Source organism: Anabrus simplex, chromosome 3 (genome assembly GCF_040414725.1).
Source record: "Anabrus simplex isolate iqAnaSimp1 chromosome 3, ASM4041472v1, whole genome shotgun sequence".
Taxonomy (NCBI): Eukaryota; Metazoa; Arthropoda; class Insecta; order Orthoptera; family Tettigoniidae; genus Anabrus; species Anabrus simplex.
Genome location: NC_090267.1, coordinates 383,635,374 through 384,481,178, shown reverse-complemented (window position 1 = coordinate 384,481,178; position 845,805 = coordinate 383,635,374). Strand labels below are relative to the sequence as shown.

Genomic DNA, 845,805 nt, shown 5'->3' with positions numbered 1-845,805 from the left:
GTAAAATGCCATATGCTGCCTCTGTTGATCAGTGGTAGAGAGTGTCAGCCTCAGATTTTAAGATTGCAGTTCAAACCCGGGGGAGGTAGTCAGATTTTGAAGGGCGAAAAAAAGCCTGACTCTCCATGTCGTACAATTTTGTCATGTAAAAGGTCTCTGGTAACACATTTGGTGTTTACCCAACAAAATTGTAAAAGACTTGGCTGTAGATGCCGAAGAGAGATTTGGTTTACTCTGCCATCTAGTAGGCAAACTGCCAGATGGCATCAAATTATAATACTTGCACACTGTAGCTGAGGCCAAATGATGATGATGATGGTGGTTGTTGTTATCATCACAGAAGAACAGTAAATGCTTCCCATTCCTGTTAGCTTCCATATCTTTCCCTACATTTTCCTTTCACCTTCTCATATCCTTAAATTCTATTTCCAATTTTCACATTGAAATTGCCCATTGGGACTATTCTGTCCTTGCTACGATGTCCTCACTGCTTAATAGAACTTGTCAACTTCATCCTCATCCGCGCCGTCATGTGGTGAATACACTGAGGACAATTCTCGTCCTAATTGAAGAGCTTATTTCCAGAAACATAAATCCATTATATGCAAAACTTCAGAAATCATCGTTTTTATTTTCTTATAATTCAGATATGATTATGAATATAATGTAGTTTAATTCATTACTTCTATACATGTTGTGACTCTGTGTTTTAAAAATCTTTCATCAATGGAAATGGTGGTCATTATCTCGTACTGTAAATTGGAGTTAGAACGCTTTGGAACTAAATAATTTATTGACATGTTTTGAATAATATTTACGAAAGGTAAATGAAATAACCTCGCCATGTCGGATTCTCCTAAGGCAGTCAGTAATTCTGAGGGTATGTCGTCAATTCCAATGCCTTGTTCCTATTTAGGTCTCTCAAAGCTGTGTCGAATTCTGATCTCAAAATTGGGTCTCCCATTTCATCAGCATCAACAGCCTCTTATTGTTCCAGAACCTTCATCCACTTTTTTTTCCTTGATACAATTGTTGGATATGTTCCTTCCATCTTTCTACCTTGTCTTTCCTTGATACAATTGTTGGATATGTTCCTTCCATCTTTCTACCTTGTCTTCTTTCCCTAGGAGTGGTATTCCATCTTAGTTCTTCATATTCATACACCTACCATAGTTTTCTTTTCTCCAAAGGTTTCCTTGATTTTCCTGTATTCAGCATCCGCCTGTCCACCTATCCTACAACCATACAAACTTCAACATCCTTGCACTTCTCTATCAGTCATTCTTCCTTCATTTAACTTCCTTAACTTCATTTAATTGTCTGTATTCTTTTCTGCCTTCCTCATCTTTTTGTATTCCTGTATTTTTTGTATTCATTACTCAGGTCTAATATATCCTGAGTTATCCGACTGATTTTACTTTCTTCAGCAGCCCTACTTATCTCGGTCTTCATGACTATCCACACTTCATCTATTGTGTTTCCTTCAGCCTTTTCATTTAGTCTGTGTGGTCTTTATGCAATACATTCCTTGAAACAATTCCTTGTATTCTTTTCTTTCAACTTAACTAGATACCATCTTCTTGCATTCCATCCTTTCTTCAATTTCTTCAAATTCAGATGACATTTTATGACTACCAAGTTGTGGTCAGGGTCCACATCTGCTCCTGGGAAGGTTTTGCAATCCAGCGCCTGATTTCTGAATCTCTTCCTGACCATAATGAAGTCCGTTCGATACCTTCCGGTGTCTCCAAGTCTCGTCCATGTATAAAGTCATCATTTGTGTTGTTTGAACCAAGTACGAGCAAGAACTAAATTATGATCAGTGTAGAATTCAACCAGCAGAGTTCCTCATTAATTTCTTTATCCCAATCCGAATTATCCTACCACATTACCTCCTCTTCCTTGGTCAATCACTGCATTTCAGTCTCCCATCACAATTAGATTCTTGTCTTCTTTTATGTATTGTATTAAATCTTTTCATGTATATCATGTATATCTTCTGAATTAGTAGACATATAGACCTACACTATTGTGGTGGGCAATGGCATGCGTGGTGTCTACCTTGACAGGAATAATTTGTTCACTAGCAATTTACCCGCTGCCTTATTTTCGTATTTATTATTAAGCCAACTCTGAATTTCCCCTCTTTGATTTTGTGTTGATAATTCTTTAATTGCCTGACCAAAAATCCTGCCTTTCCTGCCAACGTACTTCACTTGTATCAACTGTATCTGTGCTACTGTATCTATCCATTTCCCTTTACAGATACTCTAATCTTCCACCATGAGTCAAATTTCTAACATTCCATGTTCCAAGTCACAGAATCTTCCTGTTGATACTCTGTGTAGTCCCCACCTGGAGATTCAAATGGGGAATTATTTTACATCCGGAATGTTTTACCTGGGAGGAAGTCATACAGAGAGAGCTGCATGTCCTCGAGTGTTAGTCATCATCATCGGTTTGCCCTTCCAGCAACCCGGGTAGGGTGTTTGAAAACTAGCGTCTTCCAAAGTTGCCTATTCAAAAAGATTTTATTGTCCATGGCAGATTCCCAATTCCATCCTCTTCTCTCCACGTCTTCCCTCAGTTGGTCCATCCATCTTCTTGGTCTTCCAGCTGGTCTTCTACCTGTTATTCTCTTTTCAAATAAGCACATGGTAACCTTGTGCTATTCATTCATTTAACGGGCCCAAACCATTTAAGTCTAGATGACCTAAGCCTTTTCTCCATCGATTCAGTTAGATCTAGGTTAGATCAGATCTCATCATTTTTCTAGTGATCAAGTCATGTCTTTTGGAGTGCAGTTCTAAGATATTTAATTTCATAGGCTTGAATCCTACTACAATCCTTTGATGTTAGTGTGCAGGTTTCCAGAGAATATGTAAGGATGGGAATGAAATATGACTTGTACAGGGTCATTTTTGTTCTTTGTGGGACCTTTTCCTCCCATAGTAGGTGTCTATCGATACTGTAAAAGTTAGAGCCTTTGGTTACTCTGTTGTTTTTATCTCAGCTCTATTGTCACTAGCCATTACGCTTCCTAAATATCTGAATTGGTGTACTACTTCAACTTGGTGGTCCTCTAGTTTTATGTTTCATTCTGTATTATGTCTGCTGATTTTCAATGCTATTGTTTTTGATGGATCCAATTTCATTCCAAAATCATCAAACTTCTTACACCATGCATTCAGATTATTTTGCACTCCCCCCTCCGTTTCGTCCCATATTGCCACATCGTCTGCAAACACCAGAGGCTGAAGATCTTTATTACCTTTTCCTTTTAGTTCCTTTAAAATGAATAGAAGAGGTGATAAGGCACTTCCCAGTTGTACTCCTTTGGTTGTATTGCATTGAGCTGCTGGTGTTAGTATTTTCATATTTCCATAAATTTGCATAATATAAGAATTTTAGGAATTTTTTTTAATTTTTTTAAGTTTTGTAAATGGCACATGATAAAGCATTTCTGTTTTTTCTTTCTTTTCACTGAATTATACACACTAGTATTTGCATTGCTCATGTATTTTGATGCCTGGTAAATTTTTTCAAAACATGATGAAATAAATTCAAATTTCTTTAAGTTTACATTAAATCTCGAACTCTCATGTATATAAAATATCTAATTATATCAAAATGGTTGGTGTTTTCAAAATCAGCATATTGTTTTCCATATGAACCCCCTATTTTCATCAAAGTCGGGAAATCATTGGAGGCTAGTGTAATTTACAGATTACCTTAGAACCTAGGATGGCCATTGCACATACCATGAGTCAAGCTGTAACAGGTTACTACAATACCAAAGCCTTTATGAAATTTTTAACTTGCCAAAAAAAATATTTTACTTGAAGGAATCTTGCCTGACAAACACTACATAGTAAACTGTTGCTTTCCTCACGCATTGTCGTGTTTCAGGCCATAGTTTTAAAGTAGTAAGTTACTTACATAATGACTAACAAGAACCTTAAAGTTGACAAACACACACACACATACAATGCACAATCCTAGAATATAAGTTAATATGTAGCCCACAAGGGTAACCACATCTTAATATTACTTCTGCAGTTGTAGTTAGATGATAGCCAGCTCAAAAATTCACCCCCTTCTCCATGTAAGATGCCAGGAGAGCATAACAAACAGTCTAGTACTGCAGCTATATTGTCTTGTCTCATTGCTGGCTTCGAGTAACACAAGGCTTGGTGTGGTTCATGCTGCTAGACAAAGCTATGGTATGGACTCTGAATATATTGCTCTGTGCAAAAAAATAGTTTATGAATAATCTTTAAGATTGAAGATGGATTCTAAATTTTAATTAAATAATATATGTCCCTCACATAGTAAATAATTACTATCAGTTCACACAGTATTGCAAGCCCATTAAGTTATGTCGTAAATAGAAATGCGACTACGTTGTAATGCTTTACCACTACCATTCTGCCTGTCTGTTTTGTGGATAGTCCAGTATCATAGCCGTTGCTTGAAAATACTCAACTCCACATGTGTGTATAAACACATACACTCCCTTTCTGCCTCATTCTCTCCCCTGCCCCAGTAGCATTTCTAAGGTGTAATACCAAAGCTTATAATGGCCATCTTGAATATAATTGTTTCCTAGTTCTTGCCTTCCCTTCCTTGATAAGTGCTGTAATAAAACTGGATGAATAATGATCATTTATAGATGATGTGAACAACTTCCTGCATGAAAGGGTTGAAAACTGGCAATCATACATCTAGATATATCTTTTAAGGGAGGGAAAAAAATAGGGTATCATGAAATCAAGCAGGTCCATATAATGAGATCAGGGTATGTTCACAAATCCTCTAATTGCAGGGTTTCCTCGGAATCTTGTAGTGTGTTCACTGCTATTATTGAGCCTAGGGTGAATTCCTAGGAGCTGTTTTTCTTCAAACACTTTTTTTTTTAATGATTCATTCATAACCAGACCATGAACTTCTTCATACACATATTGATTGAAGTCTGTCTTTCTAAGTCCTTCTGCCATAAAAGATGTATTGAAGATGGTATATGTTTCTCAAAATTTATTTACGACACTTCAGAGCATGTGGAAAAGTTACTTTCTCTCCACTGCAGTTCAGTCAAAAGATTTTTATCCAGGAACCTGGCAGCCTCAAAGTGCATCACAGCAGCATTTACTGTCATTTTGATTGCCCCTCTCTGCTCAATACACAACAGTCCAACATTCCTAATTCAGGAGTTCACAGTTGTATACATTATACTGAGTTCTATTCCATAGTCTCAAGAAGTGAATCTGAGGTGTCTTGGCTATTGACTGATATTCCTGGTGTTGTAAAGCCCACCTTGAGGATTGTTTGTTTTGTTATATATCCTGCATACAGTCTTCATTCTGGCATTTACTGTTTTATTTTTTTAAATCTTGAATTAGAGTATATGATTACTGAAAGGTAATGTTTCTATGTATAAAATCTTAATACTGTAATTATACTGTACATGCTTCTTAAGTCCACAAATTATGGTAACATATAATGCATAAATATTGGGTGAGGAGTGATTTCGCATCGAAATTCTCTTCCACCCTATCTTAATTTTAACTTTTGTTAATGTGTGAGTGTATATTGCATTCATCAGTGATAATTAAGATATGGTAATAGATTTAGTACCTATACAATAATAGAAATATTCTTAAGCTGATTACCAACATATGTTATTTCTCAGAATATAACTGTTAAATATAAATCTTTTGCATCAATAATTAAAAATTGTGAGTATAAAAGTAGTGAATTTTGTGTATTTACCTTTAAACATCAGTCCGTGCACTATGTACTGTAGTTGTAATTCATAATATGAATAAAATTATGATGTGTGTTTGATTGGTAAATGCACTTATATAAAAAAGAATGTGCGAGTTTTTTATGTTCAATATGAAAACAAATCATCTATGATATTTCATTTTGAGGTCAAGTACTGTGTTCAATATGAAGCTATGGAACAGCCTTGCATCTTCATTATCTGCTCAACAAAAACAGAATTTATCTGTAGAAATATTTTGTACATAGAGCTCTTCCAACAAGTAGCAGTGATATCGATAATTTCAGAAACAGCTTAGTTACAAATGTACTGTGAAGTAGTTGTCAAATGAATGTGCTTTAAAAATTGAAATGGACTTGGAAACAACTCAGATGGATGTAACACATTTACGTGGATATACAGTTTCACTCCAAGAAAAAGGATACACACTTTCCGTCTAAATTTTCATCAATCTCTGATGCTTTCCTCTGAAGGTACATCTACTGAATATATCTGCTAGGATTAGTAATCCCATTTGTCCTGGTTTTCCTACGACAGTTCTAGTTTTCAGTGAAGTGTCTCAATAAACTTTATCTGGAACATGAATTGTCCTGGTTTTCCTTTTTCATAATTATTGGTTTTAAGTTTACTGCGACATGTAATGTAAACATGAAACACTTAACATATTTATCTTTATTCAGTCTCGATTGCATAAATAGATTGTGAGAGCACTATTGCCAACATTGTGTAGTAAGAACTTACGATTGCCACTCCTACACCCTGTACACTTTTACTACAGGAGACATAGTCTGAACATTCTGGGTACTGTTCATGAGGAAATGGTTTATAAAATGACTCTTAGTGGTCAGCTGTGCAGAACTTGTTTCAAAATTCTATGATCATTGTAAAAAATAATTAGCTCTTCTTGGATACTAATAGTGACAATCAGAGAGCCACAAGCATCATTTGATATTGATCTGTGTTCATTTCATGATGTTGCGTTCTGAGATTTTTATATTTATATGAGTGTCTAAACAAAGTAAGCTCGTCAAGCAAATTCATTCTTTGGAAATACTGTAATACAAAAGTTGAAGAAGAAGTACTTCAGATTAAAATGGTATAAAATAAGCAGAAAAATTATAATTGCCTGTTGCTTCTAGTATCTGTAAAATAAAACCTTTTTGATTTTATTATTTTGAATATGTATTTCAGATGATCTGTACATTCTAAGACAGCTTGGACTGGTACAGTTTTTAATAAAATAGAATCCCTAGCTGAAATTAATAGATAATTCTGTACTTCAACTAGGTAATGTCCACTTGCTATGTGGTGGATCTTCTTATCTTGATAAGTCTGCTTCATGTCCTTTATCCTGTTTCTCATTTTCCTAGCACCAGTACCAAAATAATTATTGAGAGATTAGTTGTCTGTGGGGTAAGCAGTAGTTGGTCAAGTACTTGCACCTAATGTTCGAAATTGCAATCCTGACACACTCAATTGACATTATTTAATGTTGCTTAGTGTGAGGACCCTTGTACTTTCTTATTAAGAAGGCCTTTCTCAATGAAATTCTGCCACTATTATGAGATCTCTTTTTAGACTAGCGGCCAGATTTTTCCCTGAGGAATTTTGTCTATTGTAAGGGGCTACTGGAGAGTACGGGGGCGTACATAGAATGCTGTCTTGTGGTTTGCCTTCAGATGAACCCTTGGGCTGGTTTCACCACATATTTCTTAAAGCAGGTTCTTGTGTTGTTGTTGTTGTTGTTGTTGTTGTTGTTGTTGTTTCCAATTTCCAATTGAACCCATTTTCTTAATTATATAGTAACATTAATGAGTCATTGCTTTAAAAAGATACAAAAGTAGTGTAATCCAGGCATGTTCAGGCAAGCTGCCTACTTGCTATGCACTGGACCAGGGTTGAGTGGGCCTTTTCTGTGCGACAACAGCCAAAGTAAACGGGCAAAGAAGCATGGTGGAGAGTTTATTATGAATCTTGGCTAAATTGTTAGTGTGTCTTGGGTGATATAAGTGCTGCACTTCTGAGCCCAAGGTGGCAGGTTCGAGCCTGGCTCAGTCCGGTGGTATGTAAAGGTACTTAAATATGCCTGCCTTATGTCAGTATATTTTCAGGTCCTTAAAAGAATTCCTACATGACAGTATTCTGGCATCTCATCATCTCCAATAACCATTAAAAAGTTGTTAGTGGGACATATAACCAATAACATTATTGTGTTCAAGCACTAGTTTGATGCAATGTTTAGAGAGTTGTTATCTATAATCACAAAGAATGGGTACCATCCACCTAATCAATACTTTATTATATCTTGTTACTAAGCAGTACCGGTTTCGACCTTCACAGAGGTCATCTTCAGCTGGTCATAAGATCTAAAGTTAACTTAAAAATAATTTTAAAAACATTACTAAATCTAATGAAGAATGTCACATGATGTGAGTGATAAGATTAAAATATACAATATATAAAATATACAATGATATGATGTATCTTCTGGTTTAAAAACAAGCGTCAAAATTCTATGACATGTATGTGTTACATAAATTTCTAGTGTACTGTTCGTGAGTAGTAGATAATTTGGTGAAATACAATTTCAACTAGTAAAATGTTTATGGCGTTCTTGAAGTACACTTTGAAGTTCAGTTCATATTGGTGAATCGTTCTATACATTCATTGGTATGTTTATACTAAACATTCTGGAACATTCTATGATATGGATGTAATAAAATTTATCAAATAATACATTAAAATACTAAAAATGTTCACATGATTCTTGCGGTGTGTTTTGGAATTATATTAATTTTGTACATTCACAGGTATGTTTGTACCAAGCATTCTAGAATATTCAACTATGTATATTGTTTTTCTTTTAAGTTCATATGATTAAGAATGTTGAATGATGAACATGAAAATATTATGGTGTGTCATTAGTTTTCTTGGTACTAATCTCGTTAAAAGATATTGAGTAGGTGCAGATGCTCCCTCTTTGTAGTTTTGTTGTTGGACATTCAGTAATATAATCCTGTTGACTGGTCGAATGTGTACAGTTAGGGAGCACGTCGTGTACGAGGAAATTAGACAGAAGTACATGGATATGATTAGTGAGAGAAGTTTCGAACAGTAGACAGTAAGCAGGTTCAGGATATAGAAAGTGAATGGGTGGCATACAAAGATGCTGTACTAGAAACAGCAAGGGAATGCCTAGGAACAACTGTGTGTAAAGATGGGAAGAGGCGACAGCTGAAGATGACCTCTGTGAAGGTCGAAACCGGTACTGCTTAGTAACAAGATATAATAAAGTATTGATTAGGTGGACGGTACCCATTCTTTGTGATTATAGATACCAAGTATCAATACGGACATGAAACTGATAGATTACAATAGAGAGTTGTTGCCGGTCAAGTCATTTATAAAATGATGCCTTAACCTGGGAAGGACGGAGATTTTATTTTTCTCTTAATTGGTTTATTTTATCAAATCTGAAGATATTCATTGATGGGAAGCTAATAAAAGGTATTATCATATAAATTGGCCCTATGGGTTGTCAATAATAGCCTGGTACCATACAGTACCACACGTCCCTTTGAGAGCAAATTTTTGTGAAGTTTGGTAATATACTTAAGTTGCATAATTATGGAATGTGACTCCATTAGGTCTTTCGTTTGGATGAAAAATACCCTGAAAATGTCTACAGAAAAATGTAGACACATAAAATTTTTATAAGTATATTCATACACTATTATTTACAACTCTTCATAAAATTGGGCTGAATTTAGTTTGCTGTTATGTGGAAACAAGTAGAAATTTGTTTCTGCACATTACACAGGTCTGTTCTCTGAGGGTCAACTTCAACTACCGACCCATTTTTCCATTTGTGGGATTTTACTCCTCGTCAGTGAAGCACTCAAATATTTCAGTGATGACTTCCTGGAGTGAGGAATATTCCGATTTGGGAAACGGTAAGGATTCAGTCTGGAGATCATCCTGTTTCTATGTTAAAGAGACTCAAGACATTTTATGCCTTTTACTTGTCAGGAAATCCTCGTCAAGGGGAACATCGTACTGCATTCGTGGCTGAAAACTACTTTGGTTATTGCGTGCAACTGCCAGTATCTACTAAACTCCCTTTATTCTCTCCTGCACAGACCTTATCAGAATGTACTGCTCCATCCTGTGGATCAGTGTATATATTCCTTACATCTTTGTCGTCCTCTTCCAGTACATGTAATACTTCCTCTAAGGTGAGGCCACTGGAGAGGGAAACAAATTATCAAGTTTCTATGTTTGAATTTCTGAACACACTGTACCCTAGGCATAAAATATGTACAAAATATCTGTACATGTCGTACTCATACATTTATGAAGCATATCATCATCATCATCATTTCCAGCTCCACTTAGGGCTTGTTATGGTTTTGAAAGCAATGAACTCATCAAGTCTGTTCAGCTGGCTTGCTAGGCCTAACACTGTAGGGAAAAACAAACATTATGAAGCCTATCTTTCATAATAATCCACTTCTTAGTATAAAAATAAATAACAGAACATGAAATGCTACAGTAAAGGACATGCAGTACTGTATTTATAATTTCCATTTTTTACTGGTATTTTACAGTGTTTTAAGTGTTATATTTGTGTTAGACAGACTGACAAGCTTAGTTATATTATAAAAATCATAATGACACTGAGAGTTCTGTCTACTTTTACATCGGTTCAGTTCAGCTTTTTTTTTTTTTCCTGCAGACACATCTATAATGGAACCTTAAAAGTTTGGTCTTTTCTTCAGATTCCAAAGCAGGTTTTTCTCTATTACTTAGTTGTGAAGGACAAATTCGACATACTACTATGTCCACGAGTGTTTCGCTGAGATGTGTCTATCTACCAGAGAACCGAAAATGATTGCGGCGTCATATTTCCAGAGTATGCACTACCAGACCTTTGGCTTGGCCGGAACCTGAACCTTGCTTTATGACTGCTGTCACTTGAAGAATGATAGCATTTCAAAATTTTGAAATTACCAGCTGATTTAGTATTACATTCGATCTTTATGTGAGGCTCTTAAAGCATGCAACATTTGGTTAAGTTTGGGTTTAATTAGTAATTTCTAATTATGAATGTGGATATCTTACAGTCCTGGTGTCCAGGTATGTGTTGAAAGGAAATAATGAATAAAGCTAGGTATTTATGTATAAATTACGTATATGTCTACTTACCTGAATTAAATCTAAAACTATGTATTTACGGGTTTAATATACTATACTAGGAATTTATGTACGTTACACAATGTTATCCAATTTTGAGTTACTCTATTCTACAGTGCTATTTATATAAACTTCATAATACAAGCCAGCTTAAGTGAATTAACCAAAAAACTGTCTATTTAAGTGTATTAAGCCGTAATTTATTTCTAGTGTTAAAATTCTATGCTGTATCTTCAGGAGACACAGTTAGTAACAGATTATGTAGGCAACCCACTGGGTGATGATGTGCTGGTGCTGAGTATTAACAGCACTGTCATAGTGGCACAAAGAAGCTGCTTGAGGCGCACTGGTAGCCTAGACTAACAGTGTAAACGTGGCTGCTTCTGGAATCTTGCAACACAGACCAAACACACCTGCCTGCTTGCTTGTCTTCGCTGTTTCGCATATGGTGTGTGGTAATTCTCGATAGAGTAAATGAGAATTAATCAATTCACAATAAATTATACGGGATGTAACAATAAGGTATGGCCTAACTTTCAGGACACATTCCTCACGCATCAAAGAAGAAAATAAGTTATATGGACATGGGTCCAGAAACACTTTATTTCCATGTTAGAACCAGCTGTATCCATACCATTTACAGCGTGTACAGGCACTGCCAGCTGCTGGTTTTTCTGCATGTATACATTTCTGCAAATGGTTTATTCAACGATGTGTGAGGACTGATTTGTAGTGCAAGTGTATTGTTCAGGGATGAGGAGTCATTTCAAGATGATCAGGTTGTAAATTTTCACACGTATGGGATGACGTGAATCCTCACAGAACTGTTGAAGCATGTCATCAGCAAAGATTTTCTGTCAATGTTTGAGCCAGCATTGTTGCTGACAGTTTGTTATGGGCTCAAGTTCTTCCACCCAGGCTCATCAGACAAACTTACCATGCTTTCTTAGAGAATATTCTACCTGTTCTTGTAGATGTGCCTTTACAAGTGCGATGAAATATGTACTTTATGCACATTGAAGCTCCTCTTTATTTAAGTGTTAATGCCCATCAGCTTCTAAATAACAGATTCCGTGACAGGTAGGTAGAGGCAAACCAATTCCCTGGCCTCCACACTCTCCTGCCTAGGCCCACTGGACTTATATTTCTGTGGGCATTTGGAAGCTCTTGTGTATCAAGCCCCGGTACAAGATGGAGAGAGTCTTTGTGCCTGTGTTGTGGAAGGCTGCGAAACCATACGCAATACTCCAGGGATACATCAGTACATCTGGAATTCAATGCGACATCAGGTTAATGCTTGTATCAATGCTAATGGAGGGCATTTTGAACATTTCATGTAAGAAAGAATTTCATATGGTATGCTGCTATGTTCTGTTCCTGGGTGTTTCCCATAATAAATGTGCTATGTTGAGTTGTAGAAAATGAGTTCTAACATGGAAATAAAGCATTTCCAGACCCATATCCATTTAACATATTTTCTTCTCTACATTTGAGAAAAGTGTCCTGATTGAGCAATTGTAACATGCAGGCCACACCCCTGTGTTCAAGAAAGTAATTCCATGAATTGCTGTGCTAATGGATATGCTGGTTGAGTATTCTGTTAAATCTTCTTAAGGATGTGTATCAGTATTAGAAAATCTTACATAATTATATCCCGATAGTTTCCTTATAACACCGAGCATGTAACTGCACAGTCTAGGTCACATAGCTATCAGCTTGCATTTGGGATATAGTGAGTTCAAACCCCACTGTCGGCAGCCCTGAAGATGGTTTTCTTTGGTTTCCCATTTTCACGCCAGGAAATGCTGGGGCTGCTCCCTAAGTAAGGCCACGGTTGCTTCCCCCAACTCCTAGCCCTTTCCTATCCCACTGTCACCATAAGACTAATCTGTGTCGGTGTGATGTAAAGCAAATTCTAAAGAAAATTTCTTTATAGCCCCATTTTGTAACATCTTCAGGTCATGTAGCAGACTCTAATTTCACCATCCTCATTCGATACACATATACCTGAAAAGATATTCCATCATTGATGAATGGTGTTGGTGGAAAAATATGTTGCCCTTAGAATGTTGGCTGGCAGGGTAGAAAAGGTGGTGGTATACAATTTCTAATTGCTAGATTGCATGTCAAAAGCTTGGATTCAATTCCAAACCTCTCTGCAGATTTCATTGTTTATTTTAAATGAGGGCATCCCACTTCTGATGGTGATTCATCCGCTGGATGGAGACATTGAGCCTTGGTGTTATTTGCCAGAAGTAGGCTATGTGCCAACACCGGGTTTCACCCTCTCCATACGTCATTATTCATCATCATTCCACATCCAGACGTGCAGGTCTTCAAATAGAAAGACCTACACCAGGTGAGCCGAACTTGTCCTCAGATACTTTCGGCATTAAAAGCCATACAATAATAAATAAATAAATAAATAAATAAATAAAATCATCGTTATTTTCATATTTTAATGTGTGTTGGAATGATATAGTGGATGCTTAATGAGCAATAGTGAATTAATAAATTACCTGGGTATATAATTTAATGGAATTTGAATTGTTGTGCTTTACTGATATGTGATTTATTTAGTAGAGTGAGTAGTGAAAATCTTGTAGGTGTGTATGTGTGTGATTATTGAAGTGATTCTGGTTGGCTTTTTCAGCATTGTGTATTTCTTTTGCCTCCTTTATATTTAATTTCTATTATCTTTTAATATGTAGGCTAATATTTTAAGATTCATGCTGATGTCCATGAACTGGTGGGCTTTGTTATATGTGTTCACAGAAGGCTGATTTTCTTTTTTGTCTAATTGCGTTTCTGTGTTCTTTGTACCTGGTGTGAAAATTATGTTTTGTTTTGGTGATATATATTGCATTATGTTTGGTTCTTGGCATTTGAATTCATATGTTACTGATTTGCAAAAAGGGTCTTTCTTCTTTAAATTGCATTTACTAATTTGTTTTGATAATATGATGTTTGTTCTGAATACTACTTGAAAACCTTTCTGTTTGAATACATTAGAAGTCTGTATTTATCTGGGTGGGAGTTCGTTTGAGCCTTTTTGTTGATTTCTTCATAAACTGTCTACTTCATTGAGTAGATTTGTTTTTTTATTATTATTGTTTTGTTGTTAAAATCTGTTTTGTTTATTGGTTCCCACTGTCAGCTCTGAAGATGGTTTTCCGTGGTTTCCCATTTTCACACCAGGCAAATGCTGGGGCTGTACCATAATTAAGGTCACGGCCACTTCCTTCCCACTCGTAGCCCTTTCCTATCCCATCATCGCCATAAGACCTCTCTGTGTCAGTGCAATGTAAAGCGAATTCTAAAAGTAAAAAACATAAAAAAATGTTCATTGGTTTGGTTATTGCTCTGTGTATCGATGTATTCTGTGCTGCTAATTTGTGTCATCAGGTGAAAGGAATCATTGTCTATTGTGTGTAAAGTTTGAGTGGATTTCCTGAATATTTTGTATGACTGTTCATCTTTATTTCTACTGACTGTGATATCTTAAAAGCTGCTCATCATCTTCCCATTTGTTTCTGGTTCCATTGTGAACTTGATTGGACTGTGTGAAGAGTTCATTGTGTCTAATAAGTGATGTGCATTTGTGACAACATTATCATAAATGCACGTTACATCATCAACATATCAGCTCCAGTGCAATATCCCAGTGGAAGATTGCTTGGTTGAGAATTTGTTTTCAAGGTTACTTAGGAATGTGTATGCTATTATTCCTGATAATGGTGAACCCATGGCTGATCCCTCCTTTTAGAATATATTTGTTGAACATTAATGTGTGTTGGTTTAAGGTTGTTTTTAACATGTTGATTATTTCTTTTGTTTTTGTGGTAAATTGTTTTATTTTAAATATTTTTCTTTAATTCCAACTGATTCTTCAGTGCAAAATAAATAAGAAAGACCATTTTCCTAAATCAGGAATATATGAACTCCAGCTTGGATTCGAGAGATAGTGGGTAACCTTTCTGTTTGAATACATTAGCTATTTTGTACATGCTTTTGTTCACAAAATTGAGAAGTCTGTATTTATCATCTTTGGGTGGGAGTTTGTTTGGGCCTTTTTGTTGATTTCTTCATAAACTGTCTACTTCATTGAGTAGATTTGTTTTTTTTTAATTATTGTTTTGTTGTTAAAATCTGTTTTGTTTATTGGTTCCCACTGTCAGCCCTGAAAATGGTTTTTCGTTTTTTCCCATTTTCACAACAGCCAAATGCTGGGGCTGGACCTTAATCAAAGCCACGGTCAATTCCTTTCTACTCTTAGCTCTTTCCTGTCCCATCTTTGCCATAATAATCTGTGTTGGTGCAATGTAAAGCAAACTGGAAAAGGAAAACTCAAATGCCAAGAGCCAGATTTCAATGCTACATATATCAGCCAAACAAAACCTAATTTCCTCACCAGGTACAACACAAAGACACAACAGACTCTCAGCAACCGAGTATGTGGCCATGTGGTTAGGGTTGCACAGCTGTGAACTTGCATTTGGGAAATAGTTGGTTCAAACTTCACTGTCGGTAGCCTGATTTTTCATTCAGGTGGAAGAGGGTCTCTGCTGCATATGTTGCTTCTGGTTTTATAACTGTGTTGTGTTTTAGTTTTGTGTGTATGGATTGACATTTTGTATTTATTTTTTTGTAGATGTCAAAGATTAATTTTTGTGCTTTAGCTAGCTAGCTTGTTTGTTCTTATTTGGATCAAAGTGGTGTGGTGGTTTTTTTTTTTTTTTTTTTTCACTATTCACTTTACTAAATCACATTCACACTCCATTGAATTGTATAATTTATTAAATTACTGCAACTGCTGATGGCATAACAGAAAGTCACGAGTAAACAAGCCTGCTGGATGACACATTGAAGTCCTAGTTAGACCAGTGAGGAGAAAGGAATCAAGGGAGGAGTACATTATAGTACATTATTAAGTTTGAACATTTCAGCAATTATCAGGAAGGTGTTCACAGAATTTTAATATAAATGTTTTTATGCTTGTTCATAATATTCATCGGTTCATAGATTTAAAAAAAATTAAATTAATACAAATTAAAGAGTGATCTGATAGAATCTGCTTCATGTTCTTCAAGAACAAAACATGTCATTTTATTTTTAATTAACCTACATTTTTTTCCCAGTATTTTCTAATTTTATTTATCCTCAATTAATTTTGACAGACTGTAAAACTTTACATTTATAGATTAACTAAGTCGAAACTGAAAGAAATGGCTTCCATTGTATCAAAGTTTACTCATTTCTGTTGCATGCATACTGTAGTTGATGTAAGGTGGCCACACATCCAGTAATGCAATTGTTTACACAATCAGGCATATGGAACTGATGAAAAGGAGTACTGAAGTGTGCACAGTTTCAAAGTGGTGCCATCAGGAGTAAGTAGTCTGAAAGTCAAGAAGACAAGGGCAATGTACGAATCATACCTCGTGTTGATGTCACCAGGGAGAGTGAACATGTAAACAACCTCTGACACATCACCTCACCATGTCTTCAGTTCTCAAGATGCCACATGGGACCCACATTGCACATACTTTCATATATGCAAAAACTGCCATCTGCAAATTAAGGTGAAAACTTAGGTCGGTCACCCTCTGCATGATCCCCATATTTTGTTTTTTTTAAATCAGTTTTTCTATTTTGCCAGTTAGTGTCAGAATGTTTAAATTGCCATGCTAAACATTCTGACACTAACTGGCAAAATAGAGGAATGTGTAGACTTAATGAAAACAAGGAACATAAACATACTGGGACTCAGTGAAACCAAGTGGAAGGGAAAAGGATCAAAGGAACTCAGAGAGGGATACCATCTATTTTGGTCAGGTGGAGATCAAGCAAAAAATGGAGTTGGTGTTGTTATGGATCATCAAATGAAAGATCATGTAGTAGAAGTAAAATATGTTTCTGATCGGATTCTTCACATAATGCTGAAATTGGATTCTTCCCAGAACATCAACATCATTCAGTGCTATGCACCACAGACTGGTTGTGAAGATGAAGAAAAAGAACATTTTGAAGAAGACATAGAGGAAAGAATAAGAGGAGATGGAACAATTATCATAGGGGATATGAATGCTCAAGTAGGAACTGTGAGAGATGGATATGAAAGTATTCTAGGAGCACATGGATGGGGTCCACGAAACCCAGAAGGAACTAGACTACTTGACCTCTGCCTGAGGAACAACCTTATAATAGGGAACTCATGGTATCAAAAACAAAAAAGCCATAAGGTCACAAGATATGAATGGGATGGAAAAAGTGAATCTCTTAGATTACTTTTTGATCGAGAAACAACTACAAAATAGACTGTTAGATGTAAAAGTGATTCCTAGTGTCTCCTTGGAAAGTGATCATAGACTCCTCATTGGATACTTAAAGTTTAACAAGTTAAAAGAAGTAAGAACCACACAGGTAAAGAAACTCAAGACCTGGAAGCTGAAGGACAATGATAGAATAATAGAGTTCCAAGAAAACATCAAATCAGTGATACCAAAGACAGATGAAAGAACAGTTGAGGAGGAATGGAAGGATCTGAAAGAAAATCCAGTAATGATAACCGAGAAGATTTGTGGACGAACCAGTGGCACAAGAAGATGGAAGGAAACTCCATGGTGGAATGACAGAACAAGAACTGCTGTCATGAACAAGAACAACATGTTCAGAAAATATTTCAAGAACCGGACAGATCATAATAAGGAACTATACAGGGTTGCTAAAAAACAAGCAAACAAAGTTGTTACAGAAGAACGAGAGAAGTGGTTGAACAAGTGGAGTGATGAATTGAAAGAGGATGTTAATGGTAATAAGAAAATGTTATATGGGATGATGAAAAATAGAAAAAGAGATAAAGAACACTCCAAATACCTAAGAGATGATAATGAAAATCTGATCACTGAAGATGAGAAGATCAAAGAGACTTGGAGGACTTACTTTGATGAATTACTAAATGTGAATTGCATGCAGCCTACACAAAAAGACAGTACCGGTACTACCTCCTGCAAGTCTGCCTCTGACAGGTTAGAATTAACATGGAATGATGTAGAATATGTCTGGAAATACATCAAAACTGGAAAATCAGCCGGGGCTGATGATATTAATGGAGAAATGATCAAGGCAATGCGCATTTCTGGAAAACATTGGATCTACAGACTCTTTCGTAAGATCTGGAAAGAAGGGGACATACCAGTCGATTGGAAAACAGGTATCATAACTCCAATCTTCAAGAAAGGAGACAGAAAGAAATGTTCCAACTATAGAGGCATCACTTTAAAACATCTCAAGTTGGTAAACTTTATGAAAGAATTATAGAGCGTAAAATCAGACCCCTTATTGAAGAGAACCTCTTCGAAGAACAGTGTGGATTCAGGAAGGGGAGATCAACAACTGATTTAATCTTTACAGTCCGTCAGTTAATGGAAAAATACTATGAACACAGCCGAGATTTTTGGTTAGCCTTTCTGGATATCAAGAAAGCATTTGATGCAGTGAATAGAGAGAAGGTGTGGGAAGCACTGAAGAAAATTGGAATACAGGATGACATGATACACAGGATCAAGAATTTGTATAAAGATACCCGAAGTAAAGTCAAAACACCTGTAGGAATGACTGAAACCTTTGATATAAAATCTGGGTTAAGACAGGGTGGTGTTCTGTCTCCTCTTCTTTTCATCACTGTGATGAACGAGATCCAGAGAAAAGTTCACCAAACCATTGGAGGTAAGAAAATGAAAGTTATATTGTTCGCGGATGATACATGCTTGTGAGGAGACTCTAAAGAAGATCTTCAAGGACAAATAAACTCCTGGGCAGAATCTGCTAAAGAATATGGACTCATCTTCAGCCAAGAGAAAAGTGAGGTTATGGTCATGAAGAGATACGGGCAACCAATGGGACACATTGAAATGGAGGGGAAACAGTTACAGATGAACCATCAATTCAAATATCTTGGAAGTGTTATCTCTGATACTGGTTCTATAGATAAGGAAATTTCCCACAGAATTCAGGCAGGTAGCAACTTTTACAAAATAGTTAAAGACATAATATGGAACAAAAAAATACCAACAAAATGTAAGAGAGTCATATATGAAACTTATTACGTACCAATCCTGACCTATGGTTGCGAAACATGGACCATGAGAAACAAAGATGTTAGTGGAATCCAGGCAGCAGAAATGAAATTTGTCCGTAGCATGATCGGCAAAACACGGAGGGACAGAGTCCATAATGAGGAAATCCGCAAGCAGGCTCAAGTTGTAAGACTGCTGGACAAAATAACAGTGCAGCGACTGAGATGGTATGGACATATGCGACGCATGGGTGATAACAGATTACCAAAAAAAATGTACAATCTAAAACTTGAAAACAAAAGACCAAGAGGGCGACCAAGACTCAGGTACAAGGACATGGTGAAGATTGACATTCAACAGAGAGGACATACTTTGGAAAGCATTGAAGAAGGAGAGAAGTTCAGGGACTGCAACTGGTGGAGAAGCCTCATTTGCCGACCCATCACTTAAGATGGAACGACGTGGGGTATGTATGTATGTATGTTAATCAGTTTTACATATATTAACAATTCTAAGCTCTCTGACAAATTTGCTGTTAAGCATTAACCTCTCAGCATAGGAGGACTTTCACTACCTGGCTATCCTTGCTGCGGGAGGAGTATAGCGCCAAGTGTGAAAGCAGCCTTTTAGTTAATCAAGCATAATTGACAAATGGTTCAATGAATTTTACCAAAATTTTCAGTTTGTTATTAATGCATTAAGACATCAGATTAAAGTTCCCCCTGTACTGCCAAGAAGTAAGAAGTGCAATTGCAGAACTCAAGAATGGCAAAACACCCAGTGAAGACGGTATCTGGAATGAGTTCATAAAGGAGGGAGCAGAACTCTAGTACAATCAATCACGGTCATTTTCAATAAGATCTTGAAAACAGAAATCATTTTAGAGCAGTTGAAATCAAGCACAATCATCCTATTCTTCTTCTTCTTTAGCGTTTGTCCCGCCTGGTGGCAGGGTCCGCTGTGTGGATTCGTTGTCTCTATTTAATACCATCACGGGCCATGTCTGGATGTAGTCTTACAGCTTTCAGGTCGTTGCGCACAGTATCGGTCCATCGCTGTCTTGGTCATCCCTCGGGCCTCTTTCCAGCGACTTCCAATGTATATGGTGACTTTGCCAATGTATTGTCTTCTGCATGCAACACATGTCCAAACCAGCGCAGACAGTTTTCCTGCATTTTCTTCTAGATCGGTGCAACGCCAAAGCGTTTCCTAATATTGTCGTTTGAAATATGATCCATTCTAGTGATGCCAGCTGTCCACCTAAGCATCTTTGTCTCCATGACGCTTAGTCGATGTTCTACCTCCTTCGTAGCAGGCCAATACTCAGTGCTGTAGAGAGCGGCGGGACGGATAACAGTCCAGTAGTTTTTAGATTTCAGATGGTCCTTCATCCGATGGTCGCAGGTGACGCCCGTTGTCATTCGCCACTTCAGCCAGGCTGCATGTAACCTTGTGTTGATCTCGTCAGTAAGTCTGCCATCGTCAGAGAGTGTGGAGCCAAGATGTTAAATTTCTCTACTCGTGGTAGATCTTCACCATCAACGTGGATGGTTCCAACTTCTCGAGGATCTAATGTCATGTATTCTGTCTTTTTTTTTTTTTGGTTGAGGCGCAGGCCGTATTGCGCTAGTCGGTTGTTCCACTCTTCTGTTTGGCACTGGAGATCAGACTTATTCTCAGCAGCCAACATGACATCATCAGCATAGAGAAGAGTCCATGGTATTGGCTTGTGCAAGTCTAATGTAACAGTGTCCATCACAATAATGAACAGCAGTGGTGATAAGGCAGAGCCTTGATGAACTCCTACAGTGATGCGGAAATCATCGGACGCTCCTGCGGCAGCTTGAACATAACTCCTTGGTTCTACGTAGAGAGAGCCTCTGTACCCACTTAACAAGGTGCTCTGGAATGCTATGTTCTCGTAGCGCTAACCAGATTAGGTCATGTGGCACCCAATGAAAAGCCTTCTCAAGATCCAGGAAAGCGAGATGAAGAGGCTTCTTTTTTTTTTTTTTTTTCCCATGGTGTTTCTCAACAGCGTGGATTGCATCTGTTGTGCCAGAATTTTTCACGAATCCAGCGTGGTTCGTTGTAAGCTTGGCTATCTCGCGAATCCTTTTGTCGAGAATACATTCGAAGATCTTCATCATGTGGCTCAGAAGTTTGATCAGGCGATAATTAGAACAATCAGCAGGACTTCCCTTCTTCTTTAACATTGGTATGGTAATGCTCCATCGCCAATCTGATGGGATTTGACCTTCTTTGATGATCTGATTGAAAAGCTGAGTTAGCCATATTGCCGCATCCCACCGTTCAGAGCCGGAAGATCATCGGGGCTGGTGCCTTTCCTGGTTTCATCTCCTTCAGAACAGCCTGAACTTCCGTGACGTCAATTTCCTTCACTGGGCCTTCAGTAGTGGAGGTGGTTGGGATTGGTGGGTGGGGAAATTCTTCGGTTGAAAGTTTCTCAAGATAGCTCCACCAGCGTTCTCACGCTTTCTTCAAGTCGACCAGCAGGTCACCTTTTTCGTCATTGATGCCGTAAAAATGTTTGATGTCTTCCGTTTTGCGGTGCCTCGATTTGAGTAGCTGGTAAATGTGCTGCTCGCCTTTGCGCGTGTTAAATTTTGCATACAGGTCTGCAATCGGTTTGCTTTTGTTATAACAATGACCTTCTTCGCCTCACTGTGGGCTGTTTTGTAAGCATTCCAACGAGATGGTGTTTTATCTGCAAGAAACTCATGGTACAGCTGTTTCTTCTTCCGCACTGCATCTTTAACTTCGTCATTCCGAAGCCACGTTTCTTTGTCAATCTACGTCGTCCTGGTTTAGTTGTTCCAAGAATAGGGCGTGCAGCTTCATGAACGGCATCTTTCAGTTTAGTCCAGCTCTCTTCAACTGTGGTGATTGGTGGCACTGTAATTTTTGTAACAATGTCGGCCTCCTCCTCCTGTTACATAAGAAAAGACCTAAAGGCGATGTAAACAATTACAGACCGATAAGCCTTATGGTCAGCTTGTATAAACTGTTCTCAAAGATACTATTTTATCTTTTATCATAATATTGTATTGTTTAGTAGTTGCAAGATGTTTCAATTGTAAGTGTATTTATTTCAGTTTTGCACATATAGATACTGTATTTTCTGGTTAGATGGAAGAGATGGCCTTAATCTTGCCAGACAAAATAAATCCATTGTATTGTATTGTAAGAAGGCTGACGAAATGACTGGATGAGAACCAACCATGCGAACAAGTAGGTTTCCGCTCTGACTTTAGCACTGCAGATCACATTCACACCCTCAACCAAATCATAGAGAAGACCGTGGAATACAGTCTACCGCTGCATATAGCCTTCGTTGATTACAGCAAGGCATTTGACTCAGTGGAACATTCTAGTCTACTCCAGGCACTAAACAACCAAGGAATAGACGCCAAATACATCAACATTCTGGAAAAAGTCTACAGTCAGAGCATCGCTAAAGTGAAGACCGAGAAAGAGGGACAAACCTTCCGCCTGGGCAGAGGAATAAGACAGGGCGGTCCTTTCTACCCCAAGCTATTCAACTGCATGCTGGAAGTTATCTTCAGAAAACTAAAATGGGATGACAAGTACGGCATGAAGATGAATGGGAAGAGACTGACAAACTTGTGATTTGCTGGCGACATTGTGCTGGTCGCACGCTCTGACAGGGAACTACATCAAATGCTTATCGATCTAAGTGCAGCCAGTAAAACAGTAGGACTTGCAATGAACTACAGTAAAACAAAACTAATGTCCAATAGGCCATCGAACTCAATTACAATCGATGGAAATGTATTGCAATATGTGGAGAAATACATTTATGTAGGCCAACTGATTTCACTGACACAAAGAATGGATAAAGAAGTAAAGAGAAGAATAAGTCAGGCTTGAAAGGCCTTTTGGGGTATGAAATTCATACTGCTGGATAAAACACTAAACAGGAAACTCAGACTTAAGGCACTCAACTTGTGCATCATTCCCGTATTGTTGTACGCCTCTCAGACTTGGAACCTAACAGTCAAGCAAAAGAGAGCAATAGAAGTATGTCAAAGGAAAATAGTAGGCATATCATTGAGAGACAGAGTTCCAAACAAGACACTCCAATAAATTACATCCTCAGATAATGGTCGCAAGAGAAAAGTGGAAATGGACAGGGCACGGAGCGAGACTACACCAGGGCAGATGAGCACAAAGGACAACCATGTGGGATCCCTACACAGGCAAGAGAAACCGCAGCAGACCAAGAAGAAGATGGGCAGATGACTTCAGACAGTTACTAGGACCACACTGGACCAGGACAGCGTGATCCAGAACCGATTGGAAAGGGATGGAAACACAGTGGTTCAAGTAAAATCTGGAAAGTGAAAATGTGAAAAGTGGTCAAATAAGAGTTTGGAAATAGATTTATAGACAGAAAATTTACATGAGTGTAGATAATAGTGTCGAAATAAGTACTAAATATACAATTAGAAACAAAATGCTCACACAAGGGAAGGTGAATTGTTAAAAGTAGGTATAAGCTAAACTAGTGGAAGAAGACTAACAAAAGGACAAAACAACCACCTCACGTAACTAGCTCACCACGCAAGATCAATCGAACAGAGCTCCCCTCTCGAGGGAGGCTTTTGCCCTTCATGGGACACTATAGGCTCATTCATTCATTCATTCAGACATTAATGCATAAACACACATAGAGCATAAGTTACCAGAATTACCAAAGGTCAATGCAATGGAGGAATCTTTTAATGCTTTCAAATCGAACAAGGGAAATGGCTGAACCAAATATAGGAGTAGGTACTATAGTACCCAGTCTGTTGAGAAATAATATCTCAACATAGGTTTCTGTACTATGCTTATTAACATATAGACTGCAAAAACTACATACATTTTCTACTCAGTAACATGTACCCATTAATTTACCCTCGATCGGAACAGAAATAACATACCGTGTGACTGCATGTGATGTTGAGCTAAATATCTGCCTGTTCTACTACCTTCTTTACAAACTCGACGGCATTTCTTTGCAGTATTCTGAGGCCCATAATCTGTTGAGAACACTTCCCTTTGCCCTCTGTAATTATCCACATCTTCCCAAACAAACCCACCATCGATAACATTATGGACAATATTTTCCTATCATTCATTCAGACATTAATGCATAAACACACATAGAGCATAAGTTACCAGAATTACCAAAGGTCAATATTTTCATATCACAAGCAACATCGCTGTCATTATTGTTACTTTCACTCTCACATTCTATATCCTAGTCCTTGTTTAATAAAACTAAACTTTCTGTATTGTCATTTGCTAAAACATCGTTAATTTTCAAATCCACGATCACAAAAATGTTCAGCTGCTATGGTGTCAACAACAGAACTTGTTGCTTTTTCAGACGCGATATATCATATGTAAATGATAAAAACTCAATAGATATACACATCAAATGAACGGTCAGTGCTTTGTCTGTAGATATATCTCATTACATTTGTAATAGTTCAAGAACTGTTCACTAGACAGAAGCACAAAGCAGAGAACATTAGGGAGTTGGCGTGTAGTGTATGGTACTCCACGTTGAGCCGTTAATGATAAGTTTGGTTAATATTTGAAAAATTACCTTATTAAAATGGCAAAATATCTTCCGTATAATTACTGATTATTTGTTATTATTTATTAATATTTGACCATAGGATCAAAGTGTTGAGATCAGCCTGCATCATGTGAATAAGTTGATGTTCATTTTTACATACATTCAAAAAGAAAATGTATTGCCGGACTGAGTAGCTCAGTTGGTTGAAGCGCTGGCCTTCTGACACCAACTTGGTGGTATTAGAAGGTGCTCAAATATGTCAGCCTTGTCTCGGTAGATTTACTGGCACATAAAAGAACTCCTGCGGGACAAAATTCCGGCACCTCGGTGTCTCTGAAAACCGTAGGTAACAGATTGGGACATAAAACCAATAACATTATTATTATTAGAAAATGTATTATCTGCAAGCAGTAAAAGAGCCAGTTAAATTTAGATATCCTATGCCATTGAAAATTAAATGGCACCCAATATCATTCCCTGTGGGTTGCAGTCGTGTATTTGTTGAAATGAACTTATAAACCATTTATGGATATAAACTGCTGTACGTAAATGGGATCACTTCTTAACTAATAATAGGCAGCCTATTCTATAGCATAGGCCTACTGTAATAACTTGTGATCTGCTCTATTGAATGCTTTCGATAGATCAATGAAACCTCCCACTGCAGTTCTATTTTTTCCATTGCATTATGTAATGTTCATCAGTGACTGTATGAGTATTGTTCCTATATTCAAGAATCCACACTGATACTCATAGAAGTAATTGGCATTGTCAAAATTTTATAATATCTTCTTACAGTACATTACTTTGGCCAGTTTGTATATTTAAGGAAACATATTTGTTTAAGGAAACATCATTCACTTGCACATCATTTACTTGGAGTTACATTATGGATATAAAATATATATGTATATTGTATTTTGTAAGAAATTTATATGAATAATACTGAAGTTTTTGTTTGCAAGATATTGTTGGGAAATGGTTAAGAATTAACAATGGTTTGAATACTACATCTCTTACCCTAGGATCTTCAGTTCCCCACTTCTTGAGCAAGTGTTGTTGTAGTCTCAAGATATCCTTAGATTGCACATTTGCATATTCCTGGATTGAATGTGGGGATGATTATCTCGTTGAAACTATAATTACCACCTGGATTGTATTTACTGAACCTTTTTAAGTGATTTTTTTCTTCTTTCTAGTGTTTTAACATAGCTGTAACTCAAGCAGATTTTCCGCAATGATTTAATAAGAAAGGAAGTTATCATGGCTTTCATTAAGGTACAGGTACCTCATGTGAAAATGGGAAACTACAAAAAACTAGCTACATTGCCTGAACCGTGCAGTCAACTTGCTTTTCAAGTTATATTGTTGAGTAAGTGCTGATTAGACTATGTAGACCATATAATGATGATGGTTACTCTTTAACAAATATGAATATGTAAAGATTATTCAGAATACCATCATTGTATTATTAGTCCTAACTCATCCTTCATTCCTGTGTATTCTTCATATTATATGCCATACCATCTCAACTTTGCCTTCTGGATCTTCTCTTGGACCACCTTCACTCTCCCTCTGATAAACCCTTTGCAAGTTTTACTGATCTTTATTACATCATATATCGCTATTTTCATTTCAGCAAAATACAATTTTCCTAAATGTATTCTGTCAAAGGGATTGCTTCTTTTCCATACAAGAGTACTTTGCTAATAACAGCCTTATACACCTATACTCTTTGCTCCAACGTGCAGTGCATGTCATACGTCTCTCCAATTTCCCCATCCGGACCAAATTTGCAATGTACCTCCCACTCCATATTTTATTTGTCATACCTTGCAGAACCTAAGGGCCTAAGATTGTTAACTTTCCTGATATTTTCACTGCTCAATTTCAAGTCTTCTGCATACTAGCCCATTCCATTTGTACACAGATATTATCTTACTTCTGCTCACTTTCATAGCCATCATTGTCATTTCTCCATTCCAATAACCTAGTTTTGTTTTTCTAGCCCAATAATGCTTTACAATACTTTTAGCTTTTTATCTCTCCTTCAACAAATGCTACTGATAAGCCGATTCTATGAAGGAATAGTCATTCAGTAGTTGTATAATGTATTAATAATTTCAGAACATGTTAAGCCTGTTAAAAGGAACAACTATGGTGTCAGTAGTGCTTAGAACAGGCAAAATCATTCTTTTTCAAGATTCAAAATGAATTGCTAAATCAGTTTCATTACTGAAAGCCAGACTTAGTAGCTCAGACACTGGTCTTCTGAGCTGAAGTTGGCAGGTTTGATCGCAGCTCAGTCTGATGGTATTTGATGGTGCTCATAAACGTCAGCCTCGTGTTGGTAGATTTACCAACACATAAAAGAACCCATGCAGGACTAAATTCCAGCACCTTGGCTTCTCCAAAAAAACTGTGAATAAAACAAATATCATTATTATATTACTGAAAATAATCTTTCTCCCTAGGTTTTTTTGTGTCCTTTTGCTGCAATCGTATTTATTATTGTCTTGGGAAGCATAAACTTCATAATCATTTAGGATTTATTACAACCTTTACCAGGCTAGATTCATCTTTTTATTAGCCAGATATAAAATGGATGAACTATTCTGGTGAAACCTGTCCGTAATGGGCTCTTTCATTGGAAATAATTTTGTAAGTGTTGTTGCAAATGTTCAGAGTTAGGTCAGTGGATTTGAAAAAGAGGTCCCACTCAACTTTTCTATCTACATCCTTGACCTTTTTTTTTTTTTTTTAATGATGTGCTGAGTCCATTTCTTTTCATAATGAATAACCCTAGACATGCTCCACTGTTGACTCTACCAGGCGAGTTGGCCATGCGTGTAGAGGCGCGCGGCTGTGAGCTTGCATCCGGGAGATCGTGGGTTTGAATCCCACTGTCGGCAGCCCTGAAGATGGTTTTCTGTGGTTTCCCATTTTCACACCAGGCAAATGCTGGGGCTGTATCTTAATTAAGGCCACGGCCACTTCCTTCCAACTCTTAGGCCTTTCCTATCCCATCGTCGCCAGAAGACCTATCTGTGTCAGTGCGACGTAAAACCCCTAGCAAAAAAAAAACCTGTTGACTCTTCAAGAGCCATTTTCAAAATACCTTAACATATTATCATTCAAAGTACTTTTGATGAGATTATTTAAAAATTGTTCTTACAGCTTCAAAATTGATGTAGTTGCCCAAAAGAAAGAATGAGTGCATGGTACTGTATGCTCCTCATATTTAATATTTTATCAAACTTTTTTTTTTTATTATTAATCAAATATAATTCACCTACCATGTAAATACAAACGCTGTGGATCCCCACAATAAACATTATATGTATAGCTTCAATTGTTTCTGAGAAAATTGGACGAGCAAGAAACTTTTACAATACCATATGCTCTCTCTTTCTCTTTTGTTTTTAGCAACTGTATAATCCATTATAATCTTAACAAAGATTTTCTGAGGTATAGATCAGATCACATAAACAACTCTGTCTAGTAAAAAAAAGGTAGCTTTGTTTCATACATTTATAGAAATCCTTTTAAAGATGTGACTAAGCTGTCTTTTGATACATTATTCAAGAGCTGTATGCAATAAACTGACAAACATGGATGGGAAATAGATGACTGATAGAAAACCACACAGAGCTTCACTGTGCAGAAAACACACTAGCACTTTGTGTCCTAATATACATTAGAGTGCTCTAATTTTACAAGGAAACTTTACATCATTCTGCCACCAGCCGACTTCCCACTCACCCGGTTGCAGCATGGGAAACCAGGTATACAGAACATTCTAGCAGTTAGTTGCTTCTGAGAACTCAACGAGAACATGCATGCAACTGTTGCTTGTACAATAAGTAATCTATTGGAAAATGAAGTATTTGGTTGAACAGCAAATTTATTTGGTGGAATGCTACTTGAAAATAGATAACTATAGAAAAATACTGTAATGTGTTTTGGAGATTTGCTCATAATTATCCTGACTGGCATTCCTACAAAATCTTGCATTTCAAAGTTGATGAAAAAATTGCATACAGCAGGTTGAGTTTGTCTTGTACAGAAAAAGTGGAAATGACACCTTTTAACTGAGGATAAACTTCGAGACATTTGGGCGCAGTTAAAAGTACTGTAAGTCCCAGAAAAATCACTTTATCATCTAGCACAGGAAACAGCCCACAAAGCGATCAAACTGCAAACATTTTGGCCATATAAAATAAGATGGGTGCAGGAATTTCACCAGGCAGTTATCGTCACAAGAATAAGGTTCTTTAATTGGTTTCGTGAAAGTGTTTAGAATCAAAATTTGGATCCACAGCTAATGTTTATTTCTGACGAGGCATATAAATTCTCAGAACGTGCGATTGTGGAGTACTGAGAACCCGCGTATTGTACAGGAATTGCCATTGCATCCGATTAAAAGAGTGGCATGGTGTGCGGGAAGCGTGTGGTGGATAATTCAGCGTATATTTTTCTATGACCGCATGAATTCAGATGTGTATGTGAGCGCAATTTTGTGTCGATTTTTTTAATGAACTGACACAGGAAGGAAATGATTATGGATATTTTCAACAGGATAGTGCCAAAGCCCTTACTGCTCTTAATTCTATAGATACTTTATGTCCAGTTTTTTATGACCGAATAATAATTAATATAGGTTTATGGCCCCCCAGGTCAGCCAGCACTAACTTACTGTGATTGTTGTCTTTGGAGAACCCTGAAAGGCAAAGTTCTGGTACAATTCTCAGAAGCAACTTACTGCTGGGATGTTTTGTATGCACTAGCCATGCATCTTGGTAGGTGTGCTAGGTACCAACTGATGAGCCCAGCCTAGCACACGGGAGCGAAACGCTGGCAACTAGGAATGAGTTAGCTGGAAAATTTATAATGCCCACGCTGTATTCGAGGAACCAGGAAACTGGCCAGCAGCAGAATGAAGCAAAATCTCCTTGTAAAATGAGAGCACTGTATTATTATTCTGTCTGAAGGTAGAGAATGAATGGTCATGGTATGTTTTCTGTATATCTGCTAGTTATTTTTCTGCAGGTGTTTTGCTTCTTTTTTCTCTGTTTACCTTTTGCCTTTAATTTGTGGTTATAATTGGAAAGCAAATGAAGTAATAAAGCCTGTTTTAAATTCCATCCTTGTTAAATCTGTTGGTGTTTTCATGTTACTCTCTTTTCCATCTATTCTTTATTTATATTCAACTTACAAAAAACTATGTAAAATGAAGGTTAAAGTAGACTGTAAATGGAAATAGAATTTTACCAGAAAATATAGCTGTCCGTACCTCCTACTCTTCATTTTTCATGTTTGTGTTATTTGTTCAGTATTCAGAATTATCACAAATGTTAGTGCACGTCATGTTTGACGCATTAGCTTGCGGCATTTCATTTTGATGCGTCTATTTAGTCAGATATTTTTTTCTCACTAATTGTTTACAAACTGTATATACAGTACAGGAATACTGAGTTTTGTTTTTCTTGTATCACATCATTATGATAATTGGCTTGTAAATGAATTTTAGACCTGACTTGTGAACTCTAGCGTGATGTTATCATTGGGATTAATAAGGAAAGGAAAGATAAAGTTTTATGGTTGTTACCTAGAGACTTTTACCCTCCCTCACTGCTTAAAATGGCATTGCCAAACATATGGTTCCTGTATGTAGAGTTTATCTAGTCTGTATATCTGTCTCAGTTTCAGTAAGTTATTGCTTGTAAAGTATCTCTTCTTTCCTTATTTATTTCACAATTCATTACATTGCTTTACATAAGACAGTGTTAAATCCAGGGTTGGGGTACGGTGAGGGAGGGGGGTGTAATTCTCTGGTGATCACTAAGCTCCCTCCCAGCTCAAACTTTTGTATTTGTGCCAAAATCCAATAATGTCTCTAATCTAATTGGACTTTTAAATTTTTAATAAGATTTAATTAGAAAATAACCAGTGTGGCAACTCTGGTAAGGGAAAATTTTTAAATATTTAGTATTGCATTCCTCCCTCCATTAAGCTTGATATCAGGCCTGGAGGAAAGTGGCTGGATTCAACACTGTATAAGAACAAGTAATATTGAAATATAATAGAATATACTATTATGAAGAAAACATTGCATCTGTGCTTGAATTCTTGCTCATTCTTTATTATGCTACTCTGTGTATATTTTTGAGTACCCGATAACTTATAAAAAGAAGTGAAAAGGTCTGGATTCAGAGGTATGATTTTGATATGAGAAATAGGGGTTGTGGTTCTGTAGATTTATTCTCTTAAATGTGTAGCCTTCATATTAGGTACTTACTGGAATGAAATGGGAATACTGTCTATGATGTTAATTGCATTCAGTATGCAAAGATACATTAGGAATGAAGTGTAACCATCAGAAATCATATGTGAATGGGAGTGATTTCCATTTTGTTGGTTAGACTTTAGTCATTAGAGAAATAAGAGTTCCATTAGTGGTATGTAGTACATATATGATATTAATGTAGGTATTGAAAATGTGAAAAGCATGTGAGTGATAAAATGAATGGGTACCAGTCCTTACAATGGGGTAATATCATACAAAATTTTATTCATTAATATGAATATTATTATTATTCACAATCTCTTTTTATTTTGAAAATCCAGAGAAACGGCTATGTTTGTAGTGTGCATGCTTTTTGTTTGAATCTTGTTGAACCATTTATTTATCCTTGTTAATAAATATAACTTCTTTTCTTATTTCTAATCATTTGGTTTTTAGAATAGTATTCTCACTGGTTATATGGTGCTTTATGTCTCCTACATCAAGATGAACCATCTGCACTTCTAATGATCAAGGTATAATAAATATGGTAGCTTCCTCAGAATAGTGAGAGAATTACTGCAATTTGCTATCCCAAGGGGCTAAAAATAGTTCTGGATGTTGCTTTGTGTATGAACAAGTAATGTGTATTACTATTGATTACATTGTTATGAAACAAATGTTACATGTGTGCTTAAAATCTTGCTTATTCTGTACTATGCCACTAGGTATAATATGGGAGGGGAGATTTTATTTTATGAACATTTCCACAAAGAGAAATTAAAAGATTTAGATTCTGAGAGACAACTTTGCTATGAGAAACGTAGGCTGCATGTTATACAAAATAATGTGCTTTTGCAACATGAAGGTGATTGATATCTAGATTTAAAGCACATTGAAGATTAAAAAATAAAATGTTACCTTGAAGAATGAAGGTATTGGTAAGGAAAACCTATGAGGTCGTATCTAGAAAAGTGGAGCATTTTCTAGCCTGTAGTATTTTATTAGCATTCATCAAATCCAGATAAAACCAGTATCATCTGAATATGGGGTATAGAGCGTTCCAACCTTAAATTGCAGTACAGCGTAGATGGAGCACGCTGTTGCGAAATCGACTCACGCTCGAGTGTGACTCAAACAGTGCGTCACAGTTCCACATTTTTCGTTTGTAATTTTGTAATTTTAAGTTCATTCATAAATTGATATTTGTAGCATGGTAAAATAAATACAACATACCTTAATCACTGTTGTTGCTCTCAGATAATGGATGAACTGGGTTTGGGAGATGAACTTGAGGATGATCCGGATGATGATGAAAGTCTTATTAAAAACTGTTCATCTTCCTGTAATTCGTCTGCTTTCCACAAACCTCTTTCATTTTTCTTTACTTCGTTCACGTAATTTGCCCAATTGTCCACTGTAATGTTCTTATAAGCAGCAGTTATTAAATTTTCCATATCATTTTTCTTGAATGATACGTTATGATACCGGATGTAGTTTTTCACCTGGGACCACACCATCTCAATAGGGTTTAACTCACAGTGATAAGGCGGGAGATGTAGAACCTGCCGACCTGCCACTTTTGCCATTTCATCTATTCTCTGCTTATCATACAGAGCCCTATGCTGAGAAGCGATTATAGCTTTATTTTGTGCCCTCAAACATTTTATCTCCCTGAGATATCTGTGCCTCCAATTAATAATTTCGTCGGTTTCAGTGAAAGCTGCTTTATTACCCCATCTGAAATAGCGGAAGCCTATATCATGTAAGAAGCGATACAACGTAGTTTTGGAAAATTGTGGCAAAGAATCTTCTCCATTTACCCGACTCAAAATCACGTTCAATGTCGGTGGTATGTTAGCAAATAAAAGAGAGTGAACCACCCGACGCACTCCGCTTTGCACAATTTCATCATATTTAATTTTCCTTGCATTTTTCTGCCGTCTTTTTTTTTTTTTTTTTTTTTGCGGGAGTTCGCAAAGGGCCATGTGTGTGTTCCTTCCTTATAGCATAGGTTGTTCTTTCGGAACAACCTGTAGCGTTAGCTGTTTCACTGACTGCGCTATGACATTCATAGTCTTTAAAAAATAATCCAGGACCTATGGAACGTTTCGTTTTAATTTCACGATCCATTGTACATCCTTCTGCACTTTTTCTTCGAACTAAGAACCCCCCGCACGAGCACAAGCACGAACTCACAACTCAACAGACTATACAAACACAACAAACACAATCCACTTGTCCTCAGGAACTATACATTTATCACTGATCTTTATTTAATCAGTTTTATAATACTGATTAAATGAACACCACTGCACACGGCTCAATGTTAGGGAGATCATTACTTGCCAGCCAGCTGAGTCACTCGTGAAACGTAAACAAATGAGATGTTCTCCCTGTCATAAATTAAGAGATAACGAGGTAAGGACTTGAGGTATGATTTAAAAATAACTTCCATATTCGAAGACCGTTTGATTTGCTTTAACCACGCCTTGATCCTTCTGCACTTTTTCTTCGAACTAAGATCCCCACGCACGAGCACGAACTCCCGCACCACACAAACGAAATATACTTGCCCTCAACAATTGTACATATGTCACTGATATTTTATTTAATCACCATTATACACACTACTGACAAAATGAGCACTGCACTGCACTGCATGCGACTGTCTGGAAATGTTAAAAGCGCATGTTTGGGAGATCACTACCGGTACTTCAGACAGACAGACAGCCGAGTCAGGTGCGAAACCAAAATTCAAGAAGACATTCTTCCTGTCACAAATTAAGAACTAAGCAAGATAAGAACTCCGGGATTGTTTTAAAAATAACTTCCATATCTGAAGTCCATTTGCCTCGCTTTGACCCCCCATGCAAATTCAATAGGAAAGACGCTGGCTAGCGACAGACTTTTTCGTGCATGCACATAAAAATCCCTGAACATGACTGAAAATAAACGCATACACTGCATTTTATCATTTAAATTTAAAAATAAACCTATCTACATCGAGCTGAAATGTTTCTTTACAAGCAGTGAAAAAATTAGGAAAATCATGAATATAAAATAGGAGTTATGACATGATAAGTTCTATGCAGTGGTGTAACTTTCCATTATATTACCATTTTCACATTAAATTACTTTTTTTTTTTTGTTAACGGCATCAAATGCACCTTAAAATTCTGTACATAACATGATATTCACCCATTTTAACCGATAACATTCTAATTTACGGATATTTGGCAAACCCGCTGCATTAGAGTAGTACAGCGCTACCCCGCAAAACATGGGAGAAGGAAAGAGACGGAATTATCCCATTACTACTGTACTGCAATTTAAGGTTGGAACACTTTATAGACAAGATATACAAAGCCTGGTACAAGTAATTTTTTTTCTATTTGCTTTACGTCTCATCGACACAGATAGGTCTTAGGGTGATAATGGGACAGGAAATGCCTGGGAATGGGAAGGAAGCGGCCGTGGCCTTAATTAAGGTACAACCTCAGCATTTGCCTGGTGTAAAAATGGAAGACCATCTTCAGGGCTGCCGACAGTGGGGTTCGAACCCACTATCTCCCGGATGCGAGCTCACAGCTTCATGTCCCTAACTGCACGGCCAACTCACCCAGCTGGTACAAGTAATTAAAACTAATACTACAATAAACATGACACTCTGTAACTATCCCCAGCTGGTGCATGTCATTCTTCTCGCCTTTGGATATCCCTCTTTTCTTAATATTTCCCAATTGGTCAAGGACCAAATCATTGATTGCAAAGTTCACCTTTGTAACTGAGCATTTGAATTAATGCTCACCCAGCAAATTTGCTATTGTAGCTGTAAGCTTGCATTTGCGAGATGGTGGATTCAAGTCTCATTGTTGGCAGTCCTGAAGACTATTGTACAATACAGGACTCCCTTGCTTCCTTTATATGGCACCATTTTAAACCATCACCAAATGAATTACCACTAAACTTTACATATTGTAGCCTTTGATACTCTGTAAAGCAGGAGGTAACCTCTCATACATCTGTGGCAAAACACGATTCAGGACGTAATGCAAGCCATAGCTTGCTCATTCATGCATGCACTGTAGCGCTGATAACAGACTTTGTCTCCAGAGAGACTGACAATCCAACAAGCCCCACTGTAATACTATGGGGCTGGTGCAGACGCCTTACCTAAAATGAATTAGTTACATTAGTATTCTAAAATAATGCAAATCTAAGTTTTGGCAAGTCTTGCTGTGGGATATTAAATCTGAGGGGGGAACTTTGAACTGGTCATACAAAGGGCACATTATTTTGAATCAGAACTTTTAATTGTTTGCATAAAGGTCCATTTAAGGGTCACATATTAATCTCAGCTACTGAAGCACTTCCTATACTCATGCTTTGCCTGTACACTGCGTATCTCTTGACTCAAGAGGAAATGCCGATGGTTTCCCATTTTCTCAACAGGCAAATGCGAGGTCAGTACCTTAATTAATAAAGTTGCTACCTTGCCAGTTCTAGCCCATTTCCATCCTAGTGTTGCCAAAAATCTGTATATCTTAGTGTGACTAAAACTTAGGCAAAAGTAATTGATGCTCCTCACAATAAGACTTCAAAACTAAACTTGTTTTAGATCCAAGAAATTTCTACTCTGGCAGTATGTATTGTCATCGTTCCCACCATTGTAGAATTTTCCATACTCCATGATAATGCTCAGCAAATACCTTTTCCAAGTCCTGGGGCACCTAGGCACAAATAATTACAGTTAACAAACCCTAACACAGATCCTATAAAGCATAAGTTATCAGTGTAATGCAGCTCGTCATTAATTAGTCTTTATGAACATTTCTTCCCGACTGTGGTGGTCACAGAACAGTACAGATGAGAACACAGATATGTGGAGCTAATAACATGCCCCAATATCCTGATAGAAATCAAAATTTAAACTTGTAAGATTCATAGAATTAGCCCAACTTTCATTTATAACAGTACATAAATTATCTTATTGCTGTGCTTAACTCCTTGCTATACAGCCATTTTCAGCTAACAGTAAAAATAAAAGTCAGTTTGAAAATACATAGTATAGACCAGGGGTGTTCAAGTTAATATGCAGGCAGGTGGAATATCAAATTTCATAATGAATGGCAGGCCACGTTATACCTGCTGTCACCTCTCGCTAACATACAAATACATCGACACACCCAGTTGTTCCCAGAAACTCATGAATTTGGAGGCTGGGAGTGTGTCCCAGAGCTGGTGCATACCATTCTTCTCGTCTTTGGGTATCCCTCTCCCCGGTTTGCAGGAGTATTTCTTTAAGTCAGCGATTTAGACCGTGAAATCATATTTCCCACTGTTCCCTTCGTTCCCCAACCAACCTCAGACATAGCTATTCAGTAATACGAACAATAACCTGACTCATAAAGCAAACAAACTGAGAGAAGTAAGGTGGTGGTTATTGTTTTAACACGTTCAATTCAGATCATGTACCTAATAGAAAGAGAGCAAGCAAATGTGAATCACAAGTCTTTTGCTTGGTAAGAACCGTGTGCCATTGTCATTATGCACTTCCTATAAGCCTGACTTACCAATACTAGCCTGTTCAGCCGTTGTTAGTTTTGTGCAAGTGTATTCCTGTCACTGGGTATTTCCTCTACAGTTTTGGTCACACGCCATCAGTCTTTTTGGGACCTTTTAACAACAAGACACCATTAGTGCACAGTAGGATGCAGTATTCTCTTATTTCAAGAGAATTCTAAGTGCTTCCATTATTGTAATAATTATACCGTTATTGGAAAAAGCTAAAAAGCTGTAACTTGATATAATCATTTTTGCCTGTGGCTTATTTACGTATTTTTTTTAATGCATATTTTGCCCAGACGGCCAACAATGCAGTTCCATGAACATTATGAAGCCTAAAATGACCGAAGAAAAATCGCCACGGCACATGTACATAGATGAAAACATTGTGAAGTTACATACAGTTCCACGTAATAAACTTGCACAGGTTCACGAGTATGATGCCCTCTACACTTCCACAATGATTATGTCAGAAGGAGTACAACTAAGCAACCATTTGCTCCTAACACTAATCAGATAAAAAAAAGGAAGAGGTTTAATCCTTTGAAGAAAGAAGGTATCATCAAAAGAAAAGAAAGGGCCATAAAAGGTGTGAAAATGAGACTCCCTAAACCTTGCAAACCTAATACCTTTGTGGTTAGAAGAGAACAAGAGTTGGTCAAGGAAGGTAAGATAGGTAAGTTAAAAGTGAGGAGCCTGACACAAGCAAGTTAAAGTATTGCCAGACTCAGCTTATGGCTCCATGGTTGCCAATCCATGCTCTCAGGTTGGTGGCCCCTGGGGTCCTCTTTTAGTCACCTCTTATGACAGGCAAGGAATACTGTGGATGTATGCTATTATTCCCACCCACAGGGGGAGAAAAGTGGCAGTACTCTGTAACTTTGGATAAACTTTCCAATGAGTAAAATTTGTGAGGCACTTGGAAGAGATAGTGCTGACATTTCTAGAGATAGATTTGACAGTCAACCTTAGAATGGAATCCAAGTGTTCAGCAGTGATATTGGGACATAATTTTGATTTTATCATTTCATTCCTTCATTCCCTAAAATATTTGTTCACTCTATAAACCAATCATATGACACTGGACTGTTTTGAGTTTGCTTCATCAACTCAGTACAACACGAAAAGTATGGGAACTCTCCTTCTCTAATTGCTGTCTGTATGGTCTGACACCATGGTTAACCAGTTCGAGTCCCATTGGTGGAAATACAATTCTCTATCAGAATGTTGGGTGGCAGGGTAGGAGAGGTGATGGAATACAATTTCTAATCACTAGGTTGCGTGCCAAAGGCCTGGATTCAATTTCAAACCTCTCTCCAGTGTTCATATGGAGTGAAGGTATTCAATGCTGTTGATGGTGAATTGTCCATGTCAGACTCCTTGGCTAAATGGTCGGCATTGAGGTCTTCGGTTCATAGGGTCCCGGGTTTGATTCACGGCCGGGTCGGGGATTTTAATCGTGTCTGATTAATTCTTCTGGCTCGGGGATTGGGTGTTCGTGTTCGTCGAAACACTTTCCTCTTCATGTTCGGACAACACGCTATACGACCAACCACCAGAGAAACACGCAGTAGTGATGACATCCCTCCATGTAGGGTTGACGTCGGAAGGGCATCCGGCCATAAAGCAAGGTCAAATCCACATGTGCAACATAGTTCGCACCCATAACACCACATGCATGGGAAAAGCTACAGAAGAAGAAGAAGAAGCTGGTGAATTGTCCCATCACCTGGAGATGTTAAGCCGTTAGCAGACCCCTTGGTGTTATTCGACAGGAGTAGGTTCTGTGCCGATATCAAGTTACACACTTTCTCTACCTCATCATAATCATCCTACATACAGACACACCAGTTCGTCCATGGGCTTCTAATTGAAAGACTTGCACCAGGCAAACCAAGCATGTCGTCGGTCACCCCCAGCATTAAAAGCCATATGATAAAAAATAAATAATTTAAAAGCCTGTCTTCCTCTTGTAATCACTTATTCATAATGTTTAAATGTTGAAATAAATCTGTGAGTATTGCTAAATCCCACACCCAGATCTACCACTTCTTTCTGATTCAGGTTCACAAGTGTGCTTACTTCACAAAGTTGAAAGAAGCATTTCAAAATATTACCTCAACTAAGCATCGCTGTATTGAGAATCAGTTTCAGTGGAATCGGAACTGTCAGTGTTTGAGTCAATATGATTGAATGTTATTGTTGATTATAATGCAATATAATTCAAGAGTTATATCAGAATTTCTGTAAGGTCATTTTGTATTTGAATTAATGCAGTGTATTTCATTTCCCAAACAAAGGTGCACATGCACTGTATTACACTTATATTTTTACGTAGTGTTATTGCAATCTATTTTCTTTTAGATTACTACCAGAGGTAGGCTTTATTATTTCATTTCACTTGAACATTCTTAGGAGATTCTAGAAATTGTCCACCCCATAAAGCCTGCTGCCCTGGGCATTGCCCAGTTTGTCATCTCCTAAATATGCTTCTGTTACTTAAACACGACATTTAAAGTTCCTGTTTATTAAAATTGTCTGCATTTTGTGCACTAATGAGAATTTAGCTATTCTATGTTCACAAAGTAAAGGAAACATAATGAATTCTAGGAACTAATGTTTTCCAATGACCATATAATGCAATAAACAACTCTTACACCTGCTGTATTGCACTCCAGTCTGGCCTGGTCTGTGCCTACTAGAATAAGAAATACTGCAACCTTATTCCAATTTCATGGGTTTTTTTTTTTTTTTTTTTTTTTTTTTTTTTTTTTTTTTTTTTTTTTTTTTTTTTTTGGGTCCTGGCCTGGCAGAGTTTTGATAATGAACTTAACTTTCAGCAGGTGACTTTTGTAGTGACCGAAAAACCTAGTGGTCAAGAACTTTGTTTTAATTTCCAGAGAACGGACAAAAATCTATAAGAAAAATATCTGAATTATTCATAGTTTTCTTCTTGACGTGATGTTTCCATATTTTTACTTGGGCTGTGCAAAAGTTCTGAGATGCATAATTCCCATTATAAAAGCAGGTAATAATTACACTTTCTCAGATAGTTTCATTCCCATTGAATATTATATCCCATTATCTTGAGACATCCACAGGAAATGGCCAGTTTATGCTCGGAAAGTATTTGTGGAGGTTAATTGTGGTTTGCTGTAAACTGACGTTTTTTTCTAACTACCGATATTCAAAGGTGTTCTAATATTTTGTTTGTGAAAATGGACTGATGATTATTTTTGTATTGAGAACAGAGGAAAAGTGTTGTGTCTTATATGCAAAGAAAATATTTCAGTTTTTAATGAACATTAGATATTAGTACAATTCTAAGCCCAAATCTGTAACATACCAGTGGCGTGCACTGAACCCCATCTACCCCAGCGCTGCTGGAGCAAAGAACTTTGTATTAACATTTTCTAATTATTTCTTAGATCGCTTTTTATAATGTTTAAAAAATTGCGAACATCTAAGCCAAGCCAAGTACAGCTGTCTCGACAATCCACTTCAGCTTCTCCAGCGAGTTGGGTTTCCTTGCCACCACGATAGAGAGCTACTCCCCAGCAAAATTTAAGGTCGCTTGGGTGACGCATGCACTTGAAGCTTCCTTGAGACGGAACTGTGCCCCCTCCCCCGACAGCAGTTTACGGTGACAGGCCAGCTAGCTTAGGTAAGGGGTGTTAGTTTTAATACTTCACACTCAAAGTTTTCATCGCCACACATTGGAGACTGCAAGAAAAAATATCAACATCTTAACAGTATAGCCACTTGCACATCGTCTTGCTAATAAAAATAGAGCCAGTATATGAAATCAATTGTAATCTGGAAGAATATATTTTAGTCTTGGGTTTCGGCATGTATACAGTTTTTTCGAGCAATTCATTGATGACACGTGTAGAGTATGTGTTCCGATAGCCGCAGAAAAATATTTAGGTTGCCCAGCATGAACACAGAGTTAAGCGCGAATGTTTGTCTGTGTTGGTGGTATATAGTGAATTTTTGTAGTGTTGCTCTTGGATGATATGTGAAGGTTTCGTGAGTTTAGTGGCATTCTTCATCAATATAATGTGTGTTATACGTCGTGACAAATATTTTCCCTCATTTGTTGTTGATGAACGTACACTCAGTATGTAAGTGAAACTATGAAATTTCAACGACGGTAAAATACCAGTTAAATTTTGCTGATTAGTTTAGATTAGGCTTTTTAAGTAAAAAACAAATAGTCCCAGTGTATTTTTGTGAAAACCGTGACTACTATCACGAAGTGTCACCGGATGAAAGTGTAAGTACATTGTTTAAAATCTGCTATAGATTAAGTTATGATGGTGTCAACAGTACTGTGAATATCAATTTGGAAGTATGTGCGAGCGTGTGGTTGAAAATATTCTTGAAAGATATTTCTCAGGTAGACCTTTCTACGAAAAATGCAGCCTTATAAAATGGTAATGTTGACTTTAGAGAGTGTAGTGGAGCTACGATTGTTTATATTTTAAAAACTTTTTTTACAGCTGGGATAATAAATATGTTCACTACACACCACTGATCATATATAATAAATACAATGCACTGTTACACAAGGAGGGGCTGCCTGGTAAAGGCGTGCTCGGTTCGCCCGGAAGGACGTGGGTTTGAATCCCCGTCAGGAAGTCGTAAATTAAGAAACGAGATTTCCACTTCTGAAGGTGCATATGGCCCTGAGGTTCACTCAGCCTACACCCAAAATGAGTACCAGGTTAATTCCTGGTGGCAAAGGCGGCCAGGCGTAGAGCCAACCACTCTACCCCATCATGTGCCGAGGTTAACAATGGTGGAAGCCTTTACCTTCCACTCCTCCAAGGGCCTTCATGGCCTGTACCGAGGTGACTTTGCTTTGCTTTGTTACACAAGGAAAAGATTTCAAATTTAATTAAAGCACATCGTAACCCCTTCACATCTGCACCTGCCATCCAAGAAGAAGTAATCCACTCCCTGGAACATTCTGTGTCACCCTGCACCATTGGTCAGAGACTAGCAGCAGCTGGACTAGGGAATTAATGTGCCATACGTAGGCTGCTATTAACACCACAACACAAACAGCTGCGTTTGGAGTGGTGATGTGACCAGGAAGCATGGGCTGCTGATGAATGGCATTGCATTGTGTTCACTGATGAATTGCAGTTCTGCACTATCCCAGATGACGCTCATCTGCAAGTATGGTGGCGACGTGGGGAGAGGTCCCATTCTTCCAATGTTTTGGAGAGGCATAGCAGTGTTAGTCCTGACATGGTGTGAGGAGCTATCGGATATGACTTCAGGTCATGGCTGGTAATGATTGAGGGAACTTTGATGGCACAACACTAGATCACGGACTTCCTTCGTCCTTGTGTGTTACCTCTCGTTTGACAGTATCGTGGTACCATTTTTCAACAGGACAATGCTCGTCCACACATGGCACGTGTGTGTATGAACTGTCTGCGTGATTTTGAGGCTCCTCTGCCCAGCAAGATCCCCATATCTGTCCCCAACAGAATGTGTGGGACCAGCTCGCACATCAACTCCATCTCATTGCCAGTATCCAGGATATCAACGACCAGTTACAACAGTTGTGGGCCAGGTTGCCTCAGAAGAGGATACAACAGCTTTATGATACCCTTCCCAACCAAATCAGTGCATGCATCCAGGCCAGAGGGGGTGCAGTTTTATACTGATAAGTGGGCTCATACTGCCGAGTTCTTTGTAAATTTGACTTGATTTTGTAACACTGACATAACATCACATACCCTCTCGACATGTGAAGTTTTATTTTGTTGCCTCCTCTCCTTGTGGGTGCTTTAATTCTTTCGTCAGGCAGTTGATAAGAAAACATGTCTGGCTCCATGGCTGAATAGTCAGCATTGAGAGTCCCAGGTTTGATTTCCATCTGGTTTGGAGATTTTAATCGCATCTTATTAATTCTTCTGGCTCGGGAATTGGGTTTTTATGTTTGTCCCAATACTTTCCTCTTCATATTTAAACAACACATCACACTACAACCACCATAGAAACATGCAGTAGTGATTACATCCCTCCACATAGGGTTGGTGTCAGGAAGGGCATCCGGCCGTAAAACAGGGCCAAATCCCCATGTGCTACGCAGTTTGCACCTGCATCCCCACAAGTGTGGGAAAAGTGGTAGAAGAAGAAGAGTTTGTAAGAAAACACAAATGTCCAATATTATTGCTCTGTCGACCCCCCTCCCCTCTTAATCATTACAGGATCAGATAATGCTTCACCTATCCTAATTCTCTGACTTCTATTTTCTAGAAATTTAGCCACTCATTCAACCACTCTTTTGTCTAGCAGTAGTCTCCAATGATCTACTCTACCAAAAGCTTTGGATAGGTCAATAGCGATATAGTCCATTTGCCCTCCTGAATCTAAAATATCTGTTATATCTTGCTGGAATCCTAGAAGTTGAGCTTCACTGAAATAACAATTCCTAAACTCAAACTGCTTTCTATCAAACCAGTTAGTAATTTTGCAAATGTGTCTAATTTAATCAGAAAGAATGCTTTCCCAGAGCTTACGAACAACACATGTCAAGCTGACCGGCCTGTAATTATCCATTTTATGTTTGTCACCCTTTCCCTTGTGCGGTGGGGCTACTATTGCAACTCTCCATTCATTTGGTATCACTCCTTCATGCAGACAATAATCAAATAAGTATATGAGATATGGCACTATATCCCAATTCATAACCATTAATATACTGCCAAAAACCTTATCAATCCCAGCTGCTTTTCTTGCATTCCCTTCCCAGTTTGCATTTAGTAAGTTCATATCACACAATATACCAATGTTCCTTTCTCTCTCATTCCCCATATAGCTGATTATCTTATCAAATAACTCCACGTCCATCAACACCAGCCTTGCTGGTCTGTATACCCCAAAAAACATCAAGTTACCTGTTATCTTTAGAGATAAGTCTTACACCTAGAATTTCAGTTCCTCATCCTTAACTTTTTTGTAGCTTACATATTCTTCTTTCCCCAGTATGAATCCTGTCATTCCTAACCTGTCTCTACAATAAACACTCCAGTTCTATGCCACATCCATAATATCACTTTTCAGCCATGATTGTATTCCTTTCTTCACAGTACTTCTACAGTTTAACACTAACAATTTAAGTCATCATTACCTGACTTCATGCTTCCTATACTGTCATCACCGCTCCCGAGTCTGCTCCCTATCCTTGCTTGTAATAACTTCTGTTTCGCTTTCATTCAGGGCTATTATGATGGTTATTGTTTTATAAATAACTAGCAAATGTACCCATGCTTCGCTACGGTATTCTACATTGTATATGGATATCAAAGTAAATTTCTGTACATGCAGTGAATAAAATTTTTAAAATCTCATGTCTCTTAGTGTTATCGAAGAAACAGCATAGACAACTTATTTGTTGTTTCTAATGTAAAGTGTGAATTGTGCAGTTATGATGATAACGGCAGGCTCACTTGCCTACTGTCATTCACAATCGAGTTGAGAAGTTTTCATTATAATAGAAGGCCTCCTTGTCTACTGTGCAGTCACAATAGATTTGAGGAGCTTGCGTACAATGGCAGGCCGGGAATCGAACCCGGGACCCTCTCTACCAAAGGCCAGCACGCTAACCATTTAGCCATGGAGCTGGGCAACTTTTTGTTAAAATATTGAGAATGGATGATGACACATAATGCTATTTCCTTGTTAAGTGCTGGGGCATCTAATGGAAATTATTGACCCTTTAATTTAAAAAAAATTATTATATGCCCATCGAAAAAAAATTTTTACAGTTTAGTAGCTGAATGAGAATGTATATCTGAAAGGTTAGGTTTAATGATATTGTGAAAGGTAGTTATAAGGAACAACTGCAAAACTAGCCATCTTACCTTTTCCACACGTTTATATAAGAACAAGCAATATTTACACCAACTAAATTCTGGCCCTGCACATCACAGTTCATATTTCATTTTGGTTTTCATTCATCATAACAAAATACAGGTTTTGGCTAAAAACGAAGAAAATAAGGAGGACATTGATTGTCTACTCTGGAGATAGTCATCTCTTGATCTATTACACAACAGTAGTGCTGAGTATAAATTTTGCATCTGGGAGCCTTAGATATTGTGAATCATCTTTTGATGAAATTATTCCTTAATATTGAACTAAGCACTCTCATCACAGTGGGCTTACAATATTATGACCACATAATCAAAACTGAAGACAGGTTTTTTTAAATTTAATCAACTACTGCTACCTAGATTTTTCTTGGAATTGCTGTAGAGAGGCAGGTGAAGCTAGTTACTGAAGTGTAGTGTCTCTTCAATGTGGTGGGAGTAAATTACAAGTTGTAAAATGATGCAACCATTCAAAACCAAATGATATGTCAAACATGCAAATTTTTTAGTAAGATTGAATAATGCAGTGTTGAGTTTTTTCTATTGCTTTTTATGTATTTTTAACGTTTATGAAAGTAATTTGACGGAAGTATAAATAATTACTGGAACTCTTATTTTTCTTTCAAGTTAAACCGTGTAAATTGTGATGATACTTTTAGAGTTATAAAGGGACTTATTCTTCTTATTGTACTGATCTTCTGTACTCAATTTTGACAGCTGTATTGAAGAGGCCAGTAGCCATCTTCAGAAACCTCATCTGTGGGCCTTGATGGCCACCTTGAAATGACTCTGTTTTCAGTTAACTTTTATGGAAAACGCTTTCCTCAACTTATAAACACTGACATGCCAACAGTCATGAGTAATAGTCGGTGGTGCCACCAAACTGTAACGTCTTGGAAGTGCCCAGATCTGTTTCAGATGTGATCTGACATCTCAAGAGTGAGTATAAGCACTGTCTGTGCTGGTCGTGGCATGGCAATGTGAATTATTGTCTTTCAAACGGGGCTTGATATTGGGAACCAGATGGATGGAAGCAGTGGCGTATCCTCGAATCTCCACTGAGGCATGCAACTAATAACCATGCAGTTAACACAATGTATTAAGTAAATTTCAATTCTACTCACCCTAATTACATGTAGGTGAACTCGAGCCAAACAGTTTTACTGTAAGTTTCTGGATTGAACGTGTGTACACAATTCTTGTTTTCTCTTTTTAAATTTACGAGGGTCCGCCTCTGTGGTGTAGTAGTTATTGTAATTAGCTGTCACCCCCGGAGGCCCGGGTTCGCTTCCCGGCTCTGCCACGAAATTTGAAAAGTGGTACGAGGGCTGGAACAGGGTCCACTCAGCCTCGGGAGGTCAACTGAGTAGAGGTGGGTTCGATTCCCACCTCAGCCATCCTCGAAGTGGTTTTCCGTGGTTTCCCACTTCTCCTCCAGGCAAATGCCGGGATGGTACCTAACTTCAGGCCACGGCCGCTTCCTTCCCTCTTCCTTGTCTATCCCTTCCAATCCTCCTATCCCCCGCAAGGCCCCTGTTCAGCATAGCAGGTGAGGCAGCCTGGGCGAGGTACTGGTCATCCTCCCCAATTGTATCCCCCGACCCAGAGTCTGAAGCTCCAGGACACTGCCCTTGAGGCGGTAGAGGAGGGATCCCTCGCTGAGTCCGAGGGAAAAGCCAACCCTGGAGGGAAAGCAGATTAAGAAGAAGAAGAATAAATTTACGAGAAAAGGTAGAGGTCTCGCGGCTTTAACTATTTGCATCTTTTCATCAAACGAACGGCCAGTAAATGGCTTTTCAAACTGATTTACAATTATATCCGTTTTAGACTCATCCATCGTAAATACCACATTGCGCAAAATATAATAAAACTCCAAAAACGACGAATAGCACAGGAACAGCACACACAGAATGAACTCACTAATCAGCAAAACACACAATGAATTAACTCACTAGTTAGCCACAACTCAAGCACTGGAGATAAGTCACCCCAGTGGCATTGGTCAGTTTCGTCACGTTGGGTTCTCGCTAGGGGGTAATCTGTGTGTCCCGTTCACTGTAAACATGTCGACTTTCTCCAAGTTGCTAACAGATGGCAGAGGGTAGCACGTGTATGGGGTGACAAATTCTGACCCAGTTTCAATTGCAGCGACATCGTTCGGAGGGTTTCAGAACTACGTCTGCCACTGAATGCAATTTTAAGATTGAATGCCTTACGTCGTTAATTCCTCCATTTGCTGTCTCTTTCTTCCGAGAGTGGAGTAGACGGCGAGGCTACACCAGCACCACACGTAGTCAAACAACGGAACCAGTACAGTTGCGCGGACCTTTTGAACTTCTGAGAGATGAAATCGTTAATATTTGACCTGAAACAACCTAAAATCGTAAATCAGACAGTTCTTTGTGTTATCATAACGCATGCAATGAATGCCTTGCATTCAAGGAGAATACGCCCCTGGATGGAAGATTCCATTGTCAAAGTTGTGCGGACATTTGAAATACCTCGATCAGTGTTGTCGTGTGTATCGGGAATACCTCATGGAAGGCATTACCATCCACAGTGAACAGCGCTGTGGCCGACCACGGATGCTTAATGATGTGATTGGTGGTGTCTGGCTAGATTTGTTCATGGTAACAGACAAGCCACACTGGCTCAAATGACATTCACATTCAGTGCAGGAGGTATCAAATGCATATCCAGCAGGTCAGTGCTGTGTTCTTTAACATTAGTGGGATATGGGAGCAGAATGCCCTGTGATCACCATGACACCGGGCTCAGCATCACGCCTGGAGGCATGACATTGCTAATTGGACCCTGGAGGACTGGCGACATGTGCTTGGTCCGATTAGTCACTGTTCCATTTATTTCGAGCTGGTGGTAGGGTTCGGATATGGCAAAGGCCTCATGAAGCCGTGGACCTTAGTTGTCAACAAGCCATTATACAGGCTGGTGATAACTCCATAATGTGTTCATGTGGCATGGGCTGGATCTCCTGATCCACCTGAATAGGTCATTTACCAGTGACTGCTACATTCAACTGCTTGGTGATCACTAGAGCTGGGATTTTTATGTAGTATCAAGTGGCATAATATGTAATATCATATAATTAATATAAACTTACCATTTTATCAGTTACAACACACTAAACACGCTTTATATTACATTTTGCAGCACAGTGAACAATTAAGTATTTTTCAATGTTCTTTGGAGTCATATTATATGAATATATCATACACATATTCAATAGAAACTTATTATTTTTAACACTCAAAGCACGTTTATTCCTTAAATTTTGTAGCACAGTGAACTATAAAGTATTTTTCGATGTTCTCTGGGGTCATGGAAAGGCGTTTGTCACTTAGGATGTTCTTATATGCAGAGAAAGATCTTTCAACATCACATGATGTAACTGGGGCAAATTTTAGGAGAGGAATTTTCGCTGGAGAAATGTCCTCGGGAGAATCAACGTCATCTCCATTTAGAATTCGGCACACACTGTGAAATGTTGAATAACCAGGATTTCTCTTCAACACTTTTTGCAATTTACTCAATACACTTGCACCAGTTTCCCCATGCACTGCACTTAGTTTTTCAATAGCATCCTCTATGATAGCAATAGAATCTTGCAGTGGCAGTCCTGATGTTTCTAGACGTTGGATGGTTTCTGGAAGCCATCAGAAGTTGCCCCTGATGTAGGTGATTGAGGAGACCACTTTGGAGTCACTAAAGGCAGTTTGTTATTCACTAATAGGTACAGCATTTTCAGGATCAAAAGAATCTACCACAGTCTTTGTAGCATCTAGATGCTCACTATAGAATTTAACTGCTTCTATCCATGTCCCCCACCTCGTTAACACTGGTTCCGGCGGCAGTGGTATCTCTGGCAATTGCTGTTTGTAAGATAGCACTCGTTGTGGAGCTTTTAGAAAAACCTTTTTTGTTGCTGAAATTAATCTATTCACTCGTGGAAACTTAGCTGTAATATCTTTGGCAACACGTTGCAGTCCATGAGCCAAGCATGTAAAATGGAGCATATTGGGATAAAACACCTTCAAAGCAGTTGCAGCCTTAAGCATATATGTTGCAGCATCAGAATACATCACTAATACCTTTTCCTCTTTCATCTCAGTCAGCCACAGAGCTCTTAATCCATCGTTCACAAATCTCGCAATAGTTGAGTGATTTGTATAGTCTAGCTCTTTACAATAGATCAAACATGGTTTTGAGGCGCTGTCAGGTTGTTGCTTCCCCACCACAAGATTTGCAATAAATCTACCCTTAGCATCTGTTGTTTTATCAATAGCAACCCATACGAAAGAATTTCCTATATGCTGTCTTATGTTGTGCATTACCTCATCGTAGCAGACTTGAAGATAATTCTTGCGTAGTGTTGATTGGTTAGAAACATGTTGCTTGCAGTATTTTTCCAGAAAAGATGTGAATTCAGGCACTTCAAGTTTATACCATGGAATATTGGCTGCAATCTTTGCACTACATAAGTCTTTATAAAAAGGGTTACTTGAAGGTGAAGGCTGCATCTATGTTAAAAGGATTTGTTTCTTTTGTAGACCTAACTGTTGGTTTTTTCCCTATGCAGAGCACTTCGTGCATGTTGCTTAAGTTGGGATTTCATGGAACATGCGATATGTTTGTTGCATGCTTGGCAAATCACTACTTTGCCATCAGTTGCAAAGGACTTGTCAACTGCAATCCATGATTTTAACTTTGAAGCCAGCGAGGACGCTACTGGTGCCATGTTGACTCTAGAGGAAACTGATGTTCATGAACTATGTTCTTCAGCTGTTCAAAAGAAACTAAAGAAACTAAAACCTAATTGATAATTTTAAAGAAAGACAGCTCTAACAACTGATTTGGAAATTCCTAAGTACATAACAAAGAGGTCACAGAAATGCACTTAGAAAAATATTCCTGGAAACTCCAACATGAAAATGGCTAGTTGTAAAGCAATTAATTCTAAAAGGGATGAAAGATTTAAGACTGGCACATGTAAAGTAACAGTTTTCCTGCAGCTAATTGGAACCTTTAGAATAACCTATTTCGCAAGGGTCTCTACCTGCACCTATCATCCTCTCAAATACCTGTCACTCATAATTACCTTAATCCCCCTGTTGAGAGAATAGACAACAGCCCCACATTAAGTGTGAAACTTCAGTTCAGCAATTTATTATGTATGAAAATAGGAAAACGCTAAAATACGTAATTTTATGTAATATTGCTAAGAATATGCAGAATACCCACAAATATAAAAAAATATGTAAAATGAAATTCGGTAATAATAACCCTAATATAGTGTTTTGTGAACATATGACTTTTCCCAGCACCTAAATAGCAAGGAACAAAATATATAATTACATAGAAATCCCAGCTCTAGCACTGATCACTTGCAGCCCTTCAAGGACTTTATGTACCCCTACAACGATGGGAAAATATGGGCGATAGGTATATTTTCCCATTGTTTCCAATAGGATTTTGCACTGTGTCATCAAGCTCAGTTTGTCCAGAATGGGTTCAAGGAAGAGTTTCAGCGACTACTATAGCCATCTTATTCACCTGATATTAACATCTAGTATGTATGGGATGTGATGGTCAGGTCCACTTGCACCAAGACCCTGCACTGACCAGCTGTGGGTAGCTATCAAAACAGCATGTGTCAGAATCTCTCCTCAGGTATTTCTTTCACTTGTGGAATCAATGCCATGACGAGTTGTTGCACTTGACCGAGCCAGAGGATGGCCTGCATAATACTAGACCACTACTCCATGACTTTTGGCATGTCTATATATATGCACCTTATTTTGATCATATATATCGAAGGTTTTCTTGGGTAAGGTTTGCTGATGAAACTGAGGTGGAATATTAACTTTCCTAAACTTTTTCTTGATCATATGTTGTAGTTATTCTGAGCCAAAATACATGGACATCTTCATATCAAATCTTCCGTTTCATGTTTTCCTTCTCCATATAATTAATGTATCCAGCTCCTTGCCTAAATGGCTAGTGTTGCGGCCTTCAGTACAGGGTTTCATGCCTGGCCAGGCCAAAGATTTTAATTTTAACTCTGTGTGGTCAATTCCTCTGGTTTGGAGACCAGGAGTTAATGTTATAATTAGAGCCTGGATTTCCATGCACTAACAAATCTCAAAATATGCATACATTCATGCAATATCATATGGCAAAACATGAACAGTAAACTGAAAAATATGCAGAATCGAATTTCAGTTCAACATGATTACATTTTTATTTCCTTTTGAAACACTGTACAATAACTAATTTTTCCAAATTATCTTGATTTAAGCTCAACCGTTTATCTATCAACACGTTCCTAAACACAGTAAATGATCTTCCGACGTCACAAGAAGTGACAGGTGCATACTTAAAGGAAGATATTTGCAACAAAGTGAAGACAAATTGTATGTCTTTTGCACTTTCACTACACAATAAGTCTTTTATAAGCCTGACGCATTCAAAATCAGGATTTCAAAGGATCACTTTGTTCAGCTTATCTCTAGCTGCCACAGCTACTTCTCCCTGCGATGATTGCTGACACATTTTCAGTAAATGTCTTCAATAACTGCTAGACTCGACAAGGGGTAGACCTGTACCTTCCAACTTTGTTATAGTTGCAGGCAATTGGCCAAAATTTGATTTTATATACATTAAGTCTTGCTGCACATTCTTTTTGCTGAATTCCACTTGCACATCTTTAATGCAAGCAGCAGCATCTGCAGGAAAATTGTCTAGGACCTAAAACCAGAAGAAAAAATTCAATTAAGTGATATTATGCCTAAGCAGTGGCATTAAGTTCATTGATGGTAAATTAAAAAATTGGATTATAGGATCTCTAGCATATGTACTAACTTTGTTTGTCAGGTAGGATGCCAGGAGTTGCCATAAGACATATCTGTGTTGGTGCAATGTAAATTAAATACCGGTAGCAAAAAAAAAATTAAAAAAAATAAAAAAAATAAAATAAAATAATGCCAGGAATACGTTCTCTTTCTCTCCATCTCTCAATAATAGACACATAACATGGAAAAACTATCCCAAATTTTGCAAACCAACATTCATAAAAGATGCTACCATCCAACTTAACATTATATATGCACCAAAGTCTGAAGAAGAGTCATATTATGCAATATTCGCAATTAAATCCAGAATCGTCAAAATATGCATTATACATCAATTTTCTCTTACAAAGGCCAAAATGTGCAAACATGCATGAAAAAAGAACAATTATTTGGAACCATTAAGTCACAAAAAGAATATTTGCAAAGTTTGAGAAGTGTAACTAGCTTATGTAAAGACATGCATTTGCATGGATATCCGGGCTCTAGTTATAATATACCCCTCTACAAATGACATGCAAACTACCATGCTACCAACCACCACAGAAACACACAATAGCGAACACATCCTTCCACATAGGGCTGGCATCAGAAGAGCATCCAGCCAGGTCCACATGTAGTGTAAACCTCAAGAATTGAGAGTACCTATACAGCCTCTTCTTCATAGCTCTGAAGTATGGAAAGTTGAAAGACATAAAGCAAAATTATACCATTCAAAATACTTTATCAGATACGGTATTTTTTTAGGGTTCCTTCATGGACCCAAATACTGTCTCTTAAATTGGCTCTGTTATATGAATTCTCTTAAATCATATTTTAACTCATATACCTCTATTTAAAATAACAACTTAATGTTAGTAAAGACCACATTGTGGGAGCAATTTGTTATTCTTCATATTAGTCCCACAACCACGAGAATGTTAAGTTCAGTTTTTGAAAGTATAATAGTGAGATTATTTCCTGTTAATCTCATCATATGAGCAAATACCACTAATTGAATATTTATACAGTTTTATATTATAGGTGTCACATAAGAAATTGGTACCGGTACTATATTCAATTGCCTGGTGTTGCAATATCTCAGAACCAAGTATAATTTTTAGCAGAAACCAAAGGATCATTGTATATTTCATCTAGTATTGTGCTTTAATCATCTAATGTGTAATGTTTCAAAGATGTTGCAGGGTGAAATGTTTAGCACAAAATCTTGTTCACTCTTAAGAGCACATCATTAGAGCCATCTGTCTTCTGTGTAGAAGAAAGATATTCATGTTGTATTAGCATAGATATACAACCCTTGTTCTTCCAGTTAAGGGAAAATAAAAGTATCTTATTAATAACTTGCGTTTGCCTCTTAATTGTGTCCTAATTTTTCAGTCACCCCTCTACTTTTTTCTTGCATGGTTTTACTTGAAAGTACTGGTTTATAAACAAACTTGCATTAGTTAGGCAATTCTTGATGGAGAATTAGATGAACAAGAAACATTAAAGGGCTTGCTGAGCAGGACTGATGATCGAGCAGTACCAATTAAATACTCGTACTTTTAATTGTGGAATATTGTACAGTTTTCCATCAGTCCTTGGTTTGTTTTCTGTTTGCTCACTAACTCGTTGGTTACAAATGCTGCTCAGAGTGTTTGGAAGACAATCTGGAAGTGAGCAATAGCTTGCTGCCCTGTTGCCTGTTGCATGAAACATCTCCAGGGGGATGCAGGATATCTCATGATAGGATATATTTGATTGAATGTTCCCTTGAAAACTGTCCTTGAGATGCCCTCACAACCAGATATAACAGGGGTTCATATAAGGGTGACCAAGCATAGGGGAATAATTTGCTAAGGATGCAATGAACCTCTACCCTCGAGTTGTGTCCAATGAATCACTCTCCTGTGGATCATGTTAGTGAAGGAGAAGTGCAATTACAATGACCAGTCAAGGGTCATGTTCATACTTTTTGAGCTGTAATTATTTCAAAGAGAAATGTTAAGTTCAGTAATGCCACATCAGATAGTGATTTGTTCTATATGCTGAGGATCTTCATGCTCCTAGGCTGGAAACAACAGTAACCGATATTTGGCAGCCTGCTGGATGGCCATGACCATTAAGTCATCAAATCTGCATGGCCTGACACCATGGGTAGCTGGTTCAAGTGGGAAAAAATTTTACCATCAGACTGTTGTCCAGCAGGGTAGGAGAGGTGGTGATATATAATTTCTAATCACTAGATAGTGTGCCAAAAGCTTAGATTAATTTGCAAACCTCTCCACAGTGTTTATATTGAGTGAGAACATACGATGCTATGGATGGTGATTTGTTTGTCAGATGGGGGTGTTAAGCCTTGTGCAGATCCGTGGTGTTATTCAACAGCAGTAGGCTATGTGCTGACACATTATCATCATCCCAGATCCAGAAGTGCAGGTCATCCTTGGATTTCAAATAGAAGGACCTGCACCAGGTAAGCCGAATATGTCCTCGGACACTCCCAGCACTAAAAGCTATACGATGAATAAATAATCCATATTTATCAATTTTGTGTGTTCTCCCCACCGGTCTTTCTTCTTTTGTCATCAACCCACAAGTTGGTTGGCAGCAGTTCGCTACACCTCTCTGCTTACAGCCTTCCTTTTGAGAGCGCAGTAGGTCAGGCAGCTGGTGTCTTCCATTATCTGGTTGATGTAGCCTACTCTAATCTTGGCTTGCCTCTGATGTTCTCTGACGCACTCTTAATTTGTAGCTGGTATAAATTTGCACTTCATTGCGGTGTCCATGAAGTTAACCTCTCGTTGTGGCATGTGGTGTGTGGCGAATTGTTGTGTGCCTCGTACTAACGGTTGTATAAGAATGTGTCAGTTTTAACCATATCTTCATGTGCCATCCTGACAACGCCCAAAAGCATTTCAGCATGATTTTAACAAGCACTAGGGGAACGTTTCATTTTATTTACGTTAGTTGATGTGGAAACACTATCTAGCAGTTCTGTGTCAGCTGGTGGTTATTTACAGTGGCGTCCAGTGGCTTGCATACTGCTAACACCACTCAAGTAGTTTTGGTGATTGATGATCTGACTACAGAATCAACTTTACCTTTGCCCGTTTTGCAATTGAAATTCTAATGATTAGCAGTGATGGAACTAACAATTCTATGAATATTAGTACAAGAAAGAGTCTGGATGATGATACTCCAGATGCTAAGAATTTAGAGCCTAATGTATTTTTTCAGATTTTACACATAGTTCAACCCGGATTTTAATGTAAATTATTTATTTGTACATTAGTTTTTATGTCAATTGTGTGTTTGTTCATTTGTTTAGTTATTAGAAATACTACATTAAAGCTGAAGATGGCCAGCCAAGGCTGAAACTAGTCCCCAATTTAGTAATTTAATTCAATAATATTGTGTACCGTATTATAGTATTTTAAAAGGTGGACCATTACGACATTAATTTAATAATTATTACGGTATTATACTGAAATTTATAATTGAATGATTAACGTTTTATATATAATCCGCTGAAATTCGCGTTCTGACTCATTTTCTGAGAGTATCTGCCAAAATTCACAATCTGACTCATTTTCTGAGAAATTACGGCAAAGTCCCTCCCAATTTTCAATCTTTCTTTCCAGCAATCGATTTCGTACTTTCCAGGCTAGCTCCAGGTACTCCGCCCTGTCAGTTGGGTCATTAAAGCTTTGCCATCTTTTCCTATAAGCATTTTTAATATGGATCAAATCCTTGAGGAGATCCGGCGTGGTGTAGTTTTGGGTGCCTTGGCAGTACTGAACCCGCAGCCGGACTGCATTCGTAGTCATTACCCGGCCAGGACCCGTTTCCAGCGCGGTCCGCACATTTTGACGGCGGTCCAGAACATTATTATTATTATTATTATTATTATTATTATTATTATTATTATTATTATTATTATTATTATTATTATTATTATTATTAGGGTGGGTGATATTAGCTGAATTTAGGTTATTATTATTATTACACTGACTGACAGAGCAAATGCAACACCAAGAAGGAGTGGTTCAAAAGGGATGAAAGTTGGGGAAAAAACAGAGACGGCACGGACGAATAATTGATGTTTATTTCAAACCGATATGCAGGTTACACAATGCGCACGGCATCGACTCAGTAGGATGTAGGACCACCGCGAGCGGCGATGCACGCAGAAACACGTCGAGGTACAGAGTCAATAAGAGTGCGGATGGTGTCCTGAGGGATGGTTCTCCATTCTCTGTCAACCATTTGCCACAGTTGGTCGTCCGTACGAGGCTGGGGCAGAGTTTGCAAACGGCGTCCAATGAGATCCCACACGTGTTCGATTGGTGAGAGATCCGGAGAGTACGCTGGCCACGGAAGCATCTGTACACCTCGTAGAGCCTGTTGGGAGATGCAAGCAGTGTGTGGGCGGGCATTATCCTGCTGAAACAGAGCATTGGGTAGCCCCTGAAGGTACGGGAGTGCCACCGGCCACAGCACATGCTGCACGTAGCGGTGGGCATTTAACGTGCCTTGAATACGCACTAGAGGTGACGTGGAATCATACGCAATAGCGCCCCAAACCATGATGCCGCGTTGTCTAGCGGTAGGGCGCTCCACAGTTACTGCCGGATTTGACCTTTCTCCACGCCGACGCCACACTCGTCTGTGGTGACTATCACTGACAGAACAGAAGCGTGACTCATCGGAGAACACGACGTTCCGCCATTCCCTCATCCAAGTTGCTCTAGCCCGGCACCATGCCAGGCGTGCACGTCTATACTGTGGAGTCAATGGTAGTCTTCTGAGCGGACGCCGGGAGTGCAGGCCTCCTTCAACCAATCGACGGGAAATTGTTCTGGTCGATATTGGAACAGCCAGGGTGTCTTGCACATGCTGAAGAATGGCGGTTGACGTGGCGTGCGGGGCTGCCACCGCTTGGCGGCGGATGCGCCGATCCTCTCGGGCTGCGCCTGGACCCCTCGCACGTGCCACATGTCCCTGCGCCAACCATCTTCGCCACAGGCGCTGCACCGTGGACACATCCCTATGGGTATCGGCTGTGATTTGACGAAGCGACCAACCTCAGCCCAATCACCATACCCCTCGTAAAGTCGTCTGTCTGCTGGAAATGCCTCCGTTGACGGCGGCCTGGCATTCTTAGCTATACACGTGTCCTGTGGCACACGACAACACGTTATACAATGACTGTCGGCTGAGAAATCACGGTACGAAGTGGGCCATTCGCCAACGCCATGTCCCATTTATCGTTCGCTACGTGCGCAGCACAGCGGCGCATTTCACATCATGAGCATACCTCAGTGACGTCAGTCTACCCTGCAATTGGCATAAAGTTCTGACCACTCCTTGGTGTTGCATTTGCTCTGTCAGTCAGTGTATTATTATTATTATTATTATTATTATTATTATTATTATTATTATTATTATTATTATTATTGATGTTCTGGACCCCGCAGCAAAATGCAAGGCCACTACTTGGCGGTAAATTACATCTGTCGCCATTGCCATTGCTGACAATGTGACCAACACCACTGTGGCGCGTAGGCAAGTGCGCGGGATTTCTGGCGATACCAATGATATATTTACATGCGTGATTGACCTTATTATAGAGGTGAACACTTGCACGGTCAATATTATTCCTATCGTTTATTTCAAATGTGTTTAAATATTTATTTATATGCCAGGAGAATCTACTGTAATCTGACTGCAAGTTCTCCAAAGAAAGGATGGCTCATGAAAAAGAAACCGAGGAAATATTAAAAATGATCGGTTTGTGATCAGAATCCAGTACATTATGAACAGTAAAATCCATTGGTCTCAACTCCTTTTTCACCCCACCGCCGTTAAGTTGATTTACCCCCCCACCCCCCTGCTCAAAAAGAAGGTGTGTTTCTTTATATTTAAAGGAGATTCCAAATACCAATGTTCACTACTGTTACCTTCAGTTTTGAGATATAAGTCTCCCCATAAAAAGAATTCACGTTTTTTTCACTTCCTTTCACACTCTTCCCTCGTTAGGTGAACTTCCCGGAGAAAATACGTGTTTCTTTATTAGTAAAGGATCTTCTAAATACCAATTATCACAATTGTAACATCTTCAGTTTTGAGATATGTGTCCTCATTAAAGGAATTCAGCTCCTTTTCATCCAACCCCCCAAGATGATTTTCCCCCCAGAATTCATTTTTCTTTGTTTTTAAAGGAGATCCAAATACCAATTTTCACGTCTGTAACAACTTTAGTTTTTATTAGATGTAAGAATACTCATACAATTCATTTCTCAATTCTTCCACCTCGCATCCCCCTCCATTGGATTTTCCGAAATCAAAAGAATACTTGTGTTATGAAGAGACTTTCAATTTTAGAAAATGTATTTCATTAATTGAAGTTGGCACTTTCCAAGCCTATTACCGATTGGTCAGATGATTTTGTATTGTTGAAAATGGTTACGCATGCAACGGTCATGTCCGTCATCAAGTTGTGATATCGCATCATTAAAACATATCAAATGCAATAAAGTATAGAAGGCACCAAGTTCCTATACTTCAAAATCAAAAACAAACATTGGCGCCCAACAGCACGGCTCTCAATAACCTGAGATGTTCAATACAAGCAAGATCATGAAATGTGAAATGCAGAAGTGAAAACAATGCGTCGCAATTGAGGTTAAGCACCGGAGTAAAAATACAACACATCTCGAATTCGTGGAATCATTCACGGATATTGCATTCTCGTTCATGACGAAAATCAGACCGCTGAGGCCAACAACTTCAACTGAGTGCAGCATAAATCAGTAATCACGCAAGTACGATTCGATGTTACGTACATACAAAGAAGTAAAGACAAGATTTCAGGATTTACATTCCTTCTCACCGCTCAATGTTAGAATCTCCGTGAGACCGTGAGTCTCTTTGACACAACGAGCTAGCTCGTTGCTTTGACATATACACCACCCTAACTATATATACGGTACTCTTAGATTCTAGCCTCTTTCCCTAAGTGCATGTTCGTAAAGGCCGGTCTCCATTGATTAACATTTTACAACTTGTTCAATGTAAAAAGTGTTAAATGTTAACTGGTGACACCATCAACATGTTAAATGTTGAATACTGTTTCATTTAACATTGTGTCCACACTTAACCCTTTCCCGCCCGCATTTTCACTCCGCTTATCCCCAGGTTTCAACCTATTATTTAGCAAAAACTGAAACAGACCGTATTGTTTCAGAAAAACTTAAATACAGTTAAAACTATTGATCACAATGAATTCAAATTTTCAATAACATTAGAAAATATACCATCACATCCATTTCTCTGTTTATTGAGTCATAATGTGTTTTTCACCCCCCCCCCCCCCCCGCCCCTCCTCGTGATACTCGACACAGAGACAGTCTGCATTTGTCACATTCCCACGTTGTCTGAATCCCACAAAACCAATAATCATGTGATTTTGGAAGTGAAATGATGTCCATGTATATAAGATTTTATTTGATCTGCCCAAGTGTCTTCCCATTCTGTTTTTATCTTACCGGAATGCGACTGTTTGAAGGCTGCATTGTTATCTGCGCAATAGGCTATGTCACTGAATAATTTTTCTTCTCCTAACATACGTAGAAAACAATCTCTTTCCCCTAATACTCTTTCCGAATTATGCGCAGGTTCAACATCATCCATTTAATCATTCGGAGTAACGAAACGAAATATTTGTGTTACCTGAAAAGCCGTGGCATCGCTATCAGGTCCGATTTATCGATATTCGTTTTCATTCATATCACTGTTATCACTAAAATTGTCTTCGTTGATACATTATTCACTCATTAAAAATTCACATGCACCCCTACTCAAGTATTCTGTGTCACATTTTCGCCCATATTCAGCTCAGTTTCAATATACGCGATATTCAATCCCGCCATGTTTACGGACAAAACAGCTGACCCGCGCTCGCGGAAGTTCAAGACCGTTGCCTAGGCAACGTCAAGACAGATTATCTCTCTTCCTTTACTTCCTAAGACTTGTAGATTGCACTGCGTGTTCATGAATGCCTGATAAACACTTCACTGATGAGAAAAATAAAAAACTACCGCACTGATCGCAGACGAATGCAGACAATGCAGCCGGGCGCTTTCGGGCGCTAAGGACCGGAAGGCTAAATGAACAGTCGGGCGCTTTCGGGCGCTAAGGGCCGGAAAGGATTAATAAACATGTTAAACTTAACTTTCTTTGTTTATATATAGGTAGTTCATTATATCAATTTGCGGTAATACATTTAGGTGGTGTCTAGGATTTTCTATCAATCAATCACTACCGATCTGCATTTAGGGCAGTCGCCCAGTTGGCAGATTCCCTATCTGTTGTTTTCCAAGCCTTTTCTTAAATGATCGCAAAGAAATTAGAAAATTGTTGAGCATTTCCCTTGGTAAGTTATTCCAATCCCTAACTCCCCTTCCTATAAACGAATATTTGCCCCAATTTGTCCTCTTGAATTCCAACTTTATCTTCATATTGTGATCTTTCCTACTTTTAAAGACACCACTCAAACTTATTCGTCTACTGATGTCCTCCCACGCCATCTCTCCACTGACTGCTCGGAACATGCCACTTAATCGAGCAGCTTGTCTCTTTTCTCCCAAGTCTTCCCAGCCCAAACTTTGCAATATTTTTGTAGCGCTATTCTTTTGTCGGAAATCACCCAGAGCAAATCGAGCCGCTTTTCTTTGGATTTTTTTCCAGTTCTTGAATCAAGTAATCCTGGTGAGGGTCCCATACACTGGAACCATACTCCAGTTGGGGTCTTACCAGAGACTTATATGCCCTCTCTTTACATTCTTACTACAACCCCTAAATACCCTCATAACCATGTGCAGAGATTTGTACACTTTATTAACAATCATATTTATGTGATTACCCCAATGAAGGTCTTTTCTTATATTAACATCTAGGTATTTACAATGATCCCCAAGAGGAACTTTCATCCCATCAACACAGTAATTAAAACTGAGAGGACTTTTTCTATTTGTGAAAAGTCAAATAAGGACATTCAAGGAAATTCAAACAAGGACAATGGACTCAGATGGAGAGGATTTGGCCTTTGTTATTGCCACTGTTGCTTCTTGTTATGATTTACAAATGCAATTTTATTAGACATATTTCCTCCCCTCATCCTGCTCATTGCTTCAAAAGCAAACGTCTTTGAAGTATAAATTTCGTCTGCTCCCGCTCTCCGACTTCCGACTTTTCTGATTTTTTTTGCAATACTCGACTGTATTGGGAGCGAAGGGACGCTAGTTTTTTTGGTCGATGCACTCGCAGGAATAATTATAGATAATTTAGAGTTCCTGGAAACTGTCGGCTTTCTTCGCTTTATCTCTGTATTCCTTTGATGAGACATACCACAAACAAGGCCTTTCTATTATGTCATTAATTAAGTCCAAAATAATCTTGCTCCAGTCGATTTCTGACTATAAATTTTAGTATACTGCAGAGAGAACGACACGAGTGCGCGTACCAGTACTGTATTTGTAGATTATAACAAAGAGAATGAGTGTTTCGGAGTGCTGTAACTATAATCCTACTTCACGAGAAGCACGCCGTTTGCGTCGTTTGGCTATCGGTTGACATGGAAACGGCAAGGAAGTTGCCGAAGCTGTGCCAACATCTCGCGAACAACGAACTGACTTGACATGATTTCCACTTGGAGCGGAAAACATGCCAACATGTTAGAAAGATTAACCTGAACATTCTGAGTTAACATGCAAAGTCAATTGGAAGACGCAATCACAATATACATGTCAAATGTAACATGTTAAATTTAACATGTTGGTGTTAAATGTTAACCAGTAGAGACCGGCCTTAACATAAGCATGCAGTGATCAACATAATAACAATGAGAAAATAATAATTGAAGTCCACTGATCCTCCTGTTGTCATAAATGAAAAAGTTCAAAATTCTTTGTCATATAACCTCAATTCAGCAATACGATTCCTTTGAACTTGTACATAACCTTCACGCAATCCCTTCGAACTTTCACAGCATAACATTAAAATCAATATGTCGACACTAACGAAATTGAAACAATCGCGTGGTCGAGTAAAAGGCACGTTAACAAGAATAATAAAGCAAGAATAATAAAGTCGATTATAGCTGACATATCAAAATCAGAGGCGAAGGTTAGAATTAAAAAATGTGAAGAGCTATGGAATTCTTTTGAAGAAGTACAAATGTAAATGGAGGAACCTGAGATCACTGATTAAACAGCTGCATTACAGTTTGAAGAGGAATGTGAGGGAGAACGAGAGCTATTTGAATGTATTTACTTCATCACAGTTACACAACTGCAAACGATAATAGATAAAGCAGAGGATGTTCAAAATAATTTACTAGCTCAAATGAACACGGCAGTAAACAACGCCGTTCGTCAACAGGAAGTTCCACAACATCATAACAGAAGAATGCAGAAATTACCAGAAATTAAATTACCGGAATTTAACGGCGAATTCACAAAATGGTTGCTTTTTAAGAACAGTTTTGAGTCAACCATTCATAATGACACTCAACTAACAAATATCCAAAAATATCAGGATCTGATCGGTCTTCTGCAGGGCGAGGCATGCAAAGTCATTCAAGGTTTTACCATTTCAGAAGAAAACTACACAAGTGCGTGGAACTTGCTTGTAGATACATATGATAATCAAATGATGATAATCGAGACACATCTAGATGAACTCTTCAAGTTTCCTACAGTTTTTAAAGAGAACAAATCTGAATCATTCAGGCAATTACAATTTCATATTCAAACTCATATGGCTTCATTAAAAGCAATGAAGCAACCAGTACAATATTGAGATACATTAGTTATTCATCTAACAAAGAAGCAGCTGGATTTCATTGAGCAAAGAGACTGGCGGGAAAGGGTGAAAGGCAACACTCCAAAAAAGATGCCAACATTGGATGATTTCTTGAAATTTTTAACAGAGCGTTCCTGTTATATCCCAGTAGAATGCGCGCATGTCGACCATAGCATTTATATAGAAACTGTGTTATTCTTTGTAGAGGTTGCTTTATGTCAGTGTATCACGAGACACTTTTCAATACAGTGTTTGTGTAAGCAAGGTGTTCTTGTTTAATTATAAATGTCATTCGTGTATGGTCATAACAAAAGGAAAACTTTCAAAACGTCAGAGGAAAATTATAATATTGTGTCTGAATACAAATATGTTCTGCGATTAGTGACCGAACGGGAATACGACTGTCGTGTTACGTATATAACCTCAACTACGTAAATGTCATATTCCTAACCTTCAATAACTCAAACATTTCTCCATGGATGCAGACCAGTTTAAGCAATTTTTAGCAGCAATGCATGCAAATCAACAGGCACTCTTAGATCAACTGAGAACTCAAGCACCAGTTCAATCTACTCAACCTATTATTAATTCCAATATATTTCTTATTCCACACTTCGAATGTTTCAACCCACAAGCAGAGACCTTTCGAAATTACCGGCAACGTTTCGAAAACTATCTACAATTGAAAAATGTGTTCACCAACAAGAAATACGCCGCTCAGATGCTACATAATTCGATTGGATCTACGACTTATAACACATTATCTGCATTAGTGGCACCAAAAAACCTAGTGATTTCGATTATGACAATTTAATTGAAACCCTATAAAAACATCTTTGTCCTAAGAAGAATGTTCTGGTAGCCCAACATAGGTTTGTATCCACTCACCAGCTTGAAAATCAACCTATTGCTATGTTGCTACATTAAGGCGTGCTACAAGTGACTGTGACTTCAATTCTACATGTGAATGTAAGGTAAGCATTGCTGATGTATTTCTAAGAGCACAGTTCATTAGGGGAATTTATGACAGTTCAATTCGTGAACAATTACTCCAGGCAAATGTTCAAGAATTTAACGAAATTGTAACAAAAGCTATCGCTCCTGAAACATGTAAGTTAGACAGCAAGGAACTATCACCATCACCTGTATACAAGGGTACTTATAATGATTCTGTTCAAAAAATCAATCACAAATCAAGACAGGACGTATCTCACGATGATCAAAGCCAAGCAACACCTGTAAGCAAGGCCAGATCAAAAATTGACTACGACGAATTGGGAATTCAAAATATGTGTTTACGTTGTGGTAGAAACAATCATCTAGCGAAGGACTGTAGGACTGATTTTAACAATCTGAAATGCAGTTCATGTGGGAAATTCGGCCACATTAAGAAAGTGTGTATACGTACTTTGTTAGCAACGAGAAGGAATTCCAAAATCGACTATCATTTTCTTCAGGAAGAAGATATTACTCAAACATTCAGTGTTAGCCATATAATATACATTTTTCAATATCACGAATATCCACATGCGAAGACATTTTATGCTAGATTTGAAGTAGGTTCTGGAGCCGGTTTTACCTTGCTATCACGTTCTAGTTTCAAAGCGCTTGACTTACGTGTACAACTCCAGAAAGCAGATGTTGCATTTCGTTCTTATACTAAGAATGTGTTTTTACCTGATGGCAATGTTAATGTTACTGTTACTTATCAGAATAGAACTTCATCTGAAGAGTTATATGTAATACCGGACGACTTCAAACCGCTTCTGGGGCGTGTCTGGATCCGTCACCTTGGTATTAATCTTCAAGAATTGACCGTGAAGCGGAATCAAATACTAGTCATATCGATATACAGTCAGTCGGTAGTATTTCTGAAATAAGAGATTTCCAGAAATTTTCGAAGAAAAGATAGGGTGTGTGCCAAATTTGAAAGTGTCTCTTAAGCTCCGAAAGGATGCCAAGCCAGTCTTTCATAAAAAACGCGATGTTCCATATGCCTTACGGGAGAAAGTAGAAAAAGAATTAGACGATTTAGAAGCAGGTGGGATAATCTCAAAAATCAATTACGGTGATTGGGGTTCGCTACTAGTAGTGATTCCATAGTCCGATGGCGGAGTTCGACTTTGCGTTGATTACAAGATAGGCGTCAATGACAAATTAGTAGCAGCAAACTACCCAATTCGGAAAGTGGATGACATCCTAAATAGCTTGAAGAACTCGAGGTACTTTTGCCACCTGGACATATATAAAGGATATCTTCATCTCCAGGTTGATGATGAGAGCAGCAAGATCCAAACCATATCAACACATCCAGATACATATCGCATGCATCGTCCTTCCTTTGGTATAAAAACAGCTCCGTCCGAATTTAACAGAATCATAGATCAAGTTTAATCTGGACTATCAAAAACTCATTCATATTTTGATGACATTATTATTCATGGTTTTACAAAAACAGAATGTCAACAAAATCCATTTGCCTGCCTTCAAAGGCTCAAAGAATTCGACATACATATAAATCAAAGGAAGTGTGCTTTCTTTGAAACCAGCATCGAATATCTGGGCCATGTTATTGAATATAACAAAATCATGAAGTCACCAGCCAAAGTTAAAGCAATACTTGAAATGCCTCGTCCGGTCAATACAGACGATGTTCGAAGATTTCTTGGAATGATAACATGTTATTCAAGATTCATTCCCAATACTTCAACTATGACCTACCACTTGAGGCAGCTTCCCCGCAAGAATAAGAAGTTTCATTGGACTAGTTCTTGTGAATCAGCATTTGCCAGACTAAAGGACGAGATCGCAAGTGATCGAGTGCTGATACCTTATAATGCAGATCTACCACTGGTTCTAGCTTGTGACGCCAGTCCAATAGGTATTGCTGGAGTCCTGTCACACATTGTTGATGATGTTGAAAAGCCTATCGCATTTGCTTCAAGGTCCTTGTCTTCAGCTGAACGTAACTACAGCCAGCTGGATCGTGAGGCTCTAGCAATTATGTTCGCTGTCAAGTATTTTTTATTTTTATTTTGGACGCAAGTTTAAGTTGAGAACAGACAATAGCCCACTTACCAGAATCTTCCATCAGAATTCAAAATTACCAGCTATGACTTCTGCTAGATTATTAAGATATGCTTCATTTCTTTTCGGGATTTGACTATGAAGTTGTATACAAAAAAGGTTCAGAACATACCAACGTTCACTGCTTGTCAAGAGCAGCGATCATTCAATCACACATTTCAAAGGATATAGTGGTCAATGACGAAGTTCATAAACTCTGTTATTCAACCATCGCTGAAATGGGCAACCACGGAATTAAATCCTGACAGTATTCGAATTTCAACAGAAAACGATGAATTGTTATCAAAAATCAAAGCAGAGCTCATGTCATCTGAATCCATAGACAATGAATTCACGCTACATGATGGAATCTTATTCAAGGGTCAAAGAGTCGTCATTCCGTCAAAACTCCAGCCATTATTCCTGAAGGAATTACATAGCACACACATAGGGATTACAAAAATGAAACAGTTAGCAAGGCGTTATTGCTACTGGAAGAATATTGATAAGGATATTGAGAAAATGGTAACATCTCGTCAGGCCTGCGCTGACATTCGATCCTCTCCAGCGAAAGCACCGATTCACCATTGGGACGTACCTACAGACAACTGGAGCCGCGTCCACATGGATTATGCAGGTCAATTTCAAGGTTTCTACTTCCTTCTAATTGTTGATGCAAAATCCAGGTGGGCAGAAATCAAAGTAATTCGAGAAGCTCCGACATCTGTGAAGACAATTGAGCTATTAAGAGAAATATTTTCATTTCTTGGATTCCCAATAGCGATAGACTCTGATAACGCTGCAATATTTGTAAGTGACCTATTCAAATCGTTCTGTAGGGAACACGGTATATTCCAAAAATTCACAGCTCCTGGACATCCCGCAACTAATGGAATGGCTGAACGAAGCATCCAGACGCTAAAACGTCGACTAAAAGCCATGTCGAATGAGCCCTTGTCTATATCCAGAAGAGTGCAAGAGATCCTTCTGAAATGTCGTGCCACCCCTCTAGAGTGTGGAAAATCACCAGCTGAACTGTACCTGAACAGACCATTATGGATCAAACTAGACGTTATTCGCCCAATCAAACAGGAAGGAAATCAAGAGGAGACTCATGGACATCGCAAATTAAGCGTGGGAGACTGTTATATCCCAGTAGAATGTGCGCATGTCGACCACAGCATTTATATAGAAACTGTTTTTTCTTTGTTGAGGTTGCTGTATGTCATTGTATCGCGAGACACTTTTCAATACAGTGTTTGTGTAAGCAAGGTGTTCGTGTTTAATTATAAATGTCATTCGTGTATGGTCATAACAGTTCCCAATCATATATGCTTTTAAATCGTAACAAAACCAAGGCATTGAACACGAAGGCAAATCCGAAGGACAGACAACTTAGCAAGAAATTTGTTAAGACGACGTCTCAGGCAAGCTGCAATCTGTGTGGTGGAAGTCACCCCATTTTTACATGTGAAGAATTAATTAAACGATCAGTTGAAGACAGAAGAAAACTGCTTCGAGGAAACGGACAGTGTCATAACTGTTTGAAACCAGGACATATTGCAAGAAATTGCAGAGGATCAAAATGCAAGAAATGTGGACCTCTTCACAACATACTTTTACATGCTGAGGAAGATGACAAACAGAAACAAAATGTGTGTCGAATCTCAGCATTCACCTGCTTCACTCAATGTGAGCTTGGCGAAAGGAATAACATCACGAATACTTTTGTCAACAGCTTTAATTGATGTGAAAGATGTTCACGGAAGAAGAATGACATGCTGAGCCTTACTGGATCCGGGATCTCAGTCGAATCTAATAAAGGAAGGTCTGTATAAGAAACTTGCTTTACCGAATGTCAAGACAAACACACAGGTCATTGGAGTAGATTGTTCCAAAGTGGAAACGAAAAGGATCACGAGAGTACACCTCGCTTCAAGGAATGACGGATTTGAGGAGGAAGCAGAATTTCTAGTTTTGCCAACTATAACAGGACGATTGCCACAGTAGAGACCAAGAAGGACAAGATTATTATTCCAAAGGACATTCGCTTGGCAGATACCACATTCAACAAGCCTGGAGACATAGACATGTTAATTGGTGCAGGACTTTATTGGAAAATAGTCATAGATCCAACCAAGAATGAAGCCGAAGGACAACCAGCCCTGCAAAACACCCGATTAGGCTGGATTATAGGCGGTGATGTTTTTGAGAAAAACAAGGATCAACAACATGCATGAAAATTAGCAATTAACAATTGAACCCCCCCCCCCGGAAGAAGGGTCTAAGCCACATTTTTCAGCAAGTTGAGTTTTTTGCGGAATAAGGGTCTATTTCATCTCAGGTTATTGCATGCGAACTATGATAGTCATACCTTTAACAGAAATAGGTCATTTGTCTGTTATAACTGGAAGGATAATGAACGTGAAAGGAAACGAAATAGGGGTGAGGCTTATACAGCAACGAAAGGCGTTATAAAAGAAGCAAAAACGAGGCCACAACAGGCGAGTGGAATAAGGGTCTATACTAAATGGGTTATGTTGTGCTAAGGAAGGTCCTTAGAATAAATTTGGTCATTGTTTAATACATCATGCATTATACAAACCATTCATTTAATTATCATTACGGTAAAATGGTATAGGGTATAATATTATAATAATTTTCTGCTTCGTTGTTTCGGGGCCGTGTGTATGATCCAGAGTTCTGTAACAAGAATGGGTGTATTCAGCTCACTGACTGTGAAAAGGAGGAGTAGTGTACAGTATACTATACCATGGACCTTAATGAGCAGTCTTTGTTTCTTGTGAATAAGTGCCTCAAAATCTCTGAACCGAAAAGGAGGTGTAATCAGAGAACAGATGCCACTTCACGTCGGAAACATTCTTTTGAATACTACGTTCCAGCAAAAGGTAGTGACAGTAGTTCACTGCAGGTTTGTAAAATAACTTTTTCAGTCATGTTTAGTCTGTCTGTCAAGAGTTCTGACTTCAAAGACGCGAAATGTTGGTCAAAGACCCTAAATTCAAGGTTAATGAAGCAATGTGACTGAAGTTTTCTGAAGATGACCCCACATATGTGTTTATGGAAAGATGCCACAGTTTGATTGTTCCTCGAGAAAGATATAGCTTAGTTAAAGGTGTCAAGAACAGACGGAATCAGCCACTATTCCTGCCACAAAAATTGCCACAACTCTACGGCCCAACGCTACCCATTAAGAAAGAAAAAAGAATGACCTACTGAAGATGTGTGACTATATGTCTCAAGAGTTCAGAGGATTCTATAATGATTTGAAGTGATTCATCTCCAAATAAGTAACACTGTATTAAACTGTGAAAATGTGGTTTAGACCCTTATTCCATGATTTCAAAATGAGAAATGGCTTTTTTACTACATTAATAAGGTTGATTTTTGATCATTCGGTTTTCAAGTGGTCTTGAAGCATTCTGATTTATTTCAAAATATGTACTTTTCATTTTCTCATTATTCAGACGTTTTTATGTTTCCTGAACATTTTTGTTTTGTGGCATAGACCCTTATTCCGTGGGGACCTTCAATTATCAGATCAGATGAAGAAACTTTGGAGACAAGAAGCAATTCCGGAGATTCAACATTACACCTCAGAAGAAAGAATATGTGAAAGACAGATCACGGACACCGCTTCGAGAGATACAACAGGTAGATTCATCGTAAGGCTCCCTATTAGGCCAGATGTCATCCTCGGAGAATAAAGAATACACGCACTAAACATACTAGAATCATTAGTCAAGATATTAAGCAGACACCCTGAACTCAAGACTGCTTATGCAGATTTCATGAATGAATATGAAAAACTAGGACATATGAGCTTGATTGAAACAAACCAAAATCAAGATGTACCAAATTCATACTTCATACACCATCAACCAGTGGTACGTCCAGATAGTGACACCACAAAAGTCAGAGTGGTATTAGATGCCTCGGCAAAAACATCACTCGGGACATCACTAAATAACAAGCTATGACAGGACCTGATTTACAGCGAGATCTTTTTCACATTGTACTTAGACTTCGCAGCCATAAGTACGTCATGACGGCAGATGTGGAAAAGATGTTTCGGCAAATCCTCATCCATCCTGAAGATCGAGCATTCCAGCAAATTGTGTGGAAAGAGGAATCTTCAGCCCCTGTGAGGATCTATCAGTTGAATACAGTAACATACGGAACAGCATCAGCACCTTACCATGCCATGAGATGCCTAAATGAATTGGCTGCTCTTCATGAAAATGAATTTCCAGCAGCAGCAAAGGCTATTCGCGATTATTTTTATAAGGATGACTGCTTAAATGGAGGAGACATTCTAAATGACGTGATCGGGCTACGGCGGCAAATACAAAATATGCTCAAGAGGGGTGGAATGCATTTGAGGAAATGGAGGTCCAACAGCAAAGAGATCTTGCAGGATTTGGAGAGCAAAAGCGACGAAGGGACTTTACTGGTTTTAGACAAAGGTGAAGGTAGTAAGACTCTTGGACTCCTCTGGGACTCAGCACAAGATTGCCTTGACTTTCGAGTTGAGCTGGCAAAGCAGTCACCAAGATCCAAAAGAGGTCGCCTCCAAAATCGCACAGATTTTTGATCCACTGAGACTCGTGGGTCCAGTACTGATCAAAGGGAAGTTGTTGATGCAACACTTATGGGTAGATGGATTTGAATGGGATCAGCCATTGTCTCGAGAGCACCTTCAGATTCGGATCCAGTATTATACGTCATTAGAAAGACTGAACAACATCAGAATTATGAGAAACATAAATCCTGGGAATTGCTCCGGCTCTTTTGATTTGTTTGGATTTAGTGATGCTTCAGAGAAGGCTTTAGGAGCATGCATTTATGCAGTTTGTCAAACGCAAAAGTGGTTTCTACATTTCCAATTTACCTTTTGCGAAGACGAAAGTAGCTCCTTTAAAAACCATTTCATTGCCAAGACTCGAATTGGAGGCAGCCCTTCTTCTTGCACAACTTGTCAAACAACAGTGAGTGCTTTGAAAGAAAAAAATGGTCAGATCAGATTATACAGTGACAGTACAATGGTTTTGGTTGGATCAACACTGCTGCTGAAGACATTTGTGGTCAACAGGATTGCAAAGATTCAAGAAGCCACTAATGCAACCAGCTGAAAATCCAACTGATCTTCTCTCAAGAGGAATTACTTCAGCAGAACTCGAAGATAAAATGTTGTGGTGGAGTGGACTTCCTTGGCTTCGCACACAACGTCAACAACCAGAGAATTCAGAAGAATTTGAAACAGAACTACCAGAGCTGAAGGTCACAGCAGTTACGTTAACAGCAACATCAACCAGCATTCTACTGAATAAATTCTCGTTAGTTCCAAAATTATGCCGCATAGTAGCATATTGTCAAAGATACATTTATAATTGCAAACTCAAACCGCCAGAAAGAATAAAGGGTTCACTAGAAATACAAGAAACTTGTAAAGCAGAGAAACAAGTAGTCAAATGGACACAATTAGAAGCATTCCCTCAAGTACTACGTTGCTTAATTAATAATCAAGACCTCCCAAAGAAGAGTTCTCTAAAGTCACTCAGTCCGTTTCTGGATAGTGACGGATTGATTAAGGTTGGAGGAAGGCTCCGTTTTCCGGAGCTAACATCAGAACAGAGACATCCTGTGCTTCTACCAGCAAATAATCACATCACCAGAATGATCATGGAAAATGAACATCGCCGTCTGAAGCATTGTCCCCCAGAGCAAGTGCTACATGCAATTCGACAACGATATTGGCCTATCAGCGGCAGAAGAGAAGCGAAAAGGATTGTCAAGAGGTGTCTGAAGTGCTTTTGTTACCATCCTACATTTCCAGAGGTACGCATTGCAGATTTACCAAAAGAAAGGGTTACGTTAGTTGTTCGACCCTTTGTTACCACAGGAGTGGACTATTCAGGTCCAATATCTGTAAGAGAAAGCCACAGAAGAGGCCGCATTCATACTTACAAGAGTTACGTAGCTGTATTTACATGTTTCAGTACCAAGGCAGTGCATTTGGGGTTGGTGTCGGAGCTAACGACCGAAGCTTTCTTAGCTGCACTGCAACGCTTTATGGCGAGAAGAGGTTTGTGCAGCAGCTTTTCTCTGATAATGGGAAGAATTTCATTGGAGCAGCCAACGCACTACAAGATATCCAGTCCTTTTTGGAAAAGGGATCAACGACCATTACCTCCTCGCTCGCTCAGCAGCAGATACAGTGAAGTTTCATTCCTCCCCGGTCACCCCACTTCGGGGGATGGTGGGAAGCAGCTGGAAAGATGATGAAAAGACATTTGCTGACTGAAACACAGGGATGCGTGCTAACTTTCGAAGAAACCTACACTATTCTTTGCGATATAGACGATGTATTAAATTCAAGTCCCCTTACTCCCTTGCCAAATGATCTAAATGATTTAGAAGTCTTAACACCAGCACATTTTCTTCTAAGTGACTCGATCGTGCAACCCGTGCAAAGGGATTTGTTGAGAGAACCCGATAACCGCTTGTCACGTTGGCAGCACTTGCAGAAAATTCGGCAGCGGTTGTGGCAGAGATGGCAGCGAGAATACTTGCAGGAATTGCAAAAACGCATCAAATGGCATCATACAATCGACGTATTGATGTTGATTTTTCGGTGCCGTTAATTGAGGACAACATCCCTCCTCTAGAGTGGCCTAGAGTTAGTGGAACCGTACAGTGTCCTGTACAGCTCATTGAAATCATAGGTGCCTTTTTTACCCTATTAAAATCATTTCTAAGGATCGCGTTATTTGTAGGATGATGCGCGATGGGACTCGAGCAGCGTCTGGCCAGAACGGAACCCGCGAAAGATCGCCTGGAAAACAAAGCAAAGTTTGGGCAGGAGCCAAGCCCGCGTGAAAAAGCCCTCTCAACTCGCAGACAGAGTTGAAGATATGACGCGACGCTACGGTAGTCAAACACGCCCCGAGGTGTGGCCTAGTTTCCCAGGATTCCAAACAGAAGGAACTTCCGGTTTTTATGTACGTTTCACGGGTGCCAACGTCGAATTTTGGCGCGTAAAAATTATAGGATATTTTGATCCAGACATGGGAAAATTATGGGAGGCGCACAAATGAATAGAGCTGAATTTTCTGTGTATCCCAGACTAAAAATATGGAACACTTTATTCAAGGGACGAAAGGTCACCAGATGTCCAGCCGTGACATGTCGCAAACACATGTGAACGTGAAGCGTCCCCCAAGCTAAGAGTCGCGCTCAAAGATGACTCCACCCCCAGATGACGCTAATGGAATAATTAAAAAGCTGGAAGCAAATTACGTGAAAACTGCCGATCGTCGGTAGATCACACCTGGTTCAAATAAGAGAGGAAAGAGGGTTACAATACGCACCATTTAAATGTTTTGAATTCCTGGGATTAAAGCAGTTGCTGTCCTTAATGAACCGTGAATCGTTTACGCCCATAGTCTTCCGGTGTGTAGACCATAAAGGTTGGGCTGGTCCTCGCTGGAGACAGTTCCTAGCGGGTCACTGAGAGAGGACAGTGTGTTACATTGTGTTCCAGTTTTTACAGTCCGAAACCTATTGACCACGTACTAAGACAGTTTTATTGTGTCCGTCGCGGCCGTGAAATACAAAAGCCTTTGTGAAGTGTAGACGGGAAGACAAGCGAGCCTAGGCGAATGTCTCTGTGCCGCAGGTCAATTAATTAAGCTGCGAGCATAATTTATAAATGAGTAGCGGCAGCCGGCTATGGACAATGCCTGCCGAAATGAGCACGGGATATTAATAAATAGGTATCATCCAAATTGCTACTGTGAGTCAGGGTTCTCAAGTATTGTGAGCCACCCGATTCATGCTGAAAACACACCCGCGGTGAATAGAATGACCTGCCCGCTTATTGTGTAAATTCTGCGTGTGTGCCGCGGTAAACAGAGGACCGTGTGACGAGTTGTGGAGTGTTAACCCTTTGGATTACTCTAGATTTCAGCAGTGAACGAGCTATCCAGGATGTCGGACTTGTGTGGACGAAGATCGAAGGACAGCACGCCCGACTCCTGCGCCGAGGCCATGCAGCAGTAAGCTCCGCCATGGGTCTCCCGTGGAAGGAAAAACCACGGCCACCAAACAGATGAGTTGATGTAAAATATAATTTTCTTAGCACGTTAATGTAGAACCGGTCGTAGGATGAGCTTTCCTTTGTAATACCTAAATGTTGTAAAATAATGCATGTCCTAATGTGGAAATTTTATTGTTCTTTATCATGTTAACGTAAAATTCAAGGGAGCTAACTCCCCGGACGACCCATCTTTTTTTCTTACTATGTTCACGAGTGCAAGAAAAAGTGTGTAGAATCCTGCAAAGAATTCCTGCTGCCACTGCAGCGTTAACAAGGCATTACATTACTTTCCCCGCAATAAAATAATGCCCGAAAACTATTCAAAACACATCAATTATCACATCATTCAAAACACGTCAATTATCACATTTTCGTGGTGATAAGAATAGGCTATATTGAATGTTGTGATCCAACAGTTCGTTCTTTCATTTTTTAAGCACATTCACATAATTTTACATTAAAATTAAATAAAATTAAAACTCGCATTCAGAGAAATCCAACTGCTTCAGCAAGGGAAAGCAGCAGAAGTGATCAAATTACTGGGGAGGTATTAAAGACAATGGGGTGGTACATAGTGCCTTATTTAAAATTTCTCTTTGACTATGTCATAAATAATAGTGTAATACCAAAGGAATGGAAGGAATCTATAATAATATCAATTTGTAAAGAAAAGGGTGATAAAAGTATGGATTTAGAAAGAAATTTTCTTGTGAGGCACAACTGGTGGGATTTCCGCAGGACATCAGATCAGTTGGATTCAGGAGGTCAGTTAGATCGCATAGCCATAGATCTTTCCAAAGCCTTTGATACAGTGCAACTCGGAATATTATTAAAGAAATTGGAGGGAATAGGATTGGACGTAAGGGTTACATGTTGGATAAAAACATTTCTAAATTCAAGGGTCAGAAAGTCAAAGTAGGAAATAATGTATCACAGGAAGAGAAAGTTTGGAAGGGAATTGCACAGGTAGTATAATCGGTCCGTTACTTTTCTTAATATACGCAAATGATTTAGGGAACAATATAACATCAAAATTAAGATTGTATGCAGATAACATAATTGTTTATAGGGAAATAAATAACACTGAGGATTGTTCAGAATTACAAAGGGACCTTGAAAGTATCCAACAATTGGTTAAAGAAAATAATATGAAGGTTAATGGAGGCAAATCAACTATTACAACTTTTACAAACAGGAGCTTTAAAACTGAATTTGAATATACTTTGGATGAGGTAGTTATCCCAAAAGATGGCAAGTGCAAATACTTAAATGTGAGATTTAAAAGTCATTTGCCCTGGAAGGGTCATGTTGATGACATTGTTGGGAAAGCATACAGATCGTTACATGTCATAATGAGGCTACTTAAAGGATGCAATAAAGAATTAAAAGAAAAAAAGTTACGTAAGTATGGTTCGTCCATTATTGGAATATGCAAACAGTGTTTGGGATCCTCACCAAGAATACCTAATAAAAGAAATAGATAGTGTGCAGAGGAAAGCAGCAAGATTTGTAACAGGGGATTTCAGGAGAAAGAGTAGTGTATCAGAAAAGTTAAAGGAACTTGGGTGGGAAACTTTAAGTAAGAGAAGGGAGAAAACTAGACTTATAGGATTATATAGAGCCTACACAAGAGAAGAAGCATGGGGAGATATCCGTGAGAGGCTTCAGTTGGAAAATAATTATATCGGCAGGACAGACCACAAATATAAAATTAGAAGAAATTTTAGCAGAAGCGATTGGGGTAAATTTTCATTCATTGGGAAGGGTGTGAAGTAGTGGAACAGTTTACCAAGAGTAGTGTTTGATCCTTTTCCAAAATCTGTACAGATATTCAAGAAGAGAATAAACAGCAACAGAGAAAATAAATGAAGTGTTAGAGGGCATTCGATCAGTGCAGGTTATTGTAAATTTAAAAAATGTATGTGAATAAATTAATTCCATCCCCTGGTCTAAGGAGTTTGGACAGCCAAAGTAGGGGACTGCCTGTAGGGGTGAAGTACAGTGGGGACTTCGAGGGCCCTGGGACCACTACGGTAGCTGTGAAGGCCCTTCAGGAACTCCGAAAAGTGGTGGCAAAAGGGGCTCTGGTTAAGACGCAGCAGGTTGTTAAGCTACTTAGGTTCCAGAATGGGTAAAAAAAAAAAAAAAAAAAAGTAAATAAATGCAATGTAAAGTTTAATCTTATACCAGTTGTATAGTATCATTTGAAGTAATTCCACATACTGTATATCAGTTGACTATATTTGTAAGTAGTACAGGTGATATTATAAGTAGAATTTTGTAAACAATATAAATTTATTAAGGATGAGCTGTGTGTTTAATAGAAAAAATTGTTAGCGTAAATTGTATAATATTGTATTATAGGAAAATTTTCTTCTCTTGTTAATTTAATATTTAGTGCTTGACGATAATGTATTTTAGTGTACCATTTTTGCCACCGAGGTAGACACCTCATTTGCAAATAAAGAGATTTTGATTTGATTTGATAACGCTTTTGTTGCCTCTTACTTGACATGTTTACGTCTTATCGGTCTCCGCTAACCATAAGCTATTATAATGTCAACCCTGTCTCTGTGTGACAAAATACTATTTCAACGCACCACTAGGAGTGCTTTATGTAAAGAAACAAAAGACGCTGACTGCCAAACGTGTTCAGAAATCTCACTGAAATGTGTTAATTTGTCTTTAACAATTGTTTCGTAGTAACAAATGTTGGAAATGTGTTCGTGAAACAGGGCACTTTTAAACAAAGTGTTAAATAAATAACAATGGTTAGTTAACATTTGTTAAGTAAAATTTAACATACAGTTGAAGAAACCGGACCTAAGTCTCTTCATACAGGTAACTTTCAACTGACGGATGTGGGGCTGCCACGTTAGTCTCTAATCAAAATGGAGACTGTTTCGCAAGCGGAGCACTGGTTCAGGATGCAAAAACCGACGTAGACACTAGTGTAAAACTGTGGTTCTCGCCGCTGAAAATAAGAAACCATGCTGCAGGATCCATCTGTCGACTTGGTTAATAGCTTGCTGTAGCTGTCTCTCAGCAAACGCCATCCTTCTGGAGCTGTAATGTAGAGCTAAGTCATCTACATACAGCGATGGAACTACTACAGGCTCAACAGCGGCAACTATGCCGTTGATGGCGATTGCGAACAGCGTGACGCTCAGTACAGATCCCTGAGGTAATCCATTTTCCTGAACGTAATATTGAGAAAATGCATTCCCTACTCGGACTCGAAAGAGCTGGAGGGACATAAAGTTCTCAATAAACGTTGGCAAATTTCCCCGAAATCCCCACTGGTGTAGAGTGGAGAGAGTTCCATATCGCCAGGTAGTATTGTGAGCTTTTTCCAGGTCAAAAAACACGGCAACCAGGTGTTCCTTCTGGAGAAAGGCCTCCTGAATGGCTCTCTCCAGTCTGATCAGATGATCAGTGGCAGACCAATGAGAGCGAAACCCACACTGGTAGTTAGACAAGAGACCTTCCTTTTCCTTGGTCCACACAAGACGCCGTTTAACCATCCTTTCAAATAGCTTACAAAGGCCATTTTTAAGTCATATTGGCCTATAACTATCTAGGAGTTTTAGATCTTCATGTGGTTTGGGAATTGGTATCACAATTCCCTTACGCCATTGAGATGGAAACACTCCCTCACTCCATATTCTGTTGAATAGGGTGAGGATATCCTTGAGAAATCTGTCACTCAAATGCTTAAGCATTTGATTATGGATTTTGTCCGGGCCAGGTGCCGTGTCTCTGCACTCCGCAACTCCCACTCTGTGAAAGGCACGTTGTAGGGATGTGAAGCACTAGAGGCGAAAGAGAGATGGTGTGCCTCTGCTTCGCGCTTAATTGGTAGAAATGCAGGGTCATAACTCCCAGAGCTGGACGTATCTGCAAAATGTGCAGACGGAAATGATCACTGTTTGTTATTGTTACTAAACAATATTTTGTAAACTATGTGGTCCACAACCTCACCATGTGCTACTATTGTTCATTTCTGTCTGCATCATTTGTTTTTTCATTCCTTTGTTTTCTTAGGTTAACACAGTTTTTAGTTTCAATTATTATTTTAAATTAACACCTTTTCACTGAATTTTGTCGCAGTGAGTTGTTTTTTGCTCCGCATATTGATGTAAATATTGTATACTTGTGCTAATTTTGTTTCCGTCTAGGCTCTCTTTTGTTTGTTTTTTCATTTGCTCCATTATGTTTTTTAGCATTTTTTCAACTTATATTATGTAAATTATTTCAAATCTCCCCTCATTTTTCACTGAAGATGGCTCAAATGAGCCGAAACATGTTTGAATTTGTTTACTCCGTCTAATGACGGAATATTTATTGTATTGAATTAGGAGGATACTCTCATTTTTCACCTTTGTAAAGTGAAAACCGTCAATACGGAATGATTCTAATATCTTGTAATGTAATTTAGCTAAGCGACAGTGATAACCAGTGCAGTTCCATTGCAGTAGTGCCATTGTGTGGATAGGTAAAACCTCAAATTCAGAGCAATTTCTTGCCCTTCGTTCGGTTCATTACCTGCCAGGTTCCACCATCTTTGTCGGTATCTTTTTTGTCATCCTCACCATCCACGACAATGAGTGGTTCAGTCTCCATTGCCTCCTCAGAAGAAGGAGATGCAGTGACTGGGCACTCCGCAGACAGTGATCTCATGGATTGGGAACAGTGGGCCTTCTTCCTGGGAGAACTAGGGTCTCCAGAAAGTGATCGAGCAAGAGGGCGTCGGGGCCTCTCGCTCTTGCCCACCGTTTCTGTATTTTTTGGAGGAAAACTGGCAGATGGCTTGCCGGATTTCTTTGGGGATCCTGTGACCCCCGATTGAGTTGGAGAAGGCTTCTTCTCCAATTTCTTACGGGAGCTCTGTGGCTTCACCTTCTCATCCTTTATGGTCTGGACATTGGAAGGAGGGCTGGACTTTCCAGCCCTATCTGGGGAAGTCTTTCCCCACGCCCTGATGGGGGAGGACTTCCCAGCCGAACATTCCTGGGAAGGGCCCTTCCCAGGTAACGTCGGCAGTAACGTTCTTTTCGATGCTTCACGTAGTGAGACTTTGACTTTTTGATGCATTTTCAGTACTAGTGTTCTGTACAAAACTCTGTGGAGTGATGCGCACATTTACGACCTTTTCAGCGAAGGAGATGGAGAACTCCGGAGCAGCCATGGACTTGAACTTCCTCCGGGCGTCTGGATAAGATAGCTTATCCAGCGTTTTTATCTCCTGAATCTTCTTCTCCTGCTTGAATGTGGGGCACTCCTTGGAGATTGGAGCATGCGCACCCGGGCAGTTGACGCACACAGGTGGTGGTGTGCAGTCAACCCCAGCATGCTCGCACTTCCCACAGATTTTTCAGGTTGTCGAACCTGTACATCGCAATGAGGTGTGGCCAAACTTTTGACAGTTACTGCACCTCAATGGTGCCGGAATATATGGACGAACAGTCAGACGATGCATTGCCACTTTTATCCATTCAGGTACAGTCTCGGCATCGAAGGTAAGGATGAAAGCACCCATATCGAGTAGCTTATCACTCACACGCCTCTTCAACCTCTTCACGTCGGTTACACACCGACGTGCTAGGTACCGGATCATAGTATCATCGGAAGACTTAACCAAATCCCTGTGGAATATAACTCCCTTGCAGGAGTTAAGGGTTAGGTGCTTCTTGATTTTCACCTCCACCTTTCCGAATAACTTGGCTTTAAGTAGTCGTCTGCACTGTTCAGCCATGGACGTCTTGATAAGTACGGATCCATTGCGGAGCTTGCGCATCTCGTCGACTTCACCAGCAACAATTTCTTCAATTGAATTGCTTATCATAAGAGGACATTCATCAAGGAAACTTTTACCATCGACCCTGGAAGCAACCAGGAATCGAGGAAGACGTTAGTCAGTTATATAATCCACTGGAACTGGAGTATACTACTGACGTTTTTTGCCTATCTTGGACGCTGTTTTTTGAAGGGTGCCACCCTTTGAAAAGGAAGGAGGAGAAGAGAGAGGTTCCGTTTTTGGTCCCACGAGTACTCCGGAAATATGAAGTCGACCTTCGGCAGAGCCCAGGAGTAGTACCGAAGGCAAGGCTATACACTCCAGAGGGAGCTCGGTAACTGGAGGGGGTCGCTAATAACTACTCTCCCAGTAGCCATGCACCTCGCCACAACCCGAAACTTGTGATTGGGGGAGGATAAAAACCTCCGTACTATAACTGTTCAATGGCATGCGAGTCAGTTGTTGAGCCATTGAAGGTTATGCCAAGGAAAAGATCAACGCAAATTACTCGTAAAATACGTCCAGCAGCCACAGATCAAGTTATCATACGTCCAATTGTGTATAATCACCGGAATAACTCGCTCATTCAAACAAGAAATTCGATGGATATAAAAACAAGACAGAGATTCATAAGCTTGGAACCCCGTGGTCATCGGATGTTTACAATCATGAAATGTGATTTAATATATGAGCAGAGGCTAGGAAATAAAGCTTGCAATTTCAACAGCAAGAAGAAGCAAGTCTACCATATGATATTCAGGTCCAACAATAACGCGGCGGAGGCCATGACTTAACGTTATAGGTTAAATGATTAAGAAGGCATTGAAAAAAATAAATCGATTGTATACGTCATGAAGATAAATAAACGGTGAAGTGTTCCTTTGCACATCTTCCTAATCAGAAGAGATGACGTTATCTCGGAGCTTATTTCCTCCAATGTCAAAAACATATGGAAGAGAAGTTACAAAGTAGCGAACTTAGCATAAGATATGAAACGCAGACCAAGATTATTAATGTAACAATTTTAATGAACTTTTGTTTTTATGAACAACTGTATTGTATGAAAAACTGAGATTGAAGGTTGACATAATAGCGATTCAGACGTCTTAAGAAGGAGCATTTGGAATAGTAGAATTTAAAGGAAATATTGAAAGACGTATTAGGAAGACAATAATATTGTATTGAATAACAATCTAATATTTGATATTTAAATAAGGCAAGTCTTCTGGAATAATATTGGAATAATTGTGTAATGCCTTTATCACTGTATTAATTATATTTATATAAGTTTCAGGTCCTTGGACTCGTAATGAATGAAGACTATTCCCTTGATGTAATGATGGGAGCTGACATGCAGAGTTAAAGGATTAGTGTCCTAACAGCCCCGGAAGGGTGCCGGGATGAGTGCCAAACCGAGACCGATGGAATGGAGATGAGAGCAGTGTTACGAGATCTGCACTGATAAGTACCAAGATTTCTATTCTATCTGTAGATGCATAGTGGTAGAGTAGATTTCATTTCATTTCATAATGAAGTAATATTAATTGAACAGCTTGAGTGACCTAATGCGATCAGTGTTGTCAACTTATATTTTCAAGATCCGCTAAATACTATTAAAAATCTGCTAAAATTCCGCCAAGTAATCCGATCTCAAATAATGAGCAATAAAAATTAGCAATAATAATAAATAATAATAGTAAAAGTAAATGCCTGCACTCACCTGATCTGTGGGTTTCACTGGGATTAACCCCATGCTTGCGAGCCGTCGAGCTAAAACTTTTAGGTAATTTACTGCCGGGTGCAAATTAGGTGAATCCTCTACCTCAAGGGCCACACACAGAACAGGCAAGTTCATCTTCCTTCATAGCATAAATATAAATGCTGCTCTCTCACAGTTTCATTATCTGTCGTCATTCATCAACTAAGAGATCAGTAACCTTTCCCCACGCATTACAAATTTTTGATACTCTATCATAACATCAAATCCAAGTAACAGGTTTTCCTCATGCGACTGCTAGCTCCTGACAAAAAAATACGGAATAGCTCGGAGACAGACTGGAGTACAAATTTAGAAAAAAACGTAAAATTGCTAAAACACTGAATTCTGCTATAATAAATCTAGAATTCCGCCAAAAAATCCGCTGTCCGCTAAATGACATATTTCTCCACCGACAGTCTTCTAATTCCGCCAAATTTAGCAGAAAATCCGCTAAGTTGGCAACACTGAATGCGATCATCGCAAGTGCCCGGTGACACTCGTGATTACAATTAAGTTCGATATGAAGGTATTGAGATCATTTGTCCTATGCGAGGTTCAGTTAGTAGAATAAGCATTTTTGTTGTGAGTTACCCAAAATTCTTTATGATTACTGATGTAATGAGGCGTTGTCTTCATAATTTGAATCATACTAGCACTGCATAAATATTTTCGTGAGGTGATGTGATTTAATGTTTATCTTAAGAAGGTCTTCCTGCGTGCGACATTGTACAGTTGCAAATATTTTGTGAAATTAGTGCCGTGATGATTGTGATATGTCTTATAATGATGGTAATATTCTTTGGATAGATGCTTGTGTATTTCATGGGGTAAGTAATTGTGAATAAGTATGGTGCGCTTGAAGTATGGTGAATAACATAAGGATAGAAACGAACAGCCAATGAAAGAAGAGAGTGGTTGCATCGACAAGGCATTAGCCTTTAGAATATTGATTTGAGAGTCGTCGATAAAGTGTTTAAATGGTGAATGAAGTTATTATGGTAAATGGTTCATTGAGAATAGGTATTATGGAAGCGTCATAAGTAATTTTCATGGTTTTCAATTAACTTAGGATTGAGATGTGGATTTAAGCATTCATCGTACAAATTAAGAGAATCCGAGATAGGCAAGCAGTAAGGTTATCATTAATTTTGCTGTGTAACATGTCCGAAGGTTATGAGTGGAGATTGGCATACTATCATCGAGACATTATTTTGCGACATGATGTGGTACGGATACCGAATATTTGAATGAAGGATCATTGACAAGAGGTCTTCAACATTAAATAATCACAATATGGATGTAGTAGAGTGTCATATTAATCAAATTATTATCACCTGGTATTGTGTAAGTTGTGTTTTTTGTGTAGTTGCTTGTAGCATGAATCTTTGTAGATAGTAGACCTTCATGATTTTCTTTCAGGAGGATAGTTCCGGAGAGATCAGATGCCGTTAATCATTTCTAGATCTTGTTGATTACGTTAGTATCAGCTAGGTATTGTGTATTCTTTTTCAGGTGGCGAACGTGAATTCCTGGGACACAGTGTTCTTATTCAATTGAGTTATTGCTAAATCCAATCATAATGTTTTTTAATACTGTACGATCGCTCATTTAAGGATGGTCATACTGATGACAGGTCATTATTAGGGAACTCAAGTTGATTAACACTTAGGCAATTTATGAAAAGAATGATAGAATGATAGGGCATTGAAAGATGAAATCTTGGATACATGAACGATAAACATAAATGAGACATTTTAGATTTTCATTTTCTTTTTTTATAACGGGCGGACAATTAATAACAAAGAAATAATTTTATGGATGACCTTCAGCAAGTCCCATGTGGATTTCATCAAGATAGAGTTTCAATTTAAATTTAAATTTTAATGATGGTGAATGATAATGATATTAGCCAACAAAGAGTTTGATTTCATTTTACATGATTATTCTCCAACCACGCTGCGATGTAAATATTATTGTATTAGTTTAGTTATTATGATTTCATTAAATCGGAAGATCCCTCCAAGAAACTAACATTTTGATATTTTCTTTTATTCAAATGAGATATCCTTGTATAGACAATTTAACTATTATTTGTTGCGATAATAAGGGCCTTGCGTTAAATGCCAGTAGAACTGCATCGATATTCATCGAATGTCCGTGCCCTGGGTGGAATCTTATGTATCACCACTGACTCTAACCGAGGCTTATTTACAAAACCCACGAACCCTTAACACCCACGGAAGGACGGTTGTAGTACTAACCTATTCTACCTGAGGCAGAGAGAGTGGCTAGACAGGAAGAGGAATGAAATTTAAGAAGGTGAGAATAGAAGGGTAGAAATAGTGATGAAGAATAAAGAGCACAGACACCTCTCAGGCAACTTGGGGGATACCTTGTTAGTCTGGCTCTACACCAAAGCCAATCCAGCATGGGTAACCCTGAGATGGCACAGCCCTGGGATCAACAAGCACACAAGCACCCACACTGACGTCAAGGTCTTGGTGTCCCTAGAGGGGGAAAGAGGAGTGGGGAGAGAATGCCTCCTTGTCTTACCCCTGTCTTGAATTCAAAACTTTATGAGAGCGTTCCTCTTCACTCATAACCTGGTGTTATTTAAAGTTTGCTGGATAAGGTTATGAGTCATCTGGTCCAGTCCTAATGCCTGCAGGATTTTCATAAGATTAGGTCTGTCAGTCAAGTCATACACTTTCTTAAAGTCAACAAAGACGATGATATATTTCTTACCGGCCATTTTTACCAGACGGAGCACTGACTTCATCTGCATTATATAAAAATTTGTCAAGATTTTGTTTCATTTTTGAAACATGGTGTGGGTTACTGTACTCACGTCCTAGTTCGTGAACCATGGGCAATGGCTGAGTGGCCTAGTAAGTGGTCCTGAGAGTCGGGATACCAGTTGCTATGGAATGGGAGTAGGCATCTCGGACATATTCTGAGTCATGGCCCTCCTTGTGCTCAGGCGGCTAGGACTATACAATTCACCGGTGGTCCATAACCCGTTAGAGGAGAGATCCTCACTTGGACTATGTGCAAGTAGGGTAGCATCCTGCTTCATGAATTTACTGAGCTCAGAACATTTTAAGCCAGCCTCGGACCTATGGGAGTAACGGAGTCCCACTCCCATTTGACAGGCGAGGGACTCCTTGGAAACAACTTGGCGAACGAAATGGAATTCGATGGGGAGCTATCAATATTAATGGGGCTTATGAAAGAAAGAAAGTAGAACTGGCTGAGTCAGCGAAGAGGATGCATCTGGATGTGATAGGAGTAAGTGATATTCAGGTAAGGAGAGATAACGAGTAAGAGATAGGAGATTATAAAGTGTACTTGACGGGTGTTAGAAAGGGAAGGGCAGAGTCTGGGGTAGGGCTCTTTATCAGGAATACCATTGCACGACACATAGTTTCTGTTAGGCACGTAAATGAGTGAATGATGTAGGTAGATTTGTCAGTTGGAGGAATTAGGACAGGAATTGTGTCCGTGTATTCACCATGTGAGGGTGTAGATGAGGATGAAGTTGACAAGTTTTATAAAGCATTGAGTGACATCGTGGTCAGGGTCAACAACAAGGATAGAATAGTGCTAATGGGCAATTTGAATGCGAGAGTTAGGAATAGAACTGATGGATACGAAAGGGTGATTGGTGAATGCGGGGAAAATATGGAAGCTAATGGGAATGGGAAGCGTTTGCTGGACTTATTTGCTAGTATGGGTTTAGCAGTTATGAATACATTCTTCAAGCATAAGGCTATTCACCGCTACACGGCTAGGGGTACCAGATCCGTAATAGACTATATCTTAACCGAGTTCGAATTCAGGAAATCTGTTAGGAATGTACTAGTTTTCTGGGGATTTTTCGATGATACAGACCACTATCTGATCTGTAGTGAACTAAGTATCTCTAGGCCTAGGCTAGAGAAAGTGAAATCTGTCTGCAAACAAATACGGGTAGAATATCTCCAGGACGAGGAAATTAGACGGAAGTACATGGATATGATTAGTGAGAAGTTTCGAACAGTAGACAGTAAGCAGATTCAGGATATAGAAAGTGAATGGGTGGCATACAGGGATGCTGTAACAGAAACAGGAAGGGAATGCCTAGGAACAACTGTGTGTAAAGATGGGAAAAGGCGAACATCTTGGTGGAATGATGAAGTGAGGGCAGCCTGTAAACGTAAAAAGAAGGCTTATCAGAAATGGCTCCAAACAAGGGCCGACGCAGACAGGGCTTTGTACGTAGATGAAACAGAGCGAAACAAATAGTTGTTGAATCCAAAAAGAAGTTGTGGGAAGATTTTGGTAATAACCCGGAAAGGCTAGGTCAAGCAGCAGAGAAACCTTTCTGGACAGTAATAAAGAATCTTAGGAAGGGAGGAGAAAAAGGAAATGAACAGTGTTTTTAGTAATTCAGGTGAACTCATAGTAGATCCCAGGGAATCACTGGAGAGGTGGAGGGAATATTTTGAAAATCTTCTCAATGTAAAAGGAAATCATCCTGGTGGTGTTGCGAACAGCCAAGCTCATGGGGAGGAGGAAAATGATGTTGGTGAAATTACGCTTGAGGAAGTGGAAAGGATGGTAAATAAACTCCACTGTCACAAAGCAGCAGGAATAGATGAAATTAGACCTGAAATGGTGAAGTATAGTGGGAAGGCAGGGATGAAATGGCTTCATAGAGAAGTAAGATTAGCATGGAGTGTTGGTAAGGTACCTTCAGATTGGACAAAAGCAGTAATTGCACCTATCTATAAGCAAGGGAACAGGAAGGATTGCAACAACTATCAAGGTATCTCATTGATTAGTATACCAGGCAAAGTATTCACTGGCATCTTGGAAGGGAGGGAGCGATCAGTCGTTGAGAGGAAGTTGGATGAAAACCAGTGTGGTTTCAGACCACAGATAGGCTGTCAGGATCAGATTTTCAGCATGCACCAGGTAATTGAAAAATGCTACGAGAGGAATAGGCAGAGTTGTTTATGTTTTGTAGATCTAGAGAAAGCATATGACAGGGTACTGAGGGAAAAGATTTTCGCCATACTGGGGGACTATGGAATTAAAGGTAGATTATTAAAATCAATCAAAGGCATTTATGTTGACAATTGGGCTTCAGTGAGAATTGATGGTAGAATGAGTTCTTGGTTTAGGGTTAAGTGTAAGAAAGGGCCAAGAGCCCTAACTTCACCACAGAAAATAAAGGCTTTTATCTATCTATCTAACTTACAGGGGTTAAACAAGGCTGTAATCTTTCACCTTTACTGTTCGTAGTTTACATGGATTATCTGCTGAAAGGTATAAAATGGCAGGGAGGGATTCAGTTAGGTGGAAATGTAGTAAGCAGTCTGGCCTATGCTGACGACTTGGTCTTAATGGCAGATTGTGCTGAAAGCCTGCAGTCTAATATCCTGGAACTAGAAAATAGGTGTAATGAGTACGGTATGAAAATTAGCCTCTCGAAGATGAAATTGATATCAGTAGGTAAGAAATTCAACAGAATTGAATGTCAGATTGCTGATACTAAGCTAGAACAGGTCGATAATTTCAAGTATTTAAGTTGTGTGTTCTCCCAGGATGGTGAGATTGAATCAAGGTGTTGTAACGCTAATGCAGTGAGCTCGCAGTTGAGATCAACAATATTCTGTAAGAAGGAAGTCAGCTCCCAGACGAAACTATCTTTACATCGGTCTGTGTTCAGACCAACTTTGCTTTACCGAGCTCGATAGCTGCAGTCACTTAATTGCGGCCAGTATCCAGTAATACCAATATAAATGGTCCGTTATTGGACATTATAAATTTTCCAGCTAACTCATTCTTGGTTGCCAGCGTTTCGCCCTCGTGTGCTAGGGTGGGCTCATCAGTTGGTACCTAGCACACCTACCAATACGCTGGCTAGTGCATACCGTGGAGGCCACTGCGTAGGCTAACTGGAGCCACCGGCAGTGCCAATGCACTAAGAGACTTTGTCTCATTATCAAAAATTGATGCCTGCTTGGCCATCAGATGACATAGATATTGATTCCCATAGGGAATCTGAAAAATTTGTCCTGAATGAGCAAATTTATAATACCAATATAAATGGTCCGTTATTGGACATTATAAATTTTCCAGCTAACTCATTCTTGGTTGCCAGCGTTTTGCCCTCGTGTGCTAGGGTGGGCTCATCAGTTGGTACCTAGCACACCTACCAATACGCTGGCTAGTGCATACCGTGGAGGCCACTGCGTAGGCTAACTGGAGCCACCGGCAGTGCCAATGCACTAAGAGACTTTGTCTCATTATCAAAAATTGATGCCTGCTTGGCCATCAGATGACATAGATATTGATTCCCATAGGGAATCTGAAAAATTTGTCCTGAATGAGCAAATTTATAATACCAATATAAATGGTCCGTTATTGGACATTATAAATTTTCCAGCTAACTCATTCTTGGTTGCCAGCGTTTCGCCCTCGTGTGCTAGGGTGGGCTCATCAGTTGGTACCTAGCACACCTACCAATACGCTGGCTAGTGCATACCGTGGAGGCCACTGCGTAGGCTAACTGGAGCCACCGGCAGTGCCAATGCACTAAGAGACTTTGTCTCATTATCAAAAATTGATGCCTGCTTGGCCATCAGATGACATAGATATTGATTCCCATAGGGAATCTGAAAAATTTGTCCTGAATGAGCAAATTTATAATACCAATATAAATGGTCCGTTATTGGACATTATAAATTTTCCAGCTAACTCATTCTTGGTTGCCAGCGTTTCGCCCTCGTGTGCTAGGGTGGGCTCATCAGTTGGTACCTAGCACACCTACCAATACGCTGGCTAGTGCATACCGTGGAGGCCACTGCGTAGGCTAACTGGAGCCACCGGCAGTGCCAATGCACTAAGAGACTTTGTCTCATTATCAAAAATTGATGCCTGCTTGGCCATCAGATGACATAGATATTGATTCCCATAGGGAATCTGAAAAATTTGTCCTGAATGAGCAAATTTATAATACCAATATAAATGGTCCGTTATTGGACATTATAAATTTTCCAGCTAACTCATTCTTGGTTGCCAGCGTTTCGCCCTCGTGTGCTAGGGTGGGCTCATCAGTTGGTACCTAGCACACCTACCAATACGCTGGCTAGTGCATACCGTGGAGGCCACTGCGTAGGCTAACTGGAGCCACCGGCAGTGCCAATGCACTAAGAGACTTTGTCTCATTATCAAAAATTGATGCCTGCTTGGCCATCAGATGACATAGATATTGATTCCCATAGGGAATCTGAAAAATTTTTGTCCTGAATGAGCAAATTTATAATACCAATATAAATGGTCCGTTATTGGACATTATAAATTTTCCAGCTAACTCATTCTTGGTTGCCAGCGTTTCGCCCTCGTGTGCTAGGGTGGGCTCATCAGTTGGTACCTAGCACACCTACCAATACGCTGGCTAGTGCATACCGTGGAGGCCACTGCGTAGGCTAACTGGAGCCACCGGCAGTGCCAATGCACTAAGAGACTTTGTCTCATTATCAAAAATTGATGCCTGCTTGGCCATCAGATGACATAGATATTGATTCCCATAGGGAATCTGAAAAATTTGTCCTGAATGAGCAAATTTATAATACCAATATAAATGGTCCGTTATTGGACATTATAAATTTTCCAGCTAACTCATTCTTGGTTGCCAGCGTTTCGCCCTCGTGTGCTAGGGTGGGCTCATCAGTTGGTACCTAGCACACCTACCAATACGCTGGCTAGTGCATACCGTGGAGGCCACTGCGTAGGCTAACTGGAGCCACCGGCAGTGCCAATGCACTAAGAGACTTTGTCTCATTATCAAAAATTGATGCCTGCTTGGCCATCAGATGACATAGATATTGATTCCCATAGGGAATCTGAAAAATTTGTCCTGAATGAGCAAATTTATAATACCAATATAAATGGTCCGTTATTGGACATTATAAATTCCCTATGGGAATCAATATCTATGTCATCTGATGGCCAAGCAGGCATCAATTTTTGATAATGAGACAAAGTCTCTTAGTGCATTGGCACTGCCGGTGGCTCCAGTTAGCCTACGCAGTGGCCTCCACGGTATGCACTAGCCAGCGTATTGGTAGGTGTGCTAGGTACCAACTGATGAGCCCACCCTAGCACACGAGGGCGAAACGCTGGCAACCAAGAATGAGTTAGCTGGAAAATTTATAATGTCCAATAACGGACCATTTATATTGGTATTATAAATTTGCTCATTCAGGACAAATTTTTCAGATTCCCTATGGGAATCAATATCTATGTCATCTGATGGCCAAGCAGGCATCAATTTTTGATAATGAGACAAAGTCTCTTAGTGCATTGGCACTGCCGGTGGCTCCAGTTAGCCTACGCAGTGGCCTCCACGGTATGCACTAGCCAGCGTATTGGTAGGTGTGCTAGGTACCAACTGATGAGCCCACCCTAGCACACGAGGGCGAAACGCTGGCAACCAAGAATGAGTTAGCTGGAAAATTTTATAATGTCCAATAACGGACCATTTATATTGGTATTATAAATTTGCTCATTCAGGACAAATTTTTCAGATTCCCTATGGGAATCAATATCTATGTCATCTGATGGCCAAGCAGGCATCAATTTTTGATAATGAGACAAAGTCTCTTAGTGCATTGGCACTGCCGGTGGCTCCAGTTAGCCTACGCAGTGGCCTCCACGGTATGCACTAGCCAGCGTATTGGTAGGTGTGCTAGGTACCAACTGATGAGCCCACCCTAGCACACGAGGGCGAAACGCTGGCAACCAAGAATGAGTTAGCTGGAAAATTTATAATGTCCAATAACGGACCATTTATATTGGTATTATAAATTTGCTCATTCAGGACAAATTTTTCAGATTCCCTATGGGAATCAATATCTATGTCATCTGATGGCCAAGCAGGCATCAATTTTTGATAATGAGACAAAGTCTCTTAGTGCATTGGCACTGCCGGTGGCTCCAGTTAGCCTACGCAGTGGCCTCCACGGTATGCACTAGCCAGCGTATTGGTAGGTGTGCTAGGTACCAACTGATGAGCCCACCCTAGCACACGAGGGCGAAACGCTGGCAACCAAGAATGAGTTAGCTGGAAAATTTATAATGTCCAATAACGGACCATTTATATTGGTATTATAAATTTGCTCATTCAGGACAAATTTTTCAGATTCCCTATGGGAATCAATATCTATGTCATCTGATGGCCAAGCAGGCATCAATTTTTGATAATGAGACAAAGTCTCTTAGTGCATTGGCACTGCCGGTGGCTCCAGTTAGCCTACGCAGTGGCCTCCACGGTATGCACTAGCCAGCGTATTGGTAGGTGTGCTAGGTACCAACTGATGAGCCCACCCTAGCACACGAGGGCGAAACGCTGGCAACCAAGAATGAGTTAGCTGGAAAATTTATAATGTCCAATAACGGACCATTTATATTGGTATTATAAATTTGCTCATTCAGGACAAATTTTTCAGATTCCCTATGGGAATCAATATCTATGTCATCTGATGGCCAAGCAGGCATCAATTTTTGATAATGAGACAAAGTCTCTTAGTGCATTGGCACTGCCGGTGGCTCCAGTTAGCCTACGCAGTGGCCTCCACGGTATGCACTAGCCAGCGTATTGGTAGGTGTGCTAGGTACCAACTGATGAGCCCACCCTAGCACACGAGGGCGAAACGCTGGCAACCAAGAATGAGTTAGCTGGAAAATTTATAATGTCCAATAACGGACCATTTATATTGGTATTATAAATTTGCTCATTCAGGACAAATTTTTCAGATTCCCTATGGGAATCAATATCTATGTCATCTGATGGCCAAGCAGGCATCAATTTTTGATAATGAGACAAAGTCTCTTAGTGCATTGGCACTGCCGGTGGCTCCAGTTAGCCTACGCAGTGGCCTCCACGGTATGCACTAGCCAGCGTATTGGTAGGTGTGCTAGGTACCAACTGATGAGCCCACCCTAGCACACGAGGGCGAAACGCTGGCAACCAAGAATGAGTTAGCTGGAAAATTTATAATGTCCAATAACGGACCATTTATATTGGTATTATAAATTTGCTCATTCAAGAAAAAATTTTTCAGATTCCCTATGGGAATCAATATCTATGTCAGTATCCAGTATTCGGGAGATAGTGGGTTCGAACCCCACTGTCGGCAGCCCTGAAAGTGGTTTTCCGTGGTTTCCCATTTTCACACCAGGCAAATGCTGGGGCTGTACCTAATTAAGGACACGGCCGCTTCCTTCCCACTCCTGGCTCCTTCCGGTCCCATCGTCGCCATAAGACCTGTCTGTGTCGGTGCGACGTAAAGCAAGTTGCAAAAAAAACTTTGCTTTACAGGAGCAAAAGCTGGGTCGACTCAGGATATCTTATTCATAAGTTAGAAGTAACAGACATGAAAGTAGCAAGAATGATTGCTGGTACAAACACTATGAACATACCTGTAAAAAATACACACTATTATACACAGAATGACATGTTTTGTTCTACAAGAACATCCTTACATTCTATCAAATCACTTAAAACAAGTGTATAAATGTACAGTAATGTTTAGGTTACATAAACTTGTCGATGATACAGTGTTATGTGATAATATGAACAAGTATTGACAAATAATGAATTTACAAGATTAACATAATGAAAAAACTTCTGTACTTATCTAGACTGCCGAAACTTGATGTCTGTGAAATGGTGTGAACTGTCGTATATGTGCTCCCCGAAGGCTGAATGGCGATTATATCTGACCTGTATTTATATCTGTGAAATGGTGTGAACTGTTGTATATGTGCTCCCTGAAGGCTGAATGCCAATTAAATTTGATCTGTGTTGATGTCTGTGAAATGGTATGAACTGTTGTACTGTATGTGTTCCCCAAAGGCTGAATGCCTATTATATCTGATCTGTGTTGATGTCCGTGAAATGGTGTGAACTGTCGTATATGTGCTCCCCAAAGGCTGAATGCCGATTACATCTGATCACATTTTTGTGTTCTTTGTATCTTGTGTGGAAATTACATTTTGTTTGACCTATATATGTCCATTGTCACAAAGCACTATTTCAGGACTGTGGGGTCATGGAGAGACAAATGGAATGTTTTGGGAAATAGCACACTGTTGTGGAAAGGGCAGGGGAAGCAGCGAAGGAGCGTGTGGAATGTTGTAGATCCTCCCTATTGGATGTTATAATCTAGTATACTGTACCATGGAGAGGGGAGAGGGAAAAGGGACGGAGCGAATGGAGCACTATAGAACCTTCCTTCATCACCGGAGAGGGGAGAAAAGGTTATTAATCTTCTTCATGTTATAATGTACTTTTATGTAATATGCAAGTCCATGATATTAGGAAAATAAAGTATGGAATTGTAATAGAGAGTATCTAATAGATGTTATTATTATGATAAATGCTAATTTGAAGAGTAAGTGTTGTCCAGGTGTTATGTCATTAGAGCAAAGACGGGGGAAATTTTTTAAGTGTGTGTGGTCATTTAGGTTGGTTACGTTAACTTTTTTTGCGATGTAAATTTCAATTGCTTCCTTTATATTCAAGCCTTTACTTTTATTTTCAATGTGTAAAATTGTTAGGTCTGTGTTGATGTCTGTGAAATGGTGTGAACTCTCATATATGTGCCCCCGAAGGCTTAATGCCGATTATATCTGATTGTGTTTTTGTGTTCTTTGTATCTTGTGTGAAAATTACATTTTGTTTGAACTATATATGTGGCATTGCAGTTAGGTTCTTGGCACTTGAGTTCATAGACTCCTGATTTTGAGTAAGGGTCTTTTTTTGTTAAGGTTACACTTGCTGATGTGTGTCTGCAGTGTGTTGTTCATTCTAAAGGCTACTTTTAAACCCTGTTTTTTGAAAATATTAGCTACTTAGCATCGGCAGTCTAGATAAGTACAGAAGTTTTTCATTATGTTAATCTTGTAAATTCATTATTTGTCAATACATGCTCATATAATCACTTAACTCTCTATCATTGACAAGTTTATACAACGTAAACAATACTGTACATACCAGGTGAGTCAGCCGTGCCTGACGTTTTACGCTGTTAGGCATCCCACTGAACGTCACTGGTGTTCCGGTCTATTCTCCTTTACATACAATTTACAAAATATACATTTAATGTTAACCTAGTCAATACTTACAATACCACATACTGTGGTTAAATAATTATAAAAAATAGAAAGGTTGTGAACATGTTTCGCCCTTCTTAATGGGCATCATCAGCACAATGGATAACCTTAAAACAAATAATTACAATTAAGAACGTTTACAATTATTGGTCATATAAAATTGGAATGAGATGTTGTGATGTTAAAAGTTATTTTTGATATCATGATTAGAAAGTTTGACGCGAATGTTACAAACACAAGTTAAAACTATTGTAGTACAATTTTACAATATTGTCTAAAAAATATATATCAGCATTCGTCTGGAATTGAAATGGATCCTCTTCTTTTAATTTTTGGTAAAAGTCAATGTTATTGTCGTGTTCACCACCAAGTGGATTTGAAGAATAAGATATGTATAAAACATATGTTCCTATTGTAGAAATTAGGTCAGGAATGAACAATTGGTGTTATTTCTTGAGTTAAATTGGTTAAAACACTTTCAGGTGAAAATACGTCGAAATGGAATATACGTTGAAAATTTATCCGATGTACAAGTTGGAATGGTTGACGCTATAACAGTAGTCTGCCAGATTGTTGTGTAAATCTCAATGGTTAGAACTGCAAAGAAATATAAAAACGTATTTAATGTGTATGTATAAATAATGTATGTGATTGTACAGTGTTATGGGTTACGTAAAAATGGATACTTACTCGAATGCCGTGGAGTGTCTATCCTGCTCTGTTATTAGCGTTAGTCTGACTGGCGTTCCTGCTAAGCATATTGTATGGGTGTGGCGGAGGGAGAGGAGCGGGTTGAGGGAGGGAAGACTTGGGTGGAGTAATATGTATTGGTATTGGTACGGGAGGGGGATTATTTGGAGGGGGAATTGTAGGTTTAGTATTCGAGGGGATAAGTGGAGTTGTTGAATTGACAACTTTTAATGTATGCAGAATTTTCTTTTGATTTGGGATAACTGTTTTCAATAACTTAGGTATTAATGTGTATAAAGAACTCTTAATCTCCGTGTCATCATTAAGGTTGCGATCTTTATTAAATGTTTTGTCCCGATAAATATAAATATTTTCTAATTCATTTAGTAGTTTCCCCTTGTTAGTATTCCTTATTATTGTCAGATCTTTTTCTATTGAGGTAAAATGATGGCCCGTTTCCTTCATGTGTGTACTCATAGCGGAATATTTGTTATGTTTGTCGACATTGAAATGTTCCATATATTTTGTAATAAAACTTCGTCCAGTCTGGCCAACGTATGAATAACCACACTGCTAACATGTCTAACCTGTATACTCCTGAACCTGAATATTTGCTGTTATTATTATTATTTATTTCATTATAATTGAAAAATATGTTTTGTGTAGTATTAGTTGTTCTGTAAGCTACGTTTATATTATACTTGTTGAAGGTATTAGTAATTTGGTGGATAGTTGGGCTATTATATGTGAAAACGGCATGTTTATTTCTGTGTCATCCACAAACCTTAACCACAAACTAATTCCTTTTATGTTGGTTTTAATTTTTGTGTGCTCAATCGTATCCTTATAGATATCGGCTAGGATACCCGAAATAGGGTCTCCCATTGTCAAGCCATTCTGTTTGTAAATTCTACCATTAAACGTGAAATAGTTATTATCTAATGTAAATTTTAATATAGTCATAAATTCTTCAATCTCCATTTTGCTGAGGTTACTGTATTTACTGATATTGTTATATATAATATCAATAGTGTCTTTAATCAGAATATTTGACACATTTGTCATAATTGACAAGAATGTCACCAGTAGTAATGAAATATTAGATAAATTAAACAAGATCAACCCCAACGTAAATTTTACAAAAGAAGATGAAGATGGAGGCTCTTTAAATTTTTTTGGATATAAAAGTTACTCGATCTAACAACTCCTTTGAATATCAAATTCACAGAAAACCTACACACTCATCAATTACAATAAATAATTCATTACATCCTGGATCACAAAAACAGGCATCTTTTTACAGCCTGATATATCGAGCCTTAAGAATCCCCTTATCTCCCATAAATTTGAGAAGTGAATTAAATTATATAAGAAATCTTGAAGTAACCAATGGATATAAGATTGAAATGATAAACCGTCTTCTGATATATAAGATCAAAAACAAGCTATCCACTAACCTCAAACCAGATAGGCCGAACAGAAATAAACATGCCGTTTTCACATATAATAGCCCAACTATCCACCAAATTACTAATACCTTCAAGTATAATATAAACGTAGCTTACAGAACCACCAATACTACCCAGAACATATTTTTCAATTATAATAAAATAAATAATAATAATAACAGCAAATATTCAGGTTCAGGAGTATACAGGTTGACATGTTCGCAGTGTGGTTGGCCAGACTGGACGAAGTTTTATTACAAAATATATGGAACATCTCAATGCCGACAAACATAACAAATATTCCGCTATGAGTACACACATGAAGGAAACGGGCCACCATTTTACCTCAATAGAAAAAGATCTGACAATAGTAAGGAATACTAACAAGGGAAAACTACTAAATGAATTAGAAAATATTTATATTTATCTGGACAAAACATTTAATAAAGACCGCAACCTTAATGATGACACGGAGATTAAGAGTTCTTTATACACATTAATAACTAAGTTATTAAAAACAGTTATCCCAAATCAAAAGAAAATTCTGCATACATTAAAAGATGTCAATTCAACAACTCCACTTATCCCCTCGAATACTAAACCTACAATTCTCCCTCCAAATAATCCCCCTCCCGTACCAATACCAATACATATTACTCTGCCCAATTCTTCCCTCCCTCCGCCACACCCATACAATACGAGTAGCAGGAACGCCAGTCAGACCAACGCTAATAACAGAACAAGATAGACACTCCACGGCATTCGAGTAAGTATCCATTTTTACGTAACCCATAACACTGTACAATCACATACATTATTTATACATACACATTAAATACGTTTTTATATTTCTTTGCAGTTCTAACCATTGAGATTTACACAACAATCTGGAAGACTACTGTTATAGCGTCAACCATTCCAACTTGTACATCAGATAAATTTTCAACGTATATTCCATTTCGACGTATTTTCACCTGAAAGTGTTTTAACCAATTTAACTCAAGAAATAACACCAATTGTTCATTCCTGACCTAATTTCTACAATCGGAACATATGTTTTATACATATCTTATTCTTCAAATCCACTTGGTGGTGAACACGACAATAACATTGACTTTTACCAAAAATTAAAAGAAGAGGATCCATTTCAATTCCAGACGAATGCCGATATATATTTTTTAGACAATATTGTAAAATTGTACTACAATAGTTTTAACTTGTGTTTGTAACATTCGCGTCAAACTTTCTAATCATGATATCAAAAATAACTTTTAACATCACAACATCTCATTCCAATTTTATATGACCAATAATTGTAAACGTTCTTAATTGTAATTATTTGTTTTAAGGTTATCCATTGTGCTGATGATGCCCATTAAGAAGGGCAAAACATGTTCACAACCTTTCTATTTTTTATAATTATTTAACCACAGTATGTGGTATTGTAAGTATTGACTAGGTTAACATTAAATGTATATTTTGTAAATTGTATGTAATCACTATCGTCAATACAAACCAAAAATGAGATTAATGACTATTCTCCTTTGCCGTATACCAAGCAACAACTGCCTTTAATCACTCACTGCACCATTACGTTGCAAAAACATGTACCGTATGCGACATGCATTTACACAATGCATCAAACTGTCACATGATTATGTAAAAAGTACGTGCCAATTGTGAGCTTTCAGTAGGGTATGAAATGAATGCTAAATGCGATGGATTACTGATAGAAAATGTTTGTGCATTTGTGAAGCGGAAGTAGTAGGCTTTCTGGAAACCTACTCGCTGGAGTTGCCGTGGTGTCATAGCTTAAGTGCGGTGCTGTTAATACAGCTGCGTTTGATAGGTGGGTTCGAATCCCACTTGAACCTGTAAATTTTATTCATATTTTTTACTTTGAGAATTATCCACAGAGCCAATGTATCCGAATGCCCTCACGTCGTGGGTTATTTAATTCATTTATTTTGGCACTGTTCTAGGCCATGAGGGCTGCTTATGTGGATGTTTTATAAGCACGGCTGGACGAGGATAGACTGGTTGGGGGTTTGAATCCGCTTGATAGAGCAACAGCCTGTTAGTGCAGTCAGTGTTCGAATAGATGGCCTTCTGACGTAATGCGCGTTTCAGCACACCGTTGAATTGCCATTCGGGCTCTTTGCAGCATTGTAGGTGTTACGGATTCACAGGCTTCCGTAATAAGATTTCGAAGGCCTTCAGGATTTTCCAGCTGCTGAGTCTACACAACATCCTTCAAATAGTCCTGTAGGGAGAAGTCCAGTGGTGTCAAATCGGGCGATCTAGCAGGCCAGGTGACAGGTCCTCCCCTTCTTATCCATTGACCGGGATGTGTAACATTCAGGTAGTTGCGAACATCTGCTGACATGTGAGGGGGAGCTCCGTCGTGTCGATACTACATGGTTACACGCTCCCCCAGGGGTACATCCTCTAGCAGCAATGGTAATTGGTCTTGAAGAAACTGTAGGTACTGGGCTCCTGTCAAATGATCCTCCAAGAAATATGGTCCAATTATGTGATCACCCAGTATACCACACCAGACTTTCACTCCCCATCGTGCCTAAAATGCTGCCCTACCCAGTGGGGATTTTCAACATTCCAGTAGTGCACATTATGACGATTCACAGAGACATTATTTTGAACTTGTGCCTCATCGGAAAATAAAATGTGAGATACAAACGCTGGATCATTTGCTACTTGTGTCAGTATCCACACACAGAAATCAACGAGTTTCAAAACTAGACTGTGGAGTTCTTGATGGCCCGGGTACTCGTGTGAGGATTATCCCGGAAAATGTCCAAAACCATCTCAGCAGTTTCAACGGACGTAACTCGTGCCTCTCTAGCAGGACCTGTTCGGGAAAGTGACGAAGTTGTACGCAAACATCGCTCCACCCTCCTAAACGTATTTGCGTTTGGTTGCTGTCTGTGTGGAAATCTTTCCTGGAACAGGTGCTGTGTTTCCTGTCTTGTTTCAATGTAAATGAGGAACATGTCAACATACTCATTTGCTGATACATACAGTAGCGAAGAAATGACCAGGACTGCTAGGCTACACCAAGTGTCAGGCCACTACACATTCAACATGCATGCTATTGGTCGAATGTGGCATGAATGGCCTCTTATTTGATTCTCAAGTTTAAAATGTGAATAAAAATATCTATCGCTCGTAGGATTTGAACCCACCTACCAATGCAACATGCATCACCACATCTGAGGTTAGTCCACTACACCACGGTGACTGTTGTTTCCAGTTTATCACAAAGCTTACTCGGTGTAAAACTACATTCCGCTTCACAAACGCATACACGTTTTCCATCAGTATGCCATCGCTTTTAGCTATAATTTCATAAACAATCGAAAGCTTATAATTGGCACGTACATTTTACATAACAGTATGACAGTTTAATGTAGGCCTATTGTGTAAATACCTGTCGCATACATGTTTTTGCAAAAGTCGTGCAGTGATGACGCAGTAAATGCTTTAAAGGCGACTGTAACTTGGTATATGGCAATGGAAAATTGACCACCACCCCACTGACGTTCGCTGGGATGTCTAAAAGCAGAAACGTCAGGCGCAGCGGACTCACCCGTGATTTGATATAATGTGAGGATGTTCTTGTAGAACGAAACATGTCATTCTTTGTATAATAGGCCTAGTGTGTATTTTTTACAGGCTGTTTATAGTGTAATTTGTATTGAAATTGTTGTGTGTTTGACAGACTGGAAAGTTTTTGTCCCATTTTCTCAAGTACCAAAAGAGCAGCTGAAATGACTGATGTAACTACTTTTCCTATTTTTCATTCAATTTTAGATGAATATTAATATCTGGATACACAATTGAGTATTTAGCACCTGAAAATATATTACATTCTAAGATACTGACTAATAAACGTATAAGGAGACAAGGACTGGTGACGGGGAATGAGAAGCTGAGCACACCTGACAAGAAGAAAACTAGAGTATGCCACATAATTTTGAACGACATTGACAGATGCATAAATAAATGAAAGGTCCACAAATTTTGTGCGATCATGTCTGATTATTTATTTTAATTTTTTTTGCTAGTTGCTTTACGTCGCTTCAGCACAGATAGGTCTTATGGCGACGATTGGACAGGGAAGGGCTAGGAATGGGAAGGAAGCGGCCGTGGCCTTAATTAAGGTACAGCCCCAGCATTTGCCTGGTGTGAAAATGGGAAACCACGGAAAACCATTTTCAGGGCTGCCGACAGTGGGGTTCGAACCTACTATCTCCCGAATACTGGATACTGGCCGCATGTCTGATTTTTAAAGCAAAACGTAAACAAACAGATTACCATGATGAGATGAATTCTCAGAATTTTGATAAAGGAATTTGGAAGAAAATGCTGTCTGGTTTACAATTTAAACGTGCCATAGTTATTAACCCTCTACTGCATACTGTTGCCTTTAGGCAACAAATAACTTTTCACCTGTATAAATGGATAAATATTGTAGGCAGAGGTAGTTTTACAGCACACCTTCAACTTTACAATCAATTAAACACATATCCCAGTGATGCCTTGTTTTTTTTTTACATAAGACAAAACAGCCCTACGACCAATGGTACTCCTTCCACCCCGTCAACATCCACGCGAACCAACCACCGTTTATTTTACGTGGGCCCTCCCCATCACATTACCACAGGCTTCAGGAAACTGCTGCCTGGTTTACAATTTAAACGTGCCATAGTTATTAATAATGCTTCTTATCACTTTTGCCATAAAAACAAGACCCCCAACCACAGTAAAAAAAAAGGATGATACTGGTATTCAAAGTTATTTGCATAAACGAGACACTTTTTGAAGAATGCATGACAAAGGCAGAGCTCTTAGACATAGTCAAAAGAAATAAATCAATTTTATGTACTACTTGGAAATTAAGGGAGGATGCAATAGCTTCAATTACACCCGAAGAATGTGATTAAGCAGAGAACACTGAAAAAAAGACTACTAGAAGGACGGAATTCTGGAAATTGAAGTGGAAAAGTGGATCATAAACTTCTGTGATGATTACAGCTTCAGCAGTGACTCAGAATCCAAAGGAAGCTATTTTATCTGGGCTCAACTACATCTGAGCGACTGATTAGCTAGCCAGTCTTGAAAATACTGTAATATATTTTACATTTTTATTGTAAATGTACTGTATTATAAATATTTTGTCATCTTTGTTGTGCATCTGCCTCTAACAAATGGAAACCTGATGAATAAGCACCTGAGGATGAAGAACAGCAATGTTATCAGGGCATGAGAATATACCCTTAGGTGAAACTTAATTCATTCAGAGTACCTGTTAGTCAATAAAAATAATATGCTATTGTCAGTAGCATTTTACTATACAAAAGTAGCATTTATAATAAAAAGTGTAAAAAATACAATTTTACAGTCAATCATGTAGTCTCAATACATGACTTCCCACTTGCTATGATTGGTCGGTGGAGAGGAGGGTGTTGTCACCAGGTTTTAAGTAGAGGTAGGGAGGGAAGCACATGGAGGAGTGGGAGCGGGAACTTGCCAAGTAACAGTGCTGCTACATCGTTCATAATTCGCTGGCCCGATACTACAAAGAAAAATGCGAACAAGTGTTTGAAAAGCATAGTGGGTTTTATACCATGTGAAAAATTTAATGTGTATTGGAAGACCAACACAATATTTATTTATTTATTTAAAAACTGTCTCCCATTGGAGATAGTCCCATCAAGCTTGGTATATTCACAAAATAATTTTTACAATGAATCATGTAAAAAATATAATTTATGTATGTGATCGTCTAAAATGGACTCATGTGAGTGTCAATGGTAAGTTCTGTAAATACTCACTCACTCCGTAGGCTTCTGAGGGACGTGAAGTTCCCGTGCCGATCTCATAATCCCCTTCCATCCTTTGCCTGCTCTTCCCAGTTATCAATTTTGAAGGTCTGGCATATCTTGTTGATCTCTTTCTTCCAGGTGCTTTGGGATCTTCCTGAAGGTCTATTCCCATTAAGAGATCCCTTCTATAGATCTACTGGTGCTCTGTTATCCTGCATCCTCAACACATGTCCAGACCAGCACAGTCTGTTGGATTCTATCACACCCATTATAGTGTGTTGTTGAGAGACGGTGTAAATCTCATAATTAGATCTTTCTGTCAGCTTTGAGAGATAGGATCGAACCATGGGCCAAATATATTTCTACAAACTTTATTCTCAAAGACTTGCAACTGCTGCTGCTCTTTGTGTGTGTAAATAAATTTGAGAATGGATTGGCCACATTCCCAATTTAGATCGATGTCCAGTGATTATAATCAGTCAGTCATGATGAGTAATTAATGATGAATTTCAAAAATGGCTTTCATGGCCGCAGATCTTACGATCACGGGAATAAAACCAGTGTTTGGGTGGTCAGGCCGTGTGCATTTGCAGAGTTTCGCCCAGATGTGCCATTTGAGCTCATCAGCTGGATTGGCACACCCCTCCAGGACTCTGCTTAGCAGTGGCAGACCAACTGTGTGGTCCCTCTGTGTTAGCAAACAGGGATTGCTAACCTGCTAAAGGAGAAGTGAATTCTCTGTTTACAAAAATTAATGATGAACTTTGCTGTGTATTCAATTATCAAGTGTATTGCTGGGTATTTTAACTCTTCAGCAATTAGTGATAAATTACATCTGGGGCTGCACATTATTCATATTGAGATATATTTCTTGTTATATATTTTCAATGCTTTTAGCCCCTAAAAAATAAATATTGGCCTGATTTTTGTTGCTTCAAAATGCGAGTCCTAGAACATAATAGACAGATGCATATGGTAGGTATTTCTACCTGCTCGATTAAAACCCAAATGGAAGTTTAAAATGTAATGCTCTTCAGCTCCTTCAAAAACAGAAAAGATACCTAAATTTACTTAAAAATATAGTTTATTTTCAGCAATCATAGGTTTATTAAGGAGTGCCTGTTTTATCCATTTAGCAAAGACTACCTAGAGGGACATATTTTACATACACTGTTATATATACAAATAAGGATGGAAACAATGATCAGGTTAATGTAAATTCATCCATGGGATGAAATCAAATTATTCACCATATTTATTTAGAACTTTCACCCTCATCTTTTGCTTCATCATCTTCATCATCATCCTCTTCCTCTGAATCATCATCTTCCGCTTCCTCATCATAATCTTCATCATCTTCCTCATCTGAATCTGTAGAAATAAATTCATTAAATTCCGACTCAAGAACAACAGAATATCAAACCACTCTGTAAAAACTATCATAAATTACAATTCAAGATTAACATACCTCCAGCACCTGCTTCACCATAGTAACCATTATAACCTCCACCAGAATACCCACCATCCTCATCATCATCATCATCATCTTGATTACTAGCTTGATTCTGACGCCCAAATTTGTGGCTTCGAGCTATAAAAAACAAAATGGTAAGACTCATAAATGTACACTGCAAATTTAAATCGAAAGAGAATTAACAATCAGAAAGAGTGACATAAGGGGCTGCTAACTCTTGAAAGTGAAAGCAAGGGATGAAAGGTTTAGTGCTGGTGCAGCAAAAAGAATCATCGTTTCATATACTAATTGATATTATTAACATCACATTTAGGCCCGGTTTCATCAACACATGTTAGTACTTAACAAGGTGTTAAATCATTTTAACATACGATTTAAGAAAATTTGTGTTTCATCAACAACTGTTAACATTAACAAATGTTAAACTGCGTATTAAAGTTAACATCAGCCATTTCCAATGTTAAATGGCTAACATTAGCATTTAGCAACCTGTTCCAAAATGGCTGCTGTGAATCTCGCTTTCGATGCGGAATTGCTCTATTTAGATCTTTTACAAAACAATCCTGATTGAAGAAGAGTTCAGCGACGTAATGACTTTTGAAAATTTGACGGATGCGGAATTTCTTCATAGATACAGGTTATCGAAAATAGTCGTTGCTAAGGTTGTTGACGAAATTCGAGTGAGGTTAGAATATCCTACGAAGAGAAACTTAACCTCTTTCTCCAATGTTGCAGGTACTGATAATATTACGATTTTTTGCTACTGGTTATTTTCACATAATGGTCGGAGACAATGCTGGAATTTTTTTTTTTTTTTTTTTTTTTTTTTTGCTAGGGGCTTTACGTCGCACTGACACAGATAGGTCTTATGGCGACGATGGGATAGGAAAGGCCTAGGAGTTGGAAGGAAGCGGCCGTGGCCTTAATTAAGGTACAGCCCCAGCATTTGCCTGGTGTGAAAATGGGAAACCACGGAAAACCATTTTTAGGGCTGCCGATAGTGGGATTCGAACCTACTATCTCCCGGATGCAAGCTCACAGCCGCGCGCCTCTACGCGCACGGCCAACTCGCCCGGTGCTGGAATTTCTAAAGCCACTGTTAGTAGAGTTGTTTGACGAGTGTCTGCAGCAATAGCATCCATGAGGAGGCGGCATATAACATTACATTCCCTTCAGTAGAAAAGTGTCAGCAAATTATCCACGACTTCTATGAAATAAGCCGTTTTCTTAGTGTTTGTTCTAGGTGCAATAGATTACACACATGTAAGAATCCAATCACCTGGAGGCAATTGGGCCGAAATATATCGTAATCGGAAGGGATATTTCTCTGTTAATGTTCAGGTGATTAATGAGCCTAACCTCCTAATCAGGGATATACTTGCTGGGTGGTCTGGTTCTGCACACGACAATACAATATTTAATAACTCCCATATCGGAGCACAGTTTGAAGTTGGACAATTAACGAAGTGATTTGGTTAGGTGACAGTGGATACCCGCTAAAAAGTATCTGTTAACCCCATTGAAACCATCGCGGACTTTCTCCCATGCCTCGCCCTTTTGTTTTATCGTCAAGCCATCCATGTGCTTGCACTCGATAACTTATGTACATTTACTAACTAATTCAATTAACAACTCTTTTTCGAAGGAGGAAAAATTAGAACTACGATTCCGTTTCACTTCTCGCGCCATATTTTACAGCTGTACGCAAACAAAAGCGCATCGGAGCGCGCTGTAAAACAGCATGTTCGTACCACTGCCTCCTTGATTCGCACCAGTTCGCAATATTGGGAGAGTTAACAGTCGATTAGTTAACATTTCACAAGAAAAGTATGATGAAACGCAAGAAACCTAGCAAGATGTTAAAATTTTAACTCCGTATTAACTAACTACTTGTTAGTATATATTTAACATGTGTTGATGAAACCGGGCCTTAGAATGATATATAAATTTGTGTTAAAAATTATGCCTTCCTTCAGTGAAACTGCTTTCAAGTCAATTTTTAAAAGTTATTATTAAACTTGAATAAATGGAATTCAGGAAATACAGCATGTCTTGGAAAATATAAGTCCTTCTAATTTCACAAAAAATATATACTTTACAATACAATCACAGAGTTAAAACTTATAAATACATAGTATGGCTCTCTTATCCACTCTGTGAAAGTGAGACCATGTAAACATAACACTAGTGAGGTATCAGGCATTTGGCTTCAAAACCAGCAAATGGACACAATGGTATGGTTCATAATAATAGTAGTTTGGAGCAGAAAGGAAAAGAGGAAGAGAAAAACCCACTTTCCTCAAGGGCTAACTGGAATTAAAGACAAATCTTAATGACAATAGTAAACAGAGAACAAAAAAAAACAGATAGCTGTCCTTAGCCAAGTGTTACCTGAAAGAAAAACAACCAGTCAATTGATACGAACAATAATATGAATAAAGAATATGATAAAAAGCATACTTTAAAAAAAATACAATTGGCTAAAGGCTATCTATTTGGGATTTTTATTTACAAACTAAATGTGAACAATCATATACAAATTATAACAAGTCTTTGAGTATACTGTATTCAGAAATAAATACTGTAATTTTTAACTGTTGACATTAAAACTTCTAAAAGGTTAACTATAAATTTTGGAATCACTCCTTCTCTTCCAAAAAGATAATTACTGTACATACACAAATACTCCATGAATATTTTTTTCTGGAATTCAGTAAAGAAAAACTGGGGATGTGCATTATCTGAAATAAGGTTGGAATTGCTTCGCCTGAAACAATGGATCACATTATACTACAGCAGGGCCTCTCAAACGCCCAAAATCTCACGCGTGCAGATAGAGGCGCAAGAGCTCCGTGCACTGTGCATCGCTGCCGCTCGGCATGGCTCGGATCAACGCTTCGTCTCTGGGCTACTCGGCTAAGCTCGGCTCAACTCGCCTATACTCGGCTCAAGTCAGCCCGGATTTGGAGCGCTACGGCGCAAGTGGGGCAGAGGGAGACAGGCGGAGCGAGCGAGACAGGCGTGAGGAAAGAGAGAGTAAGCACTATTGCTCCAAATCGAGGAGTGGGGGGTCTGCACTCTGGTCAACCAAGCCAAGTCGTCTTTTGCACCGTGAACAGTGCATGCACCACGCGCATGCACCCTGAGAGGCCCTGTACTACAGTGTTGTCCAGCCTCGGTCTGCGTGGCGTCAATAGCATATTAGAAGTGAAGCATGAACCACGTGTTATTGTTATCGCTTATTCAAAGTTAAAGAAAAACTTAGAATACTGGAAACTGCGCAGCAGGAAGATATTATCGTATGATGTCAGAGAAAGTTGTATTCATGACAGGGGCTAAAACATAATGCAACTTCAAGAAACAAATAGTAATCACCAGGCCTTTTGCAGCCAGAAAGTGAAGCATCCCGACTTTAAAGAAAGGCTGTAAGATAATGTAAATAATAAGAGAAAATACGGATACACAGTTACAAGTAAAATGTGCCAACTGAAAGCTTTAGCTATAGCCACAGAACTACGCGTCATGCGCTTCAAAGCTAGCTGAGGCTGGCTAACAAGATATTTTAATTGCAATGGATTAGGCTTCTGGAGAAGAACTAGCATTACTCAATGGCTTCCAGGTGATTACGAAGAAAAGGTCGTGAATTTTCAATGCTATGTAATAAAAATGCACAAGAATATGCGTGCATACATACTCCCACAAATTGGTGATGTGGATCAAACACTGGTAAATTTTGAAATGCACTTGACAACACTGTCAACAGGAAGGGAGAGTCCAGCATAATGATAACTGGCAGCAACGAAAAACAAAGGTATACATTCATACTGAGTATAACCGGCGATGGATGAAAGCTACACCTTACGTGATATTTAAAATAATAAATATTCCAAAAGTATCAATGAATGGTGTACTGTTGAGAGTGAATCCGATGTAATGTTGAGAGTGAATCCGAAACGGTAGATGGACAGGGGCCTTGTGGTTGACTGGGTGACAAATATTTGGAATGTTGCCCAGGTGTGCTGCTAAATTTATGTAGCATGTCGATCCTGGAGAGCTTCTGCACACACACAACTCAAGAAATGCAGCAGAAGTTGCAACAAAGGAAAACCAATTTGGTGAAATGCTTCAAAAAATGTGATATCGTGAATTCACCTGACAGAACTGAGGACGACACTCTACAGGAGGATGGTGACTACAGATATGATTCTTCTGCTAGTGATGGCAATGAAAATGAACAGAGGTAAGGGAGCATTCAATTATTGACTTTAATATTTTATTAATATACAGCATATTAACAAATTGATCAAAATTGTAATTAGTTTTTTCAACTGTAGCTCGAGTCCTAGATGAAGATTATGACGCAATTCTTAAAACAAATGTATATTTTCTTCAGTTGAGTACACCATTATGGAGGATTCATCTCTTGTAAATAAAACACAAATAAAACCAAATCCTTTATTTTTTAATTTTCTCTCCTAAAATTAGGGTGTGCAGTTTATTCTATGGCACAGAATATTCACATATATACGATATATCAATGAAAAAGGAAATGAAGAAAAAGACAGCAAGCACGCTGGATTTTTATGCGACTATATAATGTAATTATAAACACAGGACCTCTAGTTTTAAATGGAATATGAACCACACGATGTGACTTCTCATTTTTAAAATGCATTGGCTAGGAGTCGAACCACCTTGGCAAGAAATCAGTTACAATGCCAATCAGTTGTCATGGCCCGTAAAGGCAAAGAAATGGTATCTGTAATTACTCATGCAGTTGACACCTAATCAGGGAAAAAAAAAAAGGATGAATATTATATTATGGTAGCAATAACAGCGAAATCTGATATAGGTAAAAGTGGAGAACAATGGAGAAATGAGAATAAAGATAGAAAAGTTGTGAAAAATTCCATTGCATTTTCTGGCACCTTATAAAATGGCGTCAAAGTAGATGTACAGCCCACGCAAGACGGAATTATGTAAAACGAACTATGATTCAAAAGTTCACAGGGGACCAAAATTGGAGAAAGAGAGCATAATCACGAAGGCTGTGTAAGAATAGAACATTGAAATGTCAAGTGGATTGTTTAAAAGAAACAAGATAAAATTATATATTATTACACAACTAAATTGCCGTGAGACTGGATGGTCACTGAAGACATTAGCTGCATATAATCAGAAAGAAATAAGCCAGATTTAAGTAAAGGATACTGAAAATACCTGTTGTCAGAGAAAGATACAGCATAATACTATATATTCAGTTCGAAAGAACAGAATTGCAGTGTAAAATAAGAAGATTTAAATTAAATGAGCGAGGCAAATGGTTGGACATGGACCGTAACGTCGAAGGCTATTGAAATTAGAGATCGGCAGATAGAAAGAAGTCAAGAATCTTATCAAGAAGACAGAATTAAGAGATTCAAAAGCATCAGAGAACAGAGAACAATAAGATAATAAGATACCCTGATCCCTTTTCTCTTCGGGGTCGAGTATGAAGTCAGACGTATCTTCGTAGCAAGTTTTTACGACCGAATGTCCTTCCTGACGTAAACCTCATCAGAAGAGTTAATGAGATGAAACAAATGACACGATAGGGCAACTAAAACTGACTATATTTACTTTATATGTAGGCCTAAAAGTCATGTGTTCACCATTTATTGTCTTTTAAATTTAGAAATACTATCTTCCAACCAAAATAGACGATAAAACTCAGAATACATCCATAAGTTTGTTAAAGAATAGTAGTGTAGAATGTTTACATGTACAATTTATAGCTTTTTATAGCCTAAAAGTCATGTGTTCACTGCACAAAATTTGAGGTTATCGCATATTGGACCCCCCCTACCTTTTTTGGCTGTAAAAGTTGAAAAATAAGGGGTCTAATACACTAATAAATACGGTAAATGACTGAACAACGAATGGCACAAGAAATTATGAAATTACCAATGAAAGGAAAGAAAGGCCAAGGAAGACTCAAACTGCTACGTGCAGACACAGCTAGGACCAAAATTAAACATAACCTGGAAAGGAACACACAGAAAAGGATGAGGCGAGGTGTAAACTCGCAGTATATTAATATAGAGAGGAACCCTATCTGCCCAGACCCGGATGCACCTGGATGAAGTAATATAATGCACTCTTGAATATGAGATTAGTGTATTAAGAAAACAAATGAATATTTAAGTGCTAAGAAATTATCAATTAACTGCAGACTTCTTTTCTGAGAACTGTGAGAATTTTGCCACAGTAGGGAGGCTTGTGCATCCCTACAAAGCAGGTAACCAAGCCATAGTAGGTGCAATCATATTGGATGGGTATCTATCAAGAAACCAGACTAACAAATTGTTCATCGGTGGGGGGCAGCATTTTGGGACTTGCAAGGGCAGCAGTCTGGATGATTTCTTTCTCTTTTTTTCTTTTCTTTTTGCAATTGGCTTTACTTCACACTGACATAGATAGGTCTTATGGTGATGATGGGATAGAAAAAGGCTAGGAGTGGGAAGGAAGTGGGCGTGGTAGGTGTGAAATAGGAAAACCACGAGTCTGGATGATTGACTCATATGGCCTTGACCGAGCTCGATAGCTACAGTCGCTTAAGTGCGGCCAGTATCCAGTAATCGGGAGATAGTGGGTTCGAGCCCCACTGTCGGCAGCCCTGGAGATGGTTTTCCGTGGTTTCCCATTTTCACACCAGGCAAATGCTGGGGCTGTACCTTAATTAAGACCATGGCCGCTTCCTTCCACTTCCTAGGCCTTTCCTATCCCATCGTCGCCATAAGACATATCTGCGTCGGTGCGACGTAAAGCAAAAAAAATAAAATATATTTGGCCTTGTGATAATATACTTAACATAGATATGTTGATACTGTTACACAGCTGGTGCATTGGGAAATTACAGCCGTCACTCCCAATGAGGTGCAGCTCTCTCTGTATGTATGTATGTATGTATGTATGAATGAAGTCCTGATAATGGCTTCCTCCCAGGAAAAATATCCCAGAGGTAAAATAGTCCTCCATTCGGATCTCCAGGAGGGGACTACACGAGAGGAAGCAATCAGGAAGATAAATAGTGACATTCTGCAAGTTGGAGTGTGGAACATAAGACGTTTGAATCATAGTAGGTTAGAGAAATTGAAAAGGGAAGGATAGACTAAAGCTGGATAAAGTTGGTATGCATGAAGTATGTTGGCAGCAAGAGCCATTTAAACTCATCAGACGACTACAGAATTATCAAAACAAAATCAAATAAGGGAAGTGCAGGAGTTAGGCCTAGTTTCATAATGAATTCATTTATAGAAATAGGAACTAGGCAAGGCAGATGTTCAACAAACGTCCAAATTCTTCATCATCATCATGTCCGACTCGTTGGCTGAATGGTCAGCGTACTGGCCTTCGGTTCAGAGGGTCCCGGGTTCGATTCCCAGCCGGGTCGGGGATTTTAACCTTAATTGGTTAATTCCAATGGCTCAGGGGCCAGGTGTTTGTGCTGTCCCCAACATCCCTGCAACTCACACACCACACATAACACTATCCTCCACCACAATAACACGCAGTTACCTACACATGGCAGATGCCGCCCACCCTCAACGGAGGGCCTGCCTTACAAGGGCTGCACCCGGCTAGAAATAGCCACACGAAATTATTATTATATTAGCAATGAAGAAAATGCAGAGATCCTCACACGGACATTCAAAAAACTTCTAAATTACAACGGCCCACTAGAAAAGTTGTGATGTTTGGGACATCACTGCATGTTTTCAATTACTGAACTATATAATTAATTGATAAGATGTATATATTTAATCACTGATAGGTCATTTTTAAATTAATATGTGTATATATATATATATATAGAGGGTTTTTATCATCCATTTCAATCATCATTTCATTTCTTTGTATCGCGGCTATAACGTATTCTGAACGAACAAATAATTGGGTAAAGTATTAAAACATCATTCATATTAATAACTTGCAGTAAATTTTCCAATAGCCGTTGTGTGGTGACCAGAGTCAGCAGGCTAATTTCAGCCCATTTCCAGGAAAAGTACGTCATCAAGGTTACGAGAAATCTTACCCACTCCACCTCATGAAAAGACAGTTGATACATTATAAATGCCCACTTTTCGAACTTCGCTACCTGACGCTTTATTTCAGCGGGAAAGTTCAGCCTATGTGAATGAACGTAATGAAGCAACGTGATGGATTCACAGCAATACATAGGAGAAGGGATGAGACCTCGAATCTTACTGGACCATGTGATATGGCTGATGGAAGGAGACTTTTGAACCGATATACTTCGAAGACAAGAGCTGGGGGGGGCAGTCTTATTCTTACTCGTAAGCAGGTTGTTACTCGTATTCGGACATTCTGATTCTCACTCTTGGAAGACACTCTTACTACGATTCTACGTCTGCACATCGGAGAAGATTTTAACTTAGTTCACTTCGCATCTGAGTAGTACCGTAGGATACTACTCAAAAGTTACTCTCATTGGGACTTGTTATTTCAATGACGAGAGGTAGTCAACGGGAGACCGGTTTTGACTAGTATAGGGAAGGAGAGCTTTTATTATGAATTTAGCTACGCTACTGTTCCGTAATACGGAAGAATACAAGTGTATTCTCTCCATGAACTTAACCCATGGTGGTTTTGCATTTAAAATTAGGATTCATTACGACTTTATGTAAGGAGTAAAGTAGGAAGTGTTAAAGGCAGGAAAAGCATAAGTAGGACTGGAATCCAACAACAGATGAGGCAGTCGGTACAAGAGATCCACCCATCATCAGCTTCAAGACAACAGAGTCTACATATGCTGAGCTTATGGCATAAGTTACTGCAAGTCTTCGCGCAACAGTTCGTTTTCTTAGAGTTAATTTAATTCAATTTTTCTTTTGCTTCCGTAAGTTCAGATTTCGTTAATACACCGTTACATCACGTTTTTCATCCTAATAAATAGCTGTTTTAATTTGTATGTTCTGGAATTATTATTAATGATCCTTAAATTCCAAGTTAGTGTACTTAATGATTTGTGGGAGTTTTTTGAGCCTTATTACATATTTTTATTATTATTATTATTAATTATCAACTTTTGTTTTCAAGCCATAAGCTTGAAGGCTGGCGCCCATGGGATATTGTTTATGGAGAAACAATGAGATATAATTTATTTATTTTAATATTAAAGTGACTCGCTACGTTATAATTTTGTCAAACATCTGTGGGCCGAGTGGGTACGTCACAAAGTTTCAGTAAACCCATTTTAACTCCGCCCAGATCTCATAGATTCTTCAACCATTAACGAAGTAGAACTCGCAATTAAGGAACTAAAAAATGACAAGGCATGCGAAATCTGGAAAATTGCTGGAAAACCTGCGATCATAAATCTCCATCGACATCTAGTAAAAATGTGGATCGCAGGGAAAATTCCGGACCACTGGACCAAAGGAATAATCCATCCATTATTGTTAAAAGGAGATAAAACCAACCCAGGTAATTACAGAGGAATAACTCTTCTGGACTGCACATATGAAAAATTTGCTTGCATATTTTACAACAGGATAAAAAACATTGCAACCACAACTTGGAGAATACCAAGGAGGATTCTGTCTAAACAGAAGATGCCCAGACCAAATTCTCAGCCTGAAACTAATAATGGAATATTACAAGTGCAGAAATAAACAACTCTTTATCTCATTCATTGATTTCAAAAAACCATAATATGATAGTATCCATAGAACACTTTTAAAAATCCTCAGATTATACAGTCTTCATAACAAATTTATTAAGAAGGAAGCCATACTTTTCAGTGTCAACTCAGTTAATGTAACCTTAAAGCTTTTCAGCCTGTCAAACGCTAATTATAACACCTATAACATTGTAACATATCGCTCATGGGCTACATTAGTGGCACAACTCAAAAAATTAAGTTCTAAGAGAAATGAGAACAAAGTTTCCTTTAGTAGCAAAATGCAGAAATCATAAAATTAATTTATGGAATAAAGAGCAAGCCCATGAAGATTATCTGTATTAAAATTTTTTAGAAAAACATGCCACTGAAGTTACAGGACCTGAATTGGGACAAGGCACCTGGAATAGATGATATACCCTCAGAATTAGGAGAAACCAGCAAGGCAAGGTTATTCCATTTAGTGTGTAAGTTGTATGATACAAGAGAAGTGCCACCTGATTTTTATTGGCTTCAAAAGAAACATAGGAACACATGAAGCAATCTTGACTTTACATCTGATCTTAGAGGATTGAAAGAAGAAGAAGAAGAAGAAGAAGAAGATTTTTTATCAAATTTGACCATAAGAAGAGATAGAATGATAAAACATCTCCGAAGACACCCAAGACATTTTAGTTAGTTTTTGAGGGACATATAGGCAGAAAGAATGATAAGGATAGACCACAGAATGCATATGATAAAAAGATTAGAGTAGATGTACAATATTGTAGTTATCAGAAATGAAAAGGTTAGCATAGTATAAGGTGGCATGGAGAGGGGAGAACAATTAGCTCAGTGGATTAGCTGCTTGCTTCACATTCGGAAGGCCAAGGTCCAAATCCCAGTCAATCCTGGGTTGAGATTTTCATCTCAAAAATCATGTGGCGTCAGGATGGGTGGCCTTAAAACCCTGGCCAAAACCAGAATGAGCCTCGGTAGCTCCAGTGATTCCAGAAATAGCTGGGATAAGCTGAAGAAAGATTTTAGGGTGGCATGGAAGCTGCATCAATCCGGTTCTATGGACTGATGACACAAACAACACAACAATTTAAGACTTAAGAATCAGCTTAAAGGAGGTTAATTTACCATACTCTGTTCTTGTAGATTAATGTACAATATGTATAAAAATTCTACACTAAATGAAAACTTACTTGACATACTGAGATCCTTTGTAAATGAGGTCTCATAACTGCATTTTGGACAAGGAATGGGCTTATTTTTCTCATATTTGAAGCCTTTTCGTCGCACATGATCCTCACAATAACAAGCCTTACATCGTAAACATGAATACTGACCCAGTTTATTACATGATTGGCCTAAAATAAACAATAAGAAAATTAGTACAATCCAAATATAATGTACCTCAAAGGTGATTGGGTTAAAAAACTAGACCTAGAGTTGTAGTACTGTACGAACTTGTGACTACACACATTAACCCTAAAACTATAGATATACGTACACACATCCATCAAATTTTATAATAATATAAGAAATTTATTTTAACTCAACCTATTCAATACAGTACAAGATGTTAACATACTAGTTAAACATCATTAAAAATAGTCAAGACATGTTTTGCCCCTTCTGTGGGGCATCGTCAGTCATATCAAATACATCAAAATTATACCAGACGTCTAGTTGGAAATTTGATATTATTTTTAACGATGTTTAACTAATATGTTAACATCTTGCACTGTATTGAATAGGTTGAGTTAAAATAAATTTCTTATATTATTATAAATTAAGATTCTTTCAATACGGAGAAAATGATTTTTATTACTTGTAAACACATCCATAATATGATAAATAAATAATACCTCAAAGGTTAGGTAACAAGTGTTCAGGTAAATTGCAGAACAAACAGAACAAAACACTAAGCCTCTGTGAATTAACTATGTGCCTCTACAATCCTCTGTTTGCAACTAGTTCTGTGGTCTTGTTTAGTTCCATATCATTAAGAAACGAACCTGACATTTATCCCCTTGGTCTTCCTCTGCTCCACTTACCCTCCCAAACAGAGTCCATTATTATACTAAGTAACCTATCCTCCTCCATTCATCTCACATGACTCCACCAGAGAAACCAGTTCATATGCACAATTTCATTCCTTTATCTCCCCTTTGAGAGTGCCCTCCTGCCATAGTTCCCATATGTTTGTAACAGAAATCATTCTTACTACTTTCATGTCTGTTATTTCCAATTTATGAATAATTTTGGTTGCATGAAGACTACTTCCAGTCAAAATTGGTTCCAGGTATGTTTTACATCACAGAAGGCAGTGGAAATAGTTTCATTCCAAAGCATTTAACGAATGGAATGGAAGAATTGGGAAGTTGCTTGTATTTTGTTGAAATTGTCTGGGGAAATAAAGCTATCTATATACATAAAATGTACCCCGATAGACCTTTAGACCCACAGTCACCAAAGAGCTGAAATCATAATTATGTAAAATCTTTTTATTAATTGGAGTTCTGTAATTACTAATTACAGCCTATATTTGTAAGATACTGTAATTTCTTAACACCCAAAGGTTCTAATAAATCATAAATTACACAACAAAAAAATACAACAAACAATTCTATGAAAATCAAATATTACAAGAAATTACAATCGAACCTGCCCTCATTTAAGCGAACACCTAAAATTCCAGACAGCAGGCATCGCCATTAGTCTTGCTACTTGTCTTAAGCAGACACTTTACATGCTCCAACACTTTCTTTACACCAGTTTGCCATACTTTCTTTTAATACCATTCGGCAAACATACAAGAATTCCTTTCAAATGTTAGTACTATTTTGAGTCTAAGGAAAAGGGAGAAAAAATTTATATATGAATGTTGTAAAAACTGTGAAGTTAATTCTTCTGTACAGGGCTCTTGCCAAACTTTGTTTTATGATTGTCTTGCATTCTAATTAGTGTACCAGGTATCCAAAACTGTCTGCGCTGCTAGGACGAAAAGTGAAATTCAAATGGCAGGTGTCAGCAACCCTGTGTGGATGACATCACATGTTGACATTTCCATCAACCTGTCAGTCAGTGCAGAGTTGTGAAGCATGTCAGTCGTGTCAAAAGCAGTTCTATAGGAATACAATCCTAAAGTGAACAACATGTCAGGGTCAAAGGATGTTTTACGGCCGTGTTTACTTTACGAGTTCAAATTGGGCAGGAATGCTACAGAAGCCGCTCGAAAGATATGGTCCGCGTTTGTAGAGGCATCAGCGAGTGAGTGCACAGCGTAAAAGTGGTTCACTTGATTTGCATCAGGAGATGAGAGCCTCCAGGACAAGCCTCAAGCTGAATGTCCACCACTATCGACGAAGCCCTGCTGAAGAAGAACAATGAGCGTGATTCACATCAAACGTGCAAGGAACTTGCACAAGTGTTTAGAGTGCCTGAGGAAACCGTACAACTGCATCTGTACAACTCTGGGAAGACCTGGAAGCTTAGTAATTGGGTTCCTCATGTTTTCACCGAGGAAACCGAACTCCAGTGGCGCTCACCATTTGTTCTTCATTGATGTCATGCCACAAGAAAGTCCCATTCCTGGACCAGATACTGACATGTGACAAGAAATGGGTGTTATACAGTAACTGCAAAGGAAAACATCATTGGGCGTCTCCTGGTTCTGTTGCATTTGCCCCCAAATAGAACATTCATCAACAGAAGGTACTGCTTTGTGTTTGGTGGACCAACGCTGGTATTACTTCCCGGACATCGCTCCATCTGACTATCGCCTGTTTTTGGCCGTGAGCAACAGTTCCGAAACCAAGTTGTCACGCAGGCCATAGGACAAATTTTTGCTTCTAAAGGCAAGAACTTTTATAAACGCAGGATTTATAAGCTTGTATCTTGTTGGGAACATGTAACTGAAGCTGAAGGAGATTATTTTGCTGAATAAAATTCATTTGCAGGAAATTAAAGAGTCATTATTTCTCATGGCTCCATGGCTAAATGGTTAGCGTGCTGGCCTTTGGTCACAGGGGTCCCGGGTTCGATTCCTGGCAGGGTCGGGAATTTTAACCATAATTGGTTAATTCCCCTGGCACGGGGACTGGGTGTATGTGTCATCTTCATCATCATTTCATCCTCATCACAGCACGCAGGTCGCCTACGGGAGTCAAATCAAAAGACCTGCACCTGGCGAGCCATAGTCCTTCGACACATCACGGCACTAAAAGCCATACACCATTTAATTTATTTCTCATTGAAAAATATGGCACAAACTTTTTTGGATACCTGCTATATTCTGAGAACTCTAGTTACCTAGGAATGTTGCCAGTGATTTTCGAACCTAGCTTGCATCATTCTACTCATAACTTAAGACTGTTACTGATAAGGTCGAGGTCAGGTAATTCAGTTAAACTTGACAAGGAACAGACTTGTATGCACTAATTGTTGAGACAGAAATACGGTGTAGCATTTCAATCGCCCAGTAAACATGATTAAGAAGGGACAAGTATAGAGAGATCTCAAGACAAGAAAAATGTAATAACAGAAAGTGCAAAAGGACTTTCGCGAGAAAGCTCTCTGAAAAAATTGAAATGCAGGAAATCTCAAATAAACACAACTGTGAAGAATAAATATGAAACTGTGAGTGGGAGGAAAATAGGAATCAAGGAATGAAAAAGAAAGCAGGAATCAATTTTCGCAAAAGTGAACGTTGTGGCATATGAGTGACTCAAGTGTGATCAAGCAAAAAAAAAAAAACTGTGAGTAAGCAGGCCAATGTTACAAGAAAAAGCAGAAGAAACCGCAAATAATCTGAAAGTTGAGATTCTTAAACAGATGAAGAAGTTGTGTCATGCTGGATTGCGAGTGTGAGGAAAACACAGTGGAACCATTTAACAGACTTTTCTTTACCTTTTTTGGAATATTACAGTAAAGGAAAATGGAACTGTTTTTTCTAGTGGTCTGACATCATACTAACACATCGAAGGTTTTCGGCGATCCAAGGTTGGGGAAAATACTAGGATTGGAAAGGTAGTGGCTGTGGCCTCAATTAAGGTACAGCCCCATCATTTGCCTGGTGAGGAAATGGGAAACCATGGAAAACTATCTTCAGGGTTGCCGATGGTGGGATTCAAACCCACCATCTCCCGAATGCAAGCTCACAGCTACATGATGTGCTAAATTTACACACAGCTAAACGATTACATTCCAAAGCTGTAATGTTTGAAAAAGCTCTAAAATCACTTCTAATATCTCCCTGGCAAATATTTAGTTAGAAATGATTTAGAATCAAAATAAAGATGTATGTTTATATTTATGGCAGATGTTCTTTGTCTTTAAAATGTTTGATTAATTTTTACAACCTGCCATAACGGGCATTTTGTCATAAAACCGATGGTGTCCGCAGGAAAGAGGTTCGACTGTATATCGATACAAAGAATTTCACGATAAAATAAAACCAGAAAGAAAAAACAACAATAAAAAGCAACGTACAAGTAGTTTAACATAACAATTAAAAAATAATTGCAATGAAATTAATAATGTAATTACAAGGAAAGACTTAGAAATTAACCCAAAATTTACATCATATTCCGTAACAAGTAGTATGCCACAATACTGTAATAGTTACATGGCAATCAGATATAAATTTAACCACAGCTTAAATATTTCCAATGCCTTAACACTACGACTTACAGTAGACTGGGCGGTACAGTGACTCTCTACTAGCTTAACATTGTAAATACAACATCATATACTGACACACAACTTACATATTTCCAATGCTTTAATACTGTACTACGACTGTAGATTGAGCAGTACAACACTCACTATTTCCAATATCATGCATAACAACAAATAACTGTATACAACTTACACTTGAAATTTTCTGATTCTAAAACTTGGCATGAAGCCTGGTGTTCAAATTGGTCATCTTCACACAAGAAACTAGAACAGAAGGAGCACCGGAACATTCGCCCTCCATGGTCCCATACACATCGTTCACATTCAACACAGATAGCATCTTGCAATGGGCAAGTGCATGCATGAGTTTGGAGACACTTTCGCCCATGACAAATCCATGCCTCACAGAAGTCACAGATAGCACCCTAAAACAAATATTTTAAATTTTAAAAGTACTAGCAGAATAATATAGGAAGAATTTAAACAATTCTTCGAAAGATATGACAATTTCTTTCAAATTTCGTCCTAGAAGGAAGGACAAGAACTATGACATACTGTACATGCAAAATTGCTTTACTATGATAATTAATCAATGAAAAATACTACATATTTATCCATAGATATAACAGTGGAAAAGATGGCAGTAAAGAGAATATTACAGACCATATGTATGGTTTCTGAAGGACATCTATTGAATCTTTTAAAGTAGTTCTTAGCCCTTTCCATCCTGAGATATTTTCTTTGAAATTTGAATTTTTTCTTATTTCAATGTACATAATTTTGAGCCTAGATTTCAGGAAAAATAGTTTTAAAAAATATTTTCTTCGCCATTCTCGTGGAAAACCACCCGCATGATCATGCTAGTTAGGGTTTATTTGAGCATACTTCTTTGCTGAATGACACATGTTGAGCATATGGGATTCTGTAATTGGATGATTTTATTTACAGTGAATCAAATATATGAAGTAAAATAAGTTATAAAATATCAATATAGGACTTATATAAATAGAATATTCTTTGAAAAGTAGTCTTCGGTTTGATGCCGGTTGAGGACTCGGTGAATGAGGTGCAGGTAAATGATTAGTTGTAGTAGGGGAATTATTATGCGCAGAATCATTAGCTCCTGTGTGTTCTTCCCCTTCACCAATATCGTCACCATGATGAAAATCATCAAAATCATTGCCTACATGTGAAGATATAGGTTCAGGTACCCACTCATCATCACCATCTTCACTCATAATCAGATGCATACGGTAACCTCGCTATTTCTTCATCTGATATCCCTAAAATTCATATAAATACATGTATTTTGTATTCACATAAGTATACTAATGCTTAATTAGAAAAAAAATTCCCAGAATACTAATGATCATTTTTGAGGTTAGAAACACACCATTAACTCAAATTAAGCCCTAACCCGCAACACCGTGCTAGTTTCAGACTAACAGTTTATTATAACTGCTAGGTTCAAAAGGTAGCATTGTTAAGGATATGTATATCTTCTATGATGATTCTAGGATGTTTTAAAATGATTCACAACAAAATCAAGGGATTCTGTAATTGAATGATTTTATTTACAGTAAATCAAATATATGAAGTAAAATAAGTTATAAAATATCAATATAGGACTTATATAAATAGAATATTCTTTGAAAAGTAGTCTTCGGTTTGATGTCTGTTGGGGACTCGGTGATTGAGGTGCAGGTAAATGATTAGTTGTAGTAGGGGAATTATTATCTGCAGAATCATTAGCTCCTGTGTGTTCTTCCTCTTCAACAATATCGTCACCATGATGAGAATCATCAAAATCATTGCCTACATGTGAAGATATAGGCTCCGGTACCCACTCATCATCACCATCTTCACTGAATAAGTCCTCATAATCAGATGCATACGTTAACCTTGCTATTTCTTCATCTTATATCCCTAAAATTCATATAAATACATGTATTTTGTATGCACATAAGTATACTAATGATCATTTTTGAGTTAGAAACACGCCATTAACTCAAATTAAACCCTAACCCGCAACACCGTGCTAGTTTCAAAAGGTAGCATTGTTAAGGATATGTATATCTTCTATGATGATTCTAGGATGTTTTAAAATGATTCACAACAAAATCAATATGTAAAAGATAATAGGCCTAAAATGGACAAGTTACCTTGAGGCCATATGGCATATTTTGTTTACAAAAGTTTAAACACATATGCTGCCTCCTTGTGGCCGACTAGTGAAATAAAAACAACTGCAATATATGAAGCGTGGAACCCGCACGATCATTGCAGTCTGGTGTGACGCAGGGAAACGGGCTCGTTTTATTTTAATAAAATAAAAACCCAACCTGCACAATCGTGTGGTCCAGGGTGGAAAGTGTTAGAATAGAGTATAATCAGGTCAGTAATGGGCATTCCTTTACCCCACTCCTCTGTAAATCACACATGAAATGCATCAAAACTTTTCATACACACTTTCTACTTGACTCGATCTCTTACATGAAATCATACATCTAGCCCTATCTACGAAGACTATACTGCAATTAATGAGCAGCATTTTTTTTTAAAATCAGAATTCATCAATACAGTATAATCAAGTGCATCACTGCAATCTACAGACTTTACAGATCGTGACATCATTAACTTTTATTGTGTACACATAGGAATACACATTGGCTGACAATGATGTTTTGTTTCAGCAATGTGTTGTCATTGAACTTTCAAGTTAAATAGGAAATTCCTGCTGCTGAAATTAATCACAGCATTCAGCGTGCAAGGGAGGTAAGTGCATGGATGCTAGCAATGTTACGAGATGAGGTGGAATGATGATCATCTAACATCACCTCGCAGGGTTTGACCTTGAACTGACTACACTGAATGCAACACAGAAGAGCAGACAATATCATTAAAGATAAACGTGTCACTGCGGGTACAACTGCAACAAAACTTGCAGTAGGACAAAGTACAGTGGAGGAAATAATCACAAGATTAAGCTATCAAGAAGTTTATAACAGCTGGGTCCCACATCCACTGGAAGCAGCGCTGGTTTAAGGGCCTCCAGTAAAAGCGCTTTTAGTAAAAGCAGGTTGAATTCCCCACTGTAACAGTCTTCCTTTACAATATCTTTTATCCTCCAGTTAAATTATCAATGTTTTTGATCACTTAAATCACAAAAGAGTCACACACGACTGTAATTCTATTTCAATTGTCAATATCTATTGATCACAAATTTCTGGTCCTAGTAGTTCCTGTTCCTGTCTGCTTAGCATGTTTGTTGAATGTGTGTTAGTCGTCGGTAAGTCCATACTTTGTCCCCACCATTTATCATAACGTAACATAAAATACTTACAGGTTCTCAAAAGAGGGAGTGTAAGAAGGTGAAGAAAGAAACATCATGGCAGGAAGGCGCATTAAACAAATTTGTAAAGAGAATGCAAGACGATAATGCGACTGATTGTTGTGAATGAGCAATATGATACAAGTACAGTAAATATAGTGAACAAGTGTACAGTAATAAAATCTCCTACAAATGAGTGTACCAAAAATCCCTCAGTTATTATTTTAAATAAGAACAGTGTACGATTAGAAGACAGTGCAAGAAATTCAACATGAGTTATTGTGGAAAACCTACTGGTATTAAACATGAACATGAATGTTTCTGATACAGATGTTGATTCCCATAGGGAACCTGAAATATTTGCCCTGAATGAGTAAATTTATAATACCAATATAGTTGGTCCGTTATTGGACATTATAAATTTTCCAGCTAACTCATTCCTGGTTGCCAGCGTTTCATCCCAGCGTGCTAATTTGGGCTCATCAGTTGGTAAATAGCACACCTACCAAGATGCATGGCTAGTGTATACTGTGGAGACTGCTGCTGTTGCTTATAGTTATTTCATTCTCCCTGTTTGGGAGCAGGCCACCAGTCCAACTAGGGACTCTTTGGCCGGTGTTTTTTTGGGTGTTCCATTATTTATTATAGGTGTGCTATGGCACACGTATTTTTATGTTGTTGGTGTTGAAATGTATACTGGTGTGTGGATTGTCACAACAAGGCGTCACCCAGTGTGAGTCCCGCACCGCACCCACTTGGCTTTTACCCTGCTATCCCCCGTTTATTGAATCTTTATAGTTACAATTTTTACAATATTTATATTACATTATATGTATTCATTTTTCTTCTTTAGAGTTTTTGCTCATTGTGGATTAAATCATTATTCATATTACAATTTCACATTTAACTTTATAACATTGCACTTTCCATTGTGAGTCCTCTCTTGATTTTTTTTTTTTAATTTTTCGATCTTTGTTTTGTGTATTTGTTACATTTTGACATATTATTTCAATCAGATTCACTGTGATATTAATATTTCATTTTCAGTTTTTGAGTTCTTTTACTTGCGGTTGTGATATATTACAATTATTATAGTAGCGTTTTGTATAGCTGTTACATTTATCTTCGTGTAGTGTGCTGTTTGTGTGTTTGTGTATAGGAATATAATTTTGAACATTTTGTGTATTGTGTGTCAGAGTGTTTGGATTAATTGGTGTGTTTGCACTTTAGTTGATGGCGGTGGTATCGCCTTCAAGTCAGTACTGTGTTTGAGCCTTTGCCCTACTTTTGCACCATCTGCAGTGGTTTATTGTCATTTTTAATCGATGGTTAATTTTGGGCAGTGGCTGGGGTTCGGAATAGGTAGGTGGTAGCGGGTGTTGGCTGTTGGTTCAGGATGGATTGAGCTAGCGGGGATAGGTTGATGGCTTCAATAGGTTGTAGGAGGTTGCGGGAATTAGCAGTTCTAAGGTATTGCAATCTGAGAGAATGGAGGTAGGAGCGGATTGTAGGGAATGTGTATAAATCATGAATTGTCTCTATTCTCGTTTTAGGTTTGAGGCTGTACGCAAGTCGAATGGCGTGTCGGTCTAATTTTAGAATGTCTAAGTAGTGGATGGGGTGGGCTGTGATCCAAGTTAGGGAGGCATAGGTAATAATAGGTCAAACAAAGACTTTATATGTGTTTATTATTTGAGTGGCTTTTAGTCCCCAGGTTTGACCTTTCAACCAGTGTAAGAGGTTAAACCTGCTGTATGCCTTTTTATAAATATTGTTAAAGTGTACATTCCATTTTAGATTGTTTTGAAATGTGATACCAAGGTATTTAAGGGTTGAGGTCTCTGTAAGTAAGCGGTTGATTATTAAGTGTGAGGTGGATTTTATTAGTGGGTCGGTATCTGCAGTTGCCATTTCTAAAAACTATAAATTGGGTTTTGTTTAATTTTGATTTGCCAAAGATTTAGCCATTGTTCGAGTTGGTGGAGGTAGGGTTGTATGCGTGATTGGAGGGAGCAGTTGTTAGTTCCAAGGGCGAGGATTGCCATGTCATCTGCAAATTGATATAGTTTAAGTAGGGTTGAGGGTTGGCGGATATCTATACAAAATAGGACGTATAATAGGGGGCTCAGAGGGCTGCCTTGTGGTACTCCAGCTAATAAGGGAAATTTATATGATAGGGTGTTGTGGATGGTTATTTGAGCACTATGTCGGTTGAGTAAGTTAGCTAGGAAACGGATGATTGTGATAGGTAGTGGTAGATGTCGCAGTTTAAAAATGAGTCCTGAGATCCATACTTTATCGAATGCCTTTTCTACGTCTAGACTGATTAATGCGGCTTGTTTCTTAGGTGGAAGATATGTTCTGAGGGATGCTGATATATGGAAGAGGTGATCTTGTGTAGAGTGGTGTGGGCAGAAACCAGCTTGTGATTGTGGAATTAGTTGGAGGGAATTTAAGAAGGAATAGATTCTACGGGCTACGATGATTTCTAATATTTGACTTAGTACTGGTAACAGGCTTACTGGACGATATGAAGTTATCTGTGAAGGTAGTTTGTTAGGCTTTAAAAATAGTAAGATTTTTGCATGTCCCCAGTGGGGTGGAAAGGAACCTGTTTGGATTATAATATTGTATATATTGCATAGTATTTGAAGAAAAAGGAGTGGTGCTTCTTTGATGTGTCTGTACGTAATTTGGTCAAGGCCAGGAGCAGTGTTCTTTTTGTATTTTAAAAGCTTGGGTATGTCTTGTACTGTGATTGGTGTGTTTAGAGGGAGTTGTTGTTCTATAGGTGGGGGGGGTCGAACGTGGTGTGTAGTGGTGCTTTAGTAACGTCTGTGTATTCAGTTATAATTTCATGATCTGGATGGTAGAAATTAGGGTCAGTAGAAGGTGAAAGACTTGTCTGTAGTGATCTGCGAAGAGATCAGCTTTCGCTTTTGGATTGTTTGGTGCGGTGTTGTTGTGTATTATAAGCTAGTGAGGAAATTATCTTTTAGTTTGTGTGAGTTGTTTCAATTTAGTCCAGTATTTACGTGCATCGGTTGTATTAGATAGTTCAGTGCAAGTGTTGTTCCAGGCTTTTCACTTTATGGCTTTAATAAATGAGCGTGCGTGTCATAGTGTTGTTCTGTGTTCCCGAAGAGTATTGGGGTCTCGTGTTCGAAGGTAGGCTTTGTACAGTCATATGAGTATTGTAGTAGTTGAAGGGCTCTAGGTGGGAGTGGTGGTTTTGAAGGGTGTGAAGTATCGCGGGGTATGTGTAGATGGTCTGCACTGGTTAAGGCTGTTTCAAGTTGTTTTATTGTGTTGTCTAATTCTTCTTGGTTTGTCGGTGTTGTAATATTGTGGATCATGTTTGTGATAGTTTGTCTGTAGGCTGACCAGTCAGTGTGGTTATATTGTCGTACTGGTGAGGGTCGTTGGTTGTGTTGGAATGGGTTGGTTCGTAGGTTTGGTAGGCTTAGTAAGCATGGTATGAGGTCACTTCCGATAGATGGTAGCATGAGTATATCACTATTGTTTGCTAGTGTTGGTGAGAGGATTATGTCAGGGGTGTTATTGGATATAGGTCGTGTGAGAGAAGGGAAAGGGATGTCCACGCCCCGGATGTCATGTAGAATTTGTTCATAAGTTCTTTTTTGAGCTCTATCGTATGATGTGACGTTAAAGTCTGCCATAATTAAGTAGGTTGAAAAATTTTGGTTAATATATTCTACAAATTCTTTAGGTGGGGGTGATCCTGGAGAAGTGTATATGGTAGCTATTGCAAAGTTTTGATTGCCAATAGTTACCTCCATTATTAAGTTTTGTGTTTGGTATTCTTGTAATTGGTGGTAGTGTATTTTTGATGGAAATCATTTGTGTACACTGACTGCTACCCCTCCTTTTGATTTGTGGTTTTTGTTTTTTAGTTAAAAATGTTTCATTAAAAATTATGACATCCGGGTTGTGTTGGCCGATCTGTAATTCAATGAGCGGTCGGTTAGTTCTTAATGAGCATATATTACCATAGGAGACTTTCACTTTTTAGAGTAGCGGAGATGGGTTTAGTGGAAAGATTGTGCAGTGCATTTTAGTTCCTGAATGCGTGGCATCCAGATGAGTCTGGAATACCAACCGAATCGCCATTGAATCTAATCGAGTACATGGGCACGTTGGAATGGTAGTACATTTTGTAGGACTAGGGTGATGAATCTAAGGATGTTCTCTGTGGAGGGGAGAGGGAGAGTGGAGGTAAAAGTTGGGGTGGGTAGATCAATGGGTGTTATGGGAAGGATGGTTTCGGGTTGGGATGGGATGGGTTTAGGTTTACCCCTACATTTAGCGGAAAAAGTTCGGTGGTTTTCTTGACATGTACTGCACTTCGGTGAAGCCTTATTAGTGCAGTTTGCTGATGAGTGATTACCACTGCAGATGGCGCACACTTGAACTCGGAAGCACGGCTGGTTGGGTGGATGGTCGTATCCTTGGCAGCATTCACAGCATCTACATTGTGGTGGGGACGATCTTGACAGCTCCACACGGTGACGTTTGGCATAGATGAGGGCGCCATCTCATAGCAGCTGGTCCAGGGTTGAGGTGTCATGTGACAGGATTCGAATTAGTGAGGTTGGTCCTCTGTCGTTCCTGATGCATATAGTTTTAAAGATTTTCAGCCCTTGTTGTTGTAGTTGGGCTGCAACCTCGTCCTCTGAACAGCTACGATTAACACCGTAGGCCACAACTGATAATGTGGGCACTGGGCGCGTAGGTGGTGTATTGCGCCTAGGTTGTACGCCCATATTTTGAGCTATGGCGTGCTTACCGAAGTGTGCTAGTCCGATAGAGTTGACCAGTATGGAATAGAATGGCCTGGAAGTCTTGATGTTGTGGCATTCTTTACTTCTTTGTATTTCCAGGTTGTACTCTTTCTGCACGTTTGGTAGATATCTTGTTATTATGGAGTGGATGGCCTTTGGCTGGTTTTTATCGGGGTCCAAGTGTTTTAATTTAATTATGTAGAATTGAGTTGGTATTCCTGTACCCGTACCAGTTCCACTCCGAAGTCTTACTTGGTTTGGTAGTGCCGGGTTCCGGGCAGCTTCTGCGTAGCTCAGAGTAGATAGAGGCATAAAGCCTGGCGAGCCCACTGCGTAGGCTACTTGGAGCCACCGGCAGTGCCAATGCACTATGAGAGACTTTGTCTCATTTTCAAAAATTGATGCCTGCCTGGCCATCAGATGATACAGATGTTGATTCCCATAGGGAACCTGAAATATTTGTCCCGAATGAGTAAATTTATAATACCAATATAGTTGGTCCGTTATTGGACATTATAAATTTTTCAGCTAACTCATTCCTGGTTGCCAGTGTTTTGCCCTAGTGTGCTAAGTTGGGCTCATCAGTTGGTAAATAACACAATTACCAAGATGCATGGCTAGTGCATACTCATACTGAGCAACGGCTTTCTTACACATCTGAACAGCATTTACCCTCGTATACAATTCACTGTGGAGAAGGAAAAGGTTGGGGAATTAGCTTTCCTGGACGTGCTGTTGAAGAGGAAGAACAATGGATCCCTAGGACATCAAGTATATTGAAAACCAACACACACAGACCGATACTTAAACAAAAATTCCAATCACCATCCTGGCCAGAAGGGCGCCATGATGAAGACCTTGGTGGATCGCACCCTTCGTGTCTGTGAACCAGAGTACATCGAGAAGGAACTACGACATCTTGATCTAGCCTTATGCCTGTTGCTCACGGTAAAATTTTCTGTCAAATTTATTGTACAATAATTTAATTTTTTAAAATTTCTGTTGCTCATGGTCAAATTCAAGTTTTATAAAACCTTTGATAAAACTTTTCATAAAATATCTATTCCGTAAAATTAATTTTACGAAACGAACCAATCAGCGAAGCTGACATCACGATGATGCTGGCGCTACGTTGTGAGAAGGTTGCGAAGCTCTATTGTAAACAAACACTTCTTTCTAAAATTGCAGAATCCGGGTGGACTAAGGAAGCTGTTAGTGTTTTACTGACAAATACCAGAAATATCCTTGTTTGTACGAAGTTAAAATGCCACTTTACCACAGCAGAAATGCAAGAAGAGAGGCAAAAAACACAATCGCCGAACTCCTATATGAATACTGGTCTTCTAACCTCAACTAATTTTCGACCAAGGACAGCAATCCTCTACCTTCTTCTCTTCTTTTGATCCAATCCCGAGTCCAGCATTTCCTGGCATTTCTGTTCTTCCTTTTTACCACTGTACAACATATAACTGCAACTAAAGCAGCAAGTTTTGCTTTGTTTGTTGGAGCCATACTCTCAAACACATTGTAAGTTGAACAGCTGATTCTTGGTTTAAAAGTTTATTGATAGATAGCAGCACATACACATCTTAGTTCAAAGTTAAGTTCATAGATGGCCATCCTGATGTTTCCACGGATTTTATAAAATCATTTTACCGTGAGCAACATAACTTGTTTTCACCAAATTTTTATAAAATTATTTGTACAACAAATTTTACGAAACATTTTACCGTGAGCAATAGGCATTACAAACCAATGGCTACACGATATAAGACGTCAGGAGAGCACTCCACCCCAGAAAACAGCCAACTAACAGTAAATGAGAACAACCCAGGAAGAAACGTATTGCTTTTTTGTCGTATATTCGGGATGTCATGGATCGTATTGGAAGGCTCCTTGAACGTCATGATGTTAAGACCATTTTTCAGCTGACCCGACAAATACAATACATGTTATGTTCTGCCAAAGATCCACGTTACCCTCTAACATCTACTGGGGTCTACAGGATACCATGCAGCTGTGGAGCTGTTTATATTAGCACGACTGGCAGAAGTGTCAATACTCGCTTGACGGAGCACAAAAGGAACTGTCGCTTGGGGCAATATGACAAGTCAGTAGTTGCGGAGCATGCACTGCTTGACGGAAAGCACGAGATCCGTTACGAGGATACTGACATACTGGCCACAACATCCTACTTCCATGCCCGTCTCTACACGGAAGCAATCAAAATACACAAACATCCGGATAACTTTAATAGAAAGTAGGAAGGACTGAAGCTCAGCAACGCCTGGTACACCTCCTTATATATAACTTACGGCCAAAGCTAAATAAGATCAGGGACATCACAGTCAACCAACCAGAGGATCCATTGCTCGGCGCGACCCAATCGGAGGTCGTGCACTCCGAGACCCAATCTGACAACAGACTGCTTGGCGCGACCAAATCAGAATTCATGCCCTCATACACAACCTGATGACCTAATGCACGGCGCGAACCAATCAGAGGTCGTGTGCTCAGAGACCCAACCAAATGTCAGACTGCTCGGCGCGACGCAATCGGAGGTCGTGCTTTCAGATATTCAATCAAAGTCAGATTGCATGGCGCAAACCAATTGGAGGCCGCACACTCGCATATAAATACAGCTGCTTCCCAAACAACTTACGCAGTCACCAGCGGCATACAGGAGAGTGTATCTACACGATGCCACAGAAAATGACTACCGCAGCAGTAGTCGAAACGTGTGGACGAAATGAGAGGAGTGGACCACGGCATATATTATATTGACACCGGCCGTGAAAGCCTTCATACTTTAATAATTATTATTATTAATAATATTACTGATAGTGATCAATCGTCAATACGGATCAAAATGAAATTAATTTCATATACTTTATGAGATAGTCCCGCAGCTGACCGGCATGGCATTAGACAAACCTGTGGACAGCTATCCAGTAGCACGCAGACATGAGAACGAGTACCTGCTACAATGTACTGAGGAACTCTCTCCCAAAGTTGCAACCTTTGACTATTCACATACAGCCTGACCACCAGAGATACCATTCATGAAGCTGAAGATCCCAGCATCATTGTTCGTCCAGCAGCCATCTTTCTCCAGCAATACCCATCAGTTGGTACTATCGCCGCTTCAGTGATGCTGCACAGAAGTGTTTCCAGCCAGCAGAAAACTCCCGAGAGCTACTGTTTATGGCAGCGTACGACCACATGAACAACACCAACTGCCTTTTAAATGTGATCAACCACAGAACCAAATGTAAGTTTCTTATTGACAAATACGTCAGATTTCTGCATGTATCCATGCAATCTACTTTTCAGATACCATTAACAGGCTGATTTTGATTTATTCATAGCCAATGTGCACGAGTAGTCCCCCCTGTGGGTGCGGGCGGTAGAATAACACCCGCAGCATCCTGTGCCTGTGGTAAGAGGTGACTAAAAGGGGCCCCAGGGACTCTGAATTTTGAAGCATGGGTTGGCGACCACAGGGCCCTTAGCTGAGTCCTAGCATTGCTTCCACTTACTTGCGCCAGGCTCCTCACTTTCATCTATCCTATCCGACCTTCCTTGGTCAACTCTTGTTCTTTTCCGATCCCGACGCTATTAAGTTTCCGAGGGCTAGGGAGTCCTTCATTTTCACACCCTTCGTGGCCCTTGTCTTTCTTTGGCCGATACCTTCATTTTTCAAAGTGTCAGATCCCTTCCATTTTTTCTCTCTGATAGTGTTATATAAGAGGATGGTTGCCTAGTTGTACTTCCTCTTAAAACAATAATCACCACCACCTGTCAGAGTAATATCAACTCAAATTCGTCAGGAGACTGAACTGTGTAATACTCCTTGTTTTACTGGAAGCAAAGTCAGTGGCAGATTGCATCATGTTTGCCTGAGTGGTATATATAGTAGAACACTGCCCAAAGTGGCAGGTTTGATTCTGGCCCACCAGGTGATACAGGAAATGCTCAAATATGGCAGATTAATTGGCAAGTAGTAGAACCTCAACAGGACAAAAGTCCAGCACCTTGGCATCTCCAAAAGCTGTAAAAATAGGTAGTGAGATGAATATTATTAAGCTTATTATAAGATTACATCAAGTCACATTTGGTAAAATTGTATTATTGCAGATCTATTTCATCTGGGAGATAGTGGGTTCGAACCCCACTGTCGGCAGCCCTGAAGATGGTTTTTCGTGGTTTCCCATTTTCTCACCAGTTAAATGCTGGGGCTGTACCTTAATCAAGGCTGCGGCCACTTCTTTCACACACCTTGGCCTTTTCCATCTCATCGTCACCATATGACCTATCTGTGTCAGTATGACGTAAAACAAATTTCAATTGCATTGCACTGATCTATCAAAACATACTGCGAGTGACAAATTAGGCTAGGCCAATTATAAGCAATCAAAAATTCATCAGTAACATAGCTTGTTATCTAATTATTGCCAAAAGTAAACTGCCTTTGACAATTCACACATATTTTCCAAATTCCAATGAGAAGCAATATGACATACTTTTCTATTTCGGTATAACTTTTCTAGCAGGGGCGCAAAATATATGTTAAGAATCCGACAAGGCGCAGCTCACATGACGCCACAGCATGCTAAGCTGCCTACTTAGGAACTTAGGTCTGGCTAGTGACGAGGCCAATACCTGTATTGGTTAGGTCTAGCTAGTGACAAGACCACTGCTCTGAATTGGGTAGGTCTGGTGGTGGGGGGGATAAGCAAAGTTGGACTGGGGGCATTGGCCCCCATTTAGAGTTTCAAAGTGGCCCACAGGCCTCTAGTTTGCCCTATGACAGTACTGGCTAGTGACAAGAACATGAGAGAGTAAATATAGTAACTTTGCATATACTTCAATTAAGCCTACATCTGGTACATGCCATGATACATAACTTTCAAACGCCAATGTTTGATTACTTTCAATGAATATAACAGCAATGGGCTATATATGATGCGAGCTATACAGAAGCAATAGAAACTGCTCTCCAGCCACTAGGAACACAGGAATTTGTCACATTTCTGAGACTGACGCAGTGTCTGTTTTAATTTTTCTATATAAGTACAAATAATTCTAAGGGCAGGTTGGTGGGTCTCTGGCAATCAGAAAGGAAGGATCTCTCCTCTCTCAGTTACTTTAAGTACTTTATTTCACATCATTTTTTCATGTTTTTCTCCTTCCTAGAAGTCCAGACAAAACCACTGGTCTGGGGGAAAGCAAAGTAGGTTAGAGTTGTGAAGAAGCCCACAGGCCTACTAGTATCTCTTGCGACAGTATTGGCTAGTGACAAGACCATTGATATGGATAAGTTAAACCACTGGCTAATGACAAGAACATGACATCAGCACATTCTATGATCAGTAGTGGACAAAACTTCAATTAATGAACAATGACCTACCCACTATGGTGGAGGATTCAATGTGCTCGCTGCAAGTAGAAATTCAAATGGAGCCTGTTTCCCAGTAGACTATAAAACATATAACATTTATGGGGTAAAGGTTATTTCCTAAAAAGTACCCTTCTTGCCTGAGTGCTTGAACTTGCAGGCATTTCTGGCATGTGAAAATGAATTTACCTACTTACTCAAACTCGAACTTCCAGGTCTCTGCCTCAAACTCCACAAACGTTCGATAAACTAACCTGTGACTAACTAAAAAATTGGTAAATTTCACTCATCATGTAGGCCTACCGAAAATATTAGCATCACAGATTTTGCAATTGAATCCGACACACGCCGTGACAAGTCACTTTCAAACTTTCCAGTTTCATTATTTTAGTTGAATGTGGCTGATGTGAGCTCTATCGGAGACAATAGCAAACTGCTCTCTGGCCAATAGGGACATAAAAAATGGTCACATTTCACAGATTGACATAGGCCTAGTCACCATTTTAATTTTCTTTTAGAAGTGGGTTAGTGGGTCCATGGTAAGCATAAAGGAAGGATCTCTCCTCTCAGCTACTTAAGGCATCATTTCATATCATTTTTGAACGATTTTCTCCTTCCTAAACATGCACCTTTGCTGGTAAACTGCTCCTCTATTTCCTATATTAAAATGAAACTTTGCTTGCACTACAATAAAGAATTTTCCATGCGATTTTCTTAGTGCTGTTTTCCTGAAAAACATCCTAAGAAAGTTTAAAAAATGTCACATAATAAGAAATTGATGAGCTTAATCATACCACCATCCCAAGTCCAGTAGTGAAAACTCCCGCATGTCGAACAACACAGTCTCCGGTCTTCAGCATGCACTTTATTTTGGCACACTGAGCACACTGTGGAAGACGCTGAACACTCTGGCAAAAGTAACAGAAGGCTCGATTTTTCTGTTTTCTGATAACAGAGAAAGCAGTAATTTAAATATTTAAATACACCTGAATTCCTAAGCTTTTAAATTAAAATAACATTCTAGATACACTAAAATACACTCCTAGAACACAGGATTCAACTTCTCAGAAAACAAAGTAAACCTTTTTTACAAGAGAAAATATCTTGCTTAACTACAGTAATTTTACGAGTTAAAAACATACCTTCTGCACTTCTCACATTCCTGAAAAATAAATAAAAAGTAAATATCAATAAAATTGTTAAAATAATAGTATTAATTTCACTGAAATAATAAACAAAATTGAATTTAGGTGGGCCACTCAATCATAACCTAATTCCAGATCAGTTCATGGAAGTTCCAACATGGTTTACTTTTATTAAAATTGTTCGATATCTTTCGTATGATATTGTCCCAATGGCTGAGTATTAATTATGGACATATATCTAAATCTTACCATTGCGGAATTGCATGGATGCTGAGCCAATTCAACATTTTCCCTGGCTGTTCGTATTTCCTTCTGGCGAAGTCTCTGTTTTTCCGCCTTTTTTCGTTGGCCTGTCTTTTTCTTTGGCATTCTTGTTCACTGCTGTTATTTTAATTAGCGAAATATAAACTTGATAAACGTACATATATTTATAAAACAAATTCCTTCATTACAAACGTGTCGATACGAGAGCCATATTGGAATTACATTGGTAAAATATCGTTTTTCATTTTTTCTCAATGATAAATTATTCTTTAACTTCTTCTGAGCACCCTGCTATTACATCACTAATTATTTGCAAACCAAAACTTATAATGTTAAGACATGAAAGGTCTCGTGCAATATAATGTGTCTCAATTCAACCTACATTTGATTCATTTTGTTTATTCATTTGGCGGGACATACGGTTTGCTCCATAGTCCTTGCTCTTTTGAACAATGGGGATTGGGGATGAACGCAAACTGATATCGTGTACCCTACAACCACACTGTGGGGTCGTCCATGACCCTGTCATCCTAAGATCATCTCTGCAAACGCACCAGACGGGATTAGCTTGCTGTTATTCACCCTACCTTCAGAGTTTGGGTGATAGTTGGAGTTCCAACAATAGACGAACAACTTTTCGTTACATACTGTGTTATTTGTGCGTTTGTGTTATTTTACATATGACACCGCAGTGTGGTTTGTGCAACAATATTTTCGACAGGGAGAAAGGAGACTAGCTACTTGACTAAGTGGTATGTTCTGAGCTGTCAGTGGAGAGATGGTGTGGAATGACATCAGTAGATAAATAAGTTCGAGTCGTGTCTTTAAAAGTAGGAAAGATCACAATCTGAAGATAAAGCTGGAATTCAAGAGGACAAATTGGGGCAAATATTCGTTTAAAGGAAGGCGAGTTAGGGATTGGAATAACTTACCAAGGGAGATATTCAATAACTATCCAATTTCTTTGCAATCATTTAAGAAAAGGCTAGGAAAACAACAGATAGGGAATCTGACACCTGGGCGACTGCCCTAAATGCAGATCAGTATTGATTGATTGATTGATTGATTGATCACGTAAATGCAGTGATAGGAAAAGTACAAAATAAAAGTAATTGGGCTCAATTACAGTTACCTGAGAAAAAAATTACTCAGTTACAATTACCAATTACTTTTCAAAAAGTAATCAGTAAAATGACTATTACAGTTGCAATTACCATACTTCACCAAATACAAGTCTTTAGGGAATCACTGGCATTTTTCCACATGGGGATGGAATGATACCAAAGTTTGCAAGGAAAAATATATTACTGGTCTTCTATTTTGTGGGTTTTTTTTTTTTTTTGTTTTTGTTTTTTTTACATAGAAACATTAAGTGGCTATCATTAGGTAAACTATGATTGGCTCCCAAGCAAAAGTTTTACAAGTTGCTCTACATCGCACTGACATAGATAAGTCTTGTGGCGACGATGGGATAGGAAAGGGCTAGGAGTGGAAAGGAAGCAGCCGCCACGGCTTAATTAAGGAACAGTCCCCAGCTTTTGCCTCATGAGAAAATAGGAAAGAACGGGAAACCATCTCCAGGGCTGCCGACAGTGGGGTTCGACCCCACTATCTCCCAAATACTGGATACTAGCTGCACTTAAGCGACTAGTTATCGAGCTTGGTCCAAACAAAATTTGCATGTTGCTTTCATGCTATCATTATTTTCAGGATAACTCATTCAAAATAGGGGAAAGGAAATACCTTAACCCCTTCACTGTCTCATCTTTATTCTGGCTCCATTCTCGACCACATAACGCCTATGGGTGGGTGGGGATGACTGTATCCCCTCCCTAGTCCAGCCCCGCAGTGTAGGGGGCAACGCGTTCACCTGTCACCCAGCAGCCCTGGGTTCGGTTCCCAGCCGGGTCAGGGGTTTTTAATTGTAAATGATTAATATCCCTGGCCTGGGGACTGGGTGTTTGTGTCATCCTTAACATTCCTTTCCTCACATTCAACACTTTACCTTCCGTCATTTACATAATACACGCAGGTTCCTCACATATGGTGCATATAGGGGCAAAAGATCTTCATAGGTCAACGCCCCGAACAAATAGTATTTTTTTAAAAAAATTCCCTCCCTATCATAAGAGGTAACTATAAGGTGGGCTAAGGACTCTCACCTTGGGAGCGTGGGTTGATGATCACAGTTCTGCTAGGTGAGTCTGGCATTGCTTCCACTTGTGTCAGCATCCTCCATTTCATTTTTCCTATCTGACCTCCCTTGTTCAACTATTGGTCTGTCCCAACCTCAGCGGTGTTAAGTTTTCAAGACCTAGGGTATCTTTCATTTTCACGCCCTTGTAGCCTTCCCTTTCTTTTGCAGATTCCTTCACTTTTTGAAGTGTCAGACCTTCTGATTAGTGTTAATAGAGGTTGGTTGCGCAATACAGTACTCCCTCTTAAAACAAAAAAATTACCACCACCATCATCTCAACCATGTACAGTAGTACAGATTAGTATATCTAAATCTCAACCATTAACTACAACAACCTGTGAGTAAATGAATGCATGTGTGTTCTATCTTGGAATTATATCCTTGGCATGATGCCTTGCGAGTGCTGGGGCTCGAAAGTAGCAAAGCCCTCAATTCAGCATATATCACTTACTAGAATGTAACAATTACAATTTTCAGAAGTAAATTACAAGTAAAAATTACATTTTGTGAAAAGTAACGATTACGAGTAAAGATTACTAAAAAAGTATGGTAATTGTTACATGTAATTCAATGACTTACTCAATTATTTCCCAACTCTGCTTAAATGTCATATTTAATTGATTGAACAACTGTTTTAAGTAAAATGATACTGTACATTATTTGAGACATTGAATTGTAGGTGAAGATGTAACAGGTGAAGACAATGATGTTGAGGATGACTTTGAAGTAGTGTCCACAAATGATGAAGAACTAGCTCATTGGAATAATAATGGCCTCCTGTCATCTACTAATCCTTTCCAGTCAAGATATAAGAAATTGTAGTTGGTACCAGAAGTCAATAAACAACAGTGTACTATTTTGTGATGTTCTTCATGCATACAAGAAAGTAAATTTGAAATCATTTATTCAGCAAATAGTTATAGTGTGTAGAAGGGAAAATATGTAACCCATTTTAGTAGTATTGTAATTACTGAACAAATATTTAACAAGAAAAAGGTACTGTAATTCTTTAGTACTCTAGACCAGTAAAAAGAGTAATAACATAAAATTTCAACATGAATATTTAAATATTGGTATTTGACTGAAATATGTATTTTATGCGGGTCATCAGCGACGACAGGGTGTTGTTCTAGGGTTAATAACAACTCTCTATTTTAGGACATATGATGCTGCTGATGGTGATTCATCCATTGGAGGAAGATACTAAAACTTGAGCAATGTCCTTGGTGTTATTCAACGGGAGTAGTCTGTGTGCCAGCACCGGGTTTCACCCACTTCCTTCCTACTATTATATAGCACATCATTCATTTAATCTCATTAACTCCTCGGATGAGGTTGACATCAGGAAGGGCATCTGGTCATAGAAACTTGCTATGAAGATCTTTCTTACATCATGTCTGGTCCCACAGAAAAATAGAGCAACGGTTGGACACAAACAAAAAAAAAAATCACTATTCGCAGTCAAATGCTTTTGATAAATCTAATAATAATCATGGAGGTCTTTCATTTTTATTGATAGCTTCTTGCAACTTTATAGACAACATCATAGGTGGACTTGTCTTCTTTAAGCCCATGTGACTAATTGAGTGGTTGTATGGTTTGGGTCATGTAGTTGCCAGCTTGCATTCGGGAGAGAGTGGGTTCAAAACCCTACTGTCAGCAGCCCTAAAGATGTTTTTCCATAGTTTTGTATGTTTTCTCATTTTCACACCAGGCAAATGCTGGGGCTGTACCTTAATTAAGGCCACAGTCACTTTCCTCCCACTCCAAGCCCTCTCCAATCCCATCATCACCATAAGACCTATCTGTGTCGGTGCAACGTAAAGTAAATTGTTGAAGCCCATATGGAATATTGCGAACTCCTTGTAAATTGCACTGACCATTAGGAAAAGGCCATAGAAATGCAGCAGAGGAATTTACTACCTGCAAAATGTGAAACTCAAGTCAACAATAAATGTTTCCATTATAATTCTCTTTTTCATACTAATGAAATAAGTAGTAAAATATAATAATATGATTAACTAAAATGTCTGTAATTTGAACACCATAGTTCACCAAATTGATCTCTCGAATTTAAATAGAGACTATATGATAAGTTCATCTCCTCTCCAGGGTGTGTACTTCCTTTATGGGCCTTACGAAACCCTCTGAAAATGATTGACAAGGTAGGAACTACACCTAGTTTCTCCAATAATTTCTCCATTGATCCTAAATTAACTATGTTCTGACTTGCATTAGTACATGAGCACTTTATCAATACACACAAATATACATTACACACACGAAACATTAACAATTGCAGGAAGACTTTCCCTAAATAAATATCCCACGTCATTCCATCTTAAGCAATGGGTCGGCGAATGAGGCTTCTCCACCAGTTGCGGTCTCTTAACTTCTCTCCTTCTTCGATGCTTTCCAACGTATGTCCTCACTGTTGAATGTCAATCTTCACTATGTCCTTGTACCTGAGCCTTGGTCTTTTGTCTTCAAGATTTAGATCATACATTTTTTTTTCAGTAATCTGTTATCTCCCATGCGTCGCATATGTCCATACCATCTCAGTCGCTGCACTGTTATTCTGTCCTGCAGTCTTACAACTTGAGCCTGCTTGTGGATTTCCTCATTACGAACTCTGTCCCTCCGTGTTTTACCGATCATGCTACGGACAAATCTCATTTCTGCTGTCTGGATTCTACTAACATCTTTATTTCTCATGGTCCATGTTTCGCAACCATAGGTCAGAATTGGTACGCAATAGGTTTCATATATGACTCTCTTACATTTTGTTGGTATTTTCTTGTTCAATATTATGTCTTTAACTATTTTGTAAAAGTTGCTACCTGCCTGAATTCTGTGGGAAATTTCCTTGTCTATAGAACCATTATCAGAGATAACACTTCCAAGATATTTGAATTGATTGTTCATCTGTAGCTGTTTCCCCTCCATTTCAATGTGTCCCATTGGTTGTCCGTATCTCTTCATGACCATAACCTCACTTTTCTCTTGGCTGAAGATGAGTCCATATTCTTTAACAGCTTGTCCAGGAGTTTCTTTGTCCTTGAAGGCCAGTCTCCCCACAAGCATATATCGTCCATGAACAAGATAACTTTCATTTTCTTACCTCCAATGGTTTGGTGAACTTTTTTATGAATCTCGTTCATCACAGTGATGAAAAGAAGAGGAGACAGAACACCACCCTGTCTTAACCCAGATTTTATATCAAAGGTTTCAGTCATTCCTACAGGTGTTTTGACTTTACTTTGGGTATCTTCATACAAATTCTTGATCCTGTGTATCATGTCATCCTGTATTCCAATTTTCTTCAGTGTTTCGCACACCTTCTCTCTGTTCACAGCATCAAATGGTTCCTTGATATCCAGAAAGCTTACCACAAATCTCGGTTGTGTTCGTAGTATTTTTCCATTAACTGATGGACTGTAAAGACTCTCCCTATGCACATAAAATTATCCTGTAAAGAAAGCACTAGGAAACAACAGCAGCTGGGCTGAGTTTCTCAGACGGCTGAAGTGCTGGCCTTCTGACCCCCAACTTGGCAGGTTCAATCCTCGCTCATTCCAGTGATATTTGAAGGTGGTCAAGTATGTCAGCCTAGTGTTGGTAGATTTACTGACACATATAAGATCTCCTGCAGGACAAAATTCTGGCACCTCGGTGTCTCTGAAAACTGTCAAAAGGATCAAAAAGAAGGTTCCTAGAAGGAAACCATCATTTAATTTCATCGATTGCAAATGGTAAAAACATTTGAGCTCTTTAAGAGTTTTCAGTCGTGATATTACCAGCGTTTACACCCCAGTGTAGCAGTGGGCTCATCAGTTGGATTGCAACACCTTTCCAAGATGCTGGCAGCTAGTGTGCCATTGAGACACCACTGCAAGTCTGGTAATATCACGATTGAAAAAGCCTAAAGAGCTTAAATGTTTTTCTGTCAAAAGTAGTTAGTGGAACATAAAAAAACAATAATAAAATTACTATCTGTTAGTTCAATCAATCAATACTGATCTGCATTTAGGGCAGTCGACCAGCTGGCAGATTCCCTATCTGTTGTTTTCCTAGCCTTTTCTTAAATGATTTCAAAGAAATTGGAAATTTATTGAACATCTCCCTTGGTAACAACAGTGAGGACCGAACTGCCATTTGTAGTGAGCCGATGATCATGATTACAATACAATGCAATTTATTTGTGTTGCATTCCTGAAAACACAAATTTCTGACTCTCACCATCAACACATGGTAGCATAAAACACTTTAATAATGCACCTCTTCATACACTGATTCTAACACTTGGTTTAATAATACTTTTGCTTGAGCAAACACGCTGTTGATCGATGCCTTGAAACTGGGCAACAGATTATACAGCACTGTTACCCTTGACCACGTACTTATAGCTAGCCATAGGCAACAGATTATCTATCTGGGTAAGCCTGCTGTAGAAAGTCTGAAATAAAACACGTAATCTCTTACAAGCTACCGTATGTGATGAAATACAGAAGCACAAGGCTGGCATGTATTATCAATATAACAACAACAATAAACACTAAACACATAAAAAACAGCAATTACAATACCACCAGAATATAACCAGATCACTGGAATAAGAACTGTCCCGAATAGCATAGTCCTGGACCTTTCGTATTTTGGGGGAGGGATGATCCCACAACCCTTGTGTGGCAGTCAACACAAGCTGCACCACCTCCGACGTGTTTTTAATTCTAGAAAGAGAGACAGCAAGGAGGATTGGAAAAAGTGATACATAGGAAGTGTCAGCCTGTCCCCATGCTTAGCATGCTGTACTGTAGGCTTCAGTCTTTGTTTTCGGGTTGAAGTGGTACATTGATCAGCCCTATCCAAATGGAGTTGTACCCGGTTACAGAACTTGCAGATATGGTGTTCGTGTATGGGCAATCAAACTGAAGCAGCAGAGAAGCCGCACGGTTGTACAGGACCAAATATCCACATAGGAGACATCCGGCTCACACCATGTTTCCACGACTGTTCCAACAATTAAGTGAAACAGAGCAATTGGTACCACAATACAATGACCAAGGAGGATGATGATTAACATGGACTCTCGACTTAGAAGATGCATTGCTTGCTCGCATGGATGAAGTGCCTGCAATCAGAATTTGAGCAGTTGCACGTCAAATGCATATTTCGCATATGACTGTGTGGTGAATATTACGTGAAATGCAGCTACACCCCTAACATCCACAGAAAGAGCAGGCTTTGAGTCCTGCTGACTTTGCACCTTGAGTCGTATTCAGTCAATGGATCTTGCAGCACCTTGCAGTCGACCCTCACTTTCCTGTATATATGCTTTTCACGGATGAAGCCTGTTTCACCAGAGACAGAATGCTAAATAGTCACAATAGCCACGTTTGGGCCAATGTGAATCCCCACACTACAGTTGTGAAGAGCCATCAGCTCAAACTTTCAGTTAACGTGTGGGTAGGCATAGTCAATGATTATGTAGTAGACCCGTTCCTTCTTCCTCCCTCCCTAAATGCAGCAGTGTACATAGTGGTGCTCGGAGATACTATCCACATTTCTGGAACACATCCCACTTGCCCTTCATCAACAGATGTGGTTCCAACATGATGGAACTACACCTCACTTTAGATTGAGAGTTTGTGAACAATTGGATCAAACATTCGCTGCAAAGTGGATAGGAAGAGGATATCCTGTTTCGTGGCCCACTCATTCACTTGATTTCTTCTTGTGGGGCCATGTGAAAAGTCTTCTGTATGAGACACCTGTCAAGATTGAAGAGGATCTCTTGGCAAGAATTCTCGCTGCCTGCGATGCTGTTCAAACGACACCGGGGATATTCGAACGGGTATGACAGAACTTTGTGCAACGATGCCATGCCTGCATTGATGCAGGGGGGTGCCATTTCAAACATTTATTGTAGATGGAGCAGCTTGTGAAACTTGTGAAGGTAAATGGACTTAAATGAGTAGAATTTTGCTTTACTTGTGACTCAAATGTTCCTGGAATATGGTTCCTTATCTCAAATTGATCCATTTGCTGTCCTGCATCATCTCTGAAAGTTGGTAACATCAGCATGGACACACCCTGTACCTTGCTGGAATCCTACAAGTTGAGCCTGACTGAAATGGCCTTTCCTAAATCTGAAATGCCTTCCATCAAACCAGAAAGAAAGCTTTCCCAAAGCTTACAAACAACACATGCGAAACTGACTGGTCTGTTATTGCCCGCTCTTTCCCTTGTACATTGCGGCCACTTCCACAATTTTCCATTCATTTGGTATGACTTCTTCATGAAAATTAATCAAATAAGTCAGATATGGAAATTATCCCAACCCATTGCCTTTAGTATAACCCCAGAAATGTTATCAATCCCAGCTGCTTTTCTAGCTCTCGACTTTCATTTTTTTTTTTGGGTAAATGTCCTTATTATCCTGGGCAAAGTTAAGTAATTTGCCCATATTAGTTGCCTCCTCTTCCTGAACATTATCCTTATATCCAACTTCTTTTGGATATTGCTGACAAAATCCTTCTGCCTTCTGTAAGTCATCACATATACACTTGCCTTGTTCATTAATGATCACTGGAATGTTCTTCCTGAACCTGTCTCTATCTTAAAGTATTATATATATCCTTCCATTATTCACTAAAATTCATATGGCAGCCAATTATGTTTGCCATCAGGTTGTACTTAGCTGATTTTTTTGCTAAATTCAATTTCCTAGTAAGTTCCTTAAATCTCTCCTTACTCCCGCAACCATTCCTAACTCTATTTCTTTCTAATCTGCACCTCCATCTTAATCTCCTTTTTTCTCTGTTATTATGTAATGGGTCCTTACCGTGCCTTACCATCTGTTTTCACATACTCCTCAACAATTGCTCTAAAACCCATAGACTTTATATTTTTATTTACCATTTTCTGCTGATATAACTGCTTTTTTTTTAATTCCTCCATGTCTCTCTTATCAACCATGTGGTATTGTCTAATAGTCCTACTTTTAAAACCTTCCCTTCTATCACATTTTTATAACAAAAACAGCTTCATGACCACTTATACCCTTTATCACTTCAGCTTCTCTATAAAGCTCATCTGGTTTTATCAGCACCATGTCTAGAATACTTTTTTTCTTGAGGTGGTTCCATCACTTTCAAATGCATTTGTCGTTCCCATATTATCTTATTTACCATTTGTTGGTCATGCTTTCTGTCATTTTCATTCCGTACCCAGTTAACATTTGGTAAGTTAAGACCACCCACTACAAAAATGTTCCTTTCTGTGTTGTCCCCAACGTACTGTAGCTTATCAAATAATTCCACATCACCATCAGGCCCAGCCTCCTCAGTTCTGTACACCTTAAAAACATCAAGTTGGTTATTATCTTTAAAGATAATTCTTACACCTATTATTTCATATTTCTCATTTTAAATTTTTTTGTAGCTTACAAATTCTTCTTTCACCAGTATGAATACTCACCCTCCTAACTTTCCTAACCTGTACCGAGCGAGTGGCTGTGTTATTTGGGTCACGTAGCTGTCAATATGCATTCGGGAGATAGTGGTTCACACCAGGCAAATGCTGGGGCTGTGCCTTAATTAAGGTCACGGCTGCTTCCTTCCCATTGCTAGCCATTTTCTATCCCATCGTCGGCATAAGACGTATCTTGTAAAAGAAACTACTTTTATGGTTTTCGAAGACGCCGAGGTGCCGAAAGTTTTCATCCTGAGAGAGTTAGTTTACGTGTCAGTAAATCTACTGAAATGAGGATGACGCTTTTGAGCACCTTTAAATACAACTCGACTGAGGCGCGATTGAACCTGAACTTAACTTAGGAGCGTGGTTTGGCAACCAGGGAGTCTCTAACAGAGTGTGGCAGTGCTTCCACTTACTTATGCCAAGTTCCTTGCTTTCATCTCTCCTATCTAACTTAGTCAACTCTGTTTATCTACCGACCCCAACTGTATTAGGTGTGCAAATGCCCGGGGCTTTCAATTTGAAAGCATGCTTGTGCGAACAACAAGACCCTAGCTGAATCTGGCATTGTTTCCATTTACTTCTGGTAGGCTCCTCACATTCATCTTTCCTATCCTACCTTTCTTGGTCAACTCTTGCTCTCTTTCGACCCGGATGGTATTAGTTTTGCGAGGCCTAGTATTTCTTTCATTTTCATGCCATTCGTAGCCCTTCCATTCCTTTCGTAGGTATCTTCATTCTTCAAAGGATCAGATGTCTTCCATATTTTCATCTAATTTGTGTTAAGAGAGAATGGTTGCTCATTTGTAGGCCTACTCCTTCTTAAAATTAATAATCACGACGACAACCACCACCTCTTGGTGTTAGTGCATCGTTAAACCCCCACCCCCCCCAGACCCCACGGCACTTAACGCCCTTGAAAGGGCCTTGGCCCGCCCAGCGACCGCTGCTCGGCCTGAAGGCTTGCAGATTACGAGGTGACGTGTGGTCAGTACGACACATCCTCTCGGCCGTCATTCTGGTCTTTCGAGACCGGGCCCATCATCTCACCGTCAGATAGCTCCTCAATTCTGATCACGTAGGTTGAGTGGACCTCGAACCAACACGGGGCCGCCAGTGCATCGTTAAACTGCCAGCAAAAGAGATCGCTTATGTACTTTCGTTTCTTGGGACTTTTAATCAATTGGTGTAGTTTTCTACGGTAGGTACCTGTTTAAAACAGTGGAAAAAATATAATTATCAGAGGTTATTTTAACATTGTGGATTTTATTGGATCACGAGTCCCAGGAGTAAGGCCTAGGCCAGACTCAGCTCAAGTTCTTTTATTCTCTCCCGACCTCGCTGCTATTTTAATTTTTAAGAATAGATAGTTACACATTTCAGTGGCGTGCACTGAACCCCATCTACCCCAGCGCTTTGAACTTTGTATTAACATTTTCTAATTATTCCTTAGAACGCTTTTTATAATGTTTAAAAAATTGCGAACATCTAAGCCAAACCAAGTACAGCTGTCTCGACAATTCGCTCGCACTACCGCAGTTCAGCTTCTCCAGCGAGCTGGGCTTCCTTGCCGGCGCGATAGAGAAATGTAAGGTCGCTTGTAGGGCTCTCTAAAGACTAGGTATGCTCGCCCGCCATTATGGTTCATTCCTGCACTACGTTGGTAAGACAGTTGACCGCCCCAGTCTTGCATATCCCTCTTTTCTACTGTTCTCCAACCTAGAAAATAATGCTAAACTAACATAATGTAAAAATACTCATTATCAGTATTACTCAAACGGTTGCTCAACATACTGTAAATGTTAGTAGGTTATATTTCGTACATTATTGTGGAATTTTTACTCGAGACAGTGATTGTACGAATAACAAGGTCGTTGATAATTTGCCTTTTAACAAACAAACTAGGCATGTATTCTCACTGGAGAAATATTAGAAAAAATAGCTTACTAATAAATCTGTTTATTATTATTAATAATAATAAGTAGAATAGTTGTCCGTAAGCTATGCGCCGCGGTACCGTCAAATGAAATGAGGGATTCCGTGGTATTGATGTAGGCTACTGTCATTCTGAAATCGTGGAATTTGACGTGATAATCGGTCAGTGTCGAAGATATATAAATTGTGATAGAAGATTTTGATACCATATAACCTCAGTCGGTATTTCATACTTGCGTGAAATTTATTTAGCGTTATTTTCAATGTTAACGAAATAATAAGAATAATATTCTTCGAACAAAACGCTGAAATGTGATGTACGAAGACGAACACACCCAAGTAACTGGGATTTTTAAGCTTATTTCTTTCTTCTAAAATTTAGTCCCTTTCCTTACTTACCAGTATTTAAAACCAGACCTTCTATGTGAAAAATAAACTTAATTTTTGGTTAGTGTTATGAATCTCATCAGCGTGATGCAGTTGTAATGAACAGAGAATTTTAGTTTCTTCAACCGAACATTCATGAAATAAATGTTATTACAAATTACATTCAGGAAGAAAATAGGAATAGAGTAACTACTTCTATAGCTGAATCTTCTCTTCCAACCTGAAGTATTGCACTGATAAAATCAGTTACCAATGACTTGTAAGGGGAGTCACCCACGAGCTGTGGAGAACATTGTAATTTTTTTACTTTGAAGTTAACAGTACATTTTTTATAGAGATTCCTCTGGTTTGAGGAGAAGTAGTATGATTCATCAGCACGACTTACCTTGTAAAACTTCAAAGGGTCGCAACATTGGTTAATTTGCTCACGCAGCACATTTTTTAAAAATATGAAATTTAAGTAATATTTTACAAACTGACTATCTCCTTTTATTACAGTATTTACAAAACAATAACATTCCATTCCTTGTTTACATTTTTCTCTTCTTTACCCAAGCAGGCCCATACATTTTACCCCGTTTCCGTGCTTTCTTGTTAAAGTCCACAACAGCATAGAATCGAATTTTGAAGAAGTGTCTAATTTTTTTAAAAAAATTACAGCACGTTGGAAAACATATACTGGACATTTTCATTCGAAATTTTCTCCATTACAAGATTTCCACCATTTTGCAATATATAATGATTATAATCCCTATAGAAGACCTCACGGTTACAAATTCATATTTCATAACTTCATAACCTCGAAGCTGATGTTGGTTTCCACCTGTCACGTCTACAGTTTTGAAGCCAGATTGCTCTCCTAGAATTTTCAGAAGGGAATCTTAACAACCTGTATCGCGCAGTAGAGACATTACCACAATTAGGTGCAGAACAACCCACCATTATGTAATAAATATCCGCACGAATATTGCACAATTCTGTCATGCACGTGGTGACTAAAGCAATACGTTCAATGTGATGAAGCGAGCGTTTGTAGGAGAAACTACAGTTTGATCACATGGCCCATTGCGGACGTATGAACCAAAATGGCGGCTAAGCATACCCATCTTATAGAGCAGGGATGGCGAACCTATGCCACGCGTGTCACTAGGTGACACGCGTACACGATTTCGGTGGCACGCCACATGAACATAATAATATTTTATATTATATGTCTCGTACTACAGGCAGTGCATATCTTACAGTGTTTCACGTGTAAGAAATAAATATCGAAAATCTAAATTCTAGTTCCATTCGGACGTGCAATATGGCAACACTGCTACACTGATAGGTCCGAAAGTCAAGTGAGATAGTGTCGTTTTCTGGTGGTTTTGTATACGGACATCGCAAATATGTTTTTGGTGCCGAAAAAAACAGAAACTTAACAAAGGTGGTGACCGTATTTTTCAAGAACTCTGGCCAAGGGAATTCGGACTGTTAAAAAGATGTGTTGCCTGTGTTCGAAAACAGTTGTATCCCGCACATTAGATGTAAAGCGCAATTTTGAGACTGCTCATTCAAATGTTTGTTCCATTTCAAATGAAGAAGGAAGAGAGTTCATTTCAGAAAATATCCAACATTACACAAAACAAACTAGTTCTTTTGTATCATCTTTCCGGCCAAGGAATAACATCAGTGCGGCTGTTTCTTTCTGTCTCACTGCATAGTACAGCATGCATGGGAAACAGATTTCTGACGGTGAGTTGTTGAATGAAAGTTTCTTATTGACGCCCGACACATCATTTGAAAACTTCCCTAACAAACAACTACTAATTAACATGATTAAAGGAATCCCAGCCAGCTGAACTGCTGTCAAGGATAGAATAATAAAAATGAGTGAAGAAGTTTCGGAGCAGTTGAAAGCTAATTTGGATAACTCCCACATATATGCAGTATGTTTTGAAGAAAGCATGAATGTGACCTTACAAACAAGGATAGCTTTTTTTATTTTTAGATTCTCTTATGGAAATGTGATGAGGGAGAAATTAATTTAATTGTTGAGCGTACAAACTACAACATGGGAAGATAATGAAGCTAATGCAGGAAGTGAAGTCCATTCGCAATATTAGTACTTTAGATTTTTATATCTAATATTTTTTTTACAATTTGTTTTACGTCGCACCGACACAGGTAGGACTTGTGGCGACGACGAGATAGGCTTACGAGTGGGTAGGAAACCGCCGCGGCCCCACGGAACATGCAATCAAATGTATTTACAAGATATATTGTACCCGTTATGCAAATATGTATAGTAAATAAATAACTAAATAAATAAATAAATAAATAAATAAATAAATAAATAAATAAATAAATAAATAAATAAATAACGTATTATGAAACATAATCGGGAAATTGAAAGGAAGTTGCGAGGGGGGGTGTAGGTTGTAGACATCCCTTAATGGAAATGGAAAACAACAAGTGGCACAGTCAACAGATGAGAATAATAAACCAGAGTTAAAATGGCACACTAGTTGGAAAAGGTTCGCCATCCCTGTTATAGAGCCTTAGTCGCTTGGGTGACGCATGCACTAGAAGCTTCCTCGAGGCGGAGCTGTGCCCCCTCCCCCGACAGCAACTTACGGCGACAGGCCAGCTACCTTAGGTAAGGGGTGTTAGTTTTAATACTTGGCACTCGAAGTCTTCAGCGCCACACACTAGGGACTGCAAGAAAAATATCAACATCTTAACAGTATAGCCACTTGCACATCGTCTTACTAATAAAATTAGAGCCAGTATATTAAATCAATTGTAATATAGAAGAATATATTTTAGTCTTGGGTTTCGGCATGTATACAGTTTTTTCGAGCAATTCATTGATGGCACGTGTAGAGTAGATGTTAGCCGCAGAAAAATATTTAGGTTACCCAGCATGAACACAGAGCTAAGCGCGAATGTTTGTCTGTGATGGTGGTATATAATGAATTTTTGTAGTGTTCCTCTTGGATTACATGTGAAGGTTTCGCGAGTTCTGTGGCATTCTTCATGAATATGACGTGTGTTATACGCCGTGACAAATATGTTCCCTCGTTTGTCGTTGATGCACGTACACTCAGTATGCGAGCGAAACTATTAAACTTCAACGACGGTAAAATACCAGTAAAAATTTTGCTGATTAGTTTAGATTAGGCTTTTTAAGTAAAAAACAAATAGTCCCAGTGAATTTTTGTGAAAACCATGACTGTACTATCACGAAGCGTCACCGGATGAAACTGTAAGTACATTGTTTAAAATCTGCTATAGATTAAGTTATGCTAGTTGCTTTACGTCGCACCGACTCAGATAGGTCTTATGGCGACGATGGGACAGGGAAGGGCTAGGAAGTGGAAGGAAGCGGCCGTGGCCTTAATTAAGGTACAGCCCCAGCATTTGCCTGGTGTGAAAATGGGAAACCACGGAAAACCATCTTCAGGGCTGCCGACAGTGGGGTTCGAACCTACTATCTCCCGAATACTGGATACTGGCCGCACTTAAGCGACTGCAGCTATCGAGCTCGGTGATTAAGTTATGATGGTGTCGTCACTGCCGTAAATATCAATTTGGAAGTATGTGCGTGCGTGTGGTTAAAAATATTCTTGAAAGATCTCTCTCAGGTGGACCTTTCCACGAAAAATGCAGCCTTATAAAATGGTAATGTTGACTTTAGAGAGTGTAGTGGGGCTACGATTGTTTATATTTAAAAAACATTTTTGCAGCTGGGGCAATGAATATGTTCACCGCACGGCACTGATACATTTTGCACGTTCGGCTTTCATGATCCTAAGTACAGTACTACATTAGCGATCTACGAGCTCTCACTTTACCCTTCGGGACGACGGGTCGAGTTCAGTGAACTTCGCACCGCCTGTCTCGTTGCTGCCCCTGTAAACCAGCTTGAATGTATTTACTTCACTAGCATGTACTCGTGGTTTCTCCCGCGTTTATTAATGCAACTGTTAGATTTTTAAACCATCTATTTAAAAGCAAATTTTAAAAAACCCTACATTTACGAGTATTGGCACTTATATTTAAATTGCGTGAATTACGTAAGTTTATGTTTAATTATATTGTTACCTTCAATGCTTAAGATACGGGCTAGTGGGTGGCACAGATAATATTAAAGCTGTACAAAAGACCAAAACCAAACCCCATAGCACTACAGCCCTTGAAGGGCCTTGGCCTACCAAGCGACCGCTGCTCAGCCCGAAGGCCTGCAGATTGCGAGGTGTCGTGTGGTCAGCACGACGAATCCTCTCGGCCGTTATTCTTGGCTTTCTAGACCGGGGCCGCCATCTCACTGTCCGATAGCTCCTCAATTCTAATCACGTAGGCTGAGTGGACCTCGAACCAGCCCTCAGATCGAGGTAAAAATCCCTGACCTGGCCGGGAATCGAACCCGGGGCCTCCGGGTAAGAGGCAGGCACGCTACCCCTACACCACGGATACAAAAGACCATATTACATTTAAAAAATATGTTCCCTTATACTGTAGAATTTCCGGATAAGCTTTGGAGCTAAGATGTAGCCTATAGTGTGTTTGCCTTTCCAACTCTTGACAGCTGACTATGGGAGAAACACGGTTTCTGTAGATCGAGTCCTACAATTTTAATCGATTGTCCTTATGTCTTGTTGATGCACACAGCGAAACTCAAACGAACGGGCAACTGTAGATGTCTGAATTGAAACGCTATATTCTAAGGGATGATTTGAATCCGAGGAATGAATACTACTTCGCCTGCGGCATGTGCGGTCATGATGGTGGCTTCACTAATATTCGACATCGGTTTCATAGCTAAGAAAGCGACTGCGGCGCGAATCCTGACCAGTGTATGCGAGATTACCGAATTAAATTTCCCTATGGCATGGATTCCACGTGAAACGTTTTGTTTGTGGCCATAATATATCATCGTTGCACGTGCGAAAACCACTATGTGATAAAAAATTTGGAGAAATACTGATCCGCATCACATATGTTATGAAGAGCGGAAATTCCTTGACATTATTCACACATTATTGAATCTTAGGTGACAGAACATTACCGGCAAAAGTATGTAGCTTGAATATTTAGTGTTTTCTGGAGGTAAAGCGACGATATATTGTTGCGAAAACTACAAGCTTACTTGCTCTTTTTTAACAGACGTGCGCATATTTACATCTATATCCCATTTGAATTTAATAATCAACCTTCTTCAGTTTTTAGAAATATAAAAAGCGATCTAAAATGAATTATAAAGTATAACGGACTGCATTTGTTTCGATTCTAAGGTCAGAATAACTGAATCGGTTATTTTTAAACCCCGTAAGTCACGAAATGTAAACTTGTGGGAAAACAGAAAAAAAAAACATGACTGGTGAATAGACCAGAAACTATTTGTAAACATTTTTCTCAGAGGATTAATACTTATAGAAAGACATCATGGAAGTAGGATAGGAAGTTTTATTCTTTATTAGCTTTGCCTATAGATCAATTTAAAACTCTGTGACTTACGGGATTTTAAAACTAAATGAACTTAAAGAAAACTCAACATTCATACTCATATGATTTACTGATGTGCATATCTGCTTGATTCATGCATAAAAAGCTATAAACATTTACAGTACCAATACATTCTGCCCAAATCGTACAAGAAAATATAATATTATGAATACTTTAATTACATAATGATACATGAAACATGCTTCTTAAACGAAAATGCAAATTCCCCATTTACTCCTTGATAGTTGTGCTCTTGTTATATAGAGTATTCCAGAAGACAAATTAGATCGGTTGGAGAAGTTCTTTTCAATTAAATGATGCATCATTAATAAGCAAATATTAGGTTAAATATCAAACTAGCTGTAACGTAAATTAGTACTTCGTGGATACACTTCTTTGTTATTGTAGCCTACATATGGAGTTTATTTCATTCTTGCTGTTTGTCTTTTGTTACACTCATATAAATGCGTATTTCTAATTCCTTTTTTTTTTTCTTGTTGACACTAACATCATTATCGTCCGAAGAAGACATGCGTGCACAACAATCGGAAACGCTTCTATAACAAACGCAAAACAATGTGCTTCCCGCGATTAGTGAAATTCGTGTTAACAACAGCTGAATGCTGACAGCACACACTGGCAGTACCGGTATAACACTGTTACCTTGAGAAACCCGCAAGCCAGTGACTTGGGAAGTTTTAAAACCAAACCAAATATTGACGATCCCTTCACGGTCATTGTATACAGCAGACTAAAGGCAATTTTACACAAAATGATATGTACACCCTTCAACATTCATTTTCTCACATAAAGCGAAATTGTCAAAAAATGTGACTTACGGGGTTTTAAAACTGATTCAATTGTCATCGGACTCCAAATCTTGTAAATTGAGTTATTGGAACGTAGGCAACCTTCCTTGCAGATGTGCTGGATGTGTTGCCTATATCAGCCAGTGACTTGACCAGGCGGACCTGGTGGTCGGTTGAACCTTGAGTAAAACAGGGATTAGCAAAAACAGCGATGCAATAAGAATTTACGAGACTGTTCAAAATAACTGAACGTTGAAAATAACTGTTTTTACCTTCTGCCTAGTTGGCTTTGTCTCCTTCGAAGGACACCCCTCCTCTATTATTACGAGTACAACGCCCGATGCCCCGTTTCCACTTATGGAAGCAGTTCTAGTAGACAATTTGGGGGATCACGCGCAATTTAAGATCTCTTTAATTGACTGAAATTGTCTCATTTCAGTTTAGGGAATGGACAAATGTCTGGAGGATTAGGTCAGGCTCGTAGGGTGGATGGGGAAGCACAGCTGTCTTCGTGTTCGTCAAAAATGTACTCACCAACAGCGATGCGTGAGCTAGCGCGTTATCGTGGAAGAGGCTTCAAGATTTGTTTCTCCACAAGTCTAGTATTTTTCTCGAGACATTTTCTCTCAAACGTCCAAAACTTCGAGATAATGCCAGATGTTCACTGCTTGATTTTCAGGTAGGAATTCATGGTGCACAACACCGTTGAAATAAAAAATTTAAAAATCGTCAACAACACTTTCAAGCTCGACATGACGTGTTGCGCTTTCTCCGATCTCAGCGAATCGTCCAAAACTCTCTTCAGCATTTGGTACGTCTCCGTAAACGTTTTTCCCAGTTTGAAGCAGAAGCGAATATTGCTACGCTGTTCGTAATACTCAGACATCTGGACAGTCAGAATGCATACTCAACACAATCGCAAACTAACATCTTCTGAGCGATAATTAATCGCTTCAGAAATTAGCGGCGAAAGATATTATTATACAGTACCACTTACCGAAAACTGTTAAGGCTTCGCATTTGCGCGGTATTTTCAAAGGTCGGTTATTTTTGGAACATTAAGAAATTCGACATTGCATGTGTGCAAAATGCTAGCCTATATGAGCGCTCATTGATATACGGTAGTTCAGGCAATGAGGCTGGCTGAATTTCAGTAGGTCCATTTGACCGGTGTTATAATTTCTGTATACTTGTGGTAAAAGCGGTCGTCCAAAATTTTCCAGATTGTCCTCAGTGTGTATATCCAACCCTTGTCCCGTTTCTCTACCATATAGACTTGGCCATAACGATCAAGGCCACCAGACGGACTATTGTCCTCACTACATCAAGCAAAATTTTCGTTGTCTATCTTATTTAGTATCTCGGAACCAAGATTTGTTTAAAATCTTAGACGAACTTTTGTCGGTACCTTCATTCTTCGAAGGATCAGATGTCTTCCATCTTTTCATCTAATTCGTGTTAAGAGAGAATGGTTGCTCAGTTGTAGGCCTACTCCCTCTTAAAGTAATAATCACGACGACAACCGCCACCTCTTGGTGTTAGTGCATCGTTAAATCGCTAGCAGAAGAGATCACTTACGTACTGTCGTTTCTTGGGATTGTTCATCAATTGGTGTAGTTTTCTACGGTAGGTACCTGTTTAAAACAGTGGAAAAATATAATTATCAGAGGTTATTTTAACATTTGTGACTTTTACTGGATCACGAGTCCCAGAAGTAAGGCCTACGCGAGACTCAGCTCAAGTTCTTTTGTTCTCTCTCGACCTCGCTGCTATTTTAATTTTTAATAATAGATAGTTATACATTTTACACGTTCGGCTTTCATGATCCTAAGCACAGTACTACATTAGTGTAATGCAGACTAACAGTTGTATGTTCAGATTAAATACTATTAGTGTTTTGCAAAGGCATGGAAGAAAATACAACTGAAAAGTGTGTATTGCTTACCTCCGCCTTATTTGTTGTTTCTGCAGAGATGGGTAACATCATATCTGCTTTTAGCTCTGATGTGGGTGTTATGCCATGTGACAACTTATGTATATATATGGTCTGTATCCTATAGCAGCTAGTCAGTTGGATAGTTCAATCAGTTGGAAGGAAAGTGAGGCCACAGATGGTCAGTGAGTCAGTGAGATGAAGATGCAGTCGCATGGATACGTAGTCGTCAGTGACCAAATGGTTTATATGTTGTTTTTTGAACGGATTTATTTACAAACAACAGTTAATGCATAGATAATAATTTCCAATCGTTTAACAAATTGAACACAGAAAATAGAGAAAAAAACACAATCAAAACCATCTTTGCAACTTCCTGTTGCCTGAAGTTCGTGAACTAAATATAATGACACTTTTTGTGCATTTTTTGTAAACTTAAAAGAATATTTATACTTTCAAACTGGCAAACAACAATCATTGAACAATAACGTATACAACCAGAAAAAATCAAAACTTTTTTTAAAGTTCCACACTAATTTCAAGCAAATTAAGCACATTCAATAGATTCACTGTTCCTTTCGTCCGTTCCTTTTTCACATTCACACTGTATGCCGGAGAGCTCATTTTGTGGAACCATACTTGCACCTGGTTAACATAGGCCAGCTAGTTTACTGGCATATTTCCCGAGGCACTTCTTCTTTTTTTTTTGCTAGGGGCTTTACGTCGCACCGACACAGATAGGTCTTATGGCGACGATGGGATAGCAAAGGCCTAGGAGTTGGAAGGAAGCGGCCGTGGCCTTAACTAAGGTACAGCCCCAGCATTTGCCTGGTGTGAAAATGGGAAACCACGGAAAACCATTTTCAGGGCTGCCGATAGTAGGATTCGAACCTACTATCTCCCGGATGCAAGCTCACAGCCGCGCGCCTCTACGCGCACGGCCAACTCGCCCGGTGCACTTCTTCTTCTTCGGACAAGTAAGAGCTTTCATTATCCAGGCACTCAGATCCGAGAAGATATCTTCTTCACTACCAAGACTTTCCGTGTGTAATACGCTGTGCACATAACATCCTAGTAGCAGCATTATTGCACTGTTCAGTTCAGATGGCCTCAAACTGAAGGTTGGATGGATTAGCCATTCAGATGCAATGTAGATGCCTGGATGATTCATAGCGGTTTGTAATAGCCTCGTAAATTTTCTACACACCTTTTGGATGATTTCACACTGAGCAAGTCTGTGGTGTATGATATCACTACAGTTCCTACATAACGTGCACAAATCGCTTTCTTTCATATGGATGCCGTGTAGCTTACTATTTGTGGGTATTTTATCATGTATGTACCATGTGTCCCGAGTTGTTTCAGGAACTGCACGATTCGATACATTCCTACAGACACGGTACAAGTTGACAATCAACGCCGTCTTCATGATGTTAGGGGCTTGATGTTGTTGTCGGAGCATATGGTTGTACAAATTCTTCGTTGTTATTCCTGTAGATGTAAGGAAGTCCCGGGAAAGATAACTCAGTTCACATCTTGCATGCGGCGTGTGGTGACTGATATCATACACTGCCGGTGGATTACTACTTGCACGGGGGTTGCACCATTGCTTTAGGAATATTTTTGATGTGGGGTGTCCAGGTGATTGCATCAATTGCACATTTATTTTAAGGAAGAGCGCTTTGGTTTTCGTATGCACGTCAACAAGAGCGAGTCCACCCTCATTTCTAGCTAGTGAAAGTGTAGCTCTACTGATCCGGAATATTGTACCCTGCCATATGTACCATTCTATTGCTGAAGCTATCCGAATGCCTATCGTTCGTGGCATAGGTAAGATTTGGCTGATATACCAGATTTTGCTGAGCGCATATATGTTTACATACTGTATTCTGTGCTGCAGGAGTTGTAATTTATATTTAGCTTGTTGTACTGTAGAACGCCTTTCACAGTGGTGAGGGCATGGGACCAGTTCTTCTGAATCAACTTCTGCACGCTATTGAAAAAGTCACTCCTATCATCTTAATTTCCTCTGTTGCATTCACCCAGGCCGGAAGATCTCTGTACTCTCTGATTCTATTACCTATCAGCATGGTCTTGGTCTTCTGAAAGTTAAAAACTGCTCCAGAATAGTGACCGTAAATCTCTAGATGAGTGATTAGCTGTTGGAAATCTGTGTTGTGGTCGAAAATCAGAGTGACATCATCAGCATAAGCAAATATATCCAAGGTTTCTGGTGAAAATGTGCGCTTTAAATTACTAATAAAGGGTTCTAACGAGATAACAAACATTACCATAGATAAAGGACAACCCTGCCGAACTCCTCTCCCAATGCTGATTGCACTTGTTAGGTAGCCATTCACATTAATCTTGGATGTTCCACCAGTCATTACTTTCTCAATTCTTGACGTGAATTGAGTATGGAATCCCAGAGCTTTCAGTACCTCCAACAGATATCTGTGATTTACTCTATCAAAAGCATGGTCAAAATCCAGTGAAATGAGCTGTCGACGTTGAATTTCCGCCAATGATTTGCTTATTGTATCTCGAATGTCACAGACGGTATTAAGGATACTGCGTTTTTGGACTGCACCGGATTGACGACTGAATGTTGCCTCCTCAACGAAAGCGCTACGTTTCAAATATCGGGTGAGTATCTTGTAATCGAAATTCAAAAGAGTTATGGGACGATAGTCAGCTGTAGTCCTGCGATGCGGCTTTTTTGGAACGAGTACTATTACACCCCTTCTTTCATCCGATCAATATTCCTTCCCGGTTCAAGAGTATTGTTTAAAGCGTCAATGAGTTCATTCTTGACGACCGGCCACATCGCAGCATAGAATTATTTTCCCAATCCACCTATCCCAGGAGATCTATTGGACGCGCTTGTTATGATAGCTTGGTACACTTCTTCTTCTGTTAAAAACATACATAAATTGTCTTGATTGCGAAGCCGTAATCGGCCTCATATTCCGTCAAAAAACCGGTCTTGGTGATCCACAGGTGTACAAGTTTTCAAAGGAGCGTACAATGGTGTCTGAAATTTGTGAGTACTCCTGGAATGTCCTTCCTTCAGAATTAGTAAGTTTGTGAATGCATTTCTGGCGTCCCCTACGACATGCTCGGATTAGATGATAAACTGAAGGCGTTTCCTATTGATTGTCTCTTATGCATATTGTTAGTCCTTCTTGGTACCTCCGGTGCAATGTCAGCAACTGGGCCGTTACTTGTTTTTATTCTGTGATAAATTAGTGGGTTGGTAGGGTCTTCTGTATATAGCTGGCGTAAACATTGATAGTAAAATACAGTTGTATGCCTATAAGTTACATGCAATGGCAATGGGAGCTAAACGCCTTCATGAATTTTATAACTCGGAGTTTCGCATATAACAGCCACCAGTCCAATGTGTCGTTATATCGGTTTATTTGTCGCCCCCATCTTTGCCATTGCCAACGGCCGTAGCCGTGTTGAAACACCGGATCCCGTGAGATCTCCGAAGTTAAGCAACATTGGGCGTGGTCAGGAGTTGGATGGGTTGCCATGCGCTGTTGGTGGGGGCTAAGGGAATGGAGGAGCGGAAAGGAACTGGCCACCCTACCGCACGTAAACTCCGGCTCAGGAACACCTCTGCGGAGGTTCGGACCTGCCTTCGGGAGAATAGCCCTTACCTACCTTTGCCATTCTGTGGAGAATTGTTCTTGTAACTCGATATCCAGCAATACAGTTTGATTTAATTTCAACGAACCTCTTCTACGGGCTGGGCCTGCCGTAATTTTCAGACGTATGCACAATGATTAGAAAATTCCGCAGGGCCTACATCCACTTCGTGTACGTCTGCCTGTAAATTATTGCTAACATAAATTCTATCTAATCGGAAGGCTCCTGTGTTGTAGAAATAAGTGTATCTGGCAGATGGAGACCTTTTCAGTTCCCAAGTATCTTTTAGTTGTATCAAAGCAGCCAAGGCTGGAAACTTTGATAAGAACCAGTTTGGTCTTTTGCTGACATGACGGCATTAAAATCGCCCCCAAGTATCACGGTGCCTTGCAACTGTTGAATAAGAGGAAGGATATCTATTGTAAAAAATGGTCGTCTTTCAGATCTGGCCTGCGAATCTGATGGTGCGTAAACATTAACAATCAGTAGATTTGTAACACGTATGCTGATCCCTCGCGCGTTCAAGAGAAAGATAGGGTCAGTGTATGGGATGCTGTCCTTAATGAATATAGTGGTACTTCGTTTATTCTCATTTACATTCACAAGAGTTTCGTAGCCAGGAATGGGCTGCAGATCGATTGATGCAACTTCCTGTAGTCGAGCAATATCAATGTCCTGGTCGCGGATGAGTTGTTTTAGTAAACGTTGCTTATTTACAGTTTGTATACAGTTTATATTCAGTGTCATTCTCGTATACGTCAATAACATTGTCATAATAATAAAAGTGGTTAGTCTATGTCCCATGTGCTGCATCGACCTCCTGAATCGGCCTGAGGAGTGTCTACGTGTTTAATCTGGAGTCCTTGGGGCTTGTGTATGGATGCGTGGCCTTATGTGTGGCCTCTTTTGAGGACCGTGCTGTTTTTAGTTTAGAGGGGTTCTTCACCGGGCGTGAAGTTTCGATAGAAGGCGAGTTACTGATCTCCCTCCCTGTGTTTTCTGACGCTTTCTCTTCGACGCTATTGTCTACATGCTCAAACCATCGGTTCAGAGGCGCCTAGTGGTCACCAGTCTCTCCTGTTGGAGAGTATTGTGGGATATCAAGGGTGACTGATTACGTGTCCTATCGGAGATGTTCTGCAGGGAATCTTCACTAGACTGAGTTGATATTCCACTTGAGTGCCTGTCATCTATCTGTGTGTTCTCAATATCTTGTCTAGTACGAATTTCCGTATCCATGTAAATAATGTTCTGTTGGCTCACATCAGAACTACTTGTTGTTTGTAAGTTGATCTGTTCATTCAGAAGTTGATTATTTTGTTGTGATTCCTGTTCCCGGGACATATTTGCCTGCGTGAGCAGCCGCAGTACCTCAGAGTTTTGTTTACTTTCTAGCGCCTGGGGCTGGCTAACCGGCTCTGTGCTGTGTTGTGATTCTCTAGTGTCTGGGGTATTTAATGCAACTTTCTCCTTGTTGTGGTTATCTGGTAATGGCGTATTCGATAACGGAGGGAAATCTGAATTATCTAGTTATCTCTGCTGTTCCTCTTGGCTATTATAGGGTGGAACTACCGATGGGAGTAGTGGTTGACCTGCCGTACGAAGTTTTTCAAGGCGCATCATAGGGTATGAGCGCCGTGGACATGCACTACGGAGGTGATCGGGGGCATTACATATCGCGCACGTCCTTTCTTGTCCGTCGTAGATAACTTGACCTCGAAACCCTTCTACAGTAATAAAGGATGGAATTTGTTGTTTTAATTCAATTTGAATTTGTCTTATTCCATTAGCAACACGGAGTTTGTAGTGTTGGGACCAATATTCATCCGTTATCCTTTTAACAATACCATACTTGGAGAAATGGGTGCAATTTTTTCGTTAGGAATTTCTGGAGGAATGTTGAAAAGTCTGATTCCCGTAGCCTCTATACCGGCTTCAGTTATTCCCACTGGAACCCGTTCACCATTAAACAAGGAAACACTACTTTGTCCAGCGTAGTTATTCAGCAATCTATCTAATATATTTCGTGAGATTACCTTTATATATACTGAGTTTGTGGTGGCGTCCAGTTGTAGAGCTTCCAGCTGATCCATGTTGACCTTCAATGTCTCTGATACCCATACATGAATTTCGGCTGCAGATGGACGTGTTTGATGCCGTTGAAATGTACATTTTAGCGTATTCTTCCTGATTTGTTGCATTGTTTTTCTTACGTGTACTGTTTACACTTTCACTAGTTAAGTACGTTAAGTGTTCAAACGTCACTAAGTGGTACGATACTTTAACACGTGACTGTTTTGCTTCAATCGGAGCGCAGTATAACTTGTCGACCTGCTCCGGCTACTGCTTGGACGGAACTAGCTATGTTCGGAGTTTGTTTCGTGTATCTGTTCTTGTGTCAGCTCGGTGACAGCCGAATATTGAGTCGTCGTTATGCAGACTAACAGTTATCAGTGAATTAATTGTAAAGTTGATTCTGAAGTATGAACACAATTTCAAGCCATGCTATATCTCGGTTGTGAAACTAAAAGGTTACATCACCAAATTAGATTTGAGATACCTACAGCTGATACTAATTCAAAGGAATACGTCGTAATAACACTCAAAGTGTTCAAGGTACAATTAAGCGAACCAGTGAGGGATAAATTTCTTGTACAAATTTTAAATGTCTGGACAAGAGGATTTGATATTTAATGCCTACAGTTTCCTTCAGTTATAATGTTCAGAGTTTTATATTATCTTTTGAATTATCGCAGTAAATCTCACTCGTTAAAATCAGCATTTAAAGAATATATTTTGTATAGTTTCAAATATATTAATTGTTTCATTTCAATAGTAGATCAGATAACCTCACACTTTAATGGGGAAACCGAACGCCAATCTCCCAGAACCTATATGTTATGCTGTCAAAGTAAGCTTTTTACCTCACACCCTAGAGATATTCAAGACTCTCATTCATATATAGTTACATGTACTGGTGACAATAAGTCACATAGTACAGCAGATACGATACTGAAAACAGTGCGAGTGTTAAATTTACCCCCCAGAAGTGCCAACTGATTCAATCCAGACGGTCTTAAATAAATATGGGAAGGTTATTGATCTTATGCAAGAAGATTTGTCTGTTCAATATTGCTTCAGAGTTAAAAATGGCATTCGAGCACTTCATATGGAAATCAAGGAGGCGATACTTTCCTTTATTTTAAATGAAGGATTCCGTGCGCAGATAATTTATGGCGGACAAATTAAGAGCATGTATTTCCTCGAACCATTTGCGTCCAGACTGTCAACTGCGCCAGTAGCGTACATTAGATAGGCGCACTATCTCTGCCCATGTTAGTAACAAGGGAGTATCCGATACCAGGGAAACGGAGAGCAACTCGACTAGTAAACAAACATCACTGTGGTCTGCTGTTGTTACTCAGTCCGGGTACGACAGGGCTGCAGGCAGTAACATAAATAGCAGCTGTAAACAAGCCCCTCAGCTTGACACACTAGTAAAACCTGTCGGTGCGGTTGTGTCCCAGTTGCGATCACTCCCATTACAGAAGAAAAAAGGAATGCGAAGAAAGAACAATTCGTGTCCCATTTGCGATCACTTTAAAATCATCAGGAGCCTGTTAGGGCTTTCCAACGTTCATGCAGCGGGGAGACTGCTAATTAGGCTAGGGTCAGGGATTCTCCCAACCCGTCCCCTCTCTTTTATCTGTTTTGGAGGTAATATTAGTCTATAGTTTTTAACATGCTTAGTCCATCAGTAGACATCCGTTGTTGACGTAACTTTTGTTGCCATCTGCGTGCTTACTTACGACATGGAGTTCATTGAGACGAATAGAGGCAAGCTTTGTGCATTACATAATGGATACTCTTACAGAAAGTTACGGGGAAGTCAGGGATGTTTGGTGACACATGGGTATGTTTAAAACAGAAGACATCGCAATGAAAAGGAAGACTAGCGTGTCAAAACGATACAGTGATAAGAATGATCGATCATCAATGCGTTCCTAACGAGGCGAACTTGGACGTAAAGAAAGTTGTATTTCGAGTGAAGAAGCTATCCGCGAGGACAACAGTGCGGCAGTTCCTCAGGTATCTGACAAGGAATTCAGCATTTACTAAACAGGGGTTACGAATTCGTTACAAGGACGCCGCAGTTCTACCATTTAAATAGTACGCTGTACCGTAACAGAATCCATGTCCAAGGAGTACAAAAAGAGCCAAGACGTTCCGAGGAGGTTGTTCTTCGTGAGGAAATCTTTAAAATGTCTGACGGAGAGAATTATCTCCTGGACGATGATGTTGTAAAAGATAGGTTGTTGATGTTCGGTGGAGGCAAAGGAAAGGAGCACATCTCAACTAAACAACCATGGTCTAGCTTTTCTCTTTTCTGAAGCGCGATATGAAGTAAATAATGTAGAAATAGATAGATCGAAGAATGTTGGTATTACAGGTGCAATGAAACTCTACCCTTCTTTTTGTGATGAGAAAGTAAACTTTTACGGATGGCAGGATGGTGTCCAAAAGTTACTGACAATTGGATGATTAATCAGGATGGAACTTTTACAGGTATGCTATCATTGAAACATATTATTTACTTCGCAGAAGACTTTAGACGTATTATAAACAACGCAAAACAAGAGCTAATTCTTATCCGTGATCGAAGTGATTAAAATTCTCTTAAAGCAGCAGAAAAACCAGTAGACTCGAAAATTACACTTCATCGTATATTGTTGAGCATTCCACATGTAACATCTGATCAAGAAAAACTTGATTGCTCAAGTTTGTAGAAAAACAAATTTTGGAGCTGCATGAATATCCTGTGTTACCACCTACAAATAAGCATAGCTAGGCTGTTAAAACATCACGTTTTACTGAAAAGCCTTTGTATATTATTTTTTGATTTCAAACCCATCGTAAATTCAACCATGAAAAAGATAGTTCACAGTTTGATCACTGTAAATTAAGAAATATTAGACTATATCTCAAGGAAATTACGTATACCTACGAAAACATGGACATTAATTTTGAGAAAAATAAATTTGGGTTGCTCTATGACATGTTTTGTAAATTTCAATCATCGTATTGTCAGAAAGAAGGTCGTCCGCTATTTTCGCCTGAAGAATTTCAAAATAAAGCACCGATTGTAGTTATAGACTGCTCTTATCATGAAGAATCTATAAAAGAATCTCCTGTCGATATTCGTTTAGAATTTGAAACATTTGAAAACATTCTTGCTAACACAACAGCCTGTTGTCTTATTATTCATATGAGTGATGTTACTTACCAACCGCTAACGAATATTGTTACAAGACTATAAATAAGGATAGCCCTTTATCATAAACATTAGTGTGTGCTTCTACGTAGTAAACTATGGAACAGAAAGGAGAAAAGGTCTACACAGTTACAGACAATCGCCTTGATAACAAACAAAACTGTCAATGTGCATGCTGTTCGCGTGCTAATACGCAACATCTAATTTATCTCACACAAGTAGGTGAGGCTATTAAGATGTTCTATAAACATAGAACCTTATATCAGATGCCGAAACATCTGATTCAATGTTTACCACCAGAATTTTTATCTACGTACGCTGCTCCCTTCGTAAATGCTTTTTGGCGCATCCCTCCTCTCCACAGTAAGATGTCAATCGATGTAGCTTTATGCAGATCCTGCCAACTTCATTACAAGAATCGAGGTAAAAATGGTGATGATGATTGGGATGGACCTAATCCGAAGACTGAAAACTGTACACAGTATATGGATGAACTTCTTCCCTTCATTACACTACCTGATAATAATTCAGAAAGGAACACAACACATGAATAACAACAAGGTAAGAACTGCATTAACTTCATTGTAAAGCGTAACATACATAGTATAATATATTTCATAAACAATTAATGTTTTGTTTAATTTGAATGTTACAGGGGGCATTATAATTTAGGAAGCATGCTACCACTTCGCAGTAAACTGTTAAGGAGTATAGCAACCTTGTCGGCAGCATAACCAAGATTGATGTATAACCGGTAATATATTGTTTAATTTTGTAAATAATTATAAAATAAATATTGTATTAAATTCAAAATGTTCTACTCATTGCATTCCTTTGCCTCCTTACACCTATCGAAAATATTTTCACCGGGCGAGTTGGCCGTGCGCGTAGAGGCGCGCGGCTGTGAGCTTGCATCCGGGAGATAGTAGGTTCGAATCCCACTATCGGCAGCCCTGAAAATGGTTTTCCGTGGCTTCCCATTTTCACACCAGGCAAATGCTGGGGCTGTACCTTAATTAAGGCCACGGCCGCTTCCTTCCAACTCCTAGGCCTTTCCTATCCCATCGTCGCCATAAGACCTATCTGTGTCGGTGCGACGTAAAGCCGCTAAGAAAAAAATGCACTCATATCATCTATAAAGGCTTGAGTTAACTAGAGAGTAACCTTGATAACGAACAAGTCTAAACTTGCATAACCATGTCGACGTCATCGCTGCATGTTAAAAACAGAATAATCTTAGTATCGCACGTGCTCAGTCCCGTCGGAGACAGTCTGTCGGATAGAGGCGAAAAGCCTTAAGCATAAGATCATGTCGTCATAGTTATGCATGTTTAGACTTTTCCGTCATTGTCCGATGGAGACATAAAGCTATTTGTCCCCTCTGGTAGGAGGATCAAAATGGTAACGGGAAGGTTATCTGACCGTAAAACAGTGCCTGAGTAGTTAAGCCCCACCAGGATGACGACGGGAAGGGCATCTGGCCATAAAACTAGGCTAGGTCATATGTGCCTCCTCTGGTGTGAGGATCAAACTGGTGATGGGAAGGCCATCTGTTCGTAAAACTGTGTCCTGTGTAGTTAAGCTCGTCCAAAATGGCGTCGGGAAGGGCATCTGGCCGTAAAACTAGGCTCTGTGTGGTTAGGCTCCTCCACGTAGTTAGGTGTGCTCTCTTATGCGAATCCCCATTGCCCCACTACTCAAGATTGCGTCGCGAGAATCCCCGTTGCCCTATGACACAAGATGGCGTCGAGAAGGGCATCTGGCCGTAAAACTAGGCTCTGTGTAGTTAGGCTCCTCCATGTAGTTAGGTGTGCTCTCTTATGCGAATCCCCATTGCCCTACTACTCAAGATTGCGTCGCGAGAATCCCCATTGCCCTATTACAAAGATGGAATCGGGAAGGGCATCTGGCCATAAAACTAGGCTCTGTGTAGTTGGGCTCATCCATGTAGTTAGGTGTGCTCTCTTATGCGAATCCCCATTGCCCTACTACTCAAGATTGCGTCGCGAGAATCCCCATTGCCGTATTATACAAGATGGCGTCGGGAAGGGCATCTGGTCGTAAAATTAGGCCTGTGTAGTTAGGCTCCTCCATGTGGTTAGGTATGCTCTCTTATGCGAATCCCCATTGCCCTACTACTCAAGATAGCGTCGCAAGAATACAATTGCCCTACTACACAAGATGGCGTCGGGAAGGGCATCTACCCGTAAAAGTGAGATTAGGCTCCTCCATGTGGTTAGGCTTGCTCTCTTACGTGAATACACATTGCCCTACTACTTAAAATGGCGTCGCGAGAATACCCATTGCGCCACTACTCAAGATGGTGTCGGGAAGAGCATCTAGCCGTTAAAGTGAGGTTAGGCCATCCAATATGGCGACTGTTGACGTCGGGAAGGGCATCTGTCCGTACAAATACGCCCTGTGAGGTTAGGCCCCTCGAAGATGGTGACTGTGCACGTCGGGAAGGGCATCTGCCCGTAAAACGGACGTTAGACCCCCGCAAGATGGCGACTGTAAGGTTAGGCTTGCTCACTTAAGAAGCAAAAACCGCGTCGAGAAGGGCAACTGACCGTAAAAGTGAGGTTAGGCCCCTTCAAGATGGCGTCTGTGAGATTAGGCTCGCTCTCTTATACAAAATCCGGGAATCGGCATAGCCCTACTATTAGGGGTCAATGACCTCGGGGTCAAAACTCGCATAGGTATACTTCTAGGGGTCAATGACCTCGGGTGCTGACTCAGCAGAAAAAATGCTGACGCCATGGTCCAGAACCGGCCTAGCCTATCTACTGTCACCATATGCAGAGGGTTAGTCACCGTTACCGATTTTTTGCAAAACAAATCAGCGAATTCCATTTTGTGGTTCTGCAGGCCTTCGGGCTGAGCAGCGGTCGCTTGGGAGGCCATGGCCCTTCGGGGCTGTTACACTACGGGGTTTGGTTTTAAAAAATAAATTATTGTTTGGGGACGAGAATGTGGCAAAACAGACAAAACCTTTATGTAATCTCTCCCAATAACAATAATTTTCCCACCAGAAGGAATGGAATGTCGTTACCTGAAGTATATTTTAGAAGACGATTCACACACATTAATGAATGGCTCTGCAATTGGGGCTATATCCCGTACTGAGCCGCGCTAATCGAATATCGCCAGCTGCTTTGGAATTTAATTTTAAACCAGACACCGAATTCTCATTTAAATTTAGAGGAATGTTGAATGTAATGTGCACTGTTCAAGAGCTAGGCAGAAAAAACAGCGATTTTCCACGTCTACGAAGAAGCCTACCAGCTGACCAGTAAGATACTGACTGCGCATGCGTGCCTACTCCCCTTCCACCTCCCCTATCGTGCCGGTTGCTCAGCGCTCTCACGGCTTAGGCGGGCTTGGGCTCGCCGTACGCGAGCGCATTAGCCAATCGGAATGCTATATTTTCTTTAATAATTTGAAATATACGTCAAGAAATGTTTATGCTTTAAAAGACACTCTGCTAATCTACAGGCCAAGAGCTTTCGTCTGAATACTTTACGATGTTCTTCGGTTCAGCCGTTCTCTCAAAATCGATGTAACAAAAATAAGCTTGGTGTTTTAAATGGATAGAAGATAGAGAATTTGCGGATTTTGTGTTCCAGAATTTTTTTAAATGAAGATAGAGTGGTCTAATTATTAGAGAAGGAGTTGCCGAAGAAGAATATGTGTCGCCATATGTTGAGTCGTATGATGGGCTCTTAGCAATGAGATGTCCGCTTCCGCAGCCTGACGGTTAGCACTATTAGCTGCTGTCCTTTGGCGCCCGAGTTCGATTCCCGGTACTTACAAAGATTTAAGAATGGCAAGAAGGCTGATATGCGGTTAAAATGGTACATGCAGCTCACCTCCATTGGGGTTGTGCCTAAAAAGAGCTCCACCACCTCCGGACGAGGCATGAGTTTACTCACTTTAGTGATAAGGTGTATCCCCGTGTGTGAGGGTAGATTTACCTATGTATCTGCCTGAATGCGATATTCTACGTGGAATAATTAGAGAAAGAAGTGAGAAGTACTTGATTTTAATGGGGACAAATAAGTGGAGAATATGACAGAGGAAATATCTATGATCTAAGATAAATGGTCTCCGTTGGATCGAACTTGTAATATATGTTAACCGCCACAACATGTGTGTAAATTCCGTTTGCAAGTCATAGTTACATTACTTCGCTCTGTTAATAATAATATGTGCTCATGACGATAGTAGTAGCAATATCAAGATAGTTTAAAGCACAGTTTTAACAACAGGGGAATTTAAGTGAAGATTTACAGTATGATTGCTAATATGTTTGTTTTTGTTCTTTTCTTTAGTTTTTTTGAGTCAAGATAGAAATTTAAGTTTTCTAGAGATTTAATCGATTAATAATGAATAGGAAACAGCTTTTTATTTGAGTTTAAGATTTGATGTTTTTTTTTTTTCTTTCAGGATAATGCAGTTAATGCACGGAGATTTTCGTTATGTTTGAGAAAGGTACATGTAAATTCGAGTGTTTAGACTCCAATTAAACGTTGATAGTAAAGAGATGTGATACTGAACTCATCATCCTATGAATTCTATGCCGTGGTAGATGGCCGCCTTTAGTGTGATAATCATGCAGTCACTGAGGAATACGGTCAAATACATTTAATATGACACAGAACCAACTCAGTATGCTATTCCCATTCAAGTGATAATAATCAGAATAATATTCCTCAATTAGGATTAGTCAAATCGTAAGTCAAAATATGGAAACTCAATGCTTGTACAGTAGTCTAGTTAGTGTATTTCGTTCCAGATCCTCGAAGGTTGTTGCACCGTTGATTCAAGGGGTTTTCTTTATGATTGTGCATAGTTAGTCGTATTTGATGACTGTGACTTTGTGTTGTTGTTGTTGTTGTTGTTGCATTAAATCAAGGTTGTCCATAGAATATATGACTGACTCGCGTGATCATTGTACAGTGATGGGATAGGGATTAGGATGACCACTAGTGCAGGTTAAGTGGAAACAGCATTCTTAAAATAACAGCATTACTCCAACAGTAGATGGTTATTTTATTATGATTAGCGGATTATTGTGACGATTTGGTTATTGATGACCATACTTTCAGATATTTAAAGCTCGATGAACAATTAATGTGGAAATTAATATGTTATTGATGTTTAATTCATTAATTGACAAGTATAATGTCGTTAGCGTCTGTTCAGTTGATAGCATTTCTTTTTAATCGAGGAGAATGGCCTTCGATAATTTTTTTTTTTTTGCTATTTGCTTTACGTCGCACCGACACAGGTAGGTCTTATGACGACGATGGGATAGGAAAGGCCTAGGAGTGGGAAGGAAGCGGCCGTGGCCTTCATTAAGGTACAGCCCCAGCATTTGCCTGGTGTGAAAATGGGACATAGATCAATTACAAATATGAGTAGACTAAGTATCATCATAGTGCAAAATTCATGAATTAGAATTTTAAAGGAAAGCATACTCATGGCCAAAGTTAACTGATGTATTGTTTGTGTGAATAATAATTCCTGACAAATGTTTTAAGTCATGAGAGTCAAGAAAGGACCAATTTAATGAAATAAAATGAAATGGCGTATGGCTTTTAGTGCCGGGAGTGTCCGAAGACAAGTTCGGCTCGCCAGGTGCAGGTCTTTCTATTCGACACCCGTAGGTGATCTGCGCGTCGTGATGAGGATGAAATGATGATGAAGACAGCACATACACCCAGCCCCCGAGCCATTGGAATTAACCAATTAAGGTTAAAATCCCCGACCCGGCCGGGAATCGAACCCGGGACCCTCTGAACCGAAGGCCAGTACGCTGACCGTTCAGCCAACGAGTCGGACACCAATTTAATAGAAGGTCCAGTCTTCAATATCCAGAGGGTAATTATAAACACTTTTTAGATGCTATTGACCATGAAGATTATGTGTGCTTCATTACGGTAATTTAACATTTGGCATTTTGGATTACCGTTATTTACAATAATTCAACTTTGATTCAAAGTACTTACTGAATTCATTTTAAGTTAATAAACCGATCAATTTGTAAATAATTAAACTAGCTAATTGTTTTTCATTAAGAATGTAGAACAATATAGTATAAAGTTAAAATAACACCTAGTATAAATTTATTGATTTCAAGTTGAGAGGGAAACTACGCTGGTCAAGCGGCACAATAATTGTGAGCTTATATTAACGTTTTGACTCACATTTGTATGCAAATTTAATTTAGTTTAAGTTGTATTAGTTTACTTCAAAATAATTTAATTTCTATTCAGTGTACAGTTTATACAATTTCACTTAACTCATTTTTCCATGATATTTTAATTATTACAGTTTCCTTTAATTTCTTCTTCTTCTTTCTTAATTCATTTAGGCTCCAGGGTTGGTTTTCCCCTCGGAATCAGCGAGGGATCTCATCTGGTGCGTGAGACTTTCGGTCGGGAGATAAAACTGGGCGGGAGGACCAGTACCTCGCCCAGACGGCCTCACATGCTATGCTAAACAGAAGCCTTATTTGGGGGGAATGGGAAGATTGGAAGGCATAGATAAGGAAGGGAAAGGAAGTGGCCTTGGCCTTAAGTTAGGTACCATCCCGGCATTTGCCCGGAGAAGTGGGAAACCACGGAAAACCACTTCAAGGACGGCTGAGGTGGGAATCGAACCCCCCTTTACTCAGTTGACCTCCGGAGGCTGAGTAGACCCCGTTACAGCTCTCGTACCACTTTTCAAATTTCATGGCAGAGCCGGGAATCGAACCCGCGCCTCCGTGGGTGGCAGCTAATCACACTAACCACTACACAGCTATTTTGCTTTACGTCGCACCGACACAGATATGTCTTATGGCGACGATGGGGTAGGAAAGGCCTAGGATTTGGAAGCAGCCGTGGCCTTAATTAAGGTACAGCCCCAGCATTTGCCTGGTGTGAAAATGGGAAACCACGGAAAACCATCTTCAGGGCTGCCGACAGTGGGGTTCGAACCGACTATCTCCAGATTACTGGATACTGACCACTACACAGAGGCGGACAATCTCATTTTCCTTTGTTAAATAAATTAGCCATACAAAACCAGTCTGGTTTTCTCATTTAGTAGCCTAGCCCATAAATTAGGATCATTTATGTATCCAAATGAAGAAGAAGCTACGGACAGTCGGGACTCTGAGATGAGAGAAGAAATGGTAGGTATTTGAGCAGCGCCGAGGCAAAACCCACTCATGTCCGGCTCCATGACTAAATGCTGGCCTTTGGTCCAGGGTGTCCCTGTTTCGATTCCTGGCAGGGTCGAGGATTTTAACCTTAATTGGTTAATTCCGAGGTCTCGGGTGTTGTGTGTGTGTCGTCTTAAGCATTAGAAATGATCGTAGGTAGGGCCCCATGCTCATAGACGCGCAGGTCGCCTATACTGCGTAAACTTGAAAGACCTGCACCAGGCCTCGCCGGAGACCACGCACCATTATTATTACCCACTGAATGGCTGAATGGTCAGCGTAGAGGTCTTCAGTTCAGAGGGTTCCGGGTTCGATTACCGGCTGGATCGGGGATTTTAATCGCCTCTGATTAATTCCTCTGGCCCGGGAACTGGGTGTTTATGTTCGTCCCAACACTTTCCTCTTCATATTCAGACAAAACACTACACTACCAACCACCACAGAAACAGGCAATAGTGATTACATCCCTCCATATAGGTTTGGCGTCAGTAAGGGTATTCGGCCGTAAAACAGGGCCAAATTCTCATTTGCGACAGAGTTCGCACTCGCGACCCCACAGGTGTGGGAAAAGCGGCAGAAGAAGAAGAAGATGCCAGAAGAGAACATCAAAGGGTACAGTATAGCCAGTAAATGGACATAAAATGATCGAAAATGCATTCGCGAGAATAGAGCGATTTGTTACAACTCCGAAATGTCCAAAATCGCCATTGCCGATCATCAAAAGGCCTATCGAGAGCGTCTCGGCGGCTGAGCGTCGCGTCGCGGGGGTGAGTTCCGTTCTACTGAAGAGCCCCACTACTGCCCCAGTGATGTAAGATAATGTGGATCTCATGGATGGGATGCCTTCTGATCACCCAGGTGATGATGAGGCTCCGGGGCGGACATCGAAGGTCCCACGAATCTGGAGGGTACAAATATAGATTTAACTTTCGCCCGTTACGTTATATCTCTTTCAATATGTAAATTATATTGCTTCTCATACCACAGACCCATTGTACATTGCTTTGTCTTGAAGATGTGTAAACCGATCAAGTGGCTGCGAGGTTTGTGTCAAGTAGCTGTCAACTCACGTTCGGGAGATAGTGGATTCGAACCCCACTGTTGCCAACTCCAAAGGTGGTTTTCCATGGTTTCCCGTTTTCACACCAGGCAAATATTAGGGTACCTCAATTACGGCCACAGTCGCTTCCTTCCCACTCCTAGCCCTTTCCTATACCATCTTTACTATAAGACTTATCTGCGAAGCTACGACGTAAAGCAAACTGAAAAAAAAAGAAGTGTAAATTGTTTAATGAAATACTAATGGACCCATGCTGTCCCGCTCCGTTATAAATCAGTCAGTTAACTCGTCTTGATGTGCCTGTCGTAGTTTTTCCTGCCCTTTTAAGTAGTTTTATGAACATTTAACACCGGTACACAATAACTGACTCATTCGTAATGTAGTTTATACCATTTCTTTCCATACAATATTCGCTGTGATTCGACCAATCGGACGTAAATCTTAACGTTTTCAAACGATATTGCCCGAGATAATACAACATACTACTGGTCGTGACTGAATACTGGTGCCGGTAAGTAGACTTCTTATTTTTTCAAGCGTTTGTCCCTGCACTTTATTAATAGCTATACAGAAGCCTACTATCGACACCCGAGTTTATACGTTAATAAAAAGTTTATGTTTTGTCCCACATAGAAACAAGCTACACCAAAATTTAGCTTACTTTATTCTAAGTTGAATTATGTGTAGTAGATATTTCTATCGAACCCAGTTAACATTTTAACGCAGGTTGAACATAAAGTGCTGGTATTTTTTCCATTTCCAACGGAACGCTCACTTTGAAAATTCATAACTTTAAAAATATTGTTCTGATCATTACCAAATTTTAATACGTCTTAAAGCAACTTATTTTTGATTTTTATACCAAGTTTTTATTTCATATAATGTTCGTGAAAAAGTTGTAAATTTTGTGAAACAACATTTTCTCATTACTGCTCATGACCCAGTTTTTTAGATAAAAAAGAAAGATCAATTTATTAAACAACGTGTTAACTTGAAATCCGAACTGTTTCCTGTCAAATCATGCTATACTATCGCGTCACGTGCATCGCAGAACTTACGTTTGTAATTTCGATGTTGTTACGGCGCAAATCGTATTATTATTTTTATTATTATTTTTTTGCTAGTTGCTTTACGTCGCACCGACACAGATAGGTCTTATGGCGACGATGGGACAGGGAAGGGCTAGGAGTGGGAAAGAAGCGGCCGTGGCCTTAATTAAGGTACAGCCCCAGCATTTGCCTGGTGTGAAAATGGGAAACCACGGAAAACCATTTTCAGGGCTGCCGACAGTGGGGTTCGAACCTACGATCTCCCGAATACTGGATACTGGCAGCACTTAAGCGACTGCAGCTATCGAGCTCGGTAATCGTACTATTTCAAAGACAAGTAACACCGGTTTTACGCATTTCGATTCGACCAATGCACATGCACCTACAAACAATTACAATCAAAAAGACCCACAGAAGGTAGATGACTTCTGGGAATTACTAGAAGAAACTACAGCCAAAATTCCAAAACATCATGTCAAAATTCTGCTGGGGGACTTCAATGCACAAATTGGCAAAGAGAAGAAATTTAGTACCACTGTAGGACTTTACCCTGCTCACAAAAGAACCAATAAAAATGGAGAACGTTTAATTGGCTTCTGCGAGAATTTCGATCTAAAATTTATGTCAACCCATTTCCTGGCACTTCCACAAAAGAAAATGACATGGAGTTCCCCGAACATGCATTTAGGAGAATTTCAACTAGACCATGTGGCTATTTCCAAGAAAAACAAAAAATAAATTATGAACGTTAAAGTCAAAAATGGAATTATTGACTCCGACCACCACCTATCTCTTGTTAAAGTAAAGTTTCAACCCAACAGGAAGGAAACCAAAACAACCATAAACCCAAGAATCGACCCTGAATTTCTGAGACAGAACTCTGACAATTTCTTTGCGAATATCTCCAACGATGCTCCTTCAAACTGGCTAGAACTCAAGGACACACTCTTGAAAGCTTCACAAAACATCAGCAACCCCCCCCCCCCCCAAGGAAACGCATACATAGGTGGTGGAATGACACCTCTGACAAGGCCATAGAAGTCAGAATTAGGTCCTGGCTAAACTGGAGTTCCCATAAAACTGATCAAAATCGTGATGAATTCTTCAAAACACAGAAACAAACCTCTAAAATCATCAGATCTGAAAAACGAAAATATAATCAAAACAGACTGGCAGAAATCGAAGAAGTTTTCAAGAAAAACAATACACGGAACTTCTACAGAACATTCAGAGAAGAATTATCCAATTACCAGGCACCTAGTCTCTGTATCAAACGTACAGATGGGACTTTGGAAACAAATAATAAGGGAAATTGTGAACTCCTAGCAAACCATTTCATGGACCTTTTAAACTGTGAATCTCAGAAAGAACAGTCCGACTCGTTGACTGAACGGTCAGCGTACTGGCCTTCGGTTCACAGGGTCCCGGGTTCGATTCCCGGCCGGGTCGGGGATTTTAACCTTAATTGGTTAATTCCAATGACATGGGGGCTGGGTGTATGTGTTGTCTTCATCATAATTTCATCCTCATCACGACGCGCAGGTCACCTACGGGTGTCAAATAGAAAGATCTGCACCTGGCGAGCCGAACCTGTCCTGGGAAATCCCGGCACTAAAAGCCATGCGACATTTCATTTTTCCGAAAGAACAATTCACCTATGAAAAACCAACACCTAATCCAGATTCAGAACCCCCCACATTACAAGAAGTCAAACAAATAATCAGAGATTTAAAAGACAACAAAGCACCAGGAGAAGATGGAATAATCACTGAAATTTTGAAAATTGGTGGTGACAAACTGGCCCAGAGTATTCAAAAAATCTTACAGGACATCTGGTTTTCTGAAGAAATTCCTGAGGATTGGAAATGTGCATTGATTCACCCACTTCATAAGAAAGGAGACAAATCAGATATTAATAACTATAGAGGAATTTCTCTCCTCTCACTTGTATATAAAATCTTCTCTAAAGCTCTACTTAATAGATTAGAGAAACAAACAGACCACCTGATCGGAGATTATCAGGCTGGATTCCGAAAAGGGAGATCCTGCGCAGAACAAATCCTAAACCTAAAAACCATACTACAGATTCGCAAAACCAAACAAACAGTAATCACCTTTGTTGACTTCAAAAAGGCGTATAATTCCATAGATCGGCAGATCCTGTTCAACATACTAGAGGAATTTCAAGTCGACAGGAAAACGAGGGAATTGATTAAACAAACTCTGACCAACACAACATCAAAAGTTAAGTTCTTGGGAGAAATTTCTGAACCGCTCGAAATCAGAACTGGTGTCCGACAGGGAGATGGACTATCCCCACTACTATTCAATTTAGTTTTAGAAAAAGTGATTCGTGAATGGAGAAAAGAAACTAAAAGTATAAACATTGGCAGACTTCTTAAAAACAAAATTCACCTTGATTGTTTAGCTTTTGCATATGACCTTGCGATCCTTTCGAACAACAGACAAGAATCAATCCACTCCATAGAAAAATTGCATGAAACAGCCGCAAAAACCGGACTTCAAATTTCATTTGAAAAGACGCAGTTTATGGAAGGAACTAAATCAAGATTCGACAATCAACCATTAATCACCAAATGTGGAATAATTTCCCAAGTAGACAAATTCAAGTATCTATGTGAAATTATTCAGCCAGCAGGGTTAAATCAGGAAGCTAACAAAGAAAGAACTGCTAAACTGCAAAGGGCTTACAAAATCACATGGAACAGATACAACAAAAGATGTATATCAAAAAATGCAAAACTACGGCACTATAATACAGTCATCAAATCAGAGGCACTTTATGCATCTGAAACACTGATCATTGGCGGCAGGTCGCAAATGAAAAGCATTGAGAAACAAGAGAGGAAAATTCTCAGAAAAATCCTAGTACCAAAGTTCGATAATGTAATTTGGATGAAAAAGAAACCACACGAATTTTTTCAATTCACAGGAAAAATCACAGATACTATCAGAAAGAGACGACTAAAATTCTACGGACACCTACACAGAATGGATAACAACAGGCTGACAAAGAAAATTCTAAATCTAGCTCTAACCCTGAAAATCCGCAACAATAGGTTAGCAGAAATTCATGAAGATCTACAAGAAATGGGTATTGAGGACGAAACCATTCAAGATAGAATAAAATTTAGAAGCTTAGTAAACAAACATAAATTTGCAGAGAAACCACCAAGAAACAATACAGGCTGGACAGAAACACGCAGAAAGGAACACAGTGAAAAAATGAAGAGATATTGGGAAGAAAAGAAGAAGACGCATTGTGCAAAATAAGTTCAAACGCGCTCCACAGTTGGGCACAACGAATAAAATAAAATGGGGACGTAAATTTGAATTCGTACCTATGCACACCTGTATCCAACAGTTCAGTTTAACGTTCATTTGTGACGAATCAAAAATATTCATTCTTCTCTCTTTAGCGAAAGCTAACAAGACTTTTTCTTTTCTCCGCATTGAGAGTAAGCACACAAAATCCAAAGACTATTATAATGTGATCGAAGCCTTTGCACAACACAAAACACGAAGAAAACTTCTTGAGCGGTGACCTCATATTGGCAAGTGAAACCAAGCACAGCTTTAGTGACATTTTGCAGTGTTACATATTTTTGTTTACGTTTCGTCTTTATTTTTAATTTGTAGCCTATATTAATTACATTGTCTTCCTTCGATTATTTTTACATATACTGGCAATTTCGTTTGTTAATGGCCCCGGGCGGCAAAAATGTTAAATACAGCCCTAGGCACCACAACCTGTGAAGCAGCTAATGTACGTGGGGCTTGTCCTTTTTTACTAAAATCTGGATGATTTGTGGTGAAATAATAATAATAATAATAATAATAATAATAATAATAATGAAATGAAAATCCGCAGCCTGTTTCCAGTCACTCGACCGGGTCAGGAATGGAATGAATGAAGCTCTCATCTAGCGGCGGGGATAGGAAATGTGCAGGCTGCCGAAGCCCGTCGCACTCGTCTGGGGCAATGAGAAATGACTGACAGATGAAATGAAATGTTAATGAAGAGTGTTGCTGGAATGAACGAGGACAGGGAAAACCGGAGTACCCGGAGAAAAACCTGTCCCGTCTCCGCTTTGTCCAGCACAAATCTCACATGGAATGACCGGGATTTGAACCACGGTATCCAGCGGTGAGAGGCCGGTGCGCTGCCGCCTGAGCCACGGAGGCTTTAATAATAATAATAATAATAATAATAATAATAATAATAATAATAATAATAATAATAATCTTCAGCATAGAAGGTGACCGCCTAATGAAACTATGTCTCGCCGATGAATATGTAGTTTTTGTGAGCCCCTGAAGTGTTGTTGGTGGTGGGGTGGGGGGAGGGGTGACAGGTTTAAGGTCTTCACGGTTTTCTGCTGACGTTTTGACTTAATGTTAGTCTGCTTATACAGGAAGAATGTTTCAGGTTATATTTAGCTTTGCAACACCACGTTGATCATTAGACAGCTAGCATTGGAAGGGAGGTATCTGCTGTACTAGGGAGTAGGCATACAGGTAGCGCCGTTGTTTTGTTGGCGGCCGATCAGCTGCTTCGTTATGACGTCACTGCAGCCTACCGGATTGATCGCATCGCGGTCGCGCTGGCTGGCTGGCTGGCTGGAGAGTGTCAGTGAGTTGTTGGAGGCCGAAGCGTGCAGTTGGCAGCTAGCAGGCAGTCTTAAGACTTCTCACGGGCAAAAGTAAGCGAAAATCTTGTCACGTGTTGTGAAGATTGCGTGAACTTAGTTCGTGAGCCGAGTCGCCTAGTAATTCGTTTCACAGCCACCTGCTTTGTTTCCGGGGGGTGAAGCCGTACAAAGCCTGCCTGCCTCAGCTTTGAAGCTCACGTTTAAGTGAATGACAGGTGAGAGCTATAAATAGGGCGTCGTGTTTTGTGAGTTCGTACCAGTTGACTGCGAAACGCTGGGAAGCTAAGCGGCGGCAGGGACCGGTAAACCTTTCGTTGCACCTCGCAACCAAAGGTGACGGGCCTTGTATTTTCTCAAAACATCACTTGACATTACAAAATTACACTGAGGCCTGAAGACCTTTCTGGAGAAAGGTGACAGGAGCTTTGAGGAAACGTTCTTTCTTGGTGTATTGTAGTAAAAAATGTTGGCTGATAGGTAAAATGCCGCTGCTGAAACATCCAGTGCGTTGAAAAAAGTGCAACTGAACAAGAAAAGAAGATAAGCATTCTCCAAACAATAGTTTCCCTTGGTTTATCTGTGCATATAGGATCTATTTACATTAGTATATCACTTAATAGGAGTTCCTTTGGAATTATATAAAGAATCATATTATACGTACTGTAGTGTGCCTGCGAACCTTATTCTGTTTTAACTGTATTCCTTGTTTGAGCAGAAACTTGTGTCATCTGAATCTGAGCAATGCCATCGGAGTGAAATCGTCCTGGGTTGTGTAAGTGTGAAATCCAAGGAGTGATTTATGGACTGTACCTCTAACAGTGTTTGCTCTTTCTGAGTCATGGCAGTTTCATTGCACTTGCTAGTGTCAGTGCTGGTGGTATCCTGGGTACACGAGGCACTAGCAGGAGAATGGCCCTATAGCAATGGTAGTGGACATCACAACAACAATAACGAGGAGATGCAGGGGTATACAAACGCCATCCTGAACGTGACCTACAATGACAGCACTGGATTCCTGCACACTGATAAGCGGGAACAGGGCCGCTTTGGAAGAGGACACGTGGGACCATCTTCTGGAGTCCTCGTACATTTGGGGAGAGACGATGCGGGATGTTCCCCACTTCAGAAGCCTCAGGTACCACCGGGAGAGCCATGGATTGCGCTGGTAGAACGTGGACGGTGCGTGGACGACACCAAGGTGGAACATGCTTGGTTAAGCAATGCTGCGGCGGTTGTCATCTACAATGTAAAGGATTCTGCTCCACTTGAGAAGATGCAACTCTACGAACACAGTGAGTAACCTCTTTTAGTTTAAAGTAGTATGTTCTTTGTACTTTCCTCTATGATACTACCTTACATGTGCCACGTATAAACAACAATGGTATTTACTAGTGACATAGAATGTGATGTGACCCACCGAGGGATACGACCCGTGTAGCTGCAAGCTTGTTTTCGAGAGGTAGTGGGTTCGAACCCCATCATCGGTGGCACTGAGGATGGTTTTCCGTGGTTTCCTCTTTTCACGCTAGGCAAATGTGCGGCTCCATGTCTAAATGGTTATTGTGCTGGCCTTTGGTTACAGGGGTCCCGGTTTCGATTCCCGGCAGGGTCGGGAATTTTAACCATAATTGGTTATTTTCGCTGACACGGGGACTGGGTGTATGTGTCGTCTTTATCATCATTGCATGCTCATTACGACGCGCAGTTCGCCTACGGGCGTCAAATCAAAGGACCTGCGTCTGGCAAGCCGAACTTGTCCTCGGACACTCCCGGCACTAACAGCCATACATACGTCATTTCATTTCATTACTAGGCAAATGCTGCGGCTATATCTTAGTTAAGGCCACGGTTTCTTTCTTGGAAGTGAGTTGGCTACGCGTAACTGTGACCTTGCATTCAGGAGATAACTAGTTCGAATCCCACTGTTGGCAGTCCTGAACGTGCTTCTCATTTTCACGCCAAGCTGGGGCTGGAACCTACCTCAATTAATAATAATAATAATAATAATAATAATAATAATAATAATAATAATACATACATTATCATTATAGACTGTTATGCCTTTCAGCGTTCAGTCTGCAAGCCTCTGAGAATTTACTAAACGTCGCCACAATCCACGATTTGCAACTAATGTTGTGGCCTCATTTAGTTCTATACCTCTTACCTTTAAATCGTTAGAAACCGAGTCTAACCATCGTCGTCTTGGTCTCCCTCTACTTCTCTTACCCTCCATAACAGAGTCCATTATTCTCCTAGGTAACCTATCCTCCTCCATTCGTCTCACATGACCCCACCACCGAAGCCGGTTTATGCGTACAGCTTCATCCATCGAGTTCATTCCTAAATTAACCTTTATCTCCTCATTTCGAGCACCCTCCTGCCATTGTTCCCATCTGTTTGTACCAGCAATCATTCTTGCTACTTTCATATCTGTTACTTCTAACTTATGAATAAGATATCCTGAGTCCACCCAGCTTTCGCTCCCGTAAAGCAAAGTTGGTCTGAAAACAGACCGATGTAAAGATAGTTTCGTCTGGAAGCTGACTTCCTTCTTACAGAATACTGCTGATCGCAACTGCGAGCTCACTGCATTAGCTTGACTACACCTTGATTCAATCTCACTTACTATATTACCATCCTGGGAGAACACACAACCTAAATACTTGAAATTATCGACCTGTTCTAGCTTTGTATCACCAATCTGACATTCAATTATGTTGAATTTCTTACCTACCGACATCAATTTAGACTTCGAGAGGCTAATTTTCATACCATACTCATTGCACCTATTTTCAAGTTCCAAGATATTAGACTGCAGGCTTTCGGCACAATCTGCCATTAAGACCAAGTCGTCAGCATAAGCCAAACTGCTTACTACATTTCCACCTAACTGAATCCCTCCCTGCCATTTTATACCTTTCAGCAGATGATCCACGTAAACTATGAACAGCAAACGTGAAAGATGACAGCCTTGTCTAACTCCTGTAAGTACCCTGAACCAAGAACTCATTCTACCATCAATTCTCACTGAAGCCCAATTGTCAACATAAATGCCTTTGATTGATTTTAATAATCTACCTTTAATTCCATAGTCCCCCAGTATGGCGAACATCTTTTCCCTCGGTACCCTGTCATATGCTTTCTCTAGATCTACGAAACATAAACACAACTGCCTATTCCTCTCGTAGCATTTTTCAATTACCTGGCGCATACTGAAAATCTGATCCTGACAGCCTCTCTGTGGTCTGAAACCACACTGGTTTTCATCCAACTTCCTCTCAACGACTGATCGCACCCTCCCTTCCAAGATGCCAGTGAATACTTTGCCTGGTATACTAATCAATGAGATACCTCGATAGTTGTTGCAATCCTTCCTGTTTCCTTGCTTGTAGATAGGTGCAATTACTGCTTTTGTCCAATCTGGAGGTACCTTACCAACACTCCACGCTAATTTTACTACTCTATGAAGCCATTTCATCCCTGCCTTCCCACTATACTTCACCATTTCAGGTCTAATTTCATCTGTTCCTGCTGCCTTATGACAATGGAGTTTATTTACTATCCTTTCCACTTCCTCAAGCATAATTTCACCAACATCATTTTCCTCCTCCCCATGAGCTTAGCTGTTTGCAACAACACCATGATGATTTCCTTTTACATTGAGAAGATTTTCAAAATATTCCCTCCACCTCTCCAGTGATTCCCTGGGGTCTATTATGAGTTTACCTGAATTACTCAAAACACTGTTCATTTCCTTTTTCCCACCCTTCCTAAGATTTTTTATTACTGTCCAGAAAGGTTTCCCTGCTGCTTGACCAAGCCTTTCCAGGTTATTACCAAAATCTTCCCATGACTTCTTTTTGGATTCAACAACTATTTGTTTCGCTCTGTTTCTTTCATCTACATACAAATCCCTGTCTGCCTCGGCCCTTGTTTGGAGCCATTTCTGATAAGCCTTCTTTTTACGTTTACAGGCTGCTCTCACTTCATCATTCCACCAAGATGTTCGCCTTTTCCCATCTTTACACACAGTTGTTCGTAGGCATTCCCTTCCTGTTTCTACTACAGCATCCCTGTATGCCACCCATTCACTTTCTATATCCTGAACCTGCTTGCTGTCTACTTTTCGAAACTTCTCACTAATCATACCCATGTACTTCTGTCTAATTTCCTCGTCCTGGAGATTTTCTACTCTTATTCGTTTGCAGACAGATTTCACTTTCTCTACCCTAGGTCTAGAGATACTTAGTTCACTACAGATCAGATCCCCGAAAAACTCTTACATTCCTAACAGATTTCCTGAATTCAAAGTCTGTTAAGATATAGTCTATTATGGATCTGGTACCCCTAGCCTCCCATGTGTAGCGGTGAATAGCCTTATGCTTGAAGAATGTATTCGTAACAGCTAAACCCATACTAGCACAGAAGTCCAGCAAACGCTTCCCATTCCCATTAGCTTCCTTATCTTCCCCACATTTACCAATCACCCTTTCGAATCCTTCAGTTCTATTCCCAACTCTCGCATTGAAATCGCCCATTAGCACTATTCTATCCTTGCTGTTGACCCTGACCACGATGTCACTCAATGCTTCATAAAACTTGTCAACTTCATCCTCATCTGCACCCTCACATGGTGAATACCCGGACACAATTCTTGTCTTAATTCCTCCCACTGACAAATCTACCCACATCATTCGCTCATTTACGTGCCTAACAGAAACTATGTTGCGTGCAATGGTATTCCTGATAAAGAGCCCTACCCCAGACTCTGCCCTTCCCTTTCTAACACCCGTCAAGTACACTTTATAATCTCCTCTCTCTTCCTCCTTATCTCCCCTTACCCGAATATCACTTACTCCTAGCACATCCAGATGCATCCTCTTTGCTGACTCAGCCAGTTCTACCTTCTTTCTTCCATAAGCCCCATTAATATTGATAGCTCCCCATCGAATTCCATTTCGTTCGCCAAGTTGTTTCCAAGGAGTACCTCGCCTGTCAAATGGGAGTGGGACTCCATTACTCCCATAGGTCCGAGGCTTGCTTAACGTGTTCTGAGCTCGGTAAATTCATGAAGCAGGATGCTGCCCTACTTGCACATAGTCCAAGTGAGGATCTCTCCTCTAACGGGTTATGGACCACCGGTGAATTGTATAGTCCTAGCCGCCTGAGCACAAGGAGGGCCACGACTCAGAATATGTCCGAGATGCCCACTCTCATTCCATAGCAACTGGTATCCCGACTCTCAGGACCACTTACTAGGCCACTCAGCCGTTGCCCATGGTTCACGAACTAGGACGTGACTACAGTAACCCACAAACATGAACCATAATAATAATAATAATAATAATAATAATAATAATAATAATAATAATAATAATAATAATAATAATAATAATAATTGCTTTACGTCCCACTAACTACTTTTACGGTTTTCGGAGCCGCCGAGATGCTGGAATTTAGTCCCGCAGGAGTTCTTTTACGTGCCAGTAAATCTACCGACACGAGGCTGTCGTATTTGAGCACCTTCAAATACCACCGGACTGAGCCAGGATCGAACCTGCCAAGTTGGGGTCAGAAGGCCAGCGCCTCAACCGTCTGAGCCACTCAGCCCGGCCCTACCTCAGTTAAGACCACGACCACTGTCTTCCCAATTCTAGCCCTTCCCTAGCTTTGCTTCGCCGAAAACAGTCTGTCAGTGGGACGTTAAACCACTTGAAAAAAAGAAAAGCACCTTATGTGACTGGTGTAGGGGGTAGCGTGCCTGCCTCTTACCCGGAGGCACCGGGTTCGATTCCCGGCCAGGTCAGGGATTTTAACCTGGACCTGAGGGCTGGTTCGAGGTCCACTCAGCCTACGTGATTAGAATTGAGGAGCTGTATGACAGTGAGATAGCGACCCCGGTCTAGAAAGCCAAGAATAACGGCTGAGAGGATTCGTCGTGCTGACCACACGACACCTCGTAATCTTCAAGCCTTCGGGCTGAGCAGCGGTTGCTTGGTAGGCTAAGGCCCTTCAAGGGCTGTAGTGCTATTGGGGGGGGGGGGGGAGTTAAATCCTGAGAAAGAAACCGTTTTAGTGTACTGGGCGAAATAGCTAAAACGGTATAGCGTTGGCATTCTGAGCTCAAATATGCGGGTTCGATCTCAGCTCAGTCCGGTCGTATTTTGAAGGTGTTCAAGTAGTGCGTAAAATAAATCCAGCAGGTCAAGACTTAAAATTATTATTCTGTCAGTCTTCTTCTTCTGCATCTCCTTCTTAATACGTTTACCCTTCAGGGTTGGTTCTCCCCTTGGAGACTGCGAGGGATCCTATCTCTACCGCCTCAAGGGCAGTGTCCTGGACAGCGAGACTTTGGGTCGGGAATACAACTGGGAAGAAGAACAAGTACCTCGCCCAGGCAGCTTCAACTGATACACTGAACAGGAGGCGTGGGGGGAGGAAAGATAGCAAGGAACAGGCGAGGAAGAGGGAAGGACCGACCATGGTCTTACGTTAGGTACTACCGGTCGAGTTGGCCGTGTGGTTAGGGGCGCGCAGCTATGAGCTTGCACCCGGGAGATAGTAGGTTCGAATCCCATTGTCACAGTCACAGTGGGGTTCGAACTCGCTATCTCCCGAATACTGGATACTGGCCGCATTTAAGCGACTGCAGCTATCGAGCTCCGTGACTTCTCTGTGGTGAGTTGAGATTTAGCACTTTCCTAATCATGTGGTCATCCGGTCTTATCACATGTACATCGCATTTCAATTAGTTTTTTCAGATAACGGCCTTACTTTAAAACTTTTTTTTTTGCTACGGGCTTTACGTCGCACCGACACAGATAGGTCTTATGGCGACGATGGGATAGGAAAGGCCTAGGAGTTGGAAGGAAGCGGCCATGGCCTTAATTAAGGTACAGCCCCAGCATTTGCCTGTGTGAAAATGGGAAACCACGGAAAACCATCTTCAGGGCTGCCGACGGTGGGATTCGAACCCACTATCTCCCGGATGCACTTTAAAACTATCCCTGATGTAATACAAGGGTCGCTCCAGCAGACCACCTAACATTCCCATGTCAGTGTCGTGAAGCATATCATTCTGATTGTTGCTTTTTCAGGAGCCAGGATTCTGCACTGTGTTTCAAGACAGACCGCACTGCTGTCTTGCAGATTTTCCCTTTTGACATTTTTCTGTCGCAAGGTGCCTGTGTTAACTCTCTCCATTTCCGCCATCCCGCATTCATTCGGAGTTTGATTTCAAGGTTAATGGAGCCGTCGTTTGAGAACATGCTACATAAATATTTAAAAGTATCAATAGATTTAAGCACAGTGTTTCGAAGGTTCATTCCTTGTTGGTCGTTGCTGTGTGAAAAGTCACAGTTCATGTATTCTGTATTTTGCCTATCAATTCTTCTTCTTCTTCTTCTTCTTCTTCTTCTTCTTCTTCTTCTTCTTCTTCTTCTTCTTCTTCTTCTTCTTCTTAAGCTCTCTGCTGATAGAGAAAGAACTAAAGGCCTTAACTTACATTTCCTGCATCACAGTCCTCTTCCCGTTTGTAATTGAGATCGACTTTCCTGGTCATGCGGATTATACAATGTTTCAGATACGAATGATGCATACTGTAGATTTTAAGTACCCCTGACATGCGTTTACGTAATCGCTTGTATACTAATATTCTACAGCGTCTCCAACTTTCGACAAGAAAGGTTTGATGATGATTATGCTGATTGTTGTTTAAGGGGGCCTAACATCTAGGTCATCAGCCCAAGAAAGGTTCAGTTAGTATTGAACATTGAGGAGCAAACTGAAATCCCGCTATGTTAGAATGCAAGGAGAATGTATCTACATTATAATTTTGCCCTGTAATATTTCTCTAGTCCACCTCTGTGGTTTAGTGGTTAGTGTGATTAGCTACCACCCCTGGAGGCCCGGGTTCGATTCCCGGCTCGGGATGTCAACTGAGTAGAGGTGAGTTAGATTCCCACCTCAGCCATCCTGGAAGTGGTTTTCCGTGGTTTCCCACTTCTTCTCCAGGCAAATGCCGGGATAGTACCTATATTAAGGCCACGGCCGCTTCCTTCCCTCTTCCTTGTCTATCCCTTCCAATATTCCCATCCCCCCGCAAGGCCCGCTGTTCAGCATAACAGGTGAGGCCGCCTGGGCGAGGTACTGGTCATCCTCTCCAGTTGTATCCCCCGACCCAGAGTCTGAAGCTCCAGGACACTGCCCTTGAGGCGGTAGAGGTGGGATCCCTCGCTGAGTCTGAAGGAAAAACCGAACCTGGAGGGTAAACAGATTAAGTAAGTAATATTTCTCTAGAGAATAATTTTGTGAAGTGGTTAGGGAATGTAATTTTGTTTTTTAATATTTCTCTTAGGGGCTGGCCGAGGCGATAAAGGCGTGCAAGGTTCACCGGAAGGACGTGGGTTAGATTCCTAGTCAGAAAGTCGAAACATTTAAGAAACGATTTTTCCACTTTCGGAGGTGCATATGGCCCTGTGGTTCACTCAGCCTACACTAAAAATGAGTACTAGGTTAATTCCTGAGAGCAAAGGTAGCCGGGCGTAGAGCTGGCCTCGGTACCCCAAGTGCCGACGTGACGGATAGCGGAAGCCTTTACCTTCTACGTTTCCAAGGGCCTTCATTGCCTGTACGGAGGTGACTTTGCAATGGTTCTCTAGAGAATAGTTTTGTGAAGTAGATAGGGAATGTAATTTTGCTTTCTACAGAATAGTAAGTTTTGTGAAGTGAATGGGGAATTTTAAACGTTTAAAATGTGAACACCGGGCGAGTTGGCCGTGCGCGTAGAGGCGCGTGGCTGTGAGCTTGCATCCGGGAGATAGTAGGTTCGAATCCCACTATCGGCAGCCCTGAAAATGGTTTTCCGTGGTTTCCCATTTTCACACCAGGCAAATGCTGGGGCTGTACCTTAATTAAGGCCACGGCCGCTTCCTTCCAACTCCTAGGCCTTTCCTATCCCATCGTCGCCATAAGACCTATCTGTGTCGGTGTGACGTAAAGCCCATAGCAAAAAAAAAAAAAATAATGTGAACACTTCGAAGTTACACTGTCTCCTTTACACTTATTCCTCTGCCCCTCCCTCGACTCCCGTCCCATCGTGCCCTTGTTCAGTGGGTGTTTCTTTTATCTCTCTTCTAATTTAACCTCTCGTTGTGCTGGCAAGATACTAGAAGGCAATGACTAATGCAGAGGATTGCGATTCGCCCCCCCCCCCGCTACTTTCTTTAGAGTTTCTGAAATTTAAAGCACAATCTTCCAAAATTGTATTGGATTTGGTTATTTTCACAGGACATAATTTTAACACTATTATTCTAAGGACTTCGTGCAAATTTTAAAACTTTAAGAAATACTGATAGGAATGTGGAATACACAGACTGGAGTGGCCGCGCGTGTTAACGCACTACAATTACGGAGCCAAGCTCTGCATTCGAGAGACGCGTGGGTTCGAACTCCACCGTCGGCTGTCCTGAAAAGTTTTTTTTCTTTTTTTTATTCTTCCAGGTAAATGTCGGGATAGTTCCTATTCATAGGCCACAGTCGATTCCTTCTAACTCATCACCAGATTTCATCTTCATTAGCTCCTCAACTGAGGTTGGTGCCAGGAAGGGCATCCTTTCTTAAAACATGCCATATAAATTAATCTCCCTTATCCCCCATCTCGTATCAAGAAACGGGACTAAAGAACGAGGAACAGGCTACATCCAATTAGGGTGAACTTTTGTGTTAGGGCCAAATTATTGTCTACCCCTTACGGAACATGAGCAGAATTGCACGAGATTAATTTCTGATAGACGCCCCCACCCCAGCTTCTTGAATACAGGGTGACTCAAAACAACATAGACAACGTTTAGTACGATGTGCGGGACGGCAAACTTAATTTTTCAAGGGTGAAACAACGTCCAGAAATGTATGGTTTGGGCGCTGCGGGGTGTCGAAGTTGGGCAACACCTTGGATATGTACACAGGTGTGCTTTCCACATTTTGTCAAGAAACCTCCACCAGTACAACAATTAATGCCGCGTATTAATTCACGAAAATTCCTACTTCACGGTGTAGGGGGCAACGCGTTGGCCTGTCACCCGGCGACACCGGGTTCGATTCCCGGCCGGGTCAGGGGTTTTTAATTGTAAATGATTAATATCCCTGCCCTGGGACTGGGTGTTTGTGTCGTCCTTATCGTTCCTTTCCTCACTTTCAACACTCTACACTTCCGCAATTCCACTTACACGCAGGTTCCTATCATATGGTGAAAGTAGTGGCAAAAGATCTACAGAGGTCGACGCCACGAACAAATATCATTTTTTAAAATTATTACGAAAATAGTTAAAATTTTCGACCTTCTACTTGATTACGGACCCCTGACGTGCTGTACAATATTTGACAATATACGTCAATCTCTGCACCGCCGGTGTAGGCTCTATAATAATGTGAGAGGCCGACAGTTCTAACCCCCTTTTTGTAATTTAATGCACAATATGGTTCTCTAGTTGGAGGGTTCTTTCTTAAATGTGGAACGCACACCTTTCCCCATACCGAGGCGTTGCCGAAATTTGACATCCCACAGCGCCCAAACCATGTATTTCCGGACGTCGGTTCGCTCTTGAAAAATTAGGTATCAAAAGTAATATCGGTGTTTTGTTTCGAACTACCCTATATACCACACTCTGTTCAGGTTGGTGACAGAAGTTTAAAATGTTACTGTAAGATTGTCGAGACCGTTGCGACATCTCTGTATGTGGTAGGTCCGGAATTCAATTATTGAATACCGTTGCAGAACAGATGAGAAATAACGTTTCCTGTTTAATTATTGTTCAAGGGCTACGTTTCAGCTTAACGGACAACAGCTATCAATGCAGCTAATTGCGATAAGGCAGTCGTTGCTTTTGGGCGCTTTGTTCATAAGATAAGGGCAAGTTTACTTGTCATTAAGTATTCCGTTTTAAGCTTTGCATTCGATACTACGTTGAAACTGCCCAGCATACTCGTCTTACAATTGAATGAATTATGGTTCAGTTTTTTAAACTCTCATAGTATGAGATAATACAGTACGTGAACCGAAGTTGGTGGTTCAGATCTGGACAATTTTAACGTATTCCGAAACTCTTTTCATCGAGGGATTCCTCTCAACCCGTGTGGCTTCCCTGTTTCCGAAAACATTTCATGAATAATAAGAATTATTTTTGTAGACGACTTAAGGAAACTTATTTCTATAAAAATAATAGATTTTCGACATTACACACGACTGCTACAACGTGATAAGATTAAATCGTCGCACCGGAAGAACAATGACATAACTGTCAAACTTGCAATTGTACAGGAGACGCGAAAAACCGATTTATCTTTCGTTAAGATTCAATCACACAAAAAATTAGTTTTGTAGGAAGTTGTAACACATACAAGCGCACTACAAGAAACAGAAATGTTTTCAAAATAATTACTTTATTTTCGCCCAAAATGACCCCTTTTCTGCAAATGCGTCATTGTTCATCTGAAACTGTGATCAATATGTAACGAAGTTTGTCAGTAGTATCAGGAAGAAAAAGACACTACGTCTTGGTACCATTGTGCTAACGAAACAGGATAAAACTATAAACACTGAAAGTAGTTAAAAAAACTGTCATGTAATGAGCAGACATTTTGACATGCTCTATTGGTGAAAAATATCTAATTCCCTCCATGGGAATTTAGAATTTTCCATTCGGAATTGCTAGGCGGGCAATAATTCCATTGTGGAGATTTATCTCCCGTATGCAGTTATCAGACTGTGCCTCATAAATAGGCTTCTGATAAGCTCATCCCAACCTTAGTCACACAATGCTTTAACTGCCTAAAGCTCAACCACACCGCTGCTTCATGCACGGAAGGCACTCGATGCAATAGGTGTGGAGGCCCCCACCGCCATACCGATTGCACAATACCAAGGGACCAGGCGAGGTGCGCTAACTGCGAAGGCAGTCACGCTGCCTCATATCCTGGCTGCCCCTACATCAAGCAAGCAGTTAAAGCACACTACAAGCACTCCAGACACTTACACACTACCAAACCCCCACCTCACCCTAACTTACCTCCCTCCTACCATGGTACCATCCCCCAGCCCAGCCAAGAAACCAACCACCTCCTCCGCCTACTAATCAGTCTACTTTCCCCACAAGCCACCTCAGTACTCCCCTCCATGCCCAGTAGACAGCTAATTGTATATTAGCCCAAGTCATCCACCTCCCACCAAGTTCCCGTGGTTATCCCCTGCCAAGCAGCCCCTATCAGTCAACCCCCCCCCCCCCTGACTCAGTCATAGACTCACTTCCTCCCCTTCTTCTAGCACTATGTCATTGATAGTGAAGCAACGTTGGGCGTGGCGACCACCTCGATGGGTGACCCTCGTCACATCAGCTTACTACCCCATCACAACGCACGAGCAAACTACCACCAGCAATGAACTCAGAACCCCGGGCCTCCTACGTGCGTCGCCCCTCTACGGGGCGCAGGTCATATTCTGGCCAGCTAAGACTCGTGAAACAGGACTCCCCTTCCACATATCATCATTCAGTCCAACATCACTCTGTGAAGGAGATAGCACCCAAGACCTAATCGGTCGGAGGGCTACAATCCTCAACAGAACCTAATCTTAGGTTTCTGTGTGAGACTTGGGGCATGGCCCACTCTAATGAGTCTAGTGTCAGACCTAAGACGAAACGCTGGTTAATAGAGCAAACGCCTGAAAAGCCTTACATCTGATATGTAATGAGCTTCTCAACGAATGAAGTTTCGACCAGGAATCACACTTACGTCATTGTTCCAACGGACACGAAGGATTACTCGCGAAATCAAGACAGAACTGAGATATACGGCGGGCGATATTGCTCTGAAGTGCGGTCACAAACAGCTAACATTTCTACAACGACGCAATTTCTCTCTAGCAGCCTAGAGCATAACTACAGTTCGAACGATGTTCACACGTGTGCGCTACGTATTTCTGAACCCAGACGACCACGTAACTCCATTTGATCAAATTGTGCAGTTGCGTCATTGTTCTTCCGGAGCGACGAAATGTTCTTACGATCCAGACAACGGAAAGATTGTTGTGAACGTTTTGTTGCGTGCATCTTCCAGAATACTATTAGTTCGGAATGATAAGGGTTGGCATCATCTTCTATCAGTGTAGAAATGGGAGTACAGCTTTCTCAAGTAAGCCAGGCTGAGCGACTCAGACGGTTGAGGCACTGGCCTTCTGACCCCAGTTTGGCAGGTTCGATCCTGGCTCAGTCCGGTGGTATTCGAATGTGCTTAAATACGTCAGCCTCACATCGGTAGATTTACTGGCACGTAAAATAACGCCCGCGGGTCATAATGCTGGCACCTCGGCGTCTCCGAAACCCGTCACAAGTAGTTAGTGGGACGTAAAAAATATTATTATTATTATTATTATTATTATTATTATTATTATTATTATTATTATTATTATTATTATTATTATTATTATTATTATTATTATTATTATTATTATTATTCAAGTAACCTGCTCCTGCCTTATTTGATCACGCTTGGTGTAATTCTGCCAAGATGAAACGACCATTTTTTTCTGCGAATCTGCTCATCTTAAAATTGAATGTGGTGCTCAAATACGACAGCCTCGTGTCGGTAGATTTACTGGCACGTAAAAGAACTCTTCCGGGACTAAATTCCGGCACCTCGCGTCTCCGAAGACCGTAAAAGTAGTTAGTGGGACGTAAAGCAAATAACATTATTATTAAAATTGAATGTACTATGGTCCAGTTCTCTTTAAACTCTCATAGTATTTTAAAATAATGTTGTTGGGTATAGGGGCTGCCTAGCTGAAACTAGTTTCACCTGGGGTTCTGTTCCGTGTCAGGAACTCGAAAAAATTAAGAAACGAGATTTTCACTTCTGGAGCTGCACTTGGCCCTCAGGTTCACTCAACATGCATAAAAAATGAGTAGCAGTTTAAGTTCTGGGGATAACAGCGACCAGAGTAGAGCTAACCACTCTATACCACTTAGTGCCGAGGTTATGGATAGTGAAGCCCTGTACATCCCACTCCTCCAAAGGCCTTCATAACCTGTATTGAAACTCCTTGCTTTACTTTTTCTTATTGGGTGTCCAAGAAAACAATAAAGGTAGAGCCTCCTTCATACCATTGAAGAAAGGAAAACGAAACTTATCAGCCACCTGGTAAAACGCCACAATTGGTGCGCCATCCTATTGGAACGATGTATTGAAAGCGGAATATCCAGAGGAAGATCTACAGTATAGCAGCATTCCCCGATAGCATCAGACAAGAATGACTTTATCAAGAAATGAAACAACTGGCTGAAAGAAGGCAACTAACGCACGACTTCCATATTGAGATGTTGATGATGATGATGATGATGGGTGTGGGATCAAGAGAATAAACCCACGACAAGCCTGTTATTGATTGTTAGTGATTTTGCTTACTTGTGTCAGTCTCCTCCTTTTATCATTCCTATCCAACCTTCCTTGGTCAAATCTTGTTATCTTCCGACCCTCACACTATTAAGTTTTGTGAGGCCTAGGGAGTCCTTCATTTTTACGAACTTCGCCGCCCTTTCTTTCTTTTTTTTTTTTTTTTGCCCGTACCCTTATTCTTAGAACGGCCGGATCTCTTCAATTTCTCCTCTATGTTGCGAGTCTGCGTTTCCTCCTTTGCACTTCATGTTAAAAGAATAATCACTACCACTGTGCCGATTACTTATGTAAAATGGGCGAAAAAGTTGAGATTGTTTATGCCCTGTTGTTGCGGCCGTTTACACCCTAGTGAGTTTCCACAGTAGATTCAGACTACTCTCGTCTCAGGGAGTTGCCATGTCGACGGCGGAGTAAGAAAAAGTAGTCGGGGACGTCGGGGTCAGTCGTCTCCCGCACGCTAGACTGTGAGGTGCTCGAACCCGCTGACTGTGTGCTGGAATGTCATCATTGTCTTAACCGTCTGTTCGCTCCATTTCTCTCTTCTATAACTTACCGCTCCAGATAACCGTCCCGCAGGCAATAAAAAGTACGAACATAGTTGTGGCTTTTCGAAGGCTATTTCTTGTGTCTTGTGATGCAGGTTAGTGACACACTCTAGCTTGGCGCTTTATTTTGATAGGTGGCAGTTCTTTTCCTCAGTTTTCGAAATAAGTGTTAAGACGACCATCAACAATATTGCAGCTTGAGGTATTGTTGAGAACTTCAGTCGTTATGAACAACCTTCCAATCAGATCAGAGAAAATATTCTACCGAGCGATACTGGCCGTGTAACTGTAAGCTTACATTCTTGCAAAAAAAAAAAAAAATATATATATATATATATATAATTTAATGACTGTTCACTAGAATATAATTTGTGATACAAGGGCTGAACAGATTTCAATGAACTACTTCTCATTTTAAAGTGTACAATCTGCGGTTTTCGGAAAAATGCTAGTTTTATAGGATTGGTGATTTTTCTACATTATTTTCTTTTCTTCAAGTACTTCCAGTGCCCTCCGTTAGGTACCGTGCTTTGCGGTTACGTGTCATGTGTCAGCTGGTGAAGTTCCAAGGCCCTCCATTTGGTACTGTGTGACAGCTGAGCCTGAGCTGTGGATTTTATTGAGATCCCCGTCCTCATTGGGTCTTTTATTTCAACTTTAACATGGGGCCCTTAGGGCGTTGACTTTTGGTTTAATTTTGATAAAATTCCAGTATTTCGGAGGGTATGGGAAGAGGAAGGTGGGTCAATAGAAATGTGGTGGTGGCTTAGTTTGAGTCTTCGGCAAGGAGGATAGTAGGGTGCTAGGGATGAGGGATGCTTCGTGGGGTTTTGGGGCACGCAGTGTTTCTGGGGAGGGGATTGGAGTGAAGTGGAGCTGGTTAGCAGCTAGTGGCAAGGTCTGTATATACACAGGTCAGGGCACGAACAAGTAGCCACCATATTGTGACTAAGTCTGGGTGTTCCCCACAGTATTTCCGTGTAGGTACAGGCGAGTTTCGGATTTAAAAATGGATTTAAGAACAAAGAAAGTATGTTTAAATGAGTTTTTTGCCTTTAATTGCATGTGATAAATAGTTTTACCATAACTTGTGAATTGTGAAATAATGCTAATTTAAATATTTTGTCATCTATAAGCACTCAGTTTTCATATATTGTGAGCAGTTGCAATGGCATTAAGAAAAAACTATATGACAAAATTATCATCAATTTTTCAGCCAGTATGCCTAATTTAGGGTACCTAAGCATGAACGATGTAATATATTGATCAAAGAAGTGTGAACGGTTAAAATTAAATAATTACATCTAGGCTAAGACCTAACTTAACATTAGGCCTATTATAATAAATATTAAAGCTAGCAATTTAGGCAACATTTCTAGTAACAGGAATAAACGCGTATATTAGAGAACTGCCTTCGTAGTGTAACGGTTTATGTAATTAATTGCCGTCCTCGGGGTCCGGGTTCGATTCCCGGTAATGCGGGAAATTTAAGAATGGCATGTGGTCGAAATGGTACATGCAGTTCACATCTATTGCGGGTGTGGCTGAAAAAAGAGGAGCCACACCGCCACGGGATGACGACACAAGTTTATTGTCATAAAGTAATACATTTTATTACAATTCGCTTTACATCGCACCGACACAGATAGGTCTTATGGCGCCGATGGGACAGGAAAGGGCTAGGACTGGGAAGGAAGCAACTGTGGCCTTAATTAAGGTACATCCCCAGCTTTTGCCTGATGTGGAAAAGGGAATCCACGGAAATCCATCCTCAGGGCTGCCGACAGTGTGGTTCGAACCCACTATCTCCCGAATGCAAACTGATAATTACGTGACCCAGACCCGCAGCCGTTTGCAGGTGATATACATTTAATAATAATAATAATAATAATAATAATAATAATAATAATAAAAGTATTATTATTATTAAGTTATGCAAATTTTACCTTATTTCTTTCTTAATCCGTTTGCCGTCCGAGGTTGGTTTTCCCCTCGGACTCAGCGAGGGATCCCACCTCTACCGCCTCAAAGTTAGTATCCTCGAGCGTGAGACTTTGGGTGGGGGATAAAACTGGCGAGGAAGACCAGTACCTCGTCCAGGCGGCCTCGCGTGCTATACTGAACAGGGGCCTTGACGGAGGATGGGAAGATTGGAAGGGGCAGACAAGGAAGAGGAAAGAAGCGGCCGTGGTGTTAAGTTAGGTACCAACCCGGCATTTGCCTGGAGGAGAAGTGGAAACCCACGGAAAACCACTTCGAGGATGGCTGAGGCGGGAATCGAACACCCTTTTTACTCAGTTGACCTCCCGAGGCTGAATGGATTCCGTTCCAGTCCTCGTAACATTTTCAAATTTCATGACAGAGCCGGGAATCGATCCTGGGCCTCGAGGGGTGGCAGCTAATCTCACTAACCACTACACCACAAAAGTAAATATAATTAAACTCGCTGATTATTTATTTTTGTCTAGCAAAGGTTATACTAACCTCACACAGCTGCGAATGTTCTGTGGGCTGTCACTTATGACGTCGGCAATTTTGAACCCATTTTGCCTCCTGTTCTTATCTTTCGGGAATCTAAATAAATAACCTAGTCCTTTTACATGAATGACTTCTACAATTTGAAGCGACACAATAACCCAGGACAACTTAATCTCACTGCACTGTATAACACACAGTGGAGGCCTTTGGTCCCAGTATGGCCGCTGCCGCAAAGAATTCTGGGAGTGTGGCCAGACCTGTGTATATAGGCCTTGGCTAGTGCCAAGGTCTGTCTAGGGAGGTCTGGTCACGCTACCACAATCCTTTGCGGTGGCGGCCATATTGGGTCTCAAATATCGTTGTTACGTGGGCGTGCCCGATGTAATGATGTGAGTTATTACTTGAATTTTGAAGGAAAACGGGATACTGCGCCGCACCAAATTGTCAAAATAAGATAACTGACGGAATTAGAGTGTTTCGCTTCCCGAGAGATAAGCAAAGGAGAGCTCAGTGGGTTAAAACTAGGCGTGACAAATGGCAACCTACAGATAATTGCTTCTTGAGCGAGGTTAGTGAAGTTATACATTCGTATTATTCCTGAATAACAGTATGTTTATATGAACGATGTTTTATATTTATAGGTCTTATTATGTTTTTTTTTTTTTTTTGCTAGAGGCTTTACGTCGCAATGGCGACGATGGGAGAGGAAAGGCCTAGGAGTTGGAAGGAAGCGGCCGTGGCCTTAATTAAAGTATAGCCCCAGCATTTGCCTGGTGTGAAAATGGGAAACCACGGAAAACCATCTTCAGGGCTGCCGACAGTGGGGTTCGAACCCACAATCTCCCGGATGCAAGCTCACAGCCGCGCGCCTCTAACCGCATGGCCAACTCGTCCGGTGTATTTTCTTCTAGCAACATTTTGAAGAATCGCAATTTGAACTAAAGAGGGCAGATGGACGGAAACTACTCGAGTGGAATTCCATCCCAACAATTTTCAAAGTTCCTAATCCACCTAAGTCTTTGACATATAGGCCCTAATAGGAAACCTCCCAAAGAAAGAGAATTGTCTTTCAAAACAAGCAAGAAAAGTAACAGGAAATGTGTAATACTAGTATTGATGTTTATGAAAATTTCCTTTTCATGTGTCCGGCTTCATGGCTAAATGGTTAGTGTGCTGGCCTTTGGTCACAGGGGTCCCAGGTTCGATTCTCGGCAGGTTCAGGAATTTTAACAATAATTGGTCAATTTCGCTGGCACGGGAGCTGGGTGTATTTGTCGTCTTCATCCTCATTTCATCCTCATCACGACGCGCATGTCGCCTACGGGGGTCAGATCAAAAGACCTGCACCTGGCGAGCCGAACTTGTCCTCAGACGCTCCTGGCACTAAAAGCCAAACGCCATTTCATTCCATTCCATTCGTTTTCATGTAAACTACAGACTATCATTCTAACCCTACATGCAACGTAGAAATGTTTCACAGATATTTGAAATGCTTGTTCCTGTTCAGTTACCAATTATAATCACAACAAACAATAGGCCTATCACTTCAAATCAACAATTTATGTCCAGCTGGCGATCATTACAACAATTGTATTGATAATAGCAGTCTTATACTGTAGTGTAGTTATTATTTACAGCTAAATTTCATTCATCTTAAATGCTCTATAGAGTACATTATATGGCTCGACAAATACTTAAAGATCACAACACTCGCTTCACTCGCACTAACCAACTACTGTAATTTAATGTATTGTAGCCTAACACAATATCCTAATGTAATCCCTAAAATAGTCTAACCTAGGTTAACTCAACTTAATAATGACTGAATTTCTATTTCTTGTGAAATCGTGTCTACCAATGGCTTTAATTTTCTTAACTATTATTATTATTATTATTATTATTATTATTATTATTATTATTATTATTATTATTATTATTATTATTATTATTATTATTATTATATGCATGAATATTAGGACTCAGCTAAGAGCCCCATGGTCGCCAACTCACGCTCACTGGTTAGGAGAGCCTGACGCCCCTTTCAGTCGCCTCTTATGACAGGCAGGGGATACCGTGGTTGTTGTTCTATTGCCCCCACCCACGGGGGGAAATCTATTTTGGGTTGTGACTACAAGGCCCTTAGCTGAGTCTTGACATTGCTTTCACTATTCTAGCCCATCCGACCTCCCCTGGTCAACAGTTGTTCTTTTCCGACCTCGACGGCATTGGCGCATTCGAGGCCTAGGAAGTTTTTCATTTCCACGCACTTTGTGACCTTCATCTTTCTTTTGCCGATACCTTCATTTTTCGAAGTTTTGGTCCTCTTCCATTTGTTTTCTTCTGATTAGTGTTTATAGAGGATGGTTGTCCAGTTGTACTTCCTCTTAAAACAATAATCACCACCACCACTTTGTACTATATAGCTGCATGGGTTATCAATAAACTAGTTAAGAGTAGCTAAGAACATCACTCTTACTGATTACGTGCAGAATATTTTTGCCTTAGAACCGACAGAAATACCACACGAATGGATAACAACAGTTACCATACATAATTTAATGCACTCAACTCAAGAGGCATTCATAGTTTGTCAACATACTGGGGTAACCTTTTAGAAACGCAGTATCGGAAATTACTCTCTTAATAAAGAAAACGCTGAAGGTAATTTTTTACAACCGTCGTTTAGTACTTTAAATACAGTACTTCAAGTTCAGTATTTCATGTACCGGTAATCATAATATGACACAGGTGCTGCACAGATTTCTATGTTTCTGTCAATAAGATAACGTATTTGACAGATGATATTAATAAGAAACACAGTAAGACCAAGTTGTAAGGAAGTAAAAGAGAAGAACATGAGCTTTTCTGTTGATTCTTGTTTCTCAAAAAAGAAAAAAATAGAATTTCAGGCTCTGTTAATTATCTTCCTATTCAAACAGCTGTGAATGTATTCATATCATTTAAGTGCTATACAGTTATATATACATGGCCAGGAGATGCCCAATTAAATTCTTTATCAGAATTGGTTGGTATTTTGTTTTTATTTCAATGTACGGTACCGAAATCCTCTAAATTCGAATACACTTGCCTTTGGTTACGCTCGCTTAAAGACCCAATATGGCGGCTCCATAAGTAGCATTCGTGACTTGACCTCCCTAGACAGACCTTGCTAGTGCCATCGCTACTAGCGCTGTAGTGGGAGAATCGCCTGCTTCAAGCAATATCATGTTAGCGTACTGTTCAGACGGTAACATGAAGTCGATATACTGCCATGTCTACTAGGAAATGTCGTCTGAAATGAGGCCAGTTCTACAGAGGGTCATTTGTGATCAGTTAAACCCAGAGAGGTTCATAGGCTACAACTGTACATCAAACACAGATACCGACCGAAAGTTTCGCCCAGATACCTTGGAACTATGATTAAACAAATAGCATTTGCTGATACCGCTCACCCCCCACCCCCTATTGGCGCAACAACCCCGAAGGGCCGTGGCCTACCAAGCGACCGCTGCTCAGCTCGAAGGCCTGCAGCTTATGAGGTGCCGTGTTGTCAGCACGACGAATCCTCTCGGACGTTATTCTTGGCTTTCTAGATCGGGGCCACCGTCTCACTGTCAGAAAGCTCCTCAAGTGTAATCACGTAGGCTAAGCGGACCTCGAAGCAGCCCTCTGATTCAGGTAAAAATCCCTGACCTGGCTGGGAATCGAACCGGGAACATCCGTGTAAGAGGCAGGTACGCTACCCCTACACCTCGGGGCCGGCTGTTGATACCGCTAGCATTCTAAAATTAGGATATGTAAATGTTCGGTTATGCACGGTATTTGAATATTCAGATTGTTCATGTTACTTCATGTAAAAAAGGTTTGGGATAATCTTAACCATCTGCTTCTAGTTTAAAACTTATGTTTATTGCTCTCACTGCGTCTTGTAAATGGGAAATGTGGGTGGAGATGTTAGCACAGACGGATTATATTCATTTGATGTTAGTCTGTTAGTGGGACGTAAAATTGTATTCCAATTTACAAAGGGAATTATCGGGAATTACACCTCGATTCGGGAGGAAACTGGACTAAGAATTTTGAGGGTTCAGATTCCTTGTTTGAAGGAATAGGGCTATTGCTTTAGGGAGGGAACTGAGTTACCTATTTGAGAGGGAATGGACATCACCCGCCAACAAGAAGCCCGCGAAGTTATTTCCTATCGATATCCTTTTCCCATGCGACAAATTAACGACCTCAAAACATACCTGATGTGGGTGGTTAAATTGACCTGTTTAGGTTGTCTAGATTTCAGAAAGTGGGACTGTTCCGGTCAGAACTCACTATGTACAAAGTTCTGTTTGGGGTTACGTGAACTAGAAAGGTTCGTCGGAGCGTTTTCTTTAGTGTTTCATTGTTCCTGCCAGTACTATAACCTATTTAAGTTTCACAATGGTGAGATGGAAGCTATTGATTTACTACCGAAGTGTGGCGTAACTTTCCTTTCGGGTAGCTTCGACTGCATATTTCGTCTTTGAGTTGTAGCGTTGTCGCTGATGAACTATGCCTTCGTTGTGGTGATTCATGACACTGTAACATAACAGTATATGGAAACGTCGCGCGGATCGACCCACTTCGGTGGCCAAGCGCTTTGAATTCCCGTCACTGATGAAATCCTTGGTGCCCTACGTTTTTGAGGACACTAGTCGTTCTTAGATATTTTTTCAACTTCAGTGTTGAGGGTGAAGGTTATGGGGATTACACACTCAACTTGGTAGGATGGAATGGTGACGGCTGTGTCCTAAAATGACCCGGGAATATCTTTCACTTTCTTGTGACAGGCTCCTGTCCGACCTCTCTTGGCCAACTCTAAAACAAACAAACAAACAAACAAACAAACAAACAAACAAACAAACAAACAAACAAACAAAGCTCATGGTGCTACAGTCCAGATTAGCGATAGTCTAACATACCAAGTAAAATTCACGGAGATCGAACCGTTGTAACAAACATGTAAATAATCTTTCAAAACAAACAAACTAAAGACTGGAAAGTTTTCCATTAACACATTAACATATAAACAGATGGGAAATAAGGCACTAGGGGGTGAGAGAGTTTCCTTAATTCTTCACTGAGCTTGAAAACAGACTTAATTATATGAATATCTTGATTGATCATTTACTTACATTGAGGTTAGTTTGTTGATGATTATGTCTCACAGGGGTCACGGGTTCGGGAATTTTAACCATAATTGATTAATTCCGCTGGCACGTCTTCATCATTTCATCCTCATCGCCTCCGGGAGTCAAATCAAAAGGCCTGCATCTGGCGAGTCGAACTTGTTCTCGGACACCCCTGGCACTGAAAGCCATGCTAGTCAAGTTGCCTTTACCGGGCGGTTAAGGGCGCGCAGCCATGGTTTCCCATTTTCACACCAGGCAAATGCTGGGGCTGTACCTTAATTAAGGCCATGGCCGTTTCCTTCCCATTCCTAAGCCTTTCCTATCCCATCGTCGCCATAAGACCTGTCTGTGTCGGTGCGACGTAAAGCAATTAGCAAAAGAAAAAAAAGTCAAGTTGCCAGCAGTAATGAGCCATTAAAAAAGAGTGCTATAGATCACGTCACCAACGAGGAGGGGTCCGTTCGCCGTGCCAGGAAATTATGTGAAGTTGAAACGCTTGCAAAACTCAGGAAAATAGTACATTTCGCTCTCAATTTCCGAAATAACGAATACATAGAAGTCAAAATAGGCGCGAAACTTGAACGTAGATGGAGAACTGAGTGCCTCTACAGTCCTCTGCGTACATGTAGTTCTGTGACCTCATTTAGTTCCATACCTCTTCATTAAATAATTGAGGAGCATCGTTTCAAATCGTATTAAGTGCACACATTATAATTTTGGAGGAAATCAAAAAAAGTTTTGCTTTCTAACGAAATAAGACATGTCAAAACTCTAAACGGCAAAATCTAGGTACTGAGGTTATGTTCCCGAATCAGGCATGATTCAAATCATTTCCAAATACATGAAGGCATAATACTAATTATAAAATTTCATTTAATACGTTTTGAACCAATTCACTGAACAAAATACGTTTTGATACAGCCTTTTATTCACATAATACGATTTGAAATGTTCATTTATTCCAAAGATTTTTATTGACCTTATTGTTAGCTACAGCGCATCCTGTACAGTAAATTAAGTTATTATTAACACATTGTTAATGCAATATGGATGTTGACAGTCTTGCAAGTAATACTTCTTCCTCATGCAAACAGTCACAGTCATCATGAGTCGGCCTACCAGTATCTGACGTTGAACCGATGTTTAGTGCTGAAACATAAAATTGTAAATTGTCGATCTCCTTCCAGTTGTCTGCAAATCTGGCCTTAAGCAGGTCCTCGGCATCCAGTTTTTGAGCATCAGGTAATGCTCTCGGTTTATCGATTACGGGAGGTTCATGCCTCGTTTCAGAAGGTTTACGAATCGCTTTGAGGGGTCATCAAACCTGTACGTCGGTTCCATCTTTACTGTAACGTGATACTGACCACTTTTGTCGCTTTTCTTCAGAATCACCGTCTTCATTTCTTTAATCCTGTCCAATTTCTTAAAATGCTTGGCGAGGATCTTGTAGTCCCTTATAACCCATTATTTTCCTAGATGTTTTACAGTCCCCACAGACTGATAGATCTCTCGGTATTACTCAGGAGTAGCGATAACAGAGAACTTAAGAAGAAACTTGTCTACATCGCCAAAAACCTTGTCTGCGGGCAAAACAGAATGTCCTCTGACAGGAAAGATGACAACAATCATGGAAATTTTAGCGGGAGCTTCGGTTTGTAGCCTGTAAACTAGAGCATGAATAACATGCATGTTCTTGTTTTGGCCTCCACATCCGTCTGCGAACAGCCTGATACAGGTGATCGATTTATCGAAATGTACCCCATATAAAAACGAAGAAACAGCTGATGACACCTCGTTTGGCCCCTCTTCCAGCCTCAGTCCCATTCCATACATACAATTTTGGATTCTGAATACTGACATCGCTAACACACAGTGCATAAAATTATATTTGGCGCGAATAGAACACTTCGCCAATTGATAATTTAGGAAGTGGTTGTACCTGTTGCAAATCAAAGCAGAAGGATATTGTGTCAGCAGGTCGTTCCCTGATACGTTTGTGAAAAACCTGTGAGCGAATTTTATCCGCTCCCAAATCAGCTAGTAAACGGTTCTTTTTAGCACTATCTTTTTCAGATTTAATCTGAAAGAGCATTCGAGCTCAGTAACTACAAGCATCCGCGGATGGTGTCCCAAACCCAATGTTGAACTGTGTACGGAAATTTCACTTTCAGGTCCACGGAAACAATCTCCTACGGATAACTAGCCTTCCATGGTGATCGAAAGTGAAAGGGCATGCAAGGAATTACACACTGTCAAGTACGACATAAAAATAGCGGTAACAGCCAACAAAAGGCTGGGAGACATTATCGTGAACATAATAAGTGTCGAACCGTTCGCCGTGGTGCACATAATACGAATTGTTCCGAATCATGTTTTTCAGCACTGAATTCCTATGGGAAAGAATACGAAATGACCCAATCTAACTCAACGGCGTTAAAGAGCATATCCTAATTGGCGGGAAACCGCATCAAAACGTATTCCGACCCCGACTGCATTTAATAAGTTTTGAAACGATGCTCCTCAATTAATAGTAATTAGTAATATTAATTAATAATACTTAGTCTAACGATTGTCGCATTGGTCTCCCTCTACTTCTTACCCTCCATGGCCGAGTTCATTCTTCTCCACCGAGCAAGTGAGCGCGCGGTTTGGGTCACGTAGATACAGCTTGCATTCGGAGATAGTGTGTTCGAACCCCACTGTAGGCAACCCTGAAGGTAGTTTTCCGTGGTCAGTGGAAACTAAACTTGTTAGTTCTGAATTTATTGTCATTAGGAATTTGTGTATGTCATGTTAATTTCACAATTTTAGTCCACACCTTTCCTGAAACCAGTTGCACACCAGGAATATGATGGGGCTGTACCTGATTATTTAAACGCCACGGTTGCTTTCTTCGCACTCCTAGCCCTTTCGTATCCCATCATCGCCATAAGATCCATCTGTGTCCGTACGACATCAAGCAAATAGTAAAGCAATCATTATTCTCCTAGGTATTCTATCCTCCTGCATTTGCCACATATAACCCCACCACCGCAGCCAGCTTATGCGTACAGCTTTATCTATAGAGTTTATTTCCAACTTAGCCTTCATCTGCTCATTCCAAATGACTTCCTTCCATTGTTCCCATCTGTTTGTCCAGCAGTCGTTCTAGGCACTTTCATGTACGTTATCTCCAAGTACAGGAATGAAAACGCAACGTAGGAAAACTTACTCCATGACGGTCGCCGACATTCTAGTAGTAGTAGAAGAAGAAGAAGAAGAAGAAGAAGAAGAAGAAGAAGAAGAAGAAGAAGAAGAAGAAGAAGTGTATTTATTTTCATACTCTACAAAATAGTAGACAAGAATGTCTACAGTAATTAAATGGTTGATAGGAGTATCAATTTGTTATCCTTTTTTTTATAACATTTTCCAGTTTGAAGCAAAACCTTCTGTTATGATATAAGAATTCCATTAAGTTAATAAGACATGGCTTCCAAGCATGATTATTACATAGCTTCTTGCGATTTGTTTCTGTAGACAGGTGGGATAATGTGCGAAGCAGGAGGTGGCCATGATCTACTTTCAAGGTGTTGAAACAAGAGCCGCGTTAGTCACAAGTCAAAAGAACAATGTCTCATTCATTAATTCTAACTGTTTTAACTCAACTGCACTCATTGTGCACTCTTTTAGCAGCCATGAAGAACTCGCCACTTTTGTTTATCTTCGTTCGATGTTAGCTTCCTGATTCGATATTCTTTCAAGGACTACGAAGTTCGATAGCTGCAGTCGCTTAAGTGCGGCCAGTATCCAGTATTCGGGAGATAGTAGGTTCGAACCCCACTGTCGGCAGCCCTGAAGATGGTTTTCCGTGGTTTCCCATTTTCACACCTTAATTAAGGCCACGGCCGCTTCCTTCCCATTCCCAGCCCTTCCTTGTCCCATCGTCGCCATAAGGCCTATCTGTGTCGGTGCGACGTAAAGCAACTAGCAAAAAAAAAAAAAAAAAAAAAAAAATAATATATATATCTTTCAAGGACATCTCCTGAACCGTGTTAATAAGAATGCATCGGATGGGTAGTGGTCTGTAATGAAGCGGTCTTATGAGTCCAGCTGTTCTGGGACAACCTTCATTCTTACGGTCAGCTGGATGACTCCTTGCAGATTGAGAAGACCCTGTGAAAATTGTAATTTTTATCCTATTTATACTTCTCCTATCTCTGCTTTTTACGCTCTGCTGTTGTCTCCCTTAAACCGATTTAGTTGGCCACGCGGTTTGGGTCGCGTATGTGTGAGCTTGCATTCAGGAGATGGTGGATTGAATCCTACCAGCAGCCTTGAATATGGTTTTCCATGTTTTACTAGGACTATGCCTTAATTAAGACCACCGTCGCTACCTTCTAAGTCCTAGCCCTTTCCCGTCCTTGCATCGCCGAAAACCTTCCACGTTAAACTAACAGAAAAAAAAGTCTCCATTGGTCTCTTACGAAAGAGAGTGGTGGAGTTGTCGACGAGAATCTCGACGAAATTCACAGCATAGAACGGTGACGGGTCTTCAGCAACATGTACTAAATACAGCAATTACGTTTCGTACTGCATATACTATCTGCGCACTTTTTAGTGATAGATTTACACCCTAGAACTGAAGCGTCGACCTCGGCAATCTTCGAGATTCGTACTGGCAATCTTTGAAACACAAACTATGAATCGCTTATGTATCGCTGTGCGGCGTCTGGCGTACACTATACGTACTAGTACTGTTGTTATTTACACAGCAAAGCCAAACTATAGAATTCACTCTAGGAATAAGATTCGCATCGAGAAATGTTGTATAATGATATATAAGGTGTGTGTGTGACACAGTTATTGGCTTAAAATAACAAAGATTTAGAAAATTCATATCGATCGATCATATTATCGATTCATACCAGATTTCATTTCCATTCAGTTGGCAGTACTTACGGAACCGGAAGCGCTCCCTTCTTACTCCTCAAACTCGTACACAAATCTATCGCTGAAAAGTGCGCAGATAGTAGCCGGCAGCGCGTCGGCCTCTCGCCGCTGGGTTTCGTGGTTCAAATTCCGGTCACTCCATGTAAGATTTATGCTGGACAAAGCGGAGGTGGGGCAGGTTTTTCTCGTACTCCGGTTTTCCCTGTCATCTTTCATTCCAGCAACACTCTCCAGTATCATTTCATTTCATCTGTCAGTCATTAATCATTGGCCCAGAGGAGTGCGACAGGCTTCGGCAGCCAGCACAATTCCTATCCTCGCCGCAAGATGGGGGCTCCAATTAATTCCATCCCTGACCCGGTCATTGACTGGGAAACAGGTTGTAGGTTTTCATTCATTGCGTATAGCCCACGAACAAGGACGAGACATCTGATGTACGCGCACTACAAATTGTGCGGTTTACGGCAGAGCCACCCAGTAGTACCGCCGTATTACCTGTTATGCCAGTCTTTGATAGTTTACTGTGTCGATCTGGTGGTTGTTCTTTACTGTGCAGAGTGATGAGACGCTCTACATACATTATATCACTTACTTATTCATACACAGCCCATTTCATTATAAAACATTCCATGTTTCTATTAAGTTACTGAAATTATTGAATTATATGTTTATGTAGCGGAGGTAAAGGCATAAAAACACAGTGCTCAAATCATTTCCTAGTGCAGGTAGTCTGTGTATACAAAAGTAAACACTATTTGCACTTCCAAATACAAGTCTCTTTGTTATTCATACACCAGTCTAGACGTATGTATTCGTTCAATAACCTTAGCTCGGCATAAGCAGTTGTGGAACGAGAATAGACCGAGCTAGTTGTATTAGTTGTATTCGCCTGCAGTGTGTGGGAGTGGTGATAGAAATGGCCAAGGAAAAGGAGTTTAGTTCCGAATTGAAACAGGCAATTATAAATCTAGCACTTCGAGGACTTCCCCTAAGAAAAATAGGACTAATTGTGAAGAAAAGTCATGCCACAGTTCAATATGTCATGAGTAAGTTAAAATATGAAGGGCCAGTGAAGAATGCAACAAGAAAATCCAAACAGAAATTTTCTTCTTCTTTTCTAGCCTATTTCAATCCACTGCTGGATATAGGCCTCTTCCATATGCTTCCACCGTCTTCGGTCTTGAGCCACTTGGAACCAGCGTGTTCCAGCCAACAGCTTTATGTCGTCGAGCCATCTCTTCTGGGGTCTTCCAATGCCCCTGTTGTGTTCCCATGGTCTCCAGTGAACAATCCTAGAGGTCCACCTGTTGTCTTGTCGAGCTTCGTGTCCTACCCATTGCCACTTTAGTCTTGCTACTCTCTCTAGGATGTCTGTTCCATTAGTTCTTCTCCTGATGTCCTCTGAACGGATCTTATCCCTAAAGCTGATCCCTAGCATCTGTCGCTCCATGACTTGTGTTCGCTGAAGTTTGCGAGCACTTTCCTTCGTCAGAGTCATCGTCTCCAGACCGTAAGTAGTAACTGGCAGCACGCACGTATTATAAACCTTGGTCTTCAGGTTAATTGGAACATCCTTGTTGGTGAGCATGAATCTTAGTTTTCGGAATGCTGTCCAACTCATACCTATTCTGCGAAGAATTTCTGCAATTTGGTGTTTTATCTTGTGTCCAAGAGAGATGTAGGCCTACTCAACGACAGCTTCTATATATTGGTTTCCTATTTTAAGTGGTCGACTGTCTGGGCTTAGTATTTTCGTTTTATTAATGTTCATTTCCAAACCACTCTTAGCAGAGGGAGTTTTTAATTCATGGATCATGCTTTCTAGCTCATCTGGATTTTCACTTATGAGCACAATGTCCATAAGAAGAAAGACTAATTTCGAGGCGAGTGAAATCCAGTCCCCGCATACGATGCGGGTAGAACTGGAAGTTATTACGGGGAAGAAAATGTGTACTGAGACTGTTCGCCGGCTATTACATAGACATGGATACAATGGCAAAATACCAAGGAGGAGGCCCTACTTTAGGAAGAAGAATCGTGCTGCAAGACTGCTATATAAAAGTCAGCAATTTTAGAGTAATGTTATCTGGTCTGTTAAAATTAGAATAAATCTTTTTGGGTCAGATGGTGCCCACGGGGTATGGAGAAAGGCCAATACGGACAACGATGTTTCTCACAGAGAAAATGGACGTGGTTCAATTATGCTTTGGGGCGTACGTCAGCTAAAGGTGTAAGGAATATTCACTTTATTGAAGGCACGTGTAGTGTGTAATGGCATTCTGAAGAACAATGCTAAACAAACTGCTGAAAAATTGGAAATGCTACCGACCTGCACATTTCAACACGATAAAGACCCGAAATATACAGCTGCTTTAAACAAGGAATGGTTAATCTGGAATATTCCAAATAAATTGAAAACTCCTCCCCTGTCTGCTGACCTCAACTCTATAGAATATTTGTGGGCATTTTTGAAATCTGAAGTAGAATGTTTCATCCAAAGGGGTGTTAACAAGAATGGTTCAGTATCAGCCGTGAAAAGTGAGAGGCTCGTAAATTCCATGCATGTTAGATGTCAAATTGTCATTAAAACCAAGAGTTAGCTAGATTGTAGGACCCTTTAAACAAGCATCATCATCGTCATTGTTGTGTGTTTCTGTGTGATAAGTAGTGTGATGTGTTGTGTGCGGATAAGGATGTGCATAGACAAACACAAACACCCAGTCTCCGAACCAGAGGAATTAACTACAGTAGCTGTTAAAATTCTCGACCAGGCCAGGAATCGAACCCCGGGTCCTCTGAACCGAATACCACTACGCTGACCATTCAGCCAAGGAGGCGGACTTCGAGAATACACTATCTGTAAAAAGAAGAGGCGCGTTCAAGATACAATGCGTCGTCTACTCTAAAACAACTAAGAGTACAATAGGCTATGTTAGATTATAGTTCCGTTTTTATGAGTTTCGACTTGACAGTTAGCCGGAAGTCAGCCGGTGGTGCCAAATTGCCACGAATACAAACAGCTGATTTACGATACAAAACACGAACAGAAATGTAAATACTGGAATATAAGTCCATAATCAGCAACATACATGATTCACGTAAGATCAATAATGCACAACACATTTGGGATAAGGTTACAAGATAAAAATATGTCAATGCTCGAACAGATAAACCGTGAGAAAATTAAATTAAATTTCTACTCACCCTGTAGAAGATCTCGCGTTGCTGTTAGATTCAGTTTCCCGTAACGAAGGAAATAATCCTACAAAGCGAATATACCACTCATTTCTCAGTCACTATCGGCATTGTCATCGTCTGTTGAGGTTTCACTCTCGCTTGACCCTAAAGAGATAATCAAGTCTTCAACATAATCGTCTGAACTACTTTATGCCCGTTCCTTCTGGCTATCCACCACATAAACTGGGTACTGGGGCTTGTTTTGTTTCAACAGATGCATAAGATCCCCCTTCCCCATGTCATCGCGAACCGAAATATTGTGCTCCTTCAACCACTTAATCAACTCATTCTTTCTAGCCGCCATTGTTGGTGCTTTGTCAAGAATGACTCTGTAACATTAAAAACAATTTCCCGGGCCCGGCTCCTTAGTGGAGTACCTCGTCCGAAGGGCTTTCTTCTCTTGGGAGCTTCATCCTTAAACGTAGGCGTCGACATGACAGAACATCAAATTCACAACGGGCCTAAAATTAACCTACTATATAACTACCGAACGAAATGTTAAACTAAGCTACTATATAAAATAGATCACCTGTTACACACTATTCACTACAATATAACGCGCTATACTATTAAAAGTACTAAACAATACATTTATAAACTCTACATTGCGAAATATAAACGAACAACAACCTAGCACAAAGACAAACAAAGACCGCGAAAAGAACTGAGCACAATGCAACACACAGCTTATAGCACGTGGTTACAGTAAACAACAAATCGACAACACTGCTAACCGCAACTGGAGTCTAACGCGCTCTATCGGAGCGATCGGCTGCCTATGATTGGCTGTTGATTAATTCACTTACCCTCCGCCAAAAGTCAGCGCTCAAACGTCAAGTCGAAACTCATAATAACTGAACTATAGAAGAATTCTGTGAAATCAGCTGGAAAATTGTAACGATATGGAGATTAGCATTTAAAAAAATCCTAATGTTACTGGTTTTATGTTCCACTAACTACTTCTACGATTCATGGAGACGCCGAGGTGCCGGAATATTGTTCCGCAGAACTTCTACTTGCCCGTACATCTACCGACACGAAGCTGACTTACTTGAGCCTCTACAAATACTACAGAATTGAACCAGGATCAAATCTGCCAATTTGGGCTCACCAGAAGACCAGCGCTGTGCGGTCTGAGCTACTCAACCCGGAAAGAATAATTTGATAGCCTATGGACCTATATAAGATATACAGGATTAACACGAGTAAATTTATATGGGTTCATGTAGGTTATCAAAGAGATTGTAATGTTGTTCGTTTAACGTCAATTCTATAAGTGCTGACCAAATTATCAGACGCCCATAAAATGTATTGTAAAAGTGAGCCTGTCCAGAAACAGAGCTGTTTGGAGAAGATATCTTATAAATGACGAGAATGAATCAATATTTATTGCAGCAGGGAATTCCATTCAATGACCAAATTATGAAGTGTAGAAACACACAAATGAAGGTTAATAATCTGATTCGGCGTGTATTTAAAAAGTTTTTTTAATTTAGTCTCAATAACGCGGGTAGACTTTCAGCTATGATGGGATAGGAATCCGAATCTTCTTTCCTCTCTGCCACCTCGCACAAAGAAAAGAAAAATCTTGGCGCAACAGCCAATTAGGGCTTTGACCCATCAAGACGACAGTTGCTCAGCCATACGGCCCTTACATAAGAGTTCCACGTGGTCAGCGTGACGACATCTTCAGCCGTGTTGCTTGGCTTTGTTGTTGCCTATCGTATCAGATAGCTCTTCAGTCCAGAATTAAAATCCCTGAACCCCTGAATCGAACCCCGGGTCTCCAGGTAAGTCAGGCATGCTACACCTACTCCAATGCGCTGGCCAATAGGAAAAGGTTAGTCAGTCGGTCAGCACTGATTAGCATTTAGGGCTCTCACGCAGGTGACAGAATCCCCTACTGTTTGGTTAGGACCATATAACTGTTTTTGTGACAGATTTTGGTCGAATCCGGAGAGAATACTTCGGTGTGTATGACAAATAAACCACCACCAAACACACCTTGGGGCTGTTACGTAAACTTATTATGTTTATTTATATCGACAGCGAGATTCACTATACCGTGTCGGGCCGACTGGCTCAGACGGTAGAGTGCTGTCCTTTTAAGTCCACGTTGAAGTCAACTCCGTCTGGTGGTATTTGGGTGTGGTCAGATACACCAGCCTCGTGTCGGTATATGTCCGACATGTAAGAGGACTCATGTGGGACAAAATTCCGACACCTCAGCGTCTGGCGATGATAATTACTGTTTTAAGAGTAAGTGTAACTAGGCAACCATCATCTCTTAACTCTTGTTACTCTACTGCTTTTCGCACAATCTGGTGTGGTCGCAGTTGCAAACTGTCACACATTGCGGATTTATCCCTATTTTACGGATGAATGCCCTTCCTGACGCCAACCCTACATGGAGGGATATATTCACTATTGCTTGTTTCTGTGGTGTTTGTTATATGCATATGAAGAGGAATGTGTTGGGACAAACACAAACACTCAGTCCTCAAGTCAGGGGAATAAACCAGTCGCAGTTAAAATCTTCGACCCGATCAAGAATAGATACCGGGACCCTCTTAAACTAAGGCCTCGCATCGACGCTGACCATTCAGCCAAGTGGCCAGAATCCTCTCTTAAATGTAACCTAGAAGAGTTCCGCCCCTTGAAAGAACGAGGATGCCGGCGAAAAAGGGAAGGGCTACGAAAGTCTCGCAAACATAATAACGTCGGGTTTTGAAGAGAACAAGATTTGAACAATGACGGTGAGTAGGCTGCCACAAGAAGCAATGCCACACTCAGTCAGAGGTTCTTGGTCAGCAGCGCAAGTACCCAAGTTGAGAGCTCCTGGGGCCAACCCTTTCAGTCAATTTTTACGATATGCAGGAGATATCGTCGAAGTATTCTACCGCCCCCACCCACATAGGCTACCCTTAGCCTCTTCGAAAACCGTTCAAAAGTTGTTAGACGAAAGTGAACAAGTAGCATTATCATTATACCACACAACGTGTTTTAAGAAAACCACTTACCTCACTTTTACATAGGACTGGAATGATACCAAAGTTCGCAAGGAAGAAAGAATTACCGGTGTTTTATTTCGTGACATTAAGAGGCTAAAACTATTAAGTGAGACTATACATGATACTTTGGCTCTTTCGAAATTAGTTTTCTTTCTTTCTTTTTCTTTTCTTTCTTTTTCTTTCTTTCTTCCTTTCTTTCTTTATTAATCCGTTTACCCTCTAGGGATGGCTTTTCCCTCGGACTCAGCGGACCATCTCAAAGCCAGTATCCCGAGGCGTGAGACTTTGGGTTGGGGAATGAAACTGTAGAGGAGGACCAGTACCTATCCCAGGCGGCCTCACCTGCTATGCTGAACAAGGCCTTGTTTGTGGGAGGGGGGGGGGGAGGGAACATTGGAAGGGATAGGCAGGAAGAGGGAAGGGAGCGGCCGTGGCCTTAAGTTAGGTGGCATCCCGGCATTTGCCTGGAGGAGAAGTGGGAAATCACGGAAAACTACTTCGAGGATGGATGAGGTGGGAATTGAAACCCCTCTACTCAGTTGACCTCTTGAACCCTCGTACCACTTTTCACATTTCTTGGCAGAGCCTGTAATCAAACACGGACCTCAGAAGATGGCAGCTAATCACACTGACCACTACACCACAGAGACGGACAAAAAAAATTTTTACAGCAATTTTTATTTTAGTTCGTATCATTTAACGTTCAAATAATTAGCCATTTACTGTACAAAATAATTTGCTTTTTAAAATTCTCTTCGGTATTCCTCGACTTCTTGGTGGGAAAGTGCATATTTCCATTTTCTGTAAAGAAGCTCTACATGGTCATTTGTTGTTTTTAAGTACAAGAACACTCTCATTAGCGATAAATGCTGTAGGATAAGTTTGGGCTTTGGAAACACTGGAGAGTTTAGAAAGTAGTTCATTCAGCACTGGTAAGACTACTGGTTAGTTGTCAAACTCTCGACGCGATGTATATCGATTACTAAAATTGTATTTCAAGAACTGAATTAGGAGAAACGATTACAGTTTGTTAACCCTACTGTAGACTCTGAACGGGAGTCTTTCAGACTCACTTAGTTACATTTTAAAATACCCGGCGAGTTGGCCGTGCGATTAGGGGCGCACAGCTGTGAGCTTGTTGTGGGTTCGAATCCCACTGTCGGCAGCCCTGAAGATGGTTTTCCGTGGTTTCCCATTTTCACACGAGGCAAATGCTGGGGCTGTACTTTAATTAAGTCCACGGCCGCTTCCTTCTAACTCCTAGACCTTTCCTATACCATCGTCGCCACAAGACCTGTCTGTGTCGGTGCGACTTAAAGCCGCTAGCAAAAAATAAAAAATAAAAAAAAATAAAAAAAATAAAAAATGGAGTGTTTACTCTCCTTCCATTAATTTATGCTCATGATCATGAATAGCATATTTCTATAATGTGTTGGCTTCGTTCATTATTTCATTAGTCATTCTTCATTGTTATGCGCTTAATTTGAACAATGTTACGGTAGCACCCAGACTGAGTCTGATAGACTCGCTAGTACTGTTTCTTCCATCTAGATCAGTGGTTCTCAACCTTTGAGGGCCTGCACCTCCTTTTCATCCGTAAATTATTTCACGCCCCCTCCCTAATTTTATTACGTTTCTTACACACGTAGGAAAAAGTTAGTGTAAATAATATTAAAAATGCAATAATTTTTACCAACAATTCTTGTATTTTTATATTTTTTATACCTTTCATTACACAATTCATAAGCACGAATTCCTTGTCCCAACGTTGCTATAAAGTATAATCATTTTAGAAAAACCTTTTTCTACGTGTATGATTTACCGGTGACGAAGGTAACTTTTTGTTGTAAATTCTTTCCTTTGTCACAAAGTTTTACTGTTTAGGAAATTCGTGTATGTTTTTCATTGCTCACCACGCCTCCCCTGAAATTCTCCAACGCTTCCCCAGGGAGTCGCGCCCTCCAGGTTGAGAACCGATGATCTAGAATATTTTTGCCGGTATTCTGTTTGCAATTCTGTAGTGACGATAAGCTTGTTTCATTATTGTAACAGTCGCCAAGTTCACACTGAGTTTCAATAATAGTTCATTGACTATGAGTAAGAGAAAGTTGACCGATTGTGAAATCGGTATGATTTTAGACGAATATGAGGGTGATTCAAGTGAAGGTGTTTTAACTGAACAGGAATTCGACTTTGTACCAAAAGATGATGAAAATGACAGCGAGGAGGATCATATCAGTGTATAGAGTGAGACAAACGATGTGAATGAAGTACAAGATAATGTTGCATCTTGTACTTTACACAGCAGATGCCATTATTGAAGAGGATGAAAAGCGTGAAACCGTCCTTTACTATTGAGACCAAAGGGGGCATGGATTCGCTTGAGATTGTGTCGCATGCATACACGAGGAAGCGAAAGACTAGTTGACGTCTTGCATTGTTTATGAATTGCATTCATGTGTGTGGAATCGCAGTATATGTACTTCTCTTGGAGAGAAACCCCACTTGTAATATCAAGAAAAAGAATTGTAGAGTTTCTTGCCGAGCTGACGGAGAATATGATGGAACCCCACATCAGCAGATGTTTGGAAATGCACAGTTCATTACATTGAAAGTGTTACAAATGGCGCTCAGAGTTCTGCTACTGTGATGGTAACAGTCTCAAACAAGAAACAATGCTTCCTAGGAGATCACGGGAATGCGAGAAACTGTGTGTTGCAAAGGTGGCAGAAATGTATGTGGTGAACATTCAACAGCCACTACAAAGTGTATCAAATGGTTACTGTAATGTTTTTTATACAAGTTGTTTTACGTCGCACCGACACAGATAGGTCTTACGGCAACGATGGGATAGGAAAGGCCTATGAGTGGGAAGGAAGCGGCCGTGGACTTAATAAGGTACAACCCCAGCATTTTCTTGGTGTGAAAATGGGAAACTACGGAAAACCCTCTTTACGGCTGCCGCCAGTAGGGCTCGAACCTACTATCTCCTGATTACTTGATACTGGCCGCACATAATTACTGTAATAACTGAAGGATTATGTACCAGGTATATAGAAAAATTCTATACATTATTCTTAGGCCTCTGGTAATGTACTTTAATATTAATAATGCTAAAATAGGTTGAATTTGAATGGATGCTTTTAGTGAAGAAGCCACTCTTCAGTTATATAACTGCTTTTATAGTAAAACTGAATTCTACCCACCTTGAAGCAATAAGAGTTCGAGAGACTCCTCTTGGGAGTTAACGATTACTAAAAGTTTAGGAGTTGTAGGGAAGTAACGATTGAAAGTAAAAATTACTTAAAGGTATTGGTCACAAGTAGTTAAATTACGTTCACTCAGTTACTTCTCAACTCTGCTCATCAAGCTTACTTCATACTGTAGTATGTGCCAACTAGCTTAAGCTTGCATTCAAGCGATGAAAAATGAAATGAAATGGCGTATGGCTTTTAGTGCCGGGATGTGTCCGAGGACTTCGGCTTGCCAGGTGCAGGTCTTTTGATTTGATGCCCGTAGGCGTCCTGCGCGTCGTGATGAGGATGAAATTATGATGAAGACGACCCATACACCCAGTCCCCGTGTCAGGGGAATTAACCAATTATGGTTAAAATTCCCAACCCTTTCAGGAAACGAACCCGGGACCATTTAGCCACGGAGCCGGACTTCAAGCGATGATGCGTTCGATCCTTACCCTGGAGATGGTTTTTGCATGGTATCCCTTTTTCACATCAGGCTCATACCAGATTAAAGCTATTGCTGCCATCTTCTCTGTCTTTGTTTGTTCCTATCACAGCATCGGTGAAAAGCTGTGTTAGTGCTACGTTAAAACCAAAAAAGGAAACAGACTGTCTGTTAAGATCCATTCGTAATTGATCTTCACAGTTTTTCAACGTTTCGAAATACTGGCCAGAACTATAATGAAGATCTACAGGCTTCAAAAAACATAAAGTAAGATTCTGTATGTTGATAAACGGGGTTAAAAGTCAGGTTGAGAGTTTTACAAATAGGAAAAGTATTCTGAATTACTGCGTTGATGGGGTGAACGTTCCTTTTGGGGATCATTGTAAGTATCTAGGTGTTAATATAAGCAAAGATCTTCATTGGGGTAATCACATAAATGGGACTGCAAATAAAAGCAAGCAAAGTCACCTCTGTACAAGCCATGAAGACCCTTGGAGGAGTGGAAGGTAAAGGCTTCCACCACTGTTAACCTCGGCACGTGATGGGTAGAGTGGTTAGCTCTATGCCCGGCCGCCTTTGCCCCCAGGAATTAACCTGGTACTCATTTTTGGTGTAGGCTGAGTGAACCTCAGGGCCATATGCACCTCCGGAAGTAGAAATCTCGTTTCTTAAATTTTACGACGTACTGACGGGGATTCGAACCCACGTCCTTCCGGGCGGACCGAGCACGCCTTTACCGCCTCGGCCAGGCAGCGCCTGGATTGTAAATAAAGGGTACAGATCTCGGCACATGGTTATGGGGGTGTTTAGGGGTTGTAGTAAGGATGTAAAGGAGAGGGCATATATGTCTCTGATAAGACCCCAACTAGAGTATGGTTCCAGCGTATGGAACCCTCACCAGGATTACCTGATTCAAGAACTGGAAAAAATCCAAGGAAAAGCAGTTCTATTTGTTCTGGGTGATTTCCGACAAAAGAGTAGCGTTGCAAAAATGTTGCAAAGTTTGGGCTGGGAAGAATTGGGAGAAAGAAGACGAGCTGCTCGACTAAGTGGTATGTTCCGAGCTGTCAGCGGAGAGATGGCGTGGGAGGACATAAGTAGACGAGTAAGTTTGAGTGGCGTCTTTAAAAATAGGAAAGATCACAATATGAAGATAAAGTTGGAATTCAAGAGGACAAATTGGGGCAAATATTCATTCATAGGAAGGGGAGTTAGGAATTGGAGTACCTTACCAAGGGAGATGTTCAATAAATTTCCAATTTCTTTGAAATCATTCAAAAAAAAGGCTAGGAAAACAACAGATAGGGAATCTGCCACCTGGGCGACTGCCCTAAATGCAGATCAGTAGTGATTGATTGATTGATTGATTGATTGATTGATTGATTGATTGATTGATTGATTGATTGATTGATTGATTGATTGATTGAAAGCATACTTTTAAGAGTTGTATGTCTGCTCCCTTAGTTCTGTTTCTTGATACGGAGTCGAGGATGAGGTCAGATGAATTTGTGATGTATTTTTACGGCTGGACGCCCTTTCTGACGCTAACTTCGGTTGAGAAACCGTCCCCGGCATTTGCCTGGAAGCGAAAATGGGAAACCACAGTCAGTAAACCATTCTTAAGACAGTCCACTGTGGGGTTCGAATCCCCGCATCTCCCGACTGCAGAGCTTGGCTCCATAGCGGTAGCGCGTTAACACGGCTCGGTCACACCGTTCAGTAGATGGGACAGCATATAAAAGTATGATATTTAGAACATAAACAAGTCCATTTATAACGGTTCGTATAGGTTATCAAGGAGATCATAATGTTATTCATTTAATGACCATTCTAACTGATAACGATATTAACAAAGCAGTCATCTTAAGACGCACTCTTGTAGTGTTATGTGACTATAGAAAAATTCAGACTTGCCGGGCTGAGTGGTTCAGACGGTAGACACGCTGGCCTTCTGACCCCAACTTGGCAGGTTCGATCCTGGCTCAGTCCGATGGTATTTGAAGGTGCTCAAATACGTCAGCCTCGTGTCGGTAGATTTACTGCCACGTAAAAGAACTCCTGAGGGACAAAATTCCGTCACCTCGGAGTCTCCGAAAACCGTGAAAGTAGTTAGTGGGACGTAAAGCACAATAACATTTTTATTATTCTTATTAAAATTCAAACTAACAAAATGCTAAAGAGACGTACTAAACAAGGAGACATACCGCATAGGGTGACAAGTCTCTTCCCCCTACAATCTGAATATGTCTGTTAAAGTAACTTAAAAGGTTTTCAGTCTGTCGAACACATCTTAAATATAAATGTTACACTATAACATAACTTGCCTATAAAAACCACGTTATTAAACAAGGACAAAAAATGCACACTAAAGAATGGCATGCTTCGTTCTTGAAAGAACATCATCAGATCCTATCAAATCACACTCAAATATTTAGAATATTTGTTTAATACTTAGGAACTTGAAATCTGGAACTTACCTTAATGATGTCTTCCTTTGTTTCTTTCTTAATCTGCTTACCCTCCAGGGTTGGTTTTCCCTCGGACCCAGTGAGGGATCCCACCTCTACCGCCTCAAGGGCAGTGTCCTGGAGCGTGAGACATTGGGTCGGGCGATACAACTGGGGAGAATGGCCAATATCTCGCCCAGCCGGCCTCACCTGCTACGCTCGGTATCGAGGGTCTTCGATACCGAAGACCTAAGGACATCCTAGCCTAAACCCCACCCCTTAGAGGGGTGCAGACCATACCCTGGTCAGCGTGATTTAAAATTTCAAGGTCCACAACCAACCAACAAAAATGCAGTTCCTAGCTAGTACTTTACAATGAAATAGCACTCAAGGCCCAACTTGGGTCGATGGGCTAAAATCACTCACTGGTACCGGGACTTCCCGGCACCGATGAGAATTGTGGCTCTGCTACGCTGAACAAGGGCCTTGCGGGGGAATGGGAAGATTGGAAGGGACAGACAAGGAAGAGGGAAGGAAGCGGCCGTGGCCTTAAGTTAGGTACCATCCCTGCATTTACCTGGAGAAGTGGGAAACCACGGAAAACCACTTCCAGGATAGCTGAGGTAGGAATCTAACCCACCTCTACTCAGGTGACCTCCCGAGGCTGAGTGGAGCCCGTTCCAGCCCTCGTACCACTTTTCAAATTTCGTAGCATAGCTGGGAATCGAACCCGGGCCTCCGGGGGTGGCAGCTAATCACACTAACCACTACACCACAGAGGCGGACCCTTTGTTTCTACTCCAGCGTTTACTGGGAGGTTTTTGCTATTTGCTTTACGTCGCACCGACACAGATATGTCTTACGGCGACGATGAGACAGGAAAGGCCTAGGAATTGGAAGGAAGCGGCCGTGGCCTTAATTAAGGTACAGCCCCGGCATTTGCCGCGTGTAAAAATGGGAAACCACGGAAAACCATCTTCGAGGCTGCAGACAGTGGGGCTCGAACGCACTATCTCCCGATTACTGGATACTGGCCGCAGTTAAGCGACTGCAGCTATCGAGCTCTGGGGGGGGGGGGGGGGGGGGGGGTTGAGTCGACACTGGAAAGTACGGCTTCTTCTTAACAAAAATAAAAGTCTGTTAAATGATGAGCTCAGAGGCTGGTTGGATCCTAAAATAACACCATCCAAGTTTGTGGTTATAGGAAAACGGATGGTGGCGCCAAATGAGGCGTCCTAGTCAGGTGATGTAGTTTTCCATTGCTTTCATCATTGAACCAGAATTTTGGCCCTGTAGCCTCGTAGTCAGTGTCTTGGCCTTCGGTTCTCAGGGTCCCGAGTTCGATTCCCGACTGGGTTGAGAGATTTAAATCTTAAAACAGTTTTTTTCTCTTGTCTCGGGGACTAGATGTTTACGTCTGTCCCCATCATCGCTGTAATTCATACACAATGCATAGTATCCTCCACTACAGTGCAACGCAGTTTTCCATACATGCGCATCTTTGTCGGAATGTTTACTTTACAAGGGCTACACCAGGCTAGCAATATCACACAAAATTATTACTGACGCAGAAATTCCATTGCAACACGACTGGCCCTATGAATACCATATTTCATAACATTCAGATGCACGAGTGTTACTCAGCAGTTCAGTGCCGTCACGGCCGAAAGTGAGACTTAAGACTTCAGTGATACTGTAGCTACATTTTGCTCTTTGCTAAGAGACGAATGGAAAAATACTGAAGCCATCAGTATATAGCTACTGGCATGAACTTGAAAACGGTCGTGTGAGATGTACTGCCTGATAATAGTTGTATAGAACAGAATCTCACAATAACAAGTTTATTCTTCTTTCAAAATAATAATTAAAATGTTATGACATAGTAATAATGTATGAACTTCGAGCACACGTAGAGAAACTCTAGACTTGGTGAATGGTGAACAGCACTTTGATTGCAAATGAGCTATCCTGTCTTCCAATACCTAATATGTTTATGCAGAACCGAAGTGCTCAAGTCACGTGCAATTACATACGGCACTGTTCTGATGTTATCAGCAATCTTGTGTGTCGGTTTACAGAGCGTCTAACCGTTTACTTGGTGATGGTCGTTGGCGGAGTAGAAGACCGTGAACTTCGGTCTGGTGTGTATTGATTTCCGACTTATTAATACCCTTGCCGTTTCTGTCCGTTTATCACATACACTCCCTTGTTCTATCAGACATTTCCTGACTAGGATACAATCATTTAAATATTCAAAATGCTTTTAACTTAAATATATTTTAAAACTGTTGATACCGAGCTCGATAGCTGTAGTCGCTTAAGTGCGGCCAGTATCCAGTATTCGGGAGATAGTAGGTTCGAACCCCACTGTCGGCAGCCCTGAAAATGGTTTTCCGTGGTTTCCCATTTCCATACCAGGCAAATGCTGGTGCTGTACTTTAATTACGGTCACGGCCGCTTCCTTCCCACTCCTAGCCTTTTCCTGTCCCATCGTCGCCATAAGACCTATCTGTGTCGGTGCGACGTAAAGCAAAAAAACAAAAACAAAAAAAACTGTTGACTATGTAATATTTAAACAGTCTTCTTTGCGTTCTAGTAGGTTTGTTATTTCCTCTCGAATAATGCTAGAAATTCTTCAAAGATTAAATAATTACTATAGTTATTTGTTATTTCACCAAACACAATGTCGAAATTGTTATAATTGCATATATAGAAGGGGATTTATTCTTGCAATATAATAAAACATCACTTCGACGGAAAATGTCAGAACTAGACCTCTCGGACCTCCTTGTCATCAGCTACCTGGAAGGCCTCGAGTTCGATCCTCGATTCAGCCTGTAGTTCACGACTGGTGTGAAGACTATGATTAAACGACAACTTCATTAAAAATGTATTTCATCTGGATGTAGGACATTATTATTATTATTATTATTATTATTATTATTATTATTATTATTATTAGTAGTAGTAGTAGTAGTAGTAGTAGTAGTATTTTTATTCTTCTCTCTTCTTCTCCCGTACCTTTACCAACGACTTATGATCGGCACTTGATGTGGATTTGACACAGTTTTACGGCTGGGTGCCCTTCCTGTCACCAACCGTACATGTTCACCATTGCGTGTAAGTGCGATGTGTTGTGTAAAAATGAACATAAGTATATTAAGACGAACACAAACACCCAGCCCCGTGTTAGAGGAATTGATCATTCGCAGTTATAATCCTCGGCCTGACCGATAGTCTAATCCGGGGCCTTCTGAACAGAAGACCAGTACGGTGACCAAAGAGCTAGATTATTATTATTATTATTATTATTATTATTATTATTATTATTATTATTATTATTATTATTATTATTAAACTTTGGTTCTCCCGTGGAACATAACTTATCGTGGAGAAATATATATACAGAATGCAGTTGATCATAACTGCGAGCCTACTGCATTGGTTTCGTTACACCTTTTTTCAGATTTCACTTAGTATATTACCATCCGCGGACAATACTCAGCCTAAGTACAGTACTACCGGGCGGATTGGCCGTGCGCGTAGAGGCGCGCGGCTGTGAGCTTGCATCCGGGAGATAGTAGGTTCGAATCCCACTATCGGCAGCCCTGAAGATGGTTTTCCGTGGTTTCCCATTTTCACACCAGGCAAATGCTGGGGCTGTACCTTAATTAAGGCCACAGCCGCTTCCTTCCAACTCCTAGGCCTTTCCTATCCCATCGTCGCCATAAGACCTATCTGTGTCGGTGCGACGTAAAGCCCCTAGCAAAAAAAAAAAAAGTACAGTACTTGAAATGATCTCACTTGTCCCAGTTCTGTATACCCGACCTGACATTCAATCCTCTTAGGTCAGTCACGCACATAGCAAGCTCTCTCTCTCTCTCTCTCTCTCTCTCTCTCTCTCTCCTTCTTCCACACGTGCACAGCACGCAGGCACTTAAATAAACCTTGTCACGATGTAAATAAAGTTCAGAGATATAATACCGGACTGTATATTATTTTTACAATCGGCTTTCCGTCGCACCGGAGTTGGGATAGGAAAGGTCTAGGAGTGGGAAGGAAGCGGCCGTGGCCTTAATTGAGGTACAGCCCAAGTATTTGCCTGGTGTGAAAATGGGAAACCACGGAAAACCATCTTCAGTGCTGCCGACAGTGGGGTTCGAATCCACTGTCTCCCAAATGAACTCACAGCTCCGTGCCCCTAACCGACGGCCAACTCGCTCGTTGGGACTGTCTATTAAGCGTACTTATAATGAAAAAAATGAAATGGCGTATGGCTTTGTTTTTAGTGCCGGGAGTGTCCGAGGACAAGTTCGGCTCGCCAGATGCAGGTCTTTTGATTTGACGTCCGTAGGCGACTTGCGCGCGTCGTGATGAGGATGAAATGATGATTAAGATGACACATACACCCAGCCTCCGTGCCAGCGAAATTAACCAATTATGGTTAAAATTACCGACCCTGCCGAGAATGGAACCCGGGACCCCTGTGACCAAATGGCAGCAGGCTAACCATTTAGTCATGGAGCCGAACACCGTACTTATAATGAACATCGGGGATAAATATAGTCGATCAAGTTTGTTAACTTGTTAAAATAACATCTAGGTTGTATAGCCTAAACGGTGTTACAATAAAAGAATGTAAGAATTTGAACAGGAAAAAGCGGATGCTGCACTGAACATTTTGAGGTACGGAACCTGGAGTCTGAAGAGCAAGCTCTATCACTATTACTGTTTTCCGAATTGTGCACATGGACATGGGATTAATTACCAGGAATATAATCGCCCGTGATGAGATTTGAAACATGTCAGAGATATTTGAAAGGGTGCGGTAGCATCTCGCAAGCCGATGTTATGTTTGCATTTAGGTTAGTTGCTATCATTTTGAGAGACTGTTACGGGATACAAAATGGTACGTTCAATTTGATGTCTGTAATATAATACTGTACAGTAGTGATGGGACATTCGATTCATTTTACTGAATTGATTCATTTGATTCCGTTCACGTTACTGAATCGATACAGTGATCCGATTCACGGCACATTAGTCACCGCTCCTACTGCATTTGTGTAGTATGTACTGGTAAGACAGCAGCAACAGCATTCAGTGCTCGCTGCTGCCATCTGGTCTTCATACTATGAACTCCTTTCTTAGAAAAAAAATTCTAGTCACTCTAACACATCGAAGGTTTCCGGCGACGCAGGATGGGAAAGGTCTAGGATTAGGAAGGTAGCAGCCATGGCCTTAATTAAGGTACAGTCCCAGCATTTCCTGGTGTGAAAATGGGGAACTACGGGAAACCATATTTACGGCTGCCGACGGTGGGATTCGAACCCACCATCCCCCGAATGCAAGCGCATAGCTACGCGATACTAACCGCACGTCCAACTCGTCAGTCATTTTTGAGAATATGTATTTTTCTATCAGCAGAGGATTTTTTAAAATCGTCATATTTTGTATAGGCTACCCGAGATGTACAGTAGCCCACTGATTTTCTGATTTAACATACTGTTGATTAACTTATTGCGTCAGTCGGCTCACTTACTGTCCACATATGATTGAAGTCTTGTGCAACGATGCGACATGTGAACTGATAGAATACTGAGCCGTTCTACCCAATATAAAACAGGCACTTTTGAGTGGTCATGAGCATGACTCATAGTCATAGGGCAGGCTAGAATTGAGTTTAATTGTCAAATATCAACTAAATCAATACCAAGATTCATTAAACTAATAAATAGTATAGCCTAATAGCCTATCTACTTACTAGCTACTTCAGAATTATGTTTTGACTACCTTTTTAACACTGCAAATAAATCCATCTATTATTTAAACCTCCCTGTAAGAAGAGGACAGTGAATGCAAGTAGGTATTATTTTCAAATGAGCTGAGCTCGAGAGTCCATTATAGCATACGATTCTTTCAGTGTACCATGGCTCACTGTATGTCTTGCTGCAGCGGAAGCTCGGCTCTCCGCCAGTGTCCAGTGTGCCGATAAGGAGCCGTGTGTATCTTGCGTCTCACTGAACCATACTCGTTCACGATTCTTTCGATGTGCCATGATTCACTGTCTCGCTGCAGCGGAAGCTCGGCTCCCCGTCAACGTCCAGTGAGTGCGCCATTCAGCACTGTCCGCTGGGAGTAAGCTGAATCTTGTGCTGTGAGTTCGTCGTTCCTGTGAATCGATTCACTCGGACACTTGAATGATTCGATACACTGCTTCGAATCACGCATTCAGTAGCCAACCCTACTGTACAGTAACAGCTGTAAATAATGAAGAAAAAATTAAAAACTAAATGAAAGTACAATTAGCTGTAAATAATCCGAAGCAATGCCTTGGCTGCAGAGATCTAGCGTTTACAGTGCACTACGTCTTCTGGTATGGGCTAGAGCAATTTTGTTAATTTCACTGAGCTCTCTGTCTTAGCCTTGGCTTTGACGTTATGAAAGTGACTGAGGTATGATCGATGCTAGTAACGCCATTCCCTGCTATGAATGGTGTGAAAATGTTGCTCATAGGGTCGGTTGGTGCATCCATTTCGGTAGGTTTGGCAGACTGATATGTAATAGCAGCTTCTGGTTCAGTGAGGAAAGCAACGGGAAACTACATTACTCCTCATTTCCCTAGTACGCCTCTTCACTGATGCCTAGGCCATCTATGACAGCTATTGGCGGAGCTGTTGAGGATCCAACTGGCCTTTGGGTTGAGGACTGAACATATATACAATCCGAAGCACAGCAGAAGTGGTAGACATGTTTAAGTCCGCTTATGCAGACGCAATTCGCAGGAGGTATTTCATGTTTTTAAATGATAATTCCCGTTCGCAGTGGCGAACTTTTAGAGAGTGGTGGTGGTGGTGGTGGTGGTGGTGGTGGTGGTGGTGGTGAAGTGGGTGATTATTGTTTGAATAGGAAGTACAACTGAGTAACCATCCTCTATTAACACTTATCAGAAGGAAAAAAATAAGGCGCCCGACACTTCGAAAAATTAAGGTATCCGCCAAAGAAAGACGAAGTCACGAAGGACGTGCAAATGAGACTGCGTAGGCCTGGAATGCTGTAATACCGTCGGGGTCGGAAAAGAACAAGAGTTTACCAAGAGAGGTCGGATAGGATAAATGAAATTGGGGAGCCCGGCACAAGTAAGTAGAAGCAATACCAAGACTCAGCTAAGGGTCCACCGGGCGAGTTCGCCGTGCGGTTAGGAGCGCGCGCGGCTGTGAGCTTGCATGCGAGAGATAGTGGGTTCGAATCCCACTGTCGGCAGCCCTGAATATGGGTTTTCCGTGGTTTCCCATTTTCACACCAGGCAAATGCTGGGGCTGTACCTTAATTAAGGCCACGGCCACTTCCTTCCAACTCCTAGGCCTTTCCTATCCTATCGTCGCCATAAGACCTATCTGTGTCGGTGCGACGTAAAGCCACTAGCAGCTAAGGTTCCCGTGGTCGCCAACACACGCTCCCAAGTTAAGAGGCCTTGAGACATACGGGGTGAATTCAACACTTAAGACCAGCATTGCTTGAACTCTCTCAGATCCTGCTCTTCTCTTTCCTAGGAAACCATTCTTGTCTCGACCACGAAACGATTTGGCTTGGGAGGACAACGGAGTCCCTTGCCTGTCTTCCTCGTCCTCAGTGATAGGGCTATTTTGAATGGAACCACAGAGAGAGGGCATTTCATTAAATCAATACTACAGTATCAGAACATGCCTTCAGAAATAATACCGATCGGATCAGAGTCCGTACCACGGAACGAGCTGTCTCCAGGAGTTTGAAGTTCAGCAAACCTATAAATGAAATACGTCACCGACTAAGAGAAGCCATAACTTAATGTGCTATCCTCTTTTAAAAGAATAAAATTATAAGACAGAATAAAAACGTCAGTGTCGCATGTTGATTAGTTTTGTAGACTATATACAATTAGATATTAGCCCAGAAAATATCACCATGTATTTACGAATAGGACTGGGGACTTTTCAGAAGAAAAATCATACACAATATAAAGAATGCAAAATATGAATTTAGAATATGAAACTAAGAAAAATATAATTAAAAATATTATGAATACAATAAATCACATTAATGTTATTTTAAATTTTTATTGGATTTAAATACACACAATGAGAGAACAAAATAAAACGCTAGTTAATAATTACTGTAATTACAGTATTTTTACCTTCCTAATCTATTCAGCTATTAGCTCTTTAATGGGAATTACAATATTATATAAGCAGGTTTTCAATATTTTCTGGCAAAAGATTGCATCTTCCGTCGGTAAATATTGTTTTGTACAATAAGAAACATTGTTCTTTCGTGCTCTGTTCGATAGCTTAGGCTAATATTTGCTGGTATTTCACTGCTCCTACCTTCAAGCACCTTACTACATACATACATTATAATTATAGACTGTTATGCCTTTCAGCGTTCAGTCTGCAAGCCCCTGAGAATTTACTAAACGTCGCCACAATCCTCGATTTGCAACTAGTGTTGTGGCCTCATTTAGTTCTATACCTCTTATCTTTAAATCGTTAGAAACCGAGTCCAGCCATCGTCGTCTTGGTCTCCCTCTACTTCTCTTACCCTCCATAACAGAGTCCATTATTCTCCTAGGTAACCTATCCTCCTCCATTCGCCTCACATGACCCCACCACCGAAGCCGGTTTATGCGTACAGCTTCATCCATCGAGTTCATTCCTAAATTAGCCTTTATCTCCTCATTCCGAGTACCCTCCTGCCATTGTTCCCACCTGTTTGTACCAGCAATCATTCTTGCTACTTTCATGTCTGTTACTTCTAACTTATGAATATCCTGAGTCCACCCAGCATTCGCTCCCGTAAAGCAAAGTTGATCTGAAAACAGACCGATGTAAAGATAGTTTCGTCTGGGAGCTGACTTCCTTGTTACAGAATACTGCTGATCGCAACTGCGAGCTCACTGCATTAGCTTTACTACACCTTACTAATTTGAAGAATAATACTGTATGTTGGATTATTTAATAGCAGTAAACAAAATTTTGTAGAAACTGCTTTTCCAGGTGCCCCTGGAACTTCAGCCAATTCTTCTGTCAGGCCGCCTGCGTACTGGGTTGATGTCAGCAGTGGCAACTTCTTTGTTTCCAATATCTCCATCATAACAGGCACTCTTGGCAAAATGTGCCTGTATGTACGCTATGTCTCTTCATGTTTTTACTTCGAAACTCCTCATGTGTAAGTTGAAGACAATTACTTGACTGAGAGTGAAATAAAGAATCGCAACAAATATAACAAAATATTCATTAAAATATTCCAAGTTTCCATAATTAAGTTCTCTTATCATCGAGCGAGATGGCCGTGCGTTTAGGGATACGCAGCTTTGAGTTTGCATTCGGAAGGTAGTGAGTTTGAACCCCACTGTCGGCAGCCCTGAAGATGGGTTTCCATGGTTTCTCATTTTCACACCAGGCAAATTCTGGGGGTGTACCTTAATTAAGGCTACGGCCGCTTCCTCCCCACTCCTAGCCCATTCCTACCCCATCGTCGCCATAAGAAGTATGTGATGTGCGATGTAAAGCAGATTGAAAAATCGATCAATATAGGAAAAGTGCCGATAAAGGAAATATTAATTGTTAACGGAAATATTAACGGAGGGAAAATTTGTAAACTGTACAAAGTATGAAGCAATATGGAGATTTTCAGGAAATATGAACATATTTGTAAAATATTACGAAATATGAACTTTTCGTGGCGTGTTTTGCCATCTAAACTTCGCCGCTCGTAATTATCTTACTTTCCAGAGCGCTAGCAGCCATGGTTTCGAAAATGGAATGTCAGTGTGCCTGTCCCTGGTAATCAGCAAACAAAAAATCCCCAACGCTTTTATCAGTAGGGAAAATACTTTTAGGCACTTACAGGTTAGAGTTCAAACGTATTTGAACAAGGCGCAAGTGTCTTCTACCCGCCTAACGGTTGTGCAGTGAGATTTGCATAAATATCAGTGGTCTGCACTATCAGAGCCCTTAAAATTTATGCAACTCGCGTACATAACTGTAGAGCTGCTAGATAATACTTGCGCCTTGTTCAAATACGTTTGCATTCTAACCTACAAGTGCGTAATTTCCCTAGTTATCACATTGGACGCACACACACTATTGAAAGGCTGTCCCATTTCAAGTATTATCGGCACACTTTATCTGAATGCATTTACATCCTAGTGCTGAATCGGTCGACCTCGGCAATCTTCGAGATTCGTACTGGCAACCTTTGAAACATTAACTAAGAATCGTTTAAGCATCATTGTGCGATATCTGGCGTACACTTTACGTACTAGTACTGTTGTTGTTTACACAGCAAAGCCAAACTATAGAATTAATGTTAGGAACAAGATTCGCATCGAGAAATGTTATATAATGTTTATGTGACACAGTTGCTGGCTTAAGATAATAAAGGTTTAGAAACTTCATATCGATCGATCATATTCCCGATTCAATTCATATTTCATTTTCATTCAGTTGGCAGCACTACCGGAACCGGGACAGCTCTCTCCTTACTCCTCACCCCCGTACACAAATGCATCCAGATAAAGTGTGCCGATAATACCTAGGATACTGATTTAACACAAGAATGGGATCCAGATTTAGAAATCAAAACCATAATCGATAATGCAATAAGTGTGTTTCTGAAATGAAAACAATCTTCTGTGCAATCGTGACCTCGTTAGCGTCTCCTGATGTTCTGTGTGTCAGCGTTGCTGCTGTACGGTGTCGAAGGACTGGTACTAAAGGTTTCGTTAATGAGCAACTGCAGGTCCTTCAAATGTGGAGTATCGCAGAATGTTAAAGATCCCATGCGCAGACCATTTCATTAACGAGGAGGTACTCCGTCGAACTGAGAAATCATGTGAAGTTTTAGCATGCTTTCTTGCGTTTTATGAAGGTTATTTCGATCACATCTTCCGAAACGAAAGTCTGATCATAGAAAGCAAACTATACGGGGAACGTGGACGTGTGCGGAGGTTAATAATAATAATAATAATAATAATAATAATAATAATAATAATAATAATAATAATAATAATAATAATAATACTGGATCTCCACAGAAAAACAGTACTTGAAGACATCCTGGAAGAGGAACGTAAAATCATCAGAAAAATTCTCGGCCCAAAACTGACTGACGAAGGATAGAGACTGAAATCTCGTACACAAATGGAGGAGCTCTTAAACCTTGCGGCCGACATCAGAAAAAACCGCCTGAAATTTTACGGACACATCAAACGCCTTCCAGAAAACAGATTGACAAGAATCTTACTTGAGGCAACAGAAAACATCAAAAGAAATAGGTGAACAACGGAAATCCGCCAAGACCTGGAAAAATCAGGAATCAAAGTGACAGACATCGCTGACCGAACCTGCTGCAAAACGAAAATCAACAAGTGGGAAGTAGAGTCAGAGAGAAACCACAAGAGAAGACAGGAGCTAAGTGGACAGAAGAACGAAGAACCACGATGAGAGAAAAATAAAGGCTGCCTGGCAAAGGAGGAAATGCACAACTTCTAAGTGAGCTTTGCGTGATCAGTTTCCTGGTCGTTTTCGCATCTAATAATAATAATAATAATAATAATAATAATAATAATAATAATAATAGTAATGATTTTACGTCCCACTAACTACTTTTCGGAGACGCCAAGGTGCCGGGAGTTTGTCCCGTAGGTGTTTTCTTACGTGCCGGTAAATCGACAGACACGAGGCTGACTTATTTGAGCACCTTCAAATACCACCGGACTAAGCCTGGATCGAACCTGCAAAGTTGGGCTCAGGAGGTCAGCGCTCTACCGTCTGAGCTACGCTGCCCGGCGAAAATATTCTGGGCGCCGAACCTCAGACAGTGGTTCGGCATCCACGATACAACTCTGGTGCGGGAAACACAAAGCTCCATAATTGTCGCCAGCCTTCTGTGAATAATAAGAATAAGAACAATAAGAAGAATGTATTTATTTTTACACTCTAAAAATTGTAGATAAGGATGTCTACAGTCATGAAATGGTTGATAGGAATATGTTTACTATCCTTTTTTTTATGACTTTTTCGGTTTGAAGCGAAACCTTCTGTTGTTATGATCTAGGAAATACATCAAGTTAATAGGATATGGTCTCCAAGCATGATTATTACATAGCTTCTTGCTATTTGTTTCTGTAGACTGGTGTGATAATGTGCAAAGCAAGAGGTGGCCAAGATCTCATTTCTGAAGATAAAAGATTTCTTTCTTCATGAACTCGTATCTGTAGTGTAATGTGGAATAGCCTACGAATCAATTCTTCAAGGTTGTTTCCAGTACGGTTTATCAATAAATTTTCATATTCAGTATCTATTCAGTAAGAGCCTATTGTTTCCAATGAGGAAAGACATATTTGACCTGGGAGGCCTTCACAAGTAGATCCGAGTGAATCCAATCAGCTGACTGCGAATTGATAAAGGGCGCTTATCTGTCGCGAATAGCTACGTCGGTAAACAAGTGTATTGTATCGCTGCAGGCCCAAGCAATGCGCACGTTGCTGCAATAAGCAAACACAGCTCTGCAATCTGGAGCACAAACACTCGGGAGTCTGTCTCCTTCATGTCATACTAGCCAGCTCCAGTGATGTTACACAGCGAAGAGACAGGCGCCAAGGTAATGTGAACCAGCAAGGCTCGTGTTGTCTTCATCCGGTAACTGATACGGACAAGTTTGTTTGTTAAACCTCTGAGTCACAGAGAGAAATTTAAAAATACATTCCTATTTGATTTTGTTTATGTGGAGTGTGTCAGAAAGCTTTAGGCTCAGGTTTGCGAAAGAAATATGAAAAAAGAGTAGCCTATCCAGAACCGCTTTATACTGTTGAAGTTACACGATATTGTAATAATTCTCAGACTGTCCTAGCCTGTTAGTTGTCCTGTTTAAAATTATCGAAATATGACAGTTGTATCGTGCGTTCCTGGTGTGTTAAATAGCAGCCTTCATCTCCTAAAATGCATAGGAACTTTTGTTTTTCCAACCCTTGTCTAGATTCTCTACGGGGTCGGGTATGAGGTGAGATAAATCTGCTGTGGCGAGTTTTTATGATCGGATGCCCTTCCTGACGTCAGCCTCATCAGAGGAGTTAATGAGATAAATGACGTGGTATATGGTGGTAGTAAGAAGGGAGAGGGTGAAATTCGGTGCTGGCCCATTTCTGTTCCTGTCGAATAGCACCAAGGGGTCTGCTCAAGGATTAACGTCTCCATCCGACGGACGAACCACCATCAACAGCGCCATTCCTCACTTCATATGAGAACTGCGGAGAGGTTTAGAATTTAATCCAGGCTTTTGGCGCGCAATCTAGTGATTAGAAATTGTATACCACTGCCTCCCCTACCCTCCCGGCCAACATTCTGATGGTGAAAATTCTACGTCTTAATGATCATGGCCACCATTAATAATAATAATAATAATAATAATAATAATAATAATAATAATAATAATAATAATAATAATCATAATAATAATATTACGAGGCAGTTTGTCCCTCATACTTTTCAATGTTTACATAGAACAGGCAGTAAAGGAAGACAAAAGGAATTTGGAAAGGAATCACAATCCAAGGAGAGGAAATAAAAACTCTGAGATTTGCTGATGATATTGTTATACTGCAGAAGATCTGGAGAAATTGCTGAATGGTATGGACAGAGTCTTGGGTAACGAGTAGAAGATGAAGATAAATAAGTCCAAAACAATATTAATGGCGTGCAGTCGAACGAAGTCAGGTGATGCAGGAAATATTAGATTAGGAAATGAAGTCTTAAAGGAAGTAGATCAATATTGTTACTTGGGTAGTAAAATAACTAACGATGGCAGAAGTAAGGACATAAAATGCAGACCAGCTCATGCAAAGGAGGCCTTTCTTAAGAAAAGGAATTTGCTCCTTTCGAACATTGATACAGGAATTAGATGTTTTTGAAAACTTTCGGCTGGAGCGTGGTCGTGTATGGATGTGAAACATGGACGATAACTAGCTCAGAAAGAAAGAGAATAGAAGCTTTTGAAATGTTGTGTTACAGAAGAATGCTGAAGGTGAGATGGATAGATCGATTCACAAATGAATAGACACTGAATCGTATTGGTGACAGGAGATCGATTTGGCTAAATTTGACAAGAAGAAGAGATAGAATGATAGGACACATCTGAATACACCCAGGACTTGTTCAGTTGGTTTTTGAAGGAAGTGTAGGTGGTAAGAACGGTAGGGGTAGACCAAGGTATGAATATGACAAGCAGATTAGAGCAGATGTAGGATGCAGCAGTTACGTAAATATAAGAAGTTTAGCACAGGATAGGCTGGCATGGTGAGCTGCATAAAAGCAGTCTATGGACTGATGACACAAACAAAAATATTATTATTATTATTATTATTATTATTATTATTATTATTATTATTATTATTATTATTGCCTCCTTGGCTGAATGGTCAGCATCCCTGGTCTTCAGAGCTCAGAGGATCCCGGGTTAGTTTCCAGGTCAGTTGAGGAATTTAACTGCGTACAGTTCATTCCTTTAGTTCGGGGACTAGGTATTTGTGATTGTGTTAATAATTTCCTCTTCATATACAGAAAACACACCACATTACCAAATACCAAATAAACACGTAATAGTGAATATATCTCTCCACCTTGAGTTGGCGTCATGAAGGGCACCCGGCCGGAAAACTGAGCCAATCTGTGTTGAGTACCAATCCGAATAACATTGATAAGAAGGACAGGAGAAATTAGTACTAGTTATCGTACAGCCTATAATAGTTTTTGACATTTTGTGAATTCATTGGTCCTCCTCTGTGGTGTAGTGGTTGGTGTGATTAGCTGCCACCCCCGGAGGCCTGGGTTTGATTCCCGGCTCTGTCACGAAATTTGAAAAGTGGTACGAGGGCTGGAACGAGGTCCACTCAGCCTCGGGAGGTCAACTGAGTATAGGTGGGTTCGATTCCCACCTCAGCCATCCTGGAAGTGGTTTTCCGTGGTTTCCCACTTCTCCTCCAGGCAAATGCCGGGATGGTACCTAACTTAAGGCCACGGCCGCTTCCTTCCCTCTTCCTTCTCTATCCCTTCCAATCTTTCCATCACCCCGCAAGGCCCCTGTTCAGCATAGCAGGTGAGGCCGCCTGGGCGAGGTACTGGTTCTCCTCCCCAGTTTCATTCCCGGACGCAGAGTCTGAAGCTCCAGGACACTGCCCTTGAGGCGGTAAAGGTGGGATCCCTCGCTGAGTCCGAGGGAAAAACCGACCCTGGAGGGTAAACAGATGTAGAAGAAGTGGATTAATTGTTGTGTTCATTTCTGCAGTTACGGTTCTCGCAACAGAGCACAGAGGATGACTTACAATCGCTCCATAAGTTACATCATCTCGTAGAATAGCCACTGTATATGACATGGAAATATCTGCAGATAAATCAAAAGTACTTGCTTTCAATGGCAAAGAATCAATTCCGAGTAAAATGTATGTCAATAGCAAACTGTTAGAAAAGAGTTACACTTTCAGTTACTCGGCTACAGTCCGGCTCCATGGCTAAATGGTTAGCATACTGGCCTTTTGTTCAAGGGGTCGGGTTAGGGATTTTAATTTTCACTAGTTCATTCCTGTAGCTCGAGGGCTGGGTGTTTGTGACGTTTTCAGCATCAGATTTCATTTTACGTAGGGCCCCATCCTCACAGACGCACAGGTGACCTACGGTCAAATCAGAAGACCTGCACCAGGCCTCTTCGGAGGCCACACGGCGTTACATTTCATTTCATTTCACTAGCTAGACCAATCCTCACATATGGAAGCGAAGCATGGACAACCAGGAGACAAGATAAAACCAGGATCACAGGTGCTGAGATGAAATTTGAGGCGCACAGCGGGATACAAACGATGGGATCACAAAAGGAACGAAGATGTGTTGAAAGAACTAAAATTAGAACCTGTATTAAATTACATAGGAGTACCCACTATATGAGGAACATCACTGGATAGTGCGGTCCCTGTGGTTAAGTACTCTTATGTGATGAATACCACAGGTTTCCGTTGCCTGTGAATGGGGCCGCAATGTGCGAAACACCATAGGTCTGTATTACATGTGCGAATTTCATTACCTGTGAGTAGTACCATAATGTGTGGAATATCGGGAGTCTGCGCTACTTTCGATTAGTACCGCAACATGACAAATACCATGGTTCTACTTTCCTAGCAATAAATACTATTATGGGGGAGGGGGCGATGACTTGGAATTTAGACCCCTTAGACTGCAAGCATCATCGATTCAGTATTATGCTATAGAAGCAGTCCTTTGATCAGTAATACTATTGTTTCACGTCAGTTTCTGTGAACGTGAGGCACTGCGGGTCGGATCCACTGATTGTTTTAAATTCATATCCATCCATTCATTCTTCGTCCTCACGTTTTGAATTCTGGTCAGTGGAGGATTTTGGACTTTTAAATTGTCATTACACTTCGTCTCATTTCTTACCATTAGGGCTCGATGACCTAGATGTTAGGCCCCTTTAAAACAACAAGCATCATCATAATACTAGCTAGTTGCTTTACGTCGCACCGACACAGATAGGTCTTACGGCGACGATGGGACAGGGAAGGGCTAGGAGTGGGAAGGAAGCGGCCGTTGCCTTAATTAAGGTACAGCCCCGGCATTTGCCTGGTGTGAAAATGGGAAACCACGGAAAACCATCTTCAGGGCTGCCGACAGTGGGTTTCGAACCTACTATCTCCCGAATACTGGATACTGGCCGCACTTAAGCGACTACAGCTATCGAGCTCGGTCATCATCATAGTAAATTACATAGGAACCTACAGGAAGAACTGTCGTGACCACATGAACAGAAACACTAGTGAACGAATTCCAAGGTGGACACGAGCTATTGGACGTCCAGCTAAAAGATTGATTGAGACCGTACAGGCCACCTGGCCTAATACGTGATTGGCAGATTACGATGATGATGATGATGATGATGATGATGATGATGATGACATAGGCGAAGGTGTTTATAGTGAACATTATTTTCTGTCGTATGGAGTGGGGCGTTAGAATGTTTGCTTCACGTTAAACAGAACGAGGAGCGATTTAATAAGGAGGCACCAAATAACAATAACGTTAGCTGTCTTTGAAAAGTTCCGTCATACGAGATCAGTCTTATGTCAACGAAAAGGGAACAGGGCTTTCAAGAACCATCACCACAAATCAGAATCATCGACGACTTCTTCCACAGGTGTTGCGGTTCTTCACTGCGAGGGAGTCTCTTTCCCTTCTGAAACGGCACTTTGGAAATCACCAAATTTCTCGAAGAACTCCATCCCCATGTCTTTTCTGAACCCGCATTTCATAGCCCCAAATGTAATGGGGCATGTTGAAAGAATCAGTTTTCAACTGAACCACCTACACGTATTCCTGAATAACACGAGACGATAACGTCATTTTTGTGTCCTTATAGCAACCTTTCTGGTGCAGGGTGAGTGAACCTCAGGGCCATGTGCCGTTTATTACATTTTTCGGCTTCCTGACAGGGATTCGAACCTACGTCCTTCCGGTTAAACCGAACATGCCTTTACTGCTTCGGCTATACAGCCCCTACCTCAAGTAGTTAGTAGTAGGAGAATAATAATAATAATAATAATAATAATAATAATAATAATAAGACGACATCGTTAAAATCAGGAAATTTTAAAATTATTCATTGTTTGGTTGGTTGATTAGAGGGTTGGTTGAGTCGTCAGCCCGAAGGTTGGCTACATCCCCAACAGCTCCAACATCAGCTGTCATAAATAGCGCAGGTGCCACTAAAGAGGCATACTAAAGAAATGAGAAGCGAGGTAGTTTCCCGTTCTTTTCCTTACTGAGTTACAATTTGATATCGGCCTAATAAGCACAATGAAATGTACATACTAGCGGGCTCTGCCCGATATGTTCACACCATTCTGATAGACACTGGCTGCATAACAAACTGCGTTTCTGGTGTTGCTCATACCTCAGTCAGTTTCACATTGCCAAAACCAAGGATGGACTGACAGTGAGACAGGTCAATGAAATTAACAAATTTCTGTTATCCCCTACCAGGAGACATAGTACACTGTAAACACTATATCTCACCAAAAATGGACCTGGGCTTGTAAATTTATTTACAAAATGAACTTTGCTCACCGGGCGAGTTGGCCGTGTGGTTAGGGGCGCACAGCTATAAAGTTGCATCCGGGAGATAGTGGGTTTGAGCCCCACTGTCGACAGTCCTGAAGATGGTTTTCCGTGGTTTCCCATTTTCATACCAGGCAAATACCGGGGCTGTACCTTAATTAAGGCCACGGCCGCTTACTTCGCACTCCTAGCCCTTTCCTATCCCATCGTCGCTATAAGATCTATCTGTACCGGGCGAGTTGGCCGTGCGGTTAGAGGCGCGCGACTGTGAGCTTGCATCTGGAAGATAGTGGGTTCGAATCCCACTGTCGGCAGCCCTGAAGATGGTTTTCCGTGGTTTCCCATTTTCACACCAGGCAAATGCTGTGGCTGTACCTTAATTACAGCCACGGTCGCTTCCTTCCCACTCCTAGCCCTTTCCTATCACATCGTCGCCATAAGACCTATCTGTGTCGGTGCGACGTAAAACAAACTGTAAAAAAAACATTTTCAAAAAGTGTATCCACAATTTATGGACTGGAGATAGAGAAAGGGCAAAATGATTAATATTTGGGGTTTCAACACCCCTCCCCTTCTATAAGAAAGTAGGATAACGCATTTTATTCTGAAACTAAGAAAAAAGTTAGTACTGATAAATTGACGGTATTTTGAAGTGATTAGGAGATAGGTATGTAAAAATGAACGGAACATCATAAATGACGTCTGAACTGAATAAGCATTCTGAAAATGAAAGATTTATGTGCTCTAAAATTAGAAGTCCAGACAAGAAACCTCAAGTGGGGAAAAGGAGAAACTGTAGAAAGATGAGCTTTTTGATGGTTTATACAGCAGGCTTTTACTTTAGGTTTCAGTATTGGAAGGAGAGGCGTAACTTGAGAACGAGGAAGAAAACTTAATACATAGTTTGGAACGCTTTAGATTACACACTGAGATACTACATAATAGCAATTTGACGCCTGGCACCAATGACACAGTACAGTATTATTATGTTACGTTAAGGAAGTACGAGGTAGTTTATTTTGGAAATGTAAGCTATGTGGTGACTGGTGAGTGAAATGCTTCTCATTTTAAGAAAATATTATCATTCCGTTGCCGGGCCTGCGTCTAGGGGTTGCGTGCCTACTGCTCATCCGAAGGCCCCGGATTCGATTCCCGACCAGATCAGGTATTTTTACCTGGATCTAAGGGCTGGTTTGAGGTCCAGTCAGCCTACGTCGTTACAGTTGAGGAGCCATCTGACGGTGAGATAACAGCCCCGGCCTGTTAAACCAAGAATAACGGCCGAGAGGATTCGCCGCGCTAACCACGCGTCACATTGTAATCTGCAGTTCTTTAAACTGGGCAGCGGTCACATGGTAGGCCAAGGCCAATCAGGGCTGTAGCGCCATGGGTTCTTTCAATTATCCCATTACCAAAAAGGAAGTGTCCACAGACATAGGAGTATATCATTGGATGTCGACCTTCATGGCTCACGTTGCAAATATCCTAACGAAAGTTGATCCTAAGGAAGATAGAAGGGTTGGCTGAGATAACTGAAGACCAATACGAGTTGAGAAAAGGGCATGCGTGGGAGAAACTATATTTTTGCTGTTTAGGAAAGGCAGAATAACAATAAAATATACCCACATTTGTGGTACTTTTAGACCGTAGTGAATCCTTCAGGAATGTTAATTGGCTACATGTAGGCCAAGTTCTAGGAATTGTGTATTTGTTAACAAAACTTAATAGCAATTTTTTTGAAATGTACCAACAAGCTCAGTTGAAGAGAGCCATCTTAGGAGCTGATGCAGTAACGTCATTTTATCTGAGCTTGCAGAAGATTTGGAGAAATTGCTGAATGAGATGGAGTAAAATGTAAATAAATAAATAAATAAATAAATAAATAAATAAATAAATAAATAAATAAATAAATACAAAATAGAAATAATGGAGTGCAGTCGAACGAAGTCAGGTGACGCAGGAAATATTAGATCAGGACATGAAAGTCTTAAAGGAAGTAGGATGAATATCATTACTTGGGTAGTAGAATAACTATCGGCGGGAGAATTGAGGAGGACTTAAAATAAAGACTAGCACAAGCACGGAAACATGGACAACTAGCTCGGAAAGAAAGAGAATAGAAGCTTTTATAATGTGGTGGTTCAGAAGAACGCTGAAGGTGAGATGGATAGATCGAATCGCGAATGAAGCGATACTGTATAGAATTAGTGAAAGGGGAAGAGATTAATAATAATAATAATAATAATAATAATAATAATAATAATAATAATAATAATAAAGCCGTACTGAGTAGCTCAAACGGTTGAGGCTCTGGCCTTCTGACCCCAACTTGGCAGGTTTGATCCTGGCTCAGTCCGGTAGTATTTGAAGGCGCTCAAACACACCAGCCTCGTGTTGGTAGATTTACTGGCACATAAAAGAACTCCTTTCATTACTAAATTCCGGCACCTCGGCGTCTCCGGAAACCGTAAAAGTAGTGGGACGTAAAAACCAACAACATTATTACATGAACTGAGCTTCTGTCTTCCCACCCCCCTCCGACCACTCCGACTCTAAAAATCTACAACCTGTTTTCCAGTCAATGACCGAGTCAGGGATGCGGCGAGGATATGAATTGTGCCGGCTGCCGAGGCCTGTCGCACTCCTCTGAGGCAATGATTAGGCTCAATGACTGACAGATGAAATGAAATGATAGTGGAGAGTGTTGCTGGAATGAAAGATGACAGGGAAAACCGGAGTAGGGCCTACCCGGAGAAAAACCTTCCCCGTCTCCGCTTTGCCCAGCATAAATCTCACATGGAGTGACCGGGATTTGAACCACGGTATCCAGCGGTGAGAGGCCGGCGCGCTGCCGCCTGAGCCACGGAGGCTTTTCCCGACTCTAAAGTTATATTCAATTTTTTCATTAGTACATATGCATGTGTGTTTCATTCCATCGAGGTAGACATTGGCTTTGTGCGCATAGTGATGGTAGTCGTAAGGGTCCAAATAGCGTGGGAGAATCAATTTGGTCCTTCAAAACTAAAGGAAAGGGAAGGTCATAAGGCGTGATTCATCGCAAAATTAATACCGTCGGGGTCGGACGAGGACACGAGAGGATCAAGAGAGATTAAATGGGAAATGAAAGAGAGAAGCCTGGTACAAGTAAGTAGAAGTAAAGTCAGACCCCCTGGGCCCCGTGGTATTCACTCGACGTTCACAAACCGGAAGATCCCTGTGACGGTGGTTGTGTCAAAAGTGTGAATAATGTTATGATAATTGTTTTAAGAACCTAATTTCGCGATGGTCGTCCATACTTCAACAGTGTTGTAGCATTCTATTAATAACTCAAGAAATGTAAGCTCTATAGATTATTAGTGTATTAAATCGATCTCGAAGCTAACATTTCAGATATCTAGCTAGTGAAAGTGAAAAAATTATAAAATATTAGACTGGCCGTTAGATATGGCAAGAAAGGGCCGAGGTATCCCTAGACTACTAGTCGCACCTGACACTGCATGCGTACAGTATTAACATAAGCTGCCACTTTACAGGGAGACCTGTATTTGACCACTATTCTACTCGGAATGATCCCATATAATAAGAAATAAAACGTGAAGAATGGGTCGTAAATGAGCTCTTACGCAGGCTGTTACAAAACCAGAGTACTGTATATCCGATTATGGGCTGTTTTTGTGAAAATTCATACCTCATACTTGCGGTAAATAACCATCTATGTTTTTACTTCTTCTGTAGAAAATCTGTACACAGCTTTACACACGGCTGACAAAAAAATTTTAAGGGTCCAAAATCCAGATTAACATCCCATCATAATGGTACTTGTCGCTAGTAAAGTAGAACCATGGTATTTCTCATGTTGCAGTACTAATCAATAGTAGCATAGACTCACGGTGTTCCACACATTATTGTACTACTAACAAGTATTGTACGTTGCTCAGGTAACGCAGACTATGGTGTTTCTCACATAACTGCGCCACTCATAGGCAACGCAAACCCATGATGTTCCTCACATAGGTGTACTAATCACGGGCGCCTGTATTTCCGTGGTGTTCCTCACATAGTGTGTAATGAAATGAAATGGCGTATGGCTTTTAGTGCCGGGAGTGTCCGAGGACATGTTCGGCTCGTCAGGTATAGGTCTTATGATTTGACTCCCGCAGGCGACCTGCGCGTCGTGATGAGGATGAAATGATGATGAAGACGACACACATACCCAGACCCCGTGCCAGTGAAATTAACCAATTATGGTTAAAATTCCCGACCCTGCCTGGAATCGAACCCGGGACTCCTGTGACCAAAGGCCAGAGCGCTAACCATTTAACCATGGAGCCGGACATAGTGTGTACTAATCACAGACAACGGAGACACACGGTGTCGCTCATATAGTGGTACTAATCACAGGCAACTTCTAGACCCATACCCATGGTGTTTCTCACGTAATGGTACTAATCACAGGTACTGTAAACCCACAGTGAACCACTCTCTGCTGCTACTAATCACAAACCTATTGCGTACCTAACATAGTGGTACTACTCGCAAGTAAAGGCGACCCATGGTGTTCCGCGCGTGGTGGTACTAATCACGGGTAGTTTCATGGTTCTAATTCAATCATCCCTTGGTCGTCCCTTTTAATCGCCTCTTACGACAGCCAGGGGATACCGTGGGTGTATTCTTCGTCTGCATCCTCCACCCACAGGGGGTAGAGAGAAAGAGGAAAGAAAAAAAGAAGGGATCCGTCACTTCGAAAAATGAAGTAACGCACGAAGAAAGGCAAGGGCCACGAAGGGCGTGAAAATGAGACTCCCTAGTTCTCGAATGCTCTAATACAATCGAGGTCGGAAAAGAACAAGAGTTGACCAAGGGAGGTCGGGCAGGATAGATGAAAGTGAGGAGCCTGGCATAAGTAAGTTGAAGCAATGCCAGAACTCAGCTAAGGGCCCGTGGTCGCCAACCCACGCTCCGAAGTTGAGAGGCCCTGGGGCCCCTTTTAGTCGCCACTCACGACAGGCAGGGGATACCGTGTGTGTATTCTTCGTCTGCGTCTCTCACCCGCAGGGTGTGATAGCGACACCGTTGGTCAGTGGCGTAGCCAGGATTGATGGCGGGAGGGCGGGGGTTATAGTTACAAATTGCTGATAGAACACAACGAAGGTGCTTGCGCGTTTATATTGACATTCAGATTGCAGTACACTTCAAAATCTTATATTAAAATACAGAACAACGATCAAGTTCAACAGTTTTACAGCGAACTGTATATTCAGTTTACAATATAGAATACAATTTTCAAGGCTTCTTAGAACATTGATTCAGCAGATCTGTTAGTTTTACAATTAAGTCTCTGTATGTCTGTTGAGTTTTTTTGTTTATTGCCAGTTTCTGTTTATTTTATTTTTGTAAAAGTTCCATGGAGGGGGGGGGGTCTAACCCCCAATAACCCCCCTGGCTATGCCCCTGCCTTTGGTGATTTACAAAATGCCCGATATTAAGAAATGTACGCTATACATAAAGAACTAAGAGATTTAGGGAAATATTTTCCATATAAAAAACTCACAGCTGCAGTCCAAGAAAAATGTTCTGTCATTAAAATAAAGTTTAATACTGGCCTAATGCATTAATGAAAACAAATAGAGTACATTAATAGAATGCAATAATGCAGCACGGTGAAACTTTTTCTAGATCAAAATGAAAAGACACGACATCAAATTTCCTCTTTACTTTTAAAGAGGTATGAGTTTTTGTTGTTGTTGTGGAAGTACTTCGAAGTTCTTTTTCTAGATGCATTTCTAAGTTTTTATTCCTAATTTTAAACCTTTTGCATCCCCACTGTGGGTGAAATGATTGTTCACTTCTCACCTTTTTAAAGACATCCTCACACGAAATCATGAGTTTCTGCGGTTTGCATTGCTTCATTCTTATCCTCGTCCGTATTTGATGCAATAGTATCAGCAGTCGCTCATTGAACGGGACTGTCAACAGCCATGGGTGGATCCTCCTGTACTCTGATTGGAGTTTTGGCAACCTTTATTTCACTTTGGTTTTTAACCCTTGAACTATCCGCACAAGGGAGCTGTCACATATGAGAGACTGATGCTGTACGTTTCTCGACAGCAATACTATCATCACGGGCTGAACTGACACTGGGATGTAGGTCACAGGGCTTCATTAAGTGGTTATCGATCCATCTGCAGGATATTTGCATTCCACCCGCCACGTCATGTTACGAGTTTTGATAACGACCCTGTCTGTGTAATATCGGATGAGCCATGCCATTCACAAAATGAACAATTAGAAAGACCTATATCTACGGTGATCATATTTTTGACGGTCAAAATCGGGACAGCCTTGTTGGGGGGGGGGGTGTGTTAGAGGATAGAGAGATTATAGTTTGACTCTAACATATATAGTTTTTTTAAGTTATGGCAATTTACAAAATTTTATTTTAAGAAGTTCCACAAAAATCCAATATAGAGGGATAAATGATTACAAAGTTTATTTTAGTGTTTCTTTATTTATGCAAGAACCTTAAACGTTTTGTGAGAAAAAAGAAAGCATTAGTACGTTTAATTTTTAAGTTTCTTATTTTACATCTTATGATTACAATAACAAAATAAAAAATCTTACGGAGTCTTTACGGAGTTGGACAAGGTCTTGGAACATGATGATCACCGCTGCTCCTCTTACTCCAATAGTATTTTTCCATCGACGCCAATGCTTTCAACAAAGTATTGTTTTTTTTTCTAATTTGGTCGTACATGTCTGTGCACGTGAAGGTACAGTTCATTTGCAAGATCAAGATCACTTTTACACATTCAATTGACATTGAAGATTTTTCTGGGCCCCAAAAGTTATTGGTTAACGAAAATGATCGTTCCACAGAAGCGTTAGTCCCTGGCAGGGAAAGAACAAACTCGACAAACATCTTGAGGTTAGGGACTTTGATGTCATTCTTGCTCAAATCCAGCCATCTTTGTTCTGTTGAAATTTTCTTTTCCGCCCATTCTGCTAATGTGCTATCAGAGAGCTGTGTGTTCAGCACACTCAACTCATTAAACAAGTTGTCAAGTGAAATGGGTGGCATTTTGAAACAAAGTCCAACTTTCCTCTAATTCTTCCCACTTGAGTAATTTCCTCAGATCTATCCAGGATAACTGACTCAAGCAGTCTACATTTGACTACCAGAGTTCTAGGTAAGTTAGACACTGATCATAAAATGAACAAACCGAGTCCTTCAGGATTTGTAAATCAGTCATATCCTGCAGCTAGAATTTTTCTTTGTATCTATTTCACTTTCGTAGGTAGAAACGAATATGCTTTTCTGTCAACCAAGTTATTGTACAAAAGCAGATATTCATTAACTGCATTTGTTGCTGACACTTTTACCTTCCATCTTGTTTACAACTTCATTGTGTAGGAAACAAAGCCAAAGTTCTGCTCTTGGGTCGTCAAAGAATGACTTTAATACCACGGGGGGATTCGATTGAGAAGCATTCTAAGGGGTTCAATTGAAGGACACGCTCTAAAGATGGCAAAACTCTCACCCATTGAGTACTGGAGTAAAATAAGATGTTGTTCTACTCCACGCCAATAAAGTCACAAAACTCTTTCATTTCTGCCACGCGAACAGTTAATATATGAAAACACTTAAAAAGTTTAACAATAACAACCTCAGCATCAATAGGAAGGGTATTCGCAACATTGTTTAATGCAGTTATTAACAATATGAGCCATGCAGCTTATGCCAAGTAATGTTTTATCAGTACTTGTCGTTAATTTACTAAACAAGTTATTTTTTTCCTTTTCTTTTGGGCGCTCCCGAAATTGGTATGTGTGTTGTCTGCTGACATTCCAACTAATTTGTTAACTAGGTTATTGCGCCTTAAAACTGAAAATATATAATCGTTCAGTTGGTCACTTTCTTCCCCTGGCAATGTTTACATTTATTCCAATGGGTACATGAAAATATCTTAGAACGATCAGTACTAGTTTTTGTGCAACATGATTTGAACTGTCTACCATCAGTGTAAAGCAAGAGGTTTAACTGAGTTCCTTCATCAGTTGTTTTTGACAATCAGCAGCTAAAACATTTTTAACAGTAGCTTCACTTTTTGTTCTTGCTGAAGAGAATTTTTGATCGAACAACGTTGAAATTAACTTTGATGTACAATCTAACGATCTGAAACTATGATTATGATTTACAGTATGATATGCAAAAACTGCCTCTTTTGCTAAAATCTCATTTTTTTCCGATTAATTCTTACTAACAAACTTACTCAAGATGATGCTGCCACTGCATTAACACCAGACAAATGGTTTTTAATCTACAAATGAAGCTTGATGTCAGAAACACTACCGTGTGCGATATTAATCTCACTTGAACATTGAGAGCAAAATGCAACATGCGTGTTATTTTCACGCTTCTTTAAGAAAGGATACTCTTTATGGAGCTCATTATTAAAATAACACTTGCGTTTCTTACCTTTATCGCCAGTCATTGTCACTATACAAACACAATACCAGTTTAAGTGTTTAAGTGCAGATTACAGTACAGTAAAAACCAGTCACATCAGACACTATTTGAGTATTTCTTCTTTGATTTGACACTTGCTACTAACAGCTAACTAGACTCTAGATTAGCAGGAGCAGGTGTATCTGATTCGCGTCGTCTCGTCTTAAGTGTGACCTTCAAAACTGATGGGAGGGGTTAGCAGGGATTGTATCCCGCCACACACTGACACACTCACACAGCGCTTTGCCCGTCACCTATAAAGCAAGCACAGCGCTGCCAATATAGGCTAGAAAATCATCTGCTGTGCGAGTTGCGTGCTTAGGAAAAGTCAATTGCACTATCCAAATAAAAGGCTACAGTTCGTTAAAATGATATTTCAAAACAAAACGTTTTTTGTTTAATTTCGCATATTTTTCAGATAATTATTATTAATTTTTTCAAACTTAAAATTCGGGACACTTTCATTAATATTCGGGATGCCGGGTCATGCTCCTTTAAATCAGGACTATGCAGATTTTTTTCTAGTCTCAGTATGGCTTCCATTTCGTCACGACGTATGAAGTCACATGTACGACCTAGATTTCCCAGTTTCATCCCGATTGAATGTATCAATTCCCGGACACTGCCTGATGAAGATAATAGAGGAAAATAATGTTTACCGGGCGAGTTGGCCGTGCGATTATGGGCGCGCAGCTGTGAGTTTGCATCCAGGAGATAGTGGGTTCGAACCGCACTGTCGGAAGCCCTGAAGATGGTTTTCCGTGGTTTCTCATTTTCACTCCAGGAAAGTACTGGCGCAGTAAAGCAAATTGTAAGAAAAAAGAAAATTATGTTGCTGGTTTTACATCCCACTTACCACTTTTAGATGATGATGATCAGAAGACGAATGCGGTGGAGTGGACAGTTTCTAGGACCATTTCGAAAAGTAGTCTATGGGCATTCTCAAGTGATCATGAAATTTCTTTGAGCAATCTCAGTGTAGGGGAGCACTAAACATGAAAAACTGTCATTTCACAAATTTTTTATCTATAATATACAATAGTTCACGTAAAAGCATTTTTTTATTTGTTACAATAAAGTTCCATAATTTAAGTAATTCAATGTAATTGTAAAAAGTGCCATACTGTGCGGATCAAATCATATTATACCCGAAGTTTGTTATCGATTTTCGTAAAATACGATTCTGAAATGATTTAATTTTCCGTTGTTCCTGGATGCCTTAATAACGAAGAATTGCACTTTTACTATTTCGTGTTTACTTGCTTTGTTTGGCTATAATCAGTTCTGTGTTACTTTTGTAAAATTTCGCTCGCTGGATACACCACACTCCTCAGATGTGTTTACCTGGACCTTAATCAAAGGATATTGAACAAACTAGTTTATAAACCCTGTCATTATGCTGTTCCTGTAAAACACTGATACTAATGAAATCTAGACATTTCCTCATGTAAAATATCCGTGAGGAACAAAATATGAACCGCAGTGAACTTCGGACGTTTTGTTGGGTGGTTCTTAACCATTGTCGTTCACACAGTACCTTGTGACGCTATTTCACTATTACGGTTGTTGATCGAAGTCGCAGCAGCTACGTCACATGCTGAGTGAACGAGAGACCAAGAATGCGAGAAGAATTTGTGGTGGCGATACTCCCAAAGGTCGTGCCCTCTGATATAAATACGTTTGTGGGGACGCTTGTGCTTTATGAGGGCGACTTATTTGTGTGTGTCTTCACTTAAATGTAATTTTAGTGTTAACGTGACTTCTGTCGGGAACCGGTACTTGCTCATAGCAACTTTAATTTAATTATGCAATTTATAAACAAACATATTCTTGCACGAATATTTTGAATCGTTTGTAATAAATTCAAAGTGTAGCTCCCACTGAAGTCCCAGTCTCATCCATGGCTGTCACAATATGGAAGTTGCTGGGGTATGGGTGGTGCTGAATAATGACATTCGGAACACAAATAGTGTCTGAGTGTTATGAAAGGTGTTGCTCATAGGGTCAGTCGTGCTACAGTGGCACATTCTGGCCCAGTGAGGAAAGCAATGACAAACTATCTCGCTCCTCATCTTACCTAGTACGCCTTATTTGGGCTCTGCCATTGGTTTTTGCTGTTTCCCTATAACTGCATAGCCTTTGGTGGTGCTATTTGAGGATCCAACCAGCCTCTGGGCTGATGACCTAACAGACAGACAGACATTTTCTTCTTTATTGCCTTTCTGTCTGTCTTTCTTTCCCTTGTTTTACTTACGCACTCGACTTAGGGCCACAAATGGTTTGATGCTCGCTTTCTGCTCTGAAGTTTGACATTGAATCCTAGCACGGTCCGATGGCTGCTTGAATGTGAGATGTGAGATGTGAGAGGCTCTTATCAACAGGTTGACTGGCATACTACCGAACCCCTTCTGAGAATTATATTCAGTCGTTGAATCCCATCCAATTCATGAGGGATTTTGAAATGAAAAGTTGCCTCTCGGATGACACGTGAAACTGTAGGTCCCGTGGCTATGATCACGATATCAATTTTTTTTACTATTTGTTTTTACATCTCACCGACACAGATAGGCCTAGGAGTAGGAAGGAAGTGACCGTGACCTTAATTAAGTTACGTACACCCTGGTGTGAAAATTGGAAACAACGGGAAACCATCTTCAGGGCTGCCGACAGTGGGGTTCGAATTCACTATTTCCCGGATGCAATCTTACAGCTGCGCGACCCTAACCGCACGGTCAGCTCGCCCGGTGATATGAATATTCACGTAAAGCTTGCTTATTTTCAGTCGTCTCTGAAGACCTACAGTGTATCATGTTCAAAAAGTTGGGTAATTTCTTGGACGTTTATCTTTATTTACTAACCACGTTTTATTTTGGCCTGCTATAATCACGTGGTAACATGTCATTGAACATGTATTGTAACCCCTTGGCAAAAGAAAACACAACCGAGTAACTTGACTACGTGGTTTGCTTCATGTAACTGTGAGCTTGTATTCTAGAGATAGTGTATCAACCCCCACTGTCGGCAGACCTAAAGAGGGTTTTCCGGAGTTTCCCATTTTCACGCCAGACAAATGCTGGAGCTGCCGTCCTCGTCCTAACTTTGTCCTATCCGAGCGACGTAAAACAAATAACAAAACAAAAACCACATTGAATTCACGGAGGAGGAGGAGGAGGAGGAGGAGGAGGAGGAGGAGGAGGAGGAGGTTTCGGGCAGTTTGACAACAGTATTATCGTAAATATAATAATAAATCCAAAACTATTGGTAGATTGTGGCATGTCTGATCCCTGCCAATTTGCAGAACAAGGTAAATACCTAATAGACGATTAATGGAAAGTTCTATTTGCTACTTATTACAAGGGTTATCAATAAGATCTGAGTGACAGCGGAGATTCAGCACCTTTTCCCTTTAACTGAAGTTTGTAACCAAATATTCGGAAAGACAGGGACTTGCACTTAATATGACAAATATTTACCTGCTTATGTTCCATGGTATGTATAGTTGTGTCCCATAAGAGATGTTTAACATACTGGAAGCCAACAGCACCAAGGTTTCTTGAAATACCCTCAGATATCGTCGCCCTCAACCAGATTCGAACCTCTTTCTTCGGGAACAGAATACCCCTAACTAGCCAACTGTGCCTTAGAGTTCAATATCACTATTGATATTAATATTTAGAAAGATCAAAACGGAACATTTACAGTATTTTTCCAAAGTAATCATGAAAGAAGTACAAGGGTAAAAATAAACACATTATGACTCTGAGTTTTCTGTGAACGTCATAGTGACTAAGGTACAAACTCAGCTTTGGTAATTTGCTAATTTCTTAATATACGACCTACTCTCCTACTCTTCTGAAGTTCTATACATAACAATGCAACTTTCTTACATCGCAGGCTCGGTGTAGATAAACAAATAGCAGAGTCACACAACCTAGCACCCCGTCGCTGAAAGTATGGATTATCGTAGCGTGAAGGTCTCCGTAATCTTGCTAACAGGTGGTTTACTGAGATATATTTTGCCAAGGTTTTCTTGGAATGGAAACAGGTCAGTATAAGCCACTCGTTTGAGTGACTTCATTACTCTCAGGCCACATTTAATTTCTTATGTCCTGTATTTCGTACTTTTCCCAGGTGCGTATATAAATCTATTTATGGTTCTCTTCATTCATTCAATTTAACTTGAATTCACTGGCGTTTAAATATCCCACATGACTTTAAAAGTTATTAGTTAAATTTAACATACTGATTACGAGAAACAGCTGCCTTTTGCTGCAATAGAACTTCTCGACACCGGAGATTTAAAAAAAAAAAAAAACAACTTACGTTTTCTCTTGTTGTTATGGTGGTGGTGATTGTTGTTCTAAGGGGACAGCATTGGGATTCTCCAAACCTGTTAAAATTTACACTAATAAAATTAATTAGTGTAAATGTATAATAATAACTTCTAGAACCTTTAAATAAGCCGTGCAACAGAATGAGGAAGTACTCACGCATGAGTCTAAGTTGAATTAAAATAATATGTTCTTGATCAGTCCGACTCCTTGGCTGAATGGTCAGCGTTGAGGCCTTCGGTTCATAGGGTCCCGAGTTCGATTCCCGGCCGGGTCGGGGAATTTAACCTTCATTGGTTAATTCCAGTGGCCCGGGGGCTGGGTGTTTGTGCTATTCGCAACATCCTTGCAACGCACACATTGCACGTAACACTATCCTCCACCACAATAACACGCAGTTACCTACACATGGCAGATGCCACCCACCCACATCGGAGGGTCTGCCTTACAAGGGCTGCACTCGGCTAGAAATAGCCACACGAAATTATTTATTACTATTCATATTCAGACAGTACACCACACTACCAACCACCACAGAAACACGCAATAGTCATTACATCCCTCCATATAGGGTCGGTATCAGGAAGGGCATCCGGCCGTAAATAGGGCCAAATCCGCATGTGCGATAAAGTTCGCACCTGCGACACCACAGAAGACGAAGTTGTTTTTACATTGAATCAAAATTACCGGCACATGGCTCTTTTACTTTCTTTTTTTGCAAAGCTGTTTTACGTCGCACCGACACAGATAGGTCTTATGACGACGATGGGATACGGAAGAGCTAGGAGTGGGAAGGTAGCGTCCGTGGCCTTAATTAAGGCACAGCCCCAGCATTTGCTTGGTATGAAAATGGGAAACCACTGGAAACCATCTTCAGGGCTGCCGACAGTGGGGTTAGAACCCACTATCTCCCGAATACTGGATACTGGCCGCACTTAAGCGACTGCAGCTATCGAGCTCGGTCTCTTTTACTTTAACAAATCTCGCTTCCAGAGTCCTATATTTACATTTTTGCTTTACGTCACACCAACACAGACAGGACTTATGCCGACGATGGGATAGGAAATGGTAAGGAGTGGGAAGGAAGCGGCCGTGGCTTTAAGTTAGGTACCATCCCGGCATTTTCCTGAAGAAGTGGGAAACCACGGAAAACCGCTTCGAGGGTGGTTGAGGTGGGAATCGAACCCCTCCGCTCAGTTAACCTCCGGAGGCTGAGTGGACCCTGTTCCAGTCCTCATACCACTTTCCAAATTTCATGGCAGAGCCGAGAATGGAACCCGGGTCTCCGGGGGCGGCAGCTAATCACACTAACCACTACGCCACAGAGGTGGACAGGCCTGTATTCGAACCACAACCGCCTTAATGAGGCGCCAGTGACGATGCCAGGTACCTCTCACGCCCTCTGAACTAATATAATTGTGATCGAAAGCGAACTAGAATTTACCAAGAGAGGTCTGACAGGAATAAGTGACGGCAGTGACAGATACGCCAGCGCCGTTGTGTAGGGATAGCGTGCTCGGAAGCCCCGGATACGATTCCTGGCCAATCCAGGGATTCTAATTCTGAACTAAGGGTTTGAACGGGGTTCGCTAAGCCTCCTGAAAACCAGTTGAGGAGCTGTCTGCTTGTGAGAGGCAGCGGACCCAGTCAAGAAAACCAAGCAATAGGCTGAGGAGGTCATCATGGTGAACACGCGGCATTCCCGTATCTGCTGGCCATCTGGCTAGGCAGCAGTCGTCTTGGCAAGCCAAAGCCTAGTCGGCTGTTGCACGGCGGGTTTGTTTGTTTGTTTTTTTTTTTTTTTTTTTTTTTTACGTCAGATTCACCGTGCTACCCGCTACCCCTCGTGCATAATATGATTGCCCCTGAGAGTGGTAATACAGTAGTGGCGATGGTCCATGTTAGTCTTCAGTAGACTGTACTTGTATGTTTACGAACAAACTACCTGGTGTTGACAACGAGGCAACTGGCTGATTACTGTTTTCTATATTTATGCCTCTCAACAAAAGTTTGGAATAATGCCACAGAGTAAGTTCTGAGACTTACCATACCTCAGTTGCAAAGACACTCGATTCATAGTACTGTATTATCGAATCTCACATAGCATGCATTGTTTAAAACCGGCGTCTTTTTTCATCGTATCGTAGTACCTTTAGTCCATCTCTCCTATCATGACACAGGTAGAAATTCCTTAATCCACAGATGCATCAGTCATTGGCAGTTCTATCGGGTATAGAAATGCTAAGTAGACGAATGCAAACATTTCCATAGAATCCAGATTGCTGTTTTACTTTCAGCAGGTCATACGAGCGGCTAAATGAAACTCCAAGTGGCGTGTCTAATGTGTGGAACAAGTATAGAGGCGAACAATGGGAATAATAGGGCTCATAATGTCTTCGTTCTGTTACCAAGCAAGATGCTTTGCATTGAACCTAGAGAACGAATCTCATCGCAGAAACTGGGCCATAACGGGTACTTTTTTGGATCCTGTATTGACTTGTCTAAATCTATTAAAGAAACTAGTTTATGTTGGGTCCACCTTGTCAAAACACTTTTCATGACTGGAAATTATTTATTCTATCATACGTGTTTCAGGAACAATATACATTCCCTTAATCAATGAAGTCAAACATTGGACCATTCAAGAATGGAGTAATGTGATACTAAGCCATGAGACCAGAATTTGTTTGGGGCCTGAAACCAGACTTAACCGCAAAAATACGGTCACATTAGGGACAGCCATACATTCACTGGACAAAAGTTCTGGGCTCATTTTCACACCAGACAAATGCTGGGGTTGTACCTTGATTAAGGCCATGGGTGCTTCGTTCCCGCTCCTAGGTCTTTCCTACCTCATTGTCGCCAAAAGACCTTTATGTGTCGATGCGACATAAAGCGAATTGTTAAAAAAAAAGTTCCGGGGTGGAATAACGGTTGGATGGCGGATTCTTCTTCTTCTTCTTCTTACTGTCCATGGCAATGTGACTAGCCCCCGATTACGTTAAAGAGCTTCTACACGCCGTCGTTAGGTCCTACAGTGTTGATGTAGTGGACTGCTTCCTTCTAGCAGATAGAGTGCATGACTTCATTGTGTTATGGGTGTTTATAGACATACCAAGCGAATGCACTGACACGGACAGTTCCCAGAGAGTGATGGTGATGGTTGTTTTTGAAAGATCAAAACAGATTGTTTATCAAGCCCAATCCCCAGAGAAAGATTATCTAGTACTTCTCCTTTAACTTTTTTATATAGAGAAAAGTCACAAATAATATAGAGATTACAAAATGGGGTTAACAAACGTCAGTGTCGCTAAGGAATTGGGTGTATCACACCCAACGATTTGTACAATTTGGAAGGAGAGAGAACATTTCATTGAAATGAAATGGCGTATGTCTTTAGGGCCGGGAGTGTCCGAGGACAAGTTCGGCTCGCCAGATGCACGTCTTTTGATTTGACACCCGTAGGCGACCTGCGCGTCGTGTTGAGGATAATATTGTGTTGGAAATACAGTACTTATTAGACTTATGTTTTTTGAAATTTAAACTTTATTCTCTTAATTAACAATGCCACTTCAGTTTGCAGCCTTACATATATAACATTTTAGCAACAAAAAAGAACGTAATAATAATAATAATAATAATAATAATAATAATAATAATAATAATAATAATAATAATGTTATTTGCTTTACGTCCCACTAACTACTTTTACGGTTTTCGGAGACACAGAGGTGCCGGAATTTAGTCCCGCAGGAGTTCTTTAACGTGCCAGCAAATCTATCGACACGAGGCTGACGTATTTGAGCACCTTCGAATACCACCGGACTGAGCCAGGATTGAACCTGCCAAGTTGAGGTCAAAAGGCCAGCGCCTCAACCGTCTGAGCCACACAGCCCGGGTCTTTTTTTGCAACTATCTCCTATAACGACCGTTAATTGGTAGCCCCTGCGGACTCGTTATAACCGGTTTCGACTGTATATTCAAGAAGCAACATTAGTAATATTTTCAAAAAAAAGCAGTAGACCTACATTTTTCCATTACTCGAAATAATTCGGGTTTAAATGAGTTAAGTGGCGGTGCTGGTGATTATTGTTTTAATGGGAAGTACAACTAGCCCACTCCTAGCCATTTCCTATACCATCGTCGCCATAAGATCTATCTGTATCGGTGCGACGTAGAGCAAATTGAAAAAAAATAGTACATACGTAGTTACAATCCACAACCTGGCTGGCTATCGAACCCAGAGCCCTCTGAACCGCAGATCACTGCGGTGACCATTCAGCCATGATCTTCGAAACAGGTTTATAAACTTCACTTCCAAAATATCCTATTGATAAGAGACATGTTTCGTTATAGAACATTTGTGGAGGGAAAAAAAAAAAGATGGCTTCAATGAAGAAACACAGGGACGAATATTAGGTCTATGAAAACAAAACAAAAGAAAACAACAAAAATCAGAACGTGAAAGAATAGGTAGAAATTGTCCTGTAGCTACTTCATATGAATGTCAAAACATTGTTCATGTCATAATTTCATTTCATAATAACTAAACGTAAACATATCGTATAGATACAGAAACTTCACTCTACATTCTAACAAAATTTGAATTGGAAATTAGTCTAATTTACGGCAGTAAATACTCAATTGCAAAAAATATTGCGCACCATGAACGAATCACGCGAGTACAACGGAGCACTCCACGATTGTTGCTGCGCACCACGGTAGCTACTATGCCCATCTGTATCATATCCAGCCAGCTAATAGAGGAGGATCTGTAGTCGCGGGTCCGTTACGACGCCTACCAGCACGTTGGAACTTGTGCCAGGAGCGGGCAGCATGGCAGCTTTCGGATTAGCGACGAATCGCGGTTGTCTGGATACAGACGACTGCAGAATTCGAGTCTGCAGACGTCTTGGCCAGCGCAGTGATCTACGCTTCGTTGTAAAAATGGTACTCCACCCTCAACGAGAGGTGTCTCATGGTGTGCGGCACCATTTCTTACGATTTCTGCTCCCTACTGGCGGTGATTAGAGGAACCCTGACATCGCGGTGATGATCAGTGTAGGGGCTTCTGCGACCCTGTATGCTTCCCTTCCTGGTGCAGCTGGACAACCCCCTTTTCCACCAGGATAATGCCCGGCCTCACGCAGCAGGGCTGTTTCTGGCCTGTCTTGCTTTCTGGCATCCATATCTCAAGCCCATTGAGAACGTCCTTGACCAGATTGGACGGCAATTTCAGCCAGTGGCAACTACGGATGTTTTAGAGGGTCACTTGCGCCAGCTACGACGTCTGCATGGCTCCCAGCACGATCGTATCGCACCTGTCTCCGCGCTACGGGTGTTCCAACTCCATACTAAGTGCGCCCTGCAAGTGTTTTAGTGCAATAAATGCTTGGTGTAGTACAATATTTTAGCATTTCATTTGTACTGACATGTCATGTGCCTGTACCCACTTACGTGACCTTGTGAGGGATCCTTCATGGTGTGCTTTTTTGTTTGCAAATGTGTGCAACATAAACCATACCATTTTAAGGAATAGCATCTCTTTTATATCATTTCAGCCCTAAGAATCATTAAATAGTTTGGAATGTGTCACTTGATGAGCTGCTCCGATGTTGCCGGTTATCTCCTAGCACCACACCATGGTAACCAGACGACTAAAATATTCGCCAATATCATGATGTCGCGTGGCATCATTGGGCTGAAAAGAGTACAATAATCACCGAGCGAGTTGGCCGTGCGGTTAGGGGTGGGCAGCTATGAGCTTGCATTTGGGAGATAGTGGGTTCGAACTCTACTGTGGGCAGCCCTGATGATGATTTTCCGTGGTTTCCCATTTCACACCAGGCAAATGCTGGGGCTGTACCTTAATTAAGGCCACGTCAGATTCCTTCAGATTCCTAGCCCTATCGTCGCCATAATATATGTCGGTGCGACGTAAAGCCAATTGTAAAATTAAAAAAAGTACAATAATCACTACTACGGTTCTTTCAGATCTCGCTAATGCTACTATAGAGGAATATGACTATTTTTTTGCTAGTTGCTTTACGTCGCACCGACACAGATAGGTCTTATGGCGACGATGGGACAGGAAAGGGCTAGGAGTGGGAAGGAAGCGGCCGTGGCCTTAATTAAGGTACAGCCCCAGCATTTGCCTGGTATGAAAATGGGAAACCACGGAAAACTATTTTCAGGGCTGCCGACAGTGGGGTTCGAACCTACTATCTCCCGAATACTGGATACTGGCTGCACTTAAGCGACTACAGCTATCGAGCTCGGTATGTGACTGTTTATCACAAGAGCAATCATAGCTCGAGCAGAGTATGACTTATGAGGTGAAGGAACTCATTCATGACCAGTGAGAACATATCTCTTGCTAATGAATGATAATCACAATTGTGATAATATCTCACACGTTTGTATTTTTTTAAGTGCCTAATGCATTACCGACTGAGCTACTCGGGCTACAAAACTTGCAGTAGAGAATGCGTTTGGTTTTTGCAAGTCATTAATCAAGCATATGGAATTGTTTGCGAGTTGATTATGTTTTTGTTAAATATTATCGTGCAAGCATGAACGAGTAGAATGTAAGATATCAGTAATGCCAAACCTATGATATTCGAAACGTTTGTTGAGGTTAGAAAATCAACACATTTCTAGACGAAGCAATTTCGATATTCTGAACACATCTCGAGGATAAGCAGTGGTTTAGAAAAACTGATTTCTCAATGTCAAATCAACGGTGAACGACCAAGATGTTCAAATAGCAGGACAGACCAGCTAAAGCCAGTCACTGCGCATAGATTTCTCAAAGCCATCCGCATAGCACAAGCTCGAGACACTTGGAGAAATACAGTTAATGCCATTAAGACATAATGTTACAATGCTCTTTTAGTGTGATCGAACTATATTATTATTATTATTATTATTATTATTATTATTATTATTATTATTATTATTATTGTTACCGTGTTTTTGTGGTAGTTATGCATGAAAGAAGGTGCTGGGTGGTGAATAGGTCTCAAGCTACTAAAGTGAAATTAATTTTAAAATTTAACAAGGTTATATTTTCTTTTCAAAATTAGGTAATAACAAATAGAACAGGTACTTAGTAGCCGAAACACGATTGAAAAATACATTTACATAGGTACCCCATTTGGGGCTTCAAAAGTCAGAAACATAATTCTTGAGCAATGAGCCCAACCTTACAATGAACACCATACAACAAAGGGGCCGAAAACCCCCAAACATGCCAGAAACATTTGCTTCCAATTACACCCAAAAGCCTCCTTGAGGCAGAAACACAATTTTCAAGAAAGGGCAACTTCCCCCTAAAATACAAGCCTATCATAGGCCACTCCGAACTCCACCTTTAAGCTGTCCTCAAAGGACATATACACAGGGGTAAAATACCCAACCTACTGAGGTCTGTTAAATGACAAGAAGGTTAATACATGACCTCTAAAATACAATTTGAGAGGAGGCGAACTTGCACTCCTAATACACTTTGCTTAAGACCTACTTGGCACTAGGCCGTTATTACAAGGGCTAATCCCATACTACAGAGGTGACTTAATAGCAATTTACATTACATTACGGAAGAATTGGTTGAGAAAAATAAGTTCACCTCAAGACGATGTGAGTGGGAGCTCGAGAGGGTTAAGCACTCTCTATCCCGATATGTCGTTTTAAAAGAGAATATATGAAAAGAGTAGTTACATTTAGGAAAAGGTTACATGGTTGAACGCTTAGAACCCGCCCCGAAAGTTAAACTGCTGAGCTAGCAAAGAAAGAAGTTATTAATCGGCCATTACCTTGTGTTGAACGGCTGGAGAAGAAAGAGGCGCTTCCCGCCCCCTGCTGAGTACCTAACACACTGAAAGATGGAACAGAAGTGGCGCAGAGACCCAAAAATCAGCAGTTTATATCCTCTCGTGGAAGGTTCTAGGCGTTAGGGGAATGAAAACACCCGCCCACAATTATTTTATTGGCTAGGTTACAGAAACATATCCAAGTTGGGGGGAAATACATCGGATTGGTCGGAAATTACTAAAAGAAATTCGGGATTGGATAAATCTAAAACAAGGGGAAAAAGAGGGGTATACAGCCAACTTAAACAATAACAGAAAGAAATTTAACAAGAAACAAACATTTGAAATAAAAATTTCTCCAACAAAATAGTTCTTTGACTCCGCACTAGGGTGCACTATTGTTGATCTTCAGTAGTGTCCTCTAGGAGAGAAAGTTTACACTTCTTACTTCAGGCGAAACAAAAACACATCAAAAATGACACAGTTCAAAAACTCAAAATTTTCCACGTGGTGACATCTTCTGAGAAAGTAGAGAATTAATAGCGTAGATAAAGTTCAGACTTCCTCCAACAGAGGAGTTTCAACTGGCGCACTTTTTAAATTAGCGGAGTGGAGGTGTACCGCCCGGTACAGACCTCCCCCCCCAAAAGTTCCTCCCGGGGTGACACATGAAATTGTTTGAAAACAAGGTCCAAGTTTTGATGTAGATATGGAGATTAATTGCCAAAAAATTATAAGATTTTCTTAATTTGGTTTGATTTAGTTTCAAAATTTTGTTGTTGCAGATGAAGAATAGTTTTTAAGTTTGTAGAAGTAGAATTCTGAAGATAACCTTTTAATACTTAAAAGTGATGAAAATTTTTGCAATGTCCACCAAATATTGCTGTTGAATTCCCGAGTGTAGTCATTGCTTATCGTAACTGTCCATGTGGTTGAGGTTGATGAAGTTGGATGGCCAGACCGGCCATTGCAGCTTGCGTCCAAAGGAGGCCGCTCGGACCCCTCAAGTACCCTGAGATACCGCTCGCCCGCACTATGAGGGGAGCAGAGGTGTTGAAACACGCCGCGCCCGCGGTGAACATATACAGGCTGCGGGCAAGTAGCAGGTCGTGCGCCGCACATCAGCCTAGGCCGGGAGGAGAGCTCCGGCTCGCCGTGCACATGCCGTCCTCGCTGGGGCCGAGGGGGCCCGTCCTCGAACCCAGCCGCGGCACAGCGCCGCGCGGCTGCGGGGGCACTGAAACATATAAGCTAGGCGGCAGAATTGTGTTGGACCATCATGTTTCTTTTGAGGGCACAGGCATGTAGAGAGATAGAGGGGCCAGCGGCGTGCAGATATCCATGGTATTTCATTTAAGCCAGCCACTGAGTGTAGTGGAGCAGGAGACGGGAGCGTGGTAATGGCCGTGGCAAGGACAGGATGGCAGTTTAACAACTCGGGGGAGGTTTCACAGCAATGCTTACATATAAAATAAAATAGAAGGAGCAGAATGCCTTAAGAGTGGAACTCAAAAAAAAATATAACCTTCATATTCCTATCAAATTATATGAAGCAAGTTAACACGGAAATTACACCGGTTTCACCTGTGACAGGTGAACTCTAAATATCCTCTCGGTGGCTGGATTACTTAACAATAAGGTAACCGGCGTAAGGAAATCCAGAATAATACATGGCCCATGGAATCTGGGGGCAAGCTTGCCCGCGGGAACAAAATTCTTGACCATCACCTGGTCACCTACCTTCAAAGTGGTGGGTCTCCGTCCACGATCATACCTTTCCCTAACCTTTTCATGAGATACCTTAAGATTGGCTTTAGCCTTCTTCCAAAGATCTTTGATATTATCCGGATCTATTGTCTCGGGTAGAATGTCATTCAGAGACCAGAGGTTAGAGAGCGGCGTGTTGGGAACAAACTTAAACATCAAAGAAGCTGGAGTAAATTTATGTGATTCATGAACCGCCGAATTCAAAGCAAAAGCTAACCAATGCAGGGACGTGTCCCACCTGGAATGATCATCATGATGATAGGCAATAAGTGCGGACCTGAGATTACGATTAACCCGTTCAGCCAGAGATGGTTGAGGGTAATAAGCAGAAGTAGTTACATGAGAGATGGATAAGTCAAAACAGAATTTACGAAATAAATTAGATGTAAAAGCCTTAGCATTATCAGATACAATATATTGGCACGGACCAAAAGAAGCAAAAATAGAATTTAGGCAAGTAATGGTGGACTGAGCGGTAGCCAGCTTAGTCGGAAATAACCAGGAAAATCTTGTAAAACCATCTACACACACAAGGATGAACTTGTTGGCATTACCCTTTGACTGGGGGAATGGTCCCACATAATCAATATACAGGCGTTCCATGGGGCGCGACGCTTGCTGAGAAGACAAGAGGCCTACCTTGGTGGACATGGTCGGTTTACTAAGCAAACAGGATTTACAAGCCTTTACTAGTTCACGGATTTCACCGTCCATACCTTTCCAGATGAACATTTCACGAATCTTTTCACGAGTTTTAAAGATACCAAGATGCCCTCCTAATGGAGTCTCATGATAATACTTGAAGATCATAGGTACAAGAACCGCTGGAACAACAACTTTCATCATCATGTCATGCCTCGAAGGGCAACATAGAACACCATTCCTCAGAACATAAGGGACAACATGTTCCCCAGAAGAAAGGGTTTCCATTATCGGAGCCAGCGTCGGATCTTCACGTTGGTATTTCTCGATATCCCTAAAGAGCATGGGAGCATCTGTTAGGATGGCATTAACACTGGATAGTATGGACTCGGGAGGTGATGAACTGTCGACCGGTTCCTGGGTCTCGACGTCATTAGAAAACATACGGCTGAGTCCATCGGCAACAACATTTTCGGTACCTCTGATATGTCTAACATCAAACTGGAAGGCAGAAATACGGATGGCCCAACGGGCTATACGACCAGTACGACGCGGCCTACCTAAGACCCAGCTTAAGGCTTGATTATCTGTCTCCAGGTCGAACTTAACATGTTCCAGATAGAGACGGAACTTCTCTAAGGCGAATAAGACTGCCAAACCTTCGAGCTCATAGATGGAATACTTGGCTTCTTGAGCCGACAAGGTCCTAGATGCATAGGCGATGGGTCGCCTCCCTAGTTCAGTCTCTTGAAGAAGGACTGCCGCTACAGCTGACGACGACGCGTCGGTTTGGACGATGAATTTCTTCGAGAAATCCGGCATAGCAAGTACAGGGGCATTACAGAGAGCTAATTTAAGATCTTCAAAAGCGGCTTGTTGAGAAGGTCCCCACTCGAATTTGATGCCTTTCCTACGAAGAAGGTTTAAGGGTGCCGCTCTATTAGCGAAGTTAGGAATAAACTTCCTGAAGAAATTCACCATACCAATGAACCTGGCGATACCTTTAATGTCCTTGGAAGGTTTGAAATCACGGATGGCCTGTGTTCTAGAATGATCGACTGCTACACCATCAGGTGACACAATATGCCCTAGGAAAGACATAGAGGGCTTAGCAAAGGCAACCTTGGACAACTTAACAGTTAACCCAGCCTTACGAAGGCGATCGAGAACCTCTCGCAGATGATCTAGATGTTCTTCAAAAGTCTCTGAAAATACGACGACATCATCCAAGTAGTGATATAAGTACTCAAATTTGATGTCGGAGAAGACCCTATCTAGTAGCCTAGTGAGTACAGCTGCTCCCGTGGGGAGCCCGAAAGGCACGCGGTTGTATTCGTATAAATTCCAGTCCGTGGCAAACGCTGTAAGATGTTTAGACTCTTCGGCAAGGGGAATTTGATTATAGGCCTGATTCAAGTCCAAGATAGTAAAGAACTTGGCCTTACGAAACCATGAAAAACAAGAATGAAGGTCGGGAAGGGGCACAGATTGTAACACCACCTTCCGATTGAGAGCCCTATAATCAATTACAGGCCTGAAGCCTCCTTGGGGTTTCGGAACCAGAAAAATAGGCGAAGAATACGCCGACTTAGAGGGCCTAATAATACCATCCTTCAACATCTGATCGATGATTTCTTTTAGAGCCTTCATTTTAGGTGGAGATAGCCTATACGGTGGAAAACGGACAGGAATCGAATCCGTGACCTCAATTTTGTATTCAATAAGGTCAGTAACACCAAGAGTATCAGAGAACACCTCGGGAAATGACTGACACAGTTTGCGAATACTATCAGCCTGCTCCTCAGTTAGATGTCTAAGGTCTAACAACATCTCATCCTGGGTAGGCGAAATAGACGAACATGACACAGAATTACACTTTAATAGTGGGATTTTACAATTAGAAGCAAATTTGAATGTGCACGACCTAGACTGGAGATCGAGCACAAGACCAGTGTGAGAAATAAAGTCAGCTCCCAATATAATGGGGCAAGACAATTGCTTGGCCACAAACAATTTAACTTTCCATGTAAACTTAAAAATACGAATTTTGACCAGTAAGGAACCTAGAATTTCTAATGGAGATGAATTAGCCGATACGTATTGAACAGGAGAAGAGACATAGTCAGCAAGTTTACAAACCGTTTTCAATTTAGAATACCATTCAGCCGAAATAATCGAACAAACACTTCCTGAATCTAAGAGAGCTGTTATAGGCTCGTTATTTAACTCAATCTTAAGAAAAGGAACAGGTGCGGGGGTATCCGCCGCAATCCTAAGACATTCTTTAGGGCATTCAAAAGATGAATTTGAAGGCTGATCGTCCTCTGAATTTACAACCTGTTTACCAGGGGCTGAGTCTCGGGAAGATGGATTAGTCGACTCAGCCGAAGCCACTAGTCACTTTTTATTATTGGCATAGGTAGAATTTGCACCAGAAGTTGAGCAGGAGGGGGTGCTATTCGAGTTTGGGCAATTCTTGGCGATATGTGAGAAGGCCCCACATTTAAAACAGCCTTGTGCTGAACCAGCTCCATTATTTGCCCTACTAGTTTTGACCAATGGACATTTATTGCGAAGATGGTCAGGCGACCCGCAAGCATAACATTTACGGGGTGTGACTGGTCGACGAGGTGGAGGCCGAGTATTACTAAACGAAGGAGGGGGCTCTTTTGCCACACGCAAGGAATCGGCGTACCTAACTCCTTCCGCTGAGACGGCCAACGCTTCAAGTTCAGAGAAAGTTTGCGGGCACGCCGCGAAACACAAGTATGACCTATAGGGTGGTGAAATCCCTTCCACAATAGCTTGTACAATCTGATCCTCGGGGAAATGAAGAGCAAACACCCTAGTATAAAACTTAATGTCCTGAATGAAATCAGCCAAGTTTTCATCCAAGCGTTGTACACGGTAATAGTACTTCTGAATAAGGGAGGACCTGGCCCTAGCCGGGATGAAGTTAGCTAGCAAATGGGCATGGAAATCCTCAATAGATGATTGCTCGGCAATGGCTCTTACGATTTTATCTGAGAGAATACCAATAGCATACGGATAGATAATTTGCAAAATTTGACATGGAGAAAGAGAAAACACAAGGGCATGATCCTGAACTTCAACAAGAAATCTTAAAAAAGAAATTACATCACTGGTGGTATTAACGGAAAACTTAGAGATACCTCTGAGCAACATTGCCAATGGATGAGGCAAGCTGCTAAACCCAGGTGACATAGTAGGTAAAGGTTTCAATGGCAAAGAAGTTAATTCAGAACGGATGTTACTCAATGATGCACGACGTTCAGATTCGTTGTCCAATGGGGCAGGGATAGTTTGAGCAGCAACGGTTATCCTATTAACTTCTCCCTTGGGAGGCGCTTCCTCACTACCTGCATTCACTATGGTGGGTTGATCAGATTTGGGAGGAACTTCCCCAGTCAACAATAGAGTGACCTTACTAGATAATTCGGAAATATTTTCCAGGAGCGTACTAGCTTCCTTCCTCTGAACGTCATTCAGTTTTAGAGACAACAGATCGTTAACCCTATTCGAAAAATGATATAGCCTGCCTTGCACACGCTTAATTTGATTAGGAGACGGATCATTTTCATCAAAAAAACTAACTACAGAAGCTAGCCCAGTAATATTCTCGACGATCGTGGAAAGAGAGTCATCAATTTCTTTCTCTCCCAAATTGGGGATGGAAATGGGCAAATCTAGGGACTCTCTAAGCTTGTTAGTGTCTACTGCAACCGTGCCTCCAGATTGCACATTTCTGATAGTTAATTCATAGATCAACTCCTCTTTGCGCAAATAATTAAGATGGAGAACATCGCGAGGGCCGGGCATGGTGACAGAACAATTTTGAAAAACTCAAAAAATTCCAGCAACTGGGAAAATAGTTAGAGTTCGGAACAAACAATATTTAGCCGTCAAAAGGGGCTAAATTGAGACCCATTCAACCACGCTCTGCTACCACTTGTTACCGTGTTTTTGTGGTAGTTATGCATGAAAGAAGGTGCTGGGTGGTGAATAGGTCTCAAGCTACTAAAGTGAAATTAATTTTAAAATTTAACAAGGTTATATTTTCTTTTCAAAATTAGGTAATAACAAATAGAACAGGTACTTAGTAGCCGAAACACGATTGAAAAATACATTTACATAGGTACCCCATTTGGGGCTTCAAAAGTCAGAAACATAATTCTTGAGCAATGAGCCCTACCTTACAATGAACACCATACAACAAAGGGGCCGAAAACCCCCAAACATGCCAGAAACATTTGCTTCCAATTACACCCAAAAGCCTCCTTGAGGCAGAAACACAATTTTCAAGAAAGGGCAACTTCCCCCTAAAATACAAGCCTATCATAGGCCACTCCGAACCCCACCTTTAAGCTGTCCTCAAAGGACATATACACAGGGGTAAAATACCCAACCTACTGAGGTCTGTTAAATGACAAGAAGGTTAATACATGACCTCTAAAATACAATTTGAGAGGAGGCGAACTTGCACTCCTAATACACTTTGCTTATGACCTACTTGGCACTAGGCCGTTATTACAAGGGCTAATCCCATACTACAGAGGTGACTTAATAGCAATTTACATTACATTACGGAAGAATTGGTTGAGAAAAATAAGTTCACCTCAAGACGATGTGAGTGGGAGCTCGAGAGGGTTAAGCACTCTCTATCCCGATATGTCGTTTTAAAAGAGAATATATGAAAAGAGTAGTTACATTTAGGAAAAGGTTACATGGTTGAACGCTTAGAACCCGCCCCGAAAGTTAAACTGCTGAGCTAGCAAAGAAAGAAGTTATTAATCGGCCATTACCTTGTGTTGAACGGCTGGACAAGAAAGAGGCGCTTCCCGCCCCCTGCTGAGTACCTAACACACTGAAAGATGGAACAGAAGTGGCGCAGAGACCCAAAAATCAGCAGTTTATATCCTCTCGTGGAAGGTTCTAGGCGTTAGGGGAATGAAAACACCCGCCCACAATTATTTTATTGGCTAGGTTACAGAAACATATCCAAGTTGGGGGGAAATACATCGGATTGGTCGGAAATTACTAAAAGAAATTCGGGATTGGATAAATCTAAAACAAGGGGAAAAAGAGGGGTATACAGCCAACTTAAACAATAACAGAAAGAAATTTAACAAGAAACAAACATTTGAAATAAAAATTTCTCCAACAAAATAGTTCTTTGACTCCGCACTAGGGTGCACTATTGTTGATCTTCAGTAGTGTCCTCTAGGAGAGAAAGTTTACACTTCTTACTTCAGGCGAAACAAAAACACATCAAAAATGACACAGTTCAAAAACTCAAAATTTTCCACGTGGTGACATCTTCTGAGAAAGTAGAGAATTAATAGCGTAGATAAAGTTCAGACTTCCTCCAACAGAGGAGTTTCAACTGGCGCACTTTTTAAATTAGCGGAGTGGAGGTGTACCGCCCGGTACAATTATTATTATTATTATTATTATTATTATTATTATTATTATTATTATTATTATTATTATTATTGTTATTGTTGTTGTTGTTGTTGTTGTTGCAAGATAGAGGGTCTCTCCCTAGAGTTAGGCAACTCTCTAATCATGCGGTATTAGTGTCAGCTAGTGGCGAGACGTTGGGCTCTCTCTAGTTACTAGTTCTTTAGCCTACCTACAGGTATCTCTCTTTGCTGTGTGTGGTTGCCACCTAGGAGACCGTGTCGGAATGTTCTTAGAAATAATATTATTATGGTTAGGAGTTTTGCAGCGCCTTAATTTCTCTGCTTAAGGTTGCCATGAACTGTTTTCTCTGCGGGCAGTCAGCTGTAATAAAAGGAGTCTGCAGTTGCCTTCTTATAATCAGCTGAGAATCGGACCTCGCTTACGGCGGTTGGCCGCGCTGGAGCAACCATAAGATTGGCTACTACATCGTGAACATCATGTAAACTGTACCGACTTCGAGGAACATCGAGTGGTGGACGGTGATATCTTAGTATCTTAGAATGTAAAGTTTAGGATAGTGCCGTTCCCTTTCTTGTTTTAATGTTCGGGTTTTGTTAACTTAATATTTTCAGAATTATGTAGGCTTTTCTGGTAACTTCGAGAACAAGAGTAGCAGCCCTAGTGGCGGTAATATTTTAAAAGGAAGCACGAGTACGGCCCCTCGCTTCTCTTTTTCAAACTTTTCCTTTGATTAGAACTTCTAATATAACCTTATATTTTTTTCTACTTCCGACTGTACGTTACCATAGTCACGAAGTTTCATAGGCTTATCCTCTGTTTCACTGGGCCTCATGTCCCATTAAGTCTTTTGTAATGTAATGTCATGGATACCTTTGTATAGGTTTGAGCATCCCGTTCGGTTGTGCTGGCCGATTTTCTAAAATTTCATTCTGATGTCCTTTTGGGATTTAAATACTGTATGTCCTGGCCTATCTTTAGTATGATTTTTCTCCTATTTAACTTGGGATCATCTCCCTTTGATATGTTGTTCTTGCCATCGGTTTTCGGATAAAAGGACGAGTGTTTCGGCTGTGATTACATTGGTACCTGAAGGCATTCAACCCTTGGAAAATGGGAATCCATATTCCCCATTATTAATGAGGCTCTGAGAGCACTCCACCTATTATAAATTCTTCATACCTTGAACAAATTATATGAAAAGCAAATTCATCTCCATACAGGCCATGAAGGTCCTGGAAGGGGTGGAAGATGAAGGTTTTCACTACCCATAACCTCGGCACTAATCTGGATTGAGTGGTTAGCTCTACGCCCGGTCGTCTTTGCTCCCAGGAATTAACCTGGTACTTATTTTGGTGTAGGCTGAGTGAAATCTCGTTTCGTAAAATTTTCGACTTTTTGACGATGAATTGAACCCACGACCTTCCGGGTGAACCGAGTACGCCTTTACCGCCTCGGCCAGGCAGCCACTTGTAAAAGTTATATACTATTACCAATTGTTATCGAGAGTTATCGATCACCCACTATTGTTGTTAGTTTGGTTTAAACCAAGGAAAAAATGTACTAAATATATTAGTGTTTGGCCTTTATGTGATCATATTTATTTCACTCGTCTAGCCCTGCGGCTGTGCCACTTTTTCCCCCATCCACTGTGGACCAGCATAATAATAATAATAATAATAATAATAATAATAATAATAATAATAATAATAATAATAATAATAGTGGTATTACATATACGGGAATAGTTAATGTATTATCTTAAAGTGGAGTGAGTGCGAAAGATGTGACCACGGTAGCTGAGCTAATGCGCATGACGTCATCACAAGATGGCCGCCAATTAATTGTATGTTTCTGGCAGTCGAAAGTCGCTTACCGCGTGGTGTAGCTAGGCGTGTAGATGTTGCGCAGAGGCAAATCGAGGGCAGCCTGTGCCACGTCATAAAAATCTTTCGGGTTCCCAAGATGGGTTCGTAAACTGCACTCCTTCACAATCTGTAGAATGGTCTCCTTTTCATACTGTTACATTAGGAGACCGAGCGAGTTGGCCGTGCGGTTAGGGGCTCACAGCTGTGAACCAGCCTTCGTGGGTTTGACTTAAGAGACCTTCAACATTTATTGCCCTTTCCTTATGGTTGTTTGCTAATGCAATACCATTAAACCGATTCTCTCCCTTTGTACTTGTAGGTTTTTATCTTGCTTATGACGGGTAGAGTGGCAAATTTTTGTATCAATAGTATAATATTGGGAAAGAAGTCTTCATGACATAGAGCTAATGTTTCCAAATTTTGAGCCTTATATTTTTTTCTGGATGAGACGTTGTCTAATTACAATGAGATAATGAGATACATACATTGATGTGAACTGCCAGTACCGTTACGTAACTGTACGTAGTAAAGTTGATGTAGTACTTTAAACAATATTTAATGGAATTTTGCTGTGAAATAAATATGTAAATTGCTTAAAACAAACTTGGGAAATTTCATCTCTACGGAAGTAAAATGTCCCAGTTACTCGTTTTTGCTTTGTGGTATGGTATTTTTTTTTCTAAGATAGGCCCTCCTTTAGGGAATCCTGGATCCGCCTCTACATTCGAGTGTTGGTCTGACACTTGTTTTGTGCATAAACATCTCCATCATATCTTAACCAGAGATTTCTAAGTGGAACTCGAAACATGATACATCAGATCTAGTTCCAACAACAAAACAGGCTAGTTTATGAGGAACGAAGCGAATCGTGTAAACTCGAAACACATTCTGGCGCGTGTACAGTAGTGTTTCTTAGAGACATACTGTCTGGTACACAAACGAGCATTTCGCTTGAGTTTAATGAGTCGAGTGATTACCACGTGTGTGTGTGTGAGACATTGCACTCCGAGGCATGTGAATGATGGGCGGAGTCCAGAGAGCTATCTAGTGTTCTTGCAATTTCAAGTGCAATCACGTAGATTACGAGAACAGATATAATTCACCTTCGTTTAATTTCTGCTATTACAGATGAAACACATTTTCATTTTACCAGCAAGGACCAATGATTTGGTAGAAAATATTATATAATGTCGTGGAAAATACTTCACTTCTCATAGAATTGAAACTAGGTCGCGTCTTCCAGCATGGTCTGCAAATAAACCATCGTTTTATTGTGAGTTTTTATATATATATATAAAATCGGTAATGCCCCATGGTTGAAATTTGGTTGAAATCTGACAAGGGGAACGGTACGTGAAAGTAAAGGATAAGTCGTCTCTGTGCAGGCCACGGGGGCCCTTATAACAGTAGAAGGTAAAGGTTTCCACTATCCATAATTCCGGCACTTAGTGGGGTAGAGTGGTTAGCTCGATGCCCAGCCGCCTCTATCCCCAGGAATTAACCTGGTACTAGTTTTTTCATGTGGGCTAAATTTTTCGACTTCTTGATCGAATTCGCGTCTTCCCAGTTGAAACGAACTCGCCTCGGCTAGGCAACTGCTACCTAAACGGAAGTCAAACTGAATGAAGGTAATTTAAGTTAAACGAGAATTGTTACTTAAATAATCTGTTTTTATATAAATTTCTTGTCCGACTACGTGACTAGAATGATTAGCGGGCTGGCCTTTGGTCCAAAAGGGTACCAGGTTAGATTCCCGGCCGAGTCGGGGATTTTGAATTTCATTGGTTAATTCCTGCGGCACATTGGATGTTTGCGCTGTCTTCAACATTATATGTCACCTAGGTAAATCCCTATCTTCGCAGACGTGTAGGACACCCATGGGAGTATTATTATTATTATTATTATTATTATTATTATTATTATTATTATTATTATTATTATTATTATTATTATTATTATTATGAAATGTCGTATGGCTTTTAGTGCCGGGATATCCCAGGACGGGTTCGGCTCGCCAGGTGCAGGTCTTTCTGTTTGACGCCTGTAGACGAACTGCGCGTCGTGATGAGGATGAAGATGATGATGATGATGATAACACATACACCCAGCCCCCGTGCCATTGGAATTAACCAATTTAGGTTAAAATCCCCGACCCGGCCGGGAATCGAACCCGAGACCCTCTGAACCGAAGGCCAGTACGCTGACCGTTCAGCCAACGAGTCGGACATTATTATTATTATTATTATTATTATTATTATTATTATTATTATTATTATTATTATTAAGCAGCTGAGCATAACTTTTACGAAAATTATGATATTTGAATTGTATTTTAAAATTTAAGTATACCTTCTTTTTTTTTCCTTTCTATTCCTTCATCCTTGCAGTGTGGGTTGCTTTACGTTCCTGAGTCCACTCCCACTTTAGGACGCAATATTGTAGCTGTGAGTGAGTGGAGAGTGTCAGGTTTTCTGATCAGCATTCTAAATTTATCTCTGTTGAATGTAATTATCCTTTAGTTAGTGCGACTGTGACGTAAAGCCAATAACATTATTATTATTATTATTATTATTATTATTATTATTATTATTATTATTATTATTATTATTATTATTATTATTATTATTATTATCAAGTAGTACTGCGATGGAAAATTGAAAAAGTTGAAAATAAATTTTTAGAAAAGTAAATTAATATTATTATTTCGCAGACGACCTAGCGATACTAACAGACAGTGATATTTCAGCGATCAAACAGATAGAAGTCCTCAAGGAATGCGCTGAGAAAACTGGACTACAAATCTCATTCGAGAAGACCAAGTTTATTTGCACTAAATTCGACATTCAGGAATTACGAACAACATATGGGCAGATAAAACGAGTTCTCGGTGAGATCCTAGAACCAACAGGGTTGGAAAAGGAAGCACAGAAAATTCGATTACAAAAACTCAAAAGAGCATATTGGAGAACCCGTGACGTCTACAACAAGAATTGCACGTGCATACATACAAAAGTCAAATATTATAATACTGTGATTAAACCTGAAGTGTTGTATGCAAGTGAAAGCTTGGTACTTAATAATAAAGGTGGCCTGGAAAACATCTTGAAGGAGGAAAGGAAGATCTTGAGAGCAATTCTGGGCCCAGAGAGAAAAAAAAGAAGGGTATAGACTTAAATCACGCAAAGCTACGGAAAGACTGTCCAACCTTGCCGCAGACGTCAGGAAACGAAGACTGACATTCTATGGACACGTTCACAGATGATCGTCTTCAAGGCTAACCCACAAGATTTTGACATATACTGAAAAACTGAAGAACGTACCATGGATACAAGATGTTAAAATATATAATATATTATTATTATTATTATTATTATTATTATTATTATTATTATTATTATTATTATTATTATATCTTTGGGATCATATTTTTAAAAATCTAGGTCGCTTCGAACCAGTTTCGTGAATTTAGCATTAGTCACCTTCCCTCTAGAAATGGTGTTGAAGATTCTTGAGGTCAGTCAGTCTCTTGTTCATTCTATGTGAATGTAGAAGATCAGTCTCCTCTTTCTCATGGCTGATGTTATGCTCTCTAAATGCTGGTAAAGCTCATTGTTATGGCTGATTCTGTATTCACCTCCGTTTTTAATGGGGCCCATACTTTTTCTCAGGATCTTTCGTCCTTTCAGTTCCAAATTCCTGAGTTGTCCATTTTTGACGATGTTCAGGCTGAGGCATACTGTACCGAAGGCTTCATAGTGTCGAAGTTTGTGGAAGTGTGAGGTGAAGGGAAAGGGATTTGGACTTGTAAACGTTCTTCTAGGGCTTAGTACACCTGACTTTCATCCTCACTAACGTTTGAGCTGTTTCATAGAACTCAGAGGATTAGAGTAGGTGGAGCGTTATCTGAACCTGTAATGATTAAGAGGGGGGGGGGGGTGTACCACAAGGCAGTATTATTTGACCATGGTTTTCTTATATATATAAGTACAGATATGGAATCACAGATAACGATATTTGCGGGTAATGTTATTTTGTATAGAGTAGTAAATGAGTTGCAGGATTGTGAGCGACTGCAGGGGGACTTACAGAATGTAGCGAGATAGACAGCAGACATTGGTATGATTGTAAATGAGATGGCAAGTCAAGTTGTAAGTTTCACCCAGAGGAAAAGTCCTCTCAGTTTTAATTATTGTGTTGATGGGGTGATAGTACTCCATGGGGAACAATGTAAGTACCTAGGTGTTAATATAAGGAATGATCTCATTGGGGTTGTTAAAAAAGGTTACAGATCTCTTCATATGGTTATGAGAGTACTTAGGGGTTGTAGTAAGGCTGTAAATGAGGGCGTGTAAGTCTCTGGTAAGATCTCATTTAGAGTATGGCTCCAGTGTATGGGACCCTCACCACGACTACTTGATACCAGAACTAGAAAATTCAAAGGAAAGCAGCACGATTTGTTCTGGGAGATTCAGACAAAGGAGTAGTGTTACTAAAATGTTGCAAAGTTTGGGCTGGAAAAACTTGGGAGTAAGGAGAAAACATGCTTGACTATGTGGTATGTTTCGAGCTGTCGGTGGTGAGTTGGCGTGGAATGACATAAGCAGAAGAATAAGCTTGAGTGGAGCTTTTAAAAGTAGGAAATGTTATAATATGAAGATTAAGTTGGAATTTAGGAGGACAGATTGGGGCCAATATTCATTTATAGGAGGAGGAGTAAGGGATTGGAATAAATCATTGAGGGAAATGTTCGATAAAATTCCAAGTTCGTTGAAAAAGAAAAAGCTGGGTAGGCCTAACAATTGTAAAATAATGTAAATATGAGATAAACAATTGACAGGGAATCTGCCACCTGGGCGACCGCACTAAATGCAGATCATTGATTGATTGATTGATTGATTGATTGATTGATTGATTATCCGAAGTATTTGTAGGAGTTAGTTTTCTTTATTACTGTATCCTCGTGTGGAATTGAGTTAGGTGCACCTGTGATGTTGGTGATGAATTCCGTTTTGTCAATGGCAATCCTCAAGCCTACTGTAGCTGCTATTTGACTAAGGGAGGAGAGTTGGTGCGTAGCTTCCTCCATACTTATCTCTGGGAGATAACGAGCATAATATGAAGGGTTGGTGTGAGTGGACATAAGAGCTGCGTTTTAAGCTACTGCTACAACTATGGTGCCAGCCAGAGCTTATGGGGGTGGTGGTGGTATACAGCTTTTTACGAGAGTTTAATCCTGATGTAAACAAATAGGCGGAACGCCTTGCTTTCGCACGTGGACATAGACGTAGTTGATTGGAGAAGCAACCGTCGCACTCACTCGACTGTATGCGAGCTCGAAGTACGTGAAGTGAACAGTAGTACGTCGCATTAATTTAATTTTATTTTATTTTAGTTTATTACATTCAGAGAGTTTGGAAGAGTACGTAATCAAATTAACATATGGTTGTCATGTATACCGGTGTATATATATATATATGCATTTTTAAATAAAATAGTGATTAACTAACGAGAAATGAAGGCAAAAGGCGTGGAGTAGTACAGGAAGTCTTCCCGTAGTGAGGGAAGTCCCAAGCTGTACAGCGTGGAGATAAGGTGTTGCATTTTGCAGCAGCAGCAGCAGCAGCAGTCAGTGTCAGTATTCATAGTGAGAGAAATGGAGCAAGAGGTAGGACCATCGCGTGTAGTGAAGCACAAAAGAGGAAAACCGCTCAGAAGTGACCATAGGCAGTGAATTGTTAATGTGTTCAGTAAACTAAGTGAACAGAATCCAGGTTTAGTCGTTTATTCAGAAGGTCAGATCTTCGCACTGTTGTCATATGCGATGCGTAGCCCTGTACGTCCGAACACGAGACGTTGACGGGGTGGAAGTCGGTACTGCATGCTCAGCGAATCACAACTCTTTCTTTGGCGGAGGCGTGGACATACTCTCGTGAAAAGACGTATACAGATCGACATGACCGGGTAGTACGGCGAATATGAGCAGGCCTACATGATGAGCGGTGCCATTGACTGAGAGAAGGGAGCGCAGAATGGTCCTCGAAATAAGAAGTGCCTTAAGGTGGGGTTGGAAATCTGGAAGTGGGGGGGGGGGGGGATCAACCGAAAAAGAAATGGGTATTCCACCCTCGAACCTGGGCCCCAAGAAAAAATGGGGTTAAAACCTCGAAGTGAAGGGATGGTCGCAAATGAAAATGGGGGTACCACCCTCGAAGTGAAGTATGACACCTAGGCCCCAAGAAAAAATGGGGTTCTAACCACGAAGCGAGATAAAGAAATGCGACGAAGCCTCGAGGTGAAACCTCACAAGGCACTCCTCAGTCCGCCAGCCTGATCACTTTTTCAAGTGGCGATGAACCACAGTGACAGAATTTGGTGTTAGTGCTCGTTGGACTATATCGGTGTAGTTACAACACTTACCAGCAGGAGTGCTCAGTACGAGGAAGGATCCATGAACTGCTCTTCAATTACATAAAGGACTTTACTATGCCGCAGTCCAATCCGACGTTCCCATTAAACCATGGTTCAGCGTGATCAACTTTAGCATACATGTTGTTACAAGCATAATAAGAATGAGACTTGGACATGGATGTTGTCCCGGCCACCTGCATCGAATTAAAGTATTGGACTCACCAATGTGCAAATACGATGCCGCATGCGTTGTAGACTTAATCATCTAATCCTAGAATGTACAAAATACCATGTAGCGCGAGAAGTAATGTATTCTAAGATCGTGAAGTTAGGAACACAACTACCAACAAGTGTAGCTGTGTTACTCTTATACTGCGTTTACAGAATCTCAGCACAGTTCCTACAAGTCAGTAACATTAAAATATAAGTTACGTTGTGTATATTGACAAATTTAATACAAAAAATAAATGAGCCGAAAAATGAGCTAACGCATTTTGAATCTGTACAGCAAATTATCTAGTATTATACAGTTTGTAATGTCTGTCCTGTATGTAATCTAGCTGTCTATATAGGCCAAAAGGCAATTAATAACTTAAAAAAAAAGACAACTACAGTATTTACTTTAAAGAGCTCGTTGCCTCGGAATGAAACCCTCGCGTTAGCACCAGTCATTGTGTGTTGACTGCGCGGAAGCTGTTTTGGAGACAGCTCGCAGCTGGGCTCATCCAATTAATGTAAATGACCACTACATACAAAGGAGAGCAGTACCGAACTACCTGTCGTCGTGCGGCCTATTGTGTTCCATAAATTGACTTCAGAAGTCCACTATAATCCGCACTTCCTCTCTCGATCGTATCAGAAATTGCTCCTGTGAACATGATGGTCATGTAGTTACATTTCAGTGTGTATAAAAGCAGGGGGAAAAGTTCCTCACATCAAATCTTAACATGGCTTTACAAGATGTGAGTAAATGAAAAAGGTGGCAACAATTTCAAGAAAACTGTAGTTATTATTTTAAATTTCAGAATACAAAGAGTATGTTTAATTTAACATACAACTACGCCTGCTGAACAATGTATTTATTTATTTATTTATTTATTTATTTATTTATTTATTTATTTATTTATTTATTTATTTATTTATTTATTTAATTATTTCTTAATCCGTTTATCCTCCAGGGTTGGTTTTTCCCTCAGACTCAGCGAGGGATCCCACCTCTACCGCCCCAAGGGCAGTATCCTGGAGCTTGAGACTTTGGGTCGGGGATACAACTGGGAAGGAGGACCAGTGCCTCGCCCAGGCAGCCTCACCTGCTATGCTGAACTGGGGTCTTGTGGGAGGGATGAGATGATTGGAAGGGGTAGACAAGGAAGAGGGAAGGAAGCAGCCGTGGGCTTAAGTTACTGTAGGTACCATCCCGGCATTTGCCTGGAGGAGTAGTGGGAAACCACGGAAAACCACTTCGAGGATGGTTGAGGTGGGAATCGAACTCCCTTCTACTGAGCTGATTTGCTGAGGCTGAGTGGACCACGTTGTTCCAGCCCTCGTACCACTTTTCAAATTTCGTGGCAGAATCGAACCCGGGCCTCCGGGGTGGCAGCTAACCACACTAACCACTACTCCACAGAGGCGGACGTAAATCACATGTAATTATAAACGTGGTATCAGTTTTCCCTTTGGGGAAAATCAAATCGTAAATATGTCTTTCAGTAAACGAAACTCCACTTGATACGATTAATTTGCATCTAACAAATAGTTTTCGAGAGATGTCTGTAAGATGCAGTGCATGAAATGGCGGGGGGGGGGGGGGGGTGACTATGAAACTACCACGTATTTCTCTAGAGTGATGAGATGAGGCTTCTTTGATTTTTTTATTTTAAAAATGGCCTTTTACATGTCTCTGTCGCGGCCATCCATCCATACTCCACATCATAGCCTGCATTGTTGCTAGGTAACTCAGGGATGAGGTGAGATTAATGTGGATGATACGTTTTACGGCCGGATGGTCTTTCTGACGCCAATCTCAGTTGAGTAGCTAATTATGGTGAATAACATTTGGGGAAAGAGTTGGAAGGAATCTGCTGTAGCCTATGAATAGAAACTCCCCCGGCATTTGTCTGGAAGTGAAAATGGGGAAAACCATTCCGAGGACAGCCGACGGCGGGGTTGGAACCAACGAGTCTCTCGAATGCAGAGCTTCGCTCCGTAGTCGTAGGGCGTTAATACACACGACCACTCCGCTCGGTAAGCTGCAAATCTAAAAATACATTTCAAATATCAAAATTTGATTATTGGTATTAACTATAAAATTACTGAAAACTGAAAATCCACAGCCTGTTTCCAGTCATTCGACCGGGTCAGGAATGAAATGAATAAAGGCCCCATCTAGCGGCGAGGATAGGAATTGTGCCGGCTGCCGAAGCCTGTCGCACTTCCTCTGGGGCAATGATTAATGAATGACAGGTGAAATGAAATGATATTGTAGAGTGTTGCTGGAATGAAATATGACAGGGAAAAACCTGTCCCGCCTCCGCTTTGTCCAGCACAAATCTCACACGGAGTGACCGGGATTTGAACCACGGAACCCAGTGGTAAGAGCCCGGCGCGCTGCCGCCTGAGCCACGGAGGCTCTATAAAATTACTAATATAATTAACTTATTCTAGACACCACGTTGCGTGAACAAAAAAATAGACCCGAGTTCATGGTCAGAGTGGAAGGAGAATGGAGTCGGATTATTACCCTTACAAGTGGATCGCTGCAAGAGATGTAATAATAATAATAATAATAATAATAATAATAATAATAATAATAATAATAATAATAATAATAATAATAATAATAATAATAATAATAATAATAATCGAGAAAGAAAGATAATTTTTATTCAAGAGTGAAGTCCTGAAGAGCAAAGGATAGTTGGTAAATTATAATATGAAAAGCAAAGTCATCTCCGTACAGGCCATGGAGGCTCTTGGAGGAGTGGAAGGTATAGGTTTCTACAATCCACAATCTCGGTACTAAGTGGGACAGAGCACTCTCCAGGAATGGAAATCTGACTTTGTGACGGCGAAAACTTACAATATAGCGCAATATTAACCACTGAAACTTAAACTACCTAGTTTTATAAACGGTGTACCATACAGACTGGTTCCTAACATTCGGATGCGTGCCCGCCTCATACAGGCCCACCGCCCCATATCAAACACCATGGGACTACAGCACTGATTGGTCTTGGCCTACAAAGCTAACTCTGCTCAGCCCGAACGCCTGCAGATTGCGAGGTGAGGCATGGTCAATGCAACGAATCCTCTCGGCCGTTTTTCTTCGTTTTCTAGACCGGGGTCGCCACCTCACCGTCAGGTAGCTCATCGGTTGTAACAGCCCTCAGATCCAGGGGAAAAAAAACCCCGACCTGGCCGGAATCAAGCCCGAGGCTTCCGGGTGAGAGGCAACGGAACGGAACCGCTGGGCTGTGTAGCTCGTACAGTTGGCCTTTCGACACCTCGGAGTCTCCGAAAACCGTAAGAGTAGTTATTGGGACGTAAAGACCATAACATTATTATTTATTATCAAATACGCCAGTCTCCTGTCGGTAGATTTACTGGTACGTAACAGAACTCCTGCGGCAGCTCGACGACTCCGAAAACCGGAAAAGTAGTTAGTGAGTCGTAAACACCGAGAACGTTATTATTGTTATTATTATTATTGTTATTATTGTTATTATTATTGTTATTATTATTATTATTATTATTATTATTATTATTATTATTATTATTATTATTATTATTATTATTAGACAGCGGGACCGAAACTGCCCCATACCGAACATATATATCTTCGGCTGATGTCGAAGCTTCTGTAAGTATTGTTTCGAATCTGCGGAAGGTGAAATAGATTTGAAGTGGTGAAATATTAAGAGTATTGTCTTTATCTTACAGAGTGCCTGTAGTATCCTTATGTCAAGTTCAAATGTCAGCGTAATTGGGTGTACAGTGACAGACTCCAAGCAGATGACGTCATGAAGGTAGCGGGTCGAGTTCTGTCTGTCCTGACAAGATAACATAGTTCTGTAGCATGTGCCCATGGTGAGCGATTGTACACAACTAGACATTTCTTCCAGATTATATTACTGTAAAAATGCACGGCTCCATCGGTAAATGGTTAGCCTGCTGGCCTTTGGTCCGGGGGCCCCGGGTTTCCCGGCCAGGTCGCGGATTTTAATAACATAAAGAAGGCTAAAAGCAGTTCGAATTCATCCTTTGTATTATACCGAGAAACATTTGTTTTCCCATTCCCAATTATATAGACGTTCGTCTATTGCTGTTAACATTCAACAGTTGGGTAGTGGGTTATACTTTCATTTCATGAATATCGTTGCGATTAATCGTGTGTTAAGTATTCAGTTAGCACTGCAGCTGTAATTCGTTCTAAAGTGATTGAAATTTTTTTTTTGACATGATAGTATCTTATAATTCGGTCTGCCGGTAGGGATGTAGGCTAGAAAAGTCTATAGGTAACTGTATTGATCCTCCTCCCCCCCCCCCCCCTACGAAGCGTGGCTCTGAGGTTTCCAGTACCGGTGCGTTTACGCGCTTCTCTGCCGGTCATAATGCGAAAATAGGTGTAAGAATATCGGTAATAATTTTATTGCTAATAGCCTAAGTGATACTGATGATGATGATGATCTGTCAAGAGTTGTAGTGTTTGGGATCAAGAACGCCTCTGTACGAACGGACGTGATTAGCGAAGACTGCCAACATTTGATTATGTAAGATATACAGTACTTAACAAAAGTTGAATGGTTTTCCTTGATTTCCCATTTTCACACCAGGCAAATCCTTAGGCAGTACCTTAATTAAAGCCACCGTCACTTCCTTCCCACCGAGCTCGATAGCTGCAGTCGCTTAAGTGGGGGCCGGTATCCAGTAATCGAGAGATAGTGGGTTCGAGCCTCACTGTCGGCAGCCCTGAAGATGGTTTTCCGTCGTTTCCCATTTTCACACCAGGCAAATGCCGGGGCTGTACCTTAAGGCCACGGCCGCTTCCTTCCAATTTCTAGGACTTTCCTAACCCATCGTCGCCATAAGACCTATCTGTGTCGGTGCGACGTAAAAAAAAAAAAAAAAAAAAAGCTTCCTTCCCAGTCCAAGCCCTTTTTTTGTCCTATCGTCGCCGTAAGACCTATCTGTGTCGGTGCGACGTAAAGCAACTTGTTACTTTCATCTTTCGGCTTTTATACCAACATACGGTCTATTGGATAGTTATTTAGAAAAAATAAGGTAGCCATATACCTTCTGTAGTTAGTGAACAGGATGATATTTTTATAGGTTCTCAAAAAGTTTGAAAAGCTATCTCTTAAACTTTATTTGATATTTCAACGGTTGTTTTTCATAATGTGTATAGCAACACGAATGAACCACAAAATAGTTAGCAGACCAATTCGTACAATAAATGTAGGATTTTCGTTGGTGGTCTCAAACTTTTGTTAGGTGCTGTAGTTAACGGAAGGTGGCGTAGTAGTGCGATTTTGAAAAAAAATAACGAAAGATCGTACAATTAATAGGAAAAACGTTACTGCCTTGTGTGCATTTACGATGTGGTCTAATGTAAGAGAAGTTTGAAAAGAGGTGGTAACCATCCAGGTAGTGCCCACGTTCAATGCTGCTTAACCCTGAGTGGGAGTTTGTGCCGGGTTACAGCCCCTCGTCGGTTTCTTCTCTTAATTCCAGTGCTTCGCTAGGGTATTCATGAAGAGTAGCAGGGTGAGACCACTAGGCTAAGAAAATTGCTGTAAGGAAATTTGTAGGACTTTTAAAGCCTTCGCACGAGATTTCGTTAATTTATATATCAACATAAGGGGCAAATCACCTGCTACGCGACCAGGATTGAAAGGAACATGTTTTCTCGGATGAATAGTGATATTTAGTCAGAAGTTTCGGTGTGAACGTTGTGAGCGTGTAAAGAAATTTTAGTGGAGACTTGGCGTAACATCGCGTTACAATGACCAGTTAACTCTATAGAGCGGATCAAGAAACTCGGTAAGTTTCTGATCGATACATTTCTCTCACAAACATTGCAACCTATAGATATGTTTATTTTTTTAAAATTATTTAATTGACCTTTGTTGATACAACATTTGGTCATCCTCTATGTACAAGGAACACTCACTGCACACATATAAAAAAATAAATTGTCAGTGTAAAGGACATACAAGAATGAAAATCAGATTGCCACAGTCTTCAAGTAGAGAACACTACACTGAATCTCTCTTCCAGAAGAAGAGGGGGAGAACAAACACAACACAACACAACACTGGCAACAATGCGAAGAGCACAAAGTAAAATTCTTATTTCCGCGGTTCTCAAAAAGTTCATCACAGCATTGAGAACTGAATTGTTTTCACCGTGCAACACCAATGCAGCGCTGATCGGGAACGGCACTTGTAGATCAGATAGTTTTGATAAAAAGCGGCTGCGAGAAGCTTCATAAAGGCCACACTTAAACAAAAGGTGATTGAGATCTCCATCCTCCGCATACTGACATCGACAGCGTGGTGAAGCCAAAACTCCTAGGCGATAGAGATGTGAAGGGAATGATCCATGATTGAGTATAGATATGTTTGTTGTGGGTATCCACAGGGCTTTTATCTACTGGCCGGACTGAGTACTCAGATCTTGAGGCGATGGCCTTCTGACCCCAACTTGGCAGGTTCGATCCTGGCTCAATCCATTGGAATCTGAAGGAGCTCAGATATGTCAGCCTCGTGTCAGTAGATTTACTGGTATATAAAAGAACTCCTGCTGGAGAAATTCCGGCACTTTGCGTCTCCGGAACCGTTAAAATAGTTATTGGGACGTAAAAACATTATTATTATTATTATTATTATTATTATTATTATTATTAAGCCCGATGACACATTAAATGTAAGGAACATACAATACTATGCGCTGTCCGACTCGTTGGCTGAAAGGTCAGCGTACTGGCCTTCGGTTCAGAGGGGTCCCGGGTTCGATTCCCGGCCGGGTCGGGGATTTTAACCTTCATTGTTTAATTCCAATGGCTTGGGGGCTGGGTGTTTGTGCTGTCCCCAACATCCCTGCAACTCACACATCACGCATAACACTATCCTACACCACAATAACACGCAGTTACCTACACATGGCAGATGCCGCCCACCCTCATCGGAGGGTCTGCCTTACAAGGGCTGCACTCGGCTAGAAATAGCCACACGAAATTACCATAATACTATGCGCTCATTATTTTTTAAAGCAAGGATTATTTGTCCAAATGGAGTAATCATCACAGATCTCATGACGAATCCCAAAACAACCCTGTATTTTGGAAAGATAGCTGTAGTTTGATGTCATTACGTCAAAAATAAATAACACTATAGGTTTTACGTCCCACTAACTACTTTTACGGTATTCAGAGACGCCGAGGTGCCGGAATTTTGTCCAGAAGGAGTTCTTTGATGTGCCGGTAAATCTACGGGGTGACATTTGAGCACCTCTAACTATCAGCTGACTGAGCCAGGATCGAACCTGCCAACTTGGGCTCAGAAAGCCAGCGCCTTAACCGTCTGAGTCGCCCAGCCCCGCACACGCCAGAAAGCCCGCAGCTGTGTCAGCGACAGAACATACCAGTTTTTCTTTCTGGTCGGTCGATGTTTTAAATTACATATGTTTTATAAAAAACACGAAAGTTGAAACAGTGATTTCTTATTCATTTGAGAAATTCACATTCATGCCTAATTTCATTTCCGTACTTTATGCACTTGAGAGACAACAAGAAAAACGTTTTGAAAACAAGCGTTTCAGAAAAGAGAATATAAAACCGACCCCTCCTCAACATTTAAGGTCATAAAATCAAAAGTATTTCAGGTATCAAATAAATTCTGGGAACCGAGTTGAAGAGAAAATGTTGATCTGAATAAATAAATAAATAAATAAATAAATAAATAAATAAATAAATAAATAAATAAATAAATAAATAAATAAATAAATAAATAAATAAATAAATAAATAAATAAATAAATAAATAAATAAATAAATAGTTAGTTAGTTAGTTAGTTAGTTAGTTAGTTAGTTAGTTAGTTAGTTAGTTAGTTAGTTAGTCTGCCTGATGGCTTTCTATTGAGGACCATAGTCTGTGCCCTAATGGCTGATAGGTGAAATGCTTACCTGATAGAAAACACGACAATGAAAAGGGTATTCGGCTTTAGACCTTCGGCCAAAACCCAAATTGAGCCGATGTTCTCACGACCCCACATATCACCCAGGTAAGCTGAAGATAATTTGTTATTAAAAGTGAAGGAGCCTCTTTTCTTTTTTTAAAGGTAAAAAGAAGTAGTTTTCGTTGTAAAGGCCACCCAAAAATATAAGTAATTGTTACAATGCTTAGATATTTTTGTTAGTGTTAAAATAGAGGCTATTTTATTGTATTACATGTAACGCCAGTTTGAAATAATAAATAAATGTCATTGTAAAATTCTCTTATTTAGTGATGACATTTCTACTTTACCTCCCAGATTATCTTGGATTTATTCTCACAAATTGAGCCCCTGAGTTGTAATGCTTAAGGAACAAGATTTGCCGTTGCCCGAATAAGAACCTCAAAAGTCCTCAACTCAAAGTGCTGCCCTTTTAAGGAAGCATATTCCTGGTAGAATGAGTCTGTGTGAAAGTACATACGAGAGGGAATTTTTTTTTTTCATTGTTGGGTTTCCTTCGGTGGCCAAAGGATAATCGTTGATTTATGAACATCAATATTACTTTCGCGCGCTATTAAGCCACTCTCTGCGGAAGGCAGGATCTATTTGTATGTATAAGTAATGTTGGACATGACTAGTTTGCGTACTTGGAAAAACGAAAGCTGGGATAAGACGTGGGTGAAAGTCGTTCTGTGTTCAGGTATGGCCAGTGTTTACTATGTAGCGTGATTATAAATAGCTCATAATACAGGCGGCCTTGGCTAGCTTCACTCTGTCTCGTTCTATCTCTCTCATACACACATCTTTCGTACTAAAAGAAACAATGTAGTTTCACTGTGCCACTGGTTTATTCTCCAGCTGTATTGTATGTATCTGTCGTGCCAGGGCTGAACAGTACAAGTCAAAAATAGCTGTGCACTTCAGGACATACGTTTGAAATGAATAAGCCTACATCAACATTTCAGAAAATCGTATTTTCATTTTTAACTTATCATTTTATTCTGCTAACTGTTGAAAATTAAATCAGGGACTTGTAGTATGCAAAGCAAAGTCATCTCCGTATAGGCCATGAAGGACCTTGGAGGGGTGAAAGATAAAGGCTTCTAGTATCCGTAACGCTCGGTCGCCTTTGCCACCAGGATTTAACCTGGTGCTCATTTTTGGTGTAGGCGGAGTGAACCTCCAGGACTATATGCACCTCCGGAAGTGTAAATCCAGTTTCTTAAATTGTTCGACTTCCTGACGGTGAATCGAACCCACGTCTTTCCGGGTGAACCGAGCATGCCTTTACCGCCTCGGCTAGGCAGTCCCTGACTTGTACCAAATACAGTAGAGACAATACGCGACACTTACGGATTTAGCCTTGTTAAAATGGGAGACAATTCGACGGTGGCGCTCCTAGTGACTTGACCTGAAAAGTCGCGCTAAATTCAAATATCAATGGGAATGCATAAACGAAAATGGATAAATAAATTACGTCTAGAAAGAAAGTATTATTGAGATATTAACTTCGAAGTTGCTAAAGCAATTCTGGATAAATGAATGAATAATTATTTAAAAGGTTATTATTTAAAGACTGAACTTAGACATATAAACAAGATGTGAAATGGACTGCTGTGAAATGGGTTGATCTCAATTCTGGATAAATTAATGAATAATTATTTAAAAGGTTATTATTTAAAGACTGAAATTAGACATATAAACAAGAATGGGTTAATCTTTCATTTATGCATTACTTTTTCTGCTTTACCATTCCTGCCTGAACTTTTACGGTTAGATTTGTCTTTTTTCTCATTTAAAAAACATTGTATCATCACATTAAGACACTTGTCGATAAAAATATCGGCACATTCCTTACACACATGGTGCAATGAATTAACATTTAAAAACTGGACAATTTTCCTCTTAACATGAAGCCTACTAAAAGAAAATCTATAAAATCCCGGATTTAATCTGAGAAGAGGGATAAAAGAAAGAAAAGTATGAAAATGTTGTGGATAGTGATGCTTTGAGGAATACTTACGTACAATTAGAGTAAAGATGTAACATACCCTTGGCTGTATAGCCGAGGATTTTTAAAGTCGCTGGCCTGAAATGATCTGAACAGATCTTATAATTCTTATATAAGCGTAACGTCCCTTCTTTCTTATACACCTTATCCAAATCACTTCTGTGACGTTTCAAAACCCACAGATCACACCTACAACAACACATCGGTATTGAAGGTTAACTGCTGCACTATACAATAAAATATGCGTATTATATTTTAAGCCAGTTAAAATATGAGTCGAGCAGGTCAGAAGATTATGAAGTACTATAAAAATCTCTTTGTCACTGGAAGAATATATATGCAAACACAATATTACTTACATTTTCTTGTCACGAGGGTAGCGAAAGAAAGACCGCGCATTCTTCCCTACTTCATAGTTACTGCAGCCAAACAGCACATACCTTTCCCCTCATGTTGAGAGGAGATATCAAGGAATGACACACGCTACTATTTAATTATGTCAACTCACTGAAAACGCATAAATAACACCAAAAACTTCACACACAAATACACGTGCTCTTATGAGAGAATCAGTAGTTCTCAGGTCTACCCGCTAGAGAGAGCTCTAATAGCTGTCCCTCTGTATCTCGCTGAGTGTCGCGTATTGTCTCTACTGTATTTGCTTGCACTACGGGGATCCGATATAGCATGACTTTTACTCCCTGGCACGAAAGATATGCTAGAATGGACGGTAAAATCGATGAGCTATAATTCTACTGAAGGTCTCCGTATATAATACAGAGAAAAGAAACGAACGGTTATCAGACTCCTTGGCTGAATGGTCAGTTTTGATGCCTTAGTTTCAGAGGGTCCCGGGTTCGAACATCCATAATTACAAAAACGTTAATACCAACACATTTCTTTCATGTGGGGTCGAATTAAACAAATTAAAAATAACGCTTAAAGATCTGAAGAACATTAGAGGTTGCAGCGTCCGACGCAAACGAGTAGCTGTATTTTTCCTAATCACGTGTAATGATGTGTTCCAGCTTTCTTTCCGCCCAGTTTGACAAGTACTGGGCCAACAGTTAGGTGAGCTGTCTGCTCGCTCACAAGAACCATTAAACAGTAATTTGTTGTTTAGGACTGTATCGCCACCACCGGCTTCAGAAATATGCAAATCATTCCGTAAAATACGTCATCTTTAAATGGCAGAGTTTGTTCGATGATGATGATATTAACAATGATAATATTATTATTAATACTAATAATAATGTGTGGATTATTTTTGTTTAGTTTCAACATCTTACAGTCCCAAGTAACTAATCCTTCTTGTCCTTTCATTCATCTTTTGAGTTTCATTCCATCGTGACTTTTGCTATTCCATTCTTCCAGGATCTTTGTGATGTTCATTTTTATCCTTTCATCTAGTGAGATAGAAAGGCAGCCTAATTCCGTGGGTGAAAGTCAGCGTCGTGGTGTTCGGTTGAGAGGGTCTTGGGTTCGATTTCCGACCGGGCGGAGATTTTAGCAACATCTAATAATTTTATTTGCTTTACGTCCCACTAACTACTTGTACGGTTTTCGGAGAAGCCGAGGTGCCGGAATTTAGTCCCACAGGAGTTCTTTTATGTGCCAATAAATCTACTTGGGCACCTTCAAATACCGCCGGACTGAACCAGGATCGAACCTGCCAATTTGGGGTCAGAAGGCGAGCGCCTCAACAGTCTGAGCCACTGAGCCCGTTAGCCACTTCTGGCTCGGGGTGTAGATGTTTGTTTGCCTTAATGCATGCATGCATGTTCCGTGCACACACAAATACACCATACTACCAACCGCCATAGAAACACGAAATGGTGAATTCGTTCCTTCACACGTGGTTGCCACCAGGAAGGACATCAGCTGTAAAATAAGACCAAATTCACATGGACGGCTCAACCAAGGTGTGAGAAAAGCGGGGAAAGAAATAGTGTTTAGATGCAAGTCATCCTTGTTCGTAAATTTAGTAACACTTTAAAGAGTTCTTTTAGGGAGAAAACTTCTAATGCCTAATACCACGGTTATTAGACTGGACGGTAGGGGCCATCGACTGGATGCGCAGTAGCATGTCACACTCCTGACGTCATGCGGTGGCGAAGTTCGTTACGAACTGTGCTATGCTGCGCTGACATCGATTGCTCTAACCACGCTAGACACCAGTAGGTCTTAGGCATTACATTTCATCACATCACTTTCCGAGGACTGTGAAATTAAATTAAAGTGGATTGATGCTTGTAATCGGGCTGACTCATTTACTGCTGTGAATGCTCGAGTGTGGTCTGCACACAAAGCTAGTATGTACGGAATCCAAACAGACAACATTAATTTCTCCTTCACCTAAGAATTGACTAGAATGTACTTCAAGGGGGTGCTTAATGAAACCCGCGGACGAGTGCATTGATTCTATTATTAAAATGGAGATGTAGTGCCTTCCATAGAAACTCTATCAATAAATGCCCAGGAGTTTTTACATTGTTAAAGTAAACAAGTATCAGGTGTTTGCAATACTACTTAACACCAACAAACCACCAAAGCAACTCTAAAACGCATGCGCATGTTTTTGGTCATGTTTCTTTAATTTTTAGTGAATAGATTTAGAAATACAACTACACATAAAATCGTTCTCGGAATCACTGGTCGGATGGGAAATACGAAACTGATTCGTAAACACCTTACTTGCGAGTGCGAAAGATTTAGTACAGAGAAAGCTACTGAAATAGTTCGTTTTAAGTACAGTTGTAATATTCTGAAAAATGAATTATTTACAAGATAGATAAATGCACGGATATAAAAACTGACAAATATAATTTGACAAAATTGAAAAATATTAAACAAGTGGTTAAATAAAAACAAGCAAATCATTAACAGAAACTCACACTTACAATGGGCCGTGTACCACCGGTGTGAGCCAGCTGACGTCACTAATCCTGCGCGTGACCCCTACCGTCTAGTCTAGTACCGTGTATAATACTGAACACTACTGTATTATTATTATTATTATTATTATTATTATTATTATTATTATTATTATTATTATCTAAATCTTTCGAATCCTTCCCCAAACACCAACCAGTACATAGACTACATCACTGTGACACAAGTTATGAGATTTACTCCACAAGCTCCATGATAGTCCAAAAACCCTTCTTGAAGCATCATAAATGTATACCCTTCGGGGAATGTGATTAAACGTGAGAAACACAGCGAAAGATAGCCAAATAAAGTGAATATTTATCCAAAGAATACTAAGAAATAATCACGGTCGGATGAAAGTTGAGCAACGGACAAAATAAAAGGTTTATTTATTTGTTTGTTTGTTTGTTTGTTTGTTTGTTTTCCTTAAATTGTACCTGTACAATCTAGGCGTGGTAGATGGAGAAAGGGCAAATCCCATATACAGGGAAGTGTCTCCATCCCCACATGTATGTTTACTTAAACTCTACAGAATACTTATAGAGGTATGTACAATTTTAAATTTACATATTTACACTACAAACACTGTACTCTTACAATAATAATAATAATAATAATAATAATAATAATAATAATAATAATAATAATAATAATAATAATAATCTTGATTTATTCTATACATATGAGTAAAAATACCCAGCCAGTCATACCATCTCTCATACCCTGCATACACACTCTTCCGAGCTCATACTCATTCACAACCACTACCACACCCCCACGCATTCGACTTTCCTTGCACACAACACGCTTGAAATTCTGATTTATACAAGTTATATACATCACATGTGGGTTTCTATTTACATATGCATTTTCTTGACTGCGTGGAGGAAGAGGAAGCACTTTTACTTCATATGGTAGAAGGTTCCACAGACGAAACAGTCTAAATTTAACGAAGTTACTGAACTTGGGGGGCCTTGTAGTAGGTTCATACTACCTATTCATATGTAATATCCTGAGGGAGGGGATCGTTATGTTAACTGTGCAACGTGGAAACGTTTCATTCTTTCATAAGGATACACAGCCACTCTTAATATGATGCAGTAGAATCGTATCTTTAGTCATAATGCCGGGTTGAGGACAGAACAAATAAAAATTTTGGATATTAAAACGTATTCTATACTCCGCGGACTACCAGAGTTTCACAGAGTACTGTAGAAAACCTAGGTGAAGCCTGTGCATGACTTTCCAAGTAGTTGGTCACGGGAGAGGGAGCAGAAGGATTAAATCACAAGGGAAAATTCTGCAATACAGTGAGTTGTTGCGCAGCATGCTTGCAGTAGATTACTTAAGATTTTGGGAGAGCGATATGTACAACCTTTGGAGAGTGTTTTCAGAAGAGAGGAATGATCAAGTTGTACTTATATTCCAGCGATCTGCTAAAGAGAGAGATGGGCCATACAATTACGATATGTTAGTAATGTCGTTCGTTCCTTATACAGCCAGTCCCTGTTACGAATGGTGACAACGTATGGCTCATAGGGTCAGTTGCTGCATGTGCAGTTCAGTTAGATTGGCAAACTGATATGTAATAGCATATTCTGGGGCAGTGAGGAAAGCAACGGTAACTGATTAACTCATTTCCTTAGTACGCCTCTTCTGTGACGCCTGGGCTTTCTAGGTGGAGCTGTTGGGATCAAACCAGCCTTCAGGCTAAAGAATCAAGATATATATGCAAGCAGTTCTCTGAGTCACTCAAATCTAACCGTTGACGTTGGGGAAAGATATCGCAGGTAACAGAATAGAAACGAACAAAAACGAACTCGGTTGGAGCCCAGTGATTCCCAAATACGTCCGTCGATCTGCATGAGTGCTCAGGAGATACAAACGCCAAGAAAAGCTCTGTAGATTACATTTAATTTTCAGGTACAAGTCTCCGTAGACAGATCATGGCCACGTTGTTTCTTTAATTCGCCAAACTCTGCAATATTTGCCCACATTCGACTGCTATATATTGTGGACAAGTAAAATATTGATGAAAATAATAATTTTGATAAACTTCGCGACGAGTTGGCTAAATGGTACGGGTTGTATACATTCGGGAGATGGTGGATTGGAACCTCACCGCCAATAGCCGTGACATTTTACGTAGTTATTTTCCACATAAGGCAGGTGCTAGCGCTGTATCTTTACCCTGATAGTTCTACCCTTTTACCATTCCAGCATCCACGAAAACCTCTTCGAAGCGTTTTTTTCTTTTACAATTTGTTTTACGTAGCACCGACACAGAAGGTCTTACGGCGACAATGGGATAGGAAAGGCCTATCAGTGGGAAGGAAGTGGCCGTGGCCTTAATTAAGTTACAGCTCCAGCATTTTATCTGGTGTGAAAATGGTAAACCTCGGAAAACCATCTTCAGGACTGCCGGCAGTGGGGTTCAAACCCACTACGTCTCGGATGCAAGCAGTTCACAGCTGCGCGCCCCTTACCGCATGGCCAACTCGCCCGATGTTCGAAGCGTTAAACCGCTAGGAAAAATAGTGTGTGAAGTACCGTCTCTTGCTTTTATGAGCGTGAAGGGGTGAGACGAAAATAAAGGCGAATAATAGTGAAATTTGTGCGATCGAAATATTATTTCAAAATATTAGTTTTCCTTCTCTCATACGACCAGGTAAGCAGGGGTAGTTAAGTGCTTGCATCCTGTGATCTACGTAGGTTGGGGGGTTGAATGTCGTGACTTTTGGCTGTAATTTCTGAAGAAAATAATGCAAAAGAGTCGTTTGTTGTTCCTGCTTTATTTTAAGGGCTTAGGACGTCGAAGATTACCATTTAATAACACCTGAAAAAAACACTTTTCAGGAGTAAAATGTCGGCTCTCCATAGTTCTTCACTCCGATAACTATGTCGAACACATAGTATTAGAAAATAGTCTTTCCTCAGTCTATCATCTTCTGGCTTATAGATTCCATTCCTGGGCACTGCCGGGTATTTAAGACTGGTTATAATTCCTGGAGCGGGTTGAAGCTAACCTCAAGAACACAAATGAGCAGAGAAGTGGGTTTAAATCCCTTTCTGTTTTTGGTGGGTTCTTATTGCAGTTCCATGCGAAAGCCTGCCACGGTATATTCCCTCCAATACTAAGTCCTAGATAATTAAAATTTATAGACACTGCAGTTAGATAGGTTAGTAGGCGGACTTCAGACGAACAAAGTACATAGAGCTGTTGAACTCCATGCCCCCATTATATTTTCCCGCTCCATTAGATTCAGTACAAGAGAAGTCTTCAGTGTTATTGTGTCTTGTGCTTTGTGAATAAATCAGATCATTTCCAACAATCAGTTACCGAGCTCGATAGCTGCAGACGCTTAAGTGCGGCCAGTGTCCAGTATTCGGGAGATAGTGGTTTCAAACCCCACTGTCGGCAGCCCTGAAGATGGTTTTTCGTGGTTTCCCATTTTTACACCAGGCAAATGCTGGGGCTGTACCTTAATTAAGGCCACGGCCGCTTCCTTCCCACTCGTGGCCCTTTCTTATCCCATCGTCGCCGTAAGACCTATCTGTGTCGGTGCGACGTTAAGCACATTGTAAATTTACAAAAAGTTATATTTTAATATCTGAGTCTATGCTTGTTAAATCATCCGCTGAGTGGGCGTGATATCCGAGTGGCACTGTCACTGGCTTCCAATCAAGGCGTTCGTTGATTGAATTCCAGCCAGTGAACGTGTAATTTTTAATGAAAAATCATGTCCCTATGGTTCAGAATACACGTGAAATTCGAGGTCCTATCGTCATAATAACGATATCGACAGTCACCTAATGCCATAACCTTGCTTGCTTTAATTCGTTCGTTGACAGTGCATCTTGTGCTTTGTGAGTAAATCAGATAATTAAATCATGAAATCACAACAACAACAACACTGATAGTTTTTCACGTGGACCACGGGCTCCCGGGCTTGCATTTACCGCTGGGGAAGGGTCAACGTACTGGCCTTCGGTTCAGAGGGTCCCGGGTTCGATTCCCGGCCGGGTCGGGAATTTTAACCTTCATTGGTTAATTCCAATGGCTCGGGGGCTGGGTGTTTGTGCTGTCTCCAACATCCGTGCATCTCACACACCTCACTATCCTCCACCACAATAACACGCAGTTACCTACTCATGGTGCCTTTGCTGGCGGGACCTAGTGTTTACAGTGCACTATGTCTTCTGGTATGGGCTAGAGCAATTTTGTTACTTTCATTGATCTGTCTCAGCTTTATCCTTGGCTTTGACAAAATGAAAGTGACCGCGGTATGAGTGATACTAGTAATGCCATTCCTTCTGCAGCCAGTCCCTGCTATGAATGGTGTGAAAATATTGCTCTTAGGGTCGGTTGGTGCATGCATTTCAGTGGGCTTGGCAGACTGATATGTAATAGCAACTTCTGGCTCAGTGAGGAAAGCAACGGGAAACTACCTCACTCCTCATTTCCCTAGTACGCCTCTTCAGTGATGCCTAAGCCATCTATGACAGCTGATGGCAGAGCTGTTGAGGATCCCACCAGCGGAATCGCTGACGGACTGAACATACATACACCTACTCATGGCAGATGCCGCCCACCCTCATCGGAGGGTCTGCCTTACAAGGACTGCAGTCGGCTAAAAATAGCCACACGAAAGTATATATATATATATATATATATATATATATATATATATATATATATATATATATATATACTCCTTCGATTCCCATTCTAAAGAAATCCGAAGGATGTACATTGTTTTAAATACTAGCCTAACCTCAAGTATATTTATATATTAGATTTTTCGACTGTAAACCTCTGCAACATCCTGAACTATTTGTACAGCGTACACCTCCTGAAGTGTACGTATGTATTATTGAGCTCTGCGGAGGGCTGACCTACATTTGCAACAGTGCAATCTGGGTGTGAAATATGTGCAGAGCTGACAGTTTGATTAACGGCGGTGTGTAAGTTACTGTACTCTTGAGGCAGCAATCTCTCTCCTAATAGACTTAACTGGGAGCATGGGCCGACATTCAGTCACAGAGAGAAGATACACAAAAATGACTCATTTTTCCGTAGAATATGGTTGTACTTCACTTTTATTTTTGTATAACTTTCGTTGAAGAGAAATTGGCCACAACTGTGCACCAGGGTTGCTAACTGTGGGGACTTTCGATTCTTTTCCTCGTAATGTAGGGTCTTAGAGACCGATTTCTGAATCCATCTGAAAATGTAGTGAATTTAAAAAATCAGGAAGTAGAAAAATAAATTTGATGGATTGTACAAGTCCAACTACATACTGTGCATGAGTGGTTATATAGGTGGAAATAATAAATTGAGGATATTTGTGTTATGCGCGTGCTTTCGCTTCATTCCTGACAGAGTGTTGTTGTTGTTGTTGTTGTTGTTGTTGTTGTTGTTGTTGTTGTTGTTGTTTGTTGCGTCTGCATTTCATTCAATTAACCGTGTAATTACGTACAGTAGAATTCCATTAGTCCGGCATCCAACAGTCCGGAACGCCCGATGGACCGGCACCATTCCAGGATTTTTTAAATGTTATTATCTCTTAATAATGATCTCTCGTGAACAATTTGATGCATTATTTGTCGAAACCAACCGAAGTGTATTTTTATTATTTCAAAGTTAATAGTGCAAATGTATCTGATACAATCCATTTGTTATGCATTGACTTACTTAAAATATATCTACAGTATCTCTGGAAATATTCAGCCTAGAAGGCTGTGTGCTATACTGAGTACTGGAAAGCCAACCATATGATAAAATAAACAGATTTCAAAAATTGAATGTATGGGCCACGTTCAAAAAATGATGGGAACATGCCTTCAAAAATTGAAGCGGGCAGAAGGAAAAGAGAAGTTGTAGATGGAAAGACTCTAAATGTTAAAGGAAGACTTTCCTAATCTGCTTACCCTCCAGGGTTGGTTTTTCCGCCGGACTCAGCGAGGGATCCCACCTCTACCGCCTCAAGGGCAGTGTCTTGTAGCGTGAGCCATTGGGTCGGGCGATACAACTGGGGAGGATGACCAGTACCTCGCCCAGGCAGCCTCACCTGCTATGCTGAACAGGGGCCTTGGTGGGGGATGGGGAGGTTGGAAGGGATAGACAAGGAAGAGGGAAGGAAACGGCCGTGGCCTTAAGTTAGGTACCATCCCGGCATTTGCCTGGAGGAGAAGTGGGAAACCACGGAAAACCACTTCCAGGATGGCTGAGGTGGGAATCGAACCCACCTATACTCAGTTGACCTCTCGAGGCTGAGTGGACCCCGTTCCAGCCCTCGTACTACTTTTCAAATTTCGTGGCAGAGCCGGGAAGCGAACCCGGGCCTCCGGGGGTGGCAGCTAATCACACCAACCACTACACCACAGAGGCGGTCTAAAGGAAGACTTAGAGATAAAAACCTCGATGAACTCCGGCATTATTATGGAATGGCAATAAGAAACAACACGTTTGAAAAGAGCAGTGTGTTATTAAACTAATGATTCTACTGATCAACATTTTACTGCAAAACGCCGTGTTACAGCTGTTTTTGCTGTACGCCTTAACCTATATCGGATTAAGAGGTACGGCCCGATAATCCGGCATTTTCGGTAATCCGGCACCGGGCCGGTCCCGAACGTGCCGGACTATCGGACTTCTACTGTCGTATGATAAGCAGCTTACATAGCTTTTTCTGTCTGCGTGTAGGTTCGTTCAAATACAATAGTGGTGCATCAGTGGCAATTAGTGTATTTTGACTGAAGTTACAATGCCTGAAGAGAGAAGCGAATAACGGGGTGAACTCAGTGAAACTGAGAAGTGTAAAAAAAAAAAAATAAAAAGAAAATAAAAATAGGGAAGCGAGATATTAAATAAAATGCATGGTTTAACATTCTTCATGTTAAGAGGGCTTTATCCTGATATACATCAATATCCATTGGGCGCTTTCCCCAGTATCCAACGGTACAGAGTTGTAGCATTGCCATTTCATTACAGTATTTTTTTTTTCAAGTAGGTATTTAAGGAATACGCTATACGAGTTATATTGATCAGCTGTGTTGTAGGAATAGTCGTTTGGCTCTTGTCTGGAGGCCCCGGGTTCGATTTTCGCCTCGTACAAGGATTTTAACCCTGAAGTGAGGACTGGTGTGGGTTCACTCAGCCTCATGAGACAAATTGAAGAGCTGTCTGATATGAGAAGCTGTGAATCCGGTCACGAAAGCCAAACAATACTGCTGAGGATGTCACCACGCTGTACACGTGGTATTCTTATTATTTGTTGGACACCTGGGTGGGCAACAGTCGTCTTGGTAGCCCAAGGCCCATAATTGGCTGTAAATGTAACTGATTTTAATAGTAATTAACAATATTTGTGTGTAGCTGTTATTAACCTTGTGAGGTAGACCATCTATGACGATGAGCGGTGTCTGCCGTGCATAGGATATTGCGTGTTAGTGTAGTGGAGGACAGTGTTATGTGTAAGCTGGAGGAATGTTAAGGACAGCCCAACACAGCCATTCCTGAGCTTACCGTTCATGATTTACAAGAACATTTGTGAAAATGTCAACGCCATGAAAGAATGACCCGAATTAAACCAAAGTCGGTGTATGTATAGAACTGATTGGGATTGCGTAGATAGGGGTACCGCTAGGCCCAGTAACGCCCTGCCCTGTGAGATTGAAAAGGTGAGTGTTACGCCAGGTATAGTCAGTAAAGAGCTGTCAAACAAGGTGAAAACGCGAAAGTAAGTGCCAGTATGCCTCGTCGACGTCAAATGACGCAATATCAGCATGTGAGTGAGTTCGAACCGGGCAGAATGATCTGTCTCCAGGAAGCGGGTTTATCGTACCGGGACATTTCGGTTCGTACAAGGCATGCTGCCACGGCACTGATGCGTGTGTGGCAACAGTGAGTAGAAGAGCGTCGTACGCAGCGACGAACTGGTAACTTTTTTTTTTTTGCTAGGGGCTTTACGTCGCACCGACACAGATAGGTCTTATGGCGACGATGGGATCGGAAAGGCCTAGGAGTTGGAAGGAAGCGGCCGTGGCCTTAATTAAGGTACAGCCCCAGCATTTGCCTGGTGTGAAAATGGGAAACCACGGAAAACCATCTTCAGGGCTGCCGATAGTGGGATTCGAACCTACTATCTCCCGGATGCAAGCTCACAGCCGCGCGCCTCTACGCGCACGGCCAACTCGCCCGGTGAACGGGTAACTAGACCAGGCAATATGACCACAACACGGAATGACCACTATCTTGTCCGCATGGCCATAACGGATCGTACAGATTCGTCAACAACGTTGACTCGACGCTGGAGCACTGCAATAGGCGTGCACCCAGTGGCGGCGATAAGGATCCCGCTGGCCCCGCGGGGCGGGGGGGGCATGACTGTTTCTTAATTCGGTAGCTGAAGAGTGATTTTACATATTGATAAAGCTACAGCCATCAGCACAATATTATTTGTATTGCAGAGGACTATTCCAAACTTAGGCCGTCGTGGTACAGAGCTTCTTTCGTCAATAGGAGTACGATAGTTATTTCTGAAATAATGTTTATTTCACAACCTGTTCCAATAATAACCATCCCTTGCTGCCACTCACAACAATCAACGAAGCTTTTTGAAGTAATTAGCCAGTTCTGAGAAAGACATGCCCTAATGACCTCATGTGTGTTAGGCCCTATCTGTAAAATATGTAAATGTTACTAGATGTAGTTTAATAATGTAAATTATTTAAGGAGATTTAGTTTTATTTATTTATTTATTTATTTATTTATTTATTTATTTATTTTATTTATTTAAGATTTTGTAAATATGCATATAAAAAGGTCTCTAGATTTAGTTTTAACTTTGTTATTATTTTAGGAAATTAGTGTTATTTACTTAAGGTGTATTTGTTGTATATTATGTTTTATTGAATCATCTTTAATTGGGAAAATAACCTGTTGATGATAAATAAATAAATCTATTCTATTCTATTCTATTCAGTAGTCAGCGAAGATGTGATAACAAAGACCTCCTCCTTATCTAAACTTTACATACTGAAGTCTCGAGCCTGTTTATAATTCTCAGCAATCGGTGTAGCTAAGTAGGCCTGCGACTCGCGGTTGAGTTGTAAATAGCAGTAAATTATTTGGTCATAGGAACGAGATTATTTCTTAACATTGTGACTGTCAACGTGTTTTGGTTACGATAGTTGGAATATGCATTTCTTGTATGAGTGTGTTCGTACCATGTATTATTTTAATTTCTTCGGATGTGAAAACTACATTGCGTAAATTATTATTATTGTTGTCATTGCTTTCATTGTAACAATATACTTCCTTGTATACTACGAAATAAACTTGTAACTTTCCTTATCAGGAAACGAGGGGCCAATTTTTAATTACTGGGGGGGGGGGGGGGGCTTCTTAGTGCCGCTACTGCGTGCACCTGTCTGCATCGATGGTTGGACGCCGTCTGCTACGGACTGGACTGGTTGAACACATACTATTGCGTTGGCTTCCATTGTTCAAAAATCACAATAGCCTCAGACTGCAATGAACGCAGCCGCTGGCGTGCTGAGTTGTAGAAAAATCCGCTTCAAACTGTCCTACAGTAATGGCCGCATACGTGTTTGACGCTACCGTGGAGAGTAATGTGCAAGCCTTGTTCGAAAAAAATGACGGGTACCATTGCTTCCCTGGCCTGCACGTTCGCCTGACATGTCGCCCATCGAACATATCTGGGACATGGTTGGTCGGAAAATTTTTCGTCAGCGTCTTCCAGTAACTAATGTCGATGAGTTGTGGACTTGCATACAGACTGCGTGGAGGGAGATTCTCCAGGAACATATCCAGGACCTCTTTGATTCTATGTCACGACATTCAGAGGCTCTGTTTGCAGCGCGTGGAGGCCACACAAAATAGTGAATACTCCAGCCTAAAGGTCATGTACAGATCTCTAAACTTCATAATTTGGGTATTGTTATATAGGCCTACCTAATCTTTGGTATAAAGTACTTTTCAATCACATGCTTCCTTCTTGGTGTTGCACAATTTTCATAAACGTTAGTGTATATTACGGCCCGGCCGGGAACTGAACCGTGGCCTGGAGGCCCGAAGGCAAAGAGACTGACTAAGTAGCCATAGAGCTGGACAGTATGTAATAGTTATGTATCTGTCAATATATAGTTCATTGACAGAGACAAGATAATTCAGAGGCTTCTTGCAGCCAACATAGACGAGCCAGAAAAGTGATACGAACATGAGGTACGTTGATGGTCGGTCTATTAAAGGGAGAGATTATCTTAGCCGACTATTCGCACTAACTAGTAGTATTTCCTATTGTTTTGAGATTACGACTCGCTACAGCTATTGTTCCGTAATGGTGCCGTTACGTGTGGGTTAAGAAGCGTGGCATTAAGGAGGAGGTCGATTCTTGTCATCGGGGTCTTTAGTTACTAATGGAGTTCATGGTTTGTCACTCATTGTTATAGATATCTTTATTGTTCATATGTGACGGTGCATTGTATCCCTTCACTTGCAACGGAACGTGCAAACAAAGCGATCTGACGCATCTCTTGTTTGTTCCATTTCCGTCACAAAATTTAACTTGTAGATTGTGGAGAAAATGCTGCAAACCAAATCATTGTTCTAAAGTACCTGGACGAGAGTGTTTGTGATCTAGTTGCTGCCGCTGAAACTTTAATAATGTTATTGGCTTTACGTCCCACTAACTGCTTTTTACGGTTTTCGGAGACGCCGAGGTGCCGGAACTGAGTCCCGCAGGAGTTTTTTCATGTGCCAGTAAATCGACCGACGCGAGACTGACGTATTTTCCGCTGAAACTTTATGGCCTCTATTTCTCTCAGGTGAGTGCCTATTGGGGTAGGCTTATAAATATCGTCCATGGGAACGTCCTCTTGCAGACATGACAATATATTAAATTTTATAAAGTGAAGGTAACTCCGGATGTTCGTAGCAGGCCTAATAAAGCTTCAAGCCACAGCTCGTGGTAGGTAACTTCAGGCTATCGTTTTAAGAGAAACATTAACACACTAGTGTTTAGCGATGATACCAGCTATCGTACGGCACGTTGTAGCAGAGGGCCTTGAAACTACTTGAAAAAAGGAAAATCAAACAGGAAAATAGGCAATCCTATGAAATGAAATGGCGTATGGCTTTCAGTGCCGGGAGCGTCCGAGGATATGTTCGGCTCGCCAGGTGTAGGTCTTATGATTCGACTCCCGTAGGCGACCTGCGCGTCGTGATGAGGATGGAATGATGATAAATACGACACATACACCCAGCCTCCGTGCCAACGAAATTAACCAATGATGGTTAAAACTCCCCACCCTGGCGGGAATCGAACCCGGAACTCCTGTGACCAGAGGCCAGCACGCTAACCATTTAGCCACGGAGCCGAGGCAATCCTATAAAAACTACCATTCTTTCCTTGACCGTCAGACTGCACGCTTTACAAAGAGGGGTCACTCGTTGAAATCTGTAAATCATTTTTTTTCTTCACAAGTACCATTCCACGAATTATGTTTGTTACAAGATAAATTTCAGTGATGGATGAGACTACGTTGCGAAAGTCTTCCCAGCGTATCATTCAAGTGTAATTTTGAGTCCCAGGAATATTATATTTATCCCGGATTATTTCTTAAAGATTCAGTTATGGGTTCAGTGTGATGAGCTCAGCAACTGTGATGTGTAGGAACCTTCACTTACTGCTCTGCGTTACGATGGAGATGCAAAGATCGCTTCAAACACTACTGCAATGACACCCGTTAAACACTGACTAATAATAATCTTAATCTTCTCCCGAGCCAGTTGGCACGTAGATATAAACTTGAATCCGGGAGATAGTGGGTTCGAACCCCACCTTCAGCAGCCTTGAAGAATTTGACGTGGTTTCCTCATTTCACAGCCAGCAACTGCTGGGGCTGTATCTTAATTAAGGCCATACGCGGTACCTTCCCTACCCTTGAGTCGTCTAGTAACGATTAGAAGAAAAATATACAGTCTAAGATCAATACTGGATAAACTGAACAAAATGAAGGTTATAAACTAAAACATTACATTGTCTTTCGCCATGAAGCCGTTTACTTTCAATCGCGAGGTCTTGGTGGATTTAGCTTCAGGATGTGGATTTCGCGGGCATTACTTTTGTGTTTACTCCCTGATGACGAGTACGCATAGGTCCTATCCGGACGTTCCATTCCCCTATCAGTCTTTGGAAGCCTTGGAGCGGAAACTGGTGATAGCGAGGAGCTTTAATTCAACCAGAACGGGGGCCTTTATCTTGTCATTTAAAAAGCAGTTAATTTACCCTCGGCTTGTTCTGGTGAGAAGTCTTAAATACAAGCCTGAATTAGTGAAGACTCATAATTTTCTTGAGCCGGGATTAGTGGCCGCTTGCCTTCTGACCCCAACTTGGCAGGTTCGATCTTGGCTCAGTCCGATGGTATTTGATGGTGTTCAAATACGTCAGCCTTGTGTTGGTAGATTTGCTGGCACGTAAATGAACTCCTGCGGGATTAAATTCCAGCACCTCGGCGTCTCCGAAAACCGAAAAGTATTCAGTGGGACGTAAAGTCAATAACATCATTTTTCATTTTCTTGAACTTCGGAAATTGGCCTTGTTGTCCCATCATCTAGCTTAGAACTTTATGATTTGAAACGTAATATTTATATTTATATTTATATTTATATTTACAAAAAAAGGCCTACCGAGAAAGTGGCTGTGCGGTTTGGGCCACGTAGGTATCAGCCTGCGTTCGGGAGATAATTGGTTCGAACTCCACTGTCGGCAGCCCTGAATTTCTTTTCCGTGGTTTCCTATTTGCACACCAGGCAAATGTTGGGGCTGTACCCCACTTAAGGCCACGGTCGCTTCCTTCCTGCTCCTAGCCCTTTCCTATCCTATCGTCGCCGTAAGACCTATCTGTGTCGGTGCGACGTAAAAGCAGTTAAAAAAACAAAAACAAAACAGAAGTCTCCTCGATGGGAAAAGTTGCACAGTGAACTCATTGATATCAGTGATCGATTGCCGATTCACGAACAGACGAATATGCATACGGTACTCTTGTTTCGATCGATGTTTTTCCGACCCAGTATAACGAGAATAACCTTTCTCGTTCCTCTTCTTCTTCTTTTCCAGTTTCTTGGTTTCGGCACGTTGTCTGGATTTAGTTCAGTTTTGTAGTAAGATTCCCCCATCTCCCATGGCGCAACGGCCCTGAAGGACCATGGCGTACCAAGCGACCGCTGCTCAGCCCGAAGGCCTGCAGTTTACGAGGTGTCGAGTGGTCAGGACGACGGATCCTCTCTGCCGTTATTCTTGGCTTTCCAGACCGGTACCACCATCTCACTGTCAGATAGCTCCTCAATTGTAATCACGTAGGCTGAGCGGACCTCGAACCAGCCCTAAGATGCAGGTAAAAATCTCTGGCCTGGCCGGGATTCGAACCCAGGGTCTCCGGGTAAGAGACAGGCGGAGATGAATGGCAGCAGAAGAGACAAACGCTCCTAGAACAAAGAACACTGGTCAGAGTAATATTTTTGTCGAAATATTTAGGGCTTGGGAATTTTTTTTTTTTACAAGTTGCTTTACGTCGCACCGAAACAGATATATCTCATGGCAACGATGGGGTAGGAAAAGCCTAGGAGTTGGAAGGAAGCGGCCGTGGCCTTAATTAAAATACAGCCCCAGTATTTGCCTGGTGTGAAAATGGGAAACCACAGGAAACAATCTTCAGGACTGCCGACAATGGGGTTCGAACTCACTATCTCCTGGATGTAACCTCACAGCTGCACGCCCCTAACCGTACGGCCAACTCGCCCGGTGTGGGACATTCTAGGACATCACACGTTCTTCCTAGGGCTCAGCGAATTTTCCGTGGCCTAGGTTTTTAACTTTCCACTTATGATTTCTCTCCCGCCCTCCCCACTCCATTCTTCGAATGATCCTTTCTTCAAGTTATTCTTCTTCTCATTTCGATGGTCATTTTCATTAACTTTCTGAGTGATAGAGATTGATGATCATGTGGTCTTCCTGTTTATAAAATGTTATGGCAACAACCTCCATCGCAGCCAGTTCGTTACCATGGCGATTCAACAATAATTGCATCTTAACGATGCACTTACAGATGAAAATATAAATTCGTGAATATCTCCATTGTTGTACCTCATACTGTAAAAAGGTATTAGAAATTATATTTTCTATAATTGTTATTGTTATACATTTTGTATTAGAACTAATGTTTACGCAGATATTTTGAAGTTTGTGAAAACAAAGAAAAAAGGTAGCTTGTTTTACGCGACTGTTAACATCACCATCACAGTCGGGAATATGAACCACATGTACAAGACTTACCGGTACAAAAATCCCACAAGCACTGGCTGCGATTCAAACAGCTCCGATGTCACTTCAACTTCCACTCCCCTTCATATTTAAAGGGAAATAAATCAACAGTGCTTTGTTATATGATCTGTATGAAAATGTAATTAATTTTAACCACAAAACCGGTGCTATGATCATGATACCAACAGCTGTATAAAATTACGAGCTTGATGCTTCATTTTTAATTTTTTAATTTTTAATTTTAGTCCTAAACGTAATCTTTTTTTTTTCTTTCAGGTGAGTATCCCTCTTGATAAATGCTGCTACTGTTCATTGTTCAGTGAACTGATGTAAGTACCAATAAAATGTTACGTTTCTGTCCTTTGTATGCAAAGTTCTATCGTATGTTCTGTTTTCTTGGTTTTTAGCTAAGTGTCAGAGCGATACAAAGATTTTAACACACTATATATGACATCAATCACAGGCATGTTGGGATACATTTCCGGCAACTACCGTATAATCTTAGAACAGTGACAGTGTAGTTGGATACGGAGCCTGCTAAAACTTTGTAGTCTCATTCCCGAGTGTATTAATTTATTCATTTTGCACAATTCAATAAGTTCAGTTCAGTTAATCACCATTGATCTGCATTCAGGGCTATCGCCCAGGTGACAGATTTCCTATCAGTTATTTACTAGCATTTTAGCTCGTCTGGTGGCCGTGATCGTTAAAGCATAAAGTCTTTATGGTCTGACAGCGTGGTTAGCTGGTCCGAGTCCTGTTGGTGGAAACAAATTTCACTATGAGAAATATTAACCGCCAGGCTAGGAGAAGTGGTGGTATAAACTGTCTAATCATTAGAATTGGTGCACGAAGGCTGGGTTTAATTCCAAACCTTTCTGCATTTTTCATATGAAGCGAGGGCATATGACGATGTTGGTGGTGATTCGTCCGTCGGATAGGGACATTAACCCATGGAGTAAACCTTGAGCAGACCCCTTGGAGTAGGCTATCTGTCGGCAACTGATTTCACCCTTTCCCTCATCATTGGCGCAGTCGTGTGTATGATGATGATGATGATGATGATGATGATAAATTTGGACGTCTGTTGAACATCCGCCTTGCCTAATTCCTATTTCTATCAATGAATATTTGCCCCATTTTTTCCTCTCGAATTCCAAATTTATCTTCATATTTTCTTTCCTACTTTAAAAACTCGATTCAAGTGTATTCATCTACTAATGCCATTTTACCAACTCTCTCCACCGACACCTCAGAATATACCACACAGTTGAGCAGCTTTTATCCTTACCCTCAACTCTTCCCCGTCGAAACCTTGCAAAATGTTCGTAACACTACTCTTGTGTCGGAAATCACACAAAACAAATCGCGCTGCTTTCCTTAGAATATTTTCCACTTCTCGAATCAAATAGTCCTGGTGAGGATCCCATACACTGGAACGATACTCTAACTGGGATCTTACCAATGACTTACACGCCATGTCCTTACTACAGCCCTTAACTACTCTCATCGTATGAAGAAAACAACTTTTATTCACAGCCTCGGTTTATTTCTTACACCTACCAGAGTGATTAATGGGTTCAGCGTTTCCCTGACATTTTCACTTCACAATAGAATTGCTAATAGGTTTGCTGGGCATATGTAACGTCCGTGACATCTCTATGACGCAGTGCCTGAACTTGTGGGCCTCTACGGCCATGCCCCGTTCGAACTTTCTAAGCTCTTTACGTTGACTTGTTTTATAATTGGCTTTACGTCGCACCGACCCTGGTAGGTCTTATGGCGACGATGGGATAGGAAAATGCTAGGAGTAGGAAGGAAGCGGCCGTGGCCTTAAGGTACAGCCCAGCCTGGTGTGAAAATGGCAAATGGTACGTGCAGCTCACCTCCATTGGGGTTGTGCCTGAAAAGAGCTGCACCTCCTCGGGGCGAGGACACGACCTAACTTTTTATCATCTGATTATATAATTTGAAAGTCTTATACACACTAACAGCAAATTTTTAAATTCAATTTTCTCTGTTTTAAAATATTTAGGTTGTGATACTTCTTACGGAAGATTCACATTCATTATAAACATCTAAAAAATCACGCCATTTAATTTAATCTCACCTCATTTCCGATCTCGTATCAAGAAAAGGGGACTAAAGGATAGACACTCACACACTTGCCAAGATGTCACGTAGTTAATTTATTTTTGTCTGAAAGGTTAAAGATCCTAAAATGTTTTTTTACACAACTTATGCGCTATAAAATATTAATCTAAACCTACAAAAAAATTTTTTTTTTTTTTTTTTTTTTTTGCTAGTTGCTTTACGTCGCACCGACACAGATAGGTCTTATGGCAACGATGGAACAGGGATGGGCTGGGAGTGGGAAGGAATCGGCCGTGGCCTTAATTAAGGTACAGCCCCAGCATTTGCCTGGTGTGAAAATGGGAAACCACGGAAAACCATCTTCAGGGCTGCCGACAGTGGGGACAAAAAATGTTAAAAAGACAGATTTGTAAATCTACGTTGTTTGAAACGAAATGGATGTTTCGTGCCTTTAATGATAAACTAACATCCAAAGACCTAAAACTCTAATTTGTCCACCAGTACGCTTGAAGCATCAACTTAAAACATCTCAAAGCATCTATTTATCCTTCAACTCACGTATTGAGAAGAACGAGTCAAATTCTTGCTTTGTTTACATTCAGCTATCATCGCTGACGGTGCTTGCACAGTACACCCCCGGCATGCGTCTGGTGTGAATGGAAAAATTCACTGAAAACTTATTTCAGGGCTGCCGAACTGGAATGGCAGCTTACCATGTTCCATGTAGTTAACTCATTCGGTACGACACGGTTATCGACGAATATAGGTTTCCTCAGATAAGCTTTGTCATGCCGCTTTGTTAATTGTAAGAACTTCACTAATTGTCACAGGTCCGTTATCGGTTGGCCTACATTTTCTGTCTTTGAAGTTTGAATTTCGGTACTTCTTCGAATAACTGTACTCGCTCATATCTGTTGAACCGCTACTTGTCATAACTGATTGCTCGATAAACTAGAGTCGGTTCAGATCTTAACGGTAACTTACAGTTACTAGCACAGCGTCATTGAAAACACTGGTCTTTGTTTTCGTGCTATCTTCCCAGGCCAGGCTGCTTCCTTTCACCAGTTCAAGGATTCTCTCTAACGGAAGGCCTAATCATGCTTCTGAGTCTCTGATGTGTTTTTGCCTTGCCATGATTCTGTTTCTCATCATAGTGATATTTCCGCACTTTGGTCGCAGAATGCGTGAAGTTGAAACTACACAATAGGACTGGGAAGTTGCACCATATGTACGTAAGATCAGTTCGAATCCTCACTTTGATGGCGGCTGTCCTGAGCTGTGTTGCCACTTGCAAACCTCAGCGCTTTCCCGCCAAATCTAGCTTCTTCCTTTTTTAAACAACAACAACAACAACAATAAACCCTTTTTAAAGAAGACCCAGGTGACTCTGTTCAAGGAAGTGGAATGGGACCTACAGGAGATGGGAATCACTTATGAAGATATACAAGAACGCAACCCACTCAGGGGGAAACTAAAAGACCACCAGGGTTTTCGATAAAGGCCAAAGTTGAAGACGGGAAAGTAAAGAGTAGCACCAGCAACGAAGGAAGGAGCACTGGCCAAAGATAAAAGCCCAGAGAAGACAGCTGCAATAACGTGGTCCTTAGCAGGCCGATAAAAAAAAGAAATATCCCACACTGTAATACGGAACAAAGTGTGACATTTTATAGTATTCCGTCACGACCTTACGAAATCGGTTTGAAAAGGCTGTAATCAAATAGAATTACAGATATACCATATTTGACATACGGAAATCCTTGCCCTTGTTCCGAGGTGGTGCAACTCTTTTCAAACATACCCCTAATGAAAATGAGCTGCAGGTACCGTTATAACCACATACAAGCCCTTATGCCAATCTTAAATTTATGACAGTATCGGAAATCAAGCTCGGGCCCCCGAGGAAGACAACTAACTGTTACGTTACAGAGGTGGCCTTGTTCATATTATAAATAATTTATTGGCAACTTAAAATTATTCTGATTTTTTCTCCTCATGAACTTTTTTTGATAGTGTACAGACGGTTTCAAAATCAGGAATTCCAATTGGTCCAACATCAAGCCTGTGTCTGTTCCTCTAATCTCGCCCTCTTGTTGTATTTCCTTTTCCCCACGTTTGAGATGTGGAGTCTAGACCATTCATAGGGTTAATCAGTACGTGAGGTGATATTTCCTGGGTGAACTGCACAAATAACTGCTGAAATATGCTTACATTTCACGGAAACAATTATTCACCTTTATGAAATAATAAAAGTTATTACTAAGGTCATAAAATGTAAAATTAATCTCCTCTCTAGCAACATTAAACTACGCTAAAATGTCGTATTAGAAATAGGCCAAATATATTTCTCTGAAGACAGTATTATTGAATGTGTACATGAACATTAATCTCGTTATCACCACTACTAATACATAAATGATTACGTTGCCTCAGTCGTGAAATGGTAGGGTAACTAGTGAATCAATGTTTCTCTTATCACATTTGCAGTTACTGCTCTGTTGCTATTCCCTGCAAACTGTTTTTCTTGTAAGGTTGGAATAATTTGTCCGATGCTGAGATACGTATTAACGATGATCGCCACTCGCAGCGCAGCGGTGCATTTCTCCCATTAGCGCGTGGAGCCTATAAGGGAGAGAAGTCGGATTTTATCGATCTGAATCCTGCACTAGTGGACTATACATCCTAAGACATTGGATTATAAATTCTTAGTGTTTTTGTGCCATATGCTGTCCCGGTGCTGATGACAGTCAAAATTGCTACTTGTTTGTTGACTCCTGTCTTCCTAGCCCATAAAACAGACCTGACATACTGTGCAGTGTATGTTTGTGTGTACTCAGAGCTTAACACGATTACAATCCTCCCACGCAACAGCACTTCCGCGTGAAGTGTTAGCCTGTTCTTTGTTGTCGTCGGTGACCCATTTCGGCAAGGTGAGTGGCCTTGTACTTGCGACAGTTCTTCCTTGATGGAGATGACTCACGTCAGACAAGTAGAACAAATTAGGGTCGTTTCTCTCATCTACTGTACTGAAATGAAAGGAGCAGGTAACTTGTTCACCGTGTAAATTATTATTTTCGTCCGGGAACTTCTTGGTAAAGCTATAGGACGGCAGTGTAAATTTCTTACCTGAAGTGCAAGTTGCAGCATGAACCTAAGGCTTCGATCACATTGGAGGCACGCTTGTGCAAGTAATTTGGTGGCGCGCGCGTGCGCAAGCGTGCACATATAAACAAAAGCTGCAGGAGAGCGACAGAAACAAATGGTGACTTGTCCATCGCCGCTTACACTGCCCGCCACAAACAAGTGCACGCTTGCGCAAGCTTGATTCGACCCAACTTCGAAACAAAAATATTTGTTTTGTAGTTGCAAGCGTGCATGATCTCAGTTGATTTCTGACCATCGAAACAGCGACAGTGTAGTGTTTTGGAGCTCTTCTTTCGGAATTGAGATTGCCTCCTTATTCTAGGTGTGATTTTGTCCAATATATAGTAGAAAGTGTCTGGTATAATTCTGAAGAATTCAAAATCTTATCAGGCTGTCTAAGCAAATGCGTTGAACATTCGTGCATACTCTTCATCTTCCTCTCTGTCCAAAAAATACTCGTTCACCCACTCTTCCCTGATTTCCTGCTCATCCAAAAGTAAAAAATAAAACTTTAAAACACAACTTTCCAAAACAATGTCCTCATCGTCTGACATCTCCATTTCGACTGACCTGTTCATAATAATTAACTTGCACCTGCTTGCATTTAGTGTGAGCACATTGCTGTTCACGCTAGCTTGCGCACGCGCGCGCCACCAAACTACTTGCACAAGCGTGCCTCCAATGTGATCGTAGCCTAATCCGTCCAGGAATTTTTGAAAGCTGAAACTTGTCAGCCGTATTCTGATGTTGCAGAGAGCCTAGCTCAGTGTCTAGATAAAAAGTGAGGTAGTGTAAACGTGATCGGTATTGTGCTGAACGAATGTACGTTTGCAGATTGTAATCAATCTTATACTTCTACTGCTTTTCTCACACTTTGGGGAGTCGTGGGTGAAAACTGTGTAGCACATGGGGATTTGGCCCTGTATTACGGCCGGATGCCCTTCCTGACGACAACCTTATGCGGAGTAAATGGAATGAAATGGCGTATGGCTTTTAGTGCCGGGAGTGTCCGATGTTATGTTCGGCTCGCCAGGTGTATGTTATTTGATTTGATACCCGTAGGCGACCTGCGCATCGTGATGAGGATGAAATGATGTTGAAGACGACATCGTTATTGCGTGTTTCTGTGGTGGTTGGTAGTGTGGTGTGTTGTTTGATTGTGAAGAGGGGAGGGCTGGCACAGACACAAACACCCAGTTCCCGAGCCAGAAGAATGAGTCATAACCAATTAATATCCCCGAACCGGCCGGGAATCGAACCCGGGATCCTCTGAACCGAAGGTCTCAACGCTGACCATTCGGCTATGGAGTCGGACAGATTGTAATCAGATACGCGTGTCGAAAAGAGGTTTTGCACCACCTGGATTGCTGCAGGTTGCAGAAAGTGCGGGAGGAACATACACACTTATGGTTAGTCCACACCAAAGTTATTAAACAATGTTAACGAAACAAAGTTAATAAACAATGTTAACGAAAACATTTCTCAATATGTTAATAAACTTTTGTTAACAAATCTCTTTAACATTGTGTCCACACCAAAATCTGTTTGTGAGGTTACATTGGATAGGGTCAGGAAGAAGAAAATACTTACAGCTGCAGCTTTTATTATTTTAATGAGTGCAATTAGAGAAAAGCGCAGACGCAAAGTGTGGCAAAGAAAAATATTGGTAAAGCGTTTAGAATTAAGTTTGGAGAGGACACTTATGTCAGAACTTTTAATTACTGGGCGAGTTGGCTGTGCGGTTAGGGGAGCGCAGCTGTGAGCTCGCATCGGGGAGATAGTGGGTTCGAACCCCACTGTCAGCAGCCCTGAAGAGGGTTTTCCGTGGTTTCCCCATTTTCACACCAGGCAAATGCTGGGGCTGAACCTTAATTAAGGCCACGGCCGCTTTCTCTCCATTCCTAAGCCTTTCTGTCCCATCGTCGTCATAAGAACTATTTGTGTCGGTGCGACGTAAAGCAAATAGCAAATAGAAAAAATAACTTTTAATTCATGATGTAGCAGGCTTTCAAAACTTTCTGAGAATGTCCTCACATGACTTTCAGTTCTTGTTGACAGTAATTGGGCCTGAAATTGCAAGAAATGATACAAATTATTGGAATGCCATCTCCTTTAATGTTAGGCTAGCTATAACTTCAAGATTCCTAGCAACTGGTAACTCCTACACTCCACTTACGTATTTGTATGGTGTATCAAGTGTCCGTCTTGGGTGTATACGAGTTGCTTGCGATTCGATTTTGAGTATTCCGCGCTACGAATTTGCGTTCTAATTGCGTTCTTGCGCATGTGCGAACCGAAATGTTAACGAAAACACGAAATGTTAATGAAAAGTTGCATTCACAGAAGTTAAAGAAATTGTGTTTATCAACATGCTCGAAAAGTTAATGAACACGCTATTTTGTTTATTAACAGACAGAAATGTTCATGAACGTTGTTTATTAACAAAGTTAATGAAAACATCTTGGTGTGGACGCACCATTACTGCAATGAATAACATGATTGTTTTGAAGAATACACACAAACCTACCAAAAACACAACGCACCGAGCTCGATAGCTGCAGTCGCTTAAGTGCGGCCAGTATCCAGTAATCGGGAGATAGTGGGTTCGAGCCCCACTGTCGGCAGCCCTGAAGATGGTTTTCCGTGGTTTGCCATTTTCACACCAGGCAAATGCCGGGGCTGTATCTTAATTAAGGCCACGGCCGCTTCCTTCCACTTCCTAGGCCTTTCCTATCCCATCGTCGCCAAAAGACCTATCTGTGTCGGTGCGACGTAAAACAAATAAAAAAAAACCCACAACGCGTTAATTGGCAAAGTATATCCGTAAACTTGGAAATCACAATCTGCAATTTAGTGCGGTGTAATGAATGACGTCCGCCTCTTTGGTGTAGTGGTTAGTGTGATTAGCTGCCATCCCCGGAGGTCCGGGTTCGATTCCCGGCTCTGCCACGAAATTTGAAGAGTGGTACGAGGGCTGGAATGGGGTCCACTCAGTCTCGGGAGGTCAGCTGAGTAGAAGTGGGTTCGATTCCCACCTCAGCCATCCTCGAAGTGGTTTTCCGTGGTTTCCCACTTCTCCTCCAGGCAAATGCCGGGATAGTACCTAACTTAAAGCCACGGCCGCTTCCTTCCCTCTTCCTTGCCTATCCTTTCCAATCTTCCCATCCCTCCACAAAGCCCCTGTTCAGCATAGCAGGTGAGGACGCCTGGGCGAGGTACTGGCCATTATCTCCAGTTGTATCCCCCAACCCAGAGTCGGAGGCTCCAGGACACTGCCCTTGAGGCGGTAGAGGTGGGATCCCTCGCTGAGTCCGAGGGAAAAACCGATCCTGGAGGATAAACAAATGAAGAAGAAGAAGAAGTAATGAATGACTCGTCGAGGCATATTTTTACACTGAACGAACCATAAACTGCATTCTGTGCATATTATGTTCAAAGGTTCCTCTTACACTTCACTCTTCTGGATTTCCCTGAGAATACATGTCGTACCACGTAGTTCTAAAAGGTAACTTTACAATTCTCCCGCGAGATTTCGTACATTGGACACCCGCTGTCAGAAAATAGTCTGATGGAAAAAAGAAAAAGAAAAAAAGAGCTAGCGACATTTTCTACAGCCTTTAGCAGCAAAGATAACATTATTTGATGAATGCAGTTTCCCAGCATATTTGCTCAGTTTCTGTTCTACTAAGTGAGAGATGGTAAATAATTTGCCTGGACTGCTTACTACTTTCTTTAGCTGCTATTGTTACAGGTTTATGTTGTTTTGTACAGGCATTTATTTCGGCGAAGTGAACAACATTAAATAAAATAAGATGTGTAAACGTGGAGAGAATGAAGAGCCGGGTGACAGTGGACAAGAACGATCTGCAGCGATGCGGTATTACCGAAAGTAGTATTCGAAAAATATTACCGAATAATCAGTACATATGCATTCATCAAAGGACAATGTAAGGCACTGTAGTCTTTTTTTAACTATAGAAAGTGTCAATAATAAGTTATACGGTCTGAATGTTATTTCATGCCAGGCTGAGAAGCTCAGACGGTAGAGCGCTGGCCTTCTAACTCCAACTTGGCAGGGTCGATCCTGGCTCAGTCCAGTGGTATTTGAAGGTGCTCAAATGCGTCAGCCTCGTGTCGGTAGATTTCGTGACACGTAAAAGAACTCATTCGTGACGAAATTTCGGTACTTCAGCGTCTCCGAAAACCGTAAAACTAGTTAGTGGGACGAAAAGCTATTATTATTATTATTATTATTATTATTATTATTATTATTATTATTATTATTATTATTATTATTATTATTATTATTATTATTATTATTCATACATTTCTCCACAGGAAATATGGGTAGTAACGGGGCACGGGATGCACCAAGTGCCTTACAATAATTGAATTATTTACACATTATAATACAAACATTGATGTACAGGTAGGCCTATATACAAAACTGTAGATCACGGGATCTTCATTCTTGCGAGAAGAACGATCGCACAACGTTGCATGTTGACAGGACAGAATGTTGCATAATTTTGTAGATGTTCGGTGGAAGACCCAGTTCTTCCAGACTCTTGTGAAGTGTGTGTGGAATGAGGCCGTTGACTGACAGTATTATTATTATTATTATTATTATTATTATTATTATTATTATTATTATGGTCGAACATAACCTTCCCATATCTACAACAGACGTCACCACAGATGATCTCCTTTAAGGGTTGATAGCTCTACCAATTATACTTTTCGTAAGAATACTGGGAGACAATATATTTAAAAAAATGGAAATGCTCTTCGAAACGAGCCTGCGGGGAAGGCAGCTAAAAGCGCTACCCGTCAAATTACGGTGGTGGACATTTCTTGGTTGAGAAATTGGGAAAATTAGGAAAATATTCTTCAGGGCTGTCAACAAGGGGTTGGAACCCACAATTTACCGCATGCAAGCGTACATTGTGCCATGAAGGGAATTCACTGTGTAGCAACCTTACGAGCACAAGGTATTCTCTAGAGAAACCTGCGTCATCATCCCGTCAATTCGAACTCGGGACAGAACAGGATAATGTGAATTGTCTATTGTTTGTCCCCACAGAATTCGTTGAAATGACGATCTCTTGTTTCAACAGGGCCGCCCTTGGGCTGACAACCTGATAATGGTTCACTCCACTCCACTTCAGTCCGTCCCACGCACTTCATTGAAGCGCGCGCGCTATTTATAGAATTTATTATTGTGCAAGCATTGAACTGCGCGGTGCCCTTTTCAATGTGCACTCGTTAAACCTCGGCGAAGAGAAACAGAGCAGCCCGCTTGTCAGCTACCTGACGAGTTCCATTTAAAATGCTGCCATATTTCCATCGGATGTATGGCCAGGTTTAAAGTACTTTCGATAGTAATTCGTAATTTACTATACTATTTATATAACAAATATATCTATTCAACAGACGTGTAGCGTAAACCAAAGGTTTGGGAACGTGCGCTTAATTGATTCTTTTTCTTTCTTTCTTTCTTTCCTTCTTTCTTTCTTTCTTTCTTTCTTTATCCGCTTAACGAACGATGGCAGTAATTCGTTACTGACTGTAGCCTCGATACAGTTTGGAGATATATTCTCTGACCTGGTCCTTCAGTACTTCAGTCAGGCTGTTCTTTTATCGGTAGTGGTGGTGGTGGTGATGAATATTGTATGAGGAAGAAGAACTAGACAACCATCCTCTATTAATGCTAACCAGAAGAGAAAAATGGAAACGGTCCATCCTTCCAAGAATTAAGGTATCGATACAAGAAGGGCAGGGCCAGAAAGGAGCGTGAAAATGAGACTCCTTAAACCTCGTAAATTAAGTTCTGTACGGGTCGGAAAATAATATTAATTGACCAAGGGAAGTCCGTGAGGCCGTGAGTGAATACCATGTAGTCTTAATACGGCATAGTGTCTCTCGTAATTTGCCAAGAGTTGCATGGCCATTTGAGGCCCCGACGGACCCCTTCCTGAGATCGGATCCGTAAGAAACTTTGGTTCGCACATTTAGTGTGTGTGTGGGTGTGTGTGTGTGTGTGTAATGAATGGCTGTGTGAACTTAATATTGAATAGCTCCTCTGGGACTTATTAAAGGAGGTTAATCAGTTAATATTATAAATATGCACTTTTATTTTATTGTTAGCTCTATACAAATACAACTTTAATTTTAAATTATATATTATCGTCGTCAGAGGAACGTATTATCAGTAGGCTTTTAAACTGAATAAAATGCAAAGCCATCTCCTTACAGGCCATGAAGGGGCCCTTGGAGAAGTGGAAAGTAAAGGCTTCCAGAAACTGTAAACTCGACAATAAGTGGCAGACCCCCATTGTCCCCAGGAATAACCCCGCTATTCTTATTTTGCGTAGGCTGAGTTAACCTTAACGATGTGAGCTCTCCAGAAGTGGAGTTTCTAACTTCTTCGACTTTTTGATGGGGAATCTAACTTACGTCCTTCCGGGAGAACCGAGCATGCCATGGGTAGGCAATATCTTGTAAATTGTACGTACGTACGTACAAACATACATACATACATACATACATACATAATTGTAGACCGTTATGCCTTTCAGCGTTCAGTCTGTGAGCGTCTATACATTTACTAAATGTCGCCGCAATGCTCTATTTTCAACTAGTGCTGTGACCTCATTTAGTTCTATACCTCTTAGAAAGTGAGTTTAACCATCGTCGTCTTCGTCTCCCTTTACATCTCTTACCGTTCATAAGAGTCTATTAGACTATTCTCCTGGGTAACCTGTCCTCCTCCATTCGCCTCACATGACTCCACCACCAAAGCCAGTTTATGCGTACAGCTTCATCCATCGAGTTCATTCCTAACTTAGCCTTTATCTCCTCATTCCGAGTACCCTCCTGCCATTGTTCCCACCTGCTTGTGCCAGCAATCGGTCTCGCTACTTCCATGTCACCGAGCTCGATAGCTGCAGTCACTTAAGTGCGACCAGTATCCAGATTCGGAAGACAGTGTGTTCAAGCCCCCCTGAAGATGGTTTTCCGCGGTTTCCCATTTTCACACCAGGCAAATGCTGGGGCTGTACCTTGCTTAAGGCCACGGCCGCTTCCTTCCCACTCGTAGCCCTCTCCTGTCCCATCGTCCCCATAAGACCTATCTCTGTCGGTGCGACGTAAAACAAATTGTAAAACAAAGTTTAATGCACTATTTCACGACTTTGCAGTCTGTAACAATAACGTACAGCGAAACTTTCAGGATACATTCCTCACACGTACAAGAAGAGAGTATCCGAGATAGATGAAGGCAGTAGCGTAGCCAGGATCGGCCGAGGTGGAGGGGGGGGGGTATAGTCACAAAATGAAGGTGCTTGTGCGTGTTTGGTGTGTGTATGCAAAACGTGTCTTTATAAGGACACTGATACAGTGAATTATGTTGATATTCAGACCGCAGTGGACTTCAAAATCCTACATTAAAATAAACACAAGAATAATATGATTAAGGTCAATATAGAGCGAATGGTATGTTTAGTTTACAATCTAAAATCCAACTTTCAGGACGGCTTAAAAAGTATATTCAACAGATCCGCTGGTTCTACAATTATGTCTCTGAATGTTTATTTAGTTTATTGTTTATATTCATGTTCTATTTATTTACTTTTGTAAAATTTCCATGGGGTTGGAGGGGGCTTCTAACCTGCAATATTTCCCCTTGGCTGTTCAAGGAGTTAGTTCGTTCTACTGGCTTAGTCTTTTATTAAGTACAGTTGAGCAGGGAACTGATCCCTTGCCTTCGAATGCTAGTGGGTTTCTTTTTCAACGGATATTTCCGCATCATATTGAGCAGCAGTTCTAGTGACATGGTGTACAAAGTGTTGTAAATCATCCTCTGAACCAGAGCCCGGTCATCAGCATACAACGGTGCATCCAGTTGTAATCGGTTATTACCATTACCGCCAGGAAGAAGCCTCCAGCCTTTAGAAGGGCGTTCTTGAAGATTATGAAAACCAAGGAGGATAGGCCGCAACCTCTGTTCATTGGTTTCCATTCTGGTACTGAGTAGTTAACTCTTACTGCTATTAAACAGTATATCATTTGGATATTGCCCAGATCGTCTGCTGTGGACTTCGTAATTTTGTAGTATATCTAATATAAAGTTTGTTTTCTTCGCATTGCCAGTCCACTAGTCCCGCTTTTCTATTTCGAGGGAATTTATAATGTTTACTTTTTTTTCTACTCAGGGGCGTAACCAAGGGACCCAGGCTACGCAACTGTATTCTATTTCTTTACATCTTGGGGAAGCATTCTCTTTTTGTTAACTAGACATGTCTTTTGACTGTTTTATCCATTTCGTTGTATTTATCTATAACATATTCCTTTCTTCTTAGAAAGGTCTAATCTTGTATAGTATCCGGCCGTAAAATAAATTAAATCAATAAAAAGTGCCGACCCCAGGTAATTGGGAAAAGGCTAGAAAGAAAAGAAAAAAAAGACGACGACGACGACGAAGAAGAAGATTCCTGGGCATGCATGAACCTTGTCTTAGTTGGGCGTGGAGTCGCTAAGACCGGTAACTGTGTCTGAAAATAGACAGCATACCAGTAAATCAAATGACCTTTTTAAAATCTGTTCGCCGTCCTTTTAGGTAGCACGTAGGGATCTATGTTTGAAGTGAACCACTGACCAGAAGTGATTACAGTGCGGAAGATACGTGGGCGGGGATCAGAAAGGGAAGAGATGGAGTAGATACTCCTCTTCAGTGAAGAATGGAGAGGGGATCACATGATCGATAATAATCATGAATGGTCATAAATCCAAAGAAACTGTTCATTTCGAAATGACGAGTTTTTTCCTACTGTTTTGAACATCGCACCGACTCAGTCGGGTCTTACGACTAAGGAATAGGAAAGGACTTGGGCTGGGAAGGAAGCGGCTGTAGCTTTAATTAAGGTACAGACCCAGTATTTGTCTAGTGTGAAAATGCGAAACTACGGAAAACCATACTCGGGGCTGTCGACAGTGTAATTCGAACCCATCATCTCCCGAGTGCAAGGTCACAGCTACGTGACGCGAATCTCGTAGCCAACTCGCTCAGTAGTGAAACCATTAAGCCTTCCGCACACGGGTCGACTGCTTTACAACGCGAGTTTGAAACCGATTGCACTACAACCCCGTCATTTGTCTGTTGTGAAAACGGGAAACCACGGATGACCCTCTTCAGGGCTGCCGAGAGTGGGGGTTCGAATCCACTATCTCCTGGATGCAAGCTCACAGCTGCGCGCTCCTAACCGTACGGCCAACTCGCCCGGTGTGCATTAAACTGGTTAGATGTAAGAGAAGGCCACCTGGTCTTGATCTTGCCAGAATAGATAAATAAATATGATACCGGTAATAAATAAATAAATAAATAAATAAATAAATAAATAAATAAATAAATAAATAAATAAATAAATTATTCGATCGATTTCATTTGGAAGTAACACAGACATCGATGATGACATTGGAAATGTTAACAAAACCATGTGTACTATAAAGTCAGTAATGAAACCGTCTTTGGTCCAGTGAAACTGTACACTACACTTTTTACAGAATATTCGCCAGACGACTTCTCTCGTGCGGCAGTGAAGCTTGCACAATCCTATATTTGCAACTAGTGCTGTGGCCGCGTTTAGTTTTATACCTCTGCACAGTCAGGAAAAGAGACGAAACGAGATAGGGGGATACACGCGATGGGACCGCGACAGGAACGAGGAAGAGATTAAGGAACCACCTTCAGGGCTGCCGACACATGTTAACACGAGTACTAAGATACTGGAAGAACTGAAAGGACCATTTCAACAGATTGGGAAAGGAAGAATTCCAAAGATCTTAACGATACCAGTTCAGAGGAAACAAATCTATTAGACGCCCGGCAAAGAGATGGTTCGAGACCGTAACAGGCCACTTGACGTAATACCTGCTTGGATGATGATGATGACGTTTTGGATGATGAAAGAAAATGAAGAAGTGGGAAGATATTGAATTACTGATTAAGAGGAGTAGAGGAAGGGAGAATACGAGAGGTTGGAGAATGTGGTCCTCCGACTCTTTGGCTGAATGGTCAGCATTGAGGCATTCGTTTCACAGGGTTCGATTCCCGGTCTGGTCGTGGGTTTTAATTGCGTTTGATTAACTCTTCTGGGTGTTTTCGTTTGTCCCAACACTCTCCTCTTCATATCCATACAACACACCACACTACAACCACCACAGAAATACGTAATAGTGGTTACATCCCTACAGATAGGGTTGGCGTCAGGACGGACATTCGGCCGCAAAACAGGGCCAAATCCATATATGCGACACAGTTTGTACCCGCGACTCCACAGGTGTGGGAAGATGTAGTACATTTTTGTTTCTTTTTGCTTCTAGACACAGCATTTAGAAGAATAATACCTAATTGCCTGTAAACAGAGAAATAGTAGTCCTTCGAAACCTTTTGAACAAAAATTGAAGTCTTACAGAAGTATCTTTGTCCAGTGAAGTAGTTTGTGAGAGTATCGTTGGTTGTATTGTCATAACCTACGAATGCTATTTGTCTTGGCTGGTACAGAACTATCAACATGAAGATCAGAGTCATCAAGGTTAAAGCTACTAAAATCCTTGAAAGTAGTGTGGGTGTGCTGTACTCCTTGACTGGAAGCAAAGTGAATGCTAAGGCATGCTAGTTTCGATTTGAAAGCCAGATACCCGTTTTACAGTCTCTCCAAGAACAGCTCTAGCCGCCGCGTGGTGTGTAAGGCTGCTATTACAACAGATAGAAGGCCCTCGCATACTTCTAAAACTCACGTATGGATACCACAGTGGGACCTGACGAAAGCTCTGTCAATATTTAGTGATTAATATTACAACGTACCACTGTTCACACTTATTATTCTAGTTATCTTTTTTTTATTTTTACAATTTTCCTTTATCGCACCGACAAGGTAGGTCTTATGGCGATGATGGGATAGGAAACGGCTTGGAGTGGGAAGGAAGGGGACATGATCTTGCTTAAGGTACAGCTCCAGCATTTACCTGGTGTGAAAATGGGGAAACCACAGAAAAAATCTTCAGGGGTTAGAACCCACTGCCTCCCGAATGCAAGCTGACAGCTACGTGGCCCAAACTGCGCAGCCACTCGGTCGGTTTCTAGTTATTTTCTGCATACTTTAATAACACAGGAAAATAACTTTTATGTTATGGCCCAGTATAATTGTGATTTTTATTCAAAACATACTAGGAGTTTCCCGTTGGCTCCGCCCGCAATATGCAAAGTATGATGTTGTTCGTTACCCTCCTCACGAATGTATTTGCAAAGTTCCGACTTAATGAAATAAAGCACATGATCTGCTGCGGTAATAGAATGTAATATTATGTCAACAAAACACTTGAAAATACATCACACAAAGAAATTGAATTAAACGTTCCTAGGAACAACACTACGCGCCGAACTGTTGAAAAGTCCTTGAAAGATCTTCGTCATGGAGACAAATGTACTCATAACTTTTCTCAGAATCTACAAATTTAAGTAGTTATTACCTCAAAAGAAAGTGCTTGATCCACTGAGTGTTGTTAGACCAAAACGAACTGCGTATCTCAATTAGAACGAAAGATATGATTACTTCAATGAGAAAAAATGTTGAAGAAATGAGACGTCACATTGAATGTGCACTCATAACTTTCGTCAGAATCAACCAATTTGAATAGGTAAGAGCTGAAATGAAAGAGCTTGATCCACTGAGTGTTCTCAGGTGAAAACGAACTCCGTACCTCAATTAGAGCCAACGATATTGAACCTTTTAGGTCCATATTGAGGGATACCTACCTTCCTTACCTATCAGCAAAGTTCATGAGATCTGTCTCTTGGGTCGTTTCGGGTTCTTCGTCACTTGCTGAGGTAAAGGTAGGGTTCATTAATTCTAATCTATCTACTGGAATGAAAGGTCTGTTTAAAAGATTCCTATTTATTCAGGAAAATTCTGAAGTAATTTACTATGTCAACGGTGTCATAGTCAATTGTGTCCACTGGACACCACAATCATTTTTACATAAACGTCAGAACACTGGTGTGAGACTTTAACGTAACTGCCTGACGGGCATTCTTACTAGAAAACATTATCTCAATTATTAATCATTTAAGAAAGGAAAGTCTGGAAATCCTTAAATTCGGCTTCCATGTGGGACCACATGTACCATCATAGTGATTCGTTATGGTCCAGCCCTCGTAACACGAACTCTGGACTCTGGGTATAATTAAGGCAGTCCAATTGGTGTGTGCCACACAGTGGTTCTACGGCATGGACCCTTAATTGAATCGATGTGACCTGCGTCTATGTCATGGACCGACATCTAATCTTCTAAGTTACTTTAAAGTCATTGTGGATGATGACCGCAAGGAAATGGTGCTACAGTGGCATATGGCCCTAATCTAAGTCACTGAGGTTGATGACCCCCTGACCATCCAAGTTTCTAGGCTGAAGGCTAAACACAATTAAGTTACATCGGTTGATGACCAAAGTTCCACTTTACTATCCCCAGCACATTCACTGCTCAACCAACCAAAGTTCAATAATTACAACAATAGCAATGCTCACAAACTTTGTGGCAGTAAAATCCATTTCCTTCGGATATGTCCCCTTAATCGTTACTTTACATGTTAATATTCCCCAGAAAACAAACTAAAATTTCCAGAATGCATCTCCAAGTTATTCGCTTGATTAAAGTTATTTCAAAATGCGGTTTCACTGAATTTAATAATTAAATAAATTTAAATGATTTAACGAATGTTAAAGATCCGTAAAATTTATCTCCGCGGACTCTGGTTTCTTCACAAATTCCTACGCAGCTGTGATGTGAGTTCAATATTGCGATGTTTATCTGGCTGGAAAAGAATTTTTACATAATTCATGTCCAGCTACATATATCCTATCTCGTGATATCATGCTTAAAAATCTAATCTAGTCCTAACCGTTATTAACACTTGGATATCATAATAATCTACGTACAAACCAAACAACTCGCCATATAATTACGATGTCATATCTCGTCATCACTGAATTTTGCACACCCCTCGCAGACAAACCGATCGTCACGACCATCGCCCTATATTTTGGACAACCCTGAAATTGGGTTACTCTGTTCCTTATACTCAAAGTTCGTGATTTCAAATGTTCATTACGTCCCCATTTACAGTATTTCACAATACTTATATCATTACCGGCTATGAATTTCAACTAAATCCAACATTTTAACGTTTCCCCTGGCCGAGAATTACAGTACAATCTCAACTCCACTTCTTTCCCGCTATCATAGCTGAGGTCTCTCACCCCATGCTCGCTTGGCAGTTACATAAACCACCCGGTTCGTTCTACCTGACTGACTTCTCAAAATGCTCCCTTTAAACTCTGCCGACATGATTAAACAAAATACGATATTCTAACCAACAAAATGCACAGATATGCTTCAAGATGCCCACACTAATTATACGCGTCGCCAATTATACCGCTATGGATTTCTATGAATTTCTTTCCATTCTCAACATATAAAATATTGTTCGGGTTATCATGTCCCGGCTACATATGACAGGACTCTAACCTGATTCGCACATCTCATCTCAACTCATATAAAACATTCCTCGGGCTTCCGTGTCCCGGCTTCAATGACAGGTCCAACCTGATTCACAAAACTAACCTCTGTTTCCCAGCTCCACAATTATCATCGACCAAGAACTGGAATAAAATCCCCACTAGAAATCCCAACGTCTAATATCGCACAATGCATTAATCATGAATAACTTCGCATAAATGATATCGTATTTAATAACTTGATTTTTACGAGAAATGACTGAAACATTCTACTAGATCTTTTATCTGTCAGTCAGACACAGTTTAAAATGGGCATTAAATAAAAACGTTTCTCTCCGTGACCAAATTCCTCACTCTAGGTTCTCATCCGACAGCGCGCTTCCACTCGATTGAAAATGAGTGACCATGGATTATTATTATTAACGTCAAATTGCAGACAGAAGAATTTTACGTCGAATGAACATCTTAATTTGACATCACAAAATGTAGGCAGTACACTCACACGGATGACGATCTACATTGGACGTGATATCACTTCGGAACCCTATTCAATAACTTTTTACAACATTATACGGCCCTCGCAAAACTTCAAAATTTTATCCAAGTGGAAAATAAAACAAATGACTCTTTTAGTCGTACTCTCACATTTACAAAACTTAGTAGGGTGACCACTGCGTCGTATATCCCCATTCAAATACACTTTAAGAAATCACGAGACAGGATATAAGAGGTAGTAAGATGGAAAATCACCTACCTCATGTCTTCATGCCAGTATTCGTCTTAGGGCTCACCTGCGACCCTGGCATTTTATTTAGCCATTTTTACATTCATGGCTGTACATATCATTGTGTTTCTTCAGGTTTCCTGGAATAAAGCATAAAAAAAAGAAAATACCCTTCACTCGTTTGCTTGAACGCACACGATGGACTACAATTATTTCCGCACACGAATTACTCAATCACATTAGAATTTATTCAGTACTTTGACCGTCCTATCTGTTACAATTATTTCACTCAAGAAAACTATCTCGTCATGGAGTCAAGACTTAGCCGCAATGGCTAAAATCTGCAGTTGAACTCAGTCTACTTTCGTTGGTTTGATTTCGCAGAGCAGCTCAACAATTTTTCGTCCGCTTTGTATCACAAATGCCGGAGAAGGAAGCTTCGTCATGGCGTCCCTTCATATTTATAGCAGTTACCCCCTCTCTTCGGATCTCTCCCTTTGCCGCCAAGAAAATTTCTCTAAATATTCTGACTTACCTAAACTGTAATTTCAAGAGTTTTGAAAGTGACTACATGCTTGCTACATTTCTGACGGTAGTGTTCATGGACATTTAAAAATTTTACGGGTTCGATTTGTGAGATGATTGACCTCCTTTGATAGGCACTATATTTTTTTGACTTGGCGTGGTCACGCCATGTACACGCGCTTTGAAATAGTTCATAAAAATGACTTGAGATTCTTCCGCCGTCGACACGTGTGGCTGACGTCACGTACCCCAGAGCGTGGGACCGAAGGTAATCACCCCCTCGTCACGTGTCAAATCCATGCTATCAAGAATCCAACTTTTAATTTAATTGTTATATAATGCATAATGTTCTTAGGGCACAAAGGTCATGGGTTCAATATGATAGCTTCAAAGAGACAAAAAATTGAAAAAATTTGAGGAAGGCGAAAGATAAGTGATTTATATTGCCTGATGACAAATCTTTGCATGAATACCTTTCAGTTAAAAAAAATGAAGGAAATCGACTGGATAGAATGACCGTACTGACTGATTTTTAGTTTTCATCAATTTTTTTAATATATAGATTTTACATAATGTTAGCAAAGACACTAAGCCCACATGGTGATCATGATCGTTAAGCCGTCAAGTCTATAATTGGTCTGACACCATGGTTAGCCGGTTCGAGTCCCGTTGATCGAAAAACTTGTCACCATGAGAATGTTGGCCAGTAGTGTAGGAGACGTGCTGGTATACTATTTCTAACCACTAGATTGCGTGCCAAAAGCCTAGATTCAATTGCAAGCCTCTGCGTAGTATGGGTATGGAGTATTTATTTATGCATTTCGTATGGCAAGAGGATACATTGTTAAATGTACAAATTAGTAGTAGTTCGGTGCCCCACACACCCAGCCGCCTCATATTGGAGTACCCACTGATTGCTGGGATATCCATAGAGCAAAGATTTAGGTCCAGCAGCCCATGCAATTGCTATCTTGGCACCACCCAACGGTCACGTGTAGGACAATTTAAAGTCATACCTACGGACGTGCAGCAACGACAACCCTGATAGGGCAAGAGATACGGATTGCCCGTTCGACAAATGGCTACCATAAGTGGGGTGCGGCAAAGAACTAGTGGAGTGCAGATCTATATAGTGGCTCCCTTGGTATCAATCGAGAAAATTAAATATGGTGACAGTTAGAGCAAGATTAAAAAAAACAAGAAATAACACTCTTAGCAGATTAATCCATGGAACCATTCAAGATATCGGTGTTCTGTTTTCATATTCGTAAATTATATTCAGGGGCTTGTAAAATAATGTGCTATTTATTCTCATGGGGTGGATAATAACCGATATATTGATATTTTTAAATGGAACAGCTGACCTAAAAGTTCAACTACGTACAAGTTAAAATATCTAAGTATTTTCAAAATCGGACATTTACTTCTTGAGATATCAACAAGAACAGCATGCGCGTTTTTGCATGCCGCATCAGACGGCGTGCAGTCGGGCAAGGACATATTGCCCCGCAAGCAGTTTCCTTGGTGTGATTTCAGCCGCAGAATGTATACCAGGCATGTAAGCATATCATACACAGGTGATGGGTTTGCAAAGTGTGTATGAAGGCGAACTCATGACAGCACAGAGAGGGTTGATGTTTTTATAAGGAATAAAATAAATACTGTGGTACCTTTCAGATAGGCCACGGCCGACGTTCTTTCCAAATCCTTCCCATTCCCATCCGTGGGGGAAAACGCCAAACTGAGAGCAACCTGTTACACATGAATTTCAGAACAAAAAAAAAAAAAAAAAAAAAAAACTTTAATCTCCCTTCCCCCTTGTGTGTTCGCCAGTCATACAATAACGTTACACACAAAGGGTATGTGACGGTACATCACTTTACGTATACGATAGTTTACAATACATGCCTGGTATCCGTTCTGTGGTTGGAATAAATGCCAGGAAACAGCTTGCGTGCCAATACGTCCTTGACCGATCGCACGCTGTCTGATGCGGCAGGCAAAAGCCCAAATGTGGTTTTTATTGATATATCAAAAAGTAACTGTCCAATTTTGAAAATATTTACATATTTGAACTTGTACGCAGTTGAACTTTTAGGCCAGCTGTATGTATTCGTGCCGTTCCATTTTAAAATATGGAGTTGGTATCAATATCAAGTTCTTTAAGTCTTTTTCAACCGTGAAAGTACCAGCGTTTCGCTTTTCTTTTTTAATATCTCGGTTATTAACCACCCCATGAGAATAGGTAGCACATTATTTTACAAGCCTCTGGGTACCATTTACGAATATGAAAAAGAATACCGATATCTTTAATTGTTCAGACGTTATTTCCGTGAAACATATTAGGTGAATAACCCTGTATAGAATCCAATATGGAGGAACTTTGGGCAATAAACTTAAGTCAATATACACCCTTAAAAACACAAAAATAGATCGTAGATTACGGAAATAATACATGAACACCATCACCATATAAAATGAAAACACAGAAATTCTGTGGAAACCACAAACACAAATGATATCCCGAACAAAGGTGTTAAAAAGCATTCACCTTCACTGCACGTCATCTTCATGGCCTACTGTTGAAGGGATTCAATATGGAGTGAGGACATGACATTGTTGGTGATTCGTCCGTCGGATGCAGACGTTAAGGCTTGAACAGACCCTTTGGTGCTGTTCGACAGGAGTAGGCTATATGCCGGCACAGGTTTCATCCTCTCTCTTACTACTGTCATATATTATGCCATTCATTTCATCTCATTAACTCCTGTGATGAGGTTGATGTCAGGAAGGGCATCCGGTCGTAAAACCTCGCTACTATGATCCATCGCACTTCATACCTGATCCCGTAGGGAAGTGGGACAAGGGCTGGGCATACAATGTTAGCAATGACTCTTCGAAAGTGGTTGATGTACAAGAAAGTTAATTTTTCGCGAACTCGGTAGATCGATACTTGCAAGCTACTGTGTTATCTCCACTCACAGTAACAAGAATGTGTCTTGCAGTATCTCTGATAGGTTGGTGGGTGTTCCAACGTGCTTCACAAGAGGATCTCTGGGGTTCGCACTCGACACAGAGCATGACTCTCTTACTGAGACAAAATGGCTTGCCACACTCAGCGGCGTAACGTTAGGGCCTGCAATGAATGAGTCTGCAGACCTCCCAAGAAAAAATAAATATACACATGAACCTCGTTTATCCGGCCCTCATTAATCCGGATCTCCATTTTATCCGGATCGAAATTAAAAAAAAATACTTGTACAGTTGGCCTATTTCTTTTGCGGCGTCGACTCTTCTTGAATATCTTTTCCGCCAAGGAGAGTTAAGAACATGAATTGGAAGTAATTCTGCCACGGTCTATGAAAGGTACCGCCCCGGCGTTCGCCTGGAATTGAGAATGGGAAACCGTGAAAAAACATTCCCAGGTCGGCCGAGGTGGAATTTGAACCCACGCTCTTCTGAATGAAATGCCCTATTAATTTGCTGATGGTGAATTCTAAAATGAAACCGGCGCTCCATCAGAAGAACCACTGACTCAACGAAAGGCAACAATGCAGCTGGACAAACTGATGGTCTATTCAGAATCCTTGACTGAAACCACACCGGCAGAACTGTTGTTAGTAAAACGTCTTCGTGATCGTGCTGTGCGCAAACGCTATAGATGTATAAAACAGAAAAAAAAACTCACGCATTATTTTAGTGCATAAAACAGAGTCGTAAATGTACGAAAAGTGTTCTTATACATTTTGGTACAATTGAAAAAAGGTATTACTGTACGACTTATGTTAATAGATTATATAACATGTACTGTATTTGTAATTTAGTTTTCCGGATTATCCGGATTTTCGATAATCCGTATCAGTTCCGGTCCCACTTAATCCCTTAATCCGGATAAACGAGGTTCTTGTGTATTAACTTTACACGGAAAAGGTGACATCGTGATGTGTTTGTAGAGTGGATGGAAATATTTTGCTTTTACAATGCGTATGTCGGATGGTTGCATCAGGCTGCAAATTATATTATTGTTATTTTGTTGAGCCTAAGACAGCTGTCGCTCATAACATCACAAATATCTGCATTAAGTTATTATAAAATAAACAGTGAAAATGTCAAATTTTAGACCTAAATTTTCCTTTTGCTGTTTCTTTCGCAAAATGATCATTTTCGAAACTGAAACTCATTACGAACTACCTACGAAGACACTCTCTGAACTCAGTCTTCTCGGTATCGAAAGTGTCATCCATGGATGTACTGTAATTGAAATCGTCAATGCCTTTGCATCCCAGAAAGTACATTGCTTGGTTCAGTTTCTCTAGAATCAAATGTGAGTATACTAAAATTTTAAAAATTCACGTTGTATTTCAATCCCTGCAAAAAAGCGCATAGGTTTGTTTCCAAACATGAGAATGTAGAATTTGCCGCCACCACATTTCAGCTAGAGAGTGCAGCACGATGCTCTCTTGATTAAAGATGGCTGCTGTCACGTGGAATTGTCTGTCACCAGAGTGCAGCACGGTGCTCTGTCGATTAAAGATGGCTGCTATCAAAAAGCATTTTTCAAATTATCCGCCACCACATTTCAAAGGTAAGTAGCTAAAGAGGGCAGCACTGTGCTCTATAGATTAAAGATGGCGGATGACAGCTGTCAAAAAGCACGTGGATTTGTTTATCTCACGCTAGTTAGGTTAAGTTGGTAGCACTGAGGTTTAGGCCCGCCAAGATGGCAGCACTGCCGATGACAGGTGACGAATTTGCAGCTACTGCGATAAAGAGGGCAGCACGGTGCTCTCAGATGGCGGATGACAGCTGTCAAAAAAGCACGTGGATTTGTTTATCTCACGCTAGTTAGGTTAAGTTGGTACCACTGAGGTTTAGGTCCGTCAAGATGGCTGCACTGAGGTTTGCGATACGTTGCTGTCTGTCAGAAAGCACGTGGCTGTCAAAAAACACGTGGTTTTGTTTATCTCGCGCTATTTAGGTTAAGTTGGTACTACTGAGGTTTAGGCCCGTCAAGATGGCAGCAGTGAGGTTAGCGATGCGTTGTTGTCTGTCAAAAAGCACGTGGCTGTCAAAAAGCACGTGGCTTTGTTTACCGATTCAAATCTCGCGCTAGTTAGGTTAAGTTGGTACCACTGAGGTTTAGGCCCGTCAAGATGGCAGCAGTGAGGTTAGCGATGCGTTGTTGTCGATGACAGCTGTCAAAAAGCACGTGGCTTTGTTTACAAATTCAAATCTCGTGCCAAAATTCAAATTTCCCGCCAAAATTCAAATTTCCCGCGGGAGGCGGAGGGCTCTCCCGAGAGCCGGAGGCGGAGGCGGCGGCAGAATCCCTGTATTATACTACTTATAATTATTAATAAATGCATTAGTTTTGTAATCTTACAATGATCCTTTGTATATATCAAATGGATATAGATTGCATTCAAGTATCTGCTGTAGTTAAATTTGTATGCGTTATTGTTATACAATTTCTTTGAGGGAGCCCGATTTTGTTTCCTGCAGGTGGGCCCGTATCGTATTCGTTACGCTTTTCGACCACACTGCCGGTTTCAATGTCGTCAGGTACATTGCCCGACTCTGATTGATAATCATTTCTATATCCCTTTCACTATCCCTATCTTTCAATATCTGCCTTATGCTTTTTCTGACAGTGTTAATCCGGAACTAGCCCTTTGAAAAATCGCGCATATACTATACTTATCACAAACCAGACACACATAAGTATTCAGTGTCAGCACATCGTACACCTGGAAGAAGACTGCCACAAGTCATAGTTCTATTTAGATTTGTGTACGTAATGAATGGTTTATGTTTAGTCTATGTCCTGAGAAAGTGCCGTATGTCAAATCGTACTATTATCGTTGCTACGGTCTATATTTCAGTTTTCCACTCACAGGAAAGTTGCAACTTAAATACTAGGAGACTGCCACATGTCAGTTATCGTAGTTTTCTTTTGTGTCGTAATTATCTCTGCTAATTATATTCAACATTCTAAGGTCTCTTTATTGTCCAGCTGCTTGACCGAAGGGTCAGCGTACTGGTTTTCGGTTCTGAGGACCCAAGCTTCGAATCCTGGCCGGTCCGAGAATTTTAGCTGAATATGGTTAATTTCTCTAGTTATGGGATTGTTTGTCTTCGTCCTAATACACGCAATATACCACACTACTAATCATTACAGGAACGTGTAATAGTGAATACACATAGGAGGGGCATCCGGTTATAACGCTGGGCCAGATCTACGTTAAGTGCTGACACTAATGAACTTGGACTTAGCCAAGGAAGAAGAATTCAAAGATCTCTCTGTTGTCAGGCCTAGTACATGTGTTAGTCGGTTCTTTATTTTTTAATAAACTAAGTATAATCAGTGTTATTAGAAGAATATTAGCATTGCACTTGTGATAAATCCAGTAAAAGGTATTTGTAAGAATTATTCCATGTACAAGAGTATGGTATAGAGCTGTGCAAAAGTTAAAATACAAATTCAGTTAAATTATTGATTAACACTTTGGCCGTAACGTAAGTGTTGGTATTTTCAGGGCCACGTAATAGAAAACTGCCGCAAGTCGAATTTTCCTTGTATGATTTAAAATTTATGAACCGTATAATATGTTCATAAGCATAAGGTATTGTGCCGTTGTAATGTTGAATGTTAGAGGACCATCGTATACAAGTATCATTATCGTAAAATATTAATGACTATTTTTCCTATTGATTCAAACTTTACCGGGCGAGTTGGCCGTGCGCGTAGAGGCGCGCGGCTGTGAGCTTGCATCCGGGAGATAGTAGGTTCGAATCCCACTATCGGCAGCCCTGAAGATGGTTTTCCGTGGTTTCCCATTTTCACACCAGGCAAATGCTGGGGCTGTACCTTAATTAAGGCCACGGCCGCTTCCTTCCAACTCCTAGGCCTTTCCTATCCCATCGTCGCCATAAGACCTATCTGTGTCGGTGCGACGTAAAGCCCCTAGCAAAAAAAAAAAAAGATTCAAACTTTCGAGAGCTTCTGCTGAATTGACCAGTCTTCTTCCAGGGTTGCGACATTAACATTGGGCAAATTCTGCATGAGAAGACAACAGTGTATACGACGCTGGGGTTTATAGGAGCTTGACCTGTATTTGTTTGTGTCGTCAGAATGCCCCTTGCAACTAACAGATTGAAAGGATTCACTGTAGTGCTAAAAGAGGTACCAACCTAATTTACATGGATGAAGCTAAAATTGCCAACGGCCGTAGCCGTGTTGAAACACCGGATCCCGTGAGATCTCCGAAGTTAAGCAACATTGGGCGTGGTCGAGAAGTGGTTGGGTTGCCACGCGCTGTAGGTGGGGGGGGGGGGGAGGGAATGGAGGAGCGGAAAGGAACTGGCCACCCTACCGTACGTAAACTCCGGCTCAGGCACACCTCTGCGCAGGTTCGGACCTGCCTTCGGGCAGAACACACCCTCACCTCACCAAGCTAAAATTCATTGGTAAGAATAACGAAGATGTGTATTGATATATATTTCATGTCGGGTTTCTCAGACCCCACTGTGGTGTTCTAGCGTGAAGACTCGATGTAAACACCTGTGCATAATATCGCTGACTTTTGCTGAACACAAACATCACGTTACTCTGCACTGCTCTACCTAACGTTAAACAATACTTTCAAAAAATAAACGTAACAAAAATATACTACGTATTAGTATCACTGTTGCATTAGTTTCACGGAGACACAGATCACGTACTTACACACAAACAGATCAGTCAAGACTGAACCATTCACCAGGAAATGTTGTTCGGCTAGGACTTTACTTAACGGTGGGCTTTAGTAGCTGGTTAACAGCACATCCGACTGACCGATAAAGGTTTCATTTTCCACCCTGAAGGGATGGAGCGGGCCACCTGACCGGGCGCCTCGCACCACCACCTCCTGCAATTTTGTAGGTGTTGTAACGAATATCATCATGGGCACGTTTTGGTTTGAATAAACATTGTATAACACGATCATTATTAATACAAGGGAAAACATGTTTTCCTGCACATTATTTACACTCAGCAACAACTACTTCTTCTTTCTTCTTTTCATCATCATCATCATCATCATCATCATCATCTGTTTACCCTCCAGGTTCGGGTTTTCCCTCGGACTCGGCGAGGGATACCACCTCTACCACCTCAAGGGCAGTGTCCTGGAGCTTCAGACTCTTGGTCGGGGATACAACTGGGGAGAATGACCAGTACCTCGCCCAGGCGGCCTCACCTGCTATGCTGAACAGGGGCCTGGTGGAGGGATGGGAAGTCTGGAAGGGATAGACAAGGAAGAGGGAAGGAAGAGGCCGTGGCCGTAAGTTAGGTACCATCCCGGCATTTGCATGGAGGAGAAGTGGGAAACCACGGAAAACCACTTCCAGGATGGCTGAGGTGGGAATCGAACCCACCTCTACTCAGTTGACCTCCCGAGGCTGAGTGGACCCCGTTCCAGCCCTCGTACCACTTTTCAAATTTCGTGGCAGAGCCGGGAATCGAACCCGGACCTCCGGGGGTGGCAGCTAATCACGCTAACCACTACACCACAGAGGCGGACCTTTCTTCTTTTGCTACCGCTTTTTCCCACACCTGTGGGGTCGCGGGTGCGAACTGCGTCGCAAATATAGATTTGGCCCTGTTTTACGGCCGGATGCCCTTCCTGACACCAACCCTATATGGAGGGATGCAATCACTATTGCGTATTTCTGTAGTGGTTGGTAGTGTGGTACATTGTCTGAATATGATGAGGAGAGTGTTGGGACGGAGAAATACACCCAATTCTCGAGCCAGAAAAAATAATCAGAAGCGATTAAAATCCACGACCCGGCCGGGAATCGAACCCGGGACCTTCTGAACCGAAGGCCAGTACGCCGACCATTCAGCCAACGAGTCGGACCACTCAGCAACAAGTACATTTAAGTGGAACTAACTTGTACATGTCATTTTTTGACTTGAGGGGATGTGTATTTCAACAAGAAGCAACCCTCTGTCTCTCGTTCTCCCATTATCCACCTCACTTCACCATAACTCGAGTATAGATAGATAGATAGATAGATAGATAGATACTATGTAAGTGGATCTACGATAAGGAAAAGAAGAAAAAGGACACTTTAGCTCGTTGAAAATGGCAAAAACGCTGTATAGGACAACAATAAGTGGCCGGTTGGGGAGAGGATAGAGTTCAACAAAGGACGAGCACAATGCTAGGCTGAAGATGTAGTCCACGCTTCACCGCTACATGGAAAGAATTTTAAGACGTCGAGAGTGTTTAACTTCTTATTCTTCTTCTTCTTCTTCTTCTTCTTCTTCTTCTTCTTCTTCTTAATCTGTTTATCCTCCAGGGTCGGTTTTTCTCTCGGACTAAGCGACGGATCCCACCTCTACCGCCTCAAGGGCAGTGTCCTGGAGTGAGTGTTTAACTTACCATTGTTTAATCTATCAATAGACAGATAAAAGAGGCTACTTGTTGCAATAAATAAATAAATAAATCTGAAACGTATTTTTCATGAAATAGCTCTTCAAAAGTTCAAAGTAAGGCAAAATTTGTGCTAAATGTGTGACGTCACACGCATACACTGTTATAAGATGGCGCTGTGTTCACTCGTGCGCTCAGTTGGAGGTTAGCTGTCGTTGTGAATACATCGTGGTCAGTTGTATAGAATAAACAAATTAATAATAGAAAAGAAAGATTTGATTAGAATTCGTAAAAAAAACTTGCAAAAGTAAGAGTTAAAACGAGAAAAGTGAACGATGAAGGAACACAAGAAATGAAACGAAAGGAGCTTAATAGGCGTTACTATGAGATATGGAAACAGCGAAAACAATTTACAATAAGTAACTACTTTGAAGTAAATGAACGTGCATCTACATCAAGTACACGACTTTGACCGAGCAAGTGGCCGTGCTTGCATTCGGGAGATAGTGGGTTTGAACCCCACTGTCGGTAGCCCTGAAAATAGTTTACTGTGGTTTCCCATTTTCACAGCAGGCAAATGCTGGGGCTGTACCTTAATTAAAACCACGGACGTTTCCTTCCCACTCCTAGCCCTTTCCTATTCCATCGTCACAATAAGATCTATCTGTGTCGGTGCGACGTAAAGCAAATAATAATAATAATAATAATAATAATAATAATAATAATAATAATAATAATAATAATAATAATAGTAAGACTTTGTTAGAAGCAACCATCCTAGCACATTAGGCAATTCATTTATTATTGACCTTACTTTTACTTGTAATATTACTCCAGAACTCTTAAATTATGTCCCTTATTTCTCATATCACAAACCCATACTACACTGAGTTACTAACCACATTCCAAGTGTACCACATTCTTGAATACAATCCATTTCATATTTGTCTTTTGTTTCCAGTAAGTCTACAAAACTCTCAAAACCTCGCGGCCGTTACAGTAGTGACAGGCTACCACCAATTATTTCTTTCAGAGCAAAATTCCAGCACTCCACTGTCTCCTTAAGACCAGCCACGTTCTATCATCATAATTTTACTTTTGAGCATTATTTGGTTTTCCTTAAGTTTTGCAGTGACCTTCGTAGGCAATCGATATTTGATCATGGGTTTTTTCATTATGGATAATTATTGTTGTGAATCATGGTGACTACGCCCCGCAATATGAACACATCTCTCTGCCCATGTCTGGACTCGCAATGATAGCTTCCAGTAAGGAATATTGCAAATTACGTTCTGATTTCTATACCACTTTAAGTACAGGTAGAACGACTTTTTCAGTCATTCTACCGGACGTTGCGAGCTGATAAAGCAAAAGTTTTACGTGGATTGAGGTACCTCTGGACCAGCTTAGACTTGATAAGGCATAATGTGCATACTTTTTATGGCGGTGTTCTGGCTTTGGTTCCCATACTGCCAATGAACTATTATTTTATATCAGGAAGTCCTAACATTCTTCCCCTCCGCTGAACTCCCGCAGAGCGAGGTTCCGGGTTGATAACCTGGTAACGGGATGGCTCAAATACGTTCATTTCACAGGAAGCGACGGACATTCACTGCGAGAATTCTAACACAAGATGAATTGGAAAGGTTGTGACTGTTTCCGCGAGTACCTTAAAAAAAAAAAAAAAAAAAAGAGACATTTATTACCGTAAAGGATTCTTAGGTGAAAGATCACTTCTTGCGATATGAGACCAGCAACTCGAAGTCTCACCCACGAGTAACAGTAAAATAAATTATTCTTTGTAACTTCTTTCAATTTTGTATCCCACATCTTTCCAAAGATAAAAATATGGTTTTTACTGAACAATCAAGTTGTTCTAGTCATTTCTTAATTGGTTGTGAGGAATTGCTTGTGAGTTACTAGTCTATGCTGCCCTAGGTTTACCCGATAAATGACCCAAGACCAGTTTAATCAGTGCTATTATGTTTGTCATTGATTAATATCATTTACTACACCATTATAAAGAACATATACCCTTTCCCACGTCTGAACTCGAACCGGCAACTTTCGGTAAGGAATATTGAAAGTTGAAAGTTGTTTTATTAACATTACTTTGCCTATAGGTAGAGCGACTTTTCTATCGTCATTCTACCTGACGTTGCGAGCTTATAAAACAAAAACTAGACTGTAAATGGCATGATATACCTCTGGACCAATTCGGCTTGATAGGACACTGCACAGTCAATTTCATGAACAGACGAAAACACCCTCGACATTTCCTATGTATCTTCGTTAGGATTATTGTGGTGATTTCCGTTCATTGTAAAACGTCTCAAATGTATGAATTTAAACAAAGAAGAAAGGAATGTTAGAATGAAGGATGCGTTTGTCATTGTTTATTGACTGATTGTTCTAATGGGAAATAACGCTTTCCTTTGGGTGAGAGAACTAAGAAGAGCAGAAAGGGATCTAGAATATTATATCTAATGATTTCTTCTAGAACGCTAGTTCCAAACATTCTACTCTTAGGGCCGAACTTGCTACCTTAACAAATAATTAATGTTAATGTATTTACGTCCCACTAACTACTTTTGACGACTTCCTGAGACGCCAAGGTGCCGAAATTTAGGCCCACAGGTGTTCTTTTACATGCCCGTAAACCTTCCGATACGACACTGACGTATTTGAGCACCTTCAAATACCTCCGGATTGAGCCAGGGTCGAACCTGCCAAGTTGGGGTCAGAAGGCAAGTGCCTCAACCGTCTGAGCCACTCAGCCCGGCACAGTGGATGCTATTATTGACATTGCCATTGTCATTTAGCATGTTCCCTTGGTTAACATACTCGACAGCTTTTCTGAACAAAGCCTCAGAGTAGATATAAAAAAGGAGAGGGGATTAGACACAGCCCTGTCGCACGCCTATACGTATAGCTATGTCCTCAGCCGTGTCTCCCTCTATTTTGACCTCTGCTGTTTGGTTCCATTAGAGCTCAGTGATGATACATAGATCCCCAGCATCAACACCACTAGTTTTTAAAATATTAGATTGTGATCTTCATTTATTTCCGGTTAGTACATTCACTCCCTCAATTTAGACAGTTTTTTTTTTTTTTTATAAAGAACTCAGTGGTTAGACAGAAACGCTGTTCAAGGATTGTCGAAGTGTTTTCATCCGTCTGCCTCTTACTATCCATTGCTCTCGCAACATGGAACTTCCCCGAGTTCTACACACACACTACTGATTGCTTCGACAGATAAACATCTCCTTCGAACGCTAAAAAGATTTAATAGATGCGTTTGTCCTATTCTTCTTCTTCTTCTTCTTCTTCTTCTTCTTCTTATTATCATCACAATTTGTTTGACGTCGCACCGACACAGATAGGTCTTGTGGTGGCGATACGATAGGATAGGAAAGGCTTAGGAGTGTGAAGGAAGCGGCCGTGGCCTTAATTAAGGTACAGCCTCAGCATTTGCCTGGTGTGAAAGTGGGAAACCACGGAAAACTGTCCTCAGGGCTGCTAAAAGTGGGGCTCGAACCCACTATCTTCCGGATGCATGTTCACAGCCACGCGCCCCTAACCACACGGCCAACTCGCCCGGTGCTTTTCCTGTTAAAAATTTTAATTATTTTGTTAGTGATTTTATACTTAAAAGAAACAATGATTATCTCTGTGTAGGCCGTCAAGTATTTCCGTTTAAAATAGCAATCCCACTAATCGCTAATCACCATATTGTAATCTTACAAGGGAACCCCGCGACTATCTCGAGGATTTTCATGAAACTTAGTAATAAGTATGCTCTGAAATAAAAAAAAAAAAAAAAGCATACGTGAAGTAGTTTGTTTCGATATATTTCTATCTTGACTTATTGAAAGGGAAACTTCCAATTCCTTCCCCATAGTTGGGCAACCTGAAAGCGCCTATTGGTAAAATGTAAGACAACGTTATCTGCGCTCGCATCCTATCGGAATGTACAGTACGTCTTCTTTGAACAAAATAATATAAATTACATGTAAAAACGGAAATTTTTGATAAAGGCACTAATGTAGCTATAGAACACAATGTTCGATGCAGAGTTTACTATCACACCAGAAACACACCTTGCAAGTATTTTCATCACAGTTATCTACACTACAGCTTCCTGATACATGAACATTAATGTGTAGAACATTTAAATATCGAACACGAGAAGTGATTGGAATAAAATCTGCTGCTTGCCAGGCATAGCATTGGGTGATATTTGGATGAGATCTAATTTTAAATAAGAGAGTTGTTTAAGATTCATTACCACATTAGAATCGAGGTTAAGTTGCATGTTCCGATAGGAATTGAGCTAAGATAATGTTTAAGCGTAGTTTCTGTCTTATATTTGACCAAAAGGCGCTGTCAGGTTGCCTAACTACAGGGAGGAGTTCAAAGTTTTCCTTTTAACAACTAAAAATAGGAAGCGCTCCGAAGCAAACTGCTATACGAATGTTACTTTTACCACAAAGCACGCATTATGACTACGTTTCATAAACATCAGAAGTGGGGAAGTCGCAGTGTTTCCTTGTTAGAATTGGGAAAAGAACTGTAATGCTTCTGTAATTGTAGTAGATGAACACTGCTGAAATAATACGCACACTAAACCTTGCTGAAATGTCTATCAAATTGTAACTCAGATACTACACAAACAGTGTATATTGACTGTAATATGTTGTTATTTGATTTTTAAATACATAGTGACATGGGTTCGTAGAAATAGTAATTACACGTCACGTTGTTCTGGAATAAATTAGAATTCTGTTGAATAAGGTTAAGAGTCCTACATCCTTTTTTAAGAACTAATTGAATCTTGTATCTTAGGCTTCATTTTTAAGGTGCTATTATGAAAATAATGTCCTCCAGGCACGTTTATGAATATATAGCTACTCGATCTGAGTTAACTTAAAGACACTGGCTATAATATAACACCTATGAGTCATGTCTTATGACTGGCTGAGTTCGGTATTTGATTACACTGGATCGAATTACATTCCAGATAGTTGAAAGTTAGGAGTGTTTAAGTGCGAGATTCTCTTGTCGCTAGATTTACTACCATGTTAAGGAACCACTTTGCATGCAAATTTTTAGCATTCCATAGGGACGTTCATTTATATTATTATTATTATTATTATTATTATTATTATTATTATTATTATTATTATTATTATTATTATTATTCATTGTCTCATGGCATGCAAATGACAGATGAATATGTCGCAAACAGTTATCATTACAGGATACACACACTGTAATGCGAAAAGTATATATAGTTGGAAGGATTTTCTCTGCGTACTATAGGATAGTAACGTAAATGTCAACTTTAAGAGTCGAAATTTAGAAATTTTGGGAGAGATTTTAATCTCTTCTACCCACCGATTCGAATTCAGTGTATGAGGGCGCATAGTCAATCCGTTGAATAGTTTATCCGCACCTTCATTTCTTCCTATTTTGTGTGATGGACAGCAACGCAAATTCACAATACACAACATAAAACCAGTCGCCGAGTTTTGAGAGAAATTGGAGGGGACCAATGAGGCGTTGTTATATGAAAATAGCAGTTACTATCTCTACTTTCTCCTTCAGAAAGAGTTAACCTTTTTAAGAACTGCATTAGAGTGAGAAGGTCAGATTCATTGTCTGACTGATCTTCTCAACAGATTTCACTGCGTTTGTAACGAGTCATTGCGTGCGGTGCCTTGTCAAGAACTTTCATTTTCCTCTGCTTTAGCCTTGAACTGATTCTTGAAATTTTCAGGAGCAGTTGATTGAGAAACTGATCTTGAAATTCAATGCCGATTGAGGGTAAGAGTGTCAGACGAGCCCTTTCTAATATACATTGTGGATAACACAGTGCTAATTACTCACCACAACTTCAAGCAGTAAAAATGCATTTCTTGTGGATCAAAGGACAGGCCAGAATTAAGAGCAACGGAACAGCAGACCACCTAGCCAAACTAAGTATAACTGAAGCTCAAATCCGAGCTATCTTACTTCAAATACAGACTTTCTCTCCTCTATCCATATGAAATCTCGCGAGATGTGGCCAGCGGAATGGTCTACAACAGATATTCACGATGATATACTGCACTTTAAACCAATATTCCAACTAAATAATGGTTCACGTGAATCAGTCACTAGATGCGAACCTCAGTCACTAATACATAGGAGATCCAACCATCATCGCCAGATTAAAATTCTGGACTCCCTCTCATATGAATATTATACCCCGTGTGTATCAGATTTAAACCATATGGTATTTGTTTGTACAAGACACAGTGCGTCACAATCTGTACTGTCCACAAAACTGACAAAAATAAAAATTCCGCTTCCTACAAGCGTGCCTGGTTAATTTTTAGCTGGCCTTCTCAGAAATAGTGACAAAAGTATAATATATCTCGTTTATATGTTTATGTATTTATAATCAAAATTTATATTCCATCTATTTTCTGATACTAAAGGATATAAAAGAACGAACTATGAACATAATACCATCCAGAGAAGGAATGTGTTTTGAAAAGATGTCTGAAAGTCTCATGTCTTCAACAGTTATTATACAGTACATGTCCTCGGACACTCCCGGCACTAAAAGCCATACGCCATTTCATTTCAACAGTTATTATACTATCCCTTCTTTTTCAGCTGTATGTCACATTAATTTGTTACATACAGTGGAAATATTTTGATGGCTGTATATCTTACATGAGAAAAACCAAATATTTTTTAAATACATCGAAATAAAAAAAATGTTCTTTAAATAAATAAATCAGGTGCATATGACTAGATATGAGCAAGAAAGTTAGGAAACAATCATAATTATTTTGCCCATCTTTTCCTACAATGACGATAGTGTCTCAGCCAAATATTGGAGTTCCGTTTGATATCTACTTCATCGGCCGTATTGCTAGATTTTCTTGACCAGGTTAGCTATCTCCCAAATCAACATATCATCAGTTAAATTCATCCAAACCGAGCTCGGTAACTGCAGTCGCTTAAGTGCGGCCAGTATCCAATATTCGGAAGATAGTGGGTTCGAACCCAACTGTCAGCAGCCCTGAAGATGGTTTTCCGTGGTTTCCCATTTTCACACCAGGCAAATGCTGGGGCTGTACCTTAATTAAAGCCACGGACGCTTCCTTCCCACTCCTAGCCCTCTCCTGTCACATCGTCGCCATAAGACCTATCTGTGTCGGTGCTGTGTAAAGCAACTAGGAAAATAATCATCTAAAATGAGGGTCAATAATAATAATAATAATAATAATAATAATAATAATAATAATAATAGCACCACGAACGACTAAGGAAAGTATGAAACATAAAATACATGTTATACATGTTTATAATGTTCACGTTTTTTTGTTTCACTATCCCCTCCCCGTATTCTTGTTCTCCTCTCTCCCCTTCTTTCTCCTATGTGTTCTCTATTTTCTTCTCTCTCTCAAACCCTGTTGCAGTTGTGGTCAACAATTAGCACTGCGTTATCCACATCTGAAATGTTTCGTGAGCATTTCCTGCTCCACTATGAGAAATTTCTTTCACTTGGGGGGCTTTGTGGCTGTTATGCAAAGAACACAAGCCACATTACTTACTTTGGGGTTCACATCACTCATTTTCTACCACCGTTTCAATGGATCATACGATTCATTTGGAGGAATCGGTTTGTTGAGATACAAATCAGCTTCATGGCTATATGCTTAACTTTCACACCATTCCTGAAAATCTCCGTCAGTGCATATTTGGTTTCGTCGCGGCTCTTTAGTTCTGTTTTCTGTATAAAAGCTATGGAATTAATATCATCATAGTAGTAATATTGTTGAACTAAAAATAGCATTTTTTATAGATTAATGAAATAGAGAATTATGTTCAAAACTTTTAACTTCGGACAAACCACTAATAGCCAGGATGATCGCCTTGGTAGATACGATACAAGAATAAGAATAAGAATAAGGATAAGAAGCCAGTGGACCAGAATGTGAATTTCCCATTCCTACTTTAATGAGGGAGATAGGGTGCGTGTCCTAAACGCAGTAAACTCAATTGTATATTTCTTATGCATATGAGTTGCATACATACTATTAGAAAATGCTGGGAATTATTATAAGAAGTCAGTCTTGTTGTCGAAACGTTAATTAAGCAGATGGAGTTCACGAAACATTGTTTGGTGTTCTAGCCAGGACTATTCCTGTGTGTTGTTGCTATGTGAAAACTTGGCGTTCTCTCTCTTGAATTCCGCCAGAAACACAAGACACAACACGGCAAGCTGTTTAAACAAGTTGGCAATGCTAAACAAGCGCAGCTCATTCCGTCCTCACAGTTCTTCATCTATGGAATGGAGTGAGAAATAATAAATACTAATTAATGTTATTTGTTTTACGTACTACTAACTACTGTACTTTTATGGTTTTCAGAGAGCCGAAGTGGCGGAATTTAGTACCGCAGGAGTTCTTTAACTTGCCAGTAAATCTACTGACACGAAGCTGTAAATAATAATAATAATAATAATAATAATAATAATAATAATGATAATAATAATAATAATAATATAATAATAATAATAATAATATTTTTTCTTCTGTCTCAGTAACTACTTTAATGGTTTTTAGATACGCTAAAGTGCCAAAAACTTTGTCCGACATGAGTTATTTTAGGTGTCTGTAAATCTTCCGAAACAAGGCTCGCTTATTTGAGCACCTTCAAATACAACCGGCACCAGCTTCGGCTCAGAAAGCCCGCGGTCTACCATCCAAGTCAGTCATCCCGGCATGGAGTGGGATTAATCAAGAATTGTTGGGATCGATCAAGGGGGGAAAGCTGAGGTATTTCGGTCACATCATGAAAGGTGAACGATATGAATTTCTCCAACTCATCATCGAGGGGAAAATTGAAAGAAACCCCTGTGGGTGGGGACGCTGACGAAGAATACACCCACGGTATACCCTGCCTGTTGTAATAGGTGACTAAAAGGGGCGACCAAGGGATGATGAATTTAGAACCATGAAACTACTTGTGATTAGTACCATCACGCGGGGAAAACCATGGATCGCCTTTACTTGCGAGTAGTACCACTATGTTAGGTACACAATAGGTTTGTTATTGGTAGCAGCAGAGAGGGATTCACTATGGGTTTACAGCACCCGTGAATAGTATTATGCGGAACACCACGACCTTACGTTGCCTGTGATTAGTACCACTATATGGGTGACACTGTGAGTCTGCGTTGCCTGTGATTAGTACCCACTACGTGAGGAACACCACGGGATAGTACGAGTCCCTGTGATTAGTACACCTATGTGAGGAGCACCATGGGTTTACGTTGCCTACATGTAGTGCCATTATGTGAAAACACCAGAGGTCTGCGTTACTTGTGCGACGTATAATACTTGTGAGTAGTACCATAACGTTTGGAACACCGTGAGTCTACGCTACTTTTGATTAGTACCGCAACTTGAGAAATACCGTGGTTCTACTTTACTAGCGATAAGTACCATTATGAGAGGCTGTTGGCCTGGATTTTGGACCTCTTTGGGCAACAAGAATCGTCGATTCAGAATTGTGCTTTGTAAGCAGTCCCTTGGTCAGTAAGACTACTTTTTCAATACAGTTTCTGGGAAGGTGAGGCACTGCGGGTCGGATCCACTGATTGTTTTAAGTTCATAATCATTGTTCGTCACCTTTTTGAATTGTGGTCAGTGGATCGATTTTTGATTTTGTTAAAACTTTCAGTATTGTGAGTTGGCTCCGCTGATTATTTTAAATTCATATTTATCCTTTCATTCTTCATCATCACGTTTTGAATTCTAGTCAGTGGATGAATTTTGGACTTTTAAATCATTGCATTTCTTCGTATTTCGTACCATTAGGGGCTGATGACCTATATGTTAGGCCCCTTTAAACATCATCATCATCATCATCATCATCATCGTCATCATCAAAATAGAAGGACAACGATCTGTGGGGAGAGTAGAAATTCCTGGCTTAAGGACTTGCGCCGCTGGTATGGGCGAATTTCTGTTGAAATCTTTCGAGCCGTTGTTTCGCGAGTTGTCATAATCAATTATTGGATCGCCAACCTTCGTAGGGAGACGGAGTCCTAAGAAGAAGTTTGGGAAACGTTGATACATTTTTAATATATACTACATCTTCATATAAGTACTATAGTTTCATGTATTATTACATACAGCTAGCAGGAATATCACAGATGTGACCATTTTATTTGAGATTTGTTCTAAATATTTGAAAACTACTTAATTTCTCAAATTTATGTTTCTCGGCTGTTTGATACTAGTTGCTACATTCAGATCACAGAAGGTAGTAACAATACAGATCAGTTCAGGAAGACAGAATGAGAATGTCAGTTCAGATGGACTGTTTTGCATCAGGTGGGTTAACATAAGTTATTTTCCATGACCTTTGTTACAGTTTACTTAATAAGTTTACTTATTTCTTTCCATTATTAGTAATGTGTTTCTTCTTGAAAAGTTTAAGTAACAAGTACCTTTGCTTAATCCATTAAATACCATGATCACAATTTGGGGATTCTTTTGCTCCACAAATTTGTAAGCTGGCCTTATGGTTGGCAATACCGATTTTTTTTGTTTTTTTGTTTTTCCGATGTTGTTCACGACTTGTTCAAGCTTATGGACGAAGTGATCGTTGAGTTGTTTAAAACAAACCAAGTGTTGAGTGTTACTTGTAAGAAGAAATACTTGTTGTCTTCATCTCTGCGTAGTTAGAAAGTTGTATTGTTATACACATAGACAACCTATCATTCAAGAATATTATTTAGTGTCTTAATAGCATTTTGATTGAACAGCTGATTTCCTGGTGCCGTGGTGTCAGGTACTTTGACTGTTGGGGATCATGATAAACGATAGTTATTCAAAGCGTGTACTTGGTGTTACTTTTTCCTACTACTAGATTAAGAAACTTGGGAAACAGTTTAAATTATAAGAAGAAAATTAGGCATTTAATAGTGTATAAGCGGCAACTCAGTCATTGGTTTCCGTCACATTAAAGATTCCCTATGGAAAGAAAAAGCAGGCCCCGTGGTGTAGGGGTAGCGTGCCTGACTCTTACCCGGAGGCCCCGGGTTCGATTCCCGTCCAGATCAGGGATTTTTACCTGTACCTGAGGGTTGGTTCGAGGTCCACTCAGCCTAAGTGATTAGAATTGAGGAGCTGACGGTGAGATAGCGGACCCGGTCTCGAAAGCCAAGAATAACGGCCGAGAGGATTCGTCGTGCTGACACACGACACCTCGTAATCTGCAGGTCTTCGGGCTGAGCAGCGGTCGCTTGGTAGGCCAAGGCCCTTCAAGGGCTATAGTGCCATGGGGTTTGGTTTTTTATGGAAAGAAAAATCGACATCCTTGTGTTTATTATGACATTATTAGTAAAATCGAACGTTAAGTAAATAACAAAAGCAAGCAAGCAAAGCCATCTTCCTATTGGACATGATGGCCCTAAGCATTAACCAGGGACACTCTAGACTTCGAGCGCTCTGAACCGCATGAAAGCTTGCTTAGAATATACAGTAGATCGTTCATCACAGTAACAATGGTCTGAGTCATTCCAACGCAAAACCGTGCATTCTACCTCGACACATCTGAATAATCGTCTATTGAAGTCCTAAGAAAAGAACAATGGTAACGCAAGGAAACATAATATCAATATAGTATGAGGGGGGGGGGGGGGGGAGAAACACACACAATTCAATGCCGTAAGTATATTGTTAAATTTTATATCAACAGTGTAACAAACAGTCTACTTAACGTTATTACGATACGTAAAACACATTTGTTCTAGTGACTTGAGTGTGCTACAGCAACTGTACAATATCTGTGTGTAGAGCTATGTACAGATTGCCTCACACAAGCTGTAAGTTTTCTCTCCTCTGTGAAGTAATGTTGACATTGAGGACATTTCATAATAAAAGTACTCATGTCCTACTACCGAGGTACGGCTCTTTTTAGGTACACCCTCAATGGAGGTGAGATCGCATGAAGCTTTTTAACCACATACCAGCCCTCGTGTCATTCTTAAATCTCGGGTAGTACCGTGAATCGAACCTAGGGCGGCAGCTAATATCACTGACCGTTACGCTGAGGATTTCATAATTAAATCGACTCTGATCGCTCTTTCAAACATTTCCTTTGTCCACACTCCCGTCTTTTTTAAATCTGTTCACTCCCTCCACAAACTCGTCTGTCTGTCGATGTAAACTATTGTCTTGTTCTGTGTCCTTACGTGTGACGAATGTGGAGATATGCCTGGATGACATGCCATGTTCAACATTGAGTCGATAAAAGTAGTCGAAGCCTTGAAATTGTGCAGGCCAGCCATTTTAGACGCTTGTAGTGCCCACATTTGCATTTATGCTCTTGATCTATTGCGGCAGCCTGTTTTCTTTTGAAGTGAGTTTATTCTCGTCGTTTACTAGTCACATGATTTAAAATTAACTTTCAGTTTAATTTACTTCTAATGCACGTATAGCGCCTTATTGTTTTTTTAAAACTTGCTTTTACATTGCACCGACACAGATACGTCTTACGGCGACGAACGTATAGGAAAGAGCTAGGAGTGGGAAGGAGGCGGGTGTGGCCTTGATTAAGGTATTAAGATACAGCCCCAGCGTTTTCCTAGTGTGAAAATGGGAAACCACGGAAAACAATCTTCTGGGCTTCCGACAGTGGGGTTCGAGCCCACTGTCTCCCGAATGCAAGCTCACATCTACGCGCCCCTAACCGCACGGTATTTATTAGTTTGTTATAGGAATTGAAGCCCCGATTATAATAGTCTTCATAAATATTCTCCAGTATGCTGTCATCAATATCTTCCAATACCCTGGACCTCGACTTTTTTGGGTGAAGATAATTCGTACTCACTTTGTCTTGACGGTTCCTGTTACTCTGGAGATGAAAGTCTTGTACTGCTTGGACAACCACTGTCATGTGCAGACTCTTGCTCTCCTTCAAAGGCAGTGTAATTTGTACAGGGCAACGTCATACATTTCAGTGTCATCCCCATTGTATTCCTGCACTATTACGCTGTATAAGATATTCGCGAACTCCATATCCTCGACTCTGATTGCGTTTCTATATTCAGCATGTCGCAACTTTGTTTCTATTTTGACAACATTCATGGAATTACTTCTTCTCATGATGTCAATGTACACAGTTTACATCAGGGCTTCTCAAACGTCCAAAATCTCACGCGTGCAAACCGAAGCGCACAGGTCCTGCGCACCGTGCATCGGTCCGACTCTGCTCACCGGACGACTTGGCCGTGCGGTTAGGGGCGCGCAGCTGTAAGCTTGCATCCGGAAGATTGTAGGTTCGAACCTCACTGTCAACAGCCCTGAAAATGGTTTTCCGTGGTCTCCCATTTTCACACCAAGAAAATGCTAGGGCTGTACATTAACTAAGGCCACGGCCAATTCCTTCCCACTCCCAGGCCTTTAATCCCATCGTCGCCATAAGACCTATCTGTGTCGGTGTGACGTAAAGCAAAAACTGTAAATTGAAGTTACAAGAAATGACAGAATAAGGAATGATTATATTAGAGGATCATTGAAAGTGGGACCCATAGGAAAGAAGGTTCAACAAAGTAGGCTGAGATGGTATGGGCATGTGCAGAGAAAAGGGGAAATGGAAGGGTCAAGGAACAAAGGAGGACCAAAAATGAGATGGAAAGACAAGGATAGGAGAAGGTTGGAAGAGGGAAGAAGCATTGGATAGACATTTGTGGAAGTCTAGTCACCAAAGCAACGCTGACCCTACGTAACGTTGGAAAATGCGAAGAAGAAGAAGAAGAAGAAGAAGAAGAAGAAGAAGAAGAAGAAGAAGAAGAAGAAGAAGAAGAATTTCAACGGTAATAACAATGAATGCGAAAAGTTGCCAATACATTTATTAATACGCCTTAGGGTCGCTTGATTTGTTTCGTTTTCCGTCAGTTTTGCGAAGCATTCACATATCACTTCCATTTTCCGTTCCACACTTTGGTGTGGGGATAGCGTGTTTACCTCTTTATTTGGAGACCTTGGTTGCTATTTTCAGCTCGTCTACGAGTTTTAATTCCGGACTGAGGACTGGAACGGAGTTCACTCAGTCTCGGAAAACTAAATTACGAGCTACATGACAAGAGAGGCAGCGGGTCAAGTAAAAAAAGCCAAAGAGTACGGCTAAGGATGTCGTCATGCTGATCATGGTGGCACTCAAAAATATGCAGGCCATCTGGCAGGAGAGTAGCTATTTTAGCATGTTCCTTGAACGAGTTGTAAATTCGTCAACAGCACAAAATATGTAAATTTCTTTTAACATCGGATCGACAGCAAGCCTTAATTGCTTTATTAATGAGCAGATGGATGCAGAGGGAGCGGAGAGGCTAAGCCAGTATGAGAAATATTGTACATGATGCAAACTCAATACCACTGTGGAATTATCAGGTCAGGTTGTGCCTAAGTGATAAAAGAACGCACGGAACGTAATATTAGGTGATGAAATGAAGAATAATTTTGAAATATTAAATTCGAAAAGAAGCGCAAAAATCATACAAGTGAATACAACTCCTTGGCGGAATGATCAGTCAGAGTCTTCGGTTCAGAAGATCCCGACTTCGACTCCTGGCTGAGCCTAGAATTCCAGTCGGTTTTGGTTAATTCCTTGTAATACTATTAATATTATTGGTGAACGAGGTCTCATGCTGAAGAACTGTGCTCAAAACCAACGTTCCGTAGGCTAAGCGATCATTTATTTACCCTCACTCAGCTTCTAGAACTTAACACATTTCCCGTTTGTAGAAAAAATGAGTAAGCGATGGGATCTATTTGAAACGTCCACAATGCAATCAATGGATGAGATCGCCAGGTGTCCAGCAGCAAACTTATCATACCGGTAACTAAGGTTGCATCTTACTCTAACTGTACCGTAGGCGTACTAGGAAAATGCCGCAGTCTGCGCTTTCATTTGTTTTTTTTTTACATTACACTACGGTAGCTTTACAACTCTTATTTCAGAACAATAAGATGGAAAAATTTACTTTTCGAATTACTCTCGTATTTATCATTGGTAACCTGTAGGGTAATTTGCCCTTCAGTTCATTTGTGTTATAGTCCACTTTACATAACCCATGAACACCACCTCGTGGGAACCAGTGATAATGGGTAAGTGAGGATATTTAAGAATCTATTATCGTATTCATATGAAGAAAGATATGATTCTTTGTGGGGAGTACTTGGAGAGAGGATTGCCGGGCTTCGTTGCCGCGAGGGTTTTGACGTGACACTGACGGCTTCCTCGGAGAGCGATTCTCCGAAGTCATGAAAGCTTTAACAGGCCTATGCAATTCGCTGTCTCACCTTTGCCACGATTTAGGGTTTCTCGCAGCAGTAGACTTCCTCCTGAAACAAAAAATCACCACCACCACTACCACCAGTTACAGCTGTCGTTTGGCGCCTAATCATTAATATATTATCCTTCAAGTTACATGGAATCGTGGTTGTAGAATGCATTTCAGATCCAGTATTCACAACATGTAGGGATCTTTATCGAATTCTTCCTCTCAGTTTACTACCTTTGGTATGTTTACTCTGCGTCTCCTTTAGTTTTCGCTGTAGATATTAGTATGAAAACCGTAGAAGTAGTTAGCGGTACGTAAAGCATATTATTATTATTATTATTATTATTATTATTATTATTATTATTATTAGGTGTTAGTATAACTTTATTTTCGACTGGGCGAGTTGGCCGTGCGGTTAGGGTGCGCGCAACTGTGAGCTCGCATCCGCGAGATAGTGGGTTCGACCCCCCACTGTCGGCAGCCCTGAAGATGGTTTTCCTTGGTTTCCCATTTTCACACCAGGCAAATGCTGGGGCTGTACCTTAATTAAGGCCATGACCGCTTCCTTCCCATTCCTAGTCCTTTCCTGTCCGATCGCCGCCAAAAACCTGTATGTGTCGGTGCGACGTAAAGCAAATAGCAAACGAAAAAAAAAAAAAAAAACTATTTTTGCAATATACATTACGAATGATAATATAAAAGCAGCAGATACGTCCGGCTCGTTGGTTTGAGGCGTTGAGGACTTCGGTTCAGAGGGTTCCGGCTTCGATTCCCCGCCGTGTCGGTGATTTTAATCGCGTCTGATTAATGCTTGTGACTCGGTGACGGGGTGTTCGTGTTTGTCCCAACACTCTCCTCTTCATATTCAGATAACTATCACAGAAACACGCAATAGTGATTACACCCCTCCACATATGGTTGGCGTCAGGAAGGACATCCGACTGCATAACAGGACCAAATCCACGTGTGTGACAGATTTCGCACCCGCGACCCCACAGGTGTGAGAAAATCGGAAGAATAATAATAAAAAGAATATAAAGGGTACACATGAGTGCTACACGCACTACTTCTTCGGATCAGTCAGCTTATCAATATGGGTTGGCGACAATAGGGCCCCTATCAGTATGATATTGCTTTCATTTACTCGTGCCAGGCTCCTGCGTAACTCTTGCTCAACTAGTTGTCTCTTTCGACTCCGACGGCATTAAGCTTGCGAGACCTAACGAACCTTTAATTTTCACGCCCTTCCCTTTCTTTTGCCGATAGAGTACTTTCATTCTTCTAAGGGGCAGTCCGGCACCATGGCTAAATGGTTAGCGTGCTGGCGTTTGGTCACTGGGGTCCCGGGTTCGATTGCCCGCAGGGTCGGGAATTGTAACCATAATTGGTTAATTTCGCTGGCATTGGGGCTGGGTGTATGTGTCGTCTTCATCATCATCATTTCATCCTCATCACGACGCGCAGGTCGGCTAGGGGTGTCAGTATTCAAAAGACCTCCACCTGGCGAGCCGAACTTGCCTTCGGACACTCCCGGCACTAAAAGCCATACGCCATTTAATTCTTTCTAAGGGGCAGACCTTGTTCCATTCTTCTCCTCTGATAAAAGCTAAGAGGAGTTCTTGAGTCGCTTAGCCACGTTAAACTAGCCAGAGCAGGCGAAACAGAAGCACAACCTGTCAGAGGCACCCTTAGTGAAAAGAGAAAGAGCCCAGCTACGTAGGTGGACTAAGGATGGCGTGGGTTGCTCTCGTCATTCATTGTCTCGGCGGCAATCCGTGCGCGTGGTCGTACAGTACTTTAGTTTAAAGTTTTACCGTAATTTAATAATCAATTATTTTTTAAATTAATGTTCTGTTTGTGCGTTTACTTTTACTGTATTAACATTTGTAAGCTACCACAGTGGTGGTGTTAAGACCATAAACAGCAGTTGTACTCCCCTTACAGAATAACCACCACCACCACCACCACCACCACCACCACCACCACCACGTCTCCCTTAGTAACATAGTTCCTATTATAAGAACTTGGTGAAGTTAGGATAAAAATAACCAACTGCTTTCAAACATGACTGAATCTGCACCCAGTACCGTGACTTGCTATTTGTAGAATATACAGTTGTCAGTTATAAGTAGAGCCCTTCGCGGCTATACAAAATAACATCCGCATCCGCATCCGCAGATGGTTATCCGCGGATATTATTGATATTTAACTGCAGCATATTACACCAAAGATATTGAAAAGGATAGATCAATTAACACAATACAATAGGCCTGACACCTGGCACTATAACCCCTTGGTGCTCCCCTCTTGAAGGACATAAATGTCTCTCTAAGAAAGCCTGTCTGATCAGCTGGGAGAATACTTGCACTTACACCAGACGTAAATATGAACTCTCAGTTCAATTCTCTCTTGTTTCTCCAGGCAAATAATCATTTATAAATACCTTCAGATGTCATTTTATCTCAATGCTTCAACCATATTCGGCATCATCATCATTATTATTATCTCATTCTTAATCTGTCATCATAAGCATTTTCACATACACTGTTTTGCCTTCCATTCCACACACGAGTACCACAAATCCTTGTTATTTACATGTCGAGAAGATCATAAATCGACAGGTAGTTATTTAACATAACGATCACTCGCGCAACTATCTATATCAATGTTCGCACCTCGAAATCATCTCTTTCTGGATGTCAGCATCCTTAACATTGTAACCGTACAACAGGGTTACAGATTCCATTCAGTATTTATTATTATTATTATTATTATTATTAACCCGATTCATTAGATTTTATATATTCTGTTTCTCATCATTTAGACTGTAATAATTAGGTATCACGTATATTATTGTATTGAATCATAAGTTAAGTGAAATTTGTTTGTAATTATTCTGTATTGTAGTAAGTGAGATTTGTTGGTTTCATATTGTCATGCTGTGGCTTGTAACTCTGGCGAGATGAGCTGGCATAGTATTTTGCAATCGAGGCTATGTTTAACTGAGAATGTTATGTGCAAGTAGATTTCCCGGTGACGCATTCAGCATAGTCATCCTCAATCCGCTTGGGCACGCTTAGACAACACTTGACTGATGACATCAGTGCGTGGGCACGTGATTGCGACCAAGTGCCAGTATTCGCCAGCTACTGTATGTTGAAGTGGAAGGGATGAACAGAGAGTAGGGAAATGAGTCGTCATCGCGAGGTTATAAAAGTCGATGCGACGGTGGTGAGAGGTATCATATCTATCAGATCATATCGTTCATATCATATCGTTCAGATCATATGTAACAGTCAGATGTATCAAATGGAAGAAGTGGCCTTAGAGTGATGGTCAGAGCTAAAAGTGGTGTTTTCAAGAGATCTTGTAATAATCGAGGAGGTCTACAAGTGGTGGTTGTATCCGAGCAGAGACGGGTACTGTGCTGATAAAGAAACATCATCTTCTTGTGAGGATGGACTTCACAAGATGTTTCAATAATATTTTCCAATTACTTATAATATATGGAGTGGACGTATTTACATTGGAGCTCCCTACACGCGTACATGGTATGTAGGCCAACTCCTTGTTATATAAGAAGATAACAGCAGACGGCTCCCGACTTCAGCTCATAGGTTTTCCCAAGAATTTAAAGTTCAACAGCGGTGTATGCAGACATCAGGTAATTAAAGCATCAGACATGTTATGCTTTCATAACATGAAGAAGAATGTAATCAGCGGCGATATCACATCTCACTTCAAGTTCATGCCAAAAGCTTTTTTTGTTTAGATTAAATTTTCCTTTTATTTTTACCGCAAATCTCACTATATATATATACATATATAGTTAAATTAAAAGACGTCAATGCTTGTTCATTGTGACGTAAATTATAGTCATAAACTCAGTTTTATTTTAATTAGAATAAGTGATTCCAGTTCCATGTACAATCCTCAGTTGTGGAAATGCAACAGTAATTTAATATTGTCCTGATCCATATCCCTGTATATTGCCAGATATGTGAGTTTATCACCTCACGCCTTGAGATAATTGATATAAGAGGTTTGCTCTACCGAATTTTGTTGTTTTTCTTAAAAATCAACTGGCGCTCAAACAAATTTATATTGTATGGAAGATATGAAGGTATAAGAGTAGTGGTTGGAGTAGCCACAACATTTAAAGGGGGTGGCTGTACGCATGCATTAAAGTAGTGAAGCATTTGAATAATATATATTTCAAACATTGAGAAAACCATCTCAGCTAATTTATTTGGAACGGATTATGAAGTCCTCTGAATTATCACCTCCACCCTTATGAATGCTTCACTCAAACACATTACACTTTGAGGCCTTATACACTAATTGATGAAAAAATCCACAGAATAAATGTGTGATTAACCCATAATCACAGAAGACAAAACGAAATTAAACTAAATAATGAAAACTTTACCCCATTGAAACACGCATATTGCGTCATCTACACGTTATCACAAATATCAAAATGCACACTGAAAAATTATGTTCACAAAGTTAAGTGTGACACGTGACTGCGACACTTATGATTTTCATGCTTAGGAATATCATGGAATGTACTTATCATTTGCTTGTGTAACCATGCTGTTCATCAGGAGGTACCCATATGGATACCTCAGATAGTCCTAGGTTAATCTTCTTCGGGGTTGAATCCATGGTGTCTTGATCTGCAGTCTCCTACTGTTGGAAGTTCTATGTGGTCCTTGAATGAAATAATGCAGGCAAACCGGCGCGTTCTGGTAGGGTAGAATCCGTGTTCGACGAGCACTTACACACATGGGAACAAGGGAGGAATCAGTTATTGAAGCACTGTCTAAATGTTTTCGAATAACATGATATTGATCCACTCATAGACTCGAATAGACAATCTGAATATCGGTTGCAGTCCCTGAAGAACGCTACTCGATTCCCTTCTATTATGAAGCGACACAGTTACTGGCTTTATTTATTTCTACGTGAGCGTCACTTGTTCATTTATAGAGCGCTTCCTGGCTAATCTAACACATTTTACTTGTTAGGATTGTCGTCTCCTACACTGCACGTGCCTTAAATCCCGGTACATTAATTATTTGTACTTTATAGTCAACAACTCACTCCGTCATGATGATTACTGGAATATTATCCGTTCCTTGAAACCTGTCCATGTGAGCCGTCACTGGTATTTCCTGTCTGCATTCCCTTAATATATATTGGGATTAGAATCCCATAAATCCACACACCACAATTCTAATTCACACCAGAAAATAGGACTGTATTAGGAACTTGTATCGGCCTAATGAAGAGTAGACTTCCGTCTATCACAATAGCGGGCAACACTGGTTAACTCTGGATCACAATGAATGACTTCGAGTCTGAATATCGAATGAGTAACACTGTTTGACACACTGGACGACTGAGGTAACGAATGAGTAACTAAGAGCTGTCCTGTTATCCTTTTATAGTAAAAGGGGGTCGTCGACGCTGGAGAGGGTAAGCTCCGCCCACATGTGACAAATTGGTCCGCTAATAATGACCCCTCAGAATCGTATGAATATTATTTTTGTAGAACTTAACTTCCTCTTTTCACTGATCTACTTTCGTATAAATCGCATCGCTAAATCTCTAGTAATCTCACAAGCTTTCTCTTGGATATTAGCGAGCGAAGTAGTATGAGGCGGGGAATCCCCCGTCTCTGTCAAGATAAGCTCTCCCGACATATGGTTTCCATTACGTACATCTGTCTAATGTGCGTCATTATTGACACGTTCTTCCATGATTAAATATTGTAAATTATGCCGATGTCAACGAGGCCTTACTTGTAAATTTCTAAGGGTTGTACAAAAATGTATTATTATTATTATTATTATTATTTATTGATGCGCGAAATTTGTAAGTTGGTATTCCAAGAATATACAGGGAAATCGCCGAGAATATCCAGTTCTCAAGTTAGAATCCTGTAAAGTTAACTCCGCCTCCTGACCTAGACAGTCTCTGCGTGTGGCGTGTTATTTCTTTCTCGCTCGCTGGATGGAGAGCGTAATTTCAAGGTTTCGCTGTACTGAGAGCTCTCTCTCTCTTGGTACGCGCAATTAGAGCTTCACGCTTCGAGCTAGCGCAGCGCCGCTCGTATCCCATACCGGGCGTAAAATGCATATTACGACCAAATATGTCGTAGAATGACGCAGAAAACGGCATATATAAGTCTTGCTGAGCCTCATGACATGCCTATTAGCATGGTATTGTACGGTTACAATATGAGCTTCATTAGTGAGACCCAGGGGTGTGAAAATATCTGGAAATGGAATAAAAACATACATTTACCACCGTCACCGTTCTAGTAATTACAATTCAAGGTCTAAAGGGGAAATACTCCTACAAAAACAAGGCACCTGCAAACAAATGGTTACTGCCCAGCTAGCATTCAACCGAGTATACCAGCAGTTGGCGTGTACACGGTAAATTACATAATTACACACGCATATCACTACTGTGAATTATGCTATTTGCGTTTGACACGGCAAAAACGAGAACAAATTGCAACAACAATTGCTGTCCGTATTCCTATGAGCACAATTTTAGATAAAATTTGAAGTTCCACATATGACCAATTACAAATATTGTACTTACTTTCTCAAAACGATTTTCCTAATATTGAGTCTCAATCTAAACTGCAATATGATGCGGCATCAGGACGAGGGAATAAGTGTGAAAGCACGCCATGCAGGAGTCTGACAATGTGTACACGCATGCACGGAAATGGTTTCCCGATATAAACAAAACATGACACCCCCACCTCCTCGGTAAACGTATTGCTACAGATAGACAACCCACTACAAGAAATACTTTGTTGTGATTGAATGGGCACAATAGAAGATGTATAGAAATGCATACACTGTGCCTTCAGCACTATTATACCTGGTGAATCCCTTACCCTCATTTTCGGTATCGGAGTGGTCTTCAACACTACTCCTTCACTCCCTCCCCTCATTTTCAGTATCTGATTGGGGCAGTGTTGATTGTTTATGTCGGGACACCACTTCTGTGCATGCGTGTACAAATCTATAAGCTGCAAGATGCAGAACATACATGACTAAACCAAAATAATTTCGTATTGTTGCTTACGAACGGTGCGCAGCGATGTATGTTGAAGTATGGAAACAAGTGTGTGTGTGTGTGTGTGTGTGTGTGTGTGTGTGTGTGTGTGTGTGTGTGTGTGTGTGTGTGTGTGTGTGTGTGTGTGTGTGTGTGTGTGTGTGTGTGTGTGTGTGTGTGTGTGTGTGTGTGTGTGTGTGTGTGTGTGTGTGTGTGTGTGTGTGTGTGTGTTACGGTTTTGAGTTGGTCACAGTACTCGTACTTGACGACCTGAGGCAAGGATTTCCTTGAGCATTTATGCTTTCAAACAAAACAAATCAAACTATGTTGACATTGTGAAGTTACGGGACCTCCCAAGAAAAGATTTTGTGCTTGGCATGTAGGCCTAGGCGTAAAATCCTCTCTAAAACAAAGAAAAGTGAAAATCAGGTAGACTTGTATACACTCGTGCGAACAATAATGCAGAAAAGCGGGGACCTCTGAGGACTGAAAATGAATTAATGAAGATCCTGCTACGCCGAATTCGGAAATTATTTGCTGAATTCTTATGTTCTCTGTAAAGTGTTGTGGGTTTACTGCTACATAATTCACACTAGTTTAAAAACAAGTATGCATCTCGAAAGAATGTACGGAACAATAAAGCACATCCCTAACTCCAGGGCAAAAATGCGAAGCGTCGAGATAAAGCTTTGATATGCTATTATGACTTTCGTCAGAGTTAAACGGATTAGTCATTCTCCATAAAGGGAAAGTAGCGTTAAAAGTATCACGTCTGAGATAACGACGCAAAAAACGTAAAGAAGCCTTTTTGTCTCAAGCGATGATGTATTTTAAACGGTGACTCAAGGGATGTAATATCTTCTTCGCAGATGAAAAAAATTTATGTCACAAAGATCAATGGACTTTGCGAATGCAACATAGTTTGTGATTGTGACGCATGTAAAGCAAGCATTCGTCAGTACGCATGTACTTGTATTGACTCGGCAGTTGAATAGAATATGTGTAAACGTATTCATCTTGTGTGCCGTGCCATAAATGATTCCAGTCAGGGTCAAGTTAACGTAAACACAGATTCTCTGGTGATAGATGAAGCCGCAACATCAATGAATGAGGTTGAAATGCTTACAACATTTCTTAGAAAGCCCACAAACATCCTCATCACTTGAAACAAACAAACAAACAAACAAACAAACAGACAGACAGACAGACAAACAAACAAACAAACAAACAAACAAACAGACAAACAAACAAACGAAAAAGAGTATAAATTCATACAAAACTACAGAAATGACTAACAGAATAAATCAATAGGCACAGAAAAGAAATTCAGGCATTAGAAAACCACTTTGCAACACTGTATTCAATATTGCCTGCTGGCAGGTGCAACAAGAAACATGTACAGAGCGATTCAAAGCTAAGCGTCGCTGGCCCAGGAACAAAAATTCTGTCCCCAGAGATTATTTTCAACAAGGAAATCTAAGATAAAAATCTAAAAGTAAAATGTGCAAGCTTATTCTGGAGGAAAGTAATGCTTTTGCCACAAACATTCTCTTTCAGCCACAATGTTCAACAGAGAATGAAATGCAAATATTAATGTAAATTCAAGACAGTTTGTGCGTGTGTGTCTGTGTTCTAATTATAGTTGGTTGACCAACATCCCATTTTCATTGTACTGTTATCGCACTTACTCCAATGTAAGTCGGACAAATATAGAGCTGCACGTGATTTTATTATTGAAATTCTAAAATTATTGTATGTGGACAATATAAGTGCTTCAGAAGTTCAAGCAGGAATATTTAGTTACTGCATTTGAAACTGCCCTCGGTGCTCAGCTCAATGATCCAGAAATCTGCGAGTATAAAAGAGTACATATTTGACACGGATTGTTTTCTCTTCATTTGCAAGGTGTATTTGAAAAGCGTTATGCTGTAAAGTTGATTTGACATTTCATTGTTCCTTTGATCTGGGATTTCCACAGGTCATACTGTCCATTTCCTTCCCTTCCGACCTCTCGTCATTAACTGCAGTTCTTACAGCTTACAAGATGCTTAAGAAGCGCCTGCACGAAATGAGTTAAAGATTTCATCGGTGCTTTCTCTAGACAAGCAAGAGAGGTGTGGTTTGGACTTAGGAACCATTGTATCGGACAAGGGTCTCAGCGGTAGTCCGTGATGGGAGTCTCTTCAGTCGTTGTGCTTGCCCACAGTCTCATTTTTTAATTTTCGAACGACAATAGTCGAGACAGAAATATTGTATTTGTTCAAACGATCTTCGACTTTTGACGAAACTTAAGGTTTCGTGACCTATAAATACACACACAAATGGCTTTATCAATGTAAGTGTTATTTAAAACATAGGGGCTCCGTTTTAAACTATTGCAAGCCGGGTTGAGTGGCTCAGACGGTTACGGCGCTGGCCTTCTGACCCCAGTTTGGCAGGTTCGATCCTGGCTCAGTCCGGTGGTATTTGAAGGTGCTCAAATACGTCAGCCTCGTGTCGGTAGATTTACTGGCACGAAAAAGAACTCCTGCGGGACTAAATTCCGGCACCTCAGCGTCTCCGAAAACCGTAAAAGAGTAGTTAGTGGGACGTAAAACAAATAACATTATTATTATTATTATTATAAACTATTGCAAGGTATTGAAACATGGAGGCGTGTAGCAGACAAATACATGACTGGTAGCGTTTAGTCTGCCATTAACTAACACTAATCGCTATAAAAACTATACAGGCACACAATCCACTAGTTCGCTTTCTCTCTCTCTGTTATTCAGTATATTCAGTCTAACACTTAAGAGCTAAAAATACACACACACGAACATTCACATCTGAAACTGTCACTTGGACCCCAGGGCAGTTCACGATTAAATTCACTGTACCACACTTTACAGTTTACGTGCGCGCGCAACATATATATACTTCTCAGCAGTCTGTACATTGTACACTGTTCGCACACACTCCAGTCCACATTTTATGTCCCTCGTCGCTCAGCTGCACTGTCATCCCTCATCGCTCAGTTGGACTGGTCTGCATTTGTCGTCAGTTCACACACAATAGTACGGCCAGTGCTTTACAGCACACGCTCCACGGAACTGAACTGTCACAATCGTAGGCAGAACTGAGCTCAGACTGTGCCGTCACAAACTACTACTTCTACTACTACTACTACTACTACTACTATTACTAAATGTTTTCGTTCCTCCCCGAAAGGGGAAAGGTGGGCCTGCTATATGGTGACGCCGTCTCTCAGGCCAGGAGATTTGTATCGGATAAGGAGATGTGCGGAGAAAATGAGAGGGATGGCTGCCGTGGCCTATACTAGGAACTGTCCCGGCACTCGCCTTTGTGCAGGAGAATGAAAAAACGGAAAAATCATTCTCAGGACAGCCGACGGTGGGACCAACCTCTCTCCGTCTCCCGAATACAGAGGCGTAGATCCACGGTAGATCCGTGGCCACCCCTCCTCTGCACGGTTGGACGGTCGGAGTGCAGAGATGTCGAACCACGGACCAGCCGTGACCACTTATGGGCGAAGACCCACTCTACATCCACCGACTTCACAATCTCATCCTGTCTGTCTTATATAGGAAGGCCAGCCCTTCCAGATACTTCGTGAGAGTAGAAGCCCATGGAAATCTCTGGAATCAGAAGTGTGTGGGTTCCTCTCGCGCTATCCGGGAGGTCTGCGATTAGTGACGACAGTGGTGGTGGCAGCGGGCGGGCCAATTCGCGTCTGACTCGTCTCTGACTTGTTGCCTGCAATGGCGGGAGGGTGCGGCCATAACTCGGTGATATCGCCCGCCGTTAGAGCCAGGCTAGCTTGCTCCCCCCAATGCTGCACATTGAAATGGCGCACAACGTCACAATATATTAAGGCTACAGACTGCTTCTGAAACGATGTTTCGTTAATTGCTCCAATTGACTCTACTGAAAAATGTAAGTTAGAAGAGTTGGTTCTTTTCTTACTTTCAATGCCCTGTGATTATTGGACTGCATGTTTAGTAGACACAACATATCACTCTACTTACCACCACAGACACACGCATTAGTGAACATATCACCCCACGTAAGATTAGCGTTAAGGACACCAGGTCATAAAACTGGGCCAAATATGCCCAAGTGGGAAAAATTGCCAGGAAGAAGAACAAGATGACTCCTTCAAAACTCATAATTTTGAAATAAAATTACTTCTCCTTTGTTACGTTTAGACTTTTCATTTAGACTTTATTGCTAAATTGTCTTGGGAATCGAGATCAATAGCATATCGTTGTTGCGCCTACAAAAACTGTTATTGTTGAAGAAATACTGACCCGCAGCACATATATCATAGGAGCGAGAATTTGCACACTATTGAACCTTAGATGAAGAACCTTACCCGCCAAATTTATAAGCTTAAATATGTCGCACGCAGGCGCAACAACGGACAACTTCGATATAACAAGTGGTGTCGTTATAATACTGATGCAACATTACCCACAGTTATTCGTTGTTGACAATTGCTTAAAAGGCGCATTCCAACACAACAAAAGGATCATTAATTTGTCGCACTGATTAGTAAAATCGAAAAGAAAAAAGAATAAAAGAAAAGGAAATGTCAAAGTTCAGTATGAGGTGAATAAAGGGGAATTGGAATCCTGTCACATGAAGAATATGGTAGCTCTCAAATGAAGCGACCAGCAGGAGACAATGTCGATTACGATGCACGATGCTACGTGTAAGAAAATAGGTGGTATAATTAATATTCAGACAACTCGAAATGCACCATGAACTATAATGAAAGTATGGGCAAAGCGGATATGATGCTCAGTGGTATCGATTCAATGGGAAAATCAGTGAAGTGGTGTAAGATATTTATATTTCATATTCTAGAATTCATTTTGATCAATGCTCATTCCTTGTACCGGTACATGACAAGAACTGGAAAAGTAGTACCATTCCCTGTATTTCACCTGGCAGTTATCCACCAGATCGTGGAGAAAATTGCTCGCGAGCTGCATAACCGCAGATCTGAAGGCCATTGATTTCCATCGATAGTCCACTGCGACTTACTACGAAATATAATCCAGTCATTATCCCTCCCTCTGTCTAAGAAGGGCAGTGGAGTTCGTGTGTCTTGTATCCAACCAGATCACACGAAGATAAGAGAGTCGAGATGTATGTGTGGTGAATATAGTGTGTCATACCCTGTTTCAGGGATTCTCTCAAGCCCTCCTAGATTATTTTCAGAACCATTTTACGTATATACACTCAAGATTTATCAGCGTGTTTTACACATGTTCTTCCATTAAAACCTCAAAAAATAATGCTTAAAAGGGTAATTGTTAGCGTGCTTCAATTAAAAAAGACCTGGTTTATGAGGATCGTCTATCATCAGATAATGGTGTATACCCTCGTAAATTAATATTTCACTTCACCCTCAAAATGTATCTCTACTGAGGTTTCCTTTCTATAACACTTTCACTTTGCGAAAGAAAGCTATTCAACTGAGGCGACAATGTTACTCTTATTAAACGAATTTTCATGTTTTCTTTATGATTTTGTACACACTGTCCCTGATCTCATACCTAATCTAATACGCCGTGAAGGTTGGTCAAATTGCGGTTACGTAATATTTGATTGACCTCTAAATAAACGGCACTATTATTTTAAACAAGGAGAAGAAAATGCCCGGCGTTATTATAGAAAATATGAAGTGGTTATTATTATTATTATTATTATTATTATTATTATTATTATTATTTACAAAACACGTGCTTGTTTAGCTGCGATATTGGGCACCAAATACAGTATCTCATCTGTTGCGAAATCGGGAGGTTGTGGGTTCGGATCCCACTGGTGTCTGGTTGGCCATTTTTGTTCTGTACTTAACATCTCTTCAACACGTACTAAATGTACGTAACACGACTTAATAGGTTGAGAGTGTACATAGTGTTGTGAATGTTAATATTAAAATACCTGTGGTCTAACGGGTGTGATGGCTAAGTGACTTAGGTGATCGTGATTGTGAATGAATGAAGCTGGCAACTGCCGTACCTTGAATTTCACATTCTATGTTTTCTTCCATTCAGTTCTACATTTCTAGTATATTGTTTATCTGTAATGCCTTCCTAATGAAGTCATTACTTATCTCTTCAAGTATCCGACCGCCCGTCACAGTGTTTACATACCGCGCTTCCTCGACTTTCTCCCTGATAACTGCGTCAGCGTATTGCTGGTTTCTTTGTAATCCTTGAGAGTATTTACTATCTTTTTATACGAATTTAGTAATTTAATTTACACTTTACATTATTATTATTATTATTATTATTATTATTATTATTATTATTATTATTATTATTATTATTATTCCTTCCCAAGAGAACGTGTCTTGTGAGATGTACAGCAAAAGTGAGACCTACGCTAGGCTGGCATTGCTTCCAAATCTTTCTTTCTTAATCTGCTTACCCTCTCGGGTCGGTTTTTACCTCGGACTGAGCGAGTGATCCCACCTCTACCGCCTCAAGGGCAGTGTCCTGGAGCTTCAGACTCTGGGTCGGGGATACACCTCCCGAGGCTGAGTAGAACCCGTTCCAGCCCTCTTATCGAGCCCGGGCCTCCGGGGATGGCAGCTAATCACACTAACCACTACACCACAGAGGCGGACTGCTTCCAAATCACTTGTCTTTATTCCTGTTAGACTCTCCTTGATCAAATATTATTTTACGACCTCTACGGTTTAAGGTTTGTGGGATTTCCTCCTTCCCGTCGTCCTTATTTACCCGAAAAATTCAGAGTGATTGCCTTGCTTTTAAGCCCTGTAAAATGAATGAAGGAATGAATTAATCAGTCGGTCATCAGAATTATCCATCTCCCGCGTGGCTTCGATTTTTTGTTTGAAACATTATCAGGTAATAGTGTACATAGTGTTGTGAATGTTAATATTAAAAAAACCTGTGGTCCAACGGGTGTGATGGCTAAGTGACTTAGGTGATGGTGATTGTTGTGTTAAGGGGAAGTACAAACGCATGACCATAGCAGAGTAACTCTGATCGAAAGATAAAAGTCAATAGGTTCGACTCTCGGAAGATTGAAGGTGTCTGTTAAAAGGGAAAGGCACAAATCGAGTGAATATGGAGGACTCCTTAGACCTCGCACACCTTACACCGTCAGTCATATATGAACAAGAGTTCAGCGAGGGAGGTCGGGTAAGAAAGGTGAGGAGCCTGGCACAAGTAAGTGAAAGGAATATCAGGTCCACTTAGAGGCCCCGTGGTCACCACATTAATCTTCGAAGTTGAAAACGCCAAGGGACTCATCTCATTTAGTTGTCTCTTATGTTTTTGTTTGTTTACACTTTACTTTACGTCGCCCTGACGAAGATGGTTCTTTTTTGCTATTTGTTTTACGTCGCACCGACACAGATAGGTCTTATGGCGACGATGGGACAGGAAAGGCCTAGGAATGGGAAGGAAGCGACCGTGGGCTCAAGGTACAGTCCCAGCATTTGCCTGATGTGAAAATGTGAAACTACGGAAAATCGCTTCAGGGCTGCCGACAGTGGGGTTCGAACCCACTATCTCCCGGATGCGAGCTCACAGCTGCGCGCTCCCAACCGCACGGCGAACTCACTCGGTACTAATAATGTCAGATTAAATAGTTAGGTGTAACTCTAAACCGGCAACTGTGGGTTCAGTTCGCATTTAACGCTGGTTTGAAATTCAAAACTTTAAAAATATTCTGTCACGTTATTAACTATGTTTCCATCTCTCTTGCCAACGGCCGTAGCCGTGTTGAAACACCGGATCCCGTGAGATTTCCGAAGTTAAGCAACATCGGGCGTGGTCAAGATTTGGATGGGTTACCACGCGCTGTTGGTGGGGGTAAGGGAATGGAGGATCGGAATGGAACTGGCCACCCTACCATACGTAAACTCCGGCTCAGGCACACCTCTACGGAGGCTCTGACCTCGGGCAGAATACACCCTTACATTACCATTGCTCTTAACGCCGTAGTAAAATATTACACAAGATGTTGAGTAATACATATCACAGACTCCATGACTTCGTAGAGGATTTGGAGTGGATGAATTCTTCATTAGCAGCAGATGTCCGGAAAGGGACTTTCCTTAGAAGATTATCCGTCGTGTGACGTCAGTAATCTGTACTTACTACTTTCGATTGTCTACTGCACAGAGATTTAAATCATTTCCTTGTTCTGAATTATTGTTCATCTCAGTACTTGGTCGTTGACCCTATTGAGGTAGGAAATACTTTTATAAACATATGTTTTGATTTTATTTCTATTACATCATATTGCGTTTCTAGGTATGGTTTCCCAATTCAAAATTATTTTAATACTTATAGCCATCAACTAATCTTGGCAGACTCATTGGCTGAATGGTGAGCGGCGAGGCTTCCGGTTCAGAGGGCCCGGGCTTCGATTCCCGGCAGAGTCGGGGATTTTAATCTCGTGTGATTAATTTTTCTGGCTCAGGGACTGGCTGTTTGTGTTTGTCCAAACCTCTTCATATTCGGACAACACATCACACTACCAACCACCACAGAAATACGCAACACAACCCTCCAAGTAGGGTTGGCGTCAGGAAGAACATACGACAGTAAAACACATGCGCGACACAGTTCGTATCCACGACCCCACATGTGTGTGAAAAGTGGTGGAAAAAGCAGATAGCCACGTACTAGTCCTAGGAGTTTACAAATTTCTCAAAACCCCTTGCACATCAACTGTCATTTACTTATGATGATGATGATGATGATGATGATGATGATGATGATGATGATTTTTCTAAATATACCTTACCAAAACTCTACCATCTCATTTCATAACACAAGAAAATTGCAATATACCAGGCCTTAGGAGCTCCCGTTCTTTTAATTTTCCCTAAGTGATATTACATTGTTTGTTTGTTTGTTTGTTTGTTTGTTTGTTTGTTTGTTTGTTTGTTTGTTTGGGTACTCATCCCGAAGGTCGGTCTGATCCTCAACAGCTCCGCCATCAGCTGGCATGGCCTAGGCTTCGCTGAAGAGGTATGCTAAGTAAACGAGTGGTGACGCAGTTTCCCGTTGCTTTCCTCACCGATCTCGGTTATTGCATATCAGTCGGCTAAGCCCACTGAAATGCATATACCAGCCGGTCCTATGAGTGACATTTTCACACTGTTTATAATAGGGACTGGTTGCGTGAGGAATGGCATTTCTACCTTCGTAGTCAGAAGTCGAAGCCAAGGATGGCACTGAGACAGGTCAATGAAAGTAACAAATTTGATCTAATTCATACCAGAAAACATAGTGCACTGTAAACACTAGGTCTCGCTAGCGAAGGCACCACAGTATATAAAATGGAAATGAAACGAACTCTAATGTTGAAGAGTGCACAAACGCCCAGCCTCCGAGCCAGAGGAATTAGTCAATGAAAGTTAAAATCCTCGAACCCGAGACCCATTGGACCAAAGGCCAGCATGCTGGCCATTTATCCATAAATTCGGAGTCCTCGTAGATAATACTGTTATTTGTTTTTACGTCCCAACAACTACTTTTTCGGAGACGCTGAAGTGCCGGAGTTGTGCCGCGCAGGAGTTCTCTTACGTGCCGGTAAATCTACAGACACGGGGCTGACGTAGTTCAACACCTTCAAATACCACCGGTCTGAGTCAGGATTGAACCTACCAGCTTGGGCTCAGAAAGCCAGCGCCTTAACGTCTGAGCCACTCAGCCCGGCACTTTTTGTAGAGAATGTTGCGTGTATCCTTGTTCACATTGAAGTTCTGCTTCCAGTTATTAGCGTAATTTCCGACTGACTCTCGATTCTAATCGAATACTTCGATCTTTGAAGGTAAGCACCAACAACACCAGATGACAGCACTAAATTGTATCAGAATGACCCTTGGTTTGCGTAGTGTTCAACCATAACTGAGAATTTTGAAATATAGGCCTATGTTTATGGATTATTGAAGTCCTAAAAGTTTACCAGAACGCGTTCAGGATCGTCCCGGCTGAAGGAAAGTACCACCGATAAAAAAATATTATCGATTTTTTTGTCCCACTAACTACCTTTTCGGGTTTCGGAGTCGCCGAGCTGCCGGAATATAGTCCAGCAGAAGTTATTTAACGTGCTGGTAAATCTATCGACACGAGGTTGATGCATTTGAGCATCTTCAAATACCACCAGACTAACCTCTCAGCCTGGAATGATATATATATCGTAAACGCCATTCTTGTTATAAACTGCTAAAGATGGCAGTTGCAAACAGGCATTGGCTCTAAAAGCAAGCCTCGTTTTTCTCATCTTCTTGTAATTCTTTAGGAACAACAAGGGTAATTCGCTTCTTACACCTTCTACCCTATTGGTCCGTCCGGCCGTCCAGCATACTAGCGAATATGAGGTTTCTTACTTCTTTACCGAGAGTCCTGCATGGGGGCGAATGTGACTAATCGCAAGTGAAACCTGTATTTATCTTATTAGGTCTGACGAGGAAGAAATATTTTGTTTAGTTGTTATGTAATCCGAGTGTTAGCTCTGAGGAGATCCGTGGTTTTTGTGTGCCACCACGGCTCCTTTTAGCACGCGTCTACTAAGTCGGTAAATGTTTTTGTCTAGGTTAGTCTGTAGTAGGTCAACGCACCAGGCAGGCGCTTCTTGCTCCGCGGGTGGTGGGCTGTGTATAAACCGGCAAGCGTGGCCAGGCGGAGCGTGCGCGCGCCCATCCTATCCTCGCTTGTTCACACATGTTGACCAATTCCTCACACATGTGTGAATTGACGCAAATTCGTTCTTCATCTCTTATCGCACGAACAGCCACAAAAGTGCGTTTATATAACATGATTAAAATGATGGATCCTTCCTTCATCAATTAGCCTCTTCTTCTTCTTCTTCTTCATAATAATAATAATAATAATAATAATAATAATAATAATAATAATTTCTGGCCATGATTTTGTTCTGGGCTTAGTTTTGTCCTGAAAACCTGTGCAAGCCTAAATCTTTGATTTAAAAATCACTTTGTTGTATATCTCTAGTTCCTATATTCCCATTTCTTCTAGATCCCATTGTACCTCTTTTATCCAGAGTACTGTGATTATTATTATTATTATTATTATTATTATTATTATTATTATTATTATTATTATTATTATTATTATTATATATATTGCGAATGAGCCCATTAGGACTACGCAAAGTACTTAGAGACAGGCATTTGCCTTTCTTTGTGCCCACACTTCCTTCATTCGTTTGCTGTGTGCTTCTTTTCTCTCTTGAGACCATGTTGTTCCGGTCTTCTTCTTTGGTTTTTCCTCTTGGTCAACTTGCCACTTATGAACTTTGGTTCTGAAGATAACCCGGCTTTGGATGTCTTCAGGTGTAATTCCTGCCAGTTTGAGATCTGTTTTAATTTCGCCAATCCATTTTATTGTGTCCGTTTTAGCTTTACTTCGGTTTTCATAAAATTCAACTATTTGCTTGGTAAGTCTATCTGGGTTCATCCTTTTTATATGTCCAAAGAATCTTAATCTGCGTTTTCTGATGTCGCTGTGAATGTTAGAAAATTGTTTGATTTCCTGTTTCCCTCTAAGGCGGTACTGTTCATCTACGAGTTTTGGGCTTAAAATTTTTCTAATGATCTTGCGTTCCTTTTTCTGAATATTTTCTAGATCAGTTTTCCTGTTCAAAATTAGTGTCTCTGATCCATAGAGGCATTATTATTATTATTATTATTATTATTATTATTATTATTATTATTATTATTATACGTTCAAAACACTACGTTCCATGGAAACGTACTCCTTCACCTCTTAATTGTAGAATTATGTTTTTTCTATGAATAAAATAATGAAAATATTTGTTACGGATAAGCCTGGAAACCCCCGACCCCATAACAGCAAACGGGACTAAGATTAGACATGCATACGGATATAACACGGAAATATGGTAGAGAGCGCTATACCCAGGTAAACCTAGCACTACATAAAACCTTTGGATAAAAACTGGGGATTATAATGAGAAACAGTTTTATTCACGTAATATGTGGTCTATCCAACTGTCTTTGGATAAAGCAATTCAAGTGCTTTACATAAACATTCTCAAATGCAAATCTTCTGATGGAGATTGAGCTTACGAGAGAATGAAAGTAAAATTTGAAACAAACACGTAGGGAATCCAGCAAATAAAGTAAGATGATACAGGCTTCAGCTAAAAACAAAAGAAATTACAATCCAGAAACTTTTTAGAATATGAAAATAAATTTAAAAATTAATTTTGAATGAACTGACATATGACAATCGGGCCTGTTAAAATGTTTGTACTAGATCGCTGAAATCAATTAGCTTCTTACTTCTTCAGGAAATATAAACTGCAATGACATAAGATGAAGTGTGTTCCAGTAGCTCGACTCTTAAGATAGCGTAGTTCGACATTTGAGTTTGTAGTTGCACATTTTGTATTCTTCCCTCCTGCAGCTGACTGATAACTCATTTATCTTGTTTGTGGTCATTCGTCAGCTTATTTAATATGCCCTAGCACCCATATTTTTGTCTCATATTTTACTTTAATATTCTTATAACCAGGAGTAGCTCGCGGGCTGAAACTTAGAAGCAGCTCTTTTGGAGGCAGGGATTCTGCGACATCCGCACCCCAATTTAATTCACGTCAATAACAACCTAAAGTAGCATCAATGTTGCTTGAAACTACTCTGTAGGTTATACAGTCAGACTGTATCAATACACTAGACTGCCAAAATAAGCTACAGTGTGCTTCTGAATTTCGCAGAAGGATCTGGAAATAGATATACACTTCGATCTGAAACTCGCTGAAGAAAAGCATAAACTTTACTTGGTTGTCATGGAAACGAACCGTAAACATGCACCTATTCATCGCGGCTTCGACCTGTAGGCCAAAGCAAGCAGGTAGTTCTAACACTACACACATGCACAGAAATAGTGTCCCGACATAAACAATCAACACTGCCCTGCGTAGGTAGTGAAAAGGAGGGGTGAAAGTAAAGGGGTAGCGTTGAAGGCCACTCCAATATCGAAAAGGAGACATCCACCACTGTGCCCTTTTCAATCACAGCAGTCTTGTAGCGGGCTGTCTACCTGCAACAGTGCTTAAGTGAGGAGGTGGGGGGACGCAATGCTTTGTTTATATCCGGACACCATTTCTGTGCATGCATGTACACACTCTTCCTTTTAGTACCCTTGCCAGCTGCAGCGGTTCCTTCTGAATATAATGCAGGAAGAAAAATGGTAAATTAGAACATATTTCCAATACATCTATCTGCACAGTAGAATTGAAAGTTTAATAATTATGTGGAACAAAATGTAGTGTTCAAATATTAATAAATATATGAAGTGGCACTTCATTAGCTACTACTTATGACAGTCTATGTAAGAAGGTTGGAAATAAACCAGCATTACCCAGGTAGAGCCCGGAATGAAATTGAAATGAATTCCGTGATTTATTCATTGTCGGGTAATATCAGCTTTACACGAGTAATTCGCATTGCCCGTAACACATGTTCATTACGGAGTCATTAAGTGTAACACACGCGATCAGATGGCAAGGCGTTGGCCTTGAAATTGAGCTCGCACTTGGCTGCTGGTTGGAATCTCGCCTCAGACACGGGTGTATGCGTCGTCATTAATAATTGTCTTCATACCACAACAAGATGCTACTCTATAGACAGGGAAGAATTTTCCTTTTTTCCTTTATTGGCTTTTGGTTCCAGACCAAACAGCCAGCTACAAATACATTGGAAAACAAAATGATGAATGAAAACCTACAACCTGTTTTCCAGTCAATGACCGAGTCAGGTACGGGATGAATAAAGTCCCTAATTTGCGGCGAGGATAGGAATTGTGCCGGCTGCCGAGGCCTGTCGCACACCTCTGGGGCAATGATTAATGACTGACAGATCAAATGAATTGATAGTGGAGAGTGTTGCTGGAATGAAAGATGACAGGGAAAACCGGAGTACCCGGAGAAAAACCTATCCCGCCTCCGCTTTGTCCAGCACAAATCTCACATGGAGTGACCGGGATTTGAACCACGGTATCCAGTGGTGAGAGGCCAGTGCGCCGCCTGAGCCACGGAGGGTTCACACATTGGAATACAAAATATGAACAGTAAATATTCACTTACAATAAATATACACATGAATTTTCCTTTACACTGTACGTGGAGTCGTAGTTTTAATAATTCTGAATCCTTACAACACAAACAAAAAACAGAGAGAGAGAGAGAGAGAGAGAGAGAGAGAGAGAGAGAGAGAGAGAGAGAGAGAGAGAGAGAGAGAGAGAGAGAGAGAGAGAGAGAGAGAGAGAGGAGAGAGAGGAGAATAAAAAGAAATGTAAACACTGAAACTGTAGCATGTACTTTTTTCAAGTGCTGTAGCACGTCAAACCTTATAGTCTTAAATCGGTGTCTTTGAAGAACTTGGCAATTGCTTTATACACCTTTGGTTGCTGGGATGGTAAAATGCACTGTATGTTGAGTAGCATTTGGAAGTTGATTGAAAGTAAAATTGTCATTAATTTTTTCCGCTGCACGTGGTAAGGAAAGAGTTTCTCACATACAATGTAATTACACTGAACTTCTCGTTTAAGTAAAAACGTATGATTCACAACATAAAAAATTAACTGGTGGAGTGAGTATCGGCCCGACAGCCAAGACCATTTGCCTTATGGAAGTAACGAGCTTATCCCATTTCCTAAATAAGTAAACTAAACTGATAGACGCGAAGTTCCAATCTTCTAAAACATTGAGTGACGCCAAAATTAGCTCAGCCGACTCCTCTATCATTTCTGGTTGTACTGAATTGTAAATTTAATCAGTACTTATTTTGAACATAATGGAAAATCATCTAATCTAATCGTGAGAGTTATATGAGATATATTAAAAAATCTCTCACTATTGTTTGCTCAGCCCAGTGTCCAATAACTTCGGATTACACTGACTTGAATGATGCCAGTATGTTCCCCGCCTACCTGATACCTCTACCTCGACCAGTTCGTACAGGAAAATGTGTTTCAATACTGAATACTAAAAATAGCTGGTTCACACTGCTTGCTACAGTGTGTGCAGCAGGTTCCGTCCAGGCTACGGCCGTGGTTGGCCCTTACGTGGGCGACACTGCTTTATATTTTGTACAGGTTGGCGAAATGATACAGCTGACTGTTTCGAAACACCCGAGAAAACACAGTGAATTGTTTCGAAGGAGTGTTCATATTCCGGACAGTGAGGCAACTTGCTGAAACTACAATGCGTTAATTTATAACTGAACAATGTGAAGTACCATACAATAAAAGGTCTTTATGTTACACACAGAAAGGACATTGAATAAAGAAAATAGCTTAGAGTCGGCAGTAACTGATACGATGAAGCGTTCTGATACTCAGAAGAGAAGCATTATAAGGATAGTTTCATGACGGCCGGGTGAAACATGAATCTCGCTTCATGGCTAAGTCCTCTTCACTGAACAAACTGTTTGACGTTCTGATGACGATAAAATACATTATTGCGTGCATGAGTATTTAATTAATAAATGTAAAGAATACAGTATGAAAAATAAATGGATTACATATAATACCGGTAAGTACCAACGTATACTCAGCTTTTTCGTAAAGAGATTAGTTACACAGTTAAAATTCACAGTAAAATATTAACTAAATGTAAAGAACTAATTTAAATAATGAAGACTGAAATGACCGCTTCACCGTATCAGTTACTGCCGACTCTAAGCTATTTTCTTTATTAAATGTCCTTTCTGTGTGTAACATAAAGACCTTTTATTGTATAGTACTTCACATTGTTCGTTATAAATTAACGCATTGTAGTTTCAGCAAGTTGACTCACTGTCCGGAATATGAAGAGTCTATCAACGAGTGTCATCTCATCTTGCATGCACGTGGCCTGTTTCTATTGACGTGAGAGGATAAAAGTTTCGAAGCTTCGAAGTCGGTACCATGTACGGAACGACTCGAGTTCCTGTTTACGCGACGGAACAAACGAAGCAGTTTCGCTGTTTCGAAGCAGTGAAGCGTTGTTTCGAGGCATCGATACAGCCGAGTGCCCTGTTACAGTGTTTCGAAACACACACAAATATACAGAATAAAGTATGAAAAATAAATGGATTACATATAATACCGGTAAGTACCAACGTTTGATCGCGTCTGTATATTGGCAAAGGCCAGAGCAAAATTTAGCTTCCTCCGAAGTCTCTGTCGCAGTTGTGGCATACTGGAGTATGTGGTGCTGAGTAATGATTAATGACATTCAAAACACTACTAGCGTCTCTGAATGTTTTGAGTTACTCTTTAAGTTTAGTCGTCCTACTGGAGCTCTTCTGTCTCTGAGTAAAGCAATCACTAACAAGGAGAGGCCAGACCCTGTGTCCAACCAATTTCAACAAGCTTTGATGTAGCTGTTGGGGGACACTCAAAAGTAACTCGTGTAGAAGGGTTTAGGTCAAAACACTTTCGTTTTCGGAAAAAATTGAGGTCAAATACCATGTCCCAGGATCCGCTTTGGACCAAGTGGAGGTGATAGAACGCTAAAGGGCGAACGAAATTTATTTTAACATATCAGGTCCGCAACCTAATTTCCGAAAAATTGATGAATCCCAGATTCCAATGCAACGTGTATATACTTGGAGAGTGGTCACCGTACTTGTTTGCGAACGTCGACGACGTGAGTTCAAGTCTCGTCACAGCTATATACTTTGTACAAAATAAATTATCATTTGAGGGAACGTGAAGATAAAAATGGAAAAATATACGCAAATTGCAATACACTTTATTTTCTAAACGTTCTCACAAGACCATAAGACCTATCTGTGTGGGTGAGACGTAAAAAAACTTGTAAATATATATTGTATAAAAATATAGCCGCGATGAGACTCACAAGTACGAAGTGAAATTTGTTCACCTTTTAGTGTTCTATCATAGGGGCAATAGATCTCTTTAGGTCGACGCCCCGAACAAATAGCATTAAAAAAGTGTTGTATCACCTCTACTTGGTCCAAAGCGTCATGACATTTGACCTCAATTATTTTTTCGAAAATGAAAGCGTATTGACCTAAACTTTTCTACACGAGTTACTGCTGAGTGTCCCCCAACAGGCACATCGAAGCTCGTTGTTGAAATCTGTTGGACGCAGGGTCTGGCCTCTCCTCGTAAGTACTACTCTTCTCATCTGGCACTGTCATCGGTTTCTGTGATTTATTGGTGGTGTTATTTGGCAATTCAACCAACCTCCAAGCTAATTAAAACAGCCATCCAGACAAAATATATTTAAATCTTTGCGCTTGTACGAGAAGCAGAAGGATTCAGGTGTGTCTGAGCCGGAGTTTACGTACGATAGGGTGGCCAATTCCTTTCCGCTCCTCCATTTTCTTACCCCCTACCACCAGCGCGTGGCAACCCATCCAAATCTTGACGACGCCCAATGTTGCTTAACTTCGAAGGTCTCACGGGATCCGGTGTTTCAACACGGCTACAATGCATTATGAAGATGTATGTGTAAAAAAGTCAACAATACTCAAACTTGTAGGTAAGATAGAATATACAAAATCCGATTTTTTATATCAAATAACCAGAACCCGGATGTTAAGGTTAGTATTCAAATTAATTTGCCGAATAGCAAGTATCGTCTAGCCCAGAGGTGCTCAGGTGGGCGCCCGTTAAGGCTAGCCCAGTGCGGCCGGCCTGGCGTGACGTCCATGCGGGCGGCCTACGTAAGAAGCATATGACACAGTGAAGCGAGAGAGCGAACGCACTTTGCAGGTAAGCGAGGGAGCATTGACGTTTGACTATGATCATGAAGCTCTCCTCCACTATTCAGCGAGGTGTTGAGTGGAGAAGATTATTTGAAATAAAACTTTATAACCACCACCACCACCACCACCACCAACAACAACAACAACAACAACAACATAAAGAACTTATTTCTTACAACGTAAATTGAAAATTATGTGGATTTCTGCCCTCTTTCTTTATTTTCTGCCTTCATTTCAAATTCGGGTATCGTCGCAATGATCGAGATTGACTGGGAGAACTTCGCCCAACCTTCACGGCCTGTGACATAACCACCACGTCACTGTCAGCCTGGCTGCCAGCCCGCCCACTTAGGGTACGAACATACCGAAGATGCACCGCAGCTCGCGGTCGCGGTCGACGTTTACGTCACGGTCGCGGTTTACGTCGCGGTCGATGGAGGGTGAACATACCAGGGAGGTTTACTTTTCAGTGTTCTGAGATGTGTTTACAGTGAGTGGACGTTATGTTTAGATTTCGGCGTTCAAGTTAAAGATAATTTATCCTCTACTACTGAGCTTTTACAAGTATAGAGTACATATTCAAGTGACAGTGGAGATAGTGATTCATTGTGCATAAGCACACGATGGTGGCTACTTTCAAATCAGTAAACCCGCCAGTGGAATGCTCATCCTATAATTAAAAGAAGGCAGGCGCTGGGGGAATATCACAACTTATTTGAAGAACTGAAACACCACGCGGATAGATTACATTCATTTATGAGAATGTCCCTTGAGACGTTCCAATACATATACAACAATGTGGAATCAAAAATTGATACTGTGAATTACAATAACTACCACACGAATACACACGCGGGCTCTGTGAACACCCGGATCAACGGCACAGTAGAACGGGGGGATATATCACGTGATCTCAATCCGGATAAGCCAATCACGAGCAAGCTACATCGATGTCTCCCGTTCTACAGCGATGAGAACACAAACTTGTTTGTCATCGCGCTAGACCTCCTGGTAAATCGCGATGGTGAATGGAAGCGAGCATCTTTGACATGAACTGTTCCATTTAAAACTGTGTGTTTGTGTTACCAGGAGGTGACATCGAGGCATCGACCGCGATGTAAACCGCGGCCGCGAGCTGCGATGCATCTTCGGTATGTTCGTACGACTGTGCTAGGCGCCCGCGGGACGAAGCACCTCTGGTCTAGCCCGATCTTCTGAAATGTAACGGGGAGTAACATAACTTTCAGGAGTTCTAAGTGGCCGGGCCCCTACTGTTTATGCAAATCTCATAGCAGGACTCGTGCCCGGGCTAGTATAGGTCTGTTACTTGCTCCAGTAAGTTTGCATTCTAACTTATTGGAAATCCACAGCCTGTTTCCAGTCATTCAACCATGGCAGGAATGGAAAGCCCCCATCTAGTGGCGAGGATAGGAATTGTGTCGACTGCCGAAGCCTGTCGCACTCCTCTGGAGCAATGATTAATGAATGACAGATGAAGTGAAATGATGTTGGAGAGTGTTGCCGGAATGAAATATGACAGGGAAAACCGGAGTATCCAGAGAAAAACCTGTCCCGCCTCCGCTTTGTTCAGCAAAAATCTCACGTGGAGTGACCGGGATTTCAACCACGGAACCCGGCGGAGACAGGCCGGTGCGCTGCCGCCTGAGCCACGAACGCTCTATTCTGACATATTAATGCCAACAAATCCGGGCTCTATAAATACTATATGTTGAAAATCAGTAAATAGTTGAAGTACGTTTTGCGGTGGTTGAGAATAAAATTATCACATGCCAATTTATTTATTATACTTGACAAAAACTGTTCAAAAGTATATCCTCCTGCTGCAGTACACACTCTGTAACGATGTGCCATTTCCTGTCGTAAATGCTCAAATAGCCCTGATGTGTATGCAGGTGCAAGAACCCGAGCGACGAGTTCTTCCACGGATTGCTCATACTGTACTTTTCTACCGCTCTGCTCTAAAATAATTGAAAATGTACTGCGTGTTGGCGCACCATAGATATTGCATTCTGCCATCATGGCATGTTTAGCAGAATTTGCATGGGCGTTATTTGAACATTTAGACTGGGTGGAGGTCCATAGGTCCTCATTTTTGAGAGCAATTTGCGACCACAAAATTATTACTAACATACTACATTAATCACTAATTTAACAACCAAACCTTTTTGAAGAAAAAGGACATACGCAGAGAATTAAAAAATAGACCTAATTCAAATGATGTATTTGGCTGCTTCCATCCGTAAAAGTAAAAATCAGACAGACAGCCAGACAGTGTGGACAATGGACCAAAAATACCTTTTCTTTTACATAATGTGAAGGCAAAAACTGAACAATAATAGAAATAATTTCTATCAACATTACACAGGTTTCCCATAAAATTTTGCAACAATCATTTTGTTTCATTGAGTTAAACTAAACAGAGTAACGAAACACGTACTTATAAATATGCATTTCTAAGTTCGCAATATTGCAAAAAATTGGTTTCCGTCAAAATTTTAAGTGGTGGGGGGAGGGTATCAACCATCCCTTGCCATATCCCAATTACGCCTATGAGAATATGCGTTATTTATGGTTTTGAAGAATTAATCTATACCCTTACAATACAGTTTCCGATTTAGTCAGCAAATAATACGTTTCAGGCTCATGTTTATTTGCCAGAAAGTGATCGTTTGTTCGAATGTAATGTAATGTAATTTAATGTATGCTTGTAACATTTCAGGAATATCTTTTTGGGGGGTGCCAATAGAAAGCAAGTTTCCCATCACCTATTTGGTCACTTGTGCTTCCTGAATGAAGATGCTCGCGGTGTGTTTATGTCAGCTGTTTAGGAACGTAACACTTCGGAATGCGGTCATGCTATTGTGCTCTAGCGAGCTGTTTGATAGCCTGATTGCGTAAGTGCGTGGCTGCGCGCTGCGTGTCGAAACCGCCATGGCCGGAGCAAGGCAAATCTCCAGGTGTTCACTAGGTTATAGTGCCTAGAATACTATTTTTGGAATATTTCAAAAGTCCAATGACAAAAGCTATTTGCCCGACAAGGACACTTTGTGGTTGTGACACACACTAAGGCAGCCGCGGTTCGAATTCTAGCCGATGTTTGTGTTTTTTAAAAAAAAATAAAGTCATATCCCTAAGATTCGGATTCCACATAAAAGTGGCAGTCCTTGGCTATAAGCACGACATGGACATAAATAAAACCTGATGGTGCTAAACACTGAAGGGCCTTGGACTACCAATCGAAGACCTGCAGATTATGAGGTGAGACATGGTCAACGTGATGAATCCTCTCGGCCGTTATTCTTGACTTCTTAAACCGGGACCGTTATATCACATTCAGATAGCTCCTCAATATTGTTCTCACGTAGGCTGAGTGAATCTCGAACCAGCCCTCAGATAGAGGTAAATATCCCTGCCCGGGAAACAACCCGGCGCCTCCGAGGAGTCGGCACTCACGATATGAACAGTCGTGTAAAATACAAGCTTACATGCTTTAGACTGACTATTAATAATCTTGACCATAGTGGCCGGTATTTGATCCGTATTGACTTGATCACAACAAATATGTAGGTGGATGGTCCGCCTAGTCAATACTAAATATTAATTATTTATATTTATTTACATAAGTCTAGTACATGTTTCGGGAATCTATATACATTCCCTTCATCAGCTAGTCAAATTAAAATTAAAATTCCTGTACACAAAAAGACCTAATAAAAAGCGGGGCCCCCATTAAGAAATCCAAAACTATTGCCTATACAATTTAACATTTTTAAAATCAAAGTGTGGATGCATGGAATTAAATTCCATCTAGTCGAATAGGATAAAACACAATAGAATGGAGTCTGAATGCATTAAAATATTGAGCACTATGTTCTTGTTGTGGCGTTAGATCACTGTGTACTTGAAGACTGAAATACTCTTGTAATCATGAAGATTGCACCAATGGTCTCAGTAGACGGGTTTGTTCTTTGAAACATTTGTCCGTGATTTCCCATTTCAGTTTCCAGTTAATGCTGCTCAGGGATATAGTTGCTTACTTTTTAACTTAAGACCTAATCAATTCCAAATATTTACAGAAACACAAATTATCAAACAAAATTCAAATACACGAAAATACACCGGGTTATTGACCTCGATTTCGTAAGCTGGTAAATATCAAACAACAACAACAACAACAACAACAACAACAACAACAACAAATCAGCAAAGGCACTCAAGGAAGCTTTTGGTTTTACGTTATTTTGTCTCCTAATTTCAAGCTACGGTGCTGGTGACATTGTGAAATCTGAAGTACGAGAATGTGACGTTCCATTTTGCTAGAATTCAAGTTATGTTGACGCTGAGAAATGTTTAAGACTAATTAATATGAAATGATTACAATATTTGCAAGTTCCAGTAGTACTGGTTGTTGGTAAAGTGAAATAAAGGGAAATTAACAGCATTTCATTAGATTAATTGAAGGAGGGAAGGGAAGGGTTCGGGATTCTCCAAGATGATGATGATGATGATGATGATGATGATGATGATAATAATAATTATAATATGTTGACAAGGGAATGTTGAACAACCTAGCACTGATTTGTTTAGGCAATGCCAGCTTTATTTTTGAATTCGTGGTCTCAGAAGATATGAGCTCTTGCGAGGAATTGATTGTCAGCCCGGCACAAAACCTTTAATCCAAAATAATATAGAATTGATCCAACTATCTGATTTTTTTTCTGACCTTATTTCCAATTTATTGACGTCGGCACTTCATGTGGATTTGGCTCACTTTTACGGCCGATGCTCTTCCAACCCTATGTGGAATCACCAACTCAATTCATTATCCCTTAATTTGGGATCCGATCTGCTCATTTCACCTTCAACATTCTTATAACACCGCATTTCAAAAGCTTCTATGCTGTTTCTGTCTAAATAAGTTATTGTCCAAGTTTCACATCTAAACAGAACGAAGTTTCTGTGTATTTTTCTTCATAATAACCTGCTAGTGCTCTCACACTACTCAATTTACGTATGTGAAGTAATTTCCATAAGTCTCATGCATATTGTCATACCTTCCGTTCACTTTATCGTGAGAAGCAGGTCGCTGTGTAACAATAAGCGTTTGTTTACCCTTGGTCAACACAACTCCCAGCGAGGGACCCCACTCTGCGACTGAGACTCGAAAACAGTAAACAACTCCCTCGTGTACAATTTAATTCTGACACACACTATCTGGAAATAAACAGGAAACTGGGCGAGTTGACTGTGCGATTGGGGACGTGCAGCTGTAAGCTTGCATCCGGGAGATAGTGGGTTCTAGTCCCACTGTCGGCAGCCCTAAAGATAGTTTTCCGTGGTTTCCCATTTTCACACTAGGCAAATGCTGGGGCTGTACGTAAGGTAGGGCCACGTCCACTTCCTCCCCACTCCTAAGCCTTTCCTATCCCATCGTCGCCATAAGACCTATCTGTGTCGATGCGAGGTAAAGCAGATTGTAAAGAAAAACCACCAGAAAAAGGCAGAAAAAGAATATAGCGGTGTCTGTTATTTTTCTTCCCGGTTTTATCCCCAGTTTATTGCGTCGGCTTCTGATGTGCAATTGGCCCTGTTTTACGGCTAGATGCCCTTCTTATCCCCAATCTTATATGGAGGGCTATGTTCAATATTACGTGTTTCCGTGGTGGTTGGTAGTGAGGTTTAGTGTGTTCTGTGTGTATATGAACAGGTGTTTAGACCAGCACAAAACTCATGTCCCGGAGTGAGAGAAATTAAGCATACACAGTTAAAATTATCGGCCCTATTGGAAATCGAACCTGCGATCCTTTGAACAGAAGGCTGACCATTTATCCAAGGAGCAGGTCATATTACTATTATCGAGTCGATTTGAGGCAACTGTGGACCGCGTAAATAACTCTTTAAGATTTCAATTTCCTCATTTCTTCATTGTCTTGCTTGCAGCCTCTTTTTTTCATCCCTCCAATATTGTTTCTTTTTGGCCGCTGTTTCTGGCTCCTGGAACCCCTCAAGTGTTTGCATTTTATTTCTGAATGTTATTCTGTCGTGGTTGTCCTGTTCCATGGTGCTCATTTCTTGCAGGTCCTTCTTGGTGTTAATAAACAATTTTACATATGAGATGCCTTTCTCTTAGACTTGTTAAAATGACTGATTTAAAAATGTAGCGAGCCTTTCGTAACTTATTCTCGAAACGTATCCGAAGAATTTAATCCTTAGCTTCCGTATAACGTCTTATATTCCTGCTGCATGTTTTGTACAATCTTTTTTTGCTGCGTAATCGGCAAGTGTCACCCCATTTTCTATGTCCAAGGATTTTTCTTAGGATTTTTCTTTCTTCGCTGCATTTTCTAGTTGTTAATCCAGGACAGGTAACACTGTCTAATAGTATTTTAGTGTAGTCCTAATTGAGATCGCTTCTTTGTTGTATGTGTTCTTTGTACGGCGGAGTGCAAGCTTCTCTTTTCTGGCTGTCTGATTGTTTGCACTTTTATCGAGTCCGTAGGGTTGTATGTTATCATTTTAAAGAAAAATTGTAGTTTAACTTGATCGTCGATATTCTGATAATAAACAGGGGAACTTCTCTTTTAAGTTCGATTACCGAGCTCGATAGCTGCAGTCGCTTAAGTGCGGCCAGTATCCAGTATTCGGGAGATAGTAGGTTCGAACCCCACTGTCGGCAGCCCTGAAGATGGTTTTCCGTGGTTTCCCATGTTCACACCAGGCAAATGCTGGGGCTGTACCTTATTGCCACGGCCGCTTCCTTCCCACTCCCAGCCCTTCCCTGTCCCATCGTCGCCATACGACCTATCTGTGTCGGTGCGACGTAAAGCAACTAGCAAAAAAAAAAAAGAAAAAAAAAAAGGAAAAAAAATGTTCGATCAGAACAACAGACTCGTAATTGTTTAAAAAATCTCTCATTCATTAGCTAAGGTTATACTACTACTACTACTACTACTACTACTACTGGCGTGTCGCCTCCGAAGAGGCCTTGTGCAGATCTTTCGAAATGACGCCGTTTAGGCGATCTGCTTGTCTATGAGGATGGGGGTCTTACCTATGATGAATTCTAATGATGGAAACGGCGCACACAACCAGCCCCCGAGCTATCGGAATTAACCAATGCAGGTTAAAATCCCCCTACCCAACCGGGAGTCAAACCGGGACACCCTGAACGAAAGGCCAGCACGCTAACCATTTAGCCATGGAGGTAGACATTATTATTATTATTTCTAGCATATCCCTCATTTTGACCACCTCTTCTTCGGTGTCATTAACTCACGCGTGTCTATTGATCGCTCACATCTAGGCACCTGTTGCAACTCAACTTTTTGTACCTCTCTTAATGAACTTTCAAGGTGCACATGTTGACAGCGAAGACATGGAAAGGGAGGTGCCCTTCGTAACATACTGTCACTGATTACCAACAATTTCTGCATCTTATGTCCAGGAAGTATCAACCTCAGTTGGTGCCTGTACTTTCGTTTTATGGACACTTAGGTCCTGATCTTTGCGACAGTTACAACGTCGTAACTTATCGTCCTATGACTTCACACGCGCTCGCAGGAGAAAGTGAAGTGGAGGCAGTATGCAATAGCATGTGTTAGGAATGTGACAACCCAGTGTAATGTCATTTCTCGGCTACCTCTCTTCTTCTAGGCTCACAACGAGGAAAGCTCCTTCTGTGGATGAATGCAGTGTGTCCGCCTCTATTATTATTATTATTATTATTATTATTATTATTATTATTATTATTATTATACCGGGTGGTACACCTCAACTCCGCTCATTCAAAAGAAGCGCCTTAATAAACTATATCTATCCAACAACGTGAAACTGCTACTACATAAAATTGGGACATTAATCAGAAGAGGTCACTACTGCAAAATTGAGAAGTTTCCGAAACTGATTGGATTTATTTTGTTTTTGTTTTGCTGTACATCAAGAAGTGTGGACATTTCTCCATAGATGTCATTACCAAAAACTGTGGTCGTTCACTCTGTTATTGAAATAAATTTTGTGTTTATGGGATTTCTCAAGTAAATTAACTTTCATTTGTTTTTTGTATATATTTCAAAGTTTGCAACACTTCTTTCTCATTCCGCCAGTTTTGAATCTGTCCAATAAGAATTTTCTGTAATTATTTTTCAGCCTATCACAGGCTTCTTGTTGCTTTTTGGGTGTAACTTTTGAATTTACCAGTAAAATTGAGAGGGTGTGTCCTGATTAGTCCAGAACCCCCTAGAACCGTCCCCTCGCGTATATAAACTGCGGCTTTTCTGTCTACCTTGTCTCATTGATCGTCGTATTTCTGAGTGTGTGTGTTAAGACAGGAGGCGGGGCGCCTCATTCTTCGGCAGGTAGAACAACAGCCAGGTAATGGCCACCAATATTCTATCTTTCTAGCTGTCTCCGCAAACTTATCCGAGGGGAAGGTTCGAATTTCTAACTATGTAACCAACCTTTCCTAAAATGTAAATTTTCGTTCGGCTAATGTAAAATCTCATAAAGTCTTTAACTGTAAATCGGGGATAGAGAGTGCGTTACCCTCTCGAGTTCCCCTTCAACTTGGTTTGAGATTACTACTATTTTGTAACTGTTTTTCTTTCCTGTAATTAACCTTCATTCGAGTCACCTCAGTAGATTGGGATTAGCCCCTGTATCACTGGGCCGAGGGCACCGTTAGGCCTTTATTCTTCATCACCTAGGAGTGCAGGTATACGCCTCCATTCATTTTGTGTTCGGGCCATTAATATAACCTGTTATTCCTTTTGCACGAAGGCCCAGTATGTTGGGTACTAGATACCCCTGTGTACTAACTTTTGTTAATTGTAAATTGTGCCTAGCGAGGCCAGAGATTGTAAGGGGTTGTGTAAGTTTGCCGTAAGCGAGCTGTACTGTAAGAGATTAGTTAAAGTTGGAGTGCATGTAAGCTCTTTTCTGTGTTTTCTAAATTCAACTGCATATTGTGGTGCGCCTCTGGAAAGCTGTAAAGTTGTTGGAGCAAAGTGTTCTTAAATTGGAATATTCTGATTCTTGTATAAACATTAAGATTTTGCAAAATTTTGTAAACTGGATTTGGTATCTTAGAATTTGTAAACTAAGAGCTTGAAGCCCCAAATCTGTAAAATTTCCTAATCTTGCGTTTTTCGATTATTGTTTCAAGATTGCTATTTGTACCCGTCACTTTATTATTTCACCAAATGAAAAGTTTGTTAAGTTTGAGATTCTAAAAGAAATATAACCCATGTTTAAAGTTTTAAATTAATTTTTGATGTCGTAGTTAGAACCATTCCACCCAGCACCTTCTTTCACCTCTTTCTGCTCCACGGATATCTCCGTAATTATTATTATTATTATTATTATTATTAATTATTATCTTGTATCCTACCGGTTTTCTCCGAAAACCGTAAAAGTAGTCAGTGGGACGTAAAGCAAATAACATTATTCAACCTACCTATTTTTGAATTTGCGTCTCCCATTTGGTCTACCTCTTCACCTACTAATCTGAATCAGATTGGCCGCGTGCAGTAATTCTTCTGTGCCATTGTTAGAGCCAGAGTATCTGATTGTCGAAACTTAAACATCAGTCGGATAGTCACTCGATAAGTTATACTTTCGCCCGTTATCTACTCGCAGAAGAAAACAAAATTGACCTTAGATACCTGTAACGGTTTATTTCGTTCTCCTGAACCTGCATCCTTCGATTCCCTACACGTCCCATCTCGCAAAACCAAGATAAATCCACCCCTTCGTATTCCGTATTCCCGCCTCTCTCTTTATCTTCTGACAGGAACTTGGACGTTCTTTCGTCGTATGCCTCCTTTATTCGATTCTTCCTTAACTTAAGCTAGCTCATTTCCTTCATATTCCTTTTTTCTCTTCTCATTGCTGTCCCCTCTATTGTACATAATGTAATATTTTTTAATGCACTACACCGTTATTTATGTGTCATATCTGTATTTCTTACTGTGCCTAGCTATAAGTTCTTCTCTTCGTTTTAGTCTTTACTTTTCCTCGTTTTTTCATTTACCTTTATGTTTTTTGTTAATTGTTGTTTCCCTACAGTTATCATGTTAGTTTTAATTTTATTCCGCTACTTTTAGCATTGGATGATATTTCTTCGTTGCTCTTCATTAATTTTTTTTAAAGTTTGCATTGTGCTACTCTACTGGAAATAGATCTTTCATTAAGTAACTCTGTATTTCGGCATTTCGCTGTTTTAGTTTCATAAATAAATAAATAAATAAATAAATAAATAAATAAATAAATAAATAAATAAATAACAAGATCGCGGGTATATGTCGTATTTCTGAAGGCGGAAAAAAGTCCATTCGACGCTCCGTGTCGTATGATTAACACATGTGTCTCTGTTGAACGCTCACGTCTAGGCACCTGTTGGAACGCAACTTTTCGTACCTCTCTTAAAGATCTCTGGCAACACATTTGGTGTTTACTCGACAAAATTAATTACAATTCAGCCACTGACCGCCCAAGAGAGATCCGTCTTATTCCGCTACCTGAAAATGAAGTGGATGTTTGCAAGAAATGAAATTCATTTTTTCAAAATCCGTATTGACTTTAATATGTAAATTAAAATACACTAGTGACCTGTCGCAGTTATTGCTGCGAACAAAGACTGAAAATGAAACTGATGCTAAAGGAAGCGTAAGAAAGTAACGGAAAATATATTGAACTCCGGAAAACCATTTATTTGCCTTTAAACTTGCACTTCCTTTGTGACTATACATCTTGTACATATGGAATTTTTGAAACCTTGTCAATTTCCCTATCATAATCTTCTTGTAAATGTTTGTAACAGTCATGTTTTATTCACTTAAATAAAGTAGACTACAATTCACTGTAAATGATTACATTTGACGGTCCTATTCATTGACTGATTTTAGTATACAGTTAAAAAATTTAGGGGAACGTATGCCATGCTCCACAAAACAATATCTCACACCCAGGTATATTACCAACTAAACCTTTAATCTGTACCGTTGAAGTACACAAAAGAACATCGATAGAAACTCGTTCATTTTCAGAACACAAACGGAAATGCCCAAATAGGGGCGAAAACAAAGTGATAACTGTCCTCCCGGGTGGATTTGTATCACAGTTGGAGAGCTTCAGTATGGTGTATGTTCTCCACAAGCAATCATCACTGCTTGGCACCTACGTGGCATGTTCCGTGTAAGTCGACGGAGGTCACGTTGCGGTATGAGGTCTCATTCTTCAATGAGAACCTGTTCGAGGTCTTGGAGAGTCTGTGGTGGAACAGGACGCCCACGAACACTTCCGTCAAGCCTATCCCACACATGCTCGGTGGCATTAAGGTCGTGACTCACTGCTGGCCATTCCAACTCTTGAATCTCCAGTTCTCGCAAGACAGCTCTGGTGATGCGCGCTACATGAGCTCGGGTATTTTCGTGTATGAGTACGAATTCAGGGCCAACACCGTATGCAGAAACCAACACATACTTTAGCCGTTTTTCTCGATGTACCCCGCAGGGGTAAGAGTACCAGGGACGACAAGATCCGTACAGCCATAAATACTGATGCCACCCCACACCACCACAGAACCTTGTCCAAATCGGTAGCTTTCCTGAACAACATTTGGCATGTACCTCGGCGTCTCCATACACGTTGACGTCCATCACGCTGTGTCAGGGGAAATCTGAACTAGTCTGTGAACAACACAAGTCTCCATTGGCGAAGTTGACAGTTGACGTGGGTACGCGCAAACAGAAGGCGAGCTGCACGATGTTGTTGCGTTAAACGGGGCACTCGAACAGGACGTCTGGGTCAAAAGGATACTTCTCTTAACCTGTTCCTTACTGTCTGGTCAGACACCGTCATTCCCGTGACCCTACTGAGGTCTTGCTGCAGTTCTCTGACAGTTGCTGAACGACGCCGCAACGCACAGATGATCAGATATCGGTCATCCTGTGGGGTTGTCATGCGTCCACAACCTTGTCCAATTCTCCTTTTGAACGGGCCTGTCGCATTGTAGCGATTCTACAAGCGGTGATTGCAGTAACTGACGGAGAGACATTGCGATCCACAGCAACAAGACGAAAAGTCCATCTTTCCTGGATCAAAGTGACGGCCCTTGCGACTTGAACCTTGTTAAGATGTATCATGGGATGTGCTGGTTGACGTACATCGTGCTTGCTCAAATGACCGCAGTAGTCTGTGTACCTCACAACGACACACTTTGAGGGGTCACCTGGCAGTTTAATGCATGGCTACGCCTACAGATGGAGTACAACTTCGATTTGACATACCCTGAGTAGGTAAGTTCTCAAGGTATTCTTTGTGACCATTGGAACCCCATCTACCAAATTAATGTTCACATACCAGACGTTACAAAACATGTTTCCCTATTCTTTTTGAACTGTGTATTTCATTGTAAACTGGTTTTTTTTTTTTTTTTTTTTGGTGAAATACACTTCAGTATCGGGGAACTGACCCTAATATGGTTATAAATTTAATTGGGACATTCCTCGCAGCTTTAACTCTCCTAAATGCCACATATAACTGACCATGGCTTAAAACACACAGAGATAAGTAAATACCTATTTTATCAATACTTGGACCCTGTGCATTGTTAATGGTCATTGTGACTTTTTTTTTTTTTTTACAATTTGATGTACGTCGCATAAGCGCAGATAGTTGTTATGGCGACAATCGGATAGGAAAGGGCTTGGACTGGGAACGAAGCGGCCGTGGCATTAAGGTATCACCCCAGCATTTATCTGGTGTGAAAATGAGAAACCACGGAAAACCACCTTCAGGGCTGCCGACAGTGGAGTTCGAACCCACTATTTCCCGAATTCAAACTCACAGCTGCGCGCCCCTAACTGCACGGCCAACTCGCTCAGTAATGACTTCTAATTATATACTTTTGTAATACATTTCTCTATCATACGCACTCCGTTTATTAAACCGAAGGCCACATACATATTTCTTATAATTATAAGCATTATAATTGCATCTGTTTTCAGTTTTAATACAGGTGGAGGCATTTCGGGTGGTATTTTATGGGTGTGCTACTTACGAAGTCTGTGTCAGAATCATCATCTGACAACAGAGCATCGACACTGTTGATTCCTTAAAACTTCCTGGGATTAGGTTAAGAATGTCTCCATTTACTGTATGCTGTTCGTCATCATTGAAGGGACTGTGCACTGCAATACTAAACTGAAGAATGGAAGTCGAAAATGTGACTTACGGATTCATTTTTACTTATGAAGTCATTGGGAACTCATATATCATATCCTATTTGATTGTAAATAGCCATGCCACGAATTCCTTTTCAGAAGGCTTTGCACACATATTTGTTTTCAAGAGCAATACTTTAATTTTTGGCCAAATTTGAGCATACTGGAAACATACCCCAATGATTCCTATTTAATTGTAAATAGCCATGCCACGAATTCCTTTTCAGAAGGCTTTGCACACATATTTGTTTTCAAGAGCAATACTTTAATTTTTGGCCAAATTTGAGCATACTGGAAACATACCTCAATGATTTCATAGAGCCATCTATCGGGCTGATATAGAAAGATCTGCATAGACAACTTTTACACAGAGACCCCTATCGACTAACGAGAAAGATTTGCATCACGGCCGACTGGATCCCTCACTGCGCTTCTTATAGCTAGCAAGAGCGACGCATCAAGTCGGCCGTGATTTGCATAGAGAACTTTCACTTAGCCCTTATCGGCTGGAATAGAATGATCAGCGTAGACAACTTTCGTAGACCAGCGAATACAGTTATCTGCAATGAACTAAACATCGTATGATTCGAATAAATGACTATTTTGGGCAAATGAAGGACTTACTGAAATGAATATTTTCTAGTAATCCTGATATGGTCACCTTTCGTTTGATGTACGAGGGGCGTACTATATTGTTTTACACTTTATTTTATGTACGTTCGGATATGGTTCACATTTCATTTTGAAGGTGGTGTCGTGTAACTAGTGGCCTGTTCCTTGGTAGCAGCACACGCACAGGGCCCAAAAAATGCACTCACCATGGCCATTTCATAAGAACACCGTCAAAGTAGGAGCAGACATGGAAAGCAACCGTCAGGGACAGTGCTATACGACTTGGTTTCTATGGAAAGAAGGCGTGACCGCTGCAGACATTCATCGGCGCTTGGTGACAGTCTGTGGAGAACATGCGCCGTTACGGAAAATAGTTTACAACTGGGTGGAAGGTTGGAAAACAGGGCTCATGGTAATGGAGCCATGTCTTATCGCCAGTCACAAGCCTAGCAATGAAGTCGGCTGGATCTTGATCATGGCGTTGCAAACGTTCTCTGCACACGTCCACACGCCTCTGCTTTTCGTCTGCTGACAAGAGTCTAGGCACCCACGTGGATGACACCTTCCCAAACTGTGGCCGTGTACGATCCGCTGCAGGGTGTTTCAACTAATTCCCGTGACTGCCTACATTTCCGTAAATGTGATGCATTTGTTTCATTGGATGGCCTATTTGACCCGAACATTGTTGGCTGGTGTTGACACTGTCATATTCCTTCGAGAACTGGTTCCCTTGTCCACCGATGTGCGCATTCTTTCCATAGGAACCAAGTCGTATGGCGCTGTCCCTGGCGGTTGCTTTCCATGTTGTCTGCTCTAGAGATGGCTGAAAAATAACGTAGCAGTTACTTTGTCCCAGTTACATGTTTGTCACTGTTACAAATGTAACGAGGACGAGAAATAACAGGTTATCGAGTAACGACAACAGAAAAACATACTACTGTAGTGAAAACAGTAACTGGGAAGTGGGGACCAGTCACTAGTAGCAGCTTGCACACTAGTAGCACCTTACAGACACAGAATGCGACCTTCAGATAGCACGCATGTCTTCCAAGTGAGAGCGGTTTCGTAGGAGATTGCTTTAAGTTCCTGCTGTCATCTGGTAGTGGTAACTAAAGTGTAAACTGTTATCACACATTCAACTGTTCGTGCAAGGCTACCTACATTATAATATTATAAGTTTCACCAGAGCCATCTACAATGTAGACTCTGGTTTCACCCGTATAATTTTTCTTGTACCATAAATAAATTATTATGCTAACTTTCCATACTGAACTGATATTATAGAATGAACGTAGATAAAATGCATTTTGTAATACTATTTCACTTTGACATCATTATAATTGAATAAACCTGACCCCGCCGGGAATCGAGCCCGGGACCGCCCCCTACACCGTGGAACACAATGAGCACAATTGTTTGAATATTCATAACAAGTACAATAAACATTTCAGATTGTCATGAATGAAACGAACGTGATAACGTCTCTTCACCCACTTAAGTTTTTATTAATTCATTTCACACAGTCCATTATAACAAAATAACACATCGGTTCTTCATTTTACTTAAACGATCCTCTTGTACCGGTTTGTGCAAGGTTTGGCAGACAGATCATCATGTTTTCTTGTCTTCCATCCTTAACTGGGGCATTGTCAAACTCACTCCTCTAGATTTCAGAAAAAGATGCTATGTTGTCTTCTCATTTCATCCCCTGTCTGCCTCTTGATAATTTTATAGCAAATTGGAATGCGTGTTTTGCTGTTCAACAGTGTGTGTAGTGATGCGTGCGCGCATGTGTGAGTGAATGAATGGCAATTTGCAACACAGCTGTAAGGGGACAAGCTTGAAGCCGTGACCAGGCTGTGACCAGTAAAAGGTGAGTAACGTTGGACGTTAAACGGGGACAAGCTTGAAGCCGTGACCAGGCTGTGACCGCACAGAACACCAATGTGTGACCGGTAAAAGGTGAGTAACGGTGGACGTTATTTTTCACTGATACTTTTCACAATTACTTTATTGTAGCAGTGACAGATGTAGCAGTTACACAAAAATAACAGTTTGTCACACCTCTAGTCTGCTCCTACGCTGACGGTATTGTTATGAAATGGCTATGATGAGTGCATTCGTTGGCCCCTATGCGTGTGCTGCTACCAAACGGTGGAACAAGGCACTAGTTACACGTCACCACATTCAAAAGTGAAATGTGAACCATACCCGGGCGTACAAAAAACAATATAATACGCCCTTCGTGAACACATAGGCGTTAGTATTATGGTTTTCTCACAATATTGTGTTACACGTTCAAACTATATATAGAGTAGGGTCCTGGGTTCGATTCTCAATCGGACTAGTGATATTAATCGCGTCTAGTTAGTTCTTCTAGCACAAGATTTTGTGTTATTATTACTCACATTAATTTACATACAATGCATCACACTACCGAGCAAACAAGAAGAAATCCTGTAGCGCTAAAACTTTTTTGGGCCTTGGCCTACCAAGCGATCTCTGTTCAACCCAAAGACGAGGTGAAGCGTTGTCAATGCGTTGAATCCTCTCTGCCATTATTCTTGGCTTTCTAGTCTGCGGTCGCTATGTCACAGTCAGAACACTCCTCAGCTGTTTTCATGTAGGCTGAGTGAACCTCGAACCAGCCTTCATATCCAGGTAAAAATCTCTGACTTGTTCAGGAATCGAACCCAGGGCCTCCGAGTAAGAGGCAGGCTCTATACTACTAAACTTTAGGCTGGATCATACTACAAACTACCACACAACACTCAATAGTTGAAAACATTCCTCCCCTTAGAGATGTTAGAAAAGGTAATGTTATTAGTTTTACGTCTATTTTTAATGTTACTGGGGACAACGAGGTGCCGGAATATTATCCCGCATGAATTTTTACGTGCCTGTAAATCTACCGACACGGAGCTGACGTATTTGAGCACATTCAAATACCACCGGACTGAGCTAGGCTCCCAGCTTAGGCTCAGAAAGCCACCGCTTTAACCGCCTGAGCCACTCAGTCCGGCGTCAGAAATGGCATCCGGTTGCAAAACTGGGCTCCGATAATATTAGAAACCGCAGAACTGCCTACGGTGGGGTTCGGACCCAGTATCTCCCGGATGCAAGTTCACAGATGCGCGCCCCTGACCGCACGACCAACTCACCCGGTGAGGAGGAGTATTAGTAATGTACTACTGTACCTAATGTATCGATAATGAGATAAGGCAGTGAACGGTGCACTACTTCTGGGACGCCACTTTATTAAGATAGGGACGGAAGTTTTCTAACGCAACAGGGGCAGGTGCAGCTTTTGTCCGCTATTACCTTCAGTGCTTTTATCTGTGACTCGTCGAGCTAAATATACAAGAATGACTCTTACTTTAAGTGCAAACGCGTGTCGAGAATCGAGGTTAATATTTATCATGCTTCCTATTTTTATTTCTATTCATTTAGCCTCCAAAATGGTGACTTCATATATAAAATGGATTTACTGCATGGCTATCCCTCAGTCCCATTTCCTAATATGGGCTCGGGGATGAGATGAAATTATATAGCCTTTTTTTTTTCTTTTTTCTTTTTTTCTGATGCTCTTCCTCATCCTTCCTCCTGCCAACCTCTGTTGAGCTAATGAAGATATATTGGATGATGACTAACGGAATATAGCAAGGAGGTGGAAGAATTCGCTGTGGTCTATGAAAATAAACTGTACCAACATTTGCCTGGAAGTGAAAATGGGAAACCACAGAAAACCATTCTGAGGACAGTCGACGGTGGTGTTGGAACCCACTCCTCTCCCGATTGCAGAGCTTGGCTCCATAGCCGTCCGTGCGATAACAAGCGTGGCCACTCCGATTGGTAGAAATAAAGTAACTAAACATACCAAATTTGATATTCGTTGTACATAAATACGAGTACAATATACCGAGCGAGTTGACCGTGTGGTTAGTGTGGTTAGTGTGAGCTTGCGTTCGAATCCCACCGCCTGCAGCCCTGAAGATGGTTTCCGTGGTTTCCCATTTTCACACCAGGGAAATACTGGGGCAGTACCTTAATTAAGGCCACGGCCGCTTCCTTCCTAATCCCAGCCCTTTCCCATCCTTCTGTTGCCGAAAGCCTTAGAGTGCGACGTTAAACAAGTAGGAAAAATACATACATCTTCGTTATATACTGTTTCGTATTTCAGTGTTCGATCTGCGAGCCTCTGTGAATTAATTAAACGCCTCCATAATCCTCTATTTGCAACTAGCTCTGTGGTCTCGTTTAGTTCCGCACCTCGTATCATTAAATCATTACAAACGGTGTCCAACCATCGACATCGTGGTCTCCCTCTACTTCTCTTACCTTCCATGTCCGATGCCATTATTCTCCTAATTAACATATCCTCCATTCGCCTCACATGACCCCACCACAGGAGCAGATTTATACGTACTTAGCCTTTATCTCCTCGCTCAGATTACCGTCCTTCCATTGCCCCACCCCTCTCAATCCTTCTCGTCACTTTCATGTATGTTACTACTTGCGTATAAATAAGATATCGTAAGTCAACCTGGTTTCACCCCCGTACAGTAAAGTATGTCTGAAGACAGGTTGATGTGAAGACAGTTTCATCCTTGTTTTACTGAATATTTTAGGCCTATATATTTTAGATCTAAAATCGGATGTAATAATTTATTCGCAAAAGTACATAATATTCGATCGTGCTCCCTAGCCATTTCCTCTTTTAGATCTACTATAACGTGTGAAGGAAAAATGAATTGCACCGCATCGATCGGTATGGGTGCACGCAGAGTTCTAGAGCGAAGACCGCAGATCGCAAGAACGATTGGTCGTAAATACCTACAAGTGTAGGCTCCCACAAAAATTGTTTAAAAAGACGATGGCGTAACCAAGTTAAATACCTATGCACTCGATTATTTTTATAAGTATTCACTTTTAATATCATTGCGTTTTTAATTTTGTAGTTATTCGATAAATAGACAAAATACCACTTGAGCCCCAGATTCTCTCTAGATACATTCTGCGGCTCCCGATGTATTACTACATGTAATTAAACATTGCTACTGAATTTCTTATACATGCCCCCTGTGGTTGGGGGACGCAGACGAAGAATACACGCACGGTATCCCCTGCCTGTCGTAAGAGGCGATTAAAAGGGACAACCAAGGGATGATGGATTTTCACCTGTTATTAGTACCATTACGTGAGAAAAACCATGGGTCAACGTTACCTGTGATTAGAACACTATGTGAGGAACACCATGGGTCTGTGATTAGTATCATTTGGGGAGGAGCACAATGGATTTGCATTACCTATGATTAGTCGCGCTATATGAGGAACACTATGGGTCCAGGTTGCCTGTCATTAGTACCACTATGTGAAGAACACCACCTGTCTTGGAGTTGTCTGTCATTAGTACCACTATGTGAAGAACACCACGTGTCTGGGAGTTGGTTGTCATTAGTACAACTATGTCAAGAACACCACGTGTCTGGGAGTTGTCTGCCATTAGTACCACTATGTGTAGAACACCACGTGTCTGGGAGTTGTCTGTCATTAGTACCACTATGTGTAGAACACCACGTATCCGGGAGTTGTCTGTCATTAGTACCGCTATGTGTAGAACACCACGTATCTGGGAGTTGTCTGTCATTAGTACCACTATGTGTAGAACACCACGTGTCTGGGAGTTGTCTGTCATTAGTACCACTATGTGTAGAACACCACGTGTCTGGGAGTTGTCTGTCATTAGTACCACTATGTGTAGAACACCACGTGTCTGGGAGTTGTCTGTCATTAGTACCACTATGTGTAGAACACCACGTGTCTGGGAGTTGTCTGTCATTAGTACCACTATGTGAAGAACACCACGTGTCTGGGAGTTGTCTGTCATTAGTACCACTATGTGTAGAACACCACGTGTCTGGGAGTTGCCTGTGATGAGTACCACTATGTGTAGAACACCACGAGTCTGGGAGTTGCCTGTGATGAGTACCACTATGTGAAGAACCCCACGTGTCTGGGAGTTGCCTGTGGTGAGTACCACGATGTGAGGAACACCACGTGTCTGGGAGTTGCCTGTGATTAGTGCCACTTTGTGAGGAACACCATGGGTCTGCGTCACCTGAGTAGTGCCATTATATGAGAACAACATAGGTCTACACTACCTGTGATTAGTGCCACTATATGAGGAACACCATTGGTCTACAGTACCTGTGATCAGTACCACGATGTGAGGAACACTATGGGTCTGGGCGGCGTCCGTAATTAGTACCATTACATGAGAAACACTATGGATCGACATTACCTTTGTTTAGTACCACTATGTGAGGAACACCAGAAATTTACGTTACCTGTGATTAGTACCATTATGAGTGTCTGGTGACCTGCATTTTGCGAATCGGATTCATTGATTGTTTTGGTCATTCTCCATCATGATTTTAGATTCTAGTCAGTGGATGCATTTTGAAGTTTTAATTGACGTTTCATTTCGTTGCACCCCGTATCATTAAGGGCCGATCACCTAGATGTTAGGGCCCTTTAAACAACAAACATCACCACCACTTCTTATACATCGTATAAACGGTCTCGCACAACGCAAGATAATTTTCTCAGTTCCTATCAAAGCATTGTATCGGGTTACACACAAAAGAGTCACTCGATCTGCTTGTCTACTCCTTAGTCTCGTTTGCCGTAAAGAGCCGCACAAAGTGTTACAATCTCTTGTGTCGTAGAACACAGAGTGGGAGAAGGCCCGTGCTTTAAACACGTGGCCATGTGGGAGGTTCTCGCTGCAGCTGTGCGGCAGCTGGCGGTAACACTCTAGACTTCCACGCAGTTGGTTGTTGTTGTTGTTAACCTTGTTTTATAGCCTACTCGCTAACTGTAAGCTAAGATCAATAGACACATTACAGTAATCGAATAGATGCATTATATGGATGTTGACGGCGCCAACTTGAGATCAAGAAGGCCAGGGCTCTGCCGTCTGAGCTACTCTGCCCGGCATGGAGGTATATTCTGTATTACTAAGGCAGAAACCGGTATATTAATGAAATTTATTTTTCAGGAGTTACTTTTAAAAGATGGCGAGCTCGCTGAAATTCATATTGTATTTCAATGACTTCCAAATTGAAGTGGCCGGTATCCAGTATTCGGGAGACAGTGGGTTCGAACCCCACTGTCGGTGGTTTTCCGTACTTTCCCATTTTCACGCCAAGAAAATGCTGGGGCTGTACCTTCATTAAGGCCACGGCCGCGTCCTTCCCACTCCTTGCCCTTTCCTGTCCCATCGTCACCATAAGACCTATCTGTGTCGGTGCGACGTAAAACAACTTGAAGTTGCATATACAGTATTTATTAATGTAATGAAAGAAAGGAACACGTTTTATTCTTATTTGTTCAGCAAGTTCAGGGAACAAATCACTCGGGTGCCACTCTATGTACTGAACATACCGGAGTCTTTATTTGAGAACAGCGTATTCTACGGGCTCCAGAATCAAACCGGGCCTTGCCATTGTACTCTTCGTCGAAAATTCTACCATATTGGCGTTAAAACCGAACATTTTCTTTTTACATATCGTGTTCTGCCTTTGTACCACAGATTTTATATCCTGTGCCTTCGCCTTCATCAAGCATAACGTCTGTTTTGCTCAGTGTCATTATTGTGTCATGCAGCATAATATCAGGTTGGTTCTTATTTCTAATGAGGTGGAGAGATTTTTGCTATCCTGTTATTATGAACTGGGTCTTTTCAGGGTTGATTTTGAGTCTGTTTTGTATAGCCCGGTTACAAAGCGATGACAGCGACTGCTGCCGCTCGAGGCTCAGGCTCAGTTCAAAATTTAGTTCTGGTATAGTTTCCGAGATTTGAATGTGTCAGAATGCTTGTAAACATGGAGATCATTGACATAAATGTGACAACTAGAGGCTGCTAATAACTTAGACACATCGGTAATAAAAATTGAAAATAAAATTGGGCCCAGCACAGAACCTTGAGGAACTCCACGTGTGACTTCACTCCAGGAAGATTAACTATTGCCTAGAATCACTCTCTCATATTTATTTCTGAGCTAAGAATTGAATTGCTCCACCGTGACGTTTGGCTTTTTTAGTTCCCTGGGCTTTGTGACATGCTACGCTATCAGATGCTTAACTGTTTGTCGGTTAGAAACAGTTATGTCCCTTCTTACCCACAGCACTCGTAATGCTCTCCGTAACTTTAAGTAAGGAGTACTATATTTGAGTCTAATACATTATGATTGACCTCCGTGGCTCAGACGGCAGTGTGTCAGCCTCTCACCGCTGGATACCGTGGTTCAAATCCCGGTCACTCCATGTGAGATTTGTGCTGGATAAAGCGGAGGCGGGACAGGCTTTTCTCCGGGTACTCCGGTTTTCCCTGTCATCTTTCATTCCAGCAATACTCTCCATTATCATTCCATAGCATTTATCACTCATTAATAAATCACCTTGGGAGTGGCGACCCCATTGTAATAACAGCCTATATATGTTTCATTAATTCCATCCCTGACCTGGTCAATGACTGGAAAACAGGTTGTAGATTTTCATTTTCACATTATGCTCGAGAGAATATTCTAAGATTTCAGCATCTGAGAGTTGTCAACGAGTCATTGTAAATTTTAAACGTGATCACACCGAGGGTTGGCAAAGACACCGAGGAAACGTTCCAGGCACTAAGCAGTTCTTTCAAAATAGCTATATATCTCGTATTACTCAGCACACACACACACACACACACACACACACACACACACACACACACACACACACACACACACACACACACACACACACACACACACACACACTCAATGTATTTGAAATCCGTAGAGTTTTTTACAGATGAATCCAATGATAATGACATGTTAGAAATGCGTAGCTCTCATTGTGGTTGGGTAGCCAGTTCATTTCCCCTCTCCCACCAGCCAACAGCACGAGATCAATTCCAGTGTATAACTTCTTTGATCATAGAGGATACGGTAATAACAATGGCGTGTGGCTTCCGGAGAGGCCTGGTGCAGGTCTTGCGATTTGGCACCCGGAGGCGACCTGCGCGTCGTGATGAGGATGAAATGATGAGGACGGCACATACACCCAGTCCCCGTGCCAGGGGAATTAACAATTATGGTTAAAATTTTCGACCCTACCGGGGATCGAGCCCGGGACTCCTGTGACCGAAGGCCAGCACGCTAACCATTTAGCCATGGAGTCGGACAGAGGATACGGTGACAAGACTTTAAATAATGCCCCGAAAACTTTAGACGTATATTGTGGCAATATTGTGTTGAGGACACTTCATGTTGCATTCCATGTCATTCGTACCCCAAGAGGGCTATATCATTAATCGCTGAAGCTCGATTCTCATTCACCTCAGTAAATTTTTATATGAATTGTTCTTTCGTAATTTACGCTTTACTTACACTAAGAAACACGATTTATTTATGTGCTAATTCGAAATAAGATGATGAAAATATTCCAAGGGATATCGATTTTTCTGTATAGTTTTGTTCTCTGATGTAGCGAATGATTTTAATTTCTCTATACACATACACTAGCAACTCCTTTACTTGAACTGAAATGCGTTAACGATTATCAACTCAATTTCATCATTCATGACGGCTGTACATACGCCTTTAGTTTGCGCCTAGATTCTTTTTCAGTTCCCTAAACTGTTGTGATGCCACATCCGAGACAACTAGGAAGCACTCCGCGGCAGTGTTGCCAACTTAGCGGATTTTCCGCAAAATTTGGTGGATTTAGAAGACTGTCGGCGTAGAAATATATCATTTAGCGGACAGCGGATTTTTTGGCGGAATTCTAGATTTATTATAGCGGATTTAGTATTTTATCCATTTTACGTTTTTTTAAATTTGTACTTCAGTCTGTCTCTTGAGCTATTCCGTATTTCTTGTCAGGAGCTAGCAGTCGCCTGAGGAAAAAATGTTATTGGGATTTGATGTTATGAGATCATGGTATCATAAATTTGTAATGCGTGGGGAATGGGTACTTATCTCTTCGTTGACGAATGACGACAGATAATGAAACCGTGAGAGAGTAGCATTTATATTTATGTATGAAGGGAAACCGTTTAATGAACTGGCCTGTTCTGTGTGTGACCCTTGAGGTAGGGGATTCACCTAGTTGACACCCGACAGTAAAACGCCCACAAGTTTTAGCTCGCCGGCTCGCAGGCAGGGGGTTAATCCCAGTGAAACTCACAGATCAGGTGAGTGCAGACATTTACTTTTATTATTATTATTGCTCATTATTTGAGATCGGATTTCTTGGCGAAATTTTAGCGGATTTTTAGTTGTATTTAGCGGATCTTGAAAATATAAGTTGGCAACACTGCTCCGCGGAAGAATTGCTATTAGATTATTCTAAATAACATATTGGCCTACTTTAGAACGAAGTTTTGTCTTCGAGTTCAGAGGATGAAATATTTATGAGAAATGTAGTTGGCTATGTGAGCAAGAGATTTCGTATGCCCACCTCCTGGCTGAATAATCAGCATTGCAGCTTCGGTTCAGAGGTTTCTAGGTTCTATTCCTGGTCGGGGCTGGGATTTCAGCCTTGTCAAGTTAATTCATCTGGCTTGGGGACAGTGATGTAAAAGTCTTGATACATTGTTACTCGGGACTACTTTGTTTCTCTAAAATACATTCCAACATAAAATTCATGTATCGTGTAATCCGAAGCAGTACATTCTCTGTAATAAGTTGGGTGTGATTATCTCGTTGTCTTTCCCTACGGGGAGATAATGGCAAAAGGTGTTTTTAAACGCATTTCTTTGTACGAAAGGTCTCTTCTTTGAAAACATATTCCCAAAAATTTTTGCTTGAAATACAATTTACTTAATCTAAAATTCGAGGTCTTACAGGTCTGTGAAACGTTATTTATTAAATTGTTTTCATTAGAAATTTGAGAGGTTATGTGTCATGTAGCAGATTCAAGATTGCTGTAATGTTTACTTACTCGATAGGAGTCTTAATTCGTGTAATAGAAGGCAGTAGCTTTTTGTTGCTACCTATAACGTTCAGTATATTTTTAGATGTCTGGTTACTATTTCTTGTGAAAATGGTGACATAATATTCACTTCACTAAGATTGTATTGTACGTTAAGTAATTCAAAATGGCAAGTTTTGATGGAGTGTTCAAGAAAGTAAAACAAAACTACAGGGTTTAGAATAATAGGTCTTTGCTGAGAAAAAGCAATGAGGCCACCTTGCATTTCAAAGTTTGTGGGCAAGGTTTGGATATCCACCAACAATGTATTCTTCTCCTTCTTCATGATCATCTGCCCTTCTCTTGTTGGTCCTCTCCTTCTTTCTTGTTTTTCTAAGCCTTAAAATTGTCGTAACATATAATAAAAAATAAAATATAGCCTTGTAAATCCCTAGAGGGCTATGGCCTCCAGCAATGCAGGGACAGTGCTCAGTGTAACTCATCAGGTGAGCAGGTCCTGAGCAGCAGCATTATTATATAGGTTATTTCCTAGTACTGCGTTTTGTACACTTGTGTAGTCTCACCTCTGAGTGAGGTGAAATAGTGTCTTTCCAGATCAACATTTCGCGGAAACCTATTATTACATTCTTGATGCTTGTTCAGTTTTTCCCCAGGGAGGGTTGAGATTCCTTCTTTGTGAAAGCGTGCCCTTGCACATTTCGTTCTTGCATGGCTTCACCTCAGAGTGTGTGTAAGAGTTGTATTTTAAGTTCTAAGCTTCTCCCCACGTGGACATTCTCTATTACATACTTTACACTTGCGTGTCCTCTCCCCACAATGTACTCGATGATGACTTATAAGATCGCCACTTCGTGCGAACGTCTTAATGTCTATTTAACACCTGTCTTGCTGCTTCCCTGCGTGATCAGAAGGTGACCATCAGGATTCCCTCTCTGTGAAGGCGTATGTTGTAAATTTCACCCCGTCCTGGAGGACGTACTGTAAAATACTTAACATTTGCCTGGATTCTCTGCACACTGTGGGTGGTGAAGAAGTTCACCACATTATCAGAGCGTCTTGTTGCATTCTTGGGATTTGTACAGTTTTCTTCCCCCAGAGTGATCAGGAAGGTGACTTTCAGGTTTCCCCTTTTCGTAGAAGAACACTGTTATAATATTTCACCCTTGCACAATTTCTATACTATGAATTTTAATCGACCTAGCGTATCACAGGGCTCGAACCGAATGCGTATCCCGTCTGAATGGATACACAGTATAAGGTCAGTGATCTCTGTACATTATTTTTCCTAGGTCTCTTCACTCTTGCTGTATCTTTGCTGTTCTTGTCCATTGTTTGTGAGTCCATCGATTATGATCCAGTCTCTCTACGTGTCCTCCCCATTTCCACTTTAGCTGATCCGCTATCGTCAGAGCGTCTTTCATGCCGGTTCTCCTTCGTTCCGTATTCTGTCTCCCAATAAGACCTGGAGTATTTTTCCTTCCATTTTACGCTGGCACCTCTGGATCATTTGCCTTTGTTTTAGCGTTAGTGACCATAGATTTACGCGTCTTTTATCGATAATTGTTCACAGGAGTTTTATGAAACTGGCCTCCCACTTTCTGCATTAAGTAGTGTAAACTTCACTGGAATCTTTTCTTGATGACTATTATGTTCGCAACTGACGTTTACGAAACGGCAAAAAAAAAAAAAAAAAAAAAAAATCATTTTTTTCTAATTAAAATACAAAGAAACTTTTCCAGTAAACAAAGGGTCTGATGTTATAAACTATGTACACAAATTTTCTAAGTGATGTCCCTCCGGGTTTTTGAAAAAAAAAATGTACCTACCTGAATAGTGTGATACGTAGAAAAAGAATGAAAATTGGCTGGTTGGAGCTTCAACAATTAAACGTCAAAAGCTATGACAATTTCAGAATTTCGCAGTCCCTTACAAAGAGAAAGCACCGTCATCAGAACTCTGCAAAGCGGCTTTTCTTCTCGAAACGAATGTAATGGTTTTATATCTTTTTTCATCTTTTAAATGCTATTTATTCGGGGCATCGACTTAAGATCTTTTTCACTTACTTTGCAGGTTTTGTTGTGAACCTGCATGTATTTGGTAATGGCGGAAGTGTAAAGTGTTGAACGTCAGGAAAGGAACATTAAGGACGACACCAACACCCAGTCCCCGGGCCAGGGATATTAATCATTTACAATTAAAAACCCCTCACTCGGCCGGGAATCGAACCCGGGGCCGCTGGGTGACAGGCGGACGCGTTGCCCCTTATACCGCGGGGCCGGACCATGTAATGGTTAGCCGCTCCAAATTTTAGACCTGCCTAGAGCACAAAATGGGAAATGAACAGTGTGAAGCGATGCTTCTGTTCACCCTCACAGCTCTCAGACGTGTTGAAGTAATATGTGGGAGGCAGGCGCCATGTTCCATTAGGAAGTTATTCCGGAAATGTCCCGTTTCAGATTACGATCCTAACCGTGTATTATGAGAGGGTTATAGCTCTGGGTTATAAGACTCTTTCCAGTACGGAGGTCGGAGACCTTGTGACACCAGACTCCGGAGCGATTTCTTAAATTTTGTCGCATTTGTAGCCAGACAAGCTGAGTCGCTAAATATAGTAAGCAGCACCATTTGGAAAATCTATGTTCCATTCCGAGGGCTGTTGAGGATTTGGAAGACAGTGGCTGGTACGATCCTGACATTATAATTGAAGGGGTAAACCATGGACACATTATTTTCAGGTGGTTGACAGAATTTATCATTAAAACACTGAAAATCCACAGCCTGTTTCCAGTCATTCGACCGGGTTAGGAATGGAATGAATGAAACCCCCATCTAGCGGCGAGGATAGGAATTGTGCCGGCTGCCGAAGCCTGTCGCACTCCTCTGGGGCAATGATAAATGACTGACAGATGAAATAAAGTATTAATGGAGAGAGTTGCTGGAATGAAAGATGACAGGGAAAATCGGAGTACCTGTCCCGCCTCCGCTTTGTCCAGCACAAATCTCACATGGAGTGACCGGGATTTGAACCACGGTATCCAGCGGTGAGAGGCCGACGCGCTGCCGCCTGAGCCACGGAGGCTACTTATCATTACAACAATACGTAGTTAGATATGTGATAAGCAAAATATCGCGCTCCGACTCGTTGGCTAAATGGTCAGCGTACTGGCCTTCGGTTCAGAGGGTCCCGGGTTCGATTCCCGGCCGGGTCGGGGATTTTAACCTTCATTGGTTAATTCCAGTGGCCCGGGGGCTGGGTGTTTGTGCTGTCCCCAACATCCCTGCAACTCACACACCACACATAACACTATCCTCCACCTCAATAACACGCAGTTACCTACACATGGCAGATGCCGCTCACCCTCGTCGGAGGGTCTGCCTTACAAGGGCTGCACTCGGCTAGAAATAGCCACACGAAATTATATAGACTATTATAGCAAAATATCGCGCAAACTAAGTACTATACGACCATTGACCGTGCGGTTAGGGGGGGGGGGAGGCGCAGCCGTGAGCTTGCATTCGGGAGGTAGTGGGTTCAAACTCCACTGTCGACTGCCATTAAGATGGTTTTCCATGGTTTCCCATTTTCACACCAAGCAAATACTGGGGCTGTACCTTAATTAAGACCACGGCCGAATCCTTCCCACTCCTAGTCATTTCCTATCACAATCCTATCGTCGCCATAAGACCTATCTGTGTCGGTGCGACGTAAAATTACTGTACGGAAGACACATATGAAAGAACAGGAAGGCGAATCATATCTTAGCCTCTAAACCTCCGAGCTAATGGACGTTGCCACAAAACGAGAAGCTGAAATTTAAGTGCTTCGTGGAGTAATATAGAAAACTAGAATAGCTCATCACAAAGTCCTACCGCGCGCTGCGCACAGAATGCCTTCTGCATTCATTATTGTGAACTCGGGCACCTTCATTATGGAGTCACGTGCGTTGAAAGAGTGCGGTATTAGAACATTCAGTCATATTCCATTAGTTATTAAGTGATTGTAACCACCTTTTTCTCCCTTCCTTATGGTTCCATTTCTCCTCATTCTTTTCATATTCTTTCTTACACGTTCTTCTTATTTCGATAGTCGTCGTCTCTATCTTCCTGATCAACAGGGCGTAATGACCACGTGTTGTGCATCATGTCAGCAAGCACCACCATCGCCAGTAACATCTTTACCTTGACGACAGAAAAAAAAATTACATTAGCGATGTTCGCCGTTCGGCTATAAATGAACTACGGACTCAAATATTTGGTTCACTAAAACCGAAATTCACTAGAATATAAAATCTTCTTCCAGACAGAATTAAGTAAACAAGTGATTTACTTAACCCATACTTTCGACCCACATCAGCTCGAGTCACTAATAATGTTCTCTTTGTCTTCCAAATAAAACACTGTGCGCTTCGACGTCACTATTACTGTTTAAGAATAATTTACTGTACTTTTTTTTGTAGATGTTTTCATGATCTATGCTTTTTGTCTTCGTACATTAGATACGATTTTGCGCCCGATTCGTATTTTACTAACTTGCCATGAGCATACTGTGTTTGCTTATTTGTTGCTTATTTGTACTAATACAGTGCCTTTTCTTTCAGGTAAGTGACCTCCAACTTCTAACAGTACATAGCAGTATTACCTCCTTCAGGTAAGATTATCTCCGTGAAATTTATTATTATTATTATTATTATTATTATTATTATTATTATTATTATTATTATTATTATTATTATTATTATTATTATTATTATTATTATTATTATTATTATTATTATTATTATCAGTAGCTTATTATGATGATGATTATTATAGTTATGATGATTATTAATATAACCCACGTATTTGAAATTGTTCATTAGAAAATATTTCGCTGTGTGCCTTTAATGGAATTCGACTTTTTAGGAATAACCTCTTTAAAAAAAAAAGAAAGAGTGATTCGGACATGAAGTTGCTTTTTAACTGAGATCTGGGGCCAGTGACCTGTGGACTTGTGATCTATAAGTTATAGTCGAGAGATTCGTTCTCTCACAAAGATGAAATATGTTTTTCTGCGGCAGAGAGCAGATGTTCTCTTCCATATACTAGAACATATAATAATAATAATAATAATAATAATAATAATAATAATAATAATAATAGTTAATTGTCTCTTCAGTTGGTATATATATTTTAGAGACGGGAAGTATTTCATGTGCTGCTGGAAACCAGTGATGCGGAGTCATCGAATTTTGACATTTAAAAATGGCACCATTATGAGCCGAGTTCGATCCTTCTATTTCCGGAATATAAATACAAGGACTGATAGTCTACATCAATGAGATGGGTTGTATTAGAATTAACTGTACGGATATAAATAATGATTTGACAGTGCACCTCTTTCGCTGATTTGATTACAATAGATGTCATAATTGAACTAACAGGTCTTGTTATACTTAGATATTAACGTTTTTGTATGGTGTCCCTTACGTATTTATTTCATACTATACATTCACATACATCCTCACTATAGACTGCTAGCCTTTCAGCGTTCAGTCCGCAAGCGTCTATGAATTAACTGTGCGCCTCCACAATCTTCTACTTGTAACTAGCACAGAGGCCACGTTTTGCAAGACGTCCGTAGCTTCATATGGAAGTGGAACCGTCAACCCCATAGGTCCGAGCCTTGCTTAAAACATTCCGAGCGTGCTCGGTAAATTTCTTATTTTTGATGTTTATTTATTTTATTTATTAGATACAGCCGATGGAGAGCCATTTTACACTAATAATATAACAAATTTAAATAAGATAGCAATCGGTATAACAACAATATTAAATATCAACAATAAATTAATAACAATGTAACAGGAATGTTTTTTGCTAGTGGCTTTACGTCGCACCGACATAGATAGGTCTTATGGCGACGATCTAATAGGAAAGGCCTAGGAGTTGGAAGGAAGCGACCGTGACCCTAATTAAGGTACAGCCCAGCGTTTGCCTGGTGTGAAAATGGGAAACCACGGAAAACCATCTTCAGGGCTGCTGACAGTGGGATTCGAACTCATTATCTCCCGGATGCAAGTTCACAGCCGCGCGCCTCTAACCGCACGGCCAACTCGCCCAGTGTAACAAGAATGGCAACGATAACTGGCAAGGGTCGGTTGCAGAGTTAGCAAGAAGAAAGATAATGGATTGGAAGGACGGAAGAAAATGGAAGCCTGGAGTGGACTTCAAAGGAACCGTTTAAGTTTGTATTTGAAGGATGGAAAGGGTATGAATATATCAATATCGGGTTGTGAGTTACCACGAGTAAGGAAACGGTGTAAGATCCAGCGTTGTTGTAACGTTAGGCGGGGACGGGACACATGATGAATATCGTCGTTGCCGGGACGAAACATCCCATGTGATAATATTTTTGGAGATATACTGACCCGCAGCGCATACGTTATGAAGAGCGAGAATGCCTTGACAACTGTCACACAATATTGCACCTTAGATGACAGAACCTTACCGGCCAAAGTTCTAAGCTAAAATATTTCCCATAGGAGGTCTTGTACCGGCAACGACGATATGCCGCTTGCATGTTGGGCGGGGGAACCGTGCATAGGGAAGTACGTTGGAAGAGTATTTGCATTTCATTTGGTATAGCCATTGATTATTTTATGTAGGTAAGAAAGATCGGAGAACTGTAAACGGCTTCTCAGGTCAAGTATACCCAGGTAGTTCAAGATGTTAGATTTAGTTGTGTTCTTAAAAACAAGATTGTGAGTCGTAACAATGAAAGTGATAAAGTTAATATTTGTTGACATGACACTGTATAGGCTTTTGGGCTTATGCTGTGTCAAGAAAATAAGGTGAAATCCTTTACGTTTTGCAGAGAACTGTGCTCTGCGTCATCAGAAGAAATCTCGACTGTCCACGAGAAAGCAGAAGTAGGGTGCTGGCCTTAGTTACACATAGCCTCAGTGAGAATTTCTCCACTAACGGTTTAGGGACCATAGGTGAATAAGTTAGTCTTAGCCACCTGAACTCACTTCTATTCCCTAGCAACTGGTATCCCGACTCTCAGGACCATTTATTAGGCCACTCAGCCGTTATCCACGCTTCATGAACTGCGACGTGACTATAGGAACCCACACCATGAACTACTTGTTTATTTTACTAACGATTTATTTTTTGTTCCCATCTGTCACAATTTGACTAATCAATAACCCACATATTATATAAAATAGCCGAGAAACTCGTGTAGATCTTACGGACGACTGGTTTCATTCTGAACAGTTCTCTTCATTTTAACTTATAAATAGGGCTAGAGAATTTTGATAAAATTTCATCTTTTTTCTGGTAACACGGAAACATAACTGGTTTAGCTTAATATTTACATTATTTATAAGAATTCGAGTATTTTAAATCACATGCTAGGGCACTCTTTACATTGTTGTATTCAAGAGAATTTTTGCTCAGTTTTGAGGGGGCGCATTTTAGTTCACTGTTGTTCAGAACTGTGTCCCATTTTTGTCGTACTTTTGTTCTTATTTTCTCATTTTCATTGGTATTTCATATTTGCTTTACACACTTTTGCGATTAACATTCATGTTATGTACTCAGTTTAATCGTGTGTTTCTGCACGTTCACCATTTCGATTTTTAAAGCCTACCCCTGAGTAATGGACCAGTCCAATAACTCCTTCAATAAAGAAAGACTCGCAACGATGTGTTCCATATCCAAGGTTCTATCCAGAGAACTTCTCATTGGAGTGGATGATAGTGACATAGTGACCAGCGATATTGATTATTTTAAGTGTACTTATATTGTTTCAGATGAGGTAGAAATTGCATTTTCTATGTACAGTATGAGTCTCAGTTAGTCGACAATCGTCGGAGTTTTTTTTTCTAATTGCTTTACGTCGCACCGACATAGATACGTCTTATGGCGACGATGGGACAGGAGAGGGCTAGGAGTGGGAAGGAAGCGGTCGTGGCCTTAATTAAGGTACAGCCCCAGCATTTTCCTGGTGTGAAAATGAGAAACCACGGAAAACCATTTTCAGGGCTGCCGACAGTGGGGTTCGAACCTACTATCTCCCGAATACTAGAACTGGCCGCACTTAAGCGACTGCAGCTATCGAGCTCGGTCGTCGGAGTTTGTTTTGAAAACTACGTAGTGTTTATTATATGGTACCACTCGCTCAGTAAAGTATCAGCTAACCAGGACTAACTGCTGGAAATCACTTCAGTTAACATAATTGTGCCATAATTGAGATAAAACTGATTCAGCATTAAATAATGTAGAATGCAGTCCTCTACGTTAGTACTTGAATTCAGTTATGTGTATGGCAATTGTCTGTTACTACTGTAAATAGTAACCCTTGCTGACTAATAAGAAATAATGGGGAGTGATAGCCGAGTAGCGTAGACACTTGGTTCTTGCGAGTTCTTTTTAGATGAAAATTCACGTGCCCCTGATTCGTACGCCACTAAAACTGGAGGTCTCGTGGCTATGATCACGATATCAACAGTCACGTAGTGTAACAACCTTGCGTTTTACTGATAAGAAAATGTTTTCATTCCTCTCCTGAAGTGGGAGGCGGGCCTCCTAGACGGTGACGCCGTCTTTTACGTTAAAAGATATGTATGGGAGAAGAAGATGTGCGGAGTAGGTGAGGGGGTTGTCGGCCGTGGTCTATACTAAGAACTCTCCCGGTATTCACCTTAGTGCAGGAGAATGGAAAACCACAGAAAACCATTCTCAGAACAACTGACGGTGGGGAACAGCTCTTCTCCGTCTTCTGAATACAGAGGTGTGCTCGGTTGGCCTCTCGGAGTTCAGAGCTGTCGGACCATGGACCAGCTGTGGCCAGTTGTGGTCCGAGGCCCACTTTGCATCCGCCGACTAAGAAAATAATTGAACTCCTAGTAAACAGGAACAAGAGGAAGATTAGATTATTTCTAAAGAGACTTACTCCTAATCGAATAAATAGTCAACCTGAAACCAAGGTTAGCATATGAAAAAACATGGCTCACTTCGCACCGCTGGCGATCTAGAGTAACATAATGGGTATACTGTTGTAGTTGCCGCAACCTAGTTCATATTTGCTGTGCTGATGGGTCTTGTTTGGCCTTGTCACGCATTACCTCACCGATTTCCAAATGCGTACGCATGTTGGCAGTTAAAAGTGGAAGTGAGCACTGGTGAAAGTGTTTGTCCGTGGCCTCTTCTGCTTTGGCGCCGGGAAGTGCCTTGCCCTCACGTACGCTGGCAGCAGTGACAAGTTCCGGCCATTACGGAACATGTCGGCGATGAACCTTATTGAATTTGCGGGCCAAGCGCGGTTGAAACACGTCCTGGTGTAAAATTGCCTACGTGTTGTATAAAGCGGCTATTTATATCACCGCTTCCTTTCTATACTAGCTAATATAAAGAATAATGTTCTTAGTTTTACTGTTTTCGGAGACACAGAGGTGCCAGAATGTTGTCACGCAGGAGTTCTTTTACGTGCCAGCAAATCTACCGACACGAGGCTTACGTATTTGAACACCTTCAGATACCACCGGACTAACAAGGAGAGGATTGGATCTTACGGACACAGACTAGTTTTAAACTTCATACTCGTAGGTAGAGAGGACTGTGCAGACAGTACGTTACACTTCTCAAAATTTTCCGAGAAAATCGAGAGAGAGATTTTCGAGCTGAACAGTTATGTTCAAAAAAATTTAGATCACATGACAGGTGGCGGTAAAAAAACCATCTAGTCCATTTTTCGACGAAAAATAATTACGTTTGGCTAAAATGGATCATAGTTCGCTAGTAATGAAGGGCAAAGGTGTGATGTAATGGTTACAAGTGATCAAATCGTCCGACTCGTTGGCTGAACGGTCAGCGTACTGGCCTTCGGTTCAGAGGGTCTCGGGTTCGATTCCCGGACGGGTCGGGGATTTTAACCTTAATTGGTTAATTCCAATCGCACGGGGGCTGGGTGTATGTGGTGTCTTCATCATCATTTCATCCTCATCATGACGTGCAGGTCGGCTACAGGCGTCAAATAGAAAGACCTGCACCTGGCGAGCCGAACCCGTCCTGGGATATTCCAGCACTAAAAGCCATACGACACTTCATTTTTTCAGTGATCAAATCCACACACTGACGAACAAAATTGATCAGTGTCCGAATAATTCTCCTCCTCGATAGCTGCAGTCACTTAAGTGCGGCTAGTATCCAGACAATTGTTGGGGCTGTACCTATTAAGGCCACGACCGCTTCTTTCCCACTCCTAGCCCTTTCCTATTCTATCGTACGTACAACAATATTATAAATATCAGCACGTAAAAGAACTGCAGAAGGGGACAAAATTCCAGCAACTCTCCATCTCCTGAACTCGTAAATAGTTTGTGGGATGTAAAACAAACAAAGTACTACTTCTTCTTATTCTTATTCTTCTACTACTACTACTACTACTACTACTTCTTGCGTTAGGGCCTACAAGGGACCACGTTCCAATTTCAATTCTTCATCCTTTGTTGTTGTTCCTTCCTTTTCTTCTAATATTCCTTCATTGTTTCACTGTTTCTTTTTTTCTTTTTTCTTGGAATCCTTCCATCTTTAAAACTTTCTACCTGAAAATTTCTCTTTCCATTACTTCTTCTCTGATGTTGTTTCTTTCCAACTCTTTTTTGACCTCCTGAATCCAGGTGGTTGTTGACTTTTTCTTCCAAATATATGTGAAGATCTTTTTGGTTAGTCTATTGTCGTCCATTCTGTAAATATGTCCAAAAAAAATAGCCGTCTCCTCTTCCGTACTGTTATAGATATGTTTCCTATGTTCTGATAAATTTCATTATTACTTAATTTCCAAAATTTTTAGAGGGCCTAATATTTTTCTTATAATTCTTCTTTCTAGTACTTCCAATCTTTCAAGTTTATAATTGAGTACTAAGCATTCACTGGCATATAAGCATTTTGGTTTCACAACTGTGTTGTAGTGCTTTATTTCAATATTTTTAGATAAACATTTTTTGTTGGATGTATTTCTTGTTATACCATGTGCTCTTTCCATTTTGTGTATCCTTGCCTGTATAGCAGATTTTTCCAAACAATTTTCTTGGATTGTTTCCCCCAAACATTTGAATTGCTTTACCCTTTCGATTGAACCAACATCAGTTCCTAGCAATTTTGGAGCATTTTTTTAATATTAGTCATGAATTTTGTTTTCTCTGCCAAATTTCTTAAGTCTGCCATGTTGGCTGTCTGTTCCAGAATATTTACTTGTATTGCTGCGTTACTCAGGCTTTCAGATCAATAATAATAATAATAATAATAATAATAATAATAATAATAATATTGGCAAGTCCACGACATCAGCAAAACTACACTGTAATTCTCTTCCGTACACACGGATCGAAATTTGAACTAGGGACATTAGAGTGAATGGCTGGTGGCTAATCTATTTGCTGCACAAATTGACCTAAACGAATGCAGTGCAGTGGAACAGTTACATATGGTTCCTTTATTGCCGCCATTTGGTCATTATTGCATTATTGCAGGCGAGAGCCGCTCGTGTTCGATCTACGGTACAGTACCGTATAGTAAACAAGTGGGTGAAGAAGAATAATCTTTCTCTTTCAGATCGTAACGCAGCAGTGGGTGTGTTTGTGTGTAGACTGATACGGAAGCACTGACTCATCTTTCGAGAGCACCATCAACTAATGAGGGAGCGTTAGTGTATCCGTGTTGATTCAGGCGCGGTGCTAACTAAACAGCAAAGTAGGCTTCATGTCTGTAGAGACAGGATCAATTCTCCTCTAATTATGGAACCGCATATAGCAGCTAAAGCCTAGAATGAGAATGAGGGCAAGGTGATAACATAACATACTGCAGGTTTTCACGCCCGGTGTCTCGATTAATGATTACATTTTCCTGGCTTATAATACGTAGAGAACAGGAAAGCCGTTAGCAGGGATGGGGGATGACATGCTCTCCTCCCCTTCCACCTAAATATCGTCCCCTATTTGGGGCTTCATTATATAATTAAAATAAATACTTTTTCGTTGGCAATGTATACTTACATTCAATTCTGTGAAATGCACCCATAATAATAGCATGAACTTACTGCGGCTGCAGCATAATGTGGGTGTGTGTTGTGTGTTCAGTGAATTATTATTCTGACAGAATGTAGAGTGACCGATGTGTTAAAAGAAATATAAATATTGTAATGGATTTATAACACCCTTAGGAATATAAATTAAACTTTATATCTAAAGAGTTTAGATTTGTTCATTTGTAGCAATATTACACTTTCTTTTAAAATAATAGAGTATGTAATTTATTATTAATCGATTTTGACAGCCGTGATTCAACCTATGGATCAAGATGTAATTGAAAAACTGAAAAGATTTTATAAGAAGCAGATTCTCCAGCGCTTACTACTAGCAGACAACAAATTAAAAAAAACGTTGTTTCTTCTTTAATAAGCGAAATCTCAAGGACTATGCTACTTGTTAGCTGCATCTTGGGGGAATCTACGATGAAAGATGTTTTTTAAATGTGTGGAATAAAATCTGGTCAACAGAAGAAACTGGAAGGGATGGCTTTGAAGAGCATCAGAGTCCCGGTAATGAATTCATAGGCTCAATGTTAGGATTTGAAGACTGTGGTGAAGAGGATGCAAAATACAAGTTACTGGTAGAAGAATGATGCTGAAGTATGGCGCATACCTTAGACATGCCTCTTTCTTACTGCCAAAGCCAAGGATGAGACTGAGACAGATCATTGAAAGTAACCAACTTGCTGAAGCCCAAACCAGAAAACATTGTGCACTATGTCCCACCGGCAATGGATCTGGGCTTACTACTATCTGTGAATGTAATGTTAAGCTGGAAAATTACGGTCTAAATAAATTAAACGTTCTGCATTTAAATACTCATAATGATAGTATTCGTTACTGTATGAGTATATAGTGTTCTAGATTGATCTGATATACTGTATAATTCCTGGAAGTACAGTTGTTTACCGTACAGTTTATAACTCGGTAAGAGCAAGACCATTAGGCGTGCTCACGATTTCAGTACCTGATCCGGAACTGCGGCCAATACAAGCACGGCCAATCTGGTCTTGGGAGATCGTGCGAATGTAGTGTTCCCAGGATAGTGACTGAGAACATGCGAATTTAGTTGCGTTTTCCATGGTTTATACTAAGTAATATGATGCCAGAAGTCGTATAGGAGCTCATTATTGGCTACTCACAGTTTAAAGTAACGAAATTCTCACTATGCTGCTTCGTTACTTCGTTAAGTTGTAATCACTGGTTAGGGTACTAAGCTGTCTTTAGGCTTTGTGATTCTACAATCTAGTTACACGGTGTTCTATTCAGGCTACAGAAGGGAAAATAAAACTTCTGGAAGCGTACGTAGACGCAAAAGTGAGAGAGGTTTTTTTCTCGACTTTTTTACTACCGAGAGATGTTAGTGGTGTAGCGTTCTCTGAACAGATTTTTATTGGCATTCCTCTTAATGAGCATTTACAATTGCTGTTCTAACGTAAACGCGGATTCTAAAATGTGTTCTGCATTTCTGAAAGTGGTTTGACACTCAATAACTGACAGGAAACGCAGATCTTGTTTTTCCAGGCAGATATTAAACAATGCCCACTTCAGCAGAGATCTTGAACCCTGGACACCGAACAAGTGGCTTTGCGGTTTGGGCCACGTGGCTGTCAGCTTGAATTTTGGAGATAATGGGTTCGAACACCACTGTAGGCAGCCCTGAAGATGGTTTTCCGTGGATCCCCATTTTTACGCCAGGGAATTGCTGGGGCAGTAGCTTAATTAAGGCCACGGTCGCTTCCCACTCCGAGCCCTTTCCTGTCCCATCGCCGCCATAAGACCAGTCTTATCGCTGCGACTTTAAGCAAATTGTAAACAAACCAACAAAAAGTAATCCTGGATAGCGGACGTACCGAAGTACCGAAGGATTATAAATTTGTAAATAATCTTTAGGTAAAAATGAAAATATTATATGTACATTTGTTTGATGCTTTTCTTCTGGCAAATGGAAAAATTATTTTTGAACATTTGTGGCGTTTCTTCAAGGAGAGGGAGATAGTAAATGCAATTGCTGTTGTAAAAACGGGTGTGATTCGTGGTGTTAATTCTGTGGTCAACGTCACTTCCAAACGGTTGCTATCAAAAGGCTAATATATTTACGAACTAAAATGAACAATATATGCAAATTGAATACACTCGACAGAGGATCAGAGCCACCAAAGTGAAATGGTGGCAAGTTACAGGGATTCTCCGTGATAATAAAATGCCTATTTAACTCGGGCCTCAAACTGACGATACCGTGGTGAGAGATGTGCTGCTGTATGGGATAGAATGTTTTCCCATTACTAGAAAAGGGAAATAGGTCTATATAGCAGAAATGAGGTTGCTACGTTGGTCACTAGGTCGTACCAGACTTGACCACATAAGAAACAAATTGATCAGAGAAAGAAATAATGTAGCCCCCTTACTGAACGAAATGCGAGAAAATTACGGAGGCGGTCATGTAGCGTAACGGTTAGCACTGTTAGCTGCCATCCTCGGAGACCTGGGTTCGATTCCCGGTACTGCCAGAAATGTAAGAATGGCAGCCGGGCTGGCATGTGCTTAAAATGTATATACAGCTCACCTCCAATGGGGGTATGCCTGAAAAGAGCTGCACCACATCAGGATGAGGAAATGAGTTTACATTTTAACACTGTTATGTGACAACAGATTTCTCAGGGATTAGATCTCTCAGCCTTGAGCCCGGCTAGGTAATCAGTAGACCCCGGACGTTTAGGCAATACTAGTTTGGAATGCAAACTAATTTGGTTAGTAGGAAGTGTCGTATAATGTAGCGAGAGTAACACATGCTAGGTGTTCCTATAGACCGTACCCCTAATGTGTATGCAAATCTCACAGCGTAACGGTTGTGCAGGCTAGAGTAGTTACTTGCCTCAGTAAGTTTGTTTGTCCAACCCTTCTCCCTTTCCTCTGCGGGGTCGGGTATGAGGTGAGATGAATCTGGAGTGTTGGTTTTTTTTAAATGACCGGAAGCCGTTCCTGACGTCAAACTCATCAGAGGAGTTAATGATATGATATGAAATGAATGACGTGATATATGATAGTAGGGAGGGAGAGGTTGAAACGCGGTGCCTGCACATAGCCTACTCCTGTCGAATAGCACCAAGGGGTCTACTCAAGGCTTAACGTCGCCATCCAACGGACGAATCGCCCTCAACAGCGTCATATGGGCACTGTGGAAAGGTTTGGAATTTAATCCAGGCTTTTGGCACGCAATCTAGTGATTAGGAATTGTATACCACCCCTCCCTTGCCCTGCCGGCCAACATTCGGATGGTGAAACCTTTTTCGAGCAACGGGACTCGAACCGGCTAACCACGGGGTCAGACCGTTTAGACTTCAACGTCTTAACGATCATGGCCACCGCGCGGGCAGTAAGTTTGTATTCTAGCCTATTACTGCCTGAAATCTGGGCTCCATAAATCAATCCTCTAGCCCTCACAAAATGGCGATCTCTGGGTGTAAAGGATGAAGTGCTATGGACAGCAAATGTAAAGAAAAGTAATCATCGATACAATACCTCCAGAATCGAAAGACAATGAAAGATGAACCAGGTGAAGTAGGTTTACTACCGTATTCACATGGTGCGTCGTGATTGCTTCACAGGTCGGGGAAGGATGTTGTTCGAAAGCAGGAGTCCCCACCCTTTCTTTGTTCGTAGCACACTGTTTCGCCTTGTGCAATATTGTGGAAAATGCGCTCTGTTTTAGAAGAATTTCAAACTCTAAGAAGCAGCCCTGACAGAGCACGAATCCAAGCACTAAATAGGTTAGCTCAGTGCGTTGCGGCACGCCCAGTCATGGCTTCTACGGGGGATAGCACGGTTCGAATCCTCCGTCAGCTATCCTCGAAATATTTCTCCTCGGCTTTCCATTTATTACTTATTTTTATAACAGCCAACGGCCATATATATGTGAGGAAAGAAGACAATATTAAGTATAAAGATAACTGAATCGCTCACTACATATTTGCATAATTCATAACGCCTTCGTTGTACACTGTAATGCGTTTCACCTCCAGGAAAATGCCTGGATGTACCTTTCCTAAGCCGTACAATTACACCTACACTCACAGACAACACTAGCAGAGGGATACATGTACAGACGTGCACATCAATGGTGTCCCGACATAAACAATCAACACTGCCCCACTCCAGTACTGAAAAGAAGGGGAGACAGTGAAGGGGTAGTGTTGAAGGCCAATCCAGTACAAAACATGGGGGAAGGGAGTGAAGGGGTAGTGTCGAAGGCACAATGACTCACCTTCTCGCTTAACGCATTGCTGCATGGACTGCATGCAGACAGCCCGCTACAAGACTTCGTTGTGATCGAATGGCGGATGTATTGAAGTACAGCATTAGGTTACCTACTCGTCCGGCTCCGCGGTGTACGGGGCAACGCTTCCGGCCGCCCCGGGTTCGATTCCCGGCAGGGTCATGGGGTTTTAATTGTAAGTTATTATATCCCTGGCCTGGGGACTGCGTGTTTGTGTCGTCCTTAACGTTTCTCACATTCAGCACTCAACACTTCCGCAATTCCAATTACATGCAGGTTCATATATTGTGCCATTAGGGGCAAAAGAACTCTATAGGTCGACGCCCCGAACAAATAGCATTTTAACATAAAAAAATAAAAAGTAAGCTACTCTGATAATTACAGTATTAAGAGGTAAAGGAGGTTTTTAACCGAAAAGTATTTTATACTAGTTAGGAATATTTTGTAGCTGCGTTATATCGGCTCTACCAATCCTTCTTCACGTCGTTCTTGCCATATTTCTATCCATCTCCAAACTGTCTTAAGACTGCATGGTATTGCTTGTGCTATTGCTTGGGGGACCATGTGAGCATCCCACGTGCCAATAATACGTCCTCGATTCACCTGTGATAGGATATGAGCCATCTTACTACAATGTTACAGTATAACGCCGGAATACACACACTGTGTATTCAGCACTACCTGTTCACTCCCTTCCCCTCCTTCTCGCTACTGGAGTGGCCTTCAACACTATCCCTTTACTCTCTCCCCTCCTTTTCAGTACTGGAGTGGGGCAGTGTTGATTGTTTATGTCGGGACACCATTAATGTGCGTGCGTGTACCTCACCCTCATCAGGTGTACCGGGAAAAGCAGTTACTGTACGTTACTGGCGAACCGAACATGTCTTCGGACACTCCCGACACTGAACCCACACACTATAGAAAGGATGAAAATGAATCCTAGCGGAAATTATATTGGAACACTAGAGACATGTCAATCACTCATGCCCTGTCTATACTACTTCAGTTTTCAACAACGACTCTGTAAGGACGGGGATTTTTTGGCACTGAGCAACCTTAAAATAACTACTGTGCAAAATTAAAAACCTTACTTTTCCCACTTTGTTGCAACAAGTATGCAATTACTGCCAGAGAATTCTTAATTTATATATTAGTAAATATTTAGTACATATACCTGCTTTTATGTTCGTATTTTCTCAGTGTAATTCTTTTTTGCGGCATAGTGAGGCGGGGCTCGCCCTTTTGAGAACGGCTGGTGTAAAGGAAAGTAGAAATGAATGATGGGAAACTCAGTGGTACCTGCTGTGATCGGAGTAATGTCTGTACGAGAGGTAATTCCCCATTAGCATTTTAATCATTCAACTAGACACTAAAAGCTCATCTAAAAGCTTTTTTTAAAAAAATCAGAGTTTGTAAACAAGAAAAAATAAAATTAGATTGTTGAATGTGAATGAGTATCTGGTAGTTCATCCTCTTTGTTGATGGTTTTCGTTTAGGGTCTACGGAAATCATAGTTATTTCATTGATCATTTGTGAAATTTTATTGGGGTAGAGCAAATTGCAGAATTTACATGCAGATTCATTGGAAACAAAAATCTAGGAGCATTCAAAATAATAAAAATCTGGGGTTATTCCATTTATTCTACGTACAAATCTGGGATAAAAGCAAAGTCAGCCACATCCATACAAGCCATGAAGGCCCTTGTGGGGTGGAAGGTAACCTCGGCGCTTGGTGGGGATAGAGTGATTAGCTCTGCGTTCGGCCGCCCTTGCCCCGGTATTCATTTTTGGTGTAGTCTGAGTGAACCTCGGGAAGTGGCAATCTCGTTTCTTAAAGTTCTGGACGAGGAGATACGCAGAAGGCCCGGTATAAGAGACGCACTCAACATAGCGGACAGATTGAAGTGGAAATTGGGAGGTCACATAGCAAGAATGGAGCACAAGAGGTGGACACACAGACTAACATTGTGGGATCCTAGAATCGGCAAGAGAAACGTAGGAAGTCACAGGATTCAATGGGCTGATTCGTTAAGAAAATGACTGGCGCACAGTGGACAAGAAGAGGAAGAGACAGAGAAGATGTCGTAGGTACGACATGGTAACTGGTGTAAAACCTATTATGATGTTTAATGTATTTTAATTATATTTTGTTAAATGATAAATTATATTTTATTAAATGTTAAATATGACTAATACATGGTTTCCCTGTATATATGTATTATAAATTTTTATAACCTCAAATACGTATTGTGTATAGGTTTAACCTCAAAATCTATATAGTCGGAAGCGGTAGAAAACTCTATAATGTTCGTATATTACATTCTTTGTACTATAATTTGGTATATATAAAGGCTCTGGAAACTTACTGTAAGGTTTATTATCCAGATACATATAGAGACATTAGGAATGTTGGAGAAATTTCTATGTGTATTGGTAAACAGTAAACGAAAGTTACGATCGATTTTTCGAGTGTGTTCCATTAGTGTGCTGTAAGAACCCTTCCAGATATCGATAATTCTAGATGGTTGATCGAACAGTATATATATCGAGCAGTCAGTCAGTGAGGCGGTGAGTTCAAGAGAGTGTGTTATAGTGCGCGAATCAGTGTTGTTGATATCTGTACTTGTCAGAATCGACTTCAGGGTACTCCGCTATTAAGTGTTGTAGTGTCACTTGCTAGTGTGTATAATTTTGTGTTGTGACTTACAGTCACAATAAGGTAATTTATACAAGGAAGTGAGCGTGTTCTCGTGTGATACTTATTTCCGTCAAATAAAATCGCATTTGAGAACGATAAAGAATGGAATGAAGAACTCCTCCAAGTGTATAAATGTAAATTAAAATTGTATATGTGCTTAGATATATGAACAAGAATGCATAACAGACAAGATGTATAGGTTAGAAATGTATGTGTCACTAACAGGCAAGAAAAGTGCACCATATGATGCTTTCACACTCTTTAGGACTGTTCACGTAACGAGTTCATCCGAGCGAAGCCCTGATTAGCAGGAGGCCATTGCCCTTACGGGATTTCGAAGGCTAGATTTAGATTTAGATAACGCATATTTCTTATTCGTGTCTCCGTTATGTAATCTATGGCAACGTCCGTTAACACAAGTCACAGAACACCACATGAACAGAGTGAAATGTTCAATGTCTATTGACGTTCAGAGATACCTATCTACCGAGCGAGTCGATTGTGTGGTTCAGGTCACTTACTGTAGCTGTGACGTTGCATTCGGTAATGGTGGTTGTGACATCACCCTTTCGGCAGCCCTGAACATAGCTTTCCGTGGTTTATTTTCATGCCAGGAAGATACTGTGACTGTACCTTAATTAAGGCCACGGTCGCTTCCTTCCCAGTACTAGCCCCATAAGACATGTGCGAAGTAAAACCTGTAAAAGAAAACAAAAACCTGGCTATCGATAGTGCGTTTCAAGGTTTACATTTCTTGGGCACGTGGCGCGCTTCGAATCCCAGTATTTCAGGTAAACAGTTTTGAATATTGCGCTTCGCGGATTACCCTTGTAAAACCAAGAACGTTATTACTTTTTTTTCTAGGGGCTTTACGTCGCACCGACACAGATAGGTCTTATGGCGACGATGGGATAGGAAAGGCCTAGGAGTTGGAAGGAAGCGGCCGTGGCCTTAATTAAGGTACAGCCCCAGCATTTGCCTGGTATGAAAATGGGAAACCACGGAAAACCATTTTCAGGGCTGCCGATAGTGGGATTCGAACCTACTTTATCCCGGATGCAAGCTCACAGCCGCGCGCCTCTACACGCACGGCCAACTCGCCCGGACATTATTACTTTAGCAAACTTGATTTGGCATATGGCTTTTTAAGTGCCGGGAGTGTCCGAGGACAAGTTCGGCTCGCCGATTTATACTGAATAATCTTAATTCGTTCGCATTCCAAGAAATACTAGGAAATTACTATTTGTCATTGTATATTTTATAATTTATTACGTGTGTATTATGAAAAATACTCCCTCCTGTCCAAAAGCGGACAGTGTTAGGTTTTAATAACACATCCTGTTGATCACAGGGCTCTAAGAATGCTGGCATAAAGGCTGTACGACTGGAACCAAATGATGCATTCAGTCCTGTGAGTTGGCGTTCTTTGATCCTAAAGGCGGATCATGCACCAGTGAATAGGGGACTGTGGAAGGAAATTCTTCATAAAGTGAAGGCAGACTGAACTAGGAGAACGCACAGTAGACTGCTGGTAACATTCTACTCCCTATCTTACAGTACAAATTCTACAACGGCCTAAATATGATACTTTTCACTGTAAAAAAAAAAAAAAAAAAAAAAAAAAAAAAAAAGATCGACGATTTTCATATAATTGGATCATGGATCAGTCTAAGAATATCCTGTCAGCCTACAAGCCTCTTGAGGTCAGGTTTTACAACCCGAATAAAACAGTATAGGCCCTATAATTTATTGGGATCCGAATAAATTAACCATGTCACGAAATAATATATCACGTGAACGAATCTTCTTTCTGTTTGAAGTTCATATGCATTGTGTAATAACAATGGCGTGTGGCCTCCGAAGAGGCCTGATACAGGTCTTTCTAGTTGTCGCTGTACAGGCGACCTGCTTGTTAAAATCCCCAACCCGACCGAGAAACGAACCCGGGATCCCCTGGGCCAAAGACGCTAACCATTTAGCCATGGGGCCGGATCATTGTGTAATGAAAGAAGGAAAAGGTTTGCAATCTTAATGCGTTTCTCCCACAATCTGAACTATTTTGTGATGCTCAAAAATGTCTACAGTATATTAGTGAGATGCACCTTTAATTATTTAATAACACCTGGCTGAACCGGATTCGAACGTACAAATGAGAGAGAGAGAGAGAGAGAGAGAGAGAGAGAGAGAGAGAGAGATTGAGTGTGCGTACTATATTGTGTACTTGTTATGTCTGGTTATGAACACGATACAGTTAAGTTGATATTTTTAATCATTTGGAAGAAAATCATAGATTTAATTTCAAAATAAGGAAAATTTTGAAAGAGGATTTTTTTTCCTTTTGGAAGTAGTTTAACGTCACATTGCAGCGCGTAAGGTGCAAAAGACGACATTGCTACTTTGACCAGAGTGCGGACCTTCACTCTTCGATTTTGAGCAATAGGGCTGTCTCTATCTTTCTTTACACCTATCTTGCTCACTCCGCCTGTCTCCCCCATCCACACTTGCTCTGCTGTGCTCCACCATCCGAGCTTAGCTGAGTCGCCCCGCGACAAACCGCTGGTCAGAACCGAGCCGAGTCGGACCGATGCACGGTGTACAGAACCTCTGCGCCTCGGTTTGCACGCGTGACCTTTTGGGCATTTGAGAAAACCCATCGAAATTTTTCGACGAAGTAAGGATGGGAAAGGGATTGGACTGGGAAGATGGCGGTCATGGACTTCATTAAGGTACAATCGCAGCATTTGCATGGTGTAAAGTAGACCAGCACTGAAAACCATCTTCAGATGCCGACAGTGGGATTCAAACCACCATCTCCCTAATGCCAGTTCACAGCTGCGTGACGCGATCCGCGCAGACATCTCGCTCGGTAAGGAAAGATCGGTTGAAGGCGCGTTCCTAGTCGTAGCCATGTCCTATTCCACCAACGAGAAACTGCATGTGACACAGTGACGTTAAACACACAGCAAAAAGAAATGTAGAATGTACGCTATTATTATTATTATTATTATTATTATTATTATTATTATTATTATTATTATTATTATTATTATTACATTTTGCTTACTTGATTGGTCGCTGATTCTCATTGTACCAGTAAGAGTGTATGGACCAAGCAAGTTGGCCGTGCGGTTAGGGTCACGTGGCTGAGTTTGCATTCGGGAGATGGTAGGATCGAATCCGGACGTCGGCAGTCCTAAAGATGATTTTCCGTGGTTTCCCATTTTCACTTCAGGCAAATGCTGGGGCTGTACCTCAATTAAGGCCACGGCCGCTACCTTCCCAATACTAACCCTTTCCCAACCTTGCGTCGCCGAACACCTTGGATGTGTCAATGCAATGTTAAACCACTAGCGAAGAAAAAAAAGAAGAGTGTACGTAACTGTCGTTCCTCTGACAGTCAAATAACAGATAACTGCTAGAAAATCCAGCTAAGCATATCACAAGGGAAAGAAACTTATTCTTGAGTCTATCCTCAGGATCAATATTAACCCTATATTTTACAATTAATTACTGTTTTCTTAAAGAATGTTACGTGTATGTTTCTGTTGGAGGATCGCCCTTTCAGAGCCACAGTTTTCCTGAAGAACGTTGTTGCAGGTAACTGTACTTTACGCTAGATTTTTTACCGTTATTTACACATAAAATTCTAAGGCTTGCGATACTCAGATGTTTCCAAGTTGTCCCAGTGCATAAGCTGCTATTTATATTTTCTGAAAAAAAAAATAGCTGTAGCACTGTGCCAATTGATTCAGTCGTTGTTTTCTTAAAGAACTTTAAAAAGAAAAGGCAGGTAATCGAGTTTCACCCAGCATTTACCACTGTGGTTTCAGACTATAGAGGGGCTGTCATCATCAGATTTTCAGTATCCGCCAGGAAACTGAAAAATGCTACGAGAGTAACATTTATAATTCTTAAATCTAGAGAAGGCATATGACAGAATACCGAGGGAAAAGATGTTAGACATAATGAGGAATCATGGTATTGAAATGGCGTATGGCTTTCAGTGCCGGGAGTGTCCGAGGAAATGTTCGGCTCGCCAGATGCAGGTCTTTTTATTTGACTCCCGTATGCGACCTGCGCGTCATGATGAGGATGAAATGATGATGAAGACGACAAAACACCCGGCCCCCATGCCAGCGAAATTACCCAATGAAAGTTAAAATTCCCGAGCCTGTCTGGAATCGAACCCGGGACCCCTGCGACCAAAGGCCAGCACACTAACCATTTAGCCATGGAGCTGGACTATGGTATTAAGGGTAGATGATAAAAATCAATGAAAGGAATTTATGTTGACAAGTGGGCCACAGTGAGAATTAATCGTAGAATGAGTTCTTGGTTCAAGGTACTTGCAGGGGTTAGACGAGGCTGTAATCTTTCACCTTTGTTGTTCATAATTTACACGGATCGTATACTGAAAGGTGTAATGTGGAAGGGAGGGATTCAGTTAGGCTGAACTGTAGTAAGCAGTTTGGTCCTTGCCGATGACTTGGTCGGAAGACTATGTTGAAAGCCTGCAATCTATTATCTTGGAACGTGAAAATAAGTGCAGTGGGTATGATATGAAAATTAGCCTGTCTGAAACTTAAGTGATGTCGGTAGGAAACAAACCTAAGAGAATTCTACGCCAGGTTGGGAATACAAAATTGGAACAGGTAAGTTTAGATCAAGTATTCAGGTTATGTATTCTCCCATGATGGTAATACAGTAAATGAAATTGGATCAAAGTGCAGTAAAACGAATGCAGTGAACTCACAGTTGCGATTAGCAGTATTCTGTAAGAAAGAAGTCGGCTCTTGGACGAAGCTATCTTTACACCGATCTGTTTTCAGACCAACTATTCTGTTCGGGAGTGAAAAATAGGTTTACTCCGGATGTTCATAAGTTAGAAGTAACAGACGTGAAGGTAGCGAGAATGTATTATTATTATTATTATTATTATTATTATTATTATTATTATTATTATTATTATTATTATTATTATTATTATATCCCGGAGGCAATGGTCACTTACAGTAGTGTGATAATAAAGTCAACTTACAACATAATTATACAACAACAACAACAACAACACAAGAACAAGAAGTCAATTCCACAAAAAGAAAATACGACAAGAAATAGTACTAGTTTAAGACCAGCATCATCATATACAGTTTGTTCATGCTAGAGGTTTTACGTCGCACTAACACGTCGAAGGTTTTCGGCGACGCAAGGCTGGACAAGGGCTAGGAGTGGGAAGGTAGTGGCCGTGGACTTTTTTAACGTACAGTCCCCGTATTTGCCTGATGGGAAAATGGGAAACCATGGAAAACCACCTTCAGAGCTGCGGATAGTGGGAGTTGAACCCACCATCTCACGAATGCAAGCTCACAGGTACGCGACCCTAACCGCATGGCCAACTGAGTAACGTTAATGATTGCTGGTACAACATGTGGGAACAATGGCAGGAGGGCACTCGGAATGAGGAGATAAAGCCTAAGTTAGGAATGTACTTGACGGATGAAGCTGGACACACAAATTGGCTTCGGTAGTGGGGTCATATGAGGGGAAAGGAGGAATATTGGACTCCGTCATGGAGGGTAAGAAAAGTAGAGGGAGACCAAGACGACGATGGTTAGTCTCAGTTTCTAATAATTTAAAGATACATTTCTTTTTTGCTAGTGGCTTTACGTCGCACCAACACAGAATAGTCTTATGGCGACGATGAGATAGGAAAAGCCTAGGAGTTGGAAGGAAGCGGCCGTGGCCTTAATTAAGGTACAGCCCCAGCATTTGCCTGGTGTGAAAATGGGAAACCAGGGAAAACCATCTTCAGGGCTGCCGACAGTTGGATTCGAACCCACTGTCTCCCGGATGCAAGCTGACAGCTGCGCGCCCCTCACCGCCCGGTTTAAAGATACAGGTATGCAACTAAACGAGGGCACACAGCTAGTTACAGGTAGAGGATTGTTGGGCTGTTTAGTAAATTCACAATAATAATAATAATAATAATAATAATAATAATAATAAATAATAATAATAATCGTATGGCCTCAGCTACCGTGTGCAGACATTTCAATTTGACGCCATCTGGCTGGCTGCTCGTCAATTTCGACGTCCCGTTTTACTCTAGGCCCCCACTAGATGGCAGGCCGAGTAAACCGAAACTCTCTTGGGCGTCTATGGCTGAGATTTAATGAATTTTGTCGGGTAAACAACAAATGTGTCACCAGAGATCTTTTACATGCCGACATCGTACGACATGGAGTGTCGAATGGACTTTTTTCCGCCCTTCAAAAATCCGACTACCTCTGCCGGGTTTGAACCCGCTATCTTGGGATCCGGAGGCCGACACTCTACCGCTGATCCACAGAGGCAGCTAGTAAATTCACAGAAGCTTGCAGACTGAACGCTGAGAGGCATAACAGTCTATAATAAAATTATGTATGTATGTATGTATGTATGTATGTACACTGGCGAAAAAAAAAATCCAAACACCAAGAAGGGGTTGTGCTAGATTAACGAATGTTGGTAGGCGTGTCTATACATCTGAAAGATGGCGCTATTCAAATTTCCCGCAAATCGTATTAGCGTGGCGCTAGGGCTCCATGACGTTGCACACCAAGTTTGCTTTAAATACGGGCTCTACTGTGCGAGAGCGATAGTTATCTGTGAGAATGGATGGAGTGACTGTGAGTGGGTCAAGAATGCCTTTACGGCGACGAAGAGCCAGTATCACCAGCTTACTGCGTTTGAACGAGGCTCTATAAAAGGGGAAGGTGGATTTTCCTTCCGCGCTATTGCAGAACGACTTGGTAGTAATGCCTGTACTGTGCATGCTTCCTGGCAGCAGTGGTCACGGAAAGGTACGCTCGCAAGAAAACCGGGCTCCGGATGTTTGGATAGTTTTACCGTCGCACCACCGAGAGGGAGGACCGCCGTATTCGGCGTATGGCTGTAGCGCAGCGGACTGCGTCGCAAGCAGCAATTCGAGCGGCAGTTGGCACCACAGTGACGCAACGAGCTGTTCGAAAACGGTTACTTGAAGGACAGCTCCGAGCCAGACGCCCTGCGGCGTGCATTCCACTTGCCCCAATCCACCGCCGTCTGCGACTTCAGTGGTGTCAAGCTAGAGCTCATTGGAGGATGGAGTGGAGGTCCGTTATGTTTTCCGATGAATGCCGGTTCTGCCTTGGTACCAGTGATGGCTGTGTGTTGGTCAGAAGGAAGCCAGGTGAGCACCTGCATTCCACCTGTCTGCGGCGTCAACACACCCGACCTACACCAGGAGTTATGGTCTGGGGAGCAATTTCCTACGACTGCAGGAGCACACTCGGGGTTATCCCACGCACCCTGACTGCAGATGTGTACGTCCTTCTGGTGATTCGACCTGTTGTGTTGACATTCATAAACACATTCCCGGGAGTGATTACCAACAGGATAATGCACGCCCCCATGCCGCTGTTGTAACCCAACGTGCTCTACAGTGTGTCGACATATTGCCTTGGCTTGCCCGGATCCCCGATCTGTCCCCACTTGAAGAAGTATGGGACACCATTGGACGACAACTCCAGCGTCATCCACATCCGGCATTAACCGTCCCTGTATTGACCGACCAAGTGCGACAGGCATGGAACTCCATCCCACAAGCTGACATCCGGCACCTGTACGACACAATGCATGCACGTTTGCATGCCTGCATTCAACATTCAGGCGATTACACCAGTTATTAATGGACCAGCATGGCACATTTGCGTTGGCTTTTCTCGCGCAGATATTAACCTGTAGTATTGTACCTTTAATCAATTATGTTACCCCGACAAATATATTGCCAAAATTTCCGTACTCTACATTCCTTAAGTAATTCATAAATTAATTTCATTAATTAAATTTATTTATACATGTATTTATTTATTTATTTATTTATTTATTTATTTATTTATTTATTTATTTATTTATTTATTTATTTATTCTTAAAGAACGGTGTTTGCAAGTAACGGTAATTGCTGGAGAATCACCCCGTAGTTTACAGGGACTATTGTCTTAAGTAGTATTACGTATAAGAAACATTAACATCCTGATGATGATGATGATGATGATGATGATGATGATGATGATGATGCTTGTTGTTTAAAGGGGCCTAACATCTAAGGTCATCGGCTCCTTAACATCCTGATCTTCTTTATTATTATTATTATTATTATTATTATTATTATTATTATTATTATTATTATTATTATTATTCGCCCTAGCCTTTTCTCAGCTTCTTGAAGTCGGTACTTCAAATGGATTTGCCCGAGTTTTACAACAGGATGGCCTTCCTATAGGCAATCCTATGTAGGATGTAATCACTATTGGGTGTTTCTGTAGTGGCGATGAATACATGAAAATATTTGTATTAAGATGAAAACATACAGCCAATCTCCGAGCCAGTGGAATTAACCATACTGTATGAGTTCAAGTCCCCGATTCGGCCGGAGTCGAACCCAGTGCCCTCAGAACTGATAGCCACTACGCTGACCGTTCATCCAAGGAGCCAGACCAATAACAGCTTGATATTCAGCCTGTAAGTTAACGTCTCTATTTTCTTTAAGATCAGTATCCTAGATTCTTATGTTTGTATGTTACAACATTTGTGTAACGAAACTTTGTTTTAAACAAAAGCGCAATATTATTCAGGCTGTTTTCGCATGTTGGTTCATTCTTGCGAGTAAGAACAGGGTGGAAGTTGCTGTATCCTATCGCAAGAAGCAAAGCCGTTTAATCGAGTAACCAAGTGTAAACAAGTGAAACTGGGTTCTTGCCTGTGGATTTCGTACATGGAAATAAGTTTCATGCTTTCGTAGACTCGAAGATAAAGCGATGAACAGAGCAGATGTAGGTGCACAAGTAACCAGATTTCACTGCTGTAATATTTCAAATCTTCTGTCTGAAATTGGACGTCTCTACCAGCTTTAGAGTTTAACAAATATTAGAGGACTATGACTTCCGAGTGCTTTGAATTTCAGTACACCGAGCGATTTGGCCGTGCGGTTAGGGACGCGCAGCTGTGGGCTTGCATTTGGGAGATAGTGGGTTTGAATCCCATTGGCGGCAGCCCTGGAGATAGTTTCCGTTGTTTCCCATTTTCACACCAGGCAAATGCTGGGGCTGTACCTTAATAAAGGCCCGATCGCTTCCTTCCCACTCCTAGCCCTTACCTGTCCCATCGTCGCCATAAGACATATGTGTTGGTGCGACATAGAGCAACTTAAAAAACAGTACCGTATTGCATCCTGGGGTAGTTTCAGCGGTGCAAGGCAGCCTAAACCAGACGTGGTATTTGGGTGACCAGTTCTTTCCTGATTTTCTAAAAGTAGGTGTGTACCCGTCCATTTGTTGACCATGCACGAATCGGTGGTAGTGTGTCCGACTCATGACTCGTAAATTCGCGGGTCCGATCCTGGCCGATTTTTAAAAGTCTGACGAAAATCCTGGCACTCCAGTTGGCATTTTAAAGATCTCTGGTATCACATTCGGTGTCACCTGGCAAAATTAAAATACTGGTATCCATCCAGTAGAATTGTATTGCGCTTTCGTTACTAGAAATTCGTAGGCAGGCCACCTGGATAGTACAGTTTAGGAGGGTGTTCAACTTGGTCCCTGAAGCCATAAGATTATTATTATTATTATTATTATTATTATTATTATTATTATTATTATTATTATTATTAAGAAATTTAGAATGATCTGGTGTTTCGAAATATCTGTGCCGTCAACAGTTGAGTGGTGACAGTAATATGGTGTTGTTTTGTTGTCCCTTGGTTCGATTCTCTATTCTTTCAACTAGAAATTACTTGCTGCGGATTGATAAGATGTTAGCCTGCCTTACGAGATCAGGTTAGAGATTGTGGCAGATGTGGGCGCTGATGCAAATGCAAATGAACTTAAATCACTCCAGCTATATATACGCTTCAAGGACATCGCATTAGTGCAGTCCATTAGGTCATTTCCAGTAGCATACCCAGTTGTTCAGGTCTGATGGCGTAACATGTATGTAGCCTTGAAAATAAATAGAAACCGTCGCCGTAAATTCTGAGTTGGTGCGACGTATAACAAACAGCAATATATGCAGGGTGTCCCAGAAGGAATGGTCAGTATCCAGGATTATAACAGGAACGATCATTTGAAGCAGAAAAACTTCAGATGTACATATGCCGAATGGTTTCCGACATGGAACACATTTAATGTAAATTTGTTTTTGGGTTAGTGGCGCGCATGTATGAAGTTTTATTCTAGCCCAACCTACTACCTGCGTCTGACGACTAGTCGTCGCAGCTTGTAGATACGGCACGAGTAACAGACAGTACACTCCTGGCTACAAACATTAGTCGTGACAGACAATGCGAGCTCCTGCATATTCTTTATTAAACTGCCCATTATGCACTATTTACCGATTATTATAAATGTGTGACTAAAGCACAATTTCTCTAGTTTGAAACTTCATGACATAACCTCAATTCGCAAGTCACCGCGGACGGAAACGATATTCATCATCAGGGCTTGAGTCCTGAGATAAGCGCATGCGCGGTAACCATGCTTCTCCCTCGCACCTCTTACTCCGTATCCACGTAACGCCTCGTCACACGACTATTGTACCTCTTTGCTTTCAACCTCTTTGCTCGGACTGTCTTTCTGCCATTATACTAGCCTGTTGAACGCACAATTGCCCACGGTGTGTTGTGAGTGAAGTAGTGCGAGGAACTGAGAATATCAGAGAGAAGCATCGATTAACTGAGTTTGTACACGTGCTGGTTAAAATGCCACACAACTACACAAATGAAGAATATGCAGATATGGTGTGTGTTTACGACTTCTGCGATGGTAGTGCTCCTGCTTTTGTCGAGGAATACCATCGGCGCTTTCCGACACGTCGAATTCCTGATCGTAGAGTGTTCATCAGAGTTTTCAGTATATTGCGTGAAACAAGTATTCTTCCACGTTCCCATTTTTCTTCTGAACGTGTAGTTGAACAACCTGTGCAGCATCAGTAACTACTTCCAGTACGCGGCGACTGTCTGCACTTATCGGTATCCCACGAATACGTGTATAGCGAACATTACATGCGGAAAATTAGTACCCATTTCAAAACGTCAGAGAGGTTAGGTGGGTAAGATATACATGCGCGTCACTAGCCCAAAAACAAATGTACATTAAATGTGTCCCATCTCGAAAACCATTTGGAATAGCACGTATGTCCATACAAAGTTTTTTGCTTCAAATGATATTTCCTGTCATATCCCTGAATATTGATCATTCCTCTTGCTACACCCTGTATATTCGAATCAGAAGTATTCCAAACCGCAAAACAATAGAAAAGGATAACTGCACTTAACTTTCGGTAATACATGCGTACATCTTCATTATAGCCTGTTATGCCTTCCAGCGGTCAGTCTGCAAGCCTCTGTCTTCTTTTCCTGCCGCTTTTTCCCACACCTGTGGGGTCGCGGGTGCGAACTGCGTCGCACATGTGGATTTGGCCCTGTTTTACGGCCGGATGCCCTTCCTGACGCCAACCCTCTATGGAGGGATGTAAGCACTCTTGCGTGTTTCATTGGTGGTTGGTAGTGTAGTGTGTTGTCTGAATATGATGAGGAGAGTGTTGGGACGGACATATACATCCAGTCCCCGAGCCAGAAGAATTAATCAGAAGCGATTAAAATCCCCGACCCGAGTTGGCCGTGCGCGTAGAGGCGCGCGGCTGTGAGCTTGCATCCGGGAGATAGTAGGTTCGAATTCCACTATCGGCAGCCCTGAAGATGGTTTTCCGTGGTTTCCCATTTTCACACCAGGCAAATGCTGGGGCTGTACCTTAATTAAGGCCACGGCCGCTTCCTTCCAACTTCTAGGCCTTTTCTATCCCATCGTCGCCATAAGACCTATCTGTGTCGGTGCGACGTAAAGCCCCTAGCAAAAAAAAAATCCCCGACCCGGCCGGGAATCGAACCCGGGACCCTCTGAACCGAAGGCCAGTACGCTGACCATTCAGCCAACGAGTCGGACAGTCTGCAAGCCTCTGTGAATTAACTAAATGCATCCGCAATTCTCTATTTGTAACTAGCTGTATGTATTCGTTTAGTTCCATACCTCTTATTTGTAAAACATTAGAAACTGAGTCTAACCATCGTCGTTTTGGTCTCCCTCTCCTTCTCTACTTCTCTTACCCTCCATGACAGAGTCCATTATTCTCCTAGGCTACCTATCCTTCTCCATTCGCCTCACATGACGCACCACCGAAGCTGGTTCATGTTTATCGCTTCATCCACAGAGTTCATTGTCAACCTAGCCTTTATCTCCACGCTCAAAGTACCTTATTTATTTATTTATTTATTTATTTATTTATTTATTTATTTATTTATTTATTTATTTATTTAGCGCAGGCCTATGGATTTTAGTGCCGGGAGTCTAAGAGGACATGTCCAGCTCATCATTTAGATCTGTTGCCCAGGGGGCAGGTCTCCTTTCAATTGCTTACCTACCGAGTGAGTTGGCTGTGCGGTTAAGGGCGCGCAGCAGTGAGTTTGCATTCGGAAGATAGCGGGTTTGAACCCCACTGTCGGCAGCCCTGAAAATGGTTTTCCGTGGTTTGCCATGTTCACACCAGGCAAATGCTGGGGGCTGTACCTTAATTAAGGCCACGGCCACTTTCTTCCCTCTCCTAGCCATTTCCTATCCCCTCGTCGCCATAAGACGTATCTGTGTCGGTGCGGCGAAAAGCAAGTTGTAAACAAAATGCTTACCTAGTCTTCTCTTAAAAGATTTCAAAGAACTTCGAAATGTATCAAGCATAAATAGGAATAGGATTCACTAAGCCTCGTGAGATCTGCCATGAGAGGCAGCGCACCTGGTTATGCAACCCGAGCAATATATGCATGTTGTTATACGCTGTTGTTTTCAAATTATAGTTACGATTAATTAATTCCTCTTGCAGATCTTCAGGGCTTCCGTCAGTGGGGTTCGAACCCACCATCTCCCGAATGTAAGCTGATCGCTACGTGACCCTAACCGCACAGCCACTTGCTCAGTATGCGAAATTTAGTCCGGGAACTGAGTTGTTTCCTGCACAGAATTTAGTCACTTCAGGAGCATTAATTCCTTCACTGTACAGTACATACTGATGGATAGAAGAAACAGCATCGCATGTGCTCAGTTGTCTGTACCTCGCGGCTGTCGCAGAAGGCTGAGTCGGCGGGGAGGTTCCACTTCTCTGCAGGTTCGCTTTGCCCCTGCCATCCTCAGACCACAGCCTTCTTTAGGACTTGCAAATGATCCAGTTCTCAGTACGATCAGTAGGTAGTCCACGATTACAATTCTTAGATGAGTCGAAAATCCAACCTGTGTTGTCCAGATAACAGGCAGATACGCTACCCCTGTACCACGGATCAGGCAAATCGAAACCATGGCGGTGTTATTCAGCCAACTAAGATATTCCTTCGTAAGTTTGAGTGCCTATGTTGTCATTTCTGATCAGTGTTGATACATCACACCTTGATTGCGTGTTCACATTTTCTCTTCCATCACTAGTCAGCGTTACACTTATTCAGTAATATCAGCATTGCTGCATTCCATAAAGTGCCATATGTCTGTTAATAACCTGTGTACCATCGTCTTGAGTGCTGAACGCTTCTGAAATATGAGATGGTTCTAAATCTTCCATCCGGAGCGGGTAGTTCCACCCAGCGATTAATTTACATATTTCCCACTTAGGACCGATATGACTGAGGATGTTACCACGCTGCTACACGGCACTCCCATATCTATAGGCCACTTGATAGGTCAAGGCCGTTAATAGATTGACTGTGCCAAGCGTATGTGTGTTTGTTTCTTTGTTTTATGTTTGTGTTTAGCATGCTGCTTCGAAATCTAATAATTTTTATTTTAATACTAATGCAATTTGTTTTACGTCGCACCGACACAGATAGGTCTTACGGCGACGATGGGATAGGAAGGCCTAGGAGTGCGAAGGAAGTGGCGGTGGTCTTAATTAAGGTAGAGACCCAGCATATTCCTGGTGTGAAAATGGGAAACTACGGAAAACCATCTTCAGGGCTGACGACTATCTCCCGGATGCAAATAGCTGCCACCCCCGATTTTTGAAAAGTGGTACGAGGACTGGAACGGGGTCCACTCAGCCTCGGGAGGTCAAATGAGTAGAGGTGAGTTCGATACCCACCTCAGCCATCCTCGAAGTAGTTTTCCGTGGTTTCCCATTTCTCCTCCAGGCAAATACCGGGATGGTACATAAGTTAAGGCCACGGCCGATTCCTTCCTCCTTTCTTGTCCATCCCTTCCAATCTTCCCACCCCAAGGCCTCTGTTCAGCATAGCAGGTGAGGCCGCCTGGTCGAAGTACTGATCCTCCTCCCCAGTTGTATCCTCCGACCCAAACTCTGACGCTGCAGGACATTGACCTTGAAGCGACAGAGGTGGGATCCGTCGCTGAGTCCGAGGGAAAAACCAACCCTGGAGGGTAAACAGATTGAGAAAGAAAGAAAGAAAGAAAGAAAGAAAGAAAGAAAGAAAGAATAATAAATATACATACATAAGTTACATCTTCATTATAGACCGTTATGCCTTTCGGCGTTCAGTCTGCACGCCTGTGCTTTTACCAAACGCCGCCACAATCCTCCGTTTGTATCCATTTCTGTGCCTCGTTTATTTCTATATCCCTTAAATCTCTAGAAACTGAGTCTAACCATCGTCGTCTTGGTCTCCCTCTATTTCTCTTACCCTCCATAACAAAGTCCATTATTCTCCTAGGTAAACTATCCTCCTCCATTCACCTCACATGACCCACCAACGAAGCCGATTTATGCATACAGATTAATAATAATAATAATAATAATAATAATAAAATAAGAATCACTGCGGTTAAAATGGAAATATACAATCAGCACTGCTAAAATGTCCGTGAGTTTTATTTGAACCCAGTTCTTAGACGAATTAATAATACCAAGTGTAGTATAATCTAACCTTCATACCTGGAAATAAATCCTCCTTGGCAGAGCTAGGAGTCGAACCCGGCCAAACGAACGGGAATATATTTGCAGTTTCTAAGAAGCAAACTCGATGTTATGGCTTAAGTGTACCATTATCCACGTAAACATATGAAGCTAATGAGAAGTATGAAATTCGAGCTCAGAATTTAGCTGATCTGCAAGCATTATTTCCTGGCTTTGCGGCAAAACCTATTGATGTTTGAAGTCCTTCTATGGGTGCATGAAAGTTGGCCTCTCTTCTTGCAACTGCTAACCATCTTCATTGTGTAATCATGTTGCGTAGTTTAAGAATGCTGTGTAGACATCATTGAGTCTGAGTAGGCGTAAATGAAGTTCGGCTGAATATGAACTTACTACAGAACTTGCGTAATCGTCGACATTATCAAACCTTCAAAGGATGATGTTACAATGTAGACATACCATTATACCTTATTTCTCTGCAGTACGAGGCCAAGTATGTTGACATGACAGAGGAGCACAGTCTTTTCTATAGGTTAATAGCTGCCGTTTCATCGACTTGTCTCTCTCACCACAACAGTCCTTTGAAATTGACCTGAAATTAAACGACATACATCCAATTTCTGACATTTTTCAACTGCCAGGCTGAGTAGTTCGGACGGTACAGCGCTGACTTTCTGAGCTCAAGTTGGCAGGTTCGATCCCACCTTAGTCCAGAGGTATTTCAAGGTTCTCAAATGCATCACCGGCACGTAGAACAACTCACGCGCAACAAAATCACGGTATATCGACTTTTCCGAAAACCGTAGGCCTAAAAGTAGTTAGTGGAACATAAAACCAGTATTCCTTGTCGTTTGGCGTCTCCAGAAATGCAATTAGCATGGTATGAAAAGCAGCATTTAAAAGGCTACAATGTTGTAGGGAAAGACATCTGATTATTGTTTTAAAGGCCGAAACAAATAGGATATTGACCCCAGAATAGGACTCAGTAGATTGAAAGACATATAAAACACACAATTGGAGAAGATGGACTTTATCATATACTTCGTTGGTGCAGGTGTAATTAATATTTGCATGAGAAGTTAAATTAATGGATAAGATGATTAAAACGAAGCTGAAAGAACAGTGTTGATTACATGAAATAAGGTTGGGACGTCCGATTTCAATAGGGGAATTTCTCAGGCTGAGCTAGGCTATGTGACATTGCAGGCTGGTCATTTGTCATTTGGTGCTCCGACAATTATGATCTGTTGTCACGCATCAGCCGCCAGCTTCCTCCAGCTTCCACGTGTCGTTCACTGAGCCGGTCCCACAGACATAATTGATTGCAGGGCTATGTCACGGTCTCTTAATGACCTGTGATTGATACTGGGGAGATAATTACATAGTTTCGCACACAGTGAACTAGTTACGTCGAACGAGGCGTGTAACATATTTATGTATCAAATGTCATTTGATTTTTGCAATGTTACAATTTCAACGAAATGTTGTAATTTCAGTACAGACTGGATTATCTTTTCTATGCTATTCACATTTTACTTTTTATCGATTGTCATTAAAATGTTATAGAAATACCTAGGAAGTCATACAAACTAGTTTCACATCTTAACGAGGTTCAAGTCGCAAGGGCCGTCTCTTTGATCCAAAATATCGATCGATATGTGTATTGCATTCTACACAGGTCAAAAAAATTAGGGGAACATGGTTTTGAACGTATGCCATGCTTCACAAAACAATACCGCACACCCAGGTATATTACTAACTAATACTTTATTCTTTACCGTTGGACTATTCAAAAGAACATCGATGGATTCACGTTCATTTTCATAACACAAACGGAAAGGTCCAAATAGGGACGAAAATAAAGTGATAACAGTCCTCCAGGGTAGATTTTTATCACATTTGGAGAGCTTCAGTATGGTGTATGTCCTCCACGAGCATTTATTACAGCTTGGTACCTACGTGGCATGCTCCGTATAAGTCGACGGAGGTCACGCTGCGGTATCAGGTCCCATTCTTCAGTGAGAGCCTGTTCGAGGCCTTGGAGAGTCTGTGGTGGAACAGGGCGCCGACGAATACTTCTGTCAAACCTATCCCACACATACTCGATAGGATTAAGGTCGGGACTCACTGCTGGCCGTTCCATCTCTTGAATATCCAGTTCTCGCAAGACAGCTCTGGTGATGCGTGATACATGAACCCTGGCATTGTCTTGCATGAGTACGAATTCAGGGTCAACACCGTATCAGCAACCAACACATGCTGTAGCGGTATCTGCTCGATGTACCCAGCAGCGTTAAGATTACTACGGATGACGACAAGATCCGTACGGCCATCAATACTGATGCCACCCCACATCATCACAGAACCTTGTCCAAATCGGTAGCCTTCCTGGACAACATTTGGCATGTACTGCTCACCACGGCGTCTCCATACACGTTGACATCCATCACGCTGTGTCAGGGGAAATCCGAACTCTCCGTGAACAAAACAGGTCTCCATTGGCGATGATCGCAATATGAAGATAAAGCTGGAAATCAAGAGGACAAGTCAGATGTTCAAAAAATTTCCAATTTCTTTTTCAATCATGGAAAGGCTAGGAAAACAACAGATCAAGAATCTGCCACCTAGGCGACTGCCCTAAATGCATATTAGTAGTGAATATCTTACTGTCTTTGAAGTTTCCAGTTGACGTGGGTACAGGCAAACAGAAGGCGAGCTGCTCGATGTTGCAGCGTTAAACGGGGCTGTCTAACAGGACGTCTGGGTCGTAAGGACACTTCTCTTAACCTGTTCCTTACTGTCTGGTCAGACACCGTGACTCCCGTAAACCTACTGAGGTCTTGCTGCAGTTCTCTGGCAGTTGCTGAACGACGCCGCAACGCACAGATGGTCAGGTACCGGTCATCCTATGGGGTTGTCATGCGTCCGTGACCTTGTCCAACCCTTCTTGTGAACTGGCCTGTCTCATTGTAGCGATTCTACAAGCGGTGAATACAGTAACTGATGGAGAGGCATTGAGATCCACGGCAACATGACGAAAAGTTCATCCTTCCTGGATCAAGGTGACGGCCCTTGCGACTTGAACCTCGTTAAGATGTCTCATGGGATGTGCTGGTTGACGTACAACGTGCCCAAATGACCGCAGTAGTCTGTTTACTTTACAACGACACACGGACGCACCACTATTCACTTTCTTTTGAGGGGTCACCTGGCAGTTTAATGCATGTCTACGCCTACAGATGGCGTATGACTTCGATTTGACATACCCTGAGTAGCTAAGGTCTCAAGGTATGCTGTACGACCATTGGAAACACATCTACCAAATTAACTTTCACATACCAGATATTACAAAACATGTTCCTATAACTTTTTGATCTGTGTATTTGACCACTTCTAGTTTTCTATCTGTTGCACTTTGCCATAAGTCTGCAGAACGTCCTGCACCCGCTTGTTCGGTACTTCCAGCGGTATATTCATTAATCGTACAGTGTTTAGTTCTATTTCACCGGGCATAATTGTTACCGTCGCTGAATTGCCATTCATTAATGTTAGAGAATTTGTACCTTAAAGGAATATAAGTAGGTACTTCTGGTAGCTTCTGACATTATTAAATTTGAGATAGGCTGCATTCTGTTTTTCTACTAGTTGAATTGTTTGTAGTTCATCGAAATGTTTGTAGTTCACCATGACATACCTTCAGAACGTCTTCTATCCACTGGTGAATTTCGTGGGCTGTTGGTCTCTGGTTCTCTTTGCCGAATACAACTTTCAGTTCGTTTTGCCTTGTAGTTTTGGATGCCATTTTGCCTAACTGTACTCTTTGAATTAACTTCAACGTCAAGTAAACTGTAACCGGTACTTCAGCGGTTACACAATCACAGTTAAAGGGAGGAAAGTAAGTCAAATTACAAGGTACCTAAACACTATACACAGTATAATCGTGTAATGAACTGTGGCGAAAACAGCAGAAGTAAATATCAGTGAGGGCAACTTTACGATAACAAACAAGGAAGGTGGGACGGTACTGGGAACCTACCAGGGGCATTGCGATGTCTAGGTTGCGGTTTTCGGAAAAATTAACAGTGATCTTTGATTTTCAAAATATTTTTTTTCAAAATGGACTTTACAAAAACAAATAAATTACGAACAGTTTCAATGCGGAAAATACCGATACTGCGTTTGTAAAATACAGATACAGGTTTAGAGACACACAGGTTAGAAACTCCTTGACAAGCGCTTCCTATAAGTTCAAAGAGTCAAGCAAATACGATACACCAAATTACAAACCAAATTGGCAATACAATCTTGAAGGTAAGAGCAAACATAGTACACTATTACAAATTAGAATGAAGTTAAACTAACCTTTCAAACATTTGAGCAACAAAATAGTGTCGATTAGGGCAATCTCCTGTGCTACACCAACGAAAACAAAATGCAACTTAAAACAACAGCGCTTACCCTAAGGCAGCCAGCCCATTCTGGTACCGAGGGGACGTTCACGACGTCAAAACTTCGGCAGGCTCGGCAGGCCAAGACCAAGACGGCTCAGAGACTTCAGACAGCCCACGAAATGCTGGAAATCTGGCCTTCGAGTAGCCAATCAGAACACGGGAGCTTGCCCAGATTGACCAATCACAACACTTTCTTCGGTCGCGATGTTTAAAACTACTTTCTCGAACACATACGATCGCGAATCTTCCATTTCCAGAATAGTAAGAACATATTTCTAGAATGCATAACTAACAAAGGCCAACACACCCTGTTCAAAAATTCGCGTCACAAACTTTCTGGACTGTTCCAGTTAATATAGAAATGTACTAGTTACAACCAACCTACACTACCGGTCAAAAGCTTTCGATCACCTATGCACAAAACTAGATATTTTATTTCAATGTACAAACACGTCGTAAAAACTAAATAGACCAACAAAATATATATTTTCTCTCTCTATCATTAAGTAGAATAAAATATGGTTTATATTTTAGCATCTTCAAAGTATCCACCCTTTGCCCTCCGAACAGCTGCACAAACTCTTGGCATTCTGGAAATAAGATTTTGTAGTGTTCGTGTAGATATTGCAGTTCAACAGCTCTGTAAATTATTCCATAGCTCTTCAACATTAGTTGACCTCAGTTTTCGGACCTCCCTGTCAAGTTCATGCCATAACAGTTCAATGGGATTTAAGTCTGGTGACTGACTTGGCCAAATCATATTTTTCAGTTCCCCAAATTTCTCTTTTCTATTGACATACCCTTTACACAATTTAGAAGAATGTTTGGGGTCATTGTCCTGCTGCAGAACAAACCCACGACCAATAAGCCTCTTGCCAGATGGAACTGCATTGTTGATCAGTATCCTGTGATATACTTCCTCCTTTAATGTTCCGTTAATTCGCACTAGATCACCGACTTTATCACTCGCAAAACATCTCCACACCATAACCGACCCTCCACCATGCTTCACCATAGGTGTCACGCACTGATTCTTCATACGTTCTCCACGAAGTCGACGAACAAACATTCGACGATGGCTCCCAAATACTTCAAACTTCGATTCATCCGTGAATAAGACCTTGGACCATTGCTGCACGCTCCAGTTTTTAAGTTGCTGTGCCCATTGCATTCTTTTCGCCTTATTTCGTGTCCGTAATAAAGGCTTTTTTGGCCGCTATGCACCCCTTTAAACCTCGTTCAAGAAGACGGCGTTGCACTGTTGAGACAGAGATTGGAGCAGCTCGCATATTATTGACTTCCTCGCTAATTTTAGGTGCCGTACGAGTCCTCTGACGTTTACTCTGTACACATATGAATTGATCTTCCCTGTATGATGTTACACGGGGTCTTCCAGATCGCGAAACACTTGCATTGGCACTGGTTTGCTTGAACCGCTGCAATGTATACACCACTGTAGACTGGGCTACGACAACTTTTGTAGCTGTTATCCTACTATACCTTTCGTGATGTAGAGCTTCAATTACAGCATGTTTTTCAATTCCAATCTCCTGCTTCCGTCCCATTTGGAGGTAATATGGTATGCACCTGATCAGATACACAAACGCACTGCTGTCTGCACACAGTGTACTGAAAACTAATGTGAACTGCTTGTTACACAGACACAGCCTATTCGAGTGGACACGTCTTGGGTAAAGACACGTCATTGTTGTTGTGGTTACTCATCAGCGACCCTCCATGCGGAGAACCGGTCAAATACACAACAGAGTCGTTCCGTCTTTACATATTTGTGCTTGTTTTATTATCAGAACAGGGCCATGATAGATTATTTAAAACGACATCTCCGTTTTAACCACAAATCCATAGTTGTGATAGGCGATCGAAAACTTTTGACCGGTAGTGTATGTAGAACAATATTTCTTACACCGTACAGGTTAGGTAGCTGAATGGAATACAAATAAAATATTCTAGCACAACACTCCAGATCATACAGTAAGTACTACTTAAAAAGATTTACAAATAAAATCTTCTACAGACACTTTCCACTTCCAACATATGCTATACCTGTGTCATAAACAAACACTCGTACTACCCGTCTCCTCCAAGTTAGCAGCGCGCCGGCCAGACAACCTACTTGGCCGGCTGTACACGCAAGACTGTAACTGGGAGCTTACATTCGAGAGACAATGGATTCGAATCCCATCGTCAGAAACCCTGAGCTTGGTTTTTCCATTTCCACTCTAGGCAGATGCCGCCCGCATGTATATTAATTGACTATGACCTCTTCCTCTTCCAGTTTTAGCCCTTTCCAATTCCATAGTCACAGAAAACCTACTTTTGTTTGTGGGATGGTAAGACGTAGTTTCGGGCTCTCTCTATGCTGATTCCCGTTTAAAAATCCATAAACAGATCTCGAAAGGTGTCGAAACCATCGTTTCTGGGTTTTTGAGGGTAGAATACGGTGCATGGGTGTTCGAAAAGGAAATGCGCGGAGTTAAGGTAAGAGAGATTTTTCTCTTTCTTTTCTTTTCTTTTCTTTTCTTACTGGCTGGATTCTCTTCTTGCGAATGTTTTGAAATTGTATTATTTACTATCTCCCTTGACTCTATTACATCTTACGCGTTTTCGGGATTATCGTTCTCCATAGGTTAGACGGGAACAGTAAGTTAAGACCTACTCTGTTGTAACTCGCGGCGCTTGTCCGTCTCATCTTTCTTGCCTTGGCTATAGGCTAATACAGTAGAGATAATACGAGACACTCAGCGAGGTAGGTGTGATCTGTGGGTTTGATTTAATTCAGGAAAATACATATGCATATGAGTGTGACTGGTTATGTTCCAAGTTACCCCATTTGGAATGCCGTAATGCGTTGTCAAGCACTGAAGAAAATATGGGTGATTTAAGAAATGTACATATTTTGTTGAAACGATATGATGATGCAAATTTGCTTTACCCTAATGTAATGGCATTATGGCAAGTATTGCTTATAGGGAAATTTTGAATGTTTTTGAGGCTAAATTTATAGATTTTCTTTCCGTTAGTCGGCTTCAAGTTAAAAGGAAAATTGTCCAGCTCTTAAATGTAAATTCATTGAATCATGTGTATAAGGAATGTGCCGATTTATTGTTGACAAGTGTTTTAATATGATGATACAATGCTTTTAAAGGAGGAAAAAGAAAAATCTAGCCGTGAAAGTTCAGGCAGGTATGCTAAAGCTAAAAATTTTTTTGCATAAATTAAAGATCAAGCCCTTTCACAGCAGTCCGTTTCATATCCTGATTATATGTCTAATTTCAGTCTTAATAACCTGTTAAATAAATTTTTCATTCATTTATCCAGAATTGCTTTAGCAACTTTGAAGTTAGTATCTTAGTAACACTTTCTTTCAAGACGTAATTTGTTTATCCATTTCCGTATATACATTTCCATTGATATTTGAATTTAGCGCGAATTTTCAGGTCGAGCCACTAGGAGCGCCACTTGCGACTTGTCTCCCATTTTAACAAGGCTAAATCCGGAAGTGTCGCGTATTGTCTCTACTGTATTTGCTATAGGCTCTCTTGAGCCTAGCCTCGGACAACTTAGGCTTGTCCCATTCTCTTTTATTCATTCTTTGTTTGTTTTCAATTGAGGTTGGGTTTGTTTGGACTTTCTTTAAATTCCGATATTGAGACATTTCGGAAATGTTCACAAATAACTCAACTATATAAAAAAACATTCACTACCTAGACAAGTTTGTTCAGAAATATATTACTGATATCGATATATCGTCGTTGCGCCTCGAAATACCGTTATGTGACAATGCTGATGGGAGAAATACTGGCTCGCAACATGTCACTTGGAATGAAAATTCGCTGATATAGTTCATGCAATACTGAACCTTAGACGACAGAACCTTTCTGGCCAGAGTTCTAAGCTGAAATATTATCACATAGCGGTTTTCCTAGGCGCAAAGACGATATATCGCGTAAGCGAACGACATCTCACGATACGAGCTGTCACTTCGCGGTCCCGAGTTATTCTTATGTTATTGCTCTCTCCGACAGTGTTTTCTGGTCTTCTGAAATTTCGGGAGTTCTTACGATTTTTAAAATAATTCCAGAAAATACGAAATTAGGTGGATAAAAGTGACCAGTTGGAAATATCTATTGTCCTTGAATGCAATATGTTAATTTTTCTTTACCTGCCAACGGTTTTAAGAGAAGTTAAGATGCAGATAATATATTGCTCTGAAAACGGATCATTAACGTGTCAATGGTACGAGTTTGTCGCATGCAGGCAGTCTTAAATGCCAGCTGCCCGTTCTAAGATATCAATACAAGACATTCTAGAAGGGTTCGTAAAGATCTAGGTTTTCAAACATGGAACCGAGTTTTTACGTCTGGTGAAGAACGACATCTATAAAGAACGGAGAGTACGACGAGGAAGTACATATTAATGAGTAAAAATGATTAAAGTCTTATTTTTCATTGTTAATTACGTCATTAGTTTTTATTACTACCGAACTCACAGAGCTCGATAGCTGTAGTCGCTTAAGTGCGGGCAGTATCCAGTAATCGGGAGATAGTGGGTTCGAGCCCCAGTGTCGGCAGCCCTGAAGATGGTTTTCCGTGGTTTCCCATTTTCACACCAGGCAAATGCCGGGGCTGTACCTTAGATATGGCCATGGCCGCTTCCTTCCAATTCCTAGGCCTTTTCTATCCCATCGTCGCCATAAGACCTATCTGTGTCGGTGCGACGTAAATCAACTAGCAAAAAAAAGTTTTTATTAAATGTATATTGTGCCAGGCATAACCCACTGTAAAACTAAAAGATTATATTAATGAAATAGACTCTGAGAAGTATAGCTTAGGTCGTATTTTTTCTTTATTTCAAGTAACGTCATCAGTATTACGATATAGCAGTAAACATCTTCCGACATTTTCAAGTCAAGCCTTCTAAAATATTATTTTTGGTTCTGGCAATACTGCGCTCCGATTTCACCACAAAATGGGAAATGCGCTCACACTGTTGATCTTTGTTCTATATGACCTTGAAAGGTATTTGTGTGGACTCATTGCATCTTTCTATTTTCAATTCAGTTATTATGTTTTTGCTAGCTTTTATAGTTCTGGCATTATTGAAGGAATTCTGGTATACAGATTTTTGAGAGACTTCAGATTTTTTACGGAGAGGCCTAGCATTAGAATGAAACGGTAAATGTATTCTATGTCAATACATTTAGTCTGGTTATAAATACTGTTACATACTACCTGTCGAATTCCGTCATTAATTCCGCGACACCATCTGACGGCATTTAAAATAACTACTTCTGTAAACGGTCTGCAGTCTCCAAAGTGATCTGTTGCATCCTTTACCTTATGACCAGGGCCCGGATTTTTAGGTGTATAAACTTTTAGGTTTCTGTATGCTTAAAGGAGTTTTTTTTTTTTTTTTTTTTTTTTTAAAGTTTTGCTTCGTAGATGCGGCTATATGTAAGAATGTTTTCATGGTAGAGTTGGTTAGTACGTTCCATGGCCCGTATGTCCGGCTTCATGGCTAAACGGTTAGCGTGCTGGTCTTTAGTCACAGGGGTACCGGGTTCGATTCCCGGCAGAGTCAGGAATTTTAACCATCATTAATTCCGCTGACACGGGGGCTGGGTGTATGTGTTGTCTTCATCATCATTTCATCCTCATCACGGCGCGCAGGTCGCCTATGGGGGTCAAATCAAAATACCTGCATCTGGCGATCCGAACATGTCCGCGGACACTCCCGGCACTAAAAGCCATAGGCCATTCCATTTCATTTCATTTCCATGTCATTGCACGCATGCGTTCCAACACCTGGTATAAGTGAAAGGTAGAATTATTTTCAGGATTGCCGACTGTGGTAGAAATAAGTATTTGCTTACTGTTGCTGCTGGATTAATTTCTCTTGGCTACTCGAGCAATGAGCGCAGTTGCAGATTTATGCTGCTCAAGATAGAATTTCTGCTCACGTTTAACAGGAAATTAAAAAAAAAATAGAAATCCTATACTTCATTGAGCGTGCTAGGGTATTACAGTGCAGTTTTTAAGTCAGTTACGGGAATCTTACTTACTCGCACCGTTCCTGACAGGAGGATACTCGACTATCTGTAGTAAAGTTTGCAATCCATTTTTCAAATTCAGGCATTGTTTAGCTATACAACAATTAAAATTAGAACAATGTTGCAGCAACCATTCACCACATAAAGTATTCTCTGTGGACGACTGGAGTAGTGGTAGAAATGATTTTACGGTAAGTTTCAATGGGAAAATAGCATTATTCATTTGAAGAAGGCAAAACAACTATTTAAGTTATTTTAGGTGTCAATCCCTCATTTAGGTATTTTAGGTACAATGAAATTCGCCTATTTTGCATCATGAATTGTGAAATGAATTTGTATCTTGAAATTTGTTAATTAAATAGGGATGAAAAAATACCGTAAGTTAAAACCTAAAAATCTGGCCCCTACCTATGGCCATGGAATCGGGCATTGTGAACGTAATAACGCAGTAATAGCACTGCACAAAGTAGGGAAACAGCCTTCAGACATCCTTGATGTCCTGAAGCTTGTTATCAGCAAGTTGTTCGTCTATCGAACATTGGGACGCTTCGATAAGACCAGGAGTATATCCATCCACCAGTTATATAGCTCGCGCCGTCCAAGGTCTGCTACGACACAATAGCTCGCCAAAGCCGTGAAACAAAGAATTCGCCTAAAACCTGTAAGAAAACAAAATACAATGGAAAGTGAGAGGAACGTTTCGAGACGAACGATTTTGAGGGTGCTAAGAACAGACCTCGGTCTTAAGACACTTTGTCTCAGCACTGGGCACTTCTTGACAATGCAAGTGAAGAAGCAGAGCCTGGTCAAATGCCGAAGTCTACTTAAGCGGCATGCGCAAAATGGTCTTTCAAAAATTCTCTTCACTGATGAAAAAGTTTTCCCAATTCAAGAGCACTTTAACCGGCAAAATAAACGACACATGTATAGTTCGTAAGACGACTCCGAAAATCCAGACAGTTCATCATCCGGTATCACTGATGGTTTGATGGGCAGTGTCTTACGATGGCCCTTTCGGATATTCACTTTTGCGAGAAAAATGTCAAAACATTCACTAAAGTATACTAAAACACACTCACAGAGCTCGACAGCTGCAGTCGCTTAAGTCCGACCAGTATCCAGTTCGGGAGATACTGGGTTCGAACCCTACCGTCGGCAGCCCTGAAGATGGTTTTCCGTGGTTCCCCATTTTCACACCAGAAAAATGATGGGGCTGTACCTTATTAAGGCCACGGCCGCTTCCTTCGCACTCCTAGCCCTTTCCCTGCCCTATCGTCGTCATAAGACCTATCTGTGTCGGTGAGACGTAAAACAACTTGTCAAGAAAATACTAAAACACAGTGTTGTGTTATGTTGTAAAACCCTTAAATCGAACGTTGGTGGCGGAACTGGTGTTTTCAACAGGACTCTTCTCGAGCACACATGGGGCAGATACGACCAAGTAATAACAAAGAAGTTACACTTCAAATGCACCATGTACACCTTGTTATTGAACACAATGTCTCAGTTTCCTTAATTGAAACAGCATACGACAGTCGTACTTACTTAGTTATATTTAAATTGAAGGTAAACTAGTGTTTATACAGTATACTGCTTTAAGTAATAGATAATGTTTCAACCTTGTGTTCCCGGTATTGAGTGATACGCCATGACCAGACGGGTAGCCATCTTCGTCCTTTGTGTGCAGTTTTTCTGCCACACACTGCAACAGGTCGTACTCAGTATGGAGGTTAAACACCGGGTAGACGACCTTCGTTTGCAGCCTCCAAGGTGGACTGCGGTGCACATTTCATCAATCTCGTGTGTGCTTTTGAACCTGGAACTCAATAAAGGAGTTATTTTCGTATTTAAATAATAATGCACGCTGGATTTGTGAAACTTTCTAGTCTCATGAAATTTAGACGAATGAACTGCTGCATTTGCGTGCCTGAAGGTTTGAATCCTTAAATATGTGTTGTTTTAATGAGGATTGGTATATGGAGGCCATAACGCTTTGTGTACCTACTACGTTTTCCTGCTGTTGCTTGTAGTGACGGCTGTTCTTTGACCCTTAAGTGGTCGAGCGTTTCCGACCGGGTGCGAATAACCCTCAGAGTGGCGAACGACGATATATCGCTGTTCCATAGCAGTCTGCCAATTGCTGACAACGATATATCGTTGCTTGAACCGTGCGACGTGCTTCGTGCATTTAGTGTAGTTATATCCGACCTATGGCAGCGTATTATGTATTCTTTCCATTCGGAAATAATGTAGTTCCTTATTATTTCATCAGAAAGACACACGTGTTCATTACTTTTCACGCAACGAATGTTTAAAATGTATGTGGTGTTTACATTCAACGTAGAATAACTTCTGATGTTTGTGCATGATATTTTCTGTGCATTCTCCATTGGACATAGACATTGCAGAGAAATGAGGATATTTTTCTCTTCAACTCCGAAATTTTATTCTCCGTGACAGGAAAGTGTTTTGAAAAAAATTAAAAATATTTAGGGGTGTCACTGAATATAAATCTAGATCAATAGTAAATTCGTTCTTTTATTAATAAGCGGAGAAAATTTCACGTTAAGGCATCGATACTTAAACAATGCTATTGTAGTACCCAAGCCTGTCTTCAACACCCATATTAATATGCGAAAACAAATTTGGATATTTGAAATTAACCTGGTAATGTATATTAGATATCGCCCTCTGTAGGCAAAAAAATAGTCTGTAGGACCTCTATCCTAGCTGATACGAGAAACCAGGGAAAGTAATTTAAAACTTGATTGGCAATACAATTTGATCTCATCCGGTCTGTGAATAGGGCTACTTGCCAACTTGGCCACCGGTGGCAGCCACCATTTCTGGACGAAAGGAATTAAATGGTGCAATTATGGCAGCTTTTATAGAAGTAATACAAATTACAGTCAGTATCCGGCTCCTTAGCTTAGTGGTCAACATTGCGATCTTCTGGTCACAGACTCCCAAGTTCAATTTCTGCCCATATCGGTAGACCCGAGATTGGATTTGGACTATTACTTAACTTTAAATATGGATTTGACCGAATATTGACTCAGTAAAGGTTAAGAAAACTGAGTACAAGGAGTACGTACTCCAGACGAATTGATCCATGAATGGCCAAAATTTAAACGAAGTTGACAGATTCAAGAGACACTTCCTGACACACACGCACGTGGAATTGCATCCTGGCTGACAAGGAGGCAAGTCATCGGAGTCCTGTGTGATCACCGGATACCTGCTCACCTGAAGATAAAGATCTACAAGAATGATGTCCGCCCAATTACCATGGTATTCCCTACCTGTCGGAAGAGACGCCTGAAAGGAACCCTGCAGGCTTGGGAGCGTGGGCTGGCGACCAGGGGTCCTTAGCTGAGTTTGGCTTCTTCCTCCTCTTCTTCTCCTTCTTTTCTTTTATTTTCCACTTACTTGTGCAAGGTTCCTCACTTTCTCCTATCCTATCCCACCTCCCTTGGTCAACTCGTGTTCTTCTCCAACCCTTTGTGGCCCTTTCTTTCTTTCGCCGATATTTTCGCTTTCGAAATGTCTGACCCCTTCCATGTTTTCCCTATGATTAGTATTAAAAGGCGACGGTTGCCCAGTTGTACTTCATTAAACGATAATACCCACAACCACCACCACCAGTTTCCCTTTATGGAACTAAATCCTAACCAGCCTCTGTGAAACATGAAACACTGCACGTCATATAGATGCGTGTGCTCCGATGGGCGCTTGGTCTCGTGCTACTGGACTATAAATTAGAAATGAAATGGCGTATAACTTTTAGTGCCGAAAGTGTCGGACATGTTCGGCTCGCCGGGTGCAGGTATTTCGATTTGACACCCGTAGGCGACCTGCGCGTCGTGATGAGGATGAAATGATGACGGAGACGACGCATACACCCAGCCTCTGTGACAGCGGAATTAACCCATGATGGTTAAAATTCCCGACCCTCCCGGGAATTTAACCCGGGACCCGTGTGACCAAAGACCAGTATGTTAACCATTTAGCTATGAAGCCGGACTATAAATTAGAAACGATCACGCACGAGGAGTCATAGCGGTGCCTAGTTGTACTTCCTCTTAAAACAACAATCGCCACTAATAATAATAATCTCACCCATCAAGATGCCCCTCTGGGTTGCTATGCTCATGTTATGCGCAGCGATGAGCATTCTGTAGCCAAGATAGTCCAACTGGAAAGAAATTATCCCCATGGAAGACCCAAGATACTGTGGCTGGACCGGCTCAGAGAGGACATGATATCAGCCGTGTCCGCTAATGACGCTTTCGATCGACACACAGTGGAAAACGGCTGGCAACCAAGAATGCTACCTGCTGAGGTCCTCTCCTGGTTGGCTCCTCGGCTGACTGCTGTCCTGGGAGCAGTCTTGGGTTGCGGCTGGGCGGCCATCTCCTGATGGGCCGGCGTCGCCTTCTGCTTCCTGGTCCGGCGTCGTCTTCTTCTTCTTCTTCCCGGGCGTGTCTTCTCGGCAGGGGAAGAGGCCGCGTCCTGGTGGCCCTCCTCCCGGCCTGGTGACCCCGGGGTAGCTGGTGGTTCCGCTGCGTCGCCGTCTTCTTTCTTCTCCAGGCTGGCGGCGGCGGCGTCGGTCGGTGCTAGCACTCGACTGCGTTCCCTGTCCTGTGGGGCGCACATCGAGGTCTGCAGCTCGACAGACATGCAGGCAGGCTGTGCCTGGGCAGCAGCATCAGAACACCAAGGGGCGTCCTTCTGCACTGCCGTGCTGCCATCCACCATCGCGGGCGCTCTCCTGGTTTGCGCCCGGGTTACAGGCCCCTCCTGGTAGGCCTGCGTCTGCGACCACTTCGCCTTGGTAGGTTGGCGACGATCCTGGTTGGCGGCCTTGTTGGTCTGCGTGTACTTCGTAAGGTACAGCTTTCCAACTGGGGTCGCGCCGTCGCGGCGCTCGGGAGCGCCGCCGTCGTCCTCGTTCCTCGGCTCCGTCTGTGTGGCAGTCTCCTGGCTACCGTTGCCGGTAGTGTAGTTCCTCTTGCCTGGTATTCGGGTGACCTGAAAGTAAGCAGAGAAGCTCCTCTCGTAGCGGCTGATCTGGCCTGGGTCCGTGGGGCGAATAATTATCGCCCAGTTCTCGATGTTCTCGACGGCGTCGGGGGAGAGCTCCTTCCCTGTGGCCCCCTCGAGCCTCGTGAGGAGCTCAATGATGAGGTAGGCCTCCCTGTAGGTGTCCTCCCCAGATCGGTACTGCACCAGCAGCGCAGGGGCGGCGTGGTTCAGCGGGACGGTCCTGTGGTCGACCCAGAGGACAATCTCCCCTACTGCGTCCTTGAAGTTCTCTGGTAGGTCTTCTCGAAGTTCCATCATCCCTGTCGCTTCCTGAAATAAAATCCTGAAAGAGAATAGCACTAAAAAGTGCTTCCTGACAGTGCTCGTACTGTGTACTTAAAAGTTCAGACAGTAGATAATGCTCTTTCGGAGATGTACTAACAAGTACAGCTGCCTGACTAGTACTGGGAAAGTACAGAGCGCCTGGCGAGGAGAGAGAGAGCGAGCGAGAGGAACACGTCCTTCCACTACGGCTGTCGAACTCGTCCTCTGGCACCGTAAATAAAACAGGAAGGGCCTTAACACGGTATGGGAATAGGATCCTTGGTGTATTAAATACTGTAATAATAATAATAATAATAATAATAATAATAATAATAATAATAATAATAATAATAATAATAATAATAATAATAATAATAATAATAATAATAATAATAATAATAATAATAATAATAATTTCTACCTTACTTCTACCCTCTAACTGCAGAAATATTGTCATGAGGGGATCATGAGTTCGTTTTTACCTTCCGAATGACGAGACTACAATATTTACAACATTCCTGGAAACATTGCATTTTGTAATCCCACTCACGGGTGGGGTTTTTAGTTTTTGAACTGTGAGAAACTGCCACTAAGAGTCGCTGCACGAGAGCGGAATCGTATGCTTATGTTGTAAGTCTCCATGTGCCTCAGACAAATTGCATTATGAAATAAAAATAAACCTTGCTTCTCTTGCCTCAGTATTTGTCAGTAATCTGTAGGTTTTACATGATCAATAAAGGAATAAATAGGTATGGTACGTAATCGAATTACACCTATGTGAAAGGAAGTGATTTCGTTTGATGCTTCACTATTTCGGAATGAAGTACTTCTCAGATAGACTCACGGCGTTAATGATAAGCTGGTTGTGGCGAAGATGGAGAACGGTGACGGGAAGGGGGAACAGGAGACGTGCTCACATGCGGAAGGATACTTTTCCTAAGCTCTTGACTTGAATTTCAGTATATGCACTTCCTCGTCTTCTGTGTGAAATACTGTCGGTAGTTGTCTGGGAGTGAGTTGCAGAAGAGTGTAAGAGACAGTACAAACACCTAATCCCCAGGTCACAGGAGTTAATTATCCGTGATTAAAATCCCACAGTCTGGCCGAGAATCGAACCTTAAAGTTAATGTATTTCACTTCGTGTCCGATGATTCTGTAGTCCAATTCCGATGGCAGGCCACACCCGTTTTGTTTTTGTTTTTTTAGGATCAAGTAAAATGTAAAATCTATGGACGTATCTAAACTACAGTAAAATGTATTAAAAACAACATTACATAAATATTAACAAGGAGAGGCCACAGACATTGGTTCACCAATTCCGTTTGGCATCATCTTCTTCTTGACATATCCTCAACAGATGTCGGCTGTCATCAGGGTGATTTGCTGTGCGACAAGGGCCAAGAGAAAATTGCCGATGTTAATTAAATCATTCTCGGGTTGAGTAAATATAGACATGCGCTCAGTGTGTCATATGAAAAGCTGGCCCTTATTCACGTCCCTTTTTCAACAAGTATAATATGTTGTTAAGAACATCTGATACTAAAATCGCCCATTTTTTTTTTACATATGGTTGATTTAAACGAGACACCGAAGGTTATTTTTGTATGTGCTGCTCAAATGAGATGGTTTTCCTTCTGTATTGAGAAATTTCGTCTATTGCATGAAATGTTATATATAGTGTTATTTTAATGTTTGGTAACAGTATGCATTTTATGTATTTGTACATGTTGTTTTGCTGGCTGCATCTATACATGCCAATGCACTTTTTTAAATGTGGAAATACTGGTTCCATACCAGTCAAGCAGGTTTCTTAACCAAGATATTCGTCTTCGTGCACGGCCTATTCTTCCTTTAATTTGACACTGGATGATAATTTCAAAGAGCTGATACTTGTTGTTGGCATACTTTAAAAAAAAAGTCTCACACCAGGCAAATGCTGGGGCTATGCCTTGAGGCCACGGCCGCTTCCTTTCCTATCCCACCGTCGCCCTAAGACCTATTTGTGTCAGTGCGACATAAAGCAAATAGTAAAAATAAAAATATCAAAATATATTCTTAATAAAGGAGTTAAAGCCTTTAGCAAACCGTAAATGTATGCAAGAAGAAACTGGACTCAAGGTAAATAATCGAATAAGATGAAAATTAAATCTGCAGAAAGAACGCGACAGCTACGGCAGTTTGAGCCTGCAATGCTCCTCTCTTGTGAAAACAAACGACGTTGTACGTCATACACGTCTTAATTCTCACCTCCTTCACGATTTTTGAGTAAAGTTTGTAATCACTGTAAAGGAAGTCCGACTCATTGGCTGAACGGTCAGCGTACTGGCCTTCGGTTCAGAGGGTCCCGGGTTCGATTCCCGGCCGGGTCGGGGATTTTAACCTTAATTGGTTAATTCCAATGGCACGGGGGCTGGGTGTATGTGTTGTCTCCATCATCATTTCATCCTCTTCACGACGGGCAGGTCACCTACGGGTGTCAAATAGAAAGACCTGCACCTGGCCAAACGAACCCGTCCTATACGACATTTCACTGTAAAATGTATTAGTAAAACTATGTGAAAATTTGACTCGTTTTATTTCTAATGACTATATATAATAGATGTCGCACGTGAGTACCTCTAGGAGCTGTATACCATGTATTTTTGTTAATGTTTATTCCTCTCTCTCTGTCACTCTCTCGTGCACATTATTCGCTCTCGGTACCAACTATACTCAACTGAAACTAGCTTGCATATAATAATAATAATAATAATAATAATAATAATAATATATGAAAACTGGGGTAGAGCCAAAACGAGATCAAAACTGATCTGGAACAGGCAGGAATTACACCAGCAAATGCCCAGAACCGGGTAATCTTCAGATCCAAAATTCACAGATGGCAAGTTGACCAACAGGAAAGACGAAACAAGACCGGAACCACTTGGTCTGAAAACAGAAAGGAAGCTCACACTAAAAGAATGAAAGATATATGGGCACGAAGGAAGGAAAATGCACACCTTTAAGTACTCTGCGTAGTCCTAATGGGCTTATTCCAAAATAAATACTACTACTACTACTACTACTACTACTACTTGCATGGGGTATGCATTTCAGTGAGAACTAACCTTCTGTCCTTTTCTCAGCCTCTCTTTCTTACTTCACCTTGTCTCAAGCTATCTCTGATACTGAGTATTGTCTCGATCCACCATTCTGGCCAAAACTAGTATAATGTCAGCCTTGTCCTTAAATATTGAATTAGTACACGTTTGTGCAGAGCAAGGAGGGATACATTAGAGATACTTGGGAGATGTATGTTCCACACCAATTGCTATTTTGACTTCTGTTTGTTCTCCTGGAGGAATTGGATTGCGAAGTTTTTTGATGTGCCTCATGTTTACGAATGGTCCTGATTTCCACACGAAACACATTACTATACTTCCCAAAGCCTTGAATACCAAGTAGGCTCTCCGCGATGCTCACTGCTTCTCGAGCAACACCGTTGACTCAATCATTAATTTACTCCGCATCTTCAATTCAAGGGTACATGTCACAAAGAAAATTGCAATTATTTTTATCGACACAGCTGGTTTACTTTGGAACGTGGTGCCTATGATCATTCTATATTAAGAAAACAGTATTACTCTTACGACAACAAGATTGTCATTTCGAATGGCTCTGCTCAACAGCATTGCGGGAAAACTGCGATACGTAAATTTGTGAAACTCAGTGTTTAAGTTCAAGATAAAAGTGGGAAGAAACTAAGCTGCAAATTATTTTTAAGAACTGAAAGGTATGGGGAGTTTACAGGGCGAAAATTGTGGTTTTTACAGCTAGAGGTAAACTACGACACATTTTTAAAATAAGAAAAGCATGTGTTGCTTCAGCAGATTCTTTAATCACCCAATTAAGACTCAGATATATTCGAAAAAGGTAATTAAATACATTGAGCACAGCTTGCTTTTGTTGATACTTATTTTTACGAACAGCCTCAGTCATAATGCAAGAAAATCACTGTATTAATGTTAAAGAAATAAATCACACACGTAGGCTAATTAATCACATAATTCCAGACATGTACGCACTGAATTAAAAGCTGAAATCACACAGGCAACAAATAAATACTGTAAGCCTAACTTATATGAATTCTCTTCAAAAATGAGATACCGGCGATACACAGAGTAACTTGTACCAGAACAATATAGAAAGAAGATGAAAGAAGGCATCGGAGCGATGGCTGCTCCTGTCATCGTTTTACTCCCTACGAATGCATTTATGAAAGAGCAAATGTTGAGTAGCTATTTTAATAAATTAAGGGCAAAAATGCCTAATCCTTTTTATCTATCTTTCATAACACATCATAAAGTATATTATAATATCCCTTTATCATGAGGAATTACGGACGTCTGAGCGGGTGTGTGTTCACTCCTTGTAGGTCCATAAGAGCAGTAGATCTACTGTTTCCTTAACATGGAATGAGCTATAGCACCGAGGTTGGAAATTAGCTCCATGCATGGTCTACTTGCGGCTAATCAAATGCTACTGTCTGTGATTTAGCAGAGACTTGCTAGCAAACATGGTGTTACATCATAGTGAATTAAGAGTTTGCGAGTGTGTCGGGCTGTCACTCCATTGCTTCGATATTTTGTTTACTTTTATTTTAAGACTTCGTACAGCAGAGTAAAAACAATTAAACAGTTTTCACGAAAATATCGGGCGTAGAATACGTCTTGTCCGCCTCTGTGGTGTAGTGGTTAATGTGATTAGCTGCCACTCCCGGAAGCCCGGGTTCGATTCCCAGCTCTGCCACGAAATTTGAAAAGCGGTACGAGGGCTGGAACGCGGTTCACTCAGCCTCGGGAGGTCATCTGACTAGAGGGAGGGCGGGTCGATTCCTACCTCTGGTTTTCCGTGGTTTCCCACTTCTCTTCAAGGCAAATGTCGAGATGGTACCTAACTTAAGGCCACGGCCGCTTCCTTCCTTCTTCCTTGTCTATCCCTTCCGATCTTTTCAAACCACCTACAAGGACCTTGTTCAGTATAGCAGATGAGGCCACCTGGGCGAGGTACTGGTTCTCCTCCCCAGTTTTATACCACGACCCAATGTCTCACGCTCCAGGACACTGCCCTTGAGGCGGTAGAGGTGGTATCTCTCACTGAGTCCGAGGAAAAAACCAACTCTGGAGGGTAAACGGACTAAAAAAGAAAGAAATATGTCTTTATACAACAATGAAACGACAAAAAACGTGTAAATGAAAAAAAAGTATTTAGGATATTTTACTATCCAATTTTACTCTCTCCGTTTTAGAGGAACTTCTACTTATCCCAAGGATCAACTACCGCAGTCGGGCTTCATGGCTAAATGGATAGCGTGCTGGCCTTTATTCCTCGGGGTCCCGTGTTCGATTCCCGGCCGGGAATCTGTTCTTTATTAAGGGTTAATTCTGATTGTTAGGGGGCTAGGTGTGTGTGTGTGTGTGTGTGTGTGTGTGTGTGTGTGTGTGTGTGTGTGTGTGTGTGTGTGTGTGTGTGTGTGTGTGTGTGTGTGTGTCGTCTTCAGCATTCTCATACAGTAGATGCGCAGGTCGTCTATCGGACGTCAACTCGGAAGACCTGTACCAGGCGTCTTCGGAGTCTTAAAGGATGAAACTTTGACATTTTCAATGTGTGTATAATTAATTCTACTGTATTACTATTTTATTCTAATATACAATCATTATTATTATTATTATTATTATTATTATTATTATTATTATTATTATTATTATTATTATTATTATTATTATACTTGTCCTGAAGGCGTTTAAAATGCACAAAACATGTATAAAAACGCTTTACACTTTCCGAAGTTATTTATTTATTTATTTATTTATTTATTTATTTATTTATTTATTTATTTACAAAGCATAAGATACATCACTTCTTCTTGTAGGCTAATGATAGGACTGATTAACAATTGTAAACTTAAATAATACAACAAACGCAACAAACGAGTTCAGATTCGTAGCCAGTACATAACTGCCCAGATCGAAAATGATGAGAATGCCCATGTCTGTAGCCAAGTTATCGTACGTCAAGAAGGCAGGAAACCACTTAATTATGGTTTGTGGTTAACTGTGATCACGGCAGAGTAGCCGCATGCGCTATACGGCTCTTGATAACGCTACTCGTATGTCCCTTTTTCCTATGTTAAAAGACCCTATTATAGTACCCACGTACAAATAGACCACAATTTTACATGTCTGTATAACATACCTCTAATTGACAGCACTTCGTCTAAGTGACTCTCAGACGGTACAAGCGCTGGCCTTCTGATCCTTAGCTGGAGAGTTTGATACCGGCTCAGTCCGGTGGTATTTGAAGAGGCTCAGTTACGTCAGTCTCGTGTCCAATAGATTTACTGATGCGTAACAGAACTTCTGATGATCCTGCTCTAATTTCCCTATGGAAAGGATGGACAGATTCTAACTGCACCAAGAGTGTGGCAGTATTTCATTCTTCCTACATCACTTGTAAGAACAACTGAATGATCACTGATACGCCTTCAGATTCGACACTAAAACTTGTCATACACGGTGTAGCGTATTCTCAGGTTTCCACTCCTGGTCCAGACAGCCGGTGAGGTTTTTGTCTCTACCCCTGAGGCTCTGTTCTCTACTCGAGTCTCAAAAGAGTCATAGTCTTACAGAGGATTACAAATTTCACAATAACGCAGGCCTGTTAATTAAATATTCAACCGGAAGGCGGGTTGGAACTTCAAAATGCACGAGTAAAGGTTATACCGTTAGAAGGAAACCACAAATACCGATAATCTAACCAAACTATCCCCTTGGCACTACAGCCCTGAAGGACCTAGGCCTACCAAGCGACCGCTGCTCAGTACGAAGGCCTGCACATTACGAGGTGGCGTGTGGTCAGCAGACGAATCCTCTCGGCCGTTATTCTTGGCTTTCTAGACCGGGGCAAATACCAATGGTGGTGCCAAAATGACGTGTACAAGACATGTGAAGTAGTTTGCCATTGCATTCCTCACTGGCCCATAAAGTGTTATAGCAGCATGACCATCCCTATGAGTAGCACCTTTCATGACGTTCAGACGTGCTGGTCATACGCAGTACTACCTATATCACAACAGCTTCCATACTCTCCCAGTAGTAATAAGACTGGGACGTCGAAGGAAGTTATATTTTGCTCTGGCCTGTGCCAGGGGACAGATGGGTCCAGTTGCTTGGTTAAATGGTCAGCATACTGGCCTATGGTTCGAAGGGCCCCGGGTTCGATTCTTGGCCGGACCAAGGATTTTAACTGGCTCGGCTCAGTCCGGTTGTATTTGTAAAAATAGTTAGTGGGACTTAAACATTATTTATTATTATTTAGACTTTTACTGCCATTAAAGATCACAATAGGAAACATTTACACATTTTTAGAAGTTTTCTTTGCAGCCCAGTATCGTTGAATGCTCTCTCTGGCAACCTGTGTCCTTTCTGCTGTCCACCCGCTCTTCTGCTGTTCTTCTTTGATCTGGTGTCGGTACTTAATTCTGTTAACAATGTCCTCACGATTTAGTCCATGTTTTTTTTTTTTCTTTTCAGATTCTTCCTGAACCACTTGCCGCATATTTTAGGTCTAACATAGAGTATGGTAAACAATTCTTAGTCAACCGCTTGTCTTCCATTCTAAATAGGTAGCCATAGAACTTGAGTCGTCGCATCTTGATGGATTCCATCAGTCGTTCGGTTTACTGATAAAGTTCATCTCGTCCTCCCAACCTGTATTGTCCAGCCTTGATCTTTGGGCCCTTTATCTTTCGAAGAATCTTCCTCTCAAACTTCTCACAGACCAGCCTTTCCAGTAACTCAGAGGCATTCACTTCCATAGAGACATTCGGGTTTAATCACCGTGTTGTAATGTCCGAGTTTAGCTTGCACTGAAATTGCCTTTTCCTTGTACAAGTTGTGTGTTCTGCGAAACGCTGAGGCCATCCTATCTCGCCTACTGTTGTTTGCTTCTCTTTCATTAGATCCCATCTGCACAATCTCACAGAGATATTTGAAGCTGTTAACTCTTTCAATCTTACCATACCTTGTCTTTAGTTGTTGGGGATCTGTGGGGATTGTGACATCCCTCTTTCGTTATTCCAGACACATCATTACCAATCATCAGAGATAACACGGAGAAAAAAAATAAATGAAGAGATCGCGATAATACAAGGCGATAAATTATAAGATACCAGTGTCTATTACTAGAGGGGCAATGTGGTGGAAAAGTATTCAGGTCCGATAAATCGTCGATCGGAGCAAACTAGAAACTGTTCGAAATCGGACTCCTTCTCTCCTGTGTAATATATACAGTATATCCAACTAAACCAACCTTACTATGGCAAAGGAAATAAAGAGATAAATTTAAACAAACGTTTATTAAAAAAGGTTCAAATGGAAGATAAATAAATTCATAACAAGGAAAAATAACACAGATCATAAATTCTTACAAATTTACAAATGATTGCGTGTGAAGATTGTCAACATATCTCCTTCCTAGCGACCTTCATAAGATAATACAATTTGTGTACTTCAGGACCAGAGGTGGGCTAGCCTCCCACTCATTCTTTCATCAGGAGAAAAATCTGTTCGCGTAACATCTCGTTTACCTCGGAGATGGTATATTTCCGATATTCATAATTTATTTCAAAATAATATATAACGCACCACAGTAGGTGCTGACCCCGGAGAAAAAGGCTCCTTAATAATGACTTAGGGCAAAGAAGAAAATAAAACAGGGTAAAAATGCGTCACATGTGGACGGCTGTCAAATGAAAGGAAAAATGAAAAATGAAAGGATTCGCGTAGAAAAAAATAAAATGGCAATCACTAAAAGAGCCCGAATAAAGGATGAGGTTGCCGCTAGGTCGCACAATAGCAAGACGTAAAAGGGATGTAAAGACGAGTCAGTAAAATAAAACATTAATCCAAATAAATCCAAATAAATTAAAAACTAAAGGCGAAATAAATCTTTCTCCTTCATTGTGTAACTAAATACGATCTATTCTACTCAACCGCACGACAAACATACAAAATCGAGCATCTTACAGATCCAAAGTGCCATGTAGAAATGCACCAACATGCAAAGTCACTGAATATGATAGTACTGGGGTAATACCGTAGATAGGCCCTAATTACCAGACTATATATGCACTAAAACATGACTTACATAACCACTACAACGTCCCAAGAAAACAGCTTTGATGATAAATGCCACATAGGCATTTACAAAGCAGACTTAGAGACCTTAAGACGGGCCAAGCATAAGACATCGATGAAATCCCCGACGAGATATCCAAAATACCAGCCACGTATAAACGGAGATGTAAATCGCACCAACAATATTGGAATAGACCGTATCGTGCCACAACATTGAAGTGATACATACAAATAAGATAAGAAACACACACATAATGTGGCAAGACGTCGAAAATAAGCAAAACTCAAGCAAAGGGTGAAATAATATGGCAATACCTTCAAAGCATACTGTTCGACCGAACGATAACTAAACTGCGACCGATAAAGCAGGGTAAAAAAGGCACAGAAATTAACCAAGGTAAAGTGAGCATAGCCACAAACTTACCAAGTAAAAATAAGAACAGATTCTACGCGAATCTCTGGCATAACACCATTTGAATCTATTATAAATATTATAATATAGTAAGAAGGCCTGCATTGTGTGTCTGGACTCCATTTTGCCTTTCTCGGAAGTTCACAGAAAAAATATCATTAATAGACTTAAAATCAAGGCGGTAGAAAAGTCAAAGGTACGAGAGGGGACACTATTGCCATCTTGTGACAGTATGATAAACTATCAAGTGGAAGATTGCCAGTACAGAAAGAAAGCAACGATTTCGTAACATTAAATAAACATATGTGAAAATGAAGATAAATAGACAGCGAAGCGGGAGCGTCTCAGGATATGTCAAGTACTTTGTTTTTTTCAAAGGAGATCTTAAGTCCAGCCTTTTCAGCTTATTGTTTCAAAAGATGTATCTGTTTTTACAGCTGTATCTGTGTTTCTAGAAAGTCATCAGCAAACGTTGGACAATTGATCCTGACACCGTTCTTTGAACCTCCAATGTACACTTGGTTCAGTAAATCTTTCTTGTTAAGTTCTTTTTTCTCATTCACGGATAACCTCCTCCAGCACGCAATTAGAGAGAGTCGGTGACAGTCCATCGCCCTGCCTTACTCCTGTTATAATTTCAAACTCCTTGGAAAATTCACCCGTGAATTTTACTTCAGAGCGGGTGAGAGTTAGAGTCTGCTTGATAATTTCTGTCGTTTTTCATCCATTCCAAATTCACTCAAGATCTCGATTAATACTTCGTGGTCGACTGAATCGTACGCTTTCTGGAAATCTACGAAGACGACTACCAGATATTTTGAGGTGTAATTTTTCATGACTTTCTTCAACATATCTCCCGACCTGACTGGAGAAAATGGACCCAAGGCAGCGATAACACTCGACTTAATATTATATTTTTAGCCTATCGCCCGGGATGATTACAGGAGAAAGTCCAGACGGGTTATCTTAACATTGTCTGTGGTTCCCAAGGAAGATGTTTCAAATGCGGTCTAAACGTCACTTCCGGTACGTTTCCTGTGACCCCTGTTATCAAATGGGTGGGAAGTTCTAGAGTGAAATCTTCCTTGTTGAATAAGACAGTCCTATCTTAACCCACTTCACGTTTTACGAGCAGCAAGGTACAGAGTGCAGCAAATATTGTAGTTGTAATAGACACGCTGAAATGGCATCATTCTTTTCAAATGTAACTGCATACAAAGTAAATACGGGAAAAAGTAAAATGTTGTAAAGAGTTTTGGATATCAGCACTAACAAATCGTAGGAAAACGAAAAGAAAATGATCTGTTTTTTAAAATAATTATTTCTCATTATGCAGTTACTCAGAGAAAATAGGATATATTTTACGAAATCTTTTTTTACAATTCGGTTTACGTCGCACCGACACAGATAGGTCTTACGGCGGCGATGGGATATGAAAGGGCTAGGAGTGGGGGGAAAAAGCGACCATGTCCTTAATTAAGGTACAGCCCCTGCATTTGCATGGTGTGAAATGGGAAATGCTGTAAAACCATGTTTAGGGCTGCGGACAGTATGGCTCGAACCCACTGTCTCCCGGAGGCAAGCTCACAGCTGCGCGCCCCTAACCGCTCGGCCAACTCGTCCGGTTTTAATGAAATTCAGGCTATGGTGCTTCATATATGTTCATGCTCCTTTCAATTCTTATAGATTTTTAAGGCACTTCGAAGTGTCAGGATGTTTGTTCCACAAGAGTTCTTTGATTTTATCAAAATCATTATTACTCATTTGGTGAGAGCCTCCGTTGCTCAGGCGGCAGCGCGCCGGCCTTTCACCACTGGGTTCCGTGGCTCAAATCCCGGTCACTCCGCGTGAGATTTGTGCTGGACAAGACGGAGGCGGAACAGGTTTTTCTCCGGGTACTCCGGTTTTCCCTGTCATATTTCATTTTAGCAACACTCTCCACTATCATTTCATTTCATTTGTCATTCATTAATCATTGCCCCAGAGGAGTGCGACAGGCTTCGGCAGCCGGCACAATTCCTATCCTCGCCGCTAGATGGGGCTTCATTCATTCCATTTCTGACCCGGTCGAATGACTAGAAACAGGCTGTGGATTTTCATTACCCATTTGGTATACGACGAGGTTCACTCCTGGTAGCTGCAGTTTAAACCAGATTTGATGTCCGGGAACTTTGCTTTAGTAGTGCAAATAATGTAATATCACGAGCACACCATTCTTTCCCATACCAGATTCAATATCCACCTAGTGATTGGAGTATTCTTATACTGAAGCACTAGTTGAAAATAACTAAAATCCTGTTACACTAGCAGTTACTTCCTCACCATTCCCTGCTAATATCAGTGTCGTCCTGTTTATTCTCCCTCTAAAACTGACTACTTACGGTACGTGAGGAACATGTGATGATGATCAGAATTTGTATGATTTGACGTTCAATAGTTGAAATGTCTTTCTTGTTTGTACCAATTATGGTCTGATTTTTTTTAAGAATTGGCTTTACGTCGCACCGACACAGATAGGTCTTATGGCGACGATGGGATTGGAAAGGGCTAGGAACTAGGAAGCGGCCGTGACCTTAATATATGATACAGCCTGGTGTGAAAATAGGAAAGCACGGAAAACAATCTTCAGGACTGCAGACAGTGAGATCCAAATCGATTATCTCCTGAATGCAAACTGATAACCTACGTGCCTCAAACCACGCGATCACCATTTGTTGGGTATTCTAGTTTATAATACATTCAATCTTTTTATGCAATTCCAATCGTTAAATTACCAGCGTTTCGCCTCAGCGTGTCTGTGGACTCATCAGTTGGATTGCCACACATTTCGAAGATGCTGGCGACTAGTGCGCCGAGGGCATTTATACAACTGGAGATATATAGCCTATTTCTCATAGTACACAGTAGTACAGTCACTGCATTGTCCTACATAGGAGCCTTGCAGTGATGTCTCAACGGTGCACTAGCCGCCAGCGTCTTGGAAAGATGTTATTTATTTATTTATTTCTTATATGTTGCTTTACGTCGCACCGACACAGATAGGTCTTATGGCGACGAAAGGATAGGAAAGAGCTAGGATTGGGAATGAAGCGGACGTGGCCTTAATTAAGGTACAGTCCCAGCATTTGCCTCGCATGAAGGTGGGAAACCACGGAAATCCATATTCAGGGCTGCAAACAGAGGGGTTCGAACCCACTATCTCCTGAGTGTTGGAAATATGTAGCAATCCAACTGATGAACCAACTGCTACACTGGGGCACTGCCTCTTTAAACAATAATTGCCACCACTACTCTTATTTATAATTCAGGACTGTAGGTACAATTTCCTCACAGAAGGTTAGCGACCATCATATTTTTGTTTCTCATATCAGAGTTGCCGTATCATATGTCGAAATACTGTCGGAGGTCACCGCGCCCAAGTCCACATTTCCGTACTCTCTTGCTTGTTATCACTTGTGTCGGGCTGTATTTGTCATTTCGGAAGATGTGACCGATATAGACTGCTTTCTTGCAATGGTTTAAGACTGCACATGACTTCTCGGAATGACCTGAGTACCTCCATATTGGTGATGTGGTCAGCCCATGGAATCTTGAGCATTCTGCTATACATCCACATTTTAAGGCCTGCTGTCGGCTCATTGACAAAGCCATTAGTGTCCATCTTTCGACACCGTGAAGCAACTTCGGTACCTTTCACGACACAGCAACGAGTTTCGAATTGGTGGTCATAGTTGCACATATGATGTTTTAATTTCTAACAAGTTTATTTAATTACAGAGATTTGTTCATTTCAGTTTCAAACGTTATTTTTTGAAGCTTCTTTGTAATATTCACGTTTGTGATATTGTAACCGTCCAGGCTTCTCCAGCCATACTTTTACGCGATATCACTCGATATCAAGATTATCCGCCATCGGCAATTATTTATATGGCATATTTATTTTAACTTCAATCATTTGTAAGTAAGGCTTTTTGGAATCATATTGTATATATTAGAACATCATTTATTATTTAAATTATTATATTATGTAGGATAGGAATTCATTATGTATTGTAAATATGGTTAATGTTGAGACAGAGTTGTTGTCATTTCATCTCATACTTGTGTACACGGAAAAGTTATTCTTGAAGCGGGGAAGTTGGATGAGTCACGGTTAAACTCATGAGCAAAAGGCACTACACAGCTACCCGCGTGCAAGGCTAGCAGACTACATCATCGCCACGCCTACTGGTTACTTGTGAAGAAAGAAGAGGGAGATGATAATGCGATCTACGAATCAGATGCTTCGTTATATTGTGATTGATATTGAGCTGTTACCAAGAGTGGGGAGAGCCCGGTGATATATTATCTAGCGCGCGGCAATCCTGGAGACACAGACATCACTACCAAACTTCAACTACTTTATTGATTTTTCAGTGCGTGCTCGCTTCGAGACAGTTATTTTCGTACACTGTGTTGTCGCTTCGACACAGTACTTAGCTGCTGTGATGCTGTCGGATCTGCGTGAGACGAAACAAGCTTACGGTTTGTGAGATATTCAGTAATTATTCTGGACGAAGAACTACGTTTAGTTCAAGTCCATGACATTTGGTACAAGTCTGTAGTATCAGTAGATTAGCTAAGTTGGATTGAGATTTCTGCTAACATGGAAAAATTCATATCTCTGTTTTTCTCCTCTTACGATCAACGCTGATAAATTTTCACAAGTATAGGGCCAAAGTATAATTTAAAGACTAGGCAATTAGGGAGTGCTAGTTCAGATAGCCCAAATCACATCACAGAAGGATGTCCATGGAGCCAATTCTACAACGAGAAGAGGGGATCGAGTAACCACGGAACACAGATGACCTCAACGGAAGTTGCAATTGGTGAGCTTCAATTAGATAAAGCAAGCAACAGTAAATTCATTAACGCAAATTCTAACTTCCCACCAAGCTTAAAGGAACTTTTCCGATTCATCTCATTTTTTTAAAGAATAAATTCATTTGTATTTTATATTGCGTTAATTTTCTGTGATTTAAGTTTAATTCTCTATGCTGGTAAATATAAATTTTGCTTTACAGTTTTGTTTAAAACTGTAACGCTGGCGCCCAAACATTACATAGAGAAATGGGAAACCATGGAATGATAACTAATTCTATTTGCGTGGCAATTTGCGGGCAAGCCACATATAGTTTATATTTATATTCATGTGTCCCCAGGTATTAACTTTCGTCTCCTCTAATGTGGAACATAGGAGAGCGAACAGTTACAATATGGCCCGAAACACGAATGTTGACGTGATAGCTTTAATGGTAGAAACATGTGGTTTTCTGTATTCTGCCTGACAATTATAGAATTATACAAGACCCCTGACGTTGATAATAATAATACGTCCTTCACATAAGGAATAGCTAACATGGGAACCGTGATGTTCACTTCCCGCTTGGTTTCAGCATTCTAATCGATAAGAGAAGAACGTCCTTGGCCTTGTGGGGTTTTGCTATTCGTATCGTTGTCATGGGACTTCAACTGATCATTGTTTATCCCAGTAGTGTTAAATCCTTCTAGTTCACCTAACCCCACATTATTTTAATTTTTTTGACATAATTGTTTTTCGCCTAGTGGTCAAACAACCAAATGCAGAAATTGTATTTGGACGCCGTTTAAATTGCCTTGAGTATAAATTTCGATGTTCTGCTTTACTTTGTCAAATGGCAGAAATGTAAAGATGCTATTGGGCGACTGAAATTGAACTAATTTTGTCTGATAAACACCAGGTACGTCACACCAGAGATAATTTACTGTACATGCTAGTGTACCACATGGACTTCATGACCACAATCTTGTGATCAGACACGTCCGTCCCGGGCTAATTTTGGCATTTTTCGACCTGGTTTCTGAATGTCTGTGAGGAGATCTGTTGCAATGATCCTGAAAATTACGTGGAGCTTACGCTTCCGGAAGCATCCGGTTGGCACTTATTGGAAAATGGAATGGTTAGAGACAATTCATGCAACTTTCCGCAGTACACTATCGTACAATAATAATAATAATAATAATAATAATAATAATAATAATTGTTACGGAGATATCCGTGGTAGTTATGCGTGAAAGAAGGTGCGGGCGTGAACGGGTCTCAAACTACGGAATCAAAGTTAATGTAAAATTTAACAAGGTTATATTTTCTTTTCAAACACAAAGAAATAACAAGCATGGTAGGTACAAAGTAGCAAATCAAAAGGGTAGTTACAATATTTACAGAATTTGGGCTTCGCGCCCTGACTTTACACTGCTTGGGCAATCAGCTCAGTTTTACCCCAAACACAAGTTTCAACAGAGGGGCAGAAAACCCCATTCATGCCTAGGAGCCCTTGCTCCAAATTGCACTGAAAAGCCTCCACGAGGCGTACAACACTCAATTTTCAAAAGAGCCACTCGCTCTCAAATTTAAGCCTCTCCCAGGCCACACCAAACTCCACCTTCAAGTTGTCCTCAACGGACATAAACACAGGGGTAAAATACCCAATCTACTGAGGTCTATTAAATGAAAAGCAGGTTAATTAAATGACCTCTAAAATAACAATTTGAGAGGAGGCGAACTTGCACTCCTAATACACTTTGATTAAGACCTACTTGGCACTAGGCCGTTAATACAAGGGCTAATCCCATACTAAAGAGGTGACTTAAGAAGAGAACAATTTGTTTTACGTTATCGAAGAATAGGTTGAGAAAAATAAGTTCACCTCAAAACAATATGAGTGGGAGCTCGAGAGGGTTAGCACTCTCTATCCCAGTATGTAGCTTTAAAAGAGAATAAATGAAAAGAGTAGTTACATTTAGGAAACGGTTACATGGTGGAAAGCTTAGAACCCGCCCCGAGAGTTAAACTGCTGAGCTAGCAAAGAAAGAAGTTATTAATCGGCCATTACCTTGTTGTTGACCGCTGCCGAGGAAAGAGGCGCTTCCCGCCTCCTGCTATGTACTTAATACACTGAAAGATGGAACAGAAGTGGCCCGGAGACCCTAAAATCAGCAGTTTATATCCTCTCGCAGAAGTTTCTAGGCGTTAGGGGAATGAAAACACCCTCCCGCACATTCTTTATTGGCTAGGGTACAGAAACATATCCAAGTAGGGGGAAGATACATCGGATTGGTCGAGAAAAAACTCAAAAAAATTCGGGATTGGATAAATCTAAAACAAGGGGAAAAAGAGGGGTATACAGCCAACTTAAACAATAACAGAAGGAAATTTAGCAAAGAACAAACATTTGAAATAAAAATTTCTCCAACAAAATAGTTCTTTGACTGCGCACTAGGTTGCACTATTGTTGATCTTCAGTAGTGTCCTCTAGAAGAGAAAGTTCACACTTCTTACTTCAAGCGAAACAAAAACACATCAAAAATGACACAGTTCAAAAACTCAAAGTTTTCCATGTGGTGACATCTTCAGAGAAAGTAGAGAATTAATAGCGTAGATAAAGTTCAGACTTCCTCCAACAGAGGAGTTTCAACTGGCGCGCATTTTGAATTAGCGGTGTGGAGGTGTACCGCCCGGTACAATAATAATAATAATAATAATAATAATAATAATAATAATAATAATAATAATAATAATAATAATAATAATAATAATAATACCTCAGCTACCGTGCGCAGACATTTCAATTTGACGCCCTCTGGCCGTCTGCTTGTCAATTTTGACGTTCCGTTTTACTCTATGCCTACTTGATGGCAGACTGAGTAAGCCGAAACTCTCTTGGGCGTCTGTGGCTGAGATTTAATGAATTTTGTCGGGTAAACACCAAATGTGTCATCAGATGTTTTATACGTCGACATCGTACGACATTGAGTGTCGAATGGACTTTTTTTCCGCCCTTCAAAAATCCGACTACCTTTGCCGGGTTTGAACCAGCTATCTTGGAATTCGGATCGTATGATATATACAGTGATGGGAAGAGTACGTCCGCGTCTGTGGCATAGTGGTTAGTGTGATTAGCTGCCACCCCCGGAGACCCGGGTTCGATTCCCGGCTCTGCCACGAAATTTGGAAAGTGGTACGAGGACTGGAACGGGGTCCACTCAGTCTCGGGAGGTCAACTGAGTAGAAGTGGCTTCGATTTCCACCTCAGCCATCCTGGAAATGGTTTTCCGTGGTTTCCCACTTCTCCAGGCAAATGCTGGGATGGTACCTTACTTAAGGCCACGGCCGCTTCCTTCCCTCTTACTTGTCTATCCCTTTCGCTCTTCCCGTCCCCCACCGAGGTCCCAGTTCAGTATAGCAGGTGAGGCCGCTGGGCGAGGTACTGGTCATCCTCCCCAGTTGTATCCCCGACCCAGAGTTTGATGCTCTAGGACACTGCCCTAGGCGGTAGAGGTGGGATCCATCGCTGAGTCCGAGGAAAGAACCGACCCTGGAGGGTAAACAGATAAAGAAGAAGAAATACACTATTGATTTCTTGAAAGTGAAACTTCCACGGTGTGTGGAATTATTTACTGTAGTTCTTTTTCCGGGTTAAATCGTGTTGTTGTTTGCTCTACATTACGTACAGTTTGCCGACGTTTCGAATACATTGCAGTATTCTTTGTCAAGGCGACTGAAATATCCCTACTCGATCCGAGGTAATCACTCTCCCAGGCAGCAATCACACTACGAGAGTGGTTCCTGACCTTGGCCTTACGTAACCTACCCTTTCTGGCTGACGTAACGGGGCGATGACCTAGATGTTAGGCCCCTTTAAACCATAATCATAATCATCATCATCATCATCATCATCATCATCCTGGCTGGCGTAAGCCCCCTGGCTGTCTCGTGAGAATTCTGGAAAGCGTGTGTCACAGCCAGGTAGTGGGACTTGCCCGCGCTGTTATGTAACTAAGGTTAAAAAATGGTGGAAAAAATAGTCTGTCAAGACGTCATAAGCCTAACGTCATCGTGTTTGGAAGAACGAAGGTGGTTAGACAAGAAAAAATGAAGTGACGGGCTCGGCACACACAGGTGGAAGCAATGACGTATTCGGCTGACGCCGCATGATCATCAATACTCCTAAGTTATATCCCCTGGAGTGTGTTCATCTGTTCTTAGCAGTAATATTACAAACAAATTAGCATAAAGGACTTAAAATTCGTTAAGGCGGCCTTATCGCTTCGCTCATATTACCGCTAGCATTATTCTCTGCGGTACTTTCCGATAAACTCGTGATAATACGTATAACGATTAGTTACCAGGCAAATCACTCATTGTTCTATTCGTCTTCCGAGACAAAACAAACAGTTTGGGTGCACTCATTTAATCTGATAACGTCTTGCCTGTACAGGCATTGGGTATTAAATAGATTCTCATTCAATAGTCTTTCAATGACTGCTCGTAATAGCACTACCTTGTCTTCTACACATGCATATCATCGTATATTGTATAGCTGATCGCTGCATGATGGAACACTGAAAGGGTTTTATTTCAGAGGATTTGTTCTCTTTCATCTCAGCTTTGGTTGGTAAGAATATAGAGTTCCTTAACAATTTCCATCAGATGGATATAAAAGCACTACTAGCATCTGATTGTCAGGACTAGGATTTATACTCGTATGTAATAAAAATGGCTATATATATATATATATATATATATATATATATATATATATATATATGGGCTCATATGATCAGGATGGACATGAAGAGAATTACTAGAAGAGTATGGGAGACAACGAGTAGGACGAGAGGAAAGACGGAAACTAAGTTTGTTGTCGAACTCCGAAAAGACTGGACTGTGATGGGGATCAAGGTGGAAAGGACAGAGAACTGGAGAAATATACACCAACCAATATGCCTGAGCTCAATGACAGAGAAATGTACAGGAATAGGATAGAGAAGCATCAGTGGGGGAGACAAGAGAAGAGGATACTGAAAATATTATCTGAAGAACGGGAGAGAAAGGGAAAATATTATTCTGGAAGGAGAAGGAAACCCAAATCATGACAAAGCTGCCTGTTGTCCTACAAAGGCCGTAATGGAGGAAGAAGAGAAGAGAAGAGAAGAGAAGAGAAGAGAAGAGAAGAATAAGAAGAACTATGTACTCTTCTTTTATAAAAAATGATTAAAAATATTGTAAAGAATATCTATAGCCTATTGTATCAGGCACAGTACAGTAAGTTGAGATGTATTGCTTAAACATGAAAGTCACAAAAATGAAAGACCAGAATAAAAGTTTATACTTTAGGATATGGATTGAAGCGGGTTGAGTGACAAGGCTAAAGCCAGCTAGAAAGAAAAACACGTGCATAGAGCACAACTTTCTTTCCACATTTCATAGAAATAGCAGATTCCAGCGTCGAATTATTGAGGCTAGTAAAATAAATTTTAAATTATTTTCTAGGAAGAATAACTTTCACACTATAACATACGGAAGTAAAATATAAAGTTTAAATTATATAAATATATGCGAGTTTCTTTCAAATATGTACTAACGCTGGAAATATGGACAAGTATGGAAAATAAAATATGTTTCAAATCACTCCAAATATCCTAATTTGTAAAGGTATGACAACCCTTTAGCTAATGAAAACACAAAAGTGTATTTATATCCAAATCCCAGCCCTGCTGATTATAAAGGGTCATTTATCTTGTCGAAAATTTAACGAGCGCGCATCTCCAGGTAAGTTACCCTGACAAGATTAAACCACGAGTTGTATTTGGTAGGACTATTTTCTGAATGAAACATTTAATACACAATATTAATATAATGGAATTAACATAGGTATTGTTTATAATTTATATACTTGAATTTATTACATATCAATGTGATAACGTCGCTTCTGCAAATCTCTTTGTAATTGCAGACATATTAGATTTATTCACCGACTTGTAAACATTTCGTATTAGGTTACAAATCTGAAAGAATCACGAATCACATTCGATAATTTACAAACAGTTGCCTATCAGGGCGATAATCTCATTTCGATAATATTTCAGCGATAGTCGACCGTGATTGGATGAAACTGTAAACTGGATTGGTCAGTATTAAATGTGTGATGGATGAGGTAAATAGTAATAATAATAATAATGTTATTTGTTTTACGTCCCACTAACTACTCTTTTACGGTTTTCGGAGACGCCGAGGTGCCGGAATTTAGTCCCGCAGGAGTTCTCTTACGTGCCAGTAAATCTACCGACACGAGGCTGACGTATTTGAGCACCTTCAAATACCACCGGACTGAGCCAGGATCGAACCTGCCAAGTTGGGGCCAGAAGGCCAGCGCCTTAACCGTCCGAGCCACTCAGCCCGGCTGGTAAATAGTAATGTATAATGTATTAGTAGTAATGAGTGGATTATCATACGAGAATACACTCCTGTCTCGTAGTAGCGAGGCCTTGCACACTCGTAAGCTGCCGCCGGTAGACGTTCACATGAGCTTCGTACATATTTCCAGTCAACAGAAATTGGTGGGAAGCCTGGCTGACTAATTCTGGGACATGTAAACAATATGGATTCCTCTTAGATATTAGCACACCAATAGAATAACATTTCTATGGATTTATACAAGTACAAAACAAGGGACTGTGCAATAGAGAAGTGATAGACTACTGAACTTTTTTTTTAAAGTAACAAATTGATCATTTTCATAACGTAGAAACAAAACGTAATTTTTAGTTATAGAAACCAGTTTCAAACACGTGTTTTGTCATATTTTAACTGTTCATTGAACACCTGGCAGAGTGACTTGTCTGGCGAGAATGCTTGGATGTAGGAATTCCATCGGACCATTGTGTGCTATTCCTCGCCCAACTAAATTCTTGGATGGCATCTTCTCTTGGCCGGTTTTTCAGTGGTAATATAAATGAATTAAACATTCACACGCTAGGACGTACATCATAGATTATTCAAGCACGAGGGAGTACTCGGGACTACACTAAGTCTTCAGAATGAAACGCTGAAAATCTTCATATTTAAAAGTGTTAGCTGTACAACCGACGAGTTAGTCTCTGGATAACTGCTCACATTAAAACTAAAATTTGTAACGCTTCAAACTGCAGAACATCTGGCAGAGTAGACTGGATGGCGGGTAAGTATAAATGCAGGAAATAGATGATTTCGAATCGACTCGTCCCATAGCCGGCTATTTGCGACCCAACGCTGGGATGTTTAGTTGCAATAATGGAATCAGTCGGAGCTCAGTTACATTTTTTGGAATCCTGTTTTTTGGGAGTTGATACATAAGAACGTATTAAAATCGCACAGCACAGCCTTAGCAGGAACCAAAAGATTTGACAGAATTTCTCACTTCTTTTAGCTTGTGTGATATGGATTTTGGCCTAGTAAAAATATGTATCCGAAAATGTGATGGAATTCATTCCGTAATGGAATATGTTGAAATCATCGCAAATGCAGCAAAAGAAAAACACATTTACTGTGAAACTTTTATCAAACGATGATACATCGTCAACGCGCCTGGAAAAACCGCTATGTGATAATGTTATGGTGGAAATACTGACCCGCAGCACATACTTCATCAAGAGCGGGAATTCTTTGAATATACTCGCACAGTACTGAACCTTAAATGTACGAATCTTACCGGCCAAAGTTCTAAAATGAAGTATTTCACATGGCGGTTTTTTCAGGCGCAAGGACGATATTCCATATATTGGTACATGGTGCCAAAGATTTTATTACAAAAGGTGTCACTTGTTTTTAAGAAATCAGAAACAGAAGTACCTTGGGATTCAATATAAGTATACAGCCTACCATGTTCAAGGAATTTAAGGACAAGTTCGTTCATTTAACTTCATTTTAGGTGTAGTGCAACATACTTTTAAGTTGAAAATGCTCGCTTTGACAACTGTGAAATTTCCTTATCGCTGTGCATACTCCGAACAAATACCTCTCAACGTCAAGAAAATGTAGGACTTGTCTGAACTGTAGTGTTATATCTCTGAAGAGTACGAACGATGATAAAGAGACTTTCTTAACGGCTAGTACAACATATAATTAAGAGTGAAAAATAATCCTTCCATGTTCATTTCATGTAAAAATTTGCGGGTTTTTACTGTGTTTTTCCACATTTTTGAGGCTAAAAAATTATGATTTGGGTAGTAAAATTACTAATAATGATGTATTTTTTCTTTTAATACTTTTCACAAGATTGAATTTGATTTATGATTAATTTTTACGGCACTAATTTGAGAAGGCTGTGTTCAGTATATTTAAATTAACAAAATATGTTACTTGATTTGTTTGCTTCGCATTACAAACTGATAATACCTACACGCAACAAGCAACAATTCGCGATATAACGTTCCAAGAAATGTAACACATTTTTGAGACTTTTTTTGTTTCTCCTGAAAAATTAAGATTTTTGCAAACGATGTGTTTGTTAAATGACTAATTCAGTCAGTGAAAATAATGGAAAAGCTTATATTTATTGGTTAAATTTTGAAATACAATGTTTGGAGCTGTCAGTGGAGAGATGACGTGGAATGTTGTCAGTAGACGAATAAGCTTCAATAGAACTTTTACAAAAGGAAAGGGCATAAGATAGAGATAGAATTCAAGGGGAGAAATTAGGACAAATTCATTTACACGAAGAGGAATTAGAAATTGGAATAATTTACCAAGAGAGATATTTGGTAAATTTCTAACTTCTTTGAAATTATTTAAGAAAAGATTGGGTGAGCAATTGATAGGGAATCTGTTACCTGGATGACAGCCCTCAATGTAAGTCGGTGGTGATTTATTTATTTATTTATTTATTTATTTATTTATTTATTTATTTATTTATTTATTTATTAATAATTATTAATTTATTTATTGAAATAGTCAGCTATTACCAACATCGTAGGAATATGAAGGACTCAATCTAGGATGTCGCTAGGTTTCGTTGCCGGCGGGATTATCAACATTTCCAGAAAAGCAAGGAGGAACAATTCTCTGCTTGAAGACTGGTTAGATTAACATTTCAGTTTCGAAATTTCATTCCATTATCTGAAGGAAAGATAGAAGGAAAACTTGGACGTGAGCGGAGATTATCCCCGGTGATGAAACTCCGATTGTGGTTCAACTTCCACAACAGGGAAACTCTGATATAAGAAACGCAAAATAGTATTAATTAATCCATTGTATTCGGAAATTTTCTGGGAGAATGATGGGAAGAAGAAAATGTCTCTATTAAAACTAACAGTGCCTTAAAGAAACATTTAAGTATAGTTCTCGGCATGTAAGCATAGTCACTAAGGGAACAACCTTACTCTTCTTCCCCTATTAACACTGAAGGTAGTGATTTATAGTTACTTTCTAACTGGTTGGTTCGATACAGTGTCACCAACAATACAGTTAGGGATAAGACATCTCATCTCGTATGTTGGCACTAGGTCTTTGTAATCATTTTTTTTTTTTTTTTTTTTCGAGACTTGCGAGATTATATGTGCTGCCACTGCCGTGTTGAGAAAATCACTACTGTTATGTTTGCGAGTATAAATAAATACATTTTATTTTTTCTCTAGGGTTGTAAATCTGTTTGGATAGTACCAGATAAGTAGAATTGTGGCATCTTCGAATAATGCACTTATGACATAGTTGGAGTGAAATGACGAATGAAGCAGTTTATTAATGCGGTCTTATTTCATCCAATTCTTATATATATAGAATATAACTAAGATGTCTAAGAAGCAAAATCTTCAACAAAAAAATATTCCCCGAAGAAGAAAGCATTAAGTAAGTTCTGGAACTTTTGAAAATCACACTACAATTTTTTTTTTTAATAAATTGCGTCGTTCAGGCATACGGTTAAGGTAAAGAACCAAACCAAACCAAACCAAATCCCACGGCAGTACAGCCCTTAAAGGGCCTTGGCCTATCAAGCGACCGCTGCTCAGCCCGAAGGCCTGTAGATTACGAGGTGTCGTGTGGTTAGTACGACGAATCCTCTCGGCCGTTATTCATGGCTTTCTAGACAGGGACCGCTATCTCACTCTCAGATAGCTCCTCAATTCTAATTACGTACGCTGAGAGGACCTCGAACCAGCCCTCAGGTCCAGGTAAAAATCCCTGACCTGGCGGGGAATCGAACCCGGGGCCTCCGGGTAAGAGGCAGGCCCACTACCCCTGCACCACCGGGCCGGTGGTTATATCAAAATAAAAGCAGAAATATGTAACATTAAATTGAGTGAGGGTGAGAGTGTGTATTTCTTTCCTTAATTCCTCATTGAGCTGGAAAATCACCTTGATTATGAATTTCATCTTAACATTTATGGTTTAGTTAAGTAAGGGAACCTCCATTATTGTTGCTTACATTAAGGTTACTCTGATATGGTTATGTCCGGTGATTTTAATATGTAACTAGTAAAGTTGGCAGCAGTGATGAGCAATTAAGAAAAGGAGAATAGGGTCGCGATATTTGATTTTTGGTGACTAACTTTACGTGCCTAGGACTATACCAGGAGTTTTACATCAGCCAATCCAAATTAAGTTTTGTAAAATTTCTGGATAAGCTTACTGGGCCGAGTATTACCTGAGGTATCTCGCACTGGGCAGACAGGAGGAAGTAATTGACCGCTGGAAGGTCAGATAATGTACTGTAATCACTAGATTGAAGATAAAGGTACGATGCCTGGTACATGGTTCAGGACAGAAGTGTTGTTCATTTAAAACGAGAGTATCTATTTTGTTTATCTATTGTGGAAATATTTTCCACAGGGCATCCTATCTGATTTTGTCGTCCTTAAATGTGAATTTGAATGTTTAATGCGAGGATGTGAAAGATCTTACTGACGTGTTTAAAGGAGTTCTGAATCTTCCATCCCTATCGACAGTGGCTATCTCCTGCAGCCTTTACAGGACCAAACTACACACGTTACTCTGCAGCATACGAACTGCTTTTTAAGTGTATCAGCCTCAAGCATCTGGGTGTCCGTATTATTTTCTGAAGAACTTATATACAGGGCATGAAAACATAAATATATGTTTCGTGCCAGGGCTAAAGAGTGTAAGTCAAAAATAGCTGCATTTTGAAGTTTAAAAACTGACAATACTTATTAATTGTAGAGGTCTGGAAATGAATAGGCCTACTTCAAAATATTTCAGACAAGTATATTTCATTTTAATGTTGAAAAAATTAATAGCAGGCTAGAAGGGGTTCCCATACTACGAAAAACATAAAATTAAGCAATTTCCTCAATTGATCCGAAAGTTGAAGAGCTAAAGGGACCGAAAATGTTTCAAATTGTGAGGCTTGGATAGCTTTATCAAACAAAAAACAAAAAAAACAAAAAAAATCGAAAATCACTTGCGACCTAAATGCAGTTCCAGAGACACGGCCTAAAATCGCTTGTTTCTTTACTCGTTTCCTTTTTTTTTATTCAGATCCTAGCCAAATTAACTTATTTACGTAATGTGTTCCTTGGTTCAATACTCTCAGGCTTCCTTTGATTTTTGAAAAATGTCCACGCCGAATGTAGTTATAAGGGCTTAAGTGAAACTGCATTCACTCACATTAGCGCTCGTAGGGGTGCTTTAGTGAAAATTGACTCACATTAGCGCTCGTAGCGGTGCTTTAGTGAAACAATGCATTGACTCACATTAGCGCTCGTAGCGGTGCTTTAGTGAAACAATGCATTGACTCACATTAGCGCTCGTAGCGGTGCTTTAGTGAAAATTGACTCACATTAGCGCTCGTAGCGGTGCTTTAGTGAAACAATGCATTGACTCACATTAGCGCTCGTAGCGGTGCTTTAGTGAAACAATGCATGACTCACATTAGCGCTCGTAGCGGTGCTTTAGTGAAACAATGCATTGACTCACATTATCGCTCGTAGTGGTAGAAAAGGCAAGCTGCTAATGTAATCGACCGGATAACTATGATTAGGAAGAGGATTGTCCTTTTTAGGAATAAAGAATATATGCTCATACTTTAGTATTTCTTTTTTTTACTTAAAATTCATAGCATATATCACTAAGGGTGTTTTCAACATTGAGGTGCTTGCCTGATGAGCTAGAACTGTGGATTTTTTAATAATCGCTTTCTTCTACTGACTGTTGAGAATTAAATAGGTGACTTATATTATGAGGACCCGATATAACATGACTTATAATCTTACGTGTCTGGAGAGAGGTTCACTACACCACGGCGACACAGTTGTGAAGAGAAATGGTCAAAATCACACGCTCCCATAGTAGAATTCGTTCTCTGTACATCAATTGTAAGGAAATGTCTGGTTGGTACCCAAAACCCAATGTACGAGTATAAACCTCGGTTACTTCCTTTTTTGTTACTTGGTCCTAATTAAAAAAAAAATACTTTTGACTTTGTTTTTTAAATATGAACCTGATATTTGGCTTTTTGTGTCAATTTGGGCAAGTAGTGACCAATGTCGGGTTCAATTCATTTCTTTCTTTTATCTCTGTCCGTTACAGCAGGCATCGTCAATCGAGAGCGAAATGCCTTCGGAGCCAGTTTGCTCCCCGCTCTCGAGAAACGAGAGCAGCTTAGCGAGCAAGTAGGGGAAGTCCATGACGTAGTATGTACTGAAGGCCAGTGGCGCAAGTACAGTACGGCCACGGTATGCAACCCGCCTGACTGCTGCTCTCTTGTCACGTGATAAACACCCTTCCTGAGTGGAGCAAGTAACACCGGCTCCATAGAGCAACTACGTGATGACGTCTGCCTTACAGCATCACAGGAAAACAAGTGAGTGAAATTTCTTGAAACCTGATGTTTAAGTAAAAGGTGGGGGCGATTATGATAATTGCTACTTATTTTGCAATTAGTGTTGGAAGGAAGTGAGGTTGAGAAAAGAACCTGAATGCAGAAAGAAACGATAATTATAAATAATGTTATTTGCTTTACGCCCCACTAACTACTTTTACGGTCTTCGGAGACGCTGAGGTGCCGGAATTTAGTCCCTCAGGAGTTCTTTTACGTGCCAGTAAATCTACCGACACGAGGCTGTCGTATTCGAGCACCTTCAAATACCACGGGACTGAGCCAGGATCGAACCTGCCAAGTTGGGGTTATAAGGCCAGCGCCTTAAGGCCTTGGCACACAGAATGCGGGCTACGACCACGGGCAGGACGTCGTTGAAACCCAATGCGGTCTGCGATCCGGAGATGTCACACACATTGCGGCATGCTAGAACGTGTGGACAGCTAGAAAGGCCACCTGTGTTTTGTCAGCAGAAGAGAAACATATTCAAATATGTGGTGTTCTTCTGATGAAGAGGAAATATTAGCATTATTTGTCCTTATGAGAAAGAATAAGAAGCGGAAATGGATTCACGAAATAAATTTGCAACGAGAACAATTAGGCGAATATCCCAGATTATGTCGAGAATTAGAGGGATTTGAAGATAGATTTTTTTACTTACTTTCGAATGTCTCGTGAGTGTTTCGAAATGTTATGTAATTTACTGGAACCGACTATAAAGAAATTCACAACAAACTGGAGGAGGCCTATTCCTGCAAGAGAAAGGCTGGCAATTTGTTTAAGTAAGTTATTTAAAATAATTAGAATATACCTTATGAACAAAATTTATTATAACTTGTTAATGATAAAAATTACAAATATTTTGTCTCATGTCACAAAATGGAATGTTTAGATTGGCAAGCTAACAAAGCTGACGTGAAATAAGAGGGTTTGTATTTTATTGCTGAGCAAAAATTTAGCTCCACCTTCGTATAAATGTTTCTTGTATTTAGATTTCCGATTGTTGCTGATGTAGGAGGATCAGCTTCCTGCGGTTGAAATTGTTCCGTACAAACAGGTTGTTCTGTAGCCGCAGGAGTGCTCTGACCATTGGAGAACCTACCAATCGTTGAACTGGTATCTCTGCTGTTGCTGTAATCACGATAGAATCTTTCATCTGAGCCCAGTGAACTCCAACATGAAGTACTGAGCCACACCCTCCCTAACTAAAGGACACACATAGTGAATCACGACCATCGTAGGGAAACAAATTTGCCGTGGATCCCCGATCAGGAAGGGCGAAAGACATAGCCCTGAGCTGAAAACGTTATTCTCCTCAAACAATTAAAGCTAACTACTAACACTACTACGAGTAAAAATCCGTATAAATGATAGATGAGAATTTATTGTAATGTAACGTAAATCAAAGGGATTAATTAGATGAAATAACCAGTAATAATAACAAGGTAATACATACATATTCGGCGTCAGCCCAAAAGATAATCGTACTAAGGTCTCGTGACCTCATCTTTTCTTGCATGCATAGGGCACAGTTACTCTTGAGATGATAGCATTTATTCCACCACTGACCTCGCTACTAAAAACTGCGAGCTGAATATCATTAACTCAATCTTTATTCAATCTTTCCTTCGGAGAGGAATAGAAACGCAATTTCAAGCGTGGGAGTCATTTTCAATATCTACTCTTTTTTTACAATGCCCCTCTCATATCGATTCCCACACACCAAGGAGCAGATAAAATAATAAAGTGATTAAATCAGAAAACTGCCGGACCAAGGAAATAATCCACGAGGGGCAAAGACAATGCTCCATGGAGCAATGAACGCGAAGCAAAACAATAACAGAAAACATGGACCTGCACACGGCCATGAAAGAAATAAACCAACATGGCGAGCTCCAGGTCGTAAACAACTAGGATGCACACCATACAAAATAAAGACTTCGCACCCAGGAGAAAAGAGGCGCGATAGGGAACAAATAGGCATAAATTCAACAGACCGATACGTCATCTTGGCACTCAGCTCATTCATCTACACATTCATTCAATCTCGCCCTTTTGCCCCCAAAGGCAAATAATTCCGGCAGATTGGTGCGAGTAAATAAAATCAAGGCAACTCGTGGAGTGCAGTTCAACATTTCATCAATAAGGTCTCACGTCAGTAGTAGATATATAGCCCATCTAGGGCAAATGACAGTAGGACGTTTGTGACCCCACGGTCACGCGTAGATCCATCACCTACATACTGCGTACGGCTAGAATAGACCTGGCCGACACACAGACCATACCTCCAAATAATGGCAAAATGTTTCATCGAGAAATTCATTAAAAATAATCAGAGACCAGATTTTGACGCACCACAATCACCTACACAACTCATACACATGCCATTCTCGCTTCGAGTACCGAGATGGACTTCGGTCGGCCACAATAAAAAGAAAGATAATACATCAAATAAATTTAAAACGTTACATTACCGTCAATATCATTCATCGAAGCATGCAAATGATGCAGCAGTTTTGCATAGTTTTAAACTTATAAAACCACCATAAGAAAAGCAAAAACGACGCTCCTGTGTGTGTGTGTGTGTGTGTGTGTGTGTGTGTGTGTGTGTGTGTGTGTGACACATCTCTTCATTCTCCAGCATAAACAGCCCAACATTACTTCAAGGAGAAGATATTAAAAAGGTCTCGCCGAGAAAAGATCCTTCACGCTCGCGACAGAGGGAGCTGCCCTATGTCGACAGAAGGTTGAAATATAATAACTATAGGAACAGCCAGATATCTACTCTTGGAGATATCGGTATAATCACATTAGAAACCATGCTAAATTAGCATGTTTCAGTACTTGAAGAATATGAATAATGTTCATCGAATTCTTCCAGTTCAGCCTTACCAAATAGCTCAGCGAACTGTATTTTCAGTTTAATCTGTCTCCTCGGCAAAAAGAAAAAAGAAACGTTTAAATGTTGCAGCGTAGCTCATGAAAAGATTATCTATTTCGTCAGGTTGACGTTTTGAGGCGTTTTTCGTATCAAAATAATTTATTAGTTGTTTGATGTCTTCACTCTGCTCTTTAGAATTTTTCTTCCTGTTTGGGGGTTGTGGCGTTTGTGCGGAGAGTGATTGCTGTTCTTCAGTCACAGGAACACTACTCCCTGAAGGGGCTGCACTATTCGTTTGGGAAACTTCCATAGCCTCGATTTCGAGTTGGGCGCTCAACTGTCTCAACAATTATAAAGGAAGTCTGCAAATAAATTTGGAATGTACTGCAGCCCTAATACCTACCTACGCCAACCGCCGAAACGTGGAAACGAGCTGAGACCGGATTTCGAGAAATGTGGAACTTCCCCAATTGTGTAGGGAGCACCGACGGGAAACATGTAAAAATAAAATGTCCACCCAACAGAGGTTCAAATTACTTCTGCTATAAACAATATTTTTCCGTAGTTCTTCTGGCTATAGTTGACCCCTTATACAAATTCCTAGTAGTGGATATTGGCAGCTACGGGAGTCTGAGTGACCATGGTCTTTTTGAAAACTCGTCCTTTTACCGTGATTTCCTTGTTGGAAAAACAATTCTGCCTGCAAAGCCTCTACGAGGGAGGAACTTACCAGTCCCTCACGTACCAGGGTTTGGATTACACGCATTCTTAATGCGCCCCTTTCCCAAGACTGCTGCTCACAACGACCCACATAAAAAACAATTCAACCGACGACTCTCTAGGGCTCGACGAGTTGTGGAAAACGGTTTTGGTATATAAGTTCAAAAATGGCGTATCTTTCACAGACCTATAAAAACTGACGTCGACACAGCGGTGCTCATTGTCCAAGCCTGTTATTAACATCGTCTCCCTCTTAACCCACACAGAAAGAGAAATGCCACGGTTATGAGCTACCGGTACTATGAATTGCTGAGGTATAATTGCACCTACACAATTGCACTTCTAAAAACTGCAACTTCTTAGTTATTCGAAACAAAATAGAAGTGTCACTGAATTTTTAAAATGTTGATGGCACTACAGGCTACGCGGTTGACTCGACACAGGAAAAACTATCAAAGAGACTTAAGCATCCTCAAATTAACAAGATGAGCCAAGTTTAATCTATTTTCGAGTGTTCAGACACAGAGGTGACCTTGGTCTCAAGGCTCTTTTCATGAAATAACAATAACAGCTACGAGTTCATTATTTCAAGTCCTAAGGTGCTCTAACCCAATCCCTGGCTTTTCCAAAGCATGACGCTACGTGTTAATGATACTCCAATGTTCTCTTAGTGTTGAAACAAGCAACTTTTGTGAGGATACAAGTCATCTCTCAACGTGCGTTAGATACAAAGAGTCGATAAAATCAACTCTGAATCATCCTGTTATTTTTAGAGAGGCCTTATGTCACTTTGTCCACATTATCAGTGTCTGTTTCTATTCGTAGTAGAATGTGCACCACTTCTCAACTCTGAAAATATAAGACTAGTTTAAGAACAAAACCTAGGATTTGTTTCGCTGTCTACCTGTGTCAGAACACCAGTTTTTTGAAAATGTGACAAATAACTTACGGAGAAAGTGATGATTTCCCAACCGCAGAACATCCATGTCTTGAGTGTCTTCAGGAGGAACTTCGTTATCATATTTCTTGCTCTTGGAGGAGCATATGTTCAGGAATTGTCTGTTAAGTCATCGGCTCGGGGGCAGGTTGGATCCTCAAATAGCTGGTGTAAGGAAACCGCAAAACCCGATGGCAATGATTCAAACCGGAGAAGGTCATTGACTTCCTCCCTGAGCCAGAAAGTGATAATGCAGCACGATTTTTCTTATGAGCGGCGTTTCTCACAGCACTACTCAATACTTTGATTAGAGAACGAGCCTACTGCTGGAATGAACAGAGAGAGACTCGAACCAGACTTGGTGCTGCTCATTCGAAGTGGGTGCTATTTGAACAATCAGTTGTGTGTGCTAACCTAAACTCTAAACACGGTAACAGGCTCTGTATACGTTGTTCAGCCGCTCAGTGGGTCTATCCTTGTTTCTGCTTCACATGTGCGCGTTACGAGTGTTAAAGCAGTTAGGGCACAAAGATGAAGGCTTTACAATGAAGGTGTACCGAGAAAAAAATGTACATCTCAGCTCGGTTATAGAGCCTCCGTGGCTCAGGTGGCAGCATGCCGGCCTCTCACCGCTAGGTTCCGTGGTTCAAATCTCGGTCACTCCATGTGAGATTTGTGCTGGACAATGCGGAGGCGGGACATATTTTTCTCATAGTAGCCTACTCCGGTTTTCCCCGTCATCTTTCATTCCAGCGACACTCCCCAGTATCATTTAATTTCATCTGTCAGTCATTAATCATTGCTCCAGAGGAGTGCGACAGGCATGGGCAGCCGGCACAGTTCCTATCCTCGCCGATAGATGGGGCTTCATTCATTTCGTTCCTGACCCGACCGAATGACTGGAAACAGGTTGCGGATTTTAAATTGTAGAGCTCAGTCGGGAAGTCGTAGCACTTACGCATGGACTTAGTTTCGGTCCGTCATAGTCCTTCCGAGCGGTGTCGGATCAGTCCGTAACAAACTGGCCAGCTGGTTTGCTGTCTCACTCTCTCTGTCAACACTTAGGTGTCGGTGTCTTCGTCGTCCGCACTCTTCTTCCCTGCTAGCCTAGCTCGCTCCATGGTGTCGCTCAGACAGCATGGGCAGTTCGGTAGACTCATTTTTTTCCATGAAGTTCATCCTCTTTTCCAAGTTTGGTTCTTTCAAACACTCATTGACCAGACCGATTAAGCAGGAAGCTTTGAACTAGTCGAGAATTCGAAATATTGAGCGAGACCCATCTCTTATAAGTGAGTTTGAGCGAGTCTTCTGATCTTCTGCATAACTGTAACATTAAATGTAATTACTCACCCCTTACTTCAGCAGCGTCTATACTGTCACAAGTGTTAAAGAAACTGAGAACCGGGCGAGTTGGCCGTGCGCGTAGAGGCGCGCGGCTGTGAGCTTGCATCCGGGAGATCGTGGGTTCGAGCCCCACTGTCGGCAGCCCTGAAGATGGTTTTCCGTGGTTTCCCATTTTCACACCAGGAAAATGCTGGGGCTGTACCTTAATTAAGGCCACGGCCGCTTCCTTCCAACTCCTAGGCCTTTCCCATCGTCGCCATAAGACCTATCTGTGTCGGTGCGACGTAAAGCAACTAGCAAAAAAAAAAAAAAAAAAAAAACTAACTGAGACTTCGCTGAAAGCTAAATTTCGCTTCGGCCTGTGTGAAGAAACAGATGCAAAAATACTGCTTCACCTGTCTCTTTTCCTCGTGTGATTAAGAGAGAATACCACCACCAAAAATAGTAAACACCTCATCAACAACTCTGTCTTCTAATTTCAGTCTGTTCTTTGTTGATATCAATAGTCTAAATTAATCTCGTTCGAGGAATGTGGGCGGGGTCATTGCCGAGAGACATCGACACAGGCTTCTCACCAACGTGCCCGCGGTTTGAATCCCCGCTGTCGCTTGGGGGATTAGAGACGAAAAGTCACGACCCTGCGGTTTGGATTCATGTCGAACAGGAGGTCCCATGGCTATGATCAAGATATCAACAGCCACATAAATTGGCAGGCTTGCTTCTGAAGCTCATTCCAACCTTTAAAATCCTTAGACGAGTCAAGAATGAAGCACGGAACTTCCAGTAATAGGGAGGAGCATTGTTTATTATTATTATTATTATTATTATTATTATTATTATTATTAAGATCTTTTAATTGCCCTCATGAGGCATTTTAAACTATATTTAACTCGTCTCATTATCTTAGTGGATAAAATGCTGTCAGTCTTCTGGCCTTGTTGCAAGGTTTATGACACATAACATAACATCTGTGCCGAAGTCCAAGATATCTTCGTCAGGACTCGTAGATACTTACTAACAAAGAAAGTTCTACGACTATTGACGTAAGCTTCCCTCTGTGTTCTAGAGTAGGAATGGACTTTTAGAGTGGATGAAACTGAAGTATACTGAGCGAATTGGCTGCGTGGTAACGAGCCACGTAACTGGAAGAATGTGGTTCAAAACCCCATCATCGACACTCGTAGTAGTTCGACTCCTTGGCTGAACCTTCAGTTCGTAGGATCCCGGGTTCGATTCTCAGCCAGGTCGGGGATTTTAATCGTGTCTGGTTAATTCCTCCGACTCAGACTGGGTATTTTGTCCCATCGTGCTGCTCTTCATATTCATACAACGCATCACACTACAAACCGCATATCATTCCAATATTTGCAGCCTACCGGACTGGGTAGAAGTTGTCCTGTCAGATGTAAGATCCATGAAGTGCTACCCACCTGTGGATGGGTGTGGTTGAATATCATGCATGGTATTCTCTGCCTGTCGTAAAAAGCGAATACAATGGTCTACAGGGGCTCTTAAGTTGGCAGTGTGGGTTGGCAACCATGGGCCCTTAGCTGCGTCCTGGCATTGCTTCGAATTACTTATGCCAGGTTCCTCACTTTTATCTATCCTATCTGATCTCCCTTGGTCAGTTCTTCTTTTCCGACCCCCATGGTATTAGGTTTCCGAGGCCTAGGGAGCGGTTGTTTTACACCCTTCGTGACCTTTGTCTTTCTTTTGCCGATAACTTCAGTTTTCGAATTGTCGGGCCCCTTCCAATTTTTCCCCTCTGATTAGTGTCAATATAGGATGGTTGTCCAGTTGTACTTCCTCTTAAAACAGTTATCACCACCACCACCTGAAGTACTGATCGAACTACCCATTAATTGTATTGCTCCTTGACTGAATTAAAAGTGGTCTTCTTTTCGATTCCCGTCCGATACGGTAATAGCTAGATAATTATATGATTTACTCTTCTTGACTCTCAAGTGAGTTAAATCCTTATAAGCTCCTACTAAAAATACTGTGTTCATTTTGACATGACATCATTTCACTCCATATATCTGCTTGCACGGAAAGTTGGTGTTATGAAAATCGGCAAACTACAAGCGACAGATTCGATATTCCGATATCGCTTGGTAATTCAAGGTCTCGGATAAATTCTTGCCGTACTTGAAAGGTATTAATCATGTAAAGTCTTGTTATCCTTCCAGTTACACTGAAAATAAGGTTTCCATTTCTTTCGTCGCGAGCAGAGATACGCTCGAAACTTCCACAACCGTGCAGACAACACAGCGTACCCCAGATTTTTTTCTCGTGGATGATGGAATATTATGGGAAATCTTTTCACATTAAGAGTCTTATACCTGTTCAGTTTAGCTCAATCTCAATTGCTATTTATAAGAAATTCATCACTAGATGAACGTATATCTTCTGACGAAAATATTTCCCACATCAGGTTATAAAATTGGAAACCGGTTTACACGATCTAAAACACAAGTTGAGAATTGATATTAGAGAAAAATACAACAAAAACATACTAATGTCTCTTCCAGTCGAACACTTTTTTGAGCCACTGTATATCGAAAGCAGCCTTAGCCAATGGACGGAGGGCGCTCCTCTAGCAACTTCAGTTGTCGCTGAGTGTTCAGTGAGCAAAATACGGGACAAAATTATACCTAGCAAGGTTAAATCGTAACACCTTAAAGTAACAGGCATAAGTGTAGTGAAGTGATTAAAAAATGTTCTCCTGTTTCGTCATCGTATTCGCACTGAATAACATTCAGGAAGGTTTAAAACTGCATATGGTTCTTTTTTTTTTTGCTAGGGGCTTTACGTCGCACCGACACAGATAGGTCTTATGGCGACGATGGGATAGGAAAGGCCTAGGAGTTGGAAGGAAGCGGCCGTGGCCTTAATTAAGGTACAGCCCCAGCATTTGCCTGGTGTGAAAATGGGAAACCACGGAAAACCATCTTCAGGGCTGCCGATAGTGGGATTCGAACCTACTATCTCCCGGATGCAAGCTCACAGCCGCGTGCCTCTACGCGCACGGCCAACTCGCCCGGTTGCATATGGTTCAGTCCATTATTTTTTTTACCGGAAGTTCCTGTTCCCACTACTGCGGGCATGCCATTTTTCATGTGAACGTTTTCAGGGCACAGATTTTTGCCGATACATCGGCATCGGGTGTCTATGATGCAGGTGTTGGATTTAATAATGGGCTGTTTGAGGATGGACAATTACTAGAGGGCTTGTGTTGATGGCGTGGAGTGAAAAAGACGAAATGAGATTGATAGTCTGATTTACTGGCTAGAAAAGCAGGGCAAGCTTAAAGAAAGCTGGAGAAGGCGTAGAAATTCACATCTCGGCTAGTAAAGGATAGTGTACAGAGAGAATCAATGGTGTCGATAATGGGAACTAAGATAGTTAAAGCATCGCTAGCTCTACAGCAATGCTGGTACATCAAATCTATCAAACTGTTAACCGAGAAACTATTAACGGTTTCAATTTGAAGATCGTTAGGGTTGTAAAAATGAGCGATAGAGGATATATTGCACTTAAAACTGAGATTTTGTGTTAAAAACCACAAGGTAAAGTTATACAGATGGAGGTGACTGCGGCGATGGTAAGGAGTATGACCCAATACACTACCACTACTACTTGTTAATTAGATTGCAGTACGAGTCTCATACACACCCACTATTCGCACCTACGCTTAAATTGCGTATGTAACGAGTTTTGCTAAGGACTGACAGTTGTTTTAGCGAGCTGGGCTGTGTGGCTCAGATGGTTGAGGGTCTGGCCTTCTGACCCCAACTTGGCAGGTTCGATCTTGGCTCAGTCCGGTGGTATTTGAAGGTGATCAAATACGTCAGACTTGTGTCAGTACATTCACTGGCAAGTAAAAGAACTCCTGCGGGACAAAACTTCGGCACCTCGGCGTCTTCGAAACACGTCAAAAGTAGTTAGCGGGACGTAAAACCAACAACATTATTGTTGTTGACTTAATATTCCTTGTCACCTCCCGAATCACCTTATTGCTTTTTGCCATAGAGGGGAGACTCGCCGTGTAGAAATGACTCAATTTTGACATCAAAATTATCTAGATATTTGTATGTTTTAAATAATCTGAATAGAGTACAGGTGAAATACATCTCAAACGTTCCCGATATTGTTAAAAAAAATAGAGTATTCTCTTGTTACCAAAAAATGTCTACTTAAAATTTACAAAACAAATATGCCGAAGACAAGTACTTCCTGCTTCCTTAAACCATGTGACTCATTTTATTCTATATCTACAAACGTATGTTGCAGATAACATTTACACGAAATTCCATTTCGAAAAACCTTACATTCGATCATCATGTTTCACACCGCTGTCGGTTTGGTTTGAAGAGAGCAGCGACGTCACTGAAAACTCACGCCCCCTGATCTTATCTACTGTAGGTCTCACGTAAATAAGGGAACGATAAAAAGAACAAACAACATTCCAACTCTATTAAGGATATTGTTTGAGGTGTGTCTTGAACCTTCACGTACAGTAACTGTTCACGCTGCTTGTCAAGGATAAGTATGGGGGATTTCCCTGTTTCACTGTCACTTATATTACATGATTTACATACTGACAGCGACATCTCTCCCAGTGGAGAGAAGGGTACAGTAGTTCTTCGAAAGACAAGGTATCCTGGTAAAGCGACGGGGTTGGAAACTTTGGTCAAGATGGAGCGAACGTGAGTGATATTGAACTCACAGATGTGGTGGTGAATGTACATTTAGGGGGAAATACGAGATAATAATCTGTTCTTAACTTTGATCATAGGAGAGGATGAAAGAGGTCCGATATTTCTCAGAATAGAGGTACTACTACTACTACTACTACTACTGGCTGCTTGGACGAGGTGGTGAAGGCGTGTTTGGTTTGCCCGGAAGGATATGGGTTCGAATCCCCGTCAGGAAGTCGTAAAATTTAAGAAACGAGATTTCCACTTCCGGAGGTGCACGTGGCCCTGAGGTTCATTCAGCCTACACCAAAAATGAGTACCAGATTAATTCCTGGGGGCAAACCTCTAACCTCTATAACCCATGAAGTGCCGAGGTTACGGATAGTGGAAGCCTTTACCTTCCACCCCTCCAAGGGCCTTCATGGCCTGTACGGAGAGGACTTTGCTTTTGCTTTTTACTACTACTACTACTACTACTACTGCTGCTGCTGCTGCTGCTGCTGCTGCTGCTACCAAAAATCTTTCGCGGGCCTCCTGAACGGTAACGCCGTGATACGGTGAAGGAAATGTTCGGAAAAGATGAGGGGGTTGGCGGCCCTGGCCAATACTAGGAGCTGTCCCGCCATTCCCCTTAGTGCAAAAGAATGGAAAACCACGGAAAAACATTCTCTGAACAGCGGACTGTGGAGAGTAGCCTTTTTCCGTCTTCCAAATGCAGAAGCGTAGAGCCACGGCAGAACCGCGACCACCCCTCCTCTGCTGGGATGGCCGGTCAGAGTGCAGAACTGTCGGACCACGGACCAGCCGTGACCACTTGTGGACCGAGACCCACTCTGCATCTGCCGATCGAATAAGGGTAAAAAATAGCAAAGTCACCTCCGTACAGGAGGTACAGGCCATGAAGGCCTTTGGAGGAGTGGAAGGTAAAGGCTTCCACCATTGTTAACCGCGCCACGTGATGGGGTAGAGTGGTTAGCTGTACGCCCGGCCGCCTTTGCCCCCAGGAATTAACCTCGTACTCATTTTTGGTGCAGACTGAGTGAACCTCAGGGCCGTATGCACCTCCGGAAGTAGAAATCTCGTTTCTTAAATTTTACGACTTCCTGACGGGGATTCGAACCCACGTTCTTCTGGGCGAACCGAGCACGCCTTTACCGCCTTGGCCAGGCAGCCCCTTGAATAAGGGTATTAGCCAAACAAAGCGACGAGCCATGAGAGGTGTGAATATGATAGACTTCCTGTGTCTCGCAAACCGAATGTCAAAAGGGTGAGATGAGAATAAGAAATCAAATAGGAAATACGGAAGTGAGAAACCTTGCACTATTGTTTACAGACGGCATGTGTAGTGCTTAACAGAATCTGTTTACTAGCGCACAAGAATAAGCTGAAGGACGTGATTGGTGCTCGGTGAAAAGTGCTTGGTTTAATGGAAGGACGTGGATTAAATTCCCAGTTAACAAATCGAATTATCTATAAACGAAATTTCCACATTAGTAAGGCACATGGACCTCAGGTTCACTCAGCATGCATCAGAAACGACACGAAGTTATTTCCTGGTGCAAAGACAGCCGGCCATAGAGGTAACCACTCTGTCGCAGTGCCGAGGTTACGGGTAGCGGAAGTCTTTACAATCCACTCCTCGAGGGGCTTGGGTGGCCTGTGCGGAGTTTCCTTTGTTTTACTTTGCAATGTCATTTATTCTTAGGAAGGAACTAAGAATATTTCAGTTGTGGAAGACTGAAGTTACGTGCAAGTAAAATTTCTAGACATTTTCATATTGCTGTATAGACCTATATAATTATATATTCCCTGTCCGTCTGTCTTTTACGACCATGCTGAGAAAACTAGAACGTGTCAAGAGCTGAAATTCACACCAGATCTAGGTTTTCATCTCCTCCTTTGCAGGGAGAATACACTGGACTTTTCACGACTACGACGTTTGTATTTTTAAAAGAAAAATACCGTTCTTCCAATGAAGTATGTTATTCGCTCTGTTGACGCGCATAGCTACATCTATCGGCATGAATTCGAACTATATCCATCCTTGATTTCTGTCACATTCCACAGTTAAAGTGAGAAAACGAGAACTTTATGGAAGGCTAGAATTAGCACCAGCTATCGGTTACAGAAACAGTGCAACGGTGGCCATCATATTTAAACTCCATAGTGAAAAATACACAATCAGTGAAGTGGACTGGACCGGGCGAGTTGGCCGCGCTGTTAGTGGCGCGCAGCTGTGATCTTACATCCGGGAGATAGTGGGTTCGAACCCCACTGTCGGCAGCCCTGACGGTCGTTTTCCATTTTCATACCAGGCAAATGCTGGGGCTGTACCTTTAATTAAGGCTACGGCCGATTCCTTCCCAGTCGTAGCCCTTTCCCATTGCCGCCATAAGCATCGTTGAAAACCAATTTTTTTTAAAGAGAAAGAATCATTTTGGCGTATCCAGTGGTAGGTTATAATGTTGAGAACATAGACACTAACTGGCAAATAAAGATGTTTATGCCACTTCTGTTGATGTTAGTTCTTCACATAACCATTCGGGAAAAGGTTATCAGAGAGTTGATGAGTGAGGTATAAAGACTTGTATGTTGTGCTTTCATTTCATAGACGGGCTTAAAGCTTGTAGGGTGCATGTATACATACACATATGAAAACTGTACAATTAGTGGGACGTAAAAACCAGGAATTTAATTAATAATAATAATAATAATAATAATAATAATAATAATAATAATAATAATAATAATAATAATAGTAATCTATACTCGACAACCTCTTTTGTGTCTACGTCTTTCTTACCTTGCAATCGTAAAATCTGTGTCTAACGATTGTCTCCTCAGTAACATATCCTCCTTCATTCGTATAGTTCTCGATGCAATAATAATTAATCTTTGTCAATAACTCACTGGGATTATGTATAAGAAAGTCAAACATCCTATTACAGACCGTCACTGAAGCATGCCTACAATTTTATAGTCATATAGGACCCCTATAAATGACAGCGGGTTTTCGGTTCACTTCGCTGATCTGGGACTCAAGAAATAAAAAACATTGAGGGTGCAGATTTAAAATTCGTTTATTGACCTGTGAAAAATTTCATATATTTCAATGATTATAGAACAACTGAACGAGTAGGGAAGTGCGCTAGAAATTCCCCACCTTTCCCAGAAACAGTTGCTGAATACAGTACTTATCTACCGAGCGCGTGTTTTCCATAATTGTGCTTGTTCATAGGCTGAATGAAAATTGTTTTTGTGAGAGTTACGGACAAGGCAGGAGATTTTACTCCCGCATCCCCGCTCACCTGGTGTTTGGGATTAAAATTTACACACAGTTGTAGCAGAATAAAAAGCAGAATTCACTTTTGATTGAAATACATGTATAATCGTTGGCCATATCATGTCTTTCATTACATTATTATTTGTCCATTAAACATTTTGAAATGGAATGGACTACGTCACTGTACATTCACAAATTTGGGTTAAATAATTTACCTAGATTAAACGGATTAGTCTCTCAAACAAGAAACTAGCGTGAGAATGAACAAAAATACGGCGTTTAATACATCGTGTATATTAATTTGTTGTTACAAAATTTCCAAACAAAGCAAGCTTGTAGTTTTATATGACTTCTGATATCATGATCATGGCCTTAGATCCTACAGATTTATGTGGAATCCGAAACCACAGGGACTTGACATTTCCCTGCACTCGTGTATATTGTACAGTAACAAGTTCTGCTGTTGTTGTTTTTGTTGTTTTCCAGCCAGGAATCTTCTTTTCTTCTCTTTCGCCTGTTTACCTAGGGTCGGCATTTTGTATGCATTTAGCCCAATTTTAAGGCCGGATGCCTTTCTTAACCCCAACCGTATGTCGTGAGATGTATTCACTGTTGCGTGTTTTTGTGGTGGTTTGTAGTGTGATGTGTTGTCTGTAAATTGAGATTTATATTGAGAAAATAAACGCCCAGCTTCTCCCCAACCCCGCCCACGAGCTAGAAGAACTAACTATACACAGTTAAAACCCGACCTGGTCGGGAATCGAACTCAGAAATTGAATAGCATCCGTCGCTCTTCGCGATGTGATAGAAGGAAGATTAAGTTGATGATGTAACGTACTACTGATTATTATTCTCATCTATTAATCCAAAATCTACCTTAGAGTCGTTTTGTTCTTGAGATTTTAACACTGTGTACTGAAGTGTAAGGTCGACTAATGCTGTCTATAAATCTCGAGTTAACTCTGTTTAACAGCTAATGAATGTTTGCTTCGTACCGCTGTGAAGTCACGTTCGGTAACTTCGAAATTTATAGTCGTATCTTTTTTATGTCGTTAGCTTATTTACAGTCTTCTTTTAACAGCAAATGTTCGAAACGACCTGAACTCTTGCTTTCGTTGTAAAATATATAATTTTAAAGAGGAAACCTCTATCTTGCACGTAAGAATTTAATAAAGATCCATAATTCCGTGATTTTTTTTCTAGTGGCTTTACGTCACACCGACACAGATAGGTCTTATGGCGACAATGAGATAGGAAAGGCCTAGGTATTGGAAGGAAGCGACCGTGGCCTTAAGGTACAACCCCAGCATTTGCCTGGTGTGAAAATGGGAAGCCGTGGAAAACCATCTTCAGGGCTGCCGTTAGGATCGCGTAGCTGTGAGCTTACAACCGGGAGATGGTAGGTTCGAACCCCACTGTCGGCAGCTCTGAAGATGGTTTTCCTTCCTACTCCAAGGTCTTTCCTGTCCCATCGTCGCCATAAGACCTATCTGTGTCGGTGCGACGCGACGTAAAGCAAATAACAAGAAAATGGATAGAGAAGTTTCGTACTTACTGACCTTCTATTTTCAAGATTCTATTTCAGCTAGGTTATACATATATCGTAATTATTGGCTGTGGGCGCGCAGCTGTGAGCTTGCATTCGGGAGATAGTGGGTTTGAATGCCACTGTCGGCAGCCCTGAAGATGGTTTTCAGTGGTTTCCCATTTTCAAACCAGGCAAATGCTGAGGCTGTGCCTTAAGTCCAAAGCCGCTTCTTTACCACTCCTAACACCCTTTCCTATCCCGTCGTCGCCATAAGACCTATCTGTGTCAGTGCGACGTAAAGCAAATTGTAAAAAAAAAAAAAAAAAAAAAAAAAAAAGACAAATTATAGGCTTCTATGCCGTTCAGTGGTCAGTCTCCAAGCCTCTGTAAATTTTCTAAACGCCGCCAAAATCCTCTATTTGTAACTAGCTGTGTGCCCCGTTTAATTCTATACCTCTTAAGTGGTCCATCTGATAGCATGGCTAAACTATACAAAAAAATAAAAATGTCCTCTACAAATATCGAAGTTTGATTTCCTCTCCTTGAAGTGATTCTTTTCACATTCCTCTTTGAATTTCTATATCACCTATTCTGTATTGACGTTGAAGCTGAGTGGGTACAAAATGCGACCCTGCCCCACTCCTTTCTGGTTAGTTGCTTCTTTTCCACATCCTTCGATCCTTATCACTGCAGTTTGATTTTTGTACAGATTTTAGATAACCCTCCTTTCTCGGAATTTGATCCCTAATCATCTTCAGAATCGTAAACAACGTGATTCATGCAACGTTATCAAATGTTTTTTTTTCTACTTGTACACATGTAATGTGCGAGGGCTTGTCCATATTTGGATCCTATTAAGATCAGACGTAGAGCAGGAATGAAATGGGATGCACTCAGTCTGTGAGCTAAAATGCCATTCTTGATCATTTTAGAGGATATTTTCCAAGGTTTCCTTCACTTCAATAGAAAGGCCACGGATGTTTATTCCTGGCATATTTCCAGTTAATCAAATAACTCGCACTAGTACATACTCCACATCAACTTCACACTCGTTAACTGCATGACGCTGTTCATCGCAGTGTTCCAAGCCACTTGCCTTATAAGTGGAAGCTGACGGAAATGATAAAATCTCCTTCAGCCATAACGGAGGTGCTAGTTTTCTACTCTGGAGGTGAAGCAGGTCGCTACTTCCATACTTGCTGGGGCACAGAGTTTCTCTTCGCCTTGTACGGCGAACAGTATGATTCAGATTCAGACTTGAGCACTATTATGTCTCTACTTCTGGAATCAGACGTTTTTACGCTTGTCTTACAGATTCGTACTGCATTCTTCGATGATAATGATGATGATTATTATTATAACAGGATTTTGGCACGTACTCTGGTGATAAGAATGGTATAACACCACTCCTACCCTGCTAACATTCTAATGATGAAAACCTTTTTTTCAACCAACGGGACTCGAACCGGCTAATCATGGTCTCAAACCTTGCATATGAATACGATCCTGTACCTCCTTAGTTTCTTGGTTACAATATATTTTTCCTAAAAAAAAGAAAGTAAGAAAGGATTCTATTAAAAAGTTTATTGTAGAACTTTCTCAAAATGGCCTCCTTCCGCGTTCCATGCTTTGGTGTACTTTGTGGAAAACGCGTGGGATGTCTGGTATTTGTTCAAATGTATTTAGAGTACTCTCTCTTAGAACGTCAATATTAGATACAGGAGTTGCATACACTATGGACTTCAAACGTCCCTAGAGATAAAAGTTCATTGCATCCGCTTCGACCAATCCATCTCTGGAAAATGGGCGATTCAAACGACGACGAACGCTCAGACTACAGTGAGATGGAACACCGTACAGGTATAATACCACATTCGACGGATAACGTCCAGAAGTGCATTATCTATTAAATGGTGCCGTTCCTTTCAGAGAAACCGTCGATACCTGGCACCTGTCGCAGGGACCAAAAAGGTGGCCACGAACGATTACAGTCCAAAAGTTTGGACAACCTCTGTCGTATTGCATGGCAGTTTTCGTATGTGGGATTCCTAAATTAAAAGTCACGTCACTGTGCGTTATGGATCCACGTAAGACTGGGAGGTTCTATGGCTAAGAATCACGATATCAGGTCACAAGCAAGCTTGTTTTTACAGAGTAAATTGTGTTGTGTCCGCCTCTGGGGTGTACTGGTTAGTGTAATTTGCTGCCACCCCCGGAGGCCCGGGTTCGATTCCCGGCTCTGCCACAAAAATTGAAAAGTGGTACGAGTCCACTCAGCCTCGGGAGGTCAACTGAGTAGAGGTGGGTTCGATTCGCACCTCAGCCAGCTGTGAGTTTGCATGCGGGAGATAGTGGGTTCAAACCCCACTATTGGCAGCCCTGAAGATGGTTTTCCGTGGTTTCCCATTTTCACACCAGGCAAATGTTCGGGATGTGCCTTAATTAAGGCCACGGCCGATTCCTTCACACTCCTAGGCCTTTCCTGTCCCATCGTCACCGTAAGACCTATCTGTGTCGGTGCGAAGTAAAGCAAATTGCAAATGATGATGATGATAATAATAATAATAATAATAATAATAATAATAATAATAATAACAAATCTCCCCGCTCTTGTAAACTAATAAAGGATTCGCCTGCCGTAACGATGGTGACGCCATCTCAACTACTAGCCTAATACTAAAATGTTTCCAATTTTTAAAATCAATAACTAAATAACGTTCCCTTATTTTTTTTGAGTGAAATATGCTATGTGTAGATGATAATTTTTCTTATTCTCAATGATATTAATGCTTTCTGCCACCAAATGTAATACCGGTAACAAATTCTTCACTTGGAACGTCATATTAGGCTTCTCTCTTCGCTTCTGGTCAACGGCGGGCAAAATTTATCATAAATTATTTGCAAACACCGAACGTAATTAATTGTTTGCATTTCGATAGTGGCGGCGGCACGTAGTTATTTGTTTTCCTAGCGTCATTATGAAAAATTGAATGTTCAAATTCAGAGTGAAACGAAAACTTGGTATACCGAGAAGATAAATGCTGCGGTGAATACGGAAGTGAACGTTATCCGAGATGACATTATCTGAATTTTGGAAATCTAACATAACGGTAAAATTAACTGACGATGGAGAATATGGACCCCCTATGGGTGGGGGCAGTAGAATAACACCCACGGTACCCCTGCTTGTCGCAAGAGGCTACAAAAAGGGGCTCCACGGGCTCTGAACTTTGGAGCGTGGGTTGGCGACCACGGGGCCCTTAGCTGAGTCCAGGCATTGGTTCCACTTACTTGTGCCAGGCTCCTCACTTTCATCTATCCTATCTGACCTCCCTTGGTCAACTCTTGTTCTTTTCCGACCCCGACGATATGAGAGCACTCGAGGCCTAGTGAGTCTTTCATTTTCACGCCTTTTCGTGGTCCTTACCTTCCTGTTGCCGATACCTTCATTTTTCGAAGTGTTGGGTCCCTTCCATTTTTCCCCTCTGATTAATGTTAATAGAGGATGCTTGCCCAGTTGGACTTCCTCTTAAAACAATCACCACCACCTGGTGAATACGGCCTTAAGTGTGCACCGAATATTGTTTATCCTACGGCACTGGATTAATGCTATTTGCTTCACGTCGCATCGACACAGATAGGTCTTATGGCGACGATGGGACAGGAAAGGCCTAAGTGTGAAGGAAGCGGCCGTGGCCTTAATTAAGGTACAGCCCCAGCATTTGCCAGATGTGAAAATGGGAAACCACGGAAAATCATCTTCAGGGCTGCCAACATTGGTGTTCGAACCCACTATCTCCCGGATGCAAGCTCACAGCTGCCCGACCCTAGCCGCACGGCCAACTCGCTCAGTCTGGATTAATGAGTTCGCAGTCAGAAAAGATGTACAAAGATAACGAATCGATATCAATAATTCACAATCATTTCACAAAGTTACCAAAGTACAGAGAAACAAACTTAATTCAGTTTCGATTTGTCATGCATTTTCAAGTGTTTGTTGATGTAATATTCCATTACCACAGCAGTTCACGTGTATATTTCATTGCCTCGAAACTTGCAAGTACATCCGTGGGGATATTAATGAAAACATGATACACTGCGGGCGAAGCCTGTGGTGAAACTATCTCTGGTTTATGGTACCCAAGGCTAGGGTAATAAATATTCTCTTCACTTCTCGTCATTAGTATAAACATAAATAAAACGATGCAGTTGTGTTATTGAACCACATCTTCGTGCAGACCAGTAGACTATGGTCTTAATTAGCATAATACGAGCCATACGTCTGGGATGTCACTATCTTGGCATTCTTCCAATGGTGGGGGACCGCATGGCTGTCAACGTGAGCTTGTCTTCAAGGACACTCTTTAATTATTATTGTTGTGTGCAGTGATTACGAAGATTTTAGATTAGTTCTGCGTTCTTATTGAGGGGGGGGGGGGGGGCAAAACCATCATGCCAACCCCCCCGCCCCCCCCCCCCCACTTTCCACAATACTTTAACTTCCTGACAGTCGACGATTGATATGTTACTTCTAGAAAGAAGGTCGCCTACTGGTGTCGAATCAAAAGACCTGCATCTGGCGAGCCGAACTTGTCCTCGGACACTTCCGGCACTAAAAGCCATCCGCCATTTAATTTCTAGAAATATAATTTATATTATACCGAGTCAGTGTCTGCGTGGTTTGGATCACGTAGCTGTCCGCTTGCATTCCTTTGTCGGCAGACCTGAAGATGGTTTCCGTGGTTTCCCGTTTTCACACCAAGCTGGGGATTTTACCACCTGGTGTACGAATAAGACTTTTCTGGAAGTATTTATTTCAGATTGGTAAGATGATCTCTTCGTATTGAACCCTTTGGTCCATATTGAGGGATACCTACCTTCCTTACCTATCAGCAAAGTTCATGAGATCTGTCTCTTGGGTCGTATCGGGTCCTTCGTCACTTGCTGAGGTAAAGGTAGGGTTCAGTAATTCTAATCTATCTACTGGAATGAAAGGTCTGTTTAAAAGATTCCTATTTATTCAGGAAAATTCTGAAGCAATCTGATATGTCAACGGTATCGTAGAAGTCAATTGTGTCCACTGGACACCACAATCATAAAAAAAAAAAAAGAAAATACCCTTCACTTGTTTGCTGAGCGCACACGATGGACTATACTTATTTCCGCACACGAATTACTTAATCACATTAGAATTTATTCAGTACTTTGACCGTCCTATCTGGTACATTTATTTCACTCAAGAAAAGTATCTCCTCATGGAGTCAAGACCTAGCCACAATGGCTAAAATCTGCAGTTGAACTCAGTCTACTTTTGTTGTTTGATTTCGCAGAGCAGCTAAACAATTTTTCGTCCGCTTTGTATCACAAATGCCGGAGGAGACGACTTCGTCATGGCGTCCCTTCATATTTATAGCAGTTACCCCCTCTCTTCGGATATCTCCCTTTGCCGCCAAGAAAATTTCTATAAATTTTCTGACTTAACTAAACTGTAATTTCAAGAGTTTTGAAAGTGACTACATGCTTGCTACATTTCTGGCGGTAGTGTTCATGGACATTTAAAATTTATACAGGTTCGATTTGTGAGATGATTGACCCCCTTTGATAGGCACTATATTTTTTGACTTGGCTTGGGTCACGCCATGTACACGCGCTTTGAAATAGTTCACAAAAATGACTTGAGATTCTTCCGCCGTCGACACGTGTGGCTGACGTCGCGTACCCCAGAGCGTGGGACCGAAGGTAATCACCCCCTCGTCACGTGTCAAATCCATGCTATCAAGAATCCAACTTTTAATTTAATTGTTAATTTATGCATAATGTTCTTAGGGCACAAAGGTCATGGGTTCAGTATTATGTGGGTTTCATTCCCACGACCCAAGCATTAAGATTCATAGACACAGAGAATGTATTTCTAATGGTGTAAAGAGAAAAATATACATAAATGTGCGATCTCCTTTCGAAGGTGGTAAAAGAAGTAAATACCAGCAACTACCTAAACAGATTACAGGTGGTATGGTGAATAATAATGTACGCAGAATTAAAAGAAACAATGTGACCAAGAAATGATGAAACTTGCCACATCTGTCTTAGAACGCGAAGGAAGTTCGCGATGTTTTGGCCGTTGTAGACTTTAGATATGCCTTTGTTGGCGGGACCTCGTGTTTACAGTGCACCATGTCTTCTGGTATAGACTAGAGCAATATTGTTACTTTCATTCATCTGTCTCTGTCTTATCCTTGGCTTTGACAATATGAAAATGAAAGAAATATGAGCGATGCTAATAATGCCATTCCTTATGCAGCCAGTCCCTGCTATGAATGGTGTGAAAATGTTGCTCATAGGGTTGGTTACGTGCGTTTCTAGTAGGCTAATTATGCTATTTGCTTTACGTTCCCCTGACTACTTTTACGGTTTTCTGAGATGCCGAGGTACCGGAATTTTGTCCCTCAGGAGTTCTTTTACGTGCCAGTAAATCTACCGACTGACGTATTTGAGCATCTTCAAATACCGTCGGACTGAGTCAGGATCGAACCTACAAAGTTGGGGTCAGAAGGCCAGCGCCTCAACCGTTTGAGCCACTCAGCCAGGCATGCATGCATTTCGGTGGGCTTGACAGACTGATATGTAATAGCAACTTCCGGTTTGGGGAGGAAAGCAACGGGAAACTACCTCGCTCCTCATTTCCTTAGTACACCTCTTGAGTGATGCCCAGGCCATCTATGACAGCTGATGGCGGAGCTGTTGAGGATTCAACCAGCCTTCGGGCTGAGGACTGATCATTCACACTGACTTATGATCCGACCAGGTGGAGAATGTGCTTCTTGTAAAGGAGAGTTTTAGCACTTTAGAACAGCCGAACGTGTTGTCATAGTTACAGTAAGCGAAAAATTGCCTAATAACAGTTTTAATACGCATTCAAGAGATAGTGGGTTCGAACCCCACTGTAGATTAATTAAGGCCGCGGTTGTTTCCTTCGCGATTCCTTACCTATCCTATCACCGGCATAAATTATGTGTCGGCGACGTAAAGTGTACAATAACAACAAAGGGGGGGGGGGGCAAAACTGTTATATGATGTGCTAGAGAGGGTAAGAGAACCTACACCGTCTACTCTTCAGAACATCCCATCGTACAGAACTCATAAGCGCAATTCGGATATAGGGATGAATGTTCACGAAGTACTCATCGTCAGAGTTCATACAATGATCAAAGCGGACAACTTGCATCATGAGCAGTGACGAGTCACGGCACTGATCACAAACGTTCACTGCATCCAAATCAAAAGAAAATTCTTTCGGTGTGGTAAACCATTCACTTAACTCAAAATATCTGTTTTCCCTGAACTTGTGTGTTTATTTTATTCTGTCGGTAATACGTCGGTTTTTGCTGGTCAGGATGAGAATTGTGTACTGTATGTCGCTTGTGTAACTGCACTTCCGGTGTTCACGCTGAAACTAGGACAGTCGAATAGTAAAGGAAACAAATAGGATTGATTTAGTCCAGAACTCTATGTAGAGCTTTAGCTTTAGTAGACAATTCTTATAAATACAACGTGTAGGCAAACATAGTAATGCTTGTGATATTGACTTCCGGCGACCGTTGCGATGCAATGAAGACAAATTCCTGAAGACATTATAGTTAAGCTCCGTTTGACGTACTAATGCAACAAGTGTGTGCGTTCGTAGAAATTACTAAGCAAATACCCACATAAACACACTTAACTTCTTGCTTCACAAAGGTAGAAATATATACAGTATTTGGCAATTAGTCAGTATATCTGAATCAAACAAACAAACAAAACATTGTGCTACAGCCTTGGTCTACCAAGCGACCACTGCTCAGTCCGAAAAGATTTCAAGGTGGAGCGTAGTCAGCGCGGCGAATCATCTTGGCTTTCTGAATCGGGGGCTGCTATCTCAGTAAGGTACCTCCTCAATTGCTATCATGTAGAACGAGTGGACCCCGAACTATCCCTCAGATCTAGGCAAGAAACCCTGACTTGCGTCCCAGTAAGAGACTGGGTCGCCACCCCTGAGACTGAGGGCCGGCTATCTCTGAGACTCTTAAATTGATCTCTTTTTCGTTAGTACTCAACTTCATCCTTAAATCTTGGTGTGACATTTCTTCAGCAGCCACAAGCAAAAGCAAAGCCGGATCTGTTCTGGCCATGAATGAAATATGACAGAGAAAACCTGAGTACCCGGAGAAAAACCTGTCCCGCCTCCGCTTTACCCAGCACAAATCTCGCATGGAGTGACCGGGATTTGAACCACGGAGCCCAGCGGTGAGAAGCCGGCGCGCAGCCGCCTGAGCCACAGAGGCTCACAGTTCGATATATAGATTGTTATAATTCAATAAGTCTGTGCGAACATGAAAACTATAGTATGTCTCAATGGACATCTAATCTAAATGTAAAAATGCAGCTAGCTGTGTGCTTTAAACACCAATATTATCAATAAATACTATTTTTAAGAAAATTAAAATACATAAATTATAATTATTACTGAGAATGGAGTCTTTGATCGAGTACTTCTGTCACTTCATGGGGATATTGAGACATTAAGCGGACCTCATTAGGAGGCACCAAATTCAAGAGAACTCGACAATAACAGGTCGACCACGTTGACTTAATTAAACAAATTGTTAGCTCTGTATCGTGACTCGCTTCTCAATAGTGTGGCCGCAGTTCGAACTCGGCCGATGCATGTGGGATTTCTGAAATGAAAATTCACGTTCAGAATCCTCGTAAAACGGGAGGTCCCGTAGCTATGACCATGATACCAACAGCCACATTAAACTGCCTAAGCTTGCTTCCTTGTTTATTAGCAAATTATTATACCTGCTGGCCTGAGTAGTTCGGACGGTAGAGTGTCGGCCTTCTGAGCTCAAGTTGACGGGTTCGATCCCAGCTCAGTCTGAAGATGCTAAAATGTGTCCATCTCATGTCGGTAGATTTACCAGCACGTCAAATAACTTGTACGGGACAAAATACTGGTACCTCGGCGTCTCCGAAATCCCTAAAAGTAGTTAGTAAGGCGTAAAACCATTATTATTATTATTATTATTATTATTATTATTATTATTATTATTATTATTATTATTATTTAAGCACTATATTCCTCCAGATTCTCCACTTTGGAGAGTGAAGTTATTTATTTATTTTATCGATAACCAATGTTTAGTTCCCTCCTTTTCTGTCTGTATTTTGATATCTGTTGTATAATTATATCAGCGGTGGTAAGGCATATGTAGGAGGAAAAGAAAACCCTCCAGAGATTTCCAATTTCTGTAACAGTACTTTTCCGGAAATGAAGCTACTGTATTGTGCTTTTGTCGTATCGCTCCTCCCACAGCATTTCGCAGAACTCCGATGACCAACCCGTGACCGGTCGCTAACCTTCTTTTAACCGCAAACAACGTGCTCTTGCACTTTTTCTTGTCTTTGTTTGTACGTCTAAGAACAATAACCTGTGATTCATCCTCCTGCTGAAATAACTACGGTCCATTTGTCCCTTCTATAATATTTTCATTATCCTTGACACATCGCAATGGACTTCCTGGCCGAGGAGGTAAAGGATTTCTTGGTTTACCCAGATGGACGTGGGTTCGATTTCCCATCGGAAAGTCGAAATATTTAGAAACGAGATTTCCATTTCTAAAGAGCACTTGGCCCTGAGATTCACTCAGCCTACAATAAAAGTGAGTACCAAGTTGTTTTGTTTTTCTGGTGGGGAAAGGGGCAGGGATGGCAAAGGCAACTAGGCATAAGAGCTAACCACTGTCTCTTACTTACTGCCGAGGTTACAGACAGTCTTCATGGACTGTACGAAGATGGATTTGCTTTTTCTTGTAATGACATCACATGATTATTAATTTCAGATGGCAAAACCAATGTTATGCATTTCATGATACCGTGCAAAATGTAACATCCCTTGAGGAATATGTTGAACTGCAGTAAAAGTTTAAAGGACCATGTCCTAATCGAATGCACTAAAATATAGTAATACACTCCACTGCAGTAACATCTAAAGGACGAAGTCCCAACCGAATGCACTAAAATATAATAATATACTCCACTGCAATAAGATTTAAAGGATCAAGTCCTAACCGACTGTTGTAAAATATAGTAATATACTCCACTGCAGTAACATTTAAAGGAATAAGTCCTAACCGAATGTTGTAAAATGTAGTAATACATTCCACTGCAATAAAATTTAAAGGGAGAAGTCCTAACCGAATGCACTGAAATATAGTAATACACTCCACTGCAGTAACATCTAAAGGATCAAGTCCTAACCGAATGTTGTAAAGTATAGTAATACACTCCACTGCAGTAACATCTAAAGGATCAAGTCCTAACCGAATGCACTAAAATATAGTAATATACTCCACTGCAGTAACATTTAAAGGACCAAGTCCTAACCGAATGCACTAAAATATAGTAACATACTCCACTGCAGTAACATTTAAAGGAATAAGTCCTAACCGAATGCACTGAAATATAGTAATACACTCCACTGCAGTAACATCTAAAAGATCAAGTCCTAACCGAATGCACTAAAATATAGTAATACACTCCACTGCAGTAACATCTAAAGGGAGAAGTCCTAACCGAATGCACTAAAATATAGTAATACACTCCACTGCAATAAGATTTAAAGGACCAAGTCCTAACCGAATGCACTAAAATATAGTAATACACTCCACTGCAATAACATTTAAAGGATCAAGTCCTAACCGAATGTTGTAAAATGTAGTAATACATTCCACTGCAATAAAATTTAAAGGGAGAAGTCCTAACCGAATGCACTAAAATATAGTAATACACTCCACTGCAATAAGATTTAAAGGACCAAGTCCTAACCGAGTGCACTAAAATATAGTAATACACTCCACTGCAATAACATCTAAAGGACCAAGTCCTACCCGAATGTTGTAAAATATAGTAATACACTCCACTGCAATAACATTTAAAGGACCAAGTCCTACCCGAATGTTATAAAATATAGTAATACACTCCACTGCAATAAGATTTAAATGGAGACGTCCTAACCGAATGCACTAAAATATAGTAATACACTCCACCGCAATAAAATTTAAAGGACCCAAGTTCTAACCGAATGTACTAATTACTGTAGGTTAATACATTATACCTACAGTAATATAGCACTTTTTTTTACTGTAATGAAATGTTAAAGGGCTAAGTCGTATCTGAATGTTCTAAAATGCAGTAATACGTCTGATCAACAAACGTTAAAGTACAGTAGTATTGATTTTAAAAGTACAGTTCATTCGAAACGCAAAATTTTCCCGTCGTGTTTTGACACTCGTTGTAAAGTTGAACCCATATATTTGTTTAAATATAATTCACGTAATATAATTTTATAGCCAAGCTCGTGTTTTTTGTGTAAGAATTATCTTAAACTGAGGGCTGGAATGGTCTTCACTGATGTTCGTAGGAGCAACGGAATAGCTATCTGATATAAAGTTTAAGGATCCGGACATGAAAGCCAAGTAATACGGTTGAGGATGTCATACGCTAACCACGTGACGTCCAATATCTGCTGACCCTCTGTCTGGGCAGCAGTCGTCTTGACAGGCCAAGGCGTTTAATGAGCTAGTGTTCGTTTTTATTTATTATTTGGTGTATTTTAGCAAACTTGTTGTAATACACTCCACTGCAATAACATTTAAAGGATCAAGTCCTAATCGAATGTTGTAAAATGTAGTAATCCATTCCACTGCAATAAAATTTAAAGGGAGAAGTCCTAACCGAATAAACTAAATTTATATAACGGTCCACTTACCCTGTGTATGTAATTCCATTCTTCTTATTATTCTTATTATTTTCCCTGACCTTTTCGCAACTGCTTGAGGTCGGCGCTTTGTACGGTTACAGCTTATTTTAACGCCCTATGTGGAGACATATAGCTTCTTCACTGTTGCGCGTTTTTGGGGTGGTTTGTAGTGCGATGTGTTGTATGTAAATGAAGATAAGTATGAAGACGAATAAAAGCATTCGCCCCCTGAACTAGATAAGCCGTTCTTCAGCTTATCCCAGATATTTCTGGGGTCGCTGAAGCCACGCAGGCTCAATTTGGTTTTGGCCGGCGGTTTAAGGCTGGATGCCCTTCCTGATGCCACGTGAATTTTGAGATAAAATCTCGACCGGGATTCAAACCTCAGCCTTCCAGATGGGAAGCCGGTAGTCAAGCCACTGAGTTAATTACCCCCTCACCACCACTTCCATTTTGTACTGATCACAAAACCTTTTTTTAACCCATCTATTACTCTCCTATCAACAATATGGCATTTCCTAACATTCCTACTTTTTGAAGACATTCCTGTCGCATTTACTTTTAGCTATGGCAAAAACAGCTGTGTGATCGCATTTACCACTTCACCTGTTTCTCTGTAGAGCTCATCTGGTTTCATTAGCACCACGTCTAGATCCTCCACCCGCGTATTTCATTCTAGTAACACACTATAATCGTTCACTTGTAAGAGAGAAGGATTAATACAGATTCGAAGTCTGTCGCGTCACTAATGGTGCGCATGTCGAAGTGTATTAGGTATGTACAAACATTTCTCTACTTGTAGAAACAAACCACCAATAATTGTCTCTTTCTCAATATGTTAATTTGTATTTTATTGTACTTTCAAGACGGACACTGTATTCCCCGATATGTTCGAATTATAGTTTTCACCATGAAGTTGCAGTGATAAGATTCTTTCGACTCTTTAAAATTTAAATGGGCAGTATCTACCTATGAAGACAAATCAGTCTTTCTACTCCGCATGGATTACGTACGACTGATCTGTGATTGAAGTTAATCCGTTTAGAACGCTGTTATGACCAGGAAGCCTAGAGGAAGCGAAGCACTTTATGTGAGGTGCATTGTGGGTTCCACGTGCACTGCTACTCGATTACGTGAATAAGCACCCAGCCTTACGTTCTGGTGCCCTTGTACACCTAACAATGAAACTGCATTCAACAGCGTATCATCAATCTGACACGAGCTGCAGAGAGAGAGAGAGAGAGAGAGAGAGAGAGAGAGAGAGAAGGAAAACCAATGTTGCCACCTCAACACGTTTATAATTATATCTTACCGAGCGAGTGGCTGTGTGGTTTGCGTCGCCTAGCTGTCAGCTTGCATTCGGGAGACAGTGGGTTCGAACCCCACTGTCGGCAGCCCTGAAGATGCTGGGGCTGTACCTTAATTAAGGCCAAGGTCGCATCCTCCCAACTCCTAGCTCTTTTTTTTATTCCATCGTCATATGGCCTATCTGTGTCGGTGCGATGTAAAACAGATTGTAACAAAAAATAAAAAATGACTACATCTGGTTTTGCCCACTATTCGTAAATGCTAAAATGTAAATCTATAGAGGATCCAGTATATAATACATTATACGTATTTTCTATCTGTTAAAAGTCGCGCTGACATAGGTAGGTTGTTGACGATGCTGGGGTAGGATCGAAAAGGTTAGCAGTCGTGATCTAAATAAATAAATAAATAAATAAATAAATAAATAAATAAATAAATAAATAAATAAATAAATAAATAAATAAATAAATACAACCCCAGCACATGTCTGGTGTGAAAATAGGAAACCATACACATCGACTGCGACTCTGAAGTTCATGGATTCAAGTCACATCCAGGTGTCTAGTTCGCCATTTTGTTCTGTATTTAAAAAGCCTTTTGGCATGCACTAGACATAACCTACCGGGAGAGTTGGCCGTGCGGTTAGGGTTGCGCAGCTGTGAGCTTTCATCCGGGAGATAGTGGGTTCGAATCCCACCGTCGGCAGCCCTGAAGATGGTTTTCCGTGGTTTCCCATTTCCACACCAGGCAAGTGCTGGGGATGTACCTTAATTAAGGCCACGGCCGCTTGCTTCCCAGTCCTAGATCTTTCCTATCCCATCGTCGCCATAAGACCTATCTTTGTCGGTGTGACGTAAAGCAAATATATAAAAAAAAAAAAAAAAAAAAAACCTAATACCTGGAAACCTATTTGAAGTGAAGTTGACGACCTCGATGTTTGCCGTCTTAAAACAAGAATCCTTAATCATTATCAACCTATTTAAAGTACGATGTAAGCTAAATAGTCAATTACATTGCACGTTATACCTCATTAGTTCGTTTCCTCTATGCGAGAGAAACTTTTTTTGCTGTTGGTTTAACGTCGAGCTAACGGAAATACGTTTTCGGTGACTTTGGGAAAGCAAAGTGGTAGGACTGGGAAGAAAGTGACCCTTAACTTAATGAAGTTATAGCCCAGCATTTACCTTGTGTGAAAATAGGAAACCGCAGAAAACCAGCTGCAGGGCTGTCGGTGTGGTGGGTTTCGAACCCACCATCTCACGAATGCAAGCTAATAATTTCGTGGCGCATCCCGCGCAGCCTACTAGTTCGATGAGAGAACCTCCTATGGAGTGCACACACAGAATTAGTATCGGATTATGAGCGTTTTGAATTTTCGGGTTTATTCAATAATTTATGTTGATGTTTTTATCCCTATGAACCTTGTGATCGTCATATCTTAGCAATAAAAGTCCGCTCAGATGTCTATGTTCCTCGGTGGCAATATACAGTAACCAGACCTGCCCTGAGGGGTAAGATTTCTGGCGATTTTCGAATGTTTCAATTAGTGGGTCTATTACGGGAGCCGAGAAAGAAGGAATAAGCCCGGTAGAATTAGAGAGCAAGTATCAAAGGCAAGATTACTGTTGAGATCACAGGTGATTCCTTCTATTGGCCATCCTGGAAATTGTTTTCCGAAGATTTCCCCTCCTACTCCACGAAGTTAGGGAGAGATCAAGTAGCTTATTTGGTTACGGCTGTATCCTTCTTAATCCAGTCCCAGTCATTTTTCCTTCTTATACTAATAACAGTATTGATTTTACGGCCCACTGACTCGCACAATACATGACTATTCCTTGGTTCGACTGCAGAGACATTCTAGTAATTCACACAGTCAAATACAGTTAGTTACTTAACACTAACAACTAAACAGAAACAGCTGAACAGTAGACAGCACTACAATGCGCCTCACAACAACGGCAGTCAACACTGTTCCAATTACACCCATGACAGCTGCTCCACACGCCAACTCCATGACGGCCCTTAGTCCACGGTAGTGCACATACAGTACTCCAAGGCATTATGCAGCCAGTACTCTGCTCCGTTCGCGACGATACTCTGACTCCGGCGGGGCACAGACGACAATCGGCACTTCTACTCTCAAGCTCCAATCGCTCACTCCACAGCGGTACCCTTACAGTACTCCAGTCAGTACTCCAAGGCAGTACACACACCATACGGCGCTCAGATACTCTGACACTGGTGGGATGCTGAAGTCCAACACTGACTTGTAGAACACCCACCACACACTCGACTCTCCTACACTACAACTCCTCGTTCACGGTGTCCTTGTATTTATATCTCGATGATGGGTTTCTAGAATATGCAGGGCTCGGCTAGAGGCGGAACATTCCTGTTTCGTGCTCCAGAAGGTGCAGGGTGAAACCAGATGAAAAGAACAATACAGGAGGAGGCCGGTCATAATCTCAGGCTGGGAGCTCCCAGTTAACCCACTGGCACCTTCCAGGAAATACCGAAGGGGACTATGAAAGGGTTGGCAGATTACTATACGTATCATTTCCTAGCCATTATTGTTGACCCAAACATCAGGTTTGCAAACAATGATCTGGGCCATTCTACCTTAGTTAAAAGAGAGAAGCAAGCCAGTGGGTTTGGCAGGCTGAGAAGTAATAGCAACTTCTGGTTCAGTGAGGAAAGCAACGGGAAATGACCTCACTCCTCATTTCCCTAGTATGCCTCTTCATTGACGCCTGGGCCACCTTTGACGGCTGATGGCGGAGCTGTTGAGGTCCAAACCAGCCTTCGGGCTGAGCACTCAACACGCACATACATACAAACATATACATATATACATACACTGTATAAAAAAAAATGACGCACCAAGAAGGAATTGTCAGATGGCGATAAAAATCAGTGGATGTGAGGAACAGACATAGAAAAACAATTGCAGAGTTAAAGCGTTACAAAGTGAGGACGTCAATAAGGTGTTGGTCCACCCCTGAGCTGGATGTAAGCTGTCATTCTACGCGGCATAGACAGATAAAGGTCCCGGATGGTGTCCTGCGGAATTTCGTGCCAAATGGTCTCAAACTGTTGGGCTAAATCGGCGACATTCCGGGATGTTCGCAATCGCTTTCCCATGACGTCTCAAATGTGCTCTATGGGAGAGAGATCAGGCGACCGAGCTGGCCAAGGAAGGATAGGGCAAGCTTGAAGACAGTTCATAGCAACACGTGTCGTGTGCGCCCGGGTATTATCCTGTTGGAAAGTAAGGCCTGGATGTAGCTGAAGGAACGGCAATACAACCGGCCGTAGAATGTCATCAACATACCGCTGTGCTGTCAGTGTGCCACGAATGACTACCAGAGGGGTCCGGCTGGACGTCTCCAAATACGTCTGCGGTTGTCGTCAGGGCACCATTGGAAACGGGACTAGTCACTAGACTATACGTCCCCAGTCAGCGCAGTTCCACGTTGCTCGAGCGCGGCACCACTGTAATCTGGCTTGACGGTGAACAGGCGTGAGTGATAAGAAGCGTAACGGGCGGCGCGAGCGCAAATTCCTCTCGCTCAGGCGTCTGTTGATGGTCATGGTAGACATGTGTGCGGGTCACACGCTGGATCGTTGATAACGACGACTCCGGTGCTGTGACAGCTGTTCTGATAATCGCTCTGTCTGCACGTGCTCTTGTGACCCTCGGTCGACCACAGCGTCCTGACGCTGATGCCTGCCGGTGCTGACCCACACTTGCCAGCATCGTCTGATCGCTGCATCACTTCGACCCAAATGTCTAGCGACAGCTCGATTCGACCAACCAGCTTCTTTCAGTCCGATCGCACGACCTCTTTCAAACTCTGACATCTGCTCGTAATGAGCACGAATCCTTCGGCGTAGCATTCTTACAGCCGACGTTAAGATAGCGGAGTCGAATGCAACAGCTACTTTGAGCATACGACAGACAGACACACCCGTTCTTTCATCGGCTCTGGGGCGGAGCCCCAGGAGCTGCGAAGTTTATGGCTTGTCGACCTCTAAAAGGTCTCGAATGCCCTGTCGTAATGTTTCTTCTTTGACGATGATGGTGTTGGTCGTGCGGGTTAGCATGGTACACGTCTATCTTCATTGGCCAGTGTGTGGCCCAGCGCGTGAGCGCTGGATGCAGTGCTTATTGAGCATTACGTAGTGGCATGAGATGCCTTGGTGGTTAAGCTGTAGTGCGGACAATGGTCACCCAACCAGTGAGTGGCTACGCCCGATGTTGCTTAACTGTCGATGATTGCTTACGCTGCTGTTCCAGTGCTTTAAGGAGTGAGGAAGGGAGTGTTACGTTTAGCTGGGTGTCGGGAGGTGTTGTTGCGTGACTGTGGGGGCGGAGTTGCTTTTAGTTGACGATTAGCTGTCTGCTTGGCATGGTCATGGGGGGTTGCGGGTTCTGGGCGGTGATTAACTTGAGAAGGAGGATGTTTAGCAGGGTGGAGGTGTCTTGAGTGGGTTGTCTGGTGAGGTCGTAGTTGGAGGTCCTGGGTTCGGAGGTTTAGGGATTTGGACACTGAAAAGAGATGGGGGGAGATGTGCGTGTATGTAAGTGTTGTGCTTTCCTGTAGTGTGCCTTAATTGCCTTCTTCAGGAAGGGGCAGCCAGGGAATGAGGTTGCGTGACTGCCTTCGCTGTTCGCGCACCTCGCCTGGTCCCGAGACACTGTGCAATCAGTGTGGCGGTGGGGACCACCACATCTGTTACAGCGGGTGCATTCTGAGCACGAGGCTGCAGAGTGATTTAGTCCCAGCGCTTCAGAATCGCGCCTTATATACACCTGATGCATGCGCAGTTCGGATGCGCGGGAGCTCCCGCTATTCATTCATTGGACACGAAACTTTAATCATTTGCATGTTCTGTCCGAATGTCTTTGCATACGTAATTTCCTTCCAATCGTACAACGCCTTCCCGGTGCGTCTTTTTTTTGTTATAGAGTGTACATACATACATACATACATAGGAACAATGCGCAGAATTTTATAACACCAAATTCTCTCATCAGTACGGATCTCGGAAGTTCGAGGCATACAGCCTTCTCTTCAGATGGAGAGGAACAGTTTCAGGTAATTGTCCTTCAATGTATTCAACAAATTTCGTCTGGATGAGCGAGAACCAGTAACTTACCCGTTTTCTGTGGTCGTCTGATGAGTTGCGGTTGCGGGGTAAGAAGTGAGTGGGGTAAGTATCGCTGCCGCGCATGCGCCCCTCTGAAGTCCCAAGGCCTGATAATAAAAATCTGTTCCTTCCGCGGCGACTCTTGCAAATTGAGATGCTGTCGTGAAGTTTCAAACTGTGCCGTAGTTACAAATTTACTGTATGTACTGCATAACGAACTGTTTGATAAGGAATATGTATTGATTCAGAGAGCTCGCATTGCCTGGCACGACTGATGTGTTTAACTAAGAGCGTAAATTCTGTTTGAAAATCTACAAGCGGCAGTCGCAGACGAGGCGGGTGAGGAGACGGAGGAGAGTGATGCCAGTAGAAATGTTCATAGCAGGAAGGCGACGAAGTAGGCAGAAGGTAAGACGAAAGATGAACATAATAGCGTAATTTCGGGAGCCCGTAACACTCCTAGCAAGGGATGGTACTTTATAAACCATGGTGACGTGTTCCCATCCTCCTGTACACAGCATTTCTTAACGGACTATCAGGATACAGCGCAAGCTGCTGTTGCCTAGCAACAATGTGCCCATCAAGTCGATTCAATCTTGGTGCGTCCGACTCGTTGGCTGAATGATCAGGGTACTGGCCTTCGGATCAGAGGGTTCCGGTTTCGATTCCCGGCCGGGTCGGGGATTTTAACCTTCATTGGTTAATTCCAATGGCCTGGGGGCTGGGTGTTTGTGCTGTCCCCAACATCTCTGCAACTCACACACCACACATAACGCTATCCTCCACTACAATAACACTCAGTTACCTACACATGGCAGGTGCCGCCCACCCTCATCGGAGGGTCTGTCTTACAAGGGCTGCACTCGGCTAGAAATAGCCACACGAAATTAATTAATCTTGGTGCGGCTTTGCTATTTAATAAAATTACATAAAATTACTCATAATAATAAAACTACCTATCCGATTTCGTTCAAACCACTTCATAATCCCTCTCATATGTAATAACAACAAACTATGAAAAATTCAGCGAAATCGCTCCGGTAGTTTTTGAGTCTATTAATTACAAATATACCAACATTCAATTTTATATATATAGATTAGGGTTCCCTGGTTATCCATTGAGGGGCCGATGACCTTCGATGTTAGGCCCCTTAAAACAACAAGCAAGCAGGTTATCCATTGATGCAGAAATCTTTTTTTCGAAGTATAATTTGATTTGATTGCGATTAATGAAAGAGCTCCATTGTAACATGCGCTCTGTTATCTTTTACAAAGTAAAGAATCGGTAGGATGGCCCAATGATAATGTAATATGAATATGAATATATGAATATGAATATATTGAGTTATTATAAGCACGAATATAATAAAATAATATTGTATGTTTATTAGTAATTTTTACATCCAATATTCATATAAATGATTCAAAACCACAATAATGAAACTTTTAGTGATTAATTTCAGAATTTTATTAAAGAGAAATAATGCAAAAAAAATTAATAACCATCTGGCGAAATCTCACAGAAAATAATCCGAAAAATCATGTTTCTACCTATAATAATGAGGAAGAAATAGTATTTCTAATGGTAAAAGAATTAAATCTGATGCGTGGATCTCAAGATTAGACTCCATATATAAACTAACTTTATCTTTATAATATTTGTGTAGATCATTCATGTTCTGAGCCAGCCCCGTGGTGTAGGAGTAGCGTGCGTGCCTCTTACCCGGAGGCTCTGGGTTGGATTCCCGGCCAGGTCAGGGATTTTTACCTGGACCTGAGGACTGGTTCGAGGTCCACTCAGCCTACGTGATTAGAATTGAGAAGCTATCTGACGGTGAGACAGCGGCCCCGGTCTACAAAGCCAAGAATAACGGCCGAGAGGATCCGTCGTGTGCTGAGCAGCGGTCGCTTGGTAGGCCAAGGTCCTTCAAGGGCTGTAGTGCCATGGGGTTTGGTTTAGTTTGGTTTGATTAATGTTCTGATCCCCATTAGGAATGTCTCACGACCTAAACTGTCACGTGCAGGAATGTTGGTATCTGTCGAACACTGGAGGAAAGATCATTGACTTGACTTGAGTCGAGTCTGAGATCCGGGGCTTCCGCAGTAATCCAATAAGGGCTGTAATTGGAATCTCTAAAGAAAGCGGGAAGCCTTGCAAACGAGTGCTAAATAAAGAACAAAGGAACCGGTAAGGAAGAGGTAATGAAGTCAAGTGGATAACTTTACACTTCTGCACGTGGCATTTACTGCGTATTTTGGAACAGATTAATATAGGAAGCTGCTGGAGTGAACATGGCATGCATGAAGAATTCAACTGGGCATTTTAATATTCTATTTTGGCAATGGAGATTCAGAAAGTCCGGCTCCTTGACTGTATGGTCTGCGTCGAGCCCTTCGGTTCAGCGGATGCCACGTTCTATTCCCGGCCGGGTCGGGGAATTTAGCCGCGTCTGAGTAATCCTCTGTCCCTGGGACTAGGCATTTCTGTTTGCCGTATCCCAGGGCTGAAACAAGTCGGAAAGCTATCTCTTTTCATTTAAGTCCTAGACCTAAAATAATTACAAACACAACACTAGTACAACATTCACTAGTAAAAGTCCGGCTACATAGCTCAATAGACTGTTTTTACCTTCGGGCCCTGGGTTCAGTTCCCGTCTGGTTTTATGGTTAATTCTCTTAGCTCTAATGCATACCACACAGGACACTACCCTCCGCCACACTAAAACGCTGGTTCCCGTACACGACAAACGCAGACTACCCTCATCAAGGGGTTGTCTTACAAGAGCTGTACCGGGTGTAATATCCTCATGAAATGAGTGCCTCAGTGGAAAAGGGGCAGATTCCAACTCAGTGCACTTGAGATATTGTATGTGCAATGAAAGTTGTAGTAAATTTAGTAAAGATGTAGAATACATACATACGTTAAAATTGCTTTGGAGAAAAGAGAGGATATGTAAAAAATACTACTGCAAATCAGTAGTATTTATTTATTTATTTATTTATTTATTTATTTATTTATTTATTTATTTATTTATTGCGCACTACAGGATTTCTAATCCAATTACAGTGGCAATTTTTTACATGTGTTTATTTGTCAATGATTTTCAAATTAGTCTAATGACCTAATATCTAAACTATTTTAATATTATATTTACAATGCGAAATAAACAATATTTCATATCCAATTTATCATTTACAAGAAAGAGTAAAATAAAAAGTAAGAAAGTACTTTTATATTTAAACTATTATTTTCTTCTAGTTCTAACACTTACGATTATATTTATGGGACAGGGCTTAATGTAGAAAGTTACAAGTACATTTTGTGGTTCAAATCAGCATTACAAGTTAGAGAGTCTTCACGGAGATAGTGAATTGTTCTAGAAACGGGTCTAGAGGTACACAGAAGTCTAAAGAATTATTTTTCTGAACTGCACTGTCATAGACATTTCATAGCCTACGGAGTGGGGAATTTTCGTTATCGGCTGTTATGACTTTTTTTATTCTGAAAAGTTAATTTTTTCCTCGAATTAAAGCGGGGCACGTGAAAGCTCAAGAGGCATAACAGATCATGGTTGTCAGTAATAGAATTTACAGTTTTGGACATAAACTTCGCCATCCTTTTGTCTCCTCAGTTCCAAGATTTCTATTTCAAAATTTAGAAATTCATTGTATGCTATATGTGGATAATTACAGTTGTTTAAGTATTTTAAATATATCTTTTGGATTTTTTCGATATGTGCGATATATATTTTGCTTCTTGGATTCCATACAAAACTTGCGTGTTCTACTTTTGGCCTGACGAGGGAGATACAGAGGTGCGAACTTAATAAGCAAATACAAGCCTGTGTATGATTACTCATACTCTTTCATAATCAGTAAATTCAATATTTTTACCGTCACTTTTGTCATTGACTGTCTTAGACTAAGGTGCTTGTAAAAATCATGCTAAACAGAAGGAATCGGTGGCAGCACATTCAGTAGGTCATTGTTCTTAGTTTGATCACAGATCTGCTTTGTTGGCACACCGACTCCGGTATTCAGCAACAGGAGACCAAGTTCATCCCACTCTTCTTTAATACTTGCTTGACCGGGCGAGTTGGCCGTGCACGTAGAGGCGCGCGGCTGTGAGCTTGCATCCGGGAGATAGTCGGTTCGAATCCCACTATCGGCAGCCCTGAAAATGGTTTTCCGTGGTTTCCCATTTTCACACCAGGCAAATGCTGGGGCTGTACCTTAATTAAGGCCACGGCCGCTTCCTTCCAACTCCTAGGCCTTTCCTGTCCCATCGTCGCCATAAGACCTATCTGTGTCGGTGCGACGTAAAGCCCCTAGCAAAAAAAAAAAATACTTGCTTGTACAATACACTTACATGATGCTTCCTTTTATTTCAAATTTTTCGTTTATTCACCCACTCCTGGAACTTTCGTAATCGCTTTTTCACTTTACCTGTAAGTAATTACACTTTGTTCGACATCAACAACGTTCGCCACTCCACTCGTTACGGACTCAAGTGCTCAGATTGGCTGCGATAAGCCTCTCAAAACATGTACGTGCTAAACATAGAAAGAATGGTACTGACTGCATCTTAAGCTGAATTTGAGACTATGCGCTTACTTTTCTGCCACATACCGACGGAAATTGAGACACCTCGACTTCGTGTCTAGAAAAATTCAATCTGTCAGTCTGTTTGGACTTTCCCTGTTTGTATTATTATGTTCCTGACCCAAGTCTGAAATATACAGTATAAATTTATTAAGAAAATGATTTGCCACGATATTTACGAGTATTTTAATCAGGGCAGTATACTTTCTATGAAATGATGATTTACACGCATAAGATCACTGCACGATGGCTGATTAACCAACCATTTCCTGTCAAGGTTCTCGGTCAATCTGAGGTGAACCGAAGGATGAAGTACTGTCTCTCTATCTCTATCTCTCTCTCTCTCTCACTCACTCACTCACTGGTTCGTACCAGCCGGTGTCTTCTCGAACACTGATAGTGAGAGACATCTTGTGTTGAATGTTAGACTATATAAAACAGTGTCCGTATGTTGTCGTTCGTCGTAATTGTCGTAATTTCTTCAATTTCTTACTTATTTGTATAAGTAAAAATAACATAACATAGCATTATTATTATTTTTTTTTTTTTTGCTAGGGGCTTTACGTCGCACCGACACAGATAGGTCTTATGGCGACGATGGGACAGGGAAGGGCTAGGAGTTGAAAGGAAGCGGCCGTGGCCTTAATTAAGGTACAGCCCCAGCATTTGCCTGGTGTGAAGATGGGAAACCACGGAAAACCATCTTCAGGGCTGCCGATAGTGGGATTCGAACCTACTATCTCCCGGATGCAAGCTCACAGCCGCGCGCCTCTACGCGCACGGCCAACTCGCCCGGTCATAGCATTATTTATTCGCGGCACGTCTTCATAAGGAATGGTGAGGTAAATAATTATAATCATAATGTTTTTAGTTTTATGTCTCCCTCATTACCATTTTGTGGATTCTGGAGACGTCGAGGTACCAGAATTCTGTCCGGCAGGAGCTCTTTTACGTGTCAGTAAATTCACCAACACGATGTTGGCGTATCTGACTGAACACCCTCAAATACCACCGGTCTGAGTAGGGTTCTTTGGCTGAATGACCAAAGCACTGGCCGTCGGCTCAGAGGACCTTGGGTTCGATTCACGACTGTGTATGGTTAATTCTTCCGACTCAGGTACTGGGCGATTTTGTTTGCTTTAATACACTTCGCTTCGTCTACATATAACATGTAAGCCTACCAAACACCTCAGAAACTCGAAGTAGTGAATACATCCCCCTACATAAGATTGGCGTCAAGAAAGGTCATTCGGCCGTAAAACTCGGCCAAATCAACATTAAATGTTGGCCCCCAGTAAATTGAGAATAAGAATTTTTTTGCTAGTTGCTTTACGTCGCACCGACACAAATAGGTCTTATGGCGGCGATGGGATAGGAAAGGTCTAGGAGTTGGAAGGAAACGGCTGTGGCCTTGTGTGAAAATGGGAAACCCCACTATATTCCGGATACAAGCTCACAGCCGCCTGCCCATGACCGCACGGCCAACTCGCCCGGTAGAGAATAAGAAGAAAAGGTAGGGAATCGGACAGAGACTGTGGAAAGCTACTATACGGACCTCTAGATCACGATAGGCACCTTCAATCTTATTCATTCCTGGTAACAAGGTTAGTTAGTTAGTTAGTTAGTTAGTTAGTTAGTTAGTTAGTTAGTTAGTTAGAGGTGAAGAAACGCTGACAATTTAGCTCAGTAAATACTGTCTTAGTATACAATGTACATAACCAGCACCTAGAGATGGATGCACATAATTGTTCGTATAATAAGGCAGATGATTATAAACAACATTCCCCTCTTCGTGGCACTTAGAGCCCATTAAGAGCCTTAGCCTGCTAAGGTGACAGCTACCCAATAACACTACCTGTACATGAAGTATTACTTGTTTTTTATTGACCAGGACTGCTACTTCTCATATCACACAGCTCCTTTCTTGACCTCTCGAGGTTGAGTGAGCCCCATTCGTGTGCTCACTCTAGAATTAAAAACCTTCAACAATCCAGGAATCAAATCCGGACCTTTTATTGACTTGAGTGGTGGAGTAGGGGTTAGGAGTACAGATATGTAGGCTATACTTCCATGCAGCAACCACTTTACAGTGAGGGATCACCTGATGGCCATATGTGCGAACTGATGGATAGGCACGGGTAACCATCGACTGGCTGCCAATATCACCTGATCTCATATGCCACAATTTCATCCTCTGAGGAAATATCTAGCAGCTCATAAATGACCCACTCATTTAATCCGGAGGACTCGTCTAACAACTGATGTCACTAGATCTGCTCATGACATGCCGAGATTCTTTGAACGAATACGACAATAAATGTTCCAACGTTCTTATTGCATTAATTCTGGTGATCGTACTTTCGAGCATCTTCTGTGAATAAAGAGCTTTTCCTAGCTTACTGCACTACTTATACTAATAACTTTATAAACGTCCCCCTAGCATCAATAGATGACTTCAGCGAACACACATTACTATCCAAAGTGAGTTTTTTTTGGTGTGTTCTGTTTCCCGTATCACTTTATATAGGCCTAGATAGTTTTGCAACACTGTGTATACTGAATATTGTGTAGTATGATACTGCGTTCAAATGTATTAAAAGAGAATAACATTTTGAGAAATTGCTTCATAATTGTTTTTCTCTCCCCGTTCTTCATTTTCGCCAGGTCATCAGGCCTCTAGAATGGATGCGTTTTGGTTTAATGGACATATTATATTTACCTACTATTGAATAAGATTTTGCTGCTCACATTGGAAAGCATCTTGGCATGAGCATGAAGAAAGCAGATGGCGTTGGGGAAGTGCCCATGCAGCTCGAGGCTCATCATTTTAGTGTCTGTCTAGCTTTCTGTTCTTGGTTCCTTAATTTGTGAACCTAGAGGTCTGTCTGTTTTTCTCAGCCTCGCTGACGCACACCGAACCAGCTGTCCTGTAGTGCTCATGGACTCTTAATTGCAGATACAACAATGGCAACCCCCTGGGGCCAAGGCTTTCTTCTGAGTAATTAGAGCCTTTCTTCATACATACCACAATTGCGTGGAGATCAGACATACAACGGACAAGGCTGTGCCCTGTTTATGATTAGAACTGTCAGTTGCCTGAAATTGCTTTTCTAATTTTAATAACACAAGTATTCTAGACTGACAACGACGCAGGACAATTACTGCCCTCGTGGTTTTACGTAATGTTCAGTTAAGTAATTGTTATTCTAATTGCTTTTGAGGGTTAGAATGAAAGTGACGGGCTGTCGGAGAAAGCGAATTCGGCATTATTCATTAGGGTAGTGCAACACACTTGCGATTGTCTTGGAGAGGGTGGGATAAATAGACATGTTTTTTTCTCTGCATCCTAAATCAATTTTAGGTGAGAGAGAGAGAGATTGCTTAATTATAACAAGAACCAGACTGCCAGGCTGAGTTGCTCAGACGGTTGAGGCTCTGGCCTTCTGACCCCAACTTCGCAGGTTCGATCCTGTCTCAGTCCCGTGGTATTTGAAAGTACTCAAATACGTCAGCCTCGTGTCGATAGGTTTACTGGCACGTAAAAGAACTCCTGCAGGACTACATTGCGAATTCATCGAATGAAGAAACTGACGTTCTATAGAACTGAAAGGACGTGTCTCGATACATTCTATGTTTACCGAACATGACATGAAACTGCCCTGTTGAAAGGCCATTAGATAACATGGGGCGAGTCTGTCAACGTCCCTTTTCATGAAACGTTTCTGTACGAATTCCTTCAACCAAAATACATCTCGCTATACACCCGATATGAGCAGTCCAGTTTGAAAGTGGCCTTCTCAATAACAGCGTTTTAACTGTTCGTGTAGAATAGTCGAGCGTTTTCATCGCCGTTTAACAGCCGCGATTTAACGGTCACGTGTAGTTAGCAAATTTTACGGGCGGTAGCAGGCATTTGAACAGCTCGTGTAGAATGGACCTAGTGTTTCCAGCAGCGACTGAGTGAGGTATGACAGTGTGGAGGCAGCACGCTGCGCCGTCAGTACGTTCTCTTGTACTGTCACAGTGAAATCCTTGAACATAATAATTCGCTAGACTAACTTGAGGTCACTCTATCGACTGGGCTCATAAAATTACACTTTAAACAACTTTTCCTTTTCCGTTGGAATCACGCTGGCGTAGCAGGGGGAGAGGTGATACTCCCACGTGGCGCGTCCCAGGTGGCGGATAGGGGGGTCCTAACCGGCTTGCCGGCGGACTTGAGGGAAATAAAATACCTCTCGCGGACCAAACACACTACCCCCTGTGGGTGGGGGACGCAGACGAAGAATACACCCAAGGTATCCCCTGCCTGTCGTAAGAGGCGACTAAAAGGGGCGACCAAGGGGATAATTATATAAGAACCATGAAACTACTTGTGATTAGTACCATCACGCGGGGAACACCATGGGTCGCTTTTCCTTGCGCGTAGTATCACAATGTTAGGTACCAAATAGGTATGTGATTAGTAGCAAACGAGAGCGCTGACGGCTTTTACAGTACCTTTGATTAGTAGCACTATATGAGCGACACCATGGGATGACGGAACCGATGGTTCTGCCTTGCCTATGGATACGTCCAAGATGCGAGCTGGTTGTCTGAGTCAGACAGTCGGCGCTGACTGACTCCGAGCGGCAGGTGGGATGTGGCCATCATGAAAGCTGATTGTCAGAGCAGACAGAGCTGCCACAAAAGAAAAGATATGAAATACAACTGATCAACGTAGCATGGAACTAACAAGAGAACAGGCTGCAGCTCTATTGCTGCTAAGTGACAATGTTAAAACCAAGGTAAAACGAATGAGAAGTGATATACATCCAATTAATGAATTATGATCTGTTTACGGGGAGTACAAACACCTCTTTCCACAGTTACTTGCCGACGAAAACAGATTTTTCGAATATTTCAGAATGAGTTCGGATACGTTTTATTTTGTTTTGTTAAAAATTGAACACAGGCGATGTTCCTATTTGAATGATCTTTAATTCGCTTATCCCATGACGGAGAATTAAGTTGAACTTTTGAAATCAAATCCTCGATATCCATCGTTAACAAAATGTCAAACACACTCAACACGAAAATCAACAGCCTGCGCGGCAGGTTGTCTGAAACCAGAATGAACTAATCATTCCGGTAAACATCTGAGTCAGACTACCAGTGCGCAGGCTTCCTGCACGCAGGTGCATTATGGCCAGTCCCGCTTAGCAACAAAGGATATACTTATGCCGACTCGGCGCCGACTGTCTGACTCAGAAAACCAGCGTGCATCTTGGACGTATCCTAAGATTAGTACCCACTATCTGAGGAACATCACGGGATAGTACGAGTCGCTGTGGTTAGTACACTTAGGTGATGAACACCATAGGTTTGCGTTGCCTGTCAATGGCGCCGCCGTGTGCGAAACACAGTAGGTATGTAATACATGTGCGAATTGCATTACCTGTGAGTAGTACCATAATGTGTGGAATACCGCGAGTCTACGCTACTCTTAATTAGTACCGCCCATGACAACTACCATGACTCCTTTCGACTACAAACATCGTTTCAGTATCGTGCTATAGAAGCAGTCCCTTGGTCAGTAATACTATTGTTTTACGCCAGCTTTGTAACTTCTGCAAACTACTGAAATACTGAACAGATAAACGTTGACTCAACTAAGTGAAAATAACAAGGATAATGGGCGCCACCTGCAAAACAATTGCAGGAATATTTAATGGTGTAGAGCAACGAGCCACTCTCTCTCTCAAGGCGACGGTCATCAGGCTGACGAGGCTCCAGACTTGCTTTGTAACCTTACCTGTTTGCTATATAACCCCTGAAATTAAATTTGGGTAACATGCCAGGTTCAGCCTTACTCCACTGACAAAAGACTCACTTAAAGTTTGATTCTATGACTTTACTCCCAGAATAAGAACTAATATGTGACAAACACCAACAAAATAAACACTTATGCAACCCACTTAGTGCTTGTTGTTTACATAGAGCTAATATACACAATACCACCCAACAAAATCATCTCTTCACGAGATTTACTCGTTTGCCGTCTACAAAGGCGGATGCAACCTTCTTTACTAACAGCATCCCTAACCTTATTTACACTTCTTCGTCGTCTTGAATTCTTTACAATTGCTGGCTGGACAGAAAGCGTTACATGTCCGGAGGCAAGCAAACAGCAAAATTCTCCACCAATTGAAGCTGCATACTCGGGTGACAAGTTCCAAACAAACACTTTCTTTTACAGAAAGTCCACTGCAAAGCCGGTAAGTCGTTGAGATTATACCATGATCACTCCGTAACAGATACTCACGTACAATAGCAGATCGTATAGCAAACTGCGCAAATACGTCGCTCCCGCAGACCAGTACAAATGAGAAACACACAGTATCAGCATCAGAGTCAGAAACACAATGAGAATCAGAATCAGAATGACTCGCCGCACACGCGTACCCACTTATATGTGCTTGCTACATGTGGTAATCGCGTCCTGAAAAGTTTAGTGGTAGCAACGCTCACACCGGCACTTCTTCCTGCGTCACTCTGTCAACACAAACCTCGCTCAAAACAAAGCCCTCGCATTGGCTATCGAGTATATGATGTGACATAGACCGTCCACTCATGTATGTCCACATTGATTCACTCCAATTCTTCAACCGATACAACCTGCCGTACCCCGTGTTTTCAAGCCACCTGTTGCAACACATCCAACTGACTTCAACCGTCCTTCCCGATATAGTCGCAGTTTTCCCGGTTGCACAATCCTTACGGCTAGGCCATATTTACAGACTCTTACCCAAACGGAAATTTATACAAAATATAATGATGAACATATGCAATATTCCCTAACTATACATTCTTCTTATAATATTACGTTTTTACATGGTAAATAAACAAAATTACATGATTTTAACCTAACAAACTATATACGAAAATTTCCTAACCTAAAAACTCGGGGATCGTACATACGTACGGTTACAATACCTCCCCTTGATTTGTGAAGATTATATACAATACATCTGAGCAAATCAGTCTTTTCAGTACAGCAGCCTACACAGCCTGTCAAAGTCACTCAGGATTTAAAGAAAATTCACATATTCTTCTTAACATACACAAAACATCTGAACTTACAATACTTCACCTTACATACCTCTTAAGATTGTGAATATTGTGTGTACCAATCATGTCACCTTTGTTATTCAACAGGTGATAAGCACATTTGCCAACTTTCTTACCTACTGTGTAAGGTCCCTGATACAAACTGAAAAAACTTATGAATTTCTTTGTTGTCTGCAGATGAAATGTGTGGAACCTTTAGTAACACTTCCTCCCCTACTTCAAAACTATCTCCATGATGCCTCCCCTGCTGCATCATTCTCCTATCAGCTGACTTCCTTAAATTCTGCCTCGCTAAATCAATCACCTTTGAAGATACCACTTCTGCTGAGGGTAGATCTACCATGGTTGCCAATTTCACACAAAAACTCTCTTCCCATTCTTTCACACACAACTTACACAGACTTTCATTCGGAACACACATACATTTCACAATCAAAACATCCCTCCTGTACTGAAAACACACCACAATCGCACCTCTTTCATCAATACTCTTCCACACTTCAATGAAATCATTCGTACGATCTTCAGCATCAGATATTCCACTCAACATACGTTTGAATCGACCTCCTGTTCTCTCATACACATTGTCACTCTCAATTTCTTTGAACTTTCTCCCAATACCAAAAAGCTTTCCAACACAATTACTCCTCATAAAATCTTCAAACCCTGAATCCCCATAATATTCACAACCACTCTTATGATTCTCATTATGCACAAAATGTGACCTAACCTCCACTTCACAAAGAATTTCACCCACAGCATCGACCGTTTTCCTCCACTCATCCTTATCGGACATACCAGCTTCAACCACCTCAATCTCATTCACACAACCCTTCTCACACTTTCCTTCACTCACACTCTCTCTCTTCCTGAAATCACTACTATCACCGAACTCGAGATCCCGACCATTACTACTAAATTCTCCCACTTCCATATCTTTCATCGCTGTTCCCACTCGCACATCATTCATGCCATCAACACTGTTGCTCTTGACCCTCTTAACGGAAGTTTAATTAATCTCAAAATCATCACTACTCAGACACATTATCGACGTAACATTAATCTCCTCAATTACACCATCCTCTACAACATGATATGTCTTCCTCAAAGACTCCTCCTCCACAAAATAATCTTCATCACCTTTACAACTAACTTCCTTTTCAATTTCTGCAACTTCCCAAAGAGCATCAATTACCACAGTGTTATCACCATCAATTTTAGCACATAGTAGGTCCTCCGACAAATCCTCCTCCTTTTCTTCACATCCCTTACCCCCAAAATCTCTCAAATCATCACCTTCCCTCCCTACATTATCAATTCCTTTCTCCACACTACTACTCCAATCATTAGCTGCCGTGCAATGCTTATCAATTAAATTACTTACCTCCTCCCCTACATTACTAATTTTATCACTTAATTCCTTCCCCTGATTACTGATTTGACTACTTAAATTATTCCCTTGATCAATCAATTTGGCCAACTGCTCCAATACTAACTTCATAAACTCATTATTACCCCCCATGCTACTTTGATTTTGATCACTACCTTCTCCTTCACCCCCCATTACAATTCCATACACTTTTTCCATAGACATATTATCACTCTGAAAACTACTTTCATCAAACTTTGTGTGCTTGTGCCACAACTGCTCTCCTCATCATTAACTGACATACTTCCTTTATGCACTTTTCTCCTTCTCAAATTCATTACACTACTATTACTCTTACTATTATTCATATTCCACTGATAAAACATAGAACTCAAAACATGACAACACCGATACATAACTCCTAACACAAGCTCACTAAAACACTGGACCAAATGTGCCTACCAAGGTCATATAGCAAGTCTGGATATCATTCTGCCCCACGTTGGGCGCCAATTGTAACTTCTGCAAACTACTGAAATACTGAACAGATAAACGTTGACTCAACTAAGTGAAAATAACAAGGATAATGGGCGCCACCTGCAAAACAATTGCAGGAATATTTAATGGTGTAGAGCAACGAGCCACTCTCTCTCTCAAGGCGACGGTCATCAGGCTGACGAGGCTCCAGACTTGCTTTGTAACCTTACCTGTTTGCTATATAACCCCTGAAATTAAATTTGGGTAACATGCCAGGTTCAGCCTTACTCCACTGACAAAAGACTCACTTAAAGTTTGATTCTATGACTTTACTCCCAGAATAAGAACTAATATGTGACAAACACCAACAAAATAAACACTTATGCAACCCACTTAGTGCTTGTTGTTTACATAGAGCTAATATACACAATACCACCCAACAAAATCATCTCTTCACGAGATTTACTCGTTTGCCGTCTACAAAGGCGGATGCAACCTTCTTTACTAACAGCATCCCTAACCTTATTTACACTTCTTCGTCGTCTTGAATTCTTTACAATTGCTGGCTGGACAGAAAGCGTTACATGTCCGGAGGCAAGCAAACAGCAAAATTCTCCACCAATTGAAGCTGCATACTCGGGTGACAAGTTCCAAACAAACACTTTCTTTTACAGAAAGTCCACTGCAAAGCCGGTAAGTCGTTGAGATTATACCATGATCACTCCGTAACAGATACTCACGTACAATAGCAGATCGTATAGCAAACTGCGCAAATACGTCGCTCCCGCAGACCAGTACAAATGAGAAACACACAGTATCAGCATCAGAGTCAGAAACACAATGAGAATCAGAATCAGAATGACTCGCCGCACACGCGTACCCACTTATATGTGCTTGCTACACGTGGTAATCGCGTCCTGAAAAGTTTAGTGGTAGCAACGCTCACACCGGCACTTCTTCCTGCGTCACTCTGTCAACACAAACCTCGCTCAAAACAAAGCCCTCGCATTGGCTATCGAGTATATGATGTGACATAGACCGTCCACTCATGTATGTCCACATTGATTCACTCCAATTCTTCAACCGATACAACCTGCCGTACCCCGTGTTTTCAAGCCACCTGTTGCAACACATCCAACTGACTTCAACCGTCCTTCCCGATATAGTCGCAGTTTTCCCGGTTGCACAATCCTTACGGCTAGGCCATATTTACAGACTCTTACCCAAACGGAAATTTATACAAAATATAATGATGAACATATGCAATATTCCCTAACTATACATTCTTCTTATAATATTACGTTTTTACATGGTAAATAAACAAAATTACATGATTTTAACCTAACAAACTATATACGAAAATTTCCTAACCTAAAAACTCGGGGATCGTACATACGTACGGTTACAGCTTCTATGCATGTGAGGCACTGTGTGTCGGGTCCACTGATCTTTTAAAATTCATATCCATCCACCCATTCATTCTTCGTCCTCACGTTTTGAATTGTGGTCAGTGGAGGATTTTGGGTTTTTAATTTGTCATTTCAATTCGTCTCATTTCGTACCATTAGGGGCCGATGACCTAGATGTTAGGCCCCTTTAAACAAAAAGCATCATCATTCAGTTGGAATCAAAACGACGTTTTACGTTGACACTGGACGTCGCATGATGTACTTGATAAGCATTACTTGTCTGGGTTGACTCTACCTACACGTTACACAAACCAAATTGAAAATTTCTTCCGTAAAATCGGAGAAAAGGCGCCTAACGATTCTTAGGTGAGACACCCGATATATTGCATTAGTGAAAAAGAAAATCCACAGCCCGTATCCAGTAACTCGACTGGGTCAGGAATGGAATGAATGAAGCGGTGAGGATAGGAATTGTGCCGGCTGTCGAAGCTTGTCGCACTCCTCTGGGGCAGAGATTCACTGACAGATGAAATGAAATGATATTGCAGTATGTTGTAGGATTGAAAGATCATAGGGAAAAACCAGAGTACCCGGAGAAAGATCTGTCCCGCCTTCGCTTTGTCCAGCACAAATCTCGCATAGAGTGACCGGGATTTGAACCATGGAACCCAGCGGTGAGAGGCCGGTACGCTGCCACCTGAGTCACTGAAGATCCCTATATTGCATTAGTAATTGTTAATAATATCCGTCTTTATGTTTATCGAATTTACCGTAACCTATATATCTCTCCATTTAAAGTGTTGCTTTCCCTGTTAGTCCCTCACTCCAGCCTTCAAAGGCAGTACAGGCGTCATTGCGAGTAACTTACCTTAACTTTGCATAGAAAGTCGAGGTCAGTAATTTTCCTCCGTCGTCAGTTGGTGTTCTTGCACTGTTGAAATAAGAGCAATTTCAAGCAACTGACACGTTCTAATTATGAACAGACCACACATCTGCCCATCGTGTGTCTGTTCTGCACGTAATTGTGTCGTTTACAAAGACAGGCTTTAATTACACAGAAAAAAGCCTTGGCTCCAGGGTGTTGTAATTCGTATGAAACAATAATGACATGACCTCCACTCAATCCTTTTCCTGAAAATATAGCATGTTATCAATGTCACGTAAAAGGAATCGCTTTTAATGCATTGGTTGACCTTTCCTCGTTATATGATACCAACAGCTGTTACATAATACTCTGCAATCAACATTAAATTATTCATGATGTTTCAAGTTACAGGCTTGGCAATTTCTTTGTCCTGAATCATGTGAACGGTTTACATTGAGAATGCGTCCTCACCCATGTATGCTGTTTGTGTATAGACTATAATCTTTAGTAACATATGTAATGAGAATTGTAAAAAGGAAATATATATACTGTACAGTAGAACCTCCGTTAACCGGAACGAAAGAGGGGAAAGGTGATTTCGGTTAGCCAAAATTTCGGATAATCAAAATGTAATTTTTAGACGTTATGAAACGTCTGTTGACCTTTTAGGTGAAGATGAAGACAATTCTCATACAATGTTAACAAAGTATGTTAATGAACACAAACTACTGTACATACTTCGAAAAAAAAAAAAGATGTTCTATAGTGCATATACTTTAACTATCCAGTATGTACTTATTTTTTTGAAAAAGTCTTCTATTTTATTTCTGTTTTTTTTATTTTCACATAGTTTTCTAGGCAGTATATCACGTCAACATTTCTTTAGCAGAACGCCAAGGCTTTGATTCGTCGCATCACAAATTGAGTTGGCAATAGAGAAGGGAAGGAGGCAGTCAAGGTCAGAGTCCACGCATTCCTTTACTCATCCTCTTTGTTATAACATAACACAGGGCCTCTCAGAGTGCATGCACCTGTGCACGGTGCAAAAGACGACTTCGCTTGGTTGACCAGAGTGCAGACCCCCACTCCTCGATTTGGAGCAATAGCGCTGTCTCTCTGTTTCCCCACGCCCGTCTCGCTCGCTCCGCCTGTCTCCCTCTTCCTCACTTGCTCCGTATCGCTCCAAATCTGAGCCGAGTTGAGCTGAGCTTAGTCGAGTAGCCCAGAGACGAAGCGCTGGTCCGAGCCGAACCGAGCGAGACCGATGCACTGTGCACAGGAACTCTGCGCCGCTGTCTGCACGCGTGAGATTTTGGGCGTTTGAGAGCCCCTGACGTAACATAACAGACGATGTTTCTTTAATTTATTTTAACCGAAAATATATTTTTTCGCTTGATTTGGTTAAACGGTATTTCTGTTAAACTGTTTCGGATAACAAAGGTTCTACTGTATAGCATTATCCTAGAATAAACGTAAAAAGATCCTTGGAGAAAGAAACTGTCAGTACCTGAAGAACTAGAAAATTGGTTCTCCGAACGTACAACTTACACTCCTATCCTGGGGTGAAAACAGTGTCAGAGTATACATATATATAAGAATACTAAAAACAGCGGTGTTCGTCCTCCGTTCTACTGGACCGATTTGCTTCATTTTTTGTTTTATTCTCTCCGAAATTACCTGCTGGTGAATCATAAGGCAGCCTAACCCGCAATACATTCTTCACCTAGCGGGTTGCCCACAGCCAAGGAGCAATATCTGTACGCAAAGATATCGGCGAATCTAAATGATTAAAGTTGACGGCTACTACAGACAAACCTGCAGTTTCAAATAAAATGTGTGCACATATGACTTAATGCGGGAGCAAGACACGCCTAACTCCCCTAGGGGTGGAGAGGGGAGGGAGTGACATATAAAAACAATCGAAAGGGGCCTATATTAGTGTTGAATCCATAATTTCGGGGTCGCTGAGATGAAAAGTGACAGTCCGGATGACATTTAAGTCCACGTTCAACCACCATCAGCATAGGGAGTGAGAAGGGGTGAAAAAGAAAATGTTCAAAATGACCTGAGATTAGTGCTGAATCTCCCGTTTTCGGGTTCTCTAGGCTTATCGGTGACAGTTGGAATCGTGTACATGATATCTATATGGCGACGCGTGAATACATAAAATTTTATTATTTATTTGAAGGAATCAACTACTTCGCAGACAATATAGGCTGCAACAAGGACAAAGCTTCACGCTAAACGAAATAATCTAAAACTTGAACTTTAATTAAACACAAAACAATAACTCTAAAACTACAACATAGTTCGTAAAACATCAATCAATCAATCAATCAACCAAATTCACTTGACACATAATTAAAAGGTAATGCAAATCCTAAAAGTAGACATTCAGAAAGTGTCCAGGCAGCGCATGGAGCAATTCCATATCAAGGCACATTATCTGAACTATTTATAACTAATCCCTGCGGGTACTCTAGTTAAATACCTTAAAATGTAAAATTTTCGAGAGAAAGAAGACTTAGACGAGAACCAGTTGAGTTTAAAATACTAGAAAGTCTGATCAATTCCTGTTCTTTTTTATCTCTCGAAAAAATAGATAGAAAATGATCTCAATTCTTGATTAATGAATCTCTTAGAATTTGAGATAGACTGGATAAGACTGGAGAAGAGACAGAAAATGAGTACTGATGTAACCTAGCCTCACTGAAAAATGACCCGTGGACCCAGTTTAGACCATTCCTTCTCTATTCACCTCACATGAGCCCACGAAGCCAATTTATACGTACAGCTTCCTTCATCCATCGAATTTATTCCTAACGTAGCCTTTTTCTTCGCATTTCGAATACACTCCTGCCATTGTTTCCACCTGTTTGTACTAACAATCATTATCACTACTTCCATGTATGTTAAAGTTTTAAGATATCCTGAATGTACCCAGCTTTCGCTCCCGTACAGCAAAGTTGACCCGAAAACAGATTCACGGAGAGATAGTTTCGCCCAACAGCTGACTTCTTTCTTAATACTGTAGATCGCAACTGGGATCTAAAAACTTACTGTATTAGCTTTGGTGCATCTTGATTCAATTTCACTTAGTAGGCCTATACAGTACTACCATCCTGCGAGAATATACATTCTAAGTACTTGAAATATCCACCTGTTCCTCACATGTCAGTCAATCCTCTTCTATTCGTCACTATTAGCATCACTTCAGTCTTGGAACCACCATTGGGACCACAACGTTCTATCTCTAGTACAATAAAATTGATTTCTCTACTACTAATTCTGTTGTATTTTACATGAAATAAGAATTTTTATAAATTGTTCTAATAAATGTATTTTTGTCTTTCAGGTAAGTAATGGATTGACATTCGTCATCGTGATTGGGTCTTATCGAGGTATCAGGTAGGACTTTATTATTATTATTATTATTATTATTATTATTATTATTATTATTATTATTATTATTATTATTATTACCTTTTTTTGGTGGATCAGCAGAGGTGAAAGAAGGTGCGGGCTGAAATGGGTCTAACTAAAAGTCCAAAAGATGAATTTAAAAATTTAAATAAAGGTTATATTTTCAACAGACAACAAAATTTAACAACTTTTCACTAGGTGGTGAAATAACAATGAAAATTCAGGTACGATAGTAGTTTTACAAATAAAGCACAAGTTAAGAGGTCTTTACAAATTCTGGGCTTCGTGCCCCAAGTTACAATTCCTGAGCCCTCAGCTCACAACCACAAATTACCAAAGGGCAGAAAACCCCTCATTACCTGGAGCACTTGCTCCCCACTTTCAACCTCAAGCCTCCCGGAGGCACTTTTCAAACCCAAGAAAGAGCTGAGCCGCTCTCAATTTTCCAAGCCTATTAAAGGCTTTACCTAGACTTCAGAATCCACTGCCATCAAGGCACAACTTACAAATATAAACAGGGGTATCTCGTACCCAATCTAATGGGCCTTCGTGGAAAAAGAACAAATTAATTAAATGGCCCCAAAATACCAAGATGAATGGAGGCGTGAACTTGCACTCCTACATGAAGCTTGTTAAAACCTAAGTGGCGCTAGGCCGATAAGCAGGGGCTATTCCCATACCATGGAGGTGACACGTATACAGAATAAATTTAACACATTAAGAAGGAATAGAAGAACGGTTACAAAAACGTAGTCACCTCAAATTCAAGATGAAGGGGAGCTCGAGAGGGTAAGGCACTCTCTATCCCCGATTTACAGTTAAAGTTATATGAAAATTTTACGAAGACCGGAAAGATTTTACATGTTTCAATGGATAGTTTACATATTAAAGGTTTCGGACCTGCCCCGAGGGTTAAACTGCTGAGCTAGCAAGAAATAAAGATGTTAAACGGCCATTACCTTGTTGAAGAACGGCTTCCTGAAGAAAGAGGCGCTTCTCGTCCCCTGCTACATATCCACACACTGAGCTAGATGTTGTTCGAGTGGCCAAGAGCCGTGAAAATCAGCAGTTTTTAAACCCTCGTGGAAGCTTCGAGACCTTTCATGAATAATTAAGACACATCCACTCAACTTTATTGGGTAGCTAAAAGTTATACATCAACATCGAAGAAGAAAGACACTATTGGTCAAAAATTCATTAAAGAAATTCGGGATTGGCTGAGTTCAAAACTGGCGGAAAGAAAGATTAATATTGCCAACCCAAAAAATGAAAGAACAAAATTTAGTAAAGACAAACTTTCGAATACAAAATTTCTTCAAAAGTTCCTTCCCTTCGCACCAGGGTGCATGATCATAGTTTTTTGGTAGAGACATCTGTCAGAGAAGGTCCACACTTCTTGATCAACCCAAAAAACAAAAACAAATCAAAATACACACAGTGGCATCTTCTGAGAAACTGTTGGATTAATTCAGTTGTTAAAGTTCCGAGTTTCTCCGGTAGAAAGTAATTTAAGGCGGAAAATTCAAATGTGCGGCGTATAGGTGTACCAACCGGTACAATTATTATTATTATTATTATTATTATTATTATTATTATTATTATTATTATTATATGTATGGGGGAATATGATTAGCACAATCGCTTAACTGCTTGATTTTTCTCTCAAACGGTCAAGGTTTGAATCCGATAGATTCTGAAAGGGATTTTTCACTTGGGAAGTCATGCGGTGTCGGAAAGTACCCGGAATGATCCCAGCTGCCTCCAACGACCCCGAACTTTCGAGATGAACTGAGGAAAGTATGTTATTATGTGATCTCTCCTGAGTAGATAATATTATGGATAAATCACACAGATGATATTATTTAAGGAAGACTTTCATACTTTTGTTTATAAAAGCTAGTTTGTTTGAAGATATTGACTGGAATTAATCAAATACAAATTTTATTTCCTCGTGTTCTTTCTGAGTATTTAGGAAACTTAAAAGAACTGACATGATGATATAAATTCATTCTCACTCTCAAAAAGCGTTCTTACACTTCAAAAAGATTACGGATAATGATTCTTATTAAAAAAATATAAATGGGTGTTATAGTCAGGTTTGTCTGTTTATTGGGTGTTTGTGTTATGTCTAATAACCTGTGAACTTATAAAGGCCAGATTTAGGGATAAGCTTATTAGACTGCACCACAAAACTACTACTTTCCCCATGCCGTGAGTATAGCTATTCCCATCGGGGTCGGCGGATGAGAAGGGAGTACTCGTTTCTGTGATGTACAAAACCCAGAGGTACGTTTCTGCTTCTCGAAAGTCTTCCAAATAATCTTCTCCTCCTGTCTTTAGAGCTTCCTCTTTTTGCAGGTGGTTCTTCAATGCTTAAGGCTCCAAAGATGATTTTCGCCTCTGCGCTGAATGTGCCCATACCATTTAAACTATTCTTCGTCCATTTTATCAGTTGTCGGCAGGGTCTTCCATCGAGCCACGAATATAATAATTTTTGATCTGCTCTTCCCGCGTCACTCTCGTTGGCCAACATAGTACAGTATTAATGATGTTATTATTGTTTCCTCCCACTAACTACTTTTCACGGTTTTCGGAAACGCCGATGTGCCGGAATTTTGTCCCGCAGGAGTTCTTTTACGTGCCAGAAAATTCACCAACACAAGGCTGACGTATATGAGCACCTTCAAGTACCAACGGACTGAGCCAGAATCGAACCTGCCAAGTTGGGATTAGAAGGCCAGCGCCTCAACCATCTGAGCCACTCAGCTAGGTTGTGCACCATTGGGTGTATATCTGTATATCTTTTCTAAATAAATAAGATGCAGTTTTACTGCAGTCGTGTTCCCAAATTGTACTGTTGTTGTTGTTGCTGCAATGATTTGCCAACGGGCGGTGTACCCTTGTTCGCCGGCCCCATGATGTAGGATTAGCGTGCCTGCCTCTTACCCGGACGCACCTTGTTCGATTCGCGGCCAGATCAGGTATTTTTACCTGGTTCGAGGTCCAATCAGCCTACGTGATTACAATTGAGGAGCTATCTGACGGTGAGATAGCAACCCGGGTCTAGCAAACCAAGAATAACGGCCGAGAGGATTCGTCGTGCTGACCACACAACACCTCGTAATCTGCAGACCTTCGGGCTGTGCAGCGGTCGCTTGGTACGCCATTGCTTTTCGGGGCTGTTGAGCCATGGTGTTTGGTTTGGTAAAGCCATGCTGAATCACTGGATCCCATGGAATCTCCGAAGTTAACGCGCTGTTGACTAGAAGAGAGCGGAAAGGATCTGGCCATAATACTGAAAGTAAACTCTGACTGAGGATGTCTGATTAATGACAGCGCACTTCTGGCTTAGCTGACGGAAATTACTAGCTCGCCGACGTCCAGGTTTGCTAAGGCACTTGGTTATTATTAATAAAATTTTCTTCAGCTTATCCCATTTACTTATAGGGTCGCTGTCCGGCACCATGGCTAAATGGTTAGCGTAGTGGCCTTTGGTCACAGAGATCCCGGGTTCGGGAATTTTAACCATCGGTGGTTAATTTCGCTGGCACGGGGGCTGGGTGTATGTGCTGTCTTCATCAACATTTCACCCTCATCACGACGCGCAGGTCCCCTACGGGCGTCAAATCAAAAGACCTGCATCTGGAGAGCCGAACTTGTCCTCGGACACTCCCGGCACTAAAAGCCATACGCCATTTCATTTCATAGGGTCGCTCATTTGAATTTTGTCGAGTGTCCTTCCTGACGCCACTTTATTCTTGAGATGAAAATCTCAAGCCAGGATTGGCCGGGATTCGAACCTCATCATTCCGAGTGGAAAGCCAACAGCTTAAGCCACTGAGCTAATCATACCTCCACGTTATTATTAATAATGATTTATTTATATGCATAATACCATCAAATTGGTTAGACTTATTAAGTCCCCATCCGTGGTTACAGTAGTGATTCCTGTCCTGTAGCCCCGCGTTTGATGCTGGCTATGGTTTGAAGGCCTGAGACGGGTCACACCCAGCCTTGGGTAACAGAGTTGAGAAGAGGAATGATTCCAAACACCACTTTCGATTATTATTCAACTGGTCTTCCACTGATTCTCCCTTCAACTCCAGATCAACCAGGATAGTACTATACTTAAAATACAGGCCTCGTCCTCTTCCTTTCCAGTCGTAGCCCCAATTAATTACTGTAGAAGTAAACACACCAACATAGACACTAGAGTCACGTAGGTCATCGAGCAGACTTCATGCCCTTGAATTGATTTGTACTAAACAGCTTTGGTGACAATGATATATATAGCGAAGAAGAAGAAGAAGAAGAAGAAGAAGCTGTCGACGACAATCTAATTCCCACCAAAACCTTTAGTATTTTTAAATGAATACTCGCATCCTGTTCTGGGATTTCGTGGAATACTGCACGCTGGCATTGCAGCATACGAATATAATAATAATAATAATAATAATAATAATAATAATAATAATAATAATAATAATAATAATAATAATAATTTCGTGTGGCTATTGCTAACCATCCGAGGAGGGGGACGGGTGACATCTACCGTCTACCGTGTATGGGCAAACTGCGTGTTAATTTGATGAAGAATTGCGGTGTGTGTTGTGGTGTATAATTTGCAGGAATGTGAAGGACACACAGACCCTAAGCCAAGGAAATTAACCGTTTTTAATTAAAATCCCTTGATCCGGCCAGGAATCGAACACAAGAAACGAAGGCCAAGTTGCTAACCACTCAGCCTCTCAGTCGGACTATACGGCACTAGAGTACTATTTATACTGGTTCCATTAGATGTTTGTACCGTTGATCATCGACCATGTTCCCATTTAGGTGTGTAAACTATCTGATAACTTTTTATGTAGTTGTATCTGTACAACGGGTCTATTATTAAAACAATTGTATCAGATCTCGAAAGAAAACACTATCCTTTCAATTCCACAAAGAAAGAATCACGGGAACAGAGTGCATGATCGAGATTACTACTTCCAGCGCTAGAATCTGCATCTTAGTTTACCAACTAGTACCGCTTCCTAGGCGTATTGTGAACTGTATCTTCATATGCTCAACTGGGAAGGTATGTGTGATACAGTATTGCCGATCTGAAAGATAACCATGTTTTCTGCATAAGGTTGTTTCTTGGGAAGAGTAGGGTCATCTTTTCCTAGAGCCTGAGTGAAATGGAGATCTGCGGTTTGAGTTGTAACCACTTCCATAAGCGTAGTACACGTCACAACGCAACCAGCGAGAAATACTGAGTAATACTCGACATGTCTCATATCTGAGATAATAGCTGGGGTGACTGTGTTTGAAGACTTGCTGCAGTATCTTGTGAGAGTTTCATTTGTAAATACTGGTAGCCGAAGAAGAAAGAATGTCTGGTTCACCTGCTAACACATACAGTACGTCTGTTCGATTCCCCTTCAAGCTTCCGTACACTGTCTGATCCGAAGTACCCGAACACGTAGTCCAATTAATCTTCTACGTGATCCTCGCATATACTGCCATTAATAACCCATACTAGCCTTTATTAGAACTCGAACTTCTACCAGGTGTCGAAAGTCTCCAGGGGAACTGCAAACTAATACTCTATTCTTTCTGTAGCGCTCTAGGAAGCGTAGTTAGTAATGTGGGTCGTTGGGGTCTGGAGCAATGTAATGTTCTAGTTCATCCCAGAGGTGTTCGATAGGATGGAGTCGGGGCTCTGTGCTGGCCAGTCCTTTACCGGCACAATATTGTTCACAAACTGTATCAATATTGACCTATCATAAGCTTTTGATAGAGTAGATCATGGGAGATTACTGACGAAAATGAGGGTTGTTGGACTAGACGAAAAGGTGGTTGAATGGGGGCTACATTTTTGGAAAATAGAACTCAGAGAGTTACAGTAGGTGAAGTGTTATCTGATCCCGCAATTATTTAGTTGGGGGTGGGTGTCCCACAGAGCAGTATCGTTGGACCTTTATCTTTCTATCTATATCTGTAAAGCAGAATGTCTGTCTGTCTGTCTGTCTGTCTGTCTGTCTGTCTGTCTGTCTGTCTGTCTGTCTGTCTGTCTGTCTGTCTGTCCCTTATACAAATCCACACCGTTCCACCAATTTGAACCAAATTTTGTATACTTAACTTTTAGGACCCTACGGGTAACTCCATCTACAATAAATTTTAACATCCCTCTCCATTCCCTAGATTTGTGCCCTTTTTTCACATTAACATAGGCTAACACAGGCGAAATATTCAATTTGCCGTACAAGGACGAGACAAAGCTCATTTTGAGCCTCACGACGTGTAGAACAAAACTCGGCAAGGCCCTACGGGCCCTGAAAACCTTGTTTTAAGGGCCTAAAATCAACCGTTTTAGAGATATTGGCATAACACTTACCCGCTCTAGGAAATGGATGAAGAAATGATCAGCAGTAACCATGGCCAACGTCAGCTCAAGGATTCTGCAGTAGAATACGGGCCTGGTGTTCGAAGTAGGCCCGTGCGTAAATGTAGGCTAAGCAAAGGAGAGATTCTGCTACACATATGACTGTTTCGGTAAAAGCTTGATGATGATTATGCTTGTTGTTTAAAGGGGCCTAACATCGAAGGTCATCGGCCCTCGGAAAAAGCACTGTGGGGTAAGCCATCCCAAGGGGTTGTGATTGGGAGGAGGTGGCATATATAAAAATAATCGAAAATAGTTCGAAACCATAGGTTTCGGGGTCGCTGAGATGAACAGTGACACTCCGCATGCCGTTTAAGTCCAAGTTCTGTCCCCATCGGCATGGGGGTGAGAAGGGATGAAAAAAAAATCCAAAATGGCCCGGTTTTTGGATTTATGTGTCTGCACCCCTCTGAGCGGGAGTGGAAATGGGATGAAGTAAAAAAGTAATATAAAACAACCAATATTAAAGTAGAATCCATAGTTTTCGGCGTCGCTGAGGTGAATAGTGTCCAGGTGTCGTTTAAGTCCAAGTTCACCCGCATCGGAATGGGTGTGAGAAGGGGTGAAGAAGAAAATATCCAAAATAACCAAGACTATGGGTTAATTTATGTTCCAGGATAGTTTTCAAACAAACAAAAAATGACTGTGGGGGCAGGACTCCCCTAACTCGGTGACTCTTTCGATGCCGTTTAACTGATATTTCAAGCCCAGTCTTAATACAGGTTGAGAAAGATTGAAAAAAGGAATGTTGAAATTGACAGAGACCATGGATGCATGTGTTATATTCCAGCATAATACCTATTGCTCACGGTCAAATGTTTCGTAAAATTTCTTGTACAATTAATTTTATAAAAATTTGGTGAAAACAAGTTGTGTTGCTCACGGTAAAATTATTTTAAAAAATCCGTGGAAGCATCAGAATGGCCATCTATGAACTCACTTCTGAACTAATATGTGTATGTGCTACCATCTATCGATAAATTTTAAACTAAGAATCAGCTGTTCAACTTACAGTGTGTTTGAGAGTATGGCTCCAAAAACAAAGCACAACTTGCTGCTTTAGCTGCTATTATATGTTATACAGTGGTAAAAAGGAAGAAAAGAAATTCCAGGAAATGCTGGATTCGGGATTGGATCAAAAGAAAAGAAGAAGGTAGGGGATTGCTGTCCTTGGTCGAAAATTAGTTGAGGTTAGAAGACCAGCATTCATACAGGAATTCGGCGATTGTGTTTTCTGCCTCTTTCTTGCATTTCTGTTGTGGTAAAGTGGCGTTTTTACTTCGTACAAACAAAGATATTTCTGGTATTCATCCAGTAAAACAATAACAGCTAGCCTACCATACTTCACCCGGATCCTGCCATTTTAGAAAGAAGTGTTTGATTACAATTGAGCTTCACAATCTTCCCACGACGTAGCGCCAGCATCGTCGTGATGTCAGCTTCGCTGGTTCGTTTCGTAAAATTAATTTTACGGAATAGAACATGTCCTATGTTATGAAAAGTTTTATCAAAGGTTTTTATAAAACTTGAATTTGACCGTGAGCAACATAAATTTTATCAAATTAAATTATTGTACAATAAATTTGACAGAAAATTTTACCGTGAGCAACAGGCATAACTCTCAACTAAATTTGGTGCACACATGACTTACTGTACTATCTAGAGAAACATTGCGTGGGGTAAGACACCGCTAGCACCCCTGGTGGAGGGGATGATTCTAAAAAATAATCGAAAACGACGAATATTACTGCCGAATCCATGGTTTTCTGGGTCGCTTAGAAAAATACTGACACTCCGGATGCCTTTGAGTTGAAGGTCAAAGCCCATCACAGCTCTCAACCAAACTCGGTACGGATATGAGTTACTATCTAGAAAAGATATCGTAGGGGCAACACACCCCTGGGAGGGGGGTGACATGTAAAATAATCGAAAATAGCCGATATTAGTGTCCAATCCGTAGTTTCTGGGGTCACTGAGATCGACCCCCACCCGTACATCTTACTGCCCTGTAACTCATATATACATGCACGGTAGGATATAATATTCGAGGGTTTTACATATTTCAGTGTGCTCTTTCGGATGGTGTATAAATCGGTTTCAAGTTTTGCTAACATTGATTGCACTCTTGTGAGAGTTCAGTGTGTGGAACGTTCACGTGAGTCGATTTGCGAGTAATCTGTCTTGTCTGGAGCCGACTCAAGTGTACAGTAGCCATGCGTTACGATAGCCAACAGATATGTGTTACAGCCCAACTACTTTTTTTGTTGTTGCTATTTTGCTTTACGTCGCACCGACACAGATATGTCTTACGGCGACGATGAGATAGGAAAGGCCTAGGAATGGGAAGGAAGCGGCCGTGGCCTTAATTGAGGTACAGCCCCAGCATTTTCCTGGTGTGAAAATGGGAAACCACGGAAAACCATCTTCAGGGCTGCCGACAGTGGGATTCGAACCCACTATCTCCCGATTACTGGATACTGGCCGCACTTAAGCGACTGCAGCTATCGAGCTCGGTGCCCGACTACTGGGAATTGTGGTGCGAGCGAAACGATGTGAAAGTAAATGTTGAAATCTATCAGTTGAGATTATGGAGGATCGTCTTTCCAGGTAAAGACTGCCAGCTGAAGACCCACTGTGAGGAAAAGAGATTTATGCAAGTAGGCAGTAATTACTGATGTCATTCATGGCAAATACAAGTGAGTGTGTGTGGGCGGTATGTATGTGTGTGATAGAGAGATTTATTGGACCATTCTCTATTAAATTAGTTCAATAAAAAATTCAATACTACAACCTACAACCTGTTTTCCAGTCTTTGACCGGGTCAGGGATGTAATGAATGAATCATATATAGGCTGTTATTACGATGGGGTCGCCACTCCCAAAGGTATTTATATTAATGAGTGATAGATGCTATGAAATGAGAATGGAGAGTGTTGCTGGAATGAAAGATGACAGGGAAAACCGGAGTACCCGGAGAAAAACCTGTCCCGCCTCCGCTTTGTCCAGCACAAATCTCACATGGAGTGACCGGGATTTGAACCACGGTATCCAGCGGTGAGAGGCCGACGCGCTGCCGTCTGAGCCACGGAGGCTCCAAAACAGGCAATATGAGTACAAAATTTATGTAATAAGCCTTGAACCCGGGCTCACGCCTTTATTGAATAGACAGTAGTAGTAGTAGTAGTAGTAGTAGTAGTAGTAGTTTTTCTTATTATTCTTGTTGTATAACCCAGTTCAAATTCCATCTATGTTACTGCTGACAACTGCCTCCAAACGCCACTTTCGTTTCGCCACTTGTGCCAAGTGCGGTGCATTACCAGACATACAGTAGAGTACTTAACAGCGGCTTTGGCAACGTACAAACATTGAAGTACGTGCTCAGCAATTCACTTCTCGTAGCAAGTCTACAACAAGGAATGAGAGATCTATGACAAAAGCGCGAGAAGAATCGAAGCGAATTCAAACCTTCAAGTGTTACAAAATCGTCGGTTACCAGTAAATAGTCAGATGGAATCATAGAAATGATGATAATGATGATGATGATGATGATGATGATGATGATGATGATGATGATGTAGTCTTACGACCGAATGCCCTTGCTGAAGTCATACTCATCAGAGGAGTTGATGAGATGAAATAAAATGGAATATATGAAGTAGGAAGGGAGAGGGGGAAGTCTAGTCCTGTCTTACAGCACCGAGGGGTCTGCTCAAGGCTTAGCGCCCCATTCGACGGATGAATCACCATCAACAGTATCATATGAGCACTGCAGATATAATAATAATAATAATAATAATAATAATTTAATGTGGCTATTTCTAGCCCAGCGCAGCCGTTGTAAGGCAGACCCTCCGATGAGGGTGGGCGGCATCTGCCATTTGTAGGACACTGCGTGTTATTGTGGTGGAGATAGTGTTATGTGTGGTGTGTGAGTTGCAGGGATGTTGGGGACAGCACGAACACCCAGCCCCCGGGGCCATTGGAATTTTTTGCTATTGGCTTTACGTCGCACCGACACAGATGGGTCTTATGGCGACGATGGGACAGGAAAGGGCTAGGACTGGGAAGGAAGCGGCCGTGGTCTTAATTAAGGTACAGCCCCAGCATTTGCCTGGTGTGAAAATGGGAAACCACGGAAAACCATCTTCAGGGCTGCCGACAGTGGGACTCGAACCCACGATCTACCGAATACTGGATACTGGCCGCACTTAAGCGACTGCAGCTATCGAGTTCGGTGCCATTCGAATTAACCAATGAAGATTAAATTCCCCGGCCCGGCCGGGAATCGAACCCGGGACCCTCTGAACGGAAGGCCAGTACGCTGACCATTCAGCCAACGAGTCGGGCACTGCAGAGATGTTTGGAATTGAATCCAGGATTTTGGCACGCAGTCTGGTGATTAGAAAGCTCCCTACGAAAGCTAATAGCTTATTCTTCTATTAATCATATTGGTTGAATAGTTGCCGCCATAGTAGTAGGAGAAAACCTATGGGAACTATATTTCATTATCTACACATTTCTCACCTTATCTATTATTTTAATGTTTAATGTACATCGCATTTACCATATCAACCAAAACTACCTTTCCTACCCTGCCGGCCGAAATTCTGAAAGATTTTATTTCGACCAACAGGACTGAAACATGCTAATCACGGTGTCAGACCATGTCGAGTCGACGCCTTAGTGATCATGGCCATCGGGCGGGCTTAATAATAATAATGATAATAATAATAATAATAATAATAATAATAATAATAATAATAATAATAATAATAATAATAATAATAATAATAATAATAATAATAATAATGTTGGTTTTACATCCCACTAACTGTTCTTACGATGTTCAGACTCGCCGTGTTGCCGGAATTTTGTTTTGCGTGAGTTGTTTTACCTACCGAAAAGTTTACCGTCACAAGGCTGACGTAACTGAGCACCGACTCGGGCCAGTGGTATTTGAAGGTTCAGATACGCCAGCATCGTGTCGGTAGATTTACTTTCTTCTAATAGAACTCCGGAGGGACAAAATTGCGGTATCTCTGTGTCTTCCGAAACTGTAAAAATACTTAGCGGGGTGCAAAAACCAGAACATATATAATTTTTATTACTATTATTATTATTTTTAAACCAGACCCCATGGCCTACAGCCCGTAAAGGGCCTTGGCCTACCAAGCTGCTCAGCCCGAAGGCCTGCAGATTACGAGGTGTCGTGTGGTCAGCACGACGATTCCTCTCGGCCGTTATTCTTGGTTTTCTAGACCGGGGCCGCTATCTCACCGTCAGATAGCTCCTCAGTTCTAATCACGTAGGCTGAGTGGACCTCGAACCAGCCCTCAGGTCCAGGTAAAAGTCCCTGACCTGGCCGGGAATCCAACCCGGGACCTCCGAGTAAGAGGCAGGCACGCTACCCCTACACCGCGGGGACGGCTATTATTATTATTATTATTATTATTATTATTATTATTATTATTATTATTATTATTATTATTATTATTATTATTATTATCGTACAACTATTTTGATTCATTTAATTTCTTTTATTTCTTTTTTTTCTTAATAAGTTTACCCTCCAGGGTTGGTTTTTCCCTCGGACTCAGCGAGGGATCCCACCTCTACCTCCTCAAGGGTAGTGTCCTCGAGCGGGAAACTTTGGGTCGGGGTGATACCACTGGGGGGAGAACCAGTACCTCGCCCAGGCGACCTCACCTGCTATGCTGAAGAGGGGCCTGGTGGAGGGATGGGAAGATTGGAAAGAATAGACAAGGAAGAGGGAAGGAAGCGGCCGTAGTCTTAAGTTAGGTACCATCCGGCATTTGCCTGGAGGAGAAGTGGGAATTCAAACCTTCAAGTGTTACAAAATCGTCGGTTACCAGTTAATAGTCAGGTGGAATCATAGAAATGATGATGATGATGATGATGATGTAATCTTACAACCGGATGCCCTTCCTGAAATCAAACTCATCACAGGTGTTGATAAAATAAAATAAAATAAAATAAAATAAAATAAAATAAAATAAAATAAAATAAAATAAAATAAAATAAAATAAAATAAAATAAAACCAATTCTAGGAGGTGTCCGGACATTTCGTACCACGGACATTCCGTAGCACTTGATTTTTGAGGACATTTCGTACCACCTAGGTCGTTATCTACCTACAAACGGTTTTCCCATAATCCCCAAATATTTACGCTAGGACAATCCGTACCACTTGATATCAAATTGGAATTCCATTTCCACGCCAGTGGGCATAATGAGCCTGACAGACACACTTTAGAAATCAGAAACAAGAATAATTTACATTTGCTGAAGAAAACTTCTATATTATCTGAATAATTGCTTCTTGAACTATGCCTATCGCGCATGATTACCTAAATATGGTCATAAGAAAGTCGACTTTTTGAAGTATAAAGTCTGAAACAAAACGATACAATAGAAATATACATCGTGTTCGGGTACAATGTGCCTGACGAGCATAAGGATGGATAATATTACTGTTATTTTGAATATTTATAAACTACCGGATTATTTCAGTATCAAGTAAGTAACATAAAAGATTCTGATGAACTGGCCAATATTGGTTTGAAGGTCACGCGGAAACAGGAAACTAATGAAAGGTGGAAGTAGCGAATGTCGAATACGAGATAAGTATTAACACGTGTGCCAGTCAGATCAGTTGCGCCCGAGTAGTAGTCACACCATGAGAAGACTCATGCGCCAGTAGTGGACAATGGATATACACATGAATACATTCATTAGGATATCGTTTTTACTTCGCAATACTTCCCACTCTTTCAAGTGGTACGGAATGTCCTCTCTTAAATATTTTAAAGTAATTAGCTGACACTTCGCAGGTAATCAGCCGGTCAAGTGGTACGAAAAGTCCGATGGTACGAAATGTCCTAGAACCTTCTAGGGTGGCTGAGTTAATCTACCCCCCACCCCTCTGCTCAGTTGAACTCCCGAGGTTGAGTGGACCCCGTTCCAGCCCTCGTATCTCTTTTTAACTTTCGTGGCAAATCCGGAAATCGAACCCGGGCTTCCGGGGACTGACAGCTAGTTGTACTAAACACTACACCACAGAGGCGGACAATTAATTATTATAGTTTAATGAAGGACAGTGTATTAAACAGGATCGCTTTAAGCAAGAAATGTTATCGGAAGAGTTACCGGAACAGATAAACGGAGCGTATTATGGAAGATAATGTATTAAACCGGTTCGCTTTAAGCGGGAATTTTTATTGGGAGAGTCAGAACAGGATCACTTTAAAGGCTCATTTTAATTAGGGATGTAAAAGAAACTGAGAAACGAACCTTTTTTTAAAAAATCAAAAGTTGGGTTTCAGCCGGGAATATCTATCAAGTTTTAATGGGAGAGTTTAAGGGAACAGAAAAATGAGTACCGTATACTATGGACGATTGCGTATTGAACAAGTATGTATTGGCTTTAGAGTCACTGTGATAGGAATAAAAGTTCATTAGACTCAAATGGTATGTGTGCAGCGATAAGAATATTGTCAGAGTGATGAATTAAAGAGTCATTAATACTTCTCAGTGTTATCTTCTGGTATTATTCCTATTGTTCAAAGACGACATGCAAGGTAGGTGACCTAATTACATCTCTCCGCACGCTAAGACTGCTGACTCCACATCTGCTCGATACTCTCTGCTCTCCTGACTTAAAAGCAAAGGTCGTTTAGATGCCAGATCTTCTAGCGTCGCCTAACCAAAGTTCCGAGAAACAGAATACACTTTCTTCTTTTTCTTTTTTCTTTCCTAACTCTTGATTCCTAGAGACTGGGGAGCGAGTACTGTGCTACTTCATCTGATTCAAGTTGTAGTGGTGAAAACTTTCTTAGCAGACAAAGTAGGCGTCCACATACTACGAAAAACGTAAACTTAAGCAATGTCCCCAATTGTACCGAAATTGAAGGGCTGAAGGGCCCAGAAAGGTTTAAAATTTTGAGTCTTAGATACCTCTGTAAAAATAAAAAAGTATGCATATAAAATCACTTCCGGCCTAAATGCAGTTTCGGAAAAACAGCCTAAAAATTGCTTGTTTTTTACTTGTTTCCTTTTTTATTCAAGTCTTAGTCAAATTAACTTATTTACATAATTCTTTCTTTAACGTGTTCCTCGGTTCAATACCATGAGGAGGTTTTTAATTTTTTGAAAAATGTCCACACCGAATGTAGTTATAAGGGCTTAAGTGAAACACTGCGTTGACTCACATTAGCGCTCGTAGTGGTACTTAATTGAAACAATGCATTGACTCACATTAGCGCTCGTAGTGGTGCTTAATTGAAACAATGCATTGACTCACATTAGCGCTCGTAGTGGTAGAAAAAGGCAACCTGATGATCTAATCACGGCCGACTTGATGCGTCGCTCTAGCTAGAGCGTAGCAAAGGATCCATTCGGCCGTGATCTAATCGACCGGATAACGATGATTAAGAAAAGGGTTGTAATTTTTAAGAATAAATAAAGAACACATTCTGATACTTTATTTTATTTACCTAACATTCGGAGCTTATATCCCTATGTTTTCAACATTGAGCTACTTACCTGAAGGGCTACGACTGTGGATTTTACAAAACAAAACAAAACAAAAAACAAAACCACACAACGCACAGTGCAACAAAACTTCATCTTCCTGGTGTTTGTCCCCATGTTGGTGGAAGGTGCGTGATTCGGCACACCTGTCTCCATTTCGTTCTGTCCAATTTATTGTCAGGATCTAGATAAACGTACCGCATGTCTCCCTGTATCCCATCGAGACAGCGTTTCTTGGGCCCGCCACTGGGTCAATTGTCAGATCGATCGAGATGAAGTTCCGCCATCACAGGTGATTCTTCGCGGCATAAGATGTGATCCGAGGTGGGTTTCACGTATTTTGTCCACGATCGGAGCACCACCCATGATTTTACGGATAGTTACGTTCGTGACGTAGACCAGTCGAGTGAGGCCAAGCGATCGGCGAAGCATGCACTCCTCCACAGCATGCAGTGCTTGTTCATGCTGGACTGCCGATGGCAAATACAGTAGAGACAATACGCGACACTTCCGGATTTAGCCTTGTTAAAATGGGAGACAAGTCACAAGTGGCGCTCCTAGTGGCTTGACCTGAAAATTCGCGCTAAATTCAAATATCAATGGAAATGTATATACGGAAATGGATAAATAAATTACTTCTAGAAAGACAGTGTTACCAAGATATTAACTTCAAAGTTGCTAAAGCAATTCTGGATAAATGAATGAAGAATTATTTAACAGGTTATTATTTAAAGACTGAAATTAGACAGATAATCAAGATGTGAAATGGGCTGCTGTGAAAGGGCTTGATCTTTCATTTATGCATTACCTTTTTAGCTTTAGAATTCCTGCCTGAACGTTCACGGCTAGATTATTCTTTATTCTCATTTAAAAGCATTGTATCATCATATTAAAACACTTGTCAACAAAAATATCGGCACATTCCTTATACACATGACTCAATGAATTTTCTTTTAAGAGCTCGACAATTCTCCTTTTAACTTGAATCCTACTAACAGAAAGAAAATCTATAAATTTAGCCTCAAAAACATTCAAACTTTCCCTATAAGCAATACTTACCATAATGCCATTACATTAGGGAAAAGCAAATTTGCATCGTCATATTGTTTCAAAAAAATATGTACGGTGAATTTCTTAAATCACCCATATTTTCTTCAGTGCTTGACAGCGCATTACGACATTCCAAATGGGATAACTTGGAACACAACCAGCCACACTCATATGCATATGTATTTTCCTGAATTAAATCAAACCCACAGACCACACCTAAAACAACACATCGGCACTGAAAGTTAACTGCTGCACTATACAACAAAATATGTGTATTATATTTTAAGCCAGTTAAAATATGGGTCGAGCAGGTCAGAAGATTATGAAGTACTATAAAAATCTCTTTGTTACTGGAAGAATATATATGCAAACACAATATTACTTACATGTTCTTGTCACGAGGGAAACTGAAGAAAGACCGTGCATTTTTCTCTACTTCATAGTTACTGCAGCCAAACATAGCACATACCTTTCCCCTCATGTTTAGAGGAGATATCAAGGAATGACACGCTGCTATTTAATTATGCCAACTCACTGAAAACGCATAAATAACACCAAAAACTTCACACACAAATACACGTGCTCTTATGACAGAATCAGTAGTTCTCAGGTCAATCCGCTAGAGAGAGCTCTAATAGCTGTCCCTCGATATCTCGCTGAGTGTCGCGTATTGTCTCTACTGTATTTGCCGATGGCCAGTCAGAACCGTACAGAGAGAGTGGTCAGACGACAGTTTTGTAGACTTTAAGAACAAAATGAAAGAACAGATACATAACTGACCTTGAACTGATCAATTACAAATATAATAAAACGCGACTTATACATTGAACAGAAGTGCTTCTAGTTATCCATCAACGTTACTGATAACTAAAAAATTAAACCTTTTGTTCAGTTCAGGTTTTCGGTGGCCGTATTCTTAATTAAGGTACAGCCCCAGTCAGCGTTTGCATGGTATGACAATCGATAAACACGGACAGACATCTTCAGGGCTGTCGACGGTGGGATTCGAACCCACAATCTCCCGATTGCAAACTCACAGCTACGCGACCCTAACAGCACGCCCAACTCGCTCGTCCTTTTAAGTTTTGGCTGGGGGTTTAAGATGGTGGTGGTGGTGATTATTGTTTTAAGAGGAAGTACAACTTGGCAACCATCCTCTGTATAACACTAATCAGAGGAAAAATAGAAGGGATCCGACACTTCGAAAAATGAAGATATCGGCCAAAGGAAGACAAGGGCCACGAAGGGCATGAAAATGAAAGACTCCCTAGTCCTCGCAAACCTAATAGCGTCGGGGTCGGAAAAGAACAAGAGTTGACCAAGGGAGGTCGGATAGGATAGGTGAAAGTGAGGAGCCTGGCACAAGTAAGTGGAAGCAATGCCAGGACTCAGCTAAGGGCCCCGTGGTCGCCAACCCACGCTCCAAAGTTCAGAGCCCCTGGGGCCCCTTTTAGTCGCCTCTTACGATAGGCAGGGGATACCGTGGGTGTTGTTCTACCGCCCCCACCCACAGGGGGAAGGGGGGTTTAAGACCGTATTTCCTTTCTGTTGCTATGCGATTATTCAGATGAAAAGAGCACCCAGGGTTCACGCGTATTTTAACCTCAGTCATCCAGGTTTAACGCTACCAGTTAAGCTACTGCGCTACCTCTCACAGCTCACAGCTTGTGGGCCGTGGTGTGGAGACAGCAGATTGCCATGGCAAATGAAGACCATAAAAATTTGCTATACCGATCGAGTTGACTGCGTGGTCTGGATCACATAGATGTGATCTACATTAGAGAGATTGTGGGTTCGAACCTCATTATCGGCAACCCTGAAGATGTTTTTTCCTTGGTTTCCCATTTTCACACCAGGCAGTTCTGGGGCTTCCTTCCCGGTCTTTGCCCTGTCCTATCCCATCGTTGCCATGAAACCTGCCTATGTCAGTGCGACGTAAAACACAAACAAAACATGTTGTAGGAAGTTTCCAATATTAATATTTTAAATTGCCCTAACCAGAAGTTCTGTAAATAAGCGAACGAAAAATCGTCATAGCTTTGTCAATTTTTTATGGATATGAAGGAGGTTTCATTTTAATACTTATAGTTGCATATAGATTCCCCTACATTCACAGTTAGCGGCGAGGTAACCGAGCGACTAGCATCTCACCAAGGCGGCTGCGGTTATACTTCCGGGTAAAGTTTTTTTTTTTTTTCAGTCTGCTTTACGTCGCATCGACACAGATAGGTCTTACGGCGATGGGACAGGAAAGGGCTAGGAGTGGGAAGGAAGCGGCTGTGGCCTTAATTCAGGTACAACATTTGCCTTGGTGTGAAAATGGGAAACCACGGAAAACCATCTTTAGGCCTGTCGACAGTAGAGTTCGAACCCACTTTCTCCCGAATGCAAGCTGATAGTTGCGTGACCTAAACCGCACAGCCACTGGCTCGGTCGTCCGGATAAAGAATGTGGACCCTAAGTAGCCTCACTATGGTTCGGATTCCACGTAAAACTCCAGGCTCTAGTTGTGGTAACGATGTCAACAGTCACGTAATATTACAAGCTGGCTTGTTTGCTTGTTTGTTTGTTTGTTTGCTTTGTCTCGGTCTTAAAACAAGAAATTTCTTTTTCCATTCCCTGAAATTCTTGATGTATTTGTTTCAAACGAACTATCTGCTGGACATTCCGGGTGACCAGGATCCACTGTCGGCAGCCCTGAAGATGGTTTTCCGTGGTTTCCCATTTTCACACCGGGCAAATGCTGGGCTTGTACCTTAATAAGGCCACGGCCGCTTCCTCCCCACTCCTTGCCCTTTTCTATCCCATGATTTCGATAAGACCTGTCTGTGTCGGTGCGACCTAAAGCAAATAGCAACAAACAACAAAAAGCATTCATGATGATTAATGGCTTAAAGTATTACAACAAAATTTGAACTAGAAATTGACATACAGATGGCTGTGCGGTATGTTGAACCGAATCTTTTAAAATATTTCTACACAGTACCATTGATATGGTTTTTCATAAATGCTAAATTCCTTTAATATTGCCACCGTGTATTAGAAGGCTGATCCTCGAGCGCCAAAGAGACGACCATAGATTGAGTCCAATTTACTGAACAGATAAAATATTTTTACTGATCGTTAGCGAATAGATTCAAAATACGGTAGACACATAAAGTAGGAAAGACACTGAATTATAATGAATGATGATGATGATGATGATGATGATGATGATAATAATAATAATACATAAATGTTCTTATACTCTGTGAGGGTTACGGATGCGAACTGTGTTAAGACATATGAATTTGGCCTTGTCTTATGGCCGGATACCCTTCCTGACGCCAGTCCTATGTGTTGGGATGCATTCACTATTTGCCGGGCTGAGTGGCTCAGACAGTTAAAGCGCTGGCCTTCTGACCCCAACTTGGCAGGTTCGATCCTGGCTCAGTCCGGTGGTATTTGAAGGTGCTCAAATACGACAGCCTCGTGTCGGTAGATTTACTGGCACGTAAAAAAACTCCTGCGGGACTAAATTCCGGCACCTCGGCGTCTCCGAAGACCGTAAAAGTAGTTAGTGGGACGTAAAGCAAATAACATTATTATTATTATTATTATTATTATTATTATTATTATTATTATTATTATTATTATTACATTCACTATTGTGTGTTTCTTTGGTGGATGGTAGCATGGTGTGTTGTGCGAATATTAAGAGGAGTGTGTTGGTCCCCGAGTCGGAGAAATTAACCAGACGCAGTAAAAATCCAGCACCCAGAGGGGTATCGAGCCCGGGATCCTCTGAACATAAGCCCTCAACGCTGACCATTCAGGCATGGAGCTGGATGATGATGATAATAGTAATAATAATATCCTCTGGCCTCGGCTACCGAAATACAAGACTTTTGAAATGACGCCTGCTAGACGACGTACAAAACATTGTCAACATTCTGTTACCTCAACTTAGCCCCTCCTAATCATGAATGTACCCACAGTAGATCTCCTACGTGGACGGATTAATGTGCCGAATGGACAAATACACTTAATTTGTTTATCAAAGATATTCATTTGTCGAAATAAAGGATATTGTATGCTATAGATTTCTTTATCTTTACAACTTCAGATGTCAGCCCGCACTCCTGGGCACAATTGGAACTCAGCTAAGACATCGTCGTTGCGCCTGTGAAAACAGCTATGTGATAATATTTTTGGAGAAATACTGACCCGCAGCACATACATTGTGAAGAGTATTCCTTGACTTTATTCGCACATTATTGAACCTTAGATGACAGACTGTGAGAAGAATGAATGGTGTCTAGGATGGTCCTTTTCTTGTCTAGTGCGGACCTAATAAACGCAATACTCCACCTTTGATCTGACAACGTTGCACAGCTAATGTTCTTGACGTGATAATGTGTTACAGTTTTCTCTGCTGGTTATATAGGAAATGTTAATCTGACTTCGGTCGCACGTTCCGTTCCTATTCCTGTCACGAAACTTAGCATCATTTCTACACCTTCCATGCGTGTAATAGTCGAAGATGCCTTTCATTATTCACATTTCATTTTCCGTTGTGACCGTATAGCCTCCGTACTTCTTCTTAAGGTATGTATTAATATTCTAGAAGGAAAACCACATTTTAAATCCGAATTCTTTGAAACCTTCACCACAGAACACATACAGTAATACAATCTTCAATGAGAAACTGTCTTTTCGCCCCCCATTATTTTTGAATAAGTAAAAAAAATCAAAATACCCCCAAATTACTGAATATTATTCAATATTCACATTTCTTTCACACAGTTATTTCCCTTAATGGGCACAATGCTGTGATCTTCTAGCTACCTGCAGTAGAAAAATTTAGGGTTTTTCACATTGTTAACAAAAATGTTATTTTATTTATTCTCGTGACAGAAATATATACATATAAGCCACAGTTCGAGTACTATATTATTTGTGACCAGAACTTGGCTACTTCCAGGGCATTTTCTGTGGGGTATTGAAGGTGTTCTTGAATACAGTAGGCTGGACACAGTTGGCGTTGCAACAGATGTTGTACAATCTGGACTTCTTCACATTTACACTGAATATCATTCTTACCGGAGTAGCCCTATCTGGCTAAATGAAAATAAACAAGATGGCTGAGTTTGTCAGTGTCAAAAAGTCTGCAGTTCACAGTATTTCTGCATTCATGATCTTTAATTTGATATATCAGTAACAATCCTAGCTCAAATTTTTATGTTGATTTTGTTAATTTGAAAGACATAAAACGTAGAAGAATTTTGGAAAACACAAGGATGAAGTTTAACATTTGTGATATGAACAAAATAAACTTACTCGGACATCTAAAACTCCCGTGCTCCGTAGGATGGACCCTCCTTTCCCATTTTCTTGTCCTCTCAGTTTTATTCTTCCCTTCAGATACCTTCTACGTTTTTTCGGGTCTGCAGTACTTTCGTTTGCATCTTTCTTCAAGCGTAGTGCATCTGCTTCAAGTACTCAAGATATTGTGAACTTGCCAGAAATAGTGCCCATTCTCTTTATGATTTCTATCTCCACTCTACTGTATTCCCACAATTAAAGTTGCAAACAGCACCCATAATTCTGAACTTCAATGTATCTAAGCCCACATATGTTTCCTCAGGATATTATCTCCATATCATGCCATTTAATAACTCAATGTTGTTTTGAGTCGGTCTGAACAGACATTTGGACATCATATCTGGTTTGGTGAGTCTGTCATGTATGGATTTCACTGCTTGAAGGATGTCGAAAGCTAGACCAAGTTTGAACTTCAAAGTGTGTAATTCATTGTTGGCTTTGGCTTCCTGATTCCAGCTTCAGCTACTGCGGTACATCTATGATGTGTTGGGCGATCTTTTGATTAGAACACAAAGCAATTCGAAAGTGATTTTTTTTCATCGTATCCATGAGTGCGCCTATTAATTTGTTCCTCTCACACATTTTTTTCTGCAACAACTTACGAAGAACCATCCCCAACCTTCCACCTGAGCGATTTTATTGCCTTTGTATGGATCAAAATCCAGCACAATAGTGCTACCTGTTGGACAGACATATGAACTATCTAATCTTGAAGAATGCTGAGCTATATCGAGAAATTTAAATCAGGAAATTTGAAATACTGAGATACAAGCGAGATGCTCTGCGGCCACGCCCCTTTAAATTCGTTTTTAAACTATTCACAGATGGAATATAGACATAAAGTAAACCAGTGTCCTCATACCGAGGCAGTGCAGTTCTTTTTAGGCACGCTCCCAAAGGAGGTGAGCTGCATTGACCATTTTAACCACAAACCAGCGCTCCTGCCAGTCTTACATGTTTGACAGTACCGGGAATCGAACCCGGGCTTCCGAGTACGGCAGCTAATATTGCTAACCATTACGCTTGGGAGGCCGACAATATCGACATGAAATATGTTATTTTGAATTAGACGAATAAGTCTTCCATTTGTAACGAAAAAATCTTAAAGGGAATTTTTGGTCACAAAATACCATTTCATCGGACGAGTTGGCCGTGCGATTAGGGGCGCACAGCTGTGAGCTTGATAGTGGGTTCGAGCCCCACTATCGGCAGCCCTGAAGATGGTTTTCCATGGTTTCCTATTTTCACACCAGGCAAATGCTGGGGCTGTACCTTAATTAAGGCCACGGTCGCTTCCTTCCCATTCCTAGGCCTTTTCTATCCCATCGTCGCCATAAGACCTATTTGTGTCCGTGCGACGTAAAGCAGCTTGTAAAAAAATAATAATAAAAAATAGCATTTCAAACTTTAATACATAACTTTAACGGATTGTCTTAGTTCGCACCAACGTCGTGATATTGGATAGGCGTTCCTCTGCTGTGCTGAGGATTGCAAGTTCGGATAATGACTCAATTCGCTAGAGATCAGTTGATTAACTGACTTGTTAAAAAAAACTCAGCTTTAAGGCCAGATTTCTGGCATTTTTGTTTTTGTGATTATTATTATTATTATTATTATTATTATTATTATTATTATTATTATTATTATTATTATTATTATGCCTGTTATGGAATTTTGGTTTGTTAACATATTGCGCTTTTAACCCTCAGTCTTTGATCGGTCAATGTAAAATATATGTCAGCCTAAATACTCGAGGTATATTTATTGTCAGACTCCTTGGCTGAATAGTCAGCCTACTGGCCTTCAGTTCAGGGGCTCCGGGTTCGATACCTGGCCAGGACAAGATTTTGGTTTTGTGTGGGTTAATTCCTCTAGTCCGCCTCGGTAGTGTCGTGGTTAGTGTGATTAGCTGCTACCCCTGGAGGCCACGGTTCGATTCCCGGCTATGCCATGAACTTCGAAAAGGTGTACAAAGACTGGAACGGGGTCCACTCAGCCTCGGGAAGTCAACTGAGTGGGGGGGGGGGAGGGTTGCGGGTGGATCAATTCCCACCTCAGTCATCCTTGAAGTGGTTTTCCTTGGTTTCCCCACTTCTACTTCGGGAAAATGCTGGGATGTTACCTAACTTAAGGACACGGCCGCTTCCTTCCCTCTTCCTTGCCTATTCCTTCCAAACTTCCCATCTCCCATAAGGCCACTGTTGAGCATAGCAAGGTGAGGCCGTCTTGGCAAGGTACACATCAGAGGTGGGATCTCTCGCTGAATCCGGGGAAAAAACTAACCCTGTAGGGTAAACGGATTAAATAAATAAATAAATAAATAAATAAATAAATAAATAAATAAATAAATAAATAAATAAATCCTCTAGCTCGGGGGTTGGGTATTTGTGTTCGTCTTAATAAAAATCTTCATTTAGGCATATGTATAAAACATCACACTAATGAAACATCCCTCCACTCAGTGTTGGCGATTCGGTCGTAAAAATAGGTTAAATCCTTACAAATTTCCCACCTCACTGTCAGCAGCCCTGAAAATGGTTTTGCGTGGTTTCCCATTTTCACACCAGGCAAATGCTGGGGCTGTACCTTAAGGCCACGTCCGCTTCCTTCCCACTCCTACCCCTTTCCTGTTCCATCGTCGCCATAAGACCTATCTGTGTCAGTGCGACGTAAAGCAACTAACAATTTCCCACCTGAGGTAATTACGAAAAGAATAGGAAGAAGAAGTAATAAAAAGTAATAGTATTCAGTTTAATGATTTTTACCACTTCTGTATTTGAAAAACACTTGGATCGAAGTAACACCTGGATTTTGTGTTAACTGACCTAATTTTCTTTTATCACACCACCTCTAATGAATAATTGTGTTTATAAATGATCTAAGAATAGTATCCGACATATTTGTCGTGTTTAACAAAGCTAAGGTCATTAGGGACTGACAGGACGATTGGAGATGGAGTGCAGTATCACATTGCGGTGGTTAGTTCCTGTTACTGCAGTGCTGATATCGACCCACCTCCGAGCACTTCGCGTCCCATCTGGGTTACAAAAATAGATTACACCGCTCTACAGCATCGAATCAGCTGGAGCATAGTCTAGGGATTTGATCTACAGTTGCTTGTAGTGGTGAGTGTGGTTAATAGTTTGATTCTGGTGTCACCTGGTGCTGGTGATCTCCGCGCCAACCAGCAGGTGCGTATTAATGAGTAGCTAGGCTTGGGAGGAGAGCGGGGAGGTTGCGCGGCTTTGCTCACGTCTCAAAGAGCGCTACCTCGCAAAAAATGATGTATAGTGCTTTGCTGAACATAATTCTGCTGTGTATTCTGCTTTGTCTTACTGGAGTTGTCGAGTTAAATCCAGGCCATGAGATGTGAGGAAGACAATCCCGTGACTCGAATTAATTGTTCACCACGATCTTCTTAACCGAGCGAGTTGGCTCCAAGGTTGTGTCACGTAACTGTGAGCTTGAATTCGGGAGATGGTGGGTTCGAACCCCATTGTCACCAACCCTGAAGATGGTTTTCCGTCGTTTCCTGTTTTCACACCAGGCAAATGCTGGGGCTGTACCTTAACGAAGGCCACGGTCGCTTTCTTCCTAATTCGAGCCCTGTCATATCCATTCTATTTCTAGTCATAAGTGTCGGTGCGTCATAAAACAAATAGTAAAAAGAAACGATAGTTCCTTCTTCTTTTTCTTCGTGCATTTGGTTATATCTTCGCCTACTGTGATGGTTTGAAAGATGTTTCTTTATGTAGCGTAGGCCTATGATGGTATTTTGTTTGTAAAGTACTCAACATGGAGGCTGGTTAAATCCTCAGATAGCACCACCGAAAGTTATAGAAAAACAATAAAATCCGATGGTGGCGTCAAAATGAGGCATACCGGTACTAGGCAAGATTAAGGTAGTTTGCCGTTGCTTTCCTCATCAGGCCAGAAGTTTCTATTGCAGCATGACTGATCTTATGAGTAACGCCTTTCCCACTCAGACGCACTAGTTCTGCTCCGATTGCTATTACTCAGCACCACCCATACCTTCGTGTTTTCCATACCGTCACAAGCCATAAATGAGAGATTTCAATGGAAGCTACATTTTACTTTAGTCTTCGCCAAGAGACGTATGAAAAAATACTACAACCACCAAGAAATCGTAACAGACGGCGAAGGTGACCTCGTCATTGCCCACTGCTAGGGCCATCAGGTATTCTCAGCCTGTACTAGTACACAAAACAATTCTGAGGTCTCCAATTTTCACACGAGGAAAATGCTGGGGGCTGTACCTTAATTGGGTGAAAGTAAGGTAATGAAGTTTTGCAATCAGATGGAAGTTGTTGTCACTGAAGCCAGCAATGCCATGGGCTTGAAACTGAATATAAAGAAGACCAAGTAGATGGTTGTAAGTAGGAAAGAAGGTGGTATTCGAGGTAGCCCGAAAGCAGGAAAAGACCGGATCGCGATAGTGACAACATTTAAATACCTGGGATATCACTTTAATGATAACGGGGACACAATCCTGTAACTTATTTACTACTCTATACAGTATATCATCATCTGCAAATAGCCTCGTGTGTGATTCCAGTTCTTTATTCATATTATATATAAATAAGAAAACAAAGGTCCAATAATAGTGCCCTGCGGGACCCCTCTCAATCATTACAGGATCAGGTAACACTTCACCTACTACTGTATGTGCTCAAATGGGGCAAGTAATGTAATACCGTTTTAGACGATGTCTGTGGCCCGAATGTCTCTACAGGAAACACCACAATATCTTAAATCACAGCTGTGGTGTGAATCCCACTTTTTGAGGCACAATACGTATAGTCTCGGAAACAGATGAGTGTTTCAAAAACATGAAAAGTTTAAAAATTCAAATAACTGACAACATGTACAACGTCAGCGTTCAATGTCCCATTGCAAATACGACATTGTTCGTACACTCCTTGGTACACTCTGTATGTTGTCACCACAAAGATGCACACGTGCGATGTTATCAATTATGTACACTATTTTTATTTACAAATTATATACCTATATTATAGGCTACACACATCAAAAACCACCATTTTTAACATTTGACTGTTACGAAGAAGAAGAAGAAGAAGAAGAAGAAGAGGAGGCTCCAACACTTGCATGTCAACCAACGACCAACGCAACAAATTCACATACTCGATTAACGACTTGGACTCATTACTCTCACTAAACCAACTCTACTCAACTCCCAAGACTGCCTCTTTATATAAGTTACCTGGCCAGGCTTCTAGAAGAATATGACACAACATATTTTCTCGTAATTTCGAGAGTCTCCAATAGCCTATTTCTGCACCTGTCTAGAGTCAAAGATACGTTGTTCTGGACTACTACCGTGTGTTGTACAATATTGCATTGGATTTATACACCATATATAGAGGTAATAATATGTTATATACTATTAATTACGAGTTCTTACCTTAAATAAACTCATATTAATATGCATACAGCAGATGTTTTTTCCACCGAGATCGATAGCTGCAGTCGCTTAATTGCGGCCATTATCCAGTATTCGGGAGATAGTGGGTTCGAATCCCACTGTCGGCAGCTCCAAAGATGGTTTTCCGTATTTTCCCAATTTCACACCAGGCAAATGCTGGGGCTGTACCTTAATTAAGGCTACGGCCGCTTCCTTCCCACTCCTAGCCCTTTCCTGCCCATCGTCGCCGGAAGACCTCTCTGTGTCGGTGGGACGTAAAGCAACTTGCAGATGTTTTATGACATAACCTCACAAATAATACGCTCACTGTTTATACCAAAAAAGTCCGTACAGAACTCCGTAAATATTAATAATACTATTAGATGTAAACAACTTAATAGCCACACCTCACAATAATAATAATAATAATAATAATAATAATAATAATAATAATAATAATAATAATAATAATAATAAACCGGGCGAGTTGGCTGTGCGCGTAGAGGCGCGCGGCTGTGAGCTTGCATCCGGGAGATAGTAGGTTCGAATCCCACTATCGGCAGCCCTGAAGATGGTTTTCGTGGTTTCCCATTTTCACACCAGGCAAATGCTGGGGCTGTACCTTAATTAAGGCCACGGCCGCTTCCTTCCAACTCCTAGGCCTTTCCTATCCCATCGTCGCCATAAGACCTATCTGTGTCGGTGCGACGTAAAGCCCCTAGCAAATAATAATAATAATAATAATAATAATAATAATAATAATAATAATAATAATAATAATAATTCGAGCTCGATATTTACGTTATTTACCCATGGGTTAGAGAATTGTTCCCAAGTTATACTAGTCCATTACACTTACATCCTGTATAAACGCGTATTTCAGTATTTATATCAAAGTAGCATTGCAGCGGTGAAGAGAAACCCAGTATGAATATGTAAAGAGGCCTCACTCTCACTGATATCTTGAGTGCCGTGGATGGAGGGATTTACTGTTAACTAGTCTCAGGTGTTAAATGGATGTCAAACGCACATTAGTGTGGAAAAAATATCGTGATTAAAATGATCATCAAAAACCTTCCCGTACTGAAAGACTACATAAAATTAGAATTATTGTAAGAATGAAGAGAGAAAGCAGAATCGATGTAACGTTTCTTCTATTTCTTCTGTTCTGTATAAATAAAAGCACCGCAAGAGGAAATAATTAATAATAATGTTATTTTTCTTTCCCCAGAAGGGAAAATTAATTTTAATTCACCGATTGCGAATATTAAACTATTCAGTATCTTTACCAGCGTTTCGCCTCTGTATAATAGCGAGCTCGTCAGATGCATTGCCACATCTTTCCAAGACCCTGGCGGCTAGTACGCCGCGCGCTGAGATACCACTGCAAGCCTCCTTTGCAGGATAATACAGTCACGGTGTACTAGGGGATAGGTAGTATAGATGCATCCGCACTAGCCATCAGCGTCGTGGAAATATGTGATAATCCAACTCACAAGCCCGCTACCACACTGGGACGAAACCCTTATAATTACACAATATAGTAATAGTAAACTCTTGTCCTCCTCCCGAGGTAGTGCAGCTCTTTCCAGGCTCATCCCCAATTAAGGTGAGATGCATGTTCCATTTTAAGCACATACCAGCCCTACTTCCATTCTTACATCTTTGGCAGCACGAGGAATCGAGCCCGGGTCTTCACGGACGGCAGCTAATGAGCGCTAACCATTACTCTACGGAGGTGGACATTTCACCATTCAAAAAGCCTAAAAACCTATAATACTTCAATAATGTTATTGTTTTACGTCCCACTAACTACTTTTAAGGTTTTCTGAGACAGTGAGGTGCCAGAATTTTGTCCTGCAGGAATTCTTTTGGATGACAATAAATCTATCGACGTGAGGCTGACATATGTACAGGCAGTAACGGAATGTTCCTCGTGTTAGACTATTATCTACGGTTAGACCATCAGTAGATAACCGGTCAGAAGTTTAAGACCATCATATAAAATTTACATAAATTATATGTACATAATGCTTAATACTATAAATAATATTTTAACAGCGTATGTCTATACGTAAATTAAACAGCTGGCGATCTCTTTAAGACATTACGACTGTGGTTCAGTCTTGGCTCGAAGTTACCTCTCTCAGAAGGCGTGGATGGAACTTACCACTAGCGGTTTCCCTGCTTATTGTGTTCCTGCGAGTTGGCTGTGCGGTTTGGGTCGCATAGCTGTAAGCTTACATTCGGAAAATGGTGGGTTCAAACCCCACCGTCGGCAGGCCTGAAGATGGTTTTTCCATAGTTTCTCATTTTCTCACCAATTTAGACAGGTTTTATAGCCATGACAGGATAGCACTGGGAAGGAAGGGACTATGTCCTTAACTAAGGTACACTTTCCTGCTGTGAAAATGGGAAAAACCACAGAAAACCATCTCGAGGTCACCTGACGGTGGGATTCGGACCCACTATCTCATAAATGCAAGCTAGCAGTTACACGGCCCGAACGGCTTTACCAAGCATGTCATGAAGCACAAAAAAAAAACCGGTATAGCATTATGTTTTTATCTCAGCATAAGGCTCATCTAATTCTGCATCTGACAAAAATAATCTAGGTGACGATACAACGACTTACAGCATAAAATATATTACAACTCTAAAATCTGTGATATTTTGGAGAGATTTTCTGACATTTACACATTTATAACTCCTACAGTACCAGATCAAACTCAGTAAAATCCAGCGAAATGTATGCAATTAGATGCACGTGTTCACATCAAAGTTCGAGTTTCTAGAGATGTTTAGGTGCTAGATGACATTACACGGTATTCGAATGTGGTTTTAAATTTTAAACTTAGTGTGTATCTGATGAATCAGTAATATTGTCAACTCGTGTCGTTCATTCTCCAACTCTCGATGAGAACTTGATTTTCTCTTCCCCTTGTTCTGACTACCTAATACGTTTTCTATTGTTCCTCTCGTGTAGGTTCAACCATGAAGTGATGGTGAAATATTTGAAAGTCCCTAGTTCATTTCCCTTCACTAAACACTTACAATGGTACAGCCACATTCATTTGTAGAAATTTATATTTGTCTTTGAATGTAAATTGTGATGACTAATTCTTGCTGTAACGGGCTTTTGAAATCGGAAGACGGTCGTTATACTCGCCATGGAGTGAATGTCTGTTGTGATGTTGATGATGATCATGATGATGATGACGTTTATATTTTAGCGTTGGTGGATCCAGAATGAGTCTCGGCCCACAAGTGGCCACTGCTGGTCCAAGTCCGACAGCTCTGCACTCCGACCGGCCAACCGAGCAGTGGAGAGGTGGCCTACCAAGGGTCTACACCTCTGTATTCGGTAGATGGACAGGGGCTGGTCCCCACCGTCGGCTGTCCTGAGCATGGTTTTCCGTGGTTTTCCATTCTCCTGCACTAAGGCGAATGCTAGAACATTTCCTAACATAGGCCTCGGCCGACAACCCTCTCTCTCACTTCCTCCGCACATCTCCTTCTCCGATACAAATCTCCTGGCCTGAAAGAGGGCGTTACCGTCTAGGAGGCCCGCCTCCACCTTCAGGGGAAGAATGAAAACATTTTTAATAGTAGTAGTAATCGAATTTTGCAGAAGGAACAGCTTTTAACTTCGACTACACCTATGGTTTCGGACCTATGCTTGGGCCGGTTAGCGTTACAAAGATATGAAGTTTTAAAATGGAAATAATGTCTAGACAAGTGCGCCGACATTGTTCGATATCCCACTAGACGTGTAATTATTATTATTATTATTATTATTATTATTATTATTATTATTATTATTAGGAAGATTGAAGAAGTAGTAGAAGAAGAAGAAGACACCGAAGGGCCTGGAAATTCTACTTTCTCTTCTTATTCTTTTTTCTCTTCTTGTTTTGCTCATCTCCTTTTTAAGAAAGATTGAAGAACATAAGATACAGATGGGTCTTGAAATTCTCATTCTTCTTGTTTTTCTTCTCTTAGCTCCGGGTGGAGAAATCGAAATTGAGATTTTTGACGTTTTTAGATATTTAGAATGTAGAGAAGACAAATACGTTGAAAAAAAATTGTTATTGTATTATGAATAATGAGTATTTAAGGGGACTTCAGTGAAAAGGTGCACCTTGGACGGACACACCCACTCTTAGAGTTTTACATTTGAACCAATAATTTCTAAACTATTAGATTTTTTAACTCACTTCCGTTCTACTCAGTATGTTGGTAAGTAGACAAGTTCTGATATCGTTTGTTTGTATTTCTTCTTTCTTTCTTTCTTTCTTTCTTTCTTTCTTTCTTTCTTTCTTTCTTTCTTTCTTAATTCGTTTACCTTTCAGGGTTTGTTTTTCCCTCGGACCCAGCGAGGGCTCCTACCTATCCCGCCTCAAGGGCAGTGTCCTGGAGTGCGAGACAATGGGTCGGAGGATACAACCGTGGGGGAGAACCAGCACTTCACCCAGGTGGCCTCACCTGCTATGTTGAACAGGGGCCTTGTAGGGGGATGGGATGATTGAAAGCGATGGATAAGGAAGTGGGAAGGAATCGGCCGTGGCCCCAAGTTACGTACCATCCCGGCATTTGCCTGGAGCAGAAGGGATTAATAATAATAATGTTATTTGTTTTACGTCCCACTAACTACTTTTTAAGGTCTTCGGAGACGCCGAGGTGCCGGAATTTAGTCCCGCAGGAGTTCTTTCACGTGCCAGTAAATCTACCAACACGGGGCTGTCGTATTTGAGCACCTTCAAATACCACCGGACTGAGCCAGGATCGAACCTGGCAAGTTGGGGTTAGAAGGCCAGCGCCTTAACCGTCTGAGCCACTCAGCCCGGCACAGCAGAAGGGATTGAAAATGCGAATGATTCCAATATATGTCAGAGGTTGCTGTTGCAGAACACACCGCCGTGTGCCCACCACATGCTGAACTTGTCGCAAGTATTGCAGCTCCATCAGTTTCTTCAAAGGCAGTGTTTAATTATCAGAAATATGGAAGAGATGAAAAGTAGAGTCAGGAGAAAGAGTAGGAACCAAGAAGGACAAAAATAATCCAGAGTATGGGGCAGGAATATTCCAAGAATTGTCTGAAGTGTAAAATAATGTTGTAAAACTTTTGCATATTTCTTTTCCTCATATATATATATATATATAAGAAGCCAAGAATAACGGCCGAGAGGACTCGTCGTGCTGACCACACGACACCTCATAATCTTCAGGCCTTCAGACTGAGCAGCGGTCACTTGGTAGGACATGGACCTTCGGGGCTGTTGCGCCATGGAGTTTATATACCTTATATATTTTTGAACGTTGGTACCATCTACAAGAAACCTTCTAATGGTAGATCCCTGAATGTTTTTCTGAACATCAACATGACCCTAATTAATAGTATTTTTTTTAATTTCGTGTGGCTGTTTCTAGCCGGGTGCAGCCCTTGTAAGGCAGACCCTCCGATGAGAGTGGGCGGCATCTGCCATGTGTAAGTAACTGCGTGTTATTGTGGTGGAGGATAGTGTTATGCGTGGTTTTCTGAGTTGCAGGGATGTTGGGGACAGCACAAACACCCAGCCTCCGAGCCATTGGAATTAAAGAATGAAGGTTAAAATCCCCGACCCGGCCGGGAATCAAACCCGGGACCCTCAGAACCGAAGACCAGTACGCTGACCATTCATCCAATGAGTCGGACTAATTAATAGTAATAAGAAGGGATTTTTCTGTAATACGTAATACCTAAAAATTGCACGGTACAAAGAAGAATCGGTGACATTGCAAACTATAGCAAAAGACTGGTATATTTTGCTAGTACAGTAAAACCTCTGTTAACCGGAATAAACGGGAGAAGATGATTCCGGATAACAATTAAAATGCCATTTTTAGAGATTAAGAAATGTGTTTTTTTTCTTACGTTTTAGGTGAACGTGAATGAAGACAATGTTGAAGTATTTGAATAAATCCAAACTACTGTACTCCGTCGTTCTCTTTCTGTTGCGTGAACCATAAATCACAGCATGATTTACTTTCTCATTTTGACAGGCTGTCATTGTTTTCTTGTTAGGCATTTCTGAAGCACGTTCTTCAAAATTATTGTTCATTTTGACCCAGTCAGAAACAATGGAAACACCAACACCAAAATCGGCTGCCACAGTACGCAAAATCTCACCTTGTTAATTCTTTTATGTGCTGCTAATTTTTAGTCTGTCGTTATGACCCGCTTCCCCTTCGTTGATATGATGCACAATAAGAACACGTTGCCAGAAAAGGTGCAGTCACCTCTGCAAAGACAGTTACTAGGGCACTAATGAAAGTGCCAAAACAAACTGAGTTGGCAATAGAGAAGGGAAGGAGGCAGTCAAGGTCGGAGTCCACGCATTTAGATACTCATCCCCTTTGTAATAATAACATAACATAATCGATGTTTCTTTAATTCGTTTTAACCGAACATTATTTTCTCGTTCGTTTCGGTTCGTTTCGTTTTTGTTAAACGTGTTTCGAACAACAAAGGTTCTCTTGTATTGTACATACCGTACACAAAGTAAATTATATCTTTTGTAACATTTTGTCAGTTGGTGTTCAGTGTTTTGTAATATTCATTAACTACATATAGTACGATCACGGATTACTAGAAAAGAGATTTTCTAAGGATAGTTTTCTCCTTGATTTTAGATAGGTCTCCTCTGAATGAGGAGATAAAGGTTAAGGTAGGAATAACCTAGATGGATGAAGCTGAACCTATCAGTCGCCATCGTCGATGATATCATGTGAGGCGAATGGAGGAGGATAGGTTACTTAGGGCCGGTATTATAATGAGGGTTTAAACTGAAGATTGAGTTAAACTGTAACTTGAGTTTAAACCTATGTTGTGTCTTATAATGGCCAGCCTAAGTTAAACTGAGGTGAAGAAGGAAATATACGATCTTGGTAGCAGTGACTTGCGAGAAAAGATGACTATCGATAATGTTTTGTTTACTTCTTGTAGGTAAAATGGCGGATGAAAGCAAAAGCTGTTTTCCTAATTTTACTTGGAAGGAAATAGAATTGATTTTGTAATTAGTACAGAAATATGTATATAGTTCGTGAAACAGTGGCCTCATGAATTCTTCCGAAATCTGCCATTGTAATAAACATACTACCGGAGGCATAAGACCGCAATTATATTAGTAGCTGACTGAGGGGTTCTACAGCATGATTTCTGAAATAGAAGGAAGTTACTTTATTTTCCAAAATTTACACTTTTGACATTGCAACAGTTCAAAAAGTCATTTGTACATTCTTGCCTTTCCGTTGCATGTTTTATTCTAGTACCAATTTGCTGAAATAGGGTTATGACAGTCTGTTTTGCAAGCCTAAACCTATTTAAAAACTATTTTTCATTCCATATATGAAAGTGACGTCCCCTTGCTCAGAAAACTCGTAGTGCCCGTGGTCGTTCAATAATTTGAACCACTTCTCGTCATCGCTTAGTATTTCTTCAAACACCTCAAAAATATCTTCGAGATCCATTCGTTCTAGCATGTTGTAAGGTTATGATTTCTTAAACTTCAGTTTAAACGGTAGATGGGTGGCAGTAAAATTAATCTCTAGTTAATCTTAAGTTTTATAATACACGACTAACAGATAAACCGAAGTTTAAACTGAACCAACAGTTTAAACCTCTATTATAATACCGGCCCTTAGGAGAGTAATGGACTAGGTCTCGGGGGCAAAGGAAGCGGAGAGAGAGAGAGAGAGAGAGAGAGAGAGAGAGAGAGAGAGAGAGAGAGAGAAAGACCTTGATTTCCTCAATGGAATTTAGGTACGTTATTGATGTCCATAGACGGTATTTTCCATTCTCCGCGGCTAGAGAACGCTTATCTGATCTGACGCTGATTTGTTTCACGAGTTCGGCTTTCCAACTAGACACAGTTGTTAAGTTCACAAACAGGTTTGGGCGTAGTAGTTTGACGTCACAACTCGTCTTGTACTAGAAGCTCGCTTGCCTTCAACGTCTCTAACTGGCTGGAGGCTCGCTTCCTGGCGGTTTTCTTGGCTGCATATACACCAAAGGTCTCCACGTTTTATAATTTCATCCAGGTATTTCACGAACATCCTGTTCCTCGAGCAACGGTTTTGGTGACACTACGTTTTACTCCTAACAGAGCAGTCCCCCACTTCTCAAATGGCAATAATTGACCTATCAAAAGTTGGATTTTTCATCTCTACATGGACATGTTGGATATGTCTTCACGACGCTGTGTAGCCAACTCGCTCTATGTATATATATGTAAGTATGTATGTATGTCACCATGTGCATGGGGGTGGTGGAATATATCCATCGTTCCCTCCCTGTTGTCAACCCATGGGCTCTCAACTTAGGAGCGAGGATTGGTGACCAAGGGGACCCTAGCTGAGTCTGAAATGTTTCCACTTACTTGTCAAGCCCTTCACTTTCATCTTTCCTATCCTACCTGCCTCGGACAGGTTTTGTTCTCTAAAAAATAAAAATAACGGTAGTTTGCGAAGCCTGGAATGTCTTTCACGTTCTCGCCTTCCGTGGCCCTTCTTTTTTGTATGTATGAATGTAATGTAATGTAATGTAATGCAATGCAGTATAATGTATGTATGTGTCCGGCTCCATGGATAAATGGTTAGCATGCTGGCCTTTGGTCACAGGAGTCCCGGTTCGATTCCCGGCGGGGTCGGGAATTTTAACCATAATTGGTTAATTTTGCTGACACGGGGACAAGGTGTATGTGTTGTCTTCATCATTTCATCCTCATCACGACGCAGGTCACCTACGGGAGTCAAATCAACAGACCTGCATCTGGCGAGCCGTACTTGTCCTCGGATACTCCCGGCACCAAAACCCATACGCCATTTCATTTCATGTATGTACGTACCGTATGTACTTTCTATTAAACATCTGTTTCATATTTTAATTCTGGTATAGGTTTTACTTCTCATGAACTACATTTCCGTGAGCTTGCTTTTCAGAATAGCAATGTCTACGTTACAAAAGACAGTAAGAAAAGATAAAGCCATTTACCCTTTGTCAAGAGCAGGAATGTCGATGCGCATTTGAACACGTAGTAAATACTACGGTATCTATTACTGAGAGGTTTGTTTATAAGTGGGGAGAACTGTCATATCGGAGTTATTAACTAATAAGGAAATACCATTCATACTATCTCTCTATCTATCTTAATCTGTTTACCCTCCAGGGTTGGCTTTTTCCCTCGGACTCAGCGAGGGATCCCACCTCTACCGCCTCAAGGGCAGTGTCCTGGAGCTTCAGACTTTGGGTCGGAGGATACAACCGGGGAGTATGACCAGTACCTCGCCCAGGCGGCCTCACCTGCTATGCTGAGCAGGGGCCTTGTGGAGGGATAGGAAGATTGGATGGGACAGGCAAGGAAGAGGGAAGGATGCGGCCGTGGCCTTAATTAAGGTACAGCCCCAGCATTTGCCTGGTGTGAAAATGGGAAACCACGGAAAACCATTTTCAGGGCTGCCGACAGTGGGATTCGAACCTACTATCTCCCGAATACTGGATACTGGCCGCACTTAAGCGACTGCAGCTATCGAGCTCGGTGAGGTGGGAATCGAACCCAACTCTACTCAGCTGACCTCCCGAGGCTGAGTGGACCCCGTTCCAGCCCTCGTAGCACTTTTCAAATTTCGTGGCAGAGCCGGGAATCGAACCCGGACCTCCGGGGGTGGCAGGTAATCACGCTAACCACTACACCACAGAGGCGGACAAATACCATTCATACACTGAGAAATAATGTGATAACTGTTGGTGTAAGTAAACAAATATCAAGTTATTTAGATCTTGCTTATGCCAAGATTCTAATTGTTCAGACGTATCTAGAAGGAAGCCTTGTATTGTTTCATCCCTTGCTCTATGGCAAAGTGCACTGTCCAGACCCAAATCATATCCCACTCGAACAACCTCTGCTAACTACGTTTAATGAAATAGCTTTTATTAGTTTGTTTAATTGGATATTTAACACTTGGAATATTATTTTTAGAAGATATTGTATATTTCATTTGGTTTTGTAGTTTTATAAAGGTGGGGCTGAGTAGCTGAGACGGTAGAGTCAGAGGTCAAGTTGGCAGGTTCAGCTCCAGCTCGGTCCAGTGTTACTTCAAGGTGCTCTTATGTCCGTTGATGTACTGGCACCTAAAAGTACTACTGTGGGACAGAATTCCGGCACCTTACTTAAGTCATTCTTACTAGAAAAACGATTCGATGGAATACCGGAAGCAAGTAATAGGAAACGAACAACAAGAGCGGAATTTATAAATAGTACTAAGAGAAAGGACACTTAGGAAAGAGCATATAAAAGAAGGGAAGCAGCTTTTGATTTGGAGAAAAATGGCGGGAGCGAGTTGGAAAGATAGTGGGAAATGAAGAGATACTAAGAATAGTGAGCAACAACGAACAAAGCTTTTTCACTACATCTCCCATTCCCCACAAATGTCAACATTCTTCTTCAAGACCACGATAGCAAAATCTACAGATCACTGATCTAGTTCCTAAATTATATCAGTTTAACAATGTAAAACCCGGCGCAGAAGTCATCCACCGAAAATAGTTCTAACACTACCTTCCACTCACTACTGCTATTCTTCCATGGTCTTCCCACCTTCTAGTAATGCCATGGCTGGCCTCATGGCGAGAAGATGTAGCACCAGTACCTACCCTTTGTCATTATCAGCTGACCAAATACCGCAATTAAAGGAGAGAGAGAGATGCTATGAAAGGTCCGAATGCGGAAGATGAAGTCGCTTGGGCACTGTATAAGAAGAGTGCCTGATGAGACGTACAATGGAAGGGAAATGTTTCAGCTTGTAGACAACATAAAAGTGGAAAAAAAGCCGCAACCTCACGAAAAGATCCGCTGAAGACCAGGAAACATGGAGGGTGGAGGGACAGACCTTGTGAAGACCTACCAACAGAAAGAAAGATCAGTGATGATGAAGAGAAAGGTGACCTTTGGAAAGCATGGATGTTTTCCTATACTACTACTACTACTACTACTACTACTACTACTACTACTACTACTATTGAAGTCTGGTTTGATCCCCAACAGTTCCACCATCTGCAGCCATAAGAAGCCATGATCTCGCTGAAGAGATCTACTCGGAAAATGAGGTGAAGTAGCTTCTTGTTGCTTTCTTCACAAACACAGAAAGTTCTGTTACATAAGCTTATCAATCTATGAGGTCCACTGAAATGCACACACAAACGGATGCATTAGATGAGAATGTTACTGACGTCGCTCATATATCTGTCACTTTCATATTGTCAAAGGTTGCAAAGGAAGTGTCACACTCTTCATGTCGAAACCTACCTTCAAATGTTGGTGACATAATCGATGTGCTACGATAAAACCACATGCTGAAAATGAGTTGCCTGTTTCCACTGCAAGGCCCCGACATCGAGGCTGGAATATTTTGTTTGTACAAGTTGCTTCAGTCGCACCGATACACACAGCTGGTTATGGCAACGATGGGATAGAGAAGGGCTAGAAATGGGAAGGAAGCGGCCGTGGCCGCAATTGAGGTACAGCCCCAGCATTTGCCTGGTGTCAAAATGGGAAAACACGGGCTGCCGACAGTAGGGTTCGAACCCACTATCTCCCAAATGGAAGCTCACAGCTGCGCGCCCCTAACCACACGGCCATCTCGCTCGATGCTGGAATCATACATGGCCAAACTGTAACGCTGTAAAAAACGAAATGGCGTATGGCTTTTAGTGCCGGGATTGTCCGAAGACAAGTACGGCTCGCCAGGTGCTGGTCTTTTGATTTGACGCTCGTATGCGTCCTGCACGTCGTGATGGGGATGAATGAAATGATGAGGAAGGCGACACATACACCCAGCCCCCATGCCAGCGAAATTAACCAATTATGGTTAAAATTCCCGACCCTGCCGGGAATCGAACCCGGGATCCCTGTGACCAAAGGCGAGCACTCTAACCATTTAGCCAGGGAGCCGGACACGGTAACGCAGTGCATCTGAATATCTCTGCCTCATTGAGGAGCTGTATGGTTTTTCTGCTCACCGTTCCACTGCTGGCTTGTCCGACCTGTAGACACTATAAACATTATGTCCGATGGCCTTCGGTTCAGAGGGCCCTGAGCTCGATTCCAAATCAGATTGGGGATTTTAACTGTGCATCGTTAATTCCTATGGCTCGGAAACTGAGTGTTTGTGTTCGTCTCAGTACACATCTTCATTATCTACACACACTACTATCAGATGATGAAGAGAAACACAGAAACATGCAGTAGTGATTACAGCCCTTCACATAGGGTTGGCGTCAAGAAGGCAATCCGGCCTTAGAACTGGACCAAATCTACACTAGTACCGACACCAAGAAGAAGAAGAAGAAGAAGAAGAAGAAGAAGAAGAAGAAGAAGAAGAAGAAGAAGAAGAAGAAGAAGATTACTCGTACACTTTTTAGTGATAGGTGGACACCCTAGTGCTGAATCGGTCGACCTCGGCAATCTTCGAGATTCGTATTGGCAACCTTTGAAACACAAACTATGAATCGCATATCCATCGCTGTGCGACATCTGGCGTACATTTTACGTACTAGTACGGTTATTGTTTACACAGCAAAGCCAAACTATAGAATCCATACTAGGAACAAGATTCGCATTGAGAAATGTTATATAATGTGTGTGTGTGACACAGTTGTCTTAAGATAATGAAGTTTTTTTTTTTTGCTAGGGGCTTTATTTCGCACCGACACAGATAGGTCTTATGGCAACGAAAAGAAAGGTTTAGAAAATTCCTATCGTTCGATCATTATTATCATTCAATTCAGATTTCATTTCAATTCGGTTGGCAGTATTAGCGGAAGCGGGAGAGCTCTCTCCTTACTCCTCAACCCCGTACACAAATCTATCACTAGAAAGTGTGCGAGTAATACAGTGTAAACATTGCATCTCACGAGAGAAAGATCTGGGCTTTGAAATTCGTTAATACGTGCATAAAACCTGAAAACCTGTTATCCTGCCTAGCTGAGTGGCTCAGACGGCAGAAACACTGGCCTTCTGAGTCCAAGATGGTGGATTCGATCCCGGCTCGATCTGGTGGTATTTAAAGGTGCTCAAATTCGCCAGCCTCGTGTCAATAGATTTTGTGGCACATAAAAAGAACACCTGTGGGAAAAACTTGTGGCATCCCGGAGTATCTGAAAACCATAAAAGCAGATAGTGAGACGTAAATTGAATGAAGTTATCATTATTACTAATCTGTTATACCCTCAGAAGTAATATTAATTTCACTACTGAAATAGAGATGAAATGAGACCAAATTAGACATATTATGTAGGATAATGGCTGTATACTGGAGTTGTTAGTGCGCCGTGATCCGTGGACCTTGAGCAGTTTGTGCCCACTCAACATTCTTGGCACTCTGTCGAGTATCCTCTAAATAATGAGTCGTCCTACCTTTATTTACATTTGACCTCCGAGAAGAGGACAATTTCTACGTGTTCTCAAGAAACCTTGGAAACATTCACCGCTTTACTTGTTCCAGATTCATCATATGGAACAAGGTAAAACACGGTAATAATTATAACCCAACACGGTAATGATTGCGATCCTCCACATTGCTTACAGACTATGGACCCTAATACCGAAGAGCTATTCCAACAGTCTATAGTTTTCATCCTCAAATGTGGAGAGAAGTTTTAAGTTCCTCCATTGATCATTAGTTTTTCGGGCTGTGTGGCTCAGACGGCCTTCTGACGCCAACTTGGCCGGTTCGATGGTATGTGAAGGTGCTCAGATACGTCAGCTTCGTGTCGGCAGATTTACTGGCACATAAAAGAACTCCTGTGGGACTAAATTCCGGCACCTCGGCGTCTCCAAAAACCGTAAGTTAACAGTAGTGTGACGTAATAACAATTCTTCTTCTCCTTCTTCTTCTCCTTTCTTCGTTAGGATCTTCTAGGACCGGACGAGTTGGTCGTGCGGTTAGAGGCGCGTGGCTGTGAGCTTGTATCCGGAAGATAGTGGGTTCGAATCCCACTGTCGGCAGCCCTGAACATGGTTTTCCGTGGTTTCCCATTTTCACACCAGGCAAATGCTGGGGCTGTACCTTAAGGCCACGGCCGCTTCCTTCCAACTGCCAGGCCTTTGATATCCCATCATCGCCATAAGACCTATCTGTGTCGGTGCGACGTAAAGCAACTGGCAAAAAAAAAAAAAAAGTCTTCGAGGGGCCACGTGACAGTTTTACTGCTCATCGTTTGTTATTCCTTCTTCCTCCAACACTCCATCTGCTCACTATGCCTCCTTTTTCCTCTCCTCGGACGGACCATTTTGAGCCTGTTTTCCTTCCCTCCCGACCTTAGAATCCTTCCATTATTACACTTTCTTTCTAACAATCTGTCTCTCTGTTGCTTCTTCCCTTATGTTGTTTCTTTCCAAATCTTTCTTGACCTCATGAATATTATTATTATTATTGTTACGGACTTTTCCGTGGTAGGTAGAGGTGTAAGAAGGTGCGGGCGTGAATGGGTTTCAAACTACGGAATCAAAGTTAATGTAAAATTTAACGAGGTTATATTTTCTTTTCAATATTCAGTAATAACAAAGAACAGGTACTTAGTAGCCGAAACACAATTTGAAATGTACAATTACAGGGGTAACAGAGTTTGGGCTTCGAGCCCTGAGTTCACACTTCTTGAGCAACTAGCCCAACTTTCCGATATACAAATTTTAAGAAAGGGGCAGAAGACCCCAATCAAACCCTGGAGCCCTTGCTCCACATTACATAGTAAAGCCTCCTCGAGGCATACAACACTCCGTTTCCAAAAGAGCCACACGCTCTTTAATTTAAGCCTCTCCCAGGCCACACCAAACTCCACCTTCAAGTTGTCCTCAACGGACATAAACACAGGGGTAAAATACCCAATCTACTGAGGTCTATTAAAAGAAAAGCAGGTTAATTAAATGACCTCTAAAATAACAATTTGAGAGGAGGCGAACTTGCACTCCTAATACACTTTGATTAAGACCTACTTGGCACTAGGCCGTTAATACAAGGGCTAATCCCATGCTAAAGAGGTGACTTAAGAAAAGAACAATTTGTTTTACATTAACGAAGAATAGGTTGAGAAAATAAGTTCACCTCAAGGCAATGTGAGTGGGAGCTCGAGAGGGTTAGCACTCTCTATCCCAATATGTCGTTTTACAAGAGAATAGATGAAAAGAGAAGTTACATTTTAGGAAAAGGTTACATGGTTGAACGCTTAGAACCCGCCCCGAAAGTTAAACTGCTGAGTTAGCAAAGAAAGAAGTTATTAATCGGCCATTACCTTGTGTTGAACGGCTGGAGAAGAAAGAGGCGCTTCCCGCCCCCTGCTATGTACTTAACACACTGAAAGATGGAACAGAAGTGGCCTAGAGACCCAAAAATCAGCAGTTTAAATACTCTCGCGGAAGTTTCTAGGCGTTAGGGGAAAGAAAACACCCTCCCACAAACTCTTTATTGGATAGGACCCCGCAACAGATTAAAGTTGGGGGAAGATACATCTGATTGGATAGAAATTAATTGAAGAAATTCGGGATTGGATACATTCATAACAAGGGGAAGAAAGGGGTAAATATTGCCAACTTAAACAATGATAGAAAGAAATTTAACAAAGAACAAACTCTTGAAATTAAATTTTCTCCAACAAAATTGTTCTTTGACTCCGCACTAGGTTGCACTATTGTTGATCTTCAGTAGTGTCCTCTAGGAGAGAAAGTTTACACTTCTTACTTCAAGCGAAACAAAAACACATAAAAAATGACACAGTTCAAAAACTCAAAATTTTCCGCGTGGTGACATCTTCTGAGAAGATAGAGAATTAATAGTGTAGATAAAGTTCAGACTTCCTCCAGCAGAGGAGTTTCAACTGGCGCACATTTTAAATTAGCGGAGTGGAGGTGTACCGCCCGGTACAATTATTATTATTATTATTATTATTATTATTATTATTATTATTATTATTATTATTATTGTTGTTGTAGACATGATGCTGCATAGGCTCTTGGGCTTATGCCGTGTCAAAAAAATAAGGTGAAATTCTTTACGTTTCGCAGGGAACTGTGCTCTGTGTCATCAGAAGAAAATCTCGACTCTCCACGAGAAAGGCTTCCTAAAGAACGACTCTTTTAGATTTAGGCGTTATAATAGAAGTGGAAATGGCACGTTCATTCGCCACCAGATGGCTCCCGGGATGTGGCACAGCGCTAGCGTTCGAAGCGGAAGCTGACCGAACCATCAGAATTAGTCTAAAAAGTTCACATAACATGTGTGCGTAACATATGACATTGACAGGTGTATGGCATTGACACAAGTCTGGAATGAAACATCTGGCGATGTGGAACGTACGAATTTGGAAAACACCGAGACGAAATAACGATAGTGAAGGGACAGGGAAGGGAACTACCTATGTAAATTCTTAATGGCTGGCAACGTATTACTTAATTGATAGCCGGTGTCCCTGTTGAAATTGTTAGGATTCCTACGTATTTCCACAGCTTCCTGTATAATCCTGGACCTGTAGTGTCTAGTGTGGGTAAGTGCTCGAGCATCTTGGAACATTACATCATGACCCGACGATAGAGCGTGCTCAGCTATTGCCGATTTGTCTGGTTGGTTGAGACGAATATTACGTTCATGTTCCTTGATACGCGTACCGATGGATCGGCATGTTTGGGCGATGTATACCTTACCGCAAGTACAGGGAATTTCGTATACTCCAGGATGTAAAAGTGGGGACAATTTGTCCTTGGATTTACTCAGACTGTGAGCAATTTTAGTGGCGGTGTCAAACACGGTTTTTATATTGTGTTTTTGGGGGGCCTTAGCAATTCGATCTAGCAGATATCACAGATCGAATTGCCAAGGTCCTCCGCAAACACAATATAAAAACCGTGTTTATGAGCAATTTCCTCTTGCGACAAATACCGACATACTGAGCGGTTCTCTTTCAGAACCTTTGGCCCCTCCTTTCACTAAATGCGTGCAGGAGTCAGTTAGGCTTAGGTCACGGACTCTAGGTTCTTTATATATCAACATTTTACCGTACCAATGTTAAGGGTCGCGTCACCACAAACAAAAATGTCTGCATGAAGTGTATGAAAGACTCATTTGTTGAGATTTCTAGAGTATACCTGAGTGAAAATCAATAAACATAATTATTTAGAAATCATCAGTAAAATTATCCGCACTGCCATACAGTTGACATCCGCCAAGACACTAACTTTGCGGATATCCGCACCCGTGCAGAGCTCTACCTCTTGGTACTATTGGACAAATCGTTAGAAAAGAAATCTTAGGTAAAAATCTTCCGTTAGATTCCGACTTCTTCTACACCTCTCAAATGGGGCAAGAATGTTTAGACACTTTCAGTATATTTTTTTCATAATACTAAGAGTCAGTTTGGTGACATTGAGAAGAGCCAGAGTCACGCCCACAATATAATCACCAGGCTCAGTTGTTTGTCATTCCAATTGAAGTACACAAGTAGTTGGCACCGCGAAACGGCGAGACGAGCCCCCGGGAGGCCAGCCCAAGTCACTGACCAATAACGCGGCGATCTCAACATCTCGATGACGTATTTTTCAAGTTGACCTTCAGATACGAATCGCGCCAACAAAAGATACAAATAAGAAGCTATGCCAGTGGAGTTTTCCACTATAAGCTCCAAGTGTTTCTCATACTACCTTCTCCAGAGACGGATTTAGCATTCTCTTTCCAACTACCGTCGCTCAAGAAGATTCTGGATGTCCTCACCGTAGTACTAAACGAGCTGAACGAAGTAATTCCAGCTGTGAAGCTAACTATTGTCTTGTTTGTTGTTCGGATAGGGTTAAAATAGTTTCGTGTCGTGTAGGAAGGTTCTAATTTTAACCTAGGAACCACACCTTCACTTGTAATAGAATATTAGGATAATAATGAATTTCGATCATGCTTTATAATTTTGTACCGTTTCCATGAGGGTAGTTTTCATAGTCACTGCACTGTTCTAAATTATCGCTGTGAAGTTCATTTTGTTGAGTGTTTTGTGCTTAATAGTATTGATTGTTTTAGATTTGTATAACTGATCTTTTAACTTGATTCGACCCCGCAATTTCGGGTTAACGGGTCTGCCTCTTATCAGGAGGCCCAGTGTTCGATTCCCGGCTAGGTCAGGGATTGTTTACCTGGATCTGAGTGCTGGTTCGTAGCCCACTCAGCCTACGTGATTACAATTGACGAGCTATCTGACGGTGAATTAGCGGCCCCAGTCTAGAAAGCAAAGAATAACGATCGAGAGGATTCGTCGCGTTGACCGCGCATCACCTCGTAATCTGCAGGTCTGTGGGCTGATCAGCGGTCGCTTGGTAGGCCAAAGCCCATCAGCGCTGTACTGCCGTGAGGTTATATATAGGAAGGTGAAATTGGGTGTACTCAGCCTTAGACAACTGTGTAAAGTTCGGCCAGTATCCAGTAATCGGGAGATAGTGGTTCGAGCCCCACTGTCGGCAGCCCTGAAGATGGTTTTCCGTGGTTTCTCATTTTCACACCAGGCAAATGCTGGGGCTGTACCTTAATTAAGGCCACGGCCGCTTCCTTCCCAGTCCTAGCCCTTTCCTGTCCCATGGTCGCCATAAGACTTATCTGTGTCGATGCGACGTAAAGCCAATAGAAAAAAAAGTAACCATCTGAAATCATTGTTAGATTAATTACAGTTCAGTCCTAACTTCTACGACCGGGCGAGTTGGCCGTGGCGTTAGGTGCGCGCGGCTGTGAGCTTGCATTCGGGAGATAGTGGGTTCGAATCCCACTGTCGGCAGCCCTGAGGATGGTTTTCCGCGGTTTCCCATTTTCACACCAGGCAAATGCTGGGGCTGTACCTTAATTAAGGCCATGGCCGCTTCATTTCAACTCCTAAGCCTTTCCTATCCCATCGTCGCCATAAGACCTATCTGTGTCGGCGCGACGTAAAACCACTAGCAAGAAAAGAACTTCTACGACCTTGGTGGTGATTATTGTTTTAAGAGGAAGTACAGTGGGTAACAATCCTCTATTAACAGAACAGAAGAGAACAGAAGTTGATCCAGGGACGGGAAAGATGAAAGTGAGGAGCCTGACACAAGTAAATGGAGGCAATGCCAGACTCGGCTAGGAGAACCATGGTCGCCAACCCACGCTCTCAAGTTCCGAGCCTCTGGTCCGCCTTTAGTCTCCTTTTATGATATGCAGGAGGGACCACGGGTCTATTCTACCGACCCCACCTAATAAGGGAGGAAAGGATGGTACATATGACCAGGGGGTTAGTTCAAAACGGTTATTTACGTACAGGTCATGAAGGCCCTTGGAGGAGTGGAAGGTGAAGACTTCCACTATTCATAACCTCGGCACTACGTGGAACAATGACCATCTTCGTAGTCGCCTTGATACTGCAAAATATTCGAAATATCGGCAACCTGTACATAAAAAATAAAAAACACAGTCCACCCGGGATAAAACTTAATAGTAATTTTTCATTGCTTGGTACGTACACCAAAAATGCAGACTTGATAATTATTTTGTGAGGATGGGGCCCTACTTACGATGATTTAAAATGCTGAATATTTAAGTGTGACTTGATATAGCTCATTCTAAGTTAAGAAAACAGTATTGCTCGTATGGCAACCCTGTCGCCATATCGAACGGCTCTGCTCAATGCCATCACGGGAAAACGGTGGCACATAAATTTGTCAAATTCAGTATTTATGTTCAAGACAAAAAGCGGAAGAAACTAAGCTAAAAATTAGTTTTATGAACTAAAGGGGACGGGGTGTACATGTACTATTTTTGGTTTGTGCAGAATCAGAGGTAAACTTCGGCATATAAAAAACCTCAGCATTGAAGTGCAAGGCAAATTCGGGGGAAAATAGACAATTTTTAAGGACATTTAATAAATTTCTCCAGGCAATAAATGCTAGAAAACAAGACGCAACAAATAAATGCTGTAGATGACTCTACAAAAGATCACAGTATTAATGTTAAAGGAAGAAATTACACACGTTGGCTTATCGCATAATTCTCACGCAACACAATTACGCACTGATTTAAAGCCTAAAAATGCACACGCAACAAATAACTACTGTAGATGACTTCACTAAAGAAGTGAGCTGCCGGCGGTTCACACAGTGAGGGACTACACGAGCAACACAGAAGAAGGAAAATGAAGGAAGGCAACGAAGCGATGGCTGTTCCCGCCATTGTGCCTCCTCCCTACAAATGTATTTATGAAACAGAAAATGTTATGTAGTTATTAAAATAACTCACGGGCAAATATGCCTCATCCTTTTTTAATCTATTTTTCATAATGCATTTCAAAGTACAGTATAATCCCTTAATCACGAGGAGTTATGGGTGTCTCAGAGGGGGTGTGTTCACTCCTTGTAAGTCCATAAGAGCAATACTGTTTTCTTAAAGTGGAATGAGCTATAGAATCTGATGTTCTTTCAAGAACGGAACATGTCATTCTTTGTTTAACTGTGTGTATTTTTATTCAATGTTTAATATTTTTTCTTACAGGTATGTTATAGTATAATATTTAATTTGTGTGTTCGATGGACTGGACCACTTAACTTATATTTAACTATTTTTCCCCCACATATGTTCGGTTCTACCATACAATGGTCATATGTCCTGGATTATTTATGTATCGTAGGGCTAATATCACATCAGAACAATTAAATACGTAAAATACAATATTAATCAAAGGGAAGATAAAAATGGATTTAGTCCTTAATTAACACTATAGATAACCATCAAAGGGGAAAACCTAATTTCCTAACTAATACTAGAGATATATAGTATCGGCACACTTTATCTTGGAGCATTTGTGTACGGAGGTGAGGAGTAAGGAGGTAGCTGTCCCGGTTCCGGTAGTGCTGCCAACTGAATGAAAATGAAATCTGAATTGAACCGAGAATATGACCGATCGATATGAAGTTTCTAAACCGTTATTATCATAAGCCAATAACTGTGTCATATACACATTATATAACATTTCTCGATGCCAATCTTGTTCCTAGCATGAATTCTATAGTTTGGCTTTGCTGTGTAAACAACGTAAAGTGTACGCCAGATGTCGCACAACGATGCTTAAGCTATTCATAGTTTGTGTTTCAAAGGTTTCCAGTACGAATCTCGAAGATTGCCGAGGTCGACCGATTAAGCACTAGGGTGTAAATGCACCAAGATAAAGTGTGCCGATATTAAAATGAAGCCACATTTCGTACAGAAAGTGGTCACAGGCTAAATTTTGAATGTATTCAGTTGCTCTCCTAGTTGCCAACATGAGCTCAGCTGGGACACCAGAAAAGGATCTGAGGGGGCATTCTTGAACTTTATGCCGGACTGTTCGTTTTGTTACCCCACAGTCGCAGTTTGGAGAGGATTTTCTGCTCCATTTATACAGCGAGTCAGCACAATTGCCACAGTTAGTCCTTATCCTATGGAGAGCAGATTTAAATCAAATCCTGGTGGTTTGGTCGTGATGCAGGGCATTTTAAGCAGTTCAGGTGTGGCATTCGTTTACCATACTTCCTTCCATCGATTGTTTGTGTTAAATCCATGCTCAACGAGCTCACTTGCAGTTCTTAGTGAAGGCTGACGGGGACAAAGCTTGTTTCTATTAACAGAAAGAATGCCATCGCGGATATACTGTGAGATATGTTTACATATACAGTATGCTTACACTCCCAAACAAGCATGCTTTGTCGCCGTAGGAATGGAGGAGCTATGTGTCTGAGAATAGGAAACCAGAAAGTTGGAGTAGGTCTAATCGTTCCTGCTATAATGTGCATAGTTTGGTTTAACTGAGTATCATCAACTCTTACTTGCGTACTGTTCAATCATTCGCAGCACAGTACTCAGCCACAGGGTAAAGCAAACCAGGAGCGGAAGTCCTGAGTGCTGAAGCTGAGGACCCTCACGTTGTACCGCAGATTATTTGCCAAATGGTGTTTCGAAGTCGAATTTAGCAGGCTTTTTCTGTACCCGAGAGTTCTGTTGGGGGTGGCCCCAAGATATTTCGGGCACTTGGTGCGAGAAAGTATTCTACCTTCAAAAGTAGATCCTCAGGTCTTTATTGGCCAACTTGTTTCTTAGGCGAAATGTGGATACTTCCGTATTGGCAGTACTTGGCTGTAACCTCCACTTCCGGTAATATACACCACAATGGAAAAATCTCTAGTCAGGATGGACTCCGTGACTTCCAGGTGTTCATGTCTTACAGAAAGCGCCCAGTCATCATCATATCCAAACTTATTTTGAAGTAGTTTCAGGCATGTCTGCTATGTAGAGGATTAACAGTAGAGGAGCCAGTAGGGATCCTTGTGGTAGACATTTGTTTAACTTCGTTGGCTTGCTCATTCGATTGCCTAGCAATACCTGGAAAGCATGACACTCATAGGACACGGACACAGCACGAGATGATGGTGCTTTGGATAGGTACCACGCACAGGGTGATGGGACTGCAGCAGTGAGTCATGCTCCGTGCAGAATGGATGTGACGTGGAAAGAACAGCTTGGAAAGTACTGGAATATCCACTATACTTACTGGACCTGTCTTAGTGCGATTTTCACCTCATCCTCAAAGTGAAAGAACCAATGCGTGAGAGACGGTTTGTGTGACGAGAGGACATTGCAAACACTGTAGAATATGAAATTGCAAAATTCACACAAGGGGAAGCAGCTGGTATCCGATGTCTCCCGTGTCGGTGGCAGCGTGGAGACTGCTTTGAGGGTTTACTATACTCGTACTCTTTGAGAACAAACACTAAGTTGCACAAAGATTTCCTGGATGACAGTTTCTTCGCTTTGTAAACCTACTCTACATTATTCATACATTCCACAGCACTTTATGCTCCCCACTTCCATTTCTCTGGCAGATCCCACATTCCTGCGAAAATAGTAATCGCCATGATTTGGCCCCAATCCTCGTATATGGTTCTTATTAATCCAGAAAATCAACAGAGTTCCAAACAAGATAAACACAGGCATAAGCACGAACTCATTTTGTATATCCGCTTACTTGTATTCGTTTACTTTGCGAATAGTTTCACGATTCCCGAGGGACATCAACTTGTGATCACCATGTAAACCGCCATTGATGTGTCGTCGTTGTTCTGTTCACATACCACGTTGAAGGTTGCAGATCCTGCCTTCTCCGAGTTGCATACATAATTTAACCTTTCTAAACAAACACGTGGTTGAGATTCCAGCTGCGTACCTACAACTCTTATGCCACCGAAAAGCTTAAAATAACCGTCCTTACAAACAATGAAATTCTGATGTAAGATAGTTGTGGAAGACGCGCGCAAATCCTTGAAGCATTCTTGTTTACCAGTATCTTATAGAAGGCATGTGCGTGACTATTAAAATACAAATAAAAGGAATTCTTATGATCGCTTCGAATGAATAACTAATGCTACCGGGAGACAACGCATTAGTGGCATGGAACTTCGTTTGTTAACGCAGAAGCTTTAGGATTTATCTTACAGCAACCTTCGCTCCTAGACTGGTGCTAACTCAGTGATGCACTTATTTACTCTCTGTCTCTTTGTTTCCACGATTGCGGGTTCGATTCCGTCTGCTAGCAGTAGCATTTGAGGGAGTTTAAATGTGACAAACCGTGTCTCTGACTTCCAGCACGTTAAGGAACTCCTGTGGGTCACAATTCCTACACCTTGTCGTCCCTTTAAGTCTCTAGGAATAGCAGGGAAGTAGTAATAATAATAATAATAATAATAATAATAATAATAATAATAATAATAATAATAATAATAATAATAATAACATTGAAATTACTATAAAAAGGAACGGCACAGATTCAAACATTTTTCTAAAGAGAATTCTATTACAATCTGTTTCTAACTTCAAATACCTTGGAAGTATCACTTCTAAAGATAACCTAGAAATTTGGCCGCAGAGAAATTTTCTCAGTTTTATTTTCAAGTGATAAATCTACTGTGGGACGAATAAAATACCCCAGAAAGCAAAATTGACAATGACTTCATTCCATTTCTCACCTATGGATTCGAAATATGTACCCTACACAACAACCTTAATAGTAAAATCCAGTCAACAAAATCATTGTTCATCAGAACAATGAACCAGAAGACCAGAAAAGACAAGATTAGAAATAAAGCAAACAGGAAGGAAGCTGGTATTAAAATACCTGCTACCGAGCTGTTAGCAAGACGTAGGCTACAATGGTTTTGGGCATGTTATGAAGATGGACAAAACGAGAACAGCAAGGAATTACTTCGACAGAGAAGTGAACACGGAGGGGCCAGTAGTGAGGCCAAGAAATCGATAGATAGACACAGTCAAATCGGAGGTCAAGAAGAGGAATTTCGAGTGGCAGGATAAAGAACAGAAACTATACTTTGACAGGAAGAAGCGGCGAGCCCGTGTACATCACATCAAGAAAACTATTTTGGGACTGTTTTGAAGGAAACTAGGATCTTGGTAGATACAATGGCAGTCCTTAATAATAATAATAATAATAATAATAATAATAATAATAATAATAATAATAATAATAATAATAATCCCGTGGACCAACAGTCTGCCGAAAAGGCTGTTGCCCAGCGAGATGGGCTACAGGAGTTAACCACAGCAAATATTTCAAGAAATGAAACACTCAAGGCGCGCTGGGCCTGATTTTACCTTCCTGTATCGAATTTCTTTTTCGGACTAGTGTAGATAACGAAATATGACTCTGAAAGGAATGTGAGGGTGATAACATGACACAGTTATGTCCTGTTTGAAAAGCTTTTTTTTTAAAAAAACATTACCTCTGAATAACCTTCGATTTAAATAATCATTTAAGTCTCATGGGTATGTGAGATTTTATCAAGAACTGCCTTTTCTTTTAATGCCTGAAGAGATTTTCACCATAGATACATTAATTATAATGTAAAGCCTATTATGTGAAATAGCGAAGGTAACTGTCTAAGTTCGTAACAACAAAGCTGCAAACCATAGCTCGCAGTAAATTCACGCTATCCTTTTAACGCTACAGTGGCACGCCAATGCTTGAAACTGGCGATTTCACGTTTGTAGTTCCAAATAGCCTCTATATGAGGAGAGTCTGTTCAAATGGCGCTATTTCCGCCACAAGAAAGTTGTCTAAAAAGCGCAATAAATGTATAATAAAAGGCATGTGCTAGCTAGTGGTTTTACGTCGCACCGACTCAGATAGGTCTTATGGCGACGAGGGGATAGGAAAGGCCTAGGAGTTGGAAGGAAGCGGCCGTGGTCTTAATTAAGGTACAGCCGCAGCATTTGCCTGGTGTGAAAATAGGAAACCACGGGAAACCATCTTCAGGGCTGCCGACATTGGGATTCGGACCCAATGCAAGCTCACAGCCGCGCGCCTCTAACCGCACGGCCAACTCGCCCGGTAAAAGGCATGTGGAACGTACCTATGATTGACATCTTTCTGGCCTGGATTGCTCATGGCGCTGGCGTTCGATAGCATTTAATGCATGTGGACGAGTACTGAATTAATTTTGAAGTGGAAATAGCGCCTTTTGAACACACACTCCTAATTTGCATTAGTTCGGGAAATTGTATTTCTTCCTAAGATTGGTTGTTCGACTAGGACATCAATTTGAATACTCTCTCAGCATTTTCTTCGAATGTGAATGGGAAGTAGCGAGAAATCATTTCTAGGCAAGGTTTTTCTGCCCCCACCCCCTGTAAATGATCTTAGGGGGGCAGAGTGCCATTTTGCTCCCTCAAAAATTCTCCTCCTGGATGTTAAGTCCACATAAAACGTGCGGTTCGATAGTCTTTGGACACTGCTAGGACGTTAAATCTGGAGGTGGTAGATAGTTTAGTATCAAGAAATGAGATTAGAAAGCGGCATTTCTTCAGAGAACTACATTTCCCAATGGAGACTGTTCAGGCGGTACATCTAGTGGTAGAGCTCAATAATTACTCCCTCAATAATTACCCGAAGTCGGCGCGTCTGCGTGTCAGCTTATCCTTCGGGAATGACCGGGGAAAAATATAGAAAAGAATCGTCCCTGGAGTCAAAGAAGCTGGGGTTCGACTGCATAACATTTAGTTTTTCAAATGTCGCCTTGGAAAATCTGTTTTTATCTTGTAGCAAATACTTACATTGCAGTAACGCGGGTTATAGCTGAATGCTCGGCTTTCCACATCTGTCCTTGAATGTATTCACCAGATTACATATTAATTTCTACTTTCGCTGCTGGTGTGCTTAAACGTGGAGCTCTGTCAACATATTCATTCGTACAACGCAGCTGTTTTAAAATACATGTGGTGATGACTCATTTGATGACTGAATCTTGATATTGTAATGTCCCATTGTGTTCATCGCGAGTTGTAATGTATTTCCACGGTTATTGCTCCAGTGTCGATAACCTCTTAAGTTTAGAACCGAATTATTATTTTTCAGACGTCATGCCATGCAAGAATTGAGAAGCCATGATTGGTTATTTTAGGCCCAGGCCAGTGATACTTCATGGTTCTTCCCGAAAGTTACTGAGATTGTTACCTCATATTGAAGTCCCGTGGTATCTTTTCCAGTCCTAGTAGAAGTAGGTCACATGCTAGACACTCTCTAATGCCTGTGGTGACATGAAATGTACGTGACATAGATACTGATTCCCATTGGGAGCCTGGAATATTTGTCTTGAATGAGCAAATTCATAATTCCAATATAAATGGTCCGTTATTGGAAATTATACATTTTCCAGCTAACTCATTATTATTATTATTATTATTATTATTAGTAGTAGTAGTAGTAGTAGTAGTAGTAGTAGTAGTAGTAGTTGTTGTTGTTGTTTTACGTCCCTCTGACTATATGTTTATGATTTTCTGAAACGCAGAGATGCCAGAATTTTATCCCGTATGAGTTCTTTTACGTGCGAATAAATCTATCGACACAAGGCTGGCGTATTTGAGCACCTTCTAATACCAGCGAACTGAGCCAGGATATAACCTGCCAAGTTGTACTCAGAAGGCCAGCGCTCTACACCTGAGCTACTCAGCGCGGCAAACATACGACAGGGTTTCCCAGACGTTTTGTGTCTGAGGTCCCCTTAGCATAATGTGTGCATGCCCAAGGATCCCCTAGCCACAGAACATAAGGCTGCATTCAGTAAACAAAAAACAGAATTTTGTAATGTTACCATGTTTGATTTTATTTGTATAATTGAACTAAACTTACATAAAGATACTTTCTATATGCATATGAATTATAAAACAATGTGACGCGTGGCTAATAATTACGGTGGCGTGCCAGATGCGACCGTGCCGCATGCGACCCGTGCCACTAGCGACTGCATAATCTGTAAACCGTGCCGGATGCGACCGTGCCGGATGCGACCGTGCCGCATGCGACCCGTGCCACTAGCGACTGCATAATCTGTAAACCGTGCCGGATGCGACCGTGCCGCATGCGACCCGTGCCACTAGCGACTGGATAATCTGTAAACCGTGCCAGATGCGACCGTGCCGCATGCGACCCGTGCCACTAGCGACTGCATAATCTGTAAACCGTGCCGAATGCGACCGGCGTTGACAAACAAATTGTCATTTGATAAGCTGTGTCATCACCCAAGATAAGGTAAGCTAAACGATGTGCAATGCCATTTCAATAAGTCCTATAAGCAGCTACTGCCCCTACTTTACATAACACTTCTGGGGGGAAAACTCGTTTTACAACACGAAACATGGTGATGCGTTTACGTCTTTTCCCACCGGGCGAGTTGGCCATGCGGTTAGAGGCGCGCGGCCCTGAGCTTGCATCCGGGAGATCGTGGGTTCGAATCCCACTGTCGGCAGCCCTGATGATTGTTTTCCGTGGTTTCCCATTTTCACACCAGACAAATGCTGGGGCTGTACTTTAATTGAGACCAGGGCCACTTCCTTCTCTTTCCCATTCCTTGCCTGGTGCAGGTCTTTCTACCTGACGTCCTTGGGCGACCTGCGCGTCTGGATGTGGGATTATGATAATGAAGTACGTAGAGATGAAACCCGGTTTCGGCACGTAGCCTACTCCTCTCGAATAATACCAAGGGGTCTGCTCAATGCTTTACGTCGCCATCCGACGGCCGAATCACCATCAACAGTATCATATCCCCTCACTCCATTTGAACACTGCGAAAAAGTTTGGATTTGAATCCCGGCTTTTGGCATGCAATCTAGTGATTAGAAACCGTCTACCACCAACTTTCCTACCCTGCCGGCCAACATTCTGATGGTGATTTTTTTTTCATCCAGGCTAAGTGGCTCAGACGGTTGAGATGCTGGTCTTCCGACTCCAACTTGGCAGGTTCGATCCTGGCTCAGTGCGGTGGTATTTGAACGTGCTCAAATACGTCAGCTTTGTGTCGGTTGATTTACTGGCACGAAAAATAAGTCCTGCGGGACTAAATTCCGGCACCTCGGCGTCTCCTTAAACATAAAAGTAGTTACTGGGACGTAAAGCCAGCAACATTATTATATTTTTCTTTCGACCAACGGCACTCGAACATGCTAACAACGGTGTCAGACCTTTATTTTAGAAAAGACCAAGTTAGCTACTTATAAGCAATCTGCCACTTGGTGACAGCCCTTAATGCAGATCAATTGTAAATGATTGATTGGTCGCATGCGGCACTATGCTTATCCGCTCGGTCGCTATTGGCACGATAATAGCCGGGTCGCATCTGGCACGTAACCAATAATTACAGTGGCACCTCGATATCTCGAATCACACCGGGAGCCAAATTTTATTTCGATTTATCGAGATATGGAGAATACCGTTTCATAGCATGTACAGCACATAATTGAATCATACGTATCTATAGACTTATAAAGAATACATTATTTTTAACAGTAATTAAGGATATACGAATAAACTCTATTTTACGGCATCACTTTAATTATAACCCTCATTATGGTAACTTTTTTTAAAGACAGGGTACAATACATACAGTAGTGCAAGAAGAAGCATACCTCGGTTAACATCGTTGGAAAAAAAAAATCAGTTAGTCTCTTTTGTTTGTTATTTTCCTCCCTTCACGTTGAAACTTGTCGTCAATACCACGCAGCCGAGATTCCTAAATGGAGCTCGTCATCAGCGACTTCGGGGCTTGCTTTCGTACGTGACAGGTAATTCATTCACACCCGAGAAACGGCGAGGCTTCGCCGATTTTCCGATCATTAGAAGTTTTATTTTTTCGGTTCCCGTCATATTAGCTCCTTACATCACTGTAAACCTTTCTTTACTTGTTCCTCACAAACCACAAATGCCGTATTACACAGTTAGTGTTGCACAAAATTCGAGTTACAGAGTACTTTTTGCTTCAAGGGAGGAAATGTTTGCTTCGAGAAATCGAAAAATTCGTGTAACCGAATTTCGAGTAATAGGGAAATAAATACACATGAATAATAACACAAACGGTCGGGAAATTTAAGTTACTTCGAGATACTGAGAATTCGAGTAACGGAGGTTCGAGATATCGACGTTCGACTGTACAACAGTCTCGACCTGTAAACTCACTTGACATCAATAGAACGAACGGTGCTATTTTCCAAAGACCAAGCGTTTTACAAGCGTAGTAACTCGAAACGAAGATCAGCCTCTGCGTTAGCTGTTTCTGTACTTAATTTTCATTTGTGTGAGAGCAGAAAATGTACACTAACACAGGTATGTTGTTATGAAAGGCATTAAATGCAGTATTCCCTGTTTAGAAATTGTAGGTAGAGGCGCGCGGCTGTGAGCTTGCATCCGGGAGATAATAGGTTCGAATCCCACTATCGGCAGCCCTGAAAATGGTTTTCCGTGGTTTCCCATTTTCACACCAGGCAAATGCTGGGGCTGTACCTTAATTAAGGCCACGGCCGCTTCCTTCCAACTCCTAGGCCTTTCCTATCCCATCGTCGCCATAAGACCTATCTGTGTCGGCGCGACGTAAAGCCCCTAGCAAAAAAAAAAAAAAAAAAAAAAAATAGAAATTGTAGGGTATAGGCAATGTCATGGATCCAAAAGTCGATCAGAGACCAGGAGTTGCGATACAAGGTCCTCAAAGGAGATTCACAAGATACTTCTGCTAGTTGATCTGGAGGGCAGTGTACGCCATGTTGCGTAATTACTCACATTCTAGGCAAATTCTACTCATGAGCCTACTTCAATCACTTTCATATTGTTAGTCAGGGATGACAATGTGAAAGTGACATTATTATTGCGGACCCCTTGGATTATCCTCGTGACCCCCAGGGGTACGCAGACCACAGATTGGGAATGAAAGATATAGAATATATATTATAAGATTCCACTGGGGTCTAAGGAACATGTTTATGGCCCTACTTATGTTATATATTATTGCTCCAACTCCTCATGTTATATATTTAAAGAGCCGGGCGGAGTGGCTCAGACGGTTGAGACGCTGGCCTTCTGACCCCAACTTGGCAGGTTCGATCCTGGCTCAGTCCGGTGGTATTTGAAGGTGCTCAAATACGTCAGCCTCGTGTCGGTAGGTTTATTGGCACGTAAAAACTCCTGCGAGACTAAATTCCGGCACCTCGGCGTCTCCTAAAACCGAAAAAGTAGTTCGTGGGACGTAAAGCCAATAACATTATTATTATTATTATTATTATTATTATTATTATTATTATTATATATTTACAGTAATGAACAGTTCTTTGACATAATACCTTACTACAGGTACGCAGCTCGCCTAAGGAAGTCAACGTGAGGGACCTGCACGAGGCCCTTTCGGAGGCCACACGCTATTATATACTACAAAAATACATTAATGACATCTGAAATTTGTAGTTTGACATAACTTTGAATTGTGTGGTATAAAACAATGTAACTTACAGTTTAACGTGCTGTGCGAGTACGACTTTCATACTGAGCATGTTGCTGTACATGGACCAGTGAAAGATACCTCAATGGCCTACAAGAGAAGCTATACTATGGCACCTGTCTTATTCCAGTTCAAAGTAAACCTCTCTTTACTCCCCCCCCCCTCCCCTCCGCTTTATATACCTGATCATAAGGAGTAAGAGTGAATTCCCTCCTTGATAAGGAAGCAAACGCCCCACTCTTTAGCAATCTTCTCAAATGTCTCTTTCTGGCTAGCAATTAGGTGTGCGTCAAAAATTTGAATATTCTTCACATGGTGCTCTGAGAATAATTACAGTGAGCTTATAGCTTGTGAAAAAGAGCTTTCTGGAGGCTGAGGAAGGCAATGAGCTGTACCTCCTAGTTAGGCCACGCATTGAATCAAACCTGAAGTATAAACAATCTAACTTGTACCAACACTTAACAAGCAAGCAAGCAATCCCATCGGGTACCGCGCCAAGTGTGTTTGTCAAGCTACCGTAACAATCATTCAAGACGAACAAGGGAATTGCTTGGGTTTGACAACACAGATCTGCATGGGACTTGGATGAACGATCAATTAACATTTTTATTTTGCCTTAAAGTAAACGGCAGTATAGTAATTACTTGCTAAAAACAGCTGGACGGCTCAGAGCAGTTAGCGGACGACGACGTAAAATGACCTGGCGTGCGCACTATACAAAAATACCGATATTTCTACGTTAAAGTTCCGGTGGTATTTGAAGGCGTACAGATACACCACCCTCATGTCGGTAGATCTACCGGCACGTACGGGACAAACTTGCACCACATTGACGTATGCGCAAACAGTAAAGTAATCAGTGGGACTTAAAAACCAATATTATTATTATTATTATTATTATTATTATTATTATTATTATTATTATTATTATTATTATTATTATTATTGTACCGGAGGTACACCTACTCCTTTCAATTGAACTGCGCGCCTTCTAGAAGGCCATATGTAATGTAAACCCTGAACTGTGAATCTAAAGAAGTTTGGACCTTCAATCTTCAGATGTCTCTACTATCGACTTATGTGCCTCCTCTGGCGGGAGGACGGACAATTTAATTTTTAAGGGAATTTAATAGTGTCTACTTGGGTAAACCTTATCCGTTTGTAATTTTTTTTTTAATGCTGAAGTTGGCTTCTTCCTGAAGTTGTCAACCAATCAGAAAAATTTGTTAATATTTTTGTAGACAGTTAAAATTGGGTGTGTGTACAGGCATTCTGTCGAGAGAGTTCTGGAACTTTCCCCTCTGCTATATAAGCTGGGCGCTTTTGGGCCATTTTGTCTTCTTCATTGCACCATTCTAGAGTGCATACGGTGTTAGTGGAAGCAAGGACAGTCTTGCCCGTAGTCGGAAGGCCCACCGGCTCAGGGTAATGGCAGACATCTTTTAAATATGTGATAGTTCCAGAAAGTTAACTTGAGGGGAAGGTTTCAATACTCATTCTTAATGTAAATTTCTAAAGTCCAATATCACCTTTTAAATGTAAATTTTCAGGCAAGTGTAAGGAGTCTATTCAAATCCCTGCTGGGAAATATGTGACTTCGGGAGTAAAGAGTGTTCACCCTCTATTAATTCCCATTCAACTTGGTATGGGGGTGACTATGTTCTTCTAAATTTTAAATTTTTCAAACCATTTTTGGAACTTAAAATTTCGCCATCTAGTCATCCTCGATAGTATAGGCTTAGCCTCTGCATACTTAGGGCCATAAGCCTATGTAGGATTTTAAGTACTTTTCAAAGTGTACAAGGAGTACAAGTGCTTCGCCTCCTAGCATTTTGTTCATGGCCGATGTCTTAAACATTTTCTTTGTACACTACGGCCATTTGGAATGGGCTATTATTATTATTATTATTATTATTATTATTATTATTATTATTATTATTATTATTATTATTATTATCTGGCTCATTGGCTGAATTTTTAGCGTAGTAGTCATAGGTTCAAATGGTCCTGGGCTCGGTTCCCGGACGGGCCGGGGTTTTATCTGCATATGGATAATTCCTCGTCTTCATCTTAATCCACACAAATCACATTAACAACACCTACGGAAACATGTGATAATTATTGTTATTATTATTCCGTTGTTTATTTTGAGTGTCCAACAAGCCTCCAGGTTCATGATTTAATGAATAAATCTCAAATACAAGCTTTATCCTCAGTGCTTTTCTTGATGCTTGAGTACATATCTGTAACGAAACAGAACTTCAGTGAACTTGGCAACGGTGGAACATATAGTCGAAGTTGGAAAGTGAACGCGATAATGGGGGGGGAGAGTACCTCTAGCTGACTCTGTATTTTGCAATTCTGTACCTAGAGAACGAAACGGATAAAGCACACGAAGTTTCCCTTCTTTCTCAACGAGATACCCTCCGCAACTCTTAATTAGAATTTCATCCTCTCGAGTTTCTCTGTTTAGAAGCAGGCTATCGGGTGAGTCGTTGTGCTCGATTGCTCGTCACCTGAATCTGCAGTTTCACCTTAGCTCTGCCCTGGAACGAACTGCAGCGAGACAAAGTCACGACTTGTTTTACTCAGTATAATATTTATCTGAGAGCCTCCGTGGCTCAGACGGCAGCGCGTCGGCCTCTCACCGCTGGATACCGTGGTTCAAATCCCGGTGACTCCTTGTGAGATTTGTGCTGGACAAAGCGGAGGCGGGACAGGTTTTTCTCCGGGTACTCCGGTTTTCCCTGACATCTTTCATTCCAGCAACACTCTCCATTATTATTTCATAGCATTTATCACTCATTAATAAATCACCTTGGGAGTGGCGACCCCATTGTAATAAAAGCCTATATATGTTTCATTCATTACATCCCTGACCCGGTCAATGACTGGAAAACAGGTTGTAGGTTTTCAATCATTTTTAATATTTATCTGCGTTTACGGTTAGCTCTTATTTATTTTCAGACATACTTATCACGGACCCTCCCGTGGTTCGGTCTGTTATGTGCCATACTTTCGTCACTGCTTCTAGGATTAAATTACGGTAGTTGCATATTAAATCTGTGCTGGATAAGGTGGAGGCGGAATTGATTTCTTTTGTAGGAGTTTATTCAGTTACTCCGCCTCCGTACCGTAGTTAGCGATATTGTGGCTGCCGTCCTCGGAGGCACGGGTTCGATTCCCGATACTGCCAGAGATTTAGGAATGGCAGAAGGGCTGGTATGTGGTTAAAATGGTGCATACAGCTTGCCTCCATTGGGAATGTGCCTGAGAAGAGCTGCATCACCTCAAGAAGAGGGCACAAAGATTTTACTAGTGGGAGTAGATCTACTTCAGCTTTTCTCAACCTTTCAGAGACTGCGGTCCAGTAAAGTCTTTTTGTTTATAAGGAGGGAGTGTGGGAGTGAAGGGCGAACAAACAAATTTACTCTCAAATACATTTATTTAAAAGTTTATATATTTCACTATCACAAGTTCTAATCATTCTTCCCCCTGTGGGAGGAGGCGGTAGAATAACACCCACGGTACTTCCTGCCTGTCGTAAGAGGCAACTAAAAGGGTCCCAGTGGTTCTGAACTTGAGAGCGTGCGTTGGTGACCGCGAGGCCTTTACCTGAGTCCTGACATTGCTTCCATTTACTTGTGCCAGGCTCTTCACTTTTTTCTACGGTATCCTATCCGACCTCTCGTAGTCAACTCTTGTTCTTTTCCGACCCCGGCGGTATTAGGTTGCGAGGCCTAGGGAGTCTTTCATTGTCACGCCCTTGGTGGCCCTTGTTTTTCTCTGACCGATACCTTCATGTTTCAAAGAGTCGGATCCCTTTCATTATTCTGTCTGATTAGTGTTATATAGAGGATGGTCGCCCAGTGCACTTCATCTTAAAACAGTAATAATCATCACCGCCTCCATCTAATCATTCTGGCGTAATGTTCTGTGTGCTGCTAGTTTTCCCCTCTTTGCTTATCCTGGAAGTTGCTCTGTGGACTCGAAGTGGATGCATGACTAGTTGTTGCTTCAAGAATACCTTCAGTACTGCATTGCTTACTACCAAACCGAACGAGTTGGCCGTGCAGTTAGGGGCGCGCAGCTGTGAGCATGCATTCGGGAGATGGTGGGTTCGAACCTCACTGTCAGCAGCCCTGAAGATGGTTTTCTGTGGTTTCTCATTTTCACACCAGGTAAATTATTGGGCTGTACCTTAATTAAGTCCACGGCCGTTTCCTTCCCACTCCTACCTCTTTCCTATCCCATCGTCTCCATAGGACTTATCTGTGTCGGTGCGACGTAAAGCGAACTGTTTAGTACCGAAATTAAGCATAAGTTCTCTGTATTTTATCCATGAGGACATTTAAATTTGTGCGTCGAATGCATTTTTAAAAAGCAGGACATTCGGGTATAAACACTGCAATGTTGTCCGGTCAAAGGGGTCCCGGGTTCGATTACAGGCAGGGTCGAGAATTTATCCATCATTGGTCAATTTCTCTGGCACGGGGGCTGGGTATATGTATCGTCTTCATCATCATTTCATCCTCATCACGATGCGCAGGTTGACTACGGGAGTCAAATCGAAAGACCTGCACCTGGCGAGTCGAACATGTCCCCGGACACTCCCGGCACTAAATGCCATACGCCATTTCATTTCATGTGGTCAGCGTAACAACATTATTAGTCTCTTTGCTTTGACAATTAAATGGTTCACCTCTGTGCCTTTAGAACAAGTTTATATGATAAAATTCGCCACAAATTGCTCTAAATGATGTTTGTCACTTTCTTAACATAATAGAATTACGGAATTGTATTGGCAAAGTACGAAGAGAACAAATGTGTATTAAGGAATCGCTATCGATAGCTTATTCCCACTATCTTGTGCGATCTGAGTTGTACATGTGGATCTGGCCGACTTTTACGGCCGGATACCCTTCCTGACGTCCACCGTCTGTGGAGGGATGTATTCACTATTCCGCGTTTTTGTGGTTCCTGATACTGTGATGTGTTGTGTGTGAATGGATAGAAGTGTATTAAGACCAACACAAAGAGAGCCAGTCCCCGAGCTAGACGAGTTAAGAAAACGAGGACAAAATCCCTACCTGACCGCGAATTAAACTCGAAACCCTCTGAACCAAAGACCGCAATGCTGAACATTCAACCATGCATCCGGACAAATGTATGTCAAGGAACAAGACAAGAAATATTTCATTACGAAGGACCATACTGTACCGTACCCAGGGGTAAATACCCTCTAGGACGATGCCTCCATTCCTGTATGAACATCCGACTAACTCAGGGTTGGGCAGAGTGTGGGTTGGTTGTCGATTGGGTCAGGATAAAGTCGAAGTTCTACACTAAAATAGTAATCAATGACAGGAAATGGAGGTATAACACGAATGAGAAACAATCATAGGGGGTAAGATGGATTTATTAACAAATATCCCCGATCAAATCACACGAAAATAATTGCATAAAAAAAAATAACTAGTAAAAAATGAACTCGAAGTAATAAAATAAATCGAAATCAGAAACGTTAAATGAGTGATAATACAAATTTGACATTAAAAGAAAAACAAGTTCAATAAAGAACATATATAAAAATCAAGACTGAGTATCTTCTCATAGTCCACTGTTTATGTTTTATGGCAACAAATGTATGCAAACACTGCCATATGGTGTTTCGGTATGGAGTTTCACACTATCGCATCCCAACGATACGGTTTCAAAATTAAGTTACTCCCGAGAGTCATCAAACTATTTCCGTAAAATCAAAGTTACATTATATAAAAAATTACGACGGAAAGAAAAATAATTAAGACGCACTGGACGCTATGTAAGAAATGCAAAATACTAGGGGCAAATCCTACACTATATTTACAATAATTCAAATCATCAAACTAAACATATATATACATCGGATATCGAGTAAAGTCTTAAATGCTACACTGCTTCTAATGTGAATCCCGGTTCACTACAAAAGATCTAGACAGAACTAGATGAACCAACAATACATCAGCACTCGGGCTGTTCCCTTTAAAAAACAACGAGACAAGGTATACAATCACAAAATAATAAGATAAAAAGAGAAAAACATATAAATAATCCTTGATGTCATGAAGAAAGCAACGGGCAACATTGCCTCCTTCTGCTGCGTTTAAGCGCTCAACAGCGCGGTCATCCGACATGTACTTCCGGGTAGATTACGAGCTGTAAAGAAATATTGAACTCCACTACGCTAAAGATTGGATTTTGTCTCCCGTGGCCGCCGCAAGGAAATACTGTCTCTTTCACACATGCCGATAACACAGGCCAGAACTCAACTTGCCATAAGATAACGCCCATCATCAACTACACGGAAACTCCCGTATATTAATTTCTTCTTAGCATGCTTGGGCCATTTAACAACATCAGACTCAATAGTCTGGAATTAACACTGTCCATTCTGATCACAATATACTCAGAAGACGCTAAGCAGGCACACACACATCTGCATAATTCCTCTCTATCTTGTCAAGCATACAATCGGCCTGCACCAATACATTATAATTAAGCATGCAATTATTATCTCATCATTCCTCATGAATCCTACTGGCCTTTCCACATAACGAGACGCTGTTCAAGTCCTTGGCAGACCATCAGGCAAACAGAATCCAACTTAACTTCAAAGATCTTAATTTAACAACGGCGTTCTGCAGCTCCTTCTGGCAGCTTCTATAAACCATGCATCATGCAAAATAGCTATACCTGTCTCTCTGAATAACCGAAATAAAATGAATTGATACGTGTTTGACGTAATATAGAAATGAACCTGTCGATCTAGCCCTTCTAGTCTATATTTAAGGAAAACTCGGAATATCCTACTCTAAGTACTATATTTACAACAATAACTGCTCCTATCAATCCCTCATTTTCCCAAACATCTAATCATAAAGCAAAATGAAAATAAAATAAACATGCATTAATCTCGTATCCGAATCTACCATAGTGACAAAATTAAACAAATACATGCCGTCAGGCTTACCTTAAATGAAACTGAAAATTCTATCTACACTGCCCTAGTACCTTAACATAACTTACATATCATGCCATATATAATACGTGCATCTTACTTTAGATGACTCTCGGGGAACCAGGATAGCAGCTTACATCCCCACTAATTTTGGGATCTACACCATGTTAATCACATCCTTAACATGTGGGAATGCACTTCCTTCCTCTGCAGGTGTATCCATCATCTTGCTGGAAAACAATTCACTGGAACACAGAAGACTATAGTTGATAACCTCTTCGCTGCTTAATGCTGCGAGCCGAAATACCCTTTCTTTTACCAGATCAGCTAACACACTGATTCACATATATATAACACACTTCACTAAAAGGGTAAAATTACAGTTTTAAAAGCAGCCCACGGTTCGGTACGGAAGTTCCACGCGAATACGCGCCCGTCGCGAAATAGTGAAACACTGGCACGTTTCTACAACACTTGTTACTCAGCGGTCACTACACCGTCTTTATCGATTAAAAGTAAACTCTGTCAAAGCACAGTAAATATTACGACTGCACAATTTGAAGCATCAATGAGAACCAGTTACTATTTCTGGAATAACGCCACGTTAATTACAACCACCAGTCACAGAGTTGGTACATCCGCACTGTTCAAACTTCCTACAGAGTGCCGAGTTAGTACATCCGTACTGCTCAAATTTCAACTACAGAGTGATGCTCTCCAGAGCTTGAGTTACTGAGGAGGCTTCGGTGACGCTAATAATGTTGGGGTTCCCAGGTATCTGAACCAACCACCAATCAGAGAGTTCGTCATGTATGATGATACAATACTTATTGTGATACATTTGTAAAACACAGCTCAAACATTAGCAAATCTCTTCCACCAATTTCTATAATACATTTCCAAATATATCTAACTTCAGAAACTGTGGAAAACCGATTGTCTACAGAAACAGACTTTATCCACCGAGCACGTTGGTCATCCTGGAATTAATATATAGCGCGGTGTAGCCTCCAGGTTTGCCAAATCCTTAAGTTCCCATTGGCTGAAGAATATTGCTTGGTCAGCATGTAATACACGTGTCGATCCTTGCCAGCGCGTGGGTAAGCTTACTTTCTCACGGTCATACGAAAATATGAAGCAACATCCAGCGACTTACAGTCTTGCTCAACATCCGGTATTAACTATCTTGGGATACGATACTTTAACATATTAGACTGTATCTTTTATTAATAAAATTCACATATTTGGTCAAATAATATTCCAATTATTATTATGGGCCGGTCGGATACGGCTCAATACCACGGGTTGAGGGATACAAAGTTTTCCTCCATACGCGAGTTCACTCTGTTCCTTTTTTTTAAATATTGAAATTCATTCTACATGCTCCATCACAGCAGTAATATTACATCTAAAGGTATTTTATTAATCTATGTTCTATAAATATTGTATGCTTCTTTACATATTTGTAAGATGGGATATGTACAAATGAAGCTAAACTATTAAACATACTTTTATTCAATGTGCTAGTTATGAATTTTAAGTATTTGTCTTTTTATTTACTTGCAAGTCTATTTTGATTTACTGGCCAGTTTTTTCCTTCAGTATTACTCCGATTAATATGTCTCTTTCTTCATCTATTATTTTACATTCAAAAATAATATGGTCTATAGTTTGTTCACCTGTAGTACAAGGACACATTAAATTCTCTGTAATTTTGAACCTATGAGCTTGCATTCGGGAGATAGTATGTTCGAACCCCACTGTCGGCAGCCCTGAAGATGGTTTCCCATGGTTTCCCATTTTCACACTAGGCAAATGCTGGGGCTGTTCCTTAATTAAGGCCACGGTCACTTCCTCACCACTAGCCTTTTCCTACCCCATCGTCGCCATAGGACCTGTCTGTGTCGGTGCTACGTGAAGATAATTCTAAAGACCTATCTGCGTTGGTGCGACGTCTAAAGAGCTATCCGCATCGGTGCTACTTAAAGATAATTCTAAAGACCTATCCGCGTCGGTGCGACGTAAATATAATTCTGAAGACCTATCCGCGTCGGTGCGACGTAAAGATAATTCTGAAGACCTATCCGCGTCGGTGCGACGTAAAGATAATTCTGAAGACCTATCCGCGTCGGTGCGACGTAAAGATAATTCTGAAGACCTATTTGCGTCGGTGCGACGTAAAGCAAATTGCAAAAAAAAATGAACCTGTATAAATACGACTTGATATAACCATTTCCTGTTAGCATAGTTGTTAAATATGGATTAAAATCTAACTTTAGTTTGTCTGTCGTGTGTGATGGAAAAGTATGATTTTCTGATACCGCATTTGACGGTTTGATTCCATTCATTTCGTCACTTCACAATACTGAGATCACTGTACACTACAGATTTCGGTGCTCATCCGCTTTGTTACTGTGCCAGGAAATGCACTGTTCGTATAAGTTATGAGAAGAGTCGAGGTGGTTGTATTCTCGATTCCTATTAGATGTAAACAAGTACGATGATGGGAGATATTTAGCAGACGAAGGTTGAAACCTAAATAAACATTGCTAAACAAGTAGACACGGTCATTGCCCCCAACGGCGCACACTATCATGTGTGAGGTGTATCTATTCTCAACACAGTTGTAAACAGAATAGAAATAACTGCTTCCCGCTGAGTTCATACGCCGCACTGACTTGGGGACAGTTAAATGGCATAGCTCTACTTATAAGTAAGAAGCTTTATCTATGCAAAAAGGAGTAATATTTTACATTAACCAACTGCGACAAAATTTAGAGCTTTGATGATTTCCAGCGGTCAGCCTCATTTCTTCGTTATAATTTTCATTGTCGTAGATGTAGAGGGAGCACGGATATGTAACGGCTTTTGAGGAACAATGTTATGAAATGGCGTATGGCTTTTAGTGCCGCGAGTGTCCGAGGACAAGTTCGGCTCGCCAGGTGCAGGTCTTTTGATTTGACTCCCGTAGACGACCTGCGCGTCTTGATGAAATGATGATGAAGACGACACAAACACCCAGCCCCAGTGTCAGCGGAATTAACCAAATATGGTTGAAATTCGCGAGCCTGCCGGGAATCGAACCCAGGACCCCTGTGACCAGAGGCCAGCACGCTAACCATTTAGCCATGGAGCTGGACAACAATATTGTTATCCTGGCATACGAGGGCTGTAAATAAAGTAATATCAACGTAGTCGAAATACTCGCAAGGAATCGAGCATGCGGAAATAGGATATGGGAGCGATCAGGTGGCGCTGTTGTCGATGTCTAGTGTGCATTTGACGGGTATCCAGTCGGGAGTGTTGTTGCTGTGTGGCGTTGAAGTGAAGAGTGTCTGAAGAGTGTCGAATTCACTGCTCTAAAGCATGTTTTCCAAAGATGATCAGCGTTCGTGGATTAAAATCGAGGTAGTCCGTGGCAAAAATGGATCACAGTATCATCGAGGATTACGGGAAGGCTGTGATGAGGGCGGTTGCACGGTAGGCCAAGGCGTTTCGTGTGGGTCGGAATGAGACTGCGGATTTGCACCGCACAGGTCGGCCTCCATTCCTCAAGATCGGATTGACATCGTATGTGTTCTCGTTTCTGTAGACCATCGATGGACTGTCCAGGAATTATCCGCAGAGGTTGGTCTCAGCCATCAAACGGTGTGGCGCATACTGACGAAATGTCTTAACATGAGGAAAATTGCGTCTCGTTGGGTTCCACATCAACTCACCGACGTACAAAAATGCCATCCACCTGGACAGACACCGCAACGAAGAAGACGCATTTCTGCAGCGTATTGTCGCCATTGGCACGAGCCAACGAACCTGAATTAAAGAGTCAATGGAAGAATGGTGTCACGCAGGCTCGCCACGTCCACATAATATTCGACAGGTGAAGCCTATGCTGATTGTCATACGACTACGAGGGTGTTATTCTTACGCATGCTGTGCCTAAGGGACAAACCCTCACAGTGACTACTATTGCCGATTTCTGGAGCGACATCTGCGATCGGCAACGTGGCGCAAACGTCCTATCGTGAAACGCACTTTGTCATGTCGCAAACAATGCCAATATCTTAACGCAACGGTGGCATTGGGAGGTCTTGGAACATCCTCCGCACTCACCAGACATGAGTCCGTGTGACTTTGACTTGTTTCCCAATTTGAAGTTGAGTCCGCCGATTTCTTGACGTGGCATCTGTACTCCGCACGGGAGGGCTGTCATCAACAGAGAACGTCTTGCCAACGGTCCCATACGGCTTCCCGACATTTGACAAAAGGTAATAGACTTTGTGGGTGACTACACTGAAGGAATGTAATTACTTGTTAGTTCATTAAATACTGAGTTATATCAATATTTCCACTACTGTATTTACAGCCCTCGTATAATGTTAACCTTTAGCCTTTTGACATGTATATGTCGTATGGTTGGGGGTCAAGGGAAAATGTGTAACGCGACAAAATGTGTACCGTCAGTGGTGTCACATTAGTCGTCACCGTAGGCCTTGGTCGCCAAAGATGCTGCGGCTGTGGATTTGTATAAATAGTGTGTTGAAATAGAAAGTGTACCGTCAGTGACGTCACATTAGTCATTACCGTAGGCCTTGGTCGCCAAAGATAATCTGTAATGATGCAAATAAATCGTTCGTTATCAATATTTCCGTTTCATTTATTGAAAGACGTTCATGATCCTTAGCTTTCCGCAAAGGGCTAAATTTCTTTTTTGTTTATTCTTGTTTATCTTTTATACAATAATATGTACAGATAGGTCTTATGGCGACGATGGGATAGGAAAGGCCTAGGAGTTGGAAGGAAGCGGCCGTGGCCTTAATTAAGGTACAGCCCCAGCATTTGCCTGGTGTGAAAATGGGAAACCACGGAAAACCATCTTCAGGGCTGCCGATAGTGGGATTCGAACCTACTATCTCCCGGATGCAAGCTCACAGCCGCGCGCCTCTACGCGCACGGCCAACTCGCCCGGTGGGCTGTGATTTCAGCCACAGAATGGATATCAGGCATGTAAGCATATCCCACATTTGTGATAGGTTTGCAAAGTGTGTATTGACAGGCGAACTCATTACAATAAATAAACTTGATATTTCCACCTATTCAATACAATTTTAATGCTGTTATTCAATTACAAGCTGAAGATGACGCAAGTCCGCGTCGAAACTAGTCCTGTGAAAATTTAATATGTTGTAATTGAATAACAGCATTAAAAACAATTGTATTGAATAGGTGGAAATATCAAGTTTATTTATTGTAATCCTTGGTTCAATACGGAAAAATGAAATTTCTTACGTTAACCCAGGCGAACTCATGACAAGACAGGGGGAGGGTTGATGTTTTTATAAACAATAAAACAAATACTTCGGTACCTTTGAGATAGGCCACGGCCGACGTCCACTCCAAATCATTCCCATTCCCATCCGTGGGGAAAAACGCCAAACTGAGTGCAACCTGTTAATCGTGAATTTCAAAACAAAACAAGAAATAATCTCCCTTTTCCGTTGTGTATGTCGCCAGTCTTACAATAACGTTGCACACCCAGGGTATGTAACGGTACATTACATTATGTGTACGATAGTTTACAATACATGCCTGGTATCAGTTCTGTGGCTGGAATCAAAGTCAGGAAACAACTTGCGTGCCAATACGTCCTTGGCAGATCGCACGCTGTCTGATGTGGCATGCACAAGCCCAAGTGCGGTTTTATTGATATCTAAATAAGTAACTGTCAGTTTCTGAAAATACTTACATATTTGAACTTGTACTCAGTTAGACTTTCAGACCAGCTGTATGTATTCGTGCCGTTTCATTTAAAATATGGTGTTAGTATCAAGATCTCGGTTATTAATCACCCCACGAGAGTAAGTAGCACGTTATTTTACAAGCCCCTGGGTATCATTTACAAATATGAAAACAGAATACCGATATCTTTAATTGTTTAGACGTTATTTCCGTGTAACATCTTAGGTGAATAACCCTGTATACTGTAAGTTGTGTACCAATTGTACTTACAGTAGATGTTGTTCAACCAAAAGTCAATATTCAAAAGTCTATTTCATACTCGATTCGTCTAGAAACCGGAAACGCTGAAACTTCTAGAAACTGAGCGACGGTATATGAAGAGCCCAGTAATCTACGGAACGTTACTGTACGAGCAGAATTCTTCAGCATGTGTCATCGTTCGCAAGTGTGGGAACTATACAACGTAAAGACCATGTACGGCAGTATAGAAGCCACATTTACGTTCAACCACACAAAAAATGGCCGGCAAGGAAATATTTAATTTTATGCGAAATAATCTAATCGCTGAATAGGGTGAAATTGATGTATATCACGAAAACTTGAAAATCCACATCATTTATTTTTATTTCTGTTTTACTGTGAAACGAAAGTTACGCAAAATATTTTTTTATATTCAAAAACATTATAGTTTGTTACTTCCTCGATAGCATTGTGTTCGAATTTTATTTTACGTTTCCATTAAATTACAATTGAGCGAGTAGTGTGGAAAGAAACCGCGGTTGATGCAACACGAGTCGAGCGTCGAATACTTGAATATTGATAAAGTAGAATAAGATGCCGAAACAAAGTGTCTGTGTTAAAATTCAAGCCCTTAAATTTAAAGATGAAATATTTTACGTAAATGAAAGTAATGTTAATATATTGTTGTGCAAGTTCTGCAACTGCCGTGTGGCGTACGAACGGAGAGACAGATGTATAAAACAGGTAGAGCAAAGACCCACAAAGTTGGAAAACATCGAGTCCAATTAACCGCCGCGAAAGGACAATGTCTTAAACAGAAAGTGTTTTAAGAAGGTAAAAACTGGTAAAAAAAAAAAGACTGTATTGCAAAAATAACAGAAGATTCCTTTCAGCGGGTGTACCTATGGAGGATGATCCAAAACTTCGTGAGTGAGTGAGTGAGTGAGTGAGTGAGTGAATATGTTAAGGGCAGCGGCACTGCCTTCGTGATGACCAGGCCGTACTGTAACGAGCGCGGGAAAGCAATCAGCTGATCGTTAGGGGGGAAGTTTAGCACATGAGTTAGTAGAGTTAAACATATATTTTCGCAGTTTTATTGAAATTATTAACGATGGCCGCATGTTCACTCAGATATATGTGAGAATGAGTCGTCATCGACTGCATTATTAAGAGGAAAGTCCTTAATTAGTGAAGAAAACTTAGTGTGAGCGTGTATTTATGTGAAGCTATAGGTTAAGAAGATCGTTCTTAAGTGTTTTAATTTTGTAGTCTATTTGTGTAAAGTTATATTTATAGTGTAAAATTAATTGAGATAGTGCATTGTGTGTTTTATTATTAACCACGAATTGTATATACTTGAATTAAGATGATCAGTGAGGGAAATCACCATGCCTAAGAGCTGCTGAGTGCCTGGCTGCAAAGCCAATTATAAACAAGGAGAGTACACTCCGGTATTTGTGTTTCCTTCTGATGAAGAACGAGTTAAGTTATGGAAGAAAGCTATTCCCAGGGAGAATTTAATAGTTAATCACAACACAGTTGTGTGTATCAAGCACTTTCCTGAAAATCACATCCTGAGAGAAATAAGAGTGTTTCGTCCAGATGGTGAGTTAATTTTTTTTATTATGTCATAAACATGGGTAACATTAGGTAGGCCCTATATTTTTTATGTAATCAGACCTACGGCTTATTTGAATTCGGTGCATTTGAAAATGCAAGTCTTATTTATGAGTATCACAGAGCTCGATAGCTGCAGTCGCTTAAGTGCGACCAGTATCCAGTATTCGGGAGACAGTGTGATGTATGTAAATCTTATCTTCTGACAGATTCAGATCTTATTTATGAATTACCTCCAGAAGTAAGATATCTGAATTTCCTAAATCGAGGGGCCTAAAGTATCCATCAGACATGTCAATAGAACTTGGAACTGAGGTGTACAAAGTATTTTGTGTGTTAGTGTCAGATATATATAAGATGCTATTTCTAAATTCAGACAATCCTAAGTGTGTCAAAAAATCCTTGGCTTTGGAGTCAATGCAGTTGGCAGATTCCCTAGTCATTTGTGACTGCGGGAAGAAATTGGAAGACCTGGCCGGACAGTGTATATACAGTATATTTGGGTGAATATATTTTTAAATAACTTTTCCAAAATTCACACCGACTTGTGTATTCAACAAAGTGCTTCAAAGAGAGCAGACCTACTCCATACTGGTGTAACTTCCTGTAAGAGGTCCAGGAAAGCTACAGTGTTCATGGAGTGGAAACAGTGAGGTACGGAAATAATTTATATTTGTAATAAATAGTAATGGTAATTCGCTGCATGTTTTCTGTCAGTGCGTAAGATGTGAATATTCCAGTTGATCGGAAAATGGATAAAATCGCAAGAATATGTCTCAAAGTGTTAGGCTGTACTCACGCAAACGAACGTATATACGCGAGAAATAGAACGTTACGGAGAAGGATACGCACTGTATGTCAGAATTGACAAATATTTGAGGATAAGTTTTGGTTTTATAAGGTGGTAACAGTTCTTTAAGTAATTTGAACGAATGTGTTATTCAAGCGGAACGTATGCGTATCGCCTTCAAGTCCCCCCCAAAGCGTGACGTCATCAGAGGTACAGTACGGCCTGGACATTACGAAGGCAGTGGCAGCGGTGACCTTCCTTCGGCTGATTGGCTACGAAAAAGGTACTTTCCGTCACTTAAGTACAAGAAGGAAGATGAAATCAAAAATGTTTGTGGAGATCAGTACTCTTGTGTGTTAGCTAATGAAACAACCAACTAGAAGAATCACTGCGTATTCAACAGAATATTCTCTATCCTGAAACCGTCTGCTGAACCTAAAATAATATTTATGGCTTCCCTGGTGCTAGAAACGCAAATATTGCTTCATGTTTGAAGCCATTGTTGACGCATTACATAGGTAGAGTGTTGATTCCGACAAGGTGATTCGGTATGTAACAGACAGTACAAGATACATGACCAAATCTTCCAATACTCTGCAGGGCTTAGTTAAGGAAGGTCATACGCTTTCATTGTTGGGCCGATAAAGTAAACAACATTTGTTATTTCCTCCAAAGTGATCTTTCAGCATCCACATTCGATTAGAGGATCCAAATTTTAATACTGCCACAAAAGAAACCAGGTATGTAGAAAAGTCCCTTTATAATTATTTTGCTAAGTTGAAGCTCGGGGGTGGGAAGGAATGACTGTTATTTTTGTTCCGATTATAACCATCGCATCTGCCAATAGACTTCAAAATCAGTGAAGTATTGTTTTTGTTTTCAATTTTCTCTACCTCACTCCGACACAGATAGGGTTTATGGCGACCATGAGATAGGAAAGGACTGGTTGTGGGGGTTTATTCCTTTCCGAATTAGAGAGTTTAACCTTCATTGGTTGTTTGCTCTGCCTTTAGGACTGGGTATTTTTTTCCATTGTCAACATTATATTTCATCCTAGGTAGAGCCCATCCTCATACATGCGTAGGTCACCCATGGGCGTCAACTCAAAAGACCTTCACCAGGGCCTCTTCACTAGCCACATGACATTATTATTATTATTATTATTATTATTATTATTATTATTATTATTATTATTATTATTATACCGCCTTTCCCATACACGTGGGGTCGCGGGTGCGAACTGCGTCGCATCTGTGAGTTTGGCCCTGTTTTACGGACGGTTGCCCTTCCTGACGCCAACCCTACCTGGAGGGATGTAATCACTATTGCGTGGTTTTGTGGTGGTTTGTAGTGCGGAGTGTTGTCTAAATATGAAGGGGAGAGTGTTGGTACAGACACAAACACCAGTTCCCGAGCCAAAAGAATTAATCAGAAGCGATTAAAATCTCTAACCCGGCAGAGGATCGAACGCGGGACCCTCTGAACCGAAGGGCAGTACGCTGACCAATCAGCCAAGGGGTCGGACAGTGGCCACATGTCTTTATCATAATTTTTTTTTTTTTTGCTAGGGGCTTTACGTCGCACCGACACAGATAGGTCTTATGGCGACGATGGGATAGGAAAGGCCTAGGAGTTGGAAGGAAGCGGCCGTGGCCTTAATTAAGGTACAGCCCCAGCATTTGCCTGGTGTGAAAATGGGAAACCACGGAAAACCATCTTCAGGGCTGCCGATAGTGGGATTCGAACCTACTATCTCCCGGATGCAAGCTCACAGCCGCGCGCCTCTACGCGCACAGCCAACTCGCCCGGTTTTATCATAATTAAACTCAAGTCAAGTAGCCAACTTGCTCAGACTAAACATTGCCACCATGAAATATAAAATGACTGGACTCCTTTATTAAAAATGATTAACTGTCTTATTTTAGTGGCTAAATTATCTGTTGAATATAGCTTAGCAATATATTTTCAATTCGAAGCTAAAGTCATTCGGTGTATAAATAATTCTCTAGAAGGACTGGATTTAGCCACACGTGACAGTGGTAAGTTGGTTCCTTCTTCGCCAACCTTTGCGATTTTGAAATAACCGAATCAGCTCAGCGAAATTCTTGAGGGGCCACACCATAAGTTTAGTATGAACTAGCCAATTTGAGTGAAATTCTCGAAATTTTGAAATTAACTAATCACATCACGTCATTTCTTCGGGCGGATATCCACAGTTTTCAAGGAAAGCAAACGACGGACAACAGTGTCTACGAAGGTCAAATGGACTGTATCGCGATTGACCTGTCTAAAGCATTTGATAAGGTGGATCATGGGAGACTACTAGCAAAAATGAGTGCAATTGGACTAGACAAAAGAGTGATTGACTGGGTTGCTATATTTCTAGAAAATAGATCTCAGAGAATTAGAGTAGGTGAAGCTTTATCTGACCCTGTAATAATTAAGAGGGAAATTCCTCAAGGCAGTATTATCGGACCTTTGTTTTCTTATATATATAAATGATATGAGTAAAGGAGTGGAGTCGGAGGTAAGGCTTTTTGCGGATGATGTTATTCTGTATAGAGTAATAAATAAGTTACAAGATTGTGAGCAACTGCAAAATGACCTCGAAAATGTTGTGAGATGGACAGCAGGCAATGGTATGTTGATAAACGGGGTTAAAAGTCAGGTGGTGAGTTTCACAAGTAGGAAAAGTCCTCTCAGTTTTAATTTCTGCGTTGATGGGGTGAAAGTTCCTTTTGGGGATCATTGTAAGCATCTAGGTGTTAATATAAGGAAAGATCTTCATTGGGGTAATCACATAAATGGACTTGTAAATAAAGGGTACAGATCTCTGCACATGGTTATGAGGGTGTTTAGGGGTTGTAGTAAGGATGTAAAGGAGAGGGCATAGAAGTCTCTGGTAAGACCCCAACTGGAGTATGGTTCCAGTGTATGGGACCCTCACCAGGATTACCTGATTCAAGAACTGGAAAAATTCCAAAGAAAAGCAGCTGGATTTGTTCTGGGTGATTTCCGACAAAAGAGTAGCGTTACAAAAATGTTGCAAAGTTTGGGCTGGGAAGAATTAAGAGAAAGAAGAAGAGCTGCTCGACTAAGTGGTATGTTCCGAGCTGTCAGCGGAGAGATGGCGTGGAATGACATTAGTAGACGAATAAGTTTGAGTGGCGTTTATAAAAGTAGGAAAGATCACAATATGAAGATAAAGTTGGAATTCAAGAGAACAAACTGGGGCAAATATTCATTTATAGGAAGGGGAGTTAGGGATTGGAATAACTTACCAGGGGAGACGTTCAATACATTTCCAGTTTCTTTGAAATCATTTAGGAAAAGGCTAGGAAAACAACAGATAGGGAATCTGCCACCTGGGAGACTGCCCTAAATGCAGATGAGTATTGATTGATTGATTTTGATTTATTATTATTATTATTATTATTATTATTATTATTATTATTATTATTATTATTATTATTATTATTATTATTATTATTATTAAAATATACATCACAATTGGAAAATATCCCGGTGCCAGTGATAATAAAGTAAAGTTTAAAACATAATTCCCAACAACAACAACAACAAAAATTACAACAATAAGAGTACAACAAGCAATTTCATTGAAAGAAAATATAATAAATTCTACTAGTTAAACATTCTAAATCTAGCATCATTATATACAAATTCGCACATGACTTAAGTATTTCCGTTGCTTAACACTACAGCTTACAATACTATAGGTTGAGATGACTGGGGTCACCGTCATGAACCAATTCACACATACCTTAAGTATTTCCAAATTTTACACTATTCCATTTTTTAAAATAAATGTAGTAGTTATAATAAGTCAGCCTTATTATAAAGATTCCAAACATCTAATAAATAACTTCGATTTTTAATAAAGATGGAAAGGGTATTTCCAATTCTATATATTTTTGTTGGTACGTTAAATATCCCGGTGCGGCGTACCAACCTGTACCGGCCCAGCTACAGCACTGCTCGCACCTCACTATCGCTCGGAGAGCAAACAGTGTAGCGGAAACATGTTGTGTGACTGCTTACGACTTTCCCAACCGACCTTCATACTGATGGCTTATCAAGTATAGTATTACTCACACTGAGGAAGCTGTCAACATTCTAGCAAAGAGTACTAGTTCAGCGCATCTTCACTGGGGCCCAGATATTGATGACATGACATCTTTTTATTAAGTGGTCAGGTGCAATGCTCCAATATATAGAAACTGTGTTCACGGCACCTCGATTACAAATATACACCTTTTATTTTTCATTATTAGTATTTTTTTTATTTTAACAGCATTTTTATTGATTTGGGAGAATATTTCGGTCAGACTTGGAGATTTCTGTGTTTTTAGATCATTTTGCCCCTTTTGCCATGTTACCATATTATTTTATTAAATTGCGTCTGAAAGCCTTAACTGGTAGTTATACAAATATTGAAATAAAAAATTTCATTATAATATTAAGTAGTCTTATTCTTGTTCTTACCGAGCTCGATAGCTGCAGTCGCTTAAGTGCCGCCAGTATCTAGTATTCGGGAGATAGTAGGTTCGAACCGCACTGTCGGCAGCCCTGAAAATGGTTTTCCGTGGTTTCCCATTTTCACACCAGGCAAATGCTGGGGCTGTACCTTAATTAAGGCCACGGCCGCTTCCATCCCACTCCTAGCCCTTTCCTGTCCCATCGTCGCCGTAAGACCTATCTGTGTCGGTGCGACGTAAAACAACTAGCAAAAAAAAAATTCTTGTTCTTTCGAATCTTTGCTTCTGAAACATATTTATGTTTAAAATTTGGTAGAAATTAATTTCTCAAGTTGTCTCTTATAAATTTTAAAATGTTTTTGTAGACCTTAATTTCACAAATCGTCATTCATTATTTCGAGTTCCTTTCAAACTATTCCTTTTTCAACCAATATTCACTGTCTAAGTCTGTGTCTAACCTATTATTGTCTAGAGGAATTTTTAACATTAATTTTTAATATAATTTTTTTTTGCATGTTTATCATGTATTTTAATTTTATTAATTTAATAGTAATTTTTAACATTTTATGTGCACTTTTTAATATTCTTTACGTCATTACCATCCAGGCCTTAATCATCACTATTAGCGACGTCCACAAGTCTTGTTTTAATTTTCAAGATTTCTCTATTTCCTCGCTGTTGCTTGAAATGGTCATAGTTACGAATAAAATACCACAAGTCTTCCAGAGTCTTCCAACTTGAGAGCGTAAAGTGGTGTACAGGGCCCGTTAGCTGAGACTCTTTATTTCTTCCGCTTTCTTACTTGTGCCAGGCTCTTCACAATCTGTTATTTACAATACAATACAATGGATTCATTTTGTCTGGCAAGATTAAGGCCATTAGGCCCTCTCTTACATCTAAACAGAAAATACAATATGTGCAGAATTAAAAGAGGCTACAGCTACTAAGTAATCCAGTGTAATAATAATAATAATAATAATAATAATAATAATAATAATAATAATAATAATAATCAACTATTATTTTACATTATTTTTACATTAAATTTTAACATAATTTTTTACATTTTATCTTGTATTTTCTTCATTTTATTAATTTAATAATACATTATTATATATATATATAATTCGCTGGGGCCATCAAGGACCACGTTAAGTCTTGTTGCATTTGACACTGAACTTGGCCTTCTTTAGAGCCCAAATTTCCCTCATTCTTTGTGAGTGGGCCTGCTTGCGCTCCTCTGTCCAAGGGGCATCGTGTCTTCTCTTCGGTTGCTCGTCTCGGTTTAGCCCGTTCGTCAATATTTTCTTGCGGAAGAGATCTCTGTTAAGGGCGTCTTCAGCTGAGATATGTAGCATTTGCAGGTCTTCTTTGGTATTTCTAAACCAGGGAATTGTGGTTTTGGGGTTTGAATCAAAAAAGTGAAAGATTACTTTAGTTAACTTTCTTCCGTCCATTCTTTTCAGATGACCGTAAAACCGTGCCCGTCTTTTTCTGATTGTGTCGGTAATTTTCTCTATTTTGCTGTAGACTTCCTCGTTGGATCTCTTTTGATGGATTCCATTTCTGTACTTTGATCCCAAGATTCCTCTCACAATTTTGCGTTCTTTTTTCTCCAGTTCTTCAAGGAGTCCTTTGTTGGCATTTAGAGACAGGGTTTCGGCTGCATATAGAACTACTGGCTTCAGAACTGTTTCATAGTGACGTATCTTGGTGTTTTGGGAAAGGCATTCTTTGTTGTAGATTGTGCGGGATGTTTGGTAGGCTATTTCCAGTTTGCGTACTCGCTCCTGAAGTGCTTCTTTGTCCAGTCCATTTTTCATGATGATCTCACCCAGGTATTTGAATTTGTCTACTCGGGTGATGTCCCCGTATTTCGTATGGAGTTTTGGTGGAGCCTCTTTGATGTTAGTCATTACTTCCGTTTTCTCAAACGATATCTGCAAACCAGTTTGTTCGGCAATTTCCTTTAAAATTTCAACTTGAGCTCTAGTGGTTTCTATGTCGTTTGAGAGAACAGCAATATCATCGGCAAATGCTAAGCAGTCTGTTGCGATCCCCTTGGATTTGGTTCCTATTCTCAATGCACTGTAGTTGGTTTCCTGTAATCTCACCCGCCAGGTTCTGATGATCTTTTCAAGAACACAGTTGAAGAGTATCGGGGATAGCCCATCACCTTGTCGGACTCCTGTTTTGATGTCAAAGGAATGCGAGAGACATCCGTGGAACTTCACCTTGGATTTTGTATCGGTCAGGGTGGCTCTAATTAATGCCAGCAGTTTCAAATCAACTCCAAATTCATTTAAGATGTTTAGCAGGACTTCCCGGTCAATGGAGTCGTACGCTTTCTTAAAGTCCACAAAGACAGACACATACTGCTTGGACCTTAGTGCACAATATCTGATGATCGTTTTGAGATTTTGGATCTGTTCAGCTGTTGAGCGACCTTTTCTGAACCCTCCTTGGTATTCACCTATTTGATGTTCGACTTGTGCTTCCAAACGCTCCAGGATGGCAAGTGATAGAATTTTGTAAGTCACGGGTAGCAAAGATATTCCTCTGTAGTTGTTGATGTTCTTCATGCTGCCTTTTTTGTGTAATGGATGGATCAAAGCTATTTTCCAATCTTCGGGTAGGGTCTCCTTGTTCCAAATTTCTTCTATTTGCTTTTGCAAGATATCAAGTGATTCCTCTGGGGCATACTTCCATAGTTCTTCTACTACTGAGTCTTCCCCCGGCGCTTTGTTATTTTTGAGACGGGCAATGTGGCGCTTGATTTCATCTCTGTCGGGTGGTCGGGAATCTGGGTACCTGAGTAAGGGTTCCTTGGTCTCAATGGGGCTCAATTAAGTAAATTCTTGAAGTAGTCTGCCAGAATGCTGCAATTTTCTTCATTTGACGTCGCCAGAGTGCCGTCCTTTCGCTCAAAGCATAGAGATGGTGGTTTATAGCCAGTGAGTTTGCGTTTGAAGGCCCTGTAGTACTCTCTGCTTTCATTCTTCCTAAAGTTTTGTTCTATCTTTTCAATGAGAGATTTTTCGTATTTACGTTTCTCAGTTCTGAACACCCTAGCTGCTTGGGCACGTTGGGTTTTGTAGGTTTCCCAATCATTTTCTGATTTCGTAGAGTAGTACTGTTTCCACGCATTGAGTCTTTCTTGGAGGACTGATTCGCAGGTACCATTCCACCAGGCATGCTTTTTGCTTCTCTTGATTTCTGCAACGTCTTTGGCGGCCTCAACAAGGAGATTTTTGGCGTTGTTAAAGTCACAGTCATTTGGTCTAGCCTTCTCCTGGAACTCCTCGACCCTTTGCCGAAGTTTATCATTGTCGAAGCGTGTGATCTGTTTGGTTGTCTTCCTTGTGTTTGCGGGAATTGGTTTGAATTTGATAAGAGACATATAGTGATCTGAGGCCACATTGATGCCTTTCTTTACCTTGACATTCATAATCTCAGGGCTGTTTCTCCTGGAGATTGCAACATGATCAATTTGGAACTCTCCAAGAGTTTGGACGGGAGAACGCCAAATCATTTGCTTTCTGGGAAGATGGCGAAAGTGGTTCGACATGACCTGCAGGTTGTGATTTTCGCAAATGGACACCAGTCTTTTGCCATTGGGATTGGTTCTTTTGTGAGCAGGGTAATTTCCTATAACTTTCTTGTACTTCTGTTCACGACCTAGTTGGGCATTGAAGTCACCCAAAAGAAGCTTGACATGGTGTTTGGGGATTTCGTTTAAATTTTCATCCAGTAGGTCCCAGAAATTATCAACTTCGTCTGGATCAGACTTGTTCTTATCGTTTGTAGGAGTATGTGCGTTAACTAGGGCGTAGATTTTGTTCGCGCATTTAATTGTGAGTATAGACAATGTCATTCACAGGTTCGAAATTTGCAACCGATTTAAGGATCTTGGTTGTAACAGCAAACGCGGTTCCAAGCATCACAGCTCCATTGAGGATTCCTCTTTGCGCTTTGCTCTTGGAAAATCGGTAGCCTTCGGATTCAAAAATCTCCTCATCCGGGTACCTTGTTTCCTGTAGGGCCATTATGGATATCTGATTTTCGTGAAGAGCTTTGGTGAGGGTTTTCAGCTTGCCAGTTTGTGTAAGTGAATTTATGTTGAAAGTTGCTAGAAAGGTTTTAGATTTTGGCCTGAGTTTTTGACTCTTCGGGGTACACCGAGACACTCCGACTCGTCTCTTGCATGATGTCGAGTCTCCCCCAGAATCCGAATGAGACTCGTGCGCCGTGGCGTTCACGACGAGGGATTTATCCGAAGATTTACCCCCTGGGGTATGTTTCTTGAAATGTTGTGCCATCATGCTTTTTGACTTGACTTTGCTTTGGACAGGTACCCATCCTTTTACAACTAGGGTTGTTAGCCCTAGAGATTGCCTCAAGACGTTTTCTGGCTTCTGGTCATTTACCAGTCTTCGCCGTAACCCAGGCAAGGGACCAGTTCTTTTTTCACGGTGGTATTTTATTTCCCTACTACCCTCTGACTCTGCTGGCGGCAGAGCCAGCGAGCTTCCCCAATTCCAACTGGTAAATCCCCACAGTTCAACAATGATAAAGGTGTTTTAATTTATTCCACCTATTCAATACTTATATTATCACGTATAGTTGTTACATAATTAAATTCTTAGTTACATGGGACATGTTTCGCCCTCAATTAAGGGCATCTTCAGCCTAAATACAATAATCAAAAATACAACTAAATTAAAAGTGGACGTTAAATACAATCATCAAAAATACAACTAAAATAAAAAGTGGAAGTTAAAAGTTTAGTCTGTTCTTAAAATTCAGAACAATAAAATTGTGAAAAATGATAAAATAAAAAGATGCTAATGGAAAACTGTCTTATGATTAAACTATAATCTTGTCAGAGACTAAAACTTCTATTAAAATTCGAATTAAAACAGTTCATATAAAATATTGGAAAATCAAAGTGGTAGTAATAAAAAGCCAACGACATGAGGGCGTGTACACAAGCATAAACTTGATTGTCATGAACACAATCTTTTCAAGGCCGTTGATGAAATTCGTAGTAAGTAAGGCAGAAGCATCTATTGAAAAATTGTAAGAGGCCGTTAGCACCGGTAGGTAATAAAATGGCTGAATCCTTGCCAGAAAATGTCAACAGATGCAGAAATAAGTTTTCTGTAAGAAAAGGAAAAGAAGAAATAAGAAATTGAACGTAAGGAGAGAATTCAGTCTTACATAATTTTGAAACAGATGAGGACTTACATGTAAGTGGAAGTTGTTATTTCTTAACTACTGTTGAGTTGGTTGCTGCCCGTCTGTTGGCTCTAAGTCTGGTGTTATAACTGTGCTGCAGAGCCAACAGACGGGCAGCAACCAACTCAACAGTAGTTAAGAAATAACAACTTCCACTTACATGTAAGTCCTCATCTGTTTCAAAATTATGTAAGACTGAATTCTCTCCTTACGTTCAATTTCTTATTTCTTCTTTTCCTTTTCTTACAGAAAACTTATTTCTGCATCTGTTGACATTTTCTGGCAAGGATTCAGCCATTTTATTACCTACCGGTGCTAACGGCCTCTTACAATTTTTCAATAGATGCTTCTGCCTTACTTACTACGAATTTCATCAACGGCCTTGAAAAGATTGTATTCATGACAATCAAGTTTATGCTTGTGTACACGCCCTCATGTCGTTGGCTTTTTATTACTACCACTTTGATTTTCCAATATTTTATATGAACTGTTTTAATTCGAATTTTAATAGAAGTTTTAGTCTCTGACAAGATTATAGTTTAATCATAAGACAGTTTTCCATTAGCATCTTTTTATTTTATCATTTTTCACAATTTTATTGTTCTGAATTTTAAGAACAGACTAAACTTTTAACTTCCACTTTTTATTTTAGTTGTATTTTTGATGATTGTATTTAACGTCCACTTTTAATTTAGTTGTATTTTTGATTATTGTATTTAGGCTGAAGATGCCCTTAATTGAGGGCGAAACATGTCCCATGTAACTAAGAATTTAATTATGTAACAACTATACGTGATAATATAAGTATTGAATAGGTGGAATAAATTAAAACACCTTTATCATTGTTGAACTGTTAAATTTTCAATACGGACCTAAAATGAGGTTTATAACATGTAAATCCCCACAGGGATAAATTATTATTATTATTATTATTATTATTATTGTTATATAATTTAAAAAATATTTATTTATTTATTTATTTATTTACCATCCAGGGTTGGTTTTTTCCCTCGGTCTCAACGAGGGATCCCACCTCTATCGCCTCAAGGGCAGTGTCCTGGAGTGTGAGACTTGGGGTCTGGGATACAACTGGGAACGAGGACCAGTATTTCACCCAGGCGGCCTCACCTGATATGCTGAACAGGGTCCTTGTTGGGGGATGGGAAGACTGGGATAGACAAGGAACAGGGAAGGAAGCGGTCGTGCCCTTATGTTAGGTAACATCCCGGCCTTTGCTTGGAGGAGAAGCGGAAAATCACGGAAAACCACTTCGAAGATGATTGAGGTGAGAATCGAACCCCCTGTACTCAGTTGACCTTCCGAGGCTGAGTGGACCCCGTTCCAGCCCTCGTACCACTTTTCAAATTTCGTGGCAAAGCCGGAAATTGAACCCGGGCCTCCGAAGGTGGCAGCTAATAATAATAATAATAATAATAATAATAATAATAATAATAATAATAATAATAATAATAATAATATAAAGATGATTATGATTTACACAATTATGGCATGACTATAGTATTCATAAAATGTAAACTTCGCTAATTCCTATTATTCTTCATAATAACAGTTTCATACTTTGTTGAATTTATTTCTTATTTAAATACTTCAGGGCCTATTATTCAAACAGTCGATAAATGTAATAGTCGTGGTGGGAGTTTTAGATGTAGAAATTAACGTTCTACGAACTATCTTAGGTAAACCGAAGGAAGCAATTGGGAGGGTGGTCGCTATCGAATCAGAATTAAGGAAAGGAATCTGAACAGTTTTCTTTTTGTAAAACAATTGAATGAAGATACCCCACTATCGGCAGCCCTAAAGATGGTTTGCCGTGGTTTCCCATTTACACACCAGCCAAATCCTGGGACTGTACCTTAACTAAGACCACGGCCGCTTCCTTCCTACTCCTAGCCTTTTCCAGTCCCATCGTCGCCATAAGACCTACCTGTGTTGGTGCGACGTAAGAAATACTTGTAAAAAAAGTATCGAAGTAACTGTTTTACATATATTGAAGTAGTTGATAGAAATTGAGTGCAGTAACTACAGTATCATGAAGTTTCACTTTTCACATTATTTTGAGAAGCCTAAACATATGAAACATAATATGCAGAACTTTTCAGTTGATCGAACGGAATGTATGATGCAAGCAATATCTTATGACGTACGATAAGTGTTGAAATAATAATAATATGATAAATTTCGCACAATGTGCATTTAATTCTTACAGAAACTTGTCAGAGTTTTGTCTTGTGTTGCACAATATCAGTAGGCTCCGCATAATTTACACTTGCAGTTATCGTCTGGGTCATGGAATTTATCTGTTAGGCATATCAGATGATGGAAACCGTGTACGGCAAATCTTGTCAGTGCATGACGTAGATCATATCTGGCGTGTGTCCATTCCCTATATATCATCGCATCCGTTGAATAAAACGCTGGCCATATCTCTTGTCTCTTCTTATTGAGTTCCTGCAGTACATCCAAGTAGGCTTTGGTAGCTGTTAGAAGCAGGTCGAGACGGAGGTCTTCGATGAAAATTTGCTCTCTTGCCAGTACATATGTAAGTCGGGATAATGTGTACTTTGACAGACATAGTGCTCTTTTAAGGAAGTTGGCTTTGACCTTTTCTATGTCTTCGAAATTTTTCTTCTTTAGGTGTGTCCAGATGGTTTCCAGTCCATATGTTATGATGGGAACAATTTTTAAGCGAAACAGTGTGGTAGCTGTGGGCAAGGATAGTGGTCTTAGGTTCTTTATGTTATTAATTGCCGTCTTTGCTGCGATGGTTCGTTCTTTTATGTGAAGGTCATAGACATCTCCACTCGTCTGAAGTGTGATTCCTAAGTATTTTGAAATGCGGTACTTTCTTCATCGGAATATTCATATACATGATGACGTCGTTTGCTGATAGTCTGCCTCCTCTTCTGAATGTCATTTTAACCGTTTTGCTACTATTTATAGTACGCTCATTCTTTTCTGCCTATGCTGTAAGTTTGCTGAAGGCTGTTCGAATGTTTTCCAAGTTTTGTGATACAATGACCATGTCGTCTGCGTAAGCGTAGATTTTCACATTTTCTGCGTCTATTTCTCTAGGTACTTCTGCGGTGGCTATTATGCAAAGTAGAGGACTCAAGGGATCGCCTTGTAGAACTCCATTTGTTTGATTCATAGGGCCTGTTGTGGGTACTCTATTGTCTATTACTATTTGATTGTTTGACAGGATATTTTGTATATTTTTCCGACACTGTGTTCTTCCTCTTCTCGTATATCTGGAATAAAGAGGGAATATTATCATTTCATGTGGCTAATGATAGCCTGAGGCACACCCGCGACGAAGATGGGAGGCATATGCCGTGTTATTGTGGTGGAGGACGGTGTTGTGTGTGATACCTATACTGCACGAATACTGGTGACAGTAATCGAAGCAGGATAATTAACCATTTAAGATAAAAATCTACGGACAGACCAAGAATCGAGCCCGTGACCTTATGAACCGAAGACGACTACGCTGACCATCCAGTCAAGGAGTCGGAAAAGAGGGGGCGATTATTTTGTGGTATTTTTCTTCAAAATATTAATACCCCCTTCGCGCAGACAGCTCCTTTTGGGCCTTGCTTTGCCAAGATGACCACTTTTCAACCAGATGGCTGACAGATATTGGAGCATCACGGCGGCATCCTCACTTGAGTACACCCCATTCGAGAATGAAAATCCTTGGACTGGCCGGGAATCGAACCCGGGGCCACCGAGTAAGAGGACGGTACATTACCACTACACCGTAGGGCTAGCTAAAACATTAATCATAAACAAAAAGTACGAGATGACGGGTAGGAAGGAGGTTCAATAAAGGAGGAAATGGAGCTACAGTGTGTTAGAGATGTTTTAAATTTCCAAAGACGTTCTTGACGGACCGGAAGATGTTGAGATCACGTCTATCTCCTTATATTCTATTCATTTTGATTCAGACGTTTTACATCCTGGAGAGTTTGTGAAATATTACTGACCTATATTTAACTTGCCTTCACACAGCATTCCCTTGCTTTTGCTGTTGGAGGAAATCGAGCTCCTAAATGATCGTTCTCATTAGTTCTGTAAGGAATCAATCATTGACATCATTCGCATTTTCGACCAATTTGTTTAATCGGAAAAGCTCATACATTAAGAAATGTGAACTTAAGAAATGCCAAATGTTTTAAACCTAGGGTTACGGTTCGACCCGAATTATTCGGCACAGTCCCAGTTTCGATAGAGTTATCCCACGTCCTCATAAGACTCCATTGAAACAGGTATTTGTTCCAAGTTTTTATTTGGGTTATTACTCTTCGTTTATCACACAGAATTTCATACCTGGAGATGTAAGGCCTGCGCTATAAACCTTACAAGTGGATTTTGTTGACAGCTAAGTCAGAATGGGAAGATGCTGAAGTGAGCATTCTTATGGTTAAGCGTCAAGTTCATGTGAAATATTCCCGCAAGGAAAATCATGATTAACTCCTACAAAAGAAACAGTTGACGAAAATAAAAAGGTCCGTAACTGTGAAAAATCTCTCTGAAATTTTGGAAGACTGTAATATTATAACACATTAATTGGAACATCGTCAGACTATAGGATAATTGATAGACAGCGTACCGAGCAACTGGCTGTGCGCTTTTGGTCACGTAGCTATGAGCTTGCATTCGGGAGATAGTGGGTTCGGACCCCACTGTCGGCAGCCCTGAAGATGGTTTTCCGTGGTTTCCCATTTATACACCAGGCGAATTCTGGGGCTGTACCTTAATTAAGGCCATGCTTGCTTCCTTCCCACTCCTAGTCCTTTCCTATCACATCGTCGCGAAAAGACCTATCTGTGATGGTGCTACGTTAAAGCAAACTGAATAAAAGTAGTTTTACGTCACATGGCATTGCCGCAGGCGTCCTATTTTCCACCTTGAAATATCCGGTAGGTTTACTTAAACCACGAACAAAAAAGCATGAGCTTCGCATTTGTATCGAATTTTCCTCTGAGAGAGTTCACAATTAAGAAATCCATTCCACGACTGAATTTAGTAGCTGACTGGTGTTATTAGCAGTCACTGTGGAGAAGGGGCCATTCTGAAGGCCAATAGGTGGACAAGGTTCCGTAATTACTTGCCTGGAGATGTTTACCAGCACCTTGTAAGACGTTAAATATACCACGTAGATACCATAGTGTACAGTCCCAGAACAGAATTCACGTTTATATTTTAGTCATTTTTGGAAGCAGGTGCAACATTGTACAATGTAATAGCTTGGAACAGAACTACGCACTTAGTTACCTCTTTATTCGTGTTATCACCGTGGTCTTGCAGTACGTATAGTACAAGGTGTACAACTTTGCTTCTGCCGTTTTGTCCCCAACATTGGAGGCTTTCATGAAACAGATTACTTACACATGTATCATTCAATGTTATGTCCATCGCTGGCCACGACTTTCTCCCATCTTTCGGGCAGTGTTCGAATCCCGTGTCGAAAAAAAATTGTTCATCTTTTGAAGCGATCCACGAATCGATCAAATTTGTGACTTCTTCATGAGATCGGAAGTGTCGGTCAGCCAGGCCATGCGCCATTGATCGAAACAGGTGACGATCAGAGTGAGCAAGTCTGGAGAATACGGCGGGTTGGGTAGGACGTCCCATTTTAACATTCCCAGGTATATTTTGACCTCTTTTGCAACGTGGGGTCGAGCGTTGTCGTGTTGCAAAATCACTTTATCGTGCCTCTCGCTGTATTGCGGCCGTTTGTCTTTCAATGCTCTGTTCAAACGCATTAATTGCGTTCGATAACGAGCACCTGTGATTGTTTCACCGGGTTTTAACACCTCATAGTACACGACGCCGAGCTGGTCCCACCAAATGCAGATCATGATCTTGGAGCCGTGAATATTCGGTTTCGCCGTCGACGTTGAAGCATGGCCGGGATATCCCCATGATTTTTTGCGTTTAGGGTTATCGTAATGAGCCCATTTTTCGTCCCCATTCAACGTCTCTTGGTTTCAACTCATACGGGACCCAGGTTCCGTCTTTCTGAATCATGCCCATGGTCTTGCGACGTTTTGAAATAGCTTGCTATGTCACTCCCACTGATCGTGCCAATTCTTCTTGAGTTTGACGCGAGTCTTCACTCAACAATGTCACCAATTCTGCATCTTCGAAAACTTCTCTTCCACCACTATGCCGGTCTTCGACGTTAAAATCACCGTTCTTGAAGCGTTGAAACCACTCACGACACGTTCTTCCACTAATAGTGTCCTCACCATACGTACGTGAAAGCATTCGATGACACTCAGCCTCTGTTTTCTTCATACTGAAACAAAACGGTAACACCTCCCGCAAATGCCCAGAATTTGGCTCGTACACTGCCATGCTCAATCGAGAACAACTTTATGATGCAGACACACATCGACTAAGTTTGAATGGGGTTATGTTGACCGAGGTCCAAGCTAACTGCTTGACGTCTGCGATCTGTTTCGTTCGACCGCTACGTACCGTTGTCACCATCCATCGGCAAACGGCGGAAGCAAAGTTGTACACCTTGTAGCCTTCCACCTGGTTGGTCTGGATTCAGTTTCTGACTGTGCCTCTAATTCAAGTTTGAAGACTAAAAACGGAATTGACAAAGTAATTCGTATTCTACTCTCAGCAATCTTACCACTAGTTTTCTCTTTTCCTCACTTTAACTCCGGACGCTGATAGTGACCACGACCGCTTCCTTCTTAGTGTTCACGAAACAAGATTGCTTGTGTGTGTCGTTTCATGAACCATGTTCATGGCGAACATGGATCTCTGTGGAGTTAGAAAATTTTGTTCGGGGAGAGGCCAGCGGTGAACCATCTTCACATACGTGTAGTGGGTGGGGTGAACATGGTCTTGCTGGCCAATATACACTTCATACTCGGTATGTGAAAATTGGAGGAACATAAATATATATTTACACTACAAACACTGTACTCTAAGAATAATAATTATCTTGATTAATTCTATACAAATTACATAAATCACATGAGTTTCTGTTTACATATACTTTTTCCTTTACTGCGTGGAGGAAGTGAGTAAGACGAAGCAGTTCTACAGAGGTGTAAACATTATTAGACTCAAGATTTTCTTTTAAAATGAGCACATTTTATTGTATAAGAACAATTTTTCACCAATTGAACAGTACATTAGTATTTTGTGTGCATGCCTTTCTTCTTGATGAGCAGTTCAACACGCCTTGGCATGCTTTCTATAAGTCTTGAGCATGCGTTTTTGATATCATCATCATGGTGCCATATTTGGATCAGCTTCTAGAAGAGTTACAACTTCGTTGTAATGTTGTTCTTCTTCAACTTCTGCTTAACGATTGCCCATAGATTCTCTATTGGGTTCATGTCTGGGCTATTCCCAGGCCATGGCAACGCTTTTTACGGTGATTTCAGCGAATAACTGGGTAAATGACTTAGCTTTATGGCAAGGTGCACCATCGTGCATGAATACAAAATCTCCCTCAGGAAACCAGTCCTGTACCTGGGGTAGAAGGCTCTTTTCCAGAATTTTCCTATATTGAATTTGATTCATTGTACCTTCCACAATATAAAGACCGCCTGCACCCTTTGCCGACACGACGCTCCACACCATAATAGATGTGGGATGTTTAACGGTTTGTGATATACAGAGCTCAGAAAATTCCTTTTCAGTCGTTCTTCTCACATATTGGCTTTCTTCATGTATGGAGAATATAAACTCGTCAGAAAAACAGACCTGAGAAAGAAACAATTTATTCATTATAAACCCATGATTTCAGATGCTACATGCTTATATAAACAGTACTGAACAGGAGAGAATTTCCACTTGCATTTTTGCTAGGTTTGTATTGAAATTAAATCATTATATTTTAAGAGGAATTTTCACATACAGATTTCTAATTTCCTTTAATATATATTATTTACCTTGCTTCAATCATCTCCAAACTGACTTCTGACTTCATGAGCCCATTTAAGTCTCTTTGCAGCCATTGCCGGGATAAGTTTTGCTGTTTTTTTTTTTTTTTTTTTTTGCGTGGGCGACGTGCCGGAAGAGCTGCATTAATAAGCCTTCTGCGAAATGTGGAGGTACAAACGTCGACTCCAAACGTCTCCAGAGACTTCTTCAAATCTTGACTGGTAGCTATTCTATTGTCTTTGGCCATCTGGACAAGTTTGCGTTGGGTTCTCGGAGATAGTTTGCTCTTGCATCAACACTTCCCTCGACGTGCAGGACTGAGGTTATGTCCATCTCTTGCTGCCTGGCAAATGCGGCTTACAGTTTTTTGAGAAACTTGTAACCTATTTGCTATTACATGATGTGAATACTGTTTTTCTTCCAGTAATAACTTTACAGTTGTAACTTTTCTTGGCGATAGGTCATTTTTCCGACCCATAACCCACAAAATCTGAAAAACATGAGAATTACACATAATAATGGAAATATATCTGTATTTCATGCTAAAATGCAAGCATAAATACTCATAAGCTCTTATTTAATGAGTGATGAAAGATGAAACACACCTAGACCACCTTCCAGATGAATTAAACCCGCTCTAAAACAGCAACAACCATGTCCTCAGCACTCACAACAAAGACAGTTGACTGCTTACACAGTGCTACCAACAATGTTTTCTGCACATTGCTGCCAAATTCTGCATTATGATGAAGTTAGAGGTCTCCTTATGCATTCAATGGAGTAAAGTTGTCAGTATCAAGTGGCTACGTGATTCTAGAGTGAGGGAAACTAGAAAATGTCAAACCTTTTGCTTTGAGTCCAATAATTTTCACCCCTCTGTACCTCAGATGGTAGCAGATTCCAGATGCGAGCAGACCGTACGTAAAATCTATTTATTTATGAAGTTGTTAAGCTACAGGCGGTGGAAGGGGTGTAGGTGTGTGTTGTCTGTCAGGTATTTCTTAAGAAAGGCTACATCTATTTGTTTACGTAACGAGTTCACTGGTGGCAGTAGCCTGGCAGTGTTTAGAGGGATGTGTTTCTTAATTATACGTTCGGCTCGTCACTGGACACCTAGTTTTCTCACATTTTCCGTTGCCGTTGCGTGCCAGGAAGGAAGGCCATATACTCGTAGTAGTATGGGCCGCACCAGGGAAATATAAGCCTTTCGTTGGACTTTATTCTTCCTCCCAACAGACATCTACGGACAAAGTCTAGTGCTCTGTATGCCTTACACCTCACTTCCTCCACGTGCTTATTCCATTTTAGATTGTCCGTAATGTGAATACCGATCAGTTTGATGGAGTTAGAAGGCGGTAGTTGGATTTCTCTGAGGTTATCAAATATACATCTAACCGATGTCTGAGTTTTCCCTCTTCTCTTCTGTTTGTAAATCTCATCTTACGAATATATTTCGTTGATCATAGCGTCGTGAATAAAGGGATTACTTCTAAAATACTGTTGAATGACGCGTGTTGATGTGAAAGCAAACGACTCAGTGCCAGGAGTTTTACATTTACAAATGATCTGAATTTAGAACTCTCGTCCAGGCGGCAGATTATATATCGATCAGGTGTTTACCTTGTCTTTCCTTAAGTAATGTATTTGGGAATTTATCGAGCATTTCCTTTCTTAAATTATTCCAAACCCCTAATCCTCGTCCTACAAATGAGTACTTGCCCTAATTTGTCCTCTTGAATTCCAACTTTATCTTCATATTGTGATCTTTCCTATTTTAAAAAGCTCCACTTAAGCTTCTTCGTCTACTAATGTCATTCCACGCCAACACTCCTATGACAGCTCGGAACATACCGCTTAGTCAAGCAGCTCGTCTCTTTACTCCCAGATCTTTCCGTCCCAAAGACTGCAACATTTTCGTAACACTACTCTTTTGTCGGTAATCACCTAGAAAAAAAAAATATTGCTGTTTTCCTTTCGATCTTTTCTAGTTCTCAAATCAAGTAGTGGGCCGATGACCTTCGATGTTAGGCCCCTTTAAACAACAAGCATCATCATCATCATCAGCAAATCAAGTAGTCGTAGTGAGGGTCCCATACACTGGAACCATACTCTAATTGGGGTCTTGTCAGTGACTTACACGCCCTTTCCTGTACATCCTTACTACAGCTTTGTCGAAGTCTTTCTGGAGTTGCTCACAAACCTGTAATGTGTAATTAATTTATTATTCTTTTCAGTGTAACATAATCTGCAAAAAGCCTTACGTGTGATTCCGGTTCTTTACTCAAAATAAAAGGTCCTGCTTTTCTTTCTTTTTTCCTTAATCCGTTTACCCTCCAGGGTTGGTTTTCCCGTCTGACTCAGTGAAGGATCCCACCTCTACCACTTCAAGAGCAGTGTCATGGAGTGTGACACTTTGGGTCGGGGATACGACTGGGGAAGGAGGACCAGTACCTCGCCCAGGCGGCTTCACCTGCTATGCTGAACAGGGGCCTGTGGGGAATGGAAAGATCGGAAGTGGTAGACAAACAGGGAAGACCGTGTGCCTTAAGTTACGTACCATCCCGGCATTTGCTTGGAGGAGAAGTGGGAAACCACGGAAAACCACTTCGAGGATGGCTCAGGCGGGAATTGAACCCCCCTCTACTCAATTGACCTCCTGAGGCTGAGTGGACCCCGTTCCAGCCCTCGTAGCACTTTCTAAATTTCGTGGCACATCCGGGAATGGAACCCGGGCCTCCGGGGGTGGCAACTAATCACACTAAGCACTACACCACAGAGGCGGAAAGGTCCTATTTACTGCTGTAAATGCACAGCTAGAGCTGCCACGAAATCGTCCAATAATAACTGAATATAGGTAACGTTTTTGCAAAAATGTTTAAAATATGACCTAATATCCAAATAAGTTCGAGATATCCATTTATATGGTAAACAGAAACCACTTATTAGTGACGAGAATAACCGGATTTGAAACAACTTAAGTATGCAAATAGAGACAGGGAATAAATTACTTTTCATAAATATCTGAGCCCTACTTATGACTAAGCTGCCTTAGGGCGGTACATCCTATGATCCACTGCGGGTGTAACTTGCAACGTATTGACGGTTCAAAAGTCAAACAGGTTTTCTTAATGATCCCTTTTCCTAATGCTTGATTGTTCCTTCTTTGGTTGATGGACTCCGCACAAGGTCGACTGCCGCCATCATGAACTCAGTCAGTCGTGAGTGGTATTATTTCCTGCACTAGGCGTATACAGGAGCAAGGTTGCGGCTTTTGATACTTACTATCAAGGCCCAGATTTTGTTGACTAAATACATCAGATAAATCATCTATAAAAAGTGAAAATAATAATAATAATAATAATAATAATAATAATAATAATAATAATAATAATAATAATAACAATAATGGCGTGTGGCCTCCAAAGAGGCCTAGTTCAGGTCCTTCGAGTTGAGGTCCTGTAGGTGACCTGCGTGCCTGAGGATGGGGCCCTACTTAATATGAATTATAGTGATGAGCCAGAGTGATTAACTAATGAAAGTTAAAATTCCCGTCCCAGTCGGGAATCGAACCTTGGACCTCTTGAACCAAATGCCAGCACGCTAGCCATTTAGCTATAGAGCCGGACACTCGAAATGGTGAAAATATATTCAATCTGTAAGTGGAGAATATTTTAAAAACGCAAGATCTACTTTGCTATTAGCTAAACAAACGTGTTTCCGATAGTGAAATCAAATCTACCTCATCCCGCATAGCAGTAGATGACGGTGATTGTACGCTAATTCCCGAATACAACAGAATGTCCAATTGTCAGCATGCTCTTGTAGTGTACAACGAGAAGCTCCGAAATAAGTTCTGAAACTTCTGATGTACGAATATTCATGTTTCTTGGAAGGTCAGATGATATTCAGATGTGTTCATTATTAAGATAACACCTCAGTCGGCAGCCCTGAAGATGGCTTTCTGTGGTTTCCCATTTTCACACCAGGCATACACTGGGACTGTACCTTGATTAAGTCCACGGCCACTACCTTCCCAACCGAGCGAGTTGGCCGTGCGGTTAGGGTTGCGTAGATGTGAGCTTGTATTCGGGAGATGGTGTATCGGATCCCACCATCGGCAGGCCTGAAGATGGTTTTCCGTGATTTTGCCATTTTCACAGCAGGCAAATGCGGAGAAGGGGGTGTACCTTCATTAAGAACACAGCAGCTTCCTCCCGATTCTAGCCCTTTCTCACCGTTCTGTCGCCGAAAACGTTCGGTGTGTTAGGGAGACGTTATAAAACTAGCGACTACTAGCAAAAGAAACCTTGAGAAAATCTCTGGAAATGATTACACAATGACGCAGAACAGAGAAACACGCTTAATAGTAATAAATTATTAAAATTAATTACTGGAAATGACAAAATAGTGATTCAAAATTGAAAGTTATCGTCCAGACGCAAGTGTGACTTCGGATGGAATGAAAGGCACGTTAGATAGTCAATCAAATACCATTTTATTTACAGGTGGACCGGGTGAGTTGGCCGAGGGGTTAGAGGCGCGCGGCTGTGAGCTTGCATCCGGGAGATAATGGGTTCGAATCCCACTGTCGGCAGCCCTGAATATGGTTTTCCGTGGTTTCCCATTTTCACACCAGGCAAATGCTGGGGCTGTACCTTAATTAAGGCCACATAGACCTGCGCTTCTATGAGGATGGGGTCCTACCTATGACGAATTCTAATGATGAAGACGCTACGCTCACCCAGCCCCGGAGCCATCGGAAATAACCAATGAAGGTTAGAATCACCGACCCGACCGAGAATCTAACCTGGGATCCCCTGGACCAAAGGCCAGAACGCTAATCATTTAGCCATGGAGCCGGACTGTATTATATGTAATCTTTATGTCCACAGGTGTTTTAATAAATATCATCATTCGGGAGATGGTGGGTTCGACCCCACTGTCGGCAGCCCTGAAGAATAGTTTTCCGTGGTTTCCCATTTTCACACCAGGCAAATGCTGGAGCTGTACCTTAATTAAGGCCACAGCCGCTTCCTTCCCAATCCTAGCCCTTTGCTTATCCCATCGTCGCCATAAGATCTATCTGCGACGGTGCGACGTAAAGCTAATTGTAAAAATAAAACATCATATTGTCAATACCGGTTAACGTTTCATTGAATTGGATTATCCGTGTTTTTCGATTTTACGCGCATGTTCTCCCCTTCTTTATCCCGAATAATTGTATATAATTCTATGAACAAAACTCTCTCTATTTATTCGGATCAATGACCTCGATGTCTGATCCCTTAAGTCATCATCGTCATCCCATAACTCTAAAATAAAGCAATCCATGCAGTTGCCTTGTCGTTGTATCTACTGAATGTCTCCAGTGGGTCACTTTTAACTCTGAATGTTTTGACCTCTGTATCCGACCCATAGTAAATATCTTAGCCCAGTAGGCCTGGGGTCCGTGAATGTAAAATAAAAATTTAACATTTTCATTTTAACGTGAACAGCAGGAGGATATATGAGAAATCTTATTTCTAGCAAAGCATAGTAATACTAATAAAATGTCACAGATAAACGGGAAATATGTCTGTTTTTGTTGTAAATGAATGTTAAATACATCATCATCATCATCATCTGTTTACCCTCCAGGTTCGGATTTTCCCTCGGACTCAGCGAGGGATACCACCTCTACCGCCTCAAGGGCAGTGTCCTGGAGCTTCAGACTCTTGGTCGGGGGATACAACTGGGGAGAATGGCCAGTACCTCGCCCAGGCGGCCTCACCTGCTAAGCTGAACAGGGGCCTTGCGGGGATGGGGAAGATTGGAAGGGATAGACAAGGAAGAGGGAAGGAAGCGGCCGTGGCCTTAACTTAGGTACCATCCCGGCATTTTCCTGGAGGGGAAGTGGGAAACCACGGAAAACCATTTCCAGGATGGCTGAGGTGGGAATCGAACCCACCTCTACTCAGTTGACCTCCCGAGGCTGAGTGGACCCCGTTCCAGCCCTCGTACCACTTTTCAAATTTCGTGGCAGAGCCGGGAATCGAACCTGGACCTCCGGGGGTGGTAGCTAATCACGCTAACCACTACACCACAGAGGCGGACATGAATGTTAAATACACTATTCATAATTAGGTGAAAGTTTTCTAAATGCATGGAATATGATTCTAGCAACGCAGAGCGAATGTCACGAAAGTAGTCGAAATCGATATTCGATTGGATGTCAAAGATGGCATGCGTGTTGCCTTGTCAAAGTTCCATATTTTTATTCTTGCCAAACACCAACAACGTTCTGACTGAACTGAACGTTAAAGCTGAATGGTGGATTTGTTTCCTTTTGTTCAGTTTGAGCTTGGTGACTGTAATTCATTTGTAAATGGAGTGGCTTGATAAAGACTGAAAAATGTTATTTTTGGTTAAGATTGTTTACTTCATTCATATTTTGTCATACACTGTGCGAGGAAGTCGGTTTTCACGCAAATTTTTTTAAGGTGAATACATAGCCTGAAAAGTTGTGCTTATGTTTATTTTTACCAAGTTTCACCAGATTCACAAAGAAGCTCATAAAAAGGTGGTTAAGGGTCCATGCGTTAGCCAATGACTAAAAATGGAGATTGTTTTTGTGTCTGTAAATAAGATACAGGGAACTTGCATAACTGGATTGTTTTATCTATGAGGAACATCCTTTACACATTAGTAACCAACTTAAATTATCCTAACGAGTATCTCCTCCTCCAGTGTAACACATTTTCATTTCTTTTTCATTCACTGACAAGGAGACCATGCCAACGTGTCCCTACTAGTTTGAAACATTTCCAATGCACAGTGGTTTCATTGTTCTGGTTTCGTTTGCGTAAAGGTAAAATATTTTGTGAATGTTTTGGTCACAATCCTTTCCCAAAATATGAAATAAAAACAGCTCAAATGCTGGGTAGATAGTGGGTTCGATTCCCACTGTCGGTAGCCTTGAAGATGGTTTTCCGTGGTTTCTCATTTTCACACCATGCAAAATGCTTCCTTCCCACTGCTAGTCCTTTCCTATCGCATCACCGCCATATGACCTATCTGTGTCGGTGCGACGTAAAGCAAATTGTAAATTTAAAAAATAGCTGGGTTTTCCATCGTGATACCCGACTCATTTTTGTCGGTTATATCTAGAGCCCGGAATTTTTTTGTAGTAATAGGTTAGAATGCAAACTTACTGAAGAGAGTAACAAGTATACTCTAGCCTGCACAAACCGTTATGCTGTGAGATTTGCATAAACGGTAGGGGTTCGGTCTATCTGACACTTCCTTATAACCAAATTAGTTTGCATTCTAATATATCACTGTCTAAAAATCCGGGGTCAAACTGTACCGAGCGAGTTGGCCGCGCGGTTAGGGTCGGGTAGGTGAGAGCTTGCATTCGCGAGATAGTGGGTTCGAATCCCACCGTCGGCAGCCATGAAGAAGGGTTCCCGTGGTTTCATATTTTCACACCAGGCAAATGCTAGGGCTACACTCATAGTTTCAATATATAACCTCCGACCACACACAGGAGCAGATAAATACGCACTTTTAGTCAACCAACAATATTGAATACATATTACTGCGCATACCTCTAATGAGCTTGTAATGCAAATGACGTAGAAACGGAACGTTAAAATAAACCTACGCAAACTCCACGGAGGCGAGAGCTTCTGAAGCAGAGAGCTTGCTCGTTGTGTTGCGCATTCGTTGTGGGAATGAATATATTCGCGGGCTTGTCTTTTGAAGTAGGTACATAGGCTACTCCGAAAATATTCAAGTTCCATTATCTCGCAATTCTGTGGGAGTTTCACCTTGCAATTTGAATCGGTGGTAGTTCTCATCATGGTCTGCACGTAGGCCTATATTAGAAATAATAATGACCGATAAAAAGTGTGAAAGTCTTGATGATGATGATGATGATGATGATGATGATGATGAAGAAGAAGTTGCAATTCAACGGGACAAGTAGGGGAAACTAGGGGTTGGAATAATTTGTCAAGAAAATGCTCGACAAATTAAGTTCTTTGACATCGTATAAGAAAAGACTAACAATTAATAGGGAATCTGCCACCCGCGCGACAGCCCTCAATGCAGATTGATTGATTGATTGATTGATTGATTGATTGATTGATTGATTGATTGATTGATTGATTGATTGATTGATTGATTGATTGATTGATTGATTGATTGATATACAGAAAATTGAACAAATCGGTGAGGGCATCTCTAAGATGCTGTAAGACCACCTTCGGTGGTGGGTCATGTGAGCCGAATGGAACAGTATAGATTTCCTAGGAGAATAACTAATTCGGTAATAGACGATAAGAGAAGCAGAGGAAGGCCTAGCAGACGGTGCCCAGACTCATTTTTAATGATTTCTAGGTGGGATGGGTTAGAAGCAGGTGCCACAGTGCTACTAGCAAATTGAGGATTGTGGAGGTGTTCATTTCATTCACTTCACAGAGGAGAATTAGCGATCAAAACCATGAAAAATCTATAACCAAGATGTTTGTATACTACTACTACTACTACTACTACTACTACTACTACTACTACTACTACTTCTACTGCTGGGAGAGTTGAGCGTGCGGTTAGAGGCGCGTGGCTGTGAGCTTGCATACGGGAGATAGTGGGTTCGAATCTCGCTTTCGACAGCCCTGAAGATGGTTTTCCGTGGTTTCCCATTTTCACACCAGACAACTTCCTTCCAACTCCTAGGCCTTTCCTATCCCATCGTCGCCATAAGACATATCTGTGTCGGTGCGACGTAAAGCCACTAGCAAAAAAAATTGCATTGGTCCAGTATTTTTTCAAAATGTGTGCCATCACGTGCTACACATTGTTGATAACGCTTCTGAAGATTGTTGAGCATGGTGAACAACAAAGATTTCTGTAAGGTTGCTTCTCGCGTAATTCGGGATACTGTAGGTGGATTATCTGTCATAAAAACTGATTCTTTCAACATTCAACATAGTTCAACATAGGTAGGCATTTGGGGCCGTGAAATCCGGGAAGCCGGAAGAGTAATGGGATGGAGTTCCACGAGAAATTATGTGATCTCCAGAGTGTCCTTGCAGAAGGTATAGGAAGGGGAGTTAGGGATTGGAATAACTTACCAAGAGGGATGTTCAATAAATTTCCAATTTCTTTGAAATCATTTAGGAAAAGGCTAGGAAAACAACAAATAGGGAATCTGCCACCTGGGCGACTGCCCTAAATGCAGATCAGTACTGATTGATTGATTGATTGTAGCCCCATCTCGCTGCATCCATTGTCGTTAGAGAAGTAAGTTTTTGGCGCGACAAAATCGGCGCAAATCCCGCTCGAAGTGGGTAATAATGAGGTGCCTCCGAATTAGTTGGTCCATTATTTTTTGGACTGTGTGCAGCATCCTAGACTAAACAAGGACCAAATATTCCATGATCGGACACGGTGTTTTGGGGACTTTAATACCTGTTGGAGAAGTGGCCCATGATACTCGTTTGTAGTGACGGTTCTTAGGCACCCTTTCGTTGACATTGTTCAGTTATTTCGTGCCTCCTTATTAAATCCCCCCTCGTACTGTTTAACGTGAAGCAAACTTGTCCTTACTCCATATGACAGGAAGTAATGTCCCGCGATAAATATTTTCTCCTCTGTTGAAAGAACCGAAAGGGACACAACACTGAATTCAAAACAGGTCAAACTAATACATACACTAAATAAATTAGTTCGTTGCTAGTGGACCACTCGCCCGATATTTGATACAATTTAAAGTTTTGATTTATACTGCAAATGTAATGTCTGACGCTTGAAGAATTGCTGGAAGCTTCTGTTACATACGATGCTATCGTATATGGGCGCTATAAAATAATTATTGTGTTCCCATTTATTGCACATGATTCAGTCTTGGCTACTGAAGGTCTCTGACTACGGAATATTTTGTTTATGCAGAATTGTTTTTGGGCTTTATTCTTTTCTCTTATTTTCGTATGTTTTTCCTCTTCATCTTTTGTTTTTAAATAAACTTGGTATTTCCTCTTTCACTTGGTAGTTTAGGCTTCCCTAGATAGATGATTTTGTTTATATTGGTAAGGAAAACAGAGTTCAAATTCAGATAGTCTTCCCTAGTCGAAAAATCCACGGCCTATGCATCGTTTCTAGTGCGTCTGCGACTATGCATTTTTCTAATGCTTTGAGATGTTATGCATTTATGCTGGTACTGACTGGGTGGGTCGTTTCACTAGGGAAACGAGAAGAGCAGATGAGCAATAATTGGTGTCATTTGTTTCACTGCATGCCGTATATTGAGATAGCACAAGTGTGTAAGTTGAAAATATTGTTTAAATTTTAAAGAATTCCCTAAATACAATGATCTTGTTTTGTTTCAGGGAATATCAGCGGTGTGCTTATTCCCAAGCAACGAGGAGAGGAGTTGGTACGACTCATCGAGAATGGCACTCGAGTGTACCTCACCATCAGTGTGGGTTCCTTCGTTCAGAAACCCTACACTAACATCAATCGGTAAGTTTTGCACCTCGTTTTGTTTGGTATTAGAGCTCCCACCCCGTACTTAGACTTCCGAAATTGTGACTGCCAGATATTAAAATCGAATATGTAAATTCTCATTTATCATTAAGAAACATGTACAGTACTTATTCCATGATTTTCTTAAAGACTTCTTTATAAAAATCTAGAGGCCCACCCCGATCTCGGACAGGAACAATTTTGAATTTACGGTGATTAGTAGGGTTCGGAAGTCAATGACCTAAAGGAGTACAGAATATTCAAGCAAATATGTCCTAAAACTAGCTGAATATGACGTAAAAATTGTAATATGACTTAAGCATTTTAGGGATAGATAGGAAGTATTAGAGTATTATCAACATCATGACGAATAGCATACCTACTGCGATCACTCAGAGTTCAAACGCGCTCCCGCAGAGCGGCGCTAGTGGAGCCAATCACCAACGCTACACGGTCAGCTGTTTTAGTGGAGGTTACATTGATACGCAAATAACCAAATACAACACCCAATTGTTTAGACTTATGAATAATACTGTCACAGAGTTATAAATAATATTCTCAGTCCTCACGAAGAAATATCTTTGGACTTTAATAAGAGAACACACGAGATAAAACGGAAAAACACGAAAAGCAAAAGCACTAGTGTGATTTATAGTTAAAAAAGAAAATACTTTTTTAAACAGGGCACATAAAACATTAAACATTCCATGTTCTTAATCTGCCCCTGTTGGAAATTAATCCTAGCTTTGACTGAGGAAAGACGTATTTAGCTCGCATTAAATTACAAGTTGCGTTGTTTAGTCGCCGTTTTGGAGACACTATTGGCTTTTGGGCATCGGCAAGAGAACTAGACTGGCAGTGAATTTGACACTAGCAGTGAATTTGACACTAGCAGAAAATGAAGAAGAAACACAGGGGGATGGACCTACCTTCTGTGACTGCGGCGCACAAACCACCCCGCCGCCGGAGCTTGCAGAGCTCTCAAACCTCACTTCTCCTGCCTCTACCCACCCGCCCTGAACCTCAATCCAAGTATAAACCTAACAAAACCCAACCCAAAGAAACCCAAACTAATCCGAAAACCACCCAACCAGTAGCCACAAAATCCACCCAAATTGATCACCCACAGAATGACACACTACCATTGGCACAACCTCGACCGTCTCCCTCCCTTATCGGCAAATTTACACATACCCAAAACCAAACTCGCCCAAACCCAAACAAGCCTCACTCGAAATCCTCACTAATTTCCCAGTGCTTCAAATGCCTTCAACTTAACCACGCAGCCGCAAGTTGTCCTAACGAAACCCGCTGCAACAGATGTGGTGACAACCATAATCACATCGTCTACCCAGTCCCCGGAGAACTGGCTAAGTGCGCAAACTGTAAAGGCAATCACGCCGCATCATACTCAAGCTGCCCATTTCTCAGAAAGAAAATCAAAGCTTGCTACATTGCGAACAAACACCTGCGCCATCCCCAATCATCTAACCATCACCCACCGTCGCTACTAAACCTAAAGCTTAACCCCCTCCTACATACAACACATTCAACCAAACACAGTCCATCCCCTCCATAGATCTTCTGAAAAGTCTCTTCACCTTCTTAACCAGTACAACGTAAATCTACCTACCCCTGTCTAAAACCACTTCCCACACAGAAGCACTGTGTGCCTACCCAAAAACAACAATACCTTCGTCGACAATTTGACGCACGTATTGTTGCAGCAGGTTCGTAGCGATTGCAGCGACACACTCTGGCGGGGCCACCAACAACAATGTTATGAGAGCAGAGTGATCACATTAGGTATTCTGTTCTTCATGCTAGCATTAAATATGTCAAAAAGTGATAAGCAATCGTGCAAACTGACAGAGCTACCGTAGATAAATTAAAACTTTATACATTCATTCAGTATCATAGCCCTGAGGTGCAGTTTGAAATATGACTTTTCCTTAACACCGAAACTTTACTGATGGGCCTTGTACAGGAAGATTCCGTTATAGACGAAATGAGACTCCTCCTCCTCCCCCCTGATGTATGTACGTAGCTCAGTGTGACTTATCACCAAGGCTCTTCCGGCCGCCGGCCTGGTAGCTCGCTCCGTTCTCCCCATGTGATATTTAAACCATTCCTGTACTTTCACTAAAACTCCTGATGTTTATCATTTTTTCGGAGGGCCCCCGAAGCCCTCTCTCCCCGCGTGGCAATCAGCTCAATCTACATTGCCTCCGACATGCTATTAATTTCTAAGCAGAAAAGAGATAGCAGGGAAGAGTGGGAAGTGATACAAGGAGTATCTGCCGGTTTCCGAGTTAGACTCGCTACCACGGCGAAAGTTTGTGTTGATAAGGTTGTGTTAATGTGTGGTATTTAGGGTCAGGGAAAACCACATAGGCAGAATAGAGAAAGAGCCTACATGTAAAAACCTGACAAATTTTGATAGCACCGGGCGAGTTGGCCGTGCGCGTAGAGGCGCGCGGCTGTGAGCTTGCATCCGGGAGATAGTAGGTTCGAATCCCACTATCGGCAGCCCTGAAAATGGTTTTCCGTGGTTTCCCATTTTCACACCAGGCAAATGCTGGGGCTGTACCTTAATTAAGGCCACGGCCGCCTCCTTCCAACTCCTAGGCCTTTCCTATCCCATCGTCGCCATAAGACCTATCTGTGTCGGTGCGACGTAAAGCCCATCGCAAAAAAAAAAAAAAAAATTTGATAGCACATGCAAGGATGTGGGCTGGAAAAGTCCAGAGGTTGTATTGGTGAGGAATATGTGTCATCCAATCATAACTATTTCCTTGCCATTATCAATAATTATGGGGATCATTCCTTCTTGTCACTGCCGGATCGGCCCGGGTCCACCAGGCAGCGTCTGCGCTTTGGGCCACAGGTTCGTCCCATTGTCCAGCAGCCAGTGGTCCTTGGTATCAAGTCTCCGTTTCGAGAAGGGGGATTAAGAGCCAAGCCTTACGTTGTGTAAGGGGCTATCTTCCTCCGCCTGGCGATGTCCCTCTCGTGCGGTGTTGCTGGAACACGCTTGTCACTGCAGATCTGCAACTATGCTAAGATTATTAGTTACAATATATTTACATATATACAGATGATCGTTAGAGTGGCGGCTTGCTTGCCTGCTCTCGTGTCCATGATTCTACCTAAGTAAAGAGTAAAATAACACAAATAACCATCTACAGTAGATTAGTACTGCTGTGTTCGTTATAGGGCGCGGGCTGGTTTTCTGCTCCCGTGTCTCTGTCGGGGGGCGGAGGTGGTACGATTCGTCCTTGGCCGTCTGGCTGCGCTGCCATCGTCTTCTTGTGTTGTGTTTCTTATTAGTCTTTCCTCGCCTGGGTCCCTGGGGATGAAGACAGCTGTAATCAAAGGAACATAGATTCATGGTGTCTGCAGTGTAGTGTGTGCTTGTGTGATGTGTAGGGAGGGAACCGGCTATCGGCCTCCCGCCTCCTAACCCTATGGCTGAACAGAATGTGTTTTGATGTGTGGTACTTGGTGTAAATATCAGTGTCCTAGCGTCCTATCCCGCTTACTAGTGGGTTGATCTTGTTACCCCATGGCTTGGTGTACAACTCCTCAACTGCAGGGTCTCTCTTACAAACCCAGAGCGTCCATTGGCGTTTCTACTCTCCGAGACCTATGAAGCTGTACGGGAGGCGCGCGCATATTTCTTGAACTTACAAGGAGCATGCACGTGTTCGACCTAGCATCAATAGCCAGTCTGAATATCAGCTGTTAACATGGTGAGGCAGTTAATATTGCAACACCGTATTTTCGTATGTGAAAGATCTTTTAAGTACGAGTCGGCTCGTCGGGGACGCGATGCATCTGTTCAGCAATTTCCTGGTGAAGTGCCACCTTCATGAGCACAGTTTCACGTAATTATAAATAAATTTGGAACGACTGGCTCAGTGGTCGATAAGAAAACATGCGCGCACACGAACAGTTTTAACAGAAAAAAAGCTAGATGACATTGGTGCGAATCTTGAAAACGGTCACGGAATAAATCATTCACAAAATTAGCACAACGAGTAGGGGTTTCGGTTTCTTCTGCACACAGAGCTACAAAGGTGTTACACATCAAACCGTACAGGTTTACAGGGGCCCATTGTTTAAAACTTGCTGATCCAGCCACAAGAGTGAGATATTGTGAGTGGTGTCTTGCATCATTGAATGATCGTTTATTCGACCCACAGCTTGTGTTGTTTTCGGATAAGGCCTGGTTTCATCTTAATGGTCGTGTGAACAGTCATAACTCTCGCTATTCGTGTGCTGAAAATACGAATGGTGTTTATGAAATCTCTCATTATAAAGGATGACACTTCCGGTAAGATTTCATATAACGTCGTATGCACGCTTAAAGCAGGGAGGCCGCGCGCGACGTAAGTTGGGCTGAAGCAGCTGCTGTAGCGCAGAGTACAATCACCGTGTGCTCGGTCTGGTTTTATAAGGGAGACCCTTATACAAGCAAATAACATACTGAAAAGGCTATTTTTATCTTTAGTAATATAACGAGAGCTCCAGAGTTTATCTAGCGGTAGGCCTAATCTAAGATCGAGTTGTACTTATTTTGACTATTTATAAAACTGAATAATGTATGATAATAAAAGTGCATAAGTATGAAACAAATCAAATACGTTGGTGTTCATAACCTATACACAGGACAAAACTTTCAGCAAGGAATGTTTTATTTTTGCATTTTAAACTCTTTGGGCCACAGTACGTCGACTTTATCAGAATACCACAGTTACGTCCTATTGATTCCGCGTCAAATGCATTATTGAAGATGTTTCGGTGCGCTATTCTGACGAATTTCTATATTTAAAAAGTCGCGTGTAGATACGATAAAAGAAAGTGATAACATGAAAACTGTAACATTGTGACAATAGGCAGTGATTGAAGTTCATAACATTTTATATTGGATTGGTACTGCCTGCTGTCATTTCTTGATGGATACAGTACTTTCGCATCCATCTCCTGGCACAGGCCAAAGTAAAGTGTAGCTTCCACCGAAGTCCCAGTCAACATCCATGGCTGTGACAGTATGGAAGCTGCTAGGGTATGGGTAGTGCTGAGTACTGACATTCAGAGCACGACTAGTGCATCTGAGTGTTAGAAAGGTGCTGCTCATAGGATCAGTCGTGCTGCAATAGTACTTTCTGACCCAGTGGGCAAAGCAATAGCAAACTCCCTCATTCCTCATCTGCCTAATACGCCTCATTTTGTTGCTACCATTGGATTTTGGGGTTTCCTTATAACCGCATAACCTTTGGTGGTGCTATTTGAGGATCCAACTAGCCTCTGGGCTGATGACTTGACAGACAGACTGGATTGGTAGTTGGAGTTGCGAGCTAAATAACCTTGTCTGTTCGAAGATGGCAGTCGGTCGAGTAAGCAGCAAATTGCCTGAATCGCATAAGTAATAATTCATTCCGGCATCGACTTGAGAATGAGAGAGGTGGAGCTATGAGAAACAATAGAATACAAAATAGTATGGAGCCAATTATCTGATCTCGTAAAGGCATTGCGACTTAAAGCACTTCGAGGTGGAGTGTGTACCAGTTCCTAAAATAGAACTACTTGCCGTTCGATAAAAAATACATGAAGAAAACATCTTTTCTTCTTAAAAATGTAGTAGTGGAGTTCTCTCACCATTACCATATATCTGACAGGAAAAAGATTAGACTGAAAAACTTCACATTCGTATATTTTCTCCGCTACACGGATAAAACTTTGAATCATGGATATGTTTACGGCCTAGACGACGAGAGATTGCGTGCAGAGTCTTTGCTTGTTCTTAAAAGTCTCTTAGAGTATCGTCGTTACCGGGACAAAACCTCCTATGTGATAATATTTTTGGAGATATACTGAACCGCAGCACATACATTATGAAGAACGAGAATGCCTTGACAATATTCACACAATATTGCACCTTAGATGACAGAAGTTCTAAGCTAAAACATTTCACATAGGAGGTTTTGTCTCGGCAGCGACGATATACACTTAGTGTAAAAAGTATTCGAACACTAGTCATTTTTAACAACAGGACACTACAGAGGGGTCCAGAAAAACGTATACACTCTTTGATAGTTAATATCTTTGTATGAATGAATGAATGAATGAATTTATTGAACTGAACATAACAGGCTTTCGCCCAGTTACAATGTTCCAATAAAATAAACACTCACAGACTATTTATAGCTAGACACTAACTACTTACTACTTAACTACTTCTAAATCTACTTTGTAGCATCCTGCACATGGGCGGATCGCCAGCTCCACATGCAACACACCACCTAACTAAACTAACTACTTTTCACTGTCTCATTGACAACTTACTCCCTCTAACCTAACACTATTCACTACTTTACTCTACTTTACATGTGCAGACGTACCGAATCAACACTTTAGCTTGAGATAGGTCAGGCCTATACCCGCCTCTTCCAACTCTACTGTACGTCAGCAGACAAAAACAAATAAACTAACAAAACCAAACTAAAATAAAACCAAAATAAAATAAAAGATATATAGGACCAATATCTTTGTAACAAAATGACATTTCGTTGAAATTCTTGCGCGGTAGCGTAGTCCATTGTTTTATCAATAGATGATGAAGGTCACGTGAATGGCGCGACATTCTTGGCGCACGTTTTCCAGCAGATGACAGTACAGCAATGAATGAAGTAAGATTGTCGTTTGAGCAACGCAAGACCGTATTGATGTGGTACTGGAAGTGCGAACACGTGATGGAGGTACAACGGCAACGGCGTAATGTGTACGGAACTGAGCCACCAGCACGTACAACATTTTATCGTATTCGGGGTAAATTTGAAACCGACGGTACTGTTGGAAAACATGAAGAAGTCCAGCGCATTGTTGCAACATTTTACTAGGTCACCTCAAAAATCTGTGAATCAGGGTGCACGTAAAATCAACCGTACGACGAATTCTGAAGGCTGAAAAGTGTTTGGAAATGAAAGATTTTTACCTACAACAAGATGGCATTCCGCCTCACTGCCACTGAGATTTCAGAGCCTACTTGTCCGACTCGTTGGCTGAACGGTCAGCGTACTGGCCTTCGGTTCAGACGGTCCAGGGTTCGATTCCAGGCCGGGTCGGGGATTTTAACCATCATTGGTTAATTCCAATGGCACGGGGGCTGGGTGTATGTGTTGTCTTCATCATCATTTCATCCTCATCACGGCGCGCAGGTCGCCTACGGGACTCAAATAGAAAGACCTGCACCTAGCGAGTCGAACCCGTCCTGGGATATCCCGGCACTAAAAGCCATACGACATTTCATTTTTCAGGGCCTACTTGGTTGAAAATCTACCTAGACTATGGATAGGTCGAAGAGGAGTTGATGAGTTCCCACCACGATCTCCAGACCTTATACGCCTTGACTTCTACCTATCGGAGACCTTGAAAAAAAATGAAGTTTTATCAACAGAAGCCAGCTAGACTGAACGAACTACGAGAAATCTTCCAGTTAACACTGACAGCCAGCGGGCGAGGTGCACGTTCGGTTAGAGGCGCGGGGCTGTGAGCTTGCAGCCGGGAGATAGTGGTTCGAATCCCACTGTCGGCAGCCCTAAAGATGGTTTTCCGTGGTTTCCCATTTTCCCACCAGGCAAATGCGGGGGCTGTACCGTAATTAAGTCCACGGCCGCTTCCTTCCAATTCCTAGGCCTTTCCTATCACATCGTCGCCATAAAACCTATTTGTGTCGGTGCGACGTAAAGCCAATAGCAAAAAAAACAACACCACTGACAGGCGTAGTTCGGTCAGCGGTTCCGCGGCATTGACGTTGTTTGGGTGCTAATGGAGGTCGCTTTGAACACATAAAATACCCCTCCCCCCCCCCCCGGTTCAAGAATTATGACGGTATGTCATTTTGTTCCATTAATAATGATTATCAAAGAGAGTCTACATATTTTTGGACCCTTCTATATATCTTCGTTATGTCAATTTGCAGCAAATACGTACAAATGTTCCTTTATATGTAAACGTTACATAATAAGAGAGTTAAAGTAAATATTTCCATGATAACGAAAATATAAAGAAAGCTTTGAATATTCATTCAAAACATTGGCACAGTAACTATTCGAGCAGACTCAGTTCACAGGAAATTTCAGTGTCCATATCACGCAAACAGCGGAACAACTGAAACATCAGGCAGGTACAAGAGCACGTATGTAACACTGCCGCGTTGACAAACCCCATACTGAAGGGAGTAAATGGCCGAGAAGAGTGCATACAATTGCACTGTTCGAATATTTATTTCGCCTGTATAATCGTGCAGATATGAATTTGTATGTTTTGTTGCGTGGCGAGAGGAATATTCCCGCTTAGTTATTTGTAATAGGAATATATTTGCATACTTAAAATAATAGTATATAATGGCTAAAATGACTGATAATATTTCGGGAGATATATTGTCCTTTTAGTACAGATCATTAATGTTCGAATACTTCGTACAGTCACTCTACAAGGATGTAGATAATGCATCCTTTGACTCCATCCACGGGGAAGATAAAGAATGCCGATAAATCAGAAGAAAAATGACTGTATCCATCAGAGAATTGTGAGAAAACTGAAGACATTCTAAACAATTATTATTATTATTATTATTATTATTATTATTATTATTATTATTATTATTATTATTATTATTATTATTATTATTATTATTTTATTATTAGCGTATTCTCCCAGTAATGGAAGACGTTAAGCAAACAACTCAATCAAGCTTTCTTTGGGTTCTTCTTGTTCTTCCAATAGGCTTTCATTCTCTCTGAGAAGGCTTGTTTACGTTCTTCCGACCATTTCGGTCTGCACTGTTTTTGCTTTGGTTGCTCTGATGTAACTTCCCACTTGTTGACTTTGTGTCTGAAAGTGTCTCTTTCTAAAATGTCTGTTGCACATATGTTTGCGTTTTTGAGGTCCTTATTTATTATTATTATTATTATTATTATTATTATTATTATTATTATTATTATTATTATTATTGTGGAGGGGTAGCGTACTTATCTCTTATTCCAAGGTCCTGGGTTCGTTTTGCGATCAGTTCAAGGATTTTAATTCTTGACTGAGGATTCGAACGCGGTTCACTTAATAGATATTTCCTCAACTTCTTAGTTACAGGAAGAAAGCGCACAGTGAATTGATGACGGTAATTTCAGATATCAACCCAACCGAAAAACATGTTTGTTGTTTAAGTCATCAGTCCATAGACTGATTTGATGTAGATCTCCATGCCACCCTATCCTGTGCTACGTAACTATTGCATCCTACATCTGCTCTAATCTGCCTGTCATATTCATACCTTGGTCTACCCCTACCGTTCTTACCACCTACACTTCCTTCAAAAACCAACTGCACAAGTCCTGAGTGTCTTAAGATGTGTCCTATCATTCTATCTCTTCTTCCGGTCAAATTTAGCCAAATCGATCTCCTCTCATCAATTCGATTCAGTACCTCTTCATTTGTGATTCGATCTATCCATCTCACCTTTAGCATTCTTCTGTAACATCACATTTCGAAATATTCTCTTTCTTTCTGAGCTAGTTATCGTCCATGTTTCACTTCCATACAATGCCACACTCCATACGAAATACTTCAAAATCGTTTTTCTAATTCCTATATCAATGTTCGAATGAAGCAAATTTCTTTTGTTAAGAAAGGCCTTGTTTGCTTGTGCTAGTCTACATTTTATGCCCTCCTTACTTCTACCATCATTAGTTATTTTACTACCCAAGTGACAATATTATTCTATTTCCTTCGAGACTTCATTTCCTAATTTAATATTTCCTACACCACACGACTTCGTTCGACTGCACTCCATTACTTTTGTTTTGGACTCATTTATTTTCATCTTGTACACCTTACCCAAGACTCTGTCCGTACCATTCAGCAATTTCTCTAGATCTTCTGCAGTCTCAGATAAAACAACAATATCAGCAAATCTCAGGGTTTTGATTTCCTGTCCTTGGATTGTGATTCGCTTCCCAAATTCCTCTTTGATTTCCTTTACTGCCTGTTCTATATCAACGCTGGATTGCTGCTGCTTTTTCAGAGCCCTCGATTCTTATCACTGCAGACTGATTTGTATACAGATTGTAGATATTTCTTCGTTCTCGGTACCTAAACCCGATCATCTTCAGAATCTCAAATAGCTTGGTCCAATCAACGTTATCGAATGCCTTTCAAGATCTACGAAAGCCATGTATGTGGGCTTATCCTCCTTAATTCGATCCTCTAAGATCAGACGTAAAGTTAGGATTGCTTCACGTGTTCCTGTATTTCTTCTGAAGCCAAATTGGTCTTCTCCCAACTCAGTTTCAACTTGTCTTTCCATTCTTCTGTAAATAATACGTGTTAAAATTTTGCAGGCATGAGATACTAAACTAATGGTGCGGTAGTTTTCACACTTGTCAGCATCGGCTTTCTTGGGAATAGGCATAACAACATTCTGCCGAAAATCGGATGGCACTTCTCGTGTCTCATACATCTTACACACTAAACGGTGTTTTCTCCTATTTAGGCCTCTCAAAACTCTGTGAAATTCTGACCTCAAAATTGGGTCCCCCATTTCATCAGCATCAACAGCCTCTTCTTGTTCCAGAGCCGTATCATCTACGTCTTTACCTTGATACAACTCTGGATATGTTCTTGCTATCTTCCTACCTTGTCTTCTTTCCCTAGAAGTGGTTTTCAATCTGAGGTCTTAATATTCATTCACCTAGTTTTCCTCTCTCTAAAGGTTTCCTTGATTTTCTTGTATGCAGCATCTACCTTTCCTAGGACCATACAACCTTCAACATCCTTGCACTTTTCCTACAGCCATTCTTCCTTAGCTGTCCTACACTTTCTCTCCACTTCTTTCTTTAATCGCCTGTATTCCTTTTTTCCCTCTTCATATTTGCATTCTTGTACTTTCCTCGTTCGTCAATCAGACCTAGCATATCCTGAGTTATCCATTGATTCTTAGGTGATCTTTTCTTTCTTCCTAACATTTCTTCAGCAGCCCTGTTGACTTCATATTTCATGACTCTCCACTCTTCTTCTATAGTATTTCCTTCAGCCTTTTCATTTAGTCCTTGTGCAACATGTTCCTTGAAACAGTCCCCCACACTCTTCTTTTTCAACTTGTCCAGATCCCACCTCTTTGCATTCCTCACTTTCTTCAATTTCTTCAACTTCGGGTGGCATTTCATGACCAGCAAGTTGTGGTCAGAGTCCACGTCTGCTCCTGGGAAAGTTCTGCAATCCAACACCTGGTTTCTGAATCTCTGCATAATCATAATGAAGTCTGTTTGATACCTTCCAGTGTCTCCAGGTCTCGTCCACGTATACAGCCGTCTTTTGTGGTGTTTGAACCAAGTATTGGCAAGGACTAAATTATGATTGGTGCAGAATTCAACCAGCCGACTTCCTCTTTCATTCCTTTGTCCCAATCCGAATTCTCCTACTGTACTACCTTCTCTTCCTTGGCCTACCACTGCATTCCAGTCTCCCATCACAATTAGATTCTCGTCACCTTTTACAAATTGTATTAACTCTTCTATCTCTTAACATATCCCTTAGATTTCTTCATCATCCGCTGAACTAGTTAGGCATATAGACTGCACTATTGTGGTGAGCATTGGTTCGGTGTCTATTTTGACAACAATAATCCTTTCACTATGCTGGTCGTACTAGCTTACCCGCTGCCCTATTTTCTCATTCATTATTAAACGTACTCCTGCATTTCCCCTGGTTGATTTTGTGTTGATAATTTTGTAGTTGCCTGACCAAAAATCCTGTTCTTCCTCCCAACGTACTTGACTTAAACCAACTACATCTAACTTTAGTCTATCCATCTTTTTCAGATTCTCTAACCTACCACAACGATTCAAACTTCTAACATTCCACGCTCCGACTCGTAGAATGTCAGTATCCATCTTCCTGATGATTGCCCCCTCTCGTGTAGTCACCACCCGAAGATCCGAATGGGGGACTAGTTTACCTCCGGAATATTTTACCCTGGAGGAAGCCATCATCAGTACATCATTCATACAGAGAGAGCTGCATATCCTCGGGAGTTAGTTGTGGCTTGTAGATTCCCGTTGCTTTCAGCCGTGTAGCAGTATCAACACAGCTAAGCCATGTTGAGTATTATTACAAGGCCATATCAGTCAATCATCTAGAATGCCGCCCTTGTAACTTCCGAAAGGCTGCTACCCCCCTTTCGATGAACCATTCGTTATTCTGGTCTCTCGACAGATACCCATCCGATATGGTTGCACCTGGAGCTCGGCTATCTGCTTCATTGGGAGACGCAAATCTCCCCACCGCGGCAAAGTCATATGGTTCGCAGGGGAGGCCCAAAAATATACCAATGTTAAAACTCGCACACGTCTGTGAATAGAGGCGAAACTGGGTGTATTTTTCTTTGTACACTTTAAAACTTGCCTCGTATCGCCCTTAAAGAACTTTGGATTGCGAAGACGAAAGCTGAATGATTTTGTTGTTGTACAGTTTGCTTTACGTCGCACCGACTCAGACAAGTCTTATGGCGACAATGGGATAGGAAAGGGCTAGGAGTGGAAATGAAATGAAAATGAGAGACCACGGAAAACCAGCGCTGTCGACAGTCGAATCCACTGTCTCCCGAATGCAAGCTGACAGCGGCGTGACACTAACAGCACGGCCAGTGAATTACTTGCAGATATTGGAGTGATATGTGGTCAGTGTGACGGTGCCCTCTGATATTTACAACATGGTTCAGGCTCCCAGTCTAATAGCTCCTCAATATTTTAATTATGATTAGGTTCGGATTTCTGTGACATGTGATACTTTTATACTGGTCTATTTTTACAAACTTAACCATTTCTAGTTTTTGTGAAGACTATGACACTGTCTTTATTGGTCATATAAATACCATTAAGTCATACTTGACCAAAATTGAATAAAAGCTTAGCTATGGTCATATTACAATTGTTGTAGTCGTTCTTCAAATATTATTCAAGTGATTTTGTTTATATTTGGTTATTTGAGATTTACTTTCCTTGGAAATATCTTATGGTAAATCAATGAAGTTCAAAGGTTTTGCGAGCAGTAAGTTTTTTAGGCCGATGACCTGGATGTTAGGACCCCTTAAACAACAAATACATTGTCAAATTAGTAAGTACAAAAGACTATTAGGAATATGGTCAGTTTGCTGCTGCCTTTCTAAGAACATTTTGAACAATGTTTAATATACTTTGAGTCATATTTCCAAATTATTGTCATAATTTTACACTTTATAGGGCACAAGTACACTCCGCTGAACCCAACTAAGGAGAGCTTGTGACTTCGTTTAACACACCGTTTCTTCTTTCTTTCCCAATACTTGTAATTCATTCATTCATTCATTCATTCATTCATTCATTCATTCATTCATTCATTGAGTTCCTTTTCGACCGAGCTCGATAGCTGCAGTCGGTTAAATGCGGCCAGTATCTGGTATTCGGGAGATAGTTGGTTCGAACCCCACTGTCGGCAACCCTGAAGATGGTTTTCCGTGGTTTCCCATTTTCACAGCAGGCAAATGCTGGGGCTGTACCTTAATTAAGGCCACGGCAGCTTCCTTCCCATTCTCAGGACTTTCCTATCCATTCGTCGCCATAAGACCTATCTGTGCCGGTGCGACGTAAAGCAAAAAAAAAAAAAGTTTCCTTTCGCGTTTTCCTGTCCATCCTGAATATCTTCTTTTAGGTTATTCTGCAAATTCATGCTTGCCTATTACATTTCTAAACTTCGTACTTATTTGAATGGTCTTCAGTAATACAAATTTTTGTAGGTCTTTATTTATATTACAAATTGTAGTGGTGTCTCAGGTGCTAGGTTTTAAAGTTCCTTTGTCAGCCTATTGTTATCCATTATATATAGGTGTCCGTGGAATTTTAATGGCCTTTTTCTACTTTATCTGTGATTTAATAAATTTCCTAGGCTTTTCCGTCCAAATTCCATTTTCGCGTCTTGGTCCTAGAATGTTTCTGTTTTATTTGTGACCTGTCGTTATTACTATTATTATTACCGAGCAGAGTGGCTGCGCATATGAACGCGCTAAGGCGTATGGAGTCAAGATCTGCATTCGGGAGACGAGTGGGTTCGAACCCCACCATCGGCTGTCCTGAGAACGGTATTCCGTGGTTTCCCATTTTCACTTCCAGGGTAATGCCCTTACATTCCCTACCCATTGGCCACAGCCGATTTCTTCCACTTTCTTACCCAATTTTATTCACCATTATTCATTTAATCTTAGCTCCTCATCTGAGGTTGGCGCCAGGAAGGGCATCCGGCCGTGAAACATGCCGTATAATTTCATATTACTTCATCCCCGAAACCGTGTCAGGAAACGACACTATGGAGTAGACAATAGTTCTATTATTATTATTATTATTATTATTATTATTATTATTATTATTATTATTATTATTATTATTATTATTATTCGGGAGGGGTCGCTACCTTCCCAATCTTAGCCCTTTTCATCCCAACATTACCCAAAAACCAATCTGTGTCAATACGATGCTAAACAGTTACAGAACAGCCAACCCTAAAGGCTGACGTGATACTTGATTAAAAACCGAGCTCGATAGCTGCAGTCGCTTAAGTGCGGCCAGTATCCAATATTCGGGAGATAGTGGGTTCGAACCCCACTGTCGGCAGCCCTTAAGATGGTTTTCCGTGGTTTCCCATTTTCACACCAGGCAAATGCTGGGGCTGTACCTAAATTAAGGCCACGGCCGCTTCGTTCCCAGTCCTAGCTCATTCCTGTCCCATCGTCGCCATAAGACCTATCTGTGTCGGTGCGACGTAAAGCCAATAGAAAAAAAAACTTGATTAAAAGCTATAGGCACAGCAGCTCATTGCTAATATTATTGGTCGCCTCCAGGCTGTGAAAGGGCCAGCACCACGAGGGCGATGAACGCGTCCATCATTTAGTGCCGTAGATGTGTTACCCTCCTCTGCCTGGCATTAATGTGATCAAAACCAATTTGAGTCTCTCTACTGCCATTAACGAAATGAACTCGTTTAATGGAAACATTAAGCTTCACATCACTGGCAGGTCTGAATTCGCGAGGGTTTTTCACACTTTCAATGCAGGTAATTTCGTAAGTTGGTCAGTATAATACAGGACGACTTGAGATGTGTAAGGATCGTAATTTATGGCAGCATTATGTATGTTAAAGACTTGAACGTGCCTTAAGCCCATTTTAACTACCCACAAGGGTACACATCCCTCAGAGACGTGCGTAATAACCACAGCAAAGCCCAGGATTGCTTTTACTTACTTGTGGCAAGTTTTTCTCTTCATTCTTTCTGTTCTCACTTCCGCGATCAACTCTTGTTTTCTTCTGATGTCGGTGGTATTAGGCTTCCGCGGACTAATAATCCGTAACAGATCTTTTGTGAGCCGGGCTGAGTGGCTCAGACGGTTGAGGCGCTGGCCTTCTGACCCGAACTTGACAGGTTCAATCCTGGCTCAGTCCGGTGGTATTTCAAGTTGCTCAAATACGTCAGCCTCGTGTCGGTAGATTTACTGGCACGTAAAAGAACTCCTGCGGGACAAAATTCCGGCACCTCGGCGTCTCCGAAAACCGTCAAAGAGTAGTTAGTGGGACGTAAAGCAAATAACATTATTATTAGATCTTTTGTGGCGGCTTCACTTATTGATTCTTCTAATTAGACCTCTATAGCAAAATGTTTGGACGCCCTGATTAAGAGCAATTTTCTTGTCACCTTGTGCTACTCAGTTTGAAGAGTATTTTCTCCATGAAGAGAAAATAGAATCAGTAGAGCTGTGAAATTGCATTCGAAAGATAATTAAGGCCACGGCCGCTTCATACCTTTTTCCTATCCCATCGTCGTCATAAGACCTATCCGTGTCGATGGAACATAAAGCAACCTATAATAATAATAATAATAATAATAATAATAATAATAATAATAATAATAATAATAATAATAATAATAATAATAATAATAATAATATGAACGAATGATTGAATGAAAACCTACAACCTGTTTTCCAGTCAGTGACCGGGTCAGAAATGGAATGAATGAAGCCCCATCTTGCGGCGAGGATATGAATTGTGCCGGCTGCCGAAGCCTGTCGCACTCCTCTGGGGCAATGATTAATGACTGACAGACGAAATGAAATTATAGTTGTGAGTGTTGCTGGAATGAAAGATGACAGGGAAAACCGGAGCACCCGGAGAAAAACCTGTCCGCCTCCACTTTGTCCTGCATAAATCTCACATGGAGTGACCGGGATTTGAACCACGGAACCCAGCGGGGAGAGGCCGGCGCGCTGGCGTCTGAGCCACTGAGGTTAATAATAATAATAATAATAATAATAATAATAATAATAATAATAATAATAATAATAATAATAATAATAATAATAATAATTAAAAGTAGAATCAGTAATTGTAACCTACTTCATAAAAAGTTATGTCCCTTCTTTCACAAAAGGCGTAAGATAATATAAAAGGAATACTCCACTGATAGTGTCCTGTAGCGAGCGAATTGGCTACGCGGGTCGCGTCACGTGGCTGTGAGCTTGCAGTCGGGAGATGGTGGGTTCGAGCCCTACCGCTGGCAACCCATTTTCAGGCCAGACAAATGCTGAGGTTACACCTTATGTTAGGCCCCGGGTCGCTTCCTTCTCAGTCCTAACCCTGTCGTATTCTATCGTCTACGTAAGACGTGTCTGTATCGATGTGACGTTAAACAAATAGAAAAAAAATCAAATCTAACTCAGAACTCGTCCATCTAAGGCAGCGTTTGCTCTGGGGGTACGCAGAAAATAATGGGTGATGGCGGGAAAATACGAGGCCAACACATCAAATCCGCGAATTTAGAGGAACTGCAGAGAAACATAAGAGAAGGAACATCCACAATTTTGGAAGCGGAGTTAAGAGTTAAAATTTGTTTTAGAGACACTACAACGCTTGCGTTGAAATGAATGGAGCCTCTTATACTTTCATAAGACACAGGTTCGCACTTATGACCGTATCTCTCATATTTTGAGCCTAATTTCAAGACTATTTATTTATCGTATGCCTTTTAGCACCGGGGGTGTCCAAGGACATGTTCGTCTTGCCTGGCGCAGGTCTTTATATTTGACGCCGATCGGCGACCTGCTCGTGGGCTGATGATAATGAGGTGGGGAGAGGGTGAAACCCGGTGTCGGCACATCGCCTAATGCTGTCAAATAACACCAAGAGGTCTGATAAAGGTTTAACATCTCCATCCGACAGGCGAATTTCCATAAACAGCGTCATACGCCCTCAGTTCATATTAACCCTACACTGCATGAATTATTTTTCGTTTGCCTTTGGTGACGAAAATTTCAAGTTTTAAAGTTCAGCTTGCGTTCACTGTCTTAGATGTACCAACAGTTCTTAACTGGAGCATATACCTTAACACTCGTACGTGATGTGATTTGCCATAATGAAATATATGCAGTATGTGATTTTTGGCGATTTTACGCTAAGCTTTCAACATTCAAAGCACTGTTATTAATGCCTACTAGACATGAGGACGTATTGCAAGGCAAAAGTATACTTGCACGACCGTACGACTTTACCACCACCTCTGCTACCCTGCCGGCCAACATTCTGAAGGTGAAAATCTTTCCGACCAACAGGACTCGAACCGGCTAACCATGCTATCAGACCATAGAGACTTAGCGCCTTAAGTATCATGGCTAAATGCATCAAAGCAAGCTCAACGATACCATTAGCCAAGTTTCCACTGACTAGTGATCTGTGCAATATAGGGTGACCAGACGCCCCCTTTTAACGGGATTGTCCCTTCTTTGGTTTTCTTCTTTCTGCATCGAATGACTTGTACAATCCTGAAATTGAATGGTGCTGCACTCTGTTGGCAATTTACCTTAACTATTAAGCTTATTGTTCTATTGATCAGGCAAGTATCTCTTCAAGATCTTGTGTATTTAGAAAGCTGTGTAAAAGAAAGACGTCATAACATTGTGGCAAACTTAGTAGTTTCCTATATAAATCAAACCTTTTTATGTTTTCATCTTATTTAGCAATAAATACACGAATATGTGTGTAACTCACTTGAAGTAGAGTTGTAGCAATCTCTATCTTACTAACCGGGTTGAGTGGCTCACACGGCCTTCTGACCCGAAAATGGCAGGTTAGATCCTGGCTCAGTTCGGTGGTATTTGATGGTGCTTAAATACATCATCCTCGTATCTGTAGATTTGCTGGCACGTAAAAGAACTCCTGCGGAACAAAATTCCGGCACCTCGGCGTCTATGAGAATCACAAAAGTATTTAGTGGGACGTAAAGCCAATAACATTAACATCTTACTAGGTTGGTAAAAGAACTTCCAGTCTGAGTAGAGTAGGTTGAAGACAACATTTTCGTGGGCAACGGGTTTCGAACATTGGTCTGTATAATTTGATTCCCGCGTCTTATCACTGAGGTAAGAAGTCGAATCAGAGATAAGGCCTTTTCGGATGATATTTCAATCAATCAATCAATCAATCAATCAATCAATCAATCAATCAACCAATCAATCAATCAATCAATAAATAAATAAATAAATAAATAAATACTGGTCTGCATTTAGGGCAGTCGCCCAGGTGGCAGATTCCGTATCTGTTCTTTTCCTAGCCTTTTTTTAAATGATTTCAAAGATTTCAAAGAAATGAATATTTTCCCCAATTTGTCCTCTTGAATTCCAACCTTATCTTCATATTGTGATCGTTCCCAGTTTTAGAGACGCCACTCAAACTTATTCGTCTACTAATGTCATTCCACGCCATCTCTCCGCTGACAGCTCGGAACAAACATACCACTTAGTCGAGCAGCTCGTCTTCTTTCTCCCAATTCTTCCCAGCCCAAACTTCGCAACATTTTTGTAACGCTACTCTTTTGTCGGAAATCACCCAGAACAAATCGAGCTGCTTTTCTTTGGATTTTTTCCAGTTCTTGAATCAGGTAATCCTGGTGAGGGTCCCATACACTGGAACCATACTCTAGTCGGGGTCTTACCAGAGACTTATATGCCCTCTCCTTTACATCCTTACTACAACCCCCTAAACACCCTCATAACCATGTGCAGAGGTCTGTACCGGTACCCTTTATTTACAATCCCACTTATGTGATTACCCCAATGAAGATCTTTCGTTATGTTAACACCTAGATACTTACAATGATTCCCAAAAGGAACTTTCACCCCATCAACGCAGTAATTAAAACTGAGAGGACTTTTCCTATTTGTGAAACTCACAACCTGACTTTTAACCCCGTTTATCAACATACCCTTGCCTGCTGTCCATCTCACAACATTATCGAGGTCACGTTGCAGTTACAACTTATTTATTACTCTGTACAGAATAACATCATCCGCAAAAGTCCTTACTTCTGATTCTACTTGTTTACACATATCATTTATATATATAAGAAAACATAAAGGTCCAATAATACTGCCTTGAGAAATAATCCCTCTCTTAATTAATACAGGGTTAGATGAATCTTCGCCTACTCTAATTCTCTGAGATGTATTTTCTAGAAATATAGCAACCCATTCAGTCACTTTTTTTGTCTAGTCCAATTACACTCATTTTTACCAGTCGTCTCCCATGATCCTATGATGCTGTATCTTGCTGGAATCCTACAAGTTGAGCTTCAGTGGAATAACCTTTCCTGAAACCGAACTGTCCTCTATCGAACCAGTTATTAATTTCGCAAACATGTCTAATATAAACAGGAATAATGCCTTCCCAAAGCTTACATGCAACGCATGTCAAACTTACTGGCCTGTAATTTTTAGCTTTATGTTTATCACCGTCCGCCTCTGTGGTGTAGTGGTTAGCGTGATTAGCTGCCACCCCCGGAGGTCCGGGTTCGATTCCCGGCTCTGCCACGAAATTTGAAAAGTGGTACGAGGGCTGGAACGGGGTCCACTCAGTCTCGGGAGGTCAACTGAGTAGAGGTGGGTTCGATTCCCACCTCAGCCATCCTGGAAGTGGTTTTCCGTGGTTTCCCACTTCTCCTCCAGGCGAATGCCGGGATGGTACCTAACTTCCCTCTTCCTTGCCTATCCCTTCCAATCTTCCCATCCCTCCACAAGGCCCCTGTTCAGCATAGCAGGTGAGGCCGCCTGGGCCAGGTACTGGTCATACTCCCCAGTTGTATCCCCCGACCAAGAGTCTGAAGCTCCAGGACACTGCCCCTGAGGCGGTAGAGGTGGGATCCCTCGCTCAGTCCGAGGGAAAAACCGAACCTGGAGGGTAAACAGATGATGATGATGATGATGATGATGTTTATCACCCTTTCCTTTATACACAGGGGCTACTAGAGCAACTCACCATTTATTTGGTATAGCTCCTTCAAGCAAACAATAATCAAATAAGTAATTCAGATATGGTACTATATCCCAACCCATTGTCTTTAGTATATCCCCAGAAATCTTATCAATTCCAGCCGCTTTTCTAGTTATCAACTTTTGTATCTTATTGTAAATGTCATTGTTATCATATGTAAATTATAATACTTTTTATTATTAGTCTCCTCCTCTATCTGGGCATTATCCTTGTAACCAACAATCTTTACATACTGCTGACTGAATACTTCTACCTTTTGAAGATACTTACACACTCCCCTTGTTCATTAATTAATCCTGGAATGTCCTTCTTGGAACCTGTTTCTGCCTTAAAATACCTATACATACCCATCCATTTTTCATTAAAATTTGTATGACTGCCAATTATGCTTGCCATCATGTTATCCTTAACTGCCTTCTTTGCTAGATTCAATTTTCTAGTAAGTTTCTTCAATTTCTCCTTACTTCCACAGCCATTTCTAACTCTATTTCTTTCCAATCTGCACCTCCTTCTTAGTCTCTTTATTCCACTATTATAATAAGGTGGATCTTTACCATTCCTTAACGCCTCTAAAGACATAATAATAATAATAATAATAATAATAATAATAATAATAATAATAATAATAATAATAATAATAATAATATATGATATATATAATAATAAATTAACAATATATATAATACATATTATTATCGTATGGCCTCAGCTACCGTGTACAAGCAGCTCAACTTGACGCCATCTGGCTGTCTGCTCGTCAATTTCGACGTTACGTTTTACTCTAAGCCCACTAGATGGCAGACAGAGTAAACCAAAACTCTTGTGACTTCCCCTCTCGGAGAACAATCATCGAACGAGAAATGCAACCATGCAAGCTAAGGGCGCCAATCTTTAAGTTGAGGACTTAAAGATAAAAATTTATAATCAAGCTTGGACGGACTCTTATCACAGGGGTGGGGTGATAGTGCACTAATCATTAAGCAGGAGAATTAGAAATCCAAAGGCTAATTAAGGCAGATGATTAAAGTGAACTAGAAAAATACTATTTATTATATTTAATATAAATGACGACGGTTTAACGAGAACTGAATTTAAAATAGAAAATGAATTTAACAAAAAGTTGAATGACTCTACTTCGCGAAAACTTGCAATATCTTTAACTCGCTTGCTCACCATGTAGTCTTGTTCTGCTGGTCCTTGAGAAGCTTCCATCCTTGTAGCGGGAACATCATCGGTCGTCTTTGAGATCTCTTCATCTGCAGCTAAGTACCATTCCTGCCTTGCAAATTGCACCTCCCACTAATTGGAAGATGACTTCAAAACTAACACTCCCTATTATGCTCTATCCCATATATTGGAGATAAGCCCTAAGTCATAGTTAGAAGAACCACCTTGGGTTTTATGGAGAGGATACTCAATTAAGAATCCTTCCAACTTTACTGAAAATGTGCTCTGAAGTTTCATTTCTATCTAGATTAATACTACCTATTGACTTAGACTGGTTCAAACCGGTCTCGTAGCCGAGCTGTACGTACTTCCTGATGAGAGTGGCTATACACCCCTCATTCAGAATTTCTAAGTACCACGTCGTGGTAAATGAAGTAATTAATGTAGAATACGAATGCAGAATCAAACGAAGAAGATCAAGCCAAGAGCTCCAACACGCCCTTTTATAACCTTCCCTGGCGCTAATTACAGGTCGCTACACGTGGTCCAATCAGATGACATGTCTCTCCCCACTCCAGATATTAGAGTTGACGGGTCTTAACCCTGATATCAACTGTTCTTCTATTAGTCCTTTCACTCAGTATCCATGGCAACATGACGCTCCTTTGAAAATATAGGCGGTGATCAGTTTGAATAATTCTGGTCGAAATACGGTAGCTTACGTTAGAACGCTTGAACACGTGCTCGCTTTTCCCAGAACTTGGTGTCTAAATTTGTCCTTCCTTCTTCCTCGGTGATGTGGCAAGATAGAGGAAATCTACTGCAAGTTAATTTTAAACAAATGTCGCAAGAATCTAAGTGAATATTAGGATATTCAGCCCTCGTTTACAAGTCGTAGTTACAAAGTAATGAAATGATAGTGAGCAAATGATTAAACATGAATTATAATACAATTACATACCAAAATAAATATCATGACGTTAAATTCCTGAATTAATTACACATAATAAAATTAACATAATTACACTGTAACGTCTGGAACGTTACATACGCCCCCATGAGTTCTTAACAAATATCACATGAGTTGAGAACTCACACACTTACTCCCACATTGACTTGAAATACCTCTATTACCTGCCCATAACGAGCGACATTATTTTCATACAATTAATTATATCTCACTGTTTCCATATCTCTCTTAGACTGCTTACCATTGCGAATGTCTGTTATTTCAGTTCATCTTGAGGTTTAGATACTAAATTATGCCCAACACAAGCAACTTTCCATTTTTGTAAAAAACAAGATTATCCTAGAGAATATAACATAATATATATACAATTCAGATTACAGACTCTGCCGAGTGTCTATTTGTCCTTTTACTCCCCATCTCTCCGACATTCTTTGCTAGATAGCAGTAACACGTTCTCTTCCAATCTTTTACATTAGAACCATGGAAAACAAATGATACAAACAATTTACACTTTTATCACTCTTTCGAATGTTTCAACCTTATCTTGAAGCAGGATGCAATACACTTCACACGAATTCACACGTGATTTAAGCTCACGGTAAAATTATTGCAAGTTAGAAATGCACATACGGGAAAATTAATTATTTGCCGTCGTCAGCTTTAATTAGCCTTCTGTAACATCTCAGAAAACAAATATATAAAATTTCATGGCCTCACATACGGAAAACAGATGATCTATCGTCAATGAACGAGCGTAAATCTACCGCCACACAAACACCTCCCTTGTTTACAAACACAACTAGGAAATACCACCACAATTGAGACGTAAACTCATCCCGCTCGTAGTCTGACATAACAAGTAGCAACTTCCCCGAGTTACTGACCTATATCTCACAATCCGGTTCAGCCACCTCACACGACAGGTATCTCCGTAAACTACTAATGTTATATGAACCATTCATTACGCTCTCGCCATCCGCTAACTTGTAAGCATAGGGTCCTAGTTTTCTATGTACTTTATAAGGGCCTTGATATAACAGAAAAAATTTCTTTGTTACCTTATCCTCATTAATCCACAACTGGCACAACTTCAGGCCCTCACTAGCCTCTTCATTTACTTTAGAAACCTCTCTCATTCTCCACACTGTACTAACTTCCGTTTTCCTCTGAATTTCCTCCTCAAACTTGACCTTGATATCCTCATTATTCCACCTCAAATTTAGCACTAGATCATTGTAATTTAACTGAGCCAATTTTAACGTTAACCAGTCAGATCCCAAGATAAGATCAAATATCAAATGCGGAATTACCAAACATATCTGAACGCTAATAAAATTATTAATACAGATCGGGACAGCTACTTGTTTACAAATTTGCTTAGACTTCTTTCCAACAGCCGTAATGATGAAAGTAGACTTAACAGGCATTTCCTCCAACTGAATACCCTGTTTCACTAATGACTCATACCACTGAGAACTAATACATGATATCTGGCTACCAGAATCAATCAAAACTTTAACCCACGCCCCCCAGACTTTCAATTTAACAACGGGATTGACTACTTTATTACTTGAATCTCCATTATTCTGCTCGGGTTCATACAACAAATCGTCTCTAACATCTAGGTCATATGGTAACACTTTCATGGCAAGACACTTCGCTACCTTCGTACTAGGCTGGAATTCTGACCTAACATTACAGCCTCTAGTTAGTTTAAAGGTTCCCTTTGTGTATTGACGTTGGACTCATTAGTACATTGCTCTGGCCTCCGTTGGGAATTTCCTGTCCTATATTCAGGTGCTCCGCTCCTGCTGTTATGCTGAGGTCTGAACTGATTGCGAGCTTCGTGATTCTGTATTCTACCGTTATGTCTCATTCCGTTGTGATGACTAAAGTTCTGAATATTCTCCGTTCTACTCCTAAGGTTACCTAACGCATCACCTAACGCATGGGCGTCTATGGCTGAGATTTAATGAATTTTGTCGGGTAAATACCAAATATGTCACCAGAGATCTTTTACATGCCGACATCGTACGACATGGAGTGTCCAATGAACTTTTTTCCGCCCTTCAAAATTCCGACCACCTCTGCCGGGTTTGAACCCGCTATCTTGGGATCCGGAAGCCGACACTCTACTACTGATCCATAGAGGCAGCTTTAAAGGCACAAGCCTGTTTTCACATTCCTCAACAATTGCTTTAAACTCATCCCAGAGTCTGTTTACATTTTTATTTAGCGTTTTCCACCGATCATAGTTATTTTTTTAGAAACTGCCTCATGCCTGTTTTATCAGGCATATAGTACTGCCTAATAGTCCTACTTTTAAGACCTTCCTTTCTCTCACAGTTATTTTAACTACGACGAAAACAGCTTCATGATCACTAATACCATCTATTACTTCGGTTTCTCCATAGAGCCCATCTGGTTTTACCAGCACCACATCCAGAATATTCTTCCCTCTAGTTGGTTCCATCACTTTCTGAATCAACTGTCTTCCCCATATTAACTTCTTTGCAATTTGTCGGTCATGCTTCCTGTCGTTCGAATTTCCTTCCTAATTAACATCTGGTAAATTCAGATCTCCCGCTGCAATCACATTCCTTCCCATGTCGTTTCCCACATAGCTGATTATCTTTATCAAATAATTCTGAATCCGTGTCAGCGCTACCCTTTCCCGATCTATACACTCCAAAGATATCAAGTTTCCTATTATCTTTAGAAATGAGCCTTACACCTAGAATTTCATATGCATCATCTTTAACTTTTTCGTAGCTTACAAATTCTTCTTTCTCCCCCTCCCACCATTCCTATCTTATCTCTACGATACACACTCCAGTTCCGTGAGAACATTTCTGCATCCATTATATCATTTCTCAGCCGTGATTCAACTCCTATTACAATATCTGCTAAATATCTATCTATCAAATTACTTAATTCTATTCCTTTCTTTACAATATTTCTACAGTTCAACACTAATATTTTTATGTCATCCCTACTACTCTATACAGTATAATAAGTTACAGGATTGTGAAAGACTGCAAAAAGACCTCGACAGTGTTGTGAGATGGACAGTAGGCAATGGTATGATGACAAACTGGGTGAAAAGTCAGGTTGTGAGTTTCACAAAGAGGAAAAGTAATCTCAGTTTTAATTACTGCGTTGATGGTGTGAAAGTGGAGATCACTGTAAGTACGTAGATGTTAATATAAGGTAAGATCTTTATTAGATTCAGCACATAATCGGCATTGTGGATAAAGGTTACAGATCTTTTCACGTGGTTATGAGGGTATCTAGAAGTTGTAGGAAGGATTTAAAGGAGAGTGCGTATAAGCCTCTGGTAAGACCCCATCTAGAGTATGGTTCCAGTGCATGGGACATACACCAGATTTACTTGATTCGAGAACTTAAAAAAGAATCGAAGTAGCTCGATTTGTTCTGGGAGATTTCCGACAAAAGAGTAGTGTTTTGAAAATGTTGCAATGTTTGGGCTAGGAAGACGAACTGCTCGACTAAGCGGCATGTTCCTAGTTGTCAGTGGAATGACATTGATAGACGAATAAGTCTGAGTGGTGTTTTTAAAAGTAGGAAAGATCATAATATGAAGATAAAGTTGACATTCTAGAGGGAAAATTGGGGCAGATATTCGTTTATAGGAAGAGAATTTAGGGATTGGAATAATTTACCCAGGGGAATGTTCGATGAATTTCCAAATTCTTTGAAATTATTCAAGAAAAGTATAGCTAAACAACAGACGAGGGATCTGCCACCTGGGCGACTGAACTAAATGCAAATCAATGGAGATTGATTGATTGATTGATTGATTGATTGATTGATTTTTTTGCTAGGGGCTTTACGTCGCACCGACACAGATAGGTCTTATGGCGACGATGGGATAGAAAAGGCCTAGGACTTGGAGTTGGAAGGAAGCGGCCGTGGCCTTAATTAAGGTACAGCCCCAGCATTTGCCTGGTGTGAAAATGGGAAACCACGGAAAAACATTTTCAGGGCTGCTGATAGTGGGATTCGAACCTACTATCTCCCGGATGCAAGCTCACAGCCGCGCGCCTCTACGCGCACGGCCAACTCGCCCGGTGATTGATTGATTGATTGATTGATTGATTGATTGATTGATTGATTGATTGATTGATTGATTGATTGATTGATTGATTGATTGATTGATTGATTTATTTATTTACCGCAAGACTCAGGCGCAGCGTTTCATAATAGCTACTTGACATGACACCATTTTCAATAACCGTGAATATCTCCAAAACGCGGGGGGGGGGGGATGTTTTAGCGCCCCAAAACTATACTTCACTTTAAATTATTAGAAGTGTTCTTTTATTTCTAAAGCGTGGTGCCTCCTTGTAAGGCATTCTTGTCATGCACACGTAGATTAGTCTTCAATTACCTATCAGACAAAATCAAATCCAGTGTTATAGTGCATCGTTTCACTAAACTACAATTTTGCAAGAAGGTTCGTCAAAAAATTTCCAGATAATGGACTTAAAGTTATCAGTTTTCTTAATTCTTATGGCATTATTTATAAACGTTACATTCTGGATATTGAATAGCGGTAATCATTTTTAAATTAAGAGAGAAGTTCAAAATATTGAAACTAACCTGCATGAAACCGTCACTGTATAAAACATTGCAGTAATATCAAATAATTCTTAGTGGATGTTTAAATTAAAATGTGTGAACTCTAAAAATGTGACTCTAAATATGAGAGACCGTGCTACTGTATTATTCAGGCTTTAAATATAAAATAATTTAATTTATTTCGAAGTAATGTCGTTTCATCATTTTGAAGTCATTGCGTCATTTTTGGAGGGTAATCCTAAGGTAGGCTTATTTACCGTAAATTTAGATTAATATAAGGTTGTTAACTGTTATGTATATTAATAAGGAATTCGACTATTATGATCTTTGTGAAAGGGGTTTACGGGATGAAAAATTTGGGAACCACTATTGTAATGTATTTGAAGCCTTGAAGTTGTAGAAAACTCAGCATTCAGTCCGCAGAAAGACAAAAGAGACATTGTACTGTACACTGCCGGTTAGAAGTTTAGGACCACATTAAAACATCATGAAGTTCCATCTAGAACCTAAAATTGTGCTACTAGACCTCTGTACTTTTTTCCTTAGCTCTCGCATCTCGCATCTCGCATCTGATTTCAGTGATTTACGTCAAGTATTTTATAAGTTATACATTTTTAACTGTTGGAAGGTCACATCAGCAATTCATATTTTTTGGAAATATTATGTACTATACACTCTAATTCCGGTCTAGAAAGCCAAGAATAACGGCCGAGAGGATTCGTCGTGCTGACCACACGACAACTCGTAACCCGCAGGCCTTCGGGCTGAGCAGCGGTCGCTTGGTAGGCCAAGGCCCTTCAAGGGCTGTAGTGCCATGGGGTTTGGTTTGATACACTCTAATTGGTTTCAAGTATCACCACGAAGATTCTTTTGTAGACTTAGCAATAGTTGGGTTTCATTTTAGTATAAATATAAAAATTCCGAAAAAATGCGGCGTCGATTTTTTTTCAAACTAGCCCTAAAAAGGTCAAATTTTCCTTGTTCTTGTCACAGGTCTCATTGTGAGCTATCAACATCAGAAACGTGTTCTTGGATGCCATCCGCAGAGTACAAATGAAACTATCAGGGCAGATAAGTTTGACGCCGATAGCTCGTTCTGAGACCTTGGGTCATACATGACAAAGGCAAAAAAAAAATCAACCATTTTCATCCTGGTTCGAAAAAATAAAAGACGCAAAAAAAACTTATTGCTAAGTCTACAAAAAAGATTGGTGATACTTGCATCCAATTAGAGTGTACAGTACAAATATTTTTAATTTTTAGTGTGACGTTACAAGAGTTAAAAATGTATAACTTTTTCAGTGCGGCCAGTATCCAGTATTCGGGAGATAGTGGGTTCGAACTCCACTCTCGGCAGCCCTGAAGAGGGTTTTCCGTGGTTTCCCATTTTCACACCAGGCTTCCTTCCCACTCCTAGCCCATTCCTGTCCCATCGTCGCAATAAGACCTGTCTGTGTCGGTGCGACGTAAAACAACTAGAAAAAAGAAAACTTCTTCAGTATTTGGACTAACTCAATTAAATCAGGCGATATATATACTATTAGATGTGAGGGCTCAGGAGAAGAATTACAGAGGTCTAGTGGCACAATTTTAGGTTCTAGATGGCATTTCGTGATTTCTTTATGTGGTCCTAAACTTTTCTCTACTACTTGCTTTACGTCGCACCGACACAGATAGGTCTTATGGCGACGATCGGATAGGAAAGGTCGAGGAGTGGGAAGGAAGCACCCGTGGCCTTAATTAAGGTACAGCCCCAGCATTTGCCTGGTGTGAAAATGGGAAACCACGGAAAACCATCTTCAGGGCTGCCGACAGTGGGATTCGAACCCACTATCTCCCGGATGCAAGCTCACAGCCGCCCGCCCCTAACCGCATGGCCCCTAACCGCATGGCCAACTCGCCCGGTTCCTAAACTTTTGACCGGTACTGTAGGCCTTATGAATATCATTCTGTATTTCTGATGCATACTGCTTTGTTTAGAGTCTGCCTGCCAAGGGTACCGGGCGTGATTCGTATGAACAAGCACATATGGTAGTGACTCGACCTCGTAGCTGAAGCAGGTTGTGTGTGTGTCATCATGGAGAAGTAAACATTGGTTCTGCCTCTGCACTTGAAGCTCGCCACTCCTTTCCTATATCGACCTTTCTGCTAAAGGAGAGCAAAGTGATTTCTCTACCCACGCGAACGTAAAGCTCCATAAATTGAAAACGATGGGGTCTCAAGAACAGAGCTACGGGGGCGAGGTTTGTTTACTCCCAAGAACTCCCGTGAATTTCATCAACGGATTGGCGTTTCCTAAGAAAATGTATTTGTTTCTCTGTAAATTCAAGAGATTATTACTTTCTCTCCACCAACGCGCTTTGTCTCATGTTCTGAGATACATTAAGATTAAGATTAAGATTAAGATTAAGATTAAGATTAAGTTTGCTCTTTCTCAAAGCATACGGCGTAGGCCAGTCATATCAGGTGAGTGAAATGTAGCAAAGAAGCATCCCATGGTATTGTACGAAGGTGATTCATAATGTTGTTTCACTTAAACGTGTCTTTATTTTGGGAGTATCTTCCTACCGCCCTTCAATATAGCGTTTGGAAAGAAATACCATTCCACCCAAAACATCGCTTAAAGTTCATGTGTCGAATAGCTGGGGTAACAGCAGCAGAAAACTCTTCCAAAGGAGAAAGGCAACGTATCTGGCTGTAGGGTGGGTAAGGTAACATGAGGTAACAATTCCCATCCGTATTCACCGACCTTGTTGGTCACAACATTCCCGATGTGCCGACGAGCTTTATCATGGAGGAAGAGTAACCCAAGCCTCGAGGAACTGAGGTCGGTCTTTATGCACTTTTCTGCGCAGATATTGCATGAAGTTCTTCCTCATGGAACACTTATGGCATGATGATTCCTTTATGGTCATAAGCGAAGATCATCATTCGCTTGACTTTCGATTGCACTCGTCGAAATCGTTTAGTCGTGGCAAAAAAGCAGCTCTCCATTCCTTGAACACTGCTTTAAACTCCAGCTCAGAGTCTCCTCAATAACAACAATTCAACACAAGAATTCTTCACCCTAAACGTCACATCTTTGTTTCAGCAATTTTACAATATCCACGCGTTTCTGTTTCTGTTCAGCAGTCAAGCAGTGAGGGACCCATCACGTGCTATTTTCTTCTTTAAATCATTTGTTAAAACACAGAATACTAGCACTGGCTAAATCCCTGTGGCCTTTGAAAGTTTCTCATAAGTTCCGCACTCGTTCATTTGTTTGTTCTTGGCATTCCAGATCGGTGGTCATTGTCTGTGCTGGTACTTCCAACATGAAAATGAGTAGCCGAACAACAAACTGTGTAGTCCACGGTGAACTTTTCCGTAAACTTCACTCAATGCTTGGTGAATATCAGTGGGGTATTTTTTACCTCGTAAAGTTTCTTTGCTCGTCAACAGTCGCAGTACCAAATACACCTACAGGCTCTATTTCTAGCTATTGTTACTTACGCACAAGTAATGCCGCGGACAAAATTAACGCACGTGAGTCTTGCCCAAGCCTTGAACTACGACTGGCGTGACCTTCACTAGGGTTGCGTCATCCGCAGTACTACCAACACGTGCAATGTTTATGGAGTCATCTCCGTAAAATACACATTTGTTATGGGTTAAACATCACTCTTAACCTCTCGTAAACCACTAGTTTCGGCGTCTCCGAAGACCGTAAAAGTAGTTAGTGGGACGTAAAGCAAGTAGCATTATTAAACCACTAGTTTTCTAGAATAAACATAGTATTCGTGTACAGTACATATGCAACAATATATTCCCGCGAGGTTCACAACTTCCCTTCAATTTACTGTTTTACTTAATAATGTTATTTGCTTTACGTCCCAATAACTACTTTTATGGTTTTGGGAGACTCCGAGGTGCCGAAATTTAGTCTCTCAGGAGTTCTTTTACGTGCCAGTAAATCTACCGACATGAGGCTGACGTATCTGAGCACCTTCAAATGCCACCGGACTAAGCCAAGATAGAACCTGCCAAGTTGGTGTTAGGCCATCGCCTCAATCGTCAGAGCCACTCAACCCGGCTGTTTTTTGTAGTTCACTCTAGTTGCAGAAGAGCGCTCATGGGTTTCGTTTTGAACATGCCTTATACTATAATAATGGACTACTCTTCTCTCACAATCACGGACAAGCAGGAACTAGAGAGAGAGAGATAATTAATTCATTGTACTATTTATTGATACATGCAGTTAGTTATTTCAAATTCACAGCACTGAAAATTTTCCAAACAACACATCAGTATACGTATATATAATATATATTTACAAGTTGCTTTACGTCGCACCGACACAGATAGGTCTTTTGGCAACGGTGGGACAGGAAGAGACTAGGAGTGAGAAGGAAGCGACCCTGGGCTCAGTTAAGGTACAGCCCCAGCATTTGCCTGGCGTGAAAGTGGAAATCCACGGAAACCCATCTTCAGGGCTGCCAACAGTGGGGTTCGAACTCACTATCTCTCGAATACTGGACACTGGCCGCACTTAAGCGACTGCAGCTATCGAGCTCGGTCATTAATAAATTAAAACATGATTTACTTTTATAGTACATTCTCCCAGGACGGTAGTGCAGTGAGACAAATGTAATCAAAGGATGGCAAAGCTAATGCAGCGAGTTCGCAGTTGCGATCCGCGGTAAAGAAAGAAGTCAGCTCCTGAACGAAACTATCCTTACATCGTTCCGTATTCAGACAGACTTTGCTGTATAGGAGTAAAATCTAGGTGTACTCACGATATCGTATCCATAAGATGGAAGAAATGGAAATGAAAGTAGAGAGACTGATTGCTGGTACAAACAGGTGACAAGAGATAAAGGCTAAGATAGGAATAAATACGTTGGATAGAGATTTACGTATAATCGCTCTACAGACATACTTAGTTTTAAGAGCATTCCCAGCAGTACTGAATATTGTAGAATAGGTCTAAGTTTGATGTCTTTGGAAGTACTGGAAAGATAAGAAAGTAATTCATACAGTACTGGTGAAGCTATTGGCTCTGAAAAGGTTATCCTCATCATCACTTTTCTCTCGTCTCTGCTTCCATGCGATGTATATCTATTACTTAAATGTAATTATATTTCAAGAAGTAAATAAGAGTAAAAATTGCATTTTGTAAAAGGTAATGATTACAAGTAAAAACAGGTTAATTCGATTACTTACACTCAATCCCTCACAAGTCTGTATATATGTTACGTATTTTTCAGTGTAATAGTGTTGCAACTATTCCTCTTGACGGTAAGTTATCTGCCAGTTTGGAGTTCGTAATGTCATTAACTTAAGAAGGTATGAGCACATCTTGGAAATTCCGAGTGCACATAACTTAAATAAAAACAAGTTAATTAGAGATAGGCAGGATGCCTTTTACAGTATTGTTTCGTCTTAAGACATCCAAGTCTCAAAACATCAGAGTCTCAAAATATCCGAATGTCCAATGGTAGTACTGTTTTATGACATCCTATACGTATACATTATTATTGTAATAAACTCGAAGTAATGTAATACAAAAATGTGCGAAAAGATTCAATGTTAGCATTAGCCGCACTGCATGTCCTCTTCTAAAAATGGTACTTCAATATTGAAGTAGGCCTGCCGTATAGCCTTGCACAAACATACACGACAACAGGCGAGCTGGCCGTGCGGTTAGGAGCGCGCAGCTGTGAACTTGCATCCGGGAGATAGTGGGTTCGAACCCCACTGTTTGCAGCTCTGAAGATGTGTTTCTGTGGCTTCACATTTTCACACCAGGCAAATGCTGGGGCTGTACCTTAATTAAGGCCACGGCCGTTTCCTTCCCATTCCTAGGCATTTCCTCTCCCATTTTTGCCATAAAACCTATCTGTGCCGGTGCGACGTAAAAAAAGATTAAAAAAGACATATTCGACCCACGGACACCATGAATCTGAGCAAAGTTAGGCCTAGTCCCATTTTTAAATGCAGCTATTGCTTTATCATGTATGCACAACCTTGATTATTTACAAAATTTACTATGAAAATATTAATATTTTTCCCGAATTCTTCCACAGGTTTCAGTCCATTTTGTTTACGTACCCAAAAACATGTCTCTCTCTTCAGTTTTGTCAAATTTAATTGGAAACCTTTCAGTTCTTCCACCTAAAATGTGATAGTTCTTTCTTCCCTTCGAGCCTTCGAGATTCATGTATATCCTGACTATTTGAAAACCATATATATCACGTTCTTTTCTTCCAAACTACATACCAACTCCTTGAAGCAGGGATGTCTTTTTGTCATTCATTGGAACATAGAATTACATTCTTCAACGGCATTGTTTATTTGGTGTCGTTTCCCATGACAATTCCACAACTCAAGTTCAGCCACTGGTTGGAGAAATCTTCCAAATAAAATGAATTTAAAAAATAAAATTCACCCTCACCGTAGCAAAGTACGGACACTGAGCTAGTGAACTCAAAACCTGCTTGTTCTTAAACGCCTGTCATCTATGCAGCTACCTACACTGCTCGGATATTTTGAGACTCATTAGCTTATTTACTTCGGCTACATTTCTTCCGGATATTTTGATTCTGCTTTCTGTCAATTTTATGTTCGGATATTTTGAGACTGCACCTACAGTATTTCTTAAAGATTTATGAATTTAACTGTCTAAATTATCAACTTAAAATCGTATAGTAATTTATCATGAAATATTCAAATTACTGTGCCAAGAATACCATAATCAAATTGAGCTTGTTGCCATTTCTGAATGAGTACTGTATTTCTCTATCAGTCTCTCGGCACAGGCCAGAGCGAAATGTAGCTTGTCCCGAAATCTGTGTCACGTATGGCTGTAAAATTATGGAAGCTACTGAGGTATAGGTAAGGTTAAGTAATGACATTCAGAGCACTAGTGCGTCTGGATGTTAGGTGTTACTGGTGGTGTTAGTCATGCTACAATAGCACTTTCTGGCCAAATGAGGAAAGCAGTGACAAACTACCTCACTCTTCATCATGGCGCCACCATCGATGTTGCAGTTTCCCTATAACTGCTTAATCTTTGGTGGTGCTATTTGAGGTTCCAGCCAACCTCCGGATAGCGAACTAACACAACATCAAAATTCCAGAGTTGAAATGAAACGGCGTGTGGCCTCCGGAGAGGCCTGGTGCAGGTCTTTGATTTGACTCCCGTAGGTGACCTGCGCGTCGTGACGAGGGTGAAATGATGATGAAGACGCTACATACACACTAGTACGTACATAGGTGTACAGTATGTTTACATACACTGTAAGCGCCAGTTCAAGAAGTTGTTTACTGTAATTCACGAGTGTTCGCCGTGTTGCCTACACTGCAGGTGCCAGTCCACGAACTTACTGACTGTAGCAGTATACCACCTGATGGTGACCATTTTTTTTTTCGAACAACGGGACTCTACCATCTAACCACGGCCTCAGACCATATAGACTTGACGCCTTGATGATTATGCTCTTTAGGTGGGCAACGGGTTCTCCGTGTCAGGGGAAATAACCAATTATGGTTAAAATTCCCGACCCTGCCGGGATTCGAACCCGGGACCCCTGTGAGCAAAGGCCAGCACGCTAACCATTTAGCCATGGAGCCGGACATTCCAAGGTTTATGGCATTATTTTAGCATATATCTTCTCAGTTGTTGATATGATCCCATGTAGCCTCCGGAGATGCAGGTCTTTCGAAGACACTCATAGGCGACCTGCACCTCTGGGTAAGCAATGGTGGTGGTGAGATAGGGAGGCGGAATAATAATAATAATAATAATAATAATAATAATAATGGTGTATAACTTCCGGAGAGGCCTGGTGCAAATATTTCTACTGTAGTATACGTCCTGTAGGCGACCAGCATGTCTGTAAAGATGGGGCCCTACCTAAGATGATTTCTAATGTTGACTACCTAACAAACACTCCTCGAGCCAGATAAATGAGCCAATTAAGATTTAAATCCGCGAGCCTGACGGGAAACGAACCTGAGACCCCTGGGGTCAAAGGCCAGCGCGCTGACTATTTAGCCATGGAACCGGGTAGGGCGGTGGTGAAACCCAGTGGCGCCATATAGCTTACTCTTGTCGAATAGACTAATATCAGGGAGTCTACTTTAAGGCTTTAACATCCCCATCCCATCCGACAGACTAATCAGTAATCACCATCAACAGCGCCATGTACCTTTAATTAATATGAACACTACGGAGGGGTTTGGAATTGAACCCAGGCTTTACACGCGATTGATTACAAATTGTACCTGCCGGGTTGAGTGGCTCAGACGGTGAAGGCACTGGATTTCTGAGCCCAAGTTGGTGGGTTCGATCCTGGCTCAGTCCGATGGTAATTGAAGGCCCTCAGATGCGTCAGCCCAGTGTCGGTAAATTTACTAGCACATAACAAGAACCTCTGCAGGACAATATTCCGGCACCTCAGCGCCTCCGAAAACCGTAAATATAGATAGTGGGACGTAAAAACAATAGCATTATTATTATTATTATTATTATTATTATTATTATTATTATTATTATTATTATTATTATAAGAAGGAAGTCAGCTCCCAGGCGAAACTATCTATATATCGGTCTATCTTCAGACCAACTTTGCTTTACGGGAGCGAAAGCTGGGTGGACTCAGGATATCTTATTCATAAGTTAGAAGTAACAGACATGAAAGTAGCGAGAATAATTGCTAGTACAAACAGGTGGGAACAATGGTAGAAGGGTACTCGGAGTGAGAAGATAAAGGCTAATTTAGAAATGAACTCGATGGATGAAGCTGTACGCATAAACCGGCTTCGGCGGTGGGGTCCTGTGAGGCGTATGGAGGAGGATAGGTTACTTAGGAGAATAATGGACTCTGTTATGGAGGGTAAGAGAAGTAGAGGGAGACCAAGACGACGATGGTTAGACTCAGTTTCTAACGATTTAAAGATAAGAGGTATATAACTAAATGAGGCCACAGCACTAGTTGCAAATAGAGGATCGTGGCGACGTTTAGTAAATTCACAGAGGCTTGCAGACTGAACGCTGACAGGCATAACAGTCTATAATGATAATATATGTATGTTATTATTATTATTATTATTATTATTATTATTATTATTATTATTATTATTATTATTATTATTATTATTATTATTATTATTATTATTATTATTCTAAATTGTACCCAACAACATCTCCTACTCTGCCGGCCAACATTCTCGTAGTGATTTTTGCCCCAACGGAGCTCGAATCAGCAAACCACTGTGTGTGTGTTGTGTTGTGTCCAGCCCTTGTCCTATTTCACTAAGGGGTTGGGTATGAAGCGAGATCAATTTTCATCAGAGGAGGTAATGAGATGATTATATATGACAGTAGGAAGAGAGAGGGTGAAGTCCGGTGCCGGCACAAAGCCTACTCTTGTCGAATAGCACCAAGCGGTCAACTCACGGTTTAACGTCCTCTTCCAAACGAGTCCCCATCAACAGCATCATATGCCCTCACTCCGTATGAACAGTGGGAAGAAGTTTGGAATCGAATCTAGGCTTTCGACACGCAGTCTAATGATTATAAATTGTACGTAGTAGTATCATTAAGTTCGTGGATTGGCCGTCTAGTGTCGCTGTGGTGCACTACAACTGAGAGTTTGTACCATAGGATGATGTTTTCGAGACAGTTCTTCTCTAGTTCCTGTTGCGTGCCTACAGTGTAAGCAGATCTACGGTCTCTGTTGTGGAGGTTAGTTGAATGTCAGCGGCGGAACTTGAGAATGTCGTAGTTTGAGCAACGGGCAAATTTCTAGTTTTGCCAAAAAAAATAGGTGAATCCATTAGCGAAACGTTTGAGATGATAAAGTCGAAATCGCCTGGATCACCGCGACGGGAAAAAAGACGCGGAAAGGCAGGTCAAAAGATTGTGTGATCCTTGAACTGTTAGCGCCAGTCCCACTGATCTCTATACCTGGATGGCTGGTAGCTTGGGTAGCAGTAAGCCGAATAGAAGATGACTGGCGTGGTAAGATGGCAGCGAGCGCACGGTGCAGTAGACCACGAGGAGCGCGCTTGCTTTGTTTATTCTTAGTTCAGTGACGCCAGACCTCTTGATTGTAGTTCCACGAGTGTTCTGTGCTGTGTTATTGCAAAGTAAATAGTAGTGTATTTTACGAATTTAGGTTCGTTGCCTTGTAGTATACTTGAGGATTACAAAATTCAATTTAAATATGTATGTGTTTATCTGAAATATGAATGAAGAAACATTCTACGGGGTATTAACATACCGCAGTATTCAGCTTATGGATGTACAAACAGAACCGATCAGCAGAAGGAGAAATCATTTCATCGGGGAGTTTTAATAATAATGTTATTTGCTTTACGTCCCACTAACTATTTTTAAGGTCTTCGGAGACGCCGAGGTGCCGGAATTTAGTCCCGCAGGAGTTCTTTTATGTGCCAGTAAATCTACCGACACGGGGCTGTCGTATTTGAGCACCTTCAAATACCACCGGACTGAGCCAGGATCGAACCTGCCCAGTTGGGGTTAGAAGGCCAGCGCCTTAACCATCTGAGCCACTCAGCTCGGCTCGGGGAGTTTTATACTGTACATAAGAATCTTCCTAGGCTAGTGTTTTGAGTTTTAGGTTTATTGTATCTTATTTCGCATATTCCGGGAGCAAAATGGCAATTAATTTTTGTAGGTTTCCTTTCTCGAGACCCGAACATCTACGATCATCGATTAGAAGTATCAGGCGGGAGAATTGGGAGCCTTCTAAAACAGCTGTTCTCTGCTCGGATCACTTAGAGGAAGACTGTTTTGATAGAAATGGACAAACTGTACACCTTAAAAGTGATGTACAGCCAACTGTTTTCAATTTTGCTGAACATTAACTGCAAGTAAAGATTTACTTATATATATATTTTATTTCTCATAATTAAACTGACGGTTTCGATTAAATAATTGACGTGACCTTATAACAATCTTAGAAAATGAAGTCTGGAGGAATTCTAGACCTTATTTACATCAGTAATAATTATGGGTTTCAGACACTGGAGTGGTGGAAGAAGGGAAAGTGTGGTGGGTGTTTGGGGCTATCCCATTATACTATTCGTGGTATTTGGGACTCTTTTAACTGGTGTTACATATTTCTGATGATGACTATCAATATCGCTTTGCTAGCTGAATTTAATTAAAGAGGTCTGTAATAGTAAATTAAGCTGCAGGTAATGTGATATACTGACAAGTTTTGAATATTTGCTGGTTTTATAAATGTGTACATTTGCTTCAATGATATTTCAATTTGATCATATGCGCGTTATTTCATGGAAACAGGAAACAGAAATTCATTATCAAGCACCGATTACGATATGTCGAATCTAGGCCTGTATATTGAGCTACGGTTATAGGTACATCATTTTAAGAATGAATAATTTCGTGGCATACATGTATACAATTTACAGCAATGTTTCCAGAAACTGGTTTTCACTCGTATTGTGTTACCGATCGCTAATTGCATGTATTCAGCACCTAAGTTAATATTTGTCGGCCGTTATTATACACTCATGTTTATTACTATCCCGGAGATTTACTGACCTCGGAATGACGTGTCAGTGATCCCAATGTCCTTATGCTTTGAGTGAACATGTCTCTATATTTTTAATTATTCCAGTGCGCCATTAATTGCGACTTAAAATTGACTCTATTATCATTGCTTCCCCATAAGGAGAGCTCTAGGTTGGGTACGTCAACATGGCGAACCGCGCGCTCAACTTGGCGTACTTTCTCCTGCAGCGGAGACCTGCCATCAGCGATCCATGTATAGAGATCAGTGGCCAGTCCACAAACATATTGACTCTAATACGTACATAGGTGTACACTTTGTTACCTACACTGTAAGCGCCACTTCAAGAAGTGGTTTACTGCAGTTCATGAGTGTTCGCCATATTGCCTACACTGCAGGCGCCAGTCCACAATTTTTCTGACTATACCAATATACCACCTGATGTTTTTTTTCGAACAACGTGACTCTACCACCTAACCCCGGTCTCAGACCATACAGACGTGACGCCTTGATGATTATGCCCTCTAGGCGGGCAACGGGTTATTGATGACAAAAGGAAAATAATTAATATTTCTCTCTACTTCGTCATGACATTTCCTCGGGAGATACACTAGTCTACGGTAGCCGGTCGGCTCCCGGCCTGAGTATCCTGATTTCGATTCTGGTGACTTTGAGTACGATTTTCGCTAGGACCAACGCATGATGGCCTGAAATTCATCGGCCTTGAACTCCCAGAATGACCTAAATTGAAACCTAGCCTCTCTCTGGTGGTTTAGAACATCAGAAGTTGACGGTGAAAAAAAAAAAACTCAGACGTTTTCTCGGAAAAGAATACTGTATTGTTTTCGATGAGTGCTTCATAATTAAATGTAAACTTTGCAAAGGTATTGCCCATCGTTATCTAAGACATAATTTTGCGTGTATAAGCGGTACGGCTCGTGTAGCTTTATGCTTGGATTCGGAAAATAGATAATTCAAATCGTACTGTCGACGACCCTGAAGATGGTTTTCCGTGGTTCTGCGTTTTCCCTCCATGTAAATGCCGGAGCTAGACCTTAATCTAGGCCACGGTCGCTACCTTCCGTAGTTGTAGCACTTTCCCATCCACTGTAGCTGGAAACATGTACCACGTTAAACTGCCAAGAAGTTGTAATTCAGAATGTAATGTGATCTGGGAAGTCAATATACCAGGATGGAATAGAAAGGTGAGGTGAATGTTAGACGCTGCACAGCGGTTCGTTGCGACGCATGGTTGAGAAATGGGGAAACTTTCCGGTTCAACTCGTTCACGTTGATGCTCGTGTTCTTTACTCGACGGAAATTGATTGAGAAGAAAAATGTCATCTCTTCCAGTGACTTCGCTTGTTCTCCGGTTATCTTGACAGTGATGAACGTCCTGCGATTTGTCTCAACGCGATAGGTTACAGGAGAATTACAGTACATAGAGCATTTTTCTCAACGTTTAATGTGATTTATAACCAGACACATCTTACACTCCTTATTTACTCATTGTCGTCAAAAGGGAAGGTGATGACATAAAATGTTGAAACAATGCATTTCAAAATATATCTTTGTACCAAAGATATATGCTTTGAGAACATATTTCCAGAACTTCATGCCTGAAACATTATTAATGGATTAATTTAGCCAGACCCGTGGTGTGGCCGTAGCGTGCCTGCCTCTCAGCTGGAATCTCCGGGTTCGATTCCAGGCCAGGTCAGGGATTTTTAGCTGGATCGGTGGGCCAAGAACAAGCCGAGAAAGATTCTTCGTAACAACCTACAATACCTCGTAATCTGCAGGCCTTTGGGCTGATCAGCGATCGCTTGGTAGACCAAGGCCCTTCAGGGCTGTTGTGAAATGGGGTCTGGTTTGGAATGTGTTAATTAATCAAACATTCGAAGTCCTGCAGAAGCTGTCCTGCGCAACGTCATTTTATATGTTTAGTTTTCAGAAGAATATTGACATAGCAAATTCAAGCTGACGGTAATGTCTACTTAATCCGAGAGGAGAGCATCGATCCGTGTAGTAGACGTCCGTGGCTGTTTGTTGGCATCTAGTGTTCAGTTTGCTTTTAGATGTTTAGTAATTATTTCTTATGAAATTACTGACATACATATTGTAAGTAGCTCAGGATGGTACGGTTTGGTGGATTGTTCAAGACTGTAAAACAAAACTACAGGGTTAAAAATAAGATACGTTGTTGCTTAGGAAAACAGTTAGGTCAGCTTGCCAGTACAAAGTTTGTGCGAAGGGAAGTTTGAATATCCTTTATAAATATATTCTTCCCCTTCTTCCCATTTTTTTTTTTTTGCTAGTTGCTTTACGTCGCACCGACACAGATAGGTCTTATGGCGACGATGGGACAGTGAAGGGCTAGGAGTGGGAAGGAAGCGGCCGTGGCCTTACTTAAGGTACGACCCCAGCATTTTCCTGGTGTGAAAATGGGAAACCACGAAAAACCATCTTCAGGGCTGCCGACAGTGGGGTTCGAACCTACTATCTCCCCCTCCTTCTTCATGATGCTTTGCATTTTCCTTGGGGGTCATCTTCTTATTCGATTTTAATGAAACTGGGAACCCATTTTCTGCATTAAATATTGCAAATTTAACTGGAAGCATTTTTATAAATCAAGTAGTATATCCGTAACTGGAGTATCACAAGGTGGCAAAACATGAAAACTTTTTAAAATGTGTGAAAGTTCAGCTATTTAAAATACACTGACCGGTAAAAAGGGGAACACTTTCTTTTCTCATATAAAATCTTCATTTAGAGCACTAAAACGAATCGGTTTTCCAATATTCATTTGAACCATTTTCAAAAAGCTAGATGTTTGGCTGTTGGAAATACCAAAACATGTTTTACAAAACGCATTAAATCACTATTTTCATTACATTTTGTAATTTTTGAATTTTTTCCGTTTCTTTAGTTTACTTTTCAGTTGGCTTTTGTCAGTTGTTATTATATTTATAGCCAAACAAAACTGAGAGTTAATGTTTGTACTACACATCATGAGGAGGACACTAGTCACTGAAGACGGGTGTTCCCATTCCTAGGGTCTATGACGCCCTGTAAACACTCAGGCATACTGATGTTCTCAATTGTGCCAAGGTGTTGTCATGATGTCTGACGTTCCTTTCAAGCGTAGCCCATACATGTTGAATGGGATTTTTCAGGATTACGTGCTGGCCGATCCAGGGTTCGAATCCCAACTTCCTGCAGATACAGTACCACACAGCGAGTAGTATAGGGGCGGGGATTGTTATACATCAGCGTAACATTCTGGGCAATGAAAAGTGGTGAGGGAATCCACATGGTCCACTAGGATTACTTCGATGTACTTGTGGGTATTGATGGTCCTGTGATCGATGAACATCAACTCACAGCGGTCCACATTGTTGATGCCACCCCACATAATCACCGAGCTGCCTCCAGACAGTCCTCGAACAGAAATAAGTGGTGATGTACCTCCCTCCAGACCTTCTCCACACGAAGTTTTAGAAATGTTTACGTACAATCTACCGATTTTTTATTTGTAGACCTGGCAACACTGGACATGGCTAGGACTGGGATGGAAGCGACCGTGGACACGGTGTGAAAGTGAAAAGTACGAAGAACCATCTTCAGTGCTGCCGACAGTGGTGTTCGAACACGCCATCTGTCGAATGCAAGCTCACAGCTATGTGACGCGAACCGTGCAGCCAACTCGCTCAGTTAACACAACGTACCTTCGAATATTTCACGAGATTCTAAAGTCGATCAATTTATGAGCGGTATTTCCAGTTTTGGAGATGCACGTTCAGTTCGCCGACTATTCCAGAAATGAGCACCCAGTTTGAGGCGGCCAGGAAGACCGCCATACCACAGCAGTCCAGGCAAGAAATTGACTGAATGTCAGACATGTGAGAGTGAGTGAGCGAACAGTGAGAAGGAGATTACGAGAAGCTTATCTTTCATCCAGGAGACCTTCGTTTCGCGGGGCAGCATCTGGAATGGACCAGGAAGCCTCCTTAATGAAAATTTCTGTAGTTTTTCTCAAGCGCTGAAATAATATAACTAAATTAAAGAATGCAATAGTCATTTGAAATTATTATGAGAAAAATTATACAATTTAACTCACCCGTACTCTCTCACCACTCTCTGCTTCTTCTTATTCTTTTATTATTCTCCTTCTCCCCAATCTTCCTGTAGAAGTAGATATTCATCAGGCGTAGAAACTGTGTGCGAATTTGAAGTCGTAGCAGGATGCAGATTTTGAATTCTGTATGCGGGTCGGTGATTTCCCTTCGAATGTTGCAGTCAAGCGTGAGTTTTGAGTTCAATAAGAGGGGAGATATTACGTACTTCGAGCCTAAAATGAATGCGGGGAAGTACCTAACGAGTGATGATATCGATAAAACGTTCGATTCCCACCTCAGCCATCCTCGAAGTGGTTTTCCGTGGTTTCCCACTTCACCTCCAGGCGAATGCCGGGATGGTACCTAACTTAAGGCCACGGCCGCTTCCTTCCCTCATCCTTGCCTACCCCTTCCAATCTTCCCATCCCCCTACAAGGCCCCTGTTCACCATAGCAGGTGAGGCCGCCTGGGCGAGGTACTGGTCATACTTCCCAGTTGTATCCCCCGACCAAGAGTCTGAAGCTCCAGGACACTGCCCTTGAGGCGGTAGAGGTGGGATCCCTCGCTGAGTCCGAGGGAAAAGCCGAACCTGGAGGGTAAACAGATGATGATGATGATGATGATATAACGTTTTCACTTTTTAAATATACACTAGATCAACTCCCAATACGCAATATTTGAACGAAATCGGAGTGTAGCACCTCGAAGACTTCCCTTATTAGTGCCGAGGTTACCACCAAGAACTTTCATGGCCTGTTCGGAGATGGCTTTGCTTTAATTCCTACTGTGTTATCTGCATAGTTAGTGTAAATTAGAAGGGTTTCCTCAGGAATTGAAATTATATATCACAGTATTTGACTGCGGTAATTGGAAATCCCTGAAAAAATACCATTACCAGATTAGCCATCGTCAGTGACAGTATTCGATCAGCGCAACTCTACTACCTGTGTCGGCAGATTATTATTGTGTTTCTTGTAATTTGTTCAATATTTATGGCTATCAATTCTTGGGGGCTCTCTAAACATGTCTTAGTGTTTTCCATTATGGATACTGCCTTCTATCCAGCAAAGTAGATATCGTCGCTTCCTACATTTTGTCATCGTTAGCATAGCGGTTTACCAAGGTCTACCTTCTTTGGAGAAGTTAAATAGAACGGTATAATCACCTCTTATCTGTACGTATGTTATTATTGTTGTTGTTGTTCCTTTCAGTTAGTGGTGTCTTGGTAATTAACACAGTGAACTTGGCGTGTTTGCGAAACTCGTCTGATAACTTATATGCTGTTATATCTGTTCTCGTGTGTATGTTTACCGTATTTCAATTATATCCTGTGTGTGCATGTAACAGGTTAGAGAAGATTATTCTAAGCAACCTATGCGAGGAAATTGCCAGCTGTCTTTAGATAAATTAAATATTAAAACGTCAGTGCGTTTGGTATTCAGTAACTCTACAGGCAGTAGTGGCAAACTAAGTACGTTATAGCCAAACGGGGTTGGGGCGAGGCAAGGTTGATGGGGGAAAGTTGTTGCATAATATTAGCAAGCATGACTCTGCCAGTTGGCAGGGGTGAGGAGGTAAGGGAGTCAGCTTAAGAGAATAGCGGTGCTCGTCTTGTAAAATTCTTACGTAAACAAATTGCTGCTGTTGTTGCAGTTTGAACCGGTAGTACTGTATAGCCTACCTAGTACGTGTGGAAGGCGTAGATTGATTGATTGATTGATTGATTGATTGATTGATTGATTGATTGATTGATTGATTGATCGGAACACGCGATTTTTCACACTTTCGACCCTGTTGTGGTACCATAATCTCGGGCTAAGAAGTCAGAATTAATATTTTAAAATGATATTTTAAAATCGGTAAGGTGACCATCTAAATAAGGAATCCGGCTTTAGAATTTTGGCCCCTTCCTTGCAGTGTTATTCTTTCTGGGATTTGGATCATTTAGTTATGTAAATATAAGGCATGATATGCTCTATCGTTGGGCATCATCATCATCTTTGTATGTCGTTTTTTTCGGAGTTATTATTGGATACATCTTAAGACACCCAGGACTTGTTCAGTAGGCTTTTGAAGGATGTTCAGGCGGTAAGAACGGTAGGGGTAAATCAAAGTAAGAATACGACAAACAGATTAGAGCAGATAAGATGTAGTCCGTAGTAGTTACGTAGAAATGAAAAAATAGCAAGGATAGGGTGGCATGGATAGCTGCTTCAAACCAGTCTATGGATTGATTACTCAAACAACAACAACAACAACAAAAACAACAATCGCAAAGTAAATCATGTACCTCAGTACCGTTACTTTCTTAAAGCTCCCCCGCCTCGCCCACTGGGTGTCACATGTTCTTTCATGCCCCACATTTCTAATCGAGCAATATCTGAAGCATTTCGGTCGGATTCTTATTTTTGGAGCTATAAGCCCGAATGTGAGCACACGATTTCGTTACAATAACGTTCGAATGTACTGTATGTAGCCTGGTTTTAGAGACCTTGCATCGTTAAGAAGACAAGAAAAGTAGTGGCGGGAATTCGTCCGAGATGGCAGTAGTTCGAATCCCGATCAATACAGACGAATGACTTAAAATGAGAAGTCACAACTCAGTGCTTCTAATTCGACGTAGAACTATACATTTCATTGCTTATGACTAACTTGCTTGCTTGCTTGCTTACTTACTTACTTACTTACTTACTTACTTACTTACTTACTTACTTACTTACTTTTAGATTTTTCGGCTCCGCGTTGTAGGGGAAACGCGTCCGCCTGTAACCCAGCGGTCCCGGTTTCGATTCCCGGCCGGGTCATGGGATTTTAATTGTAAATGATTAATATCCCTGGCCTGGGGACTGGGTATTTTTGTCGTCCTTAACGTTCCTTTCCTCACATTCAACATTTTACACTTTCGCCATTTACACAATACACGCAGGTTCCTCACATATGGTGCAAGTAGGGGCAAAAGGTTTTTCTAGGTCGACGCCCCGAACAAATAGTATATATATAAATATATATACTTTAGGAATTATTATTATTATTATTATTATTATTATTATTATTACCGAGCGAATTGGAGATAGGGGGTTCGAAGTTCTGTCGGCAGCCCTAAATGTGGTTTTCCGTGATTTCCCTATTTTCACATCAGCTAGTGGCTGTACCGTAATTAAGGCCCACTGACATTTTCTTCCCACTCCTAGCCCTTTCCTGTCCCGTCATCGCCGTAAGACCTGTCTGTGTAGGTGCGACGTAAAGCCGCTAATGATGATGATAATAATAATAATAATAATAGCTTTGAATCCTACTGACTGCTTTTACTGTCTTCGGAGACATCAAGGTGTCGGAATTTTATGGAGATCGTCGTTTACGTGCCAGTAAATCTGCTGACGTGAGGCTGGTATATTCGAACACCTTCAAATACACCGGACTGAGAGAGAATGGAACCTGAGTCAGAAGACCAGGTCTCTACCATTTGAACCACTCAACCCTACAAATGTGGAAAAGTGCTCGTATTCTCGTTATTTAGTCTCAAAATGAAAGTTGAGATTTAAGCTTTTGAAAAATTCAGCTGTAGCCTGTTGGTGCTGTGAGAGATCGGTTCCCGTCCACGTATACGGAAGTGGGTCATCGAGTTGACGGTGCAGCCAAGTGAAATGGGACAAGTCTGCTTAAACTTGCAAATAAAATCCAATTCTTCCGCCCGCCGGCAGATGACGCCATGAACCGCACCCTGCACGTGGTGCATACTGTAGTCTCCTTTACGACGTGCGATCAGAATAAAACAATTCTTGCGTGTAGATGTATATTCATAGGTATGTTTAAATCTGTTGAGGAATACCATTTCACGGTTACGGGCGCGCAGCTGTGAGCTTGCATTCGGGAGATCGTGGGTTCGAACTCCACTATCGACAGTCCTCAAGATGTGTTTTCGCGGTTCCCCATGTTCACACCAGGCAAATGCTGGGGCTGTTTCTTAATTAAGGGCACGGTCGCTTCCTTCCCACTCCTAGCCCTTTCCTATCTCATCGTCGCCATAAGACGTACGACGTAGAGCAGATTGTAAAATAAATAAATAAATAAATAAATAAATAAATAAATAAATAAATAAATAAATAAATTTCAAAAGTGGGAACGCATACAGGCCAACAATTACGTTACTTCAACGTCTGCTTCTCCTAAATTTTAGATTTGTCATTGTCATGATCGAATGAGGACAGCCCCACTCCTTAGTCGAATCCTCAGCATTGATTTGACTCCCGACCGGGTTGGGTTAGGATTTTAATCACAAGTTGCTGTAAGAGTTGCTTTACGTCGCTCACACACAGATAGGTCTTATGGAGATGATGGGATGGGAACGGGCTAAATATGGGAACGAACCTGCCGCGGCCTTAATTAAGTTACAGCCCCAGCATTTGCCTCTTATGAAAATGGGAAACCACGGGAAACCATCTTCAGGGGTGCCGACAGTGGGGTTTGAACCCACTATCTCTCGAATGCAAGCTCACAGCTGCGCGCCCCTAACCGCACGACCAAGTGATCTGTGCATCTGGTTAATTTCTTTGACTCGGGGACTAGGTGTTTGTTTTTGTTCCTAAACACTCCTCTTCATATTCACATACAAGATATCACATGCTACAAAACCCACAAAAACGCGTAATAGCGAATACATCCTTCCACATAGGGTTGGCGTCAGAAAGCGAATCAGGCCGTAAAACAGCGCCAAATCCATATTTCTTCACAGTTCTAACCCGTGACCCCGTCAGAGGGTGGGAAAATCCGTAGGAGGAGACAGATCGAATGAGGACATTTGGTTAGAACTGGGACGTATTTAGACCCTTGTTTATGAACGAGACGAGGGTTGCGGCTTTGCTATGCTTTATGTACAGTAATAATGGCGTGTGACCTCCGAAGAGGCCCGGTGCAGGTCTTTCTAGTTGACGCCGTATAGGTGACAGCGCACACACCCCAAACCCCGGAGCGACCAATGAAGGTTAAAATCGCCGACCCTGCTGAGAAACGAATCTGCAACACCTTGGCCAAAAAGCCAGCACGCTAACCACTTAGACTTGGAGCCAGACGCTTTATGCATGGATCGAGCGAACTGGCTACGTGTACAGACCACTTTGCAGTAAGTTTGTATTTGGGAGATTGTTGACTCGAACCCCACGTCGGCAGCGCTGAAGATGATTTTTTTATAGTTTCCTATTTTCACACCAGGCAAACGCTGCATCTGTACTTTAATTAAAACTAATGGCCGTTTCCTCCCAGTCCTAGCCCTTCCCTATACCATCGTCATGGAAAACCTCCCTGAGTTTAGTACGAAGTTAAAACACCACCACCACCAATAATAATAATAATAATAATAATAATAATAATAATAATGGATGTGTTGATATTCTGCCTACATTTCGTGAGATTCGGAATATACTGTGTATTTTTAAAGAACTAGCAATGTTATCCTATATTTACAGACAAATGAAAAGAACACATAAATTACACTGAATGGCATTACATTATTATTATTATTATTATTATTATTATTATGTTGTAGTATTGTAAATGACTTAAATAATTGTTCGTCAACTAATATAATTTCTTAATGACGTATAAATACTACCACTAAGGTCCATGGTTGTTTTTGTCCATTAAGAGCTCTCCTTTACTGACCAATATCCGTCCCCTCCGCAATAACGAAAGTGCCTTTACATCGTCAACTTGTGTATCTAAGTTGAGAGCCCGCGAAACGTCACTCCTTACGGCATGCGTGGTGTTCATTCATTAACTGGTATAGCCACTAGCTTCTCACCAAGGTGGTGAGGCTTGGAATCCCGCCCAAAGTATGTTGTTCTTTGAAACTGAAAGTCACGTCCTACTGGTTCGGATTCCAAGTAAAACTGGAGGACGGGTAACTGTGATTAAAATATCAGAAGTGACATAAAACTACATTTGTTATGCCACTTGTCATCACGCGGACCCACTCTGTTTGATGGAACATATCTCCCTCTCTCTTCTCTCTCTCTCTCTCTCTCTCTCTCTCTCTCTCTTTCTCTCTCTCTCTGTACTGAGTGCAGAAAATGAAAAGAATCTGCTCTGAACGATATTTTGTGTAGTCATCGTAAAGTTCACGTACAATTGAAGAGAAAACCACATCCACGATGACAAGAGAGTAGGATTTGAACACGATACGATTAGCCTATCTTCTTAGTTATATTCCCGTGGGTGAGTGTACCCCACCCCGGGCATTTAAGCACGTCCTAAATTGGTAGCAATGCCGAGAATCGAACCCTATTCAACGGGGTGAGGTGACACCAGTCAAAGGCAGCTTCTCTGTACAAACATTAATCTCCTCACTCAAGCAAGCGTGTTCGATATCGACTTACAAGGGGAGGTCGCCATGTTGTTTTCTAGAAAAGTGTTAACATTTTCAGAATTTGTCCTTCATTAAAACATACGTATTTTAGCCCTGTTCGAGCGTTTTTGTTAATGAGCCTTATTTTCCTCAAACTTTTGTAGTCTTATTCCTACGGATATTTCCGATGTCTACGTGGCGTAGTCGCTAGCACATTGGTATTGATAATAATAATGCTATTTGTTTTACGTCCCACTAACTACTCTTACGGTTTTCGGAGACGCCGAGGTGCCGGAATTTAGGTCCGCAGGAGTTCTTTTACGTGCCAGTAAATCTACCGACACGAGGCTGACGTATCTGAGCACCTTCGAATACCACCGGACTGAGCCAGGATCGAACCTGCCAAGTTGGGGTCAGAAGGCCAGCGCCTTAACCGTCTGAGCCACTCAGCCCGGCATTGGTATTGAGAATTAAAGTTTCCGAGTTCGAATCCAACTTCGATTTTTTTATTGCTTTTCGTGTCTTTTTCATGTTTCTGTAACTTTTATGTTGGTACAAAATTTAAAGTTTTAGATTACATCAGATATTTTTGTTTTTCTACTTGCTTTCTTTCTTTCTTTCTTAATCTGTTTACCCTCCAGGGTTGGTTTCTTCCATCCGAATCACCGAGGGATCTCACTTCTACTGCCTCAAGGACAGTGTCCTGGAGCATGAGATTTTAGGCCGGGGATAAAACTGGGGAGGAGGACCAGGAACTCGCCCAGGCGGCCTCACCTGCTGTACTGAACAGGACCTTGTGGGGGGATGGTAAGATCGAAGGTATAGACAAGGAAGAAGAAAAGAAGCGGCCGTGGCCTTAAGTTAGGTAGTAACATCCCAGCATTTACCTGGAGAAGTAGGAAACCACGAAAAACCACTTGACGATGGCTGAGGTGAGAATTGAACCTCCTCTACTCAATAGATCTCCCGGGGCTGAGTAGATCCCGTTCCAGCCCTTGTACCACTTTTCGAATTTCGTGGCAGAGCCGGGAATCGAACCCGAACCTCTGGAGGTGTCAGCTAATCACGCTAACCACTACACCACAGAGGCGGACTTTTCTATTTACAATATTAATAAATGTTTACATTATTTGTCATATTTTCACTGTTCGTCTGAAAATGAATCGATTGAACTTGACTAACGAATAAAACTTACGACACGTTCAAGCGAAAGGGACGGACGAACAATGATTTAAAATATTGCAAATAGCGCTAAAACAAAAGAGACCGCAGCATATAAAGTATCACATACATACATACATACATACATACATACATACATTATCATTATAGACTGTTATGCCTTTCAGCGTTCAGTCTGCAAGCCTCTGAGAATTTACTAAACGTCGCCACAATCCTCGATTTGCAACTAGTGTTGTGGCCTCATTTAGTTCTATACCTCTTATCTTTAAATTGTTAGAAACCGAGTCTAACCATCGTCGTCTTGGTCTCCCTCTACTTCTCTTACCCTCCATAACAGAGTCCATTATTCTCCTAGGTAACCTATCCTCCTCCATTCGCCTCACATGACCCCACCACCGAAGCCGGTTTATGCGTACAGCTTCATCCATCGAGTTCATTCCTAAATTAGCATTTATATCCTCATTCCGAGTACCCTCCTGCCATTGTTCCCACCTGTTTGTACCAGCAATCATTCTCGCTACTTTCATGTCTGTTACTTCTAACTTATGAATAAGATATCCTGAGTCCACCCAGCTTTCGCTCCCGTAAAGCAAAGTTGGTCTGAAAACAGACCGATGTAAAGATAGTTTCGTCTGGGAGCTGACTTCCTTCTTACAGAATACTGCTGATCGCAACTGCGAGCTCACTACATTAGCTTTACTACACCTTGATTCAATCTCACTTACTATATTACCATCCTGGGAGAACACACAACCTAAATACTTGAAATTATCGACCTGTTCTAGCTTTGTATCACCAATCTGACATTCGATTCTGTTGAATTTCTTACCTACTGACATCAATTTAGTCTTCGAGAGGCTAATTTTCATACCATACTCATTGCACCTGTTTTCAAGTTCCAAGATATTACACTGCAGGCTTTCGGCACAGTCTGCCATTAAGACCAAGTCGCCAGCATAGGCCAAACTGCTTACTACATTTCCACCTAACTGAATCCCTCCCTGCCATTTTATACCTTTCAGCAGATTAAATTAAACTCGTGTCCTCATCCCGAGGTGGTGCAGCTCTTTTCAGGCACACCCCCATTGGAGGTGAGCTGCATGTACCATTTCAACCACATACCAGCCCTCCTGCCATTCTTAAATTTCTGGCAGTACCGGGAATCGAACCCGGGCCCCCGAGGACGGCAGCTAATAACACTAACCGTTACGCTACGGAGACGGACTTTCAGCAGATGATCCATGTAAACTACGAACAGCAAAGGTGAAAGATTACAACCTTGTCTAACCCCTGTAAGTACCCTGAACCAAGAACTCATTCTATCATCAATTCTCACTGAAGCCCAATTGTCAACATAAATGCCTTTGATTGATTTTAATAATCTACCTTTAATTCCATAGTCCCCCAGTATGGCGAACATCTTTTCCCTCGGTACCCTGTCATATGCTTTCTCTAGATCTACGAAACATAAACACAACTGCATATTCATCTCGTAGCATTTTTCAATTACCTGGCGCATACTGAAAATCTGATCTTGACAGCCTCTCTGTGGTCTGAAACCACACTGGTTTTCATCCAACTTCCTCTCAACGACTGATCGCACCCTCCCTTCCAAGATACCAGTGAATACGTTGCCTGGTATACTAATCAATGAGACACCTCGATAGTTGTTGCAATCCTTCCTGTTCCCTTGCTTATAGATAGGTGCAATTACTGCTTTTGTCCAATCTGAAGATACCTTACCAACACTCCACGCTAATTTTACTACTCTATGAAGCCATTTCATCCCTGTCTTCCCACTATACTTCACCATTTCAGGTCTAATTTCATCTATTCCTGCTGCCTTATGACAATGGAGTTTATTTACTATCCTTTCCACTTCCTGAAGCATAATTTCACCAACATCCTTTTCCTCCTCCCCATGAGCTTGGCTGTTTGCAACACCACCATGATGATTTCCTTTTACATTGAGAAGATGTTCAAAACATTCCCTCCACCTCTCCAGTGATTCCCTGGGATCTATTATGAGTTCACCTGAATTACTCAAAACACTGTTCATTTCCTTTTTCCCTCCCTTCCTAAGATTCTTTATTACTGTCCAGAAAGGTTTTCCTGCTGCTTGACCTAGCCTTTCCAGGTTATTACCAAAATCTTCCCATGACTTCTTTTTGGATTCAACAACTATTTGTTTCGCTCTGTTTCTTTCAGTATTGCAAAAAGAAAATGAAAGAAAAGGGACGTACCGTATAATTAAAAGAAATGCTGACCAACATCGGATTCGAACTCGAAACTTTCAGATCCTAACGTCACTACACTAGCGACTACGCCACGGAGACAATTTGAAAATATCCTTGGGAATACGACTACAAACGTTTAAGGACAGATTTTAAACGTTAAATTTTGAACAAAATAAGGCCCATTGGCAAAAAAAAAACTTGAACAGGGCTAACATACATTTTAGTGAAGGGCAAAATGTGAACACTTTCCTAGAAAACCACATGGCGACCTCCCCTTATCAGTCTGGCATCTGTATATTTACTGGCACATAATAGATCTACTACGATACAAAATTCCGGCACTTAAGCGCCTCCGAAAATATCAACTGTAGTTATTGGGAAGTAAAACGACTAAGTAAAAATAAACACAAATTGTAATCCTCTTCGGTCAAAAGTGCCTCTTAAAAGAATGAAGTGCTCACAATGTTTAATAAGATGTATGTAGAATAATTTCACCACACACATACAAATCGCCTTGTATAAAGAGTGTTACTAATTCCAAGTGGTTGGTAGATACGTGGTTATTAGTAGATATTCTTGTATTACAGTAAACTTTAATCCACAATTACATGTTCCATATGCACGAATCTTTCTTAGTGGACGTTTTCCATAACTTTTTGCACTTATAGCTGCATGCTGAGTAACTGTTTTCGAAACTCTGTATTGATACTCTGTTTTTCTCTGCTCTCTCTTCTATGCTACTCAAAGGACCGATCTGTTTGTGTTTAGACCGCGCTTCACAATTTGTGATGCTGCCCTACCAGCCTACCATTGCGTACATCTGTGAGTAACTCTTCTTAAATTATAACTGTAGTTAGTAGCTGCACTGTTTCATCCCGCCGACACATAGCATTGTTTGAGTTTTTTTTTCACGACTCCAGTAACATGCAAACTGTTCAGCCCTGGCTGCTGGGAGTTCTGTAGATCAGTAGTTTGCTTTAGTTTCTTTCACAACCAACAGGTTTAGCGCTTATAATTCACATTCTAACATAAGCTCACTGAACTAGAAAAATTTCACATTTATTCACTCGAGATAATATACCTATTATGTTATCTGATGTCCAGTGTTTACAATAGCATTTAACCTTCCGTAGCAGAAGAAAATGTTTATCATACAGGGAGAAAGGGGATGTTGTTCCACGATCATCATCATCCTGAATGATTTTTGCAAAGCATATTGGAAAATCATTTCTAATCTTTCGGACACCCTGTAGATACTATGATAGTACACGTTGTAAAACGCAATACTTTTATGTAAGATAATACAAGAAGTAAGAACACGCGCAGCAGTACAGTGGCTTGTTTCTATATGCTGAAGCGGGCTTAGTAGCTCAGGCGGTAGAGCACTGGCCTTCTGAGCTAAAGTTGGCAAGTTCGATCCCGTTCCAGTCCGGTGTTATTTGAAGATGCTCAAATAAGTCAGCCTTATGTCGACAGATTTAATGGCACGTTAAGCAACTCCTGCGGGACAAAATTCTGGCATCTCAGTGTCTCCGAAAACCGTAAAGTTATTATTATTATTATTATTATTATTATTATTATTATTATTATTATTATTATTATTATTATTATTATTATTATCTTCATCTGTTTACCCCCCAGGGTTGGTTTCTCCCTCGGACTCGGCGAGAGATCCCACCGCTACCGCCTCAAGGTCAGTGTCCTGGAGAGTGAGACATTGGGTCGGGGGATACATCTGGGGAGAATGACCAGTACTTCGTCCAGGTGGCCTTACCTGCTATGCTGAACAGGGGACCTTGTCGGAGGATGGGAAGATTGGAAGGGATAGACAAGGAAGAGGGAAGGAAACGACCGTGGCCTCAAGTTATGTACCATCCCGGCATTCGCATGGAGGAGAGTGGGAAACCACGGAAAACCACTTACAGGATGGCTGAGAAGGGAATCGAACCCCCCCCCTCTACTCAGTTGACCTCCCGAGGCTAAGTGGACCCCGTTCCAACCCTCGTACCACTTTTCAAATTTCGTGGCAGAGCCGGGAATTGAACCCGGGCCTCCGGGGGTGATAGCTAATCACACTAACCACTACACCACAGAGGCGGAATTATTATTATTATTATTATTATTATTATTATTATTATTATTATTATTATTATTATTATTATTATTATTATTATAGTTACCCTAGAAATAAGGTAAAGTGATTTGTTGTGACAAAACTACACACCTGGAAGAAGGCCGAGTAGAGTAGTGAATTACAAGCACACGAACTGGTTATTGCTTGACAGATATCGGACGTGGTCTGTCGGTGGACTACAAGCACAGTAAAACTGCAGTCTGTTCTTGGTGGAAAAAATGTTTTCTACGAACAAGTTGGCAGATACGCTTCCTATTTACGGCCCACGAACCTACTACGCTGGCGTAGCAGGAAGAGAGGTGATACTCCCACCTGGCGCGTCCCAGGTTACGGATAGGGGGTCGTAACCGGCTTGCCAGCGGACTTGAGAGAAATAAAATACCTCTCGCGGACCAAACACACTACCCCCTGTGGGTGGGGGACGCAGACGAAGAATACACCTACGGTATCCCCTGCCTGTCGTAAGAGGCGAATAAAAGGGGCCACCAAGGGATGATCAAATTAGAACCATGAGACTACTTGTGATTAGGACCGCTTTTACCTGTGCGTAGTACCACTATGGTAGGTACCAAATAGGTTTGTTATTAGTAGCAATAGAGTACGTTGGCGGTTTCTACAGTACCTGTGATTCGTACCCCTACATGAGCAACACCATGGGATTAGCGACACCATGGTTCTGCCTTGCCTATGCTTAGTACCCACTATGTGAGAAACACCACGGGATAGTGCGGGTCCCTGTGGTTAGTTCACTTCTGTGAGGAACGCCATAGGTTTGCGTTGCCTGTAAAAAGCGCCGCAGTGTGCGAAACACCATAGGTCTGTGTTACATGTGCGAATTTCGTTACCTATGAGTAGTACCATACTGTGTGGAATACCGCGAGTCGACGCTACTTTTTATTAGTACCACAACATGACAAATAGCACGGTTCTATTTTCCTAGCGATAAGTACCATTTTGAGGGGCCGTAGACCTGGAGTTTGGACCCGTTTCGACTACAAGCATCATCGAGTCTGTATTGTGCTTTAGACGCAGTCCTTTGGTCAGTAATACTATTATTTAACTCTAGTTTCTGGGAATGTGGGGCATTGCGGGTCGGATCCACTGATTGTTTTAACTTCATATCCATCCATTCTTCGTCCTCACGTTTTCGAATCTTGTCAGTGGAGGATTCTGGATTTTTACATTGTCATACCATTTCGTCTCATTTCGTACCATTAGGGGCCGATGACCTAGATGTTAGGCCCCTTTAAACAACAAGCATCATCATCCTATTTACGGCAAAGCCCATCGTAATCTGCCGTTCGATTTTACAGAAAACGATTTCCAGATCGCTGCACACCCAAAAGGCTGTGTACCAGAGAGTACATGATACGGGTGGTGATTTACCCTCCTATCGAGACTGTTGTCGGCAAAAATCGCGACAAGAGTTAGCAGTAGAAGCCAACATTCTGGATATACTAGGTAACTGCACGGCACCCGGAGAGAAGCACGCAAATTGTTGCTTCCAGTGTTGGTGTGTCCCAGTGAACTGTGCATCGGGTTCTACTTGAAGAACTCCTCCGATGTACAACGTGTATAGTGCCTACAAGACGAGGATTTTCTACAAAGGCAGGAATTCTGAACGTGCTTTTTATAAACGAAGCGGCATAACAGCCATTGTTCCCCTTCCATGAGCTAGCCACAAGACGAAGCCTGTTTCACGTGGAATGGGGTTTTAAATTCCTATAATTCCCATGCAAGGGCCGTCCTTAACCCACATACGATTCGGTGGGGATATTTTCAGCGGCAATTTATAGTGAATATGTGGGTTGTTTATAATTTGTAATTGCCTAATTGGGCCCTATATATTACCCACGCGTCTTCTTCTCCTATCGTTTTTTCTCACACCTGTGGGGTCGCGGGTGCGAACTGCGTCCACACACACACATATATATAATATATATATGTATGTATGTATGGGGATATGACCCTGTTTACGGCCGGATGCCCTTCCTGACGCCAACCGTATATGGAGGGATGAAATCACTATTGCGTATTTCTGTGGTGGTTGGTAGTGTATGTTGTCTGAATAGAAAGAGGAGAGTGTTGGGACGGACACGAACACCCATTCCCCGAGCCAGAATAATTAATCAGAAGCGATTAAAATACCCGGGAATCGAACCTGGGACTCTCTGAACCGAAGGCCAGTACGCTGACCATTCAGCTAACGAGTCGGACATATTACCCACGCGTCTGACAGGTGCAAATTATCTGACGTTCCCCAGAGATGAACTACCGCCATATCTTGAAATGTACCATTGTAAATGCGCATGAACGTGTACTTTCTTCATGATTAGTGCACTACTTCATGTGCTCCGCGATGCACGTGAATACCTCAACCGTAAATTTCCGCGACCCTCGATAGGGCGCACTGGACCAATTAGGTAGTCCCCTCAGTCTCGTAATTTAAATCCCCTGGGTTTTTGCTTCCATCAAGAGCATAGTGTACGCAAGTGAAATAGACACGGAAGATCAGCTCCGGCGATGTATTTTTGCTGCATCGGAATCTATACGGGTGAACGTGTTCGCACAATGGATTCGTCAATAAGAAGCATGTCTGCGAGCAAATGGTGGACATACCGAACATCACCTCTAGTAGTCTCCGCGTCCTCGGTGTCCATTCAGAAGGGTTTCCACCATTTCTACAATCATGTGTCTTCATGCTTACGCGAAGGTCAACGTTCACAGTGTATGTAACTTGATGTTACTCGCTCTGTGTCATAGATACAGACATCAGTGCCGTGATTGTTTGACGGTCACCCATGTGCAGTGACTGCAGATGTGTGTCGTGACGCGTGCGACGTAAAGTAAAACGGAAAACATTGACTTTTGTCCTTCTGGACAATAACAGGATGCTGACAACTGCACCTTATTCCTGTATACCTCCCAAATTTTCGGTTTAAGTCTCCTTTAAGCCCGGTATATATCGCATAATAATTGGTTTCATTGCCTTTGTTGTGATACATTCGTGTTACTTGTTGTGTCTTTTAATTCTATTACTCTATTTCACAAAGAATTCCATTGTCAGCAGGCTATTATATCTTTCTTTATCGATCTAAACCAGCATATAGTCATTCAAAGTAGAGGAACTGAAATGTTTAGCAGAGAAATCTGGTGGTTTTTAAGGAAATACCTATTTTGTACACAATAATACACAAGCTTTTGATTGTACAATGGTAGAATTTGCACTGTACGTCTTAGATAATACAGTTTTCTTAAAATTAGTTCTCACAAGGTTCGTCAGAACTCATTTTAGTTGACATCTTTATCAGTCCATATGAACACGGAAATTTTATAGCTGCTGTAGTTACGAGTGTTACATTTGGTTAGTAACTTTGTGAAATATTTCAGATTTCCCAGCATCGAATGCTTTGTTGGTTCGCAAAGAGGAGCTGATCCAAGAAACTTGCTCCCAAACATATGGTATTCTTCCTGGAAACAACCTGTATAATGGCTTTCGAAGAAATGATTTTCCAGTCTTATTGTTGTTCACTTTATTTCTTCGTAGCAATGCTTCCTAGAGTAGAGCTGTTCAAACAGTGCTCCCGGCGCGGCGCCGGAAAGCGCCAACCGCGCGTCAGACTGTACCAGCGCGTAAGAGTTGCACCGGTCAGTCTCCCTCTCTTTTTCTTTCTTTCCTTCTTTTCTTTCTTTCTTTCTTTCGTTCTTTCTTTCTCCCTTGCTTATTTGGTTAACTCGGCGCTTGAGAGAAGGTGAAAGATGTATGCTTGATGTAGCATTTCAACTATGATAGGTTTCGAAAAGAAACTGAAAACCGGAGTCATAGATCTTCAAATAAAAGTGGGAAGTAACTTATTTACCATTCCACTTAGCGGAAACGCTATGTCTTAGTGGCCTTGTCATTTTAAGTGTAAAGAAGCATTATCTGGAATTCCATTATTATTTTTTATTATCTGAAATACAGGAACATCATTCGACGTTTAAAAGGAGGAATTATACACGCGGTTTACTGACTTCGCAAAGCTCGAACCCACTCATGATTTATTTGCTGAACCTTTCTATGTGTCAGATGACGTTTCGAATACCTTGCAATCGGAGGTCGTAGAACTATGTAATCAGTCTAAATGATAGCTACCGGGCGAGTTGGCGCAGAGAGGAGCGCGCAGCTGTGAGCTTGCATCCGGAAGATAGTGGGTTCGAACCCCACTGTCGGCAGCCCTAAAGATGGTTTTCCGTAGTTTCCCACTTTCACACCAGGTAAATGCTGAGGCTGTACCTTAATTAAGACCACGGACTCTTTCTTCCCATTCCTAGGCCTTTTCTATCCCATCGTCGCCATAAGACCTATCTGTGTCAGTGCTACGTAAAACAAAAAGAAAAAATATAGCTTTAACAAATTTACTACGTTGAGGAGTTTTACGGCAAATTCAGCAAGTGTATCAGAGACTCCTCAATGGGGTGGTGAAATTACTATCCTTGTTTAGTTGTAGTTACACGTGTGAGTGTTTTATTTTGGCTTACCACTTCATCAGGCCCAGATTGTGAGGATCTCTCACAGATGGCAAACTTCGTCTTACGAGCAACTGACGGTTTCATTGACGCTTGTTCTTGATATAGAAAGAATTTTAAATAGAAAATATAGGTAGTAGATTACTATACGGAACACCCTAGTGTATGCATGTAAATAAACATAAAATAAGCACCCATAAAAAAGACCTTATTGTAAAAATCACTTGCTTCCCAAACATAATATTCTTTATTTTATGAGTAACTAGCAAATGTACCCGTGCTTCGCTACGGTATTCTACAATGTACACGGATATCGACGTAAATTGTTGTACATGAAGTGAATAAGAAATTTTTAATTCCATGTCTCTTGGCGTTATCCGAGAAAAAGCATAGGGAGGTCCGCAGACGTTGTTTCCAATGTAAAGTGCGAGTTGCAGTGTTGTGATGATAACGACAGGTCCACTTGTCTGCCGCAATTCACTATGCGTAACGTCAGTCACATTTTGATAGGTAAATTTGTTTACAATCGGGGGTACCTTTACCTAATGATAAAGAGAATCAGGTAAAAGAGTTTTTAAAAATTGCACGCTCCCTTGCCTTCTGCTAATCAAATCAAGAAGAGAATTATGCATTACAATGGTACACAGGCGTTGGAGAAGGACCCCATTCCTATTGCTAGTTAAAGTCGATATGGGGAGTGCTGATTACAACATCAGACGCCCTCCTGCTGACAGTCACTATTGATTTGTTAACTATTAATTACAATGTAAGACACACCCCCTTCTAGATCGCTACAAATCGACTTAAATTAATAAATGTAGATCGACATATGGAAGTATATGCATGTTCACCTTCATTTACATAATAATTGCTGCTAAATGGTGCATTCATATTGAAAAACGAATTATATAAAAAGACGACTCTGGCCCCAGTTAGCTATCTAAATGGCTGCCCCTATGATATTTCCTCGTATCTCATCTATTTAAAGGCAAGATTATTTTAGAAACGTTGAATAGGGTGAAATTTGTGTAAGGTTTTCACACTGTGAATTACTTTTCAAATACTTATGCGACAGCTTCAAACATAGAATTTGGCTGGGTGGGCCAATATTCGTGTAGAATTTGATGATCCCATCTTTCCTATAAGTGAATCAAACCATCAATTATAAGTGTACAAAGTGCAAAATTTAAGTAAATCCAGAAATAGAACCAAATTTAACATAAGGGATAGAGATACGACAAAATATCATAGGATCAAAGTTGTAGATCACTCCAAATTGAACTGAGATTGTGCCATCCGTTTTGTGATACGACTTACCGTTTAGCCACCAAACGCCCCGAAAGGAAGGTCTGCGCCGTCATTAAAATTGCCTCCATATTTCGATATTTTCCGGGAGTAAAAAATAAAATGTTTAAACATCTCGTAAATTTTCCGTCGGGTACAGGCTAAAAGCCATAATTTTGCCAAATTTATATTTTCTAACTCGTCTGGGAGATTGTGCTGCCATCATGATATGGGGGTGGGGGTTAAATATTAGGACTTTCAGGAAACTTTTAAGCCCATGAAACCTAAAGGTTATCGTTCTGGATAAATATCACCGACTATGTTCTTATGCAGATTTGTAAATCCCAACGTGTCCCTCTCAGAGAATATTGAGAATTTTAGATTTTTTTAGGGATCCTGAAGTTATCTGGTTGTCTGGTACCAAGTTTTAAGTTTCTAGGATGCCTAGAATGGTCTCATTAATTCACGTCTGTTTTCATTTTTGTGCCTTACTTTATATGTATATAGACCGCGCCAAACTGACTTCTATTTTTAATATGGATTATATATTTCACCCGCTTCCGTAGTGGTTCTAGGGGCCTCTTACTCCCACAGTATGTTTTCCAGGTAGTAAGTCATATTTGAAAGTCATACTGGAACATACACACGTCTATTACCTTGAGCATTTTTGACAATTTATTTTTTTCACCCTTCCTCACCCTCTATGCCAAAGGGGGCTGAAGTTGGAATTTAAAAATCCGGAATATTATTATTAATCTCAGCGACCCGGAAAACTATGGATTAGGCAGTATATTCGATTATTATTATTATTATTATTATTATTATTATTATTATTATTATTATTATTATTATTATTATTATATCTCACACCCCCTCCCCACTAAAGGGGGTTAAATTTTGAGTTTCAAAAAATCGGGAGTGTTACTATTCATCTCAGCGACCCCGAAAACTATGGCGTTGACAATATTTTCGATTATTTTTAAATATGAATCCCCCTCACCCCCCACCAGAAAGGGGGATGAACTTGGACTTGTAAAATATCCGGGGTATCACCATTCATCTCAGCGACCCCGATAACTATGGATTCAACATTGTTTTCGTTTATTTTTATATATCACTCTCCAATTGTCACCCACCACGAAGGGGACTGAACTTTTAAAAAATCCGGAGTGCCATTATTCATCTTAGCGACCCCGAAAAGTATGGATTCGACACTACTTTCGATGATTTTTATATCTTAGCCCCTCGCCCCCTCGCCCCCTCGCCCCTAAGTGTTCCTGGGGTGTCCTACCCCCACGTGGTTTGCCTCCTGATACTAAAATTTCGAAGTGTACAATTCACCTCGGCGACCCCGAAAACTATGTATTCGACACTATTTTCGATTAATTTTATATATCTCTCCCCCTCGCCCCCGATCCCAAAGGGGATGAACTTGGACTCATAAAATAACCGGAGTCTCATTATTCACCTCAGCGACTCCGACAACTATGGATTCGACACTATTTTCGATTATTCTTATATATCACTCCCCCATCGCCCCCTACCACGAAGGGGGCTGAACACGGACTTACAAAAAATTCCGGAGTGTGACTATTCATCTCAGCGACCAGGAAAAGTATGGATTCAACACTACTTTTTATGATTTTTGTATCTGAGCCCATTTGCCCCCACTGCCCCTAAGGTTTCTTGGGGTGTATTACCCCCATGTGGTTTGTCTCCTGATAATAAAAATCCGGAGTGTCACTATTCACCTCAGCGACCCCAAAAACTATGGAATCGACATTATTTTCGATTATCTTTTTACCTGACCCCCCTAACCCTCACCCCTAAGGTGGCTAGCTAGAGGTGGCTTACCCCCACAGTGCTCGTCTCCAGATAGCAAATAATAAGTTTCAAAATTTGATTGAAATTGCTCCAGTGGTTTAGGAGGAGATGTGTCATTTACACACATACATCCATCATCAGTCCCCCCTCGCCCCCCACCCAAATGGGAGCAGAAATTTGACTTGTAAAAAATCTGGAGTGTCAATATTCACCTCAGCGACCCCTAAAACCTGTGGATTCGACATTCTTTTCGATTATTTTTTTACCTGACCCCCCTAACCCCCACCCCTAAGGTGGCTAGAGGTGGCTTACCCCCACAGTGCTCGTCTCCAGATAGCAAATAATAAGTTTCAAAATTTGATTGAAATTGCTCCAGTGGTTTAGGAGGAGATGTGTCATTTACACACATACATCCATCATCAGTCCCCCCTCGCCCGCCACCCAAATGGGAGCAGAAATTTGACTTGTAAAAAATCTGGAGTGTCAATATTCACCTCAGCGACCCCTAAAACCTGTGGATTCGACATTCTTTTCGATTATTTTTTTACCTGACCCCCCCTAACCCCCACCCCTAAGGTGGCTAGAGGTGGCTTACCCCCACAGTGCTCGTCTCCAGATAGCAAATAATAAATTTCAAAATTTGATTAAAATTGCTCCAGTGGTTTAGGAGGAGATGTGTCATTTACACACATACATCCATCATCAGCCCCCCCCCCGCCCCCCACCCAAATGGGAGCAGAAATTTGACTTTTAAAAAATCGGGAGTGTCACTATTCACCTCAGCGACCCCTAAAACCTGTGGATTCGACATTCTTTTCGATTATTTTTTTACCTGACCCCTCTAACCCCCACCCCTAAGGTGGCTAGAGGTGGCTTACCCCCACAGTGCTCCTCTCCAGATAGCAAATAATAAGTTTCAAAATTTGATTGAAATTGCTCCAGTGGTTTAGGAGGAGATGTGTCATTTACATACAAACATACAAACATCCATATATATATATATATATATAGATTAAAATATCCTATATACACTGACTGACAGAGCAAATGCAACACCAAGAAGGAGTGGTCAGAACTTTATGCCAATTGCAGGGTAGACTGACGTCACTGAGGTATGCTCATGATGTGAAATGCGCCGCTGTGCTGCGCACGTAGCGAACGATAAATGGGACACGGCGTTGGCGAATGGCCCACTTCGTACCGTGATTTCTCAGCCGACAGTCATTGTAGAACGTGCTGTCGTGTGCCACAGGACACGTGTATAGCTAACAATGCCAGGCCGCCGTCAACGGAGGCATTTCCAGCAGACAGACGACTTTACGAGGGGTATGGTGATCGGGCTGAGAAGGGCAGGTTGGTCGCTTCGTTAAATCGCAGCCGATACCCATAGCGATGTGTCCACGGTGCAGCGCCTGTGGCGAAGATGGTTGGCACAGGGACATGTGGCACGTGCGAGGGGTCCAGGCGCAGCCCGAGTGACGTCAGCACGCGAGGATCGGCGCATCCGCCGCCAAGCGGTGGCAGCCCCGCACGCCACGTCAACCGCCATTCTTCAGCATGTGCAAGACACCCTGGCTGTTCCAATATCGACCAGAACAACTTCCCGTCGATTGGTTCAAGGAGGCCTGCACTCCCGGCGTCCGCTCAGAAGACTACCATTGACTCCACAGCATAGACGTGCACGCCTGGCATGGTGCCGGGCTAGAGCGACTTGGATGAGGGAATGACGGAACGTCGTGTTCTCCGATGAGTCACGCTTCTGTTCTGTCAGTGATAGTCACCGTAGACGAGTGTGGCGTCGGCGTGGAGAAAGGTCAAATCCGGCAGTAACTGTGGAGCGCCCTACCACTAGACAACCCGGCATCATGGTTTGGGGCGCTATTGCGTATGATTCCACGTCACCTCTAGTGCGTATTCAAGGCACGTTAAATGCCCACCGCTACGTGCAGCATGTGCTGCGGCCGGTGGCACTCCCGTACCTTCAGTGGCTGCCCAGTGCTCTGTTTCAGCAGGATAATGCCCGCCCACACACTGCTCGCATCTCCCAACAGACTCTACGAGGTGTACAGATGCTTCCGTGGCCAGCGAACTCTCCGGATCTCTCACCAATCGAACACGTGTGGGATCTCATTGGACGCCGTTTGCAAACTCTGCCCCAGCCTCGTACGGACGACCAACTGTGGCAAATGGTTGACAGAGAATGGAGAACCATCCCTCAGGACACCATCCGCACTCTTATTGACTCTGTACCTCGACGTGTTTCTGCGTGCATCGCCGCTCGCGGTGGTCCTACATCCTACTGAGTCGATGCCGTGCGCATTGTGTAACCTGCATATCGGTTTGAAATAAACATCAATTATTCATCCGTGCCGTCTCTGTTTTTTCCTCAACTTTCATCCCTTTCGAACCACTCCTCCTTGGTGTTGCATTGTCACTGTCTGTCAGTCAGTGTACATATTTTTTTTGCTAGTTGCTTTACGTCGCACCGACACAGATAGGTCTTACGGCTACGATAGGACAGGGAAGGGCTAGTAGTGGGAAGGAAGCGGCCGTGACCTTAATTAAGGTACAGCCCCATCATTTGCCTGGTGTGAAAATGGGAAACCACGGAAAACCATCTTCAGGGCTGTCGACAGTGGGGTTCGAACCTACTATCTCCCGAATACTGGATACTGGCCACACTTAAGCGACTGCAGCTATCGAGCTCGGTTATCCTATATTTAGTGCAGAAAACGGAAATATGAAAAAATGAAATGTGCATTGAAGGAACGTCCGCAAAATGCGTTCTCTGCAAAGTCGCTTGCACTATGACTTTACCTGTGGTGCCAGGTGTCCGCAAGCGAATTAGCGGGGCTCGGCGCACAAATTCTGGACAGTCCGGTCTTAGAATAATATAATTTAAAAATCACGACGCGGTGGGGTGGAGGGGGGGGGGGGGTAGACAGAGATTTTGTATGTATGAGTGAAAGGAGCCAGTGAAATAAGCGCTGATATAGAAACATATTAAGTGGCCAGTGTTGTATCTAGTACCAGGCAACCCTTGACGTCGTCCTTGCTCGATGATCATAAAGAGTGTAAAATCTTTTTTGCTAGTTGCTTTACGTCGCACCGACACGGATAGGTCTTGTGGCGACGATGGGACAGGGAAGGGCTAGGAGTGGGAAGGAAGCGGCCGTGGCCTTAATTAAGGTACAGCCCCAGCATTTGCCTGGTGTGAAAATGGGAAACCACGGAAAACCATTTTCAGGGCTGCCGACAGTGGGGTTCGAACCTACTATCTCCCGAATACTGGACACTGGCCGCACTTAAGAGACTGCAGCTATCGAGCTCGGTAGTGTAAAATCTGAGAACCATGTAGCTGCGCTACTCTTCTGCCTTGTTATTCCTGTCGTGTTTCTTGTGGTGTGAACTTGAAATGAATTATACAGTATCATCTAGTTTTGTGCTTTGGTATAGAAGTGCTGTAACTAATCAAGGAAAGCCAAGCGTGCACTACAGTGGCTACGATGTTTTGCTTTGTAAATGACAGACTCCGTGCGGTCCCCAGTGTGTACTTCAAAAGCGTGCCGGTCGTTAAAGAAGACATTCCAAGTATATTATTCACAGCAGACGAATGAGGATGGGACGCTTATATGACATCAAAGAGAGGTCAAGAAGCACTTACAAGCAAAGGTGAGCGCAAATGACCATCAGTGTAGAGCTCCGAATGCTGCCCGGTTAGAAATATCGGGAGAAAGCAAGTCCGGAGGAAGACGTATCGGACGCTAAAATATACTTCGAAGAATGGACGAACTTTACGGCAGAGGCTATGAATTCACCGGAGATAAAATAACAAAATTATCAACTGTGATCTAATGGTAGCGTCGTACCTAGAGGCCCCGGGTTAGATTCCTGGCTAGATCAGAGATCTCAGGGCTGGATCGAGGTCCACTCAGCTTACGTACGGACAACTGAGGCGCTACCTGAGCTAGGGAAAGGATTTCTAGGCACTAACAGGTTGGAATGCAAAGGTATTTAACCAAAGCGCAAATGTCTTCTAGCCCGTACAACAGATCTGCAGTGACATTTGCATAAATATTAGTGATCTGAACTAGGAGAACCCCTAAAATGTCTGCAACTCGCCTACGTAACTGTAGAGCGGCTGAATAATACTTGCGCCTTGTTCAAAGTACGTTTGCAATCTAACCTATAAGTGCCTAAAATTCCTTTCCCTATACCTGACTGTGAGACAGCAGCCCCGGTCTAGAAAGCCAAGAATAACGGCCGAGAAGACTCGTCGCGCTGACCACGCGTCACCTCGTAATTTGCAGGTCTTCGGGCTGAGCTTGTTTGCTTGGTAGGACAAGACCCGTCGAGGCTGCCGCGCCGTGGGCTTTGATTCGGATAATGTTAAGAAGGAGCTTACTTTCAGCTCAGAAGTATTAACGCAGCTATCATCTAATTGATTTTTAACACGCCTTATCAAGTCAGCCTTCGGTAGCCGCTTACTTTTCTTAGTAGCCTTCGGTTGCAGCTTTTTTTCACTGGGCGCATTTTTGCGACACCAGAGAGAGCATGCATTATCTGTTTTCTAATGGTGGCTACATTAATGAGTTTAACTAAAGATAAAATATCTGTGCTTATATCAGAATATGACCTTGAAGTATTACATTGCATTCCCTGTGCAAGTAGATCCCAGATCCAAGAATGAAATTAACCCCAGTTATGAATTTCTAGATAATTTTTCAGTACGCAAATCCGAACGAAACCAGGACTCCAAAGTTCATGTGGTTCATTAGACTTGTATACTATTTCAATAATCATACACATCTCTAGAAGGATCCAAACTGCCGGTCTGAGTGGCTCACATGGTTGAGGCGCTGGCCTTCTGACCCCTACTTTACAGGTTCGATTCTGGCTCAGTCCGGTGGTATTTGAAGGTGCTCAAATACACCAGCTTCGTGTCGGTAAATTTACTGGTAAAAGAACTTCCGCGGGACAAAATTGCGGCACCTTAGCGTCTCCGAAAACTGCGGAAAGTTAGTGGGACGTAAAAACAATAACAAAAAAGAAAGGATTTAAACAAATGGCTTACTCTGACTAAGAAGATAAATGAACGCCTTATTATTTCGGATGAATGGATCATGCCATAAGGAAGGTAGGCCTACCAGACGAGGAGCATTGTCTTCGTATCAAGACAAATCTGATCTCTCAACTGTCTACGTCTGTCATTCTTAGCTCGTTAGCTTTTACGCGAAAAGAATATTCCAGGACAAATGTGACATCTGTCTGTTAGGTCATCAGCCCAGAGGCTGGTTGGATCCTCAAATAGCACCACCAAAGGCTATGCAGTTATAGGGAAACTGCAAAAACCAATGGCAGAGCCCAAATGAGGCGTACTAGGCAAGATGAGGAGTGAGGTAGTTCGCCATTGCTTTCCTCACTGGACCAGAAGGTGCCACTGGAGCACGACTGATCCTATGACCAACACCTTTCATAACACTCAGACACTAGTTGTGCCCCAAATATCATTAATCACACCTCCCATACCCCAGCAGCTTCCATATTGTCACAGTCATGGATGAGACTGGGACTTCGGTGGAAGCTACACTTTGCTCTGGCCTGTGCCAAGAGACGGGTACAAAAATACTGCATCCATCAAGAAATGGCAACATGCGAAAGATTAGTTATAAAAGCAAAATCAGTATTAAACTACTCCGAAGTTACACCGTACGTAATTAAATTGTCTTATTTCTGCGATTTGCGAAACTGGGTAGATCGCGTTCAAGCACAATGCCATGAGTGTAGGAAGGCATGGCAAGAGAAGATTGGATATAGACGCAAAAGGTCATGTAATAATAATAATCGGGGAAGGACAACCGAACACTGAACAAATCTTCTTGGCGCGTTCTGCTGTAGATAAGCAGCTTGTAGAATTCGTGTTCCTATTTTATAACGTTATCACACACTCGGTAATAATGTACCTTGGATTAGTGAGACCTTGTTTGGAACTCTTCTCAGCAGCTCAAGAGCACTGTCGAACGTAGATATCGGGTATTTATTGGACAAGGTCTATCGCAGTAGGTGTTTATCAAGGACGTAAACAAAGACATTGCATCACTTTGACCTTACATCGTTCAGTGTTGTATGACAATGTTTAGGTTGAATTCCACTTCCTAACACTGATCCTTATCAGGCGACTTTCTTGCGGCTTGGCCGTTTGTCAACATCTTGATGGTGATGAGCAGAATTTATAGTGAATTTGGCGGAGAAAAATAGGTAACAGTTCCGCGTTACTGCCGCAGATAGCTTTCCCTTGCACTGTTTGAATATTGCATGTACGAACAATGTATTTCATTCACAGATTCTTTCAAACGGACATAGGTGAAATTCATAAGTAATCTTGGTATAAAAAGGACAGTGAATCACATTAATTCGGAGGGGGTTTAAAAAAAGCATCAACCTAAACAATTCAGGAATTCCCCCTCCGGATCTACAATATTTGATCCTCCGTGCACTTTTTCGTTAAATTAAGGTAGTTTATCTAGAAATCTATAAAATAAAATTAAAACTCTACCTTACACAACAAATTTTGTCACATAATGTAAGTGGGTTCGGTTCAGTTCAGTTTTGGGTTGGTTGGGTTGGTTGGGTTGGTTGGTTGGTTGGTTGGTTGGTTGGTTGGTTGGTTGGTTGGTTGGTTGGTTGGTTGGTTGGTTGGTTGGTTGGTTGGTTGGTTGGTTGGTTGGTTGGTTGGTTGGTTGGTTGGTTGGTTGGTTGGTTGGTTGGTTGGTTGGTTGGTTGGTTGGTTGGTTGGTTGGTTGGTTGGTTGGTTGGTTGGTTGGTTGGTTGGTTGGTTGGTTGGTTGGTTGGTTGGTTGGTTGGTTGGTTGGTTGGTTGGTTGGTTGGTTGGTTGGTTGGTTGGTTGGTTGGTTGGTTGGTTGGTTGGTTGGTTGGTTGGTTGGTTGGTTGGTTGGTTGGTTGGTTGGTTGGTTGGTTGGTTGGTTGGTTGGTTGGTTGGTTGGTTGGTTGGTTGGTTGGTTGGTTGGTTGGTTGGTTGGTTGGTTGGTTGGTTGGTTGGTTGGTTGGTTGGTTGGTTGGTTGGTTGGTTGGTTGGTTGGTTGGTTGGTTGGTTGGTTGGTTGGTTGGTTGGTTGGTTGGTTGGTTGGTTGGTTGGTTGGTTGGTTGGTTGGTTGGTTGGTTGGTTGGTTGGTTGGTTGGTTGGTTGGTTGGTTGGTTGGTTGGTTGGTTGGTTGGTTGGTTGGTTGGTTGGTTGGTTGGTTGGTTGGTTGGTTGGTTGGTTGGTTGGTTGGTTGGTTGGTTGGTTGGTTGGTTGGTTGGTTGGTTGGTTGGTTGGTTGGTTGGTTGGTTGGTTGGTTGGTTGGTTGGTTGGTTGGTTGGTTGGTTGGTTGGTTGGTTGGTTGGTTGGTTGGTTGGTTGGTTGGTTGGTTGGTTGGTTGGTTGGTTGGTTGGTTGGTTGGTTGGTTGGTTGGTTGGTTGGTTGGTTGGTTGGTTGGTTGGTTGGTTGGTTGGTTGGTTGGTTGGTTGGTTGGTTGGTTGGTTGGTTGGTTGGTTGGTTGGTTGGTTGGTTGGTTGGTTGGTTGGTTGGTTGGTTGGTTGGTTGGTTGGTTGGTTGGTTGGTTGGTTGGTTGGTTGGTTGGTTGGTTGGTTGGTTGGTTGGTTGGTTGGTTGGTTGGTTGGTTGGTTGGTTGGTTGGTTGGTTGGTTGGTTGGTTGGTTGGAAATTTGATCGCCTAAAATTTCAACAATAACATTTTACTGGCTGACTAGTTCTGCCTCTTCTGCTTTACAAAATCTCCACTAGATAGCATTACTGTTGCAGTTATGAGATGCGTCAAGTCTCTGTGGTCTGATGCCGTGGTTAGCCGGTTCGACTCTCGTAGGTCGAAAACTATTCACCGTCAAAATGTTGGTCGGCAGGGTAACAGGGGTATTCTGGTATACAGTATCTAACGACTGGATTCCGTGCCAAACCTCTCCACAGTGTTCATATGGAGTGAGGCCATATGCCGCTGTCGATGGTAATTCATCCGTGGGATGAGGACGTTAAGCTTTGAGCAGACCCGTTGGTGTTTTATCGACAGGAGTAGGCTATGTGCCGACACCGGATTTTATCCTCTCCCTGCCTCATCATGATCATTACAGTCATCTTGCAACCAGACACGCAGGTTGCCCAGGGGAGTCAAAAAGAAAGACCTGTACCAGGCGAGTCAAATAAGTCCTCGGACATCATGGCACTAAAAACCGTACACTAAATAAAAATAAATTTAGCCTACTGTGATGAAGTTACACTGCCGTGGTTTAAAAGTTATCTTGATAGCCTCCCGCAGGGTTGGCATGGATTCGATGCCGAACTTGACATCTATTTAAGAAGGTTTAAAATTGGCTAAAGTCATATTTGAGAGCCGGGCTGAGTGGCTCAGACGGTTGAGATGCTGGCCTTCTGACCTCAGCTTGGCAGGTTCGATCCTGGCTCACTCTGGTGGTATTTGAAGGTGCTCAGATACGTCATCCTTGTGTCGGTAGATTTACTAGCACGTTAAAGAGCTCCTGCGGGGATAAATTACGGCACTTCAGCATCTCTCAAAACCGTAAAATTATTATTATTATTATTATTATTATTATTATTATTATTATTATTATTATTATTATTATTATTATTATTATTATTATTATTATTATTATTATTATTATTATTATTATTATTATTATTTATTTGACAACGAGACCGAGGAGAGAAATTGATTACAATTCCACAGTCAGTTATCCTGCAAGTGTTTTTTCTCCACTCATCGGTTCGAAGAAAATGCTGGGATAATACCCAGTATTGAGGCTACATACAGTCTTTTCAATCACAATCCTAGCTTCTAAATCGCAACCGCAATGAGTTCTGCGCTGTACGGTTAGCGACACTTCTGGAGACCTTCTGCAGGAAGCAGGCTATACTAATCGATACTGACTTCTGTTTTCCAGTGATTTTTTCCCCACATTTTTTCTTCTTTTCTTTGGTGACACACGAGGCAGCCTGTTGCTGGCCAAGGTCTATTGAGACAGCTTCGTTTATGGGATCAATAATGAGGTTGAGACGATTAACGTAACCCTTACGACTGCCATTATGATTACTTTTTGTAGATCTTGTTCGCTACTCTTTAGATCAGAGTCTTCACGAGAATATCCAACCAAATTCCAAACTCTTACGTTAAGGATATGCGAATTTGAATCTGGAAAAGAATGAATGAAATACACTTCTTTCCCAGTTACGGATGTTCAGCAGCTGGGGAGGAGATAGTTGTTAGTAATACATAATAGCCTACTAAATATATGTCAACTAACAAAATATTACAAAAGGGTGGCAGCCAAGATATTCACCTCAAATAACTCATACATCGTTAAAGGTTTCGAAACTCTGACATTATTTTCGGTTTTGTTACCAAAGGGCTCGTAATCGAGCTCTCAGTACTTTTTTCATGGCGTCAGTATCTGCTGGGATAATGGTACTAACTTTGATATTGTTAAGTGCATCCAACGAAGCATTCGTTTGTGTTTTGAAGTTCCAGGCCAACATTCCGTTCCATAGAGGGCAACAGGAAGAAAACGGTCTTATAGATTTTTGCCTTGAGTTGTTTATGCCTCCCTCTTTCACATAGGGCTTCAGTAATCTGTCGCCACTTCATCCATGCTGCGCTGACCCTGCTGCGAATATTTGGAGGGATATCACTGTCGTACTAGTCGTAACTAGTGACCGAGTATCTTGTTCGCCAACGTTGAAAGTGTCTGGGGTCCACTCTCCATGTACTTGGTTTTCTGAGAATTCAACTTCATTCCATTGGTTTCGGCGGCGCGGTATTTGCTGCTGCTGCAGGACGTCATCAGCATAAAAGAGGGACCATAGGTAAGCCCTCCCACCATCCCATTCAAGACAAGTCCACTCTTCTCCTTACTCTATTAAACATACTTTCACCCCACCTCTCACTCCTATCACCCACTATGCCAAACAGACAGCTCATCATGCATTAACCCGCCCCACCAAGCAATAACCCCGGCAAGAAATTATTTCCTCATCTCCTAACCAGTACAAGCCCTAATCAGCACGCTCCCCTCCCGACAAATCGCCCTGCCAACTCTCACTCCCTTCATCATCCCAAGCTCCCTCGTCCAAAGCACTGTTACAGTTATACAAGCGTCATGAAAGTTATGCAATATCGGGCGTGGCCACCTATCGGATGGGTGACCATACGTCTGAAATTGCTTCGATCATGACCGCCTCAAGACATCCATGGACTCCGTCACCAGAGATCCATGGTCATCTTCGATTAGCCACCTCTTTAAAAGGGCGCAGGTCATATTCTGACCAGTCAAGAATCAACAACAAGAACCGGCCACCAAACAACACAATCCAGTCTAGGAAAGGAGAATGCTTTTAGAAATAGCACTCAAAGCCTCAACAGGCTGATTAGGCTCGCCCTCCAAATATTGCCTGCACCAACGAGTAGTCGCAGGTTAGCTTAGTTAAAATAAAACGATGGTGAAGTTCCACCTGGACAAGAAACGGAAGGATAGTGAAGTACCAGCATCTTTTGAATTCTTTTTTGATTGCATTCAATGGGCATCGTTCCCATTATCTGTTACTTGCGAATGCATCTGGTTGTTAACAGTAGTGAGTAATTCTGTCAAGTTTATGTGCTGCTCACGCAAGTGCTAGTTGTGCTCGGACGTAGAAGTGCTGTGTGAACACCCAGTTCTTCGTCACGCCCGCCGTGCTGAGACGGTAGAAGCGCTGGCTTTTTGAGCCTAAATAGTCAGGTCGATCCAGTGGTATTTGAAGGTGCACGTGTCGACAGATATACTGCCACGTAAAAGAACTCCTGCGTAACAATAAACGTAGCTATCAGGGCGTAAAACAAACTACATTGTTATCATGCAACCCTCTGAAGTACGCGAATATATTTTCTCCTCTTTTTTTGTAATTTCTTTCTCTTTTTATATGTTAAATGAGGCCTACGGAAAACTTTTAATAATAATAATAATAATAATAATAATAATAATAATAATAATAATAATAATAATAATAATAATAATAATGTTTGCTTTACGTCCCACTAATTGCATTTACGGTTTTCGGGGTTGCTGAGGTGCCGGAATTTTGTCCCTCAGGAGTTCTTTTACGTGCCAGTAAATCTACCGACACGAGGCTGACGTATTTGAGCACCTTCAAGTACCACCGGACTGAGCCAGTATCGAACCTGCCAAGTTGGGGTCAGAAGGCCAGCGCCTCAACCATCTGAGCTACTCAGCTCGGCACGGAGAACTTTTAATCTGTCTTATTATTATTATTATTATTATTATTATTATTATTATTATTATTATTGCAGTGGATGATATGAAACAATGTACTGCTTGAATGTGTTTTATAATACAATATTGAACTCCATATACACGTAATTTACAAATACGCTAGTACTAACATCTCAGACGCATAGATTGTCAGACTCCGCACACGTTAAGCACTCGGGGCTGTGAATCGTGATGTCCTCAGCTCCTATATTAAGCAGCGGAAAGAAAACAAAGATGATTTTATTTTTATGAACTTCTCCCTTCTGAAGTTGACATTCTTTAAACGGGCTTAACTCTTCCCTGTTCATGTCTGACAATGATGGCCTAAATTTTAATCTTAATATTTTTACTTAAAACAATACAATTTGCGTCAACAAAGATATGTCTTACGGCGACGATGGAATAGGAAACGGCTAGGAGTGGGAAGGAAGTGACCTTCGCCTTAATTAAGGTACAGACCCAGAATTTTTCTGGTGTAAAAATGGGAAAACGCAGAAATCCATTTTCAGGGCTGCCGACAGTGGGGTTCGAACGCACTATCTCCCGAATGCAAACTGATAGCTACGTGACTCAAACCATGCAGCCACTTGCTCGGTACTTAAATATTACTTAATAGTACTTAAATGTTATAAGTCCGACTCGTTGGCTGAATGGTCAGTGTACTGGCCTTCGGTTCAGACGGTCCTCTAAAATAACCCTTTACTTAAGAACAGCAATTAAATCCATAAATATAACAGTATTCATGCAAAGAAATATGTGATACACGTTGTCCTTGCCCCTAAGATTAGTGAATAATACTGTTCGTTCGTCTCCTGAGTAATGAGGGAAGCCGCTCTAAGCAGGGGCGCTTGTAGTAGGCCTACAGTATATTATTTTGACTGCTTCGAACTGTGCTTTGCAGGACATGATTTCTATTATCAAAAGCAATATTCGATGAACTAATTTAAATATGAAGCGTAGCCTCAGTAGAAGATAATTAATTATGCTTTCATACAAGCATTGCTGTTTTCACAGATACTGTTCAATATGACAATACCGTTCATGTATTATCAAAAGTAAATTATGATGTTGTGTTAATAATAGAGTATATCCCAGAATTATTAAACGCTTTTGTGTATTGTTTTTTTAAACAACTCGCTAAATCGTAACATCTACTATTATTTTAGTATCGATGATGGATGTTGTTCCAACACAATTATCCCACGGGATGCGACATTGTACTTAATCCCCCTCAAACCCGTATCATTACAAATTGTGGACACAAATTACCATGTGTTTACGTTGCTTTGCTTTGTGGAGATCTGATATACTGGATGGAAGCTACTAAAGTCAGGGTTATGAGAGTGCAAACTCGAAGAATTATCCCACGTGCTGACATCAATACCGCAGTTTATTAGTGGTTATCGTTCTGTTCCCTATAGCGAGTTCGATCTCTGCTGAGATAGGTGGCACTTGAAGGTGTCTACATATTATTATTATTATTATTATTATTATTATTATTATTATTACCAGGCGAGTTGGCCATGCAGTTAGGGGCGCGCAGCTGTGAGCCTCCATCCGGGAGATAGTGGGTTCGAAACCCACTGTAGCAGACAAATACTGGGGCTGTACCTTAATTAAGGCCACGGTCCATTCCTTCTCACGCCTAGGCCTTTCCTATCTCATCGTCGCCATAAGACCTATCTGTGTCGATGTGACGTAAAGCAAATTGTAAGAAAAATATTGCTACTACTACTATTTTTATTATTAAACAAACAAACAAACAAAGAAACAAACAAACCCATCCCAAGGCAGTGCAGTCCTGACGGGCCTTGGCCGTCCGAGCGACCGCTGTTCAGCCTGAAGGTCTGCATATTACGAAGTGACGGGTGGTCAGAGTGTCGGATCCTCTTAGCCCTTTTTCTCGACTTTACACACCGGAGCCGGTACCTCAACGTCAGCTAGCTCCTCTATTGTAATTATGTAGAATGAGTGAACCTCGAAACAATCCTCAGTTCCAGGACAAAACTTTCAGCACGAAAATATTTTGTTTTATTTTTGTATGTAAACTCTTCGGGCTGCAGTCTCCCTATATGTCGACTTCACCATAATAAATAGTTTCGTGTGGTCTGTGGTCAAATTTCTTATTGAAAACGTTTCAGTGCGCTGTTCTGATGAATTTATATAGTTTTTTTAAAAGAAGTGCACTTAAATGCGATAAAATGAACGTGATAACACCGAAACGGAAACACTGGGGCAATAGGCTTCTGTTGATTGGTTAAAGATCCTGATATTTTTGTACCAGATTGGTCATTAGGGCCATGATAGAGATTGCTTGGCTGGTTAATGTACGAAGGACTAAACTACAATTTGCTTATAATAAGGTGTACTCCTACCCTTTCGAACGAGTTTAAATGGTGAATGCAACATACTAGAAGTGTGGAAGTGGTCCTCTGGCTACCATCACGTAAAACCACAAGCTTGTTTACACATTTGAAATCTCGGAGCACGTATCGCATCCTGTATTACCTCAAATTATCAGCTATACACTCAGAAATAATTGGGACCGAATACCAAGAATGTCCTAACACTGGAATGAACTGTAAACAACTTGGACTCATAGTCTTCAAAGTGAGTAGGTGGTAGCCGACTGATCGTAGCAACCGGTTCTTAACGACAGCCTCTTTGTTGTTCAAATAACAGAATGGTCATAGCTCGCCCGAGGGAAAATCATCATTCTTTCTTAATGATGTTTTTTAAGACTCGATACCACATTTCCTGTTTATATCGCAGCACTAAAATTCCATTAATCTTCTGTACAAGATGGTGAGTGTATGATTTGTTGCATGTCGGTTCTGCTGGTTAATGTTGTGTAACAGGGATGAGAGTGATAAATTGTCAATCGTCGTGTTTTTACGCATTAACGTCTCTCTCTCATTTTATTTCTCTTTCTTTGTTGACAGCGACATGTTGCTGTGTTATTATTATTATTATTATTATTATTATTATTATTATTATTATTATTATTATTATTATTATTATTATTATTATTATTATTATTATTATTATTATTGCTGCCATAAAGCAGAAGGTATAGATGAAATTAGACCTGAAATGGTGAAGTACAATGGCAAGGCAGGGATGAAATGGCTTCACAGAATAGTAACATTAGCATGGAGTGTGGGTAAGGTACCTTCAGATTGGACAAAAGCAGTAATTGCACCTATCTATAATTAAGGGAACAGCAAGGCTTGCAACAACTATCGAGGTATCTCATTGATTAGTATACCAGGAAAAGTACTCACTGGCATCATGAAAGGGAGGGTGCGATCAGTGGTTGAGAGCAAGTTGGATGAAAACCAGTGTAGTTTCAGATCACAGAGAGGCTGTCAGGATCATATTTTCAGTATGCGCCAGGTAATTGAAAAATGCTACGAGAGGAATAGGCAGTTGTGTTTATGTTTCGTAGATCTAGAGAAAGCATATTGTCCCCGTACTGGGAACTATGGGATTAAGGGTAGGTTATTAAAAACAATCAAATGCATTTATGTTGACAGTTGGGATACAGTGAGAATTAATGGTAGAATTTCTTGATTCAGGGTACTTACAGCGGTTGGACAAGGCTATAATCTTTCACCTTTGCTGTTCGTAGTTTACATGGATTATCTGCTGAAAGGTATAAAGTGGCAGGGAGGGATTCAGTTAGGTGGAAATGTAGTAAGTAGTCTGGCCTATGCTGACGAGTTGGTCTTAATGGCAGATTGTGCCGAAAGCCTGCAGTCTAATTTCTTGGAACTTGAAAATAGGTGTAATGAGTATGGTATGAAAATTGGCCTTTCGAAGCCTAAATCGTTGTCAGTAGGTAAGAAATTCAACAAAACTGAATGTGAGATTGGTGCTACAAAACTGGAACAGGTAGATAACTTCACGTATTTAGGATGTGTGTTCTCCCAGGATGGTGATATAGTGAGAGAGATTGAATCAAGGCGTAGTAAAGCTAATGCAGTGAGCTCGCAGTTGCGATCAACGGTATTCTGTCAGAAGGAAGTCAACTGCTGGACGAAACTCTTTACATCAGTCTGTTTTCAGACCGACTTTTCTTTACGAGAGCGAAAGCAGGGTGGACTCAGGATATCTTATTCATAAGTTGTAAGTAACAGACATGAAAGTAGCGAGAATGATTGCTGGTACAAACAGGTGGGAACAGTGGCAGGAGGGTACTCGGAATGAGGAGATAAAGGCGAAGTTAGGAATGAACTCGATGGATGAAGCTGTTCGCATAAAACGGCTTCGGTGGTGGGGTCATGTGAGGCGAATGGAGGATGATAGGTTACCTAGGAGAATAATGGACTCTGTTATGGAGGGTAAGAGGAGTATTGGGAGACCAAGACGACGATGGTTACACTCAGTTTCTAACGATTTAAATATGAGGTATAGAACTAAATGAGACCACAGCACTAGTTACAAATAGAGGATTGTGGCGACGTTTAGTAAATTCTCAGAGACTGAACGCTGAACGGTCTGTAATGATGTATGTTATTATTATTATTATTATTATTATTATTATTATTATTATTATTATTATTATTATTATTATTATTATTTGCTAGAGGCTTTACGTTGCACCGACACAGATAGGTCTTATGGCGTCGATGGGATAGGAAAGGCGTAGGAGTTGGAAGGAAGCGGCCGTGGCCTTAATTAAGGTACAGCCCCAGCATTTGCCTGGTGTGAAAATGGGAAACCACGGAAAACCATCTTCAGGGCTGCCGATAGTAGGATTCGAACCTACTATCTCCCGGATGCAAGCTCACAGCCGCGCGCCTCTACGCGCACGGCATTATTATTATTATTATTATTATTATTATTATTATTATTATTATTATTATTATTATTATTATTTTAAGGTACAATTCTGGAAGAACCAAGCTTGGAATCGTCATTATCTCAAAATTCCTGAATCTAACATTCCCTTTTTTTCTGATATTTAATTTAACGTCTCACTATCTCAGATTAGAGATTAGAATAGAAAAGTGCTACCGGGAGAGTTGCCGTGCGGTTACGGGCGCGCAGCTGTGAGCTTGCATACGGGAATTAGTGGGTTCGAACCGCACTGTCGGAAGCCCTGAAGATAGTTTTCCGTGGTTTCCCATTTTCATACCAGGCAAATGCTGGGGCTGTACCTAAATTAAGGCCACGGCCGCTTCCTTCCTATTCCTAGGCCCTTCCTATCCCATTGTCACCATAAGACCGCCAGCGTCTTGGAAAGGCGTGGCAATCCAACTATGTTTTTAATGGTTTATGTTTTTATAATTTGCTTTGCGTTGTACCGACACAGATAGGTCCTACGGTGACGATCGGGTAGGAAGGGGCTAGAAGTGGAAAGGGAGCGGCCGTGGCCATAATTTACAGCCACAGCATTTGCCTGGTGTTGAAATGGGAAACCCATTTTCAGGGCTGCAGACAGTGGTGTTCGAACCCACTATCTCCCGAATGCAAGCTCACAGCTGTGCATCCCTAACCGCTTTACGAAACGTTATCAAAAAGGTCCTGCATTTGTATCTTCACTAATTTACTGTGCGCATGCATTAAAGTGTCCAGTCAAAACTTCGCGTTTTGGGCATGCGGGAGATGTGGCAGCAATCGATTGGTGCATCGAAATCAAGGTTTCCAGCATTTCCTGTGATGGGTAGTACTCCTGTTCGTTAAGAAAGGTTCATTCCGCGTCATTCTTATAAATATTTACCAAACCAGTCTTATTTTGCCGCCAACGGCGGTAGCTGTGTTGAAACAGCGGATCTCGTGAGATTGGGCGTGGTCAAGATTTGGTTGGGTTACCACGCGCTGTTGGTGGGGATTAGGGAATGGAGGAGCGGAAAGGAACTGGCCACCCTACCGTACGTAAACTCTGGCTCAGGCACACTTCTGCGGAGGTTCGGGCCCGCCTTCGGGCAGAATACACCCTCCTTATTTTGCCCACCTGGTATTATTCCTTAGTGGTGGAAGTGGTGATGATAAAGAGGAAGTACGACTGGGCAACCATCCTCTCTTAGCAGTAATCAGAGGGAAATGAAAGAGGTCGGACACGTCGAAGAATGAAACTGTCTGCAACAGGAAGGAAAGTGCCACCAAGGGCGTGAAAATGACTCCCTAGGCCACGTGAACTTAATACCGTTAGGGTTGGCAGATAACAAGTGTTGACCAAGGAAAGTTGAAAGTGAGGAGACTGACACAAAAGTGGAAACAATGCGAGTCTCAGCTCGGGGACCCGTGGTCGCCAATCTACTCACCCACCGAAGCCAAGTCCCCATTTAAGTGGCCTCTTATGACAGGCAGGGAATACCTCCTCTGGGAGATAATTCCTTGAACAAGCTGAGAATTGAACTCTGGATGTTTGGGGAATTAATAGTGATTGAAAAGCGATTGTAAGGACGTTAACGTCAAGCCTGGAATTCCAAGGTCATACAGTCAGTTACAGACAACCCTCCTCTCCTCTCAGAGTTCACTCACTCACAGGAGAGAAAAAGGTGAATCGTGAAACTTTTTATATCTTCATAAAGTCAGACATGACCAGTTCAGTCATGCATGGTATATTGTTGTTTCATCATGTAGACTTACTGAGAAGGATATTTCCTATCTTATCTACTCATAGTGTCATTAATACTCAACGATTAGGCTATCTGTAATTTTCCATACTTGTACCAGCTCGGCAATTTGAAAATTTCCCGTAACCTTTTATCGCAGTTAAACCTTGATGCAACCTAGCATGACACCATCAATGACAGGTCGGCAGATTAAATCTGTCCTCTCACAAATCCTCCGTATACATCAAGGATTTCCTTGTAGAATCCTCTTGCTACATGGGCAAGGCCACATCTTGAAGAGTTACTGGCTAATTCTTCTACCCCTTTTATTGTTATGGTGGGTGATTTTAAGTAACCATAGACTAATTTCTTGGTGTAGGTGGTAACGTCCTCACCTCTTACCTGGATGCACGGGTCCAGAGACTGAGGGCTAGAACGGGGTTCACTCAGCCTCGTGAGACCATCTGAGGAGCTGTGTGATATGGGAGGTAGCGGTGACCACGTGACTCCAGTGCCTGCAGGACTGGCTGAGTAGCCAGGCCAAAGCACTAATGGGCTGTTGCGCCACAGGTTTGGTATAAATCTTCACTAATTACTACATGGAAGCCCACCTGGTGACCATGATTTTTATTGTCTTACACCGAGGTCAGCTGGTTTGAGTCCCGTTGTTGGAAAAAAGAATCACCATGAAAATGTTGGCCGGCGAGGCAAGAGAAGTAGTGGTATACAATTTCTAATGGCCAGATTGAGTGCCACCTCTCCGCAGTGTTTATATGGAGTGAGGGCGAATGACACTAATGATAGTGATTCGTCCGCCGGATGGAGACGTTAAGCCTCGGCACCCCTTGGTGTTGTTCGACAGGAGTAAGTTAAGTGCCGACGCTGAGTTTCGCCCTCCCCCTACCTCATTACCACCATACACCCAACGCGCAGGTCGCTCTTTGGCGTCAACCAGAAAGACCTGCTCCAGGCTTATCCGAAGGCCACACGATATCATCTTCACTACATGGAGTATGATATTAATTATCTCCTTCCACCACTTTACTCAGACCCTGTGGGGCTCGAGCTGTGCTGCTCGTGTGGATTTGGCTCTGTTTTACAACCAGATGCCCTTCCTGACGCCAACCCTTTGTGGAGAGACATTGTCATTTCCGCACAAGCCACGAAGGCCCTAGGACGGGTAGACGGTAATGGCTTCCGCTATGCATAATCTCGGCACTTTGTGGGGTAGAGTGGTTAGTTCCACGCCCGGCCGCCATTGTCCCCGAGGAATTAACCTCTTACTCATTTTTGGTGTAGGCTGAGTGAACCTCAGGGCGACGTGAACCTCCGGAAGTGGAAATCTCATTCATTAAACTTTTCGACTTCCTGACAAGGAATCGAACCCACGCCCTTCCGGTGAATCGAGCACGCCTTTACCGCCCCGGCCAGGCACACCCTGGAGGGATATACCCTGTTCATTATTGCACCAATAATTCCTTCAGCTTGGGGACTGGATGTTTGAGTAGTTCTTAATACGTATATCTTCATTTACACACAACACACTATACTATCAAACACCGCAAGCAATAGTGGATACATCCCTCTACAGAGAGTTGGCGTCAGGGAGAGTGTTCGGTCGTAAAACTGGGCCAAATCGAAACTAAGTGCCAATCTTTAAAAACTGGAGAAATGACAAAGAAGGATATCAGAGCTCCTCTTCTGGGTTGGAGATGTATTTATAATGTTATCATTTTTACGTCCCACTAACTAATTTTTGACGGTTTCTGGAGACGGCGAGGTGCCTGAATTTTGTCCTGCAGGAGTTTTTTGTGTCAGTAAATCTACCGACACGAGGCTGACGTATTTGAGCACCCTGGGCCAGGATCGAAACTGCCAAGTTGGGGTGATGAGGAGTCACTATATCGTCTAAGAACGATGAGCCTGAAATGGAGAATATACAGTACGTAGGTTCAGAACCCGCAGTTGGTCGGAGTTTCCATCCCAGTGCCACATCCTAAGAGACGAGTTTCAGTTTGGCTTTGAGCAATATTGATATATCGGACATACCCGGACATACCTGTCAATATTTACAAGAAATATCAAGAAACGAAGTTGGGCAGGCCTATAAGTACAGTAATATCAGAAAGGCGTTCCTCAGGAAGGTGTCATTAATTTAACAGTGGTTCCATCATCGTGATCTGAACTTTTGACTCGATTTCTCTTCATCTCCTCAAATTAATTTTTTATAAAAATGTAGTGATATCCTTTGTGATGTGGACTGTATGCGGCTAGCCACTGCGGATCTAGCAGAGCGGCACTCACAAAGGTCGGCCGCTCTATTCTCGTCCGCTTTGTGTTTATACCACATTTAAAGTTTAACGTGCAGCTGGAGCGCTTCCCTGCTGCTATCCACATTACAGTGCCTGAAGTTTTATGCAATTATTAGAAGCTGGATTTTAAAGCTATGTGCCTTAAAAATATCATATCAGTTTGCAAAATTATCTCTGGAAATTAAAGAGTAAATCCTCAAAAGATAGTTTATTTTATTCCAAGATTATTTTATTTATTTATTTATTTATTTATTTATTTATTTATTTATTTATTTATCGTGTGGTTTTCATGCCGGGAGTGTCCAAGGACATGTTCGACTCGCCTGGCGCAGTACTTTATATTTGACATCCCATGGGCGATCTGCGTGTCTCGATGTGAGTGAAGTAGGGAGAGGGTGAAATCCATTGTCGGCACTTAGCCTACTCCAGTCGAAAAACACCAAAGGGTCTGCTAAAGACTTAACGTTTCCATCCGATGGACGATTAAACTAAAGATTAAGTCCGGCCCCTTGGCTGAATGGTCAGTGTCGAGGCCTACCGTTCAGAGGGTTTTGGGTCGATTCCCAGCTGGGTTGGTATTTTAGCCTCATGTTATTAATTCCTTTAGCTCGGAGACGGGAGTTTTGTGTTAGTCTCGGTACACATCTCTTCATACACTACCAAGCACTACAGAGATACAAAGACACGGTCGATACAGAAATACCATTTTTTTAAAATTCTGAGCAATGTACGGACAAAACTCATATACATTTTTAATTTTTTTTTTTTTTTTTTTTTTTGCTAGTTGCTTTACGTCGCACCGACACAGATAGGTCTTATGGCGACGATGGGACAGGAAAGGCCTAGGAGTGGGAAGGAAACGGCCGTGGCCTTAATTAAGGTACAGCCCCAGCATTTGCCTGGTGTGAAAATGGGAAACCACGGAAAACCATTTTCAGGGCTGCCGATAGTGGGGTTCGAACCTACTATCTCCCGAATACTGGATACTGGCCGCACTTAAACGACTGCAGCTATCGAGCTCGGTCATTTTTAAATTAAAGAAAGTAATTTAATCGTTACTAATACAGTTTTAACTTGCAGTTCGTATATTACTCTGTTCCTTGTTTAACGTCGCACTGACTATTTGACTTTTCGGGGACACTGTGAAAGGAGGTAGAGGCCTACCGAACGTGTCTTTAATTAAGGTACAGCCCCAGCGTCAGTCTGGAGTGAAAATGAGAAACCACGGGAAACCATCTTCAGACTTACCGACAGCTACCCGACACGTACCACGAAGCCAAGTCGCTTTGTATGATTCTTCATTGCTAGAGTGTCAGGGATCTGATGATCCTGAGTTGACCAATATCGAGCCTTGGACTCTTTTTCAAAGACGATGGTTCCTGCAGGTCTTACATCGGTTTTACTTCATGATACCACAATATCTCTTCTACCTTTTATGCCCCGTCTCTGGACGTTGTTGAAGTGATCACTGTTGTCTAGTTAATCCAGTAGAAGATTTTTCTCTTCCAATGCCTGAAGTTGCTGTGCCTCGCATGATTGGATCCAGTATTTAAACACGGGTAAATCGTGAGGTTGCCAGCCCTTTGATTTAGGAGCACTGGATATTCTTTACGTCGCACTAACTCAAATAGGCCCTACATTAGGTTTTAGATGACTGAAGTAGTAAAGGAAGTGGCCTTGGTCTTCACCCTTTCACACCTAGATATTTTCCTCCTCGCGTACAAAAATGATTTTTTCCACGACATTTCGTCTCTTTAGGGAATACTCTATTCTTCAAGAACATATTACCGTAATTTAATTGATATTTATGGCATATCCATTTTTACATATAATATGCTATGAAAGAAGTTGGTTGAATGGTCAGCGTTGAGGCCTTCAGTTCAGAGTCCGGGGTTCGATTTCCGATTAGGTTGGAGATTTTGATCGCTGCTGATTAGTTCTTCTGGCTCGGGGACTGGCTGTTTGTGTTTGTCTCAACTCTTTCCTCTTCATATTCAGACAACACACACACACTACCAACCACCACATAAAATACGCAATAGTGATGACACCCTTCCATATAGGGTTGGCGTCAGGAAGGACATTGTCCATAAAACAGGGCTAAATCCACAACTACGACAGAGTTTGCACCCGCGACCCCACAGGTATGGGGAAAGCGGTAGTAGAAGAGAAGAATAAGAAGCTATGAAAGGAGTCTCTGTCTAGTATTATATGACTATATAATGTGCAGAAGCTCAATTCTATTCAAGTCTCTGCTTAATAACATATATAGCCTATTTTTTACAATTTACCTTACGTCGGACCTACGTAGATAGGTCTTATAGCGACGATGGGACAGGAAAGGGTTAGGAGTAGGAAAGAATCGACCGTGGCCATGATGAAGGTACAGCTCCAGGATTTGCCTCGTGTGAAAATGGAAAACCACGGAAAACCCACCTTCGTGAACTACCGACAGCGGGATTCGAACCCACTCTTTCCCGAATGGAAGCTGACAGCTACATGACTCAAACCGCGCATCCAAACGCTCGGTGCTCAATAACATGAAATGGCATTAATTTACTCATGTAAATTGAATAGATTATGTTTGCTTCACCTAATGCATGTCCCGCCACGTTTAAAAACTTGTCATTCTTTCTTTTTGCTGTCACCATCTCGTAATAATTGACACTATTAACGCCGGGCTGAGTGGCTCAGACGGTTAAGGCTTTGGCCTTATGATCCCAACTTGGCATTCGATCTTGGCTCAGTACGGTGGTATTTGAAGGTGTTCAGATATGTCAGCCTCTTGTAGGTTTATTTACTGGCATGTAAAAGAACTCATTCGGGACAAAATTCCGGCGCCTAAGCTTCTCCGAAAATAGTTAGTTGGACGTAATAACATCATCATTATTATTATTATTATTATTATTATTATTATTATTATCATCGACACTGTTACCAAACATCGATAAGATTAAAGCATTATCGGGCGAGTTAGCCGCGTGGTTAGGGGCGAGCATCTGTGAGCAGACATCCGGGAGATAGTGGGTTCGAATTCCACTGTCTGCAGCCCTGAAAATGGTTTTTTCCGCGGTTTTCCATTTTCACACCTGGCAGGTGCTGGGACTGTACCTTAAATAAGGCCACGGCCGCTTCCTTCCCCTTCCTAGACCTTTCATGTCCCAACGTCGCCATAAGTCCTATCTGTGTCGGTGCGACGTAAAGCAAAATAGCATTATTATTATTATTATTATTATTATTATTATTATTATTATTATTATTATTATTATTATTATTATTATTATTATTATTAGATTTAAGTATTAGAAAAAAAGTACAGACATTTGTGAAGGTAATGATGGATACTGAGTTTTGGTGGCATCTTTTGCGAAGTGCAGTACGAATGTATACTAACGAATTTCTTGAAGATTTTATTTCTTCTTCAGAGTCACAAGTGGATCCTCTTTCGAGCTCTCTAAGCAGAGGGAAAAATAACAGCTCGGGTTCTTCGAAGAATGAGGATACCGGCAAAAGAAAGAGGAGGGCAATGAAGGGGGTGAAAATGAAAGAGAATCTTGGCCTCGCAAACCTAATACCGTCGGGGCCGGAGGAGACCAAGAGTTGACCTGAGCTGTTCGGATAAGAAAGATGAAAGTGAGAAGTTTGGTATGAATGCTAGACTCAGCTAGAGGTTTTTCGGTCGCCAACCCACGTTGAGAACATCTTTTAGCTACCTCTTACTGCAGACAGGCGATATCGTGGTGGATGTGTTTGACCACCCAGACCTACAGGGGACACTGGATCTGAGTATATTAATTTAGGTACAGGCCCAGCATTTTCTTGGGGTGTCAATGTGGGAAAACCATCATCAGGACTGCCGATGGTCCATCTCCAGAAAGCACTGCGGCCCTTACCGCCCACCCAGATGGTGTAAGACTACTCTTACCTCTTAGCCGGATCCCCGAGTTCAATTACCAGCTTGTTCAGGTATTTCATTCCACACTGAGAGCTGGAACGGGATACACTCTCCCTCGCGAGACCAACTGTGGATATGTTTGATTTGAGAGTCAAGCAGTATAACAGAGTTCCTTACGCTGACCACTTAGAACTCCAGTATCTTTGCAGGCCAAGACTCTTTAAGAATTCTGAGTCACAAGTAAGGAGTTTGCTTTATATCGTGTAGTTACTAGGAATTGTTTTCTGATTGTGGGCTGTAACGGCGGGGTTTGCCTTGTGTTACTTGTTGGTGATAAATTAAAGGAGAAGTGAATGCCGAGATCCGTGTTAGCATTGTAGATAAGGACATTACTTTTAGTGCCCTTGTATCCGTTTTAGGCGGTCACATATAGTGCATGTTTATCGTATAAGGTCAGATCGACCAAATGCCAGCAGCCATCGACCTCGTTCATGCATCACATCCTTGACACGACCACAACGGGCGACCTAATCCATGACTTCGACCTTTCCCTTGAATCGAAGGCTTGCATGAAACGCTAAGAATATACACGTGTATTGTATTATTTAGTACTTTGGGCTCCTTGGTTTAATACTTGCCAGGACGATCACGACTTGATCTGTAGGGATTATGGTTAATAATAATAATAATAACCGGGCGAGTTGGCCGTGCGCGTAGAGGCGCGCGGCTGTGAGCTTGCATCCGGGAGATAGTAGGTTCGAATCCCACTATCGGCAGCCCTGAAGATGGTTTTCCGTGGTTTCCCATTTCACACCAGGCAAATGCTGGGGCTGTACCTTAATTAAGGCCACGGCCGCTTCCTTCCAACTCCTAGGCCTTTCCTATCCCATCGTCGTCATAAGACCTATCTGTGTCGGAGCGACGTAAAGCCCCTAGCAAAAATAATATTAATAATAATAATAATAATAATAATAATAATAATAATAATAATAATAATGTAATAATTCAATTATTGGTAACTATATTCTAAGACAGAATTCGTCAGGGGCGGGGCGAGGGGGTCGGTTTTAGGACTGGTTAATTAAATTATATTTACGGGTATTTTAATTATGTTACTGCTACGATTACTACCACCACAATTATATAATAATAATTATATTACTCTGTAATGCCAAACGTTGAACGTTCTTCGACTTAAGTGATTTTACAATTGGCTTTACGTCGCACCCACCCAGATAGGTCATATGGCGATGATGGGATAGGAAAGAGGAGGAGCGGGAAGAAAGCAACCGTGCCCTTAATTAAGATGCAGCCCCAGCATTTTTCTGGTGTGAAAATGGGGAAACCACGAAAAACAGTCTTCATGGCTGTCGACAGTGGGGTCCGAACTCAATATCTCCCGAATGCAAGCTCACAGCTGCGCACCCCTTACCACACGACATACTCGCTCGGTTTATAGTGATTTTAAGAGACATAGAAGGTTCAAAATGACACCTCGAATGATATTTAAATCTCACAATATATCTACACTGTCCTACTTCTCTCGATTTAAAGCGGGCTTAAGTTAAAGGCGCACTAATACATAGGCCTACAGATGATTATTTTTACCGTCGTTGTGAAGTAAAATGGCTGGGACTTCGAAGGAAGGAGGCGTGGTCTTATTTAAAGTACAGCCCCTACATTTTGCCTGGCACGAAAATAGGAAATCACAGGAAAATAATCTCCAAGGATGTCGATGGCAGGGTTCGAAGCCACCACCTCACGAATGTAATCCTACGGCTATACATCCGGTGTTGCGTAGCAAAGTGACACGGATTTTAATTAAATAAAAAGTGCATTAACGTGGTTCACTACACGTACCTTACTTATTCATAGTGTTTTAAAAAGAATATACGTATTACAAAGTAGTATCTCGTCAAAACTATCGATCACTGCACCACGGCTCAGTTATTGGAGGAACGAACACATAGTCTAGTTTATATTAATTGCAGCTAGGTGTCAATTGCTTGGTTACCGCCACATATTTTACCTCGATATAAAATGGCTCTTCCGCAGCAGAAATCATTTTGTGTTCTTGAGTTTGCGAAGTGTAATTCCGTGATTATAGTGTAAAGACTTTTCAGGTTGAGGTACCAAATTGATCCTCCGAAAGGATGGAACATTCGCGGATGGTATCGACAGTTTGTAGACACAGGATGCGTATATGTAAAAGAAAGACTCCTGGCCACCCTCGTGTTTCTGAAGAAAATGTCGCACGGATTCAAACAGATTTCCAACGTAGTTCTACAAAATTAACTCGTCGTACCAATCAGGAGTTAGAACTGCCTACAACAACAATTTGGCATATTTTGAGAAGTCGGGTGGTTATGAAGCCGTACAAGTTACAGCTGTTACAGGCTCTGCGTCCTGATGACAAACGCAAACGTGTGGCATTTTGTAACAAGATTCATAATGCTATTGACAATAACATTTTGGCAAAACGCCTCGTGTTCAGTGATTAAGCGATTTTCCGTGTTATTGGGCAGGTAAACAAACACAATGTTTAAATTTGGAGCCTACAGAACTCACATGCATATGTTGAACATGTACGAGATTCGCCCAAAGCCAATGTGTTTTGTGCGATATCCCGATGATTTGTCTACGGCCCGTTCTTCTTTGATGGAAACACGTTAACGGCCAGCAGTATGTTACAAAACTGGTTGTTTCCGAGGCTGCACGAGATAAGTTTCATTTTTCAACAAGATGGGGCACTCCCTCACTGGAGTCACCAAGTGTGTGAATTTCTCAATGAAACCCTACCGAACCGTTGGGTTGGTGGTCAAGGATCTGACGACTTAACACTTCTCGGCTGGACTCCACGGTCACCGAATTTGACTCCCTGTGATTTCTTCCTGTGGGGTTTCGTTAATGACAACGTTTATGTACCACCACCACCACCACCACCACCACTACCACAGAACCCAGAAGAATTGAAGAACCAGTTCCGCATTGCCATAACATCAATGACGAAGGACATGCATAGCCGAGTATGGAAGGAATCTGAGTATCGATGTGATATTGTTTGAGTCGCTGGTGGAGGACATATTGAACATATGTAATCTAAACTTGAGAGATTCGTAAATATGTGTGCCAAGTTTCATAGCTGTATGTCTTACAGTTTAATAAAGACACTCGGCTTGACTCGAATACATGTTTGACTCTAGTTAAACAAGTTGAAATATTCGACTCGTCATATAACTATTCGCTTCTCTTTGTCTGAGAGGCGATATACTCAGGGGGTTAAAACTAGAGTCAAACATGTATTCGAGTCAAGCCGAGTGACTTTCTTTGCTGAAGCTAATAAAAAAAATCGCTTGTTAGCGCGAGTATTTGCTCAGAAATACGAAATGCCATGAGTGCGGTAGAATGCTTTCTGTTGATTGAATCCTGTTTTAAACAAGAAACTAGTTATTAACTTTATTTTTGCAAATTATTGAGTATTTTTTTCTGTAGTTTTAGTACATGTGTTGTAGAATTAGTTTTCTTTACAAAGGGTTGAGACTATTACATGTGAGAAGAATTCAGAATTTTTATTTTCTTAAGTAAACATTGTTTTTCTTCATTTGTTAGCCAGTATTCATCCAACATTCATGTGATTGTTGGTAAAAAATGTATTATTACTGTTTGAATACTAAAAACACGATTGCTTTCATTTTCATGGCACAAATAACTAACATGTATATTCAGTCATCACAGAGTTTACTTGAATGCATGTTGCTGCAAAAAAAAAAAACATTCGAGTTATCTCACTCTCCTAATTCACGAGGGGCGTAGCCATGCGGACGGGAAGGGGGGGAGTGTTACTGCAGGTTAGAACCCACACTCCATGGAATTTTTACAAAAAGAAAATAATACAGAAACTGACAATAAATAATAAACTAAATAAACATTCAGAGACATAATTGTAGAACCAACAGATTTGTAATTCACTTATATCAGTGTCCTTACAATGACAAGTCAAGTATGCACCTTCGTTGTGTTCTACCATAATTTGGTAACTATAACGCCCCCTCCCCACGTCAGCCGATTCTGGCTACGCTGCTGTTTGCATGGTCGACTCATCTCGAGCTGGTACATTTCCCGAATACGTGTTACTTGAGTTAATGGAGTATTTGACTCGTCACATTGCTAGAAGCGAACAATGATTCAGAGACTTCCCTCACGGGTCACCAATACCACGCCCTGGTCTACTGATGCTTTCTTGATATTAATAGTGGTTTTTCTTGCCTTGTGTTCACTCCATGGTATCCAAAGCTATCCCAAGCAGGCTGCCTTCTTTCACCACACATGTTGTTTTGAGAGCTAAATTTTAGTTGGCACTGGAGGCACCAGTGTCTTATTTTTATTTATTTATTTATTTATTTATTTATTTATTTATTTATTTATTTATTTATTTATTTATTTATTTATTTATTTATTTATTTATTTATTTATTTATTGTGTTTCAGATATATACAAATCCAATCCAAATTAGAAACATACACATATAATGCGTACACGTCAATTAGAATTAAATAGAGATACTTAAATTACATCATTCCATTAACTATTCTTACAACTATATGGATAATTTACATTTGTGGTAGTAACGTTAAATAAATTTAATATACAATACTCAGTCTTGCCTAACCGTAATGGTACTTTTTGCAAGTCAGTGCTGTAGATGAATATGGGGAAAGGCGATATCTCACAAAATCTACAATATAAAACAGTCTTATTGAAGCTGTATCTACAGTTTATCTTAAAAGCTTGCATATTATTTTTAATGGGCAACAAAAAGATGGCATTGTCATACACAGCACAGTAGTCATAATACATTATTAAGAAACTTAAAAGAGGTGAATGTTTATGATGTTGAGATCTACATCGTGGTAAGTGGAATGATGTGAATTTATAACGCTGGGAAGAGAGGGGAACTCGCAATATATATTCTGAAAATCTTCCTCTTTTATCGCTTTTCCCACCTCCCTTGGTCAACTCTTGTTCTTTTCCCATCCCGACGGTATTGAAGCATTTGAGGCCTAAAGAGTCTTTCATTTTCACGACTTTTGTGACCCTTGCCTTTCTTTGACGGATGCCTTCATTTTCGAAATGGACCCCCTCCATTTTTCCCTCTAATTTGTGTTAACAGAAGGTGGTTCCCTAGTTGCACTTCAAAACAATAATCACAACCACCACTACCACCGTGGGGTCGCACATGTGGACTTGATCCTGTTTTACGACTGGATGTCCTTCCTGACGCCAACCCTATACGGAGGGATGTACTCACGATTACGTATTTCTGTGGTGGTTGATAATGCGGTGTGTTGTCTGAATGTGAAGAGCAGAGTGTTGGTACACATACAAATACCCTGTCCCCGAGCCAGAGGAATTAATCAGAAGTGATTAAAATCTCAAACCCGGTCGGGAATTGAACCCGGGACCCTCTGAAGCGAAGGGCAGTACGCTTACCATTCAGTCAAGGAGACGGACATATTCTGAAATTAATCAAGAAGGTTATTAACGATTTATCAATAATTTATCAATCAACTCGCCTGTGAGACAGGGATGTCCAGTTGCACCGTATTGCCGTCTGGGTGCGTACGATTCCAGCTTCGATTTTGGGGTCTTGCGGTGGAAACAGGCAGGTAATTGTTAACAGGTTATCGTCTCGTTTCAGATCGGTTACATTAACAACAGTTCAAAGATGATGTCGGCATTGAGGGTGTATCGCTTTCCTTGTTAGTGTTGGAATCCATTGAGTTGGCACTGAACTAATTGGTCCCAAAATCGCCAGGAATATGAGCTGAAGTAATATAAGCCTGAATATGACACTTCAGTGAAGTAAGGTGAAATGTGTTTCATTCTCTCATGCAAAAACGCTAGGATTTTTTATTTATTTTTTATAACCCAGAAGTTCATCGGTTCAGAGGTCGCTACCTTTTTCCTGTCCTAGTAAACTTGATAGTTCCATGTAAGGCCTGTGAAGGCAATGCCAGATCCTCTCAAACAAGTTACAGTCCTTGTATCACAAACAAGCTGTGTTGGCCTTGCTAAGCCTCTGTTTTCATGCTCGGCTGGTAATAAGAGATCCAGTGTAAAGAACATATGTTTATGAATAGAGTTTACTTAATTCGAGTGTTTCATTCTCGGTTCGACTGAAGTCTGACTTAAAATGTAAATACTCGTTGCTGCTACATGAAGGATAACATTTTGCTCGTTTCAAGCACCCTCAGAACCTGCGAGCTGCACACAGCATGTCTAACACATATCAACCTCTCTAGAAATCTTGATATCTAACAAGACCAGGAATCGAATTTGGGCCTCCAAGGACGGCAGTTAATATCGTTAACCATTACACTATTGTTCTATTCCCATTACATACAAGGATTGTTGGCTCCACTAAGCGTAGGTCCTTGAACTATCGACTTTGGATGAAGAAGGCCTTACTATCATCGCTATGAATATAGAAGCCGTGTTGAATTTCGGACTTGTAGAATACACAGAAGACTTCGATGAAGCACTTACACCAGCGCACTTCCTTGTTGGAGGAAGACTTACTATACGCGAACTTTTTCTTGAGCCCGATTTTTACGGGGTGAGGGGTAAGGAGGGAGCGCTGACGGTTCCGGTTATACTGCCAACTGGATGGAAATGAAATCTGAATTGAATCGATAATATGATCGATCGATATGAATTTTCTCAAAATGCTTTATCATACGCCAACAACTCTGTCACACATACATTATTTAACATTACATAACATTTCTCGATGCGAATCTTGTTCCTAGCAAGAATTATATAGTTTGGCTTTGCTGTGTAAACAACATCAGTACTAGTTCGTAAAGTGTACGCCAGATGTCGTACAGCGATGCATAGTTTGTGTTTCAAAGGTTGTCGATATGGATGTCGAAGATAACCGAGGTCTACCGATTCAGCACTAGGGAACTCAGGGCTCAAGAAAAGGTTCGCGTATAGTACTGTACACCTAACCGTAAGCACAGGACCAACTGGAAATTCAAAATTAACCTTTACAGATTGAGACAAAATGGTAAAATAATTCTGGAAGTGATTGGAGTAACGACTACGTGCTACTCTGTGCAAAGCATATCTAAACATTTGACTCTGTTTAAACAAGACATTTATGAGTATAGCCTATTTAACCTTTAAATTTTAGTAAATAAAAACGCAATTCTTAAATTCTAACATTAATGTTATTAACAAACAAAACAAAAACTCGTAAAGGGTCAGTCTTAAAAGAACGAACTTACTACTATGAAAGACAAAGGAAATACTTTTCACATTCTTCAGATTATGAATTATGCCAAATACCGTTCATAATTATTCGAAAATCCGTTCCGTTAGAACGCGAAATTATTAGTGTTAACGTTTGAATACAATTATAATATTTATGAAATATTACTACTTCACCATTCTTTCTATTAGTTCGCTATCTGATGTACTTTTGTTCAGTGTTGTGGAGAAAGCTTATAAGCGTTAGGTGTTAAAATAGCTCAACTCCCTGTTGCTGGCTATCAACACGTTATGGATCTCTTGCAGGAGAAAATTCCGCTTTTTTTCCGGCGACGACTTATAAGATTTATAACAGTGGAACGGACGTTAAGGTGTAGTAGTAGTAGTAGTAGTAGTAGTAGTAGTAGTAGTAGTAGTAGTAGTAGTAGTAGTAGTAGTAGTACCGAGCAAGTTGGCCGTGTGGTTTAGGATCGCGCAGCTGGGAGCATGCATTCGGGAGATAGTGGGTTCGAATCCCTCTGGTTTTCCATGGTTTCCCATTTCCACACCAGACAAAATACCTTAAGGCCACGGCCACTTCTTTCTCACTCCCAGCCCTTTTCTATCCGATCTTCGTCATAAGACACGTCTGTGTCGCTGCGACGTAAAGCAATTTTTTTTTTAAAGAGAGAGCAATAGTACTACTAGTAGTAGTTTGTTTCATGGCCTTTTTTTCAATTGTCTGGGGCCGGCACTAATGTGGATTAAACCCGGTTTTACGGCCGGATGCCCTTCCTGACGACAACCCTATGTGGAGGGATGTAATCACTATTGCGTGTTTCAGTGGTGGTTGGTAGCGTAGTGTGTTGTCTGAATATGAAGAGGAAAGTGTTGGGACAAACGGTCAGTCCCCGAGCCAGAAGAATTAATCAGACGCGATTAAAATCCCTCACCCGGCCGGGAATCGAGACCAGGACCCTCTGAACCGAAGGCCTCAACGATGACCTTTCCGTCAATGAGTCAGATGGATATTATTATTATTATTATTATTATTATTATTATTATTATTATTATTATTATTATTATTATTATTATTATTCCTGCTGGCCCCAAGGTGTAGGGGTAGCGTGCCTGCCTCTTACTTGGAGGCCCCGGGTTCGATTCCCGGCCAGGTCAGGGATTTTTACCTGGATCTGAGGGCTGGTTCAAGGTCCACTCAGCCTACGTAATTACAATTGAGGAGCTATCTGACTGTGGGATAGCGGCCTCAGTCTAGAAAGCCAAGACTAACGGCCGAGAGGATTCGTCGTGCTGACCACATGCCATCTCGCAATCTGCAGGCCTTCGGGCTGAGCAGGGGTCGCTTGGTAGGCTAAAGCCCTTCAAGGGCTGTAGTGCCATGGGGTTAGTAAGTTATTATTATTATTATTATTATTATTATTATTATTATTATTATTATTATTATTATTATTATTATTATTCCATTTTCAGGGGCATCCAGTTGAAGAACAGTTACAAAAAGATAAAAAGCTGTATATTACGATACAATTAATATTCCACGGAGGTAAAATTCGTGGGTGACGGCTTAAGATACAAAGATATTGTTAAAAGTTCCAAATCGTGTGGAATTGTGAACATTTTCTGATTAATAATTAGATGGTAGAGTGATAATTGTGTACCCGTTACAGACTGACCATTGTAGTGCGAAGTACGGCGGTTGCCTTAAGCCAAACACCTGAAAAGACAGCGTAATAGTCTGGAGAGGCCAGTCAGGGCCGTTCCGTTCTCCACCCATTGGGCGGCCTTCCAACATACAGCAGTTGAAATTAATATTCGTTGTGTATCCAGTGCTACAGAACGTAATTTAGCCTACACTGTTTTTAAAATGTAATCTGAAGACATTCATCCAGTTGGCCTATGCCGAAGACTTAATGTGCCTTAATGTGCTAAAAATTAAATGGCGTAGGGGCCTATGGCTTTTAGTGTCAGGAATGTCCGAGGATATGTTCGCCTCGCCAGGTGCAGGTCTTTGGATTTGACTCCCGTAGGCGACCTGCGCGTCGTGATGAGGATGAAATGATGATGAAGACGATACATACATACATACATACATCCAGCCCACGTGCCAGCGAAATTAACCAATATTATGGTTAAAATTCTCGACCCCACCGGAAATCGAACCCGGGACCCCTGTGCCCAAAGGCCAGCACGCTAACCATTTAGCCGTGAAGCCGGACTCTTAACCCTTTCGCACTCAGCGCGCCGATCTATCGGCGCGAGAGGTTATGGCGAAAACGCTCACGGCGCCGATACATCGGCTCTGTCTTATTTACGGATTTTGGTCATTTGCGTAGCTGTTAAATCGTAACAGTTGATCGTGACGGTACCTCAAAGCGTTGAATTTGCGTTTAACTCAACAGATATATCCACCAGCCCTACAAAATATTTTTATTTTCGACAAATGAAATCTGTTGACCGTGAATGTTTACGTTGTGGTTATTTGAAGTTGTTATTGAGTGGATCTGTTTTGATTGGCTTATGAATACAACAAGTTGATCTTGCTATGAGTTTTGTTTATAGTTTATTTCGTTTCTTTGGTATATCGTGTGTTCGATGTACTTCGTAAACTACAATTTTACTCCTTTTCATAACTCCGTTGTTGCACGTGCTTGCGTCATCTTTTTATCGTAATGGATAGGCCATATTCAAGGCCGAATGAGGCCGATATCCTTGAATTTTCAGATGATTTAGACAGTAATAATGACCTTCTTTTGCCGAAAGTGATTCCCGTTATGTGGGAAGTGACACGGTCGTAACTGCTCACCGTGCATCGGACCGCGAGGCCCTGACATCGATGACCGTTACATGTACACTGAATAACTTTGTGCAATGCTTCATGAGTGAATTGCAGCACACACATCATATTGATATCAAATTATTCAGAATTAAATGTTCTTTCATTCACGTCTAAGAGTAAAGAAGGAAGACGCAATAATGTCTAATTTTTCTGTCATTGAAAACAATGATTTATTTTTTAAAATTTATTTTCGAAATTTAATAATTGTTTTGGGCTTAACCAATAACAATACGTCCAAGGTATATTCATTTCTGAAATGCTCACAGTTTTCTGTATTAGTGTGATTAATTTTATTTTAATGTGTGTTAAACTCTTTACGTGTTGAATTTTTGTAATTTGCTTTGGAAAATCACAAAAATTAGTCTGAGTGTCTTCGAGCAAACACCTGCATATAGGCTGAGTGCCAAAGGGTTAATGTGCTGAAAGCCTGCAATCTAATATCTTGGAATTTGAAAATAGGTGCGGTGAGTACGATACGAAAATTAGCCTTTTCAAGACTAAAGTGATCTCAGTAGGGAAGAAATCTATGAGAACTGGATGTCAGGTTATAAATACAAAACTGGAACAGGTAGATCATTTCAAGTATCTAGGATGTGATTCTCCTAGGATGGTAATACTGTATAGTAAGTGAGATTGAATCAAAGTGCAGCAAACCTAATGCAATGAGCTCGCATTTGCGATTAGCAGTATTCTGTAAAAAAGAAGTCAGCTTCCGGACGAAACTATCTTTACACCGGTCTGTTTTCAGACCAACTTTACTGCCCAGGAGTGAAAGCTGGGTGGACTAAGGATATCTTATTCATGAGTTAGAAGTAACAGACATGAAAGTAGTGAGAATGATCGCTAGTACAAATGGGTAGAAACAATGGCAGGAGGGTACTCGGAAGGAGGGGATAAAGGCTAAGTTAGGAATGAACTCGATGGATGAAGCCGTATGCATAAACCGGCTTCGGTGGTGGGGTCATGTGAAGGGAATGTAGGAGGATAGGTTACCTAGGAGAATAATGGACTTGGTCATGGAGGATAAGCCAACGGCCGTAGCCGTCTTGACACACCGGATCCCGTGAGATCTCCGAAGTTGAGCAATATTGGGCGTGGTCAAGAAATGGATGGATTGCCACGCGCTGTTTTGGGGGGGGGGGTTGAGGGAATGGAGGAGCGGAAAAGAACTGACCACATTATCGTACGTAAACTCCGGCTCAGACACACCTCTGCGGAGGTTCGGAGCTGCCTTCGGGCAGAATACACCCTTACCTTACCTCGTAAGAGAAGTAGAGGGAGACTAAGACGACCATAGTTTATAATGTAGTAAAGATAAGAAGAGGTATCGAGCTAAACGAGACCACAGAGCTAGTTACGAAGAGATAATTGTGGAGGCGTTCAGTAAATTCACAAAGCTTGCAGGCTGAGCTCTAAAAGATGTATGTAATGTAATGTAATGTAATGTAATGTAATGTATGTATGTATGTATGTATGTATGTATGTATGTATGTATGTATGTATGTATGTATGTATGTATGTATGTATGATATTCACCCATTAATTGGCGGCGCCTGGCTGCGAGACGAAATTGGTCAGGCCAGTACGTCCTGTGCACAAGGTCGCAAAATCGAATTCCTATACAGTCGATTGACGTTAACGATTGTTTCAGACTAGTCCCAAATAATGTACAGGCATGGTCAAGAACTCTTTTACAGATCGAGTGGCCGCGTGGTTTGGTGCACGTAGTTGTCATCTTGCATTCGGGAGATAGTGGTTTCGAATCCCACTGTCGGCAGCCCTGAAGGTGGTTTTCCGTTGTTTCCCATTTTCACGCCTTAATTAAGGCCACGGCCCCTTCCTTCCCGCTCCTAACACGTTTCTGTCCTGTCGTCGCCATAAGACCTATCTGTGTCGGTGCGACGTAAAGCAAATTCTAAAAAAAGCTCGTTTTCAGGTCAAGATGCCAGCAATCCGGTATCCGAAGTTAGGTAATAACTTTTCCTTTTCCTTTTCTTCTTCTTCTTCTTGTGCCGTCTCCTCGCAGAAAGTTGGCGAAGATGTATCTTCTCGTGATATTTGACTCGTGTATATGGGGGTTATCAATGTTTCCAGTGAACATACGTAACCGATTGCGCTAATATTTGTTCCTTTGTCGAATTGGGAACTCAGAGATCCTGGGGCACGACAACTTTTCAACGGCCATCCTGAGCATGGTTTGTCCACCCGCACTACACGAAAATGCTGGTATAATACGTAGGGTAATCCCTAGGCCGTATTTCCTAATACGTATATTATCTGTAAATAATTTAACGTACACAACTACAAACACCTCAAATCACATGGTATCATGCCAATTATAGCTACACATAGGCCTACCTGTGCGTAAGGATACGGTATGGTCACAGATTATGTTAATAATTCCAATCGATGAAAACTTAACGCTTTACGTTTAAGTCCGGAAAATACCGAAATACAGTATTTGTAAGTACATTTGTTAATTTAATGGAAAACTGCAATTACCGGTACCTCATTTGTATGCAAAGTGCAGTACGAATGTGTACTAATGAATTTCTTGAAGATTTAGGCCGAGGAACGTCTATCTTGAATGTATAGCTGTCGTCGACCAATATTCTTGGTCTTTATTTACCTGGATAAGGTTATTTCCTTAATACGGTGTTTTTCAAGTTCGTCCCTTACACTGCTAATACTGGTGAGGTGAAAAGCTCAAGTGTGGGTCCAAGAATGTATAAGTTCTGTATTTTTGGGGGGGGGGGGTCAAATCTGTGAGAGCTGTCTTTGATTAATCCAAATACACAGTTCAAAATATTAGGGGAACATGCTTTTGAACGTATGCCATGATCCACAAAACAATACCTCACACCCAGGTATATTACCAACTAAACCTTTATTCTTTGCCGTTGAAGTAAGCAAAAGAACATCGATGGATTCACGTTCATTTTCAGAGCACAAACAGAAATGTCCAAATAGCGGTGAAAACAAAGTGATAACCGTCCTCCAGGGTGGATTAGTATCACAGTTGGAGAGCTTCTGTATGGTGTATGTCCTCCACGAGCATTTATCACAGCTTAGCACCTACGTGGCATGCTCCCTATAAGTCGACGGAGATCACGTTGCGGTATCAGGTCCCATTCTTCAATGAGAGCCTGTTCGAGGCCTTGGAGAGTCTGTGGTGGAACAGGACGCCCACGAACACTTCCGTCAAGCCTATCCCACACATGCTTGATGGGATTAAGGTCGGGACTCACTGCTGGTCATTCCATCTCTTGAATTTCCAGTTCTCGCAAGACAGCTCTGGTGATGCGCGCTACATGAGCCCTGGCATTGCCGTGCATGAGTACGAATTCAAGGCTAACACCGTATACAGCAACCAACACATGCTGCAGCAGTATCTGCTCGATGTACCCCGCAGCGGTAAGATTACCACGGACGACAACAAGATTCGAACGGCCACCAATACTGATGCTACCCCACATCATCACAGAACGTTGTCCGAATCGGTTGCCTTCCTGGACAACATTTGTCATGTACTGCTCACCACGGCGTCTCCATACACGTTGAGGTCCATCACACAGTGTCAGTGGAAATCTGGACTCGTCTGTGAACAACACAGTCTCCATTGGCGAAGTTGCCAGTTGATGTGGGTACGGGCAAACAGATGGTGAGCTGAGCGATGTTGCTGCGTTAAACGGGGCACTCGAACATGGCATCTGAGTCGTAAGGATACTTCTCTTAACCTATTCCTTACTGTCTGGTCAGACGCCGTGACTCCAGGGACTCCATCTGGGGTCTTGTTGCAGTTCTCTGGCAGTTGCTGAACGACGCCACAACGCACAGATGGTCAGATATCGGTCATCCTGTGGGGTTGTCATGCGTCCACGACTTTGTCCAACCCTCCTTGTGAACTGGCCTGTCTTATTGTAGCGAATCCACAAGCATTGAATAACTGACGGGGAGACGTTGAGATCCACAGCAACACGACGAAAAGTCCATCCTTCCTGGATCAAAGTGACGACCCTTGCGACTTGAACCTCGTTAAGATTAGGGATGTGTTGGTTTACTTACAACGTGCTCAAATGCCCGCGGTAGTCTGTGTACCTCACGACGACACACGAACGCGCCGCAATTCACTTTGTTTTGAGGGGTCACCTGACCATTTTAATGCATGGCTACGCCTACAGATGGAGTATAACTTCGATTTGACATACCCTGAGTAGCTAATGTCTCAAGGTATGCTGTACGACCATTGGAACCCCATCTACCAAATTACCGTTCATATACCAGACGTTACAAAACATGTTCCCCTAATTTTTTGAACTATGTATTTATCAAGTGCATTTATTCATTAGTGCCCTATTTGGGGCCAATAAATGCGCCTTTTTCTGCCTTCCCCTAACTCCTGGGGATTTTTTTAGCAAGTGAAAATATTTTTTCGAAATGATACACGGTTTTGCAAATTTTTTGATCAATCTTACCTTGATGTACAATTGCAAAAGATAAATCCTCGTCAAAGTAATAAATAGCTCTTCTGTCGAGCCATAAGAGTTTATCTCAGTGACATTGCTTCTTAAGATATTTTCCCCCACACACTCACAAAGAAAGCAACATAATTTTGTGCAGTCCAGTCGTATTCCAAGCAAGACGTAGATCTTTCAAAAATCATATGTAGGAGGAGCCACCACAGTACAGTACAATTCAGTCCTTTTTGCTTGTGGGCTTTGTGGGTGTTACACCCCTGACTGGACATGTAGTGTTACTAGCCTCTTAATTACAGGAAGCAGTAGAGGAGTCCGTTATATCCGAGCAGTTAAGATGACTTAAGACGCGCTACAGACGCGACTCTCGTCCAGTAGCGCTCATTTTGCTTCGAGGCGTGACGTGGATTTATTTACCCCTTAATTAATGCACTTGTGTTCCAGCTTCCCGGCTCTGTGCCTGGAGTTAGCAGAGTCTACTTACAAACACAGCAGATATTCTGTTCTCACTATAAGGAAATGCCAGGCTTGCTGTACCAGATGTTACAACTCCCAAACATCCTGCTCTGTATACACGCTTGTTAAATGAGATTAGCGAAGGCTATTTTTCCACATAATTTATTGGAAATAAGCCTTGAATAGAATTCTGAAGTATTCCTTCTAAGGAAGGTCCCACAGACAGGATTATACTGCATTTCTTCGTTCATTTTGTTTATCAAATTCCCTTCAGATTATCCTTCTTTGTTTGTTTATGCATATCCTCCTTAAAAGCCGTCATAGTAGCAGGATCGATCTAACAAACTTGACGAACACTACAGTACCGGTCAAAAGTTTAGGACCTACAATTTTGCTACTAGACCTCTGTATCTTTCTTCCTGAGCTCTTGCATCTAATATGATATACATCGCCTGATTTCAGTGAGTTACGCCAAGTATTGTATAAGTTACACAATTTTAAATGTTATAAGGTCGCACCAGAAAGGCAACATTTTTGGAAATATTATGTACTGTATCCTCTAATTGGTTTCAAGTATCACCGCCCAGATTCTTGTAGAGACTTAGCAATAGTTAGGGGTCATTTTAGTATAAATATGAAAATTCCGAAAAAATGCGGCACCCAATTTTGTGGGTTTACTTTTTTTTCAAACCAGTGCTAAAATAGTCAATTTTTCGTTGTTCTTGTCATAGGTCTCAGTATGAACTAAGGCATCAGAAACGTATTCTTGGATGCCATCCACAGAGTGCAAATGAAACTATCAGGGCAGATAAGTTTGACGCCGATAGATCACACTGAGACCTTGGGCCATACATGAAAAAGGCAAAGAAAAATCAACAATTTTGGCCCTGGTTCAAAAAAAAAACACGAAAAAAAACCGGTGCCACATATTTTCGGAATTTTTATATTTATTCTAAAATGGCCCCCACCAATTCCTAAGTCTACAGAAAAATCTTGTTGGTGATACTTGCAACCAATTAGAGAATTCAGTACATTATATTACCAAAATTTTTGATTTTTGGTTGTGACCTTCCAAGAGTTAAAAATTCATAACTTCTACAGTACTTCAACTAACTCAATGAAACCAGGCGACATATATCCTATCAGATGTGAGATATCAGAAAGAAAATTACAGAGGTCTAGTGGCACAATTTTAGGTTCTAGATGACATTTCGTGATTTCTTTATGTGGTCCTAAACATTTGACCGGTACTGTATCCCAAAGAGAGCAAGTCTTCCAAATGATTTATAGATTTTTCTCCAATTTTATTTATAGTTTTCAGTTCACTTCTTTCTTTATTTGATTTAACACTGTGTATACTGTATGGTTTGCTTCCTATACCTCAAATGCCTCTTTCTTTGTTCCAAGATTTCCAAAAATCGAGGAACACCTTCGAGAAGCACTCTTCACTGGTAGCAAGCTTACCTTAGAACACACTAGGGCATAGCAGTATGTCGTACGATAGGTTAAATAAGATGGGGTGGTGGGGGTGGTGATTGTTGTACCTTGGATAATTTTCATCTGTTAATACTAACCAAAGGAAAAATGGAAGAGGTTCGACCCTTCGAAAAATCGGTAAATCAGAGTATCAGCAAAAGAAAGGGGGAGCGTTGAAATGAGTCTCTAACCTAATAGATCGAGAATTGATCAAGGGGCTCTGATAGGAAAGATGAATCCGAGAAGCCTGGCACAAGGAATGGCCAACTCAGCTAGGGATCCCGAGGTCACATTTAATATTTGTACATTGGATTCCATATGCAGTGGAACTTCTCCAGCCACCCGCCCCTATTCCCGACCACTTTTATCCGGCATATGATGCGATATTCTGATAATACAAATGTATTTCTCCCCTCTTTAAGATGACCACCGCTTTCCCCGACCAACAGTGGTAATAATAATAATTGGGGCCGATGACCTTCGATGTTAGGCCCCTTTAAACAACAAGCATCATCATCATCAATAATAATGATTTCGTGTGGCTATTTCTAGCCGAATGCAGCCCTTGCAAGGCAGACCCTCCGATGAGGGTGGGCGGCATCTGCCATGTGTAGGTAACTGCGTGTTATTGTGGTGGAGGATAGTGTTATGTGTGTTGTGTAAGTTGCAGGGATGTTGGGGACAGCACAAACACCCAGCCCCCGGGCCACTGGAATTAACCAATGAAGGTGAAAATCCCCGAACCGAAGGCCAGTACGCTGACCATTCAGCCAACGAGTCGGACACCAACAGTGGTAAATTGTGCTCATAAATCAACAATACATCCCCTTTCAGACTACCAGGAAACTGAAGAAAAAAATACGGTGGGGTATTGTACATCCCTGCACACCCCTACATTGGAATGTCTGATTATCATTGTTACTAGAGAGCGGCGAGTGTATCGTTATGGCGAGTGTGCGTAAGAGAAAATGAATGTTCTTTCACTGGAAGAAGGAATTTGTGTTTTAAAGCAGACTGATAAAGAAAGATTTCGATGTGTTATAGTAAACGAATTAGTGCGCGGGAAAAGCTAAATACAAAAACTGCGTTGCAAATTATAACAATTTCTTAAGAGAATGGGAATACATTGAGAAAAGATGGTGGCAGCCATACGAAAAAATGAACAATGTGCTCTACGAGTAATTCATTCGATCCTGTGCTATGTGGTTATCTGTAACTGGACCATTGTTTCAGGAAAAAGCCCTCCAATTTGCTTCTGATGGAGGCGTAGTTAATTCCCCTGCAAGTAACGGGTGGGTAAGTGGGTTTCATCTCCGACACAATATTGTCTAGCTCTAGCAGTTTGCGGAATATTGCTATGTATAATGATGATGATGATGATGATGATGATGATGATGATGATGATGTTACAGCAGAACCTCGATATCTCGAATCACCTAGTGAGATAAATTTTATTTCGAATTACCGAAATTTCGAGGTATGGAGAATTTCCCTTTTTGAGCATGTATAGCACATAATCAAATCATGTATCTACTGTTACTTAACTATATAAAAACAAACTCGAAGTACTTTATCATTTTAATTACAGTACAACACGTATTTTAGCAACTCGTCGAAAACGGAATACATACACTAGAGGAACACGAACCCGCCGTTAACACCTTCTGTTTTTTTGCTAGGGGCTTTACGTCGCACCGACACAGATAGGTCTTATGGCGACGATGGGATGGGAAAGGCCTAGGAGTTGGAAGGAAGCGGCCGTGGCCTTAATTAAGGTACAGCCCCAGCATTTGCCTGGTGTGAAAATGGGAAACCACGGAAAACCATTTTCAGGGCTGCCGATAGTGGGATTCGAACCTACTATCTCCCGGATGCAAGCTCACAGCCGCGCGCCTCTACGCGCACGGCCAACTCGCCCGGTCTTCTGTTTTTTACTCTCAAGCTTGCTTTCTTTCACATAGTTTTCAACAGCTGTTATTGTTGGGAAAACACTATCATTTACAGTCGAAGTGCAGTAACGCCTGGTCTGCTGCGCTCCAACTGTCTATGGTTAGCACACCCGGGGCGAACATGTAAGTCACAATGTAATCATACCGAGGCCGAGGTCGTTCGAAAAGATGTACTGTGCAATAAATGCTACATTGCACAGTCAATGTCGAACACAATTCGAATTACAGAATATTTTCTTCTTCTAGGTTGGAAATATTTGCTTCGAGAAATCGAAAATGTCTGCCTCTGTAGTGTAGTGGTTAGTGTGATTAGCTGCCACCCCCGGAAGCCTGGGTTCGATTCCCGGCTCTGCCACGAAATTTGAAAAGTGGTACGAGGGCTGGAACGGTGTCCACTCAGCCTCGGGAGGTCAACTGAGTAGAGGTAGGTTCGATTCCCACCTCAGCCATCCTGGAAATGGTTTTCCGTGGTTTCCCACTTCTCCTCCAGGCAAATGCCGGGATGGTACCTAATTTAAGGCCACGGCCGCTTCCTTCCCTCTTCCTTGTCTATCCCTTCCAATCCTTCCATCCCCGACAAGGCCCCTGTTCAGCATAGCAGGTGAGGCTGCCTGGGCGAGGTACTGGTAATTCTCCCCAGTTGTATCCCCCGACCCAATGTCTCACGCTCCAGGAAACTGCCCTTTAGGTGGTAGAGGTGGGATCCCTCGCTGAGTCTGAGGGAAAAACCAACCCTGGAGGGTAAATAGATTAAGAAGTCGAACAATTCGCATACTGGAATTTCGGGTAATAGAGACATAAATATAGGTGAAGAATAGGACCAATGGCCAGGAAATAGGAGTTTCTTCGAGATATTGAAAATTCGTGTAATGGAGTTTCGGGATGTATTGTTAGTAATTGATAGTTTGGCATTACATTTTCGAAGGCCACCTCTCTAAAAGACCGATTTATCAAGTAGTCCCCTTAAAGAGGTTTCACTGCATGTCTTGCATTGTGTTTATAGTTACATGTGCATTGTCCCCCCGCTGGTGTACTATCGTTCTAACCAAGGCCACACAACATTCTTCCATCCATCAGCGATACTGTAATCCTTTACTTAGACGTACCTCCCACTGTTCGTAAACATCCTAGTTGTTTAACATCGCACGAACACAGTAAAAGTCTTCCGGGATAGAACATGGCTTTCACTGTGATAAAGCTTGGTGCGAAAATGTAGGATGCTTGGTACTGTCGATGTTAGGGTTCGAACCCACTCCCGAATGCAAGCTTATAGGTACCCACCTCATACTTCGTAACCAATTCGCTCGATGTTTTAAGTAAGAATACATGGAATTCGGTGTAATAAGTAGTGTACGTTCCTATCCACAGATCTAGTATACAATATGGTTTCGTTGGTATCCCATTTTCATACCAGGCAAATGCTGGTGCTGTACCTAAATTAAGGCTACGGCCGCTTCCCTCCCACTCCTAGGCCTTTCCTATCCCGTCGTCGCTATTTAATGAAACGTACCTTATGATTTTGTATTTACATTCAGAAGTTTGTTAGGAGCAAATTAAGAAATTCTCGCGTTTTTGACTCTCCACTTTGATTCTAAGGGGAGTAGACCAGCCATCGTAAAATAATCTCGGGCCCACAGAAATATTTCCAATGGTACCCTACACGAGGGGATGGAATTGCTATTCAGACGGTCAGTGGTCGTTTTTCAACAACAACAACAACAACAACAACAACATCCAACTTAACCGTGTTGTTATTTTGGGATTCAGATTATATCGTTCTGTGAATGTAAGGAGTTTTTAGACATCTGAACCACCTTCGTACGTCTTGGTTATAACCGCGCGCCGTTTTATGTAACACCTCAAAAGAGTCGCTTTTTCTAAGACTTCTCCGCCCTGCATATTTAACTGATGTCCACTCAGTGTCGTATTTTCTCTGATAATCCCGGATTTTCAATCAAACTGTACCTCAACTATTCGGATCAGTCTTTAGTTCCGGAGCTATACGGCAGATTGTGATCACGTGATTTCGTTACACAAAGCTTCGAATGTATGTTGTCACGTCAGTAGGATTTAAGAACGTCCAAAAGACACTCTTTGCATTTTCCTCCTCTGTATTTTCGCGACAACTAGGGTAATACTGGAATTAAAGAAGGTAGGATCAAACTTGATTCTTCTCTTGAATAACGAAATATTTTTAAAGCAACAAATACAAAGGAATAATAATAATAATAATAATAATAATAATAATAATAATAATAATAATAATAATAATCTTTGCGTTACGTCCCACTATCAATTATTACGGTTTTCGAAGACGCCGAGGTGCCGGAATTTAGTCCCGCAGAGTTCTTTTACGTGCCAGTAAATCTACGGACACGAGGCTGATGTATTTCAGCACCTTCAAATAACACCGGACTGAGCCAGGATCGAACCTGCCAAGTTGGGGTCGGAAGACCAGCACCTCAGCCCGGCAAAGGAGGAGGAGGAGGAGGAGGAGGATGATGATGATGATTTATTATTATTATTATTATTATTATTATTATTATTATTATTATTATTATTATTATTATTATTCCGCTTTCCCGACAACTTGGTAGGCTCGTAGGGGCGAATGGTGTAACATATGTGGACTTGGCCCTGCTTTACGGCCGGATGCCCTTCGTGACGCCAACTCTATGTGGTAGGATGTATTCACTATTTCGTGTCATTATGATGGCGGGTATAGTGGTGTGTGTTTTGTCAACGTGAAGACGAGCGTGTTGGAACATACACAAATACCCAGTCCTCGAGTAAGAAGAATTAAACACATGAGATTAAAGTCCCGAGCCGGCCGGGAATCGAACACGGGGCCCTCTGAACCGAAGACCTCAACGATGACCATTCAGCAAATGTGCTGGACATGCAAAGGGTAATAAATAAATTAATTAATTAATAATATTACTGCGTTTACGTCGTAGTAACTACTTTTATATTCTTTGAGATGCCGGGTGTCGGAATGCCTCCCAGGAATTGTTTTACTCTATGTACGTCCACCCCTTCTCCCGTTTCTCTATGGGGGTGGATATGAAGTGGGATGAATCATCATAGCGAGCTTTTACGACCGGATGCCCGTCATGACGTCAACCTCATCAGAGATGAAATGAATGACCTGATATATGACTTACCGAGCTCGATAGCTGCAGTCGCTTAAGTGCGGACAGTATCCAGTAATCGGGAGATAGTAGGTTCGAGCTTAATTAAGGCCACGGCCGCTTCCTTCCAATTCGTAGGCCTTTCCTGTCCCATCGTCGCCATAAAATCTATCTGTGTCAGTGCGACGTAAAGCAAAAAAAAAAAAAGAAAGATATATGACTTTAGGAAGGGGGAGGATGAAACCCGGTGCCGGCACATAGTCTACTCCTGTGGAACATCTGCAAGGGGTCTGATCAAGGCTTAACGTCACCATCCGACAGACGAGTCACCATCAACAGCGTCATATAACCTTCCTCAGTATGACCACTGCGGAGAGGTTTGAAACTGAATCTAGGCTGTTTTACAATTTGCTTTACGTCGCACCGACACAGATAGATCTTATGGCAACGATTGGCTAGGAAAGGCCTAGGAATGCGAAGGAAGCGGCCGTGGCCTTAATTAAGGTAAATGTACGTCCACCCCTTCTCTCGTTTCTCTATGGGGGCGGATATGAAGTGAGATGAATCAACGTAGCATTTACCTGATGTGAAAATGGGACACCACGGAAAACCACTATCAGGGCTGCGGACAGTGGGGTTCGAATTCACTATCCCCCGGATGGAAGCTCACAGCTGCGCGCTCCTAACCGCACGGCCAACTCGCCCGATAATCCAGGCTTTTGGCACAAAATATAGTGATTAGAAATTGTATACCTACCCTCTCCTAACCTGTCGGCCATCATTTTGATGGTAAAAATGTTTTCGGCCAAAGGGTCTCAAACAGGCTAACCATAGCGTCAGAACATGTATAGACTTGTGCCTTAACGGTCATGGCCACCCGGCGGCAGACGGCAGTGGACAACGCTAAACCGAATTAGAACCGAGCTTGATAGCTGCAGTCGCTTAAGTGCGGCCAGTATCCAGTATTCGGGAGATCGTGATTTCGAACCCCACTGTCGGCAGCCCTGAAGATGGTTTTCCGTGGTTTCTCATTTTCACACCAGGCAAATGCTGGGGCTGTACCTTAATTAAGGCCACGGCCGCTTCCTTCCCACTCCTATCCTCTTCCTGCCACATAGTCGCCATAAGACCTATCTGTGTCGGTGCGACGTAAAGTAAATAACAAAAAGAAAAAAAGACGAATTAGGACCGGCCAACTTAGATGTGGAGCAACCCTCTTCAAATGGGGATGGAAGACATCACCACAATGTGACTGCGGAGAAGAGGAGCAGACAGTGGATCACATTGCACTTGAGTGTCCTTTGCGTGCTTTTAAAGGCTATATAAAGGACTTACACTGTCTCAAGCAAAGCTCTCTTCTGGCTCTCAACTGTTAACATGGAACATTAGTTATGAACTTTGAGATGGTAGTTGTATATATATTGTAATATTCTATTCATCATACGCTAAATAATAAATAACAGTATTTTACATGTCACTTAATGTATCGGCCCGAGGCTGGCTTATATGAGCACTTTAAATACCATCGGACTGAGCCGAGATTGTACCCACCAACTGGAACTCATAAGACCAGCGCTCTACTGTCTGAGCTACTCTGCCTGGCAGATACATAGCTCAACATGAAGTTTCATATATTATCAAAGACAATCGGATATTTTTAGGAGAAGGGCTGCCATGCTTTTGCGACAGTATGTATCTATCGTGTAGAGAAAGAAATTGAAGAACGTTCTCGAGATAAAAGCCTCCATCTGTTCTGGCTACTCTCAACGTATCACTGAAGACGTGAATTGCTTCCGGCTCAATATGAAGGAGAACAGTAAGTTATGAAAACAAAAGTAATCTCCCTACGCATGAAGGTCACGCAACACCGCCTTGCCCTTGGCCCAGTGACCAAGTGTGGCGATAACGTTGTTGCTTATCCAAGAGCTTGTCTGCTTTTTGTTACCTGTTAGCCGGGCTCAGTGGCACCAACATGGCAGGTTCGATCCTGGCTCAGGCCGCTGGTATTTGAACGTGCTCACATACGTCAGTCTCGTGTCGGTAGATTTACTGGCACGTAAAATAATTCCAGCGAGACGACATTTCGGCACCTCGACGTCTCCGAAAACCGCAAAAAAAAGTCGTTAGTGGGAACGTAAAAACATTATTATTATTATTATTATTATTATTATTATTATTATTATTATTATTATTATTATTATTATTATTACCCAACAAGGGAAAGAGAGGAGAAGCGGCAGAGCCGAAAGTCCTGGACAAATAATGGCCACAAGAGAAAATGTGAATTTTGAATGTATTTCTTAAAGAGATTTTTCTTTTTTCTTTTCATTTTTCCCAAATCAGTAATAAATAACAGTAACAGGGATAAAATAATATCTGGAGAAATAACAGGGGTGGCTGAGCTATGAAGTTAACTGGGGAGGAAAAGCTTCCTTCTGTATCAAGTAGTACGTAGACGAATGAGTCTTCACAAATAGACACTCTTACTTTCAAAGACGTTGAAATCTTTAAAAGGACTTCTTTCTTTTTTTAATCAAGGACATTTCTCAGATTCTATCAAATCACTTTAAATCATGTGTATATATGTATCATATTATTTACGTTGTGTAAACTTGTGTGTGATTGAGAATTGGTGATATTAAGAACAATATTTTTGATGTGGAATACATCTGTACTTTCGGAACAGCGCTAGTGCCGGTGAGTATTACAAGAACATGAAAGTTTTAAAATAGAAATAATTTGTGTACAACATGTGCGGCGATAGTGTTCAATACCTCATTGTAAAGAGAAAGAGCCAATGGCTCAGCAACAATTGTGACGTCCTCGGTTGATGCACTATTCTCCGGACCACCTTTTGAGCAGACTAAAGCGGAAGTGACGTCATTGTCTCGTCACACTCGCCGTGGTTGCCAAATGATCCGGCGCGCGATTCAAAGTTGTACTCCACCACTATAATACAGCACAGCTCACGGATTGAACCTCGAATGAATTTAAAATAATTAATACATTAACGTATGCGTGTTAGAATCCCATACAGTTTTTTAACGGCTTACAACTTTAAACAATTAATTTACTGAATTAGATTTTAAATGTGAAAGCCTACAATCTGTTTTCCAGTCAATGGCCGGGTCAGGGATGGAATAAATGAAGCCCCATCTTGCGGCGAGGACAGGAATTGAGCCGGCTGCCGAAGCCTGTTTCACTCCTCTGGGACAATGATTAATGACTGACAGATGAAATTAAATGATACTGGAGAGTGATGCTGGAATGAAAGATGACAGGGAAAACCGGAGTACCCGGAGAAAAACTTGTCCCGCCTCCGTTTTGTCCAGCACAAATCTCAAATGGAGTGACCGGGATTTGAACCACGGAACCCAGCGTTGAGAGGCCGATGCGCTGCCACCTGAGCCACGGAGGCTTTCACAGTTTTAATGTACTAACTACAATTTCACAGTACAATTTCAATAAATTAGCTATTACAAATATATTTTTATAAAAATATTCTTTTTCTTCTTCTTAACTGTTTACCCTCCAGGGTTGGCTTTTCCCTTGGACCCAGCGAGGGATCTCACCTCTACCGCCTCAAGGACAGTGTTCTGGAGTTTCAGACTTTGGGTCGGGGATACAACTGGGGAGAATGACCAGTACCTCGCCCAGGCGGCCTCTCCTGCTATGCTGAACAGGGGCCTTGTGGAGATATGGGAAGATTGGATGGGACAGACAAGGAAGAGGGAAGGAAGCGGCCGTGGTCTTAAGTGAGGTACCATCCAGGCATTTGCCTGGAGGAGAAGTGGAAAACCACGGAAAACCACTTCGAGGATGGCTGAGGTGGGAATCGAACCCACCTCTACTCAGTTGACCTCCCGAGGCTGGGTGGACCCCGTTACAGCCCTCGTACCATTTTTATTTCGTGGCAGACCCGGGAATCGAACCCGGACCTCCGGGGGTGGCAGCTAATCACGCTAACCACTACACCACAGAGGCGGACTATAAAAGTATTATGACATATTATTATTATTATTATCATTATCAATATATAGCGTGTATATATATATATATATATATATATATATATATATATATATATATATATATATATATACAATATTTTATTATTTATTATTCACTATTATTATCTAAATATATGGCCTGACTTCTGATTGAAATGAGTTGCTACTCACGAGCGATTTATGAAAAAGGGAGAGAAGTGAGGATTATATATGGGCCTACTCGTACTGGAATTAACTTGGAACTGACTGATGAAGTTGGGGATCCAGGCAAAAGCCTGTCCCACCTCCGCTTTGTCCAGTACAATTTCAATAAATTAGTTATTACAAATATATTTTTATAAAAATATTATTACATATTATTATTATTATTATTATTATCATGCAGGAGGTTTCAGCGTTAGCTTACCTTGTGCCGCAGTAATTAATCTGTGTCACTATCGAGTGGCTGCACACCCAAGTCAGAATCAGAACCGGGGTCAGCACACGAGGTAAACTAATCCCGACCGGGCGAGTTGGCCGTGCGTGTAGAGGCGCGAGGCTGTGAGCTTGCATCCGGGAGATAGTAGGTTCGAATCCCACTATCGGCAGCCCTGAAAATGGTTTTCCGTGGTTTCCCATTTTCACACCAGGCAAATGCTGGGGCTGTACCTTAATTAAGGCCACGGCCGCTTCCTTCCAACTCCTAGGCCTTTCCTATCCTATCGTCGCCATAAGACCTATCTGTGTCGGTGCGACGTAAAGCCCCTAGCAAAAAAAAAAAAAAAAAAAAAAAACTAATCCCGCCGTCAATACCATTCGCTCGGAAATGCTTATAAACAGACAGAATCATATTTCTCTCGCCGGAAGTAAAAATCTTGCGTTTCTTCTTCAACTGATAACAGTCTGGTGAATTTTTGTTCGGATCCATCGCACAATAATATCCAATAACGAGTAAGAAGAAACCTACAAACGTACAAGAGACTACAAGAATTATGAATTAGCACACAATACGCACATGCACTGTTTTTGTAAAAGCGAAGCACACGTGTTCAGGACATCCGCTGAGTGAGTAAGTATGGCAGCTCCGCATTGACTGCACCATTGCCAAAACTCGTCCTGAGTAGCGCACACCTCTTGCCCCCTCACCTACCGTGTGACAACACCGTAGGCGCTGCCCCTGTCGCCCGCGCCATCCCCTGGTCTGTACACTCACTTCCACTTTAGTCTGCTCAAAAGGTGGTCCGGAAAATAGTACCGCCATCTTGAGGAACTAAAATCGCCGTTTCACGTGGCTAACAACTAGTGTAGCTCTGGAATCCCGCGTAGTAGCACGTCATGGGAGCTGTCTTTTTATTCAGCTCCGCGAGTTCTACAAGCAAACGACAAAATTAAATCAAATAGAGAACACCTGAGAAAACTGTAGTGCGAAGAAATATTTATTTATTTATTTATTTATTTATTTATTTATTTATTTATTTATTTATTTATTTATTTATTTATTTATTTATTTATTTATTTATTTATTTATTTATTTATTTATTTATTTTATTTCACAAATTTGGTGATATATATGGACAATAAATGGCTTCAGAGTGGCTTGTTAGAATTCCAGGAAGTCCAAAATCACGAATGTCAAACGTCAAAAGGCTTATCGGAAGCGTTTCGAATTTAAGTATTAAGTAACGAGTACTGAAATAAGGCAATTTAGTCATGGTATGAAATGAAATATTCGTCTGTAACTCGAAGTTATGCAGAACACAATGTTTAACGCTTTTGCCTACTCAATTATCGCCACCTAAAACTAGTTCCTGTATATACTAGAAACCTGAACTTAAGTCGTCTCCTTATACAAGAACAAGATTTCTCTACATTTTAGCCATAGTGTATTGTTTTAATAGCCGCATGCCATAGTAGCTTATAGTTCATTTCACGTAAAGAAAACAGTATTGCTCTCATTACAACAGGGTTGCCATATCGAACGGCTCTGCTCAACACCATCATGGGAAAATTTGTGAAATTCTGTATTTAAGTTCAAGATAAAAAGCGGAAGAAACTAAACTGCAAATTATTCTTATGCACTAAAAGGGACTATTTTTTGTTTGTACGAAATCAGAGGTAAACTAAGGCACATAAAAAAACTTCAGCATTGAAGTGTAAGGCAAATTGGGGAAGAAAATAGAAAAATAATTGCATTTAATGAATTTTTCCATGCAACGCGGGGTACTACCGTGGTGTCGTATCGCTCACAAAAACAACAGTAAAAATTAAATGCCGTCGTTAAAAAGTGCTAAAATTAAAATGCGCTTAAGGAAGAACAGCAAAATAACAAAACCAAGCACACACTGCATTTTTTTTTATCAGTGCAAGTTATGCCATGACGTATCGTTGCACACCACAACACCAAAATCTTCAGAAACAACCTTTGTACAGTACGAAAATAGAACACATACAAATACTATGCAATATACAACCAACTCTCACTCAACACAAGACAGTACGCACTGATTTAAAGCCAAAAAACACACGTAACAAATGAATACTGCAGATGACTTTACTACAGAAGTGAGCTGCCGGCGGTTCACAGAGTGGAAGACTACACGATGCTTATAGCAGAGCAACACAGAAGGAAAATCAAGGCAGGCAACGAAGCGATGGCTGTTCCTGCCATTGTGCATCCGCCCTACGAATACGTTTATGGAAAAGAAAATATTATGTAGTCAATTTAATAACTGAAGGGCAAAAATACCTCATTCTTTTTATCTGTCTTTCATAATACATTAAAAATTACAGTATAATATCTCTTAATCACGAGAAATTATGGGTGTCTTAGAGGGGGTTTGTTCACTCCTTGAAGGTCTATAAGAGCAGTACTGTTTTCTTAACGCGGATTGAACTATAGCTGTGTTATACTTCGTAACGTTAAGTGGTTCGGTACCGACATACCACAACAGCTTAGGCTACTTCGTAATCCTTAGCACCATGCTAATGAAGGTGGACAAGCGTCGTGGGGAGAGTTCGGTGCTTTTAAAGCTTCATCTGTGTATGTGAAAATGAAAATCCATAGCCTTTTTCCAGTCGTTCGACCGGATCAGGAATGGAATTAATGAAGCCCCATCTAGCAGTGAGGATAGGAATTGTACCGGTTGGAGAGTGCTGCTGGAATGAAAGCTAACAGGAAAAACCGGAGTATCCGGAGAAAAATCTGTCTCGCCTTCGCTTTGTCCAGCACAAATCTCACATGGATTGACCAGGATTTGAACCACGGAATACAGCGGTGAGAGACCGGCGCGCTGTGGCCTGAGCAACAGAGGCTCTTTGTTTCTTCGTTGTATTTCATAAATTTATTAATTTCCATCTGAGCTAGTCCATCCATACGGTCATGCGAAATTATTCTGATTTGGAAGTAAGGCACAATGTATTTATCACAAATATACCTGAAAGCAAGATTTTGGAGAAGAAAATCAGGAGGAGTTCAAGAAAAATGATGGTGAACGAAAGAACACACATAACAGGGTGCGAGAATAATCAAGAACTGAAGCAAAAAGAAAGAAACATGGTTGTATAGAGCTCTTGTAGCATACCGCTAAATTGGATAGTGTCTAATCCTAGGTACGATATAAGAATGCTGTATGTCAGCGGAGGAGATTCGAAAATGGTGTCAGGTGCACGGAGAAGCTATTTGTCTATTCACAGAGCTCTCTGACCTTCTGATCTTCGTTGAGGATTCAACGGCAGCATTGCTTGTCGAGGTTCTTCCTGCTTGCGCTTTTGCTCACCCGTAATGTCACCGGAAACAACTTCCCTTAAACGTTAAGCCACCATGTCACCTTGGCTTCATCCCGGACGAAGCATGAAGTAAACGGCACATTCCTGGTGCTATTCTTAGTTTGTGTCCCCTAATAATGTTATCTAGAATCTTCAGATGAGCCTCTTATATTCCATATTTCATAGCAAATCATACTTTAAAAAACACACCGGTCATGCAGGGTAGTTGGGATGACTCGTATGCTCGAGGCACGGTCAGTCAGTGCCATGTATTCTGCGTAGTAGCACCAGACAAGATGTTGCAAAATTGAACGCTGTTAAATTAATGGCATCATTCACCATCTTCTAAAGGTCATGTCTTGTCGATACAGCCATATTTCTTTCTTTCTGCGTTTTGCTTAAGTTCTTGATAGTTCTAGCAACCTGGTACGTGTTATTTCGTCCACCATTATTTATCTTAGTCTCCTTTTAGTTATTCCACCAAGACTCTGTCTTCAATTATGTTTGTGATAAACACATTGTACCTTAGCAAATAACAAAGAAAAGTTAAGTATTCTGTCTCAGCATTGCATTCATTAGATGACTACGTTAGTGATATTTTCGTTAGCTTTCCGTAATTTTCTCCAAATCCATATCTCCATTGCCTACAGATGTTTGTGGCCTTTCTTTAACGTCTAGCTCTCGCAGTCGTATAGAAGCATACACCAGATTACTTAAGAAATTGCTTTCGTATTTCGATGTTCAGTGACTGGTTAATGAGTAGTTGTTATTTCTCTTGAAATGCATGTTTAGCCTTGCTATTCTCCTATTATCTGTTATCCTCTGTAGTGATTGTACCTAGGTAACAGAATCTGTCAACATTTTTTCACTATTCATGTACAGTAAATGATACCGTAATTAATATCTTCATTTGATACAACAATTTCACATAATAAAGAGTCTAAATTTTGATTGCTTTCACGACTCAGAAATTATATATTGCAGGTTCATACCAGTGAAATACTTTGCTCTGCTCCTTCAGAAGCGAACCTCGACCGACCAAGACTTTTCTGTAATGAGGAGGAGCCAAATCTTTACGAAACATGAGGTTTCTCGGACGCCAACCGCCAACTTGGGCTTTTACCGGCTGAGCTACTCTCAGTCTGACTTTGCTGTCTTCTTTCACAATCATGTATTACCAGTGACCGGAGAAAATACTCGTTTATCATAATCTTTACTAATGTCCGGCTCAATGGTTGCGTGGCCAGCGTCTTAGCTTTCGTTTCTCGGGGCCCTAGGATCGATTCCCAGCTAAGTCGAGAGACTTGTTCGAAGACATGTTCGGCTCGCCAGGTGCAGGTCTTTTCTTGATTCGACTCCCGTAGGCGACCTGCGCGTCATGATGAGGATGAAATGATGATGAGGACAACACATACACCCAGCCCCCGGGCCAGCGAAATTAACCATTGATGGTTAAAATTCCCGACCCTACCGGGAATCGAACCCGGGACCCCTGTGACCACAGGCCAGCACGCTAACCATTTAGCCATGGAGCCGGACTCTTGGTGTGGAATTTCACGTTAAACAACTGAAAGATCAAAATACATGTAAATTCCTAGAAATCAAGTTTGCAATCTAACCCAGCTGATGTAAAATTGTATTCTCTCGAGAATTAAAGTGTTGTTTTAGCAACGCAAAGCCCACGACGAACATTCAAGAGGATAAAAAGTCATAAAAGTGGTGGATAACTCATCTTAGTCTATTTCTTCTGCACTCACTTCAGAGCAGCAAACCGAGAGAGCTGGCCGTTCGGGTCGCGTAGCTGTGAGCTTGCATTCTGTACCTCCTGTTTCTAAAGCCACAGTCACTACCTTCCAAATTGTAGCCCTTTCCTATCCTTGTGTCGTGAAAAATCTTCAATGTGTTAACGTTAATAAAAATGAGAGAAGTAGGAACTGTCGAGCTGTGATACTGTATACTAGAAACTGAAAAATAATATCCGAATACGGTTCACATCCTCACTTCCTTCATCCGCACACGCATCCGCGAATGGTTATCCGCGGATAATTTAAATATTTAACTACAGTATATTACACCTAAGGTACTGAAACGGATAGATCTGTTAACATAATATAATAGGCCTGACACTTTGCACCAGAACCCCTACAGTCGCAGGTTTATGAAGGATTTTCTCTTACAACTACCGACGTACCGGTATTGACTTTTGTTCCTTCCTTCCATTAACTGCCGGCAGGAGTCAGTTAGGCTTAGGTCAGATTTACGGCTTTATGGTTTCAAGGCTCTTTATATATCACTATTATCTTATACCAATGTGAAGGGTCGCTTAACCACACGCAAAAACAAGAAACATCATTATATATAAATTATCAGCAAAATTATATGCACTGCCATACAGTTTGTATCCGCCAAGACACTAACTTCGCGGATAACCGCGGATAAATCCGTGGACATCCGCATCCGTGCAGGGCTCTAGGCATAGGCCTAAAAAATAAGATGATTGGAAGCAGAAGAGGACACAGATATGCCTGTTATTAGAAACTTCCGATTTTTTATTTTTTAATTTTTTTTTAGTCAAAAGGAAAATTAATACCCTCAATCTCGGATCTTGGAAGTTACGTACTCTGGTATCATATTTAGGAATCTCGTGGAACTTGGCTGTCGGGTCTGGATTTGAAAACTGCAGCAGTTCTGCCACGCAACACAGCTGGTTTAGTAAACCTTGGGGATTACAGACCGCTAGTCAACAGTGTATCACTTGAACAAACATTATGTTATCATTTGACAGCTCGCGCACTTCTATTCAACATTGGCCATACCGTTCCAGAAGAAAAGCCTACAGTACATCGCTCGTGACTGCAACTCAAAAAAATACGAAATCGGAGTTATTGTAGACTCTAGCATTGTCCGTAAATTTGTTTGATTATTATTAAGTGCAAACTCTCAAGATAGTCCAACATAATCTATAAAAATAATGCAGCAATAGTACACATCTCCAAATATCTAGGTCATCGCTTCGGCAAAAGGAACGAAGGAGCAATTTTTAAGTAATATTGTTATTAATTGAACTTTTATCGAGCCATTTAGTACCGCTCACTCTTTATCCCATAGAGTATCCGAATGATTCCTGCAATACACCACTAAGGGAGGGAAACTTGTACTCATTTATCTCAGAACTTGAATTTTTGAGTTGTGCCACTATTGCAGCCCATGAGCGATATAGTCGATACCAACCACTGCATATTATTCCCCCTGTACCTGACTACATTATTTCTCTACCTGTTTTATTTATATTCCTTGCCTTCATTAATATTTTGAATTCCTAATATCCTGTGACAGGACTAGAATGCCGGAATTGAATCATTCAATTCGAGCCTTGTTAGCTGTTGAGTGCGATGTATTCAGCGCTCTTTTCCGTTGGAAATGATGGGGAACACGTACCTCTAAATTTTATTGACTGTGAAAGAAAGAAAACTTCGTTAACTGTCACAAAATTATGTTGAAGAAAATCATGTTCGTGAAAAGAATATTCATTCGTGTCTGTTGACACCTTAGACATGTTATTTAATGCGTATGGCCAATGAACCACTCATCACATTATAAATGATTTAAACTGTCGAATTTTTTTCAACTTACTTTACGATGCACCGAACCGATGGGTCTTATGGCGATGATGGGATAGGAAAGGGCTAGGAGTGGGAAGAAAGCGGCCGTGGCCGTAATTAAGATCGAGCCACAACATTTGCCTGGTGTGAAAATAGGAAACCATGGAAAACCATCTTCAGGGCTGCCGACAGTGCAGTTCGAATCCACTATCTCCCGGATGCAAGCTCACAGCTGCGCGCCCCTAACCGCACGGCCTACTCTCCCGGTAATTTTCTTTGTCTCCTCCCGTTTCTTTCTTAAGGTCTGGCTCCGTGACTAAATGGTTAGCGTGCTGGCCTTAGGCCACAGGAGTCCCGGGTTCGATTCCCGGCGGAGTCGGGAATTTTTAACCATAATTGGTTAATTTCGCCGACATGAGAGCTGGGTATATGTGTCGTCTTCATCATCATTTCATCCTCATCACGACGCGCAGGTCGCCTACGGGTGTCAAATCGAAAGACCTGCATCTGGCGAGCCGAACTTGTCCTCGGACAGTCCCGGCACTAAAAGCCATACGCCATTTCATTTCTTCCTTAAGCTTTTCGATGCCAAATAGTGAACATCGGGGTTGTGCGATTACTTGGTGTCTTATTACTTATGAGCTCTAAACGACGATTAATATGAATAGAGAGTATACTTAACCTCCCTATAGACTCAGCAACTTGGCTGCAAAGTACATGTTATGTGTTATTATTATTATTATTATTATTATTATTATTATTATTATTATTATTATTATTATTATTATTATTTTGTATAGGCCAGCTAAGGACCACGACATTCAACTATTACATTTTGGAATGGGCTTTGATGTTTGCCCAGTAGTTGCGCATCCTCAGGCTGTGTTGCTCCTTCCTCTCCTTTGTCCAAAGGGCGCCAGTCTTTTTTGTTGGTAGTCTGTCCTGGAACTCCTTATATTTAAGTATCTTCCTGCGTGTTGTCCGATCCTTTAAGTTTCCTTCTGTTATTCCCAGTTCCTGTAGATCTTTATCCACTTCCATCAACCATGGTGACTTGGTCTTCTTATTTTGCCAGTAGCTGAGAATTCGGTTGGTCAACCTGGTCGGATGCATCCTATAGATGTGCCCATAGAATGCTAGGCGTCTCTTCCTTGCTACATCCGTTATTCTTTTACAGTAGGTTACTTGTAGAGCTCTTGGTACATTGGTACTGTACCTTAATTAATTAAGAAACGGCCACTTACGCTTAAACTCACCGTTAACACTACAGCAGAATGATATTTCAGACCTCAGGGCACTTGCCCCAAACCAGCCCTACCAGTGTAAATCATCAGTCCCTGTTTTAAATCATTCTTATAAGCCCTTGCTTTTGTAATACCTGTAGTAGTAGACTATATAAAGTGCCGTTCTTCCTGTAGTTAGTGTAGACAAACTGAGGAAGATACAGCTGTCATGAGAACCACCATTAAAATCGCTAGGGCCAGGGTACGAGCATATGATTTTTAGCTTTTCAGTTCTTTCATAGGAATTTTTAGCCGCGTCTCGATAATTCCTCCGGCTGAGGGACTGGGTGTTACGTGTTTGCCTCAATACACATCTCTCCATATGCACACAATATACCACACTATCAACCGCCACAGAAACACACAATAATAAGTACATAGCCACATATACGCTTGGCGATAGGAGGAGCGTCCGACCGTAAAACTGCCACGTTCACATATGCGACAAAACTCGTACTCGCGACACCAGCAAGGTGTGAAAAAAAGCAACAGAAGAATAATTCAATCCTTTCCTTTCCTCTGTGTCGAAATAATCACAGTATCCAGTATTCGGGAGATAGTAGGTTCGAACCCCACTGTCGACAGCCCTGAAAGTGGTTTTCCGTGGTTTCCCATTTTCACACCAGGCAAATGCTGGGGCTGTACCTTAATTAAGGCCACGGCCGCTTCCTTCTCACTCCTAGCCCTTCCCTGCCCCATCGTCGCCATAAGACCTATCTGTGTCGGTGCGACGTAAAGCAACTAACAAAGAAAAAAAAATCACATGATGTATTATCACTAATGCTTTAATGAAATGATTTAATAAATAGGTAGTTAAAGATAGATTTTTACACATTTCGACGTGATTATATTATATACCAGTATCTAATGATGTTGGATTTCTGTCAATATGTCTTGAGAATGACTTTCCCAGGAAAGAGTGAAACGTCTCATTCACGGCATAATGACCCAAAAATTTATGGGTCTACTTATACCACAATGATCGTGAAAATTTCAAAATGTCTGTTAATTGTTACTAAAAATGTATTCTTAGTTTTCATCATTCACAAGTTAAAAATGTATCTTTTGCATGTACAGATTATAACCGTGTACTTTACTGTGATATGGCTGTGATTGTTACAGGACTTCAGTCCTGTTCGTGTCCATCTCCTTCATCGTCCTCATGATCATCTCCCTGGCATGGCTCGTCTTCTATTACGTGCAGAGATTCCGTTACATCCACGCAAAAGATCGCCTGTCGGTAAGTTTGTAAAATATTACTATTACGGTCAGTGTTTGATGTACAGCAGATTTAATCTGTCACCGATAGTGAGTTCTGCTGTATTTGTACGGACAGAACATGAAGAATTTCGTGTATGAGGTAAGCTTGGTACTTTGAAATCTGTCTTGTGAGTTTATTTATTTATTTATTTATTTATTTATTTATTTATTTATTTATTTATTTATTTATTTATTTATTTATTTATTTATTTATTTATTTAACCCTTCAGGGTTGTTTTTTCCTTCGGACTCAGCGAGGGATGCCACTTCTATCGCCTCAAAGGCAGTGTTCTGGAGAGTGTGAAATTTGGTTGGGGATACAACTGAGGAGGACCAGTACCTCGCTCAGGCGGCCTCACCTGCTATGCTGAACAGGGTCCTTGCGGGGGATGGGAAGATTGGAAGGGATAGGCAAGGAAGAGGGAAGTAAGTCTGGAGAAGAAGTGGGAGCCACGGGAAACCACTTCGAGAATGAATGAGGTGGGAATCGAACCCTCCTCTACTCAGTTGACCTCTCGAGGCTGAGCGGACCCCGTTCAAGTCCTCGTTCCACTTTTCAACTTTTCGGTAGAGCCGAGAATCAAACCGGGGTCTCCGGGGGTGGCAACACTACACCACAGATGCGGACCTTGTGAGTCTACTACATATGAACTAAGCACGTTCTTAACCCTCTGTAGGGTATAAGTTGGATCCTGTGCTTAAATTATCTAAGAGTTAATTTGGTTGATTGATGATTAAAGATATAACTACAAAATATTCGTACTTCCACTCTTGCAAATCCAATTGGTAACCTAATATGCCATGAACTAAATTGAACACAACATAGCTCATCTGGTAGAGCATCCGACATGAAGTCGGAAGGTTGTGTAGGCTCGGATCCCATTGACGTCGGGTTAACTATTTTTATTCTACACTTTACATTTCTATGGAATGTACTATATGTAAGTTACACGGTCTAATAAGCTAACACTTTATTTCAGGTGCAATGCGGTCGTGAAAAATAAAACATTCATAAGTAAAATAATTTAACAACAGTCTGAAAAATGCGTCAATATTTTATTTTATTTTATTTTATTTTATTTATTTTATTTATTTTATTTATTTTATTTATTATTTTATTTTATTTTAGTTTATTTTATTTTTTTTATTTTATTTTTTTATTTTATTTTATTTTATTTTATTTTATTTTATTTATTTTATTTTATAAATCGGACTATAGTTTCTGACATCAGACTCTTTCCACTTTTAAAAACTGGAGTGATGTTAGCGATTTTCCAGTCGTCAGGAAAGAAGCAACGGTTAAATATAACAGCAATAGGATGGGCAAGAGTATTATTGGGCAGTGAGAGAACAGCTTAGATATAGGTCTATTATTTATTACACACATCAGTTGACATATTGTTTTTTATCTTTTTTTCGTCATTCATTTCAAAATGATATGCAATATGCCAGTATCCATGCAAATATTAGAAATGTACGGAATACGTTCCAGATAAATAGATTTATTCTTCCACCGCATTTCACCCTGATGTGATTGTGGGTGCAAGTTGTCATCCATGTGAACTTGGCCACGTTTTACGGCCAGATGTCCTTCCTGACGCCAGCTCGATGTAGAGGTTTGTATTCACTATGTTTCTGTGGTGGTCGGTAGCGTGGTGTTCTACATGCATATGAAGAGGAGTGCATTGGGACTGGCACAATCACCTAGTTCCCTAGTCAGAGGAAATAACTAGGCGTGATTAAAATCCCCAATACATCCGGGATCGAACCCAGGGCGCTCTGAATCGAAGGCTTCCATGCTGACCATTCAGCCAAGACGCCGGGCATTGCAGTTACATGTATATTTGAAGTATTTACAGAATCATCTTTCGTAAATTATGTATGAATCGTACCTTAAATTGTCGATATCATACAGTCTCGTGGTTTTCTGAAAGGCGCGTGATATTTTTGATCCCGTTCTTTCAAGGTTGGTAAATTATTCGGCTATCGGTTTATAAAAGCTTTGTGCAATATAGTTGATACACTTATTGTTCCAATGTGATATCACATGCCTCGTAATAATCCCAACCGGCATCACCTTCGTCTTGGAAATTATTATTTTCTAACTCTGGTCCTTACACTGGCTGATTCAGAAAGGTAGTGCAAGAACTGAAGTAGCGCATAGAAGGATCGAAGTATAATTTTCGAACAGGGACATATAGTATAAGGTGAAACCCTGTGTCAGTGCAGGTCTAGGAATATTAGGAATGACATAATGGACATTTTATTTATTTATTTCCAAAAATTTTTACATTCCTAAACGGTCCACAACTTTTAAGCACATACCAGTCCTCCTACCGATATTAAATTTCTGTCAGTACCAGGAATCGAACCCGGGACTCCGAGGAGAGCAGCCAAATGCGCTGACTCATACACTATGGAGGTGGGCAAAATTAGTGAAGTGGTAGTGTCCCATTACATCGAATGCTTATTTCCGCCAAAGTTCACTACGCTGGATTGAAATGTGGTGGGCTATTAGTTCGAACACCTTTCGTAAACAACATTCGGCGTCTAGTATCTAACTTCACTATGCGCACAAACGACTATCACTTCAGTGATTGTCAGTTCTGAATTTTACAGCATTACAGAATATGATCTTCACAGCACGGCAGGTGCAGAAAAAATGCAAATAACAGAACAAACCTTTGGCTTCATTAATTTCACGAGCCTGTAACCGTGAAGCTTTGTGGAAGATCTTAGCTCTGTTTGACTTTCAACCTAAATTCATTACTATCTCGAGTTTGCTGTACTGAGACATGACTGCAGTCAGTAATAATTCTACTGGAGAGCCATTTCACATAAACTCAGAAGTTAAGCAAATTCGTGTGATTGTTCCCACTTTATTCTCGCTCTATTTTACCACCAGCAATGCAGCTTGTCAAAGACGCTATTCTTCAAACAACACAAATAACATAAGAATGGAAGTGAGACTTTTCAACGTGAATAGATTAAAAACAAAGAACACGAACATCTAGTGCTGCTTTAGTTGAACTACGATATGCTGATGACAGTGATGACAATGCCATGTTCTCGTTATAATCATCATCAGCACTTGGGTTATCGTGAATAAGACGGCTTACAACAGGGCACATCAAATTAGAAGACATAAGAAATGAAATCACATTACATAGTGGCGTACGAGTTGAGTGATTCATCAGCATCTTCTCATCACAGCGTCCGCAGTCGAGTTCCCACCAATGCATTTGGTTCAGATTATACATCTCACGGCACTGATCACGATTTTAACAGTCACATAAAACGATACACTTGTTTCTTTCTTAACCCGTTTACCTTCCAGGGTTGTTTTTTTCCTCGGACTGAGCGAGGGATCCCACATCTACCGCCTTACGGGCAGTATCCTGGAGCGTGAGACTTTGAGTCGCGGGTTCAACTGGGAAAGAGGACCAGTATCTCGCCCAGACGGCCTCACGTGCTATGCTGAACATGGGCCTTGTGGGGGGATGGAAAGATCGGAAGGTATAGACAAGGAGGACGCCGTGGCCTTAAGTTAGGTACTATTACGGCATTTGCCTGGAGGTGAAGTGAGAAACCATGGAAAACCACTTCGAGGATGGCTCAGGTTGGAGTCGAACCCCTCCCTACTCAGTTGACCTCCCGAGGCTGAGTGACCCCGTTCCAGCCCTCGTACCATTTTTCCAATTTCGTGACGGAGCCTGGAATCGAACCCAGGCCTCCGGGGATGGCAGCCTATAAGCTTGTTTGCCGATGGAAATGTGTAACAATAGTTTGCATTTAACGCTCCCAGAAATTGAGAATAGTGACACTATGTTCCACATCCTCTCTCTTGAGTTACGTCACGTACAGAAGAATCTACCAGCAAGAGATTCTTACGTTCAGGGAGTATTAAATACCCTCAGCGTGAACCCATATCGGAATCGAGATCGTGCGCATAGTACCTCTCAAGGCGATAATAGAAATAAACGTGAAATCTTGGAGCACATAAGGCAAAACAGGTCTGCCATTGTGCGATGAAAGAAATCGCCCAGATTAACTTGTTAAATTCCTTATCTTCCACAAAGCCCTTCAGCACAATGAGTTACGCAATTATCATATCTGCTACAGCTTGTATAGTTCTTTGTTACTTTAAATAATCCCAGCTTAGATGTGTTGACCGTTGTCCACCTGCTGTATGTTCCAGATTACACTATCTAATGTTGATTAAGCTACGACTTAAAAAAGTGTTCCTCTTTATTATTATTATTATTATTATTATTATTATTATTATTATTATTATTATTATTATTATTATTATTATTATTCCAACTCATTGTTGAATGGTCAGCATTGAGGCCTTCAGTTCAGAGGGTCCCGGGTTCGATTCCGGGGTTTTTATCGCCTCTGATTAATTCTTCTGGCTTGGGACTGGGTGTTTGTGTTTGTTCATATTCAGACAACACACTACACTACCAACCACCAGAGAGACACGCAATAGTGATTACATCCCTCCATATAGGGTTGGTGACAGGAAGGGCATTCGGTCGTAAAACAGGGCCAAATCCACATGTTCGAAACAGTTAGTACCCGCGACCTCACAGGTGTGGGAAAAGCATTAAAATAATTTTTATTTATTTATTTATTTATTTATTTATTTATTTATTTATTTATTTATTTATTTATTTATTTATTTATTTATTTATTTATTTATTTATTTATTTATTTATTTATTTCTTCGTTACGCCCTAGTAAGGAGTGCGATTTAACTTGTTTAACTGATGTCGTTTCCTTTTTTCTTTTCCTAAAATCTCTTAATCTTCTAGCTGTGGCTTTTCTCGCGATCTTCTGACCAGGTTTTGTTAGTGGTAGTGCTTGGATGATGCTTAAAGGGGCGACTGTTGACTAATCTTCTGAACTTATATCTGTCCAAACACCGTGTCACCCGTGATGCCTATTTCCTGAAGATCTTTTTCCAACTTCGAGCAGCCAGTTGTTGTTTACTTTCATTGATAGGGCAATGTTCTGAATCCAATTGGTCACTCTCTAATTACTCATTTTGAGAATATGTCCATAAAATTTCGAACGTCTTTTCCTGAATGTATCTGAGATCTTTTCTGAGTGTTGGTACAGGTCATGAGATTTCCGTATCATCCAAATTCCCCCTGTAGGCCTACAGACTGGTCTAAAAAAAATCCTTAAGATTTTTCTTTCTTGCTTTTCTACATCTTTAATCAATGGTCTTCCCCTAATGATGAGTGTTTCAGATGCATATAGTGCTTCAGGCTTGATTACAGTGTTATAAGGCCTTAATTTTGCATTTCGGGATATAGATTTTTTTTTATTACATCTGCTCCAAGAGAGTCTGTATGCTCTTTGAAGTTTAGAGACCCTTTCTTTGTTTGCTTCGCGATTGAGTCCTGAAGGTTTGATGACTTCTCCCAGGTATTTGAATTTAGACACTTGAGATATTTTTCCATATTGGGTTTTCATTGGTTTTCCATCTAGGTACCGAAGAGATCCTTCCATGTAATGAGCTATTGATATGAGATCTGGAGTCCTGTTCTGGATGCATTGATGCAATCGCTTCCTGTCTCTTATTGAACGACACTAAGTCATTATTTTTTTAACAAGCGAATGGACCACTAAGGATCACGCTACAACTTAATTTCTTTCTCTTCGTGCGGAGTTTTCTGTGTCCAATACTCCTTAATGCGTTCGCTGGCCTACTTCCGTTGTTCATCTGTCCAGGCTCTTCCGGTCTTCTTAGTTCTTCCTGCGGCGTGAACCCCTTCCAAATTCGTCAGTGTGTTCCTAAACGTATCCCTTTCTAACAACTAGACTTCCGAGATAATTAACCTTTCCATATCCTGCTTCGTTTCCTTAATCCATAGTGTAGTGTAATCAAACATCGGTTTGGTAAGTCTGTTTGCCGTCATTCTGTACAGATGTCCGAGAAACGCCAGTCTCCTTTTCTTCATGGCATTCTGGTAAACTTTTTCGTTGCTCCGAAGTTTCCACCCGTTTTCAGTTAGGACAGCTCCCATAACTTTTCTCAGGATTCTTATTTCCAGGACCTCTAGCTTCTCCAGCTTGTAGTTCATGGAGAGGCATTCACTGGTATACAGCCATTCTGTTTTGACCACGACGTTGTAATGTTTTAATTTGGAATTGCAGGCTAAGCACTTCTTATTGTACATGTTTTTTGTCAAGCCGTATGCTCTCTCCATTTTTGAGATCCGATACTCCACTGCAGCTTTTTCTAGTCCATTCTCCTGTATGGTCTTACCAAGGTACTTGAAATCTTGACCATTTCTATCCGTCCTATCTCTGTTTCCAGGAATTTTGATCCATCTTTGATGTTCGTCATGAATTTGGCCTTTTCTGATGAGATCCTCAGTCATGTTTGGCTGGCGATTCTCTGAATGGTTGCGACCTCTGGACTTTTGAAAGTATAGACATGTCATCAGAGAAAGCCATGCAGTTGACTTTACTCCCTCCTGATTTTCTCCCTAGACAGATCGGGATTATCCATTGATGTTAGAGTTCTGAGTTCCATATTCTCACTATCCTTTCTAGGATACAGTTGAATAGGATCGGTGATAGTCAGTCGCCTTGCCTCAGGCCTGTATTGATTTTAAATGTTTGCGAGGGATGCCCGAAGAATTTTACCTTGGAGGTTGTGCCTGTTAGGGTCTCTTTGATTGTATTTGCCAGTTTGGTTTTAACTCCAAATTCTCTAATTATCTTATTTAAGGTCTCTCTATCCACCGAATCGAAGGCTTTTTTGAAGTCTATATACGACACCACAGTTTTCTTTCCACTCAACATTCTGTGGCGGAGTATTGACTTCAGGCTGAATATTTGTTCGATACAGGAGCGGCCTTTCCTAAACCCTGCTTGGTATCCCCTAGTTGTTGGTCCAGATTCGCCTCTATTCTATTAAGAAGCAGTTTTGAAAGGATGGGCGATAGGGAGGAGGGACACGCCCCTATAGTTTTTGACATCCTGTGTGTCCCCTTATGCAGCGGATGGATAAGTGCTGCTTTCCATTCTTCTAGGATTGTCTCCTCCCAGATTTCCTTGATGATTTGGCGAATATCATCTAAGATTTCCGGCTCTGCCCATTTCAACATTTCTTCCGTTATCGAGTCCTCTCCACTTGCTCTGTTGTTTTAGGTTTTCAAGGCCTTCCTTGATTTCTTCCTTTGTTGGTGGTTAATCATCTTCTGAGTTCCCTGGTATGTCTGGAAATTCTAGTTTGGAAGTTGGGAAAGGAAAATGCAAGGGTGTGTGGAAGTATCTGGTTAATATCTCAGTTTTCTTGGTTGTTCAGTCCGATTTTACCCCGTTCGTTTCTGAAGCTCAAACTTGGCGCTTTGTATCCTTTCAGTTTGCCCTTGAAGGTCTGATGAAAATCTCTGGATTTTTTCTTGACAAAGTCGGTCTGGATCTCTTCCATTTGAGCTCTTTCAAATGATCGTGTAGCCCTTCGAAATGTTTCTTTCCTCTGTTGCCTGAATTGTTGCATGTGTTCCTGTTCTCTGGAGTATTTCCATTTTCTCCATTTTCTCCATTTCTCGTACCTCTCCCTGAGAGCTTCCTCGCAATCTTCATTCCACCATACTTCTCCTTTCCCCCTAGCCTGTTCGGGTTTTTTCCTTGCGGCTTCATTGATTCCCGTGCATAGTTCTTGCCAGTTCCCCTTTCTGCCGGCCCGCATTTCGTCCCCGAAGTTTTTAATGATGCCTTCAGTGATGTCCATTTTGTTTGTGTTGTATCCCATCATTTTAGGTGGGTCTCTTTTGTCCTACTGGGAGAAAACGGATTTTAACTTCGGAGAGAGTGGTCTGAATCGAATTCACCGTTCCTAATCACTTCCTCTAGTTCGGGATTCGGAGATACCCATGTCTTTGATTTTCTCGGGAGTTTCATGAAGTGTGTTAACATTAGTTTCAACTGTAAAGCTTTGCAGAGTCCAATGAGCCTTTCCCTATTCTTTTTTTTCTCTGTGCTTACGACGTCTCTGTGCTTTCGCTCTTTCCCAGGATTTTTACGTTGCTCTTGGGTACCCGGGTGATTTCAGTTTCCAGAAGATCCCAGAAGTCAAACTTTCTGTGAGTTTTTCTTGTTGTCTTCGTTGATTGGGGTGTAACAGTTGATGAGAATGTATCTCTTATTCTTGCATTTAATAGTTAGTAGAGGCAATCTTTCAGATTTTGATGTGAAGTCTGTGACTTTGTTTACTGCCTTCTTGTTTATGTAGAAGCAGGTTCCGAGCAGAGGCCTGCTTTCCTTTGAATATTCTGTATTGGTTGATGTCTATGATGTTTTCTTCCAGGAATCTTGTCTCTTGTTCAGCTAGGATCTGGATGTGGTTTTTGTCCAAAAGCTTTTCTAGTTATTTTTGCTTTCCGACTCTGATGAGTTTACATTTATTGATCCAATGAAATAGTTCTTCTTGCATTTGAGATTGGAAGGTGTTTCAAGACTCTCCGACTCGTCTCTCTCGCAGATGTTGGGACTCCCCAGAGCCCTAGATCCCGTTGCATTGCATAGTGCAATGGCGGATTTCTCTGCCGAGTTGCCACATGGGGTAGTGCTTTCTTTCAGCGACATTTCCATCTTGCGAATTAAGTTGTGATTTGTGAAGGAAAGAATTAGCTTCCAAAGCAAGATCGGATTATTAGCCTCAAATAAATATTTTTTTGTGTTTTACTCCAGTAGGTTCTTCCGCTCTCATTGCTGTTGGGAGTTAAGATTCCTCTTCCGCCTTCGAGACCGTTGACCGAGCACCTTGCAGCCACCGCTAACATGGGAGAAAAACGCTGCTGATAAATAGTGTACTCATACTATTCCCTGAGTACTGGGCTACCTCTTCCGCAATCTCCAGCGTTCCGAAGTTCAACTTCTCCGCTGTAGATTCCGTTGAGGTCTTCACTCGCAACCCTGAGCTGGGACCGTTACCAGATTATACACACCGGGTCAGTGTGCTCTAGAACTCGCATAGGCAGGGCTGCCGCGGAAGAGAGTCCCTGCCTGCTACCTAAATGTATTTCAGCAACTTCAAACACCGCTGTACTGAGCCAGGATCGAACCCGCCATTCTTAACTCAGAAAGTTACTGCTCTATAGCCTGAATCACTCAGTCCGGCAAAGAGAGAGGGAGAGAGAGAGAGAGAGGAAAAGAAATGAAATTAGAATGCCCTGTACGCCTGTGATAAATATTTGACGCTTTATATGACTGGAGTTGTATGGCTGACCTACTGTAGCTTGTTGCTCAGTATGACAGGCCAGGGAGGAGTTGACAAGCGTTTGTCACTGCTATCGTACCTCGATGGTTATTACTCACCTCCCTGAGGTCGACAGCTGCCACACGTTGGTTCATAATATGAGCTTGCCAGCCACGTGTACCAAATTCCTAGACTCCTTTCTTTGGCTTCACACATGCAACAACATACATACTGATATAATAACTGCAGAGATAGAGAGTTTCACTAGCTGCCTGTAATATTATTAGTGCGTCTTGGTTTAGATGTTGATTCATTTCACGGGGTTGACTGTCAGGCGTCTCTGACCGGCATCACAATACATGATGAGATGCAAGTAGCCTAGTTTGACCTTACAAAATCCTAAAATCAGTGTTGAGCGACAGGAAGATGAACTTCCGAATAAATAGATTCAAAAATTCACAATTGAAATAAGAATTACAGAAGTATAACATTGTTACAGTTTTGAAAACAAAGTTTTGATAGAGTTTTATGACCACATCAATGAGAACGACGTATGGAAAATAAGGACAAGTCGAGAATTAAGGAAAATCTGTACCAAACCTGATATTACAGAAACGTGACAAACCGAAGACCAAGTTGGTTAGCCCATATTCATCGCAGAGATAAATAAATAAATAAATAAATAAATAAATAAATATTTCATGTGCTGGGAAACTGGTGAAAGAGTTGCAAGAATGTTGTGATCATAATAATCACCCAGTCCCCGAGCCAAGGGTATAAATCGTTTAAGATTAAAATCCCTCAACCTGGCCGGGAGTCGAACGGGGGGAGGGGCAGAGAACCGAAGGCCAAGACGCTGACCACTCAACCATGGAGCCGGAACATGCATCATTTTCAAAAACATTTTTTTTGAAAAGTACACCAATGAAATAGTACGTAAACGTATTACATTGTGGTATGTTGCCTTGTTTTCTACCATTAAAAAAATATTTAATAGTGCCTTTCCGCAAGGCGAGTGAAACGGCCTCTGACGTAAGCGGCGCGCTGTGACGTCACGATCCAGTACCGCATGGAGCTCTACCAGCCGTTGTGCATCAGCCGTTGCTAAAAGCCGATTGTTTATTATTCATGATCGCGAATAACTTCGAAATGACAGAAGAAACGTTCAAAACAGCACAGTCAGACAATCTACCATGTGTAGATGTCATCATTCTTGAAAAATGTGACTTTTGTGGCCGCAGAAATTCGCGGATAACAAGCAAGTTTGTAAGTGGCGTCTTTTATATACGTGCAATGTACTGTAACCCATAGTATTAGGATAACAACGAACCTGGATAGATATCACATCACTTTCAACATTTCCTTCTAGACTGATTCCCCTATTAAAGAATAACATTACATTTTCGGGCTTTCAGCATTAGTAAAGTAAGAAATCGGATTTCAGCACTAACATAAATATATAGGTAGCATTATAGTACTAGTCCGCTTCTGTGGTGTAGTGGTTAATGTGTGACACTCCCGGAGGCCCGGTTTCGATTCCCGGCTCTGCCATGAAAGTTGAAAACAAATAGTACGAGGGCTGGAACGGGCTCTACTCAGCCTCGGGAGGTCAACTGAGTAGAACGGTTTCGAATCCCACCTCAGCCATCCTCGAAGTGGTTTTTCGTATTTTCCTACTTCTCCTCCAGGCACCTAAGGCCACGGCCGTTTCCTTCCCTCTTCCTTGTCTATCCCTTCCGATCCTCCCATCCTCCAACAAGGCCCCTGTTGAGCATAACAGGTGAGGCCGCCTGGGCGAGGTAATGGCCCTCCTCACCAGTTTCATCACCATACTCAAAGTCTCACGTTCCAGGACACTGCCCTTGAAGTGGTAGAGGTGAAATCCCTCGCTGAGTCCGAGAGAAAACCAACCCTGAAGGATAAACTGATTAAGAAAGAAAGAAAGAAAGAAAGAAAGAAAGAAAGAAAGAAGGAAAGAAAGAAAGATCATAGTGCTATAGGGCTATAATCTATCATTCCAAAAAATATATATATATATATATATATATATTTATGGTTGGGACAACTGGCCTAACCACTTTCGGGGCCCATGAAAGAGAATTAAATATCTTTGTGGAGGGAAAAAATTAAACATGATAAAGGATAAAGATAAATATGACTTCATCTAGTTTTCACAAGTCGGGCCGAGTGGTTCAGACGGTTGAGGTGCTGGCCTTCTGACCCCAACTTGGCAGGTTCGATCCTGGTTCAGTCCGGTGGTAGTTGAAGGTGCTCAAATACGTCAGCCTCGTGTCGGTAGATTTACTGGCACGTAAAAGAACTCCTGCAGGACTAAATTCCTGCACATCGGCGTCTCCCAAAAATCGTAGAAGTAGTTAGCGGGGCGTGAAGCCAATAACATTAATTACATTTGGCTTTTAACAAGCTGAGCATATCAGGAAAGAAAAGTGTCCTGGTGACATTTTAGTCGCTCAATACAGGAATGTCTTTGGGTGCTGTGACTTTCACTTTTTTTTTTTTTTTTGCTTTACGTCACACCGTCACATATAGGTCTTATGGCGACAATGGGACAGGAAAGGCCTAGGAATGGGAACAAAGCGGCCGTGGCCTTAGGTACAGCCTCTGCATTTGCCTAGTGTGAAAATGAGAAACCACGGAAAACCATCTTCAGGGCTGCCGGCAGTGGGGTTCAAAACCCACTATCTCCCGGATGCGAGCTCACACCTGCGCGCTCCTAACCGCACGGCCAACTCGCGCGGTATTTTTACCTTTCGGTTTATTGACTTGGCTTGTATAACCTAAAACTTAGGCTAAGTTGGATAATATTTTAAACACCTACATCACTATTTTCACCTGTGTGCAATTATGTTATTTATTTCATTAATATTATGATAATTATTGTAATTGAGCATTGTTAACTTATAAGACCCCAACAGACAAGCATTGGTTTTGTGTAGAGTTATACATTTGTTAAATTCACGTTGTTTCCTTTCATGATGTACACGCCTATTCTTTGTTAGATTATACAGTATTTAGATATAGCCTAAATTTCTTTACCAATTAAGCTCTTCAATAAAGACATACATAACTGTCCCATGCCAAGATATATTGGTAGAATTAGAGCTGTCAAAATGCTTCATAACCCCTTTGATTTATTATCTTGACATGGATCACCCAAAACATAGGTTAGGTTTGGAGAATACTTTAATAATCAGCATTATTTAATGCACTGTTTATTACTTTCATATAATCCAAGATGTAATTGGAGCATTTAAATAAAGCATCGTACATTAAAATTTAAAGTTTTACCACTAGAACAGCTGACATGGAAAAGTGATTTGAAAATTCAAACAAATTCATCTTACGTTAAAATCTTCAAAAAATAAACTATAGACTTTTCCGATATATCACCAGCATTTCTCCGGCTCGCCAAAATCCATTTCTCCCTAGTTTTAGCTTCTTTGGAACATTTATAAACAATTTGTTTGGGATGGTATGCGATGTGCTATTGCACATCGGAACTATACACCATTTATAAGTTTTCAGCCTCACTGTCTGTGCAGGATTCATTTTAAGTCTAAAATATACCACTCAGATTATTATGCAATGTATAGACCTCGAATTTAACCATACCAGACACTAACATAAAGTAGAAATACGCGAAGTGTATCCTGCTTCTCACAGCACACTAGGTGTTATTTCGTCTGCTAATTCAGTCAACCTGTACGATGACGTCAGACCAATGAGATCGCGTACTTGCGTGACGTGACATTTTCGTAGATTTTTATCATGTTTGGAGTTATTATTTGTACATTCTGATCACATTTTTGAATTCTGCATGAAATTTTGAATCAGATTAGCATATTTTTAATTAAAACCCCGGATCATGCATGTTCCCTATTCTCATTAGAAAATCGCAAACGGGAAAAGTCGCCAGATGGTAAGAGACCACCGGGACGACCTTGGATCAGATGGAATGTGATCTGGAAGCAGTTGAGCACAGACAAGAAGAAACAAACAGCATAACACGTTAGGGGCAAATTGCCATTGATATGACGACTTGATGAATTGAAGGTAAGAAAGATCGCAGGTCGCGACAATGATTCGGTGATCGCGATGGTAGTTCTTACCTTATCCACAAGTGAAAACTTGCTTTTGAGTTAAACTGGTAACTGAACACAATAGAAATATTTAATCTATCTACAATTTACACGACCAAATAACACAACATTAAATAAAATACACTTGACGAAATTAACTGATAAGTCCCTCCACCCCCCCCCCCCCCCGCGGCACTTAACGCCCTTGAAAGGGCTCTGGCCTGCCCAGCGACCGCTGCTCAGCCCGAAGGCCTGCAGATTACGAGGGGCCGTGTGCTCAGCACGACGCATCCACTCGGTCGTTATTCTGGGCTTTCTAGACCAGGGCCGCCATCTCACCGTCAGATAGCTACTCAATTCTAATCACGTAGGCTGAGTGGACCTCGAACCAGCCCTCAGATCGAGGGGAAAATCCCTGACCTGGTCGGGAATCGAACCCGAAGCCTCCGGGAGAGAGGCAGGCACGCTACCCCTACACTACGGGACCGGCTAACTGTTAAGCCACTAGCTTAAAATTAAGACTTACAAAATATATAGTCGGTAAACTGAACCTGGTGAGTTATTAGCGCATTCATAGGAAATCTTCTTTCCGATTCTTGAAGATGATTTTAAGAACTCCAATAGAAGTGGAGCTTGACTTTCAGGTTGATTGCCGTTCCTCTGCGTGATGATCAAGTTGTTTGAAGATGATGAATGATATGTTTAACACACTTAAATGAGTGGACTTCTGCCCTTTAGACACAGCACACGGGAAGTATTGAACCAGTAGGCTAATATCAAAACGGATTGTCTCTATTTAACATCTCCTGTACTTGTCATTCGTATCCTACTACTATCTAATAATAATAATAATAATAATAATAATAATAATAATAATAATAATGATAATAATAATAATAAATAAGAAGAACCCACAGAAGAATTGAGTTATTTGCTGAACGTCTTCCAATATTGAGATAATTCGCTAATAATAATAATAATAATAATAATAATAATAATAATAATAAACATGAGTGAATGTATGCAGCAGAAACATTGGATATGACTGGGAAAGATGGGCTTGAAGATGTCCGCAAGAGAGAAGGAAAAATGCTCAGAAAAAATTTTAGGACCAAATGTAAAAAAAAAAAAAAAAAAAAAAAAAAAACGGGAAGAGGAGACTCAAAAATCTAACAAAGAATTGTATCAAAGAACAGAAGGATTGGTTCAATTGATGAGGAAGAGAATGATACGGTTCTTTGGATACATATTGAGGATAGACAATAACAGACTGGCGGAGAGAATCTTTGAATTTTCAGAAAGAGGTATACAGAGCTCAAATGGTTTCGAGAAGTGAGACTGGAGATGGGGTTACGCAAGATGATAATATAATGGACAGAAAACTATTTAGGCAACTCGTCGAAAAGTTCCATTGTTTCCAGGAGACTGAGGAGATACTCGTGGGAAAAGGGAGATCTATGGAGAACAAAAGAAGGAAATAGGAGAAAGGATGCAAAGATACTGGCACAGAAGGCAGCAAGCACGTCTATATAAAATACTGGCAAAAAACAGTGTCTTACCTGATGCGAGGAGAAATTACAGTAGATTTTCAACCGGTGCGCCGCGCCGTCGCGTCCTGGAGCGACTTGAATGACCTCCAGGGGTGGGGTTTTTCGTATTAGCGATAAAGAAAACAGTTGTCAACCTACAAATAAAATTTAAAAGAAAACGATTTTTCGTCTTTGTGAAAATGTCACATATTTGTATTTTCCACCTTCAATTTTATTTTCTGTTTGTGTGCACTGGATCGCGCGTCGGCTTGTTTCGGAAATCCCCGCAAAGTGTTAATTTGAATGAAATCCTGCAAACTGTCATAAATTTAGTGAACTTTAAAACTCGACTTCTTAAAACTCTATTTTTCAGTAAAAGGTGTCAAGAACTCCTGCGGGACACAATTCCGGCACTTCGGCGTCTCCAAAAACCGTAAAAGTAGTTAAAGGGACGTAAAACGATTATTATTATTATTATTATTATTATTATTATTATTATTATTATTATTATTATTATTATTATTATTATTATTATTATTATTATTATTATTATTATTATTATTATTATTTGCTAGTTGCTTTACGTCGCACCGACACAGATAGGTCTTGTGGCGACGATGGGACAGGGAAGGGCTAGGAGTGGGAAGGAAGCGGCCGTGGCCTTAATTAAGGCCTGGTGTGAAAATGGGAAACCACGGAAAACCATTTTCAGAACTGCCGACAGTGGGGTTCGAACCTACTATCTCCTGAATACTGGATACTGGCCGCACTTAAGCGACTGCAGCTATCGAGCTCGGTAATTATTATTATTATTATTATTATTATTATTATTATTATTATTATTATTATTATTATTATTATTATTATTATTATTATTATTATTATTGATTAGTCCATATGCAGGAACAGTGTACTGATCGAAGACAAATAACGTAAACACTAATAAATACCTCTTTAGAATTACATGCCGCCTGTACATTAATGTAGGGAACCCCTTACCTATTGTTATGGTCGAGTGAATTAATGAATGCTAGGCTTCGTTGTCGGAACATGAGGGCAATCAACAGCGCCTTTTGCGGGAAAGCATATAGTTCTTGCCATTCAGCTTTTGCTGCGTCGGACAATTTTAGACTGTGATCTTCGCTAAATAATGCTCCTCCCCTTGTTTTCATTGGAATCTTCTCCTAGAAGTGTTCCGCTATACATCTGACATTTACTGATATGAATGTGAATATCTTGTCTGGCCTTGGATGACGAGTTGAGAATGATCATGGACTGTAATAGTGTTTTCAGAGCTATAATAATAATAATAATAATAATAATAATAATAATAATAATAATAATAATAATAATAATAATAATAATAATAATAATAATAATAGCTTACTCCTCTGCAGGCACATTTATCTAATAGTTTGTGACACGACAAGAGTAAAAAAAATCCTCGCCTGGAATATTATTCATTTTACATCCCACTAACTACTTTTAACGCCTGGAAGCAGGATCGTAACGAATATGATACGGGCCCGTCTACATGAAACACTTACGCCCCCTGATAGAAATTGTACAAAACCTATCAATATCGCACAAAAATTAACTACACTAGATACTTTAATGAAATCTATATCCATTTAATACTGTGTATACGAAGGACTTACTATAACAGTACAAACCAGTTAATTAATAGATTTTATTTTGAAGTTAAATATTTTCTGGGGATTGAAATACAACGTAAATAAATATAGGTTTCTATCTTTGGCCTAATTTTTAAAAACTTAACTGTACTCAGAGTAGATTCTAAAGAAATAGAACCATGCAATGTACTTCCTGGGATACAAAGGCATTCATGACTTCAAGGATATCCACAGATGACACACTCGATGCTGAGGAGGCTGGGATTACGGAGTCTGTTTTGGGTCATAACATTCCCTTGGTAGTTCTTAATAAGTTTCAATTTCGAAACTGATCGTTTTGCGGAAGAAACGGCAACAGGAATAATTAGGTCCAAAAATAGGCTTTCCACTTTTTGATGTAAGATATAAGGGACATTTACCTAAAATACCGGATTTTTTTCAAAAATAGGATAAGGGGCAGTTCATAAATACCTGAAAATCAAACGTTAGGTACCAATTTCAATTAGATTGACAGAATAAGATAACTATTCACATTCATAAAACAAACTGACTCAAACCCTTTTTGCTACTGGTTTTACGTCGCACCGACACAGATAGGAAAGGCCTAGGGGTGGGAAGGAAACGACCGTGGCCTTAATTAAGGTACAGCCCCAGCATTTGCGTGGTGTAAAAAATGGGAAAACACGGAAAATCATCTTCAGGGCTGCCGACAGTGGGGTTCGAACCCACTATCTCCCGGGTGCAAGCTCAGAGCCGCGCGCCCCTAACCGCAACGGCCAACTCGCCCGGTTTACGCCCTCTTAACGGTACATAGAGTACAATGCATTAGGTATGACCTTATTTTCTCCATCTGTACTTCACATTTGACTTAGCTTACTTTAAAATTGCACTGTCTAACTGTAACAAGCCATGGAACTCTCTGCAAGACATGTTTAGAGTAATTAGTAGTTCACTTTTAATCAGATCTACTGAACACCTGTTTCTATTGTCTGGCCACTTATTAGACATTAAGGACAAAATGCGTTCAACAAATGCATTTGATCCAGGAACACTCATTACAGAAGACACAATTTTTTCTAATTCTATTAGTTTCTGTTGTCCTCTATGACTAGTAAACACTGACAACCATTTGTTTGAGGCATCTTCTGTACTCTCTAAAATACTGGCAGGAATGTTCCCAACAAGACAAAACTCTTCATACATTTCTTCCATATCAATTATTCCAGTTAATTGGAGGGATTGATACTTCACAATTTACGTAGATTTAGTCTCAAACAGCATGAACAATCACGATGGAAATTGGAATGGAAGACCTATGGAAGTACGCGGTGGAAGACGAGGTAAATAACCCAGCATGCTCGGCTTTACCAGCAAATGGTGAGACATCACAGGATTTCCTCCTTCTGTGGTTCCAGAGAGAAAAAATAATGGAGCTACTTCGAACTTCAATGGCGCTCAAATCAGTTACAGATTTTAAAATGTTTAGAGACAAAAAAAGACACTCTCTCGTTTTTTTACGTGACAACAGTTCATAATACGGGACGAAAAATTTTCACCTTAAATACGCGGTGACTCGTACAGTACGGGACAGGTGGCATCCCTAATCAAAAATTGATATTTTGAAACACATTATCACTGTTTCTTTAATAACTAGTTGATAACTGAGGTGCGCTGCTACGCCTCAATAAATAAAAGGAGTTTTTAAATTTATTGTACTTTATGCAATTTTTATTAACACTTTTCTTCATTATTTTTTGTTGTTTTGTTAGTTATATACTTCTAATTATATTTGCTTATAATTTCACTCACAAAACAAATAATTACTGTAAATATGTTCTATTGTTTAGATTCCTATGTCTATTAATTTTATCAAACTATTTCTATATGCTTACATATATGGCGATTTATTTGCATGATGCATGATGTTCATTGCAACGCGAGTGGATACATGACATTCTTTGTTTTTCCATCTGGTGCGAAAATGAAGAGAGTCCTCGGCAATGAGTTGCCTAGTTACATGGAAGTACGGCTCTAACACGGCATGTTGGATTGCTATTTCTAAATAACAGGCAATGAGTTGCCTAATTACATGAACCTCCTAGCAAGAAAGGTACTACATAAAACATGGCGGCGTGTTCCCATCCTCCTCTATACAGCATTTCTTACCGGACTATCATGATGATACAGAGTAAGTCGTTGTCGCCTAGCAGAAATCTATCCATCAAGGTCGATCCAAATCTTGGTGCGGCTTTGTAATTAAATGAATCTATATAGATAAAGTTGTAGGGGGTCCGCTGTCTGTAATTTCGTTTGTTTTGCCAATTTTTCAGATATTTATCCGTTTTAGGTCAACTCAAGACCGAATCGGTAGTTTTTATATTTCGTGTCTGTTTGTCTGTTTGTTCCACCATCACGGCGAAACGGCTGGATAGATCTCAACCGAACTTCACATTTAGGTTATACTCATCCCGAGGAAGGTTTCGATATGCATATTATTTTAAAATCCTTGAATAGACAGGGGGTTTATAGGAAAATCAGAACGGTTTTCCTCCATTTTCTCTTATACTATTGATTTTCTGTAAATTCCGTAAACATTATGTGAAACACCCCTTCATTATAAACAACTTTGTTTATGTTCAAAATTTACCTTACTCTTGAAATGACGGAGAAATATACTATTTTCTGCGTTGAGTGACAGACAGACCGACAACGAACCTACAGGTTACCATGGCAACGTCTCTGACTTCTTGCCAGCAGGGAAGTAACGTATTGCCATTTTCGTCATAATTCCTGTAAATTCTTTGTTGTTCCTTGAGTAGAAAGCAAGAGAGGGGTCAGTTGGACATTCTGCGGGATATTGGCGGAATATCGTTGGAGGTTATAACCGTCCTCGAATAGCTTAAGTAATAACACCATTAGTCATCTTATCTGTTTACCTAAGAATCCCTGCGCCTAAATTTCTCCTCTGTTATCGCTTTCTTATATCCATAACTCATACCAGCATAATTTATTGAGGGGCATTTGATTTTGCAATACATTCACTTTGAATTTACATATTTGTACTCATCCCGGTGTCCTCAGTTATAATCCTATTTTCCATTAATTTCAACTTTCTCAACTGTATTACTTTCTTCCTTAATTACTCCGTATGCATGTGAGTGCTAATCCCGAAACCTGGACAATATTTTCTTTGAGGAAATACAACTTCCAGGCTATGCAAATGTATAACTTTTGGCCCCGGAAAATATCGGAATATGGATGCAATTTTAATGACGGTGCAGACCTTCCTTTCGGAATAATTGTTGGCTTAAGTCGTATCACAAAAAATCGCGTTTAAATTTGGAGAGATCTACAACTTTGGGCCTATGACATTTTTTTCGTATCTCTATCCTTTATTCGTTAAATAGTACTGCATTTCTCGAGTTCAAGTTAATTTTATACTTTTTACACATGTATGTTATCATTTGGCACACATATAGGAAAGATTCATCATGACATTGGGCACGCACATTGACATGACCAGTGGCCATATGTTCGCAAAATTTTTTGATTCCAGGGTCACATGAGTATCAAAAAATAAAATAGTATGTGAAAAGTGTACTAAATTTCACCCCATTCAATGACTAACTGAATCTAACCCATAAATATAGGAGATACGAGAAAATTTCATAGGACCAACCATGTAGAACACTGAACGAGTCGTCTGATGGTGAAGGCCATTTGTAGGTGAAATTTAATATAGTCTTACTCACTGCATTTACAGTAATTTACGGAGAAATCCGTATACGATGTAGAATACCGTAACGAAGCACGGGTACATTTGCTAGTTACATAAAATAAATAAATTTCCGCTGGCTTTTCAAGGATTGTAAGATTTTATCTGTACTATTGAGACGATTTGGAAGATTTTGGCACAAACCACACCTTTTAACTCCCTCTGGTTTAAGAGCTTGAGTTATGTGAAACATACACGTTAGCGTTGTATGTATATATAATAATCTAGATAGATAGATAGATAACTTGGTATATACATTTTCAGGGGAGTGTGTCGGTTAAGTTACGAGAGAAATCTCTATTAGAATCAGCATAATACCAGCAATTTGCAGGTAGATGCAACCATCCGACAATTACTCTACTTACGCACTGTAAAAACAAACACATCATGCTGTCACCTTTCTAGCAGAGAGTGGTATTCTGGTAAAATGTTTTAGTAATTTATTTACTTTTCTGGGGAAGTCTTGCGAACCTCTTAAGCCATAACGTTACGGCACTGCCTGGAAGACGGTCCTTAAAACGATCGATTGCCTCAGAGTGGGCCCATAGACACCAGCACTCAGGCGTCACTAGCTGTAAACTCATCTTTCTACGAGACTAATAAGCAGGGTAAAAGCAGTCTGTTATTCCTAGTCTTCCGGGTAGTAAAATTAAGTTGCTATAGAAACAAACATGAAAGAATTTTAACGCGGTCCGGCAAACAGTGTGTGAGTAGAGTGCAGAGCGTAGTAATCAAACTGTCACTACTAGCCTACATTTTCCCGTACCATTGCACAACTGAATTCAAGAGACACGTGTACTTCGTGTTATCATTCCAATGTGGACCGCGCGTTGGCTTCATTCGCTTTTCCATACAAGATTGCTGTTCAGCCCAGACAGATGTTTTCTGTACAGGCTACGCAGTTAACTGGGTATACTGGAATCTTTCAACAAATCGCTGAAGACATTACCCAAACGACTAGTGCGAATGAAATAATATTAGGAGACCTATCTCTTGTATTCAAAGATCAATCAATCAATCAATTGATTGAACATCCAAGCGATTTCAAGGTGCATTTCAGTGATTTTGCTGTGTGAGACGGCGCATTGTAGCGTAACAAAATCACTTCAATTACTTGATTGATGTGTGGCCTCCGAAGAGATTTGGTGCAAGTCTTTTAGTGGTTATTATTATTATTATTATTATTATTATTATTATTATTAAGAAAAGTACAACTAGGCAACCATCCTCTATTAACACTAATCAGAGAGAAAAAGTGGAAGGGTTCCGGCCTTCAAAAAATGAAAGTATCGACCGAAGAAAGGCAAAGACCACAAAGGGCATGCAAATCGGACTTCCTAGGCCTCGAATGCTCTAATACCGTCAGGGTCGGAAAGGGACAAGAGTTGACCAATGGAGGTCGGATAGTATAGATCTGAGGTGCTCACGCTGGGCATTCCGTCCCGCGGGCTCCCAGTACTATAAGTGGGCGGGTAGGCAGGCGATGAGCGTACCAGGTGTATGTATAAGTTTTTGCCAGTTTTTTTGGTAAATAAAACGCGTAATTTTCAAGGGAAATTCATTGTTTGTTTATTCAAAATATTGGCCATCGGCTTCTACACACTTCGCCCATCTTTCAGGTATGTTATGAATACCATGCCAGAAAAACTGCTTGTCTTTCGCGGCAAACCATTCGTCGAGCCATTTTCCAACTTCCTAGAAATTGCTGAAGTGCTGCTCTGAGAGTGCGTGCATCATTTATGTGAAGAGGAGATTAGACGGCGGGTGCGGAAGGATGTCCCATCCAAGCGATTTCAAGGTGCATTTCAGTAGTTTTGTTGGTTTTGAGACGGCGCATTGACGTGTAACAAAATCACTTCGCCATGTCTTCTGGCCCATTCCGGTCGTCTTTCGATCAATGAGTGATTTAAATTAATCATTTGTTGGGAATAGCGTTGTGCATTGACGGTTTCGCCGGGGTTCAAGAGTTCATAATACACAATACCGCTCTGGTCCCACCAGACACAAAGCATGGTGTTCTTGCCGAAGCGATTTGGCGTTGGTGTTGAAGGACCGGTTTCGCCAGGTGACAGCCACGATTTTCTCCGCTTCGGGTTTTCAAAATAAATTCATTTTTTCGTCATTCGTCACAAATCGGTACAGAAATGACCTTCTTTCGTGGCGTTGAAGCAGCAATTCACACGTGACTTTGCGATTTTCCATTTGCCGTTCATTCAAATAGTATAGGATCCATTTACCGAGTTTATTGATCTTTCCCATTGTTCGTAAACATCTGCTGATTGTTTCTTGCGACACGTTTAATGCTTGTGCCAATTGCTGTTGAGTTTGAGTCCAGAGCGCGCACTGCCTTTCACATTTAAATCACCACGTTTAAATTGTCGACATGTTCCAATCGTTGGAGCGTGTTCACCATATGTTTCTACCAGCAAACGATGACTTTCCACAGAATTTTTATTTTGATTAAATAAGAAAAGCAATGCATGCTGCAAATGTTCTTTTTCAGGCACAAACGTCGACATGATCACTGAACGACACAACACAGACGCTAGTGTTTGGCGGACTCAATTTGAGTGTGTTGGTACGTTAATGTCAGACGAACAAACTAACGTATGTGTCAATTTCATACGCTGCGTACTGTTCGCTGGTGCCATCTCTTAGTGAAACCGGAAAAGACTTATGCATAGACCTGGTATGCTATTCACCCACAGTGACATCGTGGCTACACGGCACAGGCCGTGAAGTTTGGGCGAGAAAAATGAAATGGCGTATGGCTTTTAGTGCTGAGAGTGTCCGAAGACATGTTCGGCTCGCCAGGTGCAGGTCTTTCTATTTGACTTCCGTAGACGACCTGCGCGTCGTGATGAGGATGAAATGATGATGAAGACGAAACATACACCCAGCCCCCGTGCCGGCGAAATTAACTAACTTAATTATGGTTAAAATTCCCGACCCTGCCAGGAATCGAACTCGGAACCCCTGCTACCAAAGGCCAGCACGCCAGTTCAAAACACAAATTCCAGTTCAGAGAGTTTTCATGCATTTGTTGATTCAGCAGGATAGAATTTAACCTTGTACTCAGATGCAGTGCCATAAGATAAATCTGTTTCTCATCTTTTAAAAGATTTTTTTACCTTTTACTTAATTTTATAAAAAAACTGGTATTTGATTTCCATATATGAAATATTTACAGTAAAAGGTTTCATTAATTTTCTCATAGCAGACCAAAAGACCACACTTCCATCCACTTTTATGACAATATGTCAAGAGAGATTGTTAATCTATAAACAAAATATCATAGGCCTACTGCACAACCATTCAGCTGTTTCTTGACACTTGTGGACTCTAATCAGCTGTGACATAATACAGAGATAAGAAGGTATGCCACGGTCGAAACTAATAAAGGATTTTTAAAAAATAGAAAATACCTGAAAAAGAAAACATTTAATTACAGATTATACCTGAACAAGGTGCTATTTAATTAAACACAGAATGACATGCTTCGTTCCTGAAAGTACACAACCAGATTCTATCAATCACGTTTTTATTTTGTTTTATTTACTTTTCCTTTTCTTTAATTTCTTAATTTTCTTAATTTTAGGAATTGATGGATGTTATGAACAAGTTGCTGGCAGAGAATTTAAAAATTAAGGAAAAGTAGTGTGTTTGAGACAATGAAACATTCCTAACACATACATTTTTAAACGTGTTAATTCTTAAATTCTCCTCCAGTAGCACGAAGCCGCCCACCAACTGCTGATGATGATGCTTGTTGATTAAAGGGGCCTAACATCTAGGTCATCGGCCCCAGTTCACAAACTGATATTGCACCTATTTCTAGAGAATTTCCTTACAGTACAACTACTCATAACATCCCTGGAGTTCAAATTCTTTAATCCTTGAAGAATTAGGTCTCAAACATATTAAATTGGCCTTGTCCTGAGTTATTTTTCACGTTTATGAAGCTCATTTCTTGTAATACACTACGGGTGACGGTTTGTCCGCCCTGTCAATATATTATCAGTTTCTAATTTTGTACAATTATTTCACTCGTACATGTTTCGGGAGCCCCAACTCTCCTCATCAGCGATTTCTACATCATAAATCAATGTTCCCCATATCTCAAGATATGCATAGACCGGGTCAGGAATGAAATGAAGGAAGCCCCCATCTAGCGGCGAGGATGGGAATCGTGCCGGCTGCCGAAGCCTGTCGCACTCTTCTGGGGCAATGATTAATGAATGACAGATGAAAATGAAATGATATTGGAGTGTATTGCTGAAATGAAATATGACAGTGAAAAACCGGAGTACCCGGAGAAAAACCTGTCCCACCTCCGCTTGTCCAGCACAAATCTCACATGGAGTGAGCGGGAATTGAACCACGGAACCCAGCGGTGAGAGGCCGGCGTGCTGCCGCCTGAGCCACGGAAGCTCCCCATATCTCAAGATCTAACATTATTCAGCTTTACATAAGACATCGTCAATATATAACATTATTTTTAACACATACTCACATAATGACCACTTCTTGATAATGTTGGTTGTAATGGAACACTTTAAAACACTTATAAAAGTTCAACTGGTTATTCTTATGTTATATAACACTTTAAAATACGCATTAAAACGTCAAATGGTTTCCTTAGAAAAATCGGCCAAAGATAAAATATTTCTTGCTATTGTTTGTTCTGTTGTAGCCCACTTAAGCGTAGGCCTATTAAAAAATCAGCTCTTATACTACCAGAGTTAAAATCTCTGCCTTGTTATTGTTAGAACCCTTTCTAGAATTAAGTTGTTTACCATTGAATTGTTTGACTCCTTAAGATCTAAATGTGTAATTGATTATATCAGGTCAGATCGAATCGTGCTATGTTTGTGTTGGGCTAGAATTTCGACAGAGCAGATCAAACCTCCCATCATGTCCTTGAATTTGTGGCTAGTATTTGCTCTTCTTATTCAAGTAGCCTCCTTGACTCACGCGGTAGCGCGTCGGCCTCTCACCACTGGGTTCCGTGGTTCAAATCCCGGTCACTCCATGTGAGATTTGTGCTGGACAAAGCGGAGGCGGGACAAGTTTTTCTCCGGGTACTCCGGTTTTCCCTGTCATCTTTCATTCCAGCAACACTCTCCACTATCATTTCATTTTCATCTGTCAGTCACTAATCATTGCCCCAGAGGAGTGCGACAGGCCTCGGTAGCCGGCACAATTCATATCCTCGCGGCAAGATAGGGGCTTCATTCATTCCATTCCTGACCCGGTCATTGACTGGAAAACAGGTTGTTCATTTTCATTTGCTCTTCTTATTATGTTATCTCTTAACACACGTTGACTCCAATGTCCAGGATAAACTGCAGGATCATATATTGCAAGGGTTGTTATTTGTATAAAACTAGGCTTAAAAACAGGCCTGATTCGTTGAAAATAACTCTCACAACACTGACGAAAACACGTATTCCCCATTCCATTTTCTCTGTATAACATATGATCCAAGTTCATTCAAGGACACAAAAAACAACTGCTACCCCTGGATGTTTAAAAATCAAGGTCACTAGTTGTACGATTCAGTTTATCATTGGATTGGTTATTTCAAACTCATTCGATGTCTACTCATAACTTTGTCACTAATAATACCATAAGCCCCGAAGTACATGTAAATTACTTATAGAACATGGTATTAGTATTAAAAAGGCTAACTTCGCTTCTGTAGTGGTTTGGAAAAAATATTATTATTATTATTATTATTATTATTATTATTATTATTATTATTATTATTATTATTATTATTATTATTATTATTATTATTATTATTATTATTATATCGACGCTAGGCCAAACCCCACGATCACTTAAGTATACGGGAATGTTGACGTATGTTGTAGGCTTCATGAAACAATAACATCAACTACAAAAAATCATTAGCGTCTTTATATTTTCTATCTTGGCATTACATGCATTGCATTTTCTTCTTATGTATCCAGAACCCTCTTCATCTGAACTCTTCTGGAAATGTTAGTACAGTTATACTAATTTAGGTCGCCATTATGAATATGCCTGATTTTAGCCAGCCCCGTAGTGTCGGAGTAACGTGCCTGTCTCTTGCTCAGAAGTCCTGGGTTCAATTCCCGATCAGTCCAATTCTGGACTGAGGACGGGAACGGAGTTGAATCAATCTCGTGAGACCAACTGCAGAGCTGTCTGCTACGAGGGCCAGTGGACCCGATCAAGAAAGCCAAGCAATACGGCTGATCAACGTGGCACTCCAGTACCTCCAGGCCATCTGACTGCGCAGTAGTCATCTTGGCAGGCCACGCCCCTAATGGTCTGTTTTGCGCCACAAGTTTATATTGTTTCTGTAACTTCGCAATCCCATTTCTCACTAGAGTATAGGTCGTGTTCCCGAATTCGTGTCATAGGTCTCCGTAGTATTGAATACGTAAACAAGCTTGCATTTTAAGACAATCTTGGTTCGTAAAGTGCGAATTACTGAATAAAATAATCCTCTTATTTTATCAGTGTAGCTCACGAGTTCGACGAGGCTAATCAGAGATGGATCGATAAGGTATAACGTTTCCATTTCATTGTGGTAGGCGGTTGTTAGTCTTCCAAGTCTGCTCGATTCCCGGCAGTGCAGGTTGACCTTTCGCGGAAACCTCCTTCGGCCGGCCTCCAAATCAGAGCAAGCTTCCTGCTCAGTTGAATATAGCACGCGGAAACCATACAAATTGCGCTGCATTGACGTACTCCAGACTGGTTCAAAGCCCCTTTGCTATGTAATCACAACTACTGCTGTGAATACAGACCTATCATTATCACCATTATTCTACCCGCGTAAGGACTCCTGTTCGACAACCACATATTTGTCTAATATTCTCCGAATGCAAGGTAATCAGTAATTAGTAGACAAAATTACAAGACAAGACAAGACTAGACATAAAATAAAATATTTCTAAATTTTCATGCAACGTAACCCACAAAACAAAGATTATATTATAAGAAAATATTTGACGAAGGAATACGTTTAAATGAAAATAATAATATGAAAGAGGTGCCCTTAGGTTGCAGGTTGGATGTGTAATGACCTGAGGGAAGAGTGACGTGGCTCCCTTGTAAGACAGATCGTCTAGCGAGGGTGCGCAGAATCTGCCGTGTATGTGTTAGTGTGGAAGAGGACAGTGTTTTGTGTTGTGTATAAGTTGCAGGAATGCTGGGGACAGCCCAGACACCCAGCCCTCAAGTCAAGGGAAATCATCGTTTGAGATTAAAATCCGTCGACCCGGCCGGGAATAGAACCTGGGGACCCGAGGACCGAAGGCCAAGACGCTGTCCACTCAGCCTTCTTTCTTTTACTATTTGTTTGACGTCGCACCGACTCGGACAGATTTTACGGCGACGATGGGATAGGAAAGAGGGTTGGACTGGGAATGAAGTGACCTTGGCCTTAGTTACGGCCGGTGTGAAAATGGCAATCCACGTAAAAAAACTTGCCAGGACTCCGACACTGCGGTTCGAACCCACCATCTCCCGTATGCAAGCTTTCAGCTGACCACTCGTAGCCGGATAAGAAGTATAACAAACGAGATGATGATATCGAAAATCAACCCAATAGAAACCTGCTTTAACTCTGCAATCAACATAGATGTAGATAATAAAATAATTTAAGGTTAGCACTTCCTGCTTTGCAGAGTATCTTTGTTTTCTCTTAAAACAATAATCACCAATCATTGCAGAGTATCTCCTCGTATTAAGACCTGAATGGATTGTCGATATTTTTTTTTCATCTTTTAGGAAAGGAAATTTCAATCACTAGAGAAAATACTGTGCATTGCTACACCAGGTTATGTTTCTTACAAAAAGAGGAAAGCAAACAAACTACAAGATGATAATAATAATTTCGTGTGGCTATTTCTAGCCGAGTGCAGCCCTTGTAAGGCAGACCCTCCGATGAGGGTGGGCGGCATCTGCCATGAGTAGGTAATTGCGTGTTGTTGTGGTGGAGGATAGTGTTATGTGTGGTGTGAGAGTTGCAGGGATGTTGGGGACAGCACAAACACCCAGCCCCCGAGCCATTGGAATTAACCAATGAAGGTTAAAATCCCCGACCCGGCCGGGAATCGAACCCGGGACCCTCTGAACCGAAGGTCAGTACGCTGACCATTCAGAGTATTATTGGATCGAAGTTGTTCACAGTGAACCGCTGATAGACATCAATTTTGTGATATATACTGTATTATTAATATATTCTGTTAATAATAATAATAATAATAATAATAATAATAATAATAATAATAATAAACTGAGGAGAGCTGGATATTTGAGAGTTCTTCCTTGTATGTTGAGTTGTCAACCCGAAGGATGGAAGGATCCTCAACATCTCCGCCGTCAGCTGTTATAGATGGCCTAGGTGTCTGTGAAGAGGCGTACATGGGAGATAATGAGTGAGGTAGTTTCCCGTAGCTTTCATCGCCGAGTCGGAAGTTGGTATTACATGACAGTATGCCAAGCCCACTGAAATGCAGGCACCAATCGACCCTATGAGTGACGTTTTCACACTGGCTGCATAAGGAGTGGCATTACTAGCATCGCTCATACTTCGGTCACTTTCATTTTGTCGAAGTCAGAGATGAGACTGGGGCAGGTCAATGAAAGCAAGAAATTTTTTCTAGCCCATACTAAATACATAGTGTACTCGTGCCTCGCCAGCAAATGCATAGTTCTTCCTTGAGTGCTGACTTTTCTATTTGAAATCAAAAGCAAGCATGTTTGTAGATTTCTGTGAGTGATTATCGTGATCATAGCCACGGCACCTCCAGTTTTACGAGGAGAGATGTGACTTTTCATTTAAAAAATCCCACAAATATCAGCCGGGATTAAAAAACGTGACCTGCCGGGCTGAGTGGCTCAGACGATTAAGGCGCTGGCCTTATGGCCCCAACTTGGCAGATTCGATCCTGGCTCAGTCCGGTGGTATTTGAAGGTGCTCAAATACGTCAGCCTCGAGTCGGTAGATTTAATGGCACGTAAAAGATCTCCTGCGGGACTAAATTCCGGCACCTCGGCGTCTCCGAAAACCGTAAAAGAGTAGTTAGTGTGACGTAAAACAAATAACATTATTATTATTAAAAACTTGACCGCCTTTGCATATTAAGCCATTTTTTTCATTTGACTGAATTACGAGAAACAGTGTATGGAATAAATGCAATCACTGTTACGATATGCCTTGCTGGCGGGACCTGGTGTTTACAGTGCACTATGTCTTCTGGTATGGGCTAGAGCAATCTTGTTACTTTCACTGATCTGTCTCAGCTTTATCCTTGGCTTTGACAAAATGAAAGTGACTGAGGTATGAGTGATGCTAGTAATGCCATTCCTTCTGCAGCCAGTCCCTGCTATGAATGGTGTGAAAATATTGCTCATAGGGTCGGTTGGTGCATGCATTTCAGTGATCTTGGCAGACTTTTATGTAATAGCAACTTCTGGCTCGGTGAGGAAAGCAACGGGGCAACTACCTCACTCCTCATTTCCCTAGTACACCTCTTCAGTGATGCCTAGGCCATCTATGACAGCTGATGGCGGAGCTGTTGAGGATCCAACCAGCCTTCGGGCTGAGGACTAAACATACATACATACATACATACATACATACATACATACATACATACATACATACATACATACTGTTACGATTATTGAGTTGCTGAAACATTCGAACTAATACCGTCATCGTGACATATTCACTGATCATCTTCATAAATGTCCGGTTGCACGGCTGAGTGATCAGTGTCTTGGCCTTCGGGTCCTCGGGCTCGATTACTGGCTGGGTCGTGGGTTTAAATCGTTAATGGCTAATTCCTTTGTCTCGGGGACTGAATGTTTCTACTGTCCTCAATATTCCTGCAATTCACATACCACACAAATCCTCCCCCACAACAACAAGTAGTTTGAAATACACCGCAGACGCCGCCCGCCCTCCTCCTGTTGTCATACCTATCCGAAATGTTCATTATCTATAATAACATCATAAAGAGAAAAAGATTTGTATGTTTGTATATTTGTTTGTAATAGATAAACTCAAAAACTACTCAACCGATTTTACAAATTATTTCACCTATAGAAAAGCTACATTACCAGTGAGTAACACGGGCTGTATTTTATTTTCAAAACAATTAGAGATCCCTACGAAAATTTAAGTAATGTAACCCAAGGTATCAAAAATTTGCCATATAGCCCAATATCGAATTTGTCGCATAAGGACGAAACAAAGCTCATTTTAAACCTCACGACGCGACGGGCCCCGAAAATCATGTTTTTAGGATATAAAACCAACCGTTATGGAGATATTGCCATCACACTACCCCGCTCTACGAATCGAATGAAGAAATGACCAGCCGTAACCATCTCAACGTTAGCTCAAGGACTCTACAGTAGAATATAGGCCTGCGGTTCGAAGTAGGTACGTGCGTAAATGTAGACTAGGCCAAGGAGAGATTCTGCTACACATGTAACTGTCTGGAAAAAAGCTCTATGGGGTAAGCCACCCCTATGCGTGGAGATGGCTGGGGGGTGGCATATAAAAATAATCGAAAATATTGTCGAATCCATAGGTTTCGGGGTCTCTGAGATGAACAGTGACACTCCGCATGTCGTTTAATTCCAAGTTCAGACCCCATCGGCATTGGAAGGGGGGGGGGGGGGGGAGGAGGTGAGAAGGGATGAAAAAATCCAAAATGGCCTATATTATGGATTTATGTGAGTGCACCCCTCTGGACGGGGATGGAAAGCGGGTGAAGTATCAGTCAACATCACAATAAGGAAATCTACAAAAATTCGCTTCACACATAATTAACAGGTAATAAAATACCTAAAAGGAAACAATCAATAAAGTTCCCGGGCAGCGCCGGGTAATATAGCTAGTTATCAATAATAATAATAATAATAATAATAATAATAATAATAATAATAATAATAATAATAATAATAATAATAATAATTGTACCGGGCGGTACACCTCCACGCCGCTAATTTAAAAGTTGCGCCAGTTGAAACTCCTCTGCTGGAGGAAGTCTGAACTTTATTGACGGTATTAATTTTCAAGTTTCTCAGAAGATGTCACTACCTGGAAATTTTAGAGTTTTTGAACTGTGTCATTTTCGACGTATTTTGTTTTGCTTGTAGTAAGAAGTGTGAACTTTCTCTTCTAGAGGACACTACTGAAGATCAACAATAGTGCACCCTAGTGCGGAGTGAAAGAACTGTTTTTTTTTGGAGAAATTTTTATTTCAAAAGTTTGTTTCTTGTTAAATTTCTTTCTGTTACTGTTTAAGTTGGCTGTATACCCCTCTCCTTCCCCTGGTTTTGTACTTAACCAATCCCGAATTTCTTTTATTAATTTCTGACCAATCCGAGGTATCTTCCCCCAACTTGAATATGTTGCTGTATCCTACCCAATAAAGAGTTTGTGGGAGGGTGTATTCATTCCCCTAACGCCTCGAACCTTCCGCGAGAGGATATAAACTGCTGATTTTAGGGTCTCCGGGCCACTTCTGTTCCATCTTTCAGTGTGTAAAGTACATAGCAGGGGGCGGGAAGCGCCTCTTTCTTCGGCGACAGTCAACAACCAGGTAATGGCCGATTAATTACTTCTTTTCTTGCTGGCTCAGCAGTTTAACTCTCGGGGCGGGTCCGAAGTTTTTCCATTATGTAACCTTCCCTAAAATGTAAAGGAACTTGTATCTATTCCATCTTTTAAACTGCATATCGGGATAGAGAGTGCTTAACCCTCTCGAGTTCCCAATCATATTGTTTTGAGGTGAACTTATTTTTCTCAACCTATTCTTAGTTAACGTAAAATAAATTGTTCTTTTCTAAAGTCACCTCTCTAGTATGGGATTAGCCCTTACATTAGTGGCCTAGAGCCAGATTAGGTTTTTAAAAACAAAGTGTATTAGGAGTGCAGATCGCCTCCTCTCAAATTGTTATTTTGGAGGTCATGTAATTACCCCTTTTCATTTAATAGACCTCAGTAGGTTGGGTATTTTACCCCTGTGTCTATGTCCAGTGAGGACAACTTGAAGGTGGAGTTTGGTGTGGCCTTTGAGAGGCTTAGAGTTGAGAGCGAGTGGCTCTTTTTTCGAAAATTGAGTGTTGTATGCCTCGTGCAGACTTTTCAGTGTAATTTGGAGCAAATGTTCCTGAACATGAATGGGGTTTTCTGCCCCTCTGGTAAAACTTATTTTGAAGTAAGGTTGGGCTGATTGCCCACGAATTGTGAAGCAAGGGCGCTGAGCCCAAATCTAGTAAATATTGTACATACATTTTGTTGACTTGCTACTCTGTACCTGCAATGCTTGTTATTTCGTCATTTTAAAAAGAAAATATAACCTTGTTAAATTTTACATTAACTTTGATTCCGTAGTTTGAGACCCGTTCACGCCCGCACCTTCTTTCACCTCTACCTACCACTAAAACTCGGTAACAATAATAATAATAATAATAATAATAATAATAATAATAATAATAATAATAATAATAATATGCCTTTGCTGGAGGGACCTAGTGTTTGCAGTGCACTATGTCTTCTGGTATAGGCGAGAGCAATTTTGTTACTTTCATTTACCTGTCTACCTTATCCTTGCCTTTGACAACATGAAAGTGACTGAGGTATGTGCGATGCTAGTAATGCCAATCCTTATGCAGCCAGTCCCTGCTATGGATGGTGTGAAAATGTTGCTCACAGGGTAGGATGATGCATGCATTTCAGTGGGCTTGGCAGACTGATATGTAATAGCAACTTCTGGCTCGGTGAGGAAAGCAACGGGAAACTACCTCACTCCTCATTTTCCTAGTACGCCTCTTCAGTGATGCCCAGGCCATCTATGACAGATAATGGCGCAGCTGTTGAGGATCCAACCAGCCTTAGGGCTGAGGACCGAACATACATACAATAATAATAATAATAATAATAATAATAATAATAATAATCATAATATTGTCATGACATAGAAATGTACCACTCCGTGGGCAATTGGAGTGGAGGAGGATCAAGCTGATGTCTCTGGGACACTGGTTTAAGAAAGAAGTTCGTTCAGGACCTGGGTACACAGGTTAAAGGATCTTCTGAAAAGAGTGAGAATAAGACCTGGGGCAAAGTGGTCCAAAGAACGAAGAACTTCATTCTCCGTAAAGATGAAGGGGTACTGGAAATCCAGAAAGACTGAGGAGTGTTAACTATGATCTTAAGAGGCCGAAACGAGATCTTAAAAAATAGTTTTAATTTCCACTAACTACTTTTAAACCGATCAAGTCGGCCGTTTGTTACGGTCACGTTGCTTTGAGAACCCATTCCGGAGATGATGGGTTCGAATCCCACCGTCGACAGCTCTGAATGTGGTTTTACGTGGTTTCCCATTTTCCACACCAGTCAAATACTGGGTATGTACCTTATATTAAGGCCACGGCCGCTACCTTGCGTCGCATAAAACCTTTTTAAGGAATTCAGAGACGCCGAGGTGCCGGTGTTCTTTTACATGTCACTAAATATAACGGCACAAGGCTGAGCACCTTCAAATACCTCCGGACTAACCCAAAATCGAACTCAACAACATGAATTCAGAAAGTAGGGCGCTCTACTATGAGCTACTCAACCCCCCCCCCCCCCGAATGGCACTACAGTCCTTGAAGAGCCATGGCCTACCAAGCGACCGCTGCTCAGCCCGAAGGCTTGCAGATTACGAGGTGTCGTGTGGTCAGCACGACGAATCCTCTTGGCCGTTATTCTTGGCTTTCTAGACCGGGGCCGCTATCTCACCGTCAGATAGCTCCTCAATTCTAATGACGTAGGCTGAGTGGACCTCGTACCGGCCCTCAGGTCCAGGTAAAAATCCCTGACCTGGCCGGGAATCGAACCCGGGGCCTCCGGGTAAGAGCCAGGCACGCTACCTCTACACCATGGGGCCGGCTGGGCTACTCAGCTCGGCTTAAATTATTTATGCGATTCCTGTGATGTAGGAGCAGTGACTCATTCCCTTACCCGAAGGCACCAGTAGCCTAGAATTCGCGGTTCGCTTAGTGATTTTAATTCTGCTCTGGGAGTTGGACCTTCCGAGCGAGTTGGTTGCCTAGTACGTGTCGTATAGGTACAAGCTTGCATTCGGGAGATCGTGGATTCAAACATCACCATCGGCAATTCCGTAGGTGGTCTTCCGTGGTTTCTTATGTTCTCATCGCTCTATTTAAGTCCTCTAGCTTGGAAACTGTGTGTACTGTAGGCTACTGTAATTAAGGCCAAGACCGTTTCCTCCCCAGTCGTAGCTCTTTCTCACCCCATCGTCGATGAAATCCTCCATGTGGCAGTGCGACATTAAACCTTTTAAAAAATAAATGTGAGTCTGGACTTCGTTCAATCTTGTGAGTTCAACAGAGGAGTTGCCTAATACGAAAGGCAGTGACCGCGGAGTCTCGGACGAACAATATGGCTGAGGATTTGTCCCGCTGACCATAAAAGTCGCCACCATTATTGGTTTGTATGGTTCAAGGGTTTATACACTGACTGACAGAGCAAATGTAACACCAAGAAGGAGTGGTTCGAAAGGGATGAAAGTTGGGGAAAAAACAGAGACGGCACGGACGAATAATTGATGTTTATTTCAAACCGATATGCAGGTTACACAATGTGCACGGCATCGACTCAGTAGGATGTAGGACCACCGCGAGCGGCGATGCACGCAGAAACACGTCGAGGTACAGAGTCAATAAGAGTGCGGATGGTGTCCTGAGGGATGGTTCTCCATTCTATGTCAACCATTTGCCACAGTTGGTCGTCCGTACGAGGCTGGGGCAGAGTTTGCAAACGGCGTCCAATGAGATCCCACACGTGTTCGATTGGAGAGAGATCCGGAGACTACGCTGGCCACGGAAGCATATGTACACCTCGTAGAGCCTGTTGGGAGATGCGAGCAGTGTGTGGGCGGGCATTATCCTGCTGAAACAGCATTGGGCAGCCCCTGAAGGTACGGGAGTGCCACCGGCCGCAGCACATGCTGCACGTAGCGGTGGGCATTTAACGTGCCTTGAATACGCACTAGAGGTGACGTGGAATCATACGCAATAGCGCCCCAAACCATGATGCCGCGTTGTCTAGCGGTAGGGCGCTCCACAGTTACGGCCGGATTTGACCTTTCTCCACACCGACGCCACACGCGTCTGCGGTGACTATCACTAAGCGTGACTCATCGGAGAACACGACGTTCCGCCATTCCCTCATCCAAGTCGCTCTAGCCCGGCACCATGCCAGGCGTGCACGTCTATGCTGTGGAGTCAATGGTAGTCTTCTGAGCGGACGCCGGGAGTGCAGGCCTCCTTCAACCAATCGACGGGAAATTGTTCTGGTCGATATTGGAACAGCCAGGGCGTCTTGCACATGCTGAAGAATGGCGGTTGACGTGGCGTGCGGGGCTGCCACCGCTTGGCGGCGGATGCGCCGATCCTCGCGTGCTGACGTCACTCGGGCTGCGCCTGGACCCCTCGCACGTGCCACATGTCCCTGCGCCAACCATCTTCGCCACAGGCGCTGCACCGTGCACACATCCCTATGGGTATCGGCTGCGATTTGACGAAGCGACCAACCTGCCCTTCTCAGCCCGATCACCATACCCCTCGTAAAGTCGTCTGTCTGCTGGAAATGCCTCCGTTGACGGCGGCCTGGCATTCTTAGCTATACACGTGTCCTGTGGCACACGACAACACGTTCTACAATGACTGTCGGCTGAGAAATCACGGTACGAAGTGGGGCCATTCGCCAACTCCGAGTCCCATTTATCGTTCGCTACGTGCGCAGCACAGCGGCGCATTTCACATCATGAGCATACCTCAGTGACGTCAGTCTACCCTGCAATTGGCATAAAGTTCTGACCACTCCTTCTTGGTGTTGCATTTGCTCTGTCAGTCAGTGTATTTTGACTCAAGGTCATCATGTACCCGTACATTTTCTCGTGAGAATCAGTACAATTTCTGACGAAGTAAAATGTACGCTATTTTCTTTCAAGCTGTCGAATTTCAGAGATTTACATTCTTCAGAATAATGTGGGAAGTGGAACTTCACGATACTGTAGTTGCTTACCGCACTCAACATCTAGCGGCAAAAGAGCATGTTATCAGAAACCTTTTTTTTTTTGCTAGGGGCTTTACGTCGCACCGACACAGATCGGTTTTATTGGCGACGATGGGATAGGAAAGGCCTAGGAGTTGGAAGGAAGCGGCCGTGGCCTTAATTAAGGTACAGCCCCAGTATTTGCCTGGTGTGAAAATGGGAAACCACGGAAAACCATCTTCAGGGCTGCCGATAGTGGGATTCGAACCTACTATCTCTCGGATGCAAGCTCACAGCCGCGCGCCTCTACGCGCACGGCCAACTCGCCCGGTCAGAAACCTTTTTCAATGCATTTAAAACAATTGATGTTTACCAGATGGCTATACTGCGTCATGTGGGCGAGTCGGTTCTAAACTGAAAGTAACAATCTTAAATATATCGATTATTATTTCAAGGATGGTGGCCCTCAATTGAGTATAATAATGTTTGGATTGTGGACCCTGAATTAACAGGACAGAATGTATTCATCTTAATATTATTTAAATAAGCATTCATCATGGTATGAAATTAAATACTGTACGTTACACGAGCGAAAGTGGTCACATATTCGATTGGAAATTCCTGCCTTGCCTTTATACATGTTCACCCCTTGACACGTAAGTAACAAGAGTGGAACTTTGTTAAAGCGACACTCGTCTATCTTCTTCTTGTTCTTCCTGGCCTTTTTCCCAATTGGGGTCGGCACTTGATGCGGATTTGACCCAGGTTCTCTTCATGACGCCAACCTTATGTGGAGGGATGTGAGTTATACAATATTGCGGAATACGGAGTGGATAGTAGAGTAGTGTGCTGTGTGTAAATGAAGAGAAGTGTGTTAAGACTGGCACAAACACCCAGTTCCCAAGCTAGAGGAATTAAACAAATGCAGTTAAATTCTCTGCCCGGCCGGGAATCGAACCCCAGGTCCTCTGAATAGAAGACCAGGACGCTGTCCATTCAGCCAAGTAGCCGGTTTTGTATTAAAATATTCCTCATAAGGAAACATATGCCGTATGCGTCTACCTCGCAAACCATGTGATTCAGCCGTCCTTTCCAATGTAGTTTTATGCAACCCAACTAACGTCCGACATGGTTATAAGGTGGCTGTTCCCCTGCAGGTTTACTGTATGGTACTAATGTCCAGTGAGTACATTTTGCACACGATTCTGAACCCTGCCGACAGGTTAAATCGTCCGCTTGCAGAACATGACGCCTTGAAATCATGTAGCGACGTCTTTGACCATGTAACTATGTTAATGTGTCGTGCCTCATGACTGGGTGTAACGGAGAGGGGAATCAGTGCATAAAACTAGGTAACAGTGCAGTAATTAAGGTCTTAAACTCCGAATCGGATGACGTATGTATTATCTCGTCATACTACCAACATGTTCCCATTAGTGTAGCGTATCGGATGTGGTTAGGCGTAGGCTTAACAATGGACGGAATGTGCCATCGGCGGTTCGAATCCTGCATCGTTCAAATATTTTTGCATCGGTATGATGTTCGAATACGTAAACCACAGGCTCACGTTTGCCGCATTCAAACAGTAGAACGCCGCTGTTATTCATCGTGTGCCCTGCGCATACTCCGCTGGTTAGGGCCTGAGTATGATCTCTGCTGTCATTCGGTATGTTTTCCATGTTTGACATGCTCCTCATTTATGGGGAAGAAAGACAAAACGCGTGCGAGGCACTACGTCTGTGCCAGGAACGGTATCCCGACAGGCGACACCCGCCGTGTTGAAAGACGCCTAAGAACAAGAGGCGTGTTTTACAAGCAGCCACCAGTCCGCGATAGGCCCGTTACATCGGGTGAAACAGAAGTTCTGGAAGCAGCTCTTAATAATCCACACATCAGTACAAGGGCGATTGCACAACGATTGAACAACAACCAACCGTCCGTCTAGCGAATACTGCATGAACATAAATTTCACCCATACCATCTTGAGCTACACCAAGAGCTCCATGGGCGGTATTTCGAAGCTCGAATGGAGTTCTGTCGGTGGCTGTTAGACAGGCTGGACAATGATGCAGCATTCGTGTCCCACATTTTGTTCTCGGGCGAATCGCGTTTCCACAATAAAGGGAACGTCAATCGCCACAACTTGCTCTATTGGAGTCCGGACAATCCTCACTGGGTGCGACAAGCGGCCCAATAAAGGACGATGGAGAGTGAATGTGTGGTGTGGAATATTATGGGATCGCCTGATTGGACCTTATTTCTTTGAGGGCCATTGGACGGGCCCACGCTACCTGTACCTTCTGCGTTAGGAACTCCCACTGCTGCTGGAGGATGTGCCCTTGCACGATCGTTTGACGATGTGGTTGCAATAAAGTGGAGCTCCGCCACATTCGACTTTACCCTTTCGTAACCACCTGGACGAGTAACTGCCAGGGAAATGAATAGGACGAGGAGGCTCTATTTCTTGGCCCGCCAGATCACCGGATTTAACGCCGTTAGACTTCTTCTAGTGGGGGCATTTGAAGAACTTCGTTTACACTCAAGCGCCGGAAGACACCGACCAGCTCCGGCAACTAATTACGGACACCTGCCAAGCAATTACACCTAAAATACTTCAGCGCGCAAGACGATCTATTGGACACTGGGCCCGAATGTGCATAAACCAAAACGGTCATTACATCGAACGTTTGCTGCGATAAAACATTATCAGGGCAGTTGTGTTCCTATTATTTCCGGCCCGCATGTGACCGGTCTGCTAATTAATCGGCCCTTCTTACGGCAGCAAACACATTCATTCACACACAATTTGCATGAAAGCGAGTATTGAACTTACATTACGTGCGATACGTATTAAGCAAATATTTCAAGCAAATATTTCAAAATTATGGAATCTTCGCCCCGGACTCGAACTCCCGCCTCACACGTAAGCCCTGCCCTTGCGGCGGTAGAGGTGAGATCCCTCGCTGAGTCCGAGGGAAAAACCGACCCTGGAGGGTAAACAGATGAAGAAGAAGAAGAACAAATTTTCTTTTTTAACTGTTATTATGCTACACTATTTGTAATGGAATATTTTGTAAATTTTGGGCGAATTTTTGATTGGCGGCATTGTAATTGTTAGCTGGAATATTGTAAGTTACTTTCTGAAAACTTTATATACATTTCTATATTGTTACTTTTAATGGTTGTGCCATTTTAATTGTCTTTTTTCTTTAATGTTTCTGTATCATCTTAATTTGTTTTATTTTATGTTACAGTGAATTTTTGGCTTGGGAAGTTTCTTGTTTCGATATTATTTCTTGTAATAGCTGGTTTTCATGCAATTGTTTGCTGTATTTTTGTAATTACTGTAAGCAAACGTTGCCACTGGGATATCTCCTGATTAATCTTTCTTTCTTTCTTAATCCGTTTATCCTTCATGGTTTGTTTTTCTCTCGTACTCAGCGAGGGATCCTACCTCTACTACCTCAAGGGCAGTGTCCTGGAGCGTGAGACTTTGGGTCGGGGATACAACTGGGGAGGAGGACCAGTACTTCGCTCAGGCTGCCTCACCTGCTATGCTGAACAGCATGGTTGGAGGAATGGGAAGAGTGGAAGGGATATACAAGCAAGTGGAAAGGAAGCGGCCGTGGCCTTAAGTTGGGTACCATCCCGGCATTTGCATGGAGGAGAAGTGGAAAACCACGGGAAACCACTTCGGGAATGCCTGAGGAGGCAATAGAACCCCACTCTACTCGGTTGACCTCCCGAGGCTGAGTGGACCCCGCTCCAAACCTCGTAGCATTTTCAAATTTCGTGGCAGAGCCGGGATACGAACCCGGGCCTCCGGGGGTAGCAGCTAATCACACTAACCACTACACCACAGTCCAACTCGTTGTCCCAATGGTCAGCGTACTGGCCTTTGGTTCATAGGGTCCCGGGTTCGATTCCCGACCGGGTCGGGGATTTTAACCTTAATTGGTTAATTCCAGTGGTCCGGGGGCTGGGTGTTTGTGCTGTCCCCAACATCCCTGCAACTCACACACCACACATAACACTATCCTCCACCACAATAACACGCAGTTACCTACAAATGGCAGATGCCGCCCACCCTCATCGGAGGGTCTGCCTTACAAGGGCTGCACTCGGCTATAAATAGTCACACGAAATTATTATTACTACACCACAGAGGCAGACCTAATTGCAATGCATTTTTAATAATTATTAAACAAAGGAAAGTTGAGTTTGGAGGTTGGCGCGCAGACAAATTCCCCCTTCTAACATTGACTTTCGGAAATTTCTGCAGGCAAGCTCACTCCCTCTCCAGACCTACCGTAACCACTTTTATGAAATGTATTTATATATTTTAAGATGGTGAGGTGGCCGAGGTGGTAAAGGCTTGCGCGGTTCACCCGGAAAAACGTGAGCTCGATTCCCCGTCAGGAAGTCGAAAAGTTTAATAAACGAAATTTCCACTTCCGGAGGTGCATATGGTCCTGAGGTTCGCTCAGCCTACACCAGAAAGGAGTACCAGGCAAAGGCGGTCGGGTGTACTAGAACTAATCCCTCTACCCCACCAAGAACTGAGGTTATGGATAGTGGAAGCCTTTACCTACCACACCTCGGCCTTCATGGCCCGTATGGATTTTTTTATTTATGTATTTTATGCTGTTCAATTTGCACTTTAATGGCAGACTTAAACGTAAATATGTACAATCTAAAATAAGTCTAAGTTTTGTTCTATATATTTTTCCGTCTCACTCGATAGAGAGCATTAATCCCTGTTACGACACTCGCTTATAAAGACCGAATTTATCAAGTCTCTTGGATATCTGTGTAACACAAAGTTCTACTGTAATACTGTCTACAGTCGATTTCCTTTACCTAACTAATCTGTAGTCATTTTCTGCCAATGACTTGTTATTAAATGTTAAAACCTTAAATGTGAGGTTTAGGTGATGTTCTATCGTTCACCGTGATAGTAATCTGCATAAACCCATTCCAGACTTACGAAATAGGATTTAAGATAGTTTTTATTCCACCTGCAATGGAAAATATGATTTTTCTGAAAAAGCATTGTGTAGGCGTGTAGACTACTGTAAAGAGTCTTAATATGCAATGTAGAGAATACTGAATTTGATAGCAATAGTTTTCACCGCACTTCGTAGACATACATTCTTTTTCTGTATTTTTTCTACAATTTTCCCTCTGTTTTACTTGACAACGCGCGCTAAGCCTGAAGTGGTCCTCCTCGAGAAGCACAAGGTCGCTTTCTAGATGCCAGCAAAAGAGGCCAGGTGAAGTGCTGTATCTGCCGTCGAGCACGTAGCGAATAGCAAGGAGAGGCTTGATTAGTGCAGAATACTGAACTTCCTTTAAGATAACGAACAAAAACAGTGGCATGAATGGACCCTTATGTATTTTGATAGTTCAATGTAGGTAACGAATTTTATTTTATAACCCATTCTAAAATTCACACAATCTCATTAACACTCCATCATACAACTAAAAATTAATTTGAGAAAATCAGGTGTCGATAGAGTCTGAGACACTAAGTTTAGGACCCATTGGGCCAAAAGGGAAGATACATAGTTGTTATTGCGTAACCTGCAGTCGAACAATAACTTATTGGAGGCAATAACCTCCTAACCCCGAAAACATGAAATAGAGACATTAACGGTTCAAGTTTTCAGATACAAAAGTTCACTGCTCTAAGAATAAATTTAGTCATGTGTTTAGATGTTCCTAACTACATTGTACAGAATGAATGCTTTTTTTTGTTTTTTGTTTTTGTTTTTTGCTATTTGCTTTACGTCGCACCGACACAGAATTGGTCTTATGGCGACGATGAGACAGGAAGGGCCTAAGAATGGGAAGGAAGCAGCCGTGGCCTTAATTAAGGTACAGCTCCAGCATTTGCCTGGTGTGAAAATGGGAAACCACGGAAAACCATCTTCCTATCCCATCGTCGTCATAAGACCTTTCTGTCTGGGTGCGACGTAAAGCCACTAGCAAAGATATCTATCATTCGGTTTTACATATAATGTTGGAAATGAGTCGGATCCTGTACCACAGTATGCTTGAGATTCTTTCTAAGCATTCAATGACACAGTAATTACTGTACTGAAGCATTGTTTTAAAATAAAATATGAACATATGAAAAACAAGCTGTTTGAATTTTCCAAAACATTGGAGATGGAGCTCAAAACTTCCGGAGGAAAAATTATTGTATTTTCTACACAAAATTAAAAATATCTTGAAGCATCATACAAAGTCAGGTTGCTTAATGTACAGACAGGTAAGCCTCATGCCAACAGTGAACGATGGGAGTGATGCAGGGACATTGTGAAATGTATCTTGGGTAATAAATATACCAAAGAAATTGATGTAGTGCCTCGTTCAGACAATACAGAATCACTGCGAACTGATATACTGGTATCAGATGTAAGAGACCCAAAATAGTGCTTTTTTTCTCTCTCCAAATAGATGAAAATATGGATGGGACAAATATCTTTTGTGAGATATAGACTATATATGCCATTGAAATGGTAGAGGACTTTCTGTTGTGTCAAGATCTAAAAACGAGAACCACTTCAGAGAAGTTTTTGAAGATTTGTATGCCTGTAAAGGAAAATGGCCTTCAATGGGAGAAATCTGTAGGAGTATGCACTGACAGTGCACGTGCTGTGATTGGGAGACAAGGTGGTGTGGTTTTTCAAGTAAGGAACGTAGCATCTCAGTTAAGAATCTCTGTCTTCAGAGACAGGCTTTAGTTTCCAAAATAATGCTCCGGAGGTCTGAAAACTACATCAGCTATCAGAATTGTAAATTTCATAAAATCCAAACCATTAAACTGAAGGTTGTTTTCATTTCTATGTCAGGAAATGGGAGCTGAACATGTGCAACTGCTATTCCATACAGAAGTCCAATGGCTTTCATATGGGCATGTTCGAACAAAGATTTTTTTTAAAATTACAGCTGGGGGTTTGTGTTTTTGTGTGACTCAGAGTTTCCTTTGAAACACTGTTTATGTGATGTAAAATGGTTTTGCACTTTGGTCTGACTTGCAGACATCTTCAGTAGACTTAATGAATTAAACAGAAGTCTCCAAAGAGCCAACACTACTGTTTCCTTCGAACGATGATATCAAAGGACTGGTTACGATAATTGAACGAGCAGTGAGGAAAATTATCAGGTACGAAATGTCAATGTTTCCTCTTTTTTTATTAAATTCCGCCCAGTCCTGACGTAGTTTCTGAGATGCATGAACATTGCCAGCATTTGACAAATGAGTTTTGGTGTTATTTCATCGATCTTAGCTCAGAACTGTGGATTAAAAGAAAACAGTGCCTCCAAATTTTTCTCAAAAAAGAAAAAGAAGAATTTATTGAGCTGACAATGCGATTCAGGCCTGGAATCAGATTCTTATAGAATGAATCTTCCTTAATCTTGGATCCAATGGCAAAAGCAGTACCGGTACCCAACATTAACTGAGAAAGCAGTGAAGTTGTGAGGAATAAGTACAGAAACAAACTTTATGTTGAACCTGGCTTGAGACTGAAATTTTCCTGCGGGACAAAATTCCGGCACCTCGGCGTCTCCGAAAACCGTAATAGTAGTTAGTGGGAAATTAAACAAATATTATTATTATTATTATTATTATTATTATTATTATTATTATTATTATTATTATTATTATTATTATTATTATCAACTGGAATAGAGACAGAAGTAAACTTATGACCGTTTCCATTTGAGAGAAGTGTTTTCATACATAATGCTTTTTGTTCTTATTCAAATATGTTTATCTTTTTAAAAACTGCTATATTGCTGACATAATATAAAATTTGGTAATACTTTTGTAATACACAAAATTTTCAAATATTTGTTATAAATCAGTACAGCAGTAAGCTAGAAACAAAAGTAAAGTAATTGGAACATATTTAATTGCTTTCATTTCTGTATGAAGTGAATTTCTCCAGCTAAGGCAGTACTTCTGACCTCGTTATATGTGCTAGTTGATACGCTAGAGAAAAATTTTGAAAACTACTGTTCTGATACATGAATTTAGGACCTATGTATCACGAAGGTCCAATCCATGGATCTGCTATGAATTTGATTGGACTGGGATGCACTCAGTAGCTGTGCACTAAGTATGTCATAACAGGTACCGTGCCTAATTAGTAATAGATGTGTGCAAGGGGCCAGATAATACTGCGCCATAGTGTGGGTATTACATCACCATATTGTCCGGCTCCATGGCTAAATGGTTAGCGCCGGGCTGAGTGGCCCAGACGGTTGAGGTGCTGGCTTTCTGTCTCCTACTTGGCAGGTTCGATCCTGGCTCAGTCCGGTGGTGCCGGTATTTGAAGGTGCTCAAATACGTCAACCTCGTGTCGGTAGATTTACTGGCGCGTAAAAGAACTCCTGCGGGACAAAATTCCGGCACCTCGGCGTCTCCGAAAACCGTAAAAGTAGTTAGAGGGACATAAAGCAAATAACATTGTTGTTATTATTATTATTATTATTATTATTATTATTATTATTATTATTATTATTATTATTATTATAAATGGTTAGCACGCTAGCCTTTGATCACAGGGGTTCCGGGTTCGATTCCCGGCAGGGTTGGGAATTTTAACCATCATTGGTTAATTTTCCTGGCATGGGGGCTGGGTGTATGTGTTGTCCTCATCACGACGCGCAGGTCGCCTACGGGAGTCAAATCAAAATACCTGCACCGTGTGAGCCAAACCCATCCTGGGATCTCCCAGCACTAAAAGCCATACGCCATTTCATATCATCACCATATTTTAATCCACTTAAATGCCGCGTCTGCCATATTTTAAGCGATCAAAACAAGTGGGCGTGGTGATGAAGCAAGTACACAGGCTGCAGGAATAAATACAGTTTCACAGTTTTCTTATTTGAGAAAGCACTCAAAAGTGCATAATGTCTTTTTAAAGGGCATTAAGAATACAAGTTATACATACTTGCATAAAGAAGGAAAATTAACACATTTCTTGTAACTACAAAATAAATTGCAATATATTGCTGTAAATAAAGTAGAGGTAACATAGTCCAGACACTCGCAGGAGATCGGGCAGAGAATGAACTACATTTCTAACAGTGTGTCTCTATCTTGAGTCTGCTTACTATGGAGTGACAGCTGCCAATAAAATCTTTGTCATTGCTCTGAAGACAATCCTGATCGCAGGTTCAAAATGCATCAGCATATTATAAGCATTACACGACCTAATATCCCAAAAATTAAGTATTATAATGTAATTTAGTGGTCATATAAATCTAAGTCTCAATATTTCTGGACCCATATCCATTTAATATATTTTCTTCTTCTATATGTAAGGAATGTGTCCTGAAAGTTTGGCCTACCTTAGTACTTCTCCTTTCTTCCCTTGGTTATATATCACACCATCAGCAAACTTCTTTTCCTGACAGCTCATCACAATAGCTGTGTGCACCATATTCTATGAAGTACTACACTGCTTCCTTAGCACTGAGCCCACCTACTGACCGTGCTACTATATTAGATTCCCCTTCCATTTCAATTATATCTATTTATCGCATAGGTATGTCTATTTTAAAATACTGTAAATTTATACTAACTATATGTATTCTTTTCTTTCAGAGAAGACTCTGCAGTGCAGCTAAAAAGGCTCTCTCCAAGATTCCTACAAAGAACATAAAATCTGAAGATAAGGTGAGCATTATCTTTGATCACCTCACACAGTCTACCTAAAATTACTTCCCACTGAAATAGAACTACATTCCTTCGTAATTCTTACCAGAATGCTATATTAAAACTTTACACTTCCCATCTTATAATCACAAGTATCCCTTAACAAAGGCATAAGAAGACATGCTTCTTTAGGTGGTTATTTTTAAAATTCAAAACTTTTAACTCAAAAGAAATATGCAATCTCAGAAATTAACATTTTACTTGCAAAAAAAATCTACTTCAAACGCATGTCAGTTAAAGGAAGAATTAGAAATAGGCTTAAGTTAAAAGGTAGTACTAATTAAATAACAACCTGAGTTATACATATATATATATATATTATTAGTACGGTATTGCAAGCAATGAAATTCATTTTTCAGATTCCCTATTGACTACAACGATTACACAAAGAAGAATGTAATGCCCACCTATTAAATACATATACAATTAGATTATTTTAACTTTGGTACATATTTTGGCTCTTTGAACCATCATCAGCCATAAAGATTTTTTACAATTGGTTAAGATACAAAGCAGAGAGCATAGTTAACCTACATTATGCAAATTAAACTTATTCAATTCTAATAAGATATATTGAACTACTAAAACATTAGAATGAAAGATGACTACACAATTTTAATAAAATGTTACATAACGATGATAATATTAAAAATTTCTTATTCATCTCCTTTAACTTCACTGACTGTAGCATCTTTATTGAAAAATGTATTAACTGTGCTGTACTATGTGATGATAATGTGTGTTCTCCTATTTTTGGTGGATGTGATACGGAACTTGAATAATGGATGTGGATGTTTGTTCCACATTTTTTATTTATTCAAGAAGGATCTCGTAGGTCAGTGAAGTGTCGGTTTTGTGACAGGATGTTCTTTGCGCTTGACAGCAATGTCAGCACTGTGGCAGCATTACCGTGTTAACACATGGCTAGTTGGCTCGAATTGTTACATAACCAACAAATCGAACAACACTAAAGTATATTATAAAATACTTAACGTTATGCACAAGGGCAGTAGAGAGGAAGAAGCAGCAGGGTCTAGGAACTTGAACAAAATGACTACACAGAAATTAAATGTTGAATGTATTTCCTAAATCATTTCTTTTGTTCTTTCTTTTCTGTTTCTCTTTTGAAAAACCAGCAGCAGCAGCAACAACAACAACAACATCAAACAGATAAATATTTAGAAAAGGTTTTAACAAATATTTAACAATTTAAGCTTTGACTGGGAAGAATGAGCTTCGAATTCTTCAAGACTTAATTAGCCTTCACCATGGTAAGGGAATTCGTTGGTATATAGCACAACCCAATTGATAGATGCAGTATAATGTGTACTGCTCGGGGAGATCAAACTCCCAACGTCCAAGACCTTAAGGGCCTAGTACCCACATTCAGGTACTTCCCTTAATACATTCCCAGAGGGAAAGATTAAACCTCAAAAGCTTACAAGGTCTACACCTTCAACACTCGCTATTCCTATTTTGCAGACAAGCAACATAAACAACACTTAGCTCAGAAGGATCCAGAAGGAATAGGAGGAGAAGCTCGTGCTATAAGGCCTAGAGTAACCTAAATAGATGTTCCATGGAAAATAGGCCATTGACAAAATAGAAGGGGATGCTAAACCCACTCAAACAATCCTATGACATGATCACAATAAAACGTAATGGGGCAGAAGGCCCAGTGACACAGAGGATAAGCACTATTACATTGCGACTAAAACCAGGAAGGTCAATGACCAAAAAAGCAAGAAGGAAAAAATTAAGTAAGAAAAGCTCAGTCACAGTAACACAAAGTGAACAAGGGGAACAAGGATCTGCACTCATGCTTTCTTATGACATGACACCCACTTGGGTGGTTATACTAGTAGCAAGAAAACCTAGAAACCTACATTTTACAAAACAAAGTGAAGATAGAAATCCCTACATAAAAATTAAGTATCCACGGCACAACCCTAACCGTTGCGTGCTAGAGGGGAATGCTGATATCTTCCCGCTGCCACACGCAAGGTTTTAACTGTCTGCATTAGATATTGCCCCACTTTGCCTTCTGGCTTATGCTGCCTTTTCTGGTTTTCTGAAAGTTCAGCATAAGTCCGTGAGACTTCACTATACTTAGGTGTTTAAGGTGTTGCCTACCACTAGGGAGTAAATTCCTTCAATCTCTTCTTCCTTTCACAACTATTCCTATTTCTTTCTAACCTGCACATCTTTCTTAATCTCTTTATTTCTCTGTTATAATATAGTGGGTCTTTACAATTTCTTAACCACCTTTAAAGTTACATACCTGTTTTGACACTCCTGAACAATTGCTTTAATCCCATCCTACAGTCTGTTAACTTTTCATTTACCATTTTGCTCTGATCTCAGTACTTTTTTAAATCTTCCCATGCCTCTCTTATCAATCATATGGTATTATCTAATAGTCCTATTTTACAACCTTCCTTTCTGTCACTTCGGTTACTCTGTAGAGCTCATTTGCTTTTATCAGCAACACACCTAGAAATTCCCCCCCCCCCCCATCTTATAGTTGGCTTCATCACTTTCTGATTCAGCTGTCCTTTCCAGATTAACTTATTTACCATTTGTTGTTCATGCTTTCTGTCATTCACATAACCTTCCCAGTTAACATTTGGTAAATTGAGATCATCCGTTCCAATAACATTCCTTTGTGTGTCATTCCCCACATAACAGATTATCTTGTAAAGTCATTCTGCATCAGCATCAACACCACCCTTTCCAGATATGTACCCTATGTACACCCCAAAAATATCAAGTTGCCTGTCATCTTTAGAAATGAGCCTTACACCTAGAATGTAATGTTTCTCATCCTTATCTCTTTCATAGCTCACAAATTCTTCTCTCACCAGTATGAATCCCCTCCCACCAATCCTATCTTGTCTCTACGATAAACACTCCAGTTCCATGAGAATTTTCCAGATCCATAATATCTCTTCTCAGCTATGATTAAACTCCTATTACTATTTCTGGTAAATATATATCTATTAAGTTACTTAATTCTATTCCTTTCTTTACAACACTTCTACTGTTTGATACTAACCACTCTGTCATCCTTGCGTGGCTTCCAGTTCCCTATCCTCTCATTACTGCTTCCTAGTCCACCCTCAGTATACCTCCCTATAACTCTTCTAAACAAACCTGACTTATACATACTACTGCAGTTCAAGTGAAGGCCATCTGAGTGTAGGATCTATAAATTTCACTCCTAATTTCCCACATACCCACTCCATAGTTTCACTTCAATCTGCATTCACACTCTAGTCAGTATCCCTCCTACACAGTATCCCACTGATAACAATCTATCCTCCCTTAAACTTCTCCCATACTCTCATAACCAGATCCCATCCCACCCCAACTATGTTAGTACCTATTCCTGTTTGCCTTACATTGTTGGTACCAACTCTCCTGAATTAACACTCTACCCTAATTCCCTTTCCTGCTTACACTTTCCCCACATACCTAACAATATTCACCCATGACCAGAGCCTCAACCCCACTCACCTCTTTAAATACCCTCCTCTCCTGGACTCCATTAACTTGTCTTACTGCTGTAGAACCTACCTTTTCCCTTCCATGAACTTGTTCTACATCCCTCTTCCTATCCTCTACTCTGTTTCCCTTTCCTCCTCCCTTGCCCATCCTCTGTATTATGTGGGGAAGAGTGGGAACTTAAACATGCTGGGAATACCCTGGGAGACTTAAGATGAGAGGATTGTTTCATTGTACTGTGAAACATAAAGGTGTCTTTGTCCATCATTCTGATTTCAACCATTGACTATTTCATTTATGTGGCTTTCTTCTTTGTATCTCATCTCTCCAATTCATAGAGGTAATAGCTACAATTTTCTAAAACTTAGTTCTTGTTTATTTACATCAGTTTTGTTCTATACATTATCTGGTACCAGTATCATTTAAGATCTATGGTATGTCTTTGTTAAAAGAACTGTAGCTTCCCAAGTAGTTATCATGTTGAATTTTTTTAATGTCTGGTCATAAACTACAATTGCAATATTTTAGCTCTTATTGGATATTTTCTGTCAAATACCACTGTCTTAGTCTTTGTTAAATATTTTAAGGTTATAGTCTTTACCAAATAGATTTAAAAAACAAACGTATTTTTGATTGTGGTTCATACTACCCAATAAAAGCTTTGGCCTGCCAAGATGACTGCTGCCCGGTCAGATAGCCTATAGATATTAGAATGTCACATGGTCAGTTGTGTTGCTTGGCTGAGTGGATAAAATGATACAAAGTTTTGTCCCTTGTATTTAAGTGAACCATCTTAACAAGAATACAGACTAATAGAAAGGAACAAATAAGTGCAAATCAAGTCAGATAGAAAGACAGGAGCATCAATAGGAACATGTGCTACGATAAACATGACAGGTCAGTGTGGAGAAAAGGGAGAAATAAAAGGACAAAGACAATGTCCACATCTTCGTACAATGCTGTCTTTAAGGGAGAACCTACACCATTGAACATAGAAAAATGGGGTGTATTAAACTTTTCTTCTGTAGCTATGGCAATGAATACTAAAAGGAAACTTAGTATGACAAACACATTATTCCTTAATAATATGCCTACATATTTTGAAATCATATAAACCTATGCCATTATATAAAATTACAGTAATTATTCAAAATAGCGGTGTATCATTTCTTTTGCCATTTCCCTGATCATTTCCAAACACATGAATATTTTTCTGTGATTCTTTTTTTATTATGATTAGTAATGTTATATAACTACAACATGTACTAGAATCGGTAAATTCCATCAAGTATACATTTTTTTCATTAAGTTATTTTCAAGTTGTGGCGTACCGACAATCGAACACAAGGACCACGAAAAAAGTGACAGCACAACACTGCAAACACACAGTGTCGATTACTAGCACTACCACAAGAAAGCTTAGAGGCCATCCCAGAGCGAAATCACGCCTACAACTTAGGGTAGGCCTTGACCAAAACACAAAGAACAGAACTGGGAAACGATGGAATCTGGGCAAACCAAGGTCAAAAGAACCTCAACAGAGGGTGGATCTTGGACAAACATGGGATACAACAATTCATGAGAAATACCATGAAACACCATAAATTAAACCACATAAAAAATTAATGAAGGAAGAATTTAAATTTTTTAGATAGTAACACACATTAATAATTTCATTAAATGAAGAAAACAAACCAAAATTAATCTAAATAAATAAATTCATACACTGAATCAATTAAAAGGAAGGGATCTTCCAAAATTCATAGTTAATACCTTCAGAATTTTTGGAAAAAAAAGGTACCGAGGTAGCATTACAATTAATTATTGTTTCAAAAAATTAAAAATCCATAAAAGGATTTCCAGTTTTAAAAAAATATGAATAACTTGTACACAAATAAAAGCATTAGAATAAAAATGAGGATCTTGAGTATCAGTTACAAGAAAGTTTTAAATTATGGTACTTAATGAACTCAATCACAACTACGTTTTACACTATTTGAAATTGTACACATGAACTGCAGTTCCTTAACACCAACCCTTTAATTGAATGGTCATATAATCATACCTGTTGAGAGCTCTCAATAACTATGGTGAAAAAGAATAGGGTACCTCCTTTAGTATACTAAATCTTCTAATAGAATATTGAAGTGCATAATAAATTAAAACTCCCTTTTAAAAGTAGTTCACACTAAATGAAATCAAGAAAATTTTTTAAATAAAAGGAAGTGAAAACATCCCAAACAACTAATTTAAGACATCATGAAAGGCAGAAGGCAAAAGAGGAAAGTAGAAAATTAACAAGTCCGCAACATGCCTAAACACGGCATATTCACACCAGAAAAATAATAAACTTTTGCAAAATCACCATCACAAATAAAACAGAAGAAATATAGTAGAGATCATATTTTTTAAATTTCCCCGAAAATGTTATTTAGTGTGAAGTACAGTACTTGTAAACACAGTCACCATCAATCAAAGACTTGACTTCTACATAACTCAAGCGTCAAATCAACAACACTTTCTGGAAAGACAATGACAAACTCATAAGGGTAACGCAATGCATGTCTTACCTTATCAGTACAAATCATCTTGTCCCAGCAATGGTATAAGTGTTGTAAGATGATGCTACAACAACAATAATAAGAATAGAAGTTATGAGAAAATGAATAAATCTATTACGTTAAAGAGAATGAGGTCCCAAAAGGATAAATAGCACCTTCAATATTCTGTAGAAAATGAATGAGTTTAGCTACTAAAGGAACCTAAGCGTAATAATATAGCTGCCTCTGTGGATCAGTGGTAGAGTGTCGGCCTCCGGATCCCAAGATAGTGGGTTCAAACCCAGCAGAGGTAGTCGGATTTTTGAAGGGCGGAAAAAAGTCCATTCAACACTCCATGTCATACGATGTCGGCATGTAAAAGATCTCTGGAGGCACATTTGGTGTTCACCAACAAAATTCATTAAAAATCTCAGCCATAAATGCCCAAGAGAGTTTCATTTTAGTTGTTCTGCTGTCTAGTGGGCCTAGAGTAAAACGGAACGTCGACATTGACGAGCAGACAGCCAGATGGCGTCAAACTGAAATTATTATTATTATTATTATTGTTATTGTTATTATTATTATTATTATTATTATTATTATTATTATTATTATTATTATTATTATTATTATTATTATTATTATTATTATTATTATTTAGTGTAATAATGTTAGCAAGAAATTAGGTTAAGTAGTACACAATTGAGTCCTACAAATTTAAATTAGTAATGATAATAATGTTATATTAGACATTAGCTGCACTCTGAATGAAAAGTCCTAAGTTATAATACCAGGCAACATCAGCTAATTATGGTGACCACAGGTTTAGTTTTTTTTTTTTTTTTTTTTTTTTTTTTAAGTTTAAACACATATACATTTACCAAAAATCGTAGCATATCGCTTGAGAATTTTGAAGGAAACTCTTTCAAATTTCTTCAAATGCTATTTCAACCAATGAAGCTCAAATTTCAGGCAATTCCACTCAGTACCCAAGGCACCAACGACATATCACGTATGCGCGGCATAGCCAAGAATGCAGTCAGACATGTTTGAATTTTGTGTGTACTCCATGTGCCAAGACGTTTATAGTAGACGAGATACCTTCTTTAAAAAAGTTTTTCAAAACTTACTGACGAAGTGGTCCATAAACAATCCTTATAGGCACCCTTTTTAAATAGTAGCACAACTCACAGTAGGTTATTAAAGCAACAGAATTTAAATTACACAGTGATAATCACCTAATTGAAGAATAAATAAAAAACAAAATAACTTAACATCAATAAAACACAATTTTACGTAACATGCTCCAAAGCCTCTTCAGCCCCATAACTAGGATGGTAAGTAGTCATTTCGTGTAGCCAAAATGGCTAGACAGAGCATCGCTCCAAACACAGCCATAGTTGGTGGCCGGATCACAACTCCCATTCCACACAGTAGTGCACCAGCAAACGCACTTAGACAGTTGACGATCACAAGGCGGAGTAACGAAATAGTAAGCAGTAAAAATTACACCTAGTCTTCCAATCAAGATTTTAGATGTACATCAATTAACCAATTACAGCCAATAGCTGTCTTGCAGTTTGTGAGAATAATTCCTCATGTACTAAAATGTCATAGTTGATAATAATTATAATAATGTCCCTTAAGTAATAAGTAGTCAATTTTTAATTAATTTTCATTTGAAAACATATTTTTAAACTTAACCAATGAGGCTAGCTCAATAATTCTAGTATATCTTCTTCCTCTCTATGAAATATACATGAATGCAAAACTTTATCTTAATATCTTTAAAACTTTCAGAGTTATTAGGGAAACGGTTCTGAAAAACAAAAGTTGCGGGGAGTGAGAAACAAACTTACCAATAAAGGACTTGCTTGGGTGACAGGGCTTCACGTTTTTGGTCACAACTCTGAAAAGTATTGGAGATACTAACCAAAATTTGTACTGTTATACAGAGAAAAGTTCAATTTTAAATGAAAAACAAAAATTGAAAAATCGCATTTTTGGCAGGTCAAAGATATTGGTTCTCCCTTAAACAGATTGGCTCTCTTTCCTTGTCAGTCCCAGTTCTTCTACATCCATTTCTACACAGCTCCTGACAGGCTTGTTTCTATTTCCCAACTTCTTCAGGAGGGGCCATCTTGACAGAGCTTGTCTTGATGTGGGAATCGTAAGATGTTAAGAAAGCCACATAAACACAGGAAAAGTGAAGAGACAAAAAGATAAAGACAAGTAGTAGAAGTAAAAGATAGGAATGCAGGACAAACAAAGAAGAAAAGAAATCCAATGGGTTAATATATGTAGGCTAGGCTCTAATGGAAAGGAACAAACAAGTGCAAATCAAGTCATGTAAAGGAAAGAACATCGAAAGGAAAATGGGGGCAAATACAATTACAGATCAGAGTGAGAAAAGGGAGAAATAGAAAGGAAAATACAAAAGGAGCTTGCTGGGTGCTGAGAAGAAATATATTTGAAAGAACTGGGGTTGCTAAGGGAAGAGCAAATCTCTTTGAAGACAGTGGTGTAAAACGATGTGGATATTGTCCTTGTCCTTTTGTGTTAGGTAAATTTCTTTTCCTCTTCTCACACTGACCTGTCATTGTGTTTATCCTATTATATATTCCTTTATGCTGACCATGTGTCATCTTGTAATCTGCAGGCCTTCAGGCTGAGCAGTGGTCGCTTGGTAGGCCAAGGCCCATCAGGTCTGTAATACCATGGGGATTTATTTTCTTTTTTATGTTCCTTTCAATTTTCCTATTTTTCTGTGTATGGCTTGATATAGCAGTAAATTTCATTAGCCCGGTTAGTCCTTGCTTTCTAAATTTCCAAAAATAATAATAATAATAATAATAGTAATAATAATAATAATAATAATAATTAATACACTCGACTCTCGATTTACCGTAATTTGATCAACGGCGTTGCGGCTTAACCGCGATTTCAAAAACACTAAAAATGCACAAGTATTAGGAGTTGCACTAATACAGAATTAAAGATAGGTCTGAATATTTTTCATTGCCTTAATAGTTTCAACGAAAAGTGCTGTTTATTTTTCCATTTATAATTGTGCTAAGTGCTACTTTTACTGCAACATATTGGGTAAGTTAATAAAACATAATACAGCAGTATCATTTATTATCATTTTAACTGTTCTATTTTTAACTTTTTGTGGGTTAGCCACGATTTTACTTATCTGGGAAGCCTAAACCCTACATTATCCCAGTTAATCGAGAGTTGAGTGTATTTAATTATTGAGTATAATTCTAAAATAAAAAATGTTTTACAGTTGAACATTAATTTATTTTTTCTTTCTATTTCTGCAGGAGATCCAGGGTGATGGTGAATGCTGTGCTGTATGCATTGAACCTTACAAAGTGTCTGATGTTCTTCGAATTTTACCATGCAAGTAAGTATTGTGTAGAGGGCCAATAACCTTAGATGTTAAGCCCCTTTAAACAACAAGCATCTTCATTAAAACTGTGTAGTAAAATGCTTGTGATAAAATGCATAAAGAAAGACATCAAGCATGGTTAAAATTTCAAGCCCACAAAACAGAAGGAAACGCCACTAACCTCAAGAATGTCAGAAAAGAATTCACCCAAATTATTAGGAGAATTAAGAGAAAATATCAAAAAGATTTAGTAAACTCTATTGAGGAAAGTTATTACAAAACCAATTCTAGAGATTATTATAAAGCCTTTGGTAAACAAAAATACACCCCCCCCCCCACATTATTGTTGAAAAATAAAGGTGGAAAAATAGCGTATAACATTAAGGAAAATGCAGAAATCATGGCAGAAGCATTTAACAAGCTCTTGAACAGTGATGAATCTGAAAAGCTCTTATTAATTGATATACATACCCCGATAAAAACAAAACCGGAAAATATAAACCCACCTACAGCAAACCCGCTGGAATACCACAGGTTTTGAATGAACGGGCATCACATCGCCTCCGCAGAACCATACTAGGTGCTTGAAGGGCTTCTGCAAGTCAGATTGTCGCCCAGTTGAATTTTGGGAGTCAGGAACTTATTTCTATCAGGACCGTAAGGAGGGAACTCTACCGTATAGGCTTCACCAGCCAACGACCAACTTGTGTCCCTTGCTGACACCTCGATACAGAGTTCAACGATGTGCATGGGCCCGTGAACATGGGCGATGGACCATGGAACAGTGGCGGCATGTGGTATGGTCCAGTGAATCTAGTTTCGAGTTGTATCGAGCTGATGGGTGCGTGAGAGTGTGGTGTATGCCCAATGAAGCCCATAGATCCTATATGTCGACAAGGTTGTATCCAGGTGGGAGATAGCTCAGTTCTGGTCTGGGTGGCATTCTCACAGTTGCAATTTGGCCCCATTGTCCAGCTGCAGGGAGCACTGACCAGTGCACCTTATGTGGACATTCTTTTAGACCATCTGCATCTCTCTCTGGCCGTAGTGCAACCTGGTGGAGATGACATGTTTCACAGGACAATGTGTGATGCCACCTCTCTGTGGTGGCTAGTGCATCATTGAGACACCACTGTAAGCCTCCTTTATAGGACAACGCAGCAGCAGTGCACCAGGAGAGAAAACCTTCACTTTTATAAATGCATGCCTTTGGCAGATTCCCAGAAGGGAATTTTAATGTTTTATAATTGGTATTTTGACAGACTGAAAAGCGTTAAAGTTGTACCTATTGAAATAGTAATTGTTACTTGTGGAATTGACTCAAAATTGTTAAAGTAGGTTTCTAGGTGGAATATATATGCAGGAAAGGTAGAAAATCTTTTCTGAGGTAATGTGTTGTTGTTTGTATCATCAGTCCATAGATTGGTTTGATGCAGGGCTACATTCCAACCTATCCTGTGCTGATCTTCTCATTTCCATATTATTACTCCATTGTACACATTTCCTAACTGGTTTGTCATATTTGTGCTTTGGCCTTCTGCTACTGTTCTTACCTCTGTACTTCCTTCAATGAACAAGTTCTGGGTATCTCAAGATTTATCCTATCATTCTATTCTTCTGGTCAGATTTTGCCAAATCACTATCCTCTCACCAGCTCAATTCATTATATTTTAGTTCATGATCTGGTCTATCCGTCTCATCTTCAGCATTCTTTTGTAACACCACATTAAGCTTCTGTTGTCGTCTTTCTATGCTAGTTATTGTTAATGTTTCACTTCCAAACAGTATCGTGCTTCATATAAAATAGGCATACAGTATCTATGTTTGAAGTGAACAAAATTATCTTCTTAAGAAAGGCTTATCTTGCCTCCGATAGTAATCTGCATTTTATGTCCTTACATCTGCCATTATTAGTTTTACTACAATCAAAGTAGCAATGTTCTCTATTTCCTTTATTTTCCTAATCTAATATTTCCTACAACATTTGACTTTGTTTGACTCCATTCCGTTACTTTTGTTTTGGATTCACAGAAGAAACTCTATTATCCATCAGGGTTTGGGACCGATGCTGTGATGGATATGGGAATAGATAAATATATTAGAATAAAATGCAGGTCATTGACCTAGATGTTAGATCCCTTTAAACAACAAGCATCAGAATAAAATGAGAAAACAATCACTGCACTATCTGCTATAAGATTTACACTTCTGTCTAATACAATGACAATATTATACAGTAGACTTCACTGATTCACATAAAATTAAAATGTGGAGTATACCATGTTTAACAATTTTGGGATAACATAATTACTTCAATATACTGTAACCTTTATGGACATTTACCAACAATTATCAGTCTTATGACGAAGCCAGTAAGTATACAACTTGAAACAGTTCATCTTTCTTCAACTTGTAACACATGGCCACCCACTCTCAACTAGTTTCTGTGTTTTATTCGCTGTTGATTGTAACTATTTTGGTAGCATATGTACTCAAAACTATATAGCACTAGTTTATATCTTGATGACACAGTGCAATGATATTCTTTGCCATATCTGCGGCACAAGTTTTCACGTTAGCAAAACTCACTCTCCCTACAGTAATACTCGAAATTCCACCAGAGTACTCTGTAACCAGCAGTGGCATATACTGAGGGCTACCAAGGCTATCAGTGAAGCCCACATCTCAATTGAGAATGACGGAAGTCTAAAGCACATTGTAATGTAAGCATCTGAAACATTGTTCCATTTACAAAACTTGAAAGCAGTGAGAAAAAAACGTCGCACGTATTTCTGAGAGCAAGGCATCGGAGACTGATATTGCAGCCCAGACTCTCGCCCCTCTCCCCTCGACTCGCCACACGCGGCTTCCAGCTGGATATTGGATAGGAGCGGGGACCGGCGGAGGATAGGTGTGTTAGGCTTCGGTCCGTCAGATCACCACTGCTAACTATCAACCATGCGTTACTCATCGTATATACTTCCTCACTTCATACCTCTGACTTACTGATATAGATAAGAGAGTGCAGGTATTCCTCACTCCCGTCTACTTCTACATCCTTGTAGGAAGAGATTGCAAGGCTGTTATATAGTTTTATTTTTATTGGTAGAGCTGCTAAAATGAAATGCGATATTTCAGGTTTGGTGTTTTCTTTTGTTGGTTGAAATCGAGCCCGTGATCATGGGTCGGACACCACCACTGATCTCCCGAGAAAGCTAATTAACCAGTAAACAATGGGTATGACCGCTGTAAAATAATAATAATTAATAATAATAATAATAATAATAATAATAATAATAATAATAATAATAATAATAATAATAATAATAATAATAATAATAATAATAATGGGGCATAGCATCTATATAGGCTTGGTGTTGACCTAACGGGGATAAAATGAATAGCGAAGACATCATAAACACGCAGCCCCCAAGCCAGGGGAATTAACAGTATGAGGGGTTGATTCTGGAAACTGAACCGAAGCCATCGAGCCAAAGGCAACGTTCCATCCATTTAGCCACAAAGCCAGACTTTCATTTGCTAAACCTTCGGCTACGATCTTCACTGATCAGGGGTTGAGCATTGACAGTAGCAGAGGCTGGGGCAGTAGCCTGTAAAGCAAAATTGACAACACAGCAGGCTTCTCCTTTGGCTGCAGCTCAAAACTCTGAAGGCTTGACGTTCACCAAGGTATGTAGAATACTACCTTGGACATTCACTAAACCAACCATCGAAAAGAGGTAACCTAAGTCTAATGGTAGCCCATGTCTTAATCCCAGCATACGCCACTGGTAACCAGAACCGTACACACTCCCTATAGGGGAATTACTCTACTGCGGTCTTGAAGTAACCACTGATACATTACAGTGTCCAGCTGTTTGCTTTTTGCCAGTTTCATCATTTTTCTTTCACTTTTGTCCTTATCATTTCTGATATTGACTCTCATTTGCCTGATACCATAAATTTGCTTGATACTTGTAGCATTTTCAAATTTCCTTACATGTTTAATTGTTTACCTTTTCTGGGATACTCTCAACATTACTTTTTCATGTTTCTGAACCATTTTAGCAGTCAACCTGGAGAGAGCACAGTGCAAAAAGTAATACATAAGCGGTAATGTGATGTAGAAACCAAGGTTATACTCTGAACAGTCACACTTACTGCACTAGTTGTGAACGGTGACTGAAGTCTGTACTGCACTTGCCACATTGCTGAGTATGAAGAGGAAGGGGAAGGGAATGATGTGGTTTTAATGATGTGACTGTTAAAAGAATAACGGATAACCAAGGTTATACTCTATTCATTTTCATCTTGTACTCTTTCTCAAAGATTGTTCAGGTAATGTATAGATCATCAATTAATCTGCATGTTACTTTGTTTCAGGCATGAATTCCACAGATCATGTATTGATCCTTGGCTCCTGGAGCACAGGACCTGTCCCATGTGTAAGATGGATATCCTAAAACACTATGGGTTTGTGGTAAGTATATTCTTTAATATATTTTAATGTCATTTATGTAGAGAGTATAAAGTAAGGGAGCTAGGTGAGATCCTTGAGGAACTTCAATGGTAACAATAATAGGCACATAAAAATGATTACTTATTTTAACAATCCGTATGCGATTTTTAAGGTATGATTTAAACCAGGAGAGGAGAGGCCCATTAATTTTGTAACCTATTAATTTTTGCAGCAAGATATAGTGGTCAACAGTGTCAGAAGCTTTTGAGAAGTCTGTATAAATGCAGTCCACCTGAAAGGAGTTCTCTCTTACACCGCTCTGTGCAGGATATTGGGTATGTCATGGCGATACCTTGCTAACTGATAGATCTTTTTGCCACCCTCCAGTGTGTCCAGCTGATCATAGACAGTCTTGTAGTGGTCCTCTTTTGCCTTTGCCACTTCTGTTTTTGCCATCAAATTCAACTGTCTGTACTTCTGACAATCTTCCATTTAAAAAGTCAAAATAATAGCTATCAGTGTAAAAGGGATTTTATAGCTCATTTATAGGTAAAGAAATCTGTAATTCTGGGTGGTGTCTATCGAGAGGGACAATGGTTTTATTTACTGATCCACTCGTATGCTTGGATATCGGCACACGATATCCTCTTAAACATCGTATCCAACTATTAATGTATTAATGTACTATTAATGTACGGGCATGTTTCTGCTTCGGTTGCCAACAGGATTTTTTTTTTCTCTCTCTCTACTGCGGTTAAGTTGCTTTGTAAGTTGACCTCATCATCTTCAAACTCTAAAACCTGAAAACTGTTTTGTGTCACTAAATTATGCCATAAAGTTTCTGTAAATGTAATATGTGACCGAGTATGCCTAAAATTCTTTGACTTAACCTCTTCAAAATCACTCCTGCATTGTCCCGGCATTTCAGCATTATTTACTTTTAGGTTCTTCAACTTAATGAGTGCATTCTTTAGGCCAATAGAGAACATTTTAATTATTTCATATTCAGACGATCTTCAGGAATTATCTACAAGACTTATTTTGTGCCAATTTAGATGTATGGATCAGAAATATGGGTGATGAAGGAGAGGATAAAAGTAAAGTAGGTACAAGCGGTGGAAATGAAGTTTCAAAGGTGTTGAGTAGGTCTAATAAAAATGGACAGAGTAAGAAATGAGAAAGTTCGACAAATGGTAAATGGAAAAGATAGAAAAATCAAGGCTGCAGTGGTATGGACATGTTAAGAGAATGGCAGAAGAGAGGATACCAAGAAAGATGTTAGAAATGGAGTTGAAGGGAAGGAGAACTAGAGGAAGACAGAGGGACAGATGGCTGAAAGTTGTAAAGAAGAGCATCAAGGCAAGAGGAGGGAACTGGACCAGCCAACAGAGCAATTATAAACCTTTCCACTTTGATTTCAGTAGACTTTTGTTATCTGTAAGAATCTAGGGAAATCAGAAGTCGAATGATATTTATCTTTACCCATTTTCACTTGTCTCAGGAAGTTATAGGTTTGTTGGAAAACTATACAAATTAGCAAAATTTTGGTGATATTCTATCAAGAAAGGACCAAAATAAAAAATATTTTTTAAAAAGGGGAATATGAACTTAGAAAAAGGGAATTCAAAACCATTTAATTTGGTCAGTGGAAGACAGGTATGAACACCATAATTAATTATTTTGTGTTTTGTATTGAAATTTAAAAAAATAAATTACTTTTAAAATCTGGTCTCTAGTCACTTTATTTTAATTTAATGGGTCTAACACATTATTATAAATGCAAGAATCTTGATATGTTGTTTAATTTTTAACCTGGTGTTAACAAACAGTTTGTTAGTGTTATTTTAAGTAGCACAAGGATTTCATGGATGACTGTTTTCTTGCTTTATATCTTACACCTGGTAAACCTACTCAGCATTATTCCTACATTCCACAGCACCTTATGCTCCCATCTGTAAATTGCCATGACTTATGCCCCAACTCTTGTATTTGCTAAAGGGGTTGATAACATCATATTGTAGCTACCACCAGTTGCTGAAAACTACAGCTGATTCATCGATGCTATAAAAGCTAACATTAGAAAGTGGATATTGTGAGACGTACATGTCAGGATGGTCAGAAAAATGTAATTGTCTCTACACTAAATATCAGAACTCTCGCAATGAAAGCGACCCTGATGCTGTTAGGTTGAGAGAACTAGGAGTCTTTCATTTTCATGCCCTTTGTGGCCCTTATCTTTCTTTAGCTGATATATTCATTTTTCAAAGTGTTGGACCCCTTCCATTTTTTTTTTTCTCTGATTAGTGTTAATAGAGGATGGTTGCTCAGTTGTACTTTTTCTTAAAACAATAATCATCACCACATTCACAATGAAATGGCATCTGATGAGGTGTTAAGGGGTGTGTCAGAGAACTATTGCAGGGATGGACTTCATACACTGTAGCTGTAAAGCCTGGAACCCCATAAGAAAACTTGCTAGCCCTACCATGAAACACAGAAGTTTGCAACCAAGTAAGTTGGCCACATGGTTATGGTCACGTAGCTGTGAGCTTGCATTCGAGAGATAGTGTGTTCAAATTCCACTGTTGGCAGTCCTGAAAATGGCTTTTTGTGGTCTCTCATTTTTACACCAGCCATAACTTAATTAGGGCTACGTTCCCAATCCTAGCCCATTATCGACTAATTGCCAAAAACCTTTGATGTGTTAGTGTGATGTTAAACCAGTAGCAAATAAAAAAAAATTAAAAAAATTGCAAATGAGCCCAGACGGACACAAATTTCTAAATCAAAGATGGATAAGGTAGATCCAAGGAATGTTAAGAAGCAGCTATAAACGATAAGATCACAGTTGACACCCCATCCGGAGTATTCGCGTGACATCAGTGCTGAAGGGCTGGACATAGCCTTAACCATAATAAAGGTAAATAAAACTGCTGGTCTTGATGAAATTTATCCTGATTTTATGAAGGCCATAGGACAATCATCATGATCATTGTCGTAGTCATCGGCGTATGGCCTCAGCTACCGTGTACAGGTCTCTTAATTTGGTGCCATTTATGCTGCCTACATGTCAATTTCAAAAGTCTGACTAATTTTGCCAGGTTTGAACCTGCGATAGGTCATCTTCTATAATAAAATTTTATGAACTGGTAAATTACCTAAGTTGTTGAAACAAGCCAAAGTAATTAGTCTTGAATGCGGGAAAAGGAGGAACTGATGTGTCACATTATCAACTAATTTCGCTCCTTAACGTAATCTACAAGATGTTAGAAAGAATGATATTGAACTGTATACAGAAAGGAATTAAGAGTCATCCCAGTGAAACACAGGGGTTCCAGATATAATCACGGTTGTTCCAAAAGAGCTTTCTGCTTTCAAGGGTGCCCATACCCAGGAGCAAGGTGGGGCAGCGGCCCTCCCCTAGTTCTCAGGGAAAGGCAAAAATCTAGTCTAGTCAGGTGTTTTCCTTTCAAGAACATGATGTAAAAGTCAGTATTACGTAGAAGCGGTAGTACCGTTCCTCACCAACAGGCAGGGAACACTGTGGGTTATTCTACCACAGAATACAAGTCGCCATTTATCTTCCAAAATATTAAAAATATTACGTACCCCCAGGTCTGGCACCCCCCTACAAACTGTCATATGGGTGCTGATGTCTGCTTTCCATAGCTGGCTACTGCTTGGAGCAGCCTTTACCATTTTACTTAATAGTCACGGTCACAGCACAAAGTTTAAACTGTTCATAAATTAGCTCACATGAAAGTCTAAATCTAGCAAAGAATTACTTTCTAGAAATTATACTGAGTCTTTTCATATGCTTCTGATCTAATCTCATTGATGCGACATATGCTACAAGTCTCACTGGACGAGTCCAACAGCGATTACAACTATCTTTCGTGAACAATATTTCTGCAGGGACTATAGTGTGATGGTGGTGGTGATGATTATTGTTTTAAGGGAAAGTACAACTGGGAAACTATCTCCTCCTTGTAGTGTGGGTGAGAAGTTAATGTGCATGCATGAAATATTTCTATATCTCTTTCACACAAGCTTACTATAAGTAACGGTTCTCATTGGCACAATTTGTCAGTTTTCGTGGACCTGCTGTATTAAATACTTCTGATGTAACAAACAGGATCGAAGCTAAGCAGTTAAGTTAAATAACTTGTTAATCTTAACCAATATTGATAAAATGGTAATTTGGTCAAGTTCATTATTAAATTATTTTAACATGCAGTTAAATCTTAACAGAGGTTGAATAAACTGGGCCATTATGTTTATTCTCAGAGAGTACAGTAACCTTTACAGTAGTAGTTCCCTAGGTTGTCCACAACATGTTGCCATCGATGCAGAAGACTTTTGATATCATTAGCTTCATCATGTGTGAATTTTGCAATCTCATGTTCCACAGGGTCCTTGTGTCCCAAACCATCTCCTACACAATGGTTTTTTTCATTTTTTTTTTCATTTTTTTCATTTTGGAGATGAAGTCAAAATTGCACGGACACAGGTCAGGTCCAGCAAATATGGCAGGGGTTTTGGTACTTTCCACCCACAGCGTTGAAGTTGCTTCCGTACAGTCATGGAGCAGGATGACATTGTTGACCACCATTGTGCCATGTAGAATGAAGTGACATGCAATCACGCCTCTGACATCGTAAGCCACAATGACCGTCAGCTTCACAGGACAAGGGTTTTGCCAGAACTTCTGTCTTCGTGAACCTATATGCCGCCATTCTGCAGATTGGCGTTTGAGCTCTGGTTCATATGCTCTGGCCCAAAATTCATCTACAGTCACTATTCTCTCTAGCATTCGCTCACCTTCCTATAGGTAGTGTATGAAGTGGTCAGAACATATGGCTTCCAGTGCTCACTTTTGCATGTAGCACCCACTGAGATGCAATTTTACACAGATGAAGGTCTTTGAATAAAATACTGTGGATGGTTCATTTTTCAATGCCTGTCTTCGCTTGTAACTCAAGTAGTGTCCATCTTATGTCCACATACATGCACTGAATAATTACTGCACATGACACATCAGTCCAGACACCAACAGGTCTTCCAGACTATTGCATATAACTGCTCCTTTCACATCCATGCTGAAATTCTGCTGCCCACTTTGCAAGGGCATTATTCCCCACAGCTTCCACAAGCTCTCTATGACATTCTCTGGCATTGTGAGCTCAGTAAACGGCCAGTTTGATGTATGTACACTGTTCTTGTCTTGTCACATCCATTCTGTATGGAGCCTGAATCGCTACTGCAATCTCATTGCCTTTTGCATGGTACCTGTCCAATGCACTGCCATCTCATGCTGTGTCAATGTACTATGCATGTCATGCTTTCCAGAAGATATAACGATTGTATGTTAGCACTGTGGAAATGTGAGGGGAAAAAAACAGTTGCCATAATTTATGCCCAACCCTCATACATCCCACTTAGCTAGTCAAAAATTCCACCATGGTTGTGGTACTGAAGACACGAGAGGGATTTCAGTGCCATAGTAAATAACTGGCTTGTCTTGACTGTGTGGGAAGGAACTGATGACCTTTCATTGTACCACGTTTTGATTCCCTGGCGTGGACTGGGATACTATGCATATGTCAGGAGAATAATCCTTCTGCAATCTACCAGAATGGAATGTGCTGGAATGTTTAGCATTGTGGATGAGCTGGAGGAAGTTGGTTTCAATCCAGCTATTTAGAGTGGACCTATTGTCATCTCCAAATTTGTATCCCCATGCTTGTCCGGCCCCGCGGTATAGGGGACAACGAGTTTGGCTGTCACCTGGTGGCCCCGGGTTGGATTGCCGGCTGGGTCAGGTTTTTTTTTATTGTACATGATTAATATCCCTGGCCTGGGGACTGGATGTTTGTGTCGTCCTTAATGTTCCTTTCCTCACATTTAACACTTTACAGTTCCGCAATTTCCAGATACACGCAGGTTCATAACATATGGTACAAAGGAGGGGCAAAAGATCTTCTTAGGTCGATGCCCCAAATAAATAACATTTTTTTTAAAGTCCCCATACTTGGCTGTGGCTATTGAAATCGCCAACATACAAAACAGGTTGATCGAAAAATTTTATTGGAGGACTGGACCAACTGACTCCTAGTGGTTCATAGATTTTCACAGCAGCAATGTGTACAATTTTCATAGTCAGGACAAAGATATCTATTGACCTGCTTTTATAAATAACTTTAAAATCAGTTGACTGGGATCTGGTGCAGGTTGTGATCCCATATCATTCATCATTGATTGCCCCAACAAGGTTGTAGCCACCTATTTTTCCTCCTCTGAGAAAGCTTCACCATCACTGGCGTCTTTCCTGAAGTGCTTTCAAATCCGTGTTGTTCTCCAGCATGAGGTGAGATAAATACTCTTTGATGGTGATATTGATTAGACATTTAAGTTCAAAAATGCAGAGAATGTTATGAAATCTGATAGCCATATGTTCTGGTTACAGCCTATAATAGTCTGCAAGAAATAAGCTTCCTTTTCTTTTTTTTACAAGTTGATATATTTCATACTCCACTACATATAGGTCTTTGGGAATGATGGGATAGGAAAGGGCTAGAAGTGGGAAGGAAGCAACCATGGCCTTAATTTAGGTACAGCCCCAGCATTTGCCTGGTGTGAAAATGGGAAACTATGGAATATCATCTTCAGGACTACTGACAGTGGGGTTTGAACCCACTATCTCTCAAATGCAAGTTCACAGATGCATGCTCCTAACCACATGGCCAACTCTCTTTCTAATGGTGAAAGAATTACTGAAATTGCTTGAATGATTCCTGAGATTACCTTCGGTTTATATAAACAAACTCGCAAACTTTCTCTTATAATATTAGTAATGAGATGCATAGAAAAGTGCTATAGAGGAATGAGTGCTTATTATTTTGAATTATTATACCCCAAAATATGGAGGCAGCACAATTTGGAACTAATGCATTTCCCTAACCTTCAGGAATACACTTTCTAGTCTGAATATACTACAGAAGTGTTTTTTGTTTCAGTTCACGGGCAGCCAGGAGAGTATCCTGCACATGGATATTGAAGAAGTGTTTGGAATTGGAACAGATGAAATGCCAGATACCGACAGTCTTCATCGTCGTAGCATCAGCCCCATGCCTCACATTAGGCCTGTTGATCATCAGGTGTGATATTCTGTTCATTTCTATAGAGCATATTACTTCAAAATATCATAACATTTTTTATTTAGTGAAGGGTGTCCATTTTGTTTTTATGGAAACACATTTACCACATTTACAAAAAAGGGATGAAATGAAATGGTGTATGGCTTTAGTGCCGGGAGTGTCCGAGGATATGTTCAGCCATCCAGGTGCAGGTTTTTGATTTGACGCCCGTAGGAGACCTGCACATTGTGATGAGGATGAAATGATGACTATGATACATACACCCAGCCCCCGTGCCAACGAAATTAACCAATGATGGTTAAAATTCCCGACCCTGCCGGGAATTGAACCCAGGACCCCTGTGACCAAAGGCCAGCACTCTAACTATTTAGCCATGGAGCCGGGCACAAGAAGGGATAAACTTTATCAACAAAATTTTTATCGAACCTTCCGATGTACCTTCTTCTTTTACCTCAAATAACTTCTGCTGCTTCCTTTTCATTTATTCAGTGTAGGTAGGTGCCTCTTTGTCACTCCCAATTTAGTTTTTATGAAAGAAAGATGAATATTGTTGTAGGAACTAAACTTAGGACACAAGCTGTTTAATAATAAAAGAAAATATTATGAATGTAATGCAAAGAATGGACATCTTACATGTAAGCTTGAAGTACTGAAATGGTACAAAAATATGAGTGATTGCAAAGGGGGAAAAAAATAAAAATTAAGGCGAATGTATAGCAGTTGCTTTGATTCCAGTTGGATACTGCCCAACTCGTGGTATGTATATGATGAGGGATGTGTAGTCACTGCAACAATTCACTGTTTGAAAAGGCATGACACTGTTTGCTGTAACCACTTGTAGGGTGACATTTGACCATATCTCACTGTAAATTTTGTTCACAGTCAGTAGAAGTAGTGTCTTTATTGGCAATAATCAAATAAGGATGAGTAAAAATTGTAAATTTAAAAAAAAAAAAGCTTCTTTTTATCCATGACTGAACATTGGCTACTCAACAAATATCCTAAATTACAGTCTGTGTATGGAGATTTTGTGGCTAGTGAATACACGAAGGTTTATCCACATTTTGTCAATAAAAGGATGCATCTCTATGATTTTAAAGGGAAAATTTAAATGATAGTAATTTACTACAAGCTGTCCTAAATGCTGCTTGTCACTTGCATATGATAATACAACTGTGCACTTTTATTGGGAAAGTGTGTACAGGACACATGTGGGACAAGAAATACTTTATTATGAAAGTGTTTTAAATGAGAATGATGATTGACCTTTATGTAGATTTTATTAAACAAATATCAACATAAAGTTATGAGTCTGAGTTAGATGAACAAAAAAATAAGTTTCACAGACTGGTCAAAAGAGTTCCCTTGGTATACCAGGTACAAAATTTCACAGAACTTACATCACCATATTCATCTCCTCCTCAGAAATGAACATAACTTGAAGATGAAGTTAGCTGGGAGATGATGGATGCAGCTGCTGCAATGTATTGGCATTGCTTCTTGAGGACAGTCCATGGTTCAAAGTGGACTAACAGGAGACACAGGGATATTGACCTGAGTTGCAGGGCTCCCTTCATTGGAAGCTCAGGGTCCATGATGGAGTTACTAGTGGTGGCGCTGGTCCATCAGTCACTGTAGGAGGGTCGTCTTCTCTCAGTGCCAGGTGCCTAGTAGGTACTGTAGACTTTTGGCCATCAAGATACCAGATGAGGGCATAATCATGATACCAATCTAAAAGGGTAGCTTGTTCAAACCAATGGATCAAATTTAGGTTGACGGTTGAATCATTGGAGTAGTCCTGGTTTCAGTAGCCATGTGGGAGTGGAGTAGTCATTACTACTCCATCGTGGATGACCAAACGTTCTCATGCCATGAGGGATAGCATTTGTGGTAGTGCAGAGTAGAGACTGAATAGTGTGGAGTGTTTCTTGAAGTACAGATTCCAATTATCTTTCAGGGCAATTTGAATTGTTCTCCATATCGTATTATTATTATTATTATTATTATTATTATTATTATTATTATTATTATTATTATTATTATTATTATTATTATTATTATTATTATTCCAGAGAGCAGTTTACTCACACAAAGATATTGTACATGTGTGGGAGCACAGGTATAGTTTCATAACAAGTTATACGTTCAATTAACGCAACATTTATTTCTATTTCAAGGTATATTGTACAGTATATGTGTGTGAGATATGTACCTGCTAACATCTTTTATCACATCATTAATGTAATTGATTCCTTCATTGTCTGGCTTTCACCGTGCAGTTCATGACTCATGTTTACGTCTTGATTGCAGTCAAATCTACTGTTTGTCATATAGTCCAAGAATCCACCCAAGTAAACTAATAAATAATGCTTTTGTACACAATATTTCACAAGTTAAGACCAAATTGGTTGTAATACTCTTATTCAGTTTCACCCAGTAAAGCAGTGATTTACGACTTAAATCTGTAGGATTGTAGATGTACTAATAATGTTACATCATGACTAGAGGCTGGGTATGGTGGTACAGTATTAATGAAATTTGTGATTTGTTTGTGTTTTATACCAATTGCTGTGCGGTACGGTACGACACTTAGTTTGGCCTCAGTTCTTTTTTATATGGGTACGCGATTTTTTGGGTTTGTTGATGCTGCAAAATATCATCATCATAGGGCATAAACAACAGCATTGTAATAACAAAAAGAAGGCAGATCTCAAAATTTTTGTTGGTTTCTTTTTACTGAAACAGTTACACAACTACAGGGTAGAGATTTTGTTTGGTTTTGATGCTGTGTTTTATGTAATATACCAAGGTACTGCTACTGTATATTACACATTTTGCAATATAGTCACCAGTTCTAAACATTGTTCATGGTTATATAAGATTAATAACAATTTAGAACTTGGGCAGCAGGCTTTCGACAAAATTCATCGGCATACACTTTTCCACATGAGGACGTTATTTAACGCAATAACCGTTGATGATGTACTATCAAGGTTACACTCATAGTTAACTGAGATATTGTACATATTGCAGCACAGGAGAATCGGTCTCAAGAATCTCGTGAGAGTCTCGAGATCTGTGATGTCAGTCTCGAAGAGTTCGAGCAAGAACATTACCCATCACTAATACTTGTGTTAGTGGGCAGTGGTCCCTTGAAGTCTAGATTTAAATGTTCAAAAGAGGCTGTAGCCTTGATAAGAGATCCTTGTCTGAAGAACTCAGGATTTATCTCAGGACACATACTACATGCAGATGTGACACACCAAATATCTTTTATTGAAAAAGGAAGATTTTAAATCCATATCGAATGACCCATTCTTGGGATGCCTGGGTGATATAGAGACTGGTGAAGAGACGGTAGCTATTCATAATCTGCATTGTGGGTGATGGAACAGACTCTTGAGAGGGCGTCAGCAGCTTGGTTATCGTTACCTGGTTGGTATACAGTTTCGTATAAATAAGGAGACAATTGCAAATGCCAATACATTATCTTCTCATTCTTTATTTTTCTGGGATATTTTGAATCAAGCATGAAAGTTATGAAGTGCTGGTCTTTTATAAGGTGGAAATGTCGGCCCATGAGAAAGTGCCTGCATTTACGAATGGCTTCTACAATAGCCTAGACTTTCTTTTTGATCTCTGAATCATGGCACTCAAAACCTGAGAGTGTTAGAGAAAATAATGCTACCAAGCATTTATTTTGGGAGAGGGTAATAGCAATAGTAGAATCAAATGCATCAATCTTGACTGTGAAAGGGACATTGTTGTCGATGCTACCAAGTGCAGCATTTTCTATAGCAGACTTGATATATTCAAAAGCCTTAACAGCAGTGTCTGACAAAGGCAGTGAGGCCTGACACAGGGGTTGAATTTTTGCCAAGAAGTTTTACATCAAGGGTAAAATATGTGAGGACATGCCAAGAGTTTTCCTAGGAGATTGGTGGTCACATGGAATAGGTTAATCTCCAAGTGGTTTCAATCTATCGAACCTCAGTCTTGATGTGGGAAGTGTAGGATAAAGAGAAAACTGGAAAAATGCAGGAAATGGGAAGGCTTATAAGATGATCAAAAGGGGGAGACCCAGCTTAACAAAGGAAAAAAACAGGCTAATATTCATTCGATTGTTAAATATGCTACAATTGTTGTTGACAATTGCTGCACATATCCTAGTATTGGCATGCTTCCTGGCAACCAGAAGCAACTTCAATAATGTCAGAATTAAAATAATTTTAATATTTTAAAATAAAATATTCAAAATTTCCCGCCTTTTTAACAGTATATCACTGTTTCCCTTATATATTCCAAGTTTATAATAATTTTTGTAGTTTTCCTTTTTTAAAGTGTGTATCAAAACTCCAGCTACAAAATGAACCTCAATCATTAACATAGACTGTGATTTGTATTTTTTGTTGCGTTTTTACTCCGAGCACCAGAAAATATTAATAGCTTTTTAAATAAAAAAGTTATATAAAATAGAATTTAAATCCTATTGATCTGAATGAGGTATGTAGTACAACATTATGGGAGGAAACTCTGAAAAAATCATAATTATCCATGAATCAGTAAGAGAGTTATAAAGGAAACCATGATATATTGTTAAAAAGGCAGGAAATTTTGAACATTTTAATTTAAAATGTTATAATTAGAATTTTTACATTATTGAAGTTGCTTCTGATTGCTCTTAAGCATGCCAATCCTGGGGTATGTGCAGCATTTGTCAACAACGTTTGTAGCATATATAATAATCAAATGAATATTGGCCTATTTTCCCCCGTGCTGAGCTAGGTCTCCCCCCGACTTAACAAGGTTTACATTGACAGTGATTTTTCTGTAGAAGAATCTGTTCATCTTTTCGTATCAGAAAATGTGCATAAAAACATTGGAAAAGAACAGATGAGTGTCAATTCAAGTCATATAGAGAGAGATAGGGACATGAAAAGGAATGCATAATAGGATGAGTACAATGACAAGTCTGTGTGAGAAGAGGGAGGAACAGGAAGAGACAAAAAAAAAAAAAAAAAAAAAAAAAAGGAAAAAAACATGTAAACACAACGGAACAAGGACAATCGCCACATCTTCATATAGGCTCTCTCCTCATAATTCTAGTTGTTCTAGATCCATCTCTTCTCAGACCTTCCTAGCATCATCACGGGAAAAGGATAATATAAGCATTGGAGCAAAGAAGTATGGAATCAAGCCATACAGTTAGATTTGTTATGTAGGCTGAAGAAGCCTAGTTGATCGATTGAAATTTGAATTAGATTGATGCTACAGTTGAATGATGTTGGCTAGAATGGGTTGGAAGTGGTTAAAGACAGTGCACGGCTCCATGACTCATTAATAAAAATTGGTCTGTCTGTCTGTCTGTCTGTCTGTCTGTCTGTCTGTCTGTCTGTCTGTCTGTCTGTCAGATCATCAGCCCAGATGCTGGTTGAATCATCAGATAGCACCACCAAAGGTTATGCGGTTATAGGAAAACCCACAAAAACCGGTGGTGTACTAGGCAAAATAAGGAGAGAGGTAGTTTACCATTGCTTTCCTCACCATACCAGAAAGTGCTATTGTAGCATGACTAACTCTAGCAGAAACACCATTCATAACTCTGACATGCTAGTCATGTTCCTAAGTCATTACTCAGCACCACACATAACCCAGCAACTTCCATATTGTCACAGCCATGGATGAAAAATTACTGAATCAATCAAGAAATGGCAACAGGCAGATAAAATTGGTAGGCTGTAAGTTTTTCTTAAAAAAGTAAGGGAAAAGAGGAAAAAATGACAAAGTCAAGTAATAAGTATTGAACAAATACTAGGATAACTCTGACAGGTCTATGGTAAGAAGAATCAATAGAACTAGGACTGATGAGGAGAGAGCCCGTGTAAGGACAACCAGTTTCTGAAGAATGTGTTTTTATCTTTCCTTTCTGTACTCTCTGTTCCCACATCGACCTGTCATGATTGTATTAGATATAATTGCCACAAAATCAGAATGTTGGACAAATAAATTGGATTTATGGTAGTGAGAAACATGTTTTTTCTCTCCACAGGGTGACCCACCTAAGTTTCTCACCTCAAATATTTCTCACTAGTTGAAGATGGCGATTGATGGTTCTCAACTTGGTGACTAACAATAAGGCGCACATGACAAAATGCATAATTTGTGTTGTGTTCTTTTATAAGAACTGAAGTAGTGAAACCAAGTTGTTGTTGTTTTTTTTTTTTTTTTTTTAAATGAAACACTACTCATTTCTGTCATGCACAGTACATAGTTAGTCACAGGCAGCAACATTCATCAGTGTAATTATTTCTATGGTGAAACACGTAACTCTTGTGAAAGGTTGTGGTGAAGTGTGAACGTTTTCAAATGATGTGGTGCCAACATTCAGAACATTGAAGATCTGGTGAGGGTGATACGTAAGAAGTGGTTTATTTTCCTTGGCGACATCCACACAAGGTGTGAGATATACTTAGCCCTTGTCTTCTCAACCTTTGTGCTACCAACTCCTGATGGTGCCACATTTTAAAACCTCCACACACTTCAGTACACCCTTTTGCTATTGCTACAGGCCTGACTGTGAAAATAATTACATTGCTGACTGTGGGGTGCCTATGACACACTACTACATTTATGCGGCAAGACGGGTACTGAAGCCATCTCTTTCCAGTTTCAACTAAGTGAATTTATAACTACTGTAGTAGATTCATCCCTGTGATTGGTATCCTCAGTAGATTGCGATATAAGTTTTCTCGTGGGTTGTTGAAAGGTATTTACTATGCTCTTATTGAAAGCCACATCTCTTATATGATACATGTCTGGGCATGCTGTAATAAAGAATTATTTGGAAAGGTAGAGGTCCTTAGGAAGAGAGCACTAAAAATAATTTTCAAACTGCCCATTCTGACACCGACTAAAGATCTGTATAAATATTGTAATATATTATCACTTCCAAACCTCCGCATAAAGGCTTCTATAATTATGATCTATAAAATTCAAAACAAATTAGTCCGCTCAAACACATCGGTAATTACCAATTCACAGATTCATAATTATGAAACAAGAATTATTTATAATATTCACTACAATCAGATTCATTCCACTAGTTATGGTCAAAACTCTCTTTGGCATTTTTCTATAACTATGTATAACTCGCTTCCAAAAAATATAAAAATGTTACCAACTTTATCTATCTTCAAAAGTAACGTAACTAAATACCTGAAATGGTATGGTAATTATGGTTAGGAAGCTTTGTCCTATCTTATCTCTTACACCATGTTAAATTATATACTTACTGTATTTTATTTTGTAATCAGATTGTGAATATAGCTGCCATTGTCATTTATTTGTATTGCACCAAGAAGAGCCTTGGCTCAGGTGCCTATATTGAAATGAAATAAAAAAAAAAATAAAAAAAAAAAGTCTGCCAAGACTAATTTTGAATAAATAAATTTATAAACTATATGACAAAGAAAAAAAATGGTAACAGAATTATACCTCAGAAAGAAATAAAGCATTCATCTCCGTACAGGCAACATCCGTATCATCGGCACTTAGTGGGGTAGAGTGGTTAGCTCTACACCTGGCCACCTTTGCCCCCAAGAATTAACCTGGTACTCATTTTTGGTGCAGGCTAAGTGAACCTCAGGGCCATGTGCACCTTAGCAAATGGGAATCTTGTTTCTTAATTTTTTAGAATTGCTGATGGGGAATCAAACCCACGTCCTTCCAGGAGAATCAAGCACATATTTACCACCTCGGCCAGGCAGCCCCTTGAAAAATAAATAACTAAAATGTTTTTTTGGGTATAATTCTGTTGATATAGATGTTGATTCCCATAGGGAACCTGAAATATTTGTCCCGAATGTGTAAATTTATAATACCAATATAGTTGGTCTGTTATTGGACATCATAAATTTTTCAGTGAACTCATTCCTGGTTGCCAGTGTTTTGCCCCAGTGTGCTAAATTAGGCTCATCAGTTGGTAAATAGCACACCTCCCATCTATATCATCTGATGGCCAGGCAGGCATCAATTTTTGAAAATGAGACACAGTCTCTCATAGTGCCTCCACAGTATGCACTAGCCATTCGTCTTGGTAGGTGCACTATTTACCAACTGATGAGCCCAATTTAGCACACTGGGGTGAAACGCTGGCAACCAGGAATGAGTTAGCTGGAAAATTTATAATGTCCAATAATGGACCAACTATATTGGTATTATAATTCTGTTGCCATATATTTTCTTTTTCAAATCGTTTATAAATTTATTTTCTCAGAACTTCTTTTGGCAACTGAAGAACATAACAGTTATAAAATGAGTACAGTTCCACTTGTTAAAAACTTAGTATTGCTGCCTCCATACTTATTAAAGCATAGGACATATATTGCATGCTCTTTCTTGTGACTCTTACTGTTATTTACCCAGGAGAAAACTGCATGTAACAACCTTCAACTAGTCAGAAGGTGGAAAAACTAGTCATGCATCTTGGTAGGTATGCTAGTTACCAACTGATGAGCCCAAATTGGCACACTGGGGTGAAACACTGGCAACCAAGAATGAGTTAGCTTGAAAACTTACAATTTCCAATAACGGACCAATTATGTTGGAATATTTGGTTTCATCATTCAGGCTTTTGTATTATTCTATTATCATCAAAAAGAACCAGCTTCTGTCATTCGTTTATGAGAGTTACCTCTAACTTTCTTTCCTCAGACTTATGTAGCAAACTCTAGGTGTATACACATGAGGAGACATGTAGATGTTATATAAGAAAGATTAGTATACTAAAATCAGCCTGGGCTATGTTTCCCTTTTCTCTAGGTATATTGGATTTTCTTTTCATATTCCTTCTACAATTACTTGTCATATTTGTAACAGGTATCCAGTCCAGCTTCTCCTGAATTACAGAGCCACAGTAGCCGAGCTTCATCACCAGATGAGATGAGTCCTAGTCTGAGTTCAGGCAAACGTCTGATGCGAGGTGCTGAAAGTTCAACAGGTGAGATAATAATTAAATTCATTAACATTCTTATTTTAGAGAAATTATTCAGCTTCCTATTCTAAATAGTTTATATTCCTTCACTTGTTGATTTAATTTTTATTCATTCATTAAATCTGTTGAGTTTCTTTTCTCCTTCTTTGCTTGTTCTGACTTCTCTACAAATTACCTGCCGAACTCTTCTGTATGATAGAGTGGAAATTAATTTAGCTTACCAAGAACAAACCTGCACAGGAGGATGAATACCAGTATTACTTTATCACGAAGCCTACGGAGTTGAAACATACATCCACTACAACATAATATATGCCAAAATCCTTATGCCAATGGCAGATAAATATATCCACACATGTGTAAGATTGATGAAATTGTGGTCACAGATATGTACAAGCTACTTAAAATGCTGAAGCCAAAGCCCACTTTCCCTATTCCTTGAACTGTATGTCGCTCAGTCAACTTTCAAACTTCAAGTCACAAAGGACTGTGGAAATATGCTTGATGCAATGAATGTGCCTTAAAAATTAAATTTTCAAAAGAAAGCTACTCATACCTAAGGTTGACTCTAAAGACAAAAGAACTTCCAAATCTGTATCTTGGAACAGAGAACATAATTATGACTGTGTTAGCTACAAAAGATAAGATTTCCTTTTCATACTTCAAGGACTGTAATGGACATCTTGTCTTCCAGTCAAAATAGGCCCATACTGGGCATAGGCATTTCTCTACCTACTCTGACATAAAACATCCTTGAGAGAAATTTCAGAAAGCTCATTGGTCAGAGTATACCAAAGAACTTGTTAATATTGTTAATTCAACTTGTTAATAATATTTACATAGGCTCTGTTGTAGCAATCAGTCTCTCAGCCATGTGGCTACTGAAAGGAGTGCATTCCAGGGTGAAATGAAAAGAACACAGAACTCAGTGTCCAGAAAAAGTGGTAGCTCCATCATAACCTTGAGCTACAAGCTTTTGCTCACGATTAATAATAATGGTGTATGGCCTCTGGAGAGGCTTGGTGCAGGTCTTTTTCTAGTAGATGGCCTATTAGGCGACCTGCATATCTGTGAAGATGAGAGCCTTACCTAGGATGATTTCTAATGTTGAGTACGCCACACACACCCAGCCCCCGAGCCATTGGAATTAACCATGTAAGGTTAAAATCCCCGACCCAGCCATGAATCGAACCTGGGACCTTCTGAACCGAAGGCCAGTACGCTGACCATTCAGCCAACGAGTCGGACACGATTAAAATGAGAGAGGATTTGAAAAAATTGCTTGCTTAGAGCAATCGCAGTGAGATTACTAATAACATGTAAAACCAATGAATCTCTCATAAATAGTGCCGTCTTTTCACGCATCGAATGACGGTTGAAAGTTGAGAGAGTTTTGCAATGTCCGTAATTTCGTCCAACATTATTGCTGTAAAAATTTTTTTTTTTTTAAATGCATGGTTTGTTTCTGACTTATTCTTATCCAGAATTATGTTATTAACACTTTCAATAATATCGTTCTGAATCCTGTTGAATGTTCCTTTAAACACTCCCATGCTGTGAAGATGAAAACTCAGTTTACAGACATGCAGGTCGCCTAATAGGCCATCTACTAGAAAAAGACCTGCACCAAGTAACTTAATAAGCTCAATGTAGTTTCCCTGGTTGACAGAATCTTCCCGCTCATTATGACCTCTGAATGGCAGCTCTTGTTTAGCCAACAAACAAGCAAAGTCATCTCCACACAGGGCATGAAGGCCCCTGGAGGGGAGGAAGGTAAAGGCTTCCACTACCATTACCTCGGCACTTGGTAGGGTAGATTGGTTAGCTCTACACCCGGCCACCTTTGCCCCCAGGAATTAACCTGGTACTGAATTTTGGTGTAGGCTGAGTGAACCTCAGGGTCATGTGCAACTCCGGAAGTGAAAATCTTGTTTCTTAAATTTTACGACTTCCTGACGGGGAATTGAACCAACATCCTTCCGGGTGAACCAAGCATGCCTTACTGCCTCGGCCAGGCAGCCAACAAACAGCAGACATCAATCAATTGTTTCGTTAGTTCTTGGTTTGAATTAAACACTGCATTATATTTTAAAATATCTAACCTTAGCTCATTCAACCGAAAATCAGTTTTGGTTTTCCCAAAAGTTTTCAATCTAGTTATTGCGGTCAGGTGTGAATGACACTTTTCGTGGCACACTTTGGCATTGTGAAAGTTGCTGATGTCACAAAATCCATAATTATTCTGTACTCCCTTTTCTGTTTTGAACAGAACACAAGGCCAACAATACAGTTTTTCTTGATTTGCATGCAGTTAACCATTTTGAAGAAGCATAACAGTCCGTTTTGAAATTATGATTATAATCTTTCATTTTTGTCTTTGTGCAAATGCTTAAAGTTGACCATCTTTTGTTTACTACTGTATTTGTAACATTTCTTCAAAACTGAGGCTACCAAATGAACCATGAATAATTGATTGAGAATACAGCACTCAGACTGCCGGTCCCTATTCGTATCCTTCGCATTATAGCTTGACGTAATGCTACTGCTTGAGCCATCATTCTGCAGCAGGGACTAGATTTCTCAACCAAGTCGCCTTCCATACTTTATACTTTGAATCATTTTCAAACTATATATATAATCTAACACTTTCACATTTCACAAGATCTCCTTCAGTGTAGAGATCAGTAATGTAAGCTTAATAACATTGAAAATTGCCACTGATAATGAGCAAACTAAAATTAAATTTACCTGCTACGGAATGCCTGAATGTAGCGCCTGGACAACACTACACACAGACTAGGCAACTTCGCCTGTTCCCTTCCCCCGAGAAGAGCCGAAAGTTTCCGATCCTCACTCTGTGATCACAGTCAGCGCCCGGGCGGCAGTGTATGCAAAAATAGTACTACCAAGCATTATTTTACGGTGAAAATTGTAGCTGCAGTCAGGTTAATACGCCTACACAAACTAATAATAATAATAATAATAATAATAATAATAATAATAATAATAATAATAATAATAATATGAACACGAAAAAATAATAATTAATATAGACAATGTAGCCGCAGTCGAGATAGTACACAAATAAATAATAATAATAATAATAATAATAATAATAATAATAATAATAATAATAATATGAAAATAATATTGATAAAAATGAGCTCGGAAATAATAATACTGACACTTAATAATCTGAATAGGGAACAAGTAAAATAATACACATCAAAACAAGAAAATACCTCGGTAGAAAATAAATACGCAAAATCAAACCATATGCAAAGAGAAACTTACAGGCCTAATAATGACAACTAAAGAAGGGATTGTGGAACATGCAGGATCCCTATTGAGGTCCATGAGAAGGTATGACGTTATGGGGAAGAAAAGGTTTACGATAACTCACCCTTGACTAAATATATTGAAAATAACAAATTAAAAATTACAAGAAAGAAGTTAAATGACATAGCAACTGATACTTAAACCAAGGATGTTTAAAAGACTTTAACAAAATACAGATCCACAAAACCGAAATCAAGACATAAGCGAGATACTTAAGTAACTTAGTGAAAAATTCGGTTTAACAGAGAAAGGTGATGCTACATTACAATGAATAGTTTAAAACAAATGTAGGTGAAAGAACTGAAATTACAGACAATGGGAATCTAGGGCAAACTCAGACACGTTGAATTTAAAAAATCAAAAATTACATTAAACGCAAAAATACCGAAACAAAGAAAGAATTAAATAAAATCAAACATAATCAGAAAAGGATAGAAATCACACTTACCAAGGAAAGGCAGGAGTTCCCGAGGGGAACTAGGCCCCGAGCGCGAACGCTCGCTAGGGCGGTCGGATGGAATATGACGCCAAGAACATGCATCATACTCCCAAAGCCGGCAGAAGACCGGAAATGTCCAGATCACAAACAACCGATCAGATACAATTTCCAGTAGATTCCTGTTTTTTTCTCCAATCGGAAAATCTGTTATTTTGGCCAATCCAATTGTATGATATATATGGTCATTTCCTGGCCTACTGATGCAAGAGGAATTACATCACCCGATCTCTCCATGTGCAGTACCCACTGATCCAAAAGTTATGTACCGCATGTGTTTATAGCACACTGTTACAATTTTTGACATACCAAAATATCATACAGTAATTAAAAAAATAATTTTCAATAAGTTTTTCAAGCTGTAACATCCTGAATGTCTTTTCTTCACACTTCCTGACATAAATTTAAATTATCAACTACACAAAATTTACATACAAAAAAATCACTTCAAAAATAATTCTCGCATCTTACAATGTTCATTTACAGTTCCATATATCTTGATGTTTCCCTAAATTACATTGTTTTTTAAATTGATTACAAACATATTTAAATTTATATTTTCTTCCAGTTACATAAAAAAATTCTAGCAGAGTCCAGAGTTCTTATTTCTTCATTTTTCACAATACAAAAATATTACAAACAAAAATGAAATCCTGCTGTCCTTTCTTGATGACAAAAATGCAATTCTGCTGTTCTTTCTTGATGACACACCTGTTACAAAAATTGAGAAATATGAACTATGGATTTTTCATTCCTGTATATTTATTGTAAACTATTTCAATTAAAATGTCAGGGGACTAGTCTAGACCCCTAGTCCCCCTGACCACATGCCACTGACATGACTTCAGAAAGAAAATCAGGAAACTGTAGACAAAGGAATTGCTGAGAAAACTCTCTTGAGCCCAGATGCCACTCTGTGATAAAAATAGATATAAGCCATCCAAGCCCTGAACTTAACTCACCCTATCCGTAAAGTTAGGAGGCTTCTCAAGAAATTACGAACAGCAACATGTGTATTAACATGTCAAACAAAAACATCTGGGGGGGGAAAAAAAAAAGGCTGCTCGTGTAATTTCCACTTTAAGAGTTCTATCAACGAAGAAATATATTGATACAAAAAGATGAGGACAAAGCTGGATAAAGACAAGGGAAGGGAAGGGACAAAAAGATAAAGATGAATAGAGGTGGTAAAAGACTTAGGAACACAAGACAAACACAGGAGGAGGAAAGGATCCCAATGGGTTGATATCAGCAATGCAAAGGAGCAAAAAAGGAAAAGGGGAAGAGGGAGTAACAGAAAGAGGAGACAAGGACAATCTCCACAGTTCTTCTCAGCCCCTAATGACCTGTCATTATGTTTATCCTGTTGTGTGTTCCTAACTTTCTGTATAAGTTGAGATTATCACTCATTTGTTCCTTTCCATTACATTGAACTTTTCTGTTCATTGATCTGTGGTCACAAACCTGAGATAATTATTTTTATTAAATGATTGTTTTACTTCACAGCCCGTATCATGGCCATGATTGTTAAGATGTCAAGTCTATATGATCTGACACCATGGTTAGCCAGTTAGTTCTGTGAATTTAAAAAATGTTCACCATCAGAATGTTGGCCAGCAGGGTTGGAGAGGTGGTAGTATACAATTTCTTATCACTAGATTGTGTGCCTGAAGCCTGGATTCAATTCCAAACCTCTTCGCAGTGTTCCTATGCAGTGAGGGAATATGTCACTGTTGATAGTGATTTGTCAGTCGGATGGAAATGTTAAGTATTGAGCAGACCCCTTGGTGCTATTCGATAAGATTAGGCTATGTGCCAGTACTGGGTTTCACCCTCTCCCTTCCTACTACCATATATCACATCATTCAATTCATCTCATTAAGTCCTCTGAGGAGGAGGATGATGTCAGCAAAGGCATCTGGTCATAAAAACTTGCCGCAAAGATTCATTTCACTTCATACCCGACCCCATAGAGAAACGGGACAAGGGTTGGACATACATATATTGATGTTAAGTAAAAGAGTAGTAATCTGCCTTTTCAACAGAAGTTAACATTCAAAAATAATACAGTTACAAAATCATCTACAGTACATGTTTTGTTCCTGTGAAGGTCATCCTCAGCTGTTTGAAGATTAGTTACAAGAAATCCAAATAATTGAAGATACATTAAAAATTGGCTATAAATATAAAAATAAGCATGTACTTATTGAAAATATCCTAAAGAACATTGTCTGTCCATTATTGGATCCAATCATATTGGATGTTTGGTCCAAAAGGAGTTAACATTAATTGCTAAACAGACAATGAAAAGTTGAGTTAAAAGCACACATTAAAATTGAACAATATTTCATGAAGCAAACGTCCCTGAAATGAGTGAATCTAGTTGAGGTAACACGAGTAAAATAATTCCTTAAATAATGAGACCTTGCATCACTTTTAAAGCCTGCTGAAAACTAGGGAACTCCTCTGTAATTTGAGACGAGATGAGTCTCACAGAAATGTTGCAATAATGAAGCACAATGGTGTGCATATTTTTCAGTGGCATATACTGAAGGCTACCAAGGCTATCGGTGAAGCCCAAACCTCAAATGAGAATGATGGAAATTTAAAGCACATTATAATGTAAGCATCTGACACGTTGTTCCATTTATAAAACTTGAAAGTAATTTTTAAAATACGTTGCACGTATTTCTGAGAGCAAGGCATCGGAGACATATCTTCCAGCCCAAGCTACACGTCCCTCTCCCCTCTCCCCTTGACCCACCTTGCGTAGCTTGCTGATGTATGCCCGATAGGTGCAGGGACCGGGGGAATACGTGTGTTAGGCTTCGGTCCATCAGATCACCACTGCTTACTAACAGCTATGCATTTCTCATTGTGTGTACTTCTTCACCTCATACTCGTAGATAACAGAGTGCTGATATTTCACTCCCGTTATTTCTACATCTTCGTAGGAAGACACTGCAGGGCTGCTGTTATAGGAGCAATATAGTTTTCTTTTTATAGGTAGATCTGCTAAAATGAAATGCAGTCTTTCAGGTTTAGTATTCTCTTTTGATGGTTGGAATCGAACCCATGATCATGGGTCGGACACCACCACTGATCTCCCGAGGAAGGTAATAAACCAGTAAACGATGCATACGACCTCTGGTAATGCTGTAAAATTCATTTGTATTTAATAATAATAATAATAATAATAATAATAATAATAATAATAATAATAATAATAATAATAATAATAATAATAATAATAATAATACATGGCATCTGTATAGGATTGGTGGTGACCTAATGAGGATGAAATTAATGGTGAAGACATGATAAACATCCATTTCCCAAGTCAGGGGAATTAACAGTACAAGGGTTTTGATTCTGAGCACTGAACCGGGGCAATGGGATCAAAGCCAAGCATTCTATCCATTTAGCCATAAAGCCGGACTTTAATTTGCTAAACCTTAGGCTACCATCTCCTCTGATTAGGTGTTGAATATTCACAGTAGCAGAGGCCAGGGCAGTAGCTTGTGAAGCAGCCTAGACTTCACAGTAGGCTACTCCGCTGGCTATTGGCTGTAGCTCAAAACTCTTAAAAGGCTTGGCATTCACTAAACCAACGATCGCAAAGGGGAAACCTAAGTCTAGTGGTATCCCATGTCTTGCACTCAGCATATGCCGCTGTTATTTTTATATTTAGAACCAATTTTTAATGTGTATCTTCAATTATTTGATTTCTTGTAACTAATCTTCACACAGCTGAGGATATCCCTCACGGGGACAAACCAACTTGTTGTTGATTTTGTAACTGTATTCTTTTATAACATTAACTTTTATTGAAAAGGTGGACTCCTCCTTGTACTTAACATCAATATTATTGTCAATACGGACTAAAAATGAAATTTATTTCTTGCAGTATATACATTGTGTTTTACTTTACTTTGATATTATTTTTATTGATAAACTTTATCAGAAATGTAGTAATGGAATGCTTTCAGTTTCATACTTCTACCTAGTATGAGATTTTCAATATTCTGTTTACATCCTCTGTTATTGACTTTTCTTCTCAGTGATCCTTTAATGCTAGTCTCACCTGAGAACTGGCACCTTGTAAGGTAGCAAAGGATACGCGACTGCTTTGTTCGTAGCCTAATCAACAAGAATGTTCTTTGTTAACATATCTTCATCCTCTGCTGTTGCTCATGGAAACAACTATCACTTTAGGCACAGGTATCTTGGGTGATATTGTTGAATAATTCTGAAGTGAAATGATTGTGAATTTATCCCTCAACCATCCTAATAATGATTTATCATCGTTCCTCCATCTCACTTGTTTACATTTCTGAGAATATGTACTAAACTAAACTGGTATTCTAGCCATAATTGTTAACACTTCTGTCTGATTGCTACTGTTATGAGCTTTATGTCATGTTTAACAAATTCAACTTTTCAACTTCAATCACTTCCACTGAGCAAAATTTGTTTATCACTGTTTATAAAACAAAAGATTATTCTTACATACTTCTCAAATGCATACAACTGGAATTTTCAATTTTTCTTGCCCTATAGGGCTGGTAGTTTTTACCATTTTGATTTGTATGTTTAGCATTTTGTAGTATTAATTCTGATGTATAGGTGATGTCTTTTCATCTTCTTCTTCTTCTACTGCTTTTCCCGCACATGTGGGGTCGCGGGTGTGAACTGTGTCACACATGTGAATTTGACCCTGTTTTACAGCTGGATGCCCTTCTTGATGTCAACCTTATATGGAAGAATGTAATCCCTGTTGTGTGTTTCTGTGGTGGTTGGTAGTGTAGTGTGTTGTCTGAATATGAAGAGGAAAGTGTTGGAACAAACACAAACGCCCATTCCCCGAGCCATTGGACATTATAAACTTTTATAAATGCACTAGCCATGCATCTTGGTGGGTGTGCTATGTACCAACTGATGAGCCCAACATAGCTCATGGGAGCGAAATGCTGGCAACCAGGTATGAGTTAGCTGGAAAATTTATGTCCAATAATGGACCATTTATATTGGTATTATAAATTTACTCATTCGGGACAAATATTTCGGGCTCCCTATGAGAATCATCTATATCACCAGAAGAATTAATCAAACATGATTAAAATCCCCGACCCGGCCAGAAATCGAATCGGGACCTTCTAAATCGAAGGCCTCAACACTGACCATTCAGCCAATGAGTCAGACTGGTGATGTCTTTTGATGATATAAGAAATTCAAATTGCATTTACATGGAGCTGATAATAAAATAAAAATTCATGAAGTATAATAAAATTGTACATTTATTGTAAATTGATATTAAGTTAAAGCATACCATACAAAAAAAGAACTGATTCATAATTAGAATAATAAGAGGAAAATACAAATTAATTTAGCTCATGTTCATGAATCATTGGCATTGTTAAAGAAAATTGTAGAACATATCTGAATATTTTGTTCTGTTGTTTGTATTCCCCTATCATATACAATCAAAATGTATTTACTGAAATATCTTAGAACATCTACACTGCTGGTAGGACCCCAAATACTGTACAGAGCTGCTTGGGCAAAGTCTGGGTATTTGATCTTACCAGCCAACAGCATTTGAAGGCAGTCCAAGGGTGCACAAACTCCTTGGTGTGGGTTTTATTTGAAAGATTTATTGGGTTGTTCACTTAAATTGCACTTTAGTGTAAATTTTGCTTTTTATCTCGTTTTAAAACGCATTAAAATGTGGTTTACAGGCTGTAAAAAATAAAAATTCAGTCCTTTATAAGTATTTTGGTAATATCACTAATGAAAAATAAGTCACCATTTCTACCCATATCTCATAGAAGCTATGAAGAAATAGGAGCAATCTAGATAGTTATATTGGACTCAAAACATGCTACAGGTAAAAAACATTTACACATCTTTTTCCTTCTCCAGTTAAATATATATATTGTGGATCGTTGACTTCCATCTGCTTCTATCCCTCAACCACTTCTGTTCAAACACCTCTTCTTCATCCCTCACTCTTCTTTCCAGATTTGCCTATCTTGCTTGGGGTCTTGTGCATTTTACTTTTATTTTGAATACTTGTCTCGGTTTTCTCCATTCTCTGCAGGTGCCTAAATCATATAATTCTTAACTGTTCTATCCGTTCACTAAGACTGTTTATTTTTAGTCTCTCTTACATGTGCATTTCTTACATGATCTGATCTTGCTTTTCCCAATATACTTTGTAAGAACTTCCTTTTGCTTTCTCAGGCCTTGGTGGTCATTCACTGCTCCTTATGTCAGATGTGGTACTAAGTAGCTTCTGTAAAGGGTTTCTTTGCATTCCAATGGCACACCATTATTCTGTCCACCTCTATAGTGTAATGGTTAGTGTTATTAGCTGCCATCCTCGGAGACCCGGGTTCGATTGCTGGAACTATCAGAAATTTAAGAATGGCAGGAGGGCTGGTATGTGGTTGAAATGGTACATGCAGCTCACCTCCATTGGGGGTGTGCCTGAAAAGAGCTGAGGGATGAGAATGCAAGTTTGTGTTGTTTTTTTTAAACCATTATTCTGCACCTTGTAATACCCTTTTATTGTATTCTGCCTATTCACAGATCCTGTTCCATGCATCTTAGTATGCAGCAGTTGTGGTTCTGACATGGCAACTCGACCTGAAACTACCTGCGATACAAATGCCTGTGCAAAAAGTGATCCCTGCAATACGGAGGACTGTGAGGTAGAGAGCTGCAGCAGTTCTAGTACTGGCAGTCCTCACCAATCAAGGTCGCTCGGTAAATAGTGGCCATATTTACCAAAAAACTTCTCTGAAATTCTAATCTACATAATTGAGTACTTCAAATGATATGGACATGAAGAAAGACACTACGTTGCAAGACAGTGCCTGAAAATGTCCAACTGTGTGTTTTAACAGGTCAGCCCAGCCCTCTGACTCATTTTAACTGGTTGAGCTAATTTGTGGAGGTAAGGTTCATATAAAAAGGACTCATGAACTCAAAACAGTGATGTGGTGTTGATGTACATAGCATTTCCTTTTCAAATTCTAATCTTCCACAAGATATAAACTTTAAAAGAAAGATTAGTGCCAATATAGTGGGTACATTTCATGCTGGTTTCAATACTATGCTAATCCACATGAGGCATTTACACAATATTACCTGCCTATCTGGGTAAGCCATAATGATAAATGGCTGCTAGTGCTAGGTAATGGTTATATCAGAGCATGACTTTTGTCTCAATTTTCTGTGCCAATTATATCTGGTGGTTCAGAAGCTAAACCTTTGGCAAGTTCAGCCAATAACTCTAAAACTTCTCTGAAATTCTAATCTAAACGTGATACACTTACTGAACAGTACAAATGTATTTGTATACCAGAGCTGTTGTTTCTCCATGGGATCACAGTCAAATCAGATGAATCCCAGGAATACTTTACTCTCTCTCTATGTCTGGTCAAGAAGAATGCTTAACATGATTGATTATGCATTTGGAGTCTGATTGACCTTAAGAAACTGTAATATAGCTGGGTAAAGCAGCTTCTCTTCGGCTATTGTTAAAGTGAGATGAGGAAAGGCAAGAATTGGAGAGTCAGTAACATCTTTTACTACTATCAGTCATTTAAAAAGTTATTTCCTTTTAATTGGGAATTCCTGACTTCAGCCCCATATCTACCAGATCATACCTTAATGATATTTCCAAGGAATAAATATCAGAAATATAAGTAACTTCAGTAAATATGAATGGGTACAGATTTATCCTTCAGTTACCAGAATTTGTATAGATAGATCATTTTCTCTACTTCACTCACATTTTTATTAATGAATTACATTTGAATTAAATTTACTGTGTTCAAATTCGTATCTATACTTATTTTTCAAAGCCTCTTGGATTATTCAGTAGGCCTTTGTCCATTTTTAAAATGAATCTGAAGGTTACTTCTTGGCATTACACACTTACTATTTCTTTATCATACACTGAGGCAACATTTCACAATCATATAAATTTTGATGGGATCTGTGGGCTTTGCTCATTAAAGTTCAACTAGACTAGAAAAGCCTATGTGAGACCATGGTCAGAATACTACAAGAATTGAATAAGAGACAAGTGAGTGCTTGCATCAGTCACCTTAGTCAAACTATAAACTAATTTTTGTGAATAGGCGTAGAATTTGTATATGAAATCTTAATTTTTAATTCTTATAAATTTCAACTTTACAACATAATTTTGCTTCATTCAAAATTATTTGTGGAAGAACCAGGAAACTAAAGTGAAACTCTATTCTTTTGGTGGCTATGATACATTATCTATATAGCTCCAATCCTCTAAGAAGTGTTACTGACTCTTAAGCATGACTGAAGTGAAGAACGGTCCCAATTTACCTACATTTGTAAATTAGTTTCTCAACTGCAACATCGTTATTCATTAACTTGCTTGTAAAGTCACTGTTCCATTTATAAATGTGATAATTATGTTACGCTTTCTTTTACAGGAGAAAAAACTTGTTTTGTATATTTTTAAAGTTATTCTGTAATAAAAAAGTGTCAGTCTTATGAGGAGAAGCAGAGATAATATGGCTTATCAATAAAATTGGTAAAATTAATAGCTTGCTATTTTTAGGAGGAATTATAATCTAAGGCTGTAACATTTAAAATGGTCCATTTGATTTAGTATTTATATAAAATTAATCTTCAAATGGAAAGTTTTTTCTTTTCCAGGGTTATAGTATGTTGAATATATTATCTCATCTAAGAAAGACTTTATTAAGCCAAACTTTATAACTAAGCATAATCTCTTTGTGTTCTGGTGAGACTTTCTGACATGCTTTACAAGGGGTTGAAAGAGATCTTCAAAGGATGTAGTATGGTGAAAATATTGAGTTAGCTTTTGAAGACTTCTGAAAATTCTTTTACCTGGAAAAACTTATAATTTAAGGTTTTAATTACTTTGATGCAGAGTATTTCTATTTAGTAACTCTTGAAACTGTTACTGTACAAAACTTAGGTGTTTATAAAAATAATATTTTCTGCAAGATGGTAACTGATTCAGTATTTATTACAATTATTTAAAATTATTCCTACCCTTGCTTGAGCAACATTCATTGATTACCTTTTGACTCCTAATTGGACAAAGAAAGCAGTACTGGTAGCAATTTGTCAACCATACAAGATTAGTGCATGGTAATTATTGCAAAGTATTTTAGTCAAAATAATGGAGAAAAACTATCAAGCAACTGTAACACAGCAGCATTCTAGAAGCTTGTATAATTAGGACTGACAACTCTTAAAATATTTGTGAAAAACTAGCTATCTTAACTTTGAGCAATTTTTAATCAATATGTATAGTCACTCCTTTGTTAATAAATGATATACAAGTTTCTCCATTTTCTGTGAATATCTATTCCAGTAATTCAAATGAAACAAATCCTCAATCAGTGATTTTGTACACTGTTTGCAGGTAGGTTTTATTTGATGAGATACTAACCAAACTCTGCACTAGTAATTGTCGTAATAATAGTAGTCTTTGCCATTCAGCTTCCAAATATCGACATAGGAAAAAGCAACTCGGAACACACTACTGTGAAGCGAAGTTGCATCTTGTCACAAAGCTCAGTTGATCAATCTAGTCATAAATTTACCAAAGAACACCCTTCCAACTTTGCTAAAACTGTTACAAAGGAATTCCTTCACAGGGAACACATTTTAAAGTAGTCGGTAATTTATTCATAATGGTATCGCATTTACCAATAATCAATGCTTGATATACAGATCATCAAACAGTAATGTTCCAATTAAATAAAATTCTTCACATTTATCATTTTCAATGTTAAACTATCCTTTTTTTAATAACATTAGCATGTTTTTAAAGCAGCTCATTAACCAAATAGTCACAAGTGTAAAATAATCTAATCATATAAAAGGAACTGCTTAAACTATTAACGATACTTCGACCCATTAATATTTTTCCTTACTATGACTTTCAACAAAATCTTAATCACTGCTTTTCTAACAACAACCAGTTTAAAATAATTAGTATTAATTACCAGTATGCATATCACAAACATTAGTGGTACATATTTGCTATGTACATTTGGATAAAATGGACAAGTGAAAGATTATTTCTGGCCCTTAAAGTTTAGAGCACCGATAGTTATTAGTTGTTTGCATAAATAGTTCCCTATTAGTTATTCGTGTAAATCAAACATAATTTTGCTCAGTGCATTAAAATATTATCATGCTTATATTTGTGCATTTTAGGTGAAGTTTATTATTACAGAGGTTAAAAGTATTAATTTTATTGGATAAATGTCTATCTGTAGGAAATACTCTGGTTCATGGAGAGGTGGTGATACGTATCTCCACACAAAGAAATTCATAATGAACACAAGAAAAAAAAGACAGATCTTGTCATACACCATGGAATTCTGTCAATTAACATGAATACTTGCATCAAGAAACAAATTTTAAAGAAAAATATGAAAGGTAATATAATGTCAAATAAAGCAACATTTCTCCTTGCCCATATCTTGTGTACTTTCAGAAATGAATAATGAACATAAGAAATAAGACAGATCTTATCATGCACCATACAATTTGTTGTCGGCTAACATGAATACCTGCTTCAATAAACCTATTTTAAGAAAAGCATGAGAGGTATCATAATACCATGTAAATCTGAATCCCCTCCCTTTCCACCACTTGCCCACATTTGTGTGTGCTTTCAAATGAAAGACAATAAAATTACCTTACATTAAACAAAAATGTATTAATTTTCCTCAAAACATGTTTAAGCATAGATTGGCTTCTCTTTAATATGTCATCCATAAGCTGATTAAGATGCATTGAATCTCATACATGTTTATTCAGCTTAAGTTAATTTTAAGATTAATACAGTCTTCAATTGAAATTAGTTGAGGCAGAATCTCTTGACTGGAAATAACAGATCAAAAGAATGAATTAAAATTTATCATATACGGTTTGCTTCTAAATTGTAACAAATAGTGTTATCCTCTGCCAAATATTCTGCTGTTGCAGTAGAATCGGTCGTTGTAAATTATAACTATAATATTTAAGGTAGTCACATATAATTCTATCAGGTTTAGAGACATCAGTATTGATATGCTTCTACTCAGTGTGTTTGAAAAATTAAAACTAGCAATAAAACTGAGTCCTGTGAAGATCTCTGGAAAACAACTTGTAATGTGCTTTGGTGGACATTCTGTTTCACTGAAAAGCTCATCAATTTCTACATCAGTATGAGTATTTGAGCTGTATCAGCTTTTGACATAAGTATACAATAGAAAGTGTTATGTAATAATTGCTTATTTTTGTATCCTCCAATAAGTCACAACTGAGAAAATTCAGAACTATCATATATATAACATCCAAAATATTATCTGATGTTTCTCAATTGGGATCTTGCAACCATTACATTTTTAAAAATGTTGAAAAATAGAATAACGAAACAATTTCATGCTGTATTATCATCACAAGTGACAACTGAAATGTTGGAAAGACTGTATTTTGCAATAAAGTTTAATTCAAAAGATAAAATGCTGTTTTAATAACAATGATCTGAGGAATGGAAACATTCTTTCCTTCTTAATGAATGACTACAGATTATAAGTGTAAGAGTATGGTTGTTTTCTATCACCAGGGCTAAAACACAACAGGTACGAGCTGTGGAATCAAGTTCCAATGACAAAGAAGTAGGAGACTAACACACCTTCCTGCTGCATATATCATAGTTGATCTACTAAACCAATCAATCCATCCATCACAATCTATCTGCATTCCAGGGCTGTTGCCCAGATGACAGATACCCTATCAGCCGTTTACCACCGGGCGAGTTGGCCGTACGCGTAGAGGCGCGCGGCTGTGAGCTTGCATCCGGGAGATAGTAGGTTTGAATCCCACTATCGGCAGCCCTGAAAATGGTTTTCCGTGGTTTCCCATTTTCACACCAGGCAAATGCTGGGGCTGTACCTTAATTAAGGCCACGGCCGCTTCCTTCCAACTCCTAGGCCTTTCCTATCCCATCGTCGCCATAAGACCTATCTGTGTCGGCGCGACGTAAAGCCCCTAGCAGCCGTTTACCAGTCCTTTCCTTAAATCATTTTAAAGAAGTTGGAAGTTTATGGAACATCTCCCTTGATAAATTATTCCAATCCCTAACTCCTCTTCCTGTAAACAAATATTTGCCCCATTATTTTCTCTTGGATTCCAACTTTATTAGACAATTGAGGCGCTGGCCTTCTGACCCCAACTTGGCAGGTTCGATACTGGCTCAATCCAGTGGTATTTTAAGATGCTCGAATATACCAGCCTCGTGTCAGGAGATTTACTGGCACGTAAAAAAACTCCCACAGGACTAAATTCCATTAACTCTGCATCTCTGAAAACTGTAAAAAGTAGTCAGTGGGACGTAAAGCAAATAACATTATTTATTTTGTATTTTTTTAAACTCTTTTCAAGCTTAAGACAACTTACCAAATTTAAAAGTTACTAAAATATTTCTGCAAAATGACCATTCTTAATGGAAGAAAGATTCATGGAGAGATTAAGTAGATGGATTACCATAAAGTAGTATATTGCCTGCCTGCGCCCCGTGCCCCTATCCGTGCTCTCCAACACAGCAGTGGCCAAGACTTGTGCACCTTGCCTGATTTGTGTATGTACGAGAGATATATGTATATAGGTACTGATACTCACAGAAATCACATGTAGGCGGAAGGTGTATTTGTAAGGACCTGCATTTTTTGTTTTGTTTTGGTGGAAATCAGGGTTATTTTTGAAGAATTTTGTGTTATTCTTTAGAATTTTGCGTTATTTTGAATCATCTTATTATCATATTTCGGTATTTTAAAGACATAATACTAGCCGTAACAGAACACAGAGAGAAAATAAGACTGTTACTGACCAGCTTCTTAAGCAGAATTACGTACGTGCACGAGTCCAGTTGAGTGACTGAGAGAACAAGTTGACCTTGTAAGACTGGTTTCTTTTATACTATTTGCTTTATGTCGCACCGACACAGATAGGTCTTATAGCGACAATGGGATAGAATTGGGAAGGAAGCGGCCGTGGTCTTAATTAAGCTACAGCCCCAGCATTTGCCCGGTGCGAAAATGGAAAACCATCTTCAGGGTTGCCGAACATGGGGTTCGAACGCACTATCTCCTGGGTGCATGCTCACAGCTGCGCACCCCTAACTGTACGGCTAACTCGCCCGGTTTGTAAGACTGTGATGGACACGATTGTTTAGTCTGGCGGTGGAAAACCTTTTATAAGAAGGCAAACACCATGAATTTGTATTATTATGCATAAAAAATTGATTAAGTTGACATATTCACAATATTGTCCCATTTTGTTTTATTTTGCGAAACAATGCTGTCCAATTTTTGAATTGTTAACAACGTTAAACGTAACTGTTTCCCAAGCTTTTTAGGGAATATTTTTAAAAAGTCAGCTTTATCGTAAACTCGAAAAATGCAGGTCCATATGTGTTTGTGATGAAATTAGACTGATGAAGCAAAATCCGCATTTATAGCCTTTGTATTCAAAAATAATATGATAACAAAATAATATTATATATTTTATAACAACACTTTGCACATAAACACATATTGTATTCACTCTTTTCAACAAAAGAAAGAACAATGTGATCTGAGATGGGACTTGTCAGTTTATTTACATTTGGACTGTACAATGTGTTCTATGTTCTGAACAAGGGTTGAGATACAGTCAAATGCATAGAGTTGCACAAGTTGAAGTCTGTTAAAACTGCACACTACCAGCACTTATTCAATTTCATAATGGGGTAAAATAAGTACTCGCATACAAAGGTGAATTACAAGAAATACTGTATATGTGAATATCTTTAAATTGTACAAAGGTGGAATCGAACATTGAATGAACTTAAGCAGTTTTCCTGTGAAGTCGAGGATATCACTCTTGAAAGTGCCATATATTATAAAAATTGCCTACAATTCAGGATTGCAGAAATAAGTTCTTTCAGCAGGAATTTGCATTGCAAATTTGTTAGTTAAAGCTGGAAGTAATGGAGAACATTTTCAGCCAAATGCAAGAAAGGTCTGATAAATATATCAAAGCCTTCCTACAATACTGGAAGTACAGACTGGCAAGGCCACAATACTGCTAACATTTCCCTTCTTTTCCCTCGACATTTCAACACCACACCTCTCGGAGCACAACACAGGAGCATGCACAGGGGCACTATTTTACCAGACCTGCTCTAACATTATTTACGCCAATCTGATGTGAGGCAATTTATCCATGCTGATAATTTTGCTTGCAATCTGTGAATTTTTGAAATTTTTTGAAATGAAGAGTCTTGTCTCTGTCGCTCATATTCAAGGAGAGTGAACCTTGAACACGGTGATGAAACAAAGTACAAGCATATCGAGCCATCTTTAAAAAAGCCCTAACGGCTAAAAAAAAAAAAATTAAAAGCAAGCTTGTAGTTTTGTATGTCTGCTGATATTGGTAAGATAGCCACAGGACCTAAAATTTTGCATCGAACCCAAACCACTGGAATGTAATGGGATAATCACTGGAAGAAACAATTCATATCTGCAAACAGGCTTAGTATTAGAAACACTGCCAGAAGTGTTGTGCTTGATAGTTCACTTTATAACTGTTGGGTTCTTCAGTCTGCAGAAACTAATTATGAATTAAAACCTGTATAAACTACCTGATAAAGAAACAACTTAATTACAATAGAATGACACGTTTCATTCTTAAAGAACATCATCAGATTCTATCATCCTGCACTAATACTTAGGAAAGTATAAACATTTCTGTTTAAACACTTACGAACCTGAACATCTGGAAATCATCTTAATGAAATAATGTTTTCTCTCCATTCCAACAGAGTGTGCAAGGTGTTGAAAAAATTGTAGCCATGTCATTGGTACGATTCCAACGTTTTAGTCCGTACGTTCACCTTCCGCTGTGCCACTCCCTCAATCAATGACACGCTGTATTTTACCTTAAGCCCTTTTCCTAGTGCTCCCCATATTATTCTTGTTACCACTGCCATTACTACTACTACTACTACTACTACTACTACTATTATTATTATTGTGGTGTATTTGGGATTAAATTATATTAATGATTTGATTGGGCAATTTAAATCAAATCAGAATCACTTTATTTGCAAATGAAGTGTTTACCTCAGTGGCAAATGATATACAAAAATACATTATCAAGCACTAAATTTTAGATTAAAAAGAAAAGTAGACATTTTCCTAAGATACAGTATTATACAATTTACACCAACAATTTTTCTATTAAACACACAGCTCACCCTTAATAAATTTATCTTGTGTACTTACACACACAATCAACCTGTACTGTATGTGGGATCAATTCAAATACGACTCTACAACTGCTATAAGATTTAAATTTACATTGGTGTTTTTCTTTTAAACCCATTTTGGGACCTAACATGCATAACAATCTGCTGTATCTTAACAAGAGACCCTTTTGCCACCGCTTTTCAGAGTTCCTGAAGTGCATGCACAGCCACCTTAGTGGTGAATTGAATTAAAGTGTATCTTGTAAAACATTATTTTTATTGTAAAAATGTTATTCCCACACCAAGCACAGACACTCAGCATACAGCGAACACAAATGACAGCTCACACCACTTCACAGATATCAACACATATCTAAAAAAATTATACATCAATAATAAAAGCAAATCATTGAATGTTAAAGAAGCTATCAAAATTATATCACCAAAAAAAACCTCAATGAACACTCACACATATCTAAAAATTCACCCCTATTTGCAGTAAATTTCTGAACAACATTCCACACTTTTTGCACTAGCGCTTAATGAATTCCTCTGGAGGTTACTCTGACTTAAAAGTCTGGAATGTGGGTTAGGATATCCTTATTTGTTGTAAATTCTCTGAATATATGCAACATCTTGACCACTCCACATCTTTTACTAAACATCATTTATCAATAAAAATTATGTCTTACAATATGCTATATACTTTAATTCAATTCATACATTGCTCAATCAAATCATTAACATACATGAATCCCAAATACACAATATTAATAATAATGTAAAGTGTTGGCGGTGTAAATAAATGAATAAATGAGTACAGAACCTGATAGCATCCTATTTCTAAGATTTATTAACTAAACATTACAGTTACAGATTTACACACACACAGACGATAGCCGAGATTACAACTCACACAAGTACACGGTTACACACTTACACGGTTCGCGCTCTCTCTCTCTTAGTTTCTCATGTTCTGTCTACAATGACACACACATACGTAGAGTGATCGATTATGTACGCTACACTCGGTCACACTTGTTAGCGTTGTCACGGTCCACAACCTACACGTCAGTCTCACAGCTCGGGATAGTATCCGCTGTTCACTCAAACCGTCGAACTCCGTTTGCAGTCTGCACACGTCATCACCCAATGTTCCCTTCACGCTGCTCCAGAACGTCCAAGGTTCTTCTCCAGCAGCCAGTCCCAAGAGACTCCCACACACGACGTCAGGGAAACCGGAACGAGTCCTTGGCTCCAACAGGCAGATACTCCATCAGGCTGACAACTCAGCCCAGGCTATCACTGGATGCGCTCTTCCCTAACTCACGCCAGCGAACTCAATCTCACTCCTCACACACTCACTCCATCTAACTCTCACTAAATCACTGCAGGCAAGTAACTGCTCTTATATACCTGCGCCAGCCCTTCTAGAACAGTCTGGATGCTCGATGAATCCAGTAACCTCGCGAGATGGAATACTCCAGATTAAGAGTCGAGTAATTTCCGTCGTCCCATGCGGCACGACCACAGACAGAAGAGAAAAGGGCCAGCCCAGTACTTAAGTGTTGCTCGCAATTGGCATGGTCGAGAGTAAGGGGGGTGGGGCGATGGGTGACGAGCTTGGCCCGTAGCAAGTTGGCATGGCGGACGCTATAACCATTACATTGCCCCCTCCTTAAGGCTGCTCGTCCCGAGCTGCTCCACGATACTCTGCAAGACGGTTTGTTCGGTTGGCCACCACCTTCCCATGGGGGATCCGCTGGGTCCGGTCGACGGTGTCCTCGTCCCCGTTGATAACGATCAGCAAGTCCTCACATGGCAGCCAGAACTTCGGTGGTTTTCCTTTCGTCCACACCCGCGTCTACTTTCAGGGCTTGAGCGCCTTCGTAGTCATCTGGTGCGGTGCCCGGGACTGGTTTGCTTGCCCCAGATTTAGCCCTGCTGAATTTCCTTTTTATTCCGGGGTGCGGAATTTGATGTTCGTACCATCACGCAGCTTCGTGCCGGAACAAGTGTCCTGGTCAGGTGGCATCCTCTTTCGTTGGTCATTGGTTCGTCTTCCATTGCTGCTCCGTCTCCTAGTAGGGGTCCCTCCAGTCGTGCCGTTGCAATCGCTGCCTCTGTCTCATGGGCCATCATCAGAGCCTCTTCGTAGTTCTGTTTCCTGCCGATCGTCCTCCCTGGACGGGTCTCAGCGCCACGTGGTTTATCACAGCCGTCAGCCGCCTCAAGCTTGGTGTCGCCTCGGGATAACTCTTCCAAAATCACGTCTCCTGGTCACTCGATCTCGGTGTCGAATTCCCACAGCGTTATATCGGTTCGTTGAGTCCTCTCCTGCAGATGGACTCGGTAGGTGGCTCTCGGTTGCTGGACACCGTAGCGCACGTCCAGCACTCCCACAAGTTTACAACTTACACAAGTACACAGTTACACACTTACACGGCTCGCGCTCTCTCCCTTAGTTTCTCATGTTCCATCTACAATGACACACACATACGTAGTCATCGATTATTTACACTACACTCACTCAGCCACTCTGTCACACTCGTTAGCACTGTCATGGTCTGCAGCCTACACGTCAGTCTCGCAGCTCAGGATAGTATCCGCTGTTCACTCAACTCGTCGAACTCCGTTCGCAGTCTGCACACGTCGTCATCCAATGTTCCCTTCGCGCTGCTCCAGAACGCCCAAGGTTCTTCTCCAGCAGCCGGTCCTAAGAGACTCCCACACACAACGTCAGGGAAACAGGAATGAGTCCTCGGCTCCAACAGGCGGATACTCCATCAGGCTGACACCTCAGCCCAGGCTATCACTGAATGCGCTCTTCCCTAACTCACGCCAGCGAACTCAATCTCACTCCTCACACACTCACTCTGTCTAACTCTCACTAACTCACTGCAGGCAAGTAACTGCTCTTATATACCTGCGCCAGCCCTTCTAGAACAGTCCAGATGCTCGATGAATCCAGGAACCTCGCGAGATGGAATACCCCAGATTAATAGTCGAGTAATTTCCGTCGTCCCATGCGGCGCGACCATGGACAGAAGAGAGAAGGGCCGGCCCGGCACTTAAGTGTTGCTCGGCATTGGCGCGGTCGAGCGTAAGGGAGGTGGGGCGATGGGTGACGAGCTTGGCCTGTAGCAAGTTAGTATGGCGGATGCTATAACCATTACAGTAATAATAATAATAATAATAATAATAATATTAATAAACTACGAATATAGTTCCACGAAAGCCGTGTATGTGAACGTAAACGTAGATCACGGAAAATTAAAAGAAATCTAGCAGCCCATTAAAATCTAGTTAGACAACCCTTAATAGTTTTCAGAAATAATTAAAATTACGATAATTATATAACAGTAATAACAATGAAAATGGTAACTTAATTGGAATGAACTCAAATGTCGAGTAACAAGCTGAAACACCACATATATAGGCCAAGCAAAACTAAATTTTCACGCCAGATTTTTTAAAAAGTACCATAAGCGAAAATTACACAATGGAAAATTACCGGTATAATATGCAGTCCGTTAGATGTTCATTAAGAACCCTTGCATAGTTTACAAAAGAATTATAATACGAGGATAATAATAATAATAATAAAACACAGCAGAAGGTTGGAAATTACGAAGTAATGCTGAAATATATCAAAAAATAGAAAATATATCAGATGTAATGAGGAAAAGGAGACTTATATTTTTTGGACATTTATATCGAATGCAAGATAGTAGATTAACCAGTAAGATTTTCAGATATTTATGGAATAAGAAATCAACGACAAGCTGGGTCAATGAAGTAAGAAAGGATTTAGAAAAAAACAATATAACAACAGAAGAAATAAATAATAGAGAAGGCTTTCAGGAAAAAGTATTGAAAACAGAAGGATTCCAAAGTAGGAAAGTAAAAAAGACTGGTTCAAAGTGGTCTGAAAACAGAAAGAAGAAACGTAGTGAACAGATGAAAGCATACTGGAAGAAAAGGAAAGAACAAAGAAGAAGGAATTGAAATTGGCACGTGGTCCTCTGGTGGCCCATTCGAAAGAATAATAATAATAATAATAATAATAATAATAATAATAATAATAATAATAATAATAATAATAATAATAATAATTGTTATGGCCTTTCGTGGATCACAGAGGAAAAGGAAGCGCGAGGTTTGAATGGACAGACAGAGCACATAAATAACATACGGTATCGGAAAATTTGTATTTTCTTTCTTTTTCATTAACAACAAAATTAGAAACACATGGAAGAGCCCGTGGCTTATAATGAATAATCTCAACAGAAAAGAATAGGGAAATATTCCAAAACTCCTAGAAGGAGCCTAACAGCACTCAAAAGATTTCAATCAAAAAACACAAAGTATTTACATAAGACACAGGTGAAGCCCCAATACAACTTTATCCCTAGATCATCGTGACAGTACAAAATCCAGGCCGGCCTGTACAATAGAAGAAGAGTTTGAGCTGAATAAATTACCAACTTTCGTACCGC

The 845,805-nt window shown here is 40.7% G+C and overlaps 2 protein-coding genes across 2 annotated transcripts; one reads left to right on the top strand and one right to left on the bottom strand.

The window, feature by feature from the left end:
• Positions 1 to 102,069: 102,069 nt before the first annotated feature.
• Noa36 (zinc finger protein 330 homolog Noa36) lies at positions 102,070 to 133,009 on the bottom strand. The gene is made up of 7 exons (XM_067143332.2): positions 132,760 to 133,009; positions 132,508 to 132,527; positions 132,160 to 132,310; positions 118,028 to 118,259; positions 113,355 to 113,519; positions 102,477 to 102,599; positions 102,070 to 102,379 (listed from the first exon to the last, which is right to left on the bottom strand). Exons 1-7 carry the CDS (start codon positions 132,877 to 132,879, stop codon positions 102,264 to 102,266), a joined length of 927 nt encoding a protein of 308 aa, XP_066999433.2. The 5' UTR covers positions 132,880 to 133,009; the 3' UTR covers positions 102,070 to 102,263.
• A 42,907-nt stretch (positions 133,010 to 175,916) lies between these two features.
• On the top strand, positions 175,917 to 837,540 carry gol (goliath). The gene is made up of 9 exons (XM_067143328.2): positions 175,917 to 177,211; positions 623,996 to 624,128; positions 745,903 to 746,020; positions 792,008 to 792,079; positions 801,489 to 801,571; positions 805,940 to 806,036; positions 813,032 to 813,172; positions 822,050 to 822,170; positions 832,591 to 837,540. Exons 1-9 carry the CDS (start codon positions 176,758 to 176,760, stop codon positions 832,773 to 832,775), a joined length of 1,404 nt encoding a protein of 467 aa, XP_066999429.1. The 5' UTR covers positions 175,917 to 176,757; the 3' UTR covers positions 832,776 to 837,540.
• The last annotated feature ends 8,265 nt before the right edge of the window (positions 837,541 to 845,805 follow it).

Excerpts from the sequence above, each read along its gene's own strand:
- Noa36 (XM_067143332.2), bottom strand. The coding sequence starts at position 132,879 with ATGCCAAAGAAAAAGACAGGCCAACGAAAAAAGGCGGAAAAACAGAGA. Across the intron at positions 132,528-132,759 it reads ATCCATGCAATTCCGCAATG|GAATGTGAGAAGTGCAGAAG; the intron begins GTAAGATTTAGA and ends TTTATTTTTCAG. Across the intron at positions 132,311-132,507 it reads GAATGTGAGAAGTGCAGAAG|AAAACAGAAAAATCGAGCCT; the intron begins GTATGTTTTTAA and ends CTCTGTTATCAG.
- gol (XM_067143328.2), top strand. The coding sequence starts at position 176,758 with ATGGCAGTTTCATTGCACTTGCTAGTGTCAGTGCTGGTGGTATCCTGG. Across the intron at positions 801,572-805,939 it reads CTTCGAATTTTACCATGCAA|GCATGAATTCCACAGATCAT; the intron begins GTAAGTATTGTG and ends ACTTTGTTTCAG. Across the intron at positions 813,173-822,049 it reads TTAGGCCTGTTGATCATCAG|GTATCCAGTCCAGCTTCTCC; the intron begins GTGTGATATTCT and ends TATTTGTAACAG.